We start from the raw sequence: 1,153,433 nt of genomic DNA on the forward strand, positions 1-1,153,433 counted from the left end.
TGCACTTACAAAGAAAGACCAATTTGCTTGATATACCCCGTGTCCACAATTACGAATGTTAGTGCAGAGTATGCATCTGGTTGACATTTGGGAGCATGTCCTCGGCCTCCGCCCTGGATACACCTATACGAGGTGCATTCAAGTTCTAAGGCCTCCGATTTTTTTCCTGTGGACTGGAAAGAGATAGAAACATGCGCATTGTTTTAAAATGAGGCCGCGTTCATTGTCAATACGTCCCAGAGATGGCAGCACCGTACGGCAGATGGAATTTTACCGCCAGCGGCGAGAATGAGAACAGTTTTAAATACTTAAAATGGCGACGTTTTCCTTACTTGAACAGCGTGCAATCATTCGTTTTCTGAATTTGCATGGTGTGAAACCAATTGAAATTAATCGACAGTTGAAGGAGACATGTGGTGATGGAGTTATGGATGTGTCGAAAGTGTGTTCGTGGGTGCGACAGTTTAATGAAGGCAGAACATCGTGTGACAACAAACCGAAACAACCTCGGGCTCGCACAAGCCGGTCTGACGACATGATCGAGAAAGTGGAGAGAATTGTTTTGGGGGATCGCCGAATGACTGTTGAACAGATCGCCTCCAGAGTTGGCATTTCTGTGGGTTCTGTGTACACAATCCTGCATGACGACCTGAAAATGCGAAAAGTGTCATCGAGGTGGGTGCCACGAATGCTGACGGACGACCACATGGCTGCCCGTGTGGCATGTTGCCAAGCAATGTTGACACGCAACGACAGCATGAATGGGACTTTCTTTTCGTCGGTTGAGACATCGAGCTAACGTTACGCAACAGTTTCTTCGTGATAACAACTTTGGAGTGATTCCTCATGCTCCCTACTCACCTGACCTGGCTCCTAGTGACTTTTGGCTTTTTCCAACAATGAAAGACACTCTCCGTGGCCGCACATTCACCAGCCGTGCTGCTGTTGCCTCAGCGATTTTCCAGTGGTCAAAAAAGACTCCTAAAGAAGCCTTCGCCGCTGCCATGGAATAATGGCGTCAGCATTGTGAAAAATGTGTACGTCTGCAGGGCGATTACGTCGAGAAGTAACGCCAGTTTCATCGATTTCGGGTGAGTAGTTAATTAGAAAAAAAATCGGAGGCCTTAGAACTTGAATGCACTTCGTACAACGAGTCATTCCACTAGCCGTCTCGGCCGAATACATATTACATGCAATCTTAACGCTGACGTCCTGGAAGTGGAGCTGTGGCCTACGGTCTATACCGACTATACAGCATTAATATGTATAATCTCTCTCCGGCGGCAGCAAGTGTGGCGTAGCAGTGGTCCTTGGAAAATGAACGTTGCCCACCTGCGAGACCAGCTTGTCGAGACGTCACTGAAGATGTTTGGAGATCTTGCGAGCGACGCCTTCGCTCGTATCCCACGACCCTAAGTTGGTGGATGGGTTGCGCCAAACCGGCGCTGCGCCGTGCAATGATGACATATGGTCGTCAGCAGGCAGTGTGGTGACGACAGACGATGGACTTCTGTTTCACGCTGCTACGGGAATGCGCCGAAAAAATGCCTTCTCCGGAGCAGCAAGCGGAGGTACAACTAGCAAAGGCCAAATTATATCCATCATGCGACGCCACCTCGAAGGTACAGTGGTCAGGGAGCGGGCACTAGATCGGGTTGCAGGAGAACGCCCATCAATCTATCACATCATCAACGAAAACAGAAGACGACGAAGAGCCCTAGAGGCGACACGGATTATGGGAGACACCTAACATCGCAACAGGAAATAGGCAAGGGCTTTGTAGAGCATTACACTCAACTTTACACCGCAACGGATACCGATATGGCGGCCGTTATCGAAGTTACACATACGATTTTCGGCACTATTAAACCAGAGGCTGAAGCACAACTTATGGAGGAGATTACGGAGGAGGAAGTGATGGAGGCCATTCGTGAACAAATCGTCGGGACCAGATGGCCTGCCTCTGGAATTCTACAGGTTCTTTAGCTATGTGATAGCACCACGAAGGACTACTATCTGCCGCGAATTAATGTTTCCTGACGTGCCCTTACCGCCGGCTTTTTTTGTGGGGGAGACTGATTATCCCGATACACAAACCCTAGGATGCTACGCGGATGCGGGACTACCAACCGCTGATGCTCCTTAACTGTGCCTTTAAAATATTCGCCAGATTATCAGCAGCACGCCTCCGAAGAGTACTGCGCCAAGTACTCTCACTAGATCGAACTTCACTCAGCGGAGGTAACAACATCCAGACGGCGCTCCTTGAATATCGCGATTTGATCGCCCTAGCAAAGACGTGCCGCCTCCGTGCAGCACTAGCGTCAATAGATTATGATGAAGCCTTTGATAGAGTAAGCCATACCTATCTTGCAGAAGTCCTGACACACATGCGTTTTCCACGACCATTTATAGCTGTCGTGATGGGGTTGCTCAGCAAAGCCTCTTCCAAAGTGCTCGTCTATGGACGTGCGACAAAATCTCTCGTCGTAGCGAGATCGGTCAGACAAGGATGTCCCTTATCAACGACGTTATATGCACCGGCTCTCGACCCGTTACTTTGCGGCCTACGTCACCGCTTGACAGGTCTGACTTTGCGAGGATACACATTTATGTGCAAGTCATTTGCGGATGACCTTCTGCTGATAGTACAGAATGGAAACGATATGAGTGTGGCTTTAGATTAGATACGCAAATATAGAACGGCCACTGGCAGCCGTATAAATATGGGCAAGTCTGTAGCGATGAATATTGGTGGTGGACTAACGGAAGAATGTGTAGCACCCTTACGGCTAGGTATTATTTTTACCAACGACATATGTCGCACAGCAGCGTACAATTATGAGATACTACTACAGACAGACCGGACGAGCCTTAGAGAGTACATCACACGGACATTAGAGATGATCCAGCGGGTCTCGTATGTTAACACCTACCTGGCGTCACGAATTCCGCATTTTTCTCAAGTACTCCCAATGCCGGTGACGATAGCACGACGAATACTGGCGGCGTTCGGTTCCTTTGTGAGTGCAGTACTGCTGTTTAAAGAAGGTACGACGCCTTTATCCTGCCTCGTAGTTGGGTTGGACTTGGTCTTGCACATGTTCGTGACCGATCGGTGGCACTATATATCGGCACAATGTTAAAACTGTGGAGACAACGTCAGACTTGTCTGACAGGAATCTAATAGAAGATTTTCAGACGGCTCTGCCGGAAATCAGACCAGCACAGCAATCCTATTGAGAGGAAGCATCCACATATCAATTGGCAAGTAGTGTAGCGATCGATACGCCATGTTTCCTTAGACACAGATACACATGCAATGTGGACCTAACAGTTAATGGTGAAAATATCATCCGATCCAGATCCAGACTCCGTGCGATTCATATGACAGAGTCACCATTGTGCCCTCAGTGCCAAACTCTGGACAACGATGAACACCGCCTCATATGCGGCCCCTCAGCAGAAATGTGGCATCTGGCGACACAAATGATTGCTTTCTTTCTTCGAATGGGACAGCACAACATTGAACCAGGGATTATATTCTTCACGGACGTAATGTACTTGGCTTCAAATGGCTCTGAGCACTATGGGACTTAACATCTATGGTCATCAGTCCCCTAGAACTTAGAACTACTCAAACCTAACTAACCTAAGGACAGCACACAACACCCAGTCATCACGAGGCAGAGAAAATCCCACGTGATGTACTACCCACGTACCAGAACGAATGCCGTAACGTGGCTTCGAGGCCAGACGGTGCTCTGTTTGTTCAGAGATGGCCCAAAGAATGTAGTGGACTTCTGGACCTTTTTACAGGAACGACATCTAAGGATCGTGAACAATCCGGAACACCGACAGTATTTCTATAACTTTCTGTGGAGTGCGTTTCAAGAGCCCCGCGTAGCTGGGACGTCCAGGGTGGGAGAAATTAAATTATCGATGCGAAGAAAGAATGAACGGAAGATAAGAATCGGTGGATACGGTATACTTACGAGAAGACACACCAGGTTGACAGAACAGCAGGAAGTTGGAAATACGATTCTTCATGGTGATGTGGGTTTCTTTCTTTACGTAATGCGAGAGTAATGTTCAGTTTACTAGCTTTCAGGCAATACAGAAATATTATTTGTGGTATGAAAATGCAGTGGTAGTTACCGAAATTTAAATTCCTTAAATGTTATGTGTGAACCAGGATTTTTGCTTTAATTTGTGAAAGATATTCATTAAAATTTGAAGCATAGTTGGAGGTAAAGAAAAAAAAAATCGGTAGAGCGTTTGCCTGCAAGAGGCGAAGGTGCCGAGTTCGAGTCTCGGTCCGATACCCAGCTTTAATATGCCATGAAGTTTCAGAAAATAGGCCTATTTCATGAGAAAAACCGGAGACACATGATATTCTAATACGAGACTGCTTACTATTTTTGTATGAGACTGCTTACTATTCTTCGTTAAATATACGGTCTGTGGCAGTATCACTAAAGTACAAGTATGGATTTGGAAGGCAATAGGACGGGTCCTTTTCAGAGGAACCGTCCCGGAATCTGCCTTTAACAATTTACGGAAGGCGCGGAACTCCTATAACGGGATGGTCAGAGGGGGATTTGAACAGCGTCTTGCGAATGAGAACCCACTACTGCGCAACCTCGCTCGCTTAGTGTGACTGCGAGCGTGCTATGGGCTAGGTTGCCATACGTAACTACCTAGTGATAGCGTGTTTTGTGCGTTTGGCACACAGTATTCTTGCCGCAGGTATGCAGGGGTGGCACAGGAATAAATTTGCATATAGTAGCACGGCGGCCGCAGTCAGTAGGACGTGAACGGTGAGGATAACGTCAGTCAGTCATCGCCCATTGCCTAGTCTGAGGGCCTGTACTGAAAGTTAAAAAGAGGAGGCTAACATTCCAGCGGTACGGGCAAGCTCGGGAACATCCTACATACCAGCGCCGGGCTCTTTGTCTTGCCTTAAGTGCCCCAACATGTACAGCCGGCACCGCATCTGTCCTGTCTAGAGAGCTGGCAGCAGCCGCTAGATAACGCGTCTTCTGTCGGGCAGTGTACTGTCGGCTCGAGAAGTTTGTGTGTTCAGTGACACCTAATGTGTTCACACTGAGTAGTTATGAACAATACTTTGTACCCTTGCGTGTTTCTGACCATGAAGTCGAACTTTTTGCTGTCGAACACATGAAGATGGCAGATAACCCACCTAAGAGGACTTATTTTAAAACACTATTTTTGTCCAGCTGACTTAAGATCTGAAGCTCTTGTAGCGACCCTTTTCTCTATCCCGACTTCCGTATCTTGCATGAAAGTATGAATGTTAATTTATTTATACATTGACTGGTATTGAGGGATTTGTTTTATCCCGGCTAGTTCTTAAATTAACCCCAGTGAGCCACTACACGTATTGTCTTCCCAGTTTTGAAGGAAAAAACCATAACTAAATTAATACTAGTGTTTACAATAGATTCTCGTTCACTTGTTTCAGTTACTAGTCTGCAGTTTATTCTTGGTGAAAATCACGTAACCTAATTATTTATGGACCTAAATCGAAGTAAAGTTCAAGACGAATAGTCAGTTTCAAATTAACACGTTATTTTATTTAACAATAATAATTAATAAATCAGTTCATTCACACGATCGCATTCAAAGGGGTTCTTTAAATAAGTATCTAATCTAGAATCCCGTCAATATCAGAGACACTAAACAATGTTCTGTCACTTTCGATAAAAAGATTGTTCCCGTTTAATATCCATAAACTGTCTTGAACTATGATTACTAGTCGCGTGAAGTAAAGCTTTTCCACTATCACAATACAAAGTCCGAATCTGTCCAAAAACCGTTAATTCCGTAAAATATTTGAATCTTCACACGAAGTGACGTTAAAGTCAGAGAGATTATTGATCACCTCCCCGTTCCTCTAATATGACAAAAGTTCTAATTCTGATCTGAAATTAATGCTTCCCAAAAAACAATCTCGTCGCGATTTTTTCTTGCGCCCTGGTTTAATAAAGCGCCTATTGTTGATTCCTAAAGCTGTACGTCCTAACTGACTTCGAACAGACTAGAGGATAGAGACTGGAGTATCATAATTGCATTGTATGTCTATTTATACTTAAGTAAACGCTATCTTTGGTGTTCAAGACCTACGTTCTGTGACTATAATATTGATTTTCTCATATATAAGAATAACTAATAATTTAACCATTTCTATCGTTTTTCCCCCCTCCCATGCCTCCAAAATTTATGATTAAAGTCATTTTCTTTTTCTATTATTTTTCTACTATAGATTTCCCTCTGTTTGTCTCTTATTTCTATTTCAAAAATTACTACTTGTGGAGGGGCTTGGGACTTCTCTGAATTTATATTTCGAGGGCATGGGAGCTAATTTGGGAGCTATTTTGGTTTATTAACACCGAGAGGCGTTGTAGGTGTTACACTCTGCAACACCTGCCTGGTTGTTGAGCGTTGAAAGAACAAGCACGTGACGCATTACTCTGTCACACATTTTCAAATAAGGGAAATAAAGTTCGTTGGTAGGAAATGATGTATGTCGGTTAGCAAGTCAGAATGGAACTACCATTTAGAAAGAATAACCATTTACTTAAAATCATAGTTGATTCCTAAGACTGTACACAAAAATGGCATTTATCCAATTGGGGGACTTTCTATGGCAACACCAGCCCAAGAAACTTTCACAACACGGTGGAATAAAGAGCCGAAAGCTAATGTAAACATCAGCAAATGTGCATCCAAACGTGAGCAGCTGTCGCACGATGAATCTGTCGGTTAGAAACAGGTAAAGGCGCTATTTGTGTAAATAAATAGCATTATTAACAGTGGCCGCTTGCTGTTTTGTTCTCTGCAAGAGTTAACTCTTATTTTGTTCACAGGCACGGTCACAAAACATATGTTCTCGACAAAGTAGCACTGTAGGAATTATAAAAGATTTTATTAGTAAAATGTTTATTTTTTGTGTCACACATAAATCTGTGTTTTCCTTTTCAGTTGGGTAAATTTTGACATGAATCTGCTTGTTGATGAGTTATTTTCACATTTACGATAAAAGCAATTAAACGGTGTCTTATGCTTAAAACGACAACATAAATTTAGACTATGTTTTGTATTTCTGTTGCACTGTTTCCAGTGGAAAGTTTAATCATTTATAAATTATTGCTTTAAAAACTCTCATCATTAAACTGAAAGAATAACAGAAATATCCTATTTCCATTCTTTCCACTAAGTTTAATAGACACCATGTTTCTACTGAACTTAGGACAGTACGTCTACTTCGGGTTGCTTTATCTAGAAGCATGTAAAGATCTCAGGAAGTGCCATGAATGTAGCGTGAACAGGTGAACTGTTTCTTCGTTTGAATGTAGCAGTCGAATAAGATTTAGAAATTTATTTCTGTCACAGAGGATTGTCAATATAGTATTTATTTTAAAAGTAAAAGGTCTTACCAAGATCCGAAGAAAAGGCAGCTAATATAAAGACTGGAGGTGGAGGAAGGGGCGCCAAATGAAGTGTCGCCTGTGTGGAAAAGTTTTCTCCAACCGGCTCCGGCAGTAATGCTGCACCCTGTCGTCAGATTTTCCACAGATATCCATTCGTCCCACTTTACAAAGCGGGTGAGCCTCCATCGCCGAAGTCTCTGATGAGGCGTGGACGCTCAGTCTTCCTTACTCGTCGTTTCCCCGACCTGCAACCGCTCTCCGTAGGCGGTGACGACAGCAGCTCAATAACAGGCGGCCAGCTTCGCCGTCGCCGAGGTTCTCGTTCCACAACAATCTGCCTTCTGTCAGAGGCCCAATTTGAGGTCTGAATCATCGATGGAATGAGTCCTCATGTCACTGATGCCTTGAGTTTGGACAGGCAAGACGATGTAGTACTATTCCTGTAATTCCTGAGTCTGGCTGTCCTGATTTTGGCCATAGCTTGATCATTTGCTACACAGGTTGCGTGCAATAATCGTTCTTCATCTGTTTGCTGCGAAGATGTTTTACGCATGAAGTCTGGCCAACGTGTCGCGGCCGGAGACGAACGTGCTGTCCCAAGTGCTGGATGAGCACGTTTGCCAACTTGCTGCGCCTTGCCGTCTCTTCTCCGCTTATACAGGGTGTTACAAAAAGGTACGGCCAAATTTTCAGGAAACATTCCTCAAACACAAAGAAAGAAAATATGTTATGTGGACATGTGTCCGGAAACGCTTACTTTCCATGTTAGAGCTCATTTTATTACTTCTCTTCAAATCGCATTAATCATGGAATGGAAACACACAGCAACAGAACGTACCAGCGTGACTTCAAACACTTTGTTACAGGAAATTTTCAAAATGTCCTCCGTCGCATGGAATCCCTGATGCGCTTATGCAGCCCTGGAGAATGGCGTATTGTATCACAGCCGTCCACAATACGAGCACGAAGAGTCTCTACATTTGGTACCGGGGTTGCGTAGACAGGAGCTTTCAAATGCCCCTATAAATGAAAGTCAAGAGGGTTGAGGTCAGGAGAGCGTGGAGGCCATGGAATTGTTCCGCCTCTACCAATCCATCTGTCACCGAATCTGTTGTTGAGAAGCGTACGAATACTTCGACTGAAATGTGCAGGAGCTCCATCGTGCATGAACCACATGTTGTGTCGTATTTGTAAAGGCACATGTTCTAGCAGCACAGGTAGAGTATCCCGTATGAAATCATGATAACGTGCTCCATTGAGCGTAGGTGGAAGAACATGGGGCCCAATCAAGACATCACCAACAATGTCTGCCCAAACGTTCACAGAAAATCTGTGTTGATGACGTGATTGCACAATTACGTGCGGATTCTCGTCAGCCCACACATGTTGATTGTGAAAATTTACAATTTGATTACGTTGGAATGAAGCCTCATCCGTAAAGAGAACATTTGCACTGAAATGAGGATTGACACATTGTTGGATGAACCATTCGCAGAAGTGTACCCGTGGACGCCAATCAGCTGCTGACAGTGCCTGCAGACGCTGTACATGGTACGGAAACAACTGGTTCTCCCGTAGCACTCTCCATACAGTGACGTGGTCAACGTTACCTTGTACAGCAGCAACTCCTCTGACGCTGACATTAGAGTTATCGTCAACTGCACGAAGAATTGCCTCGTCCATTGCAGGTGTCCTCGTCGTTCTAGGTCTTCCCCAGTCGCGAGTCATAGGCTGGAATGTTCCGTGCTCCCTAAGACGCCGATCAATTGTTTCGAACGTCTTCCTGTCGGGACACCGTCGTTCTGGAAATCTACCTCGATACAAACGTACCGCGCAACGGCTATTGCCCCGTGCTAATCCATACATCAAATGGGCATCTGCCAACTCCGCATTTGTAAACATTGCACTGACTGCAAAACCACGTTCGTGATGAACACTAACGTGTTGATGCTACGTACTGATGTGCTTGATGCTAGTACTGCAAAGCAATGAGTCGCATGTCAACACAAGCACCGAAGTCAACATACCTTCCTTCAATTGGGCCAACTGGCGGTGAATCGAGGAAGTACAGTACATAGTGACGAAACTAAAATGAGCTCTAACATGGAAATTAAGCGTTTCCGGACACATGTCCACATAACATCTTTTCTTTATTTGTGTGTGAGGAATGTTTCCTGAAAGTTTGGCCGTACCTTTTTGTAACACCCTGTATACTTTCCTTACCGCGTCACATGTCCGCAAAACCGCCAGGCGGCATACAGTCTTGCGGTGGGCAGTAACCATAATGTTTTGGCACATCACTGTAAGTACGAAGTGCATGCTGTTCTTCGTCTATCTTCGGTTTGTCAATGAAGTGATGCAACATTAAGTAAATAAAATCTAGAAGTCAACTGCAAACTGCTAGTGAATCACCTGGTCACAAAGAAAGCGTACCTCGTTTCTGTCGTTGTAGTGGGCGTGTCCTCCTTCTTATTGCTATCAAACTTTCGTTAATTCTGTCGAATATATAGTGATTGTTCAGTTTTCATTTAGTGGGTGTTAATGTATCTAGCGCACCCGTGGGCTAGGGACGCCGGCACGGTAGCTCAGCGTGTTCAGTCAGAGGTTTAGCTGCCCTCTGTAATAATAATAAAAAAATAAATAAAATAAAAAATAAAAAAAACTGTGTTAATGGATCAACGATGAACTTGAACAAGCGTGATGGGCCGTCCAAACCGAACAAATAGAACGAACAATAACGAACAAAATGAGATCGAGAAAAAAAAGGAATGGGTAGCGTCTGTGTTTAGTAATGAACACGTCCTCGATCCTGCGTTCTAAACCCGCCAAGCTTTATATTTTAATTAATAATCAGCATTTGTCAAGGAGGGCGGAGGAGCGGACAGAGGTACAGGACACTCTCTTATCCTAGGGCTGGGAAACTGCCCCTAAAGGCGGAAGAATCAACAAAGATCAACGGCATGAGCCTGCAGAAGACAATGGAAACCACTGCATTTTAGACACGTAAGGTGTATCCACAGGACATGTGGCCTGTAATTGAAAAAGTACCTTGGTGATCTCTCTACTGGCAAAGATTCCGGAACAGTCCCGCATTCGGATCTCCGGATGGGACAGCCAAGAGGGACCTGTCCTTGAGAAAAAGATTGAATAATCAACGAAAGGATAACGCTCTACGAGACGGGGTGTGGAATGTCAGAACCTTGAATGTGGTAGGGAAACTAGAAAATCTGGAAAGGGAAATGCAAAGGCTCAATCTAGATATACTAGGCGGTCACTGAAGTGAAATGGAGAGAAGACAAGGATTTCTGGTCAGGTGAGTGTAGCCAAATATCAACAGCAGCAGAAAATGGTATAACTGGATTATGATTCGTTTTACTGTGAACAGTGCAGTGATAGGGTTGTTCTTATCACAATCGACAGCAAACTAACAGCGACAACGATAGTTCAGATATACATGGCGACGTCACAAGCTGAAGATGAAGAGATAGAAAAAGTGTATGAGGATATTGAAAGGGTAATAAGGTATGTAAAGAGGGATGAAAATCTAATAGTTATGGGGGACTGGAATGCAGGTGTAGGGGAAGGAGTAGAAGAAAAGGTTACAGGAGAATATGGGTTTTGCACAAGGAATGAGAGAGGACAGAGATAAATGAGTTCTGTAATAAGTTTCAGCTAGTAATAGCGAATAATCTGTTCAGGAATTACAACAGGAGGAGGCATACTTTGAAAAGACCGGGTGATATGGAAAGATTTCAGTTAGATTACATCATGCTCAGACACAGATTCGGAAATCACGTGCTGGGCAGATATACACTCAGCTCACAATATAGTAGTGATGAAGAGGAGGCTGAAGTTTAAGATATTAGTAAGGAAGAATCCATTCGCAAAGAAGTGGGATACGGAAGTACTAATAAGGAATGACGAGACACGCTTGAAGTTATCTAAGGCTATAGATACAACAATAAGGAATAGATCAGTATGCATTACAATCGAAGAGGCACGGAGATGTGCAAAAAGGGCCATTACAGGAGTTGGAAAGAAAAACGTAGCTACAAAGAAGGTAACTTCGAGGAAATCATGGGTAGCAGATGAAATACTTCAGTTGATCGATAAAGGACGAAGTAGAGAAATGTCTCGGGAAACTCAGGACTCGTATAAATCGTTGAGGAATGAAATAAATAGGAAGTGCAGGGAAGCTAAGACGAAATGACGACATGAAAAATGTGAAGAAATCAAAAAAGAAATGATTGTCGGAAGGACAGACTCAGCGTACAGGAAAGTGACATTAAAAGCAAGGGTGGTAACATCAAGAGTGCAACGGGAATTCGACTGTTAAATGCAGACGAGAGCGCGGATATATGGAAGGAATACATTGAAAGCCCCTACGAGGGGGACGATTTGTCTGATATGATAGGAAAAGAAACAGGAGTCGATTCAGAAGAGATAGGGGATCCTGTATTAGGAAATGGTTCAAATGGCTCTAAGCACTCTGGGTCTTAACATCTGAGGTTATCAGTCCCCTAGACTTAGAACTACTTAAACCTAACTAATCTAAGGACGTCATACACATCCATGCTCGAGGCAGGATTCGAACCTGCCACCGTAGCAGCAGCGCGGTTCCGTACTGAAGCGCCTAGAACCGCTCGGCCACAACGGCCGGCCCCAGTATTAGAATCAGAACTTAAAAGAGCTTTGGAGGACTTAAGATCAAATAAGGCAGAAGGGATAGATAATATTCCATCAGAATTGCTGAAATCATTGGGAGAAGTGGCAACAAAACGACTATTGTCGTTGGTGTGTAGAATGTATGAGTCTGGCGACTTACCATCTGACTTTCGGAAAAATATCATCCACACAATTCCGAAGACTGCAAGTGCGAGAATTATCCCACAATCAGCTTAACAGCTCATGCATCCAAGTTGCTGACAAGTACAGTATACAGAAGAATGGATAAGAAAATTGAAGATGTGCTAGACAACGATCAGTTTGGCTTTAGAAAAGGTGAAGGCATGAGAGAGGCAATTCTGACGTTGTGGTTGATAATGGAAGCAAGACTAAAGAAAAATCAAGAACCATTCATAGGATTTGTCGACCTGAAAAAGTGTTCGATGCATGAAATTCTGAGAAAAATAGGGGTAAGCTATAGGGAGAGACGGGTAATATACAATATGTAAAAGAACCAAGAGGGAATAATAAGAGTGGACTACCAAGAACGAAATGATCGGATCAAAAAGGGTGTAAGACAGGGATGTAGTCTTTCGCCCCTACTCTTCAATCTAGACATCGAAGATGCAACGAAGGAAGTAAACGAAAAATTCAGGATAGCAATTAAAATTCAACGTGAAGGGATATCAATGATACGATTCGTTGCTGACATTGCTATCCTGAGCGAAAGTGAAGAAGAATTACAAGATCTGCTGAATGGAATGAACAACCTAATGAGCAGAGAATATGGACTGAGAAGAAACCGAAGAAAGACGAAAGTAATGAGAAGTAGCAGAAATGAGAATAGCGAGAAACTTAAGATCAGGATTGATGGTTACTACGTAGATGAAGTGAAATAATCCGGCTACATAGTCAGTAAAATAACCAATGACGGACGGAGCAAGGAGGATATCAGAAGCAGACTCGCAATGATGAAAAGGGTATTTCTAGCCAACAGAATACTACCAGTATGAAACATACGCTTTAATATGAGGAAGAGATTTATGAGAATGTACGTCCGGAGTACAGAATTGTATGGTAGTGAAACATGGACTGTGGGAAAACCGCAAGAGAAGAGAATCGAAGCATTTGATATCTGGTGCTACAGACGAACGTTGAAAATTAGTTGGACTAATAAGGTAAGGAACGAGGAGGTTCTGACCAGAATCGGAGAGGAAAGGAATATGTGGAAAACACTGATAAGGAGAAGGGAAAGGGTAATAGGACATCTGTTAAGACATGAGGGAATGACTTCCATGGTACTAGAGGGAGCTGTAGAGGGCAAAACCTGTAGAGGAAGACGGAGATTAGAATACATCGATCAAATAATTGAGGACTCACGGTGCAAGTGCTACTCTGAGATGAAGTGGTTAGCACAGGAGAGGAATTCGTGGTGGGCCGCATCAAACCTGTCAGAAGACTGATGAAACTCCCCCCCCCCCCCCCTCCAAAAAAAGTGTATCGATTTCCTTTAAAATCTGCGTATTGTCGAACAAGCACGATATGGTTGGAAACAGCTACAGATTAAAACTGATGTCAGTAGTATTTTAGATATTTGTTTGTTCTCGGTTTTAACAGGTGTTCTTTCATTTTCATCTAATTACTAGGTAAAGTAAAACAGATATATCATTTTGTCATAGCCACAGTGCTAAATATTTTTGACGAGTAATTTTTATTCGTAAAATTTCTGTTGCTTTAAAATATTCGATTATTATATAAATTCAGAAAAGCGTTCAGTACTATTGCAATAAGTACGCGGACAGTTAGTAACCAGCAAGAAAGACATGACGAAAGAACCTGTATAGGCTTTCAGAGACAGTAATGTACCTGTTGCGCGTGGCATGGCCTAATTAGAAGGTGCGCGTGCGCGTGCACGTGCAGTGTGTGTGTAAGATTTGCCCCCATTTGGTGTGTAGGTGCACGTGCAGTGTGTGTGTAAGATTTGCCCCCATTTGGTGTGTACTGTAATTTCTCGCTCTCCTCACCGAACATCAGCTGTATTGCAGAATGGTATCATCCCTAGTCTGGAAGTATTTTATAAGGTGGTAGCAATGAATTACAATGCTCTATTTTCTTTAAACGGTTAAAAACGAAAGGAAGCACAACAAAATTCAGACATCGTGAAGGACGACACATCCGCGACGTTTCTTGGTGTTTGATTGATATACCTATAATTTTATTGATGTGTTATTAACTCGGGATAATATCTGAAACCTTAATTTTGTGGTCGCTTCATTGTGAAAATTGATGCCATCCAAAAGTCGATGCAAGAAAGACCTTTCGCTCTCGTTGTCGCCTCGCCCGCCTGCTTCACCTTTGCCATCTTTGCTAGACACAAAAAAAAACGATTTCTGCCACAGTCTGAACCCTATATCGATCGCGATCTACTACTCCTTCACCATCATTGGAATTTTTCAGTCTTTGTTCCGAGCCTATGTTTATTACTGGAAGTAATAGTAATAACGCATCGAAAATAATTTATTTCAGAAACCGGTTATGTTGAGCGGTTTTAGCTGTCAAGTTAAACTGGAGACGAAAAGAACGGTGTAGTTGAAAAACGATTATTTCAGTGATAATCCCCATCCCTAAGGCACAGTAGGTATGGATACTACTAGCACAAATGCAACTGTTATCACGGATGCACCAACTAACTGAAATCGTTGTGGCTCTGCATATTCCCACCAGGGGCGACTGCAAGCGGGTGTCAATGGGGGCAGCTACCCCTATTGATAATTCATTCAGTTTACATGTATGAAGATGCACCAGGAGCTGCAGGGCCCGAGTTTTTATGATCTAAAACACTTGGCAAATTATCACTAGAATGACCTAAAATGTCGACAAAATGATGTAAAATTAATTATGTGAAACATGTTTAAAATGAATTATATAATGAATGAAACGAAAAAAAAAATTATGTTGGAATTGAAATTACAAAAAGGATAATTGGTTTGAACTTGTTATGTATAAAATGCATGTTTGAGCATCAGCTGTTTTTATTTTAAACCCGAATAACAATCGGTTTCAGTCTTGGTCCATCTTTACGGATAAGGATGCAAGTGATTTAAGCCACCACATTACATTTGCCATTACTTAAACAACGTGTAAGCCATGTCATGGATATCAGCATACGATACAGGACCTTTAGAAGCAAACATATAAGTACTAAACGTACACATTTATGTTTGCTGCTAAACGTCCTGTGTTGTATACTGGTATTCATGACATGGGTTACACATTATTTAAGTAATGACAAATGTAATGTGGTAGCTTAAACCATTTGCATCCTTATCCGTAAAGATGGACCAAGACTGAAACCACTGATGGTCAAACACGCATTTTGTATATTACTTGACGGCTGGTGATTGTCATCTTCCAAAAATGTGAAATTGTTAGGTTTTCCCTTAAGAAATCTCATTCTTTGAAGATGTACGAAAATTGTTGCATTACCGTCTTAGAGTTATAAATGAGGGAACGTCTGTTGTAGGAAACAAGTGCTTGTATTTAGAAAATATTTCAGCATTTGCTGTAACAACTGGAGAGTACACCTTTATGTTTTCATTTAGTTTCAATAACGAATCTAAATCTTGTCACACGAATATCGATATTTTGCAAATATCATTACGTTTTGTATAACATCGACACAAAAAGCAATGTTTTTATTTTGGTTCCCATACTTTTTAACAAAAATAAGAGAAGGAGATGAACCATCAATTTGTTTTGACATATACAAATACATTGTTGGGCGACATAGGTGCTTTTTTTCCTAGATGCACATGCATTGACTATTTTTACCAGCATTAGAAGAATTTATTATTGTATCATACATTGACGTTAAGCACAAAAATGAAGTAAAATCTTAAAAATAAGACGATCTTTGCAAAAGTAAATACAATGTGGTAGCTATATGGCGATATTAAATTAAATTTACATTTCTATAGACCGAAATTCGTGATTTTAATCCTTGTAAATATTGCAAAACTCATAAGGGAAAAACGATTACATGTCAAAAACTCCAGGTATTACTAATAAGCTATAATAAAACGAAACGGAGCTTGTGATCGACTGACTGGTAAAGCTAGGACATACGTACGCGATCGTATTAACGATATCCATAGAGAGAGTTCAGTCTCGGAATGTTGCCTTCCTAGGGAACGAAAAAGTCACTCTCCCAGTTCCCACTTCACTAGGCTATTGGCGTAACAAAACAGTTGCACGACAAAACACATACGACAAAATCTCTTGTCACAGAAATTAAGCGCTATTTGACTGTGTGATATGGTTTATTATACCATTTACATTTCAGCCTGAGGCAATTTTCAAGTACTAAAAATGACAAAAATCATTTGACGTTGAAATATGTGTATTCGGTTATATAAGCCTTATATTTCGCAAGTAAAAGTGAGAATATTTTTGTGGTATGTTAATTGGCTGGCAACTTGCATGTGTTATTAACAGAACAAGGCTGTGAAATAAGTCATCAAGTCGCCAGCCAATTAACATTGAGAGGTGGCATGAGCCCCCTCTCATATTTCTATCTTACGACTCTCCTCTCTATTTGCATGCGGTGGAGGGCTGCTATTCCTTCACATGCGGACTTCCCACGCAGCGTCTCTCGTCACCCGGGTGGTCCGGTGACAGGCGGGCTCTGTAGAACTGGAGAGGGTTAAGCCGACGTGTGTGAGGCAGTCGAGTGAATGCTTTGCAGACGCCGACATTGTCAAGAGACACGCCCGCTGGGGTGTGAAGTAGCGGCTGGGCTAGAGGTTCCGTTACTTCGGAGAAACTTTGCGAAAACACTTTCTGGCGGGCTACCAGCGAGGCGTGGGAATGACTTGTGTACCCACGCAGTTGTGGCGGGAAAATTCCCGCACTTTCTGCAAAATAGTAACGGTGATTGGTTTGCTCAGGGCATAGCTCCGTGACGTAGCAAAATCAGCACAGAAATTGGCGCCAAGAATCTCCATTGGTGGAATGGTAGTGCTCCGGCAATGGAGTGGAATTTCCGCCGGTTTTCGAGTTGCTGATTGGAACGTAACCACGGCCACTGTCGTGGGGGCGGGAATGTTGTGTGTTCGGCCTGTACGGGTGCTCTGGGTAGTCGGCAGTCGCCTTTCGGTCGAGGACGTCGAAGCAACCAGCCCTCGCCTGCGGTACGCCAGATCGTGTTCTAGCAGTTGATAAGGCAGTTTTGGTAATGTATGTCCTCAGCACCGGCAGATAGGGATTTTCCTAGGTGATAATCAGAGCTCAGCAGAGCGCGCCTGTTCGTCTTTTTCTAACTCCGTTCTGTCTTGAGTAGCAGCAATTACTGTTGGGTTAGCTGTGTGTCTCTCTTGAGATTTGAGTGGCAAGGAATTGGCTCCACATACCACTTCGTCTTAAACCTCACGATCTAAGTTAGGGACAACTTCACCTTTATAGTGTTTGTATGAATCTGCAATTTAGCCAATTTGATGTTTTATAAATATTTCCTGTATTTCTTTTACTATTCTGTGTTTAATCTTAATAAATCATATTGTTATTTTGGACAGAACTTTCATTCTGTTAATCGATAGAGCAACCCCATCATTCCTCCCTATGTTAATGAAACCTTTGTTTATTTAACTTATTTATCAAATTAAATTATTGCAGGTGCCAAACTCTGTTCTACTCCACTGGCAGGGTTGATTAGAGTCAGTTCGCGTATTTTTTTTATCCTTGTGCAACAGCAAAAGTCGGAGTTAGAATAGGGGGGGCTTAGAGCATGATTTACATATGTGGATTCCAGTAAAATTTAGTGATAAATACACTGCTAGCCCCGGCACCTCGCATAATATGGCGACCCTTAGCCTCGGATCTTTCCTGAGAATCACTGATTAACAAACAGTATTCTTAGTACGAACATTCAAATTTTTTTCTCTAATTTTTTTTATTGATTAATACCCAAGTTTTTTTCTGGTAGTTCCGCGTTAGTTTTAAGTAGCGGCGCATGATTACAGTTTTTGTTTTCAGTGTATATATTTTTTTTGTTCATTGTATTTTGTGTTTCGTTGATGTGGTGTCCGTACCACATTGCACTTTGTCGGATTTGTGTGCGGTTTCTGTACCACATCAAATTGTGTTTGTGATTACAGCGTTGGAACAGCGTTGTTGAAATTTTATGTCTATGTGTAAAAATATATGGAGTAGAGTAATTTAATTGTGCATTCTAGATAAATTTGTTTTTCTTGAATGATAACGAGAAGTAAGGCACGACTATTATCGATCGAAGCTAAAACAAAAGAGGATAGAATAATGGATAAGGGGCAGTTTACTGACGGGAATAGGTTCGGAGATGAGATGGGCACATTTTTAGCAGGACAGGACGCCAGGGTCATTGATGAGGAAGGTGATTTGGACGCGATCTTAGAGCAGCGTTGCGGCCGTGATTATGATAGTGAAGTAGAGGATGAAACAGAGACAGTCACACAGGTCGAGACGGTAGCAGAAGTTTATAATCAAACGAACGAGAGCAGACAGGGGCCAGCTCGGCCACGTCAGAGCTCTAGCGCCCAGGTGTCCAGAGTTACATCACCCATGTGTGACGAGGATCAAGATGATGACATTAACCCAATACTGAGCTTCCTACGACCAATGAAAGAAGAAGCTGACGAACAACGTAAAAGGAGAAGGAAGAAGCTGACGAACAACGTAAGAAGGAGAAGGAAGAAGCTGACGAACAGCGTAAGAAGGACACTCAGGCAATAATTTCGCATATAGGGAAAATTCGTGGGGAATTACTAACAATAAAGAAAGAATGTGGAGAAGCAAAACAGATGTCACTGGTAGCACAAAAAGTAGCAGGCCTAGCCAAAACGGCAGCAATGGGGGCAATGAAAGTTGCAAAAGTAACTTCTCAACTCGCAGGTCGCTTGCGACGTGCGACACAAGCCCACTCAAAATCCCTAGCGTTCTTAAAAACCCAAGGTAATATTGCGGTTACGAACATCACGAAACAAATGAAAGAAGTAGAGAGTCGGATAGCAAAAATAGAGCGAAACGGGCACACGAGCACTGCGCGTTCGGATACCAATGATGGAGTACACAGAATTGTGTCTCCGAGGAAAAGCCCGCCGTGCTCCAGCCCAGTGACAGAGTGCGGAACTAACAATGCACACGCAGAAACACCTAGTAATAGTTCAAATAATGGTAGTCCACTTAGGAGAGGGAATTCGGAGTGCCACTTACACTGTGATACAGAGGTAGCACATCACAGTTATCAGCAAGATAGATCAGGACACTCAACAGACGTGCAAATATCGGAAACGAGTGACAACACCAGTGCGAGGATCGGACAGGATTTTGATCACAATCACTTCCTGACGATACTAAAATTCCAAAAGTTCAGAGATAATGGAGGGTCGATGCATCCGAAGAGCTGGGTGACGCAGTTTACTAATTCATTACCGTCATCATGGCCAACCCACGCAAAATTAGAATTCATGTGTGGACACATCGAAGGCCAAGCCGCGGAAAAGATGCGGGGTGTGGCAGTGACGTGTCGGACTTATCAGGAATTTGTTGGTGCATTCCTGCGGACCTACTGGTCAAAGGAAACGCAAGACAGGATTAAAGAGGAAATAATATTTTGTCCTGAACTGGAAGTGTCCGGGCATAGAAGCGCAACCAAATTTTTTGATGATTTACTCAAGAAGAATCAGTTTTTAGATAGTCCATATAGCAACGGAGAAATCATTAAATTTTGCTTTTCCAAATTGCCAGTTAGGTATCAACAGACACTTGTCGGGAAGTGTGGATCTGACATAGATGCATTCAAGAGTCTACTGCGCGAACTCGAAGTAGTCTTCGATAAACAAGACGCAAAGGACAGGAAGAAGGCGCAAAATAACAAATACCACGGGCCAGCAAGGGAAGACGACAACAGATCGCATAATCGGACTGGTCAGTTAGGAAACCAGGGTTACGGAAATCAAGATTACGCTATTCAAGGTTATGGAAACCAGAGACACGGAAACCAAAACGTCAGGGAACAGGGTCAATCTAGACAAGCAATCTGGGATAGGAGGAATGACGAACGGCAAAGCGACCGTAATTGGAGAGAGCGAAATCAAGGACAACAGGAGAACCGGGAGATAGAAATTAGACCTCCAAATCCTAATGCACGTCAGAGGAGGGGGAGTCTAAGAAGGGATTGACGCTAGTCCATAGGACTCCACCACTTCTCTCACACAAAGAAGTTCGTGGAATAATAGTAGTTTAAGTGGTGTACATATTAGAATAGGCAAATGTATGAACCTTTCTTCGGGGAACAATAACCGTTGCATTAATAGATTAAGATTGTTAAAGTATTAACACGCTGCGTTTTCGCGCTTAAGAATTTACTGCTGTTAACTTTTTGTCTATGTTCGGGATCTCCTCTGTCGTTGCGATAAGAGGGACTACCTTTCCATGAGCAATGTTTTTGTCCTTTCCTATCTGGTGTCCATGTTAAGGGATAAAGATGAGTGACGAGACGTCGCACAAACGGGCGCATACAAGAACGTGCTCTTAGAAGCGTTCTGAGAAGTCGTGATACGCTCCATAGCGGCCACAACCAGTTCGTGAGTCGTTCATACCAATGCTTGCAGGCACGCGTCAGTGCACTGCAAGATTGTGGTATATTGCGTGATTTCGAGGATGAATATGGACAGTATAGTTTTTTTTGCAGAGCTGCGCCAGCATCGTTGTCTTGCAAGTCGGGGTGATCCTGTGAGCGTTTGACTCCAATGGTGTCCTAGACGAGAGAAATGCGAGCATAAAGCCTACCATGCCAATGTGCTGGTTGGGGATTTAGCGTGCTGCTCGTGACTGTCACAGATGAATAACCAGGGACTTATACTTGGATATTCGTGACATACTGTGTAGCTGGCGTGTGTTGGGCGACTGAATCCTCAACAGGAACCACCCCTGGCTCGGTCATATTACATTGCTTCTGGAAAGGTGTGCTTTGATCCCGAAAACCGCATCAGATAGAGAAGGAAGTTGCAACTATAAATTTATTGTCGTGTATAGCCATGGCTAACCCAGTCTCTGGAGTTTCAGTGAGGCGTAATGAGAACTCGGAGGCCATGTCGTACGGCGCGCACATCACTGTCGTCAATAGCGGCGAGCAGCGAGACATCTCAACGTAACAAGAATTATGTAAGAGTATTGTAAAAAAAAAAAAAAAAAAAAAAAAAAAAAAAAAAAAAAAAAAAAAAAAAGAGGTACGATATACTAGGATAAATTTAAACTGTAGGATTTTACAATAACTAGATTAATATTGTGGCGGTTTTCTACCACCAGTGTTTGGCGCGCGCCTGTTTGGATGTTATTTTTCAGGTCATCAAATCACAGACCCGAGATGGAGGGACGACCGGCGAGCGAACGTAGAATAGTTGCAATAACATAATTTATTCAGAAGACATAGAATGTAGATCGTTGGCATATGGTAGTTAATTCTTGAGCATGTCTACTGTCTATCTATATAATTAATAGTAATATTAGTGCGGGCCCGCACATTTAGTTGTTCATCCATTACAAAGCATCAGTTATCACACACCATGTACATACTGAGATCGGTCTCTACACATATATCAAAATAAATTATTTCCATGTCTAGATTAGATGTTATAATGATTGCCATAGATTAATAACTATAAAAGTAAAATAAGAGTGTCTGAAATGACAGACCATCAATGTGTCATTATGTAAATTTATTATAACATAGAAGGTCATGGGAAAAAGTTAGGCATAAGATTTTTGTAAGAATTGTGCAGATGACGGGGATCGTGGCAATGCGGAGGCCGGCCGGAGCGGGAACAAGAGGTCTGCGGCTACCTGCAAGAAAAGAGCGTCAGCGCGCTACCTGACGTGAAGGGTGCGAGAGCATCCGGTCCTACAGGCTGTCAGTCACGGGGCCGTGTACCTGAGGGATTACGCGGGACCCTCGCCGGGCCACAAGCGAAAGTGAGGCTGGCCGTTGACACTGACACGCGACCCACACGCGACGGCCTGCTAGCTCTCCAGACGCGGCAGCCGTTTGGAGGGATTCCCTGCGGCAGACCACGTTGTCGTGAGTACACGAAGAAGATCACATATCGTGTCAGAACCTGCGCCTCATGTGCCTCAGGACAGAAAGGGACGCTATATACTCACCTGTTTGGGTTTTTACAACTCACTAGCATTGGCCGATATGCATACACAAAGCAGCATCGTGCCACACACACTAACAAATGTATGGTCTCATTTCTTACTTCTCCTCTCTATTAGAGAGCAGTTTTAACAATAGTCGCTCCTAGTTCGATCCTGTATGGATGACCTCACACACTTGTGGAGTCACTCCACGTGCCATCATCCCTCGTCGAACTGCAATATTGGGAAACGTAAAGTTCTGTCCAGCGAGAGAAGAGACCTAGACTAGTGATGTATCCCAACAAGTAGATCTCAGAGACAAATAATCGACGCGAGGAGAGCCTATCACTGTGTCTTCCTACCGTACTGCCGTGATCATATGCGTGGGTCTGACTACAATCTCAACAGCGTACTGCAGACACTCCAGAACTCCCTATTGCTGTTGCCACAACGTAGCAACAACACCCGACGTTTAGCCTTATGTGATGTCAGTACTGTGTAATATTTCTAACAATGTGATTTAGTGCCTCATTCTCAGCACAGTCGTGAACATTGTGCAATGTGCACGCACAACTTGATGCCCCATGAACCCTTTTTTTTCTTTTATTTCTTAAATTTCGTTCTCTAGTGTTGGTTTTGTAATGTATGTTATACCTTGTATGTGTTTGTGTTTTACACTGTAATTCTTATTACAAATTACTGTATTGTTCTCCACACCATGTTTTTTTTGTATTTTGTATTTATTGTTGTGTGTATGCGAACAGTGTGCCTGAAGTCCCCATAAACTGAAGCAGATACCACCACTGTCATTGTGAATGGACCATCAGTTCAGGGAACATTTTGTAAAGGTTATTCTTGCTGCAGGGAGACAGAATGAATCGGAGGTTGTAATTAGATTCTGAAAGCTGACAAAGAGATTGTTAACTTAAATAGTATCATGTGTAAGTGAGTTCAGGTTAGTTTAATGATTAAAATTGTTGTAACATCTTGGGCATTTAATTGCGGAGCACTCCAACTCTGATTGTAAAGAATAAACTGCTCCATATTTGGCTCAGATGCCCGGGCCATATTTAGAGCGTGAATGTCTGCGTGAATCGGTGTTTGGAAGGGGCTCCCTGGGTATGGATGTGTGATGTGTGTGTTAGTGTTCCATATTAAGAAGGTGAAGTTGGCTACATCATAAATAATCCTCCCTCTATGAGCTGCATTTTTCAGTTGCAGTGATTTTCTTTATAGAGTGCGGCATGTGGAGCCAGTTGCGAGATTGTTCTTGGGCGATTGACTCACTACCTTGCTCCTAAGTGAGCCAACCGCTCACCAATTACAATCTAAAATGGCGTGGGGGCTATGAGAGGTGGCATGAGCCCCCTCTCATATTTCTATCTTACGACTCTCCTCTCTATTTGCATGCAGTGGAGGGCTGCTATTCCTTCACATGCGGACTTCCCACGCAGCGTCTCTCGTCACCCGGGTGGTCCGGTGACAGGCGGGCTCTGTAGAACTGGAGAGGGTTAAGCCGACGTGTGTGAGGCAGTCGAGTGAATGCTTTGCAGACGCCGACATTGTCAAGAGACACGCCCGCTGGGGTGTGAAGTAGCGGCTGGGCTAGAGGTTCCGTTACTTCGGAGAAACTTTGCGAAAACACTTTCTGGCGGGCTACCAGCGAGGCGTGGGAATGACTTGTGTACCCACGCAGTTGTGGCGGGAAAATTCCCGCACTTTCTGCAAAATAGTAACGGTGATTGGTTTGCTCAGGGCATAGCTCCGTGACGTAGCAAAATCAGCACAGAAATTGGCGCCAAGAATCTCCATTGGTGGAATGGTAGTGCTCCGGCAATGGAGTGGAATTTCCGCCGGTTTTCGAGTTGCTGATTGGAACGTAACCACGGCCACTGTCGTGGGGGCGGGAATGTTGTGTGTTCGGCCTGTACGGGTGCTCTGGGTAGTCGGCAGTCGCCTTTCGGTCGAGGACGTCGAAGCAACCAGCCCTCGCCTGCGGTACGCCAGATCGTGTTCTAGCAGTTGATAAGGCAGTTTTGGTAATGTATGTCCGCAGCACCGGCAGATAGGGATTTTCCTAGGTGATAATCAGAGCTCAGCAGAGCGCGCCTGTTCGTCTTTTTCTAACTCTGTTCTGTCTTGAGTAGCAGCAATTACTGTTGGGTTAGCTGTGTGTCTCTCTTGAGATTTGAGTGGCAAGGAATTGGCTCCACATACCACTTCGTCTTAAACCTCACGATCTAAGTTAGGGACAACTTCACCTTTATAGTGTTTGTATGAATCTGCAATTTAGCCAATTTGATGTTTTATAAATATTTCCTGTATTTCTTTTACTATTCTGTGTTTAATCTTAATAAATCATATTGTTATTTTGGACAGAACTTTCATTCTGTTAATCGATAGAGCAACCCCATCATTCCTCCCTATGTTAATGAAACCTTTGTTTATTTAACTTATTTATCAAATTAAATTATTGCAGGTGCCAAACTCTGTTCTACTCCACTGGCAGGGTTGATTAGAGTCAGTTCGCGTATTTTTTTTATCCTTGTGCAACAGCAAAAGTCGGAGTTAGAATAGGGGGGGGCTTAGAGCATGATTTACATATGTGGATTCTAGTAAAATTTAGTGATAAATACACTGCTAGCCCCGGCACCTCGCAACATATTACAACAATAGTCTCAGTTTTACTTAAGAAACATCAGCTTTGTATAACGTGTGGTATCGTAAGCACAGCACCCATCACCATGCAGCACCACGGGCGTAGATAAGTAGAAACCCACTTCAGAGACGGTGTATAGCCCAGCGATTGCCGCACGAAGTCGCAGTGGCGGCGACGCCTGAGAAGCGGTATGCGCCGGCGCCGGCGCCACAGCAGAGTGGGCTGTTTCACGTCAGCTCGACTACCGAGAAGATCGCCTTCTACTTGTGTACTTCGTGCCACATCGTCTACTTCTAGCAAGACCACACCAGCCCGTCTTCAGTGAAGACTCTATGGGACGAGAACTGTTTAGTATCCAGCCTTAGCTTCTGCGGTAGTAGTTGAACTTCAGGATCTGCTACCTGAGTCGACTTGTACGAAGTTGAGCAGTCGTCAACAAATGTGTGTTTTATTGTCACTAATCACTAGATCGGTCACTGCTGTTAGAATGGCGGGTTATCAAGATTTAAGTGAGTTTAAGGTGGTGTTGCAGTCGGGGCGAGAGCGACGGGACACAGCATCTCCGAGGTAGCTATGACTAAGTCAAGTGTACCGTGAATATCAGGAATTCGGTAAAACATCTCCGACATCTCTGCGGCCGGAAAGAAATCCTGCAAGAACGGGACCAACGATGACTGAACCGAATCGTTTAAAGTGACAGAAGTGCAACCCTTGCGCAAATTGTTGCAGATTTCAATGCTGGGGCGATCAACGTCAGCGTGCGAACTATTCAGCGAAACATCACCTGCATGGCCTTTCGGAGCCGAAGGCCTACACGTGTACCCTTGATGACTGCACAACACAAAGCTTTACGCCCCGCAGGGCCAATCAACACCGACATTGGACTGTTGATGACTGGATACATGTTATCTGGTCGGACGAGTCTCGTTTCAAATTGTATCTAGCGGATGGACGTGTACGAGTATGGAGACAACCTCATGAATCCGTGGATCCTGCATGTCAGCAGGGGACTGTTCAAGCTGCTAGAGTCTCTGTAATGGTGTGGGGCGTGTGCAGTTGGATTGATATGGGACCCCTGATCCGCCTAAGAACGAATCTGACAGATGAAATGTACGTAAGCATCTTGTCTGATAACCTGCATCCATTCTTGTCCATTGTGCATTCCGACGCACTTGGGGAATTCCAGCAGGACAATGCGACACTGCACACGTCCATAATTGTTGCAGAGTGGCTCCAGGAACACTTTTCTGAGTTTAAACACTTCCGCTGGCCACCAAACTCCCCAGACATGAACTTTATTGAGCATATCTGGGATGCCTTGCAATGCGCTGTTCAGAAGAGATCTCCACCCCCTCGTTCTCTTACGGATTTATGGACAGCCCTGCAGGATTCATGGTGTCAGTTCTCTCCAGCACTATTTCAGACATTAGTCGAGTCCATGCCAAGTCGTGTTGCGGCACTTCTGCGTACTCGCCGGGGCCCTACATGACATTAGGCAGGTGTACCGTTTCTTTGGCTCTGCAGTGTATCTTTCCGTAAGTTTTATATTTCTGTGTCTCTTCATGAAGGAAAACTCATAAAAACCTCACTCCTTTTAAACTCAAATAATGGTTAACAACTGCCAGGCGCTAATTTAAAGTTGAATATTGTGTTTTTTTTTTTAATTTGTTGAATTGTAATGCATGGCTGCTTATCGGTAGTTGTCGGTAGAAATACGAAGTCTTACTCACTGGACCTACTGCAGACCTGTGCCATCTAACAACTGGTGGGATTCACTGAGTAACTGTCGCGCAACAGCGTTCATTTAATTAATTTCATAATCAATACTGCAAATGAGCACTTCATTTGAGGGTGAACGTCTCTACGAAGCTCTATCCTGAACCTCAACTGACCGGTAACGCGCCTGCCGCGGTGGCCGAGCGGTTCTAGGCGCTCCAGCCCGGAACCGCGCGACTGCTACGGTGGCAGGTTCGAATCCTGCCTCGGGTATGGATGTGTGTGATGTCCTTAGGTTAGTTAGGTCTAAGTAGTTCTAGGCGACTGATGACCTCAGATGTTTTAAGTCTCATAGTGCTCAGAGCCATTTGAACCATTTTTATTTTTGACCGGTAGGGCGCGAGATTGTTGTCGGCAGTGAGTGAAACTCTTCTCAGTTTTTTCGTACTAAGCAATGACATGTATGTGAGCGGTGGTGCGTGAATATGATTACCTAAAATTTTGTGCACTATGAGGTGTAAAAAAAATTTAAAAAATTTTTGAAAAAATTTAATTTTTTGAGTTTTTTATCCCACAAACGAATGAAAACCTAAAATTAATGTGAGGGAATCGAAAAGTATGCTACCTGTGATGAAATATCACAAGAAAAGGGTAAGTGAAACTGAAGTATCTCTGTTAAAAATCCCAGTAATTGTGGTGATAGAGATAACACAGACTTAGTCAGTACGTCTGCTAGTTTCAAATGCTTTTATGGAAGAAACAGTAGTCTCCTGGCAGTGTTTCTGATGTCGGAAATATGTAAAAATATGGAGACTGACGAGTCCCTAATGTATAAGATTTTATTGAATCCACGCCAACCTGACAAATGTTATAATGTGTTTACAATTTCAAGTATGACGTAGATGGCATAAAGAGAACATCGTTTGGACTGGCTATCATTATATCCACGGTTGGTTTATTCTAAAACAGTTACTATCTGTCCACGATATTATTGCGTTCAGCTTGCCGTGGCCGTTATGGTAAACACTTACAGTGGTGGATGAGGAATACGTACCGCACTGTGAGCGATTTCAAGATAGTTGTGTGCTATCAAGTGTTTCAGCGGTCCTCGTGAAATATTACGATAAAAGCTCACTGTAAGCCGCCGAAGCTCCCTCACTCCTGGGCGCAATAATATTGCGGTCGACATATAAAAATGCACTTTGTAAGTTGTGTGTTCTCAAGACAGCTTAAAGCCCAATCGATACAAGGGCCAAGCGAAATCCGTAAAGTAGATATTTTATAATTAGCAGCGAACACTGATGATGGTGAAAGAATACAATAGTAGAACTACTGTTTTGGCAGATTTTCTGAAATTTAACTATATACTTGTGGGTTTGCTTCACATGTAGCATAAAACTTGGCAGTGAAACAGTGTCTTGATTAAGACTTCAGCTTATAATTAGGTGATATTTTTTGTATATCTGTCCCACTTTTTCCGAAGGAAAGTGAAATGATTTGTAAACTACACTCCTGGAAATTGAAATAAGAACACCGTGAATTCATTGTCCCAGGAAGGGGAAACTTTATTGACACATTCCTGGGGTCAGATACATCACATGATCACACTGACAGAACCACAGGCACATAGACACAGGCAACAGAGCATGCACAATGTCGGCACTAGTACAGTGTATATCCACCTTTCGCAGCAATGCAGGCTGCTATTCTCCCATGGAGATGATCGTAGAGATGCTGGATGTAGTCCTGTGGAACGGCTTGCCATGCCATTTCCACCTGGCGCCTCAGTTGGACCAGCGTTCGTGCTGGACGTGCAGACCGCGTGAGACGACGCTTCATCCAGTCCCAAACATGCTCAATGGGGGACAGATCCGGAGATCTTGCTGGCCAGGGTAGTTGGCTTACACCTTCTAGAGCACGTTGGGTGGCACGGGATACATGCGGACGTGCATTGACCTGTTGGAACAGCAAGTTCCCTTGCCGGTCTAGGAATGGTAGAACGATGGGTTCGATGACGGTTTGGATGTACCGTGCACTATTCAGTGTCCCCTCGACAATCACCAGTGGTGTACGGCCAGTGTAGGAGATCGCTCCCCACACCATGATGCCGGGTGTTGGCCCTGTGTGCCTCGGTCGTATGCAGTCCTGATTGTGGCGCTCACCTGCACGGCGCCAAACACGCATACGACCATCATTGGCACCAAGGCAGAAGCGACTCTCATCGCTGAAGACGACACGTCTCCATTCGTCCCTCCATTCACGCCTGTCGCGACACCACTGGAGGCGGGCTGCACGATGTTGGGGCGTGAGCGGAAGACGGCCTAACGGTGTGCGGGACCGTAGCCCAGCTTCATGGAGACGGTTGCGAATGGTCCTCGCCGATACCCCAGGAGCAACAGTGTCCCTAATTTGCTGGGAAGTGGCGGTGCGGTCCCCTACGGCACTGCGTAGGATCCTACGGTCTTGGCGTGCATCCGTGCGTCGCTGCGGTCCGGTCCCAGGTCGACGGGCACGTGCACCTTCCGCCGACCACTGGCGACAACATCGATGTACTGTGGAGACCTCACGCCCCACGTGTTGAGCAATTCGGCGGTACGTCCACCCGGCCTCGCGCATGCCCACTATACGCCCTCGCTCAAAGTCCGTCAACTGCACATACGGTTCACGTCCACGCTGTCGCGGCATGCTACCAGTGTTAAAGACTGCGATGGAGCTCCGTATGCCACGGCAAACTGGCTGACACTGACGGCGGCGGTGCACAAATGCTGCGCAGCTAGCGCCATTCGACGGCCAACACCGCGGGTCCTGGTGCGTGCGTGTGATCATTGCTTGTACAGCCCTCTCGCAGTGTCCGGAGCAAGTATGGTGGGTCTGACACACCGGTGTCAATGTGTTCTTTTTTCCATTTCCAGGAGTGTATTTTAATTCTGTTTATTCTTTTACTGTACTAAAAAGTAACAAAAGCTTTATATTTTCTTTCTCTCCAGTTAACACATTTCTATTCAAGCTAGAACAATACAATAAATCCAGTTATTTTTTATTTCACTGTTAGACTTTAGAGATCTCAGGAACTACCGCTGATCGAAATTAATTGTTTCTTCTATTAATATTTGCACAGGAATAAGAGCCAAAAGTATATTTAAGCTGGTTCATTCACCATATTCAAAGAACTTGACGAATCTGCAAAAATAGTTATGAATTCTGAAGGCGTAAAAATGCAGTTGAAAAGCTAGGTACTTGACAAAGAAAACTAAAGAGTACAGAAGAGCTCGTCAATAAGAATGTTACGAAATTACTATAAACTAATTTGCTAAACCGATGTTAACTGTTTTTTTTGTGCTGTGTGCGTTACATGACTTGCCTTTATGAGGAAAAATAAATTCAAATCCTGTTTTAGATGATTTATTGCAGTTTTGGGTTTAGTCAGATGAAGAAACATTGTGGAAGACATTTAATGTGCCCCTAAAAATGCCACCTATATCTCTCATAGAACCCAAAATGATTTAGATTCTGTAATAAACTGTACAGTTCTGTGTTATGCATCATGCTACATGATGTGCATGAACGGGAAGGCGATACAGCTTACACATAAATCGATTTGAAAATTGATGTGGTAGTGGTTCGACAGCGCAAAACGTGAGAAATGTTATCAGAACTGGAATGTGAAAAATAGTGTATACCCTAATTATACCGTTCGCTTTTCTATGCTTGTTAACAATGTACAGTTACAAAAAGCAAGCTATAGAACGCTATAGGAGATAATGATATGCAGATAACAACATCCTCAAAATTTATGAATCACATGCATGAGACACAAATACCTGCGGGCGCCCGTCATTCCCACATTATGGTAGAGGTGTAAAGCAGCATAGCTATGACAGCAAAAATGGTGCCTGGCTCTAAACACATCCAGAGATAGTGTAGTGTTTAGTAAAAACGAAAGGCAGCTGTGTGTTCTGATAGGTCAAAAAATACTTTAGACATGAGCCGATTGTACTAGTTTAATCGACTCCTATTTACACCCCATGAGACTAGTGTGCCCTGAAGAAAGAAGAGGTGCAGGAACAAAGGCGTCCATAACTGGAGGCTAGGGGGGCTGCATCCCTCCAAGCCCCACCTAGCCCCCACGGAAAGGAGAAAATATAGTGTAGTCTGGTGTTTTGCTTTCAAGGGAATGATTTAAAAGTAGGTATTACACAGGTATTTTGCAGAGTTCGAACCTGAAGTTTTTAAGGCTACTTATAAGTCACAGTTTGTCTTCCAAAGTACACTACTGGCCATTAAAATTGCTTCACCACGAAGATGACGTGCTACAGACGCTAAATTTAACCGACAGGAAGAAGATGTTGTGATAGGCAAATGATTAGCTTTTCAGAGCATTCACATAAGGTTGGCGCCGGTGGCGACACCTACAACGTGCTGACACGAGGAAAGTTGCCAACCGATTTCTCATACACAAACAGCAGTTGACCGGCGTTGCCTGGTGAAACGTTGTTGGGATGCTTCGTGTAAGGATGAGAAATGCGTACCATCACGTTTCCGACTTTGATAAAGGACGGATTGTAGCCTATCGCGATTGCGGTTTATCGTATCGCAACATTGCTGCTCGCGTTGGTCGAGATTCAATGATTGTTACCAGAATATGGAATCGGTGGGTTCAGGAGGGTAATACGGAACGCCGTGCTCGATCCCAACGGCCTCGTATCACTAGCAGTCGAGATTACAGGCATCTTATCCGCATGGCTGTAACGAATCGTGCAGCCACGTCTCGATCCCTGAGTCGACAGATGGGGACGTTTGCAAGAGAACAACCATCTGCACGAACAGTTCGAAGACGTTTGCAGCAGCATGGACTATCAGCTCGGAGACCATGGCTGCGGTTACCCTCAACGGTGCATCACAGACAGGAGCGCCTGCGATGGTGTACTCAACGACGGAGCTGGGTGCACGAATGGCAAAACGTCATTTTTTCGGATGAATCCAGGATCTGTTTACAGCATCATGATGGTCGCATCCGTGTTTGGCGACATCGCGGTGAACGCACATTGGAAGCGTGTATTCGTCATCGACATACTGGCGTATCACCCGGCGTGACGGTATGGGGTGCCATTGGTTACACGTCTCGGTCACCTCTTGTTCGCATTGACGTCATTTTTAACAGTGGACGTTACATTTCAGATGTGTTACGACCCGTGGCTCTACCCTTCATTCGATCCCTGCGAAACCCTACATTTCAGCATGATAATGCACGACCGCATGTTGCAGGTCCTGTACGGGCCTTTCTGGATACAGAAAATGTTCGATTGCTGCCCTGGCCAGCACATTCTCCAGATCTCTCACCAACTGAAAACGTCTGGTCAATGGTGATCGAGTAACTGGCTCGTCACAATCCGCCAGTCACTACTCTCGATGACCTGTGGTATCGTGTTGAAGCTGCATGGGCAGCTGTACCTGTACACGGCATCCAAGCTCTGTTTGACTCAATGCCCAGGCGTATTAAGGCCATTATTACGGCCAGAGGTGGTTGTTCTGGGTACTAAGTTCTCAGGATCTATGAACCCAAATTGCGTGAAAATGTAATCATATGTCCGTTCCAGTATAATATATTTGTCCAATGAATACCCGTTTATCATATGCATTTCTTCTAGGTGTAGCAATTTTAATGGCCAGTAGTGTATTAAAAATAGTGCATAGCCGCGGGTCTAGGCCCGCCCTCCTACAGACTACCGTACGGCCGGCCTCGTACAGGCGCCTCGAGTGGTACAGGGAGTGTCGGCAGATGGTGGAGCAGGTGAGGCTCCAGGCCAGCGACGGCGGACAGCGGCGGCTGTGGCGGCGGCGATGCGGGCCGCCCAGTAGAGGAGCTCGGCGGCGCTCACCAGGCTGACGCCCAGGAAGAGGCTCGCGATGCCGCCCAGCGACACTACGAACCCGCACACCCGCACACCTCACTGTCTCGCCACCCACGCAACACGTGCTTACCAGGCTAAGGTTGCAACACTGTCATTCTGTTAACAAACTGAGGAAAATCGTAAAAAAAACAATAAATAAAAAAGATAGCTTTATAAACACAACACTTTGCTGCTTCAGTCACATTTACTGTATCACGACGAATCTCGGCAACATGCTGTCATCAAGTACCTATCCGTTAATAATACATTATTTTGTTCGACGACATATGCCGAGGGTAGGACGGCATCTACAACTGTTCCAGGATCACACGCGTTGCAGGGAGATGTGAGCAGATTCCACGGCAGCAGCTATAGAGGAGGTCGGCGATTGGCCCGTACGTTAAGATACAAGGCAACTGCTGGCACGTGCCTCTTGGCAATGTCGTGCTGATCACCACAAAACTGGTGTCGACATACACCACCCAGCAGGGAGCTCTAAGCCAAAGACATTGTCGTCCTTTTAACTGAGCATATCCTTACATAATCTGAGCTGTGTCTCAGAAGAAGAAAATTTTTAACAATACTCTGTAAATAAAGTCAATATGAAAATAATCAAAATATCCACGGGTGTACTGCCGGTCTACAGTGTCCAACGGGCACAATATTTCGGTGATCATACATGTCGCCATCATCAGGTGAACTAACGGACTGAGCTCCTGTGAACGTGCCGGCACAGAGATCCGTACACTATGGCTGCTCAGGTGGAACTGGGTTCGGTCGCGGCGGCGGCGGATTTAAATACCCTCCGCCCGCGGCGCGCTCACTCCGCCGTCCGCGCCCCGCGCCACGGTCGCGCGGTGGAACAGATTGCGACGGCGTCTGAGATGACGTCGGTGTGATGGCTCCGTCCACCGTGGTCGTCACAACTATACATTTGCTCGATTTACTCTTGATTAACCCAATCGCTGGTTCCCAAGCCTTGCTAAGATTATAGCCACAGTCACGATTTATGAGGTCGTCATTGGTGCGAATTTCGATGGCCTCTCTAACAACGCTGTCCCAGTATCTCGACGTCTGTACCAGAATCCTCGTGCGTTCATACTCCATAGCGTGATTTTCCGACAAACAATGTTCAGCGACCGCCGACTTGCTCGGATACATCAGTCGAGTGTGCCTCTGGTGTTCACGGCATCGATCCTCGACGGTACGCATCGTCTGACCAATATACGACTTGCCACATTGACACGGAATCTGGTACACGCCGGCCTTCCTCAAACCGAGGTCATCTTTGGCGCTCCCCACCAGTGCACGAGTTTTATTCGGAGGACAAAACACCGTTCCGACCCGGTGTTTCTTAAAAATGCGGGCGATCTTTCCTGATAGTTGGACCAATATATGCCATGCCGCAGCTACAAGGAATACGATATACACTCGCCCTACGCGGTCCAAGATCATCCTTAACGGACTTACGTAGGAAACACGTCCAACAAGATCGGTCGTATTTTACGGAAATACGATGTGAAATGTGTTTTACGACCTCCATGCCGGCCGAAGTGGCCGTGCGGTTAAAGGCGCTGCAGTCTGGAACCGCAAGACCGCTACGGTCGAAGGTTCGAATCCTGCCTCGGGCATGGATGTTTGTGATGTCCTTAGGTTAGTTAGGTTTAACTAGTTCTAAGTTCTAGGGGACTAATGACCTCAGCAGTTGAGTCCCATAGTGCTCAGAGCCATTTGAACCATTTTTTGAACCGACCACCATCTAAAATTAGAGCACTTTTGAGTTCCGTTAAGGCGGGTGTATATCGCATTCCTTGTAGCTGCGGCATGGCATATATTGGTCAAACTATCAGGACCGTGGAGGACCGATGTACTGAGCATAAACGGCACACACGATTACAGCAGCCAAATAGATCTGCTATTGACGAACATTGCTTGGATACTGGTCACCCCATGTTATATAATAACACCGAGATATTGGCATGCACGTCCAGCTATTAATGAGGCAGTTGAGATTAAATTAGCGAGCAACCTCGTTAACAGGGATGGAGGTTTCTGTTTAAACTCTGTTTGGAATCCGGCTCTGTCCCTTGTCAAGAAACAGAGGGACAGAGTCAATCCTACCTCACCTGTGAATTCGTAGTCTCACTATCGATAGCTCTGACTTTGGTCATCTTCGGTGGCACTAGTGTTCAGTGTGTGTGTTATCTTTCCTGCTTCAGTCCGAGAACCGAGGTTTTAAATTTGCATGTACGTCGCCTGTCCGTTTCAGTTTGCCTTGAAAATGGCGGGGTGTTCTCCCGCCGAAATATCGGCGGCCGCTGAAAATGTTACCTGGCTGAATTCCCGGAAGTTATTTGAAAGTTGTATACGCCAGGAGAAACTCAGCTTTTTCATTGTGCAACACAAGAAAATTTTGATTGATCAAGTCAATTAAACATTAAGCCTGCTATGTGTACCTCATCTAACTCATAATTTTGTGGAACTAAGTTTCTGAGGTATATTTCGATTTTGCTAATGCACTGTATTTATTTATAAATCTGAGGCATCATATTTATTCTCTGGTGATAACGCTATTGTAAACGGAACAGGCAATATCACACCTTGCTTTCTTCAATAATCCTGATGGACAACTGCTGGCGTTCGTTTACTGACGCAGCTGATTGAGTAAATTTCTGGGATGCTGTATGCATATGACAAATGAAGATAACTGTCAAGAAAATTTTTATTGTTTCTGAAAGACAAATGAAGCGATAATGTGACATTACTGTCACATATCACTAGGCAACATTGGTTCATTCGTGACATCTTTTCGTGGTTAATTGAGAATGAGTTGTGCAGTTTTGTTGGGTGGAAAGCTGTTGGCAGGAGACGGTCAGTGAATCTCGTTAGGAACGGCGAAGGCCCCCTGGGAGCTGGCAGTGTTCGCAGAAGTAAGGCTGCGGCCTGCTCTTTGCTTTTTTCGGTACAGCCAGCACCTCACCTAGCCCTGAGCAGAAGACACCGTGCCGCCATGGCGGTCTCCACAAAATAATTGAGCGTGATATTTCTACCTACTCTGTTCTGATATTAAAGGACGAGACACTGAGATACAGCCTGACGAGTGCGGGTAGATCCGTTACTTGCGCACCAAAATTTGGTGTACCCAGTCAAACTGAATCGTCCTGCCACTGTGCTTGCAATGAAGAAGTCGACCAACCGATGGGACACTGGTCCATCCCAATTCCAACATCTTATTTGTCAAGCTGCGTTCTGTAAACCGAAAGTGGAAAATTTCTGCAACGTTTCCCCATTTTCTCATGAAATAAGTGATATTATTTTCAATCGCATCGGCTACAGCATTGTCCTCTACAACATATAGAGTTCTTTTGGAATGTATCGTTCTGGGAAAATGTGTCACGACTGCAACAGCACGATCCATGTTCTAAGCAGCTTGTTAGTTGCTTACTTCGCCACGCAACTTGTGTCGCTTAATTTGGATAAAATTTCTGGCATCTTGTTGTATTGTTAACTTTGATTTCGTGAACTGCACAGATGAGAAGATCTTGTTGCGCTTTCACCATACAGTCTTCCACACTTTTTGATACCTCCCCGAAGTGTTAGCGTCATTTACCTATTTGATTTGAGTTTTAGTGAATTCTGTCATTTTTAAATTTGTATGGTGATTTTCGCCTGTCATTAGAGGAAATAAGTATTTGTTAATCTCAGTCTTGACTTAGGTTCCATTGTGCCATGAATTGTCCCACAACTTTTCCGTGGTTAGGCTACCCACTAATAATAAATATAACCTGATGCACACCTAAGGTTGTTCTCGCTGTGAAGATGTTATCGTTGCGCACAGAGGTCAAACTCAATGATGAGTTTTATTAAGAATTCAGAGAAAAGAACGAGCACTGCACTAGTTCGTCCTGTGTTCTCAAATATTTGTTTTATTACCAGCATTTCACTTACGCTTCTCGACTCTGATCCAGAAGCAGGACGCAACTTTCAAGGTCTACGATTAAAAGTAGAAGTATGCGACTGTTCAAAGAGGGAAATAATTACAAGGAGACGGAGGCGAGACTTGGACAGGAGACGGAAATTAGTGTTGCCGAATGTGTGCGCTGGTGGCGAGAGAAAAGATGGAGAGCAGTATTAACGAGTGCAGGTTTTGGCAATGATGAATCACGCAGCTGACGCGAAGGTAAAATATTGGAGTACTTAATTTGTGTTAGAAGAGGGTGGGCGTATGTAAAATATTGAGGCATTCTATCGTAAGGAAGGGTATTGTAATAGAGAATGGAATAACAGACTTTCGATGACAGACTGGAGAAAGACGCGCTGCAACTTGCATACTTTTCCAGTGCTGGGGCGGGGGAAGGGTGGGAGGGGGTGAATGATTTGTAAGATTGGCGAAAACTTGCTTACATTTTGCGCCATACAAACTACAAACAATTGATTTAAAGTAATTAAATGTTATTTGGTATTTCTGTTTCTACTGGTGTGATTCTTCGCTGTTATTAGTCTATCATAAAGAGTTTTATGTATTTTATTGCGGCTGAGTTTTTGCAACTGGTCATACCCAGCATTTTACAGAAGCAACGGACGAGTCACAGATCTTCGAGATAGAGATTGTCAGAAAGAAAGTTTTGTAGATTGACAGACCTTGTCTCAACCGGTTTTGAAGGTAAAGGGAGGATTGCGACTCTAATACACAATCTTTGAAATATGGAGAGAGAGAAATAGCCAGACGGTAGTTTGCTTGTGTAGTGAGTCCCTTGGCTGTCGGTTCAAGTGAGTGTGGTTTACGAGGAACGATATGAGGCAGGAAAAAATAGACACACGTATCTGAGATACTGCTCTACATTTAAAAAAATAAAAGAAAAATTTAAAAAGCACATGTATTTTCCACATGACAACGCCCAGTAATATGTGGTGAGGAAGTTACATGGTCTTTACGAAATCGATGGGTACCACTGCTCAACTGACTTGCAAATTCGGCAGCAAGCCGACAAATCGAACATATGTGCCAAAGGATGACCCAAGAACTGTTTAACACATTCTTCCTGCAACAATTATTGATACCTTGAATTCTCAAAGCTAAAGAAAATACAGAATTTGATAATCCTAATGAGAGGAGAGGAATTCGTGGCGGTCGAGTGAAACCAGTCAGAAGACTGATGACTCAAAGCAGCGTTGCCGATTGACACGTAGCTAATCTACGAGACAAGTTCACTTTAATCACATGCATCATTCGTCGTGGTTTCTGCAATCGTCATAAGTGCTTATTGTGGTGTCACCGCTAGACACCACACTTGCTAGGTGGTAGCTTAAATCGGCCGCGGTCCATTAGTACATGTCGGACCCGCGTGTCGCCACTGTGTGATCGCAGACCGAGCGCCACCACACGGCAGGTCTCGAGCGACGTACGAGAACTCGCCCCAGTTGTACGACGACGTTGCTAGCGACTACACGGACGAAGCCTTTGCTCTCATTTGCCGAGAGACAGTTAGAATAGCCTTCAGCTAAGTTAATGGCTACGACTTAGCAAGGCGCCAATTGTATCAGTGCATGTATCTTACGAGTCTCATTTGTATAGTCAAGAGAGATGTACCAAAGGAAGCATTAAAAGTTAAGTATATTCCAAAGCTACGTATTTTCTTTATAGCAGTCATAACTTATCCTGTTCCAGACTTGACGCCAGTCGGCGTGTGTGTACGCGTGCCTTTCGGCTTCCTCCTCAGTGTGGCGTGACTAGCTTGTTACGCCACAACACTTATATCCTACTCCGAAAATACCATCAGTATAAAATATGAGCTGAAATAGAAGAAAGAAGTATAGTCACAAAAAAAGAAATTTTTAATCTGGTAAATAAGAATAGACATTACTTGTCTGTTCCAACTGAGTTTTTAGTATCGTTTTTCGCCATACATGTTTCACAGCATTGTACTGGTATTTTCAGTGGTCTACAAAAAGAAAGATGAATGGAAATATTTTGTTATGAGGTATGTAGTATTTCTTGGCAGCACTTTTAGGTTATCAGGTTTCATTCCATAGGGAAATAGTTGTGTCCAGCGACTGCACTCATTTTAAGTAGTAAGGGGTACAGAAATCAGTCCCAATGATTTTATTGCATATCTAGGTTTCGGTCCTAAAAACATGTGAAGAATCTGTTACAGTAAGGCAACATGCATGCCTCACTAATGCATAAGCTTTAAATCTAAGTCAGTCATAAGATACATACCAGTAAATGTAAGTTAAAACATTGAAAACTCTTGTATGTGCACATAATCCAAACTGGACTACTGTGCTCCAATCCCAAAAGACGCACTTATCTGACAATAATGTCCCAGCTATGATTGCACTCCTCCTAGATCGCATATGTGTTCAAAGTTTCTAGAGACAAGTGTTTTGTACTTCCGATTTTATTAGATGATGTAGTCGATGGTTTATTAGTTATAAGACCAAACTATGTAAATTATAGTGGATTTGTATACGAAACTCATAAAAGAGAGTATTTTAAAGCAGAAAGATTCGTCGCCTCTCGACATGCTGCTGATGGTACGACTTTTAGCACTACTCTTGTCTGATCCAATTCCGTTAACTGTATTTGGTTTTAATAAAATTTTATTAACTTAGGTATTTGAACAATATGTTTTGTGTTTTTAAATTGTGTTCAGTTGTGAAATGTGCAGCAGTAACTGACGCCACTGGGTAGTTCACACATTTACCACCATGTAAAATTGTAAAATATTAGTCACTGCTTTGAGCTACAACCCCGTTATTTGTTTCATGTTTTTAAAAAGGGTAAAATAATAAATAAAATGATAAAATGTACTTATTGTGGAGGAAAGATAAAGTTAATAGATGTTGTAAATGCATCATACATGTAAGGAGGGCGTTGTAGACAGGTATGAGGTACATTGAAGGTAGCTGTGCTGTAACTCCAAACAGCGACTTCATTGTGAACTCAATATGTGACACGGATAGACCAGTAGGGACTATGTGCATAAACAAGTGTTTTTAATGTTTTAACTTGTATTTACTGGTACGTATTTTATGTCTGTCTCACATTGAAAGCTTATGCAACTGTACTTTTACTAAGATATGAATATTACGTTATTGTAACTGGTTCTTCAAGTGATTTTTACCACTGAAGATAGTCACACAATGACGGAACCCAAGATGCGCAATGAAATCATTACGACTGATTTCTGTACCTGTGCTACTTTTACGTTGTCTTAATTTTTACACTATTTACGAGTACGTTATTGTGGTTGAGGACGCACACAATGGCGCCTCTGGACTCGACAGATGAGATTCCCATCAGATGTACATGACGATCTCGTTGTTCGCTTCGCTCACCCTTGCTGCTAAGTTAATCGCGCCGTCATGGGAACTGTATAGGGTATCAGTGGAGTGAGTTGCTGGTGAAATATGTTTGGTTAAAAACAGTTTAAAAAATTCAATGCAAAAGATGGGTATTAGCTGTTCCGATCTACAAGTTAGACAGCATCGAAGTAGCAACTGAGACTGAATGGTTGTAAAAATTAACAATGTAATACGCGAGGAGTATTGGGGTACAGAGCAACAGGATGGAGAGATTTGTGTTGCGATGCTAGATTACCGAGCAGCTGACGCGTGTCGAAGGTGAGCACGCGGCGATACTTGATGGTGTAGGGCTGCGAGAAGTGGACGTCGACGTAGGCGGCGGCGGTGGCGCCGGCCGGGTTGCTGTCCCTGGCGACGGCCGGCCGCGCGCTGTACACCGCCTCCTGGCAGTCGGGCAGGCAGCGGCCGCAGCGCGGGGGCATCGCCTCCGGGGGCCGCGTCTCCCCTGCCGCCAACCACCTCTCTAACGCTTTGTTTCCCGACGTCACCGCTTTTACTTCAGAGAATGGTTGTGCATACAGCAACTGTGAGGTAGTAAGCTTCTAATTAGCTTAAAAATAAAATGGTAAGATTCAAAGTAAACAAGGAAGAAAATTAATTAGGAATTAAATGCCTACTAAATAAAACAAATTTATCAATATTAAACTGACTGTAACTGGGAACACGAAAATAAATTCCAACAGCGAGACCCATCGCCGAGATAGTACCAACCGATGTCTCTAGACAGTTTGTACCCTAAAAGATACTGACTGCAGTCCGTTTTTCGCACTTATTTTTACTTTTAAAATCCACAGTATATTAACAATACTAACACACGCCATGGAGACAGTACCAATAGTTGTAGCTAGATAACAAGACAATCGACAGCTCCTGCGATTTCTCGAGATGTAATGTAAACTGCTACACTTGTTTGAGTCGTGCTCAAGCACGACCCTAGATCAGATGTCTCAAATTAGACATCTGGAGGCGCGTGGCAGATTACTTGCGCAATGTAAAAGGCCGGTTTTCATGTTCTGTTGAGATCAGAGCTAAGGTTTTTGTGAATTCTGTTTTATGAAATGAGTGCGGTCGTTTAAGAGATAAGTCTGTTGTACTTCGGCAGCGCTACGGCTTTAGGGCTAATAGCCATCCAAAGAACGTTTTAATCAAATGAACAGACAGATGAGTTTCGTAAACTTGAAATAAACTATGGAAGATTAAGGGATTTTAAGGGATATTTTTTTATTTATTTTTTGTTGATCTTTAGCTGTCACACGGTTGCTTAATATTCCTGAATTCTTCTTTCCTAAGATCTGACAGTGATGAAAAGTAACAATATAAGGTTAATGAGAGATTGGTACCGCTGTATGGACCTATGTGAGAAGCTCCTACATTGTTCTTTGTTAATGCAATCTTCGTAGACCCAGTGAGCGTAGAATTTTCTACTGCTTTCAGTAGTAAATGTATCCACTTTGGTAAATATTTGACAACTATTTCAGCACTTACACAATCGTTGATCGGCATGTGGTGAATGCAACATTGTCGCATATATTCAGGTTTCTTCGCAATACTCAATGTACTTTTCAATTATCCAAACAGAAAAATACTCCAACTGACAAGTTTTCCACGCTTCTGAAGCGCAGAAGAAATACCACAGACAACAGACGTAAGCAGTATAGATATAGGAGATGTATGATCTATAATTTTTGTGCCTTTAACAAGAACTAGTCCAACATGAAATTTTCATCGAAGAAATATTTTTGTATTATGTTTATTGCACCCCTACCCATCTCCTTCTTCCCTTGTCTCTGAACTGTACGATAACGACTTAACAACATAATTTCATTTGCTTATCTAGTGATAATGGAGTTATACAAATCAGTGGTTGTTTCTTCGGGTAGGGAGGGCGAGGACTCGGGGCGGGTAGGGAGGGCGGAGGAGGGGCGGGGGAAGGGGGGGGGTGTTGGCTTCACCTTGTGCATCCCCTAGTATCTCTTAAAGCTACACAGCGAACGAACTGTAGTTAGGCATTCTTTGCAAACACTGACATATTGTCTAATTTGAGAAAACTCGCAATCGGGGGCTGTACAACGAATTTTATTCTCTATCTAGATTGTATATATTTCTAAAATTGTGATCGGCTTTGGTTTCTTCGCACCATCTTCAGATTTGAGTATGTCGGCTACAAGATACGAGTATAACCCACCATATGTGCATCCTACATTGTAGAACGATATTTGGTTACTCATTCATTCAGTAATATGTCTACTCTGTTATACCAATGCAGCTGAGGGAAATGGAAATGGCCTGGCTAAAAAATTAAAAACAAACTGGACAAAGAAAAAGAACTGGACAAAATTGTAAGTAGGCTGTTTAGGTTTTTTTATTGGTAACGCCACCTCTGTATGAAAATCACTGGCTGTGCTGTGTGCAGTATGTGGCTGGTTTGCATTGTTGTCTGCCATTGTAGTGTTGGGCAGCTGGATGTTAACAGCGCGTAGCATTGCTCAGTTGGAGGTGAGCCGCCAGCAGTGGTGGATGTGGGGAGAGAGATAGCGGAGTTTTGAAATTTGTAAGACTGGTTGTCATGAACTGCTATATATATTATGTCTATTAAGGTAAATACATTGTTTGTTCTCTATTAAAATCTTTCATTTGCTAACTATGCCTATCAGTAGTTAGTGCCTTTAGTAGTTTGAATCTTTTATTTAGCTGGCAGTAGTGGCGCTCGCTGTATTGCAGTAGCTTGAGTAACGAAGATTTTTGTGAGGTAAGTGATTTGTGAAAGGTATAGGTTAATGTTAGTCAGGGCCATTCTTTTGTAGGGATTTCTGAAAGTCAGATTGCGTTGCACTAAAAAAAAATTGAGTGTCAGTTTAAGCACAGTCATGTATAATTGTTTTAAGGGGACATTTCATATGGCGACCCTGCCATGATACCTCACTGGAATCATCTGATTTTTTCTTGTAGTTTGTGTAATTAGTGTAGATTTTGTTTATTGCTAGCGCGTAATTGTAGAGAGAATCTCCTTTGTAGTTGCAGTCTTTCACTGTTGTACAGTAAAACAGTTGTGGCATGCATGTAGATTTGCACCATATTTCGCAGCTGCGCTTGCAATTAACTACATATTATTTTCAGCGCTAGTTAATGTGTTCTCTTATTTTTGCTCTTCAAATTGTGTTTTTCTGTGTTATCCTGTGAAATATTGTGACAATAATGGCGTGTGAAAAACGTAACACTCGGCTCCAAAGTAAACTGAGAAATAATAGTGACGACGAGCGTAGCTTACCAGCACCACTGGGTAATGAATTAACAGACATTCAAAGTAGTAATTTGGTAACTGTGCATAGGGAAATGGTGTAGACAGTGAAACAGGTAGTGAACAGGGAAGCATTATCGATCGATCGGTCGGCAACAGCTCGCCTCAGGAATCGGGAATGACAGAACACAATATTGCAAATACTGTAGACTCAGGTTTTGGGTTCTCACCGTTTTCTCAAATGAGTCAAAACACATTTTCCGCTTGTCAAAATGTGAATGTTGCCGGTGCAAATTCACTGCCGAAAACCACTGAGGAACATGTTTCAGACACCAGTGCATTGTTATTACAATTAATGCAACAAATGGGACAAAAGCTTCAAAAGTTAGACACAATGGAACAAAATCAGAGACAAACACAGCAAAAGCTTCAAAAGTTAGACACAATGGAACAAAATCTTCAAAAATTAGACACAATGGAACAAAATATTCAAAAGTTAGACACCTTGGAACAAAATCAGAGACAAACACAGCAAAAGCTTCAAAAGTTAGACGCCACGCTTGAACAAACACGTGGAGATTTAACTACTGAGTTACATAACATTGAATCGAAATGTCAAAAAGTCTGTAATGACGTAAAAACACAAATTTGTGAGCATTTTCAAGCTATTTTTTCGCGGCATGAAAATGCATTACAGAATCACGAAGCAGCCAAAAAAGAACTGCAAACTATTGTTCATGAAAATCATGAGACCTTGCAAGCTAAAATTGAGTCAGTTGCATCTACCGATTCGGTTACGCAACTTGCAAAAATTCAGGAAAACTTAAAGGACACAGTAGATACTCTGAAAATTGGTTCAGAAAGACACATGGAGGAAATTAGTTTATTATCAGAGAAAGTAGTCGAACTTTCGGATCAGCTAAATAATTTATCTACAAAGGTAGATGATGATCTGAATGACACAAGACCTGTAGCCTTCACTGACACTGAAGAGTATGAACAAATTAGAAAATTCAAACAAAATCAAAATCAAATCAATACACAGTACAAAAGAGAAATTCGGTAAGTACAAGATCAGTTGGCACAAGTAATACAAGAATTACATATTTCAGAGGACACTTGCGCCCCAACACAGGAAGAGGAACTTAGAAATACGGAAAAGTCACAAAATAATAACACAGGGCATTTCGGAAATTATGAAAGAAATTGGCAAGGTGCACCGAATTTTGAGATGGAACCGCCGACACGACGTAACAATGACCGATATGCGACTCGCCGACATGATGGTTTTGACTATAAGCTGTTTATTACTACACGTAAATTCAAACATTTAAGAATTCCGGCAACGACATTCATCCACAAGCATGGCTTCATCAATTCTCTCAATGTTTTCCTCCCAACTGGTCATTAGAGCACAGATTAGAATTTATGTGTGGCTATTTAGAGAATGAACCAGCTGTAGGAATGCGATCGGTCATTCACGATTGCCACAGTGAAGGAGACTTTTATCATGCCTTCCTCTCAGCATATTGGTCTCAAGCTACACAAGACCAAGTAAAACATAGCATCATAATGATGAAACATTTCGAACAATCTGAATTTTCCAGTCTTGTGAAATATTTTGAAGACATGTTGCACAAGAATCAGTACCTGTCAAACCCATACAGCCCCTCAGAACTCATCCGCATTTGCTTAATCAAATTACCTGAAAATTTACGACATATTATTTTGGCAGGACGTTGCAAAGACGACATTGAAGCTTTTCAGGGACTGTTACAAGAATTAGAAATTGACACTGACAATCGCGGAACGCGAAAACAGGAACACAACAATTACAGGTCACATCCGTCGCAATTCCGTGATGAAAGAAATAATAACTGGACACGACAAGGCTATTCTAACAACACAAATTGTGACCAAAACAGGCACCACCCGTATGATATCCGTTGGCAGAGTAGTAATAATTATAGGGAAAGATCACCTCTCCGCAGTAGTGACTATCACAGAGCCAATCAGAGAAACAGACAATATGGGAACCAAAATAATTATTATCAAGGGAGACAGAATAACTTTAGACGCAATGGTCCAGCGGGCACTTGCGATTCAGGGAGAAATTCTCCACCACGTGACAGACAAGAAAGAAACTATGAAATCTACCGACATGACGACAGACGATATGATCGTAACGACAGACCTGAATTGCATCAGAATTGGCGGGATTCAAACACGGCAGGGCCCTCTCGACAAGGTGAATTTATGGAAGTTAGGTCTTCTAATCCTAATAACGACGCGCGCCAACAAAGAAACAGACAATGACTCGCACCGGCAGGCGGCCACGTGCGCCGGCTGGGCTTGAGAAAAATAACATAAGCTAACCATGAGAAAAATTCCAGTGTTCCTTACTGACGTAACCACATGATAATTGCGTTGAAACTCAAACTCTGCGTACTAGAAAGAGTAAAAGATTGCACCACATTTCACATGTAAAACCGTTTATTGAGAGATAATCTGCTTTTTAACTTAGTCTTTGCTATAAAATTTTTCACTTTACATTACTAGTATACTTTGTCAGACTTAAGAAACTGTTACCATGGAACAATGTTTGAAGTTAAATATCCAGTCAAGAACCAAGAGAACATATTTAAACAGAAATTACGAATGCATTGTTATGGTGAACAGACGACACAGTGTTATTGTGTGTGTACATTCTTGCTTGTTAGTTGCACGATTACGTAACGACTATAAGACTTACATACTTAGAACATATACTGGTACTCCTAATGAGATTTTAATGCAACATTTTGGTTTACTTGAAAATACATTCTGGATTTAAAATACTTTCTGCGAGATACCAGATGACACAGTGGTTAGTTTATGTGACAGCTACACGATTTTATCATGACGCTACTAATGAGTGACAATTTACAATGTTGCTTTTGCGGTGTTTCTGTTTTATATCTGCACAGTTTTTATGTATTCTTCTGTAAAGGAAAACATGTTTTAGTAGTAACTTTTGTGGTATAGCTACAATGAGACAGCCTTTTCTGTAGCACAACAATACGTTATAGCACAGTATTTTCTTCATCACGGCAATAAGCGTAATAACTAAGATATCTATACGCAAAGCATTTCACTTTTGTTTATCATGAGGTAAGTACATTGACTTCTGCAGAACTTAGCTTTCGGAGGACGATAACTACGACACTTCCACAGAGATTATCTTACAACAAGACGCACAGTTTAGCGCTACAGTACACGTATCTGAGTGATTAATTTTGTACTTAAAACATTTATTTTTAAAGATTTTTGAATTACAATGATACAAAGGTTTTCTGTGATACATTTCATTCCATTGCTGTAATCTGTAACACCTGAAGGTATAATTACATTAATCCTCAGGGGGTACACGCCTACTTTGTGAAGCATGTGTTTGGCAAGCACTGGGAACCCTAGCTAATATGGTATTTGCTTATACAACTTTCCACATCGGTACCATATTCCGCTAACACAGAATTACACAGCTATCTGATTATTTAACAGAGAAACAAACATTTTTTTACTACATCAGTGACACATGTTTACGCAATTACACAGATGGATAACTTCACACTTATGAAATTGTATTCTGTCTGTACTTTGTGAGCTGTTCATATTTTTTCAGAACCATTGTGATACTATGGGAGCTTTGAATGATGTATTTGGTAAGGGAGCATGATTTTAAAGTACGTTTGAGGTAGATGACACTATTGAAATGAGCAGAGAATTTTTTTAGGTTTTGACATTATTGCAGAAACCTACAACGTTTTTGAGATTTGGCTGAATTTTTATGATGATATTATTACGACGACGATGTGTATTATGTTGTTGAGATATGTTTATGATCAATAAGATGTTGCTATCATATATGAGGAATTTGATTATGCTACGTATTTCTTATGATGAAATATTGAAGTGTCGACGAATATGTATATGTATAATAAGGTGAGGAATAATGAGTAGTGGTTAGGGACTCTGATTTGTGGAAAAGGATGTTGGAAACCAAGAATCGTACTTCAAGAATTATGAAATGTGTGTACATGCGTGAATGTATTACAATGCAGCCGAAAATTTTTTTGGACACTGTTATATTTATAGGATTTTATTTTCTACACATTTGTAACGCAAATTCTTAACCTGTGAAAATATTTTTATATGAGACTGTCACTGTAGCGGAAACTGCTGTCGTAAATATTTCAGTAAGAAAGGTAAGTGACCTTGGTGTAATGCGTTTTTGGCGCCCAGCTGAGAGGTAGTCGTCTGACAAAAGGAAGCCATTAGGTGAAAAAGAAAAAAGAGGCCATTATCCTCGCCATTGACATTCCTTTAGAGAAAGCATCGCAAATACGACACGCTCAAACCTGAAAACATATGATTACACTGTGGAGCTCTTAATTTATGATATTTACTAAAATGCCTAATGAAATGATGAGAAACATTTTACATCTATTGTCTTTGCAGTTTAGAGATTGCTCATTTTGTTTAATATCTAGTTTCTAGCTGCACTGCAGCATTGGTTAAAATAAAATTTTATAGATGTACTAATATAAATATTTTATGCTTACAGATCCAGTAAATAATAACTTTATAATCTACTTAAAAAAACGAGGGAGCACAAAAAGACATTTCCCTTCACAGGAATTGCATACATAATTTTTGTCAATGACTGGGTAACTTATTTAGTAGTGTAAGTTATGGTGATGCATCACCCTAGTGTTAAGATGTGACATAGGTATTAAACATGGCCATTTTTACTGTAATATTTTTTCTGCTTGAGCTTTGTCATGTTTAGATATAAGTTATTGCATTTGCTGCTGCTGTTTGCCAGGCATAGTGCTACTAAATTTCACTTTGTATTACTCTGTTAAGCTAGTTTTACTACTGATTTATTTTTCTTGTTGCTGCACATTGTCTCATATTAGTTGAAATGTTGCATTTGCTTGGTAATTTAGATTTACTCTAGCTTGCTTTGCCAATTTCCATTTTTTTTGTCATTGCTGTTTGTATTAATTGTTTTGTGCTGCTGCGTTGCCTCGTCCCTTAGTTTAGCATCTGAGCTCAGTAGATTTAAGTTAGCTTAAGATGGGGTAGGCCATATAAGAGAACAAGTTGTGATGAATTGGAAGAACTGCATTGAGAAGCTATAAGAAAATGGTTTGGCCAAAAACGTATTTTGAAAGAGAATATGAACCAAAAAAGTAGGGTTTAGGGACAACAGGTTTAGGTAGGATTTTTTTGGTGGAAACAAATGTTGAAATAAGAGGAAAGATATATGGAATGAAGTTTTGGGGTGGACTGCAGTACCAAATGTCACACTGAAAACAAACCCTGTCCTGTATTTTTGTGTTATTACACTATGTGAATTTGCGTTTTTCCTGTCTTAATGTGTTTAGCTAATAAGATTTACGTTGTAGAATTTTTCTGATGTTTAGACATTATTTATTCTGTTTTGTTTTAATGCTCATGTGTGAAGTTGATGTTTCAAAAGTTATTCTGATCTTTTATGTATGTACTTACATCATAATTCTTGTGACACTGGTGTACATGTTTATTTCTATTCTTTTGTAAAGCCCGTATTACCACAAATGTTATCTGTATTGTTATGTTCTTTAATGATGTATTTTGTACCTTTATTATTGTATTCTTATGTTATAAAATTCTAATTGACACAAGTTCATCAACTTAAGTAACTTGTAAGTTACATTTCACTGCACACATTTCTGTTGGTCATAGTATATGGACAATATGTGAGAAGTGGGGACTGTTAGTGTTTGCACATGTGTTAATAATTCAGCAAGAGACTGGATAACAGCATTGCTGGTTCTAAGGACAATTCCAAAAACTTTGTGAGTGCACAAGTGGTGGTTTATGGACTTGCTATATAGTCCGCAAGACTCTTCGATGGTGACTGTGCACCTGCACAGCTGCAACATATGGCTGCTGGCCGTCTCTACAAGGACTACAGTGGGTCTGCATCTTTGATGGCCCACCATTATCATTATTTCTACTAGGACTGCAGTGGGTCTGCACCTCTGGTGGCCCACCAATACCATAATCTCTACCAGGACTACTGTGGGTCTGCTCTGTGATGACCTACATACCAATATTCTTCAAAACTTCGACTGACTCTGTGGTGGGTTTGCTCTGTTGTGGCCCATTACCTGTCTGCATGTCGAGAGTCAGCACTGTCTTTCCGTTGGAAGGATAACACTACTTCTTCAAGACTGCATGGAAATCCACTACTTCCGTGTGCATTTTCTTTTACTGCTCAGACTTTGAGAAAAACACTGCAATTTTACTGTGATGAATGATCAGGACTGTCTTTATGGGCTGTGAGAAAATCTTTGCTTTTGACCAACAGTGTATCAATAAGTGTGTGCATTTGATATCCATGTTATTGTAATTATGAAAAATTTCTTCAAATCTGTATTGGCCACTGCCCAAAACAATTTGTAAACTTTTTGTGGGGAGCATGGGGGCTATGTAAGTAGGCTGTTTAGGTTTTTTTATTGGTAACGCCACCTCTGTATGAAAATCGCTGGCTGTGCTGTGTGCAGTCTGTGGCTGGTTTGCATTGTTGTCTGCCATTGTAGTGTTGGGCAGCTGGATGTTAACAGCGCGTAGCGTTGCTCAGTTGGAGGTGAGCTGCCAGCAGTGGTGGATGTGGGGAGAGAGATGGCGGAGTTTTGAAATTTGTAAGACTGGATGTCATGAACTGCTATATATATTATGTCTATTAAGGTAAATACATTGTTTGTTCTCTATTAAAATCTTTCATTTGCTAACTATGCCTATCAGTAGTTAGTGCCTTTAGTAGTTTGAATCTTTTGTTTAGCTGGCAGTAGTGGCGCTCGCTGTATTGCAGTAGCTTGAGTAACGAAGATTTTTGTGAGGTAAGTGATTTGTGAAAGGTATAGGTTAATGTTAGTCAGGGCCATTCTTTTGTAGGGGTTTCTGAAAGTCAGATTGCGTTGCGCTAAAAAAAAATATTGTGTGTCAGTTTAAGCACATCATGTATAATTGTTTTAAGGGGACGTTTCAAAATAAGGGGAGCTATTGAACACACAAAACTGGGTTTTGCGGAGGTTCCATTTCGCCTTGACCAATCCTAGGTTAATTCTGCTATAAAGCTGGTAAACATGGCGCTGAGGAGAGAGAGGGGGGGGGGGGTAGGGGCTGCAGACAGAAGCAGATTCTCATATTGGTTCTGTTCCAGTAGTTGCAGAGGAAGATGACGATATACTTCCCGTTACATATACCTGAATGAGAGGGGTAATGACAAGTTAGTGAACCTGTAGTGGCAGAAATCAACACACATCAATAACAAGTCGTTGGCTGATTTGTTCGGCGAAAGATGTCAAAAGAGTCCGAGTGCTGGCCACCAGGAGCGCTGAGACCAACTTTCTCTTTGTTGCAGAGCGACGCTCTATGACTGTTTTGTTCCAACAAAAACTTAACTTGGCTGATATATCTATCTCTGCGAACGATTATACTTACCTCGTTTCATTATATGTTTGTGTAACGATATCTGGTTTATTCTAAATGAAATGTTGTTCACGATGTAGCAGATTAAAATTTCTTATCTCACCTGGCTGAGCTACGAGAATAAATAGCGATACATCGGATTTACTACCGAATTTTCAAGGGTCAAGAATTTTTCGAAGTGGTAGATATACCCGCAGTATCAAGACTCACTGTGCAATTACCCCCGTTTCAGCCCCGCAATCCAGTGTTATAGCTCACTGCCGGCCGGAGTAACCCTGCGGTTCTAGGCGCTACAGTCTGGAACCAAGCGACCACTACGGTCGCAGCTTCGAATCCTGCCTCGGGCATGGATGTATGTGATGTCCTTAGGTTAGCTAGGTTTAATTAGTTCTAAGTTCTTGGCGACTGATGAACTCAGAAGTCGCATAGTGCTCAGAGCCATAGTTCACTCAAGTCGAGGCAGGTTTTCTCTGCGCCAGAGTAGTAGTTGACTCCACAAAATTCACATTGTTGATCAGTCAGTTTGACCACCGTTACTCTGCAGAAGTATAAGACGTAATAACCATTGCTCCGGAGACAGAATCATACGAGCGGCTCAAGACAGAGTAGATCCGCAAACTGTCAGCTTCACAGGAAGAGCAATTCAGGTAAGTACTCACGCAGCAAGAGATGAGAAAGCTGTCGCAGTACCTCCGACATCTGCTCAGCAGGGCCGACGCGAGCACGGTTCCGCATACGTCACTGTGAAGTACCGGTAATGGCCGTTATAGCGTCCCAGTCGAAGGTGTGGCTAGACACCGTGCCAGATCTGGCAAATAGAATTCAGGACGCGGAGATCGTGTCGTCCTTATGTAGTTCAGCTGCGCGGCATGCAGCACTGCATCGACAGTAACGCGTGTAGGTTACGACTGCCTCACGGACAAGGCTGAAGCGCTGAGCAGACAGATCGGCGAGCTAATTTCTGACCGAAACTAGAGATGATGCTTTTGAAGGACGTCCAGAAGTCGTTCCTCTCCGAACTGTCCAGCAGCGGGTGGCAGAGCACTGCATCGTAGAAATTTCAGAGACAAGATGCACAAATGCACTTTGCCATGCGCTTTCCTAAATACCAACAGCAGTCGGGAGTAGGCGCATCCGATTGTCAGTCGCCGTCTCTGCGCCTCTTCATAACTGATCGGAAGACAGAACGGAATTTTCTGGGTAACACGGGATCGGATTTCTGTATTTTTCCACGGACCCTCTTGCATAAGTATCAGCCGCTGACGTTGCTCCACCTCTTGCGGCTAATAACTCATACATACGGACCAAAGGCACGCAACACACAGAATTTTTAGGTCCACAATTGATGGAAAGTTAAACGGGAAAGACCAACTGAAATGTTTAGGCTCTGCTACTTTTACCATAAAATAATTGCCAATATTGAGCGTCTATAAGCAATAAGTTAACATATTTTGCATGCTTTTGTTCGCCGATGTCTTTGGCATAATATTCTGGAGCACCTACTCACTTAAACAAAATATTTATTGCATAGAAGAAAATAATTAGAATTTGTGTAGGGTTCACAGATGTACATTTTTCAGGCATCTCTTTAAGCATCTGAGAATATTAATCACAGCTTCACAATAACTTAATTACTATTTTGCAGTTTCTGTGTTTTACACAATGTCTTTCAGCAAATTTATGGCAGACCAGGAAAATCTGTGCGAGACCAGGGCTCGAACCAGGGTTTCCCACATTACAGGAGTTGTAGCCTTAACCCTTTTCGGCTATCTGAGCACATTTCCCTGACCAGACTAAACCTCCAAACTTCATATAGTGCACTGTAAAACACAGCCACTGCAAAATAGTATCATGTGCCTAAACAGGCTTCGACAATAATAAATAACTCTCTCCCTGTGTGGGAACCACAGCAGTTGTGCGAGTGCAAGACGTGAACACATGGTGACATATGGAGGTTTGGTCAGTCTGGGAGACGTGCCAGATAGCCGAAGTGGCCAGTTTTCCTTTGGTAGTGCAGAGGTGAAGACGTGTTGTTTGCGTCCTCGTCACGAAGTGAATGCTCGTGTAGTTTACTCAGTGATTGGCCGTTTCGTACGCTCCACCTTAAGTATACAGATCAGCAAGGCGAATCAATACAGAAAATTGACGCTCAAATTTACGTTCCCAAACGAATTTTCACGACCAGAAGCACTCGAAGTAGACTGCACTGTTCACGATGGATATATGTACCCAGAATGTGAACAGATCCTTTGTGAGACGAAACAGAGCCTCTACTTCTGCCATACTGACGGCAATGTTAGTACTGTGGATGGCGGTGAACTTTCAGTGGGAGACGTTGAGTCAGTTCTTCGCCCCTACAGCATTCTTTGCCACTACTGAGCGATGTATAGTCATGTCGCGGAATGATGGACTCAATTCCGAACATATCTTGTCCTGAACGGAGTCTGACGGGTCCGTATTGAACTTGACATGCTGTCTCATATCTACATATCGGAGGCTGTCGTGCCATCGTCATTTTTGACGGGCAACCAGAAACCTCTTCCAGATGTCGGAAGGACGGACACCTCCGATCCGAATGCACCCAACACGGGATCTCGCAGTAACTGCCGGTTGACATGGCGCCGCCATCGCCTCTGATGCTACTTCTCGCGAGTTATGTTGCCACCCTCACGACTGCTGCCACTTCAGCACAGCATCCGATACTGTCTGATGACCCAGTCGGCCGATGTGGTGTGAAGATAAAACTGCCTTTCTCTGTGTCGTGCGCCGCCATCTTTTGCAGATGACGACGTTTATGACAATAGAGTGTCCTACAGACTTGCTGAACGTACCAACTGCAGTCCTTGTGCCGGAGTGTCGTGAGTTGCTGCCTTCGTCCGACACAGAATTGAACGCCCAGAAGCAATGATCCCCAAAGCGCTGTAAACGGAGGCGCAGGGGAACTTACGAACAAGTTGAGTATGTGGACTCCAGCCTCCAAGACGATGCTCCCACAGAGACAACCGTTACCAGCTGCAGCGTGGGACTGTGGAAGTTTTGTACATACGCCAGCTGAGTGATCGGACACTGAAACGTGAGAAGGGTGCCGCCCCCACATGGCGGAGATGGGGCACCCATCCCACGCCCTGAGAAGGTGATGGAAGACAGACTTGCTCTGTGTTCCTGCTATGGGGCAGGATGATGACGCCATCGAAGTTGCACCAGCTGACACTTTAGGAATGGTTCCAGCCGTAGCTTCGGGGATGGCTGAATGTGCGACGCAAGGTGGTACTTAATTGACTTTTCTGACCTAATGAATAACTCAGCATCTGCAGTTTGATATCAGGCTTATCGTTAGACCACAGTTAATCTCAAAACGATAAGAGCAGCCGAGCGGAGTGGTCGCATGGTTTAGGCGCCATGTCACGGATTGCTCGGCCCGTCCCCAGTAGGATTGAGTCCTCCCTCGGGCATGGGTGTGTGTGTTTTTCTTAGCACAAGTTAGTTTAAGTTAGCTTAAGTAGTGTGTAAGCCTAGGTTCAAATGGTTCAAATGGCTCTGAGCACTATGGGACTCAACATCTTAGGTCATAAGTCCCCTAGAACTTAGAACTACTTAAACCTACCTAACCTAAGGACATCACACACACCCATGCCCGAAGCAGAATTCGAACCTGCGACCGTAGCAGTCCCGCGGTTCCGGACTGCAGCGCCAGAACCGCTAGACCACCGCGGCCGGCTGTAAGCCTAGGGACCGATGATCTAAGCAGTTTGGTCCCTTAGGAATTCACACACATTTGAACAGTTTTTTTTATTAGGCCAGTGGTGAAACTACATCTTCTGCGAGAGACGCTTTGTGTGTCGGATACTGACTTTGCTTTACTGTAGGAAGTGTACTTAGTGTCTCTCCCCAAATTATATGGTTATGAAACATGTATGACACTGGGTGGTCAGACTGGCAGTAGTATGACGATACTAGTGCAGGACAGTATTGAAATCGAAGAATTGACTTACAACCATTCAGCCAGGAGGCTGGTGATCACTGCACTGGGCGCATGTATTGTTAACGTTTACCCTCCATCACGAACGGACAAAGGCCGAGAGAGATCGCAGCTCTACTCGGAGGGAGTCGTCCCACTGCTTCTTTGTTGCTACGATCAACATATCTTCGGCAACGATTATAGCATGTGCTCCACCCCAAAAACCAAATTCCACTTGTCAAGAGCTTCAGATATTGGGGAGAGCCCCAATTCTCATTGATACATGGGAGACACATATATATCGGCTAGTCGTCTTGATCGCATGTGTGTCTCACATGACCTTGGCTCGGAGTGTTGGACGCCGAACCATGGCCACTTGCCTTCTCAGGCGATAGCCCCTTCATATGTACAGCAGCAATGGGTAGGCACAGCCTTGGGATCTAGAAAATACACGCAGCACACCTTCAGGACCAGGAACGCCGTCAGATTATCGATGGCGCAGGGGTATTTGTGAACGACGTCTTACACGATATCCTTGGACTTTGTCTTGGTGAATGGAATGTGCAAAACTGGCTTTCCAGCAGGTGCTAACAAAACATGGATAGAACATTGCTGAGTGGCATCGTCACAGTTGGGACTTTTATTACATGATGCTTTGCGAACTCGCATCCCAACCGCCATTACCAGGCCAGTAGATGGCAATCCGCCTGATTAAAGCCAAAATATTGTCTCTTACGCGGCGTAAATTGAAAGGGGTCGTTGTGCGGTGGCGGCGTCAAGATCGAGAATGCATTGAAATCGCATCTATGCAGCACATCATGCTTGATAGGATCGAGGACAATTAATCAAGGACATCACTACAGGCGAATGGTCGAGCCTTAACGAACCAGGCGGCCGTTGTGACTGCTTTTGCAGAGCATTATCGACGGCAATTAGTCATGAACTTCACTTTTGCTGATGGTCGCGATCCTTGACAACCCGTGTGTTCATTGTGGAAGCCTTTGCGGACCATTATCACCGATTTTACCAGACGAGGATATAGAGGACGGGGTCGACAACGACATTTTGCAGTACATGTGGCACACACTTGACGACATAGCAGCAATGTCATTTTTAGAAGAGACTATGCAGAATGATACAGAGGCTGCACTAGACAAGGGTGCACTTAACAACTTACCCAGACCAGATGGACTCCTGCTCGAATTGTGTCGCACTTACTGCACACCGATGCTGCCACACTGGATCGCCATATACTAAGAGCTGATGTCCCAACGTTTTTGCGTGCCACCTGCCTCCATCGACGGACTACTCAACCCGATTCACAAGCCTCCAACTGGTCGAAAGATCGAGGACTATTGCCTCGTTACAATGTAAAATTCTGGTTATAAGAACTTCCCCCAGCTTCTGGTGGCGCCCATAAGGAAGGTCCTGCCACTAATACTAGTGGACAAACGAAACAGGCAGGAGAGATCAATGTGCAAACAGCCACTGACTTATGTAGGGGTTTGATAGCTCTCGCCACATCCTGTTGCCTATGACTGCTGTCATCTCATTGATTTCGACCTTGATCTACACAAAATGAGCCAGAAGTTTCGTAAGTCAGTTCTGGCCCACATGGGTTTCCCACTTGGATTGTAACGCCGGAAATATCCTCCTATTTCCTTCTATTGCACTTTACATTTTTTCCTTATTTTTGTTACCTGAAGATATGACGTATCTGTGTCTCTATGTATTGTAATTGTTTCACTATATATATATATATATATATATATATATATATATATATATATATATATATATATATATATTTGCATTTAGGTCGATGTATAATTGGTTTGTTTTGTAAATATTATTTGCATTTTTACGCTGGGTCCTGGCTAGGCAAAACTATGCTATCGAGTGATTACATCGATAGGTCGCATGGAGAAACAAAGTGTTTAGGATATTAAGTAGTGTTAACTCTGCCGCGTGGAGCGCGGGCAGAGCAGAGTCTGGCTGGAGTAGGGCAGTGGAGCAGGTGTGTTGAGTGACGCTACCGCGAGTTGCCGCGCTTTCGGGGTTTGGCAGCATGTGTAAGTAGGCTGTTTAGGTTCTTATATTGGTAACGCCGCCGCCACGTAGCGCTCTGTATGAAAATCACTGGCTGTTAACAGCGCGTAGCGTTGCGAGTTGGAGGTGAGCCGCCAGCAGTGGTGGATGTGGGGAGAGAGATGGTGGAGTTTTGAAATTTGTAAGACTGGTTGTCATGAAATGCAATATATATTATGACTTTTGAACACTAGTAAGGTAAATACATTGTTTGTTCTCTATCAAAATCTTTCATTTGCTAACTATGCATATCAGTAGTTAATGCCTTCGGTGGTTTGAATCTTTTATTTAGCTGGCAGTAGTGGCGCTCGCTGTATTGCTGTAGCTTGAGTAACGAAGATTTTTGTGAGGTAAGTGATTTGTGAAAGGTATAGGTTAATGTTAGTCAGGGCCATTCTTTTGTAGGCATTACTGAAAATCAGATTGCGTTGCGCTAAAAAAAAATATTGTGTGTCAGTTTAAACACAGTCATGTATAATTGTTCTAAGGGGACCCTTAGCGGAGGATACCTCACTGGAATTTTCTGATTTTGTTCTTGTAGTTTGTGTAATTAGTGTAGCTATTGTTTATTGCTAGCGTGTAATCATAGAGAGAATTTCCTTTGTAGTTGTAGTTTTCATTCTTGTACAGTAAAACAGTTGTGGCATGCATGTAGATTTGCACCAAGTTTTCGCAGCTGCGCTTGCAATTAACGAGATATTATTTTCAATGCTATGTTAATGTGTTCTCTTATTTTTGCTCTTCAAATTGTGTTTTTCTGTGTTGTCGTGTGAAATATTGTGACAATAACGGCGTGTGAAAAACGTAATACTAGGCTCCAAAGTAAACTGAGAAATGACAGTGAAGACGAAAGCAGTGTGTTAGCGCCACCGTGTAATGAATTAACTAATGTTCAAAGTAGTAATTTGGTAATTGTACATAGGGAAATGGAGCGGGCTGCAAATAATGGAATGGTGTAGGCAGTGAAACAATTAGTGAACAGGGAAGCATTACCGATCGATCGGTCGGCAACAGCTTGCCTCAGGATTCCGAAATGACAGGACACAATCTCGCAAATACTGTAGATTCAGGTTTTGCGTCCTCGCCGTTTTCTCAAATAAGTCAAGACACATTTTCTGCTTTTCGAAATGCGAATATTGCCGGTTCAAATGCACTGCCGAATAGCACTGGGGAACATGTTTCAGATACCAGTGCATTGTTATTACAATTAATGCAACAAATGGGACAAAAGCTTCAAAAGTTAGACACAATGGAACAAAATCAGAGACAAACACAACAAAAGCTTCAAAAGTTAGACACAATGGAACAAAATATTCGGAAGTTAGACACCACACTTGAACAAACACGTGAAGATTTAACTACTGAGTTACATAACATTGAATCAAAATGTCAAAAAGTCTGTAATGGCGTAAAAACACAAATTTGTGAGCATTTCCAACCTATTTCTTCGCGTCATGAAAATGCATTACAGAATCACAAAGCAGCCATAAAAGAACTGCAAACCATTATTCATGAAAATCATGAGACCTTGTGGGCTAAAATTGTCTCAGTTGCATCTATCGATTCGGTTATGCAACTTGCAAAAACTCAGGAAAACTTCAAGGACACAGTAGATACGATTTCAACACAAATGGATACTCTGAAACTTGGTTCAGAAAACACACTGAGGAAATAAGTACACTATCAGAGAAAGTAGCCGAACTTTCGGATCAGTTCACAAACTTATCTGCAAAGGTAGATGATGATCTGAATGACACAAGACCTGTAGCCATCACTGACACAGAAGAGTATGAACAAATTAAGAAATTCAAACAAAATCAGTATCAAATTAATACGCAATACAAAAATAAATTCGGGAAGTACAAGATCAGTTGGCACAAGTAATAAAAAAATTACATATTTCAGAGGACACTCGCGCTCCAACACGGGAAGAGGAACTTAGAAATACGGAAAAGCCACAAAATAATAACACAGGGCATTTCGGAAAATATGAAAGAAATTGGCAAGGTGAACCGAATTTTGAGATGGAACCGCCGACACGACGAAACAATGACCGATATGCTACTCGCCGACACGATGATTTTGACTATAAGCGGTTCATTACTACACGTAAATTCAAAACATTTAAGAATTCTGGCAACGACATTCATCCACAAGCAGGGCTCCATCAATTCTCTCATTGTTTTCCTCCCAACTGGTCATTAGAGCACAGATTAGAATTTATGTGTGGCTATTTAGAGAATGAACCAGCTGTAAGAATGCGATCGGTCACTCACGATTGCCACAGTGAAGGAGAATTTTATCATGCCTTCCTCTCAGCATATTGGTCTCAAGCTACACAAGACCAAGTAAAACATAGCATCATAATGATGAAACATTTCGAACAATCTGAATTTTCCAGTCTTGTGAAATATTTTGAAGAAATGTTGCACAAGAATCAGGACCTGTCAAACCCATACAGCCCCTCAGAACTCATCCGCATTTCCTTAATCAAACTACCTGAACATTTACGACATATTATTTTGGCAGGTCGTCGCAAAGGCGACATTGAAGCTTTTCAGGGACTGTTACAAGAATTGGAAATTGACATGACAATCACGGAACGCGAAAACAGGAACACAACAATTACAGGTCACATCCGTCGCAATTCCGCGATGAAAGAAATAATAACTGGAAACGACGAGGCTATTCTCACAACACAAATCGTGACCAAAACAGACACCACCCGTATGACAATCACTGGCAGAGTAATAGTTACAGAGAAAGTTCGCATTTCCGTGGTAATAAATATGACAGAGACAATCATAGAAACAGACAATATGGTAACCAGAACTATTATTATCAAGGGAGACAGAATAACTTCAGACGCAACGGTCTACCACGCAGTTACGATTCCGGGAGAAATTCTCCACCACGTGACCGACAAACAAGAAACTATGTAAACTACCGACAAAACGACAGACCTGAATTCCATCAGAACTGGCGAGATTCAAACAGAGTAGGGCACTCTCGACAAGGTGAATTTGTAGAAGTTAGCTCTCCTAATCCGATCGATGCGGGCCAACAAAGAGGCAGACAATGACTCGCACCACAGGCAGCCGCGTGCGCCGGCTGCCTCAGAAAAAAATAACATAGACGCTAACCTTGAGAAAAATTTTTGCATTCCTTACCGACGTATACAACATGATAATTACTTTGAAGTTGAAACTCTGCGCACTAGAAAGGGTAAAGGACCGCACCACATTTCACATGTAAAACCGTTTATTGAGAGATAATGTTTCTTTTTAACTTTGTCTTTGCCATAAAACTTTTCACTTCACGTTACTAGTACACTTCGTCAGACTTAGAAACTGTTAACATGCAACAATGTTTGGAGTTAAATATCCAGTCAAGAACCAAGAGAACTTATTTCAACAGAAATTACGAATGCATTGTTATAGTGAACAGACGACACAATGTTGTTATTTGTACATTCTTGCTTGTTAGTTGCACGATTACGTAACGACTATAAGGCTCACATACTTAGAACATTTACCAGTACTGCTAATAAGATTTTAATGCAACATTTTGGTTTACTTGAAAATACATTCTGGATTTAAAGTACTTTCTGAGAGATATCAGATTACACAGTGGTTAGTTTATTTGACAGCTACACGATTATATCACGACGCTACTAATGAGTGACAATTTACAATGTTGCTTTTGCGGTGTTTCTGTTTTATGTCTGCACAGTTTTATGTATTATTCTGGAAAGTAAAACATGTTTTAGTACTAACTTTTGTGGTATAGCTACAGTGAGACAGCCTTTTTCGTAGCACAACAATACGTTATATTATAGTACTTTCTTGATCACGGTAAGGTACGTAATAACTACGATATCTATACGCAAAGCATTTCACTTTCGTTTATGATGAGATAAGTACATTGACTTCAGCAGAACTTTGCTTACAGAGGACGATAACTACGACAGTTCCACAGAATTATCTTACAGCAAGACGCACATTTAGCGCTACCGGACACGCATTTGAGTGATTAATTTTGTACTAAAACCATTTATTTTTCAAGATTTTTGAATTACAAAGAAAGTTTTTTGTGATACATTTAATTCCATAGCTGTAATCTGTAACACCTGAGGGTATAATTACATTAATCCTCAGGGGGGTACACGTTTACTTTGTGTACCATGTGTTTGGCAAACACAAGGAGCCCTAGCTAATATGGTATTTGCTTATACAACTTTACACATCGGTACCATATTTCTGTAACACATAAATTACACAGCTATCTTATCATTTAACTGAGAGAGACAAACATTTATTTTACTACAGCAGTGACAGATGTTTACATAATTACACCGTTGGATAACTTCATACTTACGAAATTGTATTTTGTCTGTACTTGTGAACTGTTCATATTTTTTCGGAACCATTGTGATATTATGAGAGCTTTGAATGATATATTTGGAATGGGATCACAATTTTTAAAGTATGATTGAGGTAGATGACACTATTGAAATGAGCAGAGAATTTTTTTTAGGTTTTGAAATTATTGCAGAAAGCTGCGACGATTTTAAGATTTGACTGAGTTTTTATGATGTTATTATTACGATGACAATGTGTATTATGCTGTTGGGGTATGTTTTTGATCAATAAGCTGATGCTATATGAGGAATGTGATTATGTGTTTATATGTATATGAATAATGAATAGAAGTTAGGGACTCTGGTTTGTGAAAAAGGATGTTGGAAACCGAGAATCGTACTTTAAGAGTTATGAAATGTGTGTATATGCGTGAATGTATTACTATGCTGGCGAAAATTTTTTGGAGACTGTTATATTTACAGGATTTTGTTTCTATACATTTGTAACGTAAATTTTCGACCTGTGAAATTTTCATATGAGACTGTCACTGTAGCGGAAACTGATGTCGTAAATATTTCGTTAAGAAAGGTAAGTGACTCTGACGTAATGCGTTTTGGGCGCCCAGCTGAGAGATAGTCGTCTGACAAAAGAAAGCCATTAGGTGGAGAAAAAAAAGGGAGGCCATTATCCTCGCTATTGACATTCCTTTGTAGAAAGCATCGCAAATACAACATGCTCAAACTTGAAAACATATGATTATACTGTGGAGCTCTTAATTTATGATATTTACTAAAATGCCTAATGGAACGATGAGAAGCATTTCACGGCTATTGTCTTGCTAGTTGAGAGAAATGCCATATGGCTTGCTTTATGTTTTTATTTACTCAATTTGTTTAATATCTAGTTTCTAGCTGCACTGCAGCATTGGTTAAAATAAAATTTAATAGATGTACTAATATAGTTATTTTATGCCTACAGATCCACTCAATAAGAAATTTATGATCTACTTCCAAGAAAATGAGGGCACATAAATAGACATTTCCCTTCACAGGAATTGAATAAATAATTTTTTTACGATTTGGTAACTTATCTGCTAGTCTAAGTTCTCGTGATGCATCACTCTAGTGGTAAGATGTGACATAGGTATTAAACATGGCCATTTTTACTGTAATATTTTTTCTATTTGAGCTTTGTCATGTTTAGATATAAGTTATTGCATTTGCTGCTGCTGTTTGCCAGGTATAGTGCTATTAAATTTCACTTTGTATTACTCTGTTAAGCAAGTTTTACTAATGATTTATTTTTCTCTTTGCTGCACATTGGCTCATATTAGTGATAATGTTGCATTTGCTTTGCTAACCTATATATATATATATATATATATATATATATATATATATATATATATTGCTGCTTGCTTTGCCAATTTGAATTTTTGTCATTGCTGTTTGTGTTAATTGTTTTGTGCCGCTGCATTGCCTCGTCCCTTAGATTAGCATCTGAGCTCAGTAGATTTAAGTTAGGTTAAGATGGGGTAGGCTATATGAGAGAACGAGTTGTCATGAATTGGAAGAAATTCATTGAGAAGTTATAAGAAAATGGTTTGGCCAAAAAAGTATTTGAAAGAGGATATGAACAAAAAAGTAGGGTTTAGGGACAACAGGTTTAGGTAGGATTTTCTTGGAAATAAATGATGAGGTAAGATAATGGAAAATAAATAATGAGGTAAGAAATATGTGAACATATAAATACAGAAAGCATGCTGGGATTGGATTTTTTTGGTGGAAACAAATGTTGAAATAAGACGAAAGATCTACGGAATGAAGTTTTGGGTTGGACTTCAGTACCAAATGTTACACTGAAAACAAACCCTGCACTTTCCTCTTGTGTCATTCTGCTACATGTTTCTGTACTCTTGTTTATTTGTGTTTTTCCTTTCTTTATGTGTTTAGCTAATAAGATTTATGTTGTACAATTTTTCTAATACTCAGCTACATTCACTATGATGAGGAATACTGTTATCCTCAAATATAATTTGCATTAATAATATGTTATTTACTTTGTAAAGATGTTTAGACATTATTTATTCTGTTTTGTTTCAATGCTCATATGGGAAATTAATGTTTCGAAAACTATTCTCATTATTTTATGTATTTAGTTATGTCATAATTCCTGTAACACTGATGTATATGTTAGTTCGATTCTTTTGTATAGCCCGAATAACTACAAATGTTATCTGTATTGTTATGTTCTTTAATGATATATTTTGTACCTTTGTTATTGTATTGTCATGTTATAATATTGTAATTGACACCAGTTCATCAAATTAAGTAACTTGTAAGCATTCATTTCACTGCACACATTTCTGTTGGTCATAGTATATCCACAATATGTGAAAAAACAGGACTTTTTGTGTTTGGACGTGTGTTAATAATTCATCAAGGGACTGATTAACAGCATTGCTGGTTCTAAGGACAATTCCAAAAACTTTGTGTGTGGTTTGTGAGTGGTTTATGGACTTGCTATATTCTCAGCAAGACTCTTCGATGGTGATTGTGCACCTGCACAGTCGCAACAGATGGCTGCTGGCCGTCTCTACAAGGACTACAGTGGGTCTGCACCTTTGATGACCCACCAATACCATTATTTCTACAAGGACTGCAGTGGGTCTGCACCTTTGATGACCCACCAATACCATTATTTCTACAAGGACTGCAGTGGGTCTGCACCTTTGATGCCTCACCAATACTATTATTTCTACAAGGACTGCAGTGGGTCTGCACCTCTAGTGGTTCCACCAATACCATAATCTCTACCAGGACTACAGTGGGTCTGCTCTGTAATGACCTACCTACCAATATTCTTCAAAACTTCGACTGACTCTGCTGTGGGTTTGCTCTGTTGTGGCCCATTACCTGTCTGCATGTCAAGAGTCAGCACTGTCTTTCCGTTGGAAGGACAACACTACTTCTTCAAGCCTGCATGGAAATCCACTACTTCCGTGTGCATTCTCTTTTACTGCTCAGACTTTGAGAAAAACACTGCAGTTTTACTGTGATGAACGATCAGGACTGTCTTTATGGGACTGTGAGAAAATTTTAGCTTTTGACCAACATTGTATCAATAAGTGTGTGCATTTGATAACTTTGTTATTGTAATTATGAAAAATTTTATCAAATCATTATTGTCCACTGCCCAAAACAATTTGTAAAATTTTTTGTGGGGAGCATGGGGGCTATGTAAGTAGGCTGTTTAGGTTCTTATATTGGTAACGCCGCCGCCACGTAGCGCTCTGTATGAAAATCACTGGCAGTGCTGTGTGCAGTCTGTGGCTGGTTGGCATTGTTGTAATACTCGCCATTGTAGCGTTGGGCAGTTGGCTGTTAACAGCGCGTAGCGTTGCGCAGTTGAAGGTGAGCCGCCAGCATTGGTGGATGTGGGGAGAGAGATGGCGGAGTTTTGAAATTTGTAAGACTGGATGTCATGAAGTGCTATATATATTATGACATTTGAACACTAGTAAGGTAAATACATTGTTTGTTCTCTATCAAAATCTTTCATTTGCTAACTATGCATATCAGTAGTTAGTGCCTTCGGTAGTTTGAATCTTTTATTTAGCTGGCAGTAGTGGTGCTCGTTGTATTGCTGTAGCTTGAGTAACGAAGATTTTTGTGAGGTAAGTGATTTGTGAAAGGTATAGGTTAATGTTAGTCAGGGCCATTCTTTTGTAGGCATTACTGAAAATCAGATTGCGTTGCGCTAAAAAAAAAATATTGTGTATCAGTTTAAGCACAGTCTTATATAATTTTTCTAAGGGGACGTTTCACATGTAATTGCGCTCGACTTGGTATAATAGTTTCTGACACGGTGTCGCGGACGGAAAGCATTAGCTGTTGCATATCAAGAGCCGTTTCGCTTGGTGACCGTGTCGAGAAGAAAGCGCGCCAACATTCAGCTTCTGCAACAGCGACGGCCGACAATAAGTGATTGTCGCCACCTCCTCGATCGACGACTTCAAACCTTCAATCAACCAACAAGGAAGATTGAAAGCATGCAAAGTTTTAGGACTGTATGGCACACCTCAACTTTTCAAACTGTTCCGTTTGCATCACAAAAATATAGCAACTTAGCATGAACCTTTGTCGCTCATTGTCCCAATTGCCTTACCAAGCAGGGTCCCCTCCTTTTCCGAAATCAACCCGTGTGTCGTTGATATTCAAACGGCAGCATTAAAGTAATATCATTACATTTAATTTCAAAGTTCAGTTAAAGTATTCATAGCTGGCTGCAATATTTAGATTACACAAGCACAAATTAAGAGTGGGAGTTTTGTTACCATATTTGAGCTTACCTGTGACTGCAGCTCAGCTTGGTACGTACTAAATTTTACTATTGTTAATTGTTCAACATCATTTAATTCAAGTTCAAAGTTAAATCTCTTACTTCTAAATTGCGTAGATTCAGGTAGCATTTGAGATTATTGTTGAGGAAGCCCAAGACTAACCTTATTTAATTTAATTTCGTAGTGCTTCAGAAACAAAGTTTACTGTTAAACTCAGTCACTTAATTAACTTTCAATTTTCCGGTTTTATTAATTCTTTTGCTAAATTAAGTCAGAGTGTAGCGAAATTTATTACTTCTCACAAACATTCAGTTTTCACACAACACGTGTCAACCTTCAGTAGCCACGCTTTTAGTGCCATTTATATGTGCATTAACCTTTCTTTTTCAGTTATTATAGTAGTTGTGCATAGGACTGGCGACCGTAATTTTCCCCAAATCTCAAATATCTAATTAACGCCAGTTAATTGTTAACGTAACGACCGCACATTTACTTTCTTCATTAACTTTACACTTTTTCAAAATTAATTTACAACAATTTCATTTGCATTTTTCCTTCATTTAGATGTAACCCTTCCTCCCTGTTTACCGACAGATTAACTTCGGTTACGATTGCTTTTCCCGAATTTCCATTAGGTACACGCGGTTTAATTTTTCACTGTCATTAAGGTCGATAAGAGAGGGGGAGGATACAACTTCTTTGATGTAATTTTGCGTTTTTGACATGGAGTATCATTCTGTGTACTTGTAAATGGATGTACACCGGGTCCCGTGCTGATCTGGCGTTCGCTTCGAAAGGTAAGCTCACTCTTCACGATTTTTTTATGCTACCTTACTGGAATGGCTCATATGAGGGCTGCAACAAAGACTCTCACGGATTACTTTGAAGAGGCACACCTTCCAGAGCAGGGCATGTGCTGATCATCTTTTACTGCTGGCCCAATCTGGTGATGAGGTGTGCTCCATGCTTGAAACGATCAAACAATATGCTGTGGCGAGGAAAAGCTTCATTAATGCAGCAAGTCGGCAGCAGTGCATGTTCGAAGGGGCCTCCAGGCGGGCTGCGTGGAATTCCTCCCACAGGTGGATGTGATTAGATATTTCGGCATTATATTTACATGAGACATACGTGCCACATCTACTGCAAGCTACAGACGATTTCAGCAGGCGATACACACTAAAGTTTGCCAGATACTACTTCAGTGTATGGACCTAAAGTGTCGAGTACCTTAACTTTCATGAGGCGACCAAGTTGATACTCATGGCTCAGTTTCTCCCACTACTGACAATCTGCAGCCAGCATTTGGATATTACCTTACTGCTGCATTCCTCTTTAAAGTCTGCTACAACATCCTCACCTTCCCTCCACATGAAGGTGGACTGGGACCTATAAACATATGAGTGAGGACTGCAGACATATATTTGTGCTCAAGGGCGAAAGTGCGGACCGATCAACGTATTTCGCTTATGGACTGTCGACAGTAGGGAGATGGTTTTGCTAGGGCACTTTTAAACCCTAGTTGATACGCAAATTAATTAAACTGATCAATTAATTACCCAAACACCGCACCCCCAATACCCACCCCACCCATGCCGCCACCAGCCCCCAACCCCATACCCATTTCCAAATGACGTCACATGTTTCTCTTGCCACCACGTGGGTCCTGAGAGCATCTCTCATCTTCAAATCAGTGCCTGTAAATAAACGGTCATGCGTATTGCGTATTCCAAACATTTCAGACATGTGAAATAAAATTACGGAATGCAGCCTTCCATGCCGTTTGGTCACATGTTGGAAAAAACACAATGTTTTACATTCGACAGCACGAAGCTTATAATCGAAGATGATGTTGCTGTTTTGTGCACTAAGGCAGGCCCTGTTTTACCAATACAAAGCTATTGAGCCGTGCTCTCTCCCAACTATGCGTTTTCGTGAACTTCGCTGTCTATCTGTGTTTGGTTTCCCGCCCTTGTCGCGGTTACGTCGTGGTTGTTCTTCCTTCTACGTATGGCAGCAGTGATGTGTATCGATATTTGTTTTGCTGCATTTTGGTGCATATAGTTTCCGGCAAGGGGGTCTGGAATGAGTCGGTCGGTTGTTGCGGACGAGCGAAGTTATCCCCGCGCGGTGCAGTCGGCTGGGGCCGCGGTCAGCCCCTGCGCAGTGTCGGAGCGAGTGTGGAGCTATCCGATCGCTACGAGCTTCATGGTTCACCGACCCAGGACGTCAAAGTTGAGTAGTGGTTTCAATTACCCAAGCCACTTCTATTCATGTTGTGGTGTTTCGCTTCGGTGGTTTGCTGTTGTGGAGGTTTTCCGGTGAGCAACACCGAGTGGTTCTACTGCTGAGAATTAGCCGCCATGTGGTGTAATTAACTATTTTGCCCGACTACGATTTGAGTGCACCAGTGGAATTTTCTGTCTTGTGGCCGTTAGTGTTCTGGTTACCTGCGCTGGCCACTAACATAATTTCAGGCAGGGTCCTTTCCTCAACTGTTGTCGCTGTCCAACGTGGTGTGTAATTTTGACAGCTAATACATACTCCAGTGTGGATTATCACGTTTCTAACATTGCCGGCTCAAGTTCTCATGTACTGACTGACGGGAGGCAAGTCGTTGTGTCGGTCGGTCCGTGGCTGTCCCCTGGTTGGGTTCCGACGGATCAAGTATAGCTGGGCACACCACCTGTTTCACCTAAGTGAACGAGGGCAGACCGACCTCCCTGGAGGCCTTCTGAGTGCCACCGGTGTTTAATTTTTTGTTGTCAGCTATTTTAAATTTTAGGCTTACGGTTATTTGTTTGTTTTCTTAAAATTTTGCAAAATTAATTTTTAAATTTATCTTTCAAGCTTCAGCACTGCAGCCTTCTGCCTTTAAAGATTACGGTAATATATTTTAAAATTTTGTCGTTTAGTTGTGGCCCTCAGCCATTAGTACTGCACCTTGCATATGTTGCTTCTTTAAATTATTTTATTACTATCGTCATTGGATTTTTATCTTGTTGATTTTTAAGATTTCTTGTTGTTAAACATGCTGGCCTTCTGCCTTTAAAGGTCTATAGTAATATATTGTGAAGTTTCGAAATTTAATTGTGGCCCTGAGCCATTTGTATTGCACTTTGTGTATGTTGTTTTTTAGTTATTTTACTTCTATCCTAACTGGATTTTTAACTTGTTAAGATTTCTTGTTGGAGGTCTTCAGCCGTGAAAGAGTTGCTTTCGGTAAAGATTTGGCTATGTGCCGTTTTGATTGTAAAGGTTATTAAATTACAATAAATGACAATTAGAAGCAGAAACTGACTTCAACCCTTGGCCCTTTCCAAAATCCTATTACCTGTTCTGCCCAGCGGGTTTAGCGTGCTTTTCAGCTATGTCACACTAGCATTTACGAAACAAATCGTTAGAGCCTGTCTTGTAATAGAACCACATATAAGGTTTTACCACATCTCTCTCTTTTGATACATTGAAACCAAATATCGTCTGCTTACATATGACACTTCTGCTCCATAATTGCCCTCTACTGACCTATGTGTAAAGTTTCTATCATACAGCAAACAATCATTCACAATACCAGCAGATTCTTGCATTCTAGTTTTGAAGCGATTTGATCATCACAGCCTGTTTCACATAATCTACTCACATCTCACAAAAAACACCATCATTTTGAGGTCCCACAATGGGCTATAATTCAAGTGGCATCTACTTTGTAATCAGAGGTTATGAAATGTGAAATAACGTAAGACTTGCGGTAACACCAATTTTTAAACATGCAGTCATGACAACTACAATGAAAACAGTTATGATTCCATGAGCATAGATACAGGCGATTTCTAGTACTTTTATGAGCAAAATCGGTGTAGTTTTGAGAGAACAATATGCATCCAACCTCTTTTCGGTGTATACAAGACGTGAGAGTGTTGCGGTGATATAACAGATGCTTAAGAAGAAACGTGTGGTCTATATGTGATGGAGTCCCAGACGTATGGAATTCGAATCATTTCACATAAATCAACTGTGCTTTCAACTCTGAAGTATTATTCCATTCTCTGGAGTCAGTACCAGGAAGGTACCGGCATGAGAGAAATGATCGAACAGCATAAATACAGGGTGTTTCAAAAATGACCGGTATATTTGAAACGGCAATAAAAACTAAACGAGCAGCGATAGAAATACACCGTTTGTTGCAATATGCTTGGGACAACAGTACATTTTCAGGCAGACAAACTTTCGAAATTACAGTAGTTACAATTTTCAACAACAGATGGCGCTGCGGTCTGGGAAACTCTATAGTACGATATTTTCCACATATCCACCATGCGTAGCAATAATATGGCGTAGTCTCTGAATGAAATTACCCGAAACCTTTGACAACGTGTCTGGCGGAATGGCTTCACATGCAGATGAGATGTATTGCTTCAGCTGTTCAATTGTTTATGGATTCTGGCGGTACACCTGGTCTTTCAAGTGTCCCCACAGAAAGAAGTCACAGGGGTTCATGTCTGGCGAATAGGGAGGCCAATCCACGCCGCCTCCTGTATGTTTCGGATAGCCCAAAGCAATCACACGATCATCGAAATATTCATTCAGGAAATTAAAGACGTCGGCCGTGCGATGTGGCCGGGCACCATCTTGCATAAACCACGAGGTGTTCGCAGTGTCGTCTAAGGCAGTTTGTACCGCCACAAATTCACGAAGAATGTCCAGATAGCGTGATGCAGTAATCGTTTCGGATCTGAAAAATGGGCCAATGATTCCTTTGGAAGAAATGGCGGCCCATACCAGTACTTTTTGAGGATGCAGGGACGATGGGACTGCAACATGGGGCTTTTCGGTTCCCCATATGCGCCAGTTCTGTTTATTGACGAAGCCGTCCAGGTAAAAATAAGCTTCGTCAGTAAACCAAATGCTGCCCACATGCATATCGCCGTCATCAATCCTGTGCACTATATCGTTAGCGAATGTCTCTCGTGCAGCAATGGTAGCGGCGCTGAGGGGTTGCCGCGTTTGAATTTTGTATGGATAGAGGTGTAAACTCTGGCGCATGAGACGATACGTGGACGTTGGCGTCATTTGGACCGCAGCTGCAACACGGCGAATGGAAACCCGAGGCCGCTGTTGGATCACCTGCTCCACTAGCTGCGCGTTGCCCTCTGTGGTTGCCGTACGCGGTCGCCCTACCTTTCCAGCACGTTCATCCGTCACGTTCCCAGTCCGTTGAAATTTTTCAAACAGATCCTTTATTGTATCGCTTTTCGGTCCTTTGGTTACATTAAACCTCCGTTGAAAACTTCGTCTTGTTGCAACAACACTGTTCTAGGCGGTGGAATTCCAACACCAGAAAAATCCTCTGTTCTAAGGAATAAACCATGTTGTCTACAGCACACTTGCACGTTGTGAACAGCACACGCTTACAGCAGAAAGACGACGTACAGAATGGCGCACCCACAGACTGCGTTGTCTTCTATATCTTTCACATCACTTGCAGCGCCATCTGTTGTTGAAAATTGTAACTACTGTAATTTCGAAAGTTTGTCCGCCTGAAAATGTACTGTTGTCCCAAGCATATTGCAACAAACGGTGTATTTCTATCGCTGCTCGTTTAGTTTTTATTGCCGTTTCAAATATACCGGTCATTTTTGAAACACCCTGTACAAACTCCTATGGCTACAGGGTTCTACACATAAAAATAATATGTTGTTAAAGCCATATGGTTTCCAAAGAATCAGTAATGCGGAATGCAACGTTGTTAATACTTTAATGCAGGATATATTTGTCTAGCATCAGAGATACAACCGCCCTGCAAGTTTCCTACTCCAATCACTACGGTGACAAACTTTAAACTGATGAAATACTGCCTCCTACATTATTCTGGTGTCCTAGGAAGGTATCGTCAGTGTATATTCGCTGCTCGAGCTGCTTATAAACCAACTAGAGCAAAGACAGAAGTCTGCTGTTCTGTCTCTTAGGAAATTAATGGATTGTATGTGTCCTTTTAAGTTGGAAACGTATGTATCCCCAATTACACTTCCCGCATCGTCCTGCGTATTATTAGTAGTAATATCTGTTTTAGAGGGGTGCGGTTATGTCTCACTAGGAAATAGAGCGAGTAAAAACGGACATGCATACTTTCGGTAGCTGATACACTGAGGTACCATCCCCGCCCTGCTGCACGAAGAAGCAGCCATTTCTTACGAGAGAGTAAGCACCATAATCAGCAGCCAAAGGAGGTGTAACAGTCTTATCGCTGTTTACAGCAATGTCACCACAGCTCTGGTAGCATTCGTCTTGCACAAAAAAGTCCTGGTCTGATGTTAGGTAGTTTTGCTAATGCATAGGATAATAAAGCAATTTCGTCGTAACACCACGTGTCTCGAGTACACCCCTTCACACTATTAAAGATGATGAATGTGGCATTGGTCAATCCTCCTATATAATACTCTAGGGAAAGGCTTAAGTCTGAAAAACGCATTCAGTCTTTTCCTTAATACTTAAGGAATAGCATTGTTTCTGAGAAGCAACCGTAATTCGGTAATATCTATATTCGACTTTATGTGTGAGAGCACAGTTATGGATTGGGATATATATGTCTTTCCTGCTTTAATAGAATGCCTCGGTGCCTTCTGAGCTATTCCTTATTGCTGCATCTGTAGCCTTAGAGAACTTAGAGCATATCTCATCATTCCTTAGTACTTCCGTATCCCACTTCTTTGCGCACTGATTCTTACTGACTAATCTCTTAAACTTCAGCCTACTCTTCATGACTACTACATTGTGATCTGAGTCTATATCTGCTCCTGGGCACGCCTAACAATCCAGCACCTGATTTCCGAATGTGTGTCCGACCCTGACGTAATCTAAGTGAAATCGTCCCCTATCACCCAACCTTTTCCAAATATACCTCCCGCTCTTGTGATTCTTGAACAGAGTATTCGCTATTACTAGCAGAAATTTATTACAGAATTCGATTAAACTTTCTCCTGTCTCATTCCTTCTCCCAGGTCCATATTCCCCTGTAATCTTTTCTTCTACTCCTTCCCCTACAACTACATCCAGCTGCCCCCCCCCCCCCCCCCCATGGCTATTAGATTTTCATGTCCCTTAATGTACAGTATTACACTTTCAATATTCTCATACAATTTCTCTATCTCTTCATCTCCAGGTAGCGACGTAGGTATACCTGAACTTATCGTCGGTGTTGGTTTGGTGTCGATTCTGATAAGATCAACTCTATCACTGAACTATTCACAGTTACACACTCTCTGCCCTACCTTCCTATTCATAACAAATCCTACCCCTGTTATACTATCTTCTGCTGCTGTTGATCTTACCCTACACTCATCTGACCAGAAATCCCTGTCTTCTTTCCATTATGTTTCGATGACTCCTACTATATCTAGGTTGAACCTTTGCCTTTCCCTTGTCACGTTTTCTAGCTTTCCTACCAATTTCAAGCTTCTGACAATCCACGCCCCGACTCGTAGAACGTTATGCTTTCGTTGGTTGTTCAATCTTTTTTTCTCATGGTCACCCCCCTGTTTGCAGTCCTCTCCCGGGGATCTGAATGGGGGACTATTCTGATAGCTTTTGCCCATGGGGAGATCATTATGATACTTTTTCAATTACAGGCCACATGTCACGTGTATACACGTTATGTGTCTTTAATACAATGGTTTCCGTTGCCTTCTGCATGCTCATGTCGTTGAACATTGCTGATTCTTCCGCTTTTAGGGGCAGTTTCCTATGCCAAGGACAAGAGAGTGTTCTGGACCTCTGCTCGCTCCTCTGCCCTCTTTGACAAGATCGTTGGCAGAATGAGTGTGACTTCTCATGCCGGAAGCCTTCGTCGGCACATACTGATGATTTATCAAGATTTAAGCAATGGCGGGTTTCTAACCCAAGACCGAGGACGTTTTGATTACTAATCAAAGAGGTTACCCCTAGACCACGGGTGCGGGCCGCTGTGACCGAGCGGTTTCAGGCGCTTTAGTCCGGAACCGCGCTGGTGCTACGGTCGCAGGTTCGAATCCTGCCTTGGGCATGGATATGTGTGATGTCCTTCGGTTAGTTAGGTTTAAGTAGTTCTAAGTCTTGGGGACTAATGACATCAGATGTTAAATGCCATAGTGCTTAGAGCCATTTGAACCATTTTAGACCACGGGTACGCGCTCTCGATAGTGCTACAGACCCGCAATTAGCGAGAAACTCTACAGGGGTCATAACCACATTTAAATTCATCCTGCTACAGAGCATAACGTCTATGATGCAAATTATATTACCCATATTTTGTAATAATTTTGTCTAGATTCTCCAATAATAACAGTAAACCAAGGCATGGTGCTGGGCCTACCACACTTCCTTTTATACTCTTAAAGACCCAAGGTGGCGGCACCTGATCACCCCAGTTCCACTATTTTGTTTGTTGGATGTCCATTGGCTGGAGGGAGACAGTATTTCGTAAGCCTTATTTTGATGTACATCATAGAACAGCACAGTAGTCGGACGGCATCGTGTAGCACTGTACTATAATGCACCTAGTCACTCACAACCAAATATTCTACAGATGCAATGAATTTGCTCTATTTATTGTATGTCTTTGTGCTTGCTTATTTTACAGATGTCTCCAATAAGCCCAACCCAGTCCTCCCGCTGGTGGGTCCACTATGCATTATATCTGGAACGGTGTCCTGGAGGATGACCCGTAATGCAGTACATGTGGGATAAGGTTCAAAGGTGAATCCAGCAGCGAGAGGACGGGATGAGGTTTTAAGGCAGCTAGCCATGACTCTTTAATAGTCATAGACATGCAGAAAATAGAGCAAATATACTGTGTCTTTAGAATACATGATTGTGAGTGACTGACAGTGTTATACTACACCGTCGGACTAATGTGTTATGCTATCTTTTACATAAGAATAATGCTCACGAAGTATTGTCTCCCTCCAGCCAACAGATGGAAAAGCTTAAAAATTATGCTTTGTCTGCATTCAATTTTAACACTTCCCTTCCCCGGTAAACTACATGGGTTTTCATTACACATAGTTCAACAAAGGCGTTGTAAGTATTACACGGAGACGCTATATTAAAGCAGGTGAAACATATATATCCCAATCCATAACTGTGTTCTCACACATTCAGTCGAATTAAGATATTACCGAATTAAGGTTGTTTCTCACAAACAACGTTATTCCGTAAGTATTAAGGAGAAGAGAAGAATCAATGCGTTTGTTAGAGTTAAGGCATTTCCTCGAGGAGTGCTTCCCAAACTGTGGGTCCCGACCCACTAGTGGGTCGCGAGACCTATGCAGTTGGGTCGCCGGATGATTTTTACAATAACTAAGTAAAATACAGTATCTTACCGACTGAAAATGTGAGTCTTATTTCAATATGAAAGTTTTATAATCTGAAGAGTTATATACGAAATCATTTTGAGCAAGAAAGTATTGTGTCTTAATAAAGTGCTCTGGGCGAAACGAGAACAGCGCAAGCGCAGGACTCATCGGTAATTGTGATAATGTAGCACCGCTTTCCCTTCCACTTGCGACAATGCGACTCATGACTGTGAGAGCGTGCTTTGTTTGTTTGTTGGTATAGTGCGTGCATGCATGTTTATTGTTGCGGCTTGTTTCATTTTATTTCACTATGGATGCGTGGATTAAAATAGGATCGTGCTGTAAAAGGCAGACTTCATGTAATACGACGAACCTTCCACATCCGGTACCAGTGCATCATGTAATACACCTAGACTAAAGGTGGCTGTGTTAGTGAAATTAGTGAACTAAAGTCCTTCCAGAAGAAAGCAAAATTTTGCTTTCGTAAATATAATGATGATTAATTGAAATATCGATTTGTGTTTCCTGGAATAGATAAAGAGCCGCTTCGTCAGTGTGCTGTGTGCTTTGAAGTACTTGCTAATGAGAGTATGGAACCCTCAAAACTGAAAAGACATTTATCAAAGAAACATCCAGAATACGTAAGTAAGTCAATCGAATTTTTCCAAGAAAAAAGGAGAATTTTTAAAATTAAAATCAGTGATGACAAAATAGACTTCTGGGAAACAAAATAAGAAACCTACAAGCTACATATCGATTGTCATTACTGATAGCCAAAAAGGGGGCAGCTCGTTCCATAGGAGAGAATATTATTTTACCAGTGGCCAAAATAATATCTGATGCTTTATTCAGCGAAAAGCACTCAAGACTAGTTGACCAAACACCCCTATCAAACACAATAGTAAAGAGAAGGATCGATGAAATGTCAGAGTTTGTAAAACAGTCTATGATCACAGTTTTCAAGCGAAGTGACTACTTTTCACTTCAGCTTCTGAAAGCACAGATATACAAGGCGAGGCTATTCTTTTAGCTTGTGTTAGGTTTGAATTTGATAGGAGTGTAGAAGAAGAAATGCTATTTTGTATATGTTTGCCAATGACAACAACAGGGGAAGAAATTTTTAAATGTCTCGATAGCTTTATACTAGAAAATGAAATAGAGTGGACAAAATGTGTTGCACTGACGACTGATGGTGCCCGTGCTATATCTGGCGTTTACTCAGGTCTGATTTCCAAAGTTAGTGCAGTTGCCCCTTCTGTTTAGTGGACTCACTGTAGCCTGCACCGAGAGGCCTTTGTATGTAAAGGTCTGTCCGAAAGCCTAAAGAAAAGCATTAACGACGCAGTGAAAATTGTGAGTTTCATTAAATGTAGACCTAAAAATTCAAGACTGTTTGCCATACTGTGCGATGAGATGGGCAGTGAGCACAAAACACTTCTCCTGCAGTGTGAAGTACGCTGTTTGCCAAGGGGGGAAAGTGCTATCAAGATTATTTGAGCTTCGAGATGAGCTGAGAATCTTCCTGCTGGAGCACAAAAGTGAGCAGTTTCTTGGACGTGTTAAATGACGAAAACTGTCAAATACGTCTTTCATATTTGGGTGACATATTCAGTACTCTTAATAGCCTCAATTCATCGCTGCAAGGAAGGATGTCCACAAGCTCTATGTAAGGTAAAATAGAAGCAACTATTAAAAATTTGAAAGATGGTCCAGGAAAGTGTTTTGATGCATTCCCACTCCTCAATGATTTCTTAGAAAATTTGAAATCAAAGTTAACGAGGAACAGCAGATTCCACGAAGGAACATCTTGAATCACTGGACTCTAGTTTCAGGTATTTATTCTGAAATAATTTCACTGGTAATCACATTTGAAGTATTCCTTATTAAACATGTTTAGAATTTTCATATTGTTCTTCATCCAATACAGAAAAGTAACAATTAAGTTCAACCACCTCCATTTTCAAAACAATAGTTAGGCCGTCCCCAGATAGCGAACTCAAAAGAATTTGATAGTTTAACATTCATCTAACTGATAGTTGTTTGCTTATTCAAGAGTGTTACTTAATATTGATTTCTTGTTGTAGGTATTACTTTCCAATAATTCCTGATGAACTGCTATGGATGAGAAATCCGTTTGAAGAGGACAACCTTAAAAATTAAAAGTGTTGGTACCTGTGGAAGACTCCCAGACAGAGCTAGCGTGTGATTCTCCTTTGAAAACTTTATTTCAAGAATTAAGCCTAATCCCATTTTGGATCAAATTAAAGGGAGACTATCGAATGCTTGTAAACATAGCTTTGAAGGAACTAATGGGATTCTCAACTACTTAATTATGTGGACGTGCTTTTTCTGGCATGGTTAAAAAAAAAAAAATATAGAAACATTTGCGTGGAAAACGATTTACGACTAAAACTAACAAGCTTCAGTCCAGATATAGAAAGTGCCATTAACACCAAGACTAAACAATTCCACAAATCTCATTAAGTTCACCACATAATTTGCATGAAATAAAATTCTTAGGAGAAAAATATTGTTTCTTTTCTTTAATTATGTTTCCTTCACCATTTCCAAAATTATTACTCAGCAAAGCGTTTTTTCATACAATACTTAGTTCAATTTCATATTATGTATAATTTTTATATTACTATAACTAATGCATAGTGACTGTAAGGGTAGATCATACATAATGTATACACTGGGTCGCAAAAATATTTCCAGAAAAATAGTGGCTAGCGCTACAAAAAAGTTTGGGAACCACTGCCCTGGGGTGTTCTGCAGGAGAGTGGAGCGACGCCACATATATCATCTTTAAGAATGTGAGGGGAGTGTACTCAAGAGCTGTGGTGTTGGGACAAAACTGCTATATTGTCCTACACATGAGTAAAATAACCTAACATCAGACGAGGACATCTTTGTGCAAGACAAATGCTGCCAGAGCCGTGGTGATGCTGCTGTAAACAGCAGTAAGACTATTAAATCTCCATTGGCTACTGATTGTGGTGCTTCTTCGTGTGTATTTTCATGCAGGAGGGCGTGGGTGGTACCTCCATGTATCACCTACCAAAAATATGCATGTCGGTTTTTCCTCACTCTATATGCTAGTGAGACATAGCCGCACTCCTCTAAAAGCGATACTACTACTACTTATAAGCATGATTGACAAGGGAAGTGTAAGTGAGGGGATGTACGTTCCCAACTTAAAAAGACATATAAAATCCATTCATTTCCTAAGAGACAGAACAACAGTCTCCTAACTTTGTTCCAGTTAGATTATAAGCAGCTCAATTAGCGGATATACATGAACGATGCCTTCCTAGGACACCAGATTAGTGTAGGAGGAAGCAGTTTCATCATTTTAAAGTTTGTCACTGTACTGATTGGGTTAGGAAGGCTGCAGGTTAGTTATGTGTCTGATGTTGGACAAATATATCCTGCATTACAATATACCCGGCCGGGGTGGCCAAGCGTTTCTAGGCGCTACAGTCTGGAACCGCGCGACCGCTACGGTCGCAGGTTCGAATCCTGCCTCGGACATGGATGTGTGTGATGTCCTTAGGTTAGTTAGGTTTAAGTAGTTCTAAGTTCTAGGGGACTGATGACCTCAGATGTTAAGTCCCACAGTGCTCAGAGCCATTTGAACCATTACAGTATTAACAGCATTGCATTCTGCATGACTAATGCTTCAGAAACCATATGGTTTTCGCACTATAGCATTTTTGGATGCAGAACCCTGTAACCACAGGAGTGTGTTTTTATGCTCTACCTTTCAAGTACTGACTCCAGAGAGTGGAATAATACTTCAGAATTGACAACACAGTTGATTTACGAGTATATACCACACGTTCCTACTTAACCGTCTGTTATATCACCACAAGACTCTCATGTCTACTATACGCCGATAAGATGTCCTACCCTCATCGACAGGCACGCCTCTGGAGGGATCTTGTGTATTTGGTTAGGTGCAGTTACGGACACAACTTGCCCAGTTCCTTCAAAAGACATTGAATGTAGTGAGCTTAGGACCCTCATTATTCTGATCAGTTGCAGTTTAAATTGGCGAGCGTGTTGCAGGGAGGACTGGTCAAGGACAATGAGGGAGGGATCTGTCAACTTTATTCTACAAATGCGAGCATACTCTGTGATGCCCATCCACATAGGCAAATGTGGACAGTTGTAATTGTAAATTCTGAACTGTGATCACCATGCTGGAGATATGTAGCTAAAGAAATTGCATCGGTATAAGACACTCTCTTCTATACTTTGGTGTATGTGGCCAAATAGACATACTGTACAGTCATCTATTTGCATTTGCAATCTAATACATGGTCCTTGAAAAGTGGTGGATGGGTGATTTTGCAATGATTCAGAAACTGGGAGCCATTCTGGTGTGTCATTCACTGACATTGAAATTACGGAACAACTGGGATACTTAAATGTATATGACCGAATGGACATACTGCACAGTCATCTATCTATGCACTCACAATCTAGTATATGGTAGTTGTAAAATGGTGTTAGCAGTGATTTTGCGATAATACATAAATTGGGAAGCTTTCTTCTGTATCATGAGCAGGTGTTGAAATTACAGAACAACTGGTAAAATTACTTAAATTGATCATTCTATCAACTGTGGTGTGTATTACTGTACATAGTTCCATATGAACAGTGTCTTTCTCAGCCCATCCATCCACTGGTACAATTTTGGTTAACGCATACTGATTGACTGACACCACTTGGTTGAGATGGAGAAAGCCTTACTTGTCACTGTGGAGTATGGGATTTGATGTAGAGGTCATCGCCTTCAGACAGTTGTTTGGAAGTGTTCCTCAATGCTTAAGAGACATCCTATTTCCATATGATACGATGTCTTCAGCACCTTTTTCCACCAATAAGATAACAGTAATTTTTTTTATTCCTACTAACTCACACTTGTTGTGAATGGCGCCTTCCAGTGACAGTCAACACCTGAACAATTTTCATGTACATGACTGCAAAATGAGGAAACAATGCTCTTCGAAATGGAACACTGAGACTTTTGCTACCCCTTCGCTGTGTAAGGTGAAATTAACTGCATAGGTCAACACCTTTGGAATGCTGCTGGAAATGCTCTACAATGCCACTATCTCTTCCAGTTTCCATACGTTGTAATGTCTTCCACAGTTTTGTCAATAAGAAACATCGCCTCTGTGTTTTATTTCTATCAACCTGTGCGTTGTGGGAGCTGCACAGTTTATAGCATGTGATGTTCAGATTTCTGTAAGAGCCAATGTACCAAAAAGTGTTAATGTTGGTTTAGCACACGACACAGACCTTGAAGTCATGGTAGAAAAACAAAGTTTATGGTGGTGTACAAAGCTGTAGTCGTACACTGCTTTGATGTGTTACAGCCGAAAGTACAGTGTATTTAACTGCTCATGGAGGAATAACAGAGGAACCCTCTCTTGTGATTGATAGTTTGTTGGACGCGGTCTTCCTCTAGTACAAAAGTTTACACAGGTCTATGCAAGTGACTTCAACCATTGCCCACCAGCTCCAATACAGCGATACATGTATATGCTTGATGTCAACAAACAGACATTATTTGTTTTTCGATATATCGGAAGAGAGAAATGCAGTAAAATCTTAGACGAGGTTCTATTAAAGGAATGATATAACTTGTTAAAGTTTGGGTGCATATAGTTCTCTCAAAACTACACCAATTTTGCTCATAAAACTAATAGAAATTGGCTGTATCTCTTTTCGTGGAATCATGATTGTTTTCATTATAATCATTACGATTGTATGTTTAAACACTGGTGTTACCACAAACCCTATGTTATTTATTACTTCATAACCTCTCATTATAAAGTAGTCAACACTTGAGTTATAGCTCACTGTGGAACCTCGCAAAAATAGTGTTTTCCTGGATATGTGAGCAGATTGTGTGAAACAGGCAGTGATGATCAAATTGCTTACAAAACGAGAACGCAGTAATCCGCTGGTATTGCGAATGATTGTCTGCTGTATGACAGGAATTTTACAGAAGATCGGTAGATGGGAATTATGGTACAAAAATGTCAAATGTAGGCATGTAGATCATATTTGGTTTTGATGTATCGGAAGAGAGGAGGTTGTATTACAAGACAGGCTCTTATAATTTGTTTTGTGGGTGGGGTGTGGCGGGTAGGTGGGTGGCTGGGTTGTGTAGGGTGGGTGTGGGTGTGTAGAAGTGTCAGGTGATGATAATTAAATGATTAATTTAATTAATTTGCATAACAATTTGATATCAAAAGTGTCCTAGCATTGCCATCTCCCTTTACTACTGTCTTTTAGAGGAACTGATGCTGTCATCCATCCTGCCACCTGTTACGATTATGCATATTGCTCCTTCTCTTGCTCCCTCTCTTTCCCACATTTTAGCATTCTTACGCAAAAAAAGTTATGTGTGTGTTATCTCCTGACCACTCAAGCTTCGAAGGCGAGAGGCATTTGTTGTTCGCTCCTGATATCCATCCCTCACAACATGAGTGAGAGTAAAAGAACAACCACACTATATCCTGCAGTGCGGAGATTAGTCCAACATCCCTTCCTCCCAACACAAGTATGAGCAATGTGGTACCATGTTGTCAACCACAAATACACGATGAGACACAGGTTACATGCTATTAGGTTGGCAAGTTCTCCCCTCTGCCCACAGTACCACCTCCGAGACACTGACGAATACTGTTTGATATGTGGATCAACGCTTGACGCATGAATGCTGGTACAGAAGATCCTCACTTGCTACCTCCACACTGTACTTCACAAGATTGTCCTCTGGCCCCTCCTATGCCCAGAGGAGACTTAATTCCTGACTTCGAGGAGTCACACTCTCACATGATTTAAAGACATGTCCATTTACTACTTATTCTAGAACTAGAAGAAGGTAGTTCTTGACTACAGCCAGTGTCTCCAAGACGATCATAGTACACTTAAGCACACTCCTCACTACAAACAACTCTTTGCAAATTATTTCTGCAGTGTATTCACAAACCCACTCTCGCAGTTAGGAAGTACTGGTCATGGGATGATCCCCCCTGCAGTGGACCTTGACACGAGGTGAAATGGTTATCGACTTAGTAGCAATGAACACTGTATGCAAATGGGATAGCATGCAGGATTTTATCTACTTTATTATTTTGATTTCCTTCCAGTGTGTGATCTTTGTCTAAGCGATATTTCCATTTTTGTATTTGTTCTTGGATGTTTTGAGTTCATCTGTCTATTGGAGGACAGATGCATGAAATAAGTGTACTTGCATTTTATTTCATATTGATGTGATTTTATGTTATTTAAATTTTTTCCAATGTCTTCTCTGCAACAGAAACAATCTGTATTAAAATTGTATCTCAAATTTTGGAGCTGAAGGAAGGAAAAAAATAGGAGAAGTTGGTTCAGGGAAGGGGAGTGGGAGGCATCATGATCAGGCCTTGGGTTTCGACCCCTGCGCACTCTATCTCCAAATGCCTAGAGGTGACGTGATCACTCTACTACCTTTTTTTTTTTTTTTTTTTGGTCATCAGTCTACTGACTGGTTTTGATGCGGCCCGCCACGAATTCCTTTCCTGTGCTAACCTCTTCATCTCAGAGTAGCACTTGGCACTTGCAACCTACGTCCTCAATTATTTGCTTGACGTATTCCAATCTCTGTCTTCCTCTACAGTTTTTGCCCTCTACAGCTCCCTCTAGTACCATGGAAGTCATTCCCTCATGTCTTAGCAGATGTCCTATCATCCTGTCCCTTCTCCTTATCAGTGTTTTCCACATATTCCTTTCCTCTCCGATTCTGCATAGAACCTCCTCATTCCTTACCTTATCAGTCCACCTAATTTTCAACATTCGTCTATAGCACCACATCTCAAATGCTTCGATTCTCTTCTGTTCCGGTTTTCCCACAGTCCATGTTTCACTACCATACAATGCTGTACTCCAGACGTACATCCTCAGAAATTTCTTCCTCAAATTAAGGCCGGTATTTGATATTAGTAGACTTCTCTTGGCCAGAAATGCCTTTTTTGCCATAGCGAGTCTGCTTTTGATGTCCTCCTTGCTCCGTCCGTCACTGGTTATTTTACTCCCTAGGTAGCAGAATTCCTTAACTTCATTGACTTCGTGACCATCAATCCTGATGTTAAGTTTCTCGCTGTTCTCATTTCTACTACTTCTCATTACCTTCGTCTTTCTCCGATTTACTCTCAAACCATACTGTGTACTCATTAGACTGTTCATTCCGTTCAGCAGATCATTTAATTCTTCTTCACTTTCACTCAGGATAGCAATGTCATCAGCGAATCATATCATTGACATCCTTTCACCTTGTATTTTAATTCCACTCCTGAACCTTTCTTTTATTTCCATCATTGCTTCCTTGATGTACAGATTGAAGAGTAGGGGCGAAAGGCTACAGCCTTGTCTTACACCCTTCTTAATACGAGCACTTCGTTCTTGATCGTCCACTCTTATTATTCCCTCTTGGTTGTTGTACATATTGTATATGACCCGTCTCTCCCTATAGCTTACCCCTACTTTTTTCAGAATCTCGAACAGCTTGCACCATTTTATATTGTCGAACGCTTTTTTGAGGTCGACAAATCCTATGAAAGTGTCTTGATTTTTCTTTAGCCTTGCTTCCATTATTAGCCGTAACGTCAGAATTGCCTCTCTCGTCCCTTTACTTTTCCTAAAGCCAAACTTATCGTCACCTAGCGCATTCTCAATTTTCTTTTCCATTCTTCTGTATATTATTCTTGTAAGCAGCTTCGATGCATGAGCTGTTAAGCTGATTGTGCGATAATTCTCGCATTTGTCAGCTCTTGTCTTCGGAATTGTGTGGATGATGCTCTTCCGAAAGTCAGATGGTATGTCGCCAGACTCATATATTCTACACACCAACGTGAATAGTCGTTTTGTTGCCACTTCCCCCAATGATTTTAGAAATTCTGATGGAATGTTATCTATCCCTTCTGCCTTATTTGACCGTAAGTCCTCAAAAGCTCTTTTAAATTCCGATTGTAATACTGGATCCCCTATCTCTTCTAAATCGATTCCTGTTTCTTCTTCTATCACATCAGACAAATCTTGACCCTCATAGAGGCTTTCAATGTATTCTTTCCACCTATCTGCTTTCTCCTCTTTATTTAACAGTGGAATTCCCGTTGCACTCTTAATGTTACCACCGTTGCTTTTAATGTCACCAAAGGTTGTTTTGACTTTCCTGTATGCTGAGTCTGTCCTTCCGACAATCATATCTTTTTCGATGTCTTCACATTTTTCCTGCAGCCATTTGGTCTTAGCTTCCCTGCACTTTCTATTTATTTCATTCCTCAGCGACTTGTATTTCTGTATTCCTGATTTTCCCGGAACATGTTTGTACTTCCTCCTTTCATCAATCGACTGAAGTATTTCTTCTGTTACCCATGGTTTCTTCGCAGCTACCTTCTTTGTACCTATGTTTTCCCTCCCAACTTCTGTGATGGCCCTTTTTAGAGATGTCCATTCCTCTTCAACTGTACTGCCTACTGCGCTATTCCTTATTGCTGTAACTATAGCGTTAGAGAACTTCTAACGTATCTCGTCATTCCTTAGTACTTCCATATCCCACTTCTTTGCGTATTGATTCTTCCTGACTAATGTCTTGAACTTCGGCCTACTCTTCATCACTACTATATTATGATCTGAGTCTATCTCTGCTCCTGGGTACGCCTTACAGTCCAGTATCTGATTTCGGAATCTCTGTCTGACCATGATGTAATCTAATTGAAATCTTCCCTTATCTCCCGGCCTTTTCCAAGTATACCTCCGCCTCTTGTGATTCTTGAACAAGGTATTCGCTATTACTAGCTGAAACTTGTTACAGAACTCAATTAGTCTTTCTCCTCTTTCATTCCTTGTCCCAAGCCCATATTCTCCTGTAACCTTTTCTTCTACTCCTTCCCCTACAACTGCATTCCAGTCGCCCATGAAAAAATGGTTCAAATGGCTCTGAGCACTATGGGACTCAACTGCTGAGGTCATTAGTCCCCTAGAACTTAGAACTAGTTAAACCTAACTAACCTAAGGACATCACAAACATCCATGCCCGAGGCAGGATTCGAACCTGCGACCGTAGCGGTCTTGCGGTTCCAGACTGCAGCGCCTTTAACCGCACGGCCACTTCGGCCCAGTCGCCCATGACTACTAGATTTTCGTCCCCCTTTACATACTGCATTACCCTTTCAATATCCTCATACACTTTCTCTATGTGTTCATCTTCGGCTTGCGACGTCGGCATGTATACCTGAACTATCGTTGTCGGTGTTGGTCTGCTGTCGATTCTGATTAGAACAACCCGGTCACTGAACTATTCACAGTAACACACCCTCTGCCCTACCTTTCTATTCATAACGAATCCTACACCTGTTATACCATTTTCTGCTGCTGTTGATATTACCCGATACTCATCTGACCAGAAATCCTTGTCTTCCTTCCACTTCACTTCACTGACCCCTACTATATCTAGATTGAGCCTTTGCATTTCCCTTTTCGGATTTTCTAGTTTCCCTACCACGTTCAAGCTTCTGACATTCCACGCCCCGGGTCGTAGAACGTTATCCTTTCGTTGCTTATTCAATCTTTTTCTCATGGTAACCTCCCCCTTGGCAGTCCCCTCCCGGAGATCCGAATTGAGGGACTATTCGGGAATCTTTTGCCAATGGAGAGATCATCATGACACTTCTTCAATTACAGGCCACATGTCCTGTGGATACACGTTACGTGTCTTTAATGAAGTGGTTTCCATTGCCTTCTGCATCCTCATGTCGTTGATCATTGCTGATTCTTCCGCCTTTAGGGGCAATTTCCCACCCCTAGGACAAGAGAGTGCCCTGAACCTCTATCCGGAAGTCTTCGGCCGCCAATGCTGATTATTTATCAAAATTTAGGCAGTAGGGGGGATCGAACCCGGGACCGAAGACATTTTGATGATGTATCAAAGACGCTACCCCTAGACCACGGCTTACAAACCTACTACCTTAAGGCATACTAAAAACACGAAAGAAGAAAAAGTAGTTAAATTGATCGCACGTGTAAAGCAGGAAATCTGGGCTTTGTGTCTTGATCTGACAAATTTTTTCATATGTTACTAATAAACTGTGCAGCTGAAGTCTAACTGATTTCGCAAATTTGAAATACATTTCTTTAGTAATTTTATTCACTTATGAAATCTGCTATCAGCAGTCTATCTGCGTTTGAGAGAGATATTTACGAGTAAAAGACTTCAATTTGAAATGACGTGAATTTTCCTTTAATGAATCTAGCTTTGGACAGAAAGGGGTGAAATATGAGGGTATGAAACTCTTTGACAATCTACTCGTGGAAATAAAATATCTGACGGACAGCAGAAGTACTTTCGAATATAGATTTAAGATATTTCTCCATACCAGCTCTTTCTATACCATAGAGAAATCTTTGAATATAAATAATTAATCATTTATGCAAGAAACTGTAAATGGTGACCATCAGGCAATATAAATATTTTCATTTTTAAAAAAATATTTGTCTTATGTTTGTTCTGTTGATATGTTCTTCATCGTAACGCTTAACATGAATGTGACTCATGGAATGCGTAACTAAATCAGTAACGAACAGAGACTGCAGACTGAGATCTCATGTCTACCAAGCAAACGCTTTGATTTTATTGCACCTTTGCACCCTTCGTACCATTCCATGTTAGTTTTAACAATGAAGGCTGTACCATTTCATCACTCATTACGCAGAGACTTCTTCTCATTCTACATTGGTCCATAACAAGAAAGGCCACATGTTCAGCATCTGTCTTTAGCCATCCTGTTCCTTTCATTTCACTTTTGTTCTGAAAAAAGGTACACTACACGGTAGTACTCAATTTGTCTAGATTTTGTTCATTTCAGGTGACCACTAACTTCCTGGTAGGTGTATAGATTCAGAACATGTTACCTCGTTTTCGAGAGAGCTGATACATGCCACTTTGTGGCTTTGCCCAAAACTAAACGGTAGTAAACTGCTCATTCGTTTCCACTGAGCCGTTAATTTTTGGTGAAACTTGTCACAGTGCAAAGCACACAGCTCAGAAAAACTTTTACGCAAGACAACATTATAGCAAGTAAAATATTACTAATATGAGCAGTCTTTCTTATTTTGTGTACGTCCACCATGAACCTGTAATATGCAAACAGTATTGAAAACTCTTTTCGTAAATAGAAACAATGTACATTCATTAAAAGACGTTAAAGAAAATTTAGGAAATTACTCTGAAATTGGTATTAAATTATGAAATAAATGTTTAATTAAACATAGCACGATGATTTCCTTCTCCTAATCGAATAATTTTAACATGTGGTAACGCTTCAGAGCTGTACTATTCATGCTGATTTGAGTTGTTAGTGTCTTACATCGATCTCGTTGTCTTTCTTGTCACTGAAATATCTGCTTTGTTTGCCGGTTTAGAATGACATGTGATTTTTAAATATGAATGCTTAACTGCCCAGGAGTCACTATGTTCTGTGTTTTACCTGATCACTGTAGGCTTTCATTATAAAATTTATTTCCGTCAGTGCTCACAAAATTGTTTAGTGGCTATATCGGTTTCTACTGTATAGTGATAATCAACAGCGTATAGATACTGCTTGTCTGTTGGTAACGATTAGACTGTTCCACTGTTCCAACGCTGCTCAAGCGGTGCAGGCGCTGCCGAGTGCCCCTCAGCTCGCTCGCAGTGCACAGTGTGTAAAATTATTGTAGTTAACATTAGGTATTACAGTATGTGTTTATATGAAATGTAAATGCGCGTAAATCAATGACAAGAACGCGTATCAGGGTAAATAAAGACAACTACTGGAATTTCACGCAAATCAGCATGCTAACGAAAATGCGTAATCAGTTTACAAGAAACACTGTAAATGCACTGATATCAACTATTAGACAGGTGAACTCTAGATCTGCAATGGAAACAGATTACTACGTGGCACATTGCTTAAATATCTACCTTGTGTACTAAATCTTTGTACAGTCGCTGAACACAACAGTTCCCCGTGGGATCCAATCTCATATACACTCCTGGAAATGGAAAAAAGAACACATTGACACCGGTGTGTCAGACCCACCATACTTGCTCCGGACACTGCGAGAGGGCTGTACAAGCAATGATCACACGCACGGCACAGCGGACACACCAGGAACCGCGGTGTTGGCCGTCGAATGGCGCTAGCTGCGCAGCATTTGTGCGCCGCCGCCGTCAGTGTCAGCCAGTTTGCCGTGGCATACGGAGCTCCATCGCAGTCTTTAACACTGGTAGCATGCCGCGACAGCGTGGACGTGAACCGTATGTGCAGTTGACGGACTTTGAGCGAGGGCGTATAGTGGGCATGCGGGAGGCCGGGTGGACGTACCGCCGAATTGCTCAACACGTGGGGCGTGAGGTCTCCACAGTACATCGATGTTGTCGCCAGTGGTCGGCGGAAGGTGCACGTGCCCGTCGACCTGGGACCGGACCGCAGCGACGCACGGATGCACGCCAAGACCGTAGGATCCTACGCAGTGCCGTAGGGGACCGCACCGCCACTTCCCAGCAAATTAGGGACACTGTTGCTCCTGGGGTATCGGCGAGGACCATTCGCAACCGTCTCCATGAAGCTGGGCTACGGTCTCGCACACCGTTAGGCCGTCTTCCGCTCACGCCCCAACATCGTGCAGCCCGCCTACAGTGGTGTCGCGACAGGCGTGAATGGAGGGACGAATGGAGACGTGTCGTCTTCAGCGATGAGAGTCGCTTCTGCCTTGGTGCCAATGATGGTCGTATGCGTGTTTGGCGCCGTGCAGGTGAGCGCCACAATCAGGACTGCATACGACCGAGGCACACAGGGCCAACACCCGGCATCATGGTGTGGGGAGCGATCTCCTACACTGGCCGTACACCACTGGTGATCGTCGAGGGGACACTGAATAGTGCACGGTACATCCAAACCGTCATCGAACCCATCGTTCTACCATTCCTAGACCGGCAAGGGAACTTGCTGTTCCAACAGGACAATGCACGTCCGCATGTATCCCGTGCCACCCAACGTACTCTAGAAGGTGTAAGTCAACTACCCTGGCCAGCAAGATCTCCGGATCTGTCCCCCATTGAGCATGTTTGGGACTGGATGAAGCGTCGTCTCACGCGGTCTGCACGTCCAGCACGAACGCTGGTCCAACTGAGGCGCCAGGTGGAAATGGCATGGCAAGCCGTTCCACAGGACTACATCCAGCATCTCTACGATCGTCTCCATGGGAGAATAGCAGCCTGCATTGCTGCGAAAGGTGGATATACACTGTACTAGTGCCGACATTGTGCATGCTCTGTTGCCTGTGTCTATGTGCCTGTGGTTCTGTCAGTGTGATCATGTGATGTATCTGACCCCAGGAATGTGTCAATAAAGTTTCCCCTTCCTGGGACAATGAATTCACGGTGTTCTTATTTCAATTTCCAGGAGTGTATGTACGGTAGCAAGAATTTTTTTTTACAGATGTTGTTTTTTCCGTACAATCACTGCGTTTCGTAATATCATTGCTATTGATTACGTCTACCATGCCGAAATCTTCCCTAATGAGCGTGCATGATATGCTAACACATCATCATCATTGTCTAAAATTTTTTCTAAATATCTATTGGCATTGTCGATTATGTATTTGCTTTGTCGCCGAAACTCAGTTGCCCTTTTGAGACGTATTTTTCCAGCTGTTAAAGTGCATATTGTTGCAGTTGTTTGTAAACACGACCCACGTGGCACTGGAGAAATATCTCTTTCTTTCTGCATTTCCATTTTCAACTTCCTCCCAGTAAATAAATTGCACAAATAATACCACACAATACACATTTTTACTTCGAACCAAATTGCTGAAACTAATAACGCAATAAACAATGAAAAACAAGGTGTGGGCCAAAATCCGCAAACCGCCTCGCTAATGACGACTAGGCAGCTAAGGACGCTCAGCGTTGCCATTTTCGAATACTGCAGAGAGCGCTACGCGAGACTAGGGCACGAGTGCGGGATCAGCACACGCCAGGACGCCTGGCTAGAATTACAGTATGTGAGTTTGAGTGGCACAAGAGTCGCATAGGCTCTAGTCCAGCTCTCTGACTAACCGCAGTCAGTCTTTTATTCGCCCCCGCCCACCTGTGCCTGTCAGTGGTCACACAAGATGGAGCAGGCTGCATTGGAGAGTAGGGTAAAAGAGGTATAGCCACTGATCAGTTACGTAAGACATTGATTCAATAAATCTTATAGTGAAAAGTAATGTGTTCACTGGAGCTCTCAGCCAAAAACATGACAAATGCGAACAAACTGTAAACTTCAATGATGTGACGCACACGCAAGCATAGCACACCTATTGAGCCACAGAAGTTGAGTATCATTTTAAAATCATAATGGTATTTATTAAAAATATGGAATAGGAAGCAAAAAATAGTTGTTCTATGGAAATACTTACGAAATGGTTGCACTATGCACTTCATTTGCTCCACGGTGCACTCTGGCCAGGGCACTGAAAACACACAGCCACAGACATTGTTAGATAGGCCTTCTGCTTTGTCGTAAAAAGGTACACAAGGAATGGGGATTTAAATGAGCAATGCAGTGTTAACTGGATGCTTGTACACTGCAAAGTGCTATTTTGAAGCTTCAAAAGGAACATGAGACTGATAGTTAACTTATAAAACACACGATCTTGTAAGTATTGGAAAATAATGAGCGTTTGTGGATGTAAGTGAGAAGAGTGGAAACTGCTGGAGGAAGGTTAACGGTGGCTATCCTGTCTGTGTCATCTTCGTTAGCATAGGAATGTAGCTCCGACATACGTGGTTCAATTAGGTAACTGGCTATGTCACTGCAAGTCTGAGAATAGATTGCCAGAAAGGAATCTGAACATCCCTCGTCCCAAAAATGCATCTAGCATGTGAACTAAAGAGTCGCCCCGATATCACTGTCAAGTCCAGTTTTAGGTAGCAGCGTGTCTAGAGTGGTACGCGCGCAGACTGCTCACGCCGGGCTGGCATGTCTTAACGCACTGCTACTGGGGGGGGGGGGGGGGGGGAGGGGAGGGGGGGGCTACGAACACGAGGGTAAAACAGGCGTCAACTCTACAGCCTCAGCATACTACAGATGTCACACATCAAGCTCTGACGAGGAAACATTTCCAAATTGCAGTAAGTAGGGAAGTGAAAAAATAAAATGAATGTACTGTTTAATTTAAAATGTTAACTTTGTAATAATATGATACAAATTAGGCCGGCCGCTGTGGCCGAACGGTTCTAGGCGCTTCAGTCCGGAACCGTGAGACCGCTACGGTCGCAGGTTCGAATCCTGCCTCGGGCATGGGTGTGTGTGATGTCCTTAGGTTAGTTAGGTTTAAGTAGTTCTAAGTTCTAGGGGACTGATGACCTCAGATATTATGTCCCATAGCGCTCAGAGCCATTTGAACCACTTGATACAGATTATACAAATCCTCACACAGTTACTTTGAACGTTACAAGTCTAGAGATTCTCAACTTGGGTAGTAATGGATTGGCTACGGATGTGTGATTCAGTCAGAAGTGTACTTCACCAGAAATATACTAGTATATGTTTGGAATGGCTCCAATAATAAACTGCCAAGTCAAAAGAATTTAAAATTATTTTTATGCACCGAAATTATTACGGTAGGCCGGAAAAATGGGAATTTATTTCAAGTTACGGAGACAAAGAAGGAAAGAAAGAGTAGTCAGTTAGATTAATATATTCTTGTCGTGTAAGAGCTCTAAGTTAGAGCGAGCTTATAAAAATCACATTCTTACTAAGATACCCATGAACCATGGACCTTGCCGTTGGTGGGGAGGCTTGCGTGCCTCAGTGATACAGATAGCCGTACCGTGGGTGCAACCACAACGGAGGGGTATCTGTTGAGAGGCCAGACAAACATGTGGTTCCTGAAGAGGGGCTGCAGCCTTTTCAGTAGTTGCAGGGGCAACAGTCTGGATGATTGACTGATCTGGTCTTGTAACACTAACCAAAACGGCCTTGCTGTGCTGGTACTGTGAACGGCTGAAAGCAAGGGGAAACTACAGCCGTAATTTTTTCCCGAGGGAATGCAGCTACACTGTATGGTTAAATGATGATGGCGTCCTTTTCGGTAAAATATTGCGGAGGTAAAATAGTCCCCCATTCGGATCTCTAAGCTGGGACTACTCAAAAAGACGTCGTTATCAGGAGAATGAAAACTGGCGTTCAACGGATCGGAGTGTGGAATGTCAGATCCCTTAATCGGGCACGAAGGTTAAAAAATTTAAAAAGGGAAATGGATAGGTTAAAGTTAGATATAGTGGGAATTAGTGAAGTTCGGTGGCAGGAGGAACAAGACTTCTGGTCAGGTGAATACAGGGTTATAAATACAAAATCAAATAGGGGTATTGGAGGAGTAGGTTTAATAATGAATAAAATTTGTAGTACGGGTAAGTTACTACAAACGCCATGTGAACGCTTTATTGTGGCCCAGATAGACACGAAGCGAACGCCTACCATAGTAGTACAAGTTTATATGCCAACTAGCTCCGCAGATGGCGAAGAGATTGACGAAATGTATGATGAGATAAAGGAAATTATTCAGATAGTGAAGGGAGACGAAAATTTAATAGTAATGGGTGACTGGAATTCGATACTAGAAAAGGAAGAGAAGGAAACGTAGGAGGTGAATATGGAATGGGGGTAGGAAATGAAAGAGGAAGCCGCCTGGTAGAATTTTGCAGAGAGCATAACTTAATCATAGCTAACACTTGGTTCAAGAATCATAAAAGAAGGTTGTATACATGGAAGAATCCTGGAGACACTAAAAGGTATCAGATAGATTATATAATGGTAAGGCAGAGATTTAGGAACCAGGTTTTAAATTGTAAGACATTTTGCAGGGGCAGATGTGGACTCTGACCACAATCTATTGGTTATGAACTGTAGATTAAAACTGAAGAAACTGCAAAAAGGTGGGAATTTAAGGAGATAGGACCTGGCTAAACTAAACCAGAGGTTATACAGAGTTTCAGGGAGAACATAAGGGAACAATTGACAGGAATGGGGGAAAGAAATACAGTAGAAGAAGAATGGGTAGCTCTGAGGGATGAAGTAGTGAAGGCAGCAGAAGATCAAGTAGGTAAAAAGACGAGGGCTAATAGAAATTGATGAAAGGAGAAAATATAAAAACGCAGTAAATGAAGCAGGCAATAAGGAATATAAGCGTCTCAAAAATGAGATCGACAGGAAGTGCAAAATGGCTAAGCAGGGATGGCTAGAGGACAAATGTAAGGATGTAGAGGCTTATCTCACTAGGGGTAAGATAGATACTGCCTACAGGAAAATTAAAGAGACCTTTGGAGAAAAGTGAGCCACTTGTATGAACATCAAGAGCTCAGATGGAAACCCAGTTCTAAGCAAAGAAGGGAAAGCAGAAAGGTGGAAGGAGTATATAGAGGGTCTATACAAGGGCGATGTACTTGGCGACAATATTATGGAAATGGAAGAGGATGTAGATGAAGATGAAATGGGAGATACCATACTGCGTGAAGAGTTTGACAGAGCACTGAAAGACCTGAGTCGAAACAAGGCCCAGGGAGTAGAAAACATTCCATTAGAACTACTGACGGCCTTGGGTGAGCCAGTCCTGACAAAACTCTACCATCTGGTGAGCAAGATGTATGAAACAGGCGAAATACCCTCAGACTTCAAGAAGAATATAATAATTCCAATCCCAAAGAAATCAGGCGTTGACAGATGAGAAAATTACCGAACTATCAGTTTAATAAGTCACAGCTGCAAAATACTAACGCGAATTCTTTACAGACGAATGGAAAAACTGGTAGAAGCCGACCTCGGGGAAGATCAGTTTGGATTCCGCAGAAATGTTGGAACACGTGAGGCAATACTGACCCTACGACTTATTTTATAAAATAGATTAAGAAAAGGCAAACCTACATTTCTAGCATTTGTAGACTTAGAGAAAGCTTTTGACAATGTTGACTGGAATACTCTCTTTCAAATTCTAAATGTGGCAGGGGTAAAATACAGGGAACGAAAGGCTATTTACAATTTGTACAGAAACCAGATAGCAGTTATAAGAGTCGAGGGGCATGAAAGGGTAGCAGTGGTTGGGAAGGGAGTGAAACAGGGTTGTAGCCTGTCCCCGATGTTGTTCAATCTGTATATTGAACAAGCAGTAAAGGACACAAAAGAAAAGTTCGGAGTAGGTATTAAAGTCCATGCAGAAGAAATAAAAACGTTGAGGTTCGCCGATGACATTGTAATTCTGTCAGAGACAGCAAAGGACTTGGAAGAGCAGTTGAACGGAATGGACAGTGTCTTGAAAGGAGGATATAAGATGAACATCAACAAAAGCAAAACGAGGATCATGGAATGTAGTCGAATTAAGTCGGGTGATGCTGAGGGAATTAGATTAGGAAATGAGACACTTAAAGTAGTAAAGGAGTTTTGCTATTTGGGGAGCAAAATAACTGATGATGGTCGAAGTAGAGAGGATATAAAATGTAGACTGGCAATGGCAAGGAAAGCGTTTCTGAAGAAGAGAAATTTGTTAACATCGAGTATAGATTTAAGTGTCAGGAAGTCGTTTCTGAAAGTATTTGTATGGAGTGTAGCCATGTGTGGAAGCGAAACGTGGACGATAAGTAGTTCAGACAAGAAGAGAATAGAAGCTTTCGAAATGTGGTGCTACAGAAGAATGCTGAAGATTAGATGGGTAGACCACATAACTAATGAGGAGGTATTGAATAGAATTGGGGAGAAGAGGAGTTTGTGGCACAACTTGACAAGAAGAAGGGACCGGTTGGTAGGACATGTTCTGAGGCATCAAGGGATCATAAATTTAGCATTGGAGGGCAGCGTGGAGGGTAAAAATCGTAGAGGGAGACCAAGAGATGAATACACTAAGCAGATTCAGAAGGATGTAGGTTGCAGTAAGTACTGGGAGATGAAGAAACTTGCACAGGATAGAGTAGCATGAAGAGCTGCATCAAACCAGTCTCAGGACTGAAGACAACAACAACAACAATATACTAAGATAATTGTTTATATACCTGTTCGTATATCGTTTGGCAAAGTGCGGCAGCTTGTCATATAAGAAGGCAGGCCAGTTCCGGTTCTAATCGTGCGGCGGATCATCAACGACCGTGGTTGGTGGTGCACCGACCAGTTCCACTGCGGTTTTTAGACTGTTTCCCATGCTCGTTTGGACAAACGCTGATCTGGTTCTCACTTTCAGCCTCAGAAAGTACGATACACAAACGTGTAAAATACGATCACACGCAGAACAAAGTTGGCATTATTCACAAACAGGTGGCGCGCACGAGGTCCATCCCTCAGCTAACAATACGAAGTGACGACTGCGGCGATACAAATGGCCTCCGGCCACAAAGTACAGCAAAATACGACGAGGGGTCAAAAGTCATAGGATACATCCTAATATCGAGTCGGCCGTCCTTTTGCCCGTCTAAGTGCAGCAATTCGATGTGGCACGGACTCAACAAGTCGTTGGAAGTCCCCTGCAAAAATATTGAACCACGCTGTCACTTGTAGCCGTCCATAATTGTGAAACTGTTGCATGTGCAAGATTTTGCGCATGAACTGACCTCTCGGTTATGTCCCACAAATGTTCGATGGGATTCACGTCAGGCGATTAGGATGGTCAAATCATTCGCTCGAATCATTCTGTTGTGGCCCGGTGACATGGCGCATTGTTGTCCATAAAAATTCCAATGAGGAGTATGATCGACGGATATATATATATATATATATATATATATATATATATATATATATATATATATATATATATATGGGGAGACGTGCAGCCTTACAAAATCGGCCATTACTGTATTTTCTCTTTTCGCCTCTAGATGGGAGACGTGTACAGCAAGCAGGAGCGAGCTTGTCTATCCAAGTGCGCTGGAATCGGATACCTTGTTCCTCTCTTCAGTGTTTTCTCTACTTTGCGTGCTTGATGGTGGTTGCTGTAGCTCTTAGCGCGGGGCTGTGGTACGCTTCTTTAGGGTAAGTGATTAATTTAGTTGCTATTTTTCGTTTATCTATGTTATGTAACGAACGATATCTAACAAACATTTCACGCTAACTTCCATAGCACAACGTGCAAGCAATATGACCAGATGCTACTGCGTGTTTGTCGTGCAGTACAAGCCACTTCATAGCCTTTCAATATCGGCCAGAAGTAATTTCAATTTTTAAATTATGTTTTCTTCGCCTTACTTCTTTTTAGACTGAAATCGCGGAAAATGAGCAAAAAATAAGAGAAAAGAATGCATTAAAATGACTGGAAGCGAGGGTATGTCTATCAAAATGACTGCGATGGAGGTAGCTGAAGAGCTTTCAACAATTAGAAAAGAAAAAGTTCGCTACCCGAGAGAAGAGATTAAAAGTAGAAAAAATAAAGTCTGAAAAATAGCTGAACAAAGCTGAACTTAAGTCGGGTGTTTCATTACTAGAAATAATGAATCAACAGAAGAGACTGAAAAGTGCGCCATGTGTTTGGAGTTGTTTGAAGAAGGATGGGTGCTGTGTACCAAGTGCAGACGATGGGCACATATTGATTTCGTGGATCAGGAGAATATTTTTTATTTTATTTGCGGTTTCTGTAAAACAGTGAGGTAAAAATTGGTGAATCGAGCTAAGTTCCCACGCTTATGTGTTTTATTATTATATCATAAGTATCAGTGCAGTGTATGCTTAATAACCGATATTTTCACAGAAAACACAATGGCCCATACTGCAAAACTCTATCTGCAAGCGTTTTTATTGTGATTCTTATACTTCCGATGAAAAATAAAAATCATTACACTGTCCGACTCATACAAGATGTATTGAGAAAGTATATTGAATGAGTATATTAAGATTCCTATCAACCACCACAGTTAAACAGTAAAGTCAAAAAACTTAAGCAGGCCAATACTGCACTACTCTCCCCTGTATACAAGGAAGTTACAGCACACTAAAATAATTCGGGGGCTGTTGATGTTTTCCCTTTCTTCAGTTAATTGTTGACGGTTACTTTTTTTTGCAGAGTAACTTTTTGTGTATGTATCTGCCTTGTTTAGTTACTAGATCAGCTTATGGATCATTTTATAGCCATACGTATTTCTTGTGTAGACAAAGGGTCTGATTGGGATCTTTAGGTTGAGACCTCAACCATGGTGACCAAGGGTTCATAATTCGAGGACGTCCTGAAAATTTATGCGTCAGAATGTTTTATGTGAAAAGTGTTAAAGCTTAGTGCAGGTGTCGCAGCAGCGTGACTGGCCTGGCATAGTCATGCTGAATGAGAGGGTGCTCCACGTGTGAACGAACGTTTTCTGCGTTAAAACCGCGTTTACAGAACGCTGTTTTTCACTCACTCACATAGTTACGTACCAGACTGCCACGTTACACGCTACAATTCGGAGCTCTCTGGCGGCAGAGGGTTGCAACTAGTGTAAGAGTAGAGGGGGAGTGATAGAGTAATATGTGTGACATGACTGTAATACCTCAGTAGATACTGAGACAGAATAAAAGGTTCGGAGGCGTTACTTTTCAGCACACCCTCGTAGTGATTTTCTTTCATTAAAAGTTAATGAGAAATTTGTGTTCGGAAGCTGTGATTTATGTTTTGCCTGCAGAGGTCTTTATGCATGTCTATAATACTACTACTGGCCATTAAAATTGTTACACCACGAAGATGACGTGCTACAGACGCGAAATTTAACCGACAGGAAGAAGATGCTGTGATATGCACATGAACAGCTTTTCACAGCATTCACACAAGGTTCGCGCCGGTGGCGACACCTATAACGTGCTGGCATGAGGAGAGTTTCCAACCGATTTCTCATACACAAACAGCAGTTGACGGGCGTACCCTGGTGACACGTTGTTGTGATGCCTCGTGTAAGGAGGAGAAATGCGTACCATCACGTCTCCGACTTTGATAAAGGTCGGATTGTAGTCTATCGCGATTGCAGTTTAACGTATCGCGACATTGCTGCTCGCGTTGGTCGAGATCCAATTACTGTTAGCAGAATATGGAATCGGTGGGTTCAGGAGGGTAATACGGAACGCCGTGCTGGATCCCAACGGCCCCGTATCACCTGCAGTCGAGATGACAGGCATTTTAACCGCATGGCTGTAACGGATCGTGCAGCCACGTCTCGATCCCTGAGTCAACAGATGGGGAAGTTTGCAGGACAACAACCATCTGCACGAACAGTTTGACGTCGTTTGCAGCAGCGCGGACTATCAGCTCGGAGACCATGACTGCGGTTACCCTTGACGCTGCATCACAGACAGGAGCGTCTGCGATGGTGTAGTCAACGACGAACCTGGGTGCACGAATGTCAAAACGTAATTTTTTCTGACGAATCCAGGTTCTGTTTACAGCATCATGATGGTCGCATCTGTGTTTGGCGTCATCGTGGTGAACGCACATTGGAAGCGAGTATTCGTCATCGCCATACTGGCGTATCACCCGGCGTGATGGTATGGGGTGCAATTGGTTACACGTCTCGGTAACCTCTTGTTTGCATTGACGGCACTTTGAACAGTGGACGTTACATTTCAGATGTGTTACGACCCGTGGCTCTACCCTTCATTCGAACCCCGCGAAAGCCTACATTTCAGCAGGATAATGCAGGACCGCATGTTGCAGGTCCTGTACGGGCCTTTCTGGATACAGAAAATGTTCGACTGCTGCCCTGGTCAGCACATTCTCCATATCTCTCACCAATTGGAAACGTCTGATCAATGGTGGCCGAGCAACTGGTTCGTCACAATACGCCAGTCACTACTCTTGATGAACTGTGGTGTCGTGTTGAAGCTGCATGGGCAGCTGTACCTGTACACGCCATCCCAGCTCTGTTTGACTCAGGCGTATCAAAGGCCGTTATTATGGTCAGAGTGGTTGTTCTGGGCACTGATCTATCAGGATCTATGCTCCCAAATTGCTTGAAAATGTAATCACATGTCAGTTCCAGTATAATATATTGGTCCAATGAATAGCCGTTTATCATCTGCATTTCTTCTTGGTGTAGCAATTGTAATGGCCAGTAGTGTAGTAGCGGAGGTACAATGTCTTCACCGTACTGTGCACGGGCGAAAAAGGACTAGCAACTCATAGGTAGTCGTTATCATAAGCAAATCTCTCTCGAAACGATATGAAACTGCCGTTAGCAATCCGTGCTACGAACCCTTTGACATCTTAGCTGCGAGTGTATTTGCTGATCAAAACGGTGAATTAGGTACGGCAATGCAGTGGAGAGCGAGCTACCTGAGGGGACGCGGGAGATGTAGGGCAAGCAGCCGCACTTCTTGGCGTGGGCGACTTGCAGGCACTCGTGGATGCAGTTGGCGCGCGTGTAGAAGCGCGAGAAGAGCAGCGGCCGCTCGTCCGGGAAGAGGCAGAGGCGCTTGGGCAGCGGCAGGCGGCGCAGCTCGGCCTCGCTCGTGACGAACGCCGCGTCCACCGAGAGCGCCGTGACGGAGCGCTCGCCGCCCGCCGGCCACTGCGGCGCCACCAGGCCGGGGCCGGGCGCGTCCCGCGGGCTGTGCACCGTCACCTGATAACGTGGGCTCACTTATTATGGACTGTGGTAAAGTTGACCCTGAGCGAATATAATGAATTTCCTTGAGACAGAGAAGTTGCTGTCCGTGCATCAGCACGGCTTTAGAAAGCATCGCTCCTGCGAAACGCAACTCGCCCTTTTTTCACATGATATCTTGCGAACCATGGATGAAGGGTATCAGACGGAGTATTCCTTGACTTCCGGGAAGCGTTTGACTCGGTGCCCCACTGCAGACTCCTAACTAAGGTACGAGCATATGGGATTGGTTCCCAAGGATGTGAGTGGCTCGAAGACTTCTTAAGTAATAGAACCCAGTACTTTGTCCTCGATGGTGAGTGTCCATCGGAGGTGAGGGTATCATCTGGAGTGCCCCAGGGAAGTGTGGTAGGTCCGCTGTTGTTTTCTATCTACATAAATGATCTTTCGGATAGGGTGGATAGCAATGTCCGGCTGTTTGCTGATGATGCTGTGGTGTACCGGAATGTGTCGTCGTTGAGTGACTGTAGGAGGACTCAAGATGACTTGGACAGGTTTTGTGATTGGTGTAAAGAATGGCAGCTAACTCTAAATATAGATAAATGTAAATTAATGCAGATGAATAGGAAAAAGAATCCAGTAATGTTTGAATACTCCATTAGTAGTGTAGTGCTTGACACAGTCACGTCGATTAAATATTTGGGCGTAACATTGCAGAGCGATATGAAGTGCGACAAGCATGCAATGGCAGTTGTGGGGAAGGCGGATAGTCGTCTTCGGTTCATTGGTAGTATTTTGGGAAGATGTGGTTCATCTGTAAAGGAGACCGCTTATAAAACACTAATACGACCTATTCTTGAGTACTGCTCGAGCGTTTGGGATCCCTATCATGTCGGATTGAGGGAGGACATAGAAGCAATTCAGAGGCGGGCTGCTAGATTTGTTACTGGTAGGTTTGATCATCACGCGAGTGTTACGGAAATGCTTCAGGAACTCGGGTGGGAGTCTCTAGAGGAAAGGAGGCGTTCTTTTCGTGAATCGCTGCTGAGGAAATTTAGAGAACCAGCATTTGAGACTGACTGCAGTACAATTTTACTGCCGCCAACTTACATTTCCCGGAAAGACCACAAAGATAAGATAAGAGAGATTACGGCTCGTACAGAGGCATATAGGCCGTCATTTTTCCCTCGTTCTGTTTGGGAGTGGAGCAGGGAGAGAAGATGCTAGTTGTGGTACAAGTTACCCTCCGCCACGCACCGTATGGTGGATTGCGAGTATGTATGCAGATGTAGACGTAGAGCAATGTACGTTGGCTGCTCGGTTCAGTGGCGGGTAGATATGTTGTTGCGGGACGAGGGGATGTGATAGGGGATATGTTTGCTTGTTTATCTTCCAGCACTGAAATCTCATGAAGGTGTGTACCTCGTACCGATCAGCTGCTACGGTGTAAGTTGCATCGCTTCGTGAGTGTGCATTAGAGAGACAGTCATCCTCAAATGGGATAAATATTAGTAGCAAGGGGTATGAAATTAAATTAAGGCTGTTGTAATACAACGCAATGAGTAGAAGAAAAATGGTACAGTTAGGACACATTTCCGACCCATCTCAGATAGCATAATCCATTTAAACATAAGTACACAAACTGTTATTAATCAAAATAATCATATGCTAACATAGTACAACACCACTTTGTCAGTAAATTACAGTGTCGCAACATTGAAGTCCCTGAGGGATGGTGCAGACGATCAGTACTTGGTTGACGGGACCGACTTATTGCGCCGTTACTTTAGCTACGCTGTCGGAGGTTCATAACAAACTACTTCACGTAGGTTACCAATTATTAATGGCACTGGTACATATGCGACCCGAAGTGCCTCCCCACAATGTCAGTATTGTATCTTGAGCAAGAAGTCCGCAGCTCGTCGTCTCGCAGTCGCGTTCTCGCTTCCCGAGCACGGGGTCCCGGGTTCGATTCCCGGCGGGGCCAGGGATTTCCACCTGCGTCGAGATGACTGGGTGATTGTGTTGTCTTCATCATTTCATCCTCATTCATGACAGTGGGGAGACTGGACTGAGCAAAGGTTGGGAATTTGTACGGGCGCTGGTAACCGCGCAGTTGAGCACCCCCCCCCTCCCACCCCACCCCCCAAACCAAACATCATCATCATCTGGAGCAAGAAAGTCTGACGACCATTATTTTGAAGTACTTATGTGAGCAGCGGTGGACAAAAATATGGAAACACCGCGTGAAGCGCATCCTTGACCATAAACGCAGATGCTAGCCAAGCCTCCAGGCTGCGCTGTTGTATTTGACCACTAAACATGCCCTAATTCGTCGTGGTCACAACAGTGTTCTGTGTAGTTATGAGCGCGTTAAGTCGGAACTAATTTTTTCTGCTTGTACGGTGCCTGCTTCTGCAACGAAGCTAGCTGACGTGTTTGGCCTTTCAAGAGGCACCGTATGGAAGACTTATATCGCATACAGTGGAAACGGAAATACGTCATCCGCTAAGTCACAACGCGGACAAAAGTGTGTGTTGAGTGGTCGTGATGGACTGGACGGTCAATGAAGAGAATTGTGACGAAAACAAAGAGGAAACCAGTTGCAAAAGTCACTGCAGAAGTGAACTTCGCACTCGCGATCACTGTCTGGGAAAAAAAAAAAAAAAACCAAGGTAACTCTATATGCTAGGAACTGCAGGGCGAGCTGGAATCCCGAAACCGCACATCAGTGATGCAAATGCCCTTACCAGGAAAACATCGTGCCGAACCCATAAAAAATGGACCACGAGACTATCTAAAACAGTTATTTGGTCAGATCAGTCTTGTTTCCCACCGTTTCCAACTTCTGGCCGAGTTAACGTCTGGTTCCTGCCGTCCTTAGCCTGCAATACCGGTAGAGACTGCTTGCTGTCAAGAGTGAAACATAATGGTGATTTGCTGATGAAATGAGCAGCCATGGTTCAAATGGCTCTGAGCACTATGGGACTTAACATTTATGGTCATCAGTCCCCTAGAACTTAGAACTACTTAAACCTAACTAACCTAAGGACATCAGACAACACCCAGTCATCACGAGGCAGAGAAACTCCCTGACCCCGCCGGGAATCGAACCCGGGAACCCGGGCGCGGGAAGCGAGAACGCTACCGCACGACCACGATGAGCAGCCATATCGTGGTTCCTTGGACCCCACATTTACTCTGCAAGACCGCATTACTGCCAAGGATTATGTGTCTATTTTGCCTATGTAGGTTCCATCCCATGGTACTGTGTTTGTTCCCCAATGGTAATGCTGTGTTCCAAGATGACAGGGCCGCTTCTGCACATTTCGCGGCTTCCAGGACGCGTTTTTTGAGTGTCAGGATGAACCCTCGAATCCTCCACCAGGTCTCAATATTTTTGAGCCCTTGTGGTCTACGTTGAAAAGTAGAGTGCGTGATCTCTGTCCACGTCCCTCATCGTTTCCTGAACTTGTCTCTAGTTAGCAGGAAGAATATGTAAGATTGTCTTCGAAAAAGGACTTGTATTCATCCATTCCGGGACGACTGGAAGCTGTTTTGAATGCCAACGGTTTTCCTGTACCATATTTGGCATCTTAATGTGTTCTGTTTTGGTGTTTCAATATTTCTCTCCACCCATTGTGTGCTATGAAACAATAATTTCGGCGAAAGAAATTTTCTTTTATTACATAGCATACAATTAGAGTTTAACAGAACGTGTGACTCGTCTAACAATCAGCGCTATAAAATGGCATAAAGTGCTCTTGTAGTAGGTTCGCGATAAAGACACAGAAGCCATATTTAAAACCATTGTTTAGATAAAGCTCAGTCCACACAGTGTCACAGGTTTTGATCGACTTAAGAAGCGCTGGCCTTGTTTCTCCAGTCATGCACACTGCACACTATCTGGTTAAAAGTATCTGGAGACCCATTAGTCGACACTGATATGCTGTGTCTCCACACTTTGCCTTTGTGTCAGCGTGAACTCTGCTGAGGACACATTCAACGAAATTTTTCTGGAGGGATAGCAGCCCATTCTTACTGAAATGCCAAAACCAGAGAAGTGGTGATGTCGGCCTTTGTGACAGCGTGAACTCTGCTGAGGACACATTCAACGAAATTGCTCTGGAGGGATAGCAGCCCATTCTTACTGAAAGGCCAAAACCAGAGAAGGGGTGATGTCGGACGCTGAGATCTGGAGCGAGCTTGACGTTCTGACTCTGCTCAAAAGCATTCCATTTGGTTCACATCGGGACTGTAGGAAGGGTAGTCTACTGAGGAATGTTATGTGCCAAACACCACAGAAGCTGGGAACTGTCATGTACAATCATTGTCTCTAAACTGTTCCTCTTGTGTATGCACTACAATGTTGTTTAAAGTGTTCTCATATCCTTTTACATTTAGCATTTTGTCAAGCGCAATAAGGAACCATACCCTGACAACGAAAAACACCTTCATACTGCAATACCGTCTCCTCTGTACTTCACTGTCTCCACTACAAATGATGGCATGTAATGTTCTCCAGGATTTCGCCAACTGAAACCCTTCCATTGCCAGAGGGTGTGCCGTGATTCGTTGCTTCATATCATTCGTTTCCAATCGTCCACTACCCAGTCACGTCACTGTTTACGCCACCTCAAGCGTCGCATAGCATTCTATCTAGAAACTTATTGCTCGACCATAGTACCACACTCTTTTCAATTCCCTGTACAAAGCAAGGAGGACATAGAAAGTAGACTAGCACTAGCATTCCTAGCCAAGAGAAGTCTACCAGCATCAAACGTAGGCCTTAATTTGAGGGAAAATTTCTGAGAATGTACCTTTGGAGCACAGCATTGTACGGTAGTGAAACATGGAGGATGAGAAAACCGGAAGAGATGAGAGTCGAAGCATTTGAAGTGTAGTACTACAGAAAAATGTTGAAAATTAGGTGGACTAATAAGGTGAGGAATGAGGAGGTTCTGCGCAGAACCGGAGACGAAAGGAATATGTGGAAAACAATGACAAGAGAAGGGACGGGATGATAAGACCTCTGGTAGGACATCAGGGAATGACTTCCATGTTGCTAGAGGGAGCTGTAGAGGGTAAAAACTGTAGAGGAAACTGGAGAGTAAATAATTGAGGACGTAGGTTGCAAGTGGTATTCTGAGGCAGAGGAGAGGTTAGCACAGGGGAGGAATTCGTGGTGGGCCGCATCAAACCAGCCAGAAGACTGATGACAAAAAAAAAAAAAAAAAAAAAAAAAAAAAAAAAAAATTCTTTGTTATGTGCGCAGCTGGTAGCACTTTGGAATCACGAGTGAATCCATCTGCTGATTTCATGCGATTTTTTACAATCACTCTCCAAAATCTCGACGGTTCCTGTCCGTCAGAACATGAGGTCTGCCTCGTCACGGTTTAGCTATGGCTGTTCCTCCGCGTCTGCACTTTTTGCGCTTCACAGGCACATTACCAGGAGCAGACCTGGGCAGCTTTAGAAGTGTTAACGTGTCCCTGATGGATTTGTTACTAAGGTGACATCCAAAAACTGGACCATGACTGAAGTCACTGAGCTCGCCTCAGCTACCCGTGTTGCAGTTGTTGCCCCTCTACTCACAAAACAGCGCTCCCCACTTCCTTTCAAACATGCGCGTCTGCTACTGGTGATGTCTAGTCGTCAGCTCCGCATTATCTACGGGTGTCCTGAACTTTGATTTGGTTATGTATCAACAAATATGCGCATATACCGATGGATTTGTCTTTGGGTGTATTCCTATTCGCTGCTACGTGGGCGCAAAGCAGTTTCCTATCGCTGTCTGTTACACAGCACGTGTTACAGATGTACACCGAATCCTTTTGTCTTAAAATGGAGTACTGTGGCTTCTAAATAAAAGGCATTTAAACCGAAAAGTGATAAAGACAGCTTAGTGGGCTGAACTGAAAATGAGAAACGTATTTATTTTCCTGCGTGGAAAATAATCTCAGACGTGACCGGTAGGAGAAATAACAGACGAAATGACATTTTGTGCCTGGGCCGTTGTTAGTTATATTTTTTTTACGATCAGTGTTTAGGCTATTGCGCCATTCTGAACTAACAGCTGTATTACCATGATAAGCAATAAATGCGGATGATACAATATTTCGCTGCCCGCCTGCTTAGCTGAGTGGTACGTGGTTGCCTCCCATGCCCTGGGCCCGGGTTCGATTCCCGGCAGGGTTAGAGATTTTCTCGCTCGTGGACAAGGTGTTGCGTTGTCCTCATCATCAATTAAGCCTCATCATCAGCCGCAAGTCGCCCAGTGTAGCGCCGACTGGAATAAGACTTGCACTTGGCGGCCGAACCCGACTGGGACATCCTGGCCAACAATGCCATACGATCATTTCAATATTTCGCTTTCTTGAGAAGAATGAATATGCATTGGCGCACTTCACAATGGGGTGACAGGTTGTGCGTATTTTTTAAAAAAAATTATTTGCTCCCAAAAGGAAATTTTCATTATGCATCGCAGTAAGCACTGATTCCAGTAATTTGCGTTTTTACAAAATGTTTGAGAACAGAATGTATCTTTAGGCTTGATTTTTCTTAGTGATATTAGCTGGTGCAGCTATACCTGAGAATGGAACAACAGCCGGAATCCCGACCGTTTAACAGTGCAGGTGGAAGATATTTTTATTTCTAGATGCTGCAGGACTGAGGACGCAACTAAAAGGAAAATAATTTCAGTCGAGAGTAGTAGTAACAGTCTCGATGTTCAAAGCAGATATATACGATCTTCTCCACTTTTAGCTGGGCATCGTCCTTCTGAAACATGGCACCTGCAGTTGTCTGAAGGATACGAGAGACAGATACCGGTAAGATAGTTCTAAGTACGAAGGAGTAGCGGTTGCACGTTGTGTCCAATGCCGCCCAAAACCAACGGAGTTGACGTCTGTATGCTGCGTCTCACAACAGCACAGCTTGCCAGACGGCGAAGGTGCGAAGGTAGCGTTTTACATGTATTACGCCACAGTTGCAGAATGGCTTGTAAAGGAACTCGTCTGAAATCACTACATCTTTTCATTCATCACGAAATAGCCGATTCGCATGCATACTCGTTTTGGCCTAATGTGAGATGTTCGTGCTGTTTGTACAATGGAAGCCAACACAACGGGGGGCGGGTCACCAGTGCAAACCACGGCAGACGCTAATCAAAAGAAAAGTCCATTTTAGTCAGGAGACCCAACGCTGTGGACCATGCTGAACGGCCCATTGATGCCATTATATACACATCACTGTTATAGTTTCACGTCCTATGGTACGAATCAGAATGTAGCGGTGTTATAAATCTATTTTCTAGAGATCGTTTATTCTGTCTCCTTTGAACTCACTGCAAAAAAATGTTCAAATGTGTGTGAAATCTTATGGGACTTAACTGCTAAGGTCATCAGTCCCTAAGCTTACACACTACTTAACCTAAATTATCCTAAGGACAAACACACACACACCCATGCCCGAGGGAGAACTCACTGCATGACGATATGGCGCCGTTGTACGTGATATGATTCTGTTGAGTTATTCGATCTTTTTGACAAGCACGCGAGCTGCGTCTAATCAGACGGAAGACTTTTTGTTTATCACACCATAAATTTGCGGACTTTAGATTTCACTGGTTTATCGTGTAACCAAAGTTTAACGAATTCCTTTTAGCACTCATATGGATGACCTCATACTTTTCGTTATGTAGGGTCAACTGCCAATTTTCGCACCATTCAGATATCTTTTCTAAATCGTTTTGCAATTTGTTTTGATCTTTTGATGACTTTATTAGTCGATAAACGACAGCGTCATCTGCAAACAACTGAAGACGATGTAAGACGTCGTGGTCTCCTGACCTTCAGTGCTTACATATTCCGCCCTCACAATCATGTTCCGCACATCAAGACGCTTGATTCGAACCCAAACTCAATAAAATAAAGTCAATGTTGTATAAATTCATGTAAACGATATGCAATTGACAAGTGAGCGCACCGTGGTTGAAATACTCGAGACTGGCGCGCAGACATACATTCCAGACACGACGGTCACAGAGGCTTTTAGTTCAGGAGAGAGGCCACACAACGGGACGCCAGGCCCTTCAGAGGACGACCCAGACCATGTCGGCCGGTGACCGCCCGTAGCGGACAGCATGGGCCTGAGTGGAAAGGGGGGAACAACCCCGTGTTCGGCTTGAAAGCAAATTCCGCTACATTGTGTGGGAGCGGCCAGCCTACGCATTCTTTACACATAGCACGCAGTTTCAGAGATTTTCACAGGGAGACAGCAAACGCCAAAGCTACAAGCTTCTGGATTGGTCGCCTTAAACGAAACGTCATTCTCCCGTTTTAGAAGAGCAATGCTGATTGGCAGACGATATTTCTGATGCCTTGAGCTGAAGGAATAGTGGAAGAGACCGAAAGATATACCCCTTCACGTCTGGCATGGAGAGGCGCAGTTCGGTTGTCGCTCTTGGAGCGAGAACACGTAACGAGAGCGTGCGCGCTCGTACTTGTACTCGAAAGAGCGAGGGACAAGTCTCTCCTCAGTACTTCACTGGGAGAGCACCTCTGTAGAGATCGAATCGAAGGGCGACTCTATATTGAGTCCTTGCGATTAAGCATTGTTCACTGTGTTGGCCGACACACTTATTGTGCGGTGTGAACGGACAGAGTAATAGTTAAACGCCTGTGAGCGAATTTTGAGTGGCATCGTGGTGGACTGGTTATCTGACCGGTGCACCACGCCAATAGTTAGACTAGGGGCGAATAGGAATCCTTGACTTCATCAAGGCATAGGGAGAGTTTGATTGGTGAAGGTCAATCCAGATAGAATGAGAGTTATCTTATTTGTCAGCAGTGAGCGGCGCAGACAGCAGTCATCGCAGCTTACCGTATTGTGCGCTACAGCTATTGTGAGCCCCATATTTCCTCCGCAACAGTACACTTCACTGCATTTCACACGCGACAGCCTCGACTGTACCTAGGAACATTCTAAAGGATAATTATTCAAGTTGAGTAGGCGCGCAGGCCGGAGTGGCCGAGCGGTTCTAGGCGCTACGGCTGGAACTGCCTGACCGCTACAGTCGCAGGTTCGAATCCTGCCTCGGGCATGGATGTGTGTGATATCCTTAGGTTAGTTAGGTTTAAGTAGTTCTAGGTTCTAGGGGACTGATGACCTCAGAAGTTAAGTCCCATAGTGCTCAGAGCCATTTGATCCATTTTTTTGAGTAGGCACGCCTCTCAGCCATTCTGCCAAGTTAACAACCATCTTAAAAAAAATGGTTGAAATGGCTCTGAGCACTATGGGACTCAACTGCTGTGGTGATAAGTCCCCTAGAACTTAGAACTACTTAAACCTAACTAACCTAAGGACATCACACACATCCATACCCGAGGCAGGATTCGAACCTGCGACCGTAGCAGTCGCACGGTTCCGGACTGCGCGCCTAGAACCACGAGACCACCGCGGCCGGCGACCATCTTAAACTTTGTATAGAAATTTCATTAGCGAATCCTATCCTTGAAAGGTAACTTCACATTCCGAAAAGAACCAGGATGTAACTTGTTCAATTCATAACTAAAAGTGTCATTGTGATTTCTCAGAATTTTTGCAAAATAAATAATAACTTTCGTTAGTTTCATGTTTTTCTTACACTAACTAGCACTACTCCAGTACCCAAGTATCCCACTAGTTACGTAAGAAATTTTGTGAATTTTTGTGTCATTTCCTTGCAGCCGACGACTCCAGAAGATATTTATTGCTGAAAGTTTTTCAGGCATTTCTCTTTAGAACGTTAAGAGCATCTGTCTGATTTCTGTAGTAGTGGGATGGGGGGGGGGGGGGGGAGAATTGCATCTTGCAGGAGCCACAGGGTAAAGAGTACATCTCAGATTAATCCATTGCGCAGAATAACAGAATAATAGATCAACCCCACACACCTCAGAACGGCTATTCAGATTGTGTCCCAAATCGTTTATATAGATAAGGAACAGCAAAGGGCATATAACACTACCTTGGGGAACGGTAGAAATCACATCCGTTTTACTCGATGACTTTCCGTCAGTTACAACGAACTGTGACCTCTCTGACAGGAAATCACAGATAAAGTCACATAACTGAGACGATATTCCATAAGCACGCAATTTCACTACGAGCCGCTTGTGTGGTACAGTGTCAAACGCCTTCTGGAAATCCAGAAATACGGCATCGATCTGAAATCCGTTGTCAATAGCACTCAGCACTTCATGTGAATAAAGAGCTAGTTGTGTTTCACAGGAATGATGTTTTCTAAACCCATGTTGACTGTGTGTCAATAGACCGTTTTCTTCGAGGTAATTCATGATGTCCTTTTTCTTTGACTGCAAGGGATTGCCGTTTGCTGACCGCCAGTAACACGGCGCCAAAATTAACGTACAGAGGTACGACACTACGAAAAAATTGAAACGTGGCCCCAAGTCCAGACGCTCAGGCATGTTGACGGACAGCATCACTCCATTGTAGAATAATGCTCGCACGCATGTTGCCAAAGGTAGTTCGATTACATTGCAGAAGTTTCGCTGGGATACCCTCACACATCCTCCGTACCTTCACGATCGCTTACCATGCGATTTCCACATCTTTGGAACTCTGAAGGACGACATTCCTGGACATCGATTTGCTTCGGAGGAAGAGGTGCACTGCTGTGTACCATCGTGGTTCTGTAGGCAACCGCAAAAAATTTCCCAAGACGGCACTAACCGTCTTGTCTCACAGTGGGATAAATGCATTAACGGTTGTGACGATTACACTTGAAATAATAAACAGTTAGGCTGCAGCAGTCGGCCGAGACACAAGCAGCAGCAGGGAAGTAATCGATTTTCTAACTTTTTCGAGTTCCAAGCCAAGAGCGAATTTTATAATATCATCTGTGTGCTTTAATAATTTAGTTTCTTGATTTATGCGTGTTTATTAGATATCTAATAGCCACAGTTCTCGCGTTTTCGTTTGCGTCGGAAAGTAAACCGATTTTGTGACGTATTAGAAATTCCTAATCTGGGGCCAATTATTTGGTTTCACTTGAGTGCTTTGGTAGTTAGGTTTCTGAATCTCTGCGTATTAATCTAATTTATTAGAACAGTTCCTGCGTTTTCGTCTGGGTCTACAGTAGAGTTGCGCAGCACATGCCGATAGTCCGTTTATCTGCATAGTTTAGTTTTCCATGGTCTTTAGTATGGACAGGGACTGTGATTGTTGTGTGCGGATGCAAGTCGAGTTGGTGACACTTCGCTCTCAGCTTCAGGCTGTGATGGCTTCGTTTACACAGCTTGAGGCTGCAGTGGATGGGCGCCACTGTTGTGGGCCGGCCGTGGGGATCCAACGGACGTCCAGCACGCCCGAGTCCTCCGATCGGTGCTCACTGGTGGGCATCCCAGTTACTGCTCGCACTGAGGTTGACTCCTCACCTGTGGTCGAGTTGGAGGTTACCCTAGGGCGTAGCAGGCAGCGAAAGCCCCCCCCCCCACCCCCACACCCCCACCCCGGTTTGTCCGACAAACAGACTTCAGGTGCTGTTTGTGGCTCACACTGTCGCTGAGCCAGATACTGTCGCCTGTCCTGTTTCAGAGGAAACCTCTCAGTTTGCAAGATCCGGAGAATCACAGAGGTTGGGATTGTTGGTAGTTGGAAGCTCTGACGTTAGGCGCTTTATGGAACCCCTTAGAGACATGGTTGCCAAGATGGGAAAGAAAACCAATGTGCACTTCGTGTGCATACCGGGTGGAGTCATTCCAGATGTCGAATGGGTTCTTCTGGATGCCATGAAGAGCACAGGGCGCAGCCAACTGCAGGTGGTTGCTCACGTCGGTATCAATGATGTGTGTCACTTTGGATCAGAAGAGATTCTCTCTGGTTTCGAGCAGCTAACAGAAATGGTAAAGGCTCCCAGTCTTGCTTGCAAGATGGAAGCAGAGCTGACCATTTGCAGCCTAGTCGACAGCACCGATTGCGGACCTCTGGTACAGTGCCGAGTTGACGGTCTGAATCAGAGGCTCACACAGTTCTGCGACCGTGTTCCCTGCAGATTCGCCATGCGTCAAAGGGTGGTTGGGATTCGGGTTCCATTGAATAGGTCAGGTGTCCACTATACTCAGGAGGCGGATACACTGGCAGCAGAGGCTGTGTGGCGTGGACTGGGCGGTTTTTTTGTGTTAGAGGGTCTCGGGAAACACAAGAAGAGCTTCAGTCACAAAGGGTGCAGGCCGAACACAGGAAGAACGTAGATACAGGAACCATTTGTATAACAGTTGTAAATTGTCATAGCTGTGTTGGGAAAGTACCAGAGCTCCAAGCGCTGGTAGAAAGCACTGATGATCAAATCGTTATAGGCACTGAAAGCTGGCTAAAGCCGGAATAAGCTCAGCCGAAATTTTTGCGAAGAACCTAACGGTATTCAGAAAGGATACGATAAACACGGTTACCTGCCCTGGTCGTTGTTGCTGTACAGCGTAGTATGTAATTCGACAGCTAAGGTGTTGTTGGTCGTTGTGGGCGCCAATATTCTGTGTGTCGTATATTGAAATCTTGTGGTCGTTTTGCTGGTTGCGTGGAGCGGAAACAATTTGGTTGATGGGTCGGTCGGCTGTCTGTCGGTTGGGTTGTCTCCAAATTAAGAAATCGTTGGTCAGGCCGCCTGTCTCACCTAAACGGGCGTTAGTGTTACAATCCCAGGCCGATCCTTGGAAACTTCTGAGCGCCATTCTTTGTGTGTTATGTAGTAATTTCCCTGTTTGAATTTTAGTTATTTGGTTGATGTGTAGCTTTCAGCCGAGTATTAATATCTCTTAAATTAATGTTCTTACCTTGCCCATAAGGCATGAGATTGTTATATTTTTATATGGGGCCTTCAGCCGAATTTTATTGGAGAGATTTTAAGATAAGGCCTTCTACCTTTTAGATTGAAACTCTTTCTACGCCTTAAGCCGTTAAACATACTTGTTGATCTGTGGCCTTCAGCTGAGTATTAATATCTCTGAAATTAATGCCCTTGTCTTGACCTTAAGGCATTAGATTGTTATTCTTTATTTTATATGAAATGTTTTAAGATTCAGGCTTCTGCTCTTTGAAATTGACTCTCTTCTTCTAGGGCTTAAGCCGTTAAATTATTTGCTGGTGAGCGACCTTCAGCAGAGTTTTAATATCTCTTAAATTAATTAATCTTCTTCTCTTGCCCTTAGGGCATAAGACTGTTATGCTTTTGAATGGGGCCTTCAGCCCAATTTGCATGAAATGTTTTAAGATAAGGCTTTCTGCCTTTTGATTGAAACTCCTCTAATTGCTTAATATGCGACCTCCAGCCTAGTTCCATTAAAATTAAATTTCTAAGGCCTTCAGCCGATTAGATTGAAGATTTAGAAAATATTCTTTGGTGAAACCTCCAGAAGAACCTTGTATTTCAATTTTGCTTAAGCCTTGTATCTTGGATTTTGAATGTGGTCTTCAGCTAATCTTAAGTTAATCAAAGGAGGTCGATTAAAATTCTGAGTGTTTTGCATCCTTGTTGTAATATTGTGTGTTGATAAATAAAGTCTGTACGTTGAATTCAACTGACAGGATCTCATTTTGGCCCCTTTCCACAACCTAATCCGCTCTGTCCTGCTAGCCCAGGCATTTCAATATTATGGTCGTATGTGAAGTATGTTAGCGGCAAGAAACAATCAATGCCTTTTCTGCGCGATAGCAATGAAGATACTATCGAAGACAGTGCTGCCAAAGCAGAGTCACTAAACACAGCCTTCCGAAATGCCTTCGCAAAAGAAGACGAAGTAGATTTTCCAGAATTCGGATCAAGAACAGCTGCCAACACAAGTAACGTAGAAGTAAATATCGTCGGAGTAGTGAAGCAACTTAAATCACTTAATAAAAGCAAGTCCTCTGGTCCAGACTGTATACAATTAGGTTCCTACCAGAGTATGCTGATGCATTAGCTCCATACTTAGCAATCATGTACAACCTTTCGCTCGATGAAAGATCCGTACCCAAAGACCGAAAAGTTGCACAAAAAAAATGGTTCAAATGGTTCTGAGCACTATGGGACTTAACAGCTGTGGTCATCAGTCCCCTAGAACTTAGAACTACTTAAACCTAACTAACCTAAGGACATCACACACATCCATGCCCGAGGCAGGATTCGAACCTGCGACCGTAGCAGTCGCGCGGTTCCGGACTGCGTGCCTAGAACCGCGAGACCACCGCGGCCGGCAAAAGTTGCACAGATCACACCAATATTCAAGAAAGGTAGTAAGAGTAGCCTATTTAATTACAGGCCCATATCACTAACGTCGATATGCAGCAGGACTCTGTAGTAAATATTGTGTTCGAACATTATGAATTACCTCTAAGAAAACGGTCTATTGACACACAGCCGTCATAGGTTTAGAAAAAATCATTCTTGTGAAACACAATTAGCTCTTTATTCGAATGAAGTGTTGAGTGATATTGACAAGGGATTTCAGATCGATTCCGTACTTATGGATTTCCGGAAGGCTTTTGACACTGTACCATACAAGCAACTTGTAGTGAAATTGAGTGCTTATGGAACATCGTCTCAGTTATGTGACTGGAGTTGTGACTTCCTGTCAGAGAGGTCACAGTTCGTAGTAACTGACGGAAAGTCGTCGAGTAAAACAGAGTGGTTTCTGGTGTTCCCATAGGTATTGTTATAGGCCCTTTGCTATTCCTCATGTACACTACTGGCCATTAAAAATGCTACACCAAGATGAAATGCGGATGATAAACGGGTATTCATTGGAAAAATATATTATACTAGAACTGACATGTGATTATATTTTCACGCAATTTAGGTTCATAGATCCAGAGAAATCAGTACCCAGAACAACCACCTCTGGCCGTAATAACGACCTTGTTACGTCTGGGCATTGAGTCAAACAGAGCGTGGATGGCGTGTACAGGTACAGCTGCCCATGCAGCTTCAACACGATACCACAGTTCATCAAGAGTTGTGACTGGCGTATTGTGACGAGCCAGTTGCTCGGCCACCATTGACCAGGCGTTTTCAATTGGTGAGAGATCTGGAGAACGTGCTGGCCAGGGCAGCAGTCGAACATTTTCTATCTAGAAAGGCCCGTACAGGACCTGCAACATGCGGTCCTGCATTATCCTGCTGAAATGTATGGTTTCGCAGGGATCGAATGAAGGGTAGAGCCACGGGTCGTAAGACATCTGAAATGTGAAGTCCACTGTTCAAAGTGCCGTCAATACGAACAAGAGGTGATCGAGGCGTGTAACCAATGGCACCCCTTACCATCACGCCGGATGATACGCCAATATGGCGATGACGAAGACACGCTTCCAATGTGTGTTCACCGCGATGTCGCCAAACACGGATGCGACCATCACGATGCTGTAAACAGAACCTGGATTCATCCGAAAAAATGACGTTTTGCCATTCGTGCACCCAGGTTCGTCGTCGAGTACACCATCGCAGGCGCTCCTATCTGTGATCCAGAGTCAAGGGTAACCGCAGTCATGGCCTTCGAGCTGATAGTCCATGCTGCTGCAAGCGTCGTCGAACTGTTCGTGCGGATGGTTGTTGTCTTGCAAACGTCCACATCTGTTGACTCAGGGATCGAGACGTGGCTGCACGATCCGTTACAGCCATGCAAATAAGATGCCTGTCATGTCGACTGCTAGTGATACGAGGCCGTTGGGATCGAGCACGGCGTTCCGTATTACCCTCCTGAACCCACCAATTCCATATTCTGCTAACAGTCATTGGATTTCGACCAACGCGATCAGCAATGTCGCGATACGATAAACCGCAATCGCGATAGGCTACAATCCAACCTTTATCAAAGTCTGAAACGTGTTGGTACGCATTTCTCCTCCTTACACGTTTCACCAGGCAACGACGGTCAACCGCTGTTTGTGTATGAGAAATCGGTTGGAAACTTTCCTCATGTCAGCACGTTGTAGGTGTCGCCACCGGCGCCAGCCTTGTGTGAATACTCTGAAAATCTAATCATGTGCATATCACAGCATCTTCTTCCTGTCGGTTAAATTTCGCGTCTGTAGCACGTCATCTTCATGGTGTAGCAATTTTAATGCCCGTTTTAGGTTGTTTGCAGATGACGCTGTCGTTTATCGACTAATTAAGTCACCATAAGGTCAAAACAGATTGCAAAACGATTTAGAAAATATATCTGAATGGTGCGAAAATTGGCAGTTGACCCTAAATAACGAAAAGTGTGAGGTCGTTCACATGAGCGCTAAAGGGAATTCGTTGAACTTAGGTCACACAAACAAAAAAGTTCAGAGAAGGGTAGCTCGTTTTATACTATCGCGAAGTATGGGAGAGAGTGTCAGTGAAATGATGCAGGATTTGGAATGGCGTTTTTCGTTGCGACGGAATCTTCTCACGAAATTCCAATCACCAACTTTCTTCTCCGAAGGCGAAAATATTTTGTTGACACCGACCTACTTAGGGAGAAAAGATCACCACGATAAAATAAGGGAAATCAGAGCTCGATCGGAAATACAGGTGTTCGTTCTTTCCGCGCGCTAAAAGGAGATTGGAATAATAAGAGAATGGTGAAGGGGTTCTATGAACCCTGGCAGGCACTTAAATGTGATTTGCAGAATGTCCATGTAGAAGTAGATGTAAATGTATTTCTTTTCCATCTGTCTCGTTTTCGTTTGACTGCCCCTTATAATTACAAAACATCTACATATTTTATATATTTTTTAGAAGCTGTCCATGTATTTTATAAACATTCTCGGGCATACAGTGAAAATTTATGGATGCCTTCACTCTTTTATAAGGAGCAATGAAGTAACAACAAAGAAGAAAGATCAAGAAACAGAATTTCAATAAGGCGATTGTTTAACAACCTCAGTTTGGTTTATTATATCTTATAACATCAGAAGAGGTCTGCACAGTCATTAACCAGACATTCGACCAGAAAATATGAAGCGACATTATGAGAGCTGACTTCTGTTCCGCAAAGCACTGACGGAGAATAGAACTCATCTCGAACGGCGTGTAAGGTTTTGGTTTACTTACACAGGTGTAGCCCCCTCTGTGCAAACTCGTCAGCGAAGGTGTGACTGGACACACTTGTTGCTTCTATGACGCTGAATACTTGCCTGCTGCTGGAGCTACACAGGCACGACTCACGACCCGCCTTCGAAGCTCTCCTCGCCAGTGCCTCTCTCCAGCTTTCCAAACGTCGCAAAATGGCTCACGCATATCTAGCGGGACTAGCATTGTTAGAAGAAGTTTATCTGCGAAAGGATAAGCTTTTGGATTGGAGTTCCAGTTGTAAAACGGCAGGAAGTCTCACGTTTTAAATTATTATACAGGTGCGATCAGCACTGTGAATGACATAGTCTCGGTAAATGATGATTCACTTCTACAGGGGACGGATAAAAACTGGAAATACCGAAACAGAACACATTGCCGTGCCTAATAGGGTGTAGGAAACCAGCTGGCATTCAAAACAGCTTCCAGTCGTCTCAGAATTGATAAACACAGATCCTGTGTAGTTTTCAAGTTCCTGCTAAATAGTGACATGCTGAAGTAACGATGATGGAGGTGGATAGTAATCATGCACCATGCTCTCCAAGGTAAACCAAGAACTCTCAGCAATATTGACATCTGGTGACTACAGTGGCCAGGGGAGAGGCGGATTCACATTCGTGCTCACAAAACTAGTCTTGGACGACGCGAACTGTGTGGACAGCATCCCTGTCTTCTTGAAACACAGCAGCACCATAGGGGGACAAACAATGTTCCATGAGATGAACCTGAAATAGTTGGTTGGTTAGTTAGTTAGTTACATGTTCCATAAACCATTTGAACGATTCTATTATCGAAATGATGTGGAACGGGTAGTTTACATGATATATACATGACTGATGTTAACATTAATGAGCACATTATTATTTTTAGTCCTCTTCATGCAACTACTCCTAGTATTCTTTTTTTTCTGTTATTGGCTATCAGTTTCTAAGAATAAATTCGTCAGTAGACTAGAAGGAACTTTCCAGAAGAAACGATTTTAAATTAGGTTTAGAACTTTAGGTTTTTATGTTATTGGGAAAATGATCAAAATGTTTTGTTGCTGCATACTGAATTCCTTTCGCCGGCCGCTGGTGGCCAAGCGGTTCTAGGCGCCTCAGTCTGGAACAGCGCGACCGCTACGGTCGCAGGTTCGAATCCTGCCTCGGGCATGGATGTGTGTGATGTCCTTAGGTTAGTTAGGTTTAAGTAGTTCTAAGTTCTAGGGGACTGATAACCTGAGATGTTAAGTCCCATAGTGCTCAGAGCCATTTTTTGAATTCCTTTCTTACCCATTGACAGGTTTAACAATGGGTATTACCTCTAGCATTGTAGGTATAGACACGACATTCTTCTCAAATTGTGATGGGTTACGTATGGTGAATTTCATCAGCAACTATATACGTATATTGTTGTGGTGTAGGTTAAATGTGTAGCTCCTTGAAGAAGTACTTACATAATTTCCGTGGATGAGGACGACACATTATTCTTACTGCTCGCTTTTCTGGAATCAACATTTTCTTCCTAAGTGATGAATTATCCATAAAGCTATCCTGTAAGACATTATTGAGTGTCAGCAGGTTGACTCGTTTGTTATCAAGGTTAGCTATAATATGAACAGGGGAAGTGGCTGAATTTTAATTGTTTGAGAAGCTCAGTAATATGCTTCTTCCAGTTCAAGTTTTCATCGTTAATTACACCCAAAAGCTTGGGATATTGTACCCTATACACTGTCTTTTGTTCATGTGTTACATCAGTTGATGATATGACTCTATTTGTTAGCAGAATTGAATGGAGTGTGTTTTTTTCAAAATGTAGGAAGAGTACCACTTAATGATTCTTTGGAAAATATCATTTACCAGCTGTTGTGTTTCTTTCTCTGTAATTGAATTTATCATAAGACCAGTATCGTCTGCATAAAGTGCCAATTATGCTTATTGAATGCCAAGTGGAAGGTCATTCACACATATGAGGAATGGGAATGGAACAGGAATCACATAAACGGTGACAGTTAGGCGACCTTGCAAAGCAACTTGAGACCCGTGGAATAATCATGATATGGCTCCACAAATGATCACCCAACCACCAACATATTTTTCTCTTGGACTGTAATCTCTCCCATAAGCTGCAAAGAGACCCATCCAACAAGTTACATTTTTCCATTGCCCCGTAGTGACAGTTTTACAACTTGGGTGGCATGTTTTTCAGTTACAGGGATTAGCACAATTCATGAATGGTTTTGGAATTCCAGCTCTCCCTCCATTTCCTTTCGTGTTGTTTTGCTGCTGACTGGGTCCGCGAGAGCGATATTTAGTTCTGTAGAGACATTTGCGGCTGTCGTCACAACCCTCTACAGTGACCGCCCGTCACTATCAATGGACGCACACTATCGCCCACATCGTGATTGACGGACGATATTTTCCCGCTTTTTCTATATTGAATATTTTCAATACAGTGCCCCTTGAAACACCAAACATTTTGGCTAGCTGGCTACGGAAGCACCCAGCATATGAACATCAGAAATTTGCCCACGTTCGAATTCACTGACTCCTGCACAATGCGCTCAAATCTACACTTAACACTGTTCTGACCATGACACTTGCAACGAATTGAAGGCATCGCACAGCTGCCGTTCGTGGGCAAATATAGCAGCAGCACCTGCAGGTTTGGGTAGTATCTGCGTTTATATTCAAGCATGCATTTCTCGTGGAGTTTCGAAGTTTTTGTCTAATCCCTTGCTATCATTATTACCTAAACGTCTTAACATATTTAAAAGCCGATTTCGTGCCTCTGTATGTGCCACTTTCAACCCCATCTATACATGAACATATAAAAAAAGTTGTTACCAACCGACGTCTGTACATAGGAGATACTTAAGAAAACTTAATATGCGGGTCTTTGTAAGTCAAATGAAAGACAAAGCAACTACTTTTATAATTTTTGTTTGGTTGTTTGTCTGCCTACTGCCCGTATGTTTGTAACCGCATTACGCAAAAACTATTGCACAAAATTGGATATGGCTTTCACAGTTGTATTGTTGGGATCTGACATAAAATCAGATACATGTTTCATTTTTATACGGCGCCTACAAGCCGAATGTTTTCTTTAACGGGTCAGTATGGAGAAATCGGAACAAATAGGTAATACAGGGAAACTGTCTTAGGAACCTTTAGGTGCTTTTTTGTGAAAACAATTCTGCCATAATCAAATTCTTAGTGAAGCGTGAGTTGTCCATGAAGATGAGTAAAATTGGCAAAAATGTTCTGATGTGGATCGACTCAGTTTCGTGTAAGTTCATATCACTGCATTGAAAGAAACAAAATCGGGTCAGCAGATGTTTTATAAAACTAAACTAAATAAATCAGAATAGAAATTATGGTATTGGTAAAAAAACACTGTTTTGTAACGTTTTATAATAATAATAATAATAATAATAATAATAATGTTAATAGTTTAATCACATTATCTACAGGCAGTCTTGAATTCACTCATAAATCGGTGTAACTATTATCGTTGATAAATTTGTCGACTTGACATTTCTATTATCGTTGATAAGATGGTCGTACTGACACAAAAAAAATCTACTATCGTTGAATAGTTCGTCGATTTGTCGCTAAAAATCTCTTTCGTACATTTCTTCAGAGGTTTTCATCATGTCTTACCGATACAATTGTAATGATAGATTTCGCTTTAGTATCTTGGTTCGATTAACTTCTTTGTTTCTAGAATTCATTCTTCTGTTGGTGTATCTATTATCGTTGGTAATTTTGTCGAGTAGTAATAACGCCTTGCCCGCGACTTTGTCATCGTGGATCTCGAAACCTCACGATTTTGAAAAATCCTTAGCTGATTATCGGTGGGATAAAATGAATATAAAAAACTGTAGGTGAAGCTGTGAAAAACGCGCAATTACAAAGAATTGTGTATGTGAGAACAGATTCTTTAATTTTCATAATTTCTTTAAACACAACACTAGGCTGTTCCTCTATCCAGGTCTGCTGGTATTTCATACTTCAAATATCAGTATCTGTGCTTACGAACACATCAATTCTTTAGCGTTGCGCCCTGTTGAAATCTTCGCCTTCAGTTTTTTATATCCGTTTTCCTCATCGATAATAATCTTCAGGATTTTTAAAAATTCATGCGGATTCGAGATCCACGTGGACGAAGCCACAGGCAAAAGCTAGTTAGGTATAGATACACTACTGGCGATTAAAATTGCTACACCAAGAAGAAATGCAGATTATAAACGGGTATTCATTAGACAAATATATTATACTAGAACGGACATTCATTTTCACGGAATTTGGGTGCATACAACCTGAGGAATCAGTACCCAGAACAACCACCTCTGGCCGTAATAACGGCCTTGATATGCCTGGGCATTCAGTCAAACAGAGCTTGGATGGCGTGTACAGGTACAGCTGCCCATGCAGCTTCAACACGATACCACAGTTCAACAAGAGTTGTGACTGGCGTATTGTGACGAGCCAATTGCTCGGCCACCATTGACCAGACGTTTTCAATTGGTGAGAGATCTGGAGAATGTGCTGGCCAGGGCAGCAGTCGAACATTTTCTGTATCCAGAAAGGCCCGTACAGGACCTGCAACATGCGGTCCTGCATTATCCTGCTGAAATGTAGGGTTTCGCAGGGATCGAATGAAGGGTAGAGCCACGGGTCGTAAGACATCTGAAATGTGAAGTCCACTGTTCAAAGTGCCGTCAATACGAACAAGAGGTGATCGAGGCGTGTAACCAATGGCACCCCTTACCATCACGCCGGATGATACGCCAATATGGCGATGACGAATACACGCTTCCAATGTGCGTTCACCGCGATGTCGCCAAACACGGATGCGACCATCGTGATGCTGTAAAAAGAACCTGGATTCATCCGAAAAAATGACGTTTTGCCATTCGTGCACCCAGGTTCGTTGTTGAGTACACCATCGCAGGCGCTCCTGTCTGTGATGCAGCGTCAAAGGTAACCGCAGCCATGGTCTCCGAGCTGATAGTCCATGCTGCTGCGAACGTCGTCGAACTGTTCGTGCAGATGGTTGTTGTCTTGCAAATGTCCCCATCTGTTGACTCAGGGATCGAGACGTGGCTGCACGATCCATTACAGCCACGCGAATAAGATGCCTGTAATCTCGACTGCTAGTGATACGAGGCCGTTGGGATCGAGCACGGCGTTCCGTATTACCCTCCTGAACCCACCGATTCCATATTCTGCTAACAGTCAATGGATCTCGACCAACGCGAGCAGCAATGTCGCGATACGATAAACCGCAATCGCGATAGGCTACCTTTATCAAAGTCGTAAACGTGATGGTACGCATTTCTCCTCCTTACACGAGGCATCACAAAAACGTTTCACCGGGCAACGCCGGTCATCTGCTGTTTGGATATGAGAAATCAGTTGGAAACTTTCCTCATGTCAGGACGTTGTAGGTGTCGCCACCGTCGCCAACGTTGTGTGAATGCTCTGAGAAGCTAATCATTTGCATATCACCGCATCTTCTTCCTGTCGGTTAAATTTTGCGTCAGTGGCACACCTTCGCGGTGTAGCAGTTTTAATGACCAGTTGTGTACATAACATCTGAAAAGTTTTGGCTACGTATTTTGAAGTCAGTGCTACTGGGTGTTGCTAATGAGGTAGCTGTGGAGTCTGCAGGCGCGGGCCGCTCACCCGGGCTCCCGGCGGGTCCAGCCGGCGCACGCCGTCGGGTCTGGCGGCGTCCCGGCGCAGGAAGAGTTCGAGCCCCGTGGCGTCGCCGGAGCCAGCGCCGCGCCGCTCCACGCACTCCGGCCGCGAGTCCTTCGCGTCGCTGCGAGCAGACAAACGTCAACACAGCCAGAGTTGCAAACATATAACGGTACTATGTCAAACTACGTTATTCTGACAATGGAAACTCGCCATTGCACTCCCCTCAGATTTAGTGGTAAGATGGCCCAGTGAACAGCCCGTCAAGCATGAGAACAGGACGAAGATGCACTGAACTGTGAAAAAAGAAGCAAAATAGGAAGAGTGATCGTTCCAAGCTCAACATGTGCAACATAGGGCGAGTTGCCAGAAGTACAGCGTCGTCGCTGTGTGCTCTGGTGTTGGACACCAATGCGGGAGATCCGTGTTCAAACCTCCCTGGTGTCCCAATTTTTTTTAATCATAGAATTGTGAACAGTCTGTCCGATCATTGAAGTGTCTGTTAGGTGTATTCAAATTTGTGTCTGTGTCGTGATGTAACGTCCGTTACCAACGGCGAAGTGTAAGAAAGGGAGCTCCAGAAGTATGCACCCCCTATTTGTTCTACACGAGCACAGCATGTGTCATAGACTCTTGCGTTCCCTATTGGAAATTTTGACTCTTGAATTCCTTTGTTGCAAAGTAGTTCACACTCGTTTACTTGTTTCTTTCATTTCTGTGAGAAGTCTGTGCGCCATCTCGGCTGCTCTATCTGTTCATCACATTTACTAGTCACCGTAATATATTCTTACCACATGACTCATATTTTATGGTTCAAATGGCTCTAAGCACTATGGGACGTAATATCTGTTATCAGTCCCCTAGACTTAGAACTAATTAAAATTAACTAACCTAAGGACATCACACACAACCATGCCCGAGGCAGGATTCGAACCTGCGACCGTAGCAACAGCGCGGTTCCGGAGTGAAGCGCCTAGAACCGCTCTGCCACAGCGGCCGGCTCATGTTTTATAATCAATGTATAGTATGATAATTGCCAAGACTACAGAAGAACAGACACGTTAATGACCGGAGACAAACTTCACACTTTTGTGGAAGGAAAAGGACACGAGAGAGTTTCGACCACGTCTCTGGTGCTCCGTAATCCAACACCGTGACCATACAACCACGATGCTGTAATTCTTGCAATTCGCTCTATGTTGCACATTTTCATCTTAGACCGTTCAGTATTTCTATTTTGCTCCTCTTTTCATGTCTGATGCGTGTTCTGTTTTGTACTCGGCCATTGTACCACTAAATCTGAGTGTGGTGCGATGGGCAGTTTCTCTTGTGAACACCGTAAATGTATGATATGCAGAAAGTCTGAGACTGCAACCGACACAGCTTGCTAAGTCATTGATTTATGACATTAACAGTCATGAGGAAGTCAAACGAAGTCCCTTTGCGACAGTGATTTGTCAGGGAGTGACTAATTCAGTTCTGCAATAAATTTTAGTTATTAAGAGCGAATACTCTATTGAAGAATCCCAAGACGAGTAGGTATACTTGCAAGAGGCCACGAGATACGAGAAGATTTCAGTTTCATTACACCATTATCATGCAGAGATTCCGAACCAGGTACTGGACTGTAGAGCGTCCCCATGGGCAGATACAGGCCCAGATCACAATTTAGTGATAATAAAGGGTTGACTGCAGTTTAAAAAAGTAAATTTTATCCATAGTGGATGCTGTTGAACTCCGTGACTGTTCCTTTATAGGATGTAGAAAATTTTTCTACACCCTATGAAGTTTAAAAGACTAGGCAGAAAGAAACAATGCTTAAAGACGTAGGATATGGAAATACTAAGCAATAATTAGATACGCTGGAATTTCTCTGAGGCTATAGATACTGCGATAATGAATAGCTCACTAAGCAGTTCACCTGAAGAGGAATGGACACTCACAGAAGTTAGAAATAAAAACATAGATACAAGGAAGTTAACTGTGAAGAAATACTGCAGTTGATCGACAAAAGAAGTAAGCACACAGATGTTCACGGCAATTCAGGAATACAGAAATACAAGTCACTTAGGAATGAAATAAACCGGAAGTGCAAGACAGCTAAGACGAAAAGGCTACACGGAGACTGTGTAGAAATCAATAAACAAATGATGATCAGAAGGACTAACTCGGCTTATAGATAAGTCAAAGCAACCTTCGGTGAAATTAAAACCAATGGCGGTAACGTTAAGACTACAGTGGCTATTACACTGTTAAACGCAGAAGAGAGAGCGGACAGGTGGAAAGAGTACATTGAAGTCCGCTATGTCGGGGAGAATTGTCTGATGACGTGTTAGAATAATAAACACGAGTCGACAGAGAAGATACAGGTATAGGGGATCCAGTATTAGAACCAGAACTTAAAAAATCTCTGGAAGACTAACGATCAAATATGGCAGAAGGAATAGATAACATTTCATCGCAATTTCTAAAGTCATAGCGGTAAATTGCAACAAAACGACTATTCACGTTGGTCTGTAGAGTGTATGAGACTGTCGATAAAGCATCAGACTTTTGGAAAAAAATCATCCACACAATTCCGAAGACTGCAAGAGTCAACAAGTGCGAGAAATCTCGCACAATCAACTGCTCAGCTCATGCATCCAAGTTGCTGACGAGAATAATATCCAGAAGAATGGAAAAGAAAATTTAGGATCTGTTAGATAACAATCAGTTTGGCTTTAGGAAAGGTAAAGGCACCACAGAGACAGTTCTGACGTTGCGTTAGATAATGGAAGCAAGACTGAAGAAAAATCAAGACACGTCCACAGGAGCTATCCATCTGCAACAGGCGTTCGACGATGTAAAATGGTGCAGGATGCTCGAAATCCTGAGAGAAACAGGGGTAAGCTATGTGAAAAGACGGGCAATATACAATATGTACAAGAACCAAGAGGGAACAGTAGGACTTGGAGACCAATAAGGAAATGTCCGAATTAAAAAGGGTGTAAGACAATTGTGTAGGCTTTCGCCCGTACGCTTCAAGTTATACGGCGAAGAAGAACGAGGGGAACAAAAGAAAGAATTAAGAGAGGGATTAAAACGCGTCACTGATGATATTACTATCCAGAGTGACACTGAAGTAGAATTACAGGATCTTTTGAACGGAACGAGCATCTAATGAGTATAGGGTATGGATTGAGAGTAAATCGAAGAAAGAGGAAAATAGAGAGGAGTAGCAAAAATAAAGTTACCGAGGAACTTAAAAGTATTTGAGATATTGTGCTACAAACGAATGTTGAAAATAACGTGGACTGATAAACTAAGGAATCAGGAGGTTCCCCAAAGAATCGGAGAAGAAAGAAATATATAGAAAACACTGACAAAAATAAGGGACAGGATGACAGGATGTCTGTTAAGACGTCTTGGAATAACTTCCAGGATACTAGAGGGAGATGTAGAGAGCAGAAACTGTAGAGGAAGACAGAGGTTGGACTACACCCAGAAATTAATTATTGAGGACATAGGTTGCAGGTACTACTTTGAGATGAAAAATTTGGCACAGGAGAAGAATTTGCAGTGTCAACAGAATGAGAAGTAACAAACAACGTTTGTTGATAGCTTTTTACAAAATGGTACTTAACTTCGGTACAATTAGATGCATGGCTCTTGATTTCCTAAACATCCTCAGTTCCTGCAGGCGGCTAGAGGAGGTGGTGAAAGGTGCTTGGCTCGCGCGCGGGGTGCGAGCAAAGCTCGAAGTTTGCAGCATTCTCCCCAGAGTCGATCTGGATCCTTCGGCTTGGTGCCGAGTGGAGGTTTTCGTTCAAAGGCATCGTCGACTCATTGAGGGCCTTCGCTGCAGATTTCTGAACCTGTCTTATCGGGAGGGGAATTGTAACACTGTCTTTAATAGGTCAGGGGTGCACTACATAAAGGAAGCAGCTACGCGGTCAACACAATACTTGTGGAGTCCACATGGGATTTTATAGGCAAGGTGTTAGCCTCAGATATTGTGATGACTACTTGCCAGATGACACGCAGATAGCGAAATCATACAGCGTTCAGAGTAAAGACACTTCGATTGTCAAAGTTTTATCAGTAAATTTTCGAAGTATTCGTAAGGAAATTCCAGAATTTACTGCCCTCCACGAAATTTCTAGCACTCAAATTATTCTCGGGACCGAGACTGGCTGAAAACCAAAGTAAAAAGCTCTGAGATATTTAGCGATTCACAGAACATATACCGAAAAGACAAATTAGACTCTAGAGGAGTGGGACTGTTCATTGCAGTTGAAAAAAATATTGACTTTATTGAAGGCGAATTTGAATGTGACAGTGAAGTTATCTGGTCGCGTATATAAGTTCTACGTGAAATAAAGTTAATCGTTGGATATTTTTCACTGCAACACGATTCCTCTGTGACAGTTTTAGTCTTTCATACAGAGTCTACGGTCAGCAGCATGGAAATATGCAGATTTGGCAATGTTAGTTGGAGGTAACTTTAACCTACTGAGTATAGACTGGGACGTCTAGGGATTCATTGCATGGGGTATGGATTCATTGCACGGGATAGAGACAGACAGCTTTGCGAACTGCTTTTGAACAAGTTTTCCAAAAGCTGTCTTGAATAGCTAATTCGGCAGCTAAAGCGCAATGGAAATACTCATTTTACTAAGATTTAAAGCAATGGAAATATTTTAGACCTCATAGCTACAAACAGTCCTGACTTATCGACGGCGTCAGCTTAAAGACAGGGATTAGTGACCATGATGTCATCATAGCGACTATGGTCACCAAAGTTAATAAATCAGTCAAGGAGACTAGGAGAGCATTTGTACTCGAAACAACAGATAAGCAGCTGTTAGCATCCAACTTACGAACTGGAATGATATCTTTTAGTTACAGTATGATGCTGGTAAAGGAATTATTGGCAAAGCTTAAAAGTATTCTCAATCATGCTCTCAAGAAGCATGTGTCGAGTAAGTGGATTAAGGAGAGTAAAGACCCACAGTGGTTAAGCAATGAAGTTCGGAAAATGCTGGGGAAACAAAGGCTGTAGCACCCTCGGAGAGCGCGCCAATGCCGACTGGAAAGAGTTGTAGAAATTCATGCGTGAAGTATACAACTGCTTCCACCGTCGTGGCTTAGCGAAAGATCTTGCCGAGAACCCGAGAAAATTCTGGTCTTAGGTAAAATCGCTAAGCGGGTCTAAGGCTTCAGTACAGCTAGTCGATTACCAGCCTGGCATAGAAGCAGAAGATAGCAAATGGAAAGCCGAAGTTTTAAAGCTCGCGTTTAAGAAATCGTTCACTCAGGAGAAGCGTACAAACATACCGCCGTTTGACCATCGCACAGACTCCCATATGGAGGACATAGTAATAAGCATCACTGGCCCAAGGAAGCAACTAAAAATTTGAAAACAAATATGAGTACGTCGCCAGATCCGGATGAAATCCCACTTCGGTTTAACAAAGAGTTCTCTAAGGCATCGGCTCCTTTCTTAACTGATAATTATCGCTAATATCTCGCCCAACGCAAAGTCTCAAGCGACTGGGAAAAAGTGCAGGTGATTCCTGTATATTAGAAGGACAAAAGAACAGACCCAAAAAAGTATCCTTAACCCTCAGTTTGCTGCAGAATTATTGAGCATCTTCTCAGGTCGAACATTAAAAAAATCATTGAGACGGAAACGCTTCTATCCACGAATCAGGAGGGTGTTAGAAAGCATTGTTCGTGCGAAACTCAGCTTACCCTTCTCTCACATGAGAGCCTGCGAACCAAGGATGAAGGGAAACAAGCAGAATCCGTGCGCCTAAATTTCCGAAAGGAATTTGATACGATGCCCCACTATAGACTGTTAATGAAGGTACGAGCATACGTAATAGGTTCCCAGATATGTGGCGGGCTGGGAAACTTAAAGCGAGGTAATCCACGGTTGACAGAGTTCCTTGTTGGCTGTCCTATCAGCAGACTCACAGAGTGCGCTGGAGGAAGTGGCTCTGAGCACTATGGGACTTAACTTCTGAGGTCATCAGTCCCCTAGAACTTAGAACCACTTAAACCTAACTAACCTAAGGACATCACACACATCCATGCCCGAGGCAGGATTCGAACCTGCAACCGTAGCGATCGCGCGGTTCCAGACTGAAGCGACTAGAACCGCTCCTCCACACCGGCCGGCTTCCTTAAAATACAAATTGAGGATAGCAACACTTGGCTGAAAACATCATCCATGTCAAAGTTGCTAGGCCATCCCCCTTGGCAGTAAACGTGACTTTGTGTACTCTACCGTGTTTCTGTCAGAAGTAATGAAGCTTTAGACACTATCTAACTTCATGAATGCTTTCAGGCCGTAGCATACGGGATACAAAGGTTGTGATAACCGGCACGTAGCTCGCTTGTCATCATGAAGGAGTTGCCACGCAATAACGAATCCTGCATTAAATCCAGCCGTCATCCTGGAAATCCTACCCAAATGATTCACTGGCGGTGTACCGTTTTGATTAACAGCGTGTGTCAGATTTGCACTCATTTTTTGTGATGTTATGTTTAGTAGGCAGCGTAGAATTTATTCAAATTTTTGTTTCATGTTGGAGGATATTGAACTTATTTTATCCTAAGACTGGTTACTCCGAGATTCGTTCTAATAACCAGTAGCAGCGTAGGTGGTGTCAGTATACTAGAGAAACTCAGTCAAGTATCCTACTGCAAACGAAAATTTTGCAACTACTGTACCTTCGTGAAAACATGTTGGAAAACTACGCCCCGATACATTTTCTTTTTACTATAGAAAACCACAGTTCTCATTTAATTGAATATTTTGTCAGCGCTTTTAAGCGTGGCTTAACCTTAGTGGAAATGAGGCTGTTGAAAACACAAGGCTTTCGTCGGTCGAAAATCCAAGTACTGTCCATAAAAACGCCTTGCACTGTCAAAGAACTGGTGCGCCGTATCGCCTCGTTGAATAGTGGATCCTATTTTCTTTCTAACTGCATTAAACAGTGTTTTCCACCAAGAAATCAGTGCATAGTTTATTTCGTTTCTTGAGGCAGGTAAACGTTACTGAAGGCTGCATTCAGGCAGTGTAACTTGCCACACATCTAATGAACCAATTCATTTCATAAGCGAATGTTTTGGTGATCGAATCATCTCTAAAGCATCGTGATCCCCACGTTCTTCCGATTTGACTTCTCCAGACTTCCTATTTTAAAGGAAGGTTCTACAAAAATAGGCCACACACACTAACAGAACTAAAGATTAAAGTAACAATGGATATCAATGTCAGTGTCAAAGAGCTCTGCGAAGTGGCCTCAAATAAGATAAAACGACTTTGGGGATGCATCACTGAACGTGCAACTACACTCCTGGAAATGGAAAAAAGAACACATTGACACCGGTGTGTCAGACCAACCATACTTGCTCCGGACACTGCGAGAGGGCTGTACAAGCAATGATCACACGCACGGCACAGCGGACACACCAGGAACCGCGGTGTTGGCCGTCGAATGGCGCTAGCTGCGCAGCATTTGTGCACCGCCGCCGTCAGTGTCAGCCAGTTTGCCGTGGCATACGGAGCTCCATCGCAGTTTTTAACACTGGTAGCATGCCGCGACAGCGTGGACGTGAACCGTATGTGCAGTTGACGGACTTTGAGCGAGGGCGTATAGTGGGCATGCGGGAGGCCGGGTGGACGTACCGCCGAATTGCTCAACACGTAGGGCGTGAGGTCTCCACAGTACATCGATGTTGTCGCCAGTGGTCGGCGGAAGGTGCACGTGCCCGTCGACCTGGGACCGGACCGCAGCGACGCACGGATGCACGCCAAGACCGTAGGATCCTACGCAGTGCCGTAGGGGACCGCACCGCCACTTCCCAGCAAATTAGGGACACTGTTGCTCCTGGGGTATCGGCGAGGACCATTCGCAACCGTCTCCATGAAGCTGGGCTACGGTCCCGCACACCGTTAGGCCGTCTTCCGCTCACGCCCCAACATCGTGCAGGCCGCCTCCAGTGGTGTCGCGACAGGCGTGAATGGAGGGACGAATGGAGACGTGTCGTCTTCAGCGATGAGAGTCGCTTCTGCCTTGGTGCCAATGATGGTCGTATGCGTGTTTGGCGCCGTGCAGGTGAGCGCCACAATCGGGACTGCATACGACCGAGACACACAGGGCCAACACCCGGCATCATGGTGTGGGGAGCGATCTCCTACACTGGCCGTACACCACTGGTGATCGTCGAGGGGACACTGAATAGTGCACGGTACATCCAAACCGTCATCGAACCCATCGTTCTACCATTCCTAGACCGGCAAGGGAACTTGCTGTTCCAACAGGACAATGCACGTCCGCATGTATCCCGTGCCACCCAACGTGCTCTAGAAGGTGTAAGTCAACTACCCTGGCCAGCAAGATCTCCGGATCTGTCCCCCATTGAGCATGTTTGGGACTGGATGAAGCGTCGTCTCACGCGGTCTGCACGTCCAGCACGAACGCTGGTCCAACTGAGGCGCCAGGTGGAAATGGCATGGCAAGCCGTTCCACAGGACTACATCCAGCATCTCTACGATCGTCTCCATGGGAGAATAGCAGCCTGCAGCCTGCATTGCTGCGAAAGGTGGATATACACTGTACTAGTGCCGACATTGTGCATGCTCCGTTGCCTGTGTCTATGTGCCTGTGGTTCTGTCGGTGTGATCATGTGATGTATCTGACCCCAGGAATGTGTCAATAAAGTTTCCCCTTCCTGGGACAATGAATTCACGGTGTTCTTATTTCAATTTCCAAGAGTGTATTTTGAGCAGATGCTATAAACTTTAACATCGTCCGTCGTTATGAAATACAGTGCAAACATATTTGTTACAATCACATATAACTTTTCGATGCCCGAGAATTTTCGTTCACCCTTTATTTGATGCCTTTGAAAACTCGTTACTAAGCAGCGCAAATCATAGAGAAATGTTTAATAGCGTCTATAATTGACAGCTGATTATACTCTCCTTTCTGAGACATGTACTTGCGGTAAAGAAAGAAATCACTTCAAGAAGCATGTGAGATTTTGAGAAGTATTTTCACAGATAATGTGCAAAAACAAGAAACGATCTTTTGTAAACAAGAGTAGACATGAGTTACATGCATTCTTCCTCCTGATTATGGTTCAAATGGCTCTGAGCACTATGGGACTCAACATCTATGGTCATCAGTCCCCTAGAACTTAGAACTACTTAAACCTAACTAACCTAAGGACATCACACAACACCCAGCCATCACGAGGCAGAGAAAATCCCTGACCCCGCCGGGAATCGAACCCGGGAACGCGGGCGTGGGAAGCTATCCTGATTATGTTTATAGTTTTTATATTCCCTTCTCAGTTCCTCTACAGCATAATGTAATCTGCGTGAAATGCACAATGTATGGTGATTTATACGTTTGCACCAAAATTTCAGACGAACTCGTAACGTGAAATCTTAGCGCCGTCGCGTCTCTCTCAGGCTGTGACATCACTTGAGACAGTAGCGGGCCTACTTCCATGTACGCTTCGGTTCATTTACATCATACTCCGCAAGCCACCTAATGATGTGTGGCGGAGGGTACTTTCGGTACCACTATCTGATCCCTCCAACCCTGTTCCACTTGCGAATAGTGCGTGGGAAGAATGATTTTCGGTAAGCCGCTGTACTGGCTCTAATCTCTCGAATTTTTTCCTGGAGGTCAATACGCGAGATGTGTGTGGGCGGAAGTAATATGTTCTCCGACTCTTCCTGAAAAGTGATGTCCAGAAATTTCAATAGTAAATCTCTCCGTGATGCACAATGCCTCTCTTGTAACGTCTGCCGATGGAGTTTGTTTAGCAGCTCCTTAACGCTCTCTCACCAGCTAAACGATCCCGTGACGAAACGCGCCGCTCTTCGTTGAATCTTCTCTATCTCCTCTATCAGTCCTACCTGATAGGAATCCCAGATAGATGAACAATGCTCAAGAATCGGGCGAACAAGTGCCTTATAAACCTCTACTTTCGTGAATAAGTTACATTTTCTTAATATTCTTCCGATGAATATGAGTCTGGTGTCTGCTTTTACCACTATCTGTTTCATATGGTCATTCCGTTTAAGGTCGCTCTGGGTAGTTACGCCTAGATTTTTACGGCAAACGCTGTCTCCGGCTGTTTGTCATCAATAGTGTAGCTGTATAGCAGCGTTTTTCTTTTGCTATGTATGCGCAATATGTTACATTTATTTACATTCAGGGTCAACTGCCAGAGTCTGCACCATTCATCAATTCTTTGCAGATCGTTCTGCAAATTCTTACTATCTTCTGGCGTTGGTATAGACAACTGCGTCATCTGCGAATAGCCTTAAAGAGCATCCGACGCTCTCTACTAGATCATTTATATGTAGTGTAAACAGCAACGGTCCTATCACACCCCGCTTTACATCTGTCGATTTAGTTCCGTTAAGTGCGACTTGTTGAGTTCTATCTGCAAGAAAGTCTTAAATCCAATCGCAAGTCTGCTCCGATACTCCGTAAGCTCGTAATTTTTGGATTAAACAGCGATGCGGGACGGTGTCAAATGCCTTACTGAAATCAAGGAACACGGCATCAACCTGAGCGCCGTTGTCCACTGCGCTGTGGATCTCATGGAGGAACAGAGCGAGCTGAGTTTTGCAGGATCTCTGTTTGCGGAATCCATGTTGATTTTTATAGAGGAGATGTTCATTTTCCAAGAACGTTACAATTATTGAGCATAAAACATGTTTCATAATTCTACAACAGATTGACGTCAACGATATAGGTCTATAATTGCGTGGATCTGCCTTACGGCTTTTCTTAAAAATGGGAATGACCTGTGATTTTTTCCAGTCGTTAGGTACCTTTCGTTGCTCAAACGTTCTACGATAAATTACTGTTAGAAGGGGAGCAAGCTCTTTCGCATAATCTTTATAGAATCTTACTGGTATCTCATCAGGTCCTGAAGCCTTTCCACTACTAAGCGATTGTAGCTGCTTTTCAATTCCGCGATCGGTTATCTCAATGTCTGCCATTTGGATGTTCGTACGACGATTGAAAGGAGGGACAGTATTACGATATTCCGCGGTGAAACAACTTCGGAAGACCGAATGCAGTATTTCGGGCTTCTGTCTGTTACCTTCCGATTCGGTGCAGGAGTGGTCGCTGAGGGAATGAATACATGATTTTGACCCACTTATTGATTTTACATACGACCAAAATGTCTTAGGAATTTTACTCAAGTCGGTTGACAACCTCGTACTTCCAAAATAATTACTCTCCTTACGCTCATTTTCGCTTCGTTCAGCTTTTGTTTGTCAGCTAGGTTTTTACTTCTCCATAACAAGCAGTCCCCTGCATAAAGACTCAGATCACTTGCCAAAAGGATGACTTAAAAGTGGGCGTTTACCCCTATAGTTTCAGAGTTCAGTGGCGTCGTTGGATGAAGTCGAATTTCTTCCTACGCTCAGTTTGTAACCCAACAAACTCCCTGCGATGCTTCTGAGTTACTCATTATCGTTTTGTTTCATTCTGCATACACAAGATGAATCCGAAAACCCTCGACAATGTTTACGTGCTTGTTCATGCGGGTTCTCTGAGCAGTCTGCACATACGAGAGCGTGTTGAAAAGTAATGCCTCCGAATTTTTAATGTGAAATTTAATAAGGCTTTTTAGAGGGCACAAACGTTAATAACATTCCACATCTTTATTCTTAATACCTACAAACTTATTGCTCAACATGTCACGCTTGCGACGAACACATTTCTCCCAACGATAGACCAGTTTGTTGATACCGTCACTGTAGAACGTTCGACTCTGTTGAAGGAGTGACGTCACCGCTGCTCGCAACGCCTCGTCACTATCAAGCTGAAGTCCTCGAAGGTGTTCTTTAAGTTTTGGAAACAATGAAAATCACGACTGTTTGGAGGACGGTCGATAACAGTGAACAGAAGGCGTCGGATTGTTGCAGATGTCGCAAGGCTCGTCTTTATCTGGCAGTCATGCTGAATGAGAGGGTGCTCCATGTGTGGACAACTCTTATAACTCGAAACTAGATTACAGTACACTGTTTCTCAAGCACCGACATAGTTACGTTACACATCGCCATACAATTCGGAGGGTTACAAATATGTAGACATGAAGAATAAGGATATGGAATTCAAATTCGCATGAAAAGCACGCGCGCAGAACCATGGTTTGGAGTGGGTGAGGGAGGGGGGCAGCGCTTGGTGCTCACTTTCTATCCGATCTAGGAACATGGGATAATAAGTTTTTGGCCGTTTGTATAGCATTTCGAACATTTGACTTATATTACGTAATGTTTGAATGACGTACTGGAGGTGGCGTCCAGGCAAATTGTGCCAGTCGATTAATTCCTTTTGCAAAAGATTTTAATTGGGCTGAAATTACTGCTCAGACAGTGGCACCATTTGTGTGTCAACCTTAAATAAATCCGGACTGGAGCCAGACCGAGGCCTCAAATGTGGTCCACCGGTGTACCAGACATTGGTCTAAGATAAAGTTTAACAATTTGAAGGAAACAAAAAAAAAAACTTGCTTCGTTTTGATCCTACATGTTTTTCTGGGAAGTTTTTGAAGCGCTCCACTTCGATACTTTAAACGTCTACGGATTGGCTCAAAGCTTGCACGAAAGTAGACAAATAGATAAGGTAAAAAAATATCAATCCAATAACCTTTATTCGCTGTCGAGACACGATGTTTTAAAGTCGAGCTAAATATAACACAAAAAATTACGTGAACTAAATGCTCAGAAACGGTTTAAAACGATCCAAATAAATAAAAAGCGTATTATTATGATAAAATTGAAAACGTGCTTTCAAAAATCTAGCTTCATTCTAATTTTAAGTACAAAAAATACTTTTTGTGGCTTTTGTAACGTGCATCAATCTACGTTTCAGACTTGTGCGATTTAATTCAAAATTTGTAAGAAGGTAGACAAAAACATGTAATTAAAGGTCGTCGAGTTGTTTTGTGAAAGGTTTATCCGGTGCCACAATAAGAGGTCTACAGTTGCACGTAAGATACGTATAAAATCCGGTTTTACGCGGATTGCACGTTCTGAAATCGTTGAAAGTGATATAGATGATAATAGAGAATATATTCTTAACGGTAATTATAAGAAGCGTCTGCAAAAATCTTTCAACGTTTGGGTCTTATGAGCGAAAAAACACGTGTTTGCACATGAAACTCTTTTTCATAGAAAAGCGTTGTAATATAAGCGCTGTATTTGTCTATATTTAAAGAAAAATGTTTACTACAGTCGATTATCGTTTCATTGTTTACATGTTAAAGATTAGATTAGATTAGATTAGTGCTTGTTCCATAGATCATGAATACGACACTTCGTAATGATGTGGAACGTGTCAGGTTAATAAAAAGTGTCTATACAAGATATTACATTAGACAAAATATTACATGACACTCAATAATTTTTTTTGTGGAGGTTGGGAAATTACCGACTTACTATATCCAAAACTTCATCTAATGAGTAGAAGGAGTTGCCATTAAGAAATTCTTTTAATTTCCTTTTAAATGCTATATGGCTATCTGTCAGACTTTTGATGCTATTAAGTAAGTGACGAAAGACTTTTGTGGCAGCATAATTTACCCCCTTCTGAGCCAAAGTTAGATTTAACCTTGAATAGTGAAGATCATCCTTTCTCCTAGTGTTGTAGCCATGTACACTGCTATTACTTTTGAAATCGTCCGTATTGTTAATAACAAATTTCATAAGTTAATATATATATTGTGAGGCTACAGTGAAGATTTCTAGCTCTTTTAAATAAGTGTCTGCAGGATGATCTTGGATGAGCACTAGCAATTATTCTGATTACACGCTTTTGTGCAATGAACACTCTTTTACTCAATGATGAGTTACCCCAGAATATGATGCCATACGGAAGCAGAGAATGAAAATAGGCGTGGTAAGCTTATTTACTCAGATGTATATCGCCAAAATTTGCAATGACCCTAATAGCATAAGTAGCTGAACTCAAACGTTTCAGCAGATCCTCAGCGTGTTTTTTCCAGTTCAACCCCTCATCAATGCATACACCTAGAAATTTTGAATATTCTACCTTAGCTACCGAGTTCTGATCGAAGTCTATATTTATTAATGGGGTCTTTCCATTTACTGTGTGGAACTGTATATACTGTGTTTTGTCAAAGTTTAATGAGAGCCCATTTGCAGAAAACCACTTAATGATTTTCTGAAAAACATCGTTTACATTTCATCAGTTAATTCTTGGCTGTGGGGTGTGATAGCTATACTTGTATCATCAGCAAAAAGTACCAGCTTTGCATCTTCGAGAATATAGAATGGCAAGTCATTAATATGTATTAAGAACAGCAGGGGACCCCAGACCGAACCTTGCGGCACCATATTCTTGATTGTTCCCCAATTTGAGAAGTCACCAGTTTTTTGCATATTATGTGAACTGTTTATTTCAACTTTCTGCACTCTTCCAGTTAGGTATGATTTAAACCATTTTAGCACTGTCCCATTCATACCACAGTACTTGAGCTTATCTAGAAGTATTCCATGATTTAGTCAATCAAAAGCCTTTGGTAGATCACAAAAAATCCCAACGGGTGACTTCCGGTTACTCAGGGCATTTAATATTTCATTAGTGAAAATATATATAGCATTTTCCGTTGAAAAACCCTTCAGGAAACCAAACTGACATTTTGTTAAAGCTTTATTTTTACAAAGGTGTGAAGCTACTCTACAATACATTACTTTTTCAAGAATTTTGGATAAGGCAGTCAGAAGAGAGATTGGGCAGTAGTTGTTGACATGAGACGTATCCCCTTTTTTATGCAGTGGTATAACAATGGCATACTTCAGTCTATCTGGGAAAATACCCTACTTCAGAGAGCTGTTACTTATGTGGCTAAGAATCCCACTTATTTCTTGGGAACAACCTTTTATTATCCTGCTGGAAATGCCATCAATACCATGTGAGATTTTATTCTTGAGAGAGTTTATTATCTTCCTAATTTCAGATATTATTCACCAGTGGCTTAAAACCATAGAAAACTGTTTGGACGTTCAAGCGACGTACGTGCCAAACAGGGTTATGCCCAGGCCGCTAAAAGATGATAGACTGTTTGATGGAGCATTTAAAGCTATATCGATGACCACGTGTAAAGTTAAACCAACAATAAAATTACTGTAAAAATAATTGTCAGAAGAAAGGTCACCTAATATCTAACAGACAGAAAATTTTGTATTCCATTTTTTTTCAAAAACTACTGTGCTATCATTTAGAAAATTTACTTTGAATAAAATGACCTCAAGTTCGTCAGTACTCGTACAGAATTGAAAAGCTGGTGCTATTTTGTTGCGCATTAACTGTTTCGCAGTTCGTTTGCTTACTTCAGGCAGTTATACTTAATTAATTGTCCCAACATTTCACGCAGAACTTAATCACTAGAGTTTTTCTAACGGCAGTTTATTAATTTTCAATTTTTTTATCATTTCGTACTTTAAATAAACAACGATAAGAAGTTTAAGATAAGAGATAATAACAAGATGTTCGCTTTTCAATAGCTTATTATTTGTTGCACGAATTGTTCCGCTCACAATATAGTAAGGTTTTAAGTAAGTTTCTTATATAGTATGGTTGTATCGTAAGTTTATCTACGTAGTGTAAACTACGTATGTGCTTACATTACTATCTAAACTTCACACAGTATTTAATATTTCGTTTGGTATCATATTTATAGCTGCTGTTATTTTGTCCACTCTATTAAGTATTTATGGTTTTTTCTTCATATGTTTGCGTATACGATCTCAACTGTACACGAATTAAATATGTCTTACTATAAAACAAAAAAACTTAAAAAAGAACAACAAATATAAAACAAAATTTTAAGAAATTAAAAAAATAGAAAACAAAACAATAAAAACTAACAAATTTAAAAAATGAAACAAAAACTTCCCGCGGGCATGTGATCTTGAAGTGCTGATGAGTCTTGTGTGCCCTGAGGACACGAGGCTATACTATAGAGGTTCAACCACATCACGCGGAGCCAGGCTAACGATGCCTAACTCAAGCAACATGGTTTGAAAGACAATTAAAAAAAAAGAAAAAACCTGTACCGGATCAGTTGTCGCCCGAGTCAACAGCAGTCTGCATCGGTTTCCAAGCTGTGCGTGTCCAATGTCAAAATAATAGTAGAGTAAAACTTGGAAACCAGAATGAAAAATGCTACTATCATAGCACAAAAACAGGCCAGTATATCCTGGGTAGAGGTAAGGACGTAAAAGTAGGGAACTAAGTTGACGTATCCGCGATTTTTTTACAAGTTTATCTTACTTCCCCGACACAACAAGCTCTCTTAGCAGCAAGGTGTTGGCACACCTGCTGCTTGCAATATATAGCCTAAAATCCATGTTCATGTGCCCAAAATCCGGAAGATTCGCCAGCCATAATAAACAATATATAATGTAATATGTCTGAAGAGCTTACATGCAATAGCTAAAAAAGTTTTTCTGTGTGGATAAAATTTATGGGAATGGATTTGTTTCTGGTGGCCCGCTAAGATAATTTTTTGATTTCTGGGAAGGGGTCGGGCTTGATTGGATTTTTCATCGAGGCGACCATTTCTCCCCTCCACCAAACCCTGTTACACGAATGGTGAAGGATGCAGGGACAAAGAGACATAAATTTATGTGCTTCCGAAGAGTGGGATTCATCTACAATAGTAAGTATCCGAGAGTGGAGGCGCATCTATAATAGGAAGTACCTCAGAGTGGGGATGCAAGTTTAATAACACATTGTACCATACTGCGTGACATGACAAATGCCATGCTGGATGACATGATGGAATGTGTCGTGTTATATGACATTGCATCATGTATCATGTTGCTGTACTTGACACAGTGCATCATATTAAATGACATGTGTACTACTCGTAATACTAACGATTGAAAAGGAGCGAATATGTCAAGATTTTTTGATTTAAATATCTCTGAAGCTGCCACGGAAGTCGAAAAGCTAGTTCCCTTCCTTTTTTTTTTTTTTTTTTTTGAACCGTGGTAAGAGCATGTTTTACTCTGGTGTACACTTGTACATACGTTCCACATGTCCTCCTAAACCACTGGGTAGATTTGTACTGTACTTGGTATACATATCATTTCGTGCCTAGTGGGGACAGGGACCATCAAACTATGATAAGGGTACGGAGGAAGAATAAGTGAAGCTCATAACTCACAAATAGCCAGACAATATTCATCCAGTATTTGAGAATGAGAACACTTAGTCAAGTGCAGCAAACTTAACGCATAATTTTAAACGTTTGCGTACTTTTTCTCCCTCGCTATGGGACCAAACTGCTGAGGACATCGGTCCCTAGGCTTACGCTCTACTTAATCTAACTTAAACTAACTTAGCTAAGGACAACACACACACACACACACACACCCATGCCTGAGGGAGGACTCGAACCTCCGACGGGGCAGCCGCGCGAACCATGACAAGACGCCTCAAACCGCACGGCTACACCGCGCGGCAAAAGGAAAATAGGTCATCGCTTATTTCATTTTCGCCGTTCAAGCAGTAAAACTGCCGAAACAGGCATAACCTTTAAATTTATTACTTCTTTACTAATCACTCTATTCGCAGTACATATTTACATATCCACTGAATGTACGCGTAAAAACACATCATTGTACGACACAGAGTCCAGAAGATATGACGTCATAGACATTGAGCTGCGTGAAAAAGAAACTACAGGGCGAAATTCGCTAGAGATAAAGGTGAAATATGTGTGAAATTTGTTAAATGTATGTGACATGTACATATGCGGCAACACCGTTGGCAAAAAGCTGGTTCTTAACACTTCGATCGACTACAACCAAACTTGGTACACATATTACTTCCTATTTGGAAAGAATTACTGTGGTCGTAAGAACCAGCAAAAACCTTTTGGGATGGGGGTGATAACGAGGACAGGGAAAGGGGACGAAGAGATGGATAGGCAAGGGGGAGGGGAGGGGGGGAGGAATGAGTAGGTGGACACATATGGGGGACAAGGAGATGGACAGAGAAAGGAAACAGGAGGAGATGGCCAGAGAGGGAGAGGGAGGAGATGGACTAAGAGTGGGGGAGGAGAAGACGGACGGAGACTTGGGGAGGACGAAGTGGACAGAGAAAGAAGAGGAGATGGACAGACAGAGGGTGGACTACGAGATGAGCAGAGAAAGGAGATGGGCAGAGAGAGAGGCAGAAGTAGGTGGACAGAGAGAGCGGGAAGAAGGAGATGGACGAATATAGCTGTAATAAATGCGAGTACATGTATGGGCAAGGCCAGGTACTTAGCTGGTTTGTTGTAAATGATTCGTGATCCCCTATAGCTCTTTATAGCATGCCGTTAGATTTCTTATCTCGTTTATCTTTGAATCCGAAATCTACTAGAAATATCTTCACAATATTACAGATTTCCACAGTACGCTCTGTTTGTCTGCTTTGGAAACACACTTATTTCATTTATTTACGGTTTTTGCTACTGACAAAAGTAATGCACACTTCACCCTTGACCCTCAACTGCACCACATTGCAGTAGTTTTGCATCTGTCTGAGTGTTGTTGACTTACTTTGCGCTCTGTGTTCTGAGTTTTGAATAATGTATTAAAGGCTTTATCACTATTTTCAGTTTGTTTACATGAAACCAAAGTAATTTGTAGTAACAAACCGAAAATATCATAATTACACAACTGGCCATTAAAAGTAGCTACACCACGAAGGTGACGAGCTATAGACGCGAAATTTAACCGACAGGAAGAAGATGTTGTGATATGCAAATGATTAGATTTTCAGAGCATTCACACAAGGGTGGCGCCGGTGGCGACACCTACAACGTGCTGACATGAGGAACGTTTCCAACCGATTTCTCATACACAAAAAGCAGTTGACCGGCGTTGCCTGGTGAAAAGTTGTTGTGATGCCTCGTGTAAGGAGGAGAAATGTGTACCATCACGTTTCCGACTTTGATAAAGGTCGGATTGTAGCCTATCGCGATTGCGGTTTATCGTATCGTGACATTGCTGCTCGCGTTGGTCGAGATCCAATGACTGTTAGCAGAATATGGAATCGGTGGGTTCAGGAGGGTAATACGGAACGCCGTGCTGGATCCCAACGGCCAGTATCACTAGCAGTCGAGATGACAGGCATCTTACCCGTATGGCTGTAACGGATCATGCAGCCACGTCTCGATCCCTGAGTCAACAGATGGGGACGTTTGCAAGACAATAACCATCTGCGCGAACGGTTCGACGACGTTTGCAGCAGCTCGGAGACCATGGCTGCGGTTGCCCTTGATGCTGCATCACAGACAGGAGCTCCTGTGATGGTGTACTCAACGACAAACCTGGGTGCATGAATGGAAAAACGTCATTTTTTCGGATGAATCCAGGTTCTGTTTACAGCATCATGATGGTCGCATCCGTGTTTGGCGACATCGCGGTGAACGCACATTGGAAACGTGTATTCGTCATCGCCACACTGGCGTATCACCCGGTGTGATGGTATGCGGTGCCATTGGTTACACGTCTCGGCCCCCTCTTGTTCGCTTTGACGGCATTTTGAACAGTGGACGTTACATTTCAGATGTGTTACGACCCGTGGCTCTACCCTTCATTCGATCCCTGCGAAACCCTACGTTTCAGCAGGATAATACACGACTGCATGTTGCAGGTCCTGTATGGGCCTTTCTGGATACAGAAAGTGTTCGACTGCTGCCCTGGCCAGCACATTTTCTAGATCTATCACCAATTGAAAACGTCTGGTCAATGGTGTCCGAGCAACTGGCTCGTCACAATACGCCAGTCACTACTCTTGATGAACTGTGGTATCGTGTTGAAGCTGCATGGGCAGCTGTACCTGTACACGCCATCCAAGCTCTGTTTGACTCAATGCCCAGGCGTATCAATTCTGTTATTACGGCCAGAGGTGGTTGTTCTGGGTACTGATAGGCCGGCCGGAGTGGCCGAGCGGTTAAAGGCGCTACAGTCTGGAACCGCACGACCGCTACGGTGGCAGGTTCGAATCCTGCCTCGCGCATGGGTGTGTGTGATGTCCTTAGGTTAGTTGGGTTTAAGTAGTTCTAAGTTCTAGGGGACTTATGACCACAGCAGTTGAGTCCCATAGTGCTCAGAGCCATTTGAACCATTTTTTTGGGTACTGATTTCTCAGGATCTATGCACCCAAATTGCGTGAAAATGCAATCACATGTCAGTTCTAGTATAATATATTTGTCCAATGAATACCCGTTTTATCATCTCCATTTCTTCTTGGTGTAGCAATTTTAATGGCCTATAGTATACATAATTTTGTAATTATCTACCAGAGATAACTGGTCTCTTATACCTAAAACACTCAGATAATATTTCTGAACAATCTGCGTATCTTTGTCCACGGGATCCGCATATATTTTGTGAGTTTTCAAGTACTAAAATAGATTAATATGCAAGTAGAATTTTTCTATAAGATTGACTGAACGTTTTGATGAAATACAAATATAATGGAAGAAACAGATACCGCCTATAAGAAAAGGTGAGTCGTTTGGAGAAAAGAAATGCAGCCGTATGAATATCAAAAGCTCGGATGGAAAACCAGTACTAAGCAAAGAGGGGAAAACAAAGATGCAAGGAATATATAGAGTCCAGAATGAGATTTTCACTCTGCAGCGGAGTGTGCGCTGATATGAAACTTCCTGGCAGATTAAAACTGTGTGCCCGACCGAGACTCGAACTCGGGACCTTTGCCTTTCGCGGGCAAGTGCTCTACCAACTGAGCTACCGAAGCACGACTCACGCCCGGTACTCACAGCCTTACTTCTGCCAGTAACTCGTCTCCTACCTTCCAAACTTTACAGAAGCTCTCCTGCGAACCTTGCAGAACTAGCACTCCTGAAAGAAAGGATATTGCGGAGACATGGCTTAGCCACAGCCTGGGGGATGTTTCCAGAATGAGATTTTCACTCTGCAGCGGAGTGTGCGCTGATATGAAACTTCCTGGCAGATTAAAACTGTGTACCCGACCGAGACTCGAACTCGGGACCTTTGCCTTTCGCGGGCAAGTGCTCTACCAACTGAGCTACCGAAGCACGACTCACGCCCGGTACTCACAGCCTTACTTCTGCCAGTACCTCGTCTCCTACCTTCCAAACTTTACAGAAGCTCTCCTGCGAACCTTGCAGAACTAGCACTCCTGAAAGAAAGGATATTGCGGAGACATGGCTTAGCCACAGCCTGGGGGATGTTTCCAGAATGAGATATTTCACTTTGCAGCGGAGTGTGCGCTGATATGAAACTTCCTGGCAAATTAAAACTGTGTGCCCGACCGAGACTCGAACTCGGGACCTTTGCCTTTCGCGGGCAAGTGCTCTACCAACTGAGCTACCGAAGCACGACTCACGCCCGGTACTCACAGCCTTACTTCTGCCAGTAACTCGTCTCCTACCTTCCAAACTTTACAGAAGCTCTCCTGCGAACCTTGCAGAACTAGCACTCCTGAAAGAAAGGATATTGCGGAGACATGGCTTAGCCACGGCCTGGGGGATGTTTCCAGAATGAGATTTTCACTCTGCAGCGGAGTGTGCGCTGATATGAAACTTCCTGGCAGATTAAAACTGTGTGCCCGACCGAGACTCGAACTCGGGACCTTTGCCTTTCGCGGGCAAGTGCTCTACCAACTGAGCTACCGAAGCACGACTCACGCCCGGTACTCACAGCCTTACTTCTGCCAGTAACTCGTCTCCTACCTTCCAAACTTTACAGAAGCTCTCCTGCGAACCTTGCAGAACTAGCACTCCTGAAAGAAAGGATATTGCGGAGACATGGCTTAGCCACAGCCTGGGGGATGTTTCCAGAATGAGATTTTCACTCTGCAGCGGAGTGTGCGCTGATATGAAACTTCCTGGCAGATTAAAACTGTGTACCCGACCGAGACTCGAACTCGGGACCTTTGCCTTTCGCTGGCAAGTGCTCTACCAACTGAGCTACCGAAGCACGACTCACGCCCGGTACTCACAGCCTTACTTCTGCCAGTACCTCGTCTCCTACCTTCCAAACTTTACAGAAGCTCTCCTGCGAACCTTGCAGAACTAGCACTCCTGAAAGAAAGGATATTGCGGAGACATGGCTTAGCCACAGCCTGGGGGATGTTTCCAGAATGAGATATTTCACTTTGCAGCGGAGTGTGCGCTGATATGAAACTTCCTGGCAAATTAAAACTGTGTGCCCGACCGAGACTCGAACTCGGGACCTTTGCCTTTCGCGGGCAAGTGCTCTACCAACTGAGCTACCGAAGCACGACTCACGCCCGGTACTCACAGCCTTACTTCTGCCAGTAACTCGTCTCCTACCTTCCAAACTTTACAGAAGCTCTCCTGCGAACCTTGCAGAACTAGCACTCCTGAAAGAAAGGATATTGCGGAGACATGGCTTAGCCACGGCCTGGGGGATGTTTCCAGAATGAGATTTTCACTCTGCAGCGGAGTGTGCGCTGATATGAAACTTCCTGGCAGATTAAAACTGTGTGCCCGACCGAGACTCGAACTCGGGACCTTTGCCTTTCGCGGGCAAGTGCTCTACCAACTGAGCTAACGAAGCACGACTCACGCCTGGTACTCACAGCCTTACTTCTGCCAGTACCTCGTCTCCTACCTTCCAAACTTTACAGAAGCTCTCCTGCGAACCTTGCAGAACTAGCACTCCTGAAAGAAAGGATATTGCGGAGACATGGCTTAGCCACAGCCTGGGGGATGTTTCCAGAATGAGATTTTCACTCTGCAGCGGAGTGTGCGCTGATATGAAACTTCCTGGCAGATTAAAACTGTGTGCCCGACCGAGACCCGAACTCGGGACCTTTGCCTTTCGCGGGCAAGTGCTCTACAAACTTTTTTTTTTCATTTTCCTGAATTTTATTTTAATTTTTTTTGTTTTACATTTATTTATTTAGTTTCTTTTTTTTTGTGTGTAATTGATCAGAGACCGTCTGCGCCCCGCTGGTAATATGTTGAGTCACGTCTTCTCGAAATTGATGTGTTCCGTTCAATTGTTCAGAAATGTTCATTGGTTCAAACAGGAAACCTTCTTCTCTCTTGGCTTAACACATTCCAGCTGCGAGGCGGCTCGTGGAAAGCACTCACAAGGAAGTTCGAGAAAAATTGTCTGTATTTTGGGTGACGGACAACGACATAATGACGGTCATTGAGGTATGTCCAACAATCGAGTACAGTGTCTACAGTTTGTCCAAATAAGTAGTGAATGGCATGTCCGCGAATCCAATTCACAGCATTGGTCTTTGTCCGAGGAAAATATTCACGTTCCGGAAATAATAATGATGGGGGAGTAATCCGATCCGGAATGTCCCGCGTTAGAAAAGCGACAATACGTCGAACCAAGTGCCAAACCTCCGCCGCCGGTCCGCAAACAAACCGATGTTCATCATTGTCTGGCACTCCACACGCGGAGCATAGAGGTGATTGGGCGAGGTGGATACGATGAAGGCGAAATTGGTTGATTTGCTTACCATTGACAGTTAAGTACCAGACAGATTGAACATTCGTGTCAAGGTAACAGGCGAACACCGCGCGCCATACATGACGCCAGTCAACCTGGGGGAACTTTTGTTCAATCGGGTTAGGTGGACGACCTAATTGGAGGACATTGTATACTGCCTTTGTCTTGAGTAAAAGCGGTCTTGGTAAGGTGAGGCGTAGATAACTGAGTTCCATAAAGAAGTACCGGATATAATGGAACTGGGTCGGAACATCCGAGATCATCACTGGGGCTGATAGTGAGACCGGCGATTATGCCGACAGGAGGAGACCAGCGAGGCTCGTTGGGCAACGTGTCCATACCGTCATCTGGGAGCTGATAAATAGGGCGCGAGCTCTATCCGGCACGTGAAACAGACCTATCCCACCTCGTTCACGGGGAAGAGTAAGGGTTGTATAGTTAACTCTGAACAACATCCCAGAGCTGACGAAAGATGCCATCGCTGCCAACATGCGACGTGCCACAGTAAGCGGGAAAGGTAGAACTTGCGCTACATGGGAAACTCGGGATGCGATATATGTATTGACATATCGAGCTCGTTGGAGAATATCTAGGGATCGAAGGCGATGGTCCATAAGACCTGCTCTGATCATTAAAAGGAGGCGTCGGCAGTTGATGGTGGCTGAACGCCGGAGATCAGATGAAAAATCTATTCCCAAACAACGAATGGTATCAACGATGGTGAGAGGTGTAACGCACTCCACGGGAAGTCCCGTGCCAGTGAACATAACTTGTGACTTACGTACGTTTAAAGAGCTACCCGACGCCTCACCATAAGTCGCTACCCACGTCAAAACAGCTCGAACCTCGTCGGCATTACGTAAACAGATGACTACATCGTCAGCATAGGCCGTGCAACAGAATCGGTAGCGATCTATGGACAACCCTACCAAACGTTGTCTTAGTCCACATAGCAAGGATTCCAAGGAAAAGGCGTACAAAATTGCTGATAGAGGGCACCCTTGACGTACAGATCGACCTATTATTATCGGTGGAGTGAGTCTGCCATTGTACATAATCCTGGATGAGGCACCCCGCAGAAGGCGCATCATTACCGTGATAACGGCGACTGGGAAACCCATATGGTGGAGAACGGCCGTAAGGAACGAATGGTCAACCCTATCAAAAGCTTGACTAAAGTCCAAAGACGCAAGTGCCCCAGAGAGGCGTTCTGCCTGGGTAACGGCGATCATATCCCTGTAGCGGCATAAAGCCGTGCGAATATTATTATCTCCTCCCAAAGATGCTTGGTCTGGCGACACAACATATCGGGCAACGTTTTTAAGTCGTGCTGCCAAAAGGCGAGTGAAGATTTTCATATCACTGTTAAGGAGGGTGAGGGGCCGATAATCACTGATATTGTTGCCACCGTGCGGTTTATGTACAGAAATAATAATTCCTTCCATGAAAGCGTCCGGCACGGGTACTTCCGGAGACATCAGTTCCCGACAGATGGAGGTGAAGGAGGACTCTAACAAATCACGGAAGGTGCGATAAAATTCGAGGGGAAGACCGTCGGGTCCTGGGGAGCGATTGATGGTTCCTGCCCGGATCGCATAGCGGACTTCCTCATCAGTCACCTCCGACATCAAGTCAATCGCCGCATCTCCTGGGATACCACCGAAGTTGAGCTGTGAGACTTCCTCGATCAACTCTGGGGAATGTGGAATTGCGGCGTAGAGCTGCCGGTAGTGGGCGTGAAGCACATTCCCTATTGCAGATTGGGTTACGTAGCGACGCCCTTCTTGATCCGTTAGGACGTGAATCAATTTTCGGCGTCGATTTTGTCGTTCTTGGATGATATGGTACATCGACGGATGTTCATGAGGCATGCGATCAGCAGTACGAGATCGTACTATCGCTCCTTCCAAACGCCGTCGCATGAGATTGGAGATTTGGGCCTTAGCTTAGTTCATCCTTGTATGGTGCTCTGGGGAGGCTGGCATCGTGGAGCATTCTCGTAGGATCCTGTAGTAAAAGTCCATAGTGCTCTTCCTCCAGGCGACAACATCTTTGCCATACCGGATTAAAGTTTTTCGAAGAGCAGGTTTTGCACACTGGATCCACCAGGATATGGTAGACGGATACGTGGGTGGGCGTCTATTACATGTAATCCAAGTGTCTTCTATTAGAAGTCGACAGTCAGGTGAATTAAGAAGTGCCGTGTTCAGTTTCCATAAACCACGTCCGTGCCATACTGCCTGTCTTGCGAGAACAACATCACAGAAGTAAGCCTCATGGTCTGAGAAAGCAACAGGCCAGATTTCAGCCTGTCGAGTGTGTTGAATTAGAGATCGCGAGATGTAGATGCGATCCAGTCGGCTAGAGGAGTGCGCAGTGTAGTACGTAAAGCCCAAAAGATCACCGTGAACATGTCTCCACGTGTCGACAAATTGTAGCCGCGTGACGACTGTTTCCAGAGCTGCGCATGGTGAGTGACGCGGCAATTGATCCTGAGGTCGCTGGGTGCAGTTGAAGTCTCCACCCATGACCCAGTCATCGTGTGGTCCCATAACAAGGGGTGTGACTTCATTCGCGAAGAAGGCATTGCGTTCACGACGGTAGCTGGAGCCCGACGGCGCATAAATGTTGACGATGCGTACACCAAAGAGAGGAAGGGCCATACCTCTGCCGCTGGGGAGGTATAGGACATCTTCGGTAGGAAGACCTTCGCGTAAGATGATGGCAACACCACTACCGGTGTCCGAAGCGGGAGAGAGATGCACCGTGAAGCCATGTGGTGGTGAAAAATCGGCGACATGCACTTCCTGAAAAAGCGCAATATCTATGTCCGCATCATAAATCATATCGCGGAGCAGCGCTAGTTTGTGGGGCGCACGAATGGTCGCGAGGTTAATCGTTGCGACACGATAATGCTGGTGTTGGAGTCCCACAGGCACAGGTGGGGCTTCTTCTTCAGGAGCGAGAGGTCGTCGATCTTGCCGGTCCGCTGAAGAGGCTGCTATTGTGGAGAGTTTCCGGGCGCGGGCGCAACCGATGGGGGTGCCCCATCATCAGCAGCGTCCACCCCAGTCCCTTCGATCTCCACGTCGTCTGCCCAGGAGACTGATACTGCGGTAGGGCATCGGCTGTGCACGTCATCCACGTGGAGAGGAGACGTAGTTTTCGTCTCATCGGATAGGCTCTCTTCAACGTCGACCTGTGGGGGCGACGGCGTCAGTAAGGAGGGGTGTTCGTTGCCAGTGGTCGCCTGTGGCGGGTCTTTCGCATCAGACTTTTGGTCATCAAAGAGCGGTTTGTCGTCCATCTTCGGGTCTGCATCCCTGGTATCCATCCGTAGAATGGATTCATCAGGGGGTGTACGGCTACGTTTCTTTCTCTTTCGTGTCGACCCTTGTTTTCTAACATGTCGTTCAGAGTCCGATTGCGGGTGGCTTTCGTCTGACTCTGGACCAGTCTGAAGGAAAGCAGAAGTAGGTACCACTCCCGGATCAACGTCCATCTCAGTAGCATTTTCAGTCACAGTGCTGCGATGATTCGACAGGTTAGGATCTGGCGTCTGGGGCACCTCAGAAGGAATCTCAGGAGCGGTTGCATCTACCTGATCAGACGACGTCAACGGAGCAGGAAGACTCTGTGTAGACGTGCTACCTTCCTGGGCAACCTTAGCGTATGTGACAGGGATCTGAGTCATCACCGCTGGGGACGCTTCCTCGCCGACCGGCGTCTGGATCAGGCGGCGTCGCATGCAGGCGGATTGGACGTGGCCTTCTTGTCCACAACCTGCACATGTTCGGGGTTGGCAGTCGTACATGACAATGGCTCGCACCCCGCCAATGGTCAGGTATGATGGAATATGTTTTTTCAGTTCAATTTTGACCTGACGCACACCATTAAGGACATGGTAGGTCGTGAAGGTTTGCCATTTTTCCTCTACGTAACCGATGACGTTACCGTATGGTTGTAACGCAGAGACAACTTCGTCCTTCGGCACTTCAAAAGGTAGTTCAAACACCCTAATCGTGCGTTGACCGTACTCTGCGAGTTCAAGTGTTACAGCTCCGACGTGACCATCAGAGTATTTGAACTTAAGTCCATTGGCATGGCGGCGAATAACATCTTCACACACCTCGGTGTTTGTCATTTTAATATGAACGACACTACTCGTGATCGAAAAATGGATTCCGATAACGTGGTTAGGATCTAAACGAACTTCTTCACGTACGAACGTTTCAACTTCATGTGCACGAGGTCGCGCATGTTCAGCTGGGAAGGAAACTTTAAGGGTCGCACGGCGGTAAGCGCTCGACATGTTGTTCACGGTGGACGGACACAAGCCTTTAAGCTACGACGCGGAAGTAAACAACGCCTGCAGCGGAGCACTGGCCGGCGCGCGGGGCCGTCCGCACGCTGCCACGGCTGAGAGCCGACTGCCAACTGAGCTACCGAAGCACGACTCACGCCCGGTACTCACAGCCTTACTTTTTTCTGGAAACATCCCCCAGGCTGTGGCTAAGCCATGTCTCCGCAATATCCTTTCTTTCAGGAGTGCTAGTTCTGCAAGGTTCGCAGGAGAGCTTCTGTAAAGTTTGGAAGGTAGGAGACGAGTTACTGGCAGAAGTAAGGCTGTGAGTACCGGGCGTGAGTCGTGCTTCGGTAGCTCAGTTGGTAGAGCACTTGCCCGCGAAAGGCAAAGGTCCCGAGTTCGAGTCTCGGTCGGGCACACAGTTTTAATCTGCCAGGAAGTTTCATATCAGCGCACACTCCGCTGCAGAGTGAAAATCTCATTCTGGAAACATCCCCCAGGCTGTGGCTAAGCCATGTCTCCGCAATATCCTTTCTTTCAGGAGTGCTAGTTCTGCAAGGTTCGCAGGAGAGCTTCTGTAAAGTTTGGAAGGTAGGAGACGAGGTACTGGCAGAATTAAGGCTGTGAGTACCGGGCGTGAGTCGTGCTTCGGTAGCTCAGTTGGTAGAGCACTTGCCCGCGAAAGGCAAAGGTCCCGAGTTCGAGTCTCGGTCGGGCACACAGTTTTAATCTGCCAGGAAGTTTCATATCAGCGCACACTCCGCTGCAGAGTGAAAATCTCATTCTGGAAACATCCCCCAGGCTGTGGCTAAGCCATGTCTCCGCAATATCCTTTCTTTCAGGAGTGCTAGTTCTGCAAGGTTCGCAGGAGAGCTTCTGTAAAGTTTGGAAGGTAGGAGACGAGGTACTGGCAGAATTAAGGCTGTGAGTACCGGGCGTGAGTCGTGCTTCGGTAGCTCAGTTGGTAGAGCACTTGCCCGCGAAAGGCAAAGGTCCCGAGTTCGAGTCTCGGTCGGGCACACAGTTTTAATCTGCCAGGAAGTTTCATATCAGCGCACACTCCGCTGCAGAGTGAAAATCTCATTCTGCAAACATCCCCCAGGCTGTGGCTAAGCCATGTCTCCGCAATATCCTTTCTTTCAGGAGTGCTAGTTCTGCAAGGTTCGCAGGAGAGCGTCTGTAAAGTTTGGAAGGTAGGAGACGAGGTACTGGCAGAAGTAAGGCTGTGAGTACCGGGCGTGAGTCGTGCTTCGGTAGCTCAGTTGGTAGAGCACTTGCCCGCGAAAGGCAAAGGTCCCGAGTTCGAGTCTCGGTCGGGCACACAGTTTTAATCTGCCAGGAAGTTTCAATATATAGAGTGACTATACAAGGGAAATGAACTTGAAGGTAATATTGTGTGAAGGGAAGAGGAAAGAGAATCTGAGATTGAGATATGATACTGCGAGGTGAATCTGAGAGAACACTGAAAGACCAAAGTCGAAACACATCCCCAGGAGAGATGACATTCCCTCAGAGCTACTGGTATCCTTGGGAGAGCCAGGATGACAAAGCTGTTCACCCTCGAATGCACGTAATACCCTGAGACTTCACATCAGCGACATCTCTACGCCTGACCAAGAAACCTTATGCTCGCCTTCGTATCTATCAAAAGAGTAATTTTTTGCTACAATATTTTTTAGTTCCCTGCATGTGACTGTGCAACAAGATGGCGCTTTAAATTTCAGACTAATTTATGATTTCGAGAACGAAACGAATGAGGTGAACATTTTCCAACGGAATTACAAGAAAGCTCGTCTTCTACTGAGAACTAACAGACCAGTGTCTCCTAGTCTCAGACGTGAGCGAGTTGAAGGAGTAGCAGAAGCCGACGGGCGCTCGCTGCAGCGACATCTCTTGGCAGCAGTTGAGGGGAGCGCCCTGGAAGAAGCACTTGTGGAACACCGTCTCGCAGCGGGGCAGCACCTGTCGACAGTGTACAGAGCGTGACTAGTCAGTAGGCGCGATATGGCACCGACGTGAATCGGGGAGTCACGTTCTTTCCCACTCCTTGGATGCTTCCAGCAAGTAGTGAATGAGACAAAAAACTAAGTATGCAGAACATGAAAATATACGAGGGTGAGTCAAATGAAAACCTTAAATTTGTAATAACAAATCGAAATTTCGCGGCGTTATCCTGTAAGTTGGTAAGCGTGCTACAAACAGCGTGCAGAATGGCCTGTAGGTGGCAGCATAGTACAGATGCACACATATCGTCGCAGTATCAGTATAAAGATGACCGCTCCACTTGCGACTTGCACCAGGGAAGAAGAGCGTTCTGTTATTCGGTTTTTGCGTAGTGAAGGTGTGAAACCTATTGAAATTCATCGACTAATAAAGGTTCAGTACGGTGATGCATGTTTCTCACAGCACCAAGTCTACGAATGGAGTAGGAACTTCGCAAATGTTGTGACTTCAGTGAAAGGTGCTCCTCGTCCAGATCAGGCACGACGAGTTGTGACTCCACAGAACACTGCAGCAGTTGAAGCCATAGTGAAGGAAAACCGCCGAGTCCCACTGAACGTCATTGCAGCATGTTTATAGATTAGTCATGGGTCAGCACACCACATTGTGCATGATGTGCTCCAATTTCACAAAGTGTCTGCAAGATGGGTGCCACGGCAGCTGACTCCTGAAATGAGAGAACGACGTGTTGATGCTTGTGAAGAACTTCTTCGGCGCTTTGAACGAGAAGGTGATGGTTTCCTTGCAAGAATCGTTACTGGCGACGAAACCTGGGTTCACATGCACCAATCGGAAATGAAGAGAGCGAGCAAGGAATGGCGCCATTCCTAATCACCAAAACGAAAGAAGATTCGAACAGGACCATCAGCAGGGAAGCTTATGCTGACTCTCTTTTGGGACGAAAAAGGCGTCATTTTGGAACATTACATGCCTAGAGGGACCACTGTCACCAGTGCATCATACACAGATCTCATAAAAAATCATCTGCGGCCTGCAATCAAATCAAAGCGACGTGGATTGCTGTCAGCAGGTGTCCTCTACCAACATGACAATGCTAGGTCCCACACTGCCCGTACAACAGTTGCAACAATCAGAGACCTGCATTTTGAGTGTCTTCCTCATCCACCATACTCACCAGACCTTGCCCGAAGTGATTTCCATATGTTTGGACCACTCAAAGACGCAATGGGAGGAAAGAAGTTCCGTTCTCATCAAGAGGTATGCCACGCACTGCATGAGTGGTTGCGCGGACTACCAAAAGAATTTTTTCTAAAGGAATTTATGCACTTTGTAAGCATATTTAAGGTTTTCATTTGACTCACCCTCGTAGAAAAAGCTGATAGCTGTACTTGAATTTAGTCAGCTACATCTACACTCTTGATTACAAATTAGTAAAGGAAATTACATTAAAGAGGTAATAAAACACTTCCATTGTTGAGATCATGAGTTTCCACAACCACCAAGTCTGAAGGGTAAAAGACACATAATAGGAAAATTAGAATTTAATATTGCACCTATGAGAAGATGGAGCAGAATCGCAAGTTGTGGAGGGAAATCGGCATCTTCCTTTGAAAAGAAACTACCATGGTTTTTACCATAAGAGATTTAGAAAAACCATGGAAAACCTAAATATGGATGGCTGGTGAGACAATTCTCCTACCATCCTCCGAAATACCAGTCCTGCGTCTTACCAATGCGCCAGCTCTTTTGGTTAATTTCTTGTCGACAGTGAGGAAACTACGTATGGAATTATAGTGCCCAGAATGTGAAGAGACCACAAATGACTCAAGAACCCGCATAAACTGGTCGACTGAGCAAGGGCTGTCAACAGCAATTCGTCGAGTGGGAACAGGACAACAACTAGGCAGAGATGGACACTGGAGACGATACAGCAGAATAATGGGCCCCAACGAGTATCCAGAAGCGAAAACCTAATACTTAGAGAATTCTGAGACGAAAACAATGATTTGTAGTGAGAACAATACAAGATTACAGTGAAATCACGACTGAAGACAAAGCTGCTGCGCTGTTAGTATTCAGGTGTGGCCAAGAACTATAATTAGCCAACAAGATGGTTGTGTCTCTATGGACATCATTGCAGATGTATCAGTGCCGTCTAGCGGCCGTCATTGAATTCCATGTCCTTCAGCAAGCTTAAAAACCACTGGCCAGGATACCAGATCATTCCCCCCTGAAATGGATGCTTAGGGCGGAAGCGATCTGGATGATGCATTGGAAGGTGAACTTGTGGCACAGTTGTTTTCCTGGCACTTAAGGTCCCCAGCTGGTTAAAGGAAATAGGTGGTCTGGCAACGTGTTGGGTAGTGGCGGCTCGGGCGACATCAGCCGCGCATTTGGTGGCTGTGGTGAGAACTCTACATCCATGTTCACAGGAACAACTGTTGTTGTTCTGGAGTGCAAGTTATACCTGTTTGGTTGTGGGACCAGCAAAGATGGAATTTCCAAGTCGGCCTGAGCCACCGACGGTGATACAGTTGGTTAACGTGGATGCAGGTGTTCGATATGACTCCTCTCCAAACACTTTAGAGTGTCAACTGCCTTGAGAGTTTGTCCTAGGTGATAACCTCTATGGCCAGCGTCCACGCGTCTTTTGCCTCGTATGAACACTACTGTGCCAGGTGGATAGTGCTCAGAATGCCAGGCATGGGGCTCCCAAAGCAGTGGAGCAAGGAGATGGAGGTGAGTATGCAGCTGCTGCGCATGGAAAAGCATTGCTGGGTTACATTTGTGGACAGGAGTGGTCTTCTAAGCGCTCAGCGACGTAGTGAACACAGCTATGGTGGTGGTCGACCCCACTACTTTTAATACTGCTGTTTCAACTTCTGCACCGTATGTTCTGCTTCATCGTGAGAGTACAGGTAAAACTCCAGACTAAATACATGTTTGATGCCATTTGTGGTGCAGAACTGATCGAAAGCCGTCACCTAAAATTGGAACCCGTTGTCTGACATGACCATACAGGCCATCCTTCTGATGGCAAGAGTCAGGACAAACATGTTAATTTTGGCCTTTGTCGTGGTGAACGCCATGCTGATTACACAGGAGTAGGTAGAGTAGGCGTCCACAACAATAAATCACATAGAGCACAGAGAGGGGCCAGTATTTGGTGGAGCAGTCTGGTGCAGGCAAATGTGGAACAGCTATACACCATAGCTTTCATGTCCATGTTCAGTTCTAGCCAGTAGGAATGTCGCTACACAAGGAATCTAATCCATTACACACTCCAAAGACCATGATGTAAGAGTTGTAAAACTTGCATCCGCAGCACAGCAGGAGAACATCGCTGACGACCAACACATGGTGGGAGAGGGGAGCCCAGGCCAGGAACATTGGACTTGTGTCCTTTGAAAAATATGTGGGCCAATCATGCATCATATAATGCTTGACGCAACATAAGATAGAGTCATAGCACATGTCTGCAGTGATCCGAACACCTGTAATAAGAAACCCATCCAAGGTGTTGCTGTTCCATGCCAATGTGTAAACTTCAGAAGTCCTGGTGGTCGAAGGTTGGGTCTGGTCTCACGATAAGGTGAGATAGAGTGTCTGCATTTGTGTGTTGTAGTGTGGGCTTTTATTTAAAGGTATAATTGTTGGAGCTGAGGAAAAATGCCCAATGCTGAATCCATTGTGCTATCTGCTCTGGAAGATGGGAGCGTAGCCCGCAGTGCTCTAGCAGAGGTTTGTGGTTTATAATGAGTGTTAACTTGTTTCTGGACAGGTAAACATGAAAATCTTAATTGTAAAGATAATCTGCAAGTAATTCGTTTGAGCAGCTGTGTGTGTGTTTTTTTTCGTGTAGGCAATTGATTGTTTACTACTGTCATCGTTCCTTAAGTCCAGCACTGCATCCGTGCCATAGGGGGAGGTAACCACAGTCAAAAACAGTAGATGAGAGGGGAAGAGGGTGTAAGGCTGGTGCCAGCATAATAGATGCTTAAAATGTGCTAAAGTAGTGCACAGGCAATCTTCCACCTCTACTGAATGCCTTTCTTCCACATTTTAGCTATCGGATGCATAATTTGTGAACCATGGATCTTGCCATTGGTGGGGAGGCTTGCGCGGCTCAGCGATACAGAAGACTGTACTGTAGGTGCAACCACAACGGAGGGGTATCTGTTGAGAGGCCAGACAAACGTGTGGTTCCTGAAGAGGGCAGCAGCCTTTTCAGTAGTTGCAGGAGTAACAGTTTGGATGAGTGACTGATCTGGCCTTGTAACATAAACCAAAACGGCCTTGCTGTGCTGGTACTGCGAATGGCTGAAAGCAAGGGGAAACTACAGCCGTAATTTTTCCCGAGGGCATGCAGCTTTATTGTATGGTTAAATGATGATGGCGTCCTTTTGGGTAAAATATTCCGGAGGTAAAATAGCCCCCCATTCGGATCTCGAGGCGGGCACTAGTCAGGATGACGTCATCAGGAGAAAGAAAACTCACGTTCTACGGATCGGACGTGGAATGTCAGATCCCTTAATCGGGTAGGTAGGTTAGAAAACTTACAAAGGGAAATGAATAGTTTAAAGTTAGATATAGTGGGAATTAGTGAACTTCTGGTCAGGTGAATACAGAGTTATAAATAGAAAATCAAATAAGGGTAATGCAGGAGTAGGTTTAATAATGAATAAAAAATAGGAGCGCGGGTCAGCTGCTACAAACAGCATAGTGAACGCATTATTGTAGCCAAGATAGACACAAAGCCCACGCCTACCACAGTAGTACAAGTTTATATGCCAACTAGCTCCGCAGATGACGAAGAGATTGATGAAATGTATGATGAGATAAAAGAAATTATTCAGATATGAACGGAGACAAAAATTTAATAGTCATAGGGGACAGAAACTCGATAGTGGGAAAAGAAGGAAAAGTAGTAGGTGAATATGGAATGGGGGTAAGAAATGAAAGAGGAAGCCGCCTGGTAGAATTTTGCACAGAGCATAATTTAATCATAGCTGACACTTGGTTTAACAATCATGGAAGAAGATTGTATACGTAGAAGAGGCCTGGAAGCAATAGAAAGTTCCAGTCAGATTACATAATGGTAAGAAAGCGATTTAGGAACCAGGTTTTAAATTGTATGACCTTTCTAGTGGCAGATGTAGACTCTGACCACAATCTATTGGTTATGAACTGTAGATTAAAACGAAAGAAACTGCAAAAAGGTGGGAATTTAAGGAGATGGGACCTGGATAAACTGAAAGAAACAGAGGTTCTAGAGAGTTTCAGAGAGAGCATTAGGGAACGAATGACAGGAACAGGGGAAAGAAATATAGTAGAAGAAGAATGGATAGCTTTGAGAGATGAAATAGCGAAGGCAGCAGAGGATCAAGTAGGTAAAAAGATGAAGGCTAGTAGAAATCCTCGGGTAACAGAAGAAATATTGAATTTAATTGATGAAAGGCGAAAATATAAAAATGCAGTAAATGAAGCATCCAAATATGAATACAAACGTCTCAAAAATGAGATCGACAGGGAATGCAAAACGGCTAAGCAGGTTGGCTAGAGGACAAATGTAAGGATGTAGAGGCATATATCACTAGGTGTAAGATAGATACTGCCTACAGAAAATTAAAGAGACCTTTGGAGAAAAGAGAACCACTTGCATGAATATCAAGAGATCAGGTGGAAAACCAATTCTAAGCAAAGATGGGAAAGCGGAAAGGTGGAAGGACTATATAGAGGGTCTACACAAGGTCTATGTACTTGAGGGCAATATCATGCAAATGGAAGAGGACGTAGGTGAAGATGAAATGGGAGATACGATACTGCGTGAAGAGTTTGACAAAGCACTGAAAGACCTAAGTCGAAATAAGGCCCCGGGAGTAGACAACATTCCATTAGAAATACTGACAGCCTTGGAAGAGCCAGTCCTGACAAAACTCTACAATCCGGTAAGCAAGGTGAATGAGACAGACGAAATACCCTCAGCCTTCAAGAAGAATATAGTAATTCCAATCCTAAAGAAAGCAGGTGTTGCAGGAGGGAAAATTTCCGAACTATCTGCTTCATAAGTTACGGCTGCAAAATACTGACACGAATTCTTTGCAGATGAATGAAAAAACTGGTAGAAGCCGACCTGGGGAAGATCAATTCGGATTCCGTAGAAATACTGGAACACGTGATGCAATACTGACCCTACGACTTACCTTAGAAGATAGATTAGGGAAAGGCAAACCTACGTTTCTAGTATTTGTAGATTTAGAGAAAGCTTTTGACAATGCTGACTGGAATACTCTCTTTCAAATTCTGAAGGTGGCAGGGGTAAAATACAGGGAGCGGAAGGCTATTTATAATTTGTACAGAAACACGATGGCAGTTATGAGTCGAGGGGCATGAAAGGGAAGCAGTGGTTGGGAAGGGAGTGAGACAGGGTTGTAGCCTCTCCCCGATGTTATTCAATCTGTATATTGAGCAAGCAATAAAGGAAACAAAAGAAAAATTCGGAGTAGGTATTGAAAACAATGGAAAAGAAATAATAACTTTAAGGTTCGCCGATGACATTGTAACTCTGTCAGAGACAGCAAAGGACTTGGAAGAGCAGTTGGACGGAATGGACAGTGTCTTGAAAGAAGGATATAAGATGAACATCAACAAAAGCAAAACGAGGCTAATGGAATGTAGTCTAATTGAGTTGGGTGATGCTGAGGGAATCAGATTAGGAAATGAGACGCTTAAAGTAGTACAGGAGTTTTGCTGTTTGAGAAGCAAATGATGGCTGAAGTAGAGAGGATATAAAATGTAGACTGGCAATGGCAAGGAAAGCGTTTCTGAAGAAGAGAAATGTGTTAACATCGAGTATAGATTTAAGTGTCAGGAAGTCATTTCTGAAAGTATTTGTATGGAGTGTAGCCATGTAAGGAAGTGAAACATGGACGATAAATAGTTTGGACAAGAAGAGAATAGAAGCTTTCGAAATGTGGTGCTACAGAAGAATGCTGAAAATTAGATTGGTAGATCACATAACTAATGAGGAGGCATTGAACAGAATTGGGGAGAAGAGGGCTTTGTGGCACAACTTGAGAAGAAGAAGGGACCGGTTGGTAGGACATGTTCTGAGGCATCAAGGGATCACAAATTTAGCATTGGAGGGCATCGTTGCGGGTGAAAATCGTAGCGGGAGACCAAGAGATGAATACACTAAGCAGATTCAGAAGGATGTAGGTTGCAGTAGATACTGGGAGATGATGAAGCTTGCACAGGATAGAGTAGCATGGAGAGCTGCATCAAACCAGTCTCAGGACTGAAGACCACAACATTTGATATTAGTGGACTTCTCTTGGCCAGGAATGCCCTTTTTGCCAGTGCTAGTCTGCTTTTGATGTCCTCCCTGCTCCGTCTGTCACTCGTTATTTTACTGCCTAGGTACCAGAATTCCTTAATTTCATCTACTTCGTTCCCATCAATCCTGACGTTAAGTTTCTCGCTGTTCTCATTACCTTCGTCTTTCTTCGATTTACTCTCAGTCCATACTTTGTACTCATTAGACCGTTCATTCCATTCAGCAGATCATGTAATTCTTCTTCACTTTCACTCAAGATATCAATGTCATCAACGAATCGTATCACTGATTTCCTTTCATCTTGAATTTTAATTCCACTCCTGAACCTTTCTTTTATTTCCGTCATTGCTTCCTCGAAGTACAGATTGAACAGTAGGGGCGAAAGACTACATCCCTGTCTTACACCCTTTTTAATACGAGCACTTCGTTCTAGGTCGTCCACTCATATTATTCCCTCTTGGCTGTTGTACATATTGTATATGACCCGTCTCTCCCTATAGCTTACTGCTGCTTTTTTCAGAATTTCGAACATCTTGCACCATTTTACATTGTCGAACCCTTTTTCCAGGTCGACAAATCCTATGAACCTGTCTTGATTTTTCTTTAGTCTTGCTTCCGTTATTAACCGCAACGTCAGAACTGCCTTTACCTTTCCTAAAGCCAAACTGATCGTCATCTAGCGCAACCTCAATTTTCTTTTCCATTCTTCAGTGTATTATTGTTGTCAGCAACTTGGATGCATGAGCTGTTAAGCTGATTGTGCGATATTTCTCGCACTTGTCAGCTCTTGCCGTCTTCGGAATTGTGTGGATATTGCTTTTCCGAAACTCAGATGGTATGTCGCCAGACTCATACATTCTACACACCAACTTAAATAGTAATTTTGTTGCCACTTTCCCCAATGATTTTATAAATTCTGATGGAATATTATCTATCCCTTCTGCCTTATTTTGCTTTAAGTCCTCCAAAGCACTTTTAAATTCTGATTTTAATAATGGATCGCCTATCTTTTCTAAATCGACTCCTGTTTCTTCTTGTATCATATCAGACAGATCTTCCCCCTCGTAGAGGCTTTTAATGTATTCTTTTTACCCGATCTCTCCTCTGCATTTAACAGTGGAATTCTCGTTGCACTCTTAATGTTATCACCCTTGCTTTTAATGTCACCGAAGGTTGTTTTGAGTTTCCTGTATGCCGAATCTGTCCTTCCGACGATGTCTTCTCATTTTTTCTGCACCCATTTCGTCTTAATTTCCCTGCACTTACTATTTATTTCATTCCTCAGCGACTTGTATTTCTGTATTCCTGAGTTTCCCGTAACATTTTTGTACTTCCTCCTTTCATCGATCAATTCAAGTATTTCTTCTGTTATCCATGGTTTTTCGCAGTTACCTTCTTTGTACCTATGTTTTCCTTCCCAACTTCGGTGATGGCCCTTTTTAGAGATGTCCATTCCTCTTGAACTGTACTGCCTACTGAACTATTCCTTATTGCTGTATCTATAGCCTCAGAGAACTTCAACCGTATCTCGTCATTCCTTAGTACTTTCGTATCCCAATTATTTGCGTACTGACTCTTCCTTAGTAATGTCTTAAACTTCAGCCTACTCTTCCTCACCACTATATTGTGATCTGAGTCTATACCTGCTCGTGAGTACACTTTACAATCCAGTATTTGATTTCGAAATTTCCTTCTGACCATGGTGTAATCTAACTGAAATCTTCCCGTGTCACCCGGCGTTTTCCAAGTACACCTCCTCGTCTTGTGATTCTTGAACAGAGTATTCGCTATTACTAGCTGAATCTTGTTACAGGACTCAATTAATCTTTCTGCTCTCTCATTCCTTGTCCCAAGCTCATATTCTCCTGTCACCTTTTCTTCTACTCCTTCCCCTACAACTGCATTCCAGTCCCCCATGACTATTAGTTTTGATCCCTCTTTAGATACTGTGTTACCCTTTCAATATCCTCATAGACTTCCTATATCTCTTCATCTTCAGCTTGTGTCGTCGGCATGTATATGTGAACTATCGTTATCGGTGTTGGTTTGCTGTCGATTCTGATAAGAACAACCCGGTCACTGAACTGTTCACTGTAACACACTCTCTACCCTAGCTTCCTATTCATAGCGAATCCTACTCCCGTTATACCATTTTCTGCTCCTGTTGATATTACCCTATACTCATCTGACCAGAAATCCTTGTCTTCCTTCCACTTCACTTCACTGACCCCTTCTATAACTAGATTGAACCATTGCATTCCCCTTTTCAGATTTTCTAATTTCTCTAACACCTTCAAGCTTCTGACATTCCAAGCCTCAACTCGTAAAACGTTATCCTTCTGCTGATTATTAAATCTTTTTCTCATTGTAGCCTCCCCCTTGGCAGTCCGTTCCCGGAGATCGAATGGGGGACTATTCCGGAATCTTTTGCCAATGTAGAGATCATCATAACACTTCAATTACAGGCCACATGTCCTGTGGATACGCGATAAGTGTCTTTCATTCATTGGTTTCCAGTGCCTTCTGCATCTTCATGCCGTTGGTCATTGCTGATTCTTCAGCATTTAGGGGCAGCTTCACACCTTTAGAACAGGAGTGTGCTCTGAACCTCTGTCCGCTCCTCCGCTCTGTTTTCCACTTGCTCCAGCAAAACTTGGCTTTTATGTAAGCCGTACTTTTCATTTGCGTAATGCAACGTGGTAAATATGTTGCTAAAATTGTGCAGTAGTCCCGATGCATAATGTCCACGATAATTAGCTAATCTAGATAGTTAGTGCAAATGGGGATGGGGTTGGTTAACTGTTCTAGAAGTCTCTGGCAGATTGCCAGAGAGGAAGAGATCCCAAAAGCCAAAGGCTTGTAACAGTATAAATTGAAAGAAGTACTTATTACCATGATGCTCATACACCGGAATCTGGAACTACGTGTCGGTAAGGTCTCTGTTAGCAAAGTATTCAATCCCAACTAGCTTTGTGAAGAGGTCGATTGGTCGGGAAGTGGCCTGTGCCTGGGCATCGACTGACGATTTAAAATCTCCACGTAGCTGGTGACGGCCGTTGGGTTTATTGACCACTACCATAGGTGTAGAGCAAGCGCAGGATGTAACTGGTTCAATCGCCCCCATCCACGTGAAGCCGCTAGAGTTCCTTTTTAATGGCCATCTGTGGAGAAACGCGAATATGTTGTATCCAGCAGGAACAGAGCATTGTGTCGGAGTCCAAGATGATAGGAGCCCCGAAATCTGTGGCGCACCACAGGCCAGGTTAGAATATTGATAAAAAAGCAGCACAAAAGTCGTCGATTTTATCGAAGGGAACCATGTCAGAGACGATCTTAACCTCGTCGGTGATGGAGAATCTAAACAATGAGAAGGCATCCAAATCGAAAATGTTTCCAGCTAAGTGGCTATCGACAGCAAATAATGTTGTCAGGTATGTGAAATTTTTGCAGGTCGTGGTGAATGTGAATTGTCTGTGGAGGGGAGTCAAAGTGTCATCATATGCGACCAACTTATGAGAGGACGGACGGGTCCAGTTCTGGTGATCCCAGTCGAGAGCACTTGAGGAGGTTCACCGAGGAAACGGTAGTTCCTACGTCCACTTGGAAATGAACGTCTTGATTCGCAACTGTGATAAATAACTTAGTAGCACAAGGATCGCCCTGGGGAATAATCACCTTAAGTTCATGTACCGTGCCTTGACACATGCGGGGAACTGGGTTTGACGCTTCCAACACCTTATGGCAGACAGTTCGGAGATGCCCATCTTTTCCACAATGGCTGCAGTGCACCCAGCGATCTGAAAGTCTATCCACAAGTATGCTGAGAAGCAGTTAGGACATGATGGTTGGCCCAGGTGCCTACGCCAACGGAGTGTGCCTGGCTGTTCAGATACCATCGACACATCAGAAATCAATTAGTCACGACGCCGCCACAGGAGAAAAGTCTTAAAAGTATCGTCCCATCCCTCCAGGGTGCGACTGAACCGCTACTACTTGTGGTCGAGCCATGAGTGAAGAGAGGTAATAGAAAATACGTACTCAACGTTGGATGTGTCGTAATTGGGACTTATTTTCATCAAAAAAAGTTTCAGCTTTTGATACGGAGTGGTACATGTGCGCAGCTACTTCCTGAGATAATCAATGTAGGTAAGCATCTTATAACGAGCGAAATCTTTCAGAATCGTATTTGAGGAAATGGTCACAGTCGTTACATGTGCACAGCCGAGTAACATTGCAGGTGTTGGGAGAACCTGCAGAAAGATGCTTCTGACACTGAGTGGCATTGGACATTGCAACAGATGGTCGCTCCGTTGCTGGGCTGCCGCAATCCGTGAGCTTTTTCGCGTTGGGGTAGCTGTACATGCAGCAGCAAATTGGAGATTGTGAGACGTACCAGGCGTTGCAGATGCGAGTCACTGGCTGATAGCAGCTGCCTTCATATGACCTCACAGCTGGCATGTACCCTGCTGTAGCCTACTCGCGAAGGATGATAAATGATAACGAAGTCAGTAGAGCACGAAATCGAACTGGACTAGGATGGCAACTGGTTGACTGATGTCCATACAGAATTTACATTCACTACTATAGCTGTGCGTGTCACAGCAGCTTACCCACTTCAGATTGACAGATGGTTGCGAAAAAGTTTCTGTCTGCGGGAGACTTTGTCTTTGAGTTACGACGGATTGTAGGAAATCATATACAAAATTGGCGAGTGATAGTGATAATAATATTATTAAGAAAACAAAGCTAGAATCTTTACTGATAGTGACGCTTCTTATCTGTAACATTATTTATTAAAAATCAACTTTTAGAAGAAAAGAGATGAATCAGATTAACGAAACGAATATGGGTGGTGATGCCCGGTTCTGGCGAAGATCCACCGTGCACGGGCAAGCGAAGAGCTACTCATAGTAGCCACCGAGCTGTCTAGCTAGGTCCTCGGTGATGTGAATATATATCTCGTTATCGAATGAACCAGTTGTAGGTCTATAACTGAAAGTGTTATAATCATTAAAAGTACCTTGGGTAGCGTTTAATTTTATATGAAATGACTCTCAAGAAAAGGCAGTGATGTTAGGTGCAAAAGTTCTCCATGTTATTGATGAGATATCGTAAGTGTTACACTGACGTGTGGATTTTTACTCACACGGCACTGATTTTACCGTACGATGGCACCCATTTTCGTGGGTCACAGACTTTCGACATTGTTGTAATGACAATAGCAACGATCCCAATATCACACTGACTTTCCCTATCGAAAACAACTATATTAGAAGCCGCAAATTTCGGAGAAGAATTCCAGTTGTGCCAAGGAGATATATTTAGAAGGATGAGATATGCTGGCCCCTCTTCTATCACTCAGATAACCACTGAGTGCCGACTTTTAGGATTTACCTTCACAGTTTATCCAAAATACCTCTCGATACACAACTACAAGGGACAACTTATAGTGTGAGGATATTCAGATGCAGTAATGTTTCGTGTCTGAAAGATTCCATTTTCTGTTTTTAATAGAAGACCAAAGAAGCCGCTACATTAGGGACTGTGGTCTTTTCGGAAGCAATCGCCGCGGTATTCACCTTAAGTGTTTTGGATATATAAAGGAAACCCAGATCTATAAGGTGATAAATGGATTTCAACTCTGCGAGCCAAATGTCTGACCGCTACCACATCGCCCAGGTTTGCTCACTTTTTAATACCTGCAGCGCCGGTTATGATGGTGCTCAGTCAGAACCTGACTTCCTGCAGGTGCTTACACATGCTGTCGTATCTGAGCTGCCAGTACAGCTGCGATCTTACTGGGGAGCTGAGCTGCCCCCGTGTGGCAGCAGACGACTCCGCACGCTTCGCCAGCTGCTCCGTATACCTACCTGCAGCATGAAGCTGGTGACGTTGAGCTTGGCCAGGCGGCGCAGCAGCGGGTCCCCGGCCGCCAGCAGGTCCCTGGCGACGCCCTCGTAGCTGGGAGCCCGGAACAGCGACAACGCGCTCAGCACGTGCAGAAGCGACTCCTGTAGGCTCCCGTTCAACGATTCGGGGTCCTCTCCTAACTCCCTGCAACACAATCACTCTCACAATTTTTACACTACAGTTATTTACTAATTTATTTGGACTTTTAATGTCTCTTTATGCTTCTCTATATTCATAGTTTACGGTCTTCCGAATCTCGCTCGAGAATGCTGGAGTTCATAGATTCGTTGACATCTGTCACCCATCTTCTAGGCGGCCGATCTCTTGTATTTTTTGCCTTTGAGATCCGTCCCTATACCTCCTTCGGCTGTCTGCTAGGGCATGCTGAAAAGTAATGCATCCTAATTTTTTATGTGAAAACTCTTAAAGTTACGGCAAGAAAGGAAGAATGAATTGATTGTTGATGTTAATAACGCTCATTCTCCTTTACCTCCTCTGAATTACTGCAGATGACGTGTCACTGAGCACATTTGTTCTGTGCATGCAGCACACGTGAGGCGCCTAGTTGTTTCCACTGCACTGTGTGGAATACGAAGGTTCTGTTATAGTTCACTGACCTGCTGTCTTCAATTTGATGTCCCCAGCGCAGAAAACAGCACGAAGATCGTAGGTTCTGTATCTTGAGGCTGACACTGACTTTTAGCGAGGTTCTGTTCTGAAATAATGTATCACTTCTTTGCGATGCCACTCGCGTATTTTAATATAGCCACACGAGAAGACTACATGATCTTAATACAACACCTTCTGATACAGCTTAGTACATGATCAAACATAATGTTTACGAAAATGTATCTTTACACTATTTGTGGCACATGTCTGTGCCTCATGAGTACTGGAGTGAATCTTTTAATACTGGATACTGGCAAACACATCCTGCCACAGATAACATGACTGTACATCTCTACTGCCTAATCCAGAGTGACGAACAGGAACTTAAAATCGGAAACACACCTTACGACAGACAACATGTCTGTTCTTCTCGACTGCCTAATCCAGAGTGACGAACAGCCCGAAACACTTCGCGCGCCATACCAGGAAAGGCGTGACCCGAACGCTTCTGAAGTGCTTCGTCTGCAATTTCGTCAGTCTTTTGTTTTTTATTTAAATTGTTTTTTAATAATTCTAAAATGACTGATTGATAGTCAGCTGTTGAGAGATATTTACATTAAAAAGTGAAGTCATTTCAATGATTAGTTTAACTAATAATAATAACTATTCTTTAACGATTTGGCGCCCTTGCTCCGAACACAGCAGTCAATCACAGAGCAGTACCATTATGCAGGCGGTCTTTCTAACGGGAATGGTACCGAATCTAACATCTGTTACAGGTACCTCACACCACATTTCGTCATCTATATACTTCTTGCATCTCCACTGCCCTGGGAACAGCTTCTTGAAGCCTAATATGATGGATGTGTAAGCCATAAATATTACAAAGTTTTTTTCAATAAAAAGTATATTATAAACATTCTACATCTTTATCCCTAGTGTCTACATATTTACAGCCCTCTGCTACTAGAGTGCTATGAATTTTAGTGGTGTGTAACGTAACTACGTTGGTGCGTGAGAAACAGCGTACTGTAATCAATTTCGAATTCGAAGAGCTCGTCCGCACATGGAGCTGCCTCTCCGTCGGGATGAGAATCCCAGACAACACACGAGAGCTGCGACATCTGCAGCAGTCCGACGCCTTGGGTTAGCGACCGTCCATCATCTTCCCTACAGTCCAAGCTTGGCCGCATCAGAAGATTTCAGTCTGTTACCAAAATTTAAAGAACGCTTTCAAGTACTTCCTTTGATAACTTTGATAATGATGAAGCCGTGCAAGGAAGGTGAGGATGTGTATCCGTCAACAAAGTCAAACATTCTGTTGTGACTGTATCGACAAACTAATCTTTCGTTGCGAGAAAGGTGTTCGTCGCCAGTGTGACTATGTGGAGAAATAAAAACGTGGACGTGAAGAATAAAGATACAGAATGTTAATAGCATTTGATTTCTTTAAAAAATGTCTTCTAGAACTTTCACATGAAAAATTCGGAAGCATTACATTTCACCACGCCCTCGTATTATCATCCGTTATTTCTAAATAGAGAAGATCCATCAGGAAATAGAGAACAACCAAAGAAGAGCAGCACGTTTCGTTACCGGTTCATCTAGTAAGCGCGAAAGCGTCACAGAGGTGCTCACCCAACTCCAGTGGCGGACGCTGCAAGAGACGCTTTCTGCGTCACAGTGTTGTCTACTGTTAAAAGTTTCGAGGGCGTGTGTTCCAAGAAGACTATAGTAACGTATTGCTTCCTCCAACGTATACGTCGCGAAAAGACCATGGAAATAAAATTAGGGAGATTCGAGCCGACACAGAGGCTTACCAGCTATCTTTCTTCCCAAAACCCATGCGCGATTCGAAAAAGAAAAGGGGAGGCAGTACTGGTGCAGAAAGTAACCCTCCGGCACACACCAAAAGGTGGCTTGCAGAGTATTGATGTAATTGTAAATGGCCATCGCATAGCGACATCTTCCTCTCAAAAACTTCCATTATGTTCCCTTCTGCTTTCATATATTTTTTTAGTTCCTTATTTCCGATGTGGTCTAATCTTGAGATTTCAGTACTTCTTCTTCAGAAATTTGTTTCCATAGCCAGAAAGCGATGTTTTTGCCCAATTTCATTTCTAGTATTGTCTACACTCTTGGCATAGTTGCACTTACGTGTTTACAATAAGAACAGCATTTCATAATAAAATTCCCATTGTCTAAATTATATTTTTTATTACCGCCCAGTTTTATATACTCAGTTTTCTCTGTATTTTCTCTTGTCTTATTCTACGAACACTCTCTCAGCATAGAACTAAGTGGCTATCTACTACAACTATCTCTTGGTCAACAGCGAATAGCAGAAAGTAGAAAAGGATGGAAAAGACGGCTTCTTACCATTCCTGAATGTGACGGTTAGAAGAAAAGTCGATGCCATACGGGGACATAATGTCTGCCGCAGACCAACTCATGCCGAGCAATATTTGCAGGCTACAAGCTGTCATCATTCTGCATAAAACGATAGTGCTTTACGGTCTCTGGTACACAGAGCACATGTGATCCCAGATACCGATAGTCTGCCTGGCGGGTAACACCCAAGAACGGTGTTCCAATGGAATAGCTGTTCTGACAGATTCGCTGTGCATTCCATTCGAAGCAAATTCAGTGCAAACATGTAAATGAAGATGCGATGGTACACACTGCGACGGCGTTGTTCCCGTATTTTGGTGGCATGTTATTAAGAATTGAAAAAATCCTCAAGAGACACGGCATTGAGTGTGTTTTTCGTCCACCAGCAAAATTGAGGAATTTATTGTGTTTGGTCAAAGACGATCTTGACCTTAGGAAACATGGCGTACACAAGACCCCATGCCAATGGGGGAAATCTTAGAACGTTGTATTAACCATCATGATCATACACGCATGGTACAAAATGATAAATCAACGGTAATGAAGCATTGACCGATCACGGGGCATCGCATGTTTCACGAGAAGACTTAAGTTTTGTCTTCAGACTCATCATTCTGCGACTGTCTTTTCAAGGAGGCTATACATATCTGTACGGCGGACAGTATTATCGACAATGATGCAGGTTTTCAATTAAGCGCGCCTGTAGTCAAGCACTTGCTTTCTTTAAATTAAAACCTGAAAAACAAGACTTATTTATTTATTTAGCGTATGGCTAATACAGACATATCATAAAATTAAATGACATATACATACGTACAAATTGACACACAAGAAACTTAAGTTTGTCTTTACAACTGAATATCCAGTCCTTCAATCCAGCGCATTGCATCTGGAGTTGCTAGCAGGAAGTCCTCTTCAGCACCGTGATAGTCTCGAATCCTGCATTCACTGACAATGTGGTGAACAGTCTGGTATGGAGCCCCGCAATTACGGGCTGGATTAGGCAGCTTCTTCCACTTAAAGAGAGCATCCCTGCATCGACTGAAAAACAACAACTTCCGATTCATGACCCGACCCACTGCATTACTGAGATTTAATTCAGTCATTGCTCACGGCCCACGCGTGTAAGGCCCCTCTGTAGCTCCCGGCAGGGGGCGCCATCAGCGCCGCTTTCATCCAACTTTGAGCGCCTTCTTGCATACGCCTGTTGCCTACTGCTGGACTGATAAATTTCGACGCCGCTGCTCGATTATCATCAGTCGCATCTTGCAGCCTAGACAACAGTAACTACCACCGCCTAAAGTTGTATCAACGAAATATTCTACATCTACACCCACACAGATATTTCGCAAGCCACCGTACAGTGCGTGGCGGAGGGCACCCTGTACCACTACTAGTCATTTCCTTTCCTCTTCCATTGTGCGATTTGCAAAATACGATCTGGTGGCAAACCCGACAGTTTTGTTTGGAGGTGAGAACATACCATATCGCACTGGCTACATTTACTTCTAGACATCCTTAAAATTTCTTCTAAATAAATTTTAAACAATCCTTTCTATTCGTTACTCATTTCTGGTGTAGATTTTTGAGAGACTCCTAAAGAAGGCAAAAGATTTTATTTCAGATGGCATACATTATCTAACATTATCATTATTTCGATTCCGGCCACGTTTTATAGGCTGTATCTTCATATTAGTTGCTTTGTCCTACATTTCACATTCGTTGGAGAAAGTGGAAATATCTCTATTCTGGGAATTCCAGTACTTATATTCTGACAAACTAAATGATTTTTTTGTTTTAAGAAGTCATAAATAGGTATTCTCTGAAGTTTTGTGAATTTAATTACATTTGTCAAACATGATACCAGGATAGAACGTATTTCGAAAGTATTAGTTACCCAAGTAGATTTGATAATTTTTATTTAATGACCCGACAGTGAAAAACGACTGATATTGGACACTGAATTTGAAGATACAGATTTCGAAATGCAGCTGGGAAAATGCTCATAGGAGTGACTGACAAAAGAAGAACTCGGCGATCGGGTGCTGAGGACCGCGTGAGAGCGGCGAGCCGCAGTGTCATCGTCGGCCTAAGGCGTCGTGGAAGCGGTATGGAGGGGCCAGGGGTCAGCACACCACTCTCCCGACCGTTGCCAGCTCTACGAACCTCTCACCCAAGTAGCAGAACACACTTGCAGTGGTCACTTACAGTGAACAGTGAGCATACATAACGACACAGAGTGCTTGCATTCACAAGAACATATATTATGAATATACTGTACGTGATCTAAGTAATCCGTTGTGTTGCTGAACATATTAACTGGCAACCACATGCAGGTAGCTTCTGTGAGAAGCTGTGAAAGAATGTGGTGGAGTTTGCACGCCAGAATGCGATTCAGCAGCCCACAGAAGAGGCCATAATCCATCATTCTGGTACATGCTATGTGACCGTCCTTAATATGTACACTCCTGGAAATTGAAATAAGAACACCGTGAATTCATTGTCCCAGGAAGGGGAAACTTTATTGACACATTCCTGGGGTCAGATACATCACACGATCACACTGACAGAACCACAGGCACATAGACACAGGCAACAGAGCATGCACAATGTCGGCACTAGTACAGTGTATATCCACCTTTCGCAGCAATGCAGGCTGCTATTCTCCCATGGAGACGATCGTAGAGATGCTGGATGTAGTCCTGTGGAACGGCTTGCCATGCCATTTCCACCTGGCGCCTCAGTTGGACAAGCGTTCGTGCTGGACGTGCAGACCGCGTGAGACGACGCTTCATCCGGTCCCAAACATGCTCAATGGGGGACAGATCCGGAGATCTTGCTGGCCAGGGTAGTTGACTTACACCTTCTAGAGCACGTTGGGTGGCACGGGATACATGCGGACGTGCATTGTCCTGTTGGAACAGCAAGTTCCCTTGCCGGCCTAGGAATGGTAGAACGATGGGTTCGATGACGGTTTGGATGTACCGTGCACTATTCAGTGTCCCCTCGACGATCACCAGTGGTGTACGGCCAGTGTAGGAGATCGCTCCCCACACCATGATGCCGGGTGTTGGCCCTGTGTGCCTCGGTCGTATGCAGTCCTGATTGTGGCGCTCACCTGCACGGCGCCAAACACGCATACGACCATCATTGGCACCAAGGCAGAAGCGACTCTCATCGCTGAAGACGACACGTCTCCATTCGTCCCTCCATTCACGCCTGTCGCGACACCACTGGAGGCGGGCTGCACGATGTTGGGGCGTGAGCGGAAGACGGCCTAACGGTGTGCGGGACCGTAGCCCAGCTTCATGGAGACGGTTGCGAATGGTCCTCGCCGATACCCCAGGAGCAACAGTGTCCCTAATTTGCTGGGAAGTGGCGGTGCGGTCCCCTACGGCACTGCGTAGGATCCTACGGTCTTGGCGTGCATCCGTGCGTCGCTGCGGTCCGGTCCCAGGTCGACGGGCACGTGCACCTTCCGCCGACCACTGGCGACAACATCGATGTACTGTGGAGACCTCACGCCCCACGTGTTGAGCAATTCGGCGGTACGTCCACCCGGCCTCCCGCATGCCCACTATACGCCCTCGCTCAAAGTCCGTCAACTGCACATACGGTTCACGTCCACGCTGTCGCGGCATGCTACCAATGTTAAAGACTGCGATGGAGCTCCGTATGCCACGGCAAACTGGCTGACACTGACGGCGGCGGTGCACAAATGCTGCGCAGCTAGCGCCATTCGACGGCCAACACCGCGGTTCCTGGTGTGTCCGCTGTGCCGTGCGTGTGATCATTGCTTGTACAGCCCTCTCGCAGTGTCCGGAGCAAGTATGGTGGGTCTGACACACCGGTGTCAATGTGTTCTTTTTTCCATTTCCAGGAGTGTATATGGCTTCACCATGCCAGATGTAGGCACAGTATTACTACCATATTTAAGTATTTTCACACATCCGGTAACACATAAAATTTATAATGTTTCCATGAATAGTTAATAAGACAGTATAAATCATGTTTTTTCTTCCTATAAAATCTCTTGCTGCTGATGTAGTAGCATACTTGACATAATGACTAAATATGTGAAACACCTCTTCAAATCATACAGAATGGTCCAATCCTGTCTGATAGTATACAGTCGATAATTACGGACCCATCAGATTGTGGCAAGCTGAATATTATATAACTGCTTACATATCCTGATGGAGTTCGCTTGAAGCATGTACAGTCGTGGTCAAAAGTATCCGAACGACCTGAATTGCATTTCACCTGATTCGCATGCAACCCACATAACGCAGCTGTCTAGCAGGTCCTCTAATTGCTCCTTGGTACAGTCGTTTGACTATTGAAAATGGTCCCAACAAGTCACCACTAGAAAACACTGCTCTGTATCACAATAACTCAAGATGTAAAGCAATACCACGATACTAGAAATATCAGGGAACATCTTATCACAGATAAGACTGTCCTTAAGGCTTGTTAGCTCACATTTATTGCAATAAATGACATACCTGAAATGTTACCACTCTTCTCATTATTACATCACATAGGTAATGCACGTAGTAAGTTCGACGTATTCATGATTTTCTCTCCAAAGTACCATACTGTGCTTGTTATTTAACACAAAATGACATTAAAAATTTAAGTTATTCACTAGCAGATAGTTGAGAATATGTATGAACTTCAAATGACACGACGAACCGTCTCGTTCTGCATATGGATTCAAACCCAGGTCATGCAGACTAAGATTTCGTGACTGACGGAAATTAACAGTCATTCCTGACTAGGCATACAGAGAGTGATATACCTTGATTTTGGACTGTATCAGTTAGCAAATATCAGCTTTAAATTACATAACATAAACATTTTTAACGGACGCGAATTCCTACCCAGCATTTATTGCCCCTGTTAAAGAACTACGAGAGATGTTAAATATTGGTTCTTCACAAATAACTTACTTGAAATGCCGTGAGGTAAAGCTTTGTGTTGGATAGGGATTCGAACCCAGAATCTAATCGCTTTGTTATCGAAGCACAATCAACTGTGATATATCGGATTTTCTCGGCAGTAGCTAGATGTTTTAACTGAAATGACGAGACGAAACATTAATTTTTTCCTTCCCAAGACTCCAACCCGGCGCCTATCGCTGTTATATTCTAGAGAAAATGAGCGTTAAATATGGGTTTGTTACACCAGCAGTGACATGTGAGCATGTTTGAACTAGAAATAATATGACGAAGAGTTCAGTGCTGACTGGGAATCGAACCCCACACATATCGTTGTTGACTACACACAAACAGACGTCAGCTACCGAATTTTTCTCCACCAGCAGCTCGGAATAACATCCTTGAACTTACAGTGATCTCGCAAATAGTTGTATGTCTCACTGGTAGTCAAAAACGTCAGATATCGTTAGTGTTGACAACGAATGAAAATGCATTAAAAATCATTATTATTATCCACCAGCAGATAGGTGTTCTGATGCTAGAGCTTAATAATTCAGAATGAAAACCGTTTTGCCGGGCCAGCATTCGAACCAATTCACGCACAATATGTGGAGATGTTGAGGAATCTGCAGTTTTGAACGAACAACAAATTGTAGTCGAGCTGTATTGTCACGAAGGGATCAAATTTAGCGTTAAGGGCGGTCTGAGTTGCATTCCCAGTTCAGAACCAATTTTATCGACATACAGAATCTCAAATAAAACATGGAATAAGTGTCTTGTGACCCTACATGGCGTTTGTTTCGTCACTAGAAATAAATAACTAGTATAAGAAAGGATACTGGTTATATAGTTTCTACATGTCACCACTCCTGACTTTATTGTAGTTCAACCTAACGTCTACTTGGTAGAGAAGGAATATCATGTTTAATGTGAATTTCAGACCACAATGCCATTATACCTTCTTCATTTGGCGTAGCGAGAAGCGAATAGAATCTGTCTCTCCCTATCAAAAAGCGTCGGCAGAAGTTGGAATCGAAGTTAGACCGTCAGTATATGAACTTATCATCGATCCAACAGACCAACAAATCCTCTACTGTATGACTCATTTCTCTATCATAACACCGATGCGGCACATTCGATGAGAATTCTGACACACAGGCTCCCTGTAGTGGTTTGTAGCATGTTCAGTACATTCATTTATTTGGTTGACCGAATCGCCATGAACTAGCTGCCTCGGCTTTCCTGTGCATGCATTCGACACTATTTTGTAATCACCGAAATAAAATATCGCAACTGTCACCTACACAGGACTGCCAACAGTGTAGGATGCAGAAATTTAAATAGGAAGTGTTCTTTTCCATTTCAGCTACTCTATTGCGCTATCTGTTTGTTGAAACCGTCGTGCAGTGCAAAAGAAATGCTGTAACTGTCTGTCTCTCAGAAGTCTAGATCTGACCATATGCATTATCTCACAACACTGTGGAATGCGGAAGTTCTGGAGGAACTGTTGTTGACACCTGGAGCTGCTATACCTACGTGCCAGCTAGTAGCGTAACGGTAAGCGTCAGACACTGTAGATAAGACATCGCGAGTTCTATTACATTCCCTGCTACGTTTTTTAAAACGCAATTCTGCTGTCTGCTGAAGTTATCAATTTAATGGAACTTTGAACATAATTCCTTTCACTTCTCAACCCAAAATAGTCACATGTGGAAAAAGGGCTAACTTCTGCGACATTTTGTTCTTTTCAGGTTTGATAGGCGGCCAGGCAGCAGATGCATCTCGAAGCTTTTGTATTATTAATGGGGAGAGCGCCTCATGCCAAAATAGTCATAAGGCACCCACCCACTGCGCCATAGAATAGTGGTGCATTCTTGCTTTACACTCCTAATAACTCAGCAGGGACTTTTGCGGCGTTGTTCCTCTTCAAATGTAGAAAACTAATTACTAGATGACGTCACGTGAGTGAGGGATTTTGTTTCAGCTCTTGTAGCCGCATGATATGGTACTGTCATGAGAGAATTTCAAAGTGTATCAAGACTCGAGACGTACTGGGTGGTTCAGGAGGAATGTCATATAATTTGTTAGCGGACTCTACGTGTGAAAGTAAACCGAAAAGTGCCATGGACATGTGCCCACTTTTCGGTTGATACAGAACTGCAGCAGGTTGAAGACCACACACATCCATGAATGATTATGAATACATGTGTGAATATTACTTACCAAAATGCTGCGCAGCGGCTGTGGTGGACGGAATAGTGGTGGGACAGATGACTGGTTTATTCTGCAAGAGGTGTGGGGGTTTTCCAACAGTGAGGCCGTGTGCATGTCGTGCTTGAGTGTTGGTTGAAAGAGCAAGTCCATTGTGTCTGTGAATACCGACATAATGCATATGTTCATCCATGCACAATACATAGGCATGTTGTTTGTGTACAGGTACTGTAATGCCAGTGCCCATGTGGCTGTGACAGAATACCAGACGTTACCCTGATCGATGAACACCTTGTGCCAGTGTATTTCCAAGAGTTTTCAAACATTACATGAATCTGGAACACTACCTAGTGTACATGTAACAACAGAACCTGTGGCCATCCTGTCAGTTGAGGAAAGGGGAGACATATTGCAATGGCACAACGAAGTCCCACCGCCAGGACACGGTTCATTAGCTGTCAGCTTGATATTCCACAAACGCGAGTTTACATGCAAGATCTTTATCCAGATGACTCAGTAAGCAGATAACAATTTTGTTATTTATTGGCTGTACACGGAGAAGTCATATAGTACACTTTATTTACAGATGAGGCTACATTTACACGCAATGGTATTACGAACACCCCGCACTTCTCATACATGGACGATGGAGAACCCAGATGACACTAGGGGAACAAGAGTCCAAGTTAGGTACACAGTGAACGTGTGGTTTGGTATGACTGATGTCTTGGTAATAGGGCCTGTGTTTTCATAACAGCTGCAGCATACGTAAATTTCCTTATACAAGACCTACCTGCATTTTTGGAAGACATGACATTAGAGTAACGACGGCAAATGTAACTGCAACATGAGGGATCACCGATTCCTTGCACCAGACAAGTATTCCAGCATATCAGTAATACATCTCCTGAAGAGTGTGTTAACTGTCGTGGACCTATTAACAGGCCTGCCAGATCACCCGACCTAATCCCATTACACTTCAGTTCATGGGACTGATGAAAGAGGTATTTAAACGCTACGGAGGTGGATATCTGAAGAATTTGTCGCTCGGATGACAGACACTCATCTGTACCACTATTATTCTGTCCATCACAACGCCTACATACACTACCGGCCATTAAAATTGGTACACCAAGAAGAAATGCAGATGATAACCGAGTATTAATTGGACACATATATTTTACTAGAACTGACATGTGATTACACTTTCAAGCAATTTGGGTGCATAGATCCTGAGAAATCAGTACCCAGAACAACCACCTCTGGCCATAATAACGGACTTGATACGCCTGGGCATTGAGTCAAACAGAGCTTGGATGGCGTGTACAGGTACAGCTGCCCATGTAGCTTCAACACAATACCACAGTTCATCAAGAGTAGTGACTGGGATATTGTGACGAGCCAGTTGCTCGGCCAACATTGACCAGACGTTTTCAGTCGGTGAGAGATCTGGAAAATGTGCTGGCTAGGGCAGCAGTCGAACATTTTCTGTATCCAGAAAGGCCCGTACAGGACCTGCAACATGCGGTCGTGTATTATCCTGCTGGAACGAAGGGGTTCGCAGAGATCGAATGAAGGGTAAAGCCACGGGTCGTAACACATCTGAAATGTAACGTCCACTGTTCAAAGTGCCGCCAATGCGAACAAGAGGTGACCTAGACGTGTAACCAATGGCACCCCATACCATCACGCCGGGTGATACGCCATTGTGGCGATGACGAATAGCCGGCCGAAGTGGCCGAGCGGTTCTAGGCGCTACAGTCTGGAACCGCGCGACCGCTACGGTCGCAGGTTCGAATCCTGCCTCGGGCATGGATGTGTGTGATCTCCTTAGGTTAGTTAGGTTTAAGTAGTTCTAAGTTCTAGGGGACTCATGACCACAGCAGTTAAGTCCCATAGTGCTCAGAGCCATTTGAACCATTTGATGACGAATACACGCTTCCAATGTGCGTTCACCGCGATGTCGTCAAACACGGATGCGACCATCACGATGCTGTAAACAGAACCTGAATTCATCGGAAAAAATGACGTTTTGCCATTCGTGCACCCAGATTCGTCGTTGAGTACACCATGGCATGCGCTCCTGTCTGTGATGCAGCGTCAAGGGTAAACGCAACCATGGTCTCCGAACTGATAGTCCATGCTGCTGCAAGCGTCGTCGAACTGTTCGTGCAGATGGTTGTTGTCTTGCAAACGTCCCCATCTGTTGACTCAGGGATCGAGACTTGGCTGCACGATCCGTTACAACCATGCAGATAAGATGCCTGTCATCTCGACTGCTAGTGATACGAGGCCGTTGGGATCCAGCACGGCGTTGCGTATTACCCTCCTGAACCCACCGATTCCATATTCTGTTAACAGTCATTGGATCTCGACGAACGCGAGCAGCAATGTCGCGAAACGATAAACCGTAATCGCGATAGGGTACAATCCGACCTTTACCAACGTCGGAAACGTGATGGTACGCATTTCTCCTCCTTACACGAGGCATCACAACGCCGCTCAACTGCTGTTTGTGTATGATAAATCGGTTGGAAACTTTCCTCATGTAAGCACGTTGTAGGTGTTGCCACTGGCGCCAACCTTGTGTGAATGGTCTGAAAAGCTAATCATGTGCATATCACAGCATCTTCTTCCTGTCGGTTAAATTTCGCGTCTGTAGCACATCATCTTCGTGGTGTAGCAATTTTAATGACCTGTAGAGTAGAATTTCGGTAAGTAATATCCATACTTAGGCCTATCTTCATAATTATTCACGGATCTGTGTGGTTTTCAATCCGCTCCAGTTCCGTAAAGATCGAAAATCTGAAGCACGTTGGTAGGACTTTTTCGGTTTAGTTTCACATTAGAGTCACCTCATCAGTTATGCAATATTCCTCCTGAATGACCCTGTATACCTGCAAACAAACAAATAATTAATTAGGGAACTTAATTTTTTCGAGGAGATGATGAATACTTTACGAGTGGGATTCGTGTGGAGTGGCTCACCTGGCGAGCAGCGGCAGCGCGACGCGGGTGACGACGCGCCGGCCGGGGCAGACGGTGACGGCGGGGAAGGGCAGCGCGCGCAGCGGCCAGTGCGTGCTCTCCACCTGCATGGCGGCCGGCGCCCGCGCGTAGCCCCGCCACGCCTCCGCCCCCACCAGGACCGCCAGCAGCGCACTGCCGCACACCGCCGTCGCCCACGCCAGCCTGCGCACAGCCTCTGCACACTCACTGCTCACTTCTCGGCCGACACATTCTGAGCCTGTGCAGTCTGCATGCGCATCCGCAGTTACAAATCTTGATACTGTAAAGGCAAGTACACACTTGGTTACAAAATCGAGCGACTGTCTGTGGATTCTAGAAGGACTGTCTGTAGACGTGTTGCTAGACAATGTATATACACTGTCTAGGTACTTTTTTATCGTGTACACACTGGAATGCTTTATGCCTCGATATTTGCTGCTTGTGGTTGACCTTGCTGTGATTGCGGCTTGTGGGTAGTGAAAGAAATAGAAAGAGGAAACGTTGGTGGAAACGTGAACTGCTTGTGGAAGGGCCTCGCTTCGGCTATAATTTACTTTCGACTTTTTTTTCACAGCCAGTGATATTGAACATTTTTTGGCCATATACTTGACAATCAACTGCTTCTTGTTGCGAATTTTTCATCTGGAATTACTAACTTCCCGCAAACATGATGCTGCGTGAAAATCGTCTGTCAGCTGCAACACTTTCTCCGATGGCCACATTTTGATAAGTATGTTTAACATAAACAAAAACAAACATAACAAAATACCGTCCCACCTTTTTCCACACTGCCAAGATAACAACAGGAGGCAATGTCTACCAGCGTACCCACACTACGAAATGTCGCAACGGAAGTCATAAATTCTGCAATTTTTTTGCAAAAGCATGTGTACAACCAAGAAATATTTTCAGCATTTAGCCGCCCTGTCAGCAATTGTATTAATATTAATTTTAATTTTAAAAATCAACAGCCTCAGTTGCATAGATTACCTAGATTTACCTAGGTTTGAGTCGGGATAACCCAACCTTCTTCACAATAAAAGTTCATTTCCTGAAGTTGCGACATTTGCAATTGGCTCATGCACCCAACCGCCCGCCCCCACAATACTCAGCTCTTGCATTGTGAAGTAAAAGGTCCAAAGTTAGACATTTTAGAGGAAATGCAAATTTTTAAACATTTACTAAATGACAAAAACAACCTTCTTAACGACCAATGTACTGTATGATCACTTTCAAGAAATGTGGGCAGTAACTGAGGGCTAAAATAATATATGTTGCCACGTTTTACTTAAGCAAACAATGACCCAAAGTTTAAGCTTATAATTCACTGATAAACCGCTGCAACTACATAACGCAATTTAGCCACATAATAAACTTATTTCCTCTCAATAATTAGCAAAGGTAATCGGCCTACTATGAGAAGATGCGGTACAACAAGACACAGGATAAATCTTCGACACTGTCCACTTTCTGGTCGAGAAGTGGTTTGAACTGAGAATCACTGGTCAGAAGTCAACATGAAAAGCAATCGTAATGTTTATATTCTCGTCTCAAATGATGAATAAGTTGAAAGAACCTCAATGATTATCATAACAATACCAGGCTCTGACCCACGTAGCGCAGTAGGCAGCGTGCTATCCCCACGTCGTGGCAGCAAGAGTGCGCTTATACAAGAGTCTACACCTGCCGCGCTCTCTGTGGAAGTTGACATTATGTCAGTGCCCACCACTCCAGGCGAAGCGGTAATAGAATGCGTGCATCACTTGTACCAGGGTCAGACACATTCCTGCCTCAAAAAGCTCGATAGGGGAAGGAGCAAAGATGGCTTTATATGCTCGCATCGAAATGCGTAAGCCCAGGCAGTAACCACGTGAAGTATCCATATAGATGCTGCCAATCTTTTATTTCACATTTGGCACTATATGATCTCGCAGTTGCCTACTTGTACATGGAAGTCGGAGCAATAATCTCCATAATTCTGACAGAAGCATCACACTCTCCTTGAAGCGTCCTTCATACAGACAAATATAACGATTTGAAAAAGTACAGATTGGGACTTGAATTTCTGGGATAATTAATTCGTGTAAAGCTAGTTTGTGGTTAAGTGGTTCAGTTATTTCACTGATCTGCGCCAGGCTGGTTCCTACAAGGTTATTCAGTCACATTTATGTGATAGCCTTTCGAAAGCCTGAATAACAAGCCTTTCGCAGCACAGACCACTGCGAGACGAGAAGGAAGGCAGCCAGTAAGGCTCTGGAAGGTACCGACAGGGGTGTGCAGCTATGCCGACTCCAGTGCCGTGGTCAGCTGTGCTAGGTTTCTCGGCAGAGGATCCATGTCGCGAACAGCCCGATCTAGATGGTCCAAAATATTCTCGATTGGGTTTAATTCTAGGGCGTTTGAGGGGCAGGAGAGTGTGGTAAACTCATATCGGTGCTCTCCGAAGCATTCATGTGCGAGCTGTGTGACATATTGCATTGTCCTGCTGGTAGATGCCACCGTGCTGAGGAAAAATTCACTGCCTGTAGGAGTGCACATGGCCGACAAGTTACAGATCCGTATTTGTGTTGACCCACTGTGCCTTCCAGAATGAAGAGACCACCCAGAGAATGCTACGAAAATATTATCGAGAACATAACGCTGTCTCTTCGGGCATAGGCCCTTCCAAAGATCCAACGGCCATCTACATGATGGAGCACAAAACGCGATTCATCTGAAAAGATCACCTCCTGCCACTCATTTTCGTCCAGTTGCGGTACTGGCGTGCAAATTCCAGACTTCCGATGAACAGCAGTCAGCGTGGGTGAGTGAACTAAGCACATACTCCGGAGGCCCATATGCAGCAACGTTTGCTGAACTGTCGTTGAGGAGACACTGCTGATAGCCCATTGGTTGACATGGGCAGTAAGTTGTTCAGCAGTTGCACGTCTACTCGCCTGTACACATATCTGCAGCCGTCATTTATCCCTGTAATGTATGGCCTGTGTTGCATCACAGGTGCCTCTGAGCGGATTTTAGGTAACGCCATTTTACCATGAACGGTACATTTTAACCACGACGGCACAAAAACAGTTTACAAACTGAGCCGTTTCCGAAACGTTTCCAGCCTTGGGCCGAAGGCCAATGATCATGCCCTTCTGGACGTCAGTTAAACCGCTACGTTTCCTCAGTACAACAGGGTCTGCATAGTTTCCGTATCCCACCGTGTATGTACCCTCCACTGCTGGTGCTGGCATCTGCCGTCTATGAGTGGTTATTGGACGTTGATGTCGGACACTGGCGGTGATCACATTAATGCGACTGGACCATGTAAAACATGCTGCACCGTGCATGAAAGACAAAACGTTATGCAGAAGTAGGACCATCATACAATGAAACATAAATGTTATAGTATTGAACCATAGGAAATAACAACGTAATAAATCCTTACATGTAATTCCTGTAAAAAAAAGTAACAAACACTGATAAATCTTTAACGTGGCTGAAGCAACAACTGTTGAAAATCTTCACGGTAAATGATAACAGCCAAACAGTTGCAGGATAAAGATTTATTGAAATCCTTGACCACGGTTTCGGTATATCTAAATATACCTTCATCAGAAGCAAAAATACACCTGAATAGGGACACACCTTCATTAGCAGAAAACTTATCAACATAAATGAGATAAAAGAAAAAAACAAACACTTATAGCTTTAAGTACCACTTACTAAAATCACATTCTGCAGTGGAGGCACGATTGTTTTATGCACCCCCAATGCACTATGTGATTTTAGTAAGTGACTAAAAGTTTTTGTGCTTGTAATACTTTGGTAATTTTTATGGTACTTAAAGCTATAAGTTATGTTGCTAAGTTTTCTGCTAATGAAGGTGTCTCCCTATTCAGGTGTATTTTTGCTTCTGATGAAAGTATATCTAGATATACCGTAACCGTGGTCAAGGATTTTAATAAATCTTTATTCTGCAACTGTTTGGCTGTTATCATTTACCGTGAATATCAAATATTGCCGGCCGAAGTGACCGTGCGGTTAAAGGCGCTGCAGTCTGGAACCGCAAGACCGCTACGGTCGCAGGTTCGAATCCTGCCTCGGGCATGGATGTTTGTGATGTCCTTAGGTTAGTTAGGTTTAACTAGTTCTAAGTTCTAGGGGACTAATGACCTCAGCAGTTGAGTCCCATAGTGCTCAGAGCCATTTGAACCATTTTTTTATCAAATATTGACTACTTGGTCAATGAGAAAAATTCTCCCAGGGTTTTTAGCGTGGCTGAGATACGGAGACGCATGCTATAAAATCTGATGCCTAACAGCAAAGAAAGCAGGCAGCGAACCTCCAACTGCAGACACTTAGTTGCTGTGCGAGGTGGCTGGCCAACATGCCACGAAACTTTATGTGAACATAGGGCTTTAGGTCTAAAATATACATAAAATGGATGACACAAAATCAAACAAGTAATAAACATTTATTAAATTTAACTACTAAAGTAATACTCAGCTTTGAGTGCCGACAGATTCGTGTCTTCTTATTCAAAGTCCAGCACGCTGACTATCCTAACACCCTGAAGATAACCGTGTAATTTAAAACCGTTTAGCCAGACAACTGTTTGTGACTTACCCTGCTCAGTCGCTGACTAATAATGGCACCAGACATATTTCATTGAACACTCTGACGATTACTGGTAAGTAGCAGCTTGCTATTACAGTGCCAATTGAAAACAGTGTCGGCTGATGGCACTATAGAACTGGAGGCGCTCTGACGTGAGATGCAACTGGTCGGACTGTCCCGACGTGAACTGTGCTGAGAATGGCCCCGAGTAGCTGTTTGTCCTGAGATCGTCGGAGTAAACTTGTATCTGGGAAGAGGAAAGAAGCGCCGTCTGTGGCAGCTAATATCGCTATCGGCGGATGAATGTGAGGCTTTGCAGTCTTGTAGCAGAAGCAGAAATCGGTTTCATTTTACTTGGATGGCAAAAGACTGGAGCTCGATGTGGAGCCACAGCTGGAATAATTGGATGGTGGCGCACTCTCGTGTAAGGCTGTGTACCAGAGACTACGTTCATATCACACATAAGTACAACTCCTAGTCTACAGCGGGACAAAAGTAATGAAAACGGGCAGAAATACCACCTCTCAGATTGGTCGACGGCCCGCTGTGCTGATGCAGATAGCGATGAGCCCACAATCAGCCCATGAGCCTCGCACCCTCCAGTAGGTGGGTTGGATCTTCTATCACTGAGATGGAAAACCACCAGCAATATGTGGAGCAGGTGGTAAAGGCAGACAGCGTCAGAGCTACCTTCTGAAAGTCATCTGAGAGTCATCTGACTCCACCAAGAGCTCAACACAACAGACTTGTACAGCCATGTGTTCTTCTCCAGGACTGCAACTGAACAGAAGTCACCAACAACTTGTTCTCGTCTCTTACTCTTCATTGTCCCAACGATTACTTGCAATGGATAGTCTGTGATACATTTTCCAACCAGTAGGATTGTCATTAAAACTCGTGGCTTGCATAAGGTCTTCTTGGTGCCAAATAGCACCAAACGAATTTCCCTAGAAACTTGTTTCGATTGGAATCTCCTTGTTTCATGGTTAACTTTTTCTCGCCATGAGTCAAGTTCCATTGGATTTGTCATTTCTTAATAGCATCTATGGTGAATGTGTGTGGTCTGGCAACTTAATCTGTAGAGACCGATTAAGTTGGATGGTCTGGAGTTTAGAGAGGTGCTACAAGAAGCATGCCATTAGCCAGATAATGGGCCATTCCCAAGAAGATTTTTTCTTGTGGTAGCAATATGCCATTCTTTTCTACAAGCAGTTGTTGAAGAACTGAATCATACACAGTGCTAACATAAGTGACTGGAATCACGTCACATGCAAATAGAACCACCTACACCTACGTTCCTCATCGGACAAACGCATTTCTGCTGCAGAAACACAGATCTGCTACAAAACATAACATATATCGTTTCGCATTTCAAAAGAATTACGTAATATTTCTGAAGATCTAGTCATGTATCAGACTAATCAAGTAGGTGAGAGGCAAGAAGAGCTGAGCATGGGATGATATATGATGTTGTCAGTTCCGTGGCGAAGTATGGCTACAACGCCAACAGATGTTCTGTTCTGAACGGAATACTTTCACATAACATTGTAACAGCTTTGTCATTTGTAGGAACTCGTTGATGTGGATAGCATGATATATTTTCACTTATTTGTATTTATCAGCTACATCACGATGGAAAGACACCATTTGAACAGGCCTCAGAAGGCCCAGTGATACTGACAGACTACCATGTCAGCCTCAGCCAGTAGGCGTCAGTGGATGCTGATATGGAGGGGCATGTGCTCAGCACGCTGGTCTACAGGCTGTTGTTAGTTTTCACTTCCTCAATGGATCTTGGCCTCACAAGGGCCGAGTGCACCCCCCTTGCCAACAGCACTCAGCAGACCTGGGTGTTCACCCACCGAAGTGCTAACTAAGCCCAACAGCACTTAACTTCGATGAACTAGCAGGAACTGGTGTTATCACTGCCGTTGGCCAGCATGAAAATGCCTTCTGCAAATTTAATGTGACCCATTTTAAGTGTTGTATTCGGTACAGAAGCGATACTCAAATGGATGTAACTCTTTAGTTTGAAGTCAACATATAATGATATTGACATAAGACAACTTGCATCAAGTAGTAACCATTTACAACAGAATGTCTGTAGCAAGTCATACATGCTTAGAATGGTATTCCTTAGCAACCAAGTCTTTAGTTTGAAACCAACATATAATGATATTGAAATAAGACAACTTGCAACAAGTAGTTACCATTTACAACAGACTGTCTGTAGCAAGTCATACATACATAGAATGTTATTCCTTAGCAACTACCTCGGTGTTGCCGGCCGCGGTGGTCTCGCGGTTCTAGGCGCGCAGTCCGGAACCGTGCGACTGCTACGGTCGCAGATTCGAATCCTGTCTCGGGAATGGATGTGTGTGATGTCCTTAGGTTAGTTAGGTTTAAGTAGTTCTAAGTTCTAGGGGACTGATGACCACAGCAGTTGAGTCCCATAGTGCTCAGAGCCATTTGAACCATATTTACCTCAGTGTTATGGAGACACAGCAGAAATCACTCACTATATAAGTTTTCTATTATCATTCCTTGAGTACTGGGGCAAGGCCTACATCAGGACAATTTTTTTGTGTGAGCTACCCACACTCAGGGGTTAGTATACATTCAGAGGCAAACCTATTGTTCTCTTTCGATTGGCAGTTACCTAACCTGTTGTTCTGCTAAGTGGATTATGACCACCTGGGGATAATCTGCCCTTCTGAGAAACCAACCCACCCCTTTCAACACACTAATACAGGTACACTTTCCGCCCTGATTTATTAGAATATCACCCTCCACTATATCAATTTGATTGACTAATTAATTAAATTAATCAATTAATTAACCGCTCCCTCTGGTAAATCCCCAGTCCTCCCCTCTCCTCCAATTCTCTCCTCCCTCCCACCTGGAAACTGGTGGTTCTGTGCTGCAGAGGAAGGATCTCACGACAGGAAATTCAATCACATAGCAAGGTATATTATTTATTTATAAATAATTCGATTTTCAGAGGCTGAATCTCTCATGCTATTCATTATCTGCTGTTTGGGAAGATGCAGGTCTTATAAAATACGTGGAAAAGAAGTAATTACTTCCATCGCTTTTTTAAATTCCGATCACACAAGGAATACCATCATGGAACACTCATCACACGTAATTACAGTATTAAAAATCTTGAGATGGTAAATCACACATCATCCACCATCTGCTGGCCGGCACACAGTGACAGCTTGCACCACCACATCAGCCATTGGACTGCGCCATGCGCTGGTGTCCAAGAGATCACACTTGCCTGCCTGGGTCCCGCAACTGACAGACAGAATATCGTCCTGATCCCCAAAAAAGGTGTTTGGTGGGGACATCCTTTTGATGTTGATACTGAGAAATTCCTGTCGAAACACATCCTCTCTCTCAAGGGCCACATTCTGTCACTTGCCACAACTGGGCATGCACATACCAAAAAGATCGGTCGTGGTCAGATCAAACTGCTGACAAATCAACGTTTACCTGGTAAACCCTCAGCTGTGGATGTCTTGGAAATATTGCCTCATTCTATCAGACTGACTCAATAATTAAGTAAATCAAAACACCTTGTGTGGGATAGTTTTTCCTTGCTTTCCATTGGCGGATACTAAGACTGGGATATTTCGAGGAATTCGATACTGCAGTCATCCGGTTTCTAAGCCCTACTGGATTCTCTTGTCCCATATCGGTGGCTACTTCACAGTTAGGTCATTTGGTAGAAGTCTATCATGTTTGAGGTAGCTGAAGATTTAAAATTTCAGCTCGGCTGCATGCTATGTCCGTAAGCAATTTGCAGGAGGGACTGGACAGATGCATGCTCAAAATACAACTATTTGAAACAATAAAATGATCAATCGGGAATTTGACATTGTGATCGGTCTTTGAAAGCACTGTAGAATTCTTAAATTCTTCCTCTCTGCTACATTCAGAAGGTGGAGGAAGGGTCTACCAATTGATGAGGTAGCAACAACATCAAATACCTCTGCAAGACAGCGTCCACTGCAATCTACTGAGATGCACTAAACACAACATACTTAAACCACAATCCACACCGTAATAATAAACTGTCGTGACTAGATGTCAGAGATCGCTATCAATCGGGAATTTGACGTCGCGAATGGCCTACTCTGTGATAGAGTGGTTGGTGAAACTACCATTACAGCTGCAGCAACAGTTGTGGATGTGCGTGTAAGCCTGACTGCATCACCTCCTGCCATGGAGGGCACCCGGAGATGATTGGAGTGGAATAAATTCGGATGCTATCAACATGTCCAATGCAGACACCTGTCATTTTGAATCTTTTCACACAACACACACATCCACTTCTATCGCCACTCACCCAACACAGTGGTCACATCGCCCCACTGTTGCAACAAGATCAGACAGATCGGAGCATTCTTTGCACCTAATAGCCCATCAGAGGCTCAGCTAATCCATTACTTCCAGCCGATGACTCCTTGTGACCATTCCTGCCATCAGCCATAATGCACTGTGAGACAAACAGCTGTGACTTGAATGTATACAGTAGTTCTAACATATTCCAGTCCAACGCAGACACACCAGTTTTAAAAGTCCACTTTGCCTAATCCTAGACAGCGATGTGTTGACCATAAACCCCGAATTTCTCACGTGAAATGTAGATTTACCTTTTTTATACAAGTTATTTTCGAAGAAAAGAAATCAGGGCAAACACGCTTTTTCACATCACTAAAGTATTGTTACTAGTTGTGAAAATCCTGTAGCAGTAGGGCATAGGCTAAAGTTCCTGTAACTTTCTCATTAGGTAGAAAAAAATGTGTTCTAATCAGCTTAGTATTTGTTATGTCTTCCCTCACAGGACTAGAATATTAAACCCATTTTTGGTTCATAACGGAGTGCTAAGATCTACTTCTGTCACAGGACGCCTCCTCACTTTCGACCACCCTTAAAGTAACCATATGTCTCGCCACATACGAAGTCTCTTAAGGTAACATCACTGAGAAATTGTAAATATTAGGTTTATACCATGTATCTCTCCCTGTTTAGATGAGAGACTGAAATTTCGTTAAAATATATCACAACAACGAAAAAATTCCTGATTACCGCTCTACTGAAGAAACATATCTGTGGTACCCTAGCCATCGCTTCCACCAGCCGTGTGGCACGTCTTGATATCAAATTGATGGGTTAGTTAATTAAATTGATCATGAGAGTCACTTTGTATGGCAAGTAATTTATTTTTCTTTCGGCAGTCAGATTCCACTCACCAGGTAGCTCAAATGGGAATCTCTGGAGGGAAGACGATGTTCTTTTCGATGAACACTATCGAGCAACGACATTTAAAGCTGACCGCAGAAGAATTCTATAGCTGGAAACATATATTTTGTGTAAGGACCGTGCTATTAAAAAAACCATCACAATGACTATTTTAATGTCATCCTGCATAAAAAGCGGTCTAGGTTCTACAGGCACACGCAAGAGTCGCTGTTAGTGTTACGCTTTGTGGTAGAAATGCTGTCTGCGACTTGGAATCAGGTCTCTCCATTCAACCTCACACTTGCGTTGTATCCTATGGAGGCGTCTTTTAATGATTACTGCCACTGGTGAATCATATTAGTGCCACTCTCATATCTCGAAACGAGTCACCTTTTCGAACCTATGTGTTAAGGATCCCACACAGTAAAAATCTAGTGCTATTTTTTGACAGTCCCTCTGCATCTTGCAACTGTTCCTCAGTCTCTGCCCCACCCTCCCTGCAGATTTGTCCTTGTGATCATGCCAATCTAAGTGGGAACCAAACAGAAGGCAGAACGCGCTATATCTACCACCTTCTGCACATCATGGAGAAACAGGATGAGCTGAGCTAACATGACAGGACCGTGTTTTGACTACCCAGTGGAAATGGGAACATCTTCTCATAGCTCCTGCAACATAAGGTAGTAGAAAAGACAGTAGGAGCAGTTACAGTAACTGGAAGAAGGGCGAGGATTTTGTTACTGCATTGTGATATGCCTCCAAACTATATACGGGTACTGCAGTCTGAAGGAGATCTGTGTCTCTCAGAGTGCATTCATGTCAGTCACCCAAAAATTCTCTCTGTCGTCATTATTTTGTACCATCCAATAGAGAAAAAGTATAAACTATAAAAAACTCCACTAAGGTCACCTGACAGAGAACTCAATAAGATTTTACCACACTTCTCTCTTCTGCTATATTGGGAAACAGATACTGTCTGTGTGTTGACATTGACTGTATGTGGTGATCTCATTAAATATACATGCATTGGTGCACTGGAGCAGGTTATCAGTGATCGAAGTTGCTTGTACAGAACAGTGTAAAATTCCACATTTTTTGTCAGTAATAAATGCTGCCTTGGTCTTTTATTTCAACCATCCTGTGTGTTGTGGGAAGAGCAACATAGTTTGCTCCATGTGATGTCCAGTTTTCTGTGAGAGCCAGTGGATCGAGGTGTGTTAATGTCAGTTTAACACTGGGTGGAGACCTCAGTCATGATGGAAAAACAAAATATATGTCAGTGTACAATGTAGTAGTCATACACTGCTTGGATTTGTTATGGCAGAAAAAACAATGTATGACAAAACAACACAGGGACCCTGTCTTGCGAATGATAGTCTTTGGGATACGGTTCTCCTACAGTACAGGCAATGAAACTTTACACTGCTCTGTGCAAGCGACTTTGATCACTGGCCACCTGCTCCAGTTGGCCAATACATGTATATTTAAATGATTCACCACATATGGTCAATGTCAACAAGCAGATGGTATTTGTTTCCTGATTTATTGGAAAAGCAAAAGCCTGTTAAGTTATCTATCGGATGACATTAGCAGAGTTTCTTATAGTCATAGTTATTCTCTGTTGGATGATTCAAAATAACGATGCTAGAGAGGTTGTTTGGGTGACAGAAATGAATGCACCCTGAAATACACAGATCTCCTACGGACAGCAGTGTCTGAATGTAGTTTGGAAACTAATTTAAGAATTCTGTAGTGCTTTAAAAACCCAGTCATGATGTCAAATTCCTGATTGATAGCGACCTCTGACTTCTATCCGTGACAACGTATTACTTCAGATTGGGTCACGGTTTAAATGTGTCGTGTTTACTGCATCTCAATATATCGCAGTGGACTCTGTCTTGCAGAGGTATTGTTGTTTCCAGAATGAGATTTTCACTCTGAAGTGGAGTGTGTGCTGATATGAAACTTCCTGGCAGATTAAAACTGTGTGCCGGACCGAGACTCGAAGTCGGGACCTTTGCCTTTTCTCGGGCAAGTGCTCTACCATCTGAGCTACCCAAGCACAACACACGACCCGTCCTCACAACTTTACTTCTGCCAGTAACTCGTCTCTTACCTTCCAAACTTTACAGAAGGTTCGCAGGAGAGCTTCTGTAAAGTTTGGAAGGTAGGAGACGAGTTACTGGCAGAAGTACAGCTGTGAGGAGGTGGCGTGAGTCGCGCTTGGGTAGCTCAGATGGTAGAGCACTTGCCCGAGAAAAGGCACAGGTTCCGAGTTCGAGTCTCGGTTCGGCACACCGTTTTAATCTGCCAGGAAGTTTCGTATTTGTCGTTATTTTTGCTATCCCACCACTCCTCCTTCCGAATGTAATGGAGAGGAATAATTTAGGAATTCTACAGTGCTTGAAAAATCCAATCACAACATCAGATTACCGATTGATCAATTTATTGTTTCTGATAGTTGTGTTGCGAGCACACATCTGTCCAACCCATCCTGCAAATTGTTTTATGACATAGCAAGCAACTGAGCTGAAATTTGAGAATTTTGGCTACCTCCAACGTGACAGACTTCCTACCAAATGGCTTAATTGTGCTTGTATCCACTGATAGGAGGCAAAGGGAAAAATGTAGTAGGGTTTGGAAACCTGATAGTTGCAGGATCGAATTCCGCCTAATATCCTATTCCTTATCCACCAAAAGGAGGCAAGGAACAACTGCCTCACACAAAGGTTATTGATTTTCTTAATTATTCAATCAATCTGATAGAATGAGGCAATATGTCCATCTATAGCTAGAGATTTACCATGTAAACGCTGATTTGTCTGCAATTCATTCCAACCGTGACCAATAGCGCATACAGGCTTTGCTGTTGCACGCAACAGGACATGGCCATTGAAAGAGAGAGAGAGAGATATCATGTGTTTCGACAGGAAATTCTAAGGTACCAATATCAAATGGTTGCTGCCACCTGACCCTTTTGTTCGGGGATTAGCGCGACATCCATTCTGTCAGTTGCGGGGCCTGAGCAGGCAAAGTGACACTGGCATTTGGTGCAGTCTGGCGGCTGCTGCATTGGTGCTAGTCGGCACTGTGTGCAGGGCAGCAGATGGCAGATTTACGTAAATGAGTTAGACAAAAATGACCGTTTGTGCCAAAAAAGTCTCGCTTATTTGGCGTGTGTTACAATTGCCGCAATATTAGAAAGGCCTATTTCGTTTTATCTAGCAGACAATGACTAAACAGACGTAATCAAATCGAGAAAGTACACCAATCTTGGGTACTATTCGTATTAACTGCTTTTTCAGTATTAGGTAGCAAAATTTGGTTTTTTCATGTAGAAAAACCTTTGACGAATTTTGATGAGGTAATAGATTCTTTCGCAGAAAGGAAAGCATGCAAGATTGGAGAGGAATAAATGCTAGGACCTAAGGATTGAAGAAACATGTTCTGTCTTGCTTGTCTCGTTTCTTTACTGCTTTTATGTTTCCTATGTTTAATTTTATGTCACACAAAGGAGAAAGTTATTAGCTAATAGGCGATAAAGAGTGCAGATTTCCTGAAGAGTTCTTATTCTCCCGGTCAACAATAATCCCACACAATATTAACTATGAGTTATTGTTTTAAGGGGGGCAGGCTGTCAAACCGGCCGACTGGGAGCAAGAGAGGCATCACAGGACATTTTAATTTCCACTGTTCTGAATGTAGGTTTAATAGCTTCCATTACAAAATATACACGTTTGAGTTCCAAAGAGAGAAATACAGTGGCGTGCGACAGAAGTATGCCGTGTGAAGAGGCGTGGCACTGCACTTTGGTACATTTAAGACCAAATAACATGTATTACATTTCCTCGAACATATATGTTTTATACATCAAACTCTTCATAAAGATGAGCGCTACAAAATGATCGTATTTTTGAAAAATCGATTTTTTAAAAATATTTTGACGTCCTATCTCAAACGCTCGAGGGGGAAGGGGGGAGGGGCCGCTGTTATCAAGTTTTTGTTCTGGTTCGGAAATATAATAGATCCGGAACTGCTCCGGTGCAGTGTGAAACGATCTTTCTGGCTTCTAAGATGTAGCAGTACACCTGCCAGCCGGAATTCTATTGCTTAACACTTCGCCGCACCCCGCCAGGCTTTGCCCCGCAAAAGGAAGAACGTGGAGACCGTGACAGGGCTGGTACGGTACAGGTGAGAGGAGGGAGGGGGGAGGGGGGAGAGGCAGTGGCTGCCTGGACTGCACGCTGTCCATCTGACATATTTAAGAAACATTTTTAAAAACTGAGAATTTAAAAAAGATGGGTTTCATTTACAGAAGTATAAATTTATAGCGAGGAGAATATCATCTTCACTCTTAGAAAATGGTGAGAAAGAGTAACGTTAGACACTCGATTATGGAGAGTAGGTTGTTTATGTATGTGAGTCATGCTCCCTTCCATATTACTGTACTGAGCTCACTGCTGTACCGTAGGTCAAAGGAAGGCGGAAAAGAACCACTGTTTCGCATCATGTCGACGTTCTTCGCTACTTTCTTCTATACATTTCTATCGTGTTTCCTCTGGTGTGTATCCCCACTGTTGCGGTAATCACAGTCATCATGTTCGCTTGATCAGACGCGTTATGTAGAAGATCAGATGAGGAGTTCCTGCTATAGAACTGCTCGTCTGCTGAACTTTAATGCTGTAACTGACACATTTGCTTATAAAAAACCAATGGAAGCTATTTTATGAGCGTAACGACTTAATACATTAATTTATAACACCCTACAGAAGTATGCCTTGTTCATCGCTGAGTCATAATATGGAATGCAGTGTAGGTCTTACATTGTAGTTGATATTATTTGCTGTACATCTATTACGTTACAGAAAAATTCATCCAATGTCACGAGACTGTGTCTCCTGCTTGTTTGCAGTAGAAACCAAGGGTGAATTTTAACTTACGCATCGAAACTAAAAGCTTACTTTGGCGCCAGTTGTACGTTAACGTTTCATGTGTTTGGTGAGAGTGTTTCATGTGTTTGGTGCAGTTATCAAGCCTGTTCGTTCATTATCAAGTCATATGTGTCGAGCTGAAATGGCGGTAACACAGAAATAGAAGGCATTTTGCTTTTTCTGTTCCAACAGATTCAATTCAGTTGCTATTATTCGGCGTGATATTCGTTGAGGGTAGAGGACGGCACCTCCTCAAAGCATTTGACGATGGCACCAGCAGTTTCACAGTCTTCAAGGTCTCCTAAGTTCACGTAATGTGAATGTTCGTGAAAGACTTCTAATGCATGCCTCTAATTCCAACACCCCTGGGAGAGCCGCAACACCGTGTACCAACAGCAGGGAATGTAGTATCTGCAGACACGCTCGCAATAGTATGACACGAGTTTGAATAACGTCTGGCTCTCTGTCATTCCTCCTGGTAGAGAACACTTCGAGCTTTTGGTCACAAAACGTAACTGCAAAAAGCACCACAACATTGCATGTACATACATGTAAAAGGAATGCCCTTGTAAAATCGGATGGTTCTTTGGAAAGTAAAAACTTCGTAGTTCTATGCGTAAGTTAGAATCTATCCCAAGATTATATTCTCATTCATGCAGAAGAATAAGTCTTTCGTCACTGGATGATTGTTCTTGAAATATCACGTATAACACTCAAATGACATACTATGTAATAAAACAGAACTTGTTATCGAAATAAACTATCTGATCAAAAGTATCCGGACATTAGTGGACGTTAATGTGGGGTGTGCCCATCTTTCGCCTTTATGACATCTTGAACTTTGCTGGAGACACTTTCAATAAGGTGTCTGAATGTCTGTGGAGGAATGGCAGCCGAAACTAGAGAAGGTAGTGATGTAGGGCACTGGATTCTGGAGCGATGTCGACGTTCTAACTCATCCCAAAAGTGTTGCACTGGATTCAGGTCGGGTCTCGAGACTTGTTAGTCAATTCTAGGAATTTTATTGTCCACAAACCATTACCTCACAGATGCTTCGTTATGATAGGGTGTGTTGTCGTGCTGATACAGTCATGGTCTGCAAACTGTTTCTCTACTGCTCGCAGTATACAATGCTGCAAAATGTGTTCGTATCCTTCCTTGTTCAGCGTTTTTCTGAAGTGCAATAAGGGGACTACATCATGGTAACGAAAAACACACCCTTACCGTAACACCACCTCCTCCATGCTTCACTGCTGGCACTACACACGATGGCAAGTAACGTTTTCCAGGCGTTGGGCAAACACAAACCCTTCAATAGGAAATCCAACAGGGTAGAGCGCGATTTGTCACTCCAGATCGCTCATTTTCAGTTATCCACTGTCCAGTGGTGTCGGTCTTTACATCACCTGAAGCGTCGCTAAGCACTGCCTACAGAAATGTGTGACTCATCAGTAGTTCCCGACCACTGTATCCCATTCTTCTTCAGCCCCTAAGCACAATCATTGTCCCAGATGACTAGTGGTAGCACTTTGTAATCAGGAGTGGTTCCTTCCGCTGATTTCATGCGATTTTTTTACTACCACCCTCCGGAATGCTCGACGGTCCCCGAACGGTCTAAGGCGCTGCAGTCATGGACTGTGCGGCTGGTCCCGGTGGAGGTTCGAGTCCTCCCTCGTGCATGGGTGTGTGTGTTTGTCCTTAGAATAATTTAGGTTAAGTAGTGTGTAAACTTAGGTACTGATGACCTTAGCAGTTAAGTCCCATAAGATTTCACACACATTTCAGCATTTTTTTCGACGGTCCCTGTTCGTCAGCACATGAGGTCTGTCTGGTCTTGGTTTAAGTGTGGTCGTATCTTCACTGAAACGTCCCTGATGGATCATCTGTTACTCAGATGACTTCAAGTGGCAGGTCCACGTTCGAAGTAACTGAGCTCTCCTGAGCGAGCCATTCTGCGTTATTGTTTCTCTGCTGACAACAACTCCCACCACCTTTTTACTGGCACGTCCGCCTCTTATGACATATGGACCTCAATTCCGCATTACCTAGGAATCTCCGCATACTTTTAATCAGAGAGTGTAATTGTTTCGTAGCACACTTGTGACGCTACAACTTGAAGCAGTTTTGTCCCGTGTCGAACGCGTTACTACTCGTGTGCTCACGTAAGGCGAATTAACAGAGATCTCAATTAATTGCAATCGTACCGGTATTCCTATCTGATACTGGTACTTTCTTTGCATCTAACACAAGGGGGAACTTTAGTTCTTGTTACTGATTTTATTTCGATGTGTACTAACATTACGCCGGCCGAGGTGGCCGCGCGGTTCTGGCGCTGCAGTCTGGAACCGCGAGACCGCTATGGTCGCAGGTTCGAATCCTGCCTCGGGCATGGATGTGTGTGATGTCCTTAGGTTAGTTAGGTTTAACTAGTTCTAAGTTCTAGGGGACTAATGACCTCAGCAGTTGAGTCCCATAGTGCTCAGAGCCATTTGAACCATTTTGAACTAACATTACATACTTCCCCAAAGAAATATCAGGGAGAAAAGGGGAAATACAACTAGATACCTTATACACTAGAGAATATCATCCAGGAATCCAATCTCCTATACGAGAGAAACGATTTTCATCAGAATTGGAAAAACAGGTACAATCTTCCAAAAATATTAAGGGCTCCTTCTCCTAAGGCAGGCTTTGGTACGAAAGTCCTCTGTTGCGACGTATGGCGCCAAGGCATGATGGGAAACCTAGGAGGAAGAAAGACATGCTTTGTACCTACGTCTCACCAGGTAGAACATGACCACTGTGCTTTTCAGCAGTTGGCAGGAGACCTATTTATTGAGAACGGAAGCGTACTCAGGAGCAGTCACTCTGACGACCAAAAAGTCCGGAGCACGCCTGCCCCAGGCTCCACTTTTTGCCGACGTTAGTGCTCGTAGTTAGATGATGCACTCAGAGTAACCAACAAACGTTGCGTTCGGCTCCTGGCACTTGCCTTGTTACAATTTTGCTGTTCGTTATGTTGGTCCGAGATGCGTAATGATGCTTGGCACTCGTATAAAGGACCATGGATTTAGCTCACTGAGAGCAACTGTATCGTGCAGGAGCGATGTGGCACCCTGCTGTAAGCTGCCAAGCACTGTCGTCATAGCCATCGGATAAGACCACATCGAACCCCCCCTACCCCCTATTCGACGCCTCGACTACTCTGTCACAGTTCAGTTTTCTCTCTAATCTCTCTGTTTTAACTCGAAATCATGTTCCTGCAGAATCACAAGCGCTGATGCTGAATCGAACCTCTACAGTAATTGTTTGGTGTTCTGTCTACTGCCATCAGTTTAATAGCTTATTACACCTAGGTGACAGAAGTCACGCAGATATACAGATGGCGGTAGCATCGCATACACAAAGTATAAAAGGGCCGAGCGAGGTGGCGCAGTGATTAGCACACTGGACTCTCATTCGGGAGGACGGCGTTTCAAATCCGCGTCCGGCCATCCTGATTTAGGTTCTCCGTGATTTCCCTAAACCGCTTCAGGCAAATGCCTGGATGGTCCCTTTGAAAGGGAACGGCCGATTTCCTTCCCATTCTTTCTCTAATCCGGTGGGACCGATGACCTCGCTGTTTGGTCCCCTCCCCAGAATCAACCAACCGTAAAAGGGCAGTGCATTGCCGCACGATGGGAATTAAAAGACTTTGAACGCGGAATGGTAGTTGGAGATTGAGGCATCGGACATTCCGTTTCTGAAATCGTTACGGAATTCAATATTCCGAGGTCTACTGTGTCAAAAAAGTGCCGACAATACCAAACTTCAGGCATTACGTCTCACCACGGACAATGCAGTGGCCGATGGCCTTTATTTAACGACCGAGAGCAACAGCGTTTGCGTAGAGTTGTCATTGGTAACAGACAAGCAACACTGAGCGAAATAATCACCGAAATCAATGTGGGAGGTTCGATAAATATACCCGTTAGGACAGAATGGTGGAATTTGACATTAATGGGCTGTGGTAGCAGACGACCGGCGTAGTACCTTTGTTAACACCTCGACAACGTCTGCAGCGTCTCTCCTGGGCCCGTCATCGTATCTGTAGAATCCTAGACGACTGGAAAATCGTGACCTGGTCAGATGAGCCCCGATTTCAGTTGGTAAAAGCTGACGGTAGGGTTCGAGTGTGGCGCAGACCGCTTGCAGCTATCGACCAATCTGTCTAGAAGGCACCGTGAAAGCTGGTGGTGGCTCCAGAATGGTGTGGGCTGTGTTTACATGGAATGGACTGGGTCCTCTGGATGTTCGTCTACTTGGAGACTATTTGCAGCCGTTCGTGGACTTCATATTCCCAAACAACGATGAAATTTTTATGGAGCGACAATGCGCCAAGTCACCGAACCACATTTGTTCGCGGTTGGTTTGAACAACATCCTAGCGAATGATTTGGCTACCCAAATCGCTCGACATCAGTCCCATCAAACATTTATGGCACGTAATAGAGAGGCCAGTTAATGCACAAAACCCTGCACCGATAACACATGCATAATCGTATTTCCGCAGGGGGGCTTTCAACGATTTATTGATTCCGTGCAACGCCGCGTTTTTGCAAAAAAAAAAAAAAAAAAAAAAAAAAAAAAAAAAAGGTTCAAATGGCTCTGAGCACTATTGGACTTAACATCTGTGGTCATCAGTCCCCTAGAACTTAGAACTACTTAAACCTAACCTAAGGACATCACACACACCCATGCCCGAGGCAGGATTAGAACCTGCGACCGTAGCAGCAGCGCGGTTCCGGACTGAAGTGTCTAGAACCGCTCGGCCACCGCGGCCGGCCGTGTTTCTGCACTATGCCGCGGAGAAGGACGTCCGACACGATATTAGGAGGTATTACATGAATTTTGTCACCTCTGTGTAATACTATCTGTCTTCTGCAGTGGTATCTTTTTTGTATCAGTACATTTGTGACGGCTGTACTTGGCGTCATTTCTCAAGAGGAGTCACTTACAGGGCGTATTAATGTAGCAAGTACTTTTCGACTTAACGAAGCGTGCCCTGGCTCACGAGACCCCACTTGCCTGGCTGCTGGCGAGGCTCCCCCGTGGGGGGCGAGGTATCGGACGCCGTGCACGGAGCAGCCGCGGGCCGCCTCGGCGAGCAGCGGCCGCAGGCTGGCCGCGCGCCGCCCGCCACACCTCCGGCCCGCCGCTGCAGCCACAGTCGCAGCCGGGGCCACGGCGCGCCGACCGCACTTGCGGGCTGCCATCCGCGTCCTCTTCCGGCCGAAGAACAGCGTATTCTGAGGCCGTAAGTGCAAACGTGATACTAAAGATTCCTCTATTGGGTCGTTTCGTGATTTTCGACATCTGAGTTCAATATTTGCAGTAAAAAGGTTTCGGATTGTGACAACACTTTTACGCGAAATGTAATACAGTATTTTAGCTTGCAACAATATTTTTGAAGCCGCACAAATAACTGTGGTACTGAAGCTCACGTATCAACGAAAATCGACAGCACAGATGAAACGTCATTTCAGGAAGAAATATTAATGGGCCTTGTAGGGAGAGAGAAAATTCCACTCCTGAAGAGACGAAAATATCTACAAAATACCAATACGGGGTGCTACAATGTCCTCAGTGTGCTCATATGTCCTGTGTACATCAGTTACTTTAGTTTCATTTAAGAGACATGTTTTTGCACATTAATGAGTGTGGCGGTAGAAGGACAAACAAATTTGTTGCTGTCGTGTGCCAAGTGGGAAATTCTCGGTTACTTCTATACAGTGAGAAGACCAGAAGCTGAGATTTTTTCCAGCAGTGTGGTTCAACTGTGTGTAAATGAGCCTCTCTTAGTCTCTGGGAATGGTCTCAAAGCCAGTATGAGGAAACTGAAGAGAATCAGTTTCTATGTGGACGGTAGACTCAGGTGAGCCGTTCTTCGTCCGAGCTTTAACTTACGCATCTAACCATCACAAAATACAGCATGACATGCATATTTGCTGCTGTGGGTGTTTGAGTCTCTCTGTCCGAGAAGAGAGAACCTCCTGCAATACTCAATAAGTGGCAGTATGATATAATATACTAGGAAAGAAGGAAGAATAAGGTATAACTTTCCGCCGACGAAATAATAGTTCCAAACAAAGCATAAGCTGCAGATGGGGAAGGAAATCCTGCGTGTCCGCTTCAAAGGAACAGTCCTGAAATTTGCGTTAATCGTGGAAACCCTACATCTGGATATCTACACTCATGCTCATAAATTAAGGATAACTGCAGAATGTGGTGCCACACAACGTGGCATTACACAAAACTGGCGCTAATAGCATAGGCACATAGGGAACACACACGACACAGATCTGCAAGTCCATGGTATTGGTGATAAGTTGAGAAAACCGTCCCGAAACACATGTGCTACAAAACGCCACTGTTTCCTGCGCATGTACCCCCACATAAATATGGGATACGATCACCATGCACACGTACACAGGCCGCACAGCGGGTTGGCATACTCTAGATCAGGTGGTCGAGCAGCTGCTGGGGTACAACCTCCCATTCTTGCACCAGTGCCTGTCGGAGCTCCTGAAGTGTTGTAGGGGTTTGAAGACGTGCAGTGATACGTTGACCGACAGCATCCCAGACCTGCTCCATGGAGTTTAGATCTGGAGAACAGGCAGGCCACTCCATTCGCCTGATATATTCTGTTTCAAGGTACTCCTCCACGATGGGACCTCGGTGGGGCCGTGCGTTATCATCCATCAGGAGGAAGGTGGGACCCACTGCACCCCTGAAAAGGCGGACACACTGGTGTTAAATGACGTCCCGATACAGCTGACCTGTTACAGTTCCTCTGTCAAAGACATGCAGGGGTATACCTGCACCAATCATAATCCCACCCCACACCATCAAACCACGACCTCCATACAGGTCCCTTTCAAGGACATTAAGGGGTTGGTATCTGGTTCCTGGTTCACGCCAGATGAAAACCCGGCGAGAATCACTTGTCAGACTATACCTGGACTCGTCCCCGAACATAGCCTGGGACCACTGTTCCAATGACCATGTACCGTGTTCTTGACACCAGGCTTTACGGGCTCTCCTATGACCAGGGGTCAGTGGAATGCACCTTGCAGGTCTCCGGGCGAATAAACCATGTCTGTTCAGTCGTCGGTAGACTGTTCCAGTGGCTGCGGTAAGGTCCCGACCAAGGCTACCTGCGGTACTCCATGGCCGTCTGCAGGCACTGATGGTGAGATATCGGTCTTCTTGTGATGTTGTACACTGTGGACGTCCCGTACTGTAGCGCCTGTACACGTTTCCTGTCTCCTGGAATCGTTGCCCTAATCTTGATTTCACACTTTGTGCGACACCGAGGGCCCGTGCTACGACCTGTTGTGTTTGACCAGCCTCTAGTCGCCCTAGTATTTTACCCTTCATAAAGTCATCAATATGTGTTCTTTGAGACATTTTCAACACACAGTCACCGTTAGCACGTCTGAAAACGTCTGCACACTTACTCGCTGCACCGTACTCTGACATGCACCAACACACACCTCTGTGTATGTGGACTGCTGCCAGCGCGACCGTGCGACGACCGCAGGTCAAATGCACCTCATGGTCGTACCCCGAGGTGATTTAAACCCGCAAACTGCCCGCCAGAGCGTTGTTTCACCATGTATCAGCATTATCCTTAATTTATGAGCATGACTGTAGATTGGTATTTGAACAGCCATCTTCCCAAATACGTGTCCAATCTCCTATCAATGCGTCTCCTCGCACAGTCCTAGTAGAAAATAAATATTAACAGTTGTTATTGTTGAACTGATTCTGATTTCAATTAAGAGAGGTAAAATCTCACACGCTTATGTGCAAACCGTTTGTACTATAAGCATTTATTTTTTTGCATGAAACAAGTAAACAAAAAAATACGGTTGTGGGTTAAAGGATGTTACAAGTGGAGAGTTGTAGTTGGTAGATCAGTGAGACTGAACTGAGTGACGGACTTACTGTGACGGGACGGGCCGCTCTGAGGGACGACGCGGTCACCGCGACAGCAAGCGCCGTACTCATGTGCCGCGCACACACACATACAGCACAGCACAGCTCGACGCAAGGCGCAGCCGTCGACCAGCTGGCAGTTCACACGGCCCGGCCCTCACCTTTCAGGCGCCAAGCAGGGCTCGCGCCTAATGATCCGCCGCTGCTGTCCGTTTGTATTCACGAAAAGAAGACCAAATCGAAGCAACAGACTTTCTCCTTATTTGCTTTGGAATACGTGCTGTCCAGCATGCTTCACCATTCAGTTCCGTATGTCTTTGTTGGTTTTGTGTGTGTCTGTGAAAGGCTGAGTCCAAATACCACAGAGCGAAGATTTGAATATTCTGTATGTGATCCACGTCTCTATATTTTGTTTATTGATTTAGACTTACTATTGCACGAGTTAAAAGGAAAAGGTAACGTGAATATCGGTATAGAAAAAAGCCTTCTTATAAATAACAAATGATTCAAATGCTTCTGAGCACTATGGGACTTAACATCTGAGGTCATCAGTCCTCTAGAACTTAGAACTACTTAAACCTAACTAATCTAAGGACATCACACACATCCGTCCCCGAGGCAGGATTCGAACCTGCGACCATAGCGGTCGCGCGGTTCCAGACTGAAACGCCTAGAACCGCTCGGCCATATAAATAACAACATATTGAATTTACACTGTGGGGATCCTTAAAACTCGAAACGACAGCATCATCTTCTACTTTGTTTCCTATCGATAAGTGGCAAAATCGTGGATACATCCATAACTTACACAGGTCTTCGTGAGTATTCTTGTGACAGTTCTACCTAATAGCAATACACTATGGACAGACTGTTATCAAGTGGAACGGTAGAGAAACACTGACACGATGAGAAATTTATGATATGTACTGTCAGGCTTAAAAGTATCCGAACTAACTGCACTGCTTTCAGCTGATTTGCGTGCAGCCCACATAGCATAACGTTCTTGCAGGTCTTCTAATCTCCCAATCGTCTGGCTGTACAAAATGGTTACTACAAGTGAGCACAAGCAACCACTGCTCTTTATGGCAATGAGTGCATATGCGAACTAATACCACTGAGCCGTGGTAAAAATTGCTGTTTTGAAGAGCGCGTCGCAGCGCGTAGTGTGAAGCAGTCGCCCTCCGTTTCTGGCGGTGGCGCCGCTGTGGCAGTCGCAGCTTTGGTGTCTCCCTCTGGTGGGAAAGGGGAAAGGTTGCCTGTTCCCGTGCATTTAAGAGGCGCTATGAGCTCGCCAGCGGGGTCACCACCAAGAACGTTTACCCCAACTCCAGACTTTAGAGGCCACGGCAGTAACAATCCACACGACGCTCGGAAACATTACCTGTATTGCGGCTTACCTTAGCCCAAAGAAGCCTCTCCACCCAGAAGATCTTTACTCCGTTACAGAGGGTTACGACAAGATCCTCCTTGGAGGGGATCTTAATAGTAAACATGTTGCTTGGAATTCCCGTAAGACTAACCCAAAAGGACATATGTTGTTTGCACTGGCTGAGAATTTACATGTTTCCGTCCATGGACCACGGGAACCGACGAGGATACCTTACGTCCAGACACAAGACGCTGATGTTCTAGACATCGCCATAATCAAGAACATCAACCCGAATCTCCATCTGCGGACGCTGGATGATCTTTCGTCGGACCATAAACCGGTGTTAGGACTCATAGAGAGGGCTACTTTGCAACTCCCACTGCCGACGACAAGAACTTACGACTGGCAGCAGTTCCAAGCGTACCTCAACAACAATGTGCGACCAACCCAGGTTGTTACTACCAGAGAAGCGATTGATGTGGCAGTCGCAGCACTCACGAAGAAGATTACCAGTGCGAAACAACGAGCACTCACGGAGCACCTGCAACCAGACGTCAATTATGACGAGTTTCCACCACCACTGCAGGAGCTTAAGACAAGGCGCAATCGCTGTCGGAAACGATGGGTCCGTTACCGCCATCCGGACGATAGACGGGAAACTCACAGACTAACCCGAGAACTCCGGCGGAAGGTTCAGGACTGGAAGCAACACACTTGGGAACTCAAAATGGACAACTTTCTATTACGCACCAAAGATGAATGGCGAAAAGTTAAAAGTCTCAGACAGCAACAGCCCCCCAAAAGGGCAATTCGAGGACCCCATGTCCTCTTGTACGACTCACTGGCGCAGGCGGAGCTGTATGCGGATACATACCAACAACAGATGACTACGCCCCACACGGAGGATGGAGATGATGCACTCCACCGTGCAGAGGAGGACGCAGCGGCGGAATGAGAAGCTATTCGGGACGCCCCGACTAACACTATGCCCCGGCTGACAACGCCGGAGGAAATTCGGAGGATTATCAAGTATAGCAAACACACCTCACCTGGAGCAGATAGAATCAGCAATACGGAATTGAAACACCTCCCGAGAAAGCCTGTTGTGCTTCTCACCCGGATAGTGAACAGCTGCCTCAGGACTGGATACTTCCCAGAGGCATGGAAGATTGCCAGAATAGTGCCAATACCAAAACCGGGCAAGGATCTCTCACACCCTGACAGCTACAGACCCATAAGTTTACTGCCGACGCTGGGAAAGGTACTGGAACGTGTCCTACTGAAACGCATGCTGGACATCCTTGTGGCACACAACATCATCCGACCGGAGCAGTTTGGCTTCCTGGCGAAGCTATCGGCTGAGTTACAACTACTGCGCATCACGGAATCTATCCAAGACAATTTCAACAAGAAACGACATACTATTGGAGTCTTTCTCGATATAAAGTATAAAGTTACGATAAAGTACGGCGACGCAACTTGATCGTCAAGCTCCGACGTACCACTCCCCTACTAGACTGCTATTTAAAACTTCTTGACAATTTTCTTCAGGATCGCAGATTATATGTTCGCATTGATGACAAGAATTCAACAACACGGCCTGTCCTTGAAGGACTTCCACAAGGATCGGTCATCTCTCCACTGCTGTTTAATTTATATATTAACGACCTCCCGACGGTGCCACATGTTACTGCCAGTTTCTATGCCGACGACACAGCGCTCCTGACTGCAGGCACCAGAATGGACCACCTCGTGACACGGATGCAGCGCCAACTAGATTTAGTGGACCACTGGACCCACATGAACAAAATAACGGTCAATGCAGAAAAAACCAAAGTTATTGTCTTCACACGTCGGAGACCCATTGTCAATGACCGCCTGCGGATATCAGACCAGCCACTCCTTTGGGCAACAACTGTAAAATACCTGGGAGTGCATCTAGACGCCAAACTGTTGTATAGTCATCACATTATGGAGAAGAAGACGTCTGGCCTCAAAATACTGGGAGCTCTCCTCCCCTTTCTGAAGAGCTCATACCTCAGCCAACGCACGAAACTCCAGTTGTACCATGCCACAGTCGAACCATCTGTTTTGTATGGATCGACCTCTTGGGGTACTACGTGTGCCACTAACTACAAGAAGTTACAGGTTGTACAAAGCAGATGCCTACGATGGATCACAGGAGCCCAATGGTGGATCCGAAATCATGACATTCATCGAGCCTTAAGCGAATCTTACCTCTCAGACAAGGTCAAGGAGAAGGCACGAACCTTATTTCGGAAGTTGGACATGATACGTGACAGTACACCACAACTGACCACAGTAGGTGCAGTAGAACCCTTACGCAACCACAAATATAAAGTACCGAAGGCGATAGTATTTGAGCCTCCGTAAATGATATCCCTACGGAATTCTCCATAATTTAAGGACATATCGTCCTTTAGCACTTCTACACACATGTTTTCAAACACACACCAAAAGCAGCGAGTTAAAGGACCCTTCTGTGTGCCCAAACTAAAGCTGAAAGAAGAATAAATAAATAAAGAGAAAATTTTTACCCCTTCCATTCCCTACAGAAGTAAAAATCAACGAAGTTGATCAGACTTCAGCACCACCACACACACACACACACACACACACACACACACACACACACACACACACACACACACACAAAAATCGCCAGCTGGTCAGTCTGGATGAGTCTGGAGTCAGTCTGGGGTCAGTCTGGGGTCAGTCTCTCATCCCCAGCTTGCTCGTCTGTCCTTCGTCCGCATTTGTTAGACAGGTAGTGTTTGTCTGTCGTTCGGAGCTGCCTCTGTCATGTTTGTCGCATTTGGTGTGTTTACGAATTTATTGCTTGGAGTGTAATGGCCTAATTCCTGAAACATGTTTTGATCTTGCCTGTCATCTTGAATTTTATATAAGATTGCATTTTATGGGCTTCTATTTAAATGATCATTTTAGTATATAAAGTTGCCACCCTTCCACCGTAAGACTTTTCTTAGAAGTTAAAATCAAGTTAATCATTTAATTTTAGTGTTTTGTACCATTTTCATCCCTCCTACGGGGTGCATAGTTTTCCCTTTTTAATTTTCTTACCTACCTGCCCGAGTAAGGGAACTGTCATTCCACGCTCCGATCCATAGAACGCTAGAATGGGGGACTATTTTACCTATGGAATATTTTACCCAAGGGGACGCCTTCATCATTTAACCGTACAGGAAAGCTGCATGCCCACGGTAAAAATTACGGCTGTAGTTTCCCCTTGCTTTCACCCGTTCACAGTACCAGCACAGCAAGGCTGTTTTGGTTAGTGTTACAAGGCCAGATCAGTCAGTCATCCAGACTGTTGCCCCTGCAAATATTGAAAAGGCAGCTGCCCCTCTTCAGGAACCACACGTTTGTCTGGCCTCTCAACAGATACCCCTCCGTTGTGGCTGCACCTACGGTACGGCTATCTGTATCGCTGAGGCACGCAAGCCTCCCCACCAACGGCAAGGTCCATGGTCCGTACAAGCTATGATTTCCCTTATTTTATCGTGGTGATCGTTTCTCCATTTGTAGGTCGGTGTCAACAAAATACTTCCGCATTCGGAGGAGGAAGCTGGCGATTTGTTTTCGATGTACTCCGTCAGTCCTATCTGGTAAGGATCTCACACCGAACAGCTGTATTCTAAGAGGACGGACAAGCGTAGTGTAGGCAGTCTTCTTAGTAGATCCGTTACATTTTCTAAGTGTCCTGCCAATAAAACGCAGTCTTTGGTTAGCCTTCCCCACAACATTTTCTATGTGTTTCTTCCAATTTAAATTGTTCGTAATTGTAATTCCTAGGTATTTAGTTGATTGAATTTAAGGCCTTTAGATTTGAGTGATTTATCGTGTAACCGAAGTTTAACGAATTCGTTTTAGCACTCATGTGGATGATCTCACACTTTTCGTTGTTTAGGGCCAACTGCCAATTTTTGCACCATTCAGATATCTTTTCTAAATCGATTTGCAATTTGTTTTGATCTTCTTATGACTTTATTAGCCGAGCCGATAAACGACAGCGTCATCTGCAAACAACCTAAGACGGCTGCTAAGATTGTATCCCAAATCACTTAGATAGATAAGGAACAGCAAGGGGAATATAACACTCCCTTGGGGAACACGAGATATCACTTTTGTTTTACTCGATGACTTTCCGTCAATTACTACGAAGTGTGACCTCTCTGACAGGAAGTCCCAAATCCAGTCACATAACTCAGACGATATTCCAAAAGCACGAATTTCACTACAAGCTGCTTGTGTGGTACAGTGTCAATTCTTTCCGGAAATCCAGAAATACGGAATTGATCTCAAATCCATTGTCAATAGCACTCAATACTTCATGCGAATAACGAACTAGTTGTGTTTCACAAGAACGATGTTTTCTAAACCAGTGTTGACTGTGTGTCAATAGGCTGTCTTCTTCGAGGTAATTCATAATGTTCGAACACAATGTATGTTCCAAAATCCTGCTGCATATCGACGTTAATGATATGGGCCTGTAATTAAGAGGATTAATCCTACTACATTTCTTGAATATTGGTGTGACCTGTGCAACTTTCGAGTCTTTGGGTACGGATCTTTCGTCGAGCGAACGGTTGTATATGATTGACAAGTATGGAGGTAATGCATCAGCATACGCTGAAAGGAGCCTAACTGGTATACAGTCTGGACCAGAAGACTTGCTTTTATTAAGTGATTTTAGTTGTTTCACTACTTCGAGGATATTTACTTTTTTGTTACTCATATTGCATATTGGCAGCTGTTCTTGATTCGAATTCTGGAATATTTAATTAGTCTTGTTTTGTGATTTCGGAAGACTGTGTTTAGTAACTCTGCTTTGGCAGCACTATCTTCGATAGTATCGCCATTGCTATCGCGCAGGGAAGGCATTGATTGTTTCTTGCCGCTAACAAACACGTACAAAAAAAAGTTTTGCATACCCTCGGTTCCGAGGGTTCCGGAAACTGTACAGAAAATTGGAATAGAGATCAACATAAATATTACTTCCGCACTTTTTATTGCTCATGAAAACCACATTTTGCATGTTGTACCACCATACAGCGAGACCTTCAGAGGTGGTGGACCTACCCTAATACCCAGTAGCATGTCCTCTTGCATTGATGCATGCCTGTATTCGTCGTGGCATACTATCCACAAGCTCATCAAGGCACTTTTGGTCCAGATTGTTCCACTCCTCAACGGTGATTCGGCATAGGTCCCTCAGAGTGGTTGGTGGGTTATGTCGTCAATAAACAGCCCTTTTCAATCTATCCCAGGCATATTCGATAGGGTTCATGTCTGGAGAACACGCTGACCACTCTAGTGGAGCGATGTCGTTATCCTGAAGGAAGTTATTCACAATATGTGCACGATGGGGGCGCGAATTGCCGTCCACGAAGACGAATGCCTCGCCAATGTGCTGCCGATATGGTTGCACTGTCGGTCGGAGGATGGCATTCATGTATCGTACAGCCGTTACGGCGTCTTCCATGACCACCAGCGACGTACGTCGGCCCCACATAATGTCAAATGCTCGAAATAATTTTCAGAGAATGCGTTTAGCACAATTTCGGACGATGTTTAATGCTTACCTCCGGAATTAGACGTGTATTTTCCCTAACATGTAAATTAAAGTCACCACCAACTATAATCGTAGGAGTCGGGTATGTGATTGAAATCAAACTCAAGTTTTCTTTGAATCTTTCAACAACTGTATCATCTGAACTGGGAGGTCGGTAAAAGGATCCAATTATTACTTTATTCCGGTTGCCATCAATGACCTCTGCCCGTACTAACTCACAGGAATTATCCACTTCAATTTCGCGACAAGATAAACTACTTCTGACAGCAAAAAACACGCCACCGCCAACCGTGTTTAGCCTATGCTTTCGGAACACCGTTCGGTTCTTCGAAAATATTTTGGCTGAGCTTATCTCCGGCTTTAGCCAGCTTTCAGTGCCTATAACGATTTGAGCATCAGTGCTTTCTATAAGCCCTTGGAGCTCTGGTACTTTCCCAACACAGATACAACAATTTACAACTGTTATACGGATGGTTCCTGTATCTGCAGCCTACACGAACGCAGAAACGTCTGAGCCTCTTATTCAGACCCTCCACTCTGATCTGTACCAGAGATTCACAATCGGTCCTGAAGACTATACTGCAAATGGTCAGGTCTGCTTTCATCTTGCAAGCAACACTGGCAGTTTATGCTCTTCACGGGTATGTTGCCAGATATGAACGTCTTCACTACGCGATAGTTCGGCAATCCATCTGGTCGCTATCTATACATGCGATCGCTGAGTACACAATTACGCTGGAACTATATACACATCAGAAGCGGCGGCTCTTTTATACCCCTGGTCCAGGTCATTGCGCTTGCGCGAGAAGCAGAACAGCTGCCCCCTGCGAAGCGAAGAATTGCACCGTATATCAGGTAAAATAAGGTTCCATATCTTGTTTAAAGGAAAACCTTTATTAATAATGTCATCAGATAATCGTATTTTGATGGATTCCTTCAGAATACAATCCCAGTAACGAGAAGCTGTAGCAACGATTCGCGTCTCTTTAAACGACATGCTATGTCCTTCATTGATACAATGTTCGGCGACGGCAGATTTTTCAGGCTGGAACAAACGTGACGGTGATGTTCCACACATCGGTCATGAACAGTGAGAATAGTCAGGCCTTTCCACAATGACAGGGAATTTTATAAACTCCAGGCTTTCTCAATCACAAATCATCGTTAACAGATCCAAACAGGGCTCTGGTCTTGGCCAAAGGCAAAAGAACACTTTTAATATCATATTTCCTGAGAATTCTAGAAATTTTTGAAGACATACTTCCAGCAAAGGTTAGAAAAGCAACTGATTTACTAGTATCCGGCGCTGGTTCTCTTGATGCTCCAAACTGAAGAGCACGATTAATTTGATGATCGGTATATCCGTTGAGCTTGAAGACAGTCTTAAGGTGATCCAGTTCCTGTGTCAAATTTTCGGAATCAGAAATGGCAAAAGCTCTCTTGACCAGTGTACGTAAAACTCCCATGCGCTGATGTGGTGGATGAAAGCTCGTAGAATGAAGATAGCGGTGCGTATGTGTGGGTTTATAGTATATGACATGTCCCAAGGTTTATTGGATGTTCTAGTACACAAAAAAGGATGTTGTGTGCAGCATTGGCTCGGTTTGAAATAGTGCAGTTCATGACCTAAGTTCAGGGCTTGTAGAAAATAACGCTAAATCACAGTAAGACTCAGTTTTTACAGTTTGTAGCACACAATTCAATAAAACCTGACGTTTTAATTTGACAAAATGGGCATTTGATTAGTGAAACTGAACAATTCAAATTTCTAGGTGTTCAGATAGACAGTAATCTGTCGTGGAAAGCCCTCTTTCAGGATCTTGTTTAAAGACTTAATGCTGCCGTTTTTACTATTAGAGCGGTATCTGAAGTGAGTGATCGTTCGTCACGAAAATTAATCTGCTTTGCTTATTTTCATTCGCTTATATCATATGGTATTATGTTCTGGGGTAACTCTTCCCATACTAAAACGATATTTTTGGCTCAGAAACGGGAAGTTAGACCCCTGTTAACGAGTCTGCGTATTTTGACATTGGCCTCTCAATATACGCTATATATTCCTTACTGTAATTTCTTGTTAACAATATTAGCTTATTCCCAAGAATAAACAGCTTCCACGGACTTCCTTAACTCTTGCGCAGAAAGGTATGCAGTGTACTGATGCATCCATTTTCAGTAAGTTACCAGTCGAATTCAAAAATCTTAGTAGTAATCCACGCGCTTTCAAATCGAAACTGAAGAATTTCCTCATGGGCACTCCTTCTATTGAGGAGTTCCTTGACGTGTAAATAGATAAATAAAACCAATTCGGCTCCCATTCGCACACAACACTCAGGTGAAACTAAATAATTCGCTCCTCATTAGGAACTTGTATTATGTCACAAAATCGATTTACTTTCCGACGCAATCGAAAACGCGAGAACTGTGGCTATTAGATATTAAATTAACACTTAGAAACTAAAGAAACTAAGCTATTAAAGCACACAGATGATATTATAAAATTAGGCAGTAGCTCCATCCAATTTCGTCTGTAGCTGCTGGATGTAGAATGAATGTTTTTGCTGTTAGCCTAGCGTTAAAGAGCTCCAGCCAGTCTAGCAATAGCGCTATGTGGGAAGAAAGGGTAATGATGATAGGACAGCAAGCTATCTCTGAGGTACAGTGGAGTATCCTGCTTCCGATCTACAAGAGAATAGCTGCTGATAGGAGGAATATAAGAATAGGTAACAATAATTTTAGTACAATGGCCCACTGTTGCACAGGGTCTGTTTTTTTTTCCTTTATTGTTATTTCATACCGCTGCCCCATGTGGGCAGCAGTAGGCTGGCTGTGATACAATTTGCCACTCATCAGCCAGAGACTGTGCAAATAACACGGGAGAAACTTTAAAAACAGATAATAAGGGGATAAAAGATGAAGTTGACACATGATAATGGGAAACAGAAGAAATTTAACGATTACATTTGAATAAAATCCACGTATAAATAAAATGACACTCGATGGAGACAGTACAGAAACACTGGCAGCACTAAGACCACAATAAGAAACGGCGTCCACAGTATGAAAAGCGACACGGGATGACGACACTTAAAACACACTGCACTTATGTAACACATACAGCAAGCATAAAACATGGTGCAGAGTAAGCTGGATTAGAGGAAGGGAGAGTAGGAGCTCGGTGGAGGAGGGGGAAAGGAAGGAGCGGAAGGAGAGGGAGCAGGTAGCAGTCAAGGGACAGGAGCAGAGAGGATGGGAAAGGGACCAATTCAGGAAGGAGTGCAAAAACCAGGGAAAGGAGAATCGAGAAGGACAAGAGGGTAGGAGGGAGGAAACAGCAAAGGGGGAAGGAGAAAGAAATCTAGAGAGGAGGGGAGAGGACAAGGAGCGTCAGAGTTGGATGGAAGGATAAATATTGGGGCGAAGCTCATCATCCAGGATGGCGAGATCTGAAAAGTTTCTTTGGGAGCGGAGATGGAGAGTGTGGAGATGCGGAGAGGGTTGGACACATCGGTAGAGGTGCGGCAGCGGGTGGGGAGTGAAGAGAAAAAGAGACACCAGGGGCTGAGAGGGATCGAGTCTGCAGATGGTGTAAAGGATAGAGATGTGTTCAAGGAAAAGGAAGATGTGGGAAAGGGATGAGGTCATAGAGAATCCTCATGGAGGATGGGAGGCGCGTATTGAAATCGAGGCAGAGTACATGGCATTCAAGAATTGGGAGGGCTTTATAGAATTTAGGAGGGGCAGAGATCCAGGCAATACAACTTTACTGAAGGATAGGACAGATCAAGGATTTGTAGGTGAAGGATGGTGGAAGGATGCAATCTCCATGTCCAGCTAGCCAAGAGTTTCAGTAGACAGAGTCGACTGTTGGCTTTACATTGTATGTTGTGCAGATGGGGAGTCCAGGTGAGGTGATAGTCAAGAGTGAAGCTGAGGTATTTCAAGGTGGGAGTAAGCAGGATAGGACGATCATAGATGGTGAGGTAGAAATTATGGAGCTGGAAGGAGGGTGTAGTACACCTTATGATGATTGCCCATGTTTTTGGAGGACTGATCTGAAGGAGCCACTGGTTGTTCCAATTTGTAAACTCATGTAAGAGGGTTCGAAGGGTGCACTGGGACGGTTGAAGGGTAGGATAGAGGTCAAGGAAGGTGGTATCTTCAGCATATTGAAATAGATGGACAGGTGGGGGTGGTTTGGGCATATCAGGGGTCTACAGGAGATAAAGGAGAGGAGTAAGGACAGAGCCTTGGGGTACACCTGCAGGAGGGTAGAAGGTACAGGATTTATTAGTATGGATGGTGACATAGGAAGGATGGTGGGTGAGGAAAGATGCAATTAGATGAACAATGTTGGTAAGGAGGACATAAGTCTGGAACTTGAAATGGAGCCCAGAATGCCATACATGGTCGTATGCATTCTGGAGGTCAAGGGAAATGAAAGTAGCAGAGTGACAGCAGTTAAGTTGAAGGGAGAGGAGATAGGTAAGGTTAAGGAGCTGTCTGTTGGAGGGGAAGGAGGCTGGAAACCACACTGGGTAAGAGGGAGGATATGGTGTTAAGTTAGGTGGTGATGGATATGATGGGAGAGGATGGACTCAAAGACCTTACTGTATACAGGAGTGAGGCACATGGGACCATAGGAGGAGGTGTCAGAAGAGGGTTTGTTGGTTTAAGGAACAAAAGGGTGTGGGAGGTCCTCCATAGGTCAGGGTAAAAGCCATTGGAGAGGATAGTGTTGTACATGGTGGCAAGGGTGGCAAGGAAGGAGCAAGGACATTCTCTGAGGTGGCAGTAGGTGATGCAACGATGACCAGGGGTTGTGTTGCTTTTGGAGCAGAGAAAGGAGTTGTCATCTGCTTTAATAGGAATGTTTAATTCTTAGGGCAAGAACTGGTCCAAGTAGGGGAGCTTGGAGCAAATGGTGGGATAGTGATATTAGTGAAGTCAAGGATGGTGGGGAAGAGGGAGTAATAAAAGTCAGGATCATCGGGTATGGAGAAGATTTTGGCGAGCTGAGAGCAAAATGGTTAGCCTTACTGAGGTTCTCAGGGAAGGGGCGGTTGTTATGGAGTAGTGGGTAATGTGAAGCAGGATGGCTATCAGTACTTGGAGGAGTTGACAGGGCGGGTGGTATTGTTTCATGTGCATGTTTGGCGACAGTTCCAGCATTTCTGTGGTGGCAGAAGGTTTCGAATATGTCTTTGTAGTTGCTGGTGGCGGAGGAGTGTGTCCTGGTCATAAGTGTGGAGGAAGGAACAGTAGAGCCAGCAGGATTCACGGAGAAGGAGTATGGCCTCTGGAGGAAGGGTAGTATGATGGGGGTGGATATGTTTGATGGGCCTCCACAGTGTCAGAGATAGTCTTCTGGGGAGATACGAATCATGAGCGATGTCATCAGGATGGTGGAAGGTGAGAGGGTGGCCTTCGACCTGGGTGGCGATGGATTCCCAGTAGGAATTTCAGTTGGCATGACAGTAGGTGTGTATGACTTCGGGAGGGACAGAGAGCCAGATGAGGGCGAGGGGCAAAGGAGATGCTGAGAAGAATGGGGAGATGGTCACTGCCAATGGGATCAAAGACTTCTGCAGTGATAACCTAAGGAGTTAAGGGAAGCAAGGACAAGATTGGAAGGGGGTGTGGTTACTTTTGGGATGGGTATGCTGAGGGAGGGGGACAAGGGTCACCTTGGAGGGTGGAAAGAAACTGATACCACTGCTAGAGTGTAGCATGGTCGTGGCTATGGATGTGGTCAACATGGGAGAGGAAGCCATAGGGGATGGGAGCAGCAGGCTGGACGTAGATGGTGGCACAGGTGATGATGGGGTGGGCAAAAGGCGCTGATTATAAGGTGTTCGGTTGTGTCATTGAGCAGGAATTGTGGCCAGACAGAAATATTCTTAAGGTGGCCAATAGTGACATCATCTTGCACTAAGATATGGGGATTATCAGTTCGGTGAAGGAGACGGGGATAGGCATGGACAACATAGTGAGGTTGGAGGAAGATTTCATTGAGGATGAAGACATTTACTTGGTGCTGGGACAGGGTATGCATGTGTAGAGGCTTGTTAGTGGGGAAGGAGCGGATGTTTTGATAGAGAAGGTGATACTGTCGTTGCACCAGGATGGAGAGGTAGGGAGGGGAAGGAGGAGGGAGGAGAGAGGCTTGGACAAGGGTGTCAAGACAGGTGAAGACGAATTGGACTTGGTTGTGGGAGTAGCTGGCATAGGTGTTCAGGTGAAAAATGGAGTGGGTGGCTAGGGAAATCTGCTAGGGGGCGTGTGGACATTGGAAGGAGGGGATGTTCTGAAGAACGATTGTAAGGAACCAGATGATGTCTTTGGCTGTAGGGGATGGGTGGAGGAAATTGTTGGGGTGGAGGGGTTGATCAGTGGGAAAAATGGGGACCGTAAGCTCAGATTTGGTGGGAGGGGGTTTTGCTTTACATTTATAGGAATAGGTTGGGTGGGTTTCATTACAGGTATTGCATGAAGGAGGGTAGGTAAGATTGGGTGGGACGTTGTTTGAGAAAGTGAGAGGATTTGAAGTGGGGAGAGGTGAGAGGATTTTTACAGGCAGAAGTGAGGTGATCATTGTAAGCCAGGCACTTTCGGCACATGTAGGACAGGGGAGGAAAGTGGGAAGAGTCAACAGGGTGTCGGTGGTTATAGATAAGGGCTCCCTGGGTGAGCAGGTGGGCAATGGAGGAGATGGATTCTGTGAAGACATGCGTGAGGAAGTCACAAATGCGGTGGGTGGAACGGATTTGGAGGGGTGGGTGTGCGTTCAGTTCCTCTTACACCACTCAAAAATATCATAGCAATGAAGGTTGGAGGGGGTTGGGGCTGCCGAGGAGGAGAGGGGGAAAGGAAGGGTGTGAAGGTGACATGGAGGACAAAGGTGATATGGGAGATCCTTATCAGGAGGTAGGTATGGAAGGAAGGATTGGGAGATTTGATGAGGATGAATCCCTTCCACTGTGCCTGTAACAGCCTGCCCCAATACACAGGACTCCTGCAGCATCATCATTTTGGAATGAAACATTTATACCTATTTACAAGTCATAAGTCGTGTCCTATCCTACAGACACATAGTAAACATATCGTACGATATTTTTTACGAATGAAGTGCTCATAATCTTACTTGAATACGGTGTCTCAAGTCGAAAAAGAAAACTGACCTGTCACTTCCAGTCTAGTCCAGCGCCATCTACCGAGTGTGGCGTGTACCTAAAGAGCCGGCCAGCCAGGAGCTGCCATCCGTCACAGGCCAAGCTAATCCGCGACTTTCTGCTGCCGTCGTCCTCGTGACTCCAGCCGCTGACTGCAGCACAATGCGAGCCAAGCGCCAGTGGCTGGGATGTACACAGTAGTTCCATCCCTGACATTGACTCCTCAGTTTAAAAAATCCGAGACAGTGATGTTGTTTTCTCAATACACCAGGAATTTTCTACTCAAAATGTAGATGTGTACGAGGTATTTTCGAAGATAGACGAAATCGGATCATAAACGCGTTTTCAATTCATCTAGCATAATTCTCCGTATTATTTAACTATGTGCAAAAATTCGAGTACTAACATAGTCTCAGTACTTAAAGTCATGAAAGGCCATTGCATGCAGTGTATCCTCGTCAAAGGCGTTGTGGTCAAAGCAACACACCTTCGTCAACAGATGATAGCGGTAACGCTAAACGCGCTCGTCCAGACACTCTACCACATAAGTTAATTGTTTTTTTACTATTTATACAATGTACCTGTGCGTTCTGTAATTTTAGTACCCTCCCTCAGCAAATCTGTAGGTCGTAGAAGTCAGTGGCATTCCTCTGTACTATCGAGCTTTGAACGGTTTGCTGAGGTAATTTATTTAGTTCCTCGCCCCCTCCCAGCAATTGTTTAGGCCGTAGGTGGCAGAACCAGTCCTCTGTATTACCGAGCTTTGAACGGCTTGCTGACATAATTTTAATGTTTGTGTGTATGTTTGTGACAATTTTTTTTTCCGTAGCTGGTATACCAGACAGTCTTTTTTTCTTGTCGTTGCAGTCTTCATTCCTCAAATGCTGGCTGAGTTAGGAGGCAGGGCCTGCGCTTCAGCAGCCTACAGCAATAAAAATCAGCTGGATCAGCAAGAACATAAGTGCATTTTTTTCGTAATATGTAGCTGTTAGAGAAAATATGTTTTTTTCACGTAATACACTGTGGTTCTAACGATGAGGGTCGGGAATGTATATATGTTTATTTTTCGTAACATTTTGGATTCAATATTTTGAACATGGCTGCACTACAGCAACGGTTACAGAACAGAAGGAATATAGGACAGCCAAACAGTTGCAATAAATGGTGGTTTTCAAATATTCTTGACCACGGTTTCGATGGATGTAACCCATCTTCTTCAGAAGGACATAGAAACTTCACATTAGCAGTTCTCCCAGTAAAAGCTGTTTCCACATGACATTTATCGGCAACGATCGGTATGACCATATGTAGAAATTAAGGACTCTAGAATTAAGCGCTTGTCACATCAGAAAAGCAATCATTTGAAATAATAGATCATGTTAATAGCTACATGCTGGAAAAAAGAGCTTGTCACGTCAGTAAAAGTAATCACTTAGAATAGCAGATCGTGTTAATCTACTAGTACTAGCTACTAACATGGTCTGTTATTCTAAGTGATTGCTTTTACTGACGTGACAAGCCCTCGATTCTAGGGGCCTTAATTTTACATGTGGACATACAGACAATTGCCAATAAATGTCATGTGGAGACAGCTCTCACTGAGTGAATTGCTAATGTGAAGTTTGTCTGTCCTTCTGAAGAAGATGGCTTTAGATCCGAAACTGTGGTCAAGTTTATTTGAAAACCATTTTTTGCAACTGGTTGGCTGTCCTTTATTTGAATACAAAGAATTTCTGAAAGTTTAATTCCACGTTGAACAGTCTTTAGTAATGTAGAATTGGAAACTATGGATTGTGTGCGCTGTCTGCGTGGCATGCATGTGGCACATTTTTCAGGAAGAACAGTTTGATACAGCAGAAACAGAGACCACAGTGAGTGTGCTGCACCTGATTAGCAGTGACTGGCACACTGTGCTTGCAGTCAGCAGTTACACAGTATGGAGCAGCTAGCAATCAGTACAGTGGGATTTTTGTGTTGATTGCTTACACACAACCTCTACAGACAGGCAGCAGACATGGTCTATATGAAATCTAATTGGAGTTTATCTTATCAGAGTCCGGTGGGTACTGTTTAAATCAGATAACATTTACTGTGCAGTGGATTTTTAATTTCAGTTTATACAATGACTGTCTTAGGAGAATATCAATTTACAGATTTAACTTAATAGACAAATTTCAATGTACATACTGAATTTAATTGGTTTATGAGCAGCTGATGCAACAGAAACATACAATTTGAAACGAGACTCGTCCGACCAGGCAACATGTTTCCAGTCATCAACAGTTCAACTTCGGTGTTGACGGGCCCAGTCGAGGCGTATAGCTTTGTGCTTTGCATTCGTCAAAGGTACACGAGTGGTCCTTCGGCTTCGAAAGCCCATATCGATGATATTTCGTTGAATGGTTGAACGCTGATACTTGTATATGGCCCAGCATTGAAATCTGCAGCAATCTGCGGAAGGGTTGCACTTCTGTCACGTTGAATGATTCTCTTCAACAGTTGTTGGTCTCGTTCTTGCAGGATCTTTTTCCGGCAGTAGCGACGTCGTAGATTTGATGTTTTACCGGATTCCCGATATTCACGGTACACTCGTGAAATGGTCGTATGGAAAAATCGCCATCTCATAGTTTCCAGTTCTGCATCACTAAAGACTGTTCCAAGTGAAATTAAACTTTCAGAAATTCTTTGTATTCAATAGTGACTGCCAAATATCGTGGAACAATTTGTTACTGTTTGCTCTCATTGTTAAATGTCTTGACATGTTGTTTGTTAGTGTTGTTATGAAAACTTATATATTGTGTGAATGGAATATTGATTACTTGAAAAGTATTTAAATTTCAAATTATGAAGCATCAGACATTGACACATACATATAAATGCATTTAGTAAGCACTAGTCTGATCCACTCAGTGTTGATTCTTCATGGTTATAAATGTTATGTACATGCAATTCACACATGAATGAATAATGGTACTTCAACATCACCTTTAAATAGTCAGTTAATTCACCTCAGGAAGGAAACTTTTATAATAAATTCGAAATGATCACATAAGTCTTCAGCTCTTTTTATGTTGTACAGTTGCTGAGCCCACTGCAGTATAGTGCTTCTGCATGTAACAATGTACTATGAATTTATTAAGTTCCTGTAGATTCAGTCTTCTTCTGCACAGTTGTCACATCAAAGTGGGGACATTATGGACAGTGAGGAGCAGAGTTGTACTTGAATTGATGTGTGTTTGTTTGTCAACAAAACTTTTCTTCCTCCTAAGTTGATTAGTTTCATGTTCCATAGATCATATTCATGATTAATCATAACGATCTGCAAGTCATTTTACATTCACATTATACATTCACATGTAAATAAGGCTTCATGCTCACCACATTTAAGTCTTTTTTTGTAAATATAGATGTGAGTTAGTATTTCCCATCAATTACAATTTACAGACTACAAAAATGGAAAAATAAAATTTTTTCTGTGAAATAATAGGAGATGTCAAGAAGAAACTTTTTCAATTTGTTATCATAATGTAACTTAAATGTCTGCCAGATATTTTATATCATTAGGTAAATGACCAAAAATTATGGTGGCAGGACTGTGCATCCATTTTTCTATTAAAGACAACCTTGCTGTGGAGTAACGGATCTCGTTTTTTTCTGGTATTGTAATTATGTACATCGTTGTTCCTTTTGACCTGAAGTCGATTTTTTACAACAAACTTCATGAGGGAATGAATATGTTGTGAAGCAATAAAACTCCCTAACTCCCTAAATTGATGTCTACAAAATGTGGGTGAGCAACACATATTATTCTTGCAGGACATTTATGAACAATGGAATCTACTTTCTTAAACATGAGTTACGCCATAACATTATTCCATATGACTGAATGAGAACATGAAAAATATGTTGACTTATTCTGCTGATCTGCCTCCCACCAATATTTAGTGCAAATGTGGCTGATCTACATTGATTTGGGAGTTTCAAAATGTTTTTCCAGCTTACATATACGTGAATATGGACACCCAAACATGTTGAAGCTTCGATCCTAGTTATTGTTTCCTCACAATGAGTTACACATAGTACCTCTACAAGTGCAGACCTGGATATGGTACATCACGTGTTTCAGAAATTGAGAGTGAGACCATTTGTAGAAAATTTCTCAATAATACTTTTCAGAACATTATTTACCATTTTTTCTGTTGCTGTATGTATGTTTGGATTGATTATAATACTAGTGTCATCCGCTAAAAAACTAATTCTACATTAAATGGAAGGTCATTCACATATATGAGAAACAATAGTGGTTTTCGTGTGGAACCCCTCAAGTGATTTCTCCCCACATGGAAGAATTGTCCCCTGCTTACATTGGTACAACTTTCTGCATTTTTTTTGGTAAGAGATGACATCCGTTGGTTTCTATGTCATCAATTCCACCAAACGTTAGCCTACCTAGGAGAATATTGTGATTCGCCCAGTCAACTACCTTATATGGTTTGTAACGTACTTCACCTCGTCCATTAATGTTCATGCATCGATTTTTACAAGATAAGTGAGAAGAACAAGAACATGTGATGTCTCTGCAGAAAACAACTCTCTGCAGCTGAAACTGGAGGAATAACAGGTTTTCACAACACAGGGCTACAGTGGACCCATCTGATGGTTTCTGCAACTCGGTCGGTGTCAGGGACATTGCAACCTGTTAAATCTTACCTACCTTACTGGACTGCATTCGTTCTGACATTGCGCTTCAACTGGTACATACACAATCTTTGAATTAAATTGTGGGCCTAGGAAGAAGTTCGTTCGCCAACAAATAAGTATCCAATGTATCTGATAAAAACAAACTGTATTGTCGAGGCCCTGTCTCCTTCAGTTAAGTTGGTGTACATTAGAAACAATTTCCAATCAAAGATAAATGTGCATTACAGCAGAATTCACTATTCTTTCACAGAAGTCACCAATTCAAAGAAATGTCTTTCCAACAGTACTCTGACGAACTAGCAACCCTAGTAGAAAATCAGATAAAATAGGCTGCCACAGGGGACTTTTAAGATGAATACCGGAATAGTTCTGGCACTGCTTAGCATTTCGACCAACAAGATTGTCCATTACCATTAAATTTCAACATACAGTCACGACTAGATGGCCATCGGCGATTATCTACTACAACATTGAGTATATACACAGTAAGATAAGGTTCTAGACCATTCCAGAAGCCGCATTTACACACCTCTCTGGGGTCTTGCTTCCGCCTAATTAGCGGACTTTCATCTCGAGCAGGCGTTCCAAAATAACTCGCTCGCCTATGGTCGAACATGGCTGCTTCCCGCCTCCTTGAATTCTGGTGCATTATTCGATTAAAATTCACACAACTCTTTAACCAAACGTCAGATTTAAATGCGGGTTCCATCAGTAAATTGCAAGATCCACTGAAGATATTTTATGCTCTGTTAGAAAACAAGTTACACTTTTCCTCAACTCAAGAGAGTACATAATTTAGGTTTGGCAATGCGCGTGGACAGGCAAAAATCATGTCACTACTACATCTCAAGGTCACAGAAAATATCAATAGCTGCTGTTTTGTTATTTAATGCTTGTAAAATTTGATGAGCGGGTGGGTAAATGGCGTTTACAGTTGCTCAACTCTTCTTAAACCCATTCTGTGATTTCCTGAGGATATTATTGTTGCTCACTGCCGTCGGTTGGGGGAAGGATCTTTGTTTGATTCCCAGTACCTCCTCAGATCATTTCGAGCTAGGAATGTCTGGAATGGGGTCCACTCATCCTTTTAAGGCCAGATGGGACGCTGCTAGAATAAGGAGGCAGCAGCATGATCAGGATTCATCTACCGGCAGTAACAGCTAGAGGGATTGGTAACACACTCATCACATTTCCCACGATCACAGATCGCTCCTCGTTCTGCCTTGTAGGCAGTAGTCAGCCAGTCGGAGCAGACCTAAGACCTGACCTCTGACTGATGTATTATTGATGCTCAGGTGGGATACTATTCTAGAATACAGCGCCTTCTGAAAAGTTTTGGAAAATGAGGTCAATAGGGAAATGAGTCAGCAATTAGTACCATCTCTTCCGTCACGTTTCTTATAGAGCGGTTTGAGAATGGCATGTTTCAGTCTATCTGAAGAAAAACCATGAGTTAGTGGTGCAGTACATACCTCAGAAATGAGAGCGCTTATTATATGGGAACAAGTCTTTAGCACTATGTTGGAAACAACATCAAATCCAAATGGACATTTATTTTTGAGAAAATATATATATATATATATATATATATATATATATATATATATATTTTAATTTAAGAAGGAGAAGTCTGTGAAACATCTATATGATCGAATCTTATTTGAAGTGTTTTTTCAACATACAGCTTTGATTTTTCTCTTCTTGTTTGTTCCTGTGTTTTCTGTTACATTTAAGAAATGCCTGTTAAACATTTTGCTGCTGACACTGATCATTTGTAAGCCTTTCATTAAAATCAGCAGTGATATTATCCTGTTCTGTGGCCTGTTGTCTTGTCTCTCATTTCACTAATTTAACTAAATTTCACATAGACTTTACTCTGTTGCAGACTTGATGATTTCTGATATAATATGCATATTTCTTTATTGTTTAATAACTTTTCTTACTAGTTTTGAGTCATTCATCTACTGCAGAATTTTTACTTGCTGTTTCCAACTGTTACATTTCCCTATTCCTTTAACCCCTTTAATGAGCCAAGGCTTTTTGCGTGGCTCTTTAATGTTGCTTCTAACTGGCTTTTGTGGGAAGCAGTTTTCAAATTATGATATAATTTATCAAGAAATAGATTAAATTTTATGTTATCAGTTGGTTCATTAAAAATTATATCCCAGGTCATCTCTTATAAACTATTCTTAAAACCGTATATCCTGAAGTCGTTAATTATTCTGTTTTCCACTGTGAAGTTTCTATATTGTAAGACACTGTCTTATTTAGTCTAACTAACTGTAACAATCAGAGAGGGCGTATGTTACTGTGTGCTTTAAGCTTCAGCAAAGAAACACTGCTGGTTAGGGTCCTACCGTCATTACCAACTCGTGAAGAAAAGATAATTGTCGAAATAAAATTGTTGGATGGAGCTAAAGCTTTCGAATCACACTGTAATACTTGTCCAACTTATCCACTTGGTGGGTGGGTGTGAGGAGGAGGGGTTGAGGTGGTTTGGCAAAATATGTGACAAGAATGCAAAGTAGTGTGATGGAGGGTGAGTTGGAGGAAAAGAGTGAAGAGCGAAAAGTGAAATTAAAAGGGTACAGGAGGGTGATGGGGGGGGGCGGGGGGGGGGGGGTAAGAGAGAGTGAGGGATGGGAAAGGAAGTGCCCTTTCTTTCCTATGGGATTCTGTCACTTATTTTATACAGTGTCTGGTTTCCAATATTTATTTGGTCGTTGAACAATTATTTATTGTGTACAAATGTTTTTCGTATACAGACATTTCCTTGGAAACGGAGGAGGTGTCTATCATTCCCAATTTTTGTAATATTCCTATCTTTTTCTAAAGTGCCTGGCCACTAGTATTGGTGTTTAAAGTGTTCTGGAAATGATGAATGGTTTGTACTGCATTTCAATGTGCTGATGTGCTCTATACATCTTGTGTCAAATGTCCTGCCAGTCATCTCAAATGTGATTTTTTCATCACAGTCTATGTAGCTGAGCTGGTAGGTTGTTAATTTGACTTTGATATTTTGTGTAACCACATACAACCCGAGTGCAGCACTGTGACTACACACATTGTATTAGAGATGACGTCGCTATGATCTGCCTACACTGTTGTGTGAAATAAATAATTATCTGTAATTTAGAATGAACTTATTAATACAAACTACACTCCTGGAAATGGAAAAAAGAACACATTGACACCGGTGTGTCAGACCCACCATACTTGCTCCGGACACTGCGAGAGGGCTGTACAAGCAATGATCACACGCACGGCACAGCGGACACACCAGAAACCGCGGTGTTGGCCGTCGAATGGCGCTAGCTGCGCAGCATTTGTGCACCGCCGCCGTCAGTGTCAGCCAGTTTGCCGTGGCATACGGAGCTCCATCGCAGTCTTTAACACTGGTAGCATGCCGCGACAGCGTGGACGTGAACCGTATGTGCAGTTGACGGACTTTGAGCGAGGGCGTATAGTGGGCATGCGGGAGGCCGGGTGGACGTACCACCGAATTGCTCAACACGTGGGGCGTGAGGTCTCCACAGTACATCGATGTTGTCGCCAGTGGTCGGCGGAAGGTGCACGTGCCCGTCGACCTGGGACCGGACCGCAGCGACGCACGGATGCACGCCAAGACCGTAGGATCCTACGCAGTGCCGTAGGGGACCGCACCGCCACTTCCCAGCAAATTAGGGACACTGTTGCTCCTGGGGTATCGGCGAGGACCATTCGCAACCGTCTCCATGAAGCTGGGCTACGGTCCCGCACACCGTTAGGCCGTCTTCCGCTTACGCCCCAACATCGTGCAGCCCGCCTCCAGTGGTGTCGCGACAGGCGTGAATGGAGGGACGAATGGAGACGTGTCGTCTTCAGCGATGAGAGTCGCTTCTGCCTTGGTGCCAATGATGGTCGTATGCGTGTTTGGCGCCGTGCAGGTGAGCGCCACAATCAGGACTGCATACGACCGAGGCACACAGGGCCAACACCCGGCATCATGGTGTGGGGAGCGATCTCCTACACTGGCCGTACACCACTGGTGATCGTCGAGGGGACACTGAATAGTGCACGGTACATCCAAACCGTCATCGAACCCATCGTTCTACCATTCCTAGACCGGCAAGGGAACTTGCTGTTCCAACAGGACAATGCACGTCCGCATGTATCCCGTGCCACCCAACGTGCTCTAGAAGGTGTAAGTCAACTACCCTGGCCAGCAAGATCTCCGGATCTGTCCCCCATTGAGCATGTTTGGGACTGGATGAAGCGTCGTCTCACGCGGTCTGCACGTCCAGCACGAACGCTGGTCCAACTGAGGCGCCAGGTGGAAATGGCATGGCAAGCCGTTCCACAGGACTACATCCAGCATCTCTACGATCGTCTCCATGGGAGAATAGCAGCCTGCATTGCTGCGAAAGGTGGATATACACTGTACTAGTGCCGACATTGTGCATGCTCTGTTGCCTGTGTCTATGTGCCTGTGGTTCTGTCAGTGTGATCATGTGATGTATCTGACCCCAGGAATGTGTCAATAAAGTTTCCCCTTCCTGGGACAATGAATTCACGGTGTTCTTATTTCAATTTCCAGGAGTGTATTAACATGCTGTGTAATGATAGCAGATGCTGGTTTCGTCACACTTCTGAGAATAATGATCCTCTCACTTCTTTTCTTATAAATCACCGGTTTGTGGGTAATATTAATGGATCCACATTAATGGTAGTTGAGCTCTGTGATTGTGAATTGAATTACTTGAGACACAACAGCCAGCCCATTTTTTGTACGGCATACTTTATTCCTGGGCTTTTATCCGCTTTCATCTGACATAAAAACGAGCCAAAAGTTACAGAAGGAAAACAACTGCAACATTCAAAAAGCAGTCAATAAAAATATTATACTGACAAGACATAAATTCATTACACGCGCCGCAGACAGGTGAAACCACGAAACATGTCCTGACATAAAATAAAGCTGTACAGAAAAGTGGCTGGCTTGCATTTCTTAAAAGTAAGTTGCAGCTAACATTTCTTTTCGAAACTGTACAGTACCAACAGCTAAATGGTTATATCTTATATCAGCCTATTTGTAAGGCATATTTCACTGTCATTTTATTTCAGTTTGTCCTGTCACATGTAACTCTGAATTTACAGTAGATGATGATGATGATGATTCGTTTGTGGGACGCTCAAATACGCTGTCATCAGGGCCCGCATTTACAGTACGAAGTCTAGTTCATTGGTCTGTGTTGCACTTTTTATCTCTAGTTCGTTTATCATACCCTTAATGTGTTTGGTTCACAGACCGTAGATGTTTCTCCAGTTTGTAACAGATGCTGGGGACGAAAAGGGATCTTTAGAATAGGATTCATGAACCATAACTACACAAACGTCTTACCTGTATCAGCGTCATAATAATGAAGAAGTAAATTACTTAATTACGGCTGGCTATGTTTTTGTTTTCGCTGATACGCTAAATAAGAGCTAAGCAGGTACAGAAGGAAATGCTGGTGAAGACAAACTGAAATTTTGTACAAAATGATTTATTTTAAATCTTGTTACAAGATTCTTGAACACAAAATGATTCTCCCTGTCTTTCCTCGTAGAGAGCATTCTTGTGTCAAATTATAACATTTTGACGAAGTGTGATCTCATATAGCTATGTTTGTTCTCAAAATAATCCTTACGGAATCGGCGGGTAGTAGCAAATCATGTATTATGAATTTTAAGTCTCAAGCCTGAATCGAATAAAACCATTAATAGTCTAATGCTTCGACAGCAAATGAGCCACATAAGATTCACTTGAGTATACCTCAGTTCACCTTACAGTTCATTTCGAATCAATGTAGAGAATCACAGCGCCGAAATTCATCAATGTCTATTGGATAAGTTGAATAAAATTTTATTCAACGATGCAGCGATGGTGACTTTCTTTTTTTGTGGAACTTACACAAGGTAAACGAGAGAAGTCACAGATATGGGTTTCTACATGTCTGAGCGCTGGTCTCTCAACGATGGGATGACTAGGGAAAATATGGTAAGACGTTCACTTTCTTTTCACTATGAGTTACTCTGAACGTTCTACTTCCACACTTTGTCACACCGCGGAGCTTCAACTCCGATAAGCAGTCACAGAGCAGACGCAGCTACGCGCCTTTAGTAGATGAGGAGCAGTAAGCAGTCTGCCGTACTCTCTGCACTGAGATCAGGGATTGTAAATTGGCACGGTTTGTATTTTTTGTATCGGTTCACATTCTGCAGCCGGCGGCGCTTCGGACTCCGCTAGCTTACCATAACGACGAAATTGCTCCAGTCAACATTGTCGTATGTCCTTGCAAGCGGTTATCGTTAGCACCAGGGGAATCTGAAACAATGAAATTGACAGTTAGAGGTCGCTCAGTAGGAAATTATGAAATGGTTTTACTTCACTGTGCGATAGTATAGCAGTACCATCTTACCCCGCGAAACCTAATTCTGGGTGACAAAGATTCTTTGTAAAGGACTGGCCAAGTTTCAGGGGCGGTATACAGTAGGAAATCAGTAGTTTCAGTCCGCGAGTCCTTTCGGATGACTGGCAGCTGCGACGGGCCATAATCTGCACCTGTAACGGCAAATTCCAGCTTTTAGCTAAGTAGTGCGTGAAAACAAAAGCAAGTGACAGAAATAAATCTTAAAGCATGTGGTTTTAATTACAGCAGTGAAAGAGTTGTACGATTAATACCAACAGCGATAGATATACCACAACAGGGTCACATGCTGACGGGAAAGCTCTCGGTTTTCCAGCCGTGTAACAGCGATAAGCTACCACGACGTTTCGAAGTTTGTTATGTTCAACAGCATCTGGTGAATCCTAGTCACCTGCCCAGGAGATGAGTATGACACTCATCGAAACGTCATGGTATCTTAATGCTGCCACTCGGCTAGAAACTCGTGAGCTTTTCATCAGCAGTACACCTCGGGAAAGTCTGTTTTCACACAGTGACATGGTCTTAACAAGAATGGGAACGAACTAGGCTGGCACCTCAATCTATTGTATAATCAACACTTTTAAAATTTATTTTCATGTTAATTGTCATTCAGCGGCTAAGAGTGTTCGTACTATTGTAATATATAGTTATTCCTGTACATTTCCTTATTATGGTGATAATACAGGGTAACAAAACCAAGTTTTTATTTATCATAATTTTTTGATGTTTATATATGACTTTTCCATACTGACATAGTATGTAAAATTACTTTTTATATAATTTCAATGTGTTAGTCGTATTTCAGAATATTAACTTTTACCAAAACTAGACTAACGTAAGTAACTATTGTATATAAGAACCAGATGAATATAGAAAAATTAATATTTACAAACATAGCACTTTTTATATCACGTAACAGTTTGGGGAGAAATTAATTAAAAAATGAACATCAGAACGGCTTTTTCCACTTGTGTAGTACTGCCTTCATTTCAGGCACTGACACCCAGATGTAGTCCTCTGTCATAGATGTATCCTACCTTATTTGGCACCTTCTTCAGTAGTGTCAATGCCGCAGTGAAATCGCTTACCACGTTTCCTAAATCCTGCCTACAGATATCAATCACTATGTGGATGCAAGTAGTGCATTTTAATTGACATTCTAGATCCATGGGAATTATACGTGCTGTGAATTAAAGCAGCTATAAGTTTTAGAAAATTCTCACTTATTCTCTTACCTAGAAACCCATTCACCAGCATTCTGAATGACTCGCATTCATTACGTTCTGCTGGAATCATTGCTTGATATAGATCTTTTGACTGATTGATTGTAACATGAGCCGAATTTGAAAACCACTAAAAAATTCCACTTTCCATATCTGCAGCATGTTTTGGGGGAAAATATTTGTATCAGAAAGTGAAGAGAAGCAGAATCAGTTGCCACATCATTAATGAACTGTTTAATTAATCTCAATTTGATATGCATATGTTTACAATACAAAAATAGTTACCATTATAATGGTCTGTGAGCTCCAATAACATACGAGGCGGCGGAGGTTCGAGTCCTCCCTCGGGCATGGGTGTGTGTATTTGTCTCTAGGATAATTTAGGTTAAGTAGTGTGTAAGCTTAGGGACTGATGACCTTAGCAGTTAAGTCCCATAAGATTTAACACACATTTGAACATTTTTTGAACATACGAGGAACTGCAAACGATATACTCTTTCTTGTGTCACGAAGCCACCTTTCCAGTGTAGACCTACAACTTCCGCAAGGCACAAGGAGCCCAAGAAACATTCACATCTGCAACCGGCATTCCAAAGTAAGCTTTATATGCAGCAAAAACATTGTGTCTAATACAATGTTATGTTTAATATCTTTAGGCCTAACATAATACCCACAGACGTAACAGGAAGAGCCATACGGTAACTTACACTTTCGTCTGGTGTTCGTTCTCTAATTGTTGTAAAGAAAACACAAAAAAAACATAACCAGTCTTGAATGATCTAGAAGACAGTGGAATGATTTTGGACTTATGTGTTTTCTGGTAATTACTTATAGTATTATGAATTAAAATTGGAATAAAAATAATAAAAAACATGACAATGGGCGCTATCTGGTGATTATTGAAGTAAATGAATGAACGATTTTTTATATTTAGTCTTTAAAAGAAGGATATCCTAAGTATTTAAAAAATAATTGTTATTTTGGCAAAAATATCATCTTCGCACCTTACAAGTCAGTTTATTCATAAAGATGTTAATTTTACATAAACAATTATAGTTACATCGTGAAAATTGTTGGAGACTTTATTCCATAATCTATTGTACTTAATACGAATGTTTAGAAGTTGTTAGCTGAATCGAAGTTTACAGTTACCTACTTATAGTTCATGAGGACGGTTTAACTCCGCCAGGGTTTGGCGACCAGACCTTCTTAATAGATTTAGGCACCTTGTAATTCACTTCATTATTCGAGAGTAATGCTCAGTATTTATTTGTTAATTTTTCTTGTCCGTTTTTTCAGAAAATTGTGGCCATTTTATTAACTTTAAAAAAGTCTTCTCGTGTGCAAGGTTCATCCAGCTATCGGCAATACATCGAGTGGCCCGTATCTTGCACCTCGCCCCACAGGCAGACACACAAACAGAACATCTTCCTCACCCAGAAGGAGGCATCGCTTCCACATACTGATCCTGCTGCGTGCCACTGCCGTTCAAAGTTCGCTTCAGCTTACTACGAGGAGCAGATAAACATTTATACTGAAGGCAAACCTAACACATAGAATTGAAATTTTTATGTAAGTTGCCAACTTTGTGAAGAGTGTTAGTCGTTTGTTCGATTAATATTTACGTTAACGTAATATCTGATGTCTTACACTGCATGACAAAAACACTGAGGCACCTGCAAGACAAGGTCGAATGTCAATGTAACTTTCTACACGTAGAACGACTACCACTTTAGTGTTGTTATCAGGCGTGGTAGGGCATACAAAGAGGACCCGGACGACAGATGTTCATTGACCACTGTGACGGACACGGAGATGACGCACACTCGTCTGAGGCGGCGCTATTTGCACCACAGAGTCTGAACGGGGACTCGTTGTGGGCTACGATTTGACCGGCTGGTCGCATCGCAGGTGACAGTGATACGATGTTGGACTACGAGAGTACGAGGGTAGACATACTTGTAGTCACGGTCCCAGTCGACCCACAAGGGAGGATCGCTGTGTTGTGCATCCTTTCTCTTTCACGTCAGCACCGCAATGCAAACACGTGTAATGGACTCCCTGTGTCATTCTGCACAACTGGCCAGAGACTGACAGCAGTCGGACTCGGGAACACGAAAGGCTGCGTTTCCAGAGTTGGCGTGACCGGGAAGCACGGACTGGTGATGAATGGCGTCGCACTGTATTCAGAAACGAGTCGCGGTTCCGCATTTCACTGGATGACCATCGCTGCCGCGTATGGCAGCAACCTCTAGAGAGGTCCCTTTCTTGAAATGTTTTGGACAGCGATGTTACCCCTGGCGTCCTGCTGTGCAGAGCCGTGGGGTATGGCTTGAGGTCACGGCTGGTTGTGATTATGGGAGCTCTGACGGTACAACGACACATCGCGGCCACCTGCGTCCTCACGCCTTACCTTTCATGCGACAGCACCGTGAGGGTAATGCTCGTATATTCATGACACGTGCTTCTATGAACTGTCTGCGTGATGCTGAGGAACTCCCGTCGCCAGCAAGTTCCACTGTCCTGTCTCCGATAGAACGTGAGTGGCATGAGATCGGGCGTCAACTCTGTCCAAGTCCCAGTATCCGGGATATCAAGAACCAGTGACAACAGTTGTGAGCCTGCCTCGGGATAGGATACAGTGGATTTGTGACAAGCTTCTCAACATGGTTCTAGGTCAGAGGCGGTGCAATGTCATACCCCCATGTTCTTTGTAAATTTTACTCAGTTCATCACTGAAATAACATCCCATGCAGTCTCATCCCGTGAAGCTTAATTTCGTTTCCCCCACCCTTCTGGCTGCTTCTGTTTTCTTGATAGGAAATTTAGTAACGATCGTGTGTCTGCTTAAATAAAGTACTTCTGAGGAACAGCATTTTGTGATCCTATTTATACTTTCGGAAAGCGTACTGCAATGAGAAATATTCTCTGGATGAACAAAAAAATACAGCAAATACTGCATGTAACGTGCGAGTTTTTTGCTTGAATGGAAAAACTTAAAAGTGTCCGCAAAAGCGTAACTGACTAGCACGGTTCCCGTGTCTGGTGGCAGCGTCGACCTCGGAATTGCAAGCCCGAATTGATTCGCATACCCGAGATGGTCGGTCTACAGTTCAATAAACTACTGAAATACATCGAGTAAGTGTTGGTGTAAAACTCATTTCGTTGTTGAAAACTAACAAAACTACCGTAAGACTAACCCAAGATGGGTTCCCCGAGAGTTTACCGTTCATCATAAAAAAACAGAGATTTCGCATTTTCCCTGATCTCCAAAAATACTTTTAAGTACAAACGACAGTTTCGACACATCATTCTGAGCCAGAGTCCAAGAGTAAAAGCATGCAATGGAGAGACGCTGACCCGCCTGTCCATAAGAAATTTGAAACGCAAGCCTTAATCAACAGCAGGTAAGGTCATGATATCTATCTTTTGGAATGCCCATGGTCCGATTTTAGGTAGTTTTTTGGAGGAGTAACACACTAGCAACAGCCTATACTACGCTGGCAAGATTAAGAACAAAGACAAGTTCGCGTTGAAGATGGTACGTTCGGGATGGCCGAGGAGGCACGCCCCTTCTCCAAGACAACGATCGACCTCACACGGCCCATGACGCTAAAACTGTTGGCTAAGTAGTTTGTGAGCTCTTTCCTCGTCCTTCTTACGGCCCTGACGTTTTTGCCCCATCGTCTTTCTATCTTTCTGCTTCGATGGGAGGAGCTTTGCATGGCGTCAGCTCCAACAACAGAGAAAAATGGTTCAAATGGCTCTGAGCACTGTGGGACTTAACCTCTGAGGTCATCAGTCCCCTAGAACGTAGAACTACTTAAACCTAACTAACCTAATGACATCACACACACCCATGCCCGAGGCAGGATTCGAAGCTGCGACCGTAACGGTTGCGCGGTTCCAGACTGTAGCGCCTAGAACCGCTCGGCCACCCCGACCGGCCAACAGCAGAGAAGAGAAAAGAAAAAAAAGTACAAGACTATATGCGAGATACTTGAGACAAGTGCATAGAAGGTGGTGGGCGTTATATGGAGAAATACACAAAAACTATACTGATTTAATATACGACTTTTGTTTTATAGCCATTTGTCTCTTTAATTATTGAAGAAGCTTTGTACCAGGAGCACGCTCTTCTCTTGGGGGGGGGGGGGGGGGGGAATATCTGAGTTCCCCAAATCTGTGGTGCAACTTTCCATCTGCGTTTCTAATGATCACCTACTACGAGGACTGTATTCAGTCAACTTTTTACCTAGTGGAGGGACGTTCTGTTTTTGGGAATTACGTTACTACCATGTTTACTTCTAGATACATTTTTCTTCGACAGTACTAATTAGTTTCCTTTTGAAAAAAACACTGTTAGTACTCAATGAACCTGCCAGGACCAACAGACGAGTCAGAGCACAGAGTACAATGCAGAACTCCGCTTGGTAAGCAAACATGGATCCGCTTCTCTCCAATACGCATTGGAGAAAGTATGGCTGGTTCATACCCGGGACTTTAAGACCCAATCTGCAAGAGGAAATCAACTGAAAGTGAGCCATCGCCCGCACAAGTCCAGCATGTGATGTGGTCGTGTGAATGTGCTATTATTGCACAGGGTGGAACACTAGCGACCGTTCAAAACCATTAGACGAAATCTGAACCTGATCTGAAGCAGAAAAGGGTGCAACGTTGACACATGCATCAATAAAATAGCAAAGGGTCCCTCTAAGACCACCCAGTTCAGCGAGACCCTCACTTCCACCCATCCACCTTTGTTCAGCACTTTAAAAACATAGCTGTTGTGAGACAAACTGGACGAAGTCCTAGGCACCTGCAGACAGGCTACACTACTATTCTAGCTCTTGCTAACAGCCGTACACAAGCGGAGGGATGTCAAGGGGGTTGAGAGCCTGCAGGCACCTGGGGCTCTGTTACAGGTTGTCCCTTTGCAGGTACATTTTTAAGTAATCAATAAAGGTGGTCTGTGGTCTGTTAGAGATACCATTTGCAGTTTTATTCATGTGCGTTCCAATGTTGCACCTATCACGCCACAGGAGGGCGCGAAAAGGAGGGATGAAAAAGCATGGAATCTCTTTTCTGCTTCAGATAGTCTTCAGATTTTGTCGAATAGTTTTGAAGGGTTGCTAGTGGTTCCATCTTATACAACAAATCAAAAATTACGGTCACGCTACACTCCAAAGTGGGGAAGTGAAGCTCAATGGGGTTTTAGCCCCATGATGTCCTTAGAAAAGGGTTGAACTGTCAAGGGAGTTGTCAGCGGTGTTGAATACTGTCAATAAAGTCGTCATATTGCTCATCGCAATGTGAACAGACGTTTTCGACCACCAAGTTTGTGGGAATCAACGCCCCAAGGACAAGGATTGTTTCATTGACGTGCTTTAAGCCAGCCAGCACCTGGAGCCTTTCTGTGTCGATTCTGAGCGGCGGTGCATCTGAAACATTTTCCTCGATCACTTATAAGAAAACTCCGTGATTTCAACGCTGGGCATTGCAGTTCTGACCTCCATCGCAGAGGCGTCAAAAGAAAAGGCGAAATTAGGTAAGAGGATTTATGACGACCTCCTCACTACGTGAGACACACACGGCGGCATTTGGCAGAATTGTGGGGGAATCTGGTTCCAGTGTGACATCATTAACGCACCTTAGACGTTACATGAACTCCTGATACCTTTCCGCATATGTCGAAACCTTGCTGCTTGAAGCATCCCCGAGCTCGAGGGTGACGTCTCTTTTGCGCCGTTGTATACAGTATGTAGGAAGCTTGTAAGCAACTTTGAGCCAAATTCTGAAATTTTGCGTCGCAGCTGGACACAATTTGGGGGTTCAGAAAATTGACCCTTTTACTCGTAATTGTGTTGCGCAATGTATATGTAAGAATCATTATTTGCGAAAAGCTTCATGTAATTTCAGACTTAAGTTATCATTGTGTAATTGTGTTATAACATTCCCCTTGACCCACGTTCGAAGTTATTTTTCGCTCTGAAAATTTCTCTCCGTTAAGAACGGTATGCTGTGTTTTCTCTGCTAGGCCATCTTCAATAAGTCAGAAAGTCGTCATATTCCGTACGTTTGTATTACATTCATTAGACGACAGTGCGGAACTATAGCGAACGCCCTCTGGAAGTCAAGAACACGACACCAAGCTGGACGCCGGTACATACGACGTCCTTGGTCTCGTGGACGAGCAAGCGAGCTGGGTCTCACAAGTTGTTTGTTGATATGTCTCCAGAAAAATACTAACAGTATACAGGAAAAACAGCACTTACATGTCACGTATAAGATAAATATCAAGCGGGATGGCTTTAGTCACAAAAATTTAAAAATATACAGAAGGCGAACCACTATGGGCTGCTCATACATATAAAGCCACAGGTAGCAACAGACTGAGGCGCCCTCGTTAGCAACTGCGGGCAGGTGAACATTGCACCAAGAGTGCCATCTAGTAGCCGCAAGTACAACCTGGCTACTTATCATTCAAATGACGACAGAAGAATATCATGATTAAAATTATTCAGTACGTGACGTAAAAGGCAATATTTTTTTGGTCAGCAGCAGATAAGGTAACATTTTGTCTACATCAGAGCTTAGAAGTACAGTTTAAAGGATGAAAACACCATTATAGAAAATACAAAGAGGGTTGAATCACACAGCCTGCAGAAAAACGATATAACATGAAATGCAGTCAGTATAAACCATTTAATAAACGAAAAATTACGAGTTGACTTAGATGTTTCGGTAACTGTACGAGGAAACCCGAAATCAAATATCAAGTAACCGCTTTATATCGTTGAAGAAGTTTTTATTACGCAACTGCAGCTGCTCATTGAGAATGAGGCTATCGTTTCGAGAAAGATGTTTAAAAATTTCTAATTTTTTTAGAATATCTAATCTACGCCCTTTCTTCTCGATGTGCAAAATGTTGATATCGTGAATAGCTTTAGGTGCGTGACCTGTAATCAGGTGGTCGGCAAAAGACGAATTTTGGGTGGTTGTGCCATTTTTTCTTCAAAAATGTTCTTTATCTCTGGTTTTAAAGGCATGTCCTGTTTGTCCTATGTAGTAAGAAGAGCAGGTGTCGCAGAAAATGTAGTAGACGTCAGATTTTTCCAAAGGGCAACGAGTCGATTTTAAATTATCAATGAAGATTTTTTTTCAAATTGTTATTGGTAGAAAAGGCAACGTTACAGTTGTATTTATTACGAAGAAGGCGTTGAATCTGATAGGATACGGGCCCCAAGAAATGAATTGAAAATTTTTTTTGGGTTGAATTCAATGATAGAGCTGCCGAGCGTAGTAACTCTTTTAACAGTTTCTGCCGCGCGGTCTAGGGGGCGCGTTGTCACGGTCCGCGCAGCTCCCCCCGTCGGAGGTTCGAGTCCTCCCTCGGCTCCCTAGCATGGGTGTGTGTGTTTTGTCCTTAGCGTAAGTTAGTTTAAGTTAGATTAAGTAGTGCGTAAGCTTAGGGACCGATGACCTCAGCAGTTTGGTCCAATAAGACCTTACCACAAATTCCTAACAGTTTTCTTTTTAAGGATGTCATCCACTACGCCAGGTTCATATTCATTATTAACTGCTATCGTTTTGAGTAAATTAATTTGTTCATTGAATTTTTCTTTCTAGAGTGGAATAGAAGTAGCTCTGTGAATAGCAGAGTGAAAGAAAGGGTTTTTATGAGACTGTGGATGCATGGAAGACCCAGTGTTCTGCTGTAAGCGTCAAGTCAAAGTTTAATTGGCGGGCCTGGTTTTCGAGCTCGATGGTGAAAGATATTTTCTCATGAAGTTCATTAAAGAGGTTGAAACTACGGTCGATGCCATCAGCAGGTTCCTTGTAGATGACTAAAATATCATCAGCGTATCTGAAATAGGAGGGAATGGCTAGTGCTGTAGCTGAAAAACAGTTGAACAACTTTTCTTCTAGAGAGTTTATGGAAATATCAGCCAGAATACCAGCTAATGGATTTCCCATAGCGAGACCGTCGGATTGCTGATAAAACTGACTTTTTTGCTATGAAAGATATTTTTTTAATTGACGTAAGTTTTTTTTCTATGATTGTAAGCGTTTCTTGTACGGGAACGTTACTATAAAGATTTTCGATGACTAATGAAAACAACTTGGTATCTGAACTGCATTCTAAATCTTTTTATGGACTAAGGCGTGACTATGGGATAGAATAATTGTTCTCGAAAAAGAATGATTTTTTTCAGAGTTTCATGCAGAAATTTGGCTAAATCATGGTACGTGCTATTCAATGCTATTAGAAATCAGCCGTATCGGATGGTTAGGTCTGTGAATTTTAAATTGAGACTGAAGTTTTTGGGGTTGAGGGTTCATGTTCAAAAAATGGTTCAAATGGCTCTGAGCACTATGGGACTTAACTTCTGAGGTCCTCAGTCCCCTAGAACTTAGAACTACTTAAGCCTAACTAACCTAAGGACATCACACACATCCATGCCCGAGGCAGGATTCGAACCTGCGACCGTAGCGGTCGCGCGGTCCCAGACTTTAGCGCCTAGAACAGCTCGACCACCCCGGCCGGCGGTTCATGTTGATATGCATTTCATTCCGAAAAGGTTTGAATAGAAATTTTGTCCGCCGCCGGTAGCTGAATGGTCAGCGTGACGGATTGTCAATCTTCTGGGCCTGGGTTCGAATTTTCTCCGTCCAGGGACTGGGTGTTGTGCTGTCCTCATCGTCATCCTATCTTCCTCATCGACTGCAGGTCGCCGACGTGGCGTCAAATTGAAAGACCGGCATCCGGTGAACGGTCTGCACGACGGGGGGCCCCTAGCGATACGATTAAATAAAAAAAAAAAAAATAGAAATTCTGCCTTATTGATGGCTGACCTGACTTCTTTTTCTAATTCTGGAGTCAGATCCTCATGCAGTTCCGAAATATTATTTTCGCTAAAAAATCTAAGGTTTTAGAAATATATTCAGAATTGTAGGCAATAACTAAAGAGCAACCTTTGTCAGACTTAGTTATTAAAGGTATTTAGTATTTCAGCCTTCTCTCAGTCATCCTCCGTTTCGATGTCAGTATGATCACAGAGAATCTGAAGAGTTGGATTTGATCCGTTTACTGATTTAACTGAAGATCAGAACATATTAGGATTTTCTGACATGTGTTGACTCGTAACACGTTTCGATGTAGCCATCAGCCAGGCGATATTTATAGGTCACTGATAGTTACTAGACAGTCAGAACCGAAATAGCCGCTTAGTTTTGCGAGTATTGACTGAAAAAAAATTACAGTAGTAAGTAATATGTCACTAATGCTCTCACCAGTAACATGAAAATTGTGAACAAATTAGCTACCATTGTCCACTCCACAACATTCCCCAAGATGATAGCATCTAGCACAACAGCCTAGCAGTATCCCGAAGCTAACGTTTCTCCGACAGGTCGAACACCCCACACTCACCGTTACTTACAAACAACTTGGAAACCTGGTATAAATAATCTATATACCGTAGATTACGAAATTAAGTTCTTCAGTTACTTACTAGACAGTTCACTGATAAATCTGTTCGGAACTAAATCTCCTGAAACAGTGCACTTAATATCTATATAGAAAACACGGCACCCTCTGAAGTATTACTGACAATTCTCTGTTATGAGAATTACCATAAACATGCTAACAGCACACAGGGGGGAAGATTTGCTGAAATCATGTCTTAACTGTTGCTTTTAATAAACGTGACTGATGGTTACTGAGCTATTTAACTTTGAACGTAGGGCATTTCCCGCTCCCTAATTACACTTACTCGATCATTAACCGTACTTATTATTATAAATAATTTTGTTTCACGTTTGTTCTCAATTAATCGGTGCCTTGTTGCCTGACATTCCAAACGTTTCTCAAACAGTCGGTGTTTATTTGTTACTCACTTGTGTTAGTAGATGAGGCCAGGATGGAGCCCGCTCCGCTGGAAGAACACGTTGGGGTTGCTGGAGAGCGTCGGCTCGACCGTCGTGTACAGGTTGCTGTCGTCCGGCTTCAGGTACAGCCCGCCTGCGAACACACCGCACTGCTGCAACACCTCCCCTCTCAGCGCACGGGCTCTGTCTCAGCCGGAAATTATTTCCTTACTATACGCAGATTTATAACAAAGAGAGATCAAGGGATTTTTTTTGTATTTTAGGCGTAACTGAATACATGTAATATTATATGTGGTAAAATATTTAAATTTATTCTGGCTATATGAAAGCAAAAACATGTACAACACAGTCTGATCAAACCTATCCAGACACTCCCACACAGTGTGCAGTTGGCCAGTAGGTGTGACGAGAGGAGGACCAGCCACTATAAAAGGAAGCGGGGAGTACCGTGTTGGTGGTAGAAAAACAGCAGAACCCAGTGACTTCGGACTTGGAGTGCTCGCCAGATGTCACCTGAATAACAAATTCATCTCGGACATTTCATTCCTTCTACAGCCGCCTAAGTCGATTTCTGGTGATTGATTGTGAAATGGAAAAGCGAAGGAACAACCACAGGTAAGCCGAGATCAGGCATACCTTTTGTAATGACGAACGAGAAATGTCTAGCATTGCGGAGAGGGGCTGTAAAACAATTGCATTAAATCAGCGGAAGAAGTCACTCTTGAGTTCCGAAGAGCTACTAGTAGCCTAGCCGGCACGACGACCCTGTGTAGGAAGTTAGAAAGAACGTGCCTCAATGGTCGAGCAGTTCCTCATAAATAACATTTTACTGTACCCGCTGCTCGGCGATACTTCAGGTGATGTAAAGGACCGACGCCACTGGACAATGGATGACTGGAAACGAGCGAATTGGAGTGTTGAATTACGCTGTACCTCGTGGCAACACGACGGAAGGGTTTGGGTTTGGCGAATCCCTGGAAATGTTATCTGCAGTCATGTGTACTGCCAACAGTGAAGTACAGAGGAGGTGGTGAGGTTACGGTATGGTGTATTTTGTTTTGTTTTTTTGTTTTGTTTTTGGTTGTGCTGTGGCCCCCTTAAGGAAATGCTAAATGCGGAAGGATAGCAACACATTTTACAGCAATGTGTAGTGCGCCCATCAGAGACACAGCTGAAGACGGTGACTGTATCAGCACGACAATGCACTTTATCATAAAGCAGCATATGTGGTACAATAACACTCCTGATATGGACGGGGTTGCTCAGAGTTCCGACCTGAAGCCAATGGAACACCTTTGGAATGACTTAAATCGTTGACTTTGCTCCAGGCCCCAGTGTTCATTATCTCTAATTTCTCTGGTTTCGGCTCTTGAGGAAGAGTGGGCTCCCCTTCCTCCACAGGCAATGAGCCACCACATTGAAAGTGATCCCAGTAGTGTTGAAGCGGTCATAGAGGCGAAGGGCGGACGCACCCCACATTAGTGTCTACTAACAGGTGTCCAGATATTTTTGATCAGATGATGTGTTTGTTCATTATGGTAAAATTGCATTCGTAGTGCTATAGTGGGATAGGTTTTTAGTTTCTTAGAAAAGTTCACTCATTAATAATTAAATTATAATGATAGAGAAGAAGTATGTTCAATCATGTCTTTTCGGATATGCAACAAAGTTGTTCATTCCATTTTATACACAGCGTATTTTGCCCACACAATCGTTGTCGTCTTGGACTCGAGGCGACTTGTAGGCGTAATACACGTCACAGCACATGAGAAAGACGACTGGGCCACTATGTCGTGCACAGAATGTAAACAACAGCTTGTCTGTACACCCGCAAGCACATCACTAATCAGTCTTTCCGAGGCAGAAATATGATTCATTAGAGAAAGCTACAGAACATGCAAACGCAATGATGTACTTCTTTCTGACTAATAACTATGCTCTCAATGTGGCCCTACCCTATCAGACATGAAACAGTATGCCATACTTTTCGTTCGGACGCACTACTTTTTTCTGATAATAGCTGACAAATTAGGTGATCGAGTAGGAGCCATAATTTGAACTGAGAAAATAGAGTTTTTCAATATTCGTTTCAGAAGTAAGCAAAAACCACTCGTTGCAACGTAGTTACTCTCCGATGTTCTCGTTTTGGTTTCTTGTATCAATGCAGTGCAAGATGAAATCAGTTCAGTTTCTAGGTAATTCCTTTCGGAAATTTCATACTCCTGTAGCGTTTAAATATTATACAGGGTAAAATCCCTCCCTTTTATGATTTCATTCATGTATTTAGAATTATATGCTCCTATTATAACAAGGGGATCGTATTTATTTAACAACACTTTTTATATCAAGGCTAATTCGGGTTAATTGCTACAATTTAATACACTGTCTGTCACGTTTCGGGATTCTAGTATTGCTGAAGCAAGTGATTTTGTGAACAGATAAGGTAACATTCATCTTAGATCCTAGTGCATGCTACAGTGACATAACATGCTGTCTGTTTAAACGATTGCGTAACTTAAAAAAATGCATTCTCTTTTGTGTGGTACAATTATTTCCAAGTAAAAATAAACTGGAGACAATTTTTAAATCAGATAGACCTATAGCTTAGCACTAAATGCCTTATCGTTTTCTGATACTCTGGATACCAATGCTATACTCTTTTGTTTCGTAAGCAAAACACTACAAAAAACTAATTACTCAGAATACAACAAACAAGAAAGCAATCCAGGTGCGGCTACTATTCGTGAAGCGTCGGTAGAGAGACAAAGAGGAAGAGAAGTTTGGGTTAGTATAAGCAATGAGACATAATGTCATATCATCTTATCTCTTTTAACGGGAATACTTTAGAAGAACTACGCTGAAGAATAATAATACAAAGGGATTGATTCTTTAACATCTTTGGGATTAAAAAGATAATAATGGAAAACAAATTTCACCACCTTGGACTCTACATTGTGCCGACTACAGAGTAAACTGAAATGTACAACACGTCTGTAATCTTCTGTGGAAGGTGTCAGTTTCACTTGCCTGAATAACAGGAAAGAAGCGAATGGCAGACGTAAAGAACGTAATAGTCGAATCAGAAAGAAATGAAGAATCAACAGAATTTATGACAAACTGTTGATATCAACATCGCTATCTAGAGGATAGAGAATATTCTTATAATGTATTGCAAGGTTCGTTTCGTAACGTTAATGTTCTTATTTTCCTATGGTCTGCATTTTCATGGGTTTCTTAATTTTATAGAAAAACATGGTAGTTGTTGAAGCAATACAGAAAATGATCAGAGCTTTAGTTGAAAGACTAGATGCTATGGTTTATCTTAGAGTAGGTTCCGCTAATTATGCGATCTAATAAAGATGACGTATCTACATCTGCATCCACTTAGCCACTCCCGAAGTCACTGTATAGTTCTTGGCAGAGGGAACTTCGTTACAATATTAGCGATATGCTGTGCTATCCCATTCCGCAGTATCACATTCGCGTATGGTACGAGAGAAAAGTCACTATCTGTATCAGTTAGTAAGTGCCCTAATCTTTCTTTACCTTATCATCACGATCCCTACTTGAATTCAATACCACAGTCTTCCTCGGTACCGATGCCCTGAATCTGAACAATAGGTTTCGGGAGCAGAACGTCGCCTTTGTTCTAAATATTATAATTTAAGTTCTTTTACACTTTAGTGTGTTTTCATTTTGTACCTTTCTTCAGCGATTCTGCGGAGAACCTCCTCATTCCTTACCTTATCAGTTTTTCCTTTTGTACCTTTCTTCAGCGATTCTGCGGAGAACCTCCTCATTCCTTACCTTATCAGTTTTTCCTTTTGTACCTTTCTTCAGCGATTCTGCGGAGAACCTCCTCATTCCTTACCTTATCAGTCCACCAAATTTTCAACATTCATCTGTAGTACCCCATCTCAAATACTTCGATTCTTTTCTGCACCGGTTTTATCACAGACCATAATTCGCGACCATACAATGCTGTATTGCAAATGTACATTCTCAGAAACTTCTTCCTGTAACTAAGACTTATGTTTGATGTCAGCAGAGCTTCTCTAGACCAGAAGTGCCCTCTCTTCCTGGGCTAATCTGTTTTATATGTTCTCCTTGCTTCGCCCGTCATGGGGTACTTTGCTTCCAAGGTAGCAGAATTCCTTAACACAGTCTACTTAGTGGTCAGTTTTGATGGTAAATATCTCGCTATTCTCATTACTGCTACGTCTCATTACTTTCATCGTTCTTCTCTTCACTCTGAATCTATATTCTGCTCTCATTGGAGTGTTTATACCACTCAACAGATCATGTAAATTTTCTTCACCTTCACTGAGGATAAAAGTTTCATCAGCGTATCTTGTCACTGATATTCTTTAACATCGAATTTTAATCCCACTCTTGAATTTTTATGTCACTGCTTCTTCGATACACAGATTGAACAGTAGAGGCGAAAGGCTGCATCTCTGACTTACACCCTTCGTCATCCGAACAATTCGTTCTTGGTCTTTCAGTGTCATTTTTACTTCTTGCTTCTTGTACATATTGTATATTACTCATCTTTCCCTATAGCTTACTCCTATTTTTCTCAGAATTTATTCTCATTTCAGTATAAAAGCTAATTTTGCTCCTCATGCATCTAGTGACAAATAAAGTAGTTAGTTACAGATGATATTCTTAATCTCAGACGACAGTTGAATATAATTCGAATCCTGCTCAAATAGGGAACAGCCAGAAGGTATGCGACGCAATTCGTCAGCAGCGCATGCTTCTCGGTCGCGCCGACATTCCAGACGCCTCCGTTTGTGTTGTGGTGTTAGCGCCGGCGTACACGTGGGGCGGTATTACCCTCGTCCGGCCGCTGCCAGTCTCCGACCAACTGCGCAGGTTGACACAGAATACTGCAGGGAGTCCATTACTTGTTGTCGGATGGAGGGTGCAGACATGATAGCCGACCGTAACTTTGGCAACGAGTACGCCTGCCCTCAAGTTTGTGCCGTTCAACATCGAGCTACCGTCATATCCGAATGGCAACGGATATTTCAAGATTTGACCAGCTGGACAAATGGAGACCCACAATGGGAGCCTTTTCAAACCACGTCAGGTGCTGGTAACGCTGTCTCACACAGGTATGCGGCATCTCCGCGTGCTTCGCAATGATTACTCAACAAGTGACTTTGTTCATGTGCCGTATATACCGTACCAGACCTGGCAGTAACACTAAATACGAACAAAACTAATTTGCTTTGGTGACCCTTCTACCTATCACAGAGATTTACAACTCTAATCATTTGCGTACCCGCCGATGGTGTGTACGAGTACAAACTGATACCGACTTCCAACCATATCATCAGAATTAATTTTTTTGTTAGGCAGCGTACTTACTTCATCATCATGATCATCATTCTCCTCCTCCTGGACCACCCGCCTTTTATTCTTCACTTCTTAATCTTATTTTTCTCTTTCGAGATGGCCCGCTGTGGTAGAGTCTGCAAATGATGACGCATCCTAGAATTGGCGGTTGATTTTCATGCAATGCATTTCCTGTCGGCACCGGTTAGATAGTGTAAGTGAAAAAGAGTCGTGTATTCCACTTGTCTGTGAATCGAGCAAACTTTTCCTGATACTTTCATACATATTTAACCTTCTGTGTGTGGGAGGGCTGGGGAACCAGCCAGAAATTGGCGTAGACGAGGGTGCAAGCCACCAAAAAAAAATCTACGCTGGCTTTTACCAAACCAATGATTGTTAGCCCAGATCGAGGATGGTCTCACATCCCTTTGTCGCATCAGAGCTCCAAGTGAAGTAGAGCTGTGGTTAACTCAGTGGACAGGCACAGACGACCAGAAAGCTCCATGCTGTCATCTGTGTTATCCCTTGACCAACTGAAGGACAGCAAACGGCGGGATGGTTTCTTTGAGAAATAACACGGCCGAATTTCTCCTCATCTCATGTCCCATCCGACCTCGCACTTCGTGTCTAATGAACTCGTCGGAATACTGAGCTTTAATTTCCCTAATCTTCTTTCTGGGTTAGCGTGCTGTGGGTTAAACTACATTGGAATATCATTCCAAGTTCATCTTTGGTCTTCTAAAATTTCCCAGGTTGTATCACTGGCCAGAGAGAGTACTAACGCTATTCCTTTAGCTTTAACGTACAATGCGCCATACTCCAATTATATTTTATATCCATGCCAATTGAGATCGCGGAATATTGTGATCATTCTTTTTATTGGGAGGGAGGTCTCCGCCAGTAACGAGACGTGTGATCATAACACGTATAGGCAGCGGATCGTCTGGCCAAAAAGTTGTAGAAATGGAAACCGCAAAAAGGCAGTGCATCGCACCGAGTGAGAAGGTAAGTGGAGTGCAGTTGATGCGGCGGCCGGCCGCGTGTTGGTTCTGCCAGTCGCCACCGCAGAGGAGCGTGTGCAGCTCGCGGCAAAGCGGCGCTTAACGACGTACAGTCGCTGCCGCACCACCACCTGCGTCCCGTGCGGAGATGCGCGTGCAGTCAGGAGCAGACCGTGGAAGTAGCCGCGAGAAAACAAACGCATCCTCCATACTCAGTCACCGTGGATCGACAGATGAACCTGCTGGCTCCAACGTTCACCGATGCAATTCAGAGCAGCTCGCCGCTATTTAAGCTGTGCAACGGGCGATTTACATCTGCACGATGCAGTGCTTAGTAGGAGCACTTCTGGGTTAAAGACAGCGCCATCCGCCTGGGACACAGAAGATCCTCATTCGACGCACTGTATCAGAAAGCATTTTTTGCTTGCTGAAAATACTGAACCCATACTTTTACGTTTTCTTCTTTCTTGCCGTCTCACCGACACAAACCAGTTTATCCGTCGAGGAAGCTGCTTACATTTGACAACAATGTAACGATTCCAGTCTACACCAGAATCAATAATCTGCGCTCACGATTTTATTAAACGATTCCGTATGACTATATTTTCACTACAATTGAACATAAGTATACTATCTTACCATTATACAAAACTGAAAAGTTTCTAATTTTATTTTTCGTTTTTTTGTGTAATGCCTTTACAGTGCAACATGGTACACTGAGCAAACGCACTCGGACATCCCTTTGTAATGCAGAAGTGACCACTAGATGTCACGAGAGGCCAGTTTAAAGGAGACGGCAAGTATTGTGTTGTGAGTAGCCAAGGAGTGACAGGAGAATGGATCGGTCAGGAGAGCACAGAGCTAATGTGGGCTAGTCATTGGAGGTCTCCTGGATAACAAATCTAACAGGGACATTTGAGTCCTAAATTTGTTCAAGTCAACAATTGGAGATACGACCGTCAAGCGGAAACGCGAAGGAACAGCCACAGGTAAACCGAGACACGGCAGACTTTACGTACTTGCAGACAAGAAACGTCGAGATTTACGGAGGGTGATTGTACAGCATCGCATGAAGTCACCTGATGGAACCGCTCGAGGTTTCCAAAGTCTGGAGAACATTACCTGCCACCATGTGTAGTACAAACAGTGAAGTACGGAGGAGGTGGTGTTACAGTATGGGGTGTTTTTCGTAATTAGGGTGTGGTCCCCTTATTGTGCTTAAGGAAACGCTAAATACAGGAGGATATAAACAAATTTTACAGCATTTTGTACTGCGTACAGCAGAGGAACGATTGGGAGACTATGATCGTTTGTCAGCATGACAATGCAGCCTGTCATAAAGCGGCATCTATGAGACAATGGTTTGTGGCCAATAAATTCCGACCTGAACCCAGTTAAATACTTCTGGGATGAGTTAGAACATAGACGTGGCTCCAGATTCCAGCGTCTGACGACACTACCTTCTGTGGTTTTGGCTCCAGAGGAAGAACTGGGCTGCCATTCCCCTACAGACACTCAGACACCTTATCGAAAGCGTCCGCAACAAAGTTAAAGTCGTCATAAGGGCAAAGTCTGGACGAACTTGCATATTAATGTCCACTAATCTGTGTCCGGATACTTTTGAACGGATAGTGTACTTGGCAACGTTGCGACCTATCGTACCTGGTGTATCCAACATCGTGGAAAAGTATACAGTTGATGCGTATCGATGGCATATAAACGGAAATTGCGGCATCGTTGTCTTTTCCTGATACCGGTGAGGATATGCTTCGAAGAATATCGCTAAAGTGGATGCCTCTATCGTAGAAGAAAAATCGGCAGAGTATTTCAGATTTTCATACTGTGAGTGCAGGAATCAGTGCTGCGAGCCAGCCAATAGTTGCAGTTAGTATTGTTATCAGCGGTAAAGAAGATCTGGCTGCACGCTCAAAATATGTTCAAATGTGTGTTAAATCTTATGGGACTTAACTGCTAAGGCCATCAGTCCCTAAGCTTACACACTACTTAACCTAAATTATCCTAAGAACAAACACACACACCCATTCCCGAGGGAGTACTCTAACCTCCGCTGTAACCAGCCGCACAGTCCATGACTGCAGCGTCTGAGACCGCTTGGCTAATCCCGCGCGGCCGCACGCTATGTATACCAAACACCAAAAAATCAAAAATTCCAGCAGATCACCTACAACCAGTATCTAATAGGGAAAATACAACATATTGCATCCAGTAAGCCTCGCATGTTTTGTTAGAATTTTATACTCTTATGACTTATTAGACTGAAATATCAAGATGCACTGATATTTCATTTATGTCGGAAACCAATAAGCCCACCACCAGAATTGAGTTGCATGTGAAATGATGCGCAGTGTTTGAGATAGAAAATGACAGGTGTAGCTACTCTGTTGGAGAGAGGGAGCGTACCTTTAACCAGACCAAATGGAACAGTCGGCATGGCGCGCCTCTCCAATGTGAACACACTTTATGAACTGACAGGATGGAAGGGGAGGTCGTTACCAGCACCTTTAACCACGACTGCCCGTCACTTGGGACACTTTTCGAACTCGTACAGCCACTGGGCTTTGCCACGAACCTCCATTTCATGTTCGCCTCGAGTGCCTAGATTCGGGGAAAATCATTCCTAGCGGAGTCATCTGTCATACATCATCTTGGTAACTGGGAGTCGCCGTTCACTATGATAGACTGCAATAGTCCCAAGAAGGCAGGAATCACCAAGTCATGTTGGATAGCAATACCAACCGGTGAACAGCCATAACATCCAGGACCATCTCCTCGCTGTGAGTAAGGAAATCACAGCCCCGTACTACTACCCGTGCTCACGACAAATAACAGTGCATAGAGATCAGCATCCACCCACGAAAATATCCATCCATTTGTTTGCCTATATTTCCTCTCAGGTGATCTGTACATTCAACATGGGATGCCACGCGTATCTTGGAACTAGATCCACGCCTGCGTGTTATGAACAACAAAGAACGTGCATATCGTGAATTACAATTTGTTCCCCAACGCTTTTCGTAGCCCTTGGAGTCCATGTCATGATGCAGCATTGCCGTCATCTGCTCGAAGAAGAATGATGGGAAGTATCAGGTATGTGCCTTCAGTTTAGTGGTTCATTTTGTGATTTCTCTGAATGTTGTTTGGCCTATATTTTGAGCCTTCGCTAATCCCTGTGAACTCTGACACGTGATGAACAGAGGTACACATCTGGGATGGTGACTTTTGTCCACAGAGCGAGAAGGTGTTTCTGGATGATATGGCAGCTCACTTCTTTTTGGGAACTGATTTGATAAATTATTTTCAGCTCTGACCCAGTTTATCCTTCAGAACTGCCATGCGAATTTAATTTTATCCATATTTCGCAGCTTCAAGCTTGACTGTATTCAGTAACCTGGAGGTATGAATTAAAAAAGACTTCAGTCACAACTTCTCGTGTTTTATTAAGTACACGATGCATTTCGGATCCTCTGTGTCCACCATCAGGTGTAATTTCTCTTCATATGTGCTTTATTTTTTCTCTTGAATGAGGTGAAATGAATTTTCCTATCACAAAACTGTGTGATGTTAGGTTATGAATTTCGTAAGTCAAACGCGGAAAATGTGTGGGAATTTTTGCACGATTTCGCACACAGTTTCCGCGTTTGGCTTACGAAATTCATAACCTAACGTCAAACCTTCTTGTGACAGGAAAATTCATTTCACCTCATTCAAGAGAAAAAATAAAGCATGTATGAAGAGAAATTACACCTGATGATGGACCCACAAGGTCCTAAATGTATCGCGTACTTAATAAAACATGAAAAGTTGTGACTGAGGCCGTCTTTTAATTCCTACCTCCAGTGCCATTCGAATATCTGGAGAAGAGTTTATCAGACCTGCTAGGCCGTGAATAGGCCACAGGCAACTTTCACTGCGCATGGCCATCTCGACTGCTGGATTTCCCAGCATGTGGTTTCTTGCTGTGGAAAGAAAGATAAAGAGATTAGGAATGACCGCCCCGTGAAAAAACGGCGAAATCGTTATCGGTGGATCACAAGTTCGCGTAGTACGAAGCTAGAGCTGGAAACAGCTGTGTGGTTTCAAAGGAATTACCTCGGCATTCGACCTGAGTGATTCAGACAAACTATACGTGTGGAGTTGCGTCCGTGACAAGATATGCTTTCTTCCAACATGGACATTATTTCAGGTCGGATGCAGAGGGCTCTGGAAGAACTGATTAATGTTTGAATGTCAATCATATAAGATTCGGGCCTCACATCGAATAACTTCCAAGGTTCTTTCTTTCACAGAACGGGTCTGTAAATGAAAGGACCCGCATAATTAATGAGCAACATACTTAACATCGGTTTTCTGTCGAATTCTTAAATATATTTTGAGTCTGAATAGCATAAATGTCCATGAGGCGAAAAAGCTGCTGTCCACAGATAAGCACAGCATCAGAAAGCGCCGCTCGTGGGAAACTGGGCTTCCCCTTCTCTCGTATATCCTGTGAACCACTGATGAAGACAAAAACAGGCCAATTCCATATTTCTAAATTTCCGGAAAGCGTTCGACACGGTACCCCACTGCAGACTTAACGAAGGTAAGAGCATGCGGAATATGTTTCCAGATATATGACTGCCTCGAAGACGTCTTAAGCAAGAGCCCAGTACGTTGTCATGGACGGCGAGTGTTCATCAAAGGAAAGGGTATCATGAGGCGCGCCCAGGAAAGTGTACTAGGACCGCTCTGTCGAACAGAGTGAGCAGAAATCTGCGCCTGTTTGCTGGTGCTGCTGTGGGGTACGGGAGGATATCGTCGTTGACTGACGCTAGGAGGACACGAGACGAGTTAGACTAAATTTATAGTTCGTGTGACAAGTGGAAGCTTGCTCTAAATGTGGAAAAATTTAAGCTAATGCAGATGAGTAGGAAAAAATCTCGTGATTTTTCGAATTCAGCATTAGTAGGCTGCTCGTTGACACAATCACATCGATTAAATTTTTAGGTGTAACGTTGAAGAGTGGTATGGAGTGGAACGAGCATGTAAGGATGGTACCAACGAAGGCGAATGGTCGACCTCACTTCATTGGGAGAAGTTTTGGGAAGTGTAGCTCATCTATGAAGGAGACAGCGTATAGAACACTAGTGCGATCTATTCTCGAGTGCTGCTTGAGTGTTTGGGATCCCCACAAGTACAGATTAAAGGAAGACATCGAAGTAATTTAAAGAGAACTGCTAGATACGTTACTAGTAGGTTCGATCAACAAATTACAGACATGCTGCGTGAACTCAAATGGGAATCCCTGGAGGGAAGACGACGTTGTCTTCTCGAGGCACTATTGAGAAAATTGAGGGAACTGGTATTTGAGCTTGACTGCAGAATGATTCTACTGCCACCAACGTACATTTCGCTTAAGAACCACAAAGGTAAGAGAAATTAGGACTCGTACAAATTCGTTTTTCCATCACTCCATTTTCGAATGGAACAGGAAAGGACTAATAGTGGTACAAGTTACTCTCAGCCATGCATCGTACAGTGATTTTAGGAATATATAAGAAGATGTATGGGTAGATCTGGGATGATGATAAATTTATAGTTAGTGTTGCTGAAGCTGTAAGTGAGGAAGTCTTTTCTGAAAGTATTTCTTTGGAGAGTAACTTAATATGCAAATGAATCATTGGCGATAAACAATACAGATGAGGAGATAATAGAAGCACTTGAAATTTAGTGCTAGAAAATCATGCTGAACACTCTACAGATAGAGTAAGAAATGAGGACATACTTAATCGATTTGTAGAGAAAGGAGTTTTTTGTGACTTCTTGATATCGAATAGGATAGTTGATAAGATACGTCCTGAGGCATCGCGGTACGGTTTGGTAACTGAGGGAAGTGTGGGAGTAAATAGCGTAGAGGCAAACCAAGGCTCCTAGGTTCTTATGGGAGTATGGTGCAATGGCTACGCACGTGTAAAGAGACTTGTACAAGGTAGACCTACAGTAGCACTGCGAAATGCGTCGAACCAGCCTTCGGGCTGATGTCTGGAAGAATAACGACTGATGTACAGTGTTACAAAACAGTCAAGTAATTTATAATGAATCCGTCATAAATAGTTTCACAAAATTTTCGAAAAAGACAATGCACGAAGAAATTAAAAAAAACAGTAAAAAAATGTTACGCATCGAACAGTTAATTACAGCACAGTGCAGGCATGCAGCAGATTGTTGTTATCACGTGCCATCTCTGAGCTGCGAGAGGAGGCACAAGTAAGTTGTGCCATGCAGGGGCGAGTTAGTCGCAAGGCATACAAGAAGCTCGGCGTGCAAAGCTGGTAGCGGCAGGAAGCCAGGCTGTGGGTGCGGGCGTGCGACATGCGGCGTGCTCGGCAGGTGCGGTGCTCACTCTTCCAGCGCGGGGCGGCGCCGGCGTGGTACTGGTCGCCGGAATTGGGGAGAGGCGCCGGCGCCGGCGCGGGGGCGGGCGTGCAAGGGCAGGTGTAGCGCGGGTAGTAGCAGTACGGGTAGTAGTGCAGCATCCGCGCGTAGCTCGGCACCTGCCCCACCACGGCCACCTGATCTGCAACACCACACACTCTGCTGCCACTGCTGCTCAGCAAGCCACTAGCTCTAGCGGGGGAGACGTGCCGTAGAGTCGCGGAGAAGGTCATCCGAATCGAGTGGCTAACACCACAAGATGGTCATCTGTGCATCATGGTGAAATTACGAGAGCATAAGTTCCTAACACGGTCAATCGACATTGCCTTCCTTATAATTACAACGGGACTTCAAAAAGGAATTTACACATTGCCATGGCAGGCAAAGTAACTTTCACTGAATGTTGTACTAGTACGCTACACTTTAAAGTGACACCGATATATTTCATTATTCTTCAACAGAGTCACCAAGTCTCTGGAAACAAAAATCGGAACGTTCTACCAATAGTTCGATTCCTCAACGATGTAAATCCTCTCCTTCACCAGAAAAGCTGCGTGAATGTCCACATCGATGGAAAATCTCCCCCCCCCCCCCCCCTCGCCCAGATATTCTTTCTCTTGCCGAAAGATGGATAGCACTTGGCGCAACATCTGAATTGCACGATGGCTGTTTCCAAATCTCCCGTCAAAAACATTGCGCGCAGTGTGAGATGTTGAGCTGTCGTGCAAGGGAACAAACCCTTTGCTAAATTTTCCACGTCACTCGTTGTTGTGTTCTTCAGTCCAAAGACTGATTTGATGCAGCTCACAATGCTACTCTGTCCTGTGCAAGACTCTTCACCTCCGATTAACTACTGCAGCCTACATCCTTCCGAATCTGCTTGATGTACTCATCTATTTGTTTAGACCCCACACTTCCCTCCACTACTAAACTGGTGATCCCTTGATGCCTCAGAAAGTTTCCTATCAACCGATCCCTCCTTCTAGTCAAGTTGTGTTGCAAATTAATCTTCTTCGCAGTTCTATTCATTACCTCCTCATTAGTTACGTAATTACGAATAGGATTGGGGAGAAGAGAAGTTTGTGGCACAACTTGACTAGAAGAAGGGATCGGTTGGTAGGACATGTTTTGAGGCATCAAGGGATCACAAATTTAGCATTGGAGGGCAGCGTGGAGGGTAAAAATCGTAGAGGGAGACCAAGAGATCAATACACTAAGCAGATTCAGAAGGATGTAGGTTGCAGTAGGTACTGGGAGATGAAATGGTTCAAATGGCTCTGAGCACTATGGGACTTAACTGCTGAGGTCATCAGTCCCCTAGAACTTAGAACTACTTAAACCTAACTAACCTAAGGACATCACACACATCCATGCCCGAGGCAGGATTCGAACCTGCGACTGTAGCAGTCCCACGGTTCCGGACTGCGCGCCTAGAACCGCGAGACCACTGCGGCCGGCCTGGGAGATGAAGAAGCTTGCTCAGGATAGAGTAGCATGGAGAGCTGCATCAAACCAGTCTCAGGACTGAAGACCACAACAACAACAACAGTTACGTGATCTACCCATCTACTCTTCAGCATTATTCTGTAGCACCACTTTTCTAAAGCTTCTATTCTCTTCATGTCTATACTGTTTATCGTCCATGTTTCACTTCCACACATGGCTACACTCCTTACAAATACTTTTAGAGAGGATTTCATGACACTTAAATCGATATTCGATTTTAACAAATTTCTCTTCTTCAGAAGCGCTTTTCTTGCCATTGCCAATCTACATTCTGTATCCTCCCTACTTCAGCCTTCGTTTTTTTGCTTCCGAAATAGCGAAACTCATCTACTACTTTAAGTGTCTCATTTCCTAATCTAATTCCCTCACCATCGCCTGATTTAATTCGACTACATGCCATTATCCTCGTATTGTTTTTGTTGATGTCCATCTTACATCTTCCTTTCAAGATACTGTCCATTTCGTTCAACTGCTCTTCCAAGTCCTTTGCTGTCTATGACAGAACTAAAATGTCGCAAATAGCAGACTTTTAATTTCTACTCCAAAGTTTCTTTTGTTTGCTTTACAGCTTGCTCAATAGACAGATGAATAACATCGGGAATAGGCTACAACCCTGTCTCACTCCCATCTCAACTACTGCTTCCCTTTCGTGCCCCTCTACTTTTATAACTGCCATCTGGTTTCTGTACAGATTGTAAATAGCTTTTTGCTCCTTGTATTTTATCCCTGCCACCTTTAGAGTTTGAAGGAGAGTTTTGCCGTCAACATTGTCAAAAGCTTTCTCTAAGTCTGCAAATGCTACAAACATAGTTTTGTCTTTCTTTAACATTTATTGTACCCCACCCACCTTTAGAGTTGGAAAGAGAGTACTCCCGTCAATGTTGTCAAAAGCGTTCTCAAAATCTACAAATGCTACAAACATAGTTTTGCCTTTCCTTAACCTATATTCTATGAGAAGTCGTAGGGTGAGTATTGGCTCGCGTGTTCCAACATTTCTCCGGAATCCAAACTGATCTTCCGCGAGGTCGGCTTCTACCAGTTTTTCCATTCTTCTATAAAGGATTCGTGTAAGTATTATATTGTTCCTGAAGTCTGAGGGTATTCGCCTGTTCATACATCTTGCTCACCAGATGGAAGAGTTTTGTCATGGTTGGCTCTCCCAAGGCTATCAGTAGCTCTAACGGAATGTTGTCTACTCCTGGGGCCTTGTTTCGACTTTAGTCTTTCAGTGTTTGTCAAATTCTTCACGTAGTATCATATCTCCCTTGTCAGCTTCATCTACGTCTCCTTTCATTTCCATAATATTCCCCTCAAGAACATCTCCCTTATATAGACCTTCTATGTATTTCTTCCACCTTTCTGTTTCCCTTCTTTGTTTAGTACTGGTGTTCCATCTGAGTTCTTGATACTCATACATGTGGTTCTCTTTTCTCAAAAGATGTCTTTGATTTTCCTATAGGCAGCATTAATTTTGCCCCTAGTGAGATATGCTTCTACATCCTTACATTTGTCCTCTAGCCATTCCTACTTAGCCATTTGCACTTCCTGTCGATCTCATTTTTAGACGTTTTTATTCTCTTTCGCCTGCTTCATTTATTGCATTTTTATATTTTCTCCTTTTATCGATTAAATTCAATATCTCTTGTGTTACCCAAGGATTTCTACTAGCCCTCGTCTTTTTACGTCCTGGATTCTCTGCTGCCTCACTATTGCATCTCTCAAAGCTACCCATTCTTCTTCTGTTCTACTCCTTTCCCCTTTTCTTGTCAAATCGTTCCCCAATGCTCCATCTGAAAATCTCTAAAACCTCTGGTTCTTTCAGTTTACCCAGGTCCAACTCTTTAAATTTCTACCTTTTTGCAGCTTCTACAGTTCATAACCAATAAATTGTGGTCATAGTACCCATATGGCCCTGCAAATGTCTTACAGTCTAAAATCTGTTTCCTAAATCTCTGTCTTACCATTATATAATCAGTCTGAAACCATCCAGTGTCTCCATGTCTCTTCCATGAATACAACTTTTCTCATGATTCTTAAATCAAGTGTTAGCTATGATTAAATTATGCTCTGTGCAAAATTCTGCCAGGCGGCTTCCTCTTTCATTCCTTTCCCACAGTCAGTATTCACCTACTACTTTCTTTTCTTCTTATTCTTGAAGTATTGTCCACAAGAATCGTGCAGACTGGCGCACTTCAGCTGTAGATTGCATTTCCAGTTGTCGCGAAATTTCTCTCGCGCCTTATGATGCCAACTGTTGTCAGTACCACAGCGAACCGTTTCTGCAGGTAACCCTGAACACACACTCTCTTCTGAAATTGCGCCACTCTTGTTGTGCAATTGTCTTCACGTGTGACGATACGTGTAACTTATCTCTGAAGTCCCTACGTGCATCTCACGAAAGTACAACGAAGGTGAAGATCAGAGAGATTCGAGCTCATACGATGTTTTACCAAAAGTCTTTCTTCACGCACACTGTTTGCCACACACAGTACAATTGCATGCGAAGTATAAGCGTATCTCTAGTGCGGTGGCTTGACACCAAACATGTTTAGTCACTACTCGTGTCACAAGCAGTAGAAATTTTCGCCATGTGCGTCTTCCGCATGGAATCTCAGTGATTTGAGTAGAATTGTCCTCAGTGATGAGTCCCGCTTCGAACCGAGCCCCATGAGCAGCGAAGGCGTGCCAGGAGACGCCTAAGACAATGGCGGGATACCGACCTAACTGTCACCCGCCATATGGCCCGACAATAAGAAATAATGGTCTGGGGGTGCCATTACATTTTATAGCAGGACCTCTTTGGGGGTAATCCGCGGTAACCTTACAGTAAAGCGATATTCTACGTCCCGTTTTGGTGCTCTTCGTGGCAAGCCGTCCCAGGCTTATGTTTCAGCAGTATAATGCCCGTCTGCATGCGGCGACAGTTTTTTCCGCTTATCTTCGTGCATACCAAACCCTACGTTGGCCAGAAAGGGCGCCAGATCTCTCCCTAATCGAGAAAGTTTGTAGCGTTATGGCCAGGGCCCTTCAACCAGCTCGGTATTTTCACGATGTAACTTACCAGTTTCACAAAATTTGGCACAATATCGCCCAGGAGAGCGCCAAAACTCTCTATCAGTGCCAAGCCGAATAACTGCATGCTTAAGGCCAGAGGTGGACCAACACATTATAGACTTGCTCAATAAATGAAGCTCTTGCTCTTGAATAAACCGTTCAATTTTTCTGAAACTGCAATCATTTGTTTGTCTGTACATATACATCACATTTACCGATATCCGTCCCATTCGGATAATTGCTTCGGGAAGTGTTTTTTTTCTGTCTTAAGAGTGCATATTACCGATGAAGGGCTAACGACTATCTCTACGTGACACGTATGCCGCTACTCCTAGGGCTTGCGGCTAGAGAAGGCGGAAATGTAAGCCATACCAATAATGACGTCGCCGATTTCTGATTCCGTTTCCACATCGCTAGAGCGACGGAAAATTAGAGTACACGTAGATGATTTTTATGGAAATTGCAACCAGGCGCGTATTATGCTGATACGACGGATGTAAGAATCCAAGTTGTCACTCAATGAGACTTTTTCTGGTATCTAAAACAACTGAAGAATTATTATCGACCAAAGCTAACAACGTCAGCCCAAACACGTGTGAAAGAGTTACACTAGCTTCTCCTAAATCGCTAAAAGTATTTACATCTTCACATGTTCATCTGAGAATTATATTCTTCGCCGTGGCTTATGACGCCAAAAATTCTCCTCCAGGTGCTTCGCAGACCAATGACTGCGTTGTTTGTACTACTGTATTATTCTGCTCTAATTTACGATACTTGTTAGTTCTTGTTCCCACAAGGGGAGAAACGACAGTGGTATCACGAATTTACTTCAAACATTGTACACTTTTACTAGACCATTAAAACAATGTGCAAGTAGAAAGGCGCAAGTAGTATGCCGCCAATTCCGAGAAAATCGCAAGAGAACTTTTACGCGTCTATTATGCAACTGATGTACCTGTGCATAGGTGCCGGACGTTAGAGTTCAAAGTGGTCAAGTGGTTAGCGTTCGCGCTTCGTAAGACGAATGGGTACGAAACGACAGTTCGACTCCCGCTCACTCCTCAGTTTTTGTTGTATAAGTATAAATTCTGTGATAATTAATTTGCACGTACATTATTCGTTCTTCAACTTTAGCAACGTCTCACCGCTACGCTGGTTAACTGCCAAATGGGGCCTGCCTCTGTATCTACAGCTCGAAGTGTAGAGGTGCAAAGTAGTTCGGGGTACCTTACCTAATTGCACGTTTGAGCGATTTCGCAAATCACGACAGGCACAGATTTTCAGCAAAACTTTATGCGTTTCTTCATTTACGTGTCGATGGTTATAAATATGTTTCTTCTAAAAATTAAATTTAATTAATAACAGTGAGCAGTCAAATAACTTGAAATTGATTAAAACTTCGTTCAAAGGCATGTGTTTTTTTTAAATTATTCTACCTCGCAAATGTCAGTTAAATAATATGACCAGTAATAAAGAAATACGGTTTAAAAATTGAATCTGAGCAGTAGTCGAACCGTCGCCTCATACATATTCGTTTTAGGTGGCTAAGATGATGATGTGCAGATGTGTGTGAAACCTTATGGGACTTAACTACTAGGGTCATCAGTCCCTAAGCTTACACACTACTTAACCTAAATTATCCTAAGGACAAACACACACACCCATGCCCGAGGGAGGACTCGAACCTCCGCCAGGACCAGCCGCACAGTCCATGACTGCAGCGCCCCAGACCGCTCGGCTAATCCCGCGCAGCGGTGGCTAAGACACTAACCGCTTGACCAGAACGAACTTCAACGTTCGGCACAAACTCACACATACACCAGTTACATAATAGACGCGTAAAACTTCTCATGCGATTTTCTCGGAATTTCCAGAGTAGTGCACCTCACTATTTGCGCATTATGTTGTTTTAATGGCCTGCTAAAAGTGTACAAAGTTTGAAGTAAATTCGTGATGTCAAGGTCGCAGCCCCGCCTTGTCACTTGCCGTAGATCAGGAACACGATCACTAAAACTGACACACATCGTCCTCAGAATATCGTACTGCCACTGGCTCATCTGTAATGGAAATGCATCACAGTAACCGGCGTTTGCTGGTTATAGGTAGTTGTACATAGCAGTGATCTCCCCAATGGTCCTGCGAATGCGACGTCTCTGTTGTTTTGACATCACAGTTGCATCGTTAACACTGCGTAAGCCTACATGCAATTCGTGTGAAATTCGACGAAACGCTGGAACTTTTGGACCACTACATCCATGCTATGTTGAGTGTCTGGCTTCTCCATTCACTAAATCTGACGCAAAACTCCCAATTCATGACGTAATCTTATCATCTGTTGTGCAGCTGAAATTAGTGATGTGTGTTCACGTCATACGTTCCTCGAGTTATAGTTTTAAAAGAACGATCAATACGGGGTTCCCACTTTGAGCCGAACGCTCATAGATGTGGAACTGACATTGTTTGTTGTTATCATGTTATCATATTTTATGTAGATTAAGAAATTTGCATGACTTTCCATATATTAGACACACACACACACACACACACACACACACACACACACACACACACACACACATATATATATATATATATATATATATATATATATATATATATACTCCTGGAAATGGAAAAAAGAACACATTGACACCGGTGTGTCAGACCCACCATACTTGCTCCGGACACTGCGAGAGGGCTGTACAAGCAATGATCACACGCACGGCACAGCGGACACACCAGGAACCGCGGTGTTGGCCGTCGAATGGCGCTAGCTGCGCAGCATTTGTGCACCGCCGCCGTCAGTGTCAGCCAGTTCGCCGTGGCATACGGAGCTCCATCGCAGTCTTTAACACTGGTAGCATGCCGCGACAGCGTGGACGTGAACCGTATGTGCAGTTGACGGACTTTGAGCGAGGGCGTATAGTGGGCATGCGGGAGGCCGGGTGGACGTACCGCCGAATTGCTCAACACGTGGGGCGTGAGGTCTCCACAGTACATCGATGTTGTCGCCAGTGGTCGGCGGAAGGTGCACGTGCCCGTCGACCTGGGACCGGACCGCAGCGACGCACGGATGCACGCCAAGACCGTAGGATCCTACGCAGTGCCGTAGGGGACCGCACCGCCACTTCCCAGCAAATTAGGGACACTGTTGCTCCTGGGGTATCGGCGAGGACCATTCGCAACCGTCTCCATGAAGCTGGGCTACGGTCCCGCACACCGTTAGGCCGTCTTCCGCTCACGCCCCAACATCGTGCAGCCCGCCTGCAGTGGTGTCGCGACAGGCGTGAATGGAGGGACGAATGGAGACGTGTCGTCTTCAGCGATGAGAGTCGCTTCTGCCTTGGTGCCAATGATGGTCGTATGCGTGTTTGGCGCCGTGCAGGTGAGCGCCACAATCAGGACTGCATACGACCGAGGCACACAGGGCCAACACCCGGCATCATGGTGTGGGGAGCGATCTCCTACACTGGCCGTACACCACTGGTGATCGTCGAGGGGACACTGAATAGTGCACGGTACATCCAAACCGTCATCGAACCCATCGTTCTACCATTCCTAGACCGGCAAGGGAACTTGCTGTTCCAACAGGACAATGCACGTCCGCATGTATCCCGTGCCACCCAACGTGCTCTAGAAGGTGTAAGTCAACTACCCTGGCCAGCAAGATCTCCGGATCTGTCCCCCATTGAGCATGTTTGGGACTGGATGAAGCGTCGTCTCACGCGGTCTGCACGTCCAGCACGAACGCTGGTCCAACTGAGGCGCCAGGTGGAAATGGCATGGCAAGCCGTTCCACAGGACTACATCCAGCATCTCTACGATCGTCTCCATGGGAGAATAGCAGCCTGCATTGCTGCGAAAGGTGGATATACACTGTACTAGTGCCGACATTGTGCATGCTCTGTTGCCTGTGTCTATGTGCCTGTGGTTCTGTCAGTGTGATCATGTGATGTATCTGACCCCAGGAATGTGTCAATAAAGTTTCCCCTTCCTGGGACAATGAATTCACGGTGTTCTTATTTCAATTTCCAGGAGTGTATATATATATACACGCGAAAAATTTTGTGAAGAGATCAGGGAGATTCGTACTACCAGAGTGTCGATTAGAGGATTAATAGGAGTCAAGTATTGGTATTAACAGATAAAACAAGTATGTCAAGAACTGAACAATCACCGCTATTACATTAGACTAAAATTGCAGAATACGAGGCTCAGATTTCATAAACTGAGTTTCGCTGTCATGTTCGCATGTTCAGCCTGAATCCATTCTGGTAGCCCAATAAGTTTTCAGAGCGTTTAGTTGTTCTACACGAATAGTGTCTGTTAAATCAGCTTGTCAGGCTTCATCAGCATGATAAAGTGAGGATATCAATACCTTTCTATTATTCTGAATAAACAGAGGGCATGATTTTCCTATGGACGTGAATGGAACTGGAGGATGAAGGGGATACTGTGCATAAAGGAGCTTAAAAATTTTCTTCACCATGCCAATGAATGCGTGTGAAATTCTTTTTGTTACAACCATCCAGATCACTTGCCTTTTGAAAAAAGTACGAAATGAGTACCGATGGAACATCGTTGTACTCCGAGATTTTTGAGACTTTAGATGACTATAAATTTACAAGTGAGTCTAGATATATTTTTAATCTTAAACACAGAATTAGCGTATGTTTCGTCACCAGCTGTTTACTGTTTGTTAGACCCTTTGCCACTAAAAGCGGGAGTGGATGTAGAGATTTACAAATATGCCAACTATGCAGGATACAGGGATGTTGTAAAGCCGTTCTGTTTTGCTAATTCATTAAATATAACAGCATTTATACATCTCTTCCCATCTAATAAACATAAAATTTGCTTCACATCGACTAAGTAACGAAAGCGGTTAAATTAATGACTAGTTCAGTACTATTACTTAACCTTCATTCCACACAAAATCATTTCGTTCACATTAAACAACATTTTAAAACCCTAAAACCCAACCGCGATTCAAATACGATAGATTTTTCACAAGCAATGAAAAGCGATTGTTGTTTAAAGCCAGCAGCCGAAATCATGTTTCCAGAATCGAGACTGGCGTGTTTACAAGACCCACCAGAAGGGGAATTGGCAAATCAGTTTACGGAAAACTAGGTTTGCGAGCCTATGAAAATGTAGTGGCTTATGAAGATCTGAGAGTCGTACGATCAATAAACAATGATAACAGGATGCCTATGCAACAAGTGCACCAATTAAGTAGAAGCATAATACAAAATGTCAAATTATGAATTGCATTGATGAGAGAAATAATGGGGAGAAGCAGAGCGACTGCTCTGCTCTGCCAAATAAGGGTCATCGTCCAGCGAGAGCGCCCCTGGCAGGCCGGCAGCCCGCGCAGCACTTGACGGCTGTTTTAAGTGGCGTCCCGTTATAAGAGCTCTCGGGACACTAGAATAGCTGCCTCCAGCAGTCCAGCCACACGCTCAAATGACCTCCAGAGGTCGAAGTAAACGCTGATACAGTTAACTCTAGAGAGGTCCACGCTCAGCAACGGAGGATCGTAGCAAATAGATATCAGAGCTGTTACAGTGCATCAAACAGCTTCGGTCTCCTCGGTGTAATTCACGAAGGATTAAAGACTCGAACTCGCGTTTTGCCTAGCTACGTTAAATTTTTACCGGTTGTATGTATTACACTTTGCAAGCTTCCTTACGTCTTTACAAGTGTGGCGGAAAGTACTCTAGATGCACCATATCCCTCGCTAACTAGGCTTTTACATCAACCTTCTATATTCCGCAAGAGAGCTACCGGTGTGTAACGGAGGTTATTTCTTCTACCAGCGTCACTGCCTGTTCCATTCACGAAAGGTACGTGGAAACAACGAATGTCGATAAACCTCTGTACGAACTCCAAATTTCCATCATGATTGTTTCGTGAGGTGTGTGTGGATTAAGTAATATTTTACACGACTCTTCCACGAACATATTCCCTGTGAATTTCAACAGTAAAACTCCCTATAATTCACAACTCCTTTCCTTCAGCATCTACTTTCGTCGAGCATCTCCGTAATGGTCTCATGTCGACTAAACATTCCTGTGACGAAACGCGTCCCTCTTCATTGGATTTTCTCCATCTCTTCTATTAATTCAACCTGGTAAGGCTCCAAGACAGATGAACAATATCAATATGAATACGTGTTTTGTAAGCCACACCTCTCATGGATGATTTACTCTACCTTAAAATACTCCAGTATTAATCTCCACCTACTTCTGTAATTTCTTTTACTTTGACATTCCACTTTAGGTACTTCCGGATCGTTACTCACAGATATAATAAGGTAGGTACTTTTTACAGTAATTTGTCGTCAATAATGTAATTCTCAGTGCGTTACATTTATTTATGTACAGCGTCAACTGTCAGGTCCTCGAGCAATCTCCTCTCCTCTCCTGATTTTTATGAATTTCGCTAGCAACTTCTGGCGTTGCTACCTTCCCATACACGAATACCTCGGATGCGAAGAGCCTCGTGGGGCTTCAGAAGTCGGCCACTAGACCGTTTATATACAGGGTGAGTAACTACTGAAACCAAGAATAAATCTGAAAGTATGATAGGAGCTGAAAATTTTGTGGGACAAAAGTTGCATGGGACAACGACGGCCATAATATGACGTTCGTTTTTCGTTGCTAGGTGGGGTCGCTTCAGAGATATAAAGGTCAACTTTGTTTTTTAAAATAGGATGCTATAGTTTTGTACTTATTTTCTGATAGCGGCTATCGAGACGAATTTAGTGATGTGTAACAGTAAGGTCTTTGAAGGTCGATGGAGGTCAGAAAGGTGGCATGAACGTTCATTTACAGAAGGTGTTCGAAGTGATGACCATTGGGATCAATACAGTGCTGCAATCTTCTTATCAAGGATTGAGTGGTATTTCTTATTACATCGGCACTTATCGAAGCACATGCTCTGACAATTCTCTCTCACTTATCTTCAGGTGTAGTTGGAACGTCTTTATAAACAAAGCCTTTCACGAATCCCCGCAAGAAAAAAATCCAGAGCCCTCAAGTCTGGCGAACGAGACGGCCACGACACAACTCCTCCGCGTCCAATCCAACGATTTGGGAATTTTCTCTGCAACTCATTTCTAACCATCTGCGAAAAATGTGCCGGATACCCATTGCGTTGATACTACACTCTATTCCTTGTTCCTAAAGGTATTTCTTCCAATAACAGACCTAATGTTTCTTGCAGGAATGTAGTGTACTTCCTACGACTAAGATTTCCTTCGGTGAAATAGGGGCCGATCATTCTGTCCTACAGAATCCCACACCATACATTCACCGACCATGGTTTTTGGCGTGCAACTTGCCGCAGCCAACATAGATTATGATTTGCCCAGTAATGCATGTTATGCAAATAAACATTTCTATGGTTCGTTAATGTAGCCTCGTCAGTAAATAAAATCATATTAATAAATGAGTCAATGATGTAGGTTGCAGTAGGTACTGGGAGATGAAGAAGCTTGCACAGGATAGAGTAGCATGGAGATCTGCATCAAACCAGTCTCAGGACTGAAGACCACAACAACAACAACAACAATAAATGAGTCATCCCTCTGAATCTGAAGTTGAGCCCATCGGCAGAAGTCAATGCGACGCATACAATCCGTACCAGTTAATTCTTGGTGTAAACTGATATGGTAAGGATGATATTTATGGCGTTGCAGAACACGAACAACACTACTTTGGCTCATGCCAGATTCCCTTGCACAGTGGCAAGAGTACCAATTTCCGTTTCCTCGTTAGTAACTTTCCTTTGCCGGATATGTTTCCGATTTTCCGATGCGTTAAATGTCCAGTTGTTCTCAATTTATCACACACATACTTAAATGTACGACGTGTAGGGTGAGTACGTTGAGGATATCTTTCTGCGTATAAGTCTATAGCTCTCACTGGATATCGTTAGCAATGAGAAGCATATCGACTTGTTCTTCGAAGGAATCCATCATTCACATTCGCTTGATTCGACGATACCAGGCTTACCGTTCCTATTAGTGTTGCATTGCGAAACCGTCGAATGGTGTTTACATCTCAATGTTACGTTAGATGGATACGCCGTATTCGGTGAATATTTACTATTTGCACGATATACGACAGAGCATTGTCAGAGCATGTGCTTCGATAAGTGCCGATGTGATGAGGAATACCACGCAATCCATGATAAGAAGTTTGCAGCAATGCATTGATCCCAGTGGTCATCATTTCGAACAACTTCTGCAAATGGACGTTCGTGTCACCTTTTTGAGCTTCGTTGACCTTCAAAGACCTTACTGTTACACATCACTGGACTCGTCTCGATAGCCACCTAGCAACAAAAAACCAGCCTCATATTATGGCCCCCGTTGTCTCAAGCAACTTTTGCCCCAAAAACTTTTCAGCTACTATCATACTTTCTGAGTTATTCTAGGTGGCAATAGTTAGTGACTCACCCTGTATAGTGTAAATAGCAGTACCCACATCACACTTCTTTGGGGAGCTTCTGAAATCACTTTCGCATCTGCCAATTTTGTTCCGTTCAGAACGACGTGTTGAGTTCCATTTGCACATAAGTTCGGAACTCGGTTAGTGATGTGGTCCAGTACTCGGCACTCTCGTATTTTTTTACACGAAACGTCAGAGCAGGGTAACCGCAGCCCTGGTCTCCGAGCTGATAGTCCATGCTGCTGCAAACGTCGTCGAAGTGTTCGTGCAGATGGTTGTTGTCTTGCAAACGTCCCCATCTGTTGACTTAGGGATCGAGACGTGGCTTCACGATCCGTTACAGCCTTGCGGATATGATGCCTGTCACCTCGACTGCTAGTGATGCGAGGCCGTTGGGATCCAGCACGGCGTTCCGTATTACCCTCCTCAACCACCGATTCCATATTCTGCTAACAGTCATTGGATATCGACCAACGCGAGCAGCAATGTCGCGATACGATAAACCGCAATCGCGATAGGCTACAATCCGACCTTTATCAAAGTCGGAAACGTGATGGTACGCATTTCTCTTCCTTACACGAGGCATCACAACAACGTTTCCCCAGGCAACGCCGGTCGACTGCTGTTTGTGTATGAGTAATCGTTGGAAACTTTCTTCATATCAGCACGTTGTGGGTGTCGCCACCGGCGCCAACCTTGTGTGAATGCTCTGAAAAGCTAATCATTTCCATATCACAGCATCTTCTTCCCGCCAGTTAAACTTCGCGTCTGTAGCACGTCATCTTCGTAGTGTAGCAATGTTAATGGCCAGTAGTGTAGATATCAACTTTATTGCTCTGCGGCAGTACTCTGTTTACAAGATACTTCGCACATAACAAGAAAACGGAATGAGATAGTGCGGCACATCTCTGGTGGGTGTTGTTCCTTTTATCTCGTGAGACAGCGAGTATGGAGACGGGAGCGTGGTAGCGGACCGCAGAGTCAAGGCTGTGTGGGCAGGGGAGGGAAGCGGCGACGCAGCCACAAGCAGAGCGGAAAGGCACGCCCCGTACGTAAACCCGCACAGAACGTTCGCCGCGGGCGGCTACGGTGCGTTGCTCGCCTTTTCATCCACGCTGGCGGCGCTGGGAACGAAAAGCATCGACTGCCCAAATTGCAGAGTGGGCCCAAACAGCTCTTATTTCAAGCTACGCGGCCTACTTTCGGAAGGACAGTGAGTTTCTGCCATTGTGGACCTCTTCTTGTAGTCGATTCTGTACAATTCGAGTCTCTTAAGACTTTTACGTTATTTAGTTTTCCTTCCTTAACTTCCTTAACTGCTACTGAAAATAAGTTTGATGTCTGCTGAGAAATTTATTGTACTGAAAAAATTGTGCAATTCCATTCAAATTAAATTGTTCACCGTTTCTTTCTGCCACCTGAAGAATGATGACCCTTGTCACAAAGATGGACCTCATAATATTGAAAACGTGTTCTCCAGATGAGTGAAGGAACAGGTCTAAAATAGCAAATTCAAGCAGAAATAGCATGACGCATGTGCCAAGAGATCACGAAATCACTTCCGTGGAGGTAGAGGGTAGGGGGTAAAATAATTGAAGACGCTGGCTCTGAGATGAGGAGGTTCGTTTGGTAGAGAAATTCGTGACGGACCTCACCAAACGAGTCAGAAAAATGATAAGAAAAAATCGACGTCAAACAACGTTCAGGATTTTACATGGATCAACAACCGAAACTAAAACTTACTGATCTGCACGATTGTGTTGTTATCACATCGGCGCTCAGTTCACAGAATACGGCAGTCGACGAGCAGGCCGGCCGGTGTGGCCGTGCGGTTGTAGGCGCTTCAGTCTGGAACCGCGTGACCGCTACGGTCGCAGGTCCGAATCCTGCCTCGGGCATGGATGTGTGTGATGTCCTTACGTTAGTTTGGTTTAAGTAGTTCTAAGTTCTAGGGGTCTGATGACCACAGATGTTAAGTCCCATAGTGCTCAGAGCCATTTGAACCATTCGACGAGCAGTAGTGTAGCTGTGTATGTATGGGTGCAGTCTGCATTGTTGCCACATTTCCAAATATGTCATTCATGACATAATTCCATGTTGCCAGATTTGCCCCCTCCCCTCCCCACCACCGCGACGCCAGAGGCCAATTGCGACGATGTTATATACGTCGAGAAACTCAAAACATGGCGGGAAATCCAAGATATTCGAGTTGTGCTAAAGTGTTTTCCCCTCCCTTCTGAAGTCACATCTCGCAGACCAGTTGTCCTAAGTGGTAAAAGATGCACAGTTTCCCTGTTCGTGGCCGGCCGCTGGTGGCCGAGCGGTTCTGGCGCTACAGTCTGGAACCGCGCGACCGCTACGGTCGCAGGTTCGAATCCTGCCTCGGGCATGGATGTGTGTGTTGTCCTTAGGTTAGTTAGGTTTAAGTAGTTCTAAGTTCTAGGGGACTTATGACCTCAGCAGTTGAGTCCCATAGTGATCAGAGCCATTTGAACCATTTTTGAACCCTGTTCGTGGGAATTCCAATCAGGTCACTTGTGCAAAGTATAGACTCCGAGATGATGGAAAAGGGAATATGGGCGTAGCCTGCATGGTTACCAGATCACTTATGTTTAGTTGAGAATCGAAGACAGCCGCTGCGTTTCGCTCTGATGTGACAGACAATGTGTCCTAATTTTACACTGTTGGAAATGTTAAAAAAATCCAAAATGGTCACTTGTGCTAAGCAGAGCACTTTAAAATAGCGGGAAAATAAGAAACCACTGCATTTGCCTACTCCTATGACGTTAGAGTTCACTTACCAGAATTTCAAAAAATTTGTAAGCAATTCATTTTTTAAGCCCATCGTCTAAAATACAGAGGGTGGACATAAATATGGAAACACCAAAAACACAACACACTGCCGTGGCTTTTAGGGAGTAGGAAAACCGTTAGCATCCACAACAGTTTAGTCTCGAAATGGATAAATACAGGCCCTGTGAGGTTTTCAGTGTAATTTTATTATACCCATCTTCCTATAAAATAGTGGCAAGTTCGGGTAACGATGATGGAAGTGTATAGCGATCACCCACCCTGCTCTCCTAAGTAGACCATAAAGACTCAATAACATCGAGATGTGGTGTCTGTGATGGTCAGGAGAGATGCGATAATTCAGCCTCGTTCCCACAAAACCAATCCTGGACGATGCAAGCTCTGTGAACAGAGGTCATATAGTCTTCGAATACAGCATCACCATTAGGAACAAAGACTGTTCTACGGGATGGATCTGATCAGCCAAAATGGTCACATAATCCTTGGCAGTAAAGCGAACTTGTACAGTACCAGTGGGTCCCGTGAAATACCACGATATGGCCGCCCAAATCATCACCGAACCGCCGTCATGTTTCACTATTGGGATGTAAACTCAGGAAGAAGTTGAAAACAGTGTGAAACAAGACTCATCTGACCAAATGGCTTTCTTCCATTGCTCGATAGTCCATGTTTTATAGCCTCGGCACCACGGTCTCCTGTTACGGGCATTTGCGTCACTGATGAGTGGTTTTGGAGATCCAGGTCGCCCTGAAATTCCGTAGTTATGGGGCTCTCTTCATGTCGTTTTGGTGCAGACAAGCTTCGTGAGTGCGACATTCAGTTCCGCAGTGTCATTTGCAGCTGTCGTCCTCTTATCAATCGTCACAATCCTCATAATTGAGCTTCTGTCACGATCAGTTACCAAAACATACGACCGCTTTGTGTCTTAGCGGATGATGTTTCTCCGCCTTTCATGTATGCTGTATAAATCTCCGACAGGTGCCTCCTGAAATATCAAACACTTCGACTATCTTGGTAGCGGAACCTCGTACCATACGAGCACCAACAATCTTCCTACGTCCTAAACCACCTACCTTCGAAATAACACACAACTACACAGTGGCGATCGTGGTCAAATACAACAGCGCAAACTGCGAGCTTGGCTATAAACTGCATTTATATACAAGGATGCATTTCTCGAGGTATTTCCATATTTTTGTCCAGCCTCTCAAGTTCCATTTTTTGCTTTATCTAAAAGTATGCCTCGTTAATATTTATATATCACACCTGCTGTTCATTGCTAGCATCAGCTATTTATGTGGCAAGACTGACTCTAGATTGGATTTCGTAATTTCATAGTCAGAGGCCATAACATCTTAGGTTTATACCAAGCCTTGAATGTGGAGAAAGTTCCATTTCTCTGCTTCATGAAGTGATGCCATTCGTTTCATGATCTAACAGGATTTTAATTCAACAATTATCAGATAACATTTCCTCATACAAAAATCAGTTCATCTACCATACGTGAGACGTTCAGTCAGCACTGTCGAATACACGAATAGTAAATAACACGAAGTTGTAAGTGGCAGTTTACTAGCCTCAGGTGACTGGGTATGGGGCTGGTCGTATAACCACCAGCGGCCAGTCTAATCCCCTCATGGTGACAGCATCAATGATCTTCAAATAAGGAGGCTTCACCGATCCATACAACTGCACTCTTAGTCTAGCAGCAAACGCACGGAAGACCTATGAAACTGGAGCAGACGCGCTCTGTCCGCTCCCGAAGACCTACGGCTAAGGCGCTTTATGATGATCACTGGCTTCAGATCTCCCAGTTCTGGCAACCACGACAATTTGGAGTAAAAAATGAGGCCCAGAAACACTGAGTGTGTAAAATGTAGAGTGGTGTCCATCCCATGGAAGTCAGGCAAATTAAAATACGGCGAGAAGGATTAAAATGAAGACACACGCATTTCTCTGGAGAAAACTGAAAATCAGTCTTTGCAGCCCACTCCTATAACCTCTGAACTGTGAGTTGCAACTGGTGGCTCGCAGTTGCACTGCTGGAGGAAAAACAGAAAACAGCAAAAAACGTCCATAAATGATAAGGACTGTACAGGACTCATTACTGTAGACGTGATAGTGTTATGGCTATTGCAAAGAGAGCAGCACGCAGAACACTGCCCTGACGGACATCATTCTCCTGCTCAAAACGATCTGACGGCGTATCACCAACTCGGGTCCTAAAAAGCCGCCGAGACATGAAAGACAGTATGAAGATAGGGAGGTGGCCACGAAAGCCCTACTGTGTCTCCAAGTAAGGTCATACACATACTGTTGTCAAAGAATATGTCAATACAGTGATCATGTTCACGTAGGAAAGACTGCTGAATAGCCGCTTCTAGCAGGATCACGTTGTCGACAACGGACCGAAAACTCCCGAATCCACTATGAGGGTGGCTAAGGAGTTGTTTGGTCTCTAACAACCAGACCAGTCGACGTTAAACATTCATTCCAGTGTCTTTCCTACACAGCTCGTTGAGGTGATACTCCGGTAACTACCGGGATATGTACGGTCATTTCCTAGTTTGAGGAGAAGTACCAAAATTCCCTCTTTCCACGAATCGGGGCAGTGACCTGTCTGCCATATCAAATTAAAACATTCATCGAGGATTTCCTTTGACACTGCTGGAAAAGGTCGAAACATCCAGTACTGGACTTGGTCGTCACTGGGTGCAGTATCACGAATCTCACACAGAGCCGATTTCAGTTCCCACATTGAGAAACCGTAGTTGTAAGACTCAGAACTGTTGGATCTGAAGTCCAACTTCCCTCTCTCTACAACGGTAGTGAGAAAACTCTAGTTCCTGGCTTGCATGACAGTAGTTTTGCAAAATGCTCTGTCAGCGTCTGGGCGATGCTTCCAGTCGTTCTTCGGAGACAACCTAATTTCAGCCTTCTGCTATTGGTAAATGATTGTATTGATCGGGAATCTTCCAGATAATTTCCAATACTTTTGAAGAACAAGTGGAACAGTTGACAGTGTCCAGGAACGCTTGCCATGCTCTTTTGTTGCTCTCCTTAAGTGCGAGGCGAGGCTTGGTTCTCGCTACTCGAAAGGCTGTTACTTTTTCTGTGGTTGGGCGGTACTAAACCGTCGAAAAACGATATGCCTATCCTGGATTTTTGAACGGCGCTCATCTGTCCTCCTAAATTGACCTAAGGACTTTGGGATGGGTAGGTCAATGGCATGATTGATCACACTCGTCTGATGTGGTCCACCCATTCCTGTATTCTGTCACGGTGTTTAAACACAGACAGCTAGCTGAACAGCGCCTAGTTGGCCCTAATCATCATACATTTCGGTGGCTCATGTTTAAGAAATCCTCCATCCAAATGAATACACAGTGGGATTGGTCTCTGGAATGAAGGTTATCAGCTGCTTCTCAGTGGGCTGAATTTGCATGGGCTGGAGAGCAGAAAGGGGGGTCGACTCAGCAGCAGCTGAGAAACGAGTGGGACTGCATTTGTCGAGGATATACAGCTCCTGAGACATCATGACGTTCTGCAAGACTCGACCTGTGGGGCAAGTATAATCTCATCCTCTTAATACATTGTGGGGACTGAAATCAATCAGTAGGAGAAATGGGCAGGGGAGTTGTTCAGTAATGCCTGTGAGAGCCACAGGGCAAAAATACCTTGCGGAGGTAAGTACAGGGGGCAGATAATGATGTTTTGACCCATATGAACTGCAATGGCTACTGCTTGTATGTCAGTAACCAAGGAGAAAGCAGAGGAGTTTAGTGTGTTATTGACAAATACAGCAACCCCTCTTGGCTCTTTCGACAGTCGGGTCATCCTTTCAATGGAGGATGTAGCCCAGTAGTACAGAGGCATCAGTGGCTTTCAAATGTATTTCCTGTAAACATAAGCACAGGGATTGAGCCCACAATGTGTGGAGGGTCAACCTTGGGAAAATATGGTTGCCTTGGGATGACTTCGAAATCCATTGGCTGTGAAGCAGAAGCAGCAGAACCATCATGTCGAATGACATCAACATAGTCTGACGGTCTACCGCCTGTTTCCACGTGATTTGGAAGCTTACTTGGCAGGTCTGAGTACATCCCGCTTGCCAGCGGCACTTGGCAGACCCCCAAGAGGAGCCATCGAAGTGCTAGACAATCCCGACAGTGTTTAACTTCGGTGATCTGACGGGAACCGGTGTTACCACTGCGGCAGCCGGCCGGTGTGGCCGAGCTGTTCTAGGCGCTTCAGTCTGGAACCGCGCGGCCACTACGGTAGCAGGTTCGAATCCTGCCTCGGGCATGGATGTGTGTGATGTCCTTAGGTTAGTTAGGTTTAAGTCGTACTAAGTTCTAGGGGACTGATGACCTCCGATGTTAGGTCCCATAGCACTCAGAGCCATGGGGACCATTTGAACCACTGCGGCAAGGCCATTGGCCGATAAGGGAAACAAAGCTAAAGAAAAATCAAGGCAAGTTCATAGGATTAGTCGACTTGGAAAAAGCGTTCGACAATTAAAATGGTTCGAGATGTTCGATATTCTGAGAAAAATAGGGAAACAGGGGTGATATATAGTATGTACAAGAACCGAGAGCAAACAGTAAGACTTGAAGACCTAGAAGGAAGTGCTTGTATTGAAAAGGGTGTAAAAGAGGAACAAACTTTTTCGTCTCTTTCGCAGCTTCTCTTCAATCTATACGCCGAAGAAGCAGAGACGGAAATAAAAGAAAGATTCAAGACTATGATTAAAATTCCGGGTGAAAGAATATCAATGATACTATTCTCTGACGACACTGCTATTCTATGTGAAAGTGTAGAAGAATTACGGGATCTGTTGAACGGAATGAACACTCTAACAGTATATGGACTTACAAGGGAACCTCCCCATCGCAGCCCCCTCAGATTTAGTTATAAGTTGGCACAGTGGATAGGCCTTGAAAAACTGAACACAGATCAATCGAGAAAGCAGGAAGAAGTTGTGTGGAACTATGAAAAAAATAAGCAAAATACACAAACTGAGTAGTCCACGCGCAACATAAGCAACATCAGGGAGAGTGTGAGCTCAGGAGCGCCGTGGTCCCGTGGTTAGCGTGAGCAGCTGCGGAACCAGAGGTTCTTGGTTCACATCTTCCCTCGAGTGAAAAGTTTACTTTCTTTATTTTCGCAAAGTTACGATCTGTCCGTTCGTTCATTGACGTCTCTGTTCACTGTAATAAGTTTAGTGTCTGTGTTTTGCGACCGCACCGTCAAACCGTGCGAATAGTAGACGGAAGGACGTGCCTCTTCAATGCGAACCGAAAACATTTGATCGCAAGGTCATAGGTCAACCGATTCCTCCACAGGAAAACACGTCTGATATATTCTATACGACACTGATGACGGCATGTGCGTCACATGACAGGAATATGTTGTCGACCCACCTAACTTGTACACTTGGCGAATGGGTAAAAAGATTCTTCTACCTTGCCCGATTTAGGTTTTCTTGTGGATGTGATAATCACTCCCAAAAAATTGATGAAAACATAAGAGTTTGTCACATAAACTCCAACAAATGAATGGAACAGTTTCACAGTCGCACAGTTTTCCCTATGCGCTGTCAAAACATATGTTTTTAACGTTTTCAAATTTTTCCGTGTGTAGACCGTCAAATCCTTCATATGTCCAAGCAAATCTGAACATCTCCTGGAATTTTGGAGAGCGAAGTTGATTATGTGTGAGTGCCTGAACTTTGATAATTGTCTGAAAATAAAGAATTAAACTTTTCACTCGAGGGAAGACTTGAACCAAGGACCTATGGTTGCGCAGATGCTCACGCTAATCACGTGACCACGGCGCTCCTGAGCGTACACTCTCCTTGATGTTGCCTATCTTGCGCATGGACTACACAGTTTGTATATTTTGCTTATTTTTTTCATAGTTCCCGACAACTTCTTCCTGTTTTCTCGATTGATCTGTGTTCTGTTTTTAAGGCCTATCAACTGTGCCAACTTATAACTAAATCTAAGGGGGGTGCTGTGGGGAGGTTCCCTTGTTAGAATAAATGGAAACAAGACAAAAGCAATGAGAAGTAGCAAAAATGAAAACAGCGATAAACTTAACATCAGAATTGGGGATCACGAATTAGAGGAAATTAAGGACTTCTGCCGCCTAGGCAGGAAAATAACCCATGATGGACGGAGTAAAGGCATCAAAAGCAGACTAGACTGGCATAAAGGACATTTCTGTACAAGAAAAGTCTGCTGGCGTCAAACATAGGCCTTAACTTAAGGAACAAATTTCTGAGAATGTACTTCTGAAATAGACCACTTTGTGGTTGTGAACTATGGACTGTGAGAAAACCGGAATAAAAGAGAATGGAAGCATTTGACATGTGGTGCTACAGAAGAATGTTGAAAATTAGCTAGATTGATGAGGAATGAGGAGGTTCTCCTGAGAATAATAATAATGGCAATAATGACAATAATATAAAAAAACAAGGACTACCTTGAATTGATGGTGAAAATAAATTTCACCCCGATGGGACATTCAAGTCACGCACAAGTGTTACGTTTATACGTAGACTATTATGGTTCCCGGTGATAGACTAGGAAATGTTTTACGACCCATTGTGGACTGTTACTTCAGTTTCGCAAGAAGCAACGAGCACTAGATATGAACGACATGGCTTAATAAGCCACACTGACGAATGTTCAAATGGCTCTGAGCACCAGGGGACTTAACTTCTGCGGTCATCAGTCCCCTATAACTTAGAAACACTTAAACCTAACTAACCTAAGGACATCACACACATCCATGCCCGAGGCAGGATTAGAACCTGCGACCGTAGCGGTCGCGCGGTTCCAGACTGTAGCGCAACCGCTCGGCCACCCCGCTCGGCCACTGACGAATGTATGTGAGGATTTAATAGAGGGTCATTTCGAACAATAGCCATAACCTATGAGAGATACTGCCTAAAAACATAAAGAACAAACAGGCTCTAAATTATCTTTTGTCCAGAGATGTTTGCTTCCGTGTTAAATGTCACTTCATCCGTACCATGCATTACTTTGTGTAGAACATTCCTGAGTTGCTCCATACTAGAGGGCGAGACTGTTCATCGGAGCTTGTTCCTTATCCTCTTAGGACCTGTCGTCCTCTTACGGTGTTCCATAGGTGGAGTACGTCCCCATTTACTGCGGGACACACTGCCTTGCTGCTGAAAGAAGTGCCTCGGTGACTTCGGTCACGTGGGTGCTACGTGATGGTACTCCAGCAAACGTCTGCCCTGTCCTCTGTACAGGGTAGAATGGCCTCCGGCCACGATAACATGCATTCATGGGGGAATGTTAATTCGACCTTATTTCGTCCTTATCCACTTATATATGGCCCTCTGCAGTGTACTTCCAACTTTCAAAATCACCCCGTGTTCGGAGTGAGGAGTCATCAATTATCTTAGTTGAAATGTGGCAGTAGGAGAACCGCCAGATAGTCTCTGCTTGGGTCAAATCTCAGGCAGAAGTGTCTTCCCTGGTTTGAGAACCGCCAGATAGTCTCTGCTTGGGTCAAATCTCAGGCAGAAGTGTCTTCCCTGGTTTAGTACAGTCGAGAAAGCTCATTAGACCATACAATATCAGGAACGTACCTACGTAAGGTTAGTTTTACTAAAAGTATCGATTTGACAATGGGACTGGAGATCTGCCCGGAGTGCTGAAATTACGGATGTACGTGAACAAGAAGACGTTGTGCAAACTGTGATTGGTTCCACAGATTTGTAGCGTCTCGCACTGTGGTGTACGAATGGAAGAAACCTAATAATTTTGTATACCACTGATCGTGGCCTTCTGTATGGCATTTGGAGCATGTACTCTTGAGTATAATCTATCAACTCACTAGGGAAGAAACATTCAAATTTATAGTCTGAGTAAAATTACTTTTATTTGTTACATAACGCCTTAGAATCTGGTTCTCCAATCAGACACATTGACGTAACCCGTGTACAGAGCATAACCCAGGTGTCAGGTGAGTTGCGGTTCTGGAGCACAGCTGGTAACGCCACGTCGTAACCGGACACCAGGTAACAGCCGCAGCGAGCAAGAACGTGCTCTGGCCTTATTGGCAGACCGCTCCCTGTTTCCCGCGCCTTGACCGATGTGCTGCCGACAAGCTATGAGGCATCTCTTGACACGACGTGGCAAGTGTCTGCTAACAAGTGCTTTTAATCGAAGTGCAGTTAATGATGCTTCACTGAACTTCACACAATAGCCTCGTCACTACAGTCTCTCAAAATAAAGCCAGTGTATCATTAACGGAACGTCACATGAAAATCTGTGTCTTATCCCGCGCATAAAGGAGTTTGTAACATCTCATATGCTTCAGACATGTCCCAAAGAACAGATACCATTGGTAATATTGCAGCTCACGAACAATGAAATCAAGACCTTTAGCTACTTACTATCCCCGTTTATATTTATCAACGCCTGTAAGCAGCTAAAGGTCTGCATTTCATTGCAATTTCATTCTTAGTTTATCTTCTCCGTAGAGGAAGACGAAGATTATCAATGATTAGTCAAGAGTTATCTGCCTTGATTAATAGCAGAGAGCGAGAGAGAGAGAGCTTGTATTAAAAGTTATGTTCCGCCGTCCTGCAAAGTGAAGCAGGTACTGTACCGACGCTGCTGTTTGTTGTGCAGGCATATCTTAGACGTTTTGTGATTGTGTATCCCGATCGCCAAGCATCCATCAATTAACAAATTACTTGGTGGCACATGTTGATGGAGCTGTAAGCTTCCGAAAGTAGTCGTGCAGTAAAAAGATACATTAATTACAACAGCAGCAGATATTTACTTCAGTCAACATGAGCCTCAACTGCGGACGTTCTCAAAATCAGGTTTTATGCTTTATCGAAAAATAGAGGTAGATGAGCGTCTGACGCCACTGTAATAAGTTATTCATGGAGCGTTTCTAATGGCTCTAATAATACAAGAAGTTTTTGTCCGCAGAAAATTCGGCCGTATTTTGTGTGAGTCTGCAAAAGGAAACTAATAATCAAGGTACATTGCATATTTTATAGTTATTTAATGAACACTAATAATCATATTTTAAGCTGTGTTCACAGATCCAGAGGCCATTCTGCAGCCAAATAATTTTATTTTTTTCAAAGCTTTTCCACATTTAAGCATTATCCATTCGAGGGTACATGCACCACAATTAAGTAGTAAGCGGGGAGAAGAAGAATCTTACAAGCTGCAGGCAGATGCTGGCGCAACGAAATATTTGATAGGAAGTGTTATCCGCTCATTCAGACGCAAGTACGATGAAATAGAGAGCTCTCCAACAAATGGGGGATGTTTAAAAAATAATTGCACAAACTGTAGTGAGAAATTCCTTACACAGAAACAAGAAAAATGTACAATAAACATGGGCTCTAAAAAGCGCATGCCTTAAAAGCTATGGCCGCTTGTTCGTCTTCGATACTGTGAAACACGTCTGTTAATGTGAAAGTTCCTTGCTTTCCGTATTTTGGGAAGAGGTAGTACGGACCAAAACAAGAAAATAAAAAGATACCAGTGAACATGGGCTCTGCATTCATTCCTTAAGAGCTACATGCACTTTACTTCCATAGAACACATATGTTCCACCGAGCTACATGCACTTGTTCAATAGAAGAGATGTGTTCCACAGTAACCAAGACGATAAAGTGCCCATGGCTCTTAAGATATGCATTTTAGAGCCCATGTTTATCAAACATTTTTTCTTGTTCGGTGCAAGGAACGCGTCCCCACAGTTCGTAAAAGTATTTTTGAAACACCCTGTATAAGAGGCAGTGAAATGAAGACGAGACAGAAGGAAAAAAGTAAGTAAACTGTTTATTATTTCAAAAGTAAGCGCTGTAAGAGTTAATAAATTTATCCCACTGTGAGATAAGACCGTCAGTGCCTTCACAGGAAAATATCTGCGGTTGCCTAGGGAACCACGATTGTACCAAGGCGTGCATCTCTTTGCCGAAGCCAATCCACGGCCAAGAATCTGTTTCTTCAGGGCACCAAAAAATACGGAAATCGAATGGGGAGAGATCGGGACTGTGCGGCGGACGCGTAAGGGCTTCCCACTGAAACTTCGGCAGCGTAATCGAAACAATCTTGACAACACGCTGGTCCAACGTTGCCCATGCGGCTTCCTTATTTCTGGAGCGCCGAAGAAAGGCATTTGCGGCCGTCGATTTGTTCGGATGAAAAGGTGCACGGGTGGATACTATTATGCTTCCGTAGACAACGGCAAACATTTTTCCGTGAAGGCACTGACCACCTTGTCTCACAGTGGGATAAGTACACTACTAACCATTAAAATTGCTACACCAAGAAGAAATGCAGATGATTAACGGGTATTCATTGGACAAAATATTATTCTTGAACTGACATGTGATTACATTTACCCGCAATTTGGGTGCATAGATCCTGAGAAATCAGTACCCAGAACAACCACCTCTGGTCGTAATAACAGCCTTGATACGCCTGGGCATTGAGTCAAACAGAGCTTGGATGGCGTGTACAGGTACAGCTGCCCATGCAGCTTCAACACGATACCATAGTTCATCAAGAGCAGTGACTGGCGTATTGTGACGAGCCAGTTGCTCGGTCACCATTGACCAGACGTTTTCAGTTGGTGTGAGATCTGGAGAATGTGCTGGCCAGGGCAGCAGTCGAACATTTTCTGTATCCAGAAAGGCCTGTACAGGACCTGCAACATGCGGTCGTACATTATCGTGCTGAAATGTAGGGTTTCGCAGGGATCGAATGAAGGGTCGAGCCACGGGTCGTAACACATCTGAAATGTAACGTCCACTGTTCAAAGTGTCGTCAATGCGAACAAGAGGGGTGACCGAGACATACAGCCAATGGCACTCCAATACATCACGCCGGGTGATACGCCAGTATGGCGATGACGAATACACGCTTCCAATGTGCGTTCACCGCGATGTCGCCAAACACGGATCCGACCATCATGATGCTGTAAACAGAACCTGCATTCATCTGAAAAAATGACGTTTTGCCATTCGAGCATCCAGGTTCGTCGTTGAGTACACCGTCGCAGGCGCTCCTGTCTGTGATGCAGTGTCAAGAGTGGCCGCAGACATGGTCTCCGAGCTGATAGTCGATGCTGCTGCAAACGTCGTCGAACTGTTCGTGCCGATGGTTGTCGTCTTGCAAACGTCCCCATCTGTTGATTCAGGGAAGGAGACGTGGCTGCACGATCCGCTACAACCATGGGGATAAGATGCCTGTCATCTCGACTGCTAGTGATACGATCCAGCACTGCGTTCCATGCTACTCTCCTGAAGCCACCGATTCCATATTCTGCTAACACTCATTGGATCTCGACCAATGCGAGCAGCAATGTCACTATACGATAAACCGCAATCGCGATAGGCTACAATCCGATCTTTATCATAGTCGGAAACGTGACGGTACGCATTTCTCCTCCATACACGAGGCATCACAACAACGTTTCACCAGGCAACGCCGGTCAACTGCTGTTTTTGTATGAGAAATCGGTTGGAAAATTTCCTCATGTCAGCACGTTGTAGGTGTCGCCACCGGCGCAAACGTTGTGTGAATGCTCTGAAAAGCTAATCATTCGCATATCACAGCATCTTCTTCCCGTCAGTTAAATTTCGCGTCTGTAGCACGTCATCTTCGGGTGTAGCAATTTTAATGGCCAGCAGTGTAATATTAACAGTTACGGCGATAACTTTTGAAGCTTTCTTTCGATCTGTCTCGTTTTCATTTGACTGCCCCTTAGAGTTACGTTTGCCAGGCGAGAGCGGCCTGCCCGTATCACGGAGGCACGTGCCCGGTGCAGCGCGCGCGCGCTTTTTTACCTGTGAGTCCGGGCGGCACGGGCGCCTTGTGCGGCGGCGGCGGCGGCGGCTGTGGGTGGTGCGCAGGCGTGAAGTGGAAGAAGGAGGGCGAGGCGGCCCTGCTGAGCGAGCTGAGGCGGTCGTCGCGGTCCTCGGCGTACAGGCCGTCGCGGCCCATGGCGGCCAGCTGGCGGCCCTTGGGCATGAACATGACGAGGAAGACGACGGCGGCGGTGGCGACGAGGCCGAAGGCGACGCAGGCGTCGCGCTGGGGCGGCGTGGCGAGCAGCAGGCCGGCGAGCAGCCAGGCGGCCGCGATGAGCACGGCGGCGCCCGCGCTCAGCCCGATGAACGTGGCCTCGCGGTAGTTGTCGCGGATGGCGCGCGACTTGACGGCCAGCAGGGCCACCAGCAGCAGCAGCGCGCCGCAGTACGACAGCGACGCCACCAGGTGCGCGTACGGCGACCGGCACGACCACACCCACCGCTCCCCGCCGCCCTGCAACCGGCGCGCCCAGCCTGCGTTCACCCTCCACACCGTTTGTCATTACACTCTTTTTTCGGAAACTCACGGTACACATAACGGCCTTCTTTTCTACGCCTTACGCCACGGGGCAGAGCGAGCTGTTAGAGATCCCGGCCACTGAAGTGTCGTGATACTCAAATGCGATACTCAAATGTCCCGGCACCTGAGAAAAAGGACAAAGCGAATCCCAATTGGTAATACTTGGGAGGGGACTTCCAGTTCCCGTGTTCAGATGATAACCGAGGGAAACTTCCCGAAAATTGTCGACGGAAACGGGGAATCGAGTCTATTTTATTTAATGTCTGGGACAGTAATTTTATTCGTACAGTGTCACGGTCGGAATGCAGGCTTTCACGGCCGGCGTTTGCGGTATTGTTGATGTATGTTTTATTTGCATAAGGCAGTGGTAAAAGGCGAATTCTCTGCTTAGCGTTTCGTCTTCAACTGCTGAAGCCTCCTTCAGAGGCTTTAACGACTCCGAGATCTTAGGCAGCAGTCTTATGACGTCACGAACAGACCGTTGTGTGGATACATGCGAGGTGCGACAGTAAAGCCAATAAAGTAATGCCGCGTGGGATTAGCCGAGCGGTCTGGGGCGCTGCAGTCACGGACTGTGCGGCTGATCCCCGCGGAGGTTAGAGTCCTCCCTCGGGCATGGGTGTGTGTGTTCGTCCTTAGGATAATTTAGGTTAAGTAGTGTGTAAGCTTTGGGACTGATGACCTTAGCAGTTAAGTCCCATAAGATTTCACACACATTTCAATAAAGTAATGAGACTGATTTTCTTTGCAGGATGTGGCAACCCAATAGGCTTGCGTAGGCACAATATCTTTGAGCTTGGTCTATAACCTGCTTCTAGTCCAAGAGGCACATCGATGCAATTGCTCAGTCGTAAGTTGTGCTGTAATAAGTTAACACATATTTCTCTTTCGTCACGGAAATCGAACCGCATAATGTTGCGCCACGGTATGCCATTTCTTTTTTCCTTAAATTGGGTGAAAGCGCATCAACAACTTAAGGTAAGCTTCAGAAGGCTTTTGGAGAGGAGTTAATGTCAAGACCTTAAGTTTTTAGTTGGCATAAAATGTTTACTGAAGGCAGAACGAATGTTGAAGATGAAGATCGCAGTGGTAGACTATCAACCTCACGGACGGATTACAACTTGGCCAGGGTGCGTGAACTCGTACGATCTGATCGAAGATTATCCGCGAAAATGATTGCAGAAGAACTGAACATCAATCGAGAAACAGTTCATCTAATAATAACTGAAGATTCTGGAATGAGAAAGATTTGTGCAATAATGGTCCCCAAAAATCTCACACCACAACAGCGAGAAAGACGGAAAAATGTGGCAGCCGATCTGTTACAGCAAACGGAGATCAATCCTGAATTGTTGAGCCGTGTCATCACTGGTGATCAAAGCTGGTTTTCTTCAGTACAATCCAGAGAGAAAACGCCAAAGTTCGCAATGGCGTTCAAAGGGATCACCCAGACCAAAAAAGCTCGCATGTCAAAGTTAAAAGTGAAATGCATGCTTGTGTGCTTCTCTGATTCCAAGTGAATTGTTCATAAAGAGTGGGTGCCTCCTGGAAAAACAACCAATATTACTACAAAGAAAAAAAGAGTTTTTCGTGTCAGTGCCAACATTGCAGATAATTGGATTCTGCATCACGATAATGCGCCATCCCATACTGCTCTGTCAGTACAGCAATCTTTAACCTCAAAACAAATTTCAGTAGTACCACAGCCACCTTATTCACAAGATATCGCTCCGTTCGACTTTTTTTCTATTTCCAAGAGTCAAAACGGCGGTCAAATGGTTCAAATGGCTCTGAGCACTATGGGACTTAACATCCGATGTCATCAGTCCCCTAGAACTTAGAACTACTTAAACCTAACTAACCTAAGGACATCACACACATCCAAGCCCGAGGCAGGATTCGAACCTGCAACCGTAGCGGTCGCGCGGTTCCAGACTGAAGCGCCTAGAACAGCTCAGGCACAATGGCCGGCAGCGGTCAAGGGACACGATTTTCAAAACACACAAGATGTCCAAACAGCTGTGACGAGGGTCTTGGAAGATATTACAGAAGATCTGTTCCAGGAATGTTACCATCAATGGCAGAAGCGCTGGAAAAAGTGTGTGCAATCAGAAGGGAACTACTTTGAAGGAGACAACACTAAACTTGACTAAAACGGTAAGCAACATTTTTTTTTTTCACATCAGTCTCATTACTTTACTGTCGCACCTCGTATAAATGGTTGCGCTTGCTCACCTGTTTTGAGCCTGTAACAGCTCTCTGGCTCGTTAAAGCCTCTGATGGACTCAACAGCAGTGTAAGCCGAAATATTTCGCAGCGAATTATGCTATGTACCACGACCTTATGCCAACAAATCAAATATCAACAACAATGTTATTCATCGTCCCAGACAAATATTAAAATCTACTCTCTGTGCTCTCTCTCTATCTGTGGGTTTATAGGTTATTAATACAATAACTAGATAAAGAAACAGCTATACCTTTTAAAATGGAACAGTATGGTTCCTTAATTAAAATAAAATTGAAAATTTGTGGTAAGTTTTATGGGACGAAACTGCTGAGGTCATCGGTCCCTAAGCTTACTCAATACTTAATCTAACTTCTAATAAATTACGCTGAGGACAACACAAAGAGCCATGCCGGAGGGAGGATTCGAACCTCCGACGGGGAAAGCGGCGCGAACCGCGACAAGACGCCCTCAACCGCTCGGCTACCACGCGCGGCCTTCATGACAATTAATAGATCGTGAAAACAAAAGTACAGTAAAATATCAAATGTCAGTATTCGCAATGAAACGTTTCTCAAAATAAAATTTAAAACCCGAGAGACGTGAAAGGATAAGGCCTAGCTCCTAGAATAGCAGACCTTCTAAACAGGGCGTGACAAAACCGAAAAGACCTTCTGATGGCAGACTTTCTCGCCAGGCGTAATGACGCTGAGGTTGCGGCTATGGACTCGCACTGTGAGGGAGCAGGGTTATAAACCCTGTTTCGTCACTCGAATTTAAACTTTCCATCGTTTCCTCAAAATAATTGGTGCGAATGCTAGGAAGGTTGGTATGGTAAGTGCACGACCGATTGCATTACCTACCCTCGACCGATTTGAGCTTGGTTTCGTCTGTATTAACAATGAAGAGGACAACACGTTGATCCCTAATCGTCCTCCTCCAAGACTTCAGTTTTAAGTACACTTCAAGCGCATTAAAAAACAGTGCGAGAGATCCTGGCAGGAGTCACAGACAGATATACGCGAATAGCAAAACCGAAGAATCTTAGCGTCAGAATGACCACCCCGTTATTAGCGTGCGAGCGACGGTAGAGAAGTAGAACTAACGTGCATATGAATTAAACATATGCCTATAAATTTCTTTTAGAATGCAGATCTGCCGCGCGGGGTAGCCGTGCGGTCTAGGGGGTCTTGTCACGGTCCATGTGGCTTCCCCCGTCGGAGGTTCGAGTCCTCCCTCGGGCATGTGTGTGTGTGTGTGTGTGTGTGTGTTGTCCATAGCGCAATTTAGTTTAAGTTGGATTAAGTAGAGTGAAGGCTTAGGAAACGATGAGCTCAGCAGTTTCGTTCCATGAGAACTTACCACAAATTACCAAGTGCAGATTCTCTAAAAGATTTATATTTTCGGTATTTATTTGAACTATAAATGTTGAAAAATTGGTAGTGAACAACCCGTTTGTATCCAAATACGGTAATCATTTTCGATTATTTTTCCTTTCATGTTCTTCAGTCGGAAGTTGTAATACAATGTGATTAGCAAAATTGGACTCCTGAAGAAGTGGGTGAATTTTGATGTTCTGCAAGTAGGATGAACAAAGAAAGCCAGATATAATAAAAGTACAGGCTCCGTCGACTAATGTTTACTCCACCGACCGAGGTGTCGGCTATTAGCAGAGGCTGGAGTGGTGGTACTTACGTGCAGCAGCGGCGGCAGCGGGCGCAGCTCGGCGGCGGGCGGCGACGCGAGCAGCCACTGCACGCCGACGGCGACCTGCGTGAGCACCGCGAAGGCCAGCAGCAGCGCCTGGTAGGCCGCCGGCAGGTACACGCCGCCGTTCAGGCTGATCAGGAAGACGCACTTCACCAGCAGCGCCGAGAACACCACCGCGTACGACACGCCCGCGCCCATCCTGCCGACAAGCGCGCGCCGCAAATGAAGCACCTGACAGCCGGTAAACTAACACAGTATCTCCGACAGTTGAATCAGTTGTGCTTGAAAAGAATAAAGGGGAGATTAGAACTATAAGAAGAGCAGTACGAATATTTACCGCATCTTGTCGAAAAGAACAACAGTAATGTAAATGTGTGTGAAAACAGAAAAAAAGAAAACAGAATTTTAGTGCAAGTGACAATAGTAAGCGCTGCTCTCGTTATGGGACATTTGTCCCTCACTTGAACCTTAAATTGTAATCCGTAAAGCTCCCAATCATCAGGATGCAGAATATCTCCCTTCCGTAACTTCCTGGGAGATTAAAACTGTTTGCCGGACCGAAACTCGAACTCGGGACCTTCGCCTTTCGCGGGCATGTCCTCTACCATCTGAGCTACCCAAGCACGACGAGTTCGAGTCTCGGTCCGGCACAGAGTTTTAATCTGCCAGGAAATTTCATATCACCGCACACTCCGCTGCAGAGTGAAAATCTTATTCTGGAATCATCTCCCTTACCGGTTATCCATACATACTTCGATAACTTTTGAAAAAGACGAAGAAGAGCTAAAGTGTTCGGTTATAATTGGAGCCAGTATTTTCGTTTCAAATACAAAATTCTGATTGTGAAGACGTAGGTGATGAAACTAACCACGAGTGGTTAAATACCGATGCCTATGAACCGGGATTTCAACAGCTCAGCGACAAAGACTTTTTTTTTTTTTTTGAGTCATCAGCTTTCTGACTGGTTTGATGAGTCCTGCCACGAATTCCTCTCCTGTGCCAACCTCTTAATTTCAGAGTAGCACTTGCAATCTACATCCTCAATTATTTGCTGGATGTGCTCCGATCTCTGTCTTCCTCTATAGTTTTTGCCCTACAGTTCCCTCTGATATCATGGAAGTCATTCACACATTCTTAACACATGCCCTATCATCCTGCCGCTTCTCCTTATCAGTATTTTCCACATATTCCTTTCCTTTCCGATGCTGCGCATAACCTCCTCATTCCTCATCTGATCAGTCCGACTAATTTTCCACATTCGTCTGTAGCACCACATCTAAAATGATTCGAGTCTCTTCTGTTCCAGTTTTCCCACAGTCCATGTTTCGCTACCATACAATGCTGCACTCCATATGTACATTCTCAGAAATTTCATCCCCAAATTAAGGTCTATATTTAATACTAGTAGACTTCTCTTGGACAGGGATGCCTTTTTCCCAGTGCTAGTCTGCTTTTGATATCCTCCTTGCTCCATCCGGCACTGGTGATTTTGATGCCTAGGTAGTAGAGTTCCTTAACTTCATTTACTTCGTGACCATCAATTCTGATGTTAAGTTTCTCGTTGTTCTCATTTCTGCCACTTCTCATTACTTTCGTCTTTCTTCGATTTACTCTCAGTCCATATTCTATAGTCAGACTGTTCTTTCCATTCAGGACATCATGTAATTCTCCTTCACTTAGCGAACAATCTTCAGATGTTTGGTAGAGGAAGAGGGTTCAAAGAAGCCTATGGAGGAACCCTTTCTCACGCACAACGTGGAAATGAAATACTTTGATCTATTATTAGATTAAGGACATACCGGTGTTTCATTGACGGAAACACGAAAAGTCTTACGATTATTTCCCAGAATAAAGAAAAACCAGCTGAAATGAAACACGATGTTTTTTGAGTGCAATTGTGTAAATAAGTTGTCCGTTTCCGCGAGAAACGCGTAAGTAATGCAGTGAGCTTTCACATGTGACATGTATAAGGGGGCAGTTAAATGAAAATGTGAGAGGTGGAAAGAAATTAAGTAAACTGTGTCTTATTTCAAAAGTAATTGTCAATTCTATTAACACATTATCCCACTGTGAGACAAGGACGCCCGGGCCTCCATTAAAAAAAATTTTGCGGTTGCCTACGAAACCATGATTGCAGTCAGGCGTGCATCTCTTCCTCCAAAGCAAATAGAGGGCCCCGAATTCCTTTCTTCAGGCGTCCAAAATATGGAAACCGCAAGGGGAGGGATTAAATCTAAGAACACCTTTTTTTTTTTTTTTTAACCAGAAGCAAGTACAACGTTGGAGCCCACTGACTGAAGACACTTTTCGACAAAAATGAAATGCTCCTGAATTACTCATATTTTAGAACATAAAAAGGCAGTTTGTTTATCATAAATGTACAATTCATCCTTTCTATTTTCTTTTAATCTCATCTATAGCTCAGACAGACATGAAAACGAGCGACTGCAAACACTTTTACCACTTGGCAACAGTTTCGTTCCGATATCCTTTGGATCAAATACATTTCTGTCCAAAAGTAAAGCTACAAACGGAAATTTTGCAAGGTTACTTTTATGTTGTCACAAAACAGTATAAACAGGGACAGTAAAGTAGAAACAATGTAAAGAATACAGAACGTAAACAGCTGCAACATGCATAGCGGTAGACAATCACGTTCTTCGGTTTTTGCAACTTGTCGGACTTGCAGACACATTCTCACAACTGGTTAATTTGCCTAGTATGCTGTGTGACAACCTCTGGCAGCAATACAGGCCTGACAACGACGGAGAATGCTGTGAATGATGTCATCAGTTTCGTGTTGGGGCAATAATGCCCATTCTTCCTGAAGAGAATCAGCGGAATGAATCACCCGTGAGTTGCAAAGTGCTACCAGCAGTCGAGCAAGCACAGTGGCGTGTGTAGGGTGTTAAGACGTTTGGCGTACAATGATCGAGCATCTCCTTATAAGACACACATTTATATAGTCAGTGCTTAGCGACGCTTGAGGTGGTGTCAAGAGCGACGTCACTGGGCGGTAGATGATTGGAAACGAGTGGTTTGGATTGATGAATAACGCTATACCAAGCTGCAATCTGATGGAAGGATATGTGTTTGGTGAATGTTATCTCCGACCATATATAGTGCTAACAGTGAAGTGTCCGCAGCTCGTGGTCGTGCGGTAGCGTTCTCGCTTCCCACGCCCGGGTTCCCGGGTTCGATTCCCGGCGGGGTCAGGGATTTTCTCTGCCTCGTGATGGCTGGGTGTTGTGTGATGTCCTTAGGTTAGTTAGGTTTAAGTAGTTCTAAGTTCTAGGGGACTGATGACCATAGATGTTAAGTCCCATAGTGCTCAGAGCCATTTGAACCATTTTATCCCACTGGCGGGCATGGACATGCGCTAATCCAGATTGCCATGGTGATGGTCTCCTTCCGTACTTCTGCAGCGTTAGCAGTGTTGCAGTCCCAGCAGCGGTTGTCGAAGTTAGATGTGTGGTAATTTGCTGCACTGTGAGGACCAGGCAGCGACTGGCTGTGTCAGCAGCTTCTTCTTGCAGCTTCTTGCGAACGTACGCCCTGCGGGCTTCCGTCGCTCCACATCTCTAGAGCTTCTTGCGTTAGCATGTGGTGACATTTTCTGCTAACCTGGCCACGAGTTTCTCACATCCACGTAAAAGAAGGTCTGGTGTAATAGAGATTTATAGCCAATAATTTACTCAAACTACAATGGATTTCTTCAACCAATTATGTACGTTACATTTATTTACTTTCAGGATCAATACCCAGTCTCTGCATAAGTCATCGATTGTCTGCAGTTCTTTCTTCTGGGTACAGTGATGTATTTAATTTTTGAGTGGAGTTACTGAAAATGTAATTCGTGTTTTGAATGCTGAGGACAATATGACAGAAACTGTGTGTGCGTGCCTGACAGTGTGTGTTGCTTTGTGCTCTGTGTGAGCTATCGTTATCAAAACGTTTACAAAGCGACTTTTTTCTTTTTTCAAATTGTGTGTAGCCGGCCATTGTGGCCGAGCGGTTCTAGGCGCTTCAGTCCCGAACCGCACTGATGCTATGGTCGCAGGTTCGAATCCTGCCTCGGGCATGGATGTGTGTGATGTCCTTAGGTTAGTTAGGATTAAGTAGTTCCAATCCCGGGCCTGATGACCTCAGATGTTAAGTTCCATAGCGCTCAAAGCCATTTGAACCAAATTTTGTGTTCTGACAGGGAACTGTATCCCTGAGCACTTACTGTTTGAGAGCCGGAAAAGAAAAGTTATTCTCCTCTCCGTTACGGTTCAATATTTCGTAAATATCATCCACGTTTTCTACTAAAGTATGTTGCGGTCAGTAAATGAAAGAGAAAAATAGTTTGATCCGATGGGAGTTAGCGGTCTGTCTGCACCATCACTTCAATATATTGGGCCGCACGTAAGGCATTCTGTGTACTATTTTCATGTACTGAAAATGTGCTTTTGTTTCTGAATTTATTTTAATTACTTCTGATGCTATTTCCTTGATCTCGATGATCCCCGTGAACGAAATGATAAATAAAAGTCTACTCTGAAGTGAAACAAATTTACTAGAAAAGCTAGTCTGTTTCTTGAAAACCTGTTTGCATGTCTTTTTATAAGATGGCAAGAACTATGCCCCTTACGTCAAGTCATTAAAGATCACCTAACTCACGTTGAGCGAACAGTAGGGCTGAACAAAATGACTGACAAGGCACAATGCATCTTGTAGAGGGTATAGTATGGACATAGTGGAATAATTAATGTCGGGTGATGGTTTTAAAGTAATTCAAGCGATATGAAAACTTTGTGGAAACGAGTCGATTTACTGGACGCTAGTTTACCCCAGGAAAGCATTAAGAGTTAACTGTGGCCAGCTGGGGAACGGCGAAGGGAAGCGACAATAGGAAGCTTAGGGCGGCTCAAGCTCTGAGAAAGTGGTAATGCAGCGCGGCCTCCGGCCGCCTTAAGATGAGTGACAGTGAGTGGGTGGTTGACCCCGACTCCACGCTGGTGTACCGGGAAACAGACGGAGAACTTGTACGCCTGTTGATAAATGTCCGTTGTCCGTACGCCTGTTGATAAATGTCCGTTGTCCCGTCTTCTGCGAAATATGCGAGGAAGCCGCGCAAAACTACGGTGGAGCGGTCAACAGAGGTCAAAATATGCGTGTTCGTGACTATAGCAACTTCACGCTGAATTCAAGGTCCGCAGAGCCTGAAGCAAATTAGGTGAAGAGCGACAGAATGAAATACGCCGGCCTCTGATAGGAACATAGGACCAAGGAATTTGAAGTACTCTCCTGGGAGTCAGAATTCCGGAAAATTTGGTGTTTCTGCAGACACTAACCTTGATGGGTGGCCTGGGAGGAGTTAAATAGCAGAAGTTGAGAGGAAGGGAAATTTTGTGGGAATTTGTTCATTTCCCAGAGCAGGCATTGGTCGGCGCTGGGGAGCGACGCATAATTAACGCGACTTGCGCTGCAATTGGCGTAAGTGATTTTGCTGGAGGGGAAGCCGAGGCGAAGAGCAGACTGGCAGAAGTCTCAGTAGAGGTCTTCCGTTCCCAGCTTGCCTAGAGTGCGGATGTGGCGTTCTTGACTCAGCTTGCCTGAGAAAGAGTGAGCATCTCTGCAGTTTAGGACTTAGCAAAGGGAACGATTGAGCTTGGAGATAGGAAGTGTTGGTTCAGCTATGTACTGAGCAAGATAGCTAGGAGTGAATAGACGAGCGCAGCATTGCAGCACCACGAGGTCGGCCGACGTCCACACAACGACGCCGCTCTGCCACGCTGCATTCGGTGATATTGCGCCCGCTCTGGCCACTGATTAATTTGTTGGATCACATCGGCAAAGTTTCCACGAGGGTTTCATGGGCTGTGTATTGAAGAATTCTTCTCGCACTTCGCATTACGCCTGGGTCAGTCGATAGGAATTACTTTTGAGTATTGCGCTTTACTCCATGCAAACGCAATTTATTACCACTGCCTGATAGGAGAGTCTTGCAATGTCGTGATTGAAGGTCTTGAGTTAAAATAAATTTGTGCTAATCGACTGCATCTGTTTACAATCAAGTAGTTGAAATCCAAAGCCACTTTCTTAATTAATTTTATGTTCCACATTTGCATCTGGTGTTCAGTAGCTGAATAAAACATCAATGTGCGCCCCTTTTTAATTAAAAGTGATCAATTCTGAATAAATTAATGTCAACACTGCCACTGCAGTACAATCAGGAGTCACAGGGCCTTATTACTTTTTTGCGTTATCCGATATTGTGGCAGTTTGCACTCTCTGTTGATCTGTTAGTCAATTAGTTGGAGTGAACACACGCCAAAACCAGCTAAGTGTCGGGTGGGGTGTCACACTCTATATTTGGAAAAAAAGTTAGGAATTGCTCTTTGCTTCTGTTCGGTGTAGCGCGCCACAGCAATAGATGAAACTGACATAACATTACGAACATATCTTCTCTATATCGTGGCAGAGCAGTCCAATGACAAATTTGAAAAGCTGCTTCCACGAATAGTCTAATTACCAGAGTATTATAATCCGATTACCGCGTGTCATACACGGCCGTCACGGTAATTATGAAACACGTACAACTGCGCTACATGAGTAACGACAGCGGAGCGAGGAATTGAGATGACAAGTGGCTTAATTAATTGCCTACTTATCGCGATTCACCTGTGCACTCGCGAGCCGCGGCGCGAGGCGGCCGTGCGACAGGTTTGCGATGCTTTTTCACTGTCGCCGGCGCCGCGTGGCTGCTTCGACACCGCGGCCGGCATTCTTCGCTCAGGTGATCGCCACTCGTGCGGAACAAGCTGCCCCTCGCCGAAGTTCACTCCGCCTCTCTCTGCCAGCTGAGATGGAAGCAGGTGACGAGACAGGAAAACCTTGTCAGGGAACTAGATAATGTGACTCGAACCTGTTTGCTACACAACACAAAGATCCATGCAAAGGTGTTTATGTGTTTGTTCATGGTAGGACAGAAGAATCTCTTTTACATCATCAATACTAGATCCTTCTTCGGACGCACTGTTTGTCTGTGTGAGTCCTGGTATTATCAAAAAAATGATAAAATATTTGTTTCTGTCAGAAAAGACTGCGCTATAAAATATATAAAAGTTTTCAGATAGTACAGGAATTCGCTTCAGCTGATCTATGAAAACCACAGAAAATCTATATCAGGGCCGAGCGACGAAGTGCAGTGATGAAGAAACTAAATTCGTACCCGGGATGTCCGTGTTCAAGTCTTCGTCCAACTGACCTTATTCAGATTTCCCTTTTTTTCCTAAATAATTTGGGGCGAGTGGCGGGATGCTTCCATCAGAAAGGCTAGAGCTTCACCATGCTTCCAAGAGAACACCCTCACCCAAATAAGATTTTAAAATTCCTCTCTAGGATGGGCGAATTTCTATTAGCGAACTGCCCGTTCCGAATATGCGACCTGTGTCTCAACCTTTGCATCACCTGACTCTTCGTCTGTAAAGAGCTGCCAGTCAAACCCGTAATGACACAGTCGCAGAGAAAAAGCAACATTTACCTAAAACCCACACTCCCTCTCCAGCGAAGTATACGTCGTTGTGAAATTACAGACAAAGCGCGCGCCCATACGGCACATCACTGTGTCTTTCACTATAATCTAGCTAGCAGTTTCACCAACATTTATATTTTTACTCTTCAAAACAACATATAATACATTATAACAGCCATGTCTCGCTATAGTATATTACTTTAAGTTGTTCCCACTCTACGGTCGAGCTCATCCACTTTGTCGCAATTTATTTAAAGAAAAGAACCCATTTATATTGTTACTTACGTACAGCTTTAGCTTTACCTTTGTTCACGTATTATTAAACCTAAATATTGTTTTGCTTTCAAATATTTGGACTTCTTTATAAATGAACGCTCACAGAAGAAACATCCACCTCACAGAAGAAACATCCACCAAGCGATGAGATGTGTACAAGAGCAAGGGCAGCCGGACAAGGTTACAAAGAAAGAAAGAGTCGAATAGGAATTTGTAAGCAATTAATCGAATGACACATCGAGGACCATTTAGGAATGTTCAACCCGGTGGTGTAAACATAATTTCTCTATCAATTTTATTCCGAATTTCTTCAAATTTCAGCCACGATTGAAACCATTAACGAAACTTCCGAGGGAGAAGGAAGTTTATGACAATTATTGCTAACATACTGAGGAACCAGAATGTGGAAATAGATTTCAGCTGCCATCAGTAAAAGGAATTGATAATGTACACAGAATGGCAACAACCAGTAAAAACTACTCTTGTTGTAAAAAAACGGTCCTCCTCCTTTCTAGTGAAGGCATGGGGATACAGTGAGAACCGCCTTTGCGCCAGTTAGGTCTGACCCAGAACAGGAAACCTCTCTCGGCAAAATGACGTGACAGCTCCTATGTCTCAGCAAGAAGGCGTCAGCCCCTGCCCTCCTAGGTAGTTGGCAACGGCTCTTTATTTTTTGAAGTGTGTGCCAGGTCAGTGGTGCCATTTAATCCACAAAAGGCCTGACCAGTCTCATGTCCTACTTATTGAGTTTTAGCTTATAGTCGGACCAGCAGTTGCAGGTTCATCTCCGTTGTGGACGCATCTTGATATAGGTGTTTAGCCCATTGCAATTAGTAGCAGTTTAGCTGTCGGTCATCTTGCACATAACAAAGCGAAATTATTTGGGTACGTTGGCCTATTCGTCTGCTCAGCAAGTGAAAGTATCTCATACTACGAGCACAATCCCATGGCGTCAGCTGTGTGGTAAGATTCACGGAAATCTCGTTCTTTGCCATTTTGATATTCACTCTCTGGTTAGTATTCCCTCTCCGCCCTGAGCATAGTTCTGCATACGAAGCTACGGTTTCAGTACACGTGTTCTGTGTCATCTATCATTTAATAACATCAGTGAAGGCTGACCTCTAAATATTGTATTTAGATTAATTCTAATTTCAGACTATATCAATATTTTTGTTTCTCCTTATCCTTTCTTATTAGAGTTGAGATTTCCTTCCGCCCCTCCCAGCACTGAAAAAAAAAAAATAAAAAAAACAGGGACCTCCTGCAAATAACTACCTTTCCAGTGCCTTACACCATCTATCAATTGAAAACCCTGTTAGCCTCTCAACATGTACCACATTTAAGAACTGGGGTAAGCTTCTTTTATTTTCGCTGTCAGAGATTGCAAAGAGATAGGGAAGACAGCAGGATGGGGTAGCTGCAAACAACAAAACTTCCCACACCTAAAATCCTTGACGGTGACGTTTCGTTACATTATGTTCCGTGCTGTGATGTCCCTCGAGTACTGACATTCATGTGGAAATTAATACAGTAGCGAGTCACAACGACATAGTCACCAGGGTCTGAATGCAGAAGAGGCAAGGTAAACGGTAGACAAGATGAAGTACTGAACACGTGGCATCATTTGTGAAGTTTCACAGTTGAGCAAAGAGTGAGCGACGGTACCTGATGGTGGCGCAGACGGCGGGGGTGGGCGTGGCGGCGGCGACGGCGGCGACGGCGGCGCACAGCAGCAGCCCCAGCAGCAGCGTCTGGCCCAGGAAGAGGTGGCGCCGGCTGGGCGCCGTCTGGCGCGCCTTGCATACCACGAACACCTCGAAGCCCAGCATCAGCAGTGCGCTCACGCTGCACACCACCAACAGCGGCACCACCTGCCGAACGCCTGCAGCTCACTAACCTGGCACTCCACTACAGTCAAATGGCGCGCCTTGCACAACACGAACACCTCGAAGCCCAGCATCAGCAGTGCGCTCACGCTGCACGCCACCAACAGCGGCACCACCTGCCGAACGCCTGCAGCTCACTAACCTGGCACTCCACTACAGTCAAATGGCGCGCCTTGCACAACACGACACCTCGAAGCCCAGCATCAGCAGTGTGCTCATGCTGCACACCACCAACAGCGGCACCACCTGCCGAACGCCTGCAGCTCACTAACCTGGCACTCCACTACAGTCAAATGGCGCGCCTTGCACAACACGAACACCTCGAAGCCAAGCATCAGCAGTGCGCTCACGGTGCACACCACCAACAGCGGCACCACCTGCCGAACGCCTGCAGCTCACTAACCTGGCACTCCACTGCAGTCAAATGGCGCGCCTTGCACACCATCAACACCTTGATACCCAGCATCTGCAGTGGCCTCATGCTGCACTGCACCACTAGCCACACTACCTGGAGAACGCAAGACAGCACACAAAGCTGGCACTAACTAGAGTCAAATGCCGCATCTTGCACAACACGAATACTTCAATGCATTGTTCAGTCGGTTGTTTTTTCGTTCAGCTGGTTTTTTCAGTCAAATGAAACAGCCGAATCGAACTATCCTCTGCGGCCTTGTCAGCTATATTAAAATTTTCCTTCACTCACCGAGTTTAATGCGAGAGAACCGACTGACACAAGTCTCTCTCCGTTTCTGCCCGTTTTCCACTCAGTCTATGGGTTTGAGTGGTTTTATTTACAAACCTTTTCAGATTTTCCGGTTATACATGAACCATGTCTAGGATTGACAAACTTCTTCACACGAAAAAAAAGTATCTTATTTCAAGGAGATGTGAATAAGACGTAAATTTCTAGAAATAAAGTATTTTCAAAATGTATGTATTTACTTACTTAAATACAAATTTTAGTACTTCGGGCATTAAGTATCAATTTTTGGTTGGTTTTAAAAGTTTAATATCTCATGCTGCACAGTAAATATATGCGTATATAAACGAATAAACTCTTTTTAACAAGTTTTTATTAGGTCAGTTTCTGTTTGTCCAGTTCAAATTTTGTAGTTTATTTCCAACTGTCTTCCCGATAAGCTAGACACTTGAAACTTTCAACATAACTCAGAACTCGATGACGCTTGAGTATTAAGTAGCTTTTGAGTGGGGTGTGGCGCGGAGCACTATGTTTTGTGGTCTTTTTGTCTGTTCGGAACAAATTTTGCAATTAATCTTAAACTAACTTCCCAATAAGCTTAAGACTTTAATTTTCAGCGTAGCTCAGAACTGGATGACAATGCAACATTAACTCGCTTCCTTTCCTTGTGTGTTGGGGGGAGAGAACTTGGTGTACCATTGCTGTTTTCCTGTTTTCCTCTTGCGGTCGCGCATGTTTATCAGTTAAGAATCATTGCCACTAATCTTCCGTGTTAGCTCGATTCTCCATAATTCTTACATTGGCGGTCTTTTCGCGAGATGTTGGTGGGAGGAAGCAATATATTGTTGACTCAGTTGAGGAGAAACTGAAATACACCTGACAAAAAATGGTTCAAATGGCTCTGAGCACTATGGGACTTAACATCTGAGGTCATCAGTCTCCTAGAACTTCGAACTACTTAAACCTAACTAACCTAAGGACATCACACACATCCATGCCCGAGGCAGGATTCGAACCTGCGGCCGCAGCGGTCGCGCAGTGTCAAACTGAAGCGGCTAGAACCGCTCGGCCACACCGGCCGGCTAAATCTGACATTTACCATGTGTCTCTGTGTCGTTATCTCATCAAAATATTTGAAATCAATTGAAAAAATTCACATGTGCAAGACTACAAAGCAGAGAGTAACTATTTAAATAAAACACTTTTTAATAAAATTCTTTTTATGACGGACTAAAAACTATTAAATTATCTATAATGACTCTATACAGATAATCCTGAGCATTTCTGCTTGTGAATTTTTAATACCTATGACAATACTTGTAAAACTGAAAACGGAAAACATGGGGCACATGTAGCAGATAATAGTAAAGAGTGTGCACAGTATCTGTCGTTGAGAAGAATCACAGAAACATTCATATCATTTGAAGTGCAATAACACTGTTAGCGACTTCGGTGAACTATTCATATATCGCTTACCTATTGCATACGTCTCACACTTTTTATTTTAACTTTTACAAGTTTTTTAATAGAATCAAAAACTTCAAAAGCATAAATTTTCAGAACTGTCTGTATAGCATTAAAACTTTTTGTATGGGGCTAGCAGAAATTATTTAATACATTTTAGTCCTTTTTAATTACGTATTATATTTAAATGTTTTTTACTTAAATAATAATTTTTGATTTAAATTTTACTGAAACTCTACCACTTTCTTCTGGCCGGTTGGCACCCAACACTGGCACACATACGATGCAATTATTTTATTTGTGACTATACCAATTGAATTTTAAGCATATTGGAAGTACTTTTCGCAAAAAAATACGTATCGTTCGTAAATTTACTTTGAATTTCTTTGCTTAATGAAGTTTCATAATATGAGTCATCCTTACAGATATTATACACACATCAAAAAAAGTTTTGCATCACCTCGGTTCCGAGACTTCCGGAACCTGTACAGAAAATTGGAATACAGATCAACATAAACATCATTTCCGATCTTTTTATTGCTTTTGAAAACTACACATTGCATGTTGTGCCACCATACAGCGTGATCTTCAGAGGTAGTGGTCCAGATTGCTGTACACAACGCTACCTCTAATACCCTGTAGCAAGTCCTCTTGGATTGATGTATGCCTGTATTCGTCGTGGCATACTATCCACGAGTTCATCAAGGCACTGTTGGTCCAGATTGTCCCACTCCCCAACAGCGATTCGGCATAGATCCTTCAGAATGGTTGGCGGGTCACGTGGTCATTAACAACCCTTTTCAATCCATCCCAGGCATGTTCGATTGGGTTCATGTCTTGAGAACATGCTGGCCACTCTAGTCGAGCGACGTCGTTATCCTGAAGGAAGTCATTCACAAGGTGTGCATGAGGGCATGAGGGGGGGGGGGGGGGGCGCCAGTTGTCGTCCATGAAAACGAATGCCTCGCCAATATGCTGCCGATATGGTTGCACTATCTGTCGGAGGATGGTATTCGTGTATCGTACAGCCGTTACGGCGCCTTCCATGACCACCAACGGCGCACGTCGGCCCCACATAATACCACCCCAAAACAGCAGGGAACCTCCACCTTGCTGCACTCGCTGGACAGTGTGTTTAAGGCATTCAGCCTGACCGGGATACCTTCAAACACGTCTCCGACGATTGTCTGGTTGAAGGCATATGCGACACTCATCGGTGAAGAGAACGTGATGCCAATCCTGAGCGGTCGATTCGGCATGTTGTTGAGCCCATCTGTACCGCGCTGCATGGTTTCGTCGTTGCAAAGACGGACCTCGCCATGGACGTAGGGAGTGAAGTAGTGCATCATGCAGCCTATTGCGCACGGTTTGAGTCTTAACGCAATGTCCTGTGGCTGCACGAAAAGCATTATTCAGGATGGTGGCGTTGCTGTCAGGGTTCCTCCGGGCCATAATCCGTAGTTAGTGTTGGGCGGCCTCAGTGAGGCATTTCATCGACAGTTCCTGTCTCTCTGTATCTCCTCCATGTCCGAACAATATCGCTTTGGTTCACTCCGAGACGCCTGGACACTTCCCTTGTCGAGAGCCCTTCCTGGCACAAAGTAACAATGCGGGCACGATCGAACCGCGGTATTGACCGTCTAGACATAGCTGAACTACAGACAACACGAGTCGTGTAACTCCTTCCTGGTGGAATGGCTGGAACTGATCGGCTGTCTCATAGGTGCTGCTCATGCATGGTTGTTTACATCTTTTGGTGAGTTTAGCGACATCTCTTAACAGTCGAAGGGACTGTGTCTGTGATACAATATCCACGGTCAACATCTATCTTCAGGAGTTCTAGGAACTGGGGTGATGCAAAACTCTTTTTGATGTGTATATATCGTACTGAATGTATTTTGAGGACCACACCTTACTCAGTCATCTGATTTCTCCCATTCGTATATTATTACTGTGACCCATATATAAGGCTTCGTTGTTTTCATCAGGTTTTTGATACATCAGAATCAACTTGCAGGCTTATTTGTTTCTATTTAAGCGGTAGATACGAACAAAATTTTATAAATATCAAACTTTGCACTTTCTTACAACAACACAACAATCTCGACGATGCAAACCAAGGTCATCTCTAAAGGTAAGCTTATGAGTGCTGAAATGTGGTTTGCGTACTAGTAGATGATTTTCGTGTTGTAAGCGTTTGTGTGTCGTGTAAATGAAGCTGAAATGGTTAACCAGCTAAGCTTTGGCCTAGCCGATTGTGGAGAAACCGCGTAAAAGACCACACCCTGGCTGAATGGCAAAAGTGATTCGAGGTAACGAGGAACACGGGGACGGTTCTCGCCTTCCCGTGCCTGGCACACAGCGAGCAGACACATTTTTAAAATAATACAGTTTAACTGCTTGGTTGAATCACATTACAGCATCTTGTATTCATGTTTGAAAGGCTATGGGAGTGCTCGCTAAGTATTATTATGAGCGTAAATATATTTAAGTTAATTAGCTTACTTATAATTTTGCAACATTAGGTATACCCGGATGGGTCCTAGTATTGAAGGCGTCCAAAGGAGTACTGAAGTGGTTTTTGCACAACTGTCCAGAGTACACCCGGATCTTTTTTCGTGTCTGAGAAACTTGACTGATTGGAAATAAACAGATTGTAATAACCCTTAGTTAAAATTCATTAAATAAGGACCAGTCCGTAGGTAGTTTCTTCGTTTTAGTAAACTAAAAACCATGAGGCAAGCACTTTCAGAAGCTCTCCTACAAACATACATGATGTTCTAAAATGGAATTAACAACTTTGATAAGTATATTCAAAAAATGTGAATGGGCGGAAAGATGCAGTTTGTGATTATCGTTCTCACTCATGTAAAGCTGTTTTTTCTTATTTTCCCAGGTTAGTTATTGGCTGTCCCTTGCAGTTCGCACCGTATATGAAATGGCTGGTAAAAAACAGATTTGACGAACTGCATCACAGTTTTTTTTATTATTATTTGGGCGGGAGCAGCAAGAACTCTGACCTCGCATCAAGGCAGCGACATCACACATTAACGATGACACGCAAGGCCGGTCGGAATACCTCTTTGTTCTGGATTTAACAATTGTAAAACGATTTATCCCACATTAGATATTCAGTTCACCTGTATTAGTATGCTGGTACTGAAAGGATAATTTACCAAATAAGTAATGTAATAAATAAATAAAAACAGTTTGTTGTAGAAACTACGAAAGCAATGTTAGTGACTAGCCTCAATTATGACAAAACTTGGGTTGAATATTTCCATGCTGTTGAGGAATACAGACATGCTGAAGCAAACTTACAGCACTGGTAAAATACTTTATGTCTGCTCGCACTGCTTCATCTTAGGGGGTACTAATAAAACGTAAATTAGTGTATTTATGTAAAGAATTAAAGTGACAGTTCGCATTTTTTACATTTAATTAACACTTGTTATGCAATATCAATAATTTTTATTGTGTCCTGAATTTGGATTTAGAACATATGGTCACACTTAACTCTATTAAGCGGTTACTAGAATCTTAAGTGTGTATGAACATTATGCCACAAACCACACGTTTCTATCTTTCCCCATGTATAAAATACACGTGACCATAGTTGTAAACATCATTTTGGAATACCTTGTACTTTCCATACGCCTTTATTGAGCCAGTGGGAAGCCACCAACAATCGGCGATCACATGCTCAGTGACGCCACCCTGCCCGCCAGACAACTGAATATTTTGAATGGCATTTGTTTTCTACTCATTCGGTTATATTACATCTGACTTACTTTACGTTCATATTCCTTACTGCAAATGAGTACTACGTTTGAACATGGGCGTCTCTATAATGTGCTTTCACAAATCCTTATTATTTTCGTGTGTAATTTACATCTGCTGATGGGTAGGAGGCGCTCTGCCGCTGGCGTTGTCAGCACTGAAACGCAAGCGAGGAGACATTCCCCCTCTCATGTCCCCGCTTACTGTCGTGACCTTCGGGCAACTTATCGTCTACAGGTTTCCCAGTAGCACTGTCATTCTATCAATAGATGCTTGGGTCAATCGACAGAAAAACTACTGACTGTTTTCACCAGAAAAGAAATAATGGTTAATTCAGTCAATATGCAAAGCTACAACTGTGTCGATTGCTTCCATTCGGTTGCTTCCACAGACTGCTTTCACTCGAAAAAAGTAAATGAATAATATTCCAACAGACACGTGAAACTACAACCAACTTACTCTACTGTTTTCATTCGGTTTCTCCAACAGACTGGTTTCATTCAAAAAATGAATGAGTAGGCTGATCAACTGAACGACTGATTTCATTCGGATACTCCCACCGACTGGTTGCACTCAGAAGAATAAATTAGTAGTCCAACCGACTAAATCGATTGTTTTCATTCAGCTGCTCCCACAGACTGTTTTCACTTGAAAGAATGAGTGAATAATTTAACGGATACGTAAAACTACAGCCAATTAAGTCGATTGTTTTCCAACAACCGAACGAATCAATGGCGATTGTCATAGTACTGACGGTATTCTCTGAATAGTAAATTTTAGCTAGGGGAGATGGATATACCTACACTATTAACGTTGTTGGCCTGATGATGCCGCTTGAAGTTGCAAAACTGGTCGTGTTTTGATAAACTACAATTTTACCAGCTGAAAGCTTCCTAACATCATACAGTACACAAAGCTACCACTCCACTAGAGTCAAATAATGTGCCTTGCACACCACAAAGACTTTGAAGCCCAGAATCAGAAGTGTGCTAATGCTGCACACCACCAGCAATGGCATTCACCTGCCGTACACACACAGCTCACTAACCTGTCATTTCTCTAGAGTCAAACGGCGCCTTGCACACTATGAACACATACACACCCAGCATCTGCAGAGCACTGGCGCTGCACATTCCACGTGTGTGAGATGTAAGGTGGCCTAGACATTACAACCTTTGGCCACTAAGCAAGCTGAATGCACTACGTGTAACTACTCTGGGAAAAATTATGAATGGTTGGGACATGAACGATCCTTCTAGGTCGTTGTGCATGAAAAATGTTCAACCTATAAGCTTATCCATTCGTCTGTATCGGTTATTAATTACAATAAACAACTGTCGCTCTGTCATAATGCCCTTTTTTGAAGACTTCCTGTTTCAGAAGATTAATCCGCCACCTTCAGGCATTGGAATATAAACAATGACCTTCCAAAAACAACAACTTCAGCCGACCTCGGCACTGTGCCCTTAACATGTCAATGCCCTTACTTAAATTTAGATTATCGGTATTTGGGATGGCCAGTGCGATAATGTTACTGCATCTTACGTATATCTCGTGTAGGCATAATAACAATGAGAGAATAGGTCACCTACGGAAGCATACAGTGAAACATTTTCCCTCGCTTCGTACGCTAGGCGATTAATAGTGATACATAGAAGTCCCTGTCATACGCTGGATAGTTTGCTTGCATAAAGTAAGTGTAAAAAAATGGTTCAAATGGCTCTGAGCACTATGGGACTTAACATCTGAGGTCATCAGTCCCCTAGAACTTAGAACTACTTAAACCTAACTAACCAAAGGACATCGCACACATCCATGCCCCAGGCAGGATTCGAACCTTCGACCGTAGCGGTCGCGCGGTTCCAAACTGAAGGGCCTAGAACCGTTCGGCCACCACGGCCGGCGTAAGTATAGGTTATTATTTATACAAAAACGTACTGATCTATCGAAGTCGGTACTTTCTCTTGGTATTTCGTAATTTCAAAAACACTTTGCGTGAATGTTTAAAGTACCTCTTGTCCCGTAGAGACGGCGGTACTCTCAGTTGAAAGAGAAAATTTATTCGCATAACGGGCAGCAAGTTTATCCTTAGAACGTCCATTAATTCTTATCGACGGTCGATTGCAATGACTCCCAGTATTCTGCAGTCAACAAATTCAACCTTCAGTGTACATTTATCAGTAAATACATTTACATCTACACGATTACGCTGCAATTCACAATTAAGTGCCTGGCACAGGGTGCAATGAAGTACCTTCAAGTTACTTCTCTGCAGTCACACTGTCTAACTGCAAGCGAGAAAAATGAAGATACAAATCTATCCGTGAGAGCTACGAATTCTGTTATTTTATTACGATGGTCATTTCTCCCTAGGTGGGTGGGCGCGTATGAAATTGTTTCGCATACGTCGAGACCTTGCCAGTAATCTGTAATGGAAATATAACCTGCCGATACAGCAGCCTCCGCATGTAGTTTTTTTTCGAAGTGCAGAAGAGAAGGCGCATTCGTCACGACCTGCTGTCCACAAGGCGATTGCTCCTACATTGTTTCTCAGGAAGATATTAGCGAACCGTCTCGGTTACCTGGAGACGTGATACCGTCGGAGGATATGGCTCTGCTTCCACTGAAAAAGGACAGAGCGTTAGCAGGTGTTTGTTAGATGCTAGCAGTATGAGGGTGAAACATTAAGTCGCCAAGAAATACAACGTTTAAGACAAAGGAAAGAACATTTTGTAACAGCTTCTAACACAGCAGGGGTGTTTTTAAGACGAATGCTGGTTTCGAAACTACTGCAAGAGACAGCAGAAAGAAGGATTAAAATCCAGAACGAACTTTATTCGTCCTGTGACATTTGCGCCACATTTCAGTCCACGTTTTGTTATATTTTATGATGCGTTATATGGAGGCTCACGCAGCTATAAGTTAGCAAAGAGTGAAGACAGGTAAACCTGCCATCTCACAAAGCGCAAATGGTCATGAAACATGGGGAAGGTGGTGGAATAGAAGTAGTATCTCAAAAAAAATGGTTCAAATGGCTCTGAGCACTATGCGACTTAACTTCTGAGGTCATCAGTCGCCTAGAACTTAGAACTAATTAAACCTAACTAACCTAAGGACATCACACACATCCATGCCCGAGGCAGGATTCGAACCTGCGACCGTAGCGGTCACGCGGTTCCAGACTGAAGCGCCTTTAACCGCACGGCCACACCGGCCGGCCAGTAGTATCTCACTGGAGCGTATAGAGAGATCGGTGATTCACCTACTCGGCTTGGCACGTTCGACGTAACTTGATTATTTATATTTACTATTTAAATGTTTTTGCAGAATTCCAACTATGCTTGTGATATTACTCACGCTGATGGCTTTCTAATTATGAGTTCAGCAAATCTAAATTCATGCCCAAAGCTGAAGTAAAGATAAATTTAACGTCATAAACCATTCTCTGAGTGAACCGACAATCATAAGCGCTCACTGAACAGGGAGGGGCAAAACGGTAGGCTAGTCTTCGACTGTGTTCCGACTGGCAATACGTGTGCACCGTGCACAGTTCTCAAGTTTGCGTAAAAGTGAATTAATTCTTGAATTGCCTCAGAAAACGTTTGTGTACGATACCCGTACATTCATCAAAATCATATGAAGATATTTTGTGACTATAATTGTGCTCGATGAGTGATGATTCGAGGACGCAATCTTTGATGAATACATCACTTTTAGACACTCTTAAGTGATTTATTATAGTAAAAATTCATTTCCTGATTTTATGATTGAGATATACAAAAATCAGTTGGATCCCTTTACTTTGAAACTTTCGGTGTAATGGAGTTGAGATATGCCCATTTGCCATACCATTATTCACTGTTCATTACTTGCATGTTAGAATCTGCAGTTGTCAGACAAGAAAAGCAATGAGGACATCGATGCTATTTTAGAAGACACAAGGTAAGAAACCTAACTTTCTGTACAGCCAAGGAAGAAGACCATCTCATCGCGAATTGATCGACATTTCTCAAAGAGCAAATTGCGCTGTAAGTACGTCAGACACAGTAAAATGTCAGGGCAAGAAATTCCATATTTCATCCCAGTTATTTGACGAATTAGGTTGTCGGCCTAGGAATCGCTACACTTCGCATCTCTGGTTTGAACTAGCAATTAAACGGTATGTAACTGGCATGGCATGAAAGATTTTAAACAGCGAATAATATGTTTGAACTTTTGGCAAACAGTCATGGCAAGAAATATTCTGAACAATGAATATTAATTTTAAACTTTGAAAACAACCATTAAACAATTAACTCTAGGTATGATAAGACTACCGTGTGTGAATTTCAGTAACTGCCATAAGACAGCGGATAACTGCTATGGTAGAAACTATTTTGGATAATTAACATTACATGTGACAAAGTTTATTACATTGAAAATTGAACTTCAGGCGATAACTCTGATTTTGAACTGTTATTGAGGAAAACGTTATTATGAACAGAAATTTTCAATATTTCTGCCTCTTAATAGATATTACATGTGGCAATGTCAATTATAAACTGTGAACATTACGAAATAACGTTGCTTTTCGACTGTTGTTGTGGAGAAATATTAATGGACTGTGACAGCAAGGCTTTTTGAAAGGCTGTAGATGTAGATATTTTGCAAGCAGTGTAGGTTTTGTAATGAACTCAACTGCCACACCGAATGAACGCTCTATGAGATGATGTGTTAGCACTGTAGGCAATGGACGTGATCAGGCGACATTATGGTACAGTGAGAATTATTACGAACTGCGCGTGGACGTCAACTGTCGAGATGTCGACGTGGTAATGAAGAGTGAAGTAGACCTGAACGGATGCAGGCGGCTTTCGTATTGGACGGCTTGAGAGATACTATGAGTGCAGCAACGGCAGCGTGCACTACCGGAAGCTGGCAGTGGTCTGACCAGTCAGCGGTCTCGGTGGCACGGCATCAGGGACGCGTGGTCGAAGGCGGGAGCGACTCCAAGAATGGCAGCTGGCAGAGCTGGCGTGGGCCTGGTCGATTAAGCAGATCGACGAGGACAGTGTTGGTGCAGTGTATAACTTCGCAGTGATTGACGTTTGTTGTACGGAAAAAAAATCACAAGACCAAGAAGGTGTTGTGCGACATAAACGAAAAATGATACGCGTGTTTTTATATCTGGAAGGTGATGTCTATTCAGATTTCGCCCCTGTCGCATAAGAGTTGCAGTAGTAGCGCCACTATGAGGATGCAAATCAGATTTGCTGTATATACGCTGTAACGGTCATGGGCGTTAGCTACTTTGAGATTGGACGTGATGAGTTGATGTTAGTCCGGAATGCTTTTAAGGCGACAAAGATGCAACTGTCAACACCTCAGTGAGTTTGAACGAGGTCGTGTAATAGAAATACGAGAAACTGGATGTTCCTTGGACTGTTGTTGTGGAGCAATATTAATGGACTGTGGCAGCAAGGCTTTTTGAATGGCTATAGACGTAGATGTCATTTTTCAAGCAATGTAGGATTTGTAATGAACTCAATTGCCACACCGAATGAGCGTTCTATGAGACGATGTGTTAGCACTGTAGAAAATGAACGTGTTCGGGCGATATTATGGTACAGCAGAAAGACTTGGCAGTAGCCAATGTACATGATTTCTGTCAACGATGGTCACGGGAATGTGCAGTCGCTAGAAGACAGGGGGCCGGAAGACCACGTGGCACTACGTAGAGGGGAGACGATCGTAATCAGCGTATGGCTCTGAAGCATCCTGCTGCATCTGCAGCAGCCATTTGAGCAGCTGTTCACCACAGTGACACAACGAACTGTTTCAAATCGGTTACTTCGAGGAAAGTTACGAGCGACACGCCCTGTAGCGTGCATTCCACTGAACCCAAACCACCACCATTTGCGTCTTCAGTGGTGTTAAGTGAGAGCTCATTGGAGGACAGGGTGGAGGTCTGTTGTGTTTCCTGATGACAGCTGGTTCTGCCTCGGTGCCATTGATAGCCGTGTGTTCGTTAGAAGGAGCCATGGGCTCTAACCAACCTGTCTGCTTGCTACACACACTGGACCTACACTTGGGGTTATGGTCTGGGGTGGGATTTCGTATGATAGCAGGAGCACTCTCGTGGTTATGCCACACACCCTGACAGCAAAGATGTACGTCAGACTGGTGATTCGATTATTGTGCAGCTATTCATGGACAGCAATCCAGGGTGTACTTACCAACAGGATAACGCTCTCTCACATACTGGTGCTTCAACCCAATATACTCTACAGAGTGTTGATATGATGGCTTGACCTGCTCGATCACCAGGTCTGTCTTCAGTCAAGCACTTGTGGAACATCATTGTACGACAACTATAGCGTCATTCATAACCAACATTAACCGTTCCTATACGGACTGATCAAGTGCAACAGGTATGGCACTCCATCCCACAAACTGACATACGGCACCTGTACAACACAACGCATTCACATTTTCATGCTTGCATTCAACGTTCTGGCAATTACACGCGTTATTAATGTAGCAGCGTATTACATTTGCTGTGTCATATTTCGCGGTTACAGTAACGTTTGATCTTGCAATGTTAATCACTTAAATATGTTACCTATAGCAAGTGTATTCCCAATATTTCATTACTCTACATTAGCCATTTTTTGGTGTTGCAATTTTTTCCCGTCAGTGTATTTGCATTATTGTCCAAGAATGGAACTATTGTTTTAGTTTTAATAGAAATTCGTCTCGGAATTTTAGGACTTATAATTTTTGTGATTTACAAATAATGTACATCAGGCAAAATGAGTTCTATTAATGAAAATACAGGTAGTGAGATTATCACTCAAGGAAGTGTTGATAATCATGAGGACGATATTCATAAGTTGGTTAATAATGACAATGTTTCTCTACTGTCTTGGAGTTAATCTCACGACGTAGCATATGACGATATTGTTGAGATAAGTGGGGAACAAGAGGTTAACGACATTGTAAGTCATGTTGTGATCAACAGGACTGTCAAGCAAAGATGATGAGTTTAGTGTTGGAAAAGAAGAAAATATCAGCATTAGGGACATATTACTAGAAATGAGACCGATATCCGAAAGATTTGCGTAGGAAAATTGATGATAAGATTGAATAAAATAACGGGACTTCGGGTAGGAAGTTAGGCCAAATTAACAACGTAATGAATGAATGAACTGACCAACTGACCAAATCTTGTGGAGAGTTGAGACAGGAGTTTAAAACTGAATGATCCAAAAAAAAAGTGCGTTAAAATCTGGGAACAAACACTAAAACTGATCGGCTGAATAAATGGCAGGAAAAACAATGGCGGAATTATCAGAAAGAATTAGCAGCAATGAAAATAAAATCTAGAAACATGAAGACAAGGAAGACAGACGATGAGACGATCACAGAGAAAATTTTAGGGGGCCACCTGTTAAAGGTAGAAGTGGATGGAGTCGTGAGGGATATCACAATAATAAAGGACGTAATCAAAGAGAGGCTGGAAGGCGGGAACTAAAACAGAGCCAAAAGAAAGAAGTAAAATGAGACAAATGGAAAGACCAAGTCAGGAGAATTAGTTATGGGAGTAAAATGGAAGATCAGCATGATGGGTGTAAATTTTCGACGTAATTATATGAGCCATTACTATTCACTTCAAATGCTGCACAAATCAGTATTGCAATTCGAGTGAATCACTTTCTTCTTTTTTTTATCAGGGGGATGGAACAGAAATTAATACCCAACTTACCATGTAAGTCCTTTATTGTGGCTGACAATGCAAGCTACCACAACCTGCAAGAAGGAAAACCACCAATAATGAACGGCTAGAAGGCTGAGATGGTAAATTGGTTGAATTCTCGTGATACTCAGTGCGTGAAGGGAAACGCGAGAGCTGAATTACACGCTTTAATAAAAAGTAACAAGCCAGAAAATATGTTTAGTGTAGACCAACTTTTGTAACATTTACGGACATTCTGATTTTGTGGTTGTCTCCAAATCACCCGGAAATAAACGCAGTAGAAATTAAAAGGACGCTTGCAAAAGTTTGTGTGGGTGCCAAGATTGTTACTTTTAAGCTCGAGGGAGATAGGAAGACAGTTGAGATAAAACTTCTACCAATTACTGAGATAGAGTAGACAGGAGTTCCAGGTAAGTTGAAGATGTCAAAAAGAAATATACGAAGAATGGTAAATGAACGAACGAAATAGTTCTTGGTGGTCTACGGTATATTCAACCTGACCGGCTAGCCGCGCGGTCTAACGCGCTGCTTCCCGAGCGGAAACCGTGCCGATCCCCGGCACGAATGCGCCGAGCAGATTAGTGTGGTGGTCCGGTGTGCCACCCAGCCTGAGGATGGTTTTTAAGGAGGTTTTCCATGTGCCTCGGTGAATGCGGGCTGGTTCCCCTTATTTCTCCTCAGTTACACTATGTCGGCGATTGCTGTGCACAACACTGTCTCCACGTACGCGTACACAATAATCACTCTACCATGCAAAAATTTTGCAGGTCGGTGTGGCTGAGCTGTTCTAGGAGCTTCAGTCTGGAACCACGGGCCCGCTACGGTCGCAGGTTCGAATTCTGCCTCGGGCATGGATGTGTGTGATGTCCTTAGGTTAGTTAGGTTTAAGTCGTTCTAAGTTCTAGGGGACTGATGACCTTAGATGTTAAGTCCCATAGTGCTCAGAGCCATTTGAACCATTTTTAACGCAAAAATTTGGGGTTACAATCCTGGTATGAGACGTTCCTTGCGGGATTGGTGAGGGGGGGAGGGGGGGGAGGGGGGGAGGGTGGGAGGGGGGGAGTCCACTGGAGGCCGAACCGCATAATAACCGTGGGTTCGGTGTGGGGCAGCGGTGGGTGGACTGCTGTGGCCTGTTGTGGGTTTGGGAATTACTGAGCGCTACGGCGGGACGAAGCCTTTCCATCCTTTCTAGGTCCCCGGTTTCAATACACAATACACCATACGGTATATCCTAACGATGTCGACGACATCGACGGTGACAACGAATCTCGAACCATACATTCTGATGACAGCTAGTAAATGGAAGATCAGTTCGTTCATGCGACAAAAGTTTTCTCTTTTTCTTGTCTTATGAGTAGTCTTTGTTGCTGTGTGTGTTAGAGCTCCCATTCTACTTTGATTGATCTTTCGTTTAATGCATTCTTTATTTTCAGTAATCTAATCAGAGACTATTGATTCTGAACTTTTGTATTTGTGGAATTATTTGTCTTACATTTTATTTATTTGCTGCCAAATTATAGACCTGTTAACTGATATTTTACAACAGGTCATACATCTTACAATTTTCGTTTTTCATCTTTTTGCAGTTTTCTTTTCTTTTACCTATAACATTTACAAAGAATAATACTTTTCGAAATAACAATAATTCAAGGTTGAAATATAAATACAATTTTGTTGTTTATTAAGAAGAATATAAAAATATGATAGGATAGAGGAGAGATTTGTTAGTACCATCACCGAATGTGACTGACGGTGAATACCTCGGAATGGCTTCTTCGAGCCGTTGACCGCCAGTCACACACACACACACACACACACACACACAAATGGTTGTTAGTAGACAAACGGTATTGCTTATCCTATTTAATATTAATCCTATGTATTAACTTTAGGTGCCCATCCGTGTACAGCATTTTTTGATTTATTGGCTGGATCGCCAGGACTTTATGCTTATTTACTGTCAGATCTCGGCTTGCTCCTCCTGTTCCACCTCATTGTCACTGTTTTCGCTATCACTGTGGGTATCGCTGTCCCTCCTCTTGAGATTGTTGTTACGTTGAACATAGGCATGTCTGTTATGTCGTGTCCGCATGTACTCTTCATGTGTTGTTTCTGAAATACTGTTCTTCAACACGTTTAATTGTGCCCATTGTTCTTCGTCTCTTTTATATATATATATATATATATATATATATATATATATATATATGTGTGTGTGTGTGTAGTCTAATTGTAGTGTATTGCCCGCAGGAAAAGACAGTGTGTTCTGGGACACCTTCTTACCCGCAGGTGCACGTAGATGTCTGTCTGCCTCAAACACACGCGGTTTAAGTGCGCGGGATCAGGTCCGTGTCCGGTTAAGAAATGTACCATACCGCGGCTGGGATTGATATGTTTGATCCTCAACCGCTCCCTTATGTCAGGGAGGAAGTCGTGCAGTCTACGTCCCTTATCACTTACATCACACTCACCCTGCCATGTGTCCAAGGGCCTACTTTTAAGGTGACGTACCGTCTCTATCAGCACACCAGTTATTGTGTTTATCTTATCTAGTCTCCCCATCTTTAACCAGTATCTTGCAGCTCTGTATGTGATCGTGATATCTATGGGGCATAGTCCGAGCACCACACACAGTGCACCCGCTGAGGTGGTGCCGAAGATTCCAGATAGCCTAAGTAGGACACTTCTCTGCATTCGTCTGACCGATGCTTTGTTGTTGACCACGTTCAGTCTACATGCGCACGTGCTAACTGCGAAGCAGAGTACTGATTCGAAGGGCGCACAGTGGTATGTCCGTATGACTGGTAGAGGTAATCTGTATTGTTTTGAATTTAGCCTCACCAGTTTGCGTAGTATTTTTCCTGCTTTGTCTGTTGCTAGCCTTATGTGTTCGTGGAAATTCAATTTGTCACCTATGTGTACCCCAAGATAGCGCGTAACGTGCGCTCGTTTGATGTTTGTGTCCACAATTTTAACAACAGCATTTCTTTGGAGTGATACTTTCAGTAATGTGTATGTTGTTTTGTTTCCGGCTATCCTGAGTTTATTTTTGTGACACCATTGTGTAATTGTTTGTGGAATTCCACTGGCTTTCTCTTCTAACTGGGCTCTGCTGTTTGCAGTGATTACAACTAATAGGTCATCTGCTTAGGAGACTATTCTGTCTGACCTATCATCCCCATCCAGAAGTTGTAGGAGGGGTTCGATTGTCATGTCCCAGAAGATAGGGCCGCAGATTGACCCTTGAGGACAGCCTTTGATAATTCTTTTAAGGGGGGTAGGACGTCAAACGGGCCGACTTCGAGCAGGAGAGGCACCACAGGACATTTTAATTTCCACTTTCTATACTTTTGCAAATAAATTCGTAAAACTTTGTCAGCATGACCAGGAAGGATTCAGAATTCATACGCATAGCAGTGGAAGTTCGAAAACATAACGAGGTAATTTGTTTTACATGTAAAATTTCATTTTTTTTACTTACTAATGGTAGCATTTGTTGCTATAGCTACACTTTTCTTCATAAGTAAGAGAGATGGTTCGATGAATTTTACACAGCATACAAACCATACTTAAAGGTGTATGAAACTCTAGAATTTTCCAAATATATTAAAAACTGTGGTAAAAATTGAGGTAATTAACTACAAAAATTTGTGTTTTTTCTAAACATGAAGTTTCAAATACAACAGATAATTCGTTTTTTCATAAATTAAATAAATTCTAGAGTTTCATACACCTGTAAGTATGGTATGTATGCTGTGCAAAATTCATCGAAGAATCTCTCTAACTTATGAAGAAAAGTGTACCTATAGCAACAAATGCAGCCATTAGTGAGTGAGAAAATGATGAAATTTCACACGTAAAAAAAACATTATTTTGTTATGTTTTCGAACTTCCACTGCTATGAGTGTGAATTCTGAATCCTTCCTGGTCATACTGACAAAGTTTTATGAATTTATTTTTAAAAGTATAAACAGTGGAAATTAAAATGTCCTGTGGTGCCTCTCCTGCTCGAAGTCGGCCCGTTTGACGTACTACCCCCCTTAATTAATTTCCGGCTGTCCATCTTTATCGTACATACATAACCCAATAATACGACCGTCTGCAGAATCGCTAACTGTAGGTAAGAAATTCTGAAAAATATGCGTTTGTGCAGAGGCTTTCACTGTCGTACCTCTCCTAATGCGCAGTGGTCTTCCAAACGCGGACGCTCACGACTACCGTTGCCCCTCCTCTACAAAACTGCACAGCTAGGAACCGAGCTGTTTGTACGCCCTCTATGTTACGAGATTAGTCGAGAGTGGTCACACGCGCGCGTGCGAAGGAGGGAATCACCGGTGAGCGATGCCGAGCAGTGTGGAAAGCGTGAAACGTGGAGCGAGTGTCGCCGGCGACTCACCCAGGTCTCCCTGCGCAGAACTCCGTCGTGCTCTGTGGCCGCGGCGCCGGCCGCGGTGCAGTTGGCCGCGGAGAGGCAGGTCGGTGGCGGGGGCGGAGGCGGGGGCGTGGGGGCTGCCGGGCTCGGCGGCGCCCTGGTGGCGGGCCGCGGCGCCTCGGGCACCAGGAAGAACTCGGTGCTGAGCTCGGGCCGCGCTCCGGCCGCAGAGGCCGCCGCGGCAGCCGCCGCAGCCGCCAGCACCGCCGGCCACAGCCGCGCCCGCATCGCCGCGCAGCTCGCGCTGTTACCGCAGCCTGCAACGCGACGCACACTGCTGGTTACACCCACACTCGTGAACATCTGCCGATCAGCTCAGCACACACACACACAGACACACACACACAGACAACAAAGAGAGACTGGATGGAAAAAAAGAGTCAGCCGTATGAAACTGTCATGTTTTCCTTGCTGTTTGAAGTCTTTCTTCAGGCAGCCAATAAATACACTACTAGCCACTAAAATTGCTACACCACGAAGATGACGTGCTACAGTCGCAAAATTTATCGGACAGGAAGAAGATGCTGTCATATGCAGATGATTAGCTTTTCAGAGCATTCACCCAAGGTTGGCGCCGGTGGCAACACCTACAACGTGCTGACATGAGGGAAGTTTCCAACAGATTTCTCATACACAAACAGCGATTGACCGGCATTGCCTGGTGAAACGTTGTTATGACGCCTCGTGTAAGGAGGAGAAAAGCGTACTGTCACGTTTCCGACTTTGATAAAGGTCGGATTGTAGCCTATCGCGATTGCGGCTTATCGTATCGCGACATTGCTGCTCGCTTTGGTCGAGATCCAATGACTGTTAGCAGAATATGGAATCGGTGGGTTCAGGAGGGTAATACGAAACGCCGTGCTGGATCCCAACGGTCTCTATCACTAGCAATCGAGATGACAGGCATCTTACCCGCATGGCTGTAACGGATCGTGCAGCCACGTCTCGATCCCTAGAGTCAACAGATGGGGACGTCTGCAAGACAACAACCATCTGCACTAACAGTTCGACGACGTTTGCAGCAGCATGGACTATCAGGTCGGAGACGTGGCTGCGGTTACCCTTGACGCTGCATCACAGACACGACCGCCTGCGATGGTGTACTCAACGACGAACCTGGGTGCACGAATGGCAAAACGTCATTTTTTCGTATGAATCCCGGTTCTGTTTACAGCATCATCATGGTCACATCCGCGTTTGGCGACATCGCGGGGAACGCACATTGAAAGCGTGTATTCGTCATCGCCATACTGGCGTATCACCCGGCGTGATGCTATGGGGTGCCATTGGTTACACGTCTCGGTCACCTCTTGTTCGCATTGACGGCACTTTGAACAGTGGAGATGTGTTACGACCCGTGGCTCTACCCTTCATTTCATCCCTGCAAAACCCTACATTTCCGCAGGATAATGCACGACCGCATGTTGCAGGTCCTGTACGGGCCTTTCTGGATACAGAAAATGTTCGACTGCTTCCCTGGCCAGCACATTTTCCAGATTTCTCACCAATTGAAAACGTCTGGTCAATGGTGGTCGAGCACCTGGCTCGTCACAATACGCCAGTCGCTACTCTTAATGAACTGTGGTATCGTGTTGAAGCTGCATGGGCAGCTGTACCTGTACACGCCATCCAAGCTCTGTTTGACTCAATGTCCAGGAGTATCAAGGGCGGTACTACGGCCAGAGGTGGTTGTTCTGGGTACTGATTTCTCAATTTCTCAGGATCTATGCACCCAAATTGCGTGAAACTGTAATCATATGTCAGTTCTAGTATAATATATTTGTCCAATGGATACCCGTTTATCATCTGCATTTCTTCTTGGTGTAGCAATTTTAATGGCCAGTAGTGTAGATGATGTTGTCTGTTGGATGGTTACAACACCGGAAGACTGTAGCTGTGTGTACAACTTTGCACAGAAGGAGAGATGGGCTACAGAGTGTTGTCATAGCAAAGTTAGACAGGAGCAGAAGCGATATGCGAACAACCTAACACGGTAAGCTGAAGATTTATATAACTTGCATTTCTCCAAGTATATGAAGACTCGTTACAAATAACGCATCAAGAAATAGAGTCTAGCTCTCAGTGTCAACAAGGGAGAGACTTTTTGAACTAAAGCAATAACGCCACGACTAAGTGGCTTCTGCGCAGCATCACGTAGCGTGAGAGGGGCCGTGTGACCGCCGCCGGTCGTCCTCTACTGCACCGGGCTGGGGGCGCTCGTGATACGGAGCCGCTGGAGGCGTGGCTCCACTGGGTCTGCCGGATCCTACACGACCGCTATCGGCGTCTGACAGATACTTGCAATTCCGTTGCCAGCTTTGATGCCCATGGGATGGTGCAGCATCCCTCATTGGTGTAGCGACTGGCACTACACCCTGAACGTAAAATTTAACATACTATGCGGTAACTGGCGAAGAGTTACATTACTGTTGTTGTTGTTGTTGTGGTCTTCAGTCCTGAAACTGGTTTGATGCAGCTCTCCATGCATACAGTAAAGCTGCATGCCCTCGGGAAAAATTACGACTTTAGTTTCCCCATGCTTTCAGCTGTTCGCAGTACCAGCACAGAAGGCCGTTTTGGTTAGTGTTACAAGGCCAGATCAGTCAACCATCCAGACTGTTGCCCCTGCAACTACTGAAAAGGCTGCTGCCCCTCTTCAGGAACCACACGTTTGTCTGGCCTCTCAACAGATACCCCTCAGTTGTGGTTGCACCTGCGGTACGGCTATCTGTATCGTTGAGGCACGCACGCCTCCCCACCAACGGCATTACATTACTGTTTGATTATAATTTTGGTGACAAATCGCTGCAAACAATAAGAACCACAAGATACAGAGGAGTCACTGTCCAGACCGATCTAAAGTGGAATGACCGGACAAAACTACATGTAGGAAAAGCAGATACCAGGACGAGATTAACTGGAAGAATCTTAAGAGCCGGCCGAGGTGGCCGAGCGGTTAAAGGCGCTACAGTCTGGAACCGCGCGACCGCTGCGGTCGCAGGTTCGAATCCTGCCTCGGGCATGGATGTGTGTGATGTCCTTAGGTTAGTTAGGTTTAAGTAGTTCTAAGTTCAGGGGACTGATGACCATAGAAGTTAAGTCCCATAGTGCTCAGAGCCATTTGAACCATTTGAATCTTAAGGAAACATAATTCATTCACTAAAAAACTTATAAAACACCAATTTAACGGATGCTTGACTATTTTCATCAATCTGGGACCTTTATCAATGAGCTTTCATGAGCTATTGGCAATTTTTATTTTGGTTGGAGCCAAAATAAATTTTTTGAGTGATGCTGCCGCCATTTGACAGTAATAAATTTTATTTTATTATCATACAGTCCGGATATCGGCCTTAGACCATTGTCCAGAACAAAAATTTATTTATATGTCAAAAGACATTTCATACCAGTCTGAAGTCTTTTTGTACTTGGAAATGGTCTAAGGCCGAAACTTGTATTGTATGACAATGAAATAAAAATTATTACAGTCAAATGGCACAGAACCATTCAAAAATAGTTCTCATAAGCAATGTTTTACAACCTTATGATGATAGCACTGTCTCTAGATACATATTGTGTGTAGGACAGAAATACAGTTGAAAGCTACCGATTATTACTGTAAAAACAACCATTACCTCACATCCGTAATGGATTACATTAAATATTTCAAATATGCTTGTGACTTTAAACTATTTCCGAGCTTGATAAGTGGTTGCATGATACATCCGCGGTTCCACTTCTTCCCTTCTACCGAATTTCTTTTAGAGTGAAGTGCATAAAATCCATGTTAGTGAGCTGCGGGAACCAGTGGTTACAGGAAGTCGGTAGTGGTTTAGCTGGTGGCTGCCTTGAAGGGGAGATTCCTATTGCAGCAGGGGTCTGCTTCCTGGAGTCCACTGCCGCCGAATGGTGCAATCGGAGGCGATGGGATCACGCTGGCAGTGGATCGACTCGGGAATTGTGTCTGTGGATACAGGGAAGTCTCAAGAAACATGGAGTGTAGGTCTAAAACCTCCTGATGTAGGAAAAAATGAAAGCAGTTTTTCACTAAAAGAGTGCATTCCTGGCGTTTTAACTGAAAAAGTTTCCATCGAGATAGCTCTTCTCCATGTTCCTTGAGAAGCCGTAGCTACTTTAGGCTATGCTTTGTCTTCTGTTCTGCTCTGTACACGCAGAAGGCATCAAAATGTCACTGAGCCTGGGAAAACTTTGATCGATCGATTCACTGTGCACGGAAATGATGCCCACTGGCACACCAGTCATCTACTCGGCAACGTGTGGTGCCTTCCACTACGTAGAGATGTAGCTTTGTCATAAAACCCTCCATTCGACAGAAGCTATGGAGCTAGCCCTCCGATTGACAGAGGAAGGTGCACCGAATTTATCATACCGAATTATGAAGCAGAGAAAAAAAGAGTCTTGTCACAGATTACGTAGCAGTGAAGTTGTCTCAGGTCTTGGCTTTCATTAAGTACTGTTCGCGCTCGTTCCAGACTTAGAAAAATTTCACGCTGATTAGTTGCGAAAGCGGAAGGACGACTGTCAGACCCGCAACTGATGTTTCGGGCTTATTCGGTTGCAACAACATATGTCTTGCAGCTGCAGCTTCTAGCACTCAGTTTGTAAGATGTATCTGCGTCCGGTGTTTCGAGACTCTGAGGATGTTTAGGAGCAATCCGACCAAGGGTTGTATTCAATCTGAAAAGTTGTAAATGTACAAGTGACACACCAATCATGTATTGGGCAACGTGTGGTGCCCTCCACTACGTATAATACCGGGGTCAGGTTCGTGTAACTATTCACGTAACTAGCAACTAATGGTAAATTCTCTGGTCGTCTTTCAAATCGAGTATGGTATTATCCATTTGTTCACCCGTTATCAGAGTGGTCTTGCCACCCTTAAGTTGTACTAATAAACCAAGTCAATGTTGCTATTTGGTATAATCTCATTATTCTGGCAGCCTCTGTAAAGTCAAAATTCTTGTACCTTACGAATCTTATCCGAATACGTGCTGAGAAAACAAATGTGAAATTTCACTGGAACTTAGATTTAATTTAAGTATTTAGAAATTCTATTCCATTTCATGTTAGATATAGTACACGTAGAGGCACCGACACCATAAGCCAGTTACTTGGGGCCATTTTGATATCACGTAAATAATTAATTTTCATTCAAATAACTAGCGTTTCCAATGTGTAACAAGTTTTGATAGGTAGTTTGGTTCGTGAGAGCTGTCTGTCTCACACAGTCCCAAGTGAGGTGGACATCAAACTGTGTTTCAGAGCCAGGTTTACAACGGAGACCAGCATGCTTCGTCACGGGATGTTTTAGTGAACACTAGAACGTGAAGGAGGTGCTAAACCAAACTGTGTTACAGAGGAGGCTGCTATTGAAATTTCTTGAGTGTACGTTCCAAGAAGAATCGTCAATGTATTAATCCCTCCCCGCGAAATGACCAAGATGTAAAAATATCAGAGCTCGTATGGAAGTTTATCAGCAGTCGTTCTTTGCACGCGTCATTCGCGAATGGAACACAGAAGGGGTGAAATAATAATGGTACCAGAAATACCCTCCGCCACACACACTGTACGGCGACTCCCAGAGAACAGGTGCAGACGCAAATTCCTCCAGCTGTATACTCACTGAGGTACTGCTGCCTGAAACGATACTGGAAGCAGCCTACTGGTGGTATGTAATACTACTGCCATCAGTCACAAAATGGACCAAAGTAATGTCCCAATAGGAACAAATGAGAGCAGATAGAAAAATTTAAAAGCGTTGCACACACAAGAGATGATGGTAATTTTCTGTCTTTCTGGAAACAGTGACATTTCGGTTGTGATGGAGACCAGGTTTGTCCCTTACCAACAATCTTCATGTTGTAAAGGGAAGCAGCGTTCAGTCATAAGCACACGCAGGAAACCACGTTGACGGGCGAAACTGGTAATTTCTTGTTGAAATTGCGTGCGATGGTACGGGGTAATAAATCCATTATTTTTCTGGAGTCGCTCGTTACTTGTAGGCTTATCGGCACTCATCTTCTCCCACTGACGGCCATGCTGTAACAGATAATGTTCTGAGACGCCGGGGCGCTGACGGCCTATTACCTAAGACGTTTATGAGGATATAATTTTATGTATATCCAGCATATTTCTTCTGTATCTAGATTACACCCTCAGCTACAGTTAAAAATGCCTTAATTTCCATTGGCGGTTGCGTTCATTAAACATCAGGCAATAGATGCCTCAGACCTTTTGGAGTAACGAGTAGTTCTATACCTAGCCTAACGATACAATGCCGTATTAGCACGAGTCTATATATACAGAGCCGTGCTCTTCTTACACTACTGGCCATTAAAATTGCTACACCAAGAAGAAATGCAGATGATAAACAGGTATTCATTGGACAAATATATTATACTAGAACTGACGTGTGATTACATTTTCACGCAATTTAAGTGCATAGATCCTGAGAAATCAGTACCCAGAACAACCACCTCTGGCCGTAATAACGGCCTTGATACGCCTGGACATTGAGTCAAACAGAGTTTGGATGGCGTGTACAGGTACAGCTGCCCATGCAGCTTCAACACGATACCACAGTTCATCAACAGTAGTGACTGGCGTATTGTGACGAGCCAGTTGCTCGGCCACCATTGACCAGACGTTTTCAATTGGTGAGAGATCTGGAGAATGTGCTGGCCTGGGCAAAAGTCGAACATTTTCTGTATCCAGAAGGGCTTGTACAGGACCTGCAGCATGCGGTCGTGCATTATCCTGGTGAAATGTAGGGTTTCGCAGGGATCGAAAGAAGGATAGAGCCACGGGTCGTATCACATCTGAAATGTAACATCCACTGTTCAAAGTGCCGTCAGTGCGAACAAGAGGTGACCGAGACGTGTAACCAATGGCACCCCATACCATCACGCCGGGTGATACGCCATTGTGGCGATGACGAATACACGCTTCCAATGTGCGTTCACCGCGATGTCGCCAAAAACGGATGCGACCATGATGATGCTGTAAACAGAACCTGGATTCATCCGAAAAAAATGCCGTTTTGCCATTCGTGCACCCAGGTTCGTCGTTGAGTACACCATCGCAGGCGCTGCTGTCTGTGATACAGCGTCAAGGGTAACGGCAGCCATGGTCTCCGAGCTGATAGTCCATGCTGCTGCAAACGTCGTCGAACTGTTCGTGCAGATGGTTGTTGTCTCGCAAATGTCCCCATCTGTTGACTCAGAGATCGAGACGTGGCTGCACGATCCGTTACAGCTATGCGGATAAGATGCCTGTCATCTCGACTGCTAGTGATACGAGGCCGTTGGGATCCAGCACGGCGTTCCGTATTACCCTCCTGAACCCACCGATTTCATATTCTGCTAACAGTCATTGGATCTCTACCAACGCGAGCAGCAATGTCGCGATACGATACACCGCAATCGCGATAGGCTACAATCCGACCTTTATCAAAGTCGGAAACGTGATGGTACGCATTTCTCCTCCTTACACGAGATATCACAACAACGTTTCACCAGCAATGGCGGTCAACTGCTGTTTGTGTATGCGAAATCGGTTGGAAACTTTCCGCATGTCAGCACGTTGTAGGTGTCGCCACCGGCTCCAACCTTGTGTGAATGCTCTGAAAAGCTGATCATTTGCATATAACAGCATCTTCTTCCTGTCGGTTAAATTTCGCGTCTGTAGCACGTCATCTTCGTGGTGTTGCAATTTTAATGGCTAGTAGTGTAGTTTAATTTTATAGTTATTCTTCCTGCCTTGACAATACGTAAGGAGCTGATGAATTTTCCTAGATTCAAGCTCCAAAAACCGATATTCGAATTTTCTAAGAACATTCACACAAAACATCCACCTTCCTACTACGTCTGCCAGCTGAGGTTTTTCAGTATGTCTAGTACACAATTCCGCGAGTAATCAAGTCGTTGTCCTCCTTTGTACATTCCTTATATCACTTGTTAGTCTGATGTGATTAATCCCACACACGTGAGCAGCATTCCAACAGGTAAAGTAGCACAGATATTTTTATTTTGCTGATATAACGTTTAAAATGTTAGCACTATGCTGTGATTCAGTGACCTCAATTTTTATGCAATTTGAGGGAAATATCGACAAAATTTATAATTTGAATTCCCGTCATCCGCGTCCGTGTACCCAAATTCTTAACGCTCTCTGAGAAGAGACGGTTGGTTATTAATGATATCGAGGAAGAGATAAACTGCCGGTCGCACCAAGACGTGTCAGCACCCTGAGAACACGCCGAGCGCACGGTGAGAACTTGGCCTGCCCAGACATCCACCGCTCGCTGCACCTGTTGCGGAAGCCGACAATTAATAACATTAATAGCCTCATTTGCTGGGATCAACTGGAGCGTTACGTAAACGTTTCATCAAATAACATCCGCTCTGCTCCTGAATGGATTGCAACGAGCCGTTCAAGCGTTTCTGCTGCTGAACATTCTGCAACTGATGTCGATAAATGACAATTCACAATATGAATTCGCGATCAATGTACGAAACAGTATATTAATTTTGTCCGCCCCTCGTGGTCTGGCGGTAGCGTTCTCGCTTCCCGAGCACGGGGTCCCGTGTTCGATTCCCGGCGGGGTCAGTGATTTTTCCTGCCTCGAGATGACTGGGTGTTGTTGTGTCGTCTTCATCATCATCATTCATCCCCATTACGGTCGGAGGAAGGCAACGGCAAACCACCTCCATTATGACCTTGCCTAGTAAGGCGGTGCGGGTCTCCCGCATCGTTCCCCTACGCTCTGTAAAGAAGCATGGGACTTCATTTCCACATATTAATTTTGCAAGTAAAACACTTTATTTATTTAGCTATTCCATATTTTTTGCTTTAGTCGATAATTTTGTTCGCATCTGTCACTAGGGCTCTATATTTGTGTACGTTTCGAGGCAATTACTGGTATCCTTGTAAACAGATTTACAGGTTGTGTAATAGTGTAAATAGCCGGCCGGAGTGGCCGAGCGGTTCTAGGCGCTACAGCCTGGAACCGCGCGACCGCTTCGGTCACAGGTTCGAATCCTGCCTCGGGCATTGATGTGTGTGATGTCCTTAGGTTAGTTAGGTTTAAGTAGTTCAAAATGGTTCAAATGGCTCTGAGCACTTTGCGACTTAACTTCTGAGGTCATCAGTCGCCTAGAACTTAGAACTAATTAAACCTAACTAACCTAAGGACATCACACACATCCACGCCCGAGGTGGGATTCGAACCTGCGACCGTAGTAGTCACGCGGTTCCTGACTGAAGCGCCTAGAACCGCACGGCCACACCGGCCGGCTTTAAGTAGTTCTAAGTTCTATTGGAGTGATGACCTCAGAGGTTAAGTCCCATACTGCGCAGAGCCATTTGAACCATAATAGTGTAAACAGAAAACCACATTTCTTGCGTATACTCATTTCCAGTGCTTGCACAGTTGAAGCTTTGAGATTGAAGAGATGTATCACTGAAGAAAGTGTTTCACTGAATAAGTTACTACTTCTTAAAACAAAACGAAGAGTCATGAAGAGGACTTCCATCGCAATACGACGCAAAAGAAGAACGACATACAATCTGTCCCGTGCACAGGCACATAAGCAGATATTTGAAGTAGAATATAACGATGTCACTGAACCAAGACGGCTAATGTGCGAACTGGTATACTCAAACTAGATCAGACATACAGGCTGAGAGAAACGTCAGTTAACAAACTGGCAGTGAAAACCCTCTCGATTGCCACGTTTTCGAAGGCATTGTATTTGCTGCAGTTATAGCATGCAAGTAAGCGAGATGGTAGAAATGCACGCAATAGTTCTTGCTACGTCTGGAGGAGTACGGACGTTTCCTAAAACAATGTGCCATCTTCCAAAAATACCAGTTTTCATATTTATGAAATAATATATATAACGGTCTCAATAATTCTTCATACTGTACCAGAAAATGTGCAAAAAGGGGTAGAAATTAATAGTACTTTCACATGATGGGTGTGTCTTTGTTACCTTCATTAGCTATCTTTTACCGGAAGTACTGTGCACCATTGCGTTGGTCCCTTGAAATAAGACATGTCCTGAAGTACAACTGTCTTAGACGTGAGACTAGTGAATGTGACCTAAAATGCTGGTGGTCCAAACCCTCTGACACTGCGCCCTGAGACCTTTTAACATGCGATTATTTTAAAGACTGGGTTTATCAAACTGTTCTCAACAACACTGATATGTTGTGCTGCTCACTGTTAAGAAACGCTCTTACAGGCAGGTGCCAGTGCGGTCGTGTTCCGTCCCGTTGAAATGTGAAATTTCCGGCACGTACTCTCACTTGACTTGTGGAAAAACCATACCGGACGAACGAGCCGCAATAGAAGACCCATACCGGAAGCAACCTACAGCTGGTGCCAAAACAAACTTTTACTTTCGATTTCAATCATTTACGTTGACTGCTGAAGCAGGGAAAGGCATGAGAACCGGGCGAAAAATGCTCCTATCGAAGCACAATAAACGCGAATATGTTCCTGCTTATTTAAAAGATTCTGGCTGAAAAGTGGGGTACCAGCTGCAGCATTCTACTTTCCTTGGCATCTTTAAAATTTTTCTCAAAAAGTTTGCCATGCGAACACATTCGCGCTTTTCTTAATATGCAACGCACTTCAAACTCCCACGAGCACCCCTAGCCCTAACTCACTCACACCGACTAGTACATCGCTGTAGCTCACTCATACCCATCCATTCCCAGTTGTCCTTTCTAGCTCGTTCATTAAGCCCAACTCATTGCCGTTATCTCTTTGTCTCTCTCTGTCACTGTTTCCTGTGTCACAGCGCAGTCCCCACCGTTCTGTCCTATTACTATAGCCTCCTCTCACTCTCGCTGTCACTACTCCCTCTTGCTCACTAATACTGTACATACCTCATTCCTTCCTCCCTACTGCAGCTGTCTCTTCTCACTGTCACTATCTCTCTCTCCCTCATTGTCATATATTCTCTCACCCATTATCACTGGCTCTCGCCCCAATTAAGTCCCACTGCCACTGTGTCCCTCTCTTTCTCTCACACTGCCATTGTCTCCTTCGCTCTTTTTATAACACAACCACTACCTACTATCTTCCAGTATTTATTACTTTTTCGTCTCATTCCTAATGCCACTGTCTTCTCCTCTCTCACGGTAAAGAAATGCGAATACCTTTGCACGCTAAATTTTTGGAAAAATTTGTAAAGGTGCCAAGGAAGGTAGGAAAAGACAGCTGGTACCCCATTTTTCAATCGGCATTTTTTTTTAAAATAAACAGCAACACACTAGCATTTTTTGTGCTTCCGTAGGAGCATTTTTGGACTGGTTCCCCTATTTTCCCTGTTGCAGCAGACTATGTAACTAATATGAAAAGAAACGTATTGGACAGTAAAATGTAGACTGTTTACTTATGTGGAATTGAAATACCACAAATTAGTCTTACACCTCATGCAGGATTTTACGTGCAAAAGACTCAGGTGGGGGTATACAAGTAAACCCCAGTGAGAACAGATTATATCTTAGTTATAGTGAGGCAACCAGCATCATTTTTCCATCTGTAATTAAGATAAATTCCCAGATGATAACGGAGACACTATACAGCATACGAGTATTTCTCCGTGCTATGCCACTTTATAAACTACGTTTTCGCCTCAGACCAGATTTTACGTCTACAAGTAGGATGACTTTGAACCTCTGTATCTCTGAAGCGGATAAACATATGAAGAAAATTTTCAAGGTTGCTCGAGATCGAGATCTTAGGGATACATCGTAAAAATTGCAGCCATTTTCTGTGTGTAGTAGTCTCGGAATCCTCGGCTGGTGAAGGCGAAAATGTAGAAAAAAATTACTTTTGTAGGGTTTTCCGAGACATCACTCATGAACTAATGGTGCCTCCGTATGTTCCATCAAGCCCACCGTAGAACACATCAAATGCAAAAAGAACCCACAGATTTGCTGCATTTGTACATGCAGGAGGAAGTGTGTAATATTCATACTTCGACGCTGTAGTATAGAATAGTGGCATTAATATGAGCCTTCTTTAGACTACTATTCAAAACACGAGACCCTGTCTTTTTCTCACCAGTAGAACACGAGGTATGAGCACCGGAAAATGCAGTTTTTATGTGCGGAGTTTTGGAACACATTAGGTAGCCATGCTGTCACTTGCATACCGAGATAGTGTTGTGGAATCAGATGAATCATTTTGGAATGCCCTGTATATTCTATTGTCAAAGTGCAGTGCTACTCTACCCAGCTGCTAGTCAAATACTGAATGGAAACCCATGTCAGTAGATGATGTCAGATACACACCAGCATCATTTTCCTTCTGTAATTAAGATAAATTGTGCCCACTGCGATGGAGGTTTGCTCCTTAAAGGAAGTAGAAGTAGAAAAAATCATTTATTCGTCCATAATGTGAAGGACAATCAACAATTTAAATTAGAGATGGCAAAATAGTCTAAATCAAACCTGAGTGAAAGTCCAAATTCGCAATACCTATTGGGGATTTGGACTTTCACTCAGTTTTAATATAGAGTATTTTACCATGTCTGATTTGAAACTGTTGATTGTCCTTCACATAACGTAGCTGTGGTTGCACGAACATTAAGGTTATATGTATTTATTCGTCGTTTAGTAGTCTTTTAAAGTGGTATGTGGACCTTTTCGATACACTGTGGGGCCGCCTGGTCATTTGGTACTAGCGGTGCGTGAACACCGGCACCTTAAACACGGCGAGCTATTGCCCAGGCTCTCGGGTCGCTGACAGACGAGAAATAAGCTTCCCTCGACAAATACAGCCCAATGCTGTCACAGGTCGACCGCCGTAGGTCGCGGGTATCGCATTCGGCACCTGGCTGCACCGGCTAAATGAGATACAGATATTGAAATATCTGAACGCCCGTAATGGCCGCTATAGCTATCGCGAGGAAACTGATCGCAGGTGCTGGGAACAATGGCACATAAAGTAGGAGCGCGGCGATCCTCGTTATGTGGCCGGGAGTGCTTATTACGGCTGCCGCCGACTCCGCGGCCTTGGGTAATCGCCGGCCAGCGGCCAGCGGCGCCAAAAGAAACATTCCGCCGCCACCAATTGCTCGCCTTCTTTGTTCAAACAGTAAAAGAAAAGACTTTGGCATGTAGATCACGTCCGCGATAACTCTCAACACACGAAATATATCACCGAGGGGCTGCACGTTTCTTTACCGGAACTGATTATATCGGTGGAGCCATTTTCTGCTGCGGCAAGCGCCGCGTTCACCCATACGCGGCGCACGGGAACGCCAATTTACACGAATAAATTAACGAAGAAGCGACAAGATTATTTGTTTGGCAAGGTAGCTATGCACGACAGAAACTTACGGCCTTCCAGAAATACGTTGTACTCTGCGTATAGTACGTGTGAATCATTGTGGCCTAAAATGCGTTGTGCTCTTTTCGGCAGGCGGGTTATCCGTTCAGTAGTAAGGTCGTAGGATTCGGGGTGCCGGATGCTGTTAATAAGGATAGCTGATGGTAAAGATTACTACATTTATGGGGAAACTATGCTGGAACTGGCTCGCGATGATTCAGGAAAATGTTACGACCTCTGTCGGTTGTTCATGGATAGATGAAGCAAAGTTGTTGATAGACAGCAGCTGTATTCAAGGGTGAGGTGCGCTCGAATCCTCGTCCGACTGCATTGATTCAAATTCTGCGTGGGTTCTCTGAACCACGCGAGGCGAGAACAAATGCTGTTGCTGAAACAGGCCACGACCGATTTCGTTCCCTGTCCTTCTCCAGCACAATCTTCTGTTTCTGGTCTAATGACCTCGAAGATGTCGGCACGCATAAGTTCAATCCTGCCCCGTTAGTTCAAAAATGGCTCTGAGCACTATGGGACTTAACTGCTGAGGTCATCAGTCCCCTAGAACTTAGAACTACTTAAACCTAACTAACCAAGGAACATCACACACATCCATGCCCGAGGCAGGATTCGAACCTGCGATCGTAGCGGTCGCGCGGTTCCAGACTGTAGCGCCTAGAACCGCTCGGCCACCACGGCTGGCGCCCCGTTAGTGCTTCAGTGAGAAAATGTTACCGACAAGGTGATACAGGAAGCGAATTAATAAGAAGGTCTATCCTTCATTCTGTCGGTGGTGTGACATGCTATTTCTCTCCCTCATACTGTATCTAAATTATTTTTCATCACGCCAGTTTCTGAAGCTGTTCTTGGATTTATTAAGACATTGGTATTTCTTAGCTATTCTGACAGACTATCTATATGTACGAGGGGCGTTTGAAAAGTCGGTGGAAAGTCCGAGAGATGGCACCACCGGCACGTTTCGGGGTCATGTTTAGTTAGTAGCATCTTTGGAAAGAACTCACACCAAGTTTCAGCCATATTGGTCTATTTATTTGTGTTTGGCATTCGTGTGAATCAAGGAAGTCGAGTGATTGTCAAAAAAATGGACGAAAAAGAATTTCGTGTGGTGATTAAACATCACTTTATGAAAGGGAAAACGCCTCAGGAGACTAAAGAGAAGCTTGATAAACATTACGGTGACTCTGCACCTTCGATCAGAGCAGTTTGTAAGTGGTTTCAAAATTTTCGGAGTGGCCATATGGGCACAAGTGATGCTGAACGTTCTGGATGCCCTGTGGAGGTTACGACTCTAGAAATCATAGATAAAATCCATGATATGGTGATGGATGGCAGAAGAGTTAAGGTGCGTGAGATTGCTAGTGCTGTGGGCACCTCGAATGAACGGGTACTTAATATTTTGCATAAACATTTGAACATGAGAAAGCTATCCGTTAGATAGCTTGACCAAAAACGGAATAGTGTGAAGTGTTGCAGGAATGGTTTGCAGCTGTTCAGAAAGAATCCTCAGGACTTTAAGCGTCGTTTCGTCACGGTGGATGAAACATGGATACATTGCTATACCCCTGAGACCAAACAACAATCTAAACAATGGGTTACCAATGGAGAATCTGCACCAAAAAAGGCGAAGACCACTCCTTCGGCCGAAAAGGTTATGGCGACTGTCTTTTGGGATTCGCAAGGGATAATCCTTATCGACTATCTGGAAAAGGGTAAAACTATTACAGGTGCATATTATTGATTGGTATTGGACCGTTTGAAAACCGAGTTGCCGGCGATTGGACTGCAAAAAAGTCCTTTTCCATCACGACAATGCACCAGCACACAACTCAGCGGTTGTGGTCACAAAATTAATGGAAATAGGATTCCAACTCGTTTCACATCCTCCCTATTGTCCAGACTTGGCTCCCTCGGTCTACTATTTGTTCTCCAATTTGAAGAAATGGCTGGCGGGACAAAGATTTTATGCAAACGAGGAGGTGATTGCAGCAACTAATAGCTATTTTGCAGAATTGGACAATTCGTATTATTCGGAAGGGATCAATAAATTGGAACAGCGTTGGACGAAGTGTATAAGTCTAAAAGGAGACTATGTTGAAAAACAAAAAAGTTTACCCCAAACACGTACGTAGTTTTTATTTTTGCACGGACTTTTCAAACGCCCCTCGTGCTACACTGATGACGCAAAACGACAGTTACTGACACTTTGAACCTATAAATTGCTGTGGTACCATAGAACATCAAATTCATTCTGTCGAAAGCTGTAGTTCCCTATCACTGCTTCTGAGTGAAGAACGCAGTGCTTAATTTTTTCTTACGTACAGAATGTAGGTTGCGATGTACTGTTAGTCACTTGCGTATTACAGCTTGTAGAACTTTTCATGCCCGCTTGACGTTTGTTGCATTTCGCTTTCGTTGTTGAGCCGTGGCGCCATTGAGTCAGTAGACTGTTCTGTCTGGCGTCACTGGCTCAGGTGTAGTGTCGACTATCCCTCTTGCGGCCCCATTGCCAACATCTATGAGGAAAAGTTGTTATCCGACACGAAGTTTGGCGATTGGTGGTAGCGTCGCGACAAGAGGTGGTCGCGAGGTCCGAGCGGCCGAAGCCACGAGCCGTGCAAGGAGGGCCTGCGCAGAGTGAAGGTACTGGAGTACTTCACCGGCTTCAGCGTCGACTACAAGCACCAGGTCCTGGGCACTAATGACCTCAGTAGTTGAGCGCCCTTAAACCCCAAACAAAAAAAAAAGCACCAGGTTGACATCCCGTCGGTTGGTTGGCAACATTCGTGCCGGACGAACGCTCGTGGCCTGGCTGCCCTCTTCTACCTGTCTTTCATCGGCACCACTCAGTAACCGCCGGAACGCACCGTGGATCCGTGGAACTGCTTGCTGATAAAGGGGAGTAACATTCTGTAATCCTCATGATGATTTGTTTCTTTATCTACCTGCCCTCCTTATTATTTTCTGGTTTGTACCTGACCCTCAGAGTTTTACTCGGTCGGCTCTTTGGTTGTAAATATAGGCAGTAGTATTGTACTAAGACACTAGTTGTCGTTTGAAAATTGCCTCTTCTTTCTGGTTTGTATCCGATCATTAATGTTCCAATTAATCAGCTCTTTGTCGTAAATACAACCGGAAAGATTGTACTAAAGCACAGGTTGCCGTTAAACAAAAGAGGGACCTTGTGGTTAGATTTAGCTGTTAACCGGTTCAATTTTATTATTGTAATGGCATTTCTCAGTCATTAGTCATAATCTGAACAACCTGTTGTATTAAGCTGTTCATTTCCGTGTTTGAAACACCGGGTCGTTATTGACGTATTTTAGCTGGATCTTGTGGTTACGCTGAGTGAATTCTCTTGTAATAAATGTTCACAAGTGATGTTTCAAGGCGTTCCTTTAGATCTGTCTTAATAACTGACAATCAGTTAACAGCCAACTGTCACCAAGGCTTTAGTCAATTGTCAGAAGGGACAAGTTGGGGTCCAGTCGCACCTCGGTTGCCGATTAAAATTAAGGGGTTGGTTGCCTTGAAGTAAGCCTTATACTTGTCATATTGTTTGCTAATCTGTCAGACCTTTAAACACAGGTGCGCATCTTAATCCCTAACCTTACGACATACAGCTTTCAAATTAAAAGTTAAGTCATTTGTTTTGAGTAATTGAATCACTCTTGTCATCAATGGTGCTTATATAGTTTTGATGTGTTGCAGCAGGGCATTTAATAAGAGAAACTGTGTCCAGCGCGGTAGTAAACACCGCTGTTTCACCCGATAACGGGCGGGCTGCAGGACGGCCGTCTTGTAATCATTGTCATATTGTTTGCTGTTTTGCAATACAGCACTTCAGATTTTTTTTTTGCAAAGATTAAAAGCTTATTCAAATTCAGGTTTAAGGTCAAAAGAATTTTACAAATTCGTTCATTTTGTTAAAGAAAATGTTATGGTTAAATGTTTCGATTATCTGTTCAAATGGTTCAAATGGCTCTGAGCATTATGGGACTTAACATCTGTGGTCATCAGTCCCCTAGAACTTAGAACTACTTAAACCTCACTAACCTAAGGACATCACAAACATCAGTGCCCGAGGCAGGATTCGAACCTGCGGCGTAGCGGTCAAGCGGTTCCAGACTGAAGCGCCTAGAACCACACGGCCACACCGGCCGGCGATTACCTGTAAAACACAGTTTATATATTGTTAAATAAACAGGTTGTGTGAAAAGAACGTTATATTGGTGGGTCCTCCCGTCCACGTTTTCCTTAATTACAGTAAGTAACACATATGAGCGGTGTTGCAGTTGTAATAGTTGTTTTTTAATCTGTATTATATGACATGTGTAGTTCAGGGCTCGCTCCACATCGGAGTTCCTTTGGCCCAAATGGTCTCAGAAAAATCGGTCGCCATTGTGCAAAACTCAGCTTTCCATTTTCTCACATGGTAGCCTACAAACCATGGATGGAGGGCAACGGGCAGATTTCATATTCGTAGATTTTTGGAAAGCGTTTCACGCAGTGGCCCACTGCAGACTGTTGACGAAAGTCCGTGTACACGGTTTAGGTTCCCAGATACGTGAGTATGGTTCAAATGGCTCTGAGCACTATGGTACTTAACATCTGTGGTCATCAGTCCCCTAGAACTTAGAACTACTTAAACCTAACTAACCCAAGGACATCACACAGACCCATGCCCGAGGCAGGATTCGAACCTGCGACCGTAGCAGCAGCGCGGCTCCGGAGTGGAGCGCCTAGAACCGCACGGCCACCGCGGTCGGCTCTTAAGAACTGCTTGAGTGTTTGGTATCCCACCAGGTCGGATTAAAGGAAGACATCGAAGCAATTTAGAGGCCGGCGCCTAGATTTGTTATCGACAGGTTCGATCAGCACGCAAGTATTACGGAGATGGTTCGTGAAATCAAATAAGAATCCCTGGAGGGAAGGCGACGCTGTTTTCGCGAGACGCTGTTTCAGATATTAAGAGAACCGGCATTTGACGCTGGATGCAGGATGATTCTACTGCCGCCAACGTACATCTCCTATAACGGCCACGAAGCTAAGCTGAGAGAAATTAGGACTTGCTCTGTTTGCGAGCCGTAGAGCAAAGGAAATGCTAGCAGTGAAAATGGTACCCTCCGCCATGCACATGTAACGTTCTTCGGGTCTTCGGTCTTTGCCAACACTCAGCGGTAGTGCAATGAGACTGTTATTTCTTATGTATCGGTAACGACGTTACAAACAGAACATTGAAGTGAACTCGCGACTTGTGCGAGATACTTACTTCACCAAATGTCGTAAATAAGTTGTTTATAATCGATGGTTTATCAGTCGCTATTTAAATATTAATTATAAGTTCAAATTAGTTCCAGCGACACCAAATTCCCTATAGACTGGTTGTACTCTCAAATCTATAATCAGTAGTAACAGTGTTATTAATTCCTAACGTCAAAGAATTTCTATATAAGCACTGAGCGCTTCTGTCAAATAATATCGCAGCACGTTATCTCTATAAATAATATTGTAAAACTTGAATGATAAATGCGTGAATTGACACGATATGGCTGGTTTATTACAAAATATTAGTCACTTCCTAACAGAGCCGTGAGGAAGAAGCTTTCCCAGGCGTTGGGGGAATTATAAATTATATGCTTCGTAACTATCGCCAAGTTCCATAGTCCATTAGTTATTACGAATGAAATTGTCTATCTGTGTTCACTTCCTAAATAGTGTTAACTTCAGGTTATCTAATTGAAAGTCACTTCTAATATATGCAAGTCCTCTATCTGAATTCTAAATAACGTAATATTTGGAGTCAAAGTATCGTTTCACTGCGTCTTAGTAGATCGCAATAATCAATTCTGAAAAAAAAAAGCAATCTGAAACTTCCTGGCAGATTAAAACTGTGTGCCAGATCGAGACTCGAACTCGGGACCTTTGCCGAGTTCGAGTCTCGGTCCGGCACACACTTTTAATGTGCCAGGAAGTTTCATATCAGCGCACACTCCGCTGCAGAGTGAAAATCTCATTCTGGAAACATCCCCCAGGCTGTGGCTAAGCCATGTCTCCGCAATATCCTTTCTTTCAGGAGTGCTAGTTCTGCAAGATTCGCAGGAGAGCTTCTGTAAAGTTTGGAAGGTAGGAGACGAGGTACTGGCAGAAGTAAAGCTGTGAGGACGGGGCGTGAGTCGTGCTTGGGTAGCTCAATGATAGAGCACTTGCCCGCGAAAGGCAAAGGTCCCGAGTTCGAGTCTCGGTCCAGCACACAGTGTTAATCTGCCAGGAAGTTTCATATCAGCGCACACTCTGCTGCAGAGTGAAAATCTCATTCTGGAAAAAACAATCTAATTGCGCCTACATATACGAGCATTCAAAAGCATGTCCTGCTTCGGCTAACTGTCGTAACGTAGTGACAATGGCTTGAATTATCGTTAGCCATTACTCACGAATCTCAAAGCGTACTCTCACGGAGTATTCTTTCGGAACGTTGGTTCTAGTTTGCGAATTTTCATTATAATGATATTGCGATTTACTATGATTTTGAATTTTGAGTTTAATTTTACTGCAATCCTATCTTTCTTTCGTATGTTAATAAATTACTACAAGGGAACCTCCCCATCGCACCCCCATCAGATTTAGTTATAAGTTGGCACAGTGGATAGGCCTTGAAAAACTGAACACAGATCAATCGAGAAAACAGGAAGAAGTTTTGTGGAACCATGGAAAAAATAAGCAAAATATACAAACTGAGTAGTCCATGCGCAAGATAGGCAACATCAAGGAGAGTCTGAGCTAAGCAGGGCCGTGGTCCTGTGGTTAGCGTGAACAGCTGCGGAACGAAAGGTCCTTGGTTCAAATCTTCCCTCGAGTGAAAAAGGCAATTTTTTTTATTTTCAGACAGTTATTATCTGTCCGTCCGTCCGTCCGATGCGATCACTTTTTTGGGAGTGATTATCACATCCACAAGAAAACCTAAATCGGGTAAGGTAGAAGAATCTTTTTACCCATTCGCCAAGTGTATAAGTTAGGTGGGTCGACAACATATTCCTGTCATGTGACGCACATGCCGTCACTAGTGTCGTGTAGAATATATCAGATGTGTTTTCCTGTGGAGGAATCGGTTGACCTATGACCTTGCGATCAAATGTTTTCGGTTCCCATTGGAGAGGCACGTTCTTTCGTCTACTAATTGCACGGTTTTGCGGTGTGGTCGCAAAACACAGACACTAAACTTATTACAGTGAACAGAGGCGTCAATGAACAAACTGACAGATCATAACTTTGCGAAAATAAACTTTTCACTCGGGGGAAGACTTGAACCAAGGACCTCTCGTTCCGCAGCTGCTCACGCTAACCACGGGACCACGGCACTCCTGAAGTGAGACCAACCTTTATATTGCCTATCTTGCGCATGGACTACTCAGTTTGTATATTTTGCTTATTTTTTCATAGTTCCACACAACTTCTTCCTGTTTTCTCGATTGATCTGTGTTCAGTTTTTCAAGGCGTATCCATTGTGCCAACTTATAACTAAATCTGAGGGGGGTGCGATGGGGAGGTTCCCTTGTAAGTATTAGGTTCCTGATTCAGTTACTGGTTAATAACCAAATAATAGTGTTAACTGGCAATTTGTTTGCTTGTTCATTTTTCGTGGATTTTGGAACTTGTTATGGGGATCTCTTTGGGAATTTTGGAGCTAATTTTTGATTTTCATTTCTCGTTCGAGGAAGTGGCATTACGCACAGTACGTCGGCTTGCGGAGTATGCATCTAGATGTATATGTAGAGTCTAAATACCAGGAACGACCGTGTTAGTATTACAGAGCTAAATCTGCTATTGCATGAGTTGTGCAAGGCCTTACCGTGCTATAATGGCTGTAAACGTAACGGGCGTAGGCAGGTAGGAAGTGCGTGTGTGTTTCTCGTGGGAACGCGACAGGCGGGTGGGTGCCCGCCGGAGGAGACGGCGCGGCTCGGCGCAAGTCATGGCGCCTAATCATGGCCCGCCAATACCGCGGTCGCGGTCGCGGTCGCCGTCTCTGTCAGGGTCACCGACCGCACGCTCACTTCAATAAAACCACGGCCAGCATCCCGGCTGCGAGGGGCGCTCGAGATAACTGGCTCCAAACGTGAAATAACCTAACGACTTCGTGTACAAGACGAACGGTACTAGAACATGAAATTATTTAACTCGTGACCGTGGTACGGACTGTGCTGATCAGTCAACACCAGTTAAAACTGTGTACCGAACTGCGACTTACTGCCGAATACCTATATTAACAGATAACGCTTTTCCGACTTATCCACACTAAACGACATAAAATTAGAAACTTCCTGGCTGATTCCAACTGTGTGCCGGTGCGGTACTCGAACTTGGAACTTAGTCTGTTACGCTCTTATTGGTTGCGTTATCGAGGCGAGACTCACAGCTTTACTTCCGCAAATCCCTCATCTCCTATCTTGCAAATTTCACATAAGCTTACCCACGAACAGCATTTCTGGGAGAAAGCATACTGTGGAGAAAATTTTCCGATGATATTTTGCATAATGTCTCTTCCACTCTGCAGTGTAGTGTGTATTGTTTTGACACTTGTTGGCAGACTCAAAATCTGTGCCAGATTGCAACTAGAACTCAAAGGCTTTCCTTTAGCAGGCAGTGCCTTTTTTACCTGAGCTATCTGCTTGTCCAGCGAGGTATGCACGAGAGATTCGGCGAGGCTTTCAAGGCAGGAAGATAGGTATTGGCGAAAGCAAATCTGAGCCTGGATACCTAACTTGGTAAGAGCACTGCCACTGAAAGATAACGTTCCGGGTTCGGGTGTCCATAAAGGAGAAGTTTAATCTGCCAGCAAGTATCAGAATATCACACACTCCACATCGGAGTGGAAAACTCACTGCAGAGGCACAAAACTTCTCAACAAATATAAACATCTAATTTTCTCCGCCTACAATAACAGACTTGGTACTTTATTTACAATTCTCACTTATAGACTGTCACACAAGAAAGGTTAAAAAATGGTTCAAATGGCTCTGAGCTCTATGGGACTCAACTGCTGAGGTCATTAGTCCCCTAGAACTTAGAACTAGTTAAACCTAACTAACCTAAGGACATCACAAACATCCATGCCCGAGGCAGGATTCGAACCTGCGACCGTAGCGGTCTTGCGGTTCCAGACTGCAGCGCCTTTAACCGCACGGCCACTTCGGCCGGCTCACAAGAAAGGGAAGCTCGCGGAAGGGGAGCAGGAAACGGAATGAAACTTTACGAGTGAAGAGGGTATGCGACGTTATTGTAGTGATTACAAAATCCAGTTAAACTGATAAGGAACTTGGCAGTATGAGCCACTTATCAATACGACGTTGCGCCCCCTTCGGCCTGATGCACGCACTTTTTCGGTTCGCAAGGGTGTCAAATTCGTTGTATCTTCCCACCAGGCAGTCTGGCCCACAACCGTTGTAACTTGTCCTTGATACCGGCGTGGAGAAGGAGTTGATGTCCGAACTGATCCCTCACATGTCCTACTGGGACATATCTGAGGAGCCTGTTGTCCACGACAGTACACCAGCATCACGCAGACATAGAGTAACGTTCCATGAATGGACGAGCATTATCGTGTTGAAAAATGGCATCACGACATTGTCAGATGAGAGATGGAAATGTCGTGTGACGAGGGCCTCCCGTCGGGTAGACCGTTCGCCTGGTGCAAGTCTTTCGATTTGACACCACTTCGGCGACTTGCGCGTCGATGGGGATGAAAAGATGAGAGATAACACATAAGGACGTGTTGTGCCGTTAGTCACCACCATCCATGACTTAAAATCATACCTGATGGCTCCCCACACCGCTAACCAGGAGTAACACCGCTCTGTCTCTCCAAAACATTAGAAAAATGTGAGCTCTCCCAACGTCGCCGCCGAACTCGCTGTGAGTTCTGGGGCAGTGCAGAGCCGCGGTTCAGATAAATACGCTATTGCAGTGCCTGAGTTGAAGATATGGAATCCGATTTTGTCCGACATTAAACAACAACGGTTTTCTTTTCGATCATTGGATTCTTCCAACTAGTGCTGTAGCTATTTATCGTTTCTGCAGTCTTCTCCCACCGGCGCGCTGCGTGTCTACTTGCCGCCAGGAGGCGCTGCCCATCATCTCGCGCACGCGCGGTGCTCTGTCCGTGGTGTATAAAGGTTTCCGTCGTTGTGGCTGGAATTCACTCCAGAAGTTGCCGCCGGTGGCTGTCACCCATCTCGCCGACGTCTTTAATGTCATCCTCCGGTCCTGCAGTTTTCCTCAGTCCTGAAAGCATGCAGAGATCGTGGCGATACCGAAGATGGGGAAGGATCTGCGCCAGCCCGCGAACTACAGACCTGTTAGTTTACTGCCGGCCGTCTCCAAGATCTTTGAAAGGGTGTACATCAGGCGGCCGCAGCGCCACGTTGACGAGGAAGGCCTCCTGCCCGAAGAGCAGTTCGGCTTTCGCAGGGGCCACTCGGCAGTTCACCAACTCCTTCGGCTAGTGGAAGATGCGTTCGTAGCCCTCGAGCAGCGCGAGTTCTTCGGCGCGGTGGTCCTGGACGTGTCGCGTGCTTTCGACAGTGTGTGGCACCGCGTCCTCTTATTCAAACTTTTTGAACTTGAGGTCGCGACGTCGCACGTCCGTCTCATCCGTTCCTATCTCGCCGATAGGACCTTCCATGTGCGGGCCGCGCACGGCTTGTCCTCCGTCCGCCGCATCAACGCCGGTGTGCCGCAGGGCTCGGTCTTGGGGCCGCTCCTGTACTCGCTGCACACTTCTGATGCGCCGAAGATCGACCGTGTGCGGCTCGCCCTGTACGCGGACGACACGGCTCTATATACGAGGAGCCCAATGCCGCCGTCATGCGCCGCCGTCAGCAGCTCGCCGTTGACACTGTGGCATCATGGACAGTCAAGTGGCGTCTACAATTCAATGGGGCCAAGACGCAGTTCCTGATCGTCACCAGGCGACTCGTTCCTGCAGGTCTGCAACCGCTCACTGTCGGTGGCAGCCCCGTCTCGTGGCGTCCAATGGCGCATTACCTCGGCGTCACCATCGACCGCCGACTCACGTGGGTTCCGCACATCCGCGAAGTGAAGACCAAAGTGCGGAACAGGCTCCGCATCCTGTACCCGGTGCTGAACCCCGGCTCCCAACTACCACCGCGGCTGGGCATCACTCTGTACAAGGCGCTGCTCCGGCCTGTACTCCAATACGCCGCCGTCGTCTGGGGGAACGCCGCCGACACGAGCCTGAAGAAGCTGGAGACACTGCAGAACCGCATCCTTCGGCTGGCCTTACACCTGCCTTACGATTTCCCCACCGCTCACCTTCACGACATCGCGGAAGTCCCTCTGCTCCGTGACCTCTTCCAGACGACCGCCCGTACCTTTTACGAACGTGCTGGCCGGCCACACAACGCCCAAATCCGGACGCTGGGCCGCAAACTGCCGCGCAGCGTCACCACCCGCTGGCCACACCTGCTCGCTGCATAGCTAGTACTGCAGAACTGTGCTGAGGAGACACCCAAGAAGACATTCTACATGTGAAGACGCATTACATCGGCATGCGTGGGAGGCAAAGCAATAACTGCTGCGAACTCCATCACACATCGGAGGACAAGTTATCTCCGTGCAGATCCACGCGAGGCTGGAATTCAATTCCGGCGAGGCAGTGCACGAGCATTAACTCACCTGAAGATGGCGGCCAGCTGGTCCGCCGAAATATTGTGTCTGGACGACGACATGATCCAGCTGCAAACCCGTGAAGAATATCTGCGCTACCTTGCTTGGTGCACTTATTTTAAGCCGTCGCACTTAGTTGTTTCCTTTTTTGTTATCAACAGCGAAAAGGAAGATCTATGAAGTGATCGTCTAGCGAATAAAAATGAAGGACGGCTATTTTCTAGGAGATCTGGACATTAATAACGTAAAGTGCAGTATAAGATACGATTTAATTACATCTCCAAGAGAGTTGTACCTTGACACGGCACTTTATCGTTCGAGATAAACTGCGGAGATTACGTCTGTAACGAGAAGCAGAGCAAGGCGGCGGGTTAGTAAACTCGGTGGTGGGAGCGAGTCGCAGGCCGACAAAATCTAAGTGCGGGTCGCGGTGGGTGTATCGGGGATGCCCGCGGTCAAGGCCGTGAGAGCGGCCGCACGCCTCGGCTCAGCCCCCTGCCTCTCACCTGCTGTGCGACGCCGCACAGGCGTCATGGGCGCACACTGGAGTAGCATGTACTGAAATAACAGATACCAGGTCTGGTGACGTTTTCGATCCTATAGTCGCACATTTTTCTCTTACATGTAGAGTAATTGGTGTTTTGTCTATCCGTATTTCCGCTTCTTCATTTTGTTTCACTCTTGTATCCATTATCAAGAAACATGAAGACACATTCACAGGATTTGTCGACCTGGGAAAGCGTTCGACAACATAAAATGATGCAAGATGTTCGAAATTCTGAGAAACTTAGGGTAAGCTATAGGGAAAGACGGATAATTCAAAGTGAAATGATGAGATTCCATCATGACACTGTTATCCTCAAATAAATGGTTCAAATGGCTCTGAGCACTATGGGACTCAACATCTTAGGTCATAAGTCCCCTAGAACTTAGAACTACTTAAACCTAACTAACCTAAGGACATCACACACACCCATGCCCGAGGCAGGATTCGAACCTGCGACCGTAGCAGTCCCGCGGTTCCGGACTGCAGCGCCAGAACCGCTAGACCACCGCGGCCGGCCACACTGTTATCCTCCGTGGAAGTGAGAAAGAAAGGTTCAGCAATGGCATTACAGATCAAGGAGAAAGGATATAAATGATACTATTCGCTGATGACATTGCTATTCCGAGTGAAAGTGAAGAAGAGTTACAGGATCTGCTGAGCGGGATGAACTGTCTAATTAACACAGGATATGGGTTGAGAGTACATCGAAGAAAGACGAAAGTAATGAGAAGTAGCAGAAATGAGGAGAGCGAGAATCTTAACATCAAGATTTATTGTCACGAAGTAAATGAAGTTAAGGAATTCTGTTATCCAGGCAGCTAAATAACCAATGACGGACAGAGCAAGTAGGACATCAAAAGCGGACTATCACTGCCAAATGGAATTCCTGGCCAAGAGAAGTCTACTAGTATAAAACATAGGTCTTCATTTGAGGAAGAAATTTCTGAGAATGTATGTCTGGAGCGCAGCAGTAGTGAAACATGGACTGTCGGAAAACCGAAACAGAAGAGAAACAAAGCATTTGAGATGTGAGGCTACAGATGAATGCTGAAAATTAGGTGGACTGATAAGGTAAGGAATCATGAGGTTCCGCGCAAAATCGTAGGAGAAAGGAATATTGGGAAAACAAGAAGCGACAGAATGATAGCCGGCCGGAGAGGCCGTGCGGTTCTAGGCGCTACAGTCTGGAACCGAGCGACCGCTACGGTCGCAGGATCGAATCCTGCCTCGGGCATGGATGTGTGTGATGTCCTTAGGTTAGTTAGGTTTAATTAGTTCTAAGTTCTAGGCGACTGATGACCTCTGAAGTTAAGTCACATAGTGCTCAGAGCCATTTGAACCATTTGACAGAATGATAGGACATCTGTTAAGACATCAGGGAATGACATCCATGGTACCAGAGGGAGCTGTAAAGGGCAAAAACTGTAGAGGAAGACAGAGATTGGAGTACATCCAGCAAATAACAGAGGACATAGGTTGCAAGTCCTACTATGGGATGAAGAGGTTGGCACAGAAGAGGAATTCCTGGCGGGCCGCATCAAACCAGTCAGAAGACTGATGATTAAAAAAAAAGAACCGAGGAGCGATACGCACATATCCATATGGAGGTAATATTGCGTACACAAGGTATAAAAGGGCAGTGAATTGGCGAAATTGTCATTTCTAGGTTGGGTTGGGTTGGAGGGATCAGATAGTGGTACCGAAAGTACCCTCCGCCACACACCGTTAGGTGGCTTGTGGAGTATGATGTAGATGTAGATGTGGACATGTGAGTCATGTGAAAAACTTTCCGACCTGATTACGCCCGCACGACGGGAATTAACACACTCTGAACACGGAATGGTAGCTGGAGCTAGGCGCGTGGGACATTCCATTTCGGAAATCGTTAGGGAATTCATTATTCTGAGATCCACAGCCCGCCGAGAATACCAAATTTCAGGCATTACCTCTCACCATGGATAACCCAGTGACCGATGGCCTTCGCTTAATCACCGTGCGTGAGACATCCCATTTCGGAAATCGTAAGGGAATTTAGTATTCTGAGATCCACAGTGGAGAGCCGAGAATACCAAATTACCTCTCATCACGGACAATGCAGGAGCCAACGGCCTTCACTTAACGATTGAGAGCTCCGGCGTTGCGTAGAGTTGTCAGTGCTAACAGACAAGCAACACGGTAGCAGACGTCCGACTTGAGTGCCTTTGCTAACAACACATCGCCTGCAGCGCCTCTCCTATGCTTGTGACCATATCGATTGGGCCCTAGAAGGGTGGACAATCTTTGCCTAGTCAGTTGAGTCCCGATTTCAGTGGGTAAGAAACCCCACGAAGCCCTGGGCCCAAGTTGTCAACAAGGCACTGTGCAGCCTGGTGGGGGCGTCATAATGGAGTGGGCTGTGTTTACATAGAACTGACTGGGTGCTCTAGTCCAGATGAACCAATCATTGACTGGAAATGGTTATGTTCGACTACTTGAAGACCATTCGCAGCCATTCATGGTCTTAATCTTCCCAAGCAAATATGGAATTTTTATGGATGACAATGCGCCAAGTCACGGGGCGGCAATTGTTCGCAACTGGTTTGAAAAACAATTCTGGAGAATTCGAGTGAATGATTTGGTCACGCAGATCACGCGACGTGAGTCCCATTGCACATTTATGGGACATAAACTAGAGGTCTGTTGGTGCACAAATTCCTGCAGCAGTTTCGCAATTATGGACGGCTACAGAGGCAGCATTGCTCAATATTTTTTCCAACGACCTGTTGAGTACATGTCGCGTCGAGTTGCTGCACTACGCCGCCCGACACGATATTAGGGGGTATCCCATGATCTCTGTCACCGCAGTGTATGGTCGTTACGCTACAGCTCGTTGGAATATCGGGAGACTTGTTCTGTTTTAGTATGGCGTCGACTCTCACAGGACTGTAAGGAGCCAAGTGAAAGGAGTTGTCTTTGCAACATGTAATCCCTTATCTGGCGGAGGGTAATCCATTCCTGGAGCGTGTCGTCACAGCGGACGAGACATGACTGCATCTTATTGATGTCAGAGACGAAGAAAGCATCAGTGTTATTGAGATACCCCCTGTCCTTCGTTCCTCGTCCTCATAAGTACGTCGGAACAATTATGCACACAAAGAAAGTTATTCTCAATCTTCTGCGACATGCAGGGTATGCCGCTGGTTGATTTCCTGAGGTACAAGGAAACCATGAACGCGATTCATAAAAAAACCACTGCGATTGCTTTCAAAGGATTAGTTGTGCACATGACCTCCACTATGTATGATCTGGTGCGGCGTATTGAAGCACTCTCTGTACAGCCCGGACCTCTCCTCAATCTATCTTCTCTTTAGACCGCCAAAGAAGCACCTGGTCGGTTGTGATACGCTAAAAATTGAGTACATAACGTCACGAGAGTGGTAGTCGTACCACCTTAGATACAGGTAGCCTTTAATTGGAATAATAAATATTTTTGTTGTTATCGATTATGTGAAAATTTATCCATTTTTTATGTACTGTTATTTCATGTGCAAATTTTTATGAAAATGTTGTAGACTTACGGGGTAGTGGGAAGCATCGAAATTACCGACACAGAAGAAAACAAAGTACGTTGTGCGCATACACCATGTATGTAATGTACGCTCTCAGTATAGAAGCTGGCCGCCAGATAAAGCACAGAGGCCAGTGTGTACAATCTTACTATAGTTAAACATGTTAATAACGCTGTTTCTTCTGTTTTGTAGTTAGGTCTCTAGTTATTAATGATTTTTAGATCTCAGTTGAGGTTGTCATCGGGAGTCGACTAGATTGGTGAGTCAACTACGTAAGGTCACCTAAACAACCACAGGAAGTAAGCTTATTGAGATCAGTTGAGTACAATCTCCTCTGTTTGTTCTTACTTAGAGCGTTTTTATTTTTTTATTTTTCTTTTCGGAAAATCGTGATCTGCTGTTACTATCGCAGAATGACATAAGTCAGATATGGGACTCATCGGTCGAGGAAAAGTTTTATGACTCAAACTGGTGGTACCGTATCCAGTGAGATAGGTTACTCTTTCTATTTCGTGTGTTTGATGGGTTGCGGGTAGTTCAAATTGACTGCTGAGAAAGACTCAGCTGCCAAATTTTGGCGGTGAAACGAGGCTGCTATCGATGATAACGGGTTAGTTTGATCGTTGCGTGGTTTCATTAGTAATAAACCTAACGTAGAAACAGTTAACATTCTCTCTTTCTCGTTCATGTAGGTGTCGCTGGGGGAATAGTGATTGATCGGTACTTCCAATCGTTATCCGGTTTACGATAACTATCCACTGGCGGTACCTTATCAACTGGGACGGTTTATTCTTTCTTTGTTCGTTTGTTTGATGGATTGCAAGTAGTTCAAAGTGAGTGATGAGAAAGACTCAATTACGTGAGTTTGACGATGAAACGGAGGCCATTATCGATTTTTACCGTGTAGTTTGATCGTTGCGTGACCTGATTAGTAACAAACTCACCTTAGAAACAGTTAATAGATTCCTTTTCCTGGTGGTACTGAGGAAAAACTACGAACAGCATTATTTCCATCTTAAAGAAAATCCGACTTTGAGCATCCACAAATTTCTCGAACAAAGTTATTGGGTTGAGCATTGTTAAATAGACCTGAAGTGAATGAGTTTTGCTAATGATATTTGTAACTGATAGGGATAAAGTGGCGGTGACAAGTTTTTTATCGTTCGGAAATGCCGAGTTTAGTATCACTGGAGAACACAGTGTAGCTCTAAGACAGCTAGTGTACACGTGTATCTAAAAGAAACTTGAATCTGCATTCGAAATTAACATAAGAATTCGACCTCTTCATTTTTATCCCAAAATTAGACTTCTTTACCGTTCAGAACGAATAACAGAAAAAATGTATTCCTCTTCCTCTGAAAAAACGAATGTAAAAATGACCAAACAACCGTAAAAGTCAAATAGGAAAAGGGTGAAATTATACATAGACATAGTAGTAATTACGAATTTATATTTAAATCTGAGATGAAGAAAAACTAATCTAAAGTAGGCAGTGAGATTTAAGTTAATGAACCAAATTCGACGAAAAAGAAAAATCTTTTTTTTGAGACTTACAAAAGAACATGCCAGCTAATAAACAGATATTTGTGCCAATTATTACTGATAGGGCGAGGGAAAGGGAGGAGGTATCACGGGTGTATTGCTACGTTTTGGTGACAAAGTCAGAATCTATTTCGTAGACGTTCATTCATTAATATTAGGAAACAAATGTACTTTCTATTGAACTATGGTGCTGTACGTAGAAAATCTTATATTAGCTCACCGTAAATACGACCAACAGGGCTTTAACGGTGAGCATCAAGTAAACTTTGTATTCGTAGGAATCTTTTTCTTCACAGAGCTGTTTTACACTTAAACGTATAAAAAGGATATAAAAGAGAATAATGCCAACTTTACTCGTGACGCTTCTTATAATTTAAACACTGCAAAGATAGTACTTACTTAAGCTTCAATCTGGTTATTTTCCTGAGGAAAAATAAGCAATCTTCAGTTAAAGAATTTGTTAGTAGCGTGTTAGACGTATCATCAACCAAAGTTTGGGTGCTTATAATTGAGAAGATTTTACGTACTGCTCCCGAGGGTAGGCACAGAAACGTCAGGGCATACTTTGGGGCTGTGATGCTTCACATGGGCAATTTGGAAATTTGTGGTTAGGTCTTATGGGACCAAACTGCTTAGGTCATCGGTCCCTAAACCTACACACTACTTAATCGAACTTAAACTGACTTACGCTATGGACAACACACACACACCAATGCCCGAGGGAGGACTCGAACCTCCGACGTGGGGAGCCACACAGACCGTGACAAGGCGGATCAGACCACTTCACAACAGACGCGGCTACACCGTGCGACCCACATGGGCCAGCGCCCTCTTCCGCTGCTCACCGCCGCTTCTGCTTTCGACAAGCAGTGTTGTCATGAGTGTTGTTACGGCACTAATTCAAAAGACAACAATTAATAAATTTAACAAACAATTCTATCGTGTAATCGATGTGTAAGTGCAGGTACCATACATAATCCTTAGAAGTTCTGAGCACTGATAGTAAGATAGTCGTTCGGAGAAACGAGACATTGTTTCAGCGGAAAATGTACCTGTACATTGTACGTCATCTGACTGGAATGAAGTTTATTCACTTCTTATGCAGGTTTTCCTCTCCCAGCCTCGCCCGCTGCCGCGCCTGTATTCCCACGTCCCACCCGGTCTTCATCTTTCAACCCTCCTTACCCTCTCCCAAGGTAGCTTCCACCAGCTCCCCCTCCCTGATGATGTCCTCCTCCCCTCCATCTACCCCTCCTATCAACTTTGACCCTGCCCCACCCCCCACTTCCGGTGTCCTTTCCTTTAGGCACCCTCCCTCCCTTCTCTTCCCTTACCTTCTCTTTCCTTTTCCCCCGTCCCCTCCCTCCACCCCTTTTCCCCCGGGCTTCCCCTCCCCCTTCCTCCCTCCCCCTATCTCCCCTGCCCGTGGCATCTCTGCTCTCCCCTCTCGCCCTCCCACTCCCCTTGCTCCTCCTCCTCTCTTGGCAGGTCCCCGGACTCGCACACGCACAGTGAACATTCGCGCGCCGGTGGTCATCGTCATCAGTGTCTCGTGTGTGTGCCTTCGTTTGTGTTTAGTGTTTGTTCGCCGTCACGCCGCCACTGTTCACGTGTACCGTCGCCATCAGCCATGATTTGTGCGCCGTGTCAACTAGTGTCAGTGATGTTTTCTCGTCCAGCGTGAACGGCTCCATGTTTTTTTGATTTTTAGTGTCTACATTGTTTTGCCCGCCGTTTTGATTGTATTCTCTGTGCCCCCTCTATGTATTACTTATTGTAAACCTCAAGGCTGAAGAGCGGCGTACTCAGCTGCTGACAGCCCGCCTTGTGTAAGGCGATCAAAATCACAATAAAGAAAAAAAATGCAGGTTTAACAGTGTGCGCGATCAGAATCACAAGCTCACACACCTACGGACACACTGTTTCAGTAACAGTTACGGAATCCGTCATAGCCTGCCGTAGCCCTCACTGAACTACTGCCCACGGCGAGGTGGCGCAGTGCTGCAACACTGCACTCGTACTCTTGCAGACGGCTGTTAAAGTCCTCGCCCAGCCATCCACATCTAGGCACTTACGTTTTCCGTGACGATCACTTAGGCTGAATGCTGGGAGAGTTCCTCTGAAATGGCTCTGGCGATTTCATTCCCCTTCCTTCGCCCTAGGTCGTCGACGGGACGTTGACCCTAAATTTCCTTCCCTCCTTCAACGTCTGCACTCGTGCATAAGGCAGTTGCAGATGTGTCGGCTTTCATTCAGGGAGCAGAGTCCCATGCTACTTCCCCCTGTCGTTGCGGCTGATCTAGGGCTGTTCCAAGTTATGTAACTCAAACATCCGTGGCACCGTATATCATGTATGCCCCAGAACTGCTTGCAGAGAACTTCGAGAGGGTGAAAAGGTACTCTCCAGAATAGGAACTCGTGTTCGGAAACGTCATCCAGTGATAGTACAGACCGTCAAATCTATAGGTGCCAGCGCCTGCCACTACGCATGCCTTAGGCAGGAAACGTAACTTTGTACGCTCACAGACCATCGGCGGAACGTCTCACGCTGTCGTTCATTATTCAGGGAACGCGACTGATTGTCACGATCGCCAAGGGGAAGATGGAGCTAGCTGCTAAGAGGACAGGCTTGGTTTCCTATGTACGAGGTGCGACAATAAAGTAATGAGACTGATGGGAAAAACATGTTGTTTACCATTTTAGTCAAGTTTAGTGTTGTCCCCTTCAAAGTAGTTCCCTCCTGATTGCACACACTTTTTCCAGCACTTCTGCCATTGATGGTAACATCTCTGGAACTCGTCTTCTGCAATATCCTCCAAGACCCTCATCACACCTTTTTGGACATCTTGTGTTGTTTGAAAATGGTGTCCCTTGACTGCCGTTCTGACTCTTGGAAATAGAAAAAAGTCGCACGGAGCGATACCTGGTGAATAAGGTGGCTGTGGTAGTACTGAAATTTGTTTTGAGGTTAAAAATTGCTGTACTGACAGAGCAGTATGCGATGGCGCATTATCGTGATGCAGAATCCAATTATCAGCAATCTTTCTCATACCAAGATTTTGAGTTATTATTAGGCGAACCGTTTCTTGATTGATGTTCAGGTCTTCTGCAATCATTTTCACGGATAATCTTCGATCAGACCCTACGAGTTCACGCACCCTGGCCAAGTTGACATCCGTCCGTTAGGTTGATGGTCGTCCACTGCAGTCTTCATCTTCAACATTCGTTCTGCCTTCACTAAACATTTTATGCCAGTCGAAAACTTGGGCTCTTGATATAACCTCCTCTCCAAAAGTCTTCTGAAGCTTACCGTAAGTTGTCGTCGCGTTTTCACCCAATTTACCGCAAAAAGAAATGGCATACCATTACGCAATGTTATGCGGTGCCATTTCCGTGACGAGAGACACACACACGTGTTAACTTATTACAGCACAACTCACGACTCAGCAGTTGCATCGATGTGCCGTTTGGACTAGAAGCAGCTTATAGACCAAGGTCAAAGATATTGTGCCTACGCAAGCCTGCAGGGTTGCCACATCTTGCAAAGAAAATCAGTCTCATTACTTTATTTTCACACCTCGTATACAATGATGCTCTGTTGCGTTGGTGGATGACGGTTTCAGACACAGGTTTCAATCTGCACTTTATTTTTCTCCTTTACACGGAAAGCAGTGGAAATTTTAGAGGGTTCCAAGAGAAAAGTGAACTGCGAGTGGAAACCCGTTTCCGATACTGGCATCCACCGAGAAACAGAGCATCGCCTTCATAAGAGACAAGGCCTTTCTAGGCAGCAGCTAGCTCCAGCTTCTCCATTGGAGATCGTCGTAGTCAGTCGCGATCACCGAATAACAAACAACACTGCGATACAGTGTGCCCTCGGTCCGTCTGCATACAAAGTTACGTTTGCTGCCGAAGGCGCCAGCGCCAATAACTTCGGCGCTCTGTAGTGTCGTTAGGCGAAGTTACCAGACGCGAGTTTCTGTCCTCGATTTTTTCCTCAAGAGTACCTCTACAACCACTCGAACTCTGTCGCAGCACAGAGTTGAGCAGTGCTAGAAGTGCGTTCGTGTGTATCGTCACTCTCCTAAACGAAATGCCGGTCGCGGTGGCCGTGCGGTTCTGGCGCTGCAGTCCGGAACTGCGGGACTGCTACGGTCGCAGGTTCGAATCCTGCCTCGGGCATGGATGTGTGTGATGTCCTTAGGTTAGTTAGGTTTAAGTAGTTCTAAGTTCTAGGGCACTTATGACCTAAGATGTTGAGTCCCATAGTGCTCAGAGCCATTTGAACTAAACGAAACGAAACTTTTCTCTGTTCATTCCTCTAGTTCAGGGTCGGCCAAGAATTCGGCACACCAGCTGTGCTCTCAGCTGCATGTCATAGTTCTGCCGCCTGGCTACTCACTTACCCCACCACCAAGCCGCACTGTCTGAGCATGAGGAGGGAGATGAGGGGGAAACACGAACGAGCCCAGCTTAAATGGCAATAAAGTCACACAGTATACCACTTACTGTTTCTCAACAACATAGATCCCAAATGAAACAAATTGCCGACCGGGGTGGACGAGCGGTTCTAGGCGCTACAGTCTGGAACCGCGCGACAGCTACGGTCGCAGGTTCGAATCCTGCCTCGGGCATGGATGTGTGTGATGTCCTTAGGTTAGTTAGGTTTAAGTAGTTCTAAGTTCTAGGGGACTGATGACTTTAGAAGTTAAGTCCCATAGTGGTCAGAGCCATTGAGCCATTATATAATTTTTAACTGGTACAAACAGTCAACATACAGCCAGACGCAGACAACTGCGCAGATTTTTGCACTCAGTCTGCCATGTAATCGTGACTTAATATAGTTTCATAATCGAAAAAAGCCATTCACACAGATATGTTGACTGAAATATTTTATCACGTTTGTAGCGTCATTAAGGAGAGATGGAAATTCTTTCCGAGGAAAATAATGTAGTTGACAGTTTTAATGTAATAGAATTTGTTTTTTAAAATGGGATTACATTGCAGATTAACCAGTTCCCTATGCACATGCACAGGGGAGATATCAGCTGAAACGGCGAACGGTCTCGAAAACAGATCGAAAACAGTTGTAAGATTGTCAGTGTCCTCAAAATGTTTTGAAAACTATCCATGTAATTCTTTCAAGGCCACAATTAATTCTACAGACCTCAGGTGTTCTTCGCGCTGGAGAGCTTAGGGAAATGAACATACCCATCATATCAAAAATAAGTTCTTCCTACCCTTGCGAGGACTTACGGTGGGCAGTGTGCAGTCAAGTCTACTTAAAAAGTGAGGTCTGCGGTCCATTTCGGATTTTCTAATTGTTGTTGCTGCTTTCCTTTTTCCTTTACATAATTCATCAAAAGCGGGTTTTAGATCCAAAACTCGTTCCAAGCATGCCGCTGACTTAGCCAACGGACTTTTCAATAATACATAAAGCCTCCATGTTCTTCGTTCAGTGTCATCGAAATCTGTTGCAACTGACAGTAGAATATTGCCTGCGAATTAAGAAAAATTAGTATACGTACCACTGATGTCGTCACGTACGAGCCTAGACGGTCAGTACTGCGGTTTGATCCCGTCCGCATTGTTACTTTATGCCAGGAAGGGCTCTCAACATGCGAAGCGTCCAGGCGTCTCGGAGTGAACCAAAGCGATGTTGCTCGAACGTGGAGGAGATACAGAGAGACAGGAACTGTCGATGACATGCCTCGCTCAGGCCGCCCAAGGTCTACTACTGCAGTGGATGACCGCTGCCTACGGATTATGGCTTGGAGGAACCCTGACAGCAACGCCACCATGTTGAATAATGCTTTTCGTGCAGCCACAGGACGTCGTGTTGCGACTCAAACTGTGCGCAATAGGTTGCATGATGCGCAACTTCAGTCCTAACGTCCACGGCGAGGTAATATGACACCATGCTGCACACAAGGGCCCAACAACATGCCGAATGGACCGTTCAGGATTGGTATCACGTTCTCTTCACCAAAGAGTGTCGCATATGCATTCAAGCAGACAATCGTTGGAGACGTGTTTGGAGGCAACCCGGTCAGGCTGAACGCCTTAGACACACTATCCAGCGAGTGCAGCAAGGTGGAGGTTCCCTGCTGTTTTACGGTGGAATTATGTGGGCCCGATGTACGCCGTTGGTGGTGATGGAAGGCGCCGTAAAGGCTGTACGATACACGAATGCCATCCTCTGACTGATAGTGCAACCATATTGGCAGCATATTCTACATCTACATCTACATTTATACTCCGCAAGCCACCCAACGGTGTGTGGCGGAGGGCACTTTACGTGCCACTGTCATTACCTCCCTTTTCTGTTCCAGTCGCGTATGGTTCGCGGGAGGAACGACTGTCTGAAAGCCTCCGTACGCGCTCGAATCTCTCTGATTTTACATTCGTGATCTCCTCGGGAGGTATAAGTAGGGGGAAGCAATATATTCGATACCTCAGCCAGAAACGCACCCTCTCGAAACCTGGCGTGCAAGCTACACCGCGATGCAGAGCGCCTCTCTTGCAGAGTCTGCCACTTGAGTTTGCTAAACATCTCCGTAACGCTATCACGGTTACCAAATAACCCTGTGACGAAACGCGCCGCTCTTCTTTGGATCTTCTCTCTCTCCTCCGTCAACCCGATCTGGTACGGATCCCACACTGATGAGCAATACTCAAGTATAGGTCGAACGAGTGTTTTGTAAGCCACATACTTTGTTGATGGACTACATTTTCTAAGGACTCTCCCAATGAATCTCACCCTGGCACCCGCCTTACCAACAATTAATTTTATATGATCATTCCACTTCAGATCGTTCCGTACACATATTCCCAGATATTTTACAGAAGTAACTGCTACCGGTGTTTGTTCCGCTATTATATAATCATACAATAAAGGATCCTTCTTTCTATGTATTCGCAATACATTACATTTGTCTATGTTAAGGAACAGTTGCCACTCCCTGTACCAAGTGCCTATCCGCTGCAGATCTTCCTGCATTTCGCTACAATTTTCTAATGCTGCAACTTCTCTGTATACTACAGCATCATCCGCGAAAAGCCGCATGGAACTTCCGACACTATCTACTAGGTCATTTATATATATTGTGAAAAGCAATGGTCCCATAACACTCCCCTGTGGCACGCCAGAGGTTACTTTAACGTCTGTAGACGTCTCTCCATTGATAACGACATGCTGTGTTCTGTTTGCTAAAAACTCTTCAATCCAGCCACACAGCTGGTCTGATATTCCGTAGGCTCTTACTTTGTTTATCAGGCGACAGTGCGGAACTGTATCGAACGCCTTCCAGAAGTCAAGGAAAATAGCATCTACCTGGGAGCCTGTATCTAATATTTTCTGGGTCTCATGAACAAATAAAGCGAGTTGGGTCTCACACGATCGCTGTTTCCGGAATCCATGTTGATTCCTACAGAGTAGATTCTGGGTTTCCAAAAACGACATGATACGCGAGCAAAAAACATGTTCTAAAATTCTACAACAGATCGACGTCAGAGATATAGGTCTATAGTTTTGCGCATCTGCTCGACGACCCCTCTTGAAGACTGGGACTACCTGTGCTCTTTTCCAATCATTTGGAACCTTCCGTTCCTCTAGAGACTTGCGGTATACGGCTGTTAGGAGGGGGGGGGGGGGGGACAAGTTCTTTCGCGTACTCTGTGTAGAATCGAATTGGTGTCCCGTCAGGTCCAGTGGACTTTCCTCTGTTGAGTGATTTCAGTTGCTTTTCTATTCCTTGGACACTTATTTCGATGTCAGCCATTTTTTCGTTTGTGCGAGGATTTATAGAAGGAACTGCAGTGCGGTCTTCCTCTGTGAAACAGCTTTGAAAAAAGGTGTTTAGTATTTCAGCTTTACGTGTGTCATCCTCTGTTTCAATGCCATCATCATCCCGGAGAGTCTGGATATGCTGTTTCGAGCCACTTACTGATTTAACGTAAGACCAGAACTTCCTATGATTTTCTGTCAAGTCGGTACTTTCGAATTCACCGAACGCTTCACGCATAGCCCTCCTTACGCTAACTTTGACATCGTTTAGCTTCTGTTTGTCTGAGAGGTTTCGGCTGCGTTTACACTTGGAGTGAAGCTCTCTTTGCTTTCGCAGTAGTTTCCTAACTTTGTTGTTGAACCACGGTGGGTTTTTCCCGTCCCTCACAGTTTTACTCGGCACGTACCTGTCTAAAACGCATTTTACGATTGCCTTGAACTTTTTCCATAAACACTCAACATTGTCAGTGTCGGAACAGAAATTTTCGTTTTGATCTGTTAGGTAGTCTGAAATCTGCCACCGTTAGTCTAGATTGTCCCACTCCTCAATAACGATGCGGCGTAGATCACTCAGAGTGGTTGGTGGGTCACCTCGTCCATAAACCATATTGGCGAGGCATTTATCTTCATGAACGACAACCGGCGTCTCCATGATGCACGTCTTGTCAATGACTTCCTTTAGGATAACGACATCGCTCGACTAGAGTGGCCAGCATGTTCTCCAGACACGAACCCTATCGAACATGCCTCGGATAGATTGAGAAGGGCGGTTTATGGACGAGGTGACCCACCAACCACTCTGAGTGCACTACGCCGAATCGTTATTGAGGAGTGGGACAATCTAGACTAACGGTGCCTTGATAAACTTGTGGATAGTATACCACGACGAATACAGGCATGTATAAATGCAAGAGGACGTGCTACTGGGTATTAGAGGTACTGGTGTGTACAGGAATCTGGACCACCACCTCTGAAGGTCTCGCTGTGTGGTGGCACAACGTGCAATTGGTGGTTTTCATGAGCAATAAAAAGGGCGGAAATGATGTTTATGTTGATCTCTATTCCAATTTTCTGTACAGGTTCCGGAACTCTCTGAACCGAGGTGCTGCAAAACATTTTTTGATGTGTGGATACGGAGACACACAACTTACGTTGTAACCAGTAACTGCTTTCCTTACTTTAGAATTAAGTACGCTTGGATATTGTGGTCATTACTTTGCTAGGCTGTCTGTTATTCCTTCTACAGATTTGATTCCAATTGACAAGTAAGTCATGGTACACGGCTTTGTAGCGAACAACATTTATTCCTCATTTTAAACGTTATAATATGGAGTGAGTTCACAAGTTTAAATTTCACTGGAAGTTTCATACAATGTTTTTTTCGAGAATATTAATCATGACAGCCCATCTTTGGCAGTTCGTTATAAATAATATTACTTAGGACAGTGAGTCAATAAAACTGCAGCTTTCGATATTTCTTAAAAGCATAAACCTGATGCCATTTGGAGTTAACAGTAAATGTGTGAAAACGAAATTAACACTTCTTTTCCTTGAGTTTGCATCTTGATAACATATAAAGCGTTCACTGGGACGAATGTAAAGACGTATAACTAATTCACTTGATATGTTATTAACTGTTGCTCATTAGCGTGTTTTTCTGTGTTTTTGAAGCCATTCGCATAGAATATAAAGTGATGCCAAGTACTTAAATATTCTTTCGCAGCACATGAGCGGACGACATGCTACTGGTGAATATAAAACAGTAGTACAAATTTAGCTACCTGAAGAAGAGCATGATAACCCGAAATTGATCACGGAAATAAAACAGACCTTCTTTAAAAAGTATTTGTTTCTGGTTTCGTTCAGGCTCAACAATGCTTAATTTCTTTCATTTCTAGACGCCAGCGGCCATATTTCTTTATTTCAGACTTACACTGTATTTTTCCTACAACGCGAGCTTTCGTAGAGAACATTTTTGGATTCAGTGCATACTGGGCGATATTCGAGACCGACGTGAATGACCACCCAAGTGCAATGGACAGAGATCGACTACGAAGTATTGAGAGCGCAGCAAACAGCACATTTAGGTTCACCAATTGCTGTGTTAGGTACCTCGGCGAACCGCAGAATCTCGGAAGAATTTTTAAGTACCGAACGCCGAATCGCATCTGCGAGGCTGCGTGGTCTGCGTCTGCAGGGGGGGCAGCCAGAATAAATGTAAGGCCAAAGGGCCGGCATTCCTGCGGCAGAGCGTGTCGTGCCAGGGGCAGAGCAAAGGACAGCTCGGCGCATGCGCACACAGGGCAGTGGCCACTGCGTACTCTCTGTACACAACCAGCTCTGCTGCGCCGGCAGCCGGTCTGTGCGCGTTCAGACACTCACTCATTCTTGACAAGTTGCCCACTTAAAGATTGGAACGATATCCCCCGAGAGATCATATAAATATATTGCCGATAGCAGAGATATTCAGATGCATCTACATTTACATTTACATACGTCCATGTCCAGAAGTTAAAAGCTCTGTGAGATCCATGAAAACAAGTTGCGTCACATTGCAGGCTTAACTGTGATGATGTGTGTTGCGTGATATACATGGCACACCTGTAAGAGATCCGCTCTCTGTGCCTGCAACTGTTGGCCTTGCAGTGGCTCTACTGTGTGCTCAGATGTCCGGTTAACCGGTCGGTAGTGGGGTGAGGAGGGATCGGATATGCCATAACTGATGAATTTCTTTGTCATTACTTGTGACCATGTCATTGGCTGCTTGAGGTAGATGAAAACAGCAGCTGAATGGTGTAACAAGTGTCGCAGTTTCTCAAACTAGCTGTATCTCAGCTAATACGAGAATATTTATACAGATGTCCAACATGTTATTCAGTCTGCACATAAAGAAGCAGGGAAAGAGGAATTTAGAAAAGATATTAAAGTTTAGAGAGAGGAAATAAAATATTCAAGGTTTGTCGTTAAAACTGTAAATCTGTCAGAGACGTCTGAGGAAGTGAAAGTTCATTTGTACACAACTGATAATTTCTTGAAGAAATGTTACAAGAAACATGCCATCAATAGTAAAGCGTAATGGAATGCAGATCGGTTAAATTAGGTGATGCTGTGACACTTCGATTTGGAAGAGAGACACTAAATGTAGAACACGAGTTTAGATATGTGGGTAGCAAAATAAGTAAAGAGGAAATCGCAGCAAGAACGCTTTTTCTAAAAGAGAAAAACGCTAACTTCAAATATAAATTTCAATGTCACGAAATCTTACGGCAACATTTATCTAAAGAGTTGGGAAAGCATTGAGATTAAACATAGACGATTTTTTAAAATCTTTTTGTTCGTTGCATCTGCTCGTGGCGGACGTCACAAGACACCCGTTTCAGTTCGTTGTTGATCCATTAACTCAGTTTTTTTTTTTTTTTATTATTACAGAGGGTAGCTAACCCTCTGACCGAACACGCTGAGCTACCGTGCCGGCATGATGAGCAGTAAAGGCACGAACACGCCCGAAGCTTTTGAAATGTAGTGCTACACAAGAACAAAATGGTTAGATGAGGTCGGATATTTAGTGAAGTGATTCTAAATCAAATCAAGGAGAAAAGTAACTTGTGGTATAACTTGGCTAAAAAAGTGATAAGTTGACACAATGCAGCGTGAAGCACAAAGCAGTAGTTAATTTGATTCTAGAGGGAAGTGTAGAAGGTCAACATTTTATAGAGAGATTATAGTTTGACTGTAGTTAAACATTTCAACTGAATGTAGGTTGAAGCAGTCATGTAGACATGAGATGGCTTGTGAAGGACAGACAAGGCAGAGAGCTGCATTAAACCATTCTTCAGACTGAACACTACAGCAAAAGCGTATAAAAGTAACCTAAAAGTAATTCCCATAATTAACAGTGTAAGTAGAGTAAAAATTTTTCTAATTTGTTTTTACAACGCTGAAAGAAAAAGTGAAGTACCTAGAGGACACGGTTAAGATGTCACCATAACTTCGTACATATACAGGAAACCGGTGGGGAAGTAAAAGATTAGAGCTGCAATCCTTTGTCGCAGGTAGAACGGCTACCAGAGTGCATAAGTCTTTTTCGTGTTTAGTGCTGTTACCAGACCTAGCAGGGTGTATGAGTCGTGAACAGTCAGATGTTGAGTGATCTCTGTGGACACAGACACTCGCGTATTCGTGTGAGACAGCGTTCTTCACCAGACAGATTTTGAAGGGAGCATCATTCTGGATCTCGCCTTGGTCGGTTTGTCTAATAGTGCGATATCCAGATTTGTGGGGCGTTCTGATGCCCGATGTTGGACTCTGTGGTAACGCGAGGGCAGGCACACCCGTCGTAAGGGTTGCTGTCGATCGCGGGAGGCTCATTGTATTAAGCACCAAACACATTGTAACTTCTATGCCTGCCATCCGAGAACAAGTAATGGACTCCCTGCAACGTTCTGCTTCATTCCACGCCATTGGTCGGAGGCTGGCCGCAGCCGGGCCATAAATTACCGCCCCATGCGTAGCTTGCCACTAACACCATAACACAATTGTTTGCTTCTAGAGTGATGTGACCATGGACTTTGCAAAAACAGACATAATGTATAATAGGATAGCAGCAATCAGTGAATCTTACAATGTTACTTATAATCCGTCTTGATTGCAAAATTTTTATTCATATGACCGGTTTAGGTTCATCTAGAACCATCTTCAGATTTGATATTTCGGTTACAGGAGTAACCCGTCCAAAACGCGTGAATTCACGTCACAGCTGATAGTTAATGTGGGGCCTCTGACGGGACAATGGTACGTCACAGGCATCCTGCATCCTCGTGTGCTACCTCTGACCGACAGTATCGTGATGCCATTTTTCAACAGGGCATTGCTCGTCCACGTATATCACGTGCCTCTATGAAGGTGATGTTGAGGTGCTACCGTGGCCAGAAAGATCTCCAGATCTGTCCGAACAGAATTTGTGTTGGGCCAGCTGTGACGTCAATCCTTCCCATTACCACTAGCCAGCATATTAAGGTAAACCTGACGTCCAGCTTGCCCCAGGAGAGGGTATAACGGATTCATGACACTCTTCCTAATCGAATCAGTGAATGCATGCAAGGGGAGCGTGGGGGGTGCTGGGAGGGGGAATCGATACGACGTCATATTGATAAGCGGGCTCATACTGCAAGTTCTTCGTAAATTTGACGCTGTAATCTCTGGATTAATAGTAAATACCCTCTCAACCCACGAAATTTCATTCCGATTCATCCTCCCAATCTTGATGCTTAACATTTTTTATCACGCAGTGTAGAACACCTCACAGAGGTTGCCTACTGAGGCTCCTTCTGCCTGATAACGTGTAAGTTGACTCTTTCCACAAACCTTAAGTTTTTCTTTCATTATGGCTGTGAATGACTGCAGTCGTCCGGAAGTGGGTCGGAAGTTGAACGTCGTTTGTAGTACCAATTTATGGCTATGAGGAAACTGCAGATGGGAGGAAGCATTCAAACATACCCAATATCGAAGACGTGACAAACCCACGTTATGTGCAGGAAGTTGTCGAAATAGAACACGGCCTTCCTGGCTGGAGTCCTCACGATGATTTCTGTACCGACGGCTTCCAGAGGTATATTTCTAATTCTCAAATTAAGGCACCTAATAGGTAAATGAATGTGCAATCTTGCTCACTGTGAGTGGACACCAAGAGCAAACTGAGTTTTACATAAATGTTAATGAAATTGGCTTAAATATAATGCGAAGCAGAAATTTTTATCCCCAGTTGTTTCAATAGGCTTTTCTGTGAATTTAGGAATTCGTACCGCAAATAACCCTTAAGTTCGGAAAACGTCAGCTTCACCTTATTTTCGGCTACGCGACCACTAAGTTAGCGCCCGCATCTCGTGGTCGTGCGGTAGCGTTCTCGCTTCCCACGCCCGGGTTCCCGGGTTCGATTCCCGGCGGGGTCAGGGATTTTCTCTGCCTCGTGATGGCTGGGTGTTGTGTGCTGTACTTAGGTTAGTTAGGTTTAAGTAGTTCTAAGTTCTAGGGGACTTATGACCACAGCAGTTGAGTCCCATAGTGCTCAGAGCCATTTTTGAACCACTAAGTTAGCGAGTTTCTTTTTAAAGATGCATTCAGTATACGTAAAAAATGGAAGTAAGCTAGCCCAAGGCCTCAGACGCCGATTGGCCATATCTCTCCGTCCATCGGATGGGAACTTCAAGCTCGGAGGCTCCCATCGTATTTCGCTTCTGGAGTAGTAGGCTGTATGCCGACCTCCAGTTCCATCCTCTTTGTTCTTCCTATTACTTGCTGTTCCCAGCCGATCTCACAGAAAAAAACTTCGCGTGAATGCACCTATGTTTCCTCTTAGCGATATTTTTTCGCTTCTATCGTATAATACGGCCTTCAGCTGCTAGTAAAATTATTTATTCAGACAACCAGTTTCGGTCGAATGACCATCATCTGGTTCCTAAAAGTATTCACAGCTTCATGTTATGTGAAATATAAAATCATTATCGTCAAGTGATAAAACCGTGAATTAGACACTGTTACAATATCGTAGTATAAACTACATCGTCAGTCTATAAAAACTATGGTGGGTAGTATACTCCTTCACGTTGTAACTGCAATCGGCGGTAATTCTGTGAACGGATTCTTACCACATCTGTTCGTAGCTTTATTGCAGATTACATTATAATATTAATGAGTACACTACCAGCACAATTTTTATATAGTGATGGTGTAATTTATACTGTGATATGATAACAGTATCTAATTCATGGTATTGTCACTTAACGATACAGATTTTATATTTCGCCTAACATGAAGTTGCGAATACTTTTATGAACCTGATGATGGTTGGTCAACCGAAACTGGGTGCGTTAATAAATATTTCTACTAGCACCTCTAGACGGTAATATGACATTTTCCAAAAAGACAACTTTCTCAACAACCGTCGTGATTTTTGAGGAAACGTCGTAACAACTTCCGCAGCAAGTTCGTGAAGCCACAGAAGAGATAAAGGAGGAAGGTTACGGAACCTGCTTCTCACGAATAACAGTTCGGTATCTTGACTGTTACCTTACATCAGTCGATTGGCTGTAGTAACGGCACAGTACTAATGATTAGGAAGCATCGCCTTGTCTGGTAAAGAGAAGTTTGTTGAGAATCTGTCTGTGTTTGTAGGCAGCTAGAAGGAATAGGATATTTTCAGCTTAAATGTTTTATGCGTAGTTTCTTTCTATTTGGACAGACAGGGGTGTCTGGATGGTACTTGGCAATTTATATTTGAAAACCTAAACTGAGCTTTTTCTACAGTACCTTCACACAGAAGAGCTCTAGATTATCTACAGGCTGTGTTTCAATTTGGATATACGAGACTGTTCTATCGAACAGCGGCCAGCAGTAAATTCTGTACAGTGGTTCAAAAAAGTTCAAATGTGTGTGAAATCTTATGGGACTTAACTGCTGAGGTCATCAGTCCCTAAGCTTACACACTACTTAATCTAAATTATCCTAAGGACAAACACACACACCCATGCCCGAGGGAGGACTCGAACCTCCGCCGGGACCAGCCGCACAGTCCACGACTGCAGCGCCTGAAACCGCTCGGCTAATCCCGCGCGACTGTATAGTGGTAACCCATATCGAAACATCGAGCCAGTTTATCTCACAGAAACTTCACAGTGCTTTCCAAGAACGCCTCGTAATACTAGAAGAAATCTGCGTAAAATGTTGGTGGAAAATGTGCCAGGTGGAACAGTTCGCTGAGAAACCAGTATCCCAGAATGCATATTCTTTCTGGAACGATGGCTTACATCTGCACTTAAATCTACATTAATACTTCACAAGCCACCTTACGGTTGTCGCTGAGGAAATCCAGTTGCGAACTGTGCACGAGAAGAGCGGGAGTTGATAAGCCTTCGTGTCAGCTCGAAGCCCTCTACGTAGGAGGAAGCTATACGTTGACTGACTCTTCTGGGAACGTACGCTCTCGGAATTGTAACAGTAAACAACGACGTGATACACAACGCGTATATTGTGACGTCTGGTTCTCGAGCTGAATGAGAATCTCCGTGAGACTTTCGCGCTCATCAAACCAGCCTATGACGAAACCACTGCACTATTTTGGATATTGTCTAATTTCTCTATCAATCCTACCTTGTGATGGTACCAGTTTGACGAGCAGTTTATTTTTATTTATTTATTGTTCCGGGGGATCAAATTAAGGAGAAGTCTCCTTGAACATGGAACGAGTCAATACATGAAATTATAACACGATAGTAGAAACAGATAAAATGAAGTACAAGAAACGTATTCAGGCGACAATTCGTAAGTTTAAATAAAGAAAATCAACAATGTAACACTGGAATTTGCTTAATTTTTCAGCTCTTCCAGGAGCTCCTCGACAGAATAGAAGAAGTGAGCCACGAGGAAACTCCTCAGTTTAGACTTAAAAGCGTTTGGGCTACTGATAAGATTTTTGAGTTCTTGTGGTAGCTTATTGAAAATGGATGCAGCAGAATAGTGCACTCCTTTCTGCACAAGAGTCAAAGAAGTGCATTCCACATGCAGATTTGATTTCTGCCTAGTATTAACTGAGTGAAAGCTGCTAACTCTTGGGAATAAGCTAAAATTGCTAACAGCAAACGACATTAAAGAAAATATATACTGTGAGGGCGATGTCAGAATTCCCAGACTATTGAATAGGGGTCGACAAGAGGTTCTCGAACTTACACCACATATAGCTCGAACAGCCCCTTTTTGAACCAAAAATACCCTTTTTGAATCAGAAGAATTACCCCAAAAAATAATACCATATGACATAAGCGTATGAAAATATGCGAACTAGACTACTTTTCGTGTTGAACTGTCACTTATTTCGGATACTGTTCTAATGGTAAATAAAGCAGCATTTAGTTTCTGAACAAGATCCTGAACATGGGCTTTCCACAACAGCTTACTATCTATCCGAACGCCTAGGAACTTGAACTGTTCCGTCTCGCTTATAATATGCCCATTCTGTCTGATCAAAATATCAGTTCTTGTTGAATTGTGAGGTAGAAACTGTAAAAACTGAGTATTACTGTGATTTAGCATCAAATTATTTTCCACAAGCCACGAACTTATTTCATGAACTATATTATTTGACAATGTTTCAATATTACACACAAGATCCTTCACTACCAAGCTGGTATCATCAGCAAACAGAAATATTTTTGAATAACTTGTAATACTAGAAGGCATATCATTTATATAAATAAGAAACAGCAGCGGCCCCAGCACCGAGCCTTGGGGAACGGTAATCAAGCAAAGGCCGAAAGAAGGTTTTGTAACCTGGCTCTTTTGTTGATGGGATAGTACATATGTTTATGTTGAGGGTAACCGCTAATCTCTGCGCCAAGAGTCGATCCTCTGCAGATATTTCCGCATTTCGCTACAGCTCTGTAGCGTTGTGACTTCTCTGTATGCACCAGCATCATCCAACGTTATCCACCATGTCAGTTACATATATTTTGAAGAATGATGGTTCTATAACACTCCTTTGCGGTACGCCCGAAGTTAATTTTCGTCTGAAGATTTCTGTTCGTTATTAAGTGTTGTCTTCGATCCAGTCACAAAGCAGCGCTGATATTCCGCAAGCTGGTATCTTCTCAGCATTTTCTGAATTTTGTTCTTAAGCCACGGTGGGACTTTTCCGTCCTTGAGCCACTTACTCAGCACATACTTCTCGAGAGCTCAATTTACAATTAGTTTACCTAGAAACTATAGGATTAAAGCTAACCGGCCATAAATGATTATAAAAGGATGGGGTAGCAAAGAAGAATGCTTGCTGTTTGATCATTCTGTAGTGAAGGGAAACCTGTCCTCAAAGAGAATATTGATCTGAATAGTGAAGACATTTATTAGGCACGGTCCTGTTGCCCTCCTCCAACCCTCGAACTGACTTACCCACACTGTTACAAGGGAAACTTTATTTTAGCGTGGATGCCGCTCCGCGACCCTCTTCGGTATTACTCGCAGATCGGTGCTCGGCTGACGGTTGGTTGGTGAGGACGGGCGTGAGAATGGCCGAGCAGACAATGACTTGCCGCCTGCCGTACGCCCTTTCAGACTTCTCGATCCGTATCAGGCCCGCCTGACGGTGGACAAAGGCTAAATACAAAGACGCTCTACGTGACTGGTTCTTGTAATGAGCGCTGCACCGAGGCGGGTGCTGGGGTGGGGTGGACACGAGTGGGTGCGACTCCTGGCCGCCCTGCAGTTGACACTCGGCCAGACACTATCTGGCCACCTCCATCTGATTCGCGGGGCGCGCGAGAATACCTGCCACCCGCGGGAGTGTACAAATAAACGATCGGCGTATTACCTCACCTACTAAACCGTACTGACCGAGATGTCTCCTTCTGTAATTCTACGTGTAAACAATAAATATCAAGTGGTTTAACACAATATACGTCAACGTTCAGTAGAAAAATTTAAACCTTTGGCCACAAACAGAAACTCGAACCAAAAGAATAAATGAAGCATCTGTGCGCAACTGACACGAACTAGAAGTATTTTCCTGCTAAAATAGTGGCTGACATCATAACAAACGCTAGTTTTACGTCTATTGTGATTTGCGTTTATGGAGTTTATATTGAACCGTTTTTCTTTTTTTTACGTGTAGCAGCTGTACAAGATACAAGGCAAATTTCCTGCATCAGTCTCACACCACAAAATTCAGATGGGCACCGTAAACACTTTCGTTTATCTGATGATGTGCGCATCTGGTTATGCACTGGAGGCAGCCAACTTTTTGATGTTACTTTTCATATAGAACATGTTGTAGAAGGTCGCTTGCTGCAAACGGTTACCATATGGAATCATTATCGAAATTTAATTTCCCATATTCATTTCAAACATACAATTATTGTCATTTGGATGATTTACGTTTTACAACTTAAAAAAATCATAAGATGCCCAGGATGCGCATACTACTCATTTTACTTTTTAAGTGATTGCTTACAAGGAAACCTCCCCATCGCACCCTCCTCAGATTTAGATATAAGTTGGCACACTGGATAGGCCTTGAAAAACTGAACACAGATCAATCGAGAAAACAGGAAGAAGTTGTGTGGAACTATGAAAAAATAAGCAAAATATACAAACTGAGTAGTCCATGTGCAAGATAGGCGACATCAAGGCTAACGTGAGCTCAGGAGCGCCGTGGTCCCGTGGTTATCGTGAGCAGCTGCGGAACGAGAGGTCCTTGGTTGAAGTCTTCCCTCGAGTGAAAAGTTTACTTTCTTTATTTTCGCAAAGTTATGATCTGTCCGTTCGTTCATTAACGTCTCTGTTCACTGTAATAAGTTTAGTGTCTGTGTTTTACGACCGCACCGGTAAACCGTGCGATTACTACACGAAAGGAGGTGCCTCTCCAATGGGAACCGAATACATTTGAATGCAAGATCATAGGTCAACCGATTCCTCCACAGCAAAACGCGTCTGATATCTTCTATACGACACTGGTGACGGCATGTGCGTCACATGACAGGAATATGTTGTCGACCCACCTAACTTGTACACTTGGCGAATGGGTAAAAAGATTCTTCTACCTTGCCCGATTTAGGTTTTCTTGTGGATGTGATAATCACTCCCAAAAAAGTGATGAAAACATAAGAGTTTGTCACATAAACTGAAAATAAAAATATTAAACTTTTCACTTGAGGTAAGACTTGAACCAAGGACCTCTCGTTCCGCAGGTGCTCACGCTAACCACATGACCACGACGCTCCTCAGCTTATACGGTCCTTGATGTTGCCTATCTTGTACATGGACTACTCAGTTTGTATATTTTTCTTATTTTTTCGTAGCTCCACACAACTTCTTCCTGTTTTCTCGATTGATCTGTGTTCAGTTTTTCAAGGCCTATCCACTGTGCCAACTTATAACTAAATCTGAGGGGGGTGCGATGGGGAGGTTCCCTTGTTAGCAGTAAGCATAGTGTGATCATTATGCAACCGTACACCCATTATTCAGTGCCGTGTTTTCTCGCTTCACTCCATCAATCGTCCTCAACACGAAGACAAAATGTAGGACTATGATAATAGCTTCGATGTGGATGTTTCAAGACCGTAATCGGACACTTCATTTAATATTGCAGAGTGGAATCTTTCGGTCGGCTGTTTGCTGCTTCAGTGGCTATTTGCAGGAAGAGAAGCAACTAGCTATCTATCGTCACATGCCTTTAAAAATGAATGGGAAAGACAAACGTGAGGCATGAAAATTTTCATTATATATTATGCAGTTGCACAAGCGACAGGTACTGCAACTTTGCTATGAAACGATATTACAATAGCATACAGAAACAATTAAAATATTTTATTAATAATGGAAGAGAGAAAACAAAACTATCGACAGACGGGTTTCATTGTACTGCACTTCAAAAAGCACTTCGTGCACAATCTGCATGTGTGCAAAACGTGAAGAGACTGGTAGTATGAACAGCAAAAGTTCACAAGTGGCACGCATTATGCCACTCTCAGTTGCAACAACTTTCGATGCAACAGAACGTAGTGAATAGTGTTTACATATGCAAAGTATGAGTAGTAGGGACATGGGGTTACAGGTGCAATTTTGATATCAAATAGATATGCAAATTAATTAAATTGATCAATTAATCCATCCCAACCATACCTACTCCCACCCCCAGATGTCATCATGTGCTTTTCTCGGCCTGCACGTGGTCCCCTCCCCCTCCCCACACTCCCACCCCCTTGGCGGGAATTTCGAATTTTAGCGGGAATTTCGAATTTTGGTGGGAATTTCTTTGTTCCTCGGCTGTGCTGATGTTTCACCCCAGCCAGGGATCTTCGGGAAATTAAAAATGTCTGTGCCCTTTTTTGGACTCGAACTATGGTCCTCTTGGATGGAAATTCCACCTGCACCCCTTAACACAATTTTACCACCAGAGGCGCTTGATATAGGTGGGAAATTAAAAATGGTGGTGCCCTTACAGGCATTCGAACCTTGGTCCTTATGGATGGAAAGCTCAAGTGCTGCACCCCACACATGAAAATTGTCCAAATGCAGGAGAGGAAGGTCGGATTACTGTACTTTATTTTGATTGGGAAACTGACGTAAAGATCGATCCTGATTACGTAATTAACCATAAAGATTGGGCTTAATTACACAACTATATGCATAGTGCTACACAAGGACTGCCCAAAATCGCAATAAAGCTCAAAAATTGGCGATACCATACAAATGGTGTTATTCTACTGAGAAAAAATATCACAATACCACTCAAACTCTACCCTTCACCTATAAGCTGGCGGGAAAAAGGCTGAGGTGTAAGTACTATCTTTATTCTTTTTGTTGAAAAATATGTGCAAGTGTTGAGATGCTGGTGTTGGGCAGAGAGGAGCTTAAAAAGTGTATTACTTGTAAGCAAACATCTGAGGATAGTATCTATTGCTGTTTGAAGTCAAGAGTTCACTGCAGACGCCTGCTCGACAATCACCCTGCAGCTCAAGTAATCGAAGCCCATACACGCTATCACAACTGATGGAAAAAATGCATCACTGTTCTAGTTACACTTTGAAAATGTTCTGATAAAAACCCGCACTCGTAATGAACGGGTCATAATGCAACTGGGGAAACTCATCGTCCCAAAAGATTTCAGAGTGGGCGGTAGCTGAATGTGTGTTCTGCGCGATAGGTGCTCACAAACTGCTGAAAATTAAGGCCCTCTTACCTCCCCTCATCCCTCCCCTCCACGTGGGGGACACAGGCTTTTTCAAATGGTCAACTACTAAGGCCGGTAGCAACCAGTATTCCGCCATAACCTCGCAGACACAAGCCGCCTTGAGGCGATGGTCCTTCGCCAACACAAAAGCAGGTATAGTTAACTAAACAATAGGAAATTAAAGGGCGGTCATCCTAAGTGCAACTTGTCTGAGTAAAGTATAGCGACACAGCCCTGCCCCCAAACGCCGACCACAGTGGTCAGAGGGCGCAACTGCGGCGGCGATCTGACACGGAATAGGCAGGCCCCCAACGCCTCCAATAGGCCTGTCATCCTGCAAAGGAAAACACTTTTTTTTAACATCAGCACAACTCTTTCTTGCAATCTGTTAAATGTGTTTCTCAGAAAGACTGGACACCCCTGGAAAAACGACAAAATTCTGGAGAATGGTCCAGATAACCTGCAGTGTCTTCAGTGCAATATGTCGCCGAGAGCACGAGGCTGGGCTGTCAGCGTTATTGATGGCGACAAAAGGTACACATACAATAGAGCATGACGCCGACATCCCTCAGAACAAAACTGTGATAAATGAGGGCTATTTCAACCACAGGTTGTTTGTCTATAGGGACTGCCTCACCTCCTATGGAACTCGGCCACCATGTCGTTCTGAGCTTTGGACTGAAACATTTTTATTTAACATCAAGGCATCTCATATAATCTGGCATCTATTAAATGAGGAAAAAACAATCGCGATAATAAGAATGTCCTCTTTCCACGAAAATAGGCGCAGTCCTTTTTCTTCGAGTTTTATGAGCAAAATTGGTATAGTTTTACGTTCAACTGCAGGATGCAATTTGCATTTGACTATTTTGGGGCATTCAGCGAAATGCACCGCCGCCGATTACAAATGACAGCAGAGACATGTCCACCATGTGTAAAATCAGGAAGAAAAACTTCCACTATTTTGATGCAAAAACACCGATCACTGCAGAATGTCCTTGTTGTTTGAGAACCGTCATTCGAGTAAAGAAAAAGCGTGAATATGAACTCTGAAGAGAAAAACATCTATGATAAGCAATTTTTTTCAGCTTGATTGACAAATTACACGACCTGAGAGCGTCTCTCGTGTTCAAATCAGTGTCTGTAAATAAACTGTCATGCATGTGTGTATTACAAGCATTTCAAACATGTGAAATAACATTAGAGAATACAATCTTTCGTGCCATTGTCTCACATGTTGGAAAAAATACAGTTATTTTATATTCAACAACAACAAGCTATAATTCAAGAGGATGTAGCTGTTTTGTGCGGTATGGCAGGTCTTGTTTTGCCAATGCGACATTGTATTACACTAGCATTTACGAAACACATCTTGAGAGCCTGTCTAGGTAGGTGTAGGTGGGAGACTGCAATTTCCTTAAAAGATATCGCCACACACAAGAAAAGAAACGTAAGTCAAGAATCATTTTATGGTGCCATAGCCATCTCCTCCACCCACCAGGTGGCAAGTCATTGACACCAAATTGACAGGCTAACTAATTAAATTCATCATTAGAGTAAATATTTTTTCTTTCTGCAGTCGGATTACACTCACTATGTAGGTCAAATGGAAATGTGTGGAGGGAGGACGATGTACTTTTCAAGGAACACAATTGAGAATCGACATTTGAAGCCGACTGTAGAGGGTTGCTACAGCCCACAAAATATATTTATCGTAAGGATGGTGCTATTAAAAACACGATCATAAAGACTACGTTTACCGTCACCCTGCATAAAATGCAATACTGAGTACGAGCAGTTACGGTGGTGTTTCTTGTTGGAAAAATTAGGAAGCCTCCACATCATACAGGGCATGGAAGAAGAACGAGAATTTTGCCACTGTATTGCAGTACATCTGCAAACTACATACAGGCACCGTAGTCGGAAGATGATCTGCTTCTCTCAGGGCTAACGTCATCTGCTAGAGAACTCGATAAGCTATTACTGTGTCAATGTGTTCTGATATATCGGAAACAAATGCAGTCTGCATACCGGCATTGGCCACACGTGGCGAGCCTATTAAATATACAGGTGTTGTTTCACTGGAGCAGGTGGCTCGTGATTGAAGTACATATATGAAACTTAACACTCGATTTATATTGAAGATGTGACAGGGAAATGAAGTACATCGCATACATCTTCATTCGCTTAGACGAGGGCGTTGAAACAGTTTTTCCATTGTTGGATACGTTTCGTCTTCACACATGCGTTGGAAGCTTCTGTTGACTGTGCTATGCAGACGTTGGCTGTTAATCATAGCAGGTAGATAGTGCTCTAAGTCACAGATACAGAACATGCAACTGAATACTATTCGATCGTAAGTTATACCACACAAGCGATACGCCCCGAGAGAACAACGGGAAAAAATGGTTAAATACGTGGTAAATGGCATGCAGCAACAGCTCCCTCTCCCTAGTATGCATCTCAGTCTACCATTAAATCATACCTCGCTACAACCCCTCTCAACGGGTCACACCATCCACTTTGTATCATCCTTTAACAGAGATCCAGTCAGTTTAGAGCAGATGGCTCTTTTTTTCAGGAAAACAACAAAAACAGCAGTCAACTTCCATGTACCACTATTACCTCGATAGACATATAGTAGAATGTTGCTAAAAGAAAAATCCAAGCAGCAACTGTTTGTATGGTATTTGTTAGCTCACACTGCATGACTATGGTTGGTGGAGAACACAGAGGAGCACATTGTAAAATACAGTTTGTTAGATTTTAAAACTCGTAAACAGTCCTGCACAGGGTCAAACACGCGATCCATTCTGTAGTTGTATACTGCAGTCACCCAAGTGGGTAATACAACGCTCTTTATGTAATCACACTTTATAAAATTTATAAGGCGGCTGCTGATAACTTTGGGTTCACACCTGGGCTTGTGACTCGACATATATAAATTCATTACTCTACATTTGATGGTCATCTATGTTAAATATTCTGTCCCAACCGTCTTATCACTGTCGACGAAAAGATGACTTTTTTCCATGTTCCAGGTGCTTTCATGTCAATTTTTTTTCGTCTTCCTCTTGCTGTCGCATACTTGTTCCCATGCACAAGAATTTTCCTGCAACAAGCAGAAGGCATGCATGTACCCACTCATTCCTCTCAATTTGCCCCGCATTTGGGCGTATTTTCCATCAATTTATAAGTATTTTCCGTCATTTTTCGTAATTTTATCGATTTTGTGTCACTTCTGCCCATAGGATCATGACGTAACTTCTTGCCACATATTCTAAAATTGCTTGTAAATGTAGTAGAGCTGTCAACACCTACTGCAAATACACTATTTTTCTGATCGGACGGCATAGTAGAGCGCTGTTCTCGAATGCATCAAGTCACCGCCAACCACATATTCTACAGCTGCAGTGCGTTTGCTCTATTTTCTGGTGCAGAACCGTGTAGCATTAGGACAGTATGTTTTTAGTATCCAAGATCATTTCTATCTTACCAATGCATTCGTGGTACTGACCCGAAACACTAGAACAATACATCTGAATTGATAGCGCAGTTGATTTACGTAAAATGCTTCAAACTAAATCCATCATGCATAGACCACACGTTTCTTCTTCATAACCGTCTGTTATATCATTACAACACACTCACATCTACTATACACTGATAAGGAGTGTTAATCTCCTCGATATGCGCGAATCTGGAAAGATCTATACATTTGGGTGGGTGCTGTGAGCAAGATCAGTGCGGAATAGTCTATGCTGAACAGCAGTTACGGCCTTGGTTCACTCTGCTGAAAAGAAAAAATTGTTCAAATGGCTCCGAGCACTATTGGGACTTAACATCTGAGGTCATCAACTTAGAACTACTTAAACCTAACTAACCTAAGGACATCACACACATCCATGCCCGAGGCAGGATTCGAACCTGCGTCCGTAGCGGTCGCGCGGTTCCAGACTCAAGCGCCTAGAACCGCTCAGCCACACCGGCCGGCTCACTGTGTTGCATAGTGTGTGTATGGTAACCTCTTACTTGTGGTTAGCTGAACATTAAATTGGTGACAGAGTTCTAGCCGCGCGGGATTAGCCGAGCGGTCTGGGCCCCACAATCACGGACTGTGCGGCTGGTCCCGGCGGAGGTGCGAGCCCTCCCTCGGGCATGGGTGTGTGTGTGTTTGTCCTTAGGATAATTTAGGTTAAGTGGTGTGTAAGCTTAGGAACTGATGACCTTATCAGTTAAGTCCCATAAGATTTCACACGCATTTGAACATTTGAACAGAGTTGTAGGGGCGGTTGGTCAAGGTCTTTCAGAATGCCTAAAATAATTAAATGATACTGAAAATTTGTTTTGTTTGCCATTTATGTTGTTGTGAAATGTGAAACATAAAACCAAGTCGTATACAGTACGCCTGCACTGTCATTTAAATGTGGCGCGTGCACGGTTTCTCCCTCTTCCTCCTCCTCGCGGTGCGGCAGTGGTGTGGCAGCGGGGGAAGTGCGCACCATGCCTCAGAGCGTGCCCGCGCACGGCTCGCAGCTGCCCCTCATTTACAAGGCCCAAAAATTAGGGACCAAGGTGCCCAGACACACTGTAAATCGAGTAATCTCATAATAAAATGTTACCCCACTTGGTGCACATTTCACTTCGTCGGCGTTCACTCTGGAGGTCCGAGCCCAGTGTTGTTATCTGTAAACAACCTCAATGAGACAGTGATGTGTCATTTTCGGCAGTTCCTCGTCTTGCGGCGCTGTTGTGTCATCCAAACCCCTTGTCTTATTCAGCTACTTTTGTGCTTGTGCAACTTCCCACTGTCGTTAAAGAAGACATACAGACCTGTTTTGACAGGTTTTGTAAAAAAATGAACACGTAACTGTTTTATATAAAAATAAATCTCTCGCCCTCTTATCTGCACTGCGCAGAATGTATCATACTGTATTTGCTGGAAAATAAAGTTATTTTCAACTTAACCCATATAACGCTCATTATTCGTAGCATACATAAACATTATTTTCGACAACAGCTTTTTCTCTCCAAGTCACTTCACGGCGAAAAAAATTTAAGGCTATCAAAGCTGGGGAACAGAGGAACTATCTGAGGCCAAGCTCGTACAACTGATGTTGTAGTGTACATGCTGGATGTTGGCCGGTGTCTACTGAGATTTGTCTTAAGCCCTATGTGACCAAACTGATGAGGTTATCGGTCCCTAAGCTTAACACTACTTAGTCTAACTTAAACTAACTTACACTAAGGACAACACACACACCCATGTCCGACGGACGACTCGAACCTTCGACGGAGGCAGCCACTCGATCCGCGGCTATCCCACGCGGCTGTGTCTATTGAGAGCCAGTATACGTAAAATAATAGTACCGACAGAGCATAGCGCTTAACTCCTAGGCTGTTAGACAATGATAGTGGAAGGTGTCAGACTGCTTAATCTTTTTCCAACGTTTTGGAAAGTGCTGCCGGCCGGAGTGGCCGAGCGGTTCTAGGCGCTACAGTCTGGAACCGCGCTACCGCTACGGTCGCAGGTTCGAATCCTACCTCGGGCATGGATGTGTGTGATGTCCTTACGTTAGTTAGGTTTAAGTAGATCTAAGTTCTAGGGGACTGATGACCGCCGAAGTTAAATCCCATAGTGCTCAGAGCCATTTGAACCATTTTTTGGAAAGTGCTTTTCATTCTTTTCTTTCCATAAGCATTCAGCAAAGGTAGCACATATGTTCCTCATTCCTTATGATTCTTTACTCTTTATGTAAAGTATGGCGCATTCTTTCTTCTCAAATGGGATCAGCTACTTCATACACGTTAAACCGACGACCGTGAAGACACCATTCGTGATTATGGTTCTGAGACATCTTGAACGACGATGGCTTTCATGACAACTAATACCGCGACTCAAAGCAGCGACCCATTTTTTAAATGCTGATTTTTGAACGTGCAGGCTCCTTACAAAGCTTCATTAGTTTCGGATGAATTTCCGTTTGAGTGAAAAACACAACGTTACTAGCTTACTCCTAACAAGGGAACCTCCCCATCGCATCCCCCTCAGATTTAGTTATAAGTTGGCATAGTGGATAGGCCTTGAAAAACTGAACACAGATCAATCGAGAAAACAGGAAGAAGTTGTGTGGAACTATGAAAAAAATAAGCAAAATACACAAAATGAGTAGTCCATGCGCAACATAAGCAACATCAGGGATAGTGTGAGCTCAGGAGCGCCGTGGTCCCGTGGTTAGCGTGAGCACCTGCGGAACGACAGGTCCTTGGTTCACATCTTCCCTCGAGTGAAAAGTTTACTTTCTTTATTTTCGCAAAGTTACGATCTATCCGTTCGTTCATTGACGTCTCTGTTCACTGTAATAAGTTTAGTGTCTGTGTTTTGTGACCGCACCGCAAAACCGTGCAATTGGTAGACGAAAGGACGTGCCTCTCCAATGGGAACCGAAAACATTTAATCGCAAGTTCATAGGTCAACCGATTCTTCCACAGGAAAATACGTCTGATATATTCTATACGACACTATTGACGGCATGTGCATCACATGACAGGAATATGTTGTTGACCCACCTAACTTTTACACTTGGCGAATGGGTAAAACGATTCTTCTACCTTGCCCGATTTAGGTTTTCTTGTGGATGTGATAATCACTCCAAAAAAGTGATGAAAACATAAGAGTTTGTCACATAAACTGCAACAAATGAATGCAACAGTTTCACAGTCCCACAGTTTTCAAAAATGGCTCTGAGCACTATGGGACTCAATATCTTAGGTCATAAGTCCCCTAGAACTTAGAACTACTTAAACCTAACTAACCTAAGGACATCACACACACCCATGCCCGAGGCAGGATTCGAACCTGCGACCGTAGCAGTCTCGCGGTTCCGGACTGCAGCGCCAGAACCGCTCTTTTTTTTTTTTTTAATAATTTTTAGTGAACAAACTAAAAGTACATATATATTTACTATGCAAGAGTTCTTCAAGGTACCATTGAAACATATACAAATGACTGTTAGTTAAACAAAAAAATATTGAAATGAAAACCATTAAATACAACAAAATACAACATATTCCGTCTTCTTCCATTTTTTTAAGTTTGTTTTGGTTTTTGGTCGATGCATGAGAACGTGGATAAGGGTGTTGCATCATGTGACAGGTAGGCATGGTACACCCCAACTTTGAGGGGGGTCAAGGAAGACGCTGCGGAGAAAACCGGCAAAAGTTTGTCGGTAAGATGGTTTTCGGGTGAGGGTGCTATGCGTGGTCACAACTTTGTACCAGAAGTCAAGGACTGTATGCGGACCACTCTGAAAGAGGTATTCTAAAGCCTGTCCTCGAAACCAGGTTAGGGTATGGTGCTTAGCAAGAGGGTAGTGAAATGTCTGGGGCAACAACAGGAAATCCGGGGTTACCGTCGTTGGCGGGGCACGTAGGTAAAAGCCCACGATTCGTTGGATGAGGAGCCATACGTTTTGTTTCAGGGAGCACGTAAGACGGTGCTCGTCGGTGTCTTCGAGCTGACAGTCAGGGCAGAGTGGGGAGGTGGCCAGTCCTATGCGATAAGGTCGGCTATTAGTCGGGAATTTCCCATAGACTAAAATATACCAGAGTGCAGACACAGACGACGGTAAAAAGGGTGCATGCACACACCCCCAAACCGTGCGCCAGTTAATGTCAGGATGCTGTAGCACCATGGGGTCGCAAGGGTTGGACAGCATAAACAAACGGTAATAATCTTTTGTACGGTGAGGACGGGTGACTGGAAGATCGGCCCGAACGTAGCGGAGTTCTATGAAACAATTGGCGACATGGTACAATAATGGAGAAATAGGTGCCACATTGATCGGTGGATCGAGAGAAGCTGGTCGGAGGATATCTAAGAGACTGCGTGTTAAGGACGGGACCGGCCCCTGCCAGAGCCGCAACAGAGTGTGGACAAAGAGTGCAGAAGATCGTGCCCGCACGTTGACGAGTCCGAGGCCACCTTTTGCAGGAGGCAGAGTGTTGTAGCGGACTTTGAAAAGTGCCCCTGCTGACACGAAATATCCAAAGGCTGATTGGATGCGGCGGCCAAGGAGTAACGGCATTGGGAGGATCTGGGCGACGTGTACCAGTTTAGGGGCGACATACATGTTGACATAGGACACACGTTGGAGTTGGTTTAAGTTACGGTGCGCTTGAACGCGGACATGGTGCCGAATCGACTGCAAAAGCCGCCGGTAAGCCAGGGCCACTGTGCGGTGTGTGGAGCTCGTAAATTCGATACCCAAGTAACGAAGGGTGGCACCGACTGGGAGTGGGGTCGGCACCATAGCCGGGAGGCCGCGCCCAATGTGCATCATAGTCGATTTACGGACGTTAAGAATGCTACCAGAAAGACGTCCATACTGGTGGATCCATTGGATGGCGTCATTGAGTTCCGTGGAGGAGCGGGTGAGAAAGAGGAGATCGTCCGCATACGCCCTACAGCGAAAGGTGTAGTCACGCAAAGTGAGGCCCTGCAGTCTAGAGGTAAGTCCAGTGATGAGGGGCTCAAGTGCAATGGCATATAATAAAGTAGACATAGGGCATCCTTGACGCACAGAGCGGCGTATAGGAATCGGTCCTACAAGCCTCCCATTGACCTGTACCATCGAGACCGCGGGAAGCAGTAACCGGCGAATGGCATCGACAAAAGGCAATGGGAACCCCATACGTGTCGCCACCATGAGGAGGAATGGGTGTCGAACGCGATCAAAGGCACTCGTGAAATCGACGGATACCAGTGCTGCACGAAGGCGACAAACCGACGCCAGTGCAATCAGGTCACGGCATTCTCCTAGGGCTGTTTGTAAGGTGGCCCCACAACCACGTGCAGTCTGCTCAGGTGAAAGGACCGTAGGTAAGACGGTGCGTAAGCGCGCTGCTAAGAGCCGTGCATAGATTTTATAGTCTGCATTCAGTAGTGTAAGGGGGCGATATGCAGAGACATGAGACCCTCCCTTCGGTCTAGGCACAGGTAGAAGAATGCCAGTGACGAATTCAGGTGGAATTGGAAAGGACGGAGTAAAGAGTTCCTGAATCATTTCCGTCCAGCGAGGAAGCATTAACGTGGTGAACGCCCGGTAAAACTCCACTGGGAGACCATCTGGTCCGGGTGATTTGTTCTTGGCCCCTTTGTTGATCGCATCTACCACCTCTTCTGCGGTGATTGCAGACATCATGGACGTTGACTCCGCTACGGTGAGGGTCTGATCAGAGGAAGGACGGAGATCATCAGGAATGGGCGTCGCCATCGGTTCATCATCATAAAATTGGCGATAATGTTCAGCAAAGGCAGACACCACTGCCGCCTGTGTTGTGTGGCGAACACCATCGGAGGTCGTGATGTTGGGGACAAAAAGTCGACGTCGACGACTATGGTCGGATGCGGCATGGATTGTGGATGGGGTTTCGTCGTGGAGGAGGTCTTGTCGTCGGGAACGCACCACGACACCATGCAGTCGTGCACGTTGAAGAGAGAGGAGACGAGCTTTAGTACGCTGTCGTTCCCTATGGGTGGCAGGTGATGGAGGGAGCGCATCGAGCTCACGGAGGACGGCGTGGTGAAAATTTGTGGTGTCTCGATGCCATGCTGCTGCTTCCTTGCCACATTGTATGAAGGCCTTTCTGATCGCAGGTTTGGCACATTTGAGCCACCAATGGAACGTGGATGTGTACTGCGGAAGGCGTCTTTCGCAAGACGCCCATGTAGTGGCAATACATTGAGTCGTAGCCGTAGACTGGTGGTAGGGTGGCAACGCGTACTTCCTGAAGAAGGGCGACGTCGACGTCAGAGGCCCGAAGCATGTCACATAGGAGTTGCAGCTTGGGCGCAGTGCCGATCATGTTGATGTTCAGTGTGGCAAACCGGTACGTTTGTTTCAGTGGTGGTGGACGCGCATCTACCATCACCAACGGAAGGGCACCGACAGGAAGTCCCGTCCCATCAGCTGCAATGCCTCGCTTTTGATGTTAACAGGCAGCCTTGTCCGGTGGAGGCAACTCATCCGGAGGAGGGGGCGTATCTTCCTCAACGTCGTCGGCCCATGTTCCTGTGCCGTGGGTCTGTCCAATGTCCATGGGAATGGCGTCGTGGTGAGAGAGATCTGTAGTTGTCGGCGGGGAGACAGGCGTCTCAACCTGCGCACCGATTGTTATATTGTGCGTGGCGACCTCCATGGTGGTCCCGTCCTGCGAAACGTCTTGTTCATCTTGAAAGTTGTCCGCCGACCTCTGTGTGGAAATGTCGGCTGGCTGGGTGTCGTCGTCGTCGTCGCGGGTGGCGACGCTTTGAGAGCCCGTGGGTGAACGGCGACGGCGTTTGCGCCTACGTGGCGAGCGTTGTTTGCGCACGTGTTCCTCAGTGTCGGACGACGGCAAGGAGGAGCGTCGACCTGGTTCGAAGGCGTCGGTGGGGACAATGAAATTGTCAAACAGGTGTTGTGAAGAAGTACTGTTCTTCTCAGCTTCCGGTGCGGGAGCCTGTTCGGCGGCAAGGTTGTCAGGTGGGACGTTCGCACCGTCCATAGGTGACTGGGACGGTGGGACGTGCCGATCGGAAGGACCGGGCGACGGACTGGACGAAACTGTAGACGTGGCAAGAGCCGCTGCGTAAGTGACCGGTAGGGCGGTCATCGTGGGTGTGACGGACGCTTCCGACAACGGGAGCTGCGCGACACGTCGTTGAAGGCAGTCAGACCGTAGGTGACCTTCTTTCCCGCAACCGGAACAGGTCCGAAGTTGGCCGTCGTACATTATAATGGCACGGCAGCCTCCGATACGTAGATAGGAAGGCACGTGTTTCTGCAACTCGATGCAGACCTGTCTAACACCGTTTAAAACGGGATAGGTTTGAAATTGTACGCATCGTTCGGCAACATGTTCCAGAACGTTGCCATAGGGACGGAGCGCCTCGATGACGACGTCTGCAGGTAGTTCGAACGGCAGTTCGAAGATCCTTATCGTCCGTGTGCCGAGACCTGCGTGATCGACGGTAACGGGTCCGACGTTGCCGTCGGAATGACAGAAGCGCAGTCCACGTTTTGCCTCTTGAAGCACCTTGTCGCACGCCGCATCGTTGATCATTTTGACGTAGACGGTACTGCTAACTATGGACAAGTGGATACCAATGAGATCCGTTGGTGGTATCTTAACTTCATCGCGTATAAATCGTTCTACCTCTAGGGGCTTGGGTCGGGCGAAGTCGGAACAAAAGTTGAAACGTAATGTCTTCTTCCGATAGTTGTGCGCCATGGTGGTCTAGAAGGGAAAACGGCACTTACAGCGGCCGAAGTAAACACAAACACACCGTGCGCGCCTCGCCCGCAGCGCTCTGGCGCGCGACCGCCTCGCAGCACTGCCGGCGGCAGACTGACCACCGCGGCCGGCCGCACAGTTTTCCCTGTGCTCTGTCAAAACATACGTTTCTAACGTTTTCAATTTTTTCAGTGTGTAGGCCGTCAAATCCTGCATATGTCCAAGCAAATCTGATCATGTCTTGGAATTTTGGAGAGCGAAGTTGATTATGTGTGAGTGCCTGAACTTTGATAATTGACACACGATCATGTAAACGATACTGCTCTGTGTACCTGTGCAGCTTCGCAAAATCATAGAATCTTTTCACAAAGTATTTCACTTGCCGAAAACCAAACACATCTAACGGTTGCGCAAGAGGAATACAACCTGGAGGAATGGTAATCACGTCTACTCCCACACTAAAATTGTACAATACCTGATCCTTATGTCCTGTATAGCTGTCAAAGAGATAATAATTGTCAGAAAATAAAAAAAATTAAACTTTTCACTCGAGGGAAGACTTCAACCAAGGACCTCTCGTTCCGCAGCTGCTCACGCTAACCACGGGGCCACGGCGCTCCTGAGCTCACAGTATCCTTGATGTTGCCTATCTTGCTCATGGACTACTCAGTTTGTATATTTTGCTTATTTTTTCATAGTTCCACACAACTTCTTCCTGTTTTCTCGATTGATCAGTGTTCAGTTTTTCAAGGCCTATCTACTGTGCAAATTGTAACGAAATCTGAGGGGGGTGCGATGGGGAGGTTCCCTTGTAAGAGCCCTAGAAACAAAACTTTTTCGCAGTTCAATCTGGCGCATAATTTATGTTGTTCCGTTACATGTACCAACGTGAGAAAAACGATTCCTAAATATCACCTCTGTATCTGCCTGAGGACAAAAGCTTTCCACCTGGCTCTGTACCGCCGCTGCAGCCGGTGGCACCGGCACCGCTGTAGCTCGGCCCGCGCCGTTGCGACTGCGTGACGTCACTGTGGACTGCAACGGCGCGCCGGCTGCGGCGATTAATGGCGGAACAGGCGAGTTTTTAATTAGCGCAGTAAGTCACGCACCGCGGCTTGATCAGTGCCGGCCCGGCCTTGGCAGTATTAGCTGACGGAGCCGTCGCTTCTGTTCCTGTCGCAAGCGGACAAAGGAATCTGGACGCTTCGCCGATACTTAACAGCGCGCAGCAATTGTCCCCTTCGTGGTTCGGTCCAACGAAAGCTGATTACAGGCAGCGCTATAGCCATAACTGCCTAAACTACCACCCTTAATAAAACATAAAAAAATACACTTACGTCACACATTCAGCGTGGGATCAAAGTTATGGCCTAAGTCGTCAAAGTCTACGCTTCATAATAAAGAAATACAGGTTAAACTGAGATCAACCATGCAGGAGTACACGTCACACAAAGCGGGTCCGGATTCTACCGATTAGGATTTTCGTTGATTGTTTTTTATTTTATTTTTTTATTTTTGCAAAGAACCGTTTGTTATTAGTAGCTGCTTGCAGTGTAGACACATCACTGTGCAGACTTGACAAAGTTCTTAAACATCTCCAGCCAGTAAAGTAACTATTCTGCTCTGTTACGTCCTCTACTGTGCGATGAAAAAGTTGTAGCATCTACCATTATGGGAGTGCAAGCTTGGGTGGCGGGGGGGAGGGCGGGGGGGGGGGGGGGCGGGGCGCAAAGATAACTGCGTTAACAACACCAAGTACTAAGAGTCAAGTGAAACTTTTTCTTAGTATCTTACTCCTACGTAATACTGTCTCCTGCTACTAAGTCAGCAAAACGTCCATGACGAATGCCTTGTGGAAGTGTGTCACTTGGCAGTTACTCGGCTCACCAACCATTTTCCGCGAATATTTCTATCCTGCAAACGGAATGCACCTTTCAAAACAGGACGAATAGGGGAGTGACGGTGTTCTGCCGATCCGTGAATCGCCGTATACAGCTCAGCGCGCACCTATTTCCTTCAGGCAATACGCCGATCAATACGTTGCAACTGACCTCGCCTTTGCCACTTTCTTGTCTTGTTGCACCGAAAGATATTTCCTTCCGATCACTATTTTCATGGTGCCGGAAAGGTAGAGGAGCTGTGATTGCAACCCCAGGCACCACAGTAGTTGTTGTTCTGCACTCGGGGTTGGGTTGATTTGGAGGAGGAGACCAAACTGCTAGGCCATCGGTCTCATCGGATTAGGGAAGGATGCGGTAGGAAGTAGACCGTGCCCTTTCGAAGGAACTATCCCGGCATTTGCCTCAAGCGATTTCGGAAAATCGCGGAAAACCTAAATCAGGATAGCCGGACGCGGGATTGATCCGTCGTCCTCCCGAATGCGAAAATGGCTCTGAGCACTATGGGACTTAATATCTGAGGTTATCAGACCCCTAGAACTTAGAACTACTTAAACCTAACCAACCTAAGGACATCACACACATCCATGCCCGAGGCAGGTTTCGAACCTCCGACCGTAGCAGTCGCGCGGTTTCGGACTGAAGCGCCTAGAACGGCTCGGCCACCGCGGATGGCCCCGAAAGAAAGTCCAGTGTGCTAACCACCGCGTCTCCTCGCTCGGTTGTGCACTTGACTCTGAATGTAGGTGTGATACAACTACCAACGCTTGAGAAAATCATGCAACTCTATTGATGGCTAAAATGGCTCTGAGCACTATGGGACTTAACATCTATGATCATCAGTCCCCTAGAACTTAGAACTACTTAAACCTAACTAACCTAAGGACAGCACACAACACCCAGCCATCACGAGGCAGAGAAAATCCCTGACCCCGCCGGGAATCGAACCCGGCAACCCGGGCGTGGGAAGCGAGAACGCTACCGCACGACCACGAGATGCGGGCCAACTCTATTGATACTTACTTATCTACTGCACTCTACGTCCATTTAACCTGATTATTGGATCCAAAGCCTGGGCCCCATACTTGACCCCAATAACAAATTAACTATTTCCCCATTGCTGAGAATGTGCTCTATCAACGTACTCGTTATTTTAATCAAGTTGTGCCATAAATGTCTTTTCTCCTAGGTTTGTTCCAGTCAGCTTCTTTAGCTATGCGACCGATTCATCTGGCCTTCGCAGCATTTCGCAAGAATGTATGATGATCTTGTTTGCGCTGTGTTCAGGTTGAACACTAACAAAACCGACAAACTGCTGGGGCGGGTTCCTGATTGAAAATGGAGGAAAAAAGGTAATATGAATACGTGTCCAGAAATGCAACGTAGCCACGGTAGATGGCGCTGACGAATGGCAGTTCCTCCGACTACTTGCCGTGTGATCCTTGTGTGCTGCAGCACGGCTGTATCAAAGCAACTACCCTCACACATCACGTAACATTTGAAGCCCTGTTCGAGCGTTTGTGTTATCATAAGTACTTTCAGACTCGATAACTGCAGAAAGGAAAGGCGTCCAAAATTTTGCAATCATGCGTCAAAGGTTAACTGGGTAAGTGCATCATTTACGCGCAGATGTGGAACTCTGCCACAGTGAACAAAGCAGCTCTAGCAACAGGTAGGGTTCGCCGCTTACTGCAGAAAGAGACTGTGCCCTGGACGTGTTCTCTTTCTATTATAAACAATATATGGATTTTGGCATAGTCGCGAAAAAACTGAGAAACCAGGAAAGGATAATTGATGTCCATGACAAAAAAAAATCTTGCTAAGTAATAATTCCTAAGGAAAAGCTATTCCAAAGAAGCAAAAGATTTTTGTCCTATCACTCAAGAATTTGTTTCAAATAGCTCTGAGCACTATGGGACTTAACATCTGAGGTCATCAGTCCCATAGAACTCAGAACTACTTAAACCTAACCAACCTAAGAACATTACACGCATCCATGCCGGAGGCGGGATTCGAACCTGCGACGGTAGTGGTCGTGCGGTTCCAGACTGAAGCGCCTAGAACCGCTCGGCCACACTGGCCGGCGAATTTAGTTTCAGCAACGATACGTCACAGGTAGCTCAATGTAGATAAACATCAATGAACTGCAAGCTGATAGAAATGATAATTAAATGAACACCCTAGCTGCAAGCAGGCGTTGATACACTTCGTTGGGGACATGTTGAAAATGTGTGCCCCGACCGGGACTCGAACCCGGGATCTCCTGCTTACATGGCAGACGCTCTATCCATCTGAGCCACCGCGGGCACAGAGGATAGTGCGTCTGCAGGAACTTATCCCTTGCACGCTCCCCGCGAGATCCACATTCCCAACATGTCCACAACACTACATTCGTAGTGCGCCTATTAGATGTTTGCCCATCATACTCATTACTCGTGGCAGATTAATCTACCAAGTCCCGTACGAGTTCGGGCATAGCGTGTGCGTTCGCACAGAAGAAGGTCAAAGGCCGGGAACGCGGTGGCTCAGATGGATAGAGCGTCTGCCATGTAAGCAGGAGATCCCGGGTTCGAGTCCCGGTCGGGGCACACATTTTCAACATGTCCCCAACGAAGTGTATCAACGCCTGCTTGCAGCTAGGGTGTTCATTTAATTATCATTTCAATTCTAGAAAAGCTGCATGGTCATATATAGTTAAAGCAAGCTGATAGCTTTTGTTTACAGAGTACTCGGATGAATCTAGAACTTCGCAAGGAACCTGCTTACAAAGCCAACCTACACATAAACATCTTAAAAATGGATGATTTTAACCTACAAGTAAGGATGCACTTTTAGAAAGAAATTTTGACATATGCAGCAACAAAGGGAAATGAAACAAAAGAGAAGGTATTAGTCCATGAACTTACTTTGGTGTAATGATGTTTAAAATGTATTTAGTTTGAGAAAAATGTATAAAATAAATTTGAACCTGCAAAATATAAGACCTTTAATTTATCTCCCAATTGTTTACTGCAAATAGGGAATATGCCCAGTAGGAAAGAAATATTAAAGGTACCAGTAACGCAAAGCTGGATAAAAAATTACAAAACCTGAAGAGCCCTATACTCTACCCAAATATTTTTTGAAAAAAAATGTTGAATTATTTTGCTTTAGAGCTTTTGTATAAAGCACTTTACCTATAAAATTTGTAATCGTGGACTTGTTCCCTTTCTGCAGTTAGCAGTTCATATACGCTTTCGACGTAACTACATCTACAGTATGTGTCTCTCTGTAGCTGAGATACCCTACTAAAGGAGGTCCACGGTTTGAGGAGGAAGGGGGGTGGGGGAGGGAGCAGATGCGACAAGTGGCTCAATTCAGATGGTGACTACTATTTCTATCGGAATAAATGCTTCGAGACGACCACGTTTACTTTCTGTCTACGGCAACGGTAAGGCTTATTTTTCTGGATGAGACTAGTGTCTCGAGTAATGAGGATAAATGTAGCCGTTTGATTATGAGCCGCCTCGCCCGATAGCAATCAGGTCATAAAGAGAAGATTTATTTAGAAATCAGTGAGTACCGGTAGTTAATTTAAACGTTACTCACGAGTAAATAGATCGGCTTTGCCTCGTTTTAGCCTCGTACTGCTGGAATACGAGGCCCGGCTCCTACGCCACGGACAGAAAAAGATGCCGGCGCGGCCACAAGTCTTCCGCAAAATTGTCCGGAAAGCGGACAGCTCGGGCCGCGCCGGCGCTTATCTGCGGCCGGCTGTAAAAGTGATATACTGTGCGCCGCAGACAAGGGCCCGGCCCGCCGCTATTACACGCCGAGGGGCCCTTTGTCCGGCCCAGCGCGCAATCAATAATTCGGTTCCGAGAAGAGCGGCGGAGCGGCCGCGAGGAGGCAATAAAAGCCTCCTCCTCCCCCTCCCCCTCCCCCTCCCCCCCTCTCTCACAGTGGGCAGCCCGCGATACCTCTGCCTACACCGCAGTCGTGTCCAGTCGGCGAGGGGCCCACATGTTTGGGGCCCCGGCTCTTCAAATATGTAATTACTCGTCCTCGCTTCCGAGAAGGAGGGGCCGGCACAGCCACGCCGCATAAATCATTTGTGTGTCCATCAGTTCAAACAATCCTAGATATGTAATTTCGTGTCGGTACGGCGCGATAGCAGGGATCGAGGTCCGGAAAGGGGTGGGAGGAGGGGTCTGGAGGTCGCCGTGTGGCACGGCTGGCGCTCCCAAACCACACGCCGGCCTCCGGCGACACTCGTGCAGCTCCCATCCACAGCCCAACACGTGACGTCATTCTGTGCCACTGTTTCCCAGAGAACGCCGCGCAGTCCAGCTTGCTGTCGCCGCCTCCACTCTATCGACGCTGTTTTGCGGTTCCCGCTGCCATTCAAAATGCTGTGCAGGGTATTGGAACACTACTTCTCGGATTGTAATTTTGCAGTACACGTACTGCGAATTAAAAAACTTTCCCGACATTCAAAATTTTTTTCTTTTTTTTTCTTTTAACTGTCAACACTATATTTCCAAGGACGGCAAAGCAAAAATGGCGAATATTCAAAAGAGATGTGTTGTTCGAAGATGAAATTACTGATTGATACAATACAGCATTTAGCAACACACTAAATAAAAGAGTCTACATTTTTAAGAAAATGTTGTTAAAGGTTCAGCCATTTTTCATGAAATTATTGCTTATGATTAATTTGTCTTCACCTAGTTCAGCGTAAATTGCTTTTCTACTACTTGATTAACACATACTCATACCTGGGAGAAGGGTTGCATAGAGAGCCATTATTCATATTATTTCCTTTCTACGAGGATGAGTCAATAAATAAGCCACAGCCTGTGGTACGGTCATCAGTGCCGCGTGTACGAGCCTGAAATGTATTTTTCTTTTCAACATGGACCTCCTGTAAACTTAAGCACTTATCCCATAGTGCGACAATTTCTTAAAAACCTACAACATAAATTCTTGTTGCAGCGGTCGCATCTAACGGGTGATACCTCGCGCTGTAAAGTTTTTATTTGGTTCCTTAAATTGCTGCAACCCACAAGACTGGTGTGTTGTGGGAGTAGCGAAACACCCCTAAACTGGGAAAGATTGTGCCATCAATGGTTAACGAGGGCGTCCAGGGCGCTCTTTCTTTGTGTTTTTTTCTTGTCCTTTGTTGAATTCCTGTACTCAACAGAACACAAATTTTCATGAAATACATTTCTAGCCATACACCTGACGAATTTCACTACGAACATCCTCGGTGGACAGTCCCTTGGCTCACAAAAATCGCGTTGTTCTCGCTGGGTACACAGTTATAGATCGCCTGCCGCCTTGGTCCAGCTGCAGACCGTTAATACCGTCTGTCCGCTACCTTTCACGCGACAGCTGCCACCTTCTAGACACGTATGGACGCGAAATTTATAAAGATGTGCAATATTCTGCGTTTGCGACTTATTTATTAACACACACAATCGTATTTCGTATCAGCATCCTATGATACCCCTTGTCCATGAACCTAAACATATGTATGAATGTGTGGACAATTGTAAGTGCCTGTGCGATCGTAGAAACAGAACAGTTCTCACGATTCTCGTTGCGGAGCCACGGCAACGTCCGTCAAATTTACTTTTCAAAACTTATGTGACCGGGCCGGACACAACATTTTTTGTCCTATTCTTCTTAAATATGTATCCCTTGCCATTGGTGTCAGGCAGACCAAGCTGTGGAAATTTCCGCCGAATTCTTCTTCAAATTTTGCACAATAATGTGGTACGAGCTTGAATGGCGGATGCTAGAGTTTTCGGCACTCATCCGATTAGCCAAAGTGCCTGGCCCCACTCATGGACATTGCACCATACCACAGCGTCTGAGAAGTTTTAGAAATTTCTCTGAGCTCATCGGGGTTTGACAGCTTGGTGAGAAAGTCGTGCTGCTTTCGGGTACAGTTACGATAAACCATTTTTATTGGGATTCTGGTTAGTCGTTTCAATTCTTCACATAGATAATCTCTATAGTAATTAAATTCAATTATCGAGGGAGTTAGGTAGCTAGATTTTGCGTGTGTCAGTTATATCGTTTTCAATTTAGTTCTTGGAAGGACGCTTTTGATTTTATTACCCACCCATACTAGTGTTTCTCCATTGTGCTCTACCGAATTTCTTCAGTAGAAATAATGGTCACAAGCTAGGTCCGGTGGCCACAGCCTACAATTCGTGTGCATTATTGTGATTGTCTTCTTTTCCTTGTGTAACGAGTGTTTTAGTGCATTCATAAGAACACTGAGTCCCACCCTTCTGATGACATAATCCTTTTGCTGAGAGAATTATGTCAACAGAATTTGCTAAGAACTAACCCACCCTCCTCCCTGAAGGAACCATATCATTAAGATGACTTTGCGTTGTTAAAAAATTGCTTTAATCGAGGAGAGAACACCTCACTGATAATAAATATTTTCTTTTATGGAATACAGTTCGTTAGTCTTCTTCCCCTACGCCTCCCTTCCACCTCCTGTGATTATTAACAGTAACTGTCCTGTCTGAGTAATGCCTTTGTATATGATGAACTAAATTCATTACATGATCAATGGTGCTAAAGACGATTAGTTAGATTCCTTTGGGCATTACAGATAAATCATTGCGACAAATTCCATTAAATTCTCTTCAGAGGATACTGCAGGTAGAGAGGCATTGCCTGCTTATGATAAATAGCACAGTGCCTTAGTAAAGTACATGGCATATGGCGAAATATGTTTCCTGTATTTTACTGAAGTCAGAATTCACAATCTGACAGTAATCTGACAATAGATAGCATCAATGTGCAATGAAAACATTACAGAAAGAACAAAGGGCATCTTTTAGTGGCATTGTGTTAAATCAAAAGCAAGAAGTTAAATCACCCATCAACAGCCGTTTTCGAGATTGAGTCCACAGCCGCAATAAATTTCTTCAATGAAATTTTCTTGTGTGATGCTGGTTTTTTCATAGAAAAAATACTTTGCTTAACTGACGGTTTGCTGATTTCACTCCCGTTGGACATTATAAAACAACATTTCCCAAAAACTAGTGTATGTGTGGAAAGAGCAAGGCGCTACGCCATCTCTAACAACAATGCAATACTGATATGGTAGGTACGCTCAGTCTCTGATGCAAAGCTTTATGTGTAGAACGAAATAAACTGCAATCCATAAACCTGTTTAGCTACCATGCCAGCATACGCGACACATTAAAGCAGGTAATTTTAAGCGATTGACTACTGGTATGATTAAAGCCGGATAAGGGTTTCTTTTCTTTTTTTTTTAGTTCTACTCGTACATACAGAATTCCACATGCGTCATAATTGCCATTTTACTTAGTATGTTTTTACTGTTTTCTTACTGCATCGTGCTCTTTCGACGCTGCTGTGTGGGTCATGTACTGTAAGCATATAATGTAATTTTAGTGTGAAGCACAAGGGGACCAAAGTTGATAATCGAAAATGAAATGAAGTGCATATTCCAAATGGAAAACACCTCGTACAGGAAAATTATGTCTTTCAGGTGCAGTAATACAAGTAAGACATTTACCCATAGTTCATACAAGATATAAGTAACAGTCTATTCAAAAGCGAACAACGATAAAGTCGTGGAAAGAAAAAGCATGTGCTTATAAAGAGCACATGTTGCAAAAAGTCATACCAGATGATAACCCTAGGTGTGAGGAATTTGCGACAGATATTCTGGGCAAGATGGGTTATCAGGTCCTACGGCGTCCTGTTTTTCGTTCAGTCATGTATTTGGCATCCTTGTGTTATTAGGAAGTGCGCTCTTGCTTAGAACTAAATGATTGGACGTTTTCAGAGGCAGCACTTGGTGCGTGCAAATTATATGCCGTACCAGAAGTACAGGAAATGCTGGTTTGCAGTTGGACTGAGTGCATTTCGCTGTGGCTTAGAGAATTTTTAGTGAGCATTTTACAGGCAGGTGGATCGATAATTGCATGGTCTGCCTAGAACCCAGACGTCAGCCTCTGGCCTTGGTTTTATTGTTCACGGCTAGCAAATTAAGTGGCTGGTTCAATGATTTCTCGCAGTTGGGAAGTCTATGCACTGAATTATAGTGCATAAGATCCAAACATGTCAAGTAAATAAGTAGACGGAGTTGAAATAATGGAATGTACCGAAGTTTTTCATACAGAAGTGTACAGAAGAGACCGACAACAGGCGCTACAAACTTTGAGTTACTGTATGAATACGGCATAGACGGATTCTCTGTATATGTTATTACTTGCGATGACCTCTAATCTAGTAAATAATTGATAGATATACTGCATTTTTGTCTCGTGATGGCACTGCTGTCGTCACATCTTCACTTAGAACAGAATATAAATGGGATACGGGACATCTGAATCGAGGAACGGAAACTAGGCCGACTGTTGCCTAGCTGTATGTTCTAAACTGATCAGAAAGCACAACTAACCAAAGGATGTATATGCAGCACACTGGCTCTACACGCGTTTGACTGACCTCCCTGTCTCACCATTCAGCTCTCTACGCCTTCATCTCCACGAACTAAAGCAAGTGGGTTTCAATTAACTTGTTGTTGTTGTGGTCTTCAGTCCTGAGACTGGTTTGATGCAGCTCTCCATGCTACTCTATCCTGTGCAAGCTTCTTCATCTCCCAGTACCTACTGCAACCTACATCCTTCTGAATCTGCTTAGTGTATTGATCTCTTGGTCTCCCTCTACGATTTTTACCCTCCACGCTGCCCTCCAATGCTAAATTTGTGATCCCTTGATGCCTCAAAACATGTCATACCAACCGATCCCTTCTTTTAGTCAAGTTGTGCCACAAACTTCTCTTCTCCCCAATCCTATTCAATACCTCCTCATTAGTTACGTGAGCTACCCACCTTATCTTCAGCATTCTTCTGTAGCACCACATTTCGAAAGCTTCTATTCTCTTCTTGTCCAAACTGGTTATCGTCCATGTTTCACTTCCATACATGGCTACACTCCATACAAATACTTTCAGAAACGACTTCCTGACACTTAAATCTATACTCGATGTTAACAAATTTCTCTTCTTCAGAAACGATTTCCTTGCCATTGCCAGTCTACATTTTATATCCTCTCTACTTCGACCATCATCAGTTATTTTGCTCCCTAAATAGCAAAACTCCTTTACTACTTTAAGTGTCTCATTTCCTAATCTAATCCCCTCAGCATCACCCGATTTAATTTGACTACATTCCATTATCCTCGTTTTGCTTTTGTTGATGTTCATCTTATATCCTCCTTTCAAGACACTGTCCATTCCGTTCAACTGCTCTTCCAAGTCCTTTGATGTCTCTGACAGAATTACAATGTCATCGGCGAACCTCAAAGTTTTTACTTCTTCTCCATGAATTTTAATACCTACTCCGAATTTTTCTTTTGTTTCCTTTACTGCTTGCTCAATATACAGATTGAATAACGTCGGGGAGAGGCTACAACCCTGTCTCACTCCTTTCCCAACCACTGCTTCCCTTTCATGCCCCTCGACTCTTATAACTGCCATCTGGTTTCTGTACAAATTGTAAATAGCCTTTCGCTCCCTGTATTTTACCCCTGCCACCTTCAGAATTTGAAAGAGAGTATTCCAGTTAACGTTGTCAAAAGCTTTCTCTAAGTCTACAAATGCTAGAAACGTAGGTTTGCCTTTTCTTAATCTTTCTTCTAAGATAAGTCGTAAGGTTAGCATTGCCTCACGTGTTCCAACATTTCTACGGAATCCAAACTGATCTTCCCCGAGGTCCGCTTCTACCAGTTTTTCCATTCGTCTGTAAAGAATTCGCGTTAGTATTTTGCAGCTGTGACTTATTAAACTGATAGTTCGGTAATTTTCACATCTGTAAACACCTGCTTTCTTTGGGATTAGAATTATTATATTCTTCTTGAAGTCTGTGGGTATTTCGCCTGTCTCATACATCTTGCTCACCAGATGGTAGAGTTTTGTCATGACTGGCTCTCCCAAGGCCATCAGTAGTTCTAATGGAATGTTGTCTACTCCCGGGGCCTTGTTTCGACTCAGGTCTTTCAGTGCTCTGTGAAACTCTTCACGCACTATCTTATCTCCCATTTCATCTTCATCTACATCCTCTTCCATTTCCATAATACTGTCCTCAAGTACATCGCCCTTGTATAAACCCTCTATATACTCCTTCCACCTTTCTGCCTTCCCTTCTTTGCTTAGAACTGGGTTGCCATCTGAGCTCTTGATATTCATACAAGTGGTTCTCTTCTCTCCAAAGGTCTCTTTAATTTTCCTGTAGGCAGTATCTATCTTACCCCTAGTGAGACAAGCCTCTACATCCTTACATTTGTCCTCTAGCCATCCCTGCTTAGCCATTTTGCACTTCCTGTCGATATCATTTTTGAGACGTTTGTATTCCTTTTTGCCTGCTTAATTTACTGCATTTTTATATTTTCTCCTTTCATCAATTAAATTCAATATTTCTTCTGTTACCCAAGGATTTCTATTAGCCCTTGTCTTTTTACCTACTTGATCCTTTGCTGCCTTCACTACTTCATCCCTCAGAGCGACCCATTCTTCTTCTACTGTATTTCTTTCCCCCATTCCTGTCAATTGTTCCCTTATGCTCTCCCTGAAACTCTGTACAACCTCTGGTTCTTTCAGTTTATCCAGGTCCCATCTCCTTAAATTCCCACCTTTTTGCAGTTTCTTCAGTTTCAATCTGCAGTTCATAACCAATAGATTGTGGTCAGAATCCACATCTGCCCCTGGAAATGTCTTACAATTTAAAACCTGGTTCCTAAATCTCTGTCTTACCATTATATAATCTATCTGATACCTTTTAGTATCTCCAGGATTCTTCCAGGTATACAACCTTCTTTTATGATTCTTGAACCAAGTGTTAGCTATGATTAAGTTATGCTCTGTGCAAAATTCTACAAGGCGGCTTCCTCTTTCATTTCTTCCCCCCAATCCATATTCACCTACTAGGTTTCCTTCTCTCCCTTTTCCTACTGACGAATTCCAGTCACCCATGACTATTAAATTTTCGTCTCCCTTCACTACCTGAATAATTTCTTTTATCTCGTCATACATTTCATCAATTTCTTCATCATCTGCAGAGCTAGTTGGCATATAAAATTGTACTACTGTAGTAGGCATGGGCTTTGTGTCTATCTTGGCCACAATAATGCGTTCACTATGCTGTTTGTAGTAGCTAACCCGCACTCCTATTTTTTATTCATTATTAAACCTACTCCTGCATTACCCCTATTTGATATTGTATTTATAACCCTGTAATCACCTGACCAAAAGTCTTGTTCCTCCTGCCACCGAACTTCACTAATTCCCACTATATCTAACTTTAACCTATCCATTTCCCTTTTTAAATTTTCTAACCTACCTGCCCAATTAAGGGATCTGACATTCCACGCTCGGATCCGTAGAATGCCAGTTTTCTTTCTCCTGATAACGACGTCCTCTTGAGTAGTCCCCGCCCGGAGATCCGAATGGGGGACTATTTTACCTCCGGAATATTTTACCCAAGAGGACGCCATCATCATTTAATCATACAGTAAAGCTGCATGTCCTCGGGAAAAATTACGGCTGTAGTTTCCCCTTGCTTTCAGCCGTTCGCAGTACCAGCACAGCAAGGCCGTTTTGGTTAATGTTACAAGGCCAGATCAGTCAATCATCCAGACTGTTGCCCCTGCAACTACTGAAAAGGCTGCTGCCCCTCTTCAGGAACCACATGTTTGTCTGGTCTCTCAACAGATACCCCTCCGTTGTGGTTGCACCTACGGTACGGCCATCTGTATCGCTGAGGCACGCAAGCCTCCCCACCAACGGCAAGGTCCACGGTTCATGGGGGGGTCAATTAACTTATTCCTAATACATCTTACAGTTTTTGAAAAGCATTACAGTTGAAATTTCGGACACTAAACGTCAATTCGTAGCGCACGCGCGTGTTTTGTGTGTGTGTGTGTGTGTGTGTGTGTGTGTGTGTGTGTGTGTGTGTGTTTGTGTGTTTGTGTGGGTTGGTGCGGGTGTGTTTGTTCGTGTGATTCCAAAGTTATACCTCCTTCGGAGGTTGCAGGATTACTTACTCCGGGGCGCCCTTTACTTGTCTCTTGGGAGATATTGGGCACAAAGATAAGGTCAGTCAGGCATTCATACTTAGAATAATTCGAGACTCACCTAGTCCCTTATTTTACTGGATCAAGTACTCCTACATCCTGTGATTGTTCCACGGTACGGCTGAGCATGCTTACTTTTCCATTTAGTTTCCTGCTGTGTTCCTTGATCTGTTGTTAAACTGTTCGCATTCCTTTGTAGTAGGAATAGACAGAAATATCTCGGTTTACCTCAGAGATGGCGTTGGTATCAATGAAATTTTGGTTTGTCAGATTGGCACATGTTACAGTCAAATGTCTAATTGATCTACAAGTAATTTCGTTTACCACATTTTTAAACTAGTTGTGTGCTTCATTCAAAGGGATAAGCTACACAGATGCTTGAAAAAAGTGAAACACGAAGACCGAGAGACGTGATCACAATGAAATATATTCCACCGATTAGGGACATTACACTACACAAATGACCAGCATTGCCAATCTATAATTGCACTGTGACTGAGGTCCAGCACGTGCTGCAATCAGAGCTGCTAGATGTCGTGGCATGGAATGCAAGAGCGCCTGAATATGCTGCTGGGGAATACTCTGCCACGTAGTTTGAAGAGGCGTCCACAAAGCATCAAGTGTGGCTGCAGGAGGACCTGAACGAGCAAGTAACAAGGCGACCATATCTCAGACATGTTCTATGGGCGACATGTCAGGCTACAAGCAAGCCACATAAGCAATAGTACCCATCGTTGTTCGAAGAAGGCTTGCACATTCGTCACCACATGCGACAGGGCGTTGTCCTGCTGAATATGGCACGTAGAACGGCGTGCAGGAGGGACAGTATCTGGAGCTGTAAAACCTCCCAGATGTAGCGGTAGCTGTTCAGATTGCCCTCAAGACGTGGGAGACGAGATCTCGTGTTGTTGGCAATGACGCCGTCCACTATGTCGCTCAATAATACAGTCTGCCCAATAGCGTTCATCACGATGGCGTCGAATGCGTATGCAGCCATCAGTGTAGGAGAATCTGAAGGGGACTCATCGGAAAACACTACATTTTGCCACTGAGCACGCCATTGTCGGCGTTCACGTCCCCATTGCAGTCTGAGAAGTTCGTGGGTTCTGGTGAATGGAAGCCGAGGCAATGGTGTGCGTGCCACCAGTCCAGCGCGCAGACGACAGCGTCGAACCATCGAAGGAGACATGGCCTCACCCGTCGCAGGGTGCCAACATCACGCCAACACTGTGGACGAAACTGTTTTGTCCGTTACGGCCAAGAGGACAAAACGGCAGTGTTCACCCAGTGTCGCCCACTATCCTGTGGCGCTGTGTGCGGCCTTCTTCTCTCCACTGGTTCCACATAAGCCACATTGTTGAAGCAGTCGAGCGCACTCGCATGCCGATATTCCACCCTGTGATGTCGGCGTGGCATAGTGGAACTTGTTACACGCTTCCACTTCGTACGAAGGCTCCGCACCGACTGAGCGTTTCGCAACACTAACCTGCCCAGTCACACCCAAGGGCTCTGTTGCGGCTACGTGCACGCCACCTGTCCGCCATTTAAATCTGTTATTATGGTTCAGCTGTTCTACACCTTCTCTCATCGTGGCATGGTGCAGACCATTCCTTCTGAGTGTTACACTTTTCACAAACGGTAGTGTATAATACCATGCTGTCTCAATAAACTTGTTCTTGACCATTTATTGCCGACGACATATCATGTAAAACTGGTGAAAGTTTACACTGCACCATCTGATGATGTACCACAGCTTTTCAAATACCTGTAATATCGTCGCCAGGCCTGTTTCCCGCGAAATCGAATCCCAGCACCCCACTGCACGCGCCGTCCAGCTGCCGTGCCTCATCAACAAGTACCTACTTCCTTACACCTCAAACACTCTTCATGCCCTTCCTGTAGGCAATTTTAACCGTCTTCCGCTGACAGACCAGGAAATGATTCCAGAGATCTGTCCATCCAATCAACTGTAGCCTGCCCTACCTCTACCTTTTCCTAATGCTGGCTCATCCCACTTTTATAATGAGAAGCGTTTTGTCCCACGCTGTGGTTTGGCAGCTGTAGACAGGTACATTGCGGGCATTTAAGAATCACACTGTACAGGTGGAGTTTAGTCGCTAGAAAGAGTTTGACAAGGTACATTGGTTTCAAGGAGTACGGCAACAAAAAGTAAGTTTAATTTCTAGTCTGAACAATATAATCTTTTACTGGCAGCGCGAAACATTTTCTGTCTGTCTCTGCAGCCGTTGTATGTTATACATTACATCCTCGCTACTGTAGTCGGTACAAATGGGTTTGTAATAATCGCTGCTGTTCATTGCGAGAAATCTGAACATTATTTTGCAGCAAATTTTGTAAGGAATGTTAAGAAGGCTCGTGAAAGAACTATTAAATGATTATAGCTTCTCATAAGGAAACAACGTGTAGCAATATTGTTAGTTTGTTTATCTTGATTTTTTCGATGTGCTTATTCAGCAGGCTGTAGTGGCGAACATTAAAATTTCTGTCACTGAAACAAAAGGAACGTCAATCAAAACGAACTTCGGAAATAGGCAGCCACATTAGAAGCCAAATGCTAGCGCTGTAAGTGCACCTAGTAAGGTTTCTCGGAAGACCTCATTAGCAGAATGACAAGTGCGACGCGCCGGTGTATCAGATAGGCAGCTACAGGCTCCAGCAGTTAACAAACGATGCCCTTCCCAATAATCTGCCGTGCCATCCTCCTGCCCGCAGGCAAAGAACACGCTCCTCCCACCGCGGCTACTAATTACAGAATTGTTATTTATGACGTATTGACCAACATAATTGAATGTCAAACGAGGTAGCGATCCGTCTTCGTAACTGGCGCTTCGGTGGTCTGCAGGGGACGGAATTACAACAAAGTAATACCGGCCCTAAGGGCCGCCGGGTCAGATGCAGCCGCGATACGGTATCATATTACTTTCAAATGAGCCACCAGAGTGGCTGTTAGTGGATCGCCTCTCCCACAGAGCTGCCGCCCCAGATGCGCACCGGGCACCGTACCTTCTGTCATCGGCTGCCCATACACAGCAGGAATGTAATAAGCTGTAATAAACCTCATGGAACTCGCTCAGTACATGTTTGCGCTTAATTACTGTCAGCAGCAAAGTTCTCACTAATGCAGCCGTATCCCAGATTCGGAAAGAATCAGATGATGAAATTTTCGGGCAGTGTTTAAACGAACTGATTCATATTCTGCCCAAAATTATCGAGGAAATTCCGAAAAAGACATCCCTGAATTTTCAGAAGGGCGTTAATCTTCCTTCTGCAGTGCAGTCTGGGACGTGTTAGCGTCGTGGTGGTTGTAACGTTCGCGTAACAGCTTTCAGCGTCTTAATACTTGATGAGAGAGAGACTAAAAAACCAAAACTTCTGGGTTCTAACCACCTTTGTTTTTTGCTTCGAATCGAGGTGACACCTAACAGTTACCTGCAATACGTAATGAAGGTTGTAGGAACCTATGAAAGAAACGAGTCATTTAGGTGAAAATCGTAGACAATACTCAGTAAAAAATGGTTCAAATGGCTCTAAGCACTATGGGACTTAACATCTGAGGTCATTAGTCCCCTATACTTAGAACTACTTAAACCTAACTAACCTAAGGACATCACACATATCCATGCCCGAGGCAGGATTCGACCCTGCGACCGTAGCAGCAGCGATGTTCCGGACTGAAGCGCCTAGAACCGCTCGGCCACACCGGCAGGCCACAACTCAGTAGGTCAGTATTATATCAGAAGTAGGATTATTCCGTAGTGGTTTCTGCGGACGCTCTAGTAGATTACCGTTGCATTTCTCGCACCTGGCAATGAAGTGTCAAGTGTGTATTTGTATTTAGTAATGAATGTTTGTGTTTTTGGTATGGAATGAATCTAAGTAAGAACATTGAAGTTGGTGCAATAAGATAGATATTTCAGTGTCATTTGAGCATGTTTGCGTTGTAATAGACTCCTTTTCCATTTTAATTAATCCTGAGAGTTTGAACAGGATTATCTGAACAGGATTACGATGTATAGGTTGCAGAGTTGCAAACGATTGGCCAGCGCGTTCAAACATTCCAGTTAGTTAATTTTCTTCAAAATTAACTTATTACGTGGACGCAAGTCCGTTTGATAGTTAGAAATTCTTGTAAAAGATTTACTTCAAAAATGGTTCAAATGGCTCTGAGCACTATGGGACTTAACATCTGAGGTCATCAGTCCCCTAGAACTTAGAACTACTTAAACCTAACTAACCTAAGGACATCACACACATCCATGCCCGAGGCAGGATTCGAACCTGCGACCGTAGCGGTCACGCGGTTCCAGACTGAAGCGCCTAGATTTACTTCACAGGATAGTTTTTCATTTACTCGACCCTCTGCATCACAGCCAGTATTCCAGTCTGTACTTCAACTCTTTCCAGTACTTGTTGTTCGCAGGTTATCACTGTTATTGGCAAGAACGTGAGAGTGCAGTCTGGAGATTTTTTTCGGGTTTCCTAATGGTGTCGTCTCATGTCACTTTTAAGTCCGGAATGTCAGCTCCAACGTACCTTATTTTACTGAAAAAATTACAGGAGAGTTTTAATCCTTACATAAGTATGACAAATAATGTGGGTAGACTTAGCGACGTGGGTTCTCCTCGCAACCGTATTCCGTCTAGTTCTAAGACCATTTGTGAGATCGTTTAGAAAATATTCACGCTTATCTTCTTCTCTCTCGCTGTTCATAGCATTAGGTTACAGTGCGCGTAAAGCGCTGCTAATGTCATCACCAGGCGCATTCTTTTTATATGACCTCCTATGGTCGGCCGAGAGTTGTCTAGACGTAATGAATAACTGAAGTGCAGCCAGTCCTTCCTCTTCTTATGCATTAGTTTCCGGCTGTATCTGATTTGAGTTATAATGTGTTTGGCAGGCGCGCCCTCTTAACGCTTTCGGCTCCTTTCCGTCGAATCTCGACCGTCCGAACCGAACAGCTTCCACGGCTCGGCCAGCAGATGGACAGACACTAAATACACCATACAAAAAAAATTGTCACTCCAGGAGACATCGAACCTGTATAGTGTCAGAACGCTCCTAGCCTTCATAATGGCTGCAATTCGACAAGGAAGAGAGTTCAGAAGTTTCATTATGTATATGTATCCCATATCCAGGTGAAGCCACTAGAGATGTTTAGATTCCGTGGAGGCACTGAACTGCGGGGATATTGCTCGCTACGTTTCACCCATTATTCAAATAGTCCCAGACATTTCCTTTCGGACTAAGGTCGAGTGATTTAGCAGGCTAGTCGAGGGGTGTGAGTTTTCCTCAAACCATGAAGATGCGTGTGCAGAAATGCAAATACGGCTGGTCTTCCTCTTGGAAGAGGAAACTGGTCACAGCCCACTCATCATGAAGATGCGGAAGAAACAACAACACTTGATCACTGAGAACGTTCAAATAAGAATCTTGGTTGATGGTCACGATAATCTGAATGAGTGGTAGGAAAAACGCCCCCAGAACATCACAAAACCACCAACACACACCCCACACATTGCAAATTAAACGAAAATTGGGTCGCAGATGCACTTCACACCTTGCATCATCTGAAAAGAAGGAAAATTGAGACTCGTCGGACCACACTACATGCCCCCATCAGCTACTTTCCACCTAGTGCATACGGAAGATATGCAGCTTTATGTGACGACGTAAGGTATGGACTTTCGCGAGGTACCCGATTCCAGATGATCACTGGATCCATGTCTCTTATCTGTTTCCGCTCGGAAACTGGTTGAAATGGACTAGCATTCGCTGATAGCATCAGTTCCTCTCTGGTTTAAAACCGACTGTCGTTGACGAGGAGTGAAACTCAGCTGAATTCCTTGTCTGTTAGGATCTATTGAGCTGCGATGCATGATTGGGAGTGGCACATCATTTCTTGTAGACGTATTGTACAGTCCGCGTTGATAAATCAGCAAATCGGAGAAATGCATCGTTACGCCTAAACGAGATGGATTCTTTCTACCATTCTGTCACGTCTTCACTTCGATCTATCCTACTTTTTTAATTCAATAAAATGAACTGGAACGTATAAGACACACTCAAATGAAAACGACACACATGGGAAAAATTAAGCAAAGTGTTTATTATTTCGCAAGGAATCACCATAACTGTTATACATTTACCTCACTGTGAGACATGACAGTCAGTGCCTTCATGGAAAAATGTTTGTGGTTGTATACAGAAATATGATTGTATCCGGCGTGCACTTCGTCCGAAACAAATCGACAGGAAACAATATCTTTCTACAGAGTTCCGAAATATACGGGAATCGTTTGGGGGGACATAGGGATGTGTAACGCCTTCCCAGTGAAACTCCTGAAGTGTGTTTGAAATAATCTTGGTAACAGAAGGGTGGGTATTATCTTATATATACATTTACATCTACATGACCACTCCATAATTCACACTTAAGTGCCTGGCAGAGGGTTCTTCGAATTACATTCAGACTATTTTTCTATCGTTCCAGTCTCGAACAGTGCGTGGCAAAAATGAACATTTGAATCTTTCTGTACGAGCTCTGATTCTCTTATTTGATTACGAAGATCATTTCTCCCTATGCAAGTTGGCAACAATAAAATATTTTCACATTAGAAGGATAAAGTTGGTGAATGAAATTTCGTGAAAATATCTCGCCGCAGCGAAAAGCACCTTGTTTTAATGATTGCCATCCCAACTCGCTTCTCATATCCGTGACATTCTCTCCCCTATTTCGCGATAATACAACACGAGCTACTCGTCTCTGAAGATTTACGATGCCATCCGTCAATCATGTATGGTAAGGATCCCACAAAGCACAGCAGCGCTCTAACAGAGGGCGAACAAGCGTAATGTCAGCAGTCGCTTTAGTAGGCATGTTGCATCTTTTAAGCGTTCTGCCAATAAAAAGCAGTCTTCGGTTTGTCTTCCAACATTATCTATGTGATCGTTCAAACTGAAATTGTTCCTAATTGTAATTCCTAGGTATTTAGTCGAATTGACAACCTTTGGTTTTGTGGAATTTATCATGTAATTGAAATTTCCTTGTGTACTGATTTGGGTGACCTCCCATTTTTTCTTAATGAAAGACAATTTCCGAATTGATTTTGACCTTGTGATCTGCAAGCAAGTCTAAGGGGGCTGTTCGGACTCCTAAATCGTTAGGGACAGCAGAGCACTTATAATACTTCCCGGGGAAACGCCGGATATCACATCCGTTTTACTCGAAGATTTTCCGTCGATTACTACGTACTATAATCTCTCTGAGAGCAAATCACTGATCCAGTCACACAACTCAAGCGATACTGCATAGGCACCCAATTTGATAAGAAGACTGTTGTAAGGAGAGTGCTCAGGAAATCTACTCATTACTTCGTGCGAATAAATAGCCGGCTGTGTTTCACAAAAACGATATTTTTTGAATCCGTGCTGACCGTATGTAACTAGACCGTTACCTTTGAGGTTATTACTGCAACAGAATAATACCGTCCGTCAACATTCCTGAGCGCCCTTGAACTTTTGCAGAGTGGCCACTTACCGTTGCGCGTTAATTGTGGCGCCATGTTCCAGACGGTTGATGGGTAGTTGACCCTTGCAGTCAAAGAAAAAGGTCAGCATCATTTTCCGATAGCTGGCGTGCCTGTTGTTTCTACTATGCTGCGAATGTTGTGCTGAGAAGCCTTTACACGTCCTCCATAGAGCTGCGATATCTCCCCATGCGATTTCCAAATTTTCGAAGGCCCGAAGAAAGACATCCGTGGTGGTCCACTTGCTTCGTATGAAGAGGTACACGCCTTGGTACAATCATGGTTCACTAAACAAACGCAAACATTTTTCCATGAACACACTGTCCGTCTTGTCTCACAGTGGGATATATTTTTAATGGTTATGACGATTACTTTTGACATAATAAACAGTTTTAGGTACATTTTTTTTGTCTCCTTTACATTTGTCTACCTCTTATACATTACTATGACTTACGTCACCTGGTACCAGTTCCACGTCACCTGCACGCCTCCAGAGCGACCAGTGTGCTCTTTTAGGGGGTGACTAATATTTTATCTGGCAAGCTTGTTTAGTACGAAGCGCAAAAGTTGTCTACTAAGAGTCTAATTTCCCAGCTTTCACATTCCACAGCCGCGTTATATTTCAAGGCACATTAATGCTTGGACTCGGACGAGACTGCATAAGGTAGTAATAGGAGCACACGACTGCTGCATCGGAGCCAGACATCGCCAGCGCTGGCGGGCGCAGCGCGCGGCAGCCCTGGCTGCCACATCAACATCGCGTGTGGCGACCGACCGCGCGGGCCCGGCTGCAGCCGTTTACATGTAAATGCGATCTCTTTATAATCGGGATGCCCGATCAGTCAACAGCATTTTGAAAGCTTGTTGTGAAACACGTGGACGTCCTTCCGCCTCATTTACATATTTTAATAAGGTTTAGCGTAACACCGGTTCCACATGATTCGGGCACGTGTTTAAGATTTAAAAAATGACCCTACCGCCTGTTTTCTTTTCTCGCTTTTCTTGGCGTGTAAAACAATGTTTACAAAAACAGCTTATACCGTCGTCCTGTCGAGTTGCACTATAGTGCGGTGTTAAAGAGAAATGGCACAAATCTCTTTCCGTCTGCAGAGGAAAGGGGCGGAAATGTAAATTTCGTCCGTGAGGGATAGCAGCTACGGGGCCCCGTCTCGGGGTAGTATGCTCCGTCAACAGGTGGCAGACGGACTGAAACCGACTCACGTTTCTGGCAAGCCTTCCCATCAATCCACATAAATATTAGTATTAATGATGCTGGTTTATCCATGGGAACTGTGAGCGTAGAGTTAGACATTTAGATTGGAGAAGGAACGTGTAGCTAACAATTAATGTTTTAGAGAAGCTTTTACTGCGTGGCTTAGTGTTGGATAGTCCGAGAACCGAGAGCTGGATATCAAAGTGTTAGAAATGACGTGGAGCATTCCAAGACCACAATCGAGAACAAGACCTCCCGTTTTAGGTAGCGGACAGGCTCGTCTCGGCAGCACTGAAGAAGAGAATGAGAACTGCAGGCTGGTTCTTGGGAGGTCTCGCATGAGTAGTCCTTTATGTTTGTTTCTATCTGTCTCTTACTACGAAATTGCGAACAAAATGGTTCAAATGGCTCCGAGCACTATGGGACTTAACATCTGAGGTCATCAGTCCCCTAGAACTTAGAACTACTTAAACCTAACCAACCTAAGGACAGCACACACATCCATGTCCGAGGCAGGATTCGAACCTGCGACCGTAGCGGTCGCGTGGTTCCAGACTGAATTGCGAACAGTTTATTCGAAACATAAATCTAAAAAACAATGCAAACATAACACTGAAATATGTATTTAAAAAAAGTATGTTGGATCATGCGTAGTTTACTTTATACTTTCATAACCTTAGCCCCATAGCTGTGTTATAATGTCCTGTGATCTGCTATTCTAATAATTTATATTGATTCTTGTTACGGCTTTCTTCGTAAATCATTTCAGATCTACAGTAGAGGAAATATAATAAACATCCAGGGAATTTTACGAAACCCAAATATATCATAAAGCAGAATATACATTAAAATTTGTCTACTGCAGCCCTTGCAATATTCCTTTTAGCTAACATACCTTGTCATCTGTGTATCACGTGCAGTGAAGCTGATATATTTAAGTTTGTGATGAGCAGAGGTTGACAAAATTGTACGTTTGTGTATGAGCTTGACAGCGCCCTCAATATCTCTTATACTCAATACATTTACCATTTCACGTGATGTGTATATGACTGGACCGAAAATTTCCTGACATGGAAGACCCAGCATATTAGCCTGGTTGGTTGGTGGGTTACCTACAGACACTGCAATGATTTATCGTGTGTCCCAGGGGAGTGTAATAGCACCTTTGCTGTCCCATTATACATTGGTGAGTTAGCGGATACGATTACTTGTAATGTTCGCCTTTTCAGAGATGATGCAGTTTTCAGTAACTATACATTATTAGGCCCAGTAATATCCAGCCATATCTCTATAAAATACTGCAGGTGTAAAGATTGACAAATTTCTCTTAATGCAAAAAAAGCAAAATGATGCACTTTACGAAACGTTAAAGCGTCGTTTCATTTGGCTGCTGTTTGGCAATTGTCATACAAGTATTTGGGTATAAAACACTGAGTGGAGTTACGAAATGGAGCGACTGTATAAGCTCAATTATAGGTAAAGAAAATAGTAGGCTACGGTTCAAAGTCGGAAAATGTAGTTTGTGTGCCAAATACACAGTTCATACTTGATTTATGGTAAAGTTAATTCTGAAATGGGACGTAGAGTCTATACGAATTAGGACGACGCGAATTGTCGGAGGCTTGTCTGGTTGATAAGTGTAACGGAAATACTGCAAAAACTTAACTGATTTGCACTTGGAGATAGAAGCAGCCATTTGGAAAGTATCTGCTTACGAAATGCGTTCTAGGGCAGGGATTAGGGAAATTCTTCAGGTCCTTACTTACGTATACCGCAAGGACCGTGCAGATGAAATTAGGCAAATAACAACTCCACGGAAGGTTACAAGCCGTCCATCCGTTAATGGACCGGAAAGATACCTTGACATTTGGTATGGTGGAAATTATCGTCTGCCACACGCTTCACAGTGTTTCGCAGAGTACAGATGTACGTATGGATGCAGAAACCGTAACTCCTGAATGCGAGGGCAATGCCTTAATCGCCGGGCCACGCCACACAACACAGGTGAAGTGGCAACCACCTCGCTGGGCAGCGTGGACGAGATATAGACTGCTCAGCACGACAGCTTACGAACCGAGTGTGGCGTTGTAGCCACTGAGCTAAACCACCGACGAGAACGATGTGATCCTTGGCGCTGCGCTTTGGACAAGCCGTGTAGCAGTCTATTAAATCAGCCGGGGTGTTTGTTTCGGTTTGCTTCCTCTGGCAAAATGGCTTGCCAGTGCAACTGTCGCCGTGACGAAGGCAGCTGTTTAACACTTGCCTGAAAAGTAGCTGATTCCATGGGTCCAGCATAAGTAATGGGTTAATGATCTGCGTGTAGCATGATACGCCTGTCGGACAGTTTGGCTAGATCGTACGTAGTAGCGAAGGCAGTGTGCACAGCTGCAGCTAACAGCGAGAACAGAGCTGGGGAACAATTCGACGGAAAGCGGGCAGCGAGGCGCCAGGGGCCGCTCGTATGTCGTCAGCTCGCTTGGCTTGACATTACTGAAGGATTTACAAGCGGAACGAGGAGGAACGCATTTACGAGCGCTCAGTCTAATTACATGTACATCCATAAGTTGGGACACCTTCCAAGTCCACAAAATAACACTGTTTTAACGGTGACACTGTGCGGACTAAGCTTTGACGAAGGGACAACAGGAATACAAGTAAAATCCAGTGCATGCAGTTTGTATGCAGAGAGTTTATAAAAAGTGGCCCATATTCTTACTCGAGATGATGCTGACCAGAGCAAAAAGGAAGTCTGTTAACGCATGTCCAGATACAAATACTTGTTGAGCTATTCCGTCCTACGATAGCCGTCTTTCTGTTGACAATACGGGAGGAGCTCATTCTTGAACAGCCTTCCGATCTCCTTCTCAAAGAATCACGAAAGTTTGCGAACCCAGTAGCCTGCCGTCGGATTTGGCCATGCGCATGGGACATACGATCCTTTAAGACGACCACGTTGTCGATGGTTGTGCGACACACCAATGCTCTTACATGTCTTCAGAGCCATCAGCGTACGAGATTAAAGTCACATGACGGGAGCCATGCTAATCCATCGTTTATTGAGCGTTAGAGTTATGTACGGTCGTACGAGATGTAGAAAATGGAACGATGCCACGTCGTACGTAAATAACATTCGTTATCTTTCTGCAAGTGTAAGGGCTGGAAATCAGTCGTGCAGAAAATGGTGATAAACAGCACCTGCTAATCAGTCCAGTACAGTATACGTCTCTGTGTCACCCACAAATGCTGTCAACACATCGATAGTAGAGTGTATCTGATGTCTTGCTTTCACGAGAGCTCGAGGATTTGAAGCTGCCCATATGTCATTATTGTGGTTATATATCATCAGATTCTATACGAATCCTACCTCGTCCGTAAATAACAACGCAGATATCTTGAGCGATCCTTCTTATATACCCCATTGGCAGAACTGTAATCTGCCGTGGTAGTCTCGTGGCCTCAGCGCCCGCACATGCCGTAAGTGATGTGGACAAACGAAGAGCTTGATTTACGCCATCGGCAGCTCCAAGTCTTGGCACACTGGTTTCAGAACCATCTTCTACTTGTCACAGTACTCGGTCCTCCAAATTCGAGAGTGAACCGAGCGACGTCTACCGCCACCTCTTATCGTCGTCGTAGTGATCCAGTATCAGCAAGTCTTTTGAACATACTAGCGGTTTTTTTTTTATTTCAGCTATAACGTTACGTTGAGGATGTCGTCCGGCGTACATGACATGTACCTGTTGATTAACGCCGTTGGCTAAATCATGCTTGCAATTTCCCGCGAGGTAGTAGGGCTCGATAGCATTGTTTATGTTTTTCACTGTTGTTGCACTGCTACAGTCACAACTCAAAACAATACGTAGAGAGTCACTGACGTAGGAGGAAGTTGTAAGTGCTACGTCTGAGACGATCAGTACAGTCAGAGTTGATTACACGGACGAACACATTCAACAAGAAATGAGCAAGCAGCGTCAACCGGAAGACAGCTCGTACCGCAGAGCACGGAGTACTGAGCTTCCCCGACCAAAATAAAATGGCTTATATCTTGGCAGAAATTTTGTTCCTAGACGTATTTTTATAGGACTTTTTATAGTCTTGACTATTCCTATCTCCTGTTAGAATAAGGGATACTTCCTTTTTAACCTTCCCGTATAACTACTCTAGGCCACCTTGAGTCTTCTTATGACTAATGTGTCGTAAGTACTAAGCTGTTCACATAAAGAAGATACGGGTTTGTTTATCCACTCCACCGTCAAAATTTTGGTTTGCCATAGTCTTCCCAAATCACCAAGGACGAGTGTAGGAAAGCTTCCTGATAGAAAAACGTGATCAAATTTCTCCCCTCCCTTGAACATAATGAAAACTTATAAATTGAACTAAATGCATGCGCTATATACTCCTTGCCATCATCATCATATATTATGTTGTTGATTACCTGGCGTTGCCCTGTTACTTATTTCTGTGTCATGCATTGTTAGCCATACCACGGCTGCAGGGGTGAATGGCATCGCGACTGACAGCAAACAGCGTAGCGACTCTGAAATCCGTGGATTCGACACTAGTGTAATTCGTTTTTGATTGTTTTTTCGTGTCACCCACATTTCACCTCTAATACAAAACCAAACTGTTTAAAAGATACATTAAGGAATTTTCATTCTAATGGTTCAAATGGCTCTGAGCACTATGGGACTTAACATCTATGGTCATCAGTCCCCTAGAACTTAGAACTACTTAAACCTAACTAACCTAAGGACATCACACAACACCCAGCCATCACGAGGCAGAGAAAATCCCTGACCCCGCCGGGAATCGAACCCGGGAACCCGGGCGTGGGAAGCGAGAACGCTACCGCACGACCACGAGATGCGGGCGAATTTTCATTCTGCATTTCATAAGACTCCTATTGATGTCACCTGCGAAAGTAAGGACATACTGAAAACCGTGACTGTTGTTTCCCGGTTTTGCATTCGAGAGCTTCCTATTTAGTAAATTTGTTGTCAGAAGTTGACGAAAGAGTAACTTTCCCTCCGCTACTAACGATATGTCGCTGATGGTGTTGTTAAAGAAGTATTCAAGTGAATAACTACTTATATTCCTTTGTCTCTATTTACTTTAAATTAAAAGGCCTGCCAGTCTTTGCATCAGACTGTAATTATTTTGTAGGCCTTTCCAGACTCCGCTACACATGGGATAACTGCAGTGGCGGGAGAGTTTCGTTGCACAATGTTTCTGAGGAGTGAAGCCATGGGGAAAGAAAGATTAGGTTCCAACGTCCCATCGACACCTCTGTCATTAGCGACGGAGCACGACCTCTAAATACGAAAGAAAATTTACATTATGGCTGCCAAACGAACCATGATGGCATTTGTTTTTAGCGTTAGCGAAACCACCGGAACTTAAATGTGGATGGCTAGTCGGGGATTCGAACCTACAGGCTCCTGTATGCGAGACCTGACCACCGCGCCCATCCGTTCAGTCTGAAAATGAGGAACAGGTCTGACTTCTCATTGTCAAACAACAGAAACAGTATTACTTTCTTAAAGAATTCATGAGCATATTGAAAATTCTCCGGCCTGACAGTGAAAGACAGAGGTTCTCAGATCAAAACTACACTTATTACTCAAAGTAAAACCTCTTTAGACCAATTCATTATTTCCAAGGTTTTCCACTAAGTAGTTAATACTCCAGAAGGATAGCCATAATCTCATCACTGAACTCAAAACGTTTTCTGTTCACAAATTTCTGTACGTGAAGGAACAATGCGAGCCACTTCTGGCTTATTTCATCACTGGGTCGTTCATTAGAAAAGGCGAAAGTCACCTTGGAAGAAATAAAATTCACCCAGACAAATGAATTCAGATACTTGGGATTGTACTGTTTCTCCTGGGTGAACTTGGGTTTTAAAAAATGTAAACTAAATATTACGATAAATTTTATAAATAATCGACAAGTACGCCAAAGAAGAAGAGATGGAACTACAATGGGCATGTTATTCCACGGACTCTTGCGCTTATAAACATGAAATATCTTTCCTTTGTCTTTCACTTATCTTATCTGCTTGGATTCGGACCTAAGAGGACGTTATGGTGTAAAGCTCATCCTGCTGTACCAGCTGATAATGTACGTTGTACTTAAAACTCGAAAAATATAATGGTTATTTTGTCAAAAGAATTTGTGTATGTGGTCAATCAAAAAATGGTTCAAATGACTCTGAGCACTATGGGACTTAACTTCTGAGGTCACCAGTCCCCTAGAACTTTTAGAACTACTTAAACCTACCTAACCTAAGGACATCACACACACCCATGCCCGAGACAGGATTCGAACCTGCGACCGTAGCGGTCGCGCGGTTCCAGACTGTAGCGCCTAGAACCGCTCGGCCACCCCGGCCGGCTGTGGTCAATCAATTGGTAGTCTGGTGCCTGGATTGTCTTAAGTAGATATGGGCCTTAACAAATAATTTTCATTGTTAGGCGCCATCTTAGAAAAATCTTTAACATTTTTCTTTTAGCTCATCTACGAGACGTGACGTCGGTTAGGACAATTAACCTTATTTCAGATCCCACGAGACCGGAGGCAGCTACTAATAATTTAACAATTTTACCTACAGATTTTCCTTATATAACGAGATAACATCCCAGGCAGAAAAGGTCTGGTCACAGGATTCCAGTTCCATTATAGGATTTCATTTGTAGATGCTACTCTTGTTATCTTATATTGGGGGATCGAGACGAAACCACTATGTTAAGTTACGTATTGCAGTAGTGTACATCGAACAGACTTGGCAAATATTCTCTGGTGCAATAAGCACACGACTTCTCACGAGCCTGGAATAATATCTGTAGTGTTGGGTACATAAGAAAAGGACAATTAACTATCGACGATTACGTAACTACACTGAGAACTGAGCTAGTTTACTGAGTGCTTATAAACGTCGGGATAAATTAAACAACATATTACAATGTTAATAATATTCCTACATTAGTTATTTCTCTTTTATGCTGAGCCATTGCATTAATGTGTGTTTCTTTTTTTTATATAAGTCACGGCTCCTATTCATTCTATTACATTACACTGATAGCAAAGAAAAAGAGTCACAAATACTTTTTATTTTATTACATTACGGTGGGTAGCATTATCTCCTCCATTGGGCGATGCAAGACGGAGATAACATCAACTGTTGCTCAAAGACGTGGATCAGGAGGAAAAGTCAAATGAATAAATTGGATGCTTTTCAAGTGCTGTGAGGGCAACGAGCACTACGGGATACATTGCTCGAACAGGGAGGCAAATAAAAAGGTTTCGGTAAGAATTAAAGGAAAAAGTAACTTTATAGAGAGAGTGAGGAAAAGAATAGCTTCATTGGCCATCTTCTGCGCCACTCCAAATGGCGGACTTATTTTATGAAAGAAAAATTGAAGGAGAAAGAGGAGAAAGATGGTCCCGAGACGAATTTGTGGTTGCCATAAAGGAAGGACGTCTGATGAAACCTGCAGTATATGTGGTAGAGAGGGGAGCGCCCTCGACAAGGGCAGAGCCGCATCATACAGGATGATTTAGCAGCTCCTACTGATGTTTTACGCAACCCGCAATGTTATACCTGGCCTTCAAAAACTACGCTCGAGATTTTCATATTCTCTCGCTCGCTAAGCACAAACTATTAGTCGTACAGAAAAATGAACAGTATCTTTTTGTAAGAAATTTAATTTGGTGTATTTGTCAGATTTTGACTACGACAGTACTGTGCTGGTATGAGTTACGTCTGGATCAAAATGTCAACGTAATTAGTTTTAGAAAAGTTGTTTTTCTTTCATTACCCTCAGGGACACGTTTAAATTAATAATCTTAACGAAATAGCCGATTATGCTGCTAGTCTAATAGCCTCATTAAGAGGAACCATGTTGGTCTAATACCAGGAATAGTTCCTGTAGCCGGAAAGTTTTGGACGGTGGTAGGAGAGAGCCACGAACAACATACCATAAATCCTGACTGCTGAGGAATGAGTGTGGGGGTGGAGATGCGTGTCAAAGGTCATTTTTGTACATTTTTCTTCAATAACTCGAAAACCGTGGTGTTTTCCCGCACAAAACTGGACCATTAAATTCCCTACAGAAAGTTCTATTCATTTTTTTCAGTACGAACAACAGTCTGCACGTCGCGAACGAAAGACTATAAAAATATGACATGTGGTTTTGAAGTCCAGGTATAACATCACGGGTTGCATAAAACGACGTCGGCAGGGGCAACTGAAAATGGTTCAAATGGCTCTGAGCACTAGTAGCAGCGCGATTACAGACTGAAGCGCCTAGAACCGCTCGGCCACAACGGCCGGCGTAGTTCCTGTGATTAGCCCTGATACAGAAAAGGAAACGAGCAGGGGAGTTCAGTTTATACACACACACACACACACACACACACACACACACAGAGCCGGCCGGTGTGCCCGTGCGGTTCTAGGCGCTTCAGTCTGGAACCGCGTGACCGCTACGGTCGCAGGTTCGAATCCTGCCTCGGGCATGGATGTGTGTGATGTTCTTAGGTTAGTTAGGTTTAAGTAGTTCTAAGTTCTAGGGGACTGATGACCACAGATGTTAAGTCCAATAGTGCTCAGAGCCATTTGAACCACTTGAACACACACACACACACACACACACACACACAACACACACACACGCACAGAGAGAGAGAGAGAGAGAGAGAGAGAGAGAGACAGACAGAGACACAGAGAGAGAGAGAGAGAGAAGATTCATAAAATATTTTTAATTCCTTACTAAAATATGCCTACAACGTACACGTAGCACAACGTGCATGTAGTAATGTTTTCCTATTAGGTTTCTGACTGATGGAAAAGAGATTATTTTTATGTGATATGATTACAGTTTAGGATTTTTTCTTTTACTTCTACTGTGCAATCTCGCATCTTGCCAAATTTCGTGATTCTAGGCCAAAAGGACCCTATAGGTATTGATGAGTGAGTTTGCAAATATCAAAATATGTGAAATAAAAGACAATATCTTTTTACTGCATTGACTTGCAAGCTTAAATTTTTTTGCAAAGGCCCGTAGTCCACATTATTTGACATAAATTTCAACTTGATACGATCGATTCGTTAGTGAGAAAAAGCGCTCTCAACATTCATAGACAGGCAGACTGACAGACGATCAGAAAACAAAGCGATGCTATAAGTGTTCCATTTTTACCGATTGAGGTAGGGAACCCTAAAAAGTGATGTTTATGCGTTGAACCACTGCAAAAGGTAGCCACTTAGACTCATCTCATCCTACTAGTCGCAAACCGCCTCAGCTTGGAGCATTTCTCGACATCTCTCCCCACCCGCAGGCCACTTTTTTAACACACATTGCCATTGAACTATGGTCTATTCGTAGAACTATTTAGATCACCACGTGACGCAAGGAAGCGTCTACCCTCAGTGTTGGCAGTGTTGCGGCCGCACAGTAGACCACAGTGTACATACAGCAGGCGGCGCTGCCTACCCGCCTAGCGGTGCGCCGCGCAGCGGGCCCTGCCGCCCGCCACCTGTTGCTGGCGCCTCCAATTGACGCAGTCGCGCACCGCCAACAAAGTGTTCTCTGCCGTCGTGATGATGCAAATGTTCCTCACAGGCAACACACAAACACACCTGAGCTCTGAAAAAGAGCGATACAATGTGGACAACGGTTTCACTGTGACCAGAGCTCTGTCAAGGTCATACGCCGTGTAGTTAACGCTTACGGAAGCTCCTTGTTATATCCACACACGCGGCAAACAACTTTATCAGAGTTCATAATATGTGAAATTATTAGAGCAGTAGTGTACGTGTGTTTCGTTCAAACTGATAAATACGGTTATCAAACATTATTTACGTCGATTTATCGCCAACTGCACTGTTCAATAGAAATAAGGGAACAACTGTATCAGCGTCCAGTATGTTAAATCTATTTTGATACAGGTGATACCTGTAATCTTACTGCATGGCTTGAGATCATCGCTTTTCGATGCTGGGAACAATTTAAGTCATTTGCCATCAGTTGGCTGTGTTATCCATTACAGTGTCAGGTAACCACTCAGAAGGAAGCGACCGATGTCTCAGTGTTTTATAGTGAGGAAAGTGGATGGCAGCTGCCATTTGTCAACATTATGTTCAACAAAGGGAGACACTGCAGGGAGACAGGATCTGTGCACAAGGCGAGATGGACAAGGTCGCCGACGTATTAAATAAAACCCCACGTCTAGACCGGCATCTGCCATCTCTACGTTGAGGCCTCGAACGGATACCGCCAGAGCACTCCAAGACTGACTCAGAAGGGTCACTAGAGCCGATGTGCCCTATCAGATTGTGATGGACAGCTTACGAGAAAGGAACTTACGACCCAGACGTCCTGTTCAGTACCCCCCCCCCCCCCCCCTTGACACGAAAACATCTAACAGCTGGCCTCCAGTTCTGCCGTTCCCTTGTCAACTGGCTACTTCGTCACTGGCGAAATGTGTTATTCACAGACGGGTCTAGACATCCTCTGACGCAAGGTTGTGACCGTGTTCGTCTGTGGTACCTGTCAAACGTTGACCAGGAAATAGATTTCCCGAGTTCTATGATGTTGTGGGGAGGCTTCACTAGTGACAGCCACACGGGCGTTGCAGTCCGTGGTCGTCTTATCACCAGGCAGTACATAAAACAAATTCTTTTGGACTATGTGGTGACTGGTGCTTACGGTGGTGGCCCTGAATTTCTTTTAATACCACGGTCGCTGCAGCAGGCGTCAGCAGGTATGTCTTGCGAAGCCTGCACATTGAAGTAATGGAATGGCCGGCAGTGAGTCCCGACCTAAATCCGATAGTGCACATGTGGGACATCCTGACAGACATGTTCGTGATTGTCCTGTTCCATGACATAGTCTCCAAGAACTCTCATGAGCTCTCATTGAAAATGGAAACCATTACCACAAGGTGATGACCTCCGTAGACTAATACGGAGCGCGCCACGTAGATTTCAGGTAGTGATAAACGCCAACGGAGGTCATATACGTTATTAAAGCTCTTAAAGTCCAATGAAGACCACCCAGAATGACAGGATGAACGATTGTTTCTACTTTATTTTCAACACCTGTCGGGCATTCTTTATGTAAACCATCGATGATGTAATGATGTTTTCTTGTGTACTCAATTTGTGAAAGACAAAGGTATAATTTGGTAGCATAACAGGTCCTCAATTATTGCAGACGCCAAAGTCATGTTCCCCTAATTCATCCGAAATTGGTAAAAGTTTACGAAGTGTTGAGAAAAGAGGGGATGAAATGAAAGCCGAACTTGTCTTTAAGACAGAGCCCGTAAATGACGACCGAAATGCACGACGCCAAATGGAAACATCGAGAAATTGCAAAGTATGATATTGGACTGTCGGTAAATAAAAATGTATAAAAGAGCTACACAGGCACATCAGAAGACGTAATATGCTACATTTCACATGACGACGACACCTAAATTGGTCGGGAAGACGGGAGGTGGGAGGGGGAGGAGGGAGGCCTGGGTGGATGGGTGGGGGTGGGGAGTCGAACCGCTGTCCTCAGGAATACGAGTCCAAACACAAAGCGGTGCGCTACTTCAGTCAGACAAGAACAAGTGAGCAAATCACTTTTACAGAAATGGTTACATTCTTTTCAAAAATATATAACTGATTTTCTGTGACAGTTTGTTATTGTGTATGAAACATGCGTCCAGACCACTTTGCGTGAACGAAACAGTCGTAGTCGTCAAAGGAGGAGTTCAAGTTAGTGCCCTGGCAGCAAAGGGTTAATGCGATTTCATATGCATATAACGTCATCTACAGTGTAAACGCTGTGAGAAACTGTAGACGAAGCAGTATATCTCATGAGGGTTGTATTAAATGGTTTGCCCAACATGTAATCGAACACAGTGAAATATTCGTACATACACTCTAAGAACGAAAATCCGATGCACGACGAAGGAAGTATCCCAATGGGATGCAAATTGGTAGATGCAGTGTAACAAGCAGTTATTCGGCTTGGCATTGAATGACAGATTTGTTGGGTCTACTTATGAAAGATATCGTGCCAAATTCTGCCCAATTGGCGCTTTAGACAGCTAAAATCACGAGCTGGTGAGAGATCTGATGGCCTTGCTGGTTAAGGCAGAATTTGACAAGCACTAAGATAAACAGTAAAAACTCTCGCCGTATGCGGACGAGAATTAACGTGCTAAAATGTAAGCCCAAGATGGCTTGCCATGAAGGGCAAGTAGAATATCGTGGATGTACCGCTGTGCTGTAAGGGTGCCGCAGATGACAATCAAAGGGCCTCTGCTATGAAAAGAAATGGCGCCCCAGACCATCACTCCCGGCTGTCGGGCCGTATGACGGGCGACACTGGCATACCACTGCTGTCTTCAGACACGTCTTCGGCATCTAGTCTCACTGACTGCACTAGAATACTTTTCAGTGATCAGTCCCGCTTCGAAATGAGTCCGATGACCAGCGAAGACGTGTGTGGAGACTACCTGACTGTCGCCAGCCATATGGCTCAACAACGAGGAGTGATCATCTAGGGTGCTCCTTCTTTCCATAGCGGGACATCTTTGGCTCACATTCGCAGCACCCTTACAGCACAACGGTACGTCGACGATATTCTACGCCCCCTTTCGTTGCCCTTCATGGCAAACCATCCTGGGCTCACGTTTCAGGAAGATAATACCCGCCCACACACGGCGAGAGTTTCTACTGCATGTCATCGTGCCTGCCAAACCTTACCTTGGTTAGCAAAGTAGCCGGAATGTTTGATGCATTATCGGCAGGGTCCTCAAACTACTTCGGGATTTTGACGATATAACTCGCCAACTGGACATAATTTGGCAAGATATCCCTCAGAAACACATCTAACAACCCCGTCAATCAATGTTGAGACGGTTAAAGGCCTACGTAGGGGCCAGAGGTGGACGAACGCGTTATTGACTTAATCAATTTGTGAAGCTCTTTCTCTTGAATAAATATCCAATTTTTCTAAAACTGCAATCATTTGTTTGTCTGTACATATTAATCACATCTCTCGATTTCCATTCCATTCGAATAATTTATTCGTGTGCATCGTTTTTTGTCTTAGAATGTGTTTGGTTAGATGACGAATTCCTAGTACTTAGCAGCGTTCCTAGAGCGTTGCAGAACTGTCTCTGTTTGAAACTATATGCTCACATCGGAAATTATGGCTTCCATGGGCTCTGCGCTACCAATTGCACCGTCACAGCACGCCTCATGGGCCGACTCAAAGCTTACAGCTTATTTTCCAGCTTGGAGGGTGGGTTTCCGGACGAGCTATTATCGTTCAGATTTTGAACCTGGTCGGCCAACGGCCTCGCCACAGTGGTAACACCGGTTCCCGTCAGATCACCGAAGTTAAGCGATGTCGGGCTGCGCTCGCTAGCCGGCCGTTGTGGCCCAGCGGTTCTAGGCGCTTCAGTCCGGAACCGCGCGACTGATATGGTCGCAGGTTCGAACCCTGTCTCGGACATGGATGTGTGTGATGTCCTTAGGTTAGTTAGGTTTAAGTAGTTCTAAGTTCTAGGGGACTGATGAACTCAGATGTTAAGTCCCATAGTGCTCTGAGCCATTTGAACCATTTGAGCTGCGCTAGCACTTGGATAGGTGACCATCCTGTCTGCTGAGCGCTGTTGGCAAGCCGGGTGCACTCAGCCCTTGTGAGGAAAACTAAGGAGCTACTTGATTGAGAAGTAGCGGCTCCGGTCTCGGAAACTGTCAATACAGCCGGGAGAGCGGTGTGCTCACCACATGCCCTCCATATCCGCATCCAGTGACGCCTGTGGGCTGAGGATGACACGGCGGCCGGTCGATATCGTTGGGCCTTCATGGCCTGTTCGGGAGGAGTTTCGTTTTAGTTTTTTTGGACCTGTTCGAATACACGACCGTGACATGAAAACCTAATCTTTGCTGGTGGCAACGGAATGCCATTGTCTGGCTGATTTTCTCCGAACCACTCACCAAGAAGTGCTCCCTTTGTCGTCTGGAGATGAAACGTTGGGTTTGCCTATCAGCATAAAGTGTGCAGCAGAGGAGAGGTACAATATAAGCTGAATATTTCGCAGGATACTACTAGATTTGTCAGGAGTACGATTACGTCTTAGCACCCTCAACAATAATGGGAGAACTCATGGCAGAAAGCAGCATTTTCCAGAGGATTGTTACCAGCGACAGGGAAGGATCACAAAGAGAACGTCCGCATTCTGCCGCTGAGGCTGAGTGATGGGAAGAGCTGAACGTGTAATAATAAACAATTCTGAGTATTATTAAACAACTTCTGTAGTTGCTGGCAGCTCAGAGGTCGTTTCGCAGCCCTCCTATACGTAGGGGACAAGTCGCGGCTGAGGAGCTGAGCTGATGTTTATTATTGGTTCATATTCGTGAAGCCGGGAGTTAGCAATCTACAGTGATCGATAATGATATTGCTTCAGCACGGAAAGTTTAAAAGAATTAGCAGCTCTGTTTACTGCTTTCGGACGTGCAGTTCCGACCAGTTTTACCCGGTTTCTGTGGTACAGGGTTGCAGTTTAGCGACTGCTAGAGAGCAGTGTCTTGTTAGGTCATGCAGCCATCAGGTACCTGGTGGTGGTTGTTGATGGAGTAGACCGACTGGGTGACCGTCACGTTCAGCTAATAACTGGCATTTGTTACCTTGGAAACGCAACTTTGAGCTAGTGCAACGTTTCATCTTTGTAGAGATTGTCTGCGGAAGTATCCAGGGAATACTCGGTGGTGGAGCTTTGACAGAGGTGTTCCTTTCTCAACCTACTGGTCGGATCTCTAAATATTTCTGAATGCGTTTAAGTTGGTACATGGCATTTTTTATAGTGGATTAATGATACGTTTAATCCTTTCTTGTGAATTGAAGCGAGACTGGTTGGCTCTTTTAAGTGTGGAGTACCGATAACAGATTCGGGTTCGCTGGTAAACGGTTCCCCGGTAACAGTGTAGCGCTGCACGTGCATAGTTCGTGCGATTCCAGTGTGGTGGCTGTGGCCACCCAAGCCGCACGGCAGTATCCGCACGCCTGTCTCGGGGCACTCCTTTAGTGCAACTGTATGCAGCAGGTCTTTCCAATGGCGCGTCTACTGTCGCGCGAAGGAGGAGCCGAAGCAGAACGCCACTTGGCTGCTCTTCCGCCGCGCTGGACGGCTGCGTGGCATCTCCAATAATGAGAGGAACAAACATTTCAAGCTTCAAGATAAATCTTCTCGAATATTATGCGGCGTCAAGTTACAGTTTCTTCTGCACGATCGACGTTTCGAGGGACCTGCTGAAACCGAGACGTCAACCGTGTCAGTCGTCAATAGAAGCGTAATATGACGCGGCATAACGTCCTAGAAGATTTCACCTTCAATGAGAACGCCCACGAAAGCCGATAGACTTTGGTATTTTGAGATTCACATCGTCTCTGAAACTCTGTGCTCCGCATGCTGGTGTAACTTCCCTTTCAATAACAATACATAAATTGCTTGCAGGCGCCTGTTCAGTGATGATACGTGCGCCCCGTTTGAGCATCGGTCACCGAACTGGACCGGACGCGAGGGAAGCGTCAGCCTGTGGCTGCTGGCAGTGCAGACTACCGCTGCTGATGGCCAACTTTCGTCTGCTGCGCCGCCGCCCCGTAAGTTCCGTGCTGCCCGCCTTTCCGCTCCAACTGCCCAGAGAACACCGCGGCACGATTCCAGCGGCCGCTTTGGACGTCTCCTAATTTTCCTCTCACATAGGGAAACGTCACTTGCCCTCATGGAGAGGCATGGATGAATAAATCAAACCACCGAGCGAGGTGGCGCAGTGGACTCGCATTCGGGAGGACGACGGTTCAATCCCGCGTCCGGCCATCCTGATTTAGGTTTTCCGTGATTTCCTAAATCGCTCCAGGCAAATGCCGGGATGATTCGTTTCAAAGGGCACGGCCGACTTCCTTCCCCATCCTTCCCTAATCCGATGAGACCGATGACCTCGCTGTCTGGTCTCCTTCCCCAAAACCAACCAACTAACCAACCAATAAATCAAACCATCGAAATAATCATGTGTCCACGTACACTTCTGACCACTGAAATTACAACATCTGTAAGGAAAGAAAATAACGTAATTTTACTTACTGTGCCTGTACAGTACAGCAGGGGGAAGATGACGATGACAGTATGATCATCAGCGCTCTCACGAAAATTCAGCATTTCATTCTCAAGGGAGGAAGGGGGGCGGGGGGAGACGAGGCTGTCTCCACCTGGGCACTAGTTTATAACTTACATAGCGCACTGATGTAATCAGTACAGACGAGAAATCTGTGCGTAATGTACCACTCCAGTGCCGTCATGACACCATACTACAGCAGGAAGAGCACATGATTAAATTTGTAGGTAAGTTAGAGGTAAATATGGTGCTACATTTAGTACACAGCTCTCCCACTTCTGGCAGCAACAATGACTCTAACCCGGCTGGGAATTTAGTCTAACGAGCTTTGATGTCACATAAGGATACATTGTACTCTACCACAGTTAACAGGTCGTAGTGACTGGTGAGTCTCTCTATAACCCATTTCTTTAATGGATGACAGATCCAGAGAAAGCGCTGGTCAGGGCAACACTCGAACACCCTCTGAGTCGAGGTAGATTTGCACCCTCTGGGTAACATAAGGTCATGCGTTATCTAATTCAGAGGTAACGCCAAGAAGAAAATGACTAGAGGCATGCGCCGACCTTAACACGATAAAAATGTATCTGTTGTGAAGCTAATGGCATCCCATAGAATCAGGACAATTTATGGGCCTCTATGACAATGAACAAAGCAATCATCCGACCTAAGACTCACGAATACGTCCGTTGTGATGCTGGAAGGAGAACTGGGACTTGTCGACAAGACAACACTCCTGACTCCAGTGTTGTCGTTCGGAGCACCACAGTCTACATATATACAGTCTACATATATACATCTGTATACATATTCCTCAAGCCACCGTACAGTGCATGGTGGAGGGTATCTTGCACCACTACTAGTCATTTCCTTTCCCGCTACACTCGTAAATAGAGCAAGGGAAAAATGACTGAATATATGCCTCTGTAAGAGTTCTAAATTCTGCTTCGTGTCCTTACGTGAAATGGACATTGGTGGCAGTAGAATCGTTCTGCAATCAGTTTAAAATGCCAATTCTTTTAGCTTTCTCAACAGTGTTTCGCGAACGAAACGTCTTTTTCTCTCCAGGCATTCCCATATGAGTTCCCGAAGCATCTTCGTAATACTTCCATGCTGATGTAATCTACCGGTAGTAAATCTAGCAGCCCACCTCCGAACTGCCTCGATGCCTTCATTTAGTCCGATCTGGTGAAGATCTCAAACACTCGGGCAGTACTCAAGAATAGCTCGCACTGGTTGTCTCCTTTGCAGATGAACCGCACTTTCCTATAATTCTCCCAATAAATTGATGCCCCTAAGGGTTCTTTCCATTTCATATCGTCTTACAACTTACGACTAGATATTTAATCGACGTGACCGTGCCAAGCAGCGCACTACATTACGGGATTGCTTTTCCTACTCACCTGCATTTTCTACATTTGAGACAAGCTGCTATTCATCACACCGACTAGAAATTGTGTCTAAGTCATCCTGTATCCTACAACCATTCAATGAAGACGCCTTTGTGTACACCGCAGCATTCACAGCATCATCAGAGAACAGTCTCACATAGCACTTTTTGTGGTGAGGTGGTGTGACTCCGTACGACTGACTGCTGTTTCTTCTCCGTGTTAGCATAAGAAACCCATGTCTCATCACCGCTCACGATTCTGTTCAGAAGGCCTCCTCCTTCCGTATTGTGACGAAAAAGAAAGTATTGAGAAGCAGTCGTCCATTGAGATTCCTACGCCTCAGAAAGTACTTTTTAACCCAAAGAACCCACAACCTCTTTAATTGTTCACTCACGATCTCATGCGGAGATCTGCGAAAAGTTGTCCGACACTTGAAATACCGTGAAACGCCTTTTTACGAGAAGTTTTTCGTTAATTTTCTGTACAAGTTCGTCGAGGAAAAGATAAAGTTGGCCGCTTCTGTTATCATCGTCAGTATTCGTGATTCCGCACCGACAGAAACAATACATTTGGCGCACACCCCCTTCAAGAAGAAAGGAAGATTAAGTTTTAGTCATCTTAAAACTCGGCGCACACAAAATACATATTTCGTAACAAACGTTAGACGCTTTGAGGCTCTTGTGCCTTTAAAAACCTTATTAAAAATAGATTTAATATTTCTTCACTTATTATAGGTTACAATTTCGTCACGCGCAACTTTGAATCTAATGCGGATTTTTGTATATAACTCTAACAAACTTTCGCTTCGAGATTCATAATTTAGTGTAAGCATTTCAATAATTTGTGAAATTATATATAAATAAAATAAAAATTAATAAAAAATTAAATAAAAAGCAAAACTTGTCAAAAGCTCTTATGGACGTATTAAATCGTTAATTAGATAAACAAAATTGAGTGTTTCCGGTTGGATTTAGGAGTAACAAATCCTGTCAAGATCAAATTCTAAACCTTAATCAAATAATAGGTACATGAAAATATCAAATAAAAAAATAGTTCTAATATTTGTTGGTTTTAAAACGGCGTATGATTGAACAAACAGTCTCTCCCTCCTCAAAACCCAGACGGAATTAGCAGTAGATAGGAAAACTCCGGAAATAACTAGACAAACTCTTACAAACACAGTATCCAAAGTTAAATTTCGTGGAACAACTTCTAGTCCTTCCAGATTGTATCAGGAGTCTGACAAGAAGATGAACTGTTATTCAATAGAGTGCTGGAAAATGTTTTAAGAGAATGGAAAAGAGAGGAAGAAAAAAAAGGTTAGTAACTAAATAAAATTGGGTAGATCGAAAGAAGCAATAAACCGTTTGGCCTTTGTAGTCGGTCTCGTAATAGCAGATAGAGCCCTAGAGAAAGCAAAGGAAAGACTAGAACTTCAGAAGAAAACAGCTTAGAAGACATGTCTAAAATTATCGTTAAAAAGACAGAATACATGACCGATGAAAGCAACTCACCAAGAATTTAAAAAACCAAGCATGGCAGCATAAAAAAAAACAGATTACTTTAAATGTATGGGTGAAAACAAAAAAATAAAAAGTGAAACATAAGCAATCAAAATCAGGTCTAAAAAGTAAAGAGAGCCTGCAAGAAAGTTGAGAAATCCGTAGAATAAAAATATGAAAACATTTTTTCTGAAGATGTTAAGTTAAGGCATTATAATTCAGTTTTAAAATCAGAAGTCCTCTACGGGTCAGAAGCACCACTTCTACAGGAATGCAAAAGGCCATTACAACATTTGGAAAATATAGAAAGAAGAATTCTGCGAAAGCAATCAAGAACAACGATGACAATTGTGTTCTGAGAGCCGGTCGGGGTGGCCGAGCGGTTCTAGGTGCTATAGTCTGGAACCGAGCGACCTCAGATGTTAAGTCCCATAGTGCTTAGAGTCATTTGAACCATTTGTGCCACATTGTCATTAGCTCCCATAATATGTAACTCGGCGGACATCAGATTCACATAATAAGTGGAATGCGACCTTGTAGTGTCTTCTGTTCAGGTGATCACACAATTTTAGAATAGCCAGTTCGATGTCACCGCCCACCATAGCGGTGACGTAATAACGGACTTCCCCACAGCAGCTCCGCAGTATCTTGAACTACGTTGGACGTACGTGACAATGTTGGAGGAGCTCCAGTATTATCGGAAATGTTACTGAAAGAGAACACGAGCGATCACAGAGTTCAGACTGCTGAAATACTTCCAACACGTCAAGGAGATCGATCTACTTCTATTAGCTGCTTCGTGTGGGATGTCTAAAGCACCAGTAAAATAGAGGTGTAAGAAATTCTAATTAAAAAGGGGCTCTGTAAGATGGATAGAGGAAATACTATGAGTTAGAGCAATGTTTATAGGTACAAATGATCGAAGCCATTAGGCATAATCAAAAATTTGTTAAGATAATTATAGGAAAATACTGAGACGCTATGTAAGTATATTCTTTTATTTTGGTCTCAGTTTCTCTTTTGAATTTTATTTTCGTGTCCAGCGCTACATTGCTCTCATATGCGTGTGACGTTGAAGAATCCGGTGTCTCTGCAATGGTTTGATCAGCTGTAAACTGTGTTGTCAAAATTTACTGTAGCTGGTTAGTTATTTGCATGTTCCGTGAATGATAATTACTACTTCTCGTTATGATGTGGGACGTGGGACGGATCAGCTTTGAAATTATGTTACACTTTCTCAGTGAGAAACATGGCAACATGCTGGACATTTACATACCTTCTTAACTTACGAATTCTTCTTTTTACATACACGCGATGAATTTTACTTCTTTCTCTCTCTCTCTCTCTCTCTCTCTCTCTCTCTCTCTGTCTCTCTCTTCCCTGCTCTTAAACACACACACACATTGCTGAGACACATCATACTACTACAAATTCTGAAATGTAGAGGCAGTTTTCAATCAGATATGATTTCAGTTTGTGTTAGAAGTCAGATTTTATTATCTATTAAATTCTTCACATCACTGAGTAAGTGAAAGATTTTTGTGGCCGAAAACTTCATTCAATATTGTTTCATACTAAGGATGAGTGATAGATGCTCTCCAGTAATCTAAAGATCTAGGCGATCATACAATGCCTGGTCGGGCCCTTAATTGTGTTTTATCACTGCACTTCACTACGAACGAAAAACAACAGCCCAGCCGGATGAAACACGGAGATTATTCAAAGGCAAATACACTATGACAACCAATTAGTGAAAAAAACGCGCTCAGCCAAGAAAACATGATTCTGTTATGGCATTATATCTCGATTACCACGAAATATATATCTGTTTGAATACTGAAAGAGCGCTGGTAGCGTCTGGTGGTGAATCGGTCTGGGAAGCACAGGGAGCGACCCATCACGAGCAGGCGGTCTGACACGATTTGGTTCTCGTGCTGCTACTTGACTCACAAGTTTGTTCCCGATGCGACAGATGGTGCTACTCTACAAAATCAATTTTTTACGACAGGGTCGACTAGCTGACGAATCTGCTAGTGGTGCAGCATTAAAGACGCCATTTCGCCAGATATTAAAGAGCATGTTCTGAAGTTCTCGATAATGGTTATGTTTTTAGTCCTGTGTTAGTGGATTATTCAAGTCCCGCCAGTGTGATACATCTACATAAACCAATGAAAAATTTTTGAGATCAAAGAAAGACCTAATAAAGTAAAAGATTCTAATAAGTCAGTCAAACGAGGTGAACCTCAATTTTTCGAAAACGAAAACAGCTGGTTTGTAATCTGCGTGGGCATGTCAAAGCGTTTTGTAACTGACATTGTTGTAAATAAGTTAAGACTCGGGCGAGACAGCACGTCTCGGAGTTTTCTTTTCTACAGTAGACATACCTTCGTCATCAGGCAACTGTTATTTGTCGAACTCACCGTCTCACATCGACTTAACAGTTTCTTCGCTCGTAATGCTTCTTTCCATTACCTGGTGATTTTAATAATGCTGTGGTGCTATGTTCTTTCTTAGCCGAATATCTGATAGATTTACACATAGTTCTTCAACAGACACGTTCTTCTTCAGATTTTGTATTTCATTTTTCTTTAGCTGTATCTCACTGTTTCGGTGGTCTATACGTCACGAAGTGAAGAATCTCATCAAATGATGTTCTTTGTTAAACTGTGGATTCGTTTTATAACGAACATGGAGAGAAGGCTTTATGCGGAAAAGGATACTAATTCTTCGTCCATTTGCACTGACATTTACGATTTCGGCTATTCACTGCATCTGTTTCCTTTTTAAAATTTGTAAGCGGCACTGAGAATCATTAAGAAGAACCCCTTCTACTTCACAGACACTAGACAGAAGCAATACCAGCGCAGATAGTGAGCAATGTGCAGTAGGAACCTAAGTACTGAGCTGACCAGTGTAATATTTGTACACACACCGCTACTGAAAGTGAGAAAGAGAACTTGGTTTAGAATACACTTTGTGTTTTGTGTAGATCACAGGACCTGGCGGACAGCGCGTGTTTTCTAGCGCCACGAATCAGACAGATCGCACTGATTCATTATATTACACTCCTGGAAATTGAAATAAGAACACCGTGAATTCATTGTCCCAGGAAGGGGAAACTTTATTGACACATTCCTGGGGTCAGATACATCACATGATCACACTGACAGAACCACAGGCACATAGACACAGGCAACAGAGCATGCACAATGTCGGCACTAGTACAGTGTATATCCACCTTTCGCAGCAATGCAGGCTGCTTTTCTCCCATGGAGACGATCGTAGAGATGCTGGATGTAGTCCTGTGGAACGGCTTGCCATGCCATTTCCACCTGGCGCCTCAGTTGGACCAGCGTTCGTGCTGGACGTGCAGACCGCGTGAGACGACGCTTCATCCAGTCCCAAACATGCTCAATGGGGGACAGATCCGGAGATCTTGCTGGCCAGGGTAGTTGACTTACACCTTCTAGAGCACGTTGGGTGGCACGGGATACATGCGGACGTGCATTGTCCTGTTGGAACAGCAAGTTCCCTTGCCGGTCTAGGAATGGTAGAACGATGGGTTCGATGACGGTTTGGATGTACCGTGCACTGACATTTACGATTTCGGCTATTCACTGCATCTGTTTCCTTTTTAAAATTTGTAAGCGGCACTGAGAATCATTAAGAAGAACCCCTTCTACTTCACAGACACTAGACAGAAGCAATACCAGCGCAGATAGTGAGCAATGTGCAGTAGGAACCTAAGTACTGAGCTGACCAGTGTAATATTTGTACACACACCGCTACTGAAAGTGAGAAAGAGAACTTGGTTTAGAATACACTTTGTGTTTTGTGTAGATCACAGGACCTGGCGGACAGCGCGTGTTTTCTAGCGCCACGAATCAGACAGATCGCACTGATTCATTATATTACACTCCTGGAAATTGAAATAAGAACACCGTGAATTCATTGTCCCAGGAAGGGGAAACTTTATTGACACATTCCTGGGGTCAGATACATCACATGATCACACTGACAGAACCACAGGCACATAGACACAGGCAACAGAGCATGCACAATGTCGGCACTAGTACAGTGTATATCCACCTTTCGCAGCAATGCAGGCTGCTTTTCTCCCATGGAGACGATCGTAGAGATGCTGGATGTAGTCCTGTGGAACGGCTTGCCATGCCATTTCCACCTGGCGCCTCAGTTGGACCAGCGTTCGTGCTGGACGTGCAGACCGCGTGAGACGACGCTTCATCCAGTCCCAAACATGCTCAATGGGGGACAGATCCGGAGATCTTGCTGGCCAGGGTAGTTGACTTACACCTTCTAGAGCACGTTGGGTGGCACGGGATACATGCGGACGTGCATTGTCCTGTTGGAACAGCAAGTTCCCTTGCCGGTCTAGGAATGGTAGAACGATGGGTTCGATGACGGTTTGGATGTACCGTGCACTATTCAGTGTCCCCTCGACGATCACCAGTGGTGTACGGCCAGTGTAGGAGATCGCTCCCCACACCATGATGCCGGGTGTTGGCCCTGTGTGCCTCGGTCGTATGCAGTCCTGATTGTGGCGCTCACCTGCACGGCGCCAAACACGCATACGACCATCATTGGCACCAAGGCAGAAGCGACTCTCATCGCTGAAGACGACACGTCTCCATTCGTCCCTCCATTCACGCCTGTCGCGACACCACTGGAGGCGGGCTGCACGATGTTGGGGCGTGAGCGGAAGACGGCCTAACGGTGTGCGGGACCGTAGCCGAGCTTCATGGAGACGGTTGCGAATGGTCCTCGCCGATACCCCAGGAGCAACAGTGTCCCTAATTTGCTGGGAAGTGGCGGTGCGGTCCCCTACGGCACTGCGTAGGATCCTACGGTCTTGGCGTGCATCCGTGCGTCGCTGCGGTCCGGTCCCAGGTCGACGGGCACGTGCACCTTCCGCCGACCACTGGCGACAACATCGATGTACTGTGGAGACCTCACGCCCCACGTGTTGAGCAATTCGGCGGTACGTCCACCCGGCCTCCCGCATGCCCACTATACGCCCTCGCTCAAAGTCCGTCAACTGCACATACGGTTCACGTCCACGCTGTCGCGGCATGCTACCAGTGTTAAAGACTGCGATGGAGCTCCGTATGCCACGGCAAACTGGCTGACACTGACGGCGGCGGTGCACAAATGCTGCGCAGCTAGCGCCATTCGACGGCCAACACCGCGGTTTCTGGTGTGTCCGCTGTGCCGTGCGTGTGATCATTGCTTGTACAGCCCTCTCGCAGTGTACGGAGCAAGTATGGTGGGTCTGACACACCGGTGTCAATGTGTTCTTTTTTCCATTTCCAGGAGTGTATTATTATGTCGTGTGACTAGGGCCTCCCGTCGGTAGACCGTTCGCCTGGTGGAAGTCTTTCGATTTGACGCCACTTCGGCGTCGATGGGGATGAAATGATGACGATTAGGACAACACAACACCCAGTCCCTGAGCGGAGAAAATCTCCGGCTCAGCCGGGAATCGAACCCGGGCCTTTAGGATTGACATTCTGTCGCGCTAACCACTCAGCTATCGGGGGCGGACGCACTGATTCATATTTGAGCCGGATTAAAAGAAATGGAGAATAGGCTGCGAGTATGTGGCTTACGTGACTGGATATCCTGTTGTCAGTACAACAAGTTACCTCAACACTGCGAGGAAGCGACGCTCAGAGTATTTTAAAAGGGTTTCAGAGGCTTCAGCAACATATTAAAGAAATTACAGCATTTCTACGCTGCACGTGGTACAAGAGCGCCGGCGGCCACTTGTGGGTCGGTGCTCACGTTTGCTGCCAGCCGCTTTCCTCGCCAGAGATAAGGCGGCTTTCGATTTCTCCGCAGCTCGCGTTCCCCGCGACATTAATTGCTTTTGCTATAAAACAGTTCATTTCGCCTGCAGCGCCGTTCCAGCAGACGCCCGCTAATACACATCGTGACTCGAAAACGCTCTCCAACTGGACCGCTGCAATTTCGCCGCCGTAAGGAGAGCGCGCCGCAGGTTGCCCGCGGCGTGAATGGGAGCCGTCTCCGATTGCTGTGACCGCACAGCCACGAGACTGACAAGAGGAGGCCACGACGTTAGGAACGCAGATTTCCTGCAAACTTCGTACACTCGTAGTACTCCATTAGGACAACAAAATGTGTAAGCAGTAACGCGTACTTCTCAAGCGTTATTGAGAAAATCGCAAGGTAATTTCGGTCGTCAAATACATACACCTGTGCGTGGTCAATTTTACCGTGAAGCTCCGGCTGCGGAGTGGTTAGCGTTCAAGCCCCGTAATCGCTGGGTCGCTGGATCAAGGCCCGCTCGTCAGTTTTTTTTTTCTAGCACAGTAATTTTCTTTACTGTTTATATTACAGTTAATGTAATGGGAAAAATACGTGTAATCGGACGAACTTCTATTAAATTTAGAATGTTATTTGGCAGTCTACAAATTTTTACTATCACAAATAATATAATATTCATAACTACCGACTATTAAACGGCCAAACGCATCAAGTGATACTGAAAATCTATGCTTGTCCGTAATTTGAGAAATCCCTTATACTTGGAAGGAGCCCGAAACGACTTGTTACCTCCAAGTTTTGGCCGGTATAGACGGCTTTCGTTAGATGTACAATTAATCGTCGCTTTCGACATTACGAATACAATTTGCGGGATGGTATTTTTCGTAAAAACATGAAAAACAAAGTTAAACGGCACCAGCTGCATTGAATAAATGCTATGTTTCCGCAGACACAAGGTCTTTTGAGGTTTTCCGTGGAAAAACAAACGTCGTTAACATTTTCAAAAACCTCTCTTTCAGCCGATAATTTGGAAGCAAACCACGCATAACGCAGCATTTCCTTAAATATCGGCGTTGATCATTGGTCAATCAAATCGAGTGTATTTTAACAGCGTCTTCACGAGAAGCTATTTCTCGTTCTCTTTCGATTAAATGCGAACAATTTTAAACACACGGACAAGCATACATTTTCAGTATCACTTGCGATTTTCTCAATAACGCTTGAGAAGCACGCGCTACTGCTTACACATTTTGTTGTCCTCGTGGAGTACTACGAGTGTACGAAGTTTGCAGTAAATCCGCGCTCCAAACGTCGTGGCCTCCCCCTGTGACTGCGCGGTGGCGCGTGGCGTGTCCAGCTACCAGACAGCACAGCTCATTGCGGGAGATGCCGCAGCTGAAGCTGTCGGCTCGCAAGAGACCTGGCGCTGAAGACTGCGTCGGTAGTGAGTCACGCCGGAGCTCCGGAAAACCTGTCCACATTCCGCTGCTCGCCACAGCCAGCCTCGGCGACCACGGGTGCCGGTTATGTGTGTGTAGAGGCAGAGAGGTGTTGTGGTTAGTAAGGCACACTATCTTACACGACCTACACCAGCGGTGGCCTCCACGAAAGAGAAAAGAAAATGGCGCTTGCATTCATACAGTAGGGACTACACAGCGGATGGTCGGGATCGGGAACTCAGAGCTGAGTCCCATTCGGACGGCAGTCACGCAGCTGCACAACACGATTGGGAGAGGGATTCCTTAAGTCTCACTGTAAATATTCCGACCGCAACACTGAAGTCGCTATGGTCGGGACGATATGTGCTGGCGGAAATGGCAAGTATTACTGCGCAAAGTAATAGTGTGATATTTGTCAAATTTGGCGGATATTTTGATGTTTTCCGCCATAAACGACACCCTACTTTCAGATTACTGTCATTACAAGTTGTTCCACTGCGTCATGTCGCCTTCAGTGCAAGAAAGCGCATGTTGTAGCAGAACGCAGCAGCGGCTGGGGTAACAGATGGCTTGCGTGTAGGGTTGCCAGGTCCAAAAATAGAAAAGCCACACTCTACGTATAGATTTAGCCGGACAATTCGCCCTAACAGTTTTGAATAGAAGTAGTCTGCTGGGTATTTTCAATCAATGATCAGTTAAAGTTTGTTACGATATCAACCTCAAAGATGCTTAAACTAAAAAGAAAAAAAAAAAAATGTTGTGTCGATTCCCTAAGGTCTCGACACAATGAGTGGCTAGGTGCACGCGAAACTAACGCAGACGGGCGTAAATTCTGAAACAGGAGACTGGATGAAAAACTATAAAGAAAAGAAGAGAGATTTTAATATACTTAACTTTAATGTAGTCTTGTTCTTGTTGAAATACATCTCTTGCATAGTAGTAAGCAATTAGCAATGATACACATGGCGCCTTGCTAGGTAGTAGCGATGGACTAGCTGAAGGCTATTTAATCTGTCTCTCGGCAAATGAGAGGAAGACGTGATACGTGTGGTCGCAAGCTATGTCGTCCGTACAACTGGGGCGAGGTCAAGTCCGTGTCTTGTGACCTGCCATTTGGTGGCGCTAGGTTTGCGATTACATAGTGGCGACACGCGGGTCCGACATGTACTACAGGACCGCGGCCGATTTAAGTTACCACCTAGCAAGTGTGGTGTCTAGCGGTGACACCACATTCCTCCCCCGCAAATCGGCGAACGGTCGTGAGATAAGGCTTCCGCCCGCCGTGGGGAGGACCCCATGTTGACGTATGCGATGAGGTGGGGAGCCTAACAACAGGCGAGGCTGTGCCACCCGCACCCGGCCATTCGGTCCGAGGGGAGCTAGGAAACGCCTGCAAACCTAGTCCAGGGTGCACGTCAACATGAGGTGTTTGCGCACGGAATGATACAGAAGGGTCGACCTCCATGTGGTCGGAGCACCCGACGGGCGAAGACGACATCTGGTCCGGAGCGGGCAAGAGGTCCATGGCGGAGGACGGCTGGTCACGGGAAGCAAGCGGCGGCGCGTGACCCAGGGAGGCGCCAGGCGGCTGCAGCGAAGCGTCCGCTGCTGGCGGCGCCGGCGGCGGCTGCGGCGGCGCGACGCCATGAGGCAAAATGGAAGGCATCGTCGGTAACACCTGGGGATGAGGCGAGCCAGTAGATGGGTCCCCAGGGCGCTGACCTGACGGCTCCGTCGCTGAAAGCAGACGGGGAGCGGCAGAACCCAGGCGACGACAGAGGCGCAGCTGATTGAGATGCCGACGCACCTCACCAGAGGCCCCCAAAACCAAATACATCGCGCGGCCGAGGCAGCGAAGAATGCGCCCTGCGAGCCAACGCTGTGAACCGCGATAGTTGCGATAATAGACAACGTCGCCAGGAGCAAAAGCAGGAGTCTGCCGCTGCACAGGAACCTGATGTGGCGGATGCAGCAAAGACATCAGAGTTCGATGAGGACGACCATGGAGCAACTCAGCCGGCGAGCGACCATCGCGGGGCTGAGAGCGATATGAGGACAAAAAGAGCAACAAAGCGTCCTCCCGAGAATGCGACTCTTTCAACTTCAACATCTGCGACTTGAAAGTCCGGACCAATCGTTCCGCGGCACCGTTTGACTGAGGCGAAAACGGCGCGGATGTCTGATGTTGAATACCATTGGCCTTGCAGAACGACTGAAATTCTGCGGACATGAATTGTGGGCCATTGTCGGAAACAATAGTCTGCGGAAGACCTTCAACGCAAAAGATAGCAGACAAGGCTTGGATTGTGGCGGAAGACGTCGTGGAAGACATCCGGACAACAAAAGGAAAATTACTGAAAGCATCGACCACAACCAACCATCGAGCATTCCAGAATGGACCAGCAAAATCGATGTGCAATCGTTGCCAAGGGGAAGTGGCTTTCGGCCAAGCAAAGAATTTCCGCGGCGGTGCGGATTGATGTTCGGCACACGCCACGCAAGAGGAGCACATATTCGTAATCGCAGCATCGATTCCGAACCAAGTACAGTGCTGACGAGCAAGTTGTTTCGTGCGCACTATACCCCAATGTCCTTGGTGAAGAAGCTTTAAGACAGAGGACTGTAACGAACGTGGGACCACGACTCGGGATTGATCATTATCGGAACGCAACAACAAAACACCACGTCGGACAAAAAGTCTCTCCTTGTGAGCAAAAAAACGGCGAACCAAAGGATCCTCGATCCGTGACTTTGACAAGGGCCATTGCGTAGCAACAAAACGCAAAACGGGAGCAAGGACAGGGTCAGCAGCTGTGGCTGTAGCTACACGACGAAAATCAATCGGGAACGATGCGACCACGTCATCGGCTTCCGAATCAATGAACATGCAAGCAAGTTCGGAAGAATCGAATGCTTTATCCTCAGCAACAGGCAAACGGGACAACGCATCAGCGTTGCCGTGCTTAGCAGTGGACCGATACAAGATATCGTAGCGGTACTGCGAGAGAAAAAGTGACCAGCGAATGAATTTCTGCGCTGTACGTGGAGGTACAGGCTTGTTCGGATGAAAAAGTGATGTCAAAGGTTTGTGGTCCGTGATGATTGTAAAGTGACGACCATACAAGAAATCGTGAAACTTTGTTACACCAAACACAAGAGCCAAAGCTTCCTTCTCTATTTGTGAATAATTTCTTTGCGCAGAGGAGAGCAATTTGGACGCAAAGGCAATAGGGCGATCATGCGAGCCATCCTTGTGCGCAAGCACAGCACCGATCCCGAAATCCGATGCATCTACCATCAACAAAAGGGGTTTTCGGGGATCGAATGGCGTAAGGCAAGTATTTGAAAGTAACGCCGATTTCAACTGGCGAAAGGCGCGTTCGCATTCCGTCGTCCAGACGAACGGAACACCTTTACGGCGTAAGCGATGTAGCGGAGCTGAAATGGAAGAAGCATTGCGCACAAACTTAGCATAGTAATTAATTTTACCCAGCACACTCTGTAGCTGTTTCAAATTCTGCGGTGACGGCAAGTCCTGAATGGCACGAAGGTGCTCTGGACTCGGATGTATACCTTGGGCATTTATGACATGCCCCAGGTACGGTAAGTCACGAGCAAAAAACACACATTTGTCCTTCCTCAAGCGAAGACCATTTTGTCGCAATACCCGAAATAATGTTCGGAGATTTTGCAAATGTTCTGCTTCTGTCTTTCCTGAGATTACAATATCGTCCAGATAGTTCGCAGCCGTAGGGACCGACGCACAAATAGTTTGTAAATATTGCTGAAATAAAGCAGGGGCGGATGCACACCCGAATGGCAGTCTTTTGAAGCGATACAAGCCAAGATGCGTGTTAACCACTAAGACGCGCTGGGATTCTTCGTCCACAGGTATTTGCAAGTACGCATCTGCTAGGTCCAATTTTGAAAAATATTTTCCCGGGCACAGTTTGTCAAAAAGATCTTCCGGGCGGGGCAAAGGAAAAGTAGCAGTCACAAGTTGTGGATTCACAGTTGCCTTGAAGTCCACGCAAAGTCTCAATTTTCCGGAAGGTTTGGGCAAAATTACTAAGGGTGAGGCCCAGAGAGAAGCCTGCACTCGTTCAATGACACCTTGAGATTCTAATTCGGCTAAAGTTCGTGCGACCTCATCACGCAATGCGTGGGGAACATTGCGCGCTCTGAAAAATTTCGGTTGCGCGTTGTCTTTCAGTTCCAAATGCGCTTCATAGTTCTTAGCGCAACCAAGGCCCGGTGCAAAAATGTCTGCAAATTCTTCACAAAGACTAGAAACACTGGCGGAAGGCACAGTCTGAGTCACTGATAGGACCTGATTCACTATAGACAAATTAAACAATTGAAACAAATCTAAACCAAACAAGTTCACTGCACTAGAGGAACGAAGAACATAAAATGACACAAGTTTTGTCTGTCCCTTGTATGTTGCAATAAGGCTGCACTGTCCTAACACAGGTATATGCTGTCCTGAGTAACTAGTTAACGTAACATTTGCGGCACGCAATGGCGGTTTGCCCAGTTGTTTGTACGTGTCGTGATTGAGCAATGAAACAGCAGCTCCGGTATCGAGCTGGAATGGTATCACTTTTCCTGCAAAGTCTAAGTCCACAAAAAGTTTATTGTCTTGTTGACGACAAGAGCGACTGTCTCGTGCAATTTGAACTGATACAGGTCCAGAAGCACTTGCAACTTTACGGGAATTCCGGCGACGTCGACGCACACTTTGGGTGGGACGAACACAGTCACTGTTAGCTAAAGTGTCACTGGACGGGTGGGAATGTACTACATGGATGTCCATGGGTGAAGGTCCACGAGCCTGATTGTCCTGGGTTCGATTCCGGCGCGAAGCAAAGGGCCTGGAATTTGTGTGATTGTCTGACCTAAGCTTTTTCTGGCAAACACTTTGTACATGTCCTTTCTTTTGACAGTAAAAGCAAATAGCTTGGCGTGACGGGCAATTTTCACGCGAATGTCTAGTTGCACACCGCGGGCAAGATTTCACTGCATTTGCTTGCTTACGCGGCGCACTTGGTTGCAAGCTAGGCGGCCGCTGCGAAGTCGGGCGCGAGGGCCGCTTAGCGTCCCGTGCAGCGGGCCCGGCGGGCCGATTAATGTGACACACTGCTGGCGAAGTTTCAAATGATTCCTGAGCAAAGTCAAGTGTGTCTTGCCTGTCCAATATGTCTATCACTTGTTGCAGGGAGGGATTAACTAGCTTCAAAATCTGTTCCCTTATGCGAACATCAGAAACGTTCTGTGCAATTGCATCACGCACCATAGTATCTGAATATGGGAGGCCACATTCACAGGCAAACGCGCAGTCTCTAGTAAGGCCTTGCAAAGTTGCTACCCACTCCCTATTAGTCTGACCGGCCGTACGTTTTGTACGAAAAAACGTATACCGTTTGGCAACTACATTTACTGTTTCTTTGAAATAGGCATCTAAAGCCGACAAAATTTCCTCGTAGGACAGAGTTGCTACGTCGCGTCGGGGAAACAATTTCACTATCACCCGGTAGGTAGACACACCGACACAAGAAAGCAAAAACGGCTGCCGCTCTTTACCTTGAATTCCATAAGCAGTGAGGTGGAAGTTGAACTGATCGGCCCACTCAGTCCAGCTTTCGGTTGTGGCCTCGAAGGGCCTAAATGGCGGTGCGACAGCGTTGTGTGGCTGCGGTAGCGAAGAAGCGGCTGCCGCCGCATCGGTTTGCAGCGCACGTTGACCCTGGACGAGCTGTCCAAGGGCTTCCAATAACGCCTGCGTCTGCTGATTCTGCAAGCGAAAAAATTCGGACAGTACATCTGGAGAATGCGGCGAAGCCATGACACAAGCAAATTAGAGCAAGTATAACACAAAGACTGCAACGTGGGCGCGGCACCACTCCTCGGCGCCAAAATATTGTTGTGTCGATTCCCTAAGGTCTCGACACAATGAGTGGCTAGGTGCACGCGAAACTAACGCAGACGGGCGTAAATTCTGAAACAGGAGACTGGATGAAAAACTATAAAGAAAAGAAGAGAGATTTTAATATACTTAACTTTAATGTAGTCTTGTTCTTGTTGAAATACATCTCTTGCATAGTAGTAAGCAATTAGCAATGATACACATGGCGCCTTGCTAGGTAGTAGCGATGGACTAGCTGAAGGCTATTTAATCTGTCTCTCGGCAAATGAGAGGAAGACGTGATACGTGTGGTCGCAAGCTATGTCGTCCGTACAACTGGGGCGAGGTCAAGTCCGTGTCTTGTGACCTGCCATTTGGTGGCGCTAGGTTTGCGATTACATAGTGGCGACACGCGGGTCCGACATGTACTACAGGACCGCGGCCGATTTAAGTTACCACCTAGCAAGTGTGGTGTCTAGCGGTGACACCACAAAAAACACCTCCATAAATGTTCAAAATGTGTGTGAAATCTTATGGGACTTTACTGCTAAGGTCATTAGTCCCTAAGCTTACACACTACTTAACCTAAGTTATCGTAAGGACAAACACACACACACACACACACACACACACACACACACACACACACATGCCCGAGGGAGGACTCGAACCTTCGCCGGGACCAGCCGCACAGTCCATGACTGCAGCGCCTAGGACCGCTCGGCTAATCCCGCGCGACGAAACTCCATAAATGCCCTTACACACTGAGGTGGCGAAAGTCATGGGATACATCGTCATAAAATGTCGGACCACCTTTTGCCCGTTGTAGTGCAGCAATTCGATGGGACATGGACTCAGCAAGTCGTTGGAAGTTTCCCGCAGAAATACTGAGCCATGCTGCCTCTATAGTCATCCATAATTGCGTAAGTGTTGCCGGTGCAGGATCTGTCGCATAAATGTTCGGCTGTATTCATAATGCACGATTTGTGTGGCCAAAACTTTCACTCGACTCGTCCAGACCGTTCTTTAAACCAATCGTGAAGAATTGTAGCATCGTCAATAAAAGTTCTATTGTTTTCTGATTCAAAAATGGTTCAAATGGCTCTGAGCACTATGAGACTTAACATCAGAGGTCATCAACCCCTAGAACTTAGAACTAATTAAACCTAACTAACCTAAGGACATCACACACATCCATGCCCGAGGCAGGATTCGAACGTGCAACCGTAGTGGTCGCGCGGTTCCAGAATGAAGCGCCGAGAACGGCTCTGCCACAACGGCCGGCTATTGTTTTTTGGCTGCAAATGGCCTCTCAGTAGACGAACATAACATTTTCCAGTCAAAGATCGGTTCATTTGGCCCAAAGAACCCAGCCCATTCCATATAAGCAAACCCCACACCATTATGGAGCCACCACAAGCTTGCACAGTGCCTTGTTGACGATTTAGGTGCATGGCATCGTGGGGTCTGTAGTACACTCGAACCCTACCATCCGCACTTGCCAATTGAAATCGGGACTCATCTGACCAGATCACAGTTTTTCTGATATCTGGGGTCCAATCGATATGGTCACAAGCCCAGGAGAGGCATTGCATTCGATATCGTGCTGTTAGAAAAGGCATTCCCGTCGATCGTCTGTCGCCATAGCCCATTAACGCCACATTTCACCGCACTATCCTAACGGATACGTCCGTCGTACGTCCCACATTGATTTCTGTGGTTGTTATACCCTGTGTTGCTTGTCTGTTAGCACTGAAAACTCTACGCAAACGCCGTTGCTCGCGGTCATTAAATGAAGGCCTTTTGCCACTGTGTTGTCCACGTTGACAGGCAATGTCTGAAATTTGATTTTTTTTTGTACACTCTTCAATTGTGCATCTTGGAATATTGAATTCCCTAATGATATCCGATATCAAATGTCACGTGCATCTAGCTCCAACTACCATTCCGCGTTCAAAGTCTGTTCTCATCGTGCAGCCATAAGCACATCAGATACCTTTACATATACCCGAGTACAAATGACAGCTCTGCCAATGCACCGCCCTTTTATACTTTGTGTACGTGGTACTACCACCATGTGCATATGGGTGTCCATGACATTTGCCACCTCAATAATTTAGCAATTGTGATAGTATTGTATTGTATTGTATGTTAACCGGGAACCTAGAAACGACGGAGAGGCTCCGTCCCCGCCGCAGTCGCAGTGGTCCACAACCCCACGACGACCTCCACCGCCCCACACCGAACCCAGGGTTACTGTGCGGTTCGACCCCCGGTGGACCCTTCCAGGGAACGTCTCACACCAGACGAGTGTAACCCCTATGTTTGCGTGGTAGAGTAATGGTGGTGTACGCGTACGTGGAAAACTTGTTTGCTCAGCAATCGCCGACATAGTATAACTGAGGCGGAATGAGGGGAACCAGCCCGCATTCGCCGAGGGAGATGGAAAACCGCCTAAAAACCATCCACAGTCTGGCCGGTACACCGGACCTCGACACAAATCCGCCTGGCGGATTCGTTCCGGGGACCAGGCGCTCCTTACCGCCCGGAAATTGTGATAGTAACTATGTGCCCTTCAGACGTGGCAATGGTTTTGCTGTTCACCATCTGTACTCATGGCACTCGTCCTCCACGATTGCGTAAATTAAAATCATGAGCAAACTGAAGCATATGTAGGTGCATAGAGAATTTTTATTAGGTTGATGGAGGTGAAAACTGCGACGTGATCCGTGTAACGACCCCGGAGATATTTTTCTTTTAATTAAGCTTGTCGATCGTAATTCACGAGTGCGTGAAGCGAGCGGGCGCCACTAGTGCCGCTGCGTGGCGAGGTACTGGCTGAGAAGCGCAGGTCATCGCGGCACGGGCGCAGCCACCGATTCTGGAAAGTTCCGAGGCCTCCAGATGGGTACGAAATGTGTCCTAAAGCAAAAATACTTCGTAGTCTGCAGTAGCAGAACACCCCATCTTTCCGAAAGTTTGGATGAATCCACAGTAACATAAAAAGTAGGGCCTGAGAATGTTAAGGGCTATAATAGTTATGAGAGACGGCAGATAACGATCTCAAAGAGGCGCATTTGGAGGAATCATCGAAAGATATTCTACTCTCAACAACATTCAAAATAATTAAAGGTGTTAGAGTGACGTCATTGTCGCCATGTGGGGGCAGCAGACGGAAGGACGCACCGTGATTCAGGAGAACGCGGCTGGGGTCTAAAACGGACGAACATATCGTGAGGCAGCTCCACAGTTGTGGAAAAATAAGTTTTGTCTTTGCGTATAATACTTAAATAATGTTGTCAATAGTCAAGCCAGGTAGGAAGCGCTTATTTAGTGGTTGTGTCTTTTTGCTTTGCGACTAGCGCAGAGGCTTAGACGATGTCAAACAAAGAGCAAAATTTTTGCCAGTCTCCTCGCCATAGCCACCATGCAAGAAAGTAGGTTGGTTTTCTTTACTGTTCCAGTGTGTGCTGTCTCAGTGATGTGTAATTAGCGTCGCTGACAACCATTTGGTTTCGAGAGGAAAACATTATTGTCACCTTGTGTTCGTTATGGAATAGCCAGTATTTCCAAAACAATCCTGTGTGTGATAACAACACCCGCGCACTAGGTGCAGAGCAGAATGGTGGGAGATTATTATTGTGCCTTCTGATGCAAGTAACTGCTCTGTCGGTAGTTTCGGACCGAGAGGCAAAAGTTACGTTCGCCAGTACACTGTGAATTCTCATCGAAGCAGCTGGTACTTTATACCAGTGCTCTAACGAATGTACACAGCCGTAATGTGCGGACACTGCGCCTCGAATACAAAGCATGATTTCACCAGTTTTGTTTGTCTTTTGTTTACGAGGGTAACTACTTCCCTAGAGTATCAGTTTCGGAGTACTTTCGTTCGCAGAACTCACAGGCTGGGGCAAAACGTGCAGTTAGCTACTCTATGGTTAAGTTACACAGGTGTGGATGGCCCCACTTGATCCACACAGCCCTGTTAGAACACCGTGTCCTAATAAGGCAGTTGACATGTTGTACTTTGCGAGTTAGAGTTTGTAGCGTTGGTATTTTCTCTCGTCACATACCGACGCGTTTTAATTTCGTAGGCTCGGGAAAGTAACAAAAAAAATCACTTCAAATACGAAAGGGAGAGCGACTACGTTACGCCCTCTCCTTAATTGCTCAGTCTCCCTCCTAATATAATTTTACATCAAATTAACAGTTATTCACTAAGAAAATAAACAGTAAGGTCTGCCGGTCACTTACGAAACACCGGCCGCTGTGGCCCAGCGGTTTTAGGCGCTTCAGTCCGGAACCGCGCTGCTGCTACGGTCGCAGGTTCGAATCCTGCCTCGGGCAGTAACTAGCTCTAAGTCTAGGGGACTGATGGCCTCAGATGTTAAGTCCCATAGTTCTTAGAGCCATTTGAACTTATAAAACGAACGTTGTCGTGTACGAAAGCATGCGTGACACGCTATCATAAAGCACAGCGCAGACTAAATCAAGTTCACACTTCCGTGTCTCAAAGAGGGGACGTTTGACATTGAGGGTGGTGGGAAGGGAGCGGGAGGAAGGAGGAGGTCGGATTTTCACCTGCGGATCGGCACATTCTACTTTGCCTCACTTGCTCTGCCAGTAGCATCGTTGTGACATTGTGCATTACGCCCGTTCGGCCTACGAAAATAAATGTGTGACACAGAGATAAGAAAAGCAATGGTCATGGATAAAGAGCCTAAGGAAACCCGGTCAGGGCGGAATTTTATATACTCGGCCGCACACGATCTAATAAATTATTTGTTTCGCTTAATCAAGTAATATGTAGAGACATCTCTATATAAATAAAAATTGTTCAAATGCCTCTGAGCGCTGTGGGACTTAACTTCTAAGGTCATCAGTCACCTAGAACTTAGAACTACTTAAACCTAACTTACCTAAGGACATCACACACATCCATGCCCAAGGCAGGATTCGAACCTGCGACCGTAGCGGTCGCGCGGTTCCAGACTGTAGCGCCTAGAGCCGCTTGGCCACTCCGGCCGGCCATCTCTATATCCTTGATCTCGATTTATTAGAATCAGTCGGTTGGTTTCGTTCTCTTTTATATGAAACGAAATTCGCTATACCATTTGTTATATCTTCCAGCAGTTTAATTCGATTAGGAAGCGAAAGTTACGTGATGTGACGACTACCCACTATCAGCTTCCTACCATACGCATATTTTCATCCTTTTTCTTAGGCCTTGCAGTCTAAATTGTTCGTTATTCGGAACCCGAGTTTTCATGCTGTGCGTTGCGACATATTTTATCGCATTGTGCTACTTTTAACACGGTCAGCCATCGCCCAAATTATCGCATCGCCTGTCTTCGTCACGACGGGTACGCGCAGTCAGTTTCAGTGGGAACTTGTACAAATCGTATCTTAATTGAAAGGCGAATAGAGACATTTTCATTCCTGCTGTAGCACTTGTGATTTCCCTTATCTGAGAACAATAGTATCCCGAGGCACAATGGAGTTTGGCATTCCACTTATTTTCCTAATTACACGTAACATACTTCATGGGGAAATATCACAACGACCGTAAAAAGCGGGACATGAGCGTAAAGCCGGACACGTGGCAACCTTAGCCTTGTTGGAGTGGACGCAGACAGAAGCGGGCGCTGATCGTAAAGGCTAGTTTCCACGAAGATACTAGTTTCGCGAAACTGAACTGCACACCCGGCGACACCAGTGTACATCTCAGTTTCGCTGCTTCGTGAAAGCCGGAGTCGTGTCTGAAATGAAAGATTTGGCAGCTGCACGAGTAGTGGCGGAGTTGACGCTTATTTGTATGAAATCGCTACCTAAGACAATAAGTAAGAGACGTATTTAGTTTCATGACTGGATAAAGAATAGATGTCAGCCCCTAGCGCCCAGATATTGTTGTGGAAGACCCGAGAAGTGATGTTAATCAGTCACTAGTTTATTTTACCACTACGGGTTTCGATGGTTCACATCAACATGCTCAGGTGGAGAATTGTGTAGTTGTGTTCTTGGTGTTAGTGAAGAGCACAGGCGCCTTTTCGCGGTAGCAGAGCAATTGCGAGGCAAAGAAATGAGGTGAAAGTGTACATACAACGTACAGTAAAGAGCACGTGCAGCAAGTAGCAGTAAGCAACATCTTTTAGACTCTCCTGGAAAAGACGAAACATAACGTGCCTTGCACTTGGTCTGCTGCTGTGAAAGCGAAGATGATGGTGTGAACCATTGAAACACATAGTGGGAAAATTAAGGAGTGAGTGACTCAGTAAACTGTTTTATTTATATTTATCAACAGTCGCAGCTCTCGTGATGTCATCCTTTATGGGCACAATATCCATTTTTTTCAGTCACTTGAGAATGTTATCTGAAGACGTTTCTTCTTAATAGAGTTAACGATGCAATTAGGGAGAATGATATTGTAATGCATGCAGCATTGTCGCCAGAACTGAAATTACAACTAGTTTTTTATAATCCACATCGTTAAAATGTCACAGACACTTACGCTATGGGCCGAGCGGTTCTGGGCGCTTCAGTCTACATCTACATCTACATCCATACTCCGCAAGCCACCTGACGGTGTGTGGCGGAGGGTACCTTCAGTAGCTCTATCGGTTCTCCCTTCTATTCCAGTCTCGTATTGTTAGTGGAAAGAAGGATTGTCGGTATGATTCCGTGTGGGCTCTAATCTCTCTGATTTTATGCTCATGGTCTCTTCGCGAGATATACATAGGAGGGAGCAATATACGGCTTGACTCTTTGGTGAAGGTATGTTCTCGAAACTTTAACAAAAGCCCGTACCGAGCTACTGAGCGACTCTCCTGCAGAGGCTTCCACTGGGGTTTATCTATCATCTCCGTAACGCTTTCGCGATTACTAAATGGTCCTGTAACGAAGCACGCCGGAACCGTGCTGCTGCTACGGTCGCAGGTTCGAATCCTGCCTCGGGCATGGATGTGTGTGATGTCCTTAGGTTAGTTAGGTTTAAGTAGTTCTAAGTATAGGGGACTGATGACCTCAGATGTTAAGTCCCATAGTGCTCAGAGCCATTTTTGAGCTCATTGTACGTGAAAACACAAATTTCATAATGGGAACTATTTATAGAAATGCGATGTCGGAAAATAAAGTCGTGATTTGGCAACAGAAAATAATGTTGGACAACAAACAAAACTAATTTCCTTTAACAGTGCATCGAAACATTCTACATACATTTTAGTAAAATGTAAACATTTCCATTCGAGTTGGCAAAGTTCACAAAAAGAAATAAACATGACGTTCGTATGACCGGACTGTGGGCTGGGATGTACCCAGTACCTACTGCTCTCGTATCGCCTACCATACCGGAAGTTCAAAGACGCAGCAGTCTCAGCCGTATGCAAGAGGCAACTGAGGTGAGGCCTATCGACGGGGCCGCATCTCGTGGTTGTGCGGTAGCGTTCTCGCTTCCCACGCCCGGGTTCCCGGGTTCGATTCCCGGCGGGGTCAGGGATTTTCTCTGCCTCGTGATGGCTGGGTGTTGTGTGCTGTCCTTAGGTTAGTTAGGTTTAAGTAGTTCTAAGTTCTAGGGGGCTGATGACCATAGATGTTAAGTCCTATAGTGCTCAGAGCCAGAGCCTATCGACGGCCGTACGCTCTGACAAGTAGTTGCGGCCACGACCAGCCGTTTGTCGTGATCGTGGCCGTGCCTCCTACAGTGTGGTTGTGCCCTCATTCGCTTTGTAGGCCCGCACTCAGCTTATTCCTACGTTACGAGCACATTGTCAGTGAAGCTGTTCAACAGGTAGCGACAGCATCACATTTCATCAGCCGCACCGTATTTAACCACACGACTGACAATAAGCATCTCCCACCCACAGTCTAGCAGTGACATCTAATGAGCACCATGAATCATTTGCAGCTGACAGGTGTCGTATACCAAAAGTATGGCTCAGTGCATCAAACGGAGGAAAGGTGGTTTCATTTTCTGTCTTTGCGCAACAGGCCGTTTGTTTATGACTCGGTGTCAAATAGTCCGTCATTGTTCATGGTACATTGGATTGACAAACAGATCTTAAAAGCGCTTTCAATAGTGATAAAGACTGCCATGCGTCGTCGCGAGCAGTCACTTAACGCATGCGCCAGTGGAACACTCAGTGCACGTTTATGCGGAATGGCTCAACAGGCTGGTCAAGTATTCTCGCTCCCGTCAATCTCGACGGTACGCACTGCGACACACATATCTAACTGCTTTGTCAATAACGTTACATAAGAGGAACGGCAAGCGAATATAGTTCATATACACCGACGTCAGTGCCGTTACTGGATGATGTATTTGTGATAAGTTTCTTTGACGTCAAGTCTTCAGAGATGGAACGCTGATTCGTTTTGCAAAAGAAAAGCGCGAAATAATTCGATATTTGTGTCAAGTCTGCATGGGATTTTGAAGCTGATCCCTGATTTTTACTATACGTTGAGAACACTGCGTTGTATGTGTTTCTATTTCGTTTACTAGGGCAAAGGGGAAAAATCTCTCGGCCTGACATTGAAACGCTATGCTACTTACGATAAAAATATTAGTTTATCTTTCGACGTAGTCACTTGTTTCTCGACGTAATCCTCGACGAATGTTTTTTTGTAGTTAGTTGATTCGATCCTTCAAGTAAAATTTTTGCAAAATTCGGACCCACAGCTGCCATAAAATCATCACTGGAGCCAAAATGTTGTTGTTGTTGTTGTGGTCTTCAGTCCTGAGACTGGTTTGATGCAGCTCTCCAAGCTACTCTATCCTGTGCAAGCTTCTTCATCTCCCAGTACCTACTGCAACCTACATCCTTCTGAATCTGCTTAGTGTATTCATCTCTTGGTCTCCCCCTACGATTTTTACCCTCCACGCTACCCTCCAATACTAAACTGGTGATCCCTTGATGCCTCAGAACATGTCCTACCAACCGATCCCTTCTTCTGGTCAAGTTGTGCCACAAACTTCTCTTCTCCCCAATCCTATTCAAATACTTCCTCATTAGTTATGTGATCTACCCATCTAATCTTCAGCATTCTTCTGTAGCAGCCAAAATGTTACCAGCCTAAAATTTCCTTGGGTGCTGGAATGTATGAAAATCAAAGAATGCCAAAGCCGGTAAACAGCGTGGGTGTCCCGAGAATTTGTATTTGAGAACCCTTCGTTTTCTCTTTGCTGAAGTAAATTTCTATAGATGACGAAGACTCGATCGATATCATTTCACATTTCGGTTGTAAAAGAGTTGCCAGTTTGAGGAAGAGTTGCAAATTTAAGTTGAGGAGGATCACAGCTTAGGCCATTTATTAAGTCTGATTAGGGCGCACTCTCAGTTAGCGACCGAGCGATTATTACGGATCGTAGACTCGTGTAATCAGACGTACATGCGCGACAACTCTCCGAAAATATTTCAAATATGTTTCTGATATGGAAACGGACCTTCTACAAACAAAACACTGTCGTCTGAGGCTTTTATTCATTGTACCTAATACCCTACAGAACGAGGATTGAACCAAGCATGTTGTTGTTGTGGTCTTCACTCCAGAGACTGGTTAGATGCAGCTCTCCATGCTACTCTGCCCTGTGCAAGCTTCTTCATCTCCCAGTACCTACTGCAACCTACATCCTTCTGAATCTGTTTAGTGTATTCATCTCTTGGTCTCCCTCTACGATTTGTACCCTCCACGCTGCCCTCCAATACTAAATTGGTGATCCCTTGATGCCTCAGAATGTTCCCTACTAACCGATCGCTTCTTCTAGTCAAATTGTGCCACAAATTTCTCTTCACTCCAATTCTATTCAATACCTCCTCATTAGTTATGTGATCTACCCATCTAATCTTCAGCATTCCTCTGTAGCACCACATTTCGAAAGATTCTATTCTCTTCTTGTCTAAACTACTTATCGTCCACGTTTCACTTCCATACATGGCTACGCTCCATACAAATACTTACAGAAACGACTTCCTGACACTTAAATCTATACTCGATGTTAACAAATTCCTCTTCTTCAGAAACGCTTTCCTTGCCATGGCCAGTCTATATTTTATATCCTCTCTACTTCGACCATCATCAGTTATTTTGCTCCACAAATAGCAAAACTCACTTACTACTTTAAGCGTCTCATTTCCTAATCTAATTCACGCAGCATCACCCCATTTAATTCGACTACATTCCATTATCCTCGCTTTGCTTTTGTTGATGTTCATCTTATACGCTCCTTTCAAGACACTATCCATTCCACTCAACTGCTCTTCCAAGTCCTTTGCTGTCTCTGACAGAATTACAATGTAATCAGCGAACCTCAAAGTTTTTATTTCTTCTCCATGGATTTTAATTCCTACTCCAAATTTTTCTTTTGTTTCCTTTACTGTTTGCTCAATATACAGATTTAATAACATCGAGGATAGGCTACAACCCTGTCTCACTCCCTTCCCAACCACTGCTTCCCTTTCATGTCCCTCGACTCTTATAACTGCCATCTGGTTTCTGTACAAATTATAAATAGCCTTTCGCTCCCTGTATTTTACCCCTGCCACCTTCAGAATTTGAAAGACAGTATTTCAGTCAACATTTTCAAAAGCTTTCTCTAAATCTACAAATGCTAGAAACGTAGGTTTGCCTTTCCTTAATCTATTTTCAAAGATAAGTTGTAGGGTCAGTATTGCCTCACGTGTTCCAACATTTCTACAGAATCCAAACTGATCTTCCCCGAGGTCGGCTTATACCAGTTTTTCCATTCGTCTGTAAAGAATTCGTGTTAGTCTTTTGCAGCCGTGGCTTATTACACTGATAGTTCGGTAATTTTCACATCTGTAAACACCTGCTTTCTTTGGGATTAGAATTATTATATTCTTCTTGAAGTCTGAGGGTATTTCGCCTGTTTCATACATCTTGCTCACTAGATGGTAGAGTTTTGTGAGCCCTGGCTCTCCCAAGGCTGTCAGTAGTTCTAACGGAATGTTGTCTATTCCCGGTGCCTTGTTTCGACTTAGGTCTTTCAGCGCTCTGTCAGACTCTTCACGCAGCATCATATCACCCGTTTCATCTTCATCTACGTCCTCTTTCATTTCCATAACATTGCCCTCAAGTATACTCGATGTTAACAAATTCCTCTTCTTCAGAAACGCTTTCCTTGCCATGGCCAGTCTATATTTTATCTCCTCTCTACATCGACCATCATCAGTTTCTCCAAAGGCTAGGTTCGAGATATTACGTATTACGTGACGTGCAGTTGTTACTCAGGTTACTATTTTCTATTGCTTTTTCACTGGTGCTTCAGCGCAAGAATTAGCTTTTTGATACTGTAGTCAGTGGAACCTTTCTGCTTTCCCTTCTTTGCTTAGGACTGGTTCTCCATCTGAGCTCTTGACATTCATACAAGTGGTTCTCTTTTCTCCAGAGGTCTCTTTGATTTTCCTGTTGGCTGTATCTATCTTTCCCGAATGATATATGCCTCTACATCCTTACATATGTCCTCTAGCCATCCATGCTTAGCTATTTTGCACTTCCAATCGATCTCATTTTTGAGACGTTTGTATTCCTTTTTGCCTGCTTCAGTTATTGCATTTTTGTATTTTCTCTTTTCATCATTTAGATTCAATATCTCTTCTGTTATCCAAGGATTTCTATGAGCCCTCGTCTTTTTACCTAATTGATGCTCTGTTACCTTCACTATTTCATCCCTCAAAGCTACCCATTCTTATTCTACTTCTTATTCTATTTCTTTCCCCCATTCTTGTCAATCGTTCCATAATGTTCTCACTGAAGCTCGCTACAACCTCTGGTTCTTTCAGTTTATCCAGGTCCAATCTCCTTAAATTCCCAGCTTTTTGCAGTTTCTTCAGTTTTAATCTAAAGTTCATAACCAATAGATTGTGGTCAGAGTCCACCTCTGGCCCTGGAAATGTCTTACAATTTAAAACCTGGAACCAAGCATACAGGAACACAATCGGGCGATGAGCCAGAGTACGTTGCCACCTGTTCTACTATGGCGTAAATATCGATAATGCAAAGCATTCCTACCTCCATTCCTCGAACTGGCTGAAGCCGTGTGAAAAGCACATTTACGCTCTCTCTATTGCAAGAGCAAGCAGAGTGTACGTACGTGCGTGCGTTTTTGTGAAAAAAGATATGGCCCGTTAGAGCTGCCTGCCAAAGGCAAGGTTCGAGATATTACGTATTACGTGACGTGCAGTTGTTACTCAGGTTACTATTTTCTATTGCTTTTTCACTGGTGCTTCAGCGCAAGAATTAGCTTTTTGATACTGTAGTCAGTGCAGCTGCAGAAGTGTACCTTTTTTTATTCTGCCGTATAAAACAACAGCAACACCACGAAATATAATCCGGAAGTTCCTAGCACTTTTGTTCTGCATATTGTATTCCAGTTTCTATGGGTTTGTTTAACGATTGTCATCTTTTATTATTATTTTACCGTTGCTGTTTGAGTTAACATATTGTCATTTTGTTATTTGGAGACAGTGAGTTGAGCAGTGGACGCTAGAAAATGGAGCTCCAAGAGGAAAAAGCGGAACGTTTCCGACATATTCCTCTGTTTGATTTCAGCAGAGGCATGATAACAGCGGTCGCAGCCAGAAACTTTTGCGCCGTTCATGGGCATAATGCCATTGGACAGAGCACGACAAGAAAATGGTTTTCTCGTTTTAAGGAGGATCGTTTTGACGTTAGTGACTCCCCGCGTTAAGGAAGACGTTCAGGGTTTGATGAGGATCGTTTAAACGCATTAATCCACAATGATTCACGTCAGTGTGCCCGAGAAGTGGCGGATCTGATGAACTGTGATCATTCCACCATCGTGTGACATTTGCATGCAATGGGGAAGACTCAAAAATCGGGTGTATGACAACCGCTTTCTCCAAGCCACAATCACAAGAATCTGCGGGTCGCCATATGTGCATTGCTGCTTGCTTATCATCAGTTAGCTCGGGAACAACACGGACCATTCTTATCCTGTGTCGTTACTGGTGACGAGAACTGGTGACTTCGTACTAAGAAGTAAAAGAAAGGAATGGTTGGGCTCAGACAAAGCACCAATTCTCCGTACGAAGACTTGCGCACATCAACAAATTACAATAAGGATCTGATGGAACAGCGACGCTCTGGCATACTACGAATTACTTTCCCAAGGTGTAACTATCACTGCTGATTTGTTATCAATACCCGGGACGTCTAGCAGACGCAGTCCAAGAACAACGACCAGTAGACTGAATGAATGAAGTGATGCTACTCCACGATAACGCCCACTCGCATAATGCTAGACTGACAAACAACGCTATACGGGAGTTGTATTGGCAAGCCATACTGCACCCACCTTATTCACCTTATACTACGCCCTCAGATTTTCAATTTTTCCGCTCTCCATCCAACAACTTCCTTTTCGGATGATAATGCACTCCGAATTTGGCTCGAACAAGTTATTTCCCTCAAAACCACGCGATTTCCACGGTGGCTGAATCGAAAAAGTTACCCCGGCGTTGGTGACTATTGTACAGAGTGAAGGAGAAATTATTATTGATGACTTAAGTGTCTGTGGTGTGTATCTGTTGTGTTTATTAAACATATGGAAAAACGCTACGAACTTACGCACCAACCTCATACATAAGGAGACCAAGAAATTTAAGTCACGTTTTATGTATTGCGACACAAAGTTCCACGTACTTTCAACTATATTACTGGCAAAAGCAAGTGTTGTTTTATACCATATAGAAACTCAGTCATCAGATCACGTGCGTTTGAGTCTCTTCCCGGCAGCAACATTTTTTTCCTATGCTGACGATTCATTGGTACTGACTTTTCAATGAGACTGAAGTTCACTTTATGATAGCCTTTTGGCATTAGTTTCCAATGAGTATTTCGTGATGTCGCAATGATTTTCCCAATGATGTACCAGCGATATATGCCCGGTCCATTTTGAGAGAGAACCACGTGGCATCAATGTTGCGACCAGTGTGTCAATAAACAAGGTTGTTACGAGCATGGGACAGTGGCGCGACGAGCGGGTGTGGTTGAACCTGAACCTCGCATGCTAATGCGGCAGGCCGGCATTCCGCCGTTGGCGTTACGTCACGCGCAAGCCACAGCCCCACTACCGGGTCCCGCACATGTGTTCTCAGAACGCTCTGCTGTAATTACTGTTTCCTCGCTCTAGCGTACGCTTCATTTCACGACTGTACTTGCCTGGTATTGTTGGCTGTGTCACTGCTGAGAAGCCAATTTTGACTGAGAGGAAATCAAACAAAGACGAAAGTACTGAAAGGGAGCAGAGCTAAAATAAGTAGTAAACATGAAAACTGGTGACCAAAAGACAGATGAAGTGAAGAGATTCTGCTATCTTGGTCGTACAAAAACACATGACGGAGAGGCAAGTAGGATGTAAGAAGTCGACTAACACAATCAACGAGGGCTGTCTTTGCCAAAGAGAGGTCTCCTAGTATCGAACCCATACCTCAATTTGAGGGAAAAGTCTCTGAAAAAAGTACATCTGGAGCACAAACTTTAACGAGTGAATCACCAGACTGTGGGGAAACCGAACAAGAGGAGAATCATAGCGTTTACGATGTGGTATGATACAAGGATGCCTTAAGTTTAGTGGACCGATAATAAATGAGAGAGTACTCCGCAGAATAGCCAAGGAAAGAAATATGTAGAAAACACTGAATGTAAGAAGCGACAGGATGACAGGACACGAGTTAACACACCAGGGAATAATTTTCATTGTTTTAGGTAGAGCCGCATTGGGCGGGAACTGTAGGGGATAGTGGAGATTGGAATATATCCCACAAATAATTGAGGGCATTGGGCTTAACTGCTACTCTGATACGAAAAGGTTGACAACCGGAATCCACACACTCTTGGCGATGTGTGGAGGGCGAGAAAAATTATGCAATTCACTGCTCCGTGGATTTAATAGGGAACGTCTTATGGTGGTATTTATTTTTTTATTTGTGGTAAGTTCTTATATGACCAAATTGCTGAGGTCATTGGTCTCTAAGCTTACGCACTACTTAATCTAACTTAGACTAACTTACGCTAAGGACAACACACACACCCATGCCCGAGGGAGGACTCAAACCTCCGATGAGGGAAGACGCGCGGACCGTGACAAGACGCCTTGGACCGCGCGGCTACCCCGTGGGTGGACTCTTGATAATATAGTATAGTATAACATTGATCAAGTAGTTTAAATAAGGGTCACTAGCCTTGCTCTCACCTGTGAGACGGCGTTAGACTTCTCAAACTCCAACATCGATCGTTTAAATCTCTGTAGTATGTAGCTATTTCCAGGAAAAATTCCGGCATTCGATCACTGGACTGAAATATCTTCACATCTAACAGTTCAATACACCTACCGGCTTCAATAGGTTACTAACAGCTACCGCAGATAATCACAACAGTAAAACAGGCATACACTTCCAAGTAAGTAGGGCAAAAAATAAAACAATGGAAAATCCGGGGTGGTACATTGACACATAGAGGACACGTTGAGTAGCACAGCCGCAGAAAAAAGACGGTATGCATTCCAGCTTTCGACCAAACTACCTTCTTCTAAAGTAGAAAACACACACACATTCACGCACCCACAACTCAGAGACGCATGATCACTGTCTCCGTCCTCAGTGGTCAGAGGCGGCAGTCATGTGTATGACAGCTGTGCTTGCGCGAACGTATGTGTGTTTTCTATTTCAGAAGAAGGCCGAAAGCTCAGATGTATAGCAGTCTTCCTGTTGCGCCTGTCTGCGACTCAGCGTCTCCTGTACGTGTTGGGTAACAATCTATTCTTTTCAGAATACTGTCGATAGGGTAAAGGTCATACAAAAACACCACACTCCGATTTGCAGGGAAACATTAAATTTATTGCTGTCAATTAACGCTAGCCTAGTCCGTCACTTTCATCCAACACTACCTCCAGCCAGCTCCTAGCTCCACGTTCCGCAATGAGACCTCTCTCTACAGAACCAGTCCACCCTCACTGACCCACAAAACTCGCTGTATAAAACAGTAAAATGCCTAAGCAGAATGCGACGACAGCGAACAGGAACGTACATTCGAATGCTTATCAAGATTTCTGTGCGAAAAAGATAACCTCGTTGATCACTAAGGATATACACCTTCAGACTTTCGATATGATAAAAGCTTTAAAACGTTACCTGTGACCCAAAAGCCCCCCAACTTGCCGCTTCAATACCACGAGGACCGCGGCCAGTTCTTCGATTTCATGAGCTCCAAACCTACTCACGAAATTATTTAATATATAGCCTGTCTTCTCAAGAGGGGTTCCTGACGCAGTTATTTAGATCTGAAGACGATACTGAATGATCGAAACATGTAATCTAATTAAAGAGGAGACGGAACAATAAATGAGAATTATCTTGAGTACAGTATTGAAAAGAGACTGTAAGACAAAGACCAATAAGAGTGAAACAAGTATAATTGAGTGTATTCGAATTAAGTAAGGTGTTTCTGAAGGAATGAGGTTAGCAAATGAGACACTGAAGCCAAAGACGGTTCTTGCTACTTGGGTAGCAAAAGCCAGGGACCAAAGCAAAGTGGGTATCAAGTCATACTCGCTACAGAAAGAAAATGTTTTCTAAAAAAGAGGAATATCTTGATATCTAATGAAAATATGAGTTAGCAAACTTTTACTGAAAGTTTTTTTTTGTCAAATGTAGGCTTTAATGAAACAGAAACATGGAAAATAAAAAATACAGACGAAAATAGAATAGATGCTTTCGAAATGAGTTGTAACCTAGGAATGTTGAAGACCACATGCGTACATCTACATCTACGTGATTACTCTGCTATTCACAAAGTGCCTGGCAGAGGGTTCAATGATCCACATTTAAGCTGTCTCTCTACTGCTCCACTCTCGAACGGAGCGCGGGGAAAACGAGCACTTAAATTTTTCTGTGCCAGCCCTGTTTTATTTTATCGTGATGATCATTTCTCCCTATGTAGGAGGGTGCCAACAGAATGTTTTCGCAACTGGAGGAGAAAACTGGTGATTGAAATATCATGAGAAGATCCCATCGCAACGAAAAACGCCTTTGTTTTAATGATTGCCACTCCAATTCACGTATCATGTCTGTGGCACTATCTCCCTTACTTCGCGATAATACAACACGAGCTGCCCTTCTTTGTACTTTGTCGATGTCATCCGTCAGTCCCATCTGATGCGGATCCCACACCGCACAGCAATACTCCAGAATAGGGTGGACAAGCGTGGTGTAAGCAGTCTCTTTAGTAGACCTGTTGCACCTTGTAAGTGTTCTGCCAGTAAATCGCAGTCTTTGGTTTGCTCTACCCACAACATTATCTATGTGATCGTTCCAATTTAGGTTATTTGTAATTGTAATCCCTAAGTATTTAGTTGAATTTACAGCCTTCAGATTTGTGTGACTTATCGCGTAATCTAAATTTAAGAGATTTCTTTTAGTACTCATGTGAATAACTTCACACTTTTCTTCATCGCCCGCATCTCGTGGTCGTGAGGTAGCGTTCTCGCTTCCCACGCCCGGGTTCCCGGGTTCGATTCCCGGCGGGGTCAGGGATTTTCTCTGCCTCGTGACGGCTGGGTGTTGTGTGCTGTCCTTAGGTTAGTTAGGTTTAAGTAGTTCTAAGTTCTAGGGGACTTATGACCACAGCAGTTGAGTCCCATAGTGCTCAGAGCCATTTTTTTTCTTCATCCAGGGTCAACTGCCACTTTTCGCACCATACTGATATCTTACCTAAATCATTTTGCATTTCGTTTTGGTCATCTGATGACTTCGCAAGACGGTAAATGACAGCATCATCTGCAAACAATCGAAGACGGTTACTCAGATTGTTTCCTATGTCGTTAATATAGGTCAGGAACAATAGAGGGGCTATAACGCTTCCTTGGGAAACGCCGCATATTACTTCTGTTTTACTCGAGGTCTTTCCGTCTATTACTACGAACTGCGTGTGACCTTTATGACAGGAAATCACGAATCCAGTCGCACAACTGAGGCGATACTCCGTAGGCACGCAGTTTGGTTACAAGACGCTCGAGAGGAACGGTGTTGAAAGCGTTCTGGAAATCTAAAAATATGGAATCAATTTGGCATCCCCTGTCGATAGCACTCATTACTTCATGAGTATAAAGAGCTAGTTGTGTTTCGCAAGAACGATATTTTCTGAGTCCCTCCTGACTACGTGTCAATAAATCGTTTTCTTACAGGTACTTCACAATGTTGGAATACAGTACATGTTCCAAAACCCTACTGCATATCGACGTTAGTGTTATGGGCCTGTAATTCAGCGGATTACTCCTATTTTCCTTTTTGGGTCTTGGTGCGACTTGAGCAATTTTCGTGTCTTTAGGTTCGGATTTTTCTGTGAGCGAGCGGTTGTATATAATTGTTAAATATGGAGCTATTGTATCAGCATACTCTGAGAGGAACCTGGCTGGTATACAACCTGGACCGGTATCCTTGCTTTTATTAAGTGATTTAAGCTGCTTTGCGAAACCGTGGATATCTATTTCTATATTTATCATCTTGGCAGTTGTTCTTGACTGGAATTCAGGAATATTTACTTCGTCTTCTATGGTAAAAAAGTTTCGAAGAATCGTATTTAATAACTCTGCTTTAGTGGCACTGTCTTCAGTGACTTCACCTTCGTTATCGCGCAGTGAAGGAATTGATTGCGTCTTGCCACTGGTGTACTTTATGTATGACCAGAATCTCTTTGGGTTTTCTGCCAGATTTCGAGATAGAGTTTCGTTGTGGAAATTATGGAAAGCGTCTCGCATTGAAGTACGCACTGTATTTCGAACTTCTGCGAAACTTTGGCAATCTTGGGAATTTTGCGTTCTTTTAAATTAGTAGTAGTAGTAGTAGTAGTAGCAGCTTTATTCTTCCGTAGATCTGTTTTTACGAGGATGTAGGACATGTCAAAGAATTTACAAGTTTAGATTAATTTAAAATAAGCTAATTCGTATACACATATGTGTGTGTGAAATCTTATGGGACTTAACTGCTAAGGTCATCAGTCCCTAAGCTTACACACTACTTAACCTAAATTATCCTAAGGACAAACACACACACCCATGCCTCCGCCGGGACCAGCCGCACAGCCCATGACTGCAGCGCTAAGACCACTCGGCTAATCCCGCGCGGCTATACACATATATTTACAGACTTCTAGTTATAGACAATCATTAGATTTACTCCTGGTATACAATACTTTTTTTACAACTAACTTATTAAATAATGTAATGCCACGCTGTTACTCATATCTCACTATCAGTCACTGCACACACTATACACACATTGTTTCATAACACTTCACTCACCACACACACACACACACACACACACACATTGGTGATCTCTGGGCCATTTTCTGTACCCTAACTTCCCATTTGCTATCCTGAAAAACTGAGTCAGCATCCCTCAATAATGAGTGAGATGTTGAGCTCAGAAAGAGGAAGAGGTGTTACTATTGTGCTATGCATAGCTTAGGGGTAAGTAATTCTAGAAAGGAAAAAAGAAGGAAAAAAACATAAAGTGAAGGTCTTATGTGAAATGTTGGATGTTTTATAATCATTATTATTATTATTTATTTGCATACCATTTTTTTATCAAACCCCTACTCTGTTTTATCTAAGTAACCCTTCAATGTACAAAATGTATTGCATGAAAGGTGCTTTTTAGCTGCCTATTTGTGTATTTTTACAATTTCTTTAATTTATTTTTGGTAATTTATTGTACAGTTTTATTCCTTGGTAGAAAATGCTGTTTTGAGTTTTATGTTTATTTTTTCTTGGTAAATGTAAGTTGAGTCTATCTCTTGTTGCATGGTCATGGACAGAGCTGTTCGTGCAATAATTACCAATGTTATTTTTGATGTGTACAACTGACTGGTAAATGTATTCTCATGGAGCAGTTAAAATCTCCAGTGTTTTGAACAGATCTTTACAATGAGCTCGATTAGTATTTCTGGTTATTATTCTTATGGCTCTTTTCTGAAGTTTGAATATTGTGTTCATATTTTGTGCATTTGTTCCCCAAAAAAGAATGCCATAGCTAAGAATTAAGTGTACATATGAATAGTATGTAACTAAAAGACACTGCATGTTAAACACTGATGATAGGATTCATGCTAATGACATTCTGTTTGCAAGTACCTTTGTGTGTTCACATCATTTCAACTGAGAATCAATATTCATTCCTAGAAATTTTGCATTTGTTACACCGTCTCTAGAGGTGCCATCTACATTTAATTTAACATTGTCATTTTCCCTCTTCAAACTGAAATTCATGGCATAAGTTTTCTTTATGTTCAGTATAACTTTATTGCTTATTGACCAGTCACAAACTTCCTTGGGAGTTTCATTTGCTTTCTCGGTAAGGAGTTCTCTTGTTTTCTCAGTGACTACAATATTGCTGTCATCAGCGAAGAGAATTTTTTCACCTTGAGTAACACTACTGGGAAAGTCATTGACGTATATCAGGAACTGTATTGATCCTAATATGCTACCTCGCGGAACCCCTATATTAATGTATTTTGATTCTGATAAGTGTTTTACTAAATTTTAGATCTATTTGAAGTATGTGTTACCTCTACTCTTTGTACCCTATCTGTTAGGTATGATCGAAACCAGTCATTAGCTACCCCTCTTATTCCTAATGCTTCTAATTTATTTAATAGAATCTTGTGGTCGACTGTGTCAAACGCCTTAGTAAGATCCAAAAATATGCCTGTGACACACTCATCTTTATCAAGAGAATCAAGTACAACTTTTGTGAATTCTACTATGGCTGACTGACTTTTTGCCACTTCGGAAACCAAACTGTGATTCGCTTAAAAGGTTGTATTTATTCAGATAATTCATTAATCTGTCTTTCATAGTTGCTTCCATTATTTTTGAGAATGCTGACAGCAGAGAAATGAGCCGGTAATTTTCTATGTCTTCTGCATTACCTTTCTTAAGCAAAGGTACAACTCTTGCCTGTTTTAACGGCTCTGGTAATGTCCCTGATGTGAAGGATTCATTTATTATATTTGTTAAGGTGCCTTGTATAATCCCTATGCATTATTTCAGTACACACATTGGTACTTCATCTAAGCCTACTGACTTTTTATTTTTTAGTTGTTGAACAGTTTTATTGACTTCATTCTCTGTAGTTGGAAGTAACATCATTGTATTTAGCGCAACATTATTTACAGGTGTTATATTTGTTTGGGGGAATTTTTGCTGTAACTTCTCTGAAATACTTGAAAAATGCTCGTTTACATAGTTTGCTAAGTGTTGTAGATCATTTATTACCTCATCCCCCTCCCTCAGCAGTATGTTATTCTGCGTTTGTTTGCCTCTCCCCGTTTCCTTTTTTATAACATCCGAGACTGCTTTGCTTTTATTCTCTGCATTATATATTATTTTGACATTAAATGACTTTTTTGCAGCAAACAGCACCTTCCTATAGATCTTTTTGCATCTATGATAGAAATTTAAGAATTCTGGATCATTGCGAATCTTTTTCGTGGAACTGAGGTGTTTAAGTGTTTGGGAGGATTTCTTAATACCTGCCGTTATCCATTTCTTTTTGTGAGATGTTGATACATACATGCATACTTTTGGAACTGCCTTTTCAAAGTTCAATTTAAACAATGTGGAGAATTTAGAGAATTTCATGTTCACGTTGGTTTCCTTATACACTTCATCCCAGCTTTGGTTTTCTAGTTCTTTTGAAAAATCTTTTATTTTGATTTCTGATAGATGTCGTTTGTAGGCTTGTAGTTTAGGGAATGATTCGATGCCTGATTTTACTGTTGTTATTTGACAGAGCTGGTCTGATAGTCCGAGATCTTTTACAGCTACATCACATTTTTCCCTGTCCATATTTGTGGCCATATGGCCAGTTACTGATGCAGTCGTAATAACCCTTGTTGCACTATTGATCAATAGGGACATGCCAAAACTTTGAAGGATGTTTATGAAGGTCCTGCTGGATTCATTTATGAATTTAGTGTTGATCTTAATGTCCCCACACAGAATTATGTTGACCTTTCTTCGCTGCTTCTGCAACAGCGATCTGACCCGTTTTGTGTACCATGGGGGATCAGTACCATCACTTATTAATTTATGTGGTGTATATCTCTCAATTGCTGTCGATACTATGTCTTTGAAATCATTCCACAACTTTTCTAGGCTTACATGATCAGATCGGAAGGAGGCAGACTGTCTCTTAAAAAGGCGTTAAGAGCATTTTTATCAGTTTCTTTAAGTAGATAAACTTTTCGTTTGTTTTTGATGGTTGTAGGAGTTACGGTATTCAGCCTAGCAGCTACTGCCTTGTGATCGCTAATCCCTGTATTCGTCACGATACTCGCTATTTGTCCAGGATTATTTGTTGCTAAGACGCCAAGTATGCTTTCGCAACCATTTACGCTTCGAGTGGGCTCATAAACTAATTGTTCAAAATAATTTTCTGAGAAAGCATTCAGTACAATTTTGGATGACGTTTTATGCCTGTCACCGGCTTTAAAGGTATAATTTTTCCAGCATATCGAGGGTAGATTGAGGTCACCGCCGACATCGGGGAATTAATGGAGACGTATTGTAGTGAATTTCGGAAAAAAAGAGATTTATGGCACAATTTGAGTACAAAAAAGACAGAATGAGAGGACACATTCTGAAGAACGAAAGAAAAATTGACTTGGTAACAGAAGGAAATGTGGGGGGAGGCAGACGGAAGACTGTATATGGAAACTAAAACTTGACTGCAATAACCAGGTTCCGCTGCATGTAGGTTGTACTAGATATGCACAGATAAAGAGACTTACCAAAGTTTAGACTAGCATGGAGAGCTGTATCAGAATAGTCCTCAGACTAAACATCGTAAACAACAACAACATAAGCAACAGATGGTCCGTAAGCGCTACAGTAAGGAAAAAGATATTTTTGAATTTTAAAATACGCACACCCAGCTCACTTTGTAGTTATTAGCGTCTTATCTTTCAGACTTGTCGGGCAGAACTTTTACTAAACGAAGATAAACACTGCAGCAACGTAAGTAGATAAATGAAGTGCATTCATCCTATTCGTTTTTGCCGTAAGGAATGTTGAAAGGGAAAAACCTGAACTCGTCGAGCGAGTCCATCCGCAAGAAAAACGGTTTTACAGTTTTCAGACTGCCCGAGACCAACGTACGACATAATCGAGTCTGGCAACAGTTCGCGAAGCAATCGTGTTTAGCTGATAGCCCGACGAAGCAAGCGCCTTTACAAGCTCCCGAACCCACGCTACAAGACTCTCCGGTCGTCTGATGAATGCCGTGCGACACTGCGGAAAACCTGTTCTCTCAGTCGTAATGAACCCTTTCATTTATTTTTATTGCGGAGGAAGTTTGATTGCAAACAGGGGCCAGCTGGACAGGTTGGCAGCGCGGGGCAGATATTTCATTCCGAGCAGACCCAGGAGGTGGCTCGCGGAGACACTTGAGTTACCGAAAGAGAAAGAGAGAGAGGGTGAGAGGGTTTGATAGAGGGAGTGGGGTTAGTATTTCCAGTCGACATTTTGTCGCTCGCCAGGGGAAGCGAGTACACTGGGCGGGGTAATCTGCTTACGGCTTTGTCCCCCTCCTCTGATTTAGTGACGTCACGGAAACAAAGCGGCTGAGACGCGCAACAAGTTGCCGCTGACGAGGGGACGGGGATAAGCCGGCAGCTGCGGCTGTGACGTCACAAAGCGTTCCTCGCCGTCGTGCACCCCGGCGAGGTCAGGGCGTTGCTCCACGGCGACAAATCAAGCGCACTACCAACCTATGTTCATTTGTTTAACATGCCACTGTCACGTACGTGTACCAGCGCTCTCCGCACCGTGGACATTCATCTGTTAGCCCGTAGTGTTCTTGTCCCCAGTTCTTTGCTGCCTCTGCGGAAGGTCTTCATTTATCACCGAAAGGTACAGAGTCAAGACAGCTGCTAGGGAGGGTCGAGTTACATGCGAAAAAAACGTTACCCGAAGAGTAACCTCTTCTTTGAAAACGTTTGTTGTCTTACGAGAAAGTTGTATGATTCGTGACATTACGAGTAGCAGCCTCAAGTTAAAAATAATCAGTAGTTTAATATGGCGTGAGAGATCTATTTTAAATTTCAGTCGACTAGTGAACGAACCTATTGTATCTGACGGATTTGAAGTCGTACACCTGGTGTGGGAATCGCTCAGTAGAGCAAGTATTTTGGCTACCCTGTTTATGCCAGCCATGTTAGCACGGTGTAGACAGTTCCACTTTACACAGCCTATCACGACAGATATTCATGAATTTGAAGTTATTCAACACTTATAATTCTTAAGTGTATGGTAGAGCCTAATACACTGTCAAGTCATAAAATAATTGTCTGGTTTGGAGATATAGGAATAATTAATTCAGCATATGAGGGCGACGTAGCAAGTTACAGCTAGTTACTCAAAGAAATCACTGAAATTTTGTGTATATCACGTCGGTACAGATCACTTAAAAACGTAATTAAAGCGTCAGTTCGATCTGTGGGATAGATCTATAAAGTGGATAGAATTAATTTTTAAAATGTGTGTACTGACTATGTGAAAGCTTTGTGAAAGGTGCGTGCTATGTTTATTGAATGCTGACCAAGAGCAGATGTGAAAACTAAAATCTCAGCAGTCTTCTCAGCAATGCTTGAAGAAGTTTCAAAAAAGTCCTTTTGAATTTATATGGCTAATTGTTATTGCAGGTGACATATATAAGGGGCAGTCAAATTAAAACAAGACAGATGGGAAGAAATAAGTAATCGGTTTACTATTTTAAAAGTAATCGCCGCACCTGATAATACATTTATCCCACTGTGAGACAAGACGTCGATGTCTTCATGGAAAAATACTTGCGGTTGCCTATGAAAACGTGTACCCAGGTGTGCATCTCTTTGCCCGGGCCACCAATGTCTTTCTTCAGGGCTCCAATCAGGGCTCTGCTACACACCAGTAATCAGCAAGGGAAATCAAATCAAGTAAAAATATGACAAAAATCAAGTTACAAGTTGAGAAACACAATCTAGGCCTGTAGGAAAGCAAAACAAATTTTCAGTTTGCAGGAAGGAAAAATTATTAAGACATTAAATAACTCAGCTATTTTGAAAATATCACACACTTTATATGGTAGAAGTTCTTCTACCATTACAAGGTACAGGATAGTGCACGGCCAACGAAGTATGGCTTGGCTGTCCACACATTATATAAGCAATTTAAAAACATACAGAATTTTACTCAGGATAAAATTCTGTAACTGAAGAATTAACAGTATCTTCTACATAGCTTTCATACGGTATGCAACAATTAAATGTATAACATTAGATATATTTACAAACGCTGCACAAAACACAATCTCATGCTTCACAACGAAAAGTATAAACTGCAAGAAACTGCTTATAGTGATCTCTAGTGCTCATTCCTTCATATGATTCTACAATCGGTCATTAGGGAGAAAAACCGACCAGGAAAGATCATGTGTTCCTAGGTACACGTGCTCCCCTGCCAGAAGGAAATCATTATATATTTTGCTCCTCTAGTCAACATAGCATTGGGACAGAAAGGAGTAGAACACAAAGCTGTAAGACAACACACACGCCCAAATATTTGGACTACTATTTTTTTCACCAGTACGGAAGGAAATTTGTGTGAATACCAGAAAAGGTTTATTTGTAGATACTACTTACACATATTGACTATTTTTGAACGTAAAAATAATGATGGCTCAGATATTTGTTGTTGCTATGATTTCTCTCTCCACTCCATTAAAAAGAAAAATTTTCTGCTGCCTTGCGTCGATCCCCTTGAAAAGAAAGTGTTGTATCAGCCTGTGTTAGAATAATGTAGAATATACGAGGGTGTCCCACAATGGGATTTACACTGTCTGAACTTTAATAACTAAGAGTTATTAATGACAATCTAATCCAATAGTGATTATAAGGCCACCCAGGGCCAGTGTGTGTAGCCGTTCATTTGTTTTTCGTTTTTTACTTTTGGTTGCAAATAACTTTATGCTAATAACAAGATGACTGGGAACTTGTTCTTGGAGCAAGGAAAGTGGATTTTAAAGCGTTATTGGAAACGTGAAAACATGACAGAAAGACGGAGACGACGGTGGACAGAATTTAACAGTAACGAAGTTATGCGACAGACTGGAGCGGAAGGAAGTGTGCCTCATCTGAAGAAGGGACGGCGTGGCAGGAACAAATGACTGGCGGACAAAAGGGGGGTGGAATGCAGTGGTACAGGCTTTCACAAAATCCCAAAGAAGCCCATACGACTAGCTGAGAGTAAATCAGGTGTAATAGAATCAAGTGTTAACCGCATTTCAAAGCAAGCGAAGTGGAAACCCTACATTCCCAGGTCGCTTCACGCAATGAATGAGGGCGATACGGTTAGGCGCCTCGAAGTATGTGAATATATTTGCGATAGTGAACGGTTGACTGACGTCGTTCGTTGGTGTGATGAGGCGAGGATGGGACCGTCAGTCGCCATAACAGTATAAACCCATGTTAAAGAAGAACGAGCTATTTATCTTCCTGGGTTACATCTGTGGTGTGGTATGCCTGTCAGAGGACTTTGCGGGTCATTGTTTTCTGAAGGAACAATGGTAGGTGTAAAGTGTGTTACTATGTTGCAGGATCGAATTGTACCAGCTGTAATGAGATGAAGATCATTGTATTCAACAAGACGGTGCTCCATCACGTTACCGTCGTCACGTGCGGGAGCTGCTGGATGAAACATTTGTTGCCCCCCCCCCCCCCATATCACCGGTCTAATACCATTAGACTTCTTTTAGTCAGGAACTGTAGAGGACACCATCTACGTCACGATGCCACGTACACTGGATAGCCTGAGAGAGGCGACTGAAATTGCCTGCGAATACTTTCCAGTGACAACCACAACACTTGTGTATCGATCAGTTCCGCAGCGCAGAGATGCAGACGCTGTATTGCTGCCGATGGAGGACATTTTGGACATCTTCAACTGTAAAACATCATCTGTAATGTCGCGACTATTTAAGTGACTTAAAGATTCATAGTTTTTTTAAAATTTTGTTCGAATTATTGAAGTTCAAGCAGTATAAACCCCTTTTGCGAGATTCGCTTTATACGCTGTACTTAATCAGGGTAGTGAGAAATTCAAAGTAGACAGAGGCGGCGCACGAAGAGATTCCATACCTCCAAATCTATTCTCAGCAGTCCCAGATGAAGTTTTAAAATTCCGAAGATGGGATAGCGAAGAATGAGTACGTGTTAATGCAATATACTGGAAGATCCTTCAATTTTCTGATGACATTGCGCTGTTTGCCTCTAATGAAGATGAATTTTGAAGACCAGTCGAAGATGTCATTGCATTAGCCTTGAAAGTCGACTACAATAAGACTACAATAATATACAAAAAACACACCGAAAAGAAAATAGTGTAAGCTGACAATGCAGTTACTGAAGCAGTTGCTACGTTTTTGTATTTATGGCAGCTGAAGACCGAGACTGAATGGACAGCAAGGAAAAAACAGAGCAGCGAAAGTGTCTTGGGGTTATTCCAGTAAATTAAATAGGGCTAGCAAAACTAAACTTCCGATGTGTTTGAAACGAAATTGTATGATCAGTGTGCATTACCAATTTTTATTTATGGTCATCAGACTCGGACTTTAAATGTGAGAAATCATCATCGACCTGAGAGTTGCTCGATAAGCAATGTAAAAATGGTTCAAATGGCTCTGAGCACTATGGGACTTAACAGCTATGGTCATCAGTCCCCTAGAACTTAGAACTACTTAAACCTAACTAACCTAAGGACATCACACAACACCCAGTCATCACGAGGCAGAGAAAATCCCTGACCCGCCGGGAATCGAACCCGGGACCCCGTGCTCGGGAAGCGAGAACGCTACCGCGAGACCACGAGCTGCGGACAAGCAATGTAAAGAAACGTGCTGAGACGTGTTACAGTTCGATACAGACTCAAATAGTGCGTGAAAATCATGTCGACGCAAAAAACTGCAGAGTATCATTATACTCATGTTTTAAAGCTATCAAGAATGCTGTTCAGATAAGAACCTATTATTTCACTATCTTGAGGGATGAAAAATGTTGCGAGCGTTGACCACACAAGGAGCCACCACTTTTTAAAAACATTTCTGTTCTTTCAACTGATCCGCAAATGCCGGAGAGTACTACTGGAGAGTAACAGCTTGGTTAACCCATCATCTACTACAATGTGTCACGATACGTATGACAAACAACAAAGGGTTTCCATTATTGAACCCTATGGTCAACCCTGTAAACGATAATTCATAACGCATCAGAGCTTATAAATTTATCATTGTATCCTTTGTGTAGGCAATTTGTGCTACAGAGCTCGTTTGTAACTAAGTATCTCTTCATTAGTTGCTCGATCTACCAGCATAATCTTCAGTTTTCACATGTAACACCACATTTCAAAAGCTAACATTTTCTTCTTGTCTGTGCTGTTTATAGACCACCTTCACCTGCACATTAAGCTTACACACTAAGCAAATACATTCAGGAAAGGTTTCCTACGTCCATAATATTAGAGTTTGTCTGAAAGAGCTCTGTGAACTTCACAATAAAATGCCGTTGACGTGTCACAGAATATTCCCATCGGCTGGTGTTTTTCCGTTTTAGTCTTTTGTTACGCTAATTAATACTACAGTGCTTGCTTCACTGAGTATGTATGAATTGCATATGTGTACACACAATGTTTTGTTCTCATTTTTGCTCACACTTTCGGGACCCAAAGGACATCTCGCTTTACTTCCGTTAAAAAAAAAAAGGTTTTACTGATTTCTAATATTATTTAAAACATAACACCGTGTATCTCTAAGCCTCAGTACCTGACATGAACTCATGTGACGACAGAAGTGTAGCCTTATGAAACTGGTTCTGGGAAGAACAATTAATGTGAGTGGTTACAGTAGCTTGCATTTTCAACTTCTATCCAGAACGACTTAAACTTTTACTATCTTTTGGAATTAATAGAGCAAAAGCTTCAGAGAATTACGGACATTACTTGAGACATCTATTTGTATCAAAAGGATTGTTTTTCAGAAGATGGAGTTACGAAGAACTAATTAAAGTATTTAGACACCTATTGACCACCAGACAAGTTCGTTTCAATCTGTCAGCAACCTCCAGAACTTCTTTGACTGAGTGTAGCCAGATTAAGCACCGAAATGAAGAGCAATACGTAACGCGCCACGCTAAAACTCTGGGAAGTAGGGGGAAGCCAGACGTGGTGCGCTGCTGCGTGCTGTACGCTGTTTGCTGTGTGCTGTACTCACCGCAGCGGAGGCAGCCGGCAGCGGTCCATGGGGCCCAGGGGAATGGCGGTCTGTCGGAAGCCGCACCTGCAACACGCCGACAGGCACGTATCACTCACGTTTCATGTCGCACAACAACTATTTAAAAGGGTTGTACCTCACACTGGCCAAAATTATACGCAAACAAATGCTACAGATGCTGTTAGTTACGATGTTCTACATTTATGTTGTGAGGATGTGGCCACATAGCCTCAGCTTGCTGGTCCTAGGGTGTCTCTGAGACGAGGATCCGAGATTCTGTTATTAGCCACTCACTACCACTAACTTCTGTTTTATTAAAACTGTCCAATGCCATGTTAGTATACATTTCTATCTGACTACGATTTTGTATTTATGGTTGCTTTTTTATTGTACTTTTATACTACGCAGACCACCTTGTGCTATGAGGCAGAGGATAATTAAGGCACGATTTCATCCCCTCCTCCCCTCCCCCCCCCTCCCCAAACCATCCTTTCCAGTTGCAAATGGTTCGCAGGGATTACGATTGTCTATTTGAATGTTTTTAAGCGAGATATACCTAGGCGGAATCAATATGTTGCCTCATTCTTCAAGGAACATACAATCTCGGATTTTCAACACTTAACATCATCGTGATTCGAAACGCTTGTCTTGCTGGCTGAGCATCTCCCGTGACGCTTTCGGCTTACTGATGGACTTCTAAAGAAACTCACTGTTCTTCTTTAGATCTTCTGTATTTGCCCTGTCATCTCTTTCTGCTACAAATCCCAGACAGCCGAGCAATATTCAAGTATTGGTCCAACGTAATTCGCCTCCACGGCTGTCCCTTTACGTCTTAGAAGCAGGTATTTACCATTGTATTGTATTGTATTGCATTGTATGTTAACCGGGGGCCTTGAGAAACGGCGGAGAGGCTCCGTCCGCGACGCAGCCGCAGTGGTCCACAACCCCACGATGACTACCTCAGTCCACTTCACCCCTCAACTGCCCCACACCGAACCACTCTTTCAGGGTATTGTGCGGTTCGGCCCCCGGTGGACCCCCCAGGGAACGTCTCACACCAGACGAGTGTAACACCTATATTTGGGTGGTAGAGTAATGGTGATGTACGCGTACGTGGAGAACTTGTTTGCGGAGCAATCACCCACATAGTGTAGCTGAGGCGGAATAAGGGGAACCAGCTCGCATTCGCCAAGGCAGATGGAAAACCACCTAAAAACTATCCACCGACTGGCCGGCTCACCGGACCTCGACCCAAGTTCGCCGGGCGGATTCGTGCCGAGGACCAGGCGCTTCATCCCAATCTGGAAAGCCGAGCGTTAGACCGCACGACTAACCGGACGGGCGTTATTGACCATTACTGAAAGTACAACTGAGCCATGATAGCACGTCTCGCTTGATAGTACTTGGGCCGATGTACCTCAAAGATCGAGGCGAAAGCAAAGGGCAGTATTGCCTGTATTTCGGAGCTCCTACGTTAGCCCCCTTATGAAGCCCCTTATGAAAGTGGCCAGAGACGACAAGGCTGGTTTCAAGGGCGAGTAGTTTTCCCACGACCGCCAGTGTTGTCATCACCAATGGCAGAGAAACTTCTGAAAGAGCTGACAGGAAGTAGAGCTTGACAGAAGCAAAAAAAAAAAAAAAATGGTTCAAATGGCTCTTAGCACTATGGGACTCAACTGCTGTGGTTATCAGTCCCCTAGAACTTAGAACTACTTAAACCTAACTAACCTAAGGACACCACACACATCCATGCCCGAGGCAGGATTCGAACCTGCGACCGTAGCAGTCGCACGGTTCCGGACTGCGCGCCTAGAACCGCGAGACCACCGCGGCCGGCCTTGACAGAAGCGCTATACGCGGCAGTAGGAAACGGCCAATGGAAATGTCTACATTCTGCTCCTGATTCCCATCAGCTGGAAGCCCTAAACGTTAAGCAATTTCGGGGAGCGTTTTCGGAGGTTTCGAGATCGGGGAGTCGGCCTGCAGTCCTCGTGGGGTGACACACGGTCCGACCTGTGTCTTTTAAAGTTGTGACCGTTTCAGAAGTCCAGAGTTTCTGATCATTTGTGATCAATGAGATTGCTTTACTGCTATGGAAGACCTATGTACCATTCGAAAATGTGTTCTCGTGCGAGGCTGTGTAATCGTGCCTGAGCACCATCCCGTTTATCTCGGCGAGTGACGGCGGTTACAGAGTGGAGTAGGAGAAGGAGATTAGAATTTAACGTCCTGTCGACACCGAGGTTGTTAGAGACGGACCACAAGCTGGCAATAGGGAAAGAAATCTGCCGTGCTATTTCAAGTAACCACCCCGACATTTACCTGAAACGATTTAGTGAAATCACGGAAAACCTAAATCTGGATGGCCTGGCGCGGATTTGAACCGTCGTCCACCCGAATGCGAGACCAGTGTGGTAACCACTGCGCCACCTCGCTCGGTAATTAGCAGAGTGTGGAGTCAGTAACTATTGGGGATGGTGTCGGATGAAATATGGGGACTTCGCTAGGGTTAATTGATGCCAATAAATTTTATTCGTTTTTGTGAAATTTTGAGCGACATATATTTGTGTGACTTTTTTCCTCACTGAGTTGAACAGTATTCCTGTCCATTATTGCCGAGTTGATTATCGTTGAGAGGTGATAGTAGCCAGTTAGAGGTCGTGCAGAAACTAGGCAGCGTACATGTTGCAGGCCAGTGGTCACGTCTCGGAATTTTTCTGAAACTACTTTGTTTGGCAAACTGCTTTAATTATTGACATAGGACAAAGAGAATGTTAACCCAAACCCGCGGATCTATGTGAGACTGTCGTCAGTTAGTTGTACTGAATGTAGAAGTGTGACAATGAGCCGGGTCCGCCAGTAAAGATTTGCGACTAAAGCCGCGGAGCAGCGCGTCGGGTAAGTATTTCGCAAGCGTTCCGCCTCTCTTCTGTCAGCGGCCGCGTGAGTGACTTCGCACTATGACACGGAAGCTCCGACGTGTGCACGAAAGGGACATTCCCACGATCGACACCAATGGGCTTCCGTAATACAACTCAGTGGCCTTTTGAGAAAGATGGGACTGTCGTTGGCCAGTATTTATGGGTTTACTAGCTGAATATCCGGCATTGTCCGATTATGTATTTATTCAATCCATCTCCTCCTTTGTGTATCTATTCCATCCATCTTCTGCTTCTTCATTTCTCTGTCCATCTCCTTCTTCACTCTCTCTCCGTCTCCTCCACCCCACACTCTGTCCATCTCCTCCTGGCCCCCTCTCTGTCCATCTAATCCTTCCCGTCTCATTGTCCATCTCCTTCTGTAACCCTAGCACTACAATTGTAATTTAGTATGCTTTTACCTATATAACAGAAAACCCAGTCTCTATGTTGCCACATGTACTGTACCCCAACAGAACAAGTGTGACTTACTTCCCGCGCGTGTAACGCGCCAATTCGCCCTTGCCACCTTTTCCACTCCCCAGAGCCACTTCCGTTTCAAACAAAAGCACAGTGTCTTATACATAACACCTATTTCTTACATCGTTCCTAAGCGTGACCATTTCTTAAATTGTCAAATTTACATCAACATGAACAATTTATGCTCACAAATATTTTTAAATACAAAATGTCATCAGAAAATTATTTAACGTAATAAACAATTTACATAGTATTTTACATACATTACCCACATACAATGTACAGAACTTAAAACTCCAGTATAGCACACTTTAGTTAACATCTACAGAAAATTTAATACCAATATGCGAAAATTATAAGGCAAAAAAATTATAAAAATGTAAATGAACAATAAATAAATAATGTTACACTTCTCCACCTCTCTCTGTCCATCTCCTTTTCCACCCTATCTGTCCATCTCCTTCTTCCCACACGTTGTCGCCTGCTTATTCTCTTTCTACGTCATCACGTTATCCCCAATAGGAGCTCGGTGTTTTTTACTCCCACAATAAATCTTTTCAAATTGTAACTAACACATTTACCAAATTTCGTTTAGGATGAGGTTTTTACCGATTGTTTTGCCCTCGTACACACATTTTAAATATACTTAACATATATTTAACCACATGTTAAATATATTTTACAGATATATAACACACTTAAGAAGAATTTTATATACTATTTCACCTGCATCCTAGCGAATTTTACCCTGCAGCTTAATTTTCACGCAGCTCAACGCTTATGACGTCGTACCTCCTGAACTATGACATAATTTTTAAGGTACATCCACTGGTATAAGTATCTACTGTCTACGAAATGTTTCGTGGATATAGATAGTAGTAAAGAAGTGACAAATTGAAACATCACGCATGATACACGGTTTTTCACGCATATCAGTGTAAAGACGCCATACCTCCTGAACTATGTGTCGTACAACGATGTAATTTTTCTGGTGCATTCAGTGATATATTCGAATACCATCTACAAAATGTGTCGCGATTACAGTATAAATTAAAACGTCATGCTTTATGCGGCAGTTTCACTGCACGAACAGCGAAAAAGTAATAAGTCAGAAACTTTTTCTTTTCATTATTTTGTGCGGATCGTCAGCGATAAAAGGTTTCGCAAATGTTTGAAATTATGTGTGAAATGTTTTGTAACACTCTAAGTGCTGTCCTTCACAAACACTGGGTTATACCACTTTTTCGCCACCGCCGCCTTTCCTTTAATAGATAGATGGTTCTTACCCCAAAACGATTCTCGCCAGACAATAAGTGACATGCGTACCAAGTTTGCTTGAAATCAGTTTAGCGGTTTAGGAGGAGTTGTGGAACATACATACATACATAGAGGTGTACATCCGTTTTTACATGTGGATTAAATACCAGCAATGCGTTTTCAGTTGCTTGTTCGATGTGGAGCACGGAGCTGCAGAAGCGGGGCGCGCGGTCAGCGAGTGGTTTCTCCCGAGAGACGCGAATCAGCGCACGACGCGGCGCAGCTGCCTGGCCAGCCCCGAGCAGGACGCCGGTCGCTGGTGTCGAGCCGGCGGCTGCCTAGCAAACAGGACTCAACAGGCGCGGGCGTATCTGCGACGGATTACCTCTAAAGTATCACCGAAAATGCAATAGGGCTGCTTCGTATCAGCTGTTCTTGCTTCTACAGTTCTCAAGCTTCCTGCAATGAACGTAAGTCCCAGAGGACGCCCCACAACGAACTCCCGTCGGAGGAGAGAATTTTAGATACCGGATGCAGCCCAAAACTCAGAGCCTGCCCTGTCTCTGAATGGACCTCCGAATAGGGGGGGGGGGGGGGGTTGGGGCAACAACAACCAAAGCACAGGAGGTTCTCTGCAACTGCTGCAAACTGCAGTGTAGGAGCAGCTACTGCAATGCCGCCTGCTGGACGAACCTTACCCGCTGGAAAACATTTTAACCTTAGGACCTGACCATCTCGATTGCAGATTTTCGTACGTACGGACGCGGAAAGTAATTCAATAAATAATAACAGAAAGGATAATTACATGTTAAGTCACAACAGTTAGTGTCAGAAATTGACGGAAGGTACCCGTGTTAACGGTTTAGACAGTCAATGTGGAAATATTAACAGCTGCAGTCATAAGAGGGCACTGAAGACGCAGGATATTTCTATTATTTTCAAAACTGCTTCACAGAGGACGATCACACAGCACACTTTAAATCATCGCAGGGACATAAAAAAAAATGGTTCAAACGGCTCTGAGCACTATGGGACTTAACATCTGAGGTCATCAGTCCCCTAGAACTTAGAACTACTTAAACCTAACTAACCTAAGGACATCACACACATCCATGCCCGAGGCAGGATTCGAACCTGCCACCGTAGCGGTCCCGCGGTTCCAGACTGAAGCGCCTAGAACCGCTCGGCCACACCGGCCGGCCACAGACATCAAAATGACAGAAACGAAATAACTGACCATGGAACAGAAAAGAAACTTAAATAGAACAACAAGGGAAAGACCAATGGACCTGACTGGATTCTGCTACGATTCCAGTAGGGGCAGTCGAGGGAAGACGAGGCAGATGGAAAAAAGGAAGTTAACTCTTTAATACTTCAAAAGTAATGGCGATTATTGTTAATGTGTTTATCTCACTGTAAGGCACATGTTGTCACGTTGTTTAGAGTATCCCGAAGAAATTTCGCTGGGAAGCCCATACACGGCTCCCTACAGTCGCGATCTTTCCCCATACGATTTCCAAGTTTTTGGAGCTCTGAAGAAAAACATTCGAGGCCGTCGATTTGCTTCGGACGAAGAGGTGCACGCCTGGGAACAATTACGGTTCCGCAGGCAACAGCAAATATTTTTCCATATAGGCACTGACCGTCTTGTCAGACGGTGAGATAAGTGTATTAACGTTTATGAAGATTTCTTTCGAAGTAGTAAACAGTTTACTTACTTATGTTCCACCTGCCTTGTTTCCATTTGATTGCCCATTGTACATACTAATAGAGTAATCTATGTGAAAGGACTTGCTGCTTATCTAGCAGCAGTGTACGTAGGTAACTGGAGGGGCGAAGCTTTCCCAGTGATTGGAACAAAGCTCAGGTCACTCCACTTTTCAAAGAGGGTCGTCCAATACACGCACATAACCGTAGGTTTCTCTAGACCGAAAAACTCCTCTGTACGAACCAACATGCGTTCCGAAAACATCGATTGTGCGTAATCCAGCTCTCTCTGTTTGTCCACGAGACCCAGAATGCAGTAGACACCGGTGGCCAAGTTGATGCCGTGCTACTTGACGTACAGAAGGCGTTCTAAACTTTTCCATATTGCTGCCTAATAAACACAATACGAGTGTATGGAATATCGGATCGCCTGTGTTACTGGACTGAAGATTTCTAGCAAAAGGAACAGAGCATGCCTTTCTCAATGAAGATAAATCTTCAGACGTAACATAGCTTCGGGCGTACTCAAAGGGGTGTTATAGGACCGTTAGTTTTCACAAGGACCTAGTAAATAACGAGAGAAGTCGCGACGCTTGTAAACTGAGTGAAATGCAGGAAAACCTGCGGAGGATCGATACTTGGTGCGGGGTATAGCAACTGACCCTCAACGTAAACAAATATGACGTTTTGCTAATACGTAGGCAGAAAAACCTGTTATTTCATTATTGTACGATTGCAGAATAATGACAGGAAACAGTCAAATCAATAATAAGTAACTAGCAGTATGTGGGTGGAGCAATGTAAAGTGGAAAAGCCACATAAAATCAATGTCGGATAAGGCAGATGCCAGATAGATTCATGGGAAGAACCCTCAGGAACTCACAAAGGAGGTAGCTCAAAAGACTTTCATTCGACTAATGCTTGAATATTTCTTACCAATCTGGGATCCGCACCAGATAGGACTGATAGAGAAAATCTAAAGAAGAGCAGCATTTTTTGTTACAAGTCCATTGAGTAAGCGCGAAAGCGTCCCGGAAATGCTCAACCAACTCCACTGACAGACGCTGTGGTTTACTGTTAAAGTTCTGAGAATGTACGTCCCTAGAAGAGTCAACAAATACAGTATATTGCTTCCTCCTATGAATATCTCGCAAAAAGACCACCAAAATAAAGTTATAGAGATTCGAGACAGAACGGAGGCTTACCGGCAATCCCACGAACCATTAGCGACTGGAACAGGAAAAGTGGATAGTAGCAGTGGTACACAAAATACCCTCCCCCACAAACAAAAGCTGACTCGCGGAGTGTAGATGTAGACGTAACGCCCTAAACTATGATCATCGCCAGCAGCAGATATAAACTCACTTCGCCAGGCACATAATTAAGAGTACTCTTCTAGAATGATATGAACATTATGAGCAACGTAACGGGAATCAAAGAGATACGGTGCCTAGAATTAAAATCATGATGTCATAAAAAAAATTTATATTTAGGTAGGACACACAGAGTTTTCGCGAAAAATTTGACCACCGTAATGGTCTGGCTCTGGCTAATGTACGTGGTGTTATGTACATTAGTTAGCAACTCCCGTTTCTTCACGTTGTCTTTGAAGTATTTTGGTGCATATTAGCAGAATCATGAAGGAGGAAGGGATTGTTTCACGGAGAGTAACAATTTTCCACAACTTTACCCTCAAAATCTCTGTAAGTTATCCAGCAGAGAATGGTTTCCTTTGTGCCATAAATGAAAATTTATTCTTGAGCCATTCGTGGATGATTCTTCACGAGCCAGTGTCTGACATTTTGCCCGTCCAATATTCTCACGGCTGCTGCTGGAGTGGCACATAGGAAGCTGAAGAACGTTCAGAGATTCTACCCTAAAAATTCGGTCTTTTAACTCTCTAAATAGGTTTTCGTGATGTGTTAACTCTTATCTTCTAAATGTTTGTAAGTTCAGACTGCTTTTTCCTTTTCATTTTCATGAATCATTATCAGACACATGGACATCTGTTCACTGTCAGTGACGTTTGGTTTCATTTGTAAAACGTGACGTCAGTGCTGTACGCTTCGAAATAGGTACAAATGAAAAATTACTGTGTGTAGTCTTTATTTGCCAATGATTATATCGTACTACCTTTTCTCTTTGCTTTTTAGGTAGGCTTTCAAAAGTGTGTGTGAGTGAACACTATGCCGGTGTCATTTCATAACACACTGTCCTACAGACCAATCACTGCTTCATGGTCTTCATGAGGCCTCACTGTCGATACACTGATCTCCCACTCATGAATAATACCTACCAAAACTGGACCGCTGCTTCTTTTTCAAGTAGCTTAACAGTTGTTATTACTCGAGTAACTCCGGTCCGTCTCAGTCTTTGCAGTTGGAAAAGTCCTTTGATGGTATCGAGATCGAATTGTGGTGCTCGTGAGAAGTCTGTCCAGTGTTCACTTAGCCACGGAAACAAAAGAAAACAATGATAAAAGACAAACAACAATATTTACTGTGCAGGTGTAGATTTGATAGTGGTAAAACTATATAATATGTTTTGAGATTACCATGTGACCTTGGAACAAAGTCCATTCTATTGACAGAGAAAAGAATAGAAATAGATGACTAACAGCTAGTTCGTGAGTGCCACATTTCATGATAACTTCAGGAACGAGTTCGCTATAAATTCTCAGTAAATCAGCGTCCTCTATACGACTAAATGCTTTACGACAGTACTTTTAACCAAGTGTATTAGCGAATTAAATTATTGTGAGACATGTCCGGTACTTCATTTGTGACATGTTATTATATCTGACGGTAAATATCGAGGATGAAACTTCCTCCCTGCTGTAGGAAGGCAAATAAATGGAGCAAGCACAAGGATTTTAAAGGAAGATTTTTATAGGACACTGTGCATGAAACATGTCTCATATGTCTACAACGGTAACACGTCGAAGAGGTAGACTGTGGAGCAGGGGAGAATATTCAGAGGAGGAGGAGCAGAAGGAGGAGGAGTAGCAGGGGAATAACATTGGCAGAAGGTATACCAGAGAGCAGATCCCGCATAGCTTCCCCTCAGCTGTATACCCGACTTGTGGTTTGTAAAGAGCTCCAGCGACCTGCCTCAGTAAGGAATCAAAAATTAAGACTGCAAATGTTTCGTCCTCCCTCTCCCCCCCCCCCCCTCTCTCTCTCTCTCTCTCTCTCTCTCTCTCTCTCTCTTCTCCTCCTCCCCCCTTCTCTCTCTTTCTCTCTCTGTCACTGCGCGCGCGCGTGTCTCTCTCTCTCTCTCTCTCTCTCTCTCTCTCTCTCTCTGTGTGTGTGTGTGTGTGTGTGTGTAATATTTGGTTAAGCGGGACTGCCACATTTCAGAACCAAACAGGGTATAAAATGAGAGCAGACACATCAAGGTAAGCCGAAAAGAGAAATGGACGGATAGCAGACGGTGCGTGTAATGGCCGATGGCGGCCATCGCCGGCACTGGACGCAGCGAAAGGAAAGCGTGCCAGCGGGTCAGCCCGGCGGCCTTCTCCTTCTCACTGCGGTCGGCTCTCTGGCTCCGTCCGGCCGAAAAGGAAAGTGTGTGTCTGTCTCCAGTCCCAGCAAGCACCTCGCTTCATGTAAGTGTACAGCGACACTGCGTGCGATTCTTATAAGGAATTTTCTTTTAGCAAAAGGGGAGGTAGGGGGGGGGGGGGGGCTCTTGCCTATGCAACTATAGCAAAATGCAGACAGATAGTGAAGCGGACTGGTAGTTGACGCTGAAGGCAAATAAATATAGCGCATTGTCGCACAAATAGTCGGAGGGATCCATTTTTACTGCACTACTTGCGATAAATTACTGGGAGCAGTAACAACCGTGAAATACCTAGTAGTGTCCGTCCAGACCTCTTAATACTACACCACTAGCCACTAAACTTTCAACACAGTGAAGGCTGCGCACAAAAGATTGTCAATTTGGAATGGATAGCGAATGATTAACATTTCACTGCAATTGCACAAAATAGGTGGGACTAAAGCCATCTACATTATGTTTATGACGAAAGCTTACATGCCGGCCGGTGTGGCCGAGCGGTTCTAGGCACTTCAGTCTGGAACCGCGCGACCGCTACGGTCGCAGCATCGAATCCTGCCTTGGGTATGGATGTGTGTGATGTCCTTAGATTAGATGTTGTAAGTAGTTCTAAGTTCTAAGGGACTGATGACCTCAGCTGTTAAGTCCCATAGTGCTCAGAGCCATTTGAACAATTTTTTCGAAAGCTTACACAGAGAGTTCCTTATTCTGAAATTCCATTTGAACGTTTATTGATTGCGAGAAGATCGCGTTGTCGTTCGTTGTAAGAAGGAAAACGTGTACCAGCATGTTTCAAAACTGGGCACCGGCAGGATGGTGGCCCACCGAGACTGATTTATCGCCCCGCTGTATTCCCGCTCGTGTTGACCGGAACCTACGACCGTGCCACGACAGCACCTCTGACATGTTGATGCCGGTTGCTGTGCCCCAACTCAGAGATCTGTATGGCCTTATGTTTCAATAAGATAACGTAAAACCGCATGTTGGCCGTGCGTTCGGCTCTGAACACACCTGATCGAGGGTTGTCGGGAGACTGGTAGATCTCCACTCACAAGATACTACGATAGATAGCGTTGAAACGGCGGGGAATGATTCAGCTCAGGTCGGTTCCGCTTAAAGGCCAGCCTGGTTAGAGCCACTGTTGCTGTCTACCAAAGTTCGTGTCCTCTATTCCCGCAAATCACCTACCTATTTAGCTATGCATGCTTCAGCAGTAGTTCTCGATGTTTCTGTAACCACTACCTCTATTTGCTATCAGATCAACATTAGCGCCTAACACAACATTAGAACGAAAAACAGTTCTCTTTGAGCACTTTCATTTTTTAAATAACATAAGAAAGTTTCTAGGCGTTTTATTAAAGCACTAACTAACATGTCAAAGAGGCAGTTGACACTGCTTGTTTCTAACAACTTTTTTTATAGAATAATGAAGCCATTTCCGTGCATCACGAGTGTTACCTATAGTTCCTTCTGAGAAAAAAACGTTAAAGACCCACATTGAAGGTTCAAATGGCTCTGAGCACTATGCGACTTAACTTCTAAGGTCATCAGTCCCCTAGAACTTAGAACTACTTAAACCTAACCAACCTAAGGATATCACACACATCCACGCCCGAGGCAGGATTTGAACCTGCGACCGTAGCGGTCGCGCGGTTCCAGACTGTAGCGTCTTGAACCGCTCGGCTACCCCGGACGGCACATTGAAGGCAGACACTTGTTACAAAAGATTCTTTTCTGGAGCACTCGTCTCCCTAGCAACCCTTGCTTCACCCACACCCTGCACCCCCAATTAAAATCGACCAAATTAAAATTGTGCGTAAATCACATGACTCCTAGGCTCCTTGCTTCTGAAATGAAAGGGATTACCACTGTCATTAATAATTATAGCAACAACAATATTAATAATATTAATAATAATGCCTGTGTCCTGCAGCAGTGTAGTAGTCATCAGATTGTTACTGTCGTGGTGCCGTGCTGTTAATTACTTCGTTTATTGTTGAAAAGTGGATAATGAAGCAAGTTCTAGTCAATATTCGGAAGGCATTTTCGTGTAATATTTAAGCATAGTTGATGTATATGTCTCATTTTTACTGTCGTAGATACAGACTGCAAAGTGCAAAAGATATGTGTTGTGGGTAGACCGAATGAGTAAGACGTTCATATATTCGTTTCAGAGCGGCAACCTCAGTCCCCATTGTGCCAATTATTAGCAACTTACGTAAACTGTATTCGAATATTACAAAGTAATGGTAATTGTAATGATCTTTAAAAAATTTAGTTTCGTTACCGAAACACAATTGGACTTTTGTTTTTAACCCTCAGGGAGTAATTACCCTCAGGTTGGAAACTACTGTACTACACAATGTACGCACAACAGGTACAGTTTCTTTATTTGCTATCGTTCTTGCTGCTTAATTTTAGTGGCCAACAGAGTAGTAGCAGATATCTAGCTGAGTGACGTTAATAGAGTCATAAGAAAATAAGAAAAATAATAAGAAAAATTGATCCACTAAAGAAGTGCCTTACAAAGTATTCGTTCGATCGATACTTGAGTATGTCTGTCTGGGATTTTTTCAAGGTTGGATGAGAAAAAGAGATGGCGAGTATCGAAGCGTCTCGTCACTGGTTCGTGTAGTAATTGCGAAAGCTACACGGAGTGACCCCAAACTCAAATGGTACACGCTACAAGGCATTATACATTACGAAATATTTTATTTGGAAATTTCGAGATCGTAAGTTCCGAGAAGGGCCGGCAAAGTGTTACTTCATCAAAGATACTTCTCGCGGTAGCAACGCCACGATAACGTTAGATAAATTAGAGCTCGACATCGCACGTAGCATTCGCGAGTGGCACAGGAACAGAGCAAAATGATGCGTCACACACAGTAAAGTGGCTCGAGGAGTATAAATGTATGTGCAGAACTGTGTGTTGAGGAGACTGCGGCGAGCGCGAACTGTCACGTTTACAGGTGAGCACCTCGGCCACGGTGATGCCGTCAGAGGCGACTGCAGCCACGGGTTGCACAGGCACGAGAAGCAGGTGCAGCGGCAGCGGCTGTGGCGGGCCGCGCTGCTGTCTCCGGGGCGTCCAGTTTGGGAGGCTGAGGCTCGGCCGCGGTCAACGACCGCCCCCACCTGTCCGCAGCCGGCCCGCCCCTCGCTCCTGTGTCGTCAGACAGATGAGCTGCCAACAAAAAGTTTGGCACTCCAACGATGCAACCGCTCCTGGCGTTGCTAATAATCAATTCGGCAAGGAAGAAATATCACAAGTATTTTAAATATGCCACATCCAGTAATGCCGCTAATTAATTACACTACTGGCCATTAAAATTGCTACACCAAGAAGAAATGCAGATAATAAACGGGTATTCATTGGACAAATATACTAGAACTGTTATGTGATTACATTTGCACGCAATTTGGGTTCATAGATCCTGAGAAATCAGTACCCAGAACAACCATCTCTGGCCGTAATAACGGCCTTGATACGCCTGGGCATTGAGTCAAACAGAGCTTGGATGGCGTGTACAGGTACAACTACCCATGCAGCTTCAACACGATACCACAGTTCATCAAGAGTAGTGACTGGCGTATTGTGATGAGCCAGTTGCTCGGTCACCATTGACCAGACGTTTTCAATAGGTGAGAGATCTGGAGAATGTGCTGGCCAGGGCAGCAGTCGAACATTTTCTGTATCCAGAAAGGCCCGTACAGGACCTGCAACATGCGGTCGTGCATTATCCTGCTGAAATGTAGGGTCTCGCAGGGATCGAATGAAGGGAAGGGCCACGGGTCGCAACACATCTGAAATGTAACGTCCACTGTTCAAAGTGCCGTCAATGCGAACAAGAGGTGACCGAGACGTGTAACCAATGGCACCCCATACCATCACTCCGGGTGATACGCCAGTATGGCGACGACGAATACACGGTTCCAATGTTCGTTTACCGCGATGTCGCCAAACACGGATGAGACCATCATGATGCTGTAAACAGAAACTGGATTCATCCGAAAAAAGGACGTTTTGCCATTCGTGCACCCAGGTTCGTCGTTGAGTGCACCATCCCAGGCGCTCCTGTCTGTGATGCAGCGTCAAGGGTAACCGCAGCCATGGTCTCCGAGCTGATAGTTCATTCTGCTGCAAACGTCGTCGAACTGTTCGTGCAGATGGTTGTTGTCTTGCAAACGTCCCCATCTGTTGACTCAGAGATCGAGACGTGGCTGCACGATCCGTTACAGCCTGTCATCTCGACTGCTAGTGATACGAGGCAGTTGGGATCCAGCACGGCGTTTTGTATTACCCTCCTGAACCCACCGATTCCATATTCTGATAACAGTCATTGGATCTCGACCAACGCGAGCAGCAATGTCGCGATACGATAAATCGCAATCGCGATATGCTACAATCCGACCTTTTTCAAAGTCGGAAACCTGATGGTACGCCCTTCTCCTCCTTACACGAGGCATCACAACAACGTTTCACCAGGCAACGCCGGTCAACTGCTGTTTGTGTTTGAGAAATCGGTTGGAAACTTTCCTCATGTCAGCACGTTGTAGGTGTCGCCACAGGCGCCAACCTTGTGTCAATGCTCTGAAAAGCTAATCATTTGCATATCACTGCATCTTCTTCCTGTCGGTTAAATTTCGCGTCTGTAGCACGTCATCTTCGTGGCGTAGCAATTTTAATGGCCAGTAGTGTATTAGCTCAAGTGCAGCTCCTAAACGGCGGGAATGTCGACTGCTGTTTCACCCACTGTTACAAATAATTCCAGATATTGTTTCCGGGGTTAAGATCTGGCGATTTAGCAGGCCGGTACTGGATATGTCCATCCATTCGCGTAATCAAGCCTACTATCTTACACACTCAAGTGACAATATCGTGTCTGACCTGCGTTTGCCCGGCGTAGTGCAGCAACTCCACGTGGAATGGAAGTCGTTGGAAGTCCCCTGCAGAAATATTGAGGCAAGCTGTCTCTACAGCCGTCCATAATTGCGACAGTGTTGCCGGCGCAGGATTTTGCGCACTAACTGACCTCTCTATAACGCCCCATGTATGTTCAGTGGATGAAAAAATCATTCGCTCGAATTGTCCAGAATGTTATTCAAACCAATCGTGAACAGTTATGGTCCGTTGACATGGCACTTTTTCATCCATAAAAAATTACATCGTTACTTGAGAACTTGAAGTCCCTGAAAGGCTGCACGTGGCCTCCAAGTAGCCGAACACAACCGTTTTCAGTTAACGATAGATTCTTTTGAATCAGAGGACCCATACAAACATAGCCCACACCATTATCCAGCCACGACCAGTTTGCACAGTGCCTTGTTGACAACTTGATTGCCGGCCGGGGTGACCGGCGGTTCTAGGCGCTACAGTCTGGAACCACGAGACCGCTACGGTCGCAGTTTCTAATCCTGCCTCGGGCATGGATGTGTGTGATGTCCTTAGGTTAGTTACGTTTAAGTAGTTCTAAGTTCTAGGGGACTGATGATCGCAGAAGTTAAGCCCCTTAGTGCTTAGTGCCATTTGAACCATTTTGAACAACTTGATTCCATGACTTCATGTCTGTGCCACACTGGAACTCTACTATCAGTACTTACCAACTGAAATCGGGACTCATCTGACTAGGCCGCAGTTTTCCAGTCGTCTATGGCCCAACCGACATGGAGAGGCGCTGCAGGCCATGTCTTGCTGTTAGCAAAGACACTCGCGCCGGTCGTCTCCTGCCATAGCCTATTAACGCCACATTTCGCCGCACTGTCCAAACGGATACGTTCGTCGTACGTCGCACATTCATTTCTGCGGTTATTTCACGAAGTGTTGCTTTTCTTCTAGCACTGACGACTCTACACAAACTCCACTGCTCTCGGTCATTAGGTGGAGGCCGTCGGCTACTGCACAGTACTTGGTGAAAGGTATTGCCCGAAATCTGGTATTCTCGGCAACGAGACTGTGGATCTCCGAATAACGATTTCCGAAATTGTAATCTCCCATACGTCTAGTTCCAAATACCATTCCGCGTTCAAATCCCGGCCGCAGTGGCCGAGCCGTTCTAGGCGCTACAGTCTGGAACCGCGCGACCGCTACGGTCGCACGATCGAATCCTGCCTCGGGCATGGATGTGTCTGATGTCCTTAGGTTAGTTAGGTTTAAGTAGTTCTAAGTTCTAGGGGATGATGACCTCAGTGCTCAGAGCCATATGACCCATTTTGAGCGTTCAAAGTCTGTTAACTCACGTCGTGCGGTCCCAATCGCGTCGGAACCGTTTTCGTATGACTCACTTGAGTGCAAATGACAGCTCCACGAATGAACTGCCCTTTTACACTTTTTGTGCGCGATATTACCGTCATGTGTATATCCCACCGCTATCCCATGACTTTTGTCACCTCAGTGCATGACACCAAAGGGTATCGACAACTATTACAGAAAATGAAAGGGTGTGTGAATTAATTTTCAGGTGCTAGTATTGTAATTCGAGTTTCTGTCTTCATTTTGTACAGATTAAGTGTTTTTGATGACCTTTAAATAGGAAATGTGACTACGTAAAATTTACGCTACAACTAGTAATAATGATTTCTTTGGTATTTTTTAAGTTACAGAAAATCGAATCATGCATTTTGCACACTAATATTCTGAATGTTATTACTGTTTTGATTGTAATAGATATTTGTGCAATAAATTATACTGTAACAGTGATCGTAAAGGCAAGTGTTGTTTGGTTGTTATTTTATGTACCCATCATGCTTGGCGTCAGTTAGCAGAAGACTTAACGTGTTTTGATTTGGAAGATTATTTTGAAGACTAAAATGCAGAAAAGTGAAATTCAAAAGAAATCCGTGTTAGTCGATATCTGATGCTACCAACATGATACACTTCGATTTTAAAGTAATTAGAGCGTCATCGAACTTGAAAAACCAGGGCCAACGTTTACTACCCCTGAGGAAGACAACAAACCCACCGTAAACAGAGATAAATATCAGCTTTGAAAGGTGTTAAAGTGAAAATGTCTTCTTCCGAACTGCATTCAAATGACACAAATCGGAATATGGGAGATACGTCCTTAAGTTGTTGTAAGAGGAGCGTTTCAGTCCTCTTCTGCTGCAGTACTGCTGTGTGGTATGAGATCCTTATCAGGTTGGACTCACGGAGATCATCGGAAAATTTCAAGAGGTGGCTCATTTTGTGTTATCAAGAAACAGGGCAGAGAATGACACGGGTGTGATACGTGAGTTGGGGTGGTAATCAGTAATACAAAGGCGTTTCTTTTTGCGGGGAGGTCTTTCCACAAAATGTTAATTACCAACTATCAACTCTGAATCCCAAAATATTTTGTTGAATACCGCCTCTACGCCCTATTACGCTTCTTCGGAGCACACCCGACGCTACTTTCTTTGCAGTGCAACGTTCGCTGTCCAGTTAAACGTACTAGATTCTATTCTATTACTCAAGTACTCCACATCTGAGGAGACACTCCGTATGGTTGTATACTGTCTAGTAGTTGACGTGAGCAGAGTGGAACTGTTAATCTAGGAACACAAAGTCTACCTGTTCACCTAAATCTGCTGTTTGCAAGATGTCTTATATGAGTGAAGCAGTTCATGGGGTTTCACCGTAGGCAGCGTTCAGTTTTTCTGCTCTTATTGCGTGCAATCAGTTCTTTATGTGTGCGCTAATGTCTGGTTGTAGGTGGAGCTGATCGTTGTTCGCAGACAGCTGGAAGGTGCGTTGGTCAGCTTGAGGCTGCTGCCCCCAGTTACGGTGGCGTCGTTGCAACTAGAGCGAGCGACTGCCTTCGCACGACTGGCGTTTGTAACGCTGCTGCGTCTTCCGACGCGTTCGGCCTCGCCGCCTCGTTCTCACCAGGCACTGAATGACGGTCAGCAGCTCGGTTGCGGGTCCATCAGCGGAAGGCGAATGTAAATGCTTGCCGCAGGGCTGTCTTTGGACGCCAAGACGGGAAGTAGATGTTTACTGTTGCTGGTAAGATTTCACAGAATATTCGCGTCTTCTGTCGGGACTAGGATGATCTTCCTACAAGGTTGTGTCATGCACATAGACAGATCGATTGTTAATGGTAGGTACAGTGTTATATGGATGATGCAGCTCTTAGGGAAATAGTAGTCAGTTCAGGAAATCCAGTGCCCGCTCGGTACGTTCGGCAGCAGTCTCCTTTGAGAATTAGAGGCGGTTATAGAATGTTTTGACTACAGCTGCTGGCAGAAAGGATGAAGTCAACTATCCTGACTCGCGAAGAAAAAAACACAGCTAGCAATTTGTAGCATCAGCCCATGGCAGGCGGAAGCTACTCTCTTCATCACTTCTCTGACGGAAACTTCTTCATTTGCACTATCAGGTACAAAATTATACATTTCCTCTGAATAGCTCATGCGTGCACTTCGCATGGAAAGCAGTGAATCGGGTAAGAAAACACAATGGATGTGTACATGAGCGTTTTTCACATTAAAGAGTCTCGTCTGTATACTTCAAAAAATGGTTCAAATGGTTCTGAGCACTATGGGACTCAACTGCTGAGGTCGTAAGTCCCCTAGAACTTAGAACTACTTAAACCTAACTAACCTAAGAACAACACAAACATCCATGCCCGAGGCAGGATTCGAACCTGCGACCGTAGCGGTCGCCCGGTTCCAGACTGTAGCGCCAGAACCGCTCGGCCACCAGCGGCCGGCTCTGTATACTTCATGAGCAGTTAAGTGTAGTACAACAGTGGGTGGAGAGGAGGTTACTTCCATTTGGTATAGACGGAAACACTCATCTTTATTTGTCATAAAAAAGATAAAGCAAATTTACTATCACGTAACTAAATGCATCCAAAGCAGTTAGACCATTGTGTGGATTGGATAGTTCAGTAATTGCTGTAGCCAGCGCTAGGCGCAGATAAAGGAGCAAGGGTAGAGGACAGAGGGTGCCAGGAATCAGCCAGAGGAAACCAAGAAGCACCTCTTGATCTTAGATACCGCGTTTAAATTTTTTAATCACACCAAAAGCATCAACCCCTACGTGTACGTTCAACTTGAAACTCTGGTGCGATAGAACAAAGGGTATCACAGTAATTAACAAAATGTTCAAATGTGTGTGAAATCTTATGGGACTTAACTGCTAAGGTCATCAGTCCCTGAGCTTACACACTACTTAACCTAAATTATGCTAAGGACAAACACACACACCCATGCACGAGGGAGGACTCGAACCTCCGCCGGGACCAGCCGCACAATCCATGACTGCAGCAATTAACCCAAGCCCCAAACCCACGTAGTCGGAATTCTCCCGATCAGTGAATTTTGGAGGACCGGGAGTTCTTTGACAAAAATCAGAACTCCTCAGTACCCTTTTGTCGCAAGAAAAAGTACTTTTTAGGTAGGCACACTTGAAACCGTGTGAGGTAACGGGTGAGTCGTGGCGACCTGAAAATATTCCGAGTTCGGAGGAAGCAGTGGCCGCACGGGCCGCTCGGCCAGCCAGAGAGCGACAGCAAACACGTGGTACCGAACGTTAACCGGACGAGAGGGGTAGCCCCAGCGCAGTGGTCCAGCCGCGTGGCTGGGAATTCCGCTGTGACAGGACGGAAAGTGCTGGACGTGAAGGCGTTACGGGGGTCGGCGGAGAGACCTGGAGAGTGTGGAGCGGTTTGCGCGTGGTCGCGGCAGATAGAAATACTGTACTTTGGAGTGGCGACTTGTGCACTTGTGAGATTTCCGTGGCTTCCACAGTGAAGACGTACGGTGCGTTTAGAAGTGAATATCTCGCGAGCTGTATTGTTGTACATAACTAATTACGTGCTGTAGGAATCTATTGTTTTCTTGCTACTCCACTTATATTTTATTTAATTCCTGGACCATCGACACCAATAAATGTTTTGCAGAAATATACCGCATTCTCAAAAGTACTTCTACTATCGTACTCATCATTTAAAGTCGTTAAGATAGTACTTGCAGATTTTATTTACTTGTAATTTCTCATTTATAAATTTATATGTTACATTGATAATTCGCAATTGCCAAGTGATAGAAACCTTCGAACATTCGATTCGTTTGTGTATTCTTATCGTATACTGTAGACACAGCAGTATTTGGGCTATAATGCGGCAGCTACGTATCCCAGCCCATAGACAACTAAACCAGCCAAAACGTTTAATATTGCAACTCTGAGTCGGAGGGTACGTAGTTCAGGGCCACACCACACCTCATTTCCTTTTTAATTTGAAAGCCCGCAACCGACATACTAAAGTAGATTACATTCACTATTTACAAATTCAGCATTAAGACTCTAGCTTTCTATATAAGAAGATAAACATTTTGTCTTAGGAAACTACAGGATGTAGAAAGGTAAATCAGTGATAGGAATTACATGAAGTCTGGGAAGTTGGTCTTTGCTGTAAATAAAACGGTTATAAGGTTAATAACGTTGACTGAATTTTCCATCGGTACTTGGCAGAGCACGATAATACTATTAAAAAGGAAAACACTTCCTAATTTTCTGCAAAATTATATTTATTTGCTCAATAGAATTAAACGACACCGGCCAACAGCAATCACTCAGTAGTTACAGAGCCTGTTGCAAAATTGGGTATATTGCAAAATTTCAGTCAATCTTGCAAAAAAGTTAGTTTCGCAACTACAGATGGCACAAAGTGGTGCACATAAAAATCATTTGCATGCAGTGTGCCAAAGTATATACTGATCAGGCAGAGCTGTGTTAAATGAGTAAAATGCCATTTTACTGTGTATTTTTATATTTATTCTTTGTTCCACCCATATTTCGCTTTCATGCTATAATCAAGTACAAAATTAAAGGTTGTTAGACCATTATTAATTCATATCTGTTAAGGCGTTAACGGATATAACAGTAATGGTATAATAACTTTTAGCATTGTACTTGATAATGGCGAAAAGGCCGAAATCTGGATGGTACAACAGATAGATATAATAACACACATTCAAATGATGGTTTACTCTTTTAAAAAGCATTGCATGGCTATGGGTCAACGCCGTCGAAAACTTCTTAATGTTTATTTATGTTTACGAAGACGGCCTCCGAAGCCGAAAGCCGATTCGTGGCCAAATAAATGTAAATTTGCAGAATATTAGAAAGTGTTCTTTTTAATATAAAGTAAATACCCTGACTCCTCCATCAGAAGAAATTCACAGTGCTTGATGTTTAACAGGCCAGAGGCGCAGTGCTGCAGACCTCCCTTACTGCCGTACATTTGTTGCAGAATTTTGGGACACACTTGCCGCTCTACTACAATGATAAAGCAGAACGTTTCCAGCTGTGTGACGCAGTTCGCAGACGATACAGTTGAATGCTGGGAAGTCACATCGGTAGAATATTGTTACGAAGTATAAGGAGACTCGCAAATGATTACCGCTTGGTGTGAATACAGGCCACTCACCTTCAAAAATGCAATGCAATGCAATGTGTAAAAAGAAGTGAAAGCCGCGATATTGTTAAGAATATGCGACTGGCGATCACTCTTTGGAATCAGCGACGACCGTCAGTATATGGGAGCACTTGCAGGGAGTATTTCAATGTGGAGCGACAGCATAAATCTAGCACTGAGGAAGGCAGGCGACGTACTGAGATTCATCGGAAAAATACTAAATCCTTGTAGCGAAAGAATAGTCCCAGTTTTGCCTAGGCGTTATGGCGTTGCCGCGCGGGATTAGCCGAGCGGTCTTGGCCGCTGCAGTCATAGACTGTGCGGCTGGTCCCGGCGGAGGTTCGAGTCCTCCCTCGGGCATGGGTGTCTGTGTTTGTCCTTAGCATAATTTAGGTTAAGTAGTGTGTAAGCTCAGGGACTGATGACCTTAGCAGTTAAGTCCCATAAGATTTCATACACATTTGAACATTTTTTTGTTATGGCGTTACGGAACTGTAACCACCGCATCATGCCTTTGAGCCGTGCTGCGGGTCGCGTTGATGTTGTTTGTGGGTTTCCGTCCTCTGTTTGAGGCCAGGCCGTATCGTTTAGTTGACATGGTTGCAGCTGTTTGTCTTCTTCTCGTGTTGACTGACGCCACTTGGTTTCACAAACGTTGCCTGTCCGCTAGTGGCAGCAGCGGCGGTTATCGATATGTAGTAGCTGTGATCCTATCTTTGGGGCGACGTGGTTGTTCTTTCGGGTCGAGTCAGTGTGCAGTTCGGTAGGGGGACTCGGGAGAAGCGAGGTCCGCGCAGTGCGAGAACACGCCGGGGATCTGGTTTACGACGAGGTCGTGCATCCTCGTGACCACAGGCCTTCGATCCGGCAGTCCATGCGTGCCACCAATGGTCCCGGCTTGTTCTCGCACTGAGCGGACCTGCCTCCTCCTGAGTCCCCTTAACGAATTGCCCACTGACACGACGCGGAAGAACAACCACGTCGCCCCAAAGAGAGGGCCACAGTTACTACATATAGATAACCGTCCCTGCTGCCACTAGCGGACAGGCAACGCTTGTGAAACCAAGTGGCGCCAGTCAACACGAGAAGAAGACAAACAACCGCAACCATGTCAACTAAACGATACGGTCTGGCCTGTCAACAACCATAAAAAAAAGCATCTAGATGGTGTTGGGGATCCTACAGTCGCTTCCTATCAAATCTTCATATATATCTCGTAATCACTACGAGGAGAAACTCAGACCTACACGGAGTGGTACCAGAATATTTCTTCCCGCTTGCCATGGAATGGGGTGGAATAGACAAGGAGGAAAATGATTCTACAACACCGCGTCCCCCAGTGTCCCCTCTACCACATACCGTACGATATATTCCAGATCTATATCCACATATAGAGTTGGAGTTAGTGCTCCATCTCTAATGACAACGAAACAGTTTCATAATGTTATGTGTCATCTTCAACTTCACACTGTTAGTTTGTTTGCGGCAAATGGCTCTTTATAGAGTCCTTGGCTTCTGTGTCCGTCGCTGCACGTGTGGCCGCCCACGCGTTCGCGTCAGTGCTAAGAGCTGCAGTCCCTGGGGCAGTGGTTAGCAGGCGGCTCGCCGGCCTTGCCCGTGTGTCGCTAACCAGCCCGCGGCTCGTGGACGGAGGGGCGCGCTGGCCTGGCACATAGCGCTAGCAGGTCGCCCTCTCGCTGTCTCCACTACTCCCTTCCAAAGGGCGATTATTCGCCTCCTGCATGCTGTCTAATATGAGCTTCACAACAGGATTTCTCATTTAAACGCCAGTAGTTTCCTCTTCAGTAAACGCTATACTTTAACCAAGTACATATCTTCGAAGCAACACATTCACAAAAAAATTGCGTGCTGCTCAGGACTCTCCCACTCTTTTCTATACACAGTATTAATCATTCGTCTAAATTGGAAAAGTCTGTCGAAATACTTACAGGAACTGGTTCTTCTTCTTAGCACTGCAATTCAGCCAGCGTTTTGGAGAAACTGCAAGCCTCTTTTCACTGAAAGCATTTTCTATATTTTCACAAGAAACCTACGCAGAAGCTGCTTGTACTACTCTTGGACAAGGTTCTACGCGCTTTAACATATCTGCATTTATTATGGGCTAGGAGAAGTCTTATTACCACCACCATCTCTTTACATTCCATTTTTACCATACGCGAGTGAATATACTGCAGTTCGTACTATTCATACTTCAATTCTTCCATTAGTTTTTTAGTATATAGTAAATTAAATCTCGAAATAACATCTTAAAAGTACGAACTCAGTACATATCTGTTCCGTGGTAGAGGTACCACGAATAATACGCCATCATTAAATCGAAAATTAACGTAGTTCAAAAGTGACGTTTGAGTAACCCGCTCTTCTGTATTTCACGGCACTCACAACTTCCTTCACTTTCGTACTGTTGGACGACTAGTTTTTTTCAAAGAGATAGTCAATGGAATAATATAACGAATGATACACCGTTTAAGCACTGGAGTCTTGCTCGGGAGGAAAGGTGTCCGAATCCTCGTCCTACCACTTTGATCAATATTTTCCACTGTTTGCCTAAATGATTTATTCATTTGCACAGAATTAGCTCGAAGAAGAAAACTTCCTTCGCAGACAGTAACAATCTACACTTCTTGTGGTACCCTTAGCCTGGTAGTGCTGAATAGATCGTTATGACAATACTAACAAAGTTATTTTGGTGTGTGCGGCTACGGTAATACTTTAGGACCAAGGAGCTCTTAGTTCACGAGGCACGAGCGTTATAAATACATGTCAGCATCTCCCGTAGGCGGTGCCTGGAAATAACTGCACCCAGCGGAAATCACGCAGGACATTCAAACGCGCTGTGCCTGTAAACGACACAGAACGCCGGCGCTAGTGACCTTTAACTATACTCTCAGTACCAACACGCAATATACTACAAAACTGTAGCCTTTACTAACTTCGAACAGAAGAGGCGAATATATGACGAAAATGGAACTATCACGTCAATATTTAGTAGGAAAATAGGAGACCTAACTGACAGTTCAGATATAACATGTTTGAAGACATTCTTTATAAGCCGTTTCGAAGAATAAAGATACGGACTTAAAACAGGTGAAATTACTTTGAAAAGTAATGTAAATAGTGTCTCACATCGGTTGGTGATGACAGATAATTAGCTGCGTACTAAGAGTATTATATAACAGCATTCAGCGGCAAGTTCGGGTCGCACACATCTGCGAAAAACTCGTTTGCACGTGCGCTTCAAGGAAGGAAGAGTTCACCATGTTGCAAGGAAATAACTAGCGGCGGTCACTCCTCTTTTGACACAGGGCGAGGCGGTGCAGTGGTGAGACACTCGACTCGCATTCCGGACGGTGGCGGTTCAGGTGTTGGTAAGGCCGTCTAGATTTAGGTTTCCCTGTTACCGAACATCGCTTGCATGATGCGGTGGTTACTTTGAATAGGACACAACCGATTTACTTCCCGATCCGGGAATGTGCTCCGTCTATAATGACATCGCCGTCGACGAGACGTTAAACCCTGTTCATCCAATCTTACTTCCTGAACAGCCAAGGACACGAATGAATTTTCACTAGACACTATTTCTGGGTCTGCACTGCAATGGACAGCGCAAAGCACACATTATAGTCAGCTCACAAATACTACAACCTATTCATATATTGAGGACGTAGAGAACAAGTGATGCTCTGAGAGGAATTCGTGCCAGACTGCATCAAATCAGACAGGACACTGATGATCCAAAAAACATATTGATGCTCAGAGTCATGGTGTGGCGAATCGGTATGGCGTACGATTTACACAAGGCGAAACAAGAAAATGTTACATGCGAAGACGGAAATTTTAGTTTGTTACCGTACAACCGATTTGCCAACACTGGAAGCAGCAGCTCCGCGAACACTTCATTAGTTGCAGAGAGCAAAGTGGCGGATTCCTGTCGCCAGATCGTTTTGCTGTTCAGAGCGCTAATATTCCACATTGTATCACGAATGTAATCTTTCACGCATATTTCTGGATTAATCTTTGCAAATGACTAGTATGTGGAACATACTTTCAAATGTCATCTCTCAGGTTGCTCTATGTGATAAATAATCGTTTACATTGCAATTAATGCGTCTATCGAAACTTCGGAAAACCTAGTATACCGACACGGAGGTTCCAGCTTGAGCAACGCTTGGAAGCCGGTGCTAAATTTTCGAAGAACTCGGATTCACCAGAGCTGGCAAATGCGCTTCACGTAATAACAGTGCTGGCTCCGAAAGCCGGCCGCTGTGGCCGAGTGGTTCTAGGCGTTTCAGTCTGGAACCGCGCGACCGCTACGGTCGCAGCTTCGAATCCTGCCTCGGGCATGGATGTGTGTGATGTCCTTAGGTTAGTTAGGTCTAAGTAGCTCTAAGTTCTAGGGGACTGATGACCTCAGATGTTAAGTCCCATAGAGCTCAGAGCCATTTGAACCATTTTTTTGGCTCCGAGAAAAAAAAAGTCAGTGTCATTGAGAGTAGTACTCGCCGGTAGTCGAAATCGGCTATAAATAGCGGCACAACACCAACAGTGCTTCAGTCTGGTTGGAATTAAGACAAGTGATTACATAATTCTAACCACATATTTGGCTCGGTAGTCGAAATATCGTGCATAATAATGAAAACAACCACATCGGCTGACTATCGGAACAGTATTTTCAAATGTCGTTAGGTCCCGTTTTTTTCATAAATAAAGTTCGATGCTGGTTATTCATTCACATGCGAACATCATGGAAAAGAGTTTTAATTACCTACCATTATTTTCTTAATTAATTTCACCTATTGTTCAGAATGTTTTGATTGAAAGTAGAAAAAACAGCAGTGCCTACACATATTACTACAATAAAGTCTGCCGACGCGTTTATGTAAAGGGTAACCTCAGTGGACGATTGTAGGGATTTTGATACGGTTGTTGTCAATAGACTGATTTACAACCAAGGTTTTTGTACATAAACTATTACCGTTATGCCAAGCAAGTCGTCCTGCAGTGGATACTTAGTTGTAACCGTGGGAAGCAGAGCTGGGTCGCTAGTACCTTCTAAAAATTTCACAGGGAAAAGTAGCGGTGTTCGTATGGTGCATCGAACTCACTATTGCAACGTTCGAGGATAATAACTAAGCAGTGTCCTTCAGTTGCAGACGTTTTATGTCAATGGGCATCTGTCTGCAGACTAAAAGGAATCATGGAGTACATGTCGCCGGCCGAGGTGGCCGAGCGGTTCTAGGAGCTACAGTCTGGAACCGCGCGACCGCTACGGTCGCAGGCTCGAATCCTGCCTCGGGCATGGACGTGTGTGATGTCCTTAGGTTAGTTATGTTTAAGTAGTTCTAAGTTCTAGGGGACTGATGACCTCAGAAGTTAAGTCCCATAGTGCTCAGAGCCATTTGAAACATTTTTTTTTTTTTTTTTTGAAGTACTTGTCAGTCAGTCAGACGGGGAGCAGATTCTTGAAGACATTGGTACTGATGATCTATTCGACTTTTAGGAGTCTTACTCACATGCCATTGTGTTATAGTGCACATTGTTGAGCGACACTGAATTGGTAATCGAAGAAAGGAGGAGATCGTATCAAAGAAAACGAGTATCTTTTCTGTAATTTGCTGCGATGCAGTGCTGGAAAGGAAAATAACTTTAAAGACCTTAAGGCCGCACTGTGCATCACTGCGATGCACGATGTGGTATTGTGTCGGATGCCTTTCGTAAATCTAGGAAGACGGGGTATATTAATAATAATAATAATAATAATAATAATAATAATAATAAACACAAGCCAGAGGTTGTAGAATGGAAACCGCTGATGGGTTCGCATTGTCGTTGCGCAGGGAATAAAGTTTGACCCCTATAAGAGGGCTGAGGCCCCCAACTCGGCGCTTAGAGGAACATGGACTCACGCCCCACGTGGCGACAGAGCGAGCACATGCACACGTCGACAGTCCACTGCAGTCACGTCAGTCGCGCTGAAAGCAGAGAAAAAGAGGCTTAAAAGAAGAGCAACTGTGTATACAGCGTTTTCTGGCAGCAGAAGGAGTGTGGGAAACGGAAATTCATCGAATAATGGCACAAGCACACGCAGAACACCGCATGTTCGCTGCAGTTCCGACGCTGGGTCCGACCTCAGGGGCTATGGCAGGCACTTATTTCAGTGGATTTCAGTGATGAGAGCCTCCACCTGCTGGACAACGGTGTCTGTAATACGGTGTGGCGCTCCTAATCGTGCCCCATTGGTCAACGACATCCACACTCCCTTCATTCGCCTGTGCCACTACTTGACACTCAACGAGCATACAGTGCCCTTCATATATTGCGCCATTCTTTCGTGAATTTCGGTTCCCCGCACTCCTTTCGCTGCCAGGAAACGCACTATACCATATCGTTTTTAGTGCGGCTGAGTGTAATGCACTGTTAACATGTGCACTTTCCCGCTTTGTCGTCACGTGGGTGTGCCTCTAACGGAGAGTATGGAGCCTCGGCGCGATTATGGGGGCCACATCTTCTTCCGTTGGCAACAGCAATGCGGTCACACCAGCGATTTTCATTTTACACTCCCAGGTTCATGTTTTTTTTATTTTTTTAAATTTTTTTTTAACTTATACCTTTAACTTCTACTTTTATCTACATTTGTAGGATGACATGTCTCAATAAAGAAAGCAATGTTCTACATGAGTCTTTTTGCCTTAATCCGCCATTTGAGAGAAAACTTCGCAGACTCTTGTTCACTTCACTTCAGGAGATGTCAACAGCCAGAGTTAAGCAAATAAGTACGTCAGCACGCCACACGTCAGCAGCCAACCGCCCCAAGGTTGCCTTCCGAGCGGCCGCCTTCCACAGCGAGGAACTGCGCCCGCCTGCCGCAGCCGCTCCCGTCCAGAAGAGCCAGAGCGACGGCTGCTGCACCGGACCCAGTCCACATGCAAATCATGTGCAGCTGCGGCTTTCTAGTGTCACTGTGCTGCCGTCACCGTGTTTGACCATCAGCTCGACACTTAAAACCGTGATTTACATGAAATCCACTCCTTAGTGACTAAAAGGACGAGAAAAATACATCCTTAGGTGAAGAAAACATTCCACAGCAACACCTGTATCCTATGAGCAACGTACGGTCTGTGAATGGCCTTCTTAGTGTACCTGCCTCATCTTCCACCCCTCCTATAAATTAACAAATGGAATGCGGGAAGAAAGCTTCGTGTTTCCCTTTCGGTTGGTTCGGAATTTCTCTAATTTTACCGTCGAGACAATCACGCGAGATATACATGGTGACTTAAAAAGAAAGAAAGATTTCAGTTCTTTACTATGGAAGACAGAAATATATTGCGCGTGTCAGTGTTTAGAGAAAGGTTCAAAGTTCTATCAGACACTATATCGTAGATTCAACATGAGCACCATGCGTTGTTCGAGAAGCATCAAAACGGTAGTCCATTTCATTCCACACCCAAATCAACAGGTCCCTGGTTACTAAATCGACAGCTTCAACAGTTCGATTTCTCAGCTCTTGAAGAGTAGCTGCCTTAGATGTGACAAAGACTCTGTCTTTTATATACACTCACAGAAAAAAAATCGCAAGGTTAGAGGTCTGGTGCCCTGGGAGGTAAAAAGCAATGAACAAGATCTAATTGTCTACCTCTTCCAATCAAACCTTGCAGAGTGGTGTTGTTGAGACAGCGCCAGTGAGGCGGGGAGTCATCAAGAATAAAAATGAAATCGCTGGAATCTTCGTGAAGCTGAGGAAACAACCAATTTTGCAGCTCTTCCAGGTATGACATTCCTGTCACGGTTTGCTCCACAAAAAAAAGGTCCATAAACTTTGTGTGCGTAAATGGTAGAAAACACATTCAGTTTCGGTGCCGCCAAGATTTTGTGACCCAAAGTTACGGCGGTTTACTTATTCTATAGATGAAACATCGATTTGTCCGAAAACGTGAGTCGTTCGGAAAAAGCGTCCTCTGCCTTATCGAGAAATGAAGTGCAATATTTGTATCTTCCTTTATGGTCGCTGGGAGGCAATTGCAGCAGTGACTACATCTTGCAAGGCTTCATATGCAGGCGTCACTTCAGGACACGCCACACCGTTGTTTGAGGAAGTTGAAGTTCCTGACCTTCCCAGCTTGCCGACTTCCGAGGGCTCAGCGTGACAGCATCTCGGATATACTCGACGTTTCCATAAGACCTGCGTGCCCGACCGCTGCTCTTCTCCTCGAATATGCATCCAGCTTCCAAGAATATTGTATGCCGGTCATAAACGTGCTTGCGCAGAGGCGGCTTCTTGCTGAATCGACGGCGGAGTGCTCGTTGCACTTGAAAATTGGATTGACTTCCCGCAAATTCCAACAAACAAAATTATTTCTCTTGTGGTGTAGTCGAAATGTTGCTACAAACAAATCTGTTCTTCATTTTTTAATCATACGGTACCGGCACATTACAGGGAACAGTATGTTTACTGACTCATTTTAGGCAGTGGGCTAGCGGAAGTTCGTCTCTTCAGAGAGTTCGTCGCCTCCCTCACAGCACTCTGGTGAGCACTTCCGTAACACTGTCACGCCGGCGAAACAAATTAGTGACAAATAATAGAGCTTATGTTCTAATCTTTTCTGTCTCTTTCACCACTCCACCTTCGTAAGGGTCCCAGACTGGCGAACAGTTGGTCGAACGACGATGTTCAAAGTAACTCTTTCGTACACTCTTACACTCGCTCAGGATTTTTACAATAAATCTGAATCACAAGTTTGTTTAACTAATAGAAGAGCGGCACGCAAATTTTTAAACAACAGAATTGACGAAGTTTTAAAGACAGACACAATTTTCTATCTAAAGCCTACTTGGTGAGAATTTTGGATAATTATGGAAGAAAAATGTTTGTTTTCCATGAGTTCTCCCTCAGCCACCAACTAGCTCATAAAATTCAACAGTTCTGCCACTCCTCGTCGTTCTCACTAAAACGACAGTCTGTTACATGCAGTATCAAGTCACGTGCACAACAGATTTACTGGGTTTTAACCGAGGTCTTAATATTTTTGTCAAATAATACATCGTGGTTTAGTATCCCCGCCAGCGGACATCGACATAGACGCACATGGGCTGCCTTGGGTATCACGGCAGAGTATTGCGGAAAGGTATCAAATGGGCTCACACGAAGCGTCGTATAGACGGAACCCCTGATCCAGGTGTTTAATTACTGGCGGGGAAACACCGGGCCAGTCAGTTCTCATGCTGAGATCGACTAACACAGACCTGGTTTTGGCATCGCGCCGTGCTCTTGGTTCTGGTCATTCGCACTGGTCGCGTTTTGTTTTGGTTTTTTTTTTTTTTCTGACAGTCTCTACGTAGTGTTGTGACTCTGCTCCCCCACAGACTGATCCGCGCGTCGAGTCTTTCTTCTTCCAGGATCCACCTCCCTGTCTTCCGGGTCGAGCACGTACCGCCGATTAAGGTAGTGACTTTTGTGCCGACAGGACGATGTCACGCCATTGTTGCGCTTGTGCAGGTACTGGGAATATTTTGACAACATATGTTACTTTGGTCATATTATATAAGAATTTCTAAGACACTTATAGAGAACTACCTCGATTATGGTTCAAATGGCTCTGAGCACTATGGGACTTAACTGCTGAGGTCATCAGTCCCCTAGAACTTAGAACTACTTAAACCTAACTAACCTAAGGACATCACACACATCCATGCCCGAGGCAGGACTCGAACCTGCGACCGTAGCGGTCGCGTGGTTCCAGACTGTAGCGCCTAGAACCGCTCGGCCACCCCGGCCGGCCGATTAACTTCGATATCATGAAGTATTTTTCTTATTTTTTGGCAACATGCACTCATATCTAAAAAATTAAGGGAGCTTCGAGGTCCAATAAAATAACGCCCCTTTGTGACGATATTGTGCGGATTAACCTCCAATGGGACTACCCTATGGACATGTGACGTACATTGTACGCCAGCACAAAACCATTATTGTGTCTGCAATATTCGTTGTGCAGAGCCCCTGGTTATAGTAGTTATAACTGCGTGTTTGCATATTTTGCGTAACTATTCAACTCTCAGGATGCCATAGTTAATACATCTGGATGAAATTACACGCTGACAGTTTAGAGTAAACCCAGTCGGCGTTGGTTGGGCCGTCGCTTCGTATCACGAGTGTTTCGGAGACCGCGTTTCTGGTAACACCTAACGCTAGGATCATTATGATAAGTTTTCTAGGAAGTCCAAACAGCATGGCGCTTTTCCTGAGTCACCCATCCATCAGATCGTATACTGTCGGCATCGAGAGGGTGCTCTCGACGCTCAGTGACCCATCAGCTGCATCGCCTCAAGTAATGGCACTGCATTTCCCGGGAAACGTTTTGTCTTACCCAGCAAGAGAGGGCGCAGGAACAATGAGTTGGAGTCCTGTTTTCTTATGAGTCATGGATTAGACTGGAGTGTGAGTCGCGCTGCCTGTTCATCTTCATCCCTCTGAGAGGCTGTTCTACGTCCTTATAATACTCAGATGGCACTACGTGCGCTACTGTATATATTTCCTAGAAGAAATGGCGGCTGATGGATTGATAGGCTCAATGCTGTTACAGCGAACGTTATGTGGTATGTGAAAAATTAATAGGAGTCAGACTATGAAGCGAAGCTTCTAGTGTATGGAGTGACGAAGAACAGCTCTGAAGTCACTTTGTAGCGGCTTTCGGTAATCGCCTATACACTGACGGAAAAAATTCGCAGCGTCGAAAAGGAAAATGCAATCAAGTAGCGGTCGTGAACGTTATTTACCTTTAAGATTGGACTTGGTGAGAGTGTATTTGTCAACAATCTCTGTAAGGCGACAAAGACGCTATTACCAACACCTCACTGAGTTTGAAAGCGAACATGTAATAGGTCGAGAGAAGCTGGATGTTCTTTCAACGATATTGCAGAAAGACTTGGGAGAAATGTAGTCATTGTACACGAATGTTGGCAGCAGTGGTCACGAGAATGTGCGGTCGCAAGAAGACCGGCCTGCGGACGGCCCAAGTGGCATAACGACAGGGAAAACTATCATGTTCGGTGTACGGCTCTCGCGCATCGTACTGCATCTGCAGTTGGAATACGAGCAGCAGTTGCCACTACACTGACACAACTAACTGTTCCAAATCGGTTACTTCGAGGACGAGTCAAACGCTCTGTAGTGTGCATTCCACCGACCCCAAACCACACCAATTTGCGATTTCAGTGGTGTCAAGTGAGACCCCGTTGGAGGGAAGGGTGGAAGTCTCTTGTATTTTCTGATAAAAGTGGTTCTGCCTCGGTGGCAATGACGGCAGTATGCTGTTTAGAAGACCAGTTTACGGCCTGTAACCAACCTTTCTGCATGCTACATACACTCGAAACACACCTAGAGTTATGGTCGGATGTGCGATTTTCTACGATAGCAGGAGCATTCTCGTGATTATCCCATACAACCTGACTGTAAATTTGTACATCAGTCTGGTGATTTAACCTATCGAGCTACCATTCATGAACAGTATTCTGAACTCATCATGATCTGTATAGTGTCGATGTGCTGTCTTGGCGTGATTGATCATCAGATCTGTCTGCAATCGAGCACATATGGGACATCAGGACATCATCTGACGATAACTCCAACGTCGTCCACAAACAGCATTAACCTTCCCTGTATTGACCAACCAAGTGGAGCACGCATGGGAGTCTATGGCACAACCTGACACCCGGCACCTGTACAACACAATGCATGGACGTCTGCAAGCTTGCATTCAATATTCTAGCGGTTACATCGGTTACTGATATTGCAATGGCTTATCTCGCGTTTACATTAAGCTGTCATCCTGGAATATTAATCACTTAAATATGTTACCCAGATAAATGTATTCCCGAAGTTTTATTACTCTAGATTAATTACTTTTTGGTGTTGAGAATTTATGACGTCAGTATAAGTGAGCTCTGCCACAGTAGAAAAGACAGGGATGACTCAGACACCATGCAGCCGCTCGCACGGCGGAAAGGAAACGCCCGTGTAAGTGTACGAAAAATCAAGACAAAAGTATGTCGCCCTCTTTAGCCCTTGCAAGTATCGATAACTCATATATCCTCACGAGAACCTTGTGCATTCAAGACAACACGGGATGTCCCATTTATCTTGACAACGGCAAATAACTTTTTGTCCAGAAGCAAAATACAAAATGTGTCAAATATTGTTTAGCTGGGGGACATTAAGCAGAACGATTTTCTTTCTTGTAATTTGGTTCTCAGCAAAGGTGTGAACAGCAGTATGTGTTTTTTAAATAGTATCCTACATTTACTTTTTCAATAATCTACTCCGTCAAGAAGACCTGCTTTAAAACGTATCATAGTGTACCAATTGTCGGAAACACGACGTTATTTAAAACGAAACACAAAACTGATAGACTCACTTGTAACTAGCACAATCATAAATTTCCACCTGGTAAAGTAAACAAACAAACAAGGAAAATGAACAGCAGTCGTTATGTCAAGCGTCTTCAAACAAAGATTTGTGCGTACAGCGCACATCAATGAAGACAAGGTAGCACTGACGCTCATCTACGGGGAATGTGAGTTGGCAGAGCAGTAATGACCGGGGTGCGATTCCCTTGTGTTTCCATTTGTTTCCTGTCAGGCAGTCATGCTGGTTAACTTCCCTTCGCAGCTGAACGACATTTGTTTGCTACACTGTTATGCTCTGGACAGAAAGTTATTTGAGGTTGTCAGGTTGGACACCGTGTATAGTGGTACGCCGTCCCAAATGCATAGTAATGGCGGGTTAAAACAATAGTAGCGACTATCAGCGGTTGCATGTAGCGCAGGGCGTTCCGGGTAGGATGCAAGAGCCGTCTAGCTTTGTGGAAATACCAGTGTTCCCGTAAGCAGGCTCCGTTCATGGTTTTTCTCCTTTGTTGTGTATAGTTGCAGTTCACTACTCTATAAACAATGGATAAACGACTTTTTCGTACGTTGAACTACTATGAAAATGAGAGTGAGAAGACAATATTTGGTTCTTAATTTCAGGAATTTCCGCATCCGAAAATCGATAAGTGTTTGACAATGTTTGCAGTAGGTGTCAGAATGTACCTGCCGCAAATGAAAGTCATTCTGAGTACATCCTATAAATATAGATAAGACTAACTTAGTCGCATGGCGTCTTAGTTAACGCTGAATTCACAGATGACTCGACGAGCCGTCATGCAGCAGCTGTAGAAGGAATTACAGGCGAATATCCCGTGCGGGCATACGCTTCTGTCGTACGTGTATGCATGTAGACGAAAATCGTAATATTGATTCCCTCCTTAAACTGTACGGGAACAGTACACATTGAGCTGAAAAATAACTCCAGATTCATCATTTAGGCCAAGTTGTTGAACCTCTGTAAGTTGGCTTTCGCTGAATAATTTTCGTCTGTTTTCTAGGTTCTCCCTGTCGGGTTTTTCAAGATCAGAGTAACGCTCCCCTGTGAGTCAAACAAACCTGTGATCATTCGTCGTTTTTGGTACGTGTCTTCCATACTTTACCAGTATTAGAGGATAGGGTGCGTAGCAGTCTTCTCACCAGTGTATCTGCGTTTTCGCAGCTTTCTGTCAATGAACGAAAGTCTGCCACCTAGTGTACCTACGGATGAGCCTAGGTGGTCATTCCATTTCATATCCCTCCATACCGTTACAGCTAGGTATTTGTATCAGTTGATCGATTTCAATTGAGACTCACTGATGTTGTAGCCAAATGATACATCTTTTTTTTTTTCTCGTGAAAAGTACAATTTCACATTTCTGAACCATTAAAACAAGTTCCCAATTTACACCACTTCGAATCAACAACTGACTGGGTACACGTGGAGCTTCTCTTTCCGGTCACACTTCATTATGGACAATTGTCTCCTCCGCAAAAATTCTGAGAACGGTGTTATTATTAACGGACATATTACAATACACATAGGGTGATTCAGCTGCCCCTACCCGTGGGCATTATGCAACCCGCAATGCCTTCAAATACCACATGCAACATTTTCATATTCGATAACTATTAGGCCAAAAAAAAAAAAAAAAACAGCGTCTTTTTGCGAGAAATTTAATGTAGTTAAATTTTGTACTGGGATATGTTTTTACTAGAGACTGTATTTCTCGAATTATTCAAGAAAATCATACAAAAGTGACCTTGAAACGCGTTTTTCTCGAGTAACTCGAAAACCACGCCCCCTGGCGGAAACGTAAACTAGCACAAAATTTAACTACATTAAACTTCCTACAAAAAGGTCCTGTTCAGTTTTTGTGTAGGACTAGTAGTTCGAAGTAGTGAGGGAGAGAATACGAAAACCTTACGCAAGGTTTTTGAAGGTGTTGTGGGTTGCAGGAAACCTGTCGGTAGCGGCAGCTGAATCGCCCTGAACAATTGCCCAGCTATGGCTGAGACTACCGCAAGTGCTGCCGCTCCCCTAAGCCGTTGCGGTTTCTTTTAGTGACATGTTATGGAATCTCACACGTAAATGACGTTCTTTGTACCGCCATGCCCATACCATTGGCAAGACGTCCTTTTTCTTTTTTTAAAAAAAAAAAAGTCATATGCAATTGTATAGGGTGCGGTGCTTAGATCCGGACAAATTTCAGTTTGAATTTCCCGACATATCGTAGTTCCGCCGGAGGTCGTGATTGGCGTTCTTTATAGACATAGGCATCTAGTAAACAGTCAGAAGCTCAAAATGGCCGACATGTTGCGGACAAGTATGGGGTGCAACCGAAGAGCCGCGACTACCGAAAATCTTCGCACTGGGCGTTCGCCCACTGAAATAATTCTATTCTTCGGGTACTCGAGATCAACTGTTTACGATTGTTTACGATATTGTGGCCAAGTATAATGCTTCGGAAAAGTCCGAGAAGGTTTCGGTAGCTCGGCGAGGAAATTTCATTGGAGAAAACGCGTATCACGAACTGCGGCAATCATTGAAAAAGCTCAGGCACTGATTTCGGAGTACCCGAGGCAAGCGCTGAAGAAACTGGCGTCATTATCAAATGTAAGCGAGCTAACAGTGCGCCGGATGGCAGAGGAGGACCCCATACGAGCCATTTAGTCCAAAACTGGCTCTCGGTTGACGTTGACCTGTTCTGGTCAAAGGAGTTCTGGCCCCCGAATAGCGCGGATTTGAACGCACTCGAGTAGTATGTTTGGAGCGTAGTTGAAAGAGTCACCAATAAGACGAGGCACCCTAATGTCGCATCTCTAAGCACCGCTATTGAAGTAGCATTCCAGATAGGGATAGAAAAACAATTAAAATCGCTCAAAAGAGGAAAGGCCGATAGAGTCGATCGGTTACCAGTTCGATTTTGCACGGAGTCAGCGAAGGAACTTGCCCCCCTTCTTGCAGCGATGTACCATAGGTCTCTAGAAGAGCGTAGCGTTCCTAAAGTTTTGGAAAAGGGCACAGATCATCCCCGTTTTCAAGTAGGAACGTCGAACAGATGTGCAGAACTATAGACCTATATATCTAACGTCGATCAGTTGTAGAATTTTGGAACACGTATTATGTTCGAGTATAAAGACTTTTCTGGAGACTAGAAATCTGTAGGAATCAGCATGGGTTTCGAAAAAGGCGATCGTGTGAAACCCAGTTCGCGCTATTCGTCCACGAGACTCAGAGGGCCATAGACACGGGTTCACAGGTAGATGCCGTGTTTCTTGACTTCCGCAAGGCGTTTGATACAGTTCCCCATAGTCGTTTAATGAACAAAGTAAGAGCATATGGACCATCAGACCAATTGTGTGGCTCAAAATGGCTCTGAGCACTATGGGACTCAACTTCTGAGGTCATTAGTCCCCTAGAACTTAGAACTAGTTAAACCTAACTAACCTAAGGACATCACACACATCCATGCCCGAGGCAGGATTCGAACCGCGACCGTAGCGGTCTCATGGCTCCAGACTGCAGCGCCTAGAACCGCACGGCCACTTCGGCCGGCCCAATTGTGTGATTGGATTGAAGAGTTCCTAGATAAGAGAACGCAGCATGTCATTCTCAATGGAGATAAGTCTTCCGAAGTAAGAGTGCTTTCAGGTGTGCCGCAGTGGAGTGTCGTAGGACCGACGCTATTCGCAATATACATAAATGACCTTGTGGATAACATCGGAAGTTCACTGAGGCTTTTTGCGGATGATGCTGTAGTATATCGAGAGGGTGTAACAATGGAAAATTGTACTGAAATGCCGGAGGATCTGCAACGAATTGACGCATGGTGCAGGGAATGGCAATTGAGTCTCAATGTAGACAAATTTAATCTGCTGCGAATACATAGAAAGAAAGATCCCTTATCATTTAGCTACAATATAGCAGGTCAGCAAATGGAAGCAGTTAATTCCATAAATTATCTGGGAGTAGGCATTAGTATGATTTAAAATGGAATGACCATATAAAATTAATCGCCGGTAAAGCAGATGCCAGACTGAGATTCATTGGAAGAATCCTAAGGAAATGCAATCCGAAAACAAAGGAACAACGTTACAGTACACTTGTTCGCCCACTGCTTGAATACTGCTCACCGGTGTGGAATCCGTACCAGATAGGGTTGATAGAAGAGATAGAGAAGATCCAACGGAGAGCAGCGCGCTTCGTTACGGGATCATTTAGTAATCGCGAAAGCGTTACGGAGATGATAGATAAACTCCAGTGGAAGACTCTGCAAGACGCTCAGTAGCTCGGTACGGGCCTTTGTTGAAGTTTCGAGAACATACCTTCACCGAGGAGTCAAACAGTATTTTGCTCCCTCCTACGTATATCTCGCGAAGAGATCATGAGGATAAAATCAGAGAGATTAGAGCCCACACAGAGGCATACCGACAATGTTTCTTTCCACGAACAATACGAGACTGGAATAGAAGGGAGAAGCGATAGTGGTACTCAAAGTACCCTCCGCCACACACCGTGAGGTGGCTTGCGGAGCATGGCTGCACATGTAGATGTTGATGTAGATATGGGCAGCGCTCTTTTAAAGAGTGCGTGCGACCGCTTCAGGTCAAGACTGGAGGCTGTCCTTGCCGCTGGACCGGGGAAACATCAAGTACCGTTACTTTTGAAAGATCCCACTACTTATATGTAAAAGGATTTTCATTTTCATTTGTATTTTGTTTTAATAAATTTGATTTTGAAAAGATGATTCATTTGTCAGGATTTAAGCGCCGCACCCTGTACAGTTCGATGCACATCCTTGCTGCAGTCTTCATATCGTAGAAGACGAGTCGTGGGATGGACAGCGCTTGCTTCCTTTCACTGTGCGCCAGATGCGATCCCCAGGGCTGCAGCGCGGTGCGGGCAGCGCGCAGCGGCGCATCCAGGGCAGGGCGACCACAGCAGCCTGCGTCCAGCGGCTGCCGCCAGGATTCGGCGCGTCGGCTGCGGCGGCCGGCGGCCGGCGGCCGGCGGCCGGCGGCCGGCGGCCGGCGGCCGGCGGGCTGGTTTTTTGCGAGCGGCTCAACCGGTATTCCTCGCAGGCCGGCGGGTGTCCCCTCGCAATTTCGAGTATCGGAGGTACGCGGACCCGGGAGCTCAAAAACGGCAGCGCCGGTCGGCCCGTTACAGCCGACCACTGACTACTGACTACTGGCCACTGACCACGCCACCTGCGGCCGCGCGTTCCTCTCGCATTGTTTCGCGCACGCACCGGGTGTGGATACCTGGTACTCGCCGGCAAGCAGCTACATCTGACAGCCACTCGAGATTTTTTCCTTCCAGTTACATAATACGGCCGACAAGGCAACTCCATAACGCTCATTTTGACATTAAGCGAATAATCGACCTAGTTAAACCGCTGGACATTAAATTTAAACACTGCGATGGATAGCAACGAACGGACTTTTACGTACTATGCGAATACAGTATGGCAGAGCAGACGATGTCCCTCAGAACTACTGATATCCTAAGGAGAGCCAACCGTGACAAAATTACTACAACTGGTGTGCAAGATATGAAAATGCCCTCAGACTTCAGGAAGAATGTAATAATTTCAGTTCCAGAGAAGCGAGGTGCTGACAGGTGTGAGTACTACCGAATAATCAGTTTAGTAAGTCATAGTTGCAAAATATTGACACGAATTATTTACGCAACTTTGCGAAAGCTGGCAGAGATCGACACTGGGGAAGACCAGTTTGGGTTATGGAGAAATGTAGGAAGACCTGAGGCAATACTGAACCTAAGACTTGTCTTAGAAGATAACTTCAAGAAAGGTAAAGCTAGACTTGCAGAATTAAAGAAAGCTTCCGACAGTGTTGACTGAAATCCACTCTTTGAAATTCTGAAGGCAGCAGGAATAAAATATAGGGAGCGAAAGGTTAGTTACAACTTGTTTACAAATCAGACTGTAGTTGTAAGAGTCTAAGGACACGAAAGGAAAGCAGTAGTTGAGAAGGGAATGGGACATCCTAGCAGACTATCTCAGGCGTTATTCAATGTGTACACTGAAGAAGATATGAAGAAGCCAAAAAAAAAAAAAAAAAAAAAAAAAAATTTAGAAAAATAAAAAAATTTTGAAAAATAAAACCTTTTTCGATGACATCGTAAATCAGTCAGGGACGGCTAGCGAGCTGAAAGAGCAGTTAAACGCAATGAATAGTGTCTTGAAAAAGAATTATAAGATTATTAACTAATGCATAACAAGGATAATTAAATGCAGTCGAATTAAATAGGACGATGCTGACGGAATTAGATTAAATGAGACGCTAAAAGTAGTAGATTAGTTTTGGTATTTAGGTGGCAAAGTAACTGACGACGGCCGATGTACAAAAGATATAAACTGGAGACTGGATATAGTAAGAAAAACTGTTGTGTCGATTCCCTAAGGTCTCGACACAATGAGTGGCTAGGTGCACGCGAAACTAACGCAGACGGGCGTAAATTCTGAAACAGGAGACTGGATGAAAACTATAAAGAAAAGAAGAGAGATGTTAATATACTTAACTTTAATGTAGTCTTGTTCTTGTTGAAATACATCTCTTGCATAGTAGTAAGCAATTAGCAATGATACACATGGCGCCTTGCTAGGTAGAAGCGATGGACTAGCTGAAGGCTATTTAATCTGTCTCTCGGCAAATGAGAGGAATACTTGGTAGGTCTAGTCGCAAGCTATGTCGTCCGTACAACTGGGGCGAGGTCATGTCCGTGTCTTGTGACCTGCCATGTGGTGGCGCTAGGATTGCGAGTACACAGTGGCGACACGCGGGTCCGACATGTACTACAGGACCGCGGCCGATTTAAGTTACCACCTAGCAAGTGTGGTGTCTAGCGGTGACACCACATTCCTCCCCCGCAAATCGGCGAACGGTCGTGAGATAAGGCTTCCGCCCGCCGTGGGGAGGACCCCATGTTGACGTATGCGATGAGGTGGGGAGCCTAACAACAGGCGAGGCTGTGCCACCCGCACCCGGCCATTCGGTCCGAGGGGAGCTAGGAAACGCCTGCAAACCTAGTCCAGGGTGCACGTCAACATGAGGTGTATGCGCACGTAATGATATAAGAGGAGCCGCGGGGTCGACCTCCATGTGGTCGGAGCACCCGACGGGCGAAGACGACATCTGGTCCGGAGCGGGCAAGAGGTCCATGGCGGAGGACGGCTGGTCACGGGAAGCAAGCGGCGGCGCGTGACCCAGGGAGGCGCGAGGCGGCTGCAGCGAAGCGTCCGCTGCTGGCGGCGCCGGCGGCGGCTGCGGCGGCGCGACGCCATGAGGCAAAATGGAAGGCATCGTCGGTAACACCTGGGGATGAGGCGAGCCAGTAGATGGGTCCCCAGGGCGCTGACCTGACGGCTCCGTCGCTGAAAGCAGACGGGGAGCGGCAGAACCCAGGCGACGACAGAGGCGCAGCTGATTGAGATGCCGACGCACCTCACCAGAGGCCCCCAAAACCAAATACATCGCGCGGCCGAGGCAGCGAAGAATGCGCCCTGCGAGCCAACGCTGTGAACCGCGATAGTTGCGATAATAGACAACGTCGCCAGGAGCAAAAGCAGGAGTCTGCCGCTGCACAGGAACCTGATGTGGCGGATGCAGCAAAGACATCAGAGTTCGATGAGGACGACCATGGAGCAATTCAGCCGGCGAGCGACCTTCGCGGGGCTGAGAGCGATATGAGGACAAAAAGAGCAACAAAGCGTCCTCCCGAGAATGCGACTCTTTCAACTTCAACATCTGTGACTTGAAAGTCCGGACCAATCGTTCCGCGGCACCGTTTGACTGAGGCGAAAACGGCGCGGATGTCAGATGTTGAATACCATTGGCCTTGCAGAACGACTGAAATTCTGCGGACATGAATTGTGGGCCATTGTCGGAAACAATAGTCTGCGGAAGACCTTCAAGGCAAAAGATAGCAGACAAGGCTTGGATGGTGGCAGAAGACGTCGTGGAAGACATCCGGACAACAAAAGGAAAATTACTGAAAGCATCGACCACAACCAACCATCGAGCATTCCAGAACGGACCAGCAAAATCGATGTGCAAGCGTTGCCAAGGGGAAGTGGCTTTCGGCCATGCAAAGAATTTCCGCGGCGGTGCGGATTGTTGTTCGGCACACGCCACGCAAGAGGAGCACATATTCGCAATCGCAGCATCGATTCCGAACCAAGTACAGTGCTGTCGAGCAAGTTGTTTCGTTCGCACTATACCCCAATGTCCTTGGTGAAGAAGCCGTAAGACAGAGGACTGTAACGAACGTGGGACTACGACTCGGGATTGATCATTATCGGAACGCAACAACAAAACACCACGTCGGACAAAAAGTCTCTCCTTGTGAGCAAAAAATCTGCGAACCAAAGGATCCTCGATCCGTGACTTTGACAAGGGCCATTGCGTAGCAACAAAACGCAAAACAGAAGCAAGGACAGGGTCAGCAGCTGTGGCTGTAGCTACACGACGAAAATCAATCGGAAACGATGTGACCACGTCATCGGCTTCCGAATCAATGAACATGCAAGCAAGTTCGGAAGAATCGAATGCTTTATCCTCAGCAACAGGCAAACGGGACAACGCATCAGCGTTTCCGTGCGTAGCAGTGGACCGATACAAGATATCGTAGCGGTACTGCGAGAGAAAAAGAGACCAGCGAATGAATTTCTGCGCTGTACGTGGAGGTACAGGCTTGTTTGGATGAAAAAGTGATGTCAAAGGTTTGTGGTCCGTGATGATTGTAAAGTGACGACCATACAAGAAATCGTGAAACTTGGTAACACCAAACACTAGAGCTAAAGCTTCTTTCTCTATTTGTGAATAATTTCTTTGCGCAGATGAGAGCAATTTTGACGCAAAGGCAATAGGGCGATCATGCGAGCCATCCTTGTGCGCAAGCACAGCACCGATCCCGAAATCCGATGCATCTACCATCAACAAAAGGGGTTTTCGGGGATCGAATGGCGTAAGGCAAGTATTTGAAAGTAACGCCGATTTCAACTGGCGAAAGGCGCGTTCGCATTCCGTCGTCCAGACGAACGGAACACCTTTACGGCGTAAGCGATGAAGCGGAGCTGAAATGGAAGAAGCATTGCGCACAAATCGATGATAATAATTTACCTTACCCAGCACACTCTGTAGCTGTTTTAAGTTCTGCGGTGACGGCAAGTCCTGAATGGCACGAAGGTGCTCTGGACTCGGATGTATACCTTGGGCGTTAAGGACATGGCCCAGGTACGGTAAGTCACGAGCAAAAAACACACATTTGTCCTTCCTCAAGCGAAGACCATTCTGTCGCAATACCTGAAATAATGTTCGGAGATTTTGCAAATGTTCTGCTTCTGTCTTTCCTGAGATTACAATATCGTCCAGATAGTTCGCAGCCGTAGGGACCGACGCACAAATAGTTTGTAAATATTGCTGAAATAAAGCAGGGGCGGATGCACACCCGAATGGCAGTCTTTTGAAGCGATACAAGCCAAGATGCGTGTTAACCACTAAGACGCGCTGGGATTCTTCGTCCACAGGTAGTTGCAAGTACGCATCTGCTAGGTCCAATTTTGAAAAATATTTTCCCAGGCACAGTTTGTCAAAAAGATCTTCCGGGCGGGGCAAAGGAAAAGTAGCAGTCACAAGTTGTGGATTCACAGTGGCCTTGAAGTCCACGCAAAGTCTCAGTTTTCCGGAAGGTTTTGGCAAAATGACTAAGGGTGAGGCCCAGAGAGAAGCCTGCACACGTTCAATTACACCTTGAGATTCTAATTCGGCTAATGTTTTTGCGACCTCATCACGCAATGCGTGGGGAACATTGCGCGCTCTGAAAAATTTTGGTTGCGCGTTGTCTTTCAGTTCCAAATGCGCTTCATAGTTCTTAGCGCAACCAAGGCCCGGTGCAAAAATGTCTGCAAATTCTTCACAAAGACTAGAAACACTGGCGGAAGGCACAGTCTGATTCACTGATAGGATCTGATTCACTATAGACAAATTAAACAATTGAAACAAATCTAAACCAAACAAGTTCACTGCACTAGAGGAACGAAGAACATAAAATGACACAAGTTTTGTCTGTCCCTTGTATGCGGCAAGAAGGCTGCACTGGCCTAACACAGGTATATGCTGTCCTGAGTAACTAGTTAACGTAACATTTGCGGCACGCAACGGCGGGGCGCCCAGTTGTTTGTACGTGTCGTGATTGAGCAATGAAACAGCAGCTCCGGTATCGAGCTGGAATGGGATCACTTTTCCTGCAAAGTCTAAGTCCACAAAAAGTTTATTGTCTTGTTGACGACAAGAGCGACTGTCGCGTGCAATTTGAACGGAGACAGGTACAGAAGCACTTGCGACTTTACGGGATTTCCGGCGACGTCGACGCACACTTTGGGTGGGACGAACACAGTCACTGTTAGCTAAAGTGTCACTGGACGGGTGGGCATGAACTACATGAATGTCCATGGGCGAAGGTCCACGAGCCTGATTGTCCTGGGTTCGATTCCGGCGCGAAGCAAAGGGCCTGGAATTTGCGTGATTGTCTGATCTAAGCTTTTTCTGGCAAACACTTTGTACATGTCCTTTCTTGTGACAGTAAAAGCAAATAGCTTGGCGTGACGGGCAATTGTCACGCGAATGTCTAGTCGCACACCGCGGGCAAGATTTCACTGCATTTGCTTGCTTACGCGGCGCACGTGGTTGCAAGCTAGGCGGCCGCAGCGAAGTCGGGCGCGAGGGCCGCTTAGCGTCCCGTGCAGCGGGCCGGGCGGGCCGATTAATGTGACACACTGCTGGCGAAGTTTCAAATGATTCCTGAGCAAAGTCAAGTGTGTCTTGCCTGTCCAATATGTCTATCACTTGTTGCAGGGAGGGATTAACTAGTTTCAAAATCTGTTCCCTTATGCGAACATCAGAAACGTTCTGTGCAATTGCATCACGCACCATAGTATCTGAATATGGGAGGCCACATTCACAGGCAAACGCGCAGTCTCTAGTAAGTCCTTGCAAAGTTGCTACCCACTCCCTATTAGTCTGACCGGCCGTACGTTTTGTACGAAAAAACGTATACCGTTTTGCAACTACATTTACTGTTTCTTTGAAATAGGCATCTAAAGCCGACAAAATTTCTTCGTATGACAGAGTTGCTACGTCGCGTCGGGGAAACAATTTCACTATCACACGGTAGGTAGACACACCGACACAAGAAAGCAAAAACGGCTGCCGCTCTTTACCTTGAATTCCATAAGCTGTGAGGTGGAACCGGAACTGATCGGCCCACTCAGTCCAGCTTTCGTTCTGGGCCTCAAAAGGCCTAAATGGCGGTGCGACAGCGTTGTGTGGCTGCGGTAGCGAAGAAGCGGCTGCCGCCGCATCGGTTTGCAGCGCACGTTGACCCTGGACGAGCTGTCCAAGGGCTTCCAATAACGCCTGCGTCTGCTGATTCTGCAAGCGAAAAAATTCGGACAGTACATCTGGAGAATGCGGCGAAGCCATGACACAAGCAAATTAGAGCAAGTATAACACAAAGACTGCAACGTGGGCGCGGCATCCCATCCTCGTCGCCAAAATATTGTTGTGTCGATTCCCTAAGGTCTCGACACAATGAGTGGCTAGGTGCACGCGAAACTAACGCAGACGGGCGTAAATTCTGAAACAGGAGACTGGATGAAAACTATAAAGAAAAGAAGAGAGATGTTAATATACTTAACTTTAATGTAGTCTTGTTCTTGTTGAAATACATCTCTTGCATAGTAGTAAGCAATTAGCAATGATACACATGGCGCCTTGCTAGGTAGAAGCGATGGACTAGCTGAAGGCTATTTAATCTGTCTCTCGGCAAATGAGAGGAATACTTGGTAGGTCTAGTCGCAAGCTATGTCGTCCGTACAACTGGGGCGAGGTCATGTCCGTGTCTTGTGACCTGCCATGTGGTGGCGCTAGGATTGCGAGTACACAGTGGCGACACGCGGGTCCGACATGTACTACAGGACCGCGGCCGATTTAAGTTACCACCTAGCAAGTGTGGTGTCTAGCGGTGACACCACAAAAACATTTCTGAAAAAGAGGAATTTCTAGGTATTTAAGAAACAGTACACGCCATGACAATGGCGTTTTCTTAATCTGCATAAAAACAAGATAAGAAACTGCTATTACTGAGCCGTGGTAAAAATTGCTGTTTTGAAGAGCGCGCCGCAGCGCGTAGTGTGAAGCAGTCGCCCTCCATTTCTGGCGATGGCGCCGCTGTGTCGATCGCAGCTTTGGCGTCTCCCTCTGGTTGGAAAGAGGAAAGGTTGCCTGTTCACGTGCATTTAAGGGGCGCCACGAGCTCGCCAGTCAGTCAGTCTGGGTCAGTCTCTCGTCCCCAGCTTGCTAATCTGTCTCTCGTCCTCATTTGTTAGATAGTTAGTGTCTGTCTGTCGTTCGGAGTGCTAGTATGTTAGTCATTCGGATCAGCCTTTAAGGCCGGCAAAATGAGAGTCTTTCCACTCCGCCAGTAAGAGAACTCAGCGAGTGGTCGCCCGGTCGGGATTTAATTCCTGCATCTGAGTCTGCGCGTTAGGCCGCCAGTCTGCTCGAGTTTGCTCAGGCAATGGTCATTGGCGGTAGGATCGATCGGTTGGTCGGTCGCTCACTGAGACACAAGATGACTTGTCCGTCTTGGGCGTCGGAGCATGTGAGGTCGCCACGTAAGTCCAGTGGACCGCTGCGTATAGTGAGGGGTAGTGACTTCGCGGTCGACACGAGAGCAACAGGAGTCAACCCACATCAGTCTGGCCGGTGCGAGCTGCGACGCCGTGAGATGGGAGATCGGCGCGCCTTCCTGTGTCCGTTGAAGCGGCAGGCGACGGACGGTTCGGGAGAGCGATTTGGGGGTGATGCGCCAGGTCTTCTCGAGAAATCGCAGTTCATTAGAAGTTAAGTGATTGGTGATATGTTGTTTGATTTACTCTTGTTAAATTCTACTTGTTTTCTTGGTGAGGTCACCAGCCGTTTCGCTTTTCGGTCGTCCCACCGTTCTTCTCCGTTTGCCCACCCGCGGGGAGGTGGTTGTTTATAAATTGGGTGGTCCGTTTTTCCCTTGTGGAGTAGGGGCGGGTTAGAGCAACCTGCGGTTCGGGTTGTTCGGTAATCTCCCTATCAATCTACCGTACGTTAGTAGCTGCCTCTGTCATGTTTGTCGGATTTGGTGTGTTAACGAATTTATTGCTTGGAGCGTAACGGCCTAATACCTGAAATATGTTTTGATCTTTGGAAACTTTGATATTATTGCCTATGATCTTGAGAGGCGGTATCTGTGTACTGTAGAGCATCTTAACTATTGTTTGGCCAACCCAGTAGAATTTTATATAAGATTTAATTTCATGGGCTTTTATTTAAATGATCATTTTAGTATATAAAGTTGCCGCCCTTTGACCGTAAGACTTTTCTTAGAAGTTAAAATCAAGTTGCACCTTCGGTGGCCATGTTAATATTTTAATTGCTAGTGTTTTGTACCATTTCCATCCCTCCTACGGGGGGGAGGGGGGGGGGTGCATAGTTTGTGTGCTTGTGTAAATTGTTAAAACTCTTAGTTTAAAGCTATCTGGTGTGTTGCAGATTTGCACCAGTGTAGTCTTTCAGAGGCTGTTGTGAGCGGTCGTAACTACGGCCGTATCAAATGGGACCGGCAAGGTTCTCTGCCCAAAAGCTCATACAGTCAAAACTTGTTTATTTCTGCCTCTGAATAAATTGTAACTCCGATAATTAGAGAGTTCTTTCTAATTATAATTTTAAATCTGTTTCTTTAAAAAATGCTTTTAGGCATTATTAAAGTGAATAAAATTCTCATTTGTTAAAAGGAATTTGGTTATGATTTCATCAGTTACTCAGCAACTACTTCCATGCTTACATAGTGTGATTAAATGTGTTAATGTTCTTGATGAATCGCTAGTAAATAAAATAAACTCTTAAGAGTATTCTTTGAAAATAAATCACGGTTCAATTACGTATACTATTATAGTGGCGCTTATTATTTTACGCAACGCACGTCCGGGAACGACAGACACTGATGTCCCCGCAGCGGCAGCTGGTAGTGGTTTACTGCCTCCTGCAAAGCGTAGGCTTAGCGGCCTTGGCCGTTCAGATGTTCCCAACGGGTAGGTGTGGCGACGTGACGTCACTAAAATCTAATCTAAATTTAAGCGTTAGGAAGTGTTTTCTGAAGATATTTGTGCCTTGTATGGTTTGGAAACGTAGATGATAGGCAACACAGAGAAGAAGATAATAGAAGCTCTTGAAATGTGGTGCTAAAGAAGAAAGAAGAAAGCTGAAAAATGGACGGGTAGTCGGTAACAAATAAGAAGGTACTGAATAACAGAGAAATGTATGACTTAACTCGCCTAAAAGAAAGGAATGCTTCATAGTACACAACCTGAGGCTTAAAGAAATAGTGTGAGTGCGTGTGTACGTTGTGGCGGTGAGGGGGGAAGGGTGGGTGTGGGGGGGGGGGGAGATGGGGGATGTTAAAAGTCGTAGGTGGAGACCAAGGCTTGAATAAAGTAGCCATGTTCAAATGGACGTAGTTTCGCGTCCCGGCACGGTTCACTATACTCTATGTGACCTGTGTGGCGCACTCAGCACGTTAACGACAATGACGGAGATAAGAGGGTTAGAGGGGATTACGTTACGGAAGGGTAATAAATCTCGTAGATTTGGCAGGAGTGGTTTGCTGAAGCAGCCAGTTATTACTTTTTTTAACCAATTTATTGTCCTAACATACACATTTACTTAGGAGTTTTGGTCCGATACCTCATTATCAGATAGATGGAGAAGGAGGAGATTAGTGTTTAGCGTCCCGTCGACAACGAGATCATTAGAGACGCAGCACAAACTCGGATTAAGGAAGGAACCGTGCCGGTATTTGCCTGAAGCGATTTAGGGAAATCACGGCAAACCTAAATCGGGATGACCGGACGCGGGTTTGAACCGTCATCTTCCCTAACGCGAGTCCAGTGTGCTAATCACTGCGCCACCTCGCTCGGTCAGTGTCAGATGCTTTCAATAAGACAAGTTCTTGCACTGTGACTCGATCTGCTACCTACTGATCTCTTGGTCTAATTAATCAGTCATCAGCACTTCGAACTAATTCACCAGCACTCAAGGGCCACACGGCCTACCGTAAAAGAGACAAGTACTAAGCAGTGGCTTGCTTCTGCTATTCACTGAAATTCTTCTATTCTAAGTCTTTGAGAAAGGGACAGGCAGTTTCCGTTCAGCACTATTGCAATGAATACTGTCAAAAGCTACTTAGCTTGCAGTTACTGTGGGTCCACCAGAATCTGTCAGCGTCTTCTCGTACTTAAAGTGCTCCATCAGATGCTGCTGCGGAGCGTCACTGCCCTCTGGGTACCCGGTACTGAAACTGCTACATACTCCGCTGTCTGCTGCTGACTGACCTTTTACTTCGTTGTTAATTGATTCTAGGTGCACAGGCGAAAAATAGGTGGACTGATAACATTAGGAAAGGGGAGGTTCTGCGCAGAATCAGAGAGGAGAGGAGTGTGTGGAAAATACTGACTGGGAGAAGGGACAGGATGATAGGAAATCTGTTAAGAGACCAGGGAATGACTTCCATGGTACTAGAGGGAGCTGTAGAGGGTGAAAACTGTATAGAGGACGTAGGAGGACGTGGGATGCAAGAGATGAAGAGGTTAGCACAGGAGAGGAATTCGTGGCACGCCCCATCTAACCAATCACAAGACTGATGACTTGAAGACAATAGAGAAAAAAGTGCACAGGACACTCTTCAGTATCTGTCTGCAAAATTTCCTTGGAACCTTCCCTGGATATGTGATCACCGTAACGGTCGATTTTCGTCCTAAATTCCATTCTGGATTCTTAAATCAAACACATCGGACATTTCCTCTCACTCCACTAACCTCGACGATCGGTGCCTTTGGCGATCAGTCAGGTGTAATGCTTAGTGGCGTATTTGACCAGTCTTCCTAGAAAAATGTAGTGTCCAGCTGCTTAGGGGAGCGCCGGCCGGAGTAGCCGAGCATTTCCTCTCACTCCACTAACCTCGACGATCGGTGCCTTTGGCGATCAGTCAGGTGTAATGCTTAATGGCGTATTTGACCAGTCTTCCTAGAAAAATGTAGTGTCCAGCTGCTTAGGGGAGCGCCGGCCGGCGTAGCCGAGCAGTTCTAGGCGCTACAATCTGGAACCGCGCGACCGCTACGGTCGCAGGTTCGAATCCTGCATCGGGCATGGATGAGTGTGGTGTCCTTAGGTTAGTTAGGTTTAAGTAGTTCTAAGTTGTAGGGGACTGATGACCTCAGATGTTAATTCTCATAGTGCTCAGAACCATTGAACCAGTTTTTTGTTCGGATTGTTTACATACACGAACATGTCGCCAACCTAATGAAGTATCTGCTGAAAACTAATGTCGTTATGTTTATATATCTGTGTGTTGTGTGTGTGTGTGTGTGTGTGTGAGAGAGAGAGAGAGAGAGAGAGAGAGAGAGAGAGAGAGAGAGAGAGATTTTCATTTTACTTGAGTTTTGGTTTAAATGTTTTGTGGACACGTTCGTGGAAAGGTGAGTGGAAAGAGGGGGGTGAGAGCCATTACTATTATTACTATTACTATTATTATTATTATTATTGTTCTTTCCTTTCTCAGACGTTATGTCTGGTTAAAAATGGAAAGTGAGGCGGACCTTGATCAAGCGTGACTGATGACCTCAGCAGTTAAGTCCCATAGTGCTCAGAGCCAATATATATATATATATATATATATATATATATATATATATATATATATATTTTGCTTAGGGGAGCATTCTTCTCCCGCTATCCTGTTTGACTCAACTATCACGTACGTGGGTCGGCTTCACTATGGAACCCTGAGCACTAGTCTCGTTATGATCTTAAATGTGATTAAAATTATTAAAATTTTCTAAGGTCGCAGCAGTAGGTTACCGTAATTATGCAGAGATGAAGAGGCTAGCGTGGCGCAGACTACTGCGGAGAACAGCATCAAACCAGCCTTCACTCTAAAGAAGTCTGAAGACAACAACAACAAACAACTTGAAGAATACACGATTAAATTTGTAGGTAGTTTGGGCGTGTGCATCACGTGCATTTGGTACACACATCTGCGTCCTCTGGCAGCAACAACGGTTCTAACGCGGTTGGCGATCAGCATGGATGACAGATACAGGTATGTCATTCCATACTGCTTCAACTCTGTGCCAGGGTACATCATAGTAGTTTCCGAGTGGCGCTGTGGCAGTCTGTCATAAGCACGTGACCACTTACGGGTACATTCGGCATAAGGCTGCTGTATAAATTACCAGCTATGCTAAGCAGAGGTGGTCATGTTGTGAACCCGATCACACTCCGTACCAGCACGCTATGTGCTGGGTCCGCACAGCGACGAAATGTATCTGGCAATGTTCGTTGTAATCAGAGATTACATACAAGCATACGTCCACCGTGATTCTGACCCACAACCGGAACTCATATGAAGTGACGAGGTGGTGTGTCCAGAGTTGCTGGATACACCATTGTCGGCGCGCTTCCCGCTGCTGCCGTGCTGTAGTGGTCACCGTGACGACAGTTAGCGATGTTCCAGGCGTCCGAGTGAATATTCGTCTTGCTGCAAATATTCCCTGACTCAAGATATCTGACAGGGCAATACGATCCTGCACGAATGAATGTATCTGTCCTCTCTGTCGCATCTGGCTGTTGAAATTCGCTGTGGTGTTGAGTATGGGCCTCCTGAATTCATGGACTCAATATTTGGATGACAGTCCTGGGATCACGACCTACGCGAGCGCCAATATCGAGGAGCTGCACAAATATTCGGTCGGAATTTGAAAAAATTTCAAAGTGATGCAAGGACTGGCAACTTGCTTTAAATATTGACAAATGTAAAATTGTTCTCAAAACAAAAAAAGTGGTATTTTATGATATGAGTGTGAAGCTTTGCGCAGGTGTTTTGCACAGTCTCTCTAGTATGCCTATCTCGTGACTTCCGGCTTGTTAGTTCTGTGTGCATTGTGAGGTCTTAAACAGATGCCTAAAAAATATTGTTCGTCGCCAAGTGCGAAGCTCCGGTTGACAGGCATCGCCTGATTTCATGCAGCCCACATAACATGTCACGCATTTCCTTATACACTCCTGGAAATTGAAATACGAACACCGTGAATTAATTGTCCCAGGAAGGGGAAACTTTATTGACACATTCCTGGGGTCAGATACATCACATGATCACACTGACAGAACCACAGGCACATAGACACAGGCAACAGAGCATGCACAATGTCGGCACTAGTACAGTGTATATCCACCTTTCGCAGCAATGCAGGCTGCTATTCTCCCATGGAGACGATCGTAGAGATGCTGGATGTAGTCCTGTGGAACAGCTTGCCATGCCATTTCCACCTGGCGCCTCAGTTGGACCAGCGTTCGTGCCGGACGTGCAGACCGCGTGAGACGACGCTTCATCCAGTCCCAAACATGCTCAATGGGGGACAGATCCGGAGATCTTGCTGGCCAGGGTAGTTGACTTACACCTTCTAGAGCACGTTGGGTGGCACGGGATACATGCGGACGTGCATTGTCCTGTTGGAACAGCAAGTTCCCTTGCCGGTCTAGGAATGGTAGAACGATGGGTTCGATGACGGTTTGGATGTACCGTGCACTATTCAGTGTCCCCTCGACGATCACCAGTGGTGTACGGCCAGTGTAGGAGATCGCTCCCCACACCATGATGCCGGGTGTTGACCCTGTGTGCCTCGGTCGTATGCAGTCCTGATTGTGGCGCTCACCTGCACGGCGCCAAACACGCATACGACCATCACTGGCACCAAGGCAGAAGCGACTCTCATCGCTGAAGACGACACGTCTCCATTCGTCCCTCCATTCACGCCTGTCGCGACACCACTGGAGGCGGCCTGCACGATGTTGGGGCGTGAGCGGAAGACGGCCTAACGGTGTGCGGGACCGTAGCCCAGCTTCATGGAGACGGTTGCGAATGGTCCTCGCCGATACCCCAGGAGCAACAGTGTCCCTAATGTGCTGGGAAGTGGCGGTGCGGTCCCCTACGGCACTGCGTAGGATCCTACGGTCTTGGCGTGCATCCGTGCGTCGCTGCGGTCCGGTCCCAGGTCGACGGGCACGTGCACCTTCCGCCGACCACTGGCGACAACATCGATGTACTGTGGAGACCTCACGCCCCACGTGTTGAGCAATTCGGCGGTACGTCCACCCGGCCTCCCGCATGCCCACTATACGCCCTCGCTCAAAGTCCGTCAACTGCACATACGGTTCACGTCCACGCTGTCGCGGCATGCTACCAGTGTTAAAGACTGCGATGGAGCTCCGTATGCCACGGCAAACTGGCTGACACTGACGGCGGCGGTGCACAAATGCTGTAGCGCCATTCGACGGCCAACACCGCGGTTCCTGGTGTGTCCGCTGTGCCGTGCGTGTGATCATTGCTTGTACAGCCCTCTCGCAGTTTCCGGAGCAAGTATGGTGGGTCTGACACACCGGTGTCAATGTGTTCTTTTTTCCATTTCCAGGAGTGTAGCTGTAGATTAGCGAAGGGAATTGGCGGAAATCAAAGCCGGCTCACTTCTTTGACGAGGATATTGGAAAGATGGTACCGCGCGACGACAACTGTCTACGTCCGAGCGGCTACTAAATAGAGAATTAGGAGGAAAGAGTAACTAAATGTTGCAAATGAAACAGTTTTGATTTTCTCTATGGTTTCCTTTTCGCGACCGATCACTGGTCAGATAAAAAACTAGTCCTCGTATCTATGGGTCACAGTTTGAATCGGTTAACTCACACAAATATCTGGGTGTAAAACTTTATAATTATCTGAAAAGGAATGACCACATAGGCTATGTCGTGAGTAGCGGAGGTTGTAGACATCGGTTTATAGGTAGAAAAGTGGGGAAATGCAACCGGTCTACAAAGAAGGTTGCTTACAAATCACTCTCGCGACCCATCCTAGAATATTGCTCAAGTGTGTAGGACCCGTATCAAATAGGCCTGTCAGAAAATACTGACCGTATACAGAGAAGGGCAGTACGAATAGTCACAGGTTTTTTCGACCAATGGGAGTGTGTCACTGAGATATTGAAAGAACTGAACTGGCAGATACTCGAAGACAGGCAAAAACTATCTTGAGAAAGTCTAGTAAGAAAGTTTCAAGAACCGGTTTTAAATTATGACCTCAGGAATGTCCTACAACTCCCTACATATTGCTCCGATAGTGATCGTGAAAATAATATAAGATAAACTAGTACACGCACAGAGGCATTTAAACAATCATTTTTTCCGGCGCTCCATGCGTGAACGGAACGCGAAAAAGCCCAAATAACCGGCACAGGGGGACATACCCTCTGTCATGTACTTCACAGTGGTTCGCAGGGTATAGAAGTAGATGTAGAGGTATAACGCTAAACCGCAATGTCGACAGGCAACTACTCTATAACTTCAAGATGGTTTACTCAGTAATGAAACAAAGCAGTAGGCTCTGCCAGAAATATCGACTCTTAGACAATGTGTCTAATAGTGTATTTTAATACGACAGTATGCCGTCTTCGGCAATTTATAACACTTAAAACACTTGATAATGCCACTTTGAAGCCTAAATCATGATTGCGTACGTGTGAATGTAACACTGTAAATAAACCACAGTCTAAAGGCGGTACTGACTTTAAAGAAATATATTATGAGTGTGGCCCCGCATTATGAAAAATTCATGAGGTTCTCTCCATATCTATACACGTCCATCCTCTCATTACAATCTGAAACGAGACTCGTCCGATTAGGCAACTCGTTTCCAGTCATCGTCAGTCCGATGGCGGTGTTGACGGACCCAGGCGACGCGTAAAGCTAACTGTCGTGCAGTCATCAAGGGTACACGAGTGGGCCTTCCGCTGCAAAAGCCCTTATCGATGACGTTTCGTTGAATGGTTCTCACGCTGACACTTGTTGATGGCCCAGCATCGAAATCTGCAGCAGTTTGCGGAAGGGTTGCATTTCTGCCACGTCGAACGGTTCTCTTCAGCCGCCGTTGGTTCCGTTCTTGCAAGATCTTTTCCCGGCTGCAGCGATGTGAGATGTTTTACCGGATTCCTGTTATTTTTCGTCGTGTTATGAAATTGTTGATTAGTACCCACTATCCTAATGACAACGCCTGAAGCAGAGACGTGTTTCCCCATTTTGTCGCGGATTGAAATTTTACTTAGAAGTACCATGGACCAAGGTAGACTGTTGCTCTTGTCATGGTCCAAAGGTTCCAGATTTCAACGAGAGAGTCATAGACAGGTTCGCCAAAAAATAAGGATGGACTCTCTCTATAAATATACCTCTAAAGGAAATTCAACCCTATGAATGTGGTCAGATTCATTTTAACGTAATTTTAGAACTGCAGAAATATTTTTAATAATTAAAAAAGTATTACTTTTATTTGTAAATTGCGTAACACAGTAAAAGTAGTGAACCCCCAGTCATTTTAGGTATCAGCCTTCACTGTCATACGGTATATTTGAATGACAATACGGAAAACGTGCCGCTACACCAGGGCCGTCTACCGAGCATAGTTGTCATTTGCGTTTTATTACTGTAGGCTGCCTCACTCTACACACAGCACTAATCTATGACATGTGTCCGTACTCAGAAACATGGAAATACGTTGTGAATCGATGGCTTTTTAAAGTGGTATGTTAGATTTCTCGTACATGTAGAACTTATGCTTTGTATAAAAACTCATCTCAGTTTTTTTCTCATGATTCCTATACCATAGAATATGATAATGGCATAAACGGAACGGATGATGTTGAACGCAAAACGCAAAATAAAAAGTTACCAGGCTGGAGTATTATATTAACTAGCGCTTTCTGATTGAGGGTACATGTTCGAATTTCGTGTCTTTTATTGACAGATTTATACCTTCGCGAAGTAAGATATGCCACGAAGTCTGCTCATTCATCGGCCGACAGCGAGATGCCGGCCGCTATCTGTAGGTCTACTGCAGCGTGTGTGTGGCGCGTACTGCTCAGTCAGGCAGTTGGCAGCTGGAGGCTCTGCTGCTGTATAATGGGCGGCCCCACACTCCAATCGCTCCAGTCATTCCGTGACAGCGCTTGGAATTCGCCTGCCCAGCACGCCGTTTGCTAGACTTCGCTCTCCGCACGACCTGCTGCCCGCCTCTGGAGTGCGACTGGCCAGAACGAGTCCTTTCCTCGCGGCAACGCCCGCTCTGCTCCCAGACAGGCTCTCTGCGAGCTCACCTACTGTGACACGGTAGTGGTGCCGGGTCAGCAAACTTTTGCAAAGAGACCATACGTCACCACGTATCTTGTTGGGGTTTCAACGCTCTTGACAGACTTGTAAATATTGTCATTTGTCAGAAAAATACAGAGCCCTTTTTTTATCTTATCTTGAACGACAAGTGCTGATTTTATTATTACACTGAATAGTTGCAGGTTCAGATCAGGGTGGCACCATAAGTTAGTTGGTAACAAAGAAGCACTTAGAGTTCCCAAATCGGCACTTATGTCTTATTTCACAAATTAAAAAATTTGCTGTGCGCTTTTCATTCCACAACAAACAATAGATTTCAAAAGATCGAAAGAAATTCTAAATAAATATAAAATTTAATTCGAAGCTATGGTACACCATTAAGTTATCAGAAACTGGAAGTGTGCGCCTATGTGTCTCACCTTCTTTGCTGCCTTATGCTATAAATATCTCCCGCCAATGGAGTTCGAACTAGCTACTTCAGGGTTGGATGTTATCACATCACTGTGATTCAGAGAAGCCATATATTGTGTAGCTGCGTTATTTTTGCCTTTACATCCACATTTATATCTACACTTTTGCAAGCCACTGGAGGGTACTTTGTATATCATTGTAATTTCCTCCTTTCCCTTTTCCAGTCACGAATGGTCCGCGAGATGAACGGTTGCCGGCAGGTCTCCGTGTGAGCTCGAATCTCTCTTATTTTACCGGCATGATATTCTGGTGAATGCACGCGGGAGGACTTTTCTAGGGATGTACGCTCTTGGAATTTTAGTAGCAAAGCAAACCATGACGTACAACTCTCTTTTTTAAACTCTGCCATTGGAATTTAATCAACGTCTCCGTGACGCTTTAGCGCTTGTTAGACCATCTATGACGAAACGCAATGGTCTTCTTTGGATCTTCTCTATTTCTTCTAGCTAGACTGCCAACCAAAATTATAGGCTCACCTTTTCGAAATACCGTAAAAGCCTCGTATTGCGGCGCAAAAGTTTGATACTTGGCTCAAAGGTAGTTACAACTTTCCTCTGCAATGGTACAAAACCGTGTACTCAAATCACGAAGTTTTCTTATGGATGGCCGAGGAAAGCGTTTCAGACATACCGGCGCTCAGAATCGACACGGAAAGGCCTCACGGAGTGGCATAAAAGGCGTCAAAAACCACTCTTTTCCCTGGGTGTTGATTTCCACAGATTGAACGGTCGAAAACGTCAGTTCGCAATGCGATGAGCAATAAGAAAATGTTCTTGACAACGTCCGACAATACTGACACTGGAATGAGATTTTCACTCTGCAGCGGAGTGTGCGCTGATATGAAACTTCCTGGCAGATTAAAACTGTGTGCCCGACCGAGACTCGAACTCGGGACCTTTGCCTTTCGCGGGCAAGTGCAAGGTAGAGCACTTGCCCGCGAAAGGCAAAGGTCCCGAGTTCGAGTCTCGGTCGGGCACACAGTTTTAATCTGCCAGGAAGTTTCATATCAGCGCACACTCCGCTGCAGAGTGAAAATCTCATTCTGGAAACATCCCCCAGGCTGTGGCTAAGCCATGTCTCCGCAATATCCTTTCTTTCAGGAGTGCTAGTTCTGCATGGTTCGCAGGAGAGCTTCTGTAAAGTTTGGAAGGTAGGAGACGAGGTACTGGCAGAAGTAAAGCTGTGAGTACCGAGCGTGAGTCGTGCTTCGGTAGCTCAGTGGTAGAGCACTTGCCCGCGAAAGGCAAAGGTCCCGAGTTCGAGTCTCGGTCGGGCACACAGTTTTAATCTGCCAGGAAGTTTCATATCAGCGCACACTCCGCTGCAGAGTGAAAATCTCATTCTGGAAACATCCCCCAGGCTGTGGCTAAGCCATGTCTCCGCAATATCCTTTCTTTCAGGAGTGCTAGTTCTGCATGGTTCGCAGGAGAGCTTCTGTAAAGTTTGGAAGGTAGGAGACGAGGTACTGGCAGAAGTAAAGCTGTGAGTACCGAGCGTGAGTCGTGCTTCGGTAGCTCAGTTGGTAGAGCACTTGCCCGCGAAAGGCAAAGGTCCCGAGTTCGAGTCTCGGTCGGGCACACAGTTTTAATCTGCCAGGAAGTTTCAATACTGACACTGTCGGACGTTTCAACCCTTACCTAAGAACGTCGTGAGGCTGGATCTCCAGTGAAAATGACCCCCAACTCTTTGGATTGCAGCGCGACTACAATTTTTGCTGTCCTGACAGTTTGGAATCACTAGGGACCGTTCAAAAGCATTCAATGAAATTTGAACGTGATCCGCAGCAGCAAAGGGCACTTATGCTTTACAGCTTTCCTATTTTCCTCCCATCTATTTTTCGGCGTGATCACGCGGGAGTGTAACGTTATCATGTGCTTGAATAAACCGGCAACGGGTCCCTCTAAGACCCCTTCCGCAATTCGAGAACACCTCGGTGCCACGCAAGCAACTTTGTTGAGCGCGTTACAATATACTTGTCAGAAACTTTGACACCAATTTAGCCTGGCAGCTGCTCTAGTGCCTCAATGTAGGCAAATCGCTCCCAACAGGTGTCGAAAGGGTTGTCTAACCTAAAGGCGCTAGAGCAGCCGCCAGGCTGATTTGGTGTCGAAATTCCTGAAAATGCATTTCTAACGTGCATCGGTGGCACCGAGGATGCTGCCGAAATGGGGGATCTTTACCGATCCTTTGCCGATCTATCCACGCACATGTTAATGCTGTACTCCAACGCGATCACGCTGGAAAACAGAAGTGTAAAACGCATAAGACCTTTTACTGCTTCGGGCCACATTCAGATTTCGTCGAATGATTTTGATCGGTCCCCAGTGGTTCAAAGCTGCACACAAGAACAAAAATGCGGCCTCGCTGCCCTCCCAAAAACTGCAATTACGTTCAATGCGATGCAGGGCCACAGTCCTTAGGGAAGAGTTGAAACGTCTGGTTCTGACCTCCATCGCAGGGACGTCAAAAGAAGGGGGTGAAAGTGAGTAAGAGGGGCTGTGAGGACCTTCTCATAGTGTGCCACGTCCTTGGTGGCGTTGGGCATATCGTGATGAGATTTGGTGCCAATGTGGCATCATTAACTCACCGTACAACTCACATGAACTTCTGTGTCATTTTCTTCGCACGTGTCGACACCTTGCTGTTTGATACTTGACCGAGCCCGAGAGTGACGTCGCAGAACTCCACACTTCTGCACCACTACCGAGGAAGGCTGTACCCACCTCTGAGCCAAACTTCAAACTTGCGCGTTGCAAATGGAAGGCCTCTAGGGGTTTTTGAAAAACCTGTTGTGCAGTGTAGTTAGCGTCCCAGAGTGACGAGGAATTCTGAAGTACATGCCACACACCATTTACCTCCTTTGTGAGTGAACTACAGTTCCTGAAGATTCTCGCAATGAATATCAGTCTGGCGTCTGTTTCTTCTACGATTACTTTTATGTGGTTGTCGTACTTTAAATCGCTCCGTACGCATGCTCCATGTACTTCTTGACTACCTCCTGCGACTGTTCGGGTGAATGCTTAGCGATGCTTAATAGCGCCCACACAGTCTCCCTGCAAACTAAGGATCGAGCAGACCGGTGTCCTCTCTCTGCACAAAACTTCACCGACCGTTCCGTAGCGCGCTTTTTGAATCCATAGCGTATAGTAACGCTCGGGGATTCTTTTTCTTTGAACCGGTCGCACTTTACGGAAGTTATATCTAAGAAACGAACACGAACAGGATCAGTGTAATTCATCGAAGTGGTAGACGGAAACCAATTCTTAGGCACCCTGAACGGCAATTTAGCGTTCTTCCGGGAAAGACCAACTCCCCGACCACAAGCGCTGCTCGCTCTTCAGTATACAGAAAAGGTATAACAGATCAGCATCGGGTCTACTAACTGGCTGTCATTCGTGATGTCATAAGGAAGAAAGCTTGATCGTTAAGCACGAGTCGATAAATGTCTCTGGAGTCTTCGCAGTTTGGTCACGGTACTGTATCACTTCATAGCGGTAATATTCAGAATGGGGTATCACGGTCCAACACGGCGGCAGCCATTCTGGCAGACGCAGTGAAGCAACAGCTCGTTATCCCTTGAATGACACTTACACTTCAATTCTGGAAGCGACTGTTGCCTTTTCTTACTTCGCAACCAATAACTTGCAAACGTCATTCTCGCAACTGAGGAGAGTATTACAGAAAGAAGTGAGTTCACCATTAGTAAAATACTCTATGTGAATGTTTAACAGATACCGCCTGTCGGGTTCGGTGGGTCTGTAACTACTGGACTAGGCTAGTAAAGAGCTGGGGTACAATCTCACATGTCAGGGGCTACTGGATTAGGCTAGTAAAGATCTAAGGTTTAATCTCACATTGATGCTATAGGGTTTGTATTCATTTGCCGCTTCTTTCACTTCTTGCATCGATTTATTAACGTGGAAAATGCTATAAGATACGGGGTCGACTTTGAACTGGATAAAGAAAAAAAATTATGCGTATGTATGCCCTCCACCCCCCCCCCCCTGCGACCCCCTCCTAAACCGCTATACCTATTTCAACCAAATTTGGTACACATATCACTTACTGTCTAGAAAGAATTACTGTGTCACTGTGGGAGTTATGACCACCCAACTAGCAAAGGGTTGATGGTGGCGACGAATCTTTACGAAAATGACCCCAAAAAATGATGGAACGAAAAAGGTTCATCGCTTACTATATTTTCCCTGTCCATGGAGTAAAACTGCCACAAAGTATGAAGTATTAATTTATTACTTATTTACTACTAACTATATTCGTGAGACAGTTTTCAGGCAGTATCCACATATACCATTGAATGTAGCAGAAAAATTACAACACTGGACGACACTTAGTTCAGGAGATACATCATAAACATTGAATGCATTGAATGCATTGATTTTGCATCTGGAAATTGGGCACAGCAGTTCTTTCACAGATGCTGTCTCTGTCATACACCGAAAAACATCACGCTTCAAATTAAATGTATCACGAAAACTTATGACGAGAAACGATGATCCGGAGGCAACGAGAAGTTTAGCGGGTGCATTTAATATGCGACACACGCGTCTGGAAATTGGCGAATTTTTCAACATCTTTGACCTCGAAATCCATTTCGAATATCACCACTACAGTGACAGAACCGCGAGCTAAGCCTTTACATCGGATCGTACTCAACGAGCAAGCTGCCTTTCTTATGACGTCACGAACGTTAGCCACTCAGCAGATCCCATGCCCGTCTGCCCCGGAGGCCAGCTCTGTAACAGGCGCACGACTACCCGCCAGAGCGAGTGTGTTTAACGCCGTAGCAGGAAGTTTGTCAAACCGGCTTCCCACAGTAAAACACCCCGAGGCGCATTGTTTCGCGCTCCAAACCCGTTGTTGCTGCTGCCTCCGCTACCGCCTGAGCTATTACTCTCGCGTGTGCCGCCTCGGTGTCGTTTTCTTCGTGCTGCGCGCGACCCCGTGTTGTTCTAAACCAGAACAAACAGGTCGCGGATAGTAGTTGTCGGAAAGGACGGTTGAATGGGCGCAAATAGAAAGGAGGGGAAAGAGGGGCGGCCGGCAGCGGCGCCGTAGGCGGGCAGTCCGCGGCCACCCACGACGGCGACATAGGTGTCGGCGCGCCAGAGTCATTCAACCTGCGGCCGGGGGCATAGGGGGCCGCGCTGTGCCGAGGCGAGGCGTGGGCGCTAGAGGCGGCCGGCCGCCCGTAAAGTGCGCCGCGAGCAGATGCTATCGCGCACCGTCGGCCCGGCCCAGCCCAGCGGAATACAAATAGCGTCGCGGGGCCACGAACCGGGAAACGCTCCTCAGGGGTCGCCGAGCCCGCGGACGTGCCAGCCGCCATCCGCAGTCCGTCAAGTACATATACCAAACAGCTCATCATTGGCACTAATAGATAAAATAATAGAATATCACTACAGCAGAGGACTAGTGTAATAATAATAATAATAATAACAATAATGTCTCTCACCCCCCTCTTTCCACTCACCTTTCCACGAACCTGTCCACAAAACATTTAAAACAAAACTCAAGTCAAGTGAAAATGTCTCTCTCTCTTTCTCTCTCTCTCTCTCTCTCGCTCACAGCCACAAAACAAACACACACACACATACAGATATATGAACATAACACGTTAGTTTTCAAAATGGTTCAAATGGCTCTGAGCACTATGGGACTTAACATCTATGGTCATCAGTCCCCTAGAACTTAGAACTACTTAAACCTAACTAACCTAAGGACATCACACACGTCCATGCCCGAGACAGGATTCGAACATGCGACCGTAGCCGTCGCGCGGTTCGAGACTGAAGCGCCTAGAACCGCCCGGTCACTCCGGCCGGCCAATCGAAACATGATGAGATGCAAAGTGAACAAGTTATCTCTATATCAGTGTTATGCATATAGCTGTGACAGAAGACTGATAATGCATCAAAACAACAAGTGCAAAAAAAAAAAAAAAAAAAAAAAAGAATGAACAGAGGTAAGAAAAATATCGAACCACAAAAAACAGGCTTATGTTTCGTAAATAGAGCGATAGTGCGACGTTCATGTGACCAGATGGGTGGAAACACCGATGCCAAATAAAAACGGCAAGCATCGTAATTAATCACTTATTTACATAAAAAACGAGAAATTAACTGTTGTTTAATCTATCAATGATACAGATCGAAAGAAACATATGTAATACATGTATCATTACAAATCCCACTAGTGATGCCTTAAAATGAAATAGATGAAACGCGTCTGGGAAGATAAAACACAGTGCAACAAGAGAAGGTGGTTTTATTTACAAAACAAATATTTCTGTGCTTGCTGCATAGGATGGCCATGCAAATAAACTAGTGAAGTTGCTGATGTTTCTCAAATGAAATGTTTGAAATATGTTCGCAGTAATTGGTTCAAATGGCTCTGAGCACTTTGGGACTTAACATCTATGGTCATCAGTCCCCTAGAACTTAGAACTACTTAAACCTAACTAACCTAAGGACAGCACACAACACCCAGTCATCACGAGGCAGAGAAAATCCCTGACCCCGCCGGGAATCGAACCCGGGAGCCCGGGCGTGGGAAGCGAGAACGCTACCGCACGACCACGAGCTGCGGACTCGCAGTAATTATGTTATGAGAATGAAACATGGACTTTCAACGCAGACACCGTTAAAAAAAACTGAGGGTTGGTAAGGAAGAAATGGTCGGATGCATACTGGGAACTAATTCGAGAGAGAAGAAAACAAACAAGGAATTGAGGAACAGACTGGGATGGAAAGAGAACTGTGCGGAAAATGAAAGCGATGTTGGCAGTGTACGCAAAGCGCGACCCGATGATAGACGGAAGTTCTTAGCTGTATTGGCAAAAGATAAACAAAAAAAAAAAAAAAAAAAAAAAATTATAGCAGCCGACATCGAGAAAGATCGGTTTAGCTTACAGAGAGAAGTTGAAGCAAAACTGACCCTAAACCTTACAAAATAGCTTTAAGAAAGGCAAACCTACGTTATAGAATAATAGATTTAGATAAATGTTTTAACGTTGTTGTTTGAAAGACTCTCTGTGAAACTATGAAGTTAGCAAGGATGGAAAATAGGAAGTGAAAGATTGGCAACAACTTGTACAGAAGCCAGACTGCAGATGTAAAGTTCGAAGGACATGAAAGGGAAGCAGTAGTTAACAGGAGAAACGTATAGATTTGTAGCGTATTTCCAACGTTATTCAAGCTATTCATAGACCGAGTTGTGAAGGAAATAAAGGAAGGGTTTAGAAAGGGAATTAAAATTCAGTATATCTGAAGACGTCAAGTTTTCCAGGTGGCATTGTTATAAGATCAATACCAACAAAAGTAAAACAATGATAACGCGATATAGTCGAATTAAATCAGGCGACGCTGAGGGTATTAAATCAGAAAATGAGACTCTAAAAGTAATAAATGAGCTGTGCTATTTGGAAAGCAGAATAAGTGATGACAGCTGAAGTAGAGAAGATATAAAACTGAGATTTGTAAGAGTAAGACAAATATTTCTGAAAAAGAAGAGATTGTTAAAATCGAATATAAAATTAAGTCCCATCTGCAGATATCTGTGTGGGAATAGCCTCTAACAGAAGGGAAGCGTGAACGATAAACAGTTTAGACAAAAAGGGATTGGAAGATTTTGACATGTGGTGCTACAGGAGAGTGCTGAAGATCAAATACATAGGTCGGAAACCAATGACGAGGTACTGAATTTAATTAGGGAAAAGAAATTCGTGTCACAACTTGACTAAAGGAAGGGATCATTTGCTAGCACACATCCTGAGGAATCAAGGAGTAGTGAAGTTATCAACGGAGGGAAGTGTGAGGGACAACAACTGGAGGGGCATACCAGAGCTACAGCTAACAATTCAAATAGATGAAGGCTGCAGTAATTATTCATGAATGATAGAGCTTGCACATGATAGAGTGGCATGGAAAACTGCATCAAATCAGACTGCCGGCCGGAGTGACCGAGCGGTTCGAGGCGCTACAGTCTGGAACCGAGCGACCGATACGGTCGCATGTTCGAATCCTGCCTGAGGCATGGATGTGTGTGATGTCCTTAGGTTACTTAGGTTTAAGTAGTTCTAAGTTCTAGGGGACTGATGACCTCAGAAGTTAAGTCCCATAGTGCTCATAGCCATTTGAACCATTTTTTGTAGTGCATGAAGTAGTCAAGAGGAGGACTGTGTCCAATACGTGATGCCGAGTGGATGACGGTGACCTCAGTACCAAGGTGTAAGCACAGAGGTGACTATAGCAACGAAGCTTTTAACGCATATTGTTCCAGGTGAGCAGATATAAATGTGGAATTACGCTGTTTCGCCACTACTTTGTCCGAATGACTGCGGTTAGCCTGCCAATTGACTTTAAACTGCAGAGGAAAGTAAAAACGTAGTTCGCCGGGAGGAAAGTACAACGTAGGATAAACCACAATGAAAACAAGTTTTTGCGGATAGGAGCAGCCGCGAGCGGCAATCCCGAGCGACAACGCTGTGGCCCAGGCGGTGCGAGTATACACACAAACAGGAGGCGGCCACTGCAAGCCGCAGCGGTTGTCCGCGATGCGGTCAGGAGGGGCCTGCCCTCCGCGAGAGACAGGCCGACTCACTGTGCAGCCTCCAAAACACAAAAGGAAACACCACTCTGCGATTCGGATTTCGGGAAGCAGCTTTACAAATCCTGAAGGTGACGTGAGTGCCTGCTGCTGTCCGCCATGCACGTAATCTTTCCTGTAGCAGTCTCCCTAGTCCCTACTGCAGTTAGTTCAGCATTTCCGTGGCGCTTTCGCGACGAAACCTCTGGAGAACTCTGCCGATCTACTTTTGATTTTTTTCTGTTTCTTCCATTTATGCAACTTAGTACGGATCCCATGTTACCGAACAAGACTCAGGAATTGGTCGAACTTGGATCTTGTAAGCGGGCTGTATTCTGTGCTTGGTAAGACTCCCAGCCAATCCAATCGAACAGTACTCATGAATTCGTCGAAAATTGGTCTTGTAAGCGGGCTCTATTTGTGTGGATTACGTTTCCGCCGTATTCTTCCAACATATCGGACTAGCATCGGCCTCCTGCACTGCTAGATTTAAGTGATTGTTCCACCTTACATCACTCTCGACAGAAATTCATTATTTAACATTGTCTCGAGGTCTAAAACTGCAGGCAACCATTATTTTAAAAAAAATTTTCGTGGTGAATGCTGGACACCTGATAACAGTTTTTCTTCACCGACGGTAGGCATTCACGTCGCTTACCCAAACTGGGCGCGTGACATTTGCCTTAGAGGACGTAAACAGTACAACTGAACGTTTATTTCGCAGCTTCACGTCATGAAAAGGGAGGGAACCTTTCATGTATTCCTTTCTTACTGCGGAGGTCATCGGTCCCTAGGCTCACGCACTACTTAATCTAACTTAAACTAACTTACGCGAAGGACAGCACACACACACACACACACACACCCATGCCCGAGGGAGGATTCGAACCTCCGACGGTGGGAGCCTCGAAAACCGTGACAAGACGCCTAAGACCGCACGGCTACCCCGAGCGGCGGTAGTTGCTGATTTAAAACATTACACGATAAACTTCATCTTTGGTCATCTCACATTAAATTGCATTTGTCAAGTGTTTTGAAATGTAGAAACAAGGATACGACTTGAATGATGTGATATGCGGTTACAGAATTGATAAATCAAACTCTGCTGAGATTAAAACGTTAAAAATGTTATTCCAGGATTTTTCGGCAAGTTTTTTTACCGTCGCGCATCATATTTTCCGTCATTTGATTCTCGAATTTCGAAACCTGAGATCCAACCTTCTCACAACAGGAACATTTGTATCACATCACCTCACTCAAGAGCGGAAATAAACGATGACTACAACAATTTGCCTTGGGAGATACACCCACAGGGTTCGAAATGCGTGTGTGGTTCAATAAAATACGAAAAAATTGTGACTGAAGGCCATTATTGTTAATACTTTGTATTGTACAAATGGTTCAAATGTCTCTGAGCACTATGGGACTTAGCTTCTAAGGTCATCAGTCCCCTAGAACTTAGAACTACTTAAACCTAACTAACCTAAAGACATCACACACATCCATGCCCGAGGCAGGATTCGAACCTGCGACCCTAGCGGTCGCGCGGTTCCAGACTGTAGTGCCTAGAACCGCTCGGCCACTTCGGCCGGCTGTATTGTACAGCATACATTTTTATGAAGGAAATAAAGCATCAGTGTTCATATGACCGGTGGTCATTTTCGAAGGCATATGGATTCCCACACACTACATGTAATGAGATATTGTCCATGGTGTGGAAATATATTGTTCAACGAAAGTGACCCTCGCCGTTTAACAGTCACTAAGCTTTCAACACGTGACAGCGCTCCGCTTGTAAGAATACCGCAGCGCACGCTGTTCCTGTCACCCTCAATTCCCCCCCCCCCCCCCCTCTCACTCACTCTCTCTCTCTCTCTCTCTCTCTCTCTCTCGGTCGTAAACACGACGGGCTGCCTGCGACCAGCACTACAATTAGTGCCTACAGCTGCTTTTTTCCGGCGAATATTCTGAACTGTCCAGAACATATGAAACTAAAAAAAAAAAAGAATTGCGGTTTAAACAAACATTATCTTGTGCGCCAGGTGTGTATCCAAAACCACAGGAAGGCCACCGGAAAAGTTTGTGGGTTCTCACAAGAGACAGCCATGTCCCTACCCACTCCCGCTGGATAAGCAGCTGAGAAATAAGTGGGTTGGAAAATGATAGCGTCCTTGAACGGTATCGGGACCGAGCGGAGCGTAAAAAGGAGCGCGCGGCGAAGTTTGCCGAGGGCAGCCGAACAGCCGAGCGCCTGCCTCCTCGCCTTGGCTGCTCTGCTCAGGGGTTAATTGGTTTCCCGCAGCATCGCAGCACGCGCCGCTGTGAGTCACGCCAGCCCGGACTACACAACAAAGGCGCTGGGCGCTTTTGCTTCCTTTTGGCCGGTCAGCGGCCCAACAGCAGTCACCGACACATATGAATAATTACATGGCGGTTTCGCTTTCTCCGGTTAATGGCTGCAGCGATTATACTCGGCGCTCGAGCGCATTCTCCCACATTCTGCCGCATTATACTCAATTAACGCGGAGAGAAGAACTCGAGCTTCGATTCTTCTGTCGGCCGGTTCTTTTATTGCGTTTCGCGTAGGAGGAGATCGTATAAGCACAACCACTATGTGCAATTACAGTGAGGGCTTAATACCTTTTTTCAAAAGAAATGAATCAAGACTTCGCAAGCCAATGTTTTATTGTGGCCTTGTGATCTTTTTCAGGTGTGTAACATTGCTACTACATTAGAGACGGCCAGTGCCGTCGCAACTCTTGGCGGTAGTGCGAAATAGAGCCTTTGTCCAGAGTTGAGCCAACAAAAAGCGGCAGCCTTTTCCCATCACATCTCTAAACTCCAGTCAGTTGTAATGGAATACGTTAAACAATGAACTGCGCGAAGGCAGAAGCTGGCAATCTTAGGAGAAATGTTTCATTGCGTCCATTAAGGTAACTTGCCTGCGAACGCCAGGAAAAACGCTAACAATTTTCGTGAAGTTTACACGGCTCCAATAAAAAAAAGGTGAACCCTTGGCAGGTTGAAAGTTGTTGGACAATAGGAGTGTTTTTTGCTGGACATTTTGATTTTCAGTTAATCACATTAGTTCTCATATTGACTTCGTTACGGCTTTTTTTACATTTTTTACTTGCCGGTCCTTACTTGGAATCTGTGCATTATCTATCTTACTCAGCTGCTTGAAACATTAAAACATATCTACCTACAATGTAGACAACAATCATTTTATTTTAATCACAATTTTTGATCCTAGAAATATCTACAGCTGATGAAATTAAGGCTACTTTTCTGGGTAATGTATTTTCTTGCTGTTGATAGTACGTTAGTGTCTATAGCCTACTCTCCTCCAAATAGTATCCTGAAACATTCCAAAAAATTTCAGAAAGATTTTTTTGTGCTTAAAATAAACATGTCAGAAAATTTAACTCTCAAGAAATTCAGTTCAAAGTTATACCTCATCTGTGACTTACCTCTGTTATTTCTAATACATTCCAGTTGCATAATCATCTTGATTTATATGCTCCCCATTTTCTCTCTCCCTTTCAGTTTTTTTCCTGGCCTCTTTCGTTGCTCGCTTTTCAGCTTTGGCCGCTGTCATGGAATCAAGCGCCTCCAGTGATTGTCTCATAATGAACGCAGAATATATCATTAGTAACTCTACAACTTCCCACCTGCTAACTGGCCCATTACCAAAAACCAATTACAGCATCTAACTCATCCTACTCACATAGTTTTGAGTTAAACGAAACCTCGTTTTGGCAGGCGTCCTCATATCAAATGGTTGAAAAACTTGTTCGCATCTTGCGTCTTCCTATGTAAGCAGCACTACGATAGTTTAATGTCGATTATGTTTCGGTATATGGGCCTAATTGTTTCTAACACTTCAAATGGCAGGGAGTGATGTTGATCACAAACTTCATCAGTTCACGTGCTTTCCTGTATCCACATGGTGGGGCTACACCACTGTCAAAAACCCATGCTACGGTGCGTCATCTGTAGACGCTTTGTGGAAGAAGGTAACCGAAATTTATTTTCTTCTTCGCTTTTATATCATCTTGATACCTTGATTACTTCTTGAGGACAAACCATAATAGAGCTGCAGCAAGCAACAGGAAAGTTTAGGAGCAAAATCACGATTGTAAACGAAAGATATACAAGGGAAAACTTAAGAGCGTCAACAAGTGTGTCTTTTAACAGGGCTACCAACACGTGAAACAGTTGCATAGTATAACTATTCCCAACGGGAGTTTAACGGCGACATTTGACTTGGGAAAGCAGGGGAAACATGAATATGGCTGCACACCGAGTGACGTTTACGTTGATTTTTTAACAATTTCCCAATTTCCAATCCAATTCTATTAACTACCAATTAGTTCAATATGCTTTAAACTTCGTTTTAAGATGGAAAACAAAATATCAGTTTCTTTAAGTGGATTCAGAAGCAAGTGACCGACCTTAAGTGTGACGACAAACGACGAAACAAACTGTTTTATGGGTAGATCACCTAGCTATTGCAGATATAACACTTCGTATCTTTCTGAGATATCACATACTACGTCATCTTGAAGGGGTACGACGAAGCTTATTTTGGTACGCAATTTTCATCCATTGTCATTAAATGCTGGAACTGCTTATTTCGATATTCAGCCATTTTGGCTTTCATGGAATGGACAGTTATTTCTTTTCTAGTATTCTATCTTTTCCGGTATTCTAATTTCTTAAGCGGTCTCTTTGGAGAACACCTTAATTGCATCTAGGAATCTCGTTGCAACTGTATGAATGTTGGATTCGTCTCTAGATTTCAGCAAACACACCTGTCTCCCATACAGAAGACCTAGCAAAACCATTTTTTCCAAACTTGTACTTTTCATTCTCTTTTGCAATACCACCCAGCAATTTACAAGTTGTACTATACATTTTCGACAAAACGCAGTACTACCTTTAAGGTCTCGGTTCTAATTGTACATGAGACTGCACGCAGGACATAGTATATGAAGTGTGGTTTGGGACTGCATTAAGTCTTTCCCCTATAGTTTTCGCTGTCGACTTTTTGCAATTCTATATTTCAGAAATTTTGTGAAGCAGGAATAGCTCAGTAGGCAGTACAGTTGAAGAGGAATGGACATTCCTAAAAAGGGCGATAATAGAAATTGGGAAGGAAAACATGGGTAGAAAGAAGGTAGCTGCGAAGAAACCATAGGTAACAGAAGAAATATTTCAATTGATCGATGAAAGGAAGAACTCAAAAATGTTCCGGGAGACTCAGGAATACAGAAATACAAGCCGCTGCAGAAATAAATAAATAGCAAGTGCAGGGAAGCCAAGACGAAACGGCTGCATGAAAAATGTGAAAAAAATTGAAAAAGAAATGATTGTCGGTAAGACTGACTCAGCACACAGGAAAGTCAAAACAACCTTCGGTGACATTAAAAGCAAGGGTAATAATATTAAGAGTGCAACGGGAATTCCATTGTTAAATGCAGAGGAGAGAGCGGATAGGAGGAAAGAATACACAGAAAGCCTCTATGAGGGGGAAGATATGTCTGATGTGATAGAAGAGGAAACAGGAGTCGATTTAGAAGAGGTAGGGGTCTCGGTATTAGAATCAGAATTTAAAAGAGCTTTGGAGGACTTAGAATCAAATAAGGCAGAGGGGACAGATAACATTCCACCAGAATTTTTAAAATCGTCGGGTGAAGTGGCAACAAAACGGCTATTCACGTTGGTGTGTAGAATGTATGAGTCTGGCGACATACCATCTGACTTTCGGAAAAATATCATCCACACGATTCCGTAGTCTGCAAGAACTGACAAGTGCGGGAATTATCGCACAATCAGCTCATGCATCCAAGTTGCTGACGAGGATAATATACAGAAAATGGAAAATAAAATTGAGGATGCGCTAGATGACGATCAGTTTGGCTTTAGGAAAGGTAAAGGCACGAGAGAGGCAATTCTGACGTAGCGGTTAATAATGGAAGCAAGACTAAAGAAAAATCAAGACACGTTCGTAGGACTTGTCGACCTGGAAAAAGCGTTCGACAATGTAAAATGTTCCAAGATGTTCGAAATTCTGAGAAAAAAGGGGGTAAGCTATAGGGAGAGACGGGTCATATACAACATGTACAACAGCCAAGAGGGAATAATAAGAGTGGGTGACCAAGAACGAAGTACTCGTATTAAAAAGGGTGTAAGACAAGGATGTAGTCTTTCGCCCCTACTGTTCAATCTGTACATCGAGGAAGCAATGACGATAATAAAAGAACGGTTCAGAAGTGGAATTAATATTCAAGGTGAAAGGATATCAATGATACGATTCGCTGATGACATTGCTATCCTGAGTGAAAGTGAAGAAGAATTACATGGTCTGCTGAATGGAATAAACAGTGTAATGAGTAGAGAGTATGGATTGAGAGTAAATCGAAGAAAGACGAAAGTAATGAGAAGTAGTAGAAACGAGAACAGCGAGAAACTTAATATCAGGATCGATGGTCACAAAGTAGATGAAGTTAAGGAATTCTGCTACCTAGGCAGTAAAATAACGAGTGACGGACGCAGCAGGGAGTACATCAAAAGCAGACTAGCAATGGCAAAAAGGGCATTCATGGCCAGGAGAAGTCTGATAATATCAAATATCGGACTTAATTTGAGGAAGAAATTTCCGAGAATGTATGTCTGGAGTACAGAATTGTATGGTATGAACTATGGACTATGGGAAAACCGGAACAGAAGAGAATCGAAGCATTTGAGATTTGGTGCTACAGACGAATGTTAAAAATTAGAAGGACTTATAACGTAATGATTGAGGAGGTTCTGTGCAGCATCGGAGGGGAAAGGAATATGTGTAAATCACTGATAAGAAGAAGGGACAGGATGATAGGACATCTGTTGAGACATGAGGGAATGACTTCCATGGTACTAGAGGGAGCTGTAGAGGGCAAAAACTGTAGAGGAAGACAGAGGTTGGAGTACATCCAGCAGATAATAGAGGACGCAGTTTGCAAATGCTACTTTGAGATGAAGAGGTTAGCACAGGGGAGGAATTCGTGGCGGGGCGCATCAAACCAATCAGAAGACTGATGACCCAAAAAAAAGTCGGCTTTTATGTCCTTTTTGCTCCGACCACCATGCGTTATTTTTCTGGCTCGGTAGTTGAATCCCTTAACTTCGTCTACTTCGTGACCACCACTCCTCACCTTAAGTTTCTCGCTAGTCTCATTTTTGCTACTTCCCATTACCTTCGTCTTTCTTCGATTTACTCTCAGTCCATATTATGTACTCATCAGACAGCTCATTATATTCAACAGATACTGTAATTCTTCTTCACTTACACTGAGTACAGCAATGTGATCAGTGAATCGCATCATTGATATCCTCAAGCCTGGAATTTTAATCGCACTCTTGAAACTTTCTTTTATTTCTGTCATTGGTTCTTCTATGCATAGATTCAATAATAGGAACGAAGGACTACATCCCAGTTCCACACCCTTTCTAATCCGAGCACTTCGATCTTGGTGTTCCAGCCTTATTGTTTCCTCTTGGTTCTTGTACATTACCCGTCTTTCCATATAGCTTACCCCTGTTTTTCTCAGAATTTCGAACATGTTGTACCATTTCACATTGTCGAAAGCTTTTTCCAGGTTGACGTGTCCTGTGAACGTCTTATTTTTTTCAGTCTTACTTCCAGTGCCAACCGCAACATCAGAACTGCCTCTGGTGCCTTTACCTTTTCTAAAGTCAAATTGACCATCATCTATGAGACACTCAATTTTCTTTCTGTTCTTCTGTAGATTATTGTCTTCAGTAACTAGAATGCATGAGCTGTTAAGGTGGTTGTGCGATAAATCTAGCAGTTCTCGGCTCTTGCTATCTTCATAATTGTGTGGACGATATTTCTCCGAAAGTCAGATGGTATTTTGGCAGACTCATACATTCCACACACCAACGAGAATGGTCGTTTTATCGCCACTCACCCCCCCCCCCCCCAATGATATTTCAAATTCCGATAGAACGTTCTTTATACCATCTGCCTTTTTGATCTTAGGTCGTCCTAAGCTCTTTTAAATTTCGTTTCTAATAGCGGATCTCCTATTTCCTTCCTGTCGACTTCTTCCTCCATCACGTCATCAGACAAGTCCAGCCCTTCAAAGAGGACCTCAATGTATTCTTTCCACCTATCCGTTCCTTCCCGTGCTTTTAACAATAGAATTCCCATTGCACTCTTAATATTACCATCCTTGCTTCTAATTTCACCAAAGGCTTTTTTGACTTTTTATGCTGAGTCAGTCCTTCTGACAATCATTTCTTTTTAGATTTCTTCGCCCGCATCTCGTGGTCGTGCGGTAGCGTTCTCGCTTCCCACGCCCGGGTTCCCGGGTTCGATTCCCGGCGGGGTCAGGGATTTTCTCTGCCTCGTGATGGCTGGGTGTTGTGTGCTGTCCTTAGGTTAGTTAGGTTTAAGTAGTTCTAAGTTCTAGGGGACTTATGACCACAGCAGTTGAGTCCCATAGTGCTCAGAGCCATTTGAACCATTTTTTAGATTTCTTCACATTCTTCATGCAGCCATTTCGCCTTAGGTCTCCTCCACTTCCCATTTATTTCATTCCTAAGTGACCTGTATTTCCGTATTTCTAAATTTCGTTAAACATTTTTGTACTTACTTCTTTCGTCGATCAGCTGAAGTATTTCTTCTGCAACCCACGGTTTTTCCGCAGTTACCTTCCCTGTATCTATGTTTTTCTTACCAGCTTCTGTGACTGCTCTTTTTAGAGATGCCCATGCCTCTTTAACTGAACTGTCTACAGAGCTATTGATTATTGCTGTATGTATAGCCTGAGAGAATTTTAAGAGCGTCACTTCATTCCTTAATACTCCCGTATCCCATTTCTTTATGTATTGAGTCTTCCTTACTAGTCTCTTGAACTTCACCCTACTCTTCCTCACTACTATATTGTGATTCGAGTCTATACCTGGTCTTGGGTACACCTTACAATCCAATATCTGATTTCGGAATAGCTGCCTGATCACGATGTCATCTTACTGGAATCTTCCCGTATCTCTCGGCCTTTTCCAAGTAAACCTCCTCCCCTTGTGGTTCTTGGACAAAGTATTCGCCATTACCAGCTGAAATTTATTGTAGAACTCAGTCTCTCTCCTCTCTCATTCCTTCTACGAAACCCATATTTTGCTGTTACCGTTTCTTCTACTCCTTCCTCTACAATCACATTCCAGTTCCACATGAGTATTAGCTTATTGATCTCCGTTTACGTACTGAATTGCTCGTTCAATATCCTCAAACAGTTTCTCTATCTCTTCATCTTCTGCTTGTGACGTCAGCATTTATACTTGAACTATTACTGTCGGTGCTTCTTTGCTCTCAATTCTGACGAGAACAACCCTGTCACTGAACTGTTCACAGAAGTTCGCTCTCTGCGCTACCGTCCTATTCATAACGAATTCTACTCCCATTATACACTTTTCTGCTGCTGTTGATATTATCCTATATTCATTCGACCAAAAATCATTGTCTTCTTTCCATTTCATTTCACTGGTCCCCACTATATCTAGATTGAGCCTTAGCATTTCCCTTTCAGATTTTCTAGTTTCCGTACCACGTTCATACTTCTGACATTCCACTCCACATTAAATATAGAACATATAACATTCGTTAAACTTTCTGCTAGATTGAAACTGTGCGCGACCGAGGCACGAACTCGGATCCCGTGTTCGATTCTCGGTCGGACACAGTTCTAATCTGCCATGAAGTTTCATATCAGCGCACACTCCGATGCAGAGTGAAAATTTCATTCTATGGCGATAATTATGGCCTCTTAATTCAGCCAGGTAGGAAAACCGGGAAGGGCTGGACCAATTGGGATTTTACACACTTCATTCACTGGTAGAACACAAATTTATTTTATACAGTTTCAATCACACAGCAGCCAATTAAGCTTTTATTTATTTGTTAAGTTAATTAAAAGACCAAGCAAAGAGAAACACATTTAAAATTCAATGCCAGTGAGAATAAAACATGATTTAAACTTGACTGATTAAAAACCCTAAAACCAAACTTAAAACAATGAATAACATTGCGAGGAAGCTCCGACGACTCAGATAACATTCGTGTCCCCTGAGAACTTTCCGAGCGCGCTCTGCTTAACTCTTTTAAGTTGTATGAAGGTGATGATCTTCAGTTACCTAATATTGTTCTCTGAATTTTAATCATAAATAGACACAGTGGCCCATAAATAAACTGCCGCATCGCCAGACAAGTCGTCTGGTCAGAGGCACTTTGTGCTACATGTGCGAAGTCAGGGCGGGTCGCTAGTAACCGATGAAACAATCTGAAGCTGTCGATTTGACAAAGCAATAGTAAATCAAGCTAGCCAATCTCCTTTCTTATAGACATCGAAGTTCGCAATACATATAATTTGTAAATAACCACCAGTGATTAGAAGATCACATACAGGGTTTTGGCATATTAAATAAAAGTCATACGGGGAAAGAAATTTGCTGCAGATCGTCCTAGTGGTGACAGCAGACCGACTGCATCATTCGTCCTGTTTCAACTGCAGAAGGTAGCAATGCTGAAAACCTGCAGAACATGAGGAGTTCTCACAGAACATAGTTAAAATAACGATAAGTTATCGTTGTCAGTACGTCAAAATGAGGGAGCCATTAAATAAATAATAAAAACACTGTCATCAACAGGTGCTAATAAATGTAGTGACACAGTTTCACAACGTTTTGCACTCTTTTGTATCGCAAGTTTCCTCTAAATGTTATCGACATTGTTCCTTTAGTATATCTGTCAGCGGAAATACATATGGACGTAGACAAGCTGGCAGAATAGTGCGCTGGTGTTCACTGGACAGCGGTGAATGACCAGTTCAATCAGTTCTTCCGCTGAGATGACTAACACGGACCTGATGGCTATCGGATCGTGCCGTATCCTTGATCCTGCTTGCTTGTTGTTTCGGTTATTCATGCTGACTGTGTTGCGTGCTTTTCTCCAGGTCAGTCTCTACACAGTGTTTGGACTCTCTGGGCCCCCACACAGAATGACCCGCACATAAGAGGTTTTTCTTTTCCGCGGTCCCTGCTTCTGCGTCGAGCACCCGCTGTCGGCTAGAATAGTGAGATGTGGCCGGTTCCGTGGCGGCGCCACGCCTGTGCACATAACAAATGTTACAGAATGGTAGTTTAATTTATTAATGGTCAGTCGATACAACGCACTCAAAAACTGTCAACCACATATCGACAACTATAAGCGCTAGGTACACAACCAGTCACTCACTTTTCTTGATTCGGCTCTAATATACCGCGCAACAAAACTTATACCTCACCAGCAGCATTTCTTCTTTCGACTGGAAACTTCTTTCTCAACACTATAACGACGTGCAGCTTCTTGTCGAATGGAGACAGAAACAAAATTGTATTCTCAGTGCAGTACAGTGGAGAGCAGTATGCCTTCACTGGTGAACGAAGCAGTGCGGCTTATGTAGACTTTAGTTTGTCAATATACCTCAAAGAATCGTTGCAGGGTTAGATCTCGCGTGAATTGTCACTTAAGGGCAAAACGAACTGTTAAAAGCTGCTCGCCGAATTAGTGTACACTACAGCAATACCATTCAAACATTAGGTTGCTATCATCTGACACAAAATATGAAAGATCTGGCTGGTAGTGGTTGCTTGCGGTATACATCAACAAACGAGGTCCATCATGTGCTCGTACAAATTGTGGGTCGCAGATACTCGAGGAGACTCCAGCGGTGCTGCGCGTTCCACGCGATCAGTTCGGCCTCCAGGCATCCATTATGAATAACAGCACAAACTCCTCGGAGCTCGCTACGGTCGCAGGTTCGAATCCTGCATCGGACATGGATGTGTGTGATGTCCTTAGGTTAGTTAGGTTTAAGTAGTTCTAAGTTCTAGGGACTGATAACCTCAGATGTTAAGTCCCATAGTGTTCAGAGCCATTTGAAGCATTTTGAAACATCCTCGGAGCTGTGATGCACGAAGGAGGTGGGCGAGGGAACACCCGGAATGGAACCTTGATGAATGACATCGACAAATGCAGGATTTGTCTGATCCAAGATGACAGTCCTGAAGTGGTAAGACACTAAAGTGTACGAAACTTGCTGGCAGATGAAAACTGTATGCGTGACCGTTACTCGAACGCGAGATTTTTGCGGCCAAGTACTCTAAAAACTGAGCTAAGCAATCGTTACTCATGACCCGTCTTCACATAGCCAGTTTCTCACCTACTACAGAGAAGTTCTCTTGTAAAACTTGCGTCACCAGCAGTACTGGAACAAAGGATACCAGCGCACATTGAGCTGCAGAGTGAAAAATTAGTTCTGGAAACTGAAACATACCTCAAGCGAGAAGTCCTAATGTCTCGACAGCGAAGTTTGGGGATGGTACCATGTCGGACGCCTATCCTTACTATCGAAGGAAATTTGAAAGCTATACAGTATCTGGATAGAAACCTCCTACCTAGTGCCCACTATCAACATTTGGTGATGGTTTCGTCCTTAAAGACAATAACGCTTCTCCATGTTACAGTTCTCAAGGTAGAGTAATACGGTATTGAATTTAGTCTAAAAACAGATTTTGATTCATTTTCTGGTATGTTCCTTTTCGAACAGGCTACCTCTATTTTTTCACAGTCAAGTTTTTATTAAATTTCATAAAGTTTACTCTTTCATTTCTAGTTTCCCTTGAATCTAAGTCCACAAACGTTCGCACACATTTATCTCCTGCAAAACGTTTACTGACCAGTTTAATAAGTGTCAACTTGTTTTAATGGTTCATTACAATGCGGTGTAACGAACAATTTAGTTCGCCCGCACAGGTTATTCGGCCTTCTCAACTAGGAAGTGTTACCTGTGCCTTGCTGGGCGCTGCTTGCACCTGCCTGATCTGAAACGTTGCTCTGCACACCATCCAACTGCAGGAGCCGCGAGTATGCAATTAGTGTTCGTGGCCAGTTGCAGGAGGAATGGAATTTCACCGGTATAGCAGTATACGTTGCATCTGCAAATCTATATATTAAAAATGTCCATTTGCTACAACTACTGGATGGAGAAGACATTCAGAATATCTTTATCAGCTTTTAGAATGTTATACATTACAAAAATTGATCAGAATACGACTTCAGAGGTCCGGGCTTCAGGTCAAGCGGGTCCCAGGATTTTCTCCCCACCCATCGCTTCTTTCTTAAGTTTAAGTTGAAAATGCCAGAAGCAACCGTGTTCGGTGTTCACGTAAATCCGTATAGACGCACCTAACTGGATGTGTAAGGCGATTCAGTCGTTGTAGGAAGTCAAGGCCACACCACCCCAAATAGAACCACGCTAGTAAAGCATTGCGGTGCTGAAAGCAACCTTATTGTTGACACCGAATTCACTTAGTTTTCATTCACACTGACACATGATATCAGCATATGCTCCGGCTGCTCAAGAAACCGTAAGATAAGAAGCTGGAAGTGTTACACGGTCAGAACGATCAGAAAGAAATTTGAAGGGAAATCGCTACAGAGTCCAGAACCGACGAGTCACGCCCATCGATTAGTAGCGCTTCAACACTTTCGAGAGATCTTACAATCGTGTGAAACTTAGGGCAGTATTCGTTCCCTAGAGAACATTTCATCCATCTGACCGACGGCAGCTAGAGGGCAATCCAGCGCTAATGGTCGGTCCTATCAGTCTGCGATCAATCAGAAAGCAGCAGTATCTGTTAAACGACGCGATCGACGAGCGCAGTTCGATGCACGACGTGCTGCTAAGCGCCCCGTGAACTGGGATCTACCCCCTCCCCCCCCCCCCACTCTCTCTCTCTCTCTCTCTCGCTCTCTCTTTCTCGCCTTCTGGCAAGTTCCCTGACCTCGCGTAGGCGTTGGCTGCGGAGAGTCTGCACAGGCAGCCGCGCCTAGCTGTCAATGTCTAGGCCGCAAAAGGAACAGCGTGCCGCGCCGCGCCGCGGCCAAGAGCGAAAGTCCTCGGGAACGGCTGCTGCGATCATTACGGCAGTGCGACTGTAATGAGAAACGCCTGCGTTACTAGCGGCAGATTGCGTGCCCGCAGCGTATGAGGACAACATTAGCCGGCACTGTCAGCGGGCAGATCGGCTGTAATACCCACGTGCGGCTCGTAACTGCTGATTAACTGCGCCAACTCATTAGGACACGTGGTCGCGGGCTGGCCCCGGCGTTCAGTTACCCCTGTCCTGGAGCTGTTGTCTCGGGACGGCTATGTATGGCGACCAGCTCTTGTGCAGTCTTACTAAAGCGAATGTGGGCAGGATACCCAGTTGTTTGCTGCTGCCTACAAACGCGCGTATCGCTTTTCAGATTAAGTCCATTGAGGAACTTCTGCCACTCTGCTTACCTACCGCACCCGACAGCGTCCATAACCTGTCTAAGGACTCATCACTTCCATCCCCCTCTTCTGTTGCTTTCAGTGGCTAGCTAACATTTCTTGAATGCCTTCACCCATGCCCCACTGACATATCTCTTCATCTGCTACCGATTAGCGCGTTGCACGCACCGTTTGGCAATCAATATGGACGGAAATACAGCAGAGAACGAACGTTAAAATTGCTCGGAGCGTCTTAAAAAGTAACACATGTTCACAGAATATTCCATGCCAAAATCGGGGTCCATAAAAGCGAAGTTGTGTTAGAGAACTGGAGCTTCAATAACAAAGTACGAATCGCCGGTCCATCAGCGGATAGAGGCCCCACGGCTGACCCCACGTATCGCGATTCCCCCGATCCCTGCAGCTGTAGCAGCCGACAGCAGAACTACAGTATCTGATCAAAAGTATCCGACATCCCCATTTAATGCAGAATTGATCCTGGATGTCAAGAGAGGCGAACTCGCCAGTGTCGAAGCAGTCAGGGAGTATTGCGTTGTCAGTAGCGAAGCAGTAGCAGGAGAAGTGGTCGGTCAGATCCCAGTCACTTCGAACGAGGGCTAGTCACTGGATGAAACTTCCTGGCAGATTAAAACTGTGTGCCGGGCCGTGACTCGAACTCGGGACCTTTGCCTTTCGCGGGCAAGTGCTCTGCAAGGTGTTCTGCAAGGTATGCAGGAGAGCTTCTGCGAAGTTTCGAAGGTAGGAGACGAGATACTGGCGGAATAAATGCTGTGGGGACGGGGCGTGAGTCGTGCTTGGGTAGCTCAGTTGGTAGAACACTTGCCAGCGAAATGCAAAGGTCCCGAGTTCGAGTCTCGGTCCTACACACAGTTTTAATCTGCCAGGAAGTTTCATATCGGCGCACACTCCGCTGCAGAGTGAAAAATTGATTCTAGTCACTGGATGTCGCGCGAGTAGCAGATCCATTAGGGATATTTCTACCCCTATAAAGCTGCACAACTCGACTGTTGGTGACGTAATCGTAAAGTATAAAAGCGAAGGAACAACCACAGCTAAACCGAGACCAGCCAGACCGCTTGTACTGAATTGTCATACACTGCGGAGTGTTACTGTAAAAATTCGCATGGAGTCAGCGGAAGGAATCATTCTAAGTTCCAAAGTGCCAGCAGTAGCCCAGCTAGTACAATGAGTGTTCTTAGGGAGTTAAAAAGAATGGAGTACAGTGATGGAGCAGCTCCTCAAAAATCACCTGTACAGTATCTGTAATTAATGCTAAGCGACGCTTTTGGTGTGAAGAGCGCACCACTGGACAGTGTGTGACTGGAAACGAATGGTTTGGAGTGACTCTGTGGAAATCTGGTGGAAGTGTTTTGGTATGGAGAATCATTGTAGGGCCAACAGCAAAGTACGGAGGAGGTGGTGTTATGGTTGTGAGTGTTTCTCGTAATTAAGATGTGGTCCACTTATTATGCTTAAGAAAATGCTAAATGCAGAAAAATGTGGACAAATTTTACAGCATTGTGTACTGCGTACAGTAGAGGAACAGTTCTAAAACGTGACTGTATCAGTCACGTACCTTGTCATAAAGCAGCATCTGTGGCAATGGTTTGTGGATAACGACATTTCTGGAAACGGGCTGGACTTTAGTTTTTGATGGTCACAGGCACGGTATCTCTTGGGGGAGAAGAGGAAACCATATCTTGCCATCATCGCTTCGCGACCGTGTCTGCTCGACTTGGCACAGCACCGGTGCTTAAGCCTGATATTAAGAAGGCTGCTTAAAGTGTGCAAATCAAAGTATACATGTGACGGAATTCTCTTTCGTCATGGCAATTACCAATAGACGTTACAGTACGGTACTCGTATGTTCTGCGATCCACTTATAGGCGATGAGTCTCTGAATCTGATAACTGACTGCTTCCCCGGGGAGCTGAGATCTAGCGCTCAGCACACGCACAGGTCCAGAAACGCCAACGTTGGCACCGTGGGTCTGAAAACACGGCTGACGTACGCTGCTAGACCTGCCAGACGTGACAAAAATTCTTGTCCAGGAGCGGAACAGGAACTGGTGCTTCGATTCGATACGGACAGTCGGCTAGGCTAGCACTAGAAGTGCCGGGGGTCGTCGCTTTCTCTCGGCTTTCTCGCCGCCGCCCCCGCCCGGCTACTGCTGCTGCCACCGCCACTGTGGCCTTTGAGCTGCCACTGTGCAGCGACGCTGTGCCACCGTTCTTCCGGCATACCTTCCAGCGTCGCTGCTCTTGTTATCTGGAAACCTTCCCTTCTAAGTTACTTCCAGGGCCGTACCGAGGCCATAGCGACACAGGCCACCGGCAAGGCGCAAGCATAGGCGCAGAGGCGACGCAAAATAAACACGATTCAAGAGGAATACCGGGGAGTTGTACTGGATGTTTATAATTAAAGTGCAGCCACTCACAGTGGTCCATTGTGGGCTGTAATTATAGTATGGCAGCGAATCTTGGTAGATATGCTAAAGGAACCTATGTTGAATTCTGATGAGGCACAAGTCAGTAGCAAAAATTATAGTAATGTAGGTGAAAGTAACAGAGATGATTTTGTCTCGATGGATGTCTGGCTCGACCCTACGACAATATCGTGCTATTCCTTTTAAACAGAGACGTGTATTGCCCAAATACTTAAGGTTCGAACAACATCAGGTAAAGTCGCATCTGATTTGCTCGTATTGGATGCTGTTTAGAGAGCAACTACTCGGCAGATAATCGTTATGTAGCGTTGCAACTGCAGATCGTGTGCCTGCAAATACAAAAAAATCTTCTTCCGGAACTTTATTTTTTCGCGGTGATAATAACACTTTATGTCCACTGTTTGTTTCAACGTGTAGTCAGAGAAAATTATATTAGGAAATGAGAAATAAAATCAGTAGAGTAGTTTTAGTATTTGCACAGAGAAATAATTGACAATGGTCGAAGTAGATAGGATGTGGAAAGCAAACTGGAAATAGTAAGAAAATTGTTTCTGAAACAGAGGAATTTTCATAGAATATAAAATTAAGGGTTAGAAACTCTTTTCTGGAAGTATTCGTCTGGAGTATGACCCTTTAAGGAGGTGAAACGCGGCCAACAAAGAAAAGGAGAGAATCGAAATTTTGGAAATGTGGTGCTGCAAAATAATGCTGAAGAGTACATGGAGAGATTGGAGGAGATGCTCTCTCTAATTGAAGAGAAAATAAATTTTGTGCATTACTAAATTGAATGAAGGGATCAGGTTTATACGACATTCATTGAGACAACAATGAATTGTAATTTTGAGCTACGGTCGCAGGTTCGAATCCTGCCTCGGGCATGGATGTTTGTGATGTCCTTAGGTTAGTTAGGTTTAACTAGTTCTAAGTTCTTGGGGACTAATGACCTCAGCAGTTGAGTCCCATAGTGCTCAGAGCCATTTGACCCATTTGTAATTTTGATTATAGAAGGAAGTACAGAGGATAAACATTGTAAAGGGAAACCTAGGCTTGACTACAATAAGAAGGTTGATTTGGACGTAGGTAGCAGCAGATATTCGGAGGTAAAGAGGCTTGCACAGGGTGGACTACAATGGAGAGCTGGGTTAGGCGAGTCTTCGCGCTGAAGACGAGGATAACGACGACAACGACGAAGAAAACGTGATCTCTCGGTGATTAATTAATAATAATGGATCTTCGTTGTGGTGGGAAAATTCAAACTATATGGTAAGCGTGTTATCCAAGGTATCTGGTATCGTGTTGTAACTCCCACAACTCACTAAGCTGTTACACTAAGTCGGCTGGAACCTTCGCTTGTTCTCTTTCCCAGCCTAGCTTTTAAGTCCCTGTATATACTCTCACGACAGGAATTGTTGTTTGTTGTGGTCTTCACTCTGAAAACTGATTTGATGCAGCTCTGCATGCTAGTCTGTCCAGTACAATCTTCTTCATCTCTGCGTAGCTGCCGCACCGTACATCCATTTGAATCTGCTTCAGTATCCATCTCGTAGTCACTCTCTACAATTTTTACCTTCCAAATTTGCATTACTAAATGCCTCAGGGCGTATAGATTAATCGATCTCATCTTTTAGTCAAGCGTGCGACAATTTTTTTTTTCTCCCCAATTCAACTCAGTATCTCTTCATAACTTACGCATTCCTCCTTAGCATCACATTTCAAAAGCGTCCATTCTTTCGTGTCTGAGCTGCTTATCGTCCATGTTTCGCTTTCACACAACGCTGCGAGCCAGACTAGTAATTTCAGAAAAGTTTTCCTAACACTTAAGTTTATATTAGATGTTACGAAATTTACCTTTTTGAAAAACGATTTTCTTGCTGACAGTTTTTAGTTTGGGGTCACAGTCATTAATACTGTTTAAAAGAGAGTTTCTCCATTTGACTGTATAAACTGTTTATGCTACTGTATAATCATGATTTCGGCCTTTTGCCGTTTTCGAGCACCACAATATTGAGTATGATATGAGTTCCGTAAACGAAGTCATAATCGAAATGTATTAAACTTAGTTAAGTAATGTAGGTGTGGCGGTATATAAATGAGAGCACTTTCTGAATATGGTCTCATTTATATACTGTGACCCATACCTTATACAACTAAGTTCAGTATGATCCGACGATAACTTCGTTTAGAGATATCTTATGCTTAAAAGCGTGGTACTTGAAAACGTCCGAAGTCATGATTGCATAATAGAATAAACAGTTTATACAGCCAAATGGTGGAAATATCATTTGAACAGCTTTTCTTGCTATTCCCAGTCTGCATTTTACATCTTCCTACTTCGGCCACCAACAGTTATTTTGCTGCCCCCAGCATCAAACTTCATCTCCTATTTTGTCTCATCTTCCAATTTAATCCCCTCAGCATCGTCTGATTTAATTTGTGTCCATTCCGTTACTCTTGTTTTACTTTAGTTTATATCCATCTTATAATTTCTTTTCAAGGTACTATACATTCCCTTCAACCGCTCTTCTCAGTCCTCTGCTGTCTCTAAAAGATGGACCATTTCATCGGCAAACAGCAAGCTTCTAATTTTTTCTTCCTAAAAAGAACGACTTAATCGTAGTTAGTCGGTAGTCGTAGTTGACTGATCAATTAGCATCAGTTTAGATGGCACCATACCGGTTTCGAGTGTTTGCAGTTCATCCTCTATACTAGTATACACATAAAGCAAAAACATAGCCGTGGGTATACTATAATGCCTGATTTGTTATTTGAAATCTGCTTTTACAAGAATAGTTGGTAATTCCTCCACATAAATTATTTGACAAGAGCGCAATAATAATGGCCCAACAACATTCTTTCCTGGATAGCTACTCAGCTTCAAGATTTTCTGCACCCCTGGACAATTAACTGCATTCCTTATTGTCTTGCAACGATGGTAACCTCCGATGACGTCGCTTTTCGACACCAAGTGAAACATGTGAAATCCAACGTACAATGGGGGTGGATGTGAACCGACGATAAACTGGGAGAAAGTAGTAACAGTAACTAACAGTTACAACACTCATCATTGGCGAAATAACATTACTCCCGATCAGTGAGACAAAAAGCAATAAACTGAAGACCCAGAAGATGACAAGAGGACAGCCGTACAATTAGGAGGAGATTCACATATGTGACGGTATCTGAAGCTGTTCGCACAGTCATCTGCGATGGCTACATTCATCGTCGCCTACTGGTAAGGTTTTTCGACAAACGCGTGATGGGCGGACGATGAGTTCTACCTGTCGGCGAAAATTCCATGCTCGAGGAACATTTATAAAATATCAACGCAACAAATACATACATGGAGCAAATAACGTACAATAAGTCTCCTACCCAGGTCAAGCTGGTGTGCGAGCAATAGTTTTATTTGTCGCAGAGGAATTATGAATCAATCATGCATTTGTTTGCCTTAGTACACATTGGTGTGCCAAAACATTATGACCACTGCACAACACCGCATTGAATGCCAACTGGTGGTGATGCGAGCACGTGACCCGTCAAGGAAAGTATACACTGAAGAGCCAAAGAAACTGGTACACTTGCCTAATATCGTGTAGGGCCCCCGCGAGCACGCAGAAGTGCCGAAACACGACGTGAGATGGACGACTAATGTCTGAAGTAGGGCTGGACGGAACTGACACCATGAATCCTGCAGGGCTGCCCATAAATCCGTAAGAGTACGAGGCGGTGGAGATCTCTTGTGAACAGCACGTTGCAAGACATCCCAGAGATTCTTAATAATGTCCGTGTCTGGAGAGTTCGGTGGCCAGTGGAAATGCTTAAACTCAGAAGAGTGTTCCTGGAGCCACTGTGTAGCAATTGTGGACGTGTGGGGTGTCACATTGTTCTGCTGGAATTGCCCACGTCAGTCAGAATGCACAATGGACATGAATGGATGCACGTGATTAGACAGCATGCTTACGTATGTGTCACCTGTGAGAGTCGTATCTAGACGTATCAGGGGCCCCATATCGCTACAACTGCACACGCCCCACATCATTACAGAGCCTCCACTAGCTTGAACAGTCCGCTGCTTACACGCGGGATCCATGGATTCGTGAGGTTGTCTCCATACCCGTACACGTCCATCTGCTCGATACAATTTGAAGCGAGACTCGTCTGACCAGGCAATATATTTTCAGTCAACAACAGTCCAATGTCGGCGTTGACGGGCCCAGGAGAGGCGTAAAGCTTTATGTCGTCAGTCATCAATGGTACATGAGTGGGCCTTCGGCTCCGAAAGCCCATATCGATGATGTTTCGTTGAATAGTTCGCACGATGACACTTGTTGATGGCCCAGCGTCGAAATCTGCAGCAGTTTGCGGAAGGGTTGCACTTCTGTCACGCTTCAGTCGTCGTTGATCCCTTCTCGTAATTCTTCCAAAGTCACCTCCGGAAAGAGTGTAGAATCGTCTTGTGGATTTCGAGAGACGGGTAGATCGGATAGGACTGCCTTGACTCCAATATCGACTTTGTAATTTCGCTCATAGAGAAGTGTCTATGATTGTGTGAAAGCTCAGAAGATATCCATTTGTTTTTCGGCTCTTCGTCCATCCTCCGTCTCGATCTCTGAGCTTCATCTTGCGTCGCCTCTTGTTTGAAAGATACGGTAGAAGGAAGGCCGTTCTACACTGGTATCATCAGTTGTCTTCAGCCGCACAAGCGCGAGTCATGCCGCGGTGATACGTAGTAAGTATGCCTTGACGTTGTGTTCTGTCGATTGTCGTTCCGGCGACGGCGGTTGCACAGCCAGTTCACGGAGCGCAGCGTAGTAGAAATCAGTGATCGCGGTATACCAGCGCGCTCTATCACGTCCATTGCTGGCTTTGATCGGCACAAGGCGGGTTTGACACACCGTAACCACCACTGAAGTGTGGAACCGTAGGCAGGAAAACGCCGTTGGCATCTGCTCCGCGTGGACTCAACTTCGCGTCTGCAGTTTGACTCGCCAGGAAGATCCACACTGAGGCGCCACGGACCTTTACCGCGTCGGACGCGTTGGCGGGGGTGAGTGTGCACACATACGCGAAGTGGTCCGTGAACGCGTCCGGCCACATCTCAGCGTCCACAACTGCCGACTGCACGCCGCGTGCTACATAAACTCTATCCAAACGGCTCGCGGAATGTCTAGTAAAGTAGGTATATTCCTGTCGATCGCCATGTTCTATGACCCATGTGTGAAACAATACCAAGTCCACACTGAAGTGCCTGGCAGATGGTATAGTGCTAAATATGGTCCAATGGTCCAACGCAGTTGAAGTCTCCTTCCAGTACAAGTGGACGGCATTGCTCTGGAAGTGCACTGCTACGTCTTCGGCATAAAAGGTGCGGCGTTCTCTCCATCTAGCGGTTGCGGAAGGAGAGTACAGGTTCATCAGACGACTCCTGGTCGGACTTCGCGAAGGAAAACTACATGCAGATCCGCATCCCGTAATGCACCCTTTCAGGTTACACCAGCACGGACGAATCAACAAGAGTGGTAATATATTTTTCTCTCTTTTACAGGAACCACAGGAATGACAAATTTTGTCCGAACTGCACCACCTCGAGCCAAGGATAGCCTCGTCTTTTGAGCGTCAGCGTCACCTTAATGCACCCTGCAGCAAACGTGTTTTGAAAGCAGTAGTAACACCACTGACATTGATCGTGGGTAGGCGGCATGCCTGTTCCATCAAGTCGCGGAGGCTGTCCTTGCTATTACAAGTGGTCAGTATTCGCGGTGTGGCGCGTCTTCAGGGCGAAAAGATAGGAAACGGCGTGTGTCAGTCATTCCGAGAGGCAGACGTAGTCGTGGTGCATCCCCAGCGACGGGGCTTCGGTGATCTCTCGCATCCCCACAATGCGCGGCGTCGCCGGTTGCGAGGGGGAGACATCGAATCAAGTGATACATTAGGGCCGGCAGTGTCGGACCGGTGTATCGGCTGACGCACCTCGTCATCCATCGTCGCTTCCTCGGACTGGTCTACTGCCTCGGTCGTTACGCGCCGTTACTTACGGCGCTTCGGCGATTTCTGTTTACACTGTCTCACCTCTGTGTCAGGCGCAGGGCAGGGTGTGAATGTGTCCTGTTCTTCAACTGCTACCGCAACGTCGTCTTGTCGTTGGTGCTTTATATGCGTGTTGCTTGGTTCGTCGAGAGGGCAACAGAGGCATCATCGATAGAAGGCGCTGGGGGCTCCTCAGGCACTGTTGCAGGGACCTCCAAGGCTTGTACCAACGTGGAAGGGTCGTCATAGACGGCTGGCGTCTACCGCCTCGCCACCGCAACAGATCTAATCGACATAGTCAATATCGCTGGTGTCATCCCATCGTCAGAGGGCATCTGCACGAGACGGCGTTGCAGGCATTCCGTATGCACGGGACCTTCCTGTCCACGTCCGAAGCAAGTCCTCGGTTGACCGTCGTAAATAATTATCGTCCGGCAGCCAGCGATCGTGAGATATGAAGGTACATAGCGGCGCAGCTCAATGCGGACCTGTCGTACCTGGTTAAGCACAGGTTACGTTTCGGGGGTTTTCCATTTTTCCGCCGTATGGTCGAGAACTGTACTGCAGCGTCGAAGAGCATGGGTGACTAAATCCGCCGCGACTTCAAATGATAGCTCAAACAAGCGCACATTTTGTATTCCCAGCACAGCACCTTTAAATGTTAGCACACCCACGTTTCCGTCAGTGTGACAGAATCGGTAACCTCGCGTCGAGCGGCGGAGAAGTTTATCACAGACCTCATCGTCAATGAACTTGAGGTATACAATGCTGGAGTCGATAGACAAGTGGAAACCGAGCAGCTCCTTCGGATCATTGTGTATCACATCTCGTAAAAATCTCTCTTACTTCATTTGCCTCGGATCTGAGTACCTGGCGTCAAACTGCAGTTTGATCGTGGATTTCCGATACGAAAGAGCCACCGGATGTCAGGAACGTAGCTACGACACTCGACAACAACGCAGTGGCGCGGTAAACAACAACAAACCTGGAAACGCGACATCGAGCAGCCGTCACATATCGCACCGCTCCACACCCAAAGGCCAACTCGTCACCTCATACCCGATGGCTCCCCAAAGAATGACGCTAGGATTAATATCGCCTTTTTTTTTTGGGGGGGGGGGGGTCATCAGTCTTCTGAGTGGTTTGATGCGGCCCGCCACGAATTCCTCTCCTGTGCTAACCTCTTCATCCCAGAGTAGCACTTGCAACCTACGTCCTCTATTATTTGCTCCCTCTAGTACCATGGAAGTCAGTCCCTCATATCTTAACACATGTCCTATCATCCCATCCCTTCTCCTTATCAGTGATTTACACATGTTCCTTTCCTCCCTGATCATACACAGAACCTCCTCATTCCTAACCTTATCAGTCCACCTAATTCTCAACATTCGCCAGTAGCACCCAAATGCTTCGATTCTCTTCTGTTCCTGTTTTCCCACAGTCAATACCATACAATGCTGTACTCCAGATGTACATTCTCAGAAATTTCTTCCTCAAATTAAGGCCGATATTTAATATTAGAAGACTTCTCTTGGCCAGGAATGGCCTCTTTGCCATTGCTAGTCTGCTCTTGATGTCCTCCTTGCTCTCCGTCCGTCACACGTTATTTTACTGCCTACGTAGCAGAATTCCTTAACTTCATCTACTTTGTGACCATCGATCCTGATATTAAGTTTCTCGCTGTTCTCATTACTACTACCTCCCATTACCTTCGTCTTTCTTCGATTTACTCTCAATCCATACTCTCTACTTATTAGACGGTTCATTCCATTCAGGAGATCACTTAATTCTACTTCAGTTTCACTCAGGATAGCAATGTCATCATTGATATCCTTTCACCTTGAGTTTTAATTCCGCTCCTGAACCTTTCTTTTATTTCCATCATTGATTCCTTGTTGTACAGATTGAACAGTAGAGGCGAAAGACTACATCCTTGTCTCACACCCTTTTTAATACGAGCACTTCGTTCTTGGTCGCCCACTCTTATTATTCCCCGCAACCTCAGAATTGCCTCTTTCGTGCCTTTACCTTTTCCAAAGCCAAACTGATCGTCATCTAGCGCATCCTCAATTTTCTTTTCCATTTTTCTGTATGTTATTCTCGTCAGCAACTTGGATGCATGAGCTGTTAAGCTGATTATGCGATAATTCTCGCACTTGTCAGCTCTTGCCGTCTTCGGAATTGTGTGGATGTTTTTCCGAAAGTCAGATGGTATGTCGACAGACCCATACATTCTAAATATCAACGTGAATAGTCGTTTTGTAGCCACTTCCCCCTACGATTTTAGAAATTCTAATGGAATCTGCCTTATTTGATCTTAAGTCCTCCAAAGCTCTTTTAAATTCTGATTCTAATACGTGGTCCCCTATTCTAAATCTACTCCTGCTTCTTCTTCTATCACATCAGACAAATCTTCCCCCTCATAGAGGCTTTCAATGTATTCTTTCCCCCTATCCGCTCTCTCGTCTACATTTAACAGTGGAATTCTCGTTGCACTCTTAATGTTATCAATCTTGCTTTTAATGTCACCGAAGGCTGTTTTGACTTTCCTGTATGCTGAGTCAGTCCTACCGACCATCATTTCTTTTTCAATTTTTTCACATTTTTCGTGAAGCCATTTCGTCTTGGCTTCCCTGCACTTGCTATTTATTTCTTTCTGCAGCGGCTTGTATTTCTGTATTCCTGAGTCTCTCGGAACATTTTTGTACTTCCTCGTTTCATCCATCAGTTGAAGTATTTCTTCTGTTACCCAAGGTTTCTTCACAGTTGCCTTCTTTGTACCTATATTTTCCTTCCCAACTTCTGTTATCGCCGTTTTTAGGGATGTCCATTCCTCTTCACCCGTACTGCCTACTGAGCTATTCCTTATTGCTGTATCTATAGCGTCAGAGAACTTCAACCGTATCTCGTCATTACTTAGTACTTTGGTATCCCAATTATTTGCGTGTTGACTCTTCCTTACTAATGTCTTAAACTTCAGCCTACCCTTAATCACTACTATATTGTGACGTGAGTCTATATCTGCTCCTGGGTGCAACTTAAAATCCAGTACTTGATTTCAGAATCTCTGTCTGACCATGATGTAATCTAACTGAAATCTTCCCGTATCACTCGACCTTTTCCAAGTATACCAACTCATCTTGTGACTCTTGAACAGAGTATTCGCTGTTAGCAGCTGATACTTGTTACAGAACTCAATTACTCTTTCTCCTCTCTCATTCCTTGTCCCAAGCCCATATTCTCCTGTAACCTTTTCTCCTACTCTTTCCCCTACAACTGCATACCAGTCCCCCACGACCATTAGGTTTTACTCTCCCTTAACATACTGTGTTACCCTTTCAATATCCTCATACACTTTCTCTATCTCTTCATCTTCAGCTTGCGACGTCGGCATGTATACCTGAACTATCGTTGTCGGTGTTGGTTTGCTGTCGATTTTGATAAGAATAACTCTATCACTGAACTGTCAACAGTAACATACTCTCTGCCCTCCCTTCCTATTCATAACGAATCCGACTCCCGTTATACCATTTTCTGCTGCTGTTGATATTACTCTATACTCATCTGACCAGAAATCCTTGCCTTCTTTCCACTTCACATCACTCACCCCCTACTACATCCAGATTGAGCCTTTTCATTTCCCTTTTCAGATTTTCTAGTTTCCCTACCACGTTCAAGCTTCAGACATTCCACGCTCCTACTCGTAGGATGTTATTACTTCGTTGATTATTCAATCTTTCTCTCGTGGTAACATCCCCTTGGCAATCCCATCCCGGAGATCCGAATGGGGGACTATTGGGGAATCTTTTGCTAAAGGAGAGATCATCATGACATTTCTTCAATTACAGGCCACATGCCCTGTGCATACACTTTACGTCTCTTTAACGCAGTGGTTTCCATTGCCTTCTGCATCCTCATTTCGTTGATCTGTGTTGATCCTTCCGCCTTCAGGGCTATAACTCTCCAAAAGGTAGGAAGAATGGGATCTCTCTCAAGGACCCCACCATACTTGTCGAAGATGGTCGTCTGGGGTAGTGCAGACAGTGATTTATTTCTGCACAAAATGCGACGCTATTCGTCAGTAGTCTATGTTTCCCGGTCCCGGCGCCACTCCAAACGGATCCATTTCTATTGTGTTGACGGGACTCTATGCACTGTACGGTAATTCCCTAGTCTGGCTGGCGCTAGATCCGACCAACAGTGCAGACTGACACAGAATGGTGCAGGGAGTCCATTACTTGTTGTCGGATGGCAGGCGCAGGCGTGAGAGGGTGATGATGTGCTCGGTGTACTATACGATGATCGTCACCTGTGGTGGTCAGATGACTTGACAACAAGTGTGCCTGCCCTCATCCCATGCAATCAAACGTGGGGCCATTGTCTCATCGGAATGCCTCAGAAATCTCGACATTGCACGATTCGACCTACAAACCAAACAGGGACACACACGGAAGTCGCTTTCAAAGACGCTGTTCACGCCACTTGTGTGTGCTACCAGGCCTGGCAACAGCATTAAACCCTAAGAACAGAAATGCATTGTGATGGCCGTCCTGTCCCTCACAGACAATTCGAAATTTAATCATTTGCATAACAGTTGAGGGTGCTTCACTTTTTTTGTCAGGTAGGATGTATTTAGAGTGATTATAGTTACATAATTCCCAGTTTTTCATACTAACTCGTGGACAATGCTTTTTGTCCTCATAATGCACCATCACCTCAATCTGTTTAAACTGAGTTCTGTTCCATCTTCAATTACATCGAGCCGCGCTGGATTAGCCGAGCGGTCTAGGGCGCTGCAGTCGTGGACTGTGCGGCTGGTCCCGGCGGAGGTTCGAGTCCTCCCTCGGGCATGGGTGTGTGTGTTTGTCCTTAGGATAACTTAGGTTAAGTAATGTGTAAGCTTAGGGACTGATGAACTTAGCAGTTAAGTACCATAAGATTTCACACACATTTGAGCACACAATTACATCGACTGAGTTAACTGCTTGTTTATTAAACAAGTTTCCTCCAATCGAGGTTAAAACACGATGTGATCTTCGGACGGATAATAATTTGGTGTAAATCACCTCTGCCACTTGTAGTTTGCCACTGACAGTTTATGCAAAATGAAACGACCTCAGCCGGACAATAAGGCGTGAAAAATGCGTATGACGTCAGTGAAGAGCTGAAAAGGTTCGGCGGCACGGCGAGTGTAATAACCCGGCCGAGGAGACAGTGGCCGGCGCGCCGGGATTCATCATTTTGGCACGGCTGTCCGGCAGCGGCTGCTGGTGCTGGTGCAGCTAATGACAACAAAAACAAAGTGCAGCGGCGTACGACGCAGGGACCGGTGCCGCCGCCCTCACAGCCAACGAACGCAACCAAGGTTGGCTCGTCGCTACGGCTGTTCACCCACGACACCCGCTGTATCTACGAGGCTGACGATAGCGCAGGCCGAAATTTCTGCTCAGAAAAAGAACAGCAGATACCAATTTCCTCAAAGAATTTCAGTCTAAATGCTTGAGAAACAACTTCTTCCCACATTTAGGAATTCTGCTCAGAGTATCGAGCAGTCCTAAGCTACGCAAAAACCAGAAAGTTTGTCTGCCTACCAGCGTTTCTTAATTTAAAAATTGCATTTATTTTCCTACTTATAGCCCTTTTAGGACAATGTAGTTTGTCCAACGTTCTTCCAAGTTTTTCTGCTGAAGAACCAATTTTGGAAGTCTGAAAAATATCCAAACTTTTCATGTACTCAACTCGTTTCCTAGCCTCTACTGCATTTAGCTGGGACAATAGACAGACAGAGAATTATAAATTCGTTGAATAAGTTGGTTACTGTATTCGTACCTTAGATAAACGATACCGTTTTTCCCATTGACAAAACTTCTTTACAAGATCGTACATCGATCAGACGAAAGATGAGTCTTTTTCTTTTGCAAAACAGTCCTCGTCTAATTTTTATGCATTTGATCCTGAAAACTTTCGGAATATTCGCCAAAAATTTGTACAAGTCAATCAATTAATAATTCTTTCTTCGCACTAAGGAAATTTACAAGCTAATCAATGAGACTAATTCCTTTTCCATTCTAGTAAACATTATCTGTAACTTTTTGCAGCAGATGATGACTCACCAGTTTATAGCTTTAATCGTAGCTTCCTTTTGTAGCGTGACGTGGTAGACCCAGGTTTCGTCCACGGTAATAAATCGGTACACAGTATCAGCTGGATTCTTTATTAAACGGTCCAAACAAGGCTAGTATTTTTTTCCACAGTCGCGGAACCAGCCTTGTAGATAGGTTTTTATTAATTAATTATTTATGTGGAATCAACGGAACTCTTTTTCACTGATATGCCTATGACGTTACATATTTCATACACCTTTTTCAGCAATGGCACGACACCACATTGCTCACTTCCTCGATCTCATCTCCTGTGACACCACTTTTAAGACGTCCTACACGTGGATCATCTTCCAGAGCAGCAAGGCTGAGTTCCAGCTCAGCAACCCATTTCTGATCTGCTGAACACCAAGAAGCAGAATCCTTGTAAGCCTTCACAAATTTTGGACTAGTTACTGACTGCGATAAACTGTTCAAAATAGTTCTGTGACTTCTATACGTTTCGCTTCACCCATATGAACCAAACACACTGAACATGATTGTTTAAGTAGTAAACTCATCCGCACGACTAGCTGATACTGAACTACTCTATTGATCAATGTCAGAACAAAAATTTATTGATATCTACGCTATCTTTGTGGCAGGTCGAGAAATTTTCTCCTTACTCTACTTTTCACTAAGTGAAATATGCTTAAGTCCACCACAATATTCTGAAGGGCGAAAACGGTCGATGTCGGAAAGACTCGACTCTAAAGGAAGGTTCCCGAACTCTCTTACTTTAATCGTAGCACGGATGATGGACTGTTATGTTCTAAGTTAGTAGTTTCAAGAAACTTTATGGTGAAGCCCACTGCCGGCCGCGGTGGTCTCGCGGTTCTAGGCGCGCAGTCCGGAACCGTGCGAGGGCATGGATGTGTGTGATGTCCTTAGGTTAGTTAAGTTTAAGTAGTTCTAAGTTCTAGGGGACTAATGACCACAGCAGTTGAGTCCCATAGTGCTCAGAGCCATTTGAACCATTTTTTGTGAAGCCCACTAACCAATAACTGACTTCGTTATTGATGAACAAAAAATGGGATCAATGGATTAATGCATAAATTCCTATAATTACAACCTTACCCTTTATTTCAGCGCAGTGGAAAGATCTGGTAAGAATTCAGATTAAAGCAGTTACATTTTGCACCCAATGCTCTGCGATCCAGTGTTTGACCTGGTACGTTGTTAGCTCGAATGCTATATTAGTATCCCAGCTCTTACTCGAGTATAAAGATAAAGACAGGGACGCTTAGAGAAGTATTTAGTCGATTTTCAAGCGAGAGATATATGTGTCACTCCTATTATTAGATCAAGTGAGCATTGCGACCTCAGAAGAAGTGCTCACTGAAAAAGCAAAACAAGACTCACGGCGAGGGAGGACAAAGGGCTGGAACTTGCAAAGCGGATTAAGACGAGAGGAAAGAACAGCAAAAGTGATTCAGTGCTGCGTGCATCAATGAACAATGCTGTTGATTATTCAATCATCTATCGGGCGAGATCCTGTATTGTAATATTTATTCTGCCGTAGTGAAAATCTTCAGATCAATTTCCGGGGAATTACATACAACGAAAAAAATAAGATTTTGTTCCAGATATAAGACGGTAATAGGCAAAAATTAATTTTTGAGCCACTAAACATCAACGTGTATTTGTCATAGAAAATAATTTATTTGTGGTCACTTTTCATTACTGTTTTATTATGCTATGCACGACGCCTTTCAGCAATTTGCCATTTTCAGGTATTTTATAGTACATAGTACATATGAAGCCTTTGTAGCTGAGATCGCTAGCCCACGCATGTGCGTTGTCTCTCGACTCGGAAGTAGTCATTTCTAATTCTGGTACTGGAAGAAATCTTTTACCGCCAGCGACTGGCCCACAAGAGGAAGACATGTGGTAGCGGAAAGTCCCTTTTTCCCAGATTTTGCACCAATGTTCTGGATTAAATTCCAAAGTTGTCCGTAGTGTCTTCTGAACTGAGACGATGTGGCACTGTTGACAGCAATCCGTTCGCCAGAGGTGGACGTTAAGCCCGGCGTTCCCATGATCCCATCTCGCTCGTCTCATCATCATACAACATAGCGTCACACCATAGTACGTACAAATACACACACACAAATTACAGAGACATTTACTCACTAGATAAACTTATGACACAACTCGCGACCCCCGCGTGGAAGAATCCACAGAGCGCAGAGCAGGAAAATCCTTTCCTACTAGTTCGCTGAGCCTACCCCACGAGGTCTCGCAGCCAACGACGTGTTGCGACTTTCACTTATGAGCGAAGTAATGTCTTTCATACTTTGTTTCGCTTTTGTTTCCAGCACATCAGAGGTTCAATGCTGCAGGAACTCGCACGAGCACACCAGTGTCACAAGGGAATTATTACTAAAAAACATCAAAAACGCTGAAAAAAGACGAAACAGAGCATTAAGTATGTTACTTTGCTAGAGAGAAAAGTACACATAACCAACCAAGTACAAAACTGTAAGCATGAAACTCTTGTCAATAAAAATGAAACCCAATCGAGTAATTAAGAACTGACTGGTGACATAAATTGTTTATTCCCAACGAGAAACCACTATACCATCACTCAGCTTCCGGGATTCCCAACAAAAATTTAAACAAACTCTAAAACGGTAGGCCCATATACATAAAATTAATAATCTGTGTATGTGTTCCTGAAGAGTGAGAAGCCTAAAAGACTTTACTGCCGACTGTAACAAATGTTATTTTATGACAATTGATGTCGCACCTACATACGAAATGAGTGTAATACTGACAGAAATATTGAACGGTAATAGAAAGCTGCGATATTTCAAAGCAGGAAGTTGATTTTTCTTACGGAGGTCAGATAAAGAGAATCTGCTACACTAAAGAAGAAAAAAGACTAAACTGATCACATAGCTATTAATGCCTAATTTCTCGTGCTTATTGCTGTGTTCTATTACCAAAGACGGAAAATTGAGGCAATGTTACAAATAATGTGATATTTGAACTTTACATCCAAGGACGAATAATACTCAGGACTTAAAATAGCTACACGCAACTCGCTGAGTTCTCTGTTATCATAATGTAAATAACAGTTTACAGAGTGGCCTAAATAAAACTAACATTTAGTGACAACAAAATTGAAACAGCGAACAGATCGTGAGCACAGTGCTGCATCGGCATCAACAGTGACCATTTCTGGAATCATCTGTAAAGAGTTTTTTTCCTATTGATTAGCGGAGTACTTTATATTGTGTCAGCAGTTTTACTACGTTCGTCCAAAATAACAATAAATAGTAACAATATCACGTATATTTTACCAGTGTCGTAGGAGGGTACATTTCGGAGGTACAATCACGACTACAGCTTAACTGCAAAATATAATATACAGAATGTTGAGAAAGAACCACGTAACGCCTGTAACGTTGTATTATTTTTGCCTGACGCAGCTCACACAGGACATGAGACGAGGAGAACTACCGTCGCCTGTAAGATGAAAATCCGGCAACTTAGTTGCGCCAGCGACATGCCCACTGGCGTCATCAGTGAGTGTCATGGCCAACGTGACTCTCAACATAATTTCCACCTAGAACGCGTTCACGGTATGTACGCGGTTTTTCGGGAAAATACCCAGAATACTGTATGTATGACGAGGTCACTATTGATATGTTTACCAATTTTCAGCCAGTCTTTTCCGAACTACAGTAGATTCACACAGGACGGTAGATTCTCAATAGAACGGAACGTCAAAGCATTTCAAATCGCGGAATTCACACGGAACGGGCCGAAACGGAACTTCAACATCAGTGTCGACGTCACTGTCCGGGAGTATCAGGAAGAAAGTTTTGACATTGACAAGGTGATAAGAGAGGGATGTCGTCTGCTAACATAGGAAGTACACTCGTGTGATAGCGGCGGATTTTGTGCTGTTGTGTCTTCGTACCCTTACTTCATTGATTGCTGTTTTCGTGACAAATTGCAAAGGCTGCAAGAGGACTTGGACAATCTCCCTAAGAGTGTTCTTTCCCAGAGGAAGCGTAATATCTGAAAGTGAAAAATGATTTAGGTTTTACGGTATCTGGACAAAGAAGTACTTTACACTGAGCGTAATTAAGACAATTTAACTAAAACATTTTTAAAAGTAAGGAAGTTTTCTTTAAAGAAGGCGAAATGTACATTTGTTTTACATGTTATTTGGTAGGCTACTTAGAAAGAAACAAAACAAAATGAATGAGGGGAAAAGGTGCTACGTACTGCCTTCTGAATATTTTAGGATTTGTTTGTGTATATTTCGTCGAGAAAATGAATGTTGATGACATAAAATGTTTGGTCAACATTCATGCTGCTCATTCAGTTCTTAGCAGCGTGAAAAATTTACCATATAATCTCTGTCAAGAAAAATAGTTTTGAATTTTGCTTACTCCATTAATATACTCTACAATCTAATTCCGATACTACATTGTATCTTTTAGAAACTCAGAACGTTACGTTCATCGTTCAGAACTGGGCTAAGGAGAACGACGTGCTGAAATTCTGTCTAGGCTGACTAGACTTCCCTTTGACGGTGACGTCTTCTTCTAGTCTGTTCCGTTAACATTCAGTGTATATCGAACTGCATGTGCATGAGGGAGGTGCACGCAACATGCAGTTTCCACCTCTCAGTAGTTGTTCTCTTCTAACACTTCAGTGTGAGTTACCACTCGCCGCTGTTCACATATGTGGGTCTGGGTGCTAATGGACAACGAGCTGTATGAGCTCGCTGACACGACTGTACTTTACGGTGAGGTGAGGTGAGAGCCCATGGAAAAGACGCTCAACGCTTACGATACCTTCGAGCACACGTTTCGTTATGGAGATATCAGCACCGTAGAACAATTTCTGCGCTTTGATACGCCGGAAGTATTTTTCCTCAGCACTTTAGCCAAATAAAAGCGTGACGTGAGAACAATAATATTGCACAGACGTTGCACTTGAGAATAACCTTCGTGTAACGGGAACTGGTGTGGACGATATAAATTTGTTATCAGCCGTTTGGGTGGAATAATAAAGATGTTTCTGGAAATTGCAAAATCGGTTATGGTGCACGCAACTGGATTGGAAAAAGGCGCGACTTGTCGGCAAGAAACAATGTCTTGTGGCGCCTCGGCCTTGTCCAAGTTTTTGAATTGGACGCCACAACTGCGACTTGCGTCTCCTTAAAACCAATTGCACCCGGTTTTCCCCGGACGGTCGCCCGACGTTGCTTAACTTCGGTGATCTGGAGTTAACCGCTGTTACCAATGTGGCAAGGCCGTTTGCTGTCTGCGGTCCGGAATAACCAACCGGGATCCTGCACGCACCAATCGTAAGAAACCCAGTTATCTATTTTCGTTAGCGAGATTCAGAAGGCAGCGAATTTCTTATTTCTTGTTTCTTGACACCCAGAAAGTCTAGTCAGTTCCAAATCGCCACCTACAAAGCATCCATTATAGACCTGTTTCGGTTGTTAAGCCAACTTCAAGTGGCGCTATCGTTCGGATGCGCGTCAGCAGCATTCAGGCGCTGACCAGTTCTTCGTTTCGACACACGCATCCATCAGTAGACAAATGTACCTTGAACGACCTGTTGTCGTCTAACTCTGTCAATTGTATGTATTCCAAACAAGTTGATAAACTAACTAAATACGACCGCCACGTTACGTGTCAGCACTCGTATTTTCGCATACCCATTATGTATGAATTACCTGAGATACAGCGTTTGTAGCTCTGATCCGCTGTTTGTAGTTGTACACCGAGATGTCAGTACCTAGAAAACTTATATACTGAAAGACGACTTGAAGATGATAATCTCTTGGTACAAACACTAGCAGCTGACCGTCAACAAAAATAAATGCAATATAGTGCACGTAAAAAGGTGGAATACTCGACACCGTTTGACAACTATCTGAACAACACAGAACATCGGTCACAGCCGTCAAGTATCTAGGAAAACATGTCAGGTGTTATTTGAGGAGGAGTAACCACACAGTTGTAGCCCAGTGAAAGATAGATACCAGTCTGAGTTTTATCGGGAATTCCTAAGGAAAAGTTATTAACACGAAGGAGGTAGCTTACTAAACCCTCGTTACACAATTCTACAGTTTCTTACCAAGGAAGACATACGCGGTCCGTCATGCGTTTGTCTAGATAATGCTATTTGGTCTCTAAATTTTCAATAAACTCCAAAGGAAGAAGGGAAACCATATCCTCGAAAATTCCCTGAGCCTCCCTCCAAATACGAGTCAAGAAACACACCATTTCATCCAATATAGGCTTACATCTCGCTTAATGACCATGGAGAATTTGAGATTATACCAAGGATACCGGAAAGCCCTCTCCTCGCTTACAATTATTTGGAAATTTATGGTAAGGTCTTATGGGACCAAACTGCTCAGATCATCGGTCCCTCAGCTTACACATTACTTAATCTAACTTAAACTAACTTACGCTAAGGACAACACTCACACTCATGCCCGAGGGAGGACTCGAACCTCCGACAGGGGAAGCCGCGCGAACCGTGACATGGCGCCACAGACAGCTCGGCTACCCCGCGCGGCTCCTCGCTTACAACCCGCAGTTGTAAGGGGGGGAATTGTTTCTGTCCACGGAGTGCCACCAGCTTACAGAGTACAAGTGTACGAGTCAGGCACAGGTACTAGACAATAACCAGTTCATCAGAGATTCCTTAGAGAGTCGAACTCCCATCTATAAAGCACTTTCAAACTTCTGCTTTCTTTATAAATAAGTTAATATGTTAAGTATTTGACGTTAAGCATGTATGGACGCAGAAGTTAAAAAAGATTTGAAATTATGCGTAACGTTTCTTGGAAGCTGCTAAGTGCTCCCATTATCAAACACTGATTGTGAGCATAGTGCGAAAAATCAGCACCAGATTTTAAGCAAGAGCTAGTATTTCACGAATATCAATGTTTATGACGTCATCTATCCTGAACACAATCGTACAATGATAATTTTGCAGGTACATTATGTGGTGCATGTGGATACTGTCTGCAAAATGTGTTCCCAATGAAGTTAGTAGTAGAGAAGTAATAAACAGGTATGCCACGCCTGCTGTGGCGATAATGTTGTAAACGACCTTTTTTCCTTTCATCATTTTGCGAGGGGTTTCAGAGAGAAAGTTTCATAAATGATTGCACGTTACTAAGTGCTCCCATTCTCAAATAGTGAACGAGTAATTATAACCTGGATAATTGCGCGCAGTGAATTACGCTGCCGCAAGACGTATGCATATTTTCTGACTGTAATAATTGTCTTCCAGTGTTAAACCTCTGACGTAAGATTATACCTCTTAATCAGTAGATAATGACAGAATTTTAAATTTTTAAATTCGGTCAATAATTACACAAAATATTGAAAGCCGAATTTTTGTTCCCCCTGTAAGACGTTAGATAGGTAACCTGTAACTGACCTGGCTGTCGTGAACGGGTTTAGCTGACATTGGAACCTGACCAACATTCAAAGGACCTTGACAATTACGCTGTTATAAACGAGTGTAGTTGTAATGGAGATTCGCATTTTCAGTCTGTTGTGTGGCAAATGTTTGTAATTAGGTCATCATCTATTGTTGCATACATTTCATAGTCGCACTGATTGAGAATACAGTTGATTTCTGATAGCAATGGAGATAGCGGCTGGTCATCAGTGTCATCGAACGTATCTTCTGTTTCGGTGGCATTTATTTCTTCGGTTGCGAATCCCGCATGACGGAAACAGTTTTTGATGGTTTGGTCTCTGACCCTGCTCCACGCTTTGGTAGTGCATCGGATCGCATCCATCAGTGTAATAAAATAATCCTACTTTTTCTCAATGCACTGTATCATTTTCAGTAATATAAGCTTACGACACTAGCATTTCAGACTCCTAATTACTCCTTGGTCCATGGCTGCAATAAGCTTATAATATTTGCAAGAAGAAAAACAAGCTTAATATTCTCCAGACCAGAGAGTGCAGGATGTGCTCGACATTGTCAACAAGTGTCAGTGTCTTCTTTTCTGACTTCTAACAAGGGAACCTCCCCATCGCACCCCCCTCAGAATTATTTATAAGTTGGTACAGTGGATAGGCCTTGAAAAACTGAACACAGATCAATCGAGAAAACAGGAAGAAGTTGTGTGGAACTATGAAAAAATAAGCAAAATATACAAACTGAGTAGTCCATGTGTAATATATACAACATCCAGGTGAGATGCACCCATGAGCGCCGTGGTCCCGTGGTTAGCGTGTGCAGCTGCGGAGCGATAGGTCCTTGGTTCAAGTCCTCCCTCGGGAGAAAATTTTAATTTTTTATTTTCAGACAATTATCAAAGTTCAGGCACTCACATATTCCAGGACATGTTCAGATTTGCTTGGACATATGCAGGATTTGACGGTCTACACACGGAAAAATTTGAAAACGTTAAAAACATATGTTTTGACAGAGCACAGACAAAACTGTGCGACTGTGAAACTGTTGCATTCATTTGTTGCAGTTTATGTGACAAACTCTTATGTTTTCACACTTTTTTGGGAATGATTATCACATACACAAGAAAACCTAAATTGGGCAAGGTAGAAGAATCTTTTTACCCATTCACCAAGTGGACAAGTTAGGTGGGTCGACAACATGTTCCTGTCATGTGACGCACATGCCGTCACCAGTGTCGTATATAATATATAAGACGTGTTTTCCTGTGGAGGAATCGGTTGAACTATGACCTTGCAATCAAATGTTTTCGGTTTTCATTGGACAGGCACGTCCTTTCGGCTACTAATCAAACGGTTTTGCGGTGCGGTCGCAAAACACAGACACTAAACTTATTACACTGAACAGAGGCGTCAATGAACGAACGGACAGATCATAACTTTGCAAAAATAAAGAAAGCAAACTTTTCACTCTAGGGAAGATTTGAACCAAGAACCTCTCGTTCCGCAGGTGCTCACGCTAACCACGGGACCACGGCGCTCCTGAACTCGGACTCGCCTAGATATTGCCTATCTTGCACATGGACTACTCAGTTTGTATATTTTGCTTAGTTTTTTCATAGTTCCACACAACTTCTTCCTGTTTTCTCGATTGATCTGTGTTCAGTTTTTCAAGGCCTATCCACTGTGCCAACTTATAACTAAATCTGAGGGGGGTGCGATGGGGAGGTTCCCTTGTAAGTTCCCGATCCCAAAGCCTTATTTCAGCTTCAAAGAGTTCGGAGATCATGCAGGACTTTTTATTAGCAGTGAAGTGCACTGGCAGATCTTTTACATGCTGAAAACACCTATGATTTTTTTATTTACTTTTCACCAACAACTTTTGCTTCTCAGTTCCATCTGCGTTAGCAACAAAGTAGAACCATTATTTGTTCTTTAGATAACTTGCTACCAACGCATTTTCCGCCCTTGAATTTCAGGGTTTTGTCAGGCGTCAATTGAAAGAAAATGCCAGTCTCGTCTGCATTAAAGATGTCACAAAATGCATACCCTCCACGCTTTGCAGGCCACAGGGTAGCGAGCCATTGTCGGACTGTTTCAGTATTCACACTGTTGGCTTCACCGCTCACTTTACCGAAAGAAATACCGTGACGTTGCCTGAATCTGTCATTCCCGCCACTGTTGCACACAAATTCCTCATTTTTTAATTTCTTGGCAAATTCTTTCTCTTTCACTACAAGGAGAGGTCCACTGCTGGGTACACCGATGCTTCTCTGTTGCTTAAACCACTTAATCTGCTCTTCACCGAAGTCGCTCCGCTCAGCTTCTCCCAACCGCTTAACTTTACATATATTTTGTTTAAATGCAGTAACAATTTATTCCCGTTCTTCCACATCGTTTGGACTGTGGAATTTACGAGGCAAAATTCCTCCGTTCTCGATTTCACGAGTCACTCACTTTTTCTTCCACCATTAAAACTTTTATTGTACTGTCCAAGTTGTTCTAAAATGGGTGCACTTCGTACTGTTGGCGATTTCTGTGGTTGTCACCACTACTGTATGCTTGCGTTAAGGCTGATGGATGAGCACAGAGAACAATATGCCAGGCTGTCATACTACAATAGATTTCCTTCCACAATACAATGATTATTGGAAAATCTTCTTGCTAACTGAGGGCGAAAATGACGTTATATACGAGGTACAAGCATATACATTCGTCGTATTAAGCAAGGGCGAGAAGTATGTTCCTTACGAGTAATATGGCCGTACAAGGGTCAAGTTGATGTTGTAACCGATATCGTTATAAGGCTGGTGTTTACGAGTCTAGTTCCTAGAGGTCAGCACTCGCTCCTGCACTGCGAACTGCACCCAACTACGGCCGACGGTGGCGCAGCACTCCTTCCTGCTCCGTGTACTCCGCCTCGGTCGTCGTTGTGGGTGCTCGTGAGACTCGACATCCCCAGAGAAGCCGCGAGCCGTAATTCACGTGCTCGCGCTCTCCTCGCTTAAAACTCTGGAAAGATGGAAGTACTAGACACTTCCTGTGGTCGCCCGTCTTACTGTCGCTTTCGAGAAAGAGCAGAACCAGCCAGTGGTTGCGCACATAGGTCGCTCGTCTAATAAATAAGGGAAAACTGTGTGAAAGTTCGAGAGAGACGAACAACACGTTAAACTTCACCTTAACGAATTACCCGTAATGGCAACCACTTGCACGACAAGCACATAACAAATTTCTTTGCGGACCATTCTGGATATTGCAAACAGGAGGAGAATTTTGGACTTGCGAGAGCAACTAGAAATAATCGCACACCAATACGATTTGGATGTCACATACTCGCTAGATAAACCACCTTCCACAGCCATATCTGTATTAGCTGAGTCTTAGAAATTTTATTTCCAGCCACAAAATCATCAGTTACAGCGGTCGATTCCACCTATGTTTCATGAAACATAGTGCTTTTGGCATACAAATGTAGCACGCATACGCTACTTCATTATGTTGTTCATCATAAGCGCTTCTCAGCGAAATGCCATGACCAATTTCTTCAAAATGAAAAACCGTACGTTTTCTGCTCCAGTCGTTACTATCCACCTCTAACATACCTGCCCTCAGCAGCGCAAAAATTTAATATCACGGTAGTGCATTTGACAAAGGCAGATGTCTTCGCGTAAATAAAATGCAAGTGCAAAAGAAAGTAGCTTTCCAAGCCCCAAACTTCTTTCCGTTGGTCGTTTCTGCATTCTTGAGTATTTGGCTTTTGATTCTAAATATTCTACAATTCTCCTGGGACTGTCAGATTATTCCTCCCAGTAACTAAATTATTCAGAAAGTTTTAAAAAAAGTACACTTCTTAAAGGTCACCATCTGGTAACCCACTAACAAACTGAAAATTCAGTGAGACGTTAATGGTGGGCATATGAATCCACAAACCCCTACGAAGATTAAGAAAAAAACTGCAATATTACATTAGGATGTGCCTACGAAAGTTTAGGCGGACATTAAAAGTCGCGGCACGCAGCAATCAAACAATACTACTACCAAGTTCCTCTCTGAGCGTATACGAACACACATGACTACACGTGTCATTTCTGTGTGCTCAATATGTTGCTGACATGTCAACACACTAATGGCAATGATCACTTATTGCGTGGTTATGGTCGATGCTACCCGCACAACGAGGTCATCTTATTCCGCAGTCAGGAGTAGCTTGGTGGAGTGATGCAGTCATTTACTCGTTACGTGTAATACCAGCAGACTTCTGGTTAGGCCCGCGTTGGACCCCGTGGAACTATAAGGTCTCGGAAACCTTCCATTGCGACACCTGCAACATGAGCACTAAGACTGCCTTACTAAAAAATTGCGTTTTCTACTTCAGAGGAACAAAAGAATGCTGAATACATGCCACCGAAAAGTTAATGTAACCTTAATAACCACTAATGGTGATATTAAAGCTGATAGCTCTCTAGACTACAGTGTCTGAGCTAGCTCCGAGTGCCTTTCTACAACGATCTCCGCCTATCTCCTCGATACACCAATGGCGAAATTACGATGATTTCTGCGAAGAAAAACGAAGCGCAGTCAGCTAAAGCTGACGTTTTGTCATTTTTTGGTCCTTTCCCGATATTAGGTCAGCCATACACATCGGTGCTATGTAGCTTATAATGGATTTTCTTTTTATTGTCACGTGACAGCTTACAGAACATGCGTACTGCATGTCACAATGCTGTTTTATATTACTTATTACGACTGGTTTCGTTCAATGACCATCCTCACTGAAGAAAAAATTACAGTCCGTCGCAGGTCATACATGTCTTCATACACTCCTGGAAACTGAAATAAGAACACCGTGAATTCATTGTCCCAGGAAGGGGAAACTTTATTGACACATTCCTGGGGTCAGATACATCACATGATCACACTGACAGAACCGCAGGCACATATACACAGCCAACAGAGCATGCACAATGTCGGCACTAGTACAGTGTATATCTACCTTTCGCAGCAATGCAGGCCGCTATTCTCCCATGGAGACGATCGTAGAGATGCTGGATGTAGTCCTGTGGAACGGCTTGCCATGCCATTTCCACCTGGCGCCTCAGTTGGACCAGCGTTCGTGCTGGACGTGCAGACCGCGTGAGACGACGCTTCATCCAGTCCCAAACATGCTCAATGAGGGACAGATCCGGAGATCTTGCTGGCCAGGGTAGTTGACTTACACCTTCTAGAGCACGTTGGGTGGCACGGGATACATGCGGACGTGCATTGTCCTGTTGGAACAGCAAGTTCCCTTGCCGGTCTAGGAATGGTAGAACGATGGGTTCGATGACGGTTTGGATGTACCGTACACTATTCAGTGTCCCCTCGACGATCACCAGTGGTGTACGGCCAATGTAGGAGATCGCTCCCCACACCATGATGCCGGGTGTTGGCCCTGTGTGCCTCGGTCGTATGCAGTCCTGATTGTGGCGCTCACCTGCACGGCGCCAAACACGCATACGACCATCATTGGCACCAAGGCAGAAGCGACTCTCATCGCTGAAGACGACACGTCTCCATTCGTCCCTCCATTCACGCCTGTCGCGACACCACTGGAGGCGGGCTGCACGATGTTGGGGCGTGAGCGGAAGACGGCCTAACGGTGTGCGGGACCGTAGCCCAGCTTCATGGAGACGGTTGCGAATGGTCCTCGCCGATACCCCAGGAGCAACAGTGTCCCTAATTTGCTGGGAAGTGGCGGTGCGGTCCCCTACGGCACTGCGTAGGATCCTACGGTCTTGGCGCGCATCCGTGCGTCGCTGCGGTCCGGTCCCAGGTCGACGGGCACGTGCACCTTCCGCCGACCACTGGCGACAACATCGATGTACTGTGGAGACCTCACGCCCCACGTGTTGAGCAATTCGGCGGTACGTCCACCCGGCCTCCCGCATGCCCACTATACGCCCTCGCTCAAAGTCCGTCAACTGCACATACGGTTCACGTCCACGCTGTCGCGGCATGCTACCAGTGTTAAAGACTGCGATGGAGCTCCGTATGCCACGGCAAACTGGCTGACACTGACGGCGGCGGTGCACAAATGCTGCGCAGCTAGCGCCATTCGACGGCCAACACCGCGGTTCCTGGTGTGTCCGCTGTGCCGTGCGTGTGATCATTGCTTGTACAGCCCTCTCGCAGTGTCCGGAGCAAGTATGGTGGGTCTGACACACCGGTGTCAATGTGTTCTTTTTTCCATTTCCAGGAGTGTATACAAAGAATAATCTGATCATAGTCAAAATACGTAAAACAGTCAACATATGTTTAGAGCACCAAAGCAATGTGGCTCTATCAGTGGCAGGTAATATGCTGGCTAAATTGTTTTACACATTTTGACTAGGATCAGTTATTGAAATGATCGTAATTTTTTCTTCTGTGAGGATAGCCAATGACCGAAACCGGTCGTAATAAATAAGCAGCACAAGACAGCATTGTGTCACGCAATTTTCCATGTTTATAAAGGAGATAGGCGAGAGTTACCTAAACGAAGGCCATTTGTGCGTGGAATTCCAAACCGAGCTACTGACTGTCGGGACTGTCCTGCGATAGGATGCAACGCTTCATTAGAAAGGCCGTATAGCAGCCTCGAGTAGGGAATTGTTCAGGATCAGCATTTGTAAGCAAACTTCGGAAATAGGAGGAGCGACGAATATGTGTAGCTCATACAGTGCAGAGTAGTGGAAGTAACAGTGGCACCGTAAATTGAGGAACTAATGTGACTTAGATGTAGGACCACCATTGTCTGGCCAGCTTAAGGTCACAAAAGACGCCGTGTGGCACGTGTGGGATTCGGTTAAATTTTTAAGCGATCTGACAACATTTTAAGCACGTAATGAAATCTCATGCCTAGATTGTATCATTTTTCTTTCTTTATTTATTTTTTAACTTCGATCAACATAAACTACTGGTACGCTGTGTGGTATCCTCTGTTTTACATTTCACAGTGGTTTGTACAGTGTAAATTTAGATAGATCACTAACACACATCAATGCAGACTATCTCGTATAAATGTACTCAGCGTTGTATTGCGTTGTAACACAGATACGAGAACTGGGACTTATACTTTTACCGCACATTGCCTGACGGTACCTCTCGCTAGCGTCTTAAAGCAGCATCCCAAATCACCCGTTGCGTGGCATTATCACGTTTCAGAAATTAAGTATATTATTAGATTCGGTAGCCAATGACATTAGTTAGCCGTGCTGCCTGCCGCCTGCCCTAGCGGTCTCTAGCGTCTTTCTTTGCAGGTGGGCTCAAGCTTAGAGGAAAAATTATTGATTTTCCCCACGCAAATGGAAATCTCTGGGTATTTCTCAGCGCTTGTGTCGCTTATAAGTTCTCACCATTTTCTTGGGATGTAGCCAGACACCTTTGACGGGAAGCCTTGGTTTTCGTTCTGCTCTGAAGGCTTACCCCTCTGAGCTGTTTCTTCACGCTTCCTCATTGATTGAATTCTGCTGGCACTTGTTCGTGATAGTCTTATCTGGTATCGATTTCAAACTTTTAGGATCTACGGTGGCTAGTTTCTTAATTCTCACAAAGATGTAATTAAGCACCCTCGTACCAGCTCTTGCCTGTGTACGAAATTATATTACACTATTATGCTGAAAGGAACAATCATAAGCAAGAATAAAACTTTTGGAAACAAAATAAGAAATTTAAAAATTTTTTAAAATAAGAAAAAATAAAAGATTCAAATATTTAAAGAAAAAAAAAGAAAAAAACACAAAAAATGACAAAAAAAAGAAACGCGCCGGACGCGGTGGCCGACCGGTTCTAGGTGCTTCAGTCCGCAACCGCGTGACCGCTACGGTCGCAGGTTCGAATCCTGCCTCGGGCATGGATGTGTGTGATGTCGTAGGTTAGTTAGGTTTAAGTAGTTCTAAGTTCTAGGGGACTGATGACCTCAGATATTAAGTCCCATAGTGCTCAGAGCCATTTGAACCATTTTTGAACAATCTTATTCCTCCAGCAGGTGTGCCCACGTAATGACTTGTGGCGCTTCACCCTAAAAAATGGCTCAAATGGCTCTGAGCACTATGGGACTCAACTGCTGTGGTCATTAGTCCCCTAGAACTTAGAACTACTTAAACCTAACTAACCTAAGGACATCACACACATCCATGCCCGAGGCAGGATTCGAACCTGCGACCGCAGCAGTCGCACGGTTCCGGACTGCGCGCCTAGAACCGCGAGACCACCGCGGCCGGCGCTTCACCCTAATGCTTCTGTGAATTTGTGCAGTTCTTCTAGATCTCTTTGACCAATTCCCGAGATCCCAAAGTAAGGTGTTCCGGTCACCGGATGGAGTTCTGCGGCCGGGGAACCCCGAGGTAAGTGCAAGTTTAAGACCTCGATTTTACATCCTCTGCAAGCGATACATATGTGCACCGGTCGCATTTCACCAGACACCTGTCGCATACTCCAAAACTCATCGCGGGACAACTCCAAGGTCTTGTGGGTGCGTAGATGTCGCGTTTAGCAGTGAACAGAGATCACGCAACCTTCTGAGCACTGTGGCCCTCAGCTCCTCACAATTTTGGAGTCCAATTAGGAGCTTTCTTTATCGATTCCTGGCCCTGCCTCCGTGCCAGTCTCTATTCTTCGCTCATGATACCAGGTCGTCGCAGGCGATCTGGCGTCTGCGCAGCAAGAGTTGGACGTTTCTGTTACTTGTCTAGTAACTCCGTGATATCAGCGTACAGCAGAGAACCGAGAGCCGAACACTGAGGGAGTGTCATAGGACTATGACCTAATGGATAACGTCGGGAGTTCCGTGATGCTTGTCACAGATGATACTGTTTTATACAGAAACGTCGAAACGCTAGAAAATTGCAATGAAATGCACGGAGTACCAGTACTTGCTGCGGGGACTGGCTATTGGTATTCAACAAAAACAGATGTAACGTATTGCGAATACATAGACAGAAATAGTACACTATTGCACAACTTTCGCTGGAAGCTGTTACTTGGTTCAAATGGCTCTGAGCACTATGGGACTTAAAAGCTGTGGTCATCAGTCCCCTAGAACTTAGAACTACTTAAACCTAACTAACCTAAGGACAGCACACACATCCATGCCCGAGGCAGGATTCGAACCTGCGACCGTAGCAGTCGCGCGGTTCCGGACTGCGCGCCTAGAACCGCGAGACCACCGCGGCCGGCTCAAGCTGTTACTTCCATAAAATGCCTAGAAGTATGCGAACGGAGCGATCTGACGACCACATAAAATCAATCGCGAGTAAGGTTGATGCCAGACAGAGATTCACTGGAAGAATCCACAGGAAATGTAGTTCTTTAACTAAAAAAAGTAGCTTACAAAACACTCGTTCGACCAACACTTGGATACTGCTGGTCAATATGGGATCTGTACAGATAGGATTGATAGAAGAAATAGAAAGATCCAAAGAAGAGCAGTACATTTAGTTAAGTGCGAAAGCGTCATGGAGACGTGCTACTTCACTCGCGCCTGAAGGTGCTTGGTGAAATGTTGCAACCTGTTGTATACCTCCCCAGGGACAAATGTCCTACGCCGGTACATTCCCGCCTTCATCGCGTAAAAGCAATTCGTAAATAACCGCCGAAATTCAATTACCGTGTTATTAAGCGCGCCAAGGTGACGGTCAACTATTCAGCGGGTAGCACGCACACACACACACACACACACACACACACACACATACGTGAAGGCCGCGCATTACAGGGGCTATTCTGCTGGTGGCGAGAAGAAACTGATCCGGCGCAGGTGACTCAGCGCCCGCCAACCCGCCCAGTCGGCGATCTTTTGATAGACGCGGCCTCTGGAGTAGACGAGAGAAAAAGTTCGCGGGGCAGGGCAGGGCAGGGAAGGAGCCACAAAGCGGCCCGCGCTCCTATTCGCGCCGCTGAGAGTGTTGACACAGCCGCGGCCGCTGTAATTACGGCCGCCTAAACAATCGGCCGGCCGAACCGCGCGCCGCGGCCTTAATTAGTGTCTCGTTATTACTGCTGAGCCGAGACCATTACACAACGAGTGCGCAAGGATCCGCGTCATGTTATTACGACCTGTAATTCGCTCCAGCTCTGACGCAATTTGCTACTGCGGAGCGGCGCGGGGAAAGCAAAAACTGCTCGCTTTCATCAAGAAACGCCCGTGGCCGCCACCGCGAGATGCGAACGTATCCGGACTTTCCCGCGCTTGCCGCGGCGCGACACAAACTGGGAAATTTTGGCGCTTAGCCCTCTCGGGTATCAGCAAGCGCAGGTACAGGGTTCGGGTCTGCGGGCACAGTCTGTTATTGTCACTGTCTTCTTCCCTCAGATTAAACGTGTCATTACTCTCGCTTTGTCGTTGGTGGAGAGGCATGCGTACCTCAGCGATACAGATAGCCGTACCGTAGGTGCAGCCACAACGGAGGGGTATCTGTTGAGAGGCCAGACAAACGTGTGGTTCCTGAAGAGGGGCAGCAGCCTTCTCAGTATTGCAGAGACATCAGTCTGGATGATTGACTGATCTGGTCTTGTAACATCAACCAAAACGACCTTGCTGTGCTGGTACTGCGAACGGCTGACAGCAAGGGGAAACTACAGCCGTAATTTTTCCCGAGGTCATGCAGCTTTGCTGTAGGGTGAAATGATCATGGCGTCTTCTTGGACAAAATATCCCCATTGGGATCTCCGGGCGGGGCTACTCAGGAGGACGTCGTTATCAGGAGAGACAAAACAAGCGTTCTACGGATCGGAGCGTGGAATGTCAGATCGCTTAATCGGGCAAGTAGGTTAGAAAATTTAAAAATGGAAATGGACAGATTAAAGTTAGATATTGTGGGAATTAGAAGTACGGTGGCAGGCGGAACAAGACTTCTGGTCAGGTCAATACAGGGTTATAAATACAAAATCAAATAAGGGTAATGCAGGAGTAGGTTCAATAATGAATAAAAAATAGAAGCGCGGATAAGCTACTACGAACAGCTTAGTGGACGCATTATTGTAGCCAAGATAGACATGAAGCCCACGCCTACCATAGTAGTACAAGTTCATATTCCAACTAGCTCCGCAGGTGATGAAGAGACTGAAGAAATGTATGATGCGATGGATGAAATTATTCAGATAGTTAAGGGAGACGAAAATTTAATATTTATGGGGGACTGGAATTCGATAGCAGGTAAAGGAAGAGAAGGAAAAGTAGTAGGTGAATATGGCTTTGGGGTAAGAAATTAAAGAGGAAGCCGCTTGGTAGAATTTGCACAGAGCATAACTTAATCATAACTAATACTTGGTTTAAGAATCATGAAAGAAGGTTGTATATGTGGAAGAGGCCTGGAGATACTGGAAGGTTTCAGATACATTATATAACGGTAGCACAGAGATTTAGGAACAAGGTTTTAAATTGTAAGACATTTCCAGGGGCAGATGTGGACTCTGGTCACAATTTATTGACTATGAACAGTAGATTAAAACAAGGTTGTAGAGAGTTTCAGAAAGAGCGTTAGGTAACGCTAGACAAGAACGGGGAAAAGAAATACAGTAGAAGAAGAATGGGTAGCTTTGAGAGATGAAATAGTGAAGGCAGCAGAGGATCAGGTAGGTAAAAAAACGAGGACTAGTAGAAATCCTTGTGTAACAGAAGAGATAGTGAATTCGACTGACGAAAGGAGAAAATATAAAAATGCAGTAAATGAAGCAGGCAAAAAGGATTGCAAGCGTCTCAAATATGAGATCGACAGGAAGTGCAAAATTGCTGAGCAACGATGACTGGTGGACAAATGTAAGGATGTAGAGGCATATATCACTCGGGTAAGATAGATGCAGCCTACAGGAAAATCAAAGAGACCTTTCGAGAAAAGAGAACCACTCGTATGAATATCAAGAGCTCAGATGGAAAACCAGTCCTAAGCAAAGAAGGGAAAGCAGAAAGGTGGAAGGAATATATAGAGGATCTGCAGAAGGGCGATGTACTCGAGAGCAGTGTTATGGAAATGGAAGAGGACCTAGATGAAGATGAAATGGGAGATATGATACTGCGTGAAGAGTTTGACAGAGCACTGAAAGACCTAAGTCGAAACAAGGCCACGGGATTAGACAACGTTCCATTAGAACAGTGGTTCCCAACAGATGGTCTGCGGACCCCTGGGGGTCCGCGAGCTATGCCAGAGGGGTCCGCAAGATGCTATTAGAATAAAAAATATCTTAAATAAATTTTGTATGATAACAGATTTTTTGTTTTGGACGCTTCTTGCATGAGCAGAGCTTTAGCGAACGCTAACTTCTGCGTCTAGCGTCTTCCTAGAGCCAACTGACACTAGCACACTCTAGCGCTAAACTAGAATTAGATAGAGCTAAATAGTTCTGCTGTATGCCTTATTTTTCACACATGTGTACTCAATGCAATCTCAAGTGTAGTACACTTGAAAGACCAATACACTCAGTTTTAATTTTTTCCTGTCATTTTCAGTTCATACTCAATTTTTATTTTTTTGAGGAGATTGTTATACTAGACACCCAGATTTGAAGACAAAGATTTTGAGCAGTAATCAAAAATTTTACAATAACAATAATGGCTAAATTGAAAAAGTTTTAAGCTTAATATTTTTTCAATAATGAATATGTCAATGTTTATTCTAAGTACCAAAAATAGAAAAAGTATAAAAAGACTCTTAATTTGGCTTTTTTAGGTACTTGATACTGTGATATGTATGACAAGGTACCAATCATGCTCGATGAGGGGGTCCTCGAGAAAATTTTGTTGGGAACCCCTGCATTAGAACTACGTATAGCCTCGAGAGAGCCAGCCATGACAAAACTCTACCATCTGGTGAACAAGATGTATGAAACAACCGAAATACCCTCAGACTTAAAGAAGAATGTAATAACTCCAAATCCAAAGAAAGCAGGTGTTGACAGGTGTGAAAATTACCGCTGCAAAATTCTAAAACCAATTCTTTACAGACGAGTGGTAAAACTGGCAGAAAACGACCTGGGGGAAGATCAGTTTGGATTCCGTAGAAATATTGGAGCATGTGAGGCAATATCTTAGAAGATAGATTAAGGAAAGGCAAACCTACGTTTTGTAGCGTTTGTAGATTTAGAGGAAGCTTTTGACAATTTAGACTGGAATACTCTCTTTCAAATTCTGAAGGTGGCAGGGGTAAAATACAGGGAGCCAGAAGCTATTTACAGTTTGTACAGAAACCAAATGGCAGTTATAAGAGTCGAGGGGCATGAAAGGGAAGCAATCGTTGAGAGGGGAGTGAGACAGGGCTGTAGCCTATCCCCGATGTTATTCAATCTGTATACTGAGCAAGCAGTAATGGAAACAAAAGGAAAATTTGGAGCGGGAATTAAAATCCATGGACAAAAAAATAAAAACTTTGAGGTTTGCCGACGACATTGTAATTCTGTCAGAGACAGCAAAAGACCTGGAAGAGCAGTTGAGCCGATTGGACAGTGTCTTGAAAGGAGGATATAAGATGAACATGAATAAAAGCAATGTATTCGAATTAAATCAGGTGATGTTGAGGGAATTAGATTAGGAAATGAGACACTTAAAGTAGTAGACGAGTTCTGCTGTTTGGGGAGCAAAATAACTGATGATGCTCGAGGTAGTGAGGTAGGTTTCGACTTCCTGTTTATGTACGACAATGCCCGCCGACACGGGACCGCTGTGTTGTCGGACACAACAGGAAGTGAAGACATTGAACATGGGGAATGGTCTGCATACGTCTAGGTCCTAAAGACTACAGCGCATGCCTGGGATGCTTTTGGCAGTTATGTTTCTCAACGAATATGCCAACTTACATAGCGTGTTTCATGTCGTCCGTCATTCCTTGTGATTATTTCTGCCCAATAATACCTCTGTTTCTTAGGAATTGTCAAGCAGTGTACATGGGTACAAGACCCAAACTTTTTGCTTTAAGGAGGAAAATGGACAACTGGCACTTAACAACCAAGAAAACTACAGAGAACGCTGCAAATATTTTTAAGGAAATTCTAAATTGCCAAGAACCCATAAAAAGATTTCTGCCAGAAATTGCACTAAAAGCCAATCCAGATTCACAAGCACGAAATGAGGAAATTGTTAGACAAATTAAAGGGTTAAAAAACAAAAAGCGTCTAGTAAAGACAGACTTGTTGCAGAATTGCTGAAACCAATTGGCACAATACAAATTAGACTGACCATGCAAAACATTTGGCAGCGAGGGTAGCCGCGCGGTCTATGGTGTCTTGTCACGGCCCGGGCGGCTCCCCCCGTCGGAGGTTCGAGTCCTCCCTCGGGAATGGATGTGTGTGTTGTCGTTAGCGTAAGTTAGTTTAAGTTAGATTAAGTGGTGAGTAAGCTTAGGGGCCGATGACCTCAGCAGTTTGGTCCCATAAAACCTTACCATAAATTTCCAATTTTGCAAAACATTTGGCTTACTGAGAAAATTCCAAATGATAGGAAAATTTCATCCATTCATCCACTACATGAAAAGGAGAGCTTTCCCAGAACAAATTTTGGACCTGAAACTAAACATCAATAGCTATCCCTCAATCATCAAAAATCTTGTTATAAGAAAGTAGATTGTGCGGTACATTCGTAGATTTTTTTAAAAAAGCTTATTTACTCAGTGGACCGTTAATTATCTCTTCCAGATTCTCAAAGTACAAGGTCTGAACTTCAAAACCACAGCAGTTACTAACGAACACAAAATTGCTCAAAATCTAGGATAAAATTAATTTCGAAAAATTTTGCAATTCAAACAGGAGTGAGGCAAGGTGACGAATTACTTTTTTTAAACACTGCTCCAATAGTTCAAGAACGGCGAAAACTGATATCAGAGCTTAAAACTGCCAAATCAATCAAATTAGAAATAATAGGACAGACTGCTTACCTTTTTGCACACGGACTGGCGATCTATGTCAGGACACTGAAACAGAAAAAAGAGAAATTCTTAAAGAAACACCAGAAAGAGTAGAGCTCCTAGCAACATATGAAGAAACAAAACACACGTCTAGCAACAACCTGGCATTCAAAATTTTAGAAACTAAATGCGGGGGAATAGAGAGTTTCTAAATTCAAATATTTAGAGGAAACTATTCAGAAAACCGTTCTCGAGACGACTGGTTACGAATTCGTTGTCACAAAATGGAAACAGCTTTCAGGTTTACAGGAGACATATATAACAAAACATCCATCACAAAATACACAAAACTGATACATTACAACACGGTCATCAAACCTCATTTTGAACAGAAAGGACATTTAACAAAACCAACAGAGAGAACTAAAAGCAATCAGGCAAATTTTAAACCCGATTTATGTTGAAGAACAAATAAATAAAATGAGAAGTATACCAACATTTATTCACGTAAGAAAAAGAAAACCTTTGGCTAAAATTCTATAGACTTATTAAACTAACTGGACGAACCAACTTAACTATATAGGTTGTGAAATTATATGAAACACTCGATTAATTTAAAACTGAAGCAAAAAATGGAGCGCTGCAGTTAAAGACAACGTGAAGGAAGCAGAAATCTCACTACGTATACCCGACACAAATATTTTTGGACAGGAAATTCACGAGCGGGCAGTTGGCCTGGCAGAAAAAGCAAAGCAGACCGACGCATCTTGGTCTGAAGAGCGGAGAAAGCCAATTCTGAGAGAGTGAAAGTAATACGGCACACAGGCAAGCTAAAACGAAACCCTGAAAATGTCGCATCGCATGGTACAGGAGGGCCTAGCGTGGATAATAATAATAATATTAATAATTTGGGGGTCTAGCAGCGCGGCTCCTGTTTGAGCTAGGATTATGAGATAAAAAGTTTTTGGTTTAGCCCGAATCAGCGGCCATTTGCTTAGCCATTCGAACATCTGTCTTACTGTAGCTACGTTACGGTTTATTTCGCAAGGCTTGAACGACGAACCGGAGCTGCCGCCGAGACAAATTGTGAAAACCAATTTATTCCTCTTGCAAAAGATTTTTATTGGGCTGAAATTAACGCTCAGCTAATGGTACCATTCGCATGTTCGCCGTTCGGAGTTTACGTGTAAAAACACTCTCATTCGAATTTTGCATGCAAAAATAGTCGCTTTTAAATAACTCCGGACTGAAGCGAGACTTATGGTTCAGATTTGGTCCACCAGTGAATCGGAGGTTGATGTAAGACAAGTTTTAACCGTTTGAAAACAGTTTACTTCGTCTGGATTTTACGTACAAAGAACATTTTTCTGGGAGGTTTTCGAAGCGCGCCTCTTCCATGGTTTAAACTTGTACGAATCGCTTCAAACTTTGCACGAAGTTAGGAAAGTAGAAATAGTCAAATGAAATTTTTTCATCCAGTAATCTTTATCTGTTGTCGAGATACAATGGTATAAAGTCGCCCTAAACGTAGCACATAAAATTCGTCCTTACGTGAACTGAATGAGCGGAAACGGTTTAAAGTGAATCAGATAAATAAATAAAAAAGCATTCTTGTGATGAAATAACAAATTCGCTTTCAAAAATCTAGTTTCATTCGGATTTTACATGCAAAACACACATAGTGAGTTTCTTTAAGCGTGCCACTTCTGTGTTTCAGACGTGTGAGAATAGGTTCAAATTCTTAAGAAGGTAGACAAATGCATGTTATGCAATTGTAATGATCGTCCTGTTGTTTTGGGACACCTTTATTCGTTGCCACGATATAGGCAGCATGGTTAGAAAGACAACAAAGTCGTGCCATATTGCGCGACCTGGTAAATCCCGTGTTGAGTGAAATGATAGCGTGTGTCAACGTGTCAAGTTAAACGACATGACGTCATGTATCACGTTACTTTTCTTGACAATATCCATTTTACTACATGGCATGGGTACTAATATATACTGACAAGTAAACATGGTTGGATATGTCCAGGTGGTCTGATTTAAATGTCTGAAGCTGCCGGATAAGTCGAAAAGTTAGTTCCCTCCTTTTATATCCTAACTTTGCCCTGGACATATTTTCACCTTCTTTTGTGCAACGACAGGAGCGTATTTCATTGTGGTAATAATAATAATAATAGTTCGGTTACCAAATACATTCAAAATATTTTAATGTAATAATAATAGTAATAATAAGAATAATAAAAATAATATGTTGTTTACATCAGTGAATACTACAACGCTTTAGCGTAGCGTCCAAGAAACTGCTATTCAGAAAAATACGGCCTTTGAAAAGCGTACGTCCGAAAATTTGAAAAGTACATGGGTCACATGATTAAGTTAAGCACTTTAATAGAAATAAGGTGCTGACAGGTGTGAATATTTCCGAATAATTATTTTAATAAGTTACGATTGCAGAATACTGACACAAATCCTTTACAGAAGAATGGAAAACTGGTAGAAGCAGGCCTTGGGGAATATCGGTTTGGATTCGGGATTAATGTATGAACATAGGAGACAGTACTGACACTACGTCTTATCTTAGAAGATATGTTTAGGAAATACAACCCACGTTTTAAAGTATTTGTAGATTTAGAGAAAGCTTGTATAGTGTTGACTGGAATACTCTCTTTGAGATTCTGAGGGTATCAGGGGGAAAATACAATGATCGAAAGGCTATTTACAACTTGTACATAAACCAGGCGGCAGTCATAAGAGTCAAGCGGCTTGAAAAGGAAGCAGCGGTTGGGGTAGAGTAAGCAGTATTGTATCCCATCCTCGATATTATTCAGTGTGACGAATGAGCAAGCATTAAAGGAAACCAAAGAAAAATTTGGAGAAGAAATTAAAATTCAGGGAGGGGAAACAAAAAGCTTTGAGGTTTGCGGATGACAACGTAATTCTATCCGAGACAGCGAAGGACTTGAAGTAGCGTTTGATTGGAATGGACAGTGTCTTGAAACGAAGATACAAGATGAATATAACAAAAGCAAAACAAGGAAATGGAATGTAGTCGAATCAGATGAGGTGAGCTGAGGGAATTAGGTTAGAAAACGAGAGACTAAAAGCAGTAAATGAGTTTTGCTATGTTGTGCAGTAAAATAACTAATGATAGCCGAGGGAAAAATAATATAAAATGTAGACTAGCAATGGCAAAAAACGCGTTTCTGAAGGAGAGAAAATCGAATATAGGTTTAACTGCTAGGAAGTCTTTTCTGAAGGTATTTGTCTGGAGGAAACCTTGTATGGAAGAGAAAGGTGGTCGGTAAACGGTTCAGGCAAGAAGAAAATACAATCTCCTGAAATGTGGTGCTGCAGAAGGATGCTTAAGATGAGGTGGGTAGATCATGTAACCAGTGAGAAGGTACTGAATAGAATTTGGAGAGAAAAAACATTTACGACACGACCTGAATAAAAGAAACGATCGGTTGTCAATTCTGAGACATCAAAGGGTCACCAATTTAGTTTTGGATGGAAGAGTGGAGGGTAAAAATTGCAGAAGGGGGCATATGTAAGCAGTAATGAGGTTGAAAAGGATGCCTGTTGCAGCAGTTATTCGGAGTTGAAGAGGCTTGCAAAGGATTACGGTATCATGTAGAGCTGCATCAAACCAGTCTTCGGACTGAAGACCACAACAACAGCAATAATAATAGCAGTAAACTCTCACAACTTTGATAACGTCATAATTTTGCACAGTATTAAATCGAAGTGTGCACACTGAGTTATCAGCATTCCAACAAGCGATACGATTGTGAAGATTGTTCTGCAAATCATGGCTATACGAGCTTGTAAACGAGGTTCAGTGGTTTTCGCCTACGCTCGTGAAGTCAATTTTTGTTTTCCCTGGTAGAGTATGTTTCCCTTTCTGTGTTCTCTTACTCAGCTTCCTGTAGTTTGACGATTCTGCCTGCGGATTCGCGAACCCTGTCGCATTTATTGCTGGCAGCAGGCACGGTCGGCTGCCTTTACCTGGCTGCAGCGTCATGGGCAGGGCGCAAGCCCGTCCACGTGAGCGGGCCCTCATACGAGCAATGGAAAGTATCTCGTGTTTGACGGAGTTTGTAAGTTCTACAATTCCTTGTCATTTTCAAGACTGCCGGTTTCACGCTACTTGAGATTTTTTTGGGAGTGGTGGGGGATAAAGGGAGCTCATGATCTACATAAAATTCTATCACCCTCCTCCCTTTGGATTCTCGCCAGGTCACCATTTCATCATTCTTTCGGAACCTTTATCGTAACAGTGGCACACGTACTCACAGTAGTTCATTCTCATTTGACGTAAGTTTCGATGCTGATTGGTTCGGCAGGAAGTTCCTTATTTAACACAAACACTGTGACTCTGAACGCATCCGGATCAAGTAGATGCCGCCCTCTGACACATTACCACTTTAAATCTGCATCATCTATATCTCCCCCCCCCCCCTTATGCCACTTTATGGTGTGAAGGGATGGTGCTTCGTTGAGCACTATTACTTCCCTCCCACCCGTTCCAGTCACGAATGGTGCGCGGAGAGTAATCGGTTTTACTGTTCACTTCCACAACAATACTACGCAGCCTCTAACTCATCACGATAATCGGTGGATACATTTCGAAGATCGCCAGTCAGTACTCAAGAGGAGTGGTGCCAAATGGACATCACCTGAATATGAGTGACCAGATGGGGTTTACGTTTTAACCAGAGTGCTACATCGTTCCGTTTTTATGTTGATGTGCTAGACATGTGATGTCTCCAGCACAGTGACGCAGGGACTTTGATAATAAAGATTTACAAACTACTCACTACGTCGTGCCGACCAAAGTGCCTTGTTTTCAGCATCAAATACGACGAACTTGCCAGTGACATCGGAAACGCAACAACCATCAAACGAAACTCCCTTCTTTATAGTAGTTTTTGTATTCACTTCTATATTGCGTAGGTCACATTCTTTAAAGGAGGTGTTCAAAATGCCTGTCGCAACGATTACATAAGGCTGTACATCACCTCATTATGAACTGTGGAACTGACTATACTATCCCAGAGAAGTGTCGTATTTTAGTGCCTGCAACACTGTCAGCGCATAGATTGAATGCGAGCCAAGAATGGATTTACGAAAGCACACCAGTCCATTGGCGTCATATGTCATGGCCGAGGTTTCCATGGAATACGGCTTCCACGCCAAATCTAGCGTAGTCCAACTTGAACATGAGATGGCCCCTAACACTGCACGTAAAGTATGCAATCGTATATGTCACTTCGGACAGACATGAAAGATGGCTAAATCCAGATAACGAATCTCGAAATGTTGCGGCATAAGCTGATCAAACTGTTACAGACGCGTAAACCCATACGGCACAACAGTTTGAAGCATTTGCTGTTCCTAACACCGCAGACTCAAACCTCTGAGTACGTCGTCGTAAACCCTGAATTTCATCGTACTCAGTTAAATTGTCATCTGATCCTTCTTTTGAATTTACTACGAGTCACACGTGTACGGCTCAACCTCGGTTTCTCGTATGCTGTGGTACAGTACACAGTGCCTGCAGAAATTACAGTAAGTGGTGCAGGATACTAATGTGAGATACCGAGATCCCCCATGATCAGTACATAAAATTACGCTAAATATCGTGCCCTTTTAGACCAGCCACAATACGCTCTGAATCTTTCTTAAGATGAACCTTTTCCCACTTTCTGATTATCGCTATGCAACGGAAGTGGACAGCTACATTACTAATTACTGTAAGAAAGCGCGTTTATTAACGCAATGCTAACTATTATCAAAATTGATGAAATCTTGTCGGCCGACCGGACGATAACCCAAGAAGAGTTCATCAATGCAATTCGTCGCATTCTGAAAGTACTGGCAATCTGGGCGACCCTCTATTTAACAAAATCTTGAAACAGCACCTTCCGTGCTGTCACAGACATGAAACTCTTTTTCCATGACTTCATTCTCTTGAAAAAAGAGACAGCATTGGTCGTATATTTTTTACTATTGCAAAATCGATTTTCTGTCAATGAGTGACCATCTTCAGTGCTATATTGTATAACTTAAATTGGGATGCACTGTTGTCACTAAGCTTACGGCAATCAGTCTATGTGATTGCCGTAAGCTTAGTGACAACAGTGCATCCCAATTTAAGTTATACAATATAGCACTGAAGATGGTCACTCAGTGACAGAAAATCGATTTTGCAATAGTAAAAAATATACGACCAATGCTGTCTCTTTTTTCAAGTATACCTGTTATCTGGTCGTAGTGCACAAGACAACATGGAGTCGCCAATCAACTTCATTCTCTGTCACCCTACACATGTTTTGTGTGTGACGAGAAATAAATAAATCATTTTAAGGCATTAGTACTGCATTTAATAACAGTTTCAAGTTCTATATATTGTAGCAGTTGTCCAAAAACGGTTGCAGTTCCGGACACTATCAGATAATCTTCCTCTAATCGTGGAAGAACAGCTTCTGGAAATCTTTTCTGAATGTAGAATGGAGGAAAACTGATAGTTTTGCTCGAGCTACTGGGAGCGTTTGTACGAGGGTTGGGACTTAAATAGTGACGACAAAACAGATACGTATTTCAAAGGTTTTCTGTCCTTCAGAGTAGTCATCAGTATTGTGTATAGCTAGTGGAAGTCGTAGGATACACTTAGCAGCGCCAGTTGTGTTCACAGTTCGAGTGGAGCGGTCTATTGCCCGAGGAATCTGTATAACAGTTCTGAAGCGAATACCTTGAAGTGTTTCCTTCAATTTAGAAATAAAATTGAAATCACAGTGGCTTAGATTCTTCAATTGAAAGAAGCACTCCATGGCATTCTCTTCAGAAATGTTACGGAGATTCTACGGGCAATAAACTGCTCCACTCGAGCTGTCGATGCAACTGGCGCTGCTAAGGTTATCTTACGACTTACAGTAAAATACTGTGAATATAAATGCAGATAATTGCAATCAATCAGTTATGAAATATTTCTTTTTTCACAATGAGTCGTTTTACAATCTCTACAGTCTTATCTTGAACTAAAAAAGGCTCGACAACTAGATAATGGAAATGAACAAATATTTCCTAAATGACTCGAAAAGTTATCTGTGTTTCTATTCATTTAATATACAGACACAGTTTTACACAATATCTGTAATCGACAAACTCAATCAAAATACTTTGTATCTTCGTAGTTCCGCCGTACAAAATCTAATCTGCAAACAACATTATTTTTATCTTCCAAGGTTGAAATTAGAGACTTTTGGTTATTCTGTCCATGCTGGACGTATTTAAAGTCCGTAACTATTAATCACACATACCAAAATGAAACAATCGTCAATACCAGTAATTGTAACTAGCGGAGACGACTGTAATTATTTTGTTTTGGTCAGCAATGATTGTAACATGGATCTTTTCGTATAAAGACGTATGCAACAGCGTAAGTCATCAGAACGAAGTGAGACTCTGCTAGACATGCACCTCGTCTCCACTGCGCCGTGCGCCTGGCCACTTATGCGACGTGCGGCCGGAAATAGCTGTGCGGTAAGCGTCGTGCATTCTGATACCGGGCACCGCTGTAACAGAAGGTGGCGAGGGGAGCAGTCAGTCCTCTTCCACTCGCCACGTCCATAGGCTGACGCTTGACACACGCTCTATTGCATGGTCCAAGGGCCCATTCAGGGCTACAGCAAGGTCAGGATTTTCAACCCCTTCTTTATGGATGTAGCACAAGTTTACAGTGAACAAAAATGGATAGGAAATCGGTCGTGGCCTCTTCGAACTGTGCCATAATTCAACAGTTGTGATTAAATAAAACCGCAGAGTTTTTAAATTTGAATGGTCAGGAGCGGATTTTAATCATGCTCTTCCCGAATACCTAAGCGAGACAAGAGAGCTTCTGCTTACAAGCGGAACCGGGATTGCATACATGAGGCGATCTGCATGTGTAGCGCAATACGTAGTGCGCTAGATTGCTAGATGAGGAGACGAGAGGAAATGTGGCCAAATCTCTGGTTTGATAAGCTCTCTACATCATGATTTTTAGTCTGTTTCACTAAACGTCTGCAAATCCGTTAAAATGCCGAAACATAAGAAATGCAGTGTATAAATTCTGGTTTCTCACATATACCTCTATGCACGGCAAGCCAACGTACGGTTTGTGGCGGAAGAAACTTCTGATAACTATTATTTGGCCTCTCTCCTGTTCCATTCGCTTGTGGTGCGTGGGAAGAATGAGTGCCCATTAGTCTCCGTGTGAGCTCTAATTTCTAAAATTTTCTCGTCATGGTCATTTTGCGAGACATGCCTGGGAGTAAACAACAAGCTGCCCTACTGTTTCTGGAACGACACTCACGGGATATAAATAGGAAACCTCTCCATGATACATAAAGTCTCTTGGAGCGTCTGTCACTGAAGGTCGATGAGCATTTCCGCAACGCTGTTGCACTTTCTAAACGGAACGAGCCATTCTTCATTTCAGGTCCTCTATCTCTTCTATTAATCAAATCTAGCAAGTATCAGACTGATTGCCAATACTGAATAATCGGTACAAAAATGTTATGTGAGCCACTTATTTTGTGAATGAATTATGTTGACTTAATATCCTTGCACGGAATCTCAAGCTGTCATGTTTTCTCTGCATATAGTCTTATATGGTCATTCCACTTCTTGTCGCTGCGGACGGTTCAACCTAAGTTATTATGGTTGTTTCTGTTTCCAGTGGCTTATCGTCAACAGCATGGGTGATGGATCTCTTCGCCTAACTGCATGATCAAAAGTATCCGGGCACCCTTCCCCTTTATATGGTCTGAATTCTATTGGGTACACTTTCAACGACGTGTCCGGATGCCTGTGGAGGAATGACTGGCAGGTTTTCCTCCAGAGCAGGAATCTGAGAACGTAGTGACGTTGGAAGCTGGGGCCCGCAGCAAAGTCGGTGTTCTAACTCATCCCAAAGGTGCTGCACTGTGTTCAGGTTGGGATTTTGCGTACGCCAGAACTTTTCAGGTACGTTACTCACCACAAACATTTGCCTCACAGGTTATCATGAATAGTGGAATGATGGACCACTTACTCAAGTTTTGATATGCAAATTGATATCAAAGTAATATGCAAATTAATGAAATTGAACAATTAATTACCCCTCAAACCCCACAATCCTGGATGACGTCATGGTTTTTCCACGGACGGTTTGTCGATCCCTGAACCCTCCCCCTTCCCACCCCTCCCCGTCCCACACCCAGCCTATTGACGGGAATTTAGAATTTTGGCAAGAATTTCAAATTTTGGCACGAAATTCAATAAATGGTGGAATTTCAAAAATGGCGGAAATTTCTTTGTCGCAAAGCTGTGATGATATCTCACCCCCCCCCCCCCCGGGAACTAGTGGTAAATTCAAAATGGCGGTGCTCTTTCCGGGTCTCGAACCCCAGTCCTTCTTGATGGAAGGCCAAAGTGCACCCCTCCACACAGGGAAACTGTCGAGATGCAGGAAAGGAAAGTTACGTTAGTGTACTGTTTTTATTCGTGTGGGAAACTGAAGCAAAGAGCCATCTTAATTACGTAATTAATCATAAGACTCGATGCTAATTAAACATCTTTATGCATAGCAGCAGGCTGAAGGTGGCAGGGGTCGAATACAGGGAACGAAAGCTATTTACAATTTGTACAGAAACCAGACGGCAGTTATAAGAGTCGAGGGGCATGAAAGAGAAGCAATGTTTGGAAAGGGAATGAGCCTATCCCCAATGTTAGTCAATCTGTTTATTGAGCAAGCAGTAAAGGAAAGAAAAGGAACATTTGGGGTAGGAATTAAGAAATTAAAACTTTGAGGTTTGCCGATGACATTGTAATTCTGTCAAAGACAGTAAAGGGCCTGGAAGAGCAGTTGAGAGGATTGGACAGTGTCTTGAAAGGAGGATATAAGATGAACATCAACAAAAGCAAAACGAGGATAACGGAATGTAGTCGAATTAAATCAGGTGATGCTGAGGGAATTAGATTAGGAAATGAGACACTTTAAGTAGTAGATGAGTTTTGTTATTTGGGGAGCAAAATAACTGATGATGGTCGAAGTAGAGAGGATATAAAATGTAGACCGACAATGGCAAGGTATGCGTTTCTGAAGAACAGAAATTTGTTAACATCGAGTACAGATTTAAGTGTCAGGAAGTCTTTTCTGAAGATATTTGTATGGAGTGTATCCATGTATGGAAGTGAAACATGGATGATAAATAGTATAGACAAGAAGAGAATAGAAGCTTTTGAAATGTGGTGCTACAGAAGAATGCTCAAAATTAGATGGGTAGATCATAGGAGGTACAGAATGGAACTGGGGAGAAGAGGAATCTGTGGCACAACTTGACTAGAAGAGATCGGTTGGTAGGACGCATTTTGAGGCATGAAGGGATCACCAATTTAGTATTGGAGGGCAGTGTGGAGGGTAAAAATCGTTGAGGGAGACCAAGGGACGAATACACTAAGCAGATTCAGAAGGATGTAGGTTGCAGTAGGTACATCGAAAAGAAGAACCTTGTACGGGATAGGGTCTCTGAACTGAATATCACAACAACAACATGCATAGTGCTACACAAGGAGCGCCTGAAATCGCGATACAGCTCAAAAATTGACTGAGTCATACAACTAGTGTTATCCTACTGGGAAAAATTTCACATTATCACTCGAACCTAGTGGCAGACGCATTCAAGCTCTACACATGATGATCCCATCACCTACAACTTGGCGGGATAAAGGCTGAATTGGAAGGTGCTATGCTATTTTTGTTGGGAAAAATCTTCAGCTGTCGACATGTTGGTGTTACATAGAGAGGAGTGTAATAAGTGTATTACTGTGAGCATAGAGTTTGACGTCGGAATTCACCACAGACGCTTACTGTTGAACTGCTCGACAATCACTCTGCAGCCCAGGTGCTCGAAATTCAGGATCGCCGAAACATGCTACCGAAACTGATGGCAAATGCTCGAAATTATCGTGAAAAATACCAGCACTCATAAACAAGGGTTCGTAATGCAACACATGTACTGGGGACTGGGAAAAATCGTCATAAAAGCACTACTACCGCAAGAACCTATCCTAAAAGATTGCACAAGGAGAGAGGGACGGCAGTTGCACATTGCACATGTGTCCTCCTCGATCTGCTGTCACGAATTAACCAACTTAGAGCCAGTCTTACCTCCCCCTTACCAACGCTCATCCCTCCCTCTTCTCAGTGTAGGTAGTGATGCAGGCCTGATCTTGCCACAAAGAGATCCATCTGGTGACAGTGATATACTGTCTCCGGTCTTGCAGAAATCAGTCACAGATGGACGCTTCCTACACACCGTAAAATGTATTTCATGGAAAGACTGGATCCTGAATGGAACAACGACGAAATTCTGGAGAACTCTCCAGAAAGGCCCGCTGCTAGGGAAATAGGCAGTTGGGTATGACCGGCCGTAGCGATCAGCGCTGTCAATGCCGACATACCAACATGACGTGGCACTGGTTAGCCTCAGAACAAAGTGAGATAAATGACAGGTATGCCGACCGTGTGTTGTTTGTCTAAAAGTGCAGCTGTGACGCCAGCAACCCATTCCCACAAGAGCTCCCGTTTAGAGAGAGAAAACACTTCATTCTAACAGATGTATTTAACATCAACACACCTCATATATAAGCAAGCATCTACTAAAAAAACACAATCACGACCAAAATAAAAAAAACGGTCTTGTTTCCAAGAAAATAGGCGAAGTCCTTTTTCTTTTAGTGTATTAAGCAAAATGTGTATACTTTGAGAGCACTCAAATAATAAATTGTCATACACGAGAGCATTATATTCTTTTCAGATGAGTGAATTATCAGTACAGATTGGCATTTATACAGTCATTCTCTTACGTTTGACTTCAGGATACAATTCACATTCTCTTCCCGCTTTCCATTATTTTGTGACAACAAACGAAGTGAAAAAAAAAACAGCATTGTCGCCGATTACAGATAACCAAACCGCAGAGATGAAAGCTATACAGCGATACATCTGACATACGTATTAACTTATCTCACAGCTCCTATACCTGTCCACCCTGCGTAAAATAAAAAGAAAACTTCCACTATTTTGCTGCGAAAAATACAAATCACTGCAAAATGCCCTCATTATTTTGAAACTCTAATCGGAGTAAAGAAAAAGCGAGAATTTAAACTCTGAAATACATGGTTTGAGAGCATCCCTGACGTTCAAGTCAGTGTCTGTAAATAAATTGACATTCAGACACGTGAAATAACACTACAGAATACAGTCCTTCACTTTATCTGCTTACATGTTAGAAAAAACCAGTCGTTTTACATTCGAAAACAACAAGCTATAATTCAAGAGGACATTGTTGCTTTGTACTCTACGGCACCTCCTGTTTTACCAGTGCAATGGTGTTTCGAGCTGGCGTTTATGAAATGTAAAAACAAATTGTGAGAGCAAGCCTTGTAATAGAACCTTGTTGTGTCGAGGAATTATGCATACTTGGTTCGCTAGACAAACAATCAAACAACTCATATTAATGAGTTTTATTACATCAAAACAAGTACAAATACTTAACTTTGATCTGAGAATTCTTGTAACCCTTTATACATATCATCCACAAGTGCAATTACACAGATGTGTCGCAAGCAAAGGGCGACATACAAAATAATCAGTCTTCTTCGGAACAGAAAAACACAAATAACACTTCTGGTCCTAACGACCGCTACTAAAAAAAGTCTGTCAACCGAAATGCACTGACTGCTGATCTCTAAGTCGGCTCTGTAGAGATTGCTAAGGAAGAAGCTACGATGTGTCGGCTAATGAAGTGGCTAATGTTCAAGCTGCTATCGAAGTGGGCTGCCACCAGTTGGGCACAGCACTTACATCGTCTTCACCTAGGGGCTGCTGCTGTCGCATTGTCGTCCTTTGAGGGAGGTCGGTCAGTGTGCGATTGGCTGACCTCTTCTCACAGCCTTCTTTTGTCTGTCATTCACGACTGGCGTTCCGGCATTGACTTAACATCGTAACATTCCTCCCCCTAAAGCGATGACCCGTCGTCATATATCGAGCATGACAGCAGGGGCTGGGGAGGTACGAGCATTGACGATCTGATGGACCGGTAGCTATGGCTGCAGGGGACGTCAGACTTCTGGTTGTACCCCACAGTCCGGCCATATCAATTTGATATCAAAATTCTGGTAGGAGCCCCACCAGCCCACTACTGTTATGTTGATACTATATTACCTCCAAACTGTTTCTTTACTATAAACGGTGCAGAACGCTGTAAAATATGTTTAAGTCCATCTGCATTTAACGTTTTCTTTAAGGCAAAAACTAAATCATCTCCATACTGTAACAGCACCGCCCCTGTTCTTCAATGTTGGCACTACACATAATTACATGTAAGGTTGTGTAGCCAATCGCCAAAATAAAAGCCTTCCATCGGATTACCGCACGATATTGCGCAGTTCATGGCTAAAAATCGCGTCCACTGGCTTTCTCTTTGGACCAATCAAAGGGTCGCTTGGAAATGACTGCAGAAATGTTTGGCGTTCGTGGATCAGCTCGACCATTGAACCCCAGTCATTTTAATTACTAGACAGTCACTTTCTTTGGTGGAATGCTGGTAGCACTTTGTAAATCAGGACTGACTTCTGCCGCTGATTTCGTGTGATTTTTTACAATCACTCTCCGCAGTGCTCGCCGGCCCCTAACCATCAGTGATGAGGTCAGCCTGGTCACGGTTTAGCTTTGGCTGTTCCTTCGTGTTTATACTTGAAAACCGCACCACGAACAGTCGACATGTGCAGCTTTAAAAGGATTGAAATGTCCCTCCTGTATTTGTTACTCAGGAGACATCCAATGATAAGTCCGCGGTCGAAGTCACTGAGGTCTCCTAACTGCTGTTACTGACTATTGTTAGTGACAGAACCACATACCCTGACTCCTTTTATATTGTTGGGTCCGTCTCTCAAGACATCTAGTGACCAATTTCGCGTTACACACGGATGTCAGAACAGTTTTGATCAGTTAGTGTGTGTGCAACACGCTACGTCTACGTTCAGGGCCAACTGCCAATCGCTGCAGAGTCATCAATCTTCTTATTGTATTTCGCTCTACCGTCATCAATTGTCTCATTCTATTTCGCTACAGCCTTCTGGCGTAGCAATATCCCTACCTACAACAGCATCGTCTGCGAACAGCGTCCTGAAGCTGCCGACGTCATCTGCTAGACCATTAATACACATAGTACACATTTGTTACATGACGATCAAATTGGCTTCAGGAAAGATAAAGGCACCGGAGAGGCAGTTCTCACGTTGTGCTTGTTAATGGAAGCAAGACTGAAGAAAAATCGAGGCACGTCCAAAGGATTTGTCGACCTGGGAGAAAGGTTCGACAGTGAACGGTGCTGGATGTTCGAAATACTGAGAAAAAAAGGGAAAGAGAGGTAATATACAAACATGTGTAAGTACAAAGAGGGACCAATAGGGGTGGAAAACCAACAACGAAGTTGTCGGATTAAAAAGGGTGCAAGACGAGGATATGGTCTTCCGCCCTGCTGTTCAGTCTATACATCGAAAAGTAATGACGGAAATACAAGAACGGTTCGAAGGTGGGATTAAAATCCAAAGTGAGAGAATACCAATTATAATATTCGCATATAGCATTGCTATCCTCTGTGAAAGTGAAGAAGAATAATAGAATGTCTTGAACAGAATGAACAGTCAATGAGTAGAGAATATGGATTGACAGTAAATCGAAGGAAGACGAAAGTAATGTGACGTAACAAAAACGAGAACAGCGAGAAACTTATCATTAGAACTGATGATCAAGAAGCAGGTAGCAAAATAACCCAAGATGGACAAAGCAAAGAGAACGTAAAAAGTAAGATAAGAGAAAGGTCTGCAGCTGTCGTAAATGTTTAATCCGTTGCAATATGCAGTAAACAGATTAAAAATTTACAAATGATGCTGCTTTTCCTCCTATCTTGAATCGCATTAACACGGTCGTGAAGCACGCTGTTCCTAATGGAAACAAACCTGAACATTAAGAGCAGGCTTGCACTGGCAAAAGATAGGGCATTCCTGCCCGAAAAGAAGTGTCATAATATCAAACCTAGGTCTTAATTTGAGAAAGAAATTTTAGAAAATGTACGCTTTGAGCACAAAACTGCATGGTAGTGAGATAGGGGCGGTCGAAAAACCGGAAGAGAATCAAAGCATTTGAGATATGGTGCTGCAGAAAATTTGAAAATTAGGTGATCTGATAAGGTAAGGGATGCAGAAGATCTCCGCAGAATGTGCGAGGAAAGGAATTTATCGAAAACACTGACAAGAAGAAGAGAGAGGCTGACAACTTTCAAGGTATCAGGGAATAACTTCCATGCTACTAGAGGGCGCTGTAAAGGATAAAAACAGTAGAGGAAGACAGAGCTTGGAATATATCTATCAAATAATTGAGGATGTAGGTTGCAAGTGCTACTCTGAGATGAAAAGGTTGCCCAGGAAAGGAATTTGTGATGGGTCGCATGAAACCATTCAGAAGACTGATGATGACTCAAAAAACAAATTAAAAAAAACACACACAAAAAGGAAGATCGGAGCTATAATACTACCTTGCGGTATCCCAATCATTTGTGCGTTTCGTCTTGTTAAGAACATGGAGCTGATTATCCTCTGAGTGTTGAGTATCTCTCCTATCTTACTCACACGTGAAGCTGAGGCATTAGGGAGTGCTAGTGCCATAGAAGAAGAAGAAGAACGAATCATGCTAGTACTCCTAACGTGTCAGTCAAATGGTCACGCAAACAAAACTCAGCGGCTAGTGTACTACTGTAAGACATGAGAAATATCACTGTATGTCCGCGTCAGCTGCGCGGACGCTATCGTGAGGTATGCGTGAAGGATGAAAGGCCTTCAAAGTGCAGTAACTGCAAATTAATTGTGGCTAGCCATAAGGCAGTTGCAGGCCTGAACAATGGCAAGCGGGAGCGCGTGACTCACCGAGGGAGCAGTGAGTAGCTGTCTGGGGCTCCCACACTTGTTCCCTGACTTAATGTCCAGCCTGTCCATTCATTGACTCGCTGCCATTTCCCGCATTGCGTGGTACATTGTAGAGCATTATCTGAGAACTACTAACGCCCTGACGCGTACAGTCTCAGCACCATTGATCACAAGAACTAACTTCAGTACGTACCATGCTTATTGAGTCATTACATTAGGTCGTTCTTTCTCAGAATAACGTGAATTTCAGTTAGTATTTTCAGCAGTCCTCGAGAATGTTCTCAGGTGCTTAAGAAGGCAAACTAGGAAGCCATAATGAAATACATCGGAACCATCTTCGATTAGCTGAAGACATTGTACTGTTAGTGTACGGTTTTGCAGTGCATGTGTTGTTCAGAAGTGCGATGCAATCTTCCTTCACACCAGCATGCGCTGCGGTGACTACAGCGATTATGAAATACATAAAATGTATGCGCGGTTGCGAATGTGGACAAGTGTCAGCTGTGTAAGGGAATGAAGAGTATGAAAAATTTGTGCTGAACCGGGACTCGAACCCGTATTTCCCGCTTTACGCGAGCTTTGGCTATCCGTGCACGACTCACGGGTAGACCCAAACTTCCATCTGTTGTCGTTCTTGCGTCACAACCTGTACTCGTACACTCATTATGTACACTGCTGGCCATTAAAATTGCTACACCACGAAGTTGTACTACAGACGCGACATTTAACCGAGAGGAAGAAGATGCTGTGATATGCAAATGATTAGCTTTTCAGAGCATTTACATAAGGTTGGCGCCGGTGGCGACACCTACAACGTGCTGACATGAGGAAAGTTTCCAACCTATTTCTCATACACAAACAGCAGTTGACCGGCGTTTGCCTGGTGAAACTGTAACACTATAACTCTAGTACTCTATTGATTTATTTTGCTTTTGTTTATTTAATGTTACTTCGTTGAGCTTCTGTAAATGTGTTTGATTGAATCGATAACACAGAACTGTATACTCCTTTCTTTGTAAAAACTTTGATGTCTTGATTTGATTCTATGCAATGTAGTGTATCTGTCATTTAAATTCTTTGTCCCATTTGGAGAGAACAAAACCTACTACATATAATTGTAATTTTTGAATGAATAATTTTTTTTGTAGAAATGTCAATATGATCCTCACTTAGGGTTCTTAGGCCGGTATTACACTATCAAATTTCTTTGTCAAATATCTTTGTCAAAAATCTTTGTCAAAGATATTTGATGGTGTAATAGGAACTTTGTCAAATGTCATCCAATATTTGATCAAATCTAGGGCCTCGCTGTAGATTTGATCAAAGAAATCGCTTGTCTTCTGTTCACTGCAATGTGACATGTTACCACATGGAGCGCTAGCATCGCTGCAGCGTTCTGTCGTCTGTAGTGTTTTTATGAACATTGCCGGTAAATACAGTTTGCGTGTGCCGACAACTACAAAATTAATAGAGATGTATGAAGCTGATGAGGCGCTTTACAACGTGAGGCACCCTGAATACAAAAATAGATTAAGATGATTGGAGACCTGACCTGACCTAACCTAACCTAACCTAACATAACATAACATAACCCTCTCCTGTAGCAAGGAATCGGAGTGTTACAGTGAGCCTGTCTTCTGAAGATGTAGCAGTTCTTAAGTGAATATTGTGCTTTGTGATATGAGGATACACATCATTGGGCACATACAGAAATGTATGCTCATCCATTCTTAAGTAATTGATGTACGACTTGACGACTTCCACTGTAAGCTCACGTAACAAGTATTGTTGAATGCTTTTATCTTGTCGTCGTAAAACCCACGGCTTCACCCAGATTAGATTAGTTTTTCGTTCCATAGATGCTCGTGGATGTGGAACATGTCAATTTTTTTTAAAGCTGACATAGCAATACTAATAGTATGAATAAATACATCATTTGTTTCTATTAAAAATTTCGTCATTGGAGTAGAAGGAGTTGGCCACTAGTAAGTCTTTCAGGCTCCTTTTAAACTGATCTTTATTTGTATGTAAATTTTTTATGTTTGCTGGCAAATTATTGAAGATGAGAGTTCCTGAGTAGTGGACCCCTTTTTGAACTAAAGTAAGTGCTTTTAAGTCCTTGTGCAGATCATTTTTGTTCCTGGTATTGTATGTATGAACTGAGTTGTTTGTTGGAAAAAGAGATATATCATTTAGGACAAATTTCATTAATTAGTAAATATACTGAGAGGCAGTAGTTAGTATACCCAGTTCTTTGAAGAGGTTTCTGCAGGACGTCCGTGAATTTACTCCACAAATAATACGTATTACACGCTTTTGGACTCTGAAAATTTTTGTTTGACTTGAAGATTTACCCCAAAATATTATACCATATGACATTATGGAATGAAAGTAGGCAAAGTATGCAAGCTTTTTCATTTTTATGTTCCCTATGTCTGCTAACACTCGAATTGCAAATACAGATTTGTTAAGGCGTTTCTGCAGTTCTGTGGTGTGCTCCTCCCAACTGAATTTATTATCAAGTTGTAATGCCAGGAATTTAAGACTGTCAGCCTCGTATGTATGGTTCCTTCCCCCCCCCCCCCCCCCTCCACTTCTTTTCCGCATGTGCACACAATGCAATTGCGGTACGTGCAACTGCTGCGGTTAATAACAAGTTGTTGTCAGCCATCTTGAACTTTGACGAAAAATTTGATGACAGTGTAATACCCCTTCTAGCACTACGTCAAAGATCTTTGTCAAATATATTTGACGGAATACTTGATCACATCTTTGATAAAATCTTTGACAAAGAAATTTGATAGTATAATACCGGCCTTAGTTAGTTTGTATGTAAAAGGTGCAGTGGTTCCCCTCGGGAACGGAACTGTGTAGCGCACGCAAATTGTGGTTGGCCTAGGTAGAAAAGGTGGAACAAGAGTCAGTCGGGGACGCGCTACCAAACTGTGCACTGCCATGTAAAAACTGCATATTGTGCTGGTTCTGAGAGAGGCTTTTCTGCTACTTTCCAATGCCTCGGATGGATGGATAAATAGCTGGAACGATTCTGGATTTGGTATTCATCATCGCCACCAAGAAGGGCCAGAGTCCAGCAATTCTGCCTGCGAATCCACCTACCAACATGCAGTTGCCACAACGTTGCGCAATCACTGTAACGTAATACTATAATGATGTACAGTGAAGGATCAGCTTACTGGATGTTTTAGTGTGCACAAATATAAGGTAACTTATAACTGAATTTATGTACCTACCTTCCTTATTTCCTTATCATAACACCTCTCAGGTTCCTCTCCATTTGAACTAAAGTGATTACCGAGTGTCCCTACTGAAAGAACATTAAAGACCAGTGTTTTGCTAATTAATGCCACTTGAACTTAGTAAAAAGAAAGTTAATGTGGCAAGAGAGTGAGTTAAAGTAAATGTTGTTTGCTGAAAATAATTTTCCTGTTAAAACTGCTTATTAAAGTGCTGTTGCCAACTGCAAAATTAAAAGTTCTTAAGACTGAGGCTTATAAAGTTTTGCTTAGCAAATGATCACCTTGATATCTGTAGTAAATTCTAAAAGGTGAGTCAGTTTCTTGCAATTTTGTCAACATTGTAGGAAATTATATGTTCATGATTGCTAAGTGTTTGTATCTTTTGTGTATTGGAAGTGCATATTAGTAGTATAACTGGATCCACAGTTTGTCTATTGTGTTAATGCTCAGTAACAAGTAACGGAAGGAACATTAATTATGAAAATCATAATTTCTTTCTTCAAATGATAGTGAGAAGCAACCTTTCAGTGGATTCCAATTAACTTTCGTTTTAAATAGTAAAGTATTTAACTGAGAGAGACTTAACCTATATCCAATTAATGATTCTGCGGTGAATATAAATAGTAACGTTATAAAGAACATACAGTTTGAATAAGCCCTGAAAGTAATAGTGTGTTTCGTCATCTATTATTATTTTACAAATAGTTTGTGCTGCTCTAGCTGTTTGTTCCAACCTTAACGTTGACATATGCAGGTGTCAGAGTTCATTGCACTCGCGTGTGGCCAAGTCTAGGTTGTGTTTGTCCGTTAAAGTTACACATACCTACTTTCTTAAACGAGAACGTTAATCTAAGTCTTGCCTAATTAGGCTGGCGACCGTTTTCCTTTTTCTTTAAACAGTGCAGATAGGCAAAAATCTTGTTTGTTACTCTTGGAATATTTACGTAATTCTGACTTTCATTTTCCGATAAGCCACCTCCATTAGGTACAACACGGTCAACATAACAAAATTCCTCTCAGAGGGTAACACTGCTCTGTTGCTTTATACCATAATTGCTTCAACAAAATAGTTTTATTTCACAACCTGTTTCCAGCTTTAAGGTTATGGTACAGCAGTAGCAGACGGTAGTGTTATACGTGGCTTTTCCGTGACAGGACTGATTTGTTCTGTTGGGACATCGTACGTGCTAAGCCAAACTTGGTATTTGATTGAATAAGCTACGTAAATATGCTGCTGCAGTGTTATAAAACGTTGTTGTGATGCCTCGTGTAAGGAGGAGAAATGCGTACCATCACGTTTCCAGCTTTCATAAACGTCGGATTGTAGCCTATCAGCCGGCCGTTGGTGGCCGAGCGGTTCTAGGCGCTTCAGTCTGGAACCGCGCGACCGCTACGGTCGCAGGTTCGAATCCTGCCTCGGGCATGGATGTGTGTGATATCGTTAGGTTAGTTATGTTTAACTAGTTCTAAGTTCTAGGGGACTGATGACCTGAGATGTTAAGTCCATAGTGCTCAGAGCCATTTGAACCATTTTTGTAGCCTATCGCGATTGCGGTTTATCGTGTCGCGACACTGCTGCTCGCGTTGGTCGAGATCCATTGACTGTTAGCAGAATATGGAATCGGTGGGTTCAGAGGGTAATACGGAAAGCCGTGCTGGATCCCAACGGCCTCTTTTCACCAGCAGTCGAGATGACAGGCATCTTATCCGCATGGCTGTAACGGATCGTGCAGCCACGTCTCGATCCCTGAGTCAACAGATGGGGACGTTTGCGAGACAACAACCATCTGCACGAACAGTTCGACGACGTTTGCAGCAGCTCGGAGACCATGGCTGCGGTTACCCTTGACGCTGCATCACAAAAAGGAGCGCCTGCGATGGTGTACTCAACGACGAACCTGGGTGCACGAATGGCAAAACGTCATTTTTTCGGATGAATCCAGGTTTTGTTTACAACATCATTATGGTCGCATCCGTGTTTGGCGACATCGCGGTGAACGCACATTGGGAGCGTGTATTCGTCATTGCCATACTGGCGGATCAGCCGGCGTGATGGTATGGGGTGCCATTGGTTACACGTCTCGGTCACCTCTTGTTCGCATTGACGGCACTTTGAACAGTGGACGTTACACTTCAGATGTGTTACGACCCGTGGCTCTACCCTTCATTAGATCCCTTGGAAAACCCTACATTTCAGCAGGATAATGTACGACCGCATGTTGCAGATCATGTACGGGCCTTTCTGGATACAGAAAATGTTCGACTGCTGTCCTGGTCAGCACATTCTCCAGATCTCTCACCAATTCAAAACGTCTGGTCAATCGTGGCCGAGCAACTGGCTCGTCACAATACGACAGTCACTACTCTTGATGAACTGTGGTATCGTGTTGAAGCTGCATGGGCAGCTGTATCTGTACACGCCATCCAAGCTCTGTTTGACTCAATGCCAAGGCGTATCAAGGCCGTTATTACGGCCAGAGGTGGTTGTTCTGGGTACTGATTTCTCAGGATCTATGCACCCAAATTGCGTGTAAATGTAATCACATGTCAGTTTTAGTATAATATATTTGTCCAATGAATATCCTTCCATCTGCATTTCTTCTTGGTGTAGCAATTTTAATGGCCAGTAGTGTAATTCCCGTACAGGGGAGGACACTTTAATTGAAAGTCGCTGCTTGGTATCGGCGGGTGAATATAATATAGCAGAGCCTGTGTTGTTAAAAGGAGCGATTCAACGTCCCTTAGGACATGCATGAAGATGGACATCAGTCCTAAACTGGTCATGTATAATATAAAATCAGCTATTGTGACTAGTAGTGATTATTATTCTGCATCCTATAAAGGAACAGTCACGGAGTTCAACTGCATCCATTATGGATAAAATACATAGGAAGTATTATTTTCACTTATATTAACAATATATTTTAAAGAGTTTACGTTCCCTTTTTGGATAAATATAACAGTACTTACTGTTACTATCCACTTGTTCCGACGATTTCCATGTTTTTCCGCATGTAGTCACAGCTCGAAAGACATACAACCTGTGGCCACCTAATGGAAAACCCTTGAAGTAATGGGGTCAGGTTAAGAGCGACATTAAGCACCATCTTAATTATGCAAAAAAGTTAAGGGTTGCTGTCTTCACCATTTAAAACACAGAACTGAACTCTGTCGTATCATACAAAAGCCTAGGGCTACTCCCAGGAATTTCATTTGTGTGTGAAATGGAACAACAGTAGAAGTACATACATTCGGCTTTACATAAAACAGATGGCTGGAAGGATAATGGAGAACTGGGGTTGCCTAGGAAAGAGACTGCTTACAAAACGGTTGTACAGCTGTAAAGGGATATGTGTAATGATGTGGGATTCACATCTCTTTTGTATAAGGTTGGATAACCATGTTTAGCAGAGCGTATATATGAAAAAAGACCTTACACCTATTTCTTTGTCTCGAGAAGCAGTGTAAAAGAACTAATGAAATATCTCAACTCATAGTAAGTACACTTCTGAATAAAAGGCATTCGACACTTTACGAAAACGTACTTTGAAGCCACCAAGAGCCAGATTTCGGCAATACATCGTCGGGGAATGTTTTCTGCATCCTACATGCTGCTCCCGTAGATAGTGGCTATTAATAGTGATTAATGACAGATCGCTGACAGACGAACAACCAGTAACTTATCCCAGACTCCTCCTGCGAATGGAACACGAAATAACCTTAATACACTCCTGGAAATGGAAAAAAGAACACATTGACACCGGTGTGTCAGACCCACCATACTTGCTCAGGACACTGCGAGAGGGCTGTACAAGCAATGATCACACGCACGGCACAGCGGACACACCAGGAACCGCGGTGTTGGCCGTCGAATGGCGCTAGCTGCGCAGCATTTGTGCACCGCCGCCGTCAGTGTCAGCCAGTTTGCCGTGGCATACGGAGCTCCATCGCAGTCTTTAACACTGGTAGCATGCCGCGACAGCGTGGACGTGAACCGTATGTGCAGTTGACGGACTTTGAGCGAGGGCGTATAGTGGGCATGCGGGAGGCCGGGTGGACGTACCGCCGAATTGCTCAACACGTGGGGCGTGAGGTCTCCACAGTACATCGATGTTTTCGCCAGTGGTCGGCGGAAGGTGCACGTGCCCGTCGACCTGGGACCGGACCGCAGCGACGCACGGATGCACGCCAAGACCGTAGGATCCTACGCAGTGCCGTAGGGGACCGCACCGCCACTTCCCAGCAAATTAGGGACACTGTTGCTCCTGGGGTATCGGCGAGGACCATTCGCAACCGTCTCCATGAAGCTGGGCTACGGTCCCGCACACTGTTAGGCCGTCTTCCGCTCACGCCCCAACATCGTGCAGCCCGCCTCCAGTGGTGTCGCGACAGGCGTGAATGGAGGGACGAATGGAGACGTGTCGTCTTCAGCGATGAGAGTCGCTTCTGCCTTGGTGCCAATGATGGTCGTATGCGTGTTTGGCGCCGTGCAGGTGAGCGCCACAATCAGGACTGCATACGACCGAGGCACACAGGGCCAACACCCGGCATCATGGTGTGGGGAGCGATCTCCTACACTGGCCGTACACCACTGGTGATCGTAGAGGGGACACTGAATAGTGCACGGTACATCCAAACCGTCATCGAACCCATCGTTCTACAATTCCTAGACCGGCAAGGGAACTTGCTGTTCCAACAGGACAATGCACGTCCGCATGTATCCCGTGCCACCCAACGTGCTCTAGAAGGTGTAAGTCAACTACCCTGGCCAGCGATATCTCCGGATCTGTCCCCCATTGAGCATGTTTGGGACTGGATGAAGCGTCGTCTCACGCGGTCTGCACGTCCAGCACGAACGCTGGTCCAACTGAGGCGCCAGGTGGAAATGGCATGGCAAGCCGTTCCACAGGACTACATCCAGCATCTCTACGATCGTCTCCATGGGAGAATAGCAGCCTGCATTGCTGCGAAAGGTGGATATACATTGTACTAGTGCCGACATTGTGCATGGTCTGTTGCCTGTGTCTATGTGCCTGTGGTTCTGTCAGTGTGATCATGTGATGTATCTGACCCCAGGAATGTGTCAATAAAGTTTCCCCTTCCTGGAACAATGAATTCACGGTGTTCGTATTTCAATTTCCAGGAGTGTATATGGTGTAATACATGCTTTGTTTGCAAAGCATAAATGAAAGTGAACGAAAACGGTCCGCAATAACGCGACACGTACAAATCGGTGTATAAGATTCGTAGAGTAAATATAAAGTCTAGAGTGGTGTGGATGCGTAGGATTGTAACAGAATATTAACGATTTCGTTTCAGTGCTAAACAGCTTCAGCTATTCGTAAAAAGAAAATTATTGGAATGCCGAAGTGTTTTTAAGTGTCACGTTCATTTAGCGCCTTAGGAATATTTAGCTGTCTTGAAGATCAGAACTTATGGTTTCCACGAAGTCTCAAATCGTACAGCCGCAGCACAGTTCGATAACAATTGATTAGTCACAAGAAAGAACCTTCGTAATCTGCTACTAAAATTGAACCACCTCTACCTCTCTAGCTTCTAGGTTAGCAACACGAAAGTATATTTGTAATCTAGACCAGGCTAATCTTATGAATCAATATCTACGTATAATAATTGTTTCGGAGTATTTATTTTTACATCATTCTGTGCTGTTTGGCGGACAGCATAAATGTTTCGTGACTTTCGCTACCATACATCACATGAAACCGAAAACACAAAATGCACGCTGCTTGTTCGGTACACACAACAAAGAAATATTAATGCTCTCATGAACACTAATAGCATTTACCAACATGTCATCATTGTGGATACAATAAAATAATGCGCTTTTCACACACAGGGCAACAATCATGTGATAACCGGACAACACCACTCATACTTTCAGCGCAAAAAACCACTCCCCTAGAAAATAATGGTACTTTTCATTTGTTTGTTTGTTTGCTTGTTTACATCGTTATGGGTATCTGAGAAGCGTGAACGAATTTTACTAGCACATGCATTTCCTATTTTCTCCTTACAACATTTTTCTAAAGTTCCTTCTATGTACGTTGTCCTGGCTTCGTAGATAAGTATGAAGCTTGGCTTTGTTCATAAATGATGACACAGCGATATCTAATTCCTGAAGGTGTCTTTCGGTTTGCTCTCGGCTTTCACTGACAGGAAAAGGTAGAGAATTCTTTGGTTACTCAATTGTTCGTTCTTATTATGTAATTTCAAATAGTTTCACTCATCTCTTGCTCTCCCATACTTATAATTGACGATCTCTCATCAATAGGGAAGGTTTACGACGCAGAGAATAGTTTAGGATTAATTACAGTATCGTAGTGTCTTAGTTTTGCACATCAGCCTTTTTTTTTTGGTCGTACGTATGGAGGGAGGCTCAATAAGATTTTCCTGTTTGGAAGTTTCTTCTTTATTATCTTCTCTGTTTAATTGTGAAGCTTAGTTCAATTTTGCGGAGTATTTCAATTTAAGTAGTCTTTCCTAATTTAGGTATGAGACGCAGATGGTCGAATGTTGTTGTGATACATGTATTGCATTTTTATGTACGATATTTAGAGGGCATGTTTGTCTGAAAGTTGCTGGAGTTCTTTCAAGGGAGCTGAAAACTACTTGTCTGTTGCCAAAAAGATCATAAAATCATCGACGAAGTTCATAAACACTAAATGAGTTCCTGTTTCACATGACACTTTCTGCTGTTCTTTGGCTGGAAACTTGTTGAATATCAAGTTCCTTCTTTAGAGACTCCCTTTTAAGCTGGGTGGTCCGTAAATAAATTGATCTATTTTTGCAAGTGAAGATACAGTTTACATACAACACACACACACACACACACACACACCCATATACTACGTGATCAAAAGTTTCCGGACACTCCCAAAAACATTCATACTACGTGATCAAAAGTATCCCGACACTCCCAAAAACATACGTTTTCCGATTACGTGCATTTTGCAGCCAACTACTGCCAGGTACTCCATAACAACGACCTCAGTATTCATTAGACATCGTGAGAGAGCAGAATGGGGCGCTCCGCGCAACTCACAGACTTCGAACGTGGTCAGGTGACTGGGTGTCACTTGTGTCATACGTCTGTAAGCGAGATTTCCACACTCCTAAACATCCCTAGGTCCACTGTTTCCGATGTGATAGTGAAGTGGAAACGTAAAGGGGCACGTACAGCACAAAAGCGTACAGGCCGACCTCGTCTGTTGACTGACAGAGACCGCCGACAGTTGTAGAGGGTCGTAATGTGTAATAGGCAGACATTTATCCAGACCATCACACAGGAATTCCAAACTTTATCAGTTAGGCGGGAGGTGAGAAAAATTATATTTCATGGTCGTGGGGCTGCTCATAAGCCATACATCACGCCTGTAAATACAAAACGGTGCCTCGCTTTGTGTAAGGAACGTAAACGAATGCCCGGTGAACGTCATCCGCCAGCATGTGTAGTGCCAACAGTAAAATTCGGAGGAGGTGGTGTTATGGTGTGGTAGAGTTTTTCATGGAGGTGGCTTGCATCCCTTGTTGTTTTTGGATGGAACTATCACAGTACAGGTCTACACTGATGTTTTAAGCACCTTCTTTCTTCCCACTGTTGAAGAGCTATTCGGGGATGGTGATTGCATCTTTCAACATGATCGAGCACCTGTTCATAATGCACAGTCTGTGGGGGATTGGTTACATGACAATAACATAGACTGGCCTGCTCAGAATCCTGACCTGAATCGTATAGAACACCTCTGGGAAGTTTTGGAACGCCGACTTCGTGCCAGACCTCACCGACAGACATCGATACCTCTCCTCAGTGAAGCACTCCGTGAAGAATGGGCTGTCATTCACCAAGAAACTTCCCAGCACCTGATTCAACGTACAACATTACCGATGGAGGGCGCCACGAACTGTAAGTCATTTTCAGCCAGATGTCCGGATACTTCTGATATCAAGTGTGTGTGTGTGTGTGTGTGTGTGTGTGTGTGTGTGTGTGTGTATACGGTCGTCAGAAACAGTTTGACAAGTTTAAGGGTGTTTCGGGGTAGGTAACGCTGAGAAATAATTGTTTAGAAAAAAAAATTCGATACGTTGCGCCGTTTCCCATTTAATTAGCGATAAAGTTCGGCAATGAGGTCGTTGGCTGCACATCAAGCAACCTGCCAGAGAAGGTGTCACGAAAAATTTTCTTCGTTATGTTTGTTCCAACCGAATAACTGTAGCTTTTTGTCACCTAGCTTAAATTTATCACTTCCGAAAAAGACACATTTAAACTGTGAATGAGCATTTGAATAAATGTTAACTGGTGTACCCACAGACGTCTGTGCATTACCGCATTTTAGAGCAGGGAAGAGCTTGAATTTGCGCATGCAACGACCCGATTTGCTGATGTCAAGGCTGATTAAATAGGAAACGGCGCAGTATCAAATTTTTTTCTTAACAAATATTTCTCAGCACAGCCTGCCGTGCAACACCCTGACAACCTTTCAAACTGTTTCCAACCATCCTCTTTACCCGTAAGGATACACACTGGCCATTTACATATCACTAATGGCACACTTTCTTAAGTTTAATGAGAATGAACATATTAGTCCTTAACATTACTCATGTAACTAGTGACACTCTTTAATTTAGCTTTTTTTAACTACATGCACTCTCAGTATTTAACAAATATCCGTTCGTGGAGTAGAGAGAGGGTTGTCGAGAAGAAATGACTTCAGGCTAGATTTAAAATTTTCTTACTACCTGTCAAAGATTTTGTGTTACATCGCCAATGCTGGAAGATTTTAGCGGTTGCCTTTCTGAGCCACTGGCAGCTTTATTTATCACACAGGCAATATTTTCTTCTTCTATTGTAGCTATAAGAAGGGAAAGCAGAAAGATGGAAGGAGTAGGTCTACAAAGGGCCGAAGTTCTTGAGGACAATATTATGGAAATGGAAGAGGATGTAGATGAAGATGAAATGGGAGATATGATACTGCGTGAAGAGTTTGACAGAACACTGAAAGACCTGAGTCGTAACAAGGCCTCGGGAGTAGACAATATTCCATTAGAACTACTGACAACCTTGGAAGAGCCAGTCCTGACAAAACTCTACCATCTGGTGAGCAAGATGTATGAGACAGGCGAAATTCCCTCAGACTTCAAGAAGAATTTAATAATTCCAATCTCAAAGAAAGCAGGTGTTGACAGATGTGAAAATTACCGTACTATCAGTTTAATAAGTCACAGCTGCAAAATACTAACGCGAATTCTTTACAGACGAATGGAAAAACTGGTAGAAGCTGACCTCGGGGAAGATCAGTTTGGATTCCGTAGAAATGTTGGAACACGTGAGGCAATACTGACCCTACGACTTATCTTAGAAGAAAGAATAAGGAAAGGCAAACCTACGTTTCTAGCATTTTTAGACTTAGAGCAAGCTTTTGACAATGTTGACTGGAATACTCTCTTTAAAATTCTGATGGTGGCAGGGGTAAAATACAGGGAGCGAAAGGCTATTTACAATTTGTACAGAAATCAGATGGCAGTTATAAGAGTCGAGGGACATGAAAGGGAAGCAGTGGTTTGGAAGGGAGTGAGAGAGGGTTGTAGCCTCTCCCCGATGCTATTCAATCTGTATATTCAGCAAGCAGTAAAGGAAGCAAAAGAGAAGTTCGGAGTACGTATTAAAATCCATGGAGAAGAAATAAAAGCTTTGAGGTTCGCCGATGACATTGTAATTCTGTCATAGACAGCAAAGGACTTGGAAGAACAGTTGAACGGAATGGACAGTATCTTGAAAGGAGGGTATAAGATGAACATCAACAAAAGCAAAACGAGGATAATGGAATGTAGTCGAATGAAGTCGGGCGATGCTGAGGGAATTAGATTAGGAAATGAGACACTTAAAGTAGTAAAGGAGTTCTGCTATTTGGGGAGCAAAGTAACTGATGATGGTCGAAGTAGAGAGGATATAAAATGTAGACTGGCAATGGCAAGGAAAGCGTTTCTCAAGAAGAGAAATTTGTTAACATCGACTATTGATTTAAGTGTCAGGAAGTCGTTTCTGAAAGTATTTGTATGGAGTGTAGCCATGTATGGAAGTGAAACGTGGACGATAAATAGTTTAGACAAGAAGAGAATAGAAGCTTTCGAAATGTGGTGCTACAGAAGAATGCTGAAGATTAGATGGGTAGATCACATAACTAATGATGAGGTATTGAACAGAATTGGGGAGAAGAGAAGTTTGTGGCACAACTTGACTATAAGAAGGGATCGGTTGGTAGGACATGTTCTGAGGCATCAAGGAATCACCAATTTAGTACTGGAGGGCAGCGTGGAGGGTAAAAATCGTAGAGGAAGACCAAGAGATGGATACACTAAGCAGATTCAGAAGGATGTAGGCTGCAGTAGGTACTGGAAGATGAAGAAGCTTGCACAGGATAGAGTAGCATGGAGAGCTGCATCAATCCAGTCTCAGGACTGAAGACCACAACAACAACAACCTTGTAGTTATGGACATCACCACCATTCTCAAATTGTGATGGATCTGAAAGTTGGGCGTTAAAACTCCTTTGCAAAGATTTGTAGGAAAATGAATTTCTGTTTCTTTTTTTTTCTCAATGAGAATTCTGTTATTGTCAGAATCGCAACATCACACATTTCCGTACGTCCAGGTTACTTATGGCGAAATTCATTAAGAAATATAGACATTATGGAGGAGTGGTTAAAGTTCCTTAAACTGATGTCTACAAGGTCATTGTGGGTGAACATACTCATCTCACTACTCGCTTTTGTGTAATAAATACTTTCTCTCTAACTGACAATTTAGCACAGAAAATTATGCCATAAGATATTAAAGACTGTGACGTGGAAAAAAATGCGAAGATATAGATTGCTGAAACCAGCAATTATGCGAGGATCAAAAGTTGCTCAATTTGTTTGTTTGAGCAGCCCAGTAATAAGTTTGTAAACCTATCTTCTGTCATTTACAGATCAAAAATAGAAATAATCTTTGCTGATTTCGCTCTTGTCACGTGAGCGCAGAAAGCCACCCGTTTTTCGCAAATGATGTCCGTAATGTATCGGGCATGTGAGAAGACACACACTCTCTCTCTGTCAGTGAGAGGTAGTGTGTGGAACGGTATGTGACGGCAGTAGCGCCTACAGCAGAGGTAAAAGGGACAGCAGAGCAGTCGCATGCGCCTCGCGCCTCACGCCACGCTGCACGCGTAGTGCGTGCGAGTAGCGCGGCGCTGCGTGCGTTTTTGCGGCAGGCGCGCAGCACCGCGGTGCATCGCTCTGTCTGCCAGCTCAGCTGCGTTGGTTTGTGGCCGTGGCGCTTGCCTTCTTATACTGATTAGGTACGAGAGGGGGGTGGGGAGGAGGGGTGGACTGGTCCTCTGACGCTGCACCGTTACGTAAGTCGGTTATACGGAATCAGCGCAGTAAGATGGGTCGACGCCGGGACGCGTCAAAAAGGCAGTAAAGTGCTGTAATGATTGATCGTGCCCGTGACCACATGTTGCTTGAAGTTACAAGTAACACAGCGGATTGTCGAACGTGAGATCGGAGAATAGGGTCACGTCTTGTCAATGACAGTCTCTTTCAAAGCCGATAGGAATCCCTCATATCAACGTAGGTCCATCTCAACCAGTTTCCGAGCGAACATTGTGAATAAAACTCCATGCAATCGGCATTTGGAGTAGGTTGCCTCGCAAAAGGCCATTGTTGACAGTGCCACATTACGCTCCGCGTCTTCAAAGAGCACGAAAATAAAAAGTTTTCCTGAACACCTTATTACTACCATGAATAGTCAATATGTTAATAAAAAAATAATTACAAGTTCAAGTTCTAAAATGTCAGATGAGATTTTAATAAATCAAGGAGTTCGACAATGGTGCAGTCTATCACCCACTTTATTTCATTTATGTATTGACGATCTAGTTATTAAGGGATCAGATGAAATACAGTTAGGAATTACAGTAGGATGTAGCGTTCCGGTAAATTCTCTGGTATATGCGGATGACCAGGTAATTACACAGAAAACAGAAATTAATTTACAAAGAGTAGTATACAGGTTGAGCCAAAACGCGTTATACAACAAATTAACTACATCTGCATATAAGACAAACATAATTGCTTTCAAAGGAAAGAATCCAGTAAGATCGAAAATAAAATAACAGGTTTCTAGGATGTTTTAACTATGGCAAAGACTCTGAGATGAAGGTTAAAAAATATCAAGTTATCTGCGGAACAGCTGGACGAACTTTGAGAAGAAAAACAAAAAAGGAAATACAAATTAAATTCTGTAAAACTATGGCTGTACCTACTCTTGTATCTGGCTCCGAATCATGGACAGTAACAAAAAAAAATCGCGTATACTAGCAGAGGGGTTGAAGTTCATGAGATATGTAAGAGGCTGTAATAAAATGGATACAATAAGGGATGAAACAATAAGATCAGGTTTAAAAATCTTTTCATCTAATGACAAGAGAGCAGAGAATAAAGTGAAATGGAAGGATCGCGTTGACAGAATGACAAAAAAGATAATGAACTATCGGCCGACTGCAAAGACAGGTAAATCTCGTAATATATGGATGGATGGATGGATGATAGAGACCCAAACAGGTGATTACAACACGTAATCCTTGGAAGGAGATGACGATGATAATGATAATATTCAGTGAGCCAAACAACATATACTAAACAGTAACTCCCTAGAGGCATGTAGTGTAGCTAATGTTTTATTTTTCATAACATGATTTGCAATATCCTCACTTAGGCCTAATATGATGTCCTTCAAGAAATTAATTCCAACTGTGGACCCCAAGCACCAGAAGTTATTCAGTCAAGTATTAAGTGTACCAATGAGAAAAGGTATACATTAAAACTTGTGAAACCATTGAATTGAAACATATAAGTAACCTTTCAACTACAAAGTTTTGAAGTTTTCCATCTCAACTGTTTTTGACAAGTATTCACATTATTACATTTTGCACGATTGGCCAATTTCGGCCCTACAGGCCATTTGAAAGCGCTTTAACTGATACGTGGACAGAAATGACATTTGGTGTTTAACAACAAAAGCGAGCACACACAATGTTCTAGTATGTTCTGTTATGTGGAATTAGCCTTGAAGACGACTCTTGCTGATTGCAGCAAGTCTTCTGGTTTTAATTCTTACGCCTGCACGTTGTGTGCGAGCTATTTGATCGGTTTAATTCGCCGTTTTATAATCGGATTATTGTACACTATATTGACACCTACCCCGCTTAAAAACTGAATTGACCAATCGTGAAAGATGTAACAAAATGAATACTTGTCAGAAACAGCCGAGGTGGAAAACATCACAAAGTCTTTTAACAAATATATGGCCGAGGTACCCCACATGAAGAAAATTATGCCAATTACTGATGTGAATAGCATGACAGGTTTGTGTAAATACGAACGATAACATATGACAGCAGATGAAACACACTCCACATACGACAAAAGGCAACAATTCTGCAATTTTATAAAGACTTTAAGTTAAACGTGACAGAAATACAAACCAACAGCATGGTTACAAGAAACAGAACATGGAGGACAGAAAATTAATTGTTCCTTGATTTCGGGAACAATTTTTCAATAATTTCCCCTCCGCTGTAGCCATACGTACATACCAAGTTAACTGAATCTGTCGTTAATGATCCCTCTTTCCTTAACTATCTAATGTTTTCAAAAGGCTTATATCTGAAGTGAAATTTCTTTAACACTATTTTTCCACAAAATAAGACATTTTAAAAAGCCTGGCCGTAATACGACAAATCGGAATTTCAATTGAAAATAATACTAACTAGGTATTTGTTTGAAATAGTAATTTAAAGAGCCTAGCGTTGAGGCCTATTAACGCTATGGTGCATATATAAATGCTCCTAAAAGACAAAAGAACCGCACATTAAGATTGTGTCTTCACATATGATTATTGTTCATACTGTCGTATTGCTGCAGTGCTATCCATCAAAAAAATAAATAAAAAAAAACTTAAATGAACTCCTTATAAATACTTAAGATGTGTTCCTACATAACATCACTGCAAATTTAGTTGATTGTCAATTAACGGAGCAATTGAATTTTTTTTTTTGCTTAGCCTTATCAGATGAATGAATTTGTGATAACTTATCAAAAATTTTTTTGGTAATGAACATGGAGACAGGGGATATGATAAGTGATCAAGCTGTTCAGGTTTTGGAGACCTTGGTAGTAACATGATGGATGTAGAATTCTTCTAGGAGGTCTCAGGAATTGGTCGTTGCTGACGAGCAAGCCACGACAAAGACGTAGGCATTAAGCAGTAACTCGACAAATATTCTACAGGATAAGGTCGAAACTGTAGAACTCATGCAAAGGTGAAGTATATAAAAAAATGTAGGACTTACACCTGGAGCGGTAGGCACTTTATTTAATTTTTTTTCACAGAGAGTATTGCAAAAAAAATGTTCAAATGTGTGTGAAATCTTATGGGACTTAACTGCTAAGATCATCAGTCCCTGTGCTTACACATTACTTATCTTAAATTATCCTAAGGACAAACACACACACCGATGCCCGAGGAAGGACTCGAACCTCCGCCGGGACCAGCGCCTTAGACCGCTCGTCTAATCCCGCGCGGCGTAGTATTGCACAATTGATCAGAGTAGCCAGATGATACTAATCATGTGAGCGTTTCTGCGCATCCATCTCATCTGCCTAACGCTTGGTTTGCTGCAGTGCTCAATTTATGTACCTGCTGTGATTAATGCAGGAGACAGAGAATCCTCAAAGAAGAGTCGTGTGTTTTTTATTCGCTCATGGTGAGAGCGTCACCAAGATGCTCCCACGGCTAGTGGCAGACGCTTCGAGAGCAACACTATGCATTGTGGAGAGGCTTGTTGTCAATACTTCGAGAAGAAACTAGCAACGTATTACTTAATCCCACACACCTCACGAAATGAGAAATTCCAGCCTGTAACGAGCCCGGCAGTCGTTCTTCCCATGCGCCAATCGGGAACGTAGTTCCACAAAAAAAGAATGATTTTGGATGTCGGTATTTAATGACAAAAGAATAATTCAAGAAAATCAATGGACCTGAGAGACTAGATGTCGACAGTACTGCCGGATTAATGTGAATTATACGCACAGTAGCGTGCTCTGAACAATGCTGGCGAGGAGTGAGGCGGAGGGTGCACAGTTTCTTTTATTTTTTGTTTGCAGCACCAGTGAGGAAGAACTAGTGCAACGTGTTTGCAGGCATGACATCCACAATGTAAACAGAAATGGATCAGAAAACTGTACTACTGGCGAGTTTAAACTGAAAAAAACAAAACGTGTACAGCGATGAAACACCGCATTTCTGTTGTTGCATACGCAGTACCGATATTAACTAATTATTGACACAGCAGCTACTGAAATCAAGTACACACAAATGGTGAATATGACTGACACTATTTCGAAAATATCTGTGCACGGAAGAGGTGTGGCGATTTAATCTATTTACGTCACAAGAATCTCTTCGTATGAGTCACAGATACTATTTTGACGTAATTGCATTCATGGAGAGGTATTCAGAATGTTGCTTAGTATACTGTCTACAGCACGTTATTACGCACACCCCGACTCGCTGTCACAGTCCCGTCGCGCGCATTTTTCTCATCTATGGATAATGATACGTTTTTCCTTGATGTTGTCTATTATTTTGTATATCTCGTGCACATTTTCGTGGAATATTTGCTGAAGGAAAAGTTACCCTCTACACTGAGGTGACAAAAATCGTGGGATAGCGAAATCACATAGACAGGTGGGGGTAGCGACAAGTACACGAGGTAGAAAAGGGCACTGCATTGGCGGAGCTGTCATTTGTACTCAGGTGATTCATGTGAAAAGGTTTCCGATCTGGTTATTCCATCACGACTGCAATTAACAGACTGTGAACACGGAATGGTAGTTGGAGCTAGACGTATGGGACACTCCATTTCGGAAATTGTTAAGAAATTCAATTTTCCCAGAACCATAGTGTCAACACTCTACCGAGAATATCAAATTTCAGACATTGCGTCTCACAATTGACAAAGCAGTGGCCGACGCCCTTCAATTAACGACGCGAGAGCAGCGGAGTTTGCTTATAGTTGTCAGTGTAAACAAACAAGCAACAATCCGTGAAATAATCGCAGAAGTCAATGTGGAAAGTACGACGAACGTACCCGACAGGACAGGCGGCGAAATTAGGCGTTAATGGAGTGTGGCAGCAGACGATCGACGTGAGTGCCTTTGCTAACAGCACAGCATCGCCTGCAGCGCCCCTCCTGAGCTCGTGACTATATCGATTGGACCCTAGGCGACTGGAATACCTTTGCCTGGTAAAACTTGAAGGTATGTTTCGAATGTGGCACAAACAATACGAATCTATGGACCCAAGTTGTCGACGAGCCATTGTGCAAGCTGGTCGTCGCTCCTTAATGGTGTTGGCTGTGTGTACACGGAATGGATGGGTCCTCTGTCCCAATTGAACTGATCATTGCCTATGTATCGTTACGTTCGGTTACATGGAGACCATCTGCAGCCATTCGTGGACTTCATGTTACGAAACAACGATGCAATTTTTGTGGATGACAATGTGCCGCGTCTCCGGGCCATAATTGTTCACGATTGGTTCGAAGGACATTCTGGACAATTCGAGAGAATTCTTTGGCCATCCACGGATCCTATCGTATGGGACGCAATTGGGAAGTCAGGTCGTACACGAAGTCCCGCACTGGCGACATTTTCGAAATTACAGAGAGCTATAGAAGGCATAATGGCCCAATATTTCTGCAGGGGACTTCCAACGACTCGTTGAGTCCATGCAAAGCCGAGCTGCTGCACTACGCCGGTCAAATGAAGGTCCAACATGATATTAAAAGGTATCCAACTGACAGGTGATTTGGGTACTACTACACGCTCGTGAACAGGGAGGATGAAAACAAAACACTTTGCACCTTCTGCTGTGCGAAGTAAGATGGCTTACGGAGTATAGCTGTCAAGACGTGCGCGCCACCGATCTGTCTGGCTGCTGTCATTTCATTATGTTGGCGCTCCCGAGCACAACACCGAGCCGGCTGTGGGTGACAGGACACTGGACGGAGCCTAATGACCAGTGTGTAAACGAGGCGGGCATTTATCGGTGAAATATTATCGCGTCACTGAAGACGATGTTCAAGGTGGAAGCGAGAGAAAGCTGAAACAAGATAGGCGGCGGAAACCTTACGACGGGTCTGGTAGCGGGCCGACCCTCAGCCACGAGGCGGGCCCAGCCTTGCCTCGTCTCTGCCGCCGCCAACAGGTTGCTCTCTTAGTTACAGTCGTTGCTGTCCACGCATCAGCACGGCTTTAGAAAGCATCGCTCCTGCGAAACGCAACTCGCCCTTTTTTCACATGATATCTTGCGAACCATGGATGAAGGGTATCAGACGGATGCCATATTCCTTGACTTCCGGGAAGCGTTTGACTCGGTGCCCCACTGCAGACTCCTAACTAAGGTACGAGCATATGGGATTGGTTCCCAAGTATGTGAGTGGCTCGAAGACTTCTTAAGTAATAGAACCCAGTACGTTGTCCTCCATGCTGAGTGTTCATCGGAGGTGAGGGTATCATCTGGAGTGCCCCAGGGAAGCGTGGTAGGTTCGCTGTTGTTTTCTATCTACATAAATGATCTTTTGGATAGGTTGGACAGCAATGTGCGGCTGTTTGCCGATGATGCTGTGGTGTACGGGAAGGTGTCGTCGTTGAGTGAGTCTAGGAGGATACAAGATGACTTGGACAGGATTTGTGATTGGTGTAAAGAATGGCAGCTAACTCTAAATATAGATAAATGTAAATTAATGCAGATGAATAGGAAAAAGAATCCCGTAATGTTTGAATACTCCATTAGTAGTGTAGCGCTTGACACAGGCACGTCGATTAAATATTTGGGCGTAACATTGCAGAGCGATATGAAGTGCGACAAGCATGTAATGGCAGTTGTGGGGAAGGCAGATAGTCGTGTTCGGTTCACTGATAGAATTTTGGGAAGATGTGGTTCATCTGTAAAGGAGACCGCTTATAAAACACTAATACGACCTATTCTTGAGTACTGCTCGAGCGTTTGGGATCCCTATCAGGTCGGATTGAGGGAGGACATAGAAGCAATTCAGAGGCGGGCTGCTAGATTTGTTACTGGTAGGTTTGATCATCACGCGAGTGTTACGGAAATGCTTCAGGAACTCGGGTGGGAGTCTCTAGAGGAAAGGAGGCGTTCTTTTCGTGAATCGCTGTTGAGGAAATTTAGAGAACCAGCATTTGAGGCTGACTGCAGTACAATTTTACTGCCGCCAACTTACATTTCCCGGAAAGACCACAAAGATAAGATAAGAGAGATTAGGGCTCGCACAGAGGCATACAGGCAGTCATTTTTCCCTCGTTCTATTGGGAGTGGAACAGGGAGAGAAGATGCTAGTTGTGGTACGAGGTACCCTCCGCCACGCACCGTATGGTGGATTGCGGAGTATGTATGTAGATGTAGATGTAGATGTAGATGTCTGATGTGCTGCTTCTACAAAAGTACGAGCGTAACTGAGGATACTCATATGACCACTGTATCGACCACGTCTAAAGGTCCGAGTCCGTTCTTCGTGGATCAATCGTTGTTAGTTCAATAAAACAGTTGTGCCGTACTTTAGTTGTTATAGAATAGATACAGGTTCAGTAAATGAACAAGCAATTTAATGTCGTTATCACATATATTGTCAAATAAATCCCTCGACCATTTGAACTCGTCGATTCAAGGAACAGTCATTGGGGCATGATCGGTGTGGGTGGGAGAACGAAGGCGTGTCAACTACCGTCGTCAAAATGAACACCGAACTGCAGAGCTAAATTAGTCTGTGAAGGAATTAGACCAATTTACGTGGCAATGTCGTTGTACACGACATAATTTTGTAGACTGACCGTTATTTTATAATGATTAACGTATCATTTACATAACGCTGAAGGCAGAAAAGGATGACAAGTACAAGACCTCTCACACAATCGCCTTATCGACTCATTCATCCAAGTTGACGACAGGAATAATATTCAGAAGAATGGAAAAGAAATCTGTGGATCTGTCAGATGATGGTCTGCTTGGGTTTCTAAAAGTAAAGGCATCAGTGAGGTAGTTCTGACATTTGCTTGATGAACAGAAGCAAGACAAAAAAGATCCAGACACCTTCTTTAGATTTATCGACCTGGAATAAGCGTTCGACCACGTAAAACTGTGCAAGGTGTTCGAAATTTAGAGAAAAATAGGAGTAATTTAAAGATAAAGACGGATAATATATAATATGTAAAAAGAGCCAAGAAGAAACAATAATGGAAGACCAAGAACAAAGTGCTCATATTAAAAATCGTGTAACACAGGTAGGCAGTCTGTTTCCCATATCGCTCAATCTGTACACCGAAGAAGCAATCACGGAAATGATTGGAATGGGATTAAAATTAAAAGTGAAAGAATATCAATCATAATCGCTTATGACATTGCTTTTCTCATTGGAAGTGAGAAAGAGAAACAAGACATACTGAATGCAATGAACAGTTTACTGAGGGCAGAATATGGACTGAGAGTATATCGAAAAAAGACCAAAGTATTAAGAAATTGCAGGAATGACATTAGTGATAAACTTATCGAAATCAGGAACTACGAAGCAGCCGAAGTTAAGGAATTCTGCTAGCTTGCAAGAAAACTACCGTATGCCGGACGAAACAAAGAGGACATAAAAACCGACTAAGGTGGCCGAATGCGGCTTTCCCGGCCAAAACAAGTGTAGCAGTATCGAACATTGTTCTTAATCTGAGGAACACGTTTCTGAGAATGTACACTTGGAGCATTGCCCTGTATGGCAATGAATCAGGACTGCGAGAAAATCAGAACAGAAGAGAACGGGAGCGCTTGAGGTGTAGTGTGTAGAACGAAGTTGAAAATCAGGTGTACTGATAAGAAAATAAATGAGAAGGAGCTGTGCAGAATCGCCGAAGAAAGAACACATGCGAAACTTTGGCAAGAAGAAGCTACGTACGCAGTGGCAGGACATGTGTTAAACCATTACAATTTCATCTTCATTTAGGAAATTTAGCGATGGAAAGTGACAGGCGTGAGGTAGGTTCCTCTTGGTAGTCCAAGTCTTCGGCCAAGAATGTACTAAACAGCCAAGAATGTACTAAACAACCTCACAAACTCCGCAGATGAAGTGAAGGGCACCCGTACCAGTCACACGGCCTATAGAGGGACGGGCCGTCTCACAAATCTTAGTGCATAGGACATGAGTCAATGTACTCCCATCTCTCAAGAACTTTTTCCTCGTGTTGAAATATCGCGTAAAACTAAGATAGTTAGGTTCAGGTATGTCGAACGCAGATGTCGATTGTTTGCCATTTCGGCTCCAACGAAACTGTGGAAAGAAATGTTTTAATTCTCTACACAGGTCTGTACACATTCTATAGATCGATTATTTTCAGAGAAGTACCATCGTCTAACTACGGCACCTCATGTACCGCCTCTTGTCGTGATGTACGGTGCTCCTGTGATCAGAACTCCACTCCGAAGATAATTTATGTCGGCCTTTGGAAGCAGAGGCCTAAAATAAGCCTCAACCCCTACTTCCAAAAAAGAGATCCAGTTACAGACATCACAATCAGTTTGAATGAAGAGGAACGGACACAGGTGAGGGATGCATCCGCGTTACAAAACGCTCAGCGCTGACGTAGAATCTCCACAAGCGTTACATGAGGACCACAGCGACACTCTCGCGATGATTTAACGCTCTTCTCTAAAACACCGCATCTTCTGTTTGAATCATCTCTATTTTCTCAATTACTTTTACTGAGCAGGATTCCATATTGTTGAGAAACTCTCAAGAATCGTTGAACAAGTGTTTTGTAAGCTACCTCGAACTTCCTGAGGTAACTCTTCAGTTTAAATTTATCCATGTTATATGCATGTTGTTAGAGATCTGCAACAGTATTACAAGATTATGTGGAATAATTTATACTGCTGCAGTCACTTTTTACTAATATTTTATTAGCACAAAATCTTCCTTCTGTGCTTACAGCTTACGCTACGGTCGCAAGTTCGAATCCTGCCTCGGGCATGGATGTGTGTGATGTCCTTAGGTTAGTTAGGTTTAAGTAGTTCTAAGTTCTAGGGGACTGACGACCTCAGATTTTAAGTCCCATAGTGCTCAGAGCCATTTGAACCATTTGTAGTCCGCCAAAACGTGTTTGCCAGCAATGGGAATCAACCCTGAACTGTTCTATTTGCAGTCAGGCTATTTGATTTCTCAGCTACGGAGGTACTGGGCAAAACAGAGTGATCGTCGGCGGCCGCTTTGATAGTCTCAAGGACAAAAATTGTGTGAGTACATCAGGCTTGACTCCTTCTTGTATTCAGCAACAGTAACAGCAACAGTAAAACAGCATTGCACTTAACTAACAGGAAGAGTAGCGCGAGATTTAAGACGCTCCACTCGTTTTCGGAAGACGCGTATTTAAAATCTCGATTGGCCAGTCCGATAGAGCTTTTTCCTACTTCTCTGGGACCCCATTCGTGCCGGTTGCCGTAATGAAGTTTTCTAGCAGTTAAAAATTTTAGCAAGGCCACAACTGATCGTCTAGAAGATATCTGTGGCACAGAACACCTAGCCGGCCGAAGTGGCCGCGCGGTTCTGGCGCTGCAGTCTGGAGCCGCGAGACCGCTACGGTCGCAGGTTCGAATCCTGCCTCGGGCATGGATGTGTGTGATGTCCTTAGGTTAGTTAGGTTTAACTAGTTCTAAGTTCTAGGGGACTAATGACCTCAGCAGTTGAGTCCCATAGTGCTCAGAGCCATTTTTTGCACAGAACACCTATGAAATTAAATCATTACTAGTTACTGGAAGAATGAGTAGGGTTTGTCTCGAATGTGGGTTGCATTTTATATTGAGCAGAACAGTTGTTTAAGTTAATATGTATGTTTATCGAGAAATATAGTAGGTAGTCTATAAGGAAAAAGTGTGATATCTCCTTTAAAAACGTCTATGAAGCTGACAAGACAAAAGATTTCAGGCATGCGCCATATTAAAAAATATATCCAAGTACAGAATTCACAGCGCATTCTATGTAGGAAGAAGTAAGTAGAAGTAAATAAGTTACGACGAGATGAATGCGATAGCGAAAAATTGCAGTACTTAATATGCAGAGATACGGTAGATGATTACTCTCGCGGAAATACCAGTGATTCTATGTGCGTAACTGTTAAAGAAACAACGTGCCTAGAGAAAAGATGTTGTGGATTTAGTAGACTGAGAAACCGCCGGGTGATTTACTGCATACTTGTAGCATTGAGACTGGTGTCTGCTTCCATTTCCATTGGCCAGCAAAACAGCACCTGTCTCAGTCCTCGTTATGACGTTAAACACTTACTTTTCGTTCTCTAATTAATAGTTGACCAACACCATTACAGTTCAAGTTAGTATTTCATGCCCTAGCCACCAAACGCTAATCGGAACATTGCATACCACGTACAAGAAAAAAATAAAATAAAAATAAAACAGAGGAAAACAAGACCAGATAATAAAGGACACTAAGTGCTAATAATATAGCGCAACCTAGCGACACCTGAACAGATACTGATTACAATTGCGAAATATGCTTTCAGTGTATGCCGATTCCTGCAATAGGACTAGAAAGATCTGCTACCGATCTAATAGATAATCCAGACATTAGCGAGCCGGATGTGTACTGCGTCCCGTGTCAGTGTGGTAAGTATGTAGAACAAATTATAAAAACTGCAGGACAAAGGTGTAAAGAGCACCACTCTCTAAGGAACTTCTGCCGGGCCAGGCAGCGAGCACTGCGTAAGCTGCAAGCACAGAAGGAAGTGCGAAGCCAGCCTTGTGGTGCATACGCCTACATTATGTTGTCGGACAAGTTAATCATCAGGGTTGAGGCTTCAGTTTAAGTAAAGCGCAGGATACGGCGATCCAGGAAATGTAACTCTGTTTGCTAACCAGATAAATAAAATAAAATTAAATTGTCGTTGTTGTGGTCTTCAGTCCTGAGACTGGATTGATGCAGCTCTCTATGCTACTCTATCCTGTGCAAGCTTCTTCATCTCCCAGTACCTACTGCAACCCACATCCTTCTGAATCTGCTTAGTGTATTCATCTCTTGGTCTCCCTCTACGATTTTTACCCTCCACGCTACCCTCGAATACCAAATTGGTGATCCCTCGATGCCTCAAAACATGTCCGACCAACCGATCCCTTCTTCTAGTCAAGTTGTGCCACAAACTCCTCCTCTCCCCAATTCTATTCAATACCTCCTCGTCGCACGGACGCCAAAATGGAAAATATTGAAATAAACGATATCGGAATTGAAAAACAACTGCTATCACTTAGTAGCGGAAAAGCATCCGGGCCAGACGAGATACCCGTAAGATTCTACAGTGATTATGCTAAAGAACTTGCCCCCTTTCTATCAGCAATTTATCGTAGATCTCTGGAAGAGCGTAAAGTACCTAGCGACTGGAAGAAAGCGCAGGTCGTTCCCATTTTCAAGAAGGGTCATAAATCAGATGCGAATAATTATAGGCCTATTTCGCTTACGTCAATCTGTTGTAGAATAATGGAACATGTTTTATGTTCTCGTATTATGACGTTCTTAGATAATACAAATCTCCATCATAACCAACATGGATTCCGCAAACAGAGATCATGTGAAACTCAGCTCGCCCTATTTGTCCAAGAAATTCACAGTGCCGTAGACACTGGCGAGCAGATTGATGCCGTATTCCTGGACTTCAGGAAGGCATTTGATACGGTTCCGCACTTACGTTTAGTGAAAAAAATACGAGCTTACGGAATATCGGACCAGGTTTGTGATTGGATTCAGGATTTCCTAGAAGAAAGAACACAACATGTCATTCTTAACGGTTCAAAATCTGCAGATGTAGAGGTAATTTCGGGAGTACCGCAAGGAAGCGTGATAGGACCTTTATTGTTTACAATATACATAAATGACTTAGTTGACAACATCGGTAGCTCCGTGAGGCTATTTGCAGATGACACGGTTGTCTACAAGAAAGTAGCAACATCAGAAGACTCGTACGTACTCCAGGAAGACCTGCAGAGGATTAATGAATGGTGCGACAGCTGGCAGCTTTCCCTAAACGTAGATAAATGTAATATAATGCGCATACATAGGGGCAGAAATCCATTCCAGTACGATTATGCCATAGGTGGTAAATCATTGGAAGCGGTAACGACCGTAAAATACTTAGGAGTTACTATCCGGAGCGATCTGAAGTGGAATGATCACATAAAACAAATAGTGGGAAAAGCAGGCGCCAGGTTGAGATTCATAGGAAGAATTCTAAGAAAATGTGACTCATCGACGAAAGAAGTAGCTTACAAAACGCTTGTTCGTCCGATTCTTGAGTATTGCTCATCAGTATGGGACCCTTACCAGGTTGGATTAATAGAAGAGATAGACATGATCCAGCGAAAAGCAGCGCGATTCGTCATGGGGACATTTAGTCAGCGCGAGAGCGTTACGGAGATGCTGAACAAGCTCCAGTGGCGGACACTTCAAGAAAGGCGTTACGCAATACGGAGAGGTTTATTATCGAAATTACGAGAGAGCACATTCCGGGAAGAGATGGGCAACATATTACTACCGCCCACATATATCTCGCGTAATGATCACAACGAAAAGATCCGAGAAATTAGAGCAAATACGGAGACTTACAAGCAGTCGTTCCTCCCACGCACAATTCGTGAATGGAATAAGGAAGGGGGGATCAGATAGTGGTACAATAAGTACCCTCCGCCACACACCGTAAGGTGGCTCGCGGAGTATAGATGTAGATGTAGATGTAGATGTAGTTATGTGATCTACCCATCTAATCTTCAGCATTCTTCTGTAGCACCACATTTCGAAAGCTTCTATTCTCTTCTTGTCTAAACCATTTATCGTCCACGTTTCACTTCCATACATGGCTACACTCCATACAAATGCTTTCAGAAACGACTTCCTGACACTTAAATCTATACTCGATGTTAACAAATTTCTCTTCTTGAGAAACGCTTTCCTTGCTATTGCCAGTCTACATTTTATATCCTCTCTACTTCATCATCAGTTATTTTACTCCCCAAATAGCAAAACTCCTTTACTACTTTTAGTGTCTCATTCCCTAATCTAATTCCCTCAGCATCACCCGAGTTAACTCGACTACATTCCATTATCCAGAATTAAATTAAATTAAAAATAAATAAAATTAGGTGTACCTCTGTGGTTCAGATCGGTGTTTTTAGGATGGTTTTCTACATTGCAAGATAAATGGTTTAACTGGAAATTATCTGTCGCCAGCCCCCTCCCTTACTCCACACGCAGACACATACAGTTCCGAAACTCCAGTTACAAACTTCTAGTATTTATACAGGGGAGTAAGTATACAATGTTTTGATGGAACCCACCGTTTCCGTGCTACAACCATTTGAAAGCACGTTCGTAATGCGACCACTTTTACAAGTAATTGATTAGGCGTGATCCAGTACATCACTTGTTTTACAGCCGGCCGAAGTGGCCGTGCGGTTAAAGGCGCTGCAGTCTGGAACCGCAAGACCGCTACGGTCGCAGGTTCGAATCCTGCCTCGGGCATGGATGTCTGTGATGTCCTTAGGTTAGTTAGGTTTAACTAATTCTAAGTTCTAGGGGACTAATGACCTCAGCAGTTGAGTCCCATAGTGCTCAGAGCCATTTGAACCATTTGAACTTGTTTTACATTTCCACTCATTAATAGCCAAAGGAATTACTCATGTAAGTGTTGACGGGTTCTCTTCAACGGCCGGCCGAAGTGGCCGTGCGGTTAAAGGCGCTGCAGTCTGGAACCGCAAGACCGCTACGGTCGCAGGTTCGAATCCTGCCTCGGGCATGGATGTTTGTGATGTCCTTAGGTTAGTTAGGTTTAACTAGTTCTAAGTTCTAGGGGACTAATGACCTCAGCAGTTGACTCCCATAGTGCTCAGAGCCATTTGAACCATTTTTTCTCTTCAACGTGATGTAGTAAGATCTCTTCCAATTCGGGTGTGCGACGTTCCCTTGGAGCACCACACTCACGTCTGCTGACGATGAAGGTACAATTTTCTCGAATCCGTCGGGTAAGGATGTAGCGAAAAGAATATGAGATGGAGTCGGACGTGGTGGGGATCGAACTTGATAAAGGCGACGAGGAGCTCTTCCATTACCGTCAGCTTCGCCATTCAGAAGGTTCATGTCGGCGTATTCTGCAAACGTGTACTCAACAATGTTGATGTAGCACTCACAGGTATGGGAATGAGGCTCGAACCAGGTCAGAGAGGCAGAATAGACGTCTAATGACATCAGCCGATCTGACGTAACCGAACTCCGCCATGACTCCCTAGCAAATATGTTTTCAAACGGCTGTAGCACGGGAATGGTACATCTACGGACATGACTTCCTATTCATAATGCTATGTAGTCACTTCCCTCTGCAAGTCCTAGACGTTTGTAACTAGAATTTCCGAACAGCTGTATATTCTCAATTGAGAACTCTCTTGTGGTACTCGCTGCACGATACAGGACTCTGTGCAACAATATTAACCTAAAGTATTGTAAGAATCAATATCGAATGTTGTAATATCGTTTGCTCCAAAGGTTATCGAATCAGTGTTGGACTGTTTATCAGATACTAGTCACGTTCATATCACACGGAACACCTAATGTCTTGAATAGCAGCGAGTGAGGAGGTGCCGTTAGGCGATGCCTTTTGGCTGAAAATAAGAGGACTGAAATTGTGTCGAATCCTAAAACAGAACGTTAAAAAAACTCAATTCACTGTTTGATTCTAGCCCAAACAGGAGCAGCCGTCATCTGCATTCTATACTCTGAATGTAACTGCAGTTTTACACGATATTTCAAACATTGATTCGATAACAAACGCGAAAATTTGCATATTATTAAAGGGCAGCGGAAAGGGGGGCAGGAGAGTTATTTTGGAGGTGTGCTTACGTTGACTCACATTCCACGCATCAGATCTTGTTACGAGTTCTATTCTTCTCTAGTTAACCGCGACTCGGTCGTGTGACAGATGTTAGTGATCTTCGGACGATTTATTCCTGTTGTTCTACGACGGCCCAGTGCCGAAACAGGATTCACGGGCGGAGTTTGCGAGGTTGTGTCGTAAATTCACGACCGAAACCCTGGGCTGGAGACAAAGCGCCTATACCTTTCCATCGCGGCGTAGCATTTCCCAAATGAAGACAGACTATTAAAGTGATGTATGGCGTAGAGCACCCATAAAGCGTACCGTGACGCAACAGCCTGTTCCGCTGACATTAGTCCCGTTACCCGCAATACCTGGCCGCAAATCATTGCAGAACAAGGCTTCCTTGGGAAATTTCCTTATCAGAAGGGTGCAGATAAATGTGGCTCCGCCACGTGAGAAAGTGGTGGCCGGCTCCGTCGGTGATTTGCATAGACGGCGCGCGGCGCGTATAACGGCACTGTCGTAAATCGACGGGGCTGTGTCTGGCGCCAACGCGCGTTATGACGGCGGCTGGCCCACATTAATATTCCGGAACACGCCGGCAGTAGACAGCCCGTAGCACAGTGGTCGCGGAGAGGGGCCGGCGGGGCCCGTGTCACTGGGCCTGCTACAAACAGCCGTCCCTCATCCGATTTGCCAGCTGGTCCCCGATCATTCTTTGCAGACCGGGCCGTTTGCCAGTGGGTCGGGTCACACCACAAACAGCCGCCAACATTTCCATTTTAGAGGGACTCAGCTTAAAGTCCCGTAATTGGGCACCAAGTCAAAAATCATAACTGAGCTGGAACTTTGCCCGGAAATAACTCTGTCAGCTAGAAGAATAGTATCTCTGTGTCGCAATGAGACAAATGTGTTTCTTTATTTTCTTTCTGCGTCCGAGTTGGACTCATAAAGCCCTCATCATACATATAAGGTTTAACACATTCATGAGCAACGTAGGCATTGGATTTAATACACCCTAAGACAAAGGAAAAGAAGACGTACTACGAAGGAACTAACAGAATTTCTTGGAAATAGATAGATGCGGTTTACATGTACAGACAAACAAATGGTTCCATTTTCAGAAAAAAATGGGTAAACTGCCTATTGGCTTCTGTCTCGGGTTCTTCGGCCGACGTTCATCATTAGATGAACGTCGGCCGAAGAACCCGAGACAGAAGCCAATAGGCAGTTTGTCAACAAGTGGCCACGAAAGCCTCAACAATTTTGTAAAAAATGGGTAGTTTATCCAAGAGAAAGACCTTCACAAATTGAGCAAGTCAGTAATGCGTTGGTCCACCTCTGGCTCTTATGCAAGTAGCTATTCAGCTTGGCATTGAGTGATAAAGTCGTTAGATGTCCTCCTGAGGGATATATTGCGGAATTATGTCCAATAGACGGAGCGTTACATCGTTAAAATGCCAAGCTGGTTGGAGGGCCCCGCCCATAGAGCTCCCAACGTCCTCAAATTCTGGTCAAGGTAGGGTCTGGCAAGCACGAAGACGAGCAGTAGAAACTCTCGCCGTGTGCGGGCGGGCGTTATCGTGCTGAAATTTAAGCACAGGATCGCTTGCAACGAGGGGCAAGAAGACGAGTAGAATATCGTCGACGTACCGCTGCGCTGTAAGGGTGCCACGGATAACAACCAAAGGTGTCCAGCTACGAAAAGAAATAGCACTCCAGGCTCTCAATCCTGGCTTGGGGCCGTGTGGCGGGCTATAGGCATGTTGATATCCCATCGCTGTCAGGGCTGCCGCCAATCATGTCTTCGGCCTGTAATCTCATTGACTGTACTAGATTTGTCTTCAGTGATGACTCCCGCTTCGAACTGAGCTCCGACGACTAGCGAAGACACGTCTACAGACGCTCCAGGGAACGGTGAGAACCAAACTTGCTGTCACTCGCCATACGGCCCCACAGCCAGGACTCACAGTCGGGAGTGTCATTTCTTTTCGTAGCAGGACCTCTTTGGTTGTCATCCGTGCACCCTTACAGCGCAGTAGTATGTCGACGATATTCTATGTCCCTGATTGTTGGCCTTCATGGAAAGCCAACCTGGGCTTACATTTCAGCAAGGTAATGTCCGCCCGCACACAATGCGAGGTCCTTCTGCTTGTCTTCGTGCTTGTAGGATCCTGCCTTGGCCAGCAAAGTCACCGGTTGTCTCCCAACTGAGAACATTTGGAGCATTTTGGACAGGGCCCTCCAACCAGCTCTGGATTTTGACCATCTAAAGCGCCAGCTGAACTGAATTTGGCACAATATCCCTCAGGATATCCAACAGGTCTATCAATCATTGTCTGTCCGAATAAAGGTGAGAGGCGGACCAACGCGTTATTGACCCGGTCAATTTGCGAAGCATTTTCCGTTGAATAAGTCATCCAGTTTTTCTGACAGTTTTTCTGAAATAGTAATCATTTGTTTGTCTGTACACTTCCATCACATCTATCGATTGCCGCCCATTCGGATAACTCCTTCCTGGTGCGTCATTCTTTTTTGTCTTGAGTGCACATTGCACTCAATCATAAACATGAAATTAAAGCAGAATCATGTTAGAAGTTTACCTGCTCTTCCAACAAAAAGGCACATAAAAAGTGATATATTCTCAAGTCTTCCAAGCAGAGCAGTACGACGACACATGTCGGCGAACAGCGACCGATGTTGACCAGAAGTTGCAGGACGTGATTTTTAGCGCTGAGCCGGCCGCAGTGGCCGAGTGGTTCTAGGCGCTACAGTCTGGAACCGCGCGACCGTTGCGGTCGTAGGTTCGAATCCTGCCTCGGGCATGGATGTGTATGATGTCCTTTGGTTAGATAGGTTTAAGTAGTTCTAAGTTCTAGGGGACCGATGACCTCAGCAGTTAAGTCCCATAGTGCTCAGAGCCATTTGAACTATTTTTAGCGCTGTATCTGTTCGTGCAACCAGGTAAGATGTGACTGACAGTTTCTTATTCCCCACATTCTCACTATGCTGATGTAATCTGGCCGGTAAGATGTAGATGCTTCCTGTAACAGCTTTGTTTGAGTGTGAGGCGCCTTATACTATTCATGACTTTAATGGAGCATAGATTTTTCTGCTGCCACACTTTAGGAATCGGCACCAGGTTCACTTTGTCATAATTTTTCCTTTGTATTTGGAGGCCTCTTGCCATTCTGTTTTCCACTGTTCTCAACTTGTTGATTTAATAACGCTTAGATCTGTAGCAGGTAATTCCATGTGTCGCCTCGCTCCGTCATAGACAGCTGCTGTAGCTAGCTTGTCAACTGTTTCATTGCCAGGTATGCCACAGTGTGCCAGTGTGCTATTACCCAGCACATGGTAGCTCCCTGATACCTGGTTCTGGTCCGTAAAGTCAGATTCATGATGTCATACGTTGTTGGATGGTTGGATCACCAGCTGTGCAGACATCTTAACAGTTCCAGTGCTGTGAACAGAAACCTGTGAATCTTTTGCAACCTGGCTGCCTAGCGTAATGAACAGCGGGCTATTTTGCAAGTAAGGGAGATGAACCAGACACCGAAATAGGGATAGTGGTCATAACAAAAGGATCATAATCTCAGGCTATACAGGGCTCGAGAAAGAAAACTGCAGTGACTTTCATGAAGAAAGTTGTAAGGGGAATTGAATCCTTTCCACCCGAGAAGGAAATCCCTTGGCACGCGGACTGAATACGCGTGGCGGATTAAAATCCGACGGTCTGGTGAATCCTCCAGTTCCACTGAGGTATATCGGTGGTTTTCTCGCCTACGTAGGTAAATATCGCTTTGACTCCCCATTTTTCCCCTCAGAAATCTTACACACAAACAATAATAACTTTATGAAACACAATGAAGTTTAGGCGATTCGCAGACAGATGGTATTCATCACTTCCTCGCCATCTAAATTTAAGTGTGTCACTATGTAGGCAGAAAGCGCATCAGGCCAAAATATAAAAGAACGCTGAAGCTAGGAAGAAAGAAAACACAGATTTTGCTTCAGTTCAAAGAGTAAGATGCACACGATGGAATTGTGAACCTCTTATCTCAAGACAACATCAACGAAAAAATTTTAGTGTGGCATTTATTCAGTTCGGCGTGCCAAATATATTCGCAGGGGCCCTATTTTATCGGTCACAGAGTCACTGGACTGTCGTAGTCGTTAATTAAGTAGAGCTATTGTTGCACAGAGATGTAAGAACAACATAAATTTAGCAATGGGGTATCCATATAGCAGGCTACGCTTTATCGGAAGAAACCTATGAAATGTAATCAGCCCGCGAAAGAGGTCGCTTAACCCTCCGTCGATTAACTGTTGAGTATTTTTCGATCGAATCCCGTATCTGATAAACTGAATAGTTGGAGAAAGTTCTTAGAATAGCAGCGCGAATCGTCATTTATTTAGTCAGCGCGAAAGCTTCACAGCAATGCTTGAACTGACGATGACGTTATGAGAAAGTGCCATGTACGCGGAGAGCATTGATCTAAAAAGTCGGCTAGGCACTTTTCCGATGAGGCTCGGGAAAGATATCATTACCTCTACCTATATTTAGCATAATAACAAAGAGCGAAAAATTAGCGAAATTTGGGTATATGCAGAGCATTACCAACATTCTTTCTTGTCGTGCACCAACTGGAAAGGGGGCAGAGGAATGTTCCGGTAACGCCATGTATCCACTTCCACACATCTTACGGTGACTTGCGGAACACGAATGTTGACGGGGCGTAGAGTGACATTCTCACACTGGTTGCGATTCGTGATGTTTCCGGTATGGCCGTACGGTGTGAACCGACCGTGGGACAGCCAGGTGTTCTGAAAGCTGGCTCGGTACTTAACTTGGGCACACTCTCTGAGAACAGCAGCCACTGCAACAGCCGGGCTCCCTGGCCTGTTTTCCAGACTATTTGACGGCAGCTCACACGGCCGTGTCCGTACTCCACCCGGCTCCCGCCCCTGTTTGTAATCTGCCTGCCGCGAAGCACTTTCGTTTCTCATGTCTCGCATTAGGACTGACTGTAGATAGCCGCACTCAGCTGTTACTCGTAAACAACTCCAATAACATTGTTGTTGTGGCCGTTGTCGTCAGTCCGAAGACTGGATTGATGCAGCTCTCCATGCTAGTCCGCCTAGGCAGGCCTCTCACCTCTGCGTAACTACCACAAGCTACATCGATTTGAAGCTGCTTATTTTATTCGAGCTTGGTCTCCCTCTGCAGTTTTTACCCCGAAACTTCTACCCATTTCCAAACTGACAATTCCTTGATGCCGCAGCTTGTGTCCTATCAGCCGGTCCCTTCTTTTAGACAAATTGGTGCATTTCTTTCTTTTTTCCCCAGTTCGATTCAGTACCTCATCTGTTATTCGATCTACCATCTAATCTTCAGCATTCATCTATAGCATCATACTTCATAAGCTTTTATTCTGTTCTTGCCTGAGCTGCCTGTCCTCCATACAAGGCTACACTCCAGAAAAATACCTTACTAAGAATGGATTTCCTAACACTTAAAGTGATTTTTAGGAACCCTTTCTTGCTATTCGTAGTATTTCATATCTTCCCTACTTTAGCCACCAGCAGTTTTTTTTCTGCCCAGATAACAAAGCTCATCTATTACTTTTAGTGTCTCATTTCCTAATCGAATTCTCTTAGCACCGCCTGATTGAGTACGCCCTTGATATACTGTTATTGAGGTTCATCTTACGGTCTCTTTTCAAGATGCTAACTATTTCGTTCAGCTGTTCTACCAAGTCCTTAGCCGTCCCTGACAGAATCAATGTATTACCTGTTCGAAATGTATAGTCTATGAATGTCGTAGCTCTTATTTTTACTTCCCTTAAGAAAAAATTTTTTGTCTTTGAAAAATCAGCCATCACGAAACATTTCCCCTTGTTTTAATCAGTCACATATATTTCAACACGTCTGTGCATCTTCCTTGAACATGTAAAAACTTGCTTATGAAAACAGATTGATTCGAACCTCCTTTTAGAACAGCACCTCGTATCATGCGTACTACTCGACGAAGCGAACCGTGGACCCGGCAGTATGAGAACGAACTTGTTCACGGCCACGGTCCAGCTCAGGTCACTGCTCGCTATAACTTCGGAGTGCAAGCAAGAAAACAGTTCATGGAAAATACCTTCACAGGCAGACGTGACACTTTGCTGTTAACATCATCAAATTTATCAACGACGAAAAGGACAATGGAGTGATAGTGCTGAAAGGAAAGCTGGCGGTGTGCGCAAGCAAAATGCTGTATGTTGATTCAGTTGATTTTGCGCAAATTACAGGAGGATAAAAACGTTTCCGAGAAGAGCGGGGTTCAAGTGTCTGTACCAAAGAAGAAGAAATAAAGTGCACACAATAAATATCCCATGGATAAACGTGCTAACCAGAGGTTTCTGCAATGTTATGGACAACTTAAAGAAATACCATGTTTTATTTTGCACAGTACTGAGCGTCAAGGATAGCTTTGAAATTGTGACAAAAACTCTTCCATCTATCGGATTTGGTTTCAGATGATGTCAAATAAACAACTCGTGTGCAAACGAGACAATGTAGTTCCAAAAAATGGCATACTGCATTAGATTATTGCGAAAGAAATGAAACATTGGGATTTAGGCGACCAGTGGTTTATTCAAGCACATTACACTGTGAACAGTCGTTTTAAGTGGTAGTATAGTACGAATATTGTTAATAAAAAGTCCCAGATCGTGTTAAATTGTTGTGTTACGCAGGCCACTGACATAGAGACCTGTAGCGTGTGACGGTGCTCCACTTACAAGAATGCGGGAATTAAAACTGCCCTGTGTCTCGGCAGTAAAATCTTAATAACTGATGTTTCGAGACAGCTACATCACATGCAGGTACAGGAAATAGTCAAACATGAAACTGAATCAATTGTTACATCACTGAAGAGCAGACTTCCACAGGTGCGATGAAATTTCAGGTAGGGTTATGAAGATGAGTGCACCATACAAAAGTTCTGTACTCAGTCTGATGAACAAAGTGTATTTCAGGTGTGGTCAGCTTCCTGATAGATTGAAATACTCGTTAGTGAAGTCATTTTATTAAAAGTACGATCGGCAGAATCAGAATGTAGATAATTATCGGCCATTTTATTTGCTACAAGTATTTTCAAATGTTAATATATTAAAAGTACTGGTCCTTTCCAGCTCGCTTAATTCACTACCAGACTCACAGTTTGGTTTCAGGAAACGGGTACCCACAGAAAATGCAGGTTATTCTTTTTTGTGTGGAGCACTCTCAGGGCTAAGCGATAAGTTGAAGGCTGTAAGTATATTCCTTCATTTGACGAAAACATTTCATTGTGTAGACCATGCAATACTCCTGCATAAGTGGGAACATACGGAATTAGGGAAAAATCTCAACAGTTCACTTCATATCTAGAAAGTAGGAAGTACAAGGTTGTCCTCCAGTGTCAACAAACAGGTAATTTGTTTGAAACTGGCTGGGGTTCAAGTAAAGTAAGAGTGTGCCTCGGCTCTGTTCTGGGACGGTTGCTTTTCTTGATACACGTCAATGATCTGCCATTAAGCGTGACAGATGACACAAAAATTGTTCTCTTTGCAGGTGATAACTTTTATTTGAGAGAAATGGAATGCGTTGTTACTGAGGTAGCTTATAAGGTGGACAGTAACATCAGCTTTTAGAGAACAGATTCACGCGTAACTGTAACAATGGGCAACGCTTAGAGTCTCTGACCTGAAACTTTTAAAATGCAAAATTTTACTGGCTACAAGTGGTCAGCCAATGAAGTGGACCACTTTAAATTTTTAGGCCTGAGATGATGGAAGACTTTGCAGGAGGCACCCACATCTTGTGGAGAAACTTAGTGCTACTACCTTTACTATGAGTATGGTCCCTATAGACTCTGGCACTAAAATGCGAATACTTGTTTATTTTGCTCTTATGTAATTTGGGGAGCTCTGTGCACTCAGCAAGAAGCTTCTCAACCCAAGAAAGGGCAGTCAGACAGATCTGCGGTGTCAGTTCGCGAACTTCGTGTAGACTGCTATTCAGGCGTCTTGGAATTCTAGCTCTGCCATCCTTGTACATATTTTCCATCATGGCATTTGTTATCGACAATACCGGCTCACTCTGAAGAGACTATAAAGGGCGGTCAAAAGATTCTGTTAGAACTCCGTACAGTCCAGAATCGGTACGCCAATCAGACAAAATCGTAGTGAACATTGCGACAATCATCCCACCGATGCACCAGGTTGAAAATACGCGTTTGTCAAAACATTGTGTCCTGCTGCGTTGAGAAGTTGGTAACTGCCTCGTCCGACAGCAATCGTCGACCGTGCAGAGCATTTTTTTAAGGGACTGAAAGCGTGATAATCGCATGGGGAGAGATGAAGACTATAGAGCGTGTGCCCGAGGAGGTCCAATTTGAGTTGGCGTTTCTGCATTTGCGATACGAGGGTGTCTGTTATCATGAAGCAGCAACACGTTTTGTAGCGCACTAATCCACAACGGTGGTTTTCGACAGATGTGCTGCCTCACACACATTCTTCATTCTCCGATAGATGTCTACCGATGTTTATCCTTTGAAAGCCAAGAAAAGAATAACAAGACGTTGGTCCTGTTTGGACGCAATTGGTAACGACGTTGCCATAATTCATGTTTCCACATGTACCGTATGCACGTCGGAAAGACACGAATGCTACAGTGATCCCTTGCCTACATGTCGGTGCTTATATACCGGTATAGGAGTAGCACCCAGTTGCATATAGGCTGCAGCAACGCCCTCAAACGGAAACTCTTTGATATCCCTTTGCACAACATTTATTTAGTGAACACTCGATGAAAAAAGGAAATACATGTAGATAACATTTCCTTCAGCATTGTACAGAAAGGTATGCTGATTCAGCAGGTTTCATTTTCAATAGACTTTCAGCAAAACTGAAAAAGTTGAGTGATAAATCGCAAATATTCCAAATCAAGCTGAAGGGTTTCCTTGTGGCAAACTCTTATTCTGTACAGTAGTCCTCCCAGTAGTTTAGAACTTTTCTCTGTAATGTGATATTTATTCGTATACTCTCTTACAACTTTTTCTTGTTTTATTAACTACTTAGTTTATTAATTTTCTAATCAGCATTTTGTAAACACTGCCTGACCCGTTCCATGAGCAAGCAGATGTGGCCCGCATCATCCCACGGAAATTGATGGATACGTAAATAAATTAATAAACTGTTTCTTTTTCCAAGGTCCTTGAACGTCGTTTTCTTTACTTCTTTAGTGGACCAACACACGGCATGTAGTACAATTTGCCACTAACACTTTCTCTGTGCTTTTTACTGTTTTAGCAAATATTAGTATAATTCGTACGTAGAAGAATACTTTATATCGTGAAAAATAGCGAGCGAATGGCCCATTATCTTGACACTAGACTCAAATACCTGCGAAATTGGTTGAATTACCCTCAAAGACGTTCTTCTTTGCATTTTGTCGTTTCCTTAAACTGCTTCAGTTGAATCCTCGGATGGTTCCGTCAATAAGGGGCCACATAGCTTCCTTTCCCGATCCATGTCTGTAGGCAGCACTTCGTCTGAAGGCGATTTACTTACTTCCTCCCTAGTTTTGGCTGCTAAGGCAATACCACACGTCTTGACACATATCCAGACCAAAAATGTGTATTTCCAAAGCTGGCATGGATGTGTGTGATGTCCTTAGGTTAGTTAGGTTTAACTAGTTCTAAGTTCTAGGGGACTGATGACCTAAGTCCCATAGTGCTCAGAGCCATATTTCCAAAGCTCTCCTGTAATTTCCGCTGTCGCTACAAAAGTATTTCAAAGATAAGATTTTTGTCTAAAAGCGCAACGTCAATAACTACACATTGACCTACAACAGCCCGAAAGCCACCACACCAGGGTGTAGTGGTGGGTACACTTTGTGTGACACCACCATTTACCATCCCGTTCCATTCACAAACAGTGTGTGAAAAAAAAAAAAGAAAACGACTAGCCGTAGGCATCTGTCCAAAACAAAAACACGTTTTTCAGATTTTACCGTAATGGTCAGTTGTGAGAAACAGTCTGGAAAGCTTGTAAGGGTGTTGCTCAGAAATAACTGTTAAGGAAAAGATTCTACATGTTACGCCGGTTCCGATTTAATTAGCATTGAAGTTAGCGCGTGCAATTTCAAGCTGCTCTCCAGAGACGGCGTCGCCAAACATGTTAAACATGTTCTTCGCTTGGTTTCCTAAAACTGAAAAACACGTAGATAGAAAAATTGGACATGGGGTGGTAGTAAGGATCGAACTCTAGCCGAGGGCTGAGAAATCTCGTGCGCAATCATTTACGCTATGAGAACGTCTGATACTAATTGTACATGGCGGGCCACTTGAATTTGTGCGCGCATCAGCCTAACTGACTAACTTCAGTGCTAATTAACCCGGAAACGGCGCAATGTGTCGAATCTTTACCAGTAATATCTCCACTTCGACATCTGCCGTCCAGTCCACGATCATCGCATCTGTGGTGAAGAGAGATCCCTCTCGAAATACACCGAGGGTCTCACTGAGGCCTTCACAGACTGTAATTACTGCCCCAACCTTTCACAAAAAGACACCTCTCATGCCTTATCCCTCTAGTCATACACCACCAATGTCCCACCGTCCAGCCACAGCAAAACATTCCTGACTCGGTTCCGCCCAGGACTGAAGCAACAGAATCACATTCTCCACCAGGGTTTCGACTACGTCTCGTCTTGACCTGAAATGAGGAATGTCCTACCCACTATCCTTCCCAAACCTCCCAAAGTGGGCCGGCCGCGGTGGTCTAGCGGTTCTGGCGCTGCAGTCCGGAACCGCGGGACTGCTACGGTCGCAGGTTCGAATCCTGCCTCGGGCATGGGTGTGTGTGATGTCCTTAGGTTAGTTAGGTTTAAGTAGTTCTAAGTTCTAGGGGACTTATGACCTAAGATGTTGAGTCCCATAGTGCTCAGAGCCATTTGAACCATTTGAACCTCCCAAAGAGGTATTCCGCCATCCCCCGACCTGTTACAGATCCAGGTGCAAGACCTGTCCCATACATCCTCCCACCACCACCTATTCCAGTCCAGTCACAAGCATCACTTCCCACCATCACCAGCTTTTTTGAATTGCGCAGATGGGAACCCTCTTTGCAGTATATCCTATGTTCCCGTAACCTTCCTGGCCTCAACCTTCACTAGTTATTGTCCTTATTCATCTAGTCCCTTCTCTGTTCCCATTTCAGCACCACACAGCCCTCCACCAACGCACCCACAATATTTTATTTTTACTTCTCTCCTTTTCCACTAAACCCCCCACCCCTGCCCGCCAGCTAACCTCCCGACTGCACTTAGTTGCCCACCCTCTCTGCATCTTGTCCCTGCACACTTCCACAAGCAGCACTTTACAATCCCTCACCCCTACCTTGGAGTCCCTCCCCCTCCCCGCTGCCGGCCGGTGTGGCCGAGCGGTTGTAGGCGCTTCAGTCTGGAACCGCGCGACCGCTACGGTCGCAGGTTCGAATCCTGCCTTGGGCATGGATGCGTGTGATGTCCTTAGGTTAGTTAGGTTTAAGTAGTTCTAAGTTGTAGGGGACTGATGACCTCAGGTGTTAAGTCCCAGAGTGCTCAGAGCCATTTGAACCCTCCTGGCTCCAGCCTCCTCCTTACACCCACGACCCAGTTGCCTCTCCTACCATGCACTGCTGTTAACAGTCTGAACTCAGCAGCCAGAGATGTGTGTGTGTGTGTGGGGGGGGGGGGGAGGTGTTTTCCGGCGAAAGACTTGTTGGCTGACAGCTCATTTTTTGAGTCTTTTTGTTATCCCTATCTGCGACTCAGCATCTACGCTATTGGTGTGCAGCAACTACCCTTTTCTAATATTGTTAAATTGAATCTTTTTCTTGATTATTTATCAGCCAACCTATCCTTCATGCCCCTTACAGGCTTTCGAGAATGTTTCTGACCAACGACTCAGTGAGACCACTTCATCAAGATATCGAATTGACTGATGGTGGTGGTGGTGATAATGATGATGATGATGATGATGATGCTGGTGATAATGATGGTATTACGTTACTTAACTCATTTTGGAACGTACGTGCTCTCGGACTTTTAACATTAACCCTCTCCATGATACACAACCCCCCCCCCCCCCAGCCTTACAATGACGTTATTAAAAACTTATGCACTGAAGCCCCAGAATCTTAATGTGATTCTCACACGCCATTTCAGAGAATAACAGAAAGTTACAGATATCACAAACAGTTTAAGTGACCTCTAGAGGAACCAGCATTACACAGCGATCACAGCCATCATAAAGCCCTCCAATAGAGTAAAAACTGATTCAGCTTTTCTATGTAGAAACCCGCGTTCTTTTTTGAATCCTCTGTGACTGCTCTATTTGTTATTAAGAATAAGCCCATATAAATCAGCAATATTTAGTAAGAGTTTTTGTGAGCTTCCTTCTTCACGGATGAATTATATTCCTGCAGAATTCTTGTAATAAATGACAATTTCAGTGATTGATTGCCGGTAGTGTAATCAAACAATAAGTTTTCATGTCTATTTAGGAGTTTGTTTGTTTTGAGGATCAGTTTCCAATCCCTCTGCCGTGCGTCGATTCTCTGAAGGACTTCCTGCGTCTCGCTGCAATGTGCGATTTTGCAGTTCTCACATATGATAGCATCGTTCGCGAATGGCATCATGCATCTGTCGATGATGCCCATCAGGTAATTTATATATACAGTGAATTATCTAACCTAATATATATGTAGTGTTTGAAACATTGTTCAGTACGTCTAAACGACGTTTTCCCGACAATGATGGTGCCTAAATAGGACAGTACTTTACCGTATGTTTTAATACTCCAGCTTTTTTATCCATCGAGAATCTGAAGGCAACAAACGTGCTTTAGTGGAAGGACAGATTTTTTGTTTCCGATAGCTAGTGAAAAGAAAAGTACAGTGATATAGCAAATATCAATAAACATTGGAAACGATGGTGGAAAATGTGGTAGAGCTAACGCCCAACATCGCCAGCACTGCGAACTTTCTTCATTTTGTTGCGACAATAGCCAAAGAACAGCAAAACTGCTCCGTGCCAACAGGTCATGATTATCACGATTTCCGTCTGTTTCTAGGATTCCGTACCTCATTCAGTAAAAACAGAACAACTGATACGATCATTTTGTTGCCCATCCGTCTGCTGCCTGTCTGCCTGTCCGACTGTTGAGAAGCCTTTTTCCACAGGAACGGACAGGCGTATCAAGTTGAAATCTACGTCACATGCTAAAGGCTATGGTCCATTGGCGGTGTTTTAAGAATCTTAGTCAATGCAATTAAAAGCTAGGCCATTCATGTCACATATTTTGACACTCGGAAACTCACTCATCAAAACGTATAGAGTACTTCCCGTTAGTATAGAATCATGAAATTTGGCTGGAGGCAATGTTTCACAGTAAAAGTAAAGGAAAAATACGAAAATTGTTAAATTGTAATTGTACGACATTAATTTATCTTATTGCCATTGGCTTACTGTACATTCATTATACGTCAAAATGACAACAGAAAAATTACTGCATGCAAACATAAAATGTAAGTTACAGTTATGTTTTAGTTAGTACGAGGGTGAGTCAAACGAAAACCTTAAATATTTTTTTTTAAATGTTATTTATTGTGCGGAAGTGGTACAAAGCTGTATCACTTTTCAACATAATCTCCCCCACGCTCAATGCAAGTCCTCCAGCGCTTACAAAAGGCATAAATTCCTTTAGAAAAAATTCTTTTGGTAGTCCGCGCAACCACTCACGCACCGCGTGGCTTACCTCTTCATCAGAACGGAACTTCTTTCCTCCCATTGCGTCTCTGAGTGGTCCAAACGTATGGAAATCACTTGGGGCAAGGTCTGGTGAGTATGGTGGATGAGGAAGACACTCAAAATACAGGTCTGTGAGTGTTGCAACTGTTGTACGGGCAGTGTGCGGCCTTGCATTGTCATGTTGTAAAAGGACACCTGCTGACAGCAATCCACGTCGCTTTGATTTGATTGCAGGCCGTACATGATTTATTAGGAGATCTGTGTATGATGCACTGGTGACAGTGGTCCCTCTAGGCATGTAATACTCCAAAATGACGCCTTTTTCGTCCCAAAAGAGAGTCAGCATAGCCTTCCTTGCTGATGGTTCTGTTCGAAACTTCTTTGGTTTTGGTGATGAGGAATGGCGCCATTCCTTGCACGCTCTCTTCGTTTCCAGTTGGTGGTAGTGAACCCAGGTTTCGTCCCCAGTAACAATTCTTGCAAGGAAGCCATCACCTTCTCGTTCAAAGCGCCGAAGAAATTCTTCACAAGCATCAACATGTCGTTCTCTCATTTCAGGAGTCAGCTGCCATGGCACCCATCTTGCAGACACTTTGTAAAACTGGAGCACATCATGCACAATGTGGTGTGTTGACCCATGAATAATCTGTAATCATGCTGCAATGTCATTCAATGTCACTCGGTGGTTTTCCTTCAGTACGGCTTCAACTGCTGCAATGTTCTGTGGAGTCACAACTCTTTGTGCCTGACCTGGACGAGGAGCATCTTCCACTGAAGTCAGACCATTTGCGAATTTCCTATTCCATTTGTAGACTTGCTGCTGTGACGAACATGCATCACCGTACTGAACCTTCATTCGTCGATGAATTTCAATAGGTTTCTCACCTTCACTACGCAACAACCGAATAACAGAATGCTGTTCTTCGCTGGTGCAAGTCGCCAGTGTGGCGGCCATCTTTATAGAGATACTGCGACGGTATGTATGCATCTGCACTATGCTGCCACCTACAGGCCATTCTGCACGCTGTTTGTAGCACGCTTACCAACTTACAGGATAACGGAGCGAAGTTTCGATTTGTTATTACAAATTTAAGTTTTTCATTTGATTCACCCTCGTAAATAAACATATTTTATTTAACTTTCTCTGTCTACATATGAAAATGAAGTGCCCAGCTCGCTTCTTTTTGTATGTCCGGTTTAGTCTCAGAAACTATTGTAGAGATTTTGATACAGTCTTGGAATTCCCGGGACCGATATCTTTGCAGTATCGATATCGATAACAGACAAAAATCGCCGACGTTCTCTATTCGCGGTACGGGTAACTGTATCTGTACACATAGTTAAGTTTCTATTGAACGTCACTGCTCTAATACTACTCGCACTTGGCCTTTCTTTTACAATGGTCCATTATAAAAACTGACATATATTATATTATTGTTCCCTTTTCACGAGCTGTCGAGTGCTTTTAAGTAAAGGTCATCGTTCCACTGAAGGACAGTAAAAGGTACTTGACTTTACAACTCGTTAGTTTACGGCATTAAAAATTCCCGCTGACTGTGCAGTATTAGAACTTTCGCTTTTTGTGTGACTCTAAATACATAGCGTGAACAGTGACGGTTCCACCGACCGAGATAGCGCAGTGATTAAACAAGAGGACACAAATGCGGAAGGAATAAAGTTCAAAAATCGAGTCCCACGCCGGTTTAGATTTTCAGTAGTTTCCATGGATCACGTAAGATTGTTCCATCGCCATTATTGTTCATTTCCCATCCAAGTACATTCCGAGCTTACTTCCTTACATTTTAGGGCTCCGGAAGTCAATCGGTAAAGACGGAACTCTTATAGGACCACTTTGTTGTCATCAGTCTTATGACAGGTTTTACGCGGCACGCCACGAACTCCTCTTCTGTGCCTACCTATTCTTCTTACAGTAGCATTTGCAACTTATATTATGTGATCAAAAGTACCAGGACACCCCCAAAGCCGTACGTTTTTCGTACTAGCTGTTTTGTGCTGCTACCTACTGCCAGGTACTCCTTATCAGCGACCTCAGTAGTCACTAGACATCGTAAGAGAGCAGAATGGACTGCTCCGCGGAACTCACAGACTTCGAACGTGGTCATGTGATTGGGTGTCACTCGTGTCATGCGTCTGTAAGTGAGATTTCCACACTCCTAAACATCACTAGATCCACTCTTTCCGATGTGATAGTGAAGCGGAAAGGTGAGGGGGCACGTACAACACAAAAGCGTATAGGCCGACCTCGTCCGTTGACGGACAGAGACCGCCGACAGTTGAAGAGGGCCATAATGTGTAATGGGCAGACATCTATACAGGCAATCACCCAGGAATTCCAAACTGGATCAGGAGCCACTGCAAGTACTATGACAGTTAGACGGGAGGGGAGAAAACTTGGATTTCGTGGTCGAGCCACACATCACGTCGGTAAATGGCAAACGACACCTCGCTTTGGTGTAAGTAGCGTAAACATTGGACGATTGAACAGTGGAAAACCGCTGTTGGGGTGACGAATAAAGGTAAAAAATGTAGCAATCTAATGACAGGGTGTGGGTATGGCAAATGCCCGGTGAACGTCATGTGCCAGCGTGTGTAGCGTCAACAGTAAAATTAGGAAGCGGTGGTGTTACGACGTGGTTGTGTTTTTCACGGAGGGAGCTGGCATCCCTTGTTGTTTGGCGTGGCTCTATCACAGCACTGGCTTCCCACTGTTGAAGATAAATTCGGGGATGGCAATTGCATCTTTCAACACCATCGAGCACCTGTTCATAATGCACGGCTTGTGGCGGAATGGTTACACTACAATAACATCCCTGTAATGGACTGGCCTGCACAGAGTCCTGACCTGAATCGTATAGAATAGCTTTGGGATGTTTTGGAACTCCAACTTCGTGCCAGGCCTCACCGATCGACATCGATACCTCTCCTCAGTGCAACACTCCGCGAGGAACGGGCTGCCATTCCCCAAGAAACCTTCCAGCACCTGATTGAACGTATGCCTGCGAGAGTGGAAGCTGTCATCAAGGCTATGCGTGGATCAACTCCATATTGAATTCCAGCATTACCGATGGAGAGCCCAACGAACTTTTAAGTCATTTTCAGCCATATGTCTGGATACTTTTGATCACATAGTGTGCGTCGTCATTTAGTTATAGGATGTATACCAATCTTTGTCTACCGTCTTTATCGTCTACAGCTCCATCTAGAAGCATGGAATTTATTCGCTGATGTCTTACAGATGTTCTATCATCCTGTCCCTCCTTGTTGTCAGTGTTTCCCATATATTCCAATCCTCCTCGATTCTGCAGAGAACCCCACACTTCTTACTTTATCAGTCCATATAATTTTCAATATTCCTCTGTATCACCACACGTGAAACGCTTCAATTCTCTTATGTTCCGGTTTTGAAACAGGTGATGTCTCACTGTCATAGAGTACTGTGCTGCAAACGTACATTCTCAGAAATTTCTTGCTCAAATTAAGGACTATGTTTGGTATTAGTAGACCTCTGTTCGCCAGGAATGTCCTTTTTGGCATTGCTAGTCTGCTTCTGATGTCCCCCTTGCTCCGTCCGCCATGGGTTATTTTGCTCCTTAGGTAGCAGAATTCCTTAACTTCATGCACCGACTGTGAGGTTAAGTTTCTCGATGTTCGCATTTCTGCTACTTCTCATTACTTCAGTCTTTCTTCGAGTTACTCTGAATCCAAATGTTCCGCACACATTAGACTGTTCATTCCATCAACAGATACTGCGAATCTTCGCTTTAACTGAGGATAGCAACGCCATCAGCGAATCTTATCACTGGTATCCTTTCACCTTGAATTCTAATCTCACCCTTGAACCTTTCTTTTATTTCCGCCATTGCTTCTTCCATGTACAGATTGAATAGCAGAGGCGAGGACTACATCCCTGTCTCACACCCTTACAATCCGTGCACTTCGTGTACGTAGCACTAATTTTCGAAGAAACGGAAACCATTCCGTTGGTCACTACATGTGGTGAGCTACTGATAAATACCCGGACGCATCGTAGAATTGGGTAAGGCCGCCTGGTGAGTCCTCTGCGGCAGGGGGTGACGAGGCTCTGTGTGCAAATGACTGCGGCGCCGCGCCGCCCACGGAACGCCCTGCCGGCGACAATGGGCCGCGCCGCGATTGTTATTGTGGCTGGCTGGCAGACGCCTGAGCACAATGCGCCACTCGCGCCTAATTTACGCAGCGCGGCGCGGGGCGACCCACTCGCCGCCGCTTATGGTCCGCGGCACAGTTTGATGGGCTCCAAACACAAACAGACCCGTCTCATCCGGCGGCTGGACCGGCACTCTCTCACCGCGCGAGTGGACAATGCTACACCGACGGCCTCCGCACTGCTCGCTGCGGTTGCGACAGTGCGACGGAGGGAGACAATGGCACAGCGTCCCTGCAGACCGTAACACTAGAAGAATCTCAGACGTAGTCCAAACTGTTCAGCGTTTCGAGGTGGTTGTTAAATGAACAGCTATTCGCAATTCTTTTAGGAAATATAAGATACACTACTGGCCATTAAAATTGCTACACCACGAAGATGACGTTCTACAAACGCGAAATTTAACCGACAGGAAGAATATGCTGCGATATGCAAATGATTAGCTTTTCAGAGCATTCGCACAAGGTTGGCGCCGGTGGCGACACCTACAACGTGCTGACATGAGGAAAATTTCCAACCGATTTCTCATTCACAAGCAGCAGTTGACTGGCGTTGCCTGGCGAAACGTTGTTGTCATGCCTCGTATAAGCAGGAGAAATGCGTACCATCACGTTTCCGACTTTGATAAAGGTCGGATTGTAGTCTATCGCGATTGCGATTTATCGTATCGCTACACTGCTGCTCGCGTTGGTCGAGATCCAATGACTGTTAGCAGAATATGGAATCAGTGGGTTCAGGAGGGTAATATGGAACGCCGTGCTGGATCCCAACGGCCTGGTATCATTAGCAGTCGAGATGACAGGTGTCTTATCCGCATAGTTGTAACGGTCGTGCAGCCACGTCTCGATCCCTGAGTCAACAGATGGGGACGTTTGCAAGACAACAACCATCTGCACGAACAGTTCGACGACGTTTGCAGCAGCACGGACTATCAGCTCGGAGACCATGGCTGCGGTTACCCTTGACGCTGCATCACAGACAGGAGCGCCTGCGATGGTGTACTCAACGACGAACCTGGGTGCACGAATGGCAAAACGTCATTTTTTCGGATGAATCCAGGTTCTGTTTACAGCATCATTATACGCGCATCCGTGTTTGGCCACATCGCGGTGAACGCACATTGGAAGCTTGTATTCGTCATCGCCATACTGGCATATCACCCGCCGTAATGGTATGGGTCGCAATTGGTTACACGTCTCGGTCACCTCTTGTTCGCACTGACGGCACTTTGAACAGTGGACGTTACATTTCAGATGTGTTACAAGTGGCTCTACCCTTCATTCGATCCCCGCGAAACCCTACATTTCAGCAGGATTATGCACGACTGCATGTTGCAGGTCCTGTACGGGCCTTTCTCGATACAGAAAATGTTCTACTGCTTCCCTGGCCAGCACATTCTCCAGATCTCTCACCAAATGAAAACGTCTGGTCAATGGTGGCCGAGCAACTGGCTCGTCACAATACGCCAGTCACTACTCTTGATGAACTGTGGTATCGTGTTGAAGCTGGATGGGGAGCTGTACCTGTACACGCCATCCAAGCTCTGTTTGACTCAATGCCCAGGCGTATCAAGGCCGTTATTACGGCCAGAGGTGGTTGTTCTGGGTACTGTTTTCTCAGGATCTATCCACCCAAACTGCGTGAAAATGTAATCACATATCAGTTCTAGTATAATATGTTTTCCAATGAATACCCGTTTATCATTAGCATTTTTTCTTGGTGTAGCAATTTTAATGGTCGGTAGTGTACTTTAAGTAAAGGCAAACCTTCTTTTATAGTATTTCTAGACTTAGAGAAAGATTTGGACAATGTTGACTGGGGAACTCTCTTTGAAATTCTAACGGTAGCAGGAGTAAAATACAGGGCGTGAAAGGCTATTTAAAACTTGTACAGAAACTAGAAGACAGTTATAAGAGCCGAAGGCCATCAAAAGGATGCTGTGGTGGAAAAGGGAATGAGATAGGGTGTAGCCTATCCCCTATGTTATTCAATCTGTACACTGAGCAAGCATTACAGAAAACAAAAGAGAAAGTAATGTCAAGGAAGAAGAAATAAAAACTTTGAGGTTTACCGAAAACACTGTAACTCTGTCAGAGACAGCAAAGGACTTGGAAGAGCAGTTGAACGGAACGGATAGTGCGCTGAAAGGAGACTAAAAAATCAACACCAACAAAAGCGAAACGAGGATAATGGAATGCAGTCGAATTAAACCAAGCGATGCTGCGGGAATTAGTTTACAAAATGAGATACTTAGAGTAGTAGGTGAGGTTTGCTATATGGGCAGCAAAAAAACTAATGTGGCCGAAGTAGAAAGGATATAGAATGTAGACTGATAATGTCAACAAAAGAGTCTCTGAAGAAAAGATATTTGTTAATTTCGAGTATAGATTTAAGCGTCAGGAAGTCTTTTCTGGAAGTATTTTATGGAGTGTAGCCAGTTATGGAAATAAACATGAGCGATAAACAGTTTACACAAGAAGAGCTTTTGAAATGCGGTGCTATAGCAGAATGCTGAAGATTATATGAGTATATCAGGTAACTAATGACGAGGTACTGAACAGAATTGGGGAGCAAAGAAATTTGTCGCACAATCTGACTCGAATTAGGGATCGGTTGCTAGGACACATTCTGAGACATCAAGGCATCACCAGTTTAGTACTGGAGGGAAATGGGGGGGGGGGGGGGGGCTGAATTCAGTAAGCAGATTCAGAAGGATGTAGTTTTGCAGTAGTACCTCAGAGATGAATAGGCTTGCAGAGCATAGAGTAGTGTTCAAATGGCTCTGAGCACTATGCGACTTAACTACTGTGGTCATCAGTCCCCTAGAACTTAGAACTACTTAAACCTAACTAACCTAAGGACATCACACACACCCATGCCCGAGGCAGGATTCGAACCTGTGACCGTAGAGGTCGCGCGGTTGCAGACTGTAGCGCCTAGAACCGCTCGGCCACTCCGGCCGGCTTAGAGTAGTGTCAAGAGCTGCATCAATCCAGTCTTCGGACCGCAGACCACAACACATACACATGATAACCTTTAGCCTACGTGAATTCTTCAGAATGTTAATCTACAAGAAGTGATTAACAAAACTACCGTGCAAAATCCTTGACGTTCGTTTGTTCAAGAATCTAACTGATTCTGAGCTGAATTATAACGATGTATCCGAAAAGAATCACTTCTTCCATGCCAGCCAGCACAGACTCCAAAACCGTCGATCACGTGAAACCTAAATACAGTGAACGTCACGAAATTAGACACCTCAAGGTCACACCCGTTGCCTGGAAGTCCACAGGCGCTAAGCGCTGTGGTTCGTCCGCTTCATAGCTTTGTTGTCATACATAGAACAGTGCAGAAGGTCAGTGGCTGCTGAATGTTCAGTGTTTCCGTGCGATATCGTGTTGTTTCCGGCTTTCGTGGAACGGTGCATTTACTTACGTTTGATGCCGACTGAGCGAAACGCAACAGCTAGAAGCAACGTGTACTGCTACACCAGTCGGCGTGCGTAAAGGGCAAAAAGACGTTCGAAAACAAACTAAAATTGTCGTATCAAATGTACTGACGTTTTTTGCTGATGTAGCTAACAGTGAACGAACCAGGAATAATATAAACTTGGCTCAAGTTCGTAAAATGGCAACCAAACCTTGTGGTGTTTCGGAATCGACTGTATTGCACATTAGCAGTGCAGTAATATCGGCAGAAACTCTGGATGTGAGTATGTGTTTTGATTCTCCAAGACAGAGATATAAATCAAAACTTAAATCTATGGAATTTAATGATTTTTTACAAAATAAAATTGGGGTAGAACTGTACTTAGATACTATGACACAGAAGAGTATCTGCCTGCTAGAAAAAAATATAGGGTGATTTCGGTGAAAAAATTACTCATTCTGGCTCAGAGACCTCCGTTTTTTGTCTTCTCGCTTCACTTGGTTTTTTATTCAAAAAGTGTAATGGTGGGCGAAAATTTTAATGGAATGCGGAGACATTGTAGCAAGAAGAACGATGTTTTGTGAACAATGCGCTTATTGTTTGCTGAGGAGAACAGTCTTGTAGTATACTTCGACAAAACTTAGGTTTCACAAAGCCATAAGCAGAAATATATTTTTCACCACTGGGCAGAAAGTACATATAGTTCATTCTGTATAGCGTATAGCGGCGATATGGTTGATGGGTGTGGAGATGAAGGGTCAGTAGAGTTGCAAATAAAAATTTTTCTTCATTTAGGGAATATTATCGGTCGTATTAAGGCGAGCCGTCGAAAGTAAAATCCCGGTGGCGGTGTACAAGTACTGGCGCGCTGTCGCACAAGGAGTAGCTCTTAAATAAAATGCATTCATACGTGACACGATACAATAACGATGTTTCATATGTCACCAAAATTAATTTCGTAGTTTTCAGTGGAAATTTCTGCATGGTACGACAGAACGTAAATTCATCAGCGACTACATTTTTCGTTACACGGGTGGAAGACTTTGACATATCTTACTGTATTTTATTTTTTATCTCGGAATTCTTTTATGTTTTTACGATAAAGGATGCACCACATGCATATATAAACTTTCAGAGTTTTCATTTTTTTTCAGTCTATTTTATCAAGAGGTTGAAGCAAAAAAATTTTTCTCTTCAAAATTTCTCGTAAGTTACTTTTTATCTTTTTTTCGTAGCAGGTGGCAAAAATTTTCTTTTGAAATGTACTCCAGCGTATTCTAAATTAAAAATAGAGGCGTACAATTTTTTCGGAATTTTTACAAACGTTTGACATCACCACTAACTGACAGTGCTACAAGATAGTGAGATAACCTAGGGGTGCTTCTTTTCGTGCCGGCCACTGTAGCACTTTTTTCAGGTGTCATCCTGAAAACCATGGATCGGCAGTCAGGTAGACGCAGTACTTCTTGTCTCTGTAAAGCATTTGACTCAGTGTCACACCTGCACTTATCATCGAAAATACGATCATATGGCGTATCGAGCTCGTGTAAGAAAGGCTGCACTATATTCAGTCGGATCATGATAAAGTTTGTACAAAGAAGGTAACTTGCTACATAAGTTCAAAATGTAAAATAGTGCACTTCACGAAGTAAAGAAACGTAAGCCGGCCGCGGTGGTCTCGCGGTTCTAGGCGCGCAGTCCGGAACCGTGCGACTGCTACGGTCGCAGGTTCGAATCCTGCCTCGGGCATGGATGTGTGTGATGTCCTTAGGTTAGTTAGGTTTAAGTAGTTCTAAGTTCTAGGGGACTGATAACCACAGCAGTTGAGTCCCATAGTGCTCAGAGCCATTTGAACCATTTGAACCAAAGAAACGTATTCCGTGACTACAGTATCAACGGATCACAATGGAATATAACTTACACACATACCTAGGTGTAACAAATTGTAGGAATATGGAATGGAACTATGATAAGGCTCAATTGTAGGTACAGAGGTGGAGGATTTCATTCGTGAAATGCCGGGAGAGTGAAACCAGTCTACAAAGGCGATTGTTTACAAAATACTTGTTTGATCCATTCTAGAATACTCTTCAGGTGTATGGAACCCGTGTTAAAATGAACAGGGGATATTGAACATACTCAGGGAAGTGCAACACGAATTGTCACTGGTTTGTTTCACCCATGGGAATTTGAACGAATGACCTAGTTACCCAGATCTCCCGCCATTAATCATATCGAACATTTATGGGACATAATCCAGCGGTCAGTTCGTGTACAAAATCCTGCACCGTCAACACGTTCGCAATTACGGACTACTATAGAGGTAGCATGGCTCAACATTTCTGCAGGGGACTTCCAACGACTTGTTGAGCCCATCCCAAGTTGAGTTGCTGCACTATGCCGGGCAAAAGGAGGTCCGACACGATATTAGGAGGCATTCCTTGACTTTTGTCGTCTCAGTGTAGTTATAATTATTAGTCTGCACATGATTTAAATACTGATATAATGTTTTTTTTTTAAGTACTGATGTAATGTTGTCACTGTTCCCAGTCACAAAAGTCTTCACTTACACCCATTACACCCTGTATGTATTGTGGTGAAGTGTCATACTCATTATCGATGTTATCCACTTTTTCTTTGTCCTAAATAAACCAAGAGTTGGGGAATAATTGACTTTATAGCTTGTGACTGTTATAATTCTTAGTTCATCACATTTCGTTTGCCACTTTCAGTTCATGCTAATCTTAATGAATTGAGTTCAAGACAAAAAATAGGTGTTATATGATTACAGTGTGCGAGAGTAAATCGACCACTACCTTAATGAAGTAACTAGTATTTGCGTGAAGCGATTCGGAATAACTGTGAAAAACGTTAATCTGTTTAGTCAGACGGACTTTGAACCCCTTTCCTTTCACGTGCAACCTACCTTAAACACTACATCGACAGTCTTACTCGTAAAATTAAAGGAGAGAAGGAGAATCCTGTTGACTTTATTCAGTTGTTAGTATGAAATCTACACGTTTCCACGTGCAAACAAGCCTCGCTCTCGCGGCCCATCGCGGGCAGCGGCCAGAGCTGGTGGCGTGGTGGCGCTGGCGCAGCACCCGCGGCCTGTCGTTAACCAGCTGCGAGTTACGACCGACCTCCCTCCTCCGCCTCCTCCTCCTATTCCTCCTCCTCTCTGTTCCTTTTGCTTCGATGCGCGAGCCGTGCCAAGTACGACGAGTAACTCATCGCGATGAACAACTCCAAAGGGAGGAAGTAATCCAAGAACCCGCATCGTCGATGCCATATAAGGTTTGAAATATGAAGCCTCGTTCGCGGCTGCGGCAATACTGTTGGTGGTGCGCGAACGTTGTAGCTGCTTAGCCGTAAGGGTCTTCACGCTACGAGAACACGCCCTGGCGCGTTATTTACTGGCGCCAGTGCTTCGCAGGTCGCGCGGGGCTGCGTCGGGACTTGTAACGGCCGAGCTAGCGCGTCTCGCGCAGGCAAATAAAAGGCAACTTACGGGGAACACACTCGTGTCTGTCTCCAGAAACTTAACCGGATCTGTTCGAGAGGGCTTTCATATCATCTCTGAAAGATGAAGCAAATGTCAAGACGGTTTTGTCAGTTGTAGGTATGCATTAACTCCTCATACTGAGCCCACCTCAGTGCCGTGGGTGGTACTTTTCCGCCTAGCGCTTCTGAATCGTCGGACAGTGATACCGGTGTTGTAGACGCTGATCCATAGTGAAGAAGAAAGGGATCAAGGCTCAACACGTTTTCTATGATGTTATGAGGGAGTTACTGATCTGTAATGTCAACCACGAACCAGATGAGCGAACATCGAGAACCGGAGCTTCTAACAATACCACCACTTGCAATATAGGTTAGAATGAGATTAATAATGCTGCTCACGCACCTCGTTTTATCGGGCAACAACAAAGTTATTGACTGTGGATGGTATCGTCAGAATGGAAATAATGAAGTTATTGTATAAAAGTCATTCATTTTGGCACTTATCTTGAATGGATTCCCACGTAGATTTCGTCGAAGTTTTTTGGCACATCTTGTTGATTCCAGGATGATTCCACTTTGACTGCTAGAAGGTCCAGATCTGTATTTTAGCAATATTTGAAGACCTAACAAATTCGTTTTTCAGGAAATTCTTAATGATCAAACAATCCCAGATCACAACAATGGTATGGCAGAAATAATTTTTGACTTGGTGTTCACGATCCACATTTTTATTAAACGTCTTGTAAATTCTCATATACTACTTCTTAATTGTCACATAATCAAGAAAACAGTTTTGTATCAATCTTCATATATTTAATTTCCACTTTAACCAAACACAAGACTTGACTGTTCTTTTACAAAGCGAAATAGCAACTTAACTTCTGCAAAGTGAAACAAAGACTGCTCTGTGCGCATTCGCGCCAAAACGGTTACAAGTAAGTCAAAGATTATGACAGTCTCACAGAAATGAATACACACAAGAACCATATCACTATAATATATCGATACATCGGAGTACCTATACATTAATAAAACGAAATGTGAATATTGTCACAAAAATATGTCTGTTACTTCGCAGAAAAGTAGTACGATATTACTGGTATCGAGAACTGGGGTTGGAGTGCCGTAATGGTCACGTAAATACAGAACCATTACAAGCTTCAGGATGCAACAACGTTATTTGTGTCAACTGTGACGATGCACCTGGCTACCTTAAGAGAATGCATGCATATAAATCTAAATTGTCAAGAAAAAATTTATCGAACTCTCGCTGGAAGGTTACTTTTCCGGTTAACAATGCACTTATTACTCTACATAATCTACGTTTACGATTATGTGCTTTGAACAGCAAATATGGGTACTGAGCATTTGTTATCTTAACCCATTTACCTCTAACAATGAGAAAATTTTGGCCTTCACCTTGTTATTTTTATGTAGATCTTGCTCGTTCGTTTCTGCAAACGCACTTAAACCGTGAGCCTACTATAGGAGCTTTACGATTGGATTTAAAGGGGGTTGTAAATACATCGTGAAAGTACGAGGGTGGTTTCACAAGTCTGGTAAATTTCTGTGAAAGAATGTAACATTTTTGTTGCACCTTCAAGGTTGATACAGTATAAGATTGAGTATTCTAAGGACCGTATAACGAATTCCAACAATGTACAGAGTACAGTTTATTGTTGATGCCGTCTTAATTAGTCAGTATGTCGACTGCTATTGAAATGGAGAACGGAGCTAATCGATTTTCGTGATGTTTATTAACCATTTTCATTTGAAGGGTTGGACTAACACACAAATCAAAACAGAATTGGATGAATCCACGTGGATTCTGCAACATCATTGAAGAGCATTTACTTTTGGATTAATGAACTTAAATATTGTCGAACAAGCACTAAAGACGAAGCGCGCTCCGGCCGTCTAATTGTTGTCACTACAACGGGGAAATAAACACAAAATAATAAATGAAAAGCGCTAGTTTGCTTTATTATAATGCTGTTCTACCAAGAACCGACAGAAGATTCAGTTAACATGAAACTCAAAGTAAGTGATATGGTAATGCAAGGCCGACAAATAAAAATTTGTGAGATTGCTGAGACTGTAGGCATCTCAACTGAGCAATTCCGTAATATTCTGCATGGAGAATTGGCTATGAAGAAACTGTGTGCGAGCTGGGTGCTGAGACTGCTAACAGACGACAAAAAGAGCTTCCAGCACAGCTTTCAACATAATGTCTGGCGATGTTTAATTGCAATCCGCAAGACGTTTTGCGCTGATTTGTGACTTTTGATCCGTCGTTTCGCAGTACAGTCAAAACGACGGCCAAAACAGGGGATAAAGGCTGGTGAAGGTGCACCGAAAAAGACAGAGGCCGTTTTGTCAACTATTAAGTTGATGGCTATTTTTTTTTATATTCTCCAGGAATAATCCTCATTGATTACTTGGAAAAAGTCAAAACCATAACTGGACGTTATTATGTTTCATTGATGGGTCGTCTGAAACTTGCATTGGCTGAAAAAAGACCACGGTTGGGTCGTAAAAAAGTGCTCTTTCACCAGGATGAGGCACCATCCCACACATCAGTGACAACAATGGCGAAAGTGCACGAAGTGGGCTTTCCATTTGCTTCTGATCCACCCTATTCGCCGGACTTACCCCAAGCGATTTCTTCATGTTCCTTAATTTGAAACTTCCGCTTACTGGGAACAAATTTTCATCAAATGAGTAAGTGATAGGCCTAGTTGCAGTCAACAAGTGTTTTGCAGAGTTTGACAAAACCTATTTTTCCGATGGGATGAAACAACTGGAGGATCACTGAACCAAGTGTATAACCTCAAAGAAGGTTATATCGAGAAGTAAGGTGAGTCGTTTACGAAACAAACATTTCTTTCTTTCTTTCTAACCAGATTTATCTACCCACCCTCGTGTTAAACAACATCACGTACTGAACAGATACCTTCGGAACACCTCTACCCATAGCCTTCGCTGCTTGAATGTTTTGCCGCTTTGTGACCACCTACCTATGAGTGAGCACTTTTAGCAAATTTTTCACAAAAAGTCGCCTGCAAAAACAGCTTCACAATAAGATCGGAGCAGGGTAGGGACGCTGAATCGAACAAAATGTTGAAAAGGTTTCCCAGAGACCGCTACCAGCAACTAAACATTTTAACATTCAAGATATTTAATTAGGTCCTTGTTCTGAGGTATAAACGCTGTGCTGAGGCTAAAATGACAATATCAACATTTAATAAAAGTTATAATAAAATAACAATAAAGTTATTTTGTAGAGACTTGGCATGTACTGTGCTCATACTGTGAAGAATGAGGACAACCTAATAAAACAGAATATTCACTTCTTATGTTGATTTGCTGTTCACATAAATAGTTTTTCAGTAATTACTCACTTTGTGAATGTAAAATAGCTGTCTTCTTGTGGTATCTTCAGTTACCTCCAATGCTGTGGCTCCTTGGAACGTAATAATTCCACAGAATACTTAATTCACTATATCAAAGTCAACAAGATGACGGTAAAAACAATACTTATTTCCATTAACTATCGATATATCGACCCTGGTGTCAATCAGTTACAATGTTTCTGCACATCTTGCTGTCGCATCTCCGATGTTGGTCAACGGAAAATATTACAATACGAGAGCCTGTGGCAATGTCACGTTAATATTGGCGGTACAAAAATTATTTTACAGATTTGCAAAGACATTGCTGGAATGCAGATACAAATACGTTCTTAATTTTTACGTATTTTCTATTTAACAGGTTGAATTGAAGTTAGAGAAGAAAACTGAGTTCTCAAGCTCTGTAATTTCGTTTATGATCTCCGTTTTCCACTTTTGGACTTGGATGAATATTTATATTTCCCCCAAGACGTCCATTTTCCAGCTCTTCTCTGAAGTATGCAGTACTTTAACGTAGTTTAAAACACGTGTGGCTAAAAATTCTAAGTCAAGATCGCAAATTTTCTTTATTGATTACCGGTTTCGGCTCACTGACGAGCCATCCTCAGTTTAGTTTAAAATGTTGTTCAGTGTGTGACAGTCACTGGGCACACTGAACAACAATTTAGTTTAATCTTAGGGTGGCTCTTCAATGACCCAAAACCGATAACCAATAAAGAAAATTGCAATATTGACGTAGGATGTTTATCCACACATGTATTAAATCAACAGATCGCGTATCTTCCCATCGGCAAAGTGAGACAATATTTTAAAATCGTTGTCTGTTGCAATACTGTGTCCTGATTTGTTAGCTTTATCAAGTCTGAAACGATCAATGTGTTCTTTAAAATCTCTGCTTGTTTATCGCAATGTAGTATTTGTTGCAATGACTGCATTTTATTTTGTAAATGCCTAATTTGCTCAGTTTCTTATCTGGTTGTGAGATGTCATGTACTAGTTTCTTTCTTAAGTAGTTGGTGTAGATGATCCTAATACCAGTTTCTTTAAACAGCTTGGTTATTTTATCTGACATGACTCGTAATTATGCTCAGGTTTTTATTTGTTATTGTGGGTGGTGGCGACGTTGATGTGTTTGATTTTACTTATGAATAAGTGGTATGAAAGCGCAGCTACTTCTTGTTCATGGTAGCCATTACTGTGTGCAGTGTATTTGACTGTATTTCTGTCTCATAGTCGTTAGCACTAAGTGGGAATTTATGTGCTGTGTTTCAGAAAGCTCTCAATGTAGCCTCTTCATATGAGCTGGAATGTGTGGAATACTTGTCAATAACAGTGTTTGTGTTGGTTGGTTTTCTGTGCACACAGATTTTCAGTGTCTAGTTTCTGTTAGCTATTGCCATGTCTAAAAAATTATTTTGTTACCTTTCTGGCGCTCTACGGTGACGTGTATGTGTTTGTGCAAATTACTGTGTCTACTTAACTTAGTATACCATAAATCTGTGATTTTCAGAAATTTATTTTCAGTATGATTAATGAAAATTTATGCAGTGATCCCAATGAGTGGACTAGCTACTGCTAGGCCAACATTATGTTTATATATTTTAGCACTGAAGAGTTGTGGAAGAGAACAATATCTAATAATTATAATTACTTCATCTGTTTCAGTCATGGATATTGTGTGGTATTTTAATAAATTTGTGTGCAATTCTACTTATGAATTCTTTGATAGGTATACTGCTGTATAAGTTTACTACGTCCAGGGAAATCAGCTTTGCATTGACTGGGATCTGAGTATCATTCAGGCCTTCGATTGCTTGATAACTAATTTTTACTGAATCAGAAGTTGGAAGAAAGAAGGGAAAGCAGAAAGGTGGAAGGAATATACAGAGGGGCTATACAAGGGCGATGTTGGAAATGGAAGAGGATGTAGATGAAGATGAAATGGGAGATACCATACTGCGTGAAGAGTTTGACAGAGCACTGAAAGGCCTGAGTCGAATCAAGGCCCCGGGAGTAGACAACATTCCATTAGAACTACTGACAGCCTTGGGAGAGCCAGTCCTGACAAAACTCTACCATCTGGTGAGCAAGATATATGAGACAGGCGAAATACCCTCAGACTTCAAGAAGAATAGAATAATTCCAATCCCAAAGAAAGCAGGTGTTGACAGATGTGAAAATTACCGAACTATCAGTTTAATAAGTCACGGCTGTAAAATACTAACACGAATTCTTTACAGACGAATGGAAAAACTAGTAGAAGCCGACCTCGGGGAAGATCAGTTTGGATTCCGTAGAAATATTGGAACACGTGAGGCAATACTGACCCTACGACTTATCTTAGAAGATAGATTAAGGAAAGGAAAACCTACGTTTCTAGCATTTGTAGACTTAGAGAAAGCTTTTGACAATGTTGACTGGAATACTCTCTTTCAAATTCTGAAGGTGGCAGGGGTAAAATACAGGGAGCGAATGGCTATTTACAATTCGTACAGAAACCAGATGGCAGTTATAAGAGTCGAGGGACACGAAAGGGAAGCAGTGGTTGGGAAGGGAGCGAGACAGGGTTGTAGCCTCTCTCCGATGTTATTCAATCTGTATATTGAGCAAGCAGTGAAGGAAACAAAAGAAAAATTCGGAGTAGGTATTAAAATTCATGGAGAAGAAATAAAAAATTTGAGGTTTGGCGATGACATTGTAATTCTGTCAGAGACATCAAAAGGCCTGGAAGAGCAGCTGAACGGAATGGATAGTGTCTTGAAAGGAGGATATAAGATGAACATCAACAAAAGTAAAACGAGGATAATGGAATGTAGTCGAATTAAGTCGGATGATGCTGAGGGAATTAGATTAGGAAATGAGACACTTAAAGTAGTAAAGGAGTTTTGCTATTTGGGGAGCAAAATAACTCATGATGGTCGAAGTAGAGAGGATATAAAATGTAGACTGGCAATGGCAAGGAAAGCGTTTCTCAAGAAGAGAAATTTGTTAACATCGAGTATAGATTTAAGTGTCAGGAAGGCGTTTCTGAAAGTATTTGTATGGACTGTAGCCATGTATGGAAGTGAAACGTGGACGATAAATAGTTTGGGCAAGAAGAGAATAGAAGCTTTTGAAATTTGGTGCTACAGAAGAATGCTGAAGATTAGATGGGTAGATCACATAACTAATGAGGAGGTATTGAATAGGATTGGGGAGAAGAGAAATTTGCGGCACAACTTGACTATAAGAAGGGATCGGTTGGTAGGACATGTTCTGATGTATCGAGGGATCACCAATTTAGTATTGGAGGGCAGCGTGGAGGGTAAAAATCGTAGAGGGAGATCAAGAGATGAATAAGCAGATTCAGAAGGATGTAGGTTGCAGTAGTTACTGGGAGATGAAGAAGCTTGCATAGGATAGAGTAGCATGGAGAGCTGCATCAAACCAGTCTCAGGACTGAAGACCACAACAACAACAAGAGGCTGGAAATTTATATTGATTTTGTTAAATTAAATATGATTTTTCTCATAAATTTGTAGCCAGGATGGTTCATAGCATTAATAATTTGTCTAACAGGGTCAGTAGTTTCGTGGATCTTTTTTTTCGGCCCATATGTATGGAGTTGTAAGTTTCGTTATTATTAATCCCTGAGTCGCTTCGCTTGTGGACAAGAAATGTGTTTTATTCAACTGCTTCTTCAATTCAATGTTGAACCACTTTGTGGTGTCATGTGAGATTTCTTCTATGCGATTATTACAAAAGAAATAAAGACTCTTATTTACACATTCAGTCTCGGTTGATTGATAGTCAATATGGCTTGAAATTGACGAAAAGGTTACAAGTAAACACCGCTGTGGTTTTACGATCGTAAAACGGCATTCAATCACTAACGAGAGAGGAGAAGTGTTTGCAGTTAAAGTAATTTTTTCCCTCCTAACACCGGTTATCGTAAAGAGTGCAGTTACATATTAAATTAGCTGAACTTAATGGTTTCAGCGGAACAATGAGATATAGCTAAACTATAAATTGCTTTCCATCGATGATTACATTGCAATCGTATCTTCTGCAATGTATAGCCGGTAAACGTCGAGTACTGAGTAAGTTATGCTAAATGTACTGTAATTAAGATAATAGCTGTACGGTAGTAAGATAGTCGACATGTGGTACTACAGTATACTACGTTATTAAAAATGAAATCTAAAGACCACACGTTTTGATTTTTACTGTTGTACACAGGGTATTAGTGAAAATGTATTGTAACAAATAAAATAGATCAGTAAGCTTATCTAAAATAATTTGAAAAAATAACTGGAATAAATAATACTTTTTTATCAAATCACAATTTTTGTAGCGCATGGACGAAATTCGTATCACCAAGGTCGTTGCAGATTTGACAACGCTGAAGAAATGATTAATGCATCCCCTCGACATTTTCGGGTATGTTGCGAATGACTGCTGCGTCGTAATAATTATTGTGAGCAGCTCTTCACAGATATTTTATTTCTCACACTCACCGCTGACTGGCTGCTGTTTCGTGGCTACAGGTCCACAATGGTGCGTTTCCTACCCATGGTTAACTGACAATTTCTGCACCATGCTTCTTCCCCTACGCTGCCCTGACATTGTTAACAGGTTCTTTTTCTCCACCCTGTACGTTATCAGTGTTTTAACTACAACGGTGAAGTCTGCTACTTTGCATTGTCTCCCAGCTCAATATCAGTTACGTACATCCCGAAAATAAAACATCCCGAAAATCAAAATGTCCTGGAACACTGGTCTATATTCCACCAATTTGAAATGTGTTAGTTATTCTAAAAGACTTATAGGACGAAGGCTGGAACTTTCGCAGGGCCGGCCGGTTTGGTCGAGCGGTTCTAGGCGCTTCAGTCCGGAACCGCGCGACCGCTACGGTCGCAGGTTCGAATCCTGCCTCGGGCATGGATGTGTGTGATGTCCTTAGGTTAGTTAGGTTTAAGTAGTTCTAAGTTCTAGGGGACTGATGACCTCAGATGTTAAGTCCCATAGTTCTCAGAGCCATTTGAACCATTTTTGAACTTTCGCAGGCTCCCCGTGTGATTTAATAGGAACGACTCGGGCCACTTCCAGTCCGGAATGCGAGCGTCATTTATAGCGAACCTCCTACCTTGAACTCAACTGTGCATGTAGAAGCAACAGCGCAATGTAGTGACTATTGCCCACAGCTTCCTTCCTGTAATCATCAGGGAGCGCGTAACAGAAACACCGTTACACGAAATTCCGTTACTAATTTAAATTTGATTTGCATGAAGCACATTTACATGCTAATGTAGGCAGTTAATGCTATGAAAACGCGAAGTTCCGAAGAGCGAAGGAAACGTTGCGTGATTTAATGTGTAGTCAAAGATCACTAACAACGGTCAGGACATCGACAGGATTACAAGCTGCAATAACCAAGAATTTTTGTTTTCATTGTCGTCACAGTAGATCCTGTTACAACAGCATACTGTAGTCTTCACTCTGCAAAAGCTTTTAGATGCGGAGCTAAATGTTACATTCCTAGCACGTTTAAGACTAAATAGCTTATTGCAAGGATGCCTCTTTACCGAATTACCTAGTACGATAGGCTGCCAAAGGTTTTCTGACGCTCGTGAAAACTTGCAAAAAGTTCGTAACAGGGCACAGAAACGAAAGGAATAGCATCATATGAGTAAGACAAGTCGTGGCACAGGAAGACATCATTGGTCGTCCATAGTAGCAATGGACCCTCACAAAACCATGTGAAAACATTGTTGTTGTTCTGTAAAATGAATGCAATGAATGCACAGAGATCGGTTAGAACAGTAGAAACACAAGATGCGCTGGAATATCTCTCTCTCTCTCTCTCTCTCTCTCTCTCTCTCTCTCTCTCTCTCCATCTCGCACACACACGCGCACACACACACACACACACACACACACACACACAACGGCAATTGGTTCACATTATCAACTAGTACACAAGATACACTGTATACGCGAAACTGATCGCAAAGAAGAAACAATTTCTAGCTGGAAGTACCCTTATTTACATTATTTCTTCATTAATTTCTAATGATGTGGGTGAGAAATGAAAGAGATTATAATAGCTGAGCAAAATGTGGTATAATATTACTTTTTTTAAAAGAATACACACGAACACAACTGATGTATTTAAGCCAATGAATGACAGTACAGATGTTTTAATTATGTGGACATACTTTGCGGGGGAAGCTCCAGCAACAATATCTCATTTGAGGTTTATAATTTATATAAAAAACAGCTACCAGCCACTGTATGGTTTAAAAAGGTTTATTATCTTCAGACCATGACCGGTTTCGGATTTTCCTTTACAAATCCATCTTCAGATGGCAGATTACAAGCATTCTTAGTTGGACCTAGTTTTGTTTGTGTTATTCGTTTGCTGCACTGGGAAAGAAAAGAAATATTTTGTTGTCATATCGGTAATGGTATTTTTACGAAAGATTTACTTCTTTTACTTTTTTTATAAATTTTTATATAAATATATATAAAATTTTTATATAAATTATAAACCTTAAGTACAACAGCCACTTTTCTCAACATGTCGTCTTTCGACAAATAGCGAATATCTCATTTGATTTTATTCAAATAGTTCAAATGGCTCTGAGCACTATGGAACTTAACATCTGAGGTCATCAGTCCCCTATACTTATAACTACTTAAACCTAACCTAAGGACATCACACACATCCATGCCCGAGACAGGATTCGAACCTGCGACCGTAGCAGCAGCACGGTTCCGGACTGAAGTGCCTAGAACCGCTCGGCCACAGCGGCCAGCTTGATTTTATTCTTCTCTCTTGTTAAATAAAAGTCGCAGCAACTCCTCCACCATTTTCTTTCAAGGAAAGGTTAACTTCAGCTACGACATAAATTTTCTGTTGTACTTGCAAACATAATATTTTCTCGTTTTTAATGCAGGTTTCATGGGCGGGGTCTGAACGACACTCTTTCGGGGCGGTATCAGCTGTCAACACGATTTTATGGGCAAATTAATGCGTCGTCTACAGCAGCCTTCGTTTTATGCCTTTAACAGCGCTGCCAAGTCGCCTGTTAAACCGTACAGAAAAACGACTTCTACCACATATTAGTGCTACTTTAATTCACCTAGTGCTGTACGTATTAACATCTTAAAATTCTTCAGGAAGTAATATGAATTAAACTGTGTTGAATTCTTTTGATGCGTGATATTGCTAAAAAAAATAATAAGAGAAACTGATTTGCAGAACCTGGCAGACGCAAAGATAAATCTTCACAAAAAACAATGTGTGGTTTGTATGTTTTCTTCAGTTTTTCCACTCAGTTACACTGCTCTAAGTGAGCAGAGAATCCGAAAATAAAGCACGAGATGGGGCACACATCGCGACACTATCAGCACACGTTTCTGCGTTGGAACAGTCATTGTCTTCTGGACTTAAGCTAGTATGTGTGCAAGACGAACTTAAAAAACAGTCGCCAGGCATAGATCTTTAGTGACCTGATACGTTTCGGGCCCCGCTGCGCAATCTCCTACAATAAAATGGAATAAGCAAGCACCATTCTCACTTACCGGGTACCACATTATAAAAAATAAAATAATAAAAAAATAGCTCGACATGTGCTTAGGGAACTGAATGAGACCTAGTACCACCAAAGCTGTTGCAATAACAGCTTATGTACACTATTTACTATGTGAAAGCGCAATTTTTGTCATTACACGAGAGAGTCAGCAGATAACCACGTAATACATTTCTCGAGATTGTTTTTTAAATCCTGTAAACGGAACTGGTGCTTCTTTTTATTTCGAACTCCACCCGCTACCCTCAGTTCCTATCCCAGTCGCGGATGGTGCGCGGCAAGAATTCGTAAGCTCTGCGTGAGCTCTATCTGTCTAATTTTACCCTCGTAGTCTTTTCGCGTAATGTATACACAGTGTAGGCAAGATGTTGGTTTTCTCTTACAGGAATGTGCACCCTCCGCTAAGAGTAAACCACAGTGTGGTGCAGATTAGCTTTCTCTCGTAGCGCCTGAGAATCTACGCGGCGCTTTCGAGCTTACTGAGAGCAACCGTCACGAAATGTGATGCTCTTTTTCGGATCTTCTCCATTTTCTCTATCAATCCCGCCTGACAAGGATTTCAAACTGAGGAACAATTCCCAAATATTTGTCGAACGAAGACTTTGTATGCTACCTCCTTCGTGGGCGACCTATACTTCCTGACGATTCTTCCAATTAATCCCATTCTGTCTTTTTTGCCATTGGTTCCATCCGGTCATACCACATAAAATCGCTCTAAAGACATTTTTCCAAGTACGAGTATTTAAAGGATGTGACTGGGGTCCACTGATTGTTTGACGATCGTGTAGTCAAACAATAAATAGCGTTTCCACCGATTTACGTGCACCGCGTTGTTTGTACGTTACATAAGAAACGGTTTCAAAAGGTTCAAATGGCTCTAAGCACTATGGGACTTAACATTTGAGAACAGTAGAAACACAAGATGCGCAGGAATCTCTCTCTCTCTCTCTCTCTCTCTCTCTCTCTCTCTCGCAGACACACACACACACACACATACACACACACACACACACACAAACACATAACGACAATGGGTTCACATTATCAACTAGTACACAAGATACACTGTATACGCGAAACTGATCGCAAAGAAGAAACAATTGCTATCTGGAAGTATTCTTATTTCCATTATTTCTTCATTAATTTCTAATGATGTGGGTCAGAAATGAAAGGGATTATAATAGCTGAGCAAAATGTGGTATAATATTAGCTTTTTTAAACAGAATACACACTAACTCAACTGATGTATTTAAGCAAATGAGTGACAGCGCAGATGTTTTAATTATGTGGACATACTTAGCGGCGGAAGCTCTAGCAACAAGCAACAATATCTCATTTGATTTTATTCAAATGGTTCAAATGGCTCTGAGGACTATGGGACTTAACATCTGAGGTCATCAGTCCCCTAGAACTACTTAAACCTAACTAACCTAAGGACATCACAAACATCCATGCCCGAGGCAGGATTCGAACCTTTGACCGTAGCAGCAGCGCGGTTCCGGAATGAAGTGCCTAGAACCGATCGGCCACAGCGGCCGGCGAAACGGTTTCCAAACAAGACACTGAGAAAGAGTAGGATCACACTTTAGTTTCTGATCAACGTCAGGTCACTGGAGACAGAGGATTAACTTACATTTAGCTCTGTTTTTTCTGTTCCTTCGTTAAAGAAATTGTCGTGGTATTCACTTCTATGGTTTAAGGAAAATAGTGATCTAGATTAGGATGTGCGGGTCTAGGTCTGAACATCTTTTCCCCCGATTGCGAACCTATTGCGCCAACGCTAATGATATGCTGAACGATTATTGACCAGTCAGTCAGAAAGACTACTAATGCTGATAGGCAGAACCATGGGGCATGCACGTGAGCCCTAGAGGCGTTGGAATGCATGTAGCTACAAATGGATTCATTCCAGAGGAACCGTATCATTTCCTTAGGTCACTGCGAAAATGACCGATGAAGGTTTCGTGATCCCGTTTGCGGACTGCCAGCGCCGGCCGCGGTGACCGAGCGGTTCTAGGCGCTTCAGTCCGGAACCGTGCGGCTGCTACGGTCGCAGGTTCGAATCCTGAATCGGGCATGGATGTGTGTGATGTCCTTAGGTTAGTTAGGTTTAAGTAGTTCTAAGTTCTAGGGGACTGATGACCTCAGATGTTAAGTCCCATAGTGCTCAGAGCCATTTGAACTATTTGGACTGCCAGCATACTTTATCTAGAAGAGAGGGAGCACGTGCGAGGACAATGCGGCGGTACAGAGAGAACAGGCGGCGCGGAATGAGGTAGCATCGCGCTGGAAGTGCCGCGGGCCCGCGTGGGCGGCGGCGGGCGGCGCCGAGGCCGCGGCAGCAGCGGCTGCAGCACGGCAGCTGCCCCGCCGGCCAGCAGCCGGTAGCTGGCACTTTCTCCCGCGGCGCACCACGTGCCGACCTGCCACCGCGCGTGCGCGCTCACTTTCAACTGCGGGCTGATTTACGAGGATACCCAGGGTTTTAATCATCACCTTAGAGTCACGCAATAAATTGTTTTGTTTATTTTCAGGTGCATATTTGTAGTCATGGCACACAATGAATTCCCTTAGCACACTGTTACAGGTTCCGAAACGAAATCGCACACCTCGTTGATGAAATTACCAATACGGAATTATGAGAATGGGACGGAAATCGGTGTATGTGACGTTCATGTACAGACAAACAAACGATCACAGCTGCAGAAATATTGGACGATTTACTCAAGAGAAACGATTTTACAAACTGAGCAAGTCAATAACGTGTTGGTCCACCTGTGGTTCTTATGCAAAGAGTTATTCAGCTTGGTACAGATTGATAGAGTTGTTGGATGTCCTCCTGAGCCTTTCGTGTCATATCCTGTCCAAGTGGCGCTTTATATCATCAAAACCACGAGATGGTTGGAAGGCCCTTCCCGTAATACTTTAAACGTCTCACTTCGGCAGACATCCGGCGACTTTGTGGGCCGATGTAGCATTTGGCAACCACGAAGATAAGCAGTACAAACTTTCACTTTGTACGGACGGACATAACCCTACTCAAATGTAAGCCTAGAACGACTTGCCGTGGGGATAACAAATCGGGGCATACAACAGCGTCGAGGTACGGCTGTGCCGTAACGGTGCTGCGGATGACAATCAAGGTCATGTTCTGAAAAGAAATGACATCCCAGGCTGTCTATCATTCCTGGTTGTTGGGCTGCATGGCTGGTCACTCCCGTCTGGGGTGTCTCGAGACACGTCTTCGCTGGTGATTGGGTTCAGTTCAAATCGGGAGTCATCAGACAATTGTACTCCAGTCACTGAGATTCCAGGGCGAAAAAAATGTGTGGAGACGTCCCCCAAAGGCAGTGGGATACCATCTTGACTGTCACCCACCTTACGACACGACAACCGTGAGTGGTGGTCTACTGTGCCATTTCTTCCATAAAAAGACCTCTTTGGTTGTCAACCGTGGTACCTTTACAGCACAGTGGTGCATCGTCGATATTCTACGTCACGTTTCGTTGTCCTTCATTGCAAGACATCCTGGGTTACATTTCAGCATGATAATGTTCGCCCGCACACGGAGGAAGTTTCTATTGCTTGCCTTCGCGCTTGCCAAGCCGTACCTTGGCCAGTAAGGTCGCCGGATCTCTCCCCGATTGACAGTGTTTGCAGCGTTAGGACATTATCGACAGTGGCCTCCAACCAGCTCTGGATTTCGACTACCTAACGCGCCAATTGGACGTAATTTGGCACCATATCCCTCAGGAGAACATCCAACAACTCTGTCAATCAGTGCCAATCTGAATAATTGTTTGCTTAAGAGCCAGAGCTTGACCAAAGCGAAACTGACTTGTTCAATTTTGTGAACCTCTTTCTCTGGAATAAGTTATCCATTTTTTCTGACAATATAATCATTTCTTTGTCTGTACCTGTACATCACATCTGCTGACTTCCGTCGTCTCTTGTCTTAGAGTGTAATTTCTCGGCAACAGCGAAAATGGCACATTTGTGCCATACCACTTGGGATGAGTTCGCTTGTCATCCCGACTGGCCTGGCACATCTGTAATATTTCAGTTGATGCGGGATTAGAAACATAGCTATTATCTGGAGGTGTTAATTAAAACTTTATGACTACCCCGTTGTAAACAGCTTACAATAGTTTTCTAATTATATAGTATTAGAAAAAAAAGCAGTTTGCTGTATCCATCAGCGACTCCCGCAGCGATTCATGGACAAGCTTTGTTTGCTCGGTCACACAATCGGCGGTGCTCCGTCCCGCACTCTCACACCGAGACTGGCGTCCGTAGCTCGTGGTCTAGCGGCTGGCGTTGCTGCCTCTGGATCACAGGGTCCCGGGTTCGATTCCCGACCGGGTTGGGGATTTTCTCTGCCCGGAGACGGGGTGTTTGTCATCATCACCATCATTCGTGACAGTTGCTAGATTGGATTAAGTCAAAAATTGGACTGTGTAAAAATTGGGACTTCGTACGGGCACTGATGACCGCGCAGCTGTGCGCCCCCCGAACTATGCATAATCGTCAGCGAGAGTGGCGCTGTGTGCAGCAGACACACCACCCATTTTTAAATCAACTTTTATTAGTATCTTATGAACTTAAACAGTTAATTCAACATTGCAAATTGGAACAGGTCTGCTCCTGCTACAGTTCATTGTGGCTAGGTGTTGCTGGGAGGCTGACTCCGTATAGAGGGATGATTCGTGCGTCCAGCTGTTGATGCTTCTTGATGTTGACAGGAGTCTGCCGATTTGCAGTTGTTAAACAGTTTATTGACCGGCCTAGTCGACATTCACCACAGTTCTTTTAAAGGCTGTTTGAAACTCAATGACTAAAAAATTTACAAAAATTTCTTCATACATTGGTATTTTCCTTGTTTTCTCTTAGTGGAATTGTAATTTCTCAGTGTGTTGCTATTGACAAATGGAATGCGTTTAAAGGGCGACTATTCATGTGTTGGCAGATCTGTTGCAGGCAGCGAATGGCTTGAAGTCTGATGCCGCGATTGTTGCTGCGGTGAAATGGTTCGGTGCACTTCTGTTCACCAGGCTGAGTATTAGTTAGCTATTTTTACAAATGTCTTCAACCGCTCGACAGAAAATTCTGTGCTCCAGAGTTCTGGCTCACTGCATAAGTTGCACGCGTCAGTCCTGATCAAAATTCAAATGGCTCTGAGCACTATGTGACTTAACATCTGAGGTGGCTCTGAGCACTATGGGACTTAACATCTGTGGTCATCAGTCCCCTAGAACTTAGAACTACTTAAACCTAACCAACCTAAGGACATCACACGCATCCATGCCCGAGGCAGGATTCGAACCTGCGACCGTAGCAGTCGCGCGGTTCCGGACTGAGCGCCTAGATCCGCTAGACCACCGCGGCCGGCCAACATCTGAGGTCATCAGTGTCCTAGAACTTAGAGCTACTTAAACCTAACTAACCTAAGGACAGCACACATATCCATGCCCGAGGTAGGATTCGAACCTGCGACCGTAGCGGTCAGGCGGTTCCGGACTGAAGCACGTAAAACCGCTCGGCCACTTCAGTCCTGATCAGGTGCATGCCTGTTAGTTCTTCGTTCACCGATATCATCCTGTTGACAACATGCCAAGTGCTGTGGACTTCTGGTGATAAGAAACGCACTGAGGCGTTTTGCCAAACTATGTTCCAGCGGCACTGCGGAACTTTTCACTGTGGCATTCTTGAGATGATTGTCTCTGACTGCGCCATATATTCTTTGCAGTATTCTCTCTGGGTCTGAGGACGCTCCCTATTATATAGCTCTTCTACGTTTAGTATTATTGCATGTGGCCGAGTCTAAGTAGCCCATGGGCGCTGTTGTGTACTCTGGGTCTGTGTTTATCAAACAAGACCGCTGTCGGAATGGCCATTGTATTCTATGATGTCCTGTGTTTATGCAGAGCAGCTCATTTTGACGTTCAGCCGATTATCTCGAGGCCTCCTTCTGGTTTCAGAGTGCACTTGGCGTACGCAACCTTAAATATGAATCTAGCCTCAATAGCCAGGAGGCCGCTTTATTATAGCTCGGCCCAGCTCTTTGGATTACTTTAGAATTTGGGCCATAAACCAAGTTTTTGATAGTAAAAATACGTTTATTAACTTCAACTTTCCTGACAATGTCAGATTTCTCGTTGCGTTTGGTTTAGTCAGTTCTATGGTAGAATACAGCATTCTTCGCCAGTTGCGAGCTGCCATTTGTTGAATACTGGCACGGGCATGTACTCGGAGGAGTTTATATTTCTCTTTATTACGTACCAAGGCCGCTGCACCTGTTGTGTGTTTACGAAATTTCAGCACTGTACTGGAGTAACATCAATAGGATGCAGGAGTGCAGGTATAACACGTGGACGGCGACACAAGGAAGTCTGGGTGTGGCGCGAGCTGTGCTCGGATAGCCGTAGCGCTTAAGGCGAGCGCCCGCGTAAAGTGCGAAATCCGGACTAGAGTCCAGGTCCGGCACAAATTTTCAGTGTCGTTATTCCATTTTACAGCTGGAGATGTTTCACATTAGGAACTGCGAATACATGTGAGGTCTGTCTTGTTTTTGTCCGCATGCGTGCGAGTACAGTTTTCGTAGGGTCATGCGACACAAGGATGTGGTCTGAATGTCTGCATATGAATTAGGGCTCATTTAGAGCACGTATTGTTTTTACTGTGAGACGAGTTGAAAGGAGCTGCGAGTTTCCAACAGTTTGCCAGCTTCTGCTCATAGTGCTCCTCAGCTACGACACGGCCGCTTCGGCAGCGACGATCACAACTACTGCTCCACCCAAGAATGTGCCACAGTTTATCGTGCTTACAGGATTTTCGTTTGCTGTTTACCACCCACTACGCCTGGACTTAGTTTTGTGCATTGTGCATTTGTGTAGACTGTTGTAGTGTATTGGCTCATTAAAAGAGACGTGTACCATGTCTCCATACGTTACACATCGGTATATTAGTGTTTATGTGAGCGATTACGTTTTTCACGGTCGTCTTTTTATTCGCCCATGACACATCCTGTCTCCAAATAAGTAGCGAGTGATCTTTGGTCAGTTTCTTCGATCACGGATAACGAAGACAATGTTGTGTTTAGGGCTCATTTAGAGCACGTATTGTTTTTACTGTGAGACGAGTTGAAAGGAGCTCCCTTCAGTGGCGTCGCGGGAATCCCCACTCTTAGCTGCGGCTGTACTCCACGCACTGCTATGCGACAGACGGCGCGAGCCAAATTATGCCACGTATTGCCTCGCAGATTTGCTCTAAACGTGTACTGGCGGACGTGGATTAATCTTCCGCAGTATACGATATTAAGTGAGACTAAAGGTCGACAGCCACCCTCTAAGCCGCAGGAGAGGGTTAAAACTGTCACTAATACTAAATCACTAATACATTCCTCGAAACAAGTAGCAATCTACTTTCAGAAAGATTACAACGTACGTCCCTAGACTGAAAAATGTACACACAGTTCATACACTGCCTCGCAGAAAAAAAAAAAATAAACACCACGTTTTGGCCCAGACGGGCCAGTCGCGATCAACCGAACGCCGTGTCATCTATGTCAATGGCGTCATTCGGATGCGGTACAGTGTTGAGATGCACGGGGTCGTCACACGCTCTCGCTCTCCCTGACATTGTCGGCATTCTTGTTCTTGGAGCCGCCACTACTCAAACAAGTACACTGCGCAACAGAATTAAGGCATCCCTTTTTCAAATCCCCGTAACTGTCTCTCATTGAAATTTGACTCAAAGGCGCCTGCAACCTTCCTGTGTAAGAGTGATGCCCAGAGGCGTCACCTTTGGGCTCGAAGACGTTTCAGACAGAAAAGCGTCGACACAACTGGAAAAATGGCCCCAACTCCCAAGTTCATGTGACATCTCAAGTGTGATAATTACGCTACACTGTCACCAAATTTCTCCATAACTCTTCCCAACGCCACAGTGGACGTGTCACATGATAGCAAGGTCATCACAGAACCTCTCGCCCATGTTTCACCCCTTCTTCCGTCGCCTCTGCGATGGAGGTCAGAATTGAGACGCACAGCGATGAAATTACGCGGTTTTCTTATGAGTGGTCGACGCAAACATTTCACACCCGCCACGGCTCAGAATCGAAATGAAAAAACCTCAGGAAATGCATAAAGGGCCTCAGTCAAACCACCCCTTCCCTTGGGACGTTGATTCTCACACATCCTGTAATTCTGTTGCCCAATGTAGCTTCCCAGATGGCGCACAAGGCTGAAAGCCAGTCTTCCCACCAATGAAAAACTTTGCAGTAGCAGGGATCGAACCGGGATCCTCTGCAAACTGATAAGCTGACTACTGCATTGGGGAGACACAAAAGAAGTGCCTCCACTCTAAGTTTCCAAAGAAACAAATTACTGTCTTCAGCTAAACCTCACAATGCACAAAGGTCGCCGTCTTTACCGGCACCACCTGCAACTGGCTACTGGCTCCGATATCTGATCTGAGGCCTCTGCGTGGCGAACACGTTGAACTCGTGTAGAAAACCGGAAACTTCACTCTCAGAAATCCACGTCCACGGACGGGAGCGAACTTCGGAATCTTTTATCCATTGAATATTTGAAAAATAAATTATTTTATAGCTAGAATCGGAACTACCGACTTCAGAAATAAACTTCGAAACACCACTTCCGCCCCAGAGAGCAGAAGAATCGCCTCGTACACCTCGCCGCGGCTGGCTGTTAATAGCAGTCTTCATCAAAGGAACAGCACACTGCCGGGGTTCTCAAAGTTTGTTTCCGACAGCAGCTGGACAACATCTGCCACCACGCACAGGTAACCGGTGCTTAGCGAGTAGGCCCAGACCACAGCGCATTACAGAAAGACTGCCGCGTTGTTTCCAGGTTCTTACCCCGGACACCGCAAACTGGCTCTAGAGTACACAATAGCCGAGGACACAGCCAGGAAATGACTCCTTACGGGGTATCATCATAACACATGCACAGTTCTATACGCAGATGGTACCTCAGACTTTTTCAGAATGTTCGTAAGGCGTAAAAAGATGTTTCTGAAAAAAACTGCTTTCACTTACCGTTGAGATGGAAAGATAAGCTGGAGGAGCAGCTTAAAACATATTACTTTGTAATATGTGCTGAAATCAGAACAACATGTAAAACGTTTTAAGATTCCACATTCAGTTCCTTGTTTTGTAAAATGTAATGCACATATTTAACTAGACGAACTGCTGCTCTCCTTTCTGGATTTAAGGAATGACAATAGCTGTAACCTGCATGACAAGTTGGAGTGTTCGCGGTAGTGATCTCGCTGGTTTGTGTCAGGCCACGACACTAAAGACGTCGTCAATCTCTAGTGACCCGCCTCTCTACTGACAACCATAGATATTGACTGAAATGGTTGTCAGAGTACGAAGTCTACGACGGAGTCCTTGCATAAAAAGTTCTCGGTTTACTTGCCGCGTCAAATTTGGATAAAATCGCGAGCTTTCGATGACTACCTCCGTCATCTTCGTCAGGGGTAAAACTGACTGTCGTGGACCGGTGAGGCTTCCGCTTTTATAAGCAGTGGACGGCTTCTCATTGGCTGGATGACGTCACGGTGAAAATCGCGCGTACCGAGGTGGCGGCCTCTATGTCCATAGATTTTGTTTGCGCGCTTTATCCAGCGTTGCTTGCAGCGCCATCCATAGCATCAGGCGGGAACTGCGAGGAATGTAAGAAGTCTCTTCTGCGCTTTATCTTTATCAACTGCGCGCTTCCATGCACTGCTGAGTGCATATCCGAAATTTCTGTTGAAATTATTTTCACATAGACTAATTTCAACTGCTTCGCTGATGACAGAGTCCCAATAGTTTGAAGCGTGAGCAGGTATTCTTGTTTCATCGAATAAAATCTTATGTTTATTTAACAAACAGTGCTCAGCCACCGCTGATTTTTCTAGATACCTGTATTTCAGGTGACGCTGATGTTCCACACAGCAATTGGCAACAGTTATTATAGACTGGCCCACATAATTTTTGCACACTCGCTAGGAATGCTGTAAATTACCGGTACTCTCAGGCCGAGATTATATTTCACGGGTCGCAACATTTGCTTAATCTTCCTGGATGGCCGGAAGACCTAGGAAGGGCGCTGTTGGAACAGATCAAGAGGATCAACACGTCTCGCGGCTACCATTCTGCTGTGCAACGACCAGCAAGATCGATAGAGTCCTGAGCCAGCAGGGAATAAGACCAGTCTTTAAAAAAAGGCTTCCACTGCCTTCTGTATCCTCATGCCGTTGATCGATGCCGATTCCTCCATCTTTTAGAGGAGTCTCACATCTCAAGGGCAAGGGGGTACCTCAAAGCTCTTTCCGCTTCTACACTCTCACAAAGCCGTTGCCAGAGCTAGAGTGACTCCTTATGCCGGATATCTTCGGTGGTTACCGATAATTATTTTTATTCAAAATGTAAGCAGGGGTTGCGGTCGAAGCTTAGACTGAAGACATATGAGCTCTAATTTCTCTAGTTTCCTCATCCTAGTAACTTCACAAGACATATCTGGGAAAAAGTATAATTTTTCCTGATTCTGGTTGAAAATTACGCTTTCGGATCTTTAGCAGTAAACTTCTCTATGATATACAACTACGCTCTTGAAGTTTGCCTTTGGAGTTTGTAAAGCATTTCCGTATTGCTTCACACGCAAAATTCAGGGATCGATCGAACGAGTGTTTTGTAAGCTACATTTTTCATGGATGAATTACATTCCCTTAAGATTCTTACAATAAATCCAAACCTGTCATCTGCTTTTCCTGCGATTATTCTTGTCTCTTAATCCCTTTTTTGGTTACTCCTCAGTATTTTAAGATTGTTACTGTCCCAGTGATTTACCACGACCACTGGAATCGTACTTTAATAGGTCTCATTGTCCATTTATGTGCGACAAGTTGCATTTATTTACGTTCAGAGTCAACTACCACTCTCAGCATTGTCGAACATACGCATATCTTCCTGCATTTCGCTAAAATACTCTGGTGTTACAGCCTTCCCGCGAACCACATCCCCTGCATATAGTCCCGCATTAACATAATAGTTAACAGTGATGGCTATTTAACTCTCCTAGGGGATTAGTACCGAACTTACTTTTACTACTGTAGAATGACTACTATATGTGAGCATATTAGCGTGAGCCTAAGTGTTATGTTGCAGCAGCAGTGACATCACACGAGCGTGGGATGTTGTCGATTCAACAAGACCGACGCAGTGTTGCGAGGCAGGTTAGCTTGTTGAAACAGAGAACGCAGTGGTACTGCATAGCCGGCCGAGGTGGCCGAGCGGTTCTAGGCGCTACAGTCTGGAACCGCGCCACCGCTACGGTCGCAGGTTCGAAAAAAAAATGGCTCTGAGCACTATGGGACTTCTGAGGTCATCAGTCCCCTAGAACTTAGAACTACTTAAACCTAACTAACCTAAGGACATCACACACATCCCTGCCCGAGGCAGGATTCGATCCTGCGACCGTAGCGGTCGCGCGGTTCCAGACTGAAGCGCCTAGAACCGCTCGGCCACTCCGGCCGGACGCAGGTTCGAATCCTGCCTCGGGCATGGATGTGTGTGATGTCCTTAGATTAGTTAGGTTTAAGTAGTTCTAAGTTCTAGGGGACTGATGACCTCAGAAGTTAAGTCCCATAGTGCTCAGAGCCATTTGAGCCATTTTGGTACTGCATAGACTAATGCAGCAAGGGACAAGGCAGGTTCCTGTACAGACAGTGGCAGAAGTGTTTCAGGATACGTGACTGGTAGGGTCACAAACGCATAACAAGCGTGCCGCTGTGCTCGTTTTTGTAACAGAATTATTCTGAGTCTCGCGTCCCAACCAGGACTACGGGGAAGTGCTACACGAGGACGCCACATGGACGTGCCAGCAGGAATCACCGGTTCGGGGTCATTGCACTAACACCCTCCCCGGATGTGGTGCCATGGCGCAGGGGGGCCATACCATCACCAGCAGCACGGCCGACTCCTCCCCTAGAGGTAGTGGGTCTCTCCCCGTGCTCGCAAGCCGTCATCTTCCATCGCGGGACGGGTATCTCAGCGCGATGGGCACCCCCTGCCATGATGGAGGGTTTGTAGCATATACCCCATCATCGAGATAACGCTGCCGGTACGGAAGTCGCGCGACCCGCTTTACACAATGGGGCCGCACCGGCGGCGTGGCATGCCGCGGCTGCATCACGGGCGTGCAGGCAGCGGCCAGCCAGCCGCTGAGTGGTGTATCGATTAGCGCAGATGCTTCAGTAAAAGAACTAGTTACTTTTGCAGTTGCCTTTCTCTGGAGCCTCCTGGGATGACATCTCGTCTCCAGCACCCGCTCGCATCATCCTGACTCACAGCCGCCTCATCCTGCACGAAGGGGCGCTATATTACTGTTGATTTTGCACCTTTAAGAACGACGAATTATCTTCTAAGAAGTGCTGAATCGAGTCACAAATATTGTGAGGTTACAGCCGAGCAATCTACGCACCCCTGTGGGTGTCAGATTGACCTGTACTGGGCGAACTTACAGATAATCAGAACGCCCCCATCAATTTAATTGCGGATGTTGTGCAAGGGATAACTTAATGAATTGAATTAATTAAACTGGGGTGTCCCTAACATACATAAAACATAGTTGCTGTAATTCATCAAAATACTGAATGAAACAATGTTCACTTTAAAGTCCAATTTGTTACAAGTCTTTTACACTTCAAATTACCCACAAGTACACAATGACATGGAACCATTACGTTCAGTAATTACAAAGTTTTAAACCTGGCTGCTCGATTCAGTGACCGTTTATAAATTAAAGTTGAAACAAATGAGCCCTCGGTGACAATTTTTAGTCTTATTAACCAAGTTTCAGCACTCCCAAGAGTGCCTCCATCAGAATTTAAATGTTTAAAGTGGCCTATAACATAATTACAAATTTATGGGAAAAGAAAATTTTTTATATAAAAGTGTAAGTACTAACAATACAAGACAGAGACAGTACTTACATTTCACGTATAAAATAAATAACAGGCCAGTAGGGCTTTAGTCACAATTTTTTTCACAATTTTTTTGGGCTCGTCTTAATGCATTCTTTTTTTTTTTAAAAATTCTGAATAAAGAATTCTGGGTTCTATTACTTAAGAAGTCTTCAAGCCACTCACATATCTGTAAACTTATTCCGTATGCTTGTACCTTCGTTAACAGCTTTTAATGGGTCACCGTGCAAATGATTTCCGGAAACCTAGAACTGTGGAATCTGCCTGCAGCCCTTCATCCATAGTTCTCAGTACATCACGCGAAAAATAATCAAGCTGAGTTTCGTACGGGCGATGCTTGCTAAAACGTTGCTGATTCGTGGACATAAGCTTCTGAGTCTCAAGAAAGTTCGTTATATTAGAACTGAGAATATGTACAAGGATTCTGCAGCAAACAGAATTTAGGGATATTGGTCGGTAATTTTGCGGGTCCGTTCTTTTACCTTTCTTATATACTGCAGTAACCTGCACTTTTTTCCAGTCTTTAGGGACTTTGTGCTGGGCTAGAGATTCACGATAAATGCAAGCTAGGTAAGGGGCCAACGCCATAAAGTACTCTTTGAAAATCGCACCGGGGTTCCATCCGGACCTGGTGATTTATTTGTTTTCAAATCTTTCAGTTGTTTCTCTACGCCGGGCACGCTTATTTCTATGGCGTCCATAAGGAAGTCTGCCCGATGGTCAAATGACGGTATATTTGTATGGTTTTCCTGTGTGAACCATTTCTTGAACGTGAAATTCTAAAGTTCGGCTTTCGTTTTGCTATCATTATTTGCCACACCAGACTGGTCGAAATTGACTGAATCGAAGCCTTAGATCCGCTTAACGGTTTTACATACTACCAGAATTTTCTCGGGTTCTCTGCCACATCTTTTGATAAGGTGCGACGGTGGTAATTGTTGCATGCTTCACGGTGGTAATTGTTGCATGCTTCACGCATACATGTTTTCACAGACGCCTGAATTTCTACTATTATTCGCTTGTCATCATTTGTGCATCCCCTTTTGAACCTAGTGCGACAGCCTCTGCTTTCTCAGTATCCGCCGAATTTCGTTATTAAACCATGGTGGGTCTTTTCCGTCCTTTATCACCCACACTAGGCACTTAACTCTCCAGACCACGATTTACACTCTGCTCAAACTTTGTCCATAATTCCTCTACATCGATCTTACTGGAATTAAGTGATGCCAATTCAATGTCTAAGTGAGATGTCAATAATTGCTAATCTGCTCTATCTAGCAGAAACATCCTACTAGCATTCTTGACTGTTTTATCAATTTTCGTAATCATAGTTGCTATAATGATATGAAGATTGCTAATACACGTTTCAATGCTGACACTGTCGATAAGGTCCGGTATATTTGCAGCTCGAAGGCCTAAGAAGTTTTCACTGCGTGTGGGCTGCCATACTAGTTGCTCAAGCCAATTTTCAAAAAAACATGTTCAAAAGTATTTCGGACGATTGTCTGTCTCTGCACCTCGCAATGAATCCATATACATCCCAGTCTATACTCGGCACGTTAAAGTCGCCTCCAACTATTATTGCATGATCTGGATTTTTACGCGCTAATGATCGTAGACTTCCTTTGAATGACTCTAAAACTGTCACAGCAGAATCGGGTGGCCGGTAAAAACATCCAAACATCTGTTATATGCGACCAGATGACTTCACTGCAACACTCAGCCTCGACCTCAATACAGACAATATTTTTGTCAACTGCAATGAACACTCCCACTCCTATGGCCTGCGATGCACCTACTAAGTTTCGCTGGTATACGATAATAACAGCTCACACTGGACCTCTGTGAGTTTAACTATAACCTCCCAACAAAAAGAAGCAAATGTATTTCGATATTCCCATGAACACACCGAGAAGTTTCCCGATATGTTGGTGTATCAACGAGGACTGTCCAGCATGTCTACAAGGAATTATGTAACGCTCGCAGCGAGTGATGGGGGCAGCAGGCGAGTGTCACGCCTACAGTAATAGCTGCTGTCAGTGAATGCAGGTCCATCATAACGAGTTACCAGGGAATAATGCGAAGAGAACTCCATGTAAAAGATATTTTGAGTCGGGTCCACGACAAAAGGTCGTTTTTCACTGAGAAGCGTACGCGCTGCACTTCCTGACAACACAGAAACTGAGAAGTCGCTGAGTGGAATCGTCTAGTGTGGCTATGCTGCCTCTTATCAAATTATTCAAGGCGTCGAGTGGACCGACGGTCCAATGAGTCGTTTAATTCTCAGCTTGGGGAGCATGCAGTTTTGGCCGTATATGTTTCTATGATGTTATAAAGATGATTTTCGTACCATGACTTGAGCACACATATTCAGATTACCATGAACACGGACCAGGATGTAAATTTAGAGGTTCTCCGTGACCAAGTGTTGTCTTCTCTTGTACACTAATGCCTTCCCAGATGACGGGCTACAGCCGTGCTGTCAGGGTTGCACGTTGAAATGAGACCATCATCAAAGGTTCTGTGTGTGTTACACGGCAACGTGGTATCTACATCCACATAACCACTCCAAAAAGCCATCGTACGGTGCATGGCGGAGAGTATCTTGTACCACTGTCAGTCATTCCGTTTCCTCTCGCACTTCCAGACGGATTTGGAAAAAAAAGACTATAATGTGTCATCATACGAGACCCGATTTCTCTTGTCTTCGCAGTCCTTACACGGGATGCATGTTGATGACAGTAATATCTGAAGCAAATACCAGTTCCCTGAACTGTCTCAGTGACATACTGCAAACAAGGAACATCGTTTTCCCCCAGGGACTGCAAAAAAAATTGTTCAAATGGCTCTGAGCACTATGGGACTTAACATCTGAGGTCATCAGTCCCCTAGAACTACTTAAACCTAACTAACCGAAGGACAGCACACACATCCATGCCCAAGGCAGGATTCGAACCTGCGACCGCAGCGGTTGGGCGGTTCCAGACTGAAGCGCCTAGAACCGCTCGGACACTTCGGCCGGCCCAGGGACTGCAATCTGATTTTACAGATCATTCCTGTAATACTCGCGATTTGATCTAATGCGCTACCAACAAATCTAGCAATAGGTGTCTGAATTGCTTCTATGTCTTTCCTGCTGGGGATCATAGACACTCTAGCAGTACTAAAGAATGGGTCACTAGTGTGCTACACGAGATCGCCTTTATAGATGAGCACAGTTTCCTACAGCCAGCGACTCGCATTCGCTACAACCGACCTAACATGCTCGTTCCACTCTTGCCACTATGCAGCTTTATGGCTAGATAGTTAATCGACGTGAATCTGTCATGTAGGAGACAAGTAGTACTTTATTCAAACATTACAGGACTGATTTTCCTACTCATCTTCATTGCCTTATATTTTCCTATATTTAGAACAAGCTGCCATCCTTCCATTACGGCAAATGGAAGTTCTATCCAAGTCGTCGTGTATCTCTTACAGTGCTCAAAGATGACCCTTTCCTGTCCACTGACAGTCTCACTGACAAACATTCGCTGCTCGCCCTCTCCGTCAGATCGTTTACGTAATAAAGGATTATTCAGCTGCTCCTACCTATTTCGTGCAACCCACAAAACCTTCAAAAACAATGTGCGAGGTTTTCATATTCTCTCGCTCGCTACGGAAAACTGTTACCCCTACAGAAAAAATGAACAAGACCTTTCTGTAGGAAATTTAATTTATTTAAGTTTTGTTCTAGGATACATTTTCTTTGGCGGCCGCGGTTTTCGAGTTATTCAAGAAAAACCCGTTTGAATATCACATTTGTACGTTTTTCTCGAATAATTCGAAAACTACAGCTTCCTGTGAAAACGTATACCAGTACAGAATTTAACTACATTAAATTTCCTACAAAAAGATCTTGTTAATTTTTTCTGTGGGACTATATCGAGCGAGAGAATACGAAAATCGTGTGCGTGGTATTTGAAGGCGTTGTGGGTCACCTAAAACCTGTGGGTAGGGGCAACTAAATCACCCTGTACAGGCAGCAAGAGCAGTCTGGGTGCTCCGTCTGTCTGCACTGTAGCCGCTGGAGCAGATTTAGCGGATACTTCGGCCGACGGGCAGAGGGACGGCTGAGTTTACGGCCGGCAAGGCGCGACAGCCTCCACTACACCGTCGGCGGCTTAAATTCCGCAGCCACGGCCGGGTTCCGCCAAATGGCGACCGGCCTCTGATCGCGGCCGGTCCTCGTCCGTAAACAACGCGAACAGCACGGCCGACCCGAGCACGGCCTTCCCGCGGCGCCGGCCCGGGGATAAATTTCGGCGGAGCCGCGCCGCCTCTTAGCGGCAGACACTGCCGGGAATAGGTTAAATCAGAGGCCCACCGCAGGCCGGGGATTACCGAGAGCTGTGTGGCGGCCCCGGCCGCAGACCTTGGCACCCATTCAACACCGGCGCCGGACGCGACCCGATGCTATCGACTGTTTGACCGCGCGGCCGGCTCTGGCGATTAACGAAAATAGTTGCCACTGGAGAACATAAAATGCGTCACCGGCCCACTACCGAACACCAGTCGTTAGTCATCCGTCTGGGAGTCCTTAACTTCATTCCTTCCCGAGCAGATACTTTTGCAGCTACCTTAAATTATACACTACTGGCCATTAAAATTGCTACACCACGAAGATGACGTGCTACGGACGCAAAAATTAACCGACAGGAAGAAGATGCTGTGATATGCAAATGATTAGCTTTTCAGAGCATTCAAACAAGGTTGGCGCCGGTGGCGACACCTACAACATGATGACATGAGGAAAGATTCCAATCGATTACTCATACACAAACAGCAGTTGACCGGCATTGCCTGGTGAAACGTTGTTGTGATGCCTCGTGTAAGGAGGACAAACGCGTACCATCACGTTTCCGACTTTGATAAAGGTCGGATTGCAGCCTGTCGCGATTGCGGTTTATCGTATCGCGACATTGCTGCTCGCGTTGGTCGAGATCCAATGACTGTTAGCAGAATATGGAACCGGTGGGTTCAGGAGGGTAATACGGAACGCCGTGCTGGATCCCAACGGCCTCGTATCACTAGCAGTCGAGATGACAGGTGTCTTATCCGCATGGCTGTAACGGATCGTGCAGCCACGTCTCGATCCCTGAGTCAACAGATGGGGACGTTTGCGAGACAACAACCATCTGCACGAACAGTTCGACGACGTTTGCAGCAGCACGGACTATCAGATCGGAGACCATGGCTACGGTTACCCTTGACGCTGTATCACAGACAGGCGCGCCTGCGATGGTGTACTCTACGACGAACCTGGGTACACCAACGACAAAACGTCATTTTTTCGGATAAATCGAGGTTCTGTTTATAGCATCATGATGGTCGCATCCGTGTTTGGCGATATCGCGGTGAACGCACATTGGAAGCGTGTATTCGTCATCACCATACTGGCGTATCATCCGGCGTGATGGTATGGGGTGCCACTGGTTACACGTCTCGGTCACCTCTTGTTAGCACTGACGGCACTTTGAACAGTGGATGTTACATTTCAGATGTGTTACGACCCATGGCTCTTCCCTTCATTCGATCCCTCCGAAACCCTACATTTCGGCAGGATAATGCACGACCGCATGTTGCGGCTCCTGTACGGGCCTTTCTGGATACAGAAAATGTTCGACTGCTGCCCTGGCGAGCACATTCTCCAGATCGCTCACCAATTGAAGACGTCTCGTCAATGGTGGCCGAGCAACTGGCTCGTCACAATACGCCAGTCACTACTCTTGATGAACTGTGGTATCGTGTTGAAGCTGCATGGGCAGCTGTACCTGTACACGCCATCCAAGCTCTGTTTGACTCAATGCCCAGGCGTATGAACGCCGTTATTACGGCCAGAGGTTGTTGTTCTGGGTACTGATTTCTCAGGATCTGTGCACCCAAATTGCATGAAAATGTAATCACACGTCAGTTCCAGTATAATACACTGCTGGCCACCGTAAATGCAACACCAAGAAAGACAAGAGGTAGCACAAAAAAAATTATTTTGTAGATAACATGTTGACCAAGTATCAAATGATTACGTTTACAGACGTCTGTGACATGTGGTTCCTGCTAGAATCAGTAGCCAGAGTAGCCGCTATTGTTGGAGATCACCGCTGCCACACGTCTCGGCATTGAGTCAAAGAGACGTTGGATGTGTTCCTGGGGTACAGCAGCCCAAGCAGCTTCTACACGTTGCCAAAGATCATCTGGTGTGGCAGCTGGGGATGTAATCTGGGTCACTCGTTGAGCAACCATGGACCACATGTTTTCTATCGGCGAAAGATCCGGAGAGCGAGCCAGCCAGGGAAGCAATTCAATCTGGTTATTGACGAAGAACCTTTGGACAATGCGTGCCACGTGTGGTCGCGCATTATCCTGTTGAAATATGGCTGTGGCCGAGCCCTGAAGGTAAGGAAGGACAACTGGCTCCAGCACCTCGGATATGTAGCGCCGGCTATTTAAAGTACCGGCAATGCGTACTACAGGCGTGCGAGAGTAATATCCAATACCGCCCCATACCATAATACCCGGTGCAAGACCAGTGTGGTGGTGCATAATGCAGCTGTCCAGCATCCACTCTCAACGGTGTCTCCACACTCGAATCAGACCATCGTGGTGCTGCAGACAGAAGCGTGCCTCGTCAGTAAAGACAACGTCATTCCATTCTGCCGTCCACATCCGTCTGTCATCACACCATTGGCGACGGAGACGTCTGTGGTTCTGCGTCAATGGTAGACGAAGCAATGGACGTCTTGCGGACAGACCACTCTGCTGTAAACAGCGTCGAATGGTACGCGCAGACATTGGATGAAGCGTTACAGACGCAATGTGCTGTGCTATGCTTCGGGATGTCACTGAGCGATCCGTCACTGCCATGCGCACAATTTGCCTTTCAGCACGTGCAGTGGTGCACCGAGGTGAATGCGATCGACCACGTCGGTCCGTCGTACCCTCCTGCATCCAGCGGTCACATATCCGCATTACAGTTGTTTGGTTTCGTCCAACACGACTAGCGATTTCTCTGTATGATAATCCACAATCTCGGTAAGCCACTTTCCTTCCTCTGTCGAACTCGGATACTTGATCAAACGATGTTCGCTGTTGTCTACGAGGCATAATTGATCGTCTTGTGAAACAACCACAAGGTAAACACACGTTCCGAACGTACACTCGTCGAAATCGCCAAGCCTTAAATGGCGCTATGAGGTGGCGCCACAGGCGCGCGTGATGTGCGTCTGCGCTGAAATTCTAATCAGTTGCATATCTCATCGCTGCAAACCCATGGTGTAAATTTCACTTGATTCGGATGCTTCCTTCAGGGTGTTGCATTTACGGTGGCCAGCAGTGTATTTTTGTCCAATGAATACCCGTTTATCATCTGCATTTCTTCTTGGTGTAGCAATTTTAATGGCCAGTAGTGTATGATTCACATACGGCGCTCCAAGTTAGTCAACAGCGATTCTAATGAATCCTTTGCTGTTATGATGTAAAATGATGACTGACATTTCGGTTACCTTACAGTCAGGTACCATCAACGTTTTAACGCATTTTTTTGTTTGCTGTGTCCCAGTTACTGCACGAGGGGCGTTACACTACTTCCATTCTACCGATTTATGACATGGCAGATGACTGTTCAAACCCAGAGTGATCACTGAATGATAGACTTGTAGAACAGGAAGATCAGTTACTAAGTGGCTGAACTCCCACCTCAGAAATTGCATCTTACAATCAGCGTATCTTATGTCTCTCTTTTCCGGCTATCAACATAACGTTTTCGCGTTGATTCCGTAAATAACTACCGTAAAAAGGAACTGGACGTATCCTTTGTCGTCTTTCCGTAACCTGAGCTAGTGCTGCGTCTCTGACGACCTTGCGATTGTGGAACGTCTGTCCTTTCTCCTCGATCTTGTTATTTAATCGTGACACTGTCTGCATAACTGCCTCCATCTCATAACTGACAGGATATAAACTCTGCAGCATGCACAGAGTTCACAGTGACAAGTGGTCACTCGACTGAATGCTGCTTGAAACAAAGGTTGAAACGTCACATAAGCAACACTCATTCTGGACTTGTGTTACGTACATTCAAGAGCCAAAACTTTGAGAATCATTGCCCAACGTGAGTTGAAATACCACCTGGTAACGTCGTGGGCACATTATGTAGTAAAGAAAGTATACGGGAAGTAACAGATATAAGTGCAGATACTATATTGGTGACTGAGAACGGTGCACTGAAATACATTACATCAGTATTTACGTCATTTTCAGATTAATAATTATAGCTATTATTAGTTATATGTTTTTAGATTTGTTGGTATCTTCAAGTATGTTATCAAAGCCTATTTTTCCCTGCGCAGCAAGTAAAGTATTGAAGTGTGGACGCTTGTCTGTACAGACAGGTGTAGTCCACTTAGTTGTGCAGTTACAACCAAGCAGAAAACATCAGGTCGTAAAGTTAGTAACTTGCTTGTGGGAAGACTGTTTCACGTAGAGAAAAACAAACAAACATACCCATGTGTCTCCATATTAAGGTACCACATGTAAAAGTGACTGCAATCACACGCCTTACACTCCGTATAAGCGGAGCAGAGACAATGAAGAATTATTCCAGCGACGAGACGAGTCGCAAATAGGAAAATACACTGACGGAAGTGACTTTGACGAAGGGAAGATTGTTACTGATAACCTCTTGGAAACGAGCGTCTCGGACACGGCGAATCTGGTCGGCTGTTCGCTTGCTCCTATTGTAAGCATTGATGGAAACTGGTTGACGGATGTTGAAATTATGAGTATGCGGCAAGGTGTTGGACGTCCACAGAACATCGAGGTCTGAGGCTTTTCCGCTTTGTAAAGCAGATTACAATTCTGGGCAGTCGCAAGTGTTTTGAAGCATGCCGTTATGGATACATTGTTGAACACGAGGCTCCACGCCACACGCACTCTACGTGCTCCCTTGTTCACCCAACAGTATCATTAATTACAGTCGCAGCGAGTACGGGATCACTGACTTTGGATCACGGATCAATGGAAATGTATCGCCCACTCGGATGAAGCACTTTGCTTGTTACACCTAATCGATGGTCGTGTCCGGATATGCCGTCATCCAGCGAGTGGCTGCTCGAAACAAACACGGCACAATGTACACAGGCCGATGGGGGAGTTATTACGATGTGTTTGCTGCTATAGCTACTAGGGGACCTGTGGTAGTAATCTAAGGCAACTCTGGACTACACGGAAGTTACTGTGGACCATCTGCATCCCTTCAAGCTTGATGTCTTCCTTGACAGCTACGGCTTCTTCCAACAGGATACCTGTCTGTGTTCCAATGCGATACTCGCGCTACAGTGGTCGGAAGAACATGATAGTGAACTTACACCAAGGTCCTCGTCACCAAATTCGCTTGATCTGAACTATGGGATGCTATCAGGCACCCACAAATCACTGATATGTGATGTACGGGAATTCCACGACCTGTATACAGGGTGTTACAAAAAGTTACGGCCAAACTTTCAGGAAACATTCCTCACACACAAAGAAAGAAAATATGTTATGTGGACATGTGTCCGGAAACGCTTACTTTCTATGTTAGAGCTCATTTTATTACTTCTCTTCAAATTACATTAATCATGGAATGGAAACACACAGCAACAGAACGTACCAGCGTGACTTCAAACACATTGTTACAGGAAATGTTCAAAATGTCCTCCGTTAGCGAGGATACATGCATCCACCCTCCGTCGCATGGAATCCCTGATGTGCTGATGCAGCCCTGGAAAATGGCGTATTGTATCACAGCCGTCCACAATACGAGCACGAAGAATCTCTACATTTGGTACCGGGGTTGCGTAGACAAGAGCTTTCAAATGCCCCCATAAATGAAATCTGTTGTTGAGAAGCGTACGAACACTTCGACTGAAATGTACAGGAGCTTCATCGTGCATGAACCACATGTTGTGTCGTACTTGTAAAGGCACATGTTCTAGCAGCACAGGTAGAGTATCCCGTATGAAATCATGATAACGTGCTCCATTGAGCGTAGGTGGACGAAACTAAAATGAGCTCTAACATGGAAATTAAGCGTTTCCGGACACATGTCCACATAACATATTTTCTTTATTTGTGTGTGAGGAATGTTTCCTGAAAGTTTGACCGTACCCTTTTTGTAACACCCTGTATAGCCATCTGGTGCCGCATACATCTGGTAACCTACCAAGGACTTTTCGAACACACAAAACCACTGCTGTGTTGCGTTCCAAAGATGGGCTAACAACGTTTTGGCTCAACAGCGTATACACTTTCAATGAAAGCCGTCCTGCTGAAGCTTGTCGGCACCAGTAGATGAAACATCACGTTATCTATACATCTCACCTGAATGATGTTGCATAAAGGTACCAGTGTCATCAGCAACAGTAGGTCTGAAATTAGGACCGCAGTGTGTGACGTGACAATGATAGAAGACAGAACTATGGGAGAAGACACCGACATCATTTGCCGCATTAATTGCCATTGCCAGACTGGAAACAGATCAAATTAAGATTCGAAATAACAGTACCTGTGTTATTAGAAATTACTATGCAATGTGCCTTTGGACTTTCGTGCATAAATAGCCAATCGGTTAAGGTGACCGCTCGCGTAAGGCGGCATAAATATTCATTGTTGTTATTCCAATACACAACCGATGGTATTTCATGTTCTCAATTGTGACTACATTTCCTGCAAAGTAAGTAGATGTGCTATGTTGTTAAAAGTTTCATTTACAGACAGCACGGTCTGCTGCTGCAGAGGAGCTGTATTTGTGTATGTGATGGTATGTGCTTAGGTGAACGTACAAAATATTTTATTTCCATGCGGATCCATGACCGAGCATCTGTGTAGTGATGATGTCGTTGACGTTTAAATACATCCCTGTGACGGTGGTTAAGTGATTAAAATACGCTACATAACGACAAGATTCGGCCACTCACAGTTCCAAAAGCAAACGGTACAGTCCAAGGAGCAGCCATGCCGAGTTTCCACTCTGCTTGGGATGCTTTGGAGGGGAGAGAGAAGAGTGGAGAGGGGAGTAAGAGGAGTGGGAATGGATGGGGGAGGGGCGGGGGTGCAGACACTCGCGAATATGGAACAACACTGCGAAATAAACGACGTTTATTTCTGATGGAAACCAAAAACCTATCATAAATAGCATCCGACAGTGGTAGGTATTCCATCACATTTTGGTGATGGTGGTATCATAGCAAGAGTATTTTGGTCACATCAAACATGCCCTAACACCAAAGTTAATTCCTTTTTTGGAACAGCATTTTTGTTTTATTTCTGTTGTATCATATTTCCCTACATTTTGGCAAAGCTTCAATTCCATCGACTTATCTATTTATCAATATTTTTGCTAGTTTCCTTTGTTTTACACAAAACTGTCATAAATCTCAGAGTCATAACAAGCCATAATACATAATGCATTGCAATGTTCTAAGTGAAACAGTTACTCCTTCTTGTTAATCTAAGTAAACAACTCAGCAGAAGTCATTGGTATCTGCAGAAGTGCAGTAAGCATGAACTGTGTGAAAAGCAGAATAGAAGAGATTCGAAGCGTTTCATACGTGGTGTTGAAGAATAATGCTGAAAATGGAGTGTAGTTATAAAAACAATAAACGAGGTTTTGAGAACAATCGACAAGGAAAGGGTTATGTAGAAAATGCTAACTAGAAGAACGAGCACGATGATAGGGCAAATGTTAAAGGCACGGAGGAGCAGTTACCATGGTAGTAGATGCAGGGCTCGCACAAAGTAGGGTGTCCCATGTACAGAAACCCATTTTCGGTCTGAGTGATGGGTGGGTCCACCCTATTGTTCCGAAGGCATGGCCACCTCATTTGTGAGTCGCCTGCTGACCAGCGCACTTCAGGTGTTCTCGTTGCTGTCTTTTCACTACGTAGCATGGCACCATAATCTTTGTGCATCCTTTGTGCAGCAAAAGTTCTTCATTATCAGTCATATGTCATTCCACGCAATGCCATTAAATTTATGTTGGAAGAGGCAAACTGTTCCTGAGAGGTTTGCAGGAACCGCTAACTATTCCTTCCGCACAAGAAAGAGGATTAAAAAGAAGGGGGAAAACAAAGCTGCAAGAATTTCCCAAGGCTTTACTTCTCTTGAAAGAAGCGAAAGAAGGGGAATAAAGTTTTATTTATAGGTAATATTATCAACAGGAAACTGACACGCAGTTGCTACGTGATGCCTGTGCTTTATTATACTGTCAATGCCGTGGTAAACGACGTTCGTTCCTACACTACATTTTTATTCCTTTTTTGTTTTATAGGGTTTCCTTTTAGACGCATACGGTCGGAAGTTTCTTCTTTGTCTGATCCTTTGTTTATGCCACTATTCCGTTTATGGTACTCTAGTGAGAAACTGTTGACTTTTAACGTCTATATTTGAGGATTATTAGTCGTACTGAAACCTGTTAATACAATCGTTTGCATACTCGCTAGCTATAGGTTATTATAAATCACATGAGATAGGTGCTTCGGCTGTCAAAGTGTACCTCTTCCACCACGCAGTGGTCCTTCAGGTCGGAGGCCCCACATCTGCTGTTGTCCCCTCTTCTAACACGCTGTCTGTACACATAGATGTCAATATAATTTGAGCGCACCCTAGCAGTAGAGGGCAAAAACTGTAGGGGAAAGACGGAAACTAGAACATATGCAGCAGATAATTTAGGTAGTTGGGCATAATTGCTACTATTAGGTGGAGGGTTTGGCACAGGACAGGGAGCCACAGCGTGCTCTCACACACTACTGATGATCCAACCCAGAAAGAAACCTGTAAGTCAGATCTCGAACCTATTCGCATGTAAAACAATTGATGAATGACGCTGCACTACTACAGACAAATTTATACCTATCCTCATGCAAATCAAGGCCAACGAAACGTATCAAAATTATATGTGAAAATCTTTACTCTCTAAAGCTGATACACGTCCACGCTTTCTTATACTACAATAAATGAGTAGCTATTTACCAGCTGTGTTTCTTAGAAAGCAAGATATTTTCAAATTTTACAAGTACATTCCTATCGTCTTTTTTCGCGTCCTCACGGTGCTGCTCCGACATCCTCTGCAGAAATTGTTTGTTCCGCAGGCAACTTATTTATGCATTGTATCACTTGTTCAGGGTTAGCAAGCTGCAGAAGTAATTCGATTTGTTACGCTAGAGGCGAGGCTTTTTTTCTCGTGAGCAATGTGTCGCGCCAGTGATTTCATTCCGAGACATTCGACTGGGTTGCCGTGACGACGCGATTTTCAGTGCCGCTCTCGCACAAGCAGAAAAAAGAATACCAAATCCACAGCGACGTAGTTCAGTCCAGACCGGGCACGGTGACGATACTTACGGCGACTGAGTGAGGCGGTTCAGTGGACAACACGGGAGGAAGACGGTTCCAATCCGCTTCGGGGCATCAAGATCTAGGTTTTCGAAAACTCCCCTAAATTACTATGGCAATTACTGAGATCGTTCCCTAATCCGGACCTGTGCTCCGTCTTTAATAAGTTCGTTGTCGACGGGACGTTAAATCTAATCTTATGTTTGATACATACTGATCTGCAGAAGAATTCAATAGATTCGAAACGCGGAACGACAGATCTTGTTCGTGCTGAGCAGCGCACCCTCGGAGCCAGATACCTAGTGTCCCTCCGACGAAACCGTCAGGTGACTTTTCTCTGCTATTTCGGCAAATGTTTTTAATTTAATGTTTGAGATATATCGACAGAGCTCGTCCAAATAAAAACAGCTCATTCTGTGTTTCATGTGCCGACCAGTTACAACGCAATTGGTTGATTTATTTCTCACGAAAAAGTTTTTATGTCGGATTTTACGAGCATATTATATGGTGCGGCTCCTGGTCAGCCCAGTGCGATATTCGTTTTAACGTTATGGCAGAAAATACTAAGATACGTTGGTCTTATGTCAAAGCGGTAGGTGGATTAAAACAAAATGTCCAGACACTCTGTGACCTAAATGGTACTGAAACAGAGGATGACAGGCTAAAGGCCGAAATACTAAATGTCTTTTTCCAAAGCTGTTTCACAGAGGAAGACTGCACTGTAGTTCCTTCTCTAGATTGTCGCACAGATGACAAAATATCGAAATAGACGACAGAGGGATAGAAAAACAATTAAAATCGCTCAAAAGAGGAAAGGCCGCTGGACCGATGGTGTACCAGTTCTATTTTACACAGAGTACGCGAAGGAAATGGCCCCCCTTCTTGCAGCGGTGTACCGTAGGTCTCTAGAAGAGCGTAGCGTTCCAAAAGATTGGAAAAGGGCGCAGGTCATCCCCGTTTTCAAGAAGGGACGTCGAACAGATATGCAGAACTATAGACCTATATCTCTAACGTCGATCAGTTGTAGAATTTTGGAACACGTATTATGTTAGAGCATAATGACTTTTCTGGAGACTAGAAATCTACTCTGTAGGGATCAGCATGGGTTTCGAAAAAGATGATCGTGTGAAACCCAGCTCGCGCTATTCGTCCACGAGACTCAGAGGGCCACAGACACGAGTTCCCGGGTAGATGCCGTGTTTCTTGACTTCCACAAGGCGTTTGATACAGTTCCCCACAGTCGTTTAATGAACAAAGTAAGAGCATATGGACTACCAGACCAATTGTGTGATTAGATTGAAGAGTTCCTAGGTAACAGAATGCAGCATGTCATTCTCAATAGAGAGAAGTCTTCCGAAGTAAGAGTGATTTCAGGTGTGCCGCAGGGGAGTGTCATAGGACCGTTGCTATTCACATTATATATAAATGACCTTGTGGATAACATCGGAAGTTCACTGAGGCTTTTTGTGGATCATGCTTTAGTATATCGAGAGGTTGTAACAATGGAAAATTTTACTGAAATGCAGGAGGATCTGCAACGAATTGACGTATGGTGCAGGGAATGGCAACTGAATCTCAATGTAGACAAGTGTAATGTGCTGCGAAAGAAAGATACTTTATCATTTAGCTACAATATAGCAGGTCAACAACTGGAAGCAGTTAATTCCACAAATTATCTTGGAGTAGGCATTAGGAGTGATTTAAAATGGAATGACCATATAAAATTAATCGTCGGTTAAGCAGATGCCAGACTGGGCTTCATTGGAAGAATCCTAAGGAAATGCAGTCCGAAAACAAAGGAACTATGTTACAGTACACTTGTTCGCCCACTGCTTGAATATTGGTCACCGGTGTGGGATCCGTACCAGATAGGGCTGATAGAAGAGATTGAGAAGATCCAACGGAGAGCAGCGCGCTTCGTTATAGGATCATTTAGGAATCGCGAAAGCGTTACGGAGATGACAGATAAACTGCAGTGGAAGACTCTGCAAGAGAGACGCTCAGTAGCTCGGTACGGGCTTTTGTTGAAGTTTAGAGAACATACCTTCAGTGAGGAGTCAAGCAGTATATTGCTCCCTCCTACGTATGTCTCGCGAAGAGACAATGAGGATAAAATCAGAGAGATTAGAGCCCACACAGAGGCATACCGACAATCTTTCTTTCCACGAACAATACGAGACTGGAATAGAAGGGAGAACCGATAGAGGTACTCAAGGTACCCTCCGCCACACACCGTCAGGTGTCTTGCGGAGTATGGATGTAGATGTAGATGTAGATGTAGACACTAATACGCGAAAAACAGAAAATCCAATAAAGATTGAGTAGCGCTGCTGCAGGACGGTAGCCGAAAAACAGCGCGGCACGGACTGGCATATGAGACTGCGCAAATCAGGAAAGGAAAGAGGTGGAGAGCAACTTTTTATCGATCTTTCGGTGTGTCGTCTTGACATCGGCTGCATAAGAGGCTAATTGACAGCAAGCCTCGAATCCACAGTCCGGGATAGTAGAGCTTTCAAGACTCTTTCGCAGAACGGCATTCCATTTATCATATCCCAAACACAATAATATTAACTATGCTTTCCGATTAAGGGAACTGCCAGATCCTGTGTCGTCTACCACTTCTCGTGTTTCGCGCTAGACTTGCCCCTTCCCGTATCGTGAGCCTGCCAGCGGTTCACTGTCTGCTACACAAACGCTGCTGCAATACAAGTGAGTTACTGTTAGTGTTTTACTGTCTCTGTTATCAAATCACATTACACGACTCTGAGACCATTCTATGGAATGACCAGACACGCTAAGTTCTTGTGCAAGTCTTAGCTTTCTTAGTTCTCTGACGGGTTCCAGAAGACTGCGGAAAAGAACCATCACTACTGCCGTCTTTCTTGATTCTGCGGAAACCATCTATAAATTACTAAAAAAGCCGTCCACATTGGCCTAACACAGCTGCAAAATTTCCACTGTTGCCGGAAACGAATTACTGTACGATACTCCACTTTTTGAAAGGCCTGTGATATTTTCTTTTGGCTCCTTTAGCAGCTACTAAGGAACTGTGGAGCAGGAATTAAATTGTGTACCAGGATTGCAGACATGTACCTACAAAAACCACTAAAAATCATACAAAAAAAATGGTTCAAATGGCTCTGAGCACTATGGGACTCAACTGCTGTGGTCATAAGTCCCCTAGAACTTAGAACTACTTAAACCTAACTAAGGACAGCACACAACACCCAGCCATCACGAGGCAGAGAAAATCCCTGACCCCACCGGGAATCGAACCCGGGAACCCGGGCGTGGGAAGCGAGAACGCTACTGCACGACCACGAGCTGCGGACAGTGTGTCAGACTGGGAATCGAACCGGGAATCTCCTGCTTACTAGGCAGCAAATCGAGCAACTTCATTCATGGTGCATACGTCGGCTCGACATTACACGACACTTCCTATCTGTCATTCTGTCTCGTTTCCACATGGATCTATCTTACTTTGGTGCCATGACCTTCAGCAGCAGGGAACATCACATGACAGCTTGGCAACAGATCAACAGCGTTCCAAGTCTACGAATGTGCTCTCCTAAGGTGTCAATTAATATTTTATCTCGTGAGCTTGCTTAATGTTGTGTCCATTATCCACTGTACTGTCATGTTGATGGTCAGTGCAAGATGTGACGACATGGCAGACACGAGACACGTTGAGCTATGCCTACTCCATTCTCCATAGTGACAGGAGAGCTCTCTCTCCCTCTCCCCCCCTCTCTCTCTCTCTGCCTCTCCCCCCTCTCTCTCCCTCTCCCCCTCTCTCTCCCTCTCTCTTTCTCTTTCTCTCTCTCTCTCTCTCTCTCTCTCTCTCTCTCTGACTGTCTGTATCACCCAGAACAGCAGCTAATGCATTGCTCATATATGGTGTGCGATCATTTCGGCTTTATGGAGGGTAAAAGCACCGATTGATAATGGAAGCAAGACAAGAAAAATCTAGACACGTCCATAGGATTTGTAGGCCTGAAAAAACATTCGACAATGTAAAATGGTGCAAGATGTTCAAAATCCTGAGAAAAATACGGGTAAGGCATAGGGTTCAAATGGCTCTGAGCACTATGGGACTTAACATCTGTGGTCATCAGTCCCCTAGAACTTAGAACTACTTAAACCTAACTAACCTAAGGACATCACACACATCCATGCCCGACGCAGGATTCGAACCTGCGACCGTAGCAGTTGCGCGGGTCCGGACTGAGCGCCTAGAACCGCGAGACCACCGCGGCCGGCAAGGCATAGGGAAAGAGAGGTAAAATGCAGTATGTACAAGAACCGAGAGGGAACAATAAGACTGGAAGACTAAGAACGAAGTAGTCTTTCGTTCCTACAGTTCAATCTATACATCGTAGTAGCAATGCTGGAAATAAAAGAAGGGATTAAAATTCGGAGTGAAAGAGTATCAACGATAAGATCTGATGCCCCCCCCCCCCCCCCCCATGAACCATGGACCTTGCCGTTGGTGGGGAGGCTTGCGTGCCTCAACGATACAGATAGCCGTACCGTAGGTGCAACCACAACGGAGGGGTATCTGTTGAGAGGCCAGACAATTGTGTGGTTCCTGAAGAGGGGCAGCAGCCTTTTCAGTAGTTGCAGGGGCAACAGTCTGGATGATTGACTGATCTGGCCTTGTAACATTAACCAAAACGGCCTTGCTGTGCTGGTACTGCGAACGGCTGAAAGCAAGGGGAAACTACAGCCGTAATTTTTTCCGAGGACATGCAGCTTTACTGTATGATTAAATGATGATGGCGTCCTCTTGGGTAAAATATTCCGGAGGTAAAATAGTCCCCCATTCGGATCTCCGGGCGGGGACTACTCAAGAGGACGTCGTTATCAGGAGAAAGAAAACTGGCGTTCTACGGATCGGAGCGTGGAATGTCAGATCCCTTAATCGAGCAGGTAGGTTAGAAAATTTAAAAAGGGAAATGGATAGGTTAAAGTTAGATATAGTGGGAATTAGTGGTTCGGTGGCAGGAGGAACAAGACTTTTGGTCAGGTGATTACAGGGTTATAAATACAAAATCAAATAGGGGTAATGAAGGAGTAGGTTTAATAATGAATAAAAAATAGGAGTGCGGGTTAGCTACTACAAACAGCATAGTGAACGCATTATTGTGGCCAAGATAGACACAAAGTCCATGCCTACTACAGTAGTACAAGTTTATATGCCAACTAGCTCTGCAGATGATGAAGAAATTGATGAAATGCATGACGAGATAAAAGAAATTATTCAGGTAGTGAAGGGAGACGAAAATTTAATAGTCATGGGTGACTGGAATTCGTCAGTAGGAAAAGGGAGAGAAGGAAACATAGAAGGTAAATATGGATTGGGGGGAAGAAATGAAAGAGGAAACCGCCTTGTAGAATTTTGCACAGAGCATAACTTAATCATAGCTAACACTTGGTTCAAGAATCATAAAAGAAGTTGTATACCTGGAAGAATCCTGGAGATACTAAAAGGTATCAGATAGATTATATAATGGTAAGACAGAGATTTAGGAACCAGGTTTTAAATTGTAAGACATTTCCAGGGGCAGATGTGGATTCTGACCACAATCTATTGGTTATGAACTGCAGATTGAAACTGAAGAAACTGCAAAAAGGTGGGAATTTAAGGAGATGGGACCTGGATAAACTGAAAGAACCAGAGGTTGTAGAGAGTTTCAGGGAGAGCATAAGGGAACAATTGACAGGAATGGGGGAAAGAAATACAGTAGAAGAAGAATGGGTAGCTCTGAGGGATGAAGTAGTGAAGGCAGCAGAGGATCAATTAGGTAAAAGGACGAGGGCTAATAGAAATCCTTGGGTAACAGAAGAAATATTGATTTTAATTGATGAAAGGAGAAAATATAAAAATGCAGTAAATGAAGCAGGCAAAAAGGAATACAAATGTCTCAAAAATGAGATCGACAGGAAGTGCAAAATGGCTAAGCAGGGATGGCTAGAGGACAAATGTAAGGATGTAGAGGCTTGTCTCACTACGGGTAAGATAGATACTGCCTACAGGAAAATTAAAGAGACCTTTGGAGATAAGAGAACCACTTGTATGAATATCAAGAGCTCAGATGGCAACCTAGTTCTAAGCAAAGAAGGGAAGGCAGAAAGGTGGAAGGAGTATATAGAGAGTTTATACAAGGGCGATGTACTTGAGGACAATATTATGGAAATGGAAGAGGATGTAGATGAAGATGAAATGGGAGATAAGATACTGCGTGAAGAGTTTGACAGAGCACTGAAAGACCTGAGTCGAAACAAGGCCCCGGGAGTAGACAACATTCCATTAGAACTACTGATGGCCTTGGAAGAGCCAGTCATGACAAAACTCTACCATCTGGTGAGCAAGATGTATGAGACAGGCGAAATACCCTCAGACTTCAAGAAGAATATAATAATTCCAATCCCAAAGAAAGCAGGTGTTGACACATGTGAAAATTACCGAACTATCAGTTTAATAAGTCACAGCTGCAAAATACTAACGCGAATTCTTTACAGATGAATGGAAAAACTGGTGGAAGCGGACCTCGGGGAAGATCAGTTTGGAATCCGTAGAAATGTTGGAACACGTGAGGCAATACTAACCTTACGACTTATCTTAGAAGAAAGATTAAGGAAAGGCAAACCTACGTTTCTAGCATTTGTAGACTTAGAGAAAGCTTTTGACAACGTTAACTGGAATACTCTCTTTCAAATTCTGAAGGTGGCAGGGGTAAAATACAGGGAGCGAAAGGCTATTTACAATTTGTACAGAAACCAGATGGCAGTTATAAGAGTCGAGGGGCATGAAAGGGAAGCAGTGTTTGGGAAAGGAGTGAGACAGGGTTGTAGCCTCTCCCCGATGTTGTTCAATCTGTATATTGAGCAAGCAGTAAAGGAAACAAAAGAAAAATTCGGAGTAGGTATTAAAATTCATGGAGACGAAGTAAAAACTTTGAGGTTCGCCGATGACATTGTAATTCTGTCAGAGACAGCAAAGGACTTGGAAGAGCAGTTGAACGGAATGGACAGTGTCTTGAAAGGAGGATATAAGATGAACATAAACAAAAGTAAAACGAGGATAATGGAATGTAGTCAAATTAAATCGGGTGATGCTGAGGGGATTAGATTAGGAAATGAGACACTTAAAGTAGTAAAGGAGTTTTGCTATTTAGGGAGCAAAATAACTCATGATGGTCGAAGTAGGGAGGATATAAAATGTAGACTGGCAATGGCAAGGAAATCGTTTCTCAAGAAGAGAAATTTGTTAACATCGAGTATAGATTTAAGTGTCAGGAAGTCGTTTCTGAAAGTATTTGTAAGGAGTGTAGCCATGTATGGAAGTGAAACATGGACGATAACCAGTTTGGACAAGAAGAGAATAGAAGCTTTCGAAATGTGGTGCTACAGAAGAATGCTGAAGATAAGGTGGGTAGATCACGTAACTAATGAGGAGGTATTGATTAGGATTGGGGAGAAGTTTGTGGCACAACTTGACTAGAAGAAGGGATCGGTTGGTAGGACAAGTTTTAAGGCATCAAGGGATCACAAATTTAGCATTGGAGGGCAGCGTGGAGGGTAAAAATCGTAGAGGTAGACCAAGAGATGAATACAATAAGCAGATTCAGAAGGATGTGGGTTGCAGTAGGTACTGTGAGATAAAGAAGCTTGCACGGGGTAGAGTAGCATAGAGAGCTGCATCAAACCAGTCTCAGAACTGAAGACCACAACAACAACAAGATCTGATGAGATTACTATCCCCAGTGAAAGTGAAGAATAGTTACAGGAACTGTTGAATGGAATGAACGGTCTAATGGGCAAATAATATGGACAGAATAAATCGAAGAAAGACGAAGGTAATGGGAGGTAGCAGAAATGAGACTAGCGAGAAACTTAACATCAGAAGTTGTGATCACGAAGTAGATGAAGTTAAGGAATTCTGCTACCTAGACATCAATATAAATATGACAGACGGAGGAAGGCGAATATAAAAAGCAGACTAGCTCTGGCTGAAATAGCATTCCTGGTCAAGAGAAAACTGCTAGTATCAGACATTAATTTGAGGCAGAAATTTCCGTGGATGTACGTTTGGAGCCCAGCGTTGTATGGTTATGCGACAATGGACTGTGGGAAACTAGAACAAAAGAGAATCGAAACATTTGAGATGTGGTACTTCAGAAGAATATTGAAAATTAGATGGACTGATCAGTAAGGAGTGAGGAGGATCTCCGCAGAATCGCAGAGGAAATAATAAGTGGGAAACGCTAACGAGAAGAAGGAACAAGGTGATAGGGCATCTGTTAAGACATCAGAGAATAACAACAAAACAAAAGCAAATTAACGTTCAGGTTTCAACGGTCTCGACGTTGGGGGAACGTTAAATTAAACAGAAAAAGTTATCCGGTTCTTTCCCATGTCTTCCGTCTTCTCTCGTTTTACCCCAAGACTCGCTGACCGTGCGACTCTCCTACAAAATATTATTATGCTTACACGTGCAGGTAGCGGCGCTCATATGTTGGCATTATTAACGACATAGTAACGTCGCTGCGTTTAATGTTCACGAAGAAAGAAACAAAATATTGCTGTGGACGAGAGTACGGCGCTAGAAAAACAAGTAGCGAGTGGTAGGCCGCAAAAGAGCGGCGACATTCCAGCTCGGAGTGCGACCTCCACACCTGCCGTCTGTCGGCGGCTTACGGGCGCTCCGTTGCTCTGCGCTCCACCAAATGAATGGACTGCTCGCTCGGAGGAGCTATCGTAATTACACAGTGAGAGGCCGGTATCGCCAGGTGGTCCTCATTATGAGGAGTGTCACGTAGAAATGCGGCGGCGGTCTGATGCCAGAGGCGCAGACACATGAAATGTGAGACGTTACGTTGTACCTCGGTGGAATAATGTACATTGCTAATAGCTTTCTGCTGAGATTTGGACACGATTACCAAGCAAATGACATCAGATGAAAGTCAGAGCAAGAAGCGGTTAATCTATTATTATCAAGAAACAAAAAACAACACCAGCTAGGGCGAAACCGTTTTTGCGTGTAACATGCAACAATTCATTCACAGCGGCAATATTTTTAACCAAGGTCGCAAATGGTGGTTCGAAACGGTACCGAAAAAAAGATTATATGAAGGGAACGGATTTGAAGTTACTGTACGTCTTTCCTATCTCATGCTAATATTGGCTCATCAGCACGCCCCCTGCATCCGAAAACCCCTGTAATCTTATGTATTCTATGTATGTCTACCGTTACAGCGTCTCTTCTACTTCCTAACTCCACCCATTACGAGTACATTCAGCTCCAAGCTGACTATTTCAAAACGCATAAACATGGCGTGTTTATGATAAAAATTTTCGATACGTTACTTCTTCTTGCACACCTTCTGGTGTCTATTCGATTCCTACTTTATATGTCCACTTCTTACGACGTGAAAAAAAAATTTTTTTCGCTGTCACAGCATCACTCACCCATGGGGACATAACTTTATTTGATTCTGTCATATGGTAACTGTGTTCAACCGTTCTATCTCACTGTTAATAGTTCTAATTCCAAACGTACATGACGGTCGCAAACTTCGAGCGGTCACCTTCACGCACGACAGTGTAGAGATTACGATAAAGCACGACGATTACTGCGTCGTTGCGAGTAAATGGTTCAAATGGCTCTAAGCACTATGGGACTTAACATCTGTGGTCATCAGTCCCCTAGAACTTCCAGAACTACACTACCGGCCATGAAAATTGCTACACCAAGAAAAAATGCAGATCAACAACGGGTATTCATTGGACAAATATAATAGGACTGACATGTGATTACATTTCCACACAATTTGGGTGCATAGATCCCGAGAAATCAGTACCCAGAACAACCACTTCTGGCCGTAATAACGGCCTTGATACGCCTGGGCATTGAGTCAAACAGAGCTTGGATGGCGTGTACAGGTACAGCTGCCCATGCAGCTTCAACACGATACCATAGTCCATCAAGAGTAGTGACTGGCGTATTGTGACGAGCCAGTTGCTCGCCCACCATTGACGAGACGTTTTCAGATGCTGAGAGATCTGGAGAATGTGCTGGCCAGGGCAACAGTCGAACATTTTCTGTATCCAGAAAGGCCCGTACAGGACCTCAAACATGCGGTTGTGCATTATCCTGCTGAAATGTAGGGTTTCGAAGGGATCGAATGAAGGGTAGAGGCACGGATCATAACACATCTGAAACGTAACGTCCACTGTTCAAAGTGCCGTCAATGCGAACAAGAGGTGACCGAGACGTGTAACCAATTGCACCCCATACCATCAGGCCGGGTGATATCCCAGTATGGCGATGACGAATACACACTTCCAATGTGCGTTCACCACGATGTCGCTAAACATAGATGCGACCATCATCATGCTGTAAACAGAACCTGGTTTCATCCGAAAAAATGACGTGGACCCAGGTTCGTCGTTGAGTACACCATCGTAGGCGCTCCTGTCTGTGATGCAGTGTCGAGGGTAACCGCAGCCATGGTCTCCGAGCTGATAGTCCATGCTGCTGCAAACGTCGTCGAGCTGTTCGTGCACATGGTTGCTGTCTTGCAAACTTCCCCATCTGTTGACTCAGGGATCGAGACGTGGCTGCACGATCAGTTACAGCCATGCGGATAAGATACCTGTCATCTTGACTGCTAGTGATACGAGGCCGTTCGGATACAGCACGGCATTCCGTATTAACCTCCTGTACTCACGGATTCCATATTCTGCTAACAGTCATTGGATCTCGACAAACGAGAGCAGCAATGTCGCGATACGATAAACCGCAATCGCGATAGGCTACAATCCGACCTTTGTCAAAGTCGGAAACGTGATGGTACGCGTTTGTCCTCCTTACACGAGGCATCACAACATCGTTTCGATAGGCAACGCCGGTCGATTGCTATTTGTGTATGAGAAATTGGTTGGAAACTTTCCTCATGTCAGAACGTTGTAGGTGTCGTCACCGGCGCCAAGCTTGTGTGAATGCCGGCCGCGGTGGCCGAGCGGTTCTAGGCGCTATAGTCTGGAACCGCGCGACCGCTACGGTCGCAGGTTCGAATCCTGCCTTGGGCATGGATGTGTGTGATGTCCTTAGGTTAGTTAGGTTTATGTAGTTCTAAGTTCTAGGGGACTAATGACCTCAGAAGTTAAGTCCCATAGTGCTCAGAGCCATTTGAACCATTTTGAACCTTGTGTGAATGCTCTGAAAAGCTAATCGTTTGCATGTCACAGCATCTTCTTCCTCTTCGGTAAATTTCGCGTCTGTAGCACGTCTTCGTGGTGCGGCAGTTTTTATGGCCAGTAGTGTATTTAAACCTAACTAACCTAAGGACATCACATACATCCATGCCGAGGCAAGATTCGAACCGGCGCCTGTAGGAGTAGCGCGGTTCCGGTCTGAAGCTCCTAGAACCGCTCGGCCATAGCGTTGTGAGTAAACAGTGCCGCTGTTAAGGTTATCTTCAAGCGTCGGAGACTCTGATCACTTACGTCCACAGTCCCCAATCGTGCCTTCTTGTCATCAAACAAAATGGTAGAGGGAGGGAAGCGAGAGAGGGAATTGCTTAAAAATGAGATATCAATAAGGAACGTGAAAGCCTGCACTGTGAGACGAATTTCAAGTTCCGTATGTCTCTGCAGTTGTGACAGTATATTTTGTTGCAACAGTTATCGATAGGAAGTTAGGGAAATGCGCTGGGACCTAATTATGTTCCGTTGTGCGGCAACGTTTCGCGTCCGCCAGGGCGGTTGTCCCGGCACGCTGGCAGCGTGGTCATTCTGTGAGAGCCGTGGAATGCTGCGTCGTGCTCTTAGCGCCATTCGGCCTCAGCTCGTGCGGAGCGAATTTCCGCGGACGTGAGCGGACACCGCTGCTGTCGCAGGCGCAGACTGCACGTCTGCATCACTTCTCAGGAGCGAGCGCTGCAGCTGCACTCAGCACGCAGCTCGTCACGCCATAAATACAATACAAACATAAAAAATAAACGAAAATACGAAGGGCAGTAGAGCAAGCGTATTCGCCACGTAAGGTAGATTCGTACTGTGCTTGCTACAACACAGTCACAAGTAAGTGTTACATCTAACTGCTCGGTAACGTAACAGTGGATCTGGTACGCACCACTGTCATGTTTATTTCAGTTGTTACCGAAACACGTTGTACCTATCTTTTTTATTTTAATCTCATCATGGGTATAGAAGACACGACATCAGGAATAAAGAGAATACATTGCAGTCTAGACAAAGTCTGTGTGTAAGTGCTAAGAACGATCGCCGATCTCTGCAAGAATTTGGTATGCTATTTCAAGCGTACAGATACGTTGGTGAATATTTCAGGGGTTTTGTATAACGTCTGTAGCCTTATCAGTCAGTATAGTTGAGTAACCGTTCATAACTGGTGTTTAAGTTCATGCAGCATTTTATTATTGTTACTTAAGTTACTGTGACAATTCTGCTTCTGCTGAGGTTGAATTTTTATATTTGAGGTGCTCCTGGGTCGTCGTGTGGCGGCAAAAGACACCCTTTTGACGAGTTTCAGCCGTTGCAAGCAGTCACTCATAGCCTGCGGCGCCGTGCCCTGGGCCCTGGAGCTCCTCGCTGGCGAAATTCCAAGGTTTTTGTCAACACAGATCTAACAATGTAGAATGAAGAAAAGAGAAGAATCTGCCAATAGAAATCAGTCAGACGAGATGTTCCTGTGGAACGATTAAGTTGTAATCTGAGTTGAAAATTAATTTTAAGTTGTAGTCTGAGAGCCTGTTCTTAATAGTAAAAGTCGCTTTACAGAAAGAACAGCTGGAGGAAATTAAGGTTCCGTCTGGTATATGACAAAAGAATATCTCAAAACGGCGGAAACCCTCACACTACGTAGCGAACATTTCAAGATGCTATCCCTGTCTTCTGTGGCTGAAGTACTTCAATATCTCTGACGATTCTATCCTGCCAGAGAGAGACTGGTAGCGAGAAAGCTGTTAAAAAGAAAACTATGCAGTTAATTTTGATAGTATCTGAGACATCATTACCGCATCGTGTTACGTATGCACGCGTTTTATTTACAAGAGGCTTCGTGAGCGGCAGCGTGCGAGTATTTGTACGCTGCCACCAGGATTCTTTGCTCCGACGGCTTGCCTTAGTATGCCCAAGAGTATTCCCTACAGCTTGAAAAATTTTTGTTTGCAGCTATTACTGATTCTTTGACACAGCGCCCATCACCCAAATCGCCGACATACGCTGTACAAAACTAAACTTTCAGGCCAATATTTCCGTTGAAGTCGAACAAAATATATTTTGGCGTGTAGCTTTGTGAAACCCAAGTTTTGTCGAAGTATACAACAAAACTATTGTCCTCAGTACGCAGTAAGTGCATTTTATACAAAAATTAATTGTTGGAGTTGCAGTGTCTCTGCATTCCATTAAAAAATTTCGTCCACCATTATACTTTCTGAACCAAAAAGCAAGTGAGGGGAGAGGACAAAGAGCGGAGGTGTTTGAACCAGAATAATTAATTTTTTCACGGAGATCACCCTGTACTTTTCTAGCTGTCAGACACTCTCCCCTGTCGTAGTAACCAAGTACAGGTCTGGGCACTAATTTCTTGCCAAAATCATCAAACTCCGTAATTTCTGTTTTCATTTATAACCATTTCATGTAGAATCAAAATATGTGTTCATGTCTAGAGATTCTGCCGATTTACTGCACTGTTAGTATGGAATACAGTCGCTTCGGAAACAGCTCAATGTTTTATCGTCATTTTATGAACTTGCAGAATGTTTATATTATTCCTGTCTTGTTCACTGTTGGCCAGGTCATCAAAGAAAAAAATTGTTCGGTACGTTCGATACGACAATCGTAGGGGGGTGTTTTCGAATATCTCATCGCCCTTCACGCAGACCAGCCGTGTTAGCATTACACGTAGGCCCTTGCTCCTGCATATCGCTCACTACCAAACACACATCAATGCACCTTTCTACGGAAGACTGAAATCACACGTGAACACACCATACCGCACGCAAACACCGAAAATTCAGCTGGCACTGCCGTACTGCACTTTAACAGCGTGCATGCGGCAACAAAACTATGAAGTGGGCGAATCACGACGGTTTTGCGCCGGCGGACTGCAAGGAGCGGGTGTGACATTGGTGTGTATAATTTCGTGATGGCCACTGTAATCACGAATCGCTGTACAGGTTTGTCTTTTGGCAGACGAAATTATTATTAACTACGTACTTACCTACATTTCAAATCTAAACACTTAGAGAAGGAAAAGGTACAATTTTGGAACCTACACGCGTTCTGTATACAGGGTGACAGTTATTGAACTGTATGAAATAAAATCGTCATAACTTCTGAACGGTTTGCGTTAGGACGTTCAAACGGCACGCGTCTTGTTGTTGTCGGCTATTCGCAAGTGAAAATGTCACGGTGCAGCGTGCCTGAGGTATAGCGCTTGTGAAGGCCTACTATGCGACCAGTAACAGCCCAGCTGCGGCACAAAAGAAGTTTGTGACTGAGTTCAAGTTGAAGACAACCGGTCCAAGTGTGGTAACATTGAAGAATTTGATTCGCAATTTTGAGAGAACGGGTAGTGTTCATGATGACGGTGTTGGCAATGTCAGTCGTCCAAAAAGTGTGAAAATGCCTGAAAACATCGAGAAGACACGCGCTGTGTTTCAGATCAGGACCAGGAAATCGATCAGACGAGCTGCACAACAGGAGAGAATAAACCGGGAGATTCTGCGACAAATTGTTGTTGAAGACCTGCTTCTCTTCCTGTACAAAATTCAAACACATCAGCTATTAAGCCCCAGGACAGTGGAACAGCGGTTGTGTTTCGCCTACACTGTTGTCCACAGAATTGACAAACAGGACTTTGATGTGAATATGGTTTGGTTTAGCAACGAAGCCTATTTTCATTTGGATGGTTCGTCAACAAGCAAAATTGGCCCATTTGGGGGACTAAGAATCCGCATTTCGCGATCGAGAAGTCTTTTCAACCTCATCGGGTGACTGCGTGGTGTGTAATGTTCAGTCATGGAATAATCGATACGATATTCCTTGATGGCACGGTGGCTACCAAACGGTACGTGAAGGTTTTGGAAGATGATTTCATTCCCGTTATCCTAAGTGACCTTGATTTCTACAAGATGTTGTTCATACAACACGGAGCTCGACCCCATCGAAGCAGGAGAGTGTTTGGTGTCCTGGAGGTGCACTCTGGTTCTGGAGTACCCAGAGGCCACTGGCATTGGCTTCGATTGCCCGCCACATTCTCCGGATCTGAAAACATGCGACTCCTTTTTTTGGAACTGTATTAAAGACAATGTGTACAGCAATAACCCCAAAACCATTGTTGAGCTGAAAACCGCCATTCTGGAGGTCACTGACAGATAGCTTCGATGTTACGACACTTCAGTGGGTCATGCAGAATTTCGCTAATCGTCTGCGCCACATCATCGCCTATGATGAAAGGCGTATGAAACATGTCATAACCTAAATCCGGATAGCTGTTGTGACATTCACATTTTGAGTAAAGTGTGTACACGCCGTTGTCTGTAACCTTAAATTTGTAATAACAAATCGAAATTTCGCACCGTTATCCTGTAAGTTGGTAAGCGTGCTACAAACAACGTGCAGAATGGCCTGTAGGTGGCAGCATAGTGCAGATGCACATAAACTGTCGCAATATCAGTATAAAGATGACTGCCCCACTTGCGACTTGCACCAGAGAAGAACAGCGTTCTGTTATTCGGTTTTTGCGTAGTGAATGTGTGAAACCTATTGTAATTCATCGACAAACGAAGATTCAGTGCGGTGATGCATATTCGTCACAGCAGCAAGTCTACGAATGGCGTAGGAAGTTCGCAAATGGTGTGACTTCAGTGGAAGATGCTCCTCGTCCAGGTCAGACACAACGAGTTGTGACTCCACAGAACATTGCAACAGTTGAAGCCATAGTGAAGGAAAACCACCGAGTGACACTGAATGACATTGCAGCATGTTTACAGATTAGTCATGGGTCAGAACACCACATTGTGCGTGATGTGCTCCAGTTTCACAAAGTGTCTGCAAGATGGGTGCCACTCCTGAAATGAGAGAACGACGTGTTGATGCTTGTGAAGCACTTCTTCGGCGCTTTGAACGAGAAGGTGATGGCTTCCTTGCAAGAATCGTTGCTGGGGACGAAACCTGGGTTCACTTCCAGCAAACGGAAACGAAGAGAGCGAGCAATGAATGGCACCATTCTTCATCATCAAAAGTAAAGAAGTTTCGAACAAACAATGGCTCTGAGCACAATGGGACTTAACATCTGAGGTCATCAGTCCCCTAGAACTTAGAACTTCTTAAACCTAACCAACCTAAGGACATCACACTCATCCATGCCCGAGGCAGGATTCGAACCTGCGACCGTAGCGGTCGCGTGGTTCCAGACTGAAGCGTTCGGCCACACCGGCCGGCAAGTTTCGAACAGAACCATCAGCAAGGAAGGCTATGCTGACTCTCTTTTGGGACGAAAAAGGCGTCATTTTGGAGTATTACATGCCTAGAGGGACCACTGTCACCAGTGCATCATACACAGATCTCCTAAAAAATGATCTGCGGCCTGCAATCAAATCAAAGCGACAGTTGCCACTCCCTGCACTTGGTGCAGGGAGTGGCAACTGTCCCTTAACATAGACAAATGTAATGTATTGCGAATACATAGAAAGAAGGATCCTTTATTGTATGATTATATGATAGCGGAACAAACACTGGTAGCAGTTACTTCTGTAAAATATCTGGGAGTAAGCGTGCGGAACGATTTGAAGTGGAATGATCATATAAAATTAATTGTTGGTAAGGCGGGTACCAGGTTGAGATTCATTGGGAGAGTGCTTAGAAAATGTAGTCCAGCAACAAAGGAGGTGGCTTACAAAACACTCGTTCGACCTATACTTGAGTATTGCTCATCAGTGTGGGATCCGTACCAGATCGGGTTGACGGAGGAGATAGAGAAGATCCAAAGAAGAGCGGCGCGTTTCGTCACAGGGTTATTTGGTAACCGTGATAGCGTTACGGAGATGTTTAATAAACTCAAGTGGCAGACTCTGCAAGAGAGGCGCTCTGCATCGCGGTGTAGCTTGCTCGCCAGGTTTCGAGAGGGTGCGTTTCTGGATGAGGTATCGAGTATATTGCTTCCCCCTACTTATACCTCCCGAGGAGATCACGAATGTAAAATTAGAGAGATTAGAGCGCGCACGGAGGCTTTCAGACAGTCGTTCTTCCCGCGAACCATACGCGACTGGAACAGGAAAGGGAGGTAATGACAGTGGCACGTAAGGTGCCCTCCGCCACACACCGTTGGGTGGCTTGCGGAGTATGGATGTAGATGTAGATGTAGATGGATTGCTGTCAGCAGGTGTCCTTTTGCAACATGACAATACAAGGCCCCACACTGCCTGTACAACAGTTGCAACAATCACAGACCTACATTTTGAGTGTCTTCCTCATCCAGCATACTCACCAGACCTTGCCCGAAGTGATTTCCATGTTTGGGGACTAGAGATGGGCAAAACTGTTCTTTTCACAGATTGGATCAGAACTGTTCACTCCCTGAAATGAATTAGCTCTTTTTCATGACTCGCCACTCATTTACAATAGAAAATAAATGGAAGGCACATTGCCCTTTAAACTTGGTTTATTCCAGTACTATACCTGTATTTTGATCTTATTTGATATTATTTTGAAGTAACACACATAATGAGTAAGAATTTTGTATTGTTTATTGAAATTTCCACGATATGACAAAGTTTTTGATTATTGATGTATTTTGCACTATCGTGGTTTTTTGGGTGATCGGAAAATGTTGTAATTTGAGATTTACATTAACAATATATTTGGCTATAATGTATTAAAATTTCATTAACCTCATACAAATACATCGCAAGCCATATATTTTTAAAGTGAACGTTTCCTTCCGAAGACGCCTAAAATCGCAAAATCCGTACCAGAATAAGAAAAAAATATATAAATTTGACTGTAAAACGAAAGTGCTGCATATAGCCTTACGCAGAATAAAACAAGGAAAATATTGGTGTATCACATTTTGCGATACGTTTATCGGTTCGCTCGTAATTAAAGCGTAAATTCGAGTGTCCATAATAAAAATCCTATGGTAAGAGGAGTCATCAGGAACCTAATCTAATCAGTTTAAACAAATAAAAATAAAATAAAAACGATTGATGTATACATAACATAATAATGTAATATACATAGCGGTATTACTACGAAGAACAATATCCAGTGGGGACGAACTCCGATGCAGAGGCGCTGAGTCGAGCAGGTCGAGCCGCGAGCTGTATTACTGCATGAGCTGAGACCGCAGAGACCAGAGTGACACCTGAGTCGCTTTGCTCAACGTTCTGGCTAGAGTCGAGACGGTGGGGTGAGCGTTGAGCGGGCGAGTTCCGAGGCTGGGGGAAGCGGTGAACTCACCCGCTCGGAGCCAAATCGTCCATTCCCTTGCGAGCAGGTTTTTGCAAGTAGTTCCTATGTTATCCGCTAGGTGGCTCTCTGTCCTGTTGCTCGCATCAACTGCCCAGAGGGCAGGACGTGCGACTGAAACGATCGCCGACAGAGTGCGATGCGAAGTTAACCTGCGCCAGACACTGCACACGGCAGACGACGCACAGAGACGGCACGGCATATGTGAAACACAAAATCCAATGGGGCACTGCACAATGCAGGCAGCCAAGGTAGAAGCAGGGCAGAGGCCGGCGCTGGCTGTGTTGTGTGGCGTGCACTGTGCTCTGACCAGCAGAGGCGCTGCTGATATGCTCCGTCTCTCTCTCTCTCTCTCTCTCTCTCTCTCTCTCTGCCGTGGGAAACGTTTGGAGCTACCGTTCTTTTTTTCTGAATCACTGATTGTTCATTCCTTTGAAAGATTCAACTCTATGAATTAGTTCAAGAGCGGATCCCCCATCTCTAGTTTGGACCACTCAAAGACGCAATGGGAGGAAAGAAGTTCCGTTCTGATGAAGAGGTACGCCACGCGGTGCACGAGTGGTTGCGCGGACTACCAAAAGATTTTTTTTCTAAAGGAATTTATGTCTTTTGTAAGGCCTGGAGGACTTGCATTGAGCGTGGAGGAGATTATGTTGAAAAGTGATACAGCTTTGTACCACTTCTGCAGAATAAATAATATTTAAAAAAATAACTAACACAACTTCCGTGTGATGCATTCTTAAATTACCTCGTGTAGGTAGGTTATTTATTTCAATTTTTCTTAACTTGTAGTCCTTTTATTTCACAGTTCACATTAGCCAGGAGACGTAACGGGTCAACAGCCTGAACACAGGTAAAAAGACTGCAAAATGAACTGAGTCACTCCGTTTTGTTATCCAACCCGGACGACCCCAGAAGTCTACATCAGTCGTAGAAACTACATGGTCTCGGGTTGGCTTACAGCAGATTATACGGTATGTAAGAAATATGCGTACAGATATTTCTATTGGTGAATGAGGACGGTGTACTGAACAACATTATATCAGTATTTACTCATTCGCGGATTACTAATTATAGCCATTACAAGTAGTATATTTTTAGGTTGGTTAGTATCTCCAAGCACTGCAGTAAGTCATTAATGCTTCATTTGACTCACCCTCGTAATTTACATTTTTTTCATATAGTTCAGTAACTGTCACTCTGTAGGTCCGTTAGAGGGCGCGGAACGGGTGCAAACAAACGGTGAGCGCAACTGGTCGCTTCTTGCATCTATTTGAGAGGTAGTGATGAATCGCTGGAAGGCTAATGGTGCATTAGTAAAGCAACGATATGAGAAGCAGACAAATAGGGGGAGCCCCTGAGATACGTGGAGCGGAACGCAAAGCGAGCAGCAAGTGAGTCGCGATGCGGCGAGAGTAACGAGCGCGCCCGGCCGTAAGTCAGTGAGGGCCGGTCACGAGCGCCGCCGCGCGCTGCACGCCGGGCTGGCCACAGCGCCGCCGAGGACGCGCCGCCCTCTCCACCAGAGTAAACAGCTCGCCACTGCCTCTCCTCTCGAGTGCGGACGTTTCGCCGTGTCACAGTCCGAGTCCCGAGACGCGGTACCGTACCGTTCGCATAGGCACTCCAACTGGCTGTTAGGCCAAACGTATTGGTTTACAGGTGCTTTCTCTCGCCTTTTCTTCCTCGATTCAGTAACAGTGTGTCTATTTTTGTGACTAAATGAATTTCATGTAGTTGTATTGTATTGTAACCGGGGACCTAGAAACGACGGAGAGGCTCCGTCCCTGCCGGAGCCGCAGTGGTCCACAATCCCACGACGACTACCGCAGTCCACTTTACCCTTCCGCCGCCCCACCCCGAAACCAGGGTTATTGTGCGGTTCGGCTCCCGGTGGACCCCCCCCCCCCCAGGGAACGTCTCACACCAGACGAGTGTAACCCCTATGTTTGCGTGGTAGAGTAATGGTGGCGTACGCGTACGTGGAGAACTTGTTTGCGCAACAATCGCCGATATTCAAAATGGTTCAAATGACTCTGAGCACTATGCGACTTAACTTCTGAGGTCATCAGTCGCCTAGAACTTAGAACCAATTAAACCTAACTAATCTAAGGACATCACACACATCCATGACCGAGGCAGGATTCGAACCTGCGACCGTAGCGGTCACTCGGTTCCAGACTGCAGCACCTAGAACCGCACGGCCACTCCGGCCGCCAATCGCCGACATAGTGTAACTGAAGGGGAATAAGGGGAACCAGCCCGCATTCGCCGAGGCAGATGGAAAACCGCCTAAAAGCCATCCACAGACTGACCGGTTTACCGGACATCGACACACATCCGTCGGGCGGATGCGTGACGGGGACCAGGCGCTCCTTCCCGCCCGGAAAGCCGTGCGTTAGACCGCACGGCCAAATGGTTCAAATGCCTCTGAGCACAATGGGACTTCACTGCTGAGGTCACCAGTCCCCTAGAACTTAGAACTACTTAAACCTAACTAACCTAAGGACATCACACACATCCACGCCCGAGGCAGGATTCGAACCTGCGACCGTAGCGGTCGCGCGGTTCCAGACTGTAGCGCCTAGAACCGCTCGGCCTCTCCGGCCGGCCCGCACGGCCAACTGGGCGGTATTTCATGTGGTTACTTGGCGAACTTTTATATTACACAAGCTATGGGCATTAGGTTAGCTCCTGTAAGTGACTTTTTAAACTTTTTCGTATTTTTCTCTTTAACTACCCCGCATTACGGTTCTGTTTTATGTGAAAATAAGCTATGTGAGATTTGAATTCACTAGGATAAGAGGAAAGCATGCTCCTCAGTTCAAAGTCAGAAAGTTCAGAAAACCACTAACACAACTTCCGTGTGATGCATTCTTTCATTACCTCGTTTAGGTAGGTTATTTATTTCAATTTTTCTTAACTGGCATTCCTCTTATTTCACAGTTCACATTAGACAAGAGACGTAGCGGGTCAACAGCCTGAACACAGGTAAAAAGACTGCAAAATGAACTGAGTCACTCCGTTTTGTGATCCAACCCCGACGACTCCAGAAGTCCACATCAGTCGTAGAAATTAAATGGTCTCCGGTTGGCTTACAGCAGATTATACGGTATGTAAGAAATATGAGTACAGATATTTCTATTGGTGAATGAGGACGGTGTACTGAACAACATTATATCAGTATTTACTCATTTGAGGACTACTAATTATAGCCATTACAAGTAGTATGCTTTTAGGTTCGTTAGTATCTCCAAGTACATGTAGCAACTCATTAATGCTTGTTTTCTCCTGGGCACCAGGTCAGGTGGTGAAGTGCGGACGCGTGGACGCAAAACTGGTAGTCTCTACTGACAAGCACAGTCCACTTACTGGTGCTGTTCGACCGTGCAGAAACTAAGATCGTAACATGTGCGATGTGGTGGTGGGAAGACTATTCGACAAGCAACACACTGATGTATGTACATATAACAAAAGAAGCACATACGAAAATATCTGCACTTATTCCCGTTATTGTTGTTGTGGTCTTCAGTCCAGAGACTGGTTTGATGCAGCTCTCCATGCTACTCTATCCTGTGCAAGCTTCTTCATCGCCCAGTACTTACAGTAACCTACATCCTTCTGAATCTGCTTAGTGTATTCATCTCTTGGTCTCCCTCTACGATTTTTACCCTCCACGCTGCCCTACAATACTAAATTGGTGATCCCTCGATGTCTCAGAACATGTCCTACCAACCGATCCCTTCTTCTAGTCAAGTTGTGCCACAAATTTCTCTTCCTCCCAATTCTATTCAATACCTCCTCATTAGTTATGTGATCTACCTATCTAATCTTCATCATTCTTCCGTAGCACCACATTTCGAAAGCTTCTATTCTCTTCTTGTCTAAGCTATTTATTGTCCAAATTTCACTTCCATACATGGCTACACTCCGTACAAATACTTTCAGAAACTACATCCTAACAATTGAATCTATACTCGATGTTAACAAATTTCTCTTCTTCAGAAACACTTTCCTTGCCATTGCCAGTCTACATTTTATATCCTCTCTACTTCGACCATCATGAGTTATTTTTCTCCCCAAATAGCAAAACTCATCTACTACATAAAGCGTCTCATTTCCTAATCTAATTCCCTCAGCATCACCCGATTTAATTCCACTACATTCCATTATCCTCGTTTTGCTTTTGTTGATGCTCATCTTATATCCTCCTTTCAAGACACTGTCAATTCTGTTCAGCTGCTCTTCCAGGTCCTGTGTATTTGTCCAGTGTCATTCATATGAATTAACTGGAAATAAGCTGTCATGTGTTAAGCAAAAGATAATGGTTCTGTTTTACAAAATATAGGTGTATCTGATGATTCACTGTGTAATGCGCGAGTTCCGACACGGGATCTGACAGACTGCACACTAAACTTACGTTTGTATCAACAATGCAGGAAACTACAAAAATTTGACGGGAGATCGTCGGAGGTTCATTAGCAAAACGAAAATCACCTACTTAGCGAAACATAATATTTCTGTGATAAATTCATAAAATACCTCATGTAGGTAAGTTGTTCGTAGAGCCATCGTAACGTGGGTATACGGCAAAGAGTTTCTCAAGCCCCATGATACCCAGCTATTATAAGACAACAGCCTCGGAAACGAGGACGTTGAAGCAACATTCTATAGCGGCACTTTATCAAAAAAGGGGGGAGGGGGGAGGGGAATGGGGAGCGTGACATACCTAAAACTATCAGTTGCCTACGCCAAATCCCAAATACTTCTGTGTTATTTCATCACATATGAAAGCCTTTATGATAATAGTCTGTTGGGTGGGAATGTTAAGCTTGGTACTCTCCCCCCGATACAGTTGAGCAGCCAACAGGATTCATATTTTCTCTTTCACATCCATAATCATCCTTCCGCTTTACCTGTTGCATCCCTCTTATACATGCGATCTGTCAAATTTTCTTCTACCTTTGGATAGTAATGAAGTTCATCTGCTACCATATGTCTGTGTTTCTCATCTTCCCGTTCCTTCTGATAGTTACAGCTGGCCTCATCACTCATGAACTATGTTTTACTCCGTAGGTATCACGTTTTATAGTTTCTGTATTTCTCGTAGAATGTTTTATCAGTCTTCTTTCCAATGCCTGACTACGAAAGTTTTTTTTTTCCTCTGCATCCCTTGATCGATCGCAAAATGGAAACCACACTGAAAATCAAAAAGTTTTATTTGGAACTTTTAGCTACACCTCCCAACTACTTCTCTACAAAGTTGCCACTCCGACTTAACAGCTGTAATGTGGGACCAACTTTCCAACACCCACATCGCAGAAAGCTGGCACCTGAGATTTCCACCAATTCCCCCAGTTTTCTAAGCTAAATTGCTGTCAGACAGTAGTCCACATGAACAGACATGAAAATCAGATGTAGCCAAATCCGGTCTGTATGATGGATAATCAGCCGGCCGGTGTGTCCGAGCGATTCTAGGTGCTTCAGTCCGGAACCATGCAACTGCTACGGTCGCAGGTTCGAATTCTGCCTCGGGCATGGATGTGTGTGATGTCCCTAGGTTAGTTAGGTTTAAGTAGTTCTAAGTTCTAGGGGACTGATGACCTCAGACGTTAAGTCGCATAGTGCTTAGAGCCATTTGAACCATTTGCTCCTAGTGCTCTCGAGACTAATACGCGTCATAAGGTGTGGCGTTAGTATTGCAAGGTAGCTGCGAGGGAATCGAGCAAGACAATGGTCGGCGTTTCGTTCCGCATCGAGGGCCGCGGTCCCACGCGCCGTGTTCCCACCGGCTGCGGCCACGACGTCCCGCTAGGGCCTCGCGCGGCCGACCGGGGGGCGTGGGCGCCAGACGAGAGCGAAAGCTGCGGCCCCAGGTGAGCTGCCGGACCCTAGTCCACTGGCCGCCTGTGGCTAACCTAGAATACGCTTCAAGAGATGCTGCAAGGAGGCGGACGATACGCGCTTCTAATAAGACGTAAATTCCACTCTCTAGCTGGTTCTACAAGTAGCTACGATAACTGCACTACTGGCCATTAAAATTGCTACAGACGCGAAATTTAACCGACAGGAAGAAGATGCTGTGGTACGCAAATGATTAGCTTTTCAGAGCATTCACACAAGGTAGGCGCCGGTGGCGACACCTACAGCGTGCTGACATGAGGAAAGTTTCCAACCAATTTCTCATACACAAACAGCAGTTGACCGGCGTTGTGATGCCTCGTGTAAGGAGGAGAAATGCGTACTATCACGTTTCCGACTTTGATAAAGGTCGGATTGTAGCCTATCGCGATTGCGGTTTATCGTATCGCGACATGGCTGCTCGCGTTGGTCAAGGTCCAATGACAGTTAGCAGAATATGGAATCGGTGGGTTCAGGAGGGTAATACGGAATGCCGTGATGGATCCCAACGGACTCGTATCACTAGCAGTCGAGATGACAGGTATCTTATCCGCATGGCTGTAACGGATCGTGCAGCCACGTCTCGATCCATGAGTCAACAGATGGGGACCTTTACAACACAGCAACCATGTGCACGAACAGTTCGACGACGTTTGCAGCTGCATGGACTATCAGCTCGGAGACAATGGCTGCGGTTACCCTTGACGCTGCATCACAGATGGGAGCGCCTGCGATGGTGTACTCAACGGTGAACCTGTGTGCACGAATGGCAAAACGTCATTTGTCGGATGAATCCAGGTTCTGTTTACAGCATCATGATGGTCGCATCCGCGTTTGGCGACATCGCGGTGAACGCCCATTGGAAGCGTGTATTCGTCATCGACATACTGGCGTATCACCCGACGTGATGGTATGGGGTGCCATTGGTTACACGTCTCGGTCACATCTTGTTCGCATTGACAGCACTTTGAACAGTGGACGTTACATTTCAGATGTATTACGACCGTGGCTCTGTCCTTCGTCCAATCCCTGTGAAACCCTACATTTCAGCAGGATAATGCACGACCGCATGTTGCAGGTCCCGTACGGGCCTTTCTGGATACAGAAAATGTTCGAATGCTGCCCTGGCCAGCACATTCTCCAGATGTCTCACCAATTGAAAACGTCTGGTCAATGGTGGCCGAGCAACTGGCTCGTCACAATGCGCCAGTCACTACTCTTGATGAATTGTGGTATCGTGTTGTAGCTGCATGGGCAGCTGTACCTCTACACTCCATCCAAGGTCTGTTTCACTCAATTCCCAGGCGTGTCAAGGCCGTTATTACGGCCAGAGGTGGTTGTTCTGGGTACGGTTTTCTCACGATCTATGCACCCAAATTGCGTGAAAATGTTATCACATGTCAGTTCTAGTATAATATATTTGTCCAATGAATACTCGTTTATCATCTGCATTTCTTCTTGGTGTAGCAATTTTAATGGCCAGTAGAGTAAGTGAAACTTCTTCAGCCTGATTCTTCCCGCAGTCAGTTTCGACGAAGTCCACTTTTAGATCCATTCATTTTCTGCCAAGGACTAGATAGTATTGCTGAAGTTCGGTATTAGAAAGTCTGCAAATACATTAACGGCTTCCATACCCTCTTCAACTGATCTAACGTTTATCAACCAAAAACATTTATTTCATGTGGGAATACGTTCATTAAATACTAACAAATCGTCAGGTGAATTGTACTGCTGCTTCAATAATTAGTATTTGAAATACCTCTCATTTTTTATCTCCAAAGTATCTTTGAGAGCATGTCAGTTCTCCCCATGAAGGATTTCTATGTTTTTCACGTGCAAATCAATGGGTTCTATGCAACCCACAATGCTTGTAAATACCATGCAAATGATTTTCATGTTCTCTCTCATTACCTGCAAATTATTCTGCAGATGAACATGACTTAATGATAGTAAATTTAATGTAGTTAAATTTTGGACTGGGATACGTTTTCGCTAGAGACTGTAGTTTTCGAATTACTCAAGAAAAAAGTACAAAAGTGACCTTCAAAAGCGTGTTTCTTGAATAAATAGAAAACCGTGGCCCACTGACGAAAACGTATCCTAGTAAAAAATTTAAATACATTAAATTTCCTATAAATAGTCCGCCTGCTTAGCTGGGTGGTTACATGCTTGCCTCCAATGCAGTGGGCCCGGGTTCGATTCCCGACCAGCTTGGGAATTTTCTCCGTTCGTGGGCTGGGTGTTGTTCTCATCATCATTTTATCCTCATTACCGGTACGCAAGTCGCCCAATGTGGTGTCGACTGAAATATGACATGCACTCGTCGGCCGAACTTCCCCGGATGGGGCCTTCCGTCCCACAATGCCGTACGCTCATTTCCATTTATGCTATAAATAGCTCCTGTTCATTTTTTCCATACGTCCTATAGTCCGTGCGTAGTGAGCGAGAGGATATGACAGTCTTGCATGTGGTTTTTGAAGGTATTGCGAGTTGCACAAAATCTTTCAACAGATGCAAGTGAATCACCCCACGTATTACTCAGTGGCTAACCTGAGGCACAGTCAAGTTGCAGGCTGCCTGTCTAACAGCTTCTAGGGGCAACAAAAATTGATTTTCAATATTCATTCAGTTATTCACTGAATTTAAAAATTTTAAATGCTGTCGCCTACTCATTAAGTGCTATGGTAATGGTTTAACACAATAAATCAAGAATGACAGAAACTGTATAAATATCTTGAAGCAGTATAACTCATGGCGCTCAAATTACCTACACTTTATTCACCCAGCATTTGAGAATGAGAGCACTTAGCGGCTTCCAACAAGTTTTACGCATAATTTCAGACCTTTACCAAACTTTTTCTCGCTGAAACTCTCCGCCCCCCCCCCCCCCCCACCCTGCAAAATAATGAAAGGAAAAAAAGGTTATTGCTTACTACATTTTCAGTGTTCGTGCAGTAAAACTGTAGCATGATTTCTTACTTCTTTACTACTAACTCTAGTGTCAACACTTTTGCACGCATTGTCCGCTTATACGATTAAATTTACCTGCAAAATTATATCGCTCTACGAGATGTTTTATACATGAGAATTAGGTTCTTTAAAGTACTGGGGTTGGGGGTTATTGGTTCTTCCTAATCAACTTGCACACTTTGCTTCCCAGAAATCGCTGCTCATTAACTTTATGGAAAATGAAATCACTTTTTTTTACAGTTAGGTGGTGAACTACCACCCACTGCTTTGATTCCAATTTCGTAAGTGAAGTTTACTGGTGGGCCAACAACTCGTCCATAGTAAGAAATCGATTACAAAATTTAGATGTTTGTAAAGAGCTCCAAACATTTCTGACAAAATCATTTTCACTTTGGTCTTCTCGCGTGGCTATATTAAAACACGCGAGTGGCATCCCAAAGAAGTGATATATTATTTCAGGACAGAACCTCGCTAAAAGTCAGTTTAAGCCTCAAGATACAGAACCTACGACCTGCGTGCTGTTTTCTGCGCTGTGGACACCAACTTGAAGACAGCAGGTTAGTGAACTATAACAGAACCTTCGTATTCCACATAGTGCAGTGGAAACAACTAGGCGCCGCACGTGTACTGCATGCACAAATGGCTCTGAGCACTATGGCACTCAACTTCTGAGGTCATCAGTCCCCTAGAACTTAGAACTACTTAAACTTAACTAACCTAAGGACATCACACACATCCATGCCCGAGGCAGGATTCGAACCTGCGACCATAGCGGCCACGCGGTTCCAGACTGAAGCGCCTAGAACCGCACGGCCACACCGGCCGGCGAGCCCAACTATTTCGAAATATGAATACAGTACATTATTCTGACCAGTGTACCACCGCGTTAGGTAAAGTAGTGTGCATATGAACAATTAACGTATCTAGCACGTGCAACCAAAGACGTAAATAGAATCTGGAACTGTGCGACAGCATGTAATATTTATCACACTGATTCATTTATAAATTAAATTGGAAATATCTCTGATTTGAATAAAAAACAAAATATAGGACTATAATTCGTCTTTTGCCAAAATCGTCCGTGCCTCTGCAAGCAAGTGTACCTTATTTAGGGCTACAATTCGTCGACGACGTTGAGGGCATCAGTAACCAGCAATACAAATAGCTTAGCACGAACAGTTTAGTATTTGATGGTCCCGTCGATTAAGCTCTTTGAATGCTGAAACAGGTTTCATCCGAAAAGAGACGCGAGTTTTTGTTTTACGGCGCGCCCCTCTTAAGCTGAGCTAATTAATCTGGAAAGCAACAGAACGCTAGGCAGCTGGGACGGAGCACGAGGCGCGGGTCGTGTTGACTTATCCACGTCCCGCGGACAGTCGTAAACAAGTCGCTAACGCGCGCCATTACCTCGACTGGCCTGATGGCCTGGCTTTATCAGCCGACACATCAGCACGGCCGGCCCGGGCTTTATGTCTTCATTATAAACCTGCTCGCCACCATGATTTAGAATTGGAGACGGGACTCTTTCGGAGTCCACCATCCTCAAGCACCAGTCACGCACCACGCGACACTGCACTGCCGCGCAAAGTGACCGCGCGGTTTGAGGCGCCGTGTCACGGATTGCGCGGCCCCTCCCGCCGGAGGTTCGAGTCCTCCCTCGGACATGGGTGTGAGTTGTTCTTAGCATAAGTTAGTTTAAGTAGTGTGTAAGTCTAGGGACCCATGACCTCAGCAGTTTGGTCCCTTAGGAATTCACTTACATTCGACACTGCACTGCTCTGAAAGACGAAGCATAGCTATATTCTGAAGGAAATAGCAAATGATTTCTTCTATCGGCTTGTCGGTCAGTAGCGTGGGAGGAAGGAAAGAAAGATCAGAGTTTAACTTCTGTTGAGCGAGCGGTTCTAGGCGCTTCAGTCCAGCGCTGCTGCTGCGGTCTCAGGTTCGAATCCTGCCTCGGGCATGGATGTGTGTGATGTCCTTAGGTTAGTTAGGTTTAAGTAGTTCTAAGTCTAGGACACTGATGACTTCAGATGTTAAGTCCCATAGTGCTTCGAGTCATATGAACTACTTGAACTTCTGTCGACGATGCAGCCTTTTAAAGACGGAGCACAAATTGGGGTTGTTAATGAGTTCGGCTCTGTTCTCCTCGATCGAATTACTAAGGCATCTACATAAACAAATGTAGGAAAACCTCGTAAAAGCAAAAATCTATATTAGAAGATGGAAATTTGAGCTCTAATCCTACTGAATACAATTCCAGTGCCTTAACCATCACCGGCCGGGGTGGCCGAGCGGTTCTAGGCGCTACAGTCTGGACCCGCGCGACCGCTACGGTCGCAGGTTCGAATCTTGCCTCGGGCATGGATGTGTGTGCTGTCCTTAGTTTGGTTAGGTTTAAGTAGCTCTAATTTATAGGGGACTGATGACCTTAGAAGTTAAGTCCCATAGTGCTCAGAGCCATCTGAACCATTTGAACCTGAACCATCTCACTAGTCGAATGGAAATTACAGACTAACGCAAGATAAAAAATAAACATCCTGAAGCTTCGTTCACATGTGACCAACATCCTCTATACATACACGGTATGGCTGCCCAAATCATCACCGACTCCCTGCCACACCCCCCACCGCCTACGTTTCACGCTTGGGACGTTAACTCGGCCAGTTCGAAACAGGACTCATCAGGTGAAACGACTTCCTTACATTGCTCCATAGTCCAGTTTTTATAGCTTCGACAGGACGGTTCCTTGATACGACATATACATCACTGATGGGTGGTTTTGTAATTGCAGCCGGCCTTGCAGTTCCCTGCTTACGGAGCTCCTTTTGTGTAGTTTTGGTGCTAACAGATTTCGCGAGTTTGACATTCAGTTCTGCAGATGCTTTTGTAGCTCCCGTCTTCTTATTTTTCGTCACAATGACAGCCCGCCACGATCAATCAACACTCACTCTTGTGCGCGTTGTATCTTACCGTATAATGATTCTCCGCTTTCCTTATGTGTTGTATAAATCGTCCATATGGTGTCTCTTAAAACAGTAAACACTTCTGCTACCTTGATTACGGAAGCTCCCACCATACGAGGACTAACAGTTCGTCCACGTTCGATGTAACCTAGGTCCGAGATAGCACACTCACAACTACACAGTGCGTTCAAACTTCCTGGCAGATTAAAACTGTGTGCCGGACCGAGACTCGAACTCGGGACCTTTGCCTTTCGCGGGCAAGTGCTCTAACAACTGCGCTACCCAAGCACGCCTCACGCGCCGTCCTCACAGCTCTACTTCTGCCAGTATCTCGTCTCCTACCTTCTAAACGTTCTGTGCCCTACACAGAACGTTGTTCTGACGACGACTGACACTTGGAACGTATTGAGTGCATTGGACAGGTGCCGTTCGTGATAAAATACAGCAGCACAATCTATAGTCTTGATTAAAATCTGCATTTATGTTCTAACATGCGTTTCCATATTTTTGTTCATCCCTTCTACATATACATACTAGGAAACCACGCAAGGTGTGAGGGGAATAAACTAAGAGAAACCAGCATTTTAGCTTTATACTCTTCCACTATTATCGGCGAGCGACACAAATTTCGTACTAACAAAAACACATTTTCCCCCGTTGCTCTTGGTTATTAAGTGTCGAATCGCATTTAAATGTCCAATGCGTCACTCTATACTCAGCGCAAAATGTGGAAAAAGTGTGCAAAACTACCGTATACTGTATTACACACTGTTCCTTAAACAAATGTAGCAAACCAGTGGTGTGTTCAGTATTTGTGAGAATTTAAACTGTTCACCGATCCAAGCCTCGATCGCAGACACTTTGCTTTGCGGACAATACTCTCGTCGAATGTGTCTTGTGTACGCGCCTCGGAAACCGTGTCGACGATCCAACTTAACATTATTTCCTCTCCATACCAAATTCACTCTTTCCTCTCACCAACATGTGAGATTAGTATCCTCGGAGGAAGGCTATATCTTAAACAATTGCGAATTTCACAATAACTTCTGAAGTAATATGTGATGTTTCTTCCAGAACACAGAAATTCACTTTACCTGCGTTATAGGCTAAACAAATTTCTCTCTCACTCATATGCTCTGTGGAAGAGGATCTCTCAGTTCCTCCAATTATAGTTTAATTGTGGAATACAGTGGCCAGCTAACTGCATTAGCGAACAGAATGTCGACTTTTCGTCGAAACAACAGTGCCCACAGAAAACGCCAAGTTTGACTGCCCGGTGACGTGTTACAGAGTGGTCGGCTGCACCTGATTAAGTTTTTGAATCGTATCTCTAAAAACGGGGCGAATATTGAATTGTTTCCTTCGATAACAAAACGACTGATACTTTCGCTGCCTCCATCGTAGGGGAGTCATTAACGACACCAATATAGACGAAACCTGAAAGTGCAGGAAAGCAAGAAGAGTAGTAAAGTATTGCGACACTTTACGGTGCAGACCCAGAACGCTTGTCGGCCAGGTGGTCACACTTCCCACAATGAGCCTTTCAGTACCCGTTACTTGCGTTTTAGAGTTGCTCTTTCCACTCCAAAACAAGAACAAAGGACGATCTTTAACTTCGTATAGCTGCACTTTCAAATGAGCTCAGCTAAAGTGATCATTTCCTTTCGTGTTTATTACGATCCATGTAGAAAATAGCAGTTATTTGTGATAACTACACTCTTCGCGTAATTTCGCTTTCTTTGACTTTGCTGTCGACATGCCCTCAAAACCGTTAACACAAAGCGCGAACAGCGTGGCATAGCCTCATCAGGGAACGTAAAGAACGCGTAAAATGTGCTGCCTGTGTCTTAGTGAAAAGGGTACCAAAGGTAACAGAAAACATGACAGAGCAGTTTTGTACTCAGTTGAGAATAACTAGGAGTTGGAACCTCACAAATAATTATAGTTCAGGGAAAGAAGAAGATGTTCAAAATTAAGTCAAGTTCGAAAAGAAGTAGTACTTAAAAAGAACAGATGATAAAAGAAATCTACGGAAGACCTTTACAAGAAGAATGGACCAATGCTGGTACTGGAAAAATGCTGTTTGCAAGCAAAGACTAAAATATAGATGAAGTAAGGTATAAATTGCTTAGAGGTAAAAAGATGAACGTAAGACAGTAACAAGAAGCACATCATCAAACCATTCGAAAGATATAACTTAAAAACGCAACAAAACGAAAAAGAGGGAAATATTACGGTGATTCCATTACCTTAAATTGTATTACAAATTTGTTTTCAGGTCATTGTATCATTAAAGTTTTTACACATAGGCTTTGGTTACAAGTGTTCCGACGATACAGAGAGCTTTTGCAACTGTTTAATGAGTGTTAAAAGTCTAGTTTTGTTACGAGATAACTTCGCTCACTAATTAGTGGCGAATGATTTAGGTTTATGGGCTTACACACGTTCAGGAAAATATAGAAGAGTTGATGGAAGGTTACTCTTGAGGTTTAAGCTGAAAAAACATAATGACTACTTAGACATCAGACGAAATGCCTGTACTTAAATATGAATATGCCCACACTTAACTAAGAAATTTTCCTACAGCACGGCGACGTAAGACGCCCCACTTAGTTGGCGTAGTCAGTGTGTCTTTAAAACGAAGTAATGTGCAACAGGGAACGTTACGATCACTGGTTAATCAGCTTTCTGCATTTAGAAAAAAATCAGAAGAATGGAGTCACCTGCGTCTGGTATTGTTGCCGTTTTGAAGCACGACTGCCGTACCCGACTGACATTTCTTCTGGATTTGGTCAATCCGCAATGAATATCATAACGTGCATGAAAACAACTAAATGCAAAGTATATACGGTTCCCGTATAGCCTCACGGAGACCGACACACAGAAATCAGTAAATCTTCGATACTTTAAAGAATCGCACTGGCATATTCAGGATGTTTCAGAAGTGATGGTCAATATTCAAGGATATGACAGGAATAATCATTCGAAACAAAAAAAGTCAAGCAAACCTGGGGTCTACAATGCATACCTTAACAGTTATGAGCAAGTCTTGATCTTCGATAGTGTGACACAAATCTCTTCCACTGCAAGCTCTTTGCTTTCCCTATTTTGGGAAGTGGTAGTATGGACTAAAACAAGGAAAAAAGTCCAGTAAACTTGTGCCCTAAAACGCATAACTTAAGAGCTGTGAACAGTTGTTCATCTTCGCTATTTTGAAACACAACTCTTCTAATGAACAAGTGCTCCTATGTTTCTAGGTATGCATTTTCGAGCACATGTTTATTGGACATTTTTTCTTGTTTTGATCCATACTATCACTTCCCAAAATATGGACAGCAAAGAGCTTGTAGTAGAAGGGATTTGTTTCACAGTATCGAAGGTCAAGAATTGCTCATAGCTCTTAAGGTATGCGTTTTAGACCCCATGTTTACTTGACTTTTTTGTTTCGAATGATCATTCCTGTTATATCCCCGAATACTGACCATCACTTCTGAAACACCCTGCATAAAAAGTATCACATTGGTGATAACATTACAGATGAGCTGATGTGTTAAATGTTTGGCGTTAAAGATGTAATCGAGAAAAAGTTTGAAATTATGTTTAAAGTTTGTTGGAATCAGCTAAGCGCTCTCATTATCAAACTCTGGATGAGTGTAGTCTGGATAATTTGAGCTTATTTTAAGCAAAAGCTAGTGTCACACGCATCTCAATGTTTATGACGTCATATATTCTAAACTATGTCTAGTACAATGATATAATTTTGTAGGTACATTCAGCGCTGTATGTGGAGACTATGTGTAAAATATGGTGCGAATACAGTTAGCAGTAAAGAACAAATAAATTAAAACGTCGTGTCTGATGGGGCAGTTTTACTGCATGATCAGCGAAAATGAAGTAAGGGATAAACTTTATTCTTTGCATCTTTTTGTCAGGTAGTCAGTGAGAAAAAATTTAGTAAGTTTTTGAGAAAACGTACCAAGTCTGTTGCGAGTCACCAAGTAGTCTCATTTTCAAATGCTGGATAAGTATGGTCTGGGCATTTGCATGCGGTAAGTTACACTGCTTCAAGACATACGAGTATACACAATTCGTAACTAATAATTGGTGTATGGTGTTAAACATTTAACACAAGATTATACCTCTTAATGTGCAGATTAGGACAGCATATAAATTTTTAAATTTGCGTGGAGGTATGTTTCGTCTATGCAATTAATTGAAGACAGTTTGTTCGTAGCCGTACGCTTTTCGCTTCTTTTATTTGTGAAGCATCTTCAGTCACCTGTAATACATGTTTCTTTTTATACATAGAATAAACGTATTAGCTGTTAGTTACAGTATGTTACTATGTTACATATTTTGTGTGTTTTTCTCTTGTTTTTTTTCCTAGATTAGAATCAACTTTTGTAGCACAAATTTCGTGATGTGAAATTATCGTTCGGTGTTACTTACGATTTCCAGTGCTGTTCGCCCAAGCGTGAGGTCCTGGAGATGTGTTCATTAGTCTCCATGCTCCAGTTGGACGATTTCCGGTGCTCTTTCACCCACATTTGATTCAACACATCGCATGCATCACATTCTGTGTTCAGGATGTGCGTGTTTTCGGTGTGTGGCGTTGCCAACTGTCGCTGTGTGTTTATCTTTCGTCTTTTGTTTCTGTTGTGTGTATGGTTTGATATTTTCATTTGTGTGTGTGCTTGGGACAGAGTGAGAGAGAGAGAGAGGGGGCGGGGGGGGGGAAGAGAGGAAATTCATTAATTATTTATTCTGGTTATGTTTGGGATCACTGTTTATTACTGTTTTGGTGGATGACATGAGCAGAGAGTCATTGCTTGTATGGATTTGGTCACTGAGTACCTTCTTTTTCGAATGACTCTTTGTATGTGAAAGTTTTCCTCCAATGTCAGGAGCTCTTTGTTGTGATTATTCACTCTAATATCTGTCATGTTCCATATTTCATGGTTCGTGTCTTTGTTTTATTAGGTGTCCGGTGAAGGCAGAATGGCTGTTAACATATTTCCGACTTCTTATATGTTCCTTATGTCTAGTTTTGAAATTCCTATCTGTCATCTCCAGCTGTACTGATTTACATTCTTGGCACTCTAACTGGTATATGTCTGCTCCTTGGTATTTGTCTGGTTTGTCTGTTGTTCGTAAATGTTACCGGCGTGTGTTTCTTGTTCTATAAGCAATGTGTAATACCTGTTTCTTTAATATATTTGTTATCTTTACAAATAAAAGAAGCGAAATGCTTATGTCAATAAACAAACTGCCTTCAGTTAGTTGCATAGACGGAACATATTTCCACGAATTTTGAAGCAACTAAGTGACGACGGAAAACAGAAGAAAAATGACGATTATATTTGCCCTGGATGCCATTAGATGGGCAACCCGCAACCCAGGAGCGGGTTAGTCACTTCGCACTAATATACAACGAAGGAAAAAAAATCAAAACACCAAGAAGGAGGTGTGCGGTATAAACGAAAGTTGATAGATGCGTTTCTACATCTGAAAGGTGAGGCTGTTCCAATTTCGCGCCAGCGCTGGTAGCGCCTGTATGATGACGCAAATCAGGTTTGCCTCAAATGACGCCGGCCGCGGTGGTCTAGCGGTTCTAGGCGCGCAGTCCGGAACCGCGCGACTGCTACGGTCGCAGGTTCGAACCCTGCCTCGGGCATGGATGTGTGTGATGTCCTTAGGTTAGTTAGGTTTAAGTAGTTCTAAGTTCTAGGGGACTGATGACCACAGTAGTTAAGTCCCATAGTGCTCAGAGCCATTTGAACCATTTGAACCTCAAATGACGCTGCAAAAGTAGTGAATGTTACCTTTGAGATTGGACGTAGTGAGTTGATATTTGTCAAGAATGCATTTAACACGTCAGGTGCCCCAGCCCCCGCCAGGCGTGGTAACTCGGGGAATGGTAGGTGGCCGACGCCACGCCTAGCGTGTTCTGACTGTCGGCGCATTCTAGTATACAGTATGTTATGTTTTGAGTACATAGTGAGACAGACTTCTGTGTCGGTCCATGCTCGCGCGCCCTGTATTGAACGTCGGTTGCGATTTAGCTGTTGGTTTATCTTTCTACCATTCTGCGGTGAAACTTGTGCAAGTAAGTGCATTTGTTTTCAATTAACGTTCTTTATCTATAAAATAATTATTATCAGCATAATTGCACACAAATTTTATTCTTATGGGAATGTCTTAAAACAGGCGTGAACGTAAGAGTAAATTATTTTTGTGCATAATTAAGCTGAAAATAATTATTTTATAGGTACAGAACGATAAATTGAAATCATTTGCTCTCTTACCTGCATAAGTTTCACCACAGAATGGTATAAAGATAAACCAAGAGCTAAATCGAAACGATGTCGACTGCCTACTGCTCGGGCAAGGACTGACGCAAACTCGACCCAATAAACAAAACGTAGACTAGACGGCTACTTGACGCTCTCCGAGCTACCACGCCTCGCGGAGTGGGGACACCGAACTTGTTAAGGCAGCAGAGACCTCATCATCAACACCTCATTGAGTTCGAACTGGTCGCATAATAGGGCTGCGAAAAGCTTCACACTGAAGAAAGACTTGGCAGGAATGTCGCATTTGGCATTTGTACATGATAGCTGGCAGCGACTGTCATGCGAACGTACGATCGGAAGAAGACCGGGTTCCGAACGGCCACGTGGCACGAACGAGAGGAAGACCATCGTGTTCAACGTATGGCTGTGGCGCATCGAACTGCACCTGCAGCAGAAATCTGAGCAGCAGTTGGCACCACAGTGACACAATGAATTGTCACAAATCGGTTACTTTAAGGACAGCTCCGAGCAAGACGCCATGTAGCGTGTATACCGCTGACCCCAAAGCGCCGCCATTTGCGACTTCAATGGTGTCAAGCCAGAGCTCATTGGAGGGCAGGGTGGAGGTCTGTTGTGTTTTTTGATAAAAGCTGGTTCTGCCTCGGTGCCGGTGACGGCTGTGTGTACTTTTAAGGAGGCCAGTTGAGGAACCGCAACCAACCTGTCCGAGTGCTAGACACATTGGAGCTACACCTGGAGCTACGGTCACGCACTCCGACAACAAGTTTGTACGACGGTCTGGTAATTCGACCTGTTGAGCTGATATTCATGAACAGCATTCCAAGGGGTGTTTTCCAACAGGATAATGCTCGTCATCATAAAGCTCTTGTGACCCAACTTGCTCTACAGGGTGTCGACATGTTGCCTTGTTCGATCACCAGATCTGTCTCCAATGGAGAACATGTGGGACATCATCGGAAAACAACAGCAACGTCATCCACAAACCGCATTAATCGCCCTTTATTGACCGATCAATTGGAACAGGCATGAAACCATCCCACAAACTGACATCTAACATCTGTAAAATACAATGCATGCACGTTTGCATTCAACATGGTGGTTGTTACACAAGTTATTAATGTACCAGCATTTCACATTTACAATGGCTTATCTCGCGCTTACATTAACCTATAATCTTGCAATGTTAATCACCTAAACTTATACAAATGTACTACCGAAATTTCGTTACGTTAATTATTTCCTAGTATTGCGACTTTTTTTCGGGCAGTGTAGATGTCTTGACCAGCTGAACCAGCGAAAATCTTTCTTTTAAAAGGTAACCTCCGCTAGTTAAACATGCCTACGAATTGCATAAATGTGCAGCAACAATCTCATTCCTTTCGTGAAAGATCCTGTACCCGACTTTTCCGGCTGAGTTTAACAATAGTACCATTGAGTCGCTCAATTTCCACTAAGGTGTCACATCAAACGAACGAAGTTCGACGGCCAGACACACTCTTACAATAATACGAGACGGTAAATAGCTTCTCCGTAATGCAAACAGTGTCGATTCATGTCATTAGAAGGGCTCCGAAGACTTTCGGCACAAGAAGCTACCCTCATTTTACAAACGGTCTTGTCAAAGAGGGCGAAGAGTGGAGAGAGGTTCAGGGCTCTCTCTTGCGCTTGGGGTGGAAACTGCCCCTAAAGGCGGAAGAATCAGCAACGATCAATCGCATGAGGATGCAGAAAGCAATGGAAACCATTGCATTAAAGACACATAACGCGTATCTACAGGGCATGTGACCTGTAATTGAAAAAGTGTCGTGATGATCTCTCCATTGGCAAAAGATTCTGGAATAGTCCCCCATTCGGATCTCCGGGAGGGGACGATGAGAAAAAGATGGAATAACCAACGAAAGGAGAGCGTTCTACAAGTCAGGGTGTGAAATGTCAAGAGCTTGAACTTGGAAGGGAGCCTAGAAAATCTGAAACAGGAAATTCAAAGGCTCAGTCTAGATACAGTAGAGACAGTGCACTGAAATGGAAATAAGACAAAGATTTCTGGTCAGATTAGTGTAGGGTAATATCAACAACAGCAGAGAATGGTATAACTGGAGTAGGATTCGTTATGAATAGGAAGATAGGGCAGAGAGTGCGCTATTGTCAACAGTGATAGAGCTTTTCTTATCAGAATCGTCAGTAAACCAACACTGACAACGATAGTTCAGGAATACATGCTGACGTCGCAAGCTGAAGATGAAAAGATAGAGATAGAGAGAGAGAGAGAGAGAGAGAGTATATTACAAGGGGAATACAGTATGTGAAGGGAGATGGAAATCTAATAGTCATTCGGGACTGGAAGGCAACTGTAGGCGAAGAAGAAATGGTTACAGGAATAATATGGGCATGGGAAAATGAATCAGAGAGGCAGAGAGGAGAAAGACTAGTTCAGTTCTGTTACAAATTTCAGCTAATAGTAGCGAATCCCTGTTCACGAATCACAAGAGGAGGAGGTATACTTGGAAAAGGCTGAGTGATACATGAAGATTTCAGTTAGATTACATCATGGACCGACAGAGATTCCGAAATAATATATTGGATTGTAAAGTGTACCCAGGAGCATACATAGAGTCAGATCACAAAAATTTGGTAGTGATGAAGAGTAGGCTGAAGTTTAGAGATTAGCCAGGAAGAATCAGAAGTACTAAGGAATGATGATAGTAGTAGGGCAAGGACAGCGTCATCCCGTGTTGCGTTATTGCCACATTTATTTTAGGTGGCAGAGCCAAAATGGCGGCGATAGATGTGGCAACGTCACAATGATGTCATGGCAGGAAGATCAAATTTTTTGTGGAAAATAGGTCAGTTGCCCTACCTCCACTAACTCAACCTCTCCCCTCCCCCCTCCACTCCTCTCCCCAAGACAATGGCGGGGCCGGCCAGTGTGGCCGAGCGATTCTAGGTGCTTCAGTCTCGAACCGCGCGACCGCTACGCTTGCAGGTTCGCGTCCTGCCTCAGGCATGGTTGTGTGTCATGTCTTTAGGTTAGTTAGGTTTAAGTAGTTCTTAGTTTTAGGGGACTGATGACCTCAGATGTTAAGGCCCATAGTGCTCAGATCCATTTGAACCAATATGGCGGGAAAAATACGGGGGCAAAAAAGGTCAACGTGGCTATCTCCACCAACCTGTCATCCAACCACCTCCTCATCCTTGCAATTGGCAGGAAAAGAACTCAGCCTCTGCTGGGCTGCTGGATAGGATGGATGTAAGTCTTTATTTTGGATGCACTGTTTCTTTAAACAGTCAGTTGTCATAGGCAGTAGCTTCATCCAATGTGTTCACTATGAGATCCAGAGTCCAACTGACCTAGTATACAGTACCACCCCCAGAGTGCACAGTCATCCCTCCTGTGATTTAGTCCAAGATGGCTGTATGGGGAAAAAGTGGCAGGAAAAGGACTCTGTGCCCAACTGCTGGAGTGGAATGAGTGTACTTTATATGTTTTCAGTGGGAAGTTAGAACAATTTACTTAGGGATGGATTTATTTATCATGCTGAACACTCGCCCTGATGTGCTTGGTGTCACAATAAATAACCTACAGACCTGTAAACTGCTCGTAAATTAACGTAATAATGCAGTACACTGCAGTACAGACTCGCAAACAACTAGTAAATAGTCAAAGTAAAGAATGTAAAATCCTCTGCAAACACGCTCACTAATTGTAAACTATCGAAATAATGCATTGCACAGCCTACAGACATGTTCAAAAAATAATGCAGTACACTGATGCACAGACTCGTTCACTATGCGTAAAAATGTCAAAAATAATGCATGTATAACGCTCTGCAAACACACTCACAATGCTTAAACAGCCGAAATAATGCAGTGCACAAACACTCATTGCATGTAAAAACGCTTTCGAACTACAGAGGCCATAAGGCACGCATGCTGGGGCATCCCGTGCACACTGGTCTAGTTCACCACACACGCGAGACACGTCTGGCAGTACACACGGGTTTACCTGCCCTCTGTGGCTGATGCATAGCTGGGAGATGTTTACCTAGCGACTCACCCTCGTAGGCGCAGCTAAAAGGTTGTTAGTTTTATGCTGACATCTCCTGTCTATGTAAATAACAGCCAAGTCCCCTCTGGACACACTATAGAATCTTTTGCAATGCTTCCCAGAATGACACATGATGCATTCTTCCTAGCGATTATAACAGGACTGCTCGTCCATGATGTATTAACCCTTTCCAGAAATCGTGACATGCTGCAGAAACAGTTAACAGTCGCTTTTGTTGTTGTAGGAGCTTTTCTGCATGGAAATTCTTGTCCTAACAGGACCTGTTTACAAAAATATCCCAGAATAACGCCGAATGCATTCCTCCTGGTGGTCCTAACGAGGCACCCCACCCATTACATATTACCCTTCCCAGACATCGTATGTCCCACTTTCAGCATACGTCTCAGAAACGGTGAACGTTTGCCTCATGTTCTCACCCCTAAAAGCCTTCATCATGTCTGTGCATGCTTGCAAAAACACCATTAATCATAAAAGCATTCTTTTTGTTTGGAAAGAGAGTACGGTCTAATCACAGACGGCAAAGTTAGAACAATTACACAAACAGAATTCCAAGCACTGTGCTACAGAAGAGAAAAATGGCTAGAATTTTCGGTGTCCTAAAGCTAGTGGTCTGTAGATGTCCTAATACCTCTATGGCGGATGAGGGATAGCATCTCACTAGAGATGGATGGTCTGCTTCAACTTGTCTTTGACACTTGAACAAAGAAGACATCATGGTACCCTCAGAAATTTCCAAATACTATGCCCCCATCTTGTTTGAATCAGTCTGTACAGGCTCCTCTGTCCCAGCACAAACAATGTCTTGTGAATGAATGGAGCAAATTACTGATGCTGCCAGTGTGGGAGCACTGTCTGCCTTTCTTTTGTGCAGATGAGACTTTCAGCAGCAACAAAGTTTTGTACAGACTGTCATATTGCACTAACAGCTAAGCCATGCATAAGTGGTCTACAGATCTTCAAATATGGAAAGGCACTTCCTCAATTACACTGCTCTGCCATTGACAATGGAAGCTTGAATATTTCACCGTGAAACCGATCTCAAACCCAGCTATATGTCACCACATACCATATTTATGTAGTAAGCATAATGATGGTCTGATTGTCGATAACTAAATGCGGATGCAGAAGTGGTGATTTTGTATGGCACAGGATATAAATTGTATGTTTACTACATTGATATGGTATGTGGGAACATATAGCTGGGTTGAAGATCGGTTTCACACTAAAATAATCAAGCTTCCATTGGTAGATCTGTAGACCACTTATGCAGTTTTAAGCTGTCAGTTCAATATGGCAGTCTGTACAAACTTGTGTTGGCACTGAAAGTCTCATTTGCAATAAAAAAAAAAAAACGTAATGGATGGGGTGCCTCGTTAGGACCATCAGGATGAATGCATTCAGCGTTATTCTGGGCTTTTTTCGTAAACAGGACCTGTCAGGACAAGAATTTCCATGCAGACAACCTGAGACATCACAAAAGGTCCTACAACAACAAAAGCGACCGTTAACTATTTCTGCTGCACGTTACGATTTCTGGAAAGGGTTGATACATCATGGATAGGCTGAATTGCTAGGAAGAATGCATCCTGTGTCATCCTGGGAAGCACTGCAGAAGATTTCTATCACGCGTCCAGAAGGGAGACTTGGCTGTTATTTACATAGACACGAGACGTCAGCATAACAGTGACAGCCTTTCAACTGCACCTGCGAGGGTGAGTCACCAGGTAAACATCGCCCAGCTATGCATCAGCCACAGTGGGTAGGTAAACACATGTGTATGGCCTGACATGTCTCGCATGTATGGTGAACTGGACCAGTGTGCACGGGATGCCCCAGCGTGCGTGCCTTATGGCCTCTGTAGTTCGAAAGCGGTTTTACGTGCAATGAGTGTTTGTGCACTGCATTATTTCGGCTGTTTAAGCATTGTGAGTGTGTTTGCAGAGCGTTATACATGCATTATTTTTGACAGTATTACGCATAGTGAACGTGTCTGTGCATTAGTGTACTGCATTATTTTATGAACATGTCTGTAGGCTGTGAAATGCATTATTTCGTCAGCTTATAATTAGTGAACGTGTTTGCAGAGCGTTTTACATGTTGTTATTTGACAATGTACGAGTTGTTTGCGTGTATGTACATCAGTGTACTGTATTAGTACGGTAATTCATGAGCAGTTTGCCGGTCTGAAGGCTATTTATTGTAACACAAAGCACATCAGTGCGATTGGTTGGTATTAGTGTAATAAATTAGCTATGTGAAAGCCATCCCTAAATAAATTGTTCCAAATTCTCACTGAAAATAAAGAAAGTACACTCCTTCCTTTCCAGCAGCTGGCCACAGACTGAGTCCTTTTCTCACCATTTTCCCCCAGACAGCCATCTTGGACTATGTCACAGGAGGGACGATAGCACCCTGTGGGGGTGGTACTGTGTATTAGGTCCGTTGGACTCCGGACCTCAAGGTGAACAACACATTGGATAGAGCTGCTGCCTATGACAACTCAAACTGTTTATATAATTAGTGGATGCAAAATAAAGACCTACATCCATCCTATCCAGCGACCCAGCACAGGCTGAGTCCTTTCCCCACCAATTCCAAGTAAGCGGTGGCGGTTGGATGACTTAGGTTAGTGGAGGTAGCCCTAGTGACCTTTTTCCCGTCGAAATTTTTGTCGCCATTCTCTTAGGTTAGTGGAGTTAGCCCAGCTGATGTTTATTCTCGCCCTTTTTGCCGCCATTTTCTTGGGGCGGGGAGGGGAGGGGGAGGAGAGGGAAGGGATTGGGTTACTGGAGGTAGCCTAATTGACCTATTTTTCCCACCAAAGTTTGAACTTCCCACCGTGATGTCATTGCGACCTTGCCACATCTATCACCGCCATCTTGGATCCGCCATCTTGCATCAATTTAGCAACATGCAACTTGGGGTGACGCTGTCCTTGCCACTACTACTGAAGAGATACGCTTTAGGTTTTCTATGGCTATAGATACAGCAATACGAAATACCCCAGTAGGCAGTACAGTTGAAGAGGAATGACCAACTCTAAAAAGTTGGAAAGAAAAATATTAGAACAAAGAAGGTAACTACGAAGAAACCGCTGCTAACAGAAGAAATATTTCAGTAGATCGATGAAAGAAGGAAGCACTAAAGTGTTCAGGGAAATTGAGTAATACAGAAATATAGGCCGCTGAGGAATGAAATAAATAGGAAGTGCAAGGAGGGTAAGACGAAAAGGCTACATGAGAAATGTGAAGAAATCGAAAGCTGACTAAGCATACGGGAAAGTCAAAATAACCTTCGGTGAAATTAAAAAAAAAAGGGCGATAACATTATCTGTGCAACGGGAATTCCACAGTTAAATGAAGAGGAGAGAGCAGAGAGGTGGAAAGAGTACACCGGAAGCCTCTATGAGGTGGAAGATGTGTCTGATGTGATAGAAGAAAAAGGAGTCTATTTAGAACAAATAGGGGATCCGATATTACAATCAGAAGAGACCTTTCGAATAATTAAGTTCAAATAAGGCTTAAGGGATGGATAACATTCCTTCAGAATTTCTAAAACCATTGGAGAAAGTGGCAATAAAACGGCTATTCACGTTGGTGTGTAGAATGTATGAATCCGGCGACATATCAACTGACTTTCGAAAAAACATCATCTACACGATTTCAAAGACTGCAAGAGCTGACAAGTGCGAGAATTATCGCACAATCAACGTAACAGCTCAAGCGTCCAAGTTACTTGTAAGAATAACATACAGAAGAATGGGAAAAAAACTGAGGATTTGATAGATGAGGATAAGTTTGGCATTAGGAAAGGTAAGGGCACCAGGGAGGCAATTCTGACGTTGCAGTTCATAATGGAAGCAAGACTAAAGAAAAATCAAAACACATTCACAGGATTTGTCAACCCAGAAAAAGCGTGCGACAATGTAAAACGGTGCACGATGTTCGAAATTCTGAGGAAAATAGGTCTAAGATGCAGGGAGAGGCTGGTAATATACGGTATGTATTAGACCCAAGGTGGAATAATAAGAGTGGACGACGAAGAACGAAACACTCGAATTAAATAGTGTGTAGGACAGGGATGTTTTCTTTCGCACCTACCGTTCAATCTATACATAGAAGAAGCAATAATGGATATAGAAGAAAGGTTCACGAGTGGAATTAAAATTCAAGGTGAAAGGATATCAATGGCGCGATTCGCTGATGACATTGCTGTCCTGAGTGAAACTGAAGAAGAATTACATCATCTGCTGAATGGAATGAGTATAGATTATGGATTGAGTATAAATCGCAGAAAGACGAAAGAAATGAGAAGTAGGAGAAATGAGAACAATGAGAACCTTAACGTCAGGATTGATGGTCACGAAGTAGACTGTCTACTACCTAGGCAGCAAAATAACCAGTAACGGAAGCAAAGAGGACATCAGAATCAGACTAGCACTGGCAGAAAGGGCGTTGCTGACCAAGAGTAATTAACTGGTGTGAAACATAGGCCTTAATTTGAGGAAGACATTTCTGAGAATGTACGTATGGAACACACCGTTGTATGATAGTGAAACATGGACTGTGGGAAAACTGGAACCAAAGACAATCGAAGCATTTGAGATGTCGTGCTATAGACGAATGTTGAAAATCAGGCGGATTGATAAGGTTAAGAATGAGGAGGTTCCAGAACTAGAGGAAGCTGTGGAGGGTAAAAACTGTAGAGGAAGACAGAGATTGGAATACGTCCAGCAAATAATTGAAAATTAAGTTGCAATTGCTACTCTGAGAAGAAGAGGCTGGCACACGAGAGGGATTCTAGGCGGTCCACATCAAACCAGTCAGAAGACTGATGGTTCAAGAAAAAGTGGGGGCTCAACTGAAAATTTTACATTTTACTTATATTTGTACTAACTCGGACAATACTTCGTACTGAAGTCACTGTGGTTCGTTATCTATTCTCACAATTATCTTGCAAAAGGCTTGTCTGCAGAACTGTGTTTACACGAGCATTTAGCTTTAACTATCAAATTTCCCCGCTTTAATTTTTTACTATTAACAGATTGTGGACGGTGCCCGAGTAGGACTCGAGTAGTGGCAGTCAGACGGACAGCTTCCGAGTCTTGCACGCGCCCTGTGTTGTAGCCATGTAGATAGCACAAGGAAGGCTCTCTTCATTGCCCTACCACGTGGTTTTCGAATTCTGAACTGTCTCTACACAGTGAAAGCGCTTTGTATTTTTCTCCTCTGTGCTGAGTCCTACATTGCTCTTGCCTGTTGCCTGTATCTGTGTTGCCCGAATGCTCGCGCTATACGTGTCGTTGGTATTGGGAATTTAGATGATAACAATGTTTTCAATGCCCTGGAAGATGAAATTGGCGATTCGGATTCGGAAGGGGTTCTTAATTATTCTGATATTGACCCAAATTTGTGTGTGGCTGAATGCTTAGTAAGGAACAAAAGAAAATAATGCAGTGAAGTGTTTAAAATATTGCATCGGCTAAATGAACATTCATAAAACAAATTTGGTTGTAAAAACTACTATAAAAAACGCACCCAGTGAATGTCTACAAAGCATGTTTCGATTTCAATAAAAACCAGAAGGGGTAAACAAGCCAAAAGAAATATTCTGATGGTGTTCAAACTGTGATAGGTAGCTCTTTGTATGCCCGAATGTTTGAAAACTTAAAACACTCAAGCGAATTATGCATAAGGACGGTATACGGAAATTTTCTTCATAATGAAAACATGTTTCCTATGTCTGCTAACATTAATATTTCATAAGAATTTCAGATTAGATAAACCAAGTTTCATCATTTCAAACGAAATATCAAAAAATGGTTCAAATGGCTCTGAGCACTATGGGACTCAACTGCTGAGGTCATTAGTCCCCTAGAACTTAGAACTAGTTAAACCTAACTAACCTAAGGACATCACAAACATCCATGCCCAAGGCAGGATTCGAACCTGCGACCGTAGCGGTCTTGCGGTTCCAGACTGCAGCGCCTTTAACCGCACGGCCACTTCGGCCGGCTAAACGAAATATCAGACAACTATTGTACTCACAGTTACAAAGCAATTATTTTCGAAAAATTTGTTAAAAACAGCAGTCCAGCTGCCCCATACAGGATCACAGTGTAGTCTCAAATGTGTTAATTACCAAGCACCTTGTATATACATAGGATTACCAAAAAGGCACGGTCACACTTCCAGGGGACGTTTCGCGCACTTTGAAGGAACCAGAAATTATTGTATGGACATGGTCTCGGAAATGCTTTATTTGCACATAGTTCATTTTCTAAAACTGTTTACAGCACATTAACAATGGGAAACACCTAGAAAAAGAACGTACCGGCATATTATATGAACATATTTCTTACATCAAATGTTCAAAAATCCCCCCTTCGCATTGGTACATTCACAACCATCCGTCCCAAGGAATGCCCAGCTTCGATGATGTAGCCCTGGAGTTCTGCGTATAGTTTTTCAGCTTCCCTAAAATACTGGCTCAAAGACTGTCTGCGTCTTCTACCAGTGATAGATACACAAATGCTTCATAACTGAAAATCTATGGAGTTTAGGAGCAGACAGTAAGGAACCCGTGTAATTGGTCGACCTGTTCCAATCCTCCTGTCAAGGAATCTATTATTTAGAATCCTATGATGATGAACGCATATGAGGAGAATCTTCATCGTGCATCAAGTACACGTTTCGTTGCACTGATAAAGGCTGTTCATCTAGCACATCGGGTAGAGTGTTATCTAAAGAAGCCCTCGAATGCTCGTCCCTTAATCCTCGGTATAACTACGAAGAGCTGTGGAAAATGTGTTATAAGGTGAAAATAGAGTGTTGCAGGAATCACTTGTGGAAGTTTTAATGCAGGAAAGCGGAAAACTGGGAAGTAACTTCTTACGCAGATAATGCGCAATCATGGCGTTTGTTAGCTGCGTAATGTGGATAATTGCACTAGGCTTTCATGGAACTGGCGGAAGCGTAATAGGTGGATATTGGCTTGTACATAGCGCGAGAAGGATGGGACGGTTAGTGGCTACCGGTAATTACTATGCAAAAAGGCTTGCCGTTTACGAGCACTTGGCGAGCCGCCGGCGTGTCTATCACAAAACCGTTACCCCACTATGACGCTGCACAACCACAAATATCATATCACTTCACACCGCCCGTGGGATACATCCACACACTCGCGGCGAGACCACCGCAGAGATGTCTGTCAGACAAGCACGGTGTACGCGCTTATATGTGATTCAGAAAACGCAATGTAAGTTAATATGACGTTGCACTGGTCTGGTAACATTGTAACAAAATGAGTGTGGAAATGCCGGCTACATTCCTGACATCGTTGATTACAATTAACTCACGGGTAGACCGCGAATACATCATAGCACCAACACTATTGCTAGAAGGTGCTGCCTAATTGTAAGTAACTATAATTCCGTCTTCGGATGAGAAACACACGTAATTGTCTGTTACAACAGTCTCTCCTGATGTGCAACTGTTTTCTGTAATCTCTTAATCGCTACAACATATAGTTTTGCTGTCGGTCTTATGAGGGTCTTTTGAGTTTTAGGTTGAATGTAACTGTTTTTCTGAAGCCAACAAAGTGTTTTGTTGTCATACTCCTCTCCCTATCTTGCACTAAACTCTTCGCATCTGCTCTTTTGTTAAACGCGACACCGTGGATAATTTTGTACTTGTTCTTATGTTCGCTGTGCCTTCAGGCTCTTTCTTCTACTGCTTCGTCCAGTGCCAAGGTAATCGTTCTTGGATGTCTTAGTAAATGTTACGGCATTGTATCTAGACTTCTGAAAGCGGCTTTTTCAGAAGTTCATCCCACTGCACCTCCGCTTCGTACGTTAATTGTGAACCTAGTTTCTGTTAATTGTGTGTAAATGTTTATTTCTACATGAATCTTAGTTTCTGAAAGAAAAAGAAGAACTGAAAACTGAAACAATGAAATAGATCCAACGCGTCTGTTTAATTCATTTTAGGAAATGTGGCTGCTCTTAATTGCTGTGTCGTCTCGTTTAATCGATATTTCATATAACAGTGAAATGGCATTATGCCAGTAGAAAGTTGTGCGTAGGCATCCCCGTAAGGTTTAAATGCCAGATGCATTGTCTCACGGTGCTGCCGTCATTCCCTTGTGAAATTATCACAAGTACTGGAATACTCAATACACACTCAGTATACAGTTTACATTTAACTAGTACGCGCAAATCCGAACTATTCTCTCTATTGCACATTCTCAAACCAAAATCGGCCTCAACATGCTACCCACAAATGAATGCATCCTCGTACTCCTAGCTGGATTTACCTGCCAACGACCATAGTTATTTCGCTCCGAGGTATGCTGTTACTGACCACTGCTGATCCGTCCCAACGTGTGTATGAGCTGTTTCAGTCGTGTACCGAATCAGAGAAAGGTATTGCCCTCCGATACGCAGCGTTCTGGGACTCTAGAGGATCGTCTGAACAAATTTCTGCGTCCACAGTACCTTCTGCTAACAGATGTTTCCTCATTCGGTACTGAACACTTGCGTTTGTGGGAGGTTCCGCGAGGTGAAATACGAAACTAAATTATTTATATATGAGATTAAGTTTTTCCCTGAGTCAAAATGGTTCAAATGGCTCTGAGCACTATGGGACTCAACATCTTAGGTCATAAGTCCCCTAGAACTTAGAACTACTTAAACCTAACTAACCTAAGGACATCACACACACCCATGCCCGAGGAAGGATTCGAACCTGCGACCGTAGCAGTCCCGCGGTTCCGGACTGCAGCGCCAGAACCGCACGGCCACCGCGGCCGGCTTTCCCAGAGTCATGTAAGTTTTGCAGGACTTTATCCGCTGCGAGGCTGAATGAAGCATGAGTTCACTGAAACGCACAACTGCACGCACTTTGGCGTTAAACACGAGTATGTACCTTCACCCGAGAATGAGAAAAGAATTATTGAAATGTGATCTACACAAAAAATGAGCATATGCAGCAATTTTCTTCTATCACTGATGGAACTCATCGACCAGCTGACTCACCGATACTTACATCCGAGACTTACACTCGAAATACTTTGGAACTCTGAACTAGAATTCATATACACTTAAGTACCCGCTCAGGTAGTGTATAAATAAAGTGAAACCACTGTTCCGCTTTCGATCAGGCTAAGACACTGAAACATGTAATCATACGTCACGGAAGATGATGCCAATAACGCACGCAGTACGCTTAAATCTTGTGCAGCGACCTAGAACCACAGTCTACATGTTAAGAAATGCAGTTAACACCTGGCACGCAGGCCGGCCGCGGTGGCCTCGCGGTTCTAGGCGCTCAGTCCGGAACCGCGCGACTGCTACGGTCGCAGGTTCGAATCCTGCCTCGGGCATGGATGTGTGTGATGTCCTTAGGTTAGTTAGGTTTTAAGTAGTTCTAAGTTCTAGGGGACTGATGACCACAGATGTTAAGTCCCATAGTGCTCAGAGCCATTTTTGAACCTGGCACGCATGTGCAACGATCTCGTAATATACCAGGCTTTATCCCAACAAGTGTCAATGCACAAGGACAACTATGCTGCAATAATGCTTAGAGTCAACGAACTCTCGCTGAAGACGAGAGCCGTGTAAGGCAGCAGTGAGGGCATGTACGCTAGGCTACTCACGGGCGCGTCAGCACAGGCGTCCGGCGTGGGTGTGTGCTGTAGTGAGGCGTGGAGAGGAGAGGCGCGTCCGGCTTGTATCCCGCAGCAGAGGTTACCGTCCGGCTGCGGCGGCCACCGGCGTCTCACTGGCGGCGACGCGCGCTCCGCGGGACTCTGCCGCCTGCCGCCGCGACAGCAGCGCCGCGCCGCGACGGTCACGCGACACACGCGGCTGGGCGCCCTGCCGCGCTGGACCGAGATTCGGGGAAACCGGGCAGTGTCACACCGCCGGCCTCCTCTAAATTATTCAACAGACCACTCCCTCCAGACAGCCGGGCAACAAATCTTGCGGCTACTGCCCAACCGGCCGCGAGGCGTCTGCCGGAGTACAATCTCTGAGATGATACCGAGGGATCGGGCTTTTCGCTTTGCTAAACCACGAGTTTATAACTTGAAAAGTTCTCAACGTATCGTAAAGTTGTCCTCCCTACTATGTAGGGAAAAAAAGGAAGAAACTTCAAGAGCCGTTTTCAAGAACATATAAACGCTTTCAGACTCAAGAATTTCGAAAAATCAGTCATTGCACAAAAGAAAGCAGGTGTTGACAGATGTGAAAATTACCGAACTATCAGTTTAATAAGTCACGGCTGCAAAATACTAACGCGAATTCTTTACAGACGAATGGAAAAAGTGGTAGAAGCGGACCTCGAGTAAGATCAGTTTGGATTCCGTAGAAATGATGGGACACATGCGGCAATACTGACCCTACGACTTATCTTTGAAGAAAGATTAAGGAAAGGCAAACCTACGTTTCTAGCATTTGTAGACTTAGAGAAAGCTTTTGACAATGTTGACTGGACTACTCTCTTTCAAATTCTGAAGGTGGTAGGGGTAAAATACAGGGAGCGAAAGGCTATTTACAATTTGCACAGAAACCAGATGGCAGTTATAAGAGTCGAGGGACGTGAAAGGGAAGCAGTGGTTGGGAAGGGAATGAGACAGGGTTGTAACCTCTCCCTGATGCTATTAAATCTGTATATTGAGCAAGCAGTAAAGAAAACAAAAGAAAAGTTCGGAGTAGGTATTAAAATCCATGGAGAAGAAATAAAAACTTTGAGGTTCGCCGATGACATTGTAATTCTGTCAGAGACAGCAAAGGACTTGGATGAGCAGTTGAACGGAATGGACAGTGTCTTGAAAGGAGGGTATAAGATGAACATCAACAAAAGCAAAACAAGGATAATGGAATGTAGTCGAAGTAAGTCGGTTGATGCTGAGGTAATTAGATTAGGAAATGAGACACTTAAAGTAGTAAAGGAGTTTTGCTATTTAGGGAGTAAAATAACTGATGAAGGTCGAAGTAGAGAGGATATAAAATGTAGACTGGCAATGGCAAGGAAATCGTTTCTGAAGAAGAGAAATTTGTTAACATCGAGTATAGATTTAAGTGTCAGGAAGTCGTTTCTGAAAGTATGGAGTGTTGCCATGTATGGAAGTGAAACATGGACGATAAATAGTTTGGACAAGAAGAGAATAGAAGCTTTCGAAATGTGGTGATACAGAAGAATGCTTAAGATTAGATGGGTAGATCACATAAGTAATGACGAGGTATTGAATAGAATTGGGGAGGAGTTTGTGGCACAACTTGATTAGAAGAAGGGATCGGTTGGTAGGACATGTTCTGAGGCATCAAGGGATCACCAATTTAGTACTGGAGGGCAGCGTGGAGGGTAAAAATCGTAGAGGGAGATCAGGAGATGAATACACTTAGCAGATTCAGAAGGATGTAGGCTGCAGTAGGTACTGGAAGATGAAGAGGCTTGCACAGGATAGAGTAGCATGGAGAGCTGCATCAAACCAGTCTCAGGACTGAAGACCACAACAACAACAACAACAACAATAACACAACATATTTTGGAAACTAAACATGTGATCAACAGTCTTGGAAACAATTTGGTAATACTACATAGCGAAGCCAATGGTAAGACCGTAAGTCTGTTAGAACTACTGGAGATATACTTCCACAAAATCAAAAAACCAGAATCTATGTTAAATGAAAACCAGATTTCACAAGTCATAGTTATTTCAGTAATTTCAAAGACCTTTCCTAAAGTTATTCCTTGCATATGTCAATTGTTTATAGTAATATCATTAGCACTACGCATAAATTCATCTTTGACAACAACAGGTACAAAAACATCTGTGAAGTGTTTATAAACATGTGTGTGCAAATGTACATCCTGAAGGAAGTGACATGTGATAAAATGACGGAGAAAAGAATGTTTGGCAGTACTAAAACGTTGAAAATGCTTTCCTTGGATTAGGTGGTAAGTTTACACTGTTCAGTGACCGCTGTCCGCAGTCGCCCTAATCACGTTCAATTGCCATGGAAACAAACTATCTCTGTTACAGGGTACCAAATGTATCGCGGAATTCGTGAGCTGTATTTTTGTACTACCCCAGTTTTGCACCCGTCTCCTGCGTCTCTGTGCAAGGACATCCCGCGTTCCGTGAATGACCTTCTGTCTCGTTCTAGCAAAAAGTGGTTTCTCAGAGAGAAACCAGAGGCGATTTTTGGTCGGTCAGGTCCTTCCAATCCAAACGCAACCCCACTCAGTGGTCGCCGCGTCCCTCCAACGTACTTGCGCTCTTCTCATGGCTGGACGGTGTCATCATAACACTCATACACACAGTGACTTGCGCTACTTTCTGCACTACTGCTTGTCGAAATCAGGAAATCGGAAACTAACGCCACGGGAGGTAGCGCAGTGGTAACACACTGGTCTCGTATTCAGAGGAAGGTAGGTCGAAACTCCGTCTGTCAATCTGGATTTGGGTTCTGTGATTTCCTTCAATCGCTTAATGCCTAGATGATTTCTTTGGAAGGGGAGAGCCGATATCCTGCTCCGATCGGAGTTATGCGTGCTATTTAATGAACAGGTCGCCAACGGGAAGTTAAATTCTAATATTTATCGTTTACGTCAGAAAGTAATGAAATGAATTTCAGAGAAGCGATTTAAGTTGAAACTATTAAAGCAATAGTTATGCTGAAATACACTATGTGATCAAAAGTATCCGGACAAGTGGCTGAAAATGACTTGCAAGGTAGTGGCGCCCTCCATCGGTAATGCTGGAATTCAATATGGTGTTGGCCCACCCTTAGCTTTGAAGACAGCTTCCAATATCGCAGGCATACGTTCAGTCAGGTGCTAGAAGGTTTCTTGGGGAATGGCAGCCCATTCTACACGGAGTGCTGCACTGAGGAGAGATATCGATGTCGGTCAGTGAGGCCTGGCACGAAGTCTGAGTTCCAAAACATCCCAAAGGTGTCCTGTAGGATTCAGGTCAGGACTCTGTGCAGGCCAGTCCATTACAGGGATGTTATTGTCGTGTGACCACTCCACCACAGGCCGTGCATTATGAAGAGCTGCTCGGTTGAAAGATGCAATCGCCATCCCCGAATTGCTCTTCAACAGTAGGAAGCAAGAAAGTGCTTAAAACATCAGTGTAGGGCTGTGCTGTGATAGTGCCACACAAAAAAACAAGGGGTGCCAGCCCCCTCCATGAAAAACACGACCACACCATAACACCACCGCCTCCGAATTTTACTGTTGGCACTACACACTCTGGCAGATGAGGTTCACCGGGGATTCGCCATATCCACACCCTGCCATCGGATCGCCACATTGTGTACCCTGATTCGGCGCTCCACACAACGTTTTTCCACTGTTTCCAGTGTTTAAGCTCCTTACACCAAGCGAGGCGTCGTTTGGCATTTACCGGCGTGATGTGTGGCTTATGAGCAGCCGCTCGAACATGAAATCCAAGTTTTCTCACCTCCCACCTAACTTTCATAGTACTTGCAGTGGATCCTAATGCAGTTTGGAATTCCTGTGTGATGCTCTGGATAGATGCCTGCCCATTACACATTATGACCCCCTTCAACTGTCGACGGTCTCTGTCCGCCAACAGACGAGATCGGCCTTTACGCTTTTGTGGTGTTTGTGTCCCTTCGCGTTTCCTCTTCACTATCACATTGGAAACAGTGGGCCTAGGGATGTTTAGGAGTGTGGAAATCTCGCTTACAGACGTATGAAAAAAGTGACAACCAATCACCTGACCATGTTCGAAGTCCGTGAGTTCCGCAGAGCGCCCCATGCTGCTTTCTCACGATGTCTAATGACTACTGAGGTCGCTGATATGGAGTACCTGGTAGTAGGTGGCAGCACAATGCACCTAATATGAAAAACGTATGTTTTTGGGGGTGTCCGGATACTTTTGATCACTTAGTGTACATCATGGTTGCATTCGGCTATATTATTTCTAAAAAAATTGGCCATGTTCGCTAATTTTGACGATTTGGTTCGTATGAAGTGTCATGTAAATGTAATATTGCGACATAAGTTAATGAAATGGAAATTTCCTAACGTCAAGCTAGGAGAGTTCCAGATAGATCATGTGACCATGGATCACACATTCCATAAGGAAATCTATAATGTTAAAGTGTTGCGTGGCGTCGATGTTGATTCAGACTACTACATTTCAAAAATTAAATCAAACTGACACTTAAAAGAAAAAGCAAACCTCAAAAGTTAGATACAAAGAGAACATATGACCCTAGTTATATTATCAATAATCAGATATGTTACGAGAGATCAAGAATACCTTGAAGTGACAATCTAGAAGCCACTCATTCGATTAAAAGCCTTGGCTGAAGAAGTAGCTCCTGTACGGAAACGCAAGAAACATGCTTGGTGGAACGAGGAATGCGATGTAGCGATACAACGTAGACATAAGAACTGAAAGCTCCGGGGAGGAATTAATAATTGTTAGACGATCCACCGCCGAAGAAATTAGAAGGATCTAAAGCCAAGTTCGTAAGGACTTGCTAAAATATATCGTGGATGCTTTCAATCGCCACAAGGCGATTGCTATCAGACATTCAAACAGTATCAGTCGAAATACACTCCATCTGTCCATCTACTCTTATGATGAAGGATACAAACGGAAAGGTAGCACATAACAATTATGACAATTCAATGATATTGGCTAAATATTTCAAACAGTTACTAAATAGTGCGGAACCTGAACACCATTTGGAATATGACCCCTATCCAAGAAACAAAACCCATTTAGAAAGAGTTATACCACCAGATGAAGTACAAGCAGCGATTAAGCTCACTTCGGAATTATAAAGCAGCAGGTGAGAACCAACTAGTGGCAGAACTTTGGAAATATGCAAATGTACAAATTATCCTGAACTTACACAAACATCTCACTGACATTGGGAATAATGAGAAGTTACCAGAGGAATGGAATGTTGTAATAATCCATCGACTACACAAAAAAGGAAATAGATTGGATCCAAATAATCATATGGGTATATCCCTGCTGGATATTACTTATAAAATTTTTTCCAAGGTTCTGTATTTCAGAATTCATGAACAGCTTGATGGTGAACTAGGCGAATATCAAGGAGGCTTTCGTCCAGGACGAAGCTGTCCTTATCAAATTATTAGTCTCAAATGGGTAATGAAACATCAAAGGGTCAGGGACAAGAAACTAGTGATCACGTATGTCGTTTTTAAAAAGGCCTACGATAGTATCCATCGTGAATCTCTACTGTCAATTCTTAAAGAATTTGGTTTACATCAGAAACTTGTCAACCTAAATGCAGTCACCCTTCGAAATACTAAAGCTAGAGTAAGGTTCAGAAATGAATTGTCTGAACCTTTTGAAATTCATACTGGCCTTCGACAAGGCGATAGATTGTCTCCATTGTTGTTCAGTTGTGTGCTGGAGAAAATCATGCGTGAATGGAACAAGATGTACCCACCATATGCTAAGGTTGGAAGAAAGATTCGACTTAACTGCCTTGTATTTGCAGATGGTTTGGCACTGTTAGCAAACAATATTGATGAAGCAAAGGTTCAGATAGAACAACTAGAACTATTAGCGACAAAGGTCGGATTGAAAATTTCGTTTGAGAAAACAGGAATGATGCACAGCTTCCCAGTTGACACATCCCATATCATACTCCATAATGATCAACAAATTAAAGTAGAAAAAAAGTTTAAATATCTTGGTGAGATTATTACCTGGAATGTTAATGAAAGAGCATCAATAGAGATAGTAGAACATTAAAACTGCAGCGAGCGCAGAGAACCACGTAGCCAACCTACAAAAAACCATCTCTCTCAATAAATGCTAAATTTCGACATTACTCCTCCGTCGTTAAACAGGAAGCGACATATGCAAGTGAAACACTATTCAGACTAAATACTCAAGCAACAACTGACAGCCGGCCGAAGTGGCCGTGCGGTTAAAGGCGCTGCAGTCTGGAACCGCAAGACCGCTACGGTTGCAGGTTCGAATCCTGCCTCGGGCATGGATGTTTGTGATGTCCTTAGGTTAGTTAGGTTTAACTAGTTCTAAGTTCTAGGGGACTAATGACCTCAGCAGTTGAGTCCCATAGTGCTCAGAGCCATTTGAACCATTTGAACCATTTGAACAACTGACAAATTGCAGAAAGATGATAGAAGAATACTCCGAACATTTATCAGTAAGAAACATCAAGTTAATAGGCAGTGGGGACTTTTGCCCAATTCAGTAGTGTATAAAAAAGTGAATCCATTATTGATACAAAAGGATTGCATTTTTCGGCCACATACCTCGCCTACCAAATACTAGAATCTTCAGGATGAACTGAACATCACCTCACATCAATTTCAACAGAGAGAAGAGAAACTGCTTCTGAAAAACAAATACACACGGCTGACATTCAAAGCATCAGACCGGAAGAAGTATGTCATATCGACAGAAGAACCAGCAGCCAGATCACAGCGAATGAAGAAGTTTTTGGAAATGAAGAAACTGCTGATTCCTAAGACCTAAACTTAATCATTGTAGACAAGGAAAATATGTTTGATTTTAGTGCTCCGGTGTGGGTGTAAACTATGTAAATATATAAATGGCTCTGAGCACTATGGGACAAAATAAATAAATAAACTGCGACACATTGAACTGAATCCTAAATGCGTGGTTAGATTTCTAAAATGTTGGCTACGTTTCTGCCCGGGGGAAAACCAATGCATCCCTCGCATTAACTCGAAACATTGTCAGCCACAGATTCACCACATACGAGCAGGTATTTGCGGTGCAATAATGTTGATTTCTTACAGCCTTTTAATTTTTACGAAATTGAGTTGATTGCAGAAAAACAAATTATCACTTTTCACAATTCAAAAAAAAATGGCTCTGAGCACTATGGGACTCAACATCTTAGGTCATAAGTCCCCTAGAACTTAGAACTACTTAAACCTAACTAACCTAAGGACATCACACACACCCATGCCCGAGGCAGGATTCGAACCTGCAACCGTAGCAGTCCCGCGGATCCGGACTGCAGCGCCAGAACCGCTAGACCACCGCGGCCGGCTTCACAATTCACAATGGTTTATTATTGAAATAGAAATAATAATAATGCGAGGTTTTAAGTAAATTGACCAAAATCGTATGTCAGCATCAACTTCCGAAAATCGAAAAAAATTAGTTAGTTTCTTTACCACAGGTCTAAAGAGAAAGTTCCTTAACTGCGAACTAACGAAATTCTAAAAGAAAGTCACCGTCAAAGTCGACTGCAGAAAAGTTTTTTAAAGTTTACACTGAGTAACCTAACCAGAAATATTCAGCGTACACAAGCTGAAAATGTTTCACAGTATTCGTGAGCGACATACCTGAAATATTAAAAGTTCCAAACACAAACAGTTCATCTGACGCGAAATGTTTAAGTCAACACGAGTTAAAAATGTTTCAGAGTATTTGTGATCGATATGTGCGAAGTATTACAAGTCTAAATGCTTAGAAATATTTCTGGTACACACTCGAGACAATGTTCAGCTGCACATATGTGCTCCTTTATCCCCGTCTCATCCCGACTGCCGGACGAAACGAAATGCCTGTCCCGCGCGAAATACCCACGCAATAACTTGAGTCCAGCTCGGATACTGTCGACTTTTGAAATAATACTTAAAACTATAAATTTAATTTTATATGTACATATCATACATGAATTTGGACGAAAATTTCATCAACGGTCTAACACTGATCGTAACTTTCAGTAGCTTTAATAGATTGGTGTTGGTGTCCATGTGGCCGATATTTTGCGTCGTTATGCCATTAATAAAAAAAACAGTTAAAATTAATTACAGTAATACATCGATAATGACATATATTTACTAATGCTGCTGCTACTCTCAGTTTTCGATGTTTCATTTACGAGAAAATTCACTTTTTTATGCGCGATATGTACATTGCGGACTGTAATTGAAAATACGTGATTTGCACAAAAACATCTTCCATAACCGTTCGATAGTTCTTACTGAGACCTGGCCATAGACACCACGTTAGTATAAATAGCTTAAGGCGTTAATAAGTTATTAAATTTTAATCATCACTTTATATCTAAAACATTTAACATTAAATAACTTGAAAACTAAATCTAGTAACGAAGGTGCGTCTTCACTGATGCACTCGTCTAAGTTTCATCTTTGAAATCATGTTACTGAATTCTCTCCCACTGATTGTGTTTACTGTTTATTAGAGTTCCCCTTATTTGATATTTCCTCTATTCAGTTAAGTCAGCCAAAGCGGATACTCTTCGAAGTCCACCCGAACAGTCGGGCTTTTCCCACTGTGTGGTCAGCGCCTCTATTTAACTGACATGCACTCAGTATTTCCCATTCTTTGAGCTCTGCCAATCATTGTGTCTCAAAGGTGCCACCACCTACTGATGAGGTCGCAAAACACGCCCTCTTGGCCGTCACAATATTCGATGATTCGGTTCCTAATATTACAACAGGTCAAGCGCGTAGGCCGTGTCTGTTATTGAAGTTTCTCATGGTCGTCCTAATAAGTATTCTAACGGAAGATCGCAAATTCCACCAGAAATAGAAAAAGAAACTTTAAGACTGCATGTATGGCCTGCTGTTAGCAAGTACAGGCGGTCCCATTTATCTTGAGCAGCCCACGTACTTTTTGTCCAGAAACAAAATAAAAAAAGTGCCATGCAAATGTTGTTTATCTACATGGGGACATTAACCAGCAACTTCTTGATGATGTGTACAAAACGTTTCACAGTGTACCTTTCACGAAAAAACGACATTATTAAGTTACAAATGCTTCTCATCTGGCGGCCGCGGTGGCCGAGCGGTTCTAGGAGCTTCAGTCGGGAACCGCGCGACTGCTACGGTCGCAGGTTCGAATCCTGCCTCGGGCATGGATGTGTGTGATGTCCTTAGGTTAGTTAGGTTTAAGTAGTTCTAAGTTCTAGGGGACTGATGACCTCAGATGTTAAGTCCCATAGAGCTCAGAGCCATTTGGACCATTTTTGCTTCTCATCTACGGAGACGTAAGTTAGCTTAACAGTAATTGCAATTATGTTTTTTATTCACAATACTGGTGCATTTGGTGTAGTATCGTAGTAATTTTGAACCACATGTCGTATTTCTACCTTATCTCCGCTGGTGTACATTGTTCTCACACAAAACTTCTGCTGAAGACGGTTGACTGAATGATTTATGTACTTTTCTGTGTTTCCATTTATTTACTGTCATCTCCAGCTAGCGGACGATTTAATTACTGCGGCTACGTGCACTGTGCGCTAGTCCAGCAGAGTCCACGTCAATTCTGTGTTGTGTTTTAAATTACGTCATGTTTACGTGAATGATACACTGCTATACGTTTTTGTAGAGTTTTTCAGAAGACGAAATGTGGTACCGAACAAAAAATATAGTAAAAAAAGACGTACTGTTGTTCATATCTTCCGAACTAATAAAGTCACAAGAAAGACAGTCTTGATGGTTAATGTCTCCTCTGGTAATTAAACGTATTTTATATTACTTCTGAAGAGAAAAAGTTATTCCGAGTGGTCAAGACACATTAATTTCCCTATATGTGAGCATATGTATAAGGCGTGATCAAATAGTTTCCGTCTGAGGTCGTTGCTGCAGCATATATGCGACGTAGTGCGACTGTGATACAAGTATATTAGCACAGACATGTAAGAAAGGGATTTGTGTGGCAATCGTGTCTTTCCGAAGTGCGTGCGGTAAATGCGGAAACGTGGACTGGGCTCTGAGCACTATGGGACTTAACATCTATGGTCATCAGTCCCCTAGAACTTAGAACTACTTAAACCTAACTAACCTAAGGACAGCACACAACACCCAGCCATCACGAGGCTAAACGTGGACTATGGCGACATTATTACTAAATGCGATCAAATAGAACCAACGAGCTTTTATTCTTTTCTTGGCTCCCAAAGGACAAGCAGCGATAGGCACCACTGGAGAATGAGGATTGTGTATGCGGCAGCATGTCTGTTGAAAACTAAGTGCAACAAGGGGTGCTGCTACTTCATGATAACCCACGTCGGATCTCGCGAACGTCGTTACGCAGGAGTGACGCCAACACATGTGGAACACCACCGATCACCCACCCAACAGCCTTGATGTCTCCCGATGCGGTCCCTTAAAAAAGGCCTAGAGGGGCCTGGGCCGTGGTCACAGCCAACTATGCGTTTTCGTGAACTTCGGTGTCTATCTGTGTTTGGTTTCCCGCTGTTCTTGCGGTTACTTCGTGGTTCTTCGTTCTACGTGTGGCAGCAGCGAAGTGTATCGATATTTGCACCGTGTACCATCTTTGGTTTTGCGCATGCAGTTTCCGGCTAGGCGGTCTGCAGTGAGTCGGTCCGTTGCTGCGGACCAGGGAAAGATATCTCCGCGCGGTGCAGTCGGCTGGGTCCACTGGCAGTCCCTGCGCAGTGTCGGAGCGAGTTTGGAGCTGTCCGATCGCTACGAGCTTCGTGGTTCACCGATCCAGGACGTCAAAGTTGCGTAGGGGTTTCAACTATCCAAGCCACGTCCATTAATGTTGTGTCGTTCGTTTCGGTGGTTCGCTGTTGGGGAGGTTTCCCTGTGAGCAACACTGAGTGTTTCTATTGCTGAAATTTAACTGCCATGCGGTGCAATTAACTATACTGGTTGACTACAATTCGAGTACACCAGCGGAATTTTCTGCCTTGTGGCCGTTAGTGTTCTGGGTACCTGCCCTGGCCACTGACGTAAATTCAGGCAGTGTTCCTTTTGGGTGAAGTTAACTACATTACCGTATTTCAAATTCAAGTGTACCAGCAAAATTCTCTGCCTTCTGGCCGTTAGTGTTCCGGTTACCTGCCCTGGCCACTAACGTAATTTCAGTCAGCGTCCTTTCCTCACCTGTTGTTGCTGTCCAACGTGGTGTGTAGTTTTCACAGCTAATGTGTGTGAAATCTTATGGGACTTAACTGCTAAGGTCATCAGTCCCCAAGCTTACACACCACTTAACCTAAATTATCCTAAGGACAAACACACACACCCATGCCCGAGGGAGGACTCGAACCTCCGCCGGGACCAGCCGCACAGTCCATGACTGCAGCGCCTTAGACAGCTCGGCTAATCCCGCACGGCCTTCACAGCTAATACGTATTTCATTCTGGATAATCACGTTCGTAACCTTTTGTGTTTGCGTTCTCATGTACTGATTGGTGGCAAGCAAGTCGTTGTGTCGGTTGGTCCGTGGCTGTCCCCTGGTTGGGTTCCGACGGATCAAGTGTAGGTTGGTTTGTGGGATTAAAGGGACCAGATTGCTACGGTCATCGGTCCCTGATCAAGTGTAGTTGGGTCACCGCGTGTCTCACCTAAGTGAACGAGGACAGACCGACCTCCCTGGAGGCTTCTGAGTGCCGTTTTCTTTATTGTCCTTCTCACCGGTGCTTAATTGTCTGTTTATAATCTGTCGTAGCCAATGTTTTAAACTTCTTGTTTTTACTGAACTTTATGTATTTTAGAATTTTGGAAAAGCAATTGTGGGCCTTAAACTGCTTAAAACCTTATTCTTGAAATTACCCTTTAAGGAAAAACATTGCGGACTTCTGCCTTAAAAGATTATGGTAATATATTTTAAAAATTTCAAGTTTAATTGTGGCCCTCAGCCGCTTGTATTGTATCTTGCATATGTTTGTTCTATCTACTTTTGCCTTGAGGCTTTCCGGCCTATCTGTGGTACCATGTATGTTTTAATTATATTATTTGCTATTTTAACTGCATTTTTTTATTTTGTTGACTTTTAAGATTTCTTGTTTGGAGGCCCTCAGCCGTGAAATAATTGCCTTTTTGATACTCGTAGTTCTAAAGGTTCGACCTCTCTGCCGCTTTGGTTTAAAGGTGTCATTGAATTATAATAAATTACAATTTTGAGTGAACCTGACCGACACCTTATTTGGCCCTTTCCACAATCCTAATCATCTGTTCTGCCCTGCGAGTTTAGCGGGCGTGTCATGGTCGACGATTTATGAGGGACGAGGTTGTGCAGCAACAGTTACGGACTTCATCTTGCAGCACACCAAACAGGTATCTTCAAACTGGTGCGTCGGTAGGATGATTACCTCAATGCTTACGGGTATTTCGCCTGATTGGCTTACCGATTGTAGACTGTACGGCCGTCGCCCCTTATACGTGACACTTGATAAAGACCGTTTGTCGAAAGTGAGGAATAGTGAAAAACAAAACATCTTATTCAAATAAGACAACCTCGGCCAAACCACAATGTCTTTCAACAGATATTTGAAAGCTGCGAAACCACAACTCTCTGCAGTAATAATCTGTATACAAGCAGCGGTGTATGAAACTTACACCCAAATAATTGCATTGTATTTGGCTTCTCTGACTTCCTGGTGACACGAACAAGTCGGCCTTTGGCGGATCACAAGCTAGTCCAGGAGATAACATCATTATGGAATGGGAGCAAGCAGTCGGCTTAGTAGGCTGTTAGTGGGCCGATACGCTGAATGGCGGACAAGTGAAGCAGTGTGTCGCGCGCCTTGTTAGCTGTGTCAGTGGTGTGCGACGGGCCAGCCGCTGCGTGCTCGCCCCCGGTCCTGATCTGGCCGTGCTCTGCTCTGCTCTGCCAGCTGGCCAGCGAACTGCTCTGAGCCGTCAGGTCACTGGTGTGCGCTGTGGAACAGCTTCGTCGAAGGGTGCTTGGCAGCTACATGATCCTGCAGCATTAATGTCACTAACGCCTAAATTCGTCGTCAACGTGGAATAACCACACACACACACAAACACACACACACATCCACATATGGTAGGTGGCAGCACTAGCAGTGGAGGGTGTATGAAGCATTCGTAGGGACCCGTAAAACTGAAGCCGCTGTCGTAGTGCGGAAACGGAGCGATTAATTGACGTCCTAAAGGTCATGCTCCTTGGCTTTCGGGCCAAGGATGAAATTTCCGAAATGGCTAAGTTCTTTAAGCTTTTCGCGTGCTGCCGTGGCTAAAATATACCGCGCGTGGCAAAATGGCACTATCCAAAACCGGCGCCGAGGCAGCTGTGGTATACAAGGGCCATAGTTAGCAGCGGTGAACAATCTACATCTACATCTACATGATTACTCTGCTATTCACAATAAAGTGCCAGGCAGAGGGTTCAATGAACCACCTTCAAGCTGTCTCTCTACACTTCCACTCTCGAACAACGAACGGGAAAGACGAGCACTTAAATTTTTCTGTGCGAGCCCTGATTTCTCTTATTTTATCGTGATGATCATTTCTCCCTATGTAGGCGGGTGCCAACAGAATGTTTTCGCAATCGGAGGAGAAAACTGGTGATTGAAATTTCATGAGAAGATCCCATCGCAACGAAAAACGCGTTTATTTAAATGATTGCCACTCCAGTTCACGTATCATGTCTGTGACACTATCTCCCCTATTTCGCGATACTACAAAACGAGCTGCCCTTCTTCGTACTTTTTCGATGTCATCCGTCAGTCCCACCTGATGCGGATCCCACCCCGCACAGCAATACTCCAGAATAGGGCGGACAAGCTTAGTGCAAGCAGTCTGTTTAGTAGGCCTGTTGCACCTTCTAAGTGTTCTGCTCTACCCACAACATTATCTATGTGATCATTCCAATTTAGGTTACTTGTAATTGTAATCCCTAAGTATTTAGTTGAATTTACAGCCTTCAGATTTGTGTGACTTATCGCGTAATCGAAATTTAGCTGATTTCTTTTAGTATTCATGTGAATAACTTCACACTTTTCCTCATTCAGGGTCAATTGCCACTTTTCGCACAATGCAGATATCTTATCTAATTCATTTTGCAAGTCGTTTTGATCATCTGATGACTTTAAAAGACGGTAAACGACAGCATCATCTGCAAACAATCTAAGACGGCTACTCAGATTGTCTCCTATGTCGTTAATATAGATCAGGAACAATAGCGAGCCTATAACACTTCCTTGGGGAACGCCGGCTATTACTTCTGTTTTACTCGATGACACCCAGACGAACCAAATGACCGCCAAAAGTGTCTCCTCAACGACCGTTAAGAGAACGTTGCTTTGCGTGGGCCTCCACAACAGCCGCTTGGTTCAAGCACCCATCCATCAGCGACGAAGTCTGGAATTTGCACACCAGCACATCAGCTGGACATCCACTGAGTGATGACAGGTAGCATTTTCAGATGAATCACGTTTTATGCTCCATAGGACAGATGGCCGTTGGCGTGTCGGGCTTGAAACCTCTGAAAGCAACCACCCTGTAACAACTGAGGGAGGGTTGTGATGCGCGGAATGTTTTCGCGGCATTCTCTGAGTGATCTCGTCATTGTTGGAGGCACAGTGGACGAACTATTTTCGGGAAGCATGTCCACCTCCACATGCAGTTTGCTTTTTCTCAGCATGGTGGCTGGCCGTTGTGGCCGAGCGACTATAGGCGCTTCAGTCCGGAACCGCGCTGCTACTACGGTCGCAGGTTCGAATCCTGCCTCAGGCATGGATGTGTGTGACATCCTTAGGTTAGTTAGGTTTAAGTAGTTCTAAGTTCTAGGGGACTGATGACCTCAGATGTTTAGTCCCATAGTGCTTAGAGCCATTTGAACCATTTTTTTCGGCATGGTGGCTTGTATCGGCAGGACGATGAAAAGTGTCACACAGTTCACAGTGTACGTGCATGGTACAAAGAGCAAGAGGATGAGGTTACCCTGCTCCCCTGGCCACCAAACGTCCAAGATTTAAACCCAATCGAGAATCTGTGGGGCCTCCTGAACCACGCTGCGCCATGGAACCTCAGCCGAGAAACCCAGCACAGCTGCCAAGAACACTGGAGACGGCATGATTCCACGTTCCTGCCGCTACCCTCCAGAATCTCGTTCACTCTCATTTCACCCGGTGCAGTCCGTGCTGCAAAAGTTGGTCATTCAGTCTTTTGACAGGTGGTTACATTCATGTGACTAGGCAATGTACTAGCAACGCACAGACTTGCCCAAAACGAAAAGAAATTTTAGCCATGTCTTAAGTTCGTCTCTAATAAAAAGAAAAGTCAATGTTGCTAGAGCCCTGTGGTCTGATAGTGCCTGAACAGGTTGGTAAACAGTACGATTCCTATTGGGAAATAATTTCTTTATTACCAGGGTTTGATTAGTGGAGGTTTAAAAGGCGGCGAACCACAGGTCCTGGTAACTACATTGAAATGCAATTACGGAGTTGGGTGCGCAGTGAGTTCTGTTCAGAGACAGACGAAGACTTCAGGTGACCGAGGCAGCAATAGGCCCTTGGAGATAAGTCGGCTGAGGATCGATGTATTGAATCGCTACGCAGTTTGTGTGGTCCATCGTCAATACCAGGATGGGAGTGTGCTCTCTGCCTCTGCCCCACGCCACGCGCTGCAGCTGTCGCCAACACGCTCTCTGGCAACGCTGAGATAAGCGCCACATTGGGCCACTGTTTCTGCTTGTGATTGTTCCTACGTAAATTTATAAGCTCGGAAAACTATTCGTATAAGTTCTTAACGTCGTACTCGCGTTCGTTTTTTGCCACGCATAATGAACACTACAGTGGCTAAGTACCTCCACCAGGGGTAAACTAAAATGGAAATCCAGGCTAAATGTTCTCCGCGCACCCTGAAGCGCAGGCAGCAGACGGACGTGGCGGGATGACACCGCTGGCTGCAACGCCAGGTGACACACTGTCCTTTGCCACTTCGCAACGCCCCGCCTTTTTCACATGCAATACTATAGATTGTGTACACACCCAATACTCCCGGTTACATCTGCAACCTCTCTCTGGGTGGCTACTTTGTTTCATCAGAAGACTTCCTTGAAAATTCCATGTTTTCTCAGATTGAAATTACAAATTTCTCTGAACCACTTTTAATTTTAAGCGGGAGAAAGCTGTACTTTACTAAGTTTCGTGGCCACAAACGATTTTTTTTTAAATTGTCATGTGACTTATTAGTGATTATTCCGGATTCCGCTAGAATTTACAGTTTCATCAACAACTCTGTAAATCTTCAGCTCTTGCCGTCGCAGAAACTTCCTTCATCCTCATTGCCTGTCAGCATTACTTCCCACGCTTTGTCATTGTGTGGTAACATCAACAATTTGATAAATCTTCTCTATTGTCACTGGAAATTAATATCAATAGACTTCGATAACAACGACGAATCATGTTTTAAATCGGAGTGTCTTCACACTATGGTCATTGTTGAAGCGTGACACTGGCCGCTAGGGAATCAGTGAAATATTACTTTGCATTAAAATTAGTAAGAAAGCATCGAAGCCTGAATATTCAACGTTGATCTTCAAATCTTCCAAGTTCAAACATGAATATCTTTTTACAAAATTGTAAAAAAAATGGTTCAAATGGCTCTGAGCACTATGGGACTTAACATCTATGGTCATCAGTCCCCTAGAACTTAGAACTACTTAAACCTAACTAACCTAAGGACATCACACAACACCCAGTCACCACGAGGCAGAGAAAATCCCTAACCCCGCTGGGAATCGAACCCGGGAACCCGGGCGCGGGAAGCGAGAACGCTACCGCACGACCACGAGCTGCGGACAAAATTGTAAAAATACTTTTGTGTGAGTGACGAACTCACTGCTAAGTGACAAATTCTCATGCCCGAGTTACACTCCGCCACAATAGTGTAATGTAAACGGACATGGGGCCCGATAACCAGCTGATAATAATGAGATTCTCGAGGTCGACGAGCGCGCCGGAGGTGACCCCGATCGTGCAACAAACTTTACAATAATTCAGCGTTCATCTTCATTTTTCTTCATGCAACTTCGCAACCAACTTTCCGAAGCAGAATCAAAGAGTGGTTTTACCACGTTAGATAAGAGGAGGATCTTCGACCCTCTTTAGCACTGAATGTACACCAATATAGTTTTTTTTTTATTTAGCATCTCATTATACATTTCAGGATAACCTATCATCACATCTGTCGAAGCACGAAGTTCCATGCGCACTGATCATATTACAAATCGGAATTGTAAGCGATAGCGTACTTCGTATTTTGACAAATCTAATGATGGAATTATCCCGAGACATGTAGTGAGATGATAAATAAACAGTTATGTCAGTGATCAAGACTAGTGTATTACTAGTCAAAAAAATTATTTTTAACAAAAGACTTAGTACCTTAATTTCCGTCACAGAACAACTAAAATGTCTCTAATCTTATCACAGAATGCCTTGTTTTTGAAAATTCTCTGACATTTCCCCGTTCGTGTTACTCAAGAGGAAATGTAGACTGTGTATCGATACCATGTTTTTCACTTCCCTTCAGCATGCGACAAAATGCAAGTACAGTCATCAGTCACCTATAGTGTAGTTTTAAACAATGAAAAAAGAGTATACCCATCGAGTAGAGCCACAAACTAAACTAGTCATCATTGATGACGTGCAACTCAGGCTGCAAAATCTTTTCCTGAATTTTACATTTATCTCTTGTTACATGATCGTTTTTTCAAAACTGTAGTGCTACTAATATGAAGTCAGAATATAAAGACCCATTGGATAGAACTGATTAACTAACACTGAGAAATAAATTGCGTATTAGTAGTAGTCATTGTCAGTGATTAATTATCTTAATTTACAGTTTTATTTGGATTTGTAAGAGATATACGAGTATGAAGCCATTTGGAAGCACAGTGAGAGGAGCTGCCAGTACTTGGACAAGCAGAGACCACCCCTAGAGGAATTCTCAGAAGGACGCGCCGGATGGGCTGCAGCTGATGCCGCTCAGTCGATTAAACTTTCTGTTGAGTTGCCAGAAACGGATGTCGAGCACACCACAGGCAACACAGATATAATCTCCGATGGCTTAAGGCCACCAACTGTGACTGTCTTTACGACCCAAATATGGAAAGAGGAGAAATGATGTTTTAGCAGGGTCCGGAAAATGCGCTTTTGCGAACAAAACATACGAATCTTTGGGCGCACAGACACTGCAGATAACATCTAGAAAATCTAAACAAACCTCTATTGAACACCTTAAAAATATACCAGTTAGATACTCCACACCAACTCAGCCTCACAGCTACTCTAGTACCTGCCGGTAAAAAAAACCCATTTAAAGGACGTTGAAGGGGTTGGCTAACTGCCAGGTGCTAAAGCGGTTGCAGGGTTGAATCGCTGTCCAGGTTTCTGAAAGAAAGGCACATTTTTAAAGTGCGAAGGCTACACCAAGAGTGTTGCCGAACTGGTGGGTCTAGAGTAGACTTGTTTTATGCACGCTTATATTAATGTTGCCTTCCATACACTCCCCCCCCCCCCCCCCCCCATTCCCCATGATCACACAAAAGGTATGCTCGAAACAGGAGGGCTGAAAAAGAATAAACACTGTAGGCTGCTTCGGATCACGTTCAAATTTCATCGAATGGTTTTGAATGGTCCTTAGTGGCCCCATCCTGTAACCAGGGTACAAACTGCGGCCACACTACGTTCCAAAGGTGTCAGATAAGGTTCAATGGGGTTGCTGGCTCCGATGTCCTTAGAGCAGAGCTGAAACGGCCAGGGGCAGACAACAGTGTCGAACGTTGTCAAGAACGTCATCCTGCTGCTTATCACACTTTGAACTGCCCTTTTCGACCGCGAAATGTGTGGGAATCAGCGCACCAACGGAAGAAATGTTTTCACTGAGACCTTTTTGTGTCAATTATTAACGGTGGTTTACCTCGGCCCCGCGTAAGTAAACTATATGATTTCAACGATGGGTGTTGAGCTTATGACCTCTATCGCAGGGACGGCAAGAGAAGGGGTGAAATATGGTTAACAGAGTGTGTGACGACCTTCGCATTGGGCGAAACTCCCACGGTGGCATTTGGGCAAAATTGTGGTGACATTTAGTTCCAATGTGATATCATAGCCTCATAGCTGGTCGAGGGGTGTGTCGAAAACGTTCTCGGTCCCGAGTTCGAAACCGGCCGCCGCATAAATTTTGATTAATAATCAGCATTGGTAGCCGAAGACTTCCGCCATAAGAAATCACCATCATTCTGCCAACAGCCTTGTCAAAGAAAGCTAAAGAATGGACAGAGGTTAACGGCACTGTCTTGTCTTTGGGATGGGAAACTGCCCTTAAAGGCGGAAGAATAATCAATGACCAACGACATGAGGATGCAGAAGGCAATGGAAACCACTTCATTAAAGACACGTAGCGTGTATCGATAGGACATGTGACCTGTAATTGGAAGTCTCATGATGATGTCTTCACTGGCAAAAGATTCAGGAATAGTCCTCCGTTCGAATCTCTGGGAGGGGATCGCCAAATGCGAGTTGACCATGAGAAAAAGATTGAATAACCAACTGAAGGATAACGTGAACGTGGTAGTGAAGCTAGAAAATCCAAATAGGGAAAAGCAAAGGCTCAAACTAGATATAGTAGTGGTCAGTGAAGTGAAATGGAAAGAAGACGAAAGATTTCTGGTCAGATGAGTGTAGGGTAATATCAATAGCAGCAGAAAGTAGTATAACGGGAGTAGGATTCGTTATGAACAGCAAGGTAGGGTAGGGAGAGCGTTATTGTGAGCAATTCAGTGATAGGATTGTTCTTATTAGAATCGACAGCAAAACAACACCGACAGCGATAGACCGGGTACATGTGCCAACGTTCCAGGCTGAAGATGAAGACATAGAGAAAGTATGTGAGGATATTGACAGGGTAATACAGTACGCAAAGAGAGCTGAAAATCTTAAAGTCATAGTGGACTGGAACGCAGTTGTACAGGGAGTAGAACAAACGGTTACAGGAGAATATGGGCTTCGGACAAGAAATGAGAGAGGAGAAAGACTAATTTCCACTAGTAATAGCGAATACTCTGTTCAAAAATCACAACACGAGGAGGTATGCTTGGAAAAAAGACTGGGTGATACGAGAAGATTTCAGATTAAATCATAGTCAGATTCCGAAATCAGATACTGGATTGTATGGCGTACACAGGACGGGATATAGACTTAGATCACCATGAAGCGTAGGCTGAAGATTAAGAGATTAGTCACTAAGAATCAATACACAAAGAAGTGGGATGCAGGAGCACTAAGGCATGACGAGATACGTTTGAAGTTCTCTAAGACTATGGATACAGCAATAAGGAATAGCTCAGTAGGCAATACAGTTGAAGAGGAACAGACATCTCTAAAAATGGCAATCATAGAAGTTGGAAAGGAAAACATAGCTAGAAAGAAGGTAACTGCGAAAAAACCATGGCTTATAGAAGAAATACTGTACTTCAGCTAATCGATAAAAGAAGGAAGTACAAAAATGTTCATGGAAATTCAGGTAATCAGAAATACAAGACGCCGAGGAACGAAATAGGAAGTGCAGGGAAGCTAAAACGAAATGGCTGCATGAAAAATGCGAAGAAATCGAAAAAGAAATGATTGTCGGAAGGTCTGACTCAGCACATAGGAAAGACAAAATAACTCTCGGCGATTAAAAGTGGTGGTGATCAACATTAAGAGTGCAACGGGAATTCCACTGTTAAATACAGAGGAGAGAGCAGATAGGTCGAAAGAGTACACTGAAGGCGTCTGTGAGGGAGATGATGTGTCTGATGTGATAGAAGAAGAAACAGGAGTCGATTTAGAAGAGTATTAGAATCAGAATTTAAGAGAGCTATGGAAGCCTTAAATTCAAATAAGGCAGAAGGGATGGATAACATTCCATCAGAATTTCTAAAATCATTGGAGGAAGTGGCAAAAAACGACTATTCACGTTTACTGGTATCAAACATAGATCTTAATTTGAGGAAAACATTTGTGAGAATGTACGTTTGGATCACAGCATTGTATGGTGGGAAAGCATGGACTGAGGGAAAAGAAGAGAATCGAAGCATTTAAGATGTGGCGCTAGAGACGAATGTTGAAAATCAGGTGGATTGATAATGTAAGGAATGAGGAGGTTCTGCGCAGAATCGGAGAGGGAAGGAATATGTGGAAAACACTGGCACGAAGAACGGACAGGATGATGGAACATCTGTTAAGACATGAGGAAAAACAACGTCTTCCATGACACTAGAGGGAGCTGTAGAGGGCAAAAGCTGTAGAGGAAGACATAGATTGGAATACACCCAACAAATAATAGAGGACATAGGCTGTAAGTGCTACTCTGAGATGAAGAGATTGGCCTCAGGAGAGGAATTCTTGGCGGGCCGCATCAAACCAGTCGGAAAATTGATGACAAAAAAAAAAAGATAATAATTCACATGAACTTATATGCATGCATGGCGTCTGTGTTCAAAATGTCTCTGAGCACTATGGGACTTAACATCTATGGTCATCAGTCCCCTAGAACTTAGAACTACTTAAACCTAACTAACCTAAGGACATCACACAACACCCAGCCATCACGAGGCAGAGAAAATCCCTGACCCCGCCGGGAATCGAACCCGGGAACCCGGGCGTGAGAAGCGAGAACGCTACCGCACGACCACGAGATGCGGGCATGGCGTCTGTTGTCTCGGACATGTCGAAGAGAACAGACACCGCGCAGTCGGAATAATTCATACACCTCGATGGGGAATGAGTCCACAACGTTCAGTGCAGATGTAGAATATCGTTCAACTTCCTACGGGAATCTAAAATTAGGAAAAATAGAGGACATGGAATGGGGACCGCAGATAGGTGGCACCAAGTGGAAGTGTGAGTCGGCTGGGAAGCGTGGGGAGATAATTTGTGCATTTGCGATTAGTAGTGCCGCAGTGGTTAACGCACCTGCCCAGTATCCAATAATTTCGGGTTCGAGTCCTCGTGCGACTCACATTTTCACTTGTTGCCGCCGATTCGGCATAAAGTACCGATGCAGCTGATGTCATCAGTTCCTTCCCTTTTCATTCCTTTCTCCCCCTCCATCTTCAATTTATATAATATGAACTTCTGACAGCAATTTTGAACCAAATTTCAAACTTAGCGTCGCAACAGCAGACAATTATAGGAGTTCGAAAAAGTGGGAAAACACTGCTCTGCATGGCAGTAACTCCTGGTGCAATTAACACGACGATACACGAAACGTCAGCGAACAGCTGAGACAGTCCTTAAACGGTTGTAAACTCAAATTTATTACAATAACTAACAATTCTAAATTTTACTACTCTCATTACAAACTGACAAAAAAATCCCAACTGTCATACATCAGTTACTCCGTAATCCTTTCTCAAAACTAGATTTTAGTTAAGCGAATATGATATCTCGAAGGATATCTTGACTCCGTAATATTCTTAATATCTAAAAGATTTTCCAACCATCTATTTGGCGTCGTTTACTAAGCGAGCGTAATTGATTAAGCAGAATAATGGACTAAGGAGTTACAGAAAACATGATTAACAGCGTCAAGCACTGATCGAAATTGCTGCCTAGTTCACAAGAGATGTGAAATAATATATTTTTAGTCAGTATCAGTTAGCAAATCTGACGAATATTTTTGTACTGGATCGGGACAAATATCCAGAAACTGTTGTCCCTGTTAATTAATCACGAAGTATGTTAAATATGACTTCATTTCCAAATAACAAATTTTAAATGATGGTATGTATGTGTTGCATGGCGATTCGAACCCAGCACTTAACCCGACTCATATGTAAGCACAGCCAAAGATCAGATATCGAATTTCCTCAGCAGTCGCGAGATGTTTCAAACTGCAGTGATGAGAAAAATGAATAATTTCTGCCTTCCGTTTTCTTCTAGCCACTAATGAACATTATACATAAGTTTCTTACACCAGAAGCGAGATGTGCGCCTCGGTGAACTAGAGGTGACGTGACGAAGAGTGCAGTGGTGACTGAGAATCGAACCCAGCACATATCATTGTTGACTACACACGACGACACGTCAAATATCAATTTTTTTTTCACCAGCAGCTAGGAGCAGGATGTTTCCACTTGAAATAATGATATGAAAAGATCTATGTCCGTCTGGAAGTCCAAACCGTTACATATCAAAATAAATTTTCATCAACATTTAGATGTGCTAACGATAATGCATAAAAGGACATTATGAATGTTTTTGTGCCGAAAAAGGATTAAATCCCAAACACGCGCCTTACGTGATACACTTGAGGAGTTTGGAACCTTGAACAGCCAACTAACTGATGGCGCTCTCTGGTCACGAACGGATCAAATCGCGTGAAATCAGAACCAACATATTCAACACCTCAGTCTGAAATGAAAGGCAGAATTAGTGTTCTTTGACGTAACGTAGCGTCTGGTTCCTTAACTGAAATGAAATTATTAGTGTAAAAAAGGTTACAGGTGATAGAGTTTCTACATGCTGCCACTTACGCCTACGTTACAGCCCAACCCAGTAGCCGGTGGCGAAGGGACAGTACGTTTAATGTGAATCTGGAACCAGGGTAGAATCGTATGTTCTTCATTTGGCGTAATCGGCGGTAAACAGAATCTACTGGTGTCTATAAAAATCCTTCGCCTGAAGAGGGAATCGAGTCCTGAAATTATGTGTACGAAGCTTGTATCAAATCCCAGAATATTGGACCTCACATGTGACTGGATCAAGATTTTGTCGTAGTACTAGTGCACCACAGTCGATGAGAATTTTGATTTCCTGGAGAGGATTACAGTCAAGAGCCTAACTAACCAGTGCGTACTTTCAAGTTGATTACGTAATCACTGAAATAAAATCACGTAACCGTCATGTACACAATCTGCCAGCACTGTAGGACGCGGAATTACCACAGTAAGGGTTGCTTCCACTCAAGCTGCTCTCCATGGTCAACGATGAGTTACTGCACACGATTCTTCCGCAATTTAGTAAACTACAACTCGTCGGTCTGCTGACAGTATCAGTCTGTTGGAAGCTTAGAAATAATTTACTTTATCTCATAGCCCACCAGTAACGGCGAAACTCTGGGAAAACGTCTCCGTGAAGAGCTCGTGGCCGCCTGTCCGGATCAGAGCAATTCCTGCTCCACAGGCCTACGGCCGCGTGGCACCAGCCGGCGTCAGCCCAGGTGATCGCGACGGATCGCGCCCTCAGCCTATGGTCCACAGCGGGAGTTCGTACAGTCACATAAGCCAACATAAAATTATTTAACACTGTAGTTCGCTCTTCAGCGTAAAATATTCTCTACAAACACTGTGTACACCACGCAGTAACAACAACGCTGTAATCTACAACTGACGGCAAAATTTTCTAGAAGAAAAGGAGTGTCATGCATAGATTTGTGGCGATTATAGATCTATAGAAGAGGGGGGGAGGGGGGGGGGGAGGCAGGAAACTCGATCGTATGTGCCCCGTACGGTGTGAGTGTTATCTAAGAAGTGAAATCGAAAAATAGATTTCTCGTGTCATGTAGTAAAATTTTAACGTGAATTTTCTGTCACATTCAGCAAGCCGAACCGTTGTAACTCTGTCACATGAGGTTTCAAATGCTGGTTTCCTGTTTAATTAGAATCTAGAACCAAGGCTGCGTTGGCTTCGTAGTGCGACATCTTTTCCACCGACTGAGCAACCTCCTGCAGCATGCATTTCTTCCTCATTGTGCTAGTGATGGATAAAAGAGATAATTCGCAATGAAGGCGACGGTAGTTGTATATTCTGCGTGGGAAGTACTTCGTGGACTAAAAACACACGCTTCATAATTAGATGACCCATCATAAGGGAAAATCGTTCAGAATGTTTAACTGAAATATGAAGACGATATCAAGTGAATTTGGCACGATCATTCTGTGTCACTCCAGCAAGTATTGCTACTGTCACAGGGAGTCAAATTTCATCTACAATGTCGTCAAGCCCCAATCATCTTCACAGCAGGGAAGAATATATTTGCACACCGATGAGTTTCTTGAGCGGCCAGCAATCTATGGGAAAGGTGTCGCTCGCATACTAGCAGATATTTCAAGACTGCCAAATGCGAGAAAATGTTCTTGAATCAAGGGAAGCGGCATAAATTAAGACCAGGGGATATAATGTAGATTGCCTTCCTCTTCAATGATGTCAATATTTTATTTTTATTTTAGTCTGTAGATTATCAGATTCTTCATATGAGAATTATCGAGCAGTTTATGGTAGAACTGACTGCTTTTTTTTTTTTCAACCTACGCCCTCTAGTACCATGGAAGACATTCCCTGATATCTTAACAGATGTCCTATCATCCTGTCCGTTCTCCTTGTCAGTGTTTTCCACATATTCCTTTCCTCTCCGATTCTATGCAGAACTTCCTCATTCCTTACATTATCAGTCCACCTGATTTTCAACATTCGTCTACAGCACCAAATCTCAGATGCTTCGATTCCTTTCTGTTTCCGTTTTCCCACAGTCCATATTCCCTTACCATACAATGCTGTGCTCTAAACGTACATTCTCAGAAATTTTCTCTTCAAATTAAGGCCTATATTTGATACTAGTAGACTTCTGTACGCCAGGAATGAACTTTTTCCCAGTGCTAGTCGGCTTTTGATGTCCTCCTTGCTCCGTCCGTCGTTATTTATTTTGCTATCTAGGTAACAGAATTCCTTAACTTCATCTACTTCGTGACCATCAATCCTGATGTTAAGGTTCTTGCTGTTTTCATTTCTGCTACTTCTCATCACTTTCATCTTTCTTCGATTTACTATCTGTCCATATTCAGTACTCATTAGAGTGCCCATTCCATTCAGCAGATCATGTAATTCTTCTTCACTTTTACTCAGGATAGTAATGTCATCAGCGAATCGTATCATTGATATCCTTACTGCTTGAATTTTAATTCCACCCCAGAACATTACCTTTCTTTCCATAATTGCTTCTTCCATGTGCAGATTGAACAGTAAGGGCTAAAGCCTACAACCCTGCTTTCACCCTTTTGAATCCGAGCGCTTCTTTCTTGGTCGTCCACTTTTACTATTCCCTCTTGGATCTTGTACATAATGTATATTACCCGCCCCTAAAGCTTACCCCTAGTTTTCTCAGAATTTCTAACACCATGCTGTAACATTACGAGTCAAGATAGATGTAACGGGACTTGAATAGCATATTTGCCTCTATTGGTTACGGTAGAGAGATCGATCTTTCGGTCCTGTCTGTATATTTATATATAATATTGCCTGAATAAAGGCTGGGCGACTGTAAATCTATCGTTAAAAACGCACGCCGCGTGATTTGTTACGATTTGGTCAGTCATAATAATAATAACATGCTTTTGAATACAATTACAATATAACGGCGATACCTGTTTAGTGTTATTGGAAATAATATGTGGTAAATTAATGAGTAAGGTAGGCGATTCTATAAGAAGAGGTAAAATTGGGCGTATTACGGTGTTTTGCTTTATATCGACGAAGCCGATGATACGGCGTCTTTTTTTTTCTGTTTACTCTTAGATATAAAACAAATAAAGAAGTGCTAATTGTGCGTTGTGAAAAAATATAGGGGCGAGTTTTAAATAACTACGGTATACAATCAGAGTAACAAAAGGACATTTAGTTACACGAAATCGCGGATAGCGAAGTGTGGTCATTAAATTGAGTACACCTACAGGGCGGTCAATTCCGGGATAAATCTATACGCGTCTCACTAGGGACGCGGTACTGAGACCGTTTTTTTTTTATTTTATTATTATTATATCGTGGAGAGCGGTCTCCAGTTTATGAAAAGGAGAAAAACTGTGTCATTATCATTGACTGTTGGTGTCGAGCAACCAAAACCGTTCATCAAAGGGTTTCGATGGAACTTGGGAGTTAGGGTTCAGGCACTCGCATATACTCCACATCAGAGTGTGAATGAGTAGTGAATGCGATATAAAACTGTGAACAAAGTTACGTTAAATAAAATAGAAGAAACAAGACAGTTTGGTCGTATCTGTTGTTATTCCATGAACTGTAACATTTCTTATCGTTGTACGAAGCCTTTATAGACGATCGTTATGAGAATTTGCTTCGAAGGGATCTCGTTAAGAGTTAAGTTTTGGGGACCTGGTCAAGACGGGGTAGTTCGTAGATCCTAACTACTACAGCTATTCTGGAATCAGGTGCTACCGTGACCGTTGTGTGTTGTCAATGACTTAAGGTTACTATATCTCATGCTCTAAGATCGACGCGCCTTTCCACTTGGTATAACGGTGCCTCACGGCAACAACGACAACGCCGACGACGAAGGAAGATATGGTAGAATGCACCATTTTACATTGTCGAGCGCTTTTTCCAGGTCGACAAATCTATGAACGTGTTTTTATTTTTTTAGGCTAGCTCTCATTATCAACCGCAAAGTCAGAATTGCCTCTCTGGCGTCTCTACTTTCCCCAAAGCCAAACTGACCCTCATTTAACATATCCTCACATATCCTCCCTTTAGCTGATTGTGCGATAATTCTCACATTCGTCAGCTCTTGCAGTTTCGGAATTGTGTGGAGTATATTTTTCCGAAAGTCAGTTGTTATGTCGACAGACCCTGGTGGAATGTTACCTATCCCTTCAGCCTTATCTGATTTTAAGTGCTCCAAAGCTCTCTTAAATTCTGATTCTAATACTGGATCCCCTATCTCTTCTAAATCAACTCCTGTGTCTTCTTCTATCACATCAGACAAATCTTCCCCCTCATAGAGGTCCTCAATTTACACTTTCCACCTATCCGCTCTCATCTCTGTATTTAGCAGTGGAATTCCCGTTGCACTCCCTTGCTTTTAATTTCATCGAAGGTTGTTTTGACTTTCCTATGTGCTGAGTCAGTCCTTCCGACAATCATTTCTTTTTCAGTTTCTTCACAATTTCCCTGCACTTCCTATTTATTTCATTTCTCAGCGATTTGTATTTCTGTATTCCTGAATCTCCCTGAACATTTAATTTCACCGAAGGTTGTTCTGACTTTCCTATATGCTAACTCAGTCCTTCCAACAATCATTTCTTTTTCGGTTTCTTCACAATTTCCCTGCACTTCCTATTTATTTCATTTCTCAGCGATTTGTATTTCTGTATTCCTGAATCTCCTGAACATTTGTGTACTTCCTTCTTTCAACGATCAACAGAAGTATTTCTTCTGTTACCCATGGTTTCTTCGCAGTTACCTTTCCTTCAACTTCTATGACTGCCGTTTTTAGAGATGTCCATTCCTCTTTTGACTGTACTGCCCACTGAGGTATCCCTTATGGCTGTATCTGCAAGCAAATCTCGTCATTCCTTAGTACTTCTGTATCCCACTTCTATGCATATTGATTCTTCCTGACTATTGTTTTAAACTCCAGTCTATTCTTCATTACTATTACTTTTTCATCTGAACCTGTATCTGCTCCTGGGTACGTATTACAGTCCAGTATATGATTTCGGAATCTCTGTTTGACCACGATGTAATCTAACTGAAATCTTCCCGTATCACCTGGCTTTTTCCACGTACACCTCCTCCTCTTGTGATTCTTGAACAGTGTATTTCCTATTACTAGGTGAAATTTAATATAGAACTCAATTAGTCTTTCTCATCTCTCATTCCTTGTCCCAACCCCATAGTCTCCTGTAATCTTTTCGTCTTCTCCTTCTCCTACAACTACATTCCAGTTCCCCATGACTATTAGATTTTCATCTCCCTTTACGTACGGTATTACCTTTTCAGTATCCTCATATACTTCCTCTATCTTTTCATCTTCAGCTTGCGACGTCGGCATGTATACCTGAGCTATTGTTATCGGTGTTGGTTTACTGTTGATTCTGACGAGAACGACCCTGTCACTGAATTGTTCACAGGAAGACACTCTCTACCCTATCTTTGTATTCATAACTAATCCTACTCCCGTTATACCATTTTCTGCAGCTGTTGATATTACCCTAACTCGCCTGACAAGAAATTCTTGTCTGTGTTACATTTCACTTCACTGAGTCCCACTATATCTGGATTGTGCCTTTGCCTTACCGTTTCCAGATTTTCTAGCTTCAAAGTTAAAGACTGTAGTTTTTAATTTGCGAGTTTGGAACTGTATATATGATTGTGGCGCAGCATCGCGTTTCAGTAGTCGATGTAGACAGACACTGCTTTTATGTGATCTGAAGATGGCCATTTTATTGGTTGAAATTAGAAATCGATGTATCCTTCCTTGTCGAATTTCGTAAATAGAAAGCTATCGTAAGGAAGACTACAGCACTACAACTAACGAACTAATAAAGAAATGACTTTTCTAGTAAGTTTAATGGCAATTGCAGCACAACAATTGACATTTACGTTCGGTAAGTCAGATTATACAATTTGGTGTTACCTTCAAGAGACGTCCTTTGCAATTCGCCTTTCGTGGTATTTTGCAAACAGCAGTAAAAATCTTAATTCCGGTAAGAACGATATTTAATTGGTCATTCGTTACGCAAAATTATTATTTATGACATAAAGTGCGTAAATAAATCATTATGTATGTGAAAAACAATACTCCTCATGTACAGTTTTTGTCCACGCAGATTGTGTTGAATAGTATAATTTACAGTACGGTTCTGACTCAATTCAAACTGAACAACGATTAAAATCTATCAGTATGCACTACTGTCACAACATTTTGGAAGTTTGGCAACAATAACGGGCAACATGTGGATAGTCTCCTGACACTGCAGCAGTGGAGCCGCATACACACCACTTTGTCGACGCACGCAACCGCAACCTCGAACTTCCAAAACCAAGTCTCCAAAAGAGACCAGAGGGCTGCGACATTAGTTAACATATCTATTTATCGTTCTGATTTTGCTCTATCTGTGCGACCCCAATTTTTTCAGCTAAAGATGGGCTAATCAATAATATCTGCGGATCTTTTTACTGGTTTTGGACATGTCTTAACACTTTTGGGGTTTAGATCAAGCAGTTTTCTTTACCTACGAGTGACATACCTTCTGTACATAACATCTTCAGCAAACCTAAATCAGAGGAATATATTCACATAATATAACATTAATTTGCGTTCAGAATCATAATTTATGAGAAATCCGCAGCCGGACTGCATAGGGTGCAGTAACGTGATAAACATGTTACTCTTATAACCTCCACAACGAAGTGGTAATCTGCATTGAAATATTAAATCGACTACAGAAAGGCGTAAGCATAAGACATATTGCTGTGATTAACAAGTATCAATATCGGTTGTGACATGCAGTCGCGCTGGAGCCCTGTAGCCAGTTTGTGTGTAACGAAAACTAGCTTCTCCCCAATTTATTCGATCGCTAACGATGACAGTCCACCTGTCAAAAATTTATTTGTTTACGCGCTTCGGGCATAGTGCACCACCAAAACGTCACATACGAGCATTTAATACGCAGTGCCGTGCCACATGGTTTCATTCTTAGAATTAGTGCTCAATTATGATTAGAAGTCCGCAGCTCGTGGGCTCGCGGTAGCGTTCTCGCTTCCTGGCCACTGGGTCCCAGGTTCGATTCCCGGCGGAGTCAGGGATATTCACCTGCCCCGAGATGACTGGGTGTTGTTGTGACGTCTTCATCATCATCATTCATCCCTTTACGGTCGGAGGAAGACAACGGCGAACCACCTCCATTAGGACTTTGCCTAGTACGGCGATGCGTCTCCTGCATCGTTCCCCAACGCTCTGTCAAGTAGCATGGGACTTATTTTCCATTCCTAAGATTGGAATGATGTAACACGAACCTATGGTTTGTAATTAAAACCGTCTATATCGTCTAATACGAGGGAAATTCAATAATTAAGTAGACATATTGACATAGAAACAACGAACTGGTGCCTTTATATCTGATGCAAAGAAGTCTTTGTTTTGTTGTTTGAGCCACTTTCCCACAAATCATTGTTCCATATTTTTGGATTCTGGTTGAAAATGGTCAACAGAAGTTTCATCACACGCTAAAATCTTGTTTAGAAAACAGTCACATTCCCTTTCATATCGTTCCCTTAAGTGTGCGCACGTCGAGACTTGATTCCCTGCGTTTCTGCTACAGGATTTGAGTTTGTCACTGATAACGTTGCCAACATTTAATGGAACTGCTTTTGCAATATATTCGAATGTAACACGTCGGTCTTCAAGAATAATCTCATGATGCGAGTACCAAGCGAAGAAGTTGACTCTTGTGCTGACCGACAAGGACGTTGCTTGTCAGTCAAATGGTTCAAATGGCTCTGAGCACTATGGCACTTAACATCTGAGGTCATCAGCCCCCAGACTACTTAAATCTAACCTAAGGATATCACACACATCCATGCCCAAGGCAGGATTCGAACCTGCGACCGTAGCAGGAGCGCGGTTCCGGACTGAAGTGCTTAGAACCGCTCGGCCACAGCGGCCGGCGCTCGTCAGTCATTCAGGTTCGACCGTTTGCGAACTGTTCTGTACACTTACAATAATTTCCACAGTTCATACTATTTTCACCACAATATAAAAGTATTCGAGAGCAGATTGTCATGAAGCAAAGAAACGAGCCAGTGAGCGCTGTTAACCAATATGTAAAGTTAAATGCAACATTGAAGTTATAAACAGAATAATTTTTAATCGCTAGCCAATCTCAGTTCATCCTAATAATGAAAATCGAAAGTCATGGAGTAAAAACCTCCTGCTACAAACTTTTTCGTTTCTACATCAATTTTTCGCTTCAGTTATTGAACGCCCTTCGTATATATCATTATTCATCATCTCTTTTCGACTAATGCTGTCATCAAAACAAAAACTATGTATGAAGTCCATTAAGTAATTAGAGATGGTGATCATTAGCTGCCGAATAAAACAATGAAAAAAGACGTGCTCATTATTAACTACTACAGCATTGGGCTGTGGTGTGTCTATGCCGTTCAGGCATTGTTAAGGAGGCTTAAGTAATAGACTGGTTGACAACGAACGGTGTTCATGGATCTTAGTATTTCGACATAATACATCTAGATAGTCTGTACACATCTGGACACCGTCTGGCCATCTGCACCCCAGATGTTTCTGTGGGTCGCTGACTGTAAGTGCCACTCCCTGCTACTTATTTAATTTCTTTTTATTTAAGGACTTGTTGTTGTTGAGTATTCATTACAAACAACGTTACTTATTTTACTTTTTAAATTTGACTAAACAGTCAGTTCGAACATTTACTCCTCGTTAATTCTCATGTGAATATTCTGATAACCTACAGCCTAAAATAGAAGGAACATAATGACGTCTATGATGAGGAATATATCATTTCTCATGCTTTTAATTTTTACTGTTTCCTTGATTTGCGAACATTTGCTCACATCTGGCGCTTTTCTAGTATCTGTCAATATGCGACGTACTTCCGCTGGCGTCTTTGAAACGCAACCTTTACTCAAGGGTTGATAGCCCCTTTACTCATGGATTGCTAGCCTGCTCAAGAAACTCATAGACGTGGAATAGTATTCCTTCCTGCTGCGAGGATGATTGGGACTTAACGACATTGTAAATTAAATTTGCCTCCCTGTGATAGTAGCGATACCTCCTAGAGTAACACAGAATTATGTGGCCACATTCGATTGATAGCGTCTTCATATTTCAGTTAAACATTCTGAAAGATTTTCCCTTGTGACGGGTCATCTAATTACCAAGTGTTTGTTTTTAGTCCACGAAGTACATCCCATGCAGACTGTACAACTAATATCGCCTTCATTGTGAATTATCTCTCTTAGCCATCACTAGCACGGTGAGGAAGAAATGCATGCTGCAGGAGGTTTGCTCAGTCGGTGGAAAAGATGTCGCACCACCGAAGCCGACGCAGCCTTGGTTCTAGATTCTAATTAAACAGGAAACCAGCATTTGAAACCTCATGTGACAGAGTTACAACGGTTCGACTTGCTGAATGTGACAGAAGATTCACGTTAAAATTTTACTACATGACACGAGAAATCTATTTTTCGATTTCACTTCTTAGATAACACTCACACCGTACGGGGCACATACGATCGAGTTTCCTGCCTCCCCCCCCCCTCTTCTATAGATCTATAGTCACCACAAATCTATGCATGACACTCCTTTTTTGCCGGCCGCGGTGGTCTAGCGGTTCTGGCGCTGCAGTCCGGACCCGAGGGACTGCTACGGTCGCAGGTTCGAATCCTGCCTCGGGCATGGATGTGTGTGATGTCCTTAAGTTAGTTAGTTTTAAGTAGTTCTAAGTTCTAGGGGACTTATGACCTAAGATGTTGAGTCCCATAGTGCTCAGAGCCATTTGAACCATTTGAACACTCCTTTTCTTCTAGAAAATTTTGCCGTCAGTTGTAGATTACAGCGTTGTTGTTACTGCGTGGTGTACACAGTGTTTGTAGAGAATATTTTACGCTGAAGAGCGAACTACAGTGTTAAATAATTTTATGTTGGCTTATGTGACTGTACGAACTCCCGCTGTGGACCATAGGCTGAGGGCGCGATCCGTCGCGATCACCTGGGCTGACGCCGGCTGGTGCCACGCGGCCGTAGGCCTGTGGAGCAGGAATTGCTCTGATCCGGACAGGCGGCCACGAGCTCTTGACGGAGACGTTTTCCCAGGGTTTCGCCGTTACTGGTGGGCTATGAAATAAAGTAAATTATTTCTAAGCTTCCAACAGACTGATACTCTCAGCAGACCGACGAGTTGTAGTTTACTAAATTGCGGAAGAATCGTGTGCAGTAACTCAACTTTTCTTTTGCAATGCGCATCGCTGACCATGGTGAGAAGCTTAACTGGAATCAACCCTTCCAGTGGAAACTTCGACGTCCTGCAGTGCTGGGAGACTGTGCAGACGATCGTTACGTGATTTCATTGCAGTGATTATAAAATGAACTTGAAAGTACGCAATGAGTAGCTAGGCAGCTGGTTCGATCGAGCGAGAAACATATGTATTGAACCGACTGTTATCCACTCCAGCAAATCAAAATTCTCATCGAGTGTGGTACACCAGTACCCCGACAAAATCTTGATCCTGACACATGTGAGTTCCAGTGTTCTGGGATTTGATACTAGCTTCGTACACATAGGTTCAGGATTCGATTCCCACTTCAGGCCAAGGGTTTTTATAGGCACTAGTAGATTCTGTTTACCACCGATTACGCCACATGAAGAACATGCGATTCTACCCTGGTTCCAGATTCACATTAAACGTGCTGTCCCTTCGCCACCGACTACTATTTTGGGCCGTAACATAGGCGTAAGTGGCGGCATGTAGAAACTCTATCACCTGTAACCTTTTTTACACTAGTAATTTCATTTTAGTTAAAGAACCATACGCCAAGTTACGTCAAAGGGCACTAATTCTGCCTTTCATTTCAGAATGAGAGCCGGCCGCTGTGGCCGAGCGGCTCTAGGCGCTTCAGTCCGAAACCTCGGTGCTGCTACGGTCGCAGGTTCGCATCCTGCCTCGGTCATGGATGTGTGTGATGCCTTAAGTTAGTTAGGTGTAAGTAATTCTAACTCTAGGGGACTGATGACTTCAGATGTTAAGTCCCATAGTTTTTAGAGCCATTTGAACCATCAGATTGAGATGCTGAATATATTGGTTCTGATTTCACGCGATTTGATCCCTTCGTGACCAGAGAGTGCCATCAGTTAGTTGTTTGTTCAAGGTTCCAAACTCCTCAAGTTCATCACGTGAGGCACGTGCCTGGGTTTTAATCCTGGTTCGGCGCAAAAACATTCATAATGTTCTTTCATGCATTTGCATTACCACACCTAAATGTTGATCATAATCTGTTTTGGTATTTGACGATTTGGACTCACAAACGGACACAGATCTTTTCGTATCATTATTTCTAGTGGAAACATCCTTCTCCTAGCTGCTGGTGAAAAATAATTCGATAGTTGACATATCTTCGTGTGTAGTCAACTAGGATGTGCTGGGTTCGATTCTCAGTCACCACTTCACTCTTCGTCACGTTACCTCTAGTTCACCGAGGCGCACATCTCGCGTCTGGTGTAAGAAACCTATGTATAATATCCGTTCGTGGCTAGAAGACAACGGTGATAGGTGCTGGGTTTGAATCCCAGGAAGACAGAAATTATTCATTTTACTCGTCACTGCAGAGTGAAACATCTCGCTACTGCTGAGGAAATTCGATATCTGGTCTTTGCCTGTGCTTACATATGAGTCGGTTTAAGTGCTGGGTTCGAATCGCCATGCAACACATTCATTCCATCATTTCAACTTTGTAACTTGGAAATGAAACCATATTTAATATATTTCGTGATAAGTTAGCAGGGAAAACAGGCTTCTGGATATTTGTCCTCATCCAGTACGAAAATTTTCGTAACGTAATTTCAAGTTCAGATATGCTAACTGATAATGGCTAAATATGTATTACATCGCGTCTCTTAAAAGCTAGTCAGCAATAACGACCATGCTTGATGTAAATCACGATTTATTTAATGGTCAGACCATTATTCAGTTTATGCAGTGACGTTCGCCTAGTCAACGACGGTTAATATGTGGTTGGAAAACCTTTTAAATAGCAAGAATTCCTCGGGTAATCATAGAGATTTAGAGTCAAGATACTCTTGAAAATATCGTATTCGTAAATCTAGTTTTGAGTAAGGATTGTGGAATAGGTGGTGTGTAAGAGTTGTGGGCACTATTTGTGTCAGAAACTAACGAGAGTGGTAAACGTTTAGTAAAATCACTTATTGTAATAAATTTGAGTCTGCAAGCGTTAAGGACTGTCTTAAGTGTTCCCTGATACGTGATGCATCGTGGTATTAATTGCACCTGGAGTTACCCGTGTTTTTCCAGTAGTCACTTGTGGTGACAATTTTGTATAGTCAAGCGACTGTATCGAATCGAGAGTAGTGGAGCTACAAGACAGTTACGTTAAGTGGGCTGCATGCAAATCAGGCGAAACGTAATTCAGGTAAGCATAAGAGTACGCTACACGATCAAAAGTATCTGTCACCTCGCTGAAAATGAGTTACAAGTTCGTGCGCCCTCCATCCGCAATGCTGCAATTCAATATGGTATTGGCCCCACCCTTAGCCTTTATGACGGCTTCCATTCTCGCAGGCATACGTTCAATCAGGTGCTGGAAGGTTTCTTGGGATATGGTAGCCCATTCTTCACGGAGTGCTGCACTGGGGAGAGGCATCGATGTCGGTCGGTGAGGCCTGGCACGAAGTCGGCGTTCCAAAACATCTGAGGTGTTCTATAGGATTCAAGTCAGGACTCTGTGCAGGCCAGTCCATTACAGGAATGTTATTGTCGTGTACCACTTCGCCACGGGTCGTGCATTATGAACAGGTGCTCGATCTTGTTGAAAGATTCAGTCGCCATCCCCGAATTGCTCTTCAACAGTGGAAAGTAAGAAGGTGCTTAAAACATCAATGTAGGCACAAGAACCCTCCATGAAAAACACGACCACACCGTAACGCCTCCAAATTTTAGTGTTGGTAACACCCACTCTGGCAGATTACGTTCACCGGTCATTCGCCATACCCACACCCTGCCATCGCATAGCCACACTGTGTACCGTGATTCGTCACTCCGCACAACGTTTTTCCACTGTTCAATAGTGTAATTTTTACGCTCCTTACACCAAGCGAGGCGTCGTTTGGCATTTACCGACGTGATGTGTGGCTTATGAGCAGTCACTCGACCATGAAACCCAAGTTTTCTCACCTCCTGCCTAACTGTCATAGTACTTGCAGAGGATCCTGAAGCAGTCTGGAATTCCTGTGTGATGGTCCGGATAGATGTCTACCTATTACACATTATGACCCTCTTCAACTGTCGGCGGTCTCTGCCCGTCAACAGACGAGGTCGGCCTTTACGCTTTTGTGCTGTACGTGTGTCCCTTCACCTTTTCACTTCACTATCACATCGGAAACAGTGAACCTATGGATGTTTAGGAGTGTGGAAATCTCGCGTACAGACTTATGACACAAGTGACACCCAATCACCTGACCACGTTCGAAGTCCGTGAGTTTCGCAGAGTGCCCCAATCTGCTCTCTCTCTCGATGTCTGATGACTACTGACGTCGCTGATATCGAGGACCTGGCAGTAGGTGACAGCACAATGCACCCAATATGAAAAACGTATGTTTTTGGGGCTGTCCGGATGCTTTTGATCACATAGTGTACATCTTTTCCCTTATCCTTATTGTGTTGCTATAAATTATGGAACGAGTGTTCGTTTTGATCGTGGATTCATCTGCAGAACAACTGTAGAACAGAGATACACGCTTTACTTGGATTTTGGAGCTAACTTAACTCTGGTGGATAGCTGACTAAGCTGCACCTAGAATCTAGCAGTAGAATATACCAGTAGAATCTTCGAGGGTTTGTAAGAGACACTTCCCATCCCCGCTCAGGAATGAGCAGAGTGAGGGTTAGGTGCGTTCCTCTATTTTTTGGCATTCTATTACTGGTATGACTCGTGGGTGGACGGAAGCTGTGACGATCTCTATCCCGAAATTCGCAAATGTTGAAGAGGATGAGGTATATTATTGGCAAGATTACTAACATGTTCTTTTTCAGCAAAATTATAATCAGGCTTATGTGGCGACCACCGTTTGTAGTAATTTTACAGATAAAATACAATGACTAGAAGTTCAGTATTTCGTCAAGAGCATGGACCATAATACTATCCAGTAATGCAAAGTAAATCTCGTTGTGCCTTCAGCTTATTTGGTTTTTTAAATTCTGTCATCAGTTATCTTGCGTTTAATCGCTAACGTAAATTTGTGCGCCAAATATTAAACGAAATGGTTTCGCAGAACGGGCGATTAACTTAGTCTTTGTTTTTTGTTCACGTGTTCTCCAAAGAAGTGAACTGTACGTGTGTATTTTACTGCGTAGACTAGTGGTTAGAAAATTAATCGTAGTTTTTGTTGTTGCAGAACTCTTATGAATATCCTTGTGTAGGGCGGCTTCCTAGTGTAAATTTTCCCGTCGACAGAAACTCCGTCACGCCACTAAATTTTAATGTTGTGCTAGTAGGCAGCACGCAGTTTAGATCAGTGCATTCTAGTTTGAATATTTATCTTGTGCAGTAATTCTTCGCCAAACAGGATTTCTGAAAACAGGTATCTGTAAATACATCAACTTCAGTAGAGAAATTTATTTCTGTTTTATAGCTCGCGGTCTCAGATTTCAGTGAGAAATCTGAACATCAACTTTTAGTGTTACTTTATTCTCCTTTGGTATATTTTCAAACTCAGTAGCGCCATTTGAGACCTTATATCTATTTTATACACACTACGATATGGCTAGGGACTGTGCTTGTTGTGAGCGAACACAAGGAGAGTTTGCTACTGTCCATAAACAGCTGGAAGCTTCGTTGGCTACTGTCGACAAGTTTCTAGCTAATGCTCGAAGTTGCGGTGACGTCGGGGCGCCAGTGACGAGACCTGCAACACCTTTGGTGTGACTGGAATCCACTGGTGGCCCAGACGTCGCTGCGGCTTCCGATACGCAACATCTGACCGGTCCGTCCTCACTCCAGAGTGGGTGGCAAACAGTGGTGGGTTCGCGTGTCACTGGGCGGAATGCGATAGAGGGAGCAGGTCGTGCGGCTGGCTCCCTGCGTCTTAGCAGGTACGAGGTGCCTCCCAGTGTTCCTGGTAACTCTGAGCCTCTCCTGTTGGGCCAGCGGTCGATTTTCCTGCCCAGTTCGCACAAGTACTGAGGTTGGGTATGCTAGTCACTGGGAGCTGTAACGTTAGGCGGGGATGGAGCCCCTCAGGGAGATAGCAGGCAATGCGAGAAAGAAATCCAGTGTGCAATCAGTATGTGTGCCGGTAGGTCCCATCCGTGATGTGGAGGAGGCCCTGCTGGCGGCTATCGAGCACACTGCGTGCGACCGGCTGCATGTAGTGGCACATGTCGGCACGAATGACGCCTGCCGCTTGGGTTCTGAGGCCATCCTCGGCTCCTTTCGGCGGCTCACTGATTTGGTGAAGGCAACTAGCAACGCACGCGCGGTGCAGGCTAAGCTGTCTATTTGTGGCATCGTACCCAGGGTTGAACGCGATCCTCTAGTTTGGAGCAGAGTGGAAGGTTTAAACCAGAGGCTGAGACAGCTCTGGGACGGTATTGGATGCGAATTTCTCGACCTCCGCTATCGGGTGCAGAACTGTAGGGTTCCCCTTTATAGGTCAGGCGTACACTACAGGCAGGATGCGGCTACTAGGGTAGCGGAGTACGTGTGGCGTACACATGGGGCTTTTTTAGGTTAGAGGACCCCTCCCTTGGAAGCAAACACGATTTGCCTGTTAAATCAGCCACAGCGACCTCAGAGAATCTTGGTCCTCGCAGATCAGAGATAGAAAAGATTAATACGATTTTAGCAAACTGCAGGAGCATCCAAGGAAAGGTCTCGGAATTAGTATCGCTTACTGAAAGTCAAAATGCACTTATAGTTTTGAGAACAGAAAGGTGGTTGAAACCAGCGGCAATGACAACGAAATCCTAACTTCAGACTGCAATGTTTATCGTCAGGATAGGTTAGTCGCCAATGGTGGCTGCTTGTTTATTTGCAGTAAAAAATTCGATAAAATATATCGAGCTTATCACGGATTCCGAATGTCAATTAATCTGGGTGAAAACGAGTATCAAAGAACGGTCAATAATGGTGATCGGATGCTTTTATAGACCACCTGGGTCAGGATCTGCAGTTGTAGAGCGCTTCAGACAGAGCTTACAGAATATCATTAGTAATTTTCCTGATCATAATAGGTGATGACTCCAACTTGTCAGGTATAGATTGGGAATGTTAAGCCATCAAAACTGGTGCCAGAGACAGGGATTCGTGTGGCATTGTTCTGGAGGTCTTGTCCGAAAATTACCTTGAGCAGATAGTTAGAGAGCCAACTCGTGACGGTAGCGTCTTAGACCTCCCGGCAACAAACTGACCTGGACTTACCGAATCAGTTAACTTAGAGGAAGGTATCAGTGATCATAAGGCTGTGACAGCTTCTATGACGACGGGTCCTACAAGGAATGTTAAGAAAGGCAGGAAGATATACTTGCTCAGCAAGGGTGACAGGATACAAATTTCAGAATATCTCAGCAGTCAGCATAAAATATTCGCCGATGAGGACGAAGATGTGGAGAACAAATGGAAAAAATTCAAAGGCATCGTTCATTATACCACAGAAAGGAGGTTCCGAGTAAGGTTTTAACGGATGGGAAAGATCCACCATGGTTTAATAGCAGTGTTAGAAAAGCGCTACGTAAACGAGGAGCACTTCATCTCAGATTCAAGAGAAGTAAAAACCTGACAAACCAAAGCTGAACGAAGCGAAAATGAGCGTCAGGAGAGCAATGAGAGAAGCTTTCAATGATTTTGAAAGTAAGACGTTTTCTACCAACCTGAGTAAAAACCCTAAGAAATTTTAGTCGTATGTAAAACCAGTAAGCGGGTCAAAATCATCTATTCATTCTCTCATCAACCACACTGGCACCGAAACTGAAGATATCAGAGAGAAGGCCGAAATACTGACTTCCGTCTCCCGATGTTGTTTCACCGCGGAAGATCGTAACACTGTCCCTCATTTCAATCGCCGTGCGAACGTCGAAATGGCAGATATTGAAATAACCGATTGCGGAATTGAAAAGCAGCTACAATTGCTTAGTAGTGGAAAGGCTTCAGGACCAGATGAGATACCTATAAGATTCTATAAAGATTATGCGAGAGGACTTGCTCCCCTTCTAGCAACGAAAGGTACCTAACGACTGGGGAAAAGCGCAGGTCATTCCAGTTTTTGAGAAAGGCCCTAAGACAGAGCCACGCAATTAAAGACTTATATCGTTGACGTCAATCTATTGTAGAATTATGGAACATGTTTTATGCTCAAGAATTATGACGCTCTTGGAAAATGAACATCTCTATAAAAATCAACACGGATTCGGCAAACAGAGATCCTGCGAAACTCAGCTCGCTCTGTTCCTCCATGAGATCCACAGCGAAGTGTACAACAGGTATTACTTGATTTCAGTAAGGCATTTGACACCGTCCCGCATTGCCGTTTAATGAAAAAAATAGGAGCTTATGGAATATCTGAGCAGACCTGCGATTGGATTCAAGACTTTCTTGCAGATAGAACTCAGCAGGTCGCTCTTAACGGAACTAAATCGACAGATGTAAAGCTAATATCCGGAGTACCACAGGGAAGTGTGATATGACCGTTGGTGTTTACAATATATATAAATGATCAGATTGGACATCTGCATTAATACATCCACTACATAAAAAAGGGAAGAAAACAGATCCTAGCAATTATAGGGGAATCTCCCTCTTACCAGTGACCTATAAGATCTTGTCTAAGGCGCTTTTAAAAAGAGCAGAAGAGATACTTGACAAACAGCTAGGAGAGTATCAGGCTGGATTTAGGAAGGAAAGGTCATGTGCAGAACAAATACTAAATTTAAAGAACATAATACAAATGAGGAAAATCAGGAACTTAAAATATGTAATTACTTTTGTGGATTTTAAAAAAGCTTATGATTCAGTTGACAGAAATACACTGCTTGATATCTTAAAAGAATTGGGACTCGATGCTAAAACAACTGCAATAATTAAAGGTACTTTGACAAATACAAAATCGAAAGTAAAATTTAGGGGAGAGCTCTCAAAATCGTTTGAAATAAAGTCAGGTGTTCGACAGGGAGATGGTCTGTCACCTCTGCTTTTCAATTGTGTCTTGGAGAAGGTAGTTCGAGAATGGAGGAAGGCCGTCAATACTAAAGGGATTCAACTAGGGAGAAATCCAAACAAGATCACTGTCGACTGTTTAGCCTTCGCAGATGACATGGCATTGATTACAGATTCACTAGACAATGTCCAAGAACAAATAAGAGAACTACAAAAACAAGCAGCCAAAGTAGGACTACAAATATCCTATGAAAAAACAAAGTTTATGACAAACATCTGTGATGCTCCTCAAAATATTGCAGTTGACAACAACACAATACACAAAACAGATTCCTTTAAATACCTAGGAGAGTGGATTACATACAATGACAAAGAAAAGATAGCTATAGAAACTAGAGTGCACAAAATGGAAAGAGTGTTTCATATGACCAAAAACGTTTATAATAAAAAATCCTTGTCCTGGAACACGAAATTAAGACACTACCAAACAGTGGCCAGACCTGAAGCTCTCTATGCGGCAGAAACACTTAAACTAACAAGAAATGGAGATCTTGAGAAACTAGAGAAGGTCGAAAGAAGAATTTTAAGGAAAATACTGGGAGCTAAAAGAAAAGATAATGCTGAATACAGGTTAAGACCAAACAGAGAGCTATATCTGAAAACGGAGAAACTAACTGATGTAATGAGGAAGAGGAGACTACAGTTTTTTGGACATATATTCAGAATGGATAACAACAGACTAACCAAGCGGATATTCACATTACTCAATAGCTACAAATCCAAGCCAGCATAGTTCATAGAGACTGAAAAGGACATTGAAAATGCTGGAGTTACAATAGACACAATAGAAAACAGAACGCATTTCAGAAAGGCAGTTCAAAAGGCAGAATTTCAGGAGAGAAAGAAAATAACTAGACGAAAGTGGACTCAAGAAGAAAGGGAACAACACTCTAAAAGGATGAAGGAAATTTGGAAACTGAAGAAATCTAATACAATGAAGAGTAGCCAAAGTTGATTCATCGTACCCTCCAAATGGGTTATTCGAAAGAAAAAAAATGATCAAGTAGAAAGCGTAGGATGCTCTTTAAGGGTATTCGCAGATGATGCAGCTGTCTATACCAATGTAGCAACGCCAGAAGACTCTAAGAATTTGCAGAACGACCTGCAGAGAACTGATGAATCATGTAGACTGTGGCAGTTGACCCTGAATGTAAATAAATGTTACGCATTGCGCATACATAGGAAAAGAAATCCGTTACTCTACAGCTACACTACTGATGACAAACAGCTGGAGACAGCGTCTGCCGTAAAATGCGAAACTATCCAGAGCGATCTTACGTGAAATGACCATATAAAACAGATAGACACCAGACTCAGATTCATCGGAAGATTCTTAAGGAAATGTAATCCACGAAAGTAGTGGCTTATAAGGCACTTGTTCGCCCAGTTCTTGAATGTTGTTCATCTATCTGGGATCCCTATCAGGTAGGACTGATAGAGGAGATAGAGAAGATCCAACGAAGAGCGGTACGTTTCGTCACGGGATTGTTTAGCTGGCGAGAGAGTGTTACGGAGATGCTAAACAAACTTCACTGGCAGACGTTACAAGAGAGGCGTTGTGCATCACGAAGAGATTTACTATTGAAATTTCGGAGCAGTACTTTATAGGAGGAGTCAGACAACATATTGCTTCTCCCCACATACATCTCGCGTATTAACCACAAGGAGAAAATTCGAGAAATTAGAGCCAATACAGAGACTTATCGACAACCATTCCTCCCACGCACCATTCGTGAGTGGAACAGGGTTGGAGGGATCAGATAGTGGTTCCGCAAGTACCCTCCACCACACACCATTAGGTGGTTTACAAAGTATGATGCTGTTGTGGATGAGTATACTCCAATTTCCGGTTGGCCATTTTACGTGTGATTTGTGTGAGATACTTTACTAAATTGGTATGTGAAATTCTTTGCTAATTTTTTGTTTCTGGTCTGCTGGTCGTTGTCTCCACACTGCCAGGTGAGAAGTTCTGCAAGGAGACTTGACCACCTGCATCTTAAATTAGATTCAGCTAGGAAATGTGTATGAAGTTTAATTTGTAATAAAACCGAAAACGATACTCATAGGTGAATAAAAGTAGGAGCCATAGATTTCTGACTTCCCACGTGGGGCTGTGTGCACATATCAATGAGCAAAGCACGTTCTTGAGGTAATTCGGTTTAGGATGTGTGTGTCTCGTGTGAAATTTTGATTATGTTTCAATATAGATCGTCTAAGGTGGCTTCCAGTATACCTCTTTGACTTTGAACGTAGTATTGGCTGCACAGTCATTGGAAAATGATCGTTCTTCTCGAACTTTACATTGGGACAAATACGTGTGTGTGTAGAATTTAGTAGGATGTAATAAATTTTAAACGTGCCTAATTTAAGAACACTTTTATCTGCTTACTCCCATGTCCATAGGGTATTTCATCGCGTGTTCCTTTCAAAATAAAAAAATAGTGCCAGCATCTAAGCTCATTTGCTATTTCATTCAAAGTATTTGTAGTAGAAAGAGAATGACTGACGGGCATGATGGTCATATCATAGCAGGAGAAAGAACAGTAGCAACATAATATTCCTTCTCGGTTTCCGTGCACATTTTAACTTACGAGACCGCTACGTTAGAGGTAAGTGCCATCAGCGCAGAAAAAGGCAATAAATAATTTTCTGTTTTTAATTGAGTTATGGATTGCGTGCCACAATAAATTGGATATTAAATTGAGAATCTTTGGTTTTGTAGTCTAATAATTTCAGCCCCAAATTCACTCTTGATAGGAATCCTGATTATTTATCCCAGCTGATGAATTATAATCAATCAGTAAATAATAATTTTGGTCAAGTCCATGAAAGATAGATCGTGACTGACTGTAAGGCAAATATCCGCTAACTTCCCTGGTTGCCTGAGCCCTGCCATGCGATTATCCGTTGCGTGTAGATTAACAGTTTGTATTTCACTTAACAGTCCAATAATTATTTTGGGTCTATTCCTCTTTATGAAATCCCAAGCATTAAATCAAGGTAGCAAAAGCAAATGTCCTCATTTGAAGGCAAGTGCATACTGTCTGGCAATGATCTCTCTATGAGTTCGACGCAAAGAAATAAAGTGCAGTCGAACGTAACCCAATGCAAAGAAGCAAATCACAAACGAGCGGTAATCGTTCAATATGTAGATTTTGAGAAGCTTAAGAACATATTATTAGGAAACGAGGACGGTGTTGATGTTTGTGAATATCCTCTTGTCACTGCAGATCTTAACAGTTGATTATTCCAGTGAGTACTTTACATAGCTACCCAAGTTTCGGTCTGAACAAGGGTACTTATGTTCAGGGCCATTGCTCGGTATTTTGCCGTCCTAGGCGAGAACTGAAAAATTACTCCCCGTCTTTTTTACTACTACTTGTCTCCCCGATATTCCCTCTCCCCTGTACCATCACCAACATCCAATGACACAACAATGCAAACCTCCTATTATACTTTTAATCATTAAACTAAGGTCACCAGACGTCTTCGTTTTCTGGTGACAGTCCTCAGTTTTCATGCTTCGTCCTTAATTCCTATAAAACTGAATGAGGACAACAAACGCCCTCAATTTTTTTATTTTCTGTCCCCCATTTTTAAACCCCCCACAGTAATTGACATAGGAAGAATATGCTGAACATTTTAAACTAGAACTCAACTAAATACACCGGTGCAACCAAATTTTGCATCAACCACTTATTTTATTTAATTGCAGTAAAACGTACTAAGAAGGTTTGGAACTATTTTCTGGTGCAAATGAATTTTATCTTCAATCTATAAATTATGCTATACTGTTGGGAGACATGCCAAAGCATCAAAGGTCATCTGTATAATCGTTGTCTCATTCGTTTTTGTTTTAACTGAAATATTTTTAGAATAAGAAATAAATTTCTTCTTTTTCTGCACGCACTTTCTTGCGATTAAATATATAAATGACACCTTGTTTTCATTTTCTATTGACACTTCTCCAACTTTTATTAGCCATCTAGTGGCGCAGTGGTCTAAGCGATTTCTGCTTCGTACTCGGTAGTGGCTGCATTGTCGTTGGAAAATTTTGTGGGGAAGTGCTTATCAATACTGGAAAAGAGCAAGACAGTGACCCAGATTAGTGGCAATAGAATGGAAATGCCAAGATAGACTTTCTGCAAGTATTAGACAGTATAACTAGATTAGAAATTGCGTTTTGTTCAGGCACAATAACCCAGCGGAAGGTAACTGGCTAGTGCTTAGCCTGGAGGAATCTATAAACAAGCTAATTTGGTATGTACACCTTAGTCATATTCACTTTGGACCCCTACAATGTTATGCTAAACTGAGAGTGTCAGTACACTTCTATAATATGGACGGACGAATAAGGAAAGTACTGAGGGGATGTGTATGTTGTCAAAAAGCAAAACTGACCACTGTTACGCATCGGCCCCTTATATTTCCGATAGTTGCTGAAGGATTGAGAGACATCACAGCCATGGATCTTTTCAGACACAGGGGATACCGATACATATTAGTAACTGTTGAGCTGACTTCTAAATCTGTTATATTTACTTCATTAAGAAACCCACAGGCAAAACAGAGACAAGAGTGTTTAATAACCACTTTCTTCCCATAGTATTAATGGTGAAAAGAATTTTATCAGACAACAGGCTACAGTTAGGAGCTAAGTTCCGGAAGAAATTCTTGATTAAAACAACATGTATATCATGGGACCACTCAGCCTTGAATCCTTCATGGATGATAATATGAGAAATTACAAAAATGTATCATAAGCAACATCAGACATGGGATATATATCTGGAAGACTTTAAGAATGTGCTAAATTGTTAATGCATGAAGCTACAGGAATTGCACCCAGACTACTTCTGATGAATCAACAGTAGTGGAATAAACTAAGTTCTGGCACACTTCATTAGTGTTGTTTGCCTACACAAGAGGCAAGCATAAATTCAGGCGCAAACCTATTGTTCTGCCCCATGTCAGCCCTTAACCTATTGTTCTCTTTTGATTGACGCATCCTTAAACTATCTTTATACACCATTTTATGGCAAACTGATATGCAAATTAATTAAACTGTAATAGCTGACTGATTTGTGATGCCCTCCCCTTCCCTTAATCTATTGTTCCTCATAGTGGTTTACGATCTCCTGGGGATAATCTGTCCTTCCGAGAAAACCTACACCTTTCTCCCTCCTGCCCCCTACTCCTCCTCCTCCCTCCACCCTCTGGAAACTCCCTTCGCCAATACAAGCACACTTTCTGACCTGAGTTATTCAAATAGGCCCCTCCCAGTCTGAATTAATTAAATACATCACTTAATTATCTTTCCCTTCTAGGAAATCCCCCAGCCCTCCCATCCTACCCCGCAAACTGAAATTGATGGGTTTGCGCTGGTGATGAGAGATCTCACAACAGGAAATTCAATTACACAGCAAAGGATCTACTGTTTATTTATAAAATTCAATTTTCAGGGGTTGGAATTTCCTTGCAGACCATCCTCTGCTGTTTGGGAAGATGCGTGTCTTGTAAAATACATCGAAAATAAGTAATTAAATGGATCACTTGTTTTATTCTGATTGTGCAAGGAATACTATCAATATAATTCACCGAACATAAATACGCTGTTAAAAATCTTTTGCACCAACTGCAGAGCAGTGCGCACCCATGTCCTGACCACTTCAGCAGGCCAGTCACGTCAGTTATTCTCGCCGCTCAGGCCCGAGACCACTGTTGGCTGCTGCACATGCAAAACACATGCTCTCTCTCTTTCTCTCTCAAGTGGTTGTGTCCTGTCACATGCCACTGCCCAGCCTCCACAAGAAATCGGTTGCAATTGGACTGAACTGTAAACAAAGCAGCATTTACCTGGTAAACTTGCAGACATGGATGCCTTGGAAATATTCCCTGTATCAGATTGATTAATTGATTAAATCAATACCGTTTCTGTGAGAAAGTTTTTCCTCCCTTCCTATTGGTGGATACTAGGATTGGAATATTTGGCAGGATTCCAGCCTGCCACCACCTGGCTTCCAGATTCTTCTGGACTATTCCCTCCTCCCCCCCCCCCCCCCAATTGCCTCCTATCAGAGAACGCTGGCAAAGTTATGTCATTTGGTAGGAAGCCCATTAGGTTGGAATTAAATTTCAGCTTTGTTGGACTAGTGTGTGTGCCTGCAATAGGCCAAAATAAATTTATCAATCGGGAATTTGATATTGCCACTGGGTTTTTAATGCACTGTATAACCTCTAAGTTGGTTCTCTCAGCTACAACAGTATAAAGAATAAGCAGGAGGAGAGAGGGTCTACCATGTCATAGGATAGTAACAACAATGAATACCACTGCCACCTTTCTGCTGCAACACAGAGTCCACTTATTGAATTTGGAAGCAGTAAACATCACACACATAAACCTCATTCCATTCTGTAAACACCACAACTTAAACCCTTTTCTCTTCCAAAACAGAAGTTGTCATGGCTAGATGTCAGAGATTGCTCAAACACATGCACATCCTGCACACTCATGTCCTGATGCAGCCACTTCTACACCAAAATGAAAAACATAGATTTTCTGTGATACATGCACAATATAGGTTCCTGGAGGCATATAGCGACACTGTTCACATCCGATTACAGTTCATAAATTATACTATACTCACATCAGTCCTATAAACTGATCCTCAGCAATGGAAAATGTCTCTTACAAGAAAACAGACATTAGCATAGCAGTGGTGTTTGGCACACGAAATTACATGCCACACTGCATTAACTCTGTAAACAGGACAGCTGTCAAGCAAATGCATACATAGGGTTTGTGATACCTCAGAAAAACCTGTCACAAACTTAGAAAAAGTGACTGTTAGAAAAATAACTGTTACCCTGATTCTGGTGCTTCTATATCAACTTTTTCTTGTATTCCTCTTGCTGTCACACAGTATTTCTCATGTTCAAGGATTTTTTTGCACCTAACAGAAGACACTCTAGTACTCCCTCATGCTCCTCAACTTCCCTGCATTTCCCCTCAATTTATACGTATTTTCTGTCAATTTTCGTAATTTAATAGATTGTATGTGACTTCTGCCAATGTGATCATGACATCATGACATCACTTCTCAGCACGTATTCTGAATTTGCTTGTAAATTTAGTACAGTTATCAACACACAGTGCAAATGCATTATCTTTCTCTCGGATGGTATATTTTAGTACTGTACTCGAATGCATCTAGTCACTTCCAACCACATATTCTATAGGTGCAGAGCTTTTGCTCTGTTTTCTGTGTGTCTGTGTCTATGTGTGCATCACAGATGGCTCCCAAGACCCAGTCCTCCCGCCATTGGATCCAAATTCAGACACTGAACACATATTCAGACAGTGGTGGATCGACCTTCTACCCCTATCCTGGACGTAATATATTGTGGATCCGCATATGAACAACAATCTGAATATAACATGTGGCGTATCCACATTTGAACACTAACTCGGGTATACTCCAGATCATGGGAGCCATCTGTGACACATGCACAGACACAGACATAGAGATAACAGAGCAAATGCACCAACTGTAGAAAATGTCATTGGAGGTGCATGGATGTGTTCAACTACATGTGTGTACTATACCATCTGCCCAGAAAAATGGCGCATTTGTGTTGTTTTTTGACAACTGTACTACATTTATAAGCTATTTTAGAATACACGGCAAGTAGTAATATCGAGATCGCATAGGTAGAAATGACATAAAATCGATGAAATTACGAAATATGACGGAAAATACTTATAAATTGAGGGGAAATACGCCAAAATGAGGGACAATTGATGGGGAACGAAGGAGTACGTGCATGTCTCCGCTTAGTGCAGCTACATTGTTCTACAGGAGGATGACTATGTTACAGAAAGAGGAATACTAGAAAAATTTGACATTGAAGCGCCAGGAACTAGGGACGCAGTCATTTTTCATGGACAGCGATAATACAGCTGGAATGGATTGTCTAACATGGATGACCACCAAATGTAGAGTAATGAATTTATATACACTCCTGGAAATTGAAATAAGAACACCGTGAATTCATTGTCCCAGGAAGGGGAAACTTTATTGACACATTCCTGGGGTCAGATACATCACATGATCACACTGACAGAACCACAGGCACATGGACACAGGCAACAGAGCATGCACAATGTCGGCACTAGTACAGTGTATATCCACCTTTCGCAGCAATGCAGGCCGCTATTCTCCCATGGAGACGATCGTAGAGATGCTGCATGTAGTCCTGTGGAACGGCTTGCCATGCCATTTCCACCTGGCGCCTCAGTTGGACCAGCGTTCGTGCTGGACGTGCAGACCGCGTGAGACGACGCTTCATCCAGTCCCAAACATGCTCAATGGGGGACAGATCCGGAGATCTTGCTGGCCAGGGTAGTTGACTTACACCTTCTAGAGCACGTTGGGTGGCACGGGATACATGCGGACGTGCATTGTCCTGTTGGAACAGCAAGTTCCCTTGCCGGTCTAGGAATGGTAGAACGATGGGTTCGATGACGGTTTGGATGTACCGTGCACTATTCAGTGTCCCCTCGACGATCACCAGTGGTGTACGGCCAGTCTAGGAGATCGCTCCCCACACCATGATGCCGGGTGTTGGCCCTGTGTGCCTCGGTCGTATGCAGTCCTGATTGTGGCGCTCACCTGCACGGCGCCAAACACGCATACGACCATCATTGGCACCAAGGCAGAAGCGACTCTCATCGCTGAAGACGACACGTCTCCATTCGTCCCTCCATTCACGCCTGTCGCGACACCACCGGAGGCGGGCTGCACGATGTTGGGGCGTGAGCGGAAGACGGCCTAACGGTGTGCGGGACCGTAGCCCAGCTTCATGGAGACGGTTGCGAATGGTCCTCGCCGATACCCCAGGAGCAACAGTGTCCCTAATTTGCTGGGAAGTGGCGGTGCGGTCCCCTACGGCACTGCGTAGGATCCTACGGTCTTGGCGTGCATCCGTGCGTCGCTGCGGTCCGGTCCCAGGTCGACGGGCACGTGCACCTTCCGCCGACCACTGGCGACAACATCGATGTACTGTGGAGACCTCACGCCCCACGTGTTGAGCAATTCGGCGGTACGTCCACCCGGCCTCCCGCATGCCCACTATACGCCCTCGCTCAAAGTCCGTCAACTGCACATACGGTTCACGTCCACGCTGTCGCGGCATGCTACCAGTGTTAAAGACTGCGATGGAGCTCCGTATGCCACGGCAAACTGGCTGACACTGACGGCGGCGGTGCACAAATGCTGCGCAGCTAGCGCTATTCGACGGCCAACACCGCGGTTCCTGGTGTGTCCGCTGTGCCGTGCGTGTGATCATTGCTTGTACAGCCCTCTCGCAGTGTCCAGAGCAAGTATGGTGGGTCTGACACACCGGTGTCAATGTGTTCTTTTTTCCATTTCCAGGAGTGTATATGTTGGATCACAAGCCCAGGTGTCACACCAAAGTTATTGACAACCACCTTATCAATTTTGGGACTGCAATATACAACCATAGAATGGATTGTGTGTTTGATTTTGTGCAAGACTGTGTAGATGTTTTAAATCTGAACAAACAGTGTTTCCAATGCGTTTCTCTGTACTCTCCATCAATCACAACCATGCAGTGTCAGCTTACCAATATCTTACAGAACAGTTACTGTATGGTTAACAACATTCTACTGTATATCTGTTGAGGTAATAGTGATACATGCAAGTTGACTATCTTTGATACATTCTTGAAAAAGAGAACTGTCTGACTCTAAATTGACATGAATGTGCGTTAAAGGATGATAGAAACTAGATGGAGTGATCGGTTGAGAGAGGTTCTAATGATGTATGATTAGGCCAATGATGCATTGTAGAGAGAGGGAGATGTTGCTGTAGGTCATTTATGGTGCATTTAATCATTTTTTTCCATATTTCTCTCAGGGTTCATCAGTTGTGTGGTATAACTTGCGCTCGACTAGTACGCAACTGCATGTCCTGCATGTGACTTAGTGCGCTATCTACCTGCAATCGTTAACAGCAAATGTCTCCATACCAAAGTCAGCTGAGACCTTCTAGTGGATGTGTGATGAATCATGTCCTTAGATTTAAAACCTATTTTAACAACTTTCTCTACATGAATAGCGATCTATGCAAAGTACTCCATTTCCTGCCACATCTTGGATACAAATCAAGTCTTCAGTTACATTAACTGCAGAGATTCTAAGTTAGTGATGGGAGTTTGTGAGGGCTTGCAAACACTAGGTACACATTTGCGTGACAGTTTTCCTGTGTACAGAGTTAGTGGAGCATGGAGTGTAATTTCACATTCAAACACCTCTCCTGTGAGTTTGATTCGTTGCAAGAGGCGTTTTCCATTGCTGACCATCATTTAACAGTACTGATGCGAGCATAGTATATTTTCTGAACCGTATTTGTATGTGAACAGTAGGTGCTGTATACCTGTAGAAAGCTATATTGTGCATGTATCACAAAGAATCGATGTTTTTCTTTGGTGTAGAAGGAAATAGTTTTATCGTCTTAAAGTTTGTCACCATAGTGAGTGGGATAGAAAACTCGCAGGGTATGTATGTCAGATGTTGGACATATATGTCCTGCATTGTGTATTAAGAGCATTGCACTCCACATGACTAATATTTCAGGAACCACATGCCTTTAACATTATAATGTGTTTAAGTGCAGAATTGTGTAGCCTTAGGAGTGTATGTCTTTATCTTCTATGATCATTTCTCTCTTGCCAATATCTACTTGATTCTGACCCCAGATAATACTTTAGAACTGATAGCACAGTTGATTTACATAAAATGCTTCAGACTCCATCCATCTGCAGCTCTATCATGCATTAACCAGACATTACCATCTGTTGTATCATCACAACCCTCTCATACCTACTACACACTGATAATGGGTGCTAACTCCTTCGATACATGAGCATCTGGAGAGATCTAGTGCACTTGAATGGGTACCATGAGTAGGACTGATGTGGAACAGTCTTCACTGAACACCAGTTATGGACTCAGATCGCTCTGTTCCTTCACAAGGCATGTGGTAGGTATAGACCATCCTACTTCTGGTCAGCTGCAAATTAAATCAGTGACACTGCTGTAAGGAGGTTTGTCAAAGACAAAGTGGGCAGATCTTTCAATCTCCAACTTTATACCAAGAATGCGAGAATACTCTGTGACTCACATCCACATAGGAAAAGATGATGTTCATAATAGTAAACTATGCACTATGATCAAAGTGCTAGATATATGTAGATAACCTAACTGTATCATTATAGGCCACTATCTGCATATGCTGCTGTATATATTCAAGAACTAAACATAAATGGACATACTGCACAGTCATCTATCTACAGCCAAAAACTGGTATATGGTACACACAAAGCAGTGCAGGGTAGTTTAGCAATGATACATAAATTGGCAAGCATGTTGCCATATCATTGGTCAGTGTTGAAATTAAGGAAAAACTGGTAAATCGCACAATCAACTGTGTGCTTCTTATGGTACATTATTGATGGTATCTTTTCCACACCATGCTGTTGATTATCTTATAATGATTGACTGACACCACTTGTTTGAGACTGAGAGAACAACATCTTTCAGGGATGGCCAGCACTGAAACAGTGATCGCATACATGGCTACAATATAAGGAAGCAGTGCTCTTGCTCTCTTCAAAATGGGACATCTGAACAACAGCTACCATATCACTATGAAAAAAATTAAATGTAAAGTTCATCAACTTCAGGCAGCTGTTTGAAAACGCTTCTAGTTTCCATACATTATGATGATTTTTTTTCAATAAAGGCACTGCCTCTGTCTTTTATTTCAATCATCCAAAGTGTTCTAGGAGCAGCATGGTTTACACCATGTGATGTCCAGCTTTCTGTCAGAGCCAATCGATCAAAATGTCTTAATGTCAGTTTAGCACCTTACACAGTCCTTGAAGTCATGGTGGACAAACAAAATGTATTGTGGTGTACAAAGCTGCAGTCATACGCTGCTTGTATATGTTACGGCAGGAAAACAATGTATCAAAGTGCTTATGAAAGAACAACAAAAATAAACTCTCTTGCAATTGATAGTCTGTGGGATATGGACCTCCTACAGTGTGGGTGATGAAACTTTACACTGGCCTGTGCAAGCGACTTCGATCACTGGCCACCTGCTCCAGTGGACTAATACCTGTACATGTAATAGGATTGCCACATATGTTTGATGCCAGCATGCAGACAGTATTTATTTTAGATATGTGGGAAGAGAGGGAAATGATAACATCTTTTTGAGTTCCCTACTAGGTGACATTAGTGGAGTTTATATAGTTTGTAGTCTTTCTCTATTGGATAGCATAAAATAATGAGGACAGAGAGAATGTTTGGGTGATAGGTATGATTGCACCCTGAAGGACACATATCTCCTTAGGACTGTGGTAACTGTATGTTTTTAGGAGAAGCACAGCAGTGCAGTAGCAAAATCCTCATCCTTCTTCCAGTTCCCGTACAATGTGGAGTCTTCCTAATATTCCCAATAAGGAACACCACCGTAACTGCTTGTACTGTCTTTTCTACTGCCTTGTGTTGCAGAAGCACGTTTGGTGCTGGCCTTACTCATCATACATGGGTGGCTGAGCTATGACGACATATTCCCAAAACACAATCCTGTTGCATTAACTCACCTCACCTTGGTTCTCCACAGGATGCAGGAGGTCTTAGATACAGCACACTCTGGCTTCCGCTCAGTTCCAACTTAAATTAGAATAATCACGTGCACAAATCTGCAGCAAGCATAGGGCACAGATTGAGGAAGAGTTACAAGATGCAGATAGACTGTCTACAACCATACAGGAGTTTTGCTGCATGTGGTGCTTAGCATATGTGTTAGAAAAAGGTGACTCATTTCGAGATATGAGAGTGTCACAAATATGATTCATCTGTGACTGCAATCATTCAAAGACATCTCCATATCATCTGACGCAAGTATGTGGTTAAATGGAGAGACTTTATTCCAAATCACAGACATTATTTCTACCAGAAACCGTAACACTATAGATCTGAAAATCTAGTGTATTTGTCGTAGGATTTTGTACATTTCTTATTACTTCAATCTGGCATTGCATTTTTAAGTGATTCCTCACATAGCACACGATCTACTGTATGTGATCATTCTCAATCAACCATCATCCTCCCTTGCCTAAACCCCAAGGATATATCGCAGAACCTCTGTTACACTGTCTATATGATATCAAGAGAGAATGCGTTAGAAATAATGATTGTTAGCATGGTAAATATCCAGAAGCAGCGAAAGGGAGTTGCAAATACCACGTTCCGCCACGAATCACTTTCTAAATTCGGTGATAAGGGTGATGTCATTAAGAGCTTACACTGCTGGCAACGTGAACCCGCACTTTCCATCTGTTAATATATACCCCACGATCACCATCTATACTCAGTGTTGCAGTATTTGTGTGGAAGACCACTTCATTCAGAATTAATACCATGCTACGATTTATAAAGCATGTATAGTTTTTAACATGGATGTCGTTAGTGATACTTGTGTGTGCCTGTAGAAACGAGACAGCTTTTTATGAAGGGTGACAATAACATGGTCATTGCCATCGCATTTTTAATACCTGCTCGCTTATATGACGATTACGTCTCTCCTCCTAAAACACACTGGTACCTCTCACAAGAAAAACAAAAGAAGCATGTCCACTCATCGCGGATTTTAAATTAACATTGTGTGGTGCATTCTGTTATTCATGAAGTTTTATACTTAGTAGGGGATGTGTGATAGATTCGCTGTGATATGCAGTTTTACAATGCTTGTGTTAGGGTGAAAAGTTACTGTAGTCATTGTTCCAATATGTGAAAAGAAAATGACTATCTCCAGTGGTAAGGGAGGTATGGATGTAACGTGGGAGAGTGTGATTTCAGTGCACTGATAGCTTTAAAGAGGGTGAAGTATTTTGCGTGTAAAATTATGTCCAGTCAGAAGAAGGATATAGATATTGTTATTTCCAGAGCCACAGCCATTGGGAGGAGCTACTTATGATACTCTGCTCATTGTTGGATATCATCAAATTGGTCTTGCAATCGTAATATTTAATAGTAATTACAGTGATAAGTATGTGGCTGGTTTCCTGGAACGACACCGTTTGGTATGTGGGGCACACGGTGGAGGTAGCCTCTGGCCAGAACATATGGACGTTTTCGGCTGAAGACTCTCACAAGCGACGGGTACAAAGAAAAGTTCCCACCAGCCAGCTAGCCAGTTCTTGCCCATAGCTGCAGAGGCAAGCGACGGTGCACTCTGGATAGCTGAATAGCGAACTAATAATCAGTATGTGTTAGGCTGTCTCTGTGATCACATGTGTTGCATGAAGTCTCTGATTTTTATGTGGATATTTCACAAGATTCAATATCGATGACTGACATTTGTTGACACTGGACATATTGATAACAGCCAAATTCGTATCTTTCCAATCAACCCCAGATGCCCTCCATGGCCTTGTGTGGTGCACCCTGGAATACACACAGATCCACGACTGTGGTCGCAGCGACAATTTTCTCCGACGTCTGAGCATTGGCATTGGCAGTGTGTGAGGCGACTGGTGCACTGCGTGTGTGCATCGGAACATGAGCGAGCAGGATGTGCGAGTGTTTCTGTGATCTTCAACATCTATCCATGACAACCACCTCTACAGAATGGAACAAGGTTTAAGTGTGTGGTGTTTACTGCTTCTCAGTGCAGCCCAGTGGACTCTGTCTTGCAGCAGAAGGTGGCATTGGTATTCGTTGTTACTATTCCATCACACGGTAGATCCTTCCTCCTTCTCCTCATCCTCGTTCTTCTGCTGCTCATTCCTCATACAGGTGAAGCTGAGGGAACGAACTAAGGGGTTATAAAGTGCTTAGAAAACCTAACTGCAACGTCAAATTCCCATTTGATCAATTTATTCTCTCCAATAGTGGTATTGCGAGGATACACACCAGTCCAATCCCTCCGCAGATTGTTTAACAACATAGCACTCAAATGAACCGAAATTTGAAATTTTCAGCTGCCTCCAACATAATAGACTTCCTACCAAATGGTCTAACTGTGCCAGCATCTGCTGATAGGAGACAAGGGGGAAAAATCCAGAATGGTTTGGAAACCAAGTGATTGTAAGATCGTTTCCCACCAAATATCAGTCTTAGTATCCACCAATAGGAATTAATTAGTCAGTCAATCTGGGAGTGAGGGAAAACCCGAGACATTAATTTCTGGGTGTTTACCAGGTAAACGCCATTTAATTTGCAGTTCGGTCCGACCACGACCAATGGTGTGTGCTGGTCCAGCAGTGGCACATGCCAAGATGTGGCCACTTGAGAGAGAGAGAGAGAGAGAGAGGGGAGGGGGGGGGATTTCTCAGGTATAAAATATCAAAGGTTAGCCACCACCTGAAGCTCTTGTTCAGGGGATTAGTGTAACAACTGGTCCATGTGTCACAGGAGACGGTTGGCTACGTAGCAACTGACAGCAGTCGCGGGGTCTGAGTGGGTGGGAATATGCAAAGCGGCCAGCCTGACAAAGCGGTTGGTGCGCAAGATTTTTAAGAGTATAACCACGTGCGGTGAGTTATATTGACCGTACTCCTTGCACAATCGGAATAAAAAAGCGATCGATTTAATTACTTATTTTCGATGCATTTTACAAGAGCTGCTTCTTCCTAAATAGCAAAGAATGATGCACAAGAGATGTCTAATACCTGCAAATTGAATTTTATATATAAATGATATATGCTTTTCCATGTAATTAAGTATCCCGTCGTGAGATTCTTCCTCTCTTGCACAGTCCCAGCAATTTCCAGATGGAGGTGTGAGGGGAGAGCTGGGGGATTCCCCAAAAGGGGAGCAGTTAATTAATTGATCGATTTAATTTATTAGTCAATCAGATTTATAGAGTGGGAGGGGCTATTCGAATAGCTCAGGGCTGAAAGTGTACTTGTATCAGCGAGGGGAGTTCTCAGAAGGGTGAGAAAGGAGGACAGGTAGGAAATGATAAGGGGGAAGGAGAAGTGGGGAGGGGTCACTTGGAAAGATGGATTAGCCGCAGGGGGCCATAAAATAATTAGCAAAACAGTAGGTTAAGGGGAGGGGTCACAAATCAATCATCTGTCAAAAAAATGGTTGAAATGGCTCTGAGCACTATGAGACTTAACATCTGAGGTCATCAGTCCCCTAGAACTTAGAACTACTTAAACCTAACTAACCTAATGACATCACCCACATCCATGCCCGAGGTAGGATTCGAGCCTGCGACCGTAGCGGCCGCGCGGTTCCAGACTGACGCGCCTAGAACCGCTCGGCCACACCGGCCGGCGAATTAGCTGTCACAGTTTGATTAATCTGCATATCAATTGATACAATGCGGCGTATAGCAATAGGTTAAGAACCTGTCAATCAAAAGACAATAATAGGTGAAGGGCTGACATGGAGCAGAATAATAGATTTGCCCCTGAATGTATACTTGCAACCGACAATAATGAAGTAGTTAATCCCACTACTATCAACCACCTCAGGACTGGATAGGAAAGATCATGGACTTCCCACTGCCTCAATACAAATGCCATAAAGAAATCAAAAAACCTAATCTTACAGAGGATTAGTGCAAAAGCAGAGAAAGGGAAGGAAAACCAGCAGTGACAAGTACGGCAGATGATAATCAATGTCGCTATAGAGTTTTACTATCGTCAAGGAGAAAAGTGAAAGAAGGGTCGGTACTTAAACAGTACATTTTTTACATGTTTTGTGGGCATTAGCTAGTACGAAAAATTGTCCACCATAACATCACTGAACTGGAAACTTTAAGAAGTCGTAGGTCATCAGATGTCACCACATTTCGCACATTAAAGCATTTAGGGAACGAGAAATATTGCAAAAATGAACAGGGACGCAATATCTAGTCTCCAGTCTGTTGGAAAGATGTATCGATAACAACAACCGGCCGGTGTGGCCGTGCGGTTCTAGGCGCTTCAGTTTGGAACCTTGTGACCGCTACGGTCGCAGGTTAGAATCCTGTCTCGGGTTTGATGACCACAGATGTTAAGTGCTCAGAGCCATTTGAACCATTTTTTTTTATAACAACATGAGGTGATCCAGTGAAATATAAGAGCTGTGTACCAGAATGAGATTTTCACTCTGCAGCAGAGTGTGCGCTGATATGAAACTTACTGGCAGATTAAAACTGTGTGCCGGACCGAGACTGGAACTCGGGACCTTTGCCTTTCGCGGGCAAGTGCTCTACCAACTGAGCTACCAAAGCACGACTCACGCGCCGTCCTCACAGCTTTACTTCTGCCAGTACCTCGTCTCCTACCTTCCAAACTTAACAGAAGCTCTCCTCCTCTTCGCAGGAGCTGTGAGGACGGGGCGTGAGTCGTGCCTGGGTACCTCAGTTGGTAGAGCACTTGCCCGCGAAAGGCAAAGATCCCTAGTTCCAGTCTCGGTCCGGCACACAGCTTTAATCTGCCAGGAAGTTTCAAGAGCTGTGTAGTTAAAGAAGAGAGTTTTGCATGTGCCAGTGCAATTTTCATCAGGAGTAAGGAAGATGCTGTAGATGATACTGAGAAGAGGAACATTTAACAGATCAGTTGCTGTAGTTGCCCTGATGAAGAGATGCGTATTAACTGTGATTTAATTTTTGTACATAGTTCAGATGCGATATCACTCTGAACAAGAAGCCATGAAGCTTAAAAGATTTATTAGCAGACGTAAGGAGCATTGCACATTTAGAGTCATATGTGAAAGATGATGAGGGTTTTGCTACGCTGATTTACATGAGTATTTTGGGAGTTGATGAGAGTGTGATATAATGATATCATGCATCCATGAACTTTGACAGGACAGAGAGCTGAATTATTGAGAGTAGAAGTAGGTAAGGTAAAAGACCATCGTAGAATAAAATGAAATGATGTAAATTTTGTGTGTTTTTAGAGCCAAATTATACTTTTGTTTTTGTTGTAGATCTGCGTTCTGCAATTTTAAAAGATCCCATAAATGATAACCTAATGAGTTGATATACTGGATGGATGGAAGATGCTATTTCGGAGATAAAATAATGGATTGAAATATTAGGAAAGAGTATTAAAATTAGGTAATTTTAGTGTGACCACAGTATTTTTTGGGTGAAGGGTATTATACAGCAATGCACAAGTAATTAAGAGGATACTGAGTATCAGTAGAGCGCTCTGGCGTAATTTTTAGTGCACGAAATCGATAGATAACTGCATGAAAGTAACTGATGTAACCTCACCTGAGCTCCCAACCAAAACAATTCTATACAGCAAGGCTCCAGATAGGGGAACATCCCCAGAGGAATTCTCAGAAGGATGTGCCGGATGTGCCACAGGTCAGTGCCACTCGCTTGACCAGACATTCTTTTGATTTGCTGCAACTGGATGCAGGGCACCACACAGGAAACGTAGGTATCACCTCCCATGGTGCCTCCAGCACCGACTGTCTTTACAAGTCAGAAATGGATAGAGGGGGCATACGTATTTAATAAGGTCCAGGAAACGTACTATTGTGAATAAACTGTAGAGACCTGTGTTTCTTACAAGGGAACCTCCCCATCGCACCCCCCTCAGCTTTAGTTATAAGTTGGCACAGTGGATAGGCCTTGAAAAACTGAACACAGATGAACTAAGAAAACAGGAAGAAGTTGTGTGGAACTATGAAAAAAATAAGCAAAATATACAAACTGAGTAGTCCATGCGCAAGATAGGCAACATCAAGGATACTATCGGCTCAGTAGCGCCGTGGTCCCGTGGTTAGCGTGAGCAGCTGCGGAATAAAAGGTCCTTGGTTCAAATCTTCCCTCGAGTGAAAAGTTTAATTTTTTATTTTGAGACAATTGTCAAAGTTCAGGTACTCACACATAATCAACTTCGCTCTCCAAAATTCCAGGACATGTTCAGATTTGCTTGGAAATATGCAAGATTAGACAGCCTACACACGGAAAAATTTGAAAACGTTAAAAACATATGTTTTGACAGAGCACAGGGAAACTGTGTGACTGTGAGACTGTTGCATTCATTTACTGCAGTTTATGTGACAAACTCTTATGTTTTCTTCACTTTTTTGGGAGTGATTATGACATCCACAAGAAAACCTAAATCGGGCAAGGTAGAAGAATCTTTTCACCCATTCGCCAAGTGTACAAGTTAGGTGGGTCGACAACATATTCCTGTCATGTGACGCACATGCCGTCACCAGTGTCGTATAGAATATACAAGAGGTGTTTTCCTGTGGAGGAATCGGTTGACCTATGACCTTGCGATCAAATGTTTTCGGTTCCCATTGGAGAGGCACGTCCTTTCGTCTACTAATCGCATACATTTGCGGTGCGGTCGCAAAACACGGACTTTAAACTTACTACAGTGAACAGAAACGTCAATGAACGAACGGACAGATCATAACTTTGCGAAAATAAAGGAAGTAAAAATCTTCACTCGAGGGAAGGCTTGAACCAAGGACCTTTCGTTCCACAGCTGCTCACGCTAACCACAGGACCACGGCGCTACTGAGCCCAGAATATCCTTGATGTTGCCTGTCTTGCGTTTGGACTACTCAGTTTGTATATTTTGCTTTTTTTTTCATAGTTCCACACAACTTCTTCCTGTTTTCTCAATTGATCTGTGTTCAGTTTCTCAAGGCCTATCCACTGTGCCAACTTATAACTAAATCTGAGGGGGGTGCGATGGGGAGGTTCCCTTGTTAGAGACACACCAGATGCCGCAGCTAACGTCTAGAAAATGGAATGAGAGTCTACAGTTTACGACCTCTTTGTAAGTGTGGGATGCCACCGAAAGTAAAATCCACGAAAACTAAATGTTTACACTACATGAGAACTGCCAGGACTGGCTAACATAAAAAACTGGAAGTTAGAGAGAAACTCTACCTCAAGCTTCACTCTGAAGACCTGCTTTCACATTTGAAAAATTTGCTTTCAGCTCTGGCCACAGATGCAACATGTTCCCTTCTCAAGTACTATCTGTCTTTTATACTTACATCATGAAAATCACAGTACAACTTCGAATCTGCAGTTGTTTCGTTTTCATAAGCGGTTATTAGAATCTTACCCTAGACGCTTCAGTCAGATGTCACGTTTTACTTCAGAATTACCACTACTTGTCAGATGATTTATGAGTTACTTTAACATAATAAACCGAATTAATTGTGATTCTTGTTTCATTCAGCAGTCACTAAATGTCTAATTCATTAATTTTCATGGTGCGTAATTGGCTCATGTCGGATAACAGGGCCAATTAAAATACTCTCCTGAAGAAGTGTCCGCCATTATCATCTGGGCATTGGTTTCGAACTTGTGCAAAGCCTTTTGAAATTCGGAAATAAATGCCGAATCTTCCATATCGGCTTCTTTCACCGTCTAATTTTTAATTGGTCCAATTTCTTCTAGGCACCATAAAGGCTTTTAGATATTGGTTTCATCGCTGTGTATTATTTTCTGTTTAGATTACCCAGTTATGTTTTATGTCACTAATCATTATGCTCCATTTAAACCCGTCTCAGATTTGCGTCTACCTCATGACATCCTTCCTCAACCCATTCTTGTTTAGCTTGATTGTGCTGATCACTTAAGATATTTTTACTTTTTCCTTTTCCCTTTATTAATTCTAGTACCTTACTTTTTATCCCCATTTTGAAACTATTGTGTAGATTTTCCTCAATAGTAACAACTTGACATTTCTTTGTCAGATGTTTTTTTCCAAGACAAAGTGAGTTTTTAGTGTCTTCAATTTGTATAAGTTCCAACATTTTTGTTGCTTCCCTTTTAACTGCTTGAATTTTTAGTGAGATTCCATTAGTACTAGATTATGGTCACCACCAGTGTCAGCACCTGCATAACACATCCTGGTACTAAACTATAGTTAATGTAGTTAGTTGGATATCTTCTCTGATCGCATGGCATCTTCCTTCCCAAGCAGTTCTCGATAAGTGTGTAAGTTTCCTGCTAGGTTATTATGAGCCAGTAACAGTATAATATCAGATTTTTACGGGATATTTAGTATTCCTATGGTAAGGTGTCAAACAAAATAACACACCTTACATTGAATTTCTGAAACAATCCTGGTTGAATCAATGTATCACATGACATAGTTACATGAAAATGTACAAATTATTGATAAGCAAATTGAATAAGCAAATAAGCACTTTGTGAATATAAACCACTAACACTAACACTGCCCGCCCGGTTGGCCGTGTGGTCTAACGCACGGCTTTCCGGGCGGGAAGGAGCGCCTGGTCCTCGGCACGAATCCTCCCGGTGGATTTCTGTCGAGGTCCAGTGAACCGGCCAGGCTGTTTATGGTTTTTAGGCGGTTTTCCATCTGCCTTGGCGAATGCGGGCTGGGTCCTCTTATTCCGCCTCAGTTACACTATGTCGGCGATTGCTGCGCAAACAAGTTCTTCACGTACACGTACACCACCATTACTCTACCACGCAAACATAGGGATTTCACTTGTCTGGTGTGAGACGTTCCCTGGGGGGGTCCACCGGGGGCCGGACCGCACAATAACCCTGGGTTCGGTGTGAGGCGGCGGAGGGGTGAAGTGGACTGCGGTAGTCGTCGTGGGGTTGTGGACCACTGCGGCTGCGACAGAGACGGAGCCTCTCCGTCGTTTCTAGGTTCCCGGTTAACATACAGTACAATACAACACTAACACTAATAAGTGCACACAAGTAATTTCCCAGACTCGAGCTACGAGATGCAGTTCTGAGTGAAGGAGAATTTTATGATGGCAACGCCCATCCGAATGTTAGGCCGAAACCTTCACAGCGGAACATTCAGCGGTGACAATGCGACGCCCAAGTCACTGCGCAGACCGGGGGCAAAAGCTCCCCTTGTGCCTGCGTTTAACAACGACCCTTCGGAAAGCCTTTCTATAGGAAAACGGCTGGAGATGGCAGATAAACGTCTGGAGAAATCCAACTCAAAACATTGGTGACGCAATGTGGCCACCTGCACGAAAACCCTTTTGGAAAGAAGCTGTTTATCTCAGTATTACGTAGCTGAAGTTAAACTCTGCCCTACGAAAGAAACGATGCCTGTGATAGGCTACAGAAACTCTAGTGGGTGGAATGATAACAAGTGATTGGCCAGAAAGAAAAAGCGTGGCCACCAGCTTTGATATAGGCAAACTGCAGACAGAGAAATTCGATCTCTCTCTTGCAGCAAATCGTCGAGCGTTTGCGCAAGGCGACTCGCGCCATGCTGAGACGATTGCGAGAGTACTTATGTGAACACTTGTTCACAGGCTCCTCTTAACTTTTAACGAGTTAATCTACAAAGTCTCCTAGTACGGAGAATTGCACCGAGCACTGACAGTTAACGCTTTCGAACGATTGAGAGCAACGACATACACGCTACTCCAGCCACATAGTGTGTTGTATGACATTTAACTTAACTAGGGAATAACTGGGAATCTCGGCCCCACCGAAGACATAGGAAATATATCAGACTGGTGTTTAACAGTCGAGAAAGATTTAGAATAGATTCTCAGATTCACAGCTTGCGCCGACAGCAGCCACTGCCGCCACCGACGAAAGGTAAACACGCGCGCTCGCACTACGCCAGCAAGTGATTTTCAGTTTCCGCTCAGAACTGGGTTCATCTTCGTCTCTCCTATTTTTGTAGTACATTCAGCCATGACCTGTAGTTAAACATATTCACGATTATGAGGCTTAATTGAAGCATAAACGCGAGATATCCGAATTAACGAAAAGAACTGATCAGCCATTGTAGAGTGCTTTATACTCTGAAGTTATTGAATTGTTTTAGTTGTGAACTTCTTTCTGATTGCTCTTTACCGACCCCATCCACTGTTTGGTTATTTTCATTGTGCATTTTTAGCTTAACTGATATTTCTGGCTCCATTTGTTTATATTTTATCGACCCCCAGATATGGTCATCAACCATCGTACTATTAAAGAACCTTAGGATAGTTAGGAATTTCGCTTCAGAATTGTGAACACCCAATATCAATATTTTACCGCCTTGTAAGTATTATAATTATGACTGATACGTCATAAAATCATACTTACAGTAAAAAGAAAAAATAAACCTTAATAACGAAAATCTAAGATTTTTATTTTTGCTAACATACAGACCATACAGTTACTCCTGAACCTGTACACTAATTTCAGTTAGTGACATCGTGTCCTTTACAGGGAGTGTAGTGGAACCGACATTGAGATCATTGCCTGGTCACATCACTGTCCATACTGCTGCACTGTTCTGAACTCTGCATGGTGAGCTGGTATCTTCCTACCTTGCAGGCCGTAGATTCAACACAAATTCCTAAAACACTCACAGAGCGTCCTTTCGCAACTGTGGTAGGAAGGTAGATCAGAACCAGTCTCACACATGTTAGACTATCTATTTTAATATAGATCGCATGTATATTTGGCATTAATCGCATTATTCTTTTTTTTTAACATACTGTGGCTTTTCTGTTGGTCAAGAAGTCACTTAGCTGTGGTCGTGTAAGACAGATCACATCTACTTGAGCACAACTTGTAATCACTAGTCAAGTGGTTAATCATAGGCTCAGAGGTAAAGGATCTCTTGGCTGAAATGGAGGACAAAGGGCCGGTGCGCTGGCAGATTCGTGGAGACACTGGTGTTGAAGGAGCTGCTGGAGTTTCTGTGCAAGAGTGAGAATTCACTATAGTCGACTTAATTGTTTTGAGAGATTCAGTAAATGTGTAGATAATTAAGATATTTCTCATTTATTGCCACAGATCACTGGCGTATTTTTAATTAAATTACATTTAATGATTTCTCTGGATTATCTTCAGATATAGGTAGCTGCGTCAGCAACCCATTTTACCTACTCAGAACCGCATATCAGAGTAGGCTACTATCTCTGATATGTGGAGCCGAGTAGACAAGACGGGTTGCTGACGCAACTAATTAGGTCTGAAGATGAACAATGTGATCGAAACATGCAATGTAAATTAAAAAAGTGTGCAGCTAAGATGGAACAATACATGAGAACTATCTTAGGAGTGAGTATTATCTTATACCACTTTGGTCATCATACTTTGGTCATCACATATCCCCTCACAGTTTAATTACTGCAATTCCATAATCAACTCATTAAACCGAAGCTTAAAATCTTTCCTTGAGTGAGGATTCTTCGAAGCCTGCGTGGCCTTCAGCCAACAAGTCAGTATTAATATTATCTTGCCCTCCAGTGTTTTGTTATGATGTGTATCTATACATATAATGTTTAATAAAGCGGCGTGTCAAGACGTAGGTTCCAATTTCTTTCGATGTTCCTTTTTGGGAGTTCACATGTTGTTCTTGTCGTCGCTTCTTGGTCGCATATTTCGTAACTATTTGAGAATATGTTGCGTCGACATAATGTATTCGTAACTTTCTGGGGGGGGGGGGGGGGGGAACTCTTGCTAAATTCGAGAATTTGCGTACCACGTGGTGGGTAAAGCTCCTTTGTCTCAATAGATAGTGCGTTAATGAGGTCAAAATCCGTGCTCCTGTCTCGAGATTACCCCACGATTTCACCTGAAGAGTTACTAACAAAATACATAGATCAAATAACGCAATATCTTAGTAACGAGTGGTCAAAACCAAGGTAGTCCACTGCGTGGCCACTGGTTACAAAGCATAGCACGCATCGCTTTCTTTCAATTTTAGGTTTTAGTATGAAGCTCGCTGAGACAGGGATCATAGGTAATCGCCAATGTCCTGGATTAAATTCCAAACTTCTCCGCAGTGTCTCATGAAGCGGAGGCATGTGACACTGTTGATGGTGATCCATCCGTCAGATGGGGACGTTAGCTCGGCGGCTCACTTAGCGCTATTTGAGAAGAACAGACACTGTGCTGGCACTAGGTTTCACCCTCCCCCATTCCTTCATCCATAACTACATAAACGCAACAGTATAGTATATAAGCACTCACTGCAGTCATCCATACGACGCAGATACATACTGACAATTCATAACAGGTCGGAGGGAGGCAAAGTTCGCGAGTTCGAGTCTCGGCGCGACACAGAGTTTTAACCCGCCGGGAACTTTCAAATCAGTGCAGATTCCGCTGGACAGTGGTAATTTCATTCTAGAATTATAGGATATGTAAAATAGAATAAACAGTCTACTGACACAGAAATGGACTGAGAGTAAACCAGAGAAAGGTGAAAGTAACGAAAGGTCGTAGAAATGGGATTACCAATAAACTTAACAGCAGAACTGGGGTCCACGTAGTAAATATGGTGAACAAATACTTCTTCTCTGGAAACAAAAACAAAAAAACAAAAAATGCATGATGGATGAAGTAGAAAGCATTATTTGCTAAAAAAAAAGTCTTTTAGTATCAAACATAGACATTAATTTGACAACAAAAGTTTTGAAAATGCACATCTGGAGCCGACTATTGAGCCTATATTGCACTGAATCGTGGACCGTGGAAAACCGGAGAGGAGTATCGAAGGGTTTGAGGTGTGGTGTTACAGAAGGATACTGAAAGTTAATAGGAGTGTGAAGAGGGGAAGAGCTTCTCCAAAATCTGGGAGGAAACTGAGCTGTCCTGCAAGAATCGATAGCTCGCGGTACGCTCTTTGTGTCCATAGGCGTTATGCCTGCGAGCCTCCACCGCCAGGAGGCGCGCGCGCGCCAGCCGAGGCCTCTTAGCGGCCGGCCCGGCGGTGCAGGGGGTCAGCACCGAGTGGGGAGGCGAGTGGCTACTGTGTTCCGTCTAGAGATGGGCAAACTCGTTCATCCTTGGGAACTAGTTCATTGCTGATCGTTCTTTTTTGGGAACCGTTCATTTTTACTCGTTCACCGTTCATTTGTGCTTGGTATATGGTTCTCATGAAAAACTGAAAACTAGCAGTGTAGGTGACTGAAGGATGGAGGGCACCAAGAGGGAGCACTTGCCTCCCCGCTGGAGTATAGAGTTTTTATTCATTACAGAATTCTTACACACTTTTAGAAGTAATTTCTGTGATTCTGCAGAACCTGTCGTTTAGCCAACCGTAGCCTTGTGTGGCTGATCGCAGGGAAATAATATAGGGTGGCGCACGGAAAACCGGCCCCGAGTACAGACTGCTCGCCAGTTACGGACGATGGTTGCCCATTACGAGCAGATACAACAGACAAACATGTAATCTCATTCTCAAACATGTAATAACTAGGTAGTGAAGAAATAACAAGCTAATGCAAGCAACAATTGCGAAACAATCGATGAGGATCTGTAGAGAACTGGAGAAGAGAACATGAAAATCTCACGCGACACGCATAGGCTATAGCTCATGTAGTCTTGTAAACCTGTTGGTGGCTGTTTCCCAACTTAATAGACCACAAGTGTTTTGTATAAAATTCTTCGTTTCGACTTCCACTACGCAGCTATGCTACGTTGTAAACAATAATCGTTTACACCCTATATATACTTCACGTTGTCTCTGAGTTCGTAGGCGAAGTAGACACTTTATGGAAGCATAAAATAAAATGTGGTTTTTCTCATACTTGCGTCACATGCTTAGCAAAAATTAGGTTTTTATGTTGCATTATTAACGTTAATGCAGCAATAATAATAATAATTAAATTCACAGTAATAAAGTTTTTGGTTTGAAAGCTCCTTCTGAACAAACGATTTTGAGATAATAAGTAAATATGCTTTTATGGCAATCTGTGTCTTTTCAAATGGAGAGGCACCGTTTTTCCTACTGAGCCAAAATGATCCACAACCAAGTTTTTTTTTTTTTCAGCAAGAAACCAAACTAGCATCTAACGCAAATTGGAAACAACCAAACTTAAAAATAGTTAGAGCCTTCCTAAATGTAATGTTTTGTACATGAAAGATAAAATCGTTTATATGAATTTTATTACACTAAAAATTAAGGAAACTATTGAAAGTTAGCTGCTAAGTCAAGTCGATGAAACCAAAAAATATATGAATAACAAAAAAACTTGCCTTGTTATAAGTATGTCTTCTGCTGTTCATCGATATAATAAAGTGAGCTGATATGCCCTTTTGTAACCTGAAAAGACGTACCTATTACATACAACGTAATTTTTATGTAATTTATGTAACTACAAATTATTTTTTGATTACCGGTCGTGGACGCTGAATAGCGAGAACCAAGTGCAAGAACAGTTTGGAACACATGTAAAGTAGGCGAGCGCAGTGAACGAAACGAACAACTGGATACCGAACTAACTAGGAGCAGTCGGCAGTGGAATTGAGACAGGTGGCCATGCGAAGAACGACGAGTGCGGCCGAGGGAGACCGAGACTGAGACGAGCACGCGACCGAGGCTGGAACGAGAACTACCGAAGTGACCGCCGCGACCGAAGTGAACTAGTGAACTATGAACCGATCGTTCCTCGTTCCCGGGAACTTTAAGTAGACCGCCGCGACCGAAGTGAACTATGAACCGATCGTTCATCGTTCCCGGGAACTATTAGTAGACCGCCGCGACCGAAGTGAACTATGAACCGATCGTTCCTTGGAATTAGTTCCTCGATCCTTTCGTTCATCTTGGTGAACCGGTCCTTTGCACCCGTTCGTTCGCGAACTACCCATCTCTAGTTCCGTCTCGTCCTGCTGCTCTGAGGTCCGGGGTTCGCCGTCGACAGGAGGCGAGCAGACTCGTCGGATACGTGGCCAGTTGGATCCAGGAAGGCATCAGTTCAACTGCCTCTGCCTGGACTCGCATCTACCGGGGGTCGTGTAGGCGGCGGCTTGCGGAAGAGGAGGCACAGTACCTGCCGCGCACGTCCACTACCGCTAGCAGATCTCCCCCTGAAAGGCTATATCAAGCGAGCGCGTTTCAAACTGACAAGTTTGCGATAGTGGGTGCTAGTGTACTGTCACATGGAAATCACTGTGCCTCGTTTCTCGTCGTGGGTCTGGCGCACGGCCAAAGGCTATTGGCTTTCTGGCTTATGCACCGGCCTTCCCACTCCCCATCCCTTCTCTCCATCGGAGTCTATATTCTGCTCCGTGGTTTAATCACATATTTCTTTTATTGTCCTCTACTCAATTACGTACTTTGGAGGTTATTTACCTGTGTCATTGATTGCAAATGGGACGGTGGTGAGATTGGTCTGCTACGTGATGATTGGTTTTGTTAATAAGTTGAAAGGGTACAGTACCGCCCGACATTGAAAATAGGTACAACATACTTCATTATTTTTGTCAGAACAACACATTTTTTTGTAAAATAACTCAATTTCAATTAATACAGCGAAGCCGGATACCAGTGTGGGAAAGAATGACAATTTATTTATTTAATTGATCACATGTGCACTCCCACAAAGTAAATCCCTACATCCAGTTTGGTGAGATCTGTGAAATGAATGAATGTATGGTCGTCTGCTAACCGCAGATAGTGAATGTGAATATATCATCATCTTTGAGACGATCCTTTGGCCACCTTTGGTGGGACCAAAGAGATGAAATTTACCTGAGCTTTCAGCGCCTGAAATGTGGCTGATCAATACGGTAGCAAGGTGCTCCCCCACTTCGACAGAGGTGTGAGAGGACCGGTAGAACGGCCATGTTTCAGGACTCTGCCGCTGGATCTTGTGCTGTTAAGACCTGTTTTAGTTGTGCTCCGTAATGACGAAAGAGTGGAGACATGGTATACATGTGGAATATTTAAGAGTAGTTTGAAATAATAATTTCTCTATTTCAGGAACTTTTGTGGGGAGAATTAAATGTCAGGCAGGTAATATTAATGGGACTGTAGTAATCTTCGGAAGTGACCAACGGTCACAATGAAACCACGTGTAGCAATAAGTTGAAATACTTCCGTGTGCTTAAGTTAAGCTGAATTACTAGCGTGTGTACAATAAATTGAAATATTTAAGAAATAGCGTGTGTACCATAAGTTGAAATATTTAAGAAATGGCGTGTGCAGGACTTGAAATTAGAGACGAGTACTTCCACGTGGTGAGTACTGTGTGAGTCTCAAACTGTGTATGAGACAAAAGATAAAGAGAAGTACTCGTCCATGGTATCAGTTGAGGACTCGCGTGTGTGATGAATACGTTCTTAATATTACTTTGCGTGATATGATTCCGTGTGACGCTAGATTCAAACTCTGAGAGAGAAGCAAGGTGAGTCGGCCGTCTATCCAGCAACGCCACTTGGCATTGCACAGGAAGACGTGCATATATCTCCAGAGTTCATAGTAGGAAAGTAGAATTACGAAGTGAGGCAGTGTCGTGTGAAACTGGGATAAATATTAATTGAAGTGGGAAAGCTGAAAGTGATAGTGTTGTGACTATTTAGTGTTTTGTATTTCATATAATTAGTGTGATGTATGTCATGTAATTTGGGTATGTGTGGTTTGCATGGGAGAGTAGCAAGGTAGTTTCAAAAGATTAGTGGGTTATGCTTGTTCCTTCTGTACTGCTCGGTCTGGAGAATAGTTTCGTGATGATGATTGTGAGAGTCGAAGTGTGAGAAATAATAAAAGATCCACCATCCTATCCAGAAAGTGCACTGTAGCGTTAAATAATTACGAGACCATAATATAGAGATTCACCAATGTAAAGCCATGCCCACTGGGCGGAATTTCTCATGTGTTATTGTTGTAGATTATAGAATTTGTGTGTTTAGGTTAGAGAATTTATCGGAATAAATAAGATAGTGAAAAGAAAAAGATTGGTGGACTTTTCCTTCGAATTGTATGTTGTCATAATGTCCCGAATTTATAATGTGTGCGCCATTCATATTCAGTGCGGTGGCCACGTGTTGACAAAATCCGTTAAATAAAAGACAAAAAGAAAATGTGGTATTACCAGTGCGTAGTGTACAGTCAGAGTTCTATAAATTACTGATAGTCAGATGCGTGTTTCCGTTGCGTATTAATCATATAGGAGGATAACTTGTAACTTAAGTGTGAGTACTAGAGTTCATGTTACTCGATAAATCAGAATGAATCCACTCGCTTGGCAGACCACTCATCTTGCAGGCCTGACTGCTTGATGCCACAGTATGAGCAAGGCATGTGGGTGCCTCTCAAAGTAAAAATTGTTACATTAAAATTTTTAACTGCATTTCAACTGGACTGTTGTGGTGATCGGTTGCGACCAAGCATAAATTTTGCTGAGGTTTTTATCTCTTTTAGATCCTATTGTCGTACAGTATTCCTAAGGGAAGATTTTGCAGACTTCAGAGTCTGTAAAACCTGGGGTTTAAATTTTTTAAATCGTACTGTTTGTTGTTTATCTTGTGCTTTAGTTGTTTAAATCTAATTGTTTCCGAATAATTAACTTGTGCTTAAATCTCATTATTCCTAAAGAAAAGTTTCATGTGCGTAAACTGTTTGGGTCCTATTACTTCTAACGGCATTTAGCTTGTGCTTAAGATGATTATTAACTCGCCAGGTCTTTTTAAAATATAATTCTTTGAGATCTGTTCTTTAAGATACCTATGTGTATGTTTTAGGAGTATCCGATGTTGTCGGTACCTTGTCAGCGCGTTCTATGTCGCGCCGAGACTATGGAGCGACATACGGGTTTGAGTCCTGTCCCCGGAGGCTACTGATCATCAGCCTCACGGGCTATAGCTTCATCATTTTGTATCTACTGTCGTATTATTGAACTTCTGTTTTTTATGTTAATGCCTCAAAAATGGCTCTGAGCACTATGGGACTTAACATCTATGGTCATCAGTCCCCTAGAACTTAGAACTACTTAAACCTAACTAACCTAAGGGCATCACTAACACCCAGTCATCACGAGGCAGAGAAAATCCCGGACCCTGCCTCACCAGAGAATAGTCTAATAAATTACTTTGTCATAGTGAATGATGTTCAGTTTTCCTGGTCGAGTTCTTCCCTCCCCTAGTAACCACCTTTGGCTGGCTGCGTTTCAGAAAGAAATAAGTGGAAAACATTGACTGGAAGAAGCGACAGGATGGTAGGAAACGTGTGAAGACATCATGGAACAGAGGGAGCCGTTCAAAGTAAAGTAAGTAACTCAGCACGTTGGCTGTAAGGGAGACCTGGATGACTGTAAGCAATGGAAAACTGCGCGAAACAGTATTTGAAAGTGCTGTAAACACGACCTCCTATTCCTGTTGTCCTCTTTTGATTCCTGTAAGTAACGAACCGGCGCAATCAGAGCTGTTGAATCCGTGAGTGTGAAGCACGCAAAACAGGCCAGTTTTTTATTTTCAGCGGACAGCAAGTAAGAAAGTAAACTTACAGTTGTTACTGATTTACTGTTAGCTGAATGTATTGTTACAATCTGTGATTCACTGTTTCTTTGCACGGACTTGCTTCCTAAACGTAACAGTTTATCATACCGACTCTTTAACTGTATACGTATGTAGTAGCAGACTGGGGTAACAGTTCGCTGACAGACAACAGGTGCCACTACCGTCTAACAGAAGTTGACGTGAAGGATAAAGTACGGAATGAAAAAAAAAAAAACAACAGACTGTGTTGAAGAATACTAATGGGAAAGCTGTACACAGGAGCCTTAATGAGCAGCCAGAAAAGAAGGAAAGGGAGGAAAGCCAGAAGTAAGAAAGGAACATCAGTATCTTCGTAGGTATCATATGTTTCCAGCATTTGTAATGATGACGATGATGATGATGAATATGATAACCAGTTTACTGGCGCACTGGAATCACTGCCTCCACGTTGCAAATACCTTGTTGCCAATTCTATAACAATACGTTTTCTTTTCTTCGAGTGTCGTTTCCAGTACATGCAGTATGGTTCAAAGCAGAGCACCAGGCTCACACGGTGAGCAGAGCTGCATCTGTGGAGAAGTAGTACAAAGAATTGTGATACAGGTGTGTTGGTTGTTCTGCTTGGAATCGTACCGATGTACCACAGGGGACACTAAAAGACTACGTTTGTGATGACAATTTTTTTTTATTATTATTCATCAGTCTCGTTTGATGCGGCCCAGCACGAATTCCTCTCCGGTGCCAGCCTCTTCGTCTCAGAGAAGCATTTGCAAATTACGTCCTGGATACATTAAAATCTCTGTCTTCCTCTGCCGTTTTTGCTCTCTACAGCTCGCTCTAGTGTCATGGAAGATATTCCCTGATCCCTTAATAGATGTCCTATTACCTTGACCCTTCTCCTTATCAGCGTTTTCCACATATTCCTTTCCTACCTTATCAGCCCACCTAATTTTCAACATTCGTCTGTAGCACCACATCTCAAATGCTTCGATTCTCTTCTGTTCCGGTTTTTCCACAGTCCATGCTCCACTACCATACAAGATGTTCTCCAAACGTGTATTCTCAGAACTTTCTTCCTCAAATTGAGGTATCCCTCCATCATTGGTTACTTTGCTGCCAAATAGTAGAATTCCTTAATTTCATCTTCTTCGTGACCATCAATCCTAATGTAAAGTTTCTCCCTGTTCTCATTTATGCTACTTCTCATTACTTTCGCCTTTCTTCGATTTACTCTCAGTCCATATTAAGTACTCATTAGACTTTTCATTCCATTCAGCATATCATGTAATACTGCTTCACTTTCACTCAGGACAGCAATGTCATCAGTAAATCGTTTCATTGATATTCTTTCACCTTGAATTTTAATCCCACTCCTGAACCTTTCTTTTATTTCCATCATTGCCTCTTCGATGTACAGACTGAACAGTAGAGGCGAAGGAAAGAAGTGGTTTTATCGACGCCCTTTATATAATCCCCTGAGGCCTTTTCTTGTCAATTCTGAGCGGTGGTGTGCCTGCAATGTTTTCCTCGGCCACTCATAAGTACGTCATTTCATTTTACACGTCTCATGAACACCTGAGCTCTGGCCTTCGTTTGGCACGCGTCATCACCTTGCTGTCTGAGGCCTCGTCGAGCCCGAGGGTGTTGTCGCAGGGCGCCATGCTTTTGCACCGTTACAGAGGAACGTTGTAGAGACCTTTGAGCCAGATTTCAAAACTTATGCGTCGCAATGGGAGAAATTACGGTGTTTCGAAAAAGTAATCCCTCAGTTGTGTGGCGCAGTGTAATTCCAGCACAAAGTACGAGGTAATTCGTGGCACAGAGTGTGCAGTCCTTCCATCAATAACAACAGGTACTGCTGGCTCCCTGGCTTGACGTATCGCCCTTTGAATGTGTTTGAGATACGGTTGGACGGCAAATTATTCTCCAGCTAAGATTTTTGATGGGAAAATGCAGTTGTTGACGATCCCACCAGATGGTGACAGCGGTAAGGCCGTTCCGAGGAAGGTGGGGAAGAAGTTAGCACACAATGAACTCGCATTCGAGAGGGCGGTTTCTGAGGTCTCCATCCGTCTATCCAAATTTAATTTTCCGCGTTTTAGCTAAACCAGCTTTCAGGGAAATGCTGGTACGATTTGTTTGAAAATAATGTGGTCGACGTCCTTCCTTTCCTTTCCACAATCCGAACTTGGGCCGCGTCTCCGATGACCTCGTGATTGACCGGACAGCAACTAGCCTCACGTAACGAACTCACATATCAAGTATCCCAAAGGATACTAATACAGCTCCCCGCGTTGTGTGAACTCTCACACGGACTGCATATAATCTATGTGTATGTGTGTGTGTGTGTGTGTGTGTGTGTGTGTGTGTGTGTGTGTGAGTGAGTGTCTTTATTTTGATTATTGAGAAACTAGTTTATTAACCTGTGGTACAAAGATTTTTTGGACACTATACTTGATTGTTATTGTTTATGACAATGAAATTTGTGCTTTAAATTACTTAGCAATTTGGTGAAGAGCAATCCTGTAAGTTTGAACTGGTTGTGCTGGTGTAGCCAGATGGCAATATAATTATAAGAAGGCAGTGACTCCTAGTTTGACCTCATGCCGCAGGGGTAACATGCTTTGATTGGAACACCAAAACTCAGATGTCATGCACTGTTATGTAAGTTGTGTGATTTCATAAACTTAACAAAATAATACTTTCATTTCATATACTCTTCCTAGGGTTGCAGTTTTCACAAACAATTTGACCAGAATGAAAAATGCTCCTATTATAGCACAAAAAAGGTGACTATGACCAGGGCAGACTCAGGGATGTAAAAGAAGAGAACCAGCTTTTTCGACTTACCTGGCAGCTTCAAAGATATTTTAATGAAAACGTCTAGACATATTCGCGTTTTTTTTTGCTTTTTCGTATTAGCAGCCATATCATGCACTATAACACATCGTGTCAAGTAAAGAAAGATGATACGTGATGTCATCTCGTATAACATGACATACCACCATGTCATCCAACATGGAATTTGTCATGTCGTCCACTATGACACAGCTTGTCATTCAAGTTTAGGATGTACACGTCCTCAAATTATTTGTTCCCCCTAGGAACAATTCCAACCCTAGAAATTTTATCCCCTCCAGAAAAACCTTTTTAGTTATTACGCTAGGCTCTTCAGCCATGTGATACTATACATTGTTTACTACGGCTGTCTAATCTTATGGAGTCTGGGCACAGGATCGGACACTTTAGCCTATAAATTGCAAGATGCACGCGTGCCAACACCTTGCAGCCAAGAGAGCTCAGTGGGGTTAACTCGTAAAAAGGCGCGAATACGTCAAGACATTTTGATTTAAATGTCTTTGAAGCCACTAGATAACTCAACAGGTAGTTCTCTTTTTGTTCTTTTATGTCCTTAACTCTGCCCAGGACATAATCGCCTTTTTCGCACTATCATAGGAGCATTTTTCCTTCTGGTTCCCTGCTTTTGCTCTACCATAATTTTGACATTAGATCACCACATCTTGGCAACCGATGTAGAGTTTTGTTCACTCGAGCGGCGACTGATCCGTTATAGGCTTTTTGTTGGCTTTCGAACCATGTGTCTTGAGCTGTGTATAGTTAGCCTGGCTCCTCTACGTTTACCTCTCTGTTATGATTGAACCTGTCCAGTATAATCCACTGCGTCCTCAGAGAAAACAATCCTGACCACCAGGTCAAGGTTTTTTATTTTTTCATGTTTTCTATTTTTTTATTTTGTTGTTTTGTTTTATATTTTTAATTATTTTCAATTTTGTTTCATTTTCATTTCTCTTTTTTTAATTTTTGTTTTATAATTACACACAGTTTATTTACATACGGGTCCCGGCAGAGGTTCGAGTCCTCCCTCGGGCATGGGTGTGTGTGTTTGTCCTTAGGATAATTTAGGTTAAGTAGTGTGTAAGCTTAGGGACTGATGACCTTAGCAGTTAAGTCCCATAAGATTTCACACACATCTGAACATTTGAACATTTACATACGCTACGTATGAGAGTGTTCACCCAAACATAAGAAAAATAACCATAAATACTTAATACAGTGAACAAAATAACAGTAAAAATAAATATGACACCGAACGAAATGTTACTGTGTGAAATGTATGAAGTAATGCATATAAATTGTCTTATTTTACGTAGACGAACTTACGATACGACCATAATACATAGATAAATTTACTTAAAAGCTTACTACATCGCTTACTTACTGAACAATTCACGCAACAACTAATCAACTGTCGAAATCCATACATCTTGTTATTACGCCTTATCTTAAAATTCTTGTCATCGTTCATTTAAAGTATGTAGTAATAAAAATTGTAAATTAAGAAACCGCTGCTAGAGACACTCACTTGAATAATTTTAGCGCAAAATGTTACAACAACCAATCCGAATTACATATGAGTAAGATTGGCTAACATAAGAAGAAGAATTGTGAAACTATGTAAGCACGACAAGAAACTATGAAATTTCCAATCCTGTACGAAAACTGAATAACTCAAGCTTATTCTGTCCGAAAACAAATTTGCTACAAGTTAGCGAAGTACACTCCTGGAAATGGAAAAAAGAACACATTGACACCGGTGTGTCAGACCCACCATACTTGCTCCGGACACTGCGAGAGGGCTGTACAAGCAATGATCACACGCACGGCACAGCGGACACACCAGGAACCGCGGTGTTGGCCGTCGAATGGCGCTAGCTGCGCAGCATTTGTGCACCGCCGCCGTCAGTGTCAGCCAGTTTGCCGTGGCATACGGAGCTCCATCGCAGTCTTTAACACTGGTAGCATTCCGCGACAGCGTGGACGTGAACCGTATGTGCAGTTGACGGACTTTGAGCGAGGGCGTATAGTGGGCATGCGGGAGGCCGGGTGGACGTACCGCCGAATTGCTCAACACGTGGGGCGTGAGGTCTCCACAGTACATCGATGTTGTCGCCAGTGGTCGGCGGAAGGTGCACGTGCCCGTCGACCTGGGACCAGACCGCAGCGACGCACGGATGCACGCCAAGACCGTAGGATCCTACGCAGTGCCGTAGGGGACCGCACCGCCACTTCCCAGCAAATTAGGAACACTGTTGCTCCTGGGGTATCGGCGAGGACCATTCGCAACCGTCTCCATGAAGCTGGGCTACGGTCCCGCACACCGTTAGGCCGTCTTCCGCTCACGCCCCAACGTCGTGCAGCCCGCCTCCAGTGGTGTCGCGACAGGCGTGAATGGAGGGACGAATGGAGACGTGTCGTCTTCAGCGATGAGAGTCGCTTCTGCCTTGGTGCCAATGATGGTCGTATGCGTGTTTGGCGCCGTGCAGGTGAGCGCCACAATCAGGACTGCATACGACCGAGACACACAGGGCCAACACCCGGCATCATGGTGTGGGGAGCGATCTCCTACACTGGCCGTACACCACTGGTGATCGTCGAGGGGACACTGAATAGTGCACGGTACATCCAAACCGTCATCGAACCCATCGTTCTACCATTCCTAGACCGGCAAGGGAACTTGCTGTTCCAACAGGACAATGCACGTCCGCATGTATCCCGTGCCACCCAACGTGCTCTAGAAGGTGTAAGTCAACTACCCTGGCCAGCAAGATCTCCGGATCTGTCCCCCATTGAGCATGTTTGGGACTGGATGAAGCGTCGTCTCACGCGGTCTGCACGTCCAGCACCAACGCTGGTCCAACTGAGTCGCCAGGTGGAAATGGCATGGCAAGCCGTTCCACAGGACTACATCCAGCATCTCTACGATCGTCTCCATGGGAGAATAGCAGCCTGCATTGCTGCGAAAGGTGGATATACACTGTACTAGTGCCGACATTGTGCATGTTCTGTTGCCTGTGTCTATGTGCCTGTGGTTCTGTCAGTGTGATCATGTGATGTATCTGACCCCAGGAATGTGTCAATAAAGTTTCCCCTTCCTGGGACAATGAATTCACGGTGTTCTTATTTCAATTTCCAGGAGTGTAGTTTTTGAAGAAAACCCTGTAAAACATGATCTATTAGTTAGATGTAAGGTGACCTTTTTCTGGCAATTATATTTATATCAGTTTTCGGGTTAGTTTATTTTTCTGCATGGTCATCGGTAGAGATTTAAATGCGCAATTAAACAGTATAGCATTTCGTACAGGTGTGGGCATAATTCTGCTTTGGTACATGCATTGATTTGCGCGTCCAAAGATTTTTCGACAGTTTTAAGCCACTGGTGAATAAAATCTTTGAACGTATGAACAACGAAACGATAATCAACTGTAATAACAACGTTTTTAAATCATGTCCAAGTGAATCGCTTAAAATGCAATGCATTTCTACGAAACACCGTTTCATGAGCAAACGCGCGTTTTATCGCAGGTAAGGGTTGAATGAGATTTTGCAAACGGTTCTTACGATTAGCTTAAGAGTATATTCTTATTATCATCTGTATCACTTTAAACCATCTCAGCATGTGCGATTCGCCTAAAACCAGATTTCAGATTTTACGTGTTTGTTAGGTGGAACTTTCGACCACTATACAGTGCAAAGCTTCCACAAAAAAAAAAAAAAAAGGACGGCCATTAATACTGCATTTGCCTACCTTCTTACTCAATGTGAACCGACTCACACAAGTTTGGAACGTAGAAGCGGCGCACGTAAAGAAACGTAAAATCCAAAAGAAGTACTTGTTTTTCAGACGGTTAAAACTTCGAATGCCAAAAGTGTGATTGGCCTTTTGCGACCTAGCATTTACTGTGTTTCTTGTTAGACCGAGGTCCGATACACCGGTGGACCAAATTTGAACCATCAGTCTGACTCCATTCCGGACTTATTTTAGGATGACTGTTTTTGCACGTAAAATTCGAACAAGGGTGACTGCTTTTGCTCATAAATCCTATGGGTGCACATACAGATGGTGCTATTTGCTGAACATTAATTTCCGCCCGATTACAAGATTTTGCAAAAGGAATTAATCTATTCGAATGATCTACCTGGACGCCATTTTCGAATAGCCACACAAATGGCCGTTGGTGCGGGCTAAACCAAACGCATTTTATCGGATGTTCCTAGCTGAAATAGGAGGTGAGCAACGGGATCCCCCTCCTTCCTCCCCTCCGAACCCGCTACCAACCCCCGCCACGCCACCAAACCGCGATTCTCTGCGCTGCCTTTTCACACATATTTGTTACAGCGATTCGGCTGTAATGATGCAGTGCCTGATTAGTAACGGAAAATCGGTCAGTAAATTCTGAATATTGTGAATAAATTTGCTACACTATTCAGAAAGCGATCGCTGCAGTCCATCAGACATAAAATCTCGATGTAGGTCCCGATGTGGCGGCAGAGAAGACAGGTTGGTACAGAAGGCCGCTCGGCGCCCGTTTACAGGTGTTGTAGCGCCCGCGGCTGGATGCTATAGTTGTCGACATTGTTTTTGAGTGTCGGGCGGCGAGTGCTCGGCCATTGTCGGTGCGTGCGTCGCGGAACGGGTCGCACCTTACCGGCCGTGCGCATGCGCGGGCACGTCGCGGCTGCTGAGTGCCGTCAAATTGGCGGAACTGGTCGCCGCTGGGTGGCGGTAACGGCGTGCGTGCCGCCGCCTGCTTCTTGCGTCCGCTCCACAGCCGCCTTTTGCAGATAACTTGTATTCAGAGTGGAGCGACCTTATGAAGTCTAATTGCACAGGCTGCGTGTTAGTTTCGGAGACAGTTAGGTGAGTCGAACTCCGATCGAATTCGCACTTCAGACTATACTATGATTTTAAACTACACTACTGGCAATTAAAATTGCTACACCACGAAGATGACGTGTTACAGACGCGAAATTTAACCGACAGGAAGAAGATGCTGAGATATGTAAATGATTAGCTATTCAGAACATTCAAACAAGGTTGGTGCCGGTGGCGACACCTACAACGAGCTGACACGAGGAAAATTTCCAACCGATTTCTCATACACAAACAGCAGTTGACCGGCGTTGCCTGGTGAAACGTTGTTGTGATGCCTCGTGTAAGGAGGAGAAATGCGTACCATCACGTTTCCGACTTTAATAAAGATCGGATTGTAGCCTATCGCGATTGCGGTTTATCGTATCGCGACATTGCTGCTCGCGTTGGTCGAGATCCAATGACTGTCAGCAGAATACGGAATCGGTGTGTTCAGGAGGGTAATACGGAACGCCGTGCTGGATGCCAAAGCCCTCGTATCACTAGCAGTCGAGATGACAGGCATCTTACCCGTATGGCTGTAACGGATCATGCAGCCACGTCTGGATCCCTGAGTCAACAGATGGGGACGTCCGCAAGACAACAACCATCTGCATGAACAGTTCGACGACGTTTGAAGCAGCATGGACTATCAGCTCGGAGACCATGGCTGCGGTTACCCTTGACGCTGCATCACAGACAGGAGCGCCTGCGATGGTGTACTCAACGACGAACCTGGGTGCACGAATGGCAAAACGTCATTTTTTCGGATGAATCCAGGTTCTGTTTACAGCATCATTATACGCGCATCCGTGTTTGGCCACATCGCGGTGAACGCACATTGGAAGCTTGTATTCGTCATCGCCATACTGGCATATCACCCGCCGTAATGGTATGGGTCGCAATTGGTTACACGTCTCGGTCACCTCCTGTTCGCATTGACGGAACTTTGAACAGTGCACGTTACATTTCAGATGTGTTACGACCCGTGGCTCTACCCTTCATTCGATCCCTGCGAAACCCTACATTTCAGCAGGATTATGCACGACCGCATGTTGCAGGTCCTGTACGGGCCTTTCCGGATACAGAAAATGTTCGACTGCTGCCCTCGCCAGCACATTCTCCAGATGTCTCACCAATTGAAAACGTCTGGTCAATGGTGGCCGAGCAACTGGCTCGCACAATACTCCAGTCACTACTCTTGAGGAACTGCGGTATCCTGTTGAAGCTGCATGGGCAGCTGTACCTGTACACGCCATCCAAGCTCTGTTTGACTCAATGCCCAGGCATATCAAGGCCGTTATTACGGCCAGAGGTGGTTGTTCTGGGTACTGATTTCTCAGGATCTATGCACCCAAACTGCGTGAAAATGTAATCACATGTCAGTTCTAGTATAATATATTTGTGCAATGAATACCCGTTTATCATCTGCATTTCTTCTTGGTGTAGCAATTTTAATGGCCAGTAGTGTACTTGGCATCTGGGCATTATGGTCTGAAGTTACGACTCATTAAGCACTGCCTGCAGACATCCACCATAGTGCTTCGCTCTTTGAGGTCACAGAACATCGCTTAAACTCCCTCTTTCTTACAAAAATCACGTAATAATTCTGAAATTCACGTACGCTGTAAATCTCTATAGTTTCTCTAACCACGTCAATTATTTTTTAGTTGTGTTAAGTTTTTGACTGCACTCGGTGTTCTGTTACTTTTCTTGAAAGAGAAGAAATTTTCCCGTGTGGGAAACAGTTTCAGACTTATCACGATGTATCTCGAAAACTACTGAATATATATATTTTGGTTACTGAAATACCTCGCTAGACAACAGATCTCTCCAACGTTTCGTATCCGATTTCGTTTCTTATGTATGAAGTTTGGAGAAGGTTTTTCTCTTTTTTTCCAATTTTGTTTTTGTAGAAATCATAGAAAGTACGAACTTTATGAAATCTCTTTATTCTATAAAATCATATAACAGTTATGAAATTTTCGTATTGTACAGATCTCTGCAATTTCCTCTAAGGAAATCCAAAACGGTTCTTAATTTTAATCAGGACAGGTTTTACATTTTTTCTCGAAACTGACAAAAATTTTGCGTCAGGAGACATTCACTACTAGAGAACTGAAGGCACAATAGTTTACTCAGCAGAAGTGGCAACACAGTGAAAGCCGATAACGTCAGGCTCCTTTTCGTGTACTGAAGTCCAGCACGCTAGCTCAAGAGTGTACCAACTAATTTAAGTTGGATTATGACAACTGGTCAGCCTGAGAATTTTCAGGAGGTTTTCCAGGTTCGTTTAAAGTTAGAGGACTCCACCTCCGAAACTACGATAGGCAAAGTTAAAACACGAAGATACACTGACGTGATTACCAGAACGAAGGCGTACACGACTTCTCTCCGTTAGATTAACCGACGAGTGTAGCGATAGTTAGGCCATCAGGCCAAAAATGAAATACAACAAATTTGCCAAATCATGAAAAGAATCGACTCCATCAGACTGTTTAAACGCTAGGACAGAGAGAGAAAGAGAGACGTCATAAAACTAGTAGGTAGTAGAAAAGCCGAGCGCCATACTGAAATTCACTGCAAGAGTCCGGAACTGCAGTCCACAGAGGCAGGGGATTACAACTGCACCAACGGTTCTATAGTCCGCTCTTGATGTGGGAAACGCACCACCTTACCTTGGATCGCTTTAATGTGAGTCATAGGGGGCAATTTTACATCATCATCTTAAAGACGATGCATTTAATAAAGAACATTATTATAATGTAGTAGGCAGATTAGCTAAATAAATTATAAATAAATAAACTGCGCAGTTAAATCCTGTGTAATTTATAATGCTACCGAAAGAAAATGATTATCGCTTAAATACAATAAATGTTTATTGCAAATAATTCACACGCTTGCAAATGGTGACCTTATAAAATAATTGTGGATTCAAATGAAATTAAAGATAAGTAATAATGGATGCGGAGTAGAAAAACTAGTCCACGCATAGTGCTTTTAACAGGCCATTAATCACGAAATTCATAGGCAAACTAAAGTCCGACAGCTCAGATACTCACTGCTATTCGTGACGTTAAACTGAAGTTCATTGTCTTCTTTAATCACTGCAAAAAGAAGCACACAAGTCAATGACACCTGAGTCTCAATATTAACTGCAGCAAAATAAAGTTCTCAGCGGCGTCAAGTCCCATAAATAACGTTAAAATCGTATGGGCGCTCAACCTCAATGATTGAAAATCATCTTAAAACATTCTAAGTCCCTTGGAAAATTAAAGTATGATTCTGAGAGCGCCCAAAACAACGAAAAATTAAACTGTTAACTAGTGTGGGTGCTACGCTGCCCAGACACTCTCGAATGCCGCGAAGCACGTCGGCCTATGCCGTACCACTCGAAAAACAAGAAAACTAGAGCGTTGACAAGCTTCCGACATAGACAGCATTTTTGTTGCTGCGCCTGCTCACCCTTAAATACTGTCTGTGACGTCACACACTACACAATCCATACTGAAAGTAAAGTTGTGGCCGAGCGGTTCTAGGCGCTTCAGTCAGGAACCGCTCGACCGCTACAGTCGCAGGTTCGTATCCTGCCTCGGACATGGATGTGTGTGATGTCCTTAGGTTAGTTAGGTTTAAGTAGTTCAAAGTTCTAGGGGACTGATGACCTCAGATGTTAAGTCCCATAGTACTCAGAGCCATTTGAACCATGTTTTTGAAAGTATGATCACCATTCGAAGCTAGGGCTATTTTCGTATGCAAGGTGAAGAAAAATTCACGCACTCGTACTACCCCCTGCGATTGCTCACATACTAGCAATACAAAAATGTCTCACAAAATTTCGTCCTGCGCATATTTCAGGCAGTAAATGGACGTTAAAAGATTGGCAATCTGGCAACACTGTAATCGCAAGAACGTAAACTAACTTTGCCCGGAGGGTGTCGTAGTGCAGTGCAGATGGTGCATTGGATAGCGCTGGGGGTTAGTCTGCAGGCGGTCAAGGATTCGATTCTAGCTAGAGTTTTATTTATTTTTACTTGCCACGTGTGATATGCGTGGTACGGTATCTGGCGTCTGAATCGTGTACAAAACATTTGCAGTTACGTAATATGGACACAGAAATGAAAGTACAATCGTTTTCATTGGTGAGCTTGGAAAGAGGCCTTTTGCACGTCATGAAAGAGAATTATTTCGCACCACTACATCTACTAGATTCCAAACTTGTTTTGTGTGTACCCTCCGCAAATGGTCCCATCGGTTAATAGAAATTATTTTTCTCGCCACATGCACGTCCATTACATTAGGACTTTATGCAGGACTAGCAACGTGCTTTGCAAATAATTTCGGTGGGACCACAAGGTAAGCGTACACAGAAAACAGGTCTGGAATCTAGTAGATGAAGTGGTGCGAAACAATCGCGTCCACAACGTACAAAGGGCTTCTTTAAAAGCTGACCAGTGAAAACGATTGTATTTCCATATCTGTGATCATAATACGTAACTGCAAATGTTTTGTAGATGTCCCACTATAATCGCTGTATGACTTTTAAGACGCCAGGTATCGTACGATGTTGACTAAATTAGGAGATAATAACATATACCCTCAACCCATAATCGCACCCTCGACCTCCTGCACCAACTGCCGAGCAGTGGTATGTATGCAGAGAGTTAATTACCGTACATGTGATTATAATTTTGCCCGATTGGCAATATTTATTGCCTATATTTAACGTACATTTACTCCCCAAAATAGGCGCAGGACGAAATTTTGTGACAGACATTTTTGCATTGTTAGTATGAGAGGAACCGCTTTGTGAAGTCTGAGTGCGCGAATATTTCTTCACCCTGAATACACAATACATTTACAACCATTACAAGCACTTTTCGACCTCTTATTAGAAAATCAACATAGTATTACATAAGTTATTAGCGAAATTGCTAGCCGAGCTTGCGTTACAGTACAAAATAATTACATCAAAATTACAAAATACATATGGTGAGTCTGAAGGAAGTGTCTCTTTTCGCCCTCTGGACACAAGTTTCTTCATGCAAAGCGTTTTACTTTTTATTATTCGCACTTCCATAATGATTTAATACCTTTTGTTAATGGCCATTTGCGTAGATAATCAAATTCAAATGGTTCAAATGGCTCTGAGGACTATGGGACTTAACTTCTGAGGATATCAGTCCCCTAGAACTTAGAACTACTTAAACCTAACTAACCTAAGGACATCACCCACATCCATGCCAGAGGCAGGATTCGAACCTGCGACCGTAGCGGTCGCGCGGTTCCTGACTGTAGCGCCTAGAACCGCTCGGCCACCCCGGCCGGCGTAGATAATCACTTGAAGTATGCAATGATGAGTCAAAAGATTATACCATTTGCTTAATAGCTTGTCTGTCTGACTTTGCAACGAAATACATCACTGATTCTGCGTACCAAGGATCCGACAGTCTGTTGGTAGGTTTCTGGAGGTATGTGGCGTTAGATATCTACAAGCAAGTCATGTAATTCGCGTAAATAACGGATCGCTGATTTGCGTACGACATGACGACCCCCAATAGCGACCTAGATGTGTTCCATAGAATTTACGTCAGGCGAATTTAGTAGTCAAGGCATAAACATGAGTTCACTAAAATGCTCCACAAGCCACTTAGCACGGTTCTGGCTCTGAGACACGGACAGTTACACTGCTGAAAGATGACATCGCCGTCGGGGAAGACAACAAGCATGAAGGGATGCAGGTGGTTCGCAGGTGTCAGCGTGTCTTCGATTACTATCGCAGGTCCGAAACAAGCCCAGGAGAACGTCACTCATACCATAATGCTGCTCCTACATTCCTGTGTCCGTGGCGCGATTCACGTTTCGAACAGCCGTTCACATCGATGACCGCGTTTGTAAAGGCGACCATCGACCTAGTGTAGCAAAAATGTGATTCACCCGAAAAGCGGACACGTTTCCATTGATCGCCGGTCGAATCTCGATTGTCTCGTTCCCACTGCAGTGTTATCTGACGATGTCGTTGGGTCAACATCTGAACACACAGGTGTAGTCTGCTGCCGAGCTCCATGTTCCACAACGTACAATGAACGGTGTGCTCTGAAACACTTGTGCGTGAGCCAGCACTGTGCCCTTTCGGCAGAAATGCCACAGATCACCATCCATCTTACTTTACAGAGCAGATAAACACGTGAAATTCTATCACCTTCGTCGTTTTCGAGATACTCGTTCACAGGCACTTCCTAATAATAATCTGCCCTTTTTCAAAGTCGCTTGTCTCAATAGACTTCCGCATTTGCACCCCATATCTTCGCTACGGTGATCCCCCGTCCGTGTCTGCTCCGATTACATACTTTTGTTACCGCGGCACATGCCCTAGCGCCTCCAGGCAGCATCCAAATTCGCGGTGGGCAGTGGTCACAATGTTTTGGCTTGTCAGTGACATTGGTTACTTGTAGAAAGAGTAGGAGAGGAACTAGGTAACTTCAACTGCCTTGATACGAAATGCAGCTTGCGCCGGATTTAGGTTGTGACATACTAAGCTTTTATAAAATCGACTGTAACTTTTTCATATTAACAGAATCTTCCGTCGGTTCTTGGTAGAACAACATTATAATAATAAATTAAAAGCACAAGTTTGCTTTAGTTCTACAATATTACTTTTATTGCTAACCGGTTTTCGGCATACAAGGCCATCTTCAGACATTTACTGAGTATTATCACCAAAGAAGTTAAACGTTAGCAGACAACATTGGAAGACAAGTAACACATCTAGAGTGAAGTAGAAACATATAGTAAGTAACATCTTTGCAATGAAATAGTAAAAACTAAACAGTACATAAGTAACAATGGAGTTGACAGGAAAACCTTTAGCAAAAAATAGGAATAGCATGCCTACATAACAGTTTCTATTCATAAACAAAACTAATAAAATAAGATAAAATTAGTACTAGACAAGGCTGCATCAAGAGGTATGAAACATGAAGAGTGATACACAACCAATTAAAAAAGAAGAGACAGTTGTCAATGTAAATACAGAATACGTAAGGAACTTAAGCAATATCAATAAGATAAACAGAAATTAATAAATGCAGGAAAAAGGAGGTGTCTGAGGGAACCTACAGTTTGAGAGTGTGGTGGTACTGCATTTTAACATTAACATTATAATCAAAGCAGTGGCTGTGTACCAGTTTTCATAACATAAATGAGCAAAGTAAAATATGAACAGTATTTGATGAACAACTACAAGGGGAGTTAAACATGGACAGTAATACAAGTACAAGTTAAAAGGAAACACTTAACTATTGAAACTACAGCCTATGTGGAATACAGAGACAACTGCAACAAATAAAACAACTTAATGAATACAGGAAAATGGGAATGTGTAGGAAGATAGAGTTGTTGTTGTTGTGGTCTTCAGTCCTGAGACTGGTTTGATGCAGCTCTCCATGCTACTCTATCCTGTGCAAGCTTCTTTGTCTCCCAGTACTTACTGCAACCTACATCCTTCTGAATCTGATTAGTGTATTCATCTCTTGGTCTCCCTCAACGATTTTTACCCTCCACGCTGGCCTCCAATGCTAAATTTGTGATCCCTTGATGCCTCAAAACATGTCCTACCAACCGATCCCTTCTTCTAGTCAAGTTGTGCCACAAACTTCTCTTCTCCCCAATCCTATTCAATACCTCCTCATTAGTTACGTGATCTACCCACCTTATCTTCAGCATTCTTCTGTAGCACCACATTTCGAAAGATTCTATTCTCTTCTTGTCCAAACTAGTTATCGTCCATGTTTCACTTCCATACATGGCTACACTCCGTACAAATACTTTCAGAAACGACTTCCTGACACTTAAATCTATTCTCGATGTTAACAAATTTCTCTTCTTCAGAAACGATTTCTTTGCCATTGCCAGTCTACATTTTATATCCTCTCTACTTCGACCATCATCAGTTATTTTACTCCCTAAATAGCAAAACTCCTTTACTACTTTAAGTGTCTCATTTCCTAATCTAATTCCCTCAGCATCACCCGATTTAATTTGACTACATTCCATTATCCTCGTTTTGCTTTTGTTGATGTTCATCTTATATCCTCCTTTCAAGACACTGTCCATTTCGTTCAACAGCTCTTCCAAGTCCTTTGCCGTCTCTGACAGAATTACAATGTCATCGGCGAACCTCAAACTTTTTACATCTTCTCCATGAATTTTAATACCTACTCCGAATTTTTCTTTTGTTTCCTTTACTGCTTGCTCAATATACAGATTGAATAACATCGGTGAGAGGCTACAACCCTGTCTACTCCCTTCCCAACCACTGCTTCCCTTTCATGCCCCTCGACTCTTATAACTGCCATCTGGTTTCTGTACAAATTGTAAATAGCCTTTCGCTCCCTGTATTTTACCCCTGCCACCTTCAGAATTTGAAAGAGAGTATTCCAGTTAACATTGTCAAAAGCTTTCTCTAAGTCTACAAATGCTAGAAACGTAGGTTTGCCTTTTCTTAATCTTTCTTCTAAGATAAGTCGTAAGGTTAGTATTGCCTCATGTGTTCCAACATTTCTACGGAATCCAAACTGATCTTCCCCGAGGTCCGCTTCTACCAGTTTTTCCATTCGTCTGTAAAGAATTCGCGTTAGTATTTTACAGCTGTGACTTATTAAACTGATAGTTCGGTAATTTTCACATCTGTCAACACCTACTTTCTTTGGGATTGGAATTATTATATTCTTCTTGAAGTCTGAGGGTATTTCGCCTGTCTCATTCATCTTGCTCACAGGATGGTAGAGTTTTGTCATGACTGGCTCTCCCAAGGCCATCAGTAGTTCTAATGGAATGTTGTCTACTCCCGGGGCCTTGTTTCGACTCAGGTCTTTCAGTGCTCTGTCAAACTCTTCACGCAGTATTGTATCTCCCATTTAGTCTTCATCTACATCCTCTTCCATTTCCATAATGTTGTCCTCAAGTACATTGCCCTTGTTTAAACCCTCTATATACTCCTTCCACCTTTCTGCCTTCCCTTCTTTGCTTAGAACTGGGTTGCCATCTGAGCTCTTGATATTCATACAAGTGGTTCTCTTCTCTCCAAAGGTCTCTTTAATTTTCCTGTAGGCAGTATCTATCTTACCCCTAGTGAGACAAGCCTCTACATCCTTACATTTGTCCTCTAGCCAACCCTGCTTAGCCATTTTGCACTTCCTGTCGATCTCATTTTTGAGACGTTTGTATTCCTTTTTGCCTGCTTCATTTACTGCATTTTTATATTTTCTCCTTTCATCAATTAAATTCAATATTTCTTCTCTTACCCAAGGATTTCTATTAGCCCTCGTCTTTTTACCTACTTGATCGTCTGTTGCCTTCACTACTTCATCCCTCAGAGCTACCCATTCTTCTTCTACTGTATTTCTTTTCCCCATTCCTGTCAATTGTTCCCTTATGCTCTCCCTGAAACTCTCTGCAACCTCTGGTTCTTTCAGTTTATCCAGGTCCCAACTCCTTAAATTCCCACCTTTTTTCAGTTTCTTCAGTTTCAATCTGCAGTTCATAACCAATAGATTGTGGTCAGAATCCACATCTGCCCCTGGAAATGTCTTACAAATTAAAACCTGGTTCCTAAATCTCTGTCTTACCATTATATAATGTATCTCATACCTTTTAGTATCTCCAGGATTCTTCCAGGTATACAACCTTTTTTTATGATTCTTGAACCAAGTGTTAGTTATGATTAAGTTATGCTCTGTGCAAAATTCTACAAGGCGGCTTCCTCTTTCATTTCTTCCCCCCAATCCATGTTCACCTACTATGTTTCGTTCTCTCCCTTTTCCTACTGACGAATTCCAGTCACCCATGACTATTAAATTTTCGTCTCCCTTCACTACCTGAATAATTTCTTTTATCTCGTCATACATTTCATCTATTTCTTCATCATCTGCAGAGCTAGTTGGCATATAAACTTGTACTACTGTAGTAGGCGTGGGCTTTGTGTCTATCTTGGCCACAATAATGCGCTCACTATGCTGTTTGTAGTAGCTAACCCGCACTCCTATTTTTTTTCATTATTAAACCTACTCCTGCATTACCCCTATTTGATTTTGTATTTATAACCCTGTAATCACCAGACCAAAAGTCTTGTTCCTCCTGCCACCGAACTTCACTAATTCCCACTATATCTAACTTTAACCTATCCATTTCCCTTTTTAAATTTTCTAACCTACCTGCCCGATTAAGGGATATGACATTCCACGCTCCGATCCGTAGAACGCCAGTTTTCTTTCTCCTGATAACGACGTCCTCCAGAGTAGTCCCCGCCCGGAGATCCGAATGGGGGACTATTTTACCTCCGGAATATTTTACCCAAGAGGACGCCATCATCATTTAATAATACAGTAAAGCTGCATGTCCTCGGGAAAAAATACGGCTGTAGTTTCCCCTTGCTTTCAGCCGTTCGCAGTACCAGCACAGCAAGGCCGTTTTGGTTAATGTCACAAGGCCAGATCAGTCAATCATCCAGACTGTTGCCCCTGCAACTACTGAAAAGGCTGCTGCCCCTCTTCAGGAACCACATGTTTGTCTGGCCCCTCAACAGATACCCCTCCGTTGTGGTTGCACCTACGGTACGGCCATCTGTATCGCTGAGGCACGCAAGTCTCCCCACCAACGGCAAAGTCCATGGTTCATGGGGGGGAAGAGAGAGTATGGGAAGTAATGAACAACAAAGATGATTATATGAAGTTTAGGAGAGGGGAAGTGTTGAGTTGTGTCTTGTCATTTAGGATGAGATCTGGTCTGTGAGCCAGATGTTTGTTAATTTCCAGTGCTTCCAGCAGGTTGAGTTTATGGCCTTTGTTTGCTAAGTGAAGTACATGGGACACTGGCTGGTAGTTGTGACCCTCGCTCAGTACATGCTCAGCAAATGCAGTCTGAATTCTGCAACCTGCAGCTGCGTTCATGTTCAGCCAGCCTAGTTGATATGTCTCTGCCTGACTGACCAATGTATAATTTATCACAATCAGAACAGGTGATTTTGTATACCCCACTGTTGGCCAATAACTGGATCTTGTCTTTGCTATTAAAAACACACTGGGCCGTAGTGTTCCTGACATAGTAGGAAACCCTATACTTTCAGGATTTCAGTGCTTTGGCTACAGTCTGTGATACCAGACCTACAAATGGTAGTGTACACCATTTCTTGCAGACAGTGGATGGGGAAGCAGGTGGGGCAGAGAGGAGGGGTATAATTTTCCGTTTTTGTTTCCTGTGCAAGATGTGGTCAATAAGAACTGGATTGTAGCCAATGGCTGTGGCAATAAATTTTATTGTATCTAACTCTGCTTTAAAATCATCTCTGGACATGGGGATAGATATGAGACGGTGTACCATTGAGTGGGGTATACGAAATCACCTGTTCTGATAGTGATAAATTTTACGTTGGTCAGTAAGGCAGAGACATATCAACTAGGCTGGCTGAACATAAACGCAGCTGGAGGTTGCAGAATTCAGACCCTGCATTTGCTGAGCATGTACTGAGTGAGGGTCACAACTACCAGCCAGTGTCCCATGTACTTCACTTAGCAAACAAAGGCCATAAACTCAACCTGCTGGAAGCACTGGAAATTAACAAACATCTGGCTCACAGTCCAGATCTCATCCTAAATGACCAGACACAACTCAACACTTCCCCTCTCCTAAACTTCATATAATCATCTTTGTTGTTCATTACTTCCCATACTCTCTCTTCCTACATATTCCAATTTTCCTGTATTCATTAAGTTGTTTTATTTGTTGCTGTTGTCTCTGTATTCCACAAAGGCTGTAGTTTCAATAGTTAAGGGTTTCCTTTTAACTTGTACTTGTATTACTGTCCATGTTTAACTCCCCTTGTAGTTGTCTCATCAAATACTGTTCATATTTTACTTTGCTCATTTATTTTATGAAAACTGGTACACAGCCACTGCTTTGATTATAATGTTAATGTTAAAATGCAGTACCACCACACTCTCAAACTGTAGGTTCCCTCAGACACCTCCATTTTCCCGCATTTATTAATTTCTGTTTATCTTATTGATATTGCTTAAGTTCCTTACGTATTCTGTATTTACATTGACAACTGTCTCTTCTTTTTTAATTGGTTGTGTATCACTCTTCATGTTTCATACCTCTTGATGGAGCCTTGTCTAGTAATAATTTTATCTTATTTTATTAGTTTTGTTTATGAATAGAAACTGTTATGTAGGCATGCTATTCCTATTTTTTGCTAAAGGTTTTCCTGTCAACTCCATTGTTACTTATGTAGTGTTTAGTTTTTACTATTTCATTGCAAAGATGTTACTTACTATATGTTTCTACTTCACTCTAGATGTGTTACTTGTCTTCCAATGTTGTCTGCTAACGTTTAACTTCTTTGGTGATAATACTCAGTAAATGTCTGAAGATGGCCTTGTACCGAAAACCGGTTAGCAATAAAAGTAATATTGTAGAACATGCAGGACTAGAAATGTAGCATATCGTGGTGTTTGATGACATCGTCAGATTTTATTTGATAGTTCACATGATGTGATCGATTCATTTTATTAATTTCTGTTGTTCAGCGTATTATTCATAATTAAAAATATAAAAATAGTAGTAACTTTCGTAATACTTCTCGTGGAATCGTTCTTAGAGTTGCAATGACCTCGTCTCATAGCCGCGATATATATTTAATTTTAGTGTGTAATGTTTGTAAGGTCTGTAGCGTATTTACCTTGAAAACACAACGTTCATCCTGTATTCGCCATTGTGTCCCCTCCATCCTCTTGATTTATGCCTGCGTGGACACGTCGGGGAGAGTCCCACGCTCACCAGTCACTGCACTCACCACTGACAGGTAACACATCCTCTGCTAGCTCTTGCAGTAACAACCGGTTCTCGTAATGTCTCAAGGTACTGGGGTTGCAGAAAAATATGAAAACACTGCGAGAAATGCATGCTTGAACATAAATGCGGATACTAGCCAGCCTGCGGATTGTGCTTTTTTATTTGACCACGAATGGCATCGTCCATACGCTGCAAGTGTCAATCGTGGTCCGAACAGTGCTCTATGTATTTGTTAATGTATTGTGTCAGAACTAAGTGAATTCGAAAGTGGGCAAATTGTTGGTGCACTTATGGTGGATGCTTCCATAACCAAGACAGCTCCACCTCTTTGATGTTTCAAGAGCCACCGTATCGAAGATTTATACCGCATGAAGAGAAAGCGCAAAAAAACATCATCCGCTAAGTCACAATGTGGAGGAAAGGATGTGTTAAGTGATTGTGACACAAGGCCACTGAAGATGATTGTGGAGAAAAATAAGAGGCCGATAGCTGCTAAACTCTCGCAGTACCGCTACGATATCTTGTATCGGTCCACTGCTAAGCACGGAAATGCCGATGCGTTGTCCCGTTTGCCTGTTGCTGAGGATAGAGCATTCGATTCCTCCGACCTTGCTTGCATGTTCATTGATGCGGAAACCGATGACGTGGTCGAATCGTTTCTGATTGATTTTCGTCGTGTAGCTACAGCCACAGCTGCTGACCCTGTCCTTGCTACCGTTCTGCGTTTTGTTGCTACGCAATGGCCCTTGTCAAAGTCACGGATCGGGGATCCGTTGGTTCGCCGATTTTTTGCTCACAAGGAGAGACTTTTTGTACGACGTGGTGTTTTGCTGTTGCGTTCTGATAATGATCAGTCCAGGGTTGTGGTCCCACGTTCGTTACAGTCCTCTGTCTTACGGCTTCTCCACCAAGGACATTGGGGTATAGTGAGAACGAAACAACTTGCTCATCAGCACTGTACTTGGTTCGGAATCGATGCCGCGATTACGAATATGTGCTCTTCTTGCATGGTGTGTGCCGAACAACAATCAGCACCACCGCGGAAATTTTTTGCATGGCCAAAAGCCATTTCCCCTTGGCAACGCTTACACATCGATTTTGCTGGTCCATTCTGGAATGTTCGATGGTTGGTTGTGGTAGATTCATTCAGTAATTTTCCTTTTGTTGTCCGGATGTCTTCCACGACGTCATCTGCCACCATCCAAGCGTTATCCGCTATCTTTTGCATTGAAGGCCTTCCACAGACTATTGTTTCCGACAATGGCTCAAATGGCTCTGAGCACTATGCGACTTAACTTCTGAGGTCATCAGTCGCCTAGAACTTAGAACTAATTAAACCTAACTAACCTAAGGACATCACACACACCCATGCCCGAGGCAGGATTCGAACCTGCGACCGTAGCGGTCACGCGGTTCCAGACTGAAGCGCCTTTAACCGCACGGCCACACCGGCCGGCTCCGACAATGGCCCCCAATTCATGTCCGCAGAATTTCAGTCATTCTGCAAGGCCAATGGTATGCAACATTTGACGTCCGCGCCGTTTTCGCCACAATCAAACGGTGCCACTGAACGAATGGTCAGAACTTTCAAGTCACAGATGTTGAAGTTAAAAGAGTCGCATTCTCGGGAGGAAGCGTTATTGCTCTTTTTGTCCTCGTATCGCTCTCAGCCCCGAGATGGTTGCTCGGCGGCTGAGTTGCTCCACGGTCGCCCTCATCGATCCTTGATGTGTTTACTACATCCGCCGCATCAGGTTCCTGTGCAGCGGCAGACACCTGCTTTTGCTCCAGGCGCCGTTGTCTACTATCGCAACTATCGAGGTTCACGGCGTTGGCTCGCAGGGCGCATTCTTCGCTGCCTCGGCCGCGCTATGTATCTGGTTTTGGGGGCCTCTGGTGAGGTGCGTCGGCATCTCAATCAGCTGCGCCTCTGTCGTCGCACGGGATCTGCCGCTCCCCGTCTGCTTTCAGCGACGGTGCCGTCCGATCAGCGCCCTGGGGACCCATCTACTGGCTCGCCTCAGCCCCAGGTGTTACCGACGCTGCCTTCCATTTTGCCCCATGGCGACGCGCCGCCGCCGCCGCCTGTTCTCCCGCCGGCGACGCCCGCAGTGGACGCTTCGCTGCAGCCGCCGGGCGCCTCCCTGGGTCACGCGCCGCCGATCGCTTCCCGTGACCAGTTGTCCTCCGACATGGAACTCTTGCCCGCTCCGGACCATATGTCGTCTTCGCCCGTCGAATGCCCCGGCCCGATGGAGGTCGACCCTTCGGCCCCTCCGGTCTCTCTGCGGGCGCATACACCGCATGTTGGCGTGCACCCTGTAGCAGGTTTTCAGGCGTGTCCTAGCTCCCCTCGGACCGAATGGCAGGGTGCGGGTGGCACAGCCTCGCCTGTTGTTAGGCTCCCCACCTCGTCGCATACGTCAACATGGGGCCCTCCCCACGGCGGGCGGAAGCCTTATAACACAACCGTACGCCGATTTGCGGGGGAGGAATGTGGTGTTACCGCCAGACACCACACTTGCTAGGTGGTAGCCTTTAAATCGGCCGCGGTCCGTTAGTATACGTCGGACCCGCGTGTCGCCACTATCAGTGATTGCAGACCGAGCGCCGCCACACGGCAGGTCTAGAGAGACTTCCTAGCACTCGCCCCAGTTGTACAGTCGACTTTGGTAGCGATGGTTCACTGACAAATTACGCTCTCATTTGCCGAGACGATAGTTAGCATAGCCTTCAGCTACGTCACTTGCTACGACCTAGCAAGACGACATTACCAGTTACTATTGATGCTGTAAAACATGTACCGTCAAGAGTGATGTTCACCAATTATGGATTAAAGTTAAGTATTCCAGCAGCTACGTACGTTTTTTGGTAGTCTCATTTCCTTGACCTGTTCCAGACCTCACGCCAGCCTGCGTGAGCTAAAACGCGTGCCTTTCGGCTTCCTTATAGTGGGTTGGCTGTCTTGTCAATCCACAACAGTTTTCTTGGAAACCGAAGATATTGCACGCATGGCGTGGCCTGCTCGCTCTCTCAATTTGAATCCCATAGAGCTCATCCGGGATGCACTATGGAGACGGCTTGCATCACGTCAGCATCCACCAACCACACTCCAAGACTTACGAGAAGCACAGCAGGAAGAATAGGAGTTATTGCCTCCAACATGAGACTGATGACATCATTTACAGCATGCCCCATTGCTGTTAGGCTCGTATTGTTGCCAGAGGTGACCGCACCCCATACTGAGAGCATTAACCATTTGTCGGAACGTGTGTGTAAATCCGTTAAATTGGAGAAAATGAAGAACATTTTTGTCTACCGTTGTGCGTATTGCAGCTGTTTACGTTCTATATTCTTTTCTATCACCTGAATATACTGTCTTGTGGCAAAATAAGCGCAACGTTGCTGATTTTCGGTTTGTTGCTTTAATTTTGGACACAAGTGTAGTTTAAAGATGGTTCGATTAATCCTCTACCAGGCACTTAATTGTGAATTGCTCAGTAATCATGCAGATGTAATGTAAAGTGTTTTTGGTGTTTCCATGTTTTTGTCCAACCCTGTAGCCCACTTAGCTTGACCGACCGATATTTGAGTATTGCTGCTCAGTGTGGGACCGTTGCACGTAGAATTGATACAGGAAATAGACGTCCCTTGAAGGGGGGAGCATTTCGTCACGGGTTCGTTTATTAAAACTTCTCTTTGTGAAGCCGTTGAAGTTGGAGTGAGACGTATCCTTTATTAGTAATGACTCGTTTCGGACGTAATGTTCGTTACCAAAACATGGTAAGAATTGAAATACAAAGCGATGGTTTGATAGTAGGCTTAACGTCCGAAACTAGTCACCACTAATAAAGGATATTTCTCATCGCAACTTCGACAGCTACACAAACAGTGGTTTCAATAAAGCAAAATAAGTTTCTGACACATTTTTCCTGCGTAATGTTGGTGGTTTGTCGGGTTCGTTTAGTTCAGTGCAAAAACGTTAGATCCGACTCCAGTGACAGACGATATGAGGTATGCGCTCTACATCACGACGGGATTCACTGCTAAAATTTCGACAATTTTTATGTTATGCATCTACATCCAAACTCCGCAAGTCTCATTAAAGTGTGTGAGCTTAGGAAAAGCATATGTTTTGAAAAAATAAAGCTAGGGGTTTAACCCTTCTATTAACTTATCTTAGAAAATTTCACTAAATAAATGCGGTGAATAAAATAAAAATAAAAAATAATGGGAAAAACTATTTCAAGCTACATACATCAACATCCTAGTTGCCTGTTCCAGAGGACAGTGACGAGGAAGAACGACTGTTGGTAAGCCTATGTGTGATCTCAAATGTTTCTAATTTTATTTTCATGGTCTTTTACCATCAATCGTTCTTACAACAAACCATTCGCGACTGGAAGAGGAAAGGGGGTACTGACACTGGTACAGGAATTACGTTCCATCACACGTACCTAGATGGCTTGGGAGGAACAGGTGAGTTCCATTCTCTCGTGTTTATTACCTTACAACACTTGAAAGGCCCGTGACACAAAAAATGATTTCCACCCACCTCTTACACTTGCAAAACGTTTTCGTCTTTTTCATGTTGGTCACATATGATACGGCCCATCTGTGCCATTTTCTATGGTCCTTCTATGGTCCTTTTCCCTCACATACTGCTTTATACTGTTAATGAAATCATCATGCCCTTTTTAGATCCCTGACGACCCCCTGTCGCACAACTTGTCCTCCTTTTTACTTTCCCATGAACCATGGACCTTGCCGTTGGTGGGGAGGATTGCGTGCCTCAACGATACAGATAGCCGTACCGTAGGTGCAACCACAACGGAGGGGTATCTGTTGAGAGGCCAGACAAACGTGTCGTTCCTGAAGAGGGGCAGCAGCCTTTTCAGTAGTTGCAGGGGCAACAGTCTGGATGATTGACTGATCTGGCCTTGTAACACTAACCAAAACGGCCTTGCTGTGCTGGTACTGCGAACGGCTGAAAGCAAGGGGAAACTACAGCCGTAATTTTTCCCGAGGGCATGCAGCTTTACTGTATGATTAAATGATGATGGCGTCCTCTTGGGTAAAATATTCCGGAAGTAAAATAGTGCCCCATTCGGATCTTCGGGCGGGGACTACTCAAGAGGACGTCGTTATCAGGAGAAAGAAAACTGGCGTTCTACGAGTCGGAGCGTGGAATGTCAGATCACTTAATCGGGCAGGTAGGTTAGAAAATTTAAAAAGGGAAATGGATAGGTTAAAGTTTGATATAGTGGGAATTAGTGAAGTTCGGTGGCAGGAGGAACAAGACTTTTGGTTAGGTGAATACATGATTATAGATATAAAATCAAATAGTGGTAATGCAGGAGTAGGTTTAATAATGAATAAAAAATAGGAGTGCGGGTTAGCTACTACAAACAGCATAGTGAACGCATTAATGTGCCCAAGATAGATACGAAGCCCACGCCTACTACAGTAGTACAAGTTTATATGCCAACTAGCTCTGCAGATGACGAAGAAATTGATGAAATGCATGATGAGATAAAAGAAATTATTCAGGTAGTGAAGGGAGACTAAAATTTAATAGTTTTGGGTGACTGGAATTCGAGAGTAGGAAAAGGGAGAGAAGGAAACATAGTAGGTGAATATGGATTGGGGCTAAGAAATGAAAGAGGAAGCCGCCTTGTAGAATTTTGCAAAGAGCATAACTTAATCATAGCTAACACTTGGTTCAAGAATCATGAAAGAAGGTTGTATACATGGAAGAACCCTTGAGATACTAAAAGGTATCAGATAGATTATATAATGGTAAGACAGATATTTAGGAACCAGGTTTTAAATTGTAAGACTTTTCCAGGGGCAGATGTGGACTCTGATCACAATCTAGTGGTTATGAACTGTAGACTGAAACTGAAGAAACTGCAAAAAGGTGGGAATTTAAGGAGATGGGACCTGGATAATCTGACTAAACCAGAGGTTGTAGAGAGTTTCAGGGAGAGCATAAGGGAACAATTGACAGGAATGGGGGAAAGTAGAAGAAGAATGGGTAGCTTTGAGGGATGAAATAGTGAAGGCAGCAGAGGATCAAATAGGTAAAAAGACGAGGGCTAGTAGAAATCCTTGGGTAACAGAAGAAATATTGAATTTAATTGATGAAAGGAGAAAATATAAAAATGCAGTAAATGAAGCAGGCAAAAAAGAATACAAACGTCTCAAAAATGAGATCGACAGGAAGTGCAAAATGGCTAAGCAGGCGTGGCTAGAGGACAATTGTAAGGATGTAGAGGCTTATCTCACTAGGGGTAAGATAGATACTGCCTACAGGAAAATTAAAGAGACCTTTGGAGAGAAGAGAACCACTTGTATGAATATCAAGAGCTCAGATGGCAACCCAGTTCTAAGCAAAGAAGGGAAGGCAGAAAGGTGGAAGGAGTATATAGAGGGTCTATACAAGGGCGAAGTACTTGAGGACAATATTATGGAAATGGAAGAGGATGTAGATCAAGATGAAACGGGAGATAAGATACTGGGTGAAGAGTTTGACAGAGCACTGAAAGACCTGAGTCGAAACAAGGCCCCGGGAGTAGACAACATCCCATTAGAACTACTGACGGCCTTGGGAGAGCCAGTCATGACAAAACTCTACCATCTGGTGAGCAAGATGAATGAGACAGGCGACATACCCTCAGACTTCAAGAAGAATATAATTATTCCAATCCCAAAGAAAGCAGGTGTTGACAGATGTGAAAATTACCGAACTATCACTTTAATAAGTCACAGCTGCAAAACACTAACGCGAATTCTTTAGAGACGAATGGAAAAACTGATAGAAGCCGACCTCGGGGAAGATGAGTTTGGATTCCGTAGAAATGTTGGAACTCGTGAGGCAATACTGACCCTGACTTATCTTAGAAGAAAGATTAAGGAAAGGCAAACCTACGTTTCTAGCATTTGTAGAGTTAGAGAAAGCTTTTGACAATGTTGATTGGAATACTCTCTTTCAAATTCTAAAGGTGGCAGGGGTAAAATACAGGGAGCGAAAAAAAGAATAGAAGCTTTCGAAATGTGGTGCTACAGAAGAATGCTGAAGATTAGATGGGTAGATCACATAGCTAATGAGGAGGTATTGAATAGAATTGGGGAGAAGAGGAGCTTGTGGCGCAACTTGACTAGAAGGAGGGATCGTTTGGTAGGACATGTTCTGAGATATCGAGGGATCACCAATTTAGTATTGGGGGGCAGCGTGGAGGGTAAAAATCGTAGAGGGAGACCAAGAGATGAATACACTAAGCAGATTCAGAAGGATGTAGGTTGCAGTAGGTACTGGGAGATGAAGAAGCTTGCACAGGATAGAGTAGCAAGGAGAGCTGCATCAAACCAGTCTCAGGACTGAAGACCACAACAACAACAACGATTAACCTGTCTGATCCTCCATTCGTTTCGGTGATATTCTTTACCGATACAGGTCCACTGACTTCTTTCACTACATCATCTCTTTTTACTGCCGCTATTTCAGTCTCACAGCAGCCATCTGATCACTCTGCAAAGTTCAGTGCACTCTGTGGCCTAGTTCGCATGCTACTGCCTGTCGCTTTGTCGCCCGTGCATGACACATATACGTATGTCAGCACCTGTCATTCCACGTACACTGCCTCATGACACATTTCTACCGTTAGCTAGTGTCTTACATTCATCTTGCTTTACCCTGTAACGTTTCTTCAGTTTGGGCCCAGAAAACTTGTCTGCGTGAATCTGGCCCATAATATACACGGGTCCCAGTTTTCCGTATCATCTCTATTTTGAAAGTTTCGTGGTACAAATCTCCTACCATGAAATGATACGTCACCGTGACCCCTGCCTCTAACTCATTGTATCATATTTATTCGGTAACGTTCGTTTTCAGTTTTTTCGTTCTGATAGTGATTTCCCCTTGTTCGATTGTTACTGTTCTGACGATAATCACGGTTTCCTCTCCAATGATCTTAGTCTTCTACTCTCTCCAAAAAATGACGAGAATCTTTTGTGGTTGCTTCCCACATACCGTTTCGAATCCTCTGGGAGGTTTTTCCACAGCTGCCACATTGTCTAAGAATTCTGTTCGCCTAGTTCTTAAATGGGTCAGTTTTCGGTACCATATTTCGCAAAACTCTTTCATAGAGTTCCTGCCTCTATTATCATATAGTCTTGCCATAATGAATTCTCTGCATAAGTAGTCCTGCTTTTGTTCTGACCAGTATTCCTCAATAAATTTTTGCTTAAACTCATGAAATGACATCTGGTCCGTATTTACGTTTAGCCCCATCTCTTTGCGTCACCTGCTAAGGCACTGATGACTACATCAATACTGTCCTGATCCATCAAATAATCAGGAAAATTCCTCTCGCAATTTTTCAAAAAGTCTAAGGAATGCCATCCGTTATGTCTTTTAGCCAGATCGAATCACTCTTCCCCCTCCAGCAATTTGTTACAGATTATTCTTTCAGTAGCATAATTTGGTTTTTCTCTCATCTTTCGTTGAAGATCGCTCGCTTTGCCTTGAATCTGTGAAGTGTTTTGTTCACACTTCTGTTCACCGTTTGTCTCAAATGAGAAATTTTGGTGTTACATTTAGTTATTAATTCGGTTTTGAGCGGTTTTGAGTCCGAAAACTTTTTCGTCAACTTTAGCTATAACCAAAGGTTCTACATTGTCATGGATTTTAATTATTTCTGTGTCAAATCTATCATTAATGTCATCAATCTGTCCTTGCATAGTGGCAACTTCGTTTTTAATAATATGTATCTCATTTTCTAAATCCCTGATTGCATTGCTTACAACACCTTCTTTTGAATCTACCTCTTCGATTTGTTTGCTGGTTTTAACACCTTGCCTTTCAATCTGCTAAATTTGTGCTTTCTCAAGTGATTTACTTTGGCTGTTAATATTACTACTATCTGCTTCTACTTGTGCTGCCATTTGGTTATTAATATTGCTACTTTCTGCTGCTACTTGTTTTTCCATTTGGTTGTTTATAGAATTACCTTGTGCTTTAATTTGGTGACCTTGTGCTGTAATTTTTGCAGACAACATTTTTAACAATTCAGTGATATCCAGTGGTTTTTCGCTTTCCTGTTCTAATGTGTCATCATTTTCGGATTCTGCCCCCCACGTTTCACTAGTTTCACTTTCGACTTTCGATGAATTAAACATATCCATCGAGCCGTTAATATAACCACTGTCTTTAGTTATGTCGTCTTTCCTGCCTTGTTTTACTTGTGGTGAGTTCAGCATTTGAATTTAATCATTTACGTATGATACTCCACGTAAGCTTGTTGCCGTCTCGTGGTGTCATCTATGTTTACGTTTAGCGAACTACTGCCACCTAGTGCATCCTGTACTTTTTCGTCCTGCTTGTTCTGACCTACTGATGTACTTATATCCATTTTTACTTTCTCACTATTTTCTATTTTATCTTTCAAATACCTAAGTTCGTGCCGCTAGACATTCAGTGCTCGTCTTACTATTGTTTTTCGTTCAATCTTTCTGTTCTGAACTGTACTTGTAAGTAAAATTAACAAAAGTCCTGTCACGCGGCACCAAGTAAAACACTCGTGCTGCAAGTTTGCGCAAAGTATAACACTATGCTCGCAGCTTAATGTTACCCTCTGTGAGGATTTTTGTATTTATTTGACCCTGTGTATACCTAATGGACAGAGGGTATCGAAATAGTAATTTCGTATCTATGGCAATTAATAGAAAACTGAAAGGCTTTATTTGGGAAGTAATGAAAGTAGTGAAGTTCACGTGAATGAAACAACAAACGGTCGCCAGCCTAATTACACCTAATAATTTGAAACATTAAGTTTAAAGAAACATGAAACTGAGTTGCTAAAGTGACTTTCATTAATACCCCTTTTAAATAGTGCAATGAATACACACAACTACCAGACGAACTGAGTAGTGGGTAGCAGTAGTTACTATTTCCACAAATCAGCAACCATAGAAAGTTAAATGATATTTCACTCATAGCAATAATAGTTGCTATCTCAATCATTAACCAATTCAGCACTAAGATGTTACTCAAGACATCACGAGACTAAAATTGGGCATGACAAGGGCCCTGGTCTAACTAACATACAAACACCACAAATGAAGTTAAATAACACTACATAAACACTTTATATACTCTCACTATTATGGAAATATGTCAGGCTTCTTTAGCAAGTGCAATATTCCGTTTATCTTTCTTATAATTGAAAAGAATATAGTGGGGACCCATAAACTGAAACTCTCTGTTCAGGCAAATTCTGTGACTATTTCAGAAACAAATTGTAATTTGCCAATATTGATTTCCAACCCCACTTGAAGCAATTTATATGTTCATACTTTAAATCAAGTAATTCAAATATTAAGTTCAATTAACTTCAGAAAACAGTTCATAGTAATAATCAAAGCAAATTTACTTTCATATAAGTTCGATTTGTGTGCCTTTCTCACTGCCTGTGAAGCAGGTAATTTAACAAGCAACATTTATACACTTTGGCACTGAACTTAGACACATTTAATGCAGACACAAATCAGTAGTTATTCAGAAGCAGGGTACTCGGTCTTCTGCACGTTTAGGATGGGACCCTACATTGGTTTCATGATCAGGTTCAAATGGTTCAAATGGCTCTGAGCACTATGGGACTCAACTGCTGAGGTCATTAGTCCCCTAGAACTTAGAACTAGTTAAACCTAACTAACCTAAGGACATCACAAACATCCATGCCCGAGGCAGGATTCGAACCTGCGACCGTAGCGGTCTTGCGGTTCCAGACTGCAGCGCCTTTAACCGCACGGCCACTTCGGCCGGCTTCATGATCAGGACAATTTTAAGGTTCACGCAGATGTTTATATCACTGGAATTATTATTGGAAACGACTCACACAAACATACTGATCCATACTATGATACATATGTGAGTCCTGTAGCAGGCGGAGCAGTGGCGCAATGATCTTTATAAATTCTTCTTGGCGACGTATTATCCTCGTTTTAGAGCCATTCCGTTATAACAAGAGCACCATACGACATCCGAAACCACATCCGAGGCAATTTCAATATAACTTGGCTTTCAAATGCCTCACTTGGCACCCTTGATGTTAGCCGTACAACGGATAGCCACTGACTGCGTAGCGTGCTCCCCCAGTAGCGGCCCAGATCGATCGCCAAATCCACATTTTAGCGCGCGCCAGGCCACTTCCGTAGCGGAGGAGGTTCGCTACACCTTTTTCACTTTACAATACAAGATCCCTAAGCATGAACCAGTTTTTTACATATACATTTCTCTTTCTTAACATTCATATTTTATTAAGTTTCATTACTTTTAAACACTATTAAGTTTTTTGCAATAAGTACATTAGAAACTTCAACCTCCCTCTGACAATTCAAAGATCTTAACTAGTAAAGAACAATCACTTCATAATCACATACAGATAATTACACTGTATAAACTACTTACAATCGATATTGGTGTAACAACATCAGTAGATGAGATGTTGGCAGCTTACAGCGACTACATTTGGTAGGGCAGGCACGCAGTAGGCTCGACAGCATGTCACAGGATCGGCATCGTGGCTGGCTCTATGTAACTAAAAAGCATACGGACTTAGAAACCTCAGTATTTATTACTGTGCGCCCAAGGCAACGGGTTATGTTTGGCCCATGATTACCGAATCAGTCCGTTTCATCGCTCATCAACGCTCTTCACTGCACCTCGGTATCACAAAAGCGGCTTTCAGAACCTCAGCTTGGTGCTTTCCCGCAACATCGGCGACCTGAAACATTCTTAGAGAACATTTACTTGTTCTCGCGATTTCACAACGCACTCTCAGAATGACGTTATCGAGGAGGAGGAGGAGATTAGTGTCGACAACGAGGTCATTAGAGACGGAGCACAAGCTCGGATTAGGAAAGGATAGTGAAGGAAATCGGCCGTGCCCTTTCAAAGGAACCATCCGGCATTTGCCTTATGCGATCTAGGGAAATCACGGAAAACATAAATCAGGACGGCCGGGCGCGGGATTAAACCGTCGTCCTCCCGAATGCGAGTCCATTGTGCTAACCGCTGTGCCACCTCGCTCAGTTATGGCGTTATCATTCTTCCTCAGTGACGTCAAGTTGCTGAGTTAACGATTCTGACTTCTCGGTCTAGCGAGGTGAAGCAATAGCCATATTAATTGAAGTATCGGCTCTCTGTCTGTTTGTCATTCTGATTGCTACACAGCACGCTGGAATAGTTGAACTTAGCTCGGCGCTGGTTGGAGAAAACTAAGAAAATTTTACATTTCCCCATGATGTCTTTTTGTGGCACAATTTGAGTAATTTGTCGTGTACTCGAGCTGTTTTCTATGTATTTCTCTCCTGTAACAACTATTTCAAACAAAACAATTATTTAGTGATTACTTATTGAAAGCTTGCATGATCTTATGTCCGTGGTGACAACTGTTGCTACAAAAAGAAAAACATGCATGCTCACTGAATAGCTTACCAATTCTGAAAACTGCTACATTTCTACTTACTGTCATGACACCACAATCTTTCCTGTGCTGTTGTGAACAACGAGGTATCTAGCGTTTCCAAAGCAGTGAGGAATTTCATTTCTCGAAGTACCGCATGGTGCTTCAATATACATCCTCCCGTAGACTTCCTGATATTTTGTCATTTATTTTTTCAGTTCTTGGCGGAAATTCATTAAGAAAGAGTGGAATTTGATTCGTTCTCGACAGGAACTTTCATTTATTGTGCAACCACAATGAGGTGACAAGTCATGGGACAGCAATATGCACATATACAGATGGCGGTAGTATCGCGTACCCCTACACAAGCTATAAAAGGGCAGTCCATTGGCGAAGCTGTCATTTGTGCTCAGGTGATTCAGTGGGAAACGTAAGACGGCCGTAAGACGGGAATTAACAGACTTTGAACGCGGAATGTTAGTTGGAGCTAGATGCATGGGACATTCCATTTCGAAAATCGTTAGGGAATTCAATATTTCGAGGTCCACAGTGTCAAGAGCGTGCCGAGAACACCAAATTTGAGGCATTGCCTCTCAGCACGGACAACGCAAGCCGACGGCCTTTGTTTAACGACCGAGAGCAGCGTCATTTTCTTAGAGTTGTCAGTGCTAACAGACAAGTAACACTGCCTGAAATCAGTATAGGACGTGCGACGATGTATCCGTTAGAACAGTGCAGCGAAATCCGGCGTTAATGGGCTATGGCAGCAGACGACCGAGGCGAGTGCCTTTGTAATAACAGCACGACATCGCCTGCAGAGCCTCTCCTGGGCTTGTGACCATATTGGTTGGGCCCCAGACGATTGGAAAACCATTGCCTGGTCAAGCGAGTCCCGATTTCAGGTGGTAAGAGCTGATTGTCAGGTTCGAGTGTGGCACAGACCCTACGAAGCCAAGGACCCAAGTTGTCAACAAGGCACTGTGCAAGCTCGTGGTGACTCGATAATGGTGTGCGCTCTCTACATGGAATGGACTGGGGTCCTCTGGTCCAAGTGAACCTGTTAATGACTGGAAATTGTTATTTTCGGCTACTTTGAAACCATCTGCAACAATTCATGGACTTGATGTTCCCAAACATGTCACTACGCTACAATTGTGCACGATTGGTCTGAAGAGCATTCTTGACAGTTTGAGTGAGTGATTTGGCCACCCCAAACCAACCAACTGAATCCCATCTAACATTATGAGACATAATCAAGAGGTCAGTACGTGCCCAAAATCGTGGACTGGCAACACGTTCGCAGTTATGGGCGGCTGTAGAGGCAGCATGGCTCAATACATCTGCAGGCGACCACCAACGACTTGTTGAATCCATTCCGCGTCGAGTTGCTGCACTGCGCCAGGCTAAAGGAGTTCTGACACGATATTGGGAGGTTCAAAATGGTTCAAATGGCTCTGAGCACTATGGGACTACACATATAAGGTCAACAGTCCCCTAGAACTCAGAACTACTTAAACGTAACTAACATAAGGACATCACACACATACATGCCCGAGGCAGGATTCGAACCTGCGACCGTAGCGGTCGTGCGGTTCCATACTGAAGCGCCTAGAACCGCTCGGCCACAGCGGCCGACTATTAGGAGGTATTCCATGCTTGCGTCACCTCAGTGTACTTCCCTTTAGAGAGTATAATATACTGCGCAATATGTTTGGCTAAACTCAGTATTTCTTTAGTCCAATGGTCTCTTCAACATATTGTGTAAAACGTCAGTACAGCTCTTAAACGGTCATTATTATTGGGCAATAGATACTGGACTTATGAGAGGCCCGTTTAGATAAACCCAATAGCCATCGTATACTTACGCCAGTCTTCAACTGTAGGAATAGCTTTTACCTTTACAGAAAATAAGTTTGCATAATCATGAAATTTCAATCATCCCACAGTCATGGAAGTACTGGAGCATCAGTTGGGCAGCGTTTGGCCAAGGTGTTGATGACGTAACGCTTTCCATTTCTGTCAGTGTATGTGAGTGTCAGAGAGAGTAGAAGGCGGGCGTGTGAACGAGCCTGGACTCCGCCCGCAGGAACAGGCGGCTGCCTGCAGTCTGCAGCGAGGCGCTAGCCGCGGTGTCACGGGCTGGACAGGCAATTTGGTAAGCCTGTGCGCTTCCGGAGGAATGCAGTGGGTGAGCCTGCGGCTGCTTTCAAGTTTATGGCGCAACAGCCTACTGAGAAATAACTCTGCCGCCCTGTCCCTCCGATACGGCGACAGCTGGCGTCCGTAAACACGAATCCAACTGCAACGTTTCCTTAGATTCCTCTGTCCCAGCCTCCCATTATGAACGTTTCGTGGTGCAGTGGGTGTGGGGGAACGAGGTGCTTGACACACATGTGAGAAAGCTCATCTCTCGCAACTCCGCCCAAACGTGGCACGTTTTACCAGGGGCATCTCAAAGGTCTCGCACTTCACGCATGCGAGATGGGAGTGTTCTGCATGCAAGGTTTAATTACTAACATGGACGTCTTCTAGCTACTATTGTTCTTTGCGCCAATCAGCCCTCACTTGCCCTCACACAGGGAGTACTATTACTACTAATTGTGCTCATGTGCCCTGAATTACTTACTTGGATGTGTTCTCTTGGTTTGTCCGTTAAATGCACGAAGTCAGGATTAATTACGAAGGGGATAGCTAGAGGCAATGGAAGCACAATGAAAGGTTAGAAAGCAGATAGCCAAATACCTAAGATACGAGTGTCACTTATTACGTGACCAAGTACATGGTGCGGTGAGGTGGCCGCAACGATATCAAAAGCCGACACAATTAGGTGTGGGAATTATTCGCATCGGAGCATTGACGGACAGCAGCACAAATGATAATTTTACTAAATGAGGCGCTGAGAGAAGCCCAGCCTATAGCACTGAAGTACATACTACGTTCTACATCAACAGCAATAAGCAAAGAACACAGAAAATAATAATAGTTGTTGCAAAGCGCCTGAATAGTATGTAAATGTATAGACAGATATGAGCTTAGCTCCACAGAGCCTTGACGCACTGGATACCAACTCTGCCTCTTGCACGATGGGCCGGCCGTTGTGGCCGAGCTGTGCTAGGCGCTTCAGTCTGGAACCGCGCTGCTGCTACTGTCGCAGGTTCGAATCCTACCTCGGGCGTGGATGTGTGTGATGTCCTTAGGTTAATTAGGTTTAAGTAGTTCAAAGTTCTAGGGGACTGATGACCTCAGATGTTAAGTCTCATAGTGCTCAGAGCCATTTGAACCATTTTTTCTTGCACGATGGAGCTGATCGCTATCAAGTTAGCCGATGTAAATGCCTAGTCATTGCACTGAAAAAGGTTTGAGATAAGTCAGGTGAAAGCACTTTGATAAACAATGAAAGTCCGAGGAAAGGAAGATATGAACAAGGTAGATTAGTCTTCTGTACGATACTTTCCAACTTAACGAACCATGCTGCTCCGCTTTCTGGATGATATTGACGTCACCCATAGAGCCTAGGGTGGAAGCGTCCACGAAAGATAGCTGTCACAGCTTGAGTGTTTCACATCAAAGAATTTAGTACATTAGTGTTCTGACTGCATAATCTGGGAGAACAGAAAAACAATCAAACTATAATGTACTGCCATTTTGTGTGTACGATGGAAGGATGTGAGAGATGTAACGCGACGGAACAGATCCGCTTTAAGGTACAGTCACTCAGATCGTGCAATAGTTTAAAAATATTGAAAAGTAAAGAAGTAAAGAACACTGGGACTTAATGTCCCGTCGAGGACAAGGGCAATGGAATACAACCTCGAAATGGAGGAGGCTGGGAAATGAAATCGTCCGAGCGGTTTCGTAGGAACCAATCCGGCATTCGCTTCTAACAATTTACAGATATCACAATAAATCTACCTCTGGATGTCTCAACACGGTTTTGTATCGTCTTCCTCCGAAATACGGCTATAGTGCCTTCCCACTGTACCATCAAGTTCAGTGCCCATAACTGAACATCTTACTATACAAACTTCATATTTACGAAAAAATGATATAAGAAATTGTATTACTAATTTATCTGTAGGGACTGTTCATGTGCACTACTCTATCCACGGAACTTGCCGAAGTGTTTTCGCCTTACTAATACCCTTTTCGTCACAGGTGCTGAGCGGAATTTTTCATTTTGCCACTTCTCAAGCAAACGTTCCTCAAAACAATGCCGACGCAATTTTCTGAGCACTAATGAACCTGCAAGCAATTGCCAAAACTTATAGATCGTTAACATGGACGTATGTTGTAATCATAAGTAAGTTCCATAGGCTTCCATGTCGTTATCACTGAGATTATTTAAAACTTGTTGTAACATTCGTGAGGGCATAATAAGGGGAGTTGTCAACCCTCTTGTTAGTTTCCCCAAACACCACGTCCCGGCGGAAGTGTTATGATAAAAGTAATGCCAGCCTGCGTCATTTACGGGTGTACTAATCATCCGGATTGTAGTTTAGAGTGTAAAGGATCACATTTCATTTGTTCAAGCAATATTTTCTTTTACATATATGAATTTTGGTCGCGCCGTTTATTTTACTGTAGTTTTATTTCTGTCATAGAAAATAGGTTGTACATCAATTTTGCGGTACGTATTAAGGAAAACGCTGGGTTACGAAAGCAGTCTTTCCATATCACATACTTTTCTTTATTATTCGAAAAATATAACAAAAAGTACGTTACATTAAAGAGACTAAATGCGTCATATCACTGGATCAAATATGCTTTTAAGATCAGAAAAATGTCTGAAAATGCCTTCCTATTGCAGTGTTATTCACAGACGTATTGCAACATTTTCTGTTTGAAACAGCTGTTACGTGCATACGACAGAAATAAAAACAAGAAGCAATCGTAAACAATAGTCTTCTAATGTTTTAGGCCATCAGCCATGGCGGCGCCGCCTTCAAAGCAACGTGCAGCGTAAGTCTGTAGCGTCATCTCCCCTTATTACACCTCCATGTAAACATTTCACAAACCGTCACTACAATGTATACTGTGGCACGAGTAAAGCTAGTATATTCCTCAGTTTTATATACATTTGTGTTTTTCTTAACACCAGTGCAAAAGGTTTTCTCTTTTTCGAGACATACTTCGTAGCTTCTGTAACAGGTACTCCTCTCGTACGTTGCAGCCGCTTCTCAATATAGAATTGCCTTTAAAATCACAAAAATTAATTAACTGTGTGAAGGAGGGATGCACAGACTCAACGCCTGTAGGTGCGTATCACAAGTCAGCTTGTAAGTGATAATGTGCAGGAATATCTCAGTTCTGCTTCCTTCTGCAGGTTCGTTTGACAAGGAGAGGGTTGCCTACAATGATTAGTTAACGCGTATGCCCAGAGAATGCTGTAGGCAAGGGATAAGGGCTTCTGTCTGTACCACACGCAGTAGCCAGCTTAGGCAGCTGTAGGGATATAATCATGGTTGGTGAAAAAAAAAAGCCCTATTAGCCCTATTGAACCAGAAAATAGAACAGAGGAAAAACTCCTAACACTGCTTCACACGTAATAAAGTACTCCCCCAGCATGGCGGTAGTTAAGAGTGAGCTACACTGAATTTGGTCCGAGCAGACTGCCGATAGCTTCACTGATAAGTTACGGTTCTGTGGTGGACGTTTGACTTCTTACGATGGACCATTCAAGGAGAAAACAAGCACTTAGCTTCAGGAAAGCTACAGGTGTGTCGCTGAATTGTTTTCGCTTGCCTCTAAAGCTATTATGAGCTAACGCCTGGCCTGTGTACTTGATATAGATCTGCTGCGATTTAACTGTTCTCTCCTACCTATTCCGTTCTCGTCATAGTATTAACACGTCTGCCAAATGGGCATATGCGCCCAGTTCTAGAGGACTTCCAGATTTTGAAGTAGTTTATATTTTATACAGATACATTGCATTATTACTAGTATTCCTAGTTATTGTCCTTTGCTACAACTTAATGTATATTTGCACAAGCTCTCCGAAAATATTAGTCATACCATTAAAAGGGCACGCTGCTGTGATTTCTCGGGCTTTCTCGCTGTGACTGATTAACAATGTACTTCCAGATAGCTTTGGAGCGATGAATACGATGCAGAACTGATACCGGGCTAGTATCTTAAAAGACATCCCTACTTCACGTTAGTGATTATGCTTTCTTAGGGGGTTGGCAATATGGGCGTTGGGCCGGCCGCTGTGGCCGAGCGGTTCTAGGCGCTTCAGTCCGGAACCGCGCTGCTGCTACGGTCGCAGGTTCGAATCCTGCCCCTGGCATGGATGTATGTGATGTCCTTAGGTTAGTTAGGTTTAAGTAGTTCAAAGTCCAGGGGACTGATGACCTCAGATGTTGAGTCCCATAGTACTTAGAGCCATTAGAAACATTTTGAAATGTGCGTTGGATAGTTTTCTTCCTTTACACTGACAGTTGTCATTCATTAAATTACCCATTTCACCACACAGCATGGCCTTGTTTGAACGCTCGGATCTCTCTGATGATGAGGAAAGAATTTTATTCATCTCTTTTGGTCCCCCTGTCACACACTTTGTGTACAATGTCGTCCGAAGCTGTACTGAAGTTATTCATTAAACCGTGACAATTTGACATCTAAGTTTTAAAATGTGCTACAAAAATCGCTATGGCTTTGGCTTCACTACATAGTGACAATTGATTCCTTGAGAGTTCGTGATACACAGCGGGGCAACTAGCCCTACCTGAATTCTGTAAGACAAGAAAATGTTTCCTGAGCTTGGTGGCCCTGGTCACTGAAAATCTCGAAATTATAGGAGAAATCAAGGCGTGAGACGCAGTAAGGCTAACAATAGATCATATTTTATCAAATGGACATTATTTATAATTTTACTCTACCGCTAAGTATAAGAAAATGGATACATCATGGGATTAATGTTAGTTCTACAGGATGATTTTTTCCGTCGTGTACAAACTTTAGGGATTGATCGATGAGAGAATAAGAGACAAAAAAGATCTAATGAACTTATGCCTAGAAATGCATGGTCATTGACTCAATCATACTCGTTACAGAAACTGCAGTCTAATAAGCACTCTACCATGCAGCCACAGTTGCAGTATGTGTAGAAAATAATTTCCATGTGTCTCATTCCATGTGCGTATACGCCCACGTTAACATCGGCCAGGCTGCACCCGTACAGTGTCAAAGGCAGCATAAATATGCTGCTTCAGCGTCTCCACATCTAGAATGGGCTCTGCACACACGATTCTTTTGAGATGGCCCCATAACTAGAAATCGCACGGGTTGAGATCCGGTGAACGAGCAGGCCATGCAACTGGATTTTTCGTACGATTCATCGACCAGAGAAGACTCTATTGAGATGCGTCCGTACACTAACGGTGAAGTGGGCTGGAGAATCATCTTGTAGCAGCCACATAAGCCTTCGAATCATCAATGGCACTTCTTCCAGCAGAGGAGGCGGAGTCACCCGCAAGAAATGCCTATAGTTCCGGTCTGCGAGGAAGACTGGTTCCAGAATACGGTGGCCAATTATCCCGGCCGACACATTCCGGCTGCACCCATGTTGATGATTCTCTGTCACCATACCAAGTGGGTTCTGCATACCATCCCACAGATGGCTTAAGAAAGTTGAAGATACCGCTCCACGTACAGGTGGTCTCATCTGTGAACAGGATGGATGACAAATCCAGGAATCGTGGTTGCCTGGTGAAGAAACCAGTGACAAAACTGCTCCCAATGTGGATAGTCTGTCGCTAGTAAGCGCTGCACACGCTGTAAGTGATTAGGGTAGTAACAGTTGTTATGGAGGATGTCCACACGATCGTCTGGCTTACTCTTTACTGGCGGGCAAACTGCCTGGTACTGACACGGCGGTCGCCTTCCACATTTTCCTTCAAGACTGGTGTCCGAACATTTCGGGTACGTCCATCAAGTTTTCCTGCTTCCTGAAAGGACCCTGATCCTGTCTCAAACGAAAGGCGAATCAATGTTGCAGACATTCAATGCTGTGGTTGTTGTCGGCAGGAACAGGACTCTCGATACAACCTTGTCACCCGTTGCCATTTGGCTTTCCTTAAGTAAACACCATATCGGCAAGCTCTCGATTCGAATACGGAACAGTTGTGTACAACGCTGTATCACATCCACTACAAGGTGAGTCAGCAAGAGAAGTGCGTGAATCAGACACAACATTACCAATTACCGTGGCAGGAGACGACGCTAGCCGAGCGGTCTAAGCCGCTGCAGTCATGGACTGTGCGGTTGGTCCCGGCGGAGGTTCGAGTCCTCCCTCGGGCATAGGTGTGTGTGTGTGTTTGTCCTTAGGATAATTTCGGTTAAGTAGTGTGTAAGCTTAGGGACTGATGACCTTAGCAGTTAAGTCCCATAAGATTTCACACACGTTTCAACATTTGAACAGTACCACCCTCTAGGAGGAAACCATGCACACTGGAACTATGGCTGCATGGTACAGCCCGCATTAGAACGCAGTGTCTGTAACAAAGTATGACTGAATAAATGTTCTCTAGCGTGGAAATCATGCATTTCCGGAAACAAGTTCTTTAGACCTTTTTTGTTCATCGATCGATCCCTGGAGTTTGTACACGGTGGAAAAAATCACCCTCTATATTTCCCTTACACACAAACTCACACACACTGTGAAATATTTATGAAATTCCTCAGCATAATCATCAGCATAGGCACCTTACGAGGAGATTAACGTAAGATTTGCTAAGCATCGCACTATAGGGAAGCAGCATACTCACGCCTTATAAAATTCACATAAGTCTTTCCATTGTGTGCCAGCCTAGTCCGCTGTAACTAGCTCTGACGTCATAAATATTGCGCAATACTTTAAAATGAAGTAAATAACCTGAAACAGCACCTTAAGTGATCATACACAAAGCACGAAACTATAGGAAGTTATTATACACTGTACCAGTACCATCAAGTCCTTTGATCACCAGGGATCACAGAGATGGAAACCGAAGTCCGCTCCACTCAACAACAATGCATTAATTCTGATAAATCTCGGCATATGGAAGTACTTCTGTACATATAGGAAATCGGTTTTTTTTTAGAAAAATTTGGCACTGTGTGATGCGAGAAAATTACTGAAGTTAGAAATAGAGTTCAAAACCAACCCGTAAAAACGCAGTTTCGATAAAATCTAGTTCATGTAAACGTTGCCATACATATAGGGGTTCGTTTTATTCAGTAAATTTAGCCCTATCTAATCGCAATTTTCTGTAACAGAAAATGCCGGATTTCGTTATATATGGTGGTCCATACCACACAAGGGCCCAGTTGCGTGTAGGGGACGTGTGATAGTGTAAAAACGATTAACCAACGGAAATCACGTGCACATATTGTGGGTAAATTACTGAAGGTGATTAATTAACTGTCTGAAAAGGGAACTCTACACTGGAAAGCAGCACAGGGGCCCTTCATGATACACACATTCTGTCATATCCGAGACATTTCATTGATATTACACACTTCGATAAAAGTCACGTTCATCGAACTAGCATGTATTAACTATTAGACACCACGGAAAACGTTGAACTTAGACAAAACGCACGTGCCATGTGCAAGCGGTCTGATCCGTACTACAAACAGAGCATGCATTATAAGTAGATTCGATTGAAATAAAACGTGGTGTTCATCAAAACCATTGTTGACTGGTAAATAGATATAAATGCGTTAGTTCCCTTATTGCAATTCGCACTTCAAGGTACATGAAGCAATCTGAACTTGTAAGATGGACCATATTCTGAAGAACGGAGATACCAGTCAGTGGCCGGAACAAGAGTACCTTAAAAAAAGATGGGCGTTGCAGTCGGGGCCTCTGTATCTTTGCAAGGTGGGGGAGTTTTACGATTCGTGGACCTAGTCAGTTGAATGAATTGAAAACCAGGAAAGCTCTGAGTCTAAAGAAGCATGCTATGCAACTGGAAATCTCTTCAAGGAACACAAAAGAATGCTGAACATAGGCGGGCTGATAAGAAAAGGGATGAGGAAGTTCTCTGCAGGACCGGCGAGGAAAGGAACATATGGGAAACAGTGACATGAAGAAGGAACACGATGATAAGACGTGTTAAGGCGTCGACGAATAACATCCGTAGTACTACGAGGGAGTAGGGTAAAAACTGTAGGGGAAGACAGAATGGAAGACATTCAGCAAATATCCTAGGATGTAGGGTGCAACTACTACTATGAAATGAACAGGTTGGCGCAGGAGAGAAATTCGTGGCGGCCGGCATCAAACATGTCAGAAGACTAATGACTCAAAAAATAAACAAAGAAATAAATTAAGGCACCCGGTGAGGTTGGTACCACTTTACTTTGAAGATATGAAATTTCTTTGACCCCCGCCGATACATTAGAAATCACTCACCCATCCATCCACATATTACAAAGATTATTCTAGGTATGACAGGGAAAAGGAAGAGTTTTGTGATTGGAAAAGAAATAAAACAAGCTAGCTAGCTATGTCGTGTTCTTTTTCCCAAGTACTCATCAAATGCCCGACTAGACAGCAGAAACCATCTGCGAGATTTTAAACAAGAGATAACAAGACATGAAACTAGAAATAATATGAAAGGGTGGCTAAAACAGGCCCTTTTGAACGTAACCCTGCTCCGCTGACTTTCGCTGTGACACTCAGATGCTGCGAATGCGCCAGGCGGTTGTGTAGAGTCAACGCAGTAAGTTAGCCCGATGTGAAGACGTGACAGAATGGCAGAAAGAGCCAAAGGCCACACCGTGAATGAAGTTGCCAGATTTGTTGATGTGTCAGCTCGGAGTGTCCAACGCATCTACAAAGAACTGTGCACGACTCAACCGTGTAACGCGGCGTAAGGACAATAGTCTTAAAAAGATCCTAACCGAGAGGGACGAGAGACAAGTGTCACTATTTGTCACTGGTAGTCTGTTGCAAAGGCGACAGGTATTATTGTTGTCAGTGAATTCAGATCAACCTCAACAAGCATCCAAGTGAAAATTGCGAAGTGAGCTGCGTGCAATGGATAACTGATGTCGACTACCTCGTAAAACCGCATATTTCACATAGCACGTAACGCTACAGGTCATCAAAGTGTCAAGCAACACAGGAACCAGGCAGCAGGTGACTGGAGCGAGCAGTGTCGTCCGAGGAGTCGCGATTCTACCCTTTTTCAGAAGACGTAAGGCGTCGAGTGCAGTGGCTGCCCGGTAAGGCAGTATGTGGGAGCTGTAGTCCCGCCGGAGGTGGACGTACAATTTGAAAGGTTGCTCTGTCTGGAGAGTAAAAGAAAGCTGGGGCTTGCGGAATCTCACCGGTATTTCTGACTTGGAAATTTGGAAATTTGTGGTAAGGTCTTATGGGACCAAACCGCTGAGGTCATCGGTCCCCAAACTTACACTCGACCTAATGAAACTTAAACTGACTTACACTAAGGACAACACACACACCCATGCCCGAGGGAGGACTCGAACCTCCGACGGGGGAAGCAGCGCGAAACATGACAAGGCACCTCACACCGCTCGGCTACCCCGCGCGGCAAACTACAGACTGACTATTCAAGTACAGGGTGTCCAAAATTAAGGTTCCAGTTTCAAAACGTCATAGTTTAAAGAAAAACTGCTCAGAATGACGTCATATTTGAAAAGCATATTATTGACGCAGAAGGAAACGTCATGGAACAAAAAAATTAACGGAAATTTGACTAATAGAAGCGCTGTAGGTGTCTTGTCCGCCCCGATAGCTGAGTGGAAAAAAAAGGTGGTTAGCTTGACGGATTGCCGTCCTACGGGCCCGGGTTCGATTCCCGGCTGGGTCGGGGATTTTCTCCGTTCAGGGTGTGCTGTCTTCATCATTATTTCATCCCCATCCGGCGCGCAGGTCACCCAATGTGGCGTCGAATGTAATAAGACCTGCACCAAAGCGGCCGGACCTGCCCTGCAAGGGGCCTCTCGGCTAATGACACCAAACGCTCATTTCCATTTTGTAGGTGTCTTAATGTAAATGGGGTCGGCTACAAATGACAGATGAACAACTGTACGACGGGTATGGTTTGAGGTACACATTGTACTGTTCAGTGTGTATAACTGCACAAGTTCGGCAGGCAGCAGTTGTGGCACTGTTAGGTAAGCCCGACCACCACGGCAAGGTCATACCGCATCGGATGGGAAAAATCGGTTTTTCATTGTTCTAAGGAAAAAACGCGCAAGACATGTTCAATATGTTGTCCATTGTTTTCTGCCTCATGTTGAAATCGAGAAACAGCATGTTCCACAATAGATCGGAGTGTCTCAGGGACGCACTACACAATGCGTGTTTTTAATTCAGTTACGTTCGTAATTGGAGCACTGAACACAGCATCTTTCACATAATCCCACAGTCAGAAGTCACACTGATTAAGGTCGGGTGATCCGGACGGCCAGGCTGTAGGCAATTGACGGCTCATAATTCTAGCTTTTCCGTAATACCTCTTCAACGAGCGCTCCACTGGCTGTCCAGTGTGCGAAGGAGCGCCATTTTGCACAAAAATGATACTATCCTCACATCCACTCTTTGAAAGGTTGGAATTATGGTGTGCAAATGACTATCATAATGCGCACAAGGCTGTACACGTAGCAGAACCCACAAAACTCACCTCCTCAAACAAAATCAGCCTTGATAAACGATATCATCCGGCACAACACATTTGGCATTACAGAATGAAGTGGTACCAACTGACGTGCCTGCTGATTTTCCACTGCCAGTGTTCCGTATTTCTGCTTATTAATATGTCCTTGGAGATGGAAATGGGTTCGTCCGTCCACAGAACGTACCACGACCATTCACTATCGACTTCCACGTGACAAAGAAATTCCAGAGAGAACGTTTCCTGTTAACAAAGGAGGATGCCACTCCTGAATATGGGTGATATTGTATGGATAGCAACGCAGGATGTTTAGAAGGATTTTATGCACTTTGTTCGCAGGCATCTCCATCGTTTTGACGATTCCCGTGCACTGCATATTGACACATCACCGCTCGACCCTTCCTGCAGAGCTGTCTGTGGCCACATCTTCGAAAGACGTCGGATCGACGGCTTTCTTCACTTTGACACACTGTACTTCAAAAGAACATGTCTTTTCGTATTTTGTATTCATTTTCTCCACACCCTTAGCAAACAACGGACCAACGTCTTTTTTCATATCCTTGAGTGTCCAGAAATTCTGCATGGCCAATGGCGCACAGTCACTATTCTTGTGAAAGAGCTTTACCAGGAGCGCGGATCCTTCATGGAGACAGCCGTGTCGGGCGTTTCGGATGCAAGACGCCAACTGTGGAACAGTCGTGTGCCGCGCATCTGTTGGTGTGCATGTTCTGACGCTTGCAGCACCACTGGTCATTTTTTTCCCAAGACGTTACCTCCTGCGCCAATATTATTCTGTTCAAATTTGATGTAATTCTGAGCAGTGGCTCGCTTTCTACAAGATTGTGTGTGTGTGTGTGTGTGTGTGTGTGTGTGTTGATGCACATGGGGTAGAAGTAAACACACTGACGAAAAAAATCTAAACACCAATAGGGAGTTGTGCGGCATAAAAGAAATTGGTAGACGTGTCTACATCGAAATGATGATGTTTATTCACATTTTGCCCAAATCGCATAAGAGTGGCGCTAGTAGCTCCACATAAGGACGCAAATCAGGTTTGCTTTAAATACATGCTGTAACGATCGTGAGAGTTCGTTACCTCTGAGATTGGTAATGGTCAGTTGATGTTAGTCAAGAATGTCTAAGGCGAAAAAGACGCCATTATCGACACCTCAATGAGTTTGAGAAAGGTAGTGCAAAAGGGCTACGAGAAGCTGGATATTACTTCTGCGATATTGCAGAAAAACTTGGCAGGAATGTTGCCGCTATACATGATTGCTGACAGCGGTGGTCATGAGAATGTACGGCGCAAGAAGAGTTTCAGTGCCAGTCCCTGCAGGGAACAGGAAACACGTCAGAACTATGCAAACGATAGTTAATTTAAGAACTCGAACGGAAATAAGTAATGAGTTTGTTTGAGTACAGTGCCCGAATTTATATCATTTTTTTGTAAAAAACTGGTTGTACGTGCCGTTTGTTGACACACTGACTAATTTTAGCGGTATTTCTATGTGCCTGTGCAGCCTCGTTAGGTCCACTCTACTGTTTGCTTGTATGACCTGTTCTCTAACACGAGCACCTGAGATGTTGGTCTGCGTAGTCCCCAGATATTTTTCAGTTGCTGTCATTCCTATTTCTTCATTCTAAAGCATATTTTTGATGTTTGAGTTTTGTATTAATAAGTAATTCTTAAACGATATTGCCCTACGGGTATTTTACTTTCTTGACTAGGGATTAGAGTTTCTGATGCCTTATTGCCATCATCAACTATGACAAAGAAGAAAAGATAAAATTAATAATTTACTTAAAAATGTAACAATACGCTCAGGTGACATAAGTCATTGGGATACTTCCTAATAACGTGTCAGACCTCCATTTTCCCGGTGTAGTGCAGAAACTCCACGTGGCATGGATTCCACAAGTCGCTGGAAGTCCTCTGCAGAAATATTGAGCCATGCTACCTCTACAGCCGTCCGTAATTGCGAAAGTGTTGACGATGATGGACTTTGTGCATGAACTGGCCTCTCGCTTATGTCCCATAAATGTTCGATGGGATTCACGTTGGGAAATTAGTGTGGCCAATCATTCGTTCGAATTGTCCAGCTTGTTTTTCGAACAATTGTGTCCTAGAGGCATGTCTGGGAACATGAAGTCAGTGAATAGCTACGAATGGTCTCCAAGTAGCTGAACATAACCATTTCTAGCCAATGCTCGGTTCAGTTTGACCAGAGGACTCCGTCCATTCCATATAAGCACAGTCCATATCATTATAAAGCCACTACCGGCTTGCAATGTGCCTTGTTGACATCTTGGCTCTACGGCTTCGTAAGGGTTTGTGCCATACCATCAACTGTTACCAACTGAAATTCGGACTCATCTGAGCAGGTTACAGTTTTACAGTCGTTTAGGGTCCAACTGATATGATCACGAGCCAAGGAAATACACTGCAGGCAATGTCGTGCTGTTGGCAAAGGCACTCACGTCGGTCGTCTGCTCCCATAGCCCGTTAACGCCAATTTTTCCAGAACTGTCCTAAAGGATACGTTCGTCGTACTTCTCACATTGACTTCTGCAGTTATTTCACGCAGTGCTACTTGTCTGTTAGGAGTGACAACTCTATGCAAACGCCATTACTCTTCGGTCGTTAAGTGAAGGCTGTTGGCCACTGCGATCTCTGTGGTGAGAGGTAATGCATGACACATGGTATCATCAGCACACTCTTTACACTGTGAATCTCAGAATTACTGTTATCACCACGAAATATTCATTAGACTGTAAGCACTAGGGAAACAGAAACTGGTAGTTGGTCGACTAAACCTGCATGTAACGTTGAACATGTCTGTACTAAAACGTGTATATCACAGGCATATGGCGGCTGAAATAACACCGCGTTGTCGTCCGCGTAGCTATGTTCCCGCAGTCTGCTCGTTCTCCCCTATAAAGGACAATCCAAAGGACAATGCGTCTGCAACTCTTTACAGAAATTTTAGTAAATTACTCTGGTGAAGTTTGACACCTGATATTAAAGGCACACTCTTCTGAGTCTCCCCTTCCCACTCTATAATTTTCTTCATCATCTGTTTAGTTTTTCCTAAATAGTTGTCAGATGTGGTACACAATCACTGACTATCGAAATGATACCGGAATATTTTAAAAGTCAGGTTTCATTGATGTGTTGCGACCTCTCATTATGACGGGGAACGAGTGAGTTTTACAGTTTTAGCAGTGGCATCAGTTATTGTTGACATTGAAAACACTAATAACTAGACTAGATAATGATCCTAAAATGGTAATTACCGTTTCTAATTGACAGTTACCACCCACTCACTACGCACCGTGACTGCAACCCCGTTTCATGCCACGCATACCTTTCAACTGGCTCGCTCCATCTCTTGCTTGACTGTATAGTTTAGTTTTGCAACGTCTTTAGTGTAGATAGGGACTGTGATTTCTGTGTACAAATGCGAGCTGAGTTGATGACACTGCGCTCTACACTCCAGGCTGTGTTGGCTTCCGCTACACAGCTTGAGGCTGCAGTAGATGGACGTTACTGTTGTAGGTCGCACATGGGGATCCAACGAACATCCAGCACGACCCAGGAATCCACCAGTCGGTCTGTACCATTGGCCAGCCCCGATACTGCTCGCATTTACGTTGACGCCTCACCCTTGGTCGAGTGGGAGGTCGCCTCAGGGCGTAGTAGGCTGTGAAAGACTTTCCAGGGGATCGAAATAAATGCCACCCCAGGTAGACTGACAAACAGGTTTCAAATGCTGTCTCTCGCTGACAATGTTCCTCAGTCAGATACAGTCGCTTGTCCTGTTTCAGATGTATCTCCCAGCCTGCACGATCTGGGCAGTCACAGAGGGTGGTATTATTGGGACCTCCAATGTTAGACATGTAATGGAGTCCCTTAGGGACATGGCTGCCAAGGAAGGGAAGACCCAATGTTCACTCCTTGTGCATTCTGGGTGGAGTCATTTCAAACGTGAAATGGGTCCTTCTGTATTCTATGAAGAAAACAAGGTGCTGCCAACAGCATGTGGTGTCTCACATCGGTACCAGTGATATGCGTCGCTTTGTATCTCTGGTTTCGAGAGGCTGTCTGAAAAGGTAAATGCTGTCAGTCTTGCTTCCGAGATGAAAGCAGACCTCTTCATTTGCAGCATAGTCGATAGGACCGATTGCCGACCTTTGTTACAGAGAGTAGCGGAGGATCTGACTAAGAGGCTCAGATGGTTTTGCGACCGTGTAGACTGTAGATTCCTCGACTTGTGCTATAGAGTGATGAAGTTTCGGGTTTCGCTAAGTAGGTCAGAATTCCATTACATGTAGGAGGCCCCTTCAAGGGTACTACCGGTGTGTCTGTGGCGTCGACTGGGCAGTTTTATAAATTAGAGGTCTCGGGTAAACAAAGGGCTTCAGTCTCAAAGGGTGCAGATTGAACACAGGATGAAAGTAGATCTAGGAGCCATGAATATAAGAGTTGTAAATTCGCGTAGTTGTGTTGGGGAAGTACCACAGCTCCAACCGGTGGTAGAAAGCACTGATGCTCAAATCGTTATAGACACTGAAAGCTGGCCACAGCCGGAGATAAAATCAGCCGAAATTCTTGCAAAGAACCTAACGGTGTTCAGAAAGGTGGCGTGTTTGTTGCCGTTCTAAATAGTTATTCTCGTATCGAAATTCAAGTAGATAGTCCCTGTGAGTTAGCATGGGTAAAGGTCTTTTTGTAAACTGGAATAAAATAATAATTGGATCTTCCACAAGATTTCGGGATTGCAGCCGGATCTCATAGACTTCCTTCCACGATATTTCGGCTGACAACCTTACAGCCATCTTCAGGCGAGTGTTTGCTAGTGCAAGTCGCTCTATTTATACGTAAAAGTGCCGCCAGCGCGCATGCGCAAGTTACCGTAGCATGCGCGCCACCTCTCGATTCCAAGGCCCTCTACAATATTACTGCATCTATGGAGCGCAAACGAATGCGTGAAAACAGTAAAACATGCACGCAGATATGTCCAAAACAATAAAATGCAAAATTTCAATATTAAAATTAAAATTACTTGTCGCTCGACACGTCAGAAGCCATAAAAAGTTTTCTTTTGGTTGAAATTAAAGAAATCAACGGGTTCGAGGCCTTATTCAATAAAAAGCCGCCATCGCGGTTAATGAGATTTTCCGCTAAACGTATTTCCACGGATTCCTTCACAACTGAATCCCAAAAAGATCTCGATGGGGCCAAGATTTTCGTGGCCGAATAATCCATAGTATGTCCTGTGGAAGTACAATGTTCGGCTATGGCCGACTTACTGGGCTGTAACAGGCGAGTGTGGCGCTCATGTTCAACGCAACGGTCGTGTACTGTGCGTGTGGTCTGACCAATGTAGGCTTTCCCACACTCGCAAGGTATTTTATAAATTCCAGCCTTCCGTAATCCCAGATCATACTTGGTTGAGCCCAGAAGATCACGAGTCTTTGTAGGTGGCCGGAAGATTGCTTTCACACGATGTTTCTTTAAAATTCTGCCTACTTTCGATGAAATGTTCCCGACATATGGGAGAAATGCTCTGGACTTAAACACCTCCTTTTCCTCTTGATCTTGTGGGTGGTCACGTTTTTTCCTGCTTAAAGCAGTACTGACCTGATGTGCAGAATATCCATTATGTTGAAATACAGATTTGAAGTGCTCTAATTCGTCTGCAAGGCTGTCTTTATCAGACACGACATGTGCCCTATGCACCAACGTTCGAAGGACACCCGTAGTTTGTGACGGGTGATGACAGCTTGACGACTGCAGGTACAGGTCCGTATGCATGGGTTTTCGATAGACAGAATGCCCCAATGACCCATCCACCCTGCGTTTAACCATGACGTCCAGAAATGGTTGGCAACCATCCTTTTCAACTTCCATCGTAAACTGAATGTTTGTGTGGATGGAATTCAGATGTTGTAAAAACCGTGAAAGCTCTTCTTCACCGCGAGGCCACACTACAAAGGTATCGTCGACGTACCGCCAGAAGACTGTTGGTTTCAACAACGCCGAATCGAGTGCCCTCTCCTCAGAGTCTTCCATATAAAAGTTTGCTACCAGAGGGGACAGAGGACTACCCATGGCAACACCGTCAAGTTGCTCAAAATATTCATTATTAAATAGAAAGTAAGTAGAGGACAGGGCATGGTGAAACAGCGCCGTTATATCGGCCGTAAACTTATTGCCGATAAGTGACAATGAATCCAAAAGAGGGACCCTCGTGAAGAGTGAAACGACATCGAAACTTACTAATAAGTCCGAATCCTTCAGCTGTAGTGTTCTCAGTCTGTTGATAAAGTCCGCAGAGTTGCGAATATGGTGCGTACATTTGCCAACAAAAGGTCTCAGTAGCGAAGCCAGATGACTAGATAAATCATATGTTGGAGCACCGACATTGCTCACTATGGGGCGTAAGGGCACATTATCCTTATGGATCTTTGGAAGACCATATAACCTCGGTGGAACAGAACTGTGAGGTCTCAATCTTTTCACAACTTCTTGCGGCAGAGAAGAGGAGTTTAGCAACTCTGACGTTTTCCTTTCTACTTTCCGAGTAGGGTCTTTATCAAGCTTCCTGTACGTTGTCTCACTCAGCAAACCATATATATTCTGATCATATATATCACGTGGCAACAGCACAGTGGCATTCCCGTTATCCGCCGGAAGGACCACCGTCTGAGGATCTTCCCGTAACTTGCGCAGCGCAGCCCTTTCCATTGAAGAAATGTTGCTCTTCTGAGGCCGAGTTCTCGTAAGGGCGCGACATGTTTCCCGCCTGATTTCTTCTGCTGCTTCACTGGATAGAGGCCTGACAGCTTCTTCAACAGCACTAATAAAATCTGTTAAAGATAAGGTCCTAAGTGTCGGTGCGAAGTTCAGACCTTTCCCAAGTACCGACAGTGTCACGTTGTCTAAATCCTTATCCGTGAAATTTACCACAGAGCGTCGAAAAACATCTTCTTGTCGTGACGTTGCAGAGAGTCGGTCGAACTTCGATGATTGTCTTAAAGAATACTCCTGACGGACCCAGTCTGATTTCGCCCATGTTACACCATCGACCCATTCCCAGGATAGGGAAGGAAGATTAGATGCAATCGCCATATGCCAATAAAACAGCTCTTTCGAGACCATGTCCAGTTCCCGGCGAGTGAAGCGTATCCTCTCCTTCACAAGGACTAAACTTGCTTTACGAGTGATGAACTTCGCAGCGGCGGTCTTGATAAAATGTGTCGCTCTGGCGAACTTTGGAATAAGGCCATTATCCCGGCATTTCAGTTAGAAACATAAAGCACTTAACAATCTCACACGTTTGTTTCGTAACTTATCCAACTCCTGGATGTTAGATGCCATCACCTCCCCGAAGAGGTATTTGATGTAACTCTTGAAATTTTCCCGGCGTATCGAATATTCCACAAGATTTCGGGATTGCATCCGGATCTCATCGACTTCTTTCCACGATATTTCGGCTGACAACCTTACAGCCATCTTTAGGCGAGAGTTTGACACTGGAGATTGCTAGTGCAAGTCGCTCTATATTCCCTTTCCTGGGAATGGGTCGATGGTGTAACATGGGCGAAATCAGACTGGGTCCGTCAGGAGTATTCTTTAAGACAATCATCGAAGTTCGACCGACTCTCTGCAACGTCACGACAAGAAGATGTTTTTCGTCGCTCTGTGGTAAATTTCACGGATAAGGATTTAGACAACGTGACACTGTCGGTACTTGGGAAAGGTCTGAACTTCGCACCGACACCTAGGACCTTACCTTTAACAGATTTTATTAGTGCTGTTGAAGAAGCTGTCAGGCCTCTATCCAGTGAAGTAGCAGAAGAAATCAGGCGGGAAACATGTCGCGCCCTAACGAGAACTCGGCCTCAGAAGAGCAACATTTCTTCAATGGAAAGGGCTGCGCTGCGCAAGTTACGGGAAGATCCTCAGACGGTGGTCCTTCCGGCGGATAACGGGAATGCCACTGTGCTGTTGCCACGTGATATGTATGATCAGAATATATATGGTTTGCTGAGTGAGACAACGTACAGGAAGCTTGATAAAGACCCTACTCGGAAAGTAGAAAGGAAAACGTCAGAGTTGCTAAACTCCTCTTCTCTGCCGCAAGAAGTTGTGAAAAGATTGAGACCTCACAGTTCTGTTCCACCGAGGTTATATGGTCTTCCAAAGATCCATAAGGATAATGTGCCCTTACGCCCCATAGTGAGCAATGTCGGTGCTCCAACATATGATTTATCTAGTCATCTGGCTTCGCTACTGAGACCTTTTGTTGGCAAATGTACGCACCATATTCGCAACTCTGCGGACTTTATCAACAGACTGAGAACACTACAGCTGAAGGATTCGGACTTATTAGTAAGTTTCGATGTCGTTTCACTCTTCACGAGGGTCCCTCTTTTGGATTCATTGTCACTTATCGGCAATAAGTTTACGGCCGATATAACGGCGCTGTTTCACCATGCCCTGTCCTCTACTTACTTTCTATTTAATAATGAATATTTTGAGCAACTTGACGGTGTTGCCATGGGTAGTCCTCTGTCCCCTCTGGTAGCAAACTTTTATATGGAAGACTCTGAGGAGAGGGCACTCGATTCGGCGTTGTTGAAACCAACAGTCTTCTGGCGGTACGTCGACGATACCTTTGTAGTGTGGCCTCGCGGTGAAGAAGAGCTTTCACGGTTTTTACAACATCTGAATTCCATCCACACAAACATTCAGTTTACGATGGAAGTTGAAAAGGATGGTTGCCAACCATTTCTGGACGTCATGGTTAAACGCAGGGTGGATGGGTCATTGGGGCATTCTGTCTATCGAAAACCCATGCATACGGACCTGTACCTGCAGTCGTCAAGCTGTCATCACCCGTCACAAACTACGGGTGTCCTTCGAACGTTGGTGCATAGGGCACATGTCGTGTCTGATAAAGACAGCCTTGCAGACGAATTAGAGCACTTCAAATCTGTATTTCAACATAATGGATATTCTGCACATCAGGTCAGTACTGCTTTAAGCAGGAAAAAACGTGACCACCCACAAGATCAAGAGGAAAAGGAGGTGTTTAAGTCCAGAGCATTTCTCCCATATGTCGGGAACATTTCATCGAAAGTAGGCAGAATTTTAAAGAAACATCGTGTGAAAGCAATCTTCCGGCCACCTACAAAGACTCGTGATCTTCTGGGCTCAGCCAAGTATGATCTGGGATTACGGAAGGCTGGAATTTATAAAATACCTTGCGAGTGTGGGAAAGCCTACATTGGTCAGACCACACGCACAGTACACGACCGTTGCGTTGAACATGAGCGCCACACTCGCCTGTTACAGCCCAGTAAGTCGGCCATAGCCGAACATTGTATTTCCACAGGACATACTATGGATTATTCGGCCACGAAAATCTTGGCCCCATCGAGATCTTTTTGGGATTCAGTTGTGAAGGAATCCGTGGAAATACGTTTAGCGGAAAATCTCATTAACCGCGATGGCGGCTTTTTATTGAATAAGGCCTCGAACCCGTTGATTTCTTTAATTTCAACCAAAAGAAAACTTTTTATGGCTTCTGACGTGTCGAGCGACAAGTAATTTTAATTTTAATATTGAAATTTTGCATTTTATTGTTTTGGACATATCTGCGTGCATGTTTTACTGTTTTCACGCATTCGTTTGCGCTCCATAGATGCAGTAATATTGTAGAGGGCCTTGGAATCGAGAGGTGGCGCGCATGCTACGGTAACTTGCGCATGCGCGCTGGCGGCACTTTTACGTATAAATAGAGCGACTTGCACTAGCAAACACTCGCCTGAAGATGGCTGTAAGGTTGTCAGCCGAAATATCGTGAAAAGAAGGCGATGAGATCCGGCTGCAATCCCCAAATCTTGTGGAATATTCGATACGCCGGGAAAATTTCAAGAGTGACAATAATTGGATCCTTTTACTGATAATTGGATCCTTTTACCGACCTCCCAACTCAGATGATACAATCGCTGAAGTGTTCAATGAAAACTTGAGTTTGATCTCAAACACGGTCGTCTCATCCGATTATAGTTGGTGGTGAGTAATTTACCCACGGTATGTTAGCAAAAATAATTGTTTAATTCCGGAGGTACGGATAAAACTTCGTCTGAAATTGTGCTAAACGCGTTCTCTGAAAATTATTTCGAGCAATTAGTTCATGGGCCCACGCGAATAGTAAATGGTTGTGAAAATACACTTGACCTCTTAGCAACAAATAATCCTGAGCTAATAACGAGCATCAACACGGATACAGGGATTAGTTGTTGTAGCGAGACTGAATACTGTAACCCCCAAATCCTCAAAAAGTAAGCAAAAAATCCACCGATTCAAAAAAAAGCAGAGAAAAATTCACATGACGCCTTAATGACAGACGATCTCCTCTCCTTACAAATTAACTATGAAAGTTTAGACCAGATTTGTCTTGAATACAAAGAAATAGTATTGACAGAAACTGAGAGATTGATACCAAATAAATTAACAAACTATGGAGCTAATCCTCCATGGTACACAAACAGGAGAAAACACTGTTGCTGAAACAACAAAAAAGCATGCCAAACTTAAACGAACACAAAACCCTTTAGATTGGCGATCTTTTGCAGAAGCTCGAAATTTAGCGCGGACTTCAGTGCGAGGTGCTTATAACAGTTCCCATAGCGAAATTTTGTCTCGAAACCTGGCAGAAAATCCAAAGAGATTCTGATCTTACATGAAGTCTGCTAGCGGCAAGACACAGTCAGTGCACATTGATAAGGAACAGTAAAGGGCTTATAACACCACGCCAGAAACGCCAGAAATCACTTCTGTTTTACTCAATGACTTTCCGTCAACTACTACGAACTGTGACCTCTCTGACAGGAAGTCACAAATCCAGTCACATAACTGAGACGATATTCCATTAGCACGAATTTCACTACAAGCCGCTTGTGTGGTACAGTGTATTGAAAGCCTTCCGGAAATCCAGAAATACGGAATCGATCTGAAATCCCTTGTCAATAGCACTCAACACTTCATGCAAATAAAGAACTAGGTATGTCTCACGAGAACGACGTTTTCTAAACCCAAGTTGACTACGTATCAATAGACTGTTTTCTTCGAGATAATTCATAATGTTCGAACACAATATATGTTCCAAAATCCTGCTGCACATCGACGTTAACGATATGGGCCTGTTATTAAGTGGATTACTCCTACTAACCTTTCTGGAATATTGGTGTGACCTGTGCAACTTTCCAGTCTTTGGTATGCATCTTTCGTTGAGCGAGCGGTTGCATATGTTTAAGTATGGATCTATTGCTTCAGCGTACTCTGAAAGGAACCTAATTGGTATACAGTCTGGACCAGAAGACTTGCTTTTATTAAGTGACTTAAGTTGCTCCACTACTCTGGGGACATTTACTTCTACGTTACTCATGCTGGCAGCTGTTCTTGATTCGAATTTTGAAATATTTACTTCATCTTCTTTTGTGAAGTGATTTCGGAAGGCTTTGTTTAGTAACTCTGCTTTGTCAGCACTGTCTTCGATAGTATCTCCATTGCTGTCGCGCAGAGAAGGCATTGATTGCTTCTTTCCGCTAACATAAGCAGAATCTCTTTGGATTTTCTGCCAGGTTTCGAGGCAAAGTTTCTTTGTGGAACCTGTTATAAGCATCTCTGCGCTATAGCAATGGAAATACCATTTATCTCGAAAATATTTGTCTCGAAACCTGGCAGAAAATCCAAAGATTCTTGTCTTATATGAAGTCTGCTAGTGGCAAGACACAGTCAGTGCCTTCTCTGCACGATAGCAGTTGAAATACTTTTTATGGCAGTGCTGCTAAAGCAGGGATGCTAAAAGCAGCCTTCCGAAAGTCCTTCACCAAAGAAGTCAAAGTAAATATTCCAGAATCCGAATCAAGAAGAGCTGTCTAGGTGAATAACTCAGAAGCACATTCTCAGAGTAGTGAAGCAACTTAAATCACTTAATAAAAGCAAGTCTTCTGATCCAGACTGTATACCAATTAGGTTCCTTTCAGAGTATGCTGATGCAATCGCTCCATACTTAAACATATACAACCACTCGCTCAACGAAAGATCCATACCAAAGACTGGAAAGTTGCACAGGTCACACCAATATTCAAGAAAGGCAGTAGGAGTAATCCACGAAATTACAGGCCCATATAATTAACGTCGATATGCAGCAGTATTTTGAAACATATATTATGTATGAACATTGTGAATGATCTCAGAGAGAACAGTCTATTGACACACAGTGAACACAGATTTAGAAGACATCGTTCTTTTGAAACACGATATCATCTCAGTTATGCGACTGGACGCGTGATTTCCTGTCAAAGAGGTCACAGTTCGTTGTAACTGACGAAAAGACATCGAACAAAACAGCAGTGATTTGTGGCGTTCCCCAAGGTAGTGTTATAGGCCCTCTGCTGTTCCTTATCTACATAACCGATTTAGGAGAAAATCTGAGCAGCCACTTAGGCTGTTTGCAGATGATGCTGTAGTTTATTGTCTTAGTAAAGTCATCGGAGATCAAAACCGATTGCAAAACGGTTTAGATAGTGCGAAAATTGGCAGTTGACCCTAAATAATGAAAAGTATGAAGTCAACTCCGGTTACACAATAAATACATCCAACCTAAGGGCCCTAAATTCCACTAAATACCTAGGAGTTACAATTACGGACGACTTAAATTTGAAACAACACACGGGGAATGTTGTGTGAAAGGCGAACCAAAGACTGCGTTTTATTGGCAAAGCACTTAGAAGATGCAACAGATCTACTAAAGAGACTGGCTGAACTTCACTTGACCGTCCCTCTTTGGAGGCAAACAAAAATTATGCTTTTGATGATCCTGAAGAAATTGTTTCTTACAGAACAAAATGTTTGTACTTATTTAAAATGACAATTCCTTGCCCACATTGAGGAAAAAAAATTTGGAAGGTAATTAACAAGAAAACTTACAATTACTTTCGGGAAACAATAAAACGCCTTTGGTGAAATAAATGATAGGCTGGTGCTGCTGTTATCGTTGTATGTACTGCAACTGGCTCCTTGTTCATTGTGCATATTATCTTCATGAGTGTTTGGAAGGGATCTGCCGGGTTAGGCAGACAATCAGCATTTAATATTTGGTCCGAAACTGCAAACGTAAGGCAATTTGACTCATCAAAGATGTTGACATTAAATATATAAAGTCTGCATTTTCTAAACCCAGGAGTTACATTTGTTGGTGGCACTGACTTAAGAAAACTTCCACTAACGTATACTGCAACCTGATACATTGTCATAGGCTTGAATTTCTCAGCATCTATAAGTTTACACTGTTTCACTGTCTACTATATACAAGTGTTTCACTGTCTACTATATACAAGTGTTTCACTGTGTACTAAATACATCAACAACTAAAAAGTTAGTTTAGTTTCACGTCCTAGATACCTACTGAAACCTACAATTATGGATAAAGAAGAAAGGCGAAAGGTCCGGGACTGTGTGCCGTCATGTGCCATTTCTTGTTACTAACTTATTGACATGAATACCTCCATAACAGGTGGCTCTTTGCATTCACAATTACTGTTAATTACAACACAGATTGAGTAAGATATAAGATCTCAATAATAGGGCAATAAAAGCAGGTAGGTCTTGCTTAATAAGAATTTCGGCTGACCTTAATTCAATTAAAAGGGAACAGGTAGGCCATCAGTAACAACAACTTCAGTTAAGGAAGATTTCCAAATAGAGAACAGGCAGGCTGCCAATGATAACAGCATTAGTTAAGTCAAATTAGCAAATAGAAAATAGGCAGGCCTTCTTTAGTAACATTTTCAGTTAAGCAAAATTACCAAATACGAACATGCAGGCCGCGTTTAATAACAGCTTCAGTTAAATAGGACTACCAAATAGGAAACGGTAGGCCTTCCGTGATAACGGCTTCAGTTAAGCAAAGTTACCAAACAGAACACAGGTAGGCCTTCATATGTAAGAGCTTCAGTTAAGTAACCTGGAGTTTGAACTGTCTCCTCACAAGGGGTGCACCAGAAGGCTTATACGCAAGGAGCACCAGACTACCACTAATAGGAAGGCCAAGAAAGGCTACAACGAGATGACTGGCGTTCCAAGGCCCTTTTAGTTAGATAGAGACGGCAAAAGAAATACTAACACAGCAAGGTTAATTATGTTAAAGCAACAATAATTAGCTAAATGTTATACCGGAGTCGCAAAATATGTCCTCTTACAACGACGGCGAAACGCCCGAAAGAAAACTAGGCTGCCAAATCCAATTACATAGCCTCACCAATTGCAAATTTTGAGACGCAGGCACCTTCTAAGCAACCATAATTAACCGAACGATGATGTCTGCAATGCCTGAAGACATCTCGAAACCGGTACCTGGACGTATTATAGGAGAAAGGTACTTACCTGATGTTCAGAGACGTTTGGCAGGGCGTGGGCGGGGAGGGGGGAGAGGGCGGCCACAGCATGCAAGAAACACGTTATGGCTCCAGTTCAGGAACACCATCAGCTCAGACTGGTTAAGATATCCTGTTAATCAACCAAGGGCAGTATCGACTCAGGAAAAACAAACAACAGCCACAATTCAAGGAACAGATCAGCTAAGAAATCGCAATGATCGCAACAGACCTTTAGGTATCAATAAGAAAATAACTGAATGAAATTTTCACTCCGCAGTGGAGTGTGCACTGACTTGACACTTCCTGGCTGATTAAAACTGTGTGCCAGACCGAGACTCGAAATCGGAACCTTTGCCTTTCGGGAGCAAGTGCTCTACCAACTGAGCCACCCAAGAACTGCGCAGAAGAACTTCTGTGGAGTTTGAAAGGTAGGAGACGAGGTATTGGCGGAAGTAAAATTGTGAGGACGGGGCATGAGTCGTGCTTGGGTAGCTCAGTTGGTAGAGCACTTGCCCCCGAAAGGCAAAGGTCCCGAGTTCGAGTCTCGGTCCAGCACACAGTTTTAATCTGCCAGGAATTTTCAAGAAAATAACAGTTAAGATCTCAAAATCCAAAACTTAACTGAAGTTCATGAACTTTGCCAGTTCCAAATGGGGCCCAGAATTCAGCATAGCAAAACTGGCTTCAACTCTCTCCTCGGTGTACATCGTCCCAAAGCTGGCTGGCCAGGCTTCGCGTTAAAACGGCACTCTAACAACCACGGATTCAAATCGGCCCACAAACATGCCCAGTAACCACTCGCTGGACTCCGTGCCAAAGACGCTTGCTCAAGTCGTCGCTAAGGCGCCGGGCGGAGATCCCACCCCGTCCTCCTCGCTGCGTTACCACTCGCCAACACACCACGCCACAACACGCCTCGTCCCCATCAACAACCTCGAGCGAAGACCTTGATGATCTCAAAGCAGAGGGACATAACACGATAGATTGAGCTAATGGCGCCAGGAATTCGAAGGGTGACGCAGCAACCCCGCAACGGCCTCACCTACCACATGTAAAGCAGGTCACCATGTTAAAACTGTATGTTTGACCATAAAATAGTAAATTACTGTTAGTTCTAAGCATTAAAGAAAATATTTAACTTATAAGTCTTTGCTAATTGTAATTTATGATGTAACCTCCCCATAAAATTTTGAAATGACAATACTTAAATGTTATTGGGAATAGAACCTAGTGTAAGTTTCCCGCAAAAATGTAAGATAATATTAAAAATGTGAATGGACATAGAGCCAAGTGTAACCTCCCCGTAATTATTTTTAAATAATATGAATTGAATGAAAATGCAAATAGAGCCAAATGTTAGCTTCCCACAGTAATAAAAGTCAATGATAATAAAAATGTGCAAAAATGTTAAATCCCGACAAAATTAACGTTAAGATCAACCTGATAAATTGATTCTGGGAGGAAATGCAAAGGAAATATTGTTTCAATTGTAATGATTATTTTCTTAAAAAGATTGTTTTGAGAACAAAATTATTATTGGGGCAATTCTTGAACAATTTAATTACAGTTAAGATACATTACATTATCAGATGTGCGCAATGCTGCTTCATTACCTTATTTAAAAAATATACCTCGTCCTGAACCTTGACCAGAGGCCCATGTCGACGCCCGCCGACTCCTCACACACAACTCCGACTGTCTCTCGTGCGCGCTACTAACACTGACTGAACTACATGCTCTCGCGACTCGCTACGTACAACAACTGCCTCGCAACTGAACTGAACTCTCGCGCGGTCAAGCGCAGACTAGCAACGATAAAAAAACTCTCTGGTCAGAGATTCTGTCATGCCTCGCCATCGCTGCTACTGAATACATACGTGTTTCATAACCCTCCACTGGGGGGGGGGGGGGGGGGGGGGCAAAAATTTGGCAGCGATGGTGAGTCATTTGGACTTGCCATGAGCAACAAATTTTTTCTTAATTAATTAACTTTTACAATTCACAGAATATTCAGATGTAGAACATGAATTAAATGTGGTGCACATGCACCGAGTACAAAACATTTCAGACAATGACAAAAAAAATATATATACAATGAGTACAGAACATATGACATAAGTGCACATGTACTGCAGTTCAGCAAATCGAAAAAAATGTATAGGCCATGAATATAAATGATGTTAGCAAAAAAAATGATTGTCACTATGTTACAAGAATTAGGATAGGAAAGGGAAGGATTGCATCATGGTTGTAGCACTTTAGGTTGCACGCAGCTGCACTGAAAGTCCATATCTTTCCACAGAAGTACAACACCAAGTGAGACAATTTGCAGTTCTTTTCCCAGAAGTATTTATCAGCGTAGCCAAGACACTGAAATGTCGTAGTAATATTCCATGTTTTCACTTTGGCAGTACATTAGGTACACCAAACAGTGGGATCATAATAACGTCTCCATCGCTCACGGTGGTGGACAGCATGTCGTGTCAACACCACGCTCTTACAGGGCACACGAACGTAGAATTAGTGCAAAAACCAAATATAGTGCTCCATGATCAGGAGGATGTACAGGACAAATGGATATTGCAGTAATTCAGGGTAGTGAGGTCAGAAGGTGAAGGACATTAAGTCACATACTAGTCTTCATTAGGAATTACATTAGTAGTTTGCGGCATTCATATCCCAGTTATTGAACATTTCTGTACCATGTATGTAGTATTACAGAAAAATGTTCATTAATTGTTTTACATAGAATATTTGCGCCCATTCTCTAATTATAAATCATCAGAAGTCATTACCTAAAACAGGAGGTAGTCAATAATAATGTTGATACTCAATCATTGGTCATCCTAATACAGTCATCATTTCTCAGTTACAAAGCAGTATTAATTAGTAGCATTCATTTTCCAGTTACAAAACATTATTAATCAATCATTTGTCATTTCAATATAGTAATAATCAGTAGCCTTCTTTTCCTAGTTACAAAGCAGTATTAAATAATCGCATTCTTTTCCCAGTTACAAAGCATAATGAATAGCATTCATTTTCTAGTTACAAAGCATTATTAATCATTTGTCATTTAATATAGTAGTAATCAGTAGCCTTCTTTTCCTAATTACAAAGCATTATTAAATAATCGCATTCTTTTCCCAGTTACAAAGCATAATGAATAGCATTCATTTTCTAGTTACAAAGCATTGGTCATCTCAATACAATAATTAGTAGTAGTTTCCTAGTTACAAAGCATTATTAATTAATAGTACTCATTTTCCAGTTACAAAGCATTATTAATCGTTTGTCATTTCAATATAGTAATAATCAGTAGCCTTCTTTTCCTAGTTACAAAGCATTATTAAATAATCGTATTCTTTTCCCAGTTACAAAGCATAATTAATAGCATTCATTTTCTAGTTACAAAACATTATTAATTAATTTGACATTTCAATATAGTAATAATCAGTAGCCTTCTTTTCCTAGTTACAAAGCATTATTAAATAATCACATTCTTTTCCCAGTTACAAAGCATAATGAATAGCATTCAGTTTCTAGTTACAAACCATAATTAGTAGCATTATTTTTCTATTTACAAAGCATTATTAATTAATCATCATTTTTTTCCAGTTACAAAGCATAATTAGTAGCATTCTTTTCCTATTTACAAAGCATTATTAGTAGCATTCTTTTCCTAGTTACAAAGCAGTGGTCATCTCTATACAGTAATTAGTAGTATTTTCCTAGTTACAAAGCATTATTAGTAGTTCTTTCTAGTTACAAAGCATTGGTCATCTCTATACAGTAATTAGTAGTATATTTTTTTTAGGTAACATATTATTCATAGCTGATCAGCATTACTCAGAACTCTCTTAAACTGGTATCATTATTTGGGACTGGTAATACATTTTTTTGTTAGCAATGCATTGCGTTGGGTAATTATAGGGGAAAGCAAGAGAGAAAAATTTGCTTCTGGGTTGTTGGTGTAAATGAAAATGTGTAACGTCATTCGTCATAAGTCAGCTGTGGCAAGATTATGAAACAAGTAGAGTATATGTAATCACATTTATAGATGACATAGATTTAATGAACAACTGCTTATAGCACATTAATTTCATAAATAATTTCTCCTGCAAAAATATATTAAAAAAATGGATTATTAAGCTGAAAGAAGAAATGCATTTTATGCTGAAAAGTAGTGAACTTCGAATTAACAGGTAGTGAAATGTATATAAAAAATGTGTTCCATAGCTGTCCTTTCCAAAACCTTCCGTCATTATACTATGCAATATAACACCTGGTGTCAAAGCGAACTGCAACAAATACTTAAATAACTATATAGCATAAATACATAACTTCAACAATATCCTCATCTGTAAAGAAAAAACTTCATTATCCATCACTTCATTACTTATATTATCATAACTCCATTATTATCATCACCTGTAAAGAAAAACTTCATTATCCATAGTAGCATATTCTTCATCATTATTCATCAGCGTTCATTATCATCTGCAAAAAATCACTTCATCACTCATTACATAACTATTCCTTATCTCTAGCATATTTCATCACTAAAACTAAGAGGTGTGAAAGAAAAAATTAGTTAAGACTGCTATTCTACGATGTGTATAGTATATTCTTGTTAATGCTTGTTAATTCTGATCCATTTACTCTTCCTCATAAGGTTTTTGCATCTTCTTTCGTTTATTCCGTAGGTGAAATTCCCATTTCTGTTTAAGTTATTTCCTTTACACGTTATTTCTTTCTGAAAATGATGAATAAAGATTAATCTCGTGCATTTACATCATATACTCACTAAATAATGACTGGTTTATGGTAACATAATTTGAGCATACAGCATACCATGACACAAAACGTAATATGTCAAAGACATAGGCAGTGTTCAGAGGCAAAAAGTGTACACAGAATATCACAATGCAGCAGCAAAAAAAAATGTAAAACAGTCACGATGTTGAGATATCATAGGGCAAAAAATGTCAAAGTCAACTGGTGTTTGCTATATCTTAACCATTTCATAGTGCATACAAACAAAACATGAAACAATCATACATACATAAAAAAATGATGGAAAATGTGCACGGTCTGATGTGTAACGACAAGAAAAGCGACCTGCTAACCTTACCTTGCCGGGCACTTTCCAAGAAAAAATACGATAATCATCAATAAGTAGTCAAATAAATATAATTGCATCAGTGGTCATAAAATGTGTAAGTTCATCTGGAAAAATGTGCACGGTCTGATGTGTAACGACAAGAAGAGCGACCTGCTAACCTTACCTTGCCGGGCACTTGCCAAGAAAAAATACGATAATCATCAATAGGTAGTCATGTGAATATAATTGCAGAAATAGTCATAAAATGTGTAAATGGCATCATAGCATGTTAAATGATAAAGTGTCTTCATTCAATAAAGGGTTTAATGTTAAAGACATGGTGGTTGCCTTTACTTTTTCTGGTTCTCAGAGTTTCGACGTGTACAACATTGGGGTGAGGAATGCTGCGAATCCGATATGGACCTGCGTATAGAAGTTCAAATTTACTGCACTTACCTTTTATTCTGCTGGACAAATAGTGTGTACGTACTAATATATTCTGTCCAATGTGAAAGTCTCGGCGTGTACAAACCTGTTCTTGCTTTCTTCTCCGGCGCTCTGCGGCACGTTTGATGTTGTTCAGTGCAATGTCAATTATTTCGTGGTGTCGTAATCGACGAGATGTAGGAAAATTTACTAATTCTGTAATTTTGTTTGGTGGCTCAACGTTTTTCAGTATAACAGACGGAGATAGCATAGTGGATTCATTTGGAATGGAATTAATTACATCTTGGAATGAGAATATGTGTGTGTCCCAATCAATATGTCTTTTGTGGCAGTAAATTTTACACAGTTTACCAATTTCTTTCATTAATCGTTCACAAGGGTTCGAAGAAGCATGGTACTTGGATATATAGATCGGAGAAATGTTTCTAGCTCGTAACATGCGTGTCCATATAGCAGAACGAAATTGTGATCCATTGTCAGAAATTACTTTCATCACATGCCCTACATGAAATAGAAAATGTTTTACAAATGCTTTCGAAACGGTTTTAGCAGTATCTTTGCGTAACGGAGTGAAAGTAACAAATTTTGAAGTGAGTTCGACAGCGACAAAGATGTAGCAAAAACCTCTGTTAGTTCTCGGAATTGGACCAAAAATGTCTACTGCGGCCATGTGTCTTAATTTAACGGGTATAATGGGATATAATGGAGGAATATATGAAGTGGTGTCTGACTTAGCTTTCTGGCAAATTTTACATGACGCTAAAACTCGTCGTATACGTTTCTCCATGTTGGTAAAATAACAGTTCTATCTCAGTATAAGAAAACATTTTCTGGCTCCGTAATGTGCGTAACTTAAATGAGTATACCATATTAATTTGTTAACCAGTTATTCAGGAATGCATAATAACCAATTGTTGCAGTCAGGATGAAAGCGGCGAAATAGAATGTCATTGCGTACAGTGTAATGGTTTCTAATCGTAACATTATTCCTATTTTGCCAAAGGTGTTTAATTTCTTTCCACACATTGTCTTTATTCTGCTCTTGTGCTATGTCCTGTAATGACGATGAAATAAAATTTTCAAATGCAACTTGCTGAATGTACATGACGCTGAAATTTGCTTTGCAGAAATTGGTTGCGATGTCTTGCTGATTGTTGCTGAGAGAACGAGATAGTGCGTCTGCTATAACATTTTGTGTGCCGGGAATGTGAACAATTGTGAAATTAAATTCCTGTAAATAAAGCTTCCATCTGCTTAATCTGTCGTGAGTGAATTTAGCCGAAAGTAAGAATTGTATCGCTCTGTGGTCTGTGTAGACGGTGGTATGTCTGCCATAAAGAAAGTGCCTAAATCTCGTAAAAGCCCATACAACACATAATGTTTCCAATTCTGTAACAGAATAATTTCGTTCAGCAGGCGACAGAATGCGACTTGCAAATGCGATGTTTTTAATTATTGTAGAGTCATCTTCAATTTCCTGAAAAATGTGTACGCCTAAAGCGGTGTTGGAACTGTCGGTGGCAATGGAAAAATTTCTGGTAAGATCTGGGTGCGATAAAAGTGGTGCATTCAACAAAGCATGTTTCAGGTTCATGAATTCAGAATGTGCTTGCTTATCCCAAGACCAAATAGTGTTTTTACCTGTTAATTGACATAATCTAGGTGTGTCTAAAGCAGAGTGATGAATAAATTTACGAAAAAAGTTAATTAAGCCCAAAAAACTGCGTAGTTGTTTCTTCGTCGTAGGAACAGTAATGTCACGTAGAGCTTGAAGTTTTTCCGGATCAGGCGCAATACCTTCTGCTGAAATTACGTGTCCAAGAAATTTTATAGAAGTTTTGCCAAAGTGCGATTTACTAAGATTAACTGTGAGTCCTTGTGCATGAAAAGTTTGCAACAGTTGTTCTAGAATCAGATTGTGTTCAGTCCAGTTAGCTTCTGCAATAAGAATGTCGTCTACGTACGTCGTGATTCTGTCTTTAAGTTCTGTCGGAAGTATTGTGTTCAAACCGCGAATAAAAGCTGCAGAAGAAATAGTTAAGCCGAATGGTAATTTAAAAAATTGATAACAGTCGCCAAAACAGAGAAAAGCTGTATATTTTCTGCAATTCGGATGAAGTTGAATTTGCCAAAATCCCGATTTCAAATCTAATGTAGAATAAATAGCAGTACCATGAAATTTTTGTAGAAGTTCCTCTAGTGTCTGTGGTCGATCTGTTTCATTTATAATAATGTCATTAATGTGACGTGAATCAAGTACGAGGCGAAGTGAGCCGTCTTTTTTCTTAACAATATGCAGCGGGTTTATGTACGGACTAACTGCTGGTTCAATAATTCCTTGGTCGAGCATATCTTGCAATTCTTTCTTAACCTGTTCTCTATGAATATACGGAATGGGATAATGCTTGGCTTTAAATGTGTCGTGCTGTTTGACTTGAAATTCACACATAAAACCCGACATAGTACCAGGAATGTTGTCGAAAACTGGAGCTTGCTGTAAAAGAATTTTGTGTAATTGCGTGCGTTCGTCGTCAGTATTTGCGCTACTTTGTTTAACTTTATCAGAAATCATTTGCATTACGTCCTACTCAGCTTCGTCTGAAGTATTATAGTTATGTACGTATGTATCAGTGAACAATGTGGAATTACAGTCTACGTTACGTGTTGCGGAAATGACCTCTGTACGATTAATTGTTTGTTCTTCCGCAGATAAAGAATGCTGAAATTCTAAAGCCAATTGCACATTTTCATCCCTCAACATTAAATAGGAATTCTGAAAATCAATAACTGCGTCGTACCTAAAATAACGTCTGTTGTCAATAAAGGAACAATCCAAAAATTTGAGTGAAAAGTATGACCTGCAGTACAAAATGATAAATGTGTATGTAATTTAACATCTACTCCTTTACTCGATACTGCTCCTTTTACTTTCGTTTTGCCTAATGGTAATGTAGGATACGTATTCTCTTTGTTACATTCGTTGTAAGTTTCTTTATTTATTACTGACATAGGAGATCCAGAATCAATTACTGCTGAAAATTTCGATGAACCAATTTTAATTTCAATGACAGGATGTGAAATAGTTTTCTGAACAACTGGTCTTTCCTGCAAAAGAGTGTCTCTGATATCGTCAAAAGTAATTACATTTTCGTGAACAACATTCTGCGTGTCTAAAGTAGTGCTTGTGTTATTGGAAGATGCGACCTGTACAGTATCTAGTCAGATTCTATCTGACGTGTTATTATTATCAGGAGGATTCTGTGGCATTTCTACTATTTGAACTGTTCTATTACTTCTTCCAGACGAATTACGCTCTGGATGATACCTACTGTCTGGTTCATTCACTAGAATATGTTGTTGCTGATCACTTTGTTGCTGGTGAGACCGACTGTTATTAAATGTACGCTGAAAATTGTGCTCATCGTTTTTACGTCTGTCGTGATAGTCATTCCTATACGGTGCATTGCGATAGGAATTGAAATACTGTGTTTTCTGTACGTAGTTATTCCTTTGCTGCCGTCCGTTACCATTTGTTGTACCCTGGACTATACGTCCACGCGGCGAAACATTAAAGTTATGTTGACCTTTTGCATTGCATTGTTGGTTAGGTATGCTAACCGGCTGGTTTTGTTGCTGTTGTTGTGGAAAACCTCTATTGTTACTAAAATGTGGTTTCTGTTGCTGAAAATTTTGGCAATATTGATAATCAAAATTTTGTCTGCTATTAAAGTTCTGGTGGTTGTCGTTCCTAAAGCGTCTGTTACCTTTCCTATTGAAATTACGTGTCTGATCTTAATTGCTGTATGTTTGTTGACCTTGGTTATTATACGAAAAGTTTTTGTTTACAAAAGAATAATCTGATTGCTGCACTACTAAAAGCTGCAACAGATCTCTGAATGCCGAAATGTTTTCTTTTTGCTGACCCGTTAGGAGTGACAATCTTAATGACGTGGTAATTTAGAGATACATAATTGAATGAGTGCAGATTCACTATATGATTCACTTAGGTACTGATTTTGTTGGACCATGTGCTCAAAAAATTGCGTGACACTGGGAAAATTTGTGTTCTCATAATTCGGTAAACTAATTAACTGATCTTTAATCCCGCGCTGTGTCGACTTCGACCAATACGCTGATAGAAAAGCATTCTGAAACTCTTCTACCGAATAGCATTGTCTCGCGATCGGTCTCATACGAGTTGCCGGTTCGCCTTCCAAAAAACTGCAAATAAATTCAAGTTTGTGTGTTACGGGCCAAGTCGGTGGAAAAGCAAAGCTAAACTGTTGTATCCAATCTAGCGGATGAATCTGTGTTCTGTCATTTTTAAACACTTTAAATTTTCTCACTGACAGAAAATGTTTGTAATCGAAATTATCGTCTCTGTAGATTACCCAAATTATACGCGCTGCGTGAGTCTGACAAATGTTCGAAAAATGGCGTCTGCTGTGATGTATTATTAACTGAAATATTTTTCATCTCTGTTACTTCATGCTGTAAACTTGACAATTTTCTACGCAATGTGTTATTAGATGAATCTATCTCATTAATTGTCTGCTGTAAATTTTGGAATTCAGGTGTTTGGTTAAACGAAATTGGTGCAGTATCGTCTGATTTATTGTCATTAGTACTTTCGATAACATCAATACGACTCGCCAATTCATCATATTTTTCAGTCAGTATTTTTGCCTGATCATCGTTTTTACTGTCAGAAGCATAAATCTGTTTTTGCAATTTACGTGTAGTTTCGTTCAGTTTTTTAACGTCAGCTTTGATGACATCGCAATCCTGTGTTAGTTCTAATTGCTCGAATCTGTCTGTCACTGTCTGAATATCTGCTGTGTGTGTATCTGTTTTTGATTTAAGATCAGAAATTTCATCACGTAATTCTATGTTCAACTGTTTGATGGTATTAATTTCGTCGGACACTGTAGCAATATTGTTGTCTACGTATGTTTTTGCCTTCGCAAACAATTTACGTTTGTCTTCTTGTCTTTGTGCTGTGATTGTTTCCATTACTTGTCGTTTTACTTTATTTTGATCCTGAATAAATTTGCGGAAACGCGTATCACTGTTTTGTATGTGAAGATTAAAACGTTCGTCAATCTGTGTGTTCTGTTGCTCGAATTTCGCGTCTATCTTTGCATCCATTGTGCCCGAAAGTTCTGCTGTCATTAATTTAAACTCGTCGCGTAATTGTGTAGCTTTTTCGGAGCATTGTTTACCGACTGCGCTAATTTCCTCTCTAAGTGTTTCTGTTGTAACTGTTTGCATATCCCTTAATTCTTGAGCAACAGATCTAATTTCTTCGCTACTTTTCTTTGAACAAGCCTTAATTTCCTCGCGTAACTGTTCCTTAGTGTCATGACACTGCGCGGCAACGGCTGTAATCTGCTCGCTAAGCTGTCTGGAATTGTTGTCTAATTTTTCATTTAACTGTCTGGAATTGTTGTCTAATTTTTCATTTAACTGTCTGGAATTGTAGTCTAATTTTTCATTAAAGTGTTGTTTGAGATTTTCGCTATCTTGTTTGTTCTGTTCTCTAAGTTGTTTGAAATTTTCACTAAATTGTTGTTGTAGCAATTTTGCCATAATTTGTTCCAAGTCAAAATTAGCATTTCTATTCTCTGTACTGTTTAGTGCCGTACCTGCGATTGTCGCGTTCTGTGTGACCGTTTGGTCATTCTGTAATTTACAAAATTGTTTGCCAGTCAAATGTACACTGTCGGTCACTATTTCGGAATTAAATAAATCCGTCGTACTTTGTGTATCCTGTTCATTTTCATTAGAAAAATTTGTCTGAACGTTACTTGAATTTTCCAAACCGGGTGTGTTAAGCTGGCTAGCGCTCACTACAATAGAGCGCCCCGCATCAAATTAACAGAGGACACAATTAAGTTCGTTTGTTCATCATTAAGATCTACATCATTATTAATGGTTGGAATGCACTGATTGTCAGTGAACGCAGGATTGTCATCATTACACTGCGTGTCACAAGTACTATTGGTGAAGTTGTTTAAGTCGGTAATTTCATTCATTATACTTCGCGATACACTATTCACAGTCTTTCGCGGCATTTTTACTATAGTCACAATTATTCACAAAAGAAATAAGCACAATGCAACAAACACAAATACAACAAAGCAACGAATTGCCGATGATCTGAGGAAAGAAAGTCATAAAATTAGAAAAGCGTAGCGCCAAATGCTAATTATATTAATTAAATAAGAGCAAATATCTGACTACTTTTCAGAAGATTCTCAAAGAAATACGATCCTGTACCGGATGTCGCCAAGTGTAACCTCCCCACAAAATTTTGAAAGAAAATAATTAAATGTTAATGGGAATAGAACCTAGTGTAAGTTTCCCGCAAAAATGTAAGATAATATTAAAAATGTGAATGGACATAGAGCCAAGTGTAACCTCCCCGTAATTATTTTTAAATAATATGAATTGAATGAAAATGCAAATAGAGCCAAATGTTAGCTTCCCACAGTAATAAAAGTCAATGATAATAAAAATGTGCAAAAATGTTAAATCCCGACAAAATTAACGTTAAGATCAACCTGATAAATTGATTCTGGGAGGAAATGCAAAGGAAATATTGTTTCAATTGTAATGATTATTTTCTTAAAAAGATTGTTTTGAGAACAAAATTATTATTGGGGCAATTCTTGAACAATTTAATTACAGTTAAGATACATTACATTATCAGATGTGCGCAATGCTGCTTCATTACCTTATTTAAAAAATATACCTCGTCCTGAACCTTGACCAGAGGCCCATGTCGACGCCCGCCGACTCCTCACACACAACTCCGACTGTCTCTCGTGCGCGCTACTAACACTGACTGAACTACATGCTCTCGCGACTCGCTACGTACAACAACTGCCTCGCAACTGAACTGAACTCTCGCGCGGTCAAGCGCAGACTAGCAACGATAAAAAAACTCTCTGGTCAGAGATTCTGTCATGCCTCGCCATCGCTGCTACTGAATACATACGTGTTTCAATGAATATCAAAAAGATGTAATAACATATAAAGAAATATTAATATATAGCACACTAAATTTTCCGCCATTACAGAAAGAGATATCTTTGTTAAAGGTCGACGTACAGTGTTATCAATAGGAAGCAAAAATATTACTAGAAACAGCTGAAATGGAATTTTTCACCGTATACCATGTTTCACATTGTACTACTCTCCCCTATTGCTGTGCAGTGTGGGATCCTTTCCAGACAGGATTAACGAAGTATATCGACAAAGTTCAGAGAAGGGCAGCATGTTGGCTGTTATCGAGAAATAAGGGAGATAATGTAACGGACATGATTCAGGATGTCTATTGGACGTCGTTAAAACATAGGCGTTTTTCGTTACGGCTGGATCTTCTCGAGAAACATCACTCATCGACTTTCTCCTCTGAATGCAAATAGTTGACGCCGACCTACGAGGGCTGTTCAGTAAAGAACGATCATAATTTTTTTTGACAACATACCTTTACTGATCCTCATAATTTTGATGTTCCTTCTCAAAGTAGTCTCTCATGGATGCGATGCACTTGTCCCAGCGTTTCTGCCAGTCTTCAAATACAGGTTGGAAACCATTTTTTGAGAGGTCCTTCAAAATCGCCTCTGCAGCCTTCACCACTGGTTCTGATGACTGATAATGCCTCCCACGAAGGCGTTTCTTCATGTTAGCGAATAGAAAAGAGTCACATGGGGCTAAATCCTGACTATAGGAAGGGTTAGGGATACACTTCACGTTGATTTTTGCAAAATACTCAGCAACAGCATTGGCAATACACGGCCGCGCATTATCGTGGTGCAGCATCCAGCCTGTTTCACGGAAATGTGGTCTTTTGCGCCTGATATGGACTTGCAATTTTTTCAGGTGATCCCTGCTGTATTTTCCAGTTACTGATGTGTATGCAGGTACAACATGCTGATAAACTCATTGCATGAATACAGAATGAAATTTTCACTCTGCAGCGGAGTGTGCGCTGATATGAAACTTCCTGGCAGATTAAAATTGTGTGCCGGACCGAGACTCGAGCTCGGGACCTTTGCCTTTCACGGGCAAGTGCTCTACCATCTGCATTGCATGAATATCAAAGAATGAGATGACCATAACTTTCCCAGCAGAAGCAACCACTTTTGCTTTTTTGGAGGTTGGTGATGAAGGAGATTTCCACACTGAGCTTTGCTGTTTGCTCTCAGGATGGAAATGGAAATGCCGTGTGGCTAGGGCCTCCCGTCGGGTTGACCGTTCGCCTGGTGCAAGTCTTTCGAGTTGACGCCACTACGGTGACTTGCGTGTCGATGGGGATGAAATGATGATGATAAGGACAACACAACACCCAGTCCCTGAACGGAGAAAATCTCCGACCCAGCCGGGAATCGAACTCGGGCTGCTAGGCATGACATTCCGTCGCGCTGACCACTCAGCTACCAGGGGCAGACTGCTCTCAGGATCAAAATGATGTAGCCAAGTTTCATCAGCAGTGATTACATTTGAAAGAAACTCCGGATCTTCCTCTAATATCAACTTTAACTGCATGCAGACCTGCACGGCAATGTCCTTTCGTTAGGGAATCAACAGTCTTGGAACCCATCGCGCACAAACACATGTCATGTGTAATTTTTTTGTCACCAACGTGTAAGCGGCACCCAATGAAATGTTCAGTATTTCAGGAAGTGATATTAAAGTAATTCCTCGATCCTTTCTCGCAACGACAGCAGCAGAGGTGATGTTTTCTTCTGTAAGAACAGCAACTGGAGCACCAGGTCCACCTCCCCTTGAAATTGACTGTCTCCCGTCTTTAAACATTTTAAACCATCTTAGAACCGTGCTGTAGGGGAGAATAGACTCTCCATAGGCCTCCTGTAACATTATATAGACCTCAGCTGAAGATTTGTTGAGGCGAAAGCAGAATTTCAAAGCCGCACATTGTTCCTCAAGTGTTAACTCCATTGCAGCGGTGGGCGATACTGAACCTGTCTGACGTTGTCTGTCTCTCAAAGGCGGGAACCAGGAATCCCACCAATGAAACTACTACGGCGTGTTTGTTGCACATTAAGCTAACGCAATATCATAAGATTCAATTTTAGTGTGAGAAATTATGACCATAAAAATTATGATCATTCTTTAGTGAACAGCCCCCTTGTACATAGAGAGAAACGATCATCATAATAAAGTAAGGGAAATCAGTGTTCGCACGGAAAGATACAGGTGTCTGGTTTTTCCACTCGTTTGAGGAGGAGGAGGAGGAGATTAGTGTTTAACGTCCCGTCGACAACGAGGTCATTAGAGACGGAGCGCAAGCTCGGGTGAGGAAAGGATGGGGAAGGAAATCGGCCGTGCCCTTTCAAAGGAACCATCCCGGCATTTGCCTGAAGCGATTTAGGGAAATCACGGAAAACCTAAATCAGGATGGCCGGAGACGGGATTGAACCGTCGTCCTCCACGCGTTTGTTCGAGAGAGGAATAATAGAGAATTAGAAATGAAGGTGGTTCGATGAACCCTCAGCCAGGCACTGAAGTGCGATTTGCAGAGAGCCATGTACATGGATGTTCAAATGTGTGTGAATTCCTAAGGGACCAAACTGCAGAGGTCATCGGTCCCTAAGCTTACACACTACTTAAACTAACTTCAGCTATCTTATACTAAGAACAACACACATACACCCATGCCCGAGGGAGGACTAGAATCTCCATTACCAAACTGACAATCCCTTGATGTTGTTGCTTCGGCATGTGCATGTAGTCGTCGGAATTAAATGTAAGCTCCTTTAGACCTGCTGCTATTAAAGGAAACCGTTTCGAATCTAACAGAAAAAGATGACACCGTAATTGGACCTACAAGTCTTTCCCAGCAGTTTTGCTATTGGCCTAAAATGCTGACTGTTTCTTTCCACTGCGATAGCAAACATTATTTTCGTTAAAATATTGTCTGCTTAGTCATACACCGAAGAGCCAAAACATTATGACCACCTGTTAACAGCTTATTTGTCTGTTTTTTGGACCGAAATTCACCACTGACCCTGCATATCATGGATCCGCCAGTTTATTGGTAGTTTCGTGGAGGTATTGTGGCATTAGATGTCTACCCACAAGTCATGTAATTCGCGTAAATAACCACTGATTTGAGAACGCGCTGATGGCGCCCGATGGCGACCCAGATGGGTTCCATAGAATTTACATCGGGCAGTTTGGTCGCCGAGGCATCAACGGTAGTACGGGTCTGGCTTCGAGGAAAGGGCAATTATGCTGCTGACAGATGACATCACCGGAGGGAAAAACATCAAGCATGAAGGCATGCAGGTGGTTCGCAGCTGACAGCGTGTCTTCGACCACTACCACAGGTGCCAAGCAAGCTCAGGAGAATGTCTCCCATTGCATAATGCTGCCCCCATCGACCTGCGTCCGTGGCGTGCTGTGCGTTTCAAGCCGCCGTCACCTCGATGACGACGTTTGTGGAGGCAGCCAACGACAAAGGGTCGCAAAAATATTATTCACCCGAAGAGCCGACACGTTTCCATTGATCGATGGTCGAATCCCGATGGTCCCGTGTCCACTGCAACCGTAATTGGCAACGTCGTTGGATCAACATGTGAACACGTAGGGATGGTATACTGCGGAGCTCCATGTTCAACAATTTGCTAGGGAAAGTGTGCAATACTGACCCCACGACTTCTCGTAGAAGATAGGTTAATGAAAGGCAAGTCTACGTTTATAGCATTTGTAAACTTAGAGAAAGCTTTTGACAATGTTGACTGGAATATTCTTCTTCAAATTCTAAAGGTGGGAGGGTTAAAATACAAGGTGCAATAAGCTATTTACAATCTGTACAGAAACCAGATGGCAGTTATAAGAGTCGAGGGACACGAAAGGGAAGCAGTGGTTGGGAAGGGAGTGAGACAGGGTTGTAGCTTATTCCCAACGTTGTTCAATCTGTTTATTGGGCAAGCAGTAATGGAAACAAAAGAAAAATTTGGAGTATGAATTAAAGTCCAGGGAGAAGAAACAAAAACATTGAGTTTTGCCAACGACATTGTAATTCTGTCAGAGACAGCAAAGGACCTGGAACAGCAGTTGAACGGATTGGACAGTGTCTTGAAAGGAGGATATAAGATGCACAACAGCAAAAGCAAAAAGAGGATAATGGAATGTGGTCAAATTAAATCACGTGGTTCTAAGGGAATTAGACTAGGAAATGAGACACGAAGTAAATCTACATCTACATCTACATGGATACTCTGCGAATCATATTTAAATGCCTGGCAGAGGATTCATCGAACCACCTTCACAATTCTCTATTATTCCAATCTCATATAGCGGACGAAAAGAACGAACACCTACATCTTTCCGTACGAGCTTTGATTTCCCATATTTTATACTGGGGATCGTTTCTCCTTATGTAGGTCGGCATCAACAAATTATTTTCGCATTCGGAGGGGAAAGTTGGTGATCGGAATTTCCTGAGAAGATTCCGTCGCAACGAAAAACGCCTTTCTTTTAATGATTTCCAGTCCAAATCCTGTATCATTTCAGTGACACTCTCTTCCATATTTCGCGATAATACGAAACGTGCTGCCCTTTTTTGAACTTTTTCCATGTACTCCGTCAGTCCTATCTGGTAAGGATACCACATCGCGCAGCTGTATTCTAAAAGAGGACGGACAAGCGTAGTGAAGGCAGTCTTTGGTTAGCCTTCCCCACAACATTTTCTGTGTGTTCCTTCCAATTTAAATTGTTCGTAATTGCAATTCCTAGGTACTTAGTTGAATTTGCGGCCTTTATATTTGACTGATTTATCGGGTAACCGAAGTTTAAGGAATTACTTTTAGCACTCATGTGGATGATCTCACACTTTTCGTTGTTTAGGGTCAACTGCCAATTTTCGCACCATTCAAATATCTTTTCTAAATCATTTTTAAATTTGTTTTGATCTTCTGATAACTTTATTAGTCGATAAACGACAGCGTCATCTGCAAAAAAACTAAGGCGGCTACTCAGATTGTCTCCCAAATCGTTTACATTGATAAGGAACAGTAAAGGGCTTATAACACCACCTTGGGGAACGCCAGAAATCACTTCTGTTTTACTCAATGACTTTCCGTCAACTACTACGAACTGTGACCTCTCTAACAGGAAGTCACAAATCCAGTCACATAACTGAGACGATATTCCATTAGCACGAATTTCACTACAAGCCGCTTGTGTGGTACAGTGTATTGAAAGCCTTCCGGAAATCCAGAAATACGGAATCGATCTGAAATCCCTTGTCAATAGCACTCAACACTTCATGCAAATAAAGAACTAGGTATGTCTCACGAGAACGACGTTTTCTAAACCCAAGTTGACTACTTATCAATAGACTGTTTTCTTCGAGATAATTCATAATGTTCGAACACAATATATGTTCCAAAATCCTGCTGCACATCAACGTTAACGATATGGGCCTGTTATTAAGTGGATTACTCCTACTAACCTTTCTGGAATATTGGTGTGACCTGTGCAACTTTCCAGTCTTTGGTATGCATCTTTCGTTGAGCGAGCGGTTGCATATGTTTAAGTATGGAGCTATTGCTTCATCGTACTCTGAAAGGAACCTAATTGGTATACAGTCTGGACCAGAAGACTTGCTTTTATTAAGTGACTTAAGTTGCTCCACTACTCCGGAGACATTTACTTCTACGTTACTCATGCTGGCAGCTGTTCTTGATTCGAATTCTGGAATATTTACTTCATCTTCTTTTGTGAAGTGATTTCGGAAGGCTTTGTTTAGTAACTCTGCTTTGTCAGCACTGTCTTCGATAGTATCTCCATTGCTGTCGCGCAGAGAAGGCATTGATTGCTTCTTTCCGCTAACATAACCAGAATCTCTTTGGATTTTCTGCCAGGTTTCGAGGCAAAGTTTCGTTGTGGAACCTGTTATAAGCATCTCACATTGAAGTCCGCGCTAATCTTCGAGCTTCTGTAAAATATAGCCAATCTTGGGGTTTTTGCGTCTGTTTAAATTTGGCATGCTTGTTTCTTTGTTTCTGCAAGAGTGGTCTGACTCGTTTTGTGTACCATGGAGGATCGGCTCTGTCGCTTGTTAATTTATTTGGTATAAATCTCTCAATTGCTGCCGATACTATTTCTTTGAATTCAAGCCACATCTAGTCTACACATTAATTTGGAATGAGTGGAGATCGTCTCTCAAGAAGGCGTCAAATGGATTTTTATCTGTTTTTTGAATAGGTATATTTTTCGTTTATTTTTGGAGGATTTGGGGTTTACAATATTCAGACTCGCTACGACAACCCTGTGTTCACTAACCCCTGTATCTGTTTTGATGCTCGTTATTAAAAAATGGTTCAAATGGCTCTGAGCACTATGGGACTTAACATCCATGGTCATCAGTCCCCTAGAACTTAGAACTACTTAAACCTAACTAACCTAAGGACAGCACACAACACCCAGCCATCACGAGGCAGAGAAAATCCCTGACCCCGCCGGGAATCGAACCCGGGAACCCGGGCGTGGGAAGCGAGAACGCTACCGCACGACCACGAGATGCGGGCGATGCTCGTTATTAACTCAGGATTATTTGTTGCTGAGAGTTCAAGTGTGTTTTCACAACCGTTTACTATTCGCGTGGGCTCATGAACTAACTGCTCGAAATAATTTTCAAAGAATGCGTTTAGCATGATTTCGGATGACGTTTTACTCGTACCTCCGGAATTAAACGTGTATTTTCGCCAACATATCGAGTGTAATTTAAAGTCACCACCAACTATAATCGTAGGCGTCGGGTAAGTGTTTGAAATAAAACTCAAGTTTTCTTTGAATCTTTCAGCAACTGTATCATCTGAATTGGAAGGTCGGTAAAAGGATCCAATTATTATTTTATGCTGGTTGCCAACAATGACCTCTACCCATACTAACTCTCAGGAACTCTCTACTTCAATTTAGCGACAAGAGAAACTACTTCTCACAGCAACAAACACGCCACCGCCAACCGTGTTCAGCCTATCCTTTCGGAACACCGTTAGGTTCTTCGGAAACATTTTGGCTGAGCTTATCTCCGGCTTTAGCCAGCTTTCAGTGCCTATAACGATTTGAGCATCAGTGCTTTCTATAAGCCCTTGGAGCTCTGGTACTTTCCCAACACAGCTACGACAATTTACAACTGTTATACGGATGGTTCCTGTATCTACGTTCTTCCTGTGTTCAGCCTGCACCCTCTGTAATTGAAGCCCTTCTTGTGTTTTCCCGAGACCCTATAACCTAAAAAAACGCCCAGTCCACGCCACACAGCCCCAGCTACCCGTGTAGCCACCTCCTGCGTATAATGGATACCTGACCTATTCAGCGGAACCCGAAACCCACCCTTTGAGTTTTTCCCTTTGAGCAGCAAAATAAATTATGGCCAAAGTTGAGAGGATATACAATGCAGAGTGACAAGCAGGAAAAGCGTTTCTGAAGACGAGAATTATGTTAACATCGAGTGTAAATTTAAGTGTCAGGAAGTCTTTTCTGAAAGTATTTCTATGGAGTGTAGCCACGTTTGGAAGTGAAACATGGACGATAAACAGTTTAGACAAGAAGAGAACAGAAGCTTTTGAAATGTGATGCTGCAGAAGAATGCTGAAGATTAGTTGGGTAAATGACGTAACTAACGAGGAGGTAGTGATTAGAACTGGCGAGGAAAAAAAATTGTGGCACAACCTGACTAGAAGGGATCGTTTCGTAAGACACATTCTGGGACATCAAGGTATCACAATTTTAGTACTGGTGGGAAGCGCGAGGGGTAAAAATCGTAGAGGGAGACCAAGAAATGAATACAATAAGCAGATTCAGAACGATGTAGGTTCCAGTAGTTACTCGGAGATGAAGAGGCTTGCGTAGGATCGTGCAGTAGCATGGAGAGCTCCATCAAATCAGTCTTCGGACTGAAGGCCACCACAACAACAATTATGTGGACAGGAATGCATCGTACTTCTGTGCTTATGTGGCACAAATACATTATTGTACATGTTTACGTCTATTAGCTGACACGAACAGAAAGATGTTATCTTATAGTACAGTCATAGCTGTTATGTTATAACTAAATATGTTTAGAAACCTATCTGTGAATGGTCGATAACATTAGGTAAACTACTGGTGCCATATTCACCCGCATATTATGTTCACTATTCTCACATGTGTTATCTTATTAAAAGTAGTGGATCGAAACGCATACATCATGTGTCATACCACATGTAATATTATGAATTACAGTAAATAGTTGGGACTATAAAAGATTGTGTCAGGTCTTTTAATGATGTGTGCCCGTCAGTCTATAAAACTAAACAATTCTGATGTAAGAAATACGTCATATCGTACATTAGAACCAGTAACGTTATATATACACCAGGCAACATTTTTGAACGTATTAGTTGGCCACGCAGATGTAAATGTTCTGAGATTTCCCCTGGGTGATTAGTTATTTATATAGTTATGTGTTCCATAAATCATATACAATAAGACGTTAATTATGGAATTTGTCGCTGTGTAGCTTGAAAAAACGTAAAAACATAGTAAAAATAAAAACAAAGTGGAAAAATATTTACATGGCTACATGCTGGCCATTTGTAGGTATTTTTTTTGCGTAAATGACTAATTATTTCTATTTAAAAATTCCCGTGTGGCATAGAAGGAGCTATTAAGGAAGAATTTCTTTAATCAACATTTCAAAACCCTTGATTGTCAAAGAGTTTTATAGTAACATATTTCACCTAACATATTTCAGCCTTTTCTGTGCCTAAGTTAGGTACAACAAAGGCTACTTGTGAATATCTCTGTTACTCTCAAACTCTGCCAGTTATTTTATTTCCATGGTTAGACTGTTTTATATCTGCGTAGTTCATTCCTTTCTACGCCAAAGTTAGTTTAATTAAAGAGTACTTGTGAATGTGTCTGTTATCCCAAACTTTTATGGATTGTTGATAAGACATTTCACTTGGAGGAGTCTAGGGTAACTTTCTGCACTCTAATTTCTAAAAAAGAACGAAACCATCCATATACGAACTACTAATTTCATACACATTTAACTTCTCAAATAGAATATTATCACTGTCAAAATCAAATGCTCTCAGGAAGTCACGGAAGAGAAGCTGGTGACACATTATCATTTTAAGATATCTTATGTGCTCAGTCATCATCATCATCTTGGACAGTTTCCAGCCTCTGCCCGGGTCTGCATGGAACGTAGGCCACTCCATCGTCTTCTGTCTTGCCACCATCTCTCCGTCTTCACCTTGGCCCGGTCTTCTCCTTTCTTCTGGACGCATTCCTCTACTCCTTTCAATCATCTGTCTCTCGGTCTTCCTCTTGGTCTCTTTCCTTCCAGTTTCATCTCGTGTATCCTCCTAGGTATCTTCTCCTCCATTCTCTTAACGTGTCCATACCATCTCAGCCTTGATTTCTTTATCTCCTCCTGTAATGGTTCCACCTTCATTAACTTTCTGATCCTCTCATTTCTTAACCTGTCTATCTTTGTCACTCGAATACTGTTTCTCAAGAATTTCATCTCACTAGCTTTTACTTTGCTTTTCTCTCTTCCTTTCATAACCCAGGTTTCTGATGCTTATGTCAGGATTGGGACATAGTATGACCGGTATATAACCTTTTTGCTGATTTGGGGTACATCCTTGCTCCATATCAGGTTTATGACACTCTTCCGAAATGCTTCTGCTTTTCTTCCCCGCTCGTTTATTTCTCTGTCGCTTTTCCCATCTTCCTGTATCAGGCTTCCTAGGTATTTGAAACTCTTCACTCTCCTCAATCGTTCCTCACCAATTGTTATTACAGTTGTTCCTCCCTCTTTTTTCTTGTAGTGATAATCATCTCACTCTTACGTACTCTGTAGAGTTGCCATTTGGAAACTAAATTTATTGGGTAAGTATTCCATCGCTATATAGGTGGATAACAACCCGCGAGTACAACACTTTCCCCTGTACTTTAGAAAATAATATAATGAATCATGCTGGACGGTTGTTATTGACAATTATGGAATCAAACTTCTTATACTCAGGTCCAACAATGGTATATTTTAATTTGTCTGGGAAAAATCCAGAATTAATGATGGACTACTAAAGTGACTACAAACATTACATATCATAGATCCCCAACTTTTTAGTGTCTTATTGGAGATATTGTTCACGCCATATAGACTTTTAATGAACTTTTACTGTTTGGATTCATGATGATCTTCCTGATTTCCGATGGATATGTGAGATTAATTTAAAATGTCCTCTGTATCGCTTCGTTGGTGTACTGGTTTGCTTTAAGGCTTTGCGTCAAGGCGAAAACAAAAAACTCACTTTTCTTCCATATCCTTGTCCAATTCGAGCTAGCGTCCCCTCTCTAATGACCTTATTGTCGACAAGTCGTTCAGCCATAATGTTCTTTCCTTTATCATTTCACTTTACAAACACTCCTTATCGTTTAGTTAGTAGCGGAGCAATGCACCGGGAATTCATATGAATTCATACTCGTATATATCCACAAAGTATCAAGCAAAACATGCACACACGAACGCTTTACTTTTTCGATACTGGGTAATAGTTTGTTCTTGCCTACCAGTGTGTTAGTTTTATTTACACAGATTTTGAAAACAGTGTCTTCCGTAGGTTCCATTCTAATGGATAAACTAGAACACCGTGTGGTCATAAAAGTCTTTGTTTTGGGGAGTTTCTCGCCGATAAAAATTCACGCAAATTCGTTCAGTAAGAACAGTTAAGACATTGACAGCTGAATGTCAGTGTGACGGTACTTCTCTTCAGGACGCTCCACGTAGCGGTCGTCTTAAGCTGCCACCACACTAACAAACATCAAAGGGATCAGCAGACGATCGTCCATTAAAGGCGTATAAAGTAGTCCAGAAGACAATACAGTTGAAGAACAATGGACATCTCTAAAAACGGCAATAACATAAGTTCGAAAGAAAACATAGGTACAAAGAAGGTAAATGCGAAGAAATTCTGGGTAACATAAGAAATACTTCAGTTGATCGATGAAAGAAGGAAGTACAAAAATGTTCACAGAAATTCAGGAAAACAGAAATAAAAGACGCTGAGAAATGAAATAAGTAAGACGAAATGGTTGCATGAAAAATGCGAAGAAATCGAAAAAGAAATTATTGTCGGGAGGACTAACTCAGCATGTAGGACAGTCAAAACAACCGTCGGTGGAATTAAAAGCAAGGGTGGTAACATTTAGAGTGCAACCGGAATTCCACTGTTAAATGCAGAGGAGAGAGCGAATAGGTGGAAAGAGTACGGTGAAGGCCTCTATGAGGGGGAAGATTTGTCTGAGGTAATAGAAGAAAAAGGAGTCTATTTAGAAGAGATAGGGGATCCAATATTACAATCAGAATTTAAGAGAGCTTTCGAAGACTTAAGTTCAAATAAGGCGTAAGGGATGGACAACATTCCATCAGAATTTCTAATATCCTTAGAGGAAGTGGCAATAAAACGGCTATTCACGTTGGTGTGTAGAAAGTATGAGTCTGGCGACATATCGTCTGTCTTTCGGAAAAACATCATCCACAAAATTTCAAATACTGCAAGAGCTGAAAAGGGCGAGAATTATCACAGTACCAGCTTAACAGCTCAAGTGTCTAAGTTACTTACAAGAATAATATACAGAACAATGCAAACTAAAATTGAGAATGTGTTACATGACGATTGGTTTGACTTTATTAACGACAAAGAGACCAGAGAGGCAATTCTGACGTTGTGTTTGATAAGGGTAGCAAGACTAAAGAAAAATCAAGACACGTTCATCGACCTGGAAAAAGTGTTCGACAATGTAAAATGGTGCAAGATGTTCGAAATTATCAGAAAAATGGGGGAGAGGTGGGCTATATACAATATGTACAAGAGCCAAGAGGGTGTAATAACAGTGGGCGACCAAGAACGAAATGGTCTGATTAAAAATGGTGTATGACAGTGATGTAGTCTGTCACCCATTCTGTACATCGAAGAAGCAATGATGGAAATAAAAGAAAAGTTTAGGAGTGGGTTAAAATATCAATGATACGATTCGCTGATGACATTGCTATCCTGAGCGAAAATGAAGAATTACATGATCTGCTGAATGGAATAGCCAATGACGGTCGGAGTAAGGAGGTCATCAAATTGGAAATTTGGTAATTCGTGGTAAGGTCTTATGGGACCAAACTGTTGAGGTCATCGGTCCCTAAGCTAACAGCTTAACATAACTTAGACTAACTTACGCTAAGGACAACGCACACACCCATGCCCGAGGCCCGAGGGAGGACTCGAACCTCCTACGGGGGGAGCCGCGCGGACCGTGCAAGGCGCCCCAGACCGCGTGGCTACCGGGCGCGGTAGGTCGTCAAATCAGACTAGCATTGGAAAAAAGGGCATTCCTGGCCAAGAGAAGTCTACTAGTATGAAACATAGACCTTAATTTTAGGAAGAAATTTGTAAGAACGTACGTTTGGAGCACAGCATTGTATGGTAGTGAACCATGGTCTGTGGGAAAACGGGAACAGAAGGGAAAAAAAAAATTTCAAATGTGTGTGAATTCCTAAGGGACCAAACTGTTGAGGTCATCGGTCCCTAAGCTTACACACTACTTAAACTAACTTATGCTAAGAAAAACACACACACATATCCATGTCCTAGGGAGGACTCTAACCTCCGGCGGGAGCGCAATCCGTGCTAGGCGCCTCAAACCGCGCGGCCACTCCGCGCGGCAACAGAAGAGAATCGAACCACTTGAGATGTGGTGCTACATACCGTTGTTGAAATTTATGTTGACTGATACGGTAAGGAATGACGAGGTTCTCCGCAGAATCGGAGAGGGAAGGAATATGTGGAAACCTCTGACAGAAGGAACAGGATGATAGGTAATCTGTTAAGACGTCGGGGATTGACTTGCATGGTACTAGTGAGAGCTATAGAGGGTAAACGCTGTAGGGGAGGACAAAGATTGGAATACATCCGGCAAATAATTGAGGACGTAGGTATCAAGTGCTACTCTGAGATGAGGTTGGCACAGGAGACGAGTTCGTGGCGGGCCGCATCAAGCTAGCCAGAAGCCCGATGAAAAGAAAAAAACTAGCTCATACCGTAAATGTATCAGAAGAAGATACACTTTATGTGATCCATTTACTGTGAAAAACATTTTGCTCGAGATAGATATAACATTTGTTGAACAATGAACACAGCGAAACACGTAAATAAAATTCTTAGCCATCTTGGAACTTTTTAACAAGAATCTTATTGTGGATGAGAAGATGCGACAGAAATGAAACAGTAATCAAAGCAGTGTAATGAATACAGCGGCTCCGCGAAAAAAAAGTAACTAGCGAATACTGCAAGATTTCTTGTCCAGCACGAAGAAAAATGCACGAAACAATGACAATAGAATTGTCAGGAGAATGCTTGGACTAACATGCATTGCCAGCGGAAAAATTTAGGCATCTAAATTACGAGCTGCATTGTCTACACACCCCCCGGTCCCCCCACCCCGACTCTCTCTGACTCACTAGATGCCCCCGACTCTCTCTGACTCACTAGATGCGCATGCTTTGAATCCCAGCAATTCTCACATCTAATGAAACGCTTGTCTCGACAACCCACGAGTTCAACGAAGTGATTATGACAACTGTGAATAGATACGCAATCAACTAACTGGTAGAACGACTGGTAAAGTGCGTTTTCACTTTCATTGCCAGGCGAAGTAATTCATCGCTTGGCGATTAAATGCTGACCCCATGCGGCCTCCCAGTTTCGTCTCTGGGGTTCGGCACTGACCCGTCGGCGGACAGTAATCTGCATCTGCAACTCGGAGAAAGCGCACTCTTTTTCCACGGCACCAACGAACAATGTGGTGCACTGGTAAGACACTGGACTCGTACTCTGGAGGACAATGGTTCAAATCCCCGTCTGACCATTAAGTGGCTTAAGATAACTGCCGGGACGTTTCTTCGAAATGACACGGCCGATTTCCTTCCTTGTCCTTCCATAGTCCGGTCTCTTACTCATTCTAATGACCTCGGCATCTACGAGAGACAAAACCCTGATCTTGTTACTTCGTTCCCACGATAGGGGTGAGCGAGACGCTGACAGATATGACATGCGCGTTTGTGCGGCAGCAGTGCGAGGGTAGAATGAGAGAGACGACCGCGGGCTGGCTGCGGCGTCCTGCCGCTCGCGCTGCTGCTGCTGCTGCCGTGTCTGGAGATGTTATCGTCAGAGGTCACGGCAAGGTCACGCACCGGGGGCCTCACCTCTGCAGCTGGCCGCTCGCTCCGAGCTGGCCTGGGGACACATGTCCGTCTCCCACGCTTTTTGTTCCAAAATTTTCTGTTTTCTGAGTAATTCTAATAACATTTTCGAGTAAAGATTTCTTATCGAAAATAGCTCATTACGTTATTCTCAAGGGAGACACATAGCATGAAACGTAATTAGCGTCCAGTGTAACTAAAGGAAGTGCGGCCCGTGCCTAAAATCACTTGCAGCCTTCTTGTATCTAGCACCTTCTGTTTAGACTGGTTGAAGGTGAGCGCAAACGTGAATGTAGCCGCGTTAAAGGCAAGAGCTAGACTCAAAATTGTTGGAAGAACCGCACGTGCAGAACTTGCCTTTAACTCGCGCGATTTCCTGTGAATCATGGATGAAGGGCAACTAACAGGTTCGATATTTCTAGATTTGCGGAAATGATTTTGTGCAGTGCCACAATGCAGATTGTTAACGAAGGTGCGAACATAGCATTAATTTCTCAGATATGTGATTGGTTCAAGACTTCACAAGAGAACCCAGTACGCCGACAGGGACGGCGAGTGTTCATCACAGACAAGGGTATCGTCCGTAGTGCTCCAGGAAAGTTTAATAGACCGCTCTTGTTCACTATATACGTAAACGATCCGTCGGATAGGGTGATTCGCGACTGTTCGATGATGACGTAGTAGCGTTTGCTAAAGTTTCGGCGTTGAGTGATTGCAGGAGGATAAAGGATGACATATACTGGATTTCTGTTCGGTGGAATGAATTCCTTGCCTGAATGTGGAAGAATGGAAGGTAATACAGACCAGTAGGAAAAACAATCCTGTGAAGTTCAAATGCAGTATTATTGGTGGGTTGACTGACACAGACACGTCCATTAAATATCTAGCCGTAACGTTGCAAAGCGACATGGAATGGAAGGACTACGTAAAAAGCTCGGTTGTTGGAATGTGAATCGTCAAATTCGGTGTATTGGCAGAATCCAAGGAAAGTGTAGTACGTCTATAAAGGAAACGGGTTACAGAACACTGTTTCCCATTATTGAGTACTGCTCAAGTGGTCTGGATTCTCACTTGGTGAATTTGAAAGTACACATCGAAGAAGTTCAGACACATACTGGTAGATTTGTTACTGGTAGGTTCGACCAACATGTGAATATTACGTCAGTTCTCCGTGACTACAAATAGGAATCCGTGATCGGAAAAATAAGTTATTTTCGCGAAACAGTATTGAGAAAGTTTAGAGAACCGGATTCCCGACACACTAAAGAACGATTCTACTGCCGCCAATGCACATCTCACGTAGTAGCTGCGAAGACAAAACAGGGCTTGTACGGAAGCGTATACACTACCTGATCAAAAGTATCTGGACACCCCTACGTAATGCGGAATTAAAAAGCAGACATCGTGAGAGGCGGAGGCGCCAGTACAAAATGAGACGGAGCACGTTGTGTTGTCGGTACAGAAACAGTAATGGTAGAATGGGTCATTAGAAGAGCTCAGTGACTTCGAAATTGGACTAGTAATTGGATGTCGCCTGCATAACAAATACATCGGAGACATTTCAACCCTTCTAAAGTTGCCCAAGTTGCCTGTTGGCGATGTGACTGAAATGGAAACGCGAAGGAATACTCACGGCTGAAACAAGACCAGGCAGGTCGAACACTGCGGAGCGAGGTTCGACAGTCGACTGAAATCAGCGGAAGACAGCAATCGTCAGTTCCAAAGCCCTACCAAGTAGCACAGTGACTGTGAATTGTTAGAAACAATCCGTTACAATGGTCGAGTACCCCCACATCAAGAACACGTTTCTGTAGTTAATTCTAAGCAACGCTAAAGGTGATATAAAGAGAGACGCCGCTGGACAGTGGATGACTTGAAACCTGAGAATTGGAATGATGAATAACGCTTTATCCTTTAGCAGTAGGACAAAAGCCTTTGGTTTGGCGACTGTGAGGCTAACGGCACATGCCATCTTGTGTAGTGCCGACAGTGAAGTACGGAGTGGGGGTACTTTTCGTTATAAACGTGTGCTCACCTTATTGAACTTAAGAAAACGCTGAATGCGGAAGGATATTAACACATTTTACATCGGACATTAAGTCCCATAGAGCTCAGAGCCATTTCAACCATTTTTTTGATGAATGTATCAGCAAGGCAAAGCACCCAGTCGTGATGCAATATCTGTGAAGTAATGTCTGAAATGGGCTAACCTGCCCAGAGTGCTGACCCGCTCCCTACGGGACAGTTCTGGGATGAATTAGAACGTCAGCCTCACTCCGGACCCCAGCGTCCAACATCACTGTCTTCCCTTGTTTCGCCGCGCGGGGTAGCCGCGCGGTCTTGGGCGTCTTATCACGGTTCTATGATTCCCAGTTTTATAGATGTCTATTCCTCTTCAGCTGAACTACCTACTGAGCTATTCATTATCGCAGTATTTACAGCCTTAGTGAACAATGAGCGTATCTCTTCATTCCTTAGTACTTCTGTATCCCACCTCTTTGCACGCTTGTTCTTTCCGACTAGTCTCAAACTTCAGGCTACACTTCATCATCACTAAAATGTGCGAGTCTGTGTCTGCTCCTGGGCATGCCTGACAATTCAGTATCTGATTTCGGAACCTCTGCTGACGATGATGTAATCTAACTGGAATCTTCCCGTACCTCCCGTCACTTTCCAAGAATACCTCCTTCACTTGTGATTCTTGAACCGAATTTCGCTATTAGTAACTGATATTTATTGAAGAACTCGATTAAACCTTTCCTACTACAAATCAAATATTCTCCTGTGACACTGTCTTCTATTCCCACCCCTACAACCGCGTTCCAATCCCAACTGAATATGACATATTCATCTCCCTTTATGTAGTGAATTACCAGTTCAGTGTCCTCATACTTTTTCCATCCGCTCATCCTCTGCTTGCGACGGTGGCATGTACACTCCTGGAAATTGAAATAAGAACACCGTGAATTCACTGTCCCAGGAAGGGGAAACTTTATTGACACATTCCTGGGGTCAGATACATCACATGATCACACTGCCAGAACCACAGGCACATAGACACAGGCAACAGAGCATGCACAATGTCGGCACTAGTACAGTGTATATCCACCTTTCGCAGCAATGCAGGCTGCTATTCTCCCATGGAGACGATCGTAGAGATGCTGGATGTAGTCCTGTGGAACGGCTTGCCATGCCATTTCCACCTGGCGCCTCAGTTGGACCAGCGTTCGTGCTGGACGTGCAGACCGCGTGAGACGACGCTTCATCCAGTCCCAAACATGCTCAATGGGGGACAGATCCGGAGATCTTGCTGGCCAGGGTAGTTGACTTACACCTTCTAGAGCACGTTGGGTGGCACGGGATACATGCGGACGTGCATTGTCCTGTTGGAACAGCAAGTTCCCTTGCCGGTCTAGGAATGGTAGAACGATGGGTTCGATGACGGTTTGGATGTACCGTGCACTATTCAGTGTCCCCTCGCCGATCACCAGTGGTGTACGGCCAGTGTAGGAGATCGCTCCCCACACCATGATGCCGGGTGTTGGCCCTGTGTGCCTCGGTCGTATGCAGTCCTGATTGTGGCGCTCACCTGCACGGCGCCAAACACGCATACGACCATCATTGGCACCAAGGCAGAAGCGACTCTCATCGCTGAAGACGACACGTCTCCATTCGTCCCTCCATTCACGCCTGTCGCGACACCACTGGAGGCGGGCTGCACGATGTTGGGGCGTGAGCGGAAGACGGCCTAACGGTGTGCGGGACCGTAGCCCAGCTTCATGGAGACGGTTGCGAATGGTCCTCGCCGATACCCCAGGAGCAACAGTGTCCCTAATTTGCTGGGAAGTGGCGCTGCGGTCCCCTACGGCACTGCGTAGGATCCTACGGTCTTGGCGTGCATCCGTGCGTCGCTGCGGTCCGGTCCCAGGTCGACGGGCACGTGCACCTTCCGCCGACCACTGGCGACAACATCGATGTACTGTGGAGACCTCACGCCCCACGTGTTGAGCAATTCGGCGGTACGTCCACCCGGCCTCCCGCATGCCCACTATACGCCCTCGCTCAAAGTCCGTCAACTGCACATACGGTTCACGTCCACGCTGTCGCGGCATGCTACCAGTGTTAAAGACTGCGATGGAGCTCCGTATGCCACGGCAAACTGGCTGACACTGACGGCGGCGGTGCACAAATGCTGCGCAGCTAGCGCCATTCGACGGCCAACACCGCGGTTCCTGGTGTGTCCGCTGTGCCGTGCGTACGATCATTACTTGTACAGCCCTCTCGCAGTGTCCGGAGCAAGTATGGTGGGTCTGACACACCGGTGTCCATGTGTTCTTTTTTCCATTTCCAGGAGTGTATATCGGAACTATCGGCCTCGGTGTCGGTTTGCTGTCGATAAGGATTGGAACAACCCTTTCACTGACCTTGTAACACAACAACACAGTGCCCACATAATTTTTCCTGCTTTATTATCTATGTACTTTTAAATGAAGCGTATAAATACATATATTATTGTGATGTATATATGTTTTAAGAATTTCGTGTGTGTAAAATAACCAATGAATTATAGTACGCACACTGACCAGTTCAAGGGAATATGGTTATGTAAACCAAAGAGGTTACTGTTGTTGTCGTATTGTCGCAGGGCGCAGGAGGGCGGCGCTTTCGGACAGTGTGTCAAGTCGTAAGGAGGGTCTGTTAGTAGCTAGCTAGCGGGTTGGATGCAAAGGAGGAATTCTGCTGCCAAAGGACGCAAGGCTTGGTTCACTGCAAGATCGCACTACGGTATGACCAGACATAATGTGGAGAAGTAATTGGGCACAGCGCAAAGTATCAAGGTTAACCAGTGTTTAACAAGACCGCTAGAGGCCCAAGGTTAACTGCAGTGAAGAGCCTATGGCCGTACATTGTTGTGGTATAATGGACCTCAGCTCACCGACCGCACCGCTATGATGTAACTCCCGACCAGTTTATCATTCAGAATTGTAAAAGACTTGCCAGTGCTCGCTGCGAATCGACCATTAATAAATAGTTTAGCAACATATGTGTGTTAAGGAGTGTAATCCTCAGTAACAACTACCTGACAGGATCCTCTCCGAATCCATAACTAACCTAGTGTGTCATTAATGAACTGAAAGTCAATGATGAGAAGAGCGAAGTTATGGAAATGATTATTAGTTTAAATGAAAGCGAACAAAATACTTAGTTTTTTTGGACTTGCTAATTAAGTGCAGATTATTGACTAGTAATTTGAGAAAGTGGTATATTTAATAATACTTCCTGTTCAGACAATTTTGTATGATAAATACACTCCTGGAAATGGAAAAAACAACACATTGACACCGGTGTGTCAGACCCACCATACTTGCTCCGGACACTGCGAGAGGGCTGTACAAGCAATGATCACACGCACGGCACAGCAGACACACCAGGACCCGCGGTGTTGGCCGTCGAATGGCGCTAGCTGCGCAGCATTTGTGCACCGCCGCCGTCAGTGTCAGCCAGTTTGCCGTGGCATACGGAGCTCCATCGCAGTCTTTAACACTGGTAGCATGCCGCGACAGCGTGGACGTGAACCGTATGTGCAGTTGACGGACTTTGAGCGAGGGCGTATAGTGGGCATGCGGGAGGCCGGGTGGACGTACCGCCGAATTGCTCAACACGTGGGGCGTGAGGTCTCCACAGTACATCGATGTTGTCGCCAGTGGTCGGCGGAAGGTGCACGTGCCCGTCGACCTGGGACCGGACCGCAGCGACGCACGGATGCACGCCAAGACCGTAGGATCCTACGCAGTGCCGTAGGGGACCGCACCGCCACTTCCCAGCAAATTAGGGACACTGTTGCTCCTGGGGTATCGGCGAGGACCATTCGCAACCGTCTCCATGAAGCTGGGCTACGGTCCCGCACACCGTTAGGCCGTCTTCCGCTCACGCCCCAACATCGTGCAGCCCGCCTCCAGTGGTGTCGCGACAGGCGTGAATGGAGGGACGAATGGAGACGTGTCGTCTTCAGCGATGAGAGTCGCTTCTGCCTTGGTGCCAATGATGGTCGTATGCGTGTTTGGCGCCGTGCAGGTGAGCGCCACAATCAGGACTGCATACGACCGAGGCACACAGGGCCAACACCCGGCATCATGGTGTGGGGAGCGATCTCCTACACTGGCCGTACACCACTGGTGATCGGCGAGGGGACACTGAATAGTGCACGGTACATCCAAACCGTCATCGAACCCATCGTTCTACCATTCCTAGACCGGCAAGGGAACTTGCTGTTCCAACAGGACAATGCACGTCCGCATGTATCCCGTGCCACCCAACGTGCTCTAGAAGGTGTAAGTCAACTACCCTGGCCAGCAAGATCTCCGGATCTGTCCCCCATTGAGCATGTTTGGGACTGGATGAAGCGTCGTCTCACGCGGTCTGCACGTCCAGCACGAACGCTGGTCCAACTGAGGCGCCAGGTGGAAATGGCATGGCAAGCCGTTCCACAGGACTACATCCAGCATCTCTACGATCGTCTCCATGGGAGAATAGCAGCCTGCATTGCTGCGAAAGGTGGATATACACTGTACTAGTGCCGACATTGTGCATGCTCTGTTGCCTGTGTCTATGTGCCTGTGGTTCTGTCAGTGTGATCATGTGATGTATCTGACCCCAGGAATATGTCAATAAAGTTTCCCCTTCCTGGGACAATGAATTCACGGAGTTCTTATTTCAATTTCCAGGAGTGTAATTTACGTTACGATAAGTCAAAGTAGCCAACTCCGTAATCATTTTAAAAACCAGTTATTATTGTGGAGCAGTCAATTTGAATACTAGAATTATTCTTTTCGAAAAGTTTACCTTTTGCAAAAGTGTTAAATAGCAGTTACCATTACGGTGAAAAACGCAATTCAGATGTTACGTAAGTAGTGTAAAGAACTAGTAATTAATTTCGTGAAGTAATTGCAAGTTTGCTTTTGTCCATGACAAATTTTTATGGGTGATCACTGTTATGAAACTTCCTGGCAGATTAAAACTGTGTGCCCGACCGAGACTCGAACTCGAAACCTTTGCCTTTCGCGGACAAGTGCTCGGCCAACTGAGCTACCGAAGCACGACTCACGCTCGGTCTCACAGCTTCACTTCTGCCAGTATCTCGTCTCCTACCTTCCAAACTTTACAGAAGTTCTCCTGCGAACCTTGCAGAACTAGCACTCCTGAAAGAAAGGATACTGCGGAGACATGACTTAGCCACAGCCTTGGGGATGTTTCCAGAATGAATCTGTGAGACCGGGCGTGAGTCGTGCTTCGGTAGCTCAGTTGGTCGAGCACTTGCCAGCGAAAGGCAAAGGTCCTGAATTCGAGTCTCGGTCGGGCACACAGTTTTAATCTGCCAGGAAGTTTCATATCAGCGCACACTCCGCTGCAGAGTGAAAATCTCATTCTGGAAACATCCCCAAGGCTGTGGCTAAGCCATGTCTTCGCAGTATCCTTTCTTTCAGGAGTGCTAGTTCTGCAAGGTTCGCAGGAGAGCTTCTGTAAAGTTTGGAAGGTAGGAGACGAGATACTGGCAGAAGTGAAGCTGTGAGACCGGGCTTGAATCGTGCTTCGGTAGCTCACTTGGTCGAGCACTTGCCCGCGAAAGGCAAAGGTCCCGATTTCGAGTCTCGGTCGGGCACACAGTTTGAATCTGCCAGGAAGTTTCATATCAGCGCACACTCCGCTGCAGAGTGAAAATCTCATTCTGGAAACATCCCCAAGGCTGTGGCTAAGCCATGTCTCCGCAGTATCCTTTCTTTCAGGAGTGCTAGTTCTGCAAGGTTCGCAGGAGAGCTTCTGTAAAGTTTGGAAGGTAGGAGACGAGATACTGGCAGAAGTGAAGCTGTGAGACGGGGCGTGAGTCGTGCTTCGGTAGCTCAGTTGGTCGAGCACTTGCCCGCGAAAGGCAAAGGTCTCGAGTCTCGGTCGGGCACACAGTTTTAATCTGCCAGGAAATTTCATATCAGCGCACACTCCGCTGCAGAGTGAAAATCTCATTCTGGTGATCACTGTGTTTTGATAAAGAGCGCGAGTCAATGCTTTTTCGACTATCCTCGTATGCCAACATGTTACAATAGTATCATAGTTTAATACAAAGTCAAGAGTTTTAATTGATTTCCCTCATACTAAGTGAGCTGGTGACCGTTCATTTACAGTAATTTTCACACAGAGTCGAAACTAATTCATCATTTCGGACCAAAATTTCTCTAGCTAGTTTCTATGTTATTTTGTTCATTTTTTATTTCTGCAGGTCGTTATTGCGCAAAGTGAATCGTACAACAACGATCAAGTTATAACAGCATCTGACTTCTTACAGGTAATACTTTCACTTCGGATTCGATGCCTTATCGCATGTTAATATTAAACCATTAGCAACACGGCAATTCTTTTATAAGTCTACCGCCCGGAGAGGAAAGGGGTTGTTATACTCTGTTCACAGTAACTCACATTCTGCCATGCCTTGCTATTCACAACGAATCCTACCATCGGTTGTACCGTTTTCTGTTGCTGTCGGTGTTACCGTATAGTCATCTAACCAGAAATCCTTGTCTTCTTTCCAATTCCCTTCACTGACTGCCACTGTATCTAGATTGAACTTACGATTTTTTTTCCCTCAGGCTTTCTGCCTTCCCACTACATTAAGACTTTTTACATCCACACCGAGCGAGGTGGCGCAGTGGCTAGCACACTGAACTTGCCTGCGGGAGGACAACGGTTCAAACCCGCGTCCGGCCATCCAGAATTTCCCTAGATCGCTTCAGGCAAATTCCGGGATGGTTCTTGTGAAAGGACACGGCCGATTTCCTTCCCCATCCTTCCCTAATCCGACATTGTGCTCCGTCTCTAATGACCTCGTTGTCGACGGGACGTTAAACACTAATCTCCAGCTCGAGAACTTTTAACATTGCAGCGCGTCAGCAACCGTGAATAATTTAATGATTATAAAGAATCCGCCTCGACAGCAAATAAAAACCAGATGTTGACCTAGGTTTCGGCGCGGATAACCACGCCTTCTTCGGAACACACTAAAACTACAAACTGCCTAAAGAGGCATGGTACAACATTAATGTTCTGTATTAGGCAGTTTGTAGTTTTAGTGTGTTCCGAAGAAGGCGTGGTTATCCGCGCCGAAACCTAGGTCAACATCTGGTTTCTATTTGCAATCGAGGCCGATTCTTTATAATCATTTAATCTCCTCCTCCTCCGACATCCACGGCCCCGACTCGCAGAACGTTACCTTTCATTGGCTGTTCAGCCTTTTTCTCACGATCGTATTCCCACTGGCAATCCCTTTGAAGATCCGAATGGGGAACTATTACCGAGTCTTTTGCCGATGGAGAGACCATCATGACACTTTTTCAGTGGCAGACCATATGTCCTCCGGATACACATTATGCATCTTTAATGCAGTTGTTCTCATTGTCTTCAGCATCCTCATGCCACTGATCATTGCTGATTCTTCCGTTTTTCAGGGGCAGCTTCCCATACCGAGGGCAGGAGTGCTCTGAACCTCTGTCCTCTCCTCAGCCCTCTGGCAAGGCCGTTGCGACTTCTTATGCCGAAAGTCTTCGGCCGCTATTGCTGATGATTTTTATTCAAAACCGAGGATATTTTGACTAGTGGTGAACGATGCCTATCCTATGTAATGTTCATTAGTCGGCGTTCAGATTCTTTTGATCACTTCGTTTACACAACTATTTTCTTTCAATCCACTTGCAATTTTAGCAGGGAAGGGAATGACTAGCAGGGGTAAAAGGCATCCTTCTCTCTGCACCATGTGGTGGTTCAGGGAGTATGTTTGTAGATGTGTCAGGGGCAGTCGAATGTAAACGAGATGGCTTGATGAGAAATAAGTATTTTTTTTTAATTATTTCAAAAGTAATCGCCATAACTGTTAATACATTCACACCACTATGAGACAAGACGGTCAATGCCTTTATGAAAAAAATGTTTGCAGTTGCCTATCGAACCACTACTTCTACATCTACATCATATTCCACCTATTGGTGGGTGGCGGAGGGTACTTTCGGTACCACTATCTAATCGCTCCAACCCTGTTCCACACGCGAATAGTGCGTGGGAAGAATGATTGTCGATAGGCCTCTGTACAGAGACATACAGAAAGCAGAGCAAACGCTCTCTGAATGTGGAGGTGACTGGATACAGTCGAGTGCAGTGCTGTATTACACGTCACGATCAATGCACTTGGGCTAGGTGGTGGCATCTGTGCTACATCTACAACCAATTTTAGAACACAGAACGAGATATTATGTCATGATCGCATATATAGATCTGACCTCAAATCGATAAAATTGCGAAAAGTGACCAGGGAATAGGTACAGTCGTGCTCAAAAGTATCCGAACGACCCGAATTGCTTTTCGCCTGATTCGCATGCAACCCACATAATGCAGTTGTCAAGCAGGTCCTCTAATCGCTCCTTGGTACAGTCGTTTTACTATTGAAAATGGTTCCAACAAGTCACCACTAGAAAACACTGCTCTGTATCGCAGTAACTCAAGATGTAAAGTAATACCACGATACTAGAACATTAGGGAACACCTTATCACAGCCGGCCGGTGTGGCCGTGCGGTTAAAGGCGCTTCAGTCTGGAACCGCGTCACCGCTTCAGTCGCAGGTTCGAATCCTGCCTCGGGCATGGATGTGTGTGATGTCCTTAGGTTAGTTAGGTTTAATTAGTTCTAGGTTCTAGGCGACTGATGACCTCAGAAGTTAAGTCGCATAGTGCTCAGAGCCATTTGAACCATTTGAACCTTATCACAGATAAGACTGACCTAAGGTTTGTAAGCTCACATTTATTGCAATAAATTGAGAGGTGGCATGAGCCCCCTCTCATATTTCTATCTTACGATTCTCCTCTCTAATTGCATGCGGTGGGAAGTTGCTATTCCTTCACACACGGACTTCCCATGCAGCGTCTCTCGTCGCCCGGGTGGTCCAGTGACAGGCGGGCTCTTCTGACTTTGAAAGGGTAAGCCGACAGGTGTGAGGGGTCGAGTGAATGCTTTCCAGACGCCGACATTGTCAAGAGGCACGCCCGCAGAGGCCGGAAGTAGCGGCTGGGCTAGAGGTTCCGTTACTTCGCAGAAACTTAGCGAAAACACTTTCTGGCGGGCTACCAGCGAGGCGTGGGAATGACTTGTGTACCCAGGCAGTTGTGGCGGGAAAATTCCTGCGCTTTCTGCAAAATAGTAACTGTGATTGGCTTGCTCAGGGCATAGCTCCGTGACGTAGCAAAATCAGCGAAGAAATTGGCGCCAAGAATCTCCATTGGTGGAATGGTAGTGTTCCGGCAAGGGAGTGGAATTTTCCGCCGGTTTTCGAGTTGCTGATTGGAACGTTTAACCACGGCTACTGTCGTGGGGGCGGGAATGTTCTGTGTTCGGCCTGTACGGGTGCTCTAGGTAGTCGGCTCTCGCCTTTCGGTCGAGGACGTCGAAGCAACCAGCCATCACCTCCGGTACGCCAGATCGTGTTGTGGGAGATAAGAAGACAGTTTGGTAATGTATGTCCGCAGCACCGGCAGATAGGAATTTTCCTAGGTGATAATCAGAGCTCAGCAGAGCGCGCCTGTTCGTTTTTTTTCTAATTTTGTTCTGTCTTGAGTAGCAGCAATTATTGTTAGGTTAGCTGTCTGTCTCCCTTAAGATTTGAGTGGCAAGGAATTGGCTCCACATACCACTTCGTCTTAAACCTCACAATCTAGTTCAGGGACAACTTCACCTTTACAGTGTTTGTGTGAGTATCCAATTTGAGCCAATTTGATTATTGTAAATGTTTATGTGTTTTTGTTTATTATTTTGTGTTTAGTCTTAATAAATCCTATTGTTATTTTGGACAGAACTTTCATTCTATTAATCGGTAGAGCAACCCATCATTTCTCTCTACGTAATGAAACCTTCGTTTATTTAACTTATTTATCAAATTAAATTATTGCAGGTGCCAAACTCTTTTCTACTGCACTTGCAGGGTCTATTACAGTCAGTTCGCGTTTCTTTTTAATCCTTGTGCAACAGCAAAAGTCGGAGTTAGAATAGGGGGGGGGGGGGGGGGCTTAGAGCATCATTTATATGTGTAGATTCTAGAATTTAGTGTTAAATTCACTGATAGCCCCGGCACCTCGCATAAAATGGCGACCCTTAGCCTCGGATCTTTCCTGTGAATCGCTGATAAGCAAGTATTAATAGTAGTAGGGACACTCAGAATTTTTTTGCTTAATTTTTTTAATAATTAATACCCTAGTTCTTTTTTCTGGTTGTTCCGCGTTTAGTTTTAAGTAGCGGCGCATGATTACAGTTATTGTTTTCAGTGTTTATATTTTTGTTTGTTCATTGTTTTTGTGTTTCGTTGTTGTGGTGTCCGTACCACATCGCACTTTGTCGGATTTGTGTGCGGTTTCTGTACCACATCAAATTGCGTTTATGGTTACAGCGTTGGAACAGCGTTGTTGAAATTTTATGTCTATGTGTAAAAATACAGGGAGTAGATTATTTTTACTGTGTATTTTAGATAAATTTTGTTTCTTATGAATGATCACGAGAAGTAAGGCACGACTATTAGTGAGCGAAGCTAAAACAAAAGTGGATACTATAATGGATAAGGGGCACATTACTGACGGGGATAGGTTCGGAGGTGAGATGGGCACATTTTTAGCAAGACAGGACGACAGAGTCATTGATGAGGAAGGTGATTTGGACGCGATCTCAGAGCAGCGTGAAGTAGAGGATGAAACAGAGACAGGCACACAGGTCGAGACGGTAGCAGAAGTTTATAATCAAACGAACGAGAGCAGACAGGGGCTAGCTCGGCCACGTCAGAGCTCTAGCGCCCAGGTGTCCAGAGTTACATCTCCCACGTTTGAAGAGGATCAAAAAGATGACGTAAACCCAATACTGAGCTTCCTACGATCAATGAAAGAAGAAGATGAGAAACAGCGTAAGGACACTCAGACTATAATTTCGCATATAGGGGAAATTCGTGGGGAATTACTAACAATAAGGAAAGAATGTGGAGAAGCAAAACAATTGTCAATGGTAGCACAAAAAGTAGCAGGCCTAGCCCAAACGGCAGCAACAGGGGCAATGAAAATCGCAAAAGTAACTTCTCAACTTGTAGGTCACTTGCGATGTGCGACACAAGCCCACTCAAAATCCCTAGCGTTCTTAAAAACCCAAGGTAATATTGCGGTTACGAACATCACGAAACGAATGAAAGAAGTAGAGAGTCGGATAGCGAAACTAGAGCGAAACAGGCACACGAGCACTGCGCGTTCGGATACCAATGATGGAGTACACAGAATTGTGTCTCCGAGGAAAAGCCCGCCGTGCTCTAGCCCAGTGACAGAGTGCGGAACTAACAATGCACACGCAGAAACACCTAGTAATAGCTCCAATAATTGTAGCCCACTTAGGAGAGTGAATTCTGAGTGCCACTGCCACTGTGATACAGAGGTAACACATCACAGTTATCAGCAAGGCAGATCAGGACACTCAGCAGACGTGCAAGTATCGAAAACGAGTGACAACACCCGTGCGAGGATCGGACAGGATTTTGATCACAATCACTTCCTGTCGATACTAAAATTCCAAAAGTTCAGAGATAATGGAGGGTCGATGCATCCCAAGAGCTGGGTGATGCAGTTTACAAACTCATTACCGTCATCATGGCCAACCCTGGCAAAATTAGAATTCATGTGTGGAAACATCGAAGGCCAAGCCGCGGAAAAGATGCGGGATGTGGCAGCGACGTGTCAGACTTATCAGGAATTTGTTGATGCGTTCCTGGGGATCTACTGGTCAAAGGAAACGCAAGACAGGATTAAAGAGGAAATAATATTTTGTCCTGAACTGGATGTGTCCGGGCATAGGAGCGCAACCAAATTTTTTGATGATTTACTTAAGAAGAATCAGTTTTTAGATAGTCCATATAGCAACGGAGAAATCATTAAATTTTGCTTTTCCAAATTGCCAGTTAGGTTTCAACAGACACTTATCGGGAAGTGTGGATCTGACATAGAAGCATTCAAGAGTCTATTGCGCGAACTCAAAGGAGTCTTTGATAAACAAGACGCAAAGGACAGGAAGAAGGCACAAAATAACAAATACCACGGGCCAGCAAGGGAAGACGACAACAGATCGCATAATCGCACTGGTCAGTTAGGAAACCAGGGTTACGGAAATCAAGGTTACGCTATTCAAGGTTATGGTAACCAGAGACACGGAAACCAGAACGTCAGGGAACAGGGACAATCTAGACAAGGAATCTGGGACAGGAGGAATAACGAACGGCAAAGCGACCGTAATTGGAGAGAGCGAAATCAAGGACAACAGGAGAACCAGGAGATTGAAATTAGACCTCTAAATCCTAATGCACGTCAGAGGAGGGGGAGTCTAAGAAGGGATTGACGCTAGTCCATAGGACTCCACCACTTCTCTCACACAAAGAAGTTCGTGGAATAATAGTAGTTTAAGTGGTGTACATAGTAGAATAGGCAAATATATGAACCTTTCTTCGGGGAACAATAATCGTTGCATTAATAGATTAAGATTGGTAAAGTATTAACACGCTGCGTTTTCTCGCATAAGATTTTACTGCTGTTAACGTTTTTTGTCTATGTTCGCGATCTCCTCCGTCGTTGCGATAAGAGGCACTACCTTTCCATGAGCAATGTTTTTGTCCTTTCCTATCTGGTGTCCATGTTAAGGGATAAAGATGAGTGACGAGATGTCGCACAAACGGACGCATACAAGAACGTGCTCTTAGGAGCGTTCTGAGAAGTCGTGATACGATCCATAGCGGCCACAACCAGTTCGTGAGACGTTCATACCAATGCTTGCAGGCACGCGTCAGTGCACTGCAAGATTGTGGTATATTGCGTGATTTCGAGGGTGAATATGGGCAGTATAGGTTTTCGCAGAGCTGCGCCAGCATCGTTGTCTTGCAAGTCGGGGTGAACCTGTGAGCGTTTGACTCCAATGGTGCCCTAGGACCTAGACGGTAGAAATGCGGGCATAAAGCCTACCATGCCAATGTGCTGGTTGGGGATTTAGCGTGCTGCTTGTGACTGTCACAGATGAATAATCAAGGAATTATACTTGGAAATTCGTGATATACTGTGTAGCTGATGTGTGGTGGGCGACGGAATCCTCAACAGGAACCAGTCCGGGCTTGGTCATATTACACTGCCTCTGGAAAGGTGTGCTTTGATCGCGAATACTGCATAACAAAAAAAAAAAGAAGTTGCAACTATAAATTTATTGTCTTGTATAGCCATGGCTAACCCAGTCTCTGGAGTTTCAGTGAGGCGTAGTGAGAACTCGGAGGCCATGTCGTACGGCGCGCACATCACTGTCGTCAATAGCGGCGAGCAGCGAGACATCTCAGCGTAACAGGAATTATGTAAGAGTATTGTATAAGGTAAACAAAAAAAAAAAAAAAATAAAAGGGAAAGTTCGATATACTAGGATAAGTTAAACTGTAGGATTTAACAATAACTAGATTATTATTGTGGGGGTTTTCTACCACAAGTGTGGCGCGTGCCTGTTGGGATGCTATTTTTCAGGTCATCAAATCACAGGCCCAAGATGGAGGGACGACCGGCGAGCGAAGTTGCATGTTCTTTATAGCACAGTAAAACTTAGACCTGCATAACAACATAATTGAATTAAAAGACATAGAATGTAGATCGTTGGCAAATGGTAGTTAATTCTTGAGCATGTCTACTGTCGATCTATGTAAGTAATAGTAATATTGGTGCGGGCCCGCACATTTAGTTGTTCATCCATTACATAGCATCAGTTATCACACACCATGTACAATACTGAGATCGGTCTCTACACAAATATCAAAATAAATTATTTCCATGTCTAGATTACATACACCAAGATTGTTATAATGATAGCCATCGATTGATAACTATAAAAGTAAAATAAGAGTGTCTGAAATGACAGACCATCAATGTGTCATTATGTAAATTTATTATAACATAGAAGGTCATAAAAAAAAGTTAGGCATAAGATTTTTGTCAGAACTGTGCAGATGACAGGTATCGTGGCAATGCAGAGGCCAGCCAGCGCAAAAACAAGAGGTCTTCGGCTACCTGCGAGAGGGCAAGCGTCCAGTCCTGCAAGCTGACAGTCGCCGGGCCGTATACCTGAGGGATTAGGCGGGATCCTCGCCGGGCCACAAGCGAAAGTGAGGCTGGCCGTTGACCCTGACACGCGACCCACACACGACAGGCTGCTAGATCTCCGGACGCGGCAGCCGTTTGGAGGGATTCCCTGCGGCAGACCACGTTGTCGTGAGTACACCAAGAAGATCACATATTGTGTCAGAACCTGCGCCTCATGTGCCTCAGGACAGAAAGGGACGCTCTATACTCACCTGTTTGGGTTTTTACAACTCACTAGTATTGGCCGATCTGCATACACAAAGCAGTATCGTGCCACACACTCTAACAAATGAATGGTCTCATTTCTAACTTCTCCTCTCTATTAGAGAGCAGTTTTAGTAATCGTCGCTCCTAGTTCGATCCTGTATGGATGACCTCACACACTTGTGGAGTCACTCCACGTGCCATCATCCCTCGTCGAACTGCAATATTGGGAAACATAAAGTACTGTCCAGCGAGAGAAGAGACCTAGACTAGTGATGTATCCCAACAAGTAGACCTCAGAGACAATTAATCGACGTGAGGAGAGCCTATCACTATGTCTTCCTACCGTACTGCCATGATCATATGCGTAGGTCTTGGTGCAATCTCAACAGAGTACTGCAGATGCTCCAGCACACCCTATTGCCGTTGCAACAACGTAGCAACAACACCCGACGTTTAGCCCTATGTGATGTCAGTGCTGTTAAATTTGTGAAGTGCTTCGGATATTTCTAACAATGTGATTTAGTGCCTCATTCTCAGCACAGTCGTGAACTTTGTGCAATGTGCACGCACAATTTAATGCCTCATGAACCTTGTTTTTTTTCTAAAATTTCTTTCTCTTATGTTGTTTTGTAATGTATGTTATACCTTGTATGCGTTTGTGTTTTACACTGTAATTCTTATTACAAATTACTATATTGTTCTCCACACCATGTTTTTTTTGTATTTTGTATTTATTGTTGTGTGTATGCAAACAGTGTGCCTGAAGTCCCCATAAGCTGAAGCAGATACCACCACTGTCATTGTGAATGGACCATCAGTTCAGGGAACATTTTGTAAAGGTTATTCTTGCTGCAGGGAGACAGAATGAATCCGAGGTTGTAACTAGATTCTGAAAGCTCACAAAGAGATTGTTAACTTAAAACAGTATCATGTGTGAGTGAGTTCAGGTTAGTTTCATGATTCAAATTGTTGTAAAATCTTGGGCATTTAATTGCGGAGCACTCCAACTCTGATTGTAAAGAATAAACTGCCCCATATTTGGCTCACATGCCCGGGCCATATTTAGAGCGTGAATGTCTGTGTGAATCGGTGTTTGGAAGGGGCTCCCTGGGTATGGATGTGTGATGTGAGTGTTTGTGTTCCATATTAAGAAGGTGAAGTTGGCTACATCATCAATAATCCTCCCTCTATGAGCTGCATTTTTTCAGTTGCAATGATTTTTTTATAGAGTGCGGCGTGTGGAGTCAGTTTGTAAGATTGTTCTTGGGCGATTGACTCACTACCTTGCTCCTAAGTGAGCCAACCGCTCACCAATTACAATCTAAAATGGCGTAGGGGCAATGAGAGGTGGCATGAGCCCCCTCTCATATTTCTATCTTACGATTCTCCTCTCTAATTGCATGTGGTGGGAAGTTGCTATTCCTTCACACGCGGACTTCCCATGCAGCGTCTCTCGTCGCCCGGGTGGTCCAGTGACAGGCGGGCTCTTCTGACTTTGAAAGGGTAAGGTGTGAGGGGTCGAGTGAATGCTTTCCAGATGCCGACATTGTCAAGAGGCACGCCCGCAGAGGCCGGAAGTAGCGGCTGGGCTAGAGGTTCCGTTACTTCGCAGAAACTTAGCAAAAACACTTTCTGGCGGGCTACCAGCGAGGCGTGGGAATGACTTGTGTACCCAGGCAGTTGTGGCGGGAAAATTCCTGCGCTTTCTGCAAAATAGTAACTGTGATTGGCTTGCTCAGGGCATAGCTCCGTGACGTAGCAAAATCAGCGAAGAAATTGGCGCCAAGAATCTCCATTGGTGGAATGGTAGTGTTCCGGCAAGGGAGTGGAATTTTCCGCCGGTTTTCGAGTTGCTGATTGGAACGTTTAACCACGGCTACTGTCGTGGGGGCGGGAATGTTCTGTGTTCGGCCTGTACGGGTGCTCTAGGTAGTCGGCTCTCGCCTTTCGGTCGAGGACGTCGAAGCAACCAGCCATCACCTCCGGTACGCCAGATCGTGTTGTGGGAGATAAGAAGACAGTTTGGTAATGTATGTCCGCAGCACTGGCAGATAGGAATTTTCCTAGGTGATAATCAGAGCTCAGCAGAGCGCGCCTGTTCGTTTTTTTTCTAACTTTGTTCTGTCTTGAGTAGCAGCAATTATTGTTAGGTTAGCTGTCTGTCTCCCTTAAGATTTGAGTGGCAAGGAATTGGCTCCACATACCACTTCGTCTTAAACCTCACAATCTAGTTCAGGGACAACTTCACCTTTACAGTGTTTGTATGAGTATCCAATTTGAGCCAATTTGATTATTGTAAATGTTTATGTGTTTTTGTTTATTATTTTGTGTTTAGTCTTAATAAATCCTACTGTTATTTTGGACAGAACTTTCATTCTATTAATCGGTAGAGCAACCCATCATTTCTCTCTACGTAATGAAACCTTCGTTTATTTAACTTATTTATCAAATTAAATTATTGCAGGTGCCAAACTCTTTTCTACTGCACTTGCAGGGTCTATTACAGTCAGTTCGCGTTTCTTTTTAATCCTTGTGCAACAGCAAAAGTCGGAGTTAGAATAGGGCGGGGGGGGGGGGGGCTTAGAGCATCATTTATATGTGTAGATTCTAGAATTTAGTGTTAAATTCACTGATAGCCCCGGCACCCCGCAAAATGACGTACCTGAAATGTTACCACTCTCATTATTACATCAGATAGGTAATGCACGTAGTAAGTTCGTCGTATTCATGATTTACTCTTCAAAGTAACATACCGTACTTGTTATTTAATACGAAATGACATTAAAAATTTAAGTTATTCTCTAGCAGCTAGTTGAGAATATGTATGAACTTCAAATAACACGACGAACCGTCTCGTTCAGCATATAGATTCAAACGCAGGTCATGCAGACTAAGATTTCGTGACTAACGGAAACTAAGTCATTCCTGACTAGGCATACAGAGAGTGATATACCTCGATTTTAGACAGTATCAGTTGGCAAATATCAACTTTAAATTACATAAAGTAAACATTTTTAACGGACGCGAATTCCTACCCAGCATCTATTGTCCCTGTTAACGAACTACGAGAAATGTTAAATATTGCTTCTTCACAAGTAACTTACTTGAAATGCCGTGAGGTAAAGCTTTGCGTTGGACAGGGATTCGAACCCAGAACCAAATCGGATTGATATCGAAGCTCAATCAGCTGTGACACATCGGATTTTCTCGGCAGTAGCCAGATGTTTCAACTGAAATGACGACACGAAACATTAATTTTTACCTTCCCAGGACTCCAACCCGGCACCTATCGCTGTTATATTCTAGAGAAAACGAACGTTAAATATGCGTTTGTTACACCAGCAGCGACATGTGAGCATGTTTGAACTAGAAATAGTATGACGAAGAGTTCAGTGCCACTTGGAATCGAACCCAACACATATCGTTGTTCACTACACACAAACATACGGCCGGCCGGGGTGGCCGAGCGGTTCTAGGCGCTACAGTCTGGAACCGTGCGACCGCTATGGTCGCAGGTTCGAATCCTGCCTCGGGCATGGATGTGTGTGATGTCCTTAGATTAATTAGGTTTAAGTAGCTCTAAGTTCTAGGGGACTGATGACCTCAGAAGTTAAGTCCCATAGTGCTCAGAGCCATTTGAACATTGATTTTCGTATCGTTGACGGTCGATTCGAATTTCTTCAGAGACGCTTGTATTGTGACGCAGCTTCGCAGTCAGAAAGCCGAGATCTATGACCATTAACACAACTTAGTGAGTCGAGCTGCCAAGAGGATTTGATGTGTGAATGTTTTCTTCTGATTTCGTTGCAGAATTTTTTCTGGAAATTCGGTTCAAAAATGGTTCAAATGGCTCTGAGCACTATGGGACTCAACTGCTGTGGTCATAAGTCCCCACCTGCCACGAAAAGAAAGATAACAAATACTTTGCACCTCGAAATCGATTGCATCTATCTAAAGTCTTGTGATCATGCAAGTAGAATTTCATGAATTGCACGAGAATGTAGAAAAATGTTGGTGCGAATGAAAGCTGTAAGAAACACAGTTAACTAATTATTCTGTACCACGGAATAATCAATTCATTTGAAAATTCAGAAGAGAAGAAACTAAAAATTATGCCCATTAAGACAGAATCTCAAGTGCAGATGCGGGCACTGTGCAGATCTGCGCTTTTTCATCTTCAGATCTATACAAATAATGTATACTAACTAGTGTATTCATTGCTTTCGTAATGTTTCCCTCTTTTTTAGTCTTTTAATGATGAACTAGATCCACACCCATGATTGTTTCTTTGTGTCCTTCCATCTACTATCTTTGTGTGTTATTGCTCGATGTTCAAAAAGCAAAACATTATGCCTGCTCCCACGAGGTGTTAAAACGAGGTCGCAAGAAGGCTAACGAATTATAATCAAAATACAGTGAGACGCCAATTTGTCTGTCGTCATGGTGTTAAGTCGACAGAAATAGTTGGGTGTTATTGCCTGCATCACCGGCATCCCATTGTCGTCTTCTCTTATTGAGCTTTTCATATTACCCTGAACACAAGACGCCGAGATAAATGTGTATATTCTCCGTGACGAACATCCCACATTCCATTCATCCTGATCCATTCGTTAAGTGCATCTGCGGCAATGAGTGATAGGAAAGCTGTTGTGAGGTGACGAAAAACAATAACAATGGTAGTAATAACATATCAATAATCAAGGATGTTTACTGCATTACAGACGATTAACAAAATAACCAAGAAAGGCTGAGTTGGGCTGAGTGTTTAATTGGCGCACTGCGTAGGCGTTCTTATCACTTTGTTACTGAATTCTGTTCTGGTTGTTTGCAGAGAGAAAAGAAAGAACCCTGTAGCCATACATATCGCTAGTACAATTAGATATTACCTATAAACTATCCTTGCTTTACTTCACGAGACGAACATGGCGTGACTGAGATTATATTTGAAATATATTCCTGTATTCTCTCTCTGTCTCTCTCTCTCTTTTTATTTCTCTTTTTATTTTTTGAGGAAGGCATCGAGAAGCGCGAATAATAAGCAAGTAGGCATATAACCAGTTTACAGTTATTTTCATCAGGATACATAATGCAAAAATACATATTTTAAGTGTATTATTGCGTAATTCCAGTTACTGAATGTCTTTTCGTGAGCTTACTTGCATTCAGTGGGGTGAAATCTATCACAGAAGCAAGCAAAACACAAATATTTCTTGCACCATGCGCAACACACAAACGAAATCTCGCTGCACTGACGAGTTGTCCGATATATTGCACGGAAAACATATTTGATTCATGTTGCTGAATACAGCTGTATCAGATATCAATATGGATGCGTACCAAGTGTATAAAAGTATGTCTTGAAATACGCAGAAAGGCACATAGAGGTATTCGACTGAAACATGGCCATGACCAAGATTATAACTGGGGTCGACAGCATCGTCGTCTACCACCTTGACAACATGATCAGTGGCAGTGCTCGGGCGGTTACTTACGTTTACTGGTATCAAAGCTACAACATGAAAGCGCAAAAATGTTAATAACCCGAAGATCATTAATTTTGGAACCCATAGAAAGTAAAGCAGTTCTCAGTCGGAAGAGTTATTTGGACACCGCAGTGCTTTAATGGGCACGGTCTTGTTGGAGGTGGTTTGCCGTTGCTTTCCTCCGACCTTTGAGTTGACTTACCTAGCCAGTTAATAGGGGAACCTACAGTTTAACGTGGCTTTAGGACTACAGTGCAACTCGGCATTTTTCACATCAACAAACACTGCCCGAGGGGAAATAAGTGTAAAATGGCACATAAAAATCGTGGGACTGACGAGGGGTCGTACCTGAGACCTTTGTATCCGCAGTCTTGGTCTTTATCACCTTGCCACCATGCAGCCAACAGTGCGGTTTCTGCTTGGCATTAAAATTTGGATCTCTGTTTGTGCCTGCGTTGGCACTTGCGTGTCCCTTAGGAGATTTTATCTTTGGGATTACCCTCGTATACGTGTGTGCAAACACCTTCCAATGCCCACTCAAGGACGACAAGGATACACAGTCTAGCTTCATTCTTACAAATACGCCTCAGTTTGTGGATGAACGCAGACTTAGGTTGATCATCATTTTGAATAGTTAGCAATACTGTACCCATTGGTGTTAAACTCGTTTTCAACCAATGATTCCCACAGCTACAGGAGCACTACGTGTGATACTTCTCAGACGAAATACTTACGCAGTGGTATCAGACGAAAAGATCAACCTGACACAAACTGTGGGAAGTTTGTTTCACAATCTCCGTACCTGGATAAATAGCTTTTCCTATTTGAGATACCTGTGAACGTTGCTGCATAAGACGATTTAAGAAGAAACTAAATTCCTTCAACTACGCCATTGTTTAAAGAAATCGTCTTAACGGCACTAAATCGTGGGGTTGTGAATCGTTTACCGGTCGTACTCTGCCGCATTTCGCTGGTTCGAAGGCAAAAAGCTTACTGACAAATTTCACAGAAGGAAAAGGGAGACGAAATGTCTCCCACCGAAGGTCATGTTGTTTTGTTTAAATGATTACAAAATCAGGTAAAACGAACAGTGAGGTTGTCAGTATAAGCACATTACTGTTGTCAATATGATGTTGCACCGCCCAGGGCCTGTAATGATAAAGGGCCCATTTAGGTCACGCATATTGTATACAGAAGTGGAAGAGAGAGCACCACTAGATTCTACAATCCGTATGCATTGCATACACACATAAATTACTGTTACAGTGTACTTATGGAGCCCAATGAGTGAATTGCATATTTTCCGGTGAGAAAGAGCACTGGCAAACAGTCTTCGCTAGATTAGGTTACTTAAACTGGTGTTACTCTGAGCTAGAATTTATGGTCAGCGACTAAGTGTAAGGTCAATGAGTCGGATGCGGCTTTTGCAACTGTGAAATACTTTCCTACATTATAGAAACGAACATTAAATTTGAACTAATATTGCGAAAATTTTGGACTTGGATAGTTTAGAATGAAAATGTTTCTGTTTATTGCAAAGGAAAACAATTGATTTTCTAAAACATTCTCTGTCATACACAACTTGAAACAGGCCACGTCGACCAAATCATATGGAAGAACTGACAGCGACGTATATCGGAAGGCAGTAAGATCCCTTGGCTTTTGGTTAGGCAGTATTCGACAGCCATTTATAGGCGCAAGTAAATGAAGAAAGGCAGCGCGTTTTTGCTATCAAGTAACGTCTTCATCAATTACTTAAGTTTTAATGTGCTCTACGACTAATTGCTGATGTTTGATATTAACATGAAAAGGATTCCGTAGAAAGGGAAAGAACCTGTTTATGGGCAACTACTTCTATAATGACCAAAGGTCTTAAATGATCTTCAAGCATATGGGTTAAAGCAGTGGTATGAAGAAAATGATAGTAATAATGACGGTAATAATCGAATTATCCGGTAACTTCACACTTCACAGTGAATTTTCTCGAACTAAGAAATTTGCTGAATTAGTGAAAATTTCAGATGCCTAGAAGAGTCTTTACATCCTGCTGACATGAGAATAGTATAATCTCCACGTCAGAAGCTTGCTTCTACTTAACCATTTAATAGACTCGCATTTTTCCACCGTGACTAATTTTGTAATCTAAGCACATCATCCGTTACAGCACGCCCCTGGGGCTGGGAAATGTGGCCACAATGGTCTGGTGGAACGAACTATCACAAGTGCATGCGTGGGTTCTGGCATTTACTTTTAAGGGGCACAAACAGACTTACTTTACCTCTGGTAACCTCAAGAGAAAGATATTATAATCCAGAATACACATAACGTTCCTTCATTACTAACTGGGCAGAGCCGGTTTACGTTGGGAAATGACATAGGTGGAGGTCATGGTAATCAGAAATACTGTCGCCAGGAAACTTATTTACATTAGAAAATTTTGTTTTATTTGATGAACCGATAGCCATTTAAAGGAACAGGGCTCTTATTTTACTTGTACTTGATTGAACTAGAGACGTTGAAAAATTTGGTGCTGAACTGTGATTCGAATTCGTATCTTCTCTTTCGAAGATCTGAATCTCTCGGAACAGTATAGTTCAATCATTTCGTTCCTTTTCCCAAGACTGCAATCTTCTCAAGGTCTCCTCCAAAGGTAAGTATGTGGGTCCGAATCCTCATCCAGTACAAAAATATTCATAATTTCATTTCAAGCCCTATCACGTGCACACCGGCCTGCTAGTGAAAATTAACGTGCATTTTTAATGTCTGTTCATGTGTTGCGAACAATTTCTGGTCAAACAAGCACACATCTTACTGTTGGTGAGTAAGCAATTGATACTTAAGCTATATTCGTCGATGATAAAGAAGAACGATAAGAGTGCAGTTCGATTGCCCTCATGCACAAAAACTTGTATCCTTATTTTAGAGTCAAACACCTAGCGTCTGGTAAGAAAAACCGATACGTAACATTTGATTTTACTTAGTTCACAATCCGATTACGTGTTGGGTTCGTATCTCTGTCACAGAACTTCACATCATGCGCTTCATCTTTAAATGCATACACACTTTGTTACTTCTGAATTGAGGTATATCAGATATCTTTCGTGGTTATTTAACAGGAATGAAAGGGTCTTGATAAAAGTCCCGGTTTATTACAAAAACTTTCGTTTTCAAGTTTAGATTTAGTTACTGATATTGTCGAAAATTTCGGTAATTCATGACTCTTCATGGCTAGTCAGCAATATGATATGATTAGATTAGATTAATACTTGTTCCATATATCATGAATACGACATGTCGTAATGATGTGGAACGTGTTATTTTCATGAAAGATTTCTTTACATACCAACATTCAATTTCTTTACAACAGTATTTATCCTCTCTCTCAATCTTTTTTTTTTATCTCTCTCTCTCGCTCTGTTCTCTCTCTCTCTCTCTCTCTCTCTCACTCACACACACACACACACACACACACACACACACACACACACACACACACACACAAACACACACACGCACTTTCTCTTTTTATTTTTGTTTATTGTGCTAGACTATCGGCGAGGCTCGAAAACGTCCGTGAATGAGTACAGTCACGAAAGAAATATAAAAACAACTATGAGAGTTACTGATTTATGACGCTTAGTTAGCAGTCAGTTCTGAGTATTATTAGTAACTACGCTCCAGTCCCTAAACCTAGTTACAGAAATGCGAATCAGACGCATTACGTATTCCAGGCCGTAGCAGCCGCGACTTGGAGACAGCAGCTATGGTCACTTCCCAGCCCGCTGTAGGGTAACATCGGTTGGTCTTCTTCCAGCTGGTACTGTACCTGAGATTTGGCAATAAGGCAAGGTATGTTTGGCCACACTGTGATCGGAGAGTTACTTCCTGGTGTGCACGGGATTGAGCCTCAAAGTTCACTTGATTTTTCCTGTCATTTCCATTGAATAATCTGAGTTATTATCGCTTGAGGTGTAACATAAGATTGTAAATTTACGGTTTTCAGCCCAGGAAAGTCATTGCACATCGAAATCGCAACTAATCTCGTCCTTTAAATAGTGGTTTACGAGTTCTATCCACTATTGGCCTTGTAAGAGTAAGGCACAACACATACCTCTTCGCTGGCTCTGTGGTGGCGTGCTGACCTGTGCAAAAGCGTCTGTTTTGGTTCGCGGTTCCAGTTTTGCTCACTCTAACATTTTTATCCCATCTGCGAAAGAGCTACAAGCAGTCAGATCAAACATCCAGGAGCAAATCGCAAGAAATACATTCAGCTCATAGTGCAATGGTGAAAAACTTACAAAGCTGCACAACAGTTAACGCCTCTTTCCGCTGCTGACAAGGAAATTTTGGGTTTCTAGGAATACATAACTTTATTTATGAAATGCCACATTTGCATACCTGTTGATTATGGCACAGCATACCAATTAAACACTGACCCAATCGAAATCTAAGTGGGTAGTATTTTACTAATTCGTGCCGATAGAGGCACGCTTGTGTGCAGATACTCAGTTTTATTACAACAGACTTTCGTCGTAAGGTTATAGTGGGTAGTTTTATTTCATTTCTTATAATACAGTGCACAATTTCCATAAGGTTTCTTTTAGTGTTGTTAAAACCATATTACACATGAGAGAGAAATTAATCATCAACGATATATGCGAATTCTCTGATGTTACCTATAACAGTCTGACAATGCACATGCAGTTTATTGATTACATGCATGTAGAAAACTTATTCTGAGTTAAAGCTGTCAAACAAGGTGTGAAGAAGAATAAAATGCCACTACCAGCCGACAGCTAATGTAGAAAATACTTTTCTGACTATTTTGGCACGATGCGCTCTCCCCACACATAATACAAAAGCTTCGAGATGCATCTGCTGCCTGGCCGTTTATTAAACCTGAAAAGAACAAAATGTCGCAGAAGTTAGCCCCTTTTCCACATGCGACTATTTTGGGTTGAGAAATGAAGGGAATTATATTCAAAGTTCCATTAAATTGATAACTTCAGCACACAGCAGAATTGCGTTTTAAAGAATGTAGCAGAGAATGTAATAGAACTCGTGACGCCTTATCTACAGTGCGCGACGCTTACCGTTACGCTACTAGCTCGCAGCTCCAGAAGTCGACATCAGGTCCTCCAGAACTGCCGCACTCCACAATGCTGTGAGATAATGCATATGGCCGGATCTAGACTTCTGAGAGACAGACTGTTACAGCTTTTCTTTTGCACTGCACGACGGTTTCAACAAACAGATAGTGCAATAGGGTAGCTTAAATGGAAAGGAGCACCTCCTGTTTAAATTTCTGCTTCCTACACCGTTGGCAGTTCTGTGTAGGTGGCAATTACGTTATTTTATTACGGTGATTACAAAATAGAGTCGAATGTATGCACTGGGTAGCCGAGGCAGCTAGTTCATGGCGATTCGGTCAACCAAATTAATGTCTGTACTGAACATGCTGCAAAACACTACAGGGAGCCTGTGTGTCAGAATTCTCATCGAGTGTGCCGCATCGGTGTTATGATAGGAAAAATGAGGAAGAGAGAAGAAGATTTGGTGGCCTGTTGGATTGATCCTGCCGGCACGGTAGCTCAGCGCGCTCGGTCAGAGGGTTAGCTGCCCTCTGTAATTAAAAAACTGAGATAATGGATCAACAACGAACTGGAACGGATGTCTTTCGACTTCCGCCCAGAGCAGATACAACGAACGAAAACGAACAAACTGAGATAAAAAAAAAAAGATCATAGGTTCGTATCTGACGGTCTAGGTTCGATTCCAACTTCTGCCGATGATTTTTAATAGGGAGACACAGATTCTCTTCGTTTCTGGCTACGCCAAGTGAAGAAGATATAAGTAATTGTGGTCTGAAATTCACATTAAATATCATATTCCTTCCCTACCAAGTAGACGTTAGGTTGAACCACAATAAAGTCAGGAGTAGCAACATGTAGAAACTCTATCACCAGTATCCTTTCTTATGCTAGTTATTTATTACTAGTGAGGAAACAAATGCTATGTAGGATCACAGGACACTTATTCCATCCTTTATTTGAGCTTTTGTATGCCGATAAAATTGGTTCTGAACTGGGAATGCAACTCAGACCGCCCTTAACGCGGAATTTGATCCCTTCGTGACAATACAGCTCGACTACAATTTGTTGTTTGTTCAAAACTGCAGATTCGTCAACATGTCCACATACTGCGCGTGATTGGGTTCGAATCCTGGCCCGGCACTAAGGTTTTCATTATGAATTATCAAGCTCTAACATGAGAACACCTATCTGCTGGTGGATAATAATTTTGATTTTTAATGCATTTTCATTCGTTGTCAACACTAACGATATCTGACGTTTTTGGCTTCCAGTCAGACATACAACTATTTGCGAGATCACTGTAAGTTCAAGGATGTTATTCCGAGCTGCTGGTGGAGAAAAATTCGGTATCTGACGTCTGTTTGTTCAAAATGGCTCTGAGCACTACGGGACTTAACTTCTGAGGTTATCAGCCCTCTAGAACTACTAAAACCTAACTAACCTAAGGACATCAAACACACCCATGCCCGAGGCAGGATTCGAACCTGCGACCATAGTGGTCGCACGGTTCCAGACTGTAGCGCCTAGAACCGCTCGGCCACCCCGACCGGCCGTCTGTTTGTGTGTAGTGAACAACGATATGTGTTGGGTTCGATTCCAAGTGGCACTGAACTCTTCGTCATACAAATTTCTAGTTCAAACATGCTCACATGTCGCTGCTGGTGTAACAAACGCATATTTAACGTTCGTTTTCTCTAGAATATAACAGCGATAGGTGCCGGGTTGGAGTCCTGGGAAGGGAAATATTAATGTTTCGTCTCGTCATTTCAGTTGAAACATCTGGCTACTGCCGAGAAAATCCGATATGTCACAGTTGATTGTGCTTCGATAACAATCCGATTTGGTTCTGGGTTCGAATCCCTGTCCAACGCAAAGCTTTACATCACGGCATTTCAAGTAAGTTACTTGTGAAGAAGCAATATTTAACATTTCTCGTAGTTCGTTAACAGGGACAATAGATGCTGGGTAGGAATTCGCGTCCGTTAAAAATGTTTACTTTATGTAATTTAAAGTTGATATTTGCTAACTGATACTGTCTAAAATCGAGGTATATCACTCTCTGTATGCCTAGTCAGGAATGACTTAGTTTCCGTCAGTCACGAAATCTTAGTCTGCATGACCTGCGTTTGAATCTATATGCTGAACGAGACGGTTCGTCGTGTTATTTGAAGTTCATACATATTCTCAACTAGCTGCTAGAGAACAACTTAAATTTTTAATGTCATTTTGTATTAAATAACAAGTACGGTATGTTACTCTGAAGAGGAAATCATGAATACGACGAACTTACTACGTGCATTACCTATCTGATGTAATAATGAGAGTGGTAACATATCAGGTATGTCATTTATTGCAATAAATGTGAGCTTACAAGCCTTAGGTCAGTCTTATCTGTGATAAGGTGTTCCCTGATATTTCTAGTATCGTGGTATTCCTTTACATCTTGAGTTATTGCGATACAGAGCAGTGTTTTCTAGTGGTGACTTGTTGGAACCATTTTCAATAGTCAAATTACTGTACCAAGGAGCGATTAGAGGACCTGCTTGACAACTGCATTATGTGGGTTGCATGCGAATCAGGCGAAAAGCAATTCAGGTCGTTCGGATACTTTTGAGCACGACTGTACATATCTACAGACTATAGAGCCTAATGCGGTGAACTTGGGGAACTACTTTACTATCTTCTGGTTCGCATCAAACAATTTGTGTATTGGACCAAGTATGCTGCAACAGGAGGTATCCCGGAAAACGTGGACATCGAAACGAAGCGAATAAGGGAGGCAGTCAATTTGTTTCGCATTGAGGCTGCATTATATTGTATGTCTAGTGAGGTACCAGTGAGTCCGGATGCATCAGTCACGTGACATAGCCTGCGTTCTACTCATATACAGTTACGTGTTCTGTGTTTGTTTTAAAGCACTGTCTACTTGCGATCGTTAACGGTAAACTTGTCGGTCATCAGAGGACTCCCATCTCATGTGCGAAGAAATTTGACACGCTCCTCGAAAGGGGCTTTCATTCATGCTATCACCATTGTCGCTTCTTGGGTGTAAAATCGAGACTTCAGGGTCATAACTAACTTAGCGATAAGAGCTTGTGATGCGTTGCAATCCCTGTGTACGCATTTGCCCGACTCATGCGCTGTTTACAGAGTTAGTGACGGAATGACGTGTAATTTTCACATGTCGGACGCTGCTGCTTTGCAAATGGCTCTGAGCACTATGCGACTTAACTTCTGAGGTCATCAGTCGCCTAGAACTTAGAACTAATTAAACCTAACTAACCTAAGGACATCACACACATCCATGCCCGAGGCAGGATTCGAACCTGCGACCGAAGCGGTCGCTCGGCTCCAGACTGTAGCGCCTAGAACCGCACGGCCACTACGGCCGGCAATGCTGCTTTGCGTTTGTTTCCTTGTAGGATGTATCCCCTGCTAGTAACTATCATTTTATGTAGGCCTTATGCAGGCATCGTATAATTTCTGAACCGCGATCGGATGTGAACAGTGGGCACTGTACGTCTCCGCAAAGCTATATTGCGCTCGTATCATGCAAAGTAAATCTTTTATCATTCGTTAAGGTAAGGTAGTTCAGCGTAGAGAAACTGTGAAGAAGGATGTTTGTCTGATAGGGGGGAAAGGTTTTCGATCTAACATTATGCCAGTTTTTAAGTGCAGAACGTTGTAGTCTTAGAAGTGTGTGTGTTTATGTTCTCTATCTTAAAAAATGGTTCAAATGGCTCTGAACACTATGGGACTTAACTGCTGAGGTCATCAGTCCCCTAGAACTTAGAACTAATTAAACCTAACCAACATAAGGACATCACACACACCCATGCCCGAGGCAGGATTCGAACCTGCTACCATAGCAGACGCGCGGTTCCAGACTATAGCGCCTAGAACCGCTCAACCACTCTCTATCTTACCAGTACCTTCCAAGTTCAGATTCTGGACTCTAGAACAATAATTTAGAGTTGATAGCTTCGTTGATTTAGGTAAAAATGTGTCCAACTCTATTCGTCTGGAACTCCATCGCGTATAAAAATAAGTCTTTTCTTGTTCTTCTTAACTGTATGCTATTACAGTACGGCACTTTGAAATCTGTTACTATACATCGATAAGGAGTGCTAAGCTCCTCGACATCTCTAGAAATCTCGTGCACTTGGATTGGTTGGGATTTGGAGAGCTACATTCATTCAGGAGCGTGGAGTGTAGCACTCTTCTTCTGATCGCTTGGAGATTAATTCTCTAACGGTGCTGCAGGGTGTGTTGGTCAATGACTGTGTGAGGTTGGTTTTTTAGCCTAAGACGGGGAGAATGCTCTGTGACTCCCATACGCTGAGAGATAGATCGTAAATTAAACACTATGCTTCAAGTGTTACAAATATGTAGAGCGTTGTCTGATGTACTTTGATCATGTATGTGTTCGAGGATTAACAATGAATGCACGTACTGCACTGTAATCTACCCACATTCTTAATCGTACTCGCAAAGTGATATAAAAGGGGCGATTTAGCTGTGATACTGAAATTGGGGGCCATGCTGTCTCATCAATGGCCGGTGCTGAACTTAGTGTAAATTTCTTCGCACTATCAAGTCTGTTGCTTAATATTACAGTACATCAAAGATGTCTTTTCCATCACATCCGCGCATCGGTTACCACATGATGATTGAGTGACACAGCTTGTTTGAATTGGGGGAGAAGTTTTGTGGGTGGGAGACAACTTCTGGGGGTTGCTAGCAGCTAAACAGCGATCGCGTACACGAGTGCAAAATCACGAACAACTCGAAATGGAACGCCGAGCCATCATCTGTTCTGTCACGGCGACATATGAACTTAAATGTAGAGGTCACGAAAGACTTTCGCACGGTAGTTTGGAAACTCTCCACAACGCTGCCAAACTCTTCTAGCTTCCTTATGTTGTAAGTGTGTTTTATTTAAAAATAATTCAGCGCTATGCTATCTGCGGTAAGAATATGATTTACATAGTGTGATGTCTAGTTTTTTGTGAGAGGCCGTGGATAAGAGCGTCTTACTGCCAGTTTAGAATCTGACATAGAGGTCGAAGTCGTGGCAGAAAAAAGGAATGTTTGGCAGTGTACAAAGTGCGTTAGAAAACAGTATTTCAAACAACTAAACAAGGCCGCAGTGGACGTTTCTTGCGATTTACAGTATAGTACGTGGGATGCGATCATTCTCCTAGAGCAGAGGTCATGAAACTTTAAACTACTCTCTGTAGTGTTTCAATAAGGGTGTATTTAACAGGTTTGTTCGACACAGGGAGCAGTAGCAGCAGCAGTTTGAGGGATAAATTCAGTGACGGGCGAAGTATGCCCTTAGGAATGCCTGGAGGGCTGCACGCTGTGCTATTCTGGGAAGCATTGCGAAATCTCTCTCCCTCTCTCCCCCCCCTCTCTCTCTCTCTGCGCTGGACCCCCAACGCAGCTTTGCGTTATCGCGCGAGTAATGGCGTCTATGTGAGTTCTATATCGGATGAAGTTATTTGAGCTTCTATAGTTTTTAATTTTTGTCTGCTGGGGGATAGAGAATAACGATGATAGGATGTTGGGCTTATAGATTTGAATGGACGTGGATCTGTAGTACTTGTATGTAGTTTGGGAACGCACCACAATGCGCGCATTTCCGCCAAATGGTCAAAACACGGTCCTGTCGCAGTAACTCAGTTCCCTCTGTTTCTAGACGGGCTGCAGAAGGTGGTGGATATGGCTTTGTCCGATTTCTGCTCAGTTCCGACTTAAAATGGTGTGATCACATGCGCAAAGCTGTAGAAATGGAAGCAGTTGCAAGATGTGTAGGGACTGACTAAGACCATGTTGGATTTTTACTGTAACAGATAGGTTCGAGAAAGGTGACTCGTTTGGAGATAGCGCCAGAGACATGATTCACTTGTGGCTGTGATCCGGCGCATGTATGTGGCTGAATGGGAGGACCTGATTCCAAATCATAGACATCATTTCTAGTGGATAGCGTAACACTAGAGGTGTGAAAAGCTAGTGTACATTTCTTACGACCTCAATAAGCATACGATTCACTACTGTTTGTGCTCCTTGTCAATCAGTCATCGCCTTTTTTTTTTTTTTTTTTTTTTAAAGAGGTGGAGCCCCTCCACGCCCACACCGGCATGATGGCCAACACAAAAGGTCTACTGCCATCTCTGCATAAGGGTTAGTATTCACTAAAGTGAGGTGTCGCAGGATGTGGGTACTGCGATGTTTGCGTACGTCTGGTTAGGATTAACCATTAATACGCGCTCATCTGGAGATAGATTGGTCGAAATCTGGCGAAGGGTAGCGGTTTGCAGGGCAGAGGAAAAAAAGTGCCAAGGCAAGAGCCAAGGGAAAAAAACCTCTGCGAAAGTTAGGTCGGGCGGCAAGAGCAGTAGCGGTTGTCTTGCTGCCTGCGATAGGTTGTACAAGGATAGGCTTTGTTAGTAGTGGGTATCATGCATGTCGATACCTTGATGTCGTGCGTTTGTGCTGCTCGGCGGCTGGCGCTGGTACAGAGTCCTCGTTCAGCGTCCTGCAACCTGCAACAGTTAGTTTTGTTATCGGTCTTGTGTCCGATGGTCAAATACCGGAGGCACAGTGTGAGGGAGTGTTGGGAGATTGTTCGTGCGTCTGTGGGCGAGCTCGTCGGTGTCCCTGCTGTGGCCTGTTGGTCGGCTCTAATAGCAGCTGGTAGTTGCCAGTCAGTGTTGCTGATATGCAGGGGCTTACCGACGTTTGTCGCTGTTTGCGTATGTTAGTTTACCATAGGTGGTTATGCCCTAGCAAGCAGTGTCTTTGGCCGCTTGTGTTTCCACCTGTGGTTGTGATCGTAATTTCCCAGAGTGAGGATGAACGGATTGTTCGAGTGTCTCGAGTTCCTGTATAGTCGTGTGGCGTGTTTCTTGAATACTTCCTTGAGGGTATCAAGGCGGTATTCACGGTGAAGATCCACGGTGCGTGTGTAGCGTGGAGCATTGCTAATGATTCGTAGCACCTTGTTCTGTATGATCTGCAGGCGGCGCAGTCGTGTGGGAGCTGCATATCCCCAGACGGGAGCTGCGTACGTCATCAGAGGTCTAATCAGTGTCGTGTATAAGGACCTCGACACCCTCCTATTCAGTGTGCTTTCCCTGTTGAGCATTGGGTAGAGGTGTTTGAGCCTCGCGTGCGCTCGTAGTCATCGCCTTTAACTCAGTGGTTATATAAAGGAGCCTCTGACATGGTATGGATAAATATCTAGCAGTGTGAGGGAGTTGCAAATACTAGTCACATACCGCGTTCCTTAGCCGAATGACTTTCAAAATTAGACGATTTTATGACGAGGTTGCATAGTTGGCTGTTAATAAAAACATTTCTACGATCACTGTCACGGTATTTGTCCGGAAAACACTACCTCATTCAGAGGTAATGTCGTATCTCGATTCGTAAAGCGGGTATAGGTTTCAACATAGATACATGGGTGCGCCTGTAGAACCAATAGCGCTTGTGAGAGTAACACACAGTAGTTGTTGGGATAGGGATTTTTTTCTTTAACATCTGCTCGATTACGTTTATGACACGGCGATATCACTCGCAGGAAGAATGTATGAGACATGCACACCCATCGTTGATTTTCGGTCAGTATTATTTGGTATCGTATGCATCCAGTTATTGGCGAGGTGTATTGGTGCTGGGTGTGTGATATGTTCCCATTAGAGCATCAGGTTTATAAAGTATATGTGTTTGTGTAAAGGAAATGTCTATGTGCTTTTGTAGGGAGGGTATAGATTTGACTTGGAGTACTGTGATATCAAAAGGAAGAGTATGTCAAGTAATAAGAATGGTAGTGATATATCTATTTCCAGAGCCACTACCGACAGGAGGGTGTATTTCTGATACTTCACTCGTTGTCGAATGCCGCTAAATTGAGACCGCGATAGTAACATTTAATTAGGTATAATGATAAAAGAAATATGTGAGGGGTTTTCCAGAATGTGTTCGTGTATGCAGAGTCTGTGGTGGTATTTATTCGCGTTCCCATGTTAATAGTAGCAGTCTTCCGAATGCAGAGGCCTGTTGGAGTGTAGGAATGTATGATAGTTAACTTTACCATCTTCTAGACGACAGAATAGCGAACTAAGTATGTGCTGGGCGGCTTTGGTGATCAAGTGTAACTTTGAGAAGATGTTGTGTTTGCGGTGGAGCGTTATTCCCACCCACGTAAATTGTTCGGTCGACCGATTCTGCACATTTGGTGCCTTTATTTAGTTGAGGGAATATCGATTGTGGTGTGTTGGACATACTTTTGCCTGTTCTCTAGACGTGGGAAAGACCCTAGCTAGTTTGTAAACAATATTGATCATGTCGAATCAGTTAGATGACCGACTTCGGTATTTGAGTGTGCGAATATCAATTTACTCCATTTGTTTCTAGTTAGTCAATGGCTAACAGCACGATGCACCTCGCTGAAGTTTGGTGTTTGTGGAGAAATAATTTACAGTGTATATGTTGTGCATTATGTTGCGTTAGCCATCGGTAGGCTAGTGCGGTATTCTTGATATCGAGAAGTACAGCGAAAATTGACGGAACTCGGTGATATATTTGCCGGTTGGAGATCGGTTTGACGCTCCAATATTCTTGCGAGTATGGTTTGTATTTGATGACCTGTACACTACTTTGCGATGTTTAGTTGTCTGTGCAAAATGGTGATCAGTGTAAAATAGTTTGTTACCACTGACTGTAGCGTCTGTAGAAAGAAAGAGCAGGTTGGGGGGATATAGATTGAGGGAACTGTCGGTGCAATTTAACATACTTTGCAAAATAACGACAGAAAGCCCAAGAAAATGCTCGACTGATTGTGGTGGGATATCGTAGTGGTGAGAACATTTGCGTATGTTGAGAGCAGGAAGGCTATCACGCTACGTCCGGGAGGAAGACTGGATTAGGCGATATTTTGGTAAACAGATTCTGTTAGGACAGGAATTTTGGCGCATACAAGCTGAGACAATAAGAAAGCGAGCGTTAACTATTTCTGGGGTGGGGGGTGGGGGCTATGGAATTTAGTAAAGTTAGACATCGTTATTATTTTAGATAGCAATGTGAGTTGAGTATGAGATTGATAATGTTGCTAGAGTGTTTGCGATGGTATCTAGCTAAGCTTGGTGAAGCGTGAGTCAAACATGGCGTAGGGTCCTTTAGAATCACTAAGGAGAAAGCAGGTTCTGCTGTTGTGGAACGGAATTCTGCAGCGTCTTTGCCGGACCACAGTTAGAGTGAGGGTATAGAGGAACGCCGAACGCGCGCGGCTCTGCTTGGAGTGCGCGCTGTGTAAATAAACGCCCGCTTATTAACGGCGTCTACATACAACTGTGGCCTGCGTTTGGCTGCAGGTCGCGTTTGTGCTCCCGCCCGATCACGTCAGCACATGTGTGTAGGTGAACACGTATTTGGATAAGAATTTCTCAGGTGTTGCGTATGTATGGGGGTGCCACCACATCATGCTTGTGGAAGCCGAACAGAGGCTGTGTGCGGTTTGTCATCTGAGGGATGCGTCACTTATTGCTACCTCCTGTGTATTCTAATGGAGAGGGGGCTTTGGACTGTGCTTCCACGCGTTGATTGCATTATTTCGGGAGTGGGTCTGTAGGCCGTGATATGCGCTGTTTGGATAGTTTACGAGTACTTAGCGTGTCTACAAATCGATGCGCTGTATCATTTAGGAGCAGTTTGCAGGTCTGTACTGAAATTATTTAGGAAAATTAGGAGTTGTTTGCGTGTCTGCAGACTGTGTATTGTGACCCCAAGCCTAACATGACGAGTGTTTATGCGTCAGTGTGATAAATATATTCGATCGCTAAAGAAAATGTTTGAAACTAAATAGAGTGAACTCCTTCTTTACTCCCCCCAGCAGCCCAAAGCAGGCTGAGTCGTTTTCCCTCAGGATCTTGGTTTACGTCACAAAAGGGACGACAGCATCGTAGACCTCGTGGAGAACACATTGTTTGCTGTCATCATGGATAACTGTACTTCCGTTATCAGCTGGGGTCACTGTGGCGTCCTCTGACGGCGAGGAAATGTACTGAGACAGTTGGGGTCTGGAGCTCGTGGTGAACACACTAGGTGGCGTCATCTTAGATTACACTACTTGCGTCACTATAGCGTCCTCTAGTGGCATCGGTATGAACTAAGTCAGTTGGGCTATGGACTCAGCGGCGAATACACTTGGTTGTGGTGCTGCCCCTAATTGTTTAAATAAAGGCTGGTGTATGATTTCGAGAGCTGACGATTAGCAAGCAGAGTGTTTTGTATGGATTATTATTATTATTATTATTATTATTATTATTATTATTTAAGATTTGTTTGGCTATCTCGACGTAAACGTATTGCATTATTTAGGAGTGGTTCGCATGTCTGTAGGTTGTGCAATGCGTTATTTTTGACGGTTTACAATTAGCAAGCGTGTGTGTAGAGCCTTATACATGAGTTAGGTAGGAGTAGTTTGCAGGTCTGTATGCTGTGGGACATGTCAGAGGGTGTGTTCTGTGATAAATATACTCCACCCCTAAATAAATTGCTCCACAATAAATAAAGTACACTCATTATTCTCTCCATCAGCCTAGTGCAGGCTGAGTCCTTTCACTACCCGCCCCTAGGAAGAGGTGGCGGTTTGGTGACTTATGTTAGTGGTGGTGGAGAGCTTCGTTTGCAACAATTTTCTTATGTTGTTAGCGAAAGCAGAAGTGACCTTTCTTTACTGCCAGAATTCAAACCTTGCGCCGGTTCCTAGGAGGAGATGGCAGTCGGGTGGATGAGTTTAGAACAAGTACCCTTTCTTTGCCACAATTTTCTTAGATTAATAGCGAAAGCGCAAGTAACCTATCTTCCTGCGATTTTCTTAGGTGTGACTCATTATCATGTTGGAATTTGAACTTCGTGCAATTTTTATTGGGGATGGGGTTAGGTTAGTGGAGGTAGGCCAAGTTAGCTATTTTCATGCGATTTTCTTTGCTTAGTAGAGATAAGAGCGGTGTGATGCCTGTTGGAATTCAAATTTGGCGCTAGTTCGTAGGAGGAAGTGGCGGTCAGGTGACTTAGGTTAGTGGAAGTAGCACAATTGACCTTCTTCCCGCGATTTTCTTAGATTAACAGTGAAACATCAAGTGACTTATCTTCCAGCGATTTTCTTAGGAGTGGTGCATTATCATGTTGCACTTTGAACTTCCAGCCATTTCCTGGGGGGGGGGGGGGGGGGGTTAGGTTAGTGGAGGTAGCACAGTTGACCTTCTTCCCGCCAAAATTCAAACTTCCCGCCAAAATCCACCATCTTGTATGACGTCACGATGGCGCTCTGGCGGCGACGATATCAACTAAGCCAGTTGGGCTCTAGAGCTCGTGCAGAACACACATGCTTGAAACTGGTTAAATAATAAAGACAAGTCCCTTTCTCATGCCATTTTTCTTGGGGTGACGAATTATGCTGTTGGAATTAGAACTTCCCGCCATTTTTCTGGGCGAGGGGGCATGGCACTTTTCTGCATAAATTCGAACTTCCCTAAAAAATCCGCCATATTGGATGACATCATCGGCGCCATCTCGGAAAACGGTGGTTCGAGCTAGAACAAGCCTAGCCCCAATACTTATAGAATCTTATAGGTATCTCATCTAGTCCTGAAGCCTTTCCACTACTAAGCGATTGTAGCTGCTTTTCAGTTCTGCGATCGGTTAGATCAATATCTGCCATTTCGATGCTCGCACGACGATTGAAAGGAGGGACAGTGTTATGATCTTCTGTGGTGAAACAGCTTTGGAAGACCGAATTCAGTATTTCGGCCTTCTCTCTGTTGTCATCTTCCGTTTCGGTGCCAGTGTGGTCGCTGAGTGAATGAATAGATGATTTTGACCCACTTAATGGTTTTACATACGAGCAAAATCTCATAGGGTTTCTACTCAGGTCGGTTGACAACGTCTAACTTTTGAAATGATTGAACGCTTCTCTCATTGCTATCCTTACGCTTATTTTTGCTTCGTTCAGCTTTTGTTTGTCAGCTAGATTTTCACTTCTCTTGAATCTGAGATGAGGTGCTCTTTGTTTACGTAGCGCTTTTCTAACACGGCTGTTAAACCATGGTGGATCTTTCCCATCCCTTAAAACATACTTGTCTAGGGCATATTGAACGATTCCTTTGAATTTATTACATTCCTTCTCCACATCTTCGTCCTCATCACTGAATATTTCTGTAGACTGCTGAGATATTCTGAGATTTGTATCCTGTCACCCTTACTGAGCAAATATATCTTCCTACCTTTCTTAACATTCCTTGTAGGACCCGTCATCGTAGATGCTGTAACAGCTGTATGATCACTGATACCTTCCTCTACGTTAACTGAATCGATAAATTCAGGTCTCTTTGTTGCCAGGAGGTCTAAGACGTTACCCTGTCTAGTTGGTTCTCTATCTGCTCAAGATAATTTTCGGACATGACATCCAGAACAATGCCACACGATTCCATGTCTCTGGCACCTGTTTTGATGGCATAATACTCCCAATCTATACCTAGCAAGTTGAAGTCACCCCCTAATCCAACGGCATGGTCAGGAAAATTACTAATGATATTCTACAAGATCTGTCTGAAGCGCTCTACAACTACTGATCCTGACCCAGGTGGTCTATAAAAGCATCCGATCACCATTTTTGACCGTTCTTTGATACACAGTTTCACCCAGATTAATTCACATTCGGAATTCGTGACAACCTCGCTAGATTTTATCGAATTTTTTACTGCAATAAACACGCCGCGACCATTGGCGACTAACCTATCCTTACGATAAACATTCCAGTCTGAACTTAGGATTTCGTTGTCATTGATGTCTGGTTTCAACCAGCTTTCTGTTCCCAGTACTATATGTGCACTATAACCTTCAATAAGCGTTACTAATTCCGAGACCTTTCCTTGGATGCTTCTGCAGTTTACTAAAATCATATTAATGTTTTCTATCTCTGATCTGCGAGGACCAAGATTCTCTGAGGCCGCTGTGGCTGGCTTAACAGGCAAATCCTCTTTGCTCCCAAGGGAGGTGTCCTCTGACCAGAAAAGCCCCATGTGAAAGCCACACGTACTCCGCTATCCTAGTTGCCGCTTCCCTCGTATAGTGCACGCCTGACCAATCAAGGGGAACCCTACAATACTGCACCCGATAGCGTAAGCCGAGAAATTTGCATCCTATAACGTCGCAGAGCCGTCTGATCCTCTGGTTTAAACCTTCCACTCTGCTCCAAACCAGAGGACCGCGATCAACCCTGGGTACGATGCTACAAATAGACAGCTTAGCCTGCACCCCGCGTTCGTTGCTAGTTCCCTTCACCAAAGCAGCCAACCGCCGAAAGGAGCCGAGGATGGCCTCAGAAACCAAGCGGCAGGCGTCATTCGTGCCAACATGTGCCACTACATGCAGCTGGTTGCACCCAGTGCGCTCGATAGCCGCCAGCAGGGCCTCCTCCACATCACGGATGAGACCTCCCAGCAAACATACCAAATGCACACTGGAATTCTTTCTCGCCTTGCCTGCTATCTCCTTGAGGGGCTCCATCACCCGCCTAACATTGGAGCTCCCAATGAAGTAGCATACCCATCCTCTGTACTTGTCCGGTCTGGGCAGGAAAATCATCTGCTGCCCCAACAGGTTATGCATCCCGTGCTGGCTCAGAGTTATCATCAACAATGGGAAGCACCTCGTACCTCTTGCTAAGACGGAGCCAGCCGCACGGCCTGCTCCCTCTTTCGCCTTCTGCCCAGTGACACGAGAACCCACCACTGTCTGCCACCCACTCTGGAGTGAGGACGGACCGGTCAGACGTTGCGTATCGGAAGCCGCAGTGACATCCGGGTCACCAGGGGATTCCAGTGACACCAAATGTGTCGCAGGTCTCGCAACTTCGAGCATTAGCCAGAAGCTTGTCAACGGTAGACAATGCAGCTTCCAGCTGTTTACGAACAGCAGCCAACTCTCCTTGTGTCTGCTCACAAGCACAGTCCCTAGCCATATCATAATGTGTATAAAATAGCTATGAGGTCGCAAATGGCGCTACTGAGTTTGAAAATATACCAAAGGAGAATAATGTAAAACTAAATGTTGATGTGCAGATTTCTCACCGAACACCGAGACCGCGAACTATTAAACAGAAATAAATTTCGCTACACGGAAAATTTACCCTAGGAAGCCGCGCTACACAAGGATATTCACAAGACTTGCGCTAAAACAAAAACTACGATTAATTTTCTAAACACTAGTCTACACAGTTTGCAAAAGCACATGAACAAAAAATAAAGACTAAATTAATTTACAGTTTATCATACAAGTGCTGCAGCTGATACTCTGCTCCGCATCTTCTCGGCTCAGCGGCTGTCGCTATACTTCGCCTGAAGCAAATCGACGGCCACGAATATCTTTCTTCAGGGTTCCAAAAATATGGAAATTGCTTGTGTAGAAATCGGAACTGTTCCAGAGGACGTGTGAGGGCTTCCCAGCGAAACTTCTGGAGTGTATTCGAAACAGCCTTGGCAAAATATGAGTGGGCCCACATTTACCGGCATGGACGGGCCCACCTGTACCCAGGTGGGCAGATAGATCCCAAGGTAATGTAGTGTGTGTACGAAAAAGGTCTCTTACGAAATCCTCGTATGACCAGTTATCACTGTTTGTGATGAATTAACAGATAAAAGGAAATGATCCAAGCGAGAGATGCACAATTTGTCATAAGAGTCTCTAGACAACGTGTGAGTTAAGAAAACTGCTGCGGGGGACGTTACAAAAGAGACAGCGTGTATCGTGAATAGAATACTGAGCCGTGCTCACTCTGAACTATGTGTTTCCTTGAACTAGGGTGTCTATCTGGATTTGGTTTCCTGCCATTGTTGTGGTTATGACCTGGTTCTTCCTCATTCTATGTGTGGCAGCAGCGGCGCACTTGGCTGGGTCCGCTGGCGGTCCCTGCGCAGCGTCGGAGCGTGTGTGGAGCTGTCCGATCGCTACAAGCTTCGTGGCTCACCGACCCAGGACGTCAAAGTTGAGTGGTGTGTTAAGTACCTAAGCCATGTCCGTTCATGTTGTGTTGTTCGTTTCGGTGGTTCGCTGTTGGGGAGCTTTTCCTGTGAGCAACACCGAGTGGTTGTAGTGGTGAAATCGAGCCGCCGTGTGGTGGAATCAACTAAACTGGTTCACTGCAATTCAAGTACACCAGCGGAATTTCCTGCCTTGTGGCCGTTAGTGTTCTGGTTACCTGCCCTGGCCACTGACGTAAATTCAGGCAGTGTTCCTTTTTGGTGAAGTTAACTATATTACCTTATTTCAAATTCAAGTGTACCAGCGGAATTTTCTGCCTTGTGGCGGTTAGTGTTCCCGTTACCTACCCTGGGCACTAACGTAATTTCAGGCAGTGTCCTTTCTTCACCTGTTGTCACTGTCCAACAAGGTGTATAGTTCTGACAGCTTAATACATATTTCACTGTCGATAATCACGTACGTAACAGTTTGGTCTTTGAGTTTTCATGTGCTGACTGGTGACTAGCAAGTTGTTTGGTCAGTCGGTCTGTGACTGTCTCTTGGTTGGGTTACCGATGGATCAAGTGTAGTTGGGCCCACCACCTGTCTCACCTAAATGAATGTTGATGTTTTGAGGACAGCCCCCTGCTACCCTGGAGACGTCTGAATGCCATTGTCTATACTGTCCTTCTTATGGGTGTTTAATGGTCTGTTGGTAATCTATTATAGCCAATGCTTTAAAAAAATTTATTCTGTTTTATGTGAATCAAGGGCCTTCAGCCCATATAAGTAAGTTTGATTTCTGGTAAGTGCATATTTTGCTGAAAGTGACTATTGTTGTGCTATCTTTCCATTTAGTGTGCTGTCAGCAACTTGAAACTTAATAGTTTAAGGTATTTTTTATTTTTTGGAAAATCAACTGTGGGCCGTCAGCTGCTTAAAGCCTTATTCTTAAAATTTCCCCTTAAGCAAAAACATCACGGCCTTCTGCCTTAAAAGATTATGCTAATATATTTTAAAATTTTGAAATTTAACTGTGATATACATTTTAATTATTTTATTTGCAATTTTAACTGCGTGTCTTCAGTCACTTGAAATTTATCTTGTTGATTTTTAAGATTTCTTGTTTGGAAGCCTTGAGCCTTGAAAGAATTGTATTTTGAAACTCGTAGTTGTAAAGGTTCGGCTATGTGCTGTTTTGGTTGAAATGTGTTATGAAATTACAATAAATTACAACTTTGAAGTGAAACTGACAGCCACCTTATTTGCCCTTTCCACAATCCTAATCACCTGTTCTGCTCTGCGGGTTTAGCGTGCGTTTCACATACTAGTAAAATTACGATAGCAGACATTACAAAACGAATTAATAAGCGTACTGCCTCTACTAACATACAGTGGCCACGAGACTGGATTCAGAAATTGTGGCCGATATAGAGTCTTTCGTATACCTTCCCTGAGAGGAATTCGTGGCAGGACGCATCAAACCAATCAGAAGACTGGAGACTCGAGGGAAAAAAAAGACTTTTCCTTAATGGAGCAGGAAGGGTGGGGGACAATAGACTGATACCCTAAGTAACCTCCTCTACTCACAACACGGGCCTTGCGGACTACAGATGTAGATGCAAGAGTACAGTGCACTGACTTATCTGCCGGTGACAAGGTATAGGAAGTTCGTAATTTTCTGTGACTGTTCACAGGCAATGCTGCCAAGAATACTCTACAAAGTGCAAGAGCAGCTGAAAATGAGCAGCACTTGGTGGAAGAACTAGCAGCGGACTGGCAGCATAAATAAACATAATGCATTCGGCTCAAAGACACACAGATCCGATCTCGTTTGACTACATGACAGGCTACCATCGTGGACTCCGCCACAATGTAAAGTATCTGTGCGTGTCTGTAAGGAGCGATTGAAAGTGGAACAACACACAAATCTTACTGTCGAGAAGCCGATGACAGATTGAGCCGAACAAAGGAACTCTTTGTAATTCCTTCGTGAAGGAGGTTGCTTATACTACACACATTGGACCAGTTCTTTAGTTCTGTTAGGAGATACGGTACTGTTATTAAGTTGAATAATGAAACATGTAGAAGAGATTACGGGTCAAGATACCTTTACTTTCTGTGTCATACATTTTGCATAATGACAACGACAGTCAAATTAGATAATTACAAGGTTACACAGAATGGAATCTACCATATTACCGTGCTTGATATGCATTCTTTCCCACACTGTGCACTGGCTCTCCTCCTCTCCCTTCACCTCCATTCTCCTTACTACCCCTCCCCCTCCCCTCCCCTCCCCTCACCATCCCCCTCCCCTGCCCTTCCTTCTCCCCTTCCACCTCACCTTCACTCTCCCCTTCCCCCTGCCCCTCCCCTTCCCTCTTCCCCCTCCCATCCCCCTTCCCTTCCCTTCCCTTCCATTCCCTCTTCCCTTCCCTTCAACCTTCGCTTCACCCTTCCCTTCACCCTTCCCTTCTGCTCCCTTCCCCTCCCATCGCATCGCCTAGCCTCCCCTCCCCTCCCCTCCTCCTCTTTTTCCTTCCCCCCTCTTTCTCTCTCTCTCTCTCTCTCTCTCTCTCTCTCTCTCTCTCTCTGTGTGTGTGTGTGTGTTTTGCTTTATATGCATTAATTAGTTCATTAATCTGCTAGCTTCTACCTCATGTTATTCTTATGAGCCAACTGTCAAACACCTTACAATGGTTTCAGTTACCTCGTCCTTCATGACATTGCCATCTTAGCGATTACATCAAAGGAAAAAGCTTTACTATATTATGGTTGGAGGGACATGTGGCCCAAAATCTTATCAAAAAGCGGTTTTCAGCCTTCCATAATACAATTTCGGATAATAAAAGACAACAAGATGTTAAAAATCTTTAAAAAACAACAAATCCAAAGTTATTACTTTTACAAAACCATAACACAATCAAGTTGATTTATCCCCTTCATCAAACAAACCATAATCATGGAACCCATTGGTCTTTCGATCCAGGTTAGAACCCCGTAGATGAACAGCCTTTACAGAAATACAGAAATCTACTATGAATTCAAAATGATGCTTCCCTTCTGTTGCAGCATGCCAGAACCGCTACCACTCCCCTGACCAATAGTTCAACAGCATAGAACGTGTATATAGCGTTTTTTTTTCCTTTTACAGAAGCAGCGTTACATGAAGTTCATCTGCACAGACGATGTCCTTGTACATGTAGGACTTAGATATTGGTTTCATTAACCTGCAACAAGTATATGTTACACATCGGAAACAACAACATTTCATCAATTTAACAAATGATACGCAAGCAATCAGAATGAGGTCAGTAGTGTCATATTGCTACCAACACTATTCGAGAAACACCTGTCTATTACTATTAAAATAGTATTGATACATTAAATTCAGCACCTTGTCTGTGTGTATGTGTGTGTGTGTGTGGGTGTGTGTGAGTGTGTGTGTGTGTGTGTGTTTGTGTGAATTTCTAATGGGCAGAACTGCGGAGGTCATTGGTTCCTGGACTTATACACTAGTTAAACTAACTTATGCTAAGAACAGCACACGCACCCATGCCCGAGGGAGAACTCAAACCTCCAGCGGGAGGGGCCACGTGATCTGTGGCATGCGTTGTTTGGCCACTAACAATGGTTACAACACCCATATAGTACAAAACCTCAATCAAAAAATTAAAACTCAAGTAAAGGAAAATCAAAACAAGCGAGGAGCAAAGAACCCCACAGACATTACAGCGCACACAGACACACAAAACAATAACACACATAACATGAATAGCAGAAAAAATGGTGAACTCTTACATACAAACACAAAGCAACACACAATATAACAAATATACTAAAAAATAGGAATTACAAATAGCTTACAGAAAATACCAAGGAGTATAGTCACAAGAGCTGAAAAATGGAACAGCACAGTACTGATCATTAAAGAACAATATATAGAAAAAACTCAAGCTTTTATCTCTTCTAACAACATCACAAAATTAAAATGTGATCCGACAGCGCACTTCCAGACATGCGTAAAAAACAACCTCAAAGTGATCAGACACATTCTCACAGATAAAGAAAACCAACACATCAGACAGAAGAACCCAAAAGCACCAACACTCAGAAGCCAACCCAAGCTCCACAAACCCCACATTCCATTGAGGCATGTTATTAATTTCATGAATGCACCATCATACCATGTTTCAAAACACATGAACAAAATCGTAATGCAACATTATGAAATGAAAAACAGCAGAAAAGTGAAAAACACAAAAAAACTCATAACACAAATAGAAGAATTACACATCCCACTAACGGCATCACTCGTCTCTTTTGACATAGAGAACATGTTCACCTCAATACCCACTGCAGACACAATAAAAGTAATTGAATAAAACTTATACAACAAACAACCTGCAGACAATATTAATGAAATAACAAAAACTGTCATAGCAATCACATCCCAAAATTATTTCCAATTTGAAAAAGAATTTTACTTACAAGAAAATGGGCTTCCTATGGGATCCCCAATTTCGGGAACACTGGGGAACATATTCATCAGCCACACAAAAAACACAATCATTGATACAGTCATCACAAAGAAAAGATACAAAATTGTTTACTGGCACGGATATGTGACGACATAATTAGTATGGTAGATGAACCAACAGATGAAATTGATAAATTTCATACAGATACAAACAACATAAATAAAAATGTTCAATTTACCATGGACGAAGACATACAAAACAAATACATTTCTTATATATAACAATAAAGAGAGAGAAGAATAAACACACATTTGACATCTTCAGAAAGCCAACAGCTACAACATAATCATAATTGCATCATCCAAGCACCCGCAAAATCAAAAATTTGCGGCCCTACGACACATGTTACACAGGCTAAATGCGAGGGTGAGTCAAATGAAAACCTTAAATTTGTAATAGCAAATCGAAATTTCGCGTCCTTCACCTGTAAGTTGGTAAGCGTGCTACAAACAGCGTGTAGAATGGCCTGTAGGTGGCAGCATAGTGCAGATGCACACATACCGTCGCAGTATCACTATAAAGATGGCCGCCCCACTTGTGGCTTGCACCAGGGAAGAACAGCGTTCAGTTATTCGGTTTTTGCGTAGTGAAGGTGTGAAAGCTATTAAAATTAATCGATGAATGAAGGTTCAATATGGTGATGCATGTTTGTCACAGTATCAAGTCCACGAATGGAGTAGGAAGTTCGCAAACGATGTGACTTCAGTGGAAGATGCTCGTCGTTCAGGTCAGGCACAACGAGTTGTGACACCGCAGAACACTGCGGCAGTTGAAGCATAGTGAAGGAAAACCGCCGAGTGACGCTGAATGACATTGCAGCATGTTTGCAGATTAGTCATGGGTCAGCACACCACACTGTGCATGATGTGCTCCAGTTTCACAAAGTGTCTGCAAGAGGGGTGCCACGGCAGCTGACTCCTGAAATGAGAGAACGACGTGTTGATTCTTGTGAAGAACTTCTTCGGCGCTTTGAACGAGAAGGCGATGGCTTTCTTGCAAGAATCGTTACTGGGGACGAAACCTGGGTTCACTTCCACCAACTGGAAACGAAGAGAGCGAGCAAGAAATGACGCCATTCCTCATCATCAAAACCAAGGAAGTTTCGAAGAGACCCATCAGCAGGGAAGGTTATGCTGACTCTATTGGGGACGAAAAATTCGTCATTTTGGAGCATTACATGCCTAGAGGGACCACTGTCACCAGTGCATCATACACAGATCTCCTAAAAAAATCATCTGCGGCCTGTAATCAAATCAAAGCGACGTGAATTGCTGTCAGCAGGTGTCCTTTTGCAACATGACAATGCAAGGCCCCACACTGCCTGTACAACAGTTGCAACAATCACAGACCTGCATTTTAAGTGTCTTCCTCATCCAACATACTCACCAGACCTTGCCCCAAGTGATTTCCATATGTTTGGACCACTCAAAGACTCAATGGGAGGAAAGAAGTTCCGTTATGATGAAGAGGTATACCATGCGGTGCATGATTGGTTGCGCGCACTTACAAAAGAATTTTTTACTCAAGGAATTTATGCACTTTGTAAATGCTGGAGGACTTACATTGAGCGTGGGGGAGATTATATTGAAAAGTGATACAGCTTTGTACAACTTCTGCACAGTAAATAATATTTAAAAAAATATTTAAGGTTTTCATTTGACTCGCCCTCGTAACATACCACTCAACAAAGAAAATTATGAAAAAGAGTTACAAACAATACAATTCATAACCACTAACAATGGTTACAGCACCCATATAGTACAAAAACTCAATTAGAAAATTAAAACACAACTAAAGGAAAATCAAAACAAGCAGAGAGCACAGAACCCCACAGACACTACACCACACACTGAAACACAAAACATTAACACTCATGACATGTGTAAGACAAAAAATGGCACAATCTTACATACAAACACAAAGCAACACACAAGATAGCAAATATACTAATGAAACAGGGATTACAAATAGCTTACAGAACAAGAAACACACTCCAATCACATTTACAAGCAACAGAAAAACCAGACAAATACCGAGGAGCAGGTATATACCAGCTAGAGTACCAAGAATGTAAATCAGTATATCTGAGGATGAGAAGCAGGAACTTTAAAACTGGGTGTAAAGAACATATAAGAAGTTGGAAATATGGAAACAGTCACTCTACCTTCGCTGAACACCTGATAAAACGTGGACATGAACCATCCAACATGGAATATGACATGACAGTTATCAGAGTGAATAACATAACAAAAATCTCCTGACATTGCAAGAAAACTTTCACATACAAAGAGCCATTGCAGTGGAAAAGGAGGTACTCAATGACCAAATCCATATAAACAATAACTCCCTGATAATGCTAGCCACCAAAACAATAACAAACTGAAATATAACCAGGATAAATAATTAATGAATCTCCTATCCCTCTTCTCTCTCTCTGTCCCCCCTCCCTCTTTCTCTCTCTCTCTCTCTCTCTCTCTCTCTCTCTCTCTCTGCCCCCTCCCCCCCCCCCCCACACACACACACAGACACATGAACTCATATTTACCAATTAAAAAACCATTTGCACACAGCAATATACACCCATGCACACACACACAAAAGTTTATTTATTATTAAAAAAATAATAATGCATTTACACACACAAAATTAAACACACATAAACTCATAGTTATTTTTAAAAAATGATGCACACACAACAAATTCAAAGCATCAAACACAACAGTAACAGAAGACAGACAAACACAACAACAGTTGGCTACACTATACACTGAAAACACACATACGTTGATCACCAAATGGAAGTGAAAGTGAAATATGCGATGTGACAAATGTGTATAGACAACGCCAGAAATCGGGCAGCTGGAGTATGAAGACCAACAAATACATATCCAGGAACATATAGAAGTTTTAACAGCGCTGGAAATCGTAAGTAACACGGAACGATACATTGACTATACGGAACTTGTGCTACAAAAGTTGCTTCTAACCTAAAAAGCAACAGAAAAACATGACCTAATTTAATATATCAGCATATTATATCCACCAAATAATACTTTTATTGTATGTATTAAAAGAAACATGTATTTCATGTCACTGATGATGCTTCCCAAATAAATGAAGCGAAACGCATGTGGCAACAAATGAACTGCCTTCATTTTGTTGCACAGACGGTACATACCTCCACGTCTTCTGACACAGTTGAAATTCATTCCAATCGGATTATTTGGCCTCAGAGCAGTGCCATTGCTACTTAAAACGAAGAGCGCTCTTGGGGTCCCACGGAAGGCGTGAATTACGGTTCTAAGTACACTCTGTGCTTTTGTTTTGATGGACATGCAGTAGAAGTAAATACACTGACGGAAAAAAATCGCAGCACAAATAAGGAGTTATGCCACATAAACGAAAATTCGTAAGAGTGCATTTACACTTGAAAGATGATGTTTGTTCCTGTTTCGCCCAAGTCGCACAAGAGTGGCGCTGGTAGCTCCACTATGAGGATGCGAATCAAGTTTGCTTTAAATACACTACTGGCCAATAAAACTGCTACAGCAAGAAGAAATGCAGATGATAACCGGGTATTCATTGGACAAATATACTATACTAGAACTGACATGTGATTACATTTTCACGCAATTTGGGTGCATAGATCCTAAGAAATCAGTACACTGAACAACCACCTCTGGCTGTAATAACGGCCTTGATACGCCTGGGCATTGAGTCAAAGAGAGCTTGGATGGCGTGTACAGGTACAGCTGCCCATGCAGCTTCAACACGATATCACAGTTCATCAAGAGTATCGACTGTCGTATTGGGACGAGCCAGTTGCTCGGCCACCATTGGCCAGACGTTTTCAATTGGTGAGAGATCTGGAGAATGTGCTGGCCAGGGCAGCAGTCGAACCTTTTCTGTATCCAGAAAGGCCCGTACAGGACCTGCAACATGCGGTCGTGCATTATCCTGCTGAAATTTAGGGTTTCGCAGGGATCGAAAGAACGGTAGAGCAATGGGTCGTAACACATCTGAAATGTAACGTCCACTGTTCAAAGTGCCGTCATTGCGATCAAGAGGTGACCGAGACGTGTAATCAATGGCATCCCATTCCATCACGCCGGGTGATACGCCAGTATGGCGATGACGAATACACGGTTCCAATGTGCGTTCACCGCGATGTCGCCAAACACGGATGCGACCATGAGGATGCTGTAAACAGAACCTGCTGATCCGAAAAAATGACTTTTGCCATTCATGCACCCAGGTTCGTCGTTGAGTACACCATCGCAGGCGCACCTGTCTGTGATGCAGCGTCAAGGGTAACCGCAGCCATTGTCTCCGAGCTGATAGTCCATTCTGCTACAAACGTCGTCAAACTGTTCGTGCAGATGGTTGTTGTCTTGCGAACGTCCCCATCTGTTGACTCACGGATCGAGACGTGGCTGCACGATCCGTCACAGCCATGCGGATAAGATGCCTGTCATCTCGATTGCTAGTGATACGAGGCCGTTGAGATCCAGCAAGGCGTTCCGTATTACCCTCATGAACCCACCGATCCATATTCTGCTAACAGTCATTGGATCTTGACCAACGCGAGCAGCAATGTCGCGATACGATAAACCGCAATCGCGATAGGCTACAATCCGACCTTTATCAAAGTCGGAAACGTGATGGTACGCATTTCTCCTCCTTACATGAGGCATTACAACAACGTTGCACCAGGCAACGCCGGTCAACTGCTGTTTGTGTTTGAGAAATCGGTTGGAAACTTTCCTCATGTCGGCACGTTGTAGGTGTCGCCACCGGCGCCGACCTCGTGTGAATGCTCTGAAAAGCTAATCATTTGCATATCACAGCATCTTCTTCCTGTCCGTTAAATTTCGCGTCTGTAGCACGTCATCTTCGTGGTGCAGCAATTTTAACGGCCAGTAGTGTACATACTGTAACGATCGTGAGAGTTCTTCACCTTTGAGACTCGACATGATGAGTTGATGCTAGTCAAGAATGCCTTTAACGCGACAAAATGCCGTTACCAACGCGTCACTAAGTTTGAACACGGCCTTGTAATAGGCCTACGAGAAGCAGGATGTTCCTTCTGCGAGATTGCAAAAAGACTTGGCAGGAATGTATTCACTGTACACGATTGCTGGCAGCGGTGGTACCGAGAATGTACGGGGTAAGAAGTCTGGGCTGTGGATGTCCACGTGGCACTACTGGCGTATTGCTCTGGCACATCGTAGTGCATCTGCAGCAGCTATCTGAACAGCAGTGACAATGAGCTGTTCTAATTTGTTAGTTGGCCGAGTCAGACGCTGTGTAGCGTGATTTCCACTGACCCCAAACCACCGCCATTTGCGACTTTACTAGTGTCAAGCGACACTCATTGGAGGGCAGGATGGAGGTCTGTTGTGTTTTCTGATGAAAGCTGGTTCTCTCTTGGTGCCAGTGATGGTTGTGTGTTGATTAGGAGGAGGCCAGTTGAGAACCTGCCATCAACTGGTCTGTGTGCTAGACATACTGGGCCTACACCTCGAGTCATGGTCTTGTGCGAGTTTTTGTGACAGTAGGAGCACTCTTGTGTTTACCCCATGCAACCTGACTGCAAAATTGTACGTCATTCTGGTGATTCGACCTATTATGCTGCCATTCACGAACAGTGTTCTAGTGTGTATTTTCCGACAGTATAACGCTCATACACAGTATTTTCCAACAGGATAACGCACGCCTTCATATCGCTGTTGTAACCCAAAATGCCCTACAGAGTGTCGACAGATACCAGTGTCATCCACAACCATCATTAACTGTCCTTGTAATGACATTCCAGGTGCAATAGGCATGGAACTCTGTCCCCCAAAGTGACATCCGACACCTGTACAACGCAATGCATGAATGCTTGCATGCTTGCATTCAACATTCTCTCGATTACACAGGTTATTAACGTACCAGCATTTCACATTTGTAATGGCTTATCTCGGACTTACATTAACCTGTGATGTTTTAATGCTAATAAAATACGTTAACTAGACAAATGTATTCCCGAAATTGTATATCTCTATATTAATTATTTCTTGTTTTACGATTTTTCCCGTCAGTGTATATCAACAATTTCAGCAGGTAGTATTACCTCGTACAGGGAAGCGAATGAAGAAAATACATAAAAAGAAGACGTTGTGAAGATGATATCTCCAACACAAAGTATACTAGTTGGTGTTAGAAGTCTTTGAAGAAGATTAGACTACTTTGAAAGCTGATCAAACATCTTGAAACCTGTCCAGGTATATTGAAATTGTCTGTTAGATAGGGACTCAAACTTTGCTTTTCGAGGGCAAGGTGGGAAGAAACGGGATGAGATACTGATGGAAGTACGGTTCGGAGGGGGAGGGGGGGGGACGATTCGTGATTGGATAGCTCAATTGGGAGACTACCTGTCCGCGGAAGGCAGAGATCTCGGCTTCGAGTGCCGGTTTTAATCCACCAGGAAGTTCCAAATCGGAGCACACTCCTCTGCAGAGTAAAAATTCATTCTGGATCTTAAAAGTTCCTGCATCAGTTCGTTGGATCTTTGTCAGCCTCACTAAAGAACTGTTTTTTTCGCGATCCGGAAGTCCTCACGGTCGTCACTTTATTAACCCCTCACTAGAACTCCTATTTTTCAGAATCCCACGGGATGTATCTAGCCAAAGTGTACCTGTTTTCTATATGAAATTAAGCACAACCACCACTTTCCAGAAGAAATCAGATTTTCAGACACGAAATTTCCGTCAGTGTTCACAGTTGTCAAGCTACAGTGATGTTCAAGTTCGTGAGCACTGTAAACTTTGGACTTCAAACATCTTTTATACATAGTAGCATTAAATTGCCTCAACCGTTACCAATACATTAGAGTCATTTCTGAGAAGTGTACATACGGATATCTGATCAAGAAATAACTGCACAGTTGTCCGCGAAATATCCTAGTTGTGGGGTGAAGAGGGAAGGGTGGTTCGGGCTTATCGTCTCGTCGACGTCGAGGTCATCAGAGACTGAGCACAAGCTCGAAAAGGGGAAGGGTGGGTGGGAAATCAGCCATGCTCTTTCAGAGGAAGCTTTTTAGCATTTACCTTCAGCTATTTAGAAATAACGAAGGACTGATTATGAATGGCCAAACGAGGATTTTTATCGCCATCCTCACAGCTGCCAGCTACAGTCACACACTTGGTGAGCGGATGGCGAAATACTGAATTTGTTGGAATTTGCGAAATACTGAATTTTTTTGAATCTCTGGAGATCAATAAACACCTGGTACATTAACTCAGGTTAACAATTCTCCTCTGCTAAACCTCTTTCAAGTCTGAAGACATAGCCATTAGTCATAGGTAATTTTTTTTCTTTCTTCTGTCATTATTATCGCTGTCTTCGACTAAGTACTCAAATCTTTGATAGTGTAGCATAGCTGTGTTTGGTAATAACGTTAAAAAGTAAATGCAGTTTATTTCCTTTTCTCTAATGGATAAATATGTTTTCTTATTTTTACTCTCATGTTCAGAAAAAACTGCGCACCTAGAACAACTAGTGGTAGGACGTTCACGTTCACAGGACATGTAGATTAGTATGTTCTACAGAAATGATTAGCATTTGAGCCATGTCGGACCCTGGGATCAAGGTCAACATCGATATCGCGGCGCAACACTACCTACCCGTCAAATGTGCCTGCGGCTCTCGTTGTCGCTATAAACCAAAGGTAATGGATTAGAGTGACTTGAACTCTGGCGCAACAGTGGAATAATGAACATCCTATCTCTAGTTGTTCAAGGTGTTCTGTTTTTTCTGAACATGGGATTTTAATATGGAAAAACTTTTATTTTATTTGCATTTGTAATATTAACTTATGAGAACTGCTATGTAAATCGTGAGAGTAACAAGGGAGCAATTCTATACAATGATGGGGGGGGGGGGGGGGGGGGGCGAGCGTGACACTATGGCGGGACGCACGTTGTTGATTTGAGATGCAAAAATTTGCAGAGTCATCAGTGATTCGGGGAACTTAACGATTGACGATTGGGATTACTGTCGCAGTGCATAATGAAAGTAGAAGTGATCATTAGGAACAGAAAGATCGTACGGTTTGAGCATTAATAACTGGACCGTCTCAATCGGTACTGACAAAGGTTATATGAATGAGCGTAACTACTTTCTCATTTGACCGCATCGCGAGAGCCAAGGCCCCATAAAACTATTTTACTTGTCTTCTAAATGAACAGCTGAGTGTTTGAAGCCATAAATGTCGCGGTGAACATAATTCCAACTGTGGATCAGATGCAAGAACGGTTTTACTGACAGCGATCATGGTAGTCATACGGAAACGTGACGAACAGTTATATCGCAGTCGTAAATTATCACGAACTGTGTTTGAAGTATTGAAACGAGAACAGAGTGTGCGTAGTGAGTAATAAACGTGCACATGCTAAATCTGTGGATCATCACCGCTAATGACGTCTATTCAGCCAGTGGTGACCTGTTAAATGATGCCGGCCAGAGTGGCCGAGCGGTTAATGCCGGCACGGTAGCTCAGCGTGTTCGGTCAGAGAGCCGCTTGGCCTCTGTAATAAAAAACTGAGTGGAAGGATCAACCACCGAACTTGAACAGGATGTCTTGCGACGTCCGCAACGACCTAACACAACGATCAACAAGGAACAAAATGAAAAAAAAAAAAAAGCGTGTTCGGTCAGAGGGCTGCGTGCTCTCTGTAATAAAAAAACTGAGTCAAGGAACTAACGATCAATTTGAACGGATGTCTTGTGACGTCCGCCCCGACCAAACGCAACGAACTATATCGAACAAAATGAAAAAAAAAAAAAAAAGCGGTTCTAGGAGCTACAGTCCGGAACTGCGCGACCGCTGCGGTCGCAGGTTGGAGTCCTGCCTCGGGCATGGATGTGTGTGATGTCCTTAGGTTAGTTAGGTTTAAGTAGTTCTAATTTCTAGGGGACTGATGACCTCAGAAGTTAAGTCCCATAGTGCTCAGAGCCCTTTTTTTTTTTTTTTTTTGTTAAATGCCACTGCAGATGTCTTTGCAGTATAACCGAGAAGAGACTTCACCAGCGCACTTCGTCATGGAAATATGACAGAGTTGCTGCAATAATTTTATCAGCAACATCGCGAGCCTCCGCCATCATCTCAACACGCAAAAAAAAAAAAAAAAAAAAAAAATGACTCTGAGCACTTAACATCTGAGGTCATCAGTCCCCTTCTCAACACTCCTCTACAATAACGAATAGATAAACTGCATTGCCGTTTACTCTCCCCAGTTGAAGACACAGATTCAGCATTTCATACTATAAATCGTTTGTTTCCATTATTAAACTATTACTTCTCAGTAAATAAAATTGCTGGAAGTGAACTATTAACTTTCAATGTAGCTTTGTTGACCTACAATTACGTACAAGAAGTTTTGTTTTACTTAAACTATATTTTTCTTCACAATTAAAGCTGCAGCAGTTGCATATACACTCCTGGAAATGGAAAAAAGAACACATTGACACCGGTGTGTCAGACCCACCATACTTGCTCCGGACACTGCGAGAGGGCTGTACAAGCAATGATCACACGCACGGCTCAGCGGACACACCAGGACCCGCGGTGTTGGCCGTCGAATGGCGCTAGCTGCGCAGCATTTGTGCACCGCCGCCGTCAGTGTCAGCCAGTTTGCCGTGGCATACGGAGCTCCATCGCAGTCTTTAACACTGGTAGCATGCCGCGACAGCGTGGACGTGAACCGTATGTGCAGTTGACGGACTTTGAGCGAGGGCGTATAGTGGGCATGCGGGAGGCCGGGTGGACGTACCGCCGAATTGCTCAACACGTGGGGCGTGAGGTCTCCACAGTACATCGATGTTGTCGCCAGTGGTCGGCGGAAGGTGCACGTGCCCGTCGACCTGGGACCGGACCGCAGCGACGCACGGATGCACGCCAAGACCGTAGGATCCTACGCAGTGCCGTAGGGGACCGCACCGCCACTTCCCAGCAAATTAGGGACACTGTTGCTCCTGGGGTATCGGCGAGGACCATTCGTAACCGTCTCCATGAAGCTGGGCTACGGTCCCGCACACCGTTAGGCCGTCTTCCGCTCACGCCCCAACATCGTGCAGCCCGCCTCCAGTGGTGTCGCGACAGGCGTGAATGGAGGGACGAATGGAGACGCGTCGTCTTCAGCGATGAGAGTCGCTTCTGCCTTGGTGCCAATGATGGTCGTATGCGTGTTTGGCGCCGTGCAGGTGAGCGCCACAATCAGGACTGCATACGACCGAGGCACACAGGGCCAACACCCGGCATCATGGTGTGAGGAGCGATCTCCTACACTGGCCGTACACCACTGGTGATCGGCGAGGGGACACTGAATAGTGCACGGTACATCCAAACCGTCATCGAACCCATCGTTCTACCATTCCTAGACCGGCAAGGGAACTTGCTGTTCCAACAGGACAATGCACGTCCGCATGTATCCCGTGCCACCCAACGTGCTCTAGAAGGTGTAAGTCAACTACCCTGGCCAGCAAGATCTCCGGATCTGTCCCCCATTGAGCATGTTTGGGACTGGATGAAGCGTCGTCTCACGCGGTCTGCACGTCCAGCACGAACGCTGGTCCAACTGAGGCGCCAGGTGGAAATGGCATGGCAAGCCGTTCCACAGGACTACATCCAGCATCTCTACGATCGTCTCCATGGGAGAATAGCAGCCTGCATTGCTGCGAAAGGTGGATATACACTGTACTAGTGCCGACATTGTGCATGCTCTGTTGCCTGTGTCTATGTGCCTGTGGTTCTGTCAGTGTGATCATGTGATGTATCTGACCCCAGGAATGTGTCAATAAAGTTTCCCCTTCCTGGGACAATGAATTCACGGTGTTCTTATTTCAATTTCCAGGAGTGTATTTTGTGTGCGTCTTGAAGGTAACTGTTACAAACGCGTGTACACTGTTAATATCAAAGTGAGTTGGCATACTTTAACGTTAGATATGGTCGCGGCGTCCGCATTGAGTTTCTGGGCATCGACCAACAGAATTAAACCTAATCAAAATATCCACGGGTGTACTGCCGGTCTACAGTGTCCAACGGGCACAATATTTCGGCGATCATACATGTCGCCATCATCAGGTGAACTGACGGACTGAGCTCCTGTGAACGTGCCGGCACGGAGATCCGTACACTATGGCTGCTCAGGTGGAACTGGGTTCGGTCGCGGCGGCGGCGGATTTAAATACCCTCCGCCCGCGGCGCGCTCACTCCGCCGTCCGCGCCCCGCGCCACGGTCGCGCGGTGGAACAGATTGCGACGGCGTCTGAGATGACGTCGGTGTGATGGCTCCGTCCGCCGTGGTCGTCACAACTAAACATTTGCTCGATTTACTCTTGATTAACCCAATCGCTGGTTCCCAAGCCTTGCTAAGATTATAGCCACAGTCACGATTTATGAGGTCGTCATTGGTGCGAATTTCGATGGCCTCTCTAACAACGCTGTCCCAGTATCTCGACGTCTGTACCAGAATCCTCGTGCGTTCATACTCCATAGCGTGATTTTCCGACAAACAATGTTCAGCGACCGCCGACTTGCTCGGATACATCAGTCGAGTGTGCCTCTGGTGTTCACGGCATCGTTCCTCGACGGTACGCATCGTCTGACCAATATACGACTTGCCACATTGACACGGAATCTGGTACACGCCGGCCTTCCTTTCACGAGGGAGGAGGTAGGCACTGCGTTTATCCCATATACAGGCGCACTCTCGGGAAAGATCGCCCGCATTTTGAAGAAACACCGGGTCGGAACGGTGTTTTGTCCTCCGAATAAAACTCGTGCACTGGTGGGGAGCGCCAAAGATGACCTCGGTTTGAGGAAGGCCGGCGTGTACCAGATTCCGTGTCAATGTGGCAAGTCGTATATTGGTCAGACGATGCGTACCGTCGAGGAACGATGCCGTGAACACCAGAGGCACACTCGACTGATGTATCCGAGCAAGTCGGCGGTCGCTGAACATTGTTTGTCGGAAAATCACGCTATGGAGTATGAACGCACGAGGATTCTGGTACAGACGTCGAGATACTGGGACAGCGTTGTTAGAGAGGCCATCGAAATTCGCACCAATGACGACCTCATAAATCGTGACTGTGGCTATAATCTTAGCAAGGCTTGGGAACCAGCGATTGGGTTAATCAAGAGTAAATCGAGCAAATGTTTAGTTGTGACGACCACGGCGGACGGAGCCATCACACCGACGTCATCTCAGACGCCGTCGCAATCTGTTCCACCGCGCGACCGTGGCGCGGGGCGCGGACGGCGGAGTGAGCGCGCCGCGGGCGGAGGGTATTTAAATCCGCCGCCGCCGCGACCGAACCCAGTTCCACCTGAGCAGCCATAGTGTACGGATCTCCGTGCCGGCACGTTCACAGGAGCTCAGTCCGTCAGTTCACCTGATGATGGCGACATGTATGATCGCCGAAATATTGTGCCCGTTGGACACTGTAGACCGGCAGTACACCCGTGGATATTTTGATTATCAAATACGCCGGGAGAAACTCAAGAATCACAGAATTAAACCTGCTTGTTCGCTACTGGCTAAGCTTCGCGGCGAGGGCAAAACTGAACGTTGTGGCGGAACTGGATTATAGTATTTCGTGACTTTACTTATTTATAAATGGTATTTCAGGTAGATCAAAAAAATATAAAACCAGTTACCTATTGTCAGCGTAACAATTCGTTTGGTCTCAAAAATGATTATCCCGGCTAATATTTGTCACTCCGCTAAAGAAATCTCCACGTGACGTTGTGTAGAAATGTTGTCTGTAAAGTCCTGTGAGTGTCACTAAATTTGCATATCATTTATCAGATTTTACACAACTGTTACTTAAGATGGATGCACTTTTCTCTAGCAAAGAGAACATTTAGTCACAAAATACTACCCGCGCACACACTGACGTATGTCTCCTATAAAAATATTTCATGTAAATCGTCCGAAATAATTAGGCTTCGTACATTAGCAAATAAGAAATCGATACTACATAACGTGCTGTGAACTCTATTTTTAAAGATTCAATCTAAGTTTAATTCTGTCTTTTAAAGTAGATTTGGGACCACCGGTGCACATTTATTTCCATTCATTTATTTCTAACAACATTTATGTTTGTTAAAATTCTCGATTCAAAACTGCCGCGGAGATATTTTTGCTAAGATGGCGGCAGACAGACTATAGTCAATTTGTCTATTGTTATTCTCGATTTATGTTATCAAGGTAATATATTTATATGAAACTCTTTAAGCCTTTTACCTCTATTCTTTAGCATTTAAAATCATTTTCAATGATAAATACCGACATATTTTTTATACCAGCTACTAGTAAACACCGCTGTAAGTTACTAGCGCTAATGGCTGAGCTCCTAATTGCGGAGCTGAAAATTAACACTTAAAAACATTAATTAGGTTGGATTACAATTGGAATAAATACAAATCCACGTCTAGACAATAGCGACTCTATTTTTCAAATAATAACTAACAATATATACAACTACAGGTTTTCTCTTTACAGACCTCACACGTCTCGCGTCCGAACAGTTCATCGGTTAGCACAGGAAGAACAACTGAACCACAATTATCACAGATAACAAAAAAAGATTATAATTGTCGTTGTCTATGAGTGTAGTTCTCTGATAATAATTTTAATTCACACAGAAATTAAATTATTACAGAAAAAATGAAATAATTATCGTCATTTTCACGCGATACAATCCTTTTATACGTAGCATCGATAATATTTGTTGAAGTTTGTTCACTTAGTTCATTTTAACATCTTGTGGCTAGAACATAGTGTGGATATTACAACGTGACAGCTGTCAAACGACACAAGGTGTGTTTACATCGTACTTAGTCATGTTATCATACTTTCATGAGCAATAACTACTTTGTCGTTGTTTACAGGGATTAGAACGGATTTATAGCCTAGCTCTACTGTGTACAGGATTAGTAACAGTTGTGTGTGATTTACATAACTTAGTGACTAGGTGAAATCACACGTTCATGCGATTCGGAAGTAAAACGAACTCTTCTGGGAGGGAAATAACTGGACATCCACTCAGTTAGGTTATTTCTAATAAACCCTCGTGTAAATACACGGTCTATGATTTAACGAAGTATACCCCTGAGAACAGTTTCCTCCAATGTTTCCTACGCTGTTTGTTCCAGTCTTTACGTACATTTTTCATCGTATTTATTTACTTTATTTTGATTGTTAATGTATTCCAAATTCCCATTATTTTATCATAGGTACACATTCCCTGACGTAAAGTGTAATTCCTCATACTTAGTGATACAGTTGAGTTTATGAGTTTCCAATTAAGTTAAAATTGTGAAAGACATCTTTTACTCTACTTCTGTGTCAGCTTCTACGCGTAATACCCTTTCAAGCTACTCTTCAATATTCTAGAGGATATATCTTCTGTTAATTATACTGTGGCTGTCAGTCTAGTTTAAACTGATATCTTCTGTCGTTTTCTCAAATGTACGCTCAATTAGGAGACAGAATTAGCCTTCTTTACAGATGACAAATGCATTATGCAGCAAAAGAAAGAAGCATCAGAGAAATTAGTAAATTATGTTCTTGCGAAGGCTACTGAATGGTTTTTCATAAATGGGCTAGCTCTAACGTTGAAAAAAATGCATTTCACCCAGCTTTGTCAAAAATATTCCACTTCCCATTAACTAAGTATACGAACAAGAAATGATGATAAACAGGATAGAAAATTGTAAGTTCTTACGTGTGTATATTGATAAAAACAAACCATGTAGGAAATTTGTAAAACGTTTATTTTCTCATCTACATCTACGTGATTACTCTGCTATTCACAGTGAAGTGCCTGGCAGAGGTTCAATGAACCACTTCGAAGCTGTCTCTCTACCGCTCCACTCTCGAACGGCGCGCGGGAAAAACGAGCACTTAATTTTTTCTGTGCGAGCCCTGATTTCCATTATTTTATCGTGAAGATCATTTCTCCCTACGTAGGTGGGTGCCAACAGAATGTTTTCGCAATCGGAGGAGAAAACTGGTGATTAAAATATCATGAGATGATCCAGTCGTGCCGGCCGCGGTGGTCTAGCGGTTCTAGGCGCGCAGTCCGGAACCGCGCGGCTGCTACGCTCGCAGGTTCGAATCCTGCCTCGGGCATGGATGTGTGTGATGTCCTTAGGTTAGTTAGGTTAAGTAGTTCTAAGTTCTAGGGGACTGATGACCACAGATGTTAAGTCCCATAGTGCTCAGAGCCATTTGAACCATTTGATCCAGTCGCAACGATGAACGCCTTTGTTTTAATAATTGCCACTCCAGTTCACGTATCATATCTGTGGCACTATCTGCCCTATTTCGCGATAATACAAAACGAACTGCTCTTCTTTGTACTTTTTCTATGTCATCCGTCAGTCCCACCTGATGCGGCTCCCACACTGCACAGCAATACTCCAGAATGGTGCGGACAAGCGTGGTGTAAGTAGTCTCTTTAGTAGACCTGTTGAACCTTCTAAGTGTTCTGCCAATGAATCGCAGTCTTTGGTTTGCTCTGCCCACAACATTATCTATATGATCGTTCCACTTTAGGTTATTTGTAATTGTAATCTCTAAGTATTTAGTTGAATTTACAGCCTTCAGATTTGTGTGACTTATAGCGTAATCGAAATTTAGCGGATTTCATTTAGTACTCATATGAATAACTTCACACTTTCCTTTATTCAGGGTCAATTGCCACTTTTCGCACCATACAGCTTTTTCATCGATTCCTTAAATAGTTTAAGGCAATTACCGGGATAGTTCTTTTGGAAGGACAAGGTCAGTTTCTCTCCTCACCCTTAGCCTTTCAAGCTTGTGATCCATTACTAATTCCCTTGTTCTCAATGGGACATTATATTCTAATCTTCCTTCCACCATTTCAAATCTGTTAGGGGTTACCAACAAATATGAAAATATATAATTATTTTGTGTTACATACTCTTTACGGATGTTCGCTTTTCACGCTTGATCTAATGGGGATCTATGGGTATTCAGCTTTTGCAATCAAATAGACTGGAGTAAAAACGAGGTGAATACAGTCATCTTACCTGTCAGATACCGAACTGATGAAAGACATCTTAAATTCTATAAATGCACAAGAGAAGAAACTCGCTACACATGTTGGTACTCGTTGTACAGTAATTTTGCGTAGTACAATATGAAGTATAGTGTTACATTCTGAATCCAAAATAAAAGACACTGCCAAATTCTGCTTGTAAATATTTGTTCAGCGTTGAATGAAAGTCCTTTAACTTGGCTAAAATATTCCCGAAAATGCGGCCGAGAGATAGCTAAATGCAATCGCTGAAGGCGACGATGCATTCATTAAATCAGCTTAGGGTGAGCTTCAACTGACTAAAGTACCTTGTGGCGTAACCACTGATGAACGATCAAGACTGAAACACGACTGAACGCATTAAGAACACACAAATTCCGAAAGAAAAGATTGTACAAGTTTTACGAACGAATGCGTATTCAATTCAGGAGTAAATTAAGACTCAAGAGGCGAAACTCGTTGATCTATAAGGACATGTGGTTGCATCTTCTTAGGTCAAAGCCGACTTCCCCAAATTGCATTCTAAACACGAAATTAAATAAATGAAACCAAAAATGTAATTGCGGAAATAACTTGATTATATGTAAATGGAAGGTGAAGAAGGGAAGGAAAGGGGATGGATCACTGCTGTCAGCTGCATTGGGACATTATGCGGAACCGGGGGCGACGACTGAAAATGTGTACCGGACCGGTATTCGAACTCAGGATCCCCTACTTACTTGGCAAGTGCGGTAACAACTGCGCCATTTGGGACCCACTGTTATCGCAACTGTATGGAATATCTCACCTCGCCTCTCAGCCGATCCACACTTCCATCGAGTGCCACCTATCCGCAGACACCACACACATTCATATAATTTCATGTAATAACTTGAGTTGTAGCTTCAAATGGAAACCTTTAGAGATCTGATACATGATGGAATATCGTCTCAAAGCCTCACTTCAAACTGTACCTGTTGTGTACTGCTTCATACACAGTGGTAAGGAGGGGTGGGTTACAGAGTAGTGCAGCAGCCGTCATCCTAGGAAGCTGGACAGGAGAAAAAATGATTAGTGAACACGTAAATACAGTATACAGAGCCACGCGGAGTGGCCGCACAGTTTGAGGTGCCGTGTCAAGGATTGTGAGGCCCCTCCCGCTGGAGGTTCGAGTTCTCCCTCGGGCATGGGTGTGTGTGTTGTTCTTAGCATAAGTTAGTTTAAGTAGTGTGTAAGTCTAGGACTTTGGTCCCTTAGGAATTCACACACATTTGAACAGTATACAGAAGTTTTACTTAACTTATAGCTTTCCCCGAGTGTTGCGAAGAAACTTTGAAAAAGAACAAACAGAAATAAAGTCCAGCTATTATAAGAAGCGAATAGATTGTGCAGTATGAGGCTCCCACTACCATTTCGCGAGCAAACTATCAAAGGCTGACAAACTGCAAATGAGAATGAAGAGTGTCGAAGACTGCGACAGACAGTCAGACAGACTGCTCAATGTGGCTGTCCCTGGCCATCCTGTATCACAGCAGTGGCAGAGGGCGCTTGTAATCAGAGTTGCTGAAAGCTTGGCTCAGTGGGCGCACGTCATTGGATCTGTCGGGTCCCCGTGCAATCACTATTGGTGTATAGCGAGTACCTTCGTTTCCGTTGCTAACTGTGAGACACTGGTGAGTATGGTATCGTTGTATGACACTACACAATCAGTAAACTGAAGGAAAATTGTTTACCTTACTTATAACACACTGACCACCAGAAAAGTCCCACACCGTTTGCAGATTCCTGAGGGCCCATTCTCGTTAAGTGCAGGCAGAAACTAGAACCATTACTTTCTCGGCAACTGCCTGACAGCAAGGGTGAAAAGGAAGAGAATATCGCGGACATAACCTATGTTTACTGTTAGTTGTACAACTATCAAAATATGTTTGATATAACTCTTGCAAGCTGGACTTTACTCTCTTTTTGCTAGTGTAACTTTGAAACCAAACTGATTCATCCACCCACTCACTCGAGGAAATTTGGAAGGGGGATCAAAATTGTTCCGGCGTAACGTCAAGCGCCGGCATGCCGGTCGAGAACGGTAGAGCAGAGAGAGGGCTGTGATACGTCAGCCAATAGCACGCTGACCGACCCCTCTCTAGGGTGACACCGAGACAGCAGCGCCGCGCATCTGGTCGTGGCCGAGCTGGAGACCAGCCATTCTACAAGCTCTGCAGCAGCGACTTCGGAACTCTATAACTTCACTTGCATTAGGCATCGTCTACACTGCTGAGATTTCTTATTTTGTCTTTGCTTGTGACAACATTGTAATGTCTCTAAGTATTGTCATTTATCTTACTGTAATAAAAATTCATTAATGCGATTTGCTTGAATTGTTGTCTAGCGATCCGAGAAAGCAAGTTTCCTAGGCACCCCATATTCGACGAGTAGGCAGGACACACAATTGGCGACGAGGTGGCCGATGGATCCTGTAGCAACACCCACCACAGATTCTCTGTTTTCTTTTCGTGGGCTCTTGTGTTTTGCTGGCGCCTTAATTCTACATTTGCTTCTCTTTGCAGGGGTGTATTTACATGATTTAACAGTATCCTTTATCGTGTTTTCGCTAATTAGTGTTTTCAGGTGAGCGTTGCGGAAATTTTCTATGCTTTTGTATTTATTTTTATTGCATACATTGTCTGTTTATTGCCTTTGTATCTTCCAATATGAGCAACCCATCTATCCCACCCCCTGCTCAGGCGCCACAACTGCAAGCGATAGATGCAACGCAGCTAATGCAGATGTTTCAGTTTCAGTGTCAGCAAATATCGACACTGCTAACCATCGTGCAGCAGCTATTGGCCACTGCTGCATGCCCAACAGAACAACAACCACTATCCGTGATTCCAAGAGCTATACCGCCTTTTCGTCAGTTTCATGAACAAGAACAGGAATGGCTCGAGTGGTTGCAACAGTTTGAAGCCCATGTAATTGCTCGCAACATACCAGGTGCTGTGAAACTCCCTTATCTAGTGTCCTCGGTAGGAAGTGCAGTGTTTAGACTCTTTCAGAAACTATTTCCTAACGCCACTACGAGTGAACTTTCATATGATCAGGTTGTAGATTTGCTAACTAACTATTATGACCAACAAGTGAATGTGGAAGCAGCTAGGTACCAATTCTTTAACTGCAAGAAATGGTTAGAAAAAACTCTTCGCGAGTGGGTAACACATTTGAAGGGTATGACAAGACAATGTAAATTAAAATGTGCTTGTGGTGCTTTATATTCAGATGTTATGTTGCGTGATGCGATCGCATACAATATAACTGATGTCAAACACAGAGAACATATTCTGAAACAGTCCGATTCATCATTTCAGCATGTAGCACAAATACTAGATCAGTACGATTCAGGTGCCATGTCGGACGATAAATCTGAGCGGCCACAGATTTGTCGGGTTGAGTCGCTGCTTGCTCATGACCGGCCCCTAGCCAGCGTCAGCTAGCACACGCCACGCCGCATAAACAATTCTCTACTCCACATAAACAGGTGAACGGAATTAAGTCATGCTCTCAGTGCTATTCACGGCACAAATACCAAGACTGCCCATCCTGTAATTATAGTGTTACGCTGCCGGCCGCGGTGGTCGAGCGGTTCTAGGCGCTTCAGTCGGGAACCGCACTCGGGCATGGATGTGTGTGGTGTCCTTGGGTTGGTTGGGTTTAAGTAGTTCTAAGTTCTAGGGGACTGATGACCTCAGATGTTAGGTCCCATATTACTCAGAGCCATTAGTGTTGCACTTCTGGTGAGAAAGGTCATGTACAACCTGTATGTCTGCAACAGAACAAACATAAGAATTCTGCCCACTCACAAAATTCTAGTCACAAGTCCCATGTAATTAATGCAATTTATTCAAGGTTGCTGTGGGCATTAGCAAAACTAGTAAGAAAACTGTTTCTTCAGTGCTATGCCAGTCCAACAAACATTTTGTACATTTGCGTATTAGTGGAAAACATGTGAAATTTCAGTTGGACATGGGTTCCTCTGTTACACTGCTGAATCGTCACACATAAGAACTGTTAGGCTGCCCACGCATGTCTAAAACTAGCTCGCACCTGGCGGCTTATAATGGACACAACATTCCTGTTCTCAGAAAATGTAATTTGGCTGCCATGATCGCTTGCTTACGTGAACTGTAAATTTCACTGTGCTACAATCACGTGATTGTGAGAATATATTTGGCCTTGATTCATTTGATTTGTTTGGCTTTAAAATTCAGGACAATGTGTTGTCAGTGACCGCATTCATTGTCACAGACAGTGTAGCTAGCTTGCTGAAAGAATTCCCTGAACTCTTTTCTGAAGGCTAAGCATTTTTTTGCTCATATTATAATGAAAGACAATGCTCAGCTAAAATTTTGCCAGGATAGAACTGTTCCCATTGCATTACAGGACAAAGTCACTGCTGAACTTAAACAAATGCAAGGTAGAGGAGCTATTGCTTCCATACAAGCTAGTCAGTGGGCACGTCCACTGGTTTTGCTCTTCAGGACGCATTCGAATCTGTGTTGGCTTTAAATCTACAGTCAGCCCCCAAACTGTGATTGATACATATCCATTGCCACACTCAGAGGATCTCATGGACAGATTAGGCGCTGGCCGCTACTTTTCTGTAATTGATTTGCATGCATATCTTCAAATACCACTAGAAGAATAATCTCAAAAAGTGTGTGTTGTGAACATTCATTTAGGCTTGACTAAATAATTGCGTTTTCCTTTTGGCAGTGCTTCTGCACCCACTATATTTCAATGGTATTTGGAACAGCTGACTGCTCAATTACCAAACAGTTCAAACTATTTAGACGATATTGTCGTAGCTGGTCGTAAACTTGAAGAACATATTACAAATCTACGTGCTTTGTTTCGTGTGTTATCTGATGCAGGACTAAAGTGTGAGCTGGACAAGTAATTTTTTTAAACCTGAGTTGCAGTATCTTGGTCATGTCACAAACAGTCATGGTTTACATCCTCTTCAGTCACATTTGTTAGCCATACGTGATTTGCCAGTTCCTCATAACGTCACAGAATTGCAGTTAGTGTTAGGGAAAATGAATCATTATATTCAGTTCATACCGAATGCTGCACAAATCGCAGCTCCATAGCATCGCTTTTATCGCAAGAATGTCCCCTTTGTTTGGACAGATGAGTGCCAAGAAGCTTTTCAAAAACTTATAGATGCATTGCTAAGTGATCGATGTTTAATTGTTTGATCCACTTAGATTCTGACAAACCAGTCGTATTGCAAGTTGATGCTTCCTCTTGCGGAATCGGTGTAGTGCTTTCGCACAGATCTGGTGATAAAAACAGACCTATCGCTTTCGCATCAAAAGTGTTGTCCAAAGCACAATGCAACTCTTCACAAATAGAGAAAGATGCATTAACTATTGTGTATGGTGTCACCAAATTCCACCACTATTTGTATGGCATAAAATTCTACATAGTAACGGATCACAAGCCATTGCAGTCCTTGTTTCATCCGACGAAGACGGTTCCTGTACGAGCTGCCCGAAAATTGCATCAATGGGCTTTGTTGCTGTCTCAATACCAGTATGAGATTGTGTATCGTCCGACAGCTCAACATGGTAATGCGGACGCACTTTCACGTCTTCCGATTGGCCCTGATACAGACTCTGACGCTTCTACTGCATCTTGTTGTCACATCGATGCTCAGGATTCTTAATTGCTTCAATCATTTCCTCTGAACTATCGGGAAATTGCACAAGTCACGGAAGCTGATTCAGATTTGAACATTCTGCTAAAATAAATTCGCATATTGCATACAGAAAGGTGTGATTCTTGTTCAGAATGACATTGGCCAGTCACGTGTTTGATCCCTAAAGCTTTAAAAATAAGTGTTGCAGTTACTTCACTAAGGTCGCTGGGGGAACGTTCGTGCGAAAGAAGTTAGCGCGTCGACACTATACCTGGCAGAGTATGGACACCCAGATAGAGCGTCACGCATATGCGGAAAATCAGTCCGCTCCGCCACAAAAACTCTCTGCTTGGCCCAAGTCACAATCACCATGGCAACCTTTGCACATAGACTTTGCGGGACCTTTTTGGAACACTCGTTGGTTGATTGTGGCGGACATATATAGCAAGTTTCATTTTGCTGTGCCCATGAACTCATCAAGGTAACGTAGCACAATTCAGGCGTTGTCCTCTATTTTTTGCCTCGAAGGTTTGCCTGGAGCCATAGTGTCGGACAACGACCCTCAGTTCACGTCAAATGAATTTGAAACATTCCGTGAACGCAATGGCAAACAGCATCTAACTAGTGGACCGTTCCATCCACAGTCCAACGGCGAAGCGGAACGTTTTGTCAGAACCTTCAAGCAGCAGATGGCTAAACTTCGCACCGCACACACCATGGATCAAGCATTGCGACTGTTTCTCGCCTCCTGTCGTCGCATCTAGCAGACGGACCATCGCCGGTGGAATTGCCTTACGGCCGCCGCCATCGGACACTGCTCCACCATCCTCAGCATCCGGCGCCGAAGGAAGGCCGCAAGTATCGCTTCGTGGCTCATGATATTGTGTTTTACAGGGTTTTTAGTGGCAGCAGATGGTGTGCGCGAGGCGAGATTCTACGCCGACTTGGCGATGCATGTATCTCATTTCAGGCCCAGACAGATTGCAACGCCGCCATCACAATCAAATTCGCCGCTGTCATTTGCACGGCGATCCTTCTGTGTCTCTTCCCACAGATTCACGGAGCCCAAGAACAGCGTGGCCACAGTAGCTACGAGAGGGTGTAGATGAAGCCTTCGCCTCCTCCGCCTCCTCTCGTCCTACCGATGGGGCTGGACCCGCCCACACCGCAACAGTCAACGCCCTCTATATTTTGTTAGGGGCCTCAGAAGGTAGACGCGCACCCTTCTGGTTGTTTTCCGGGGAACATTTCGGCCAGAGCGAAGGCCGCATGGCGGGGTACGATCGAAAGCCTGACGTCCCCTGCAGCCACATCTTCCGGTCCAGCGCAGCGTCCACACTCCTACCTCCCCCACCGTTGTCGAGCACCCTATACGACGACGGTCCGTCGTTTTTGGGAAGAGGAATGTTCAGGCGTAACGTCAAGACCCGGCACGCCCGTCAAGATTGGTAGAGCAGAGAGGGCTGCTAGACGACGTCAGCCAACAGTACGCTGACGGGCTCCTCTCTAGGACGACACCAGGACAGCAGCGGCCTCTACGCGAAGAGAACATAAACGCCGCGCCGCCTGGCCACAGCCCAGTGGGAAACTAGCCTTTCTATGAGCTCTACAGCAGCGACTTAGGAACTGTGTAATTTCACTTGTATTAGGCATTGTCTATACTGATGAGATTGCTTGCGACACAACATTGTGAAGTCTCTAAGTTAAGTGTTGTCATTTAGCTCACTGTAATAAAAATTCATTAATACGATTTGCTTGAATTGTTGTCTAGCAATCCGAGAAAGCACCCCATATTCGACGAGCAGGCAGGACACCACAAAAATGGTTGTTGTTGTTGTGGTCTTCAGTCCTGAGATTGGTTTTATGCAGCTCTTAATGCTACCGTATCCTGTGCAAGCTTCTTCATCACCCAGTACCTACTGTAGCCTACATCCTTCTGAATCTGCTTAGTGTACTCATCTCTTGGTCTCCCTCTACGATTTTTACCCTCCACGCTGCCCTCCAGTACTAAATTGGAGATCCCTTGATGCCCCAGAACGTGTCCTACCAACCGATCCCTTCTTCTAGTCAAGTTGTGCCACAAACTCCTCTTCTCCCCAATTCTATTCAATACCTCCTCATTAGTTATGTGATCTACCCATCTAATCATCAGCATTCTTCTGTAGCACCACATTTCGAAAGCTTCTATTCTCTTCTTGTCTAAACTATTTATCGTCCATGTTTCACTTCCATACATGGCTACACTCCATACAAATACTTTCAGAAACGACTTCCTGGCACTTAAATCAATACTCGATGTTAACAAATTTCTCTTCTTCAGAAACGCTTTCCTCGCAATTGACAGTCTACATTTTATATCCTCTCTACTTCGACCATCATCAGTTATTTTGCTCCCCAAATAGCAAAACCCCTTTACTACTTTAAGTGTCTCATTTCCTAATCTAATTCCCTCAGCATCACCCGATTTAATTCGACTACATTCCATTATCTTCGTTTTGCTTTTGTTGACGTTCATCTTATACCCTCCTTTCAAGACACTGTCCATTTCGTTCAACTGCTCTTCCAAGTCCTTTGTTGTCTCTGACAGAATTACAATGTCATCGGCGAACCTCAGAGTTTTTATTTCTTCTCCGTTGATTTTAATACCTACTCAGAACTTTTCTTTTGTTTCCTTTACTGCTTGCTCAATATACAGATTGAATAACATCGGGGAGAGGCTACAACCCTGTCTCACTTTCTTCCCAACCACTACTTCCCTTTCATGTCCCTCGACTGTTATAACTACCATCTGGTTTCTATACAAATTGTACATAGCCTTTCGCTCCTTGTATTTTACCACTGCCACCTTCAGAATTTGAAAGAGAGTAGTCCAGTCAACATTGTCAAAAGCTTTCTCTAAGTCTACAAATGCTAGAAACGTAGGTTTGTCTTTTCTTAATCTAGCTTCTAATATACGTCGTAGGGTCAGTATTGCCTCACGTGTTCCAACATTTCTACGGAATCCAAACTGATGTTCCCCGAGGTCAGCTTCTACCAGTTTTTCCATTCGTCTGTAAATAATTCGCGTTAGTATTTTGCAGCTGTGACTTATTAAACTGATAGTTCGGTAATTTTCACATCTGTCAACACCTGCTTTCTTTGGGATTGGAATTATTATATTCTTCTTGAAGTCTGAGGGTATTTCGCCTGTCTCATACATCTTGCTCACCAGATGGTGGAGTTTTGTCAGGACTGGCTATCCCAAGGCTGTCAGTAGTTGTAATGGAATGTTGTCTACTCCCGGGGGCTTGTTTCGACTTAGGTCTTTCAGTGCTCTGTCAAACTCTTCACGCAGTATCATATCTCCCTTTTCATCTTCATCTACCTCCTCTTCCATTTCCATAATATTCTCCTCAAGAACATCGCCCCTGTATAGACCCTCTTTATACTCCTTCCACCTTTCTGCTTTCCCTTCTTTGCTTAGAACTGGATTTCCATCTGAGCTCTTGATATTCATACAAGTGGTTCTCTTTTCTCAAAAGGTCTCTTTAATTTTCCTGTAGGCAGTATCTATCTTACCGCTAGTGAGATAAGCTTCTACATCCTTACATTTGTCCTCTAGCCATCCCTGCTTAGCCATTTTGCACTTCCTGTCGATCTCATTTTTGAGACGTTTGTATTCCTTTTTGCCTACTTCACTTACTGCATTTTTGTATTTTCTCCTTTCATCAGTTAAATCCAGTATCTCTTCTGTTACCCAAGGATTTCTACTAGCCCTCGTCTTTTTACCTACTTGGTCCTCTGCTGCCTTCACTATTTCATTCCTCAGAGCTACCCATTCTTCTTCTACTGTATTTCTTTCCCCCATTCCTGTCAATAGTTGCCTTATGCTCTCCCTGAAATTCTTTACAACTTCTGGTTCTTTCAGTTCATCCAGGTCCCATCTCCTTAAATTCCCACCTTTTTGCAGTTTCTTCAGTTTCATTCTACAGTTCATAACCAATAGATTGTGGTCTGAGTCCACATCTGCTCCTGGAAATGTCTTACAATTTGAAACCTGGTTCCTAAATCTCTGTCTTACCGTTATATAATCTATCTGAAACCTTTTAGTATCTCCAGGGTTCTTCCATGTATACAACAGTCTTTCATGATTCTTGACCCAAGTGTTAGCTATGATTAAGTTATGCTTAATCCATTTCCCTTTTTAAATTTTCTACCCTACCTGCCCGATTAAGGGATCTGACATTCCACGCTCCGATCCGTAGAACGCCAGTTTTCTTTCTCTTGATAACGACGTCCTCTTGAGTAGTCCCCGCCCGGAGATCCGAATGGGGGACTATTTTACCTCCGGAATATTTTACCCAAGAGGTCGCCATCATCATTTAATCATACAGTAAAGCAGCATGCCCTCGGGGCAAATTACGGTTGTAGTTTCCCCTTGCTTTCAGCCGTTCGCAGTACCAGCACAGCAAGGCCGTTTTGGTTATTGTTACTAGGCCACATCAATCAATCATCCAGACTGTTGCCCCTGGAACTACTGAAAAGGCTGCTTCCCCTCTTCAGGAACCACACGTTTGTGTGGCCTCTCAACAGATACCCCTCCGTTGTGGTTGCACCTACGGTACGGCTATCTGTATCGTTGAGGCACGCAAGCCTCCCCACCAACGGCAAGGTCCATGGTTCATGGGGTGGGGGGTATCATTGGATAATGCTTCCTCGTAACTGTGAAGCAGTGGGATTCAGTTTGATTCACGTATTTATAGCTCGTTGGCGATGCCAAGTGGCAGATCGTAGGAGACTCCGTTATCCTTCTTTTATTCTTGATGATGTTCATCTTATAACATTTTTCAATGTGCTTTCCACTGCATTCAACTGATCTTCAAGTCCATTACGGAAATGCAAGGTCTTTCTGGAACTTAAGTTTTTGTTTCTTCTCCCTAAACTTTAATTGTTCATCCAAATTTCTCTTTGATTCGCCTTACTGTTACTCAATGTACAGCTGTAGCCTGGTTTCTGTATAAGCTGTAGTTATCCTATTTATGGAGGAATACTTGACACGCGGCTTGGGGTGGAAAAGTAATGAGTCGCCTTTCGTCAGGAAAATGAAGAAACCCACAAACGTACTTTGGCAATAGCAAAACTAAGACATCTGATGTACAAACTTACTCTGAAATCCAGCTATTTCCGTATCTAAAACAATTTCTGAATTAAAAACTTTTGAGGCCAATGAAGAGGTTATGGATATTTGGTAGCTCTTGAAGACTCGCGTTTCAGGGGTGATATCTACATACTGGAATAACGCTGAACGAGATTTGTTGGCGTTAATATATACTATTTTCGAAAAAAATTAATTTTGAACCTAAAATCAGTGTTCCACTACCCTGTAAAAAATTCTCCTGTTACGTGGCTCATTCGCACGATATTCGTGTGCAACATTACGTTTTTATGCAATTAATTGTTTCGCAATATAAATCTGAAACTCTTTCAAATGCAACACGCTATTATCCTGTATGATTACAGATTCATGATCAAGAGTTCCAGTAATTACGTTGGACTGTTTTGTGTTTCTTACTTCACAGCAGGCTCTTACGCTTAGTTGAGATGACAAATTTGATAGTACTGTGTATCGACTGCTTCGCCAAATGAAATAAAGATTATAACGACATTTCTGACTTATATACTTCATTCTCTGTTCGCTAGTAAAATGAGGTTTCCGCTGTCGCCGTGTATATCGGTTGTCAGCCGCTAAATGGGAGACACCGGTCGTTCTGCTGGCAGTGTCAGGCGCAGTGAGACGGAGACGTGGTGGGCGTCGTGATATACTGTGCAGCGGATGGCAAGGCGCGGCTAGACAATGCGCCTTATGCTCATGACTTACAGCGCACCGAGGAGGGCCATAAACAAAGCCGTCGACAGTCGATGGAGAGGTTACTACTCTGATGCGCGCGCACCTTGCTGGCAGTGCGTGAACAGCGGATGACAGACCTTATCGTCTTTATTGGCAAGACCTGGAGACATTTTACGACCGTACTGTGCTGTTGGGGTTACCAGTTGAGGTCGTTTGATCTATCTTCTATGGCAATGCGCCGGAATAGGTAGTTGTCATCGTATGTACGGTTACAGGTTGCCCACTGGCGGTAAGCAACAAAAATGAGTGCTCGTAACATGTATTATGCGAATTGTAGACAGGACAGATTTTTCTAATGAGAATTACCCTGACAGCTATGACAGGAGAAGCACCTACTCGACTGATTGACAGTAATAATGCAGTTCGATTAACAAGTTTCTGAAAACAACTCGATACCTCTTCATGATGATTTGCTATCACTGCCCAGGAAACGCCTCAAATCTAGAAGACCAGCATATGAAATGGTAGTCCAAATGCTGTCCACAGGATTCGACCAGGACGCAGAGTGGAAACGTGAGTGGCAAGCTATAAGAACCTGAAACCACGAACTCGTAGAAAATCCAACAGTTCCAGTTCCAGGCTTCCACCTACCAAGGGAGGTGTGGGTGTAGTTAAACAGATATCGGACAGAAGAGGGTAGGTGCAAATACAACATGCACAAGCGGGGCTTTTCAAGTGACAGTGTGTGTGACTGTGGTGACACCCAAACAATGAGCCACATTGTGAATGAATGTCCAATCAGACGCTTCCCTGGTGGCATTGAGAAGCTCCATCAAGCATCCCACGAGGCACTCCGCTGGATCGAGTCTATCAGCATCCGAGTGTAGTCGGAGCCGTTTTAAAACTTGTGTACTGTATATAATTTCACATGTTCATTTTTATATATATTTCTTTGTTTTGCTAAATGTGTATTACTGTAATTGATGCATACGATAATAATAATAATACTACTAGTTATGGACTGTACAGCCTTCGAATGGAAACTTTTTCATCGTCCCTTATAAATCGTGTCTTCTCATTTTTGTACTGACAGTTAAAATGTAACAAACAAGTCAATGAATTTTCTAAGCAATGGGGTTGAAAGGTGAGTCTGGTGGGACTATTTAATTGTGAGAATGTTGGCGAAATTTAATGTGCTAACAACATTTATTTTCCCGAACAAGACATGAGTTATACTAAACAAGTGATAGATTGAATACCCTACACAACTAACAGGTGCTTTAATACTACACTGGGTGGACCCTGGGGGGCAAAGACAGATTAACTTGGTGATCAGTGATTCAAGTACTCTGGCGCTAAAAATGTGGATAACGCAAGCTGATTTGATCTAAGACTGAGTAGACTTCGACTGATCAAGTTTCTCTACACAGGTGTAGCTGAGAGCAAGTGGTGATTGAGACATGTACCCCCTGACAATGCCGGAGCGGCAGTACGTTACCCTGTGTACTTTATGGGTGACGTGACTTGCAGCTGGCGAGATGTGTGCGGCAGAGGAGGTGAGACATGTAGGCGGCACCGGTGAATCGATCGCGGCCACGAAAGAAACGCAAAAATCTCACGGTCTAGCCATTAGGCAGACGGATCACAATTTACTCTCTACCAGAGCCCTGAAATCACAGTAGATTTCAGTGTGTGACACACCCGTTCGCTGGTCGTACCAAGGACCAATTTCGCTCACTTATACGGCAGAGTGCACAAGGATACCAAACATCAGGAATGGTAAACCAAAAAAAATCGAATAAGCGTGCCCTCGGCAAATGAGTCGTCCGAGACGTTTGAAGTCACACTGTCGTTACAGTATGAACATCACCACAGGCTCCCCAGTCTAAACTACTCGCTAGTGAAGTCAGTTTCAGGACAGGTCCCAAGCACCAACCACACATCCAGAGCTTCGACCAGAAGTGCTCACCAGACCAAATTCCTGCACCTGAGTGCTTCGCACCTCTCCAGAAAAAAATTCCGTTTTCCCGCAAAGTGCACGAACGACGCTGCCTTCACCCCATCTTTAGCCAATTACAAGGCTCTAGAGGCGCTAAATCTCCCCTCCCACATGACAGCACAAACTCATGTCGAACCAGGGCAAGAGTTATGAAATCTGCATCTCTGAAAAAAAAAAGAAACCACCAATTACGGGCTTTTTTTAAAGTTTTTGCAGAGGAGGAGGAGATTATTTTTTCCAAAATCGTGTCTCTTCCTATGGCAACAAGCGAACAGATGCAATCATAAAAGATCTTCATCTAAATCGCCTGTGTCTTGGAGCTTGTTAGTCCTAGCTACGAGGTGTAATAAAGATTCTTTCTCTAAACGTTTCTCAGACGCCGGAGTTTCCTTATACAAGCAAGGCGGTCGAGGGAAGTGCTTCATTAGCCTATTTGCACTATCGGTGAACACAAAAACGAGAAATTTTACTACATGTGGCTCTGCACACAATTCCCAGTTTACGACTCCACTGTGTATATGTGTTCCTTTAGACCGTCGCCCCAGCTCAGGCTTCTGCTGGCGCCGTGGCAGGTATTGTGGCATTGTTCTGCTGGAGCCTTGTCTCAGTGAGGGGCTGCCCTGTCTGCCCTGAATGACTGTGGGCCTATCTGGCAAGATATACTAAGGGCGGGGTTGCCGCCAGTTGCTTTCAACTCCCAATACGCCGTTTCTACAAGCTAAGAATCATAAAAAGACCTCATGCTTTTAGTGCCCTACCAGGCTGCATCAACGTCTGCTCAGCTCGTTAACTTTCTAAGAGTCTCGCTCAAGGTGCATCAGGTTGTAATAAAATCTTTAATAATTTTTTGTAAGCGAAAAATAGGTGAGAGTAACTTGTCCTCTCTTAGGGCGTTAAATCCGTTTTCAGCAATCTTACTGTGTTCTATTGTTAATTCTGACTTACGAATTCAGATTTACATCAAGTTTTCGTAAGAATTCCTGAAGATGTTAAAGAAAAAACCAGTAGAGAATCCCATGAGATTCTCACATGCAAATCCAGTGGTAGAGGCGTTAGTTAGTTGGCTACATGTTCAATGGATTATAATTGTGATTCCTGCCTATGACGTGAAACAAGTCAGTTTTACAATTATTTCATCCATCCAAAAAGTTTTGAGACGGATTTTGCTCATAGTGTACAAGCAATGTCAACGCAATAACTGTGGTGTCAGAACAGATGTGCATTTGATTTGTTACTTGTGAGCAGGAAGAGTTTAGTGTGCGTACGACAGTAATGTGTCAAATGGCTCAAATGGCTCTGAGCACTATGGGACTTAACATCAATGGTCATCAGTCGCCTAGAACTTAGAACTACTTAAACCTAACTAACCTAAGGACAGCACACAACACCCAGTAATCACGAGGCAGAGAAAATCCCTGACCCCGCCGGGAATCGAACCCGGGAACCCGGGCGCGGGAAGCGAGAACGCTACCGCACGACCACGAGCTGCGGACTAATGTGTCAATGATGTTGTGCCACATATGACAATGGAGTCACGAACTGAATATCTCTAAATCAAATGTTCAAGACATTCTCTCGAATGTTTCGAAGGAGGGAAGAGTGCGTGCTAGATTTGGTCTCACGCCTTGACTCCGGAACGAGAAACGAAGCGTGGGCACCCGTCACGATTGGATTACAATGGAAAATGTCGACGAATCATTGCTGGAAAAATCATCACGGGTCACGAGATTTGATGTTATCAATACGAAAGGAAATGAAAGATTACAGTTTAATGTCCCATCGACAACGAGGTCATTAGAGATGACGTTATCAGTACGAAACTACGAAAAAATGACAAACTGCAGTATGGGTCTCGGATGGTTCGCCAAGACCGAAGAAGGTGTCAATGTGATGCACGAGTTGACCAACGTCACTAGACTACATGGACCACATAAAGCACTGAAACGACCATCTTAACTTCTCACTGTTTATTATTAATGCAGTATCGAAACTTTTTGGTCTGAGGGTTACACTACACTTACTTGATTAAAAGTATGACAATTTACTGCCCACTTACACTTGTATTTCAATTACTCTCACTCCCCTTCTTGCACACACACACACACACAGAGAGAGAGAGAGAGAGAGAGAGAGAGAGAGAAACGTGCATTATAATGCAACACATTCAAAAATTCTTCTACGGAATAGAAGGAGCTGTGAAGCAGAACAAATATGATTTCATTTGGTATTTTAAGATTATTTTATTATCTTTTAAATTCTCTACGTCACGGGGTATGAAGTCAAAGATTTTTATGGCTGAATGTCTCACTCCTTTCTTGACCACAATAAGGTCGAATGAGGGATAATGTAAATACTTACGAATATTACTAGATTATTTGAAGTGGAAGTGAATGTTAACAATGACCTTCATAAGAAGTAAAATCCCCGTGAAGTGAATCTCTTGTCCTTATACCCAGGTGTTTAAAGAGCTTTGAGGAAGAAGTTCTACAGAAAGCACATATTGTCCATATCACATGCATCTACGTAACAAATAATTCCAACACCAATGCGGACTTGCCCCAGAATTTGATGCCATGAGACATAAGTGAGTGAAAGCAAGGAAAGTAAGTAAACTTTTTGACATTTTTGTCTTCCAACCTTGTTCACTCGCAATGCAAAATCTGTAGAACTTAGCAGAGGGGCAAAGTGTTTGTCTAGCATGCAGTGGGCCTGGATTCGATTCCCAGCCGGGTTGGAGATTTTCTCCGCTCGTGGACTGGGTGTTAGTGCTGTCCTCGTCATCACTCATCATCACCGGCAGGTAAGTCGCCCAGTGTACCGTCACCTGCAATAAGATTAGCACCCGGCGGATGGGACCTCCAGGCCATCGATGCCACACGGTCATTTTGCAGAGATCAGACGCAGTTTCTATTAGTATTAGCATCTAACAGTTTCGAATATTCTGTTCCATTTATCAATTTACTATCACGCATTGCTTCTAGTCGTATGGTTAGGCCTTGAAAAGAACAGAACTGCACGCAATATATTTTATATAAGTATAGTGTCAGTCCATTTGCAGAGAATCTGTTACTAACTTTGCCGTGCATCGAAATCTTCGGCAAAGTTTGGTATTTCTCGACTTTGTGCCTCTCTGGTGGAATCGCTTGTTGTGTAGAATCTCTTTGCCAGAGAGGCTTGAGGTGCGAATGTGGTCCGGGAGGCGGCGTGACTCGAGAAGGGATGAGTCTTGAGTTAGCAGCGGCACGAGGAAGGTGGCGAGCGGGCCCTGTGTTGGGAGCAGCCCACGTATGTGCCGGAAAACTATTTGGCCGCAGCTGGTGTGCTAGCGCAGCCTAGTTGTAGTTGGGAGCTGTGGTTTGGGAGCTGCATTTAGGAAAGAAACCCCCCTTTTGCATGCAGTAGCGTTTCGGTTGCACAATACTGGCGTTGCCCGAAGGACATCGGCGGTTAAAGCAACGGTTGGAAGTCTGTACAGCCGTCACTATACTGTCGCTGAGCCCTGGTTGCTTTGACACAAGGATGCTGAATAACTCCATGTGAAACTGAGTACCATTGATTATTGAGTTCTTGCCCACTGTGTGTTTTAGTCGTTCATCTTGCAAACTTGTAATTAAGTCTGCTCTTGTGGGTTGCCATTAGTTCCATTATTTCGTGACTGGTCATTTGTTTGTTTTAACTGTTCATGTTACAAGGTTATCATTGAGTTTACCCTGCAGGGGCCCATTATTTGTATGCTTGTGTGGGACCAGTGGTAACTTACTTAGGTTTCACGGCTTATCATACCAATGTAGTGATGCATGTAACGTATTCTCAGGCAGCGTGCGCAAGACTGACGTGTGACATGAAATAAGATGGCAAGATCACGGCTCTGTAAACCAACTGAGGTAGCAACAGATGAATTCTAATGCTGCAGATTTGTTCTTGAGTTAAGTAATTATCTTTTGTAACTGAACTATTGGCCGAGCGGTTCTAGGCGCTACAGTCTGGAACCGCGCGACCGCTACGGTCGCAGGTTCGAATCCTGCCTCGGGCATGGATGTGTGTGATATCCTTAGGTCAGTTAGGTTTAAGTAGTTCTAAGTTCTAGGGGGCTGATGACCTCAGAAGTTAAGTCCCATAGTGCTCAGAGCCATTTGAACCATTTTGAACTGAACTATTTACACCTCTAAATTTGGCGTTCGTCTGAAGAAGTCTGCACCTAAACTTGTTTGAAATTGTTCGGTATTCGTGTACAGTAAATGATCAACGAGAAAAACTGGTATGAACAAAACTTGCGATAAGATGCTCCCGCTGTAATTTGTTGTGCATTTCAAGTGCTTTGTTAAATTACAATTATCTGAATACTGTTTTAGGTTTGCATTGATGTCACTTTGTTACTATAAATTTGTTTAAAAGTTTACTAAATGCATTTTGAAATTGCCTTCGGTATTTTAAATTTTTTATCACAACACTTATCGAGCTTGAGTTAAAACTTTTAGTTATGTTATAATTGCTTTGGACTCAAATTCAGCACTACCGTATCACCCACGTTGGATCACTGAAAATATTATTAAGAGTAAGTGTTGTAATTGGTGCCCTTTAACAAAAAAGTAAATAAATAAAAAATACTAAATACACACGTCGGGCAATAAGTTTCCTAATAACTGTTGAGTAAGAACTGCTTTTTAATAAATTTATTTCAAAGGCTGTCTTAATTCAGTGTAGTCCGGCAGCTTACCATTCCTTAGTAGCTCCTACTATACCACTAACCTCCAAGAAAATTTCATTTTGAAGATATGAAGTGTAATGTCACAAGATGTTGCCCACGGCACTCTGCCTCTGCAACACACTGTAACGAGACCCAAGAATGTATAGTTAATATTTTTATGAATCCTTGTAAAGCGTTAGGACTGATTTTTCGCTTCGCGTTTGTTCTGTTTCCTTTCCAATGCACGAGAATGCGACCGAAAGAAATCCATCCGGCGTAAATTACAGGCGGTCCGCGGAACTGGCCGTTATAGGAGCGTGTTATGCGTGTCTGCGATCGCACGAGGATTGCCATAAGTTATTTTTATTATGGGATCTGCAGCATACATTATATCAGAACAGGACATTATGCAGAGAATTACTAGACAGTATGCTGACTAATGCTTTATTTTTGTGTATAAACTTATTTCGGCTTTATTGCCTTCATCAATACATCTGCAAACAATCGCATTTATTTATATTTTACATAATATATAATTTTAAAAGGTGTTTTACACTAGATATTGTACTCACGTCCTGGCGTTGTAGATGGATAAACATCAACATTGAGTAAACTGTCACTGCTATTCTTAATTGTTGAATGTAATATTTTTACAGTAACGTTTTACAGCTGATGATTTGATGTTTCACATATATTACAATACGCTTTTTTTTTTAGTATTTTGGCAATCGTAGGAATTAGTTCGACAGCTCGTTGTTTATATTTATGTTGCTGCGGGTCGTATATCTATCCAACTGTAACTGATGTGTTTGTAATATAGGGGGTTTTGGTTATCCGCTATTCCTATATAAAATATCAATATTTTTTTAAAAAAACTGTGTATACTTGAAATCGGCCACTCCATTTAGCATATATACACCGTTAGTGTATATGAATATTTCAAATTCCTCCAAAATATTCATGATTGGATGTTTTGCGATTTTGTGCAAGATTTGTAGTGCGTTTTCAATGCCGTCAGCTTTGTGTTTTCATTGTTTAAGGTTTGTAAGGAAGGTGGATTGGTTGCTATTTCTCTCGTGCGTTATCTGAATTTGATGACGAGATTTCTTTCCGTCTGTCCTATATAAATTTCTGTGCAGTTATTGCAGTTATTTTTGTGAATTCCAGGATTTAAGTGTTTCGGGAGTGTGGCTTTTCCTGAACATAGATTTGTGCTAAAATTATTTGCTGTTTTGAAGGCTAATTTCACGTTTGCATGTTTTAGTAGCGCGTTTACGTTATCGGATACTTTCCCATATCCTGCAAGCGTCCTTGTTGTGGCAGGCTTTCAACTTCCCTGCAGCCGTCGTGCTTCATTGTCGTCGGGCTATCGTGTTGCACGTCTCGCCGTGATGTAAGCTTGCCTTTCCACTTGTGCCCGCTAGCCTGCAAGACTCCGTAACGGCCCACGTGCCTCTCTGGAACGCAGCGCTTCGGAAGCACACAGTCCTGTGAAGGCAACGCCTGCAGCCTTCAGAACCAGGATCTGTAGCGATACAATGAAAAGTGACGTTTCGAGACTATAATCTAACCCCACACACGGCTGCCATTTTCGCTGATCTGAATTTTGTTTAAATACGAATGTTACGACCAATTCCCAGCGTTGAAGTGCATTACACCATTTGTGAGAATTAAATGCATCGTGTTATTACATAATGCCAGAGGCGAACAAACCCTATAGGTAGTACACGTATTTCCCCATATTGCCTGTCCATTCTCTCGGTTCTGCACTTGCACTAACCAGTTATGGTCGTCACACATATGGGGCATAATATCGATATCAAACGTAGGAACTCTACTGGCATCGTTCTGTCAGTCGTATATGAACTTTGAATTTTTCGCAAAAGCTTTATTGGCTTTCTGCTTTGGCTTATGTGCCCGGGCACTGGTTTCGAAAACAACTGCAGCCTCTAGGATTTCCTCATGTTACCAAATGTTTCCAGGTGGACACTTACACTACAATGGGGCTATTTGGCGATTTTATGCATAATTTTTGAAGCTCTTTCGGTCACTACTTTACTGTAATCTCTAAATGTCAGATGCTCGTCAAGACAGACGTGCAGTCTTTTGATTAACATATTATTTAGCCTATTGATCGAATTCCCTGTCGTAGAGACTTCGATTTTCAGGATCACATATGTAGTTTTATTTATTGCAGGTTGTTCTACAAAACCTGGATCAGAATGCTTCTTTTCAACAAGGGCTTTGAAATTATCTGTTTCGATAAGCAGCGATTGCTACAGTTCACCTAACTTATCCTTAGCGTCAGTCTACCATCCATCTTTAAGGGTATGGACACACAAATTGGCCGAGGAAGGATGAGCAGAGAATTGGCGCCTTTCAATCTTCCAAGAGTGTCAGTACTATGCTGCAACGCAAACAGTAATTAGAAACTCTTCCTGGTTTCTAAAACTTCAAATGAGTACATAGCTGTTAACTATCCTGGTTCGGATGTGTATGAATCACAGTTGAGCCCCTTCCCAGTTGCATCGGACAAATGGTTCAAATGGCTCTGAGCACTATTGGACTTAACATCTGAGGTCATCAGTCCCCTAGAACTTAGAACTACTTAAACCTAACTAACCTAAGGACATCACACACATCCATGTCCGAGGCAGGTTTCGAACCTGCGACCGTAGCAGCAACGCTGTTCCAGACTGAAGCGCCTAGAACCGCTCGGTCACAGAGGCCGGCCTAAATCGGACAGTGATCAAAGATAAATCTTTCTGCTGCTATGCAAGAAATGAGATACGGAAATACCACCAATATTCTTCCAATTTCATATTCTCGAAAATACAGTCGGTTTCTTAATCATCTGACAACAAGTAATATATTGTCGAAGTCATAGTTCGGATTTCTGAATGGGTCCGATATTGAGAAGTCTAGCTACACATAAGTACAACGAGAATGTAATTCGTTAGGCAATAAATTACAGGCTACTGCCATATTTTATGACCTGTCAAAGGCATTTGACTGTGTAAATCGCAGTTACATTTAAGTAAATTAGAGTACTACCGTGGAACAGCAAATTCTCCGAAATGATTCAAATCTTATCTGATGGGAAACAGAGGATGTCAATAGGAAAGAGCCATCTAAGATCATCTAACTGGGAACTATTATTAAGGGGTCTCACAAGGTTCAATTTCAGGGTCCTTACTTTGTCTTTACGTCTACTTCGCTACTCTGCAATTCACATCCAAGTTCTTGACAGAGGGTTCACAGAACTTCTGTCAGATTATTTCTGATCGTTCCGCTCTCGAATAACACGTGGGAAAATTGAACACCTAAATCTTTCCATGCCGGTTGTAACTTCTCTTATTTTACTATAGTGGTCATTTCCCCCTATGTAGGTGGGAGTAAACAAAATATTCTCGCATTCGGATCAGAAAGTTGGTGATTAAAATTGCGTGGAAGTATCTCATCTCAACGAGAAACGCCATGTTTTAATGGTTGCTACCCCGGCTCGCGTATCTTATCTGTCTCCCCTAATTCTCGATCATACAGAACGAACTACCCCTCTTTGAACTTCTTCAATATCCTCCGTCAATCTTATCTGGAGAGGATCCCAAGTTTACAGCAGTACTCTAGCAGAGGACGGGCAAGCGTAATATAGGCAGTCTGTTTCGTAGATTTGTCCAGTCTTCGGAGAGCTCCGCCAATGAAAAGCAGTCTCTGATTTACCTTCCCCACGACATTTTCTATCCGATGGTTCCAGCTTATGTTGTTCGTTTTGTAATCCCTAGATATTTGGTTGAATCGAAAACCTTTAAACTTGTATATATAAACGACCGTTCATGAGTAACAAGATGCCAAGTTTGTTTCTTCTGCGGCTGATACGTAAGTTGATAGCACAGTTTTAAAAAGTTCGGTTGGTAAAATTTTCACGGACATTAATAAATAGTTCCTAGCTACTTCCCTGTCACTAAATTTCGAAGAAACACACAGGTTGTAAGAGGTTTCCCTCTAGTATGTGCCCAAAACATAAGGCCAAGTGCAGGGTGGTTCTAATTAAACTTTCGCTACTTGAGTGGCCCCCATGAAAAACAAATTATCGTGGGACAATGAAACTTTGTGGAAACATGTGCAAGGACATGTGGAAGAGAAATAACGAAAAATCCATTGAAAGAAACAATGTTAATTTAGAAGTGAGAGTAACTTTTGTTAATTGCACACCATTTTTACCTTACAGGTTACAAACTTTACTCAGTGTGATGATCATCTGCATCCGTGGCAGCCTGGAATCGTGCTGGTAATATCATTTCACAGTTATTCACTACACTTTTCGAACGGTTGACCATGGAATGTTTAGCCGTCCTGACACAGCTCGTGCACTGCTTGAAGATCACACACTACGTCCAGCATTCTCAGCCGTGGAAACACTAACTCCTCAACAATTTGTGGAAAAATTGGTCTTCGGTCTCTCCCAGGAGCAATTCCCAAATCGCCAGTTAATTCGAACTTACGAATCACGGTCTTCAACCCCGGTGCAGAAAGAGAACCCGCAGTATTCATTTAATGTGTCGATACTCGCGAAGAGCAACAGGACTGACACTACAGTTTTGACCAAATAGTTTTACGACTAAAGCCGTGCTCACCTTGTGCTCGCCCATGCTGACTGTCTGCAACTATAATGACACTAACGCTACTGAAACGCAAATCCTGCAGCGCACAGTCTGAACATCATTCCTCTAAAGTTCAGTATCCATTCGGTAAATAGTTTTCCGCCTACACTGGCTCAATTAGCGAAACTTTAATTATAACCACCCTGTCGATAGAAGAGGTTGACAGTGTTAAATTCTTAATATCAAAGGTTTATAATAGTCTCCTCCCAGGAACATACCTCACAACTGACGAAAAACCTAAACAAATCTGTATTTGCAGTGCAGATGTTGTCAGACACAGTTTATACAAAAATTAGAAAGCTAGCATACTTTGCTTATTAACTTCCGGGATCATGTTTTGGGATTACTCATCAAATCTGGCTAAAGCTTTTCAAAATCGCGTAATCCGAATTATTTGTGGTGTGAATTCAAGAACGTCCAGTAGAGGCCTGTTCAGTGAACTCGGGTACTAACTGCTCCATCCCAATATATTTATTTCTGCCCACGACGACGGACATCAGACAACTGAGCGGCTCGCGGCACAACACCGAAATGGCGGGGACCAAGGAAGCAGACCGCGGAGGAAAACAAGTCTACACCAGCGCCATAGATATAGAAATCGCCCTATGTTTTTAGATCGTATAAAAATGATAATTGTACTGTGTTTTTTGATAAGTACAGATTTTAACCTTGACATCTACAGATTTTAACTAAGTATTTTTGGAGATAAAAGTTAATCAGAAAATTTACTGAATATAGTAAGTGCATATGTAATGTAACAAATGTACCTGACGCCACCTGTCGGTAATAGTGTTATAATTAATATAAATGACGTGCACTCTGCCAACCAATTTTATGTGACACAGCATGTGAAAGTTGCTGGATTTGGACGAGTTACTCCTGTAATCGAAATATCAGGTACGTTCAAGTACATTTGATGTTGATTAGATAGGATGAAAAAGATTTGCATTCGTGAAATAGTAAATGAGTATCATTATCGTTACAGATCTGAAGATGGTTATAGATGAACCGAAACCGGTCATATGAATAAACATTTTGCAATCAAGACGGATTATAAGTAATATTGTTAATTAAATTTGTCGTAGGCAATGTCTCTATTTCAAATCAACTGCTCAGTTCACGGAATCAACACTAGAAACTAGAATAATCTTCACATAGATTATAGCCATTTACTCTGGTCCAGAAAGACGTCCATTATTCACGAACACATATTTTCAGCAATTTTCCGGCAGCTTAAAAGCCGTCTAAGGAAGTTATTGGTGGGCAACCACTACTGTACATCTTCAGTACAGTAATGTAATTAATGTACCAGTAAAAACACTGGTGCACGAAACTTGAGGATGAAAGTGATGTGTCACTGCCATGTAACTTAGCTCGATGAAATGTGGACCACACATAGAAGGTAACTGAAAGAAATACACAATGAGACGAACAGAAATGACACTTTTATTCAAACACAATGGTTACACTGAAGTCATCACGATTTATAACGGCCTCTGGACATTGCAAAAGGGGGGACGTGCGTCTTAGTGGGATGTGTGATCATCAAGGACGGCAGTGCGTGCTATGCGACATGCTGCCATGCTGGTCGCAAAGTTGGTAACGACTTCTTGTGGTATGGCGTCCCAGTCCTCCATCAGAACGATTGATAGCAATTGGATGATCGTTGGGGATGTGGACGTGCTGCAACACCTCTCCCCAGTCATCCCGCACGTGCTCGAAGCGATTTAAAACAGTCGGCAGAACTGGCAAGCCAGACTATTCGCGAAATGTCCTCTCGTTCCAAGAGCTCCTCCGCCTGCGCAGTTCGAAGCGGTCGCGCGTTGTCACCAACGAAAAATAAAGTCAGAGCCGAATACACTACCGAAAGACGCATGTACGGAAGGCGTAACGTATCACAATATCGGTGACTGCTGAGTATACCGTGTTCAAAGATTTTGAGGGCAGTGCGCTCATGCAACATTATGCCTCCACACAGCGTAACACTTGAACCACCAAAACGATCATTTCCGACTACGTTCCAGGGTGCATTACGTAGCCTCATATGGCGAGAGCTTGGTACACATAACACACCCAGGACAGCCCTATCGTTTTCGCTTCCTAAATTCTGAGCTATGAGCACATGTTCATCTTCGACAGTTTGAAACTCATTTCTTCTACTGCAAGCCCTTTGGTTTCCATATTTTTGGAGGAGATGGACCAAACCAAAAGAAATTGGCTCTAAAATGCGTACCTTCAGAGTGATGATAACCTGTTCATCTTCGCTTCTTTCAGACACATCTCTTCTACTGAACAAATGCCTATAGCTCTTAAGGAATTCATTTAAGAGCCGTTATTTACTGGAACATGAAAGTAGCAATTCAGTGCATAGTCACGATCTGAGATAACGTAAAGTCGCGGATAAAGACCAAACGTACATGTCTGGCTGCCGTCTCGTTTTCCCTTCTGTTGAGGATGACGATATACACTCCTGGAAATGGAAAAAAGAACACATTGACATCGGTGTGTCAGACCCACCATACTTGCTCCGGACACTGCGAGAGGGCTGTACAAGCAATGATCACACGCACGGCACAGCGGACACACCAGGAACCGCGGTGTTGGCCGTCGAATGGCGCTAGCTGCGCAGCATTTGTGCACCGCCGCCGTCAGTGTCAGCCAGTTTGCCGTGGCATACGGAGCTCCATCGCAGTCTTTAACACTGGTAGCATGCCGCGACAGCGTGGACGTGAACCGTATGTGCAGTTGACGGACTTTGAGCGAGGGCGTATAGTGGGCATGCGGGAGGCCGGGTGGACGTACCGCCGAATTGCTCAACACGTGGGGCGTGAGGTCTCCACAGTACATCGATGTTGTCGCCAGTGGTCGGCGGAAGGTGCACGTGCCCGTCGACCTGGGACCGGACCGCAGCGACGCACAGATGCACGCCAAGACCGTAGGATCCTACGCAGTGCCGTAGGGGACCGCACCGCCACTTCCCAGCAAATTAGGGACACTGTTGCTCCTGGGGTATCGGCGAGGACCATTCGCAACCGTCTCCATGAAGCTGGGCTACGGTCCCGCACACCGTTAGGCCGTCTTCCGCTCACGCCCCAACATCGTGCAGCCCGCCTCCAGTGGTGTCGCGACAGGCGTGAATGGAGGGACGAATGGAGACGTGTCGTCTTCAGCGATGAGAGTCGCTTCTGCCTTGGTGCCAATGATGGTCGTATGCGTGTTTGGCGCCGTGCAGGTGAGCGCCACAATCAGGACTGCATACGACCGAGGCACACAGGGCCAACACCCGGCATCATGGTGTGGGGAGCGATCTCCTACACTGGCCGTACACCACTGGTGATCGGCGAGGGGACACTGAATAGTGCACGGTACATCCAAACCGTCATCGAACCCATCGTTCTACCATTCCTAGACCGGCAAGGGAACTTGCTGTTCCAACAGGACAATGCACGTCCGCATGTATCCCGTGCCACCCAACGTGCTCTAGAAGGTGTAAGTCAACTACCCTGGCCAGCAAGATCTCCGGATCTGTCCCCCATTGAGCATGTTTGGGACTGGATGAAGCGTCGTCTCACGCGGTCTGCACGTCCAGCACGAACGCTGGTCCAACTGAGGCGCCAGGTGGAAATGGCATGGCAAGCTGTTCCACAGGACTACATCCAGCATCTCTACGATCGTCTCCATGGGAGAATAGCGGCCTGCATTGCTGCGAAAGGTGGATATACACTGTACTAGTGCCGACATTGTGCATGCTCTGTTGCCTGTGTCTATGTGCCTGTGGTTCTGTCAGTGTGATCATGTGATGTATCTGACACCAGGAATGTGTCAATAAAGTTTCCCCTTCCTGGGACAATGAATTCACGGTGTTCTTATTTCAATTTCCAGGAGTGTACTTAAAATATTAAAAGGAGAACTCCCAGATAGCTTCTGGGAGAAGTTGGTAACTGTTCCTGATAATTACATAAATTGATAGAATGGATTTGCTTGAAGAAGACTGAAGTTCTGCTGAAAATGCACGATAACGGATCAATAGGCAGAAATGGCATAGCTCACGTGAAAACTCGCGCCGTCGCCAAGCGCCGTCGTTACACGAAAACTGGGAAATTAGCATCACCGCTTCCATTAACACCACAACAAAAACAGCTCGGTTTGGAGTTGCGGCGTGACCGAGAAGCAAGGACTGCTGAGGAATGGGGTCGCATTATGTTTAGCGATGAATCGCGTTTCTGCCCTCCCCGGGACGACCATTGTCGAAAAGCATGATGGTGACCTTAGAGAGCTCTCATTCTTCCAATGTTTTGGAGAGGCATGGTGGTGTTACTCCGGGCGTCGTGGTGTGGGGGGACATTTGGTATGACTTCAGGTCACGGTTGGTACTGATTGAGGGAAGTTTGGCGGCACAATGCTGTATCACAGACATCTCGCAACCTCATCCCCTAACTTTCATGTGGGAACATTGTTGTGCCATTTTTCAAAAGAATAATGCTCGTCCACACACGGCACATGTCTCTATGAACCGTCTGTATGATGATGAGGTACTCCCCTGGCCAGCAAGATCCCCAGATCTGTCCCTGACAGAACATATGTGTGACCAGCTTGGACGTTGACTCCGTCCTTGTTCCAGTATGCAGAATATTAGGAACCAGTTACAACGTTGTGGGCGAACTTACTAAAGAGGGGATACGACGGCTTTATGACACTCTTCCCAACCGAATCAGTGCATGCATACAAGTGAAATGAGGTGCACCGTCATGCTGATAAGTGGGCTGACACTGCAAAGTTGAAAAGCTGACTCGATTTTGTAGTAGCTGGAAACACATCACATACCCTCCCAACCTGTGAAGTCTCATTTAATTTCCTCGTCCCCTTCTATGGCTGCACTCCAGCAGGAGGTCCCGACGAGATGGCAGACGGACATGGCCGGCACCACTGTGGAAGCCAATGTATAGTGGAGAATGATTCGAAGCCTAGCTGTGTCGACATGCATAGCCGAACGACCTGCTTTTATACAAGACAAAGCAGTTCTTCTTGAAGGTGAGATCACATATGTAGTCCAGCAAGTGTCGTAGAAATCTCTCGGAACACCGTTTATTGCCCCAGTCCCTGGATCATGACTGCCCCACACACTTTACAAAATAATCGACAGAATGCAATACATTGCATCAGTGTTTCCCAAGCAAATTAAATTAATTATATTAGGTTTCCACCATAGACATTCCCAAAAACTAATAACAGAACACAGATAAAATTCACGCAAGCACTGCATCCACAGAAGTAAGCTTTGCATCCTAGAAGCAGAAGTAATCCGCAGTTAGTTCACAACGCCGCCACATGACCATTGGGCAAATGGATATGTCGCTGCAACCGCAGGAATATCTGATTCCTCTTGGTTTATCTTACCTTTCTTCCAAATCGCTTCCCACCCCTCCTCCTGCGAAGGAGCTGCTGACTAACAACACAGCCCTTCAGAAGTGCCTTTAAACAGACAGTGTCTCCCTACATGTACAACTGACGTTTAAGTTGGTAGTTGCAGTTTTCCTTTAACCAGACAACTCATTTCAGTTACTTGATTAAGAACCTTGGTAAGGTGTAACAAGTTCTTGGTTTGTCCTTTTGATTCACAGGAGTCAGTCAGCATAACCCATTGTCAGATGCGATACATGGGTAGTCTGGTTTCATGCACCATCTTGCCACTCCAGTGCCTTTGTACTCATGTCGTGAAACTGACGCCATATGTTCTTTAGTCTCTTAGCAAAATTTTACACTGATGCGATAACTTCTCCAGGAGATGGTTTACACATTTCAAAATGGGGTGGAATCTTTTGTTCAAAAACGGTCTCACGTGGTGATAATCATGTACTCTCATGTATCTTTGTATTGTAGGTCGCTGCCATGTACAGTAGTAGAGTATCTCAGTCACTACGGTAACTTTCCACATAGTAACATTTTTCTTATCGTTGCGTGCACCCACTCTGGCCTCCCATTGGCTTCTGGATGTAGTGTACAAGTCTGCAGCTTCCTAATTTGCAAAAGCCGACAGAACTGCTCCATTTGATTGAACATTCGTTTGGAATGGTCTGCTGGCCTCAGGCAACCTTTGCAATAGAATCTGTCAACTAGGTTCAGCTATTTGTGCACACGCTATGCATTTTCCGCCGTATGTCTCCACAATGCACCGTTCCTTAGCCCGTCAGTCTACACGCACTGTTAAGGTAGATACATGGGCCGGCCTCAACACTTTAACACAAACTTGCCAGCGTTAATATGCGTCGACCACACCTCGTTTTTGTGTGTGTATAATACTCCGTCGGCTTCAGTTCAGATGTTTAACTCATTCATTTCTCCTTGAGGAACTGAATTAAGCTTGATGCAATACAATTATTAAGTAACAATTCGACACGCAACATAACGAAACATCCATTTATCACGTAAACGCATTTTTTGCCTTAACACTTAAACATTACGTGTTTACATTATTCGAAAACAAAAAAGAACCAAGCATATTGTACGAGCAGAACAGTACTAATGCATTACAACAGAGGCTCTACGTGACGACGACCACCACCATTGCTAGAGATATTGTACCTACGAAGCATGTTCTGGTACACACTCTCCATCCCACCTGGTATCTCTTCAGTTTCTAATACAGCAGTCAGAACTCGTGCTAGTAGATCTTCCTCTGTCTCGTAAATTAAACTTTGCATAAAACTCCACAAGAAGTAATCCACAGGAGTTCAATCAGGCGATCGTGACGACCACGCGGCTGGACATCCTCGGCATGGCCATCTTTCACATCATCCGTTGAGATGTCTCCAAACCACACGTGAAAAGTGAGGGGGTACACCATCACGCTGAAATCACATTACCTCATGGACATTCAGTGGCACGATATCCTGTCTACCCTACTGCGTACAAGGACAAGCAACGCTGCGATATTTCTCTTCCCCTCAGCAGACGTGGACACGTTACAATTTGAACTGAAACTGTCACAGAATGGAAACTATACGTTTGCGGACATGGGTCCCTTTTCAAAATATTGTATTCTCACTCCCCTCCACAAGTACTAGAAGTCTGTAAAGGGGAATTTCCGAATACCATGTTGGTATATTCTGTGGCACATATCCAAGGATTTAAGCTGTCACCGTTACTATGATTCTTCCTAAAACGATTTATGACCTGATAATGGAAGACTGTTCACCATAAAGCTCACCATATCAGGCAGCTAGACGAATCCTTAAGGCCCAGAACCTATTTCATTGCTGCATGATCTGTTGTAACTTCAAAACGTCGACCATACAAGTAATAAGAGAAATACGTGATATTATACATCAAACTGAACATCTCTTTTCCAGTAGTTGAGTAGTTTTTCTATACATTATTACCTGACAAGAAGCATAAGTTATAGAGTGCTCTGCTCCATCAAAATCCTGACTCAGCAGGAGGTCCATGGTATATTTTCTTGACTCACATTATAATATAAATTCTTTCTCATAATCTGAAAATGTGAAGATGGGAACAATCGTCAACAAATGCTTTTAATCATACAATTCACATCCTTCTTCAGCATATGTCTTGCTATTTCAATAAATTTCGACACAAATTTTATATAATATTTAGCTATCCCCAGATAGTACTGTAACTCTTTCACTGTTCTTGGCATAAGAAACTTCTGCACATCTTGCACAAGCTGAAGATCAATTCACACTCTATCCTGGCTAATAATATTGCCCAAATAGGGAACAAAATGGCACTTTCCCAAACTAGGCATTAGCCATGTCACTTGCAATTAACTAAAGCCATCACATAATTCTACAATGTGTTTTTTGGTGCCCTTATAAAAGACTGTAATAAGTCTAGGTATACCATGTACTGTTTCAGTTCCAAACCACGTAGTACACTGTCCGATAAGGGCTGGAATCTCACTGGCGCATTCTTTAATTCGAATGGCATTCGTCGGTACTGAAAATGACCGGATGGGATCATAAACGTCGTTTTTGGCTGATTCTCTAGAACTGCCTCTATCTGATGTTACCCATTTAGCAAATCTACGGTCAAAAATTAATGACATTTCCCTTGGTTATCTAGTGTTTCCTTGATGTTGGGCACTGTTTACATTTCTTTCACGGTCTTTTGATCTAGATACCTGTAATCGTAAAAAAATCTGTAAGTCTTACTCCCATCTTGTTTTCTCTTTCAGTAGAAGTACTACTGATCCTGTCCATGGACTGGCACTCTCTTCTATAATCCTTTCATCGAGGTGATGGTTAATAAATCCCTCCATTACTGTTGTAAATGATGGGGAATTCGATATGGTTTTGAAAAATTATAGTTCATTCCCAGTGGGAGTACTAAGCTACTTTAGCGTTTTAGCTGGCAATGGGCCAGGGCTTTGCAATGTTGGACTGTACGGCTGGTCCCGGCGGAGGTTCGAGTCCTCCCTCGGGCATGGGTGTGTGTGTTTGTCCTTGTGGATAATTTAGGTTCAGCAGTGTGTAAGCTTAGGGACTGATGACCTTAGCAGTTAAGTCGCATAAGATTTCAAACACATTTTTTGAATGAGCCAGGAGGGTTGAACAACTCCACGTATTCTTCTAATAATCCTTCCATCTTCTCCCTGCCATGTCCTACCAAATGAAACACCTTTTCCTGCAATTCAACAAAGTCGACAGACTGTCCTGGCTTCGTCTTTGCTTCCCTAAAGTCTCTATCTAATTCTTCCTCTTCCAAGACTTCTAAGTCAACTATCCGTGCACCTCGTGACACCTCCACTTTGAATGAACCTAAATTGTCCATGCTGACGTGCACCGGCCGGCTACCGTCAACGTTTTGTACATAGGATAAAATTCAGTGAATAAAACACTGTACCTTATTCAGCTCTTCATTTTGTGTCAAGGGCTAAATTCGACATAAAGTACAAAGTGTGTCCGGGAAGTAAGTACTATTTCGTTCTACCTACACTGCAGCACTAGTATCGCAGTTCCGCACGTTCGCACTCGTTTCTCTGGTTCATTATCTTTCCATCGATGCCACTACAGCCGGGTAGTGTTGTGCTTACATTTGCTAGTGATCGTTCAAAATGTTTAAGACAGTCTCTGAGCCCACCCACTGTTAAGTGCGTTCTGCTATATAATTCAACATCAACTTGTACAGTTGTAGGTGAAAATGTAATGACCGACGGAATTGTGAGAAAGTGAGTGAGACAATTCAGTGATGGACGAAACAAAGTTCATGTCGAAACGGAGTGGCTGGCCTTCTGTTGTCAATGATGACTTGGTTGAGAACGTGAATTATTGAAAACATACGGTTCACAGTAAGAATGCTTTGTGAAGAGTTTCCACAAATTTCAAAAACTGTTTAGCATGTGAGTGTCACAGATCGCTTAAATTTTCGCAAAATGCTTACGGATGCGAATGCCCACAAAATGCAGCGACTTTGTGGTGTCTTGATATTTCTTAAACAATACAACGATGAGGGAGATGAATTCTTAAACATAATTGTGATCGATGATGAAACTTGGGCTTTTCACGTCACTCCAGAATCAAAACAACAGTAGATGGAGTGGAGGTACGCACGATCCCCACCACCACAAAAAACGAGTTTTCAGAACAATGTTGTCAGCACGAAAAACATGGGCACTGTGTTCTGGGACAAATAGCGCAATGTGCTCGCTGAGTTCCTCCCCAGAGGTGGAACCGACATTGAGGTACGATCCTGTGAAACGTTGAGAAAAGTTGAGCGCGCAGTTCAAAACAAAAGGCGTGGAATGCTTAGTCAAGGCACGTCCCCTTTCTGCTGGTGTCACGCAAAACCTTATGCAACAATTCGGATGGAAGCAGTTCGAACACCCGCCTTACAGCGCCCATCTCACACGTTATGACTACCACTTGTTCTTGAACTTGAAGCGCGATTTTGGAGGATGGCGCTTTGGCAACGACGGCAACGCAGAAAAACGGTGGTCAGTAGTGGCTGTCTTCACAGGGGGAATCTTTCTATGAAGAGGGCATAGAAAAGTTGGTTTCCCGCTGTGATAAATCTCTGAACAATTGTGACAACTATTTAGAGAAATACGAGGGCCGTTCAGAAAGTAACCTCCGGTTGATTTAAAAAAATACACCAAGTTAAATAAAAATATTTTAATATATACATCTTACAACTACATCTTTGCACTATTTTTCTACATAGTCTCCATAGCGATTGAGTCACTTATCGTATCTCTTCACAAGCTTTGAAATTCCTTCTGCATAAAAATCACCCGCTTGTGCCTGGAGCCAGCCTGTGACCGCATCTTTGAGCTCTTCGTCGTCATCAAACCGCTGTGACCCGAGCCATTTCTTCAAATGCATGAAGAGGTGATAATCACTTGGCGCCAGGTCTGGGCTGTAAGGTGGATGGTTGATAACGTCCCACTTGAAGGACTCAAGAAGGGCCGTTGTTCTGCGAGCAGAGTGAGGACGGGCGTTATCGTGCAAAAAAACGATACCGGAAGTCAGCATACCACGGCGTTTGTTCTGTATAGCCCGTCGTAACTTTTTTATTGTTTCACAGTACACGTCTTGATTAATGGTCGTACCACGTTCCATGAATTCAACCAACAACACCCCTTTGGCATCCCAAAACACCGTTGCCATCAGTTTTCTGGCAGAAAAATCTTGCGAGGCTTTTCTTGGTTTGGTAGGCGAATTTGAATGTGCCCACATCTTTGATTGTTCTTTTGTCTCAGGGTTCATGTACTTAATCCAGGTTTCGTCACCGGTCACGATTCTGTTTAACAATGGTTCTCCTTCGTCCTCATAACGTGACAGAAAGTCTAATGCAGAGGCCATTCTTTGAGTTTTGTGGTGGTCGGTAACAATTTTGGGCACCCATCGTGCACAGAACTTACGGTAACCCAATCTTGCTGTCACTATCTCGTACAAGAGAGTCTTAGAAATCTGTGGAAAACCAGTACACAACTCCGACATTGAGAAACGTCGATTTTCACGAACTTTTGCATCAACTGTCTGAACGAGTTCGTCAGTCACCACTCCTCTCTTCATCATGAACGTTTTTTCGTCCACTTTTAAATAAACGTACCCATTCACGGACAACTCCTTCACTCATAACTCTTGGTCCGTACACGGCACAAAGCTCACGATGCATAGCTGCTGCAGAATATCCTTTGGCTGTAAAAAACCTTATGACAGCACGCACTTCACATTTGGCGGGGTTTTCTATTGCAGCACGCATTTCAAACTGCCACAAAAACTAAACTAGCGCAGGTACGACGTTCACTCGACCACGGCTTGATGCCGACTGAGCTGTTGAGTGCGTGAACGCACAGATGGCGTCGCTACTCCCCCCACAACCCGCACTGTGACCAATCGGACGTTACTTTCTGAACCGCCCTCGTAGTATAAGAAATCCTCTTTTTTGGAAAGATAAATTTTGGTTTCAAGAAGATTGTTTAAGAGTTTTTTAGCGAAAGGGTACTTACTTTCCGGGCATGCCACGTATTAACAGGTAAGTTTGCTCCTACGTCCACTCAGACTGTCTTTCCTGTTCTTTCCTGTTACGTCCCATGAGTGGAGTCTAAGGGATCTAGAACACAGTTTAGCAGCCCTTCCCCCCACTTCACCTAGGGTTTGCATCGCATCACTTCGGTTCTTGCAACATTAGAACTGTGATGCAACAACACCCCATGCAGCTCCATTTCCATTATGTGGCGTGATATTCAGTCAAAAAACCTAACCCAAGTATTATGTCGTAGCTGAAACTTACAATAGGGAGAACTTTCAATTTCACCCGCCCCTCCCCCACCCCACCCCCAAAAAAAAATCGTAGTCCCAACACTGCTGCACTAAATGAATGAATAATACCCCCACCCACATTACTCAACCAGCACTGAGAAGGGTACAAATTTTTTTCATTAAGTACGCGAAGACTGACTACAGATACCTGTAATCCCGTACCTAGCAAAAACTTTCACACTTTTCCTCCTAAACAGTCTTAACTGACTGCCTTTGCTTTCAAACAGGGGTGTCTCGTGATAACGTTTATTGGGAACACTGCATAGTGGCTGCGATGTTCTCTTTTCCGCTTGACATTTGGGTGCGAGATCTGCCCTGTGACTCCTGCCCTTGTGTATCACTGTGCTGACAGTCACGTTCGGAGTGTCCAACCTGTTCACACTTCTTACACTGCGACTTCCTACAACAACGGTGATGTGGCTCAGCTGACCACAGCTATAGCACACGGTCTCAGTATTAAAAAAAACCTCTTTCTTCTCTGTAGGCTTCGTTACGCATCAATCTGAACTAAGGCTGCTGCAGCCGTTACAGCTAGTTTACTGTCTGAGGATACTCCATAGATCGCGTGACATCTCAGTAGGCAACCCTCGAAAAAAGGCAACTAATGATCTTTGCTCAGCCTCCTGCCAAATAGCCTTACTGGTGTTGTCATCTGTCAGTTCATACATATTAATGTTTATCTCTCTTATATGATCCACAAAGCTCTCCAAAGACTCTTCCTGTCTCTGAGTTATCCCCCTAAGTTATTCTCGATAGCATCATCTGCCAATTTCAGTCGAGCTACATACAGCAACTACTCGTCATTCCAATTCCCTAATTTTTTAGCTGCGTATAGGCTATAAAAAATCCTCCCCAGATTTACCCAAGAAGGCAGCCATTAGTCACTGATGAGACAGTGCTTACATCTAGGTCAGTTAGAAAAGGTTATAAATTGTTCCCTTGTTTCCTCCCTTAGCCCAAGTAAATCCTCATTTTCAGTCCATGTTTCAAAAAATTTATTCAGCAAGTGTTGAATTGTCTCCTGAGTTGACACTTTTACACATACTGCTACTTTACTTATCTATTACTACCAGAAGTGAAAATAAATCCTAAAAAAGAAAAAAGGAAAGATAGGAAATTACCATTCAGGCCCATAGAGTGAAAATTGAGAGTCAGTACTTACTTGCACATTTGTGTAGAGTGTCACTACTGTACCGTCACTGTCACCACAATTGTTCCAAGCCTCCAAAAGGTCTTCTGACACCACTTGTAAAGGTGTGGACTTGCCGTGGGCGAGTATTTCTCTGATGGAGACGTTGGCTTCATGCAGAAATTGTAGGCAGCCAGTGGTGACAACCGGTTTATTGACTTCAAAGTTTGGTAGTCATAGATATAGTATCCACAGGAGGCAGGAAGTGGCAGATGTCAGTAACCCAGATCAGGACGGCTGACAAGAATGTGCCAGTGTCAACACTTCCATCATTGTGCCATGGTGTCGACTTTGCTAGCTGTGCATTATTCGGCCTGGTACATCATCAGAAGGCACGCTTGACGTCCCAGCAATGGGCAGCATTGCCCCAGGGTCGGAGCTGCTACCAATGATTCTGAGACAGTGGTAGACGCTGACAGACACTAACAGCTGGAGCTGAGAGGACGTTACCTCGATCCCTGGCCCATCCAGGCTGGACCCCAGCAATGGTAGGGTGAAGAAAATGAGCACAGTTTGTGTGGGTTGCATACATTCAGGGGCAGACATACCTTCGTGGACAAACCTATAGTTAAGCTAACTGATTTACAACCTCCTGGGGGTTGATTTATGACCCCTGGAAATAATCCATCCTCCTGAGAAACCCCCACTCCCTCCCCTCCTCCTCCTCCTCTTCCTACCCACCCATCTGGAAAATCCCCAGCCCCCTCTCCCCCTCGCTGACACAAGAACATTATTGATATTAAATTATTGCGTAATTAATTAAACTGATCAATTAATTACCTCCTCCCCTCCCATTCCTCACTCCTTCTCCCCCATTTGAAAGTTGGTGGGAAAAAGACTTGGTCTGTGCTGAGCTGCTGGAGAGGAAGGACATAGGGGAGCTTTTTTTCTTTATTTTGGGTGCTACACTTTGGAAATTGGCAGGAAAAGCTCATATCTCCTCTCCCCCCACCTCCCCACTCCTCTTCCTACCCAGAAATAATTTGGCGGGAAAATCGCTTACTCTGTGCAGAGATGTTGATGCGGAAGGTGCAAGTATTACTTGGTCCACCAAGTACATGTCCTAAAATCTAATTTCACTTATCCTGATTGTAGGTGTTGTTTTGTTGGAAAATTTTCGCAACAGTGCTCACTTTGACTGGCAGGGATCGATTCCACTAGTGAACAATGCCACCACTAAAGGATGTCCGACACCCCACCGCTCGCCCACTCCCTCTCCACCCCTCCCAGATAAAATTGCAGGGAGTCTGTGTAGAGGAAGGATCTCATGACACGAAATTCAAATCAATGTCAGTAATATATTGATACGTATTCTTTATTTAATCAGTTGCGAGAGACGAGGCTCCCACACTTGGGTAGAGCTCACGTCTGCTCCTCCCCACTCCCACTTCCCATAACGTAATAACTGTAAGCACTGAGGAATTGAATGGAGTACGGTACGGTAGCCACCATTTGGGGCCACCCATCTGTCGTCCAGGCGCCACTACGGATGTCAAAACTCGCCCAACCTCCTAATTACAGATCACGATACTAAATACCACCAACTACGGAGCCGATGTCGACTTCCTTTGATCTTGTGGTTCCAAACAAAGCATCAAATGACAGCGTTCTGTTCCAAAGTCACTTCCGGTCTCTGTCTCTTTCAAGAGGCTATCTCCTTTTTGTGTGTGAACCAACATCTCCAAACAAGCAGACGGAGGTTTTCATCTCTCCTCAGAGTACTGTGTTCCTATTGGCTAATGCTGGGGATAAAAGGTGAGCTGCTGCAATTTCCATGTCCAAAATAGAGGGAAATAGTCTGTTTGCACTACCCTATCAAATTAATTGTTTAATAATTTACTGGAGTCAAATAGATCGCTTAAAACACTCACCACCACGTAACAAAAACATATTTTCAACCTTTGTCACACACAAATATTTTGCAAATCAAGTAATTATATTTCCACCACAAATAGATCGTAGTGCTAAATATATCCGAAGTATTATATGCCCCAATGTTTGACAACACAAGCCCTCTGCTCCACCGCAACACTTCTACTAAACGTATCTGTTGAAAAACTCCTATTGATCTCACACACTCGCGATCATGGAGAGTGTCCTGCCTGCCACCAGACCATGGAGAAACAGCTGTGCTGCGAGAGTCGATCGCATCGACAGTTAAGCACCAATCACCTGGTATTCACATACCTGCCGTACCAGACGCTCAGGGGCCAGAGAGTATACCACCAGGGCTGCCGAGCCACCAGTCAATCAATGAACATTTTCCAGTGCAAATCTCTCTTTACTGAAACTTCCCATGGAAAGTACATGTCCGCTTTGACAGTGTTCTACCAGCTAATCTAAGCAACTTAATATGTGTTAAGTCCTGCATCACTGAACTAGAATATGACGGCCCATGACGGAGTGTTAAGATCTGCCTCTGGCACTAGATACTTCCTCACTTTCAAACTCTCTTACAGTAACCAAATGCTTCGTCACATAAAGAAGTCTTTTAAGGTAACAGCACAGAGAAGTTGTCAATATCAGATTTATACTACGTATTACTTAATGAAAAGCTGATTTTATTACGGCGGTCATCCCTCCCTGTGTAGGTGGGAGATTTAAATTTCGTGAAAAGATAGTGCCTCAACGAAAACTTCCCTAATTACCACTTTACCTCCCGAATCATTTCCGTGGTACTGTAGTTCTCACTTCCACCTGCCCTATGGCACATCATTGATATCAGATTGATAGACTAATTAATTAAATTGATCATGAGAGTCACTTTTCATGGCGAGTAATTTTCTTTCCAACAGTCTGACTACATTTGCCAGGTTGCCTAAATCTGAATGCTTGGAGTGAAGATGATGTTCTTTTTGAGCAACACTACTGAAAACCGACATTTGAAGATGAATGCAGAAGTATTCTACCGCCTCCACTATACATTTCGCATAAGTACCACGAAGATAAGATATGAGAAATTAGTGTTCATAAAGAGGCATACAGACCATCCTTCCCCCTCACCCTATTTGCGAGTGGAATAGGAAAGGGAATAACTAGCAGTGGTACAGAGTACCTTCTGTCGGACACCATATGATGGCTTGTGAAGTAAGCATATAGATGTAAATGTAAATTTAGTCTACCTATTAATATGTCATTCCATTCATTTATAGCCATAAAAAAAATTTACCGAATAATTTATTTAACAAGAAAACAAAAAACTGCTGCTGATTGTCTCTCGGCAAAAATCTTCATAATAGCTCATAATTTTCCAATTGCAGTTACTTCCCGGAACGAATGTGAGTGAGTATATTATGTTTGCCCACAACACTTAGAAGGAGTGGTATAGAACCCACCTCTCAACTCCCCTTTCGTCAGAGCATCGCTTACCTGCCATATTCTCACGAATATTCCAGTCTTCGATATATAGCATTTGAATTTATCCACGAGTAACAGATGTCTGCCATCAAGCCACAGACTCCTCTTAATTCTCTCGAAATCCTATCACGTTTTGACAGTACTGTTCCATTAATTAGAAAACTGTCTAGTTCACCACCCATCACTGACTAGGTAGAGTGCTATCATTATGAGAAAAATAGGTCACTAACGTACAGGAGGAAATTTACAATGATGCAGAGTATGCGTGGACTGCACAAAGAAAATCAGAAGCATAACACTTATAATTCATAGATATCAAATGATGGTCTATAAATATCACCCTCTACATGTCCTGATCTCGTTTATCAGGTTCCTATGATTACTATGTTAAAAATACAACAGTATAATGGTCTCAGATACTTCGCTGACACCTCTCTCTCTCTCTCTCTCTCTCTCTCTCTCTCTCTCTCTCTCTCTCCTCGTTATTTCTATAACATCCAATGGAGTAAAACTACAAACTATACAAACGTTAGGTCACTGGTAGACTACTTGATAACATATTGCCACATCTCTCTCTCCCGGTATATCAACATCAATTACTGTCTGTGTGTTGATACTGAGCATATTATACACACTAGGGTGCTTTTGAAAAGTTCTCAGAATCACCACGAGAGATCAGCGCTAGCGCAACAAGTTGTTCACGTGTTATCCATTGGACAGTTGCCTGTAAACACGTGCCACGTCAGTGCCCTTGGGAGAGAGCTGTAGTGGTGACATGGCTCCGTTGTCGTTCCCCATAGTGATTTGCTAAGATGGGAAATATCGAGATTCGAACAGTGGCAGTAGTAGTAGATTTATTCATCCATAGATCTCTTTTTACAAGGATATAGGACATGTCAAAGTATTTATAAGTTTAGGCCTATTTCGTTTACACATACATTTACAGACTTCCAGTTAGAGACAATCATTAGATTTACTCCTGGTATACAATACTTTTTTTTTTACAAATAACTTATTAAATAGTGTAATGCCACACTGTTCACTCATATCTCACTGTTAGTCACTGCACACTATACACACATTGTTTCATAGCACTTCACTCACTACACACACACACACACACACACACACACACACTGGTGATCTCTACACTGGTGATCTGTGGGCCATTTTCTGTACCACAAGTTCCCATTTGCTATCCTGAAAACCTGAGTCAGCATACCCTCTATAATGAGTGAGATGTTGAGCTCAGAAAGAGGAAGAGGTGTTAGCACTGTGATATGCATAACTTGGGGGTAAGTATTTCTAGAAAGGAAAAACGAAGGATAAAAACATAATGAGAAGGTGTTATGTGGAATGTTTGTTGTTTTATAATCATTATTGTTATTTATTTGTATAAAATTTTTTGTCAAACCCCTACTCTGTTTTATCTAAGTAATGCTTCAATGTATAAAATGTTTTGCATAACAGGTACTTTTTAGCTGCCTTTTGAAATAAGTCTGTTTTTTCAATTTATTTAATCTCTTTTGGTAATTTATTGTATGGTTTCATTCCTTGGTAGAAAATGCTGTTTTGAGTTTTATGTTTATTTTTTCTTGGTAAATGTAAGTTGAGTCTAGCTCTTGTTGCATGGTCATGGACAGAGCTGTTTGTGCAGTAATTACCAATATTATTTTTGATGTGTACAACTGACTGGCAAATGTATTCACATGGAGCAGTTAAAATCCCCAGTGTTTTGAACAGATCTTTATAATGAGCTCGACTAGTATTTTTGGTTATTATTCTTATGGCTCTTTTCTGGAGTTTGAAAATTGTGCTCATATTTTGCGCATTTGTTCCCCAAGAACGAATGCATTGGTAAGAATTGAGTACATATGAATAGTATGTAACTAAAAGACACTACATGTTACACACTAATGATAGGATTCTAAGGGCATAACAAGCTGATAACATTCTGTTTGCAAGTACCTTTGTGTGTTCACACCACTTCAACTGAGAATCAATATTCATTCCTAGAAATTTTGCATTTGTTACACAGTCAATAGAGTTGTCATCTACATTTAATTTAACGCTGTAATTTTTCCTCTTCAAACTGAAATTCATGGCATTAGTTTTCTTTATGTTCAATGTCACTTTATTGCATATTGACCAATCATAAATTTCCTTGAGAGTTTCATTTGCTTTCTCTGCAAGGAGTTCTATTGTTTTCTCAGTGACTATAATATTGCTGTCATCAGCGAAGAGAATTTTTTCACCATGTGTAACACTACTGGGAATGTCATTGATGTATATCAGGAATAGTATTGGTCCTATATTAATGCATTTCGGTTATGAGAAGTTTTTTACTAAATGCTTGGATCTATTTGAAGTGTGTTTTATCCCTTCTCTTTGTAACCTATCTGCTAGGTATGATCGAAACCAGTCATTAGCTGACCCTTTTATTCCTAATACTTCTAATTTATTTAATAGAATCTTGTGGTCGACTGTATCAAAGGCCTTAGGAAGATCCAAAAATACGCCTGTGACACACTCATCTTTATCAAGAGCATCAAGTAAAACTTTTGTGAATTATACTATGGCTGACTCCGTATCAAGTACTTCATAGAGAAAGGCATGAAAGCAAAGGACATTCATGCCAATTTCCAGAATACACTGAGGGACTGTTCTCCTTCATATTCAACTGTTGCCAAGTGGACAAATGAATTTAAATTTGGTTGTGAGAGCTTAGATGATGATCCATGCAGTGGTAGGCCTAGATGCGTCACTACTCCAGGAATCATTGCAAAAGTGCACAAAATGGTCTTGGAGGATTGTCGATTGAAAGTGCTTGAAATTGCTCCGTTTGCCAGATGTCATCTGAAAGGGTATATTACATTTTAACTGAAGAATTAGAAATGAAAAAAATATCAGTAAGATGGGTGCCGCAACTCTTGACATACGCATCCACGCATGTGCTGTCACCTTGGCAAAACTACATGAATTAAGGTATGAATTGTAGCTACATCTGTCTTATTCACCTGATATGGCTCAGTCAGACTTCCACATTTTCCCAAAACTGAAAATTTTCTTGGTGGACGAGATTCACTGCAAACGAAGAATTGATAGCTGGAGTTGACAACTATTTTGCAGACCTGGAGGAAACTCATTTTCGAGATGGGATCAAAACACTGGAAGATTGTTGGGCCAAGTGCATTAATCTACAAGGAAACTATATTGAAAAATGATAAAAAATTTCAGTCATGTAAGTGCTTTTTTTCTATTCTGTTCTGAGAAATTTTCAATCCACCCTCATACATATTTTGGTCCACTGGAGCAGGTGGCCAGTGATCGAAGTAACTTGCACAGACATGTGTAAAGTTTTGTCTCCAGTGCTGTAGGAGGACCATATCCCACAAACTACCAATCACAAGCAAGGTCCTGAGTTGTTCTTTCACAAGCAGTTTGATGTTTCTCTTCTGTAACACATCTGAGCAGGGTATGACTACAGCTTTGTACACCACGACATATTCTGTTTTTCTACCATGACTTTGAGGTCTGCATCAAGTGTTGAACCAGCACTAAAATGTTTTGATCCATCGGCTCTCACAAGAAGCTGGACATCGCATGGCATAAGTTAAGTTACTCCTACAACAAAAAGGATAGTAGAAATAAAAGACAGAGACAGTGTTTCTTATTGACAAAAATGTCTAAGACGTCTCAATATATGGGAACTGGAAGAGCCTGCGTCATTGGGGTGCACTTTCAGATAGCTATACGAAGGTGATGACCTCTATATTTAACCTGTTTTTCCACAGCGATGGGGTAGCAGATGGCTTGCTGTTCTGTTTTTGAAGATACTCAGAGCATTGAGTCCTCATATTGGTGGTACACATTGCACCCACTGCTGTTTCGGTGTCCTAGGTGGTAGTTGCCCTGACCCCAAATTTTTGGACACTGCGACTTTCATTTCCATGACTTACAATGCATAAACAAATGTGGAACATAGGGGTGAAAAAACTGGAAGCGAGGTGTAGCAAAGCTAATGCAGTGAGCGTTCAGTTACGATCTACTCTCTTCTGCAAGAAGGAAGTCAGTACCAAGACTAAGTTATCTGTGCACCGTTCAATCTTTCGACCAACTTTGTTGTATGGGAGCGAAAGCTGGGTGGATTCAGGTTACCTTATCAACAAGGTTGAGGTTACGGATATGAAAGTAGCTAGGATGATTGCAGGTACTAGTAGATGGGAACAATGGCAGGAGGGTGTCCACAATGAGGAAATCAAAGAAAAACTGGGAGTGAACTCTATAGATGTAGCAGTCAGGGCGGACAGGCTTAGATGGTGGGGTCATGTTACACGCATGGGAGAAGCAAGGTTACCCAAGACACTCATGGGTTCAGCAGTAGAGGGTAGGAGGAGTCGGGGCAGACCAAGGAGAAGGTACCTGGATTCGGTTAAGAATGGTTTTGAAGTAATAGGCTTAACATCAGAAGAGGCACCAATGTTAGCACTGAATAGGGGATCATGGAGGAATTTTATAAGGGGGACTATGCTCCAGACTGAACGCTGAAAGGCATAATCAGTCTTAAATGATGATGATGATGATGATGATGATGAGGGGTATTCTTCAGGACTTATACCCATAGAGCACAGATAATATGCACCATCAGCTGTCAGTTCCACCAGTAGAGGAATGGAATGATTTTCATACACCCAAGCGAGCATGTAAGTACCCTCTCCTCTTCACATTTCTTGTTGTATTTTCATCAATTTTACGTATTGTCCATAAATTTTGTAATTTTACCAGGTTTTCCATAATTGCAACGCATTTTGCTCCATTATTCAAGGTACAAACCACCACTCTCGACGAACTGTCGCATCAACAAAACGTCTCATTTTGCCGATCTCGTGTTGCTACCAGCCAATCACACTGCAGCACAGTTCTCAATTTCCATATCATTCCCAAAGCCCCCCCCCCCCCCCCTTCCAGTACTTTGCGAGGGTCATACACATTTTCTGAAACCTGTAACACTTCCTACATCACATGACACAAATACTGTTTCTTAGTGTAGGAAATAGCCATCAGCAGGAGGAGGTGCAAAAACTGCATTCCTTAGCCAAAACACTTTCTTAAATATGGTAGGATTTTATTGCCATCTGCCTCTCCTCCTACGTGGATTGGAGTCAAAAAGCATTCTCAGGTTCGTTGGAGAAAGTCAGAGATTCACAGAGATGTAGCACACTGCCCTCTATTCCAAAACAAGCTACCCCTTCGTTGAACCTGTCAGCTAAGGATCTTGAGCAAAACTCTAGACGGCCTCACTGTAGGCATTTCATAGCTCTTCCTCTGTCTTTAACTAACTCGCCCTGCAACGTTGCCTCCTATTTAATCTGGAACTGACCAGAAGTACGAGGGTACTATACCCACTATATTCGACCTCTCGCGAAGGAACAGAACGAGCTAAGTTCCACATAATCAATACACCTCGGTATTTTGCTTTTACAAAGAGTATGACGGATGTTTTAAACTTGTACAGAGCGACGCTAGTGATATAGAGTGGTATTCTCATTCCAATATTGTAACTGCCATTCTGCGAAGACTGTTCCTTGCCAGTCTTACTCACCTCACCTGTCAAATTACACACGATCTCTCTAGATGCTTGCACGATGACAAGCTTAGCACTCCTTGTTGGTGTATAGTAGGTACAAGCCTGATACATTTGAAAGTATTGTGGTGATGTAACAGACGATTAAGAAGAAGAAGAAACGTGTGATTTACGTATAATCGAGCTCCAAACAAAAGGAGTCTGAAACACTTTATGTAAATCTCTTGCGCTACTAAATCCATAGAATTATTGTAGTGTTTGGATTCCATACTAAGAAGGTACTGGGAAGCGAGAAATGATAATAGAAATAAACACACACCCCTAAGGCTATGCGGTTCTGCGCTTATGCATGCTATGATGTTAAAGCAGTATGATTTTCCATATGTTAATCACGTGGAATGAAACACTGTTAATACTCCAATGCAGGAAATGTATTTGCAACACACGACATACATCCGCCCTGCAAGTTTTCTATCCCTCTCATTAAGGTGAGAAACTTCAAGATGATAAAACTACTGCTACACCAAAGACAAAAAAAACATAGATTTTTTTCTGACCCATGACTTGATCCACTGTTCATATCCGATTACAGTTCAGAAATTGTGGTATGCTCGCATCAGTCACATAAATTGATCGTCAGCAACAGAAAATGCATGAAACAATGACATCTTATGAGGAAATAGAAAAACGCATAGCAGCGGTGTTTGACATGTGAAATCACATGCCATGCTGCTCTAAGTCTGTGAACAGAACACGGTCTCTTCCACACATGACATCAGTCAAACAAATGTATACACAGGGATTGTAGGGCCTCTCAAACCCATCAATAACTTAGAATCACTGCAGTTATTAAATGGAAAACTCGTTTTATGCCCAAGATGTGGCAGCGGAATGGAGTACTTCCCATACACCTTCGTCCATCTAGAGGAGGATGCCGTAATAGAATTTTTCATCAGTTTGGTAAACATGATTCATCACACATGCGTTGGAAGTCTGCTGCTGACTGAGTATGGAGAGGTTTGCTGTTAACGATTGCAGCTAGATATCACGATAAGTCACACAAAGAGCACACAATTGTATATAAATTGAACGTAGGTTATACCACACAACTGATACAGCCCAAGAGAAGAACGAAAAATTGGTTAAATGTGTGATAAACGACCTGCCGCAACATCTCCCTCTATCTCTAGAATGTATCATCAGTCTACCATTAAATCACACCTCATTATAACCCCTCTCAACTCCATTTACTTTCTATCATCCTTTAATGCAGATCCATGTCAATTTAGAGGCAGATGATTCTCTTTTTCAGGAAAGCATCAAAGACAGCAGTCAGCTTGTATATATCACTATTATCTCAGTAGACATATAGTAGAATGCTGTTAGAAACTACACAGCAACTCTTATTAGCTGACACCACACAGTGGTGATTGGTAGACAATACAGGGAAGCACATTGTAAATACTGTTTGTTAGAGTTTAAAACATGGAAACGGGTCAAACATACAATGCATTCTGTAGTTGTGGTTACTGGTAACTTAGAGGTCACACCTGGGCTTCTGAAATGACATACATAAATTTATTGGTCTACATTTGGTGGTCATCCACCTTAAACAACCTTTTCCAGCCAGCTTATCGCCGTCCACGAAAAATGACTGTTTCCCTGGTTCCCAGTGCTTGCAGGTCAACTATTTCTCATATTCATCTTGCTGTCCATAGTCTTTCCCATGTACAAGAATTTTACAGCACCAAGCTGACATGTAAGTGCTGCCTCATTCTCCCTCAGTTGCGTTTTTTCCCTCAATTTATACATATTTTCCGTGATTTTTTGTAATTTTACCGATTTTATGTCACTTACGCTCATGTGATCATGACATCACTTCTCGCCAAGTATTCTAAAATTGCTTGCAAATGCTGTACATTTGTCAACACATAGCACAGCTGAGCTATTTTTGTGTATGTGTATGTCCCTGTATCGGTTTCTGTGCTGCCATTAAGAGATTTCGCATGTAACGAAGTTTTTGGTTACTTTAAGAGAGTTCGAGAGTGACGAAGCATTCTGTGACAGAGGTAAGTCTTAGCACTTCGTCATGAGCCAAAAATGAGTTTAATATTCTAGTCCTGTGATGCAGGATGTAACAGATATTAATCTGATTAGAACATATTTTTTTATCTGATTAGAGAATAGTGAGAAGAAATGTAGTCTATGCCTTAGTGTTACGGGATTTTCGCAGCAAGTTACGATATATTAGAGATGTGAAAACGTGTGTATGACCCGATTTCTTCTGTCTGCGAAAATAATTCGTATAAAAGGGAGAAATCTACAATACGCATGAAAAATTCCAGGCGTATGGTCAATAACATCCTTGTCTCGGATTGGGTAAAGTGGATTTTTTTTTAAATTGGGGAGAATCTGTGTGTGGGGGAAATGTAATTACAACTATATGACCGAGCCATTCATGTTTGTTTCGCAGTGCGCCGTGGCTAGCGATGTGAGTGGACACGAAGCTTCGGTTGACTAGGAGTCGCAGACTAGCTTAGCCTCCAGTGAGTGGCGAGTACAAAGAAAAGATTCCAGTTGCTGGCTAGTCAGCTCCTGCCGGCACTCTTAAGGACAAGTTCTGCAGTGGCCCTCGCAGCGCCCTCTGGATAGCTGAATAGCGAACTAGCCAGTATGCTGGTAGAGCAGTGACCCAAGTGTGGAGAGAGTTTGCGCTGTGATACTCTCTGTGGTCCCAAGCATCTGGTATGGCAGGCATGCGAATACCTGAAGATTGGTGCTTGACTGTGAATGCGGTCTATGCGCCTGGCACAGTGGTTTCTCTGCGGTGCAGTGCAGTCGCGAGCCCAGCGGCAGACAGTGCACTTTTTGTAGTCACAAGAGCGTGTGATCAGTAAGGTTTTTTCACCAGATATGTTTGGTGGAAACTCTGTGGTGGAGGAGGGTGCCAGTGTTGTCAGATGTTGGAGCATACAGACTTCAGATATATTTAGCACTACGATCTACTTGTGGCGGAAATTTAATTACTTGATTTGTAAAATGCTTGTGTGTGGTTCTCAAACACTGAAAATATGTTTTTATTACAAAGAAGTATCACTCTAAGGTGGTAGTGAGTGCTCTAAGCGATCTATTTGACTCCAGTAAATTATTAAACAATTAATTTGATAGGGTAGTGCAAATAGACTATTTACCCTATTTTTGATATGGAAATGTATCAGCTTTCCCTTTGTCCCCAGCATTAGCCAATACGAACACATTATTCTAGGGAGAGATGAAAACCTCCATCTACATGTTTGGTTCACACACACACACACAAACAGGAAGTAGGCTCTTGAGAGAGACAGAAACAGGAAATGATTTTGGAATTTCCCAGCCAACAGAATGCTGCCATTTGATGCTTTGTTTGGAGCCATGAGATCAAAGGAAGCTGACATTAGGTCTGTGGCTGGTGGATTTAGTATCATGACCTGTACTTAGGACACTGGGTGGTTTTTGACATCCATGGCTGTTCCCAGACGAGCGACACATGTGCAGGTGATCCCAAATGGCGATTACTATACCACACTTTATTATATTTATCAGTGCTTGCAGTTATTACATCATGGGAAGCAGGGATGGGGGGGGGGGGGAGGGAGGAGGAGGAGCAGACGTGAGCTCTACCCTAGTGTGGGAGCTCTGTCCCTTGCAACTGATTAAATAAAGTATATGCAAAAAACCAAAGACATATATAACAAAAAAAAACATTTCGATTCAAGCTAAATTAAGACATTATAAAACTGTCATTAGACCAGAATGCCTGTATGCATCGGAGTGCCTAACTCTTAACAAAAAGGGGGAAATAGAAAACATGGAAAGGAAAGAAAGGAAAATTTTGAGAAAAATATTAGGACCGAGAAAGATTGGAGAAGAGTACAAGCTAAAGAGTAATAAGGAAATATACAAAACTATTGAGAAGGTGAGTGATGCAATGCGTAAACGCAGACTAACGTTTTATGGTCACCTGTCGAGGATGGATGGAAACAGACTAACAAGAAAAGTGTTTGAACATAGTAACAGGAACGAAAAAACCAACAATAAATGGATACAGATGGTGAAAAAGGATTTGGCCTATTTTAATGTCACCCGTGAGTCAATCAGGGACAGGAAAAAGTTTAGACAAATAGTGAACGAAATTAAGTGTTTTCCAGAAGAAACGAAACTAAAGAATAATAACAGGAAATGGTCGGAAGAGCGGAGGAGGAACCATTCGAAAATGATGAGGAAATATTGGGAAGAGAGAAAAAAGATCAAAAAGCCGGGCAAGTGAATTGTTGAACGTGGTCCAAAGATGGCCGAAATCGAAAGAAGAAGAAGAAGAAAGTATATGCATCAATATATTATTGACATTGTTTCGAATTTCGTACTGTACCGTGAGATCCATCACAGATGTAGGGGTGGAGAGGGAGCGGACAGGGTGTGGGATGTCTTGTGGTGATGGCACTGTGCAGCGGCTCAGTCAATCCTTGAGGATGGATTATTCCCACAGAGTCATAAATCAACTCTCAGGGTATCATAAATAAATTAGCATAACAATAGGTTCGCCCCTAAATGAACACTTGTTCCTGAATGTATGCAACTGCACAAACAAACTGTCCTTGTTCTCTCTTTGGCCTGCTACTCTCAGCAAGAGGTTCCAGTAAGATGACAGGTCGATTGGGGTGGCTTCACGGCGGGAGCCAACAAACAGTGGATGATCATTCAAGAGCCAGTAGTGTCAACTTGCGCAGTTTGGCTGAAAGGCCTGCTTTTATACAAGACAAGGCAGGTCTTGTATGCAGCCCACCAAGCACCATCGAAATGTCAAGAAATGACAGTTATTGCCCCGTCACTCGGGTCATGACTGTGGACCTGCTATCATGGCATAAGTGTTGATCTTGTGGGTGTCGACGAATATTCAATGTTCGGCACTGGGTCCCATCTTGTGTGCACACCACTGTAGTTCACAAATCCTGCACGATTGCCTGCAGTGAGGAAAAGAAAATGCTTCGGCTGTTTGAGGAGCTATCTAATATCAGTGGTATCGAAAAGTAGCCAGGAGGTCATCATCGTCATCATGAGTTAATTAGCATACGCATAGACACTGACACAAACTCGCAGTATGTTCCTTCACTTTAAAGTGACCACCTGTCAAAAGCCTTAATAACCACCTTTTCCAGCGTAGATCATTTGAGATATCCTGGAAGAGAATCAGTGAGGATCTAGAAGGTACCGACAGGGATGTGGAGCCATGACAACTCTTGGCGTCATGGACAGCTGCACTAGGTTTCTCGATTGAAACTCCATGGTAAAAAACAGCCCAATCAGGATAGCCCCACAGATTCTCAATTTTGTTTAAATCCGGGAAGTTTGGTGACTCGGGAAGTACGTTAAACTTATCCTGGTGCTCTATGAATCATGTATATGCTCTGTGAGCTGTGAGACACGTTGCATTGTACAGCTAGTAGATGTATGTATTGGTGGACATGGTCCCAAATGATAGAAGCTTATTTGTGTTGATCCATTGTGCCTTTCAGAACGACGTTATCTCCTGGGGAATGCCACGACAATACTCCCCATACCATAATGCTCCCTACTCTGGGCTAGGTTCTTTCAACATTGGTGGATGTTTGCTTTCTGTCTGATGGAGCATAAAACGGTTAATCTGAAAAGGTCACTTGTTGCAGCTCAGTGGACATCCAGCTGCGGTACCGGCGTGCAAATTTCATCCTTTAGCGCCGATGAACAGCAGTCAGCATAGGTACATAAACCAGGCGCCTGCTGCAGAGGGTCGTCATGGCAACGTTCGCTGACTGGTCATTGGCAGCCTCATACTAAAATGTAGACTTTCACGGCCGGAAATATCATGTCCATTATAATTCTCCGTGCTGTTATGCCATGGTCGGTTGATGAATTCTGTGTCAATTCCCAACGTTTCGTCTCCGACTGCGGGAGACATCTTCAAGGGGGTCCGTAGCTCGATGGAAGGTCCAACACACCCACTGGCTCCCTACTGACTGCCGCTAAATTCCGCGTCCGCGCGCTCCCACGCCGCGGCGTGACGTCACGTATTTTGAAAACGTCAGTGCAATTGGCCGCTGTCCGTCGCCGTCGATCGCCGTTGCCCTCACCCAGTAGTGGACGGGTGGTACACATTTCTTCAACACCGGCATCCATATACCGTTTAATTTCACGCCCTCCTCCTTTCGGTTGAAATTATTTGGGTGTTTAGCGATTTCGATTGCCTCCCTGTAGAGCCTTTCGTAATATCCGCTTGTGGCCGCTAGTACTTGCATCTCCTCGAAACGCATGTTGTGGTTTCCTGGCTGGAAAGCATGCTCCGCAACAGCTGATCGTTCCGTTTCTCCTCTTCTACAATTTCCCTTGTGCTCTTCCAAACGTTTTAGAAACAGTTCTTTTGGTGGTACCACAAAGCATGCTCCGCAACAGCTGATCGTTCCGTTTCTCCTCTTCTACAATTTCCCTTGTGCTCTACCAAACGTTTTAGAAACAGTTCTTCTTCTGGTACCACAAAGCATGCTCCTCAACAGCTGATCGTTACGTTTCTCCTCTTCTACAATTTCCCTTGTGCTCTTCCATACGTTTTAGAAACAGTTCTCTTTGTGGTACCACAAAAAGAACTGTTTCTAAACGTTTGGAAGAGCACAAGGGAAATTGTAGAAGAGGAGAAACGGAACGATCAGCTGTTGCGGAGCATGCTTTCCAGCCAGGGAACCAGAATATTCGTTTCGAGGAGACGCAAGTACTAGCGGCCACAAGCGGATATTACGAAAGGCTCTACAGGGTGGCAATCGAAATCGCTCAACACGCAAATAATTTCAACCGAAAGAAGGAGGGCGTGAAATTAAACGGTATATGGATGCCGGTGTTAAAGAAGATGTGTACCACCCGTCCACTACTGTGTGATGGCAACGGCGATCGACGGCGACGGACAGCGGCCAATTGCACTGACGTTTTCAAAACACGTGACGTCACGCCGCGGCGTGGGAGCGCGCGGACACGGAAATTAGCGGCAGTCAGTAGGGAGCCAGTGGGTGTGTTGGACCTTCCATCGAGCTACGGACCCCTTGAAGATGTCTCCCGCAGTCGGAGACCAAACGTTGGGAATTGACATACGTAGAATTCATCAACCGACCACGGCATAACAGCCAGGATAATTATAATGGACATTGGTCACTCTTGGTTCACCTGCTCAACTGTTGCACATCTATTCCCCTGTACACGTCTCCACAGCCGTCATTCATCCCTATAGCCCATAGGGCACCACAGTTGCCTCGGCACCAGTTTTGGATAGCGCCATTTTACCATGCACAGTATACTCTAACAATGGCGGCATGTGAACATTTTACCAGCTTAGCTCTTTCTGAAATGCTTCCACCATTGACCCAAAAGCAAGTAATCATGCCCTTTTGGATGTCAGATAAATTGCTCCAGTTCTACATTGCGACACTGACAGCAATGTTTTCCACGACCCCGGGTATGTGTTATGTACCCTCCTCTGTTAGTGCTGCCACCACTCCTCTATGAGTGATTATTACACATTGCCGTCAAACATAGGCGGTGATCACATTAATGTGAATGGATTGTGTAGTAGAATTCTGGTCTTATCAGTCACGTTTTAAGACTGGGCATCGGATTGCTGACGGTAAACCATCAATGATCTAATTTATTGGGTTACAAAGAGGTTATTTCAACTAAAAGTAGGTAACAGGGAACCAAAGCTGTACATTAACATAGACATATGCTTTGTTACTTTACTTTTTCTATCAAACAAGGGGATTAAACTATCGCACTGTACAACTCAGAGCGCTTTACGTGTGGGGAAGATTAAGCGCACATTAATTTTTTCATGTTCGTCCCTGAATATAAGAGTATGTGGGAAAGAATAGTTCACAAATATTCCTCTTCCATAGTGTTGCCTCTGGGCGTTGCAAAATCAGAATGTGGAACGTAAATGTTGTAGGCCTTGTTGGCTGGAATATGCCACAAGGTGGCTTCAGCCACCTGTCAGAAAAGGTGTTGTTCCTCCACACACATTGGCCCCTTTTCTTTTGGTCGTGTAGTATTTGAAGCTGTAGAGTGTAGGTGAGAGTAATGGATGCACGTATATTATAGTGTTGTGTTTGTGTTATATGATGATGATGGTGATGAGAGAAGATGTGCTGGCACGTAGCCTATTTCTCTGAAATAGCACCAGAGGGGCTGACGGATGGATCAGAATCTATGGTATCAAATGCCGTCACTTCATGAGACCACCTCTCCTCGCCTTTCTGGCCAAAAACTTCCTGCTGAGTGCTTTATTCTCCACTGCGATTGAATCGATTTACCTTCGAATCGCGAGCCACTACATAGTCGTGTATGCATCAGTGACCTCGGCTTCTGAGGTGGGCAAAAGGAGAACGATCCCCAGTGGAGTGGTCAGCTGGCACTGTCGGCCCGTCTGCCTGGGATGGAGACTCACGACATCGTAAATGTACCCCAGGTAGGGGTTGCCCACTGCAGTGACTTCCGTGGTGGCGTCAGGCATATGAGGTCGCTTGTTCTGGCCTCATCAGGAAAGCCTGCCGGACAACTAGACAGTGAAGACTAACATCAGCTCAAGTAAGCCAAAAATGCAAGCAAGTCAGTCTCTGAATGACTGACATCAGCCAGCAAAGACCAGCACTGGACAGAGTTTCATCTACATGTATACACATTACGGCGTGAGTCGTAAATGAGGAAAAATGTTTCGTACAAAGTGTCACACATTGAGCAGTATACATAAATTCGTTTTCCCCATGTTCTGATTTCACTAAATGGCAATGCAGTTGACTGTCATATGACCGAGAATGTGAAACGGGCTTTTGGGTGTTCCTGTGTGCCGCTATAGGCCAAGGGAACGATCAGCAACATCCCACAACATGCGGGTGTTGTAGATAATCTACGCCTTCGATAGAAGGAGAGTCATGCGGCGTCCAACGACGAGCTGGGTGACAATGTCAGCAATGACAGCGTCAACTGCTATCTCGTTCCGTTTTCGTCACTGACAACGTCACAAAAGTGAAGAAACATGTTTGGGTTCATATAAGAAACAATATTTGCATGGTAGGCAGACGTGATACTCAGTAATTTTGTATGCAGACACGAGAATCCATTACTAACGGCACGTGCTGGGGCTTAGGAACTGATGGTATAAAAAATTGGCGGGACAAGGACATAAGAGCCAAAACAAATAAAGTACATTTTCAATCATTACATAAGTATTTCCTTATATTATGAACGAAGTTAGCATACTAGTTGCAAGGTCATTGCCGTTTATCGTTCTGATTTCTAAGAGAGCAATGAAATTAGTTGTTATATGCATCTCTGCAGATGAGCAGTGTGCAATATCTTTAAAAAAATGGTTTTCCTGTAGTCTTCCTGACATCTATGACTCATAAACCCACCTACAAAAAATCCTTACTGTGTGAACTGAGTACGACGACGGGCGCTGTGCACACACCTACAAATCGCCTGCCTCCCACGGTTTTTTCATCACCACTAACGAAAGCACGAAACGAACAAGTTAGCGGGGACAAAAATCGGTCACCGTCATGGAAAAGTACTAAAATAACTCGCGGCCAATCAGATTGTGAGAGAGAGGAGGGCGGGGTGGAGGTAGGGGGTAAAGAAGTTGAAACACACATCAGCAAACAGTAGCGCAGCAGTAATACAACAGCGGAAGCCACGAGGCTGCGTATTTACGGAAGTTACAGTACAGAGATGCGCTGAGGCATCTCTTTCGTTCATTGGCTGTTCGCGACCTCTACGCTTACATCTACATCTACTGTACATCTACACTCAGCAAGCCACCTTATGGTGTGCTGTGGAGAGTGTACCAGTGCCACTTCCGCACCACATTCTAACTTCCTTGGTTACCCGGAACCGCGGGACTGCTACGGTCGCAGGTTCGAATCCTGCCTCGGGCAACGATGTGTGTGATGTCCTTAGGGTTAGTTAGGTTTAAGTAGTTCTAAGTTCTAGGGGACTGATGACCACAGAAGTTAAGTCCCATAGTGCTCAGAGACATTTGAACCATTTGAACCTTGGTTACCATAGCGACGCATTCAGAAATTCTTTTCCGAACTTTCATTTATTCGACCGTTTTTGGAGTGAATACATACGAGGGTGAATCAAATGAAAACCTTAAATATTTTTTCAGTATTATTTATTGTGCAGAAGTGGTACAAAGCTGTATCACTTTTCAACATAATCTCCCCCACGCTCAATGCAAGTCATCCAGCGTTTACAAAGTGAAAAAAAATTCTTTTGGCAGTCCGCGCAATCACTCATGCACCGTGTGGCGTACCTCTTCATCAGAACTGAACTTCTTTCCTCCCATTGCGTCTTTGAGTGGTCCAAACATATAGAAATCACTTGGGGAAAGGTTTGGTGAATATGGTGGATGAGGAAGACACTCAAAATGGAAGTGAACTCAGGTTTCGTCCCCAGTAACGATTCTTGCAAGGAAGCCATCACCTTCTCGTTCAAAGCGCCAAAGAAGTTCTTCACAAGCATCAACACGTCGTTCTCTCATTTCAGGAGTCACCTGCCGTGGCACTCATCTTGCAGACACTTCGTGAAACTGGAGCACATCATGCACAATGTGGTGTGTTGACCCATGACTAATCTGTAAACAAGCTGCAATGTCATTCAGTGTCACTCGGCGGTTTTTATTCACTATGGCGTCAACTGCTGCAATGTTCTGTGCAGTCACAACTCGTCGTGCCTGACCTGGACGAGGAGCATCTTCCACTGAAGTCACATCATTTGCGAACTTCCTACTCCATTCGTAGACTTGCTGCTGTGATAAACATGCATCACCGTACTGAACCTTGATTCGTCAATGAATGTCAATAGATTTCACACCTTCCCTTCCCAAAAACCGAATAACAGAACGCTGTTCTTCCCTGCTGCAAGTCGCAAGTGGGGCGGCCATCTTTATACTGATACTGCGGCGGTATGCGTGCATCTGCACTATGCTGCCACCTACAGGCTATTCTGCACGCTATTTTTAGCACGCTTACCAACTTATAGGATAACGGCGCGAAATTTCGATTTGTTATTACAAATTTAAGGTTTTCATTTGACTCACCCTCATACTATATTTCAAACTGTTAGCAGTGCCCAGAAGTCAGGTCATTTAGTGTCCCACTGAAACGTACCTTCTCGCCCACATTTTATAGTAACTTTAGATTAACCTCTAAAGTATGCAAAGAATAAAAATTTATTTAAAATTATCGTATCTGTAAGTCGTCGCAAACCTATATTTCTGGCATTTGTAGACTTAGAGAAAGCTTTTGATAATGTTGACTGGAATAATCTCTTTCAAATTCTGAAGGTGGCAGGGATAAAATAAAGGGAGCATAAGGCTATTTACAATTTGTACAGAAACCAGATGGTAGTTATAAGAGTCGAGGGGCATGAAAGGGAAGCAGTGGTTGGGAAGGGAGTGAGACAGGGTTGTAGCCTATCCCCGATGTTATATAGCTGATCGGAATGGACAGTGTCTTGAAAGGATATAAGAAGTACATCAACAAAAGCAAAACGAGGATAATGGAATGTAGCCTAATTAAATCAGGTGATGCTGATTGTATTAGATTATTAAATGAGACATTTAAAGTAGAAAATGAGTTTTGCTATTTGGGGAACAAAATAACTGAAGATGGTCGAAGTAGAAAGGATATAAAATGTAGACTATCTATGTCAAGGAATGTGTTTCTGAAGAAGAGAATTTCTGGATGTGAGGTCCACCAGTTACGCAAAACACCCCTTTTCTCAGTACCCAAACATGTTTCGGCACCACTGTGCGATCATCAGTGGGTTTTCGTTTTTATTTATTCTGCAATGTGAACATTTTTGTTAAATGATTATAAAATTATGTGCATTTTAGTTCAAACAACAGATCTTTACATTTGGTGCGCATGAATTTTCTGGATCAGTTTTGTGTTAATTACTACAGGTAGCTTGTCATCTGCAAACAAACGATGTTGATGAGAAAGTTTTTTGCTGGGAATTAACCTATCTTCTAGAATGTAATTTAGTTTTTTGCGATGTTTTCGGGCCTATTTGCGTAATTACTTACGTTTTCGTGTGGCAGGCACTTCCATTCTCCGCATCATGCTGAGATGTTGTGATGCATATGTAACTAGAACAAGTATTTTCCACAAATAACGTACTAAAACTGATGTGTCGGCAGAAGTGCCAACACCGTGTTGTTTGAGGAAGCCGAAATGCACGCTATAAGCTCACGCAGGCTGGCGTGAGGTCTGAAACAGGATACTTAATGAATGCTATAAAGAAAAGTACGTAGCTGCTGGAATACTTAACTTTAATCCACAATTGGTGAACATTGGTCTTGTTACTGTACATGCTTCATTAGATACATAGCAATACATGGCGCCTTGCTAGGTCGTAGCAATTGACTAAGCTGAAGGCTATGCTAACTATCGTCTCGGCTAATGAGAGCGTAATTCTCAGTGAACCTTTCCTAGCAACGTCGGCTGTACAACTGGGGCGAGTGCTAGTGAGTCTCTCGAGACCTGCCGTGTGGTGGCGCTCGGTCTGCGATCACTGACAGTGGCGACACGCGGGTCCGACATGTACTAATGGACCGCGGCCGATTTAAAGCTACCACCTAGCAAGTGTGGTGTCTGGCGGTGACACCACAAAAACACTTTTCACTACACCAGAACACAGAGTGATTGTGGTTTGTTATGTGTCCCAGCCCAGTCAGTGTTCATTTGTTCACCAGAGAGTTCGGCGCCAAATTTGAATTTTGTTTGCATTTTATCCTTGTGTGTGTGTGTGTGTGTGTGTGTGTGTGTGTGTGTGTGTGTGTGTGTTTTCTGTGTGCTTCTTAGCTGTGTGTGTTGTCTTTTATATGGTATTTCATTTGTGTGTAAACGGTGCGGCTTTGCAGATTTTAGTGTATCTATTTTTCGTGTGTGTGTGTGTGTGTGTGTGTGTGTGTGTGTGTGTGTGTGTGTGTGTGTGCGTGGGTGTGCGTGTGGGTAGACTTTATCTGTTTGTGCTGTTTTTATTTGTAAAGTTCCTTCAATGTGTTAGATAGTGTGCCCCTGCAGAGTGTAGTGTATTCGTCTAATACCTGTTTTCCTTCTGCTATTGCCTTTGTATATGGAAGTTTTCCTCAATGGTCAGTTTTCTGTATACGCTGTGGCTGGCTTTTAGTATTCTTAAGTCAGTTTCTATTGTGGTTGGGTGGTGATTGTTGGCTATAAGGTGGTCAGCAAATGTGCTATGGGAGCTGTTGCTTTTTAAAGCTCTGAGATGTTCCGAATATCTGGTTTTGAAGTGTCTGCATGTTTGTCCTATGTACACTGACTGACAAGTGTTGCATGTGAGTTCATATATTCCTTATCTGTTAAATTTATCCATGGGTGTTTCTTGTGTTCTGATCTTTTTCTGTGTTGCACTCTCCGTCTTGTATCCTATTTGGAGTCCCTGTTTCTTTAATATGTTGCCTATTCTGTGAACAATCTTGTTATTGTAGGTGAGCATGTGCCATTTCGTTTTGTGTGTGTGTTGTTGCTCTGTTGTGTCTCGTGTGTGGTCATTGTTTGTGTTTTGTGTTGTTTTGTGCTGGGTGAGGATTTGTGTGTGTGTAGTGTGTTCATTTCTGTACTGTTTGCATATTTTTTTTTTATTTAACTTGTCTACCATATGGGTAGTATAACCATTTCCTACTGCTATTTGTTTTATTGTCTTTAGTTCTTGTGTGTAGTTCTGTTTGTTCATGGGTGTTCTGTTTAATCTGAGGAACATGAATCTGAAGTTTGCATTCTTATGTGTCAATGGGTGGTTTGATAGGTTGTGAATGGTAGTGCTTGTGGTTGTCGGTTTCCTGAGTATTGTGAAGTTGTGTGTGTTGTTTGTTGGCGGACCTCACATCCAAAAATTGTAACTGCAAACACGGTCAATACAAGGAGCTGCAAATTTGCAAATCAAAAAGATGAAGAAGAGAAATTTGTTAACATTGAGTATAGATTTAAGTGTCAGATAGTCTTTTCTGAAAGTATTTGTATGGAGCGTAGCCATATATGAAAGTGAAACATGGACGATAAACAGTTTAGACAAGGACAGAATAGAAGCTTTCGAAATGTGGCGCTACGGAAGAATGCTGAAGATTAGATGGGTAGATCGCGTAACTAAGAGGAGGTACTGAACAGAATTTGGGAGAAGAGGAATTTGTGGAATAACTTGGCCAGAAGAAGACATCGGTTGGTAGGACGTGTTCTGAGGCATCAAGGGATCACCAATTTATTACTGGAGGAAAGTGCGGAAGGATGTAGATTGCAGTAGTTATTCGGAGATGAAGAGGTTTGTACAGGATAGGGCACCATGGAGAGCTGCATCAAAACAAACACTTCAAAAGCAATGGGACTGAAAATTAAGGCAAATATGTAAATAGGTTACTTCAAAATAACTTTTAAAAAATATTCCATGGCACATTCTTATGCGAATCAGGCCAATGTGCAATGTTGGCTGACGTCATTTTAGTACCATTTCACCATGTAAAGTTATTGACATTCTGATGCATTCAAATGCTAATTGGGATATAATCGGACTTCGTTTAGTACGAAAACAGGTTCTTTGTGAATCATATAATAATGTTTAGTGATACTGCACTCCCAGTTTTTTATACATACGATAAACTTCGAATACGTTGATTGGATATCTTTAACGTAATGATTTTTAAATGAATTCCTTTAAACACGTTTGAATCGAAATACCGTTATTATGGACATAAAATGCCTTACACGACACTTACACTTGAGCAGTCAAGCGCCAAGAGAAAGAAAAAGAAAAAAAAGAAAGTGGCGATGTGTTCCCAAGACCAGTCAAATGATTTTAAGAAAAGGTGATAGGTATACACATTAATACTTTCTTTGGCTATATTCTTACAACACCAAGCCGTTGCCGCACAGTGTCTTGTTTGTGGACTTTTTCTCCTTATACGCTCTCTTATACATATTACTTGTTTTTGACGGAGACAATACAAAAAATGAACGACTATACCGCGTAAGACTTATGTCGGATGGGTCGTGATATGACTAAGAATTAAAAAAAAAAAAAAAAAAAAAAGAATCGGGTATCTGACTGCACTAACAATACTGAAGGCAAAAGTAGGCAGAGGTCTAGGTTTTGCAAGTGAACTGAACTCCTCTGTCTATTGATAAACGTCTATATGAGTTAAAGAAATAGCTAATTTGACAAATTTGCGTTAACGCGAACAACAAATACAAATGCCCTGAAGTGACAAAAGTCATGAGACCCCTCCTAATATCGTGTCGGCCCCACTTTTGCCTGGCGTAGTGCAAAAACTCGGTGTCGCATGGTTTACCCATGTCGTTGGAAGTCCCTTGCAGACTTATTGGCCCATTCAGCCACTATAGCCGTTCATAACTGCGACAGTGTTACCGGTGCAGGATGATCTGCACGAACTGACCCATCGATTACGTCCGTAAACGTTCGATGGTTTTCATGTCGGGAGATTTGGATGGCCAAATCATTCGCTCGAACTGTCCAGAATGTTCTTCAAACCAATCGCGAAAAACTGTGGCTCGGCGACATGGCGCATTGTCATCCACAAAAATTACGTCGTTCTTTGGGAACATGAAGTCCGTGAATGGCAGAAAATGGTCTCCAGCTAACCGAACCATTTTCAGTCAATTATCGACTCAGTTGGACCAAAGGCAGACACCATTAGGGTGGTACCACCGGCTTGCACAGTCCTCGTTGACAACTTGGGTCCATGGCTTCGTGGGATCTGCACCACACCGGAACCCTACCATCAGCTCTTACCGACTGAAATTGGGACTATCTCACCAGGCTACAGTTTTCCAGTCATCTAAAGCAGGGGTCTCCAAACTTTTTAGTCCGTGGGCCACATTGACTCCTCCACGAAGTCACAAGAGCCATGATCTACCTAGTGGGACTAAAGCACCCTAGCACTCTATGATCACCGTAATTTAAGACTAAAGGAAAGATGAAATCGCAAAAATCTAAGGATTTAAGAATAGCTAACACTGAAACGAACTACGATTTTTATTTAATTACATAATTTTGATTGGTGGACGTACCTGACCGAAATTCTGGCGTATTTTTTTCTGGCGAATTTCACCGACAAAAAAGTATGTCACTGCACATTCTTCACGAAAGCGTCCTGCAAAGTTAACGAAATCTCAAAATCATTGTTGGCAACACTATTACTGCAAGACGAAGAGATGGAGAATATCAACGCATTGTTATTTCAAACGGCGCAACAATAAGTTTACTTATGTAGCAGTACAAGTCTATATGCCAACTAGCTCTGCAGATGACGAAGAAACTGAAGAAATGTATGATGAAATAAAAGAAATTATTCAGATAGTGAAGGGAGACGAAAATTTAATAGTCATGGGTGACTATAATTCGGTAGTAGGAAAAGGGAGAGAAGGAAACGTAGTAGGTGAATATGGATTCGGGGTAAGAAATGAAAGAAGAAGACGCCTGGTAGAATTTTGCGCAGAGCATAACTTCATCATAGCTAACACTTGGTTCAAGAATCATAAAAGTAGGTTGTATACATGGAAGAAGCCTGGAGATACTGACAGATTTCAGATAGATTATATAATGGTAAGACAGAGATTTAGGAACCAGGTTTTAAATTGTAAGACATTTCCAGGGGCAGATGTGGACTCTGACAACAATCTATTGGTTATGAACTGTAGATTAAAACTGAAGAAACTGCAAAAAGGTGGGAATTTAAGGAGATGGGACCTGGATAAAATGACTAAACCAGAGGTTGCACAGAGTTTCAGGGAGAGCATAAGGGAACAATTGACAAGAACGGGGGAAAGAAATACAGCAGAAGAAGAATGGGTAGCTTTGAGGGATGAAGTAGTGAAGGCAGCAGAGGATCAAGTAGGTAAAAAGACGAGGGCTAATAGAAATCCTTGAGTGACAGAAGAAATGTTGAATTTAATTGACGAAAGGAGAAAATATAAAAATGCAGTAAATGAAGCAGGCAAAAAGGAATACAAACGTCTCAAAAGTGAGATCGACAGGAAGTGCAAAATGGCTAAGCAGGCATGGCTAGAGGACAAATGTAAGGACATAGAGGCTTATCTCACTAGAGGTAAGATAGATACTGCCTACAGGAAAATTAGACCTTTGGAGAAAAGAGAACCACTTGTATGAATATCAAGAGCTCAGATGGAAACCCATTTCTAAGCAAAGAAGGGAAAGCAGAAAGGTGGAAAGAGTATATAGAGGGTCTATACAAGGGCGATGTACTTGAGGACAATATTATGGAAATGGAACAGGATGTAGATGAAGATGAAATGGGAGATATGATACTGCGTGAAGAGTTTGACAGAGCACTGAAAGACCTGAGTCGAAACAAGGCCCCGGGAGTAGACAACATTCCATTAGAACTACTGACAGCTTAGGGAGAGCCAGTCCTGACAAAACTCTATCATCTGGTGAGCAAAATGTATGAGACAGGCGAAATACCCACAGACTTCAAGAAGAATATAATAATTCCAATCCCAAAGAAAGCAGGTGTTGACAGATGTGAAAATTACCGAACTATCAGTTTAATAAGTCACGGCTGCAAAATACTAACGCGAGTTCTTTACAGACGAATGGAAAAACTGGTAGAAGCCGACCTTGGGGAAGATCAGTTTGGATTCCGTAGAAATATGGGGACACGTCAGGCAATACTGACCCTACGAGTTATCTTAGAAGCTAGATTAAGAAAAGGCAAACCTACGTTTCTAGCATTTGTATACTTAGAGAAAGCTTTTGACAATGTTGACTGGAATACTCTTTTTCAAATTCTGAAGGTGGCAGGAGTAAAATACAGGGAGCGAAAGGCTATTTACAATTTGTACAGAAACCAGATGGCAATTATAAGAGTCGAGGGACATGAAAGGGAAGCAGTGGTTGGGGAGGGAGTGAGACAGGGTTGTAGCCTCTCCTCGATGTTATTCAATCTGTATATTGAGCAAGCAGTAAAGGAAACAAAAGAAAAATTCGGAGTAGGTATTAAAATCCATGGAGAAGAAATAAAAACCTTAAGGTTCGCCAATGACATTGTAATTCTGTCAGAGACAGCAAAGGACTTGGAAGAGCAGTTGAACGGAATGAACAGTGTCTTAAGAGGAGGATATAAGATGAACATCAACATAAGCAAAACGAGGATAATGGAATGTAGTCGAATTAAGTCGGGTGATGCTGAGGGAATTAGATTAGGAAATGAGACACTTAAAGCAGTAAATGAGTTTTGCTATTTGGGGAGCAAAATAGCTGATGATGGTCGAAGTAGAGAGAATATCAAATGTAGACTGGCAATGGCAAGGAAAGCGGTTCTGAAGAAGAGAAATGTGTTAACATCGAGTATTGATTTAAGTGTCAGGAAGTCGTTTCTGAAAGTATTTGTTTGGAAGTGAAACATGGACGATAACTAGTTTGGACAAGAAGAGAATATAATAAGCTTTCGAAATGTGGTGTTACAGAAGAATGCTGAAGATTAGATGGGTAGATCACATAACTAATGAGGAGGTACTGAATAGGAATGGGGAGAAGAGGAGTTTGTGGCACAACTTGACTAGAAGAAGGGATCGGTTGGTAGGATATGTTCTGAGGCATCAAGGGATCACAAATTTAGTATTGGAGGGCAGCGTGGAGGGTAAAAATCGTAAATGGAGACCAAGAGATGAATACACTAAGCAGATTCAGAAGGATGTAGGTTGCAGTAGGAACTGTGAGATGAAGAAGCTGGCACAGGATAGAGTAGCGTGGAGAGCTGCATCAAACCAGTCTCAGGACTGAAGACCACAACTACAACATGTAGTCTTGTAGCGAGTAGCAGAGCCAGAGCATATATTTGATAGTTCTGTTGCGTGATTGAGTCCGACAATGTCGCGGTGTATTGGTCGCGATAGGCCTCGAAACTCAATTATTGGCAGTATAGGTACCACCTCAAATATTTGGCGGACCGGATACCGGGGATGGCCGGCCAGCTAAACCGGGCCTGTTTGCCGCTCCTCGCGGGCCGGTTTCGGCCCGCGGGCCGTAGTTTGGAGACCCCTGATCTAAAGCCCAACCGATATAGTCACGAGCCCGGGAGAGGCGCTGTAGGCGATGTCGTGCTGTTAGCAACGGCATTCGTGTCGGACGTCTACTGCTTTAGTCCGTTATCTTATGTCCGACTAACGTACGTACTACTCTGAATTCCGCGGTTATTTCATGCAATGTCGCTTGTCTTTAGGAATAACAGCTCAAACTCTGTCAGTTCCCGTCGTGGTGCCACAGTGACATCGGAAACCTTTTCACGTGAATCATCTTGAGTGCAAATGACAGCTGCGCCAATGCCCTGCCCTTTTATACCTCGAGTACGCCATATTACCGCCATATGTATATGTGCACTTCGCTAACCCATGACTTTTACCACCTCAGTGTAAAAAAACAGATTGTGCGCGCAGTGATATCACAAAATGAGAACTCTTTCCAGCCCACGTCTCGCCACAGCAGAGCCAGAGATCTGATACTCGTCTTCTCAGCGTGTAATGCTGACAGCCAATCAATGCACACACGGTGTGATATTCTCAAGGTGAGACACCTGGGCGGTGAGTGAACTGCGGTCAGCGTCCCACAGTTCCGGGAACTGCGGACTGTCGCGGCCTAGGATAGCAAAAGGCCGGCCAGGGCTGGGCTCCGGACCCCATTGAGCGGCGGCTGCGGGCCGGCGCAGACACGACAGGAGCAAAACGGCGCAGCCCAATTCCCGCCACGCCGCGCCGCGCCGCACCCACAGGCCGGCCGGGCGTCGTAAAATCCGTCTGCGCGCCGCAGCCGCGTCGCTGCCCCCCCCCCCCCCCGCCAACCCCACCACCCCACGCCTCTCTCCGGCGCCTAATGAGCTTCCCCCCGCCCCCAACCCCTCACCGTCGCTGCCCCCACCACCCGGCGCCCATTCCGTGCACGCGCTCGTTTTACAGTCGGGCCGGCGCTGACGTTGATGGAAATACGATCGTAACGGCCGGCGGGACGCCTAGCCTCACCCTAAGCCGTCGCGATAGCGTCTTGCTGTTCTTATTTCAGTTTCTCACATTCTTCTTTCAATAACCCTATCCCTCCCACCCCTCTCCATTCGCCCGAGTGTCATAAAGAGCGCCTCTCGCTTCTTACTCGGCGACCACATAGGCGACAGTCCACCACCTCTCCGATTCTCTTTATTTCTGGCAGCACGTACAACGAAGATGGAACCGGAGACTGAACACTGTACTATTTTACTGGGCAGACCATACTGGAGTTGGTACACCATTCCCTTCCTCCGGCCTGTGAACTGTCTCATCCAAATGATTCTACTAATAATAATAGCTCACTTCAGTTTATACATCTGAGTGTTCCTTGGGTCAGCTTTACGATATCTCGCTATAACAGGATGCACGCGTGCATTTTCCTAGTAAAAATGTTATCACATGTTCTCCAATTACAAGTTTGACCTTTACAATAATCGACACTGCTACTTCACCGCGGATACAAGGGCTATATAAATCGAAGAAACTTGACCATAAAACTATGAAAAAGGAAGGGAAGTGGATGAAGATGAAATGTGTGATCAAACACTGTGAGAAAAATTTGAAATAACACTGATGCGGGATGACGAAGTATCTGGTTCCCAGAGTGCTTATGAGACAGCATTAACGGTTTACTCATTTATTGTTTAGTTCTGCAATTGAATCATCTTCGCCGCGGCAACGGCGACGACAGCAGAAGCTACACGGCGGGTTGAAATGTGCTGATGCGTTCACCTCAACAGTCTCGAGGCGGTCGATATGATCAAGGCCGCGAACACAGTACGAGCGGAGTCGTGCAAATTAGCCAGCCTAGCTGGTGGAAGGTGTTACTCGTCCAGCAATGACGCCCAACAGTTCAACAACAACGTCTACTGGGACAAACTCGTGGACATCGAAGATAGCGCCCCTCTAAGAACCAGGGTGCGATTTGTGCTTTTACCAGTGGGGGGGGGGGGGGGGGGGATGTCTTAGGGGTTATTAGAATTATATATGTTACTAGCTTGGACCGTGGCGTTACGCATGGTTAAACAGCTATTTATAAATAGATGTTAATGCCGAAATTCACAATTCACGCGTATGCACTATCAGAAAAGCCATCCCTTGTTATATCTTTAAAAGTACATTATAAGTAAAGCTTATTTACAGAATCATCTACATACAGCTATACGAGGGGAATACAAAAAGTAGAGGCACATTTGTGAAAAGCTGTACTTATTCCGATGATAGAAAACTGAAACATATTAATTGTATTAATAGTTCAAATGGTTCAAATGGCTCTGAGCACTATGGGACTCAACTGCTGAGGTCATTAGTCCCCTAGAACTTAGAACTAGTTAAACCTAACTAACCTAAGGACATCACAAACATCCATGCCCGAGGCAGGATTCGAACCTGCGACCGTAGCGGTCTTGCGGTTCCAGACTGCAGCGCCTTTAACCGCACGGCCACTTCGGCCGGCCTGTATTAATAGTAAGTGTTCGGCTCCACAAATTTAAATTATATGTAAAGTTTTACTCCAGTGCGTGGGAAATAAACATCCCAGGTTGGGACGGATAAACTAAAACCAGAGGAGGGGATGGTCTGATGCAGAGGGGGGGAAATCCCCCCCCTGCAAATCGCACACTGCGAAGATCCCAGGGCTCTGCACGAGATGGCGCTGGCTCTGCAGAGTTGTGTTGTAGTGCTTCCACCAGAGCCTTGGACGCTAGTGTCCTATCACGATGCAAGTCAGTGGATAGCAACAGCTAACACACCTTCCTACGACATTGACAGTTCGACATTGAGCCAAACATCACAATCTGGATGGTAGAAGGCTATGAGTCTTCAGTGGAGGAGAGGATGGCAGCTAACAACAGCTAAGTTCAGCAGGCTGGTGTCTCAAAAGTAGAAGTCGTCTGGCGAATTAAAGTCAGCGCATACAGGTGCCGACTTGGATCTTGCTCACCGCAAATGAATACGAGAAGTATTTGTAACTGTCTGTCAGGGGCAATAATGTTATCCCTTTGTGTGGATGGCTGAATGGGGCCTGGTTTTCTGTGACCGTCACCATTCTTTGCTGCATCACGTTGTCCAAACCTTTCGTTTCACGCTTTCAGCACGTCACATTATGCAGTGTCAGTGGGATGAAAGTTGTTCTTGCATATGATTTGTGTGTTGTTACTCCGCTATGCGCGGTTGGCAAAATGACATTACGCTCCCTTCACATGGGGTAATACTGCTGCACTAGCAATTCAGACATCTTACTCCAGCAATGTGTACCAGTGGCCTCAGTTATGTGTCGCGGTATTTGCAGGACTGGGTCTCCTACCTGTACGGCATTCCTTTGCAGACATTGTGTACGAGCCAGACTCGGCTTGGCTCAATGGTGGCCAGAAAGAGAGCCCAAAATTTTTTCATTTGCCCAGGATATCTTTCTGCGGCACAACAGCAACTGGAGTAGGTGATATACCTTCAAAATTACTAAGATCCCTGGGTGAAATTACCACGAAAAAACTGTTCTGCATTGGTATCCAAGATTCATTTCGTGGCACTAAAATTGCAACGTCAGGAACAATAGCAAATAACGAAATCGAACTTACTGAGCGATACAGCAAAGATGGAAGTATACAAATTAAATTTGTATGCGATTTAAGGATACAGAGTGTGCGATATTTGGTACATAGAGCTGCCCCCTCTGGCAGAAATAACTGCTCTAATCTGTCTGGACATCTATTCAAATTGAGATTAGATGATATATATGGTTACACCATTCAGTGCTGCTTCAGCTCTGTGCTAGTGTTCATCAGTCATTTTGGGTGGCAAGCGGCGCCATCCTAGAGTCAGAAACCCACGAACAGATGTTTTCGTAACGTGAGAGATCCGAATAATAAACCGGCCAGGGTAACCGACGAATGCCTTCCTTATCAAGGTAGTCAGGTCCACAAGGACAAAATGAGATCTTCCTTTATCTTACCGAAAGATAACAACACTGAGATTAAGAAAATAGAAACACCGACTGGTCTTAACACATCATCTGTCCAAGCTAGCGAGTATGCAAACCAGAGGTGACCAGCTCGTGTACCCAAAGACAACCCACACCATCGTCGTAGCTGTTGGGCCGATACAAAGATGATGAATGCAGTCTGGCAACGTTCGTTCTTTTAGAATATTTTTTCATACGTCGCACTGCTGTGTGCAAAACCGGGACTCGTCTGAAAAGACGTCGTGGTGACACCCTTGCGTCCAGTGTTATCGTTGGGCACTTTCCTGTTGTCACCTTAAAGGAACAATGGTAGTCGTGCTGAAAGTTCGGGCTGCTCAAGACGTCGTCACACTATGAGTGTGGTTACTAGTATTGCTGCAAGCAAGGTAATTTCCTCACTCGAGGTTTGCTAGAAGATCATGATACGCCCTCTTGTAAGAAGAAGAAACATCTAGCAGAACATGTCGTGGCTGTACACTCCTGCATGGCCACGCATACAATATATCTCTCCTATCGGCCGCTCGACGTGCAGGGCCGGTATGATGCTGCATAGCGTTAAGTATGGTCTTCACGGAGCCATTGATTCCATATCCACATAACTGGAGTAGGATCACGACCAACGCAAGTGGCTATATCACAAAACGCTAAAATACAGCCTCGACAGGCTACGATCTTGCCAGTGTCGAATTCCGACATGTGATGCTAGATGTTTCTTCTTCTTACAAGAGGGCGTAACATGATCTTCTAGAAAACAAACAACGTTCAAATGCAATTTCTGAATGATTAACCCAATGCGTAATTTTTTCTTGTATACAGATTGCAGGCGGCGTTTCTCCTACATACGCTATGCGGATGCACTACACCGCCAGTCACTTGCATTCCTAAACACGCGGTATACCTCAAGCTAATTTGACGTTTGTTACTTGTTGGCTCCATAATGTTTCAATTTTAAGGGCCAGCAGTGTAATTTGCATTCGATATATTCGAAAAGACAAATGCAAGGGCTTTCGCTTATTTGTGACAATTCTTTTGTTATAGGCAAAGACAGGATTTTTTTTAAGTTTGTAGTGCACTTAATCATATTAATGAGTCTTTGTTATAATTAATTATGCTGTGGCTCTTTGCGAGCTGGCTTCCTAGTGGCCCAAAGTAAAAGTGCCCGGAAATATTCCCATTTTGGAGTTATGACATGCAGCAGATTAATAAATTATAACGCATTAAAATATTTTTGGGGAGAAAGTTCCTCCTGTTTCCCAGTTTTACTTCTGCTGCCATATTTGCACTCTTCGTTCAGTCTCAATGAAACTAAAATATTAATCGCACATACACTAACGCGACAAGTCATGGGATAGCGCTAGGCAGTCTTCTGGCTCTTTTGATGCGGCCCGCCACGAATTCCTCTCCTGTGCGAGCCTCTTCATCTCAGAGTAGTACTTGCAGCCTATGTTCTCAATTATTTGCTGGATGTATTCCAATCTCTGTCTTCCTCTACACTTTTTGCCATCTATAGCTTCCTCTAGTACCATGGAAGTCATTCTCTGATGTCTGAACAGATGTCCTATCATCCAGTCCCTTCTCCTTGTCATTGTTTCCCATATACTCCTTACCTCTCCGATTCTGCGCAGAATCCTTCATTTTCTTATTTTGTCAGTACACCTGATTTTCAACATTTGTCTGTAATACCACATCTCAAATGCTTCGATTCTCTTCAGTTCTGGTTTCCCGCAGTCCATGTTTCACTACCATAAAACGCTGTGCTCCAAACGTACATTCTCAGACATTTCTTCCTCAAATTAAGGCCTATGTTTGATTCTAGTAGACTTCTCTTGGCCAGGAATACCTGTTTTGCCAGTGCTAGTCTGCTTTTGATGTTCTTCCTGCTCCGTCTGTCACTCGTTATGTTGCTGCCTAGGTAGTAGAATTCCTTAACTTCATCTGCTACGTGACCCTCTATCCTGATGTTAAGTTCTTCGCTGTTATCATTTCTGCTACTTTTCGTTCCTCTCGTCTTTCTTCGATTTACTCTCAATCCATATTCTGTACTCATTAGACTGTTCATTCCATTCAGCAGATCATTTAATTCTCCTTCACTTTCAGTAGGGATAACAGTGTCATCAGCGAATCGTACCATTGATGCCCTTTCGCCTTGAATTTTAGTTCCATTCCTGTACCTTTCTTCTATTTCCATCATTGCTTCTTCGATGTCCAGATTGAACAGTAGGAGTGAAAGACTACATCCCTGTCTTACACCCTTTTTAATCTGGGCATTTCGTTCCTGGTCGTCCACTCATATTATTCCCTCTCGGCTCTTGTACATATTGTATATTACCTGCCTGTCCCTACAACTTAACCCTATCTTTCTCAAAATTTCAAATATCTTGCACTATTTTACATTGTCGAACGATATTTCAATCCATCGCACGCTTCGCCGCAAGTGCTTGGGCTCACAAACTGAACATACAGACTAACAAGACAATTGCAAGACGAGCTCAACGTAGTCTACTCCTGAGAATGAGTGGAGCCTTCAACGCCACGTCACTAGAGGCACTTTGCGTTGTGATGGGGACCTGCCCTATAGACATAACAATACGTTATAGAGCTGAACTTTACTGGCTTAAGAGGGACAGGCTCGGTAAAGTCACCGAAATTATGGGAACCAACATTATGAACAAAAAACAAATGAAACAATGGCGGATGCAAACATAGCAGAGAGAGTGGGATGCATCCGATAAGGGTCGCCGAGTACACTCTTTCTTTCCTGATGTACACGAAAGACTACAACTGAAACATGTCGACCCAAGCCGGGGGATGGTCCATTTGCTGACAGGCCACAGGTCGTATCCGGTACACTTAAACCGCATGGGATTAACCGACGATGAAGTATGCGTCTGCGGAGAAACTGGGACATCAGAACATGTCACTCTGCTGTGCAACACTCATCACAAGTGAGACCCATACAGAACGACAATGACATCGTCAGAATAATACGTAATCCCGACGACTGGAACACAATAAATAGGGTAGCAGATATTGTATCGAACACTCTGCACGAAGAATACAAGCGCCAAAACCCATATGGAAGGAAGCGTAGACAAGCACAAACCACACAATAAACTACATGGGAAGACACAAGCGCGACCACAGATTCCGAAACCAAGGAAGGAACACTAAGTGAACGTGACTCAGAAGGGATCACCATGTAAGGAACCGAAACCAACAATGTATGACACTGCATGCCACAATACAGTCACAAACAACACAACAATCATAAAACAAACGAACTCCGACAGCACATATTAAGACTATAGTAATAAGGTAATGTCGATTGGGAGGAGAAAGCTCGAAGAACTTTTATTCCGAGGCTCCGCTCCCCAATGACATACTGTATAGTGTTTAAAGTATACTGCACACAAGCAGTAATGTATTTTGTGCAGACAGAAGTATATTCTCTTCTCTGTTCAAAGCTACAGTCAACGAATTTAATATATCAAATTTATTTTCTGTATAAATTATGTATAACACTAAAAATATAATGTATTAAGTTATTTAAGGAATAATACATTCAAGTAGCAATGAACTACGTTCTATTTCTACTAACAAATTACAAACATAATTGTATTTCTCATGTAAGGCATTCCACGTTTGATGTGCTCAGTCAGTATTTAATTTGTATAATCTATGCAAACATACATAAGCACAAACCATTTCAGATGAGAATAGCTCGAGGTTATACCGAGACCTTCTCAACTGAAATAGGTAGAAATAGGCCATTATCAACCAGCATGCTACTTAGATTGTATTACACATCCAAATACAGAATATCACTTCCCTCTACATACAGTAAATGGTTTTCACTACACTCATTGTATTACATTTTTTTTCTTTGACATTTTCATTATATAAATTATATTGTCATCAACTACGTAGTAACAAATTATATGGAACCATTTTAACAACTGTTAAGCATTCAATTCGCTGTAACCTCAGAGAAATTTTTATGTATAATGTTCTTAAAATTATTTATAAACAAAAGCACTAACAACTGTATACCAACAAGATTGTAACAATGAGAAGTAGAGATGGGCAAACTGAAACACGTAACTGTTTCGAAACAAATGAAACAGTACAATGTAATGTTTCGATACGCAGTTTCGAAACAGTGAAACAGTTCGTATTTTGTAATCTAATAAACCTACACATTTTATCATCTTGAATGTCTACTGTATAAGTATGTCCATATAAGCACAAATGAGGTGCGAGAGCGATAATCATATCGCAGAAAGTGTGTAACTATCACTTAGACGTCTTGGCAGGTTAGTATTTGCGCTGCTTTCGTGTCCTGTGACTTTCATACTTTTCAATTGACTGAGGACAGACATAGCTGAAGACAGAAGAACCACCACGAACGAAACTGGAGATGGGAGCGAACTGCAGAAACAACGGATATGCTACTGGGATTCCCACATTCCGTTAGTATGGGTAATATACCCATCCCGCTAATTTCCATGCACACAAGGGAATCATTGTGGATAATGGGCAAAGTGACTATAGACTCACAAATAACGCCAAATAATTCGAATAAATTACAAAATATGAGAGAAAAAAATTTTGTCTTTCAAGGTGTTTCGAACCGTTACTATAAATTCACCATGCTTCCCAGTCCTTCCCGTTCGCCATTACACTATCAGTGATATGTCAAACAGATTGCTTGCAATTATACCTACATCAAATTTATGTATATGTCTAATAACTGTCACTCTACGCCTTGTTTTATTCAAAATGTTGTAGGCTTACTTGCGTTTCTTAATATGATTACTGTACATGAACAGAGAAGCGTATGTTATAAAAAAAAGTATAATTTAACTGAATGATTTTCACATATTCATTATTTTGAATGTGAATAGTATGCGTTGTTTTATTGTTGGTTAGTGTTTATAAAGTAGATGTTACGCCATTTCGAAATAGGACAGTCAGCTAGAAACGAAGCTTTATTTTCGGATATCTTAAGCTTCATGCTATTGCTTGTCAAAAATATTTCGACACTCTTGAAAGTGTTTCATGAAGTGGTATGTTGTGTTTCAGTACCTGTGCCGAGTCCGAATCTCGTCCGACACAGAGCGGAATGAAAGATCACTGTTTCGATACAATCAGTCCGTTCCAAGGACAGGTGGACTGAAACAGCTTTATTTTGAAACAACGATACAGTATCTGTGTTTGGCTCGAGATCGAATCTGGTCCGAGACAGGGGCGGAATGAAACACCACTGTTTCGAAACAGTGAACCACAGTGAGGTCGAATCTGGTCCGAGACAGGGGCGGAATGAAACACCACTGTTTCGAAACAGTGAACCACAGCCGTTCCGAAACACTGAAACAGTTCCACGTATCGATACACTGTATCGAAATATAGAAACAGTGGCCAAGTCTAATGAGAAGTCTTTGCTGTTAGATTCAGAAGCAGCTAACACACCTTATATTTCAAGGCGGTGGGTTACTCTGTACTGTTAATTAAATAAATAAACAAATAAAATATAAAATTCTCGAACGTACTTCCTTCTTTCATCGATTAACTGAAGTATTTCTTCTGTTATCCATGGTTTCTTCACAGTTACATTCTTTGTACCTATGTTTCTCTTTCCAACTTCTGTGACTGTCCTTTTTAGAAATGTCCATTCTTCTTCAACTTCACTGCCCACTCGCTAGTCCTCATTGCTGTATCTATAGCCTCAGATAACTTCAAGCGTACCTCGTCATTCCTTAGTACTTCCGTATCCCACTTCTTTGCCTATTGATTCTTCCTGACTAATCTCAAACTTCAGCCTACTCTTCATCACTACCACATTAGGATCCGTCTATATCTGCTCCTGGGTACGGCTTACAATCTAGTATCTGATTTCGGAATCTCTGTCTGGCAGTGATGTAATCTGACACCTCCCTCTATCACCCGGCCTTTTCCAAGTATACGTCCTACTCTTGTGAGTCTTGAACAGCTTATTTGCTATTACTAGCTGAAATTTATTACAGAACTCAATTAGTTTTTCTCCTTTCTCATTCCTTGTCCCAAGCCCATATTCTCCTGTAACCTACTCTTTTATTCCTTCCCCTACAACTGCATTCAATTCCCCCATGACTGTTAGATTTTCATCCCCCTTTACATGCTGTATTACCCTTTCAGTATCCTCATATACTTTCCCTCTCTTCATCTTCAGCTTGCGACGTCGGCATCTGTACCTGAATCATCGTTGACCGTGTTGATTTGCTGTCGATTCTAATAAGAACAATCCTATCACTGAGCTGCCCTCATTAACACATTCTCTGCTTTACCGTCCTATTCATAACGAATTCTACTCCCGTTATACCATTTTCAGCTGCTGCTGATATAACCCTATACTCATATAACCGGAAACCTTGTCTTCTTTCCATTTCACTTCATTGACCCCTACTGTATCTACACTGAGCATCTGCATTTTCCTTTTCAGATTTTCTAGCTTCCTATCACATTCAAGCTTCTGACATTTCACGCCCCGACTCGTAGAATATTATTCATTCATTGGTTATTCAATCTTTATCTCGTGGTCACCTCCCCATTGGCAGTTCCCTCCCAGAGATCACAATGGGGGAATATTCAGGAATCTTTTGCCAATGGAGAGATCATCATGACATTTTTTTTTCAGTTACAGGCCACATGTCCTGCGGATACACGTTACGTGTCTTTAATGCAGTGGTTCCCACTGCCTTCTGCATCCTCATGCCGTTGATTATTGCTGATTCTTCCACCTTTGGGGACAATTTCCCATACTAAAGACAACAGAGTGCCCTGTATCTCTCTGTCCGGTCCTCCGCCGTGTACCACGTACACAATGTATACAAGGGCTGTGCACTGGCGGAGGTGTCATTTGTGCACAGCTGAGTCTCGTGAAACGATTTCCAGCTTGATTATGGCAGAATGATGGAAATTAACAGACTCTGAACGCAGAATGGTAGCTGGAGCTAGACGTGCGGGACATTCCATCCGGAAAATGGTTAGGGAATTCAGTATTCCGAGCACAACAGAGACAGGAATGTGTCCAGAATACCAAATTTTAGGCATTACATCTCACCACAGACAATGCAGTGGCCAACAGCATTCACTTAACAGCGCTAACGGGCAAGCAACATTGCGTGAAATAACCGCAGAAATCAGTTATGGGATGTACAACGAACGTGTCCGTTAGGACAGTGCGGCGAAAGGTGTCGTTAATGGAGTATGGTAGCAGACGACCAACGTCTGTGCCTTTGCTAACAGCAAGACATCGCCTGAAGCGCCTCTATTGGGCTAGTGACCATATCGGTTGGACCCTAGATGACTGGAAAACAGTGACCTGGCCAAATGAGTCCAAATTTCAGTTGGTAAGAGCTGATGGTAGGGTTCGAGTGTGGCACAGACCTTAAGAAGCCAACGAAGCCAAGGGCCCAAGTTGTGAAGCAAGGCATTCTGCAAGCTGGTGATGGTTCCATAATGCTGTGGGCTGTTTTGAATGGACAGCGTCCTCTGGTCCATCTGAACCGATCATTGACTGGAAATAGTTATGTTCGGCTACTTGGAGACCATTTGCGGCCATTCGTGGAGTTCATATTGGCAAACGACAATGGAATTTTTATGGATGACAATGTGCCATGTCATCAGGTTATAGAAGTTCGCTATTAGTTTGAAAAACATTGTGGACATCTGAAACGAATTATTTGGCCACCCAGAACGCCCGACAAGAATCCCATCAAACATTTATAGAACATGATCAGGACGTCAGTTCGTGCACGACATCCTGCACTTGCGACACTTTCACAATTAAGGACAACTATAAAGCCAGTATGGGTCAATATTTCTGCAGGGACTTCCAATGACTTGTGGAGTCAATGTCACGTGTAGTTGCTGCACTACGCCGGACAAGATGAGATCCGACACGATATTGGGAGGTATTCCATGACTTTCATCACCTCAGTGTACTACACTCCTGGAAATGGAAAAAAGAACACATTGACACCGGTGTGTCAGACCCACCATACTTGCTCCGGACACGGCGAGAGGGCTGTACAAGCAATGATCACACGCACGGCACAGCGGACACACCAGGAACCGCGGTGTTGGCCGTCGAATGGCGCTAGCTGCGCAGCATTTGTGCACCGCCGCCGTCAGTGTCAGCCAGTTTGCCGTGGCATACGGAGCTCCATCGCAGTCTTTAACACTGGTAGCATGCCGCGACAGCGTGGACGTGAACCGTATGTGCAGTTGACGGACTTGAGCGAGGGCGTATAGTGGGCATGCGGGAGGCCGGGTGGACGTACCGCCGAATTGCTCAACACGTGGGGCTTGAGGTCTCCACAGTACATCGATGTTGTCGCCAGTGGTCGGCGGAAGGTGCACGTGCCCGTCGACCTGGGACCGGACCGCAGCGACGCACGGATGCACGCCAAGACCGTAGGATCCTACGCAGTGCCGTAGGGGACCGCACAGCCACTTCCCAGCAAATTAGGGACACTGTTGCTCCTGGGGTATCGGCGAGGACCATTCGCAACCGTCTCCATGAAGCTGGGCTACGGTCCCGCACACCGTTAGGCCGTCTTCCGCTCACGCCCCAACATCGTGCAGCCCGCCTCCAGTGGTGTCGCGACAGGCGTGAATGGAGGGACGAATGGAGACGTGTCGTCTTCAGCGATGAGAGTCGCTTCTGCCTTGGTGCCAATGATGGTCGTATGCGTGTTTGGCGCCGTGCAGGTGAGCGCCACAATCAGGACTGCATACGACCGAGGCACACAGGGCCAACACCCGGCATCATGGTGTGGGGAGCGATCTCCTACACTGGCCGTACACCACTGGTGATCATCGAAGGGACACTGAATAGTGCACGGTACATCCAAACCGTCATCGAACCCATCGTTCTACCATTCCTAGACCGGCAAGGGAACTTGCTGTTCCAACAGGACAATGCACGTCCGCATGTATCCCGTGCCACCCAACGTGCTCTAGAAGGTGTAAGTCAACTACCCTGGCCAGCAAGATCTCCAGATCTGTCCCCCATTGAGCATGTTTGGGACTGGATGAAGCGTCGTCTCACGCGGTCTGCACGTCCAGCACGAACGCTGGTCCAACTGAGGCGCCAGGTGGAAATGGCATGGCAAGCCGTTCCACAGGACTACATCCAGCATCTCTACGATCGTCTCCATGGGAGAATAGCGGCCTGCATTGCTGCGAAAGGTGGATATACACTGTACTAGTGCCGACATTGTGCATGCTCTGTTGCCTGTGTCTATGTGCCTGTGGTTCTGTCAGTGTGATCATGTGATGTATCTGACCCCAGGAATGTGTCAATAAAGTTTCCCCTTCCTGGGACAATGAATTCACGGTGTTCTTATTTCAATTTCCAGGAGTGTATTTCTCCACTTCATGCAAGGGTTGGACAAAAATAAGGAAACACCGTGAGAAACGTAACCTTGAACATAAGTACAGACGCTAGGCAAACATGCAAATTGCGCTGTTGCATTTGGCGACGATCGGCGCCTGTACATTGTCCCCAATGCGTTTCAAGAGACAGGTGTGGTCAGAACTGTATTCTGTGTAGTTGTCAGTGTATTACGTCGGAGCTAAGTGAATTCGAACGTGGGAAAATTTTTGGTGCTCCTATGGTGGATGCTTCCATTACCAAGGAAGCTGAAGTGTTTGGTGTTTCAAGAGGCATCGTATCGAAGGTTTACATCGCATACAGGGAAAGCGGAAAAACATCCGCTAAGTCACAATGCGGTGAGAGTGTGTGTTGAATGTTTGTGATGGACGGTCATTGAAGAGATATGTAATGAAAAATAAGAGGACGTCAATTGTAAAAGTGACTGCAGAACTAAATGTTGCAGTCGGAAACCTTGTCACCTCCAGAACAACACGATGGCACCTGCAGAAGTAGGGAATTTCGGAGTGAGCTGGAATTCCAAAACCACTCACCAGTTATACAAATGCCTGCTACCGGAAAACGTGGTGGTGAAGCCGTAACACCTGTTCTGCGGAGCAATGGAAGAATCTCATTTGGTCAGATGAGTCTTCTTTCACACTGTTTCCAGCTGTTGGGCGAGTTTATGTCCCAAGAGTGAAACATGGCGGGGTTTTCAGTGATGATTTGGGTAGCTATAACCATGTACTCTATAACTGCATATTACCGCCAAGGATTATGTGACTGTTTTGGCTGGTCATGTCCACCACATGATACAGTGTTTCTCCCAAAATGGTGATGCTGAGTTCTAGGATAATAGGGCAACTCGCATCGACCAGTGCTGATTTTGTGAACACGAGGATGAGTTGTCCCATCTTCATTGGCCGTCACAGCCATCAGACTCAATATTATTGTAGTTCACTTTGGAGAGAAGGGTGCGTGATCGCTACCCACAACCATCATCGTTACCTGAAATTGCGGCTATTTTGCAGGAAGAATGGTATAAGCTTGCCTTTAAAACCACACATGGCCTGTATTTATTCATTCTGGGACAACTGGAGCTGTTTTCGATGCCAACGGTCTTCCTACTCCGTATTACCATTGGTAATGTGTTGTGCTTTTCATCCACTTCCCGTAGCTACTAGCAGTACCTTTTCCAATTGTGGCTACTTTAACAATAGTTAGGAGATCCGTATAATCTGGCTGTAATAGCTAAATCGGTCATATCTTTAAGTAAAAATCACTCAGAATGTGTACACATTCTACGGACTGAGTGGTGGCACATTCACATGCTTCCAACTGTACCTTCACTTGTCTCACAAATACGGGGTGTTTGTTTTAACTTGAGACAACTAAGTATCTCTAAAACGACGCATCATGCGAAAAAAATGTTATACGTAAACAATCATTATTAGTAAAGGGGACACCTGTCTGTGCTACAATTGGCTACCTCCCACTTTTATTGCATATTCGGATTTTTCGTTAAATGTCAAGTGTGCCAATTTTTGCAATTAAGAAGCAATGCATTTGATTCTACATTTCATTTATGATGTGAATGTAAACCTTTGTTTTCTAATGACTGATATTTATGCTCGAAATTTACTTTAGTGGTGTAAATTTGATTATACCACACAATATGGTTAGCTGTGTCAATGTCTGCTTAGAAACTACATTTAGCATTATCCAGGAGCAATGACGTGGATGGAATAGTTTTCTGTTCCCTTCGGGATGCTTGATATCAGTGAGACCCATGCCTCTCTGCATTGGGGTGCTTGATTTCAGTGAGTCCCCTTGCCTCTCACCATAACTGCAATTCACAACAAATGCTCAAACTGATGACCTTCCATTTCGGTACATTTATTAATTTATGTGTGGAATGCATCTACACAACTTAAAAGCATGTCTGGTGGAATGTTTGGGCAGGCATTTATCACACATTCAGTCATGTTCTGTCTAGTAACTGGTACTTCTGTATACAGTTTGTTCTTTAGATAACTGCACAAGAAAAAACCCACAGGGGCCACAGATATTTCCAACGTGGATGTGCTTTGTGGTTACCACATGGCCAAATCATAAGCCAGCACAGTTACTCTTGGAGCAGGTAGCCCGGCGCATTGCCTCTCTTCCAGCGGGGTACAGAGTCTCTGGGGTGAACATCTTGCTTCTTGCACTTTGGCTGGACTTTTGTCAAATGATATACATTTACAGCACACGCATTTACCAGTATGAGTTGTGAAGTGTAAATTAGCCCATATTCGTCTTCATCAAATATCAAAGCTATCAACACAGCCAGCAGGTGCTAATATACACCTCCTCTTACAGTGCAGACATCTCATCCATTGAACATGATAAACAATAACGTTCATCCTCCAAGTCCAGCCACTACACATAAACTGAGTCCTTTTCCCACCATTTTTGCCCAGGCTGCCATCTTGGATTACGTCACAGGAGGGGAGAGGGAAAGGGATGACAGCACCCTCTGGTAGTGGTACTGTGAACTAGGACAGTTGGACTCTGGACCTCATGGTGAACACACTGGATGGAGCTAGTACCTGTGACAACTCAAATTGTTTACATAAACAATGCATGCAAGACTTACATCCAACCTATCCAGCAGCCCAACACAGACTGAGTCCTTTTCCTAGCAATTTGCAGACGAGGGATGGGAGGGGAGGGGAGCAATGCATACAAAGTAAAGACTCATGTCCATCATATCCAGCAGCTCAGCAAAGACTGAATCTTTTTCTCACCAATATCCAAAGGGGGGAAGAGAGAGGGGAGTGGAGTGGGTTAGGATAGTGGAGGTAGCCCAATTGACCTATTTTCCTGACAAAATTTGAACTTCCCACCATGATATCATTGCGACATTGCCACATCTATGGCCGCCATCTTGGATCCTCCATATTGAAATAAATCTAGCATCACTGCAGCTTGGGGCCATAGCCCTGTTGCCCTACTACTTACAGAAACAAAAAAATCAAAATTATTGACTTTGCAGAACAAGCAGTGCATTCGCAGGCAGTAATAAATATAAACTAAAGCCTAAAGCCTCAACAATTTTGTATAAACTAAAGACATGAAACCATCACCAGCTCTGCATGCCAAGCATAAAAAGGCACAATCATCCTAGAAAACTGGTCACATATATGTTTTATCATTGTACTTACAATTCAATTTTACAGTCGCAGTCTCAATTGAACAACATTCGACAATGAGCGAAGTATCTGAAATACACCCTGCTGACGGCTGTGGCTCTGGAAATAGAAACGTCTGTATCATTCTTATGACCTGACATACTCTTCCCTTTGCTGTCACAGTATTCCACGTCAAATCCATACCTTCCTTTGCATGTCTGAACACAAACACATACTATGCCTGATGCCCAAGGCAAACCTATCAAACAGCCCCTACTACTAAGTATAATACCTCGTCAATAACTGATTGCCAGCGGTACAAAATAATACTGACCGAAAATCAACCATTAGTGTATATGTCTCATAAGTTTTTCTTGTGACTGGTACCGCTGTGTCTTAGAGAGAGGCGTAATCGTCTTACAAACCGTCAGATGTTAGAAAACACAACCATATTACCGTCACAATCAGTCTTGGCTCTGCAGGTGCACACAAGTATCCATGTTAAAAGCTATACTGGCTTTATAAATCGAGGTATGGCATTACCTTCGAATGAATTGGTTTTTCCAGATAGATACCACGACGGTGATCGTAGGAGTGTATATTATCAGACCAGTAGTCTGGTTACACATAGCCCATGATGCAACCTCAAGATAAAACCGCTGAATTTTGAAAGTGATTCGGCTAAGGAACGTGGTTTGGAACCGGTATTTGGAACTCCCTCACGCCGCTAGATATTTCTCCAGTATTTGTGACATATTCTGTCTCGATACCATGTCAGAGGTTAAGTGATATATCCACTGAGCTATAGGTGATGACTGATTGAGGAAGATCACAAACAGTAGTAGATGTTGGGCTGGTTGATGTCGTAAGAAATATACACTATCTTTTCAGATCTCTAGTGTTACGCTGTCTGCTAGAAATGATTTCTACGATTTGGAATTAAGTCACTCCATTCAAGCACATACCTCCATTGGACCCTGTGAAGAAGTGCTTTAATGATTACAGCCACTAGTGAATCATATTACTGACACTCTCATACCTCGACTCGAGTCACCTCTCTCGAACCTATCAGCCACAGTAAAATTCCAGCCACATTTTAGGTAGTCCCTAGCCATCATGCAACAGCCCTCTCAGACTCTGCGCTACCATCCCTGCAGCTTTCCGCATGTGATCATTCCAATGCAAGTCAGAACTGAATAGGTCAGAGGAAACTATATCTACCACCTTCTGCATACCGCAGGAAAGAGGCTAAGCTGCATTACTGTGGCAGGACTGTGTTTTGACCATCTGATGGAAACGGGATCTGAGAGAAGGCTGAAGATTTTTACTACTGTACTGTGGTGCACTCCCAAACTACATACAAGTACTACAGATCCACGTCCATTCACATCTATCTCCCCAACATGCTATCTTCGTTATTCTGTACCATCCATCAGAGAAAAATTATGAACTATAAAAGCTCAACTAAATTCATCCGATAGATAACTAGAGACTGTTACTGCAGCTTTCACCTCCCATGTCTCGAAAACAAATACCGCATGCGTGCAGGCTTCGAGCACATGTGACGATCCTATTAAATACAGGTAATGATGAACTGCACGGACCAGTTTAAAGTTTCATCACCTGTACTGTAGGAGGATGATGGTATCCCACTGACTATACTGTAAGTTGCAAGAGACGCCCCCTGTGGCCCTGTCTCGTTGTTTGAAACATTGTTTTTTTTCCGCTGTAACACGCTTTGTATACTACCAAACATTTTGTTTTTCTGTCAAGACTTTGAGGTCTGTGTCAGGTTCCAAACTGACATTAAGACGTTTTGATCCATGGCCTCTCGCAGTCAACAAGGACATCACCCCACAGTACCATTATCCAAGACGTTGCACTGTGACGCGATTGACGTCATTCAAGATGGCTGCTGTGACGTCAGCTGATGACGCGAGTACCGTTACCCAAGATGGTTATGAAGTACCACACTGCCACTGCCAAGCCCTCCTGGTGGGAAGTTTGAATTTTGGAGGCGAAGATAGGTCAATTGGGTTACCTCTAGATGTCGCACTGTGTAAATCATATTGTTACAGCTGTTACAATAACACACTGCATAGACGGGATGATTTTAAACAAAAGTCATTTACAACATGAGGAAATTGAAAGATATTTGCGGCGTTGGCGTTGGTTTCCAGACTACATTTAAACTCATCTGTGACACTGATGGAAAAGCAGATTCCTCTGCGTTCCATTTCTACTGATTTCTCATACTGCAGTCATGTACGCAATCATTGTTTTGGTGCTAGCCATCACCAGAAGGTGTCACCCCTCCACAAAACTCTTTCTCCGACTCAAACAAGTGTTGTCAGTCAATCATTATACAGGGTGATTCAAAAAGAATACCACAACTTTAAAAATGTGTATTTAATGAAAGAAACATAATATAACCTTCTGTTATACATCATTACAAAGAGCATTTAAAAAGGTTTTTTTTCACTCAAAAACAAGTTCAGAGATGTTCAATATGGCCCCCTCCAGACACACGAGCAATATCAACCCGATACTCCAACTCGTTCCACACTCTCTGTAGCATATCAGGCGTAACAGTTTGGATAGCTGCTGTTATTTCTCGTTTCAAATCATCAATGGTGGCTGGGAGAGGTGGCCGAAACACCATATCCTTAACATACCCCCATAAGAAAAAATCGCAGGGGGTAAGATCAGGGCTTCTTGGAGGCCAGTGATGAAGTGCTCTGTCACGGGCTGCCTGGCGGCCGATCCATCGCCTCGGGTAGTTGACGTACAGGTTTCATAACTAACCTTTTTCGTAGGACTCTCCATACAGTTGATTGTGGAATTTGCAGCTCTCTGCTAGCTCTGCGAGTCGATTTTCCTGGGCTGCGAACAAATGCTTGCTGGATGCGTGCTACATTTTCATCACTCGTTCTCGGCCGTCCAGAACTTTTCCCTTTGCACAAACACCCATTCTCTGTAAACTGTTTATACCAATGTTTAATACACAACCTATCAGGAGGTTTAACACCATACTTCGTTCGAAATGCACGCTGAACAACTGTCGTCGATTCACTTCTGCCGTACTCAATAACACAAAAAGCTTTCTGTTGAGCGGTCGCCATCTTAGCATCAACTGACGCTGACGCCTAGTCAACAGCGCCTCAAGCGAACAAATGTACAACTAAATGAAACTTTATAGCTCCCTTAATTCGCCGACAGATAGTGCTTAGCTCTGCCTTTTGTCGTTGCAGAGTTTTAAATTCCTAAAGTTGTGGTATTCTTTTTGAATCACCCTGTATGGTAACCAACAGCATGCCAGTGGACGGATGGGATGGAAATGACACCCCCAATGTACTGAAATAATAGGCATTACAGTTGATTGTGAGAACAATTTTAGCAATTTTAGAGTAATTTCAACACCGATCAATGATGTGACAAAATGTTTCCCAATTTCGGTATTATAGCTAAACCACTCCCTCCCCACTTTGCGAGTATCATTGCGAATGTGGACAGATGAGTGTGCAGTACGTCCATTCATTGTTAATTCTCGAACACATCCGTCATCAAAGTGTATCAGACAGCGCTCTACATATTTCTAACACTTCGAGCATAGTGCTTAATTTACGATTTTCCTCTATGCTGATGAAAGTCACAGAGCATTCTCGCAGTCTTAGGGTAAAAATTAGAGACTGAAACACCCTCCTCACACTTTCATTGACCAACCCATCCTGCAGCACCATTACCGATTTAATCTACAATCGACCACAAGTAGACCGCTACAGTCCACTCTTCGTGAATGAATGGAGCTTGCCGAGTCCTCGCGCATCCAAGTGCACAAGATTTCTCGAGATGCGGTATGTCGAGGAGGTTAGCATTCCTTATCGATGTATAGTAACAGATTTGAGTGTTGTGATGTAATAGCAGACGGTGAAGAAGAGCAAGAAACGGATGATTTTTATGCGCGATGGAGCTCCAGATGGATGGAGTTCGAATCATTTTTATGTAAATCAACCAAGCTATCAACTTTAAAGTATTATTACAGAGTCCAGGATCAGTACCTGGAAGTTACTGGTAAGAGAGAATACATCCCCATGCACTCCTTAGGCTACAACGTTCTGCACTTAAAACGGGCTCTAATGTTAGATCGCTTGCGTTTCCGACCTATCAGTCATATGGAATGTAGCGCTGTTAATATTCCAATGTAAGAAATATATTTGAAGCGCAAGACATACATCCTTCTTTCCGGTTTCTCTACGATAAACTATGTTATCGAACCGTAAAACGAAAAAACTACTTCCTTAAAACATTGGCTCAGTGTGATACGATCACAATATAACTTTCCAGAGATGTATAGCGTCCACTGTTCACATCTGATAACGCTTCAGAAATTATACTTTGCCTGCATCATACCTATATAAAATTATCGTTAGTAATGGGGAATACCTCTTACAAGGATACAGATAAACGCATAGCAGCAGCATCCGACATGTGAAAATTACAAGTCATTCCACCACTAACTCTGTAAACAGCACATCTGTCAGGGAAATGTATACACAGGGACTGCAGTGCTTCACAAGCACCTATCGCTAACTTATTTATGAAGCTGAAGTCTCGATTTTACACCCAAACTGCGACCGGGGGATGGAGTACACCCCCTAAATTATAGTTCGTTTAGAGGAATGTGTCACGTTTCATCACACATGAGATGGAAGTCCTCTGATGACCGACAAATTTACCGTTAACGATCGCAAGTAGACAGTGCTTTAAATCACATACAGAACACATGGCTATATAAGAGTCAAACACAGGCTATGTCACACAACTGATGCATCCTGACGGAACAGTGGAAAAATTGACCTACAGCAAATTCTCCCTCTCTAGAATGCATCATCAGTCTACCATTAAATCGTACCTTGTTATAGCTCCATCTCAATCGATCACCACGTCCACTCTCTGTCATCCTTTAACGCAGATGCATGTAAGTTTAGAGGCAGATGGTTCTCTGTGTTCCTGAAAAGCATCAAATACAGTAGTCAACTCGCGTGTATCACTGGTACCTCAATAGACACGCAGTATAAAGCTGCCTCGGCGGAAAAAAAAATTGGCTGCTTCCCTGATTCAGTTTGCTTCCATGTCGACGTTTTCTCGAATTCCTCTTGGTGCTGCATACTTGTTCCCATGTACAAATTTCTCTGCGCCAACCAGAAGATACGCAATTACTTCCTCAATTTCCCCGCATTTTTGTGTATATTCGGTCAATTTATATCTATCCCCCCATCATTTTTTGCAGCTGTATCAAATTTTATGTCAGTTTCATCCATGCGATCATGACGTAACCTCTCGTTCTGTGTTCTAAAATTACTTGTAAATGTAGTACATCTGCAAACAGCTAGCCCAAATGCACTTATCGGGAGGCGTAGAATAGCGCTGTACTCGACTGTATCCAGTCACCTCCACATTTGGAGAGCGTTTGCTCTGTTTTCTGCGTGACTGTATATATGCATGTGTCACAGAAGGCTCCCAGGACCCTCTCCCCCCCTCCCCGCTGGTGGACCAAACTTCGAACATAGAGCACTTGATCAGACGTAACGTGTGATTGCTCCACTTGATAGCCCTATCACAGATGTGACATGTGATGAATCCACCTCTGAACATTGGTCCCGATATATATAGTGCGCAGCAGATCCACACTCGAATGCTAACTCGAATGTGGTATATTGTGAATCTGCACCAAAACACTGCTCTGGATACAATGCATGGTGGATCCACCTTCAAACCCTATCCCAGCATTGCAGAGCAATTCCAACAGCTATCTGAAAGTGATGACCTTTACAGTCAATCTCATCTTCCACAGCGATGGGGTAGCGGAATTCTCGATGCTCCATTTCAAAGAACATTGGTTCCTCATTTTGCAGTCATGTACATGATTACTGTTCCAGTGTTGACCATCGCCAGAAGATGCTGTTCACAACATGCGTGAGGTAATAGAAACAAAAAGAGGTACTGTTATCTTATTAACGAAAAGGAAAAAAAAAAAAACGTGTGGAGGGCAACGCAGCATACGGAAATAGAACGAGACCACAGCACCAAGGAACAACTGTCCGAAGATGATGAGCTCTACATTAATACCATGCTCCAAATGGACAAGTAGCAGATATCCGTGACAAGTAGCAGATATCGAGTGTTCTGCCAAGGCTCCCTCCATCTCAATCAAGAGGTTCATTCAATTATTAAGTGATAATCAACAACGCACCAGTGGATGGAAGGAATGGGAAAGACACTGTTGACATGGAATAATGTACTGTAATACATTTGTTACGTAATTTCAATGCCAGCTAATGACACAGCAGATTGCTTCCCAGTTTCTGCGTCATTCCTAAATCACCCCACCACTACGTTGCAAGTTCCATGTACTAGCTTGTGAGTGCAAATAGATGACTACGCAGTACGTACATCCAGCCATAAACCGTACATCAAAGTATACCAATTGCTCCATAATTTCAACGCCAGCCAGTGACATAGTGGAATGCTTCCCAATTTCTGTATCATCGCCGAATCATCCCTCCACTACTTTTCAAGTGCCATATACTACATTGTGAATGCAGATAGATGACTTTGTAGTACTTGTCAGGCATTTGGCCACTGATAAGGTTCTCAAAGTGCACCTGAATCGGCTTACGCCCATTAATTAGCCTTCCCCTTCTTCTTCTGTAGGTTGGACCAGTGCCTGTTGGTTTAAGGGGGGAGGTTGAGCCATGGTGGGGTTGTTGGCGTCGCCTTTCCAATTCCTGGCACCACTAGCTCGATCTGTCATGTGCTGTCCCTCTGGTTTGAGGCCACTAAGATCTTTGTTCGAGGTTGTTGACGGGGACAGGAGTGTTGTGGCGTGGTGAGGTGGGGAGTGGTAACAGAGCGAAGAGGATGGTGTGAGAGGTTCACCCAGTAAGTAAGGCGAACACTTGCAGAAGCAAGACAGAGATTCCGGTGAGTGGTTACTGGACATATTTGTGGGCCGATTTGAATCCATGGCTGACATTGAGTGCCATCTTCATGCGAAGACTGGCCAGCCAGCTCTGGAACATGGCACACTGGTGAGACAGGGTTGAAACCAGTTTTGCTGTGCTACATCCTGGGCCCTCTATGTAACCAGCAAGCTTCAGCTTCGATTTCTGAACTTCAGTTAAGTTTTGGATTTTGAGGTCTTCACTGTTATTTTCTCATTGATACCTGTAGATCTGTGCGATCGTTGAGATTTCTTAGATGATCTACTTCACCACCTGTTGGTTCCATGAATTGTGGCTGCTTGCTTTTCCTGTGTCGATACTGGTCTTGGTTGTTTGTTAACAGGATATCTTAAACTGTGTGAGCCGATGGTGTTTCCTGACCTGGAACGATAATGTGTATCTTCTGTGCTGTGGCCAGACTCTCCATCGTCAAGCAGTACCTAGATGATTGAGTTTTAGCCGACGGTCCTGGCAAACGTCTTCGAACACCAAGTAAGTACTTTTGTCACGTAATGTGGCCGGGTGCCGGTTGCAAGATATCTTTGTGCATTGCAGACGTAACCACTATGTTAACTATAGTGGCTTAGGAGGTGCCTGCTCTCAAAATTTGCAATTGCTCAGGCTGTGTGATTGGATTAGGCAGCTTAGTTTTCTTTTGGGGGTTTCGTCGTCGTTGTAGAGGCTTCCTGCGTTAATATTTCCTTTGCCAGTCTGTCCCCAACGAAAGCGGGCTTCGAAAGCCTGTCCTCTCGTTGTAACCTTTTTTGGCCTTCCTATCAGATGTAGTCAGGTGTTCCTTGTGTATAAGTCTTCTACTTTGAGGAGGTAATTCAAACTCTTAGTAACTTAACTAAAACAGTTATTCATGAAGACCTGCCAGTTCTCTGTTTGGTAATCTTACATAACACAAACTGTTATCCTTGAAAGCCTGCCTGTTTTCTATTTGGTAATTTTACTGAAGTGAAGGTGTTGTTAATGATACAGGGCACTTATAAATGGTGAAAAAATCGAAATTTTTTAGGACTTTATTAAATTCTGTAGTCTTTCCTCAGTACATATCCCTTGTTGTTGTTGTGGTCTTCAGTCCAGAGGCTGGTTTGATGCAGCTCTCCATGCTACTCTATCCTGTGCAAGCTTCTTTATCTCCCAGTACCTACTGCAACTACATCCTTCTGAATCTGCTTAGTGTATTCATCTCTTGGTCTCCCTCTACGATTTTTACCCTCCACGCTGCCTTCCAATACTCAACTGGTGATCCCTTGATGCCTCAGAACATGTTGTACCAACCGATCCCTTCTTCTATTCAAGTTGTGCCACAAATTTCTCTTCTCCCCAATTCTATTCAATACCCCCTCATTAGTTATGTGATCTATCCATCTAATCTTCAGCACTCTTCTGTAGCACCACATTTCGAAAGCTTCTGTTCTCTTCTTGTCCAAACTACACTCCTGGAAATGGAAAAAAGAACACATTGACACCGGTGTGTCAGACCCACCATACTTGCTCCGGACACTGCGTGAGGGCTGTACAAGCAATGATCACACGCACGGCACAGCGGACACACCAGGAACCGCGGTGTTGGCCGTCGAATGGCGCTAGCTGCGCAGCATTTGTGCACCGCCGCCGTCAGTGTCAGCCAGTTTGCCGTGGCATACGGAGCTCCATCGCAGTCTTTAACACTGGTAGCATGCCGCGACAGCGTGGACGTGAACCGTATGTGCAGTTGACGGACTTTGAGCGAGGGCGTATAGTGGGCATGCGGGAGGCCGGGTGGACGTACCGCCGAATTGCTCAACACGTGGGGCGTGAGGTCTCCACAGTACATCGATGTTGTCGCCAGTGGTCGGCGGAAGGTGCACGTGCCCGTCGACCTGGGACCGGACCGCAGCGACGCACGGATGCACGCCAAGACCGTAGGATCCTACGCAGTGCCGTAGGGGACCGCACCGCCACTTCCCAGCAAATTAGGGACACTGTTGCTCCTGGGGTATCGGCGAGGACCATTCGCAACCGTCTCCATGAAGCTGGGCTACAGTCCCGCACACCGTTAGGCCGTCTTCCGCTCACGCCCCAACATCGTGCAGCCCGCCTCCAGTGGTGTCGCGACAGGCGTGAATGGAGGGACGAATGGAGACGTGTCGTCTTCAGCGGTGAGAGTCGCTTCTGCCTTGGTGCCAATGATGGTCGTATGCGCGTTTGGCGCCGTGCAGGTGAGCGCCACAATCAGGACTGCATACGACCGAGGCACACAGGGCCAACACCCGGCATCATGGTGTGGGGAGCGATCTCCTACACTGGCCGTACACCACTGGTGATCGTCGAGGGGACACTGAATAGTGCACGGTACATCCAAACCGTCATCGAACCCATCGTTCTACCATTCCTAGACCGGCAAGGGAACTTGCTGTTCCAACAGGACAATGCACGTCCGCATGTATCCCGTGCCACCCAACGTGCTCTAGAAGGTGTAAGTCAACTACCCTGGCCAGCAAGATCTCCGGATCTGTCCCCCATTGAGCATGTTTGGGACTGGATGAAGTGTCGTCTCACGCGGTCTGCACGTCCAGCACGAATGCTGGTCCAACTGAGGTGCCAGGTGGAAATGGCATGGCAAGCCGTTCCACAGGACTACATCCAGCATCTCTACGATCGTCTCCATGGGAGAATAGCAGCCTGCATTGCTGCGAAAGGTGGATATACACTGTACTAGTGCCGACATTGTGCATGCTCTGTTGCCTGTGTCTATGTGCCTGTGGTTCTGTCAGTGTGATCATGTGATGTATCTGACCCCAGGAATGTGTCAATAAAGTTTCCCCTTCCTGGGACAATGAATTCACGGTGTTCTTATTTCAATTTCCAGGAGTGTATTTATCATCCATGTTTCACTTCCATACGTGGCTACACTCCATACAAATACTTTCAGAAACGGCTTCCTGACACTTAAATGTATTCTCGATGTTAACAAATTTCTCTTCTTCAGAAACGCTTTCCTTGCCATTGCCAGTCTACATTTTATATCCTCTTTACTTCGACCATCATCAGTTATTTCGCTCTCCAAATAGCAAGACTCATTTACTAATTTAGGTGTCACATTTCCTAATCTAATTCCCTAAGAATCACCTGACTTAATTCGACTACATTCTATTATCCTCGTTTTGTTTTTGTTGATGTTCATTTTGTATCCTCCTTTGAAGACACTGTCCATTCCGTTCAACTGCTCTTCCAGGTACTCGTCTCTGACAGAATTACAATGTTATCGGCAAACCTCAAAGTTTTTATTTCTTCTCCATGGATTTTAATTCCTACTCTGTCTTTTGTTTCCTTTACTGCTTGCTCAATATACAGACTGAATAGCATCGGGGTAGGCTACAACCCTGTCTCACTCCCTCCCCAACCACTGCTTAACTTTCATGCCCCTCGACTCTTATAACTGCCATCTGGTTTCTGTACACATTGTAAATAGCCTTTCTCTCCCTGTATTTATCCCTGCCACCTTCAGAATTTGAAAGAGATTATTCTAGTCATCATTGTTAAAAGCTTTCTCTAAGTCTACAAATGCTAGAAACGTAGGTATGCCTTTCCTTAATCTATCTTCTAACATAAGTCGTAGGGTCAGTATTGCCTCACATGTTCCAATATTTCTACGGAATCCAAACTGATCTTCCCTGAGATCGGCTTCTACCAGTTTTTCCATTCGTCTGTAAAGAATTCGTGTTAGTATTTTGCAGCTGTGACTTACTATACTGATAGTTTGGTAATTTTCAAATCTGTCAACACCTGCTCTCTTTGGGATTGGAATTATTATATTCATCTTTACGTCTGAGGGTATTTCGCCTGTCTCACACATCTTGCTCACCAGATGGTAGAGTTTTGTCCTCTCCCAAAGCTGTCAGTAGTGCTAATGGCATGTCGTCTACTCCCGGAGCCTTGTTTCGACTTAGGTCTTTAGTGCTCTGTCAAACTCTTCACGCAGTATTGTATCTCCCATTTCATCTTCATCTACATCCTCTTCCATTTCCATAATATTGTCCTCAAGTACATCGCCATTGTATAGACCCTCTATATACTCCTTCCACCTTTCTGCTTTCCCTTCTTTGCTTAGAACTGGGTTTCCATCTGAGCTCTTGATTTTCATGCAAGTGGTTTTCCTGTAGGCAGTATCTATCTGACCCCTAGTGAGAGATGCCTCTACACCATTATATTTGCCCTCTAGCCATCCCTGCCTAGCCATTTTGCACTTCCTGTCGATCTCATTTTTGAGACATTTGTATTCCTTTTTGCCTACTTCATTTACTACATTTTTATATTTTCTCCTTTCATCAATTAAATCCAATATTTCTTCTGTCACCCAAGGACTTCTACTAGCCTTCGTCTTTTCACATACTTGATCCTCTGCTGCCTTCTCTATTTCATCCCTCAAAGCTACCCATTCTTCTCCTACCATATTTCATTCCCCCATTCCTGTCAATCGTTCCCTTAGGCTCTCCCTGAAACTCTCTACTACCTCTGGTTCTGTCAGTTTGTCCAGGTCACATCTCCTTAAATTCCCACCTTTTTGAAGTTTCTTCAGTTTTAATCTACAGTTCATAACCAATAAATTGTGGTCAGAGTCCACATCTGCCCCTGGAAATGTCTTACAATTTAAAACCTGGTTCCTAAATCTCTTTCTTACCATTATATAATGAATCTGATACCTTTTAGTATCTCCAGGGTTCTTCCATGTATACAACCTTTTTTCATGATTCTTGAACCAAGTGTTAGCTATGATTAAGTTATGCTCTGTGCAAAATTCTACAAGGCGGCTTCCTCATTCATTTCTTACCCCCAATCCATATTCACCTACTATGTTTCCTTCTCTTCCTTTTCCTACTATCGAAATCCAGTCACCCATGACTATTAAATTTTCATCTCCCTTCACTATCTGAATAATTTCTTTTATCTCATCACACATTTCATCAATCTCTTTGTCATTTGCAGAGCTAGGTGGCATATAAACTTGTACTACTGTGGTAGGTGTGTGCTCTGTGTCTATCTTGGCCACAATAATGGGTTCACTATGCTGTTTGTAGTAGCTTACCTGCACTCTTATTTTTTTTTTATTATTCATTATTAAACCTACTCCATCATTACCCCCTTTTGATTTTATATTTATAATCATGTATTCACCTAACCAAAAGTCTTGTTCCTCCTGCCACCGAACTTCACTAATTCCCACTATATATAACTTTAACCTATCCACTTCCCATTTTAAATTTTCTAATCTACCCGCCTGATTAAGGGATCTGACATTTAATGCTACGATCTGTAGAACGCCAGTTTTCTTTCTCCTGATAACGACGTCCTCCTGAGTAGTCCCCGCATGGAGTTCCGAATGGGAGACTATTTTACATCCGGAATATTTTACCCAAGAGGACGCCATCATCATTTAACCATACAGTTATGACCATAGTTTTCTCTTGCTTTCAGCCATTTGCAGTACCAGCACAGCAAGGCCGTTTTGGTTAGTGTTACAAGGCCAGATCAGGCAATCATCCAGACTGTTGCCCCTGCAACTACTGAAAAGGCTGCTGCCCCTCTTCAGGAACCACACAATTGTCTGGCCTCTCAACAGATACCCCTCCGTTGTGGTTGCACCTATGGTATGGCCACCTGTGTCACTGAGGCACGCAAGCCTCCCCACCAACAGCAAGGTCCATAATTCATGTGGGGGAGGGAGGGGTGCATATCCCTTAGTGTGCAATAAATACAAACTATGCCACGCATCAACAAATTCAATAAAAGGAAATTCCGTGGTAACTGGTTCACAAAAAAAGCAAGCCACACTATTGAAAGTAACCTCTGTATCAGTTCTTCAGGGAAGAAACTCCCACATGGCACACCTCCTGGTAATTCAAATTTTTGTGTTAACAATGACGTCGTTTGTAGTGGATGTGTTGTTGTTGATGTGGGCACCTTATCTTCTTTGATAAAGGAAGTGTCGAAATGTAAACAATGTGATGGTGTAGGCTGTCTGGAAATAACTGAAGAACGAAGTAGCAGGAAGGGTTTTGCATCAAAATTAGTTGTTCTTTGTAGATCCTGAAATAAATCTACCTCGAAAATGACTTCGAAACGTTGTGCATAATTCATATGATGTGAATTTGAAGTTAGTGTATGCAATAGGAAAAAAGGTGGCTCAAACGTTTTGTGGTTTGATGAACCTTCCTTGTCCTCCCAGTAGGTTCAGAAAGTATATAAAAATACTTTTAGGTGCCTTGACGGTTGTGTCTAAAGCATCTATGAAACATGCGGTAGAAGAAACTGTAAATATTAGTGGAACCAGGGACATTGCTGTTGCACTTGATAGGACATGGCAATGTCGAGGACAATGCCATGTCCTCTGGAGAATGAAAACATGTTGATGTTGAGTGATTATCTAAGTACTGCCACGATAACACTGAAGGACATATTGTACATTACTGTTCTAAGAATTATGATGGTTACATTGGAGGTATGGAGTGTGATGGAGCTCTAAAATTATTTCAGAGGTCAGTGCCCATTTATAACGTTAGATATACGAAGTAAAGCAATGGGGACTCTAAGGCTTTCAATAAAATTAATGAGCTCAGTGTTTATGGTGATACCCTGGTAACAAACCTGGAGTGTTGCGGACATGTGCAAAAGAGGATGGGTGCTAGATTGAGGAAGCTACGAAGAGAAATGAAAGGAAAGTTGCTATTTGATGGAAAATCTCTGTCTGACCGAGGCACATTGGCAGATACTGAAATAGACCTTCTTCCGAGTTATTATGGACTGCCCATTAGACGAACTGCACCTCTGAATTATTTTACAGCAATGAGAAAAGGCTGTATGGGTCACCTACTTTCATAAGTTGTCCACAGATGATCACCCTGTTCACGGACTTTGACCTAAAGGAGCAGAATTTTGGTGTGGTTACCAAAAAGCAAAAGAAAGTGGTCAATTATACCATCATAAGCATTCTCTGTCTGAGCCTGTTATGAATGAAATAAAACCAATTTTTAGACCCCTGAGTGACCCTGTTTTGCTTAGTAATGTCTTCATGGGGAACTCACAATATAATTGAATGTTTCAGCCATTGCATATAAGAAAGATTACCCAATAATGTTGTTGTAGGACTAAATACATTAAAAGTTGGTGTACCAGATGCAGTGATATGTTTCAGTGGTGTAGTTATAGGAAGGTTGGAAGTCCTGATAAATTTAGGCATAAAATGTGGCTCTAATGTGGAAGATCAACAGCTTGCATGTGACAGACAAAGGGTGCATAAAGCTGAAAGATTCGCTCTTCAAGTTACCAAAGAAGCAAGAAGTTCTAAAAGGAATGGCAAGAGGAAGCTTGAAGATGAAGAAATGCTGCAGAATGAATTCAGTTATTATATTAAATGTGTACATACATATGTTCCACCTTTTTTTAAAAGTATGATTGGGCTGTAACAGAATAGGGACATGGGCGTAAGTACAAAAGAAAGGTAATTTAGTGAGTTATTGCTGAATTTAGGCTTATTGCTAATTATAAATGTATTATGGATTTAAAGGAAAAAATTAAACAATTAGCAATTTAATGTTGCAGGTGCCACATTTTTCTTAAATGCAGTATTAGATGTCTGTATTTTAGGCGCTTTCTTGTGTGACAAGGCTGATAAAAAAAGATCATACATATACATTGCAGGTATATACAAAGTTTAAAAGAACAGTTGAGCATGGACAGGATACATACGTACCCAACAGAACAGTTCATACAGGTGGGGACCCTCAATGGTACAGTGTCACTGTAAAGAAACTTCTAAAGAAACAGAAAACTTATCGGAGTATGTGATTAAATAAATTGCTGTGCATTGAAATATATCATAAATTATTGCCTGGTGTAGTTCACACTGTCTGAAAGGCTGTCACAATGCATGCATGGAGAGTAGGTTCACCCACAACAGCAGTCAAATACAGGAGAGACTTTACGTGACAGTTCACAGGATTTACGTCAGGCAAACAGGGCGGTTAAGCAATCGTTCTACTTCTGCCTATCCAGCACTCATGAAATTGTGCACTCGTATGCCTCCAGGCAGTCAGACTGAATTGTGCAAGAGTACCACCATATATAGAATGTAGTTGTTGATGGGATGCACACGGTAAGTCTTCAGGCAATGTGGTATGCAGGAACTCTGTGTAGTTCTGCACAGTAAGTCTCCCTGGAAGGATGTAAGGGCCCAGAAGCAGTCACCAACAATGGCTACCCAGTTAAGGGAGAACCTCTGTTGGTGAGACAATCGAAAAGTTGGATGGGGATTTCTGCCCGCCTACAGGTGCTGGTTATACAAGTTTTGGATTCCATGTGAATAAAACAACAGCTCCAGCATTTTCCGCCAAAACATTGAGTAGACCTTCCTCATCCTTTGGTGCTATACATTTTGGCCAACTACCGCTGCCTGGTAGATGTGTGAAACTTCCGTAATCACAGAGGTGGCAATGAATTCTTTCATATGTCTTTTGGTCTGGTAATCTGCACATTGAGTAGCATTCCTGGTACACGTGACATGCCTCCAATGCACTGCCACCTGCCAAATCATACATGTAATGCATGGTTGCGAGCTCCTGCTTGGTGTATATTTCCAGACTGCAAACCATCAGCACAGGGAATTAAACCACCCCATACACACCTTTGCTAATGGCTACTCATACATTTAACTTTCCGAATCACTTCAGAGCAGACTGCATATCACAATTACTATCCACGTAAATATTTAACGGGTAACAACTGTACTTCATCTGCATGTTCTGAAGGATATTCAGGCTCATATCACATTGATTCATAATTTGATTACTTCTGTAAAAACCAGAATTATACATTTTCCACTGGCAAACAACACTTGAAAATATGCACTGTGTAACAGTAACAAGTTTGAATAACTTGGCAACTATCCGTTTCTGGACCCATGTTGACACATTCTTTTCTTTCTTCTACTTCTTATATAAGGAATCAATTCCTGAAGTTCTGCCATTCAGTTTTGAAACACCCTGTATATGCCAGAGAATGAAAATTTATCTATGGCTGGTGGCAAATTTTATTTTTTGTCTGAAATGCATTTCTTATTTTGTGTCATTTGAAGATATTGGCAACTTTCTGGGAGATATTACCAAGGAAGGGGATTTATGTTGTATATTCCTGTTTCTTGATGGTTATTTTCCTTTTTTTACTTTTTTAGCTAAATTGTCTATTAGTGTGGATTTATACCTGTTAGATGTAGCTAATGTTTTATGATTCTCATTTCATCCCAGAGGTTCTCATTACTCAGTGGGATTTTAGTGCTCTATGAATCACCAAGTGGTATGCCGCTAGTTTGTGCATGTTGGGGTGGCAGGAAGAAACATGTATGTTTATGTCAGTGATGGTTGGCTTCCCATAGATTTGAAAGACATATCTGTCATCTTGCTTGCAGGTGGTTAGGTTAGGGAAGTTAATGATATTATTTGTTTCCCCATTTACTGTGCATTTTGTTGAAGGTCTGGAGGGTGTCTTGGATGTTATCTTTGTTTATCCCATCAGTGACTAGAAATGTATCCTCTATGTATCTTCTGTAGAACTGATCTTTTGGAGTGGATGCTGACTTTCCTTGTGGAAAGTTTGTGCTCTAGGTGCTTGAGAAAAACTTCAGCTACAGTTCCTGTTATGCTGGCACCCATAGCTACCCAATTTCTTAATTTTTAGATTTTTCCATTGAAAGAAAAGCAATTATTTTTCAATGGCAGTTCCAAGAGGTTAACGAATTCTAAGATTTCAGCAGGGGAAAGTTTCTTTGAGGTATATTTAGAGTCAAAAAGGGAGAGCCAACAAAAGTAGATCGAAGATACATGCTGTGGGCAATAGTGAAATAAAGTGTTTCTTTAATGCGTACAGAAGAATAATAAATCAACAAACAGGAAAACTTTTCGTATCGATATATCTGTGTATCTGCACCATGGATAAGAAAGAGACGAAACATTATGAACCAACAAAACCAAACAACATTAGAGTATGGGTAAATGATAAATTTAATTTAGGGTGAAAATCTGTGAGTTGCAGGTAGATTCATATTATCATTATAAACCATTAAAACCTGGCAATGTGATGTTAAGAACAAGATTAAAAGGGTTTTGAATAGAAAAATCAACGTAAACCTACTGACACATTCTCTAGAGTGAGGCAGAGATATTATGTTGAGGGTGTCTGAAAAGTAATGCCTCTCAATCTTTTATGTAAAACCTCATACAGCTTTCTAAATAAAATTAACTTTATTAACATTCTACATCTTTATTTTTCATATTTATATATTTACTTCTCATAATAGTCACCCTGGTGACAAACACATTTCTCGTTGATATTGTCACTGTAGAATGTTTGAGTTTGTTGACAGAGCCAGTGAGGACAAGTTGGGACTGTACGGAGGATGACTGATGACAGCTGTCAGATTATTGTACACGTCACTGTGCTCATGTGTGACATACCGTTGCCATGCTGCTGGAGAGAGTGCTTCATGTGCAGATGATCTCTTCAAATTTGTGCTTCCAGTTCTTCTCATGAAGCGACATAGTTATGTTACACACCGCCATATTACACACTACAATTCGGACTCCTCTAGAGGTAGATGGTTGCAACTTGCATCAGGAAAGTGGGAAAGTCAACCAAGTAAAATGTATGACTTATAATTACCCAACCAATATTGAGCATGTTTAAAAGAAATTAAAGGCATTACTTTTCAGTTTGATTCCATATGATATTAGAAACAATTACTATAGGATTCAGCTGTATACAGTATTGAACATTTAACTACTTAGGTTTATGTAATTGTTCATCCGAGTAGAGGAATGTGTGTTACATATCTCTCCAGTAGAGTGATGTGGAACCATACGTCTACCTAGGTGATGAACGATTCGTCAAGACCTTTAAGCAATATAGCAATTTATTAATTACGAATGTGAAAGTGAAGGGTTTTGTTATCTGTTTTTGCAAGTAATGAGTATACAGAGGGCTGAGACTGCAGTATCTCCATTAGATGAAGTATCTGCATGGCATTGTCATCTCATGTTGGAGTAAAATGTAATCTCATAGAAAATGGGTGCAGCATAACAACACTGTGTGAGATCAGGACAAGAACACAAGAAGACACAATATTATTCATGTTACATTTTTATGTCACCTTCACTGTGTTGTTTCCTGGGTTCTAAAGTTCTGAATGGAAGAAGTTGTATTTTACAGAACAATATACAGAAATCATTCCAGAAGAAGCTCTTTGTATTTACTGATAAAATTTCCACATCTTCAAGTAGTTCAATTCCAGCATTAAACAAGTCTGCAGCATCAGCCAACCTGCTCCGCTACAATGATATGCAAGAAATTTCAAGTGCAAAAAGTTAAAACAATGGGAAATCAAGGAACTCAAATCTGAGACTATACAGATACATACAGGGATGATGCAGTGTGTTTGTGTGTAATTTACCTTGCGAAATAATTTTTCCGTAGCTAGCAAGTTTTCACTCTTTTGCGTGTGCCTGTCAACGGCCCAACACTTTTACTGTTTGGTGAATCAACTCCTCTACTTCCAAATTATTTACTTTTTAGAAATCACTTATGTAAAAGATGCTTGACTGAAAGCACAAGGTGTGTGAATTTACTAGCCACACACAAGGGTTTTGGCCTTAAACCAGATGTAACTAAAGCATCCAAACAGAGATAGTCCAACTCAAACACAATTCAATATTACCAACATGCATGGGAATAGTAAGTTCCCATGCAAACAATCCCAAATGGGGAACAATTACAAATGATAAAACTATAACCCACCCCTCTTCGCAAAAAAATTTGAAATGATCACATCCAAAGCCCATATTTTTGTTTGCAAGTGTCAGGTTAAAGTTTGGAACTGGATTTTACAAGACACAATAATAAATAAAACTGCAATGAGAACCACTGATATTGATGACTTATAACATCCTCATTATTTGTAAAGGATTGCAGCAGAATTTAAAATATTCTGATGGTTCCTTCATGGTGGTTGTTTGCTAATAAACATGTGTAAACAAATCCTTCACAAAGTGTCCATCAATCAACCCCAAGGAGCTTCACAAGTAAATACAGCCAGTCTTCATTACTGTTCCATGTGAATATTGTTCATTGTAATGTTCATTCAACATAACGGGCATATTTCAATGAGTCAGAGTTTTCAAGCAATAATACCAATAAAACATCTTAACACTACATTTGATTCTATTCATTTTTACAACAGGTCTGTACATTACATGGCAATAAACACTATTCTTTCAAAATTTCAGAAAGTTTTAATTTTTCACTGCCACTTCTATCCATTTCTCTTTGAGCTGCTTTGAATGATGAAACCAAATCACTTTTTTTCTCTCCATGATCTTCTCCAAAATTCGTCTCTTCTTGTTTCACTCTGCTTTCTCTCTCAGCTTCCAGCAACTCAACAGCTGACAAAAACAAATCCTCTTCAGCAGTATTTCCTTCCTCTTCTAGTTTTTTATACAATGACAGAAACTTCTGTGTCATTGAACTTCTGCTCTCATCAGCCATGTTAACTGTTGTCATGAAATTGGAATATTCCTTGTGGAACCGTCTGAAAAAAGAATTTAAGCTATGACATCAAGATGTCAATTTATTTTGAGACAAAATACCATCAAAAGGGAAATCTCAAGAAAAAGAAAATAACAAAAATGACAAAAATTCTTCAAATCAACTGGCTTTTCTGGGAAAAAGCAAGTACATATTACAGTGAACATGGAAAAATGCATACACAGACAAATACACATACAGGTATCAGATATATGGAATTTTTATATTGCAACTCTTGTCCCAGTGTCCAAACAACTTTTCTGGGACTTCCTATGCACTCCCTCTACAGCCAGGACCATTCACTGCAAATTTTTGCTTCTTGCCTGTAGAAAAGTAACTTATTTTCTCCAGATGACAGAATACTGAATATATTAACAACCCATAGCAACAGTGTTTTATTAATGTGGTGTTTTTAGGTCCATTTTCCAATGAGGATATTAGTTAGTGTACAAGAGAGGAGCTGTGTTTTGATCACTATCTGTATATGTTTATAAAGTTATTTTATGTATGGACTTAGAATAAATACAATTATCATGACGGATAAAAGTTGGCTCACCATGTTTTTGTACTATTCTTTTTCAAAGTATCTAGAAAATAGCGTAACCATCTGACTAACTTGTAAGTGGCTCAAAGTTGCTTTCCAAGAGGATACATGTGTCTTGCATGCTTGATACCGATTTCAAGTTGATCACATTTCTGCGGTTATTAACAGTATTTAGTCATTCCCTGTGCAATGGACAAAGTATATGTTACTTTTATAATCAAAGTTAATTAGTTTCATGTTCCATGGATCATTTTGCACACAAAATCTTAATGTTGTGGAATGAATAATTTTACAGTCACATAATAAATTAAATGGTAAACATGGCTACATGCTGAACACACAATGTTTCTTAAACAGATGTCTACAAGATGATCGGGGATAATCACCATATATTATTCTTACAGCACATTATTGAGCTATGAAGACTTTCTTTCTTAAAGATGAATTACCCTAAACATCATTACATATGACATTGTTGAATGACAATATGCAAAAAATTTTAATTTACTGATTTGTCTCTTCCCACAATTTGCAATGATTTTAAGTGCAAATGTGGCTGACTACGATTTTTTAGGAGTTCCAAAATGTGTTTATACCAGTTTAAATTTTGAAGATTCCATACTATGTATCTGCAGTACCGGCTGCTATCTTGTCGGCCGCACAGTCAAATGCGTGTGCTGCCAGTTAGCCCACCATGTTATCTACAGCCGCCAACGCAACACGAGGGCACTGCAATGAATGATTACACCACTGCCAATGAGATGCAAGCAAAACAGAGGACAGTTTTCCAAAACACACAATGGACAATTGTATTCAGAAAACACATCACACGATGTGGATTAAACTGCAAATTTGTAATCAGTCAGTGCCTTTTCAACTAGTTACTGGAGCTTCTGTCACATTGCTTAACCTATGAAAAAACTACTGATTAACACATAAGAAATTTGGCCAACCACCTTTTCAAAAATCAAGTCTGCATCTCACACATAAGAAATTTGGCCAACCACCTTTGCAAAAATCAAGTCTGCATCTCACCACATATAAAACGATAGTGTTTAGTGCTTGCAACACGCTGCTTACCTGCAAAATACAAAAACATGACTAAGGAAGTCTCTTTCACTGTAGTTTGCTCACGGGCAAGTCCAAATATTTTCAGCATGGCTGTGTTTTATTCCTTCTGATAGGATGTGCAGGACAATGTGCATATCACTGACACAAAAGTTTCCCATGCCACAATTCAACAACTCTGTGACATGTATCAACATTTGTTCGACAGACAATCATTGATTCCTACTGCTCCTATGTGTAGACAAAATTTTTGGATCACCTAGAGGGAAGACAGTTCTCAAAAATTGATCTTGCTGAAACCTATCCTCAATTACCACTGGATGAAGAGATAAAGAATATTTTTATTGTGAATATTGATGTCGGCATGTTTGAATATCAATGCCTATCTTCCTGAAAGGCTTCTGTACCTGTGTTGTTCCAAAAATTCCTTTAACAAGTAACATCCAAGATGTCTTCTAGCTTTAATTATTTTGATGACATCTGGATGAACAGCGGAACAATACCTTAAAAATTTGGACTGTCTTTTTCAAGTTTGTGGGCCTCAAACATACCTTGCAGAAATGTTCTTTTTTTAACACAATCATTGAATACTTAGGGCATACCATCGATGCCAATTATGCTCGTCCTATGATGAAACATTTGCAAGCAATTCAGCAACTGCCATCTCCTAAGAATTTACATGAACTGCAAGCTATTCTTGGAAAACTGACTCACTACTTGCAGTTCATTCCTAATGCAGCACAAATTGCCATGCCTCTGAACCACTTCAGATGTAAAAATGTTCTGTTCCAGTGGTCAAAATACTATGACTAAGCTTTTCAAAGACTGAAAAATGCACTAATTTGTCAACGTTGCTTTATCAGACCACTTGTGCTTGTGGTCGGTGCCTCATCCCATGGTGTTGGTGTGGTTTTATCCCATAAAATTGGCAAAACAGAACACCCCATCACATTTGCTTCGAAATTTGAACAGTGCTGAGATTAATTAGTCAGCTGGAGAAGGAAGCCCTGGCTATAATATATGGTGTCACCCAATTACATCATTATGTGTTGACAGAAAATTATTCCTGGTCACGGACCACAAGCCTTTGACTGCAAGGTTTCATCCATCGAAACAAGTTGCCAACCATGCAGCACAAAAGCTTCATTGTTGTTTGCTATTATTGTCAAATTATCAGTATGAAATTCTGTATCGCCCAACAGTGCAACACACATACGCTGAAACACTGTATCGTTTACCTGTCAGCACAGATTCAGCATTTGATGCACTGGAATCTTCTTTTGTACTTACTGATTCTAGTGGTTTGCAATCACTGGATTCTTTTCCTGGTGATTCACAGCAGATAGTGCAAGCCACGGAGCATGACCAATCACTACCATTGCTAGAAAGTTACATTCACAAAGGTTGGCCATGCTTTCAGAAATGTATTCCAGACTCCTTAGTGTGAAAATACTTTGTGTACTGCAACAGTTTATCTCTTCTAAATGATGTGATTCTGCTTCTCATGCCCAATGACCAGACAAGAGTGTTAATCCACACCTCATTGCAACAGCAAGTTTTAAGTCATCTACACAGAGTTCATTCAGAAACAGTTCACACTAAGCAGCTGGTGCACCGACATTGTACGTGGCTTGGTTTAGATAAGGAAACAGAACTCGTGACAGCAAACTGTCATGCTTGCGTGGACAACAATCAGGCTGCTCTGTGCCAGGACTTCTCTCCTAGCCGCATTCTGATACTGCATGGCGATGCCTCCATATAGACTTTGCTGGCCCCTCTTGGTAAACATGTTGGTCAGTTATTGTCGATGCCAACTGCAAATATCCTTTAAGTTATCCCACTAAACAATTGTTTCTGGCCATGGACCTTGCTTTCCTTCCAAGGAATTTGCACGATTTTACACGTGCAATGGAATACAGCATATCAGGACAACAATGTTTTTGCCACAGTCTAATGGCACGACCAAACTTTTGTTCAAATGTTGACGACACAAATGTCAAAACTTCAAGTTTCACATTCACGTGAAGATATTGCCGAGTTTATATCATACTTTGCTAGCTCCCAACAGTTTTGTGACAGAATGTTTGCATGGGAGATGACACAGAACTTTGCTGCATTTGCTCTTATCCAGCTTCAGACTTCAGCATGAAGTTGCACCCAAATATCAGAGTTCAATATCGAGTGTACAATAAGCCACAATTATGGAGATCCAGCGTTGTTCTCAGATCAGCTGACAGAGCACAGTACACTATTCGTGGCAGTGCAGGCATGCACCAGCACCATCAAAATCAGCTACGGCTCCACGAATTCAGTGATGCTGCAGTAGATCAAATTGTTTTAGATTTCTTCACAGCTTGACGTCCAGCCACTGTGATGCAGCCACATCTGTCTGATGCAAATGCATCCTCCTATGTAGCTAACCAAGCGGGTGCCTCAACCCATGGCCAAGTCAGTGATGGAAGTCTCTGCCTGCCCACCTGCACTGCCATTGCTGCCAACGTTGCAGGTCAACTCTCCCAAGGATATCAACGCTGTCACCATCAGCTAGTTGCGGGCACCCTCTGCAGCACCCTCCAAGTCGTCGGACGCATCATGCACCTGGCTTTCCAAGGCAGTTTCCCTGATGCTTGCAAGCTGCAGTGTCTGGATACGGTTCGGTCTGCTCTGCCCCCAGACACATACCCAGCCTCATCACTATCCACAGCACACGTCTTCACCCACAACCTCCAAGTTAGTCAGGGAGAGAGGCAGTATCGGCCACTATCCGGTCGGCCGCATATCCAAATTCAAGCAACGCCAGTTACGCTGCCACCTTTCCTACAGCAAGCACGGCAGCACAAGCGCACTACCATGAATGATTACACCACTGCCAATGAGTTGCAAGCATCCCATCTATGGAGCTCCAGCAGCAGGTGTACTTAAGTTCAAACATTCTTGCACTGACTCCATTTTGTGTGTTTGCCAGTTGAGTAACATTTATAGACTTCCATAGTGGCCAGGGCTCATGATCTACTGAATAGTTATTGCATTGAAGACTGACTGATTTATAAATCTGCAGTATCTGTATGTATTTAAACATTCAAAGCTACTATTAGCAACTGACATTCCAACTACAGCAACAAAGTTATTTATTATTTTTACTATTTGATCTTAGATGTAGAATAACCCCCCCCCCCCCCCATGAACCATGGACCTTGCCGTTGGTGGGGAGGCTTGCGTGCATCAACGATACAGATAGCCGTACCGTAGGTGCAACCAACACGGAGGGGTATCTGTTGAGAGGCCAGACAAACGTGTGGTTCCTGAAGAGGGGCAGCAGCCTTTTCAGTAGTTGCAGGGGCAACAGTCTGGATGAGTGACTGATCTGGCCCTGAAACACTAACCAAAATGGCCTTGCTGTGCTGGTACTGCGAACGGCTGAAAGCAAGGGGAAACAAAGGCCGTAATTTTTCCCGAGGGCATGCAGCTTTACTGTGTGATTAAATGATGATGGCGTCCTCTTGGGTAAAATATTCCCGAGGTAAAATAGTTCCCCATTCGGATCTCTGGGCGGGGACTACTCAAGAGGACATTGTTATCAGGAGAAAGAAAACTGGCATTCTACGAATCGGAGTGTGGAATGTCAGATCCCTTAATCGGGCAGGTAGGTTAGAAAATTTAAAAAGGGAAATGGATAGGTTAAAGTTCGATATAGTGGGAATTAGTGAAGTTCAGTGGCAGGAGGAACAAGACTTTTGGTCAGGTGAATACAGGGTTATAAATACAAAATCAAATAGGGGTAATGCAGGAGTAGGTTTAATAATGAATAAAAAAATAGGAGTGCGGGTAAGCTACTACAAACAGCATAGTGAATGCATAATTGTGGCCAAGATTGACACGAAGCCCACGTCTGCTACAGTAGTACGAGTTTATATGCCAACTAGCTCTGCAGATGATGAAGAAATTGATGAAATGTATGATGAGATAAAAGAAATTATTCAGGTAGTGAAGGGAGATGAAAATTTAATAGTCATGGGTGACTGGAATTCAACAGTAGGAAAAGGAAGAGAAGGAAATGTAGTAGGTGAATATGAATTGGGGCTAAGAAATGAAAGAGGAAGACTTCTGGTAGAATTTTGCACAGAGCATAACTTAAGCATAGCTAACAGTTGGTTCAAGAATCATGAAAGAAGGTTGTATACATGGAAAAACCCAGGAGATACTAAAAGGTTTCAGATAGATTATATAATGGTAAGACAGAGATTTAGAAACCATATTTTAAAGTGTAAGACATTTCCAGGGGCAGATGTGGACTCTGATCACAATCTATTGGTTATGAACTGTAGATTAAAATTGAAGAAACTGCAAAAAGGTGGGAATTTAAGGAGATGGGACCTGGATAAACTGAAAGAACCAGAGGTTGTACAGAGTTTCAGGGAGATCATAAGGGAACAATTGACAGGAATGGGGGAAAGAAATACAGTAGAAGAAGAATGGGTAGCTTTGAGGAATGAAATAGTGAAGGCAGCAGAGGATAAAGTAGGTAAAAAGATGAGGGGTAGTAGAAATCCTTGGGTAACAAAAGAGATACTGAATTTAATTGATGAAAGGAGAAAATACAAAAGTGCAGCAAGTGAAGCAGGTAAAAAGGAATACAAACATGTCAAAAATGAGATCGACAGGAAGTGCAAAATGGCTAAGCAGGGATGGCTAGAGGACAAATGTAAGGATGTAGAGGCTTATCTCACTAGGGGTAAGATAGATATTGCCTACAGGAAAATTAAAGAGACCTTTGGAGAAAAGAGAACCACTTGCATGAATATCAAGAGCTCAGATGGAAACCCAGTTCTAAGCAAAGAAGGGAAAGCAGAAAGGTGGAAGGAGTATATAGAGGGTCTATACAGGGGCGATGTTCTTGAGGACAATATTATGGAAATGGAAGAGGAGGTAGATGAAAATGAAATGGGAGATATTATACTGCGTGAAGAGTTTGACAGAGCACTGAAAGACCTAAGTTGAAACAAGGCCCCGGGAGTAGACAACATTCCAATAGAACTACTGACAGCCTTGGGAGAACCAGTCCTGACAAAACTCTACCAACTGGTGAGCAGGATGTATGAGACAGGTGAAATTCCCTCAGACTTCAAGAAGAATATAATAATTCCAATCCCAAAGAAAGCAGGTGTTGACAGATGTGAAAATTACCGAACTATCAGTTTAATAAGTCACAGCTATAAAATACTAACGCGAATTCTTTACAGACGAATGGAAAAACTGGTAGAAGCCGACCTCGGGGAAGATTAGTTTGGATTCCAGAGAAATGTTGGAACACGTGAGGGAATACTGAGCCTACGACTTATCTTAGAAGCTAGATTAAGGAAAGGCAAACCCACGTTTCTAGCATTTGTACACTTAGAGAACACTTTTGACAATGATGACTGGAATACTCTCTTTCAAATTCTATAGGTGGCAGGGGTAAAATACAGGGGGCGAAAGGCTATTTACAGTTTGTACAGAAACCAGATGGCAGTTATAAGAGTCGAGGAACATGAAAGGGAAGCAGTAGTTGGGAAGGGAGTGAGACAGGGTTGTAGCCTCTCCCCGATGCTATTCAATCTGTATATTGAGCAAGCAGTAAAGGAAACAAAAGAAAAGTTCGGAGTAGGTATTAAAATCCATGGAGAAGAAATAAAAACTTTGAGGTTCGCCGATGACATTGTAATTCTGTCAGAGACAGCAAAGGACTTGAAAGAGCAATTGAACGGAATGCACAGTGTCTTGAAAGTAGAGTATAAGATGAACATCAACAAAAGCAAAACGAGGATAATGGAATGTAGTCGTATTAAGTCGGGTGATGCTGCGGGAATTAGATTAGGAAATGAGACACTAAAAGTAGTAAAGGAGTTTTGCTATTTGGGGAGCAAAATAACTGACAATGGTCAAAGTAGAGAGGATATCAAATGTAGACTGGCAATGGCAAGGAAAGCGTTTCTGAAGAAGAGAAATTTGTTAACATCGAGTATTGATTTAAGTGTCAGGAAGTCGTTTCTGAAAGTATTTGTTTGGAAGTGAAACATGGACGATAACTAGTTTGGACAAGAAGAGAATATAAGCTTTCGAAATGTGGTGTTACAGAAGAATGCTGAAGATTAGATGGGTAGATCACATAACTAATGAGGAGGTACTGAAAAGAATTGGGGAGAAGAGGAGTTCGTGGCACAACTTGACTAGAAGAAGGGATCGGTTGGTAGGACATGTTCTGAGGCATCAAGAGATCACAAATTTAGTACTGGAGGGCAGCATGGAGGGTAAAAATCGTAGAGGGAGACCAAGAGATGAATACACAAAGCAGATTCAGAAGGATGAGGCTGCAGCAAGTACTGGGAGAGGAAGAGGCTTGCACAGGATAGAGTAGTATGGAGAGCTGCATCAAACCAGTCTCAGGACTGAAGACAACAACAACAAGAACAACAACGATTTTAAGAGCCAAGGTTTGACCAACCACTGCTTCTTTTCATAGGGACCAATTACACCAATACTTCAGAGGATTATTCCTACCTATGAAGTCTTTATATGTATCAAATTTAATTAACATTGGGTGCCTGGATGAGAAGGTATGCATCTGCAAGTTTGGCCAAAATTTTCTAAGTGCAAATTGTAGGGTATTTTTGGGGGGCAATATCTCAACTGTGTATTGTTCAATCCATTTTTTCTTGCCACAGCTGGAAAGAGCATGCTTAAGCTTTCAAAGCTACATTGTTTAATTTCTGGAGCTTACATACTGATTAGTAAGAATACATTTCAGAAGTTATTATTTTAGCACTTCCCGAAGATCAAAAAGTGAGCTATTTTGCTCAATAAGTCCTCTAATAAATTTTTTATTTAGTATATAAATCAGTTTCAAACATTAATTTAACAAATGCCACATAGAACACAAGCTAATTTGCAAAACAAAAACACTAAAGAGTCAGCTCCATTTTTGGTTAAATATTTCTACAATTTTGTCAATGACAGACTGAGGAAAACTGTATTGTCTTCCTAATGATGATGATAGTGCTTCTAAAGTCATGAAAATATGTTGCTCAGGAATCCAGCAGGTGTCTTTAGCAGTTGGCCAGTGCAAGGAACGAGCAGAACCATGTGAGGTCATAAAACTGATGATGACATCATCCTGTTCATGTGAAACTTTTCGTACCCACCATTTTTGATTAAATAGTTCTAATTCCCGCAGCATCACCCGACTTAATTCGACTACATTCCATTATCCTCGTTTTGCTTTTGTTGATGTTCATCTTATACTCTCCTTTCAAGAAACTGTCCATTCCGTTCAACTTATCTTCCAAGTCTTTTGCTGTCTCTGACAGAATTACAATGTTATCGGCGAACCTCAAAGTTTTTATTTCTTCTCCATGGATTTTAATACCTACTCCGAACTTTTCTTTTGTTTCCTTTACTGCTTGCTCAATATACAGATTGAATAGCATCAGGGAGAGGCTACAACCCTGTCTCACTCCCTTCCCAACCACTGCTTCACTTTCATGTCCCTTGACTCTTATAACTGCCATCTGGTTTCTGTACAAATTGTAAATAGCCTTTTGCTCCCTGTACTTTACCCCTGTCACCTTCAGAATTTGAAAAAGAGTATTCTAGTCAACATTGTCAAAAGCTTTCTCTAAGTCTACAAATTCTAGAAAAGTAGGTTTGACTTTCCTTAATCTAGCTTCTAAGATAAGTCGTAGGGTCAGTATTGCCTCATGTGTTCCAACATTTCTGCGGAATCCAAACTGATCTTCCCCGAGGTCGGCTTCTACCAGTTTTTCCATTCGTCTGTAAAGAATTTGTGTTAGTATTTTGTAGCAGTGACTTATTAAACTGATAGTTCGGTAATTTTCACATCTGTCAGCACCTGGTTTTTTTGGGATTGGAATTATTATATTCTTCTTGAAGTCTGAGGGTATTTCACCTGTCTCATACATCTTGCTCACCAGGTGGTATGGAATGTTGTCTACTCCTGGGACCTTGTTTCGACTCAGGTCTTTCAGTGCTCCAGTGCTCTGTCAAACTCTTCATGCAGTATCGTGTCTCCCACTTCATCTACATCCTCTTCAATTTCCATAATATTGTCCTCAAGTACATCACCCTTGTATAGACCCTCTATGTACTCCTTCCACCTTTCTGCTTTCCCTTCTTTCCTTAGAACTGGGTTTCCATCTGAGCTCTTGATATTCATACAAGTGGTTCTCTTTTCTCCAAAGGTCTCTTTAATTTTCCTGTAGGCAGTATCTATCTTACCCCTAGTGAGATAACCCTCTACATCCTTACATTTGTCCTCTAGCCATCCCTGCTTAGCCATTTTGCACTTCCTGTCAATCTCATTTTTGAGACGTTTGTATTCCTTTTTGCCTGGTTCATTTACTGCGTTTTTATACTTTCTCCTTTCATCAATTAAATTCAATATTTCTTCTGTTACCCACGGATTTCTACTAGCCCTCGTCTTTTTACCTACTTGATCCTCTGCTGCCTTCACTACTTCATCCCTCAAAGCTACCCATTCTTCTTCTACTGTATTTCTTTGCCCTATTCCTGTCAATTGTTCCCTTATGCTCTCCCTGAAACTCTGTACAACCTTTGGTTTAGTCAGTTTATCCAGGTCCCATCTCCTTAAATTCCCACCTTTTTGTAGTTTCTTCAGTTTTAATCTACAGTTCATAACCAATAGATTGTGGTCAAGTCCACATCTGCTCCTGGAAATGTCTTACAATTTAAAACCTGGTTCCTAAATCTCTGTCTTACCATTATATAATCTCTTAAAATAGTGCGACAATTTTTTTAGCCACTTTAGAGGCTTGTATCTATGTTCAGGAGTGGCTAAATTTCACATTTTTGTCACGGTGTGCTTCAGCATAGAAAGTTGTCTGTGTATATTAATGTACATGACCAAATGTTTGCTAGAAATTTTAAAAAAGCCTACCAAACTTAGCATATTTGTGGCTTTGTACATGATGCGAAGATGAATAGCCTCTCTTTAAAAGCTCCTAAGAATTCAACCACTGAACTGAAATTTGGTATATAACCATCAAAGACCATATAGAACCTTCCCACAAAAATTTCATTAGATTTGGAGATGGTCGAGTGGGGACCTCTGGTCACCTTGACATGGAATGACCCAAAAGTAAAAATTGCAGAGAAAGGCCAAGGTTGAATAAATTAAGTAGGTGTGAAATGACAATGGGTTGCAGTTGGTGAACAGAGATGAAGGAACTTGTTTAGGTTGGACTAACATGAATAAATGAATCAAAACTGTCTCAGGTCTGAAAACTACAACACAACACATTTATATTATTGTTGTTATTTCTTGAGATCCTAAATTTGCAATTTTTTTTTCTGTTACTCTTATCTCTATTTCTCACTCTTTCTGGTGTACGGAGTGTGGGAAGGGGAAGAGGGGGGGGGGCAGGAACAACAAAATGACAGGGAGAGCTGGGACACCAAGGAAATTATTCCAGCAGGATGCCAAAATAGTTACACTTCCAAAAGTGTTTTAACATTAAACACCAATGAAGGCTGATTGGAGAAGGTGGTCTCTGTTGGAGATGACCCATTTTTGAAACTTTCCACTGATTTCAAATTTCCAGCGAATCTTGAAAAAACACATCGAATATAGAAATAATTAAGATTTTTCAAAACTTTTGTCATGCTACTTTAAATTTAACGAAATTGCGTTATGTATGAAGCAAATGTACACCTCTGGGCACTCTACAGAGGAATTTGTTACTATAGTATTTATGTCGTCTTCACATACATTGGCTTCTTCAACTCACAGCCGAACTGTCCTCTTACAACATAACCGAGACCCCAGACTACTTTACGAGATCAGTAAATCATCCCAATAAAGATTTCAAGCGGGCAGCATCAGCACACTGGAAAGCAAGCGACATGCAGCTGCTGCAGAGGACTGGGTGTTGTGTATACTTCATCATCATTTTGACCATCATTGACACACAAGTCGCCGAAGTGGCGTCAACTAAAAAGACTTGCAATACGGCGGCCGAACACTGAAGGGGATATCTCGGTCAATAAATGCCATACGATCATTTCCCCAGAGTTTGTCCACAAACATCTGTTCCACATTTACAGCCACGCACCAAATCAGCATGTCATTAGCACACCTTGAGGCCATTTTTTATGTAGTTTTCTAACATCTTTCGATTCACACGATAGCGCCAAGATCTGCCGTGGTATATAACATTCTACCATTTTGCAGTGCTCACTGAGATCGCCGAAGCATGCCCAGAGCGCAGAGTATTTTGAGTTAATTGAAATTCTTACGCTCGTAAATTATCCTCGGGGTAAAAGATATTCCTTATGGGTACATTTGGAGCAGGTCTGGAGAAGGTTGGCTCGTACTTCGGTGGAAAGGATTTGTACACATCGTACCAAATTGGTCTATCTTCATTCTTCATGGCACCAGACTTCAGAAGACCGGTAACCCTGCGAACGAGAAACACGGACATTGTTTCTACCTGTGAATTACACTATCGTCATCATATGCAACTTAAGCCCACACGATGTGAGGTAGTAGCAAAACTACTAAAATTTACCTTGAATATATAGTTCCAACTTTTTCTAATCTGCTACTTGCCATGTCTCAGAAGGACGAAATATTTCGAACACTTCTGTTACACTACGAAGAAGAGATGGTTTTCTCTTATAGACCAATAAGATATCTATACATCACTAACATTGTTCACAACAAAAATATAGTGCTACGCTGCTGCCGTCGTAGTTGTCTAGTGTTTGTAAACACACGAACTTTTAGAGGCTCTGTACCACGCTACACTCGAGGTTTACACATGACAGTGAACGAAGTCGCGGCTGCCCGTAATATAGGCGGCAGTGACACAGCTTGAAAATGAATAGAAAACCATTCCAAATAGAAGTAGCAAATTAGTCAAATAAGTAGAAAATATGCAGGAATAGTTTACTTTGTGTTAAAGGGAAATTAGAGGGAAAAATTATAAAAACAAAACATGTGACAGCCAAACAGCTTACAGCGATATGCGTTGGTTGTGATTGTCACATGTCTTGGTGACTGGTGTTGTGGCGTTGAAACGAAGTGTGTAACTGTGTATGTTGTGAATTAAGTTCGTTATAATATTGCAGCAAGATGAGTTTGAGTCTGATTCCTGAAGAGAGAATACGAGCTATTGGATCAGTGTTGAACGACCAGGAAAGGCCGCTGAAAGAAAGATTTAGAGCATTATTCACATTGAAAAACATAGGCGGACCTGTTGCTGTTGAATGTATTAAGCAATGTTTTAATGATCCTTCGGCGTTACTGAAACATGAACTGGCATACTGCCTTGGGCAGATGCAGGATCCCATCGCAAATCCTATTCTGATAGATATTTTGAGAGACCGTAATCAGGAGCCCATGGTCAGACATGAAGCAGGTCAGCTTACATTAGTTTAATGAGATATCAGTTAATTTTGTTGAGAACTATAGTATTTTCAATGCAAGACCCTATACCGTAGAGAAATTAACATTAGACTATGTGATATTTGATAGTGTAACAGCAATATTATCTCAAATCGTTATCGATACTGAAAGCATTAGTAAAGATATTTCTTTTGTTTCAAGAATATGCACGTCAGTGGTTTCACACAATTTTGTATGATACTTTCTTACCTTTGAAGTGGTATGTTCTCGTAGAGTAGTGCGTAACGTAGAGTAGTGCCTATACTTAACGCAATTGTAATAGCGTATGTCAGATCTACTTCATTACTGAAAGTTCTCGTGGTTTATTTATATTTGCTAGTAGACGAAATAGTACCTATGATGCCTGGTGTATATGGGACCTTTTTCTTTTTTTTACATGGGCTGTGTGAGTAGTAGGGCCTAGTGGTATGTAAGTAAAATACTGGTAGAAGGGGAAAAGAAAATTTATTAGAAAGATGTTGATTACACTTCTTTGTACTACTATATGCAAATCCTTTGGGCTTAAAGATTATCTCTACTAGTTGATAAAGCCTTTCGAAGTTTCTGCATGTTAGATCTCAGTTAGCCAGTGATAACATCTTGAAATTTTTTGTCAGTGTTGGAACCCAAGGCACTTTGGATGCATTAAATAGTGAAAAATTACTTGTAGCAAAGTCCGAGCTACATTGGCAGTCTTACAAAGTGAACAATTTGAATTGACACATTATTTGCCAAGAAGTGCAACGTACCAAGAATAACTGTTGAATCAGTTGAAATTGTACATGTTTCAACACCTACCTGTCCTACAGCCTACACTTGGCAGCAAGTGATTTCCACCTCATCATATATATATATAAGACAGACTGGAACACATCCAGCCAATAATTGAGGACATAGGTTGAGATATATATATATATATATATATATATATATATATATATATATATATATATATATATATATTAAAAGGCCTCTTCATCTCAGAGTAGCAGTTGCAACCTATGTCCTCAATTATTGGCTGGATGTGTTCCAGTCTGTCTTCCTCTACAGTTTTTACCATGTGCTGCTCTCTCTCATACTATGCAAGTTACTGCCTGATGTCTTAACAGATGTCCAATCATCCTGTCCCTCCTTGTCCAAGTATTCCGTATGTTCCTTTCCTCGCCAATTCTGCTGAGAACTTTCTCATTCCTTACCCAGTCCACCTAACTTACAAAATTTTTTTGTAGCACCACAGCTCAAATGCTTAGATTCTCTTCTGCTTCAGTTTTCCCACAGTCTTTGTTTCACAACCATACAGTCCAGTGCTCCAAACGTACATTCTCAGACATTTATTCCTCAAAAACTATAGCCTATTTGTTACTAGCAGACTTCTCTTTGTCAGGAATGCCCTTTTTGCCAGTGTGGCGGACAGCAGGTAAATAATCAAAATGGTCGTTACCTTTGTTATGTCACCATGAAAACACACTTAAATTATGTCTGCATGCTTTAAATCTACCTTCGCCATTTACAAAAGCCTGAAAATGATAATTGCAGTCAGTGAGTAAGTGGTGGAGAACATATTGAAGTCTGCCAGTCCACATAACTCTTTGAACTCATTGAAAGAAAAAAAAATCCTACTTGCTGTTTACCCAGTTGGATCAGGAATTGCGACTGTAATTAAAAGTTCTGAGTTTTAAGTGATTGATACATTCTTTAAAGGTTGACATGCACAAAATATAATGATATCCCTATCAGAAACAGCAATATTAACAGCTCAGAGATGACCCCTGCAGTAAGTTCCAAGTTAAATGGTCTATTGCCCTGACTTCTAACCAAAAGTTAATTACTTGTCTGAAAAGTAGAAATGATCTCTCCTCTTGCCTTTTGGTTTTGTCAACATGACGGGCAACACACAAACAGTTACGTCCGTGAAATCTTAGTGACCCACAACAGTGTACGGTCCTCATGAGTTCACTTCCTAATTTTACCAATAACACTTTTGATAGCTGCATGGCTCTGATGTCATCTGAAGCACAGCACACACGGGCGTTTGATTGACATGGACAGACTGGTATCTTGGTGCAAAGTCTCTCTTCTAACTGCATCGCTGGCTGTATTTATGCACAGCAGATATCCAAAAGGAATGTGTGCTATCTACCGACCTAGGCACTGGTAGCAGCATCTAAATGGCCCTTTCTTGGACATGTATTAATTAATAGTGCTGTTGTTTAACAATTTACAATCTTCTTAATTTTCTTATATAAAGACAGTTATTTTTTTCTTTAGTTACTGAAAAAGTTTTTGCTCTACTGTGTTTAAACTTTGCTGGCTAAAATTTTAGTATGGAACTGATAGTAGAACATGACCTTTGAACTGCCTCTTTAAGATTCCTTGTATTAATAGTTATTTACAGTACATTCTTGAATCTTCGTACAGCTTTATTATAGTATGAATATAATGAAGTGCTATAATTAGAACTTTCTATTACAAATACAAACGATACTTAATCTATTATGAATAAGAATGTTTTTGTTCCAATTCGGTTTTCAGTAAAAATTTGAAAACTAGTAGAGGTACCTTATTGTAGTCACACATATAAGGGTGTTTTTTTACATGTAACTGAGGTTACATATGAAGAATTCGTCTTTCCGAGTCTAATATTTAGCACCTTCAGTTTTCCATAAAAACACTAATTTGACCAAAATATTGCTCTGATCCAGTTGAGACTTGTAAGTTTCAATTGTGACATACATTTGCATATGCTGACAAGTTTTCGGCCTCTTAGGCTTATTATTTGGTGCCACTTATTTTTTTCTTTAGATCATATATTATGCCTAATATATTCATTTGATCATTCTGAGTCCTTATGATGTTAACATTAACATACTGAAGAATACACTGACAAAGTTTGGAAAGTTATTTTAATTTTTCAATTTCTCCCTTAGATTATGGTGCAATTCTTTGACTGTTGAGCAGAGATATGTTCTGATGACGTGGCGCTGGTAGTAGTGAATGGGGGTAAGCCCCAGCACACTCGCACGCTTCTGTACCTCTTACAATCATACAGTGCTTGTTTTGCCTCAAGAACTAGTCTGCTTTTTACATCCTCCTTGCTCCATCTGTCATGGCTTATTTTATTGTCTAGGTACCAGAATTCCCTAAGTTTATCTGGTTTGTGATCCCCAATTCTGATGATAAGTTTCTCGCTTTTCTCATTTCTGCTGCTTCTCATTACTTCCATCTTTCTTCGATTTACTCTGTCCATATTTTGTGCCCATTATACTGTTCATTCAAAAAATCCTATAACTCTGCTTCACTCTCACTGAGGATATCAATGTCATCAGCAAATCTTATCACTGATACCTTTCATCTTGAATTGTAAACCCACCCTGGAACCTTTCTTTTATTTCCACCATTACTTCTTCAATGTATGGGAGTAGAAGACTACATCACTGTCTTACATCTTTTTTAATGTGAGCACTTCGTTCTTGGTCTTCCAGTGTTATTGTTCCCTGTTGGGTCATGAACATATTGTATATTACCTTTCTTTTGCTGTAATTTACCCCTATTTTTCTCAGAATTTTGAACATATTGCTCCAATTTACACAGTTGAAAGCTTTTCAGAGTCGCCATATCCTGTGAATGTGCCTTGACTTTTCTTCAGTCTTCATTCCTTATCAACACAGCATCAAAAGTGCTTCTCTGGTGCCTTTACCTTTCCTAAAGCCAAATTATCATCCAACAGCTCCTCAATTTTCTTTTCCATTCTTCTGTATATTATTTTTGTCAGCTACTTGGCTTCATGAGCTGTTAAGCTCATTGTGCAATAACACTCGCATTTGCCAATGCTTGGTACATCACCAGTCCATACATTCTACAAAATGAAGGTAATAATATGAAAAGGATAGTTGCTACTAACCAAAGAGCGGAGATGCTGAGTCACAGATAGGCAGAACAAAAAGACTGTCAGAAAGTGAGCTTTTGGCCAACAAGGCCTTCGTTGAAAATGGATAGCCCCCTCCCCCCCCCCCCCCCGCCACACACACACACACACACACACACACACACACGAATACAACTCTCTCTCTCTCTCTCTCTCTCTCTCTCTCTCTCTCTCTCTCTCTCTCTCTCTCTCTCTCTCTCTCGCGCGCGCGCGCGACTACAGTCTCATCTGGCAGCTGAAGCCAGACTGCGAGCCGCAGTGTGTGATGGGAGAGGCAACTGGGTGGTGGGGATGAGGAGGCTGGGGTGCAGATGGGGAGGGATAGCAGGGTAGGATTGGAGGACAGAAAAGTGCTGCTTGTGGTAGCATGTAGGAATGAAGTGGAGAGAGGGCGTGCAACTAGTGGGGGTAGCAGAAAAGGAGAGAAGTAAAAAGACTGGATGTGTTGGTGGAATAGAGAGCTGTGCAGTGCTAGAATGGGAGCAGGGAAGGGGCTGGATGGATAAGGACAATGGCTAACTGAGATTGAGGCCAGAAGTGTTATGGGAACATAGGATATACTGCAGGGAGACTTTCCATCTGCACAATTCAGAAAAGCTGTTGTTGGTGGGAAGGATCCAGATGACACAGTTTGTGAAGTATTCATTGAAATAAGAGTGTCATGTTGCACGGCGTGCCCAGCAGCAGGGTGGTCCAGCTGTTTCTTGGCCACAGTTCGTTGGTGGCCTTTTGCACAATGGTTGCAGCTTGGCTTGTAGATCGCATGTCTGGTTTCACAGGTAGTCCTACCTTTGATGGGGTAGATGAGGATTGTGACTGGACTGGAGTAGGTGCTAGTGTGAGGACATATGGGACAGGTCTTGCATCTGGGTCTGTTACGGGGATATGAGCCATGAGGCAAGGGGTTTAGAGCATGGGGTTGTGTAGTGACGAGTAGTCCCTCTCAAAATATATTGAATCTCTCACCGAGGCCTTCACAGACCGTAATTACCCTCCCACCCTAGTACAAAAACAGGTATCTTGTGCCTTACCTTTCCAGTCACCCACCACCTCCCAAAGTCCCACCGTCTGGCCACTCAGTACCATCCAGAGTTACATACACCAGGGTGTAGATTACCTCGTGTTGTGTGCTGAAATGAAAAATGTCCTATTCACTATCCTTCCCACCCCTCCCACAGTGGTATTCTGCCACCCACCGAACCTACACAATATCCTTGTCCATCCCTACACAACTCCTGCTCCCAACTCTTTGCTTCATGGCTTATGTCCCTGTGATAGACAGAGATGCAAGACCTGTCGCATACACCACCACCTACTCCAGTCTTGTCACAAGCATCACCTATCCCATCAAAGGCATGGCTACCTGTGAAACCAGTCATGTGATCTACAAGCTAAGCTGCAACCGCTGTGCTGCATTTTATGTGGACATGACAACCAACAAGCTGCCTGCCTGCACAAATGGCCACCGACGGGAAAGTGGCCAAGAAACAGCTTGTTCACCCTGTTGCTGAGCGCACCACCCAACATGTTTCTGAATTGCACAGATGGGAACTGTCCTGTAATATATCCTATGTTCCTGTAACTCTCCTGGTGTAAATCTTCGTTAGTCATTGACCTTACCCACCTAGCCCCTTCCCTGTCCCCATTCCAGCACTACACAGCCCTCTATTCCCCCAATGCTCCCAGTCTCTTTACTCCTCTCCTTTTCCATCACCCGCACTCTCCCCTGCCCTCCATCTAACCTCCTGACTGCACCTAGTTGCATGCCCTCCCTCCACTTCATCCCTGCGCACTCCCACAAGCAGCACTTCGCTGTTCTCCACCCCTACCCTGCTATCCCACCCCTTTCCCACCCCAGCCTCCACCTCATCCCACCACCCAGTTGCCTCTCCCACCATGCACTGCTGCTCACAGTCTGGCTTCAGCTGCCAGAGGAAACTGTGGTCGTCTCTCTCTCTCTCTCTCTCTCTCTCTCTCTCTCTCTCTCTCTGTGTGTGTGTGTGTGTGTGTGTGTGTGTGTGTGTGTGTGTGTGTGTGTGTGTGTGTGTGTGTGGGGGGGGGGGGGGCTTTTTTTCGACAAAGACCTTGCTCGCCAAAAGCTCACTTTCTGACAGTCTTTTCATTCTGCCTATCTGCGACTCAGCATCTTCACTCTATCATGAGTAGCAATTAATTATCCTTTTCATAAGATTGTTACATTCAAGCCTGAATTTTCCGTTTTGTGGTTAATAAGTCTGAAATTAATAGGTGGCACTTACTGTACTATATCTTCACTTCAAAATCTCAAACTGGTACCCACTATATTGCATACTTCATTGTTCACTATGTACATTTGACAGCAGAAAGTGGTAGTTGCTGAAAGTTGAGTTGCCCACCCTTTACACTGAAACCAGTCACAGGTCATGCCATGTCAAATCAACACAATTTTGGGAGATTTTCAGAATTGATGTCTCAGATTTTGATAATTTTTGGTATGCAGCAATATATCATAGACTTATGAAAAAATACCAAATTTCAGTTATGCAGAACAATTATTTTTGAAGTTATTAATTTTTAAAGATTAATTTTTTTAAAAATATTTCATATTTTGTCACCTTTAGATGCCCATAGGCTGGCAACCAGTGAGGATATAAACCTGGAAGTGGTCTCATTTTAAAGCTGTTGAATGGGGCTTTAATATGATATATACCACAAGATAGGCGTTACAATTTTTTTTAAAATTGAAAATTATAAAATTTAAATTTCTCTAAAAGTGGTGATTTTAAAAATTTCAAAAATTATCAAATATAGTTCGTAATGTCTTAATACATATAGCAAAATCCTGTCATGGGATCTCAATGGGATCAGGATATGCATGGCTTCAGATATACACGTTTTGTAAAAAAAGTACCAAATTAGTAAAATTTTATTTTTAGAATTACTAATTTTGCTATGCAGTGTGCAGGACACCATTAAATTAATAAAACACAGTGATTACTTTATAGTGTACCATGTTTGGAAACTTCTCTTTAAAAGAAAACTGGAGCTGATTGGCCTACAAATAGAGGGAAATCCCCTTTTACTCAGATAAAAAGGGATTTCCCTCATGGCAATGGCAAATCCCCTTTCACAAGGTGGAAGCTGATTGGTCAAGCAGACAAGACCACATTTATAGCCAGTGTAGCATCAGAGTTGCTTGTATGAAGTTCATTTGATGTTTCCTGTGTTATTGTATGTTTAGAACACAACCCATTTCTTGGCCACTATACTTTTCCTTGTTACTTCATGGATGTTTGACTTGATTCCAGGAACACCTGAGTCATCCAAGGTCTGTGACCATTGTAGGAAGCAGCTGATGAAGTTGAAAAATGAAAAACATAGAGAAAATTCCACTGGAACTAGCAACATACATGAAGAAAGCCAGTCTGATACTGAAATTGAAGAAGCTATTGATATGCCATTTTCAAATGAATGTGAAGCTCTAACAGCTCTCTTTTAGAGACAAAAAGAGGATGCAATCCAAAATTTACTCTACTGAGAAGGCCAACAGAATCAATGTGCCTGGCAAGAGAAACCTGTTAGTGAATGCATCTAGCAATGATGAGAATGATGGTTCACAAGATGAGTTCTTAACGCGTGTAAAGTAGGTGTACAACAGCTTCACTAGTAGGAAGAAGCAGCTTCAACTGCTGACTCTTATGCCTGACAGCTGGAGTGTGAGGAAAAGTAATGCAGGAATTTTCGGCCTCTAACTACTTAGTTCAATAAATCAAGACGTAGAAAAAATGGGCGCCTTGTCTGGTCCTGATCTGAAATCAGGAAAAGGTCTATCAAATCATACCATTCATATTGTTAAAGGATTTTTTACAAGTTATGAAATGAGTAGAGTGATACCAGGGATGAAGGACTTTATAACAGTGAAAGAAGACAGCAGCACAGGTGTAAAGAATATGTTTCAAAAAAGTTGATGCTTAATAATTTAATTTAAAAGAAGCATACACTATATACATAGTTTTCAAAGAAAAATTCCCAGCTGTAATGGTGAGATTTTCTAAGTTTGCAGAACTTACGCCTAAAAAATGTGTGCAAGCGGGCCAGAGTGGAACACTCAGTCTGTGTGTGCACCACTCAACAGAATGTGAAGCTTATGTTTGAAAATGCAAGAATGAGTTCAGTGATGGATGGTAGAATTAAAACATACAAGGACTGCCTGCAAATGATGGTTTGCAGCCCACCATCAACTGACTGCTTCTTTTCAAATTGTTTCATGTCCAGGTACCAAAAGGATTAGAGAACTTTTGGAAGAAGCATATAAAGACAATGCAATTGAGACTGTCACATACAGACAGTGGAGCTATGTGGAGCGATGTAACTTGGAAACAATTCAAAAACCAGTAAGTGAATTTGTTGATGTATTTTGTGAAAAACTTCCTGTCCTACTTCATCACAACTTCACAGCAAAGGAACAAAGTGCATTTCTGAGACATACCGAGGAAAATATTCTGGAATGTGAAGTGGCTTTCATTTGTGACTTTTCTTAGAATTATTCAATCATTTTTCAAGATTAGGCACAATCCTGTCATTGGTCAAATAGTCAGGCAACCATTCACCCTGTTGTGGTGTATTTTAAAGAGAAAGAAGCCAAACATTTAAATTTTGTAATAATATCAGATTGCCTCAACCACAACAATACAGCTGTCTATCTATACAAAAATAAAAATAAAACTTTATTAACTTGTGTAATCATAAGCAAGATTTTGGAGCTGAGGCTGAATGGCATTTTTCAACAACAGCACATGGCAAAGGACCATGCGATAGGCTGTGGGCCAAAGTAAAAAGACTAGCAGCCAGAGCAAGCCTACAAAGACCGTATAAGGACCGAATTATGGATGCAAGGCAACTGTATGAATGGTCACATCAGAACATATCTGACACAGACTTTGTATTTGTGACCCTTGAAGAATACATTAAAACTGAAGAACTGGCCAACTGGCACAATACCGCCGGAACTATATCACACACCCAGAAATTTCATGCCTTCACACCTCTCAAATGTGGAACCAAAGTAAATGTGAAATTATTTTCTTCTGCAGTTGTTTCAAGCATATTTCCTATTGTAAAGGACATACAGCAGATATTAGTGGGTATGTAACATCAATCTGTGGTGACATTTGGTGGTTGAGTTATGTTCTGGATAAAGATGAAGATTGTAGTAAAATGCAAGTTACATTCCTCCATCCCTCAGGTCCATCACCCACATTTATATATCCCATACCACATGATACACCGTGGATCCCTTTTGCAGATGTGATATGCAAAGTGAACCCCGTCACACAGACTGTCCGAACATACAGTTTACCATACAGTGAAGAGAACAAATGTGTGGGTATCTTCCAATGATTGAAGTCTCAATGAATTAATTTGTTAACCCTTAACTTTACTCATAATATTGGATTTTTGATGTTACACTTGTGTGTGTATGTGACCTTTTTCCATTAAAAAATGTAAAAGTAATTGCTACTGCTTGTTTCGTTGTAATGTGTTGCTTGTTTCATTCAATGAACTATTCAAAATTTTCTGAAATGATACTAATACTGGTATTTTTCACAAAACATGTATTTCTGAAGTCCTATATGTCCCGAACCCATGATAGAATTTTGCTATATGTATTAAGACCTTAAAAACTGTAATTAATAATTTTTTGGAATTTTTAAAATTGCCACTTTTGAGAAATTTAGATTTTAAAATTTACAATTAAAAAAAAATTGTAATCCCTATCTTGTGGCATATCATATTAAAGCCCCATTCAACAGCTTTAAAATGAGATCACTCACAGGTTTACATCATCACCGGTTGCCAGCCTATAGGCATCCAAAGGTGCCAAAACATGTACTAGTAGTAGTAGTAGTAGTAGTAGTAGTAGTAGTAGCAGCAGCAGCAGCTTTATTTATCTGTAGATATCTTTTTACTAGGATATAGGACATGTCAAAGTATTTACAAATTTAGATCAATTTAAAATAAGCTAATTCGTATACACGGCAACGGCCTTGCCTCAGTGGATACACCGGTTCCCGTGAGATCACCGAAGTTAAGCGCTGTCGGGCGTGGCTGGCGCTTGGATGGGTCACCATCCCGCCGCCACGTGCTGTTGCCATTTTTCGGGGTGCACTCAGCCTCGTGATGCCAATTGAGGAGCTACTCGACCGAATAGTAGCGGCTCCGGTCAAAGAAAACCGTCATAACGACCGGGAGAGCGGTGTGCTGACCCCATGCCCCTCCTATCCGCATCCTCACCTGAGGATGATACGGCGGTCGGATGGTCCCGATGGGTCGCTTGCGGCCTGTAGACGGAGTTAGTAGTAATTCGTATACACATATATTTACCAACTTCTAGTTAGAGACAATCATTACATTTACTCCTGGTATACAATACTTTTTTTTACAAATAAGTATTAAATCTGGTGATCTCTGGGCCATTTTCTGTTCTGCAACTTCCCATTTGCTATCCTGAAAAACTGAGTCAGCATCCCTCCATAATGAGTGAGATGTTGAGCTCAGAAAGATGAAGAGGTTTTAGTATTGTGCCATGCAGAGCTTGGGGGTAAGTATTTCTAGAAAGGAAAAAAAGAAGGAAAAAATATTTCTAGAAAGGAAAAAAGAAGGGGAAAAACGTATAAAGTGGAAGGTGTTATGTAGAATGTTGGATATTTTATAATCATTATTATTATTATCTTTCTTTTCTCAGACGTTATGTCTGGTCAAAAATGGAAAGTGACGCGGACCTTGATCGAGTGTGACTTCCTTTTAACTGTACGGTATATGTTATATTGCATTTAGGAACTTTCGGGTAATTGAACATGTAGCAATAATTATGGATTTCTGTAGTTGTATATATAAGTTTGGATGTAGCTGTATTGCATTGATGTACTGGTGGATATTGTGTGGTATGACTCCTGTAGTTGATAGAATAATTGGTATAATGTCAACTTCATCCTGATGCCACATGTCCTTGACTTCCTCAGCCAGTTGGATGTATTTTTCAATTTTTTCCCCTGTTTTCTTTTGTATATTTGTTGTATTGGGTATGGATATTTCGATTAGTTGTTAATTTCTTCTTTTTATTGGTGAGAATGATGTCAGGTTTGTTATGTGGTGTTGTTTTATCTGTTATAATGGTTCTGTTCCAGTATAATTTGTATTCATCATTCTCCAGTACATTTTGTGGTGAATACTTGTATATGGGAACGTGTTGTTTTATAAGTTTATGTTGTAAGGCAAGCTGTTGATCTATTATTTTTGCTACATTCTTCTGGGGTATTCTGTATTTGCTAGTATTGTACATCCGCTTGTGATGTGATCTACTGTTTCTATTTGTTGTTTGCAAAGTTGGCATTTATCTGTTGTGGTATTGGGATCTTTAATAATATGCTTGCTGTAATATCTGGTGTTTGTGTGATCCTGTATTTCAATCATGAATCCTTCCATCTCACTGTATATATTGCCTTTTCTTAGCCATGTGTTGGATGCGTCTTGATCGAGGTGTGGTGGTTATGAAATTGTAGTGATCCAGCCGATGTATTTATATGAGTGGTTGCTTTGTGTATTTTGCTAGTTTCTGCTCGTTCTATACAGAATTTTCTTAAATTGTCTACCTGTCCATAATGTAGGTTTTTTATGTCGATAAATCCCTTTCCTCCTTCCTTTCTGCTTAATGTGAATCTTTCTGTTGCTGAATGTATGTGATGTATTCTATATTTGTGGCATTGTGATCGTGTAAGTGTATTGAGTGCTTCTAGGTCTGTGGTACTCCATTTCACTACTCCAAATGAGTAGGTCAATATTGGTATAGCATAAGTATATATAGCTTTTGTCTTGTTTCTTGCTGTCAATTCTGTTTTCAGTCTTTTTGTTAGTCTTTGTCTGTATTTTTCTTTTAGTTCTTCTTTATTATTATTATTATTATTATTATTATTATTATTAATATTAATATTTGTATAACATTTTTTATCCAAGCTCTACTCTGTGTTAGCTAAGTAATCCTTCAATGTATAAAATGTGTTGCATAACAGGTACTTTTTAGCTGCCTTTTTAAATAAGTGTGTTTTTGCAATTTCTTTAATCTCTTGTGTGGTAATTTATTGTAGTTTTATTCCTTGATAGAAAATGCTGTTTTGAGTTTTATGTGTATTTTTTCTTGGTAAATGTAAGTTGAGTCTGTCATTGCATGGTCATGGACAGAGCTGTTTGTGTAGTAATTACCAATGTTATTTTTGATGTGTACAACTGACTAGTAAATGTATTCACATGGAGCAGTCCCCAGTGTTCTGAACAGATCTTTACAATGAGCTCGACTTGTATTTTTGGTTATTATTTTTACGGCTCTTTTCTGGAGTTTGAAAATTGTGTTCATATTTTGTGCATTTGTTCCCCAAAAAAGAATGCCATAGCTAATAACTGAGTGTACATATGAACAATATGTAACTAAAAGATACTGCATGTTACACACTGATGATAGGATTCTAAGGGCATAACATGCTGATGACATTCTGTTTGCAAGTACCTTTGTGTGTTCACACCACTTCAACTGAAATTCATTCCTAGAAATTTTGCATTTGTTACAGTCTGTAGAGGTGCCATCTACATTTAATTTAACATTGTCATTTTTCCTCTTCAAACTGAAATTCATGGCATTAGTTTTCTTTAGGTTCAATGTCACTTTATTACTTATTGACCAATCATAAACTTCCTTGAGAGTTTCATTTGCTTTCACAGCAAGGAGTTCTCTTGTTTTCTCAGTGACTATAATATTGCTGTCGTCAGTGAAGAGGATTTTTTCGCCATGAGTAACACTACTGAGAAAGTCGGGAACAGTATTGGTCCTAATACGCTACCTTGTGAACCCCTATATTAATGTATTTTGGTTCTGATAAGTGTTTTACTAAATGTTTAGATCTATTTGAAGTACGTGTTACCTCTACTCTTTGTACCCTATGTATTAGGTATGATTGAAACCAGTCATTAGCTACTCCTCTTATTCCTAATGCTTCTAATTTATTTAATAGTATCTTGTGGTCAACTGTATCAAATGCCTTGGAAATATCCAAAAATATGCCTGTGACACACTCATCTTTGCCAGGAGCATCAAGTACAATTTTTGTGAATTCTACTATGGCTGACTCCATATTTTTGCCACTTCGGAAACCAAACTGTGATTCACTTAAAAGATTGTATTTATTCAGGTAATTCATTTATCTGTCTTTCATAATTGCTTCTATTATTTTTGAGAATGCTGACAGCAGGGAAATGGGCCGGTAATTTTCTATGTCTTCTGCATTACCTTTCTTAAGCAAAGGTACAACTCTTGCCTGTTTTAACTGCTCTGGAAATGTCCCTGATGTGAAGGATTCATTTATTATATTTGTTAAGGGGCCTTGTATAATCCCTATACATTGTTTCCATACACAGATTGGTACTTCATCTAAGCCTACTGATTTTTTATTTTTTAGTTTTTGAATTGTTTTACTGACTTCATTCTCTGTGGTTGGAAATAACATCATTGTATTTAGGGCAACATTATTTACAGGTGCTATATTTGTTTGGGGGAATTTTTGCTGTACCTTCTCTGCAATACTTGAAAAATGCTCATTTACATAGTTTGCTAAGTGCTGTGGATCATTTATTACTTTATCCCCCTCCCTTAGCAGTATGTTATTCTGTTTGTTTGCCCCTCCCTGTTTCCTTTTTTGTAACATCTCAAACTGCTTTGCTTTTATTCTCTGCATTATATATTATTTTGTCATTAAATGACTTTTTTGCAGCAATCAGCACCTTCCTATAGATCTTTTTGTATCTGTGATAGAAATTTAAGAATTCTGGATAATTGCGAATCTTTTTCATGGAACTGAGGTGTTTGTTTGGGAGGACTTCTTAATATCTGCTGTTATCCATCTGTTTTGTGGGATGTTGATACAGTCAAGCATACTTTTGGAAATGCCTTTTCAAAGTTCAATTTAAACACTGTGGAGAATTTAGAGAATGTCATATTCAAATTGGTTTCCTTATACACTTCATCCCAGCTTTGTTTTTCTAGTTCCTTTGAAAAATCTTTTATTTTGATTTCTGATAGATGTCGTTTGTAGGCTTGTAGTTTAGGGAATGATTCGATGCCTGATTTTACAGTTGTTTTTTGACAGAGATGGGCTGATAGAGATCTTTTACAGCTACATCACATTTTTCCCTGTCCATATTTGTGGCCACATGGTCAATTACTGATGAAGTTGTCGTGGTAACCGTTGTTACACTATTGACCAATAGGGACATGCTAAAACTTTGGAGGATGTTTATGAAGGTGCTGCTGTATTCATTTATGTTGTTAGTGTTGACGTTAATGTCCCCACACAGAATTATGTTGACCTTTTTTACTTGAGACTTTATCTAGAACTTCTGTTAGGTTACTGAAAAAAGTGTTCACACTACCACTGGGAGATCTATACATACACAAAATGATTAATTTCTTGGTGATATCAAGCCCTGTTAATTCAATAGCTGATATTTCAAAGTGTTTGTCTTCACATACGGTACTGAGGTCATGTCTTGATTTGAACTGTGTTCCTTTTCTGATATAAATGCATGATCCTCCACTCCTTGAATTGCCCTTCCATACAAAGATATACTACATGTTGGATTTCTGTGTCTCTACGCCAGTTCAAACACTGGAGCTCAACTTCTAATAGTTGTATTTTATTTTTTATTGATTGCATGTTTTGATGGATGATTGTTAAGTCTGTGAAATGCCCCATGTTACTCTTTCCAATGGTTTGTTTTTCTTTGTGAAATCCGGTATATGTGATATTTTAGCTGTTAAAATCTGTCTTGTGAGTGATTGTTTCAGTATTTTTTTAAAATGCTGGAGATACTCTAGGCAGGGGAACCTGTTGTCTGGATTTATCCTAAAAAGGACCTACTTTTCCTACCTATGACAACAGGTATTTGACCATTTGTGGCCTGAGATCCACACCCTATACTTTCATCAATCAACTGTACCCATCTTCCCTTCCCAGTCCTGTTTAGGTGTAGGCCATGCCTAGTGAAACCCCATCTGTTGATAGTTCCGACGGGCACCAGAGAAACACGAGCAAAGTTGGCTGTCCTCAGAGCCATCCCTAACCCCACACTGATTCGCCTCACAGCTCCATCAAGGTGTGGTCGATCATGATGCCGGAACAGCTCAACAAAGTGTACGTTGATGCCATGAGTCAGGGAAGCTTTCTTGTCCAGATCACCAACTATTTCATGTACCCCATCCCTGTCCAAACTGTTTCCTGCCCCACCCACTATCACTACATGGTCCACTTTTGTAAAGTCCTTACATAAAGACCCTACTTCCTCCATCACATGACAACCCTGCATGTGGCTTGAAGATACTGGTGGCCTGGTACGCTGCCCCTAAACTTTCCTGTAGCTGAGGGCCTACACCTTGCCCATGGCTACTACCTAGCAGCAGCACTTTCTTCTTCCTAACACTTTGTACATTCCTAGGCTTCTTGGCCTTGGTTGAAGTGTGCTGCACTTTTCCTGCTCCTCATTCTACCTGAGGCTCTTCTCCACTAAACTCTGGCAGTGGTAGATACCCGTTTTTGATGTTGATAACTGTCAGATCGCATTCTTTCTTCCTATCCTCCTACCAGCTGCCAGTTCCCAGCCACCCTCCTCCCCTCCTATCTCCCTTGATCCCTATGAGTTCCTTCCTTGCTTCCTCCAACTGTGTCTGAAGGGCACAGATTTTCCTTTCCTGTTCCCCAATCAAAATGTTCCTACTGCATACTCTGCAGTTCCAGGGGAGAGCCTCTCTGTTCTCCCAACATTCTCCCCACTGCATCCCCGTTGGCTTACTACTCATAAAAGTAAAGGTTACTTGTAACTGTGACTAATTATGTCCTGTTGGCTCTTGGCACAAAGCACACACTCTCTAAAAACACACAAGAAAATCTGATCAGTGTCATTCCTAGGATTCCACACATGAAAAACTCATGTTAAGTCTTGAGGTGGAGTCGGGGTGGAATGGCACTAAGAAATATCTGAATATCACAGAATTTAGTATAGTCCCAGATCATGTAATAGGGCCATTCCACGTCAAGTGGTCTAATTTCAGAAAAAAAAACTTCAGAATAAATTCCAGCATGACCATCAAAGGTTTTTCTGAAATTTTGTGTGAACAGTTGCACATGTTCCCAGTGAACATTGGGAGGTTTTACTTCAAATAGTTTAATACTGCAGAGATATACCCGTAGTCATTTGTTTGATCCTGTAGTGCAGCAGTGAGTTTTCGGCAAAACTGTGACATAGTATCTCCGGAAATATTTTCTTGAAATAAACAGAAATAGGCCACCTTGTACAACTTCTTGCACTCTCCTGAGTGAAATAATAAAAAAGATTACTGAAATGATTTGTATATGCGTAATTTGAAGGAAAGTCGGCTGAAAACCAACACTTGAAAAAAAATTTAAAATTTAGGCTTTTATATCTCCAAAGTTAACTGCGGGATAAACCTGAAACTTTGCTCCTGTAGCTTACCAATACAATGCCTTAGAATATAAAATTTCATTCTCCTACTGATTTCCAAAAGCTGAATTGTGGTGTCAAACAAATTACTATACAACCGGAAGTATTGAATTAATAATTGTGAAAATTTACCAGTGTGATTGGGGACATGTACAGTTGTTCATACAAAATTTAATCAAATTCCATTATGGTCATGTGGGAACCTGTAGACCACTTGGCATGGAATTGACTCCATTTACTCTTACATGATTAGGGTATAGTGACTTCACAGTTCAGTAGCATAGTCAACAGACTTCCAAGTAATTATATGATCGCAGGATTTGAATCGTACCACACCTCTGGCAATTTTTTCTGTTTTAATTTAACTTGTTTAATCCATAGAACACAAAATTAATGTAACAAACAGTTAACATTCCTTATTAAGATATTTTTAGCCTTACAACTTGCACAGCATTTCACATGGTCCATTTCATCTCTGTCAATATGTTGTCATCGGGACTGAGGTCTGGTGTAAATTCTTGTTGAGAGTATGCTGGGCAGCATCAAGCCAGTCATATGTCGTGTGAAACATCCCAACTCCACATGAAGACATCCACATCCAAATTACCACAGACATGTGGCTGGTTGGTCAGTCAGTCAGTTAGTGTTCCGTTGATAATGTCCACAATCAATCGCAATGATTTAGGATGAATCATTTTATATTCACATCATAAAGTACTTTGTAAATGTGCCTACATGCTGATCAGTTATAGTGTTTTTTCTGCCATATTGTGCAATTGAAATAGTTGTTGTTGTTGTGGTCTTCAGTCCTGAGACCGATTTGTTGCAGCTCTCCATGCTACTCTATCCTGTGCAAGCTTCTTCATCTCCCAGTACCTACTGCAACCTACATCCTTCTAAATCTGTTTAGTGTATTCATCTCTTGGTCTCCCTCTACGATGTTTTACCCTCCACGCTGCCCTCCAATGCTAAATTGGTGACCCTTGATGCCTCAGAACATGTCCTACCAACCGATCCCTTCTTCTAGTTAAGTTGTGCCACAAACTTCTCTTCTCCCTAATCCTACTCAGTACCTCCTCATTAGTTATATGATCTACCCATCTAATCTTCAGCATTCTTCTGTAGCACCACATTTCGAAAGCTTCTATTCTCTTCTTGTCCAAACTAGTTATCGTCCATGTTTCACTTCCATACATGGCTACGCTCCATACAAATACTTTCAGAAACTACTTCCTGACACTTAAATCAATACTCGATGTTAACAAATTTCTCTTCTTCAGAAACGCTTTCCTTGCCATTGCCAGTCTACGTTTGATATCCTCTCTACTTCGACCATCATCAGTTATTTTGCTCCCCAAATAGCAAAACTCCTTTACTACTTTAAGTGTCTCATTTCCTAATCTAATTTCCTCAGCTTCACCCGACTTAATTCGAATACATTCCATTATCCTCGTTTTGCTTTTGTTGATCTTCATCTTATACCCTCCTTTCATGACACTGTCCATTCCGTTCAACTGCTCTTTCAAGTCCTTTGCTGTCTCTGACAGAATTATAATGTCATCGGCGAACCTCAGAGTTTTTATTTCTTCTCCATGGATTTTAATACCTACTCCGAATTTTTCTTTTGTTTCCTTTACTGCTTGCTCAATATACAGATTGAATAACATCGGGGAGAGGTTACAACCCTGTCTCACTCCTTTCCCAACCACTGCTTCCCTTTCATGCCCCTCGACTCTTATAACTGCTATCTCGTTTCTGTACAAATTGTAAATAGCCTTTCGCTCCCTGTATTTTACCCCTGCCACCTTCAGAATTTGAAAAAGAGTATTCCAGTCAACATTGTCAAAAGCTTTCTCTAAGTCTACAAATGCTAGAAACATAGGTTTGCCTTTCCTTAATCTAGCTTCTAAGATAAGTCGTAGGGTCAGTATTGCCTCACATGTTCCAATATTTCTACGGAATCCAAACTGATCTTCCCCGAGGTCAGCTTCAACCAGTTTTTCCATTCGTCTGTAGAGAATTCATGTTAGTATTTTGTAGCTGTGACTTTGGTAATTTTGACATCTGTCAGCACCTGCTTTCTTTGGGATCTGAATTATTGTATTCTTCTTGAAGTCTGAGAGTATTTCGCCTGTTTCATACATTTTGCTCACCAGATGGTAGAGTTTTGTCATGACTGGCTCTCCCAAGGCCGTCAGTAGTTCTAATGGAATGTTGTCTACTCCCGGGGCCTTTTTTCGATTCAGGTCTTTCAGTGCTCTGTCAAACTCTTCACGCAGTATCATATCTCCCATTTCATCTTCATCTACATTCTCTTCCATTTCCATAATATTGTCCTCAAGTACGTTGCCCTTGTATAGGCCCTCTATATACTTGCTCCACCTTTCTGCTTTCCCTTCTTTGCTTAGAACTGGGTTTCCATCTGAGCTCTTGATATTCATACAAGTGGTTCTCTTTTCTCCAAAGGTCTCTTTAATTTTCCTGTAGGCAGTATCTATCTTACCCCTTGTGAGATAACCCTCTACATCCTTGCATTTGTCCTCTAGCCATCCCTTCTTAACCATTTTGCATTTCCTGTCGATCTCGTGTTTTAGACGTTTATATTCCTTTTTGCCTCCTTCATTTACTGCATTTTTATATTTTCTTCTTTCATCAATTAAATTCAGTATATGTTTTGTTACCCAAGGATTTCTACTAGCCCTTGTCTTTTTACCTACTAGGTCCTCTGCTGCCTTCACTACTTCATCTCTCATAGCTACCCATTCTTCTTCTACTGTACTTCTTTCCCACATTCCTGTCAATTGTTCCCTTATGCTCTCCCTGAAACTCTGTACAACCTCTGGTTCTTTCAGTTTATCCAGGTCCCATCTCCTTTAATTCCCACCTTTTTGCAATTTGTTCAGTTTTAATCTACAGTTCATAACCAATAGATTGTGATCAGAGTCCACATCTGCCCCTGGAAATGTCTTACAATTTAAAACCTGGTTCCTAACTCTCTGTCTTACCATTATATAATCTATCTGAAACCTGTCAGTATCTCCAGGCTGCTTCCATCTATACAACCTTCTTTTATGATTCTTGAACCAAGTGTTAGCTATGATTAAGTTGTGCTCTGTGCAAAATTCTATCAGGCGGCTTCCTCTTTCATTTCTTAGCCCCAATCCATATTCACCTACTACGTTTCCTTCTCTCCCTTTTCTTACTACCAAATTCCAGTCACCCATGACTACTAAATTTTCGTCTCCCTTCACTATCTGAATAATTTCTTTTATTTCATCATACATTTCTTCAATTTCTTCGTCATCTGCTGAACTAGTTGGCATATAAACTTGTACTACTGTAGTAGGCGTGGGCTTAGTGTCTATCTTGGCCACAATATGCGTTCACTATGCTGTTTGTAGTAGCTTACCCGCACTACTATTTTTTTATTCATTATTAAACCTACTCCTGCATTACCCCTATTTGATTTTGTATTTATAACCCTGTAATCACCTGACCAAAAGTCTTGTTCCTCCTGCCACCGAACTTCACTAATTCCCACTATATCTAACTTTAACCTATCCATTTCCCTTTTTAAATTTTCTAACCTACCTGCCCGATTAAGGGATCTGACATTCCACGCTCCGATCTGTAGAACGCCAGTTTTCTTTCTCCTGATTACGACGTCTTCTTGAGTAGTCCCCGCCCGGAGATCCGACTATTTGGGGGACTATTTTACCTCCGGAATATTTTACCCAAGAGGACGCCATCATCATTTAATCATACAGTAAAGCTGCATGCCCTCGGGAAAAATTACGGCCTTTGTTTCCCCTTGCTTGCAGCCGTTCGCAGTACCAGCACAGCAAGGCTGTTTTGGTTAGTGTTACAAGGCCAGAGTAACCTAATATATGGTGACCAGTATAACTTGCCATGTTAAAATGTCGGCCAATGTAGTAGATTATGCGACCACAAGCAGGGATAGTGTCCAGTGTTATATATTACGCCAGAATGATGCTGCTAAAATGTTTAGCCCTGTACACAGTTTAGATCACTAAGCCTTGGTTAATGAAAGAAACATGGTCTACAGTCATCACATTTGATGACTATTTAGGACTGGAGAGTTGATGGAGCATTAGGTGGATTACTTGCTCATCTGGACATTGTGGGTTCAAATCCCTAAACTTAACAGTTTTTGTTTGTCACATGAATAATTAGAAGTGTTTAGTAAAACTGTACTTTGTGTGATAATTACGGGAAAATCTAATAATGCAGGTAAAAATAATGCAATGTACAGCTACAGTTAGTTCCATGTTCCATTTGCATGATAAATGGTAATGATGTGAAATGAATCATTTTACTTTCACATCACAAATTAATTTGTAGATGTGCTGAACATTTTTGTTTTGTTTATTATTATTAAATATACAGTCATGAGTTAGCAATTCCTACCCACAGCCTTTTACACACTACAATAAGAGAAATTCCTCTATGGAATAGGAGTTGCCAAAGGGTTTCTTCTCAATTCATTTTCAAATTTTACTTTGCTGTGTGTCAGACATTTTATATCACTGGGCAAGTTATAGATAATTTTAGTTGTCATGTGCACCTCTTTTTGTGCTAAAGAATAGCATAATGTGGAGTCTAAAGAATAGCATAATGTGGAGTAGTGAATATCATTTTTCCTTCTGCCATCATAATTATATACATCATTGTTCCTTTTGAAGTACATTTGATTATTTACAACAAATTTCATGAGAGACTAAATGGCTGAAGCAATAGTCAAAACTCCCAACTCCTTAAACAGGTGTCTAAAAGATGATCATGGGTGAGAACCATGTATTGTCCTTACAGCATGATTTTTAGTGAAGAAGATTACCTTTCCTAAATATGAGTTATCCCAGAACATTATTCTGTGTGATATTATTGAATGAAAACATGCAAAATATGTGAACCTACTGCTTTGTGTGTCCTCAAGATTTGCAGTGATTCTAGGTGCAAATGCTGATGGACTAAGTTGTGTTAGGAGTTCCAAAATGTGCTTTTTTCCAATTTAAACTCTAATCAATATGGAAACCTATGTATTTTGAAGTTTTGGCTCTATTTATTATTTCCTCGCCATTTGTTACATGTATCATTGCTGTAATACCCCTAGGTGTACAGAACTGAATATGTTGTCTTTATAAAATTGAAGGTGAGACCATTTGCAGAAAATCTGTCAATGATGCTTTTAAGAACCTCATTTACCATTTGTATGGTTGCTGTATGTATGCTTGGATTGATTACAATACTAGTGTCATCTGGAAAAAAGAACTACCTTGCTAGTGAGTGTGGTGCAGAAAATTTTTGTGTTTTGAGTGCCTTTGACATTTATCATTAGACACATAAAGACAAAGTTCAGGAAGAGGGTGCCTGAGCAGTAATATGAAACAATAAACATTACAGTTACCTATATTTTTACCTGTATAGCTAAGACCTAGTCACCTAAATTGTTTCACAAGAGTTACTTTTGAATGGTCCCCTGTCAATGTGTCAAAGCGCATCAGAATCCTTGGTTGGTTGTGTGTATCCACGCCTTGTCAGAATTCCGTAATATAACTGTAAGATAATATGCTGCTGTTGTGTAGACGGAATACACAGCTGCTCTGATGGTAGACTTACGGAATTAATGTATTATTAGTATTATAGTTTTCAGAGCCATCCCATACACGTGGGCTAACAGTAAATATTGGCCCCAGTTTTATCGTATTTTGCCATTACAGATAACACTCATTGTTTTACGGAATAGTGTTCTGTACATACAAGAATCAATGTTAATTGGTATCAGGAATTCAACAATGGTGCAGAGTGGGCTTTGTACAAGTTTGACTTTGTTCACCTTCTCATCCGTACACACATTTTGATCACTGCATATCATATAACTTGCACGGAATTGGGTCTCATTCGATTAACATCATGGGCCAATTGAGCTACAGGAACTTAGTTGATAGTGTGCAATGGAACAGGATGATGCAATGTATTGCATATGAATGACATGTAGCAGAAAAGTACTCTATCGCCTGATTGGTTCAGGGCTCGGGAATAGAGGTCAGCATATTCCAGAACAACATTAGCAGCGGTGTCTTGAGATAGTATTGGGATGATCTCCTGGTGGAGGGATTAATAGAGTTGTTTAGTTATTGTCATTAATATCATTGAGGATTTGTACTCTCTTTTGAGGAGAATTGCCGTGCAGTTGGTTCCTTGGTTTTGAAGTCAAAGTTTGCAAAAAATGTTGAGTGTTTCAGTGATTTTAAAAGAGGCTGGGAATAGATTGTGTGAGCAGAGAGGCAAAGTTCTTGTGGCCAGCACATTCCTTGCAGCTGACAAGGACAGCACTGCCGTTATATTCTGCAGTCAAATAAAACTTTATTGATTGAAGACATATTTGAGGCAATAGATTACCACAGACATCTACATAGGGTGGCTTTGTTGTTTTGTGTCTTAATGCATCATTTGATTATGATCTCATTTGAATATAATCTCATTTGAGCAAGCATTGCAGAATGTCTTCAGATTTTTCTGAATGTCTGTCTGTGGCAACCAAGGGTGTCACAGTTCACGTGGATTCCAGCCTATGAGGAGACTGAAGATTGGCATATATCCAGGAATACACCCCTGTACTTTTAGTAGATTCTTAGAAAGTTGAGTGAGCTGGATGCCTCGCCACCATGGAGTATTGAGGGTTTGAACAACTGTTTTGAGGCCATGTGGATTGATAATCAGTAGTATGGTAAAGATATATTAGCAGGGGTTCTGTGATGAGTACAAATAAATTTCCAAATAAATGGCATTCTTGTAGGTATACTTCTCTGAAAGATGTTTGTTTCATGAGCATTTAATTTATTTGTAATCTTTAGGATGTGACCGTAACACAAGATGTCACAGATGAGAATACCAAGCGCAAACAGTGTGTCCAATTATAACCATAATCTATTCAGTTATACTGTTTCTAGGTCTAAAACTGTAATACAGGAGCTAACCAGGTGTTATAAAGTAGGTCACTATAATGGGCTAAGCATTGATCAGCACTCAAGGGCCATGTTGGTATGACCCTAGGACACACAACAAAAATATTACAGTTTGTTATTAATAGTGCACACCAGAAATTTAAACTCAGACTTTATTAGTATAATCAGCTGCAGTGCATTTATGGTTGTGGTATTCATTTTGGGAAAGAGTACTGTGATTCCACAAGTGGAAGTGGCTGGTATGGGCATACCCTGAAACTCCCCCCTCGGGGGCTCACCGATCTTTGGCAGGTTTGTGCTTGACTACCATGGGTCCCCAGCCTTTGCAACATCTTTTCCCTTCCGTGCTGCATGTCTGTCCTCTTGCTGTTCTTTTTCCTCTCCCTTGAGGAACATGTCTGGGGTATTTTTCGTAATGTACTCTGCGTTTTCAGTGACTGACATTGGAACAGTCTCACCACTGTTTTTTCATTCCTTTTTCTTCTTTCTTCATTCACTTTCTCCTATCCTTCCGCTACTTCAGCATATGAGGTTCCTCTTTTTCTTCTTCCTCCCTGTGCACTCCTGAAGGCCAGCTCACACATCTGATATATAACAGGTGAAGGTAATATGTAATTCCCATCCCTGGGTTGACAGGTAAGGGTTTCCACATACCACCTGGTACAGGCCAGGCCCAGGGAAGGGTGACTGCCTGAGCTGCTACCTTCCCATATTGCCGATTGGTCCCTCTGTCAGGTGTTTGGGAGGTGTGGCTTGAGGTGTGAACAATCACCTAAGGTGGGTGCGCCCCCTTCTGAAGGGGGCCCCTAGTTGGAAGGATCACACCACCAGACACACTGGCAATTGTGGTGGATTTTCTTGCAATGAGCCAATTATCTTCTTTACAGTCAAAGTCTACAAAATGTAAATGGAAGTAGTTAAACAATTCAAAGACCCTCCCAGTGGCACCACGGTACCTCATGGTTTCACGTACTGAAGACGCAGTCCTTTGCATTGGTAAATCCTTCTAATATTCAGAAAGTCGTTGATGCAATTGCTGGCCCTGTGAAATCCTGCTCTTGTTTACACAATGGCGCTTTGTTTTTGAAGACTACTTGTGATTCTCAAGCATAACAACTGGTTGCAGCTCTGCTCCTCCATGGCTATCCTGTTCGTGTCGAGGCCCATTGAATGATGAATTCTTCCTGTAATGTTATTTACATTAGGCTGCTCGATGGTCTGACCGAGGCAGAAATCCAAATATACCTCTCTGATCAGGGTGTCATTGAAGTCCGTCAGGTGATGATAAAGGGAAATGCCTCTTTAATGACAAAAGCACTCATTTTCTGACTTTTCTCTGTTGTCCCCATCAAATATCAAACCAGGTTATGAAGTTGTCACTGTCAGTCTGTACGTTCTGAACCCAATGCGCTGCTACCAGTGTCATTGTTACAACCACTCTAGTCTCTCCAGTCGACAACTGGCCAATGTGCCATCTGTGGTAGGGATGCTCACGAGAGCAATTGTCCACCTCCTCCTCCCCGTTGTATCAACTGCACTGGTGACCATGCTGCAGCCTCCAGAGATTGTTCCATGTATCTCGACGAGTGGGCTGACCAGGAGATCCGGGTGAAGGAAAAAGTGCCTTCTCCGCTCACTCACAAGTTGTTGGCTAGTCGGAAAGCCTGGATTCTACCACCCAGCACTTAAAAGTATTGCTCTTGCTGCCTCTCGCTCCATGAACGACACGGTTCTGCAGACAAATGACCTCAAATACAGCATTGCAGTTGAAAAATCGCTCAGTGTTATGGTAGCAGCCCAGTCTCCTCCTCCAGCTGTGCAGCAAGCCACGAAACTCATTGGGCGAAGTCACCTGCTACACAACCAGCAGTCCGGAAAGAATGGAAGGAATACTCCCATGAAGACTTAATATGTCCCTCCAGCCAACCAACATCTGAGCCCCCCTTTGCCAACCGGAAAGGCTCCAAGGCATCAAACAAAGGCAAACAGTCATATCCTTCGCCGACTTGAAGTTCCTCTTCAATGGTGTCGCCATGTGGTACCGTCACCCGGCTGTCGTCCATGTTGCTGGTGCATACCACCAACAGTTTTTCTGCCCTGGACTCCGCAGACTGACAGAAGGACAATGGCGGTGCCTCTGTAGATCTCACAGAGCAGGGTCCCCCAGCCACTGTGCCCTGTAGTAGTCCCCCTGTGGGCCTGGGGGTTAGAATAGGCCCGAGGTTTTCCTGCCTGTCGTAAGAAGTGACTAAAAGGAGTCTCACTTGTTTCGGCCTTTATGTGATAGTCCCACATAGGGTTTGACATCCATTTTTCAAAATTTTGCCGAAGAGTGAGCCGATTGGGGAAGGGCACCTTACATGATGCATCATGTCCCACCTCACATGGTGCACCGTGTCCATCATGCATGTAGATCTTTAGCCCACTTTCTCGTCGTGGCATTGCAGTCCTGCTCATCCTCCCATCTCTTGAGCGAGGACACCTTTCTGGGTGCGTTTTCCTCCACCCATTATGCAATATAGTTTTCTGCGCCAACGATGGCCATGGAATTCTTTGCACCTCACATCCAGCACGGTAGCCAGTCCATTGTGGTGGGGCTGCCATGTACCCTGTTGATTGTAACCCCTGACTACACAAGGATTGTTCTGCTGATGCCTGCACAGTTTAACTCCCCATGTATTCCATGGACTAGATGCCCATCTCCTTGGGGCATCAGGACTCCCGGCAATGGCCATCCTGCCAGGTGGCCTTTACTGAGGCTGGGTGATGCCCCTGGGGAGGGCCCCTGGTCGGAGTGGGTGGCATCAGGGCAGATGACACGCCATGAAGCGTAGTACGTGATCACTTGCTGGTGATCAAATGCCAGCAGTCTCTAAGCATTCCAAGTCTCAGTGCAATGGAAGGAAGTACGATCCTAAATCGTTCCCCTCCCTGGTCACACCATGGGACGAATGCGAGGCTAAGGATGGCAGTGAACCTTATTCACCCCGGTACCTCATATGTACAAGAGCTGATGGGGTCTGCTTTGTCTCGATGAAGCCTCAGTTTTTTGTAGAGCATTTAGTGGACAAGTTTGGGGAGGTGGAGAGCTTGTCCAAAATGCAGTCGGGGTCAGTCTTGATAAAAATGGCATCCTCTGCCCAGTAACGGGCATTACTCGCTTGTGACAAGTTGGGTGATGTTTCCATTACCATCACGCCTCATAAGAGCTTAAATATGGTCCAGGGTATTATATTCCACAGGGACCTTCTTTTGCAGTCTGACAACGAGCTGCGCGCCAACTTAGAGTGACGAGGAGTTCATTTTGTCCAGCGCATCCATCAGGGTCGCACCGCTGCTGCCTACAAGCTCTGCATCTGAGGATGAGGCGAAGATTCTGGTGTCTGCTGAGGACCTAGATCTCGCCAGACCCTCAGACACAATGGATATAGGCTGTTCAGGAAATAAGTCTGTGGTAGCAGGTGACCCTGAGGCATGGACTGCCTCATTGAGTGTTTCGTGCCTTCCCAGTCTCACGATCGCGTCATCCTGTAGTGGAATTGCTGGCTGAGCCACGGCAACTCTTAAACTTTACACCTGCTTTCTGCATTGCCCTCCAGGAAACCTGGTTCCCGGCAATGCGGCCCCCTGCCCTTTGCGTCTACTGGGGATAGTACGAGAACCATAGCGAATATAATAGTGTGTCAGGTGGAGTATGCGTTTATGTCCTGAACTCGGTATTTAGTGAACCTGTGCCCCTTCAAACTCCACTTGAAGCTGTGTCTGTCAGGATACGGACAACGCAAGAAATAAGTGTCTGCAACATATATATCCTTCCAGATGGTTTGGTACCCCTGAATGTCTTGGCTGCATTGATTGATCAACTCCCTAAACCTTTCCGACTTTTGGGAGATTTTAACGCCTTGTGGTGTGGCACCATACTTACTGGCCATGGCGGAGATGTCCAAAATTTACTGTCCCAACTCGACCTCTGCCTCTGAAATACTGGAGGCGCCACACATTTCAGTGTGGCTCATGGTAGTTACTCGGCCATTGATTTATCAATTTTGGAGCCCAGACTTCTCCCATCTATCCACTGAAGAACACATGACGACCTGTGTGGTAGTGACCACTTCGCCATCTTCTTGTCACTCACCCAACGTCAAGCCCACGGACACCTACCGAGGTGGGCTTTAAACAAGGCAACCTCTGCTGTCACCAATGAATCTCCCCCACATGGTGCCATCAATGTTATGATTGAGCAGGTCACTATAATGATAATTTCTGCGGCAGAAAACACGATCCCTTGTTCTCTAGGGTGCCCCAGGCAAAAGACAGTCACTTGATGGTCGCCAGAAGTTGCTGAGGCAATTAAAGAGCATCAGCGAGCTCTACAGTGACATAAGCGACACCCTTCTCTAGAGCACCTAATAGCCTTCAAGTCGCTCCGTGTGCATGTTTGCCTGCTTATAAAATGACGGAAACAGGAGTGTTGGGAGAGGTACGTGTCGACCATTGGGTGCCATAAGTCACCTTCTCAAGTCTTCTTGGTAGCAGACCCCAACAGGTGTCCCTGGTGTTAACATGAATGATGTGCTCTCTGCCGAGCACTATGCTCGAGCCTCTGCATTGGAGACCTACCCCCCTTGGAGTCTCATGGCCTACTGGCTCCATGTCAGGGCAGCTTCCACCAGGGTTGCTCTACCACTGATAATCTTGTATCCCTTGAGTCTGCAATCTGAACAGCCTTTTCCAGATGCCAACACCTGGTTGCCACCTTTTTTGACTTAGGTAAAGCATACAACATGACCTGGCAACAACATATCCTTGCCACATTGTGTGAGTGTGGTCTTCCGGGCCCGCACCCGATTTTTATCCAAAACTTCCTGCCGCTCCGTGCTTTCCGTGTCCAAGTTGATGTCTCCTATAGTTCCCCCATATTCAGGAGAATGGCATTCTGCAGGGCTCCAAATTGAGTGTGTCTCTATTTTTAGTGGCCATTAATGGTCTAGCAGCAGCTGTAGGGCCATCAGTCTCCCCTTCTCTGTACGCAGATGACTTCTGCATTTCGTATTGCTCCTCCAGTACTGGCGTTGCTGAGCGGTGCCTACAGGGAGGCATTCAAAAGGCGCAGTCATGGGCTCTAGTCCACGGCTTCCAGTTTTCAGCTGCGAAGTCGTGTGTCATGCACTTCTGTCAGCATCGTAGCGCCCATCCGCAACCTGAAATTTATCTTAATGACAATCCACTCACTGTAGTGGAGACATTGATTCTTAAGAGGGTTTTTTGATGCCGATTGACTTGGCTACCTCACCTTTGTCAGCTTAAGCAGGAGTGCTGACATCACCTCAATGCTCGTCGCTGCCTGAGCAACACCAAGTGGGGTGCAGATTGCTCTACGCTGCTGCAGCTCTACAGAGCCCTTGTTCAATCCTGCCTTGACGACTGTGGAAGTCTGGTTTATGGTGTGGCAGTGCCCTCAGCGTTGCATGTACTCGACTCAGTGCACCACTGTGGCGTTCTCCTAGGGACGAGAGTTTTTAGAACGAGTTGGGTGACCAATGACCTAGTGGAAGCCAGAGTCCTCCATTAAGGATCCAATGTGCACAACTGCTCACCAGTTATGTTGCACACATTCGTAGTTCTCCTGAGCATCCGAATTACCATCTCCTTTTCCCACCCGCGGCAGTTAATCTCCCTCGTTGGTGGCCCAGGTCAGGGGGTCACGATTGCGGTTCACTTGCGATCCCTTCTCTCCATACAGGAGTCCTTCCCTTTACCATCTCTACTTGAGGTCCATTCACGTAAACCTTCATGGTGTACACCTCTGCCGAATCTTCATCTGGACCTTTTGCACAGCCCTAAGGACTCCGTTAATCCCGCCAGTCTCCTCTGTCACTTCCTCTCTATTCTTGACTTGTTCCGAGGCTCTGAAGTTATTTACACCAACGGCTCGATGGCTGATGGTAACTTTGGCTTTGCCTATGTCTGCAGAGGCCATACTGAACAGCAATCCTTGCCCGCTGGCTGCAGCGTATTCACTGCAGAACTTGTGGCTATATCTTGTGCACTTCAGTACATCTGTTCCTGTTCTGGTGAGTCGTTTCTTCTCTGTTCTGACTCCCTGAGCAGCCTACAAGCTATCAACCAGTGCTACCCCCGCCATCCTTTGGTAGTGAACATACAGGAGTCCATCTCTGCCCTGGAACGGTCCAGTCGTTCAGTGGTGTTTGTGTGGACCCCAAGACAGATCGGGGTCCCAGGCAATGAACTTGCTGACAGGCTGGCCAAACCGGCTGTGCAGAAACTGCTCATGGAAATGGGCATCTCTGAAATTGACTTGCATTCTGTCTTACACCGCAAGGTTTTTCAGCTTTGGGAGACGGAGTGGCATAATAGTATGTACAACAAACTGCATGTCGTTTAGGAGACTGCTTACGTGTGGAAGTCTTCCCTGCAGGCTTCTCGCAGGGAATCAGTTGTCCTTTGTCGGCTCTGCATTGGCCATATGTGGCTCACACATGGTCACCTTCTTCGTCGCGAGGACCCACCTCAGTGTCGCTGTGGCTCCCAAATGACAGTCATCCACCTCTTGCTGGACTGCCCACTTTTATTCTCTCTGCGGCAGACTTTTTTCCCCAGCACTCTACCTTCGGTGTTGGGCGACAGTGCCTCAACAGCAGCTTTAGTTTTACGTTTTATTGGTGAGGGTGAGTTTTATCATTTGATCTGAGTTTTAGTGTGTGTCCTTTGTCCCTCTGTGTCCTCCACACTAGGGCTTTTAGGGTGGAGGTTTTAATGTGTTGCAGAGTGGCTGACTTCTCCTTATTTATTCTCATGGTCAGCCAGCCATGGTAATCTGCTTACTTGTTTTTAATCGCTTCTCCCTGTTCTTGCATCTCTCTGTGGTTTTCTTGTCCTGTTTTGCCCATTGTAGTGTTTGTTGTCCTTCTGTCGTTCTTCTGGTTCTTAATTTCTCCTGTTACTGTGCCATACATCTTCTTTGTTTTCTTCTTTCCCTTGGGTAAAGGTTCTACTGGAAACAAGGGACAGATGACCTTGCAGTTTGGTCCCTTCCCCTCCCCCCCCCCTCCCCTCTCCTTTTAAATCAACCAACCCTGTAGTAGCGAGTCTTTGAAGGCTGGCACTCGGCAGCCGCTGAGGTGAGAACCCTTCATTTTTTCCTTACTCCCCTTCCTTCTTGGCCTTCGATCCAAGAAAGAGAACCGAGGCTGCTCTTAGAATCACGGCATCCCCTTGTTCTCTGTCTCCTGGAACCAAAACTGCGTCCTCACAACCACTGTGACCTGTTGCATTTCTCTCTGGTCTGTTTTGACCTTCCCCCACCTCCTCCCACCGAGAACTGAATTCCCTGATGTGTGGGAGTCACGGTGCTCATCCGGGATGACATTCATAGTCGCACGATGACCCTGACTACCCGGCTGCTTCAAGCTGTTGCAGTTCACCGTTTCCTTCCTCACTTGACCTTTTCCCTTTGTACCATTCACATCCCTCCGTCATTCGGTGTCAGGAGGGCAGACTACCTCCAGCTTATTGGGCAGCTTCCTCACCTATTTCTACTGTTCAGTGACTTTAATATGCACCATCCCCTTTGGGGTTCTCCCAGGTCCTATTGGAGAGGTGCCCGTTTGACTGAACCTCTTAATCAACTTAACCTCTTTTGCCTTAACACAGGAGTACCCACATTCCTTTCCGACTCCTCACACACTTATTCCCATTTGGACCTATCCTGTACTTCCCAGCTTGCCCGTAGTCTCGAGTAGTCCATTCTTTCTGACACCTATTCGAGTGACCATTTCCTGTGTGCTACCCATTTGCTGACTCCTACCCCACCTGTGTGCACATCCAAATGGTGGCTTACTAAGGCCGACTGGCGGCTTTACTCCTCCCTGACGACCTTCAACAAACGAGATTTCCACAGCTGTGATGACCAGGTGGACTACCTTACAAACATTATCCTTACCGCAGCAGAACAGTCCATTCCTCGCACTTCCTCTTTATCATGCTATGTCCTGCTCCCTTGGTGGACTTGAGGCATACTGCGATGCAATTTGTGCGCGGAGACATGCTCTGTGTTTTTAACAGTCATCCTACAATGGAAAACTGCATTCATTATAAACAGATGCATGAAAAGTGTCATTGCATTCTTCAGGATAGCAAAAAAGCTAGATGGGTTTCATTCATTAGTACTTTTAACAGTTCCACCCCTTGCTCTGTCATGTGAGCCAACCTCCGATGGCTCTCTAGGACCGAGATCCATTCCCCAATTTCCAGCCTGACAGTAGCAGACAAAGTAATCGTGGACTCTGTTGCTATCTCCAACACCTTGGGCCACCATTTTGCGGGCTCTCAAGGGTTCAGCATTGACTTGCTGAGTATGGGCTTGGCGACCCTGGGTTTCCTTAGCTGGGGACTGGTAAGCACCGCCAATCCCACGTCTCCATAAGCTCTGGGTATGCTTCTGCGACCAACGTGTGGCATGGTGGTGGAACATTGTGGCTTAGGGAATGGGGATCTGGACTTGACTTCCTGGCACGCAAGGACGGAATAAACCTCTAAAAAAAAAATAACCTCGATCTCAAGGTGTGCTGGGCGCTGATGGGATGCATGGCTGTTGAGATGGAACAGTCGTTAACTGGCAGCCTCTGGGGAACCTGCCGCACATCAGTTGTATAAGGGTTATTCAGGCCTACAGGGCTCTGTCTGAGTGGATCCTTATTTCCCTTGCTGCTCGTGGGACTGAGAAGGAACTCTCGAAATCATCTTCTTCTCTTTCCAGCAGGAAGGGTGTACCATCTGGGAGTATCTACACACATTCATCCAAAAGAATGAGAGCGGCTAGTCCTGATAATAAGAATACTTTGGACTGCAGTAGCAAGGCTCATGGAGTCAAGAATAACAATGTGTTTCTGGTGATAAAGAGGAAGGAGTGGACATTTGAGAAAGTGTCCCACTTTTATATCCATAAGGGTATGGAAGGCCTTGCTGAACATTAAAATCTATGATGTAATTGCGTAATGGCTCACCATTGGTCGAAACTAACAGGTCAAAGCAGATAGACCTTAAGAAATCACAGAAACTGGTTGATATGATATCATTGTTGAGATGCACACCTCTCAACTCCAGTAAGGGTGTCACATGCTGAGATATCATGGACATGGACATAGCAGAACTGAAGCAAGAATGGGCATCCCAGGGAATAGTCAATGTTGAGCAACAAACTCGGAAGAATAATGGAGCAACTGAAAGACTGCTGCTTTCATTGTCACGTTCAATTCTCCGACACTGCCTGAACATCTTATGATGGGGTTCCTTCAACTTAATGTTCAGCCCTACATACCAAACCCTAAATGATGCTATAAATGCCAGCATTTCAGCCATACAACCATGAGTTGTGGAGATAATGCAAACTGTGGAAAAGCCACTATGACGCTGGGACTGACTGCTCATCTCCGGCTATTTGCATCAACTGCTCTGGAAACCACCCAGTCTGGAGCCAAGACTGACCTTTTTTTTTGCTGAGGAACGCAAAGTACAGGAAACAAAAGTGACCAAGCAGGTCTCCTATGCCTATGCCGAAAATAGAATATAAGGCAACAAAACTGCCTGTCTTTGCCACCTTATATTCTTCCATGGTGTAGAAACCTATTCCCAAGGTGGACCATCAACACAGACGACACCTGATTTTATTTGATTTTATCAGGGTAGCAAATACAGCATTGGTCAAGCCCACTGCTGCCCACACCGAAACAGAGTTTATTGTGTGGTATCATTCCGTGTGTGTCTAGTAAAGCCAACCAATGCCCTTGAATGGTGCAAGGAGATCCTTTACCAGTGCTTTGCTAGACACAGTTTCTTCAGGTCTGGTTGATCTGAATGTTCTGTGTCTCTTAATCTCCAATGCCTCGCAGTCGAAGATCAAATGTGATGCAATTTCCTCACCCACACCACTCATCCTACATTTGGGGGTCTTCTTCTATTATCCCCATTGTAAGTAGGTGTTTTTTGAAGTTCCCATGGCCTTTCAATAGTCCAACCATGAGTATCATTTCTCCCCTGTTCAAGCCCAGGATTAAGACACGTCTTTTAGAACATAGCTTCGGCATCAATACCTTGCCATGGTTTTGCTTTTGGACCTTAGCCCAATATTCTGCATGCTGACTCCTCGTCCAGTCTCGAAGTTTTATTTTGATTATTGCCTTGGTGATTGTCAGGACGGGTTCTGGTCCAATAAATGGTGTCATCGCCCCTATCCTGGCCAACCTATCAGCTTGCTCATTACCACTAATTCCTGAGTGAGCTGAGACCCACAATAGGTTTACCCTATCGCTTTCCGCTAGCTCCACAAGGACTTTGTGGCATTCTGGTACAATCTTTGATCTTGTTGCAGAGGCTGCCAGTGCTTTCAGGACTGCTTGGCTGTCTGAATAAATGAAAATGCTACGACCTCTGTAGCACCTCTGCAAATTCTCCTCCACACACATCCTGATAGCAGATATTTCTGCTTGAAACACAGTGGCCATCTTCCCTAGAGAGATTGCACTCTCCAGGTTTGGCTGCACTCCGTATACCCCAGCCCCAACACCTTGGTCTGTTTTCGAACTGTCAGTGAACCAGACTATGTCCCCAGTACGGTGTCGAAATTTGTTCTCCCAGAGCTCTCTACTTCCAATTACTACATTGAAAGGCTTGTTGAAGCATCTGGGAGTTGTTATATAGCCGACCGGCATTTCCCCAACCGTACCTATGTCTACCTCACTCAGTATTTTAGTGTCAGATCCTGGATATCCCAGTGAGTTCTAGATTTTGCCAGTCTTTAACCTGTGTGCTCTAGCTGCTGCCTCCATCTCTACCCACAGGTGTAATGGTGGCATGTCCAGCATGGTTCCTATCCAAGCAGTAGGTGTGCTGCTAATTCCATCTATAATGGCTAAGCTGGCCAGTCTCTGCACCTTAGCAAACTCCTTAGCAGCTACCTGCTATTCTACCTTCTTCCACCACACTGTAGCCCCATAAGTGATCGTAGGACTCACCACCGAGGTGTATATCCAGTACATACTCTTGGGGCTTAAGCCCCAGTTTTTACCACAAGCTCTCATAGTATTCATTAGAGTACCTTTCGCCTTTGAACAGGTGCTCCTTATGTGAGGGGTCCACGATAGTTTCTCATCCAGTGTTACACTTAGATATTTCACTATCCCCTTCACTGGTCCCCCCAGGGGGTCCACAACTCTGTTGTGGATACGTGCGTAGCGAGCACGGGACCCCGAGCTAATGTGGCCCTCCTTCCTTTCCGGGCTGCATACCTTCCTTTTCCGCATCCTTCCCTATCCCCCATCTTGGCCCCCCCTCCCCTCACCTCTGGCTCTTTCCTTCCCTTTCTCCCCCTCTGGGAGTATGGTTTGTGCCTATGTCCGGAGACGGACGCTCGTAAATGTAACGCATTCTTCGCCTTCTCTGCTTGTATGTCTTCATCCTTCCTTTGTCCTCCTCTTTTCCTTACCTCTTCTCTTTACCCTTTTCTCCGCTGCGGCGTTTGAGACCTCTTTTCTTTCCTTTCCCTTTCTTTGTTTTTCCCTTTCCCTTTCTCTTTCTTCCTCCCTGTGCGTGTCTGAAGGCCGACCCACGCATTTTCGTGCGTAGCCGGTGACGGGGTAACGCGAAATTCCCCGCCCCGAGTAGACAGGTAGGACACGTACGTACCCCCTGGTAACGGCCAGGCCCAGGGAGGGGTGATTACCCAAGCTGATACCTTCCAAAAGTGCCGATTGGTCCCTCCGTCCGTTTCTCGGGAGGTGTGACCTGAGGTGGGAACAATCACCTAAGGCGGGAGTGCCCTCAGAGAGGGCTCCCACAAAGGAGGAGCGCGCCATCGGAGACGCCGGTAATCATGAGGATTCTTCCGCAATGGTTTCTTCATCTTCCACTATGTCTGCTCACAAGTGTAAGTTCACTGAGTCTCAGCCACAGACAGTTCTTCCATCGTTGCCAGAGTTCCTTGTTGTTTCTCGGTCTGACGAAGGTCACGACTTCTCCACGGTCAACCCTTTCATTATTCAGAAAGGTGTCGATGCAATTGCAGGTCCTGTAAAGTCTTGTTCCAGATTACGGAATGGCACCTTGTTGTTAGAAACAGTCAGTGCCCTCCAGGCACAAAAATTGCTGCGTACTTCACTGCTCCACACCTTCCCTGTCCGGGTTGAAGCGCACTGCACTTTAAATTCCTTGCGTGGAGTCGTTTATACACGCTCCCTCGACGGATTGTCTGACGAAGAAATTCAGCACTACCTGTCTGACCAGGGCGTAACGGCTGTTCGTAGAGTTATGAAAAGGGTTGACACGAACATCATTCCAACCCGCACTGTCTTCTTGACATTTGATAAAGTTCAACTCCCATCGAAAATCAAAGCAGGCTATGAGATAATTTCCGTTTGCCCTTACGTCCCAAACCCTACGCATTGCTATCGGTGTCAGCGGTTCAATCACACCAGCCAGTCCTGTTCCAATCCGGCCAAATGTGTTAAGTGTGGCAAGGATGCCCATGAGGGTGCTTGTCCACCTCCATCCCCTTGTTGCATCAACTGTATGGGTGACCACGCTGCTTCCTCTCGAGATTGCCCCATTTTTAAAGACGAAAAGCTCATTCAGGAAATCAGAGTGAAGGAAAAGGTGTCGACCTTTGCTGCTCGAAAATTATTCGCCAGTCGACAGCCCACCGTGCCTCAGACAGGAAAATACAGCACTGTCCTTGCTTCTCCTCGGCCAACAAAGGAGGCGGCCATGCAGACTTGCGATCTCACCTTTAGTGCCACGGTCGTCAGATCGGCCAGCGCAAAGATCGCCCGTTCAACCTCACCACTTTCGCCTGCCCACTCTATGGCTCACCCTTCATCGGGTTCTGCTAAATCTCGAGCCCAAAAGTCAGACACCAAGACTTCGAAAAAAAGAGCATACTCGTGAAGATTTTTTACGTACCCCAACTTCACAGCCATCGGTTCCTCCCTCATCTAAACATCATATTTCCAAGAAGGCTAATAAGAAACCCAGTTCATCTCCTCCTCCGCCAAGGCGTGTCTCATCTACAGCACCACCTGGCGGAAATCGCCCTCGGCCATCTTCTGTGTCGCCGAGGCGCACTGCTGGCGGCCGATCAACCGGCCGATTGCTGGTGGCAGGAGCTGCTCCTGAACAACCTATGGATCAGGATCTTCTGCCTTCGGCTGAAAGCCATTCCATGCTGTCGGTCACAAGCTCTGAGCAGTCGTTGAGTCCATTATCCACTGGAATATCCGCGGCATTCGAGCCAATCGGGATGAATTGTTGATCCTCTTACGCTCCTACTCACCGGTCATCTTCTGTCTTCAGGAAACAAAGCCGCGTCCCCATGACCGCTTTGTTCTCCCCCATTTTCAGTCCATCCGATTTGATCTCCCCTCTGTTGAAGGCAGTCCAGCCCATGGAGGACTCATGATTCTTCTCCGTGATACTCTCCATTATCACCCAGTCCCCTTAAACACTTCCTTCCAAGCTGTCGCTGTCCGTCTTTCCCTTTCTGGATATACCTTTTCTCTTTATACTGTATACATTCCATCGTCCACACCAATGGCACGAGCTGATCTCCTTCATCTTCTTGGTCAGCTTCCACCCCCCTATTTGCTGGTTGGGGACTTCAATGCCCACCACCCGCTTTGGGGATCTCCACATCCTTGCCCACGTGGCTCACTATCGCTAGACGTCTTCCACCAAGCGGATCTAGTTTGCCTCAACACTGGGGTCCCTACATTTTTGTCTGCCTCCACGACAAATTTCTCTCATTTGGACCTTTTGGTCGGTACTGTTCCGCAAGCTCGGCGATTCGAATGGTTCGCCCTTGATGATACACACTCGAGTGACCACTTTCCACGTGTCCTTAGACTGCAGCCTCAACTGCCATATATGCGCCCGCGACGCTGGAAGTTTGCCCAAGCCGATTGGACACTTTTTTCGTCTCTAGCGACATTCTATGACCGTCACTTTCCTAGCGTCGACGATGAGGTCACACATATTACAGACGTTATTCTTACAGCTGTGGAACGTTCAATACCACGCACCTCCGAATTGCCCCGGCGCCCCCCAGTTCCTTGGTGGAACGAGGCATGCCGTGACGCAATACGTGAGCGGCGACGTGCTCTTCGCGTTTTCCGCCACCATCCTACTTTGGCCAACTGTATCCGCTATAAGCAGTTCCGTGCACGATGCCGTCGCGTCATCCGCGATAGCAAGAAGGCAAGCTGGAAATTCTTTATTAACTCATTTAACACCTTCACTCCCTCCTCGGAAGTTTGGAGTCGGATTCGACGGTTATTAGGCGCCTAGTTTCTCCTCGGTCTCTGGGCTCACTGTCGCGCGGGATACGTTAGTGGACCCTGTCGCAATTTCTAACTCATTGGGTCAACACTTTGCTGGGATTTTGAGCTCTTCAAATTACCCGCCAGCGTTTCTCCCGAAGAAACGTGCAGCGGAAGTGCAACCTCCTGCTTTCTTCTCTCAAAATCGCGAAAGCTATAATACTGTTTTCTCCATGCGGGAACTCCAACATGCACTCTCGTCTTCTCGCTCCTCCGCCCCAGGACCGGTTGGTATCCACATCCAAATTTTGCTGCATTTATCAACCCATAGTCTGCGTTACCTCCTTCGCCTTTATAATCGAATTTGGACCGACAGTGCTTTTCCCAGACGATGGCGGGAAGCTATCGTCGTTCCTGTTCCAAAACCTGGAAAGGACAAACATCTCCCCTCTAGCTATCGCCCCATTTCTCTCACGAGTAATGTATGTAAGGTTTTGGAGTGTATGGTGAATTGCCGTTTAGCTTGGTGGCTGGAGTCCCGCAGTCTTTTAACACCTGCCCAATGCGCTTTCCGAAAGCATCGTTCTGCAGTTGACCATCTTGTTGCTCTCTCCACTTATATCATGAACAATTTTCTCTGGAAACGCCAAACAGTAGCAATATTTTTTGATCTGGAGAGATCATACGATACCTGTTGGAGGACAGGCATCCTCCGCACACTGTTCTCTTGGGGCTTTCGAGGACGGCTGCCCCTTTTTCTTCGCGAATTTATGGCAGAGTGCACATTTAGAGTGTGAGTGAACACTACTCTCTCCCATACTTTCTCCCAAGAAAACAGGGTACCCCAGGGCTCCGTGCTAAGTGTTGTACTGTTTGCCATTGCCATAAATCCAATTATGGATTGTCTCCTTCCTGATGTGTTGGGCTCCCTCTTTGTGGACGACTTTGTGATCTTCTACAGCTCTCAACGAACCAGCCTCCTTGAACAACGTCTTCAAGGATGTCTCGATTGCCTCCACTCTTGGAGCATCGAAATCGGCTTCCGTTTTTCTCCCAGTAAGACCATTTGTGTTAATTTTTGGCGACGTAAGGAGTTTCTTCCACCATCCTTACATCTAGGACCTGTCAACCTTCTGTTTTCGGATGTCGCTAAATTCTTGGGTCTTATGTTTGACAGAAAATTGTGCTGGTCCTCCCACGTTTCCTATCTTTTGGCTCGCTGTCTGCGATCCCTCAACACCCTCCGTGTCCTGAATGGTACCTCCTGGGGAGCGGACCGAGTGGTCCTTCTCCGCCTCTATCGCGCCTTAGTGCGCTCGAAATTGGATTATGGAAGCATAGTCTACTCCTCTGCTCGGCCGTCTATTCTTCGGCGTCTCGACTCTATCCACCACCGTGGATTACGTTTAGTGTCTGGAGCTTTTTACACCAGCCCTGTGGAAAGCCTTTATGCTGAGACTGCTGAACCTCCGCTGTCCAATCGGCGAGCAGTCCTTCTGAGTCGTTATGCTAGCCATCTGTCTTCCACGCCTGCTAATCCAGCCCATGACATTTTTTTCGACGCCTCCTTGGATGTAGGGTATGCAGGCCACCCTTCCTCCCTACTACCACCGGGAGTCCGCTTCCGTCAACTGCTCCATTCTTTTTCCTTCCGCTTTCCTAAAACCTTCTTGACAACTTGGGGTACAGCACCGCCTTGGCTCCGTCCCCGGATCTGCCTGCTCCGTGACCTTTGTCAATTTCCCAAGTATGGTACCCCTTCACTTGTTTATCGTCGAGCATTTGCTGCTCTATGTGCACAAATGAAGGAAGCCACATTTATTTACACTGATGGCTCGAAAACATCGTTAGGTGTAGGGAGTGCCTATATTGTTGGCGACACCCCAAATCGATTTCGGCTTCCCGAGCAGTATTCGGTTTATACTGCGGAGCTTTACGCTGTTCTCCGGGCTGTCCAATACATCCGCTGTGATCAGCGGATACAGTATGTTATCTGTTCAGATTCTCTCAGCTCTCTCCTCAGTCTCCAAGCTCTCTACCCTGTCCACCCTCTGGTCCACCGGATTCAGGACTGTCTGCGCTTGCTCCACCTGGGGGGTGTCTCAGTGGCGTTCCTCTGGCTCCCAGGACACGTTGGTATCTGTGGAAATAAGGCAGCCGATATAGCGGCCAAGGCTGCAGTCTCTCTTCTTCGGCCAGCTATTCGATCGATTCCCTTCGCCGATCTACGGAGCATTTTATGTGTTCGTGTTCTTTTATGGCATGCACAATGGTCAACACTTCCCCATAATAAATTGCGGGACGTGAAAGCTCTTCCCTGTGCCTGGACCTCTTCCTCCCGAACGTGTCGTCGGGAGGAGGTAATTTTAACTAGACTCCGGATAGGGCACTGTCTTTTTAGCCATCGACATCTTTTAAGCGGCGATCCTCCCCCACTCTGTCCCCACTGCTCTCAGCTGTGGACGGTAAGACATCTTTTAATTGAGTGCCCCTATTTTACTCCGTTACGCGCCCGTCTACAGCTGTCGCCTGATATATCGTCCATTTTAGCAGATGACACGCGCTCGGCCGATCACGTTCTCGAGTTTATTAGTGCCAGTGAGATGACGTCAGTCATTTGAAGCTTTTTTTTTTTTTTTTTTTTTTTTTTGGGGGGGGGGACTACCAACCCCTTTCTGTAGTGGATTTTTAAGCTTTCCTTCTGCTTTTAGTTTCTCCAATTTTTTGAGTTTCGTTCCCATTGCTGCTGGTTTCCATTTTCGTTTTTTACTGTTTCCTAAGTCACGGACCGGGCACTAATGACCATAGCAGTTTTGCGCCCCCCCCCCCCCTCCCCCCAAAAAGAAAAAAAACCTTCACTGGTACCAAAAGCACCTGTACTTGCACGTGTACATGTCAAAGGAAAAACAGTAAGGACAAAGCAATCCAGACAGCTGCCCCAGGAAAGACCAACAAGAGTTCCGCAGCAAGCATCCAGACGTCATTCTTTCCCATCTGGCTTATGAGGAGGATATCATGGAGTTAGATGCCTTGTATCCAGGCAGCCCCTCCACTCCCCCTCACTCTTAAAATACATCACCTCCCCGTTGCAAAGATAGGGGTAAATTAAAACCACACCGATGACATGGCTTCCATACTACTCCTAGCGCAGGTGTCCCTGTGCTACAAGGATATACACTATACCACAAGGATGACATGTTGGTGGGGGGGAGGAGCCAAGGGAGGTGTCACAGTGTATGTCACTAATGCACACCACTCCTATGCTCTCCCTTTGGCTACTGACCTGCAAGCAGTTGCAGTTCAAATTCATGTATGTTGAAGGATCACTGTTTGGTCGCTGTATTTACCTTTGCAAGATGCACTAGACTCTTGAGGCACTCACAGATCTTATCGCACAAATCCCGCAATCATTCCGCCTCCTGGGAGACTTCACTGCCCATCACCTCCTCTGGTGCTTGACCAATACTTGCCCTCGGTGACGGGTTGTGAAGGACCTCATGACGTCTCACGAGCTGTGCATCCTCATCACGGGTACTCACACATTTCTCCGCTGCTACTGGGTCATTCTCAGCCATCGACCTGTCTGTTCTCCTGCCCTTGCTGACTCTGTTCAGTGGGAGGTCATTGACGACCTTCATTCTGGTGACCACTTCCCAATCCACCTTCACCTACTGAATGGCTCACCACCTGAAGTTACACCCCCAAAATGGATGGTCAGCAGGTCTAACAGGACGTGTGTCAACCAGCTGGCTGGTTCGAACACTGTGATAGCGTCAAAGGATTGGTGGAGTGCATGAAACCATTGATCCATCTTGCTGCTGACTTCTCCATTCCATAGTCCTCAGGTCATCTTAGGAGGCAACCAGTACCTTGGTGGACAGATGAGTGTCGTTCCACGATCTGGAAAAGGCGTGCAGCTCTTCGGCATTTTAAATCCTGACCGACAGCAGACAACCTTAAGGCCTTTAGAGTTGTGAGGGCCAAGGCTCAACACATCGTTAGGGAGAGTAAGAGGAGGTCATGGCAAGTGTTCCTGGACTCCATCAATCGTTCCACTTCTTCTATAAAAGTATGGGAAGCCATCCGGAGGATTTCTGGTAAACACAGCCATTTACCGATAGCAGCAGTGCAGAAACAGGGCTGCCTCCAAACAACACCCAGAGACATTGCTCAGACGCTGGCCGAACATTTTGCACAAACTACTGCCAATGCAAGCCAGGATCCAGTTTTCCCTCTAGAGAGGGAAAACTTGGGACTTCAGGTCCACCAGTTCTGAGGTCTATAACATCCGTTTCTCCATCGGGAGCTTGAATCGGCACTGATCGTCACTGCACCTGGTCACAATCACTTCCAGTACTGCATGCTTCAACATTTGCCAGCAGCATCAAAGGAAATCCTCCTCAAATGTTTTAATCTGATATGGCATTCGAGCAACTTCCCCAGCTCGTGGAGGGAGGAAATTCTGATCCCTCTCCTCAAACCAGGAAAGGACTGCACGTCCCAGTAGTTATCGGAGTATTGTCTTAACAAGCTGTGTAGGGAAGACCCTGGAACTAATGGTTAACAATCGTCTGGTTTGGTTGTTAAGAGACCAGGCAACTCCTCAGCAGCACTCAGTGTGGATTCCGAAGATTTCGGTCCACTGTTGCCAATCTGACTGTCCTGAAGGTGGCTGTTGAGCAGCATTTCTTCTTAAGTATCACTATTGGCATATTCTTTGATATAAGTATGGCGTATGACACTACTTGGAGACACTGTATTCTCGGACAACTGCATTGATGGGGCTTTCGTGGCCACCACCCCATCTTCATACGGTCTTTCCTGTCTCAACTGTTTCTTGGACCCAAGTTGGTAACACGCTGTCTGATAAATTTGAACAGGATAATGATGTTCCTCAGGGTAGTGTTTTAAGTGTTACCCTCTTTTCTATAGCCATCAACAGTATCACATCTATGGTAAGGAGTCCTATACAATGCTCCTTATTTGTAGACGATTTTGCTGTTTTCTGTTCGTCCTCCAGTGTTGCAACAATGAGCCGTCTGTTGCAACTTACAATGTGTAGGTTAGAGGAGTGGGCTGCAAAAATTGGTTTTCAGTTTACTGCAGATAAGTGCGTGCGAGTTTTTTTTAATCATTCTTGTCGTCTTCTTATTTTGCCTGCCTTGAATATGGGCAACATCATCCTACATTTTAGAGACACAGTGCCATTTCTGGCCCTCATGTTTGACTGCCAATTGTCGTGGTTACCGCACCTGCGAGACCTGAAAGCCAGAACCCTGAAGGCATTGATCATCATCAAGTGTCTTAGCCACAGGTCTTGGGGAGCGGACAGAACACATCTCCTTCAGTTTTATTGGGCTTTTGTGCGTTCGTGGCTGCACTATAGTTGCATGGAGCATGGGTCAGCGAGGCCCTCTTACTTGCGGATCATTGATGCTGTCCGTTATGAGGGGATTCGGCTGGCCACAGGTGCTTATCGGACCAGTCCCATACCTAGCATCTGTGCTGAGGCAGGGGAACTGCCACTTACCACCCGGTGGCAGCGCGGTTCGTCAGGTGTGTAAGTGCCTTGCAGCCCCAACTTCACCCGCACACTTTACTGTTGAGGTACAAAGTCATGAATTGATGGGAAGACAAATGGCTGGCAGTAACCGATAACAAGCTCCATGTCACAAGCCCACAACTCGGCTGTGGAGTACTTCCTTCCAGCCACGTTGGCAGGATGAGGTCCTTCTGACCCATCTTTGCATAGGCCACAGCTCTGTGTGTATGTAAGTGGCGTGTGACGAGGGCCTCCCGTTGGGTAGACCGCTCGCCTGGTGCAAGTCTTTTGATTTGACGCCATTTCGGCAACTTGCGCGTTGATGAGGATGAAATGATGATTAGGACAACACAACACCCATTCCCTGATCGGAGAAAATCTCCTACCCAGCCGGGAATCGAACCCGGGCCCTTAGGATTGACAGTCTGTCAAGCTGACAGCTCAGCTAACGGGGACAAACGTCACAGCTCTGACACATGCATTCTTACTCCAGCGAAAGGACCCTCCAATGTGTGGTGATTGTGGCGTGCAGATCACAGTGCGCCACATTGTATAGGACTGCATTTTATTTGTCGAGCAGTGGACTGTGGCAGATTTGCCCGCAGATCTGCCATCTATTTTATGTAATGATCAAACTAATGTTGTTAGGGTTTTAAAGTTTTGTTAATTGTCCAACATTTTTAACAAGATTTTAGGAAGATGTTCTTAATGTGTCAAAGGGTGGCTGGCTAATCCTAGATTTTTGTAAGTGGTCAGCCAGTCACATTTCCCTATGGTTTTTTTTCCATTAGTTCTCTTCCCTCCTAATTAGTTTTAGTGCATATGAGATTGCATGTGGTACAGAGTAACTGTGCGGTCATTTCGAGTACATGCGTGTCCAACACTTTTAGTTCATCTCCACATTCGTTTGTTTTCATAAGTGTAAGGACAGTGCTGACCTTACTGTTGGGCACCCATCACATCCAGACTCTCACAATCTGGACCCAGACAACTGGTTTTCAATTCTCACCCAAGAAGACTAAGTGTGTCAATTTTAACCGTGCTCGTCGGCGTTTTAGACAACCAGTGCTCACACTGGATGACAATATTTTATGTTTTCAAGGCACTGTTCACTTTTTGGATTTTTTATTTGACTCTAGATTAACTTGGCTCCCACACATGAAAGACCTATGAACAAAGGGGTTCCAGTCATTGAATCTTTTGAAATGCCTAGTGGAAAAACATGGGTAACTGACAGTTCCTGCCTCCTGCAGTTTTATAGGGCATTTGTTCAATCATTTTTAGATTATGGCATCATGATCTACGGATCAGACTGTCCATCCTACCTCAGGATGTTAGATGCTATCCACCACGAGGACATTCAGATATCGACTGAAGCCTTTTGGACCAGCCCGGTTCAAGAGTCTGTCTGCAGAGGCTGGTGAACCACCACACTCGATTCGGCAACGTATCCTTTTGGCTCAACAGGGGCTGAAAACTCAGTGTCACCTCAGCCATTGACATTCAGTTCAGTGGTCCAACCCACCTTTGAACAACTATTCAGGAATTGGCCCCATGCAACCAAGCCATTTGGTATACGTTCTACAGTTGTCTCGAGAATCTGGATCTCTCAGGCATCAAAATACATAGCCAGGGATGGAACACATTGCCGCTTAGGCATCTTCAGAGGCCCAAAGTGATTTTCACAGTACAAGAAAACTTGTACTCCAGATTTTGTTCTTACAACTTTGTTTCTGTCCATTTTAAGTTCATACCACTGTTTTATCTTTATTTATACAGATGGATCCCAGCAAGAGAATGTTTTCCCTGATGCGGGTTTTTAAAGTGTGTCTTCCACAACAATTTACAGATTATGATGGCACTCTTATGGCAATGGAGAGGGTTCACAGTCATCGCTGTGGAAGGTTTCTTGTCTGTTCTGACTCTGTTGGTACACCGCAAGCATTTCATCTAATGTATTCAGTGGACCAGCTGATTCAGTTCATCCATGACTCCTTATAGCGGCACCAACACCTTGGCAAGGAGGTGATCTTTTGCTGGGTACCTGGCCACATTGGAATACAGGGCAATGACATGGCCGACAAAGCTACCAAGGAAGCATGTTGGGATAGTGCTGTCCATCAATGTCCCATCCTGTTGCATGTCATCATCTCATTTCCTGACAGATGTATCATGCGTCAATGGGAGACTGAATGGTTGCAAGTGACAGACAACAAACTGCGGTCACTCAAATCGACCACAAAGGCATGGTGAACTTCTAGTCAGCCTTGCCACTGGAAGGAGATTGTGCTTATGAGACTGCGCATTAACACATGACTTCCTCCTCTAGCGGGAGGAACCACCACTCTGTAAAGTTTGTGGCATGCCACTTTCAGTTTGGCATATTGTGGCTACGTGTGTCCTATATACTGATACTGGAGATCTGCCCACCATCCTCGTAGATGCCGATTACAGTGTTACAAGGGTGGTGAAATTTTGTGAACTGTCAGACCTCATCCATAAATTGGTGGGAAAGGGTGGCAGTCTTTAATATATTATAAAGTGCTTCACATGTGCGGACAGCCTTTGTCCCCACACGTGAGATTTGTGGGCTGACTTTTCGTCAGAGTACTGAAGACCATGATGTCGAGTGCCCCATCTACCCAGATAGTAATCATCATCATCATCATCATCATCATCATCATCTGGCAGTGGCCAGTCATTAATCAAATAGGCTGTGTAGGAGAATTCTGCCTTTGAACATTAATTTTTCATAATGGCTAAGAGCTTCAGCAGTAACAGGGCATTTTGTGCATAGTGGTCCAAAGCTTTGCATGCTGCACAGGCTTGTATACAGTCAGAACCTTGCAAGCATTTATGTTCAAGTAACAGGAAATATGATTCTTCATTTCTGCTTGCATACCATTTTATATATTAAAATGTATGTTTACTGCTGTAGACTTCAGTTCTTTTGCAGATATTTCCCATGAAAAAAGGAAAATCAACGCTGCCATCAAAGTGGCCAACTACTCAAGCACATGTGTTGGTCGAGTGTGCATGAGATGTGCTTGCTTGCGTGAATTTTGTGTGTGTGTGTGTGTGTGTGTGTGTGTGTGTGTGTGTGTGTGTGTGTGTGTGTGTGTGTGAGGAAGGCTTTGGTTGAAAGCTAAATGTCTAACAGTCTTTTCGTTGTGCCTGTCTGCAGCTTAACGTGTCATCTATACTTTTCTTAAGATTGTTTATATTCCAACATGGAGTTCCCGTTGTGTGACACTGGCCAGAAAGATGTGTTGGAAGCTGCACAGTAGGCCACACAATTTGTGTTCTTATAGACTGATTGTTTATGCTAATCTGCTGTCAATGGTATTGCTGTACGGATGCCCTTATCTGTATAGTAATTCAACTCTAACAATGGATTTCATTGGTCTGTTTGCATGTTGTCATTAACATTACTCATAATCAAAAGGAGTAAGAGCTGGCTGCAGTAAACTCTGTTGTTTACTCCGATAGGCTATGAAAACATCACATCAACCAAAAATTTCCCTGTTAAGGGTCTCTGTAATGTATCTACAGCTAATAAGTATCAGTCCTTGGAATAGGTCTAGAATACACACAGGAATATTTTTGCATAATATTTCAAGTAATACTGCCTTTACACATGTTCTCAATGTAATTTGGATAAAGGGCACCTCGCATATCATCCGTGTCGGTGCTGCACTAGACTTTGAATCTGGCTGTGACTTTCCACTACAACCTCTTTTGCTGTCAAGTGTACATTATCAGAGGAAAATAATTATGAATATATTGCACTAGGAAACCTGTGCCTGATGGTGGTGTCAAGACAGTTGCAGCATCAGGATATAGATAATTAGTGGAAGTAGTTGTTGAATTTTTGGGTAAATACGGTTTACTACTATGTCGAGAACTAGCAAAAAAAAAAGCTTTTGGACAAGAACAGAGAATTTCGGTTTGGCACCAAGCCAAACAAGTAAAATCCAATTTTAAGCCTTTTTTACTTTATATTGTAATTATTTTGGTTTGTCGGAAACTTAATTTTTGTTAGTAAATATAGATAACATGACTGATGCAGTTGTTTGTGATTCCACAACTCTGAAAGAGGCTGCTGCATAACCTTTTGTTGTCAGCTTTACATAGTATTCTTATCACTCAATTCTGCAGAATAAACACTTTTGATACAATAGTGTGTAGCTCCATCAAGCATATTAAATGGATAGTTTTGTTCCATGTAACCTACTGGACACAGAGAATGTTGGGAAACTATGTAATTTAGTATCAGTGTTATCTTTTGAAGTATGTTAAACTGGTCCTCAGTTTTCAAAATTGGAGTTTAAAAGTCCAGCCATTCAATGGGATGTCATTTCTTTGCGTTGCTTCTTTGTGAAAAGCATGGTAATTTATGTAGAGGTTTTGGCAGCATCTCCAAAAATATATTATGATATTTTTTTGTGTGTATCCCTGACAACATTTTCAGGTATGCATTACAAAGTATGACTTTCTTGAAAGTGAGACTTATACAGTATTATCCGTAAATTACATGAACAGATCAAATAAGAAATGAAGTGGATCTCCACAGAATGAGTGAGGAAAAGACTGCTTAAAATATTGACAAGAAAAGACAGAATGGTTGGATAATGTGTTACGACGTCAAGGAATAATTTCCATGATTTAGTGATTGCTTTAGATGATAAAACTGTAGGGGAAGAAATGTTGGAATATATCTAACAAATAATTGAAGACACTGGGTGTTATGTGCTATTCTGTGATGGTGAAGACATTGACAGGATTGGATGACATGGTGGGCCCCATCTAACCATTTGGAAGACTGATCACCAGGAAGAAAAAATTTTTGGTGGTTAAAAGACTTTGACATTATCTTGTAGAACATAAAACAACAAACAAGTAATCAAATTTGGCCAATGGTTAAGTAGACCCAAATATGTAAAAGATTTTTGTACTTGACCACCATTGAGTGTCCCATTTCTACTCGCAGCAATATTCATGGTAGTGAATATCATGGGGTCACTACAAATTTATTTCCATAGGATAACCACACATATTATAAAATATTTTGACCTTGCAGTTCAGTGTGCATATAATAAAAATCCCTGACACATTGAAATGATTACCATTTTATCTAAAAAGATGAAAGTATTCACTTAAGAAAGGTTTTTTCATGTTTTAGCTGAAGCACTTGGAGCAATAGGATCAATGGAAGTATCTGACATTCTAAGGAAGTATGTTGAAGATCCAGTTGTTGAAGTAGCTGAAACATGCCAGTTAGCTTTAGCAAGGATTGAGTGGTTTCATAAATCCAGGGAACCAGATGATCAGCAGAAGAGTCCATATGCTTCAGTGGACCCAGCTCCACCATCATCTGAAAATGATGTACCCCATCTGAAGAACATCTTGTTGGATGAGAATAGCAGTCTGTTTGATAGGTACAGGGCTATGTTTTCCTTAAGAAATATTAACACAGAGGAAAGCATATTGGCATTATGTGAAGGTGAGTGTTTTTTTAAATTCTGTAATTGTCAAACTGTCTTGAGATTGAATTTTCTGACAAAATGCCTAACCTTCAAACATTTCTTGATTTGTAGGGCTAAAAGTCGGAGGTGCCCTATTTCGTCACGAGATTGCTTTTGTATTAGGGCAAATACAAAGTGCGGTAGCTGTTCCGTTTCTGGAGGCATCCTTGAAAGATGCTTCTGAAAATGAAATGGTGCGCCATGAATGTGCAGAAGCTCTGGGTGCTATTGCATCTCCAGAATGCTTTGAAATACTAAAGGATTACCTGCAGGACCCAAAACGTGTTGTGAAGGAGAGCTGTGAGATCGCCCTTGATATGTGTGAATATGAAACAAGTACTGAGTTCCAATATGCTGATACATTGCTGAAAGTCCATTAAATATACAATTGTCATCAGCAATGTATTACAGATCCATCTATGTAACTATATATATATATATATGTACCAAATTACCTGTATATATATAAAGGTAATGTGATGGAACTATTGTAACATGTGTAACTATGAAAAAGCTTGAATAGTGTGAAAATTTCTGTAAAATTTTCCCATTACCAAGTAAATTTGTGTGACAAACCTCTCTCACTGGTCACAAAAAATAAATGATCACTTGCAATGCAAAAAAATGGTATTTTCAATAGAATTGAGTCAGTGAACTTGAGACTTCTTATGCCTGAAGAATGTAATTTTAGTAGAGGTACACGAACCTTATTCTATCCTAAATGATTGATATATAGAATGTAATTAATAATCATTGTGTCTTTTTACAATATTAATAGCTTTCAACCTGTCGTTAAGACTCATTTTGTTAGATAATCAAGTGATAAAATCGATAAGTCAGTCTGCTAATGCACTCAATGTAATTTTGATGAGTTTCTTGGTGTGGACACACTTTGATATCTGATTTCATTTACATTTGAGACTAGTGTGTCAAGGACTTTTCAATGCAAGTAGATGTGATAAGTTACTTGATAAGTATATCTTTCCACCATGTCACAATAGTCGTAACATGAGCTGATGTACAGGATTTTTGCCCAAAGCCTCTTTAACTGTAATGAACATTGTGCTGCATCAAAAAGCATTCCCGGGCAGAAGAAAGCAGTCACACAAGCTTTTCTGTTGTTTATCACCTTGCCGTTGAGCCAGGACCTGTAGCACCTCAAATGAGACCCCTAGAAAAGCAGAGGCATATGCACCACCAAAGTGTATCTTTTTGGTTTTTTCTGCTGTGCACTGATGGTATGCATGGCTGTTGGGGTGGAACAGTCATTATTGGGCAACCTGTGGGGAGCCTGCTGCACCTCCGTTGTATAAGGGTTACTCAGGCATGCGGGACTTTGTCTGAGTAGACCCTTGTTTCCCTAGCTACTCATGGGACTGAAATGGAATCCTTGAATAATCTCTCCTCCCAGCGGGTGGGGTGTACCGCCTGGGAGTATTTACACCCATCCATCCAAAAGAATGAGACGCTAGCCCTCCAGATGATAAGAGTACTTTGGACTGCAGTAACAGGGCTGATGGAGTCATGAATAACAATGTGTTTGTGGTAATAAAGAGGAAGCAGGGGACATTAGAGAAAGTGTCCCCCTTTTATATCCATAAGGGTTTGGATGGCGTTCCTGGAGCATCAAAATCCATAACCTGATTGTATAGTGGCGCATTGTTGGTCGAAACTTACAGGTCAAAGCCGGTAGACCTTCTTAAGAAATGGCAGCAACTGGGTGACTATGATATCATTGTTGAGGTTCACACCTCTCTCAGCTCCAGTAAGGTCATTGTCACATGCTGAGATGTCATGGACGTGGACATAGCAGAACTGAAGCAAGAATGGGCACATCCCAGGGAATAGTCAATGTGGAGCAACAAACTGAGAAGAATAATAGAGCAACTGAAAGACTGCTGCTTTCATTGTCACGTTCAATTCTCCGACACTGCCTGAACATCTTATGATGGGGTTCCTTCAACTTAATGTTCAGCCTTACATTCCAAACCCTATGTGGTGCTATAAATGTGAGCATTTCAACCATACAACCATGAGTTGTGGAGGTGGAGGTGAAATGCTTCGACATTTGCCAGCGACACCAAAAGAAATCCTCCTCTAATGTTTTAATCTGATATGGCATTCAAGCAACTTCCCCAGCTCGTGGAGGGAGGCAATTCTGATCCCTCTCCTCAAACCAGGATAGGACTGCACATGTCCTAGTAGTTATCAGAATATTGTCTTAACGAGTTGTGTAGGAAAGACCCTGGAGCAAATGGTTAACCATCATCTGGCCTGTTTGTTAAGAGACCAGGCAACTCCTTAGCCGATCTCAGTGTGGATTCCAAAGATTTCGGTCCACTGTCGACAGTCTGACCCCCCCCCCCCCCGGCCGCACCTAGAGGCGGCTATTCAGCAGGGTTTCCTCCGTAGGCATCATTGTATTGGCATATTCTGCAATATAAGTATGGCATATGACACTACTTGGAGACACTGTATTCTCGCCCAACTGCATCAATGGGGCTTTCGTGGCCACCGCCCCATCTCCATACGGTCTTTCCTGTCTCAGCCGTTTTTTGGGACCTGAGTTGGTAACATGCTGTCTGATTGATTTGAGCAGGAGACTAGTGTTCCTCAGGGCAGTGTTTTAAGTGTTACACTCTTTGCCATAGCCATCAATAGTACCACATCTACAGTAAGGAGTCCTGTTGTGTTGTATTAATAAAAGAAATAAATAAAAAATGACAGTATTATTAATAAATATTATTAAATACTCATATGAAGACACATTTTTGTAGGATATAATATGACTGCGTTATTAGAAATGTTCTGTGCTTATTTGAATTTTTCTTGGCTATCGGACTTCGCATACATTTCAATTGTAGTTGCAGGCAGCAGACTCTGATAACACCAGCGCTTGTCATAATCAAGAAAATCCTCCTTATATGATCTTCCCTCCACTTCAGTGTATAAAAAATACTTCATACTGTTGTTCAGTATACTATTATTCATGCACACATATGATAAATAGAATTTGTAATACTTCATATTTAAAATCACACATCTTCGTCATTCTTCTACATACGAGAGTGGGTGTATGTGTTGAAAAAAAAACTTGTACAAATAATTGATTAATGGTTTTTTCGTTTGTCTGCGCCTTACCGTGCATTTCTAATTAACATCTTTGCAATCTCTTCTGGTCGACCGGTGTTTCATTTTTTGTTTATTAAAAAACATTAACTTCACGGTATTCTGGGAGTCTTTCATCATGGACCTAAGCAATTGCGCCCACAATGTACGTTGACGTGGTATGGAGACATACAGTTTTTTACATTTGCTGACAGAGATCAATGACCTTTATTGTCAGCTTTGTTTTTATTTAATGGAATGGACGTGTCAGCTTATCCCAAGTAAGTTAAATTTCTACAAGAAATTAAAAGATTATAGATAATATGATACTCTATTAAATATTTGAATTTAGCACGCTAACAATAATGTTCAGTTTGCTTCATTCTCGCTGCCGGGTTTCGCGCTGGCACACTGGTCGACTTTGGCAACTAAGAGCTAGACACTGTCAGCATGCTAGCTGCTACCGTCACACGTGTGTGCACTCGTTTTCTTAGTGTTTATTTCACATTGAGTGTCACTTTCACCTGAGTGTCACAAATCGAAGCAGTGCTGTAGCATTTGTCTTCATTCTGGGTGCATTGGGTGTGCGCCCATTGTTCAAAATCCGTTATCATCACCCATCGTACTCGCATTTTCAGCGGAGAGAACTCCAACCAACAGCACATTCGTCAATGAGGTGAGTAGGTGCTCAAACAACTATAGTTAACTTGTTAAAGTGTCAAGCATTGTGAGCCACGATACTCAGAAATTATTTCATTGCACACGCATGTTAATGTCGTCACAGTTGACCGTCCACTTGTTGAAAGACACACATAGCCATCCAAAACCTTTTATAAATTGCTTGTCTTTGAAGTTCATTTCTTCATATAGAGTTTGGTTTCCAATGAAAATTCATACAAGTATTGAGTTACGACAATATACATAATGTGACAGCTTATACCTATGGCTGACATTCCATCTATCGCTTATACTAAAAACATAAATTTCTTAAGTTTTAAAACATCATAAATTTTTCAGTAACTGGGTTCTGTTACTACAGTTTGTTTGTTAGCTTCAACTTATCTTCGTTCACATCACATACACAAATTAATTACATACACATCATCATGATACAATACAAGCATATGATACATTTATGTTTCATTTTATAGATAGGCTTTTATCACGTATGGGAGCTCATTTCTTCTTTAGGTAGAGGAGGGAGAAAAACATTGGAAGGAGGACTAAAACACTGTGCATTGCTGGCCTAACTATGCTTGGCGTCATCTCCTTTGTTTGGAAGGGAAGAAGGGGATATACTCCTCTAGTTGTTCAAGGATTTATGAGGAAAATGTTACTCGTACAATCATGGACTAGTTGCTAAGGAACTTTAGTTTCATGGAAATAATATGCACTGACTAATCATTGGTGTAGTATCATGTTTGTTCATATGCTAGTGCTGTTTACTTCAAATCACGCGTAGCTTAGTGTGAAATATGACATTTTAACCATCGTAGACATATCTTTCTCAAATACCTGGCAATATTATTATTCAAGCTTTCATGTGACAGGATAAAATTCATTGGTTTTTGTAAAATCTTATGCTTAAATGTTTGTGTGTACTCTGCAGTGAATAGGTACTGGTAAATGTCACGGAGATATACTGCAACGATGCATATTTTCATTTGCCTCATGACCTTTGTATAAATATCCCTAGAACTAAATTGTTTATATGAGGTGCGGCCCATTTCTTCATTTGGTACCTGCTACTCTCGACGTAATTCTCTTCTTCTGCGCTGTGGCGACACACTGGTCACTGAAAGAAAAAACTTAAAACTAATTGCATTACGTAGCTCAGTGGCCACTGATACATTTGGTCATTGCATACGTACACTGATATTTCCATACTTTGTTTCAATTCATAGACATACGTTTATTCCGATACCCATTATGATCATTTACTCTGCAAAGAAAATTATTTGACATTTATCATGGTATTTTGTCATTAGTCTTGTATAGTTTTTCATAATGCTTCCCTTTGGTTGTAAATATGTTGTATATAGCTTAGTATTTAATTAAATCTCTGTGTACCTGTATCAATAGGTTCCTTCTTAGACAATAGATGTATTTGCGTAGTATTTCCATTTACTTTGTATTTAGGTTAGGTACATATTGCATTCCTATTTTGGTTGCGCCTTCTGCCAGTCTGTCGCGCATGCGCATAGGTCAATGCGTCCTTTCCTGCTACTGACGTCAGCGTGTATTGTTGAGCGCATGACGGCTGAGCCATACGCTAATTTTGTTTATACTTACGCTTCACATGAAGTGGTGTATTACTTCCCATTACTGTTAATTTATATGCCTACGTTTACAAATCGAAAGAATTACTTATGCCTATACACATTACTTTATCTTAAAATACACTCCAGAAGAAAAATTACACTTAGAATTATGTACACTATGTACAATTATCATGTGATAAAAAAAATGTTACCACGCTTTCGTCATTCTATAAAGGCTTTTATATCTTTGTGAAGGTGGAGACTCTTGTTTCTCCCTGTTTTCTCATAGACTAATCTGTACATCCCTGGTTATGGTATTTTGGAAATTACATATGGTCCTGAATAGAGTAATTGCCACTTCTTATTCAGTTTGCAAAATTTTGTCGATTTAGGGCATGTCCATAAGAGGACTTGTTGCCCTTCAGAAAATTGTGTAACATGTTTCAGTTTCTTGTTATAAATTTTCCTTCTATACTCGGCCCTGTTTTCTAGTGTAACCATGGCTTGTTTGATTTTGTCTTGTAGTGTCATTTCTGTAGTGGGTACCTTTGGTATGGGCGACTCCCACTCATTTGTTAGTTTCTTCTGGAACATCAATTCGTCAGCTGTGAAACGTGTTGAAGAATGGGGAAGGTTATTGACAACTTGCGGGAAAAGAGTTACATATTCCAACCACCAGGTGTGTTTGTGAGGGGTGTATGTCCTAATAAACTGGGTAAATTCTTTAAAGACATGTCCTACTCGGCTTGCTTCTGGATGAAAAAAGCTTACTAAAACATGTTTTATGTCCTGTGAGGTCATAAATTGTTTCCACTTTTGCCCAACGAAATATGAAGCATTATCAGTTAGTAGTACCTTTGGTTTACCTACTCTTGTCAGATAATCTCCCTCAATTCTTTTTCTGATATTTGTGGCTGTTGCATTTTTAATGGCATACATTTTGATATGTTTCAAGAAAATATTGTATAGTGCTACTATGTATCTTACTCCTCCTTTAGTTCTTGGATATGGACCAGCTATGTCCAGGGATATTATATCTAGAGGGTTTTTTGTGAGCATTGGATGTAGCTCAGTGATCAGATTTCTCGTGTTTCCTATGAAACAAAACACTCTTGTACTCCTGATACCATTTACTTAGCTTCCCACCTTCATCTTGCTTAAGGTTTTGCATGACTTTACTGCATCTGCGATCCTGCTGTTGTATAATTTTCATTTGCTTACAAAACTTATGGTAATCTGACTGTTGTTCTGTACCTTGCATTTATAATGTTTTAATGTCTGCATCTTGCTCTGTTACCTCACTAAATTCCTCTAAATCTTATAGTAACCTGGACAAGTCATCTGCAATAACATTCTGACTTCCTTTAATATAAATGATGTCGAAATTGTATTCTTGTAAATATAGACATCGCCTACCTAATCAGCGGTGCAATAGTTTACATGTTAAAAGAAATGACAGTGATTGATGGTCACAGTAAACTTTGGTATTCTTGCCCCACAAAAAATATTCAAACTAATGCCCATATTACAGTTAAACTTTCCAATTCTGACACAGAGTAAGATCTTTCATGTTTTGATAATATGCGACTAGCAAAACTGATTACCTTGGGTACTTCCTTACCTTCTTCCTCTCGTATCTGGAACAAGCATCGCCCCAGGCCTTGAGATGAGGCATCTGTGCATAGACAACAATCGTTGGACATAGCAGGGTGACTAAGAATGTTTGCATTGACTAATGCCTGCTTAATGTTATTACAGTCCTCCTGATGCTTATCATCCCATTACCAAATTTGTAATAAGTTGAGCAATGCATCATTGTTCATCAGTTGTTGTGATACATACTTAGGAAAAAATGAAGTTAGTCTAAAAAGGCTTTTAATTGTTTTTTATTCCATGGAGCTGGACAGTTGCATATGGCATCAAATTTTGGGGTCAGGTAATATACCTTGTTCTGACAAATTCCTAAAAATTTGACTTGCTTCTTAGCAAAACTAGACTTTTTTAAATTGGCTGTGACACTGTAAATCCGTGAAGTACCTGTTCAATCAGCGTGATATGTTCCAACCGAGTGGGTGTAGCCATTAGCATGTCGTCTACATAAACAGTGACTTTGCTAAGCAATTCTGGTCCTAAAACCTTGTCCAATGCAGATATAAACGCTCCTGTGCTAATGTTCAGTCCAAAAGGTACATTAAGAAATTCGTAACTTCTGCCACCACAAATAAATGCTGTATATTTTTGACTTTCTTCATGGAGCTTTATTTGGCAGAAGGACACCTTGAAATTGAGTATACTGAAATATTTTGTACTGTAAAACTTAAGAAGCTGTTGATCCAAGTTGTCTGGTCTTATGCGTACTGGTACTATAATCTTATTGATACCTCTACCATTGAGAACTGTAGTGGGACTTTGAATTTCGCCATGCCGCACTCGTTCCCTCAGATATAAATCATACAGTCGCAGCAGTATGAGCACTCGACGGCATAGAAAACACTAAATTTGTAACTCTTTTTTTTGTTTCCTATCCGTCTATTGTCTCTTGAGAGCAGAAGCTTAATGCAGACGTGAAAAACTTATTAGCTAGTCTTGATCTGATTAAGATGAAAAAACTTATTTATGTGTAGACATATTTTGGAAGTTGTTATGAAATTCGGAGGATGGAAGTAGCAACGTAAAATAAATTGCATTCTGTGTCAAGATGATTTTGATTTGTATAAATTAGTGATTCCTGGACGATTGCAAGATTTTGGAGCAGACTTTTCACGCAGAAATGAAGTAGGAGATTTTTGAAGACCCCCCTTTTTTTTTTTTTTTTCCAAATAATTTTTGTAGTGGAAATTGGTTTGACTTTTGCTCAGAAACGCCACAAGGACCACCCCAACAATAGCTTTTCCGAATCACGAAGTCCGATAACTTTTCTGTAATACGAAGTCAGACTTGCATTTCATTCTTTCCCTTTTTCACGGTCATTAACGATTTTTAAAACCCCTTTTTACTCACCATTTCTTCCCACATTTTTAACCTATTCTTTTCTTCTCTTTATCTTTTTTATTAACCACTACAGAACTAATCTTACAGAACCATCACTTACTGGTAATGTTGGACTACAATAGGGTGAAAATGAAGGTTGTATAATTCCCCATTTAATCATATAATTGATCTCTTTCCTTACTGTCTTTTCCCCATGGAATAGGATATGACATTACACAAAATCCCTCATGTGGATAGATTTCAAATTTATATTCATAGTCTTTGATTACTCCTGGCTCCTTACAGAAAACATTTGCTTACTTAAATAACAAATTAGGTAGTTCTTGCCATTGCATATCATTTGGTATCTGTGATTCTCTTAGTTTCTGCTCTACCATTTCGTAAATAACCTCAGTGTTTGCTTCTTGTTCAGTATCAAATTTGTTTGTGAAATATACAGCTGGAAATGAATATTGTACTACTACATTTGTCTCTGGTTTGTTTTTGTTACTTTCATCAGGTGTTTTGACTAAAGCAATAAAACAAATCTGCTCCTTTATATAAAATATTCAATCCTTGAATATTTGTTTTTGTTCTTGCGTCATTGCATTTAGATCTTGTGTAACAGTGTTATGTTGGTGTTTTACTGTGTTCATATCTTGTGTAACAGTCAATCTGTGTTTTGTACATTCTAAATATGTCCATGCCAATAAGACTATTAACTGTAAGTTTGTCAATTATAAGAAAATTGCACTTCACTGTAAAATGTTCATTTTGTACTGGAGTAAGTGCCTGATGCTTAACCAATTTAGTCTAACTGCCTGTAGCAGTTTGAACTTTGCAATTTTGTACAGGAAATGTTGGGAACTTGCCTCATGTCCAGTTCACAAAAAAATGCATTTGACATTAGGTTGGTAGTTGAACCTGTATCTAAAATTAACTGTGTGTCAATGTTAAATACTTTCACCTTAATGATTGCTTGTACCTGTTCTTCCAGGATATTACCTATTGCATCTAACTCATGCTGATACAAATCATCTTTGATGTCACCTTGTTTGTCAAACCTTATAAAACATGTTTGTCGTTCTGCCTTGCCCCCACTCCCAGAGAGGTAAATAGCCTGGGGCTTAACTACGACTGGTTGGTGTTTTCCGACAGTGTAGTGTAACTTAATTCATTACTTGGAGTAATTTTAGTGAGTTGCACTGTGTGTGCATTTCGCCACTTTGTGCTGTTAGCTGCTGTGCAGTTACTCTGCTGCCCGAAGGTCGGCTGCAGTACAGCATAAGGCATGGCATTGTTGCCGCACGTTGGCCACTGCTGCGGCTGACTGTTTCTGTTTATGTTCAGCATAAGGCCTTGTGATGGTTAATTGTAATTCACTCGTGCATTGAAATTACCCCTGTTGTTTTGAAAATTTCTTTTAAATAATTTTTTTCCCCCACTCCTGTTACCGTACTCGTTACCTCTGGCTATGTAACTTTGCTGTTGTGTGTACCATCCTTGCTGTGTGTTTACATCGTGTTTTAGTGACTGATTTACATAACTATGTTGTTGTTGTGCCTGATTTTCTGTTGTTCTTTTGGTACAGGTCTTTCCTCATCAATTAAGTCGATAGCATCGAGCACTGACAGAAAATAATCAATGTTGTGCTCTGGAATTGTGACTAATTTTTCTCTAATGTGCGATGGTAAATGACTTTTCAAAATTTTTAACACTTCTACCGGTGATATTGGGTTCATCCAGTTGTGTGTCCTGTTCAGGTATTTTTCGAAGTATCCACGTAGACTATACCATATTTGCCATTCAATGCTGCAGGGTTGAAAACCTCGCGTCTGAGTCTTTCTTGCACTGCCTCAGACCAGTATTTGTATCGAGGAAAGCTCATTCAAATTGGATATAAGTGCTGCAACGTTAGAAAAGCACATCACCTTGTGTATATCCCACAACAAATGTGATTTTATGTGCTTTCGTCCAGTTGCATGGAAATACATTACGAAAAGCACTGATAAATACCACGGGATTCATTCTTGTACCTTCTGCGGTGAATATAGGAAACTTTCGATGTCTCAGCAAGCCTTCATCTGCAAAAATAGTTGATAGACACGTGGCATTTTCGGTCATATTTATGTTGTTATTGTAGTTACCAGTAATTCTAGCTGGTTATTGTTCAGATACTGGAGTCGTAGGTATGTTAACATGTTGCACTCTACAACTGTCTGTGGTACCTGCTGTAGGACTCCCGACAATTTGTGGATAAATACCAACAGGTTGTGGTTTGTTCACTGTAGCCTGTGTATTATTTGCATTCATATTTCGAGATCCAGTAATATTTTCTTCTAAAAGATTGCGGATTCTATCTTCCGCGGCTTGTAGGTTAATGTTTACCTTGATCATAATCTCATTTTCTTTTTTCTGAATAGCCTTTTCTACTACATATGTGTAACTTACAATTCATTACTATTTTCTCTGCAATGGTATTACCCTTATCTAACATACATTTTTCAGCTTAAGTAATGATGTCACTCAGATTTTCATTGATCCTGTCTTCTTCTTAGCACACGCTGAGTCAAGTTCTAATGTTGCTACCCTTAAAGTAAGCTCTTCTACAGCTAGAGGTACACTTTCATAGACTTTATTTAGTTTGTTAATGACAGTGGTTACCTTTTTTACTGTCGAAACCAACTGGTTTTGTGTGGCTTCAATGTTTGTGTTTGCATCTGTGATTTTCTTTATCTGTTGCTCTGCTAGATTGTGATGGTCATTAAGAGAACCTACCTTCTGTTATAACTCCATAATTTTACTGTTAACTTCAGGAAGTACTTCATGCTTTACCCGTGTTTTCATATCATTAAATTTTTCGTCGATTTCAGTGCGAAAATTTTTGGCTGTCATCGAATTTCTGTGAGACCGTGTCTTGTCAATCCTTGAATATTTGTTTTTGTTCTTGCTTCATTGCATTTAGATCTTGTGTAACAGTGTTATGTTGGTGTTTTACTGTGTTCATATCTTGTGTAACAGTGTTTTGTTGCTGTTTTACCATGTTCATATTTTCGCGTATGGTCGTAAATTTAAGATTACTCTTTTCTCTATTTATTTTTGTTTTGTTTTTGTTATTGCTCGCGTAATAACGCGTATACGAAAAGAGCCGCGAAATACCTTTTAGTAATGCTGTGCCAAGAATTTCTTTATAATCATTAATTTTCAACAAAACAGAATATATTGGGTTCTTATTGTTCTGTATCTGGCTTTCTATTAAAGGAACATTCTTGGTTACTGTAACTCACTATAAAAATCAACATATCTTCCCTACTTTATAGTTATTGAAAATGAAAATTACTTTGTTATGAAATACTCTGATATTACAGTTCGCAAAGATTGTTCAACATTTTGCAGTGGATTTTTGTTAAGCGTAAAACACCAATAATTACCACGACTAGCACAAGAACATGAGACTATTGTCGGAGAAAAATGCGTTTTCACTATAAGGTTTGCCAGACCAGAACTAAGCACAGCAAAATTCCTATTATGTTACGAAGGTAAATTATCTCTTTTGTACTGTTAGCAATATATTATCAGCAGCCCGCGTCAACCTGCAAAACACATCATACAATCTGCTGCTCTGCTCTGCAAGTCCGGAAGCTGAAAGAGATGATTTTATTTCACTGTTACCTTCCCGCTTCTTTGCGGTATGATCAATTCCTTTTAATGCAGTTTAAATGCGCCGCGGCAGCGGCTTGTTCGTTCGTAGCGCAGCTCTGCACCACGGATAATATTTAAATAACTGAAAAATGTCTCAACAGGATGGGATAATAGTCAAGCAAGCTATAACAATTAATAATGCAAGTTTTCATTTAAATAACTCTATTTAAACATTCAAATATGTTAACTTATCTACAATACACACCTTTTTTAAAAATGAGTACGTAATGGCGTACATCGCTTAACCATGACAAAAGAAGACTACGTTAGCGTGTACAACTGCGACACAGGCTATCTTACTCCCTTAACGCCAAGAAGAAGACAGAGAAATTAATGTTGATGCTGTATTATTTATACTAATGACATTGTTTATCTTTGTATGATATTTATCGTCTGTGCGGTTTCAGTACTCGCCGACACAGATATTATCTAAAATAAATAATAAAAAAAAATACATAATTTCATACAATAACAGAATACGATGCACAATATTTTCTCTTTACTACAAAATGTGTCTTTTTCTAAGGGACGTTACAATGCCCCCTGGCAGCAATTGACTAACGTTAAGAATGTTCGGCAATATGCTGCCACTAACGTCCGTTTTGTCATTGTCTATCACTTTGTTTGGAGTATTTACTGTTCACTTCTTTCATCTTTTACATTATAGTATTAATTACACTTTTTATAGTTTTTCGCACTTTGCGAGGTGACCGTAAACCTAGTCCCAGGGTCATTACAGTTTTCTGGCTCCCCCATTTGGGCTACGTGCGATCAGAAAACCTGGGAAAACTGCGCCGGAGCCATGGTCATCTCGCCTGGTTTGTCTTAACACACGGTTTTGTTCAGCAAACAAGGGTGGACTTTATCCAATGTTCACAGATAACAATGATTATTTATGTCAAAATGTTAAACCTTTTAGTCTCTCTATTAAAAATGTACCTTCTATACTTTTTCACATTTGTGTTCTGTGTCACAATTAAGGTCAATCATTAAACAGTTCGATAGCAATGTAATGGATTGTCTTTACACTTACTCACGACAAATGTTCTACCATTGTATGGCATTCGTGTCAGTTTGTTTCACTAATATGACAAAAACGTATCACATATATTATTGAACTGGTAAATGTTTTGAGTTTATATACAGGAACTAAAGGAAAAAAAAAATGTTTGTCACGTAATTTCGTGTCCAATAAATCATTTTCATATGAGTACATGAACAACGTGGTTGTTAATGTTCGGTTGAACGTCAACAATGTACGGAGCGGGCGGCGCGAAGCAATTGTTGCGTAGCGTCGTCTGGAGCGCGGCGTGCCAACGACCGCTGAGGTCGACGACCTGCTAGCAGCAACAGCGACGGCGTGCTGCGGTGGCGCCCGAGCAGTCGCGAACCGCGCCGAACCATTCACCAATGTCGGCGTGTTGCAGTGGTTTCTTGCGACCGGCTGGCTGGCGGCACGGCACCCGTCTCTGCTTCTCCGCATGGCTCCCCGTCGTAACGCATGAAACAAATATTCCACAACGGTGTACTGTCTTTAAGGATACAACTTATTAGCTGTGGAAGAAAATGCACTTTGGTTAAAAGCGTTTATTGTTCATTACGCCGTCGCTTCGCTGGTATGCACAGGATGTTTTGGCGTGATAACAGGTGTCTTGTGGCATTGTGACACTGGTATTCAGGGTTCGTCACACGCACATTGTACTACACACTTTCACTTGTTCTCACGGTTGATACACTACCAGAGCGTCTTTCAACACGCGAAAATGTTTCGGTACACACATACTAAATGTCTCCGTCGAGCGATGTTTGTTTGAATCTTCTCCGAACGGATCACTAACTACCGTTTTTATTCACAGTGTACTGTTCGTTGAGCACTGCACTATGACAGTCACTCAACACTTAACTTATACCGACTTATATATTGGTGCAGATACAACAGTCATTTTCTGTCCCTACTACACACAATATTCCGTCCTTTCCTAGATTGTTTATGCACACAGTTTATTTTTAATGCATAACAACTGTTCTTAGCATAATCACTCTCATCTACATTGAGTCCATTGTGTTACCTTCTCATTACACACTTTTAATACTATTACTAGGCATATATTGCTTTTTTTGTAATTATTTAAAGGTGTGTAATTTTTTTTTTTTGTACATAGCTTTTTTTTCCTCTTTTAGTGTAGCTTGCCAGGTTATTACCCATCTAGCAAACAGATTTTACCATGTGCATGACAGCTTGACTTGGGCATATTGTTCAATAAATACTTCATTTAATACTAGTATTATTTTTAACGGTCTGTCCTACAGGACTACAGTGTAGTTTCCGCGTAACTTGATTCGCGTACCGCGTAATTAATATTCAAGAACGTGTACCAAGTACACAGGCTTCAATTGAGGCATTAATACATACAAAGCATAGGTTACACGGAACGGTTTTGTTTTTTATTGGATTCTGCTCCAGTGCCGTTCTCAGATCACTATTGGCAGTAAACATTGCATCACATAATTATTTCGTACTACAAAGTCAATTTTTGGCTAGTATAGACTCTCTCAGGGTTCCTTAATTCTAACACAATTACATCTGCTACACATTTATATGAGATTTCATCATTGATTGTACTTACTTACTACAAAATGATTCAAGAAATTCATCATTATTTTATCAACAAAAGATTATTCACTGCTTGAAGAGCATGTAGTATTTTAATGTTACTAACTGTCTGTAAACAAAGTCTTCCATTTGCATATTATTGCTCAGTTTACTGATTCTACTTCCTCAAAATTGTAACTATACACAAATTCTTTCTTAAAACTAACATACTTATACTTTAAAACACAATTGAAATCTTCTTACTACTACTATTTACATCAGACATGTCACTGAATAAATAACTTTACATCTTTACGTGGATACAGTCCTTTTATTTTCCCCGTCTGGGGATGTGCTAACAAATAGCTACATTCGTGTGGCACCTTTATTACTTCAAAGGGCCCTGAATATACCATTTGCCACTTACTATTTCGCTTTAGGGTGGCTGAGGATTTGGGGTGGTTACGAATAAGCACCATGTCCCCTACATTGTATTTCTGTTTGTTAGTTACACCTCGATCGTACTTCTTTTTTCTTTTTGCAGCACAGCTGGTTAGGTTGTCCCATATCTTTTTTATCTTTTCCTCTCTGGTTTCTACCCTGGCTGGTAGTCTCGGTAAAGGCGTGAGCCATTCATTCTGTGTCTCATTAACCCCTTTCAATATCTCTACTGGTGGGTATCCTGTACTTGAGTGGGGTGTTAAATTGTGGATTTCTACAAATTTAGGTACCAACTCAGGCCATCTGGTGTGTCGGTTCCCTATGTAAATTCTAAGGAACTTATTCAATTCTCTGAACGTTCTTTCGACTAAACTCGCTTCTGGATGGAACCGGGATACGAGAATATGCTGTATACCTTGTTCCATTAGGTAATTTTTCCAAGTGTGACCCGTGAAATAAGTGGCATTGTCAGTCGTTATAGCTTCAGGTTTCCCCACTTGAGGCAAGTATTCTTGATTGATCCGTCTGACTATGGTTTTGGCAGTAGCTGATTTTATACAATAAATTGCCAAGTATTTGGAAAAAATATCGTACATGGCCAGTATGTATTTCATACCTCCTCTGGCCATGGGGTAGGGACCTGCTACATCCACAGATACTAATTGAAGCGGCCGGAGTGGAACTATGGGATGAAGTTCAAATTTGGTGGACCTATTATAGTGTTTTGCTTTCTGGCATATAGTGCAAGTCCTAACTGTTACCTGAATTTGGTGTTTCATTCGGGGAAAGTGGCAGTATCTCGCCATGATTTCTGCACACTTCCCGATTCCTGCATGGCCCCATGCCAAGTGCGTGTGCCATATTATGACTTTGACAGACTGGTTAGGTATGCATACTGCCCAGCCGTCTTCTTTCGTGCTAAGTTTATAATACAAAATATTGTCCACAATTTTAAAACTTTGTTCGTCTCTATTGTTGACACCATTTTCAATATTGTTAATGATTTTTTCCCACACCGGATCTGACCTCTGTAGTTCAGACATATTTTGACATATATATAGAAAATCCTTCCTGTAAGCATTGTAAGCACTTTATATTCGGCGGATTGTTCTAGCATCTCTGCTAACTCCGGTAATCCTACCGGCAGTCGCGACAAAGCATCCGCTACTATGTTATCTTGTCCTTTTATGTACATAATCTTTATACGGTATTCTTGTAATGTAAGCATCCATCTCCTTAGTCGGGTATGGAATAGCTTGCATGACATCAAAAAACTTAAAGCCTGGTGGTCACTATACACTTTAATCTCCTTCCCATATAGGTAGTAATTAAACTTTTTTACGGCCCAGACTACGGTGAGCGCTTCCAGTTTCGTTGCCGAGTAGGCTCTCTCGCAGCTAGTTAAAGTCCTACTGGCAAAGCCGATAATCTTTATTGTTGCCGGGTCGTTGCCTTCCTCCCACTGGAACAGGCACGCTCCCAAGCCATAGGAACACGAATCCGTCGCAAGACAAAAATCTTTTGACAGATCTGGGTTCTGCAAAATATTTGCATTCAGTAAGGCGGTTTTAATCGCTTCGAAAGCTTGTTGACATTTGTCAGTCCAAACCCACTGCACATTTTTTCGTAGTAGATTTAGTAATGACGCGTCATTTAACAACTGATTAGGTACGAACCTTCTGAAAAAAGACGTAAGTCCAATGAATGATTTCAATTGCCTCTTAGTTCGGGGGCTCGGAAATTCTCGGATCGCCTCTAGTTTTTTGTTGTCTGGGCTGATACCAAGCGGCGTGATAAGGTGTCCTAAAAATTTAATTTTATTTCGTCCGAATTTTGACTTTTCTAAATTTGCTGTCACACCTGCTTGCTTAAATCTCTCTAGTACTCTATGCAGCAATTCCATATGTTCGTCCCAAGTAGCAGTAGCGATTACAAGGTCATCAACATACACTGTGATTTTTTCTAACAAGTCTGGACCCAGTACCGTGTCTAGAGCAGTAATAAACACTCCAGCACTCACATTCAATCCGAAGGGAAGTACCTTGAATTGGTAACTTCGCCCTCCGAATATGAAGGCTGTATACTTCCTTGATTCTGGTGTAAGTGGGATTTGCCAGTACGAACTTTTAAGATCAACTGAGGTTAAGTACTGCACTCCGTGGAATTTTTGTATCTGCTCATCTAAATTTTCTGGGCGAGTTCTGGCGGGTATAATGATTTTATTGATATCCCGTGCATCTAACACTAGCCGGATTTTTCCGTTGGCTTTCGCCACTGCTACAAGAGGACTACTATATGGAGAGAGAGAGAGGGCTCAATGATATCCCATTCTAACATCTTCCTAATCTCTTTAGCCACTACCTCCCTCCTCGACCAAGGGATGGAGTAAGATGCGCGACAGTATGTTTTGTGAGGCATCACTTCTATGTGATAGTGGTACCCTTTGACTATTCCTGGTCGGTCGGTAAATACCATGGTATATTCCGACAGCAGCTGCGTCAACTGTTGCTTTTGTATGTTGCTTAAACTTTCAGATTCCTGAAATTCATCAACATTTGGTTCAAAATTTCTATCTCCTATATTCGGATAATAGAGATCCGTCACAGGTGAATAATCATTAAGGTGTAGTACCCAGGGGTTCCTACCTTTGATATTAATTCGATTGCAACATGGCACAAGTACCTCCTTCGATTTCATCATAGATAACTCAATCCTCCTACCTTTATTAACTATACTTACTTTTCCCGTAGAGAGGTCGATCACTGCGTCCCTCTCGCGGAGAAAATCTACTCCCAGAATGCAGGCCACCTTTAACCCTTTAACAATGAGGAACGAACTCACTATGGCTTCGCCCTCCTTACAAATCTCCACCTGCACCTGGTACTTAACTAACTGGCTCTGTGCACTTATAGCTCCAGACACCTTGCAGTTATTAACCGGGAAAGTCGGTATACTACGTCCCTTCCCTAACGCTTTAAACAACTCTATACTCATTACACTCACTGAGGCACCTGTGTCAATGATTATATTCACTGCAACGTCATTGATTTTCGCTTCTATTATGGCTTGCACATTTTCATTGCTATCTTTCTTACATTCATGCGGTTCGGTCAGTAGATCTTTATCCATACTGATACCGTCGTTGTATCGCAGCATATGTACTCTAGGAATATTCTTGTCATACGTGTTGCTCTCACTCCACCCCTCGGCCAGCGATGGAGAGCATATCGAGGCCGATTCTAGTTTGTTGGATGGCTTGCTTGCGAGGTACTTGGACGGCTATTGTCCGCGACCTCTACTATATTTACGCTTTGGTTTGTGGGCCGCCACGACTGCGCAATAGGCGCGTTCTGCGGTGGTGGTCTGTTGTTATCGTACCGGTCATTACCCTGCCGCTCTGGGCTTGGTCGCTGATTCTGATTCCAATTACGATTACCATCATTGTAATTGCTATGCCACTGACCTCGCGCATTTTTCCAGCGGTTGGTCCCTGGCAATCCGGAATCGTACAGGTCGTCAAATCGACGCTTTTTATTATGGGACGGCTGCCCATACCCGTTCTGACTTCTACCATTATTACAATTTTGCGAATGCTCTTGCCGCTTGTTACCACCCCCACCATTTCCATGGTTGTGGTTTTGTGCACTATTATTTCTGTCATGTTTACATCCTGATCCATTATTCCGCGAGTGATCACACGCTGCTTTTGCGTCTTCCTGTATTAAGTCTATTGAATCTAAAACAGACAGGAAATGTTCCATGTCGCTTTCTGGTACGTGTATTAATTTCTCTTTGATATGAATGGGTAAATGTGATTTTAGGAGTCTTATTATGTCTCTTGGTGAGATCGGCTCGTCCCAGTAACGCGTTTTGTTTATGTACTTCTCGAAATACCGTCTCAGATTCCCAAGACGGGGTGAGTACGGTTCGGGATTGTATACTTCTTTTCTTAGCCGGTCTTGTATACAAGGCGACCAGTATTTCGACAAAAACGCCCTCTCGAACTGTTCGTATGTCATGCAGCTGTCCGCTACTTCCGTAGCCCACAACGCTGCATCACCCTGAATGTATGACATTACGTATTGAATTTTCTGTGCTTCGTTCCACACACTAGGCAAGATATTTTTGAAGCTTTTTATGAATACTACTGGGTGTACTGACTTTCGTTCAGTAGTAAACGTTTGAAACTGCCTATTTTTGATTAAACTTTCTTCAACTAATATTTTTGGGCTATACTGGTTTGCTCCTGGGACATAGGCTGTGTGCTCCGAACCGAAGCTACAGCTCTTCGCATTATCACCTAAAGATTCACTATTGTTGCGTCGCATGTAACTTTGTGCGTTGCCAAAAACATTGGCTGTTGGCGACATAGTTTCATGTTCAAGATGTTTGCTACTTTGTGCTAAACCCTTTTCCAAGTCGGATATCCGTTTGTTAATATTCACTTGCCACTGCGGAATATCCTCACTGAGTATTTGTTTGATAGTTTGCACGTCGTTCTGTACCTGACTATTTACTGCGGTACTGAACGTTTCGGAATCTCTATCTGCTATGGCTGCTTGTACCTTAGAATTAATATTTTTATCAATCTCACTCTCCTTCGCTTCTAGCCATGAGTTGAATTCAGTTTCAATTTTAGTCGCTTGTTCGTTCCACTTCTGCTCTACAAGCTGTGTGGAATCTATTTCTAGCTTTTCTACTCGGTTGGCTAAGACACCTATCTCGTCTACCCTGTTAGTATTTGCTACTTGCAGGTTGCTGACCTGTACAGTTAACTCCTGCACGGCCTTAGGTATCGACTCATAATTCTGTTTCATACAGGCAATCTCTTTTTTCATATCTTCTAACGATTGCACAAGTTGCTGGTCCGCTCAGCTTGCTGGGCAAGTAAATTTTCTGTTAATTGGCGATCCCACTCAGCTTGCTGGGCAAGTAAATTTTCTGTTAACTGGCGATCTCGCTCAGCTTGCTGTGCGAGAAAGATCTCAATTTTTTCGTCTTTTTCAGCTTGTTGTTGCGCAAATTTTGCCTGGTAATCCAGCACGCGCTCTAATATCGCCTGAAGTGAATACCCACCAGGCAGATTACCACTCTCTGGTTCCTGCTTTTCTGGAGGTGGTGTAATTTCTTTATCTACCTCTCCTTGAGCACTGGTGGACGGTGGCACCACTTCCTGTGCCCCTGCCCCCACATTTTCGCATGGTATATCCTCAAAGAGAGTACTTGTACTGCTTAATGCACCCGTTTCTACATTTCCTGCACTAACTAATGGCTGTTCCTCAGTATCCATATTACTCGGACGTTGACTACGCAATTTAACCATATTCATAAATTACCTACTCGAACACAAGACCTAACAGTTTTTTCACTTGCACACAAAATATGTTAGTTTATCTACAATGCACTGCACACTAAAAATTGCTATCTACAATCAACTTTGTCCTGTCATAAACACTAACATCAAACTACACACCACTAGCGATATGAGATCACTTCACTGGAGTTAAGCTTCTACAAACAGGACAACTACACTGTAGTCTTACCTTTTATTTATCTGATCTCGGGGATCGGCTGCCCCCGGATTATGTAGTCGTTACAGTTTCTCAGTACTATCAGGATCGTTTCCTCTAACTTGCTTGCAGTGGTGCGGTTTTTCATGAAAAAGTTTTGTACATTCATTAAAACATTGCATTAATCATGATACACATACATACATTTATCACTAAATACATACATATATATAACAATAAACACTGAAAGAAAGTACATAAAATATTTTTATTTTCGTGGCCACTGCAAATTCGGGCCCCGCGTTTTTGGGCGACAATTTCGCGTATGGTCGTAAATTTAAGATTACTCTTTTCTCTATTTATTTTTGTTTTGTTTTTGTTATTGCTCGCGTAATAACGCGTATACGAAAAGAGCCGCGAAATACCTTTTAGTAATGCTGTGCCAAGAATTTCTTTATAATCATTAATTTTCAACAAAACAGAATATATTGGGTTCTTATTGTTCTGTATCTGGCTTTCTATTAAAGGAACATTCTTAGTTACTGTAACTCACTATAAAAATCAACATATCTTCCCTACTTTATAGTTATTGAAAATGAAAATTACTTTGTTATGAAATACTCTGATATTACAGTTCGCAAAGATTGTTCAACATTTTGCAGTTGATTTTTGTTAAGCGTAAAACACCAATAATTACCACGACTAGCACAAGAACATGAGACTATTGTCGGAGAAAAATACGTTTTCACTATAAGGTTTGCCAGACCAGAACTAAGCACAGCAAAATTCCTATTATGTTACGAAGGTAAATTATCTCTTTTGTACTGTTAGCAATATATTATCAGCAGCCCGCGTCAACCTGCAAAACACATCATACAATCTGCTGCTCTGCTCTGCAAGTCCGGAAGCTGAAAGAGATGATTTTATTTCACTGTTACCTTCCCGCTTCTTTGCGGTATGATCAATTCCTTTTAATGCAGTTTAAATGCGCCGCGGCAGCGGCTTGTTCGTTCGTAGCGCAGCTCTGCACCACGGATAATATTTAAATAACTGAAAAATGTCTCAACAGGATGGGATAATAGTCAAGCAAGCTATAACAATTAATAATGCAAGTTTTCATTTAAATAACTCTATTTAAACATTCAAATATGTTAACTTATCTACAATACACACCTTTTTTAAAAATGAGTACGTAATGGCGTACATCGCTTAACCATGACAAAAGAAGACTACGTTAGCGTGTATAACTGCGACACAGGCTATCTTACTCCCTTAACGCCAAGAAGAAGACAGAGAAATTAATGTTGATGCTGTATTATTTATACTAATGACATTGTTTATCTTTGTATGATATTTATCGTCTGTGCGATTTCAGTACTCGCCGACACAGATATCTAAAATAAATAATTAAAAAAAATACATAATTTCATACAATAACAGAATACGATGCACAATATTTTCTCATTACTACAAAATGTGTCTTTTTCTAAGGGACGTTACAATATCTTGTGTCAAATTACTGAAATTGTGTTCATACTGTGCTTTATATCATCAAATTTCACATTTATGTTAGATAGTAACTGCCATAGCAGTGTTTCAGTTATACTACTATGGTTGCTGTCAGCTGTACTTCCCAAGTTAATGTTTGTGTTGTGACCAAGTGGTGTTTGTAACGTGTTGTCAGAATTCATATTGGAATCGCTTTCCAATGTTTCATTCATGAGCGGTATGTCACTCTGGGAGATGCGTGACATTGTCTCATCAACTGTAAACATTGTATCATCAGGGTTGTTCTGCTGTGGAGCTTCGCCAGCATTTGTCACTTCTGCGACATTCATCTCTGTCCTACTTAAACCTTCTGCAGTAGGCATGCATGCATAGCACCTGAACTTCAATAGTTCGATCACGCAATTCTGCGCCATCTTGGCTGGTTGCATTTTCGCTATTGCTATCAGCAATGGACATATATTTTTCTGCCATGTTGTATGAATATGCAAAAAATAGAAATTTCACAAAAATGTTAAAATAACAGTGTCATAAAAATTTCTTACTATAACAATAGTTAACAAACACTACTCACAACTGGTGCCCTGAAGTCCTGGCACATAGGTCAATGTGTTGTAATAAAAAAAGAATAAATAAATAAATATTACTAAATATTATTGAATATTCCTATGAAGACACATTTTTGTGGGATATAATATGATTACGTTATTAGAAATGTTGTGTACTTATTTAAATTTTTCTTTGCCATCGGACTTCGCTTACATTTCAATTGTAGTTTCAGGCAGCGGGATGCAAGAACACTGGCGCTTGTCATAATCGAGAAAATCCTCCTTACGTGGTTTTCACTTCAATAAATAAAAATTACTTGATACTGTTGTTTAGTATACCTATTATTCATGCACACATGATATATAGAACTTGTAATACTTCATATTTAAAATAGCACATCTTCATTGTCCTCCTACATACAAGAGAGAATGTGTAAAAGACAAAAACTGTACAAATAATTGAATGAGTGTTTTTGTTGTTTGTCTGCGCCTTGCCGCACATTCATAATTAATGTCTTTGCCAACTCTTCTGGTCGATTGGTGTTTCGTTTTTTGGTTTTTAATAAATATTAACTTTACAATATCCTGGGGGGCTTTCATCATTTACCTACACACTGTACAGTTCTCCTTATTTGTAGATGATTTTGCTGTTTTCTGTTCCTTCTCCAGTGTTGCAACGGTGAGTCATCAGTTGCAACTTACAGTGCAGCGGTTAGAGTGGGCTGCATAAATGGGTTTTCAGTTTTCTGCAGGAGCGGCAGGAACACCACCACAAAATTACACAGCACTAACACTCCAAACCATCGACTCTCAGAGAGAGATTTTAACCGCGTTCAATCCAGTGGTAAAGTATCGAACTATTTTTCTCCGAATCATACAGTTTGGGGGAAAAGCAGTGAGAATAATTACTTTTGGAAACCTTTTATCAGACAAAGCCTGTTATAACAGTAAACTGTTTCGCTTATTAAAATGCCCGCCAGCCGAAATCGGGCACAGTGTCTACACAAAAAGATGAAGTCAATTTTCGACACAATAAATAACTACTTTCACTTATTACGGTCACTTGGCAGTAAGTACTATTAATCCCACTTTCTGTTACTTATGGAATTTATCACTATACTTCAGTAATTATTTAAAGAAGACACACATATGTTTCAAAAAGGATCCAAAAAATATTAAACTTATGGCTATCATTCATATGACTAAAACTATTATTTAACACGACTAAGTTTCATTTCTTTAGGACTGTTATTTGTTAATGTTTTACTAACACCAACATTTGTCTGGCTTTCTTTGACATGGAGAAGCAACACGAACAATTACTGTTAAGATTGTTGCAGTTAAACAATTATGTTACTTTACTTTCAGAAATACTATCATGGCCATGCAAAGCAGTGGCCCTTAAACTGATTCGTGCAAACTTTAGTATTTAATAATGGTTTTCAGAGTTTACTACCAAAACAGTACTCTTGCCAGTAATTTACTATTATTCAAGCTTCAATAAACATTAGGATACTCAGAATAAATTAGTTTAGGTAAGGACTCTACTGAGGTAAATGACACAGGAAAATCACGGTTAAACACAAAGGTACATTTAACACTTATATTCCACTGATTGAAGATGGATGGTTCACACTGTGATACACTTCTAAATAAAGTACTTTGTCTGTTACTGATGTCGAAGTTGGCGTGAGGTGGTGCTGCGTAGTAACATTGCGCAGGTACGGCTCTTGATGTACATAGCTTTGTCTTCCTCTAGGTGGCGACGATAAAATTACAAATTTCTGAGCTATTAATTTATTGTCGTACTGCGCCAATCATGTAGAACACGTCCGAGGCAAAAAACTCAGTCTTGCAGGTAAATACGGGGCCTCTAGTGCGTGACCAACGTAATGCATGTTCACCACTTGCAGGTCAGCTACCGACTATATGAGCCACAAGCGCCAAATCTCACTCGCGCGGCCCACCACCTTTTCCATTCCACCACAGAACGGAGTTCTGTTCTACCTATGATCCCTACACCTTTTCAATGTACACTTCTGCTTACAAAAACCCTAAGTATGAACCATCTGCAACTGCATGACAGCATATACATACAAAATAGACATAATTAATTATAGTTGTACTTGAAATATTACATAATTATTTACAAAATATATTTCAATACATTTGTTCCTCCTACGTCAAAGAGGTTATTTTAAATAGATAAACTACACTTAACAAAAGCTTACTCTCGTTATAGTATTTTCTTAATTGTTCAAAATTATTATGGAACAAAAAAAATTTTAAAATATACAGATTAATGGCAGTATTATATTTACAATAGCATTACAAGCACTAGAGCTGACAAGATGTTCTCCCAGTGTTAGATTTCTCATCTGCTCAGATTCTCTGAGATACACTTGACTCTCTCCAACATTTTTACCCAGCAGATACAGTAACCCAGAATATCTAGGATGCCCTCCTAAAACTGCAACGACTGGGGAAGGAGGCGTCTTTCCACTGGGTACCTGGGCTCATTGGAATTGCGGAGAATTAAAGGGTGGATTGTGCATTCAAGGAAGTGTGTTGCATCAGGTATTTCGGTGTGCTATCCCCCTGCATGCTATCACATCACTGTTCAGATACAAAGTCATGTGTCGATGGGAATAAGGGGCCTCCTGGCCAACGACGCCAAACGCTCATTTCCATTTCCATGTGAAGAAGAGTGGCTGGCAGTGACCAATAACAAGCTCCATCTCATCAAGCCCACAGCTCAGACATGGAGTACTTCCTTCCAGCCATGTCGGCAGGACGAGGTCCTTCTTAGTCATCTTCGCAAAGGCCACAGCCCTATGACACATGGATTTTTACTCCGGCGAGAGTACTCTCCAATGTGTGGTGCTTGTTGCGTGCAGATAACGGTATGCCACATTTTATCGAACTGCATTTTATTTGCTGACCAGCAGATTGCAGTGGATTTGCCAGTGAATATGCCATCTGTTTTATGTAATGATGAAAAACATGTTGGTATATGAAATATTATTTAAAATTTTTAAAAGTAGATTTTATTTATTGTACCTTTATGCTTTATTGTTCGTTTGCTAGATTGAGTCTTCTTTCTTTTTATATATTTTTTGTGAGTTTTAAAAGTTTTGTGTATTGTTCAACATTTTTAACAACATTTTGGGGAGATGTTCTTAATGTGGCAAGCTAATCCTAGATTTTTGTAAGTGGTCAGCCAGTCACATTAATTGTGCTTTTCTTTTAGTTCTTCTGTGTTATAATTTCTTGATTAGCGCTCTTCCCTTCTATTTGGTTTTGGTGCCTGTGAGAGTTCATGTGATACAGGGTGACTGTGTGGTCATTTCAAGTGCATGTGTCTACAACACTTCCAGTTCATCTCCATATTCATTTGCTTTCGTAAGTGTAAGGGTGCTGATGACCTCGCCGTTGGGTGCCCATCAGGTACACACACACACACACACACACACACACACACACACACACACAACTTGGTTTTTTCATGCAACATAGTGTATGAAATATACTATTTTATGCCTACTAAGTATGAATGGACGATACACCTTGGATGTGTATGAACTCGCCATTTGACTACAGCCTGACCGCTGGGTCTGCAGTTGAATCGCGAGAATAGAACAGGCGTATGAAACAGTGTGCCAACCAGGTCTGGGTATCTGTCGATTTCAGTCTGCTGTGTGTGAAGATAGTTGTAACATGCAATCTAGTTGTTTGTAGCTCACGGATTAAGGTTTATTGAGTGCATGTAGTGTTGTGCATTGAAAGTAGTGTTGTATAATGATTATACGACTCAACAAACCTTTAGTTCATTTATTGTGATGCTGCACATTTATTAAGCACAATGAGTGATACAGACTACGATTTAACATCTCATCCTAGAAAATTCTTTGTGCGGCAACATGTCCTATGTCTGACACCTGCAACTATTGTGGCAAAACAAAATGACAATGGGAGACAATGAGACAAGACATTGATTCCTAATAAATAATAGAATTAAAATAGGAAATGAGTTTGCATGAACGCAGAGCTATGATGGTATAAACATTGTTCAAACAAATGGCTGATAACAAGGATTCAACAGTTACTGCTGTTGTCATACACCTGGAATCCAGGTTTACAACAGAAAATAATGGCATATAATTTTGAAATCCACAATATAAATGACAGAACATAATGAAATGTTCACTCTGTAGCGAAATATGCGCTAATATGAAACTTCCTGGCAGAGTAAAACTGTGTGCCAGACCGAGACTTGAACTTAGGATCTTTGCCCTTTAGCGGGCAAGTGCTCACCATCTGAGCTGCCCAAGTACGATTCACAACCCATCCTCACATCTTTAATTCCACCAGCACCTCAGCTCCTACCTTTCAAACTTCACAGAAGCTCTCCTGCAGACCTTGCACTTCTGGCAGAAAGGATATTGCGTAGACTTGGCTTAGTCACAGCCTGGGGGATGTTCCAGAATGAAATTTTCACTCTGCAGTGGATTGTGCACTAATATGAAACTCCTTGGCAGATTTAAACTGTGTGCTGGACCAAGACTTGAACTCAGGACCTTTTGCCCTTCTGTGGGCAAGTGCTCCATCATCTGAGCACCCAAGCATGACTTATGACCTACCAGTACCTCGTGTCCTACCTTCCAAACTTCACAGAAGTTCTCCTGCAGACCTTGCAAAACTAGCACTCCTACAGAGTGAAAATTTCAGACTGTGACTAAGCCATGTCTCCACAATATCCTTTCTTCCAGCAGTGCTAGATCTGCAAGGTCTGCGTAGAGTTTCTGTGAAGTTTAGAAGGTAGGAGAAGAGGAACTGGCAGAATTAAAGCTGTGAGGATCGATCGTGAGTTGTGCTTGGGTAGCTTCAATAGTAGAACATTTGCCCATGAAAGGCATAGGTCCCTAGTTTGAGTCTCAGTCCAGCACACAGTTTTAATCTGTGAGGAGTTTTAAATGACATAACAGCTTCTATGTATCTTTGGAATGGAAGTACTGGAAAACGAGGCTCTGCTGAAATTACCAGTTACCTCATGCAATGTATTGAAAGTAAAGTACCAGAAGTGAAGGCATTATATATTTTCAGTGATAACTATAGAGGTCAGAATAAGAACATGAACATGGGTCTGACCTGTCTCGGATGCATCCGTGCAGACCATTTCTCAACAATGGAACACTTCATCATGGTTTCCGGGCACTCTTTATCTTCTATGTGATCGTTATGCTGGTATTATAGAATTGTACATTAGGAGAATTGAAGTGTATACAGGGATTCAGTATGGCCAACAAATAACAATTTGCACAAGGAAGAACCCTTTTGATGCCATTATGGTAACAAGAGACCAGTTGAAAGATGCTGGAATTATGCAATGGCACATAATGAAGCGGCAAGTTCTGGACGCCATGTTTTCAGAGAGACGAGTTTTTGTTTTCCTCAGCAACTACAAAATGAGATTTGGCATTAAACCTGTGTATAGTGGAGAACCTTATCAAGTGCATGTGCAAAAAGGATGTGTGAAGATCTACGATCACCATTTCATTCTTTCGACAGTCAGTCTATCGAATAAGTACACAAAACCTGTAGTTATTTCACCAGAAAAACTTGCAGATCTTTAGTCACTTCTTCAGTACATTCCTGGCAACCATCATGCATGCTTCACAAGTATATTTACTGGTTGAGAAAACATGTATCACACACTAGAGGGAGGAGAGGAGGCAGCTGTAGATTGTGACACTTGACATTTCTGACATACTCATGGTTCTTCACAGCACAACCCAACATGGACCAGCTCTTAGTCATCTTTTGTGCACTGCACTATATGCTTTATGGCTTTATGGCTATGCATTTCTTTATATTCATTAGTCTGTTATATAATGTGTTGTTTATTATTTGTATTAATGAAATATGAGATCAGTTCTTGCAAAATGTTAACATTACAGATAAACAGTTTCAGCTATCACAAGCATTTACATTATTTAAATAACATTGTCAATGAAATTAGCATTCAGAAACCTTGAATATCTGTTCAATAGCTGTCATTGTATGTTCACATCTGAACACTTCTTAATGTCTAGTGCAGTAAACCTATAATTGCATTGTTCTCCAAAACTGGCTTTTAGTGCACACATCCCTTAGGGAAATGTTAATCACATTTCTCTCAAAACTAGCTTTTGGCACGAATGCCTCTGCAATTCTAAGGGCTCAAATCATGGATCTTGGTAGACAGAGACTGTCATTTGCCCGACATGGAAGAATACATTCTATAGCCTGTCAAAGAAGATCCAGGCATAAGGAAAACACACTTCACTGTAGCATGACACATTTCTGAAAACTTGAAGGGTACTTCGCTGACATCCTACCGTAATAGAACTTTTGTTGGTGTTTATTTTTCTCAGACTGCCAATCCATATTTTGTACATTCAGGTTTTTTACAAATGAGACAACATTTACAAGGGATACAATAGCAAATTTTTACTTTTTTACTGGGGGGGGGGGGAGAGAGGAAGGATGAATATCCTGATGATACACTCTACGTTAGACACCACTACCAATTGTAGGTTGTGTAGGCAGGAATTATAGAGGAATGTTCTCCCAGCCCATCATACAGGTGCTACTTACAGATACTTAGTTAAAAGCATTCTTCCAAACAAGCTACTGATTGGTTCTAAGCCTCTGTTGGTAAGGATGTGGATTAGGGATTCCACTTGAGGTTTGTGAAGAATCCACATTTCTCTCAACTGCTCTTTAGAACATTCTGCTGGAGTTTAGTGAAGAACAAGCTCAGACAGTGGAGCTGTTCAGGTCCCATAAAGCCTGCAACAGTTATATTATCCAAGTAATTGCCACAACTGGTTATATCAAAAAATAAATTAATTCAAGGTAGTGCTGAAAAATTGCCTTAGTGCTAGTAAGCACCATAAGGCAAGTAGTGACAGCAGATCAAATGGCATGTTGATGACCACAAGCAAGTGGGATTGTTTGCCTAGTGGGAACTGGAAATACGTATCGATCAGATCATTTTTGCAAAAACATCAGCTGCCTAAGAGTTTGCTCAGGAGGTGTTCTGTGTGAGGGATTTCGTATGAATGGACCACAGTGGGCATTGATAGTGGATTTGAAATCTCTGCAGAGGCAAAGTTAGCCGTTAGATTTCTTTGTTAAAACTAGAGGCATAGCCTATTAGCTGAATGAGACGCATCAACATATCACACTCCAGCAGGAACAGTGACACAACTCAAAATTCAATACTGAGGAAAAACTGAGTTAAACAATTCTGTAAAACATTTTATTGAAATAGTACGAGATTCCTTTAAATTTCAAGTCCATATTTTTGGAAGTAAGTTCCATTATATTCTCTACAAGAGTAATATGGACATGTAATTGTGTTCTTGTCGAATGTGAGGTGTTGACAGGTAAATTATTACTTAATTGTTTGTCACTTTTCTAAAACAATTTTTGTTTTGTTATGACCCCTCATGTATTACTTTTGCGACTTTTCCATCCCAATACAACATTCAAACATCCATCACAGCAAACTTAGTACTGAAGTTAGAATAAACAATGAAAACCAAGTTAAAATTGTTTTATTAGAAGAAGACAAAATGCAAAATTATAATTTAAGAAAAATTAATAAATTTGATAAGTAAAATCAATTAGGTACAATTTAGGCAACACAATTTATGAAAACATAATCATGAATGGGTGTATACAGGGTGTCACAAAAAGTTATGGCCAAACTTTCAGGAAACATTCCTCACACACAAATAAAGAAAACATGTTATGTGGACATGTCTGGAAACACTTAATTTCCATGTTGGAGCTCATTTTAGTCTCGTCAGTATGTACTGCACTTCCTCGATTCACCGCCAGTTGGCCCAATTGAAGGAAGGTAATGTTGACTTCGGTGCTTGTGTTGACATGCGACTCATTGCTCTACAGTACTAGCATCAGGCACATCAGTACTTAGCATCAACAGGTTAGTGTTCATCACAAACGTGGTTTTACAGTCAGTGCAATGTTTACAAATGCGGAGTTGGCAGATGCCCATTTGATGTATGGATTAGCACGGGGCAATAGCCGTGGCGCGGTACGTTTGTATCGAGACAGATTTCCAGAATGAATGTGTCCCGACAGGAAGACGCTCAAAGCAATTGATCGGCGTCTTAGGGAGCACGGAACATTCCAGCCTATGACTCGCGACTGGGGAAGACCTAGAATGACGAGGACACCTGCAATGGACGAGGCAATTCTTCGTGCAGTTGACGATAACCCTAATGTCAGCGTCAGAGAAGTTGCTGCTGTACAAGGTAACGTTGACCACGTCACTGTATGGAGAGTGCTACGGGAGAACCACTTGTTTCCGTACCATGTACAGCGTGTGCAGGCACTATCAGCAGCTGATTGGCCTCCATGGGTATACTTCTGCGAATGGTTCATCCAACAGTGTGTCAATCCTCATTTCAGTGCAAATGTTCTCTTTATGGATGAGGCTTCATTCCAACATGATCAAATTGTAAATTTTCACAATCAACATGTGTGGGCTGACGAGAATCCGCACACAATTGTGCAATACGGGCTACTCTACCTGTACTGCTAGAACATGTGCCTTTACAAGTACGACACAACATGTGGTTCATGCACGACGGAGCTCCTGCACATTTCAGTCGAAGTGTTCGTACGCTTCTCAACAACAGATTCGGTGACCGATGGATTGGTAGAGGTGGACCAATTCCATGGGCTTCACGCTCTCATGACCTCAATCCTCTTGACTTTCATTTATGGGGGCATTTGAAAGCTCTTGTCTACGTAACCCCAGTACCAAATGTAGAGACTCTTCATGCTCGTATTGTGGACGGCTGTGATACAATACGCCATTCTCCAGGGCTGCATCAGTGCATCAGGGATTCCATGCGACGGAGGGTGGATGTATGTATCCTCGCTAACGGAGGACATTTTGAACATTTCCTGTAAAAAAAGTGTTTGAAGTCACACTGGTACGTTCTGTTGCTGTGTGTTTCCATTCCATGATTAATGTGATTTGAAGAGAAGTAATAAAATGAGCTCTAACATGGAACGTAAGCGTTTCCGGACACATGTCCACATAACATATTTTCTTTATTTGTGTGTGAGGAATGTTTCCTGAAAGTTTGGCCGTACCTTTTTGTGACACCCTGTATAATGAAGCAATACTTTTTGCTGAGGGAGGGGTATGATATGAACTTTCTTCATAGCAGGAAGTTCCTTCCCACCCCCCCCCCCCCCCCTCCACCCCAATGCAATGATGGGATTTCGCATTTACAACAGCTGTAATTGTCAAAACTGTCCATTCCTTCAGATGTGTATACATGTCTTAAGTGACCCAACCACATCTGCAGTAGCGATGCTGAGAGTAACTTGAATAGGATGAGTGTGGTAGAACTTAGGTGTCACTGTGGATTTGAATGTGTGCAATATAGTCTTTTGCGCAATCCAGTCTTGCATCAAAGACAGAAGCATATTCATCACAGAATGCCTCTAAAGAGTCCAAGAGAAGGGATTGTGAAATATGGAGTTTGTCACCAGTCTGAAAGCTGAAGACCTGAAAGGCATCTAAGCCGAAAATGTTCTGTTCTCAGGCAGAAATGCAAACAAAGGAGGAGAGAAGGCATGAGGCTTATTTTTTTGCATCGTGTCGTTCACAAACCCTCCGTAGCAGAATGTGTTGCTTGCTATAGCAAAGACTCCATGTTTGATGTGTGGTGCTCCCAGTTTTTGGATGTAATTTCATTGATTGAGACAGTGTGGCACTCATATCGAACTGAAATTGAATGGCAGTCCTATCAATGGTAAGCTTGAGAAATGTCCACTTAGATCTTTCCATGAACGGGTCAAGCTAAGTAAACACCTGCTGTTCTGTTTACACTGTGTTGTTCCCGCCAAGTGTGAGCTGGCAGTGGCGACCGGTGCTGCACTGACCTCTGAGAGGTGCTATGACAATTGTCAGCTGTGTGTCAGACTTTGACACAATGATCACGTTTCTCATGCCAGATACGACACCTGGGAAGAGAACACTTAGTGAAACTGCAACGGCAACCCAAACAAATGTGTGCAGCTCACTGCGTGGGTATTGAATGATGCAGCAAAGTATGTGCTCTTCATTCATAAGAGTTTCTATTAACAGAAAGATGTTTCATCATTATACATTGATGAACTCTCTGATATGCAGCCAAGTGAAATCTTACATGGACAGAAATTACTGTCTGAATTACAATCTATCAAATTCCAATCTCGGTCAGTTTTGTTGAAGTGGAAAAGTTTAGACCCAGTGCATTTTAAATCCAAGTTTCTATCATGAGGGGATCAGTGCCGACTCTATAAAATGCTGATACACCAAATACTTACCTACGGCTCAGAAACATGGACAAACTGTATGTCTCCATACCACGTCAACGTCATCATTTTAAATCCAAGTTTCTATCATGAGGGGATCAGTGCCGACTCTATAAAATACTGATACACCAAATACTTACCTACGGCTCAGAAACATGGACAATTACAAAGCAGGGTGATAGCAGACTGGCATCACACACGCACATTAACACGTCCAGAGCAGTTAAAGGGTTAAACAGTCTCTCCTGGAAGTGTCATTTTACATGTCAACCTCCACTTTAAAGAATTGCACGTAGAATCTTTAGTGAATGACGTCTTAATTCGTATTGTCCTGACTGGGAAGTTGCGTCACAAGCTTTGAAATTAGAGAACCCCATGCTACACGAAGCTCTTGCAATCACCAACACTTACAAAATCTCTGTCAGCATTTCCACTTCAACAAAACTGACCGAGATTGGAATTTGATAGATTGTAATTCAGACAGTAAAATGATGCAGCATTCCCCTGTCTTAACCTAGTTCATGTGGGGAAACTGGAGTGATAGTCGAGACTGAACTCGCATAATACACTGGGGCTGCCTTAGGGTGACCTCTATCAAACACATCAACTTCCCAGGCACCCAAAATTTCCGCAGTGCCTCAAAGTTTAGTTCAGTTTATTGTGTCATATGTAGACATGAAATTGGTGAAAAGATGCTGCACACCAACATTAAATTTGTTGGTATTTTCTTCTATTTGCCAGAGAGTAAATATCTGGTTCACAGCCGACTTTCCTGGTCTGAACCCACATTGATAACTTCCAATAATGTTTTGTACTATGGGTGAGAGCCTACTAACCAAGATGTTTGGCAATACTTTTAAATGCAATATTTAGGAGTGTTATGCCTCTGTAGTTGCTGCCTTTAAATATATCTCCTTTCTTTGTATCAACACACTATCCCTACATTGCAATCTTCTGATAACTCTTCCTTTTCCCAGAGAGGCACAAAATATTGTGTACTCCTCAGGTTTCAGTAGTTCTTATGTTATATTATCAGTGCCTGGTGCTTTATTGTCCTTCAGTCAGGCAATTGCTTTGTCTGCATCTCTGTGAGAAGGGAGGGACTATGACCTTGTGGCATCATAGGTCACGTCGACTACATAAAGCATGATCTTTGAACTCTAACTGCTCTGACGAGCCACCATGTTAATGTTTCAGTCAGCCTTTGTCCCTTGTACAGTGTACACGTGTATCTTGCTTTGTGCTGAAATATATGTATGTATAGACATTTATGGGAATAGTTTGTTGCATATACAGTTATCCGTATTCCTGTTTCCCATATTGGTGACCCCGAAGTTTCTACATCTTCCGCGCCGGCTGTGTGGAATCAACAGGTTTTACGTTTGATGCAATGACTGCCTCACCCAACGTTTTATACGAGGATTTGGAGGCTCAGCTACTACTACCAGGCCACTCCAATCACCTGCCAATGGTTGTTTTGCCGCTAACGGACAGTGATTCACGATCTCCAATGAAGTTAACCTCAAACTTCGCAGCTCTACAACGGCCGAGTGTTATGCCATTACCTCAAACAATGGACTCAGGTTTCGTGTTGCCAGACTGTGCACGCCAACATGTGAAAGGTGAAGTGGGCGATTTCCTGAATCATGTAACGACCAATCCCTTGTGTAGTGTTCAAAGAGACCCAAATTCGCACACGTGCTTTGATCCTCTATGCGCCGCAACATTGGTTACAGTAGTGCCAGGTGGAATGCCGCCATTCATGTAAAATGCACACTAGGTCAACTGCTATCAAACTATGCCAGTTTTGCCTTCCTCACAATTTAATAATGTACATTTTTATACATCAGGTTCACCAGGCTCAACCACCAGATCTGTCGAATAGTTTCTCGACCACTCGGGTTCGAGCACACCTGACAGTACTTCGCCATCCAGGAACGTTCAACCATAACAACGTGACCGCCAGCACGTTTCACCAGTGATTTATGGTCCTACCACACAGGGTGCATTTCCGATGTGCACAGAGAACTCTTGCTGTTGCCACACCAAATACCAAACCAACCCCCCCCCTACACTCCCCCTCACTCACAGGGGGGTCCGATTCTGACCATACAGCCCCTCGTCTGCAGTACCATATGTGCCTGCCATGCCGGCTTTCCACATCATTTCTGAG

General features: G+C 43.4%; 4 protein-coding genes, 1 long non-coding RNA gene, 2 other non-coding genes and 1 pseudogene across 7 annotated transcripts; 2 read left to right on the forward strand and 6 right to left on the reverse strand.

Annotated features, from left to right (window-relative positions):
- Positions 1 to 14,901: 14,901 nt before the first annotated feature.
- LOC126195824 (sodium channel protein Nach-like) lies at positions 14,902 to 183,772 on the reverse strand. Its single transcript, XM_049934516.1, has 9 exons — positions 183,667 to 183,772; positions 178,324 to 178,624; positions 165,145 to 165,328; positions 151,789 to 151,938; positions 99,112 to 99,400; positions 87,776 to 87,846; positions 40,159 to 40,447; positions 32,429 to 32,587; positions 14,902 to 14,984 (listed from the first exon to the last, which is right to left on the reverse strand). The coding sequence occupies exons 1-9, from the start codon at positions 183,770 to 183,772 to the stop codon at positions 14,902 to 14,904; spliced, it is 1,632 nt and encodes a 543-aa protein (XP_049790473.1).
- Positions 183,773 to 226,407: 42,635 nt separating this feature from the next.
- LOC126195937 (uncharacterized) lies at positions 226,408 to 310,389 on the reverse strand (the record flags this gene model as incomplete). Its single annotated transcript, XM_049934530.1, has 7 exons — positions 226,408 to 226,545; positions 237,535 to 237,658; positions 250,270 to 250,443; positions 277,989 to 278,466; positions 282,454 to 282,667; positions 291,929 to 292,134; positions 310,228 to 310,389. Coding segments are annotated over 6 exons (1,353 nt in total), but the record flags the coding sequence as incomplete, so codon positions are not given.
- A 65-nt stretch (positions 310,390 to 310,454) lies between these two features.
- LOC126236858 (uncharacterized) lies at positions 310,455 to 733,606 on the reverse strand. The gene is made up of 4 exons (XR_007544996.1): positions 733,487 to 733,606; positions 574,493 to 574,528; positions 458,062 to 458,127; positions 310,455 to 310,520 (listed from the first exon to the last, which is right to left on the reverse strand). It is a non-coding gene; the product is annotated as an uncharacterized LOC126236858 (long non-coding RNA).
- Positions 377,871 to 377,945, reverse strand: Trnat-ugu (transfer RNA threonine (anticodon UGU)). The gene has a single exon. It is a non-coding gene; the product is annotated as a tRNA-Thr (tRNA).
- A 133,606-nt stretch (positions 733,607 to 867,212) lies between the features above and the next one.
- Trnas-cga (transfer RNA serine (anticodon CGA)) lies at positions 867,213 to 867,287 on the forward strand. The gene has a single exon. It is a non-coding gene; the product is annotated as a tRNA-Ser (tRNA).
- Positions 867,288 to 1,003,039: 135,752 nt separating this feature from the next.
- LOC126205001 (U2 spliceosomal RNA) lies at positions 1,003,040 to 1,003,205 on the reverse strand (annotated as a pseudogene).
- A 52,734-nt stretch (positions 1,003,206 to 1,055,939) lies between these two features.
- LOC126259800 (probable 28S ribosomal protein S23, mitochondrial) lies at positions 1,055,940 to 1,068,783 on the reverse strand. The gene is made up of 3 exons (XM_049956828.1): positions 1,068,513 to 1,068,783; positions 1,068,241 to 1,068,402; positions 1,055,940 to 1,056,324 (listed from the first exon to the last, which is right to left on the reverse strand). Exons 1-3 carry the CDS (start codon positions 1,068,554 to 1,068,556, stop codon positions 1,056,003 to 1,056,005), a joined length of 528 nt encoding a protein of 175 aa, XP_049812785.1. The 5' UTR covers positions 1,068,557 to 1,068,783; the 3' UTR covers positions 1,055,940 to 1,056,002.
- A 192-nt stretch (positions 1,068,784 to 1,068,975) lies between these two features.
- Positions 1,068,976 to 1,118,835, forward strand: LOC126259793 (deoxyhypusine hydroxylase). Its single transcript, XM_049956815.1, has 3 exons — positions 1,068,976 to 1,069,364; positions 1,117,893 to 1,118,213; positions 1,118,308 to 1,118,835. Exons 1-3 carry the CDS (start codon positions 1,069,079 to 1,069,081, stop codon positions 1,118,613 to 1,118,615), a joined length of 915 nt encoding a protein of 304 aa, XP_049812772.1. The 5' UTR covers positions 1,068,976 to 1,069,078; the 3' UTR covers positions 1,118,616 to 1,118,835.
- The last annotated feature ends 34,598 nt before the right edge of the window (positions 1,118,836 to 1,153,433 follow it).

Source organism: Schistocerca nitens, chromosome 1, assembly GCF_023898315.1.
Source record: "Schistocerca nitens isolate TAMUIC-IGC-003100 chromosome 1, iqSchNite1.1, whole genome shotgun sequence".
NCBI lineage: Eukaryota > Metazoa > Arthropoda > Insecta > Orthoptera > Acrididae > Schistocerca > Schistocerca nitens.

Bases quoted from the DNA above. Each gene is read 5' to 3' on its own strand.
- LOC126195824 (XM_049934516.1), bottom strand. From the start codon at position 183,772: ATGAAGAGTAAGAGACGAGAACAAGTTGTTGGTGACTTCTGTTCAGTT. The intron at 151,939-165,144 runs GTAGGTATACGG...CACTGTCGACAG, and splicing joins TCACCAGCTTCATGCTGCAG to GTGCTGCCCCGCTGCGAGAC. The intron at 40,448-87,775 runs GTAGATATTTAA...ACTACCTCACAG, and splicing joins ACAAAGATTTAGTACACAAG to TTGCTGTATGCACAACCATT.
- LOC126259800 (XM_049956828.1), bottom strand. From the start codon at position 1,068,556: ATGGCAAGTAGCAGATTAGAAAAAGTTGGAACTATATATTCAAG. The intron at 1,068,403-1,068,512 runs GTAAATTTTAGT...TCTCGTTCGCAG, and splicing joins GTTGGAACTATATATTCAAG to GGTTACCGGTCTTCTGAAGT. The intron at 1,056,325-1,068,240 runs GTAAGAATTTCA...TTCTTTTTTCAG, and splicing joins CCCGAGGATAATTTACGAGC to ACGGTTCCACAAGGAATATT.
- LOC126259793 (XM_049956815.1), top strand. From the start codon at position 1,069,079: ATGAGTTTGAGTCTGATTCCTGAAGAGAGAATACGAGCTATTGGATCA. The intron at 1,069,365-1,117,892 runs GTCAGCTTACAT...TTCATGTTTTAG, and splicing joins CATGGTCAGACATGAAGCAG to CTGAAGCACTTGGAGCAATA. The intron at 1,118,214-1,118,307 runs GTGAGTGTTTTT...CTTGATTTGTAG, and splicing joins CATATTGGCATTATGTGAAG to GGCTAAAAGTCGGAGGTGCC.